Source organism: Spodoptera frugiperda, chromosome 17 (genome assembly GCF_023101765.2).
Source record: "Spodoptera frugiperda isolate SF20-4 chromosome 17, AGI-APGP_CSIRO_Sfru_2.0, whole genome shotgun sequence".
Classification (NCBI taxonomy): Eukaryota; Metazoa; Arthropoda; class Insecta; order Lepidoptera; family Noctuidae; genus Spodoptera; species Spodoptera frugiperda.
The window spans coordinates 5408331-6524393 of NC_064228.1; the positions used below are offsets into that span (position 1 = coordinate 5408331).

At 36.8% G+C, this 1116063-nt stretch overlaps 19 protein-coding genes, 6 long non-coding RNA genes and 1 other non-coding gene across 44 annotated transcripts; 12 read left to right on the plus strand and 14 right to left on the minus strand.

The window, feature by feature from the left end:
• The first annotated feature begins 4576 nt into the window (after positions 1–4576).
• Positions 4577–8251, plus strand: LOC118276659 (uncharacterized). The gene is made up of 3 exons (XM_035595066.2): positions 4577–4702; positions 4793–6005; positions 6880–8251. Exons 2-3 carry the CDS (start codon positions 4881–4883, stop codon positions 6991–6993), a joined length of 1239 nt encoding a protein of 412 aa, XP_035450959.1. The 5' UTR covers positions 4577–4702; positions 4793–4880; the 3' UTR covers positions 6994–8251.
• Positions 8252–49811: 41560 nt separating this feature from the next.
• Positions 49812–54891, minus strand: LOC118276772 (putative mediator of RNA polymerase II transcription subunit 24). Its single transcript, XM_035595306.2, has 2 exons — positions 52751–54891; positions 49812–52670 (listed from the first exon to the last, which is right to left on the minus strand). Exons 1-2 carry the CDS (start codon positions 54630–54632, stop codon positions 52606–52608), a joined length of 1947 nt encoding a protein of 648 aa, XP_035451199.2. The 5' UTR covers positions 54633–54891; the 3' UTR covers positions 49812–52605.
• A 9625-nt stretch (positions 54892–64516) lies between these two features.
• On the plus strand, positions 64517–66322 carry LOC118276775 (uncharacterized). Its single transcript, XR_004783698.2, has 4 exons — positions 64517–64917; positions 65178–65254; positions 65355–65487; positions 66165–66322. It is a non-coding gene; the product is annotated as an uncharacterized LOC118276775 (long non-coding RNA).
• An 18332-nt stretch (positions 66323–84654) lies between these two features.
• LOC126911644 (uncharacterized) lies at positions 84655–91371 on the minus strand. The gene is made up of 2 exons (XM_050699879.1): positions 90410–91371; positions 84655–90370 (listed from the first exon to the last, which is right to left on the minus strand). The coding sequence occupies exon 2, from the start codon at positions 90348–90350 to the stop codon at positions 85149–85151; it is 5202 nt and encodes a 1733-aa protein (XP_050555836.1). The 5' UTR covers positions 90351–90370; positions 90410–91371; the 3' UTR covers positions 84655–85148.
• A 35469-nt stretch (positions 91372–126840) lies between these two features.
• LOC126911647 (uncharacterized) lies at positions 126841–128317 on the plus strand. Its single transcript, XR_007706168.1, has 3 exons — positions 126841–127054; positions 127164–127634; positions 127957–128317. It is a non-coding gene; the product is annotated as an uncharacterized LOC126911647 (long non-coding RNA).
• A 57273-nt stretch (positions 128318–185590) lies between these two features.
• LOC126911646 (uncharacterized) lies at positions 185591–185939 on the plus strand. The gene is made up of 2 exons (XR_007706167.1): positions 185591–185764; positions 185907–185939. It is a non-coding gene; the product is annotated as an uncharacterized LOC126911646 (long non-coding RNA).
• Positions 185940–207902: 21963 nt separating this feature from the next.
• LOC126911648 (uncharacterized) lies at positions 207903–211008 on the minus strand. Its single transcript, XR_007706169.1, has 2 exons — positions 209136–211008; positions 207903–209061 (listed from the first exon to the last, which is right to left on the minus strand). It is a non-coding gene; the product is annotated as an uncharacterized LOC126911648 (long non-coding RNA).
• A 16009-nt stretch (positions 211009–227017) lies between these two features.
• Trnar-ucg (transfer RNA arginine (anticodon UCG)) lies at positions 227018–227090 on the plus strand. Its single transcript has one exon. It is a non-coding gene; the product is annotated as a tRNA-Arg (tRNA).
• Positions 227091–246490: 19400 nt separating this feature from the next.
• LOC118276605 (nephrin-like) lies at positions 246491–724102 on the plus strand. Of its 4 annotated transcripts, XM_050699883.1 has the most exons (23): positions 246491–246760; positions 384097–384133; positions 547563–547769; positions 665290–665422; positions 674455–674565; positions 680051–680136; positions 680711–680824; positions 684996–685117; positions 685536–685593; positions 697320–697471; positions 701219–701363; positions 701825–701955; positions 702474–702627; positions 703654–703748; positions 710998–711091; positions 711589–711702; positions 712223–712335; positions 713885–714068; positions 714562–714699; positions 716787–716876; positions 718794–719185; positions 719899–720178; positions 722340–724102. In XM_050699883.1, exons 3-23 carry the CDS (start codon positions 547670–547672, stop codon positions 722435–722437), a joined length of 2904 nt encoding a protein of 967 aa, XP_050555840.1. In that variant the 5' UTR covers positions 246491–246760; positions 384097–384133; positions 547563–547669; the 3' UTR covers positions 722438–724102. The 4 variants fall into 4 exon arrangements, with proteins under 4 accessions (XP_050555840.1, XP_050555839.1, XP_050555842.1 ...); XM_050699882.1 differs by lacking the exon at positions 384097–384133; XM_050699885.1 differs by lacking the exon at positions 384097–384133 and having other exon boundaries at positions 714571–714699.
• LOC126911649 (uncharacterized) lies at positions 378763–381055 on the minus strand. Its single transcript, XR_007706170.1, has 2 exons — positions 380490–381055; positions 378763–379531 (listed from the first exon to the last, which is right to left on the minus strand). It is a non-coding gene; the product is annotated as an uncharacterized LOC126911649 (long non-coding RNA).
• On the plus strand, positions 406719–412631 carry LOC126911643 (uncharacterized). The gene has a single exon (XM_050699877.1). The coding sequence runs from the start codon at positions 407142–407144 to the stop codon at positions 412431–412433; it is 5292 nt and encodes a 1763-aa protein (XP_050555834.1). The 5' UTR covers positions 406719–407141; the 3' UTR covers positions 412434–412631.
• On the minus strand, positions 424416–426224 carry LOC118273844 (uncharacterized). Its single transcript, XM_050699668.1, has 2 exons — positions 426214–426224; positions 424416–426050 (listed from the first exon to the last, which is right to left on the minus strand). The coding sequence occupies exons 1-2, from the start codon at positions 426222–426224 to the stop codon at positions 424436–424438; spliced, it is 1626 nt and encodes a 541-aa protein (XP_050555625.1). The 3' UTR covers positions 424416–424435.
• LOC126911622 (uncharacterized) lies at positions 477560–478508 on the plus strand. Its single transcript, XM_050699669.1, has one exon. It carries the CDS (start codon positions 477560–477562, stop codon positions 478310–478312), a length of 753 nt encoding a protein of 250 aa, XP_050555626.1. The 3' UTR covers positions 478313–478508.
• A 74278-nt stretch (positions 724103–798380) lies between the features above and the next one.
• On the plus strand, positions 798381–802302 carry LOC118276948 (uncharacterized). The gene is given in 3 exon segments (XM_035595579.2): positions 798381–798522; positions 799052–799418; positions 799421–802302. Coding segments are annotated over 2 exon segments (3153 nt in total). The 5' UTR covers positions 798381–798522; positions 799052–799073; the 3' UTR covers positions 802229–802302.
• A 3436-nt stretch (positions 802303–805738) lies between these two features.
• LOC118276902 (uncharacterized) lies at positions 805739–814324 on the minus strand. The gene is made up of 7 exons (XM_035595509.2): positions 814210–814324; positions 812188–812313; positions 811495–811728; positions 809726–811086; positions 808198–808297; positions 807321–807400; positions 805739–806856 (listed from the first exon to the last, which is right to left on the minus strand). Exons 1-7 carry the CDS (start codon positions 814213–814215, stop codon positions 806787–806789), a joined length of 1977 nt encoding a protein of 658 aa, XP_035451402.2. The 5' UTR covers positions 814216–814324; the 3' UTR covers positions 805739–806786.
• Positions 814325–821050: 6726 nt separating this feature from the next.
• Positions 821051–826901, minus strand: LOC118276903 (uncharacterized). Of its 2 annotated transcripts, XM_035595511.2 has the most exons (7): positions 826742–826901; positions 825748–825819; positions 824114–824288; positions 823496–823677; positions 822956–822990; positions 822663–822707; positions 821051–821223 (listed from the first exon to the last, which is right to left on the minus strand). In XM_035595511.2, the coding sequence occupies exons 1-6, from the start codon at positions 826742–826744 to the stop codon at positions 822674–822676; spliced, it is 501 nt and encodes a 166-aa protein (XP_035451404.1). In that variant the 5' UTR covers positions 826745–826901; the 3' UTR covers positions 821051–821223; positions 822663–822673. The 2 variants fall into 2 exon arrangements, with proteins under 2 accessions (XP_035451404.1, XP_035451405.1); XM_035595512.2 differs by lacking the exon at positions 822663–822707.
• A 5919-nt stretch (positions 826902–832820) lies between these two features.
• On the minus strand, positions 832821–836146 carry LOC118276924 (ommochrome-binding protein). Of its 2 annotated transcripts, none has more exons than XM_050699904.1 (2): positions 835888–836146; positions 832821–834179 (listed from the first exon to the last, which is right to left on the minus strand). In XM_050699904.1, exon 2 carries the CDS (start codon positions 834170–834172, stop codon positions 833276–833278), a length of 897 nt encoding a protein of 298 aa, XP_050555861.1. In that variant the 5' UTR covers positions 834173–834179; positions 835888–836146; the 3' UTR covers positions 832821–833275. The 2 variants fall into 2 exon arrangements, with proteins under 2 accessions (XP_050555861.1, XP_035451438.2); XM_035595545.2 differs by lacking the exon at positions 835888–836146 and adding an exon at positions 834908–835095.
• Positions 836147–837256: 1110 nt separating this feature from the next.
• On the minus strand, positions 837257–850762 carry LOC118276631 (prostamide/prostaglandin F synthase). Of its 2 annotated transcripts, none has more exons than XM_035594996.2 (7): positions 850595–850762; positions 848903–848998; positions 846154–846262; positions 845240–845368; positions 842000–842133; positions 841467–841538; positions 837257–840223 (listed from the first exon to the last, which is right to left on the minus strand). In XM_035594996.2, the coding sequence occupies exons 1-7, from the start codon at positions 850652–850654 to the stop codon at positions 840206–840208; spliced, it is 618 nt and encodes a 205-aa protein (XP_035450889.1). In that variant the 5' UTR covers positions 850655–850762; the 3' UTR covers positions 837257–840205. The 2 variants fall into 2 exon arrangements, with proteins under 2 accessions (XP_035450889.1, XP_035450890.1); XM_035594997.2 differs by lacking the exon at positions 842000–842133 and adding an exon at positions 842177–842310.
• Positions 850763–852062: 1300 nt separating this feature from the next.
• On the plus strand, positions 852063–873641 carry LOC118276635 (thioredoxin-2). 3 transcript variants are annotated; one of them, XM_035595009.2, is made up of 3 exons: positions 852063–852210; positions 865524–865699; positions 872991–873641. In XM_035595009.2, exons 2-3 carry the CDS (start codon positions 865529–865531, stop codon positions 873138–873140), a joined length of 321 nt encoding a protein of 106 aa, XP_035450902.1. In that variant the 5' UTR covers positions 852063–852210; positions 865524–865528; the 3' UTR covers positions 873141–873641. The 3 variants fall into 3 exon arrangements, with proteins under 3 accessions (XP_035450902.1, XP_035450904.1, XP_035450903.1); XM_035595011.2 differs by lacking the exon at positions 852063–852210 and adding an exon at positions 852316–852479; XM_035595010.2 differs by lacking the exon at positions 852063–852210 and adding an exon at positions 858764–858927.
• On the minus strand, positions 869026–872228 carry LOC126911650 (uncharacterized). Its single transcript, XR_007706171.1, has 2 exons — positions 872070–872228; positions 869026–872032 (listed from the first exon to the last, which is right to left on the minus strand). It is a non-coding gene; the product is annotated as an uncharacterized LOC126911650 (long non-coding RNA).
• Positions 873642–874707: 1066 nt separating the features above from the next.
• On the minus strand, positions 874708–884279 carry LOC118276925 (puff-specific protein Bx42). The gene is made up of 13 exons (XM_050699893.1): positions 884168–884279; positions 883667–883818; positions 883170–883327; positions 882650–882832; positions 881618–881697; positions 880962–881143; positions 880159–880392; positions 879558–879702; positions 878521–878654; positions 877705–877849; positions 877219–877318; positions 876586–876737; positions 874708–875712 (listed from the first exon to the last, which is right to left on the minus strand). Exons 1-12 carry the CDS (start codon positions 884182–884184, stop codon positions 876588–876590), a joined length of 1680 nt encoding a protein of 559 aa, XP_050555850.1. The 5' UTR covers positions 884185–884279; the 3' UTR covers positions 874708–875712; positions 876586–876587.
• A 216-nt stretch (positions 884280–884495) lies between these two features.
• On the plus strand, positions 884496–897333 carry LOC118276802 (uncharacterized). The gene is made up of 5 exons (XM_050699902.1): positions 884496–884773; positions 884880–884952; positions 893321–893463; positions 894175–894251; positions 895246–897333. The coding sequence occupies exons 1-5, from the start codon at positions 884732–884734 to the stop codon at positions 895901–895903; spliced, it is 993 nt and encodes a 330-aa protein (XP_050555859.1). The 5' UTR covers positions 884496–884731; the 3' UTR covers positions 895904–897333.
• A 4781-nt stretch (positions 897334–902114) lies between these two features.
• Positions 902115–907003, minus strand: LOC118276777 (protein lines). The gene is made up of 2 exons (XM_035595308.2): positions 906803–907003; positions 902115–906570 (listed from the first exon to the last, which is right to left on the minus strand). The coding sequence occupies exon 2, from the start codon at positions 906483–906485 to the stop codon at positions 904062–904064; it is 2424 nt and encodes an 807-aa protein (XP_035451201.1). The 5' UTR covers positions 906486–906570; positions 906803–907003; the 3' UTR covers positions 902115–904061.
• A 582-nt stretch (positions 907004–907585) lies between these two features.
• Positions 907586–975717, plus strand: LOC118276640 (serine/threonine-protein kinase Genghis Khan). 10 transcript variants are annotated; one of them, XM_050699868.1, is made up of 46 exons: positions 907586–907709; positions 908967–909222; positions 918401–918580; positions 923794–923915; positions 924589–924690; positions 925118–925222; positions 926003–926151; positions 926825–926975; positions 927498–927552; positions 928311–928441; positions 929189–929275; positions 929486–929607; positions 930200–930353; positions 931213–931330; positions 931880–931989; positions 932360–932491; positions 932904–933017; positions 933794–933928; positions 934593–934712; positions 935157–935270; positions 935924–936049; positions 936605–936718; positions 937248–937350; positions 937774–937990; positions 939827–939945; positions 945547–945600; positions 948700–948803; positions 949942–949989; positions 951023–951154; positions 951888–951992; positions 954409–954576; positions 955164–955258; positions 956839–956965; positions 957933–958073; positions 959133–959340; positions 962399–962565; positions 963196–963391; positions 964658–964846; positions 965355–965447; positions 966645–966767; positions 967091–967202; positions 968233–968371; positions 969049–969121; positions 969532–969710; positions 970192–970274; positions 970746–975717. In XM_050699868.1, exons 2-45 carry the CDS (start codon positions 909135–909137, stop codon positions 970270–970272), a joined length of 5502 nt encoding a protein of 1833 aa, XP_050555825.1. In that variant the 5' UTR covers positions 907586–907709; positions 908967–909134; the 3' UTR covers positions 970273–970274; positions 970746–975717. The 10 variants fall into 10 exon arrangements, with proteins under 10 accessions (XP_050555825.1, XP_050555824.1, XP_050555826.1 ...); XM_050699867.1 differs by lacking the exon at positions 907586–907709 and adding an exon at positions 907722–907902; XM_050699869.1 differs by lacking the exon at positions 907586–907709 and adding an exon at positions 907722–907902 and having other exon boundaries at positions 969532–969701.
• A 6865-nt stretch (positions 975718–982582) lies between these two features.
• Positions 982583–1001954, minus strand: LOC118276726 (thioredoxin-related transmembrane protein 1-like). The gene is made up of 7 exons (XM_035595231.2): positions 1001783–1001954; positions 988626–988793; positions 986016–986190; positions 985355–985456; positions 984910–985038; positions 984205–984282; positions 982583–983131 (listed from the first exon to the last, which is right to left on the minus strand). The coding sequence occupies exons 1-7, from the start codon at positions 1001932–1001934 to the stop codon at positions 983021–983023; spliced, it is 915 nt and encodes a 304-aa protein (XP_035451124.1). The 5' UTR covers positions 1001935–1001954; the 3' UTR covers positions 982583–983020.
• A 32609-nt stretch (positions 1001955–1034563) lies between these two features.
• On the minus strand, positions 1034564–1099483 carry LOC118276870 (homeobox protein OTX1). Of its 2 annotated transcripts, XM_035595460.2 has the most exons (6): positions 1099138–1099483; positions 1069157–1069555; positions 1053165–1053191; positions 1043567–1043721; positions 1038150–1038920; positions 1034564–1037188 (listed from the first exon to the last, which is right to left on the minus strand). In XM_035595460.2, exons 2-6 carry the CDS (start codon positions 1069404–1069406, stop codon positions 1036898–1036900), a joined length of 1494 nt encoding a protein of 497 aa, XP_035451353.1. In that variant the 5' UTR covers positions 1069407–1069555; positions 1099138–1099483; the 3' UTR covers positions 1034564–1036897. The 2 variants fall into 2 exon arrangements, with proteins under 2 accessions (XP_035451353.1, XP_035451355.1); XM_035595462.2 differs by lacking the exon at positions 1053165–1053191 and having other exon boundaries at positions 1099138–1099482.
• Positions 1099484–1116063: the final 16580 nt, after the last annotated feature.

Consider the following 1116063-nt stretch of genomic DNA (forward strand, 5'->3'; position numbering starts at 1 on the left):
AATCATTCCTACTTACCCAGTTTTTGTATTGAAATAAATGTCTGAGCTAGTAAACTTTAAACACCTTAATACTCATAAGTAATATTAACCTAGTGGACTATTCTGTAACTATCAATTCAAACTTTCGAACTGAGCTCGATCGTATTCTCGCCCGTCATTGGTCGAGATTATTCTGACAACCAATGATCGAGTACACTTCGACCTTTTAAATTAACAGTTACAGAATAGCCTAGCTGGTTTAGGCAGGTATACTGATTTTAATGCCCGACTTGTTTCGAACGACACCGGGGCCTTTAACCATAAGTTGCGAAAATGCATTAAGCTTTTTATTACTTTATGGAAATAAATTGTAACAACTACCTACTCTACAGTAAAGACATTTATTCTATACAAGAATTAATTTCCTTGCTTTTAAGCTACTTTCTAGACTGAATTGATATTAGAGTTTCAACAGCTTTATAAAAATAATATCGCTTTTACTAGGACTATTCAAAGTCAAAGCCAAAATCACATATTTCAAACAAATAGATCGGGAAGGCACTTTTGAACGTCAAAGGAAATATAACAATACTAAAATAAAATTATGTATGTCGGTCAGTCCTCTAGTGAAGCTATTTCATTCAACTATGTATTTCTTTTTAAACTTTTTTAAGCTGTTGATTCTAATATCATGGAGCCAGTGAGATTTTCTTTGAGCCTAGATATTTTTTTATACTAGCACAAGACACGAAGCGCGATAATCGACTTTAAATCAAAAGAAATATTGTTTTCATAAGGATTTATACCTTATAACCTATGTGATAGAGTCCAATATACTTTGTACTCATAATAAGCATTTTGTTTTATAAAAATAGGCGACGTCTGAAAGATATAAATATTATATGTTCATAGGACTTTATCCCTTATCATCTATGTAATAAGGTTTAAATGCTTTGAACTCAAAATAACTATATTACTCGCTGAAAATACGTGACGTCTCAAAGCTATATAATGTGTCATAAAGTCCTAATAGGACTTTATGACTTATAATCTATGTAGTAAAGTTCAATATGCTTTTAACTTATTGCGCTACGTGTGTGCTAGTATAAAATGAACCTTATTTAGTAGAAAGAAAGACTAACTTTTAATTATAAGCATTCCTAATGCATTATTTGTTTAAGTTTGTTAACTATTTATTTAATTTGGGTTGCGGTGTGGTTTTTGTAAATTGGGAAATATGTCAAGAAGCAGGCATAAGTAATTATTTTAACATTTTTTTTATTTATTAATTTTCCCACCATATTTGTACAGAAATTGGTCTTAAAACTAAGCTTATACTAGTAATATTATAATAAATTCTTTAATATGTTATATGACCAGGTTTCAAACAATTGAAATTACCAATGGTGGGATTCAGGAACCCAAACTAGGAAAACCTGTAACATGGGCTCTTGGCCTTTTTCTACGGAAATTATTATTGATAATTGAAATGTTTAAATATTTTCTATAAGTTTGATTATATTGCATCGGTTGTTATTGGGATCAAAAACAAATTTGGGTGATTATATGTATGTAGTAAATGCATGTTTCGTCAATGTATTTTGTCCTTTTCTTGCATTTATGTTTTGTTATTTGAAAGACAGAGACGGAAATACTCTAGCAAAACTATTTCTTTTCGTAGAGAGATTTTGGCCAAATGATTGAAACTTTTTGTAAATTATTGTTGAGATTTCTTGTGGCCATGTTTTATATTGTCTGGTCAAATTGTAAACTCTTATGTGTTTAAAAAATATTCCAAAAATAATTGAAATTACATTATGCCTGTTAAACTTCACAATTTTGCATATCACAAATTTTTAATACCATTTTTTTACTTTATTTTTATTTTATTATAACTTTCATGAGACATACTAAACTAATTATTATATTATCGGCTTACTCACGTAACTGTTTGACGAGGAACTCGATTAGTTTCAAGCCATGCTAGAGGCTCATATTCATGAGCATCAAACAGTTACGTGAGTAAGCCGATAACATAATAATTTATTTATTTTTATTGTTTAAGTTTGTTAATTTCAATGTATGTTTGGTTTAAAATTAAGTTAAATTATTATAGTTTGGGTTGATTGTTAGTATTTGTAGTCATTATAGTATTTTTTTTTATTGTAGGTCGAAACCAAAGTTACCGAGTATTTTTTTTTAATTTTTTTATATTTGTGGCAAGATTAATTGTGATAAGTTCGGTGTGGAGGAAGGAGGGCTATGGGGGAGGCCTTTGTTCAGCAGTGGACGTCTTTAGGTTGACGATACAGTAGAAACTCGTTATTGTTACAACTAATATTTATTGTCGTTAGGCATTCGGATAATCGAAAATCCGGATAATCGAATTTACGAAGAAAAGCGAATTTTGTGCATACATAATATGTTGTACATACGATGTTATGTATTTATTACAAAAAACAAACACATATGAATGAAAATCAATGTTTATTAATCATTATTATGAGATACATCTTCTTAGATTACATACATACATGTACGTTACGTTGCATAAATTCGACTTGTATGTAATTTTAATATAATGAGTCGGTAGTCCGGATAATCGCGAATCCGTATAACCGGGAGCCGGATAATCGAGTTCCTACTGTAATTAAGATTAAGGAGCTACACAAACTTTTCTTGTTTTATTTTGATATTTTAATTATGTTATCTATGCAACATCTATTTTAATGGGGGCTACCGTATTTTTGGTCACCAGATGGCACAAATGTATCAAGAGATTTTTTGTCCAATCACTGCAGCTGTCAAATATGACACGTCCAATGGTGTGACACTAGCTAATTCGCTATTGGACCAAAAAATTTGATGTATAAACTAGCGCCATCTTGTGAGCAAAATACTGAAGCTCCCATTGTTACAATGAACAAATTACTTGAGAATTTTATTTGAACACAGTATGGTAAAAATATTTGACATTACTTTTATAAAGATTGTGACAACTTATAAATAAATTGATAAGAGATGGGTGAATAATGAAATCTTAGCAATTCCCTTGGACTTTCAGGCCTAGTGCACACCGACGGAGTCGTGGCGAAGATACTGAGAATAAATCCAGCCTTCCATATTTGGCATGTCGTTTTCATCTGTATGCTAAAGCCGTTAAGATTTAATTTCAATTGATTTATTCTCAGTGTCGACGTTCCTCCGCTAGTTTGCACTAGTCACTAGACCTTATGTGGCAAGAAACTTTAAACTTTTTAATTGTATGTTGACAATTTGTGTAGTTACATTAAATTTTGACCCTTTTTGTTATATGTATATGGTATATTATAGCTATTGAACGACTAAGATGTTTTTTGCAAGGCTTTATTTTATGTCTCGATATAAATTAGTTTCTTTTTGTTTGTCAATCGAAAAAGAAGTCTGATTTTATAATAAAATTCTTTTTTATTCGAGAAATTAAACCAAAAATATACCTTTTTTAAATTATGATTTTAGTGCAATAAGTAAGTGCATTTTTAGAAACCATTTTTATTGTTAATGCTTTTATTTATTTATGTATAATGTACATTTTAATGAAATTGTTATTGTACGAATTTATTTGGTTTACTGAAGACTTAGTACGAATTTATTTGGTTTACATTTACGAGATCGAAATGTTACTACTTTCGGTGTTCTGTATAAACCAGCCAATCACAGCTAACGCGCTCTCGTTTCGATTACTTTAAACGTAAAACGAACTCGTACTATGCCTCGTACTCTGGAAGCCAGGTTTGACAATATTTATGTTATATATAGATAAGCATATATTATTATGATATTCTTTGGATATTATTCATCATAGACTTTATAATGTTACGAAAAATCGACGAACAAAAAGTACCTATTTAAAGGAATAGATTTTCTTCTAAACAATACATATTTATGCATAATCATTCTGTAATGTTTAATGAACCATGTTGCATTATAATAATCTGGTAGGTATTTATAAGAAGTATCATTATATGTGTAATTTATTACGAATTTATGTATGGATGTAAAATTTTCTGGTGGTAATAAATTGTTCACATTTTTTGGGATGTTGTGTGAGTTATTTATTTAAAATTCGTTTCTTACCCAAGTTAATAAAAAAAAGTGAAAAAGTGCCTTGTAATGTAAATCAAATAGTCGCAAGAGCAACTACTTAAAAAGGGGTTTCTGCTTCAATTCCCGAAATGGCGCTGACCCGCCTGCTTGTTTGTTTGTCCCAGCTATTTGAGAAAACAATGAATATAATATATATACCAAGGTACAAAGGTATAGTAAAAAAGATTTCAGATAAATATTTTTTAAATACTTCCCTACACCTACCAAAAACGAAATTGCCGCCATAGTAAAAGCATTTATCAGTTGGTAGCTCTTATAGTTTCGTTCATAATTCCACTGGAATGTCAGATCGATATAATACGACTTTATTCCAAAAGCCAGACTTGATTTTATTAGTAAAAATTTTACAGTCCATATTATATAATAAAACATCTTAAACATGTAAATTATGTTAACTTGCAAATAAATGCTATTTTATAACATTTTTCACAAGTGTCGTATCAGTCGTCTTATTTTATGCGTTTCTGAACGTTCCGACCGGTCAGTTGCGCCAACATTGAGAAATTAATTGTCAAAATCACGAGTTTATCAGTGAGCAGTGACAGTGAAATGATAACAAGATAAAATTGTAAACACGGTAAGTTGCTAAAAACTAAAATACTAATACAAATAGATTCACAAAAATATTATTCATTTATAATTTATTTCTATTTTTTACAATTTCCAGGCCAAGCTGAGGATTATGTGAACAAAAGAGTAACTACCTTCAAATACTCATAATTTTTTTTAAAGTAGTTAAGAGGTATTCATCCAAAATGTGTATCGAACAATTACCTTTGGAGACCTTAATGGATATATTGATCAAGACAGATGGTATTACCCTCGGAAAATGCCGTAGAGTGTGTAAAAGATGGAAGGAAGTAATTGACAAAATGGACCATCTCTGGGCGAAGATGTGTCGCACAGAGTTCGAATACTCATCATTTATAGCTAGAAACAAGTCCGGTAGGGACTGCAGATGGTACCACTTGTACAGAAACCTCACAACATGGGAAATAGTCCAATCTTTCGACATAAGAATACGCGATTTCTATAAATTTGCCATACATGACAAACACCATGCGTTGCCTGTAGATTTCGGTGTTTTATCACTCCGAGAAACTAGGGGCCTTGTGGTCTATGACATGCATACCCTGAGACATATACCAGCAGTCGTGCCAGAGAAAGATTGCATGAAAGTTTCCCACAATGATTACAATACAGCATTACTTCTTAAATCCGGAATATTACTGCAGAGGACAGTCGAAAACTTAACAGAAATGTCAGAAGCGTTTTTCTCAAACGCAAAGAGTTTCGTATTATCAGATAAAGGAATATATTTCTTCAAAGACCGAGATGTTTTCGTCTGCGATTTGATGGCAAAGAATTTGGAGTCAAAATTGATGCTACATTGTGATTATGATATCAAACAACTTAATTATTTTAAGGATAAGGTGTACATTTTCACTACTTGCGGAAAAATTGTTAGTATTGATAAAAAAGGTAACGTGACGACCAAAGCTATAAACATCCCGCCGGAATGGATGAGGCAAATAAAGCATGTGCAAGCAGTTGACGACAGGAACTTCGTTTGTTATTCCAGAAACCTATTTAAAATTGAGACGGACAAGTATCAGCATTTGTATCTAGAGTTTCCACCAATCACAGCTTTGTTCTTTTATGGGGACTTTGTCCTGATTGCTACAAGGGCTGGCGAGATATTATTGTACAGGCTATCTAGTCAACAAGCAAATATTAAACCGATATTTGAGAAGTTAGCGGAATTGCCTGAAGGACGGTTCGCTGTACAGTTGGAAGTGTGTGAGCGGAAAGTCGGTCCTGTAATTATAGCGGCAACATTCTTTGACATCATTATCTTGGAAATTGACTTCTTCCCTGAGGTAAGTGCTTTATTACTTAAAATAAAAGTAAATGTAGGTAGGATGATCATTTATTTTCTGTCATAAACAGTTATAGTAATGGTACACTTGTAATTGGAAGTGCAATAATCGTTGGACATAAGATTCTCCAAGGCAAGGGTTCAATACCTAGTTCATAATTATAATCAATACTTAGTTTTACATATAATATGTAATTGGACCCATTGGGGTAGGCTATGACTATAACACCACCAATAACAATCAATTTATTTGTTTGTATTCATGTTTTTTTCTTTTATCTGTTTGTGTTTTCCTTTCCATAAGCTTGTAAAATTATTCTAATGTACTTGGTAGGTATTCTTTGCATAACACAACATCACGCCAATATCCGAAGGGGTAGTTGGTAGTGGAGATATTACTATAGTTACCAGTTGACTACACAGTTGGCGTGGTGGCTGGACAACTGGCTACCGTGTAACATGTAGCGGGTTCGATTTCCGCACATAGCAACTCGTTGTTACCCTAACTGTTATTCGGGGTCTGGGTGTCATGTGCATGTGACATTGTATTTTTGTAAATGCACCTACGACATAGGAGAAAATCATAGCGTTATGTTATGAGGCCAATGTCACGCAGGCAGTTTTTGAAAATAGCTGGTAATCATTCGGTGCCCCCCGGAGCTGCGGACTACCTAGCGGGTTTACCGCGGGCTCCAGCTCAAAAAGCAGGAGTAGGAACATTTATTTTTAGTCAGTAAGATTCTGACATTCCTTTTCGCCTCGCCTTAGGCGAGAGAAGCCATTGGACGACATTCCACCCTAAAAAAACAAAAATCAGTGCCCCTTTTCAACTTTAAAAAATGCAAGATCTAACATAAATATTCTCTCATTTCCAGGATAGAGAAAGGAGATCACGTTTCACGAACAACAAGCTGTTTCTTTACAAGCGACTGATGCGACTGCGGGACCGACTGCGTGTAGACGTTCCATCCGTCAACGCCATTGCGTAAATACAAGCTTTAAAATTATAGGACTATTCGTAATTATACAATGAAACTATTACAATTTTAGTTAAGTGGTTGATTTTCATAGTCTGATGGTTATTTTGGTTATTAGAGGTGGGTTTTTTAAACTGTAGTCTTAGTATGAGTTTGCTTTACGTTTAGTTTGCGCGTTCGGAGCTCTGATTGGTCGGCTCGAATAAACCAACCAATCAGAGCTCGCAACGCGCTCTCGTTTCGACTCGTACTAAGGGCACTGACTTGATGCTAATGTTAGAACTTATAACTAGTATTTTTTTTTAAATCTCTTAACTTAGAAACTCATTATGGACAATTTTATTAACTATAAGTGACTACAAAAAATGTGTGAAAATTCAACCTCTTGTAGCTAAATCTACCAGCTCGTGTATACAATTTCTGAATTGAGTAAAATATTATTATTGGTTACCATTCAAGAAGAATAAAGAATTATAAGTAAAAAAAAATACTGTCACTGCTCCAATTCTCAGTAATGGCTAAGCCGTTGATTAACCCAATGTGTTAGAAATATGATATTTTCTCTGACTTTTTTTAACTTTCAAACTTTTTTAAGTCAGTGACTAATTTTGAAAATCAATGAGTGATTTTGACAGTCAATGTGTAATTATGAACATCAATGAGCAATTTGATAGCCAATGAGTAATTTTAAAAGTGGATGAGTAGTATTGAAATTCAACGAGTAATATTGACAGTCAATGAGTATTTTTGCTGCAATGCTTGGTTAATGCTACAGTTGTAATAGTTTCATTGTTATTTTTATGATGTAAAACGTAATCTTTAAATGTTAGTTTGTACCTGTTTATATCATCTAGAGATACGATTACAGATTATTAATAATTATACAGCTTAAATCTGATAACAAAATAATCTGTAAAATAACCTCTGTCTAGTGGTTAGACTAACTTTAACCGACTTCAAAAAAAGGAGGAGGTTCTCAATTCGACTGTATTTTTTTGTCTGTCTAATAAAAAAAGTCTGTTTAATTAGTAATAATGTGAAATATTAGGACATAAGATTATTTATTATTTTTGAGTCAAACTAATTTATTATCTGAATGTATGTGGTGTTAAGACTTTGACTGCCAAAAATATGTTGAAGGCAAATCCTCCGCTAACGCCGGTCACTTTTGCCCCCTATGGCTTTTAATGTGTTGGATGTAATTTAAATATGTGATGTATGTTTTGTTTATGAATGCGATTTAAATAAATGATAATGTCAGTATTACCTATATTCGTTTATGGTTTATTTTCCCTTATGCTGTCTAAAATTACAAGATATTCATGAAGTTTTAAAAGTTTCATAAACACGATTATCGTCCAATAGATCCAGGGTTCGACACCCTAAACAAGTAACAAAAAATATTTTATAATAACTGTCGTGAGATATTCTACATTAACTAAAAATCACGGCTTACGCGGCGACTTGGCGAAGCCTATTGAGACTGCGCACACAGCTCATGAAGAAGAGTAGGTATCTCTGTGACTAGAAACTAGAAGAGCTTTTCTTCATTAATGTAGTGAGTTAATTATAATTTTTAGTTAATATGTTTTTTTCTTTCGTTGGACATAATTTTAATATATAAACTTTAATATAATAATATTAGTCTGATTTATGGGCCTGTTACACAATGTCTGGATAGTCGCTATGTACCATATAAAAATTAGTAAAGTAATTTGAATGAACTATCTGTCACATTTTATGTTTATTGGGTATTTATATTTGTATAACGGTGGTGAAACAGGCGCTTAGTTCAGAAATTGGAATTTAGTGAATTTACCCTAACATTTCCACCATAAGCTAAATTCACCTTGCACGTCCCATTAAATCAAAGCTATGGCTTTATCATCCCATGTAGTACAACTGCGAACCAGACCACAGACTGTTGTCACGTTGCCAAAACAGCGATGCAGCGCTGCACCTACAATCTACGTTTTAATTCAAGCGATTTAAATGCTTGGCAGTCCACAAACCATGTGCGATTTTCGAGATAAGTAGGTACCTACCTACTTATCTCGAAAATCGAGATAAGTAAAAAAAAATTTTCTACTTCGTATCGTCACGCCTTTTATCCCCGAAGAGGTAGGCAGAGGGAGAGGTGCACATTACCGCAAGTTATGCCACTGTAGGTACAATATACACCCACTTTTCACCATTTGTGTTATTAGTTCCATTTAATAGGCGGTGAACCCATTGCCATATTCTGGGCCATATTCCAGTCTGCGTACTACTACTGAGAAATTTTCGAAAAACCGAAAACAGCCCAGTAATTCTTTACCCGATCCGGGAATCGAACCCGAGACCACTTGCCCGACAAGGCAGTATTTTCTACTTCGCTCTATTAAAAATGTGGAGTGAAATGTAAGTACGACTGGTGCTGGTACTACTTATATCAGTAGTCTCGGTTTCAATTCTCAGTAAAGTTAATCACTTTAGAAGTAATTCACTTTGGAACAAGCTTTACTGACAGACTAACGGACTACAGGTACTAGGTAAGGTTTGTTGTTTTGATATATGTATAAACAGTACCTACCTCTGAATGGTTAAGTTGAAAGAAATGCTTTTTGCATTTGATTTCGATTTAAGATTTTGAAAAAAAAAATCAGTTAAACAGCACGGAGCCTTGAAATTGTTTTTTTTTTTTTTGGGACAAGCCCGCCACAACCTCCCATACCGCTGCAACTCCTGTAAGCCAGGATCTACAGTAGATACAAACATGAAAACACCGGAACACTGAAGTCCGGCGCGTCCCAGGGAAATGAATGACTGTCTTGGATCCCGCAACGAAACAAATCAGAAGATGTTATTAGAGGAGAAGAAAAGAAAGGGGGGTAGGTTTAGGTATGTCAATTTTCCCGTATTACCTACATTGAAATGAGTGATGGCAATACGGATGATGACGGGGTATAAAAATTAAAAATCTAATTAGTCCGTCAGTGAGGTAATGAAAAAAATATTCGGAACGTATTATTTGTTTTCTTATATCAGATAAAATGAACCAAAGTACATATAGGAGTTCCCACTCCTAAACTTACCGTACGTTATACGTCATTCCTACGTATACAATGTACCTAGAAGTGACGTCATGCGGTATTTCAAATTGATATCTATATCTTCGAAAGTATTTGTTACTCAAAGAAAATAATAAATAAATGTCTCATATTAAAACATAATCTACTAATATAACTGACTAGTGAAAAGGGGGTGTTACAAGATAGGTATAAGCTAACAAAAAAACAAACCCATCTCGATTCTACTCTTCCAAAATAACATAACAGTAATATGTACATTACAATTAAACTGTCACCCCCTACAATAAATAAGTAGGTACCCTTATAGCACAAGGAATTTAAATTTTAAAACGTTTTGGACAATAAACGAATAATTTTTGACCCTCATCAATTTTCAGTTAAGTACGACCCTGCTTCCAGTGTTGCGTGTTACAAAAAATAAGATTATATTTATTTGCTTTATGGAATTTTTAAAATGATTTGCATAAATTGTCTATTTATTATGGCGTTTATTTCCGTAAATATTACAAAGGTTGGTTAAGCGTGAGTCGTTAGATCTACGGGGTTTCGTAGCAGGGTTCAGTACCTAGGTGCCGAGTTTGTTTTACGTTTAACGAGATCGAAATGTTACTGCATTAGACGTTCTGATTGGCTTGGTCCAATAAACCAACCAATCAGAGAGCTAACCGCGGTAACGTTTCGATTTCGTTCAAAGTAAAACGAACTCGTACTATGCCCTCTGGTTACTCTGGAAGCCAGTACCCTTAGTATGAGTTTGCTTTACGTTAAACCGAAACGAGAGCGCATTCGGCGCTCTGATTGGTTGATTTATTCGAGAAAGTAAACTAATCCTAAGGGTACTGTTGTCTAAAATACCAGCATTATGTATAATTTTTGTTCCTAAATGAGACTTTAGTTGAAAGGTCATAAGAGTAACTGAGAGTGTTCCGGGTTCGATACCTACAGGTATTCGGTATCTACAAATTAATATTGGAATAATAATACTATTGGGAAGTTGGTTGTAATACTCTACATAATAAACGACTTTATATTTTTAGGTACCAAACCGTACCTAAAAGATATTGTAGTATTGTACCTAGGTAAAGTAAATTATACGACTGGTCGCGGTCTCAAAGATGGCTTATTACTCCCAAAATTAGGTACACTACATGAATAACAGTATAACAATACAAGTACATCTTTTATACTATTTGCGGGCATAGCATTACGTGCCTTATTAATTGCACAATCAACCTTGTATTCCAAAATTACTAATAACTCCTAACAATATATCTGTCCATCATCATACACACAGTCACATAACAAGTACTTAAATATTAAATTCCCATTTAACTTCAGGTAATGGAACCCTAAAAAGGGGGCGCGATTATAAATGGCTTCACAGATTACAGTGGCGGTCAAGTTAATTAGGTGTAATAATAATATTTGTGCTTATTACACTGCGTGCCATGTTTTATTGACAAACTTTTTTATGTGTTGTAATGTAGGGCAAACGAGCAGACGGGTCATGGAGTCAGGACAACCATCTCACCAGGTTTTTTTAATGGGTAATATCATTCAATGACTTCTCCTGTCGCGAGCGAGGCGAGAAGGAGTGTCAGACACTTACTGACTAAAAACTGAAACTATTTTTGTGACCTTTGATTTTAAAATATAATAGTTGCTTACACCGTGCTATATGTTGGTTTTGAGACAACTTTTAGACTGTCGTCAATATACAAGAATTTACCGACTTACAGCTGGGTATCTCAAATTCCGAGGTGAACTTACTATAATTACTGGAATATTAGGTAGTTCGCAGCTCCGATGTATGTATGTTTGTGCGCGATTATCTCACGATCGGCTGAATCGATTTTGATTTTTAGTCAGTAAGAGTCTGTCACTCCCTTTCACCTCGCCCAAGGCGGGTGAAGTAATTGGATGAATTTCCCCCTTCAAAAAAACAAACAAACAGAGAACCTCCTTTTTCGAAGTCGGTTAAAAAGCTGCTACTACATAGTGATATAACTACCTAATATACTATACGTCTGCGAATACATCACACCCAGACTATTTGACGCGACGTTGTATGACTTTTATGCGACAGTCTTTTGTTACTAGTGCATTCACACAAGTAGCAGTTTGTATAGAGCTATTCTATCAACACAGACGCATTCCTGTATGCTTGTTATGGCACTACTCCTCATGATATCTTTCCCCCATAAGTAAGTAGATATTTAGAATACAGTCAGACGTTACTTTGTGGAAATCCATGCTACACTAACAATATATTGACTGCACGGTTGGCGCGGTGGCTGGGTAACCGGCTGCCGCGCAATGTGTAGCGAGTGCGTTTCCCGCACGGAGCAACTCCGTGTTTGTGTGATCTACAAATTGCAAATTGTTGTTTCGGGTCTGGGTGTCATGTGTATGTGAACTTGTATGTTTGTAAACGCACCTACGACACAGGAGAAAATCCTAGTGAGGGGCAACGTAAAAAAATAAATAATAGATTTATAGTTTTCATTCCGCTTGTAGATCTATTTTCAGCATGCGGTGTGCAGCACCACCCTCCCACACGCAATTAAATGCTCATGCACAGAGGTGCAACTCAAAACTCACAGGTTCGAAGTTTTCGAGGTGCGGGAGCCGCCGAGTCAACACCTGAAAATGCTCCGAGGAGGATCGAAACATACTTATCATCACATTTCACTATCTTTAAACTAAAAACATACGGTATTTATTATGTTGATAGGTAGGTATAGGTGCCTAAGTACCACAACTAAAATAATCTTCATAGCCTTATTAAACGCACTTCACTACATAATATAAAAAAGTAGCTTTCTCTGTCCCTATGTCCCTTTGTATGCTTAAATCTTTAAAACTACGCAATGGATTTTCATGCGTTTTTTTATACATAGAGTGATTCAAGAGGACGGTTTTTATGTACATACCTATAATAATAAAAAATAGAAAAATAAATTTAATAAAGAAAATCATCCCAACTTAAAATTAAGATAAACACCAACAAAATGCTGTCTTCAAAACTATAATAGAGAAAAAAAAAATGAAGTGCTAATCAAAGAAATTAGTTTCTAGAAATTTATAGAATATTTTCCAAGCGTAACGTAAAATGTTATGCCCGGTTTACATTATTCCACTCCAGCGATCCAGTCCAGTATTGGATTGCTTACTGGAAAAATGTAAACCGGCACTGGAATGAACTGAATCCAGTAAGCATTCCAGTCCAGTAACTGGATTCGCGGTCTACTTTTCGGTCCAGTGCGATCAATCCAGTGCAACTGGAATAATGTAGACGGCCAATCCAGTGCCATTCCAGTGCTGACGAAGTACACACGTGTTGGTTGTTTTTGCGGACTTTTTTGCGAAGAAAAAGGATTTAACAATGGTGAAGAAGTTATCAGAAGTTTTGGCAATCGAAACATACGACTGAGGCTTCTGTAACTATCTCCAGTAGTTAAAAAAGAAAGAGTGACTTCTAATTTTATTTTTGCGGGTATAGCATCTCTGAACAACGCATTCTTACGCTGGATATTAATAGAAACTAATGATAACAGTTCTTCAAAGTTTTCTGCTGTCATTTTCAGTGCCAGTCTATATTCATTGGGATCTTCTACATTCAGTTGTTGCAAAAGCATTACTGACCCTCCTTTTCGATCTCTTTCGCTGATCCAATTTCTCACCCAAATCCGTTCCTTTTTTTAGTTCCTTATCGACCTCATTAATAACTTCTTGTAGCAAGAGTGATTGAGCACGTTTAAAACATTTTCGAAACTCATCTCTTCTTGAAATCATTGTCACTGTAGTGTTCACACTTCAAGGGCTTCTAAATAACTGGAATAATGTAGACGTAACAGATCCAGTCCAGTAAGCAATCCAGTACTGGACTGTATCGCTGGAGTGGAATAATGTAAACCGGGCATTAAGTGTTGGAGGAGTTTGACATCAAAAGGCGTTTCATTGTGTTAGTAAAAGTTAGACTTACTAGTATTAAAAAGTTGTCACTATTTAGCTGTAACTTTTAGACTTAGGTACTAATTTCTAAGCTGGTCTAGACTTTTGAACAGATGTTCTCTTTTAATAAACATAAGGTCGATGTAAGAGAAATTCAATTTTCGGTAATTTGTTTTTATTTTTAAAATTGGTTCACCTGAACCAGAGATATCTCTGATAAATAAATAAATAAATAATTCAACAAAAATAATGTACAATAAGCAAAGTACAGTAAGTAAGTACAACACATAAATAAGAGTAGGTAGTACCTAAATGATTGTACAGTGGGGCAATTATCTACAATCGTCGTACATACGTACTTTACATACGTAATTCTGAAAATAGTTTATTTTATTTGTATATCGCTTCGCATAGTCAGTATAAACTAGCCCTGACAATGACTCCCTTGCGACACTGTGGTCACGGCTCACAAGTTAAGTCTAGACTCGAGACAGTGGCTGAGTTTAGAATTATTCTGTTTTCCACTCAGATCCTCGAAGCACTATAGTACCTATATTGACGTTGTTGATTCTAGTCTATATGGTATTTTGTTCTGGATTCAGTTACTCAAGCGAAGCTTTGTTTTTAGATTATTTTGTTAAAGACTGAGGGCTTAGTATGAGTTTGTTTGTCCGTTTGATACTCTGATTGGCCTGTTTCAAGGTACCATGACCCAGGAATCGAACCCTAGACACCTTATCTTATTCGCACTTGCAACCACTCGACCAACAAGTCAGTATTACGGACGCATTCCACCATATTTATTCTATTTTAAAACATCTATAAGTAAAAAGGACTGAAGAAATAATTACGACGCCGCTTTTAACAAGACTCCACAAACTTCCTTGTTCTGACAACTATTTAAAAATAAATGACGTCAAGTTTTCCCTTTGGCACAGCAAAGGAATGGAGTCGTCTCTTACGAATAAAATCTATAACAGGGACCTGTGAATTCTAATCTCCGTTATTCAAAGGATTTGATGTTCAAATCAATCCCAGAGAAAGCGGAGACTTTACAACAAAGGAGTTTCTATATATTTTTTTGTTTATACTGTAGGCCGAGAGCCGCATCTATTTTTTTTGCCTATACACTAAATTGAATTTTGATATTGCATCTTTTCAATTGACCTACACGTTGTTGTTTCGGGCCAAATCCGGTGTTATGTGTATGTGAAATTGTAGGTATTGTATGTTTGTACACACCCACGACACGAGAGAAAGTCCTAAATGTGGGGCAAAGATTTTTAAAACTAAAGAAAAAAATTACTCGAAACTAGTAGAGCTATTCTCCAACAATTTATGTGTGTAAACCGTATTTTTTAGTTATTTTTAGTATGAAGGTGGCTTTGAATAAAATGCGCTTTTTTTAGGGGGTTAGCGATCAGCACCGAACCCGCACACTCACGTTTTATTGTTATGTATGTTCTAATTTGTATTAATGTTACTGTAGTTATTATTTTATTAGTTGGTATAATGTAAAACTATCGAATTTTTAGCGAAAATCTTGTCAATACGAGAAAAAACATCTCCAAATCCTCTAGAAATATCTTGACACAGATAACAAGCGTTCCCTTCTCCCGGACTATGCGCCTGTATTGTTTTTGCTATCGAATATCAAAGACCAGGGTAGCCTTTGTGTCAGTGCTTGACGTTCACTGAAATGACGTTATTTATTCCACTGCAATCATAGAGGAAATGAGAGTTTTATCTATCGTCAACCATCTTTATTTTTTATGGTATAAGTCCGTAAACGAGCACCATTACCTCATGGTAAGCCAACGCCGCCGCCTATGGACACTTGAAACCACAGATGCGTTACAAGTGCGTTGCTGACTTTCTGGGGGCTAGGAATTTAAGGGCTGTTATGGAATCGGGGATTGGGAAAATGGGGGTAATTGGGTCTCCGATAACCTCACTCACACAACGCAAGCGTTGTTTCATGTCGGTTTTCCGGTTACTCGGGTCAAGTCGGTCCATTCGTGCCGACACATGACTCTCCCATACTTCGTATCTTGTTAGCCAAAACTTTTAGGACACGTCTATTTTTGTTTTGGTGATAGACAGAATGGTAAAGTTTAAAATTTTTATTTTATTTTACACTTCTTGTACATCTATATTATATGACTAATGTATAAATATGAAGTTTGTTTGATTTTTCCTAGATCTCCGGAACTACTGATCCGATTTCAATAATTATTTCTGTGTTAAATAGTGCATTTATCGAGGAAGGCTATACAGACTGTACCTACTATTTACTAAAAATACACATTTAATATTAAAAAATATACTGTTTTCTTACAACCAAAAGGCATTATATTATTTTCTTAGGTCCAAGAAAACACCTTAAAAGTCCTTATCAATAATGGGACCCTCCATAAATACAGAATTAGGTGAAATTAACAATGTAAATAATGTCGGCGTTCACAACCCGAACGGGGAAGCACGCAAAGGGTGTGTTATTTTAAACATGATGTTTTATTCAATAATAATAATTTTTAATTTTATTTTGGTTCAAGTATGGGTGTTTTGCATTGAGTGTTTAATTGTTTAATTCATCCGAACGGATAGACGTGCGGTGATACAAAATCCACTTTTAATTAGTAATGTTATGATGTAATATGGGTGAGTATTTTGCTACACTGGGCGTAATTCCAGGCTTCAAGCTAATTGGTTTTTACTCAGTAAAAGTCTGACGTGATGAGTCATTTGGTGATTGCTATCCTTACAAAAACGGCTACATAGTAATGACAAATTTTCGAAAAACTGAAAATGCGCTCTTTGGCCACCCAACGACAATATAATTGACGTGTAAATCACTACATAGTATAAAATAAAGTCGCTTTCTCTGTCCCTTTGTATGCTTAAATCTTTAAAACTAAGCAACGGATTTTAATGCGTATTTTTTCATAGGGTGATTCTCATGCAGTTTTTTTTATTTATTTATGAAACACGCATACTTGTCACCTGATAAGCAATCGCCGGCGCCCATGGACACTTGAAACACCAGAGGCGTTACAAGTGCGTTGTCGGCTTTTTGGGGGTTAGGAATTTAAGGGTTGTTGTGCGGGAATCGGGGATTGGAAAGATTGGGAAGGGGGGAATTGGGCCTACGAAAAACAGACAGTCAAACAAAGCCATCAATCAGTATTCCTAATCATCAAAAGTGACTCTCAAACTCACAATCAAATCGACGTTGTTTTTAGACATACAATTGTTTCAACTCTCAAACTTTTGCAAACACACTGTACCGCCCGTAAAGTCGTCGACTCGTATGATTTCATATATCTGGCCCAATTCGTAGGATTACATTCTTTTCACGATTCGTTAAGCTGTTATAAATGGATGCGTGTACTGTTCAAATGCAAAGGATTTGCACGTTTTTACATATTTAGATATTTAACAGAATCGTGAACTGTTGTTATTTTAATATTGTTGGTTGTTTTCTCGTTTAATGTTGTGGCTTTGTGCGTATATTTTGGATTTTTGAAGTGCTTTGGCTTCTGAATGATTAGTAGGTCTCTTTTTTGACTTAGCTAATTTTTTTTATGGAATAAGAGGCAAATGATCTAACGGGTCATCTGTTGGTAAGCGTTCAGCGTCGCCAATGGACATCCGCAACACTAGAGGAATCATAGGTGTGTTGTCGGCCTTTTAAAAAAGAATTTCTTGAGGGTTTGAAAGTCGTAAATGATAGAATCTGGTAGTAACATTTCTGATTCTATTCGCCATTGAAATCTGTAGTTATGAGTCAATGGACATTGGTTTTACTAAAATGTGTCCAGAATATGCAACAATACTTTTATCCCCGATGGGGTAGGCAGAGGTGCACATTACGGCACGTAATGCCACTATGTCTACAATGTACACCCCCTTTTTTACCATTTGTGTTATAAGATCCATGTAATAGGGGGTGAGCCTATTTCCATATACCTACTGGGCACAATTCCAGATTCCATGCTACTACTGAGATTTTCGAAAAACCGAAGAAAGCCCGTAAGTAGTACTTTGCCCGACCCGGGAATCGAACCCGAGATTCCTTGTCCAACGAGGGAATATGAAGAAATTTTTACAACATAGCAAATTAAAGCTATCAATCCTCATTCATTGCATTTCATGTCACTGCATTTCATAAATCAACCAATCTGATGGCGCAAGCCCTAACCAATTTAGATAAACCGCTATATAAAACCACAAATATATAATAATGGATCTGTCATAACAGCGTTATACCGATTCAACCAATGCTTATTATACAACCCGCATTATCAATTCAACCGCGGTTGTGTAATGTACAGTGTGAGTCTTTCTTAGGTGCACATAGTAAAAATTATTGAATTTTATGATACTCTAACCTTTTTTTTTGAGGGGTGAAAATTGAATGTCTGTACTGAGTAAAAACCATCCTGTTCCTACTTCTGCTTTTAGCCAGAGTCCTGGTAACCAGACTCTATGGTATGCGTGATAGTCTAACCCTAATGTAAAGAAAATGGTGTAACTTTGAAAATAAGTTACCTATTGGTATAAAACAAATTCTCTCGTGATTGATAACAATAATTATAAAATAAAAATCAATTAAAAAGATTTTGTGTTTTTATTAGTAACAATAGGTTGTTTTTTAATTTTCTAATAAACGAACGATCCAATCGAGTATGTTTTTGGTATTAAGATTTTGACTGCCATAAAAATCTGTTGAACTCAAAGCAGCGGTCACTCTTGCCCCAACGAAATTTATTTTTAAAATATTTTTTTTTTCTGTAAAAATAAGCATAGATTTCCTCATATCGACGTGTGCACCTTATGAAGCGTCCCACTGTACAGTCGAGGATACTAAATCATGTATATTTTTGCATCAAGATTATCCTATGACACCACTGATTGACGAGGGTCCCTACTCGAAGTTTATTGACGGGAACCCTCCGAAATCGGTGTCGACTTATCGATAGTCGTGATACGGGTCCCATAATCGATTTGGTGTTAAAAATCGAGTGTTTATGTCGATTTTTATCGGAGGACATGATATAGTTTTGTGATGTGGCGTGTAAGATCGATTGAGGTTTTTTGGGATGGGGGGTAAATGTTGATTCAGATATGTACTTCTTTTTACTTCAAAGTTCTCTATTGCTTGAGTTAACGTATTTAGATGTAAAGCCTATTAAGAAGCACGGATTCTGGAATGTATTCTGTCTGGCGTAGACTTAATTCAATAACTTTTAATTTTTTTTTTTTGATGACTTATGGATTCAAAAAGCTTTTTGAGGAGAAAGACTAGGAAATGTGGGATGTTTACCTCACGTTGGGTGTTTCCCATAAGCCTCGTTATGCAAGTTGCACGGCGGTACTCAATAAACCTTTTTGAGAGTTACATAATTGGCGTGAAATAAAGAAATTGTATTTAAAAATTAAATAGGGAATGATATGCGTAACGATTTTTTGGGGTTTAGGAAATTAAGGGTTGTTAGGGAATCGGGGATAGGGAAGGTTAGGAAGGGGGGTAATTGGGCCTTTGATAACCGCACTCACACAGCGAAACACATTGAAAGCGTTGTTTTACGTCAGTTTTCTGTGAGGCCGTGGTATCACTCTGATAAAATTGCTATTGGTGTTACCGAGAATTTTTCGCAAAGGATTAAGGTTAGAACATTTCAATTGACTCAGACAGACAAACCTAAGCTTAAAACCTAATCCTCAGTTGACATACAAAATATCGTATGAATAATCCGACAAACGAACTTTTTTGTTTCTATTCTACCAAGGGGTATTCGTGCGTTTTGTAAAAATTGAAATCGTTTTTGTGAGCCGTTGTTATTTTGTGTGGATTTTTGAAATTGTTCATATTCGGCTTTTTGTAACCAGGGGTCTACTCCGGTTCTCTTATCCGAAATTTCGTTTATTCTACGGCCGTAGGTTTTATTGATTTACTAATAGAATTACTTGAAATAAATAGTTTTATATGAAATTAAAAATAACGTTTTCATATAAATCTATTTATTTATCTTCATTTCATTCATTTTTGTTCACGAAAGTTTACAATAAATAGAATTGTAGTATGCAATCTGCGAAGTTTTTTTGTTCGTTCGTTGAATTAGAGTAGGCCCCCTGGTTAACGTTTCCTATTAGGAAATTTCCTACCTGTACTGTTTTCCGGGTGAAGGCTTTAGCCAACTGATGGAGGTTCAGCTTCACGCTTACCACAAACAGAAACCAGACAGCAGCTCTCTGAACTTTTAAACTGCTTTCTCCAACCCACCTGCTAAGCGCAGATTATGGTAAACTCTCTTATGTAGAAGAGAGCCATTTTTTGTGGGGGGAGAAAGTCATTAATTAACTTCTTCCGCTTTGGGGGATGCGAGGTAGTGTCAGACTCTTACTTACTAAAAACCACCCTGTTCTTACTCGTGCCAAAGCCAAAGCCCCGGTAAATCCGCTAGGTAGTCCGCATCTCCGGATCAGGCATCAGCTCTACTGTGCCCCATCTGTAGTGGTCTGATGACTCATTGAAGCGTGTGTGGAATGCGAGGAGAGGCCTACAGTCCAGCAATCAATGAGCTATTATGATGTGATGTGTAATAAATAGGTACCAGAGCGTGGAACCAATTAACATACTAACTTATTATATCATTACGCCAATTATCCCCAAGAGGAGAAATCAATGATGCATTCTTAGTCAATATTGAGATTTCTCAATATTGACTTGCATTTGCAATTAAGCACGAAATTCTCTATTATTGGAGGTAATTTGGCATCCGATGTATGGAAATGGGCAAAGGAGCATTACCTAACTCACCATACCTTGTGACCTCAAGTGTTTTTTTATGGACTAAGGGGTAAACGAGCAGACGGATCACTGAATGTCAAAGTCAAAGCAATTATTGCAATTAATTAATTATTATGTTATCGGCTTACTCACGTATTGTTTTGACGAGGAACTCGACTAGTTTCAAGCCATGCTTTTTTTTTTTTTTTTTTTTTTTTAGGGTGGAAAATCATCCAATGACTTCTCCCGCCTTGGGCGAGGCGAGAGGGAGTGTCAGACTCTTACTGACTAAAAACCACCCCGTTCCTATTCCTGCACTTCGAGCCGGAGCCCCGGTAAACCCGCTAGGTAGTCCGCAGCTCCGTGAGTGAGACATACTAAATTAATTATTATGTTATCGGCTTACTCACGTAACGGTTTGACGAGGAACTCGACTAGTTTCAAGCCATGCTAGAGGCTCATATTCATGAGCAGCATTCCGCGACACACGACGCGGCGATTGTCGCGCTGCTACTCTACAATAAAATCATATTCCAATTAAATCGTAAATAGGTATTTTTGAAACTTCAACAAATAAAGAAATAAATAATAGTCTATCAGTCTATCCGTCAGTGAAGCTAGGTGCTCATTCCAAAGTGTAGTTTCGAATGGAGAAGAACGAGAAAGAAACTTCATCGTTACTCTTTTAAAAAATAGAATGTTTACAATCTCACAGATACATTATCCAATCATGGTAAGCAATCAGCACCGCTCATGGATATCTGCAACACCAGAAGATTCTGGATTCGGTCAGTCTTCAAGTCCCAAGTGAACAGGTTGCTCATAGTCCGCCACATCATCGCTTACCACCAGGCGAGAGATGGTGGCCAAACGCCATCCGATTAAGCATAAAAATACTAAGTAATATAAAAAATGCTCAATACTATTTAGTAATAACTAATCACTCTTCAGTTCAGCAGTCTCGCTAGCGATCACTGGTCCCATTAAACCCTACACAGAACATAAAAAAACTTAATGTTTCATCGCATAATTTTTCATACTTGTTGAGCACGTGTCAAAATTCCGTGAGGGGTCTAGTGAGAGGTAGCACTAGTGTCATATAGACATATATGTATGTTTACAGGAAGAAATACATTAGCTACACGTCAAGAGTACTGAATAGTTCATGCACACCACTCGCGCAGTCTGGGATGGTTTAGAAAATGGTACAGAATGGCGGCGGTAGCGGTAATTGGGTCTTTCATAGGGAAGTTTAATTGAATTAAACTTAAATAGGAGTAGAATAATCCATTTTAATGAATCAAGAGTTTTTAACTTTAGTGTTTTTTTACTAATTACTGCTTTGAAAAAGATTGAAAATGTTGTTCTGGAGATACCGTTATGACAGTTTGACTAGATTAAATTGTGGAAGAAAAGAACATATTTTTAATGAATCCAGATCCCTATTTACCAAGCTAGTAGTAGAATAAAAATTGATTTTCTTTTTGTTGGAGGAAAATCATCTAATGTCTTTTCCCACCTTTGGCGAGGCGAGAGGGAGTGTCAGACTCTTACTGACTAAAAATCACACCGTTTCTTCTTCTACTTTTCGAACCGGAGCCCCGGTAAACGCGCTTGGTAGTCCGTAGCTCTGGGAAGTAAAAATAGATTGGCACAGGTCTTTGATAATGAGTTAAGGTAAATGATAAACATAAAAAAAAATGTGTTCGTCAATCAGAATCAGATATAGCTAAATGAATCTATTTTAATATCTCCTTATACCTCCTTTTAACTCTATAACGACGTGGTAAATATAGATTTTTACAATTTAATTCTTATTGCTAACATTTTTAAAACCTTTTTACCTAATTGCCTCCTGGCGTGACCCATGATTATAACATCAAGCCAGAAAATTAATAGTTTAGAAGTAAGAAAGTGATTTTAAATGATTAATATTCTTTGTAAAGCTCGTTCTAATTATTTTAAGTTTATGAAGTTATATGAAAATGATTTTAATACAATTATTAAACCTAGAATTTTAATAGGATTATGAGACAGAGAAGCCGGAGTCACATACGGTGGTCTAACCAAATATCTAAATACTGCACGCAGCATTTGACAACATGCTCGCATCCTCTGTGTCTTCGGTACAAATGGGCGGGGTTGATCGGAGTGAAACAACGTTAGTATTGTGTGAGTGAGGTTACTGGAGGTCCAATTACCCTCCTTCTCAATCTTCCCAATCCCCGATTCCCCACCAACCCTTAAATTCCTAACCCCCAAAACGCCGACCTCTGGTGTTTCGGGTATCCATGGGCGGCGGCGGCGATAGCTTACCATCAGGTGATTCATTTGTTAGTTTGCTTATCAGCTTATACAATAAGAGAAACGTTAAATTGAGATAAGAAAAACTATGACAAAATGATGTTTGGTTCAAAAATGGTGCACCCGTTTTTGAACCAAACCATTGTATCATTTCCAAAACAAGATTCATCCATCAACTTTTTCTTTTGGAACGAAAGCGGGCGTAATGTTATTTTGAAGAATAATTCACGAATATAGTTAGCTGTACTACTCCTCTTATAACTTGGACCACAGCCGGAGCCCTATGTAAAGACAGGCGTCGCGACTAGGCAGCACAGGTACCCACTACTCACTAGTCACAAACACTGACGCGTTTCAAGTGTGTTTTCACCTGTTTTTCAACTCGTTGGCGGTTTTTGTGAGGCTCCATTTTACAACATGGCTGAATACCTGACACGCAGTTAAAATGTTACTCTTTTTTAGCTTTAATGCTTTTGTTTTTTTTTTGTCGCGGCAAGATTTTGTAAATAGAATTTGTTATGTTTTTATTTTTATTTTTGTATGATTTTGAATATGGAATGTTTGTTTTCTGTGTTAATTAAAGTGTGGATAATGTACATTTTGTTTTTGTTTTTTCCTAGGTAGGTTCCAATTTTGAACTAACTGTGCTGTGTACATTTTAAATTTAATAAATAAGTAGTTAATAAATTTAAAAAATACCTAAATATAACAATAATAAATGTGACGATTATGGATTTATTTATTCTCACGCAGGACGTCGTATAACAAAACCCAAAACTAGTACCTACATACCAGATACATATTAAAATTACTCAACCAATTATTCATTTCTAGCAACTCAACATTGAATAACGAGACAAGAAAACGTTGTACAAATTAAATTATATTCGACATGACACCATTTGCAAAATGGAATTCACGTAGAAATATTCCCAACGAAGCGACTTATTCTTTTATAATAATTATGTAGTCTGTGACGTACCTATACGTATGTTGGCAACACTGTCACCTGATGTATGTGTATGTATGTTGGCAACATTGTCACCTGACATCGCACAATTAAGATGGCGTGTCGGGAACGAGTGAGCCATGGAGTGTGTAGTAAATGGAGTACGTTAATTTGCATTAAATTTTTCCCTAATTTTTTTATGATAACTTTCGTGAGACATACTAAATCCATGAGGATTTACCTATATTTTTATATTAAAAGTTTCCTGAGACATATTAAATGAATTATTATGTTTTTCGGATTGTTAAAATTTTCTCCTGTGTCATGGATGCGTTCAAAAAACAATTTCACTTGCACATAACAGCAAAATGTGGAACACGAATTTCATGAATTCACAAAATTCATAAAATAAACATCACGTCACAACGAACATTAATTCACTGTACAGTATGAGCGGTACTAATTACTACTACAAGTAATTAATATTTTTTATTTTACCTAACTACGCTTCTTGACTCCTCGCGCCATTGGCCCCTCTGCCGGCCGACCATCTTATGTCATCTTACATCGACGCATAAGACACTTGATGAGTTAATCTGGTGTCTCCTCTATTCAAAACATTATTATAAATAAACCTTTTTCAAACATAAAATAACGAATAATATATTGGCATAAGCTGTAAAATTATACATGTTTTTTCTACTTATAAATAATACTAAACACTCCACCTTAGGAGGCTAGGGTTGGGCGGATGGATCAAGGGCCTGATGCAGAAGGCAGTACTCCTTGAAACGGCACGTATTGTGAGGAGGTTTTTGTCTCTGGAGCCCTAACCACCGATAGCTTGGACCATGCTCCCGCTACTGGTCGGCTTCTATTTTTAAATATGTTTTTTTTATTTTGTATTTTATAAGTAGGTAGTATTTAAAAATGATGAATTTTGAATAAATATAATATGAAAAAAAAATAAACCGACTTCACTAAAAAAGTTAAAAATAACTTTAGTTTCGGAAGGCGGTGTTTCTCGGTATTATTTGTTTGTTACACCGACTTCCGAAACTAAAGTTATTTTTAACTTTTTTAGTGAAGTCGGTTTATTTTTTTGTAAAAAGTATTTTATTTCACACTTTTTAGTTGCGATACTCAGTATCGCAACTAAAAAAGTCGGTTAAAATTCTCTATCTCAATAACTACTTTATTTATTTGTATTGTCACAGTCACTTAATTAACTTTATTGTGATTTCTATGTGAGTATGAAGTTCCATTGGCCATTTCTGGTCTTCTACATCAGTTCCGCCTCTTCAAAGGTTACATTTTGACTGTAAATGCTTCAATTCTAGATGAATATACCAAAATCACTATATAGTTCCCTATAATATTTGAGGAGTTCCCTCGATTTCTCTAAGATCCCATCATCAGATCCTAACTTGGTGACAATGGGACCACCTCAGAACTATCTACTTTCAAACAAAAAAGAATTTTGAAAATCCGTCGACAATTGACGGAATATAACTTTATTGTGATTTCTATGTGAGTATGGAGTTCCGTTGGCCATTTCTGGTCTTCTTCATCAGTTCCACCTCTTCAAAGGTTACTTTTTGACTGTAAATGCTTCAATTCTAGATGAATATACCAAAATCACTATATAGTTCCCTATAATATTTGAGGAGTTCCCTCGATTTCTCTAAGATCCCATCATCAGATCCTAACTTGGTGACAATGGGACCACCTCAGAACTATCTACTTTCGAACAAAAAAAGAATTTTGAAAATCCGTCGACAATTGACGGAGGATTCGATGAACAAACATACAAAAAAAAAAAAAAAAAAAAAACATACAAACAGCCGAACATAGTACCTCCTCCTTTTTGTGAAGTCGGTAAATAAGACTCCTATAAGTGTATACTCCATGTTGTGCACCTCGTTACAGGCAGAAGTGTACGACGCGAATGTTACCAACTTTTTGCACCTCGTGTGTAATTTTCCAGAATTTTCGACAACTTTTTGCTGCTTGTGAATGTTTGAAAATAGATTAGGGGTTGAGGTTTTGAGTGGGGGCGAGGTAATATAAATATAAGGTGTTTTAAAAGTATCTGCCACGGCTTTAATGGGAGGTAGTGTTGTGTTGTGTTCGAAGATTACGATAGTGAAGACATTTTGTACCCCGGACCAGATAATTTGTGGATCACACAAAGAGTTGCTCCGTGCGGGAATCGAACCCGCTACACGTTACGCAGCAGCCGGTTGCCCAGCCACCGCGCCAACCGTGCAGTCAATTTGTGGATCACACTTGTTTTTAAGTAACAAAAACTAATGTTACCCCGCATTCACAACCTCTATACAACTTTACACCACTAACTACTAACACTACAACTACAAAACACAACACAGGCTCAAATCCTAGCCTAGGGAACATTGTTTCGTGCACAAACATCTTACTGCACATAGCACGAGTAATTGCTAAATGCTAGTCTAGTCTTACGTACTGTGCGGCTAAATCACTCGCCGACATGTCACACAAAACCTTGCTACAAAGAGGACTGAGCGATGAGGAGTAGAATACAGGGAAATATACGGGTCTGGACGCGTACTCTTGGAACTAATCTCTCTATACCAATTCAATAAAATCTAAAAAGTTATTTAATTTCAAAACTATACAACCACTCTTAGCTGTTAAAATAGCATTCACAGTACACGTAATACAGATGTAATGGGCGCTTTCTTTAAGGGGATACATTTATTTAATGACTTCTCCCGTCTTGGCTGAGGCGAGAGGCAGTGTTAGACTCATACTGAATAAAATCCACCCGTTTCCACGATTGCTTTTCGAGCCGGAGTAACTCTCACTCCGCAGCTCCGGATCAACATCAGCCCTCTAGTAGGTCTAATGCCGACTTTCGGCAATGGCGTGTTGCCACTTTGTTTGTGCTTATTTATACATAATATATTTTATGTTTTATACTGTAAAATTAATTACTTTTGTTTGTGCCGTATTTTTGATGCATCGCGTCCGGTGTCGAATAAATTATTTTTCTTCCTTCTTTATATGATCTGTACATAGATAAATTCACGAGAGAACCCATTCCCATTTTGTCTTGATTGACGGCACTGTGTAGTACGTTTATCAGTATGTTTTCAACTTTATAACTTTACATAGGCAACCCTGAGTGATTATAGAAGGATACAAAAGGTGGTTTTAATAGAGGCTAGGCTTGTAGGAAATTAATATTTGCAAAGGTTATTGGAAACTTTTGTAATCATCATAACATACTTTAAAAAAAGGAAGTTCTCATTGTCTCATATTAAAGAAGGGTCAAATTAAAAGTATAATTTATCTAAAATTACGATAAGGATTGGCCGCAGAAAGCTCTGCACAGAGAGTAGTGGAAGGAGGGTAGGGAAAGAGTTAATCATGTATGGATATATCTACCCTATCACTATTACCTAGGTCAAGTGATTACCGGAGCTGCGGACTACCTAGCGGGTTTACCTGGACTCCGGCTCGAAAAGCAGGAGTAGGAACGGGGTGGTTTGTAGCCGGTAAGTTGACACTTTTCGGACGAAGACACTGGATGATTTTCCTCCTTGAAAAAAAAGTACTGAGCCATCTTTTTGGACAAAATTAATCTTGTACTAGTGATTCCTGGAAAGGATAGGTAAAGGTTTAAGAATGAGTGTATTCTTTGTCAGTAATTTTCACACAAATATTTCAAAATAAATAAACAAGGTCTAGTGATTTACTTTCCAAAACTAACTGGTTTTATCCATACAGTTAAAAAAAAAACGAGACATTTTTCACACATCCAACGAAAATGTAGCTTATCCTTCTGCGTCAACAAAAAAAAAGTTTTTCAAGGACTTTTTACCATGAATTTCCAGGCGGCTGGTCTCAGAGTCGTATCTGCTTAGAACAATAGATACGAGTCTCCAACACAAGAGGACTAAGTGAGAACGCGTAGTTCGTAGACAGAGTAAACTAGACGTTTGTTAGAATATCATACAAGGATGTAAATTAGCTGACGGGACACTGAAAATGGATACGGCTTTTATGATGATGAATGTAATATTTTTTAAAGGCTTACTTATGTACTTGCTTGAAACTTGTTGAGTTTATCGTCAAAGAGTGAGGACACGACAAGTTTCAAGCCTCGTCATGGCCGCATATTCTAAATGAATAGGTGTATGTAAATAATACATAGTCTGAATCTGATCGAAAAAGAGTAACCTATGTAGTTTCTTGCTCGTTCTTCTCCATAGGAATCTACACTTTGGACCGAGCAAATAACTTCACTAGAGGATTGACAGACATTGTTAATATTATTACTTTTACTTTGACACTGATTAATAACTTATTTTAGAACGAGCACTGTCATCTATTGGTAAAATACTGATACGATATATGTAGTAGTTAAAATATTAATTATTACATACTATCTTTCATTTCTAAGCAGCCTTTGATAGATTCATTGAGTTTAGCTAAAAAGATGGAGACTCCAAGTTAAACGCAGACGAAACGTTACAACGTTGGAAAACGTAAGTTTTAAAAACAAAAGAGAAATTGTTTAGTTTGTAAATTTTTTATCAAAGAGCCACAGCGTACATTTAGCCACGTATTTTACATAAACCAACGGAGGATTGTGCCGTGGAATTTGTGACGAAACTTTTACTCTGTTTGACTTTGAAATTGTTCAGGCGTTAAGTTCGTAATCCATTTTGTGTTCTTGCCTTGAGACGAGTGTTCATTGTATCTCATTTACAGACTATTTTGAACTATGCTCTATTAGAGCTTTAGCCTTTTTGGGGTCTAAAGTCTTAGTAAAATTCGGTTGAATATTTTACGCTATTTTACATTTCGAATTTCCATAATTTAACAAAGATCAACACTATTTTCTTGGAAATTTGTAGGAGAAAACTGCTAGGAGTATTCTTTGGAATGGAAAATTCCTCAATGCCTAGAATTTCTGACTAGCTAGAAATGTAATCGACGTGAAACAGCGCTTGCGTTGTGTGAGTGAGGTTATCGGAGACCCAATTACCCCTATTCCCAATCTCCGATTCCCAAAAACCCTTAAATTCCTAACCCCCAATAGGCTGGCAATGCACTTGTAATGTCTCTGGTGTTTCAAGTGTCCATGGGCGGCGGCGATTTCTTACCATTAGATGATCCGTCTGCTGTTTACTGGCTAAATTAAAAATACAAGTTACCTATATGTACATAAAAATATGTTATTATACAGCTATGTAAATATAATATGTACTTATGTTCTTATATGGAGGTAAACTATCAAGAAACGGTTACTTAGAATCAGTTGTACATAGTATCTTTTGCAAACAATGTCGGGTCAATATGTTTGCACGGATGTGTACTTGAGAGAGCAACGTCTTTTTGGTAGAAGGTAAACGAACTTTTTAAGGAAGAATAACAGTAAGATATGTAACAAATGTTTAAGATATAGGTACTAATATATGTCGATCTAGAGATGCGGACAAAGTAAAAGGTAACCGGGGCTCCGGCTCAAAGTAGGAGAAGGAACGGGGTGGTTTTTAGTCAGTAAGAGTATGACACTCCCTCCCGCCTCACCCAAGGCAGGAGAAGTCATTGGATGATTTTCCCACCTCAAAAGAAAAATAGGTACTAATATAATATGTACCTATTGCAAATAAACCCACGGGATACCTCTTTTTCATGTCAACGAACATCGATTTAATCAACCTTAATTCATATCTCAGTAATAAAAACTATTAAAATCTGCTTTAACATAAGTCATAACATATAGAATAGAATCAGGCGTAACTTTCGGCCGTTCCGCCCGCAATTAAATGCTCATGAAGCAGAGGTGCAACACAAAACTCACACATGACACGCAACAAACGGTCGCTCCTCCACGGAGCATCTTCAGGAGGTATACGAGCATTTAATTTTGCTGCACACTGCATGCTGAAAATACATCTATAAGTGAAATGAAAACTACAAAAATATTGTATTGTTAGTACGTAATGTCACGCCTTTTATCCCCGAAGAAATAGGCAGAGGTGCACATTACGGCACGTAATGCTGTTATACAGTATACACCCACTTTTTACCATTTGTGTTATAAGTCCTATGCAATCGGGGGTGAGCCTATTGCCATATACTGGGCACAATTCCAGATTCCATGCTACCACTGAGAAATTTTCGAAAAATCGAGAAAAGCCCAGATATACTTTGCTCGACCCGGGAATCAAACCCGAGACCCCTTGTCCGGCAGTCGCAATTGCGACCACTCGACCAACGAGGCAGTCAGTATAAGTAATAAGTATTGTTAGTATAAGTAATAAGTCTTTTTTATCATTTCGAGGTAACAATCAACAACTGAAAAGTATCATAATATACAAAAAAAAAAACAGCTACACTAAAAAACTAAGCCATACCACATCCAGTCCATTCTAAATCTAGTCTAGACAGAATCTATATCTATCTCTATACATTTGCGTAGGCCCAACCTTTGTCAGTCGGCTTCTCAAACCCGTTACATTGTTTCCACGTCCAACAATAGTGTTCCCGCACTCTTGTTGATGTGTACCATGTGTACAAGTTGGTAAGGATGGGTGGGAGACCCGTAATTGTTACCGAAAGTCGCGACGGTAGAGTGGAAAGCATTTTTTCACAATTCCTCTCTTGTCTGGCTCGATGGTCGAGTGGTTGCATGTGCGACTGCTGAGCAACGGGTTTCGGGTTCAATTCTCGGGTCGGGCAAAGAATTACTGGGTTTTTTTTTCGGTTTTTAGAAAATTTCTCAATAATAGCACGGAGTCTGGAATTGTGCTCAGTTTATGGTAATACGCTTACCCCCTATCACATGGGACTTATAGCACAAATGGTGAAAAGCGGGTGTACTTAGCACAGTGGGATTACATGACGTAATGTGCACCTCTGCCTACTAAAATCTCCGGGCATAAAAGTGGTGACGATACGAGTTAATTAATATGTTGGCCCACAAAATGTAATTCATATACCGACATCTTTATACGGATCCGGAACGTACCAAAATATCGTAACATCCCTATTGTTTTCTTTCGTAATGTTTGCCAAGTGTCCTTTCTGAGTGCTTGCTTAGTCTTTGCCTTTTGTTTTGTGCCAACAAACGGAAAGGATTTAACGTCTTAATTATGTTTTGTTTGTTTATTTTGTGATTTTTTTACGTATGTAGTTGTGGTAAGGTTTAGAGTTAAGTGGCTGACTTAACTACTTTCTTTTTACACTAGAAAAACAATTAATGAAATAAAAAATCCAATAGATCTACAACATAATATAAAGCTGAAGAGTTTGTTTGTTTGAACGCGCTAATCACTGAAACTACTGTTCCAATTTGAATAATTATTAGTGCGTTGTTCATTTATCGAGGTAGGCTATAAGCTATAAAACATGACGGTACGATCAATTGGAGCCGTGCAGAATGGATGAAACCGTGAGGTAGTAGCTAGTAAGTAACAGAACCCAAGATCCCTTGAACGGCAATCGCATTTACTAATGACCAACGACGCAGTCTAGACTCTAGAGTACATCCGGAGCTGCGGACTGCCTAGCGGGTTACCGGGGCTCCGGATCGAAGAGCAGGAGTTGGAACGGGTTGGTTTTTAGTCAGTAAGAGTCTGACACTCCCTCTTGCCTCGCCCAAGGCGGAGAAGTCACTGGATGATTTCCCCCCCTTAAAAACAAATACTCTATAGTACACAACATTAGCTTTACTTGTTCAAACATTTGTTTTGAAACTACCCAATCGTCTTATTTCTCCTTTACCTATACTTAAAAGACAACAATCTATCTAATCAAGTTTCCAAGAAATCTCTTCGTCTACTAATTTATATATGTTCACATATAAGGTGCTCTAAAAGCATCTACCACGGATTTAATAGGAGGTAAGTAGTGTTGTGTTCGAAGATTACAATAGTATTCTAAAACCATCTACCACGGATTTAATGGGAGGTAGTGTTGTGTTCGAAGATTATCGGTCAAGCTGTTTCGGAGGAGTACGACAACGAAAACTGTGACACGAGAATTTTATAATATTTATACATATAATATTTATAAAATAGAGTATTTGTTTTTTCACACAAAAAATCAACGTATGCGTTTGTTATGAAAGAGCTATCTCATTCACTGTCTCTGTCGCTTTGTCAATAAAAACAATTGCTATCAATCGTTTTCATTGAAGAAGCGACGCATCGTGCGTATTTGTGAACCACTTTATGCAGAGTAGAGTCAATGTTTATTTAACTTCTTTATGTTCTCAAATTGAATTAACTGGTCCCGGGTACGAAATTTCTTCACTATTGTAATACTCGAACACAACACTACCTCCCATTAAAACCGTAGCCTATACTTTTAGAACACCTTATATTTAGTTCTGACAAGAAAATAAACATATAGAACGTAGCTACATATACATATATCTACGAAGGTATACAACGAACATTTCTTACAATGTAGTACATTACTAATTCAGGCGGAGTGAAATTAAAAGGACTGGTACGTCACTACAGGGGGGGGGGGGATGCTTGGGCGGTACGGCGGAGTTGGGCGATACGGCGAGGTTGGGCGAACTAGGGAGAAATCACCGTGTCGAACATAGGATCGCAAAAATGGTTGAAGTTGCCATTGTTTTAAGGAAAATTGCCAGATGTAAGCTGTTTACAAAAGTAGATATATACATATACGTTTTTTGTGCATTTTAATAATTGAGAAGGTTAGTCTAGAGTCTATTTTCTCCTCGTGTTTTCGGATATTTTCGTAATAGGAAGTTGTTTTGCGAAATTGAATAAATATGTGATGATGTTATTTATATTGTGTAAGTGTGGGAGCCATGTTTTGGCACGAATGGGCCGGCTCGACCGGAGTGATACCACGGCCTCTTAGAAAAACCGACGTGAAACAACGCTTACGTTGTGTTTCGTAGTGTAATTGAGGTTATCGCAAGTCTAATTACCCTCCTCCCCAATCATTCCAATTCCGGATTCCCCAACCACCTTTAATTCCTAACCCTAAAAAGGCCGACAACGTACTTGTAACGGCTCTGGTGTTTCAAGTGTCTATGGGCGGCGGCGATTGCTTACCATCAGGTGATCCGTCTGCTCGTTTACCGGCTTATTCCTTTAAAAAAATAACTGAATGGTACTACTGGATTTAGGAATCAAACTTGAAGTCTAGTCAATCCAAATTTTCACTCAACCGTTAGTCCCAGGAAAATTTAGATTCCAACAGAAATTCAGTCCCAAAGCTTCAGTCTCCAATATTCGATGTAAATGTTAACATTCGTTAGATATGGCAACACTAAGACAATTGGATACAAACAACAGTCTATGGCTCTATGCCTAGTTTCCATACGGTTGGTACCACTGTATTATTGTTGAATGTTGGTACTACATGTATTCCAATCAACGCTACAACGAAGAAGCGAATTGGTTTTAATTTGTTGAAGTTATTAAAAGAGTTATTGTTAGGTACTAAAGTACATAACTTTAAGTCTATTTATTTACCATTTACATAATATATTACCTTAGTCTTTGTCCTTGTGACCAAATGAAAACAGTAGTCTATATCATTCTTAGGGTGCTTTTCCAGCAGAGATGTGCTATGCTAGTTATAGTCAATGGTACAATAGCTTAATACTGGCGGAAACTGACTCAGGTAAACTATGTTTTTTTTTATGGAAAGTTGCGTGCTATAGATGGTTGCTATGGATGATTTCCCTACTATCGATACATCGCATACTCGAGCTACGTATCTTCGACGCACCGCTACATGGCTTAGTATCAGTGGAAACGTTCACATAGTTTTTAGCTTTTCCACAAGAGATGTACTATTTAGCTATGCTACGAAGTTGTAATAGCTAAGCTGTGGAAATATATGAACGTTTCCACCGAAACTAAGCTATGTAGCTAGCTGTGCGAGGAAGATGCGCAGCTCGTGTATATGCGATGTATCGATAGTAGAGAAACCATCCATAGCACTTCTCTGGTGGAAAAGCAACCTAACGAGCTACTGAAACCTAGTATACATTGCAGTACAAAAATATTTTATTCTATTTTTCAGTAGGTACTATCTTTCAGCGTACATTAAAATCTTATTTCGCCTGAAACTTTCAGCAGTTAACGACTGTAAACATGCGAGGAACGAGTTTATTAAAAACGTCTTCGTGTTTCATTTTCAGGTTTTATTTTTTCAGTTTATACATAGTATGTAATTGAGGTATATTTCAACAGTCGTTTCGAGGAAATTAATTCCAAGCATACATAGTTTTTTTTAATTCAGCGTAATTGATAGAAAGTGAAAAAATATTTTTTATTTTGTTTGGAAATTAGTTTAGTAAGCACGGAGTCTGGAATTGTGCCCAGTATATGGCAATAGGCTCATTCCCTATTTCATGGGACTTATCACAGAATTGGCGACAAGTAGGTATACATTGTATAGCGGCATTACGTGCCGTAATGTGTACCTCTGCCAACCTCTTCGGCGTGAAGGAATAAGGCGTGAAGTTGCACAATTATACCAAACAGAAAATAAATTCTAAACTCTGTAAATAAAAAAAACCTCAGTAACATTTCCTTCACATCAATCGAACCTTGAACCAGTGTATTTAACAAAACAAACATCACTCAAAATAACAAAGTGGTAAGAAAGAGTGAACAGATACCGAGATTTGTAGCACAATAAAATTTAATGGTCTCTGTCGGGGTGTCTACACTTGCAGTTTGCAATGCTTGGAGTGCATCGTTGCAGTGTACACACCGGGAGAGGGGTTGGACAGCTCGAATTTGGTGGTTTTCTCTAATAAATAGTAAAATATATCGTCACGCCTGTAGTTCCCAGAGGTGCACATTGTGGCACGTAATGCCACTTTACAATGTACACCCAATTTTCATAATATATGTTGTAAGTCCCATGTACATTTCCAGACTCCGTGCAACAACTGAAAATTTCTCGAAAACCCGAAAATAAGCCCAGTAATACTTTGCCCAACCCGGGAATAGAAACTGAGAGTCCTTGCCCGGCAGTCGTACTTGCGACGACTCGACAAACGAAGCAGTGAAGAGATCATTCTAAACATATTTTTCTTCGAGGAGACATAGGATATTTATCAAGTTTATTAATGTCAATGAGTTTCCGATATTTCGGCACTGTTGCAAGCGCCATGATCACGGATGAACAGTTCATCCATGGTAAATATCCCGTTTTAAGTTTGAGATAGAGGGAGAACTAACGTCTTCTTAAGATAACTACTGGAAGATATAGGTACCTATAGAATGTAGTTTACTCTGCCCTGATCACGCCATTTTGACATCACAGACACACATTCATCTTCCATAATTAAAAATAAATAATTTAAAATTGTTAGCATCTTCCCAAGCCCGTATGTGTTATTTCAACGCAGTGTTATCTTGAAGCTCGGTAGCGACTTCACAGATTACTGCCGCAAGATGTCGCCACTCCTTAACATTGCCGTTTCAAATAACTTCCCCTTAAAACACGACCATTCTTCGTTTTATACTATTGTTGCTAACAGAGCTGAGCTGAGCTGAGCGGTGCGGTGTCAAGTGTGGTTTGTGTTAAATGGAGAATGGTTGGATTTTGTTTTATAAGGTTTTGTATGAATGTAATGTAAGTTAGTGTTTTATTGTTCTATCTGTGGTTTTGTAAAGTGTAGGTGCGTAATTAGGTGATTGCGGTTTATGGAAATCATTGTAGGTAATTGTAGGTCGGGCGTTGCGGATTGCAAGACGATCTCCGGCCACCGTGAGCGCGGGTCTGCGGACGGCGAGCAAGGGTAGCTCGCCGCCTGTTCAGAACCAGACCCGTGCCTGCGTGCTCAAAGACCCATAAGAACAGTTTTTAGTCACTTGTCTGTCTGACACTCCCTCTTGCCTCTAAGGCGGGAGAAGTCACTGGATGATTTTCCATCCTCAAAAAGAAAACGGTAATAGTGCGTGATCTTATTGAACTCAAACCACTATTTATACGCAATGTAACACCTATTTCACTACCATTTCTAATATTGCACCAGTTAAGTAACGAGTCTTATTTACTATGGGATGGGCTTATTGCCCACAAGAATCCGTGCCACTACAGTGACATTTTCAAACGACTGTTCAAAAAGAAAACCAACCCCGACACACACACGAGAAACATAAAGCTCACCTATCCAATTTTTGCACGTAAACCTAACACTAAGTCTTTTTTCACCCACCAGCCAACCAACCAAACGTAAGCAGAAAAATCGCCGGACATTTTTCGCGCCCGACTGATTTCGCTCAGCTTTTATCAAAACGCGGCCCTAAGCCAACCATTCCATTTGGAAATAAAGTACATAGTCCAACTTCTGGACCAATTAGATGAGTTTATTTTTAGAAAATAATCGAATTTAGGCGTATTGGACCCGGCCGAGGTCTTTGAGGAGATTCCAAAGTTGGGAAATAGAATTTGCGATTTAGTTCCCCCGTTTTAGAGGGCACAAACATAATTGATTTGTCCAAAGTTCCCTTAGTTAAAGAGCTTTTCGGAATTGTTTCTTGTCAGTTTGAAGGGAACTTTGAATATTATAATTAGCGGACAATTATATCGATAATTATACGGACGTTTTTTGTGCTTTGTTCTTGCGGAGAGGACGGGGGAGATCGTAATTTGATGTTTATTGTGATTACTTCCTCTTCGATTGTTTCCTTGATTGAGTTCTTGAGAGCTATTTGAAACGCTCGTGTTCGATATTTTAAGTAGAACAAATATTTGTGTTTTGTTTTTAAAATTGATGTTTCTAACTTAGTACTCAGAGTCATTTAATGGTTACTGAACTCAGTCCTTAGCAATAGATTTCAGAACAAAACCGTTGTTAAGGAATAGTTTAAGTAATCATTATTAATGTCTCTGAGTACGGCAGTAAAATCCATCGAGTGGATGGATGGAGTAAAAAGGAGCATGTAAGATTCGTAGCAAATGGCGTTTCATCGTCTCTGTCTACCCACATGGAAAACGGCCGCATGTATGTACATCGGTAGACCGTACCATACACACCTACATATTACCACATGGGATACCTTTCCATCTTATCCCACGGGAATGTGACCGAATCCGCTGGCCGAAGCTAGTTCATAAAACTCTAAACGGTACTTCTCTACATCAAAAATAATTATTAAAACAACTTCTTGCATTTTCTTTGACCATGGAACTTGTAAAATGGACCGCCCACTTAGGGTCCCTTTAGCACAAGTCGGTCTAGTTTTTGAAGTGTTTACATCAAAGGAAAAGTTGTATCGTTAGTGAAAAGTTGCCCCCACTTCTATAAAGGTCGCCATTGCTAAATTAAAGTAAAAGTACGGGTCCGGACAGTGAGAGAAACCTTTTGTTAGTTTTCTACAAAGATATCGGATTGGTTATACATGTATTGTCGAACGTTTCATGAGGAATTGAAGAGTGATTCTTATCATGTCTTTAAATCTTTTGTTCATTAAATTGGTACTTATTAGGGGGAAAATTATTTAATGACTTCTCCCACCTTGGGCGAGGCGAGAGGTAGTGTCAGACTCTTAGTGACTAAAACCTACCACGTTCCTACTCTTGCTTTTCGAGCCGGAGTCCCGGTAACCCGCTAGGTAGTCCGCAGCTCAGGAAACTCTTTGTGTGGATGTAGCATAATATAAACTTTGGAAGATACCTACACCTGGCCGGTCGACTATCGTTTCATATTTTTTTATTCCAAATAATTGGTCAAATAATTTTGATTTTATGGTTGAACACTAATGTTTGGCATTCGTCTTTGATATACATCAGTTCACTCACTGTGGTATCACTCCGGTCGAGCCGGCCCATTCGTGCCAAAGCATGGCTCTCCCACACTTAAATATTTATCGCTGAGTACTATAAGAACATCTGTGTCATCATAAAACAAGGACATGGCCTTGAAACAAGTAAAAATAAGAATTTTTAACAACGATTGTACATTTGCTATAACAAGTTACTCAAGGTGAAAAAGAATATTAAAGTCAAATCAAGGAAGGAAAGAAAAAGGAAGTGTCGGCTTGTAGGGTAAAGTTGAGTACTGTGTGATTAGGGGAAATTAATAAAATAACATTGAGGAGTTTGGGTTGATTGCAATATGCTACAGAATGTAATTGGGTTATTGTAATCTTCATTTCTTTCTAAACATTAACGCAGTTTAACCTCTTGTATGACAGTATATGAGACACAAAAGAAAACACATTGTGTCAGTTTATACTTTTCAGAATACTTTACTGCCCGGTCTCTTTCTTCAAACATGTAACATGTCGGCTCTTACGACACCCACCTCAAGAGTTAGGTTGGTTATCTTACTAATATTATGAATGAATTCAAAAGTTTGTGAGATATGTGTTTGTGTGTGTGTTACTTACTTAATCACGTCAAAACGGTTAAAGGGATCGGGATGAAATTTGGAACAGGTGTAGATTATGACCGGGAATAACACATAGGCTACTTTTAATCCTACGTGAACGTGGGTAAAGCTGCTGACAGAAGCTTGGTTGTTGACAAATGTATTCTACTTTGCAGTCATCACACATTATGTAATCACTACATAGTATAAAACAAAATCGCTTTCTCTGTCCCTCTGTCCCGTTGTATGCTTAAATCTTTAAAACCACGCAACGGATTTTGATGCGGTTTTTTTAATAGATAGAGTGATTCAAGAGGTAGGTTTATATGTATAATACATGCATAATATATCACCTTTGCACCCATGCGAAGTTGGGGCGTGTCGCTAGCAAATTATAATTACATAATAAAATGGGAGCATAAATAAATGATAAAACGTTTTCATATTTCATAATAAATTTAATTTCAATTGATAATAAAACTTCAATAGTTACTTGTATGCAGTCAAAGCTTTTATTATAAATTAGTTATTGTCAATACATGCAAACTAATTGTTCATATCGTTTCATAGTTAATTGACTTGTTTATTCAGTTAGTTTTATAAAATTAATGTGTTGTGATATTGTTTTCTCTTACTATTTATAATTTAATACCATTTTGATCGATGACATCTATGGCAGACTTAAAAATCAGAAGCTTCAAAAAATCTGACAATGTGTTTATCCAAAAATGAAGCCCCATTTCACAGTTTTTTTAAGAGTAAATAATTATTCAATGACTTCTCTCGCCTAGGGCGACACGAGAGGGTGTATCAGACTCTTACTGACTAAAAACCCCCTTTCCTGCTCCTGCTTTTCGAGCTGGAGCCCCGGTAACCCGTTAGGCAGTCCGCAGCTCAGGGTCGGCAATAGTTTCACAGCTTAGCATCTTCGTAGCATAGCTATATGTAGCTTCTTTAAGCTTTTCTAAAGATATGCTATGGCATATCCATACACCCTAATAGTCCAGCCATGGACTGTCATAGACTATTGATATCTAATGATAGTCATAATGCCCAATCTCGTATTTAAAAGAGAGATTTGTATTCAAATATCACTTAAACACACCAATTTCACCAGTCAGTAAGATTTTCTTACATAACTTTATTTACTGGTTGATTCTAATATCGTTTGTGGGGCGCGGAAGCCCTCGCAGCCTTCAAAACAACTGCCAGAGTATCGATAACCAGATGGTATTGAATTCTTAGAAATATACATAGTCGTATTTGTTGGGGAAACGCTGCGGTTTGACTGTTTGTCTGTTTGTTTGAGTGCTTGTGTGTTTGTTTGATAGATAGTGTTGGAGATGTTTCGTAATATGTTATGTAATGTAATTGTTGTTATGTTTTGATTAGGGGTAATGGAGATTTACTTTGAGTATATAACTTGTATCTAACAAGCATTTCAAGTTGTGAAGTTACTCCATTTTTAAGGAAAGAGAGGATAGACAAGGTGTATAAAATTGCTGTCCAGCCATCAAGTTCCTGATCCGGAGCTGCGGATTACCTAGCGGTTTACCCGTGTTCCGGCTCGAAAAGCAGGAGTAGGAACGGGGTCGTTTTTAGTCAGTAAGAGTCAGACATTCGCCTCGCCCAGGCGGTAGAAGTCATTGGATGATTTTCCCCCCTAAAAAAAGCCACCAAGTTCGGCTGCATCGTTCTTAAACTTTTTCGTTGAGGCATCAACTGCAAAAACTTTGTTTGCGACCACTAGAGTTACTGTATTTGCGACCACCAGATTTTTTTATTTTACACTTTCTTTATTTAATGCTACCCAATTAAAAGCACACAAATAATAATAAATTAATTAAAATCAGATTTAAAATCTATTTTACTGCCCGCGCGCACAGTCTATCCGTCTGTATGTTTCCACAAATTATTTCGGCTTCCATATTGATTTACAAACGAACGAAAAGAAAACTTCGAAACAGATATCTGTTGTTTTTTTACAAATTGTTACACACAGCCTGTGCAGCGTGATGGGATTGTGTTTCCGAAACCCAAATTGGAAACATGTGGTTTTGGAAAATTCTAAGGTTATTAAGGATCAACCCGGAGCTGTGGACTGCCTAGCGGGTTACCGGGGCTCCGGCTCGAAAAGCAGGAGTAGCAACGGGGTGGTTTTTAGTCAGTAAGGATCTGACACTCGCCCTCGCCTCACTTAAGGTGAAGAAGTCATTGGATGATTTTCTCGACCAATGACAGGCTAGATAAATAGGTAAATTTACAAAAATGACTATTACTACTATTACTATTACTACTAAATATTATACCTTATGCGCTGTAACAAGATGCGGCTGACAGATTCAGTAACGTTTCGTATCACTCTTGAAAGTTGCTGCGATTTAAAAAATACGCCTTAATATTTTAGCTGTATCACATTCGTATTATGTTAAATCATTCGGAAGCGTAGTTAATTAAATTAAAACCAACCGGAATGTTCTAGTATTTAATTTAAATCTAATGAAATGAAAAATAAAGTAAAGTATTATGCGTATAACGTAAAGCCATAGTCGTGTTTAGTGATGGGATGTACGGCTACGATGGATAGGTAGTCGATGTTTTTTTAGAATAAAAAACGAAAATCGTGCGTCGTTCAATTATCATTCTTAAAAAACCTTTAATTATGTGGGTAAATCTACTGTAGACGCGGCTCTCTCTGCCCAAACCACAGTGACATTATCTGAGCAGAAATATGTAGTAGGCATTTTTCTAGACATTTCCGGCGCCATTGATAATGCGTGGTGGTACTTAATCTAACATATACAAACTAATATACCCTTGTTTTCTTCACGGTTCTGTAAAACTGAAACTCTGAAACACTTCAGGGCTCGGTCATAAAATATTTATTTTGACAAGTATAATATACACGTAGTTAGACTGCACAACTAAATAACACACACATTTAATAAAAAAATTCAAGAGAATTAAATGTATGCTGCGAGTATCGATAGCGATAAAAAAAGATTTTTCTAATGTCCATCCCTAAAGAGAGACGTCAACGTCATACTGGCATCTGTCAGCCGCACCTTGTTACAGCGCATTAGGCATATATAGTACAGGCTATAAAAATGACTATCACACGTCAAAATTTTTATGTATAAAAAATTAGATTAGGCCGGCATTTCCTAAACGACTACTCTGAAATTCTTTTCATTTGCATTTCTATGCCGAAACAAATTCGGAGGTCAATGTCTCTTTTTTTTAATGACAAAACCAACCACACCAAACTTTAAAATAACTATGCGACCTTTAACTGCGGTTAATTTTGACACATTTTCTGGTTAAACGGTTAATTAATATCGCTGCACTTTTCAGGTTTCCATAGTAATTGGAAATTTATAAACAAATGTAGTTTTGTACGGTAGAAACTCACCTTGTTTATTTCGAGTTAATTATTTTGCTAGCAAGAAGGAAATCTACAATTTCTCTTTTCGTAGAAGTTACATAATTAAATTATTACACGGTGAGGTAAATAGGTACCTGTATTAAACTGTTATAACCATTTTAGATAAAGTTGTTCCTAAGTGTGATAAGACCGCCCATTGTACGCATTTTACTTAAAATGTATGTAACCTAGGCTACTTAAATGTGTACAATGAAGCATATAAGTATAAATAAATAAATAAATAAGTGTCGAGAATAGGATACATGACAAATTTTTATTTTATTGTCCGTCTTGTAGATCATGATGGTACTGATACTGATACTAAGGTATTGAACAAATATTAGACACGTATTTTTTATTTTGTCATGTAAGATACAATACTTTTAGATACAACAAATGAAAGTTTAGAAGTGGGAGCAAATACGTCATTGCTACGTATAAAATGTATCTAAAAGTGACGTGGATATTTCAAATTATCTCAAAATAAAAAAAATACGCGTCTAATAGTTTAAAACAAGAGAGACATTAAAATAAAAATTTGTCATCTACTCTATTGCTAAGGACTAGGTTAAGTAACCATCAAATGACTCTGATTACTGAATGACTGAATGTTACTCAATTTTAGTTGTACTTAAATATCGTGCTATCTCTGTCATTTTATAAAGAATTGATAGTGACAGAACTAATCCTGAGAGCGTTTTAAAATTGAGTAGCGTTTGAGTATTTAATTAGAGTCATAGGTAATACATAGTTGGGTAAAAACCCAAAACAAAAAGAGTTATTCTTAACCAAACATTATATTGTTTACCTGCAGTTTGTCCTATGATTAATAGTATTGTAAGAGAAACGGTGACTTAATAGGTTGCCTGATGTGAAGCACAGATAGCGCGGACAGTAATTGGATGGGTCGCGGTTTAAGATTAATTAATCATAGCTTTGTTTGTGTCTTCACGAAAATAGAATGGTGAATGTCATTTGTTACTGTGACCGTTTTGTGTGTATCTGTCCAGTTTTTCGTTTGTCCGTCAAATTAATTTACGGATGTGTTGTGATAAAACATATGTTTATTTTCCTTTGAATGCATGAAGGGGTAGGTAGAAAAGCTGTGTACCTAATATGCACTTTTCACCAACTATGTTTTTTTCGTAAAACAGAATGACCTCTAATAACATCTGTATTAGTATGGAACCTGAGACTCCTTGCGCCATTTTCTAAATACCATCTTTATACATTTTATTATATTACTAGCTGTGCCCGCGACTTCGTCCGCGTGGAATAGTTATTTTAGACATTATATTTATTTTTGCAAACAACTTTCTCAGCTTCATAAATTATAGCTGTTACCCACGGTTAATTTGTGCAATGAAAATTCGTGATAGCACTGGATTATGATTATAAGGAACAATCCACACTCATTTCTATACTATATGTGTTTCCACTGTTTTCCGGATACCTGCGCCTATAGGTTGGGTAACCGCCACCTCGGTTTGTGTTTCAGAAATAAAATTCCTAGGGTACTTTAAAGATGGGCTCGCTACATACGCGTTATAGCAGTGATAAGTCCCCTCTTTGAAGAGTGGCTTAAGAGGCGTCACGGCGTCCTCACCTACCGCCTGACGCAGGTACTTATCGTACACGGAAGTTTCGGTTGGTACCTGTTTCGAATTCGGCGGGAGGAAACACCCGGGCGTTTCGTCTGGGTGTCGTCATTGCGAGGACCGCCCGGAAGATATGGTGGAGCATACAGTGGCGATGTGCATTGCATGTGCTGAGCATCGCCATGTCCTTAGGGATGTGAATGGCGACGGTAACCTCTCACGTCCGGCTCTAGTTCAGGCCAAGGTGCGGAGCGAGGGGGAAAGGGACGCCGTCTCCCCCTTCTGCGAAGCAGTCATGCTAGTTAAGGAGGAAGCGGAGCGCGTGAGGGAACGATCCTCATCACGCCCCAGCCGCCGCAGAAGACACTCCGGGCGTCGAGGAACGCGTGACGATCCCCGGCCACCGTAAGCGCGGGTCTGCGGACGGCGAGTAAGAGTAGCTCGTCGCCCGATCAAAACCAGACCCGTGCGTACCGTGCGTCGCGTTCTGTGCGCGTCTCAAAGAGCCAGACTACTACAGATGGGACCCAATAGGGTTGATGCCCGATCCGGTGCTGCAGACAACGTAAAAGATTACCGGGGCCCCGGCTCAAATCAGAACGGGGTGATTTTTACACTCCTTCTCGCTTCACTGACAGACAGACTGACGGACAATTCAATTTGACGTTTCAAAAGTGCCTTATTTAGGATTAATTGAAATAAATGCTTTGACTTTGACTTTGACTTTGACTTCACCCAAGGCAGGAGTAGCCAACGGATGATTTTCCCCCCTCAAAAAAAAAAGAGTACTTTCTAGAACAAATGTTTTCTTTCATACATGGTGACGCAAGGTTATGAAATCCTTAAGGACCATATTTTTATACCCTATCATATTTTTATGACAATAAATTGAAAAATTGGATTTTTTTGTTTGTCAAATGTTTCAGCCGATATTATTGCACTATACGTAGAATCTGGTTGTACTTTATTAGACAGCCACAATAAAATGTGGGCGTGTGGTAAACCGCTTTTTTGCCATTCTACGCTGTAAACAAACGCTTTCGATGGTCAATGATCAAAAAATGTTTTACTTCCTTAGTAAGACTATAATTTTTTTGAGTATAGTTACACCAGGCTCCGCGTCGTTCGCAAACAATGCCTCTCCTCCTGGCAGCGTCGTGTTTCGCACATCATGCGGCGCGGGTGAATTTTATACCGGAGTTATTTTAAAATTGTAATATCTTCTAAGATGTTTATTGAAGTTTAGTGATGTCAAAGACAATTTTGTTCACAATTAAATACTCTTAATGAACAACACATTTATTTCGATAAAGATTAATATTTTTTGTTAATACAACTCTTAACAAATAATGCATTAATTTCGACCCAGTTTGATTACCATAAAAACGATTCTAGTAAGTTAGACATATACTGTCGCGGACTTTTTTTTAGATCATTTTAAGAGGAATAATTCTTTCATACATATAATTTTCGTATCTTGAACCATTTTCGCAGCGCACGCAAAAGAAGCCCTCAAGAATTAATAATTTCCCCCGTTTTGTCCACATTTTCCTTTATTTCTTCGCTCCTAATAGTTATAGCGTGATGTTTTATAGCCTATAACCTTCCTCGATAAATGGACTATCCAACACAAAAAGAATTATTCAAATCGGACCAGTAGTTCCGGAGATTAGCGCGTTCAAACAAACAAACAAACAAACAAACAATCAAACAATCAAACAAACTCTTCAGCTTTATAATATTAGTATAGATGCATGTTTTTCCACTACAGATTTCCTATGATACGTTGCTGTGGACGCGTTTGGCTTCCACCAATCATATTCATTGGCACACATAGCTTAACACTCATGGAAACGGACTCAGCTAAGCTATGATTGCTATGGATGGATGATTGCTTCTGTGCTATCGATACTTCGCATACTTGAGCTGCGCATCTTTCTCGCACAGCTACATAGCTTAGTATCTGTGGAAACAGTCACATAGTTTCACAGATTAGCTTTTACATCTTCGTTGCATAGCTACATAGCACATCTCCGGTGGAAAATCAGCGTAATTCTGAATATTTACTAGGTACTCCATGGCTGGGACATCAATGAAATGAAAAACAAAATACGATCTCATTGGATCATTCGAATCTTCTTATCTACACGCTATTGTTTTAGAAATCACAAAGATTTGTGTGTTCTCAAGTTTTAAATTAGAATTAATTCAATTATTGAACAAGCGTTAAAGATTTACCGCAGCACTCAGAGTCATTTAATGGTTACTTAACCCAGTCGTTAGCAATTGTTTTCGGAATAAAATCTGAAAAATTTAAGTAATAATTAAATGTCTCTGAGTGCGGTAGTTAATGATTTTGAATACATATGAAATGCTTGATTTATAATATAACTACGAATACAGACGAAATGCTTGATTTATAATATAACTACGAATATATTATGTTAATTTGTAACCTCTATTTGATCTACTCACTGTACGGTTGGCGGGGTTGGCTGGCTGCCGCGCAACGTGTATCGGGTTCGATTTCCGCACGGAGCAACGCTTTGTGTGATCTCTATCGCTATCTGAGTATCATGTGCATGCAAATTGGTATATTTGTAAACGCACCCACGACACAGGAGAAAATGGTAAGGGGCGATGTTTTATTTATAAATATATAATTTTATTTATAAAAAAAAAACTAAAGCAATTGGGCATACGTAGTGTCGGTTGTATGATGAAGTACAAATACAAAGTTTACACGAGCAAAACCGCGGCTATAACTAGTCATAACTTATTTATCCTAAGGTGCAATGAAGTTCAAACAACCATTTCAGCACAAAAGTAGTTTTCATTCCTGAAACAGCAATATAGACGCTCTGAATGTAGTGTTAACTGAAAACTGAATGTAGTGTTAACTGAAAACTGAAACAGCTACTGAAGTGTACACGACGCAGCTGTTATGAAGTATTTAATTGAAAATTGTACATTTCAGTTGCTTGAAATGTTTCTCAGTTTGTTAGTTAATAACTTGTTTTATTTGTTCATGAAAATATAATTGGGAGGTGATTTTCAGTGGGGTTACTGTTTAGGAATCATTGTTTTTTTCTGTGGTATACACCGGATTTCAGCAAGGAGACCGTTAATATTTTTAGCCTTTTTATTTACTTTTTTTTTAAACTTGGGTGCTTTTAGAAGCATATAATTTCACATACACATGACACCCAGACTCAGACAGAAATAATTTTTGCACCGCACGGCAGCCAGTTGTTCAGCCACCGCGCCAACTATGCAGTAAAATTATTACATGCTTACGACACGTTTAAAAGTCATTGACACAACAAACAAAAGTAAACCCAAACAATAGAATATCACTCTTCTATCCATAAAAAAAAACAAAACAATACAACACACACACACACACACGAACAATCCTTAACACAAAGATTCTCATTCACACACACACAGACACACAACAAAACCATTCCAATCTTTCAACTCAATCTCGACCATTCACTTTCTATTCATTCCGTTCATTCGAAAACCTCAACAGCATATAAAAATAAAGTTCCGTAAGTAAATTGCAATAAAAGTCAAACAGATGTTTTTAGGGGGGGTGGAATAATAAAAAAGGGGTTTGGGAGGGGGACGGGGGGTAAAGGCAATATATCTTTGGGCAAATAGATTCAGGGTATAATCAGGCGTGCTTTGGCAGTAAGACACCCTTTTCAACCCCTCGCGATACGTCGGGTCTTATCTACTGCCTTATGGGGATGTACGAATGCCTTAGTATGTGTGATAAGATATATTAGATTATTGGGGATTTTGGTGATTGAGGGAGACGTGGTTTTTGACGCCCTTGCGTTCATATATCTTACTCATATGCTAAAGTTAGTAAGTGAGTTTGTGTGCGCATTTTTTATGGAAACGGCTGAACGGATCGGGACAAAATTTTAAATAGGGATAGATTATGGTCTCGTTTTTATCCCAAGAGGCGTTCTCTTGAGATCATCCACAGCAATGTAGCAAAGCATATATCTGGTGGAAAACCAGCCTTAAAAGTTTATGAGAGAGCGCTGCAGCTCAGTCCGTCAAAAGATGTAAAATAAAAAAAAGACAAATACCTGAATTTTCATATTTATTAACTTCTGCCCGCAACTTCGCCCGCGTTCCCATGGGATAATAATCCTATGGGATAAGTATATCCGGAGCTGCGGACAACCTAGCGGGTTTACCGGGGCTCCGGCTCGACGGGCAGGAGTAGGAACGGGGTGGTTTTTAGTCAGTAAGAGTCTGACACTCCCTCTCGCCTCGCCCAAGGCGGGAGAAGTCATTGGATGATTTTCCACCCTAAAAAAAAAAAAAAAAAAAAAAAAAATGGGATAAGTATCCTATCACCCAAGTCGGCTAATACCCTGTCTGTATACCAAATTTCATCAAAATCCGTGCAGTAGTTTCAGCGTGATTGACGGACAAACAACCAAACAAACTTTCATATTTATCTATACTATACTAATATTATAAAACTGAAGAGTTTGTTTGAACGCGCTAATCTCCGGAACTACTGGTCCGATTTGAGTAATTGTTTTTGTATTGGATAGTGCATTTATCGAGGAAGGTTATAGGCTATAAAACATCACGCTACGATTAATAGGAACCGAGCAGAGCGAGTGAAACCACGCGGAAGTAGTTAGTTTATAATATTAGTGTGATACATGTCACGTCACTTTAACACCAAACAATTTAATAGAATAACCATTTATTTAATAAACTCCACATCAAATTAATTATTAATCCTAATATGTATCGTGGAAAATAATAATGATTTCAGATTAATTATAATTACAATTACTGATTAACGTGATTACCGGTTTACGAATTACCGGTTTGTGAATTACGGGTTGATTAAATATCATTATATGCTATGATTGAATTTGTAAGTTAATGAAATTTCGTTAGTATGAGTACAATGAGATACTTATGTGGAATTTATTCAAATTAATCAATTAATTTATTGAGTGATTAAATTTTCGTTTACTGTTTGGCGCAATGCGTTCTTAATTGGGTAGGGTTATTTTATATTACCCAAGGGGTAGGTTTAAGTGAAGGAAATTTCAGTATGATATACTAAAATTTTCAAAACAAAACAAAACATTGTTTTGTTTTTAATTTTCGATGTAATATGGAATGGCTGTCTAGTGTTAGTTGAGTGGTAGTAAGTATGACAGTCGAGTAAAAGGTCTGAGATTCGATTCTCAGCTTATGAAGTAGGAATTCAGCCAGTAAGAGTCCGAGAATCGACACTCCCTCTCGCCTCGCTGGGGCTAGAGAAGTCATTGGATGATTATATCCCTGACAAAAAAATAAGGTTGAGTAAGTTCGATTACTGAGTGTGATTGTGATAAAAATAAAACTAATGAGTATATATAAAAGTTTCTTTGTTAAAGTTGTTTGTTATCATGAGTACAATCACGTGTTTAAATATCGTTCACTAATTTACCAGTCACCCTATATAATTATGTATATGTATGTAACCTACTCTATTTTCCAAATTCGTAACTCAACGTTCCACTAACTAAGGGTAGATTTTATTCGCAACATTTTCTTCTGTTATAGAGAAGGTACGCTACAATTGTACCGACCCTTTCTTAAGGTCTGTTGTGCTCTAATGAATTAATACCCTAATAGAAAGATACGTCAAGTGTGAGCCGTGTTTGGGTCAATATATTGGACAGGTTTTCCGGGATGGTCGGGGTTTTTTTAAGGTAAAGCCGGTAAACGTGTAGACCTTATGATAAGCAATTGCTGCCGCCCAATTATTTATTCGAAAATTAATAAAAAATACATTATTATACAATTTACCTAACCCGAAAATTAACCTACATCATTAGGTAATGTCGTAGATGATCGCAAATGCATGCTTAACAAGAAATCTCAGGTTCGATTCCTTTGTCATGCCTTTGGCATTTAGTTAATATCAAAGTATCGTAAGTAAGTGTGGGAGAGCCATGCTTCGGCAAAAATGGGACGGTTCAACCGGAGTGATACCACGGCCTCGCAGAAAACCGACGTGAAACAACGTTTGCGTTGTGTTTCGTTGTGTGAGTGAGATTACCGGAGGCCCTTCCCAATCTTCCCAATGCCCCATTCCCGAACAACCCTTAAATTCCGAACCCCCAAAAGGCTGGCAACGCACTTGTAACGCCTTTGGTGTTACAAGTGTCCATGGGCGGCGGCGATTGCTTACGATCAGGTGATCAGTCTGCTCGTTTAACGCCTTATACAATAAAAACAATCGTACCAAAATTAACTAGCTACAGTTACATAAGTCCTCAGGGATGTGGATTGTTGTGTTTATTAAATTAAACGACTTGATGTGAGATGACTTGTATTTTACATTATTTTACAATATTAATTATTTACTATATTAGTAGGTGCGACTGCACTCGACACACACTAGAACGACAGTGGTCGTTGACCTCAGACCATAGTGACGGGGTAATGACATGAACGAATGATACTAAATTAGTGATGTAACATCCCCCTTCTTAAATTAAAAAATTAATCTATTTCATCGATTAACCTTTGTGTTGGTCTCACAACACGACCTGACTTAGTTTTGTACAATTGTGGGAATTTTGGATTCTCCGGCTCCTGTCTGTCACCCTCATCTCTCCCCTGCGAAGAATTGGACCTCATAGGAGTAGGGTTGTCACTGCCATTACAATATTTATGCCTTAAGTGTACCCTATTTCTCCTATACCTGACTTTATTTATATCTTCTACAATGTATGACCTATTATCTGGACATCTTTCCTTCACAGTGGCATGTTCCCAATGACTCTTAGGATTTCTCTTAAAATATACATGATCATTTGGTTGTAACATAGACAATGGTTTAGTATTCCTATTATAATACTTTGACTTATTTAAATTATTTTTGACAACAGACTTTTCATATTCTTTAAATCTTACAACCTTTGGCTTTAACCTTTTATATGACACTGGTATGTTATCTCTTAAAGTTCTAGACATTAACAATTGAGCGGGTGACGACAGATTATTCTTAGGTGTGTTTCTATAATGCAATAATGCTATGTATGGATCTGACCCATTTTCCTTACATTTTCTTAGCATATTTTTGACAATTTTGACTGAGCTTTCTGCTTGACCATTTGACTGTGAATGATATGGGCTAGTGACTACATGTTCTATGTCCCATTCATTTAGAAAATTTTTAAATTCTACTGACTGAAATTGTGGACCACCATCAGACACTAAAGATAATGGTATCCCATGACGTGCAAAAATTGACTTTAAATGTGTGATTACATTGCTTGAACGACTGTCTTTGTTTAACAAAGCAATTTCTATAAATTTTGAGTAGTAATCAGTGACAATTAGATAAGTTAAATTATCAAAATACATTAAATCTATACCGACTTGTTGCCATGGATACTTACAAATTTCAAAATTTTGTAGTGGTTCCTTTTGGTTACATGGTTTGAATTTAGCACATATTAAACATTGTTCTACTATGTTTTTTATATCTGTAGACATATTTGGCCAATACAAAGATTCTCTAGCTAATTTCAAACATTTATTTATACCTTGGTGACCTTTATGTATTTTATCTAACATTTCTTTATACATTGACTTAGGAACAATTAATTTTGAACCTTTAAATATTAAATCTTTAATTACATGAATTTCAGCTTGAATATTCCAATATGGTTTTAATAATGGACTTACATTGTTTTTATTTTTAGGCCATCCTTCATAATAATATTTCTTTAACAATTGCAAACTTTCATCTTTCTTAGTTTCCTGACTTAATTTTGTGCTATATTCTTTACTAATTGCAAGATTTGAATACATTAAATTTACATGACATGACATTTCAGACTCATTTTCAGGTACATAATTTTCCTGAATAGCTGCTCTTGACAAAGTATCTGATATATACATTTCTTTACCAGGTACATGTATGACTTCTAAATCATATTTTTGCAAGGTTAACATCATACGTTGTAATCTTGCAGGTACATCATGAAGTGGTTTTTTAAATAAATAGACTAATGGTTTATGATCGGTATGTACTGTTACTCTATGACCGTAAACATATTGGTGAAACTTTTCACAACCAAATTGTATTGCTAACAATTCTTTCTCAATTTGAGCATATCTTTCCTGGGTTATGGTGAGAGTTTTAGAACTATATGCAATAGGTTTATTATTTTGCAAAATTACTGCACCTAATGCTGACTTTGACGAATCGACTGACAAGACTAATGGAATTTGTGGATTGTAATGAGCTAAGACTGGTGATCTTGTGATCTCCTCTTTCAAAATTTTAAGACATTTCTCATGATTCTCATCCCAAATCCAGACTGAATCTTTTTTCAAAAGATTTCTTAATATTTGAGTTTTTTCTGACAAATTCTTGATGAATGGACCTAGGTAATTAATCATACCTAATATTCTTTGCAACTCTTTGACATTGGTTGGTGTGGGCATCTCGAGTATTGCTTTGACTTTCTCTTGATCAACCCTAGCACCATCTTTATTAAATACATAACCAAGAAAACATACCTCTGACACTAGAAATTTACATTTCGACTTGTTAAATTTTAAATTAACTTGACGTGCTCTTTGCATAACTTTATGTAGTCGTTCATTATGAACCGACTCATTAGGACCATGTACTAAAATATCATCAATGAAAATTAAAACTCCTTCCAAATCACCGAACAAATTCATCATAATTCTTTGAAATATTTCAGACGAAGCACTTATGCCATAAGGCAATCTTAAGTACCTGTATCTACCAAATGGTGTTTGGAAAGTACACAAATCTGAACTATATTCATCTAACTTTATCATCCAGAAACCTGAGAAAGCGTCTAGATGCGTAAAACATGCAGCACCTTTTAACTGTGACCGTATCTCATCAATAGACTTTAACGGATAATGTTCTCTCATTATACAATTATTTAAGTTTCTAGGATCTAAGCATATTCTTAATTGACCTGAACTTTTGACAGTGACTACCACAGAATTTACCCATTCAGTTGGTTTTGTGACTTTTTGTATGACTTGCATTTGCTCCATGCGATCCAATTCCTCGCGCAGTTTTCCTTGCAACGCAAACGGAACTTTCCTTGGCGGATCAATACACGGAACTGCACCAGGCTTGAGTTTCAGATGACAGACTGGGGGTAGACATCCAAGACCCTTAAACAAATCATCATATTGTGTAAGAATTTGTTTACAAAAATCTTGTTTTGTGACGGAAAATACACGTTTTATTATACCTAATTTTTCGCAAGTGGGAAGACCTAAGACAGTTGGACAGAGTATATTTGCTACAATGAACACTATATTTTCACAAATATTTCTATTTTCTATGTTTAAATTACATTTTAAATTTACTTTGCCTAGAATTGGAATGTTATTGCCACCAAATCCTGTGACATTTACATGACATTTATCAATTTGTGACTTTGACAGATTAAGAAATTTGAAGTTTTTGACAGATATGACGTTTACATCTGCGCCTGAGTCTATGACACAATTTATTTTTCGGTTACCCACATGTAAGTTTATTTTCCATGAACTACCTGAATAATGATTTTCTGAAACTGAATTACCCTTGACATGACTAATTTGTTGATTTAAATTATTTAGATGAGATGCTACGTTTGGTATATTTGAATGCATGTTGTGATTATTTGTTTCTGATGCTGAATTACTTACATTTGACTGACAATGATGTGACTTCTTAGTGTACTTGTGGTGATGAATGTTTTGGAAGTGTGTATTATGTGACTTATTGACGGACTGACTGTTCTTATTAGATTTATTATAATTAACATGTCCTTGACCTAGACTATGACTGTTTTTATTGTTATTTATTGTCTTACGACTGACGGACTGACTTTTATTAGTGTAGCAATGATAATGATGCTCACTTTGACTATTTTTATTTCGACTTATTTGACTTATAGGACTATTTTTATTAAGACTTTGACTTGTAAGACTGTTTTTATTATGACGGTGTAATCTCTCAGTGCAATAAGCATTGTCATCATGGAGATTACCTAGACTTGGACTATTTTTGTTTAGACAAATTTGACTTGTTTGACTGGTGTGTGAGTGCGATTTGACTGGTGTTTGACTATATGACTGACTTTTTGACTGTTTTTGTGGCTGACTGTATGACTGTGGTTGTGGCTGACTGTATGACTGTTTATGTGAATGACTAAGATGATTTTGACTCGACTGACTGTTTAAGATTCCTACAAAGTTATTATCATTTTGTATCGACTTTGTGGAAGTTGATGAATGCAACTGTCTGACTTGTTTATTCTTATAGCAAAACTTAGCATAATGACCAAATGAGTTACATGACCTGCATTGTACTCCGATCGCTGGGCACTTCGTTCGATGAGACTGCCCACAGCGACCACACGTTGATGCTGACTGCCTCATCGGACTGGGAGACTTCCACGTGGCCCGATGTGGCGTTTGACTTGAAGCACGCTGTCGACAGACTCGTCGACCGCCGCTCCTTTGACGCAGTTGCATCACCTTCTCGCCGTCTTCGACGATGGACTTGTTTGTCATCTTGTCTGCATCCTGCTGTGCGACAATTAGGGTTTTCGCCAACTCTCGCATCCTCTCATAGGTGAGGTTGGGCTCTTGCAACAGCCTTTGCCGGATGTGTGACAAATCCATGTGCAGGTTGGCGATGAAAATATCCCGGATCATGGACTCGCGCAGGGTTCCGAACTCGCAATCCTGGCTCTTTATCTCCAGATCGGTGATAAAATCGTCGATGCTCTCAGATTGAGCTTGCCTCCTTGTAAAAAACATGTACCTGCACATGGTAAGATTCTTACGTGGCTCAAAGTACAGGTCGAATTTGGCCTTGACGTCCTCTATTTTGGCTTCATCCAGGCTGATGTTAAAGGTATTGAAGATTTCGAGACCTTTAGGGCCAATACTGTGAAGCAGAATGGCCACCTTCCGCTTCTCCTCCGACCTGTCTAGACCTGATGCCAGCAGATACAGCTCCAGTCGCTGCCACCATTTCCTCCACGCCTCCGCGTTGTTCGCGGTTGCCTCCGACGACAACTTAAGACACTCCAGACCGGCCACACGGCACCTCGTGTCGCCGACGTCTTCGGTAGACATTTTGTTTTTAAAATTTTCCGTTAACACACGAATCTTCTTTATTTCGTTGTTACTTTCACTTCTGACACCATGTATTGTTGTTGTGTTTATTAAATTAAACGACTTGATGTGAGATGACTTGTATTTTACATTATTTTACAATATTAATTATTTACTATATTAGTAGGTGCGACTGCACTCGACACACACTAGAACGACAGTGGTCGTTGACCTCAGACCATAGTGACGGGGTAATGACATGAACGAATGATACTAAATTAGTGATGTAACACTGCGGACTACCTAGCGGGTTTACCGGGGCTCCGGCTCGAAAAGCAGGAGAAGGAACGGGGTGGTTTTTAGTCAGTAAGAGTCTGACACTCCCTCTCGCCTCGCCCAAGGCGGGAAAAGTCATTGGATGACTTTCCCACCTCAAAAAAAAAAAAACAGTTACATAACTACTTCATCATTTACTTATCCATTAGTACTTATTAAACGTTGCTCTATTCACTGAAGAAACGCGGAAATCGTGAAAATAAAGAAAATGAAATCCTTCGTTCAACCTAATAGCATTATAATGAAGATTTACTGAGATTTTCGTACATATGGCTACAGATCGAGCTAAACTAAACCAGTTTATCTTGGTCTCGCTTCATATGACTTTGTACTACATTCAGAGGTCAGTTTATACTGGTTGTGTTGCTTGATGTGTTCGCGTCGGTATATCCATTTTGGATGGGCGAAATGAGATAAATCCCGTCAGTTTCCCCTAGAGGTCCTTGAACAAACAGGTATTTTGATTAAAATCTATGGTGATTAGTAGTGGCGAATCTTATTTTTGGGGAGAGGGAGGGCAAAATATTTTTCCAAGGAAGGTCACGATTGAGTTCGTGTGCTAAGAGCCTGTGTGGTTAAGCGAACAGTTGCCAAGAGAATAGAAAACTTGATAAATGACTTGACATTATATTTTGAAACATGTAAATATCAATCCCACACATTAAAGGGTGGGGAAACCCTTACTTCGGCTCAATCGTAGTGAAGCCACGGCCTCACAGAAATCTGACGTGAAACAAAGTATTCACACGACGAAACATATCGCTTCGAAATCTAATTAAGAAAAATTTAAATGTATTTTATTTTGTCTCTCATATAAATCACCCATTAATAAGCAAACAAAACCATCATAATTTAACGGCCTCACAGAAAACTGATGTTATCCGAATCTCACAAATTCGCAATAATCCTCCAATTCTTAACCCCTAAAAGGCCAGTAGCGCACTTGGTGGCCTCTGTTTTTTCGGGTGTCCATGGGCGGCGGCGATTGCTTACTATCAAGTGTCCCGTTTACTTAAACACATCCACGACACTAGAGAAGTTACAATTGCGTTCCCCGTCTTTAATACCTTCGCATAGAAAATAACCGCAAAGACAATAAAAAAAAAAACTAAAAGTCTTTCCTAAACAACAATATAAAAACGCGATACGCCGAACGCAGCCAAGTTCCCTAAAGTTTTCACATTACTGAAAACGTTTAGATACTTACGAGTCAATTCGATTTTTTTTCTCCCTTCTCCCTTCCTTCCTTAAAACTTTTGTGAAACTTCGAAGCCTGGCTGAAAGTTTTCTAACACATTGAATTATAAAGGTAGGGATTTTTCAAGTTTCCAAATTTATTAATTTATATGGATTTTAACGGTTCCCTTTTGTTTTTGTTACGTCACGTCCCGCGAACTCGAGGTGGTGCGGCGCAACGCGAAAATAAAACTCTTGGCTCGCTAATAATATTAGGTAGGAAGCTGCTGTATAATTTCCACTTTTCAAAAATCAGCCCCGAGTTTCGACCAATGAAATGATGTCCGGCTGCCGCGCAACGTGTAGCGGACTCGATACCCGCACTGATCAATTCCTTGTGTGATACACAAATTGTTGTTTCGGGTCTAGGTGTCACGTGTAAGTGTGAACTTGTATGTTTGTAAACGTACCTACGACACAGGAGAAAATCCTAGTGTGAGACAAAGTTTAAAAAAAAACAACAAACTGTCAAAATCTATTGACGTGGTCTACGTGACCAACCGCTCGTGGGATGCGGTGAGGTATGTCGAGGAGTCACAACAGTACGTCGCCAGATTTGCCGAGGACGACCACGCTTCCTTTTCCTCTGGGGATTTCACTCCAAGGCTTGTTTTGGTATGTAGTCAGGGCCTCTTCAGAGATTGTAGCCAATTCATCTCAATAAAAATGTATTTCAATTGAAAAAGATATAATCAATAAAATAATTTACATATTATAATAAATGAATACAGAAGTAATAAATCAATAGGTAGTATTTATTTAAATGCAGATATTTTATTTGCACACATAATTCATGAACACTTTCAGTTTGGATTAATTAATTTTATTTAATCTGTTACACTTGTGTAATATTGAAGTATTTTATAATGATTAATAAATAAAATATACATATAATGGCCTTTGCAACAGTACCGAAATATAGGAAAATCACAAAAACTAATAAACATGGTAAATATCCCGTTCTAAGTTCTAATGATATAAATAAAATATAGTTCATCTGCCCGCGACTTCGTCTGTGTAGAATAATGACTTTTGATAGAATTTAAGTTTCTAAAATAAAAGTAGCCTAAGTTATTCCTTAGTACATCAGCCATTTCAAAGACTAGTTGTTGGGGAATCGGGTTGGGAAGAGGGGTAATTGGGTCTTCGGTAACCTCACTCACAGAACGCAAGTGTTATAAGTTTTTAAACTGACATGGTCACTAACACTAGAATTGGAACTTGAAACGAGATATTTACAATGTTTCTTAATTTATTTTTCACGCAAGTATTGTTTCACGTCGGTTTTCTGTGAGGCCGTGGTATCACTCCGGTCGAGCCGGCCCATTCGTGCCGAAGCATGGCTCTCCCACACTTACACTTCTAGGAAGGTTCTCTAGAAGACTCTAGCTTAAAGAATTACCAACATAAAATAAAGACTACTTAAATACCAAACTGACGTTTATTTAAATAGTAGGTATGAAGTTAAAATCTCTCGCGTTTCCACTACAGAACAGGTATGCTGGGCATTTTTATTACTTCCCCCGTTTTCGGGAAACTGCCGGCAGATGGCGTTGTATAGAATTAAATGGAAAGCTACGCAACTGAAAGATTTATTTATTATTGTGGAATTATATGTTTCGGAATGAAAATCTTATGGCTAATATGATTACACAGGGCTATCGGGGCTCTGATTCGGAGCTGCGGACTACCTAGCGGGTCTACCGGGGCTCCGGCTCGAAAAGCAGGAGAAGGAACGGTGTGGTTTTTAGTCAGTAAAGAGTCTGACACTCCCTCTCGCCTCGCCCAAGGCGGGAGAAGTAATTGGATGATTTGCATTGCATGGCGTGTTACGCGCGGGCCAATATTGTTAAGGAAAACATCGTGAGAAAACCTGGGCTTAAAATATTTTATTATGGCTTAGAAAGCGCCTAATAGTGATTAATGCTAAAAACCTTCTCCATGCAAGAAGAGGATTTTAGTCAGTAGTGCCTAAGTAGTGTACTTATAGCCTGTTGATGTGATAATGTGAATAAATTTTTCATAACTTTATTGGCCATACAGGGGCCCACTGTAATATACCTCTTTTTTCAGTAAAAGGTAACCTCGCGCACGTGTGTGTGAGTGTGGATGCGTGTTACGTTAAAAAGTCTGTGTAAAATCCTCCGAAATATTTAAATTATTGAATAAAAGGTTTCGTGCGTCTACGTTGATTAATTTGAGAATAGAGAAGCTCTTAAAGTGTTCCTTTCATAAGAAAATGTATCAATAGTGTCTTGAACAAACAAAGCAAAGTTTTGGTAAACAATGTGAAGACCTATTGGAAAAATAGCTAGATATAATATACAATGAAACATTGATAATTGTAAAGAAAGATCTTTACAGGGCTTCAGTGGTAGGTGTAAATATTAGTATACAAAAATTAATTATAGCATTCGTATGTTTTTTCACCATCATTAACCGGTACGTTGATGTCCACTGCTGGACTATAAGCCTTCTTATTATTATATAATCTCTTGGTAGTCCTTTTTTGCGGGGGGTGGGGGATCATCCAATGACTTCTCCCGCCTTGGGCGAGGCGAGAGAGAGTGTCAGACTCTTACTGACTAAAAAACCACCTTGTTTCTACTTCTGCTTTTCGAGCCAAAGCTCTGGTAACCCGCTAGGCAGGCCGTATCATCTCTTGGCAGTAGGGTTGTACATCGCAGTACGGGAAGTGTAAAGGTCTCCACACGGCTGCACCTTTTGCTAACAATAGGACATAAAGGCACCGTACCAACCCAGCAATTAACTTGTCATTTAAATTTGAACATTAAATCTTATATCATATATATTTTTATAACGTTAATCGAAAAAGGCTGTAAGCGAGCGGTCAGTGGGCTGTCAGCATGCTTAGAGCATTTTTGTATTATTTCTAGGAATAAGAATAATCGAAAAACGCCGTGCTGTGTCCGTACGTTTTATGTGTGTGATGAACATTAAACCTGATTAATGAATAATGCTCAAAGCTTCTCCGTATGAGAAGAGGTGAGCAGCGGCCACTTATAGGCTATTGATGTGATGATCATTTACTTATAATTAAAAATTGAGGTTAGTAGACTTAAAACTCCACACAATGTTATGAAATCTTAATTGCCTAGATAAATTCTAGACCTCACGCATTCTAGTGTACCTAACTGATAAGTTCCTAGACCACACGCGGTCCCTATAATTACGCATCTTATCAAAACAGTGTTATCAAGGGAATATAATTATTAGTTGTCTCAATTATCCGTACTTCTTTACTAATAATATATATGTTTGTATGTTTGTTTGTAGGGAAGTAGTTGAAGGACTGATACACGTTACTTTTCATGCAACTCATATATTAAAATTTGCAATATTCATTCAGTTTAGAGCAAGAATCTGGTTCGACTTTTGGATCAGGTAATTCGTATTGGGGTTTTTGATAATCGATATCTGGATCAGTCAATTAGTATTGAGGTTTTTTACTGTCGATTTCTGGATCAGGCAATCAGTATTGGTGTTTTTGTCAGTCGATTTCTGGATCAGGTAATTAGTATTGAGGTTTTTGACTGTCGATTTCTGGATCAGGTAATTAGTATTGGGGTTTTTGACAGTCGATTTCTGGATCAGGCAATTAGTATTGGGGTTTTAGACATTCGATTTCTGAAGATTAGAAAATAACTTTGAGCTCATGACTAACATAGTATGTGAAATGAGAGCTACGTTACATCTCTTCTGCTTACTTCTTCGGCGATTAAGAACGTAATATGTATTATGGAGTATGGAGTAGCATTCTTTTTTTTTGCAGGCAGAGTCACGGGTAATGTTTGTAAGTAAACAAGTTAGATATTAGATATTCTTAGATAAGGATATAACTATTAATAAACTAGTTTTAGTGATTTTTCAATTTACTTATCATATTACAGTGAGAAGTAGTAACGAGTACGTAGGTACAGTCTGACACAAATATTTTTACTGTATACCATTTTGTTTAAGAGGAGAAAATCATTTAATTGCATCACCGGCTTTGGGTGTGGCGAGAGGGAGTGTCAGATTCTTACTGACTAAAAACTAACCCGTTCCTACTGCTGCTTTTCAAATCGGAGCCCCGGTAAACCGCTAGGTAGTCCGCAGCTCCGGATTTAATGTATAACTAATGTTAATATTTGTACTAACTGGTACTTTTACTGTGGAAAAATCGACATTTAGACATAAGTAGATATGATGCACGGTTGGTGCTAGGTAACCGGCCGCCGCGCAACGTGAAGCGAGTTCGATTCCAGAACGCAACTCTTTGTGTGATCCGCAAATTGTTGTTTCGTGTAGTAAAGTGAATAAACCGTATTTTTATTTTAAATAAACGTGAATAAACCGTATTTTTTTCGTATACCTCACGGTGGTTATTATAAAAAGTTATATAGTGTATATTTAAAATAGAATATAAACTCATAAATCACAATCAAATTACTGACAAACACATACTTAACATAATTTAAAATTAATGAACCTGCTACCAAACTGAAAAAAGCGTAAAAACTAAAAATAAAATTCTATAAAAAAATAAATCAAATTTTAAAAAAGAAACCTTAATTTGATGGACATGATAAATGGTATGTGTAGTTGAAATATATTAATTTAAATATTTAATACTAAGTAGCACCCGCGGCTTTTGCTCCATGAGAAGACATTGAATGATTTTCCCTTTCAAAAAAAAAAAACATGGAGATTAAAGCAAAGCACTCTTTTGGAGAGGAGGCCCTTAAATCAGCAGTGAACTCATAATCTTCTTTTTTTCCTTTTATAAAATGTTGCGCCAAACTAGAATTTTCTTCTGTGTCGTGGGTGCATTTACAAACATACAAGTTCACATACACATGATACCCAGACTAGAAACAATAATTTGTGGATCACACAAAGAGCTGCTGCGTGCGGGAATCGAAACAGCTACATGTTACTTAGCAGCCAGTTGCTTAGCCACCGCGCCAACCGTGCAGTTAGTAATAATTTTAGACTAACTTTAAACGTTTTTTTAAAGGGAAAAATCATCCAATATCTTCTTTCGCCTTGGGCGAGGCAAGAGGCAGTGTCAGACTCTTACTGACTAAAAACCACCCCGTTCCTACTCCTGCTTTTCGAGCCGGAGCCCCGGTAAGCCCGCTGGGTAATCCGCAGCTTCGACACTTTAAACTTTAAGATTGACTGGTAGAGAATGCCACATGACTGATTAAGTATTATAAGTATTTTGTACATGATTAAATAATGAAATAGGTAACAAACAAACTTACTCTCGCTTTTACAATATTAGTTGAGATATATTAAAATGGCGAATCATCTCAGGTATTATTATTTAAATGTGATATCGTGTAGTTGTGAATTTTGCCAGCGATTGTACTCGAGTATCTAAGTGCAGATGTGTCACTCAAGTTGAATAAGTGATGGGTACCGTGTAACTTATGAGCGGGTAGCGATTTTTTAATAAAGATCATCGCTTCTATCATTAATTGAAGAAATAGAAAAAGGTGTTTGCTCAGCACACTTTATGACGAAGTTGGTTAAGATTTAGTGCCATCACTTACATACATACATAATTTCACGCCTGTCGCCCATGGGGGTAGGCAGAGACAATGGAACGCCAATTGCTTCGACTCTTACTTACTCGCTACTTCTATACATTAAACGGCATGGGAGTTACTGGTGACTGACTTTAGCGGAGGAATTACCTTCAACAGTTTTCTATTGGCAGTTAAAGTCTTAAGTAGTTAGTTGGAAAAAGCTTGAAGAGAAAAATAGGCGCATAAACAATTGCTAGCTGAAATAATAATAAATTGCATGGTCTGGAAATGGGTTGATCTGAATTTTTTATGGAATTAGTCTGCAAATGAGCTGACATATCATCTGATGGTAAGCAATCGCTGCCGCCTATGGACTTGAAATACCGAAGGCGTTACAAGTACGTTGCCGGCCTTTTGGGGTTAGGAATTCAAGGGTTGTTGGGGAATCGGGGATTGTGAATATTGGGAAGGGGCGCAATTTGGCCTCCGATTAATATCGTATTTGTGATTTATAAATAACCTGGTAACTTCAGTCAAACAGCTGCACATATTGCAGGCGTTGTTTCACGCCAGCCATGAACATTATAAAACCAAGCTGGCGCATTAAGCTCTATCATGTAAAATAAGTATTTATCAATTAAAAGTATTCTGACGCTAGTCACTTATAACTTAAACCACACTCGTCTCAATTAAACGTCCCTTTTATAACCGATACGAAGTACTTTATCAGACAATCTTAAATACGTCCAGAAAGTAACAATTATTGCGTCTGGTTTGACTGCTACATTATATACCAACGAAGCCTTAGGCTTTATCATTATTTGTGTTATATAAACATGTTTATGGGAAAACTATTTAATGAGATAAGAATGATAAGATCTAGGCATTGCAATAGCTTAAAGGGATAGAACTCAAACGCAGTGTTTGTTGTGATTTTTAAAAAGCTTATCGGTTTTTTTCAGACGTTGCAAATTTGATAGAAACCGTAGAACAAAAATGGGCTTATTAAGATCTTGATTTGTGATCCGGTAGAGTAAATGGTTATTAGAGCCTCCAATGCAAAAAAAGTCTTTAGTATCATGAAGTTTGGAATGGTATACGCATGCAGCAAGTAGAAAGAGGAGAGTCATAATGTGATTGTGCACTGTGACCTAAAAAATGGCCCTATACAATGATAATAGATAGGTTAGGTTAATAAGCGCTTAGAAAGTGACACATGGGAATTATTGTTTTTTTTTTGTATAATGATATACTTAACGTTATGCCAATTATCAGCTCAATGCGAATTATGTCTAGGTTGCGACTTAATTTTGTCTATTTTGACCGGGCTACTAGTGCGGAGTAACGTTTTTTAATTATTACTACCTCTAAAACATAACCACCTTCAATTTTAAAAGACAAACGAACGAAATCTAAAGAAAATATCTCCACTCATAGTATTTTTACAATAGATTACTAGATGACCTAGTTACAGGATGTTATAAAATTAGTCCATGCTTCTAATGAGGCGGGCTGTGGGCTAATAAAGCACACGTGGGGAATATAAAGAGTCGCATCAGTGACATAATATATTTATTGGATAGAAACGTAGGTGACCGACTTGTGTAGAATATTGAGCAGATGATATTTTTAATTGGCATTAAATAATCTGTAAGTATTATATTTATATTTGTATTAAGTATTGGATGTAGATTCAGCAATTATTGTGCCGATGGTCACCTCAACGATAAAAGCCTATGTGTTATTCCCGACCACAATTCCTACATTCTACATTTAATCCCGATCCTTTCAGTCGAACTTGTATGTTTGTAAACGCACCCACGGCACAGGAGAAAGTCCTAGTGTGGGGCAACGTTATTTAAAAGACAAAAGACAATTGCACATTTTTTAAGCATTTTTTTAATTCTTTGTGTGTATATTTTACCTCTGCTTACCCATTCAGGGAGTAATAGCCACAATATTAAACAAAATTTATGTATCAGAATAATTTCATGAATCCCTTGAGTGTTAATAAATACCATGACACTATCAGCCATTGTGTCATATCATATCATATATTGGTCATAGATCTTTGGCACAACGCCAGAACAGTCGTGATTTATAACCCATTGAATATTTATTATTATTCCTATGCGAAATGCAAGTTTCAAACGGATACACACTCTATCATATTTTATTATACATTGAATTTTAAAACTACGTTTTCTCGACTTTATGTGAGCATAAAAATTATCATCCTGTACGTATTTTGGTCCAATTAATTATTTGAATTAAGTCATTGCATTGGTTAGCAAAATATTCTTTGACAAAATATTGCTGTTTCTGGCTTCAAAATTACTTTTTTAAACAACAAAGTCCCCATTGTGCCAACTATACGTTGTACCTACTTAAAATGCCATCTGTTACTGGGTTTGAAAATCGACGTGCAACAACGATTGCGTTGTGTTTCGTTGTGTGATTGAGGTGACCGGAGGCCCAATTCCCCCTTCCTAATCCTCCCAATCCCTGATTTCCCAACAACCCTTGAATTCCTAACCCCCAAAAGGCACTTGTAACGTCTCTGGTGTTTCAAGTGTCCATTGGCGGCGGCGATTGCTTACCATCAGGTGATACGTCTGCACGCTTACCGTAAAAAAAGTTAACTTTAAAATTCCAACTGAAAAAAGATGTAATAGGGAACCAGGGCCCTTAGACAAAGTAACATCGCTTGGTAACGAAACGATATCTAAAATCGTCATCGTCTCAACGATAACGACAAATATTTCTTAGCCAAAGTAACATCGCGATCGTTATCGTTGTGTCGAATCGATTATTCGCTAAAAAGCAAAAATATTGTTTATGGTAACGAAAATTTAGCTGTCAGTGTCACTCAAGAAGTTCAAATCGGATTATTCCCGCGAGTTATTACTGTTTTCGAATTTTACTGATAAGAATAAGTGAGTTGTTGGCGATCGCCGTACTTCGTGAGGGTGATGTTATCACAATTAGCGACGTTGGAGTGCTGGGTGACGTCACAGGATCGGCACGGTCGCCGGTGGTCGCCGCGCCGGTGGGCTTCAAGTGGTTGTGCTGCAATGTCCTTAGCCCAGACGTAAATATCCGAAAACTGCTGGGCTCAAGTGCTTCCCAAGAGAAATATGACTTTACTAGTTCAATTTCGAACTAGCCCTCGCATAAGACAGTCCACGTTATTTCTAGTAAGTAATATAGTCTTTGTTTTAAGTAGTCGTTTTACTTGAGTGAAATCATAGAAATAGAGTTGCTAAAGTATTGTAAATTATAATAAAAACAAAACTTTATACTAGTAAGTAAGTGAATAGAGTATTATTATTCTAAATTGTTGTTTATATTAAGTTTTAATTATCATTAACTTTGATATTAAGTTTTAGTTTTAATGATAATCAATATAGACTCATTTTTATAAATTACTGGTGTTCTAATCTATTATAATTTTTAGTGATAGTGATGAAACATGGAATCAAGAGTGCGAACAAGTTCCCAACAATTGTCAATGCTGCTTGAGGATATGGCAAAGTAAGTAAATCCCAGTTGTATTCACTAGTATGTAATGTACGAATGACGCAATCTTAACAATGAAGTACTTATACTGAATCTTTGTTTGTTTATGTTACAGTCATGGTGACCCGGCGAGGCCTCTTACTGCATCACTAGGTTGGGTACGGTCAAACCGACTGTGGACTGAACTGACAAACATATTGAATGCTGTTGGTGGTGGTGGCAGCAAGACTACAGACAAGTGATAAAAAGTAAGGATCTAATGAACATTTTTCTCTGTTATAACTGGACTGGGGACTTTTTATAATTATAATGATGATGATCAATCTCTGACACCCATAGTAAGAAAGAAACAAGAAATGTTTATTGGCATATACCATAAAACATTTGCTTTCTTAGTTGTAAGTTTTCTTTTAAGCAAATATGTAAAAGAAAACTTACACTCAACTTACATTAAACTCCTTACTACAAAAATTCAAACAAGTATGTTAAAGTATTTATTGTTATTTTTCAAAAGTTCATGCCAAATTGGCTTTTTAATCTCATTTACACTTATAACATATACATATATATTATACTTATAACTATGGACAAGACTATAGAAAAACTAGGATTTAATGTAAGTACTAGGTAGGTACCTTCAAGGGATCTGCTCAAAAATGAGCTACTTAATTGTCTCTAGTAGGTAGATGGCAAATAAATAAATCGAAATGTTTTATAAAGTATTCTTAATAACATTAGTCAACCAAGTAACTTCACTTACATGAAAGACACCATTTAATTTTTTGATAAATTAGTTTTTAACTTGGTTAATCTGGTTATGAATTATTATATATAAATATTACCTATTATATAAATTATGCATTAGTATTTATAAAAAATCTGATACATAAATATTTAATATAAATAATATTTTTCCATCCATCAGTCGTGGTCCGCGGTTGAGATCACCAGCGACACCGCAGTCTGCTGTTTCTCCCGACCGTTTGAGCGACCTCCTTCGAGACAGCGGCAAGCGAGTAGCTAAAAAGCAAAGAGCACACAGCACCTGAAAATTATAATAATACAGATTTAGATTATGTGGTTTTATTTTTACTTACCTCTACAGCAGTTAATAAAGTATTGTATCGTACCACAATATTTTTGTTATATAGTACCTATACCTATCTATACATCTATACATATAATAAAATCGTAGAAAAGTGCTGTCTGTACATTGAAAATAAAAATAAAAAAATTAGCAGGGGTTATTGTTATGTCGATGTCGAACCCAAAAATGTAATTAACTTTTTTTTTGTCTGTTTGTCTGTTTGTCTATGCGAGCTAATCTCAGAAACGGCTGATCCGAGTTGGATGCGGTTTTCACGAATATATTGTGGTATGCTTCAATTAACATTTAGTGTTTGTTTCATGTCAATCGGTTCATAAATAAAAAAGTTATGTCAAATTAAAGAATCACGTCGAACACAATAGTGTTCGACGTGATTCTTTAATTTGCATAGAATACTATGCTTATACCGAATAATCTCCGCAACTATTTGACGGATTTGGTTGAAATTTGGTACAGATATAGTTTAGAACCTTAGAAAGGACATAGGTTTAGTTTGATATCGATTATTAGTAGTTACTGTAGTTAGTTTTTTTAATAAAATTGTAAGTCTAATTTATAAATTAATGAGATTAGATTTAAGTCGTTTCTTTTAAATTATTTAGTTTAAGCTTGGTTATTATAGCATAGAGGATAGGTTGTAATATAATTTCTTTTTTAATTGTTATAAATTCGTAATTCGTAGTTTTCTTTAGTTTTAAGTTAGTTTTCATCTTAATTTCGGAAAGATTATAATATTTCTTTAGTTTAAGTCCGTTTTTAAACTATTTTTTCAATGCCCTAAGTAAGTATACATCTATTAAATTCAAACGCAGAGCTCATTATGTTGATTTTTGAAGAGTTCCCTGGAATATCTTACACATCTCATTTTTGAAGAGATCCCGCGAGATCGGGAACTATGTGGTTAAAACCAAAAATTTGCCGGAAGTCACTATTCCACGCGAACGAAGTCGCGGGCAAAAGCTAGTAATATATAAAACTAACCAGACGAATAATGCTTTAACTCAAGTTATTAGGATCCATAACCAACAACATAAGTATCTGGTTGCCTGCAAAACCTATAGTTATATTGTTTAATTAATGTAAAATTTCTTACCTTTAGTTCCAGGGGAATCTCAGTAGAACCTTTTAATCGTGCATGAGCTTCTAGGTCCTTGCATAATTTCCTAAATGCTCTTTTATTAAGTCTGAAATGTTAGATGTAAAACAATTCAGGCATTTCTTCAATTGTTTCCAATAGCCGTCGCTGATATATCGGTTTTGACGCCTCTCCCAGGCGCTCTCATTGTGCACAGCCCACAATAAACGAAGAGAATGCATTTTATAAATTATTTAACCTGCAGTAATGCCTCTAACATAAAATAAATACTCAAGAGTATGTCATCAACCAAGGTCAAAAATCAGCTGTAGAATGAAATCCGGCCATCTTGTGTCGATATTAGTCGATAACTACAACGTTTTAGCGTTCGTTTCGTTATCCTTAATGACGATCACGATCGAGGCGAAGACGAACACTGAAAGTGCTGCTTGTCTACGCATTTGTATGGAGCAAACACGATAACGTTCGCTAACGTATTCGTTACTTTATGGTTTCGTTATGAAATGTTACATTGTCTACCAAATTGCGATAACGATGACGATTGACCACGTGACTTAACGCAGCTCCATACATTTTAGACTTTTCTAACTTCGTTATCGTTTTTAAATTGTTACTTTGTCTAAGGCCCCAGATTTTTACTCTTCAACGGGCATAATATTACAAAGCTTCAAGCTAAGATTAAAAAATAAAAACTTGCTAATAAAATAATCTTTATCATTAAACCGGCTCAGTGCACGAACAATCACAAAATGTGCACCCAACTGTGTAGATCATAAAGTTTATTTTTGCTTAAGTAAGCGTCTGCTCGTGTATTCGCTATCGCTACGATAACTCCAATACGGAAATTTTATTCAAATAAATATTATGTATAATGTAAATAATAATATAGATGTTTTCTCGAAAGGATAAACTGAAATCTATCTTGAATATTACACATAAATTTAATATTATCAGTTATAAGCGGTTACGTATTATAAAAATGTCCTTACAGGTACTGTTATGTTTTTTTTATACCATAGTTACTGTGGCCTATGAACGCTTGCAACACTTGAGGCATTACATGCGCTTTGCCAACACTTTATTTTAGGGGGGAGGGGAAAATAATCCTAGACTTTTCCCGCCTTGGGAGGCGAGAGGGAGTGTTAGACTCTTACTGAAAATCACCCCGTTCCTACTCCTGCTTTTCTAGCCGGAGCCCCGGTAAATCCGCTAGGTAGTCCGCCACCGCACCAACCGTGCAGTCATAATATCCCAGTAAAATATATTTACTTTCTCCGATTGACTGCCTCGTTGGTCGAGTGGTCGCAAGTGCGACTGCCGAACAAGGGGTCTCGGGTTCGATTCCCGGGTCGGGCAAAGTATTACTGGGCTTTTTTCGGATTTTCGAAAATTTCTCGGTAGTAGCACGGAGTCTGGAATTGTGTCCAGGATATGGCAATAGGCTCACCCCCTATTACATGGGACTTATAACAGAAATGGTGAAAAGTGGGTGTACATTGTATAGCAGCATTACGTGTCGTAATGTGCACCTCTGCCTACCCCTTCGGGGATAAAAAGGCGTGATGTTATGTATGTATGGACTTTCTCCGATTAAAGACCACCAGCAAATCTATTTATGAAAGTGTCCTACAAGAGAGTGTCCTTTACGAGCAATTATTCCGAGCGATAGGATCAGCATTCAATTCCGAGTGCCTGTAATTATGGAGTGCACAAGTTATACAATTGAACAGTTTAAGGGGGCTTTTACATCAGAGATGTGCTATGCTACGTTTACTGTGGATGCGTTTGGCTTCCACCAATCTTATTAATTGGTACATTTAGTTTAGCACTGGTGAAAACGGGCTCAGCTAAGCTATGTTTTAATATGGAAAGATGCGTGCTATTTGCGCGGTGGATGGCTTCCCTACTATCGATACATCGCATACTCGAGCTGCGCATCTTCCTCGCACAGCTACTTTGCGGCGGCACATTTTCATAACACATGTCACTCGCACCGCTACATAGCCTAGTATCAGTTGAAACGGTCACATATGTAGTTCCACAGCACATTATTTAGTGAAAATTAATAATTTGTTTCGACTTTTCATTATGTGATGAAAATGTTCACTTTCATTAATTATGTATGTGAAATTGTATGTTTGTAAACGCGCTTACGACACAGGACAAAATCATAGTGTGAAAATAAGAAAAATATAATGTTTTTAGACATGCTCAATTTTCAATTTAACGCTATAAAATATTAGTTGTTTTAATCTTAAGTTAAAAGCCCTTAAAAACCCATCCACCTAGACTGATAAAAATAAATAAATAAAAATTTAATTTGAGTGTCAGTTTGTAATGTTAAAATAACAGCACATACCTACATACACCAAAATTATATTATATATTTATTATTCGTCTTTCTATTTATGGCTAATCTCTTAAATAGCTGGACCGATTATGACGAGAATAAAGCAAATAGCTGATGTACTAAAGAGCACGCATAACTTAGGCTACTTTTATTAGCCACAGAGTCCGTAATTCTCGCGAGTGAAGCCACGGGCGTCAACTAGACGTACATATAAGTAGAGAGTAAGCAGAACTGCCTGATTATGCTGACACACGTATACTCGACCCTCTTCAACTGCGACTACTCAACGAACGAACGTGGTGACAGACTGGCTATCTTATATGTGTATAGCCACACATCACTCATTTTTTATTCGATGAACGGGGTACTGCGTATAACACTATACATTTCACATACATTTGATCGTGTGAGACGACGCCATTTTTGACGAGGTACTGTAGACTATCGAAAGTATTTGTATCCGTAAGAAAATAAAAAAATCGGTGTCAAAATTAAAATAATCTATCGGTGGTTAAAATAATCCATCAGATGGACATTCAAATAAAAAATTGTCATGTACCTTATTATTATTAATTTGTTTATTTATTTAGGAACAAATTAACAATTATATGTTACATTAGTACAGTAAAAGTAATCCCACCCAAAACATAAATGTGAAAGGCTGCCAAGTTCGATAATATTGGAATGCTTCGCCTATAAAAGAAGTGAGATCTAAATAAGTACCAAGTTCCATACACAGACCTCAGTTAAAAATGATATAACAAGTTGGCAAGTTTTCACAAACTTTGTTATAAATCTACTAAACGCAATGAGTCAAGTATATAATTTTCTATTAAAACTTGCCAAGTTATATCATTTTTAACTGAGGTCTGTGTATGGAACTTGGTACTTATTTAGATCTCACTTCTTTTTAGGCGAAGCATTCCAATATTATCGAACTTGGCAGCCTTTCACATTTATGTTTTGGGTGGGATTTCATTTATTTTTGTAAGGTTTATTTTCTTTATTTCTTATTTTACTTTACTTTGACTAAATACAAACCTTCGTAACGAATTTTAGGTCGGTACGACCATTGGAAGATATAGATAATTTTTTTGTTTTAGTTCCTTAGGGGTATGAATTTACACCTTCATTATTTTTAAAACCGACTCACACTTGGCCATTTTCAGATTTTTTCCTTTACCTTGACCTAAAGACCTACCTCCATGCCAAATTTCAAGTCAATACGACCATTGGAAGTGGTCTAGGTTTTTGATGAGTGAGTGAGTGAGTGAGTGAGTGAGTCAGTCAGTGAGTGTATAGTAAAAATAGCGATTTTCTGACGTCAATATCTCAAGACCTACAATAGGTACATTAATGAAATTTTGTATTTTAGATAAGTAAGTAGATCTCGACAGATACTAGAAATTTCATATGCGTAGATAAAATAGATTTTGTGTTATAGGTGGGTCGAACTTGGCCCGAAATGGTTCGTGTAATATAACCCACGGCCGGTGTGTCGGTTTTTTTGCTCGAACTTGGCGGACACACTGCCGTGTGTCTAGATAAATAACACTTAACAAACATATGATCCACACCATTAAATTAGGTAATTATTATATGTAAATTCTCAACCCTCGAATCTCGTGTTTCGGGTGTCCCTGAGAAGCGGCGATTGCTTACCATAAGGCGATCTGTCTGCTCGTTTACCGGCTTATACCATAAAATTTAACTCCGTTTTATCGTAGTAAGTATTGTTACCTCATATGACAAAATAAAAAAATACGTGTCTAATGTTTTTTCATTATCAAACTGATGGACTAATTAGATTTTTTATTTTGATATCTCATCTACTATGCTGGTCATTATGAACATATCTTTACAATTTCTAATAGCATGATAAAACGTGTGTAATCACAGGGCTGAACCACATTTGTTAACTATATTACCTTAGCTTAGATTCCTGGACATTCTACATTAAATAATTATATTTCAAATAGTTGACTCAATAGGCCATAAACCGCATAATCGTATACAACGCCATCTATTGAGTTTAATTGTAAAAGTAAATCATTTGAAATTGTATAAAAGGGGTTATAGAATTCGGTATAGACGTTTAGGAGTTTAGTTACACACATAAATTATTAAGCAGAAATATTGTTACATAACAGCATACTGTGAGTAATTTGCGGAAGAAATCTTGATTCCCGTTATACCTTGTATAAAAAGATATATATCATATCATATGGATGGACATAGACCCAAAATTACCAGGCCTGGATGCAACGCAACGTCACGCCTTTTTTATCCCCGAAGGGGAAGGCAAAGGTGCACATAACGACATAATTTGTGTTATAAGTCCCATATAATACGGGGCGAGCATAATTGCATGGTCACAATTCCAGGCTTCGTGCTGAGAAAATTTCGAAAAACCGAAAAAATACCCAGTAATCCTTTGCCCGACACAAGAATCGAACTCGAGACCCCTTTCACGGCAGTCGTACTTGCAACCACTCGGCCACCGAGGTAGTCACTTATTACACAATATCTATATCTATACTAATATATTATATATTTATATATAATATTATAAAGCTGAAGAGTTTGTTTGTTTGAACGCGCTAATCTACGGAACTACTGGTCCGATTTGAATAATTCTTTTTGTGTTGGATAGTGCATTTATCGAGGAAGGCTATAGGCTATAAAACATCACGCTATGACCAATAGGAGCCAAGCAGAGCGGGTGAAACCGCGCGGAAGTATAAATCGATACTATACTAGGATTGTTGATTACTTATTTGAAAAATTAAACGCCTACCAAAAGTAAACAAGCAGAGCAGTAATATTTCAGGTCCAACAATAAGAAACACTGCGCGCAATGCTACGGAACCATTAAGAACACATAAAAAATGAACAACCCTAATTAACCCTCGAAATGCGCTGGTATTGTGGACTAGGGACATGAATTTGCAATTTTGAGGTCCGGCCGTCTTAAAAAAAGAAAATTGGGGACGGTTTAAGGGTTAAGCTGATAGAGATTCGGATGAAAAAGATTACCAAAAACCTAAATTATGAACGTTGAAGATTATAAGAGTACTGAGGGTCCACTAAAATTATCCTCTATCAGTGATGACGTTGTGAGTGAGGTAACCGGAGGTCCAATTAACCCCCTTCCCAATCTTCCCAATCCCGGTTCCCCAACAACCCTTTAAAACCTAACCCCCAAAAGGCCGGCAACGTACTCCTGGTGTTTCGGGTGTCCATAGGCGGAGATTGCTTGTCATCAGGTGATCCGTCTGCTCGTTTACCGGCTTGTACTATATAAAAAAACCAAATAACGATAACACTTTGCCCACAACGTATTAAGATTAATTTAATTCTCACAGCTCTTATAACTTATACCACAATACTTTTATCTCGGAAAATAATAAAAAAAATATGATGGCCACCGCTGGAGTTAGGTTTGTTTAGATTGTTTCAGGTTTTACAGCTAAAGTCTTGTTTGGGAACGGATATTTCAATTAGTATTCATGTTATTAATTTTATTGCTGAAAATTCAGGATTTTCATGACTAAAATAACTTAATGGGTACTTGTATAGAATTATAAGTATTACTTCTAAGCTTGGGAGTGGAAAATTATATTATGAAGGTTTTTAATAATGTCAACAGCGTGGCAACAGCAAAGTTTTATCGTTTACCACCCCTGTTCTTCTTAAGGGTGTCGTTGTAATGAACTAGCGGACTACATATGTATGCATCGTCTTGCCTTTTATCCTCGAAGGGGTAGGCAGAGGTGCACATTACGGCATATATTTCCACTCCATAATGTATACCCACTTTTCACCATTTGTGCTAAGTCCCATGTAGTAGGAGGTGACCCTATTGATATATACTGAGAAATTTTCGACACACCGAAAAACCCAGTAGTACTTTACCCAACCCAAGAATCGAACCCTTGTCCGGGAATTCTCACTTTCAAACCACTCGACCAACGAGACAGTCTCGAGGGACCATAGATACGTGGTAGAAACTGGACAGCAGTGCTCTCTTAATTATTATGTTTTTCGGCTTATTTACGTAACTAGAACTTACGTTGACGAAGAACTTGACTTGTTTCAAGACACGACACACGACGCAGCGACTATCGCAACTAAATGTGATGATGCGATACTAGGTTTCGCTGAATACTGCTCATAAATATGAATCTAGCATGGCTTATAACTAGTCGAGTTCCTCGAAAAATAGTTACGTGATCATGCCGAAAAACATATTAGTAATGCGTAGTCCGTATTGCGTAGTTAGTAGTCCGCACTGCGTAGTCCGGATCGCGTAGTCCGGATAGCGTAGTCCGGGTTGCATAGTTCGTACTGCGTAGTCCGGGTTGTGTAGTCTGGATTGCGTAGTCCGGATCGCGTAGTCCGGGTTGCGTAGTTCGTACTGCGTAGTCCGGGTTGTGTAGTCCGGATAGCGTAGTCCGGATTGTGTAGTCCGGATCGCGTAGTCCGGGTTGCGTAGTTCGTACTGCGTTGTCCGGGTTGTGTAGTCCAGGTTGCGTAGTCCGGATCGCGTAGTCCGGATCGCGTAGTCCTGATACCATAGTCCGGGTTGCGTAGTCCGGATCACGTAGTCCGGGTTGCGTAGTTCGTACTGCGTAGTCCGGGTTGTGTAGTCCAGGTTGCGTAGTCCGGATCGCGTAGTCCAGTTTTTGTAGTCCGGGTCGCGTAGTCCGGGTTGCGTAGTTCGTACTGCGTAGTCCGGGTTGTGTAGTCCGGTTCGCGTAGTCCAGCTTGCGTAGTCCGGATCGCGTAGTCCCGGTTGCGTAGTTCGTACTGCATAGTCCGGGTTGTGTAGTCCGGATCGCGTAGTCCGTGGTGTGTAGTCCGGAATGCGTAGTCCGTAGTGCGTAGTCCGGGTCGCGTAGTCCGTGGTGCGTAGTCCGGAATGCGTAGTCCGTAATGCGTAGTCCGGATCGCGTAGTCCGGATTGCGTAGTCCGGATCGCGTTGTCCATATCGGGTAGTCCGTGGTGCGAAGTCCGTACTGCGTAATCCGTACTGCGTAGTCCGTGTCGCGTAGTCCGTACTGCGTAGCCCGTACTACGTCATCGTGGTCATTCGTCGTGTCGTCGTCGTAAGTCTTAGACATAGGAAATTAAACAAAAACTTAAAGCGTCGAAGAAATTGTCCGTATCGGAGTCGGTAGTCTGCCTAAAATAGAGCCATATACAACAAAAAGTCTTGTAATTTGAACTGAACAAAAATATACCTACTTATAATAAAATTTCAGCAACAGTTTTATTTTTATGCGAAGAAAAAGTTACTGCTCAAGTGAAAACGCCTCGTTTAAAATATGATAGACCGATAAAACTATTTCTGTAAGAACCCACAATTTTTAAAATTAAGTTTATATTGCCATCCTTATTTGGCCATACAACGAATTCATGAAATAGTAAATGTCTTCATCTAGTACTGTGTTTCTCAAAGTATTTATACGAAGCAGTCTACTTTTTCTGTTATCGTAAGAGCCGACAAAGGGTCTAGTCTATAATTTTTTTTTCACAGAGATCAGGCTAGCCTGGGCTTTCTTTATGTATGTGAGTTACTCTTGAAACCAATCTCAATATCAATGCAACAATCCAATAAAATCTATTCCATAATTATTCAATGTCAAAACTATACAACCTCAATCGTAGCTGTAAGAAAAGCAGCCAAACTTAGTACATTTAGTGCATTCAATATCCACGCAGGTTAAGAATTTAGGGATTGGGCCTCCGGTAACCTCACTCACACAATGAAACCGTTGTTTCACGTCGGTTTTCTGTGAGGCCGTGGTATCAGTCCGATCCAGCCGGTCCATTCATGCCGAAGCATGGCTCTCCCACAATAACATGAGATTAGTCACATTGAGAAACACTGTTTCAGCAAAATTTTACGACTGAAACGTATGAAAGTGAAAACTCATCTCGCTGTTATGAAAATATTAATTCTGTTATAGCAAAATGCAAATTGTTCTGGGTTTAACAAACTATGTATGAGTACAGAGGAAACTACACAAGTAGGTGGGTATCTACTTATATGAACTTGAGGAAAATTGACAGAATTTATGAATACTAGTTTTCATTTAATATTTTTTTTATATTGTTCTTAGAATTTCAATATCTGGTTTGGAAATGTATGTTTTAACGCTGTATGAAAGCAATTCTTAGTTCAAAAAAAAAGTTAAATTATCAAGAATTTATTTCTTCTTATTGCAAAATCTGCAGTAGCCTCTTATAGACTGTTGATGTAACGGGCAAAGTATCACCGGGCTTTTTTCGGGTTTTCGAAATTTTTTCAGCATGGAATCTGTAATTGTGCCCAGTATATGGCTATAGACTCACCCCATATTACATGGGACTTACAACACAAATGGTGAAAGTGGATGTACACTGTATAGCGGCATTACGTGCCGTAATGTGCACCTCTGCCTATAAGGCAAAAGGCGTGACGTTGCATTTAATAAATCACGAGTAATCAAATACTAAGCCCAATTACTTTAATAAAACATATGTATACAAGCGAACATTGACCCCTTAAAATTTGACCCAATACCCACATTGCTCTCGTTACTCCCCCTCTAGGGGATTTAGTGACAACGCCTGATAGTGCCATCGTACCAAGTTCGCGGCAAAATGTGGATCCAAATGCGTGGATTTTATCTCTGATTTATGTTACTGGTGTACGGGTGTTGTAAACCCATGGGTTTTTATATTTAGAGGTTCTTTATGGGGTCGGCTATTGATTTAGTATGTTTGATGGTTGGTACAGTGGTTGGGAATCAATTCTCGGACGGAACAACTGTTTGTGTAGGTAAAATGTTTTTCAGTTTGAATTAATTAATTTATTTGTTTACAATAATCATTATTACAGGGTAAACCTGATGCCATAGAGAAGCTATTTGTATAAAATATAATCACTGAAGTTAATAAAACATAGTATTCTTAAAACGCATACTAGCTTCCACTTTTGATGTGATTGACTAACAAACATACACACAAACACATGAATTCAAAAACTTTCGCATTTATGGATGGTTTGGATTGGTTTGAATATTTGTCCGTCAATCACGCTGAAACTACTGAACGGATTTTGATGAAATTTGGTATACAGACAGCGTATGGGCTGACTTGGCTACTTTTAATTCCACGGGAATGCCGATGAAGCCGCTAGAAGAAGCTAGCAAAAATATGTTGTTTTCTTATAAAATGTTTTAACTATAACATATTCTATGTAACACCCACTCGCAACTGTTCATTACCTAATCCCTCAGATTATGGAAATCTTCACTCCCAACATAAAACAATCAACCGAAAACAAAACAAAAGCAAAGCAAGAGAGGAGAAAAAAACAAAATAAAAATAAATAAAGAAAAAAAACAAGCATGGCGGATATATTTACAACTATTTAACGAAAGCAGCGAGTGAATTGTGCCGTAAATAAAAATAATATTTATGTTGCAAACCTTTCTACTTAATTATAATACTTATTTCCTTACACAAATCGATTATTTCAACTCACTGTGATTTAAAGTGTGATCAACAAGGATTTATGTACTTTATTTATATGGGACGAGAGGGTATTTTGCAGTGTAGGATTATGTAAAGATAAATATATATAGTAAGGTAATGCTAATGATGATTTTTGTCATTTATCAGCCTATAAGTGTCCTACTGCTGGACAATAGGCACTTCTTACACAGAGAAGATAATAAAAATATAATTTTCCACCAGAGATGTGCTATGCTACGTTGCTGTGGATGCGTTTGGCTTCCACCAATCATATTCATTGGTACATATTTTAGTACGTACTGGTAGAAACGGACTTAGCTAAGCTATATTTTTTATATGCATGCTTTGGATGCGTGCTATAAATGTGTGCTATGGATGGCTTCTCTATTATCAATACATCGCATACTCGAAATGCGCATCTTCCTCGCACAGCTGAATAGCTTAGTATCATTAGAACAGTTGGGGCCCAGTAGGGTTAATCCGGAGCTGAGGACTGCCTAGCGTGTTTATCGGGGTCGGGCTTGAAAAGCAGAAGTAGAAACGGGGTGTTTTTTTTTTGTCAGTAAGAGTCTGACACTCCCTCTTGCCTCGCCCATGGCGGGAGAAGTCATTGGATGATTTTTCCCACTTAAAAAAAAATCACATAGTTACACAGCTTAGCTATTTTACATCTTTTTTGCTTAACCACATAGCACATCTCTGGTGGAAAAGCAACCTAAGGATGTCCCATGCCCATACAACATAGGCAACTTTTACTAAAAAAAAACATTATTTGCGGGCGAAGTTGCGGGGCACAGTTAGTAAATAAACAAATAAATAAGTATATAAGTAATATAATCCAATGACATTACAGTAGCTATAATTAGAAGGCTACATACTTTGGAAACAATATCACCATTTCGTCTCTGCCTCGTTAATAAATCTCCCGTGGCCTAATATCTGAAGAGGCTGGAGGTTATTACCATCAATCTCAGGATCTCATACAAAGGGAGATACTCGTGCAGTTTGTGTAATTTGGCCATGGAGTATGGAGGTAAGGAGTACCATCTTTAACCTTGTATCGGTCAGACAACAATAGAAAATACATTGTGTCTCGCGTGGATCCACGTTCCAACACGAACATACGAAGGGTTAAAAAACTTAATTTCCCTTTAAAAAGTAAAAAATAATAAAAGAAACCTAATCTTAAAAAATACGTCGCGTTGGGGGACCGCTCCTAATTATTTCTTACTTCTCTACGATTTTTTCATAAGTATCACATGCTTGATGTTAACATTAAAGTAAATTGATGTTTAAGTACTTAACTATAACGCAGAAAATAGAAATATAGCGGCGCGGGCGGCGGTGTGCGGTCCGTATTCATGCGGTCCCCCAACGCGACGTATTTTTTAAGATTAGGTTTCTTTTATTATTTTTTACTTTTTAAAGGGAAATTAAGTTTTTGTGTCGGGGGTTTTTTAAATTTTTAATTTAATTTTTTATTTTATACTTTTTATAGGTAGGTAAGAAATATTTTTTTTCAGCTTACATATCCGTGATGGGTGTCTATGGATAGGTCTTTAAAAAATACATTAAGGTTCCTATAACCACTTTTCGTCAAAATCAATCGTTTGAAAGTTAGACGCTTCCAAAGTGGAAAAATGTGTATCCCTCCCCTCTAACTTTTAAAATAAGAGAGTGAGAAAACTGAAAAAAATATATGCAGTAGATTTCAATGGAAACTAACAACGAAAATTAGTTTGAACGAGATATCAATATTAGTTTTTAAGAAATAAAACATTTTCAAATTGCAGACCTTCGATTAATCTCCCGCTTACGTTACTTTCACCGCCCATAACTTTAAAACGGCTCAACCGATTTTCATCAAACATGTCTAAGAACACTCGCACATAAGTCCCCTTTAATACGAAAAAAAACTAAATTGAAATCACTGCATCCGTTCGGGAGTTATGATGCCACAGACAGACAGACAGACAGACAGACAGACAGACAGACAGACAGACAGACAGACAGACAGACAGACAGACAGACACGTCAAACTTATAACACCCCTCTTTTTGCGTCGGGGGTTAAAAACCGGGATAGAAGAGACAATTAGATACAATAGGCAAACTATAATATATTTTGCTGTGCCCGACAGGGTCCACAATTGTTACCTACCAAATATTTACCACCTAAGCCTACATTGTGGAATGCAATAAAGTATTTTGAGTTTGAGTTTGAGTTTGAGATGGTTGAAACAATGATTGATCTAAGTAATTTTTTGCGATTAATTTATACTGGGTGTATTTGACAGTTCTCCACAAAAACGCAGGGTCGATTCAGCTCCTGATTCTGAATCATATCCTACTGGAACTCTTGCTTCTCATGCGGCGATCTTATTCTCTCTCTCTCTCTCTCTCTTCTCTGAAAATTTCCTGCACGAAAATCACCTATTTATGTGCACAACGTGGTGTACAGGAGCTAACAGTATTTTAACACTTCACCGGTGACCGACGTTAGCGGACGATTTGCCTTCAACAATATTCTATTGGCAGTCAAAGACTTAATATTACTTTTTAGTTTTTACTGAACACATTTGAGACTTCACCCTCCATACATCTATACTCCATGGTCTTGTGGAAGTAAATCATGCTAATTTGTGTATCTCTGTGTTTCTTATGATAAGTATTTTGTTTTGAGTTTCGTGTTTGTGCTTAGGATGAGTCGGGCAGATTGTTTTTTGTTGATTAATTGCGATTGATGGGATGTCATATCGCGCTTATTACATAACAGGGATGCATAGGGCGCATATTGAATTAACAACAAATACCGAGTGGGTAGAAGAGTAGGGTATTTTAGTTACATAAATTAATTATTAAACACGGTCCAAAATGATCCAACATGATTTATCTGAAATCGGCATTCCTCATCTGATTTTTCTGAGAAGAAACAATAAAAGATCTGTCAGTTTTAGATAAATCAGCCTACCGGGGCTCCAACACAAAGTATGAGAAGGAACGTGATGGTTTTTAGTCAGTAAGAGACTGACACTCCCTCCCGCCTCGCCCAAGGCGGGAGAAGTTATTGGATGATTTTCGCCCCTCAAAAAAAAGCCTGACTGTATGTAACAATGTGACTTTTTCCGAGTTATACGTAGTTTTCTAAGATTTTTTAGACACCGCTGACAAACGGTGAAGAAAAATATCATGAGGAAGTCTGGGTTTATTGAGTACTTCTAGTTATAAGTTCGAAATTACCAAACCGCATTGAGCAAGCGTGGCGAACCTTCTCTCTGTGAGAAGAGGCCTTTGGTCAGCAGTGGTCACTTATACTTGACTCTTGATATCTTGATGTGAATCTATAAATCCTATAAAGAAAAAATCAGCTTGTCCCATTTTTCTTAAATTTTCACTTCTTTCGCAAGTAAAAGTAATTTGAAAAGAAGGGAAAACAATTAATTCACAACACCTGACCAATATCGGGGAAAGTTTCAGCCAAGGAACCAAATTGCTATGTCAGTAATTTTTATTCAAACGATACGACAAACTTTTAATTAGTATTTTTTTTCTTTAATATTTTTTTTATGTTAAGAGCTATGAGCGATTTGCGGCGTATTATTTATTTTTATTGGTGATTCTGGGGCTCTGTTCTCAAGACGTATCTTAATTTAAAAGACTTATTTGATTTTGTTTTAGAACGACCAAACTCTTCATCTTTCAATTCGGTTTTCTAACGGAACTTTTCTGATTAATCCAACCAATTAGCATGCTTCGGTATGAATGGGCCGGCTCGGCCGGAGTGATGCCACGACCTCACAGAAAACTGACGTGAAATAACAGTTGCGTTGTGTTTCATCGTGTGACTGAGGTTACCGGAGGCCCAATTAACTTCCTTCCTTATCTTCCCAATCCCCGATTTCCCCGACAACCCTTAAATCCCTAACCCTCAAAAGGCCAGCAACGCACTTGTAACGCATCTGGTGTTTCGAGTATCCATGGGCGGCGGTGATTGCTTACCATCAGCTGATCCGTCTGCTCGTTTACCGGTTTATACCATAAAAAATGGTAACTAAGCTTATAATTTAGACCAAACATGGAACGATCTTGATTAGCTGGCTCCTCGTCGCTGCCTACCTCTGCCACTTTATCACTTTCCAAATTAAAACGTTTCAATTGCTACGCTTTAGAGTTCTTTAGATAAATTTTATAACCTTTTCTTGTATTTTCGTTTGTATTGGCTTCCGTATTTATGTTCAATTAATGTATTTATTTAAATTAATTGTTGATTTGCAGGAGTTTGACAGCACGGTTGGTGCGGTGGCTGGGCAACCGGCTGTCGGGTAACGTGCAGCGAGTTCGATTCTCGCACAGAGTAGGTAACTCTGGTCTGGGTGTAATTTGTACGTGAGCTTGTATGTTTGTAAACGCCCCCACGACATAGGAGAAAATTATAATGTGGGGCATCGTTTGCATGGCAGATATTAACCATCTTTATCAGCCACTTCTGAATAAGGCAATCATGTATTAAGGTATGTAAGGAGATGAGTGATATCCTGGAGCCCCTTGGCAGTACACACCAACCAATAAAAAAGTGGAAATGTATAATAGTGATTAATAAGATACGCTATCATTTTCTCCTGCTTTGCGGAAAGTCAAAAATATTATTCCAACACAGCATGCAGGAAAAGACTGATTGATTACTGTTGATGACGCGAAAAAAATATGTAAGATACATAGCAATTGGCGTTTCATTGTCTCTGCCTACCCCACGGGAAACGGGCATAAGTTTATGTATGTATTTAACCATCAGAACTATTCCTAAACACTCTAAGCTACATACAAATCTGAGTGTCTGCGGACGGCGAGCAAGTGTTGTCCGAACAGAACCAGACCCGTGCATACGGCCTCAAAGAGCCATCAGACCACCACAGATGGGGCCCAGTAGGGCTGATGTCGACCCGGAGCTGCGGACTGCCTAGCGGGGTATCGGGGCTCCGGCTCGACAAGCAGGAGAAGGAACGGGGTGGTTTTTAGTCAGTAAGAGTCTGACACTCCCTTCCCCAAGGCGAGAGATGTATGATTTTCCCCCTCAAAAAAAAAGCTACATACACATATATGTTCTATTCTCTATTACAAATCTACGAAAAAATCACTACACTACTCGTACACTACGGACAAATGAAACCGCTCGCCGTTCCATAAAAACAAAGATGGCGCCGGATCGTTTCTCCAATAAAATGCTAATAACAAAAAGTTCAATTTCAATATTGAAATATCGAGAACTGGAGCGCCTAGAGATTGGAGATACAGTGGATTCTGTGCCTAATATGTTTTCTATATTAAGGACTAGGTTCTGCCTGTGGATTCACCCCCGTTCATATCACATCAACGGCCTATTAAGTAAGGCTATTGCTGACTAAAGGCTTCTTCTTGCACGGAGAAGGTTTGAGCATTAATCACCACGCTTGCTCAATGCGGGTTGGCGATTTCAAATTTATAATTAGAAATTGTAAGCCCAGGTTTCCTCACGATGTTTTCCTTCACCGTTTGTCAGTGGTGTCTAAATAATCTTAGAAAGTACGTATAACTCGGAAAAAGTCACATCAGTTTTATCAGAGTAATCCTATCATCAAAAGTATCATTAAAAGTGTAGTCGATGCCTTAAATCTCACTATAATCTATCTCTATTCACAATTTTATTCGGATTCGTTCAGTAGTTTTTGCGTAAATGAGTAACAAACAAACATACATACAAACAGAAACATTAATTATAAAGGTGGATGCCGGAGGACTTCGGTATAATTGAAATTTTCAAAGATAAAAGTTTACTTAATTACTTTAAAATTACAATGGGGTGCTTTTCCATCAAAGATGTACTATGATACGTTGCTGTGGATGCGTTTAGTATCCACCAATCATATTCATTTGGTACTTAGCTTAGCACTGGTGTAAACGGACTTAACTAAGCTGTGTACATATGTATTTTAATTTTATATGTATAGATGCGTGCTATGGATGTGTGCTATGGATGCGTGCTATGCATCTGTGCTATGGATGGCTAGATAAGGAAGACTTACAGTTATTCGAATAGGCCTAAGTTTACCAATTATCGTTTCATAGAATCCCAGAACAAATACATGTATTCAAACTCAAGTTTAACAATCGCATTTACAACCAAATCAACAAAACAGTCGAATTAAGTACAACAAATGTTTGTTTGAACGATAATGCACGTTAAACAAACATAATTTAGAGTTCATTTTACAACAAACGAAGTAATAACAATGCAAGATGTTCTGTCTTAGTGCAATTTGCGGTAATTTTATTGGTATTGTTACTGTTAACTAGTGGGGTGGGGGACGAGAGATAGCGATTTTAAAGACCTATCTTATTGTTGTTTTCAGTTATTCCGAAGCTAAGGACAACGTAATAAGTTACCAGAGTTCCGGTTCAAAACAGGAGTAGGAAAGGAGTGGTAATGGGCGGCGCTGATCGCTTACCATCAGGTGACTCGTTTGCTTGTTTGACACCTGTTCCATAAAAAAAACCTTTTGGTGATGGTGAACTCTAACTGACTAAAAACCACCCCGTTCCTACTCCTGCTTTTCGAGCCGGAGCCCCGGTAAACACGCTAAGCAGTCCGCAGCTCCGGGAATGTTCCCTCTGATGTATTGCTGTTCTTGTTATTAAAACAAGACATTTTCTTGAGACTATTAAACTAAATTATATATTATTTTATTGATTTACAATTATTAATTTTATTAATATGAAGAGACGACGCATTATGTATTAGTATTGGGGTCACTTCTAACTTACTAAATAGTAGTATAGTATAGTAGTATGAAGTGTCTTGCTCGTTCTTCTCCATAGGAATCTACACTTTGGAACGAGCGAATAGCTTCAATAGAGGATTGACCGACTGACAGACATTTTTTTCTTAACATTGTAATATTTGTTTTGAAGTTCAAAAGTGGCTTCCCAGTCTATTTGAAATAAATAATGTTGACTTTGACTTTGTTGATGTAACAAGCTTTTTTTTTGAGGGGTGAAAATCATCCAATGACTTCTCTCGCCTTAGGCGAGAGGGAGTGTCAGACTCTTACTGACTTAAAACCACCCCGTTCCTACTCCTGCTTTTCGAACCGGAGCCCCGGTAACCCGCTTGATGTAACAAGCTGCCACTGCGACCCAACCTTTGTCGACTACTACCCTGACAAAGGAATTCACTACAGCAGCCTAATGCTAACTAAACACGATGTTACTTGCCATTTACAGCCAAACCTAGCTAAGCTACTAGGTGATCTGCTGACCTACTAATACACAAGATGGGGTGAAGATAAATAAAACCGCCTCTGTGTACTGTTCTAAGCTGGTATATATTTTGGTCTTACAAATCAATTTTACCTTATAGTCTTACCGGTAACGAAACCATAGCTCGCTTTTAATTGCGGCAACGCCATCTATCGAGCTATGAGACAACTTTTTCAACAATAATATTTTTTTGACCTAAACAATAAGTATGATCTTGAACATACCGCCCACCAAGGACATTTAGTGGCGGAATGTCCTTCTTAACATTTGTCCTTAAACTAATAATAAAAGTAACTAATATAAAAATAGGTTTTGCACAGGTTTAACAAAAAGACAATTCATTAACGGGTAAAATTACAACTGTTTTTCTTAACATTAAATAAACTTTGAAAACTTAATAGTAAACTTAAACAAAACTTGTAAACAAAGTAAGTAAAATCTTCAACAAAAACTATATAAAATAAACCTTACAACTAAACAAAAATGTTCATCACGCATAACAAGTTGAGATGATACAAAGCATGTAGTTATTAAAATACTATTTATCTGCTACTGGCAAAATACACAGTTTGTTAGTTGGCCTCTTAATAATGCTTGTTTTGGTTTTTAATGTGACAACACGAGTGACTTTATCATCCCCTGGATGCTTTTCGACTACACGTCCTAACATCCAACGACTTGGAGGTAGATCGTCCTCCTTAATTAGAACAACGTCTCCAACGTTTGGTTCAGGAACAATGAAAGACCATTTATATCTGTTCATTAGATTCGTAAGATATTCACTGGACCATCGCTTCCAAAAGGATTGCAGCATTCGCTGCACGAATTGCCACCTTGTTAGAGAACCTACTGAAACATTCTCGTAATTGTAATCCGGTACGGAAACAAACGGTTCTCCGATTAAAAAATGTCCCGGAGTTAAAGGCATAGATTCTCCTGGATCGTCTAAATGAATAACACTAATAGGCCGTGAATTCAAGCAAGCCTCGACCTGAGTAAGGAATGTACTGAGCTCTTCATATGTGAGAGTAGACTCGCCTATTACGCGCTTAATATGGTATTTTGTGGACTTCACCCCCGCTTCCCATAGACCGCCAAAATTGGGTGCATGAGGGGGAATGAAGTGCCATTCAGTGCCATTTGCTTCTAAATTTTCTGCAATGGATGATTGCAAAGTTGAAATTTGCTGAAGTTCCCTAGAAGCACCAACAAACGTGGTACCATTGTCGCTCCACAACTTTGAACAGTGGCCTCGTCGAGACACAAATCGTCTAAAGGCAGCCAAGAATGCCTGTGTGGTCATGTCACTGACTACTTCGAGATGAAGAGCGCGTGTAGACATACACACAAACAAACATATGTAGCCCTTGTACGATTTGTGTCCCCTACCTTTAGTGGTTCTAATATTTATTGGACCGGCGTAATCAACGCCACTGTGCAGGAACGGCCTTGCCGGAGAGCAGCGAATAGATGGAAGCGAACCCATCATTTGATTGCGAATAGTTGCTCTTTGTTTCGCACAAATGATGCACTTGCGAACGTATAGCTTCACCAGTTCTCTTACACCAATGATCCAATAAGCGGTTCGCAAATAATTAATCATTAATTGTGGACCTCCATGTAGAGTTTTACTATGAGCGTCCGCAATTAAGAGTAGGGTAAAATGTGACTTCTTGGGCAAGATTATGGGGTGCTTTATTAGTTCATCCAATGGAGCCTTATCTATTCGTCCTTGAACTTTCATAATGCCTTTGTCATCAAGGTAAGGACATAAGGATTTGAGTGTGCTATTTTTCAAAGGTAAGTCTGATTTATCATATAATTGTTTGTACTCTGTTGAAAACTCTTTCTTTTGTACTATCTTTATACAACATTCTAATGCTTCATGTATCTCTTTCTTTTGCAGGTAATGTTTGCTTCTGGTATCTCTGTTTAGGAACCGACGACAATATGCAACAACCCTTAATAACTTTGACAAAGAAGAAAATCTCTCAAGTAAGTCAAAATCATCTGATATAATAACTCCTACATGAGTCTTAATCGACTGTTCTAAATTGATCTCTAAATCTTTTGGTCTGATATAAATAATTTCCTTTTCTTTCAGAAACTGTGGTCCTGAAAACCACATTGTATTTTGCGTAAACAACCCTGGTGACAACCCTCGCGAGGCAACATCCGCTGGATTATCTTTAGTCGACACGTGGAACCACTGCGAAGCCGTCATTGTGGTTAAGATTTCGGATGTCCTATTGGCGACAAAGGTTTTCCATTTACTGGGGTGGCTGTTGATCCAGGCTAACACCACAGTAGAGTCTGTCCACGCTTTAACCTTATCCTTGGGTATATTCAACACCTCAGCAGTTTCCATCAATAGTTGTGACAGGAGAACTGCCCCACACAGCTCTAGGCGAGGAATGCTTACTTGTTTTATTGGTGCCACGCGAGTCTTTGCAGCCAACAATGACACCTTGACCTCTCCTACGTCTTTAGTTAGTCGCATGTATACTACAGCGGAATATGCTACCTTCGACGCGTCACAAAATCCATGGAGCTCTACGTCGGTTTCTATGGTTTTCCCCAGCCAACGAGGTATATGAACTTCTGTAAGTAATGTTAGCTCTTCCCGATAAGTACGCCATTCTTCAGTTAAATTTTTAGTAAGTGGTTCATCCCAACCGAGACCCGCGAGCCATAATTTTTGTATAAAGATTTTAGCTACAACTATTGTGGGCGCTAACCAACCCAATGGGTCGAATAATCTAGCTATATCAGAGATTACAGTTCTTTTTGTTGCAGGTGTATTCTGAAGCGGCGGAAGATGGACGGTGTACCGGAAGGAGTCATCATTACGATCCCAGGTAAGTCCCAAGATCTTCATAGTATTATCTAATTTCATTTCTAATTCCTTTTGATCTCTATCTTTAGCTTTACTCTCATTTTCTTCGTTGCTCTCTACTTTATATTCTATTGTATTAATTTGATCTAATAACTCTTTATTGTTAGTGCTCCACTTTTGAAGTTCGAATCCTCCTTTGGCTAAAAGTTCTTTCATTTGCTTGTAGATTTGGATGCCGGTAGTTACGTCATCGCATCCAGTCAGTAAATCATCCATATAGTAGCAACTTAGTACCTTTTCAGACACGAGAGGATATTCGTCGCCTTCGTCGTAAGCAATTTGATGGAGAGTTCTGACTGCCAGGTAAGGTGCCGACGCTGTTCCAAAAGTAACTGTTACGAGTTCATAGTCTTTGATCGACTCGTTAGGACTGCTCCGCCAGAGTATCCTTTGAAACATAGCATCCTCATCAGCCACTCTAATTTGACGATACATCTTAATTATATCTCCTACCAGTCCAATAGAGTGAGTTCTCCATCTCATAATTGTGTGCCTCAACTCCGCTTGTAGTGTTGGTCCAACCATCAAAGTATCATTTAAAGACACTCCTCTATTGTTCTTTTGGGATGCATTGAACACAACTCGAACCTTAGTAGTGGTTTTGTCTTCTCTTACGACGGCGTGATGGGGTAAATACACAGCTATTTCTTTTTTACCGTCATCTTGTTTCACAGGTCGCAGGTGCCCTAAACGTAAGTATTCTTCAATTACATCCGTGTACTTTTCCTTTAGCTCAGTGTTCTTTGCCAACCTTTTCTCTAATGATTTTAATCTGTTTTCAGCTATAGCGCGAGAATCACCTGCTGTGCACTGCGGATCCTTAACTCGGAATGGTAACCGGACTTCATATCTACCGTCTGCTCTTCTTTTAGTTGTGGCCTTGTAAAAGTCTTCACATTGTTGTTCTTCTGGCGAAAGAACCTTTTTTGTACTAGTCTGATCTTGAATTTCCCAAAACTGTTTAAGAATTTGATCTAAATTGAACTGAGCGTGAGCTACACTAACGCATGGTTGTGTGTAACTTGAACTATTGTTAATGTTTGACCTATGTACTACACCAGATAGAATCCATCCTAATGTGGTGTTCTGAGCAATTAAAGTAGCAGTTGGACTTTTGATTATGCCTGTTTTTATTATGCAACCATAAACATCTGCACCTAGTAAAATATCAATTTTACTAGGTTGATTGAACTGTGGGTCGGCCAACTGTAAGTTGGTGATATCGAGCCAGTTAAAAGTATTTTTATTTAAGGCTTGATCCGGTAAATATGAAGTAATTTTACTAATGACGTAAGCGTTGAAATTTAATTTAAAACCTGAATCTACCCTGGATTGAATAGTTATATTCACCATATATTTCGCTATAGTTGACTTCTGACCTAATCCTGACACCATTCCATGTATGGGAATTTTCTTAAGCCTTAAGAACTGCACTGTGTCCTCGGTCACAAAACAAGCCTGTGAACCTTGGTCCAACAGAGCTCTTACTACCTGATAGTTACCCGTCTTGGACTCCGCTTTTACTAGAGCAGTAGCTAGTAAAACTTGTCCAGGAACAGGAACCGTGTTGGTAGATATGCAAGAGACTACTGGAGCAGAACTAGTCGAAGGACTAGCTTCAACGACAGTAGGTTTTGATGCAGTATCTCTTTTGTTAGTACCGTCCAGATTTGGGTGCAGCAAGGAATGATGACGCTTATGGCAAAGTTTGCAAGTTGTTGGCTTCTTACAGTTTATTACCGTGTGATTACCTCCTAAACAATTAAAACAAATGTTGTGTTGCGCTACAAAATTACGTCTTTCCTCCAAGGGTTCCTTTGCAAATCTTTTACAAAAGCACAGTTTATGAGACTCGTTACAATACTCACAACGTATGCTACTTGAACTCACTACCATTGATTTAGCAACATGCGAATGATTATTCTGATTTTGAAGATTTCTTTTTGGTTCTATAAATTCAAGAGCGCGGAATCGGTTCTCTAAAAACGTAGCAAATTCATCATAAGTAGGCAATTCATTGGAATCGTGATTACTAAGACTTAATTCCCATTGTTTCCGCGTTTCTGAATCGAGCTTAAAAGTAACTATGTGGATGATAATAACATCCCAAGTTGTCACATCTACCTTTAGATTTTTCAAACCGTTAAGACAGTCATTTGTTGTGTCTAACAACTCTTTTAAAGAAATCGCTGACTCAACATGCATACGTTTTAACCCGAAAAGACGTTTCAAAATGCAGTTAACTAAATACTTTTTATTGCTGTATCTTTTCTCTAATTGTGCCCAACACTGACTATAATTTGCTTCGGAAACCGGTGTTTGTCTCACAAGCTGTTCAGCCTCACCGCTAAGATGACTCTTTAAGTAGTGCATTTTCTGAACATTGTCTAAACTACTATTGTTATGCACGAGAGATACAAATAGGTCTCTAAAAGTTGTCCACTCAGAGTATTTGCCACTAAAATTTGGAATTGATATTTTTGGTAATTTTACAAAAGAGTTTGTACTTGATTTATTTGAGTTACTAGAAGTACCAGGTTCAGGAATAGTAGCCTTAGGAACATCATATTTAGCAAGCATAGACTTAATCAGACATGTGTATGTGATGTATGTGTCTTCTGTACTATCATATAATTCCGATAACATTTTAATCCCTTGCGTTTCATATTGTTCATGCAATTTAGTGTAATTAGTAACAAACAAATTCCAGTCCCGTTCTAATAACTCTCTTCTAGTTTGAATATAATCAACAGACAATCTTTCTTTAGGCGACTTTTTCAAATTAGTCAAGCCACGATGAATAACATTTTGAAGTTCCTTTAAAAGATTAACTAACCCTTCCATTTTATTGACCAAAATAACAACTATCAAAAGATAAACAATTAACTTGTGTAAGTAAACACCTCTAATAAAATTTAATTAAACTTAACAAAAACAATACTTTAATGAATTTTTCTAAGTGACCAACTAAGAAATTAGTCTAAGTGTAAAAATTTACTAAAAATTTTACAAGTGTTTGAACTTAATAATTTACTGGGACGGGAATCCGGCATAGACTCCTCGTTCCCTCGTTTTTTATAAAATTATTCTAAGTCTAACATGCACAAATTACTCTAAGACAAAATTAAGTTAAAATAAACTAAGTCTTTTCTTCATAGATCACAATCCGATAAATATTCTAAGTCCGAAATTTCTTTAGAATAGACTTCAAAGTTGCTTGAAACTTTTTTGAAATATAACAATGAAAAGAGTACTCACAGTTGCACTTCACACTAACACTCTATGGTCCTGTAAGTGGCGCCCTCTGTGGCTGGAAATGGCAGCCTCTGTGACTGCAAGTGGCTGCCAGTGGAACTATGCGTACGTCCCCTGTGACGTCACGTGCCGGCTGCTTCTGCGTCACCTTGCTGTCTTCTAGTGGTGATGATCTGTGTGGCGCCCTCTGGTGGCCACTCGTTGAACTAATCCGCCAAAGCTGGCTCAGCTCACCGCCTATGCTGTGTGAAGCTGTCGCCGCTAGTGCGGAGGACTCGCGTACCTTTCTGTAGCGATCCACTACAAGTACGCGGAAAAGCGGCCAACGCGGTGGCCGTTTTGAACTCAAAAAAACTGTCCAAACGATCCGGGTCGTAGGACCAATGTTTCCTAGCTAAGCTACTAGGTGATCTGCTGACCTACTAATACACAAGATGGGGTGAAGATAAATAAAACCGCCTCTGTGTACTGTTCTAAGCTGGTATATATTTTGGTCTTACAAATCAATTTTACCTTATAGTCTTACCGGTAACGAAACCATAGCTCGCTTTTAATTGCGGCAACGCCATCTATCGAGCTATGAGACAACTTTTTCAACAATAATATTTTTTTGACCTATTAACAATAAGTATGATCTAGGTACCTAAAACACATGAAATACACACAAACCAAATAGGTCACTATTGTATTCACAAATACACACAATACGCATAGATAACCCCCAAACATCACGTTTTCAATTATCTAGCCACTAATATTTAACGATACGGCCCCGCGGTTACTGGCCCATTCGACCGACTATGCAAACTGATGTCTATTGGCGTGCTAGGGTTAAAATTATTATTAATGTTTAGGTACAATTTTGTTCAGTAAATTAATTCGTATTTACTCGCTTTAGTTAGTGAATATTGTAGTTGTAGTTCGAAATGGATTGGTATCTAGGTATTGTATTTGTTAAACAACTTGTGTCCTAGTCCTAGTGCTCCTAAAATTTTAGTACCTAACTATTTTGATTATAAGACACTGGGTCTTTGTGCCTCGTGGTGCTTTTCCATCAAAGATGTGCTTGCTATGCTACGTTGCTGTGGATGCGTTTGGCTTCCACCAATCATATTCATTGGTACACATAGCTTAGCATGATGGAAACGGACTCAGCTAAGCTATGTTTTTTATATTGAAAAACCTGTGCGTTTCTCTCGAAACTTTCTGCTTCGCATAGCACTATCGTTGGCGGTATTTTCGAACTGATACGATCCTTCAAACCTTCCAGAAAAGATCTATTTCTTTATTATTCCTTTTTTTAAAAGCCGGTAGTGCACCTGTGACTCCAATGGTGTTGCGGGCGTCCATGGGCGACGCTGATCGCTGATCATCAGGTGATCAATCTGCTTTGCCTCCTATTCCATAACAAAATACTTATCATACTTGTTACATAAGGGGAAGTGGAAACTATCGTTTTCTTTGTCTTCTCCTCTAATAATATCTTCTAATTTATTTCGTTGCGGGATCCAAGACAGTCATTCATGTCCCTGAGTCTTGCCGGACTCCAATGTTTCGTTGTTTTCCTGGTGGTATTTACTGTAGATCCTGGCTTAGGAGTTGCAGCGGTACGGGAGGTTGTGGCGGGCTTGTCTCAAAAAAAAGGGAACAACACAAAAATGTTTCTAGTTTCAGCTGTAATTCAGTTTCAAAGTTCAGAATATACAAATACTCGAAAATATTACCATAAATATCCGAAACAGGATAAGTAGGGCGAGTAATTTTATTGTAATTGCAACATAAAGATTATCAGATAAGTCTGAAAACAATTTCAGATGACACTGGCACCCCTTTTGCAGTGGCATTGTGTGAGAAAGTCTCAGAAGGCATGATGTTTATAATTGACAGGCAAAATGAAGATCAATTTTATCGGAGTTGGCTGATTTCGGTGAGATGTGTAAGTATCCTAGTTCTTATAGCATCTGCAGAAAGAGAATGGTAACTTCTACCAGACGTGGAGATTAGGGCTAAGCCTTGCTACGGACTGCCTAGCGGGTTTACCGGGGCTCCGGCTCGAAAAGCAAATGTAGAAATGGGGTGGTTTTTAGTCAATAAGAGTCTGACACTCCTTCTCGCCTTGCACAATACGGAAGAAGTAATTGAATGATATTCCCCTCTCCAAAAAAGGGCAAAACCTTTTTAATATAACGAAAATAAAAAAAATCATATTTGTTTTTATTAAATTGTCCCTTATACACTACAAAATGGTACTTCTGCAACAAACTCGTAGACAGTAATAAATAAATATTATTATCATTATTTCTGCCACTAAAACCGCCCATTCCTTGGCTTATCTTGTTCCAACAAAATCTTACTGCGACCATTAACATTAAATGTTCGTGAATGGCCGAAATAAAGCCGTTACACTACGATATGGGAAATGTATGGAGACTTTGAAAGTTTTGTCTACAGATTATATATGTTATTTGACATATAGAAAATCCATAATAGGGATGATGACAGGATATGAACATTAAAAATCTATTTCCTCCATCATTTAGGTAATGAAAAAATATTAGACTCGTATTTTTTTTATTTTATCATATAAGATAACAATACATTAGATAAAACGAATCAGTTTAAGAGTGGGAACAAATACGTCAACTCTACGTTTAAAACGTATCTAGGAGTGACGTTGTGTGGTATTTCAAATCAATATATCGGCGAAAGTATAAATTTGTTTCTGTTAGAAAATAAAAAATACGTGTCTAATATTTTAAAATAATCTACAAGACGGACATTAAAATGAAAAATTAGCCATCTGATCTATTATGTAGGTTATGACATATTTGGAGTTTTGTTAGGTTATAAGATTATCTCCATAGAGAAGTGACATATCAGGTGTTGCACCATTCTCTGGAGTTGGTCTACTAAGAGGACCCGGTGCCTCCTTAAGGTGTATAATATGGTGACCACCGGGAAGGTTTTAGTGAGGTAAAAATCTAGACGTCTTTATGAAACGTGAAAAATAAAAATTAGCCTACATCTACTCTACTATCGCCCGAATACTGAAACGCAACTCAATTTTAAGTATCTTTCTATCTCTACCTAAATATCTTTCTATCTCTGTCTTTTATGAAAAATTTGTAGTGACAGAACTATTATTGAGAGCGTCTTAAAATTTAGTGACATTTGAGTATTTAAACATATGTAGGATAAACATTTTAAAAAAAATTATGTGCGCAAAGCCGCGAGTAAAACCTAGTACCCAAGTTAAATGAAAAGCAATCCGAGTTACATCTGTAGCCAATTATTCATAGCACAAACTGTATACTGCAGAATCATAGCTGCGAGAATCCAGAGCGAGTTTAATCAGTTTAGAGCGGGAACTACTAACTCCTTGCTAGATTTAACTGATGTGACATAAGCATTTCTGTTCATATGCTTACTTATACATATATGTGTGTATATGTTTAGGTATGGAGTTTGGGACGTGTCATATGTTTATTTGTATAGTGTGAGTGTATGTAATAGTTCTTATTAATGATCATGAGTGTAATTTACTCATCGAATTAGAAATCAACCAATGACGTCTCCCGCCTTGGGTGAGGCGAGAGGGAGTGTCAGACTCTTACTGACTAAAAACGACCCCGTTCCTACTCCTGTTTTCGAGCCGGAGTCCCGGTAAACCCACTTGGTAACGCGCAGCTCCGAATCAGGCATCAGCCGTACTGGGCCCCATCTATGGTGGTCTGATGGCTCTTTGAGGCGTGCGTGGAACGCGATGCGCAGAATATTTGATTTTAGGTTTGATCTACTTTATACAAATCTACATGTCAAAAGACATTGACAAAAACCTTTATTTTGAAGGTACAATGTTGATTAATTTACACAGAAATGCCCTAAAAACAAAATAATATAATATTTCTTACCACAAAACTCACAAGGGACATGTAATCTCACCGTTTCGTAATCTAAAAGAAATATAGAAAATAATATTTCCATAAAACATCCCTATGTCAAAGTAGGGAACAAGTTTTGACATGGTAAAAACCACGGAGAGGCGGTGGTCGAAAGTTTTCCGTTGAAACTACTAAACTTATAGGGTGCGGGCATAGATGTAGCGGGAGCGGGTTTAAGATATTCTGGATTTTGTTGTTTGTGATAAGTTGATAACTTTTTGTTTGAAAACGTTGTCCCACACTAAGATTTTCTCCTGTATCGTAGGTGCGCTTACAGACATACGAGTTTACATACACATCACGCCCAGACCCGAAACAACAATATGTGGATCACAATAAGAGTTGCTCCGTGCAGAATTCGAACCCGCTACCCGATGTACGGCAGCCACCGCACCAACTGTGCAGTCGATGTGTGTATTTAAGTATATATCTTTACTTCATATTATTTAACCCTAATTAAAAGGAATTACACAATGAAGTCACTGACAAACCTGGACGTTTTATACTGAGATCTTCTGCAAATTATATCTTTGTGTAGAGGCGGCTTTGTGATGATGGAATCTCTGTCGGTTTCTGATTGAGTTTATAACATAGCTTAAGTGCGGGAGAGCCATGCTTCGGTAATGCTAGGTCGGCCCGACCGGAGTGATACCGCGGCCTTGCAGAAAACCGACGTGAAACAACGCTTGCGTTGTGTTTCGTTGTGTGAGTGATGTTACTGGAGGCCCAATTACCCCTATCTTCCCAATCCCCGATTCCCCAACAACCCTTAAATTCCTAACCACCAAAAGGCGTGTCAGGTGTCCATGGACGGCGGCGAATGCTTACCATCAGGTGATCCATCTGCTCGTTTACCAGCTTAACAAAAAAAATTGCTTACAGAAAAAACACACAACATAATATAACAAGAATAAACCTAAAACAAAACACTGAAAAACTTGATTTATCTTAAGTACCATAACATCTCAGAAAGTAGTCAATGAAGACAAATAAGTGCTACTTCTAGCAAACTTGTACTAGACAAATGTAGCAAATAAAATAGGTAAACTGTACATACAAACAGATTTGCCTTGTCAATCAAAATCGCTCCGGTGCCTTGATGAAAGCGCGTACGAAAACTATTAACAACTCCCAAGCGATTCTGGACTCTAAGACCAAGTTGTGAGAGTTTGTTTTCCATCATTTCTTTCTCCCTCTTGTGTATCATTGCGTCTTTTATTTTTTCCTTTCAGTATCTTATCGACGGGTCATAGGCACTGTATGTATTGGTGTGGAGTTTGTCAAGCATGTGTTTGGGATATTTGCTATGTATTTTCAACCAATGTATATGGGAGAAGCCCACTACAACCTCCTAAAACTGCTGCAACTCCTGTAAGCCAGGATCTATTATACACACAACCATGAAAACGTCGGAACACTGATGTCCAGCGCGTCCCAGGGACATGAATAACTGGCTTGTCTTGTCTGTAAATACCTTATATTGAGAAAAGCATTTCATGTCTTAACATGAGCCTTTGAAAGAAATAGTAAAGTGTTCAAATTATTGAGTGCTGAGTAAGTTTTCTGGCTTTAAATTAGAATTAGATACTAAAAAATATAATTCACAATAGCACTAGCTGTGGAATACAGTAGTTTCCTACTAGTCAAATTCAATACTTTTATCGAAATGTCAAAAACGTTACTTTTCTTTGAATTTTGTAGGAGATCGCTACTTATGACGTCATAATTTTTTTGCGTCAAATAGCATACTTACTTCTCTAAAATTTGCTAGAAAAATTAACTAAATCGTCAAATTAATGAATAAAAATACGATTATTTTTGGATATTTCATTTCATTGAAATGTCAAAATAATTTATTTTTGACCTAGGAAACTACCAAATTGTACAATTTCAGAATACACTTTATTCTCTGATAAAAGGAACCATAATTTTAAAAATCTTTCACCTCTTCTGTTCTCATAGATAAAATTTGGTCAAACTCTTGACATAGAAATTTGAAATCACCAACCTTAATTAAAACAGTTTGCCATTCTAAGCACCAGTGTGTACCACTAAACGTCCCAGCACAGTTTTCTTTGGTAAGAAAAACCGATACAACTTGTATGAAGTTTCGGTTCGCATTCTTGTTATAGATAGTTTATTTTTTTTCTCTGGCAACACTGGCGCTCTTTGGAATCCCGATACTCTTGGTATTCATGGCAACTTTTATGTTTAAAACTTAGTTTTGTGGGATATAATGGTTAAATATGAGTTTTCGTGTAGTTTTGAGCTTTAGGGGGTGATGTCATATCGGTTTCAGTTGTGATGGGGTCGTGTTTATGTCTGGCATTTTGTTGGATGGTAGGCGTTACTTATTTTAGTATTTGACGGTATTTTATTAGTACTTTTATCATTGGCATTTGACTGTGGTCGAGTGGTCGCAAGTGGAATTGCCGAACAATCGGGGATACCTGGGCTTATAATTTCTGATTATCTTAGTTTGGAATTGGCAACCAGCATTGAGTAAGCGTGGTGATTATTGCTCAAATCTACTCCGTGTGAGAAAAGGCCTTTGGTCAGCTGTGGTCACTTATAAGCTGTTGATGATGAAATGAAATGAAAGGATTTATTTTTCTGTAAATAGGCTACAAAAGAGCACTTTTACACGTCAAAAATTATAAATAAGAATCTAGATAAGGTTTCCTAAAAAGATTTCCTAACGTATTACTCTGAGAAGAAATGCCGAAGAAACTCAGAGGTCATTGTCTCTGAAATGATGAAATGATACATGTGCCAGACTTCGTTTTTCTTTTTACCTTTGTATTAAATATTTGTTTATTGAGAGTGAGGTTTTTTTAGGTATTAGATTGAATAAAAATAGAAGACTTGAAATTAAAGTCAAAATTATTTAGGTATTTCAAATAGGCTGGGACGGCACTTCTCAACGTCATAGCAAATATTACAATATTAAAAAAAAAATGTCTGCATGTCAGTCAGTCCTCTAGTGAAGCCATTTGCTCGTTCCTTGTTCCGGTGACTACAAAATTTTTCGAAATGGAGCCATCCGTCTTGTTTTCGTGGTAAGCAGTTATCAAACAAGTTAAATATCCTATCTAATGACTATAACACCTATGTACATATTAAACATACATCTCTGCTGTCGAACTAGGAAAATAAGCGTGATGACTCCAACTTTCAATAGTTGTGAACATCAAAACATACAGACGAAGTTTTGAAGTTGTAAGCCTTCCCAGGAAACTAGGAACCCGGTTGGGGTCGACAAAGTTCTCAGCAAATCCGCCTAGAAATTGCACCTAGTAGGGTCGCTGAGAATTCTACTTAGCAAGTTTAATTACATTTTAAATATGATGTTAGTTACCACTGAATGTTTTTTTTTACTATTCTTACGGATATTAGAAATGATGACGGGGTATTAAAATTAAAAATCTGTTTATTCCGTCAGTAACAATACTTAAATAAAACGAATCGACGTTCAGAAGTGGCAGCAAATACGTGATTTCTACTTATAAACCGTACTTAAGGATGATTTACCCCATTCGAAAAAAAAGTGACGTCACGCAATATTTCAAATTAATATATCTTTGAAACTATTTGTTTCCCTGAGAAAATAAAAATACTCTTCTCTATACACTGCAAAATAACCGAAATATATTATAATTATTTTAAAGAAAATATTAGCGTATTAATTATTTTTATCTTACCATATCCTCAATTAAGCTCTGACCTAAAAAAATGGGGACGCTAAATATTCCTCAGAGATAAAAATACTCGTACTCGTTATTTATTTTAAAATATATTTTCCGCAACGATAATCCGCCATCTTGTATTTCTCATGCAATTTGTCACAAATGCCAAAACGACTAAATAGTATCCTTCCATTTTTATCAAGCTTAATTAAAATCCTTTCAATCTTTACCAATTAACCTGATTGACTTTGACAAACTAAAAAAGACACATTGTCGTTGTACACAAAAGACATAATCCCATTTAATTTGTATAAAATCAAGATAATATGCAATGGGAACGAAAAATATTACGTTTAATCTTATCATAAATAACTGATTCGCTTTCCGGTTGCCACTTAAAATTAAATACCGAATAAATTACATCGAAGATATGAGCAAAGAGATCAGAAATCGAAGACCGCATCTGTCAATTACTGGTGCCGCTTAAAGTTTTAAAAAGTAAAAAAGCAAGATGGCGGCGGCGCGGCGGTTGCCCGCCAAAACAAAATGGAAGATTGGTAGCGTTCGAACGTCAATAAGCGTTTGTTTTTTTTTGTGTTTGATTCCTATTCATGTTTGGCATCGTGCATTTAAACTGTGCGAAAGTTTGTGTGTCTCCGTTTTGAACGGGCCGCTTTGATTTTGTTGTACTAACGAAAAACTAAGTTATTAATACCAATATACCACTTAGTTAAATCATGGAACATACTACCTACGTACTATATGGTCTACATAGCCTGGTAATTGAACGTAATTGTCGAAAAAATAATATGTAAATAAAAAATTATACAGGGTGTCCCTGAAATCGACGTCCAACGGGCACTAGATGATCAGCAAGGTTCCAACTGTTATCAGAAAAATATAAAAAAATTCTAAGTCCTACAGTTTTTAAATTACAGTGACTTATGTGTTATCCACGAAAAAGTACACCCTGTGCCAGTCTTTGGACTCTTGTTGCTACAAATCTTTATTTTTTCGTCTGCAGTCTTCCTTACATTATCCTGAATAGTGCTCTAGTAATATGGAATCATAAATTCTTAGCCAACTGCTTTAGATTGGAAAACATTGTTAGTTTTAGAGGAACCAAATACTCTGAATAAATTTTTCACCTTACTTTAAGCGACTGTACTGAATAAATTATGTATGGCGCTAGTAGTGGCAAATTTCACCAAAGTTGGCGCATTTAATAAGGATTCTAAAATGGTATAACACTTTGCACATTATTTCCTAAATTCGACACAAAAAAAGATTTTTCAACGAAACTCCGTTTCGATGAATTTATTTGAATTTACTAATATTTCTTCTAGTGTACTCAAATCATACGTTATAACCTCGTATGCACTAGACAACACTTTGCACGCGATTTGTTATCATCATGTTGATAATCAGCGAGGATCTCTTGTCAAACAATAATGTCTGTCTACTCATGATTTCGCTTGCAGCTTTCGTTGGCAATATTAATAGAATTACTAAAGGAACTGATGTTGTGTATCATGTTTCACTAAATAATATTGAATGATTGCAATATGATGTTCATAGTGCATCAAACACATTATCAAATGTGTAGTAAAATCAAAAGGAACGGACGCGGCAGATTCATGTACACAGCATATCAACGCGGTAGTGGTATGGTGTACATGAGCCCTTACGCACAATTACTCGTCATATCCCCATAAAAAAAAAAAAAAAAGAAATGGGTGAATCCTCCGATTAAGTTACGTGTTCATGCCTTGTGATCAAATGCGGGATGAAGCATCAAATATTCTTTAGTTTGTCGAGAAAGAGTTATTTGCACCGTTGCAAGGAATTGCAGGTAAAGCAAAAAATAATTAAAAAAGAAATAATCAACACGGCGCAAAAAAGCCAGTGTTCAGCTAAAATGCCGAAGCCCGGGTACGATGACTCGAGATGCACAACACCAGTTCTTCTAGCGATAATATTGCCGACGAATGCTGCAAGCGAAGTCACGAGTAAACAGACAATGTTGTTTGACAAGAGATCCTCGCTGATTTTCAACATGATGATAACAAATAGCGTGCAAAGTACTGTCTAGTGCATACGAGGTTATAACGTATGATTTGAGTACACTAGAAGAATTTTTAGTAAGTTCAAATAAATTCATCGAAACGGAGTTTCGTTGAAAAATCTTTTTTTGTGTCGAATTTAAGAAATAATGTGCAAAGTGCTATACCATTTTAGAATCCTTATTAAATGCGCCAACTTTGGTGAAATTTGCCACTACTAGCGCCATACATAATTTATTCAGTACAGTCACTTAAAGTAAGGTGAAAAATTTATTCAGAGTATTTGGTTCCTCTAAAACTAACAATGTTTTCCAATCTAAAGCAGTTGGCTAAGAATTTATGATTCCATATTACTAGAGCACTATTCAGGATAATGTAACCTTCGTGGATAACACATAAGTCACTGTAATTTAAAAACTGTAGGACTTAGAATTTTTTTTATATTTTTCTGATAACAGTTGGAACCTTGCCGATCATCTGGTGCCTGTTGGACGTCGACTTCAGGGACACCCTGTATATCAAACGTATTTTTCGTAATATCGGAAACTCATCAAAATTAATAAACATTGTAAATATCCCGTAATAAGTTCTAATAATAAACGTATTTAAATGTTATTTAAAAGTTCTAATAATATGTAAATATATATTAGTTGAGCTAGGTCACTTTACCAGATATCTTGAGACATGCTCTAACAACCTATCTCCATTTTAAATCAAAACAAAAAAACACGATAATTATACGAACGACAAAGAAATAAAGTAAAAAGTACATTAATATGATATTTACGTCCACAATATTATGTTCCAGTGTAGTAAACTTATATTGTAACTAATATTCATTTGCATTGCTGCCCGGGGCGTCTAGTTGTAGCAATAATCGCAAATTGGATATTTCAACAAATGCCTTTTTTAGAGGGGGAAATCATCCAATGACTTTCCTAGCCTGGGCGAGGCGAGAGGGAGTGTCAGGTTCTTACTAATTAAAAACCACTCCGTTCCTACTCCTGCTTTTTGAGCCGAAGCCCCGGTAACCCGCTAGGCAGTCCGCAGTCAACAAATGCCTTTTTTTAAGGGGGGAAAATCATTAAATGACTTCGCCCGTTTTGGACGAAACGAGAATGAATGTCAGACTTTTACTGATTAAAAACCGACTACTTCTGCTTTGCATGCCGAAGCTCAAATAACCCATTAGGCAGTCCGCAGTCAACAAATGCCTTTTTTTAAGGGGGGAAAATCATCCAATAACTTCTCTCGTCTTGTGTTAGACTCTTACTGACTAAAAACCACCCCGTTCCTACTCCTGCTTTTCAAGCCCCGTTAAACCCAGTAGGTAGTGCGCAGCTCCGAATAGCCAATAAATGCCTAATTTTATTATCTAATAATAATTGTTGACTAAAATAGAGATCTGAAAATTAAATGTTATGGCGTTATCTATATAAAATGTGTTATTTTCAATTTCAGCGTAACCTGAGCCAAGTCCTGGTTTGTTTGTTTGAAATTGAAAAATATTAAATTTTGTTTTCAACGCTTGCCTTTGTGGAAAAGGACTTTGAATTCAGAATGCAGGTATATTATTGTTCTAAGTATTTTATCCGCTTCGTGCATCGTCGAATAGAGCGGGCTTACAAAGTAAATAACAAAAGGATTAGATGAAGTTTTAAATTAATATTTGTTCCGAGTGTTTTTTTAGTACCTACTATGTTTTTACATATTTTTTGCTGTATAAGTTTTTAAACTGACATGGTTACTAATAACATTGATATGATATATATTTTTGCTGTTATGTGGACGGTAGAAAATAATAATAACATTGGACACTCTTACTCTGCCCGCGGGTGACGTAATTTTTAAGCTACCTAACTTGACTTTAACTGCACGGTTGGAGCAGTGGCTGGGCAACTAACTGCTGATTTATGTGCCGTGGTTCAATTCCCACACGGAACAAATCTTTAAGAACACAGAATATTTTTTAGTCATGACTATCCTACCTACACAAGTACAAAAGACCGCGGTCTCTTCATTTAGAAAGACTGCAAATTGTCCCATTTTAAGCTTTGCCAACAACATCATAACGCATGATGAGCCTACGATATATAATAAGATGTTCATATCTTTAGATGCGATCTTTATATTAAAATTGGGGAGCGTTTGCAGAATGCAAATTATATTATATTTATGTGGTCGCTAGCTATTGAGATAATGCTGTAGCTAATTCTCTTTGTTTGTTGATATCCTTTGAAGGACAAAATTAATGCTAAAACGTCTATAAAAACTATGGTTGGGATAAGCAAATTAAATAAGACTAGTCACAGTGCCAACCAAACACTTTTATGGTTGGTTATCGAAATACCACAGATGAGGTCCAGTAGGACTGATACCCGACCCGGAGGTGCGGACTACCTAGCTGGTTTACCGGGGCTCCGGCTCGAAAAGTAGGAGTAAGAACTGGGTGTTTTTTAGTCAGTAAGAGTCTGACACTCCCTTTCGCCTCGCCCAAGGCAGGAGAAGGCATTGGATGATTATCCCCCTTAAAAAAAGAAGGTTATTGAAATAATTCTATAACTAGGTTTAACTGGACTGCACTGTTGGTGCGGTGGCTGGGCAACTGGCTGCCGTGCAACGGGTAGCGGGTTCGATTCCCGCACGGAGCAACTCTTTGTGTGATCCACAAATTGTTGTTTCGGGTCTGGGTGTCATGTGCATGTAAAATTGTATGTTTGTAAACGCACCCACGACACAGGAGAAAATCCTAATGTGGGGCAACGTTTTTTAAAAAAATAATAAAAAAAACCGACTTCAAACGCGAACAATTGGTAAAACACGTGTTAAAGTGCGAACCTCCATTTTAAAGTCGGATAGTATCTCTAAAATCTTGTCCCAAATCTGGAAAACACTATGCTAAAAATTGCATCAAAATCGGTTCAACCGAACACGAGATAATCGCGGACTAACATACCTACATACATACATAGCAAACTGAGAACCTAATTTTTTTGAAGTCGGTTAAAATAATCATGCTCAGCGTATACTTTTGCTAGCAAATAATAGTGTTAATAAACAGCTATAGTTAGTCAATCTTATACAAAATACGTAGTAAGCACACTTCAGTTTCTGTATACCCCTTAAAAGATTAACAGGCTCGATATTGTACACTTAAACAGTTCAGGAAAATGGCACTTCCTTTTATATTATTTTTGCCTCTGTTTCAAACGGAAAACCGAGAATATCTCTTGAAAAATTTCTCCCTTTGTGTTTTAAAATGGGACTTGTAATGTAAAGAATATCTTTATCAATCACACTCCGTCAGGAATTTCTTATTTATTAAGAGTTTTCTTCGTTAAAACCGTCTCAATGTCATTATACTAAGGGAAAAAATTAAATATAATTTGGAGTCGTAAGTCCTTATAATAATAAGAGTGCACGATTGACGCAGTGGTTTGGTGACCGGCTGTTGAGCAACGTGTCACGGGCTCGATTGCCGCGCCTGCCAAACAGTGATGATGGCATTTTCTGAGTAAAATTATCATTATTAACCCGGGGTTAGGCAGTTCGGAGGTGTATTACCCTTGTGCCTCGAAAACCACAAAAACTTATAATTAGAAATTATAAGCCTAGTCTCTCTCACTATGCATGTTTTTCTTCACCGTTTGTCAGTGGCATCTAAATAATCTTAGAAAACACGTATAACTCGGAAAAAGTCACATTGGTACTTGCCGTAGGTAGGTTTTGGACTCGCACCCTCATGCATGAGAAGCGGGCGTCTTAAACCTCCGGGCAACCACGACACACATTACAATACCAGCCACAAATAAAAGCCCCCTTATAATTTAGTTCACCATTCATAAATTTACTCTATTCCAATTTAAATTTTAATTCTAAGCAAAATTTACTCGAGTACACCTCTATTATTCCATGTAAAAAGGACCTGGGGAATGCACATTTCAATTAAAATAAATTAGATGCAAGTGAAGTCTGGATTAAAATAGTGTTGTTATATTTTCCACTAGATTCTGCCGGTGACTTCGTTCACCAAATTAAAGATTTGTTCGTAAAGCAAATTAGGTATACCTTATTACGTCGCCTAGGCTTAGTAGCTCGGCCACCGTAAGTGCGGGTCTGCGAACGGCGAGCAAGGGTAGCTCGCTGCCTGATCAGAACTAGACCGGTGCGTACAGCGCTTTGCATTGCGCGCGCTTCAGAGAGTCATCAGACGACCACAGATGATATGGCTTATAGCTGAATCAGAGCTGCGGACTACCTAGGTTTTACCAGGGCTCCGGCTCGAAGAGCAGAACGAGGAACGGAGTAGTTTTTAGTCCGTAACAGTCTGACACTCCCTCCCACCTCGTCCAATGCGGGAAAATTCATTGGATCATTTTCCACCCTCAAAAAGGCTTAAAAGCTAACAACCAAATAGTTTTATCAGATTTAGAGATCAGCTACTGTAAGCAAACAAATATTCACATTTTATTTCAAATTTTCTTCATAACTATTTGTCAACATATTTTATATTAAAAAACATGTGATATACAGACAAACAATTTTACTATTTTGTTATACGTATAGCTGCGTCCAAGAGAGGACATAACGACAGGTCTTTGACATGTTAAAAGCTCTGGAGATGGATAGAATGGAATGGAGTATGGTCCGTATCTACCCAGAGACTGGAATTATGAATTACGAGCGTTGCATGAAAGGGGACTTGGTATTGTACACGGTTTTGTTTGATTTATTTTGCAATTTCTATAGTTATTTAAAGCGAGTTGTGAATAATCATCATATTTTGAAAAATAATATGAAAATAAATTAGCTAAAAATCACGAGTCACAGAAGGAATCTTCATTAGTAGAGCTTTCTCTATTAACACATTGAACACCGGTGACCGACGTTAGCGGAGGGTTCACCTTCAACTGTTTTTTATTGGCAGTCAAAAACATAATTTACGTGAGTGACCGTGATTTTTAGTTAATTTACTATGACTCACTCACGATTGTTATTATAAAAATGAAGAACACCATGGTTCTTTTGTTTGTTTGTCCTTTCTTCACGTCGCAACGGAGCGATTTTTTTGTGTAAAGTTAGTAGGAGGACTGGAGAGTGACATAGGCTTTTTATTTTTTTCTAATCCATCTAATCCTAAAATGGGGGTGGTGGTGAAGATTTGTTCCATACCAACCTCCACACATTCAACAGTTTTCGAGATACACAGCTTAAAACTATTTGGGACCAAAAAAAAGTGTGCATCATTTTGTTTTGGTAATCTGCACCCAAATCCTTAAATAAGTGCCTGCAAAGCCGCGGCCAGGAAGCTAGTACCTATCAAAATAAATCTGGAAAACTACCAACATAAGAAAAAGCAACAAATTCCTCACACTATAATTATTTTACTGGAAAAAATTACAGTAAAGTTGTTTGTAATAGCAGCCATTACATTTTTCACACCTGAGGCAGTTAATGCTTTAAGATAATATTTCACGTTTTAGTACCAAAGCAGCCTACATAAATTGAACAAATGGAAACAGGAATGCTTGCACACCGTTTAAGAATATTTACTGGATTTATTCACATGTACAATACCTACTTACACGAGTTACTAAACAAAACAAGGTTCGTTAAAATAGGGATGATGACGGGGTATGAAAATTAAAAATCTATTTAGGCCGTCAGTTAGGTAATGAAAAAATATTAGACACCTATTTTTTTATTTTGTCATTTAAGATAACAATGCTTACTTAAAACTTGTCAAAGTTTAGGAGTGGGAACTAACTAACGTCACTATTGCGTATAAAACATACTCAAAAGTGACGTCACGCGATACTTCAAATCGATATATCTTCGAAAGTATTTGTTTCCATAAAAAAATTAAAAACACGTGTCTAATATTTTAAAATAATCTACAAGACGGATGTGGCGACACTCTGACAGATGACAGACGTCGCACATAGACTATCGACGAGCAAAATCAACGGATGACGTCATAACTATCCTGCATCGCACGTATGAAGTTTGCATGCGAATTAACACGGATAGAAAATCCCAACGAGCAACAGTAGGGCAGAAAGCCCGCCAGGCATGATCACCTCGCCTGGTCGGAGGATCCTCCTTTTCTTAGGGAACTTTACTCGCTGTTCCCTAAAGTGGTGACCCCGACGTGATTGAAACCAACCTTCACGGAGCAGATCAGCACCGTCATCCTTATCGCCATCTCCCTCACCCATCACTTCTCCGCTGAGCGGTAATCAAGTCGCAGCCAACCAGCATCCTCGGCCTCATCAGGGACCACCACACGCTACATCGAAGATATGCAGCCTGGTTCTTCCCTACGGCCTCATCAGCGTCTAGGCACAGCACTCTCTGCACACGGTCTGAGGACGCCTTCCTCCCGTCAACGCAGACGCCAGCCACTACGCACCTACCCTCGCAGCATCAATTCCCCGACTCACCGTGGGACACTGCGAGCTTCACTACTCCGACTCACTGGAGTATCACCCTGCACCGCTCACCCGACTCACTGGGCATTCAGCGGCACAGTTCCGACTCACTGGAACTAGGGACTTTCTACACTGGTTCTGGCACCGCTCACCTCAAGCATCGACAGCCGTCTCAACAGGATCGACCTCTGGTCTTGGGGGGGAGTGATGTGGCGACACTCTGACAGATGACAGACGTCGCACATAGACTATCGACGAGCAAAATCAACGGATGACGTCATAACTATCCTGCATCGCACGTATGAAGTTTGCATGCGAATTAACACGGATAGAAAATCCCAACGAGCAACAGTAGGGCAGAAAGCCCGCCAGGCATGATCACCTCGCCTGGTCGGAGGATCCTCCTTTTCTTAGGGAACTTTACTCGCTGTTCCCTAAACGGACATTAAAATAAAAATTTGTCATCTACCCTATTGTTTCCAACATTATTTCGACAGCATGTCCGTTACATCTATTATCCTCATCTAAAGTTAAAGTCTAATGATTTATTCCAATTGAACCATAAATAGATACTTTTGAAATGTCAACATATTATAAGGAAATAAATAATAGTCAGTCAGTTTGTCCGTCAGTGTAAATCTTAATGAATTCCTAACTGAAGATAGGTGGTATTTAACGACAGTTTGATTTTCACTAACCGCTAAGTGACATCTAACAGCTAAAGTAAGCTGTTAGTTTAGGTGCTACGTCACGCTAACTTTTAGTTAGAGAGTTAAGTGATGTGTCCCTCAAAAATTTAATAGATATCACGATATCTTCATCTAGAAAGAGATAGAGGTTAGGAACACCCTAAAAAAATTAAACTACACAACAACACTAATCACAATCATGATCAGATAAAAAAAAACAAAAATAAGTATAAATACTTCATTTCGGTGCAACTCTACGATTAATAGATGATAAATGATATTTATTTCTGCAAGTTGGTTACAAGATAACACTTTTACACGTCAATCTTTGAAATAACTAGATGAGGCCGGTGGAATAAAAAGCGTAAATAAAAAATCACTAAATAACAATTTACATTATATAATTTTGATTATTTTTTTTATTTACATATTTGTTTAGAAATTTAATTGTATGTAATTTGATCGAAAGACATAAAATCTACATTAGTCTAACAGTAGAATGATTTGTTGACACTTTAAGAAACAAAACCGAATAAAAACTAAAAGTGAACCTAAATAAGACTTTTAATATGGACTAAATTCACAAAACTAACCTCTAACATTAAATAAAACAGCCTAATTAACATAAAACAACAATTAGCATGATTTTATCTACCAATAGCAAATAGCAATTATTATTTGTACTCAATGTTCACCATTAAGTGCTGAATTTTAGCAGTCACTAAACATTTAAAATATTCAATTCAATTATTTACAATTTAGAATGCAAATAGTGACAATCTGTGCACTGTCGGTCAATAAAAAGTGGGCGTAGGGATGGGGGAGTGCGGTAAAAATTGAATACGGTAAAAATATTTTTACTCGATGTTCGATTGTTTTTATCTTTATTTTAAAAGAGAATTGAGACACATTTTATCTTTAAAAAAACAGTGCTTGGCATCCTACTAATATTATAAATTCGAAATAAAACAGTGCCAGTTATTCTACTTCTAGGTATTATAAATTTCAAAGTTTGTTTGTATGTTTGTTTGTTACATCTTCACGCAAAAACAGATTATGGTCTAGATTAACACATTGGTTACTTTTTATCCCACGCGAATGCAGGCGAAGCCGCTGGTAGAAGCTAGTAGACTATAAAACATTACGCTCTGACCAACAGGAGCCGAACAGTGATGAGAAGATTGTATTTTAAAAACGAAAGTAATTCACCTCTGTTCCTTCTTTACGCCTAAACTAATGTATCGATTAGAATAAAAAATAAAAACAGAAATATAAAAAAACACTATTCATACAATTTCCAAAACCAAACATTTTGTAATTGCATGCATTTCATTTGTCAAGTTTGCGTTGAATTTCGTGGGATAATGATAGTTAGAGATATTATCTACATAAGAGACCCCAACATTGTCTTTAATTTTATTACAACTAAATTAAAAATATTCCTTTTTACACACTCCTTGCAAATTTTACCAAAGAAGATAAGCTTTTTACCTCACTGCCCCATCTCTAAATACAAACCTTTTTGTTAGCGTTTCATGCAAATTGAACCCGATGTGCCGTGTTTTTTGGTCGTATTTGTAAAATATTCTACGGAGATGTGCGTTCGGTTAATTTGCCCGAATGATGATCATGTTCTTATTATTGGGGACGGGTTTATGTGAGAAGTACGTGTAATCTAATTTCTTTTTGATGGATTATAAAAATGTTTGTATTAAAAGTTGTCGGTACTTAACCTAATTAGGTATGTTGGAACATGATAATTAATTCCAAATACACTCGGCATACCAATTTAAAAAAGCATCGTCATCATATTCATAATCCGGTGCTGAGGACAACGTAACAGGTTACCGGGGCTCCGTGTTTAACTTGGTTTTTAGTCAGTAAGAGTCTGACACTCCATCTCGCCTCACCCAAGGCGGGAGAAGTTATTGGATCAATTTCCCCCTTATAAACATCATCATGAGCTAAAAGACGACCACTGCTGATCAAACTCCTTACTTTAAAAACAAAGTATACGAATACACAATCTACACACAACAATTTTGAAACCATTTATCTCACTATCTAAAACATACATAACTTCACGCCTGTCTCCCATGGGAGTAGGCAGAGACAATGGACCGCCAATTACTACGACTCTTACATACCTCTTTCGCTTTATCAACAGTCTAAATATAATCCAAAACACTAAACTTCAAATATTCCATTCCCAATATCTATTTATCTATCCATAAACTCAACACAAACCGTTTTACAAACACTACTTACATAAACAAAACAGTATTCCATTCCTACCCAACTTTAAATCCTACCCAGTGGAGCTCACAACATGTTTTCCAGAGCTCATATTTAAGCAGGAATGGAAACTTTACCCAATATGAGGCACGTTTTGATAAATAATTACGGAACGATGAAGTTGTGTTTCGTCCTAATGTATTCCAAGTAATTTTGTCCACAGCTTAGTAACGTTTTGTTGTAACGAAATTAAATTTAATAAATATGGAGTTCTTGCTTGGTTGGTTTTGTTTTAGGAAATATTGTAATTTGGTGTAATATTTTGTTTTGGGACGAAAATAGGTTATGTAATGTTTCTTTTCTTGGTAAACGAGCAGATGTATCACCTGATGGTAAGCAATGGCTGGCGCCCATGGACACTTGAAACACCAGAAGCGTTACAAGTGCGTTGCCAGTCTTTTGGGGGTTAGGAATTTAAGGGTTGTTGGGGAATTGGGATGGGGAAGATTAAGAGGGGGGTAATAGGGTATCTGGGAACCTCTCTCACACAACGAAACACAACGCAAGCGTTGTTTCACGTCGGTTTTCTGGGAGGCCGTGGTATCACGTGGTACACTCTCCCACAATGCACCTATTATTAAATACCACCGTCACCACAAGGCTTACTTATAAATCATGGTTCAAATTTAATTATTAAATCACTTGTGAATCTTTACTTTGAACAAAAAATTTAACACTTAAAAGAAAAAATGTTTACAAAGCGTTCAAAACACTCTTAGTAATTGTTATTTAGTTAGTTAATCCATTCGTAATTCCACAGAATTGCTTTAATTAATCTCACTCAGTATCTATTATGAAAAAACTAAAAAAGTTTAACAATATAAAAAGAAAATATTTTTCAGTTAAGTTTTTTAAAGTTTCGTCTAGACATCAAGTTACTTATTTATAAACAACTTGAGGTCACGTCTTTTAATCCCCGAAAGAGTAGACAGAGGTGCATTTTGAAGGGGGGAAATCATCCAGTTTATTCTCCCGCCCTGGGCGAGGCGAGAGGGAGTGTCAGACTCTTACTGACTAAAAACCACCCCGTTCCTACTCCTGCCCTTCGAACCGGAGCCCCGGTAAACCCGCTAGGTAGTCCGCAGCTCAGAATAAGGCATCAACCCTACTGAACCCCATCCTCAGTAGGTCCCTATGACGCTCGAATAAATCCAATTTTTTTGCATCGTGAGCTCCCCTACTATAATAGAGGCAATTGTATTTTTAATTGTGTACCTATCAGTATAAAACTTTAAAAATATTTAAAACAGACAAAACATTTCTTTCTACAGATAAATACAAATATTCATAAAAAATATGAACACTACACATTTTATTCAGCTATCATCACCAGCTATTTACCTCAACATACAAACATACAAATCCGTTCCACCGATTTATTTATTTATCAATAAATAAATCGACATGATGTTTGTTCAACATTTTCAGTTTAGCAGAGTAAAAATGATATACTTTTTACGATAATACATCAACTCGTCCAATCGTACACCCGTTTGCGCACTCCATGCCACAAAACTGCACACACCGTCGATAAATCACCCATTATTACTAAAATACATGTTAAAATCTTTTTTTTTTCGCTACTGGCAACTTTATAACTCAATTTCCATGGTACTTGTGTGTGTATTTTTAAAAAAGAACAACCATATTTATGGTAGCGTTTAAAAAATTGCGCTGTCACTTTTTTATTGTTTATTTGGTGTGCGTTTATTTATTTAGCATTTTGACATAATATTCACATCATGCTTTTGTGCCCTGAAGGGGTAAGCACGATATGTTAAATGCACTTTTCGACAGTTGTTTTAAGAGTTCTAGGTAAAAATAACTATTGCCATATATAGCACAGTAATCGAATAATGCATTACCGCGAATTGTTTTTCTTTTCCTTTAAAAATCGTTACCCCACACTAGGATTTTCTTCCATGTCGTGAGTGCATTTACAAACATACAATGATCACATACACATGACACCCAGACCCGGAACAACAATCTGTTGATCACACAGTGTTCCGAACCGATCACACAGTGTTGTTGTTGCGGGAATCGAACCCGCGATACGTTGCTTAGCAGCACGTTGCCCAGCCACTACGCCAACCGTGCAGTCAAATCAAACAATACAGAACCAAGAACCGAATACAATATGCTTTAAGTCATCCGACTAAATTACGCGATTTAAAAACGTAAGTACTGTTTTTTTTTTTTATATTTTTATTCGTTGCACGTTAATTCATTTCAACTTATTCGAATATGGAATTGGGAAATAAAACCTCATTGTTTATGTCACTGGTTGGCGGGAAAATAATTGAAGATGGCGGCGTTTTCTTTTATTTTTTATCTGTGTTACTGATTCCATTTGAGATAGCCGCCATTTTGAGTAGTTGGCGAAACTTGTTTTTATATGTGTCGCGGATTTATTGAGCTGTAACATGACATTACACTTGTTTTCCTTATATGTAGAGATAAAATGTACGTGTGGTATGCATACACACATTTGCTGCCGAAGCATTATTACAAAATACCATCATATTTTTTCTGTAATATTTATTAAACTTAGCTTGATTAAGGGTGCTTTTCCATGGATGCGTTTGGCTTCCACCAATCATATTCCTTGGTACACATAGCTTAGCACTGATGGAAATGAACTCAGCTAAGTTATGTTTTTATATGGAAAGATGCGTGCTATGGATGCGTGCTATGGATGCGTGCTATGGATGGTTTCCCTACTATCGATACATCGCATACTCGAGCTTTCTATCTATCTCGCACAGCATAACTCAGTATCAGTGGAAACGGTTACATAGTTTCACAGCTTAGCTTTTCGTATTCGCATCTTCGAAAACCACCCTAATGCACCCGAATCAAAGACCGCTTGGTTTGAAAGTAGGTACCGCCAATAATCTATCTAACACATTAATTCCGTTGTCTATATTCTCAAAATAGGTATTACATATTTAAGTACTTATCTCTATAGTACTATATTTGATACCCTAATAGAAAAAATCTTACTTAGGTATTGACAGGACAAATCTTATATCTTTTTTAGCATAATACACAACAATATGTTAGACAAATACTCTCGTTTTATATAAAACACGTGTCACTCAGCAAATATCAGCCAGATAACTTAGAAGCAGACTAAACCGCAAAAACTATAGATATCAGATAAATGTGACGTCACTAAAGCGATTTGGCACTTTATTACTTCTTTTTCTTTATCAAAGATATAAAGGACATATTCTTTTGAAATAGATATTGCTTAATCTTAATACTACGTTGAACACACGAATTTCTAAATTTATTTGTATGTATGGAAATATTGAGTAAACGGAGGTAAAGATAGATCTCTATCTACTTATATCGATATTATCTATAGATACCAATATGTGAAGCTGTAAAGTTTGTTTGTTTGAACGCACTAATCTCTGGAACTACTGATCTGTTTTAAATAATTCTTTTTGTGTTGAATAGTACATTTATTGAGGTAAGTTATGTATATGTTAAAACATCACGCAATGAAATGAGCCGAGTAGTGTGTGATAAATTATATAAATATATGAAAATAACTCACGTCTCTGTCACTTCTTTACGCTTTAACCACTAGAACGATTTGAATACTTAATGATTTTTGTGTTAGATAGTCTATATATCGAGGAAGGTTATATATAGGCTGTGAACATTACGCTACAATCAAAAGGAGCCGAGCAGAGCGGGTGAAACCGTGCGGAAGTAGCTAATATCGTATAAGGAAAATTGAAATTTAATATTGACTGAGACTTTGATCTCGTTTAAATGTATTTTCATTCGTCGTTACTTTAATATCTTTATAGGACTGGTATTAATGATGTATGATGTATATATGATGATAATGAAACATACGTTTCTTCCCTGTTACTACCTACCTACAAAAAACAGTTTTTATATTAATTTCTATTGTGTCTCATATACCAATAGAAAAGAGTTCAATAGATCTTGATAATAATTTACTAATCAACACAAAGGATATATTGCTACAACAACCATTTTACACATAACTAAATAACAAGTAACAGAATAACTTACACATTAAAATGTTCTAAAGAAACATCTAACAAGTAAATATTAATTCATGGAAAACTTATTTAAAACGTTATTACAAACTAGTAAAGTTCTATTTACTTTGTACACTCGCATTCTTGTCAGTAATTAAAGTCGGTAAAGCGAAAGCTAGTGCTGTTACTTAATAACTATTCATTAAGTTATGAACTGGCAACACTTAAACAACTGTAGCTGGCAACATTCGACAAAGGAGGTTTATTATAATTTTGTAAAAAGGAAGAATTAAAACTAGCTTTGAAGTGTTGTAAAGTTGTAAGAGTTTTATATGTAGATGTCATTATAATAATATTAAAATTTATTGAGGAATGATGTTAATAAAGTTTTAATGATGTCATTGCATATTGAATGGGTTCACAAAAAGAATTACAGTAGGAACTCGATTATCCGGCTCCCGGTTATACGGATTCGCGATTATCCGGACTACCGACTCATTATATTAAAATTACCTACAAGTCGAATTTATGCAACATAACGTACATGTATGTATGTAATCTAAGAAGATGTATCTCATAATAATTATTAATTAACATTGATTTTCATTCATATGTGTTTGTTGTTTTTAATAAATACATAACATCGTATGTACATCATAATATGTATGCACAAAATTTGCTTTTCTTCGTAAACTCGATTACCTATCCGGATTTTCGATTATCCAAATGTCTAACGACAATAATTAGTCTGGTTAATCGAGTTTCTGCTGTACCAACATTAATCATATTTTTGTTTTTTTTTAAAGAGGAAAATCATCCAATTACTTCTCCCGCCTTGGACAAGGCGAGAGGGAGTGCCAGACTCTTACTAACTAAAAACCACCCTGTTCCTACTCCTCCTTTTCGAGCCAAAGCTCCGGTAAACCCGCTAGGTAGTCCGCAGCTTCATATCAAGTATCAAGCATCAGCCTTACTGGGAGCCCAGTTTGTGTTGTGTGTATGTGGAAAAATGTGTGGTGGTCTAATGGTTTTTTGAAGCGCACGCGGAATGCACCTGGAGCTTATTTTCAAACTAAATTGGAGCTTACTCGTATGTAGAAACTAAAATCTTAAGATAAATAGTCGCACTTCAAGCTCAATTCTTTAAAAAAAAGCTAACAATTTGGAAATTTAGATCACCTTCACTGTAACAGTAACTATATTATACCTATACCAAATTCCAAAATTTGATTCAAAACTTAATATCCAGTAATAGGAAATGAGTAATTCAACTAAGTCAACACGTATAAGGACTTTAAACTACATAATACTAGATTTCCAGCCATACACTATAAAATTAATTTAATCTATTTCCAATCTGTTTACGGCGAACAGATTTCAAACCCAAATTCATGTTTGCGCAACATTTCTATAACTCATATTTATTGCCAACCCGTTTCCCTGCCCCATTTGGCAGCAAGATCTATAATAAAATAATTATTTAACTCTAATGATATTTAGTTATTGCGTTAAAATACCGTAAAACGACAATTATATGAGTGTATAAACATAAACTGGGACGTGGATTGAATGGTAAGTGATATTATTGAACAAAGGTTTGCCCTTACCAAGCTCAAAGAAGAAGTGACGATGACGGAAAAGGTGGTAAACGGTAGAGAGAGAAGAATTATCTAACTAATAATCTTCACAACTCTTCATATGAGTATAGTAAAAGCCGACTAAACGACAACATTATTTGTTAAAGATATCCAGCAATTCTTGTAATTCTGAACCTTTTACGTTACGATATCCTAATCCGTATCGCCTTCCAAGCATCTACGCATAATACTTGGTGTACCAGTGACTTCTGATTGTAGTCTGCTATTTTTTAATATCGTCTCTCGTACATTCACTTGACAGTAAAGGACATGGCTAAACCAAAGTATGGACGTCGTAACCCGTACAAATAAATATTGTATAAATATGGTACCTAGCAATAAATAAAGCCGCATAATTAAAGATTGATATTTTGTAGTTAAGAAGGTCCAGAAACTTGGCATATATGCGCAATCCTGAAAATAATGTAGCGCTCCTACGTCAAACAACGTTACAAAAACTTCAAAATATAACATTGCTCTGAACTTTTACCAAGGCGTTTTGATGAACCTGAGCCGAAAGTTATTTATATATGAGGTAGATAGGTAAACAATTCTGCTTATACTAGATAATGAACACAAAGTAACCAAGGACAGACACAAAATATATAGTAAGATTGTGCAATCTTATACAAAATATATATTTTGTGTCGATCAAAACATTTGCAATTATTTGGTTTCAGAAAAAAGTCATTATATTACCGTTATTAAAAATTGATGTTCGTTTAATTATTTCGATTTGATTTTCGGAGAAACTAATGTCCTAATAATAGCTTGCAGTACCTACTTCCGTGTTGTCATGTCAAACCACAACAGAAAAAATCAATTATGAAACTTATTTTTTGTTAATTTTTGTTCACCAAGTTATAAGAATTAATTAAACACAAAATAATTCATAAGTGAATATTTAAATGATACGGGTTAGCGTGAAATTCGTATTCTTGTTATTATGCCTGGGTCAGTCATTTAGCCATCTCCTTTTCAAAATGATTGCAGGGCCAGGCATCAACATTAAAAGCAACCTGCGACAGAGCGGGAACTCCGCAACCAACAATCATACTGTTAGGCGATTGAAAATATTCCAGAACGTTTTAAATAACAGAACTCAGAAGTATTAATAAGTAGTTGTTTAAAGGACATAATCAGGTAAATCTGTGGTACATTTTATAATGTGCAGCTAAGCCAAAAAACCCTTTTGACGATTCATTAAATAAATTACGTGAAAACATAATAAAACGGCTATAATTATAACTCAATAGTAATAAAGTCATGGTTGCGTCGAGGCGCCATTTTGGATTGCAAACGTCAACTTTCCCGCCACGCTGTGACATTAATTTATTTTTAATTGTCTATGCCATGAATCCGTTCTGAGAAATGAGGTCGTATTTTTATTCTTATTTTTACTGTTATGACTTATTGCTGTCTTAATTGTGATTTCATTATGTATGTAATGGATATTGATGTCGCAAGATGGTGGATTAATATTCTGTCAGTATTTTTTCCTTCGCGGAAAAAGGAGTGAACGAAATGTACGTAATTGCGAATGTTTATTTACCTACGTTTGGAAAATATGTAAATTTCAGATAATTGTAATTTTAGATACTAATGCGTAAGAATCATTTCGAAAAGAGCGTATTTCTTTTTGTAAGCCGGACAACGTACCTGCGAATCCTCTGGTGTTGCGGGTGTCCATTGGCAACGCTGATCGCTTACCATCAGGTGATCCATCTGCTCGTTTGCCTCCTATTTTTTTTAAACGCCCCACACTAAAATTTTCTTCTGTATCGAAGATGCGTTTACAAACATACAAGTTCACATACACCCAGAATCGAAAGAACAACAATTTGTGGATCACATAATATATACGAATTTGTTTGTTATATTAATAACAAACCCTTTCCCTACATTATATTATTAGTTTGTCATCAAACAGATCGTTAAGTCCGGAATTAATTTAATGTCTTCATTATATTCGTATCATGACTCGTAAAATTGTCGTAAATATATATTTTAATATTTATGGCAACTGTCTAGCCATATGTATGTGTAAATGGTTAGTTTATAAATAACAATAGCTCATTCTCGTAGTATCGCCCGCGTCCCTGTGGGATAAAAAGTATCCTATCATCCAATCTCTTGCTACCGCTAAGCCATGCTCTCTAGCTAAGCTATGTTTTATATGGAAAGATGCGTGTTATAGATGTGTGCTCTGACTTTCCTACTATCGACATATCGCATATTTGAGCTGAGAATCCTTAAAGGACATTTTACTCGCAAAGATACATAGCTTAGTAGCAGTGGAAACGGTCACATAGTTTCACATCTTAACTATTACATCTTCGTAGCATTTTTTTTTTTATTTGGGACAAGCCCGCCACAACCTCCCTTACCGCTGCAACTCCTGTAAGCCAGGATCTACAGTAGATACAAACATGAAAACACCAGAACACTGAAGTCCGGCGCGTCCCAGGGAAATGAATGACTGTCTTGGATCCCGCAACGAAACAAATCAGAAGATGTTATTAGAGGAGAAGAAAAGAAAACGATAGTTTCCACTTCCCTCGGTGAATTTAATGCAGGAGACAGGATGACTTAAGCCTTAAGGCACAAAAGAGACTGCACAACTGGGAAATTTTTACTTAAAACTAAAATATTAAATGCTAATACTAAATGGGTCCTATGCGTGAGCTGTTATACTTGCTTCCAATAATAGGTATGGCAAAAACGCCTAAACGCACGGAAATTTGCTCGAGACTCCACAAGGTCCGTGTAATAAACTACACCTGATGAAACAATTAAATTATCCAACATAGCGTTACGCTCAGATTGCCAGAGACCACACTCCCAGAGTATGTGATGGGCGGATTGCTCATGTTGCAACTCCGCTGTCGAACATTGGCACCATGGTGAATCAACGAGTTTAAATGAGAACAATTTGCTTTCTTATCTTCGTAGCATAGCTACATCAAATCTCTGGTGGAAAAACACCCTAGAAGGCTCTTACCCCAAAAATAGCTTATCTATCAGAAGAAAATAAAAGAGCACCCAAACTTTATACGACACCGCTCATAACTCTAAAGTTAATTTGATTAAACAGTTACTTTGTGTCGCGCGAACTCGGAAACCGCTGTGTGGTTTACAATAAAACTTTGTACGAAACATTCAACTTGGTCTTGCAAGTTGTATCAAACTGTAAGTAGGTAACTACCTACTTTGGCTTAATTGCTAATTGCTTTCCTAATTGTAATTATGTAAACGATAGTAGGTACACATACTAATGTTGTTGGTAGTTCTATGTTAGGTTTTGGGATCGATTCTCGAGTCTAGTTAGATGTCATTGCATTTAACATGTGAAACGCCATTGTTGGTTATATGTGACCAACGTTAGTGTTCGATTTGCCTATATCTGTTATTAGACAGTCAAAATAACTAAATAATCTGTCAACCTTTAAAGTAGTGTTTAAAAATTGTTAACAATTCAAGAAAATAACTTTTGCAAACTGTTCCTAACATACATGTATCAAAATAAGCGGTTTATACTTTTCCTTGTCCGCATTTTATCGATTTTACAACCTTATTAAAATTGTTCAAAGGTTAATTAGGAAATTCTCAGTGATGGTTGAGTCTAGAATTGTACAACCACAAACACATACAGGGCAAACTAATGACTAAAACTATACCCACGTATTTGAAGTCGGTTAAAAAAATGTTTCAAAACTGCTGTCTGTCTGTGTGATGTCGAACAAACTTTATGTTACAAAAGAAAGCATATAAATAAATGAAAAAATAATGTATACCTACGTAAGAATAAATTCAAATACCGAATCATGAATATTGTATTCAATTCATATAATATTTTATTTTATAATATCTATGCAATGTTTATGCAAGTAGTTTTTAATGTTCTTGCTTTCAGATTTATGCAAAATCTAATTCATATTTCGAAGATAAATGTTCGAATAAATTCAAAAGCAAATAGATATCTTATAAATAAATATAGATAAACTATATTGTATTAATATCCTGAGATCATTCTGTGATATACATTTTTAATATAACATATGAATATCTAAATTTTAAAATATATTTCACATTAAGATGTTAGATTTAAGATGCATCTCATTGTTTGACTAATCGCAAATTCGGTAGTGCCATGTAAGGACTCTCAAGTCCAATTTACGGGTTGAGCAAATGATTATTAGGTTATTTACTTTTTCAATAATTGCCAAAAAGGCCAGAATTAAACCTGGTATATGGTAATATCCATTACTACGTGGGACTCATAACTGGTGGGTGAAATTAATCAATCAATCAATGATGGATGTCTATGTTCAGCAGCGGGATATTTAAGTGTGGGAGAGCTATGCTTCTTCATGAATGGGCCGGCTTGAGTGGAGTGATAACACGGCCTCACAGAAAACCGACGCTTTGTTTTTATGCGTGCTAGTTGATAGTAATATAGATAGATGATAGTAATATAATTAGATATGCGTGCTAGTAGATACATCGCATGCCCGAGATGCGCATCTTCCCCGCACAGCTACATAGCTTAGTATCAGTAGAAACGGAAACAGAGTTTCACAGCTTAGCTATTACATCTTCGTAGCATAGCTACATAGCCCATCTCTAGTGCAAAAGCACCCAGGTTACTAACATTTCTTTAACATGCTACTTTTATTTTTCAACATGTCCAGTATACAAAATCGAAACCGTCCGTAAAACAAATAATTTTTTGCTTTTACATTTGAAAACCTACATCATGGTTTAAAAACTGCCCTACTAAATATTTGAATAGTCGGCTGACTTTTTGTATAAAATTAAATCTCACTGAAACATATTCACGTGTATGTTACTGTCACTGTGTAGAATTTTGGTATTTTATATAATGCCTAAGGCATTATTAACTAAGTAATCCTCGGAAAACACTAACCGCCGTACTCAGAGTCATTTATTGGTTACTTAACCCAGTCCTTAGCAATTGTTTTCGGGACAAAATCGTTACTGAGGAATAGTTTAAGTAATCATTAAATGTCTTTGAGTACGGCACTTAAAGCCGTTTTTCGTATGTCTGACCTCACTGCGGTCGTGTCGATTTGCCGTCCCATCTGTTTTAGAAAGTGAGGGAACAGAGAGTGCATACTGCATACACTTGTATACTATAATTTCTAGTTAAACTGGCCACCATGACCGGAATTGACTGGGACATTTTGTAAGTAATAAATACAATGCCTAGGGATTGTAAAGTTAAGAGCCATCAGACCACCAGAGATGAGGCCATGTAGGGCTGATGCCTGATCCGGAGCTGCGGACTACCTAGCGAGTTTACTGGGGCTCCGGCTCTAAAAGCAGGAGTAGAAGCGTGGTTTTTAGTCAGTAAGAGTCTGACACTACCTCTCGCCTACCTCGCCCAAGACGAGAGAAGTGATTGGATGATGTCCTCTCCTTAAATAATAAAAAAAGATATTATAGAATACATACCAGAATACCAAATTATGCAAACTGCCGGTAACAAAAACATACATGACATACACATAAATAAAACATATTAGTACATTAGATTTTTACATGAAATATCAAAGGCTATATTTACATAGTTTCACTCGCAAAAAACAGATGTTTGAACAAAAGTTTTTCATATGATTTTTACGTATGAACGTATGTTACACCTTTGTGTCTAAAAATATTTCACCTAAATGTGGCTAGATTTTTTCTAAAGGTACTTTTTTTTATTTATTTCATGAATACTGTTAGTAAGTCACCCCTTTAGTCTCTAGAGGGGTTATTAGAGTATACGTACAAAATGTAATAGTATCGTCACGCCTTTTATACTTGGGTAGGCAGAGGTGCACATTACGGCATGTAATACCACTTTTCACTATTTGTGTTATAAGTCCCATGTAATAGGTGGTGAGCCTATTGCCATATACTGGGCACAATTTAGACTCCGTGTTGCTACTGAGTAATTTTCGGAAACCCGGAAAAAAAATCCAGTAATACTTTGCCTGATTCAAAACTTAACCTGAGACCCCTTGCCCATTTCCTTTGCCATAAAATCATTCAAGCGATCTAAATAAAGATAGAAATAAAGATTTTTAGTCATTAGAAATAATAATGACCAAAAATATATCACTGTTCTGCTTCCTATCTTCAGATCATAACATAAATGTCACCCAATACATATCTCTATTATAATATAAACTATTCTTGTGGCTGTAAATTTTATTATCTGATCTTCAGTCACATTTAGAATGCTTTTCCACCAGAGATGTGCTACGTAGCTATGCTACGAAGATGTTATAGCTAAGCTGTGAAACTATGTGTTAGTTATACCACGATCTTACAGAAAACCGACGTGAATCAACGCATGCGTTGGGTTTCGTTCTGTGAGTGACGTGACTGGAGGCCTAATTTCCTAACAACCCTTAAATCCCTAACCCCCAAAAGGCCGGCAACGCACTTGTAACGCCTCTGGTGTTTCAGGCGTTGTACCGGGTATCCATGGGCGGCGATTGCTTACCATCAGGTGATCCCTCTGCTCATTTACCGGCTTATACCGTAAAACAAATCTAATTTGTGAAACACCAGCTTCTTAAGCATTAATTCCAGCAAAAGAACTACAAAATATGTTTGTTATATACACCAGCTCACCAGGTCTAAACAAAGAGCTAAAATCTTCATTGAAGCGCCAACGCGACTGAGATATAGCCCCCACTAATTCGAGTGGTCACCGTTCCACAATGAGATCGTATAATCATCTCATACATTATTATGTCTTCCACTGTTCAGATGATAAAGGTAGAAATACCAGTTTGTACTGTCCTTGAGAATTTTGTCAAAAGGAAATTGGACTGAACTAATGGATTGCTGGATATCCATGTCCATGACATGAAGTGAACTATTGGTGCAACCGGCTGCCACGCAGCGTGTAGCTGAGTCGATTCCCGCACGGAGCAATTTTTTTGTGATCCAAAAATATTTTTCGGGTCTGGGTGTCATGTGTATGTGAACTTGTAGTTTTGTAAGCGCACTCACGACACAAGAGGAAAACGACATAGTGGTATAGTATCCAAAAAAAAAAACAACGAGGATCCATGTTCAATTCTAGACACAGAACCCAACTTAAGCTAGGTACACACTACAGATTTTAGTTAAGAAGTTCACGATCTATCAATAGTCACCATGGTAGGCAAAAACATTAAAACCTCTTTAAAAAAGCTTGACTACATGTTGATCTGAAAGATTATTTTGGGTGGGTTTCTTACCTTACTAAAATCACCCTGATGATCATCATTACCATCAGCTTATCATCATCAGATCCTGAAGCTGACCTACCATTTCAGTTGTGCATTACCTATTATGGCAGATAAAGAGTACCTGCTAGCAAAATAAATAAGATAAATCGATAAAGCTTTATTTTTTAAGATCACCAACAACCCATTAACTTTTAGTTCTACGCCAACCAAACAATAACAAAAGTCAATCGCCACCACTCTCCACCTGTTATTCAATTTACAGACTTAATCTAACCTAACCTAACTTAGCTTAACGTCCCAAAACTAGGAAAGCACTAAATAATCTAGATTTTTCTTAGTTATTTATCCTTCTATCGTTAAACTGGAGTGTCGCCGGACCACACTTTACGAAACAGCCATACATCTTGCTAATTGACGTTATCTCAGGCCGCAGGACGTAGCCGTTTTTCTTTATTTTTTCCTCCGAACACACGTGTTACCGGTAAAGTGTTGACGTTGGACGTTTTACGAAATTTCTGCGTTATTAACATTTTTATATGGAGTTGGTGTTGGATTTTTTTGTGGTGTTTCTGTCACAGTGAAGTTAAGAAAGGTTTTTTAAATTATGGTTTGCGTGCTATTAATAAAATTGTGTTGTATAGTGTAGTTAGTGTACCTTGGCCGATGATACATTTAAAACTATTATTAAACTGATTTGAATAAAATTATATTTCAGTATGAAACTAAAATGAACAATGATCTAAATGTCTTCCTTTTCAAAATAAACTAACAATAGCCGGCGAATCGCGTATATAGAACGGTGGTTCCCAAAATTATCTGGACTACGACCTATCTAGAAATCAAGTTTCCAAATTTAGGACTCATCTTCAGGAAATTAACCGTTACCAATGATATGAAAAAACAAATACAGAACGGTTGATAGTGCATGTTTTATAGACAAGTTCCACTAAAATTTCGCTTGCGACCAACCAATGGGTTGCGGCCATATAGTTTGGGAAGCCCTGGTGACGAAAGCACAAAAAGAAAAATAGACGTAATGTTATGTAATAATCACTACTTTACTACCTAAATACAAAGCCTAATATGGCAAAATATACAAACAATAAAAAGTAACACTTGTTACTTTTGGTTTTTGATTTTAATTTAATTTCCTGTTTAGTTTATTCTGAGTTAAGGAAATTTGTACTATTTTATATGCTTTAAGCCTTTATTTTAGTTTTTCTTGTTTAATTTTTTTTTACTTTATATAGTTTATATATAAGTGAATTACTATTGTTGCTTTACTTTAATTAATTAATAAGTGGTTTATTTTTCTTTTGATCTCATTAGATTAGATTTAAACATTTTTATAATTTTATCTAATAGCTCTAGTTAAATTAGCAGGATGTGATTCCCTGTAATTGAAGGATCACAAGACTATGTAAATTATTCTAAATTGTATTTTAGCATGTAAGTGTATCCTTTGTTGGGAGTCCAATAAAATAAAATAAAACACTTAGACACTTCAACACAATCACAATTCCATCCATTACCGCAACATAATACGAACACGTGTTTTATTATATTCCTCGGGGGACGTCCTATATAAATATACCTAATACATAATATATGAACGAACATTCATTCTGACTTGTGTCACTGCCGACCCATTGTCCAGAATATAGTGTGAAGATTGCCGAAGCTACTGATATATTTCGATATCTCGAAGGAATTTTCTAAAATTCTTAGTAATAGTTTCGATGTTTTTTTTATAGTATAAGCTGGTAAATGAGCAGAAGGATCATCTAATGGCAAGCTATCGCCGCCGTCTATGGACACCAGAGGTGTTTAAGTGCGTTGTCAAGGGTTAGGAAGGAAAGGAATCATGGTCCTCGATATCCAAATAACTCTTAAAAAAGCACCTTTATCCGCACCGATTATACGCTTGGTCGCCAACCAATTTGACTTTGACTTTGACTGCACGGTTGGTGCGGTGGCTGGGCAACTGGCTGCCGCGCAACGGGTAGCGGGTTCGATTCCCGCACGGAGCAACTCTTTGTGTGATCCACAAATTGTTGTTTCGGGTCTGGGTGTCATGTGTATGTTTGTAAACGCACCCACGACACAGGAGAAAATCCTAATGTGGGGCAACGTTTAAAAAAATAAAAAAAAGTTTAACAACCATTTTTGTGCTAATTGCATTAATTTTAATCAAATACAAGCGAACCTGTTTACAAACAGGATAAGTACGGCTCTAAAATCCATGTTACAACAAAAAAAAAAGAAAACAGTATAATCGCACGGAAACCTTCCCTTTACCTAGTTCTTTAAATATTTTGACTCAACCCGTAAACCTATCAAAAACTATTAACATAGCATACAACAAAGTCTATATACCTACAACTCTGCCATACCCACTACACCAAAGGCTAGATGTTACACCAAACAAATTTCAAGTATGATCCCTCCACGTATGACATATACATACATATATAATATGTTACATATACACATATACATAAGATGAGACGGTCCGAGTGTCCTTCACACAAGTTGAGATTGACGACACTCCATTTGAAGATGCCAGCGGGCGCTACCATTTGTATTATATAGCATACTAGCTTAGGAACGTGGTTATGTCTGTGTGAATTTCATGTTATTATGATGAAAGGAAGCTTATGTGTTTCGTTTTCTAGACCATACATATGTATATTGCACCATGTCTATGTTATGCCAGCAGCTTCGCTCGTGCGAAAAAGCCATTATCACCTTTTTTGCCCGACACGGGAATCGCGACCCGTTGCACAGCAGTCAGTCATGCAGCCACTGTGTCAACCGTACAAATTACGACAAAACGTAGGAAAAATACCACCAAGTTATGTGTATAGTTATATGTACATATGTGAGAAATCTCTTGTTTGTAATTGACATTACCAAGCGCAATGACGAGAATTGAAAAATAAAAATCTATTTATTCCGTCAGTCAGGTAATGATATTAGATACGTATTTTTTTATTTTGTCATCTTATATATAAAAATGAATCGCTAAAAGTGTTGGTAAGCGCATAACTCGAGAACGCCTGGACCAATTTGGCCAATTCTTTTTTTGTAATATTCGTCGAAGTTCAAGAATGGTTTTTACGGCGAGAAAATATCAAATAATTGACGGAAAAGCCCTAAAAACAGCCCTTTTCTTTATCCCATACAAACGTTTTCTAACTAATACGTAGAGTCAATTTGAGCTTTATTGCTATTGGATAAAGTTCATATTGGATAAATTCTATTGGATACTAAAAAACAAATGCTATAGATTCCCTACTAATATTATAAATGCGAAAGTAACTCTGTCTGTCTGTAATTACGCTTTCACGCCTAATCCAGTGATCCGATTTTGATGAAGTTTGGTACTGAGATAGAATAGACCTTACTTGATACATTTTATTGCAAAAAATTAGCGTATGTCACAGCCATTTATTTCCGAAACTGTTGGATCTACATAGTTGAAACTCTGTAGGTTGATGCATTTCGATAACCGCTATTCGAATTTTGAATAAAAATTCATAAATTTAAAAATTAAAGGGGGCACTCCATACATGGAACTGATTAAAAAAAATTTTTTTTTCGTCTAACATATCCGTTATGGTTGTCTATGGATAGGTCTTTAAAAAGACATTAAGGTTCTTAAAACCATTTTTCGTCGAAATCAACCGTTTAAAAGTAAGACGCTTCCAAAGAGGAAAAATGAGTGTCGGGGGGACACTAATTTTTCCACTTTGGAACAATGAAGAAAAAACTATTGATAAATTTTTTGTAGATAATTTAATGATCTACAATTTTAGTCTGAGGTATTTTTCTAATAAAACTTACCGTTTTGCTGAAAATCGCGGAAAACTATTTTTTTTGACTTTGACCTTGAATAAAATTTTTTCCACACACGGGAATGATGGGGAACTTTCAGCTATTGTTTATAATCGTGTTTTGAACAATTGTACCAAAATTCAGCTTGTTGCGAATTTATGTAATTTCACCCTAATATTTTGGTCTAATTTGACCGGACTATTATGCGTGTGTTCAGAAATTTATTTTGTGTAAATTAAAGTTTCTATTCACGTTTTCGAACAAACAATGCTCTTTCAATATAGTCTATTGGTGTGAATGACATTGACATTCGTATTGCCCGATTTTTAAAATATGCAAAATTAAATGTATATTTTTCAATATTTCTGAGAGATTATCTTAAGATTTTTTCGAGTTTTAAAGACTAAGAAGATTTTTATTTGTTTGTTCAATCAAGGTAAGTTCACATCTTCATATTGATTTTTATTAATTTTTGGTGACTACACAATACTACAATTTGGTATACATGGTTATGCAGAAAATGTATGAGAGCTTTTTATTTTCAGTTGGAATTTCGTTTTTAACGATACTACCACCCAGGCGTATAAGCTTAGGCCGAGAACTCGAAATACGGCAAGTCAAAGAAATATAAGAGCAAAACAAACTGATCGGCAACGCGAAGCGCGAAATGAACTTGAACTGAATCGATATCAAGATAGAAATGTTGTGTTTAACCCCACAAAGCTGCATTCAGTTATAATGTGGCAATTGATTACAGTTCAGAGCAAATTGTTGCTATTGGACTAATGAACATTGTGTGTCCACATTGGGATTGAAATTCAAAAATGAAGCCTCTGGATTGTGTTGCGCCAGCGGCGCGGCCAAGTCAAATTGACGCCATTGGTACCGCCACCAGGAACACTACATTCATTGGTTAATTTTTGGACTCATATCCAGCAGTACAATAATTGCTTTCTAATGACATCATTTGGGGCAACAAAAGTTATACGAGACAATTTTATGCCTACTTTTAGTAAGTAAGTATAATGACAAACGTTTTTTTTTTTAGTTTTAAAACCATGTAGCTGGTGCAAAATATATCAAGTCAGTGATGTGTTTATTTTGTAAACAATAAGTCAAATACATAATAATAGTCTATAATCCGAAGACTTAATCAGCAACATTTTATAACATGTTGTATTTAATAGTGGCATGAGCAAGATGTTCTTGGTAAAGCCTACTAGGTACCTAAAGCTGCCGTGGAAGGCTGTTTAATGTCGAGGTTAAAAGTAGTTTTAATTTGAAATGATGGTACAATTTGCTATACAATTACCTGTATACAGATTTATATTCTTGCAGATTCAGGAATTCAAATATATCATCAAACAGGTTCCTTATTGCCAGTGCCTGTTGAAGACTGTACATTTTTGCAAATATATTTTATGGACAATTCAGCAAGAGAAGTCGATCAGCGTTGCGCACACAACAACTCAGTAAAGAGATCCATTGTGATGAACAACTTCAAACATGTTTCCATCAACACAATGAATTAGTTGCATTATTCACAAATGCATTAGACCGCATGCCATCAGATAATCACAAAATTGTCATCAGAGCCGATAAGGCGCCTGCAGGACAAAATGCTGGACGTTTTAATGTGCCAACAATTGATAAAGAGCGCGCGTGGTATTGAGCTCAGTGTTTACTTAAAAATGCCAAGTTCTTCAATAGCGATTTGTAAAAATATTAGCGAATTTATGAATCCTATGGAATAAACACTATTATGAAAATATATTTTGTTTTTTATTAAAATAGTAAACTCCTTTTCAGGTATAGTGAGACCAGGAAATTATGGATTCATTATTGTATGGAGGATATTATAGATTCCAGTTCAAATTGAATAGGGACTCATACATAGCTCAGCTATACAAAATAAAGTAGAGCATCATTGCTACACGAAAGCGGTACGAAGTTCGCTGGGTCAGCTAGTCTTATATATAAAAATGAATCGCTAAAATCGTTGGTAAGCGCATAACTCGAGAACGCGTGGACCAATTTGGCCAATTCTTTTTTTGTAATATTTGTCGAAGTTCAAGGATGGTTTTTACGGCGAGAAAATATCAAATAATTGACGGAAAAGCCCTAAAAACAGCCCTTTTCTTTATCCCATACAAACGTTTTCTAACTAATACGTAGAGTCAATTTGAGCTTTATTGCTATTAGATAAAGTTTATATTGCTATTGGATATTAAAAAACAAATGCTATTGGATAAGTGTGCGTTGGAGACTTGGAGCACAGAATCCCTACTAATATTATAAATGCGAAAGTAACTCTGTCTGTCTGTAATTACGCTTTCACGCCTAAACCAGTGAACCGATTTTGATGAAATTTGGTACTGAGATAGAATAGACCTTACTTGATACTTTTTATTGCAAAAAATAGCGGAGAATGGGTAAAAATAGCGGAGAATGGGTAAAAAAAGGGGATAACTGCTCATATGGAAATTCGTCGTTTAAAAAGCTGTAACAGTAAAACTTTGTATTTAAATACTTAATGAGTAACGAAAGAACATGGGCTACTTTTTATTGCACAAAATAGGGGAGAGTGGGTAAAAATAGGGGATGAATGGTCATAGAGGAGATTAATGTTTGCTTGAAAATTCGTCATTTTCGTTAATACGTTGCCTGTGGCTTCACTCGCGTTCGATTCTTATTTAAATACACATATTATACTTATTTACATCGCCAATATCCCTACTACCATACTAATGTTATGAATGCGAAAGTAACCCTGTTTGTGTTGAGGTTACGCTTGCACGAATGTTTTTTTAAGGAATATAACAACGAAACAATTTATTTTTTTATTGATAGGCAATATACAGGAAATTAAAGGATAATAATATAGATTTGGCTACTTTTCATCATGATTATAAAATGATGAATCGTGGTTTCTTTGGAATACATATCTTTAAAAATGCTAACAGTAACATATTCTCAAGTAATTCACATTTTAGATGACATACGGCAGCATTTTGACCACTAACACCACTACGTGGACGAAGTCGCGGGCAAAAGCTAGATTCAATAAATTTTCATTTGTACATGTCAAATATTTGTTGTTTCTAAATTCAAATTCTGTAAATAATGATTGACATTTATGCATAAACTATTTGAAAAGGTCGAATAAACAATTGTCTGTATTTTTTTAAATCTATTGAAAATGTTGAAAAGTGCATTGAGCATTAATAGAAATTCCTCAAATATTTATGCGTGCGTTCAGAAATAATGACAAATTATCAACAGTTACGCGTGTGTTCAGAAATGTATTTTGTGCAAATTAAAGTTTCTATTCACGTTTTCGAACAAACGATACTCTTTCAATATAGTCTATTGGTGTGAATGACATTGACATTCGTATTGCGCGTTCTTTAAAATATGCAAAATTAAATGTATATTTTTCATATTTCTGAGAGATTTTGTTAATATTTTTTCCAGTTTTAAAGACTAAGAAGATTTTTATTTGCTAATAAGTGTTTGTTAATCAAGGTAAGTTCACATCTTCATATTGATTTTTAGTAACATTTGGTGACTACACAATACTACAATTTGGTATACATGGTTATGCAGAAAATGTATGAGAGCTTTTTATTTTCAGTTGGATTTTCGTTTTTAACAATGCTACCAACCAGACGTACCAGCTTAGGCCGCAGAACTCGAAATACGGCAAGTCAAATAAATATAAGAGCAAATCAAACTGATGAGCAACGCGAAGCGCAAAATGAACTTGAACTGAATCGATATCAAGATAGAAATGTTGTGTTTAACCCCCACAAAGCTGCATTCAGTTATAATGTGGCAATTGATTACAGTTCAGACCAAATTGTTGCTATTGGACTAATGAACATTGTGTGTCCACATTGGGATTGAAATTCAAAAATGAAGATTGTGTTACGCCAGCGGCCGTGTCAAATTGACGCCATTGGTACCGCCACCAGAGCCACTACATTCATTGGTAAATTTTTTGACTCATATCCAGCAGTACAATAATTGCTTTCAAATGACATCATTTGGGGCAACAATAGTTATACGAAACAATTTTATGCCTACTTTTAGCAAGTAAGTATAATGGCAAACGTTTTTTTTTTAGTTTTAAAACCATGTAGCTGGTGCAAAATATGTCGAATCAGTGATGTGTTTATTTTGTAAACAATAAATCAAATACCTAATAATAGTCTATAATCCGAAGACTTAATCAGCAACATTTTATAACATGTTGTATTTTATAGTGGCATGAGCAAGATGTTCTTGGTAAAGCCTACTACCTAAAGCTGCCGTGGAAGGCTGTTTAATGTCGAGGTTAAAAGTAGTTTTAATTTGAAATGATGTAAAGTATTGGGGCAGTATTTTGCGACCCACATGGTGGTACAATTTGCTATACAATTGCCTGTATACATATTTATATTCTTGCAGATTCAGGGATTCAAATATATCATCAAACAGGTTCCTTATTGCCATTGCCCGTTGAAGACTATACATTTTTGCAAATATATTTTATGGACAATTCAGCAAGAGAAGTCGATCAGCGTTGCGCACACAACAACTCAGTAAAGAGATCCATTGTGATGAACAACTTCAAACATTTTTCCTTCAACACAATGAATTAGTTGCATTAGACCGATGCATTAGACATTCACAAATGCATTACACCGCATGCCATCAGATAATCACAAAATTGTCATCAGAGCCCATAAGGCGCCTGCAGGACAGTGAAATTATTGAATCTTATGAAATAAACACTATTATGAAAATATATTTTGTTTTTTTTTAATTAGTAAAGTCCTTTTCAGGTATAGTGAGATCAGGAAATTATGGATTCATTTTTATCTGGAGGATATTTATAGATTCCAATTCAAATTGAATAGGGACTTATAGGTACATAGCTCAGCTATACAAAATAAAGTAGAGCATCATTGCTACGCGAAAGCGGTACGAAGTTCGCTGGGTCAGCTAGTGTAAGATAAAAATACTTTGATAAAACAAATCGAAGTTTAGGAGTGGGAGCAAATACGTCAGTTTTACGCATAAAATGTACCTAGAAGTGTCGTCACGTGATATTTCAAATCAATATATCTTCGAAAGTATTTGTTTCCGTAAGAAAATAAAAAATACGTGTCAAATATTTTAAAAATTATCTACAAGACGGATTATTTGTATGAATTTCGCCTTATGTATGTATACTACTATTTAATTGTATTTTGTACAGAAGCTGAAAAGTTTGTTTGATTGTTTGTTTGTTTGAACGCGCTAATCTCAGGAACTACTGGTCTGATTTGAATAATTCTTTTTGTGTTGGATAGCGCATTTATCGAGAAAGGTTATAGGCTATAAATCATCACGCCACGATCAATAGAAACTGAGCAGTGCGAGTGAAACCGCGCGGAAGTAGCTTGTTACAGATAAAATAAATAAATAAATTAGGCGGACATTAAAATAAAAACATGCCATCTACTCTATTATTATGATACTCAGTAACCACCAGTGGTAGGGGACACCAAATCCACTTTGAAAAGGCCTCCGTATGGCTGCAGCTTTACATGTACCATCAAGAGGGTCGCTTGACAGTTCCTACTAATTTTGTATCAGAACAACCATGTGAGTTGGTTTCAAGAACATTGTTACCGAGAGAGGCCTTCAAGGACTTTGGTGCGGAGTTACTCAGTTGCGGAGTTTACAAGTGCAGATGTGGGATGTGTGCGGATCTCGTTTTTGTAGGGTTTGTTAGGCTTTGAGTGAGGTTCGGTCTAGGATGTTTGATTGATTTGTGAGTGTTTTTAGATTTTTTTGTGGTTATTGTTACTAGGGGTTATTGAAATTGGTGCTTGAATTTGTGTCTTATATTTTAGTAGAAAGTGTGAATTAGGCTAAAAAGATTAAAGATTTTAAATAAAAAGGAATGAATTCTAACAGTTTTTAATGGCATATTAAACATTGTTTTCTTATGAAAAATGTGTTTAATGAAGTTCACTTTGTGAGTATGGTCAAGTTTATGTTGAATATATGGTGTTTTTGCGCTTAATTGCATGTTTATTTTTTTACCAAAGAGGCCTCCTCGAAAATGATCTGAAGATTTATATTTTAAAATTTTAGCCAATAGCCAATATTTAATAAAATGTATTTCCGGGCTTTTTTTTTTTGGTTTTTCGAAAATTTCTCAAAAGTAGCATGGACTCTGGCTTTGTGCCCAATACGTGACTAATGGCTTGCTCTCTATTACATGGGATTTATACATTGACCATTTGTGATTGATATAAACTAATGCTTGACTACAATCCCACCTGATGGTAAGTAGTGATGTAATCGTTGATGGTGAGGCGCACTAGTTTATTAAGAGCCTATTCACTCTAGACCACTCTTTTCTACCTACCCCTTCGGGGATAAAGAGCGTGACGTTGCATATCACAAAATAACACAAATAAAATCAATGAAACAAACTCGTTTCAGTATTTTTTCAGTAACCCTTTACATATTTCAGCAGTTCATACTTGACAAGTTTTTATTCATAAAACTGGCGACGACAAACCATCGTCATTTCCGGTCTCTTACTCATGTGTAGATGTGTACTTCCGGTTGCGTGCCGGATGCTCTATGGAAGCAACCCTAGCCGACTTCCGGTAGGCTTTTAGTCATAAATGCGTCAAATATACATATATCTATATTCATGTGATATAATATGTTATTTTTTGTCAGAAAATATTATGGTAGTATGGGGGTTGACCTTATTTTACATATTTGTGTTAAAAGGTTTTAAAATGGTAATTTCCGTTCGTTCGTTTATTTGTTTGTTTAATTAGTTTATAATAGCATAACGTCATGCCTTTATATCCCCACGTTATGTATGCTGTTTATGTATGTATGTTTATGCACGATTATCTCGTGTTTGACTGAACCTATTTTAACCTAGTTTTCAACATAATATTTTTCAGACTTAAGTTAAGGTTTAAGAGATATTACCTAACTTAAAAAAATGCGATGATAAAGAAAATTGAATGCCCTTTTTATAAAAAAATATTATCATGTATTCTAATAGCTATTTATTACAGGATCTTTAATATCGTTTATAGATAGATATCGATCGATTATTTTAAGTCGACAGGCTCACATCATACGCGTCGCACGCGACTTACGCATTCCATATGACGTCACCAGTACGCATCGCATGTAGGCATTGCCGATGATGCGGTCCGTACGATGCGGATCAGTGGACGCAGTTGTATGAGTTTCGATACAAGACAAACGAAAATCCGTTGCGTGCGATGCGTACGATACGAGCATGTGGTCGCTTACCTTTAGCCTGTTGTTATTCTAACCTTAAGAATATATCAAGAGACACGTTTCACACAACAATAACCCATCGAATATTCTGCTGAAACCCACCCAATCGTTTCCAGGTTTGAATATAAAGACGTGACTATATTGTGAATTTTAAACCTAATACTCGTATCAACAAAAATGTGACTTGGAATGTGGCCAGGTCTAATTCTAACGTAGCCATAGTTAGATTTGCCTTGTTTGGTCTGTGGTTTTCCAAAACTTGTTATTAGGTTGATGGTAATTAATAGAAAAACTTACATAGTGCCGTGGTTGGGTGACCAGCTGCTTTTTTTTAAATGGCAAGTCCTGTAAGCCAGGGTCTATAGTAGATTGCCCGATCCGGAGCTGCGGACAACGTAAAAGGTTACCGAGGCTCCGGCTCAAAGCAGGAGAAGGAACAGGGTGGTTTTTAGTCAGTAAGAGTCTAACACTCCCTCCCGCCTCATTCAAGGCGGGAGAAGTTATTGGAGGATTTTACCCCCTCAAAAAAAGGGGTCTATAGTAGATACAACCATAACCAGCTGGTGTACAAAGTGTCGTGAGTTCAATTCTCGCGGCGTCCGGATAAAAATTATTCCTCTTTACTTTACATCCACAAGAAGGTTTAACAACCATACACCTAAAAATATCACCAAGCAATAACATAAACACACTCAACCCACCCGAATTAGTACAACCAAAATAATTTCCGAAATTAAAGAAGCGAATGATCTTCCATTCACTGTATTACTCGGCATTTTACTCGGTTCTCGGAAAACGTCTATAAAGATAACCTAATATCGATACTTATCTCGATTCTCTGAATCGATATGTGAATCGGTAAGAGCTTAGTAGCAAACTACCGAATTATGCGACAAACATCGAAGGGTTGATGTGATGCGAACAGATTAGAAAGGGGGGGAGATTAGAAATAAGGGATATGGGATAGTTTGCTCTCGAGAGGAATATTCTTGCTATATTCTTTTTGGATTTTGTGGGGTGATGGGATTAATGTTCAGTTATAAGGAGGTGATAATTATGAGTATTATACCATTAGCTATAAGTGCATAATCTAACCTAGTAGTGTCTTTAAAGAATTATTCTATAGAACTCAGATTGACTGTCTAGCCCCTGGTGTTTTTACGGATAGTCTGACAATATGCTAAGCAGAAGTTAAAAAATGTATTATTAATACCTGAAATCAGGCCTATGTCATTGAGGAAGGCATATGTTCAGCAGTGGACATCTTATAGTTGATATGCTGATGATGATGTTAAAAGACGGACACAGTACCTATCTTGTCAAAAATGTCTGTTAGTATAGCTTTTTTCTTCTTTCCTGAATGGCAATGGAGTCTCCAATACAATAGTGTTGTTGACTATACTGCCATAGTGTCTTTTAGTATCGTAGGAACTGCTGGGTTATAAGCCTCCTCCTTTATAAACTAAGTACTGCCAAAATTTGGAAAACATCCAAGATTAAAAATAGAACATCCAAACAAAATGATACATACACTTCAACGATTTGCAGAAAGATAACACTTAATATGTAGATATTTGTAATAAATTCTTGAGCAAAGACGCAAGGCAACCAGAAACTAAGTAAAATCGATGTGCCTACGTCATTGGGCCATTTATGTCGTGTCGTGAGTGGATGATAGGTTAGTGCCGAATTATACCGAACTGACGACAAGTTACGACTAGTGATGGGAAACTGCGTTTGTCGATAAATGGTGCTTCACTTAAGAGATAGGTATACTCATGAAGCAAGTACTAAGAGGAGTTGCTATAATGTGATTGTGCACTGTGACAAAATTTGTTTTGTCAATGGGTCTTGCTCAATGGCATTATAAGTAAAAAGGTGCAGATAGGTTACAAACGCTCAGAAAGTGGCAAATTAAAATGTGGATAAAGAAAATCCAGTTATGACATCTCTTTGTATTTGCTTCATGGGTATAGCCGTATGTGTAAGATGTTGAATTTTTTTTTAAGGGAGTAAAGTCATCCAACTTCTTCTCTCGCTTTAGGCGAGGCGAGAGGGAGTGTCAGACTCTTACTGACTAAAAATCACCCCGTTCTTACTCCTGCTTTTAAAGCCGGAGCCCCGGTAACCTGCTAAGTAGTCCGCAGCTCCGGAAAGATGTTAACTCTTTGGGTGGTGGTTTTATGTAGAAACATTTTTAAAATGAAAATACTGCTGTGGTTTACTTCATAAACTTTTATAACTACTATCATTTCTTTTGGTAGTGATACTCATGATTGAATGGCAGCTAATACCACCTCTCTTGGTATTGACACTCGCGATTGAACTTTATTGAGGACGCTCTTTAATAAAGTAGATCTTTTACTCTATTCTATTAGAACAACGAGTACCTACATTCTAGAGTTGATACTCGAAATCCCAATACCAAAGACCTGAGGATCAATTTCGTGACTTCTTATAGAACGAAACATTTTTTATGGTATAAGCCGGTAAATGAGCAGACGGATCACCTGATGGTAAGCAATCGCCGCCGCCTATGGAAATCCGAAACACGAGAGGAGTTACAAGTTCGTTGCCGGCCTTTTGAGGGAGGAATCTAAAGGTTGTTGGGGAATCGGGGAGTGAGAAGATTGCGATTGGTATAATTGGGCCTCCGGTAACCTCACTCAAATATCGCAAGCGTTGTTTCACGTCGGTTTTCTGTGAGACCGTGACCGAAGCCGTATCACTCCGGTCGAATCGGCCCATTCGTGCCGAAGCATAATTCTCCCACACATAATTCTTGAAAACAGGACAGCGTCTCAGTTTAAAAGCCTTGATACTGAATTTATTATCGTAACTATCATTTAAACATAGAAATCAATAACTTAACTAAATTAATCGGTTCCATATACCGGTCATTGCTACGGTATCAACTTTAATATTCAACCATTACAAATCTGACTTTATCGTAGAACTCAAAATAATAGCAAATATAAATTGACTATTACGATCTCGTATTTCTAGTAACTAGAAGTTTTAGTATTGGAAAACAAAGCCAGTATACTGCTGTTATTTACGACGCGCTCAAACCAATTATTTCAGCCATCGGTTACTCTAGCTAATCTAAGTCGACTATCGATATATTTTTCTTGAGTTTCAAAGTTACAGCCCTATAAATAGCCACAGCATGATCGCAAACACGCAGCATAAAAATTGATCTACTCGAGTTATGTAGGAGAATTTAAATCATATTTTTAGACTGTGTACTCAAATAAAACAAGGGCTGCCAACTCGTATAGCTTGTCAATACCAAACCTATATTATTCGTGTTTTACAACGGATATAAATTAAACGTGCGATCATGGGATATCGTTTTATTTTGAGCCAGTTCTTTCTGAGCTCTGATCTAAAGATTTAACTCTAATAAATGTAAGAAAAATGAGAGGTCTTGACGTATTGGTCATTCTTTTCAACGTCTAGTATAAAATGAGATTTGAGAAGTTTATGGTTTAGTGAATTATGGAGTTCTTTTTATGATGGTTCTGTTTATCTAATGAAAGGTTTCTTGGGGGGTTAGGAAACGATCTATATGCACAGTTACTGAGGTATAACACGGTATGATAAACTTTTTTATTGTGTATTTAAGTGCATTGCCAAGATTGTAAGGAAATTTTGAGGGGTTTACTGATCTTTAAAATGGTTTAATGTTATCGTTGAACGGATTTGGGACGCATGAAATAAAATAATGGGAAAGGTTTCAGGAAAAAATATAATTGCCATGTTACCTCATAATACCTGAACCTCTAGCTAAATAGTATTTAGTGTTCATCTGTTTGTATAGTAGACTACTAAATAGGGTTGATAACGGAGTATGACAATTAAAAATCTATTTAGTCCGTCAGTTAATGAATAAAAAAATATTAGACACGTATTATGGATTCAGCCTACCCCATAGGACAGAGGCGTAAGCTAACACTGCACCATATTATTGTTTTAGTTTTAAGACCAAGTTCCAGTCCATCATTGGTCATTCATCGTTCGTCATTTATCAACCGTCTATAAGTAGCCACTGTGACCAAATGCATCTTCTAGCACGAAGAAGGTTTGAGCATTAATCACCACACTTGCCCAATGCGGGTTGGTGATTACAAAGTTATAATCAGGAATTATAAGCCCATGTTTCCCTTTATCGATTGTTAATGATGTCTAAACAATCTTGGAAAATACATATAACTCGGACAAAGCCATATTGATACTTTGCCGTTGGTAGGTTTCGAGACCGCGCCCTCACACATCATTGGCTACAAAATATCAATTCCTATTTTCATATGCAGTTCATCTTATTTACTTTAAATACTATTTTAGAATATTGGGAAAGTTTCATTCCTTTGTGCTTTCCTTTCTAAATATAAGAATGGAATCTCAAAATTAAACGTCAAATATCTACTAGAGTACTTTCTTTAAAAGATTTGCTGAATTATTCAGTTGTAGAATACATTCGTATCATTCTGTGCAGGCACATCAAAGTATACTACCGGTGTAACTTGACCTCTCATTTGATTGATGGTCTTTTTGTGTCGAGGTCTTTGTTAAGCTGGCTAGGTAGCTTGTTGTGCAGTCTTCAAAAGTCTTCAAAAACGTGGTTGTCTCAGAGTTCGAGACGCACATTTACTTACGCCGAAATTTACAAGTAATAAGCTAAAATTGGCATGTCTGTCTGTGTTCAAAGTAAAATATGTATGTGTATTTTATATGTGTGCTTTTTGGTCTCCTATTTTTAAAGGGTATATATTTTATAGGGTATATTATAGCGTGTCTGCTACCGGGGCTGTAATATGACAAAAATAATGTCAATGCTTTACCTACCTACATGTAAAACTACGTGAATACGTAAATAATAACACCCACTTTTTGCCAGTAACTATATGAACCTGACATTTTAAGTGGTGAGCCTATCGATACTTCATATTTATGTTTATCTGAATTACCAACTATAGGGATGCTTTTCCACCAAAGATGTGCTATGTAGGTATGCTACGAAAATGTAATATCTTTAATCTTTCTTTTTCTAATTAAGCTGTGAAAGTATGTGACCATTTCCATTGATACTGATCTATGTAGCTGTGCGAGTAAGATGTGTTATGAGGATGCGCCGCCACAAAGTAGCTGTGGGAGGAAGATGCGCGAGGAAGCTATGTATTCATAGTAGCCGATAGCCATTCATAGCACGCATTTTTCCACATAAAAAAAAACATAGCTTAACTGAGTCCGTTTCCATTACTGCTAAGTTATGTGTACCAATGAATATGTTCGGTGGAAGCCAAACGCATCCACAGCAACATAGCATAGCACATCTTTGGTGGAAAAGCCTGAAGAAGTCCTCAAGAATAAAACGCTTTTTTTCAAAGGAAACCTAAACAGTTCTTGAGAATATTCCAAAGAGGAAAATTAATGGATGCTAGTACGTCGTTCCCGTAATTTGTAATTGAACTTCTTTGACGTAATTTCGATATTATTAAAAAAGTTTCGACTAAGTATAAGACTCTCTTTAGTATTTTTGTAAAATGATTTACGACCTAAAGCCTTATTATTTAGTATTCATGTATACTTATAGTATTTCCAGGTTTTACAGAGCTTAAGAGTTTTAGTAAGAAAAAGAAGTAGGTGAGTAAAAAGGTAACTAAAAGTAAGTATTAGAATATTTTTAAGTTATTGACATCGTTATGTTTCCTTGCTTCAGTGATAAAACAATTTATGGTGTATTATTTATGTAATTTAATTATGTTTTTAGTTTCCGCAGTTACATTGATCGCCCATTTATCACCACTAATTTAATTATGTTTTTAGTTTCCGCAGTTACATTGATCGCCCACTAATAACCATTTATGTTATCAAAGCCTTACATAATGAAGGGTCAACCTATGACTCCTCTTGTTCTGCGGTTGTCCATGAGCGGCGCTGATCGCTTACCATCTAGTGGCCCGTCTACTCCTTTGCCCCCTATTCCATAAGAAACAAACCTGCCATATACCGGACACAATTCCATTGTGCGTGTTATAGTTAACAATTTCGAAAAACCTGAATAGACCCGATTTCCCTTTACAAGTGCGTACCTTTTGGGGGTTAGGAATTTAAAGGGTTGTTGGGGAATCCGGGATTGCAAAAAATGGGAAAAGGGGGGAAGCCACCAACGTAAGTGTTGTTTCATGTCGGTTTTCGAACCGGCCCGTTCGTGCCGAAGCATGGCTCTCACACCCATGAAAAGATGAAGCAAAACCAACGCAAGAAGCTTGTGTTAAGCAAAGTATTATACGTCTAGGTTTAGCCAGGCTGCCGTATAATAAGACGCGTACAGTCACAAATTGACACGCCGCCATTGGACTATTACTGACTGACAAAATGTTGATGAATGTTTGATGAATGTTCACAGAATTTTTCCAAAGTATTTCTTGGAAAATTATATTTTTTTTTTTCATTTCGTATCTTTTTTTATTTTGTTAAAGGCTTCTTTGGTGTTCGTTTTTTTTTTTTTTTTGTTAAGTGTGGAAATACTAGGAAATCTCTAAATGTTTTATATTTTCTTTGTGATTGTTTTTGTGTTTAGGGTTTTTTTTCCATCAGAGATATATACTATGTAGCTATGCTACGAAGATGTAAAATACTAAGCTACATATGTAGCTGAGCAAGGAAGATGCGCAGTTCGAGTATACGACGTATTGATAAATCAAAAGCCATTCACAGCACACATCTATAGCACGTATCCATTGCACGCATCCACAGCACGTATCTTTCAATATAAAAAACATAGATTAACTGAGTCCGTTTCCACCCATGCTAAACTTTGTGTATCAATGAATATGATTGGTGGAAGCCCAACGCATCCACAGCAATGTAACATAGCACATCTCTGGTGGAAAAGCACCCTTATAGTCATAACTTCTTAAATTTATTATAGGTATATATCTACCTCTATAAAACGTTGTAGGCGTAGATTTTACTAGTTACATGATTAGACCCATGTAGATAATGGATTTTTGACAAAAAACCAAAAAATGCGTGTTTCTTATTCCCTGCCCAACCCAGGACACAAACATTAACCACTCAATCAAAAAACAAAACACAATTCCCATCATAAAACAAAAAAAAAACAACACAAGTATCAACAATCAACCAAATCGATTAAAAATCAATAAGAACCTTACTAAACTCCCCTCTATCTATCAAACCACAATAAATACTGCTTATCTTTCATCTTGAAACCATTTCATACATAATTCATAGCCCTTACATCAACATTGTAATAGTAAATACGTCATCAGCTGACATCTGTCATTATTTACCTGAGATTGATGACGTCACGAGCGGTTGTACGCATCGTGCATTGGCAATTGCGATCAATACCAATCAGTGCGTTTAATGGTGAACGACTATGTTATAATGTGTTTGGTCTAGAATTTTAACTTGGTCTAAGTGTAAAGACTGCCTCGTTGATCGAGTGGTTGCAAGTGCAACTGTCTGACAAGGGGTCTCGGGTTCGATTCTGGAGTCGGGCAAAGCATTGCTGGGTTTTTACAGCTTTTCGAAATTTTCTCAGGACGGAGTCTGCAATTGTGCCCAGTATTTGGCAATGGGCTCGCTCCTTATTACATGGAACTTATAACACAAATACTGAAAAGTGGGTATACATTGTACAGTGGTATTACGTGCCGTAATGTGCACCTCTGCCTACCCCTTCGGGAATAAAATGCGTGACGATACTTTTTTTTATAATGCCAAGGTTATCGTGAAGATTGATTCTGATACATGGTGTAATTTTATAACACCAGTAATTATATGTAATACAAGTGCCAATGTGACTGTGTGCGCCTTCATGCATGACAAGGGGGTGTCTTAAGCCACGAGCCATCTAGCCATAATAAACTTATTAAAAACCAAAACACGACCAATACACAATGTACCTACCTACACATAACACACAGTACATAAGTTCCTTTATTACACTTTCCCAATATGCTATAAACCGCTTTTTATAGTTTTTATTTCTTTCTAAACAACATTTTGCAGAAATAACTCGATTTTAGTTCCCCAGACCTTGTATTCGGGCCGCGTTTAAACAAAATTAATACCACTCTTAAAAGAACACGCGCTGTATAGTGCACATAAAGTTGTGACACAACCTGTGTAACCTGTATAGTTGGGGAAAATGTTTGATTGCTTTTTGTATTTGTGATTTTTTGTTTGCTTGTTTGTTTTAGCTTTATTTTTTGACAATGTGTAATAAAAATATGGTTAAGTAAAAAAAACAGCATTTGTCTGTTGTTTCAATCAAAAATGCACTCAGTTTTTGATGGTTATATTATAGCTTTCCAGTTATTAGGTATCACTAGCTTCTTTGCACGCGTTCCTTTGAGATAAAAAGTATCTTTTTATATATGGAAAAGAAAATAAGCTTTATTGTTTTATATGGAAAGATACGTGCTGTGTATGGCTTCCCTACTATAGATACGTCGCATACTCAAGCTGCGCATCTTCCTCGCACAGTTACATAGCTTAGTCAGTGGAAATGGTCACATAATTTCACAGCTTAGCTACTACATCTTCGTAGCATGACTGCATAGCACATCTCTGGTGAAAACCACCTTTAGGGTAAGAGAGGCCATTTCCAGTGGTACACTGAGGTACTGAAGTCCGATAGTAAACAAGAAAATAACATAGATATAGAAAAGACATATTTATTTAACCCTTTATTCAACAAGCGTGTCATATCGTCCATTTACAAGCCAAAACACATGCGTAACAAATAGCCAATTCTTCAAAAAGATCACTATCGCTTATGTTCTTCATCCGAAATTACTTTATTTTACATCCAAGCCGAAGTTTACGAGTTTATACCGATTTTACCGATAGTTAGGGTTTAGAGTTTATGTCAGAATCGATTGTCGGTTCTACCCTCTTTATCTTTATGTTAAACGGCTGATAAATATCGGTGGAAGATTGGGTCGGTTTTTATTTTGCATTTTTCTTGGGTAAGCAAGTATATAGATATACGGAGGTGTAGTTGTGTGTGTCTAAAAAGGGATTTTTGTTAGATTGCAAATCATCAATTGATTGAAAATATCTATATATTAATACGTGATGCAAAAACTTTCGAACTCTTTTTACGAAAATTGCGCGGACGTAGGAGCATAAAATTTGGTACACTTATAGTTTATGTGTAGGAGAAGTGCAAAACGCAAATATTTTTCAAAAATAATGCTTATAAAGTACATTAAATCAATAAATAAAACATTACACACACTACCATGCATAGTATCGTATTTGACAAAACCTCAAAATTGACAGACATTACGATGATATTTTCACGTCTCATATGAAAAGAGGTTTCTCATTGAAGGAGGTTTGGTTATTCATGTTATTGAACGTATGTCTTAACATACGTTCAAGGATAATTTTGGTACCACTTATGGTATTGTAAATTAAATCGTATATGGTCGAATTAGTTGTAATAAATCTCTAGAACAAATTTCCGTGCGTTTTTGCCATACCTATTATTGCACACATATCACCCAATTTGTTTTAAGTCAAATTTCCACGGTGCTTGGCGACAGTCATTCATGTCCTTGGGACTCGCCGGATTTCAGTGTTCCGATGTTCTCTTGGTTGTATCCTGCCTTATAAAAGTTGCAGCGGTTTTGGGAGGGGGTGGCCGGCTTGTCCCATCAAAAAATAAATTGTACAACATCCATAGTCGAGGTATCTCAGGGTAGATTTTCGGTTCGGGCAATGCATAGGCATTTGAGATATTTTGGTTTTTCGAAATTACATCAGATATAATAGACATTTCATAACATAACTGGTGAAATTGTAATACTAATTTTGATAGGTTTTACTGCAGTATTTATATTGAAAGAACTAAGTATACAGTACAGAATCAATCAGAATCTAGAATCCACTATAGAACCAACTTGTATGGTTCTCACACATCATTCTTTTATTTTCAATATTGTCTGAACTTTCAAAGAGACAATGGCCTCTGAGTTTGTTTCGGCATTTTTTCTCAGAGTAGTCCGTTAGGAAATGCCGACTTCAACTAGATTTTGTGAATAATAATTCACGTAAAAGTGCTCTTTTGTAGTCTATTTACAAAAATAACATTCATTGTTTCCATTGAAAAGTTGTATATCGCGAAGTTAAAGTGTTTATAAAACCGATTAAAGTAACAAGCTACAGTAAGTATCAAATAAACCATTAAAATTAATACTTATTATGTGACAAGCTACTTAACATAAACTGATTTCATACTAAGTATCTAAAGACGTAACACTCTACAGTGTCTATAGAACATTCGACAGCACATCAACGTACACAAATCTACCAACTATTTCATAGGACTTTCAACTTTATATCAAAGCGATAAAGGCGAAATTCCAATGAAGGAAACTGATAGATTGGTGTATCTTTATATGCTGTTGTATAAATACGTAGAGGCAAGCAATTAGTCTTTAGTTGGTCCTATTCATTAGGCAAATTATGTGTATTGCAGCGCTGTGAATGGGAAACTTTAGCTTGTGAATGTTTGGTCGAAGTGAATAGCTTATTTGGATGTTTGGATGTCTTGTTTTAGTTTAGAGTGTGGTTTGACGGTGTTAGGTTCGATTCTTGAGTGGTATGTTGTTGAATTTTATTTTTTTCATGAATTGCATCGTTTATCAAAAGAATACGTACAAATAGTGTCCTATTATCATAGTAGTTGAAACTTCTACAGTTGGGTTCGATTCCCGGGCTATTCAAATGCCTAAAATGTAAGAAAAACAAGAACAACATTTACATCAAAAGATGCCCATCAAACCAGTCCGACCACACAGTAGGAATCGATTAATTGGAATCGATTAATCAACTAACCGATTAACGATTAATCGGTACCATTTCACTACGATGCCTTAATTAGATTTTATTTATGAAGCCGTATACGTTAAGAGTTTTGTTTAAATTCCTTGTACTTTTACTTTTTTATGTAACTTTTTAATTTTTTGTTGTTTGTCGGAAGCTCGTATTAATTATTATGAATTACTGCCTAATTGCTTTTGTAATAGAGTTTGTATTTTAACTAGTTAACAATTTAACAATTAAATAGACCACACACGACGGTTTTCTAATATGTTTGTGATAGATATTTAACTTATTCAATATGTAGAAAAAACATATATAATAGTAGGGAAGCCATACATAGCACGCATCTTTACATATAAAAAACATAGCTTAGCTGAATCCATTTCCACCAGCCAAGCTATGTGTACTAATGAATATGATTGGTGAAAGCCAGACGTATCCACAGCAACGTAGCATAGCACATTTTTTGTAAAGAAACACCCTAAAGATACGCATCCACAGGCCCGTATCGTACGCATCCCACGCAACGTATTTTAGTTTGTCTTGTATAGAAACTCATACAACTGCGTCCACTGATCCGCATCGTACGCACCGCATCATCAGCAATGCCTACATGCGATGCGTACTGATGACGTCATACGGAATGCGTGCAATGCGTACGATGCGGGTCTGTGGATGCTTACCTTAAACCTCAAGGTCTTTACCAAAAAAAAAGCAAACAAAAAAAGTTAAGAAACGAGATTACTCTTAATTTAAAAATAAGAAGTAAACCGATAAACTTGTATCGACAACTAGTAGTTAAGTTAAATTGAACCAGTCGTTATAAACTACGTGTCGTTACACAAAGTAACGATAGTTAATTAATTCAAGGGAACATCTAAATTATCTTTGATAGCTTGCATTATATAGGAGTAAGGCGCTGTGCACATCGGATGGATTATAAACTATATGACTGCTTGTTAGTACCTTGCACCATAAAATTTAAGAGGTATTTGTAAAAAAGAAAAAGTCTATACATTTTTAATCTACACGAATTTTACTACATGCAAAATACAATTTTTCCAATTTTGGTCTGTATGTCTGTTTGTGTTCGCTAATCTCTGAAATGGGTGGACCGATTTTGACGAGACTGTTGACAGTAGTTCCCAAAGGGTGGTCCATGGATCACCTTGTACGGTACCGCTGCTGTAAATGAATAAATTCCCTATCCATGTCCCATCAAATCCATATTATACTGTCTATATACACAAGACTTAACTACATAAGTTAATAAACCGCTCACATGACATAATGTGTACAAGTGTGTACCTTCAAGTGTTGCCTTCAGCGGCGTGAGAGGCATCTCAGACTGTTGATGAGGAAGGCTACAGGCTATAAAACATCACGCTATGACTAACAGGAGTCGAACAGCGGGGTGGAAATCGAGCAGGAGTATTATACAATATCTAAACTATGATTCATAATAAAATAAACGTTTGTCGCAATTATATGAAAGTTACCATTGGTCTGTAACAATCCATATCCCGTATTTGTCATTTATAATTAGAGGTCCAAACTATTACTAACCGTTGGATACCTAATTTGTGAAATAATTTATTAGGTTAGTCATTGGTTTCTATAATAGTAATTTAAGCAAGGATTTGTTTTGGTTTAGGCAGCTTTGCCCCCCGAGATGTGATGCTGTGAAACTATGTGACCGTTTGCACTAATACTAAACTATGTAGCTGTGCGAGAAAGATGCGCAGGTCGAGTATGCTATGTATCGGTAGTAGGGAACCAACCCATAGTATAGATCCATAGCAAGCATCCATAGCGCACATCCATAGCCCGCATCTATAGCACGCATTTTTCCATATAAAAACATAGTTTAGCTGAGTCCGTTATATATTTGGTGGAAGCGAAACGCATCCACAGCAACGTAGCATAGCACATCTCTGGTGCTGGATCAGTAATCGTAAAGGTGACTGCCAAGCAATGAGTCTCAAGATTTTCGACTTTTAATAATCATATATGCTTTAAAAAAAGATATAAAATTGGCTAAAATATGATCAAGCCCGTAAACTCAGAACTGTCGCTCAGTCACCGTATCAGCAACCAACAGATGTCATTGAACCCAAAACATACCAAAATTTCTGCAATAACAAATTACTTCCCATATTTCACACAAACAGTAAAAAAGCTTAAAATATACGCTACCTTTTATGCCACATTCATGTAACGTTAGTAATTAATAACCCTGGAATCGAACCATAAAACTTTTCAATCAATATAAAACTTCGCGAACCAATCTGAATAGGACAATGGGAGGCCAATATTTGATTGACCAACAAAGTTGGCCTGTTTCATTTCACGCCAATAGCCAAAAAGTTGGCCCAATGTACAAATACCAATAGCCAAGTTCGCATTGTGTTTTCTAACAAAAGAGTCAATTATAAATTGCAAATATGGACATTTAGGTACTTTCTAAAGCACTAGGTACTACATTTAGAGTTAGGTAATCTATTATTCTGTTTGTGTGGGCTCATTGTAGGTTAAAAGGGCTAAGGAAATTGTCATTCGATTGTGTAATGTAACTGTTTAGTCAGTGGAATTTGGTGCGAGTTTCTTTGTTACAAATACAAGAACTAATATGTTTACTTTATAACTAAGAAGTCATGGTGGCGCGGATGTTTAAGAAGTCCGCTTCTCATGCATGAGGATGCGGAAAAAAACCTACCAACGGCAAGTACCAATATAACTTTTCCAAGTCATATGTACTTTCTAAGATTATTTAGACACCACTGACAAACGGTCAAGGAAAACATCGTGAGGAAACCTTTTTTTTTGAGGGGGTAAATCATCCAATGACTTCTCCCGCCTTGGGTGAGGCGGGAGGGAGTGTCAGACTCTTACTGACTAAAAACCACTCTGTTCCTTCTCCTGCTTTGAGCCGGAGCCCCGGTAACCTTTAATGATCGTGAGGAAACCTGGACTTATAATTTCTAATTATAAGTTTGAAATCGCCAACCCGCATTGAGCAAGCATGGTGATTAATACTCAAACCTTCTCTGTGTAAATTAAGGCCTTTGATCAGCGGTGGCCACTTATAGGCTATTGATGATGAATGATGATTTTATTTTAGTAAAACATCAAAAGCCCCAATGCTACGTGGATGAAGTCGCGGGCAACAGCTAGTCAAGAAATCACACGCAAGATGATTTACTTGATCAACTCATACATCGAATCGGTGACCGTCTGCGTACCTATATGTCCTCTAATCCGTTAATGAAATCTAGACTACAGCTAAACAAAACAATAACTTCGACACCTCATTGTTTTACCAATTGGACCCTCAATACATTCGTTTTAATGTACAGAGGTGGGCCAAAACCTTTTGCAAGGGACTGTTAAGGACGATTAATTTTGTTAACTTCACCCGATTCAGGACTATTCCAAATTAAATGGCTCAGAAACGGTCGGAAGAGGAGTTAGTTACGTGTCGTCAAATCGTTCGTTTCAAAGTGACAACTAAGGTGGAACTTGTATTGGTTTTGTTATTTTTGGAAACTACATGACACGTTGTTATGCCCGTCATTGGGAGAGGAGTGGGGAAGACGTCTTGGGCGGCATATTGCTTACCATCAGTTGAAGAAACATATGCTCGTTTGATTCCTATTCCGTTAAAAAATGTAAGAACAATAATCTATTGATGTTTCATCTTAGACATTATCATCATCATCAACAGCCTATAAGTGGCACTTGCAGACCAAAGGCCTCTTCTCGCACGGAGAAGGTTTGAGCATTAATCACCACGCTCGCTTAATGCGGGTTGGCGACTTCAAACTTATAATTATAAGCCCAGGTTTCCTCACGATGTTTTCCTTCACCGTTTGTCAGTGGTATCTAAATAATCTTAGAAAGTACGGTACATAAAACTTGGGTAACACAATAGTCAAAATTGATTGACAATTTATTAGTAACAAACAAACTACTTCGTTTTACAATTATTTTATGAATAAATTAACTAAAAACAATGGTCTTCTAGTCTAGAGTGTAAGACATTAAGCGTTGCGTGTAACACACAGTTTATGCCGATTCAGGAATCGAACTCACTATATGTAGAGCTGTGGAGCTTCTCTCAAAGTATTTACGTAAATAAACCGTTAATTTTGTAATATATGTCACGATAGTTATTATAGACCAGCTACTTCCGCGCGCTTGGCTCCTATTGGTCAAAGCATGATGTTTTATAGCCTATATATAGCCTTCCTTGATAAATGCACTACCCAACACAAAAAGAATTATTCAAATCGGACCAGTAGGAGATCAGCGCGTTCAAACAAACAAAAAAACTCTTCAGCTTTATAATAATAGTATAGAAATGTTATAAATTGTAACAAACAAACTAACAGCTACCTACAACAATATTTTATAAATAAGTAAACAGTAACTAGTGTTTGACACTACAAAAAGTTATTCACACATAATATTTTGATGTTCACTAGAACTGTTTACGTACAAAGTTTTCTAAGAATTTTCCTTTGGATCATTGCGTGGAAATTTATTATGTTTTTCCGATAAAATTTCTTAGAAATCTAATGTTTCGATTCCCGGTAATTCCTTTGAAAGATGAAGATATTGGCTTGTATGTATGTATATTAATATTTGATTACAAGACAATGCTCGTTTTTTCATGGAAACAGGAAAATTGATTATCACATTGTCTTATGGGCTCTTTGTATCAAATTTTCTTTATGGGGTGGAGGTCAAAAATAGCTAACGGATTACATTATGAGAAAAGATCAGTACCGCTCATGGATACCCACAACACCAGAGGACTGATAAGCGCGTTGACGGTTTACGATAACCTAACAAAGTCAAAGTCAAAATTATTTATTTTGAATAGATAATTTTGACTTTGACTTTGAAGAAGGCAATTTTAAACGTCAAATAACAATTAATCAAACAATCAAATTAAGAACATTAAAGAAATTAAGAACACCAAAATCCTTTTTTTTTTTCGTAATGCAACTAAGATTTTTTAAACTTTATAATCTCTAAGCTTTTTAAACAGCAATTATTTTTTAAACAGTGTATTGAAGTTGGCTATGTCTTATATAGCTACATAGGTACATTATCCAACCAAGACGGCACGTGCCGTGCGCACACGCATTGTGCTTGCACACCTTACATTCCAATACGCTTTTTGTTTCATTCGCACATGGCTCGATGGCTCTGTTACTTTAATTAAGATCATGATTGTGAAGGAATTACCTTTTTGTAGGTCTACAATGCTCACATATATAGAAATGAATCTACTTATTATACATATACAATGTGATAGGCGTGGGACTTCTAACCCGTTAAGGCTGAGTACTACATCTAATTTTATCGACAAAAATAATAATATGGGGGGTTGAACCCCTAATTGAAAATATTGAAAAATAGTGATTTTTTCGGTAAAAATAATTCACAAATGTTTTTTTTTTCTCACCAAAACATTATCAAACATATGAAAAAAGTAATGAATTAGTTAGCCAAGGTTATTAGGTACCGTTAGTCGTTTTTTTTTTGTTTCTACGACGCATACAACCTTTGATATTAAAAAAAGTAAAAAATTTTTTAAAATAGCCATAACTTTTAGGGGGAGGGGATTCGACCACTTCGACCCCCGACTTTTGTCGATAAAATTAGGTGTAGAACTCAGCCTTAACGGGTTAGAAGTCTCGCCCCTATCACATTGTATAACTGTATACTCGTTTCATAGATAAATCTATGAGAATATCCAAAAAATAATGATAATCACATTAATTGATTTAGTTTTAACTTAGTTTCAGCATTCGTCTAGATCACAGAATAGATAAACTGTTCCACTGATAAACCAACCAATCAGAGCGTCGAACGCACTTCGGATTTCTTTAAACGTAAAGCAAACTCATATTAAAAGTACTGATTGGTTAGTTCTTTCGCGCCGGCCCATCAGAACGCTGCCGTTACGTTTTCATTCAACGTAAAGGAAAGTCCTACTAAAGGTACCGTTTTGCTGACAACCACTCAAGTAATAAATAGCTAAAAACCAATCACCTACTCTTGTAACCATGTTATAAAATGGAAAATGTAATAGTTTCCCACTTTCCCATTAGATCTAGATTCTAGATGAACTATAATTTATATCTTTGAGCTATCCTTTCTCTTGCAAAGAGTGGGCATTCAATTACTCGTATAAAGTGCAGAAATATTTCATTTGTACGTATTATGACGTTTAATGTGGGTAATTTGGAGTTTAAAATTTGTTAGATAGAACGGATCCATTCAGTTTTCTATTCTTCTCGATTTTGACTACGTTTTAAAGCTCCTTCTTTTAAAAGCGTGGTGTGAGCATTTTGTTAGATGGTAAGTAATTTTGACCTCTTGACAAATCACGTTTAATCTTACGAGTGAATTGTAAAGTTTGGGAATTGGCTTGACATTACTAGTTGGTCGAAATGTCAATGTTAGGAGTCAATGTGCAATATATTGACGTGTCTATTCACTTGTTCGACTAATGTTTTACCATTTGTCTTGAAGGACTTGCGGAGTGAGTCTAGTAATGAGAATATAGAACGCCTTTTTTATGGGACAAGTCCACTACAAACTCCCAAAACCGCTGTTACTCCTGTAAACCAGGATCTACAGTAGATACAACCATGAAAACAATGGAACACTGAAGTCCAGCGCGTCCCAGGGATATGTATGCTGCCTTGAATTCGAAACAAAATAACGAAAATTTCGACGAAATAAATCAGATGATATTGTGGCGACACTCTGACAAGTGACAGATGACAGATGACAGAAGTCGTATTAGAGGAGAAGAAAACAACGCTAGTTTCCACTTCCGTCGGTGAACACAGAAGAGACTGCACAACTGGTAGAAGCCCAGTGATCGAACACCATGGAAATTTTACTTAAAGTTTGACTTTTTTGAAGTCATAATTAGTACCTTCGTCTTCTTTAACTCAACTCAACAGTAGAACAGTCATGGGAGGCTGTTAACGTTTTTATATAAATGTACTATAATTATACACACAAACAACTACCAATTGATTAAAATTAAAAATCAAAACACCCGAAAAAAAGAAGCAAACAAACAATTAAAAAGCGGCTCTCAACAGCAACTCATTCAATCATCCCCATTATAAAGTCGTTCCATTTCCGTACGACACGTTTCAAGTTAAAAAAGATAATTGCACCGATGTCCCGCCGGGACTCATTCACTCAACCATTCATTCGGTCATTCGTTCATTCGTTCATTCACAGCGGGCAGGTATTTTAACAAGCAAAAAGTGTAGCCACGCGACCCAAGCGCTCCGGAATTGAATTAGTCCACCATCCGCTGAGAAGATTTGGCCGTTTTATTTTTAATACGATTAAATATTATAAGTTAATGAAGTTAGGTATTGTGTTTTTTTTTTGTTTCGTTGTTGTAATTCAATTTTGTTTTGTTTACTGAGTTAGAAGATGAGTTTTTGTGCGTGGCTTTTGTTTTGTTTTGGTATGGACAGACAAACTTAATAATGTTCTGCATGGTGTAACTTTTTTTATGGTACAACTTTCCGATTGCTTTTTATGAAGGCAATGACATTTATAATATTTTTTAATGTGACGAATTAGTTTATTTCAATTGCTACAAAGAGTCTTTTTTAGTCGTTGCCGCCTCTTTGCCCGTGGTCGCAAGTGCGATTGCCTGGCAAGGAGTCTCGGGTTCGATTCCAAAGTATTACTAAAATATTACTGGGCCTTAATCGGTTTTTCGAAAATCTGGAAATGTGCCCGGTATATGGCAATAAGCTCACCCCCCATTACATGGGACTTACAACTCCAATTGTGAAAAATGTACATTGTATAGTGCCATTACGTTTTATAATGTGCATCCCATTAGAGACAAAAAGCATGACGTTAATAAAACGTCACGTTTAATTAACTTTAAAAAACAATTTAAGAAATAATAGACACAAAGTGTCAAATAAGTAAATCCGAAAATTACGAAAACAATAAAAACACAATCCCAAAACGTTTTACAATCGTAAATTATTCAATGTCCGACATCAAAGATGTTTAATACGCTTCAAATTGAGTCATTACAATTAAACAGCACGTATAAGGATAAAATATCCCTACACAAGACGTTTATACGTTTAGTTTGTCATTTTATTCGACAGTACACAGCGGGTAGGCACATATCTCGTTTTACGACGCATAAAAAGGTTTTAATAATAAGGTACCTACGGTCTGTAACCTTAGTACGACTTTGCTTTATGTTTAAAGTACTTAAAAAAAATGTCAGCGCGTTCGGCGCTCTGATTGGGTGATTTATTCGATCCGATCAATCAGAGCGCCGAACGCGCTCTCATTTCGATTACTTTAAACGTAAAGCAAACTCGTACTAAGGGTACGGATGTCTGTAGGAACGAGGACATGTTTATTGATTTTCAATTGTTTTCATTTTGTTGTGAATTTCTTCGAATTTTTGATTTTTATGGACGAAAAGAGAGATGTACAATTGTACAACTCTCTTGGACTTATTAACTGGTGCGATACTGGTTCTGGTTCGAAGGACTGATGACTGCTGGGCCAAGAAGGTGACCGAGTGGCGACCGCGGACTGGAAGACGTAACGTGGGCAAACCTCCCACTAGGTGGACCGACGACATCTTCAGAGTGGCGAGGAACCAGTGGATGCATGTGGAGGACTAAGGGGGAGACCTTTGTTCAGCAGTGGACGTCTCTCGGCTGATGATGATGTAGTGGTTAGAAAATGAAACCAACTTTGTACTCAAAACGAAGAAGGATTTAACAGTTAGAGGTAGCTTTGACATTCGTATGCAATAACACATTTAGAGAAGTGCAATTTCGTTTAAACCGCAATTAGGAGTCAGCTCACACACACACACACACACACACATAGTTTGTGAAAACTGTTGCGGAAACATACAAAGTATAGCAGTTGCATTGTATGACTCTTGTTCTTAGTGGAAACTAAGTTTGAACTTTGTGGAGAGGAAAATAGAAATTAATTTTACATGCTCGCTTACCACTTACGAAATTATGATTATGAGTCATGGTAAAATAAGGATATTTTGTATTATAACTTTCTTTAATAATTATTATTGTTATCGGCTTATTCACGACCATCGCCGCCTCTAGCATAGCTTGAAGTGCGGGTCTGCGAACGGCAAGCAAGCGTAGCTCGCCTGACCGGGAGCTGCGGTCCACCTAGCGGGTTACTCGAAAACAGGAGGAGTAGGAGTAATGGAGTGGTTTTCAAGTGTGGGAGAGCCATGCTTCGGCACGAATGGGCCGGCTCGACCGGAGTGACGGCCTCACAGAAAACAGACGTGAAACAACTTGCGTTGTGTTTCGTTGTGTGAGTGAGGTTACCGGAGGCCCAATTCCCCACTTTCCAATCTTCCCCATTCCCATTCCCGAACACCAACCCTTAAATTCCTAACTCCTAAAAAGCCGGTAACGCACTTGTAAAGCCTCTGGTGTTTCAAGTGTCCATGGGCGGCGGCGATTGCTTACCATCAGGTAATACGTCTGCCCGAGTCTCATGAAAAAAAAAGTAAGAGTTTGACACGTCCTCTCGCCTTGAAGAAGTTGTAAAAAGACCAGTAATTATTTGCCCGACCGGGGAATCGAACCCGAGACCCCTTGCCCAGCAGTGGTACTTACGATCAAGTAAATATATTGCAACGATATAAGGTATATTAAATCGCATTGAACATGAACGCCAGGTCCGCTCAAACTGTTGTGGTTCTTTCCTCAAAAGACCACTACAGAATCAACTTGCATTCCGGAGCAGGAGAAGGAACGGGCTGGTTTTTAGTCAGTAAGAGTCTGACACTCCCTCTCGCCTCGCCCAAGGCGGGAGAAATCATTGGATGATTTTCCCACCTCAAAAAAAAAAGAATCAACTTGTATGGTTCTCATTTCTTCTCAGAGTAGTCCGATAGGAACTGCCGACCTCATCTAATTATTTGAAAGATTGACGTGTAAAAGAGTTACATTGTAAACTACTTGCAAAAATAAATATAATTTATCATTAAGTAAACCGATCATTGGTTGCGCGACTATAATGAATCGCGTATCCGCTTGCCGTCTTTTATCTGTTATTCGAATTGGGAATTCGATTCCGTTGTGGAACAAAATGTATTCGGCATTATACTACACGCTACAGTGTACCACAAGCCTTGGGATATTGATAACTAGAATTTTATTTAAAAAACAAATATGGTTGAGAATATCAAGTAACGTCTTATAAACTCATCAACTAACAGCTCATGGCTGTCAATATCAACCTATAGTCCTGTACTTATAGGCTTCTTCTACAAAAAAGAGTATGCCATAATCACTACTACAGGCAGGTTACACAAAGGTCTCAGAAAAAAATATTTACACTTTGGTAGGTCCAGAAATCGAAACCAAAAAGAATTAAGCAGTAAAGAAAATTAAAGACGTTTCCCTTATTAAAAAAAAAAGGTTTTCTAAACGTTGCCGTTCCGGGTGCGTTTACAAACATACAATTTCACATGCACATGACACCCAGACCCGAAACAACAATTTGTGGATCACACACCGTTACGCGGCAGCCAGTTGCCCAGCCACCGCGCCAACCAGTTGCCCAGCCACTGCGCCAACCATGCAATAGATATTTAATAATGGATAGAAGATTAATATTTCAAATAATACTTCACTCGACCACGGAACCAAACTCTAAAACTCAAGCTTAAACACACTACCAGAACCAAACCTACCTACGCTTAATAAACAACATACCATACATATTTACTGAAACTTTTCTTCAGCTCTGAAGTACAAACTTAAAGTAAAGTAAAGACTGAGCCTATCTAATCATAACTTTGATAATAGAAGACAAATGAGGTGTTCATCCCCTTCGGATGAAGGGATCTACAACCCGGACCCACTTCTTAAAGATCCCACCATAAGCAAGGGAAGGCAGAAGGGTCAGAGAATACTTGGTACATGGAGTTTTGCTATTAGAACTATTGTGAGACAATATCATGAATATAAGCCTTCAGGATGGCTTGTAACTAGTCGAGTTCCTCGTAAAACAGTTACGTGATTAAGCCCATATAATAATAATGAATATTGTGAGACATACTAAATTGACTAAAAATCACGATTTACTAACGTAAATTAATGGAGAAAAGCTAGTTTCGTGTCACATAGGGTCTCTTCATCATAAGTAGCGTGCGAAGACGCGGCGACGTCGCGTGATTAATTCAAAACTAAAGAGTAGGCTAAGCTTGACTGTAATTTTTGGTTAAATTAGGTAAGTCTCATATCACATAAACAGCTTATAAGTGATCACTGCTGACCAAAGGCATCGCGAACATCACGGTTTACTCACGTAAATTAATGGAGAAAAGCTCTACAAGTTTTGAGTCACAGAGGGACTCTTCATCATGAGCAGCGTGCGCAGACACGGCGACGTCACACAACTGAGCTTTTCTCCATTAATTTACTTGAGTAAACCGTGATCTTTAATTAATTTAGTATTCTACAAGATACGGCATAGCCTTAACTAATCTCTAAACTACCGAGAATTTCCGCCAATGGCAAAAAAACTGGTAACAACAACCTTAGCAGTTAATATTCGATCTATTTAAACGGATCAAACGTTTTACAATCTTAAATACAATCTTACAAATTAGTATTACAACAATTGCAAAACAAATAACTCATCGAAAGCCCAAAAAAAAGTTTCGCTGTTTTGCAGACGCCTACCAAACCTTCTGGCATTCTCTCTGAATCGGTAGCCAAACCCCCCTCCCTCTCAATGTCTTTCAGTACATGTTTGGTTCTCAGCTGATTATGATAAATGATCTCAATGTTCGTCCCGCCGATGGTGAAAAGGATCTTCACTCCTTAAGAACATTCGACAATATCTATTTTTTCTTTTTGCTTGTATTTTTTATAAGATTTACAATGGGTTGCAGAAATATTTGGCGATCTTAAAGTTTGATGTGAGTAATTCATCAATTTCAATTTTTAAAGTTTGATTGATTTTGGGATTGTTCTAAATTGAAGAATATATTAGACAAGTGATAGATTTAGTTATTTATTCAAAAACTATCTGCCAAATAAATATAAATTAATGGTTACGATTTTTTTTTTCATACAAAATAATGTACTTATGAGTTTGTTATTAAAGAGCTATCTCTTGGGTATTACGTATCGTGCGTATTTGTGAACCACTTCATGCAGAGTGGAGTCAATGTTTATTTAAATTCTTTATGTTTTCAAATTTAATTAACTAAACCGAGATACGAAATTTCTTCACTATTATCATCTACAAACACGACACTTTCACTTAAAAGCCGTGGCAGAAATTTTAAAACAAGGTTTACCTATATGATAACTTTTTTTACTATAAATTTTTATTTTATATTACTTATGATTTAGCAATAGATTCGGTGGCAGCATAGCTTTATAAGTTTGAAACTTAGGTACTGCAATTATGTTCGTTCAACCAAACTGTTGTAGTTTAAAAAAAGTTTAACTCAAAATTACGCTTTACATCTCACTTAGGAATCGAAATCAACCCACTAAAATCTATACTGTCAATAAATCATATTTTCATAAACAAAAATGCTACCACACACAAATTAATCAAATCAACCAAATATATCGACACTGTATCACTAATCCTGCCATCAATTACACTGGCGGTGAAACAAAACGCCGCACACTAAATAACTAAACGCAACCAGACACTGTGAAAATTGTGCGAATATTTTTGCAACACATTGTATCAACATCATTAAGGACCACACACTACGAACTAAAACTTCATTCGAAACTCGACTATATTTTCATGTTTTTAAGGTTTATTATTGACTGTACAGTGTCGTGTAAATTAGTATTCTTTCATCTATGTCCTATAGTACGAGAGAAGTAAATTGTTCTGTGTTATGTTCATCAGAAGTTAGTATGTCTGTCTTTATCACTCTCAGGAGTTAAAGTATACTTTTATCTCGCTCTGATTTTAGTGGAAGCTGAATTCAGTACCCAATGTGTATGGAATGTAGTGTATGAATAATTCTTGTGTTAAAGATTGCTTCAGGATTTGCTTGTGGGATATTAGTAACTGTAATAGAATCAGATTTATTATTTGTATAGAAGATAGGGCTAAAAGTAATAGAGAATTATTATTATTAAAATCTGTTCAGTAGTTTTTGAGATTGTTTCTCACGAAAAGTTCGTCACGCCTTTTAATCGAAGTATTTCATCCGGAGCAGCAGACTACCTAGCGGGTGTACCGGGGCTCCGGCTCGAAAAGCAGGAGTAGGAACGGGGTACGTTTTAGTCAGTAAGAGTCTGACACTCCTTTGCCTCGCCCAAGCCAGGAGAAGTCATTGGATGATTATCCCTCCTCAAAAAAGAAGTATTCCAAGTACCTATTTATTAACCCTTAAAAGGATAAGCAGAGGTGTACAGTTTTACACCAAGTTTTCACCAACATATAACGTTATGAGTCCAAAATAATAGGATGTGATTTTACTGCGAGTTTACTAAAAACCGAAAAAACTTCAATAGAATTTATACTGGCCTGGGCATCGAACCCTAAACACCTGGCTCGGTAGTCGCACAGTCCAACAAGATAATCTATGTATATTAGTATTTACTTAATAAATATGTAAGTAGAGCTTACTGAATGAAATTGTGTAGAAATAATAACCCGATTACATGGCTGTGTTCTAAATAGAGTAGCTTTCATCCGTTATGGATGAATGGATGTTACAGCTGTATGTTATAGGATGATGGATGTCCAGCCTTGAGATATGTTTGGATGATATATTTTTATCTGCTTGTTGCCTAGAGATCGTTTGTGAGAAATGGTTAGTGGAAAAGGTATTTAATAAACTATGGAGATATCTTAATGTTACCGACTAGCTTTTGCCCGCTACTTCGACCGTGAAACTAGTTGAGTTCCTCGTCAAACAGTTACATGAGTAAGTCGATAACATAATATTTAAATCAGTTATTGATAGTAGTAAAAGCATTTTAGAAAAATAAAATAAAACACCGATTCCCCAACAATCATTAAATTCCTAACCTCCAAACGATCGGCAACGCATTTGTAACGTCTCTAGTGTTTCGGATGTCCATGGGTGGCGGCGATGGCTTACCATCAGGTCGTTTACCCGTGTATACCATAAAAAACAACTTCTGTGTCATTGGAGCAGCGGAAACCTGACAAAAGGTTTTAGAAGCTAGGTTCAATTCCAGATAAGTGAAAATATCATGGCAGTGGTCAATCAACACTTTTTATATCAAACAACAAACCAATAGCATTTTAAAAAACAAAAACAACATTTTTCACCTAAGAACCGAACCAACTTCCCTGCTCACCCCAACTCACAGAACTAACGACACTAAATAAAAATAAAAACAAAATGAAACAATCAACCTACCGACCGGTTAACGATTTGAAGCAACTTTTTTACAAACAAACCAACGAAACGACTTCGTTCATAATTTACTTTCAATTTAGTATCTTCTTTAATGCCGATCCAATTTAGCTTTGAAAAAAGTAAATCTGATTTTAAATTAATTAAATGGGAAATTCTGACTGAAGACTGCCTTGTTGATCGAGTTTTCTCAAGTGCGACTGCCGTGCAAGGGGTCTCGGGTTCGATACCCGGGTCGGTCGAGGTATTGCTGGGCTTATTTCGTAAAATTTCTAAGTAGTAGCACGTAGTCTGGAAATGTGCCCAGTATATGACAATAGGCTCACCACCTATTACATGGGACTTACAAATTAAATTGTGGAAAATGGGTGTACCTTGTACAGTGGCATTACGTGCCATAATGTGCACCTCTGCCTACCCCTTCAGGGAAAAAACGCGTAACGATATAAAAAAAATAAGTATCTTCTTTAATACCGTTCCAATTTAGCTTTAAAAAAAGTAAATCTGATTTTAAATTAATTAAATGGGAAATTAAGTTGTTCTGATGATTGAAGGGGTCAGTAGAAGCTTATATACTTAGGTAGATTATACTCCTTTCGTCGAAAGCAACTTTGGTACAGAATTTGAGTGTTGGTAATGAGAATTTTGGAATTCAGCTTACTCATTATTCAAAAATATCGCGCCGTCCTCACTGAGGCCCAGTAGGGTTGATGCCGATCTAGAACTACACACTACCTAGCGGGTTACCGGGGCTCTGGCTCGAAAAGCAGGAGTAGGAACAGGGTAGGTTTTAGTTTTAGTCAGTAAGTGTCTGACACTCCCTCTCGCCCAGGGCGAGAGAAGTCATTGAATAATTTTCCCCACTTAAAAAAAGGTTGTGGTGGGGTTGGAGTCCCGATATGGCTTGAAATTCGTCAAGCCTATCTTGAACAATTTACGTTATTGTACCTAATGCACAGTTTACACATTATTCGAAATTTATACATATAATGTTAACCAATAAAAAGTAGATTAACAACCACCTTTGTCAATCTTTACAGAAATAACAACCGTGATTTCATAGTAACAAGATCCATCTACAAAAAACGTCTTATGATAACTCATCTTATTCAAATAAAAACGCTATTTCAATATCAAGATCAAAATCCCGCAAAATCTTTATTTCAATAACCTCTAACATCAAAGTTGATTTATATACCTTTCTGTACATATACTAGCTTCACACTTACGACTTTACCCGGATAGAATTACAAAGATTTCTTTCGAAAAGATCTCGATTATGTATAGATACCGATGATGATAAAAAGTCAGCTATTTTTAGCCTTGAAAATGAATCTTTTTTATATATGTATGTTATGGTTTAATATCATATATTTACATAAGTAGTTATAATAATAAAATAAGTTGTTTAGTGGATGAAAGAATCTTGCAAATCGGTCTTGTAGTTTCGTTGACCATTTATTAAAAACAATAAATTGATTGATTGTTTGTTTGTTTGTTTAAACAATCAAATCCCTACCTACCTACTAGTTATTTTCTATAATTATTAATAATGTTTATTTGTAATGTTAAAATAACCACCTTTTTTCACCTTAAAAAACACACACCGAAATTTAATTTTAAAAATTTTTGTGTGTGTGTCTGTCTATCTGTTTATTGTGGCTAATTTCAAAAACGGCTGGACCGATTTTGACGGGACTTTTATTGGCAGGTAGTTGATGTACTAAGAAGTAACTTATGCCACTTTTATCTTAAAAATATATATATTTTTCAGAAAAAGAAACCAATTTCTGTCAGAAGTTATTATTCTACGCGGACGAAGTCACGGGCAATAACTAGTTTCTAATATTTACTAGCTATAATACAGTGGCTTGGTACGTATGGATACTAATTCAATAGCCTATATTATCATCTTGTTTTTTATTAATATTGGGGTTTAATCTGTCGACATGCCTTAATAGTGATAAATATCACTTTCACAGCCTCCTAACTAGAGTTTTCCAAGCACTAAAATCATGCCCCAACATTCACTGATGTCTATGAAAGTAAGACAAACAAACACACATTCGCATTTACAATATTAGTAAGGATGTGTGTAGAGGGTGTGTAGAAGTCATTCATTCTAATACTTCCTTTGAACGATCTTAAAGTTTGTGTCACAGTGCGACAATATGCTATACTTTAATGAGCTATAGATTTAATTAAGTTTTGCGATATAGTTTTTCTTTTTTCCGGTATGTTTTAGTCAGTAATACAAGTTTAATATAATGATTCTTTTTTTTATATTGCCCCACACTAATATTTTGTCCTCTCGATCGAACCCGCTACACGTTCCGTGGCAGCCTGTTGCCAACCATGCAGTCAATTCAAATCAATTCAAGTCAATTTCTTTACATACACATTTCGAAACATAATCATTAAAAAAACTAAACTTACGTAACACAAATACATATTTAAACTAAACTAAAAATATTTACAACTTAAAAATATTTTTTATCTAAAAACAAGCGTTTTTATATCCACCGACTATCGCACCGACCCTCAATATGCATTACGGCACAGCCCTAAAACACCCATTTTATATTAGTTCCTTTCTCTCATTCCGTATTGGTCGAGTTTTCTTTTTTACATTTCCATATTTCAACACGTAAGAGCATCGAATTTACTTTGCGAATAATTTTCTCTTAGTTATGTTAATATTTCGATACCTTTTCGCCAATTTTATTGGTATTTAACAGATCATTTGAACCCTTTTAAGGCAGTAATATTATCAATTGACTTCACCCGCCCGCCTAACATAATGCAAGCGTTGTTTCAGTCGAGCCGGCCCATTCGTTCTGAAGAATGGCTCTCCCACACTTAACAACTCAACATACTAAATCACTACATAGTATAAAACAAAGTAGCTTTCTCTGCCCCTATGTTCCTTTGTATGCTTAAATCTTTAAAACTACGCAACGGATTTTGATGTGTTTTTTTTTAAATAGATAGAGTGATCGTTTTCTTTTTCTTCTCCTCTAATATAATATCTTCTGATTTATTTCGTTGCGGGATCCAATACAGTCATTCATGTCCCTGGGACGTTCCGGTGTTTTCATGGTTGTATCTACTGTAGATCCTGGCTTACAGGAGTTGCAGCAGTGTTGATAGTAGCAGGCTTGTCCCATTAAAAAAAAAACGAGTCTTCAATGGCCATAACATGAGCTTCCTCTTTTAAAGTTTGCGACAAATAAAAATATGTGAATCCCAAAAATATTGCTCATATAAAAACAATTCTTCGGGTCCGAAAACCCATCGTATTTTAAATCGGTACAGCTACTTTATTAATACGTTAATTACGGGTCGACGGCAGATGTTTCGATGTGATCAACTGATACCATTAGCGCTTAACTTCAAGTTAGCCGACGCGGGCCGCAAAAAGAACATGTACTTGGATTCGTTGCGCTGGATAAGAAATTTGCTGTGACAAGTTATTTTTGATTGTTGCGTTTTTTTGTTTTGCAAAGGATTTTTTATATGACAGCAGGTTCCTTTTTTTACCAAGGATGTGTTATGTAGTTATGCATCGAAGATGTAATAGCTAAGCTATGAAACTATGTGACCGTTTCCACTGATACTATGTAGCTGTACGAGTAAGATGTGTTATGAAGATGCGCCGGCGCAAAGTAGCTGTGCGAGGAAGCTGCGCAGATCGAGTATGCAACGTATAGATAGTAGGGAAGCCATCTGTAGCACACATCCATAGCACACATCTTTCCATAAAAAACATAGCTGAGCTGAGTTCGTTTCCACCAGTTGATTGGTGGAAGCGTTGTATCCTAACAACACAAACATACAAGCGTTATATTTTTATTTCACACTGTACTTAAAATCTGATCACAAAAACAACTATTAAAAAAATATTAAACAACGCACAACCCTCAAACACACTTAAAACAACAACACATGATTTTCCACAAACAGTGTTTAAAAACATCCTCACATTATTATCAAAACAAAACAAGATAAAAAAAACGAAAAAAAAAACAAACTTGTTAAAAACAAACAACGCACACCACCGAAAAATATGACGAAATACGTTCTTAAAGTTTACGATGATAAAAAAAACAAAATGGCGTGCAAATATGGCCGCTTCGAGGTAAACGGGACATCAGAAAATGTACGCACGGCTGTTTGTAGGTTAGGGATAAATATTATAGAGCGATCTTGTGTCGCAAAAACGAGGAAAAATGATGAAGAATCGAACATCTTAATGGTAGGTAACGGTTTTTTATTTGAATATTTCACTGATATTTGTTTTTGACGTTGAAGATTTACTTAGTTCTGTTTGTTTGTTTATAAAATTGTAGGCAAATAAGTATAGAGATCGCCTGATGGTAAGCTATCAGCGTCGCCCATGGACATTCGCAACACTAGAGGAGTTATAGTAAAAGAATTGTTTTGATATTTTTTCTATATTTAGCGAATCTAAGACCGAATCTAAGATCTAACTTTAAAAAGTTGCTACAAGTTACAAGCTGGCTTGTGTTTTTATATTTTTTCTGTAGGACTTAGAATAAAATCTAAGATCTAATGTTTAAAAGTTGTTACGCAAGTATTTTTGTTTTTCTGGTATAAGCCGGTAAATAAGCAGACGGATCACCTGATAGCAAGCAATCGCCACCGCCCATGGACATCCGAAACACCAGAGGCGTTACAAGTGCGTTGCCGGTCTGTTGGGTGTTAGAAATTTACGCGGTTGTTGGGGAATCGGAGATTGAGAATAATATAAGGACCTCAGTCACACAATGAAACACAACGCAAGCGTTGTTTCATGACGGTTTTGACTGAAGCCAATATATCACTCCTGTCGAGCCAGCCCATTCGTGCCGAAGCATGGCTCTCCCACATTTACAGTAACTTCAGCATGATGATTTTTAATCGTTTATCTTGACGATGGATACAAGTAATTGACATATCTGATAATGTCTTCGAGTGATAAAAATGTCAGTCCAAAATTCTGTTTAATCCAAGTACTGCAAAGGACTGGTCAAACAGGTCTCTGGCGCCTGTTCATTGACGAGAAAATGGGTGGTATTATGACCCAAAGAAACAACAAACTTAAACCACAATAAACAAAGAAAAATACACTTTAAAACCCAACCATTAAAGTTGCAAATCCATTAGCAGAACCTCCACCACATACGACAAAACAAAAACAAGACACAATCGACGCAAAACATCAAGAATTCACGTTCTTACAAAACAAAGCATTCAATTTTCGCTCCTTTTTTTAAATATTTCATTTGCAATAAGGGCGAGTTTCGGTTGTAAAGTTTTATCGTTTGTTACGCCTTTCTTTTTTAGAGGGTGTTACAGTTTTAACAAATGCTGAATTAAAAATGATTGTGCTCGTGCGTTTAATTGTGGCTTCTGTTCGATTTCTGGACGTGTTATTAATATCACTGTCTCGTTGTCCGAGATAAAGGTTTAAAACAATATTGGTTATGGATAGGAAGACTTTTATCTATTTAGGTAAGTATATTTTTCCACCAGAGATGTGCTATATAGCTATGCTACCAAGATTCAAGAGGGATAGGGAAGATTGGGAAGAAGTGGATCTCCGGTAACCTCACTCATACTACGGAACATAACGCAAGCGTTGTTTCACGTCGGTTTTCTGTGAGGCCGTGGTATAACACCGGTCGAGCCAGCCCATTTGTGCCGAAGCGTGACTCTCCCACTCTTAAAATATAATATTAAACATAATGACTTGCAGTAAGTAGATGTCTGACAATGTATGCTCGTAACTGAGCACGTTTCAATACTAACAAGTAAACTCGTCATGTTATGTTATTATCGGCAGCTTGGTTATAATCAAACAGGATTTCTGTAATTATCAGCTGCTTAAGAACTTAATTAAAAGAGTTGGACACTAAATTCTTTAATGTATGGGAATTGTCTGAAGTTTCGTTTAATTAAAACGTATTATCACTCTGATTAGTTCTCGAAGAGATAGAGTTGTAAATTGTAATGCAGTGTTATTATACGACGTTTTTTTTATTTGTATGGCATTTGCAGTTGCCCAATGATTTTCAACATTGGATGTCATTTACCACCAATTTCAATGATCGATTTTAATCTCTCTTCTCCCGGCTGTACAGTCTCTTTTGTGCCTTTAGACTTAAGTCATTCTGTCTCCTGCATTAAATTCACAGAGGGAAGTGGACACGATAGTTTTCTTTCTCTTCTCCTCTAATAATATCTGTAGATATTTTTATTGCCGGATCCAAGACAGTCATTTATGTCACATTCTTCAGTTATGTTTATGGCCATATTTCTTTACTTTTCTTTTCTTTTTTTAGAAAACATTGCCCCACATTAGGATTTTCTCCTGTGTCGTGGGTGCGTTTACAAACATACAAGTTCACATACACATGACACCCAGACCCGAAACAACAATTTGTGGATCACACAAAGAGTTGCTCCGTGCGGGAATCGAACCCGCTACCCGTTACACGGCAGCCAGTTGCCCAATCACCGCGCCAACCGTGCAGTCAATCGTGCATATCATGTATATCATCATGAGTAGTCCAGTCCACTGCTAGACATAGACCTCTCCTATAATAAGCTAATAGGTTCAATAATCTTTACCTCAATAACATACTACAAAAATAAACACAGAAAACCCCACTTAAATAACTGTAATTTACAAAAAAGACCCTAAAAATAATGTAAAGGTATTTCACATTAATAGTTTCGTTAAACATAGAAATCACAATCAATGAACGAAAACATAGTTAACTTTAACCACAGATTATGTACAATAAAGCTCGGAACATGGAACTAGTTAAAATTAATGGTCAATCAAAATGTAAGTTTGTCACGATATTCAGTTAAAAACATTCATATTTTAGTACTTAGGAAAGTGTGGGAGCTGCTTTGGCACAAATGGGTCGGCTCGACCGGAGTTATACCACGGCTTCGTAGAAAACCGACGTGAAACTACGTTGGCGTGGTGTGGGTGAGGTTACTGGAGGCTCAATTACTCCCCAATCTTCCCAATCACCGATTTCCCAACAACCCTTAAAATATTGAACACCGTGGTGGTGTCCGGCGACCGACGTTAGCGGAGGATTTACCTTCAACAGTTTACTATTGGCAGTCAAAGACTTAAATTCCTAACCCCCAAAAGGCCGTCAACGCATTTGTAACGCTTCTAGTGTTTCGGGTGTCAATGGGCCATGGGCGGCGGCGGTTATGTTATATTTGCTTTTACGTTCAAAAGTGAATTCTCGGTCTATTTGAAATAAAAACTTTTGACCTTGACTTTGAGTTTGACTAACTAATTAATATAAACCATGTCCAATTTCACGAACTGATCGTAATTAAAAAATGTAATTACAAAGGTAATCATTACAATGAACTAAATTCAGTCACATACCTCTAATTATTTTGAACTAATATCCAATTATACTGTAAAATATTAATACGTAAATTAATACGTAATTATAAATTGGTTTAATTGGCCAGTTACCTCGATATATGGGCTAATGTAACCACAATAGCTGGGTGATAAAATAACTCATTTATCTGATATTAGTTTATGTAACCGATATTCTATAAGTAATACTTATTTAATCCTCTTTTTACCCGACTGCGCCAGAAGGAGGGTTATGTTTTTCGAGTGTATGTATGTATGTATGTATAATTGTTTGGCACGCTCTGCAGCCTAAACGGCTTGATGGATTTTGACTTGAGAGGTGTCGTTAGATTCGTATTTACTGTAAGAGTGACACTGGATATATCAAAATAATAAAAAAACAAAATGGCGGATTTTTGGCGCCAAATTCGAATATTTCTCACTCTCTAGCCTGAACGACTCGATGGATTTCCGCTCGATAGGGGTCGTTTGATTCGTATTTACTGTGAGAGTGACCCTAGATATATCAAAATAAAAAAAAATAATAAAACTAAAAAAAAATAAAATAAAAAAAGTAATTTAAAAAACTAAAAAACCCGACTGCATTTCTTTATAATATTAAAATGAAAAAACCCTAAAACAAGAAAGTCATCGTAAAATTTAAGCAGTCGGGACCCATTCTAGAAAGCCAGCCGTATGTACCCTCACAAAGTCTTTATATTTAGAATGGGTCCCGACTGCTTAAATTTTACGATGACTTTCTTGTTTTAGGGTTTTTTCATTTTAATATTATAAAGAAACGCAGTCGGGTTTTTTAGTTTTTTAAATTACTTTTTTTGTATTGTAACTGCACGGTTGTTGCGGTGGCTGGACAACAAAGGGGAGCGGATTCGATTCCCGCACGGAGCAACTCTTTGTGGGACCCACAAATTGTTGTTTCGGGTTTGGGCGTCATGTATATGGGAACTTGTATGTTTGTAAACGCACCCACAATACAGGAGAAAATCATAGTGTGGGGCAACGTTGCTATTAAAAAACTGTAGTGAGATATTATATTAATAATACTTGTGTAACGGTCCGACTAGTTTCTATGCTGTAACTATGGGCCCCTTGTGCAACTCGAAACTCATCGGGTGAAGGCATCGAGCAGTCACATAAATAAGCTCCCTAGTCTTTGTCTAGTATCCTTGGCTTAATAAGTACTATACTTGATCAAGGTTGGAACCCAGGACGTTTAAATTCATGATATTTTTCATAGTATAAATTCACCTCATGACTGCACGGCGTGGTGGTTGAGCAACTGGCTGCCGTGCAACGGGTAGCGGATTCGATTCCAGCACGGATCAAGTCTTCGTGTGACCCACAAATTGTTGTTTCGAGTCTGGGTGTCATGTGTAAACGCATCCACGATACAGGAGAAAATACTAGTGTGGGGCAAAGTTTTAAAAAAAAATCTCTCTAAATTTTTCCATGCAAGCAACGTGGGGAGCGATGCTGTTTATTTCTTTTTTCAAAATTCATTGTTGCTCACACCGTATCGAATCTGTACCCTTGCACCTGTAGGCTATCACGACTTAATAAAAACGTTGAATAGTCTTAACATTTTAATATAAAAATGAATTGCTGTTCGTTAGTCTCACTAAAACTCAAAAACGGCTGGATCGATTTTCCTCTCAAAAAAAATTTGTCTAGATAAGATATTACTCATAAGTATATTGAAGACACCTAGGTTATACCCATTTCTATAATAACAAAAACCTATAGACTACTGCAGACCAAAGGCCTCTTCTCACACGGAGAAGCTTTGAGCATTAATCACCACGCTTACTCAATGCGGGTTGGTGATTTCAAACTTATAACTAGAAATTATAAGCCCCGGTTTCCTCACCATGTTTTTCTTCACCGTTTGTCATTGGTGTCTAAATGATCTTAGAAAGTACATATAACTCGAAAAATTCAAATTGCTACGTGCCGTTGCTATATAAACTATAAAAACACTCATAACTAATTAAAAACCGAGCGAAGTCGAGTGTATAAGTAGGGAAGCAGTAATATAAATGTACTAGCGGGGGTATAAGCAGAGTTCCAAGGAGATGTTCCAGCAATTATGCAAATGTGGACTTTAATAGTCTAGTTTTAATCAGTAGTACAACGACTGTTTTGCATACATGCTGGTTGTGGCGTACTCACGACGTGCGTATATTATTATAAGGGGGGATGTACACTTGGAATTTGTGGCGTAGGTAGTAAGTTTAGGAAAATTTTTGGTGGTCGAAATTGGCCTGAATGGATTGGAGAAAAGGATGGTACGGCCGTGCTGCTTTATTGCTCGACTTGGCGGGGACACTGCCGTGCTCCCAGAAAGAAAAAGCGTTCATGAAGACCATAGGTTGTTACACTTAAAAGTTAACCCACTGAACGAAATTCCTTCGCGATTCTATAGATGACCGCTCAGACAACCAACTTGTGAGAATACGAGCTCCAGTATCTCTTATGGTGCTCCCACACAGCGGTTATATAACGTTATACAACAATGTTACATTTGTGTTTGAACAAATTATAACAGTGGTTTTAGAGTATGTTACATGCTGTTATAAATGTTACACAATGTTGTATAACGTTATATAACTGCTGTGTGGGAGCACCATTACGTTTAGGGCTATATTACACCGAAACACCACGGCGTCGCAACCAGTCGCCGCTACCAACAAAACGTATACAGCTCTATAGAGTTATTCTCCTGTGTCTGTTTTAAATATTTTCATTAGTAAAAAGAAGTTAGACGTATGTAATGCTCTTAACCAGCCTGCTTGTATGACTACTAAATGTAAAAATAAATGTAATGGGAACTAAAATATGTAAAGACTATATTAGGTGGCGATCAGTATTTGCTAGAGTTGTATATGAGCTATGATATCATACTCTACTTTTGTGCCTTGCTACTCATATGTAAAAAATGTACTGTGAGTAACCATTGACGTTCCAATTCCATTAGGCTTCGTCATCATTATATTTCAGAAGCCAATAAGAATATAAAAAAAAAGAATACGCATTGCCACGAGTGTGGGAGGAACCATGCTTCGGTACGAATGGGCCGCCTCGACCGGAGTGATACCACGGCCTAACCGAAAATCGACGTGAAACGACGCTTGCGTTGTGTTTCGTTGTGTGAGTGAGGTTACCGGAGGCCCAATTCCCCCTTCCCAATCCCCGATTTCCTAACAACCCTTAAATTCTTAACCCCCAAAAGGCCGGCAACGCACTTGTAACGCCTCTGGTGTTTCAAGTGTCCATGGGCGGCGGCGATTGCTTACCATCAGGTGATAAGTCTGCTCGTTTGCCGCCGTTCCATAAAAAACGAGAATAAAGCTGGTATTAAAACGGTGTGCTCTTTGTGTGTATAAAACTTTAAATACCATCGCCTCAAGCATCGAAAAAGAAAACAGCGAAGGGCATTTGTTCCACTTAAAAAAACATGATACATGGCTAATCGAATACCGATTATCGATTTCAGCAACACGATTGTAATAATATCGATACTAAAACTTATAGGGCTGTCATTTCAAAAATCGGTTGATAATCGATCAAAATTTTAATCTGAATCGCTGTCAGTCGCAGATTTATTCATTTCTCGAGTTAAATTTATTGCTTTATTATGAACAATTTGTTATTTTATAGTCGAATATTTGTATCGATTTAATCGTATGTGCGATTTGTCATAGATATGTGATATATTTATGGTTGTTATTTCATTGTTTGCAGATTTGCGATTCTGTGCGTGGAATTTTAAATGGTGATAATAGTGAAGGCGTTTTATCTTGACCTATAATTTTTGGAAAAAAATAACTTCAGACTACAAATGAACATACCACTATAGTATCTAGATTTTAAAAACAAAAACTGGATTTTCCAGAAAATCATTTCCCAAAAATTATAATTTCGCTGTTTTGCGAAACTGAAAAAAAAGAGTTTAAACAACACAACATATTAAAGTTAAACTTTATTCTTAAATAATAACTTCATGTAACTTCAAAGTTTTGCATGAAAATAGCCGTAGTTTTGAAATTATGCAATGTTTCCATGCAAACGTAGGTAAGTATTCTGGCTAAAAACGATTTTACAAATTGTTACTTTGGCTTTAGTAGTTGCTTGCACGACAGTTGACTAAATACACATTATTTGGTTAAATACACTAGTTTATGTCGCGTTTAATAGTCTAATGGCGTCCATTAGCTAGTAAAAAAGTCTTTATCCGGAGCTCCGGCTCGAAAAGTAGGAGTAGGGGGGTGGTTTTTAGTTAGTAAGAGTCTGACATTCCCTCTCGCGTCGCTCAAGGTGGGAGAAGTCATTTGATGTATATCCCTGCTTAGAAAAGCGTTACAAACCCAATTGGCTGTGCAGCATTATAATAACTTAGAACAAAAAACCATGCCAGCAAAAAAGCAGGTTTAGTTTTTAGTCAGAAGAAGTTTGACACTCCCTCTCGGATCGCCCAAGGCGGAAGAAGTCATTGGATGATAGTACCCCCTTACAAAAAGCGAAATATCAAATTTGCGACCAAAGACGCAGACTACAGTTATTTAGCAATAAAAAATCGACGATAAAAGTCGCAATCGTGTAGTCAGCTTTAAGCCTTTAGGGCTGACTATAATAGCACTTTAATATAGTCCAGTGAAACTCATTCAATTAAAACAACATCTTTAAAGGTGCTTGTAAATTATCATTGCCTACCTTTAAGTTGTAATTATATTCGCATTTTTAACGTCCAACATTTCTGTGTTGGTTTCAAATCAAGATATACAGAAACCAGTATAAACTGACCGTGGAATGCTTTATTTTATGGAACACGTAACAGAGCAGACGTATCACCTGATGGTAAGCAATCGCCGCCGCCCATGGACACACGAAACTCCAGAGGCGTTACAAGTACGTTGCCGATCTTTTGGGGGTTAGGAATTTAAGGGTTGTTCGGGAAGTGGGGATTGGGAAGATTGAAAAGGGGGTAATTGGGCCTCTGGTCACCTCACTCACACAACGAAACAACGCAAGCGTTGTTTCACGTCGGTTTTCGGTGAGGCCGTGGTATCACTCCGGTCGAGGAGGCCCATTCGTACCGAAACATAGCTCCCCCATACTTATATGTGCGGAAAGACCATAGAAAGCGAGACCATGTTAAACTGGTTCTGTATAACTCTATAAACCAGTATAAACTGACCGTTGAATCTGCGGATAGTTCATAGAAAGCGAGACCATGACAAACTGGTTCTGTATAACTCTATAAACCAGTATAAACTGACCTTCGAATGTGCGGCAAGACCATAGAAAGCGAGATCATGACAAACTGGTCATCGAAAAACCAGTATAAACTGATCCTCGAATGTGCGGAAAGACCATAGAAAGCGAGACCATGACAAACTGGTCATCCAAACCAGTATAAACTGATCCTCGAATGTGCGGAAAGACCATAGAAAGCGAGACCATGACAAACTGGTCATCAAAACCAGTATAAACTGACCCTCGAATGTGCGGAAAGACCATAGAAAGCGAGACCATGATAAACTGGTTTTGTATAGCTCGATGTGTGTTGGTACTTTTAGTGTTGTATTATTTATTGGTTGCAATAAATTCGAGAAGCCATCGCTTGTTGTAATTAATATCGAGTTACTTATAGTGTCAAGGAAAGGATTACATTGATTCTCTTGGCTGTTGTTTTCTGTCTTCGCTATAAGGATGCTATTGCATCCTTATTAAATGTTTTGACTAAATAACTTATATATAAATGCTTTGACTATTAACTCATTAGTTAAAAGTCAAAGCATTTATTCAATACTAGTTTCTGACAGCGACTTTGCCCGCTGATAAAAAGCCTATGTGTTATTCCAGACCATAATCTATAACCCCGTTTCAAATTTCGTCCCGATCCCTTAAGTCGTTTTAATGTGATTGAGTAACAAACATACACACAAACTCATAAACTTTCACATTTATAATATTAGTGAGATAAGAAATCTTTTGCTATTATCCTCACTTAAAAAGAAGGAAAAAAATACGAATAGTATAATCTTCTTTTTATTTAACATTAAATATTACTACTACATAATATTTACAACTAAATTAGAAAACTTAAAAACTAAAAAATAAAAGAAAACTATAAATCATTAACTATTTACAAAGCATATTGATATAATATGCTACATACTTTTACATAACACACATTTTCCTATACCTACATGGGATAATATACAAAGATCCAGCTGTGTTATTTATAAATGTTATCTGTAAATATATAGAGATGTCCCGTGTCAAAAACAGGTATAAATCGAATGTCAAAACATCGTACGTGTACGACAGAATATTCCTGTTCTGTACTGAAAAATGTTTAGAGATAAATATATAGATATACGCTTTTTGATAACTATTTATACATCTTAGTTTTTTTTTCTTACGATCATTATAGTCACGCCTTTTAATCTCCGAAGGGGTAGGCAGAGGTGCACATTATAGCACGTAATCCCGCTATACAATGTACACCCACTTTTCACCATTTGTGATTTAAGTCGCATGTAATAGGGGATGAGCCTATTGCCATATACTGGGCACAGAGCCAGACTTCGTGCTAAAACTGAGAAATTTTCGAAAAGTCGAAAAAAGCCCAGTAATACTTTCCCCAATAATCGAACCCGACATTCCATGTCATTCATGACATTCCACTTCGGCCACTTGACCAACGAGGCAGTCTCGCCTTTTAATCCTCGAAGAGGTAGGTAGACGTCTATAAATACAATGGTATCCCACCTTTGATCAGTAATGTTATGAGTCCCATATAATAAGGGTTGAGTAGTGAGGTAAGGTGAGCCACGGTTGGTACGGTGGTGATTCCCGCACGGAGCAACTCAACAAATTCTTGTTTCTGGTCTGGGTGTCATGTGTATGAAAAATTTTATATTTCTAAACGTATCCACGACACATGAGAAAATCCTAGTGTAGGGCAACATTATTAAAAACAAAATATTAAATTCATTGTAAACTATTTAATATTCTCATCATACGATACGAAAGATACCTTAGAAAATACCTTAATATTATTTGCTTATCGCTTTCCCAAAACGTGTCAGTTTCAAATGAAACGAACTGTCAAAACATTTGAATGATATTACTTCTAGAATATTCGAAACATTTCCGTTAAAATATTTCCAAGATGGCGGACTAAGATGGCGGTCGATAGATTGACACATTCGTTCCGTTCCGAAACGTGGAAAAATGTGCAAGGGAGAAATATGTTGGAGATTTTTTAAGAAGCTTTTGTGTAATAGTTTTTTAGATTCTGAAGTTCTTGGTACCAGCACTGATTTTTGTATCATGCCGTGTACTGGTGCTGGATCATCTCTGTGCTAACATACGTAAGTGTTAGCACAGAGACACTTTAATTAATGTGTATTGTAAAATGAGCCTTTGTGCGTAAAGAAATTACATATATTATTAACCTTTATTCACTGTAATAAAATAGCCAAATTCTAGAACATCAACCTTAATTTAAAATAGAACAAAGATATAAGGTAGATCTCGCAAAGTTAGCATGCATTTACTGGGAAAAATATCCTGTATCGGAGGCAATTCCTCGTTTCGGTTAGAATACGACAGTTATCAAACAAGGTTAAGGCTGCTTTTCCACCAGAAATGTGTTATGGTACGTTGCTGTAGACAAATACTCGCATCTTGTTCTTAAATAATAAAATCAGTCAACAACAGCGGTAACGGTTAAATGCACCTATCGTTTTTGACGAATCGTCGACCATGCATTCGTTAAATGACGGAAGATGGATAGTAGGTTGTAAAGCCGGAGCTGCCGACTACCTAGCGGGTTTACCGGCGCTCCGGCTAGAAAAGCAGAAGTTGAAATGGAATGATTTTTAGTCAGTAAGAGTCTGACACTCCCTCTCGCCTCGCCAAAGGCGGGAGAAGACATTGGATGATTTCCTCCCTTAACGGTTGTTAAAAGACATTAGCTAATTAAAATTTAAAAAAATCTATCTCTAATATATGAGTACAACCATATACCTGATATATAGAACTAATACACGTGTCTTTGACAACCCACGCAAAAAAACTAATAAGTCTTCTTTTAATATAAAATACGCGAAAAATTCCCACAATTTTCCAATTTTTCGACCCCAAAAACCCTCGAAGTTAATTTAATAAGGTCTCGTGATTTATTTTCGTCTAAAACCTAAGGATGTTGGCCAATTAGAAACGGCTGAAGTACTGAAACTTCAGTATTTCATATCGAGTTTGTAATAATTTCATTTTCAACTCCTAACAAGAACAGGTTGAAAGTTTTTTCGACGTAATTATTTACTTTTTTGAAGATTTTTTGATGGTGTTTTTGAGGAGTACTACTTGAGTACGACCAGAGTTTCTGTTTCTTTTTATAATAACTATCGTGAGACATACCAACTAAATTAACTAAAAAATAACGGCTCACTCACGTAAATATACGTAAAAATAACGGTTCACTAAGAAAAGCTCTTCTAGTTTCGAGTCCAGGGAATAGAGTCCCTCTGTGACTCGTGAGGTAGAGGTAGCAGGGCTGATGCCTGATCCGAAGCTGCGGACTACCAAGCGGGTTTACCGGGGCTCTGACTCGAAAATCAGAGTAAGAATGGGGTGGTTTTTAGCCAGTAAGAGTCTTAACACTCCCTCTCGCCTCGCCCAAGGCGGGAGAAGTCATTGGATGATTTACCCCCTAAAAAAAGACCTCATGAGCAGCTTATTTAATTAAGCTGCGCGAAGTCCACAATTTTGTCTAGTGTTCAGAAACAGTCTGACGTTAAACCATAACCCGCTAAACAGCCGTACTTACGACCACTGAGCCAATAAAGCTATCGATATTTAATCCTAAATACCCGGCGATACGAGCTAGGGTATAAAGATTACAGCAGTCTCATCGCAATGGCCCATTAGATTACGTATCTTTGGCAGTAAACTGCAGAATCTATCAGAGACTAGGATTTAGGTCAGACTATGGGCTAGTATTACTAAAATGGTAATAGTAAGGGTGGTTTGGTAGGTGATGCTATACGATATTTGTTTTTTTTTTTTGACTAGCGTGCTATTTTTTGATGATATTTCTGCAACGTTTACTTTTAGAGAATGACTTCTCTATCTACATTACCTATAGGCTTACAAATGAGATACCGTTTTTAGATAAGATAGATATGGTCATCAGCAATAACTTTTTTTTTGGGTGGAGCAAAATCATGCCATGCCTTGTCCGGCCTTGGGCGAGGTGAGAGAAAGTGTAAGACTTACTGACTTAAACCCACCCCGTTCTTACTCCTGCTTTTCGAGCCGGTAAACCCCCAGGTAGTCCGCAACTCCGGATCAGGCATCATCATCAAGTCTAATGGCTTTTTGACACTCAACTAAGCTATGTTTTATATGAAAAGATCCGGCGTATGGATACGTGCTATTAATGTGTGCTATGGATGGCTTCCCTAGTCACATAGTTTCACAGCTTAGCTATTATATCATCGTAGTAAAGCTACATAGCAGATCTCTTGTGGGAAAAGCACCCTTAATCTTTATTGGACCGCACCAAAGAATAATGAAACATTTCTAAATAGGTTTTTTCCCTGCACCACGCTTCATATATCTTTGATTACTTAGCAAGCCTTAACTATACATTCACTTAACGAAATCCAGTGTTTCTCTTATCTTCCTATGTATCTGTAGAGCTTAGGTTACCTCTTTCAAATATTTGAATTGAATCAATTCGATTCTTGAGTCTTTTTTTCAGATCTGACTCCAGGGAAATCTTGCTTAGCTATTGAGTTAGTAACCACTATACCGAAAAGAGTCCTCATCATCAGCCTGTAAGTGGCCACTGCTGATCAAAGGCCAGTTCTCAGTAGCTAGAAATTATAAGCCCAGGTTTCTTCACGATGTTTTCCTTTGCCGTTTGTCAGCGGTGACTAATTTTTAATTTTTTTTTAAAAACGTTGACCCACATTAGGATTTTCTCCTGTGTCGTGGGTGCGTTTATAAATATACAAGTTCACATGCACATGACACCCAGACCCGAAACAACAATTTGTGGATCATACATTGAGTTGGTCCGTGCGGAAATCGAACCCGCTACCTGTTGCGCGGCAGCCAGTTGCCCAGCTACCGCACCAACCGTGCAGTCATAAATAAATAATCTTAGAAAGGGACAAGCCCGCCACAACCTCCCACACCGCTGCAATTCCTGTAAGCCAGGATCTACAGTAGATACAACCATGAAAACACCGGAACATTGAAGTCCGGCGCGTCCCAGGGACATGAATGACTGTCTTGGATCCCGCAACGAAATAAATCAGAAGATATTATTATTAGAGGAGAAGAAAAGAAAACGATAGTTTCCACTTCCCTCGGTGAATTTAATGCAGGAGACAGAATGACTTAAGCCTTAAGGCATAAAGAGACTCCACAACTGGGAGAAGCCCAGTCGCCAAGCACCACGGAAATTTGACTTAAAACTAAGTGGGTCCTATGTGTGAGCTGTTATACTTGCTTCCAATAATAGGTATGGCAAAAACGCCTAAACGCACGGAAATTCGTTCTAGACTCCACAAGGTCCGTATAATAGACTACACCTGATGAAACAATTAAATTATCTAACATAGTGTTACGCTCAGATTGCCAGAGACCACACTCCCAGAGTATGTGATGGGCGGATTGCTCATGTTGCAACTCCGCTGTCGAACATTGGCACCATGGTGAATCAACGAGTTTAAATGAGAACAATTTGCTTTTAAAGTTGCCATGGCCAGTAAGAAACTGGGCAACACAGTGATCCACCTCCAACCATGTCCTCTCCAGTCGCTCATTCACGGATGGAAAGAACTGGTAAAGGTGACGGCCCTTGGTAGAAGATTCCCATCTGCATTGCCATTCAATTAGAAGCTCATCCTAGACGTCCGTTAATGGCTTGAGCAATCTATCAATTTTGCTTCGATCACGTTGTGCTAGAAAGTTTGCGGAAAAGTTAGGTCTCGCATTATAATACATGGCAGCACGTCGCTGCACCTCAAGATCGACTGGAAGTAGTCCCGCGAGCACAGGTAGGGCCTCTGTGCTAACCGTCCTATAAGCCTTACACAGAAAGATCAAGGCTAGACGCTGACCTTGAAGAAGCTTCCGCCGTACCGCGCCTATTGTGGCCCTATCAGCCCATACTAGTGCCCCGTAGCACACGCATCCCAGGTAGGTTGCTCCATATATGGTTTTGAGCGTAAGAAAAGAGAGACCCCAGGTAGCCTTCGAAATTCGCGTGAGTGCATAGAAATTATTTTTGGCTTTCTCACTAATAGCCTTAATATGTTCAATAAAAGAAAAGTTTTTTTCTAAGACTAGACCGAGATAGCAAACCGACTCCTTTCGTTTTACGGGAACGTTTTTGAATTTAATGGACGGCCATGATTTCAAGTTTCCTTTAAGCAATAGCTGGTAAGTTTTATGTGGTGCAAAAGTTAATCGATTACGTTCACCCCAACGCGAGATCTCACCGAGGCAGTCTTTAGCTAGATTCTCCAGTCCGGCGCGGGTATTTGACTGTATTAACAAAAGGCCATCATCCGCATCCGCATATCCAGTCAATGTACAACCAGAAGGAAGGGGGATCGCGAGCGCGAGTAATCTTAGAAAGTACATATAACTCGGAAGAAATCTCATTGGTACTTGCCCACTAGGTGTCGTACCTTCGTGCATGAGAAGCGGGCGTTTTAAACCTCCGGGTCACCACGACACACAAAACCGTTTTATAATATAACTCAACACCAGGAAATATCGAACGCATCGCAACCTAACCCTTCAGCCGCCATACTAAGACATAAATAAATACTCGACTATTAACCCCATCGCCCTATCACCTGAACTATTAATTACTTGGAGAATTATTTAATACATTCCCTTTAGAAACTCATTTTGAGGGCTATTTATTATTAATGTGTATTTTCAAAGGATTTGATCGCGAAATTCGGTTTATAGTTACTTTAAGGTACTTAGTAAATGTTTTGGTTATACACATTTCTCTGAAATGAAGGAGTGGAGTTACTTGTTGATAGGTCAGAAGTTAGTGTCCCAATTTGAATACTATTACTGTGCTGAGGACAACTTAGAGTGGACAAGTTTTACACGAGGAACAGTCCAGCTTTTGTACAAATTGGGTTCATGCGACCGGAGTGATACCACAGCCGTGTCTGTAATAAATTGGCGTGAAACAACGATTGTGTGGTTGAGGCTATCGGATAACAAAAGGCTGACAACTTACTTGAGAGTGTTGCAATTGTGAAGGTCAACAGGCGATGCTGATTATCATCAGGTGATCCGTCTGCCCCTTTACCCCTATTAGAAATACCACTAGTAATACCAATATTAGGTTAGTAATACTCCGGAGTAATAACACGGCCTCACAGAAGACCGACGTGAAACAACGCTTGCGGGCGCGTTTCGTTGTGTGAATGAGGTTACCGGACGCCAATGACAATCTCTAACAACCAAAATACCGGTAACATTGTAACGCCTCTGCTGTTTCGGGTATCCATGGGCGGCGGCCAGGAAAATATCGTGAAGAAAGCTGAGCTTATAATTTCTGTTTATAAGTTTGTAATGGCCAACCTGCATTGAGCAAGCGTGGTGATTAATGCCTTCTCATGCGAGAAGAGGTCTTTGGTCAGTGGCCACCTATAGGCTGTTGATGTGATGAGTGTGCTTGTATGTTTGTATTTGACTTCCTTTCACTTCGCAATGTTTTAATGATCTTTTTTTAAGTGGGAAAATAATTCAATACTGACTGAAAACGACCCCGTTTCTACTCCTGTTTTTTGAGCGAGAGCCCCGGGTATACCCGCTAGGTAGTCCGCAGCTCCGGAGTAGGCATCAGCTCTACTGGGCCCCATCTGTGGTGGTCTGATGGCTCACGGGGTTTTAATGATCTAGACTTCTATTTAATACTCAAACGTAAATACTTGCCCAGTAAAACAAAAAGCATCATCTGACAACATTATAATAAAAAAAACAGCAATTTTCCACTACATATGTTACTGACAAAATTTTCTCGGAACAAAACGTGAGGCATTATCAAAGTAACGCGGTAGGTATTGAAGATTCCTTTAAAATAGCATCACGTCTCGTGCGGCCGTACCAAATCTTAGGTCCCGACATCTGGGTGGAATATCAACACGTCCCTTTATTATTTGAGCTGAATATTTACAAGTTTTAGGGTTCTGCCGGAGTCTGTACTAAAACGGACCAATGACAAAGACAAACATCATTTCTTTCTATGCTTTTCAACCAGAGATGTGCTATGCTACGTTACTGTGGATGCGTTTGGCTTCCACCAATGGTACGCATAACTTAGCATTGGTGGAAATGGACTCAGCTAAGCTGTGATATTTTTTATAATATATGGAAAGATGTGTGCTATATGTATATTCGAGCTGCGCAACTTCCTTACAGCTTCCTTTCTCCTTCGCACACAGCATAGCTTAGTATCAGTGGATACGGTCACATAATTTCACATCTAAGCTATTACTTCTTTGTAGCATAGCTACATAGCATTCTGGTGGAAAAGCACTTTTAAGATAGGTTTTTGTCATTAACTTGTATAGAATTTCTGTTAAAAACAAAGACCGATCCAGATCCCATTTTGGAAGCAGATTTTTATCGCCTATAAACGCATTATTCTTTGCAAGCTTCCGTTGAATAAAATCTACGGAACCGCATCTTTTAACACAGTTCATCCATGATCCATTTTTTGTAGTATTGTGCGTCGATGTCTATATATTAGACGGCCTAGAATCCGATAGGATTTAGGGCCCACATATAACATGACTACTGAATATTTATTACATTTTTAGGTTATCTATTTTATCTAGATATTAAGGCTTTTTCTGATAGATCTCGTGTCATATTATCATTTTAAAAGGTGATTTAACAATTATTGATTTAAAAAATATATGTTGTGTATTATTTTTTGTATATTTATAACTAGTTGATGCAGCAGCTTGCGTTGCTTGCGTGGATTACAAACTTTGTGACTTAATTTTCTAAAATAAAACTAGTCTAAGTTACTCCTTAATAGTACTTTAGCTACCTGCCAATAAAAGCCCGTCAAAATCGGTCCAGCCATTTCAGAGATTAGCCGGTACCCAAAAAAACAGACAGACAGACTTTTTTTAAATTTTTGGTTTGTAAAAGCTGTTATATCTATTATTAAAAACAGACACTCCAATTTTATTAATTAGTCTAAATTATTAGATTCACTATTTTATAAGATCTAAAACATAAAAGTAGCTACTTGTAGGATAGCTCATTAATCAATTCATACGAAATATCAGCAAATTCGTAGATATTTCTATTATTAGACAAAATTGAAAATTCCAAGAACACTTAAAACACATACCTATTGATATTATTAATGTCAGCTCTATATAATGCCAATTAATCCCAACTTTAAAACTTAAAACATCTCCCTTTCCAATCGGTCTAATTAACCTTTTAACTATCGCCTATATTAGTCACTAATTGCCATTTCTCGCTACAATTTCCTAGAATTCTGCCGACCCTGTTTAAGGCGCGTGTTACACAGTAACATATTTCTATAATGACACGGAGAAACTTCAAGTTATTTGGGGCATAACTATGTTGGGTTGGTGTAAGAGTATAAAGGAATATGTAGAGCGCATTTAGAAAATATCTAGTCTTCAATTCCAGCACCCCTCGGGTTATGTTTTTTATGGTGTAAGCCGGTAAACGAGCAGACGGATCATCTGTTAGTAAGCAATGGCCGCTGCCCATGGACACCCGAAACATCAGAGGCATTGTAAGTGCGTTGCCGGCCTTTCGGAGGTTAAGAATTGAATGGTTGTTGGAGAATCGGGGATTGGGAAGATTGTGTGAGTAGGGGAATAATTAGCCCTCCGGTAACCTTACTTACACAATACAAGCGTTGTTTCACGTCAGTTTTCTGTGAGGCCGTGGTAACAAAAACAACGGGCTCACTTGTGTGAGGCCATTGTTTTTAACCGACGTGGTTGTTTCACACTTTAAACACAACACAAGCTTTGGCTAACGTTGTCTGAGTAACATTACCGGAAGCTCCTCTTCCCAATCTTCGCATTGCCCGATTCCCCAAAAATCCTCAATTCCTAACCCCCAAAAGGCCGGCAACGTACTTTTAACGCCTCTGGTGTTTCGGGTGGCCATGGGCGGCGGCGATTGCTTACCATCAGGTAATCCGTCTGATCATTCACCGTCTTATACCATAAAAAACTATTCGATTCAATCGAAACACCGCTCTATTTCTAATTCATACTCAAACATCTTTTTGTGTAGAATAGAAACTAGTTAGATACGTTTGTTACCTTTCTAGTACTAGACTTAGAACTTACACGAGCAAATAAAATTCTTTTTTTATACTTTTAGAAAACTATAATAAGTATCTTGTTAGGGCCTTTTGTAGAAGCCTGACTTCATATCTGATAGATAACATAGTAACTTATTACTGGTTGTGTAGTACAATTAAAACTATGTACTTCACTAAATCTATTTTTTTTTTATGAAACACGTCGGTAATCGAGCACATGTATCACCTGATGGTAAGCAATTGCCGCCGCCCAAACACCAGAGGCGTTACAAGTACGTTGCCGGCCTTTGGGGCTTAGGAATTTAAGGGTAGACGGGGAATCATCAATTTGTGGTTAGTTTTCAGACTCCATAGTTATTACTGATATACAAAAATCTGCAATAGTACGTTTGCCCGACTCGCGAATCGAACCTAGAACCTAGCTAAGCAGACATACCACCATTAGACCAACGCAATTCATAACAACAAACATTCATTAATTTATTTTCTAACAAATCACAATTCCAAAAAAGAAACTCGACTAATTGGCATAATTCCGTCAAGTTGTCGTATTAAAAAGTGGGACAACATAAAAAAAACAAACCGCGAACATTATCCAGATACCCGGGTAAGCACCGGGTAAGGTACCCGGGTAAAGTGGCCGGGTAAGCCTACAATACAGTACTGTCAACGCGGATCTGTCACTTGTAAGTCGCTGGAAGTAAGGCTGAGTGTAGACTGGTGGAAGTATAAAAAGATTTTAATAATTATATTATTTTAAGATAGCTTTGCTATTCTTGTTAATCAAAATTATCTATGATCTATCTATTATTTCATTTAGTATGAAAAAGCCGCATGTTATGCTACGAATATGTAATAGCTATGCTGCGAAACTATTTGACCCACTGATACTAAACTATGTAGCTGTGCGAGGAAGATACACACTTCGAGTATACTGTATATGTATTGATAGTAGGGAAGCACGCATTTTTCCAAATAAAAAAACAAAGCTTAGCTATGTCCGTTTCCACCAGTGTTAAGCTATGTGTACCAATGAATATGACTAGTGGAAGCCAATCGCATCCACATCAACTTAGCATAGCATATCTCTAGTAGAAAAGCACCCATAGTTTTAATTTTAGAACTCAGTCATTTCAAGTCCACCGAAGTCCCTCAAGAGCAAAACCTTACAAATACCGGAGGGCCAATTACCCCCCTTTCCAATCCCAATACCCCAATAACCTTTAAATTCCTAACCCTCAAAGGCCAGCAACGCACTTGTAACTCCTCTGGTGTTTCAAGTGTCCATGGGCGGTGCAATCGCTTACCATCAGGTGATACGTCTGCTTCCGGCTTAATCCATTAAAAAAACCTCACGTTCTTACATCTTTAGTACCAAAACCATCCCGCACGTCTAAACCCAACCTAACCCCGTCTAAATCCAGAATATCATCGCGAATTAATCTAGCTTGCGTTGTAAAACCACTCCGTACAATTTATTCACAGGCGCCGTAAGAATTATGTGCTAAATACGAGCGCTCTAAATAAATTATTGTGTGTTTAACCGAACTTTGCAATTTAAAGGGTTAGGTTTTTATATAATTAAAATCCATGAGCTAGAAAGAATGAAATAAAAGATATGGACAATTAAAATTCGTCATTAGCCACAATAGACCGTGACAATCCGCTGCTGAACAGTGGGTTTTTTTTTTGAGGGGTAAAATCATCCAATGACTTCTCCCATCTTGGGCGAAGCGAGTGGGAGTGTCTGACTTTTACTGACTAAAAACCACCCCGTTCCTACTCCTGCTTTTCCAGCTGGAGCCCCGGTAACCCGCTTGCCCGCAGCTCCAAGTCGGCATCAGCCCTACTAGGTCCCATTTGTGGTGGTCACAGGAAATATGATAAAATATAGTTTACGCCGACACCCTGACTTTTATCAAAAAAGAAATGAAACACCTTGAACACAGGTGTTTAAAGACCTAAGAAAGGCAGACAACAGATATTTTATAACCCTATTTACAGATAGCCAACGACGCATATATCTTGCACCACTAAGATTTTATGACTAACAATACTTTTTGTTTTTCTTGCAACTTTTATGACACTGGTTTATAGGAAAATAGCTTTCTGTCCGCAGCATTGCACGCGTTTTTTATGAAGATTTAAAAAATAACCACTCCACGCGATAGCTCAGTAGCGTGTGTCGCGGAATTCTGCTCATGTATATGAGCCTCTAGCATGGCTTGTAACTAGTCGAGTTCCTCAAACAGTTAGTCAATCAGTTACGTGAGTAAGCCGATAACTTAATAATTAATTTAGTATGTCTCACGAAAGTTATGATAAAAATTATGCATGATTTCTTTGTTATAAATAGTCCACATACCAATATATAGCTTTCTATTTTGCAAACTGCAGGATGTTCAAACGAATTTTGCAAACTCACTATTACATGGGACCTATAACACAAATGGTGAATAGTGGGTGTACATTGTACAGTGGCATTACTTACCGTAATGTGCACCTCTACTTACCCCTTCGATGATAAAAGGCGTGACGTTGCACATCAAACCAGTGACCTATAGGACACGAGCCAATGACTCAGCCACTGCGCCAACAGTAGGTACAGTCTAAAACTAAAAGACCGGATGCTATTTTATGTCCCACAATCAATCCAGTTTCAATCCGTTTACATTCTTACAATCCCACGGTTCTTGCAAGGACGTTCTTATATACACATGAAGCTACACACAACCACTATATCATGAACTCGCTTTGTACAATCATTCCCCACTTTCAAAGGTCAGCTTATACTTGTCGGTATAGCTTGGTATGTACTAGAGTTTATAGATAAGCACTATTTTATCTAGAAACCTGTTTTGGATCTAGAATCTAGATACAACGTGATCGTACTGACGTAAGTTAGATAACTTAAGTCATTATATTAACTTAGTAATCACTTAACTGATACATTGAGTCGTTAAGTTTGAAGTATGGTTTGTTTTAAGGTTCTGTATACTGGGTTTAAGGATAAACCTGGAGGTTCAAGACGTCAGCTTCTTGTGCATGAGAGTGCGGGTTCGAAACCTACCAACGGCAAGTACCAATGTGACTTTTTCCGAGTTATACGTACTTTATAAGATTATTTAGATTTAGACACCACTGACAAACGGTGAAGGAAAACATTGTGAGGAAACCTGGGCTTATAATTTCTAATTATAAGTTTCAGATCATCTATTATTTTTTATGGAGAAACGAAGCGCTTTTTCACCAGAGATATGCTACGTTGCTGTAGATGTGTTTGGCTTCAACCAATCATATTAATTGGTGCCCACAGCTTAGCATTGATGGAAAGTTGTACGGATGTCCTGGGCTGCGACGCTGCTAATGAGAAAGAGTCTCTCTGTGACTCGAAACTAGTAGAGCTTTTTTCAGTATATATACGTGAGTAAACCGTTAGTTTTAGTTAACAGATATTACGTACCGTATTACCTTTTCGCAATACTAATAACTTAAGGTATGTACATAGGTTAAGACCATTAAGACCTATTTACCCGACTGCGCCAGAAGGAGGGTTATGTTTTTCGAGTGTATGTATGTATGTATGTATGTATGTATGTATGTATGTATGTATGTATGTATGTATGTATGTATGTATGTATGTATGTATAATTGTTTGGCACGCTCTGCAGCCTAAACGGCTTGATGGATTTTGACTTGAGAGGTGTCGTTAGATTCGTATTTACTGTGAGAGTGACACTGGATATATCAAAATTAAAAAAAAACAAAATGGCGGATTTTTGGCGCCAAATTCGAATATTTCTCACTCTCTAGCCTAAACGGCTTGACGGATTTTGACTTGAGAGGTGTCGTTAGATTCGTATTTACTGTGAGAGTGACACTGGATATATAAAAATAATAAAAAAACAAAATGGCGGATTTTTGGCGCCAAATTCGAATATTGCTCACTCTCTAGCCTGAACGACTCGATGGATTTCCGCTTTATAGGGGTCGTTTGATTCGTATTTACTGTCAGAGTGACACTAGATATATCAAAATGAAAAAATAATAAAACTAAAAATAAATAAATAAAAAAATGTAATTTAAAAAACTAAAAAACCCGACAGCGTTTCTTTATAATATTAAAATGAAAAAACCCTAAAACAAGAAAGTAATCGTAAAATTTAAGCAGTCGGGACCCATTCTAGAAAGCAAGCCGTATGTGCCCTCACAAAGTCTTTATATTTAGAATGGGTCCCGACTGCTTAAATTTTACGATTACTTTCTTGTTTTAGGGTTTTTTCATTTTAATATTATAAAGAAACGCTGTCGGGTTTTTTAGTTTTTTAAATTATTTCATATCAGAATCTAGATATCAAATTCAAATACTATTTTATCTAGGTAAACACCCACTCAATAACAATAAAGTACATTGCAATATAAACCTTATTCTCTTACAAATTAGAGTTGAAAGTTGACTATCAAAGACAGTCAATAATAAAACACATTTATTGCAAAATTAAACCTTATTTTCTAGGGTTTAGAGTAGAAAATTGCCAATCAAACAGTTATTTTAAAATTAATATGTATACGATTAAAACTTTGACATGCGTAGGTTTGTAAGGAAAGTAAAATAAGTAAATATAGTTTTAATCGATAAATAAATATGTGACCTTATAATAAAGAATTAGAGTCTAATTTTGTTTGGTGTGGGTGAAGTTTAGTGAATTAAGATGTACCTATGTATGTTTTGTTTATATATCGGTGTGGTGTGGTGGTTGTGAGAACGAGATATTAGCTAATAGTACATACTTTAAGTGTGGGAGAGCCATGCTTCGGCACGAATGGGCCGGCTCGACCGGAGTGATACCACGGCCTCACAGAAAACCGACGCGAAACAACGCTTGCGTTTTGTTTCGTCGTGTGAGTGAGGTTACCGGAAGCCCAATTACTCTCCTTTCCCAATTTCCTATTCCCCCACAATGCTCAAATTCGTAACCCCCGAAAGGCCGGTAACGCACTTGTAACGCCTCTGGTGTTTCGGGTGTCAATTGCTTACCATTAGTACTTCTAGACCAAGTTACGAGTACTTGAAACTAAGCCCTTTGGTGATCCATCTGCCGCCTTATCCCTTAAAAAAACAAATGCTTTGACCGTGACTTTTGTTTGTACGGCATTTCGCTCAATATCTATTCAATGATATTGTATTAAGATCATCTATTATTAATTTCGGTTATATAGATACATACAACCACATACAACACTAACCTATTTACAAATAAACAACATTTTCATTACATTTCAAACCACAACTAAATAATAAAGCCACTAATTTAAATCGTTACAAATACAAATCAACGAATTAATGGTTCCAATGATGAAAGGTTAATAAATGTATGTCCACTGTCCACTGTCCACTGCCCACTGTCCAGCTCGTTTTGTATCGATTTCATTCATTATTATGCTACATAATTAAACTTAGTTCACGGTTGAATTGACATTGTTAGGGTTCTGTGTCTAAAAGCAGTAGCAAAAATAATTATAATAAATATATGGGGAGTTTTAAATTTTTTAATGAGGAAAAGCTATTCTTCAGCTCAACTGGGCCAGCTCAATCAGAATGTTACCACGGCCTCACTGAAAACCGACGTGAAACAACGCTTTTGTTCTGTTTCTTGTGGGAGTGAGCTTATCGAAGGCCCAATTACCTCCTCTTTAATCTTCCTATCCCCGATTCCCCAACAACCCTTAAATTCATAACCCTCAAAAGGCCGGTAACGCACTTGTAACGCCTCTGGTATTTCGGGTGTCCATGAGCGGCGGCGATTGCTTACCATCAGGTGATCCATCTGTTTGCTTACCGGCTTATATCATAAAAAAGGTAATTTAAAAAACTAAAAAACCCGACTGCGTTTCTTTATTATAATATTAAAATGAAAAAAACCCTAAAACAAGAAAGTCAACGTAAAATTTATGCAGTCGGGACCCATTCTAGAAAGCCAGCCGTATGTGCCCTCACAAAGTCTTTATATTTAGTTAATGGGTCCCGACTGCTTAAATTTTACGTTGACTTTCTTGTTTTAGGTTTTTTTCATTTTAATATTATAAATAAAGAAACGCAGTCGGGTTTTTTAGTTTTTTAAATTACCTTTTTTATTTTTATTTTTTTAGTTTTATTATTTTTTTATTTTGATATATCTAGTGTCACTCTCACAGTAAATACGAATCAAACGACCCCTATCAAGCGGAAATCCATCGAGTCGTTCAGGCTAGAGAGTGAGAAATATTCGAATTTGGCGCCATTTTGTTTTTTTATTATTTTGATATATCCAGTGTCACTCTCACAGTAAATACGAATCTAACGACACCTCTCAAGTCAAAATCCATCAAGCCGTTTAGGCTGCAGAGCGTGCCAAACAATTATACATACATACATACATACATACATACATACATACATACATACACTCGAAAAACATAACCCTCCTTCTGGCGCAGTCGGGTAAAAAACACACACTCTGGAAAAACATGCTACAGCTTTTTTAAAAGCGAAACGCTTCAAATATATGAATTGGCAACCTTCAAACTAGTAAAAATATTACTAGTGTTTGAAGGAAAAATCTAGGGAATGGGGAATTCTCACTGGATCATCTAAATACTATCATATCTGCCTGTCATTTGTGTACGGAACCCACAGCACACGAGTTCTGTTAACACTTATTAGAATCACACAAACAGTTTGTGGAAACCAAATTGATTTTCATTATAAATGAATAAAACACTGTAATCAATAGGAGATTCATTGAATAACATAATATGGGTGCTATTACACCAGAGATGTGCTATGTAGCTATGCTGCGAGGATGTATTAGCTAAGCTATGAAACTATGTGACCGTTTCCACTGATACTAAGCTATGCAGCTGTGCGAGTAAAATGTGCCGTCGCAAAATAGCTGCACGAGGAAGATGCACAGCTCGATTATGCAATGTATCGATAGTAAGGAAACCATCTATAGCATACATCCATAGCATACATCTTTAGCATACATCCATAGCACTCATCCATAGCACGTATCCATAGCACGTTAAAAGATAGGGTTGTGTTCGAAGATTACAAAAGTGAAGAAATTTCGTACTCCGGGCCAGTAAATTCAATTTGAGAACATAAAGAAGTTAAATAAACATTGACCTCCACTGGTGGTGGTTCACAAATACGCACGATGCGTCGCTTCGTCAATGAAAACAATTGCTATCAAACAAAGCGACAGAGACAGTGAAAGAGATAACAAACTCACACGTAGAATTTTAATTCACATAATCAATAATTTATATTTACTATTGTAATCTTCAAACTCAACAAAGCAACGTCACGCCTTTTATCCCCGAAGGGGTAGGCAGAGGTGCTCATTACGACACGTAATGCCGCAATACAATTTACACCCACTTTTCACCATTTGTGTTATAAGTCCCATGTAATAGAGGGTGAGCCTATTGCCATATACAGACTGGACACAATTTCTGCGCTACTACTGAGAAATTTTCGAAATACCGCAACAATACTTTGCCAGACCCGGGAATCGAACCCGAGACCCCCTGTTCGGCAGTCGCACTTGCGACCAACTTGACTTGACCAACGAGGCTGTTCAAACTCAACACTACCTCCCATTAAAGCCGTGGTAGATACTTTTAAAGCTTATATACAGCGTGTAACAAAATATCCATATACATCAAGAAGCACTGAAGAATACAGGTTGAATAGAATCTCTACACAAAGTTTCAGCTCAAAATACGTTTAAAAAAAAATTGGTACCAAATACTTGGTGTCGCATGGTTCTTGACATCAAATCATACAAACGTGTCACAACACTACAGGGATCACTCGCTAATTACGAAACATTTCTTTTGTAAATCTGATCGCCTAGTACCTGTCTACCTAATTTTGATGTTCGGTTTCTGGAATTTTATGTATTGGAAAAAATCATAACTTCGTCCCATGAAAACATGAGTTTAAAAAACCCTTCCCGTATCGTTTGTTATGTTGTCTAGAAACAGTGCACTTGATATGTATACCCCCTTTTTGTTACACCGTGTATATCTTTGAAACGCAAACAAAATATTACGCTATATTCGCACTCGTAACCAGTACATCATTACAGTATCATGCTTACAAAAGATATATGATCCTCAAATAAAAAATATATGATTCATATATAACTGAAGGAGTCTACGCATAAAAGATATCTTTGATGCCACACAATGTGTGTATACCAGTTATATACCGAGCCATTTCCATAAAAACTTCATTTAGGAAAAGCTTTGGTGGTGTATTAAAATATTTTGGACAGTAATCCCAGTACGTTCAGTCTTCAAATCTTTTTTTTTAACAAAGATTAAAATTGTTGCCGTAATGTGCAACTCTGCCTATCCTTTCGGGGATAAAAGGTGTGACGTTGATTAAAATTGTAAGTGTGGGAGAGCCATGCTTCGGCTTGAATGGGCCGGCTCGACGGCTTTACAGAAAACCGACGTGAAACAAGGCTTGCGTTGTGTAAGTAAGGTTACCGGTAGCCCACGTACCGCTCTTCCCAATCCCCGATTCCCCAACAATCCTTAAATTCCTAACTCCCAAAAGGCTGGCAACGCACTTGTAACAACGCCTGTGGAGTTTCAGGTGTCCATGGGCGGGTAGGTTTACCGGGTTTTACTATAAAAAAAAAAATCCTTTCCACAAAGAATACGCCTCTGGTGTTTCAAGTGTCCATAGGCAGCGGCAATTGCTTACCATCAGGTGATACGACTGCTCGTTTACCCGCTTACTATCGCGTGTTCCATAAAAATAAACAAAGAAAAATTAACAAAGTGGACCCTCTGACAATAAATCTTTACAACGTACCTATTGTTTCAGAAATTTATGATACAATATCTCTCGTGGAACCACTTCAGGTATCGTAACGTGGCCTGAAACTAGGCTATAGGCTATTGAAAAGCTATTTTTTAACCTAAAGGGAATAAGCAATAAAAGTCTCAAAAGTAACTAGATAGGCCTTGTTTACCAAGTTTAGTATTAATAAAATGGCATAACAAGACGTACCTTTTTTTTGTCCCTGGAAGGGGTAAAGATATGTTTTACGCCGTATTGTATCGTCACGACATTTCCAAAGGGGTAGGCAGAAGTGCACGTTTAATTATGCAGTTATACACAGTACGTTAAATTTCCCTGTTACGTCATGAGGTCTATTGTATGTAAAGCAAACTGTTTTCCAAAATCCTATTGGATATGAGATACAGGTCTCCATCAGTCAGATACAGAGCCGTGAAAAACAACACGTTGCCGGGGCTCCGACTCGAAAAACAGGTGTAGAGACAGGGTGGTTTTTAGTCAGTGAGAGTCCCTCTCGCCTCGCTCGAGAGAAGACATTAGATGATTTTCATCCCAAAAATAAAACTTCACAATAAAATGACAGCACGGTTGGAGCCGCTGCAACGTGTAGCAGATTCGATTCCCGCACAGAGAAACGCTTTGTGTGATCCACAAAATATTGTTTCGGGTCTAAATGGCATGTGTATGTGAACTTATATGTTTGCACACGCAACCACGGCACAGCAGAAAATCCTAATGTATGTTAAAAAAAACGTTAAGTCACTCTACTCTACACTTCTTGTCTACACAGAACCTGGTAGCCACAATACTACGTATGAAACTGAATAGTCTCAGTAGCTGGTAGTTTCAAGGATTACATAAGTTAGCCGCCATTGCGGGTAAAAACTAAATAATTCATTACTAACCTTCAGCCCAGTAACAAACAAAGTTTAATCTAAACTAATATGGTGAAGAAAGTATGTTTGTGCGTTTGTCTGTATGTTTGGACCTCTTTTACACCTAAACTGTTGAATCGATTGTGATGGGATTTGGTGTGTGGCATATAAAAACCACAAGAGATGATGATGATTATAGATTACTTTAGTCTTTGTTGGAATTTGAAGGGGGGTAATTTTGAATTAAAAGGTTGAGATTGGGAAGGGGGGTAACTGGGCCTCCGGTAACCTCACTCACACAACGCAAGCGTTGTTGTCAAAGCATATTGAAATAAAATTGATGGATAGATTCAGTTCCAAACTTAACCCCTTTGGATAAAAGTTAAAAGAAGGATAGTATTCAATCTCAATTTGCTATTATCTTAATCCACATATGAATCAAAACAAAACCACAAGTAAAAACTAGTAAAAACAAGTAATGACTGCACTGTTGGCGCGGTGGCTGGGCAACTGGCTGCCGTGCAACGGGTAGCGGGTTCGATTCCCGCACGGAGCAACTCTTTGTGTGATCCACAAATTGTTGTTTCGGGTCTGGGTGTCATGTGCATGTGAACTTGTATGTTTGTAAACGCACCCACGACACAGGAGAAAATCCTAGTGTGGGGCAAAGTTTTTTAAAAAAAAAAAAAAAGTTTTAAACTAAACGTTTAACTATCAATTGTGTAATATTAAATCGCTAAATTTTAACTATCAATTCCATTTTATACGCCATCTAGACTTTTAGGCATAAAACATAATAGGCTATAAAAGTAGGTCATAAAATTCTAGTCTGTCAGCGTTGGGACCTAGGAATTCGGTGCTGACAAATCGAACTTTTATTTACGTCAACAGATATGAAAAAGTAAATAAAAACATACCTATATTTTATGGATTGTACATATTTTTGATTCATGTTTTTTTTATATCAAATAGCTTCACTAGAGGACTGACCGACAGACAGACAGACATTTTGTTTTCTTTATATTGTAATATTTGCTTTGACGTTCAAAAGTGCCTTCCTGGTCTATTTGAATTAAATAATTTTGACTTTGACTTTGACTATTTGATTTAGTGGTTGTCCTTATGACTGTTGAGCAACGGGACTTTTTTTATGGAACAAGCCGGTAAAACAAGCAGACGGATCACCTGATGGTAAGCAATCGCCGCCGCCCATGGACACTTGAAACACCAGAGGCGTTACCAATGCGATGCCGGCTTTTTGGGGGTTAGGAATTTAAGGGTTTGTTCGGGAATTCTGTGAGGCCGTGTGTGTGAGGTCCTGAGTTTGACTCCCTGGTCGAGAGGTTTTTTTGAATGGGACCCACCCGCCACACCTTTCAAACCGGTGCAACTTCTGTAAGCCAGGATCTAAAGTAGATACAACCAAGAAAACACCTGAGTACGGTACTAAATTTTAAACCATAAAGTTCCTAGTATGAAAAAAAAATAAAAGACGGTATAGCAATTGTTTCACGTCGTATTTTTTTAAAGAATTTATTACAACGCCCTCTAGGGTGTGATATAGAACACTTTGTTTTCTATTAAGTGGGCACACTCCTTTATTTATTGGGCAAGGGGGATGCTATCTGAATATTTAAAATTTAAAATTCTTAAATGGCCGCCCGGGAATTATTTATTTCAAACTGTCGCTTTGAGAAATATAATACATTGTTGTGTATGTTTTTTAAACATTTAGGTTTATAGTAAATTGCAATATTCTTTATACCTACGTTGGAGTTTTAAATAAATGCATTTGAATGGTAATATCAAAAAGAGTGTTTTTTTTTTATTTAAGGTACAGTCGCCAATGATGGCCAGGTAACTATGACGTATGCGTCATAGTTACCTCACATTAAAAAAATAGATTTTAATTAGATATGATTATCCGAGACGTTCTCAAACTCTACTTACTTTTTTGAACATCTCGATATTCAAATAAATTATATTATAACTCCCAAAACGTTATTTCTTTACTTTATTTATTTCTAAGATTTTATGACGCTTTTGTGCTTTGATTGGTTGGTTTATTCGAGCCGGCCAATCAGAGCTCCGAACGCGCTCTCGTTTCGATTACTTTAAACGTAAAGCAAACTCATCTTAGTACGAGTTTGCTTTATGTATTTGATATTTAGGTATTTGATCAGCTAACAGAAAACTAGAGATTCATTCAAATAGTAACTTAACAACAAAATCACAAAAACGAAAACAATATTTCACGACCAATAAATCATACATAATTAGCACCAAAACGATGTGCAGACGCATATACGCTCTATAACAACGAAATAAAAACTTGAATAGTATCAAAAACATTTAGTTTACACAGAACGGTTTAATTTTAACCCATAAGAACAGTTAACATGGGTTAACTGGTTAATTTATAACCGTAGTACAAAGGGTTACGATTGATATACGCCTAGTTAATCTCGGTTAACGTGGTTGCGCGTGCACATGTTTCTAGCGTAAATATTTATCATACGCTATAATAGGAGAGTTAGGATATGGTTTGCTTCGAGATTTTGGTCTTGTTTGGTGAATTATATGTTTTTAACTTGTTTATTACTGTGTTTAAAATGGGGCAAGAACTGATTCGTTGGTTCAGTGATTGCAAACACGACGATTAAACAAGATTAGAGGTATCGGATTCGATTCTTGTGTCGGGTAAAGTATTGTTGAAGTTCCATAGGTTTTTCGAAAGTTTCGCAGTAACAACATTAAGGTGCAACTAAAAAACACACAATATTTACTTGACTGCACGGTTGTCGCAGTGGCTAGGCAACCGACTGCGGCGCAACGTGTAGCGGGTTCGATTCCCACACTTTGTGTGATCCCTAAATTGTTGTTTCAGATTTGGGTGTCATGTGCATGTGAACTTGTGTGTTTGTAAATGCACCCACGACACAGGAGAAAATCCTAGTGTGGTGCAACGTCATTTTAAAGCAAAAAAAGCTTTTGTCTGACTCAAGAATTGAACCTAAGATCGATAGTTTTCTCGCCCCACGGCCACGTAAGTCCATCTAAAATCCAAACACCACAAAAATTTAATTTATTACTCTTTCTTAAAATCCAATCTTCTTACCGCCATAATAAAAATCTTAGGTACTATTTCAGTACCTAGGACACTAATATAAGTTTTTCTAAACTCCACTTAATGTGAACTAGCTCTCAGGTGATATTACCTAAGTTTCCGAGAATGGACTCAAAGATTACCTAAGAGAAGTGACCGCAAATATCTCTTTGTCTAAGTCTAAGTCTAGAATCTAGAATCTAGGTGATATAGAAATGCTTTTAATAGCATGGATTATGTAATGTTAAATGTAACTGTAATGATAGAGTCGAATTATGACTAATAAGTCTTGGTTGGAAGCCTAAAAAGAGGTTTTGGCTACCTTAAAATATAAACACTCCGATGTTTTTAGTTTTCAAAAATTATCAGTTTAAAATCTTGACTCAATTTTACTAAACCTATGATGGTTCTAGGTTCCCGTGGGATAGTAAGTGGTTAATGTATTATACCAGACCATAATTTACGTCTGTTCCAAATTCCATCTCGATCACTTCAGCCGTTTCAACGTGATAGAGTAACAAACAAACATACAGACACACAAACTTTAACATTTACAATATTAAGTAAGAAGTAACATTAGTATACAAGATTTATGTGCTGCTCTACCAACTTAAGAGAATCAAAAAACGTAGTCTGCATGTAAAAAAAAACACTGAACCTTCTAGGATACTTATATCTATTTTTAATAAACTTTTTAAACCAAGCCTATAATCTAAAACCTAAACTCAAAATCTTTATTTACATGTTAAGGTTATTACACATGTTAAAGTCTTAATTGAAATATTTTGAACAGCTATCTACTAAAGTAACATAGGTTTACTTAACACGGAGTAACATGGACGTTTAAAGTCAACTAAAGCGAATCACATATAGCAATGTCAATATTTAACTACAGCCAGCAATAATTACTGCAACATATACTATGTATATGTCACAACAAATTCGGAACTGAATAGTGGAAAGCAAATAAACATATAGATTTCTAAGGATCTATGTAGACGAGGGATTTTTGTCAGCTATGTACAAAAATAATTTTGAAAATGTGCAAAACGTCCGTCAATAACTGCTAGCTTAGCCGCCACTAGCTTCATACATATATGGTCGAAAGAAAAAGAAATCGAAATAGACTGCACGGTTGGTGCGGTGACTGGGCAACTGGCTGCCGCGCAACGGGTAGCGGGTTCGATTCCCGCACGGAGCAACTCTTTGTGTGATCCACAAATTGTTGTTTCGGGTCTGGGTGTCATGTGTATGTGAACTTGTATGTTTGTAAACGCACCCACGACACAGGAGAAAATCCTAGTGTGGGGCAATGTTAAAAAAAAAAGGTCACTTTGCAGCCTCCCAACTATCTGTGCACAACCTAGCATGTTACCGGGGACCCGGCTCGGAAAGTAGGAACGGGGTGGTTTATAGGCAGTAAGAGTCTGACACTCCCTCTCATCTGATGATTGAGAAGACTTTTTACTACGTGCATATAATATACATGTACCAAAAAAATACTTTTTCAATTTTTGTCCTGTCTGTTTCTCTGTCTGTCACGGTTTACTCACATACATTAACGGATGCGTGACGTCGTCGATGATGATAGTCTATTAATGTACATAAGTAAACCATGATTTTTTAGTTAATATCAACTAATAGGCTTCCTAGCGGCCTATCTGGAAGTCATTTAGAGAGGCCTATGTTCAGCAGTGGACGTCTTGTGGCTGATATGATGTGATGACTACACAATCAAGACTAAACATAGTATACTCCATGACGCAGATAAATTTAGTCAAGGCAGTTGGACATAAGGTATCACGTTCACTGCGGATCACCCATAATTGGCCCACCGCGAGTCTTCTTGCTAGTGCGGACGCGAAATGTGAGAACTTTACACCGGTGCGGGACATTATAGTTATAGGACATTATAGTATTGGCGGACTCAATAGGTCTGCCACGCACTGTCTAAAAGTTTATAGAAGACATGTTTGGACCGTCACGTCACCGCACCAGGTGAAAGTAATCATTTTATTACCGCAGCGAAGGTGGTATCTCGTCTGTTCAGGTCACCTCTCAAAGAGGTATTCGGGGAAATATATCCAATATCTTGCCGTTATGTAATGTTAGTTTACAAACGTAACATAACATGTTAAGCGTGTGATTCTCCGAAATTATTCACAACCAGGTTTATGATCCCAATCCAAAGTAATATTATAGTAAATGCGAAAGTAAGCTCAGCAAAACTGTGGAATGAGCTGTCGTTGGCGGTATTTCCGAACCGATACGACCTTCATACCTTCAAGACAAGAGCGTACTCTTGTTTAAAAGACCGGCAACGTACCTGTGCCTCCTATGGCCCTATTTTAGGGGGGAAAATCATCCAATGACTTCTCCCGCCTTGGGCGAGGCGAGAGGGAGTGTCAGACTCTTACTGACTAAAAACCACCCGTTCCTACTCTTGCTTTTCGAGACGGAGCTCCGGATAAAGACCTTTTTTACCAGCTAACTGGCGTCCATTAGACTGTTAAAGGCGATATAAACTAGTGTATTTAACCAAATAATGTGTATTTAGTCAACTGTCGTGCAAGCAACAAGTCCTGAAGATGCTCCGTGGAGGAGCGAAACATGTGTTGAGGGTGATCAACATGGTCTACATGACACACATGACACGGAACATACTGTGTCTCGGTTGTGTTTTTATGTTGCCCGGTACACCCGGCACAAATCCAGACTCGGTGCTACTTCTGAGAAAAATTAGAAAAACCAAAAAAAGGCCAGCAGTACTTTGACGGACACGGAAATCAAAGCCGAGACCAACGAGAAAATCATGTGTATACACATAATGTAACCTTTTTAACCGACATCAAAAACATAGAGGTTATAACTTTCAGGTCGGTCATTACTCTTCTTATGAGAGAGGAAACAAAAACGGGGCACAATTCCAAACTCCAGCCATTACAGAGAATTTCGAAATCGTAAAACTAAAAGTTTGTCTAACTCGACGATCGAACAAATTATGTTGAACCCAGCAACTAAATATATGTAGTTGCAGTAGCATTTGTTGCGGTAACATATCCTTTGCCAAGAGAATCAAGTTGCATGTTAGCGAGGAAGCCACTAAATATTATTTAAATTTTACATACTACACAAATTAAATCTGAGTATGCGCTAAACTGTAACCTACATTTGAAATACAGGTACTCATATTCACTAAGCTGTTGACACATATTTTTTTAAGGGTGGAAAGTCATTCAGTGACTTCAACCTCCTTGGGCGAGGCGAAAGGGAGTGTCAGACTCTTACTGACTAAAAATCAACCCGTTCCTACTGCTGCTTTTCGAGCGGGAGCCCCGGTAAGCCCGCTAGGTAGTCCACAGCTCCTGATCAGGCATCAGCCCTTCTGGGCCCAATCTGTGGTGGTCTAATGGCGCGCGCGAAACGTGACGCACATCATTGCTTACCACCAGGCGAAATAATGGCCAAACGTCGACCTATTACGTATAAAAAAATGCCTTTTGTTCTGTATTAGACGTCATCTGGCTGTTCTTGATGATGATGATCGTTTTTTGATAAAGAGTTACAATGGAGTTTCTTTCTCATTCTTCTCCATTTGAAGCTACACTTTGTAATGAGTGACTAGCTTCACTGGTAGACAGACAGACTGACGGGCTATTCAATTTTATATTTCAAAAGTACCTAATTTAGGATTCATTAAAATAACTGCTTTGACTTTGAAGAACGTACCTTTTTGCCTTACGACATAAAAATCTCTAAAATTTTCACAGCCAATTAAAATGTCACCGTAAAATCACAAGAACACACAAGTCTTAGAGCAATCCGCACTAATTTACTACGGGCTACTTAAGCGCCTGGAGTAGCTCTTCCCACAAACTGTCACCTCAGATGACCACAAGGCACAGCACTATTTAAGGACGATAAAGGGCCCGCAATTTATAATCGGGGCTTGGAACAGTCCACGAGGAAGCGATGTGGTCACTCTAGCTGACGCCCGTCTAGTGATGGGATGTGTCGATAGAAATTTAGAAATTTTGCTATCGATGTTTTGTTTTGTTCTGCATTTATATAAGATTTTATTAAAGTCATTAGCAGCTGTTATAATCTGATTCGCAAATTAAAGTTATATTTAGACGTATAAAATTATTTTGTCATTTGAGTGGCTTCAAAGTTGTAGGAGAAAAGAAAGATCGATGTTTTTAACAATCCCCACTTTTTTTCTTCCGTGTGTATCTGCAAGCAGTCCCAGGTCTATGTATAAGTAGATTTTTTTGAGAAGTGAAGTCATTATGAAATGTCTCCCCTGCAGGAGACACTCCTATTTTACCATCGAGCATTTAGAGACTGGATGTTACCTTAGTAACATCAAGTCTCTAAACTCTCAAACGCCTTAGCGTTTGAGGCAAAAAAAAACCTACTTAAACAAAAAAACGTCTTATTTTGTGCACATACAAAACTATAGGCTAATAATTAATGCTAGTTAAAATATAAAGATTAATACATTGCCATTAGTTTTGTACCATAATGCCAGAATGGTGTGTATAATATTTCACAGTCGGTAATTAGGGACACTGTCTCATTTATCTCCGAAGGTAAACTAAAGGTACTTAGCACAGACATTTCGCAAATATTATTTTATTAATAGGCACCGTGCAATTAGGAGCTAACCTATTGCCTAACACACATTCCGCACTATTGATTGCTACTGTATATATTTAATAATATTTAATTTATATTTGTAGGAATATAAATTAAATTGTATTTTTATTTTTCCTGAGAAATACAATCCGGGTCTTTTCAAGGTTAGTGAGAATAGGTACTTTCTAAGATCCATGTGATCCATCTTCAGCCACATCTTCGCTTCGCCGTCCTGGCAGTAAGCGGGTTGGTGGCCAAACGCAGACTTATCAAGTAAAAAAAAATATCTTCTCAATTTCCAATTGTTTTGTCTGCACAAAAATAATTTGTAATTAAAAATGTACGGTACTAGCTCATTACCAGACCACAAGTATACATAAGAATAAAAGTAGCCAATTAAAATATCAATTTAAAACATGTCATCAAAATATCGACAGAACCAATTTCGACATCTCGTTTACAATACCACCAACAACGATTACAACAATAAACATATATTCAAACAAAACATAATTAAAATATTGAAGTGACACGCACATTAAAGTCTATAACATTCGCTATAATTTTATTATTTATCGATACTCGAAACGTGAGTCATAAAACTGCCGTTATTTTATCGATACATCGATATGGTTGTTTCGCAGCCCTACGGCGGTGAGTTCTGTGGATTTCATGCATCGTAAGTCAAAATCAATGGTATAATAATTACTACGGCGTCTTCAAACTGCACTGTGGAATGAACTGAGGAAGTTGAGGGAAGATACCAGTTGTATGACTTGTATGTATAGCCCCCCAAAAGGTCGGCAATGCATTTGTAACGCCTCTGGCGTTTCAGGTGTCCATGGGCGGCGGCGATTGCTTACATCAGGTTTGAAAAGCCAGCGGATTTGTCCCCATTAATTCAACTAAACAGATATAAGTTTTTAAACTGACATGGTCACTAACACTATTATTAGAACTTATGACGGGATATTTACCATGTTTATTGATTTTGAGGAGTTTCCGATATTTCGGCACTGTTTCAAGCGCCATGATCACGGATTAACTGGAGTAAATGCGGGTGGGTGTTTACGAGCAGACAAATCGGTCTACCCGCTTTCTCGTTCGTTTTTTGCTGACACCAGTAATACCACTACCATTGTCACTTGTAACTCGGCTTAACTCTCGACACACAAAACTCACTGTGTCCGCTCGCGAACTTTCTTCTTTCTTGGCAGTTTTGCGGGTTTTACATAGTTGGACCACTGGATTCCAAGCCCTCGACAGTTGAAACCCATCCTCCCGGTTGAAGTTTTTGTACTTTGTTATCTCAATCGCTTCTCTTACCAGTCTAGGTATGTAGTGGCGTTCTGTCGAGATAACTTGTGGGTTATGTAACTCAATCCAGTGGTTTGATCCAGCCTCCAAGATGTGTTGAGCTATAGCGGATTTTTGTGCGTCGTTGTTTTTCACCGCTCTAATATGCTCAGAAATTCTACAAGCCACAGTACGCTTAGTCTGACCGATATATGATTTGCCACAGCTACAGTCCACTTTATAGACCCCAGGTTTTTCTAGAGGGAAGCTATCCTTCGGCGAACGCAGCATCTGGGAAACTTTCCGGAAAGGAGTGAAGACAGTCTTTATGGCATATTTGTGGAGAATGTTTGCAACCTTATCTGTCACTCCCTTCACATATGGCATAAAAGCTGGTTGCCTCTCAACCTCGCACCTCCGATGTCTATTAGTGGATGTTGAGTCGTTATTTACAAATGTTCCAGTGGCAGACTGCATGGAAGTGGTGAAGTTGAGATTGCAAGAGAATACAAATTGCAAGAGAATACAAAATAATTACGTCGTGGCCGCATCGGTTGTCCCGCATGTTGTTTATGAGAAACAAAATTCGTTCAAGCTATCACCACTAAACATAATATACTTTTAACACAATGCTTTCCACGTCGTCCAATTGATATCCTACTAATATTATAAATGTGAAAATATGTGAGTATGAATGTTTGTTACACTTTCACGCAAAAACTGCTGAAGCGAACGGAATGAAATTTGGAATAGGGAAAGATTGTGGTCTAGAATAACATACGCTACTTTTTATTCCACGGTAAAGCGGGCAAAACCTTTGGCAGAAGCTTGTAGTTACATAAGTGCATGTCGTTTATGAACTTACTACACATATTTTTTACCACATAAACCAAAGAGACAGTCAAAATTATAAGTTTTAGTAAAAGAGACAATTTCATCTCAATTATGTCGGTTATCTTAGCGAAGCGACTTTCATTCATCACTCAAAGTTATTTATAGCAGTAAAAGTTAGTTAACAATCATTTTGAGAATGCGCCACACCTTGCCGTATGATTGACAAATACTTTAAATGGTGATAAGATCACTTGATGGTAAGTAATTACCCCCGCCCATGTACACCCAAAACACCAGAGGCGTTACAAGTGCATTGCCGGCCTCTTGGGGGTAAGGAATTTAAAGGTTGTTTGGGAATCGAGGATTGCGATGATTGGGAAATTGGGCCTTCAGTAGCCTTACTTATACAACGACACGACAACAGTTTTCTGTGAGGCCGTGGTGTCACTCTGGTCGAGCCGGCCCATTCGTGCCGAAGCATGGCTCTCCCACACTTAAAATTCACACGATATATTTTTTTCGATATGTAACCGCGCGCTAGGCGCACGGTAATTGATACTTAACTGGACGCTTAATAGGTTAACTTATACGTTAAAAGGTGAAGAAGGAAGAAAACCTATACTTTCATTTAAAATATTTTAATTTATAACAAAAGAAAAATTGAGGCCAGACTATGTATACAACCATTTTAAACTGCTTTGAAGTTTGCAAAAACATTTTTTTTATGATCTGCAGACTGTTGTTTCGTTTGCAAAAATAAACTGAGTCAAAAAGGATTGAAAATATAACAAAGGTTTAGATAATAGTTATAGTACCCCCAGTACCACGGTTCGAACATGTACATGGATGTCACAATTTAATAAATTGCCGAAAATATGAACTGAATAAGAGCATCTAGCATGGCTTGAAACTAGTCGAGTTCCTCGTCAAACAGTTACGTGAGTAAGCCGATGACATAATAATTAATTTAGAACTGTTGTTATTTTGCGGTGACATAACTATTTAGAATAAGACAGAAGAATTGACAACAAAATACGTGTCCAATATTTTAAAATCATCTATAAGACGGACATTAAAAGAAAATTATTCATCTACCCTAATCAAGAACTTTTACATGTTGTTTAAAAATGCAAATGTACACGTATCAGCTGATACCACAAAACACACAATACCATATTGTTAACTGGATTGTGCATTACCGACCGCTGTCGAAACTATGACCTCGCGGTCGGCATCCTTGGCGGGCTGGACTCAATGCGCCACGGTCCACCGATCTTCAATGGCCACGCTCCAAATATCGGACATAGGGTGTAGGTAGATTATGCTGTAGGTAGTAGCTATGGTAATTTTCGTAAATTTAGGTCTCTTGGTGTATAATTTTGGAATTCAATGTCAAAATTATTATCTAGTTTGTGATTGTCGTGGAGCCATTAGTTCGTATGCTAAATTAGATCTATTTAACAGAATTACAATCTCTTTATATAAAAAAGAAATGCTTTTATAATCGTTGTTTACATCCACTGCCTGAACCTTTCTAGCATTACGGTGCATTTCCACCAAAGATATGCTTTGTAGCTACGAAAATGTAATAAAATGTGACTATTTCGACCGATATTAAACTACATGGCGTGCGTGGAAGATAATAGGGAAGCCATCCATAGCACATATCCATAGCACGCATCTATAGCACGCATCCAAGGCACGCATTCATAACCACGCATCCATAGCACGCATCTTTCATATAAAAAAACATAGCTTAGCTGAGTTCGTTTGCACCATTGCTAAGCTATGTGTACTAATGAATATGATTGTAACATAGCATATCTCTAGTAGAAAAGCACTATTAAAATGCATGTTTACATATACATTTTAATATAATACATAAGGTTCTATGCCACCAACAGCGATAATAATATGTAATATCAATATTCGCGTCAAGTCGCGCCGGCCGTCACCGCGACGCCACTTGAGGTATGCCCTACGGATCATCCGGCTTAGCAATATTTACACGGACTGGTCAACAAACATGTGATTTTATATATATGTAATGAAGAAAGTGTTAGACAAGCTGTCTGTGTTTCTGTTTGGTTGGTTAGAGAATTAAGAGAGGTGTAGAAAGCAGATGTCATTAAAATAGAGAATCAAAATTAAGTTATGACGCGATAAAATAAACATAACCTTTTGGCTTATATTTTTATGGTATAAGCCAGTAAACAAGCATATGGATCACTTGATGGTAAGCAATCGCCGCCGCCCATGGACACCCGATACACTTGAGATGTTATAAGAACGTTGCCGGATTTTTTAGGGTTAAGAATTTGAGAGGAGTTACAAGTGCGTTGCTCGGCTTTTGTGGAGAATCGGGGATTGGCAAGATTAGGGAAAGGAGTAATTGGGCCTCTGGAAACAAAACTCACATGACAAAACCCAACGTTGTTTCTTGTCGGTTTTTTGTAAGGCCGTGATATCACTCAGGTCGGACCGAGCCATTCATGCCGAAGTATGACTCTCCCACACTTGACTTCCCCCGCGATAGTGTCAGACTCTTAATGACTAATAATCACTCCATTCTTCCTACTGCTTCGAGCCGGAGCCCCTGTGGGTTACCAGGGCAAGGTTGTCCGCAGCTTCGAATATAACTGGGGGCCTACACTATTTCAACGAAAAACGAAGTTTAGTACGAAACTTCGCAGATTTCATACTACAATTCCATTTATTGCGAACTTTCGTGAACAAAATTGAAAGAATGAAATGAAGATAAATAAATAGGTTTTGATATAAAATTAAAAATAAAACGTTATTTTAATTAATTTTATAAGTAAATCAATAAAATCTACTGACGAAGATTAAACGAAACTTCGCATTCGAAAACCGAAGTAGTCCTACTGATATTATAGGTACTTCATGTTATATTTCAGTAATATACAAGTAAAACCAAGCTAAAACTATATATCCAAAAAGAAAATATGTTTGTCCGTCAGTTAGAGATGTGTTACCATTTGTTTCGTGGGATTTCATATAAAGAATGATTAAAAGCTTATGTATGTGTGATGTTCAGACGGACAGAATATAATTTATTAGTATATGTTTGTAGTAGCCATTGTTTTTTAGACAAAATATATGAGGTATTGAGTTCAATGACCGGCTTGGAAGAAATGTTATTGTTCAGAACATATTAAAAAAGGTGGAATAACGTCAACGTTACGCCTTTTATCCCCGAATGGGTAGGCAGAGGTGCAAAATCCCATGTAATAAGGCCTATTGCCATATACTGGGTACCATTCCAGACTCTGTGCTACCACTGAGAAATTTTCCAAAAGCCGAAAAAGCCCAGTACCCGACCAACGAGGCAGTCAGACCAGGAGGTGAAATACTATGAAAAAAATATTCCGCTGACCTCGTTACAACAAAATAACTAGAAGTCTGAAATTGCGGCCTTGACACTGCTCACCGTTTCTCTGAATATGAAACTTGATATTAATATCATTAACAAAGCCCATAATTGATAAACAGACATACAGGTGAGTTTTCGACGTATTCCTCTCGGGAGGTGATAAACACAACTAATTTCCTACAAAATTGGTCCTGAGGTCCCTGGTCCGAAAGTGGCTAGTTTCTAAGTTATTCAACAATTTTAGTTTTGGTCATAAAATCCCAAAATGACTACAAAAACATCAATAAATAAATAAATACTGAAATGATTTAAGTTTCTTTAGCATTCATCAGTTGCCAATACATCAATAAACATTCATTAATACTAATAAGGGCAGAAAAATTCGTTTTAAAATAACAAGTAAATTCTTATAAAATTTTGTTTTGTGTTACTAATACACGCGTGTAACATACGTATAATATCAACAGAATATATTACCTTCTACCTACATGTAGTTATAGCAAAGACGTCTTAACAAAAATGAGTAGAAAATACGCTGAAAATCCTTATCTTTGAGTCAAACCTCAAGCGAGGAAGCTCGTCGGCAAATATAATACATTATGTTTCCCATATAACATTGTTTCTACACAGACAAACTGATATATTTGATCTTTTTCTCTTACTTACTGGTCTACATATTTTGTACTGGAAGCGACATGCACTGAGAAACATATGATATAGTAGTTACTACTGAGAATTCCTAAAAAAAAATCCTAATAAGATATGCAACTTATAAAGGTACATAGCCGTATTGGACTTTGATAGTTAATAGAAAATAGTATACAAAGTCACAACGTCACGCCTTTTATAGGCAGAGGTGCACATTACGGCAAGTAATGCCACTATACAATTAACAACCACTTTTCACCATTTTTGTTATAAGTCCTATGTAATAGGCGATGAGCCTATTGCCCATATACTGGGCACAATTCCGTGCTACTACAGAGAAATGAACCAAAAGTGTTGGTATAATATTTCATTTGAAAGACGATGATCTATACTTTTTTCTTAGTAATTATGGCAACTTTAAGCTAGCTTGCGGGAGACCGGACATAAGAGCCCACAAACATGTAAAAAATCTTATAATTTCCGAAACTGTCACTTGGAGACAAAACTCTTAAATAGGCAACAATTAGGACTAAAACTTTATAATAATGAGAGCAAGTCTTCTATAATGTCCAGTGTATGGGAAACTATATGTTTGTAAACGCACCTACGACAGAGGAGAAATCCCTAGTGTGAGGCAACGTTTTAAACAAAAAAAGAAAAAAAAAATTTTTCCAAATGGCTCATCCAGTACCTCAATACACAAGTATAAGAGGACAGAGATCAAGGAAGCACATCGTCGGATCCACGCTCGTTTGTACGGCAGGGGTCAACGAACTCCAGCGGGGATGTCGGCCATAACGAGCATAGAAATGAAATAATGTAATAAAATCATAGCTAAGGCATTTCATAATATATTTTTTTGGTGTAAGAAATGTTTGAATGTGTTGTTTTGGATTTATAATATACCGTCATGCCTTTTATCCCCGAAGGGTTAGGCAGAGGTGCACTTTTCGACACGTAAAACCACTATACAATGTACAATCCACTTTTCACAATTTGTGTTATAAATTCCATGTATCTATACCTATCGCCATATACGTGTGGTTTTGGATGAACACCTTGAAAGACGATGAAAACGTTTGATTAAGAAAATAAGATGTTTTGAGATAAAGGAGTGAGTTCTATAAAACTGACTCTTTTTTCGATGGGCAAAATCATCCAATGTCTTCGCCCGCCTGGGACAAGGCAAGAGGAAATGTCAGACTCTTACTAACTAAAAATCATCCCGTACCTTCTCCTGTTTTGAGCCGGAGGGCCGGTAACCTGTTACGTTGTCCGCAGCTCCAGATCTAACTACCACCACGTTCCATATTAGACTTCGGCACTGCTTAGCCGGCTCGACTAGAATGGTACATCTCTAATTCCCTAAATCTCCAATAACACGGCAATACATTTAAAACCTTTGTGGTAGCGAGGATCAAAGGCAAAGGTTTTTTTTTTTAATAGGCTACAGAACACTTTTACACATCAAATGGACATGGACAGCTCATACACATGTAGGTATTTTTTATTTATTTACTTTCTAAATTGCTGACAAAAAAAAACTAACAGATTTTAACACAGTCATATCTCTTCAGTGAGGCAGCTATAGTACCTAATATATAACATATTTAATATGTTCCAAGTCTAAGTAGGTAGGGTAAACTACCCAATTATCAGCACTTTAAGAGTTAGTCCCAATTTAAGCCAATTTATTATTGTGAAAAAAAGGCTTTTGTTCGTTAAGGCAAATTTTATAGTTATAATATTTAATAAGGAAGACGATAATAAAAGAAAAACATGACTGACCTCTATCCAAGATTATTTAGACAAGTAAGAATAAAAAATGGGTCTGTCACCATTTACTGGCACCATCTCCACCAATTACTAGCATAGAGCAACCCAATTATCAGCACCTAACCATCACTGTTAGGAATTGCATTAAAAAAAATAGTTACATTATTAAATTCTGTTTTTAATTATTTTTTATATAGTTAGTGAGCAGGTAACAAAACAATTACTTATAATCTAATAATACTTTTATCTGTATAAGTCGAACAAAAAAAAAGCGTCACGGTCATACCATCTTTTTCTCGAAACCATTCAGGCCAATTTCGACGCCTATAACTTCGTTGTGGATAAAACAAGAAGCCTGAATTTTCAGATACTAAACAGGCATTGTACAAACATGGTATATTTGAATTTTCATTAAATTTTAACCATTAATTTAAGAATTATAACACGTCAAAGTTTCGAAATTTTGTCACTGACTGACAGATCATCAAAAGTATAAGGCACTTCTAACAGACATACAGTCAGTTGCAGGAACGATCATTAAATTTTTAAAGTGACTTTAAATATTAATGAAGCTTTAAAGTGTTGCACAAAGAAGTATTTCTATCTCATTTTAATGCCGGATTAACTTTAATTAAAGAAACGTCAAATCGGGACTTTAGCCTATTTTTTACGTTGCACAAAACGTCATTAGCGCTAAAGGAGCATTAAATTGACAGTTTGGGGTTATAATTTTTAATGCCTAGTCAAACATCCATTAAACTTGTTATTAAACTCTGAATTCTTTTGTAAATAGTGCTAGTAATATTTTTTTACTTTATTACAGTATTATTTATAATGTCCCTTTCAAGCCTATCATCTTTATTCGCTCCTTCCACGACGACGTCGTGTACCAGATAGGATAAATTTATTTGAAAAACATGACGGAGAAGAGTTTCGTGTGAGATACAGGATTTCTACAGCTTTACGCATTTGCGAGATACTCAATTTGATTATTATTATTGACTATTGATGGCCTCACATAGTTATTGATACTAGTGGTCGCCTAGTGGTCAAAATTCGACCATATACGATTTAATTTACAATACCACTTAACATACGTTCAAGGATAATTTTTATTTAACGAATTGCTATTCGTTTTGTAAAATTCAAATTAATATATTCCGGCGCATTATGAATAACCAACCTCTTCATTATATTAACCTCCTTCAATGAGAAACCTCTTTTAATTTCTTCTTCTTTTAATATCATCGCAATGTCTGTCAATTTGACGTTTTGTCAAATACGATAGGGGAAGGTGGGGGAATTAGGAACACTTAACTTAAAAGGCAAAAAAAGTATTTTCTCTTAAAAAAGGAATCAACTTTTATTAAAACTTAAAAACATTATTTATCTGTCTGCTTATAACGGAAAAAAATATTTTTTCATTTCATGACACATATCACACACGTAACTTTTGCTGGTCTCTCTGGAAGTGCATTGCACATGTGCCCAAAGCTTTATCGTGGTCATGTGAATCTGATATTTGAACTGGTGGTGTCTGGTTCAGTCTGGCTGCATCAACGTCTCGCCTCATCTAAAAAAATGTATTGTAATAAAAATATAAAAACAAATTGTAAATATGAACGTTCCCAATTACCCGCCACTCACCGTTCCTAATTACCGGCAGTCGATAATTTGAATAAAAATGGTCGCGACCTTCGATAGCATTATAAGTGAATCCTATAACACGTAAAATTTTAAAACGGATTATCCATGAAATAAACTTACGAAATATGGTGTCATTGTACTCAAAAATATGACATTTGCATCTAATGTATGAAAACACAAAATTTATAACAAAAATGCAATAAAAACATTTTGACTCACCGTGTCAAGATGCGTGCATCCTCCAGTTCCCACTGTCGCTTGCGCACTTAGGGGCGGGGGAAGCATACCTCGAATAGCCGCGAGACGGGATACGGGGAGGGGAAGTGGAACTTATCAACGTGTTCCCAATTACCCGCCGTTCTCAATTACCCTACCTTCCCCTACTATGCATGGTAGTGTGTGTAATGTTTTATTTATTGATTTATTTATTTATTGATTATGAATGTACTTTATAAGCATTATTTATGAAAAATATTAGCGTTCTGCACTTCTCCTACACATAAACTATAAGTGTACCAAATTTTATGCTCCTACGTCCGCGCAATTTTCGTCATATAGATGTTTGTGATTCTTCGCTACTGGATCTGCCGAAGATCAGCTTCCTGCCAAACATAGGCCTTCCTTAGGTATTTCCATATCATGCTCGGGGAATAGGTGTATTAATAGATGTATATACCTTGTTCTTTATAGAGACTGGGTAAATGCTAAAGAAGTGTTAACTATTAAGTAGTTATTTTTAAGAATAAATAAAACGACTTATCTTGTTTTAAATTAATTTATTTTATTATATATTTATTTTACTAAAATACCAAGCCACCTGGGGGTAATTCGTACTTCCTCTGTGGGTGCAATATTATACCATTCTTTGGTTAATTCTTTGCTTAAAAAGTTAGTAAAAGGGCGATGCATACTGCCTGAACCAGCCTGTGTTGCATCAGATACCATGGTTAATGAATAATACTGAAAATTCTTTCTACAAAAGGAAAACTCGAGACGAGTCCAATTCTCAATTGATCACAACAATAACAAACACCTAGAAGCTACATTAAATCTTCTCTCTTACAAACGGTGTTACGATACCAATGAAAGATAATTCAACACCACATTAAAGCAATTGATAATATTTTTATCGTAAAAAATTAGGATTTTTCCTAAATACAGAGATGACAGAAACGCTCATGATGACATTATTGACAACTAGGGCTGGTCAATGGTCATCTAGGATTTTATTCCCGCGAACCAAAAAGGTTGATACCTATTTTAAATCGGAACACATTAATTGAATCGGTTCAGGGAATTAGAAGAAAATTAGATATTTATACGTATTCCACTATTAAGACACTTCAAAATACATTTAATAGTAGCTAATTAAAATAACACATATACCTAATCTATTAAATATAGAGATATTTAATAAAATACAAAATATAGATATAGGTATTACGTAAAAAATGTGATTAGCTCTGGAAAAACTCATAACTAAGTCTTAGTTTACAAGTAACTAAGTAGTAACAAATGGTATTGTATTGATTTTTATAGTGTCTTTTAACTACATGAAATAAATCGAGTCACGATCGATAAATCGTCATTTTAAAAAATCGGTTTCTTTCGAAGCGGGATTCGCATCCTTCCATCCTTAATGACAATTTACATTCAATCAGTTCCACAGAGTATACAAATACTACGTAATCAGTTCATTCAAAATATGTGTTTTAACTTGCAACACTTTTTAATGTCTTCTTTAGTTAAAGTCCTATTAAAGGGACCCGCAACAGTTTTGTGCAACGTCTTTAAATTTAATGGAATATTAGCGATAATGACGGATTAACTAATGTCGATTTTAAAGACAGTTTTCTGCAACTGACTGATAGAAGCTTAAAATGTTTGCGTAAAATTAGTATTTAGTACCTATATCAAGGGAAAAATCAAATATTTTGTAAATTCAGTCCAGTTTTTTTGGATACATCAACTGCATCAATAACTTTGTAATCCTAAATGTATGGGATTAGAAAGTTATTGATACAGTTACAATTTCATCACACCAATAACTTTGTAAACCCATATAAATGTATGAGATTACAAAGTTATTGATGCAGTTACATTTTATTGTTTAATGAAATAATTGAATCTACAAAAAAAAAGTGAGATAGGTACCATCAAAAACATTCTGTAAAAAATCCAAGTCTCGCACCTCATCAGTTTATGTACCGTAAAAAATATGAGATCCATGTAATACCAAGTCGGTTATTTTATTTAGTCCTTCTGTCTTAAGTTATAATGTAAATTGTTATCATATCAATATTACATTAATTTTACGTTTTAAATAAAATAGATTGACTTAGCTATCGCATGAAAACACAAGTATACCTACTTTTGTTGACATTTCTCGTATTAAATTGTTTAGGGCGGCTTGCGCAACATTTGGTCTAAACAGAATTTAGTTAAATGTGTTTATCTTGCTAAATATGTTTAACCTAAATACAATTAAAAATCTCTTGCTCATGTCCGTATGGATGGTAATTTAACTAATCATAGTTAGAGAGTCGGTAATGCAGTTTCTTGCGTTCCTTTTTACACTTTCGTGCGTTGTAGATTTGATTTAGAGCAAAATTGTTGCATTTCTTAAAACAAAAATGCGTAATATGGACCGACGAACTTTCAACTGACACATCAAGTCAACCGAGCTGTCACACATTGTGCTATTGTGATTTGTGAATTGTTCTCGTGGTATTTTTTATTGATTAATAATTATTTTAGTTGAGTCATAATTACCATGGCAAAAAAAGTGTTTCTTCTAGGGCCCGGGGGCCTAATTTTACAAAAGAAGAACTGATATCACTGATTGCAGCGATGGAACCATACACCCATATTATTGAGTGCAAAAATACTGACCAAATAAAACAGAGTGAAAAGCAAAATGACTAGGTCAAAATAGCTATTATTTATTGAATATCCATTAATAAAAGTACATTTCCTTACTTGTGTTCCTTAGTTTTTATTTATTACTATTTATTGAATATCCATTAATACATACATATTGTCACGCCTTTAAGCCACACATTATGTTTACACCCAATTTTTACAATTTATGTTGTAAGTCCCATATAATGTGTGGTGAGCCTATTGCCTTATACCGGGCACATGTCCAGACTCCGTGCTACTACTGAGAAACTTTCGAAAAACCGAAAATGTCCAGTAATACTTTGCTCGACCCGGGAGTTGCACTTGCAACCACTCGGCCAACGAGGCAGTCCATATCCATTAATAAAAGTACATTTCCTTACTTGTTGCTGGTTTTTAAATGTGGGGCTATTTGCTGTAACAAAAATATAGTGGTTTCTTTCGTTAGACGAAACCTTCTGAAGAATTTGTGGTTCGAATACATTCCAAATAAGTCTACTCTCTCAAACAATTCCCTCGGTCTGTTAATATATTCTATAATCTCCTCATCGTCGTCAGAATACAATTCCCACAAATCCATCTTACAAACTTCCTACCGACCTCTTTACAATGTTTTATAAAATAATAGTAAAATGTCTATAACCTACATAAATATGATGACGCGCGTTTGGTACTAAACGTATTTAGCGAAGCTAAATAGCCATCTTTGGGTATTTAACTTTGACAGTTCGTTAAACGTGATTAGTGCCTAAATTTTTGTTGTGCAAGACGCTAAGGGCGGCTTGCGCATCGTCGCTAAATACAGTTTAAAAGTGACGTAAACGCATTTAGTCTGCTAATTATATTTAGAGTCTTGCACAACAAAAATTTAGGCACTAATCACGTTTAACGAACTGTCAAAGTTAAATACCCAAAGATGGCTATTTAGTTTCGCTAAATACGTTTAGTACCAATCGCGCGTCATCATATTTATGTAGGTTATAGACATTTTACTATTATTTTATAAAAGATTGTAAAGAGGTCGGTAGGAAGTTTGTAAGAAGGATTTGTGGGAATTGTATTCTGACGACGATGAGGCGATTATAGAATATATTAATAGACCAAGGGAATTGTTTGAGAGAGCAGACTTATTTGGAATGAATTCGGACCACAAATTCTTCAGGTTTCGTCTAACGAAAGAAACCACTATATTTTTGTTACAGCAAATAGCCCCACAATTAAAAACCAGCAACAAGTAAGGAAATGTACTTTTATTAATGGATATGGACTGCCTCGTTGGCCGAGTGGTTGCAAGTGCGACTCCCGGGTCGGGCTAAGTATTACTAGGCTTTTTCGGTTTTTCGAAAATTTCTCAGTAGTAGCACGGAGTCTGGACATGTGTCCAGTATAAGGCAATAGGCTCACCACACATTATATGGGACTTACAACATAAATTGTGAAAATTGGGTGTAAACATAATGTGTGGCTTAAAGGCGTGACGATATGTACATATGTATTAATGGTTATTCAATAAATAGTAATAAATAAAAACTAGCAACAAGTAAGGAAATGGACTTTTATTAATGGATATTCAATAAATAATAGCTATTTTGACCTAGTCATTTTGCTTTTCACTCTGTTTTATTTGGTCAGTCTTTTTGCACTCAATAATATGGGTGTATGGTTCCATCGCTGCAATCAGTGAAATCTGTTCTTCTTTTATAAAATTAGGCCCCCGGGCCCTAGAAGAAACACTTTTTTTACTATGGTAATTATGACTCAACTAAAATAATTATTAATCAATAAAAAATACCACGAGAACAATTCACAAATCACAACAGCACAATGTGTGACAGCTCGGTTGACTTGATGTGTCAGTTGAAAGTTCGTCGGTCCATATTACGCATTTTTGTTTTAAGAAATGCAACAATTTTGCTCTAAGTCAAATCTACAACGCACGAAAGTGTAAAAAGGAACGCAAGAAACTGCATTACCGACTCTCTAACTATGATTAGTTAAATTACCATCCATACGGACATGAGCAAGAGATTTTTAATTGTATTTAGGTTAAACATATTTAGCAAGATAAACACATTTAACTAAATTCTGTTTAGACCAAATGTTGCGCAAGCCGCCCTAAATGTAATTAGCAGACTAAATGCGTTTACGTCCCTCTTAAACTGTATTTAGCGACGATGCGCAAGCCGCCCTTAGTCTATTTCATGACAACGAATTACGATGGTCTATTGCACGATTACGTACGATGGTCAAGTCAATCTCTTTTTTTTAACACCTTTCCGTTCAGATGTTTTTTCAGTAATCAAAATGTCCTGTAATTTGACTGGTGTTAGTAAATATTGTTGACTATCAAGACATACCAATTGCGCACTACTAAGACAATCTCCAGTATTATTATAACATTGTTTATTTGTTATAGAAGTTGTCGTAGCTTGTATACCATCTACAAAATCTTTTGCTAATATTACTGGTAATAAAACAAAAAATAAGAAGAGAAAAAAAATATAAAAAGAAATAATAAGAGGTGATGAAATTCTAGGGAAACCAATTTATCAGCATGCTTCTGATCCAATTATCAGCACCATGCTAACATTTGGATTTTGATGGTATAAACTACTTTTACAAAACAAAATTAATTCTTTGCATAAAATAAACATAATTTACATAAAAAAATATGAAATTAGTATTTATGTATTTTTTTCCATTTATCAGCACCAGTGCTGATAATTTAGAATTTACAAAATTTGCGATCCATTTATCAGCACTACGTATTTTACCAATTAATCACCAAAACCTCAAATTCTACTCTTCAGATTATCATCAAAAATTATCTCAAATATCAGAGAAATCATTAGTTTCAATATTAAATTTGTAAAATATACGATATATCATAAAATGTAAACACGTGAACTTACGCGCGATCACAAGAAATAGGCAAAAACAGAAGAAACTGCGAGACACAAATGTTTGTTTACATAATTTCCACCAATTTGAGGTCTCATAGTATGATTTTCCCAATAGCAGGATTCCAAAAACATGTATTTATTTATTTATAAGTGTGGAAACCCAAATTAGTAAGTGAAAACCTTAGAATTGGTTGATTTATTCAGAGTGCTGATAATTTGGTGCAGTGCTAGCAATTGGGTAGTTGCCCCTAAGTTGGTACTGGTGGAAATTTTGGCAAAATAACGCGCGGTAGAGTTTTCTCATATCGCTAATTAGTTTGGCGTACTTTATTAGTTCTCTGTCGGTGACTTATTTGACGTCTCGTGACAAACACCGTATTACATGTTACTTATGAGTATGAGTATTACTTGGTAAAGGAATGTTTTGGCGCAAATTGTAAATAGATATTACTATGGCAAATTCTTAGTCAACACTTTAATAATATACTTTCTTTTTTTGAGGGGCGGAAAATCATCCAATGACTTATCTCGCCTTGGGCGAAGCGAGAAGGAGTGTCAGACTCTTACTGACTAAAAACCACCTCGTTCCTACTCCTGCTTTTCGAATCGGAGCCCCGGTAAACCCTAGTTAGTCCGCAGCTACTCTAATAAACTACAACTTAAAATAGTTGTTGAGGCTAGAACAAAGCTATGGCAACAGAGAAAATGATCTTAGGTATATTGTCCTGACACGATTGTATTATCCCTATAAACAGTAAAGTTGCCTGGCAGGCTTTCTGCTCAACTGTCGTTCGTTGAGATTTTCTAACCAAGTTTATTCGCAAGTGAACTTCACTTATGCAATGTCAAATTTTATGACGTCATCCGTTGATTTGATAGTCTAAGTGCGACTTCTGTCATCTGTCACTTGCCATGTGTCACCACAGTGTTATAAATAACTCTTATTTTTATCTCTGCTTACTCTTACGGGGATAAAAGACTTGACGGTACTACGTGTTATCCGCATGGGCTGATAATTTTGAAGTCATGATATTCATAGTCTAAAGGTACCTCATCCGACATCTTAAGAATTACCCAATTCCTTTAAAAATAAAAGAAATTACAATTTCAGCAAACCTGACACCTACCAGCCCACCCATCCATAAATCAGCCTCACCAACTCGCACTGCACTTCTCAGTTCAATAACATAAAATCTAACACCAATAATTTGAGTGGAGTCGCTCCACCGACCAGTTTCTCTGACAAAGCAATATCTGGCATTAAGCCAGAGAGGAAAAATCATACATTTCCAAGCTCTTTACTCTGAACGGGAACGAATCCGAATGATTTAACTCAACAGAGGTGGATTTCTAAAGATATTCGGACTAGTGACTCTTTGGACGTTGAATAGCGGTTGATATTTATCTTTGGTCGGACTATTATGAGTATGAGATGTGTTTACATGTACCTATTTATCAGTAAACGTTATGTTGATTGCAAATACAATAGCTGTCTAGTATAAAAAATCTGTATTCCGTGGTTTCATCTATCTTCAAAACAAAATTATTATAATCAATGTAGCAATTAACGTATTAAGAGTTTAAGAAAATGTCCGCTGTATCATGTAGGTGTACTCTCTAATCTATAACACTAAAAGACTGCTGCGGACTACCTATCGGGTTTACCGGGGATCCGGTTCGAAGGGTAGAAGTAGGAACAGGGTGGTTTTTAATCAGTAAGAGTCTGATACTCCCTCTCGCCTCACCCAAGGCGAGAGAAGTCAATGGATGATTTTCCGATAAAATACTCTTTTTTACACAATATTTACCTAACTAGTGCCAATCTGTAATAATATGCGAAAAACTAGCTTTTTAAAACTGCAAATCACATTATATAAAACAAAAACAAGTATAAAAACAGAATACCTACGTCTCAATTTAAAAAAAAATCCAACAATATGTATACATTCTGCAACACACAACCAACTTTGCCCAACCCAATAACAATTACTTGCCTACTTTAAACCTCTAAAATAAAATATAAAATAGAAAAGACGGTAACGTGCCACATTCAACACTATTAGGATTTCAGACCTTACTCCTATTACCGACCGGGAGGAATCCTATATACGGTAATGCAGCTTTTGAGTCCACAGGTAAAAACTATTTAGGTTTTCGAGAACGGAGATAGGATTTTGAAGTTGTAAAAATGGTTACAATTTTGTCACTGTGCTGCAATGGTTTTGTGTTTTAATAGTTGGTTGTTATATAGGTTGAAAGTGGTTTCTTGTTTAGTTTTATACAGCAAGAGGTTTCTGATATGGTGCATTAGGCTTCCGCAAATCATATTCATTGGTATACATAGCTTAGTACTGGCGCAAAAACAGTTATAGCTACATAACGAAAAGCACCCTTAGTAACGATCTTGTACCAAAAACAATTGCTAAAGACTACGGCGGACATGTCTTTCAGCAAATGATGATGAAGAGTCTTCTTGTTATACAGTTTTAATTCATAATTTTAGCGTCTATTTTCAAAAAATTTGCTTCTCGATTTCGATAATCTAACTTTTTTTAGGCTCATTCTCTATTATATAGCACAAATGGTGAAAAGTGGATGTACATTATATAGAAGCATTACGTGCCATAATGTGCACCTCTGCCTAACCGCAATATGTCTTACATTTTTACACCAAAAATCCGGTTAATCCTTAACTACACGTATTGCAACTAACTACATTAACTATGCTAGAACAAAAGCCCGTATATTACATAAATTTCGAGCCGAGTCGGAGTTCACAGTTTGTTGACTGAAGAGATTCACTCGTGTAGGGTAAAAGGACATGTTACCGTCCAGTCATTTTATGATATAAGTCCCCAAATATACAAAATGTAAGCAGAGGTACACAGATTCGTTATAATTATAAGACTATCGATTTAAGTTAATTACGGAACAATAGAAGTCTTTATATGTAAAAATCAATTATTGTTCGTAAGTGTCGCTAAAACTCGAAAACGGCTGGACCGATTTGACTATTTTGGTCCTGAATTGTTTGTGAAAGTCCAGGGAAGGTTTAAAAGGTGATAAAAAGATGTTTGAGGCTGTACGAAGTTTGCCGGGTCAGTTAGTATTTTAAAAATTTCATATAATTTCTGCCAAAATAACATGGGTGAATACTGGAACCAGAATAATATTAGGCGTATCGTAAAATGTCACACCTAGTTCTATCATTTCACATCAAATTTCACCACACATATCATTCTTTTATAGACTCAACGAAGAAAAAAACAAATAAAATCAATTTCACACCTCAACCAAAAACAGGTGCATTTACCCCAACCTGACGTCATTTCGACTTAAACAAAAGTAAATCTAGGCTCAAACTGCAAGTTTTACGGGCGTAAAATCCTCTTTTTTAACCGACTGCCTAATAAAATTGTTCTTTCAGAGTTAATTTACTAAAAGGGAGTACCCAAATGCTAGCTAAACGATAATATGGTCGGATTTAGGGGAAAGAATGGAAAATTCTGAGTATATTATGTACTAGAGTTTTACGGCACATAAAAGCTGGGTATTCGGTGAATGTATGAGCATAGAAACAATTTTAGGACGCCATTTTTTTCTGTGTATTTAGTGTTAATTAATTTTATCTGGGTATTGACTATCGCTGGTGATCAAGCGCTGGGAGTTTGGTAAAACATTTTTTGGTTGATTTAACACGCCTAGCATAATTATTTGAAGGACTAAACCTAAAGGTCTAACCACCACAGATGGGACCCAGCAGGACTGATACCTGATCCAGAGCTGCGGAATACCTAGCGGGTTTACCAGGGCTCCGGCTCGAAAAACAGGACTAAGAACGGAGTGGTTTTTAGTCAGTAAGAGTCTGACACTCCCTTTCGCCTCACCTAAGGCAGGAAAAGAAGATAGATGATTTTTCCTTCAAAAAAATATTTAAAGAATTTACGCTTTCGTTGTGTATTCGCTCTCTATCAATCGTTGGGTGTTGTAGAGGTACTCGTAGTTAAAATTAAGTATCTCTATAAATTTAATGAAATGGAGTGCACTGATGCGGTTTTCATTTATCTTATAAGCCGTTTAAAATTGCTTCTAACGGCCGAAATTAAATCTTAGTTCAAAATCTAGATACCGATTTTTTACTTTAGTTGTTTTTTTATGGTGTAAGTCGGTAAACGAGCAGACGGATCACTAGATTTTTTTTATATGAAACTCGCCGTTTATCTAGCAGACGTATTACCTGATGGAAAGCAATCGCCGTCGCCTAAGGACACTCGAAACACCAGAGGCGCTACAAGTGCGTTGCCGGGTTTTTGGGAATCGGGGATTGGGAAAATTGGGAAGGGGGAATTGGGCCTCCGATAACCTTATTCACACAACGAAACACGACGCAAGCGTTGTTTCACGTCGGTTTTGAGGCCGTGTTATCACTCCAGTCGAACCGGCCCACTGCCGCCCATGGACACCCGAAACACCAGAAGCGTTACAAGTGCGTTGCCGGCCTTTCCGAGTCAGGTATTTTAAGAGTTGTTGGGGAATCGGGGATTGGGAAGATCGGGAAGGGGAATAATTAAGCCTCCAGAACCGTTTATATCGGCCCACACATATATAAGTAAACTGCTCAAAGATCAAACAATGTTACGTACGTATGGTAACTAGATATAAATGGTACATTTCGTCACCTGGTTACATTAAAGGTGTTAAAGGTACCTAGTTACTAGTAGTAAAGTGCAAATCTATTGCCATGTACACCGGCCACCGATCATTAATACGAATATAGAAGCCAATATAAGGTTTCAACGTGTGAATATTGCAATTTGTATGTATTTCGATATACGAATGTGTGAGAAAACTTGTAAAGTGCACTTAATTCGCTAGTGACAGAGTAGTTTATCTACAGAATGTTCTGTGTGGTGATGCGTAGAATATATTAATCCCCACCCTATCTCTTTCCGCGGGTATCATAAACTGACTGAGGGACTTCAGACTTCACATTGGACAGAGACCGGGCAGCACCACTCTCTGACAAACCTTTGTTTATGGTATAAGCTGGTAAACGAGCAGATGGATCACCTAATGGCAAGCAATCGCCGCCGCCCATGAACACTTGAACCCTCTGTGGGTTACAAGTGCGTTGCCGTTGTGTGAGTGAGGTTACCGGAGGCCCAATTTCCCCCTTCCCAATCCCCGATTCCCCAACAACCCTTAAATTCCTAACCCCCAAAATGCCGGCAACGCACTTGTAACGCCTCTGGTGTTTCGAGTGTCCATGGGCGGCGGCGATTGCTTACCATCAGGTGATACGTCTGCTCGTTTGTCTATCATAAAAAAGAAGAAATGTACTCACCAATTCGGAAGCAGAAAATACACATAAAATATCTTACTACATAAAACCAATACACCCCGTAGCCATACTTTCCATTCAGACATAATTGCACAAACATACATACAACATAAAAGTTATCTAGTATATTATTATGAAACAGGATAAATGCAAGTGCACTCTAGCACTCAATATTCAATGCAAAACTAATTAAAATGCAAGAAACCCTATGGTCTCTCATAGTGACAGTAAAAGCTTTACACCCACGGATTTAAAGGGGGACTGCACACTGGTCGGTATCCGGTTAAGGCGGTCGGATACGGGATCTTTGACTGCCTCGTTGGTCAAGTGGTCGCAAGTAAAAGGTGTCGGGTTCGATTCCCGGGTCGAGCAAAGTATTGCTGGGCTTTTATCGGTTTTTCGAAAATTTCTCAATAGTAGCACGGAGTCTGGAATTGTGCCCAGTATATTGCAATAGTCTCATCCCCTATTACATGGGACTTATGACACAAATTGTGAAAAGTGGGTGTACATTGTATAGCAGACGCACCAATCATTTAATTTTATGTACATGTGTTCCCAGGTACTTGTGTGTCGTGGCGTAATAAACGGCTTTTCCTTCTTTCTACTTACTTTCTTTTCTTTCATAAAAGAATATTCACGCAAAAACCAACAGTGCATAAACTCCTTTACAATTCAATTTCTCTAGCTTTTACCGAGTTTTCTTCGGCACTCGAGAACTAGGTACTAATAGTACTTAGTCTTACTAGTAATAAATTAAAACCTGATGTGCACCTTTCCATTCGTTACATAACTAGGGAATTGGTTTTACGAAAATCTGATGCAAAGACTAATGATCAATGTAGCAATCTACTTCAATAAGATATCTCACCTTTGATTCATACATACATATGTATAGAAAAGCAGACGTACATATACAGTTACTCAGAGCACATGTATACACTTGCATGATTGGTACCTATCGGTAGTCATTATCATCATAATGATCAGCAATTACCATAATCCCCACGCTTGCCAGAGGATCACGAAAGTTGATAGGATAATGCTCGTCCTTAGATGGCTCATCACATTTTTAAGATTAACCCTTAAATTGGCACTGTACTCCACTAATACCATAAACTTTAAAAAATCTAATGACCCAAATATTTAAAAAAACCTAATTTTTTTATATTAAATAAGTAGCAATAATTGTCAATCTTGGTAGAAATTTATTGTAAATTGTGATAAAATCGAAAATAATTTGTCAAATTCAAAATGTTTTCGAAACGGTCTGGTGTCTCTGCGCCCCGGTAAGGTTTTTATTGTTTTCTTTACTTTTTCGTTTGGGAGTTCTGGGTTTTTGGCTTTGAGGCACAAGGGGGCCTAACAAGTAACATAAAATATTCGATATTATTGCTCTAATTTACGTAATAACAATATTATAAGCTAGAATCAAAGTATGTACTCCGTGAATACCGTTGCCAGATCAGTACGAAATAGACTTTGGTATACACGAAGTACATTGCCAAATGCATAGTGTTAATCAATATGTATTTTATTTCTATATTTTATATATTATAATGACAAAAGTTGAGTTTTTTTTTTACGTTTGATGGGTTGACGTTTGACTGCTATCTCGCCTGTTCGTACGTGATGATGCGGCCTACGATGGAGCACGTCTGCCCATAAGCAACCTATTCACTCGGACTTTGAAGACACCCAGGTTATACCCATCAGGAAACACAGATTCCGGCAAAGAATTTCACTCTCTAGCAGTTCGCATAAGGAAGCTTGAAACAAAGCGCTTGGTGCGAGTGGGTGGTATATCTACCATGAAGCGGTGGTGCTTCGCCGATTGTCTTGTGATTCGATGATTTAACGGACTAGGGGGAATCAAGTTGTGCAATTCCACCTCGCACTCTCCGAAATAATCTTGCAGAGTATGAACGTGACTGATGACGTCAATTTCATACTAAATAATTTTTGTTTGTGATGATTTTTTTATAGATAAAGTAATAAATTAACAAAATGAGTATTAGTGATATATTGGCAGTGTGCTACACGTAGTACAAACGTAGTTTACACTATAATTGGCAATGTACTCTCTGAAGTACACAGGTTTTCGCGAAAACTGTAATATACAGATTTTTTCCATAATTTTTTTCACTCCTCTGGGATCATAATAAATACAAAAATAACATTAAAATGACAAATTTAAGAAATAAAAGTGCTTGCCAGTTTAAGGGTTAAACATATGGCCAGATCCTTTAGGACATACCCGGGTTCATAGGTAAATAACATTATGAAATGTGACAGCCAAGCATTAGATTTAGAACCGTACTTTACTTTGGTCAACCCATTGAATGAACTCAAAACTACAAAATAAACAGACACGATTAAAATAAACAAATAGATATGAGATGAAAATAAAAAACATAAAGAAAATCATAAAAAAAGCATATTTAGGTTTTGTACCCCAACACATTTTATTAAATACCTTATCCTCCATCACATAAGACGTGTTATTGCTTACAATAAAAACTAATATAGCATTAAATAGTTAATTAAAGAAATACAATCCTTTTGTCTCAAGCTTTTCTACAAATTAAGAAAGATAACGCTATGTTACATTGACTCTTGGACTACAGTGATATGAATCAAGTGTTGTATTCTGTATACTAGCTCTTGGACTCGATTTTACTTGCATTTCCTAACATCAATAACCCGTAGTAAAATCATCGGGGTAATATCATCCTTTAATTGACTTCTCCCGCCTTGGGCGAGGTGAGAGGGAGTGTCGGACTCTTACTGACTAAACACCATCCCGTTTCTACTCCAGCTTTTCGAGCCGGAGCCCCGGTAACCCGCTAGGCAGTAAACAGATCGGGGTGGTTATTCCCTCACTTCACCAAAAAAACCACCCAAGTTAAAAAAATAGTGCGTTCAAACAGACAAACTCACAGTCCTACTGCATTAGTAACTAAAGATACAAAAGCGAAGTAAAACCTTAGTTAGTGACTACTGTCGCAGTGTTTGGCAATGTACCAAAACAAGTTCAAGGGCAAATACGAAGTATTTCGCGTCTGACTTTGAATGCTAAAACGTTGTATAAGTCTTAATTAACATGCCTAGTTTTAGAGCTAGACTAAACTAAAAGGATAGCTCAAAGTAGAGAGGGTTATGTTAAATATTTTATTCTTAGTTGCAATAAAATTGAAAGATCGAAGATGGAGTGTTGTAGGCTTGGTTTTTTCAGTTGCTTAGCATGCTCTGGTGGGGCCCGGTATAAAGATTTGTTTATTTATTTAATTCTTTATGCAATTGAATGTGTAGGCATTCTCTACCAACCAAACCAAATGATGCTGTGCAATGTGTAGAGTTCGATTCCCGCACGAAGCAACCCTTTGTGTGATCCACAAATTGTTGTTTCGGGTCTGGGTGTTATGTGTATGTGAACTTGTATGCTTGTAAATGCTCCCACGACCCAGGTGAAAATCCTAATGTGGGGCAAAGTTTTATAAGAATCAAAAACATAACGGGTAATAGTGCGTACCTACCTACCACTGTGGCGAAAAAACCTACTGAATATTTATTTGGCCCAGGGTTACACTCTGTGCACTTGTGTACAGCAGTCGCACTTGGGACCACTTGTAAAACAACGCATATATTCATTGCGTTCCATGAAAAATAAGAAAATGCATCTCCTCCATGAATTATTCAAAAACTTTAATTTCCATATGAAGTTGAAATTTCCTTGCCACCATATGCACTGTTATAATATAACGTAAACTAATATATTCATTATTTCTTGTTTGAATGCACAAATATCTAGGTCCTTGTATAAAAATGTACTGCATTTTAAGTTTGCTATTACTAGAGTCGCCGCTCGCTGCCCGACCAGAACCAGACTCGTACGTACTGTGCGTCGTGGTTCGCGCGCGCCACAAAGACCCAGCAGACCACCACAGATGGGGCCCAGTAGGGCTGATGCTGACCCGGAGCTGCAGACTGCTGGCGACAGACTGTTATGCATAGTGTCGTGCTTTCGATTCCGACTCCAAACAATCCTTAATGTGACCCGCAATTTTTTGTCTCAAATTAGAGTTTGCAAATGCACTTACAAACCATAGGAGAAAATAATAATTTGAGGAAAAAATCACACTTCACATCACACTAATAAATGTGAATGTTTGTTTGGTTGGATGTTTGTCCGTCAATCACGCTGAAACTACAGAACTAATTAACAGATAGGGTATGAGCTGACTTAGATGATAGAATACCCTTTTTACCCCACAGAAAAGCGGGAGAAGCTGCTAGTAGAAGCTAGTTATAAATAAAAGTAACCCCTTGCTCCACTACTCGGCTGACAAAACACCTAGTCAACAAAATCGACACCAAAACCAAAAACAAAATGGGAGATTACCAAAAACTCTAACAAAAACAATCCAAAACGTAAACGTATTCAACGAATAGAAGTTATATCATAATCCTAACGTCCCATCTATTGAAGGCAGTAATATATTAACCCACATTAATACGAACATAACTCATTCATTGGACACTCAACATACTTGGAAAAACATACTAAATGAGAAGTAATAAAACAGACAACAGCTTGTCAAAGTATACCAAATCCATCTACTACCTTTAAAGGATATTCAACCTTATTGTGTAATTGGTAGAGATGGAAATTCAATAAAGAAGTTTGATAGTGAAGGGTAGCATGTCCTGCCGGCTGTACTTAGATATTAGATATTAACAGTTATATTTAACGATAATACGTATAATATCAGTTACGTTTGGCTGACTTGATCAGAAATAGAATATTCATTTCTATTCTAGTATTGATTTCTATTCTAGGAATATATTTTGCTTAAAATCATTAGATTGGAACAAAGACTTATCTATATCTAATACTTAATATAAAATAACATAACAATTTGAACGCTTTTATTTTTGAGGGAGGAAATCATCCAATGATTTCTCCTGCCTTAGGTGAAGCAAGAAGGAGTGTCAGACTCTTCATCATCATCATCAGCCGAGAGACGTCCACTGCTGAACAAAGGCCTCCCCCTTAGTCCTCCACGTAGAACGACAAGCCGCCACCTGCATCCACTGCCTCCCCGCCACTCTTACAGACTAAAACCACCCCGTTCCTAATCCTACTCTTCGAACGCTTGGAAATTTTATATGGTATAGGTATACAGCAACTACTTTCGCTAGCTACATATTATAATGACATACATACATATCGTCACGCCTTTAATCCCCTAAGGGGTAGGCAGAGGTGCACATTATGGCATGTAATGCCACTGTATAATGTACACCCACTTTTCACAATTTATCTTGTAAGTCCTATGTAATAGGTGGTGAGCCTATTGCCATATGCCATGCACATTTTCAGACTCCGTGCTACTACTGAAAAATTTTCGAAATACCGAAAAAAGCCCAGTAATACTTCGCCCGACCCGGGAATCGAACCTGAGAACCCTTGCTCTGCAGTCACACGCGCAACCACTCGGCCAACGAGGCAGGCAGATATTATAATGAGTCCAATGTAATATCTCTATTACCACACAAACTACATCTTACTAAGAATTCCTTAAAACACCTTGTAGTTGTACTTAAAATACAGAGAATTATTATGGTTATCTGTTTACTCACGTAACTGTTTGGCAAGGAATTCAACTGGCTTCAAGTCATGATAGAAGCTCATATTCAGGAGTAGCATTCCACGATACACGACGCGGTGACAGTCGCGCTGCTATGCAGTTTATGAGCCTCTATGGTCGCTTGAAAATAGTTGAATTCCTCGTCAAACACTTACATTACTAAGCATAATATTTAATTTGGTATGTCTCACGAAAGTTATATTACAACTAACTACTGAGAATTATTTCAATAAACTGTGAAATTTCAAAATTCCAGTAAATCTTACCTAATCCGGGAATTAAACCCAAAACGTTACTCAATCGCTCAACGAGACAGCTATTAGTCTTAATAGCAACATAACATAAACACACAAATTAATATTTAATCGTAACTAACACAGATTCCAAGCGGTGGTTTAATTCAAATGCAATATTCATTCCATACCGTTAGCAATCTCTGTTCATTATAATGTAGATGTTAGATATTAAAATGTAACGTTATTACTGTTCCGTAATACCTGTTATAACTTTAATACGTTATTTTGTTCGCTTCACTATTTAGAAATTGGTCTGTAATATATAGGGTGTCATTGAAATTACAAGTGATATTTTTTTTTATTTTATTGTAAAGATCCTCATCTTATTCGGCCTCACAGAAAACCGACGTGAAACAACGTTTGCGTTGTGTTTCGTTGTGTGAGTAAGGTTACCAGAGGCCCAATTCCTCGCTTCCCAATCCCCCATTCCCCAACAACCCTTAAATTTCTAACCTGGTGTTTCAAGTGTCCATATGCGGCGGCGATTGTTTACCATCAGGTGACACGACTGCTCGTTGATCGCGCCCCATAAAAAAACAATTATTAAAATAATATAAATATTCCAGAGGATTAGAGATTTTTTTGCACTTTCAAAGGATATCTTCGGGTTTTTGAGGCAGATTCGCACTTGGCTGTATTTTTTATTTTTCATTTCAAAATGCTATTTGCTAACTTTTTAATTTATTTTTGCTAATTTTTTATGTTAACCAATTGCATTCACTGAAAAAACAACTGAAACCAAACTGAAGTATGAAATAACAAGATGGCTTTTTGTCGGCACGATCACAAGGACCGTGTGGCCTAATGGATAAGGCGTCGGACTTCGGATCCGAAGACTGCAGGTTCGAGTCCTGTCACGGTCGAAAAGATTTTTTTTGGTGATTATTACGTTTTATTTTGTAGAAATGTAATTGTTTTGTATTATTGGTATTTAAAAATTTTATTTTATTTGCAATTTTCTGGTGAAATTAACGTTGGACTTTGGAATCTTATTTTGTGTAACAAATTCCTATCATTTATAACGGGGCGAAATATGGATCGAAGGGCGTAATACATAATACGTCTTTACTTAAGTCATAAAAAGAAAGAGTAAAAGAAACTAAGATATTAATCTTACAAGTACTTTTTAATTTATTTTTTTAAAATGGTATAAGCCAGTAAACTTAACCTAATGGTAAGCAATCGCCGCCTCCCATGGACACCCGAAACACCGGAGGCGTTACTAGTACGTTGCCGGCTTTTTGGGAGTTAGGAATTTAAAGGTTGTTGGGGAATCGGGGAATGGGAAGATTAGGAAAGGGTAATTGAACCTCCGGTAGCCTCAACGCACAACGCAAGCGTTTTTTCACGTCGGTTTTCTGTGGGGCCGTGGTATCACTCCGGTTGAGCCGGCCCATTCGTACCAAAGCGTGCCCTCCCACACTTAAAAAACCTTACCTCAAACCCCATTTTATGTACATTTGTAGTTAAAATACTCACAAATGTATGTATGTATTTATGTATGTGTCTAACGTCTGTTAACTTATTATTCATACAAGCAATGCAATTACACTCACGCTTGGCTCTCAAAGAAGTGACGTCACAGCCACTGCAAAATGGCGGACGCATTTCCACTACACTAAGTACATATATATGTGTCATGTCTACGTATTTATGTCTTGAGATTCGCTGTTAAAATAAACGTTATGATGTATTTTCGCGATTTTAATCGTAAATAGAACTTCTCAGTGTAAGTTTTTTGTTTGTAAACCTTTAAGTGTTGCGGAGACAATATGTTTTTTTTTAAGGGGAAAGTCATCCAATGACTTCTCCCGCCTTGGGTGAGGCAAAGGGGAGTGTCAGACTCTTACTGAATAAAAACCTCGTTCCTACTCCTGCTTTTCTAGCCGGATCCCCAGTAAACCCGTTATGTAGTGCGTAGCTCCGGATGAGGCATCAGCCCTACTGGGCCCCATCTGTGGTGGTCTGATGGCTCTTTGAGGCGCGCGCAGAACGCGACGCGCCGCACGCACGGGTCTGGTTCTGGTCGGGCGGCGAGCTACCCTTGCTCGCCGTCCGCAGACTTGCACTTACGGTGGCCGGAGATCATCCCGTGGAATGTAAGGATATGTAAAAAGTAAAGGATTCCATGTAAAGGAATGTACTGACATACACAAAACTACCATAGTTTAAGTACCAAACAATCGGGTTCGATAACCAAATTGGCAAAGTATAATTGGAATAAGTAATGTTGGAAAAATTCTGAACTGATCTAAAGAAGGCACTGCTTTTATCGCGAAGAATAATAGGCGAAATGTTATGGTACAAGTAATTACTCGTATGTAGTTTTTTGTTTATGTTAGTAAATTGCCCATGTAATTCATCTTTCATGGGTTATTTATTTCGTTAACTAGTATAACTGCTTGTTTTAACAAGATTAAAATAGTTGTTTTTCAAAGATGTATGAGTGTAATTAACATTTTAAGATGTTTAATGAATTTTTGCCAATTAATTTAGTAGGTATGTATGCATGTCTGTTTTTTTTAAACTGTTATACATAGTACGATGATTCATTCTTCTTTAATTAAAACTGTAGATTAGATGTAAAGAACTAGGTATAAAAATGTACGTATTTGATTGACCACCTTAATGAAAGTGTAGTAAGGTAAATCTGAGCTTATAACCTATACAAAGTAAGAAACAAATGCATTTCCACTATAATTACATATTTCAGAAACCTTCCTTTCCTTCGATTCCCAGGTTGGGCAAAGAATTACTAGCCTTTTTTCTGATTTTTGAAAAAATGTCAGTAGAAGCACGAAGTCTGGAATTGTGCCCAGTATACGGCAATAGGCTCACCCCCTATTATATGGAAGTTACAACACAAATGGTGAAAAGTGGGTGTACATTATACAGTGGCATAACGTGCCGTAATGTGCACCTCTGCCTACCCCTTCGGGAGGAAAAGGCGTAACTTCAGACTTCTTCTTCTTAAGGCTAAACGAAGAAATTATAACTTATTCCTAACTTAACAACTAAACCGGTTAATTAACTACTTATCAGATTTTGAATTACAACTTTAAGTTAATTCTTCAGTTGAGACCGTGATCTCAAACTTAAAGGCGTGGTTATCAAGAGGACTTAAAACTAAGTTGCCAACTTAAACTTAAGTTTTGAATTTAGCATATATGGGTATTAGAGGAGACATGTACTAAGTTTAAGTTATACCTAGGTACGAGTACTTTTGCTACTTAGGTTTACTAAGTTTTCGACTTTGCAAAAGTATGTTGTTATGATTTTAATTTTAATATTGCTTTAGATTGTTTGTAGTGTAATTGAAAATTTTGACAATTAATTCTTATTAACTTAATGATACAGCAAATAATTTGAGAAAAGCTCTACTAGTTTCGAGTCATAGGGGGAGTATTCATCATGAGCAGCGGTGACCCGGCGACGTCGCGCTGCCAACTCTATGACTTAGATTGGTCATTCGAGCTGGCCAATCAGAGCGCAGAACTCGCCCTCGTTTCGATTACTTTAAACGTAAAGCAAACTCGTACTAAGGGTACTCTATAAGAGTACTCTAATCTACACTTTGGAGCTTCACTAGAGAACTGACTGACAGACAGACATTTTGTTTTTTTTTTTTAATATTGTAATACTTGCTTTGACGTTCAAAAGTGCCTTCTCGGACTATTTGAAATAAATAATTTTCACTTTGACTTTGACTTTGTCTATTCCTTACAAAATTTCGGATTTGGTTCTTCAGCACAACACACTTCAGCAGTACAAAACAGTCAAATAAAAACCGGCAAAGTGAGTGTCGGACTCGCCCATGAAGGGTTCCGTAGCAGCAAGTATATGACATAATTTAAAATAACTTGTTTTTACATAGTGTTTGTATGAACGACAAACTTATAATTGCGTTTTTTGAAAATGACAGACAGACAGACAGATATGACGAATCTATAAGGGTTCCGTTTTTTGCCATTTGGCTAGGGCACCCCAAAAACTCTTACCAAACACCACACATCGTCACCCATCATCCAATCACCAGTCACTGCGCCAATCTTCCGACATATCTTCCCTAAACCCATTCATCTTCACAAACTTTCAAGAATGTTTCGAGACAAGAGTACACAAACGTTGTAACAGACGTTTAATTCAACAAATGTACGCTTTGAACGCACGGTATTCATGAGACGGTGTGCGTTCAGGCGACAAATGGAATCGTGCGGACACGTACTCCATAGCACTTGGTGTTCTTTACTACACATGAGTTACACATCAAGTTAGACTAAACCAGTTTATGATGACCTCGCCTTGTATAATGTTTCCGTACATTGAAAGGTCAGATTATACTGGTTTTAATACACATCAAATTTATCTTGGTCTTGTCTTGTATGATCTTTCCTTCCTTTTAAAGGTCAGCTTATACTGGTTTGTCACATTAAGTTAAACATAATCTCGCTTTGTATGATCTTCCCGTACATTCAACGGTCAGCTTATAATGGTAGTATAGTTTGATGTGTGGTCTCCATAGTACTTCATAGTCTGTGTTCTTATGTTCTACGATCATGTTTATTGTTTAATGCTGAAGTAGTTTGACGTTGAAATTGTGGTTTGTGATAAAACTGTACTTGTAAGAATACACTACATACAAACAATCAGCCAGACATACTACAGTTGGGAATCCGAATCATAAATCATTTATCGAATCAGAAGTGTGGGAGAGTCATGCTTCGACAGGAATGGCTCTGTTGAGTTGTGTTTCGTCTTGTGAGTGAGGCCCAATTACCCCCTCCCTAATATCCTTAATCCCCAACATCCCCAAATTCCTACTACGGAGCAACATATTTGGGATGCGTGTGCTACGGAGCACCAGTATGGGCGGATAGGGCCACAATAGGCGCGGTACGGCGGAAGCTTCTCCAAGGTCAGCGTCTAGCCTTGATCTTTCTGTGTAAGGCTTATAGGACGGTTAGCACAGAGGCCCTACCTGTGCTCGCGGGACTACTTCCAGTCGATCTTGAGGTGCAGCGACGTGCTGCCATGTACTATAATGCGAGACCTAACTTTTCCGCAAACTTTCTAGCACAACGTGATCGAAGCAAAATTGATAGATTGCTCAAGCCATTAACGGACGTCTGGGATGAACTTCTGACTGAGTGGCAGTGTAGATGGGAATCTTCTACCAAGGGCCGCCACCTCTATCAGTTCTTTCCATCCGTGCATGAGCGACTGGAGAGGACATGGTTGGAGGCGGATCACTGTGTTGCCCAATTTCTTACTGGCCATGGCAACTTTAAAAGCAAATTGTTCTCATTTAAACTCGTTGATTCACCATGGTGCCAATGTTCGACAGCGGAGTTGCAACATGAGCAATCCGCCCATCACATACTCTGGGAGTGTGGTCTCTGGCAATCTGAGCGTAACGCTATGTTGGATAATTTAATTGTTTCATCAGGTGTAGTTTATTACACGGACCTTGTGGAGTCTCGAGCGAATTTCCGTGCGTTTAGGCGTTTTTGCCATACCTATTATTGGAAGCAAGCTCACGCATAGGATCCATTTAGTATTTTAGTTTTAAACTAGCTTCTGCCCGCGACTCCGTCCGCGCGGATGTCGGTCTTCGCGTGGAAGTTTTATTTCTCCATTTTGAGTAACTGTGAAAATGACATCTTATAAATATCTATTGGACCCAAATACGGCAAGGCCCATAATAATTAAGGAGATCCCTCTATTGAGCTACTGCTGTTGAGCAGAATAAAACTGAAAAATAAAGAATTTTTTCTACGTATTTTTCCAGGATAAAAAGTAACCTATTTTATGTCCAGGATAATAAGTTAATTATACCAAGTTTCATCGAAATCAAACCGTTAGTTTTCACGTGATACCTGAACATATATAGACAGACAGACAAAAAAATATTAATCACATATTTGGGTTTGGTATCGACCCAGTAACACCCTGCTATTTATTTTTTCTATATTTTCAATGAACAGAATTGACCCTTCTACAGATTTATTATAGCCTGCGACTTCGTTCGTGTGGAATAGTGACTTCCGGCAAATTTTTGGTTTTAACCACAAAGTTCCCGATTTCGCGGGATCTCTTCAAAAATGAGATGTGGAAAATATTCTAGGGAACTCCTCAAAAATCAACATAATGAGCTCTGCGTTTGAATTTAATAGATGTATACTCACTTAGGGCATTGAAAAAATAGTTTAAAAACGGACTTAAACTAAAGAAATATTATAATCTTTCCGAACTTAAGATGAAAACTAACTTAAAACTAAAGAATTAAAGAAAGCTACGAATTACGAATTTATAACAATTAAAAAAGAAATTATATTACAACCTATCCTCAATGCTATAATACCAAGCCAAACCAAGCTTAAACTAAATAATTTAAAAGAAACGACTTAAATCCAATTAATTTATAAATTATAGACTTACAATTTTATTAAACAAACTAACTACAGTAACTACTAATAATCGATATCAAACTAAACCTACGTTAAATAATTTAACCAGGAAAACCCAACAAATAAACTTTTTAATAGACAAATACAACGAAACCAATTTAGAATATACGAAACAGCAGGACCACTGCAGACAAATAATCATACGACTTATAGTACACTATTTCCACAACAGTACCGAAGCGCTCGGCCGATACCCAACAAATACTAATAATAAAAACGATAGAAAACAAATAAAAACTATCCTATGTCCTTTCTAAGGTTCAAAACTATATCTGTACCAAATTTCAACCAAATCCGTCAAATAGTTGCGGAGATTAATGGTATAACCATAGAATGTTCGACGTGATTCTTTAATTTGACATAACTTTTTTATTTATGAACCGATTGACATGAAACAAACACTAAATGTAAACTTAAGCATCCCACAATATATTCGTGAAAACCGCATCCAACTCGGATCAGCCGTTTCTGAGATTAGCGCGCACAGACGAACAGACAAACAGACAAACAGACAAACAGACAAACAGACAAACAGACAAAAAAAAAGTTAATTACATTTTTGGGTTCGACATCGACATAACAATAACCCCTGCTGTTTTTTTTATTTTTATTTTCAATGTACAGACAGCACTTTTCTACGATTTTATTATATGTATAGATAAAATTTCCGTGGTGCTTGGCGACTGGGCTTCTCCCAGTTGTGCAGTCTCTTTTGTGCCTTAAGGCTTAAGTCATCCTGTCTCCTGCATTAAATTCACCGAGGGAAGTGGAAACTATCGTTTTCTTTTTCTTCTCCTCTAATAACATCTTCTGATTTGTTTCGTTGCGGGATCCAAGACAGTCATTCATTTCCCTGGGACGCGCCGGACTTCAGTGTTCCGGTGTTTTCATCTACTGTAGATCCTGGCTTACAGGAGTTGCAGCGGTATGGGAGGTTGTGGCGGGCTTGTCCCATAAAAAAAAATCCCCAAATTCCTATTTCCAAAAGCCCGGCAACGCACCTGTAACGCTTCTGATGTTTCATATACATACAAATATATACATCTAAATAAAAATTATCCACATATAACAGTTAACAAAGTAAGCTCAGTAGCTGCCAGTAACCTTGCGAGCTTGTCGCCACCTGTTCGATTCCCACGAGTTTCGTAATTGACAATTGACGGAAGCCGGTATAAGACTCGCCCTGACAACATAATACCGAGCTGTATACCCTTCTTTTTATAGCTGCCGTGAATATAAGTATAAGGTAACGGGAGGAACTATATTTATTTTTGAAATTGATCGACGTAAATTCGTGTTTATGTTTTTTTAACGAGATTACGCGTGACTGCCTCGTTTATAGAGTGGCTGCAATCACAGATGCCGAAGTAGGGGATTCGGTTACTGAATCAGGCAAAATTAACATTAGTGTCTTTCATGTTTTTTTTTAAGTTCTTGTAGTAAGCAGCGGACTACCTAGCGGGGCTCTGGCTCGAAAAGCAGGAGTAGGAACGGGGTGATTTTTAGTCAGTAAGAATCTAACACTCCCTCTCGCCTCACCCCAGGCTAGAAAAGTCATTGGATGATCTACCCGTTAAAAAAATCGTTGTTTCACGTCAGTTTTCTGTGAGGCCGTATCATTCCAGTTGCGTCAGCCCATTCGTGCTGAAGCATGGCTCCCCCACACATAATTGAAAGAAAATACAATTCTTAATATTAATTCCGTACTTTGATCCTACATAGTACCTATATCTACAAAAGCTATTGAAGTGTACACTGATGAAACTGATTGTTTCACTCAATGTGAAGTCAATGGAACGTCCAATGGGTTTCAGCACCTGATTGCCCATTGCCCAAATGTCCAAATGCCCAATGCCCAGAATTTGAGCGTTGTAAACTTGATGCTCTTGACAGAAAACATAATAATAATTATTGAGGTGTACGAAGATCTGTGAGCTTGTGTCTGCGCATAGAGATGTATTGTATCGGTGTTAGGTGGATGTATGTGTGTGAGTGTTGCAAAGTTACAACCGGTGTCGTTAGCCGCGTATAAACTGTTGTGTACAATTATCTAAATAAATAATATTTAAAGTGATTAAAACTTGCGTGATCATTTATGCCCTAATAGGTTATGGGCCCAGGAGACTATAAACAATTAATTTCGTGAGTTTTGGACAATAAATATAGTGAAAAGTTGTGATGAACAATTATAGTGAAATAATAGACTCGCCCCGTTCCATGCGGTCACAGTGCACCGAGTGCACGGCGCACGTATAAAAAGTGGACTCGCCCAAGTTGTTTACAACTTAACATTCTTTACGTCGATTTTATAAATTGTGTTATCTTTAATTCATCATTATGGCTGCTACTATTAAAATTGAACCGTTGAAGGCAAATAATTATGATACGTGGAAAATTCACATGAGGGCTATTTTGAAGAAAAATGACTTGTGGGAAATCGTATCGGGTGCGATGCCACAACCGGCACGTACCGACCCTAAGTACTCAGATTGGGTGAAAATGGACGGAAAAGCTGAATCCGATATATTGTTAGCCGTCAGTCCTAGTGAGCTCGCAGCATTAGATGGTTTAGATACCTCAAAACAGGTATGGGACAAATTGAAATCGATGTATGAGTCAAGTGGACCCGCTCGTAAGGCGTCATTATTGAAGAGACTTGTACTGACACGCATGAATGAAGGAGACGATCTCCGAAAGCATATCGCTGATTTTTTCGACGCGGTTAAGAAACTGAAAGAAATCGGTTTAGTGGTGATCGACGAATTATTGGCAATTCTACTGTTGTATAGCCTCCCCGATTCCTTTAATATGTTTCGTACTGCAATGGAATCGCGTGATGATCTACCTTCTACTGAAATACTCAAGGTCAAGATTGTCGAAGATTACGAAGGAAGAAAAGTACAACACACCACAGTACAAGACCAAGGTGCTTTGTTTGTCAAACGCACAAATAAACCGCATCAGAAGAGTATTACACGTGATCACACTTTACATAACAATAAGACACAAGTGGAGTGTTATCGTTGTGGTCGCCGTGGGCATATTGCAAGAGAATGTAGAACTAAAATTGTACACAAATCTAAGCACAGCGCAAAGCAAGCAGAACGTAGTAGTTCTGAGCGGCAAGAATATACGACGATGTTTAGTACGACCGAAGAGGCTCGCATTAGTGAACAAAATAATTCTGTTTGGTGCATCGATAGTGGGTGCACTGGACATATGTGTAACGACAAGCACATGATTAAAGGATTTACGCGACTGGACAATGAACTAAACTTAGCAAACCATGAGAGTACACAAATTACCGGTATGGGTCAAGTCAGTATTTCGGTTGATACGGGTTGTGAAAAACGCCTAGTTGATATTCAAAAAGTGTTTTATGTACCAGATTTACGTACTAGTCTTTTATCAGTATCAAAAATGACTGATCATGGATACGAAGTTCATTTTACAAAGCAAGATGCCGTCGTGACTGATAAGAACAAAAAGGTTCATATAAGGGCAGACCGTGTCGGGAACTTATACCATGTCAGATTGGGTCAGCAGTATTCCAATAATGTACAAGTGGTGAAAAAGCCAATTGACATGTGGCATGAGCGTTTGGGACACATTAATGAGCGTGATCTCAAAGCTATGGTCAAGAACAACTTAGTGCATGGTCTAAAGTTCGATGACAGTGAAAAATTGTCAGATTGTGAAACATGTTTAAGTCAAAAAATGACTTGTAAACCATTTCCTAAGAGCAGTGAAGGGCGGACGAACTCTTTATTAGAGATAGTTCATACCGACGTCTGTGGCCCGATGAGACACGAGTCATATGGCAAGAAGAAGTATTTTGTCACATTTATTGACGACAAGTCACGCTGGTGTGAAGTTTATTTTATCGCTAATAAGAACGATGTTTTCAAAGAATTTAAAGAGTACAAAGCATATGTAGAGAAGATGACAGGTTTGAAGATAAAGAATTTACAGTCAGATAACGGAAGAGAATATATAAATACAGAATTTGACGAATTCTTGAAGAAAGAAGGAATAAGAAGAAGATTAACTGTACCATACACACCTCAACAAAACGGTGTAGCTGAAAGGAAAAACAGAACTTTGATTGAGATGGCTCGATGTATGATGCATCAAGCCGGATGCCCTCCAGGTTTTTGGGCAGAAGCCATAAATACAGCTAACTTTATAAGAAATAGATGTCCTACTGTTGCATTGAAAGGTGAAATACCTTACACTGTGTGGAAAGGGAAAAAGCCAACAGTAATTTATATGAATACATTCGGAGCAAAACTATATTACAAAGAAAAAGGCTCAAAGAAAGGTAAATTCGACGCTAATTCAGAAGTTGGAATCTTTATGGGGTATGACGACAAATCTAAAGCTTATAGAATTCATGACCCTAAAACTAAGAAAATTATCATAGCAAGAGATGTTAATTTTATGAAAGCAAGTGCATTTAATAATCAATATGAAGAAATTCTTGAGAGTGATAACGAAGAAAAGGAAAGCATAAATATAGATCTAAATAAAGAACATCAAAGTAAGGAGAAAGCAAAGGAGGACAGACCATATATAAAAGCTATAAAAACTGAAAGTAGAATGAGAAGATCATTGGAAAATATACAAGATAATTTGGAAACCGAGTCAACAGATAGATTAACAAGAAAAAGACATTCAACTGTACTATGGGAAAGACTAATAGAACCTGCTAAAAGAGGAAGAGGAGACCAAGGCTGATACGTACAGGTCTAGTAGGAAGACCCAGGAAGGAATATCAGTACCAGAAGAGTAATGAGAAAGTGACAGAAGGTGAAACAGATGATGAAGAATCTGAAGGACAAATGTCAGCAAGCATGGTAACGATAGATCCAATGACCTGGCAAGAAGCTGAAAGAACAAGCGATTCTATAAATTGGAAAAACGCATTAGAAGATGAATATCTAGCCCAAATCAAAAATGAGACGTGGAATATAGTGCCACGACCAAATGATCGAAAAGTGATTGGCAATAGATTGGTATTTACCAGCAAAGTAACAGGAAAGAAAATCCGTTTGGTTGCCAAAGGCTGTTCTCAACGGCCAGGGGAGGATTTCCATGAGGCATCATCTCCGGTAGTTCGATCATCATCAATAAGATTGATAGCCGCACTATCATCAGAGTTAGGATTAGAGATTCATCAAATGGACGTGGTGACAGCTTATTTGAATGGTACTTTAGATGAAGAAGTTTATATGGAGATGCCTGATGAGATAGATAATGTACTAGATAAAATAATTACCAAGAAGCAGATTGGTTCGCGTGGTCAAGTTGTTCACGATGAGAAAATTATCGAAAGCTAAATTATGGATGAAAAAGATGAATGAATGTGATGATGCAGTATGTTTATTAAAGAAGTCGTTATATGGTTTACGCCAGTCAGGTTTACAATGGCATAAAAAGTTAGTTAGTAAATTAAAGTTGATAGGTCTTGAGTCAATGCCTCAAGATCCTTGTGTATTTATGTCACAAAATAATCATAACATAATGTTAGTCGCTATTTATGTAGATGACATAATTTTAGCTACGAATGATCTTGCATGGATGATGAATGTGAAGAAGGAATTAATGAAAGCTTTTGAAATGAAAGATTTAGGTAGGATTACTACTTGTTTAGGCATTGAGTTTGAAAGAGATGAAGAAAACAGAATATATTTGAATCAGAAAATGTATGTTGAAAAACTGTTAGAGAGGTATGGTATGAGTGAATGTAAGCCTGTGAAAACTCCTATGGATGGTCTGGTTAAATTAGAAAAGCCTAAAGAGATTAAGATAGATGTTATGAAGAAGCTACCTTATCAAAATTTAATTGGTGCATTAATGTATTTATCAGTGTCCACAAGGCCTGATATTACTTATACTGTAAATTATCTCAGTCAATTTAATACAAATTTTGATGTTCAGCATTGGCAGGCAGCTAAACGTGTGCTGAGATACTTAAGAGGAACCTCTAATTATGGTTTAATGTATGAGAGGACTGGTTTACCATTGTTTGGCGTGGTTGATGCTGATTGGGGTACGAATGCTATCGACCGTAGATCTTATTCTGGGTATGCATTTATTTTAGCTGGTGCTCCAATAAGCTGGGAAGCTCGTAAGCAAAGAACAGTGGCCCTGTCCAGCACTGAAGCCGAGTACATGGCTATTGCTGAAGCTGCGAAGGAAGCTGTGTATTTGCAAGATGTGTTGAGGAATGTGAGGATGGAGTGTGAGATTGTAACATTGTTCAATGACAACCAAAGTGCTTTAAAACTAGCTCAGTCAAGGAACTATCACTCTAGAACAAAACATGTGGACGTTAGGCACCACTTTATTCGAGATATGTGCGAAAAAGGTGTTATTAATCTGAAATATTTATGTACGGAAAGAATGCCAGCAGATGTTTTGACGAAAGGTTTAGGTGCAACAAAACATCATGAATGCTTAGGTAACCTGGGTATGATAGATAAATCAGATTAGCTCACAACTTCGAGGGGAGGTATTGAGGTGTACGAAGATCTGTGAGCTTGTGTCTGCGCATACAGATGTATTGTATCGGTGTTAGGTGAATGTATGTGTGTGAGTGTTGCAAAGTTACAACCGGTGTCGTTAGCCGCGTATAAACTGTTGTGTACAATTATCTAAATAAATAATATTTAAAGTGATTAAAACTTGCGTGATCATTTATGCCCTAATAATAATTAAGGTGTTTGGTAAATTGATAATGGATATTGTTTTAGTTTAATTGTTTAATAATGAGAGTTAGTAGTTTCATTTAGCATTGGAGTTTTTGAATTCCGTTTAGTATTCTTAGTATGAGTTAGTATGAGTATAAGCCAGTAAAAGAGCAGACGGATCACCTGATGGTAAGCACTCACCGCTGACCACGGACACACGAAACACAAGAAGCGTTACAAGTGCGTTACCGCCGTCTGAATTTAAGGGTTGTTGGGGAATCGGGGATTGGGAAGGGGCGAATTGGGCCTCCGGCAACCTCACTCACACAACGAAACACAACGCAAGCGTTGTTTCACGTCAGTTATCTGTGAGGCCGTGGTATCACTCCGGTCGAACCGGCCCATTCGTGCCGAAGCATGGCTCTCCCACACTTAAAATGTTTAAGTATTTGGGAGGTCAATGTCCACTGTTCATTAGTGGATGTCTTGTGGCTGATATATGTGATGAAGAAGAACAGTAAATAGCTTACTCTTGAAGTCAATATCAATGTCAATGCAAGAAAGAAAGAAGAAGAAAGAAACTATACAACACCAATCGTAGCTGTTAAAATAGCACTCAGACTACGGAATATAAAGCCAAACTCAATATCGTCTAGTTTATTCAATATCCACGCAATACGGATGCAATGTGCGCTAGTGTTGCTACTCAAGAGGACGAAATTTTACAATATCAATGTCGATCGATCAGAATTGGATTCAAGAGCAAGTTCAGTGATGTTAGGTAGACATAAAAACATTAGTTGTAAATCTTGTCCCACACTAGGATTTACTCCTGTGTCGTGTGTGCGTACAAACATACAAGTTCACATACACATCACACCGAGACCCGGAACAATCTATGGAAAAATCTATCAAAGAGTTGTACCGTGCGGGAATCGAACCCGCGACACGTTGCACGGCAGCCAGTTGCCCGGCCACCGCGCCAACCGTGCAGTCAAATTTAGACTGTCTATAGCTTATTGAGAATTTAAAGCATCACAAAGAAATAGGTTATCATTTTTAAAGGCCCAGATTTGGATGCTGTGTTAAAATTATTTGAATGTGGAAAGCTCAAATTAGATCTGTAGGTTCCTTAAGATAAGCGTCCACAGGCCCCATCGCACGCATCGTACGCATTGAATGCATCGCATGTAAGCATTGCCGATGATGCGGTCAACACGATACGGATCAGTGGACACAATTGTATGAGTTTCTATACAAGACAACATAAAATCCGTTGCATGCGATGCGTACGATGCGAGCCTATGGACGCGTACCTTTAAAGAAAAAATCTCGGAATTTCTACAGCAAAAGTAAAAAAAAGAAAACTATTTTTAAGCGCCTACCAAGTCTCTCGCATATACTATACTATAGTTGCTTATAAGTTCTTTATATATTTTTTTGTTCTGTGGTCAACTTCAATTGTGTTAGATAAATTCTATTTGGCACTGGCTGCCAATAAATCATTTCTCGTTGTAGTGCCGCCAAAACAATAAAACTGGACAAGCGCGAGTCGGGTTTTCGAATAAAATTGAGCTAGGGTTTTATATCGATTTAATTATTTATTTTTATATCGATATAAATATAGTGTGGGAGAGTCATGCTTCGGCACGAATGGGCCGGCTCGACCGGAGTGATACCACGGCCGAGCAGAAAACCGACGTGAAACAACGCTTGCGTTGTGTTTCGATGTCTTACCAATCCCCGATTCCCCAACAGCCATTAAATTCCTAACCCCCAAAAGTCTGGTAACGCACTTCTAACGCCACTGGTGTTTTGGGTGTACCTGGGTGGCGGGGATTGTTTACCATCGGGTCAGGGTGACCTGTCTGCACGTTTCCCGTATGTTAAATAAAAAACCCACAACAACCCTTAAATGCCTACACCCTAAAAGGGCCATAACACACCTATAGAGCCTCTGGTGTTTCGGGTGTCCATGTGCGACGGCGATTGCTTACCATCAGGTGATCCGTATGCTCGTTTACCGGCTTATACCATAAACAAAAATAAGGCGATTTCTTAATGACAACCTTTAAATGGAGCTGATCATAAAGTACATTGGTATTACAAAACTACAAATGTTTCTCTGTCACACCTTCGATTTAATAGGAGGTATTAATAACAGAGTTGTCGTGTTATTCACAACTCTATATGATTAATGACAATCCAATGTAAAACAGATATCTCAATATCTAAGCGTATTTATTAAAGGTTGACCGCAAAAACTGAACCTCTAGTAATAAATTGTAACTTTTTCTGTTCACAAATTGATCAATAAAATGTTTTAATTCAGTGATATGAGTATATGAGTCAATCTATTGGACGTTAATAGAGATTGATTGGCCGTTGTCTTCTATGAATAAAAAATGTTTTACGTAGACTAGTTACTGTCTACACGCTTATTGCTATTGGGCATAATAATAATAATTCTACTCCACCTCCATTCATACAGTGAGACTGTGATTTTTTAATAGTATAGGCCGGTAAACGAGCGTACCGATCACCTGATGGTAAACAATCGCCGCCGCCCATGGACACTAGAGGCGTTACAAGTGCAAGTGTTGAAAAGTTGCAATAGGAATTTAAGGGTTGTTAGGGAATCGGGGATTGGAAAGATTGAGGAGAGGGGTAATTAGGCCTACCGGATACCTCACTTACACAACGCAAGCGTTGTTTCACGTCGGTTTTCTGTGGGCCCGTGGTATCACTCCGGTCGAGCCGGCCCATTCGTGCCGAAGCATGGCTCTCCTACACTTCAGCTACGTTTTGATTTGTCATCAATCAATACGACCACGATGAAACGGTTAAATAAGGTCAAGTACCTATCAGAAGTACCTACCTACATTAATTGTATAGGTAAGTTAAGTACGGAAGCAGGAAATCCATGGAAAAAGAAAGGGGAACGTAAATGTAAATAAGATTATTGGTACTCATTCTAATAAGGATGATGTTTCTTCAGTCGCTAACCAAATACATACCATAATTCATATTATATTTTTTTTTTTGTGGTATTAGCCGGTAAACGAACAGACATGGATATGATGTTAAGAAATTGCCGCCGCCCAAAGATCCCGTAACACCAGAGGCGTTACAAGTGCGTTGAATCTATTTCAACTTCTCAATTAGGAAGCAATATAAAAACAGGTAATTAAAATACTTACCTAAACAAATTAATCGGGCTTGTTTAAGTTGAATTTTATATAAGTAACGTATATTTTAGGTAAGTAGGTAGAGTCTACGTGATCTAAAATATAGGTTGAAATTGTATGTAAAATACCGATATTTTGTTACGTAGGTATTTACATATCAATACATACATAACGTAGGTACCTACTTATTTTTAGTACATATTTACAAACCAGAAGTCTGTAAAAAATAACAAAAATAACTAGAAATATATACCTTCTGATTCCTTGGTATTTGCCTAACTTGAGACATTCCATGATTACTTAAAACGATTTCTTAGTAATGATTTTGTTCCGAAAACAAATTGCTAAGGATTCGGTTCAGTAACCAGTAAAATAAAATGACTCTGAGTATGGCACCATACCTACTGAGTACAATATTATTGTAACTATTAAAATAAGTAAATACCTAGAATAGTACTAGAAAACAATTTCGTTGTCATATTAACGTTACGATTTTTACGACGAAAATCCAACAGCTAGCCAACGGCAAGCGACAGTACCTAACTGAAGCAAATAGAGTTAGGCACAGGTCGATGAAATTGCACAAAAACTAATCGATAAATTCTATTAAACGAAATCGTTTCATCGGAAAACTACTCGAGTTATGATATATTATTAATTAAACAAGACTATGTGGGTTGAATATACTTGTAGGGCATGAAATTCCAAGAAAATTATTTCTTACAAATATTGTAGGTAATAGAATTTTGTATCTGCTAACATTTACACAGAGTTATTATTTGCTGTTAGCTAATGTCACCGACTTCGTCTGTGTGGAATTTAAAAGATTTCTATTTATTTATTTGTTTATACACTTTATTGTACACCATAAAACTAAAATATTATGAAAAACGATTTGTGTACATTGCGATTTCTTACAGACAACCTATACACGGAGCCAGTAATCAGGAGTCGGGGAAAAAGGGGGTCGTCAAGTTTACAATAATTTAATACCCAATCCATACATATACTACCAACAAATACTAGAAATAATACATAAACTGGGATAATATACTATACATGTGTGTATTTTCTAGGCTACAATAGGTTGTAAAATTAGTAACTAAAGAGTGAAGTAATATTCTATTTCAAGTTTTTTTAACTGAGGTAAGTATTGAGCGCGCCTCGCTGCAATGATTCCTATCAAATTGGTACAAAAATTGTTCTATAATAAACTATTGCAAGCCCTAAATCTGTCACTCAAAGAAAGATGAGTATTCCAATTGTGAATTAATTTGGAGCCAATTCTGTGTAAACAAACCAACAATCAATTCGTTCCTCCATTAGTGTAGTAGTTTCCTTCGCACAAGAAATAAATTAGAATAGAAATTGAAAATGTAACTTGAGAATATCTAGCTCGTTCTTCTAGGAATTTACATTTTCAGATGAGCAACTAACTTCAGTAAAGAATCGACAGACTGATAGACAATTTTATTGCATTCTATTTTAGAGTCTCTTCGTTGGGTTGGATATTAGAAATCGATGCTTGACTTTGACTTACTCAAATATTTTTGTGACATAATTATCTAGAACATTCTTTGATATTTTGGTGTCATTTTGTATTATTATTATTTTGTACTATGTTTGAAATTGCATTAACCTATTCACAAGTCAAGTTTGTAGGTAAAATAAAACTATGTTTGAAATTGCATTAACCTATTCACAAGTCAAGTTTGTAGGTAAAAGCGGACCTGTTCAGATGGCAGCACGCATGTGTCAGTTTACAATCAGCTCAGCTGACGGCTGTTGCTGAATGATCCGACGAACAACACCAACCAAAAGAACATTTGGGTAGGCCACACAAATGCTCAAACTGTCAGAATTTTTTAATTATGTTGAACTTAGAAACAACAATCGTATTGTCACGCCTTTTTATCCCACAAAGGGTAGGCAGAGGTACACATTACGGCACGTAATGCCACAGTACAATTGTATATCCACTTGCGAGGCAACAGTCATTATATTAATTTCTTTTATAGGTCCCGGATGTAATAAGGGCTGAACCTATTAGGCAGAGGCCATATACCTGACATCCAATTCCATGTAATAAGACATATACCTGACATAATCCAGCTACTACTGAGAAAGTTCGAAACATCAAAGAACGCAGAGGAGTACTTTGCTCGATCCGGGAATCGAGCCCGAGACCCCTTGCCCGGCAATCGCACTTGCGACCTCTCGACCAACAAGACAGTAACAAAAACTTATATTGATTTAGATTTTTTTTGTTTATGTTCAAGAGTAACAATTTTGGTCTCCATAGAAATCTCGACATGGATAAAATGTACACTTCGGCCAATCTCTGTTGGGTAAAACCTTAGTAATAGCAAAGTGAGTTTATTGTGGTATCCCTGGTAACCGCGACGACAAGTTAAATGTCCTGGAAGTCATAAGAATGGTAAGTTTAGAGCACCTAGTCAGCTGGTAACAGTTAAAGGTCTTTGGGTCACCAGTTAACTACGTATGTTTATATATTTTATGTTATTCTTAAACTTAATTATTACCTACATAATATTTTATAAGTTAATATTGAATTTTAGTTTAGTGTTGTAGTCTTAAATGGTCTTTAGTTTCAATGACTGAACTATTGGCAACTGGGTGCCATGCAACGTGTGGCGGGTTCGATTCTCGGACGGAGCAACTTTTTGCGTGATCCACAAATTGTTGTTTCGGGTTTGGGTGTCATATTTATGTGGACTTGTATGTTTGTAATCGCACCCACGATACAGGAGAAAATCCCAGTGTCAGGCAATGTTAAAAAAAATATAATTATATTGAGTATTTACTATGTGTAATATAAGTTAAATCATTACCTTCATCTAATTCTTTGATAAACGTAGCTGCCATAACATTACATGGAAATAAAACAAATTCAGTTGAGCACCATGATTAATTTAATTTACTATTTTACTACATAATTCAATTGACCTAGAGTGGGGCAACATTATTAAGAATAAATATCTTTCCACGAAAACCTTTTGACTTCATCCATTTTAATGATAGTATCCCAAACTGCTCACTGCAAAAATAACGGCATAATACCTATAGTTTTACAAAACATAACATAAATAAAACACAACATAATTTAATAAATATTTATAACTTTCGAACAACCGGGTCCCTCCAAGCAAAACTACTGAACCGAAATCGACAAGGTGTAAATCGATTGCCTGCCACCCGGGACATACCTACATAAGTGTATTTTTAGTCACAAATGACATAATTATAAATGTTTTGTATCTGTACCTAAATTCGGTACCTCACCTTTTCGTGGAAATCACAATTTATATTCTAGGCAAGTGTTCTAGCCACAAAATAATTAAAAACGTATTTAAAATGTTGAAATTGTTTTCTGCTCTAGATTATTATTCGAGAAATGGAAAACTGTTATTTCTGATTTAATAACTACTTTCTGAGTCCAAAAAATAGTAGGCACATTATATACACACCGTAGTAGTTATATTTTTGTTTGTAGCTAATGTTAGGTATAAGCAAATAAATAGTAGGTAGGTCTAACAAAATATAATTTTATTTTTATAATGAAAATATTTATTAATATTAATTTACATATAAAAACTAGCTTCTTACAACCCTACACAAGTTAACTAGGTAAACAAAATGATTTATAAAAGTGCTTCTCACTTTAAAAAAGTGTAATCGAATAATTCATACTACAACACTCGAATAAAATTAACAAATCGTGAAACAAATTCATTAATTAAAGACATTAACAGCTTGTATTCATCAGGAAGCCAACAGTTGGTTACACCCTAATTAAAAATTCGAATTTGGAATATCGATAAACACCGCTCTATTTTTTTTTTTTTTGTACGAGCTTACACGATTTCGCTGCGGCGCGCGTCAGTCGAGCCTTCTCGCTCGTGGCGTTTGGGTGTGAGAGAATTTCGCGCGCTCTCTCTCCAAAATTACGTCGCTCGTAAAATTGACGATATACAGATGGATTTCAGTGCAATGTTAAACAGTTTTAAGTTTTAGCTCGCAAATGGAGCGTTTTTATGGAGTTCGGTGTGTGATTAAAATGTTTTATTGTGACGGGATTATGTGAAAAAAGATTTATTGTGGTGTGGTTTGTGTCTAATCCGTGTTAAAGAATTCTGGGTATTACAGTGTCTGTGCAGTATAACAGGTTAGTTTGTTTGAATTGCTAGTTTTAATCTGCGGCTAGGTGTACTAGGTACGTTGATTATTAAAACCAGCCTGACGGACTTGTCATAACGGCGCGTTCAAGAAATATCGGATCATTCCGATCCGTGGTATTGGCCGATAAGGCACGGGAACTGAGATTGTAGCGCTGTTATTTTATTTATTTTGATATCTATAGGCACACAGACGTGTTGACAAGGTACACTGAAATTCGAAAAATATTGTTCGATTTTTAAATTCGTTGAAATTTGAATTTGGAGTGACGGAATGTAACGTTTGCTATCTTTTAAAAGCGTAGGTATCGGTCATTGGATATCCTTGAGGGCGGCTCTTTCTGCGTTATTTCAATTCAATAATCAGAGCGCATTATGCAGTGACAATTTGGCTATCCTAATTTTTTTTCGGTAAAGCGTACACCTAAATGAAATAGGTTTTACAATGTGAATATTCTACTATAGTATGTAGGTATCTTCAATCTTGTACCATAGTAATTACATATTTAAAAGGCTACCCCACCCTGCTTCGTGATGGTAAAACCAAATACCTACCTACCTAATTCTCATAAAACTAAACACAGTACGCGGAAATTCTACCAACATAAATTCAATTTTCTATTTTATTAATAACATCGATGCCCGGATACAAAGTGCATTCAATCGTTGTTTTATTCAAATTTTAAGTAGTTATTTGTTAATATGGAAACGGAATTTCTCCGTATTTGTAGGCATTTATTACTAGAAACGGGTAGATAATTGTAGGATAGATACAAGATAGGCTGATCAGCGATCAGTGAAACCTCAACAAGACTTTTATACCTACAAAACGGCTGCAAATAGGAACAAAAATAGGTACACTATGCTCACCTAATTATACCTAAGTCCTAGGTATAAAAATACCAACATTTTTAACAAAAAGAACGCTATATTATCCTAATTGTATCTCATTAGTGTTGTTCTTGTTTTTCTAGCTGTTAAAATGCTTCGTTTAATTTCATAAATAATATTATTACGAGTTTAGACGTAGGTAGCCATTTTAATGTCGTTTCGTTTTACTCTATTACTAATGCTACACGGGTAGGCACGCAGCCTTTTAATCTTTCACCTGTATTCTAAGAAATCTATGGACGTAAAGGAACGGAGGAAATATATTTTCGATACAATACAATCATACAACAAACAAAGTTGATTTTCTTATGGATTTACGGATCAAAGTCATTTTTTGATCAAAACCTTGGCTTAGCTAAGTCTTAACGATTTGCGATGGTGTTTTTTTTTCTATATTTTAAGTCTCAACTAGGGGTACTATCTTTTTACGATAATTAAAGTATATTTAGTGAGAAGAAGAAAAATAAACAGTAGGTAGGTAGTTATTTTACAAAAAATGAACTGTAGGTAGTTATTACATAGAATCAGGCGTTACTTTGTAGAAATCCATTCTACACTAACAATAAATTAGATTTTTAGTTTAGATATCTATAAGCGGAATAAAAACTAAAAACCTAAGCTAAAAACCGTTGTGTGTAGTTTAGTTTCCTTTTTATTTTTTAAAGACGCGGTTTTGTGTTTCTAGCGCAACTTATCAATTTCGAGTCATTTTAAAACGCTTCATTCATAAGCCTTGCTACAGTCGAAATTGCAATTAAAATAAATAAACAGCTTATTTTTTATTACTTAAATTAATTGAAGCTCTATTTCTGTCTTCTCGCCACTGCATTTATTACTTACTGAAAAACGATTTAGTTACATTGATACTGAAAGTGAAAACAGTATTTTGTATACTTTATTTTTATTTAACAGTAAAAAGTGTCGTGAAAAAGTAGTAAGTGTAAGGCACTTTTGAACGTCGAAGCAAATATTAAAAATGTCTGTCAGTCGGTCAGTCCTCTAGTGAAGCTAGTTATTTTTTCGTTCCGAAGTATAAATTCCTATGGAGAAGAACGAGCAAGAAACTCCATAGGTTACTATTTTACAATCAGATTCACAATACAATTCTTGGTTACATTGTTTCGATTTTCGAATAGGTATCGACCATAGATATAATAAAGAAGGTTTTAATATTCCTGTTGTACCGATGAATAAAACATTCGTTATATTCTCAAAGACAACTATCGAGTGTATTCTGTTGTTTTTTAATTTTCCGTTTTCCCGAAAAGTAAATTCCGTCTACTGAATTTCCGTTTGAACAGTGCTCCGTTGTTAAATTCGTAAAAAGTTTCGAACTGACGAAATCTAGATTTCATTATTACGTCTAGAATCTAGATAGTTATGGAGTGCATGAATGGATATTTTAGTTTATAATAATCTAGGTAGGTATTTATGTACGTAGTGATACAATGATGAAAAATTTTAGTGAATCGTGCAAAAATTTCTTCTGTCACATTTTTCTCCTCAATAAAAGGGTAGATGACTAATTTTCATTTTAAATCCGTCTTGTAGATTATTTTAAAATATTAGACACTTATTTATTATTTTCTTACGGAAACAAATACTTTCGAAAATATATCGATTTGAAATGTCGCGTGTCGTCAATTTTAGATACATTTTATAACATATTTGTGCTCCTGAACTTTGATTCGTTTTATCTAAGTAACTATGATAAAATAAAAAATACGTGTCTAATATTTTTTCATTACCTAACTGACGGACTAAATAGATTTTTAATTTTCATACCCCGTCATCATCCCAATTACTTAGTCTTATCTAGGTTTATGCGGAACATAAGTGGGGAGTGGGGAGTGTAGGGATATGCCTACTTGGTCAGAACATTCCAGCCAAAACGACATCCTTGGACATACCCGCTGTCAAACTTTTCGGTTTCCTAGCAGTCCCTAAACTAACTAGGTAGGTACCATTACATAATCTATGAATAGTTATTAAATTTAGTTACGGGTATCTAGAATATAAATAGGTAATGATATAAAGCAGCAACTCAAAAACTTATTGTTAATTTCGTCAGATTAAGATCGATTAATTATTATTGACTTCTATCAACACATCAAAATTAACATGATGTAATGACTACAAAACTTACCGCCGTATTCAGAGTCACTTAGTCCTTAGCAATTCTTTTCGATACAAAATCGTTACTAAGGAATAGTTTAAGTACGGTAGTTAGTTAGTTATTCATTAAATCTGAGCGCGGCAGTTAACTCTGTTTTATCTAAGTATTATAACCTTATAATATGACAAAATAAAAAATACGTGTCTAATATATTTTATTATTATCAAAGTCAAAGTCAAAGTCAAAGCATTTATTTCAATTAATCCTAAATTAGGCACTTTTGAAACGTCAAATTGAATTGTCCGTCAGTCTGTCTGTCAGTGAAGCTAGGCGCTCGTTCCAAAGTGTTGCTTCGAATGGAGAAGAACGAGCAAGAAACTCCATCGTTACTCTTTTCAAAAAATGTTTTTTACAATATCTCTGATACATTATTTGATCATTTACCTATTGTCTATATATGTAGGAACAATGTAACGACAATACGACGTCAAAACTATGGGACAATAAAACCAATTTGTAAAGAATATAAATTAAAAAAGCGGGTTGTTTCAAACATAGTGCCCACATATGTACACTTACAATTTTGAAATAATGCTTCTATACAAATAAAAAATAATCTTTAATTTAATTTTTCAAATAAAAAAATAATAAATAACTGCTTGATGCCACAGGATCCCTAGACTACATTGGAATAAATTACTACTTTAATTTAACGTGTAACTAGTGATCGTCTTAGAGCATTGTCTAGTGTGAGCGAGTGTCCAGTGGAGCCGGACCAACATGCTGCCACACATTTTTATCTTCAATATAATCTGACAGTTTATAATATGCCTGTTTACACAGTTCACGCTTTATACAAGATTTAAATTTTTTCTCGTTCAGATTCAGTATGGTGGTTGGTAGTTTATTGTAACACTTAACACAAAATCCCATGAAGGATTTCTGCACTTTGGACAATCGGAATTGCGGTATAGCTAACTTATTTTTACCTCTCGTATTAAAATTGTGTCTGCCGCTTCTTTTTTCAAACAATTGTTGATTTTTTCTCACGTACATAATATTTTCGTAAATGAATTGAGAAGGCACTGTAAGAATGTTTATAGTTTTAAATAGTTCTCTCAAAGATTCGCGACGGGGCAAGTTATATATTGCTCGAATAGCTCGCTTTTGCAAAATAAAAATTGATTCTACATCCGCAGCTCGCCCCCACAGCAAAATGCCGTAAGACATTATGCTGTGAAAATAACTAAAATAAACAAGCCTTGCCGTACCTACGTCCGTTAGCTGCCTAATCTGTCTAACTGCATAAGCAGCTGAGCTTAGTCTCCCCGAAAGTGCTTTTATATGGGGCCCCCATTGCAATCTGTCATCTAATGTGATACCCAAAAATACAGTCTCCTTAACAAATTCCAACTTTTGTCCGTTCAAAGCAACATAACATTCGTTATTTTGTACGTTTGGCAAGCAAAATTTAACACATTTGGTTTTTCTCTCATTAAGCGCCAAGTTATTAATAGTAAACCACTCATAGACTCGAAGAATGGAGCTGTTCACGTCGTCAAAATTATTCGTACGTCGACCTATTTTAAAAATCAGTGATGTATCATCTGCAAACAGAACCATTTTTGGTTCATTTTCGAATATGAGTGGCAAATCGTTTATGTACACTAAAAAGAGGAAAGGACCCAATATTGAACCTTGAGGAACGCCCATTTTTATCTCAGACCCTTGTGAATTAACACCGTTAATATGAACTTTTAGCTGCCTATCTCCTAGATATGATTTCAATAGACGGAGCGCAGTGTTTCTAATCCCGTAATGATTCAACTTCAGCAAAAGTGTCTCGTGGTCAACGCAATCAAATGCTTTTGAGAGGTCACAAAAAACACCTATGGCATCCTGTGCTTCCTCCCAGGCACCAAATATTTCTTTCATTAAAGTAACACCGGCGTCAGTTGTACAACGACCTTTAGTGAAACCATACTGCTGATGGTGGAAGATGGAGTTTTTATTAAAATGATGAAGCATCTGAGACAGTATCAACTTTTCAAACACTTTGCTAAGGACCGGCAAAATAGATACAGGCCTATAATTATTAGGTTCTGTGGTTTCGCCGCTTTTAAATAGTGGGATAACCTTGCTATATTTCATAAGGTCAGGAAAAACACCGTCATCTATACTTTTATTAAAAATCATAGCCAGATAGGGCGCTATAGTTTGAATAATTGTTTTGCAGACTTTCACTGATAGTCCCCAAAGATCTTCAGTTGATTTTATTTTAATTTCTTTAAAGACCTTTACGATCTCTAGAGGATTCGTATATTGAAAAATAAAGTCATGTTGACATGATTTTACATTTTTTTAAGCAAACTAGCTGAGCTTTTATCTAACTGACGGACTTAATAGATTTTTAATTTTCATACCCTGTCAGAGTCATAGAAAGTCAAGAGCAACGTCACGCCTTTTATTCCCGACTAGCGACCCGCCCCAGCTTCGCATGGGTGCAATGGTGATATATTATAACTGTATTATACATAAAAACCTTCCTCATGAGTTACTCTATCTATTAAAAAAACCGCATCAAAATCCGTTGCGTAGTTTTAAAGATTTAAGCGTTCATAGGGACATACAACATGACAGAAAAAGCGACTTTGTTTTATACTATGTAGTGATAGTGAAGGGGTAGGCACAGGTGCACATTACGGCACGTAAAACCGCTATACAATGTACACCTACTTTTCACCATTTGTTTTATAAGTCCCACGTAATAGGGGGTGAGTCTATTGCCAGAGAACCAACTTATACCTAGTTATTACAATCCACACAAGAACAATCCTAAGAATCTCGAAATCGAAAACATAAATCCAATAAGACTATTGTAGTAAATATACAACATATTAAACCTTATTCCACTTACGATAGGATTACTAATTAAATGGGCAGTAATACCTAGATGGTTCCTAGGTCCCATACAGGAAGCTATTAGTATTAATCCATGTACTAACTAATCCATTCCAATGTGTCGTATAGTCGTGTAATCTTACGCTATCCGATCTTGCCCTAATCTCTATCAGATTCTAGACTTGACTAGATTAAATGGCTAACTATATGCTAGCTTGTGTTTAGGTCTTGATACAAAATTGGAGATTACAAAGTAAATTGGGTACTTAGATGGCTAATTTTTATTTTGATGTTCGTCTTGTAGATTGTTTTATGATATTAGACACGTATTTTTTATTTCCTTATGGAAAGAAATACTTTCGAAGATAGTTATATCGATTTGAAATATCGCGTGACGTAACTTGTACACTCCTAAACTTTGGTTCGTTTTATCTAAATATTGTTTTCTTGTAGGATAAAATAAAAAAAAAATACCTACGTGTCTAATATTTTTTCATTACCTATCTGACGGAATAAATAGATTTTTAATATTCTTACCCTGTCATCATCCCTAAGATCCCTAGGTGCGTAATATTTGGGCTGTTTTTTGTACAAGAGTCTTTTAACTTTTATAATTCGGTTTCTATTTCTGAGACTCTCATTACGACTAAGGGTAACTAATTAGTTTCTGCCAGCGACTGTGTTATGCCTACCGCTAGTTATGCCAAATTTCATCCCGATCCCTTTAACCGTTTTGAAGTGATTGAGTAACAAACATACACATAAACTCATAAACTTTCGCATTTATAATATTAGTAAGATAAATATATAGTTTTGTCGGACTATAAACTAGATCATAAGTTCATTAACATGTACCGTTTAATTAATAAATAAATAAATAATAAATAACTACGTTGCACGGATTATCACGGCGGTGTGCAGTGCTAAATGTAGTACCATAGAGTTACTCTCTAGTTATGAGTAGCTACGACATTGAACGCTGCCGATCCCTCTCGTAAAAATAACTAACACCAATAAGGTGTTAGAGAATAAAATGTTTATTCATATACTTTTCGCTTCTACAGAAATTTGTTACTCTTCAAGTTAATGTTTTTGATCAAATACTCTCTATTTTGGTCAATTCTCAGAAATGATCGGTCGGTCGGTTATTGTATTACTCACGTAAAACTGTTTGACGAAGTAGTTACTCGAATATTTTTAAGCCTTGTGTTAGTTATTTTCAGAAGCAAGGCGACCGTATGAAAATCTCAATATTTCAGGAATCACACTTATTTTTTTTTTTACAGAGCAACAATCCGTCTCGTCGCCGAATTTCGAATAACAAATTTTACCCGCTATTTTTAAACATGACAATTGACGTTCCATTTTAGCTTACAATTATTCAAAAACAATTTCTTTTATTTGTGAAATTATATTAACTAGTAGTTTAATATATTTAAGTACTAGCTTCCGCCCGCGACTCCGTCCGCGTGGATGTCGGTCTTCGCGTGGATGTCGGTCTTCGCGTGGATATCGGTCTTCGCGTGGATGTCGGTCTTCGCGTGGATATCGGTCTTCGCGTGGATGTTTTATTTCTCCATTTTTTACCCCGTTCCTACTCCTGCTTTTCGAAGCGGAGCCCCGGTAAACCCGCTAGGTAGTCCGCAGCTCCGGATCAGGCATCAGCCGTACCGGGCCCCATCTGTGGTGGTCTGATGGCTCTTTGAGGCGCGCGCGGAACGCGACGCGCCGCTCGCACGGGTCTGGTTCTGTTCGGGCGGTGAGCTACCCTTGCTCGCCGTCCGCAGGCCCGCACTTACGGTGGCCGGAGATCGTCCCGCGATCCCCGACGCCCGGAGTGTCTCTCGCGACGGCTGGGGCGTGAGGAGGTTTGTTCTCTCACGTACCTTGTACAGAATTGACCCTTCTTCAGATTTATTATATGTATAGATAAAACTACATACCTATAACTACTATAATTAATAATACCTATACCTATAATTAATATAAGTACTTACGCCTTTACCTACTTAATATAAACTAAGCGTAATTCATGTATATCTTTGGTGTTTCTGTACCGATTTCTATGATTCTTTTTTTATTAAATAGGTAATAATGTAAACATTTTTTAATTAGGAATGAATGAGTGTTATAAACGTAAGAATAGGTAGACAAATATAATCAGAAAGCTCCGAACTGCTAAGCTATCGGGAGTTATACGTGTTATTGTGAGTCAACCATAAAAGATAGACATTTGCTGTCGTGGAATATTTTTTAAAGAATTTTAAGGAGAACATTTCCGTCGTACATGATTTCTGTGTAGTCAACCATTAAGGCTGCACACATGACGGAAGCTTTAAAAATGGAGTAACTTCTCCCGTTTTCCCAACATTTCCCTTCAATGCTTTGCTCCTAATGGTCGTAACGTGATAAAAAGTATAACCTGCCCAGGAGTATGAAGAACAATTGTACCAAGTTTCGTTGAAATCTGTCGAGTGGTTTTTGTTTCTATAAAGAACATACAGACAGACAGACAGACAAAAAAATCTGATTGCATTTTTGGTGTCAGTATCGATCACTAATCACCCGCTGATAGTTATTTTGTAAATATATTTCATGTACAGAATTGACCTCTCTACTGATTTATTATAAGTATAGATAGATTAATGTTTATTCCTATATCTAGTACTCAATAATTGAATACTAATTATCCTTATTTAGAATAAATAAATCCTACATTACATCCGTCTGGTGTTGCCAATGGTTGTTAACACTTGCTAGAATAGAGGCTCATATTCATGAGCAACATTCCACGACCCATGACGGTGTCAGACGTCAAATAGTTACGTGATTAAGCCAATAACTCATAATACCTAAATAAATGATGATAAGTTGAATAAAATTGTAAAGATTTTCCACATGCACGTAATGTTGCCAGAATAGTGCCTAAATTGACTGATAGGTAAACAGAAAGTCTCGGTTTTCCCACAGGAACTCGGAAAATTACTCTCTCGTAAACTCTTAGAGAAAATTTCCAGAATTTTAGATTTTTACGACTTCTAGTTCTGGCTATGTTGTCTATCAGTTCTATTAACTATTTTCCGTATTCTAAACTATTTTATATATCAACCACCTCTTAAAATCACTACATAGTTATCTCTTTTACCCAAATTTCCATTGTCTTTTTATGATACTTTTTAGAATCGGTTGGCGCGGTGGCTTGACTTTCTAGTGTGGGTTTATTTTTTTTAAACAACAGACACTCAATGACTACGCCATCTTGGTACGATGAAGGATTTTCGAAAGCGAATTTCGATCTCCAATGTGCTCTTTAATAACTACCAAAACTGAAAACATCACAAAATACCAGGAAGTCCTTGTAGGTACTTAGTTAATATTTGGTTAAAACTCATTAATTTCATTCTCTTTGTGACTATCGAAGGCATTGTCTGCAAATTACAATCAATTCTAGTTACTTCGACATCAATTTCGAAGGGATAGCGATTAGGGTTGCTACTCGTCCGGAATGCTCCGGACATATCCGGATATTAAAGCCTTGGTTAAGAATGCGATGGGGAATCCTGAACCAATAAACAAAAAAAAAAACATAACTCCTAAAGAATCTTTTAAGTTTTTGACTGCCAATAGAAAACTGTTGAAAGCAAATCCTCCGCTAACGTCGGTCACCGGTGACCACCGCGGCGTTCAATGTGTTAACTATCAAATAGGTAACTAGTAAGTTAAAGAGAGAGTCCGTGGACGAATACAGGCTAGAGATCGAGAGGCCCGGAGCTGCGGACTACCTAGCGGGTTTACCGGGGGTCCGGCTCGACAAGCAGGAATAGGAACGGTGTGGTTTTTAGTCAGTAAGAGTCTGATACTACCTCACCTAAGGCAAGAGAAGTCATTGGATGAGTTCCCCCCCTTAAAAAAAGCTTCAGCTCGCTTTCAGGATTGAGTGGCGCTTTCTCTTAACTCAATTCTGCGTGTGCGTTAAAATCGAAGAAAAGTTAGTCAACTATTTGTGAATTTTTCAAGAAGTTATTAGTTAATTAAAAATTGACAAAACTCTCCATAATTATTGCCAGAAGTCCAGACTTTACTCTGGGAACCCTAATAACGATGATATTATATCTCTAAAGCCTTGTCCCAATAGAATATAAGTTAGTGATTAATATAAAATTTATCCCCCGGGCTCTGACGGATCGGCGGCCATATTGAATGCGTCCATGACATGCGGCGCGAAATTTGAATTAGGAAGTAGGATTTTTCTTATTATACGTTGATAGGTAATCGTTTAGTACTTAAAGTATTAAGCCAGTAGGCTACCATTAAAATGTTAGGCAATAAACTAACCCCTTACTTAATCAACATAGTGCCTTCACCGAAAATACCTATGCATTGTCTGACCCAGGAATCGATCCCGAGGGCTGGGCAAACGGCTGTCGCGGATTCGATTCCTGCACGATACAACTCTTAGTGTGATCCACAGATTGTTGTTCTGGGTCTGGGTGTCATGTGTATGTGAACTTGTATGTTTGTAAACGCACCCACGACACACAACTACCTACTTAATATTAAAAAAAAAAAAAAAATACGGTCGAATTGAGAACCTCCTCCTTTTTTTGAAGTCGGTTAAAAATAGAACGTTAATGTTAGTCAGTACAAATTGATTTTGAACTAAGTACCTTTAACTAGTTTTTTTAAGTAAACTTTTTTACGTAAAGTATTTTTAGTCCTAATGATAGCGTGCCTATTACTATACACCCTTACACATAAAAACTAAGAAATAAAATTACAGTTTTCTTCCCTTTCACCACATTTTTCCGGTCTGTAGATTGTATCAGGGAGGTTGGAGGTCAATCCATAATGCGCTCTAATTTATTGAGACCTCCCCAAGGGAAGCCATCGATCGGTTACACAGATTATAATAACGATCTCTTTTTTAAAAATTCAATTTTCGAACGTTCTCTTTTTAACGTTCTATTTTTTAAATGGCTTGCTTATTGGTTTCGGTGTAGACGTGTTTGAGTTTGAGTTGTGTCTTGGGGGTTTTTATTAAGATTTTTGGATAAAAGTCCCTTAAGTAAAAGATTAAAAAAAAAGATATTTGGGAGATTTTGGCATATGAAAGAGAAATGTTGATCGTTAAGTTAGTTTCAGATAACACTGATAGTTATGCCAATATACAATAAATATAAAATATAATAAAAATAGCTTTGTATACCTAGTTATTGACTGCCTCGTTGATCGATTGGTCGCAAATGCGACTGCCAAACAAGGGGTCTCGGGTTCGATTCCCGGGTCGAGCAAAGTTTTTAGAAAATTTCGCAGTGGTAGTGCGGTGTCTGGAATTATGCCCAGTATATGGCTATAGACTCACCCCTAACCACCTATCACCCACCTAAAGCCAGACATTAGGCAAAATAGCAAATTAGGTGCCAAGTGCCAATAACTAACTGACTAATAGTAATTTCCCCATAGCCCAGCAACTCAGTACTTCACCATACAAAACAAACAGTTCATTAGAAAAAAGTAATTTTATTATCCCAAGAGATATAACCAGGCCATCACATGATCGACAAGTTTTATTAACTAGGAAAAAAACTGTGCCAGGAAAATAATACCCTATATCTAACGTGTCAGGGTTTATTTTATCTTGTTTAATAGTTATCTATTAATAGTCGTTCAATCGGTCTGTTTCTAGTTAGGTACCTATTTTACTGATAGCTTCTGCCAGCGGCTTCGCCTGCTTTCCCGTAGGATAAAAAATGATATCACCCAAATCAATCCATACCTTGTCTGTATACCAAAGTTCATCAAAATCCGTTCAGTAGTTTCAGCGTGATTAACGGACAAACACACAAACAGACTTTCACATTTAGTATTTCTAGATAATACATTAGTGAGCTATAAGAATATAATTGTCTGTTTATTGACGGACAAACATCGAAACAAACAAACTTTTACATTCATAGGTAATATTAGTATGATTAGGACTACCTACCTAACTATTATCAGTTTTCTTCCTAAATATGCAAGTCTTACATATCATAAAACAGTCTATAATGTTTTTTATGTCATTAACTAGTTTGCCGGTTTTTTGTGAGCAATAGCTTCGACTGTATATTGACTCCCAGTCATTCACTCGGCACTCCTCTGACCTGCAATGGTGACCAGAAATATACTACAATACAACTAGCAGTAACCTTTTAACACATTAAACGCCATGGGGGGCAAAAGTGACCGGCGCTAGCGGAGGATTCGCCTTCAACTCACTTTTGTTGGCAGTCAATGTATTAAGGTACATTAACACGTCAATTCACTTGACCGTGTCATAATTGAAGACATATTTAGCTTACCCACAAGTCCAGTGAAGCAAAATTATTGGATTTAGTTTCCAATACTCATAGTTGAGCCATTGGTGCGGACCGCTGGATTAAATCTGGACTGGCTTCACTGGGTACACCATTAACAGGTCCATTAAGTGCTAGGTTAGTATTTAAATATAGTTAACTTGATCTTGGTTTTGGTACCTAGGTCAAGTAAAATTATTAGAACTTAAAACGGGATATTTACCATGTTTATTAGTGTTGCAAGTGGAATCAAAGAACCAAAGCGAAAAGCGAACGAATAAACTGACGGTCCTTTTTTTTGAGGGGGCAAAATCGTCCTATGACTTCTCCCGCCTTGGGCGAGGCGAGAGGAGTGTCAGACTCTTACTGGCTAAAAACTACACCGTTCCTACTCTTGCTCATCTAACCGGAGCCCCGATAAAACCGCTAGGTAGTCCGCAGCTACGGAACGACGAACTGACGGCGCTTGCAACAGTACCGAAATATCGGAAACTCATTAAACTAAGAAACATGGTAAGTATACCATTTTAAATTCTAATGATATTAGTTAAGTCAAGCAAAGTCCAAGGTAGACTAGACCAGTGTTTAAAAAGAACCTAGCTGTGTGACGTCATTGGTCGCATTCAAATCTCATGATTATGAATCCCGGTGTGGATTGAAATTAGTTGAGTTTATTTCGAACAAATCATTGATTAAACCATATTTTAACAAATACAATTTAATTAGAAATCCATATGAATCGTAGGTATTAAACCGGGAGGTGTCAAATCGTATTACTCGAAATCGATTGATCGGTTAGTCCTCGGAATCGAGTAACAGTGATTCCGGTAATTCGATTATTTATAAGGTCATGTGTTAGAATCGGTAGGTAGGTTTGTTACTAGGTACGTAGATTGTGAAGCCTTATGACTGGTTAGCGAATTAATTTTCGGTATTATATTACTTACGTGCTAAAGTAAATTAACAGCCTCGTCGATTGAGTCGTTTAAAACGTGACTGATAATCAAAGTGTCGCAGGTTCGCTTCCCTGGTCCGGTAAGCTACTAAATGAGTTGTTTTTTTAATAGCAGCGAAACGGGAATAATATCTGGTTAATGGTTGTACTATCAGCTAGGAGTAGCGCGGTTATACTTGCTGCTCGGTTCCTATAGGTCGTAGTTAGATATTTTATTTGCTATTATGTATAGCCTGAAATGGACTATCCAACACAAAAATAATTATTCAAATCGGACTAGTAGTTCCAGAGATTTACACATTTGAACAAAAATTAATCTCTTCAGCTTTATACCTAACTTAACACACAAATCACCATGGCGGGCAAAAACAACCGGCGCTAGCGGAGGATTAACCAGCTTTTTTTGGTAGTCAAAGTAATAAATGTTAGTTGTATTAGTACATATTATTAAATTAGTAATTAATAATTAATATAGAAGTTTAGATTAAATAATTACCTATATGGTTATCACAACATATGGGAGTTTAGATTAACTAGGTTAGGTACCTATATGCTTATTACAACAAAACTCTCAAATAGTCCTACCTGCTTCTTGATTCTAAAATACAGTACATTTCAAAGTAAAATAATTATGTCTTGTCCAAATGTATCTACGATTTAATCTAAAAATACCTATTCTAGGCAATAACTTTGAAAATAAAATTAAGTTTTACGTAATACGACGCGAAGGTCGCAGTGGCTGACATGACACGAAACACATCCATAACCATTATTTCTAAAATTAAATGTAATATGACTAGCTTTCGACACACGATTATTCTTGAAACATATTTTTAAGGTATTAAATAAGCCAGGTATAAAAGCCTTAAACAGAGAGGAGTGGAAGGAGAGTAGGAAGGCCTATGTCCTGCAGTGGGACGATCATGGCTGAAATCTAAATCTATAAGCTGGTAACCGAGCAGACAGATCACCTGGTGGTAAGCAATCGCCGCGGCCCATGGACACCTGAAACACCAGAGCCGTTACAAGTGCGTTGCCGGCCTTTTAGGGGTTAGGAATTTAAGGATTATTGGGATATCCGGGATTGGGAAGATTGGGAAAGGTGGTAATTGGGCCTCCGGTAACCTCACTCACGCAACGAAACACAACGTAAGCGTTGTTTCGATTCACATCGGTTTTCTGTGAGAAGAAGAAGTAGCGACCAGCTTCCACGAAATGCCAATGTAGAAAAAAGACCTGGTAATGAATTACACGGGGAGTCACTCTCAAAAGTATAGGTAACTAAATGTATAATCAAATAAAACAATGAAAACGTAGAACAACGGAAACAAAAGCCCACTCGCATAGCCAAACTACCTAGTTAATAAATTATGGAAAATCTGTCAAAATCACAAATGAGAAAATGCATTCAAGTACTTAACAATGGTCCGATGTTGAAATCAACAGTGGCTTGGCAAGCAGCCTAAACACAATCACTCCTGCATTTCTGTTAAATTCGATTCATTAGTCTCTACCAGTGATGTTATTAAGTCTCGTAACTGCAACCGAAACTATCAGTACCCTATCGTAGGTTTGAATAAACCAACAAAACAGAGCGCCGATTACTTTAAACGTAAAGCAAACTCATAGTAAGGGTACAGATAAACAGAACCGTAACTGTATCCGTTTCACAAATAGTTATTAGCTAGTTTCGAAAGAATGTGGAGTCGAAATAAACAACATGTTTACCAACTTCAGAAAGAGGCTTTGTACGCGTCTCAAGTTCAAAATGACTACAACTATCCATACCGAATTCTACCCATTCAGTAGTTTTTTCTATATTCTGTATATTCATTCTCTATCTTTATTCTATATCCAAAAATTATCACAGACGTTCGCATAGTATTAGGTAAGTAGTTAGTAGGACTTCAGTTTCATTTCTGTCACCGAAAATAACTACATACTTATCCAAAATCAAATTATCCGTATCATCAAAAATAATAATTCCATATCCTATTATCCGTATCCGATCATGTCCAGATCCGAAAAATTATAGTTATCCGTCACATCCCTAGTCTCTGCAATATAAATGGCTAAATGTTTAGTACTATGGAGAACAACGGTTGCAGATTCATGCATAAAATTATACTCTAAATCTTGTTAGTTAAGCTTCAAATTAGCTGGGCATGTTATGAGCTTCAAATTATAATTATGAAGTACCCACTCGTTGATAAAGCTTATTTTGTGCTGCGGTTTCGTTCGGAATTATTTCGGTTTTCAACTGTTGATTAGTAATTATTCCCAATTCAACGTTTGTGTTGGATTTTCATTAATTTCATTTATATTTGGGATTGTTAATCTATATAGAAAACTAGCTACTTCCGCGCGGTTTCACCCGCTCTGCTTGGCTCCTATTGGTCATAGCGTGATGTTTTATAGCCTATAGCCTTCCTCGATAAATGCACTACCCAACACAAAAATAATTATTCAAATCGGACCAGTAGTTCCGGAGATTAGCGCGTTCAAACAAACAAACAAACAATCAAACAAACAAACTCTTCAGCTTTATAATATTAGTATAGATTTTAAATAATAACTAGGTACTTAGTATACTTTTTTTAACTTTTTTTTTTAATGACGGGGGGAAACCTTCAAAAGGCGCCTGGCTTTTTAGAGATAAAACACTAGGTGTTGTGGGATTTTTACCTAGACGTGTCTAGACCGTACCTAGACCTGCTCCGGAGCCCACATGGTACAACGCCTGTTACGGCATATCCCTAGGGAGACTGGCGTCTCCCGAGTATACTTTTAAGTTGGTAGGTACCTAATAAGTTTATGAGTTTGTGTTTGTGTGCATGTTTGTTACTCAAGGATCGGGATGTTTGGAACAGGAGTAGATTATGGTCTGGAATAACACATAACTAGGCCACTTTTTATTCCACAGAACCGTAAATAGTCAAGTTTTAAACATAACTTAAAAATTCGGTCCATTTCATCTCCTTGTTCTCAAAATGCTTCCTTAGCAATGTCACGATTGAACATATTCGGTCTACATACAAACCTTTCCATTGAATTCCACAGGACATGATGTAATAAGAGTCCATTCGTTCTTGTTCTTTTAGCTCACTCGTTCGCTTTTCCGATTCATTCGGTCTTTGAACGGGGTTTGAAATTTTGAATTTGGAATTGCACATTCGAATCGTAGTTTGTTGAGAGATATGAATTCATATTCTGTTTTTGAAATTGTGCCTTTTAACGGTTTATTAAAGAAAGGAGTTGAAAACAAACTCTTTGCTTTGGTCGTGTAGTGGTTGTCAGTGCCTCTCTCGAATATGAAGAGTCCTTAACATTGAATGTTTGATTAAAAAAATGGAAGGTGGGTAGATACTTTTTGGATTATGATTATAGAGGCTCATGTTCATGTGTTTCTTCTCATGGACTTGAGCCTTTAGGATGGCTTGAAACTAGTCGAGTTCCTCGTCAAACAGTTACGTGAGTAAGTAAGTAAAATTATAGTAATTAATTTAGTATGTCTCACGAATGGTATATTATAATGCAGCTCTCTAGTTGTAGAATTAAGTATTTATTTTTTAGTTTTAGCTTACAGATTTGGCAGTCAAACTGTACATAACTAGAAATGAGAAGGTTAATCATAGGTACTTACTCGTATCGCTATGTCTTATGGAGATATTTTACAATGACGACATAAAATTGACAGTCCTAACATCGAAATGATCCTCAAAAAGCAACACCTTGATTAAAGAAAAAAAGAAAGATCCAAAACAATAATTCAGAATGAAAGAGAACAACAAAAACCTTTTATAATTTGAAACATTTAAAATGTCCAAAATTTTATTCCCATTATAATCTGACCTCGGTTATGGAATCCTACAAATCAGCCCCTTATCCCTAAAAGTCAACCCCTTTGAAACAAAAGGTGTCGACAAGACCCCTAGCGCCACAAAAACCTTTAACCGAAGAGGTTATTTTTCATCGCGCGACGTTTTGTGCCACTGTGCAGGTTTGAAGCAGAAGTTTAAGTTAATTATACTGCGTTTGGAAATTGTATGAAGTAGAATTGATATTAACTAAATCATGGTAATTAGCAACATCAGTACTTAGCTCATTTTGATAATGAAATGGTAATTTTAAAAACAGGATGTTTATTTTTGTGAAATGATCAGTTGAATAGTACAGGATTACAAAAGTGTGCTGTATCATAATATTGGTAAATCATTCTAATAAGGTGTGATTAGGTACTGTTTTAAAGTGAAGTAAAAAAAGCATACAAGGTTAGGTAATTTGATTTGCTAGTTTGTACCTTTAGGTGCTCTGATTGGTTGGTTTATTAGAGTCAGCCAATCAGAGCGCCGAACGCGTTCTTTCGATTTATTACTTTAAACCAAATTCGTACTAATGGTACTGGTTACCTACACAAAGACAGTCCAATCAATCTGTACCTCTTAACAAGCCTACAAGGCTAGAACATCACTTCCCAAAGCTCATAGACAACTGAAAACTTCACTTCCAAAATCAAATACACACACAAACAAACAAACAGTGACAGCTAAATAAAATAAACATTACAAACACATACATACATATATACGTAGCTACCATTGAATAAATAAACCAATGCAAACTATGGATGTGACATCGTTAACTATTGCCGACTTCGAATCACATGATATACCTATCGAGCTATCCGTGCAAATATTTGTTGGTAGATGCGGTATCTGTGCCCCCTCTGTGCTATACTGTAGTGTAGCCTGACTCTCTCCCTCCTTCCCTCTTGACATTTAGGTCGTGTATCTGGTGTACAGCTTTCGATTTTATTGAGTAAAGCTTGGATTATCTTGGTAGAAAAATTATAGAGTGTGTTGTTTTACAAAATAGTTACCTATGGATACTTTACTAACAGAATATTCTATTTTTTTTAAACATTGACTCATACTTGGATTTTCTACTGTGTCGTGGGTGAGTTTACAAACATACAAGTTCACATGCACATGACATTCAAACCCGAAACAACAATTTGCGGATCACATAAAGAATTGCTCTGTGCGGGAATCGGCTACACGTTGCACGGCAGCCATTTGCCCAGCCACCGAGCCAACCGTGCAGTCAAATTAGCCATAAGAAAACTGTCTGACTGCCTTTGTGGTAAATTTGGTATTTATTGTAATACCTAAGTCCGTCCTAGATTACAATGAGTCTAATAAAATAAAAAAATCGAAGTGATAGTATATAAAATATACAATACCTCTTTTATTCCCACTACGAGACAATTTTATATGACTTCTCTCTCTTTGGGCGAGGTAAGAGGGAGTGTCAGGCTCTTACTGACTAAAAACCACCCCGTTCCTACTCCTGCTTTTCGAGCCGGAGCCCCGGTAACCCGCTAGGTAGTCCGCAGCTCCACTCCCACTTCGAGACCTGACATGTTATCTTTATTGGTACCTAATTTTCATTTACTGAAATAAAGCTGTCTGTCTGTCTTTTGTTTAAATCAAAAATACGTTTTAGTAATTACATATCTTTAAAATTGTTTTAATAACCATGTACATAAACAATTATCAACTAGAATTTCAAAGCTATCGCAGAATACATATTATAAAAATTCACTAGTAAAATTATATCAACGAAATTCAACTCGCGTTCTTAGTGGAGTGCCTGGAGCATTCAAAACCGTAAAACCTCGGATTAGAGTTACAGTGAATGAATTAATATGATCGATGTGGGATATTGTTTTTTAAACTATAAATTGCAATGTTTACCCAAAAATTTTTTGTGCACTCCATTTTTTTATTGTTTAAACAAATTATTATAAAATATTAATGTTTGACCATATATTTTCACTTTAAACAGTATTTTTTTTTATTTATATGTTAAATCTTACCTGAGTAGACATAAATAGGAACATTTTTCAAAGATACCTGTCTATAAAAATAGCAGTATCTCGAACAGGTAGAAAAACGTGGAGGGAGAGCGGAGCGACAGCTGCTATGTACAATGGAACTTCTTGGCCAGTTTAATTATAAATGAAACGCACTCTATTGTGTACATTGAAAAAAATACGGTAATTAATTATGACTAATGAAAAGAAAAAAAAATATTTGTACAAAATCTGTTTATTTAAATATATTACACTAGCTACTTCCGCGCGGTTTCACCCGCTCTGCTTGGTTCCTATTGATCGTAGCGTAATGATTTATAGCCTATAAAGCCGGGTCCAGACGAGTGTAACGTGTAATGTAATCCACCGTGTAATGTAACACGAATTCTACGTGTGGACGGCAGTACGAGCATTACATGTAACGCTCGCGCGGCGCTCGGGGTTGATCCATCGGCTGTCGGTTTTTCACGCGAACACAAAGACGCAACTGAGTGGCACACAGTTTTTGAAATATTTTCGCGTTCACAATTCGCATCTGGCTGGTAGGAAGTTGGGTATCCTCTCGAAGGTGAGACGGTACTTCACACCGAAACAACTACTGAGCCTGTACCAGGCGCAGGTTCGGTCATGTATGGAGTACTGTTCTCACCTTTGGGACGGCTCGGCTAGACACCAGTTGGATGCGCTCGAGCGCATTGAAAGGCGTGCCAAGAAGCTCATCAATGATGATGCGCTTGTGGAGGCCCGGCTTCAAAGCCTTGAACACAGGCGCAAGGTCGCAAGCCTTTCCGTTTTTTACCGGATACATTTCGGAGAGTGTGCAGGGGAACTGCACAACTTGATTCCCCTAGTCCTTTCCATCAACGAACCACAAGACAATCGGCGAGGCGTCACCGTTTCATGGTGGATATCCCACCCACTCGCACGAAACGCTTCGCTTCAAGCTTCTTTGTGCGAACTGCTAGGGAGTGGAACTCCTTGCCGGAGTCTGTGTTTCCTGATGGGTACAACCTGGGTGTCTTCAAAGCCCGAGTGAATAGGTTGCTTATGGGCAGACGTGCTCCACCGTAGGCCGCATCATCACTTACCATCAGGCGAGATAGCGGCCAAACGTCGGCCCATTCAATATAAAAAAAAAAAAAAAAAGTATAGATTGTTGTCTACATCAAATATTTTCTTCTAACTAATATTTTCTTAACTGACGAATGCAGAATGTGTCTGCACGGTAGTCATCCCACAAGTGTTCAATTGGATTCATGTTCGGGTAACAAGCTGAAGTTGTAAGCTTTCTAATGGTATATCGGTTTTTAAAAACAATTCAGTATATTTTTAAGAAAACATCTTCGAATGCGCACATGTAGGTTGAGTCGATTTGGTTGCTCGCGAGTGTAGTTTATACTGCAGTGTATCATGTTTACAGTGCAGCGGAAATAGTTGTTCCAATACTTCACCTATTATACAGATAGATGAAGTAGAAGAAAATATTTGATGTAGACAACAATGTAATATATATAAACAGATTTTGTACAAATATTTTTTTTTCTTTTCATTAGTCATAATTAATTACCGTATTTTTTTCAATGTACACAATAGAGTGCGTTTCATTTATAATTAAACTGGCCAAGAAGTTCCATTGTACATAGCAGCTGTCGCTCCGCTCTCCCCTCCACGTTTTTCTACCTGTTCGAGATACTGCTATTTTTATACACAGGTATCTTTGAAAAATGTTCCTATATGTCAACTCAGGTAAGATTTAACATATAAATAAAAAAAAATACTGTTTTAAGTGAAAATATATGGTCAAACATTAATTTTTTATAATAATTTGTTTAAACAATAAAAAAATGGAGTGCACAAAAAATTTTTGGGTAAACATTGCAATTTATAGTTTAAAAAACAATATCCCACATCGATCATATTAATTCATTCACTGTAACTCTAATCCGAGGTGAAAACCCCCAGGCGCTCCACTATCTCTAATATTAAAATTTTAAAATACTAACTGAAATATTTTCTCAAACATAAAATGCTATGACGTAGGTTACCTGTTCTAGTTACCGAAAAAAAAAAATACTTAGACAATTAGTAAATTCCATTTACAAAAAAGATACAGAAAAAAGGTTTTTTCTTTGCGCAATTGTTTCTTTTTTCTCTTAAAAAAGCTTTAGGGGTCGTAAAGTTGAAGGTTTTATTAGGCCTTTGGGGAAAGTGGTCAATCCCCTATTTTGGGAGTTTAGGCTTCTAACGAAATTGATAAATCAGACAGTTTACCTCAACACCTAGCCTATCTAATAGAATTATGTGTCTATAAACCTAATTAAAAAAAAAAACAATTTGGTAACACGCGTGTGTGTTTTATGAGTAAGTATGTAATCGTATACTGTACAGTAGTGGGTGTAAATAGAATTTCGTTCTGAGTTCTTTTTATTGAAAGCTCTAAGTACTAGGCTTTAGGTTCATTTTTACATAACCACACAACTTCAAATGCTAAGTTAATTATTATGTTTTTTGGCTTACTCACGTTTTTTGACGACGATCTCGACTAGTTTCAAGTCATACTAGACGCTCATATTCATGAGCATATTCAATTATGCTGATTTTTTTAAATTCTTTATTACAAAATAGTCTAGCACTATGCTAGACTTAGTTAGCCTTAGACCTAATTTATGAAAGATTTTTCGCAACATTACATGGTTTTCAAATTAGTATCAAAATGTTATATGCTATATAGCTAATTACATGGCTTTTACTATTAAACTATGAATGGAGTTTCTTGCTCGTTCTTCTCCATTCAAAGCTACACTTTGGAACGAGCACCTGGTTTCACTGACAAACAAACTAAAGGACAATTCAATTTGACGTCTCAAAACTGTTTCAAAATTATGGATTAACTAGCTGCTTCCGCGCGGTTTCACCCGCTCTGCTTGGCTCCTATTGGTCATAGCGTGATGTTTTATAGCCTATAGCCTTCCTCGATAAATGCACTACCCAACACAAAAAGAATTATTCAAATCGGACCAGTAGTTCCGGAGATTTGCGCGTTCAAACAAACAAACAAAAAAACAATCAAACAAACAAACTCTTCAGCTTTATAATATTAGTATAGATTTAACTTGAGATTGACTTTGAATGCCTCTGTGTACATAAGACATTAAGTAAATTGTTTTTTATTTTGTCATAATTTTTTAATGTTATCTCAAAGACAATTCATACTGAAACTTCTGCATTTACACTTTATAGCGTGCGTCTGTTTGAAAATGATAAAAATACCGGATTTTGTTGTTCAAGACGAATATTATCCACAAATTGACTTCCGGACCTTCGCTTTTTCAAAACATGTGTGTCCTTTGGATAAAGCCAGTGAATAAAGAAAGGGTAATTTATTGTGGCCATTTTGTTTTTATGTATCGCCATCGCTTATGGAACGAATTTCGTGAAATTTTACACTAAGTATGGTAATTTGTAATGGAAATTTAGTTAAATGATTTGATATGACTACTAAGTAGGTATTTCTTATCATCCTTCCTATATCTAATATATTCATTGTAATGTAACCACTGCTTCGTTAGTCGACTGATCGCAAGTGCGACTGTCTGGTAAGGGGTCTGGGGTTCAATTCCCGAGTCGGACAAAGAACCAGTAATTCTTTTTGCTTTTTTCGGTTATTTGAAAATTTCTCAGTAGTAGCTCGGAGTCTGGAATTGTGCCCAGTATATGGCAATAGGCTCACCCCCTGAGCAGCTGGCAGACGAGCCTTTGCTCTGCAGTGGGACGACCATGGCTGAATTTAAAATAAATAAATAGGATTTAACTGACAAGTCGCAACATGATCGGAGCCACCTGGCCGAAACAGCAAATAAAATATATGTAAAAAATTGTGTTCAATTCAGGCCTATTAAAGATAAAATTCATGTCCAAACATGTTTTAGGTACATTTACAACGAATTTGTTTGAACACTCTTATCGCTGAATCGCGATACGGATTAAAAAAAAATTTAGGTAGGTTTGATAACGTTTTTTGCCCTACACTAGGATTTTGTGCTGTGTCGTGCGTTTACAAACATACAATTTCACATACACATGGCACTTAGACCCGACACAACAATTTGTGGATCACACAAAGAGTTGTTTTTACTCAGAATAAGGAAGGTCTAAACTAAATGCTTGATTAACAATGTATTCATGGAAACTGAAGCTATTTTATGCGTAATTAATTACATCTTATGAATTTGCCATCATCCCTACCAGAGAGACAATCAAGCCTGATCTCCCCTATTTAAGTAAGTGGTATTGATTTATAGGAGACGTACCTACTTCACCTTTCACAAAATAGAGTTACAATGTAACAGCAAAAATGAGGGACAAATACTAACTACCAACGCCTTGAGGGACAAAAAACGAACGTGCCAACAGTTTTCCTCAAAAAAACAAAAAGAATAACATCAATTATAAGTCTCCGAACTAATTTTAAGTGTCCCCCTAACTGGATTACTGAGTCCCCAGCATTTAATGAGCACCATAATAAACAAACTTCTAAACTTAAGATTTCTTAAATCAAAATTGACACATTCGCTGCGAGTGAACTCCCCCGAAAAGGTTTTTAACAAAAAAAGTTATTATTTAACGTATTTCCTCAACTGGGTCAAAGAAGAAACTCTTTTGTAGGCAGATCTTATTAGGAATATTTCTTAAGAACTTCTGAAAGGGTACGCTTCGGATTTCGATTCAATTTTCTTGGTATTAAAAGTTATTTTTGTATAACTAACTACCTACTATTATAGATGTAACGAGGGTAGAGATGGGAAAGGTCGAGAATTTTGATTCGGATTCTATTAATAAGGGTCAAAAATTATAATGGGTGCTATATTATAAGAGACTAATAAAAACTACACTAGTGACTACCTCGCAAGTGTGACTGCCTGACCTTAGAGGTGTCGGGTTCAGTTTTTCGAAAATTTCTCAGTAACTAGTAGCACGGAGTCTGGAATTGTGCATATGGCAATAGGCTCACCCTTCTATTACATGCGATTTAACACAAATGGTGAAAAGTGAGTGTGAATTGTATAGCGGCATAACGTGCATCTCTTCCTACTCCGTCGGGGATAAAAAAGGCGTTAAGATAAAAAAAAATATATGCTTTGATTTTTAACTTTGCCAATATTATTGGTCTATTTTTATAAGTCTCTGCTCAACTCCTCGAAGCTCAGCTTCTGTGGAAACGTAGCTTAGATTAGTGTCAAATAGCCATTCTACTCTACTGCCGCCACGCAATTACTAACCACAAATACGTCCCTATACCAGTTTTCCCAAAAAGACGGTTCCCCTTTAATGTGACCACTTAATTTCCGCAAAGAAAAAGTAGGGGGCACGGGACACGGAACAAATGTTAAGGGGGAATTAATTTCAGTTACATTAGCACTTCGGTTCACTTACTAACTAATGGATATATATATTTTCCTCAACCTAAAGAATAACGTATGGCCCCGAAATAATGCCTGAAATCGTGTAAACAAGGATATTATTAAGATCCTGTGTTAGTTGCAGATATATTATTAGTAAATGTACTATTATAATATTTATCGTTATAACTAAGTAGGTTTTCTTTTTATCAAAAAAAGTTTCTCCACACCAAAATGTTTGTGTGATCCACAAATTGTTGTTTCGGGTCTGGGTGTAATGTGTATGTGAACTTGTATGTTTGTAAACGCATCCACAATACAGCAGAAAATCTTAGTGTGGAGCAAAATTAAAAAAAAAATACGTGTGTAAGCCACAGCGAAGTCTTGTCTAACATGTGAATGCACAATGCCATTCAAGCGATGCTAGATTGTTTCATTATCAGCTTGCATTAGAAACGTACTGCAGTCATATTGTTGCCATAATGAGATGCCAACACTATGGGTTAGAAATACGATTGTCGACCTTACGAACGGTAGTTATACCGTACTCAGAGTCATCTAATGATTACTTAAACTATTTATTCCTTAGTAACGATTTTGTATGAAAAACAATTGCTAAGGACTGGGTTAAGTAACCATTAAATGACTGTGAGTGCGGCGGTGAGTAACTAACCTCACGTATTAACATTCACTTTTCATCAATTTTGTTATTAGTTAGTTCCATACATAACAAAATTGGTGGTCTAGCTGGCTAAACTGCGGACTACCTAGCGGGTTTACCGGGGCTCCGGCTCGAAAAGCAGGATTAGGAACGGTGTGGTTTTTAATCAGTCTGACACTCCCTCTCGTGTCAGCCAAGATAAATGATATTTATTTTGCAAATAGGTTACAATGTAACTCTTTTACACGTCAATCTCTTAAATAACTAGATACGGCCGGCATTGGCAAGGCGCGAGAAATCATGGTGGATGATGCATGATATTACCCACTCAGCGAACTTCGTACCGCTTTCGCGTAGCAATGATGCTCTACTTTATTTTGTATAGCTGAGCTATGTATGAGTCCCTATTAAATTTGAATTGGAATCTTAAATATCAGCATATAAAAATGAATCCGTAATTTTCTGATCTCACTATACCTGAAAAGTTACTAATTAAAAAAACAAAATTATTTTCATAATAGTGTTTATTTCATAGGATTCAATCATTTCACTGTCCTATATTTGTCGGCTTGATGACAATTTTTGATTATCTTATGGCATGCGGTCTAATGCATTTGTGAATGTCTAATGCATCGGTCAAATGCAAATTTTTGTGTGCTGAAGTTTCCATGTTTGAAGTTGTTCATCACAATGGATCTCTTTACTGAGTTGTTGTGCGCAACGCTGATCGACTTCTCTTGCTGAATTGTCCATAAAATATATTTGCAAAAATATATAGTCTTCAACAGGCACTGGCAATAAGGAACCTGTTTGATGATATATTTGAATCCCTGAATCTGCAAGAATATAAATATGTATACAGGTTAATTTATAGCAAATTGTTTTACATGTGGCTCCAAAAACTGCCACAATACTTTACATCATTTCAAATTAAAACTATTTTTAACCTCGACATTAAACAGCCTTCCAACAGCTTTAGGTAGTAGGTAGTACCAAGAACATTTTGCTCATGCCAATAAAATTTTTGTTTAAATGTTGCTGATTAAGTCTTCGGATTTAATATTATTAAATTTATTAATTGTTTACAACACATCACTGACTCGACACATTTTGCACCAGCTACATGGTTTTAAAACTAAAAAAATACGTTTGCCATTATACTTACTTGCTAAAAGTAGGCAAATAATTGTCTCGTATAACTTTTGTTGCCCCAAATGATGTCATTTGAAAGCAATTATTGTAACTGGATGTGAGTCAAAAAATGGACGAATGTACGGCTCTGGTGGCGGTACCAATGGCGTCAATTTGACAGCCGCTGGCGAACACAATCCAGAGGCTTCCGTTAATTTCAATCCCAATGTGGACACACAATGTTCAAGTCCCATAGCAACAATTTGCCTGAACCCAATCAATTGCTACATTATAACTGAATGCAGCTTTGTGGGGATTAAACACAACATTTCTATCTTAATATCGATTCAGTTTAAGTTCATTTCGCGCTTCGCGATGCTCACAGTTTGATTTGCTCATATATTTCTTTACTTGCCGTATTTCGAGTTCGCGGCCTAAGCTTGTAATCTGGTTGGTAGCATTGCTAAAAATAAATTGAACTGAAAATAAAAAGCTCTCATAATTCTGCATAAAACCAAATTGTAGTATTCTGTAGTCACCAAAAGTTACTAAAAATCAATAATAGATTGAATTACCTTGATTAACAAACACTTATTACTTATTAGCAAATAAAAATCTTTTAGTCTTTAAAACTCGAAGAAATATTAAGATAATCTCCAGAAATATTGAAAAATATACTTAATTTTGCATATTTTAACGCGCAATAGTTTAATGTCATTCACACCTATAGATATATTGAAAGAGCATCGTTTGTTCGATAAACGTTAATAGAAACTTTAATTTACACAAAATAAATTGTCTGAACACACGCGTAACTGTTGATAATTTGTCATTATTTCTGAACGCACGCATAATTAATATTTGAGGAATTTCTATTAATGCTTAATGCACTTTTCAACATTTTCAATAGGTTAAAAAAATATAGACAATTGTTTATTCACCCTTTTCATAGTTTATGCATACCTAAATGTCAATCATTATTTACAGAATTTGAATTTAGAAACAACAAATATTTGACATGTACAAATGAAAATTTATCGGGAGCTTTTGCTCGCGACTTCGTGCGTAGTGGTGTTATGGTCAAAATGCTGCCGGTCATCTAAAATGTGAATTACTTGGATGTAACACCATATGTATTCCAAAGAAACCACGACCGTGATTCATCATTTTATAATGCATGATGAAAAGTAGTGAAGGTTATCTATATATTATCCCAATTCCTAATATTGCCAATCAATAAAAAAATACCGTTTCGTTGTTATATTCTAAAAAAAAAAACATTCGTGCAAGCGTAACCTCAACACAAACAGGATTACTTTCGCATTCATAACATTAGTATGGTAGTATATTGGCCTCTAAGTATATGTGTATTTTCGGAATCGTCCGAGTGGCCACAGGCAACGTATTAACGAAATTGACGAATTTTCAAGCAAACATTAATCTCCTCTATCAAACATACTACGCCTTCTACCCTTTTTATTAAAAAGTTATGTTCTTTCACTCCTCATTAAGAAAATACAAAATTTCACTGTTACAGCTTTAAAAATCGACGAATTTAGATATGACCTAATCCCCTATTTTTACCCACTCTCCCCTATTTTTTTGCAATAAAAAGTGACCATGTTCTTTCCCTCATTAAGTATCTAAATATAACCAACTGTTAAGCTTTTAAAATGACGAATTTCATATTTATCCCTTATTTTTACGCATTCTCGCTATTTTAAAGCAATAAAAGTATCAAGGTATTCATCTCAGTTCTAAATTCCACAAAATTTCACTGGTTTAGCTTGAAAGCGTAATTAGACAGACAGAGTTCCTTTCGCATTTATAATATTAGTAGGGATTTGTGCTCCAAGTCTACGCACACTTATTCAATAGCATTTGTTTTTTAGTAAAACATTTATAAGAACTTTACCAATAGCAATAAAGCTCAAATTGAATCTACGTATTAAGTTAGAAAACGTTTGTATGGGATAAACTTAAGGGCGTTTTTAGGGCTTTTCCGTCAAATTTGATATTTTCTCACCTTTTAAACTTTCCATAGACTTTTACGAATAATTCAAGACCAAGTAAGATAAATCCGTTCAGCCGTTCTTGAGTTTTAGCGAGACAATAGGAATGCAATTGATTTTCTATATATATAGATTGATAGAATTAACATTGAAAAGTATGATGAAGAATTGAAGATGTTTGAGATAATAAGTTTATTTTAATTGTTTTGTGTTAACTACAATAGAATGATTTGACAAGTGTGGGAGAGCCATGCTTCGGTATGAATGGGCCGGCTCGACCGGATTGATACCAATTTTATAAAACATAGTTAATGCAGTTGTTGAGAGAAGTTATCGGAAGCCCAATTATCTCCGTTTCCAATCATCGGAATCTCCGATTCCCCAACAACCCTTACCCTACATTCCTAGCCCCCAAAATTCTAAACCGTATGTAACGCCTCTGGTGGATCGGATGTCCATTAGCGAAGCGATTGCTTACCATCAGGTGCTAAGATTTATTCTGGTATGGTGTATATTATTGGTATGGTATGTGTGTAGAAATTGATCTAATCGGAATTTTGTAACATATCAAATTGAATAACCAACAAAAACAGAAGAGTCCTGCCGCCTCCTTTAAAGCCAGGTGTCATATGTACTTTAATTACCTACTTTATATAGAGATCCTATCGTAGTTTCATAGTCTTGTTTGCTACGTCGTGCCAGTAAAAGTAAGTACCAATGCACTTCAGTTAACTTCCCCCGTTAAATATAAAACTATTAAACTTAATACGGTTCTGCTTGCAAATTGTCTATTAATTAGTTTAGTCGTGCCATTACTGTTTTGATTTTAATAGGATGTGATTTCTAATAGTTATTGTAGTTAATTGAACTTTCGTGCTGCGGCGTTTACGCATTGATGTGGAGAAGTCAATGTACGGAGTAGTTAGATTTGATGTTATTCTGTCGAATGAATGTTAGTTATTGTCAATTCTATACATAGTTACGTTACCGGAAAATAACAAGAACGGAAAGTTTATAGTTATATTCTTTTAGTCAAATTATTATAGTTAAGCAACCATAGGATTTTTCGTAAATTGTATCAATTTGCGACGATTTACGACTTAGTACGACTTTGTCTTGCGTTTAACGAGAATGCATTCGGCGTTCTGATTGGTTGGTTCAATGGAGCCGGCTATGATCATTATGAAAAATATACGTCATGTCAGTCAGTCAGTCAGTAACATCATGTCAATCTGTCAGTCAGATGTCGGAAGTCGTATACTGTTTTGTTAGATGTGCCTAACTAGTTTCTGTTTTTATTGGGGCCGTTCCAATTGGTTACATTTTTAGTTCATTGGTAGAATTTAGATCATTCTTGTTACAAAGCTTCAAAATATATTAGAGAGCGCTGCTGCACAGCACTCCTTTTATTGAGGGGAAAGAATTATCCAATTACTTCTCCCGCCTTGGGCGAGGCGAGAGGGATTGTCAGACTCTTATTGAATAAAAACCACCTCGTTCCTACTCCCGCTTTTCGCAGCAGCTCCGGATCACACATCAGCCCTAGTCTATGGTGTTCTGATGCCTTTTTGAGGGTTTTGACTGCTCAGTCAGTCCCTGGCAAACGAGCAGTATCTTACTAAGTTATAACAAAATCTCCATAATTGCAAATGATCCCAATAAGTCGAGCATTTAGCTCGACTTATTGGGATCGCAAAGATTCGCTTTTAAAGACCCACGGGAAGAGTAGAGCTAGTATTCCATTCTACAGAAACCACAACTTTTTCATAGCTGCATTAAACAAGCGGTTTCCCACAAAATAAAAGGTTTAAAAAAACTATCCGTCCGGTAATTCAACTAGCCGATGTTGTTAAAACAAAAATTAAGTTTAACTTAACCGTTTAAAATAAAAATCCCTAATTGGTGGCACGCAAATTAAGTAGCAGCTCATTATATCGGCCGTTGCCGGTTTTACGATGAGCTTAATTTCGGACATTACGGCAGTTTCGGTAAATGCTTGTATTCGGTTTGGTTGGACCCTTGTCGAAAGTTTCTGGGTATGGTTGGATAGCGATTTTGTAAAATAGGTAGTAGGTATGTTTGTTTAAGTGGGTTCTTCTTTGGTGGACACAATATGGCGTTATGGGTTCGATTCTAGGATGAGGAAAATGTAATTGTTTTAGGATTTTAAGATTATCAATAGTAGGCAAATAACATGGATGGACACACAACAGTTCTATGGATTATAGATTGGTTTTGCCTGAGAATCGAACTCGCGACACGATACGCAACAACCAATCTTACAACCACTACTCTAACTATACACACAGCACATTTAAATGTTTATTATTAAGCATAGTTATACCATTGTCTTCAACAGCACCCTCTTCCAGGAAAAAAGTACAATGTTATTCCAATGCAACTGGTCGAGTTAGGAATCCGACTTTTGGATGAAAGACCGGGTAGTAAGCCAAATAAACGGACGCCCGCCCAAGCTACGCCAAACCAGTATAAACTGACCCCTGAATGTATGGAGAGGTCATACAAAGCGAGACCAAGATAAACTGGTTGTGTGTAACTCGACTTGTGGTTGTGTGTAGTTGATCTATTTTTGTCTACAAAAGGGATAAGGGTCAATGGTTTTTGAAGATTATGTTGCTTATTGTATCGCTTTTGTAATGTTCACAATAACTAATGCTATACCCTTTTTTTGAGGGAGAAAATTATCTAATGACTTCTCCCGCCTTGGGTGAGGCGGGAGGGAGTGTCAGACTCTTACTGACTAAAAACCACCCCGTTCCTTCTTAGTATGAGTTTGCTTTACGTTTAAAGTAGTTAATCGAAACGAGAGCGTTCGACGCTCTGATTGGCTGGCTTGAATAAACCAACTAATCAAAGAGGTTTGTATGAGAGTACTTTATGTTGACAAAATGAGAGCGCATTCGGCGCTCTGATTGGTTGGTTCATTCGCGCCGGCCAATCCGTTTTCGTTCAACGTAAAGCAAACTCATACTAAACACACAGATGGGCTCAGTAGGGCTGATGCCGACCTGGATCTACGGACTACCTAGCGGGTTACCGGGGCTCCGGCTCGAAAAGCAGGAGTAGGCATTACGTGGTTTTGAGTCAGTAAGAGTCTGACATTCCCTCTCGCCTCACCCAAGGCAGTAAAAGACACTAGATGATCCCCACCCCCTCAAAAAAGGTCACAATGTCATTCGATTTCTAAGTCTTAACAGGCTATAAGCTATCTACCTAAGTATGCTGGGAGAAGGTAAACATCTGCCTAACCTATGAAGGAATAACAAGTTTGATGCTAACATTTTATCTAAAAGTAATAGCTAGCATACATTTATGGATTTGTAAAAAACAAGACGAACTTTTTATTTTACACCTCTATTAACTATTTATCTTGCAAACAGGAACAAATTGTCAACTTACATGTTGTCGCTAAATGGAGAATTTCGACAAAATATACATACAATATATACAATACATGTTCTTCTATTTGCATAAGTAACTAGTTAGTTTTTTTAATGACATTCCCGGACATTTGCAAATACCATAGGTTGCTAATGTTTATTTTGTATGGGTCTGGGTTAAAAAAATGCATGCTTTTTTCCAAAAGTGATCTATAAAATATGTTAGTAGGGAAGATTAAAAGATAGAATTTTGCATTTTGTTCATTCGAGTTATACCTATTACATATTTGCTATTCGTTCATGTCTATACCTATACTATTTTGACTTAGCAAAGGGCGTACGGAAATATAGTACAATACAACATAATATACTACGGTTGGCAACCCTAAATACAAGTTCTAATCTATTTGCATAGATAGTTTTTTTCTTAAATGACATTTGCAAATACCATAGGTACATACATAATATTTCTAATGTTGATTTTATGTGGGTTTAAAAAATGTCAGACAGATGTCAGTTTTTGTATGCCTTTAAAAACCGCGAAGTAAATAAATATTGTGGTTTCTATGAGGAAATGAAAAAGCACGTCTGTTTTAGTTAGAATAAATATTTTTTGCAATTTGGTGACGACTCAAAAATGTGTAATTGTTTTTTGAATACTTCGCCTCAAAAAAGTCGATGGAATATGTTGTCTGGTATGGGTTCAAATAATTATTGGGTCAAGTCTATTAATGGCCACTGTTGACCAAAGCCTCTTCTCACACGGAGAAGATTTGAGCATTCATTACCACGCTTGCTCAATGCGGGTTAGCGATTTCAAACTTATAATCAAAAATTATAAGCCCAGATTTCCTCACGATGTTTTCCTTCACCGTTTATCAGTGGTGCCTAAATCATTTTAAAAAGATATTACTCGGTGTATGGAGATTTTTATAGTTTTTTTCGCAAACACCAAGAGTGTAATCATACATACATTTGTAAGCAACCTATACCAATGTTTGTCTGTTCATCCGAACAGGTTTCTTATCAAAACATCTGCCTACATAATATCCTGGCGTTATCCTAACATCCTTTGCCGACCTTGCCATGGAAATATACACCTTAACCTCTTAAACTTAGATGTGTTAATAGCTTGGGACGCTAACACTGGTTGTTTACATACGGCGTGTAAATATTTTGTCCCGTTTTCTTAAATAGGGATTATGATAGTAATGCTGTTGTTCTGTATCGTATTTCGTGTTTTAATGTGATTTTGATTTGATTTGTGTGTTTGTTGTAACAAGCATTGTTTTAGGCTTGTACGCAACAATATTTTGTTAATAAAACATTTTTTTATGTTATAAGCCGGTAAACGATCAGACGGATCACCCGTTGGTAACAAGAAATCGTCGCCGCTCATGGACACCCGAAACATCAGAGGCGTTACAAGTGCGTTGCCGGCCTTTTGGGGGTTAGGAATTTAAGGGTTGTTTAGGGATTGGGAAGGGACCTCACTACAAGACTAGTTTCAAGCCATGTTTGAGGCTCACATTCATGAGCAGCATTCCGCGACACACGACGCGGCGACTATCGCGCTGCTACTGTGTTAGTCATTTAAGTCGATTGTTATTAAAGTCTAAACTTGTTAAATTAAATCATTTTCAAACCTAAATCGCTCCGCTTATACTATTACTATGCGCACACCCTTATAATCCTAGTTGCAACTACCGATCCAAGACGTCAAACTGACATAGCCCATTAAACCAGTACACTTTAAACTTTATTACTACGGCATTAAAGTTAACATTCGCTTTTACGACTTCTATCAGTGTTACAATAAAATTGATACTTCATTTCACATTAGGATCGAGTTCAGAAGGTTAAGTTTGTTTAATAGTTTGTAATAAAGTGTGGGTGGTCTTGTCTTTGCATAATCTGTAGGTTATATTATGTCTATTGCTAGTAGGACTGCTGATTTTCTCTCGATTGTGTCTCAAATTAACTGTTGGATTTCGAAAGCTTTATGATAATAATTTTGCATATTTATATGAATTGGATTTCTAGCTGTCTTAGCTATCTGTGAGAATCAATACAGATACATCACCGCGTCTGTGCACACTGCTTATGATAATTCGAAACTAGTAGTAGAGCTATTCTCAGTATATTTACGTGAGTAGTTAGTTAAATCGTTATTTTTATTTAATTTAGTATATTGTATCACGATATTATTAAAACTGAGTACTCAAGTAAAAAAGTTTGTTAACGACATAAACTGACGAGAAGTAACTAGTTAATAAGAATATATGTAATTATTCTTATCATAAAAATATATAGTTTATTTTTAAAGTAGAAAGGTACCTAGTATGGAACTTCTGCATATTTTTATTAATGGTGACAATATCAATAAAGTTTAATAATAATTACAGTTTCATTCATCTGCACTAGTGCGGAGCCTTATCGATAGATTTGTCGATAGTTAAATGGAATCGATAACACGATGGTGCACGGATTCCACGTTTCAAATTAGAGTCGTTGCGAATCCGATAGTAGTTAACTATTAAAAAATGTATTTGCAAAATGATACTTGTAACGAATACCTATTTTTTATTTAGTTTTTTTACAAAAATGAATTTTTATATAGGTATTAATGTAATTTTGTTTCATTAACTGTAGTGCAGATAGTGTTAAAATAAACTTAAAAGGTTTTATTTTTAATATAATTATGACTCTACTCGTAATTTATGTATAACATCGTATTTGTACGTGTATGTTTGTTTTTTTTATGTGCAAATGGCACTTATATGCAAATCAAACAAAAGAAATTATTGAAATTGAGCTTTATTTTAAAAAAAATGCTGTAAAAGCATGTCATAGAGGAATACTTTTGATACATTTTATAGGTTAAAAATCCATCTTCATTTAGCCATCTACCAACATTATACTTAGTTTCTGATTGCGGACTATCTAGCTGCTTACTGGGGCTACGACTCGATAAGCAGGCGTAGGAACGGGATGGGTTTTAGTCAAGTACGAGTCTGATACAAGAGGCGAGCATTTGTCATTGTTTGTGAAGGATGCATGCAATCGGCAAATGACGCAACGTGAACCGTGCCCCTAAGTATCTTTGACAGGGTCTTATGTCATTTCGAGAATAGTACCCATTAAAATATCCTACAGTTCTGACTACCCACACCAAGAATACACAGTAGCAAACATCTATTAGTCCTTTTCCCACACTTAGTAATATGTCCACATTGCTGCACATCGAAGTATACAAAACCAGTTTATCATGACCTCCCTTTGTATGGTATTTGCGTACATTCGACGGTCAGTTTACACTGGTTTTGTGTAGCTTCACGTGTAACCGTTTGTTAGTTATGTACTAGCTATAAAATGGTGGATTTTATTGACGTCTTGGAATTGGATCCGATCAGCGAATTCATTTAGACTGGTTCTCTTTATGTAAGTATAATAATTCTGCTACTTGAATTAAAATAGTATCTGTATCTGATCGCAATGTGTATGTAGTTTTAGGGTTCTCTGACTAACTGTTATAGCGAGTTCAGTGTTAGTATTAGTTACTTACAGTAATATTATGTAAAAGTCAACGCAACTTCGTATGACTTTTCAAAATGAAAACATACGAAATAACTGCTTTCTGCAAGACTGACGTTTTGTAAGCTAAAAATGCATCTAAATGAAATGAGCTATAATACTATTGAACAAAAATCATATTAGGTTATGAGAATTTAGTGATTCAATAATTAACAATAGCTCTGATCGATTTTTTGTATTTTTTATGGTAAAAGGTAAACGAGCAGACGGATCACCTGAAGGTAAGCAATCGCCGCCGCCCATAGCCACCCGAAACATCAGAGGCGTTACAAGTGCGTTGCCGACCTTTTGGGGGTTGGGAATTTAAGGGTTGTCGGGGAATCGGGGATTGGAAAGATTGGGAAGGCTAGTAATACGGCTTCCAGTGACACGAGAAAACACAAGTAAGCTAAAAAATAAGAAAAAAAAAACGTACTTTAAATATTCTTAAGTACGGAATCCTTAATATACTTAAAACCGACTCGTTCTTGACAGTTTTCTGCGTCACCTAGCTAGCGTGGGACATATTAATATTTGGACGGCTGGCAGGGATCCAATATCAAGCTTAACTTGTCCGGTTTGCATTTAAAATTCAGATTTAGATGAGATGCTCCATTGCTGGATAGAAGTGAGGTTGTTGAGGGTGGGGTTATGGGTTTGATTACACAATAATACAGCACAAACAATGAGTTAGTTGTGTCTGTCTGTTGGTCTGATTCTGCCCAATTGGGCGAGTGGCAAGTGCAACCGATTTTTTCTTTACCTCTTTTAATTAATATCTTTTGTTGTGGAATCCAAGACAGTTATTCATTTCTCTGGGACGCGTTAGACTTCAATGTTCCGGTATTTTCATGGCTGTATCTACTGTAGATCCTGGCTTACAGTAGTTGTAGCGGTTCTGGAAGATTGTGGAGGGCTTGTCCCATTAGAAACATGTGCAACAGAGCATGCGGGCCCTTTTTTAATGTAATTTCAGTAGTAGCCAGCTCGAAGACTGGATGTGCTTAGTATACAATATGGCCATAGACTCGACCGCTTTTTCAGACGAGTGACATTATAAGCTCAAAAAAGAAATCGTCAATAAAGTTAATGATTACATTATAACTACCATTACGATAAACCTTCTATCAAATAAAATAAGCACAGAAAAACCAAACATAACCCTTATTCTATCATAACACAGTTATTAGCATGTCATACCTTTCTCCACTAATACAACTACCTACCCTCCCAAGGGAATCAGTTGTTGTTCCAACATAGTGTGCAAACCCTCTATAATTAAAAGAAAAACTTTGTTTGTCTGTGTGAGTCGCTATTCTCGGAAATTGCTGTGTTAGTTATAGTATAACTTGTTATTCTAAGTTGACACACACGCGACACGTTTTTCGACATTCATTTTGATTAATTGGTTTTATGGATGTAGGGGTATATTTTTTATACTAGTTTTGCTCGCGACTTTGCTTGCAAAATAGTCAAAATTGTCCTTAGTGTCATTGGAAAACAGGGAACAGTCTGATGATAATGAGATATGATAAAAAAGAAGGTCGTAAATACCATGAGTATCAGGGCAACAAACTTTAACATTCGTCGTATATTTACGCCTTTTATCCCTAAAGGGGTAGGCAGAGGTGCACATCATAAGAAAATAGTAACAGAATAAAGCCCAATAATATTCAGCCCGACCTAGGAAACGAACTCGAGTCCTCTTGTGTGACTCCACTAACGAGTACCATGCATGAATCTAGTGTCTATTTTTTCCTAAATTATTTCTAGAATTTTACTTGAGCCATCTAGTCTATCTCTATGCTACATTTCAACCTAATACACATAGCAATAATGGTGTGATTGAGTAACAAGCAAACAGACAAACAAACATACATCTTAGTTTGGTATTAACATATTAGAAGGAAACGGTAGCCATTGTGTTTACTGACCAAACATATGACATGTCAATTAGAACTCCTATAATGGTTTTAGTGGTCATTTGTCTTAATTAGTGAATGTCATGCACACTTAATTTCATAACCATGGCTTAATTTCATAACGATAATCCCTTAGAAAAAATGTATGATAATGCTAAATTTTGTTTACTTGTCCTATGTGTCATTCCAGACCTTAGTCTGCAGACAATGAAATTTGGAATAGGGGTAGATTAAGATCTACCCCTATTCCAAATCTCATTTCGATCCCTTCAGCCGTTTTGACGTAAACGAGTAACTAACATACAAACTCTCCGTTTATACTACCTATTAGTAACTATGATGAATAAAATTTTCTACGGTTTTTAGTAGCTGTGCGAGAAAGATGTGCTATGAAGATGCTTCGCTACAAAGTAGCTGTGCGAGGAAGATGCGCAGCTCAAATATGTGTAGTAGAGAAGACGTCCATAGCACACATCTTTCTTCATAAAATACATAGCTTATTTGACCTCGTTTCCACCAGTGTTAAGCTATGTGTACCAATGAATATGATTGGTTGAAGCGAAACACATCCATAACAACGTAGCATAGCACATCTCTCGTGGTAAAGCGCACTTATACAATTTTAAACGCCGAATAAGTTGAAAACATAACTTGGTTTGTCAGTTAAGAGATAAAAGTATGTGAGGCGTATAATATACGTATTTTAACTTTTCTTAATGTCTTTAATACAAATATAATAACTAACAAAGAGAGTTGGCAAACAGAGATATGACGTCACGTTCCAGTACGCTGCGAACGTTGCTCCACATCACGTAGCGTAGTTTTAAAGTTGAGCAGTGTTTGTGTTGTACTGCCAACTATTTTATACTTGTTTTAAATCGCAGCTTGGGTTCAGTAAATCCTCTTTTGTAAGGCTGAGAACTTAAGTATTTAAGTATATCATTGGTTTCTTAGTTTTGAACATAAAGTGGTTTATAGTTCAACTTTATACCAAGTATTTTTTCTCAAAATTGCGTGGTCAGTAAGTAAAAGTACTATATTTAGTACAGTTGAAGTTGGGAAGGTAGTGTGAAAAGCTAACTTATTATATTTAAGTAATGTTATTTTCAGTCATGATCGTCCCACTGCCAGGCAAAGCCTTCCTTACGCTCTTTCCACTCGTCTCCATGTAAAGCTTTTTGCGGCCAATTCTTGTCATAGATGTCGAGTTTGTGAACTACCTATATACTATTTTTATATTTTTTTAATGTTATTTTATTTCATAAGCAGTGTTTAACACTTAAAACGCCACGGGGGTCCCCGATGATCGACGTTAGCGGAGGATTTGCCTTCAACAGTTTTCTATTGGCAGTCAAAGACTTAAACATCTTTATATATATAATTCTTCTGTAAGTGTGTATGTCACTGAACTTCTCTTAAACGACTGGACTGATTTTGATGAAATTTTTTGTGTGTGTTCAAGGGCATCTGAGAATGGTTTAGATTCACAATTTTGTCCGCTGGACAATGTTTTTTTAATTAATTTTTAATTTATTAGTAGTTGTTGATTTTGGAATGTTTTACATTGGATCCGACAGACGGCGCTACCATCGCAGTGTCAAATATTAATGACGTTAGATATTGTCATAACCTTTGAATAATAATTTTCATCAAAATGGTCCAGAAGGTTTTAGCTTATTGAAAAAAGTTTAAATTTTTCAAATTAAAGACGTGTAGACAGGACAACGTCTGTCGGGTCCGCTAGTATAGTTTAAAGATTTCAACAATAACTCTACCTTTTACACCTACTGTTGTGTCTCACTGCATCACCCTAAGGTTGACTGTTAGAGAATGCCAAATTGGAATTAAGTCTACCATTCAGTTTTTATGTACATAAAGAATACAATAAATAAATACTTCTTTTTCTTTCTTCGAACTTGCAATATACGGCAGAAAAAAAATACAATACCTCTTGTAACTCTTTCGAAAATCTTGTCAATTGATTTTGACTGAAATTGGCCTGTGTATTCGTTTGCTTTTAAAAAGGATAACTGGCAAAACGGTCCCTGTAGGTACTTGCTTTGAGGCCACAGACAGAACAGAACCGAACTATTCCAAAATACTTAGGTATAGGTCCGAATCCCGGAACCTACAAAGCTTTGGCGACTTGTTTTTGCTTCGTTTTGTCCCCAAAATCTGGCTAGTTCGCTCTCTGACGTAAATTCTTTTACCAGGACCAATTTCACAAACAATCAGAAGTGTTTTTTTTCGATTACGAATAGTTATTTTATTTCTTTATTGTTCTTGTGTTTGAAAACTAGACTAGTTTAAAAAAATATATTTCTGTGTAAAGTTTTCTTTTTATTTAATTTAGGTATAGGTCTGATATAGGAAAATACACATTATAAGCCCTGGTTTTCTCAGGATGTTTTCATTCACCTTTTGTCAGTGGTGTCTAAATATGCTTAGAAAGTGCATATAATTCGGAAAAAGTCACATTGGTACTTGACGTTGGTTAGTTCTGAACCTGCACTCTCATGCATGAGAAACGTCTTTAACCTCCGGGCCACCACAACGTCTAACAAATCTAGTAATTGCCTGTTAGATTTACACAATAGATTTTAGTTGTTTTAATATGTATCAGGTAGGTACATAATAAAACAAACGTGTCTTCTCCAGAACGAAGCTCTAATGGATAGGTAGATACTAGATCCACGCAAGCACGAAATAAACTACCTACATGGCTACGCTACGTCTACGCTTTCCAACATTGCTCAAACCTGGAATGGACAAAATGGAAGCTTCAAATTCAATATATTGACAAAAATACTTTTCAATTTAAAGTTTACCTAACTCAAGATAAATTCAGAAACTGTCCCCAGCCTTTTTCTCGCTACGAATTCAGATTTCCTGATCTGATTTGCTTGGCAAAAGATAATATTTAGATTTCGTCGAAAATGTACCGCGTTAGAACTTTCTCTAACTTAAATAATCAGTGGAAAGTGTTCCTTGGCTTTGAAGGAATTGCTTGGAGCACTAGACTTTTAGTGGTTCTTTTATTTTAAGATAATTCACTTATAGAACTTAGGGAAACGGAATAAATTCATCTCAACTTTCTCTTAGTTTTTATTTGTGTATGGTCGTCCGTGAAATTGCTTTGCATATTCTTATACGTTTAGTATTTTTTGGTTTGACTGTCTTGTTCACACATTACGGCACGTAATGCTGCTATACAATGTACATCCACTTTTCACTATTTGTCTTATAAGTCCCATGTAATAGGGGTGAGACTATATTTGTGATTAAGGATTTCTTTATATGTAGTTAGCTAGCGAACCACCCCAGCTCCGCATGTGTGCAATGGTGATATATTATGCATGTATTATACACTTTAAACCTTCCTCTTGAATCAATCTATCTATTGAAAAAACCGCATCAAAATCCGTTGCGTAGTTTTAAGGATTTAAGCATACAAAGGGACATTGGGACAGAAAAAGCGTTGTTTTGTACTATGTAGTGATGTATATGATATAAAACAAATACTTAGGTATGTCGTTCTGCATGATTTGCTTGTAGTTTCTCAATACATTATGTAAAGCTTTTCAAATAAATTTTAAAGACGACTTTCGATTTCAATAAGAACTTGTATAAATCAATGAGCGTTTGTAAATTGTTTTGTGTATAGTAAACTGCTGAATGGTAATGGTCAATACTTTATGGATTGCCATTTCGAAGTAATAGACCGTGAAGAATTTATTTGTATTTGTGTTTTAAACCATCTGTACGATTATGTTTTAAACGAAAACGAAACAAAAGCGCGTTCGGTTCTATGATTGGCCGCTGCGAATGAACCAACCAACCTACCGCCGAACGCGGTTTTCGTTCAACGTAAAGCAAACGTCCGAAACTATAGGCGGATTTAACGTTACCGCTTCGTCGATAGTTTTCATTGTTTCTGAGCAAGCATTTGTCATTTGTAGGCCGCCTATAGTTTATGAAAGATGCATGCATTCGTGAAAATAAGGAGACGTGGACAGTTACCCTAAGAACTATAATATCATCGGGACACCATGGCGGGGCAACCGTGGCAACCGTGGTGTCCGTAAGTCACCAAACTAGACACTACAGACTTGCTGCCGTCCGAGCTGGTCACGCCGCCAGATTGGTTGCTTAACCAAGCGGACACCAGGGGAGTAACGCTCTATCTATAGAGTGAAATATAGCCCTACATGTAACAATTTTATACACACACTATAACCCATTCTTTGAAATCAAAGATGATGCTGTTGTAGTATTGTTATATAACTATATCGGTCAACGACGTTCTCAATTTTTATTGATTTGTTCACCTATGTTTCATTCTCCACATTTTTACGACTTCCCTCAAATTGTATTGTTGTAACTACTGAGTTGTAATACTTTTGCTAGTGATGTGGCTATAACATTTCTATCACCAATCGCGTTTAAAGTGATTCCTGTGTTCTAGTTTTCTTAATTTGCCGTAAAATTGATGGAAGTACCTTTCTGTACCCAAGAAGAGTTGTAGTATTGATTTCGTTGTTGACTAAATGAGCAAGAGTGATTGTTCATTCTCTAATAACGATCTCCTAAACTGTCTTTACTTTTAAAAAAGTCCTTTTGTACTTTGGAAGCCTAAGGGTGCTTTTCCACCAGAGATGGGCTATGGTTACTTTGCATTGGATGCATTTAGTTTTTACCAATCGTATTAATTGGTACACATACATAGCTTAGCTCTGATGGAAACGGACTCAGCTACGCTTTGTTTTTTATATGAAAAGATGCGTGCTTATAGAAGGCTTCCCTATTATTGATAAATCGCATATTCGAGCTACGCAACTTCACAGCTTAGTTTCAGTGTAAACGGTCATATAGTTTCAAAGCTTAGCTATTACATCTTAGTAGAATAACTACATAGTACATCTCTTGTAACCTTAATAAAGTCTACAAGAAATATATGTTCTATCAAGCTACATTCTACAAACAAAAAGTAATGAATAGAGGATATTATAATTTAAATACAGATAGTCCGAAAATAGCCATAAAAAATTAGTCAGTTCAGGATTTAGGAGTGAAGTTTCCCAATTAATGGAAATTCGAGCTATGAGCCCCGGATCCCGGATTATAGTCCAATCAACTATAGTTGACCCGGATAGTTCTGCAGGGTAACTAGTTTGTCTGGAGATGCTCATCATATTGATTTGGTCTTTTTCAGTGTCTATTTTGACCATAATCTGGAATTGGAGCCTTAAAAGTGTATCGTGTCTCATCAAATCATCAAATGTCTTATCAAGGCGAATTTAGATTAATTTTTTAAATAGTGATTGTAGATAGAGGGAATGTATTTTGGTTTTAAACTGTGTCTTCATATTTTATTAGAAAACTATGCTGTTGAATGGAAATTAAGGACAAATAAAAATGCTTTAAATCATAACACAATTTTCAACCTGCACGGTTGGTGCGGTGGCTGGGCAACCGGTTGTCGCGCAACGTGTAGCTTGTTCGATTGCCGCACGGAGCAACTCTTTTTGTGATCTACAAATTATTGTTTCGGGTCTAAGTTTCATGTGTACTTGAACTTGTATGTTTGGGTGTGGGCAAAGTAAAAAAATAAAAAATACAACAACGACATCACGCCTTTTATCCCCGAAGGGGTAAGCAGAGGTGCACATTATTGCAAAATGAAATAAAAAAAAAATACATATTTCAAATTACTTCCACAAACAACCATCAAAACAAAATCTAACTATTACAAAACCAAAAAAAAAATAAATAATACAAACACTTTTCAGATACCTTCACCTAACAAAACAAAACCAAACAAAATAAAATAATAACTAACTACATACAACCTAGAACATGCAACGGAATGCACGTCCTCCATTTGTCACCGTCAGCGGACGACTGAGCAGCTATGTATGCTCGACCAATTTGTCAGTACTTATGCACTAACGCAATTTACCTACCCGAACTCTACACTGACCAGTTTATTTTGGCCTCTCTTCATACTATCTTTCCACACGACCAACGGTCAGCTTATACTGGTTCTGTGTAGCTTGATGTGTTATGTCGCACTCTAGACAGACCAGTTTATCTTGACCTCTCTTCATACAGTCTTTCCACTCATCCAACGGTCAGTTTATACTGGTTTTTTTAACTTGATGTGTTATGTCCCACTCTATACAGACCAGTTTAACTTGACCTCGCTTTATACAGTCTTTTCGCACGTTCAACGGTCAGTTTATACTGGTTTTGTGTAGGTTGATGTGGTATGTCGCACTCTAGATTGGCCAGTTTATCTTGGCCTCGCATCACATGATATTTTCGCAGGTACTGGTCAGTTTATACTGGTTTTGTGTAGCTTGATGTGTTATGCGGCTGCATGAAGAGAATTTCGATCTACCCGCAGATATGAATTCTGAGAATTGTTACCTACATCGAAAGCGATGTACGAGTTTAAATGCATGTTTAATTTGTTTGTTTTGTGGTATTTCTTTATAGTAAAATTGGTATTTAAAGTATTATTTTGTAAAAAAGGTATGTTTATGGTTTTCTTTATTTAGTTAGTAAAAAAGGTATGTTTATGGTTTTAGTTGATCTTTATTTGAAACGGTTTTAATTTGAATCGATTTTTACTATGACTCTTAAATGAGGACTTTTATGGTATTAAATTATCTGCAGGCTGGTTATATTGAAATAGAAATTCCGGACTGTTCATCGAGGTCGTCGTTTCGCAGTTTCATTGATTTCGAAAAGTATTCTTTGTCTTGAAGAATTTTTGCCTCATAAAAAACCAACGTGAAACAACGCTGGCGTTGTGTAAGTGAGGTTACCGGAGGCTCAAATTATCTTCCTAACCCCCAAAGGCTACGCACTTGTAACGCCTCTGGTGTTTCGGGTGTTCATGGGCGGTGGCAATTGCTTACCATCAAGCAGGTGATCCATATGCGTATTTACCATAAATTTTTTTTACTGATTTAGAAGAAGTTTTAACTACTATACAATTGTTGAATGCGAAATTCTTAACTACTAGTCTTAAAACTACTTTTACTACTTCCGTATCCTGTTACTTAACTCTAAAGATATTACCCAAGCATACCTACCTACCTATTAAAGTTCTTTCCAGCTGAAATGCCTGTAGATACCACTCCCTTGTCGGTAAACATCCTTAAATACAGTACTGCCCTCTAACCTTTCAGAATCAACTGTTTGTTTACTCAAAACACCCTGCTGATCGAATATCCCATAAAACATTGAGTTATGTTTCACTGGATATGCCTTATAAAACTTGTATCGTTAAAATAAAGTCATACCTAGTTAGTCTCCACGTAATTAAGGTGTAAATTAAGTATTTGTGTCGATGAAAAGCAGTATGCCTTATTGTTACATTATTAAAAAAAAAATCCTATTAGAAGAAATATTGACGATACACAAGTTTTATTAATTTCGAAATGGTATTTGCTAATTGCATTGTTGATATGTACCTTCTTTCATACATCTGAAATATAGTATTAATGTCTCTGAGTGTGGCAGTTATTAGTCTTAAATATTTTGGGTCATATAGTGCCTTCTTTGATCGGAAGAAATCATCAAATGACTTCTCCCGCCTTGGGCGAGGCTAGAGGGAGTGTCAGACTCTTACTGACTAAAAACCACCCCGTTCCTACTCCTGATTTTCGAGCCAGATTCCCAGTAACCCGCTAGCCAGTCCGCAGCTCCGGGTATCTGAAACATAGATAACTAGAACAAGTTCACTAAAACCACCACTCTCTCAAAGCACCCTCCACCCATTCCTACATCGACGTAATCACTCAATAAAACGTCAAACCCTTTTGACCTCTTCTGACGTGTTTGACAGTACAGTGACGTCACGGCAGCCATTTTAATCAACGAGTGAATGCTTTTGTGTAGCAAGTTAAACGAGTCAATAATTTAATTTCCACAATGGGTAGTGGATTGCCTTTAATTTGGGCGTGGCCTATTGACTTGAAAGAACTTGTTTGCAGGCGTTTTTTTTCATAAAAATGTTCGGTAAGTGGCCAGTGACATTAATGCAGTTTATTTTATCTACTTTAGCAGCGGCCATATTTATTTTATGCAGTTATATGTATGTTATGTAGATGTCTTATGACAAGGTTTTACGGTTGATTTTGAAATCGTGTTTTAAGTCTTGTTCGGTCGTCGTATCTTAATGTTTTTTAAATCTTAAGACTTTCTAAGTTAACCCATCAGTCGTTATCAATAGTTAACAATCTTGAAATTTATGGCAAACGTTAACTAATAATCACGGTTTACTCCTGTAAACGAATGGGGAAAAGCTACAAGTTTTGAGACACTGAGACTAGGCTATCTCGGTTTCGATTCCTGGGTCGGCCAAAAAACCTGGGCTTTTTTCGGTTTTTCGAGAATTTCTCAGTGGTAGCACGGAGGCTGGAATTATGCCAAGTTTATGGTAATAGGCTCCCCCAATAACATGGGACTTTTAACACAAATTGTGAAATTTGGTGTACATTGTTTAGCGGCATTACGTGCCGTAATGTGCACCTCTGCCTACCCTTCGGGGATAAAAGGCGTGATGACGTTTCTTAAACTATAAAAAATTAAAGAAATAGGTACCTAATTTTAATTCTAATTTAATTTAAGAAACAAAACGAATAAATACTAACAATAGTTACATTTTAAATTCTTTTTAAACCTTTAAAACTTTAGTCGTCGAGGGCCCAATTTTGAAACTAATTACGGCAACTTTTTTAATGTTCCCTTTTGTGTTGAAGATTGAAGAAACGATTAGAGCCTACTCTTTTGTTTTACTAAGACCTGTTGCTTGAACACCTTACAATAGTGTAGACCCTTTCATATTTAAATAGGTAAACTTAGTATTTGTGTTCAAGTCTTAAAAGTTTAAAAAGTACTAGTGTTACGTTTCTTGTAACATTAAAAGGATTAGAATTGTAGAGGTGAGATTTTTAGTTCAATATTTGTTACGTTTTTGTAGAGGAGTCAGGATTAACAGTTTTTATCGACTGTCAAAAGCGTAAGGGTGCTTTTCCACCAGAGATGTGCTATGTAGCTATGCTACGAAGATGTAATAACTAAGCTGTGAAACTATGTGACTGTTTCCACTGATACTAAACTGTACGAGAAAGATGCACAACTCGAGTATGCGATGTATCGATAGTAGGGAAGCTATCCATAGCACGCATCTTTTCATATAAAATAGATAGTTTAGCTGAGTCCCTTTCCACTAATTACAAAGCTATGTGTACCAATGAATATGATTGGTGGTAGCCTAACATATCCTCAACAACGTAGCACAGCAAATTTCAGGTGGAAAACCACTCTTATTACGGTAAATAGAGACAAAAGAACACTAACTAACACAAAAACATAAATAGCAAAAGAAAACTAAAGATCACATCACAAATCCTACTAATTCACTAACCAAAAACCAACGACTCTCTAATGTCAATTTTCCCCACTACATTTGAAACCATTATCTTTCTTTTTCCTGTCTCATAAGACATGGGGTCCCATTACAGGGCTCCACCATAAAAAAGGGGCCAATTGACCTACCTGAGCTGTAACTGTAAGTATGACTCGCGAGCCCCCAAATTTACAGGCAGATGGTGTTTTCGTTGGATTTTGGACTTTACACCAAATGTAATATAGTTGAAAATCTAATAAAGAATGTGATGAAAAAAAGTAGGTTGATATACTGCCGACTGTAGTATATAAAGGGTGCTATGTAATAATTGTTTGTTTAAATAAAATGTACACTATGTTTTTCTTTTCTGTATTTCTATAGGTATATTGTTGGGGCTTTTTTGACCATTGCACTGTAATGTACAAATAGTCAAGCTAACTTGTTTCTCTACAAAATTTTCCACCTTTGTGTATATGGAAATAAAGACACATCTACTTACACTTCTGTTTACCCTTTTAAGAAATAACAGTCACGATACTACTAATTCTACTAATATTATAAATGCAATTTTTTTTGTTACTCCTTCACGTCAAAACTGCTAAAGGGATAGAGATGTAATTAGGAACAGGGATAAACTATGGTCTAGATACGACCTGCAAACCTTCAAGAAAAAAGCGTACTCCTTTTTAAAAGGCCGGCAACGCACCTGTGCCTCCTCTGGTATTGTGGGTGTCCCTAAGCAGAGCTGATCACTTACCGTCAGGCGATTCGTCTGCTCATATACCACCCATTCCATTAAAAAAGGAGAACACACAGATATAAAATGAAATAACTATGATTTGATAAACAATTCAGAGCCCATTTCATTGCTCAATTACCAAAACACGAAACACAGAAACTCGAACAACTCTAGCTAATTAAAAAAAGTTTTCCAATCCACGGACCCAATAAAATACAATATGAATACCCTAATTTTATATTATTAAGGGTCTTTTTCCACCAAAAATGTGCTATGTAGCTATGGTACGAAGATTTCATAGCTAAGCTGTGATACTTTGTAACCGTTACCACTGATAATGTAGCTGTGCGAGGAAGACGTGCAGCTCGAGTATTGTATTGATAGTAGGGAAACCATCTATAGCACGCATCCATATCACGCATCCATAGCACGCATCCATAGCACGCATCAATAGCACGCATCAATAGCACGCATCAATAGCACGCATTCATAACATACATCCATAGCACGCATCTTCATCACTACATAGTATAAAACAAAGTCGCTTTTTCTGTCATGTTGTATGTCCTATGAACGCTTAAATCTTTAAAACTACGCAACATGATGCGGTTTTTTTAATAGATAGAGTAACTCATGAGGAAGGTTTTTATGTATAATACAGGCATAATATATCACCATTGCACCAATGCGAAGCTGGGGCGGGTCGCTAGTTCCATATAAAAAACATTGCTTTGCTGAGTCTATTCCCACCAGTGCTAAGCTATGTGTACCAGTGAATATGATTGGTGGAAACCAAACGCATCCACAGCAACGTAGCATAGCACATCTCTGGTGGAAAAGCACTCAAATAATATCTTATATTAGAAATCCTTTTTCCTCAATAATACAATCTACATTTTAAATAACAAACCAGTGATGTGAAAAAGAGGCCATTTTAATAAGAGATTCGTTCGGCAAAGGGCTCCAATATTTACCCTACAACGTTGATAAATCAAATATTGGCTGATGAACTAAAGAATGAATGAATTGAACGAGTGAACGAATAATCGATTGAATGGGTTTCTTAATTTGTTTATCGAGGCTACAGCTGAAATGATTTGAAGAATGCTTTTTACTAAATGAATAAATACAATAGCTTATTGTGCGAATGGTTCGCTTTTAGAAATTGGACTTTGAAACTACCTAATAATCTTTAGAATTCTGGAAAAGTCCACCTTATTTTAAGTGAGATTTATCCATATTATTAATATTAAACCTCTTTTTTTGCAGGTAAATGATTGTTATATGAAACTTTGGGTTGCTGTTGGTCTGCACGTTTTAGTGAGATCGTTGTAAGAGGTGAGATTGTCAAACTTAATTTATAAAGCACATAAAATCTCTGCTATTTCTAGGCTTTATATTTCAGTTGTTTTGCCTTTACAATATATGTACGGTACTAAGACCCCGTTATTCAACAGAATTTAAAAAAGGAAGATTCTCACTTTCAAAAAACTACAATAGAAAACATATGAACCCTTTGTTGCCTACCACCAATGTTACAATGTCACAAAGAAGAATAGATGCGAATATTCCCCCTTTAACAAAAGCTACACTGGTTTCCGACCATGTAGGCTGCTATTGACATTCTTGTCCGTTTTTGATGTAGGTCCAACAAATACGCCATTTAATTTGTAAGGGGTATCGTAATTAATTTCGTTTGTAAATGCCAAATTGATGGGTTCATTGGTTTTTGGCGTGATTATTTTTTTAATTTTGGGAAATTGGGTTTTCTGTTTTTTGTTTGTGCTGCTGGAAAGTCGTGTTTGTAGGTGCTGATGTTTCAAATATGGTTTTGTAGACACATATAATAATTTATTTTCACAATTATGTAGCATAATTAACAAAATAGGCAATGTTTCATGTATTTTAAGTGTGTGAGAGCCATGCTTCGGCACGAATGGGCCGGCTCGACCGGAGTGATACTACAGCCACATAGAAAACCGACGTGAAACAACGCTTGCGTTGTGTGAGTGAGGTTACCGGAGGCCCAATTCCCGCCCTTCCCAATCTTCCCAATCCCCGATTCCCGAACAACAGCCCTTAAATTCCTAACTCCCCAAAAGCCGGCAACGCACTTGTATCGCCTCTGGTGTTTCAAGTGTCCATGGGCGTCCGTCGGCGACTGCTTAGCATCAGGTGATCCGTCTGCTCGTTTACCGGCTTATACCAAAAAATTGCAAAACGCTTCGTTTGGGTGTGTGGAACATATTATGCCATATTTAAGTGGTATTCTACCCTGTATCTCTACAATGAGTTTGAAGCAATAGTAGTTATTTGTCGATAGTTTCTAGCTACGACGTAAATTTTGAATTTTACTTCTACTACAATTGTAGATGTACTGGTTCCTAAAACACTAGTAGAAACGTCTTAGGCACCAGTAAATGTCAAATTTTATTGAGATTTACTTGTTTCTATCTGCCCAATGAGTTGATGTCGTGTCTTGTAGCTATTTGTAGTTGCATGCCATTGGTTCGTTTGGCTACCATGACTGATGGTATTAATAAGTTACCCCCCTAAATATACCCATAGGCCTATACTATGAATAGAAGGTTGTTCTAGGAAATTAGGGCTTTTTGTGATTGAGAAGATAGGAGTAGAAAATTTTGGTGCTAAGAAAATAGTGATTGAGAAGATAGGAGAAGAAAATTTTGGTGATATTTTATGTGAACATCTATATATATAAAATTCTCGTGTCACAAAGTTAGTCTCCAAACTCCTCCGAAACGGCTCGACCGATTCCTCTGAAATTTGGTAAGCATATTGAGTAGGTCTGAGAATCGGCTAACATCTATTTTTCACACCCCTAAATAATAAGGGTGGTCCACCCCTAAAATTTTTTTTTTCATTTTTTCGACAAAATTTTTTTTATTTATTTTTTTATGATACGATATTCAAAAATACATACAACCCTAAGTTTTTGCCCTTCTATCACCAACCCCTATTTTTTATTAATCATTTTAGTAATTTAATTAATTTTTAAAATTTTCCGCGCTTTTACTCTGGATACTCATTGGCCAGACTATATCGGTGTAACTACCCAGTGAACAACGCGGAGTGGGGATGAGACCGAAGCCGGTCTCCTGTTTCTCTCACTCCCTCCACAGTTGTCGGCCATCATTAATGTTTATGTGTGTTTATGCATCAAACTTAGTAGTGACGTTTACTGTCAGTGTATCTCTCATTATTAATTATAAATAATACTAATAATAACTCTCTTAAATCTTATATATAAAAATGAATCGCTAAAAGTGTTGGTAAGCGCATAACTCGAGAACGCCTGGACCAATTTGGCCAATTCTTTTTTTAATATTCGTCGAAGTTCAAGGATGGTTTTTACGGCGAGAAAATATCAACTAATTGACGGAAAAACCCTAAAAACTGCCCTTTTATTTTTCCCATACAAGCGTTTTCTAACTAATACGTAGAGTCAATTTGAGCTTTATTGCTATTGGATAAAGTTCATTGTTGGATAAATGCTATTGGATACTAAAAAACAAATGCTATTGAATAAGTCTGCGTTGGACACTTGGAGCACAGAATCCCTACTAATATTATAAATGCGAAAGTAACTCTGTCTGTCTGTAATTACGCTTTCAAGCCTAAACCAGTGAACCGATTTTGATGGAATTTAGTACTGAGATAGAATAGACCTTACTTGATACTTTTTATTGCAAAAAAATAGCGGAGAATGGGTAAAAATAGGGGATAAATGGTCATATGGAAATTCGTCATTTTAAAAGCTGTAACAGTGAAATTTTGTATTTAGACACTTAATGAGGAGCGAAAGAACATAGGCTAAGCTTTTTAATAAAAAGGGTAGAAGGCGTAGAATGTTTGATAGAGGAAATTAATGTTTGCTTGAAAATTCGTCATTTTCGTTAATAGGTACGTTGCCTGTCACTCGCGTTCTATTCTTATTTAAATACACATATACTTATTTAAATCGCCAATATCCCTACTATCATACTAATGTTATGAATGCGAAAGTAACCCTGTTTGTGTTGAGGTTACGCTTTCACGAATGTTTTTTGTCAAAGAAATATAAGAGCAAATCAAACTGATGAGCAACGTGAAGCGCGAAATGAACTTGAACTGAATCGATATCAAGATAGAAATGTTGTGTTTAATCCCCACTAAGCTACATTCAGTTATAATGTGGCAATTGATTACAGTTCAGAGCAAATTGTTGCTATTGGACTAATGAACATTGTGTGTCCACATTGGGATTGAAATTCAAAAATGAAGCCTCTGGATTGTGTTGTGCCAGCGGCCAAGTCAAATTGACGCCATTGGTACCGCCACCAGAGCCACTACATTCATTGGTTCATTTTTTGACTCATATCCAACAGTACAATAATTGCTTTCAAATGACATCATTTGGGGTAACAAAAGTAAGTATAATGGCAAACGTTTTTTTTAGTTTTAAAACCATGTAGCTGGTGCAAAATATGTCGAGTCAGTGATGTGTTTATTTTGTAAACAATAAATCAAATACATAATAATAGTCTATAATCCGAAGACTTAATCAGCAACATTTTATAACATGTTGTATTTTATAGTGGCATGAGCAAGATGTTCTTGGTAAAGCCTACTACCTAAAGCTGCCGTGGAAGGCTGTTTAATGTCGAGGTTAAAAGTAGTTTTAATTTGAAATGATGTAAAGTATTGTGGCAGTATTTTGCGAGCCACATGGTGGTACAATTTGCTATACAATTACCTGTATACATATTTATATTCTTGCAGATTCAGGGATTCAAATATATCATCAAACAGGTTCCTTATTGCCAGTGCCTGTTGAAGACTGTACATTTTTGCAAATATATTTGATGGACATTTCAGCAAGAGAAGTCGATCAGCGTTGCGCACACAACAACTCAGTAAAAAGATCAATTGTGATGAACAACTTCAAACATGTTTCCATCAACACAATGAATTAGTTGCATTATTCACAAATGCATTAGACCACATGCCATCAGATAATTACAAAATTGTCATCAAAGCTGATAAGACGCCTGCAGGACAAAATGCTGGACATTTTAATGTGCCAACAATTGATAAAGAGTGCGCGTGGTATTTAGCTCTAACTTAAAAATGCCAAGTTCTTCAATAGCGATTTGTAAAATTATTGAATCCTATGGAATAATCACTATTATGAAAATATATTTTGTTTTTTTTTTAATTAGTAAAGTCCTTTTCAGGTATAGTGAGATCAGGAAATCATTTTTATATGGAGGATATTATAGATTCCAGTTCAAATTGAATAGGGACTCATACATAGCTCAGCTATACAAAATAAACTAGAACATTATTGCTACGCGAAAGCGGTACGAAGTTCGCTGGGTCAGCTAGTAATATGTAAAAATAAAGTTACAAACGTTCACAGTAAGCGCAGTGACTGGGCAACTGGTGTACGTATTATAACGTGTAGCGGATTCGATTCTCGCACGAAGCAACTTTTTGTGTGATCCACAAATTGTTATTTGGGGTTTGGGTGTGATGTGTATTTGAAATTGTATGTTTATAAACGCACCTAGGACACAGTAAAAAAATCTAGTAAGCGGCAACGTTTCTAAAAAAAGACATTCTATTTTGTTTTATTTTCTCTAAAATAGTTAAAATACAATTTAGACTTTCCGTACCTAAAAACTACATAAAAACACAAAAAATAAACCAAATTGAAATTGAAATTCCCTGTTTCTTACAAAATCTATTACATTCATAAGTACAATACAAGCATTAATCAGAAAAAACAGTGGTTCCCTGTCAAACATGCATAAGATGTAATGCAGCTGATAATACACTTCCATTACGATTTCTAAGTGAAATAAATAAAAAATTACTTAGTAAACACGGTTTCATATCAAGCTATACAAAACCAGTTTATCATGGTCTCGCTTTATATGAACTTTCCGCAGTTCCACGGGTCAGTTTATACTGGTTTTTTAACGAGCTGTGTAGTGTGTCTTAGTACATTTTGAACGTAAGTTGCTTTTAGATATGGGTTCCGTCGGTTAAAAATGGTTGATGTTAATTTATATTGCAGATTTTTCTAGTTTGGTATTGTTTTTGTGGTAATTTCTGAGTTAACTATCTAACTCTAATTGAAATAAGAATGATGTCTTCTATATAATCTTTTAACATTGACATTCTAAATTCGAGTACCTAAGTGTGGGAGAGCCATGCTTCGGCACGAATGAACCGGCGCGACCGGAGTGATACCACGGCCTCACAGAAAAGCGACGTGATAGAACGCTAACGTTGTTTTTCATTGTGTGAGGTTATCGGAGGCCCAATTCTCCCATTCCCCGATTTCCCAACAAATTGTCCCACAATCCCTCATTAGGTTTCGTTCCGCACTCACGGAACCCTAAAAAAACCTCCCACGGATAGGTAAAGCAGTATTTTGTTTTATCGAATGCCCCTTTTGCGTGCATACTACTCATTTGAACGCTTTACTACGAATCCGGGATGGTGTTATGCAAGATTGAATCAGTATTTCTTTTTTTTTTTTTTGTATACGAAAATGAAAATTAGTTTATTTTTTGTATAAATTAGGTAAAATGTTTGGTCTACTTATTTATTGTTAGTGTAAAGATAAGGTTTCTTGTAAGGGTTCAATTAATACACTTGGGTGCAAAGAAACGGAGCTACCAGCGTGTTTATCTTTTTCGTTTCTTGATAAATATTTTCTGTTACAAGTATTTTGTTAATTGGTAATGTAAATTAATGTAATTACATATTAATTAATTAAACATTTTTTTTAAAGTCGTAGAGGGTTCTTTAAAACAAGAAACGCTAGGACCTCCGTTTCTTTGCTCTCAAGTGTAGTTTCGTCAGATATACTACAGTTACATTAGTCGTTCCAGTAATTTTGGTTTTAGTTTACTAAATAAGATAGAAGACTTAAACTATAACATACACAAATAACCGTAGTCAGTCCCTTACCTTTAAAAAAAAACATGTATTTGAAACGACATTTTTTTCATAAGTAATAGACAATTCCATAAAGCCTATTTTATGTGTATTACAAAACACCAACTTCAATTCCAGCCCTCATAATAAAACAGGAAATTAACAATAAAACTTTGTCCGACTTAATTTATTCCTAGATTCTTTTACTCAGCAGCTAACCTCGAACCCACTAGACCATAGAAACGCCATCTAATTCAAACAACACACATCCGCACACCATATTTAATGAAACGTGAAATAATATGGCTTTCTTTGTTGTTAGCTGAAATAACTATACTTTGGCGAGAAGGAAAATAAATACATTAATTTTATTATAACTTTCGTGGGACATACTAAATTAATTATTATGTTATCGGCTTATTCACGTAACTGTTTGACAAGGAACTCGACTAGTTTCAAGCCATGCTAGAGGCTCATATTCATGAGCAGCTTTCCACGACACACGACGCGGCGTAAGTAACAGCGCGACAATCGAAACTAGTCGAGTTCCTCGTCAAACAGTTACGTGAGTAAGCCGATAACATAGTAATTAATAAATACATTATCGGTATACTGTATATATTTTTCGTCGTAGTGGCTCGGAGGTTTAAGACGCCCGTTTCATTCAAGAGAGTGCGGGCTCGAAACCTACCAACGGCACTTACTAATGTGACTATACACCCAGTGTAGTTACTCCGTGAAACTTAAGTACTTACTTAGTAACAAACAATATTTCCAATCGAAAAACACTTCAATAATCCTTATTACAAGCCAAATGTCAATTATAAATAGATACCAAAAAAAACCAAGTGATAGCCGGGGTCAAGTAGAAACTTTCTGTCATAAGCCTTACTTTGTTACCTTATCACAAAAAGTTTCCTAGTATCCACACTACGGTTTACCGGGGCTCCGGCTCGAAAAGCAGGAGAAGGAACGGGGTGGTTTTTAGTCAGTAAGAGTCTGACACTCCCTCTCGCCTCGCCCAAGGCGGGAGAAGTCATTGGATGATTTCCCCCCTCAAAAAAAAAGTATACACACTACGTGTACTTGTAAAGCACAAATGCAATTATGACGTAAAAATAGCATTACTTCGCTACTGGTAAAACTAACATGTTGAATACAGAATAACTCTAAACTGACTAAGATTTGGAACTTGGTGTCATAGTAACTTTCATTCAGCTCAAAATTACCTATCCAATGATGTAACACACATAGCTATTGGAAGGTGGGACCAGGATTTGTATTCGTTATTAAGGGTCGTTTGTTGAACAATATTGTGTCCTTTGTATATGTAGTGAAGGTTTATTTTGTTTTCTTGAGTACAATAGGGATGATGACGGGGTATGAAATTTAAAAATCTATTTAGTCCGTCAGTTATTTTATTATTTAAATTTAGCCGTGGTCGTCCCATTGCAGGGCAAAGGCCTCCCTACCCTCCTTCCACTCCTCTCTGTGCAGAGCTTTCTGCGGCCAATCCTTGTCGTAAGTGTCAAGTTCGTCCCGCCATCTCCTTCTGGGCCACATCCGTCAGTTAGGTAATGAAAAAATATTAGACACGTATTTTTTATTTTGTCTTATAAGATAACAATACTTAGATAACACGAATTAAAATTTCGGAGTGGGAGCAAATACGTCATTTCTCGTCTAAAACGTACCTAGAAGTGAGGTCACGCGATATTTCAAATCGACATATTATTATTTTCAAAGGTATTTTTTTTAAAAGACGTTGCCCCACATTTGTATTTTCTCCTGTGTCGTGGGTGCGTTTACAAACACATGACACCCAGACCCGAAACAACAAATTGTGGATCACACAATGAGTTGATCCGTGCGGGAATCGAACCAGCTACACTTGTTTCAGTTCTACGTATAAAGTGTGCGTGTAAAGTTATTTTGCAATTCAATTCACACATAAACAAAATAAACACCTCATAAATTAAAATTTTATTTGCATAGACGACAAATTACCACATATGCATAAAACATTTTACTTAGCTTCTAAAATAATATTTACTTTAAGTTATATCGGGTCCTTAATCTAAACTTATGAATATTACTGTTCACTAATATAAAGTAAGAAATACAAAATTAGCCTGTTTGTCTGTACGTCACCTTTAAACTCGAAAACGACTGAATTCATTTCGATATGAGGGAACATTTTGAACAGAAGCAAACTCGTACTAAGGATACGGTTTTCAACGAACAATTTGAGCCAAAATATGCCTGTGCTTCGAGATAGCTCGAAGGAAATTACTTTCATTTTAATTTAATCGAGCTGGCCTTTTTTTAAGGGGGGAATATCATATCATGACGTCATCCATCTTGGGCGAGGCGAGAGGGAGTGCCAGACTCTTACTGACTAAAAACCACCCTGTTCCTACTCCTGCTTTTCTAGCCGGAGCCCCGGTAACCAGCTAGGTAGTCCGTAGCTCCGGAATCGAGCTGGCCCGGGCGAGCCTTCGGCTTGGGGCCTTAGTCTGCGACCAAACTGTGGAATGAGCTGTCGTCGGCGGTATTTCCGAACCGATACGACCTTCAAACCTTTAAGAAAAGAGCATACTCCTTTTTTTTTTAAAAAAGGCCGGCAACGCACCTGTGACTCCTCTGGTGTTGCGGGTGTCCATGGGCGGCGCTGATCGCTTACCATCAGGCGACTCGTTTGCTCGTTTGCCTCCTATTCCATAAAAAAATCTGACATAATTGTAATAGCAGACTAAGGCCCCTGTGAGTTTGGCCGTCCACAATTTGATTTTTACTCGACTTCAAATAAAACCATATGTGAGTAGAAATCATTAGTTGTCAAGCCCGACCATGTCTCACTTAAGTATAAAACGAACTTAGCTTATCTCAGAATTAATGTGCTTGCTTCACTGTTACATAACGCAACAATCTTGTTACTCGCGTGTGTAAAGCAGCCGTCCAATCAATGAATATATTAAACGTTCACTAATTCTACTACTTACTCGTAGTTAGTTGATTTAACCTGGTTCTATTAAATTTTTGTGGATGTTTGTGATTGGGTCGGCGTGAGTTGTGATTACTCGAATTTTAAAGAGCTGCGTTTTTTTTTGTGGTGGATAAATTATTATCCTTTGACTTCTCCCGCCTTGGGTGAGGCTGGAGGGATTATTTTTTTGAAGGGGGATTATCATCTCTTACTTTTTCTCTCAGACTCTTACTGACTAAAATCCACCTCGTTCCTTCTCCTGCTTTGAGCCGCAACCGGAGTAACATGTTACGTTGACCGCAGCCCCAGATAAACACCCTACGTCAGGGTATATATAGATAGTTCGCGAGAACTTTTGGCACACGTGCCTTTGATGGCACGCAGCACAATATTTTGGACGCGTTAATGATCTCAAAATTTAGTAGTTCTAGTAGAAACTATTAGTTTATTTCCATTCATTTATGTGAGTAAACCGTGATTTTTAGTTAAATTACAAATTAGTCTTTGTACGACTGTAAAAACATCAGTTTTTGTTTATAAAACACAATCCTAGATTCTATTCTATAAATACCTAACCTAGGTCAACACTAGACTTAATGTATACCTGTTTTACTGCTTAGTTTAGATAACAACATAACTTGTTGTGAAATAATTAACATTTTATCTCGCCACCTGCCTTGCTTGGTAAGCAGAGTTGCCCTATGCGTGTGAATTATTAAGACAGTGTGATAGATTGCTTATAGAAATCCTTGGTTCTCCCAATTAGTGTTACTGATGTTAGTGACTAGCTTTCGACATAGGTTTTGATATAGGTTTTGCTCGCAAATGTGATTTATTTTGTTATCAAGAAGTTTGGAGAGTTTGTCGAGATTTCGAGTTCTCAATAATAATTACTGATGAATTAATAGTAAAAAGTAAACAATTGGTAGGTAGGAAGTTTCTATGTGACTTCCACTTTTCAAAATCATTCAGCCCCGAGTTTCGCCCTACGAGATGATGTCAGTTCAGTTTGGATTCCCGCACGGAGCAACTCTTTGTGTGATTCACAAATTGTTGTGTCGGGTCAGAGTGTGAGTGTGACTTGTGTGTTTGTAAACGCATTTACGAGACAGGAGAAAATATTAGAGTGGGGAAACGTATATTAAAAAAAAAAACAACAACTCCCACACATTCAAACCATAATTTCAATTTATACCACCTAACACATACATAGATCAGCTATAATTTCCACCGCACGTATTTTGCCTACTACCAATCTGCCTCCACGAGGCTTTCTAATTAGCTCTACAATCCGATATCCCCAGTACTATTTCCGCAATCAGGGGCGTAATACCTGACTATCATTTGCATCGAATTTGCGAGCCGACGTCATTTCCTAGCTCGTTTTGCATTTAATCATACATGACAGGGCTCTGTATCATGATTGAGGGTCTCGTACCGTGGTGTTTGAGAGATATAAGTGTCTAGTAAGGTGCCTTGATATTGATTCTAGGGTGGATTGGATGTTTTTTTATGGTATAAGCCGGTAAACGTGCAGACGGATCACTTGATGGTAAGCAATCGCTGTCACCCATGGACATCTGAAACACCAGGCGTTAGAAGTGCGTTGCCGGCTGTTTAGGAAGGGTTATTGGGGAATCAAGTCAAATTAAGGACTAGATATTCAACAGAGATAACCTGAAATTTCCAACCTGAATAGTCCTATTTTATAACATAGTGGCCAACCCAGGAATCGAATCTACCATATAGCACTTCCCATCCGTTACTAACTTAACACTTTATTTAAGTCTTGTAACTATAAATAAATTTAAACACGCATCCAAACCTAAATAAAAGAAGCAATCTGTTTGTCAAATGTAAAAAAAAAAAACGGTAATAAAATTTGACTAGCGATAAATGGTGACCATGACATTTCAGGCCGTTTTCATGGCCATTTCAGGGGTCAAAACGATCTCAGTTTCAATAAAACCACGCTTTTTCTGTGTAACAATGATATAAAATTTTCATTTAAACATTTGACTTACGAATTACTTGAATTCATAGAATTTGAGTATTACAGAGGGCGCTTTTGTCGGTTTAGGGCTTAGAGGCTTGAATAGTTTATACAATTAGTGACGCAAAATCATTTGTTTTACTCAAAAGGGATCAGTAGAACTGTGTGTATGTTTATAGTGCTTATCCACCAGAGATGTGCTATGCTACGTTGCTGTGGATGCGTTTGGGGTCCACCAATCAGCTATGCTATGGTTTTTTATATCGAAAGATGCGTGAAGTGCGTGGATGGCGTCCCTACTATTGATACATCGTATACTCGAGCTGCACATTTTCATAGCACATCTTACTCGTACTGCTACATAGTTTAGTATTAATGGAAACGGTCACATAGTTTCGCAACTTAGCTATTACATCCTCGCAATATAGCTACATAGCATTTCTTTGGTAGAAAAAGCAGTCATGGATCCCATTCTCCATATCTAGGAAGTTAAAATTTTCGATTGCAAAATCTTTACACGAGTCTTTAAATTGATTTACTACAAAGCTTTTTACTTTACTGGAATCAAAACATAACTGGCAGTATGTTTATACATATATGTAAGTATCGTACTAGCATTTGCCCACAGCTTCGCTTGCGTTAGGAAGTATTATTATTAATAGAATTTATTAAAATCCTATCTCAGGGATATTAGCTTTAAGCTAACAAAGTCTTAGCCCGATCGGTTTAAAATTGACAAAGTTTTATACAAAATCTCCTTGGGGAAAGAATTGATCCTTTTTCAACGGGTGGTCAGTCACCTTTGAGTTATATACATATATTTATAGATAAGTTTCTTCTGCCGAATATAAAAATGATTATTGCCAAACCCATAAATATTGTTTCCACATTCTTTCCATAAAACAATTCAAATAGATTGCAACACATACATTTCTCAACAGTTATTTTAAATTAGATCGTATGGAAAGCGGGTTGCGTACGCTACGTATGAAATGGGTGAGCGATCTACGATTCGTTGAGTAATGTTGCTATTTATAAATTTCAATTACTGAGTAAATATAAGCATTGTTTTATGTACTATCAATCAGAGTCGTGAATGAGTTGAGAAAGAATGTTAATTGATTTTTTTAAACTTATACTAGGTTGTTCTCATGTGTCGTGGGTGCGTTTTCTTATAAATTGATTTATATATTACAGTTATAAGTTAGGAATAGGCAACCACAAGTCGTGGTGGCTCGGAGGTTTACGATGCCCGTTTCTCATGCATTGTTAGAAACCTACGACCTGAAACCTACCAGCGGCAAGTATTAGTGAGACTTATATGTACTTTCAGAGATTATTTAGACATCACCGACAAACGGTGAAGGAAAATGTTGTGAGGAAACCTGGGCTTATAATTTCTAATTATAAGTTTGAAATCGTTAACCTGGATTGAGCAAGCGTAGTGATTAATGCTAATACCTCATCCGTGTGACAAGAGGCCTTTGGTCAGCAGTGGTCACTTATTATATTGTTCAGTGCGATACCATATGAGATCTTGTATAATTCACCAATTATTGTTGCGAATCCGTTGATGTAATGATGATAAGTTGTGGGTAAGAGTCGATATATTAACAAATATACAGAACAAATAATTTAAAAAAGTACAGTTTTAATCAACACAGATCAAACGTGATACAAAATTTGATCCGGACCCAATTAGCAATCGCCAGTGTCAAATCCACCCCAGCCAGAATGCGACCTTAATCTAGATTTAACAAAGTCTAAATTTAATTTGTACAAATGAATGCTGTCTGGCCAGTAACGGCCATTCGGGTGAAATCAAAATGGCGTCCACAAAAACAGTTTCATTCAAATACAGAATTTAATATCCAGCCAGTCATCTGCGATACTTTATTCCATATTTGAAATTCTTGACGGTTGGAACGCATAAAAAATTGCGCTTTTTTCTATTTAAATGTAAAATATGGCGGATTTTATGACTTATGGAATATATTATGTCATAGAAGATTATTATCATTAAAATTATACTTTCCTCCACATTTATCTGAAGACGCATGCAGAAGGGCGTTTATATTTAACCGACTTTAAAAAAAAATGTTCTCAGTTTGATCTGTAAGTAAGTTTGTGCGCGATTATCTCGCGTTTGGTTGAAGCGATTTTGATGCGGTTTTCAGCATAGTATTTTTCAAACTTAGGAGATATTACATAACTTAAAAATGGAAAATAATTGTGGGAAAGAAAGTTGATGGCGGTTCCCTTTTCTAAAGTTTTTGCCTATAATTATAGTGAAATAAGTTTAATACCTACGTGTACTAGTACATTTTCGTAGTTACCTATTTATAAATGGCTGTACAGAATTTTAAATATACATATATCTCAATCTTATATAATACGCTAAAATTTTAACAAATTGTAAAGCTTTGTTCAAAGATGTGAATAAGAAGATACTTTTAGAAAAGAATCGTATACAAATGTGCGTGGGTTGAAATTCAAACAAACTTGCCTTAATTGAAAACAAGTAGGTATGTTTACTAAGTTCCTACACGCTTCCGAAGGCTCATATCGTTTTATTTTTGGAAGAAATCCATTTAATGTATCTTGAAGAAGGTTTTACTTCAATCCCCTTTTATCTTATTTATAATCTTAACATTAATAAGACTATTTTAGTTACAAAGCATTTTAATAAGGGTTTTTGCCTTTCTAATCTACCCAATGCCCGAATCCCCAACAACCCTTACATTCCTAACCCCCAAAAGGCCGACAACGCATTTGTAACGCCTGTGGTGTTTCAATAGTGTCCTTGAGCGGCGGCGATGGCTTACCATCAGGTAATCCGTCTACTTTACCGGTTTATTCCATAAAAATATTAGAACAGTTAACTTTGCTGTCACAAGACCACCGATCAATCTGGAAGTAATTGGAGGAGACCAATGTTCAGCACTGGTATGATGAATAGTAGAGATAATATATTTACCAGCTACCATCGCACGATTTCACCAGCTCTGCTCGACTCCTATTGATCGTAGCGTGATGTTTTATAGCCTACTAGCTTTCCGCCCGCGGCTTCGCCCACGTGTAATTCGGTTATATATAGCGTTTTTTAATGATCTCGGCAGGGCTTTTTCTTCCACAGGCTGAAATCTTGTTACAACTGGAATTAAATATAGCCTGTGTCACTCAGGGATGATGTAGCTTTCTAATGGTGAATGTTTGAAATCGATTCAGTAGTTTCGGAGTTTATCGATTACATGTGTAAACAAACAAACATATAAAAAAATAGATTGTTCCTCTTTATAATGTTAGTATACATACAAATCTATATAGAAAAAGTAAAGCGAGACAAAATCATCGTCTCAAAAGAAAAAAAAAACAGGATTTATAGGACAATTTCATAGATCTGTTTAAGTATTTGCGTCTGATAGTCATCATCCCATGTGAATGAGCTGATGATGGAAGGTACAACTCCTCAACGGTTAGGAGTTGAAAGAAAATTCTTACGAAGTTATACGTACATGTGAGGCTATTAGGTTGACCTGATAATAAAAAGTAAATCTCATTAACGTTAAGAATTTAGGTGAAAATGGATGCGGACAAATTTCGTCTCTTCACTTGTTTCCTTTTAGCTGTTTGTATGGGTAGTGTTAACACAAAATAGGGATTTAAAGGCGTGATGTTATTAATGTTATGCATGTATGTATGTACATAATTATGTATGTTATTATGTATGTTAAAGAGACGACTGAAAGTTGTCATACAAAGTCATTTTTTTTAAGGATGGGAAATCATCAAATGACCTCTCCCGCTCTGGGTGGAACGGAAGGGAGTGTCAGACTTTTACTGACTAAAACCCACCTCGTTCCTTCAGTTGCCCTTTGCGTTCCGGGGCCACGGTATCTCGTTAGAACTTTCCCGCAGCCCCGGCTCAGTTTATCCCGTTTCCCCCCTTGGGGGTTGACATTTCAAAAATCCCTTCTTAGTGCTCACTTATGTTACTAAAGGAACCTCTGTTCAAAATCTCAGACTCCTATACCGAGCGGTTTCGGCTGTGCGTTAATAAATCAGTCGCCCAATCGCACCCCCTAAATCACGATTGGAGGGTAGTTTGAAAAAACTTATAATGTCAAACATATTTACTTGCTTATGTACGTGTTCATGCCAAGTTTCAAGTTTATAAACCCAAGGAATAAGATTTTTCATAGAAACGTTTTTACCCAACCCTTTTAACCCCCCTTGGGGGTTGAATTTCCAAAAACCCTTTCTTAGTGCTCCCCTACATATCCCAAGGAACCTACATTCCAAATTTCAGCTGTCTACGACCAGTAGTTTCGACTGTGCGTTGTCTGTCAGTCAGTCAGTCACTCAGTCACTCAGTAACGGAAGAGTTTTATATATATAGATAGCCTTCCTCGTTAAATGCACTATCCAATATAAGAATAGTTATTCAATTCGAACCATTTCGGTCCCGGAGATTAACGTGTTCAAACAAACAAAAACGTAATATATGTAGATTTAAGAATTTAACTGGCTTCATCATCATCATCATCATCATCAGCCGAGAGACGTCCACTGCTAAACAAAGGCCTCCCCCTTAGTCCTCCACGTTAACAGGCTTAGCGTTTAAGTATTTCTTATGTCTCAAATCCTCAATAATGTTTAACTTTTGTCACTCGTTTGTGATCCATAATTTCCAACTTCATGAAAACTTAAAGGTATTCTTTAAAAGTCCAAAGGTAATTGTAGAAACTAAAGAAACTTAGGATTGGAATGAAATTTCTTGCAATTGAAAGTTGGATTTTTTTTAAACTTCGTTTCAACTTTCTGGTCTTTTCCAACTTAATTGCTGTTGGTAAAACTTGGTATTTTGAGGAGCTGTTCACTTTGAAGAACTTCGCTACTGTGTGCATATTGGTTTTATATTTTTTACCAGCCATGAATGAATCTGGAGCTGCGGACTAACTAGCGGGTTTACCGACCGGTTTTTAGATTACATTAATCCAATTTTTCAAATTCTGCATACTAAGCTTAATTAGGTATCAATTATGCGTATATAAACTTGATACTGTAGAATTAGATCAATCATCTGTTGACATAAACATGTAATTATACTAATTTCAGTACACATACAATAATGAGGCGTATTGTTGGGACTTTACAAAGGTTATTGAACCCAACCCTTTTGTTAAGTTCTGCACCGAAAAATAACTAAATTACTTACCTATTATTTTGTTTGTACTAAACATGGACGAGACTTCTTTATTTTTGAAAATTTGGGGTGGTGATGGAAGATAAAAATGCATTTATGACCAGACCTTTCTCACAGATCTCATAAGAGCTAACTAACGCCTATTACTCGCACTCGTTTACGACACTGCGCCAATGTCGCTGACATTGGTATACACTTGTGTATCCATCGAGCCGGGACATCTATCATGACTAAATCAGTCAGTGTCTCTATTATTCTTAGACAAAGCAAAACACAAATAAATCTGCTTTTTGGTGCACACTCTTATTCTTGACTAGCGACCCGCCCCAGCTTCGCATGGGTGCATTGGTGATATATTATGCATGTATTATACATATAAACCTTCCTCTTGAATCACTCTACCTATTACAAAAAACCGCATCAAAATCCGTTGCGTAATTTTAAAGATTTAAGCATACAGACAAACAGACAAAAATAGCGACTTTGTTTTATACTATGTAGTGATGACCAAACATACACATTAAAACAGTTTAACATATAGAATATTTTTATGTATAACTTTTTACTAAATATATGTAAAGAAGACAAATAAATAACATACTCATATACCTGTTTAAAGTAAAGTTACATATATGTAAAGTAAACACCTTTATTTGATCCCTTATGTTACATTGTTATTTTTAGACAATACACATTATATTGAGTTTGTTAATAAATAGAAGTTATATGTTGTTTGTTTACTTGTTCACTTAAAATCATTATAATACATGTGTGGGTGTGTGTATGTAAATAGAGGCGTATGTTTGTGTGTTGTTTCTAGAACTTTTTGTAGGGATTTCAGAGCGATGATAATGAACTTAATAAATGCTACATTAAGGGCTATATTTTACCGGGATCCCACTTTGACGGCGCAACCAGTCACGCTACCGTGATATCTGGAAGCTGTCAAGGTAGACACCAGAGTTACCACAGCAAACAGCGACATTATCATTACCATACAGGGTTCTAATAATTAGTGGTGGCACGACCAGGTTGGATGCACGACCAGTACATTCTGTGGTGTTGTCTGAGCTCGTCGCGCGGCCAGATTAGTAGGACAACAGATGAGTAACTGTCTATAAAGCTGTATACATTTTGTTAGTAGCGGCAACTGGTTGCGCTGCCATGCTGTCCCGGTGAATAATAGCTCTAACTGTCTGAATAAAAAAAAACACCGACACAAAATCCACACCTACATTTCTATTTCATTTTCTTGTAAGCTCTTCCCCTCAAAAAACGGTCCCAAGCTTAGAACTCGTCAAATGTTCTAAGTATCTATATTATACTATTGATACCAGGTGTTCCATCTCCTCATTAGCTTCCAAATAAAAATCACTAAAAATAAAAACACACACCTCTAACAAAAACCTCTAAATACAACATTATCATAACCCCCAAATTATATGTACCAAAACTCCCATAACCTTTCCCATAAACCAATTCTTACTTATAAACACCGATTTGCAAGTCATAGCATTACGGAATACGAACCAAATATCTTCAGTAAGTGTAATTCATTGGAGATAAAACTCGAAGGCCTTTATGGCCTTTTTATATAGACGTTTCTTATTGAAACCGAGGCCATAAATTGCAGGCCACATTAACTTAGACTGTATGAATTGGTTTCTGTGCTTAGGTGCCTTTTTATACAGTTGTCTTGTGTCTTTAAGGGTAGATAGAGATAGTATAAGAAAAAGAAAAGAGAAAGAAAGTAAGAAAAATTGTTTATTTAGTAGCGTTTTGTTTTTTTTTTTTTTAGAACACGCCGGTTAGCGAGTAGACATATCACCCGATGGTAAGCAATTGGCGCCGTCCATGGATACTTAAAACACTAGAGGCGTTACAAGTGCGTTGCTAGCCTTTTGGGGGTCAGGAATTTAAGGGTTGTTGGGGAGTCGGTGTTTGTGTGAGTTGTATTGCATAATTTGTGATTTAGGCACGGTTTTACCTGTTTTGCTCGGCTCCAATTGATTGTAGGGTGGTGTTTTATAGCTTATAGCGTTCCTCGATTAATGTACTATCTAATACAAAAATAATTGTTCAAATCGAGTCAGTAGTTCCGGAGATTAGCGCCTTCAAACAAACAAACTCATTCAGTTTTATAATATTATAGTATAGATAATGCCTCCTAAAGTTGCGGAACTGATCAAAAACATTATTTTCTCATTTGACAGTTTTAAAAGGTAACTCAACTAGTTACGAGCTACGTTGGGGACTTACAGCCGTGAGCAGCATGAGTGTGTCATTCCAAGCAATTTTCTTTTTGTTTTTCTGTATAGCTATTTACGCCTTAGATCGCGTAAAATTTAATGCTTTTCTTACATTAATACCAGATTAACTAGATAATAGAATTCAAATTTTTAATCAACAAATCTCAACTAATTTCTTACATTTCTAGTTCACGCTCAAAAGATAAATCGTAGTAATTAAACAAGAAAAAAAGAACAAATCTATGAAATTAATTAACTACATCGAACAGAAGTCATTAGGAAAAGGTATTTTAATAAACATCAATAAAAACTCCGTACTCAATAAAAACAAATTAGTAACATAGTACATTTGCTGCCTACCAATTAATAAATGTTTGCTAAGCTATTTTCAACCTTAACTTCTGTGTGTAAGAGTAGAGAATTATACTTGTTAGAAAGCAAATTAAAATCTTCACACTTTACCTCAGAGTTCTATTGTTTTGTAGTGTTAACTTTAATAATTAATTTTATAGTCATTTGGGTATGAAAACATGGTAGTGAAAGTTGATTGGTGAGGTTTTTAAGAAAATCAATCTTCATGTGTAGTAAGAAATGTTTGTGTGCGTCTAACTACGGAACTGCTGCACCAAATTGGATAGATGCTACTGTTGTTTCATGATAATAACACTTTTAATGATAAGTTGGTTATGGAATGATTTCTTGTGTATTAAATAAGGGTTGTTTTTCCCCAGAGATGTGCTAAGTAGCTATGCTACGAAGATGTAATAGCTAAGCTGTGGAACTATGTGACCGTTTCCACCGATTCTAAGCTATGTAGCTATGAAGATGCGCTGTCGCAAAGTAGCTGTGAGAAAGATGCTCAGATCTAATATGCAATATATTGATAGCCATCTATAGCACAGATCCATAACACGCATCCATAATACGTATCTTTTCATATATTGGTGGATTCCTAACGCATTTACAGCAACGTAGCATAGAGCATCTTTATTATAAAAATTAGTGAAACTTCAAAGTTAAAAATAAAATTATGCAATAGAACTGAAGGCAGGAAGGTACACTACAATTACCTAAACACCACTGTGCATTACTTTACAAATAACAGGCGTAACACCACGTAAGCAACTAGGAAACTTTTCCCAAAACTAAAGCGTCATAGGTACCATCGCACCCAAAACTATCCTGAGTAGTTACCCCAACTTCCCCCACTCACATTGTCAAACCCGACGCCAGCAAAAAAGGGAAATAATTAAAAGGCCAGAAACGAGAATAAATGAACTTTCTCAGCTCCATACAAAAAGCTGTTAAACAAAATTAACTTGGTCCAAAGGCGAGAGGAAAAGATTAATTGTGTAACAAGGCGTCTTAAGAAATCAATAAGTATTTTTCCCCTCCAACTTTGGAAGGGGGGGAGGTCTGAACTCTGAATGTCTTGGGGTACTTAACTAAATGAAGTGGGTAGGTACGGGGCTTGCATTATAACAACGCACCACCATCTTCCTTAGGAATAAATTCAATTATTCGCGGAACTTTCCGCTTGTTGCCAAATATGCAAGTTGGTTTTTTTTTTGTTTTTGTGAAGTTCACAGTTTGTGTCTTGTTTACTGTTTAGACTGCTTTTGAGGAGACTTTTTTTTTAAACGTCTTCAGTTACACTGTCTCATAGTAATAGATTCTTTGATTATTTTCATGTCAAGTCAATGTCGATGTTAGACTTGTTATTTAAGATTTTGGATCTCCATTGATTCTATAGTGCAATGGCATTGACAATAAAATTCGTGAAAATCAGTTTTTCTGTCAGTACGTATAAACACCTCTTTTAACCTTTACCCAGGAAAATAACACGACATCCTTTTTTTTTAAGGGGGATATGATTTTATTCTTAAGACTTTAAGAACCGCTGGCAGAACTCAATTATAAATAAGAACAAACCAATACGGAAATATTCCCAGGAATCGGATTCACTTTGCGGTTTAAGTATTAGTATTCCATTAGTACCGGTTTCTTAACCCGTATTATATAAATTCAATCTTAATGATTTGTTGTATTATTTAACCTAGCATGTAGCGTTGCTATGGACTGCCTAGCGGGTTACCGGGGCTCCGGCTCGAAAAGCAGGAGAAGGATACGGAGTGGTTTTTAGTCAGTAAGAGTCTGACACTTCCTCTCGCCTCACCCAAGGCAGTAAAAGGCATTATATTAATTTTAATTTTTGCCATGGTCGTCCCACTGCTAGGCAAAAGTCTCCCTACACTCCTTCCATTCCTTTCAGTGCAGAACTTTCTGCAGCCAATCTTTATCGTAAGTGTCAAAGAAAAAGACATTGGATGACCTCAAAGAAAGTGTGTTTGAGTCTATTTTATTGATGAAAAATAAACTTAGAATATTTTCTCTGTCTCTTTTCCAAAAGACATGGAAGCTAAAACATTTCACGTTGATGACTTCCTCCATCCATAATTAAACGGCTCAAGAGTGAACTGCAAACAGAAGTGTAATAAAAGTTCCGTACAAAGGGAAACATGTTTGCTTAGGCCTTACAGGATAATCGGGAGACATGTTGCGACATGTTTGTTAACCTTCCAACGCTGACGGCCGGGTCTTAGAGACCGGTATGAAATTTTTGGTGATTTTATTTTAATGATAAATTCGATGTATAACGTTTGGCCAAGTGGAAACCAGTTAGATGGTATTTCTTCATAATCATCATCATCATCGTTATCATCGATAGCCTGTGACAGACTGTGTACATCCTCTACATAAGTAGTTATAATTTCGACGTTCGGCAAATATATTGTAGAATGCAGTGTCTGTTATTTAGAGAAGAGAGTCTTAAGAGATTTTTTAGCAATTTTACTTTATCGATTTTCTAATAGTCAGTACCCTTAGTACGAGTTTGCTTTTCGTTTAAGGTAATGGAAACAATGATTGACCAATAAACCATCTCCAATAAACCAATCAATATCAGGTCTAGTACTGGTGTTATAGTATTATCGAAATAATACCTAAATATACTAAGAGTTTTATTATAAATTGGCTATAACTATTACAATGAGACAATATTGTGTTCTATGTTCAGTCAATTCTGTTAGTAAATAAACAACATCCTATTGTCACGGGTCAGTAGTGATCTAGCATCCCACAAAGGATGCTTTGACCTCTGTTACATCAATTTTGAGGCTTATTGTCTTTTCATTAAGCTCAAATTGAAGTGTCCTGTCCAACCTGAATAATTCCATAAAATAATGAATAAACAATTACCCTATTTATATTTTAACGTAATTTACTCAACCGAATTACAGTGTAAACAGAAACGGGGCTGAAAAAACAGCTCGAATACCTTGATCTATGAACCTTCCTGTTTTTATTTAATTATCGCTACATTTAAAAACCTTTTTCATTTAAAGGGGTTTGGGTAAAGTTGGCGTCGTTTTGAAGTTGAGCGGCCAGTAATGAAACTTAAATATTATGAAAGAACAGAATACAGCGATCATAAGCTATTATGGCCATATTTCTCTAAACCATATCGGAACTGAGATATTTGGTTTTATATTGGTCATTGAAATCGAAGAAGTTGATTACCGATGTTATTGCACTCTTTTGGGTGTCTGCCATATTTTTTTAGGAATGCTAAATAAAATAATTCAAATACAGTGACGTAGATGAATCGAACGGACCCCCAATGTCTTTTATCTATGGGCCGATGGTGTGTAGTAACAGTAACAACTCGTCCCTTACTGTTGTGTGTTACTTTCTTGTCCTCACTTGTTAAATGACTTCCATTGGAATGGTCGACTGGAATACAAAAAAAAAAAAAATTAAAAAAAAAAACCTGATGTGACAATCCCGAATTTACAGTATCCAAATTAATCGTTTCAATTGACGGAAATTAATTAAAATTCATCAGGGAGTACTAATTTGAAGAATTATTGAGATATCGTATTTTTACTGTCTTAGGGCTGTTTTAAATGGACATTTTTGTGAAGCAGCGAGCTGTTCGTTTCATTAAATTAATGGATATAATTTTTAATTAAAGTTTTGTGCTAGCAAGTGAATTAGATAGAATTTCTGTTAAAGTGGAATCCGAACAATCCGTGAGCGGCGACCGTGGTAGAAGGAGCAACGTTTTGCGAAAGGACTTTTGGAAGCACTTTCGAGTGAATGAACAATTAATTGCTATGTTTTAGGAACGGGTCTTGATTTAGGACATTTTTGTTATACCTATTTATATATTTTATACGTTTTTCTTCTTTTCTCTAATGTTTTAATCCCTTTTCTCTATTTTTTGAACAGGTTAATAAGCTCGCAGTTCTTCTAACGGAGATAAGTAAAAAATTTTTATGGTCCTATATGACGGACAGAATGTAAGCAATCGCTACCGCCCATAGACACCCGAAATACCACAGGCATTACAAGTGCGTTATCGGCGGTATTTTGAGGATTAGGAATTTAAGGGTTGTCGGGGATTGGGCATATCGGGAACGGGGGTAATTGTACCTCGATAACCTCATTCACACAACGAAACACAACGCAAGCGTTGTTTCACGTTGGTTTTCTGTGAGGCCGTGGTATAACTTCGGTCGAGCGTGCCCATTCGTGTCGAAGCATGGCTCTCCCACACACTTTGTTTGTGTTCTTTTATAGAAAGGAAAAACATGCATACAATTTTTGTCCAAGGTTAAATCAAATGCAATTGGATTCTACACTGATGAACACATAAAGGTAAAAATCCAAAAACTTCAAAATTCCTTTTTACCAAAGCATAATCAACAACAGCTCATCAAGAAATCCGAAAAAAAAATCACAGCAAACTAACCCTTTGTACATTGGATATAAGTAAGGAAATCGCATGCATACAATGTACTATATACATTGTGCACACAGCTACGCATCGATCTACATAAACCAGTTTATCATGGTCTCGCTTTGTATGACCGTTCCGTCCATTCGACGGTCAGTTTATACTGGTTGTGCTTAGCTTGATGTAGCCAAGGGTACAAAGAATTTTGTTTGCTTCTATTCAGAAGCGAAGCACATTAGCATGTCGTTTGCAAGCGAGGTGTGGAAATCTTCTGGTTCTCACGTTGAGCTTTTGTATACCACGTTTTAAAACAAAAGAATTCGATGATAATTAAGCTAAACAGTTTTAGATTAGCCAACACAAGTGATAAGTTCATTACGAAATTGAAAAAAGCCTAAAAATCTCATTCTAATCTAACCAAGACCATTCTTAACCCATAATTTTAAAGTATTTTATGTGATCGTGCAAATAAATATAATTATAAGTGTGGGATGATAATAATAGGTGGGCTAAGTGTGGGAGAGCCCTGCTTCGGCATGAATGGGCAAGCTCGACCGAAGTTATACCACGGCCTCACCGAAAACCGACGTGAAACAACGCTTGTGTAGGAGTGTACAGAAAACCGACGTTTATTTGTGTAAATGAGGTTACCGAAGGCCTTCCGGTCCTACCGGTTCCTTCCCAATCCCTAAGTCCACACCAACCCTTAAATTCCTAACCCCCAAAAGGCATCGTTCTTATAATGCCTCTGGTGTTTCAAGTGTCCATGTGTGGGGACGATTGCTTACCATCAGGTGCTCCGTCTGCTCGTTTACCGGCTCATACCATAAAAAAACATCAGAATTTTTATGTTGCGTTACTTGTTTTAAGCCCAAATACAAATTCTTCATACATGATAGTAACTCACATGACACTAAACAAGAACAAACACTATCTCGCCCAATCCAGTGAGTCTGGACATTCCAGTCCAGAATGGATTATCCTAGAGCAGTACAGGATTATGAAGCGGGAACAATGGAGTGCGATGTCTGTCAGCTGTGAGAATTAGGGGCTTTGGTAATGTTCGATTGAAATTAAACACCCATTTGAAATTTTTATTAATACTTACGAGGATATGTTCTGTTTCAGTTTGGTACAAAATCAATTATTATGTTATCTACTTACTCTCGTAATTGTTTGACGAGGAATTCGACTAGTTTCAAGCCATGCTAGAGGCTCATATTCATGAGCAAACATTCTGCGACACACGCGGTGAGTCCGCGAGTACAGCGCAATGTGGAGCTGGTACGATTCCCGCACGGAGTAACTTTTTGTGTGATCCACAAATTGTTGTTTCTGGTCTGGGTGTCATGTAGATTGTATCTGAACTAGTAAGTATGTTTGTAAACGCACCCACGGCACAGGAGAAAATCGTGGCGCAATGTTTTAAAAAATATATCGTAACCAATCAATTATTTCTAAAGTTTACCACACTCAAACAAACAAATAGACAAACACTCTTCAACTTTAATACTACAGACAGATTACATCACAACACTTCGAAAATACTTCCTCTTAAACATAAATAAAATAAAACTTTCACACAAAATATTGCCCCAAATTCCTTCGTTTTATCAGATCGCCATAATTATATCTACCACGTATCTACACTGTATGGGGGCTATAACAATTTTTATGGGATGTCATAATTGAGCCACCGGTATGAGTTGTAAACCATGCGATCCTTTTATAGTCTCTCATTAGGCCACACCACAAAAAACATGGATTTATACGGCCATGGATTATAGTTATGGGTCTTTTCGTAACCTTTTATTGTAGGGTCTTTTTTAATCATCTAATGACTTCTCCCGTTTTGGGCGAGGAGAGGGAGTGTTAGACTCTTACTGACTAAACACCACCCCGTTCCTACTCCTGCTTTTAGAGCCGGAGCCATGGTAACACCCACTAACCCGCATTAAGCAAGCTGCTATTTAATGCTCAAGCCTTCTCCGTGTGAGAAGAGGCATGTGATGCATGATCTATATGATGTTAAAAATGCATTATCTAACCTAACATTTAGCCCTGAAAACCATAAAGTTTCGTAGGTACATATATGTGCCAAACACACGTTTTTAATTCACAAAGCCGATTCGCTTGTAACCAACGCATTAACTTTAAACCCAGCTTACCCTGTCAGTTGTAAGGATTAATGAAATTATGTTATATGGGTTAATTACACAGATTATCGGGTTTTAAAACGACAAATGTTTACCTTTGTTTTTTTTTAACACGTGTTTTGATTATTTTTATTACCGTGTTAGTCGGGTAGACTATATTTATCATAATTCCTATTCTTCCCGATGGTCTTATAAGTGTAAAATAAGGGTCTACACATTTAACAAAGACCTCAGGGTTTATTCGTGAATCCAATTCCGATCGATCCAAATTGATATTGCGAAATTTCGCACTCTTGAGTTGCAGCACTAATGCCCAGACGTATTGCGTGGATATTGAATGAACTAAATGGTGTTGAGTTAGGCTTTATATTCCGTACTCTGAATGCTTTTTTAATCCGTGGTATGTCGGAACGCAGATCCACGCGAGACACAATGTGTTTTCTATTGTGTCTCAAATACCGACAGACAAGAGGTTAATAGCTACGATTGGGGTTTAAAGGAGAGATCGGTAAGACTCTGACACTCTCTCACCCGTCGCCCAGGACAAGAGAAGAACTTGGATAATTTTCCTACCTTACAACAAAATAATATGAATAGGTAATTTAAAAATAAAATCAAACAACAAGAGAGCATTTAGAAAAACATAAAACTCTAACAATAACTTTTTCATTTAAAACGAAGCTTCAATAACTTAAACAGTTCTTCAATTTTCTTTTATATAATACAAAACAAAAACTCATCGAATAAACTTTAGAGACGTTTCACGATAATAATAAAAATAAAAAGAGAAAGAAAATCAGAAAAAACTTTCGTAACGAAGCAATAATTAAACAAATAACAACAGCAAAGTTAAAAAGACAGAACATTTTTATAACTACCCTCATTTTGTTCCGAATTACTTTAGAAGTACCCTCATATATTTTAATGCGGGATGATTATAAGTTCAGGTAGATTCAGGTACAGGATGTGTGCTGTTATTTTTATTAGGCTCTTTAAGTAGGTATGTATGTAAGTATTTTGCTCTGGAAAGCTAATTGGGAAGATCTGTTATAAGCCTGAGTGAGTTTGTACCTTTTTGCTTTACCTTTTTATTCACTGGCTTTTTTTAAGTGGGGTAAATCATCTAATGTCTTCTTGGCGAAAGGTCAAACTGTTACTGACTAAAAACCACCCCGTTCCTACTCCTGCTTTTCGAGCCGGAGACCCGGTAACCCGCTTGGTAATCCGCAGCTCCGGATCAGGCATCAGCCGTACTGGCCTGCGGTGGTCTGACAGCGCTTTGAGGCGCACGCGGAATGCGACGCACTGTACGCGTGGGTCTGGTTCTGGTCGAGCAGCGAACTGTAAAATGAGCGGTCCGCACCACAAATTAGCCTATGTGTTATTCCAATCCATAATCTATCCCTATTCCAAATTTCATACCGATCCCTTCAGTGGTTTTTGCATGACAGAGTAATTAAAATCCGTACTCTTTCCTACATCCTACTACATCCTTTGGCATTTATAATATTAATGGCGTAGTAGGAAATAGGATAGTGGACAGTGTGGCAAAAGCGATGCAGTGCAGTTTAGAAGACTCATACCAAGATTAATAATCACGCTCCAAAAAATACAAATCTCCACAATTAAAACGATAAGCCAAGACTGCTCCAGTAACCGAATGCCTGAACATAAACAATAACGGGATGGAATGGCATTCATTTATAAAAGTGCGTAAGACGCTCCCATAATGGGGGCTGGGGGGCTGTCATAAGTAATGGACGGAGCAGGAACCCCCTTGGCAATATTTTGGAGACACTTGACATATACAGCCATTCTGGATTAAGTTAGTTTACCATTTCTTTTATATCCATTTACATTTTCTGAACATTTATGAACTGGTTCGGTGGTTTTTGTTTATTGCAAGGGTTCACGGCGTAAATGGAAACCTTTTCGCTTGATGTATTAAATGTTGAATTCATTTGGCATCGTTCATGTTATTTTGCTAGTTCTGGCAAATGGTTAAAGAGTTCACTCTTCTTATTTTTTTTAATCTGTAGTTCTTTATACTGAAGTATAAGGATATCAGTGATAGTATATCAGAGAATCAGGCCCTAGACAATGGGACGTATTCTACCAGTCTTCGCTGTCTTCTATGACTCTATTAATAAATCCTTTTCTATCTTTCACAGGTAAGCAGCCTGATGACCACCAGACACGCCTCGAAAGACCTACTTTATCCATCAGACTAAAATTAATCTCGATCTGGTTATCAGGTAAATCGTAGCAGCATGACTGTCGCCGCGTTGTTTGTCGCGGAATGCTGCTAATTAATATGAGCCTCTAGCATGGCTTAAAACTAGTCGAGTTCCTCGTCAAACAGTTACGTGAGTAAGCCGATAACATGATAATTAATTTAGTATGTTTCGCGAAAGGTATAACAAAATTATAATGAGTCCTTTTCTTTCTTTCACAGGTAAGCATCCTGATGACCAGCAGTCAGGCCACGCAACAGCTGCCTTATCCATAAAAATCTTGATCTAGTTATCAGGTAAATCGTAGGACCAATATCATTTTGGTTTGCGGTCTCTAGAAAATAATGAATGAGGGAGTTTATAATTTCTTTACTGATTATTTTTATTCGAAAATTTCTTAGTAGTGGCACTGAGTCTGGAATTGTGTCCAGTTTATGGCAATAGGCTCACCCAAAAGTGGATGTACATTGTACAGTGGCATTAAGTGCCGTAATGTTTAGGTGCACCTCTGCCTACCCCTTTTGGGATAAAAGGCGCGACGTTTGCTCTTTTTTTACAATTTACCTGATACATAGATTATGGTATAAAATGATCTGTCCAATAGGAAAACAAAAGCGAATATACTCCAAGAACTTCTGAGTCTACCGCTATGAAAAATTAATGCTCGTTTCGTCCAAATTATGAACCCCAAAATCTATAGAATAATTTATTTACAATGACCTCCAAACATTAATTACTTGGCGTACTAATTTCGCGGCTGATGGCTTCTAACCAACCTTTGCTTTATCGCCTCATCACTAGTTAATAACTTCCTTTATACTTTACAGTTAAAGTTTTTATTATTAATACCATCTGTTTTAGTATTTAGGGAGTACGTTGAGGTGTCTACCTCGTGAAGTATATACATTCTGAATTATCATCATCATCATCATCATCATAATATCAGCCATGAGATATCCTCAGCTTAACATAACGCTTCTCCAGTGACTTCCAAATAGACCAGTTGGTAGCGATCTGCATCCAGGTCATCTGTGCACCTTGTGATACCTGCCCATTACTTTAGTATCAATGTCACATAAGTAGTCATATATTACATACAATATCTATACTCTGTCTCTTTGGTCGTGTGTTTGTAGACATGACTGCTGAGCAAGGGGTCTCAGTCCAGGTTTCCTCACGATGGTTTCTTTCACCGTTTGTCAGGGGTATCTAAATAATAAAGAACCCGCAATGTCATGCATGAGAAGCCCTTAAACCACCGGGCCACCACGAAATTGGTATATATGTGAGAAATAATAACAGCAAATATGATTTTTCTCATGAACGATCAGAATTAATCACACGACCTACCATAAGTAATAACTCTGAAAAGAATGATCATAAATCATAAATACTAACTATACATCAAAACAAAAATAATTTAACCGTTTAATACCTCAGCGTAATCCGCATTTTTGCAGCTCCGTAATAGGGTTCCGGGGGCCTTAATAAGCTGTGGCGCCTTCACTGTGGAAATAATGCTTAAGGCTTCAGAAGGTCCATGGCACCACCAAATCATCAATTGGCAATGCAATCGTCATCATCATTGTCAGTGTGTTAGAGTCTACTATTGAATAGGGTAGATGATTAATTTTTATTTTAAAGTCCGTCTTGTAGATTATTTTAAAATATTAGACACATTTTTAATTTTCTTACGGAAACAAATACTTTCTAAGATATGTTGATTTGAAATGTCACGTGACGTCACTTCTAGGTACGTTTTGTACGTAAAAATGACGTATATGCTCCCACTCCTAAACTTTGATTCGTTTTATCTAAGTATTTGTTATCTTATATGACAAATTAAAAAGAATACGTGTCTAATATTTTAAAATAATCTATAAGACGGACATTAAAATATAAATTAGTCATCTACCCTATTCAAGGTGCTATGAACGAAGAAGCATTTAAACGCTTCTCTATTGATACTACTGAGAGAATAGATACAAAACTGAATACCGGCTTAACATAAATTTTGAGACATATATCAGTGTCAATTCCATAATTCTGATATTTCCATTAGCTCTTCGACTAACGTTTATTTACAATGTGATAGGGGTGAGACTTCTAACCCGTTAAGGCTGAGTACTACATCTAATTTTATCGACAAAAAAATATTAATATGGGGTGTTGAACCCTCTCCCCCTAAAAATTATAGTTATTTTAATTTTTTTATGTACTACGGCGCGCTTGGTACTTTATGTGATTTCAAAGGTATGTATGCGTTGTAGAAACAAAAAAAAAACGACAAACCGTAGCTAATAACCTTGGCTAACTAATTTATTACTTTTTTCATATGTTTGATAATGTTTTGGTGAGAAAAAAAATCATTTCTGAATTATTTTTACCGAAAAAATCGCTATTTTTTCAATATTTTCAATTGGGGGTTGATCCCCCATTTTTTTTTGTCAATAAAATTAGATGTAGTACTCAGCCTTAACGGGATAGAAGTCCCACCCCTATATAATTCGGTTCAAAACACAGGTGTATTACGTAGCCTATTAAATCTTGTTATTCAAATCTATAAGATACCTAGGCGTCTAGACTAGTGCCAATAGCTCCGAACTGATTACATTTATATAAATCATTGATGTTTGAATTTCTCGAGATTGATTACGAGATATTTGAGAAACTAATCTCAATCTCATACATTTTGATTGAAATTACAAATCTAGACTTATCGGTTTAATAAGAAACTAGAATTTGGTTATGTAGTGTGGAGTTAGTAGTGTAAGTGGGAGAGCCATGCTTCGGCACGAATGGGCCGGCTCGGTCGGAGTGATACCACGGCCTCACAGAAATCGACGTGAAACAACGCTTTCGTTGTGTTAGTGAGGTTCCCGGATACCCAATTAGCCCCCTTCCCAATCCACGATTCCCCAACAACCATTAGATTTCTAACCGCCAAAAGGCCGGCAAGCGGCCAACGGTGTTTCGAGCGTCCATGGGCGGCGGCGATTGCTTACCATGCTTACCATGCTTTACCTTTACAATTAATTTACTACTAGCATTCTACTCTTTCGACTTAAAAAAGCAGCTAAAACAACATTACAACGTTGTACAAAATTGCCCTTCTGTAAATTCCTTCCACGAGATGATTTAACGGCCTAAGCGGCGCAGCTCCCGGCGTAATTGGCGTAATAATATTCCAGTAACGTGAATATCTTGGTAATAAATTCTCATAGAATCATCTCAGTAACTGCTACTCATGTCTAGTTAATGCTTTGTACTCTTGTGACTTCATTTTAACTTATTTCTTTACTCCTACTTACTTTCGACTTCGTTAATTTAAAATATCTTTTTTATTTACTCAGAGTTTAGTGAGAGTAGCAGTGCGACAATCGCCGCGTCGTGTGTCGCGTAATGCTGCTCATGAATATGAGCCTCTAGCATGGCTTGAAACTAGTCGAGTTCCTCGTCAAAACGTTACGTGAGTGAGCCGACAAAATAATAATTCTTAGTCTTTTGGTTTTACGATGATGGGTTGATTGAGCGAGGCGAGAGGAAGTGTCAGAATCTTACTGACTAAAAACCATTAGTTCCAGAAATTAGCGCGTTTAAACGAAATCAACAAACTCTTCAGCTTTACATAATAGACACGGATTTTTCTGTTTTGTCAGATAAAACGAATCAAAGTTTAGGAGTGCGAGCGAATACGTCATGTCTACGTATAAAACGTACCTAGAAGTGACGTCACGCCATATTTCAAATCGATATCTTCAAAAGTATTTGTTTCTGTAAGAAAATAAAAACAACTTGTCTAATATTTTAAAATAATCTATAAGACGGACATTAAAAAAAAATGTACTCTACCCTACTGCACCTACAGCTAAAAACGTTAATAATACATTAAACTAGAGCTGGAACTCGGAAATATTCTTAAAGGGAGAGTCAATGGAACTTCGAATTAAATACACAGTAATCGCACGGAGTCTGGAATTTCGCTCAGTTTATAACAAACTCACCCCTATTACACAAGACTCCCAATTTCGCGAAAAGTAGATGTTACATTTTATAGAGTACACAATACTTCTTCGAGGAATAAATGGCGTGATGTTATTTTGTCTTTAGGTCTTTTAAAACATAATTATGTTGATTATTATGTTATCGGCTTACTCACGTACTGTTTTGACGAGGAACTCGACTAGTTTCAAGCCATGCTAGAGGCTCATATTCATGAGCAGCATTCCGCGACACACGACGCGGCGATTGTCGCGCTGCTACTGGCGATTCGAGGATCGCGCCCATCGCGCCCTCTGTCTGGAATCGCGCGCACTATCTGGCGCGCGCGACGATGTTGGCTCGTTAGACTCGTTCGCCGGCGGCTGCGCAGGTGTTAGATTCGATTCTCGGGTCGGCGCAAAAACGGTATTACATACCGCGTTCACTGTGTCACACTCCAGACCCGCAACATTGTAGGTTGACGCAGATTGTAGACTCGGCTTCCAGGCAGGTGGTAATGCCCAGCCACCGTCTCTGTTGAAGTTGGGATGGCGACTTATTTCGATGGCCTCACGTACTTTCCGCGGTACAAAGTATTTCTCCCTCGCTAGTACGGAGACCTTGTCAAGCGAAGGAAGTGAGCCGTGCCCGCGCTACAAGCATGCTCGGCTACTGCTTACGATGTATGGGTGTCCCTGTTCTTCACACTGCGTATGTGTTCTTTGAGTCTGGTTGTGATGTTGCGGCGAGTTTCCCCGATGTAACTCGAGCCACAGTCGCACGGTATCTCCCGGGAACTGCCAGTGGATCCTTATCCTTAGGCGAGCGTAATAAGTTCCGTAATTGACCGGGTGGGCGGAAGATCGTCCTGATGCTGTATCTTCGGCGTAACAGGTGTCCGATGGTGTCGGTTACTCCTTTCACATAGGGTAAGAATGCTGGAGTCCGCTCCGCAACTGCCGGTCGTCTTTTACATGATGAATCGAATCTAACACCTGCGCAGCCGCCGGCGAACGAGTCTAACGAGCCAACATCGTCGCGCGCGCCAGATAGTGCGCGCGATTCCAGACAGAGGGCGCGATGGGCGCGATCCTCGAATCGCCAGTAGCACCGCGACAATCGCCGCGTCGTGTGTCGCGGAATGCTGCTCATGAATATGAGCCTCTAGCATGGCTTGAAACTAGTCGAGTTCCTCGTCAAAACAGTACGTGAGTAAGCCGATAACATAATAATTAATTTAGTATGTCTCACGAAAGTTACAATAAAATAATTATGTTGAATACCTAATTTGTCTGGCGTCACTTCCAGTACCTAGTTATCAAGTTTAGTTTTGTAGCCACTGGCAGTCTTTAGACTTCTGGGTATTTAGATCCAGGTAATAAGGTTTGTAAAGTAGCTTTCTGTTATATAAAACTGAAAGTATGCTACGTACCCAGAGGCGGACTAGACCTAGAGAGCGCCCTATGCAATAGGCGTCCCTAATTTTTTTTGGCGCCCCCCTTTACTCTAGGTCAGGTGGCACGCGCCCCTCTAAAACCTGGCGCCTTAGATTGTTTTTCCACCAGAGATGTGCTAAGCTACGTTGCTGTGGATGCGTATCCACTAATCCTATTCTTTGGTACACATAGCTTAACACTGGCGTAAACGGACTAGCTAAGCTATGTTTTTTTATATCCATGCATGCTATGGATGTATGCTACATCGCATACTGGAGCATTTTCCTCGCATAGCTACTTTGTGGCGGCGCATCTTCACAGCACATTTTCCTCGCACAGTTACATAACTTAGTATCGGTGGAAACGGTCACATGGTTTCACAGTTTAGCTATTATATCTTCGTAGCTTAGCTACACAACACATCTCTCATGGAAAAGTGCCATTTGTCTATTTTGCTTCATGGATAATACGTCTCTGTACTTATTTTTACCCAGGTTCTACTAATTTTATCGTAAAACCGATTTAATTAGATATTTCTTAGAATCGAGTAAATGGATTCTCTGCGTACCTGCGCAGACTTAGCGACAAATAACTTTACAGTTTGCCGAATACCTACTTAATATTAAATTTTACTACAATCTCATTTTGAGAATTCGTTATTTTTAGTCGTTTTACTTGGTATTGGTAACTGGTTACAGAATTAATATTGTATTTCTTTTTTCTTTGTTGTAAATTTTCAACATTTTAACTGTATTGGCTTAAGCTGTAAAATTATGCATGTTTTTCTAAATAAATTAATGAATGAATTAATGCCGGCAACGCACTTGTAACGGCTCTGGTGTTTCGGGTTTCCATAAGCGACGCTGATTGCTCACTATTAGGTGATCCGTCTGCTCGTTTTATTTCTTATGGTATAAGCCGGTAAAGGAGCAGACGGATCACGAAACGGGGATTGGGAAGGGGGGTAATTGGGTCTCCGATAACCTCACTCACACAACGCAAGCGTTGTGTCACGTCGGTTTTCTGTGAGGCCGTGGTTTCAATCCGGTCGAGCCGGCCCATTTATGCAGAAGTATGGCTCTCCCACACTCGTTTACCGGCTCATCCCATAAAGAAAGGTAAATGAATAAAAGCACTACCTAGGGCGGCCGTACACGGACTGCTCGAGCAGTTAGCGGCTGAGCGACATACACGGACCGCTCGAGCGGTCGGCGTCGACTGCTTGAGCAGTTGATTTTCTTTTGATTGTTTCAGCAGACGCCGCGAGACTGCAAGGGGCGGGGGGAGGGAAGTAGGAGAGCTGTCGACTGCTCTAGCGCAGTCAACGGCTCGAGCAGTCGGTGTATGCCTCGCAACCGCTCGCGAGCGGTCGACGGCACGATGGAATTTCATCATGCAGTTGACGGCTTGAAGCGGTCGCGACTGCTCGAGCAGTCGTGTGTACGGCAGCGAATGAATGGCTATAGTTCATCGCGCAGTCGCGGCTTCAAGCAGTCGGTTATAACTGCTTGAAGCAGTCCGTGTACGGCTGGCCTAATAGTTTCAGCTAAGTTTATGTAAATATTAATGTGTTTGTCAAAGGTTAAGACTTAGGTCTACCCTTCAAACCATGTTTAAATTAGGTCAGGTCTTATTCGTACTAATCTTTACTTTATACTAGTGAAAGTTTGTGTGTATATTTGTTTGTTTGTTATTTTAACTCCAGAGTAGAGTACGTTTGTCACCACTTCTGCTCTTGATGTGGGTGTCGTACGAGTTGACTATTGGATGGGGACCTGATAGTAGCGCGCTATATGTATAAGGCTACAGGTATAAGATCTATTATACTCGTGTCTTTTTACCAAAGAGTGTCTACTTGGCCTAAGGTCCACACATCACACACCACAATATCACTTTAGAAGTATAAGTTAACCGTTTAACTAACACCAAATACGCCAAAAACGACACTAGCGCCGCTTACACTTAAACTTCGACTTTTTCGGATCACTTTTATAATTCTTGTAGTTCAGGGACCATTAATACCTATTACTTTATTCATGTGGTACTATATACACTCTGATTTTCTCAATTACTTATGTAAAAATATTGACTATTGGATTATTGAAACCAACAGTGCCGAAATATCGGAAACTCATAGACATTAATAAACATGGTAAATATCCTCTCAGTTGTTTTATTTGATGCAAGTTTTATTTGAGCTATAACCGTGGTATTTATTAGACAGGATTGTAGTTTATATATATTTTTAATTTCGCACTATATACACTATACTGGGAACCACTGTGGGGAACCACTTCTCTAAAACATCCGAAACATGAAAATCTCCCCAACATAAATTGTACCGCGAAAACTCATACATACATATGTGGGAAGGGAATCAGTTATTTATAACAATGGAAATGTCAGTTTAATCTATAGTTTAGGGAGTTAACAAGAAGTTTAAAGTAGTTGTTTCATATGATATATGGTTAAAGGTTAACTTGTTTTGGTTTAATGGTCCATACATTTATCTTCGTGTCCGTGTTTCTGGGGGAAAAATATAACTTTTGGGATTTAGGGAGTTTTGAGAGTGCTAGTTTTGTGTTGCGGTTGTATTTGAGTGCGTTTTAAGAAAATTAGTGTTGTTTTGTGTTGCTGTGGTGGAGTTAATAATTTGATTTGTATTATAAATGGCTAGTGCTGAGTATCAGCGCCGTGACTCGAGCCGTCGTGTTTGGTCTACGACATTTTAGCTAAGCACTGACCTTTTTGCGTCGTATCGATTATTTATTTATTTAATTTTATTCTTTAAATTAGTTTTTGGTTTATATTATATCTAATAACTTAACTTCTCTTTTTCTTTCTCTCAAATTGGAACACATTCTCCATTCCTAGTCAGGAACTTAAACATTGAGTTCACAATGGCATCCAAGAGGCTCTAAGATTCAATTTTAAGGGCAAAGTATTATTGCGATTTTGAATTTTCACAGGAGATTTTACAATTGTAATTAGAAGGCATTGTTTCACTTAGGTGTTGGTACACACCAATGGACATCCACAGCAACGTAACATAGCACATCTCTGGTGGAAAAGCACCCTAAGATTCGAAACCTACCAACGGCGAGTAAAAATGTGACTTTTTCCGAATTATATGTAATTTTTCGAAAATTTCGAAACGAAAAAATCGCCAAACCACATTAAGCAAGCGTGATGGACGTTACTATTTTATTTACATAATATTCTGTCACCGACTACATTTTTTTTTAACGTTGATAAGTCTGCGTTTGGCCATCAACTCGCTTTCTGCCAGAACGGCGAAGCGAAGATGTGGCCGAAGATGGAGCACACAGACTTAGATAGTACCTATTTACTCTGATCTTAAAAAGACCCGGGTCGTATTTTACAGGAAAAATAGAAGCCGGCAGATTGTTCCATTCTTGTATTGCTTGACAACCCTAACTAATACCACTTCCCCTTAGAAACATAATAGTAAATAGCATCCATACAGAAGCTACACATCTGCCATTATAACCAAAACCCCTCTCATTATACAACCTCCCTTTATCGAGAGATCAATTTATACTGGTAAGCGGTGGTACATCAACACTACATATCCATTATAAGCTGATCCCCTCATTATACAGACCTTCCTTTACCGGGAGGTCAATTTATACTGGTTACGCTTAGCTCTGTGATTTCATACACAGTGGCTAATCAGTGAAATGTATGGTTAGTAAGCCGCATATAAAGTTATCCTATCTGTCAAATTTCTTCAAGCTATTTTCGACTTTATTTGGAAAAGGATAGGGTGGAAAATAGTTCGATGACTGGGTGTAGCTTGATCTGCCTGCTGTACTCGCAATTTGCAGCAATGGTGAAGTCTGCCTTAGAATTAATGCGCCATCTTGGAATTATAATTTGCTGTTTGTGGGTTGCAATTGTCTTGCTTCGAGGTACCTTAGGGTATGGTTAATTTAACGTGTTGGTGTTCGATTCCTGCTTTGGAAATACTGGTGATTAGACATTTTGTGTGGATGATTTGAGACCATACCATGCTCCTCAATATCTGAAATGGTAATTACTTATTACATCTTCGCAGCATAGCTACATAGCACATCTCTGGTGGAAAAGCCTCCTAAACCTCCGTGCCAACACGACTGTTGTATATTAACACCAAACAATCTAGTACATAAAACCTACTTCCACTTCAGGAAACCTAATAAAATTCCTATTTAGTTGTTAGACGCCAAAAATAAAGTGACCTTCTGCGAAAAAAAGTTAGTTAAAGATCAAGTTGTTTGTTCGTACGCAGTAAGGGTAAACTTTACTTATTTAAGTTATGCTTACCAAGTTAGGTATAAGTTAGGCTTTTTGTGTAAAAAGTAGGGCTTTACTGTGTGTTGGTTAGTTAGAAATTATGTGTTTGTTAAATAAAAAAGTTTGTTAAAAGCGATTTCATTTGCTATGCCTTCTTTTTTCTTTGAGGGGGGATATCATCCAATGGTTTCTCCTGCCTTGGATGAGGCGAGAGGGAGTGTCAGACTCTTAATGACTAAAAAGCCCCGGTAACCCTCTCTAGGTAGTCCACAGCTCCGGTCTGTTATGCCTTAAATTGCTGGACTGATTTTTAAATCTAGTCGAAATATAGTTGCGGTAGAGATCTAACCGCTATCTTTCAAAATTGCTGGCGGGACGGTGGTGTTACACACCGCATGCTGAAAATACATCTAAAAATCTAATGTTTTCTTAGAACCTACATCCTCCATTTAACTCCTCTGGTGTTGCGGGTGTCCATGGGCGGCGTTGATCGTTTACCATCAGGTGACCCGTCTGCACATTTGCCCCCTACTCCATAACAAAAAAATTAGCAATAGGTCGTTTTCTTTAACGCCTATTAAACTTAACAAGCCAAATCAGATTAAAATTGAACATCCTTACTCACAAACTAAGAGCGGATTCACACCATAAGCTTAATATTATCGGCTTCATATTTACGATAATGGTGTTTTAGAACAAATTCTATGGTAATTGGTATGGGAACTCCAAGTGCGGCAGACTCTAGTAAGTTTTGCACCAGAAAAGGCGGAACAAATTGGAAGGCACTTGGAATGGATGGTTTAACACTTTATTGTTCTATTGTGTGTAAGGGAGACAGTGGCATTAATACATATATACATACAAAACCTCACGCATATATACATAGATAACCTCATGCCTGTTTCCCATGGGGGTAGGCAGAAACAATGGAACGCAATTGCTAGGAATCTTACACACCTCTTTCGCTTCATCAACAGTTATCAGTCTTTTTTAATGTATGATCGTCGGTTAAGGGTGCTTTTAATTTGGCCCTTTTCTAATGTATCGCTTTTAATTATTCTAGGCTAGGTCTTCCAAGTCGACCCTTACTCTTCCAACTTACTACTACTTCTGATAAGGACTGTTTTACGGACCCAGGTCACAACAACTCAGAACGTATCTGATGGAGACCAGGCCAAAGTGCTTTTTAATAAACCCTAAACCTCTTGTATTGTAATACCGAACCCTTTAGTAGTTAGTTTATTTATTTATTTCGATCCTTACTATTGAATCAACAAGTTTTAAATGACATTGAAATAGTTTTCAATAGTATTTCAAAGTCACCCTTTGAAACAATACCTTAAACCATGTGTGTGTTGTAAGAAGGAACTCGTATGATTACAATACAACACATTTTGTGTATGCCTATTCAATAAATGAAGGTGAAAGGATTTATTTCATTTGTTTTGTTAGCTGATACTACTATAATATGTGTATTGAACTGATTCCAAGAAATAGAGATTAAATAGACCCACACTCACACCTTTTTTAAGGGGGAAAATCATCCAATGACTTCTCCCGCCTTGGGCGAAGCGAGAGGGAGTGTCAGACTCTTACTGACTAAAAACCACCCCGTATCCACTCCTGCTTTTCGAGTCGGAGCTTCGGTAACCCGCTAGGTAGTCCGCAGCTTCGGATCTACATTACACCTACAGCGTATAAGGCACATCTACAGCCTATGTAAGTTACAGCCTATGAGTGAGAAGAGGCCTTTAGTCAGCAGTGACCACAGCAACAACAAAAGACAATAGTGACAACCTCTAATGTAGCCTATGTTTCAGAAATAAATACATTTATTTTGACAGAACCAGTAATGACATTTTATATCATACTAGCGGCCCGCCCCAGCTTCGCATGGGTGCAATGGTGATATATTATGCATGTTTTATACATATAAAACTTCCTCTTGAATCACTCTATCTATTAAAAAAACCGCATCAAAATCTATTGCGTAGTTTTAAAGATTAAAGCATACAAAGGGACATAGGGACAGAAAACGCGACTTTGTTTTATACTATGTAGTGAAAACAAATACCATATATCACTTCTACATCGCCCTCTCTTAGGATAACAACCGTAGGTAATGATAATCTCCCAATTCCCAGTACGAGGCGGTAAAAAACAAAGTAAAACTAAGTTTTAAATTAAAATATTACTTTATAAGTATTCACGTTGTGTTTTTATGTTCAAAAACTAAGTTATTATTAAATTCACAGCTGGACTGCCCTGCTTGACATTTACTAGTGTGCCACGTTATAGTTAAGAACAGAAGTACCAGTAAATCATAACGGTTTATTGTATCAATAAAGAGATAATCATAGTGGTTTGTAAAAAAGACAAGAAAGACTTTATTTGATTTTTAAAAAGATTATATTAGACTTAACTAAGACATCTCTTTTATTTCCTATTATATTGTAGAGTGATGTTTTATAGTCTATTTATTATACTTAACTCGATAAATAGTTTATCGTACACAACAAACAAACGAACTCTTCAGCTGTATATTAAAAATAGATATAGATAACAATATGATAAATAAGATATGTTGTCTTCAGTTTGAACCTACATAGACTCTTGTGATTACAAGCAGCATACAAAAATTTAAAAAACACAGAAAGTTCACAAAAAACCGAGCCTTCTGCACACACCCTACCTACTAACACAATTAAATATTCCCCCAAATTTAATATTATAGCTACGATGAGTTTTATACGACACGCGTACGTAATAACTACGTCATGTTATTTAGTTTACTGCCTGTAATAATATCGTCATTACCGTTAAACGGTTAAATTAATGACACATGGTTATATTTGAGAGTTACCGCGACGATATATGGGGTTCTTTTTACTGGTTTACTAAGCTAATACTCGTATAGGTAATCAAATCACACTAGTATTATAAATGTGAAAGTTTATTTGTTTTGATGTATGTAACTATGTATTAACCTAGGTGTCTTCAAGTCTCGAGTGAATAGGTTGCTTATAGGCAGACGTGCTCCATCGTAGGCAGCATCAACACTTACCATCAGGTGAGATAGCGGACAAACGTCGACCCATTAAATGTACAAAAAAAATGTATGATTCTCCCTTGATCTGATGAAAGTACTGAACGGATTTTAATAAAATTTGGGATACAGACAGGGTATGCAGACTTGGGTGATAGGATACTTTTTATCCCACGGGATCCCGGGCGAAGCCGCTGGCAGAAGCACCTAAGATAATATATTTGTACCACATCTTCTCATGGTGTGCCTTAGGAGCCGACGAATGGACTACACATTAGACAGAGACTGGGCAGCAGCGCTCTCTGCTAGACTTAAACCTTTTGATCTTTAACGTATCCGCCAAGCGTGGAGATTATGGCAAAGATTTCTCGGTTCCAATGACTTCTCCCGCCTTGGGTGAGGCGAGAGGGAGTGTCACTCTTACTGACTAAAACCACCCTGTTCCTACTCCTGCTTTTCGAGCCGGAGCCTCGGTAACCCGCTAGGTAGTCCGCAGCTTCGGAAACATAGTGCCTACAGGTATCTTTAAGATACTAACAAAACAATCATGGTTTACTCACGTATATTAATGGAGAAAAGCTCTACTAGTTTCTAGACACAGAGGATTTTCTAGCTAAATTAGTATGTCTCACGATAGTTATTATGAAAATATCACTAAAATACTTTTCAGACGAATGTTTTTTGGAAATTTTCCACGTGAACTTTACATACATACTCGTAATTACTTAATAAGAAATTCTCGTATTGTTTTTCCAGCTAAATTAGATAGTTGAGTAAACTAATATTAAATGTATATTCCATTTGGCCTGGTTTCTGATATACTACTTACATTATATGAATAATTACATGCATGTGTCTCATGTAAACATTTATTACGGTTTGTGAATATTATAATAAAGTTTGTGTGTGTATTGGAGTGGGGGTGAATTTAATACACACAGGGTGTAACGGGAACGCACTTGAAAAACGCTACAATTTTTATTTTTAATTGTTATTTGTTATTGTGTTATGCATGTAACATCAACCTTAAACAGTTGATAACAACTATTATTACATAAAATAAACATTGAATTCCTTAATTCATCACTACTTAGTATAAAACAAAGTCGTTTTGTCTGTCCCTATATCCCATTGTATGCTTTAATTTTTAAAACTACGCAACGGATTTTGATGCGGTCATTTTTAATTAGATAGTGTTTCAAGAGGAAGGTTTATATGTATAATACATGCATAATATATCACCACTGCACCCATGTCGCAAGTAAAAAATACAATTAGTTTTTTACCATCACCTCTTTTGTGACGTTTGGGAGCGTTCCGCTTACATCCTGTATATTATGCTGTATGTTCCCTGAGGAGAATGGTAGGGGTTTTAGTAAAGTAGGGTTGTCTTTTGGCTGTGTGAGAGATGTGAGCTCATCATCATGCTTAAAAATGTACGTATTTTAACTGTATTAAAAAAGGAGGTTCTCAATTTTGACCTCTATCGTTTCGCTGAACTGATTTTGATGCGGTTTTCAGTATAGTATTTTTCAGACTTAGGAGGTTTTAGAAATATTACCATATCATATTCATTGGTACATATAACATAGTACTGGTAGATACGAACTCAGCTAAGCTATTTTATTTATATGGAAAGATGCGTCATGCGTGCTATGGATGCGTGTTATGGTTGTTTGCTATGGATGTGTGCTATGAATGGCTTTCCTACTATCAATAAATCGCATAATTGAGCGTTGCGCATCTTCCTCGCACAACTACGTACCTAGCTTAGTATCAGTGGAAACGGTCACAAATTTTCACAGGTTAGCTATCACATCATCGCAGCATATCTACTTAACACATTTTTGGTGGAAAATCAGCCCAGTGATCCGACTCCAAAAATAAACTAAAATTAGGTATTCATATAGCACTCAGCTAAAGTGCCGTTCCTCTGTCATTATTTTAATTCTTATATTTTATAACTATGGTGCTATTTTCATTGCAATAGCAAAATAGAGCAAGATTAAAATAATTTCTAAGAATTCTTGCATTGAGCGAGTTAGTCTTGTTTGCCCGGTATGATTCCCTACAACGTTGCTAAGTAATTGAGTGGTACTGCTTAAACTTTGGACTTGAGTTCTTTTTGGTTTTTAATGATGTCAGTTTATTACTTACAGATTTTTTATTATCTATTAGTTTAGGGACTCGCTCAAGAACATTTCAGCCCCGTTCGGACATATCAACTTATATTGTTTATGGAATAAGCCAGTAAATGAGCTGACGGATCACTTGATGGCATGCAATCGCCGCCGCTCATGGACACCCGAAACACATGCGTTACCGGTCTTTTGGGGGTTAGGAATTTAAGGGTTGTTGGGGAATCAGGGATTGGGATGTAGGAATTGGGCCTTCGGTAACCTCACTCACACAACGAAACGTAATTGTTGTTTCACGTCGGTTTTCTGTGTTTATACCATAAAAAAAACCTTAGTGTCGTATGTGCGTTTACAAACATACTAGTTCACATACACATGACACCCAGACTCGAAACAACAGTTCGTGGTTCACACAAAGAATTGCTCCGTGCTGGCATCGAAACCCGCTACACGCTGTGCTGCCAAAATCCGTGCAGTCAAAATACTTAATTTTATTGAAATTACAAGAATGCACTTAGTTAAATAAAATAATCACATCTGTAATATCACAAACGATTTCTATTAATTAATATTAGGTCCCTTAAATAATTGGGTGCGACCAAACAGACCTTTTGGTGCTTAAACTTTAATCGAAATCCTAAGTCTTAGGCCGATGCTATTAATCACGATCTCTGTTAACGACTGTGTATTTATTAAATTTGTTTTTGATTAATGAACCCCTTTTGACATTGCAGGCTTATCTCCTATCCATTCGCTGATGGGAAATTATAAAAAAATCGCTCTTCCCAGCACTTTTTGTTTTGAGGTAAAATTCGTCATAGCGTTTTTATCTTGAAAGTGTTTATGGGATAAAAATGTTAAGAAAATTCTTCAATGTAAAGTATTTTAAGCTGTTAGATGATCCCAGTGAGGCTGACGGGTTTACCGGGGCTCCGGCTCGAAGGGCAGAATTCGGAATAGGATGGTTTTTAGTCAGTAACAGTCTGACACTCCTTCTTGCCTTGCCAAATGCGAGAGAAGTCGTTGGGCGATTATCCCCACTTCAAATGAAATAGGCTGTTAGATAGTACCTACTTCGATCATATCATTCCTAGGTTTTACTCGTATCTAAACCTCCTTTCATTAAATCGTCACCTTTAGAGCCCGGCTGAACGTTCAGCAGTGGATCCTTTAGTCCACAATTCCTGTCAAATCGTGTTTATTGAGTGACTGGTCGAATGGTTGCAAGCCCGAATAAAATTCATATTGTTGATATCACACAAAGAGAACAAAATCGATTACTTTCCCAACAAAAACCGCCTAAAAACAGTAGCTCCAATTTTATTGAAATCACAAAAAAATGGCGGATAATAAAACCTCAAACTTTTCCATTGACGAGGCTCGTTCGTGCGAATACGTTCTCAATTTGAATAAACGTCAAAATTACAAAACCGACTGCACGCATTCGAAATTTGAATTATGAATGTTTATCCTTTGTCGTGGAACATAGGGGTATGAATGTAGTACCTAAATTGTACATCGAATATGGTTGTTGAAAACTAGTCAAATTCAATACTTTTATCGAAATGTCGAATATTTTTTTGTATGAACATCATGCTTATGACGTTATCATATTTTTGCGTCAAATAGTATACTTCTTTTTAAAAACAAATATATCACTAAAATACTGAATGAAAGTGTGATTATTTTTTAAAGTTTTACTGTACTGAAAAGTGAAAATAATTTATTTTAGACTGAGGACACTACCCATTTGGTCTACTTAGGTGCTGATACTGAAAAAGATAATTGTCCTATTTTGTAACTGTTTGCTGTCATAATATCTTTTTTATAATTTACAGATTCGATCTGGTCTCTATCATTTCCACATTACGGCGAAGAAAATCAACGAACCTTTGTATTTGCTCTTATTAAGAACATACATACTCATGTGCCTACTCCATATCTTCATACTCCATGCCCTCCGTATTCGTTTGACATTCATTGTCCCTATTTGTATGAATTACCTTTCAAACATGGAACGTTACATTTTTAAAACAACCGTTAAGGTGTGTTTTCATTGCTATGTTCTGAACGAATAAATATTTGCTCGCTTGGTAAATCATGTGTTAGGGCGTGAACACGTCTTTCAAATTCTAATGTGTATGAGTAGGTAAAGTAAATGTTTATAAATATTTATTTAAGACGGTTAGTGAGTGAATTTATTGTTAAAAACACAAATGAATTGTTTTCGTAACTGTTTTCTGACCTTACGATCTAACGGTGAAAGTTTATAATAATAATAGTATCTATAATTTACGATTGATAATTTTAATGTATTCACTAAACAATTAATTGAATAAAAGAAACTTATTAATTATTCATAAGAGCCAAACAATAATAATCGATTACATTAATCGATTGATATATTACACAACGAATACTCGCATAGTGAAACGTTACCTTAAACAAAATTTAACTGTCAAAAATAAAACATGGCCGATATCATTGCTTTTCCGCCATTTTCTTTATATTTATTTAAATCTTGTCACCATGTACCGATGTCAAAAGCACGTTACTTTTCGTTTTTCCCTTTTTTATTTATTTTTTATTTATAATCCATTTACTTTTTGTTTCTTTAATATTTTATGTTTTATTCCTATGATTCGGGAAATCGGAATGACGATTTTTATTTATTTTTTTAAATGTAAAAATGAATCTCTGTGTCCCAAAAGTAAATTTTAATGGGGGCTTTCATATTTTGCTGAACAGATGACGCAAATGTAGGAAGAGGTATTTTGTCCAATCACAGCAGCTGTGAAATATTAAAAGCTGTCAAGTAACGTCCAATGGTGTGGCATTAGGTAAGTCCGTTGACGTTTGAAAAGTACCTAATTATATGGTTTAATTTGAATAAATGATTTGACTTTAACTTTGACTTCCCTATTGGATAAAAAACGAGAGGTACCACTAGAGCCTTCTGATGAGCAGGATACGGTACGGATACGGCCTCATTACAACCAGATGATTTTGGATATTACCTAATTAGGTGCCTACTCCATTGACACAAACTGCCGTGTTCAGAGTCATTTAATGGTTACTTAACCCGGTCCTTAGCAATAGTTTTCATCAATACTAAGAATTAGTTTAAGTAATCATTCAATGTCTCTGAGTGCGGTTGTGAGACTCAAAGTGAATACTGCCTTCATTACTCTGATACCAGAGCCAATCCGATGTAAGATTTTGCCATTTATCTTGAGTTTTTTTACTGATCCTAACCTGCTCGAAGCTTCTTAAAATCATTTTCTACACCTTTCCAATTAATGTTTAACACGTTAACTGCCACGCAGGTCACCGGTGACCTACGTTAGTGGAGGATTTGCCTTCAACAGTTTTTTGATGGCAATTGGGTACTATCCTCGGTCAAAAATAAATTATTACAACTTTTCAATACAATAAAATATTAAAAAATTATTACACTCTCATTCATAAATTTGATGAACTATTTAATTTTCGATTTTTTCTAGCTAAATTTCTAGAAATAAGTCTGCTATTTGACGTCAAAAACTTATGACGTCATAATGCACTATTTCATACAAAGTTCATAGAAAATATCGTTTTTGACGTTTCGAAAAAAGTATTGAATTTGACTAGTAGGAAAGTAGCCTATTAAAGGCTTAATATTACCAGTTTAAAATCAGCGTCTTAATAAGGGACAAAACCCACTACCTATATAATTGTCAAACACCGAAAAAATAATGACAGACACGACAAAATTCCTCTGACACTGACGATTTTAACCTTTAATCATCAATGATGCCGGCCGTTCGTACTTTGTACTTACTTATACACAAAAAACTGAATATATTCAAGTTCACACATACCGAGGTTGAGCAGAAACCTCTTATTTGTTTGATTACAGTGATCAGGGAGTAGCCTGCAGGCTACTTTCAACGCGGCATTTGGCTCCTTGGAATTATCACTTTTTTGTTCTTTTTTTTTGTGTTTTGACTTCTTGAAGAGTTTTATGAGGAATGTGTTGCTAGATATTTTGTGTTAATTATGAGAGGTATAGATAGTGGTCTACTTTTAGATTAGGCAATTATTATATTATAACTTTCGTGAGACATACTAAATTAATTATTATGTTCTCGGCTTACTCACGTAACTATTTGACGAGGAAGTAACCGCGCTACAATCGCCGCGTTGTGTGTCGCGGAATGCTGTTCATTATTATGAGCCTTAAGCATGGCTTGAAAGTAGTCGAGTTCGCCGTCAAACAGTTACGTGAGTAAGCCGGTAACATATTAATTAAACATTATATTGTTATAGGAATACACACGTTTATAAGTTTTGTCATTTATTTTGTCTTATGTATACCAAACCAATGTATAAAACATCGTACGGAGATAAATATTGTAGTTCTTTGTATTGTCTTAAAAAAATCGTGATGAAACCAGCCTTTATACTCCCTTAAAGGAGAATCACAGGAGCCATCTACACCTCAGTGATTTTACCATCAGTAACAGTTATTTTTTTTTTATTGATGATTGCAATCTTACTACACTTACATTTTACAATTAACCAGGTAAGTGAAATACCGACATTGTATCGTTTTAAAACCGATATCTACAATATTCTCACACACACCAGGTATACAGAACTCTAAAACCTTAAAAATTTAAAAAAACAAACAGCTTAATTATACATTCGGCCTTCCAATTTCGAAATCATCGTGTCTGCCGTGACTACCTCTTGTTTACTGATCGACGGTTTACGTATGAGTAATCATCTTCACCTCTTAAACACGGCTACACATAAAGCTATACAAAACCAGTATAATCTGACCGTCGAATGTGAAGAAAGATTAAACAAAGCGAGACCATGCTAAACTGGACAATTTTAACTTGATGTGTACGATACCAGTATAAGCTGACCTTAAAATGTACGAAAATATGATTCAAGGCAAGACCATGATAAACTGGTTATATTTAACTTGATGTGTAAAAAGCCAGTATAAGCTGACCGGTGAATGTGCAGAAATGTTAAACAAAGCGAGACCATGATATACTGGTAATGTTTAACTTGATGTGTACAAAGCCAATATAAGCTGACCTTTGAATTTAAGGAAAGATGAAACAAAGCAAGACCATGATAAATTGGTTATATTTAACTTGATGTGTACAAAACCAGTATAAACTGACCGTTGAATGTAAGGAAAGATGATACAAAGCGAGACTGGTGTTGTGTAGTTTGATGTGTACCTTGTAATTAGGCACATGACGCGCGGCGTCCATTCTGTTATATGTTTAATCTTTGACCACGCCTTTATACGCAAGAAGAATAAATTAAGCTATTCGTAGGTGTCAAAGTAACTAGTATAGCTTAGATGAATCCGTTTCCACCAGTGCTATGCTATGTGTACCAATGAACATGAATCGTGGAAGTAAAACGCATACACAGCAACGTAGGATAGCACATCTCTGGTAGAAAATTACTTTTACTGGGCCCCATCTGTTGTGGTCTGATGGCTCATCCCTCACCTATTAAGAATAATCTTTAGTATCTATTTTTAATACACGCTTTACTTCGCTAAGCCTAATAAGCATTACATTAGCAATTACAAATTGCAGATACCAACCATAGCGTCAATTAATCATAATATATAATATATCTTAATAAACACGTTTCAAATTCCAACTCCCAAACTGATTCCTATGTTAATTTGGCGTAAAACCTAATCAGCGTGTAATTGCTATTATATATTAATACAAATACCGTAGTATTGTATATTGCTAGCTTCTGCCCGCGGCTTCGCCATCGCCATTTTAAGGGTTTGGGAACATCCGGAGCTGCGGACTACCTAGTGGGTTTACCGGGGCTCCGCCTCGAAAAGCAGGAGTAGAAACTGGGTAGTTTTTAGTCAGTAAGAGTCTGACACTCCCTCTCGTCTCGCCCAAGGCGGGAGAAGTCATTGGATGATTTTTCCCCCCCTTAAAAAACTGATTCCTAAAAAGTGCACGTTTTTTTTGTTAGTTAAGTAATCAGCATAGCAATTGTTAGATTTCTGTCTTAAAAAAATACGAAATGCTTCTACACAGTACCCTTAGTACGAGTTTGCTTTACTTTGAACGAAAACGTGCTCTGATTGGTTGGTTCATTCGTGGCGGCCAATCAAAGCGCCGAACGCGCTTTCGTTTCGATCTCGTTTCACGTAAAGCAAACTCGTACTAAGGGTACAGACTTTTTCTGCAAATTTTAGAGAAGTGGCAGATTAGAAAGAGACAAAAAGTAGTAGCATGTCACTCTCTATTCCTTCAATTATATCTACTTAAAAACTCACGTCAATTAGTCGCTCCGTTTTGCCGTGAAATGCGGACAAATAGACACACCCTTTCACATTTATATTAGTATGGATGGATGGATTATATACATACATATATACGACTTTATGTAACAATCGCACTAATTAAGTGAAGGCATGTATTCTGCCATGTAATGATTAATTCAATTTGTCTAACGTCGTATAGTGATATAGCTAAGCATTATTTGATAGCAGAGGGCTTAGTATGAGTTTGTTTTACTTTTAACGAGATCGAAACGTTACCGCGTTCGGTGTTCTGATTGGTTGGTTTATTCGAGCCGGCCAATCAGAGCGCCGAACTCTTACTTAGGCTCTTTTTCCATCAAAGATGTGGTATGCTACGTTGCTGTGTGGTTTACATAACTTAGCACTGGTGGAAACGGGTTCAACTACGATAATATGTTTTGTACATGGAAATATGCGTACTATCCATGATTTTCGGAGCTGCGGACAACCTAGCGGGTTTACCGGGGCTCCGGCTCGACGGGCAGGAGTAGGAACGGGGTGGTTTTTAGAAGAGTCTGACACTCCCTCTCGCCTCGCCCAAGGCGGGAGAAGTCATTGGATGATTTTCCACCCTAAAAAAAAAAAAAAAATCCATGATTTTCCCTAATATAGTATAGTCGAGCGCATCTTCCTCGAGTCGCTTGTTCATAGCACAAATGATAGATGATATTTAATTTGCAAATAGGTTACAATGTAACTCTTTTGCACGTCTATCTCTCAAATAACTAGATGAGGCCGGCCGACACAACTTGCAAAGCTTAGTACCTGTAAAAACGGTCACATCATTTCACAGTTTAGCTATTATAAGTCTTCATAGCATAGCTATATAGCCCATCTTCGCTGGAAAAGCACCCTTAGCAACAACACAACACACAAGACACATCGACAATCCTAAATTAAAGCGCTCCCCATTCCCTAATTCCGTCCAAAACTTCCAATATACCTCATCAATAGAACATGGGAATTCCTTCACTGACAGTACACGGAAACGATGATTAATTAAATTTCGCGTGACGTCACAACTGTGACGTCAGCAATTACGTTTAATTATGTTAAACGTGTTCGCTCGGATGTTTAGACGTTGGATGTTTAGGTGTAATGATGTTACGCGCTGTTCTAACAGTTTCAAGGTGTGAATTTGCTATGTTATTGTTTATTGCTTTCCTTCAGGGATTGCTTAAGTTGATGTATTTTCGTACAGACATACTTTGCTGTAGATCATCAGGCAAGATTAAGGACAGATGCACTCAAATTTTCGTTAAAAAAGAAACTGTAGATGATACTGAAAGTTCTTATTTGATTATTGTGCTCAATGTATTGTGAGAAAATGTATAGTAAAAAACGGTAGAATTTAGAGATGGGCTTGATCAAATATACCTTTTCGCCTTTTTTTGAGGGGGGAAATCAACCAATGACTTCTTTCGCCTTGGGCGAGGCAAGATTGAGTGTCAGACTCTTACTGACCTAAAACCACCCCGTACCTACTCCTGCTTTTCGAGCCGGAGCCCCGGTAAATAACTAGGTAATCCGCAGCTCCGGATCAAAAGCAATAATCAATTAAACAGCCTCTAGATTGTACTCTTAAATACGTACCGTACCAAGACTACCAACATACTCTTGAAATGAAAACAAATTGTATAACATCAGGAATAACGTTAAAAATCGCTTGACCATGAAAGCTCGTTCATATCATAATTGGACAGGCAAAGGTATAAGTCTATTTTTATCTCATTTTCTGAGAATTGTATTTAGCTTGCGGGCGCATTTTATATTTTAACACTTCCTTCACTGTCTTACTGGTGACTGATTGAAATTATTATGAACTTTAGAACTCCTGGCCGCATATTCTTTAAACATTTCTTTTCTTCTTTTTTAAAAAAACTTTGTCCCACATTAGGATGTTCTCCTGTGTCGTGGGTGCGTTTACAAACATACAAGTTCACATGCACATGGCACCCAGACCCAAAACAACAATTTGTGGATCACACAAAGAGTTGTTCCGTGCGGGAATCGAACCCGCTACCCGTTGCGCGGCAGCCAGTTGCCCAGCCATCGCACCAACCGTGCAGTTAAAACCAATATCAATGTCAATCCAACAAAATCTCAAGAACTATTCAATGTCAGAATTATACAACCCCAATTGTTGCTGTTAAAATATCATTGAGACTTCAGAGCATGGAATATAAAGCCTAACTACCATAAACCATTTAGTTCATTCAATATCCACGCAATACGGATGCAATGTGCTAGTGTTGCAACTGAAGAATAAAGGTGGTATCCTATTTTTTTTATGTTCGTCTGGTACATAATTTCAAAACATTAGACACGAATTTTTACTTTCCACGATACATCGATTTGAAATATAGTATGACGTCACGATTTACTACATTTGTGTGTATATATGTGATATTGTACTATGTATATATATGTGATACCTATATGTATATATTGATATCGAACAGAGGGAGTAATTAGATTTGTATTATTTAGTAGGAGGCATCATGTTATACGAACTCCTAAACCAATCTAAACATTACACATTTTGACCTCTCACACAAAAACTCTGGTAAAAAAAAATCTATAGTCTTTCTTTTTTTCTTAACTTTTTATCTTTTTGATCTTATCCTAACAATATCTTTCTTTTTTTCAGGTACCTTTGTCGAATAAATTGCTGAGTGGATCGTCTTGAAGGGAGCAACCCTTCCTTACGTAACTATACAACGCTTATTTGAACGGTAACGGGTTCAATTTCGGAGTCACGTGCAAAATTTTGGCTTATTTTTTGACGAGGAAAACTGTTATGATTGAGTGGTTTTTTGGAGTAATTTAGTTGATTGGTTTTAAATTTTATATTGTAACCTTTTTAATCTTGTTACTACTTTTTTTGGTTGATTGTTATCGATATGAAAGCATTGGATTCGATCCCTAGGTTTAAAAGTAAATAAATAAATATTTATTTTCTGTGATCGTCTAATTTCGTATTATATATATGACAATCACTCATGGGAATTATTGAGTTCCTGGGTTATTAAGTTATTGGGGGAGGCCTTTGTTCAGCAGTGGACGTCTTATAGCTAATACGATAATGATTTATTTAATAATGTAAATCAACAATATACATAGAAGTTTTTTAATTATATGACCGAGACAGAGATCTTTGATGTGTATCTCTAACAGATGTACACAACAGTCACTGTATGTAAACTTAAACATAAAAAATATGATGATGTATCTGAAATTCTGTCTGATCATTGACTATATCTTGCAACAACCAACAAAAAATTACAATTCTTTGCCAATTACAGCAACACAATTAAACCACATTTGTAATTAACAGCCACTTAATCCCCGTTTAACTGCATTTAGCACAATAAAATGAAGTTAAACACAGTCTGCACAAAGTTGGGAAGTATTTTGGCATCTGTACAGAAAACTCTGGTTTGTTCGACATGGTATTACTTGAGGCTTCGTTAACCATTAAGTAGAGGTTGGCTGCTTACCCTAGTTTTGTATTGGGTAAGCAATATGCAGTAGATATTTGTGGTGTTATCTGTCTGAAACGAGGAATGAGGAGTCTAGAATCATATCCGATATATTGACAAGAGACTGAACCGCTCTTAGGTACATGGAACTCATATTGTGATTGGTAAAAAGTGGATGTGATTTTGTATACCTCACGTCACATCACATCACATTAACTGTTAATGTTACTTGTAAGCTGTTACTGTTAATGATTAACAGCTTACTAGGGGCCACTGGTGACCAAAGGCCTCTTGTCACACGGAGAAGGCGCAGGCATTAATTACCACGGTTGCTCAATTCAGGTTGGCAATTTCAAAGTTATATATAGAAATTATAAGACCTAGCTTCCTCACGATGTTTTCCTTCACCATTTGTCAATGGTGTCTAAATAATCTTAAGACGTACATACCTATATGTAACTCGGGAAACGTCACATTAGTACTTGCAGTAGGTTTAGAACCAGCACTCTCATGCACGAGAAGCGGCCGTCTTAAACCTTAGGATCACCACGACATTTTCGGTATGCTTGTATACCTACGTACGTTTAAATGAAAGGTCATACATTTTTCCAAAGCGGTAACCAAATCCAAAACTACTAACTGGTTCATCATATTAACAACCATGAATTGTCTTGTAAAACTGATTGAAAAGGAGTAGTAACCTATGGAGTTTCTTGCTCGTTCTTCTCCATAGGAATCTACATTTTAGAACGATCAAATAGCTTCACTAGAGTGAGACTCTAACCGACAGAGAGACCTTTTTTCTTAATATTATAATATTTGCTTTGACGTTGAAAAATGTCTTCCCTAATAATAATTAAATAATTTTGACTTTTGACACTTACCTACAATTAGTTAGGAAACATAAAATGACTACCATAATCGCCCACCCATCATTTTTGACAAAGTGAGTCCTTGGGGTTCAGTACTTCAGTCACTGCGTTCCTCCCAAGTGATGGATGCACGGAAGCTGACGGGAGGGAACTTCCGTTTCCGTGTAATTCGTCGTGTTTCCTGTAGGCTGTCAGTAGTCTGCATCAAAATGGACTAGGGTGAGAGCTGAGGTAGTGTATAATTTTTGAGTATTCATTTGTCTGTTTGTTTGATTTTTGGCAAAATTTTGAAGGTTAGGAGAATATTATTGACTCATTTTTATTTATTGTTCCAAAGTCAAAGCATTTATTTAAATTAATCCTAAATTAGGCACTTTTGAAACCTACATAATGCAGTTGCTTTTATTATTAGCATTTAACACATCACATCAGTGGTATATCATCTATAAGTGACCACTGCTGACCAAAGGCCTCTTCTCACCATGCAGTTTTTTTATGGAATATTTGGGCATTAATCACCACGCTTGCTTATTGCCATGTCTAAATAATCTTAGAGAGTATTATAACTCGGAAAAAGTCACATTGGTACTTGGCGTTGGTAGGTTTCGAACTCGCGATGTCATGCGTGAGAAGCGGGTGTCTTAAACCTCCGGGTCACTGCGATTAGCACTTAACCCTACAACAGCAATGATCTTATTCTCCCCTTATTTTTGCGGGGTGAAAATCATCCAATCACTTCTCTCGCTTTGGGCGAGGCGAGAGGGACTATCAGACTCTTACTGACTAAAAGTCACTCCGTTCCTACTCCTGCTTTTCGAGCCGGAGCCCCGATAACCCGCTAGGCAGTCCGCCCAAGGCAATTCACCTCTACATCAACAACTTAATACGTCAGTATTCTAAATATAAACAGAAGAACCATCAAAATCTCATTACGGAACATACTTCGCTACATTACAGGGATCTTGTATGAAAGAGTAAACAATTTACTTTCAGTAATAATATTTTAATATTCTGATTTCGTTCACCTAACATTTTCTTTTCTTCTCCTCTAATTATTTCTTCTGATTTATTTCGTTGCGGTATCCAAGACAGTTATTCTTGTTCCTGAGACGCGCCAGACTTCAGTGTTCCGGTGTTTTCATGGTTGTATCTACTGTAGATTTTAGCTTATAGGAGTTGAAGCGGTAAGGAAGGTTGTGGCGGGCTTGTCCCAGGAAAAAAAACACAAATGTGCCGTTTCTAAGATTTTCTTATGATCATGGGTTTGACACTGGGTGCTTAACAGCTGCCACTAGCGGGTTCGCCCGCGTTTCCTTCAGATAAAAAGTATCCTATTACCCAAATCAGCTCATACCTTGTCTATATACTAAAATTCATCAAAATGTATTCACTAGTTTCAGAGTAATTGACGGACACACATCCAAACAAACAAAATTTCACATGTCACATTTATAATGTTTAGTGTGATTAATTTCCAATATTTTAACATAGCATATAAGTATGTTTATCATATAACTGTACATCTCTGTTTACCCCTTCAGCATAATCAATACATTTGTTTTCTCCCAAACATCCATACATGTATCAAAGATTTCAACCAGAAAATGTCATATTAAATTCATTCCACACAAGTTTAAGAAAAATCCATTTATCTGATTATGTCTCGTGTGTTTGTATGTATGTATGTAGAAACAAAATAAACAATGGACGAATAGAAATAGGGTATTCTTGGTAAAAAGGTCTGGCCACTTGTGTGTCACAAGACAAGTGAGATCAGAAGTTCCATTCATTTAATTTGACGGGATTTTGTGGTGATGTAAGAAAATAAAGATTGATTCTGTATAGACAGTACATATTTTTCACGAATCGGCCGGCTCAACCGGAGTGATACCACGGCCTCACAGAAAACCGAAGTGTAACAACGCTTGCGTTGTGTGTTGTGTGAGTAAGGTTAACGGAGGCCCAATTCCCCCCTTCCCAATGTTCCCGATTCCCCATTCTCCAACAATTCCTAACCGCAAAAATACCGGCAACGCACTTTTAACGCTTGTGGTGTTCTGGGTGATAGTTAGTAGTAGTAGTTACCTAGTTTACCGGTTTATACAAAAAAAAAAACATATTGTACTAAATTCGGTATTTTTTTTCTGACTGAAAATTAGGTTACTTATCTGTGTGACATATTTTAATTTTACAACAAACTTACTCGACTAGTTTCGAGCCACGACGGGATCTACACACGAGTAGCTTGTAGCCGAGACGAGCGTCACACAGACAACACAGTCGATAGCATTATCATCTTTCTTGTGACAAAATGGACCTTTGGCTCTTTACCTATTTACTGGCCATACAAGAACCGAGGGTAGACAAAGACATATATTATTCATTACTTAATATTTCACTTATTTTTATGTACGGGTAAAGACTAAGGAAAAACTGGCTATGTCAGTTGCCAGAAAGAGTTTTATTATAGTACATACGACGTTATTTACTTATTACATTACATTTTTGTTAAAGGAATGTGAACCTTATGTATGTGGTGTAGAGGGTGGTTTTTGATGTGTTCTGTACAAGATCTAATTGTTCAAGTATTTTTTAAAGGAATTTGAACCTTGTGTATGTGACGTAGAAGGTGGTTTTTCGTGTTTGGCACAGGGTAATTGTTCAAATAATTTTCTATGTAGTGACTGTTGACATGTGTCAGATTTCTGTCAACTTTACCAATCGTTATTGGTTGATTACTGTCGCGTTTGTTTACTTGAAATATTATTAGATTTCGATGTTGAAGTAACGTTTAAATGTATGTTTATTATAAATAATTCTCTTTGTTTTATCTAGCTTAGTGCAACGTTAGTCAAGTAGTCGGTTGTGCTACTGCTGATTTAGAAGTTTCCGTTACGATTCCAGGGTTAGACGAAGCTTTATTGAATTTCTTTGACAATTTCTCACAGCACAGAATAGAAAAATCTTTTTTTATCGCTATCGATACTCGCAGCATACATTTAATTCTCTTGAATTTTTTTATTAAATGTGTGTGTTATTTAGTTGTGCAGTCTAACTACGTGTATATACTTGTCAAAATAAATATTTTATGACCGAGCCCTGAGGTGTTTCAGAGTTACAGTTTTACAGAACCGTGAAGAAAACAAGGATATATTAGTTTGTATATGTTGGAATAGTACCACCACGCATTATCAATGGCGCCGGAAATGTCTAGAAAAATGCCTACTACATATTTCTGCTCAGATAATGTCACTGTGGTTTGGGCAGAGAGAGCCGCGTCTACAGTGGATTTACCCACATAATTAAAGGTTTTTTAAGAATGATAATTGAACGACGCACGATTTTCGTTTTTTATTCGAAAAAACATCGACTACCTATCCATCGTAGCCGTACATCCCATCACTAAACACGACTATGGATTTACGTTATACGCATAACACTTTACTTTATTTTTCATTTCATTAGATTTTAATTGAATACTAGAACATTCCGGTTGGTTTTAATTTAATTAACTACGCATCCGAATGATTTAACATAATACGAATGTGATACAGCTAAAATATTAAGGCATAATTTTTAAATCGCAGCAACTTTCAAGAGTGATACGAAACGTTACTGAATCTGTCAGCCGCACCTTGTTAGAGCGCATTAGGTATAGTGTCTAGCAACCCTATCTTACCCCACCATATTTGAACCTTAAGGTCATTCGAAACAGATGAACCTTGTCGAAGAATATTCAGTACATTGTACTGAAAAATAAAATGGAGAGAACTAGCCATTTTTGTTTTTATATAAAAATAAAAACTTATTCTGAAGTCAATAAGGTGTAATTGAGTTTGTCTTCTGTAAAGCTTTTTAAGTTAGTATTTAAGTAGTTTTTGTATCTAAGTATATATTTTTTTTAAATTTTACGGTGTCTTTTGATTTGTGCACGATTGACGTGCAAAGGATTCTAGGTTCGGACCGGATTCTAGGTAGGACCAAAGTGAGAAAGAAAGAGAATTTGCGATCAAGAAATTTCTGATTAAAGCTCTGATTGAGTTAATTTAAGAAATCCTTAGGTAGCCTGTAAATGTTTCTTACCAGCACAATCGATACGTAACTAATTAGGTACTTCGAATCCATAACTGGTGAAGTCTCTTTAATATTATTTTTTTCTAGAAGCTGTAAAGTCGTATTTAGTGTAGGACCAATGATTCTTGCTTTACCTACATATATCTATATATCACAATAAAAACTTTGTTAAAATTTTAGTGTTAAACTACGATAACTCTGCATCTTGGGGACTTGAGTTGAAACTTGTCTAATTATTACTTAAATTGAAGTTGAAGTATACATAAATCTAGGTAGTCAAAACTGATACAGATTCAATGCCAACCTTAAAACAAGTACCGAAAGACATCCCTAGAAACAGAAGAATAAATATCACGAAGAAAAACCATCACTAACACACCCAATCTATCCATCAACAGAAATTACTAAGCAACTACATCACCTGTAATAAAATCAAATGCTCAAGGGTAATATATTGTTCTATTAATACCTTGTTATTCAGTATTTGAGGGTTATTGGCATTGAGGAGTGAGGAGTGAGGAGTGAGGAGTCAGGTGTCGGAATATGAGTGGGCGCTCGATATATCAGGATTAATATATCGCATGTCAGGCTAAAACTTTGTAGGTAACTCCTGTTCTGATTTTCCGAAAATTACATGGACTTGTGTAGTGTGAAATTCGGTAGGAAAGCTTTGATTATTATTTGTATACTAGCTTCTAACAGCGGCTTGGCTTGCGTTCCCGTTGGAAATAAAGTAGCCCATGCGTTTTCCTAGACGATAATCTATCTTTGATCCAAATTTCATTCCGATCTCTTCAGCCGTTTTGACGTGATTGAGTAACAAACATACACATAAAAACTAACAAAATTTCGCATCTTACTAATATGAAATTTTGTGTGTGAGTATGTGTTTCTGTAAATGTTTTGTCACTGAATTTTCCTCATATTTCTTTCCTTTACCAAATATTCTTATAAAATCTATAAATACCTACATCATTATAGAAATCGACGAATTGAGAGTTCTTTATAAACAAAACCACTGACAAAAGTGAGTACCCTTTTTTGAGGGGGGAAAATCATCCAATGACTTTTTTCACTACGACTGACTCTTACTGACTAGAAACTAACCGTTCCTACTCCTGCTCTTCAAGCTAGGGCCTCATTAAGGCAGGGCGGCGAACTACCCTTGCTCGCAGTCCACGTTTTTTTTTTTTTTTTTTTTTTTTTTTTTTTGAGGGGCGATAATCATCCAATGACTTCTTTTGCCTGTGGGTGAGGGGATCTGAGAATGGTTTAGATGTCACAATTTTGTCAGCTGGACAATGATTTTTTAATTAATTTTTAATTTTATTAGTAGTTGTTGAGCCCCGGTAATGTTTTACATCGGATCCGACAGACGGCGCTACCATCGCAGTGTCAAATATTAATGACGTTAGATATTGTCACATTTGAATAATAATTTTCATCAATATGGTCCAGAATGTTTTAGCTTATTAAAAAAATATTTTTAAATTAAAGACGTGTAGACAGGACAACGTCTGCTCGCCGTCCACGAGTACATATATCAATAATACTACACGAGAAGATCGTGGGTAGCTCGCCACATGTTACAATTAGGTTATTTCTACTAAAAATAGAACGGACCTTTTAATTACTTCTTTATGAATGAACGGTAGCGTGGAAAATACCATATTTTTTTTTGTTATGAAAACGTAAATTGTATTCGTACAAAGCTATATTTGTTGCTTTTTATAAAATATTCATATTGTAATTTGTGTTATTTCGTAATAGTATTAAGCTCCTCGCCTCGCTTGTGCTATATATTTTTTTAATGAACTGTATACATTTCATTATATTCTTCCATGTACACATTGGATTTTTGGATTCAAAATTCATTGATATTTAATAAACCTCAACGTAACCCAACTGGCTGCCGTGCAACGTGTCGCGGGTTTGATTCCCGCACGGAACAACTGTTTGTGTGATCCACAGATAGTTGTTTCGGGTCTGAGAGTCATGTGCATGTGAAATTGTATGTCTGTAAACACACCCACGACACAGGAGAAAATGCTAATGTGGGGCAACATTTATAAAGACAAAAAAAAAATAAAGAAAAAAAAGCCCTGTGTGGACTCAATATCTTAATAAATATTATTTCAATTATGTATATGATTTACTCACGTAACTTTTTGGTGGGGTTATTCGACTATAGGCCCATAATCTCATAATCTTGAGCGGATTGGTGGATAAACGCTAAAAAAGTAGATGGTGATCCATGTGCACCTATCACCTAATGATACGCAATCAGCACCGCCGAAGGACTCCATCAACATAGGAGTTACAAGTACATTACCGGCATTTGTATTGAGTATTTGGGGATTGTTTTTTTTATGGAGATAAACCGGTAACCGAGCAGACGAATCACCTGATGTTGAGCAATTGCCGTCGCCTATGGACACCCGAAACATCAGAGACGTTACAATTTTAGGATTGTCAGGCGCTCGGTGATTGGGGCGATTGGGGGCTGCGGTATTTAAGTCTTTGGTGACCTCATTCAAACGATGAAACACAACGCAACTATTGTCACGTCGGTTTTCTATGAGGCCGTAGTATCACTCCCGTTAAGCCGGCCCATTCGTGCCAAAGCAAGACTCTCCCACACCATGTATTTGGGGATTAACACACACGATATAAGTTAATTAATTAACATTAATTATATCATAAAGTATTAAACTACTTACCCAGACTGAGACCACTTCATCATACAACTACTCACACCCACTTAATCGCCGAAATTCCTCCAGAATGTACATCAAACTGCTTAAACTTAAAACTTAGTATATAATGTAACTTGTAATATAACTGTTCTACCAAACTTTGGTAGAGACGGCTGCACATCCACCTATATGAATAAAACCAGTTTATCATGACCTCTCATTGTATCAACGTTCCTTATATTCAACGGTTCAGTTTATACTGGTTGTCTAGCTTTAAGTGTCCCACGTTCTATGTATTACGGTATCTACTATGTTCGGTTTAGGAGATCAGATTTAATCCTAATTCCTAACTAAGTTGTACATCTATGGATGTTATTGTTCGTGTATAAGGCTGTTGTATAATTGTAGCTATGAGATGTGTTTTGGTGGAGCGTTAAATTTCTTAAATAGTTCTGTTGTTTTAAATTGGATTGTGTGAAAAAGGGCTCTGATTTGAAGTATGGATTGAAGTTTGTTAGATATTAGATTTCTCAAAAGTGAAAGTCTATTTTTGTCCAGTGAAAATATGATATGGCTTTTATTTTTTGAATGGCAACCGAGTCTTCATCTCAATTATGTCATTTTTACTGCCAGAGTCTTATGAAATGTTATTAAATTGAGCAGGTAACACATTTACACTTCAAAATTTAAATTATTCAAGGTGGAATTGGACATAGAAACAACGTTCAAGAGGTCACAGTCTCCAGTGTACGGCAATAGGCTCACCTCTTCAACAACTTAGGATTCATAACGCATCTACGACTCCACTGGTGTTGCGGGTTTTCATGGGCGGCGCCGATCGCTAACCATCAGGTGACTAGTCGAAAAAAACGTAGCCACTAAAAAGTAGTTTTTGTGCAAATCTGCCTATCCCATCATAGATAACGTAACGTTTATATTTGGCTGTTTATAAGCTAACGAAATCTATAGCATATATCTTCCACTGTACTTCATGCATGTATGTGTTTACGGTAGTGTCGTCTGATAAATGATCGGCTAAACTTTGAGCCCAGACTATCTCAGTCATAACTTATATACTAACTCTATATACACGTATATGTCCAAATACACTACGTTGTAATTGATTATATTTCTTGTTGTTGTTGGCTGGTATAAATGGAATTAATAGATACTATCGTGGAAATGGATTATGATCAGTATCAAATGCTCTAATTTGAGCAAATTACCGTACCTACGTATCACGTATCGTCACGCCTTTTATTTTTGGAGGTGCAGATTACGGCATGTAACGGCAGTGTACAATATATACTCACTTTTTACCATTTATGTTAAAGTCTCATGTAATAGGAGGTGAGCCTATTGCCATATACTGGGCACAATATTCAGACTCAGTGCTACTACTGCGAAATTGACGAATAACCGAAAAATTCCCAGTAATACTTTGCCCGACCCAGGCAAAGTGGCTATATAAATAGAAAAACTTAATAATACCTTGTTCTACCAAAAATATTGACACCTACACCTTGAGCAAAAGTTAAAATTATCTTTCTTTTGTTTAGTATTTCTTAAAACTCCCTAATAATAATCTAAAAATGAAATGTTCGAAATCTAAAAATAGTATTAATATAAAATAAATAATAGTAACTATAAAAATATTAAAATCTAATCTGAGTAGGTTAACGTTAGATGGCTGGATCAAGAGCCTGAGATGAGAGAGATGCAGAAGGCAGTCCTTCTGGACACGGCGCGTATTGTCCGGAAATTTCTATCTCTTGAGCCCTGACTGCCGGTAGCTTGGATTTATCCCGTTACTGGTAAGCTACTGCTTTTTATATTTTTAAATGTTTATATATTTTTTTTAATTAAATATTTAAAAATGTAATTATCAAGTAAAGTAAATAAATAAATGAGAATAATCTAAAAATAATACCTAAAAAAAAGAAAAGGAACCTAGTCCTCGCTAAAGTACCTAACATAAATAAACAAGACACCCATAAAACAACAAAGAAATCTTCCAAACAGCCTCTTTTATAAGAATTCACTTACTTCCTAATTCACGAGTAAAAAGGAAATCAAATTAAACAAATCCATTCTCATGATATTTGTACGGAAATAATGTACCGACTACGTACCGTGCGTACCTACGATTTCTTCAGCAAACATTTACATTGAAACGCTGAACGTCGAAATCAAAATGGCGGACTGACTATGAACGAGAACACGACAGTTGTTGAAAAACTGATCGAAAATATATGAAAAATATTCCGTGAAGAGCATTTGAGTGCTGTTTGTATGAGAATGTCTATTTAAAAATGAAGATAGGTTTGATTGTTTGTTTATATTCAATAAAGTTTGTGAGGAGAGTAGGATATATTACGTACGTACAATGGTGGTCACATGTGCCTGACCACTATTAAGTTAATGTTTGTTTGCACCTGATGAGTTCTATTCTCTAGCCCCGCCCCATGATCTTACTATCTTAAATATCTTTTCTTACTATCTTACTAATATTATAAATGAGAAAGTTCGTTAGTTTCTGTGTTACTCAACCACGCCAAAACAAACAGCTTAAAAGTATTGCGACGAAATTTAGAAAAGGCGTGGGAGACCACAACTTGGAAATCTCTAAAATAGGCATAGGTAACTTATTAGTAGAAAGAAGCAAGTTCGTAATATTCTTTGTCCCCCAAACTTCAGTTCTCTCGGGGAAAAAAAGCTATTGCAGAACATTTAAACGCCACAACACAGATTTTAACACTTAATTACAACGAAATATTTAGTTGCAAAAATCATGCTAATGAGTAGGTTTGCGTCAATGCGGTTTTGACAATGTTTTATTAAATTTTAAACGTTGCTTTTAACCGGGCTAATGCATTTAATTCTGTGAACATTGTCGGTGATTACCATGATTCGGATTAATGAGTAATTTATTCTGTTTTTTGGTGTTTTGGTACAGTTGTTTTAAGGGATACTTTATACATGTACACGTAAATAATTTAGGAGTGGCTTACCATCTATTTCGTTAGGTTCTTTATACATAATTAGCCTGTTAATAATCTTTGCATATAATCTAAGTGTAGAGAACGTCTTGTAAAATATTGAATAAAAGACTCATATCGCCGTACTCAGAGTCATTTAATGGTTACTTAACCCAGTCCTTAGCAATCGTTTTCGATACAAAATCGTTACTAAGGACTAATTTAAGTAATCATTAAATGTCTCTGAGTGCGGTAGATAGTCACATTTTAACCTTTCGTATGCCGTATATAAGACAATAATAAAAAATACATTGTGTCTCTCGTGGCTCTGGGTTGCGGCACACGGCAGGTTAATGTAATAAGTTTGTGTAGGTAGTACTCGTATACATTATATGTGTCATTATAAATCGTTTGACTGACTGACTGACTGACTTAAATAAAACTGATCAACAAAGAATTATAACAAACCGTTTATCTATCATAGACATTACAGACAAAAATATGTGTTTTATTTAAAACCGAACAAAATCTGTTTCCACCAAAAATACAATATTTCAGCATCGTAACATATGTAGGTACACAAATCAACTATCTTTTAAAACAAATATGTTTTTCAAAAACTAAAATGAATATACGTTTTGACAATAATATATGGGACCACAGATTACGTCATAGCACTTGGATATCAATGCGCAAAAGTTTTAAAATTTATGACCAAACGCGACTTTTACCAAAACATATGAGGCACAGAGATATACAAAAATATATTATGAAATTTATCGCTCTCGTCTTCTTCCGTGTGTAGTTGAATCTTTAAATAAAATCGTGGTTTGTTTTATTTATTGCGTTTTTCCTTTTTTGTATTGTATAAGCCGGTAAAGGAGCAGTCGGATCACCTGATGGTAAGCAAAACACCAAAGGGGTTACAAGTGCATTGCCGACCTTTTGGGGGTTAGGAATTGTTGGGGAATCTGGGATTGGGAAGGTGGGGCAATTGAGCTCCGGTGACATTACTAACACAACACAAGCGTTGTTTCACGTCGGTTTTCGGTGAGGCCGTGGTAACACCCCAGTCGAGGGAAGCTTGGCTCTCCCACACTTTCAATTATTTTTTTATAAACATCTAATAAGCGCAGAGATGAACATAGAAAAAGCCCACATGGTACTTTCCCATTCCGAGAATCGAAGACACCAAAGATAGCTTATTAAGATTTGCTGTAGGGCAGGGACATCTTTTATTACTGAACCTATGAATAGTTCTCAAACTGAACAATTTCTGCCAACATTATTTATTGTTTATCCAACAAAGAAATATATTAAACTTAAAGAACTTTGAATTTATAGTACGGTTACAGACAATAGCTGTAAAATTACAACAAAAATAATTGTCCATTTCGTTGCATGGGTCCGTACAGCCGCGCAAACAAGCGGCGACGCTGCAAACAAAACAAAAAACAAAAATAATGAAAATCAATGAAAAATATCCCCGTCACAAAACAATCCTCAAATGAATTTCAATCTTCAACTTGACTAGATAAAGTCTATATTGCTATGTCAATTGTTTATTGCACCATAGATTTATTCTTTGGTCTGGAAATCAAATAAATGTGTTTCTGTTCATGATTCGGAACACGTCGATTGACGGAAACAGGATATTTTGACGTCCGAATCGTGTGTTGAGAGTGAACGTTTGGTAACTATTGTGTTATTTTATGGATCAGTGGTTGTATTACAATGGATTTGCGGTCAAATACATTAAAGTTATTGAGTATTCACTTAATGGCGATTTCATCAATATTGGTTTTGCAATTTTGCACACAATAGACAGTTTCAATATATAATAGCGCTTTTCAATGAACGTCTAATATCCATTGTCGATAAAGTATGTATTTGAATTTGAAACTTTTCAGAGCCTCGTTGGTCGAGTGGTCGCAAGTGCGCCTTCCGGACGAGGGGTCTCGGGTTCGATTCAATGGTCGGGCAAATGATTACTGGGGGTTTTTCGGGTTCTCAAAAAATTTTCAGTGGTAGCACGGAGTTTGGAATTGTGCCCAGTATATGGCAATAGGCTCAGCTCATATTACATGGGACTTATAACACAAACGTTGAAAAGTGAGTGTACATTATAATTATAGCAGACATTACATGCCATAGTGTGCACCTCTGCCTACCCCTTCAGGGATAAAAGGCGTGACGTTGCACTAGTTAACTAAGATTTTAATTCTTCTTTCGAATCTACGTTTTGTAATGAGCAATTACCTTCAAATGTCGAAAGAATGACTGTATTTTATCATTTTTAAAGTGCATGTAGAGGGATTATCTCTATACAATGTGATAGGCGTGGGACTTCTAACCCGTTAAGGCTGAGTACTACATCTAATTTTATCGACAAAAAAAATAATATGGGGGGTTGAACCCCTAATTGAAAATATAGGAAAATAGTGATTTTTTCGGTAAGAATAATTCACAAATTATTTTTTTCTCACCAAAACATTATCAAACATATGAAAAAAGTAATGAATTAGGTAGCCAAGGTTATTAGCTACCGTTTGTCGTCTTTTTTTGTTTCTACGACGCATACAACCTTTGATATCAAAAAAAGTAAAAAAAATATTAAAATGGCCATAATTTTTAGGGGGAGGGGATTCGACCCCTTCGACCCAGGACTTTTGTCGTTAAAATTAGATGTAGTATTCAGCCTTAACGGGTTAGAAGTCTCGCCCCTATCACGTTGTATATAAAAATCAATTGCTGTTCATTAGTCCCACTAAAACTCGACAACGGCTCGACCCATTTGGCAAATTTTGGCTTTTGTTTGTGATTAATATTGAGCATTCAACCTTCTTCGTATGAGAAGAGGTCTCTTTGGTCAGCAATGGAAACTTTTATTATATTGGCGCTTGATGTGATGTGATGTGAAATAGTTTAACTTTTACTGGCTATTTATATGGCCTTTTCATTATTGAAATAGAACATTTAAAAGAAAAAAAAGGGGTTTTTTGGAAAAAAAGGAAAAAGGGAAAGAAAAAAGAGAATAAAGGGGTTTTTTTGTTTTTTTTTTAAAGAGGTTTTTTCTCCACATCTGCACTTTCTTACTCTATTTGTTTTATTTCAATATTATATACCTAGCTCAATTTTCTATAGGTACTTTGAACTCATCAGCATTCAAGTCTTATTCTCTATCTATCGGTATATAATTTCTTTTCTTTTTCTCAAATAAGGCTAGGGACTATTTTCAGTCCCCCCAAATTAGGTAACTAGACTAAAAATTGGAATTACATTTGGTGACCTCAAATTGGGGTCCAATTTATTGGTCAAATTGTTATTTCATTGTTTTTAAGCAATGTCTTCAATGCTCAGTGACTGTATAAGGCTGTAGATAATTTGGTACTTAATATGTGTATGTACTATGGGGGTCACATGCGCCTGACCACCGTTAAGTCTTTGACTGCTAATAGAAAACTGTTGAAGGCAAATATTCTGCTGACGTCGGTCACCGGTGACCACCACAGTTAAGTACATTTTTGCTTGCACCTGATGAGATCCGCTTTTAGCCCTTTCCCTTGACCTTGATTTAACGAATGAAGCGGGGCGTTAACAATCAAATGCTAATTCAGCTAAGGGATTACACGTGTTGCGTCACTAAGCTTCGACGTTATCGCTTTTTTATAAGATAGACATTTATAGGGTATTTCTTAATGTAATGTAATTTTGTAAATAAAATTTTAACATGAATAGGTGGATGTGTCCTCGTCCGTACATGTAGTTGTTTTTTCTGAAGAGAGCATAGCGTTGTTTTAAACATTTTTATGTGTTTTGACATATTTTTTGTGATTAATAAATATTAAACCACTTCGCTAGTCAAGTGGTTGACTGCCGAACAAGATTTCTTAGGTTTGATTCCTGGGTCGAGTAAAAAAAAACTAGTAGCTATTTTTTTGGAAATTCGTATGTTGGCGTATAAATATTCTTTACGATACACATCGTTCGTTTCCAACTTTAAAAACAAACATTCCCGTGTTTACCTTCCCAAAAAAGAAAAACATTTTCAAAACATCAACTTTTGCTCAAAGCATTATTATATTTAAACACCATTCAATCAGTATTTTACCCCCGTCCCCCGTAACGCCTGATTTCCTCAACAAGGTAAATCCATTTATTCTGGACTCCTGATGAATACCAATTACAATTATATCAAAATATAGCTCAAGGCAACACATTGAGTGACACAATACCAGTTTACTATGATCCCGATATGCATAATCTTTCCGCACAGTCGAGGGTCAGTTTATACTGGTTTGATATAACCAGTTTATTCTGGACTATCTTTGGAAGATCTTTTCTCACATTCGACGGTCAGTTTATATTGGTTTGTATAGCTTGGCATGAAGCTGATTATATTTCGATATTACAGTGTGTACCTATATTATTGGCTTTCGGAAATTATTTCTTAGAAGACAAGATATTATAGTATTTCGACAGAGTATTATGTTGTTTTATTAAGTTCATTGATATTTAGAAGTCAACGGCTTTCTTATTTTTCACATTCACACATAGCCTGTAAAGGTAAGCTTCCACAGGCACGCTAAGCGGTCAGCTTTCAGTACGCATCGCATGTAGACATTGCTTATGATGCCGACCTGTGGACGCTTACCATAAGTAGCCACTGTTGATCAAAGGCCTCTTCTCTGACTCTTCTGATTGCGAAGATTGGAAAGGGGGGTAATTGGGCCTACGATAACCTCACTTACACAACGAAACACAACAACGTAAGCGTTGTTTCACATCGGTTTTCTGTGAGGTCGAGCCGGCTCATTCTTGTCGTTGCATGGTTCTTCCACATGTATATGTATATAAAACTGTTATTATACTATTATTCATAGAATTATCAGTAACCCTGCACCACCACAATTACGTTCATGGTAAAAACAAATCTAAACTAAAATAGGTATTTAGATTAAAAAATAGTATCAGAACGGGCACTATGAACTGTTAACAATTTGGAAATTGAATCCGCATCCAATAGTTTGAATAGTTCATTTTTCTAACTTTCTATTCATTGGAATACTTGTATGCTTTTACTGAAACTTTTATAGTCCGGGAACATTGTGTGGATTCCATATTTGATCGGTTTTTTAAAGTTATGTTTTACTAGTCTATATAGGTTTTTCTGTTCCAATAGTTCGCGTTTATTTTGTCGAATTTTGATTACCTATTTTTTAAATGTTACTATTAGAGAAATAAAATAAAAGATGAATACGTTGTATTTGCATTGCGTTGTGGTTCGTTGTGTGAGTGAGGTTACCGCAAGCCTAATAACCCCTTCCCAATCCTCTATTCCCCAACAAGCCTTAAATTCCTAACCCCCAAAAGGCAACGTACTTGTAACGCCTCTAATGTTTCGAGAGTCCATGGGTGGCGGCGATTGCTTACCATCAGGTGATCCGTTTGCTCGTTTACCGGTTTATACCAAAACAAAAATATGGTCCTATGATCTTTTTATCCTTTCAACTGCCCCCTGTATTAAATTTTAACGCAAAATACTGCGTTTATATTTTTTATAGTATAAACGAGCATATTTAATATGTATTAGCTAACAGCAATATATCTCGGTCAAATGTCAACAAACTCAAGCATGTACAAAAAATCTTTTCTCCAACAACAATACAAAAGCAAATCTCATCATACAAACGAAGCAAAAATACTGACAAACTGACGTAATATATATCCTAAACTAACTACTAGTCTAGACTAGCCTACAAAATAATCCCATCCACTTAGTTCTTTAGTAATAGTCTTGGCATTCTAGTACACTCGTTGGTACTAAGTCTAGTGTTTACTAAATATCTGGTAGTACTTTTGCGACCTTGCACGGAATTAGTATTTAGGCCCCGGTCACACTACCGGGCTTTTTTTTAAACGCGCTGTTAACCGTCATAGCTCACAGATGGGGCCCAGAAGGGCTGATGCTAGATACGGAACTACGGACCAACCAACGTAACTGGTTACTGGGACTCAGGCTTAAAGCAGGAGAAGGAACGGGGTGGGTTTTATTCAGTAATAGTCTGACATTCCCTCTCGCCTCATCTAAGGCGGGAGAAGTCATCGGATGATTTTCTCCCCTTAAAAAAATCGTCATAGTTACGTAACCGCCGATGTGCTCGCACTAAGGTTTTAGACTGCGAAAGCATTGACGATATTTTCAACCTTAAGTCATTAATACCACTAAGTTCGTTTTGAACGACGAGAAGACTTTTATAAAATTGTGGGCGCTTGAATTTCTTTGCTTGTCTTACAAAATTACGCGGTTAAAAACCGCCGCGGTCTACTGGGGTCTTTAATGCTTTGTTTGCACTACGCTAGTATTCTAGTCAAGTAGGGTATCTAGTAAGTTCTCTCGCTTCTGTCCCAAAACTACTAAATACTCGCTACTCGACTAAAATACTAGCAAACAAGGCATTAGTAGAGTGTTTACCAAATGTCCAACACTACTTTCGCGCCCCTACAAGGCCTCAGAATTTAGACGAGTTATTTTCGGTCGGGTCGACCTCATTTGAAATGTCAGGCTTTCAAAATAAAGGTGTATGCTTAAGGGACCTGCCATTAAAGTAATCAGAAGGCTCACTCATTTAGTTAATGGAAATTTTGTAAATTAGATCTGTTTCAGTTGAGTTGTTGCAATTATTGGGTCCATCGATGTAATCTTGAGGCGAACAAAGAATATTAAGTTTGCTTTAACTTTAAATATTCTTAGTCATGACACTAATGATAATCTATCTGTACCTAAATTATTTTCTTCTAGACTAAAAGTCAATATACTTTTTCACTTTCTGTAACTAACACAACGCAGTTCTAATCGTGCCTTTTTATTTAGAGCATGATAAGTAATCATTTTAATATTATTACCATTGTCATAATTTCAATCAAAATATTGTTCGTTATAGGGCTTTCGTGCTAAATACATTTTATAGAACTTAAAAACAACAATAGAGTGAAAAATTAACGCATGACAATAATAAAACAGACGTGTTTCGCTACCATATATTGACATGCCATATATTGGCAAAAAATGCCATGTATTGACATAAAACAGTGTCAATATTACAATTTGGTCCTTCTGTACCTACTACATATTTCCTGGTCCTTTCGTCCAACCGCTAAAACGCCAACGTGTGTATAAAATCACTTGTACGTAGTTATTGTCCCTTTATAACTTCAAACAGACTGAAAAGACTATTCTACTGAAACCTTTTATAGACTAAGCAAGGTGATTAATTCATTAATCAAATTCTTCAGTCTGAAGTCTGAATTTCAGGCATTAGGGAAATTGCTTCGCCTTTTTGCGCACCAAAGGGTATTATTTTTTCACATCATTTTTTATTTAAAATATAAATTTGTTAGTACAAAAGGTCTGTTGCTAATGGTCTTTCGTTACAAATTGTGAATTTTATTTTGAGTTAGGTCCGAATGAATGTTGATGAAAAAATATTTTGTTTTGACCTTTGTAATTGAGGTGTTGGGATGTAAATTGCTATCGTCTGCTCGCCTATTCTGTTAATCAAGGGGAATATTATTGTGAATTTATTTCGTTTTACTGAATAAAAAAAAAGTACTTTTTCATACACAAAAAATATATGCTTCGACTTTATTAATATCTTCAGTATTATTTCGTCATTTAGATAGTGGTATGTTCTGGCTACATGTTTATATAGAATTATGCTACAAAATAGTGTATCTATAACTAATTAATAAACAAGTGTAATGTGAAGGGATAAACCTTGCTTATTCAGCTTTAAAGAACAAACGAAACAGTTAGGTAAAAGTGCTTCGAATTTCGATACAGATAATTTAGCTCACCCACCACCTTACGTAGCACGTTACAAATTACCACCACCTCACCTATTATTATTTTGAAACACCGAAAAAACCAGAATGTAGCTAAAAAGAATCCGAGTGTAAATAAAAACGTTTTAATTAAATTCCCTCGGAGCAAAACATCACACCATTATCAATTTTCACGTAAAAAGAACACAGCTGATGCTGAATTTCAGCGCCAGCATACTCGCACACACTGGAAAATCGTCAAAAAGTAAACTGTGCAACATTGTTTTTTCGGTAGCGTTGCGAAGTAAGTGGGTTTTCATGAAAAACCCACGCGAATTTTAAGTATGAAAATATGAAAATTAAAGCCTTTAATATTCAATCAAATGAGGAGCCTCCGAGCTTTCATTAAAAAGTTTAAACAATAACGTTATTAAATAAAGCCCCTAGAGCAATGTAGATGATATTTATATCGCTCGGTGAGACATGCTCGTCGGTAAATTATAGCCTTTTATAGCGGAAAAACGGAAAGAAAATTCATTTTTTTGTGAAGGTTTTTTGACATTGTACACCGTGTTTGGTGGTGGAAAAGTCTTTTTTAGTTTTTTATAACGTTGTCCCACTTTAGGATTTTCTCCTGTGTCGTGGGTGCGTTTACAAACATACAAGTTCACATGCACATGACACCCAGACCCGAAACAACAATTTGAGGATCATACAAAGAGTTGCTCTGTGCGGGAAACGAACACGCTACACGTTGCACGGCAGCCAGTTGCCCAGCCACTGCGCCAACCGTGCAGTCAAAGTCAATTATTATTCTACAATCAATAATTAAGATATCTGATATTCTTCTATTGTAACTTCTTGTTTTCACGTCGCAAAACAGCGTAAATATGCCATGATTTTCTTGTCTTGAGGCGGTTAAAAGGCTGGAAAGTATTTGTCTACTACTTAGGCTAGTACTTTTCCTTTGGTTACACGAGCGACGCTTCGGGCGGAAAGTTAATGATGTTACATAGTACACATTGTTATGTTATGTCTTGCAATTGGATCAACTTTTGTTCGTCAATTACATTTATTTTTTGGTAAGGGTAGAAAAATTATCCAATGCTTTCTCCCGCCTTGGGCGAGCTGAGAGAGAGTGTCAGACTCTTACTAACTTAAACTATACCTTTTCTACAACTGCTTTTGAGCCGGAGCCCCGGTAACCCGCTAGGTAGTTCGCAGCTCCGGGTCGGCATCAGCCCTGATGGTCTGATGGATCTTTGAAGCGCCCGTAGAAGACGACGCGCCGTACGCACGTTTTCGTCAATTACATTAAAATGGCGCAGCACTTAAAAACAACTACAAACGCAATAACTCAAGTTTTTACCACCTTCTCTAGTGTCAATCCTTTTACCATTACTAGGTTACAAACGCTCTTTCATTTTCATGGAAATACAGCTTCTAGCTAAACCTTTTACTGTAAGGAAATTTATGCACGGATTCCTAAACTTAATCTGGGGTAAGCAGAGCAATCCTCGCTTTCTCACCTTAACTTGAAGATTAGGTCAAATTTCAACAAGGCTACAATTTCTAGACATTGTCATTTCTAGATTTTCTAGGTAGAGAGAATTCTAGGTAGAAAGAAAATGGCTGCTTTTTGCGGAGTAAAATACCTCTTATTTTTTGTCTGCACGAAGAGTACCTTTTTGTGTCTCCAGAGGTGACCCTGCATATTATCTTCGTATGTTACCTTCACTGCTCATACTTGAAGTGGGCATTTTCTTGATTTAGGCCGAGTTAGCCGAAATAAATGATACTTATTAGATTTTTTTGATGTTGTTATTAAATTACTTGAAGATAAGCTGTTGTTTTGCTTAAGTGCATGAGTATAAGCATGATTATTTTAAAAGTACGTTGTATGAACTTGCTTATAGATGTTGAGAGTTTAGAAATATAATAATGGTATAATTTTAGACGCTCAAAAATAGTGCTTCACAAATACTCATTACTTGATGTATTTATTAAATTAGTGTAACTGACTTCTGTAAATGAAGTTTCTTAGTTTGACCATGTATTGTTATTGCTATCGCGTTTGGCGAAACCGATTATAATGCGAATTTCAACATAGTGATTTTCAGTCTTCAGGAGAAGGGTTTAGGGAAAGGTATTAACTATTATCTGACAAAAAATTGAGGTAGAAAAGATAGATAAAGCGTGTAAATATTATATTTTCATTAACTGTAGTAACTAAGTAAGTAACTAAAAATTTTGCAGCTGAAAAGTCACATTGGGTCATACAAAAACCATATACCATTACAAAGTATATATACTTTAATATGCTCTATCCAACAAAATGTGACCTTTAAAAGACATCAGATTATCTCAAAATGCTACACGGGATGAAGGTAGCGACAATGAGGTTCTTAGTTAATATTTAGACGGGTTTGGTCCTTTCGTGCCTACTTTGAAATGAAGCCGGTCCTTTTGGTACTTAAGGACCTTTTTGGTACAATATTTGTTAAGTAGATTTCGAGGGTTAAGGTCAAAACTTCTTTTGGAAACAAAACATTGTTTTTTTAAAGTATTCTATTACTAAGCTTGACTTGTTTTTGTTGATTTCATAATGCATGGTTGAATAATTTAAAGTAACTTGTTCAATTCCTGTGATAAGCGATTTATGAATATTTGAGATAGGAGATTGTTGACAATACTATGAAGTGTCAAGTCTATGGGTGGAATGGATTTACCCATCGCCAAGTATTGGGCTTAGAAAGTTCTCGATTTCATTCCGTTCTCTGGAAATGACTATGTTGAACAACGTAATAATACTTTTCTCAGTCCTATCTTATGATCAACAATCATAATAGCTTCCACTGACTTTACGGAGCGTCGCGCCTCTAAGAGCCACCAGACCACCACATATGAGGTCCAGTAGTGCTTGATCCGGAGCTGCGGACTACCTAGCGGGTTAACTGGGGCTCCGGCTCGAAAAGCCGGAGTAGGAACGAGGTAGTTTTAGTCAGTAAGACTGACACTCCCTCTCGCCTCGCCCAAGGCGGGAGAAGTCATTGGATGATTTTCTTCATTGACTGACTTTATTTCCTTCAGTTAAATAATAAAAGGAGACCCTGAAACATCTATTTCTGCTAACCTTTGACTTCCAACTAATTTCCTTTAACGTTTTTTTGTCAAAATACTAAAGTAATTGCTCGGTTCCCAGTACAATGAGGCGTTACATTTTACGATATCCTTTCGACAACCAAACGTAGTTAAGTACGTGCTTACTTGAATCGCTGAATACCTTACAATAAGCGTTTTAACACGTATTTTGTATGTGAGGGCGGAGGGCGGAGGGCGTTTACTGGTAGTTAGTTCATTTTAGCCTCCCTTTAGGGTCTACCTTTTTGAGCTTTGTATTTGAATTGCTACTAACGATCTGCTGCTATTAAGTTGAATTTATTTTTATGTCGACTGCAAAGGTGTTGCTTGACAATTGGCTGCCGTCGAACGTGTAGAGGGTTCGGTGTCCACACGCTCTTTGTGTGATCCACAAATTGTTGTTTCTTCTACATTGCTGTCGGATGTGTTTGGCTTCCACTAATCATAGTCATTGGTACCACATAGCATAGCACTGGTCGAAACGTACTCAGTAAGCTATGTTTTCTTTTATTCAATTTAAAAATCTATAGATGCATGCTATGGATGCGTGCTATAGATGCGTGTTATGTATGACTGCTATGGATGGTTTCCCTTTTATCGATATATTTAATACCCAAGCTGCGCATCTTCCTCGCACAGCTACATATCAGATTTCTACTGGAAAAGCACACTTCTTCACCTCTGTACAAAAACCAACAGTTCATTACAAAACCACCACTAATAACCATGGAATACGTATCAAATCCCAAGGAACACCATACATCCTCACGAAACGATTATTTACCAAAATTCTATCGAGTCTTATAGGAGCAGGCTTTTGTTACGGTGTAATGGCCTCAAACCGTTAAGGCAAAGCTGACTTCAGGAGGTATTTATACCCCGAATGAGATGAAAGGGAAAGATTTTCAGCCATTTTCTGAACAGTTACAGTTAGTTACAATTGTTATGGAGTGGGTCTTAATAATGGGCGATAGACCTAATGGCTTAGTGGTTTATTCTTTGACTTTTAAACGGATGGTTGTTGGGTGTTGTTGAAGGTTGATTTGCGATGTGAATTGTTGTTTGGTTGAGTTGTTATATTAAAGAAGGGCCAAATAAAAAGTAACCTTAACCGACAAGCATGAATGAAAAGACTGATGACTGTTGATGACGCGAAAGATGTATGAATGATTCTTAACAATTGACGTCTCTTTGTCTCTGCCTACCTCCATTACCTTAGCTTTTGTTATCTTGAATAGTGCTTCAGTATCACGTAATAGTAAATTCTGAGCTAACTACTTTAGATTGGAAAATAATGTCATTTTTGACGAACCAAGTATTGCCAATAATTTTATCACCTTACTTTCAACTTGTATAATATTTTTTTTTCTTTAAACGTTAAGTACTGAAAAAATGTACCTCTTTAGGAGTGGCAAATTGCCACACGTGACTCAAAACTAAACCATTCCAACTATAACATACAAGTTACATATAAGTACAAACTCCTGGATTTCATACACTAAGAAAGTTCAAAACTTTCATCTCAACCAGCGAGGCGATCTCCCGTCCATTTTGTATGATTTTTCATCCAGAAACTAGCGTACAGTTAAAAATAATAGCTTGTTATAAATCTTCCTCATTTTCGTGAGTGTACTGAATTATACATGTGTGAATATTTTAGTTTCTTTCTCTTTAGTAACTATACCTTGTTATTTTAATGACGTGGAGAACCCTTGAAAAATTCGCCTAGCTTTTTGGGGATAATAGACTAGGGAGTGTGGGATTCTTATGTTATTAAAACCACCCCGATGGCCACCTTTTACATCTGTAAGGAGTTGTCTAAGTAGACCTGCTCTGGAGCCACAGAGCCACCCTCTGCACCTGTGAGGGGCACCGAGTCCTCTAAGTGGACCTGCTCCGGAGCCGTGGTGTAACGCCTGTTACGGCACATCCCTAGAATAGTAACTACCTAGTGGGTTTACCGGGGCTCCGGCTCGAAAAGCAGGAGTAGGAACGGGGTTGTTTTTAGTCAGTAAGAGTTTGACACTCCCTCTCGCCTCGCCCAAGGCAGGAGATGTCATTGAATGATTTCCCCCCCTCATAAAATAAAAGACCGTAATTAATATTAAACTATGCTATGCTATGTTCGTCCCCATAATCGAAAAACCAATAGCAAGACAGTTTTCTACAAAAATCTCATCTCAAGAAACAGAACATAACAAAAAATATTACTTTTGCATCCAACAATATCTGGATTCAAATTCGCTACCCACCGTCGTTGTTCTAGCAACAATAGAAATTGTACCCGCTAGGGAAATAAAGCCGAAATTTAGTTCTGATTCAGTCATAGTTGTACCAAATCAGTGATTTTGTGTCTTAAGTAATGAAACATAAGGTAGAGAATTGAACAAAATAGGGTACTAGGTAACAAAACAGCGTTTTGTTTCTTTATTAGTTCATATAAACAATGGAATTAAGTTTGTTTTTGTGTGTCACGTGATATATTTGATATTAATTAAATGTCAGGTTGTCCCTGAAGACTGGAGTTGCACGCTTAGTTACTGAATGTAGTACATAGCCGGTTTTATGTTTAACGGGCAGGCTATGCTTTGGGGACTGGGGTTAATAATAACCATTTTGTTTGTCATTGTTTATGTAAAGTGAGCTACAGTCCGAAGCTCACTGCCCAGCGGGTTACTGAGGCTCCGGCTTGAAAAGCAGGAGTAGGAACGGGGTGGTTTTTAGTCAGTAAGAGTCTGACACTCCCTCTTGCCTCGCTCAAGGCGGGAGAACTCATTTTTGATGATTTTCCCTCGTGAAAAAATAAGCGGTCCACGCGCTGACGACGCGCTTGCAGCCTTTTTGTATTGTTTCCAAAGCTAGCAAAGTATGCGATGATTTCATCACGTTTGTAAAATTTTTAGTCCACACCACACACCACACCTACCCAAAAATATGTGACCAGTTGTCAGTCAGTCAGTCAATATATATATCGTTGACAAAAAAAGAAAAGCAGCATAAAAGAAATTATACATAATAAAGAAAAAAATGTCGGTCTGTTTAACCTAATTAAATAAGGACATTTCATCACATTAGACAAATATTACGGGTAAATATAAAACGAGGAAAGAATTGGGTAAATAATGGAAAAAATCTTAATACACATATCCAAGGGGGATTTTAATAAACTCCGAGTATTTGTAGGGTAACGAGATATTATGTGTAGAAAAAGAAATTATACCCGTAACGTAGGTATCTTATTTTTATCATTATATGGAGTTTCTTGCTCGTTCTCCTCCATAGGAGTCTAGACTTTGGAACGAGCAAATAGCTTTACTAAAGGACTGACTGACAGACGTATACGTTATAAATATTATTATATGTGAACGTCAAAGCGTTTAAAAGTGGTCCCTGGTCTATTTGAAATAAATAATTTTGACTTTTGAAATAATTTTTGTTAGAAATTGTGACGTCAATCTTAACATTTATTTATTTATTTATTTATTTATAACTATTAAGGCACGTCAACAGAATAAACATTGTCAATGACATTTGATATTGATTTTTTTATTTGATTTATATAAGGTGTTCTAAAATTATCTGCCACGACTTTGTGGGTGTATATTGTATAGCGCCATTACCGTGTCGTAATGAGCACGTCTGCCTATCCCTTTGAGGATAAAAGGCGTGGCGTTGCTTTGTGTAAAACTAAGGTACAGAAGTGGTAGCACAAATTAGTTGTTAAACCCTGATTTCCAAACTAGGCAGACCTGTATGTTGGAAGTCAGTCAGTCAGTCAGAAAATGGGTCCACTATAGTTAAAAACGTATTCAGTGATTTTTTGTAGTTAATAATTTCTTGTTATAAGCCGACAATAACAAAAATACTAAGAAGGAAATGAAACATTTAATGAAACAAACAAACAATTATTAATAATTTAAATCATAATTGTTTGCTGAAAACTGCTTTCATAGGAAACACAAATATCAATTTTAGACTTGATACTACCTGATACGCTAGGCTTCGCTCGCTTTGGTATTGTATATTAAGTGAGGAAATAAAGTTTGTTTGTTCTCACTTATCTCTGAAACGGCTGGACCCATTTTGAATGGACTTTTATCAACAGGTAGCTGATGCAATACATATCACAAGTCAAAATTATTTTCCTATTTCCAACATTTTTTGATCGAAAGTAATTCACTTTTGAAGCGTTAGTACGGGAGGTCGTAGTGCAGCAAATATTATAATATAAAAATAAATATCTACACATGAACGTAACTATGAGTTAGTGCAGTGTTGCACGGACTTTGACCAAAGTGATCTGCACACTCCGTCAATAATAGTTGGCGTAATATTAGTAATTTCAAAAAGTACCTTTATACCTTATTTTTGCATACAACAAACACACTGAAATCGAATTTCGAGTTCAGATATCACAAGTCAAAATTATTTTCCTATTTCCAACAGATCGAAAGCACTTTTGAACGTTAAAGCAAATATTATAATATAAAAATAAATATCTGTCTGTTAGCTATCCGTTTTACAACAATCTGAAATCGAATTCAGAACATCTTTTTCAGAAATCCTATTATATCATCCATTGGAACATAAACTGAGATTTGTTTTCATTGTATTCTCAATTCATTACAAAATGAATTGCCTTCGTAATTTCAGTCCGCAATTAAACATTGTTTACTAATTAAATTAATTTAATTGTATTGACTCTGTTTCTAATATAGCGTTATTAATTTGTATTTGTATCTGAAGCAAATTGGATTGTTTCAGATTCAATTTACAAAGTAAAGTTCCTTGAAAATCTTGTTTTGTAAACAATATTGAAACAGTATTATGATTAATTTTCTAGGAAGGGCTTGGCAAAATTTAGTTTTTTTGTATGTTATAAGCCGGTAACCTAGCAGACAATCGCCGCTGCCCATAGACACCCGGAACACCAGAGGCGTTACAAGTGCGTTGCCGGCCATTAGGGAGTGAGGAATTGAAGGGTTGTTGGGGAATCGGGGATTGGAAAGGGGGTAATATTTATTACGTTGACGTTTCAGAACGGTCATAACAAGTTATAGCGGTACATATACTGACAAACGTCAGAGTTAAACTTTTATTATTTCAAAAATAAATGTCACTACTACTACTTACACCCACGTCCACAACCTATATATGGTCACTGCTGGCCAAAGGCCTCTTCTTGCACAGAGAAGGATTGAGCATTAATCACCGCGCTTGCTGAACGCGTGTTGGCGATTTCAAACATATAATCAGAAATTATAAGCCCTGGTTTCCTTACCATGTTTTCCTTAACCGTTTTTCAGTGGTGCTTAAGTTATCTTAGATAGTACATATAACTGGGAAAAAGTCACTCTGGTACATGCCGTTGGTAGCTTGAACCAGCACTTTCATGCATGAAAAACGGGCGTATTTTAAACCTCTGGGCACCACCACATAGTAACATAAGTGAACTATTTCCAAAATAAATGTCACTACCACTACTTACACCCACCAAAATAAAAAGATTACAAAATCAAATTTGCTTCGAGATAAAAATAAAACCTTTTATATAAAAATCTTAACGTTTCAAACACGTGTCAAGACACAAGAGCCTAGTTCTCTGCTTATCCCCTAGAGAAATAACCGCGAGTGGGTAGACTTTTTAAGAGTTTTATATATAAACACACACATATATTATGTTCATTATATATGCATCTCACGATATAGCCTAAAAGCAACATGTTTTAGCTCTAGGGGGAACAGATAGGTTATATTTAGTACACCTACGTTTCAGATTTAGATTATTCTAGATACACTTGTGAAGTCTGTTACTAAGTATTCTTAGATATTGTAATCTAAGATAATTGTCCTTGAGAAAATAGTCTTAGTGAAAAGACTAATAAATATATTAGTTTTAAAACGATATCAGAGAAACACGAGTTTAAACAGACTCTAGAATACAGAAATAGTTTCAATCTTTATTGATTTAATTTACAATGTAATCTTACACGATGAGAGAAACACCTCAAATTTTGTTATTACCTCGAGGAGAAACCTCTTATGACTTAATTTGAACCACATATTTGTTATCATCTTGGCTGACGATATACGAAAAATTAACGAAATAGGCCCAGTAGGTAAAACGAAAAGTACAATATTCTCTATGAGCTAATTTAAAACTACAAATACGGGATTATAACAGCCGCGCCGCATGTCCGTAACATTCCGAGACAACCTACAATATTACAGCTCTTCTGTGGTCAAGGTATATTGAGCTGTTCAATGTTCATACAGAATTTAATACGGGATTAATTTAATTATTTATTTATTTTGTTTGATAATTTCAATTTAATAATTATCAGTTTTCTAGTTGAACAATGCTTCTATGGACGAGTAATACTTGTAGTTTTATTTAAATCATATAAGTGATTCCCATACTCCGTATACATCCATACATCAACTCCTAACAAGCTTAAAACATCGTTTCATCGACTCTTCAAACGTCAATGTCATTTAAACGTCACTTTGACGTTTGTGAAATGTCAAATGCATTAAATAAATGTCAAAAGAAGTCTTTCAATCAGAATTGGAGATTACTGATAGTGATAAGAAACACGTAGTGAGATGTCGTCTATTTTATTTTAAAAGAATTTGTATTGATCTGTCTTCTTTGAAAGATACATTTGATTAGGATTTACTTTTGTGATGGGTTATATGGAGCAGAAAATCGGGATGTAATTCAATTTAAAAATTACGTCTTCGGTTAGTTTTACGAAGATTTATTACGATCCTTAGGCTTCTAATTTTTAGGTGTATAAAGAGACACTGAACACTGGTGTCATTTTGGTTGCATTGTGAATCACCCTGAGTTACACCTAGTAGATATTTTTTTAAAAAAGTGAAAGGCTGCAAACATCCGTTTCAAGGGAGAGAAAATATCAAAAGTACAAATTACTCGTAGTTACACTTTATTTTTTGTTTTTGAGTGAGGAAAATCATCCCATGACTTCTTCCGCACATAATATACATACACCAAAATAATATTTTGTTTAATTTTTGTCTGCCTGCCTGTTCGTCCAGGCTAATCTCTGAAATGGCTGGACCGAATTTGTCACGAATTTTATTGGTAGATAGCTGATGCACTGAGGAGTAACTTAGGCAATTATTTTAAGTCACAAAGTCCGTAATCCACGCTATCGAAGCCGTGGGCATCACCTACTTCCATTTATATAAAAAATAAATCTCACCTCTTCATTAGCAGCAGAACTGATAAATACATTTCTTAGTATCAGCAAAATTAAATAATTGGATAACAATGTTCATCCCACATATCGTCCAATTTGTTGGAAACAACACCATGATACAGTGTCCGGTGTGCAGACACTATCCGATTAATTTCCGGCGACAAACACGGATACAACTGTATGTCTTGGGTTTATTTTTCTTTTAAGAAAATTGCAGACTGTCGCGGGTAGTCGTTTGTAGCACTATGTGTGATTGTGTGCAGAAGTACAACTTGTTTTTCCATGGTATTGGTGATTCCGGAGCTGCGGACTGCCTAGCGGGTTTACCGGGGCTCCGGCTCGAAAAGCAGGAGCAGGAACGGGGTGGTTTTTAGTCAGTAAGAGTCTGACACTCCCTGTCACCTCGCCCAAGGCAGGAGAAGTTATTGGATGATTTTAGCCAAGTCCTGCGAAGTGAATTTGTGCTAAAAAAAATGGGTTGACGGTAAGTTACATAAATACTACAAAAGTCCATGGTATTGGTGATTTTGGAGCTGCGAACTACCTAGCGGGTTTATTGGGGCTTCGGCTCGAAAAGCAGGAGTAGGAACGGGGTTGTTTTTAGTCAGTAAGAGTCTGACACTCCCTCTCGCTTCGCCCAAGGCGGGAGAAGACATTGAATGATTTAAGCCAAGTCTTTCGAAGTGCTTTTTTATATTTTGGAATTTGAATTTGTGCTTAAAAGATGGGTTGACGGTAAGTTACATAAATACTACAAAAGTGTGGTAGTTGGTCTAGCTTCCGCGCGGCGTGTAGCGAGTTCGGTTTCCGCATGGAGCAACTCCTTGTATGATCCACAAATTGTTGTTTCGGATCTGGGTGTACATGTGTATGTGAATTTGTATGTTTGTAAACGCACCCACGACAGGAAAAAACCATCTGTGAGGCAACATTAAAAAAAAAGCTTTCCTAGAAATGTAAAGAATATGTACTTCTGATATTTTCTCTCTCTTAAAACGAATGTTTGCAGAAATTATTTCAAATCGTAACTGTTGTTTCAAACTTATAATTACAGGGTGTATCAGTTGGCGTATTTTACAATTTTGTCTTCTTTTATATTTACCATATTTGTTTGTTTGGGTTTTAAAAGAATATCTCTTGTTTACGGTGTTTAATTGTGTTTGTATTGGCTTAATTAAATGCGGGTTCTGTAGCTTTGTTACACATCGTGTGTATTTATTCCCTAAAGGGGTAAGCAGAGGTGCAAGTTTAGACTGAGGGTTATTTTTGTTTGTTTCGATATTTATGGTTTAGAAAAGAAAACGTCTTACTTTGGCACTATCATCATCATCACTATATCAGCCATAATATCACTGCAGGTCGCTTCCAACCGGCCTGGAAGTTATTGGGGGAGGCCTATGTTCAGCAGTGGACTTAGATACTATAGCTTGTTACAAACGTTTTGAGAGTACAGACTAAAAACTCTTTTTTGAGGTATTTTTTTAAATAACCTCCTATTACTAGTTACTGTAATTTAATAACACATAACATGTTTAAAGAAGTAAATAGCAGAAATGGCTTCATTTCTTTGTAAAATGCTAATAAATATGCATTTCTGTATAAAAATATTCTGATTTTTTTCATGCCGTTCTGATAGGTCGATGTTCTGTATATTGTGTTCCAAGAATACTCCCATATAGTATTTATTAACTTTAAACAGTACCTACTTTGTTTAAAATGCCTTTACGTTTAATATATCGGGTGCATTTCTGTGAGAGTAATATCCAGGGCAATGTAATAAGTATTTTTATTGTTCTAGATTTTAAATAAACTGATGAATATTTCGTAAGTCATCATCCTCATCATCAACAGACTATGAGTAGCCATTGCTGACCAAATGCCTCTTCTCGCACGAAGAAGGTTTGAGCATTAATCACCACGTTTGCTTAATGTGGTGAAGTTTGAAGTAATTTTAAATAATCATATAGTTTCTGTCTACCTGGTGTTCAAAAAAAAGTTTTATTAATACACACATATTCTCAGGATTATGTGAGTATTAATAAAACTTTTTTTCCAAAAGGGAACTGCTTTCAATTCTCTTTACAGCCTTTTACCGATTTTTTAAGTTACGTAATATCCCTAAAACACCTCACCTAAGTCTAAAAAAGTCAATGCTGAAAACCGCATCAAAATCGGTTCAGCCAAACGCGAGATAATCGCGTACAAACATACATACACACAGGTAAAACTGATAACCCTTATTATTGTGATACGTGTTAAAAACAGTCAGAATCGAGATTAACATGATAATAATTAAAATTGATTTTTAAAAGAATGGATTGGAAAGTAAAATATTAAACAGAAAAGTTAAATGTAAATCCATTCGAAATAATTCCGGCGTATACGCTTCATATTCATTAACTAGCTTTTGCCCGCGACTTCGTTCGCGTGGAATAGTGACTTCCGGCAATTTTTTGGTTTTAACCACATAGTTCCCGATCTCGCGGGATCTCTTCAAAAATAAGATATGGAAGATCTGAGAAGGGAACTCTTCAAAAATCAACATAATGAGCTCTGCGTTTGAATTTAATAGATGTATACTCACTTAGGGCATTGAAAAAATAGTTTAAAAACGGACTTAAACTAACTTAAAACTAAAGAAAGCTACGAATTACGAATTTATAACAATTAAAAAAGAAACTATATTACAACCTATCCTCTATGCTATAATAACCAAGCTTAAACTAAATAATTTAAAAGAAACGACTTAAATCTAATCTAATTAATTTATAAATTAGACTTACAATTTTATTAAAAAAACTAACTACAGTAACTACTAATAATCGATATCAAACTAAACCTACGTTAAATAGTTTAACCAGAAAACCAGGAAAACCCAACAAATAAACTTATTAATTGACAAATACAACGAAATCAATTTAGAATATACGAAACAGCAGGACCACTACAGACAAATAATCATACGACTGATAATACACTTTTTCTACGATAGTACCGAAGCGCTCGGCCGATACCCAACCAAATGAATGTAACGAAACCATAGCGCGATCTATTTCGATCCCAACGCCGTCTATCGAGGATAAAGACAACTTGGATTATTTATTTATACTCCGTTCGGGCATTTTCTTTGTACTAAAAGTTTAATTATATTGATATTATTTTTTTCATACCTTTTTACTATTTATTTACTTTTTTTCGATGAATTAAAACAATAACATGAACCGAAGTCGTGTAACGATCGACATAGAATTATCTATACTCCGTTAGAGCATTTTCTTTGTACTAAATGTTTTATTATATTGATATTATTTTTTTCATACCTTTTTACTATTTATTTACTTTTTTTCGATGAATTAAAACAATAACATGAACCGAAGTCGTGTAACGATCGACATAGAATTATTTATAAATAATTTATTTCTTATTTTTATTTTTTGATTTTTGAAATAAAAATATATCTATGTCCTTTCTAAGGTTCTAAACTATATCTGTACCAAATTTCAACCAAATCCGTCAAATAGATGCGGAGATTAATGGTATAAGCATAGAATGTTCGACGTGATTCTTTAATTTGACATAACTTTTTTATATATGAACCGATTGACATGAAACAAACACTAAATGTAAATTTAAGCATCCCACAATATATTCGTGAAAACCGCATCCAACTCGGATCAGCCGTTTCTGAGATTAGCGCGCACAGACGAACAGACAAACAGACAAACAGACAAACAGACAAAAAAAAAGTTAATTACATTTTTGGGTTCGACATCGACATAACAATAACCCCTGCTATTTTTTTTATTTTTATTTTCAATGTACAGACAGCACTTTTCTACGATTTTATTATATGTATAGATGTACAGACAGCACTTTTCTACGATTTTATTATATGTATAGATAGACTAACTACAGTAACTACTAATAATCGATATCAAACTAAACCTACGTTAAATAGTTTAACCAAAAAACCAGGAAAACCCAACAAATAAACTTATTAATTGACAAATACAACGAAACCAATTTAGAATATACGAAACAGCAGGACCACTACAGACAAATAATCATACGACTGATAATACACTTTTTCTACGATAGTACCGAAGCGCTCGGCCGATACCCAACCAAATGAATGTAACGAAACCATAGCGCGATCTATTTCGATCCCAACGCCATCTCTATCGAGGATAAAGACAACTTGGATTATTTATTTATACTCCGTTCGGGCATTTTCTTTGTACTAAAAGTTTAATTATATTGATATTATTTTTTTCATACCTTTTTACTATTTATTTACTTTTTTTCGATAAATTAAAACAATAACATGAACCGAAGTCGTGTAACGATCGACATAGAATTATTTATAAATAATTTATTTCTTATTTTTATTTTTTGATTTTTGAAATAAAAATATATCTATGTCCTTTCTAAGGTTCTAAACTATATCTGTACCAAATTTCAACCAAATCCGTCAAATAGTTGCGGAGATTAATGGTATAAGCATAGAATGTTCGACGTGATTCTTTAATTTGACATAACTTTTTTATTTATGAACCGATTGACATGAAACAAACACTAAATGTAAATTTAAGCATCCCACAATATATTCGTGAAAACCGCATCCAACTCGGATCAGCCGTTTCTGAGATTAGCGCGCACAGACGAACAGACAAACAGACAAACAGACAAACAGACAAACAGACAAACAGACAAACAGACAAAAAAAAAGTTAATTACATTTTTGGGTTCGACATCGACATAACAATAACCCCTGCTATTTTTTTTATTTTTATTTTCAATGTACAGACAGCACTTTTCTACGATTTTATTATATGTATAGATTACATCTCGGTGATGTAATTAAAATAATATATTACGCGTTCCATCTTAATAAATAAATAATAATATATACAGGGTGTCCGGTGGCAGAATTAGGATTTTAAAATTAAATAATAAAAAAACGGCAGAATATTTTTTTTTATTTCAATGACTATAACAAAGAAGGGAATTGCGGATTTTATTTGTTAATTTTTTTTTGTCTAAATGTTGACCATCACGTCGGACACACTCTTGGAATCTGGCTTCAGTATTCCGCGCCACTCGCTGGAGAAGGGACGTCGGGATGTCATTAACCTCGCGAACGATATTTTCTTTTAATGCTGAGATGGTCGGTGGGGCGGTTTCATAAACTTTACTTTTGAGGTACCCCCACAGAAAAAAGTCCATGGGGGTAAGATCCGGCGACCTGGGTGGCCAGGGGATGTCAGCAAAACGACTTATTAATTTGTTAGGGAACAAATCACGAAGAAGCGCTATGGTCTCTCTAGCAGTGTGAGGCGTGGCGCCATCTTGATGGAACCATGTCTGTGAACTGTAGGCAGGATGTTCTCTTAATTTTGGCAGAAAAAAATCGGTAAGCATTCGCCGATAAGAAACGGCGGTCACAGTAATGACTTGTCCTTGACGATTTTCAAAAAAATAGGGTCCGATTATTCCTCTGCTTGACAATGCACACCAAACCGTCACTTTGGGACTGTGAAGTGGCTGTTGATGTTTCAATCGTGGGTTCTGTCCTATAGGTGACCAAAAATGACAGTTCCGTTTATTTACACTTCCATTTAAATGAAAATGGGCTTCATTACTTCAAAAGATTGTGTTCACCGTACGAAATCGCTGCAACATTGTTTCGCAGAAACTTTTGCGCAAATTGTAATCATTAGGCTTAAGCGCTAGCACAATTTGAATTTTAAAGGGGTGAAGTTTAAGGTCCTTTTTCAATATTTCGTGCACAATCGTTTTTGGGAGCCCTAGAGCAGCCGCTCTCTTACGCACGGACTGTCGCGGGTTATCACGAAAACTGTTTGCGACAAGTGCTGTTGTCATCAGTCCTCGACCTTCGACTAGGTGCCGGCAGCGGATTATTTGCTGCTGAACTGGTTGCTCTGAACCTCCGCACCCACTATCGAATCAAATCTTCGCTTGACGCATCACGTAACCGTCGGATATTGTACCGCGAACAAAATCTTCGACGAGCAATAGCACAGAAATCGTTTGCTTTAAAATAAGCTTCGATTGCGAACGCACGTTCTTCACCCGTCCACTGCGACATCGTGGCTAAGGAATCCGCACGAATGACGAATCGAACGAGACCACCCCGTCCGCCCCTCCGCTAACGGTTCGAAAATAGTTTGAAATTTAAATCCTAATTCTGCCACCGGACACCCTGTATTATTAATAATATCCATTTCAGTTTCAGTATTTTTACTACGAATCCTATAATACGAGAACATTTATCATCAACCATTTTAAATTGATCCTTGATCCGTAACCAATAATGCGATTTTATATCTTCATACAAATGTTTATAGTAGACGCCATGATGGGAGGTCAAGATATGCTGGACGATTTGGACCTTCGATATTTAAATCTGAGCACGCAAACCGGAAGTTGCGTGGTTTCCGGATGCGTAGAAAGGAGGTCTCCTATCCTCACTCTAGGGACTAATAGGGAAACCCCTAAAGAGATCTTTGAAATCGTATTTTATGAAAAGATTCTCATATAATGATTTTACTGCTTACGGATGATACGAATAAGGTATTAAGTTCGATTCCCGGGAACGGGATTAACTATAGGATTTTAAAGTCGGATTTGCCGTTGTCAATTTTCTCAGCGTGTCAGTAATTCTGGATACATATCAGGATAATTTGAACTTCTCGGGAATTCGAAAGTCGAGGTCCCAAGAGATTTTTTTTTATGGAATACGCCTTTAAACGAGCAGACGGATCACCTGATGGTAAACAATTACCGCCCCCATGGACACTTGAGACACTAAAGGCGTTAAAAGTGCCTTGCCCACATTTTGGGTGTTAGGAATATAAGGGTTGATGGGGATTCGGGAATTGAGAAGATTGGGAAAGGGGAATTGGGCCTCCAGTAACCTCACTCACGCAACGCAAGCGATATTTCGCGTCGGTTTTCTGTGATGCCGTCGTCGAGCCGGAAAAAAATCTCTTTATATTAGTACTTGAAAATTCGAACAAAAAAAAAATGGTGCTACGTAACCAAATGACTTGTTAATTCGAAATTATTGGCGTCAAACTCTCAATAGTTAATACGAAGTTGCAGAGAGAAAGAGACAGAACGATCTCAGAATTTGCACAATACCTTAGTCCTGAAGCAAGTTCTAATTTCGGACCATTTGATATTTCGAATATTCAGTAATTCGAAATATTTTAAGAGTCCCTTGAATTTTGAATTAACGATAGTCGACTGTACATAGTTTTAAAGTTTCAACATTCTGATTAATTAATACAGAGATTAGAAGTACCTAAGAATTCTAATGATCTTAATCCAATACATCGCAGACGAACTAATGTTTAGTGATACACAGATATCTATTATAAGAATAGCGATGATGACGGGGTATGAAAATTAAAAATCTATTTAGTTCGTCAGTTAGGTAATGAAAAAATATTAATCACGCATTTATTTTTATTTTGTTAAATGTATAAGATAACAATATTTAGATAAAACGAATCAAAGTTTAGGAGTGGGGAGCAAATACGTCATTTCTACATATAAAATGTACCTAGAAGTGTCATCACGCAACATTTCAAATCGATATATTATCTTTGAAAGTATTTGTAAATTAAAAAATACGGTAGTAAAGCAGAAATTTACTTTTTTTTAAAAGACAAACAGGGTCTGTCCTATAACAGTAGGTACGTTCAAGTTCTAACAAACAAACAAACAAACAAACTCTTCAATTTTATAAATTAAATAGTTATAATAGATATTTGTCTGTCGAGCAAAGGATGATTCATTGTGATCTCAGTTTCTATCAAATAATAACAAATACTAACGTTTTTTATTATTTTGTTTTCAGGTACGGACCTTGACCAGTGACCAGTGATTCAATCCAGGTAGTAAAAGTTAACGATCTAACTTTAGTCATTAATTTAAGCCCTATTTTTTGCGTGACCTAGGCAATTCTTTGATAAATACGTTGATATCTAGGTAGGTACTTACTCGTATCTTTTTTATTCAGTTTTGACTCGTATTTTATGGAGTTCGTTGACCGGATTATAATTATTTATTTTGTACTCTTAATTTTTTATGGAATAGAAGGCAAACGAGCAGATGTTTCGCCTGATGGTAAGCGATCAGCGCCGCCCGTGGACACCCGCAGCACCAGAAGAATCACAGTTGCCTTGTCGGTCTTGTTAAAAGGTAGTTTTGAAGGTCGTATCGGTTCCGACCGACAACTCATTCCACAGTTTTGTTGTGTGAGACAGAAAGTTTCGAGAATTTTCAGCGAATAACATGACGTCTCGGGTTCGATTCCCGAATAAGGCAGTGTCCAATATGTGACAAGTTTAGGATTCTCATTAATAGCAGGGTATTCGGAGTTATTTCTACAATATTATGTAATGTAATTTAGAATATTTATGTATTTACAATTTTAGAGTAAGGTTGTTGACGGTAGGCAATACGTAAATTCTCATATTTCCCATTATAAATTTTTTTACAAAAATATTTCAGAACAAACAAACTATCATACAAAATAACAATAGGAACCCAGATTTTTAATTAAAAAGAAAAAACAAACAAAAAAACATAGATTTTATCTAAAACCGAATCGCTGTTTCGTTTCACACGTTCGGAAATGAAATTCGTATTTGGAACGCAAAACAATTGCAGGCATTATGCATATCGAATAAAAAAAAACGTTTACAGCGCGAAATCTGTTTTGAGAATCGGAATCGATTTTTTATTACTCGATTCAATAATCGAATTGAATTCTTTGTATAACAATTAAAGGTAATTGTCAGGATTGTATTTAATTGTATGGTGTATGTTTGAATGTAGAAGATTTTTCGTTTACTCTTTCGAAACTTAACCGCGTTTAAACTTCTGAGGGTGTTCTTCCATCAGAGATGTACTATGTAGCTGTGCTACGAAAATAAGCTAAGCTGTGAAACTATGAGACCGTTCCCACCGATGTTACGCTATGTAACTATGCGAGGAAGATGCGATGTATCGGTAGTAAGGAAACCATCCATAGCACGCATCCATAGCACGCATATTTCCATATAAAAAACATAACTTAGCTGAGTCCGATTCCATCAGTGCTACATGTACCAATGAATATAATTGTTGGAAGCCAAACGCATCCACAGCAACGTAGCATAGCACATCTCTGGTGGAAAAGCACACTGATTGGTTGGTTAATGGAAACTGATCAAGTAGAGCGCCGAAAGTCATAAACGTGTCACTGGCACCTTTAAATTAAGATAAGCGTCCACAGGCGAACATCGTAGGCGTACGACGTCATCAGTACGCATCGCATGTAGGCATTGCCGATGATGCGGTGCGTACGATGCGGATCAGTGGACGCAGTTGTATGAGTTATACAAGACAAACTAAAATCCGTTGCGTGCGATGCGGGCCTGTGGACGTGTACCTTTAAACTGCGTTTGCAATTTTGTGGTTAAACGGTTAACTGTGTTCTTAGAACGTACTAGTTGGAGCTTTTGTTCTAACCGCGGTGTAACCTTGTGGTTATATTTTGATTATATGTTTGTAGGGCACGGTTTAGGATCGTATTGGTTTATCTTTAACTGTTTACGAAGGAGGGCAGTGTAACATTACGGTAAATTGGATTTGGTATTGTCGAAATTTCTACTGATACTGAAAATTTGGTAGATAGTTCTTTCAATTCCTTAACTTTTTTAGGATTTCTAAGAGTTCATCGATTAATCTAACGAAAAACTCAATCATACTTTCTTATTTGAATTTTAGGGTATTGCTAATAATACCGAATACGTGTTTAAATTTGTGTGTATTGAGCTGCGTTTTAAAGCTAGTAAACAGCTGTTTATCAGCAAGCTGTTTATAAAGGTAGTTCACACTTGCGGATTGCCCTAATTTACAAAAAAAAAAATCCGCCTACAAATTGATAGCCAAGTTACGTCCTTGAAAATGGCACAGTTTCAAAACTACACATTGTAAACTTGTTTTTAAACAAAAATACACTTCACAAAAAAAATTTAACTAAAAGACAGATAAAGACATACAGACATGCGAAAAGTAATCCCCTTCCTAGAGTTTGTTAAAAAGGTGTTCAAATGAGTTACAAAGCTTCCGCCGAGCAGTAATAGCGTGATATAAAGCGGTTAGAGATAACTATCGGTTTAATCGCAGATCAAAGCATGGGTTTATGGTGTCCGCTGGTGAAAACCCTGCTTTATTACCACTGAATCAACGGATATTATGTCCGGTTCTGTCGGGTTCCTATGCGTGACCTTCTTAAGTTCGATGAAAGTATGTTGCTATTTATTTATATTTTTTCTGAGCCATTTTCGAACTATATCTGAAGAACTTATATAGAGTTTTTAATTAGTTAATATATTTAGGGTTTTGTATTAAATCATAGTATTTGAGTTAGTGATTATAGTGTTAAAGTGTGGGAGAGCCATGCTTCGGCACGAATGGGTCGGTTCGACCGGGGTGATACCACGGCCTCATAGAAAACCGATGTAAAACAACGCTTGCGTTGTGTGAGTGAAGTTACCGGAGAAATCGTCGATTCCCCAATAACCCTTAAATTCCTAAACCCCAAAAGGCCAGCAATGCACTTGTAACGTCTCTGGTGTTTCGCGGCCGCGGCGATTGCTTACCATCAGGCGATCCGACTGCCCATTTACCGACTTATAGCATAAAAAAATCGAATGTGATAGGTATAATAAAGCTGAGCATTTAATTATTCTTTTCTCTAAGTTTAAATATTAATTGGTAAAATAAAATAAGTTAGGTGCAAAATATCTGTAACTCTTTATCCGTATCCCAAAACTCTGATCTAAAAAAACTATATAGAAGTCTACATACAATAGTATAAACGAAAATATTACATTTCAATATATAATATACCATGCAATCACCTAAAAGAACGGCACAATGATCGTATTAACAAATTATTACAACGCAATAATCATTCTACTCAATAATTCGCAACATTAGCACGTCCACTCGCATCGACCGCACGCGCTACACTGGCGCAATTCACCTGAGTGACGTCACAACCACGATTATTGAAATTTTGTTGCCTACCCACCAATAAAATGTTTTGTAATACCATTTAATGTTGCTATAAACTTTTGTATAGGCGGCATAAACTCTATTTTTTATTGTTTTTTAGGTCGAAAGCGATTTTATCTTTCCGAAAAGTACTATCTATCTGGGTTTTGTTCGGCCGTTATTCGGCTATTCTAAAAAGGATGCTATAAAACCTTACTTAAAGTACATTTTTCATTTTAATTAGACGTTTGATTTATTTGTTCTGTTTTAGGCATTATGTAACTTTTTTAGTTCTGGTTTTTAACAAATAAATGGATACATTACCACCGTCATTCTTGTCGACATTACCACAGTCTTTCTTACAAAGGATATAAAAATTGCTATCACTAAAATGACAGGCGGTAGGTCTCCCGGCCATGACGGGCTCAGTGTTGAACATATTAGATATGCTGGCCGGCACTTGCTTCGAGTGCTTGCCATGTTATTTAATTTATGTATGAGCCACGCATACCACCCTCATGAGTTGATGCGGACTTTGGTGGTACCCATACCTAAGAACAGGACAGGGGATATGGCAGACAAGACCAACTACAGGCCAATTTCCTTGGCGACTATTGTTGCCAAGGTGCTTGACAGTGTGCTCAACTCGCATTTTGCAAAGCACATACAGTTGCACGACGCCCAGTTCGGGTTCCGGCCTGGGTTGTCAACGGAAACAGCCATATTTAGTCTAAAGCACACTGTCAAGTACTACACAGACAGGCGTACGCCAGTATATGCTTGTTTTCTAGACCTCAGTAAAGCCTTTGACTTGGTTGCATACGATGTTCTGTGGCAGAAGCTGGCTGGGACAGGGGTGCCGCCGGAGTTGGCAACACTTTTGAGGTACTGGTATCTCAACCAGAAAAATAGTGTAAAGTGGGCGGGTGAACTCTCGGATGCGGGCGGGTTGGAGTGTGGGGTTAGGCAGGGGGGTTTGAGCTCACCCTTACTCTTCAACCTGTACGTAAATGCTCTTGTTGAGGAGCTCAGCAGCATGCGTGTGGGCTGTTATGTTGATGGTGTTTGTTGTAACAACTTCAGCTATGCGGACGACATGGTGCTGCTGGCTCCGTCAATTGGGGCTCTCCGGAAGTTGCTTGCAGTTTGTGAGTCTTTTGTGGCGTCTCATGGACTTGTATATAATGTGAAAAAGACTGTCTGCATGGTCTTCAAATCGGGTAATAAGGATCCACCTATACAACCGATCCTCTTGAATGGCGTCTCTTTAAATAGAGTACGTCAATTTAAGTATCTTGGGCACTGGGTCACTGACGATTTGAAAGACGATGTGGACATGGAGAGGGAACGCAGAGCATTGTCAGTTCGGGCGAATATGTTGGCTCGCAGATTCTCTCGTTGTACAGACGCGGTTAAAATTACTTTGTTCAAGGCGTATTGTACCTCACTGTACACGGGAAGTCTGTGGGTGAACTACACCCAGAGAGCGTACAATGCTCTGCGGGTCCAGTACAATAATGCGTTCAGGGCGTTGTTGCGGCTTCCACGTTTCTGCAGTGCATCAGCAATGTTTGCTGATGCGCACACAGATGGTTTTACATCACTATGGCGCAAAAAGACTGCATCATTCATCAGTCGCCTACGTGGAAGTCGCCACAGCATCCTGAGTGCTATAGCTGACAGGTACGACTGTCCACTAATGTGGAATTTAGTGCAGCGGACTAAGTCCCTGCTTAGTATTACATATTAGTTAGTATTTTAATTTGTATTCTCCTCCTTATTGTGATTTGTGGACTTAAGTTGTCTTTTTAATAAAGTTTATTATTATTATTATATTATTATTATTAAATGACTCTGTTATTGATGTCGGATATTAATGTTCATAAGCACGACTTATTATGAAGTATTGGGTTTGATTCTTGAGTTATTTGTAACGCCTCTGGTGTTTTGTGTGTCCATAGAAACGCGTTTGCTTACCATCAGGTGACTCGTCTGCTCATTTATCGGTTTTTTATTACTTATCGCAATTTTTCGAAGACAGTTTGTACTTAAGCCAAGGTGTACGGAAACAGGCTTACAGGCTATGAATGGGTTTCATAATTAGTAGAAAATGAGTATTTACTACATGAACCTAATTCTAACATAACCTATCTTATCGCCTATCTTATGACTTCTCTCGCCTCGCCCAAGGCGGGAGAAGTCATTGGATGATTTTCCCCTCTTAAAAATGTCTGTATAACTGTAGTCTGCTCAATCGAATACCAACTAAATAATTTAGTTTTAGTTGGGAAATCATCAGCTGTGCCCGAACACAATGTTTCGACAGCTCTGAAACACTAGAGCCGGTCTACTCCGAAACTCCTGCAATTTGTAATGTGCATATAAAAGCCTTCCGCATACGATTTTACCTTTGAACTTTGTAATTGTGGTGCAAGTTATAATTTTGGAGCGATTTTTCTTTTAAACTGGATTACATATACTAGGATTGTCTCTAGTCTCTAGAATATTAGTTCGTTCGTTTAGAATTTAGTAGAATATTATTAGTCGAGTTCTTTGTCGAAAAGTTACGCGAGTAAGTCGAAAAACAAATATTTTTTTTGGTTGAAAAATTGTTGCTCTTCTACTTAGTTAGAAACGTTGCCTTACACTAGGATTTTCTCCTGCATCGTGGGTGCGTTTACAAACATACAAGTTCACATACACATGACACCCAGACCCGAAACAACAATTTATGGATCACGCAAAGAGTTGCTCTGTGCGGTAATCGAACCCGCTAAACAATGCACAGCTATCGGTTGTCCAGTTACCTCACCAACTGTGCTGTCTTTTGTCGTTTTGTAAAATCTAGTTTCGCAGACACTGAAATGTTTGTTTAAAAATATTAGTGACAGTTTCGCTGCTAATCAAAAGCTTTTTCGCAAGAACAAATAAGTAATTTACCTATTACTTATGTGATGAAAAATTGGTTTTATGTTAAACGGTTTTAAAGTGTACGGCCATCCAGAATAAGGGTGAATAGGTTTCAACCTCAATCAGATCAATCTCTCGTCAGTTGAGGAACTCGTCAAATAATAGGATGAGTAAGCCGAAAAACACACTCATCCATTTAAATACATAAATGTATTTTAAAATCTCAACAGCTTATACTTTATACCACTCCCCATCCCCGGTCGTTACCGGTACTCTCTAAGCCCACTAGTTAGGTGTTCGAGTGTTCCTAGGTACTCTAGTTTCCACCATTGTACAGCCATGAATCTAGGACTTAGGTATCTTGTTATCTTATTCGTATTCTACTTTTATAGAAGAATGATTTGTATGTAGATTTAGTTTTGTTCAAGAGTTTTTTTTATCTGATATGTAAACGAGCAGACGGATTGATCAGCGTCGCCCATGGTCACCTGAAACACCAGAGGCATTACAAGTTCATTGCCGGCCTTTGGAGATTTGGAATTAGAGGATTGAAGGGTTTCGAATAATTGGGCGGGGGGTAATTGGGCTTTCGATAACCTCACACAACGAACCACAACGCAAGCGTTGTTTCACGTTGGTTTTCTGTGAGGCCGTGGTATCACTCCGCTCGAGCTGCCAAAGCATGGCTTGAAAACCGTAGGTTTTAGACATGAGTTTACTTATTTGTACTAGTTTTTACTCCTCACAACTCATAAAACCTTTTATAATACTAGATTAGCAGTGCTAGTATTTTATTTTAGCAGCGTACTGCGCCAAATGAGGCGTATACTGGACAAAGGGGCGATTGGGGAATTCTGTGAGAGTAACTATCCCGCTTATGGCCGGAATGCTCGTTACGTACTGGTTGAGTGTAGATTTTCAAAGCTGTTTCGGCTGGTAGTGGAAAGGTTAGTTTTGAAATGCGTTGCTTAAAAGTGTTAGTTTAGACTGGACAGTTGACAATTTTGTTTAAGTTATATGATCGTATCATAAATGACGAAAAAATTGATTCCGATACACAATTTTAAAGGTTTTCAAAAGTATTTTCTCCTTCTAGAGAACTCTGCCTATGTACTAGAGCTGTCTCTAGTGTCGTGGGTAAATTTACTATCACAGGTTCTTTGCCATACGCGTCACACAAATAATTGTTGTGCTAACCGATTGCCCAGGCACTGCGGTAACTATACACAACACATCACATCTTCAGCCTATAAATGACCACTGCTGATCAGAGGCCTCCTTATACATGGAAAATATTTGAGCACTAATCACCAGCCTCGCTCAATGCGGGTTAGCGATTTCAAACTTATAATTAGGAATTATTAGCCCAAGCTCACGATGTTTTTTCTTCACCGTTTGTAATATTACAGTCAACCTTTTATTTTCTATTTGATTTTATCGGTTACCATAACCTGTCTAATAACATATAGTTACAACGAATCTACACACTATGCTATAACTACTACCCTTTAGCAAAACAGTCCACGTATCATGCATTTTAACTCCAAAAATATACGAACCTCGCAGATTGACTTTATAACGTTCTCAATCTCGCCCACATACCGCACCATGACATTGCGTATACCACTCAGAATCCACATTTAACTCCGTCAAAGGCAGGAATAATTTCGTCCAGAATGTGAAAGCCAATTTAACTTGAACTTGTGTTTGGATAACTTTTCGCTTTACTGCTTTAGTATCTCAGACGGTCTGTGTGTATAAAGTATATGTTTATATATGTACTAGCTCTTACCAGTGGCTTCTACTGCGTTCTCGTGTCGTATGTGTTTTTCCAGGTCATAATCTAGCCCTGTTTCAAATTTCATCTCGATCCCTTGAACCGTTTTGATGTGATTGAGTAACTTGCACGGTTCTCCGATATCTTTAATTGATTTTGTCTGGACTGTAAAAGAGACTATGACCTCTGAGTTTGGTCCGGCATTTCTTCTCAGAGTAATCCGATAGGAAAGCCGGCCTCATCTATTTATTTGAAAGACTGACGTGTCAAAGAGTTACATTGTAACCTATTTGCAAAAATAAATATCATTTATCGTTTAACAATCGTACACATAAACTCACAAAGTGTAGTTAGTATTAAATTATATTATTAGTGAGAAGTGAGATGGTATGAAAGTCTTCGTAATGTTTACGGATCCACACCTCCATGACTGAATTTAACGATACACACGAGACAGGAGAAAATTTTTAGAGTGGGTGGCATCTATTTTAGGCATATTAATTGTTCTGGACAAAAAATAATATATTTTTGTCTCTAATAAGCACTCAAATCACTACGTAAAGTTTGAATATTTAGTCCAGAAGGGATAAGCAGATGTATATTATGAGAGTCAGTTTTTCGCCATTTATGATATGGTAACCGAGAACCGCGACTTTTGTTATCAACCTACCCCAATTCCAAACAAACTATTGTACAACAAACTGATCAAAATTTCAAAACCCATTAATACTTAAACACACTACATTTATACGAAACCGCGACCTCACTCAAACACAAACTAAATACATTTGTATAGAGAGGGCACCAAACTCTTTGTGTTAGGAAACAGTGGAAATTTCAAATTAAATTCTTCTGCCCATCCCTGCCGCGCCGCTGTCAACTAAACGATAAAATACGTCGACATATTCTATCTAGACTAGAAATTTTTGTAGTAATGTTTATACAATTTTCAGACTGAGTTTTTCTAGTGAGTTCTCTGGATTTTTTCGGTGGAAATATTTCTAAAAGCTTTATATTTTTGTGTTATCATTTGATAAGGTTTGATAGAACGTTATTATTATTTTATTGACACAAAATGTTGAGGTTTGAGGTGACGAATACAGGTTTTGTTATTAAGTGTTCTATGTAGGTCGTAATTCAGGGTTTTCAGTACAACCTGACTGGGTGTCTTTAAGTCTCGAGTAAATAGGTTACTTATAGGTAGGCGTGAGATTTCGTAGGCCGTATCATCGCTTACCATCAGGCGAGATAGCTGCCAAAAGCCTACCCATTTCCAATTAAAAAAGAAACAGTATATATCTTTACAGTCTAGTTTTTGTAGTAATATTGCTTAACAGTCTCCCATTTTTTTTTCAAGTGCCCTTTAACCGTCTTGATAGCCAAACCGCAAAAACGCACGTACGATGGTTTTTAATCAAAATCGCAAAACCCCCTGCTATATTTCTAAACAACTTCAAAGCAACAAAAAAGTTAAAGGAGGAACGGTTAATTAACACTTACGATTAAGACTTATACATATAACCGTTAAAAACTGACTATCCCTGTCTACCCCAATGGCAAAAAACAAGAATAATTTCCCATAATTCAAATGTCTCCCACAGACCATAAATGAACACTAATGAACCAACATCATAACTCCTACTGAAAAAGTCCTACAAAAATATACCAAAGTATAAAAAGCTACTCTAATTAGGCAGAGGAATGTTCCTAACATTTTTAATTGAAGTTCAATACAAGGACTAAGTACATAGCATAAGCTTGTTTACTGCAAAAGAGTGTTTACATAACGCGCTTGGGAATTCCAACGAGCTTTAGTTGTTAGGCTGTTGCTGTACTGTTATAGCGAAGCGATACGAGTATTTTATAGAATGCTATATTTTCTATACTAGTAAATAAATGGTTGCAAGTCATACGACGTGCTTAGCTCAATTCAAAATCGGAATTAGTGATTGTATAATCTACTACAGATAGTCAATTTCTTTCAAAACATTATTTGTGACTGCACAATTGGCGTGGTGGCTGGACAACCGGCTGCCGCACGACGTGTAGCGGGTTCGATTTCCATACGAAGCAAATTGTTATTTCAGGTCTGGGTGTCATATGTCTATGTGAACTTGTAGGTTTTAAACGCACCCACGACACAGGACAAAATCCAAGTGTGGCGAAACGTATTTTAAAAAATAAAAATATTTGCATGAACTTCAACCGATCTTAAGTCTAAAGACATTCTTTCGGAACAAAGTTATTTTACTCGCTATCATTACATTCAGACAATACCCACTTCATTAAATTATACCACCACACATATTTACATCGCCTAGCCTCGCATCTCTTACAGAGAAACCGAGTCTTACATCCATTAGCTCCAATGTTTGGTCCTTAAGTAACAGTGAGGCTAGTTTACTACAAATAATGGAGATCTTGTTCAACAAAGCCCCCTTGAATTAGTGTACCGTGTATCTCCTGGGGGATCATTAGCTGCTTTTTATAGTTTTTGGTCTAATTTCAATTAGGTCTTTAAGAAGACAAAACGGTTGTCGTTTTTAGGTCTGATGCTAAGGAATCACTCTGGTTTTTGTTAAGTCTTGTGACTAGTTTAAAAATACGATAAGGTGTTAAGGATGTTTTGATTTGTATCACGCTAGGTAAAAGGTTAAATGTTTCTTGTGTTTGGATTCTAGTATATATTTTGAATGACGATAGTAGTAATTATAGGAAATATATGTATATTTGAGAGAAATGCGTGCAATTATTCGTTGGAAATGCTATGACGATCGAATTTTATATAGACTTATAATTGCCAAAAATTGTATACAAGTTTAATTTTTTAGGGAATTCAAAGTGTGATGCTAAAGGCACTATACCTATATAAGGTTCAAGTGTACTATAATACCAGGAGATATTTTTGAAAGAAAATTGGTCCCAAAAAATCTTTAACATTCCTTACCTTCACTTCATCAGTAAATAAATAGTGGAACATCAAATTCTTGTCTAAGTTTTAAATCGCTTTCACGACGAACTGACTTACTCACTACGTTTCTACAACGCGTAAAGCTAAAGTCAGGGCCATAAGGCAGAATGGACTTTCCCATTTGTGGAAACTTACCCAGAACTAATTATTCCACGTTTAATGAGATCATAGTTCTAAAGTTTTCTTGATTTACTTCAGTTGGTCGTTGTAAATCTGTCTGAGGTAGTTGCAGTGCTTTATCCAACTGCTTTGTTTATGATTGTGGTGGTGAGAGCTGCTGTTTATTGTATTTTTGTATGCCATTATGAATGATATCAACGGCTTTTTCTCCCACGGTTCAATCACCACGCTTGCTCAATGCAGGTTAGAGGTTAGATTTCAAACTTATAATTAGAACTTACAAAGCCCAGTTTTCCTTGGGATGTTTTCCTTTACCGTTTGTCAGTGTTGCCTAAATTATTACGAATGATATCTTTGAATGTTCAAAGATATTGTGACATATTTTTAGTTTGGAATAGACCTAGTGACTATCGTGTTTTTTATGGTATTAGCCGGTAAACGAGCGTATCCTATCTGATGGTAAGCAATCGCCGCCGCCCGTGGACACTCGAAACACCAATAGGTTTACTTTTTTTATGAAACAAGCCGGTAATCGAGCAGACGTATTACCTGATGGTAAGCAATCGCCGCCGCCCATGGACACTTGAAACACCAGAGGCGTTACAAGTGCGTTACCGGCTTTTTGGGGTTAGGAATTTAAGGGTTGTTGTTCGGGAATCGGGGATTGGGAAGATTGGGAAGGGGGTAATTAAGCCTCCGGTAACCTCACTCACACACGAAACACAACGCAAGCGTTGTTTCACGTCGGTTTTCTGTGAGGCCGTGGTATCACTCCGGTCGAGCCGGCCCATTCGTGCCGAAGCATGGCTCTCCCACACTTAAAAAACTAGTGTGTTGCCGGTCTTTTGGGGGTTAGGAATTAAGGGTTGTAGGGGGATCGGGGATTGGGAAGAGGTGGTATTTGGGCCTCCGGTAACCTCACTCACACAACGAAACACTAATTCATAAATATAGCTATGTAATCTTATAACTAACAACACAAAGTTTCTCAAGATACTTTCAGCCACAGAACAGCGATAAAATGTATAAAGTAACATCAGCAGTGGTTTATGAACGCTCATTTAAAACCTCTTCACCGCTCGCCACTGATTGCAGTTTTAATTTCCTAGAAGAAAATAAACTCTGGGTTCAGTCTAACTATTGAGAGATATCCTGTATTTTCAAAAGGGCTTGATGGTTTCCTGATAAACCTCTATTTTATAGTTAGTGAATGTTAAGTTTCATAGAAATGCGACATTCTGATAGTCGATAAGAGATACTATGTTGCTACAGAGAGTTTCTCGGAAGAAATGGTGTCCTCAGAAATTCTTGAGGTTTCAAAGACAGTGTAGATGTTTAAAAGGTACTGTAGATTGATAGAAGTCTTGTTTAGAGAAACTCTTCAGTTGCAGTTGGAAGCAGAATTACATAAATAATCTTATTCCTTTGAAGCGCATTGCCGGCCTTTTAAAAAAGAAGAAGCAACAGAAGCTAGTACCTATTTTAGGGTGACTGGTAATTAGTGAACGATATTTAAGCACGTGATTGTACTCATGATTACAAACAAGTTTCCCAAAGAAACTTATTTTGTATACTCATTAGTTTTATTTTTATCACAATAACAAAATTGAATTAGCACGCGCGCGTCAAGTTTGTTCCAAAATACCTACCAGTCTTCCGATAACGCGGGCGCCGGCGCCTCGCTGTTAACAGCTGATCATGCGAAAGCACACGCGCGCACGCAATTTTGTTGATTTGTTTATGTTATTGTTATAAATATAGAATATAATATAATAGAATAGACATTTATTTCATATATACATCGAGATCTTAATATAATATAAATAGTTTCACATACACTACCGTTCTCGATGTAGAAATATATTTTATGAATATAATAACATTTTGGTATTAAAACAAATTATTCATAACTATTAGTATTAGAAATTACAATTAGCATACGTATTTAATCATTATATGGTATATTTCAGTCATCATGTGTTGGTTTACATTATAACCGGGTTCAATTAAAACAAATCCACAATAACTGGTCCACGTTTAATCCTTTAAACTTCAGTTATATAACAAGATTATGTCGCGGTAACCGTTGGTTCGTTGTTAACTGTGCATAACTGGGAGTTTCTTACTTGTTTGTGTTAAATTAAAAGTTAACGGTTTAATTTTAAACTTGATTGTGCTTTCGTGTAATTAAAACTCCTCCTTTGTGGTTGTGATTGCTGGTTTGAAGTTGGGATGTGTTTGGGTTTTGATTTTTTACTTGTTATGGCAGGGCTGTGTTCCTGTCTCCCATGGGAGTAGGCAGATACAACGGAACGATTTCAATTTCAATTATGTTTGTAATCGGTGCAAATAAACTGTTTTTCTTTCTTTTCTTTTTCTTTCTTTCTTTCGCTCTCCAGCTCTTTCGCTCACATCAACAGTTATCAGTCTTTTAATGCAAGTTCGTTGATTAAAGGTTCTTCCTTGATTTTAATATTCTTGAGTCAGGAGTTCCAAACCTTTTCTTGGTCAAGCACCGCTTTTATATATTATATAGGTAGTTCTCGTTAGGGTAGGGACCACTATTACTTTTTTATTTCATATGTTTTTGTGTGAAATTCAGGTAGTAGGTACCATCGCTGTAGGAGCAGGTACTTTCAGTCAGTGAAAACATGAAATGCAGCAGTGCTACACGGTCTGCTACGCCGTAGCAGATTTCGTAGTAATGTAGTCTCCGTAGTAACTGTACTTCGATTTTTTGTTTTATTATAGCTTTCGTGAGACATACTAAATTAATGATTATGTTATCGGCTTACACACGTAACTGTTTGACGAGGAACTCGACTAGCTGCTCATATGTTGCATAAATATGAGCCTCTAAAATGGCTTGAAACAAGTCGATTTCCCGTTGCTTCCTTTTTAATTTTATTTAATGTAAAACCTCTCTCCTCTCTTCGTCTCTTATATCATAAATAAGCCTTCTCTAATATACTAAAAACATATTTTAGTTAACATAAAACATTTTCGTTATTCATACAAAACCAACTATGAGAACAGACATTGAAAAGAAATAAGCATACCTACTCGTACATACAATATTTATACTGAAATATACAAAATCTCAGTTACGTACGAGTATAATAAGATCATGTTCCATTTTGCTTTAACTTGTATGAAACGTATCTGAAGAAAGTTTCTCGCAAAAACCAGTTACAATTTGATGCTTAAGACTCGTTTACGGTTGGCAACTATTGTCGCGAAACATATTCTACAACATTTTTATAATAACTCGTGAGACATACTAAATTAACTAAAAAAATCACGGTTTACTCATGTACATCCATGGAGAAAAGCTCTACTAGTTTCGAGTCACAGAGGGACTCTTTATGCTGAGACGCGGCGATGTGGCTTCTACGCACGCAGCTACTACTACTACAACTAATATAGAGCTTTTCTCCATTAATTTAAGTGAGTAAACCGAGATTTTTAGTTAATCGAATGTATTGTATTCTGTTTCGGGTCACAGAGGTGATCTCCTCCAGTGTAGGCTGCGCGACGTCGTCGCATCTGCGCAAGTTGCTAATGATGGAGTACGCCACGTATACCACGGCTTCACAGAAATCCGACGTGAAACAACGCTTGCATTCTGTAAGTGAGGTTACCGGAGACCCGATTACCTCCGTTCCCCATCTTCCCAATCCCCAATTTCCCTACAATAGGGATGATGACGGGGTATGAAAATTAAAAATGTAATTAGTCCGTCAGTTAGGTAATGAAAAAATATTAGACACGTATTTTTTTATTTTGTCATATAAGATAACAATGCTTAGATAAAATCAATCAAAGTTTAGGAGTGGGAGCTAACTAAGTCACTATAGAGTATAAAACGTACTCTAAAGTGACGTCACGCGATATTTCAAATGGATATATCTTCGAAAGTATTTGTTTCCGTAAGAAAATAAAAAATACGTGTCTAATATTTTAAAATAATCTACAAGACGGACATTAAAATAAAAATTAGTCATCTACCCTATTCTTAAATTCCTAACCCCCAAAAGGCCGGCAACGCACTTGTAACGCCTCTGGTGTATCGGTTGTCCATATCGGAGGCAATGCTTGCTTATCAGGTGATCCGTCTCCTTATTTGCTGGCCTATACCATAAAAAATTAATGTTGAACAACATAATATCGCGCACTAAAGTTGCCTAGTGTGTATAAGGCCTTAATTGGAATAAAAATGGCGTCTCCTCTTGCTTGTTATTTCAAGTGGTTTCAGAATATGTTCCATGTTCTCAACTTGGTTTCTTTTGAAGATTCTGTGGTTGTACAAAAGTAATTGTCTAATTTTTGTTACCAAATGTCTTTTGTAATGATGAAATGTTTTAATGTTGTCTTGTCTCGTTGTAAAAGAGAATTTATTGTAATTAAGTAATAAAATTGCTTTTTGCTTGAAGGTATATACGAGTCAATAATTACTTTTGGTGTATTTGATAGAGGTTTGTTTCTTTACTAGTTTGTTAACCGACTTCAAAAGAAAGGAGGTTTTAATTTTGATTTTGGCTGAGCCGATTTTAATGTAATTTTCAGCATAATATGTATTTTACATTTGGTTTAAAAAAATGGAGGCGGTACAAACAAATGAAGGCGTGTGCCCGTTTATTTTTTAAAGTTTTTAATAATTCAGTAATCTTAGCATGAGTTGCAAATACGCAGGTTTTGTGTGCTTCACTCCGGTCGAACATTCGTTTCGAACCATGACTCTCCTTTGTGCAAAACGTATCAGTCGTTTTATTATTGAACATGTCCTATGTGAATAAGGGATGAGTTCATCACGCATTAGTCTCATGGTGACACACACAGCACCTTTTATATATCTTACATTTATTTAAATACGTTGCCCCACACTAAGATTTTCTGCTGTGGGTGCGTTTACAAACATACAAGTTCACATACACCTGACACCCAGACCCGAAACAACAATTTGTGGATCTCGCAAAGAGTTACTCCGTGCAGGACCCAAACCCGCTACACGTTATGCGGCAGCCGATCACCTAGCCTATAACACTGGGCTAAACAATTACAAAAACCACTCCAATTCCAGACTCCCAAATATCAATCCAAACTCCAGACAAACTCGCAAAAACAACAACAAAATGACAAATACTTTTTCTCAAACAAAAACTGGGCATCATCTAATAAGATAAGGCCACGTCGAACTCGGTATGGGGCGTGATGTATCATCATTGATGACGTCATTTGTCTAACTGACCCTTCGCTGTGGGACGCCGCAGGAATGCATAAGCGATCGCGGGGTTAAGTTGGGAGAGGAGAGCGGGTGTGAAGTGGGACGAAATCTTTCGGTGCCAGTTGTCGCTGTCGCTAAACTTTGCCTCTCAAACAGAACACGCGGATCACACAAATAGTGATTCTTTATGAATTATTTACCTTTACTACACGTCTTGAGACTTTTTTATGAGATAAGCTGGTAAATGAGCACACGGATCACCTGATAGTAAGCAATAGCGCATAGACACCCAAAACGCCAGACGCGTTACAAGTGAGTTACCGGCCTTTTGGGGTTAGAATTTTAGGGTGGTTGGGAATTTAAGAGTTGTTCGGATATCGGAATTGGGGAAATTGGAATGGGGAGTAATTGGGCCTCCTGTAACCTCACTCACACAACGAAACACAACGCAAGCGTTGTTTCACGTCGGTTTTTTGTGAGGCCGTATCACTCCGGTCGAGCCGGCCCATTCGTGCTGAAGCCTGGCTCTTCCACATTTAATTTCAGACCAAACTATGACCGAGACCCATTAAACGGCAGTTTCTTTTACGAGCATTTAAGAAATGAGCAAGTTAACACGTTAAACGCCATGGGGGTCACCGGTAACCGACGTTAGCGGAGGATTTGCCTTCATCAGTTTTCTGTTGGCAGTTAACAGCTTAATATGTACTATGTTCAGAAACAAAATTCACCCGCTTTCATCTTATCTCTTGTACCACACGTCGAGGTCACGTATCGGATATTTACGTCGAAGAATGGATTGACTACAGCCTATCCTTATTTTCATAAGTAAATCAGAGTATTATGTATCCCCTATATGTTTTATTAAGGAAACTATATGTGGATAATTCATAGCCGTTTTCCATATTTTCCTGTACTTTGGTTTATGGTGTATTATTATTCTACGTAATGCCTTGTGGGATATAATATGTTAGTTACATAATCTTATATGTTATATGTGCTTGGGGGTAACTGTTGTTTGTATATATTGCATATAGACTTATCATTAGATGTTCTGTAATGATGGGCTCTATTTTCTTATGCTTTTCGGAGGATTCTTAGGATTTTTTACTGTTTTGTTAATGCTTCTATTTTGATTCCTGCTACAACATTATATATACTTACTACTAGTTATTAGCTTCTGCTCACAGCTTTGCCCGCGGTACATGAAATAAAAAGTTTCATATCACCCAAGTCAGCTCATACCCTGTCTGTACCTATATCAAATTTCATCAAAATCCGTTCTGCAGTTTTAGCGTGATTCACGGACAAACCAAACATTCAAACATCCAAAGATAGCGTAAAGCTTCAATTTATAATATTAGTGTGATGTTTATATTACCCGAAGCGGTGTCTGTCGCGATGCCACTGAGTGACAGTAGCAGCACGACAGTCGCCGTGTCGTGTGTCGCGGAGTGCTGCTCATGATTATGAGCCTCTAGCATGGCTTGAAATTATTCGAGTTCCTCGTCTATTGTTTATTAATTAGAGTAGGTACCTATATTATTTTTACTAAGATAGTCCAGTAATAAAATGTCCAAAAACCACTAGGTTTCTGGTTGATCTCCGATCACAAAATTTTAATAATGATAAATTATATTTATTTCTGTAAATAGGTCATAAAATAACACTTTTACACGTCAATACTTCAAATAGCTAGATGAGGCCGAGCCATAATTGTATTGTATCCAATTTTCGACAAAACCTAGTAAAAAATGTATGTAATTTCCATTGTTAAATATGCTACTCCTTAAGCCCAATGAAGGTCACATGAAATAATTACCTAAGCTTAATAAATATGCCACCAGAGCTGAAACTATAAAATTAAACTTTGTGTCACGTCTCATTTTGTGAGGTTATCGCGTTGGTCGCATATTTATGTACTCATTATAATTTAGTATTATTAAAATAGATTTAATGGCTTATTTTACTTGATTTAGAGGGTTAATTGGGCTATTTTGGTGGCTTGAAATGAGCCCTTAAATTTATTTCGAGTAACAAAATAGTATATACAAAGAATTAGTAACATAAACATTCGACTTCTCACGCCTTGGGCGAGGTGAGAGGGAGTGTCAGACTCTCACTGACTAAAAACTACGTTGTTACCCGGTAACCCACTAGGCAGTCTGCAGCTCCAGAAACGTACCAGTTAGCTATATTTTTCTAACACATTTGTAATATATATATACATATATAGGTTAATTTTATAGCTATTCAAGTTTCCACGGTGTTTTCCTTTACCGTTAGTAAGTACTATAATTAGCCACCACTAACACCACTACCAGAGCTGGTAGTGGTGTTAGTGACGTCAGCAAGAAACGAACGAGAAAGCGGGTAGACCGATTTGTCTGCTCGTGAACACCCACCCGCATTTACTCCAGTCAATCCGTGATCATGGCGCTTGCAACAGTGCCGAAATATCGGAAACTCACCAAATTCAATAAACATGGTAAATATCCCGTCATAAGTTCTAATTATAGTGTTAGTGACCATGTCAGTTTAAAAACTTATATCGTTAGTAAGTAATCTTAAAAAGTAAATATAACTAGGAAAAAGTCACATTAGTGCTTGAAGTTGGTAGGTTTCGAATCCGCGTCCTTATGCACGAGGAGCAGGCGTCTTGTACCTCCAGGCCACCACAACACAACTTTATTCAACACAAACTCAACAAAAACTAACAAATACTCTATAGATATCGTATAACAACACTTCTGCCTACCCCTTCATCAACACAAGGTATAACATATCACAAAACTAGCTCTAAACTCCTGAAAATAATGTCCCGACCATTATACATAGCTCTTCAACGGAAAGGGAGTAAAAATAACATTTTTCAAGCGTTGCCATTCACTATTTGTCGAACAAAAGCTGACCTGACTCCGTCGGCTATGAAACTGCTATGGAAATATTTTGGCGTACCGTTGGCTAAGGTCATCAAATTGTAGCTACTATGCGGCTGTGACACGTACTTTTTTGTTTTGTTGCTTGTAAACTGGTTTGTTTTAATCGGTAAATGTTTTTAGTGATAAAAACTAACTAACTTAGAGCGTCAAAGAAATAGTCCTCATCGGAGTCGTGAGGTATGGTGCCCAAAAGACTGGCAGCATTGCCACGTTGAATGGCAATGCTTAAGCTTTGACCAATATAGTAGCCAGCCTTTCGGTCACCTGAAGTGTAAACCATCCTCTTTCCAATATCTTTGTAAAGGAGATGTATAAACCCCACGGCCCTAAGTTTCAATACCGGATTTTAGTGATTGAAGTGAAATAACAATCTGTACTGAAACGTAATGCAAACTCATACTAAAGGTACTGAATATATAAAACTCATTCGTTACTGAGTGTCTGACTGCCAGACAACTCACAGTCAGAACTGCTAGACCTAGGAAGATGAAACTCACCTCAACTCTGGGTTATGAGCCTAAACATTAAAGAGTCCACCACCTCCACCCTCGACAGAGGTGTTCAAAATCTCATGTCTAATACAGACTTCTAAGAATATTTAGAAGACGGAACCTTCGTTTCACGTTGTCACTCGCTTTACCAACCATTTTTAAAACCACCTATTTGAGTGAGGTTTCCATTGAGACTAAGATTATTTTGAATAGGAGGTTTTCATGTCAATGGGTGATCGTGGCAGCCATTTATTATGTATTGATGGACTGTTAGAAGCTGGAATAGTTGTGGTCTTATGGTAAACTGTTTCTAGATGAGAGAATCTAACGTTTAATATAATGTGTGTGTAAATTTTTATGGTCGTTAGAAAAGTTTAGGATTTAGGTCGTAGATATCAGAATCTATAGTTCAGTTAGCTATTCTTGGTCTAAGTCGCAAAGCATTTATTGCCAGTTAAACCATAAATAGGTACTTTTGAAAGGCAACAAATAAAGAAATACATAATAGACTGGTCTGTCTGTCCGTCAGTGATGATAGGTCAAATCATCATCATCAACATCATAATCAGCCGAGAGACGTCCACTGCTGAACAAAGGCCTCCCCCTTAGTCCTCCACGGTTATAGGTAAGGTCTTCTCATAGATCAAATCAAATTTACGTAGACATGACGTATTTGCTCCCACTCCTACACTTTGATTCGTTTCATCTATGTATTGCTATCTTAGATTACAAACTTACGTGGGGTCCTAAGTTTTAATAAGTAATTGTTAGAGACTTTCACATTTATAATATCTAGTTTATTATAGCATTTTAAGACTTGTCACAATGTGATAGTGCATAAATTAGCATACTATAAATTATCAAATGTAATGAAGTCGGATATTAAAGTTAGTAATTTAAATAACGACCACCTCAAAGAAAATTTTTGAAGCTTCATATAATGGATGTATACTTTCTGATTATAAGTTTGAAATCGCTAATCCGCACTAAGCAAGCGTGGCGATTAATGCTCATTCTTTCTCCGTGTGAGAAAAGGCCTTTGGTTAGTAGGTAGGTCTTATCATAGGCTGTTGGTATACATAATCTTAAGTATGCATAGGCTTTAAATGTGGTAGAGCCATGCTTCGGCACGAATGGGCCGGCTCCACCGGAGTGATACCACGGCCTCTCAGAAAACCGACGTGAAACGACGCTTTATTCCTAGTCTGTTATTTTGGAATCAATACTCATCTGAAACCTCTTAACATATTATAAGCAATCACACTTCCCACTAATATTATTAATGTTGTTTGTTTGGATGTCCGTCAATCACGCTGAAACTACTGAACGGATTTTGATGAAATATGGTATGAAGATAGTGTATAAACTTGGGTGGAGACTTGGGTGATAGGATACTTTTTATCCCACAGAAACGCGGGCGAAGCTGTTCTTAGAAGCTAAAAATACATAAAATATCCAATTATTTTTAGTGACACGTATATCGCTATCAGATAAACTTAGTCGATACTTATTAATAATCCTTATTGTCAGATTATCCGACCCTTCAACTTAGTCTAGACGTGTTCACAGTTCACAAAACCTTCTCAACTACTCAGAATCCTAAATATAAACCTAAAGTGAGTCTAAAAATAGATCCATTGAATATTTTAGTTTCTCGTCTGGTGTCGCCATCAAAAAAACATGACTATCGGCTATCTTTTGGAATCAAAACGGAATGAATCGTAGCTATTGAGATGCAGAGACTAGATTGGGCTATTGTCATCCATTTCCAGGGCTGGTGTTCTGTGAATTCTAATCGAAATTTTAGGGTTAGGTTTAGTTTTGGTTGAACAGAATTGTTTAGTGCTTTTTTTGGTAGATCAATGTCATGTTTATTGGATTATTTTGGCATTTAATTAGTGTTTCGATGGATTAATCAAGACTAGAAATGTATTGTATTGAAGTGTTATAATGTTTGTGGGGAACGAGTGAGAGCCATCCTTCGGCACGAATCGGCTGGCTTGACCGAAGTGGTACCATGGTCTCACAGAAAACCGGCGTGAAACCACGCTTGTGTGGTGTTTCGTCGTGTGAGTGGGATAACCGAAGGCCGGCAACGCACTCATACGCGTATGCCTCTGGTGTTTAAGGTGCCCATGGGCATTAGCATTCATGGCATTTAAGTACTTATCTCTGTTCGACTCATGATAACACTGGATTGGATAAAAATACGTAAGGATAGAAACGAAAATCCTATTTGGGACCTCACTACAACCTTTCCTAGCTTATTCAAAATTTGTATGTATTGTGTCTGATATTTTTTTTATTAAAAAACAATGTTTATTAAATATCTTTTTCTTAATTACAGGTAAGGATCTTTAAGATAACGAACGGGAATTAACGGGAAACGTAAGTAATTAGTTCAATTTGCGCTCGTTAAAGATTAAGGATTATTAAGGATGTAAGTATTTAAAAATAAAAAAGTCAAGTGCTAAAATGTGGTGTTGTTTAATTAAATAAGGATTGGATATTTATATATTTTTTTAAGTTGTGTGGTAATTGTTAATTTTAATGCTTAAACCCCCTCCGTGTTAGAAGAGGCTTTGGTCAAAAGTGGCCATTTATAGGCTGATGATGATGTAGGTTATGTTTAGGCTATTATTTTAGTAAAACAATCATTATGATGAGCCTATGGCAGTCCTACTTCTGGGCAAATTCTTCTCATACAAAGTAGGGATTGGTATTAATTCCTACTTTGTACCTTCCTTGCTCAGAGTAGTTTCTAATCATATTATTATGAAACAAACTGTTTTTTTTTTTTGAGGGCGAATATCATCCAGTTACTTCTGGGTTGAACTCCGGGCTAGGACTAGGCTAGGACTGGGCTAGATGAGAGGGAGTGTCAGACTCTTACTGACTAAAATCCATCCCGTTAATACTCCTACTTTTCGAACCGGACCCTCGGTAACTCGCTAGGCAGTCAGCCGCTGCGGACATAAACTGTTTAAACTAACTGTTAACGCCGCGAGCCAGCGACGACGCACCGTGCGGGGGCCGGGGGAAAGGGATGCCGCGACGCCAGCGCGCTGCATGCGAGCGGCAGCGGCGACACTCGCCGATCGCAACGGCCGAGCGCAGTCGTTTTTTTATTATTTTTCGTTTTCATTAATTATTGTCATATTTTTCGTTTATTCTTCAATACAAAATCACAACCACAAGCAATTCGTTTTATTGACCATAAACATTGGTCCTTCGAGCCGGATTTCGCCAGAAACTTCGGAAGAAAAGTGGTAAAGCACGTGGTTGTGAATTAGGTTTCGAAGTGTATCATTACCGTGTATTCGTTTATAGTGAGTGAGTGTACCAATTATTATTTTTCTCTACATACTCCGGGTGATACTTGTAAGTACTTTTCCTTTGTCTTATAAACAACCATCAACATGGGTCGAGATTCGGAGTTGCGTGAGTTGGTTAGGAAACGAGGTAATCTTCGTGGTAGGCTTACTTTATTTGAAAAATATATAAATTCACTAGATAAAACCAATATATTAGAACAACAGGTCGTCGAAATAAAATTACGTGTGGCTAACACCGAAACGATATTTAGCGACTTCCAGGAAGTTCAAAGTGAGATCGAGGGTTTGAGTGATGAGCCAGAGTTATCAACACAATTAGAGATTCGAGAATCCATTGAATCACAATTCTACAGCAGTATGTCGTTAGCTAAGACGTGTATTTGTAACAAAGGTGACGATAACATCACCAAACCTACGAAAGGTAACACTAACAGCGTCAAATTACCTACCATCACGTTGCCTTCCTTTGACGGTACAATCGAGAATTGGCTAGAATTTCGCGACACGTTTACATCTCTCATTCATAACGCAACGGAAATTACACCTATTCAAAAATATCATTACTTACGTTCTTCATTAAAAGGAAGTGCCTTGCAAGTAATAAAATCATTGGATTTTTGTTCGGATAACTACGCAGTGGCTTGGGAATTACTAACTAATAGATTCGACAACAATAAATTATTAATTAACAATCATGTACAATCGTTGTTTACATTACCTACTATAAGTAAAGAATCACCCGTTCAACTTAGAAAAATAATAGATTCAGTACTTAAAAACTTAAGGTCATTAAAAAACTTAGGCGAGTCCACAGAACACTGGGACACGTTAGTCATCTTTCTAATAACAACTAAACTCGATCCTAACACTTGCCAAAAATGGGAAGATAAAAAGAACACCTTTGAAAAGGACTACAAACCTAAGTTAGATGATATTATTGAATTTTTAAAAAACCGTTCAGACGTCCTTGATATGTTAAAGGCTCAAGGACATAAACAAAATACCGATTCTCCAAAACGATCTATAATTAATTCATCCCAAAGTCAACAAATGCGTAGTTTTGTCGCTAACAAACAGCTGACTCGCGCAAGTACGTCCGCGGCAAAATCATCGCGCGCTTTTAAATGTATTATGTGCGACGGAAGCCACGCGTTGTATTCGTGCATTACATTCCTTAATTTATCTGTCCAGGATAGGCTTACGTTTGTTCAAAATAAAAGGAATGTAATATGCACGAATTGCTTACGTACTGGACATGCATTAGACGATTGTCAGTTTGGTCCATGCAAACAATGTGCGCAGAAACATAACAGCTTAATTCACGTTGACAACACCGCGAGTTGTAACTCACTTCGTTATATTCCTACGCTAACGCACACTGACGCGCCAGCTAACAACGCGACGGACAGTGCACATGCGAACACATCTTCGTTAGGTACAAACTCTATCACTTCTTATCACTCGAAACAAGCCGTGCAGTCTAACACATTAGACCAGGTTCTGCTTTCAACAGCTCTCGTTGAAGTCTGTAATAATAACAATACATACACAGTTGCGCGCGCCCTGCTCGATAGTGGGAGCCAACGATGTTTTGTTACAGAATCGTTATGTAAAAAATTACACTTACCTACTATACAGTCCACTCTCAATATATCGGGGATAGGTAACAGTGTCATGTGTTCAGAACAGTCCTGTGACCTTGTCATACGTTCGAGATTTAACGATTTTAGTAGACGTTTAAATTGTTCCGTTTTACCTAAAATTACGTTTTGTTTACCAAATAGTCGTTTAGATTTCAATTCGTTTCAAATCCCGCAAAACGTTAAACTTGCGGACCCAGACTACTATGTACCCTCTGAAATAGATATTTTGATCGGAGCGGATGTGTTCTGGGATTTACTACAAGTAGGCTTAATTCGTTTACCTACCGGGCCTTACCTACAAAATACGCGTTTAGGGTGGGTTATTTCGGGTACGGTTTTAGGTAAGAAAGTATTATCTACTAATAACCAAACAAGTAGTAATAATAATATAATCTACTGTTCGTTGTCAACGTCACTCGAAGGTCAGTTGAAACGTTTTTGGGAACTAGAGGAGGTTGACAGTGGCAAATCGAGTAATAATACTTACACCGAAGACGATAGGTTGTGTGAAGATCTATTTACTTCCACCACCATTCGTGATTCTGAAGGTAGATTCGCAGTTCGAATCCCGTTACGTGAATCGGCTGACTCGCATGGCGATTCGTATGAGTCAGCGAAGAATAGGTTTCTTTCCTTAGAAAGAAAGTTAGATCGTTCGCCGGAACTAAAAGGCATGTACTCCGATTTTCTTAAGGAATACCTAGCATTGGGGCACATGACGCGTATTGATAGATACCTACCACCGTACTACTTCTTACCACACCACTGCGTTCAACGGGAAAGTACCACTACAAAGCTTCGCGTAGTTTTCGACGCCGGCGCACAAACATCGTCAGGAAAGTCGTTGAATGACCTACAGCTGATCGGTCCTCCGTTATTAAACGACTTAGTAGGCATTCTTCTCCGTTTTCGACAGTATACTTTCGTTGCATGCGCTGACGTCGAGAAAATGTTCCGACAAGTACTCGTGCAGGCCGACCAACGTCAACTTCAGCTCATTTTATGGCGGGATAGTAAACAAGAGCCGTTAGGTATATATCAGTTGAACACCGTGACCTACGGCACCGCCTCAGCTCCGTACCTCGCGATGAGGTGTTTACGACAGTTAGCGTTCGAATGCGATGACGAACTAGTTTCGTCTAATGTATTAAATTCATTTTATTGTGACGATTTGATATTTTCTCATGATAATAAGCAGGAGTTGTTGACGTTGTGTGAAAACATTAACAAGACCTTACTTTCAGGTTGTTTTCCATTACGCAAATGGTCGTTTAACTTTGATGTCAGTCCGTCGGATAGTTTCACAAAATCATTATCACTTGACAAGAATGCGCAATGTAAAACACTAGGTTTGGGTTGGTGTAATAGTAGCGATGAATTGCATTTTAAAACTAATTTAAATATCGATGTTGACGTTTCACAACTAACTAAAAGAAAAATCCTCTCGTTTATATCTCAAATCTATGACCCGCTGGGGTTATTAGCGCCAGTTATAATTACTACAAAAATACTTATACAAAAGTTATGGCTTTATAAAATCGGATGGGATGATCCTGTGTCTTCTGATTTGGCGTGTTTATTTAGTAAAATTGTCAGTTCTTTTCAATACTTACCTCAAATACGCGTTCCGCGACACGTTACCACGAAACACGTACAATACCTACAGTTGCATATATTCACCGATGCTTCACAGGACGCGTATGGCGCCTGTGCGTACATTCGTAGCGTTAGTACATCTAATGAACCCGTCGTTAAATTGTTGTGTGCGAAAAGTAAGGTCGCACCTCTGAAGCCGGTAAGCATACCGCGACTCGAGTTGTGTGGCGCGCTAGTAGGCGCGCGTCTTTATAAGAAGATTATTGAATCCATTAATTTAACATTTAATAATACGTATTTTTGGACAGATTCAACTATTGTTTTAGGTTGGTTGCGTACTCACCCTATTGCGTTGAAAACTTTCGTTCAAAATAGAGTAGTCGAAATTAATGACTTGACTTCTGGTTGTACCTGGTCACATGTAAGCGGCGTACTTAACCCAGCTGATATGTTAACTCGCGGGGTAAACTTACCTGAACTAGTCCACAAGGACTTGTGGTGGAACGGTCCCGGGTTCATTCTCGACGGTAACCTAGAGAAATATAACTTACCTGACATACCTAGTGACTTACCTGAGTTGAAACCTGACAAAGTAGTTGGTTTACATGCGTCGTGCAATTCGTTTCCTTTTGACAAATTTTCTTCTTTCGTTCGTATGACACGATGTGTTGCGTATATGTTGCGTTTTATTCACAACACTCGTCATAAAACTAATCACATACAAGGTGCGTTATCAGTCGAGGAATTACGTAGATCTACTATTCTACTCGCGAGACTAAGTCAAATAGATTCATTCCCGGATGAGTATAAGTCCTTATCGATTAAATCGTCAAATATAAAATATTCGCGTAATATGTCGGGACTTAATTTATTTTTCTGTGATGATTTGGTTATTAGAGTGGGAGGTAGGTTGGGTAACTCCGATGAGTTTACCTACGATAAAAAGCACCCTATACTAATCTGTAGTAAACATAAGTTTACTTCGCTTTTGTTTGAGTTCAAGCATAAATACCTACTTCACGCGGGTCCGCAATCGTTGCTCGCTACCATCCGCGAAGAATGGTGGCCACTCGGTGGTAGGAATTTAGCTAGGTCTACAGTTCAAAGGTGTTTGCGTTGCGTTAGAATGAAAGGTAAAACGTTAAGCCCAATAATGGGCAACTTACCGTCTAGCCGGTTGAAACCGGGTTTTCCGTTCTTGATCACGGGCACAGACTATTGCGGTCCTGTTCACATTTTGAACCGTCAAGGCAAGGGTTCGCGGTTAATTAAATGTTATATTTGTATTTTTGTTTGTTTTGCTACTCGAGCGCTCCATCTCGAACTGGTGACAACTCTGACAACTAATGGGTATCTTCTATGTCTTAAGAGATTTATATCACGCAGGGGTAAACCTGCTGTCATTTACTCAGATAATGGGAAAAATTATGTAGGTGCTGCCAAAGATTTAGGAGATTTTCTAGCTAACAATTCAGCAACGTTGATGGATAGCATGGCTGGGGATGAAATTTCTTTTAAATTTATTCCTCCCTACTCGCCTCATTTTGGTGGTTTGTGGGAGGCAGGAGTACGGTCTTGCAAGTATCACCTGCGACGCGTTGTAGGTAACAGTAACCTCACGTTTGAGGAATTCTACACGGTATTGGTACAAATCGAGGCCGTTCTCAACTCGCGTCCGCTGACACCTCTATCAAGCGATCCCAATGACCTGCTGGCATTGACACCGGCACACTTTTTGATTGGTCGTCCACTCACCACACCAATCTGCGAGGACATCACTGACGCTGCCACCTACCGCTTGCCGCGATATGACCGTATCGAACAAATGCGCCAACATTTTTGGCAGAGATGGTCAAAGGAATTCGTTAGCGAACTACAAACTCGCACTAAGTGGCAGAAGAATAAAGGCGATTTGAACGAGAACACACTTGTTCTTATTAAAGAAGAAAACCAGCCCCCACTGAAGTGGCGACTAGGACGAGTGTTGGCGGTACACACCGGTAAAGATGGCGTTTCTCGAGTGGCCAAAATCCGGACAGCTTCGGGAGAAATCTTACGCAGCTTCAGCAAGATCTGCCCACTGCCTGTCGACATCACTCCTACTGAAAACCAAGTTTCCAGGGGGGGAGCATGTTAACGCCGCGAGCCAGCGACGACGCACCGTGCGGGGGCCGGGGGAAAGGGATGCCGCGACGCCAGCGCGCTGCATGCGAGCGGCAGCGGCGACACTCGCCGATCGCAACGGCCGAGCGCAGTCGTTTTTTTATTATTTTTCGTTTTCATTAATTATTGTCATATTTTTCGTTTATTCTTCAATACAAAATCACAACCACAAGCAATTCGTTTTATTGACCACAAACACTAACTTTTTACTGCAATATAACTAACAATTATATTTACAAAAGGATTTTCGTAGATACCTAATCCCCTACCTTTTAAAAATAGCATGCTAATAAAACACAACTTGAACATAAAAAGTAAAGAAACAAAAAATACTCAAAAAGGTATGAAAACAGCACGAATAATGACGTGACGAGAATATTTGAGAAATATCAAACACTCTGTATAAGTGACGTCATAAGGTTGGTATTACAGGGAATGACGTCATAAGAAAAAGTGGGAGCTTCACAAAGTCTGTGGCGCGCGAAAATATGAGACAAAAGAATGGTTTTAAATGCTGAAGACGGGTTTAAAAATGTTTTATGGAGTCCGCGGTTTTATGTTCTTGCATAGATAAAATAAGAATAATATTCTCTTGGTTGTATAGTAGAGAAAGCATCTAATAATAATCTTATAATTTTATTATAACTTTCGTGAGACGCGTCGCCTTGTATCCCCGAAGGGGTAGGCAGTGGAGCATTACAGCACTTAATGCCACTGTACAATGTACACCTACTTTTCACCATTTGTGTTATTAAGTCCCATGTAATAGGGGGTGAGCCTATTGCTATATACTGGGCACGATTCCAGACTCCTAATCAGATTATTTTCGAAAAACCGAAAGAAGCCCAGCAGTACTTTGCTCGACCCGAGAATCGAACCCGAGACCCCTTGTTTGGCAGTCGCACTTGCGACCACTCTACTAATGCGGCATGTTTATCACCATGAGGGTTATTTGTTTTTTGAGAGGGGGGAAAATCATTCAGTGTCTTATGTCGCCTTGGGTGAGGCGAGAGTATGTGTCATACTCTTACTGACTAAAAACCACCCCTTCCTACTCCAGCTTTTCGCCGGAGCCGGAGCCCGGTAACCCGCTAAGCAATCCGCAGCTCCCAGTAAGATGATGAATGATTGTGCGAGTTCGAAACCTATCAACTGCAAGTAGCAATGTGAATCGAGTAGCGAGTGAAACCACGTGGAAGTAGCTAGTTTAAAATAACCATTATTTTCTGTTTTTCTCTTCAAACTAACACAGATTAATTATGAAAAATAGTAGACACAGCAATAAATAAAAGCATTTGAAGAACACGAATAAATCTTTATCCGAAATAGCTTAGGTTGTCAATGCATTTTGTGTTTTATTACGACGCTATAAATCGGAATTTCTATTGTATTCTCATCGTGAAGGCGTCCGGTATTGCGATATTGAAACCGCGGATTTTTAACAAAGACTTCTAGTTTGTTTACTAGAAGTGACATGAATATGATAAATACAAATACGGAATTATTTCAATTAGTACAGTTGTACAAGCTGTTTTGGAACTTTGAAATGGAATTGCCCGTCAGTCTGTCCGTCTACATAGCTAAAGGCGCGTACCAAATTTAAAATTATATGGTTACTCTTTTAAACGTATTTGTGAGTAGACGTCATTGTCTAGCTATATAGAAAAAGTTTTGAACTTAAAAAGAAAATTAAATAATAAATCAAGTGTTATTTTCGTTAAAATTCAAGTAAGATGTCGGTACCACTTAATTATGCATGACAGGCTAGGCAGAATTACTTTTAATAAGTACAGAAAATATTTTACTCGAAAAAATAAATATAAAAGTTGGATAGTTGGAGGACTCTTAACAAATCTTTTCTAGTTTATCTTTTTTACTCAGAAAATATTACTTTATCGTCTAGTTTATTGCTTTCCAGTGATAAATGTAGGTATTTAAATAAATCTAGAACATAGTTCTTTAAGAACACCTATTTGTTTTGTTTGGGTTAACGGTCTTATAACTACACATCGTTTTTTTTAAAACAGTCGCGTATTAGTGTGAAAAATTACGCACAAATCCGAAAGTCTAGGATTATTTTGGTATTCTAGATTTTTTTACAGTTTTTCTGGAAAATGCAGTACGGTACCTAAGCTTTTTTCACATTTACAAAATCTTTTACTACAGCATTTACCAATTGAGAAATCTCCAGACTGTCCTCTGAAATGTCATAATTTTTTTATTCGCACTAGTTGACGTATCTCGTCAATCGCCGTTGCCGATTGACACTTGGAATACTAGAGGCGTTACAAGTGCGTTACCGGCCTTTTGGGGGTTAGGAATTTAAGGGTTGTTGGTGAATCGAGGATTGGGAAGGCCGGTAATTGGGCCTTCAGTAACCTTACTCACACAACGCAAGCGTTGTTTCACGTCGGTTTTCTATGAAGCCGTGGTACCACTCCGATCGAGTCGGTCCATTGGTGGCGAAGCATGGTTTGCTCACACAAATTGTGTCGATGTCACATCTAGTATCATTATACATCTACAAATATTTGGGGGAGTGCTTCGTCGCACCTGGCATCTCCTATTGATCTGTAGTACTGGTTGTTCGAGATGGTCACTTTTAGTACAACATAAGGCTTTGTTGTTATTTTTTATTGCGACTTATATTTTTTGTCGTAAACTAGTGTTTGTATGTCTGCTGTTGGATTTGCGTCCTTATTGAGTTTGTATTGTGGTTGGTTTTTGTTTGTATTGTGGTTGGATTTGGTTGTATTCTTTTCATATTGACTTACTTGTTGTCGAAAAGACTCAGCTCTGCAGCATATGCCGTTAAAAAAATTAGAAATTTGACCAATGTAAATACAGCGCGATTAGTATACTTTAGTTATTTTCATAGTATCATGTCATATGGTATCCTCCTGTGGGGAAATGCTGCTGACATTCAGTCTGTCTTTGTGCTGCAGAAAAGAGCCATTCGATCAATTTATAATCTTAGTCCGAGGCACTCTCTTAGGGAACTATTTAAAGAAATTAACATATTGACTGTTCTTTCTCAATACATTTATGAAAATGTAGTGTATGCTCACAAAAACATTAATTTATTCAAAAAGTATTGTGATATACATAATATAAACACTAGAAGTAAAAACAAATATATTGTTCCCACTACTAGACTTAAGAAAATAAGTGGTTCGTTCAGATGTCAATGCATACGCTTTTACAATAAAATTCCCAGCGATATTCAAAGTTTGAGCCTGAATAAATTTAAAAATGTTATTAAAGAAAAACTGCTTTTTATAAAATTAAAGACTACTTAGGTGATAGTCAGGCTTGGGAGTGAGCCGCTATAATGTCCACACAGGTCATGTTGACATGTTTGTAACACAAGTTACATTTTTATACAATTTGACATGATATACATTAATATCATTCGATATTTTTTTGTTTTCACATATTATTTTTAAAATTGTTAGTTTGAGGACCGTGCGAGAGTTTGCCTAGTCATTTCACTTTTAGTTAATTATATTCTGACAGTGTGAGCATTTGTGTGGCCTACCCAAATGTTCTTTTGGTAGGTATTGTTCGTCGGATCATTCAGCAACAGCCGTCAGCTGAGCTCATTGTAAACTGACACATGCGTGCTGCCATCTGAACAGGTCCGCTCAAACTGCTGTGGTTCTTTCCTCAAAAGACCACTACAGAATAAACTTGCACGGTTCTCCGACATCTTTAATTGATTTTGTCTGGACTTTAAAAGAGACTATGACCTCTGAGTTTGTTTCGGCATTTCTTCTCAGAGTAGTCGGATAGGAAATGCCGGCCTCATCTAGCTATTTAAAATATTGACGTGTAAAAGTGTTATTTTATAATCTATTTACAGAAATAAATATCATTTATCATTTATCATTTATTTATCATTTACATTTTCAAAGGTTTTGTACACACTGTGTACGATTATTTTTTTGTGTAATTGTAAGTGTCGTGGTGGCCCAATGGTTTAAAATGCCCGACACCTACCAACGACAACTACCAACGAGTGACTTTTTCCGAGTTCTACCTACTTTCTAAGACTATTTAGAAACGTTAAAGTTAAAGTAAAACATCGTGAGGCTTATAATATCTAATTATAAGTTTGAAATCGCCAACCCGCATTGAGCAAGCGTGGTGATTAATGCTCAAACCTCATTGTGGAATTTGTAAATATTATCAAAATAAAAGATCAAAATTCAAATTAACTGCACAGTTGGTGGGGCGACTGGGCAACTAGCTGCCGTGCAATGTATCGCGAATTCTTGTCTCTCTTTGTGTGATCTACAGATTGTTATTCCGAGTCTGAGTGTAGTCACCCACGACACAGGAGAAAATCCTATTGTAAAAAATCAAAGCCTACTTACAAAATAATACTAAACACTTACACTCAACCACGTCTTAATTTAAGATTACATCTAGGTAATACTACTAGTCTAGATAAATAGGCATTACGTGGACTAACATTATGAAACATGGGTCCATGTCAAGGGCCTAATAACATAGACTCTTTATAGACATCATTTAGGAAAGCTGTAGCCAGAAAAATGTGGAAAAGAAAAAAAAACTGTTACTTAGTTATATTTCTTCGTGATATACAGATTTGGTTTGTTAGTTTAGTGCAAAGATGGTAAAGTTGTACGTAAAAATGTGCCATATTTTTAACCTATTGACCGCCACGGTTGGCTATAACCGATAAGTGTGTGAGAGCCATGCTTCGGCACGAACGGGCCGGCTCGACCGGAATGATACCACGGCCTCACAGTAAACCGACGTGAAACAACTGTTTGCGTTGTGTGAGTGAGATTATAGGAGGCCCATTTACCCCCCTCCCAATTCCCGATTCCCCAACAACCCTTAAAGTTCTAACCCGCAAAAGGCCGGCAACGCACTTGTAACGCCTCTGGTCTTTCGGGTGTCCATGGGCGACGGCGATTGCTTAACATCAGGTGATCCGTCTGCTCGTTTACCGGCTTATACCATAAAAACTGCGTACAGACTTGGAGGAAAATTACTTTCTTCTAAAACAGAAATATTACTTGTATCTGTATTTATATGTCTCCTCTATCAAGCGTTTATAACTCTGCTTACCCTCTAAACAGCAACAAACTTGAAGATAAATAGTGACGCACTATTAAACTAGACTTCCTAGGGTTTCCACTATTTAGTCAGTGCACAGCTGCGGTCTAATTTATAACTTAAGTCGACAGCTTAAAGTCCGATTTAGATCTGTCTTAATTAATTACGTTTTAAAAATAATTGTCTAGGTTTGTATTGTTTTTTTTTTTCAGTGACGTATTAGTCTATTGCCAAACCCTGGATACGAATTAAGATCTCTTTTTCTCCTACATACATATTTTGTTGATCAAAATTGCTTAAAAATTAATTCTCATGAGACAATCAAATTAAATAAATTGTGCGAATTACTTATGTACATATGGAATGCAGTAACTCAATCAGTTTCAAGACGTATTAGGGACCTTAATTTGGATCATAGTCATTAGTAGCATTATAGGATAACTAACGCTACATCGTACCCAGTATATGGCAATAGACTCACCCCTATTATTTATTTATTTATTTATTTAAAAAGCTTTATGCACAAGTAGGTACATGGGCGGACATAATGCCGTTGGCATTTTCTACCTGTCTGACCCTTGGGTGGTGCAGAGAACATAACAGGCGGGTGCATGGAACATGATAGACCATTACGATGGGAAATGATAACATATATTTCTGACATATACACAATAATACATACCAGTACATATATATATATATTACATATATATTATATAGATACATATTATATAAATATATATATACTCATAAATAACACATACTACATATAGAGAATAGTCAGTGTGATGAATCAGCCAACCTCTTTAGCAAAAGCTCGCGAATCTTCCTCTTAAATGTTAAACGACTTGACACCATCCTGATATCCCGGGGGAGCGCATTCCACAGAAAAATGCCTTGCACGAAAAAGGAAGAATGGAGAAAGTCAGTGCGATGAGTGGGACATTGGAGAAGACGATTATGGGACGAACGGAGTTGTTTATTGTGGTTTGCGCAGATGTACTGGAAATGGGAGGATAGATAACTAGGTGAAGAAGGAGTATTGAGAAAGGAGAATAGAGTGGTTAGCGCCCTTTGCTCCCTGCGCTGGCGAATGGGCAACCACTTTAATTGCAACCTATGTGCAGAAATATGATCATATTTACGCAGGTTGAATACGAATCGAATGCAGTTATTCAGAAGTCGGTCAAGTTTATTGAGGAGATCTGCATTCAGGTCGTAGTAACAAACATCAGCATAATCGATAATAGGAAAAACCAAGGCCTGCACCAGCATAGCGTTCGTAGCGGAAGGAAGCAAATTCTTTAGTCTGTAAAGCACCTGTAGTGATCCGGTGACCCTTTTGCATACGTGAGCGACCTGTGCATGCCACTTCAAATTTGTGTCAATGCACAGCCCCAAGTCCTTAACCTCACTACTCAGAGGGATAGCCACATCGTTAAAGGATACAGCCATGGACTATGGACAGCCTATTACATGGGACTTATAACGCAAATGGAAAAAAAGTGGGTGTACATTGTACAGTGACATTATTTGCCGTAATGTACACCTCTGCCTACCTCTTCGAGAATAAAAGGCGTGACGATGACGCTATATCGTCATGTACACTCATTCTACAAATTTAAAGAAAAACCGTGAATTCTACTGTATTTAATGTCTTAAAACAATATATACTAATTTATCAAATAAACAGCTATCTTCCTGACAATTTCTCAACACTACCATCCCTGCAACAGCCCATACATCAGGTGGTACAAGTGTTGACGTCACAACTATTGCAGTGCATGCATCTTGTCAGAACGAATAGCTGTCCATGTGTTACCCTTACATGTATTATGCATGTGGGTAATGTAATGGATGGGTAAATAAAGCTAGATATACATGTGTGCGTGAAACTAAATGTGGTAGTGTGGGTGAATCTATAAATGATAAATGGTATTTATTTTTGCAAACAATGTAACTCTTTTACACGTCAATCTCTTAAATAATTAGATGAGGCCGTGCCGTATACGTCCTGTTATCCTAAGGTACCTATTACCAAATCCGGAGCTGCGGACTACCTAGCGGGCTACCGGGGCTCCGGCTCGAAGGGCAGGAGTAGGAACGGGGTGGTTATTAGTCAGTAAGAGTCTGACACTCCCTCTCGCCTCGCCCAAGGCGTGCGAAGTCATTGGATGATTTTCCGCATAGTTGGCGCTGTGGCTAGGCAATTGGCTGCCGTGCAAAATGTCGCGGGTTCACAGAACAACTTTTTGTGTGATCCACATCCACAGATTGTCGTTCCGGTTCTGGGTGTCATTGTGTATATGAAATTGTATGTTTGTAAGCGCGTTCACGATACAGGAGCAAATCCTAGTGTGAGACAACGCTTTAAAAAGAAAAATGTTTTGACCATATAACAAATACCGTGATAAAATTCAGAGTTTTAGGACCCGCCCCAATAGTACTTTGCTTGACAACCTAACAAAATTTTCTCCTCATTGAACCAAGAACCTTGAGTTTAGTGACCGCATTTAAGTCTATTTAATCATCTTGAAAGTTCTTCATCTAAAGCTTCTAAACTATGTTTATCCAGAATTAATTAAAAACTAGTCTATCTAGCCGTTTCTACTTACTAAACCGGTCAAGTTCATGACAAAGTGATTGACCACCCCCTCCCACCACTTACCATCTTTTGCCACCCCCTACCACCCATTGCCACCCTGTCCCACTTTCCTAGCTTCGTTACGTAGAATCTATTTATTTTCAGGAAACTTTCAGTGGGATAGTCTTAATTATTCTTCCTTTTTTCAGCCAATCAGAGTGGCGACATAAAAAGTGCATTTATTGCAGTGTTTCGTAATAAATTGGATTTTTCAATAAATTATTTCGGTTCTTAATATTTGAAGTTTTTACTTTTTTATCGTTTTTTTATTAATTTTCCTTAAATACTTATTTTTATTGTTGTTTATTGTCGTTTCTTCTAATTGGAATTAATGAAGTTTTATCAAGGATTTAGTTATACTTGTCTTGTAGATTAGAATATATTGTCGTGGTGGCCCAGAGTTTTATAATACGCCCGCTTCTCATGCAACTACTTATCTGATTTTGTTATGATATAAGCCGGTAAACCAGCTGATGGATCCCCTGATATTAAGTGATCGGCGTCACCCATGCATGGACACACGAAACACCAGACGCGTTACAAACGCGTTGCCGGCGTTTTTGGGGGTTAGGTTTAATTTATTGTTGAGGAATCGGGGATTGAGATGATTGTAAGAAAACCTTGTCTTTTTATACAAAACTCTTTAAGTACTAATTTAATTTCGTAACAAAAGCCTAGATTTCATTAACTTACCCACAAAAACTTCCACACATACACTACAATGCCATACAATACAATAATTCTACGAAAATTTAACTCCTAACAAGCATTTAAATGGTACAAAGCGTAACAAAACAGAACCTAGTTACATTATGTTTACAAACAAACTAACCTTTGTTGTATTACTCCGTAGTTAAATATAACTGTAGAAATTAACTGCATGCTAGAAAACTATTAACGTTCTTAGTTTGCATTTTTATGTCTTGCTTGCTTAGTTAGTTAACCTTGCTGTTTGGTTGGCTTTCTCTAAGCTAATTTGTATTGTAATGTGGTGACGTAACTTTATGTAAAGAGTATTGTAATGTTTATAAAAATACGGGTGTTTATTTACCCTTTATTGTTTTAGTTAGGTGTTATAGTATTGGTTTATGCGACGTCTTTTGAGAGCGATCTAGAAGCGAACGCGAAGCGGTGCGGTGACACGCGAGTTCAATGCGATGCGGTGTGACCAATCCATTTTTTTTTTAATAAAAATGAATCGCCTTCTAATGTCTTTACCGCCTCCATTTTTTTGGTAATATCCTACCTTGTTCTAAGTTTCAATAATACTATGCTGAAAATCGTCTCAAAATTGGTTCAGCCAAACGCGAGATAATTCCGCACGAACTTTCATACGCCGAAAAATGATTGATGGTAAAAAACTTGCTTTTCTATTTTCAAAAAATTAAGGAATTTAATGTTTATTTTATGTAATAACAGTTGTAATCAACTGCTTAAGGTTGGTGTAGCATAAATAACACAAGAACATAAACGATTAAAATTATAAAAACAAAAGAAAAATGCGTATTTCAGGAGCGTTTCGTTTACACCCTGTAAACGTACATACATGCATATACTCCTTTTTTAAGTCGGTTAAATAACATATATATTATATTTTTTTTGCTTTGTAGGTACTTCTCAACATACCTACCAAATTAATTCGAATTATAATCTCCCTCTTCATCCAATGTTAGCTGTGCTGTCAATAAATACCCAGTTGACTGCACACTGCGCAATAGCTTGCTTGATCGTAGCGTGTATAAGCTCGTGTGATTTATTTGACTATGCTATAATCCATTGGGCTTGTAGTTTCAGAGGTTATTTGACATCAGAAATGGTTAGTTGAGGTGTGTATTGGAGTGAAATAGGTTTATATATAATATGGCATTATAGGTTTAAGCTCTGAAGGTGTTAGAGTAGACCAGGGGTAGACTGAAATGCAGGCATATAAGGTAACAGTCACATGTTACCAATTATGACATGTTTCATGTTAATGGTTGTGAGCCTATTGCCATGGGTGTAATTCAACAGTCAGTGTTCAATGCTTAGAGCTTGTCATTTACAAAGGTTTTTAATCGACTGTAAAAAGGAGGGTCACTGTTTAACCTGTATGTATGTGTGTTTGTGCGTGATTGTCTCACAATTAGCCGAAGCAATTTTGATGTGGTTTTCAAAAAAGTATTTGTTACATTTAGGAGAAGGCTTTAGGATTTTCACCGACTTCAAAAATAAGAGGCTGTGGTGGTTTTTTAAACGTAGTTTACTGAAAATTATTGTTGGTATATGAAATAATACGCAGCTGAAGTATCGGAAATCCGATCTCTAACACAATGTATATGTTTTTTTAAGGGGAGAAAATCATCCAATGACTTCTCCCACCTTGGGCGAGGCGAGAAGGGAGTATCAGACTCTTATTGACTGAAAACCACCCCGTTATTACTCCTTCTTTTCGAGCCGGAGCCCGGTAAGCCAGACATTGTATATGGTAGTCTCTAGTTTTTGTAACACAAATGCTCTAGCCTACACATTCTGTGACGTCTCACGTTGAAAGCTGAGACTTGTTTACGTGTAAAAATCTCTTTGCTAGATTTATCAAATCCAAAACAGCTCAAACTATATACGATACAGTGGCTCTGTTTCCATTCTGTATAATAAATACTATGCCACCTCCTTAGTTACCCAAACTAATGGACTAAGACTGACGGGTACCTTCGTGAAACCGATGGTCGTGCCACCCTTAGCCACCCCTGTAAATAGGGTTGTCTAATATGGACAAATAAATTATTTGTGGGTAATTAACTAGAAAGACTTTACATGAGTTCAATGTAGGTGAGGAAAACATATCGAGAAAACATACTACCTAATACTGACAAATTTTCGAGAAACCAAATAATCTTTAGTAAGACTGCTTTGGGAAATCGAACTTAGAAGCTTTGCTTAGCAGTCGTAGCAACCACTTCAACAACGAGACAGCTTTTTTTTCATATTATACATTGCCTCACACTCATTTTTTATCCTGTGTCATGTGTGCGTTTACAAACATACTAGTTCATACAGACACATGACACACAAACGAAAATTTCTGGATCACACAAAAAGTTACTCTGTGTGGGAATCTAACCCGCTACACGCTGCGCGGCACCAGTTTACTCTGACACCGCGCCAGCCGTATAGTCAGAAATGGAATATACCATTATAAGATACTATTTATCGCTTCTTGAGCCAAAGCAAATGACAAAAACTTCATAAGATTCGTGACATTAACTTACGCACTCAGAGACATTGAATGATTACTTAAACTATTCCTTAGTAACGAATTTGTATCGAAAACAATTGCTAAGGACTGGATTAAGTAACTATTAAATGACTCTAAGTAGGGCGTCAAGAAAAACAAATCCACCACCTTTTTAATCGAAACAACCGTATCTAGAGATCAAAACAATCCACTCTTAACAATACACTACAGCACTAGAACTAGAAACAAAGCAAGCCTAGGAACTAACGGTGCTAATCATCTCAGTATCTCTTATACAAAGGGATCAAGAGATACTCCAGTCACATACAGGAGTTTCCAATAGTCATACACTTGTTCTTTGTGTAAGGAAAATATTGGATTGTAATGGGCATATGGGTATAATGTCGTGTCGATACAATGATGTCGTGGTGGCCTGGAGGGTTAAGATGCCTTCTCATGCATGAGGGTTCGAAACCTACCAACGGTAAAGTACCTTGTGAGTTTTTCCAAGTTATATGTCCTTTCTAAGCATATTTAGACATCATTGACTAACGGTGAAGGAAAACATCGTGAGGAAACCTGGATTTATAATTTCTAATTAAGTTTGAAATCGTCACCGCATTCAGCAAGCGTGCTGATTCATGCTCAAACTTTCTACGTGCGAGAAGAGACCTTTGGTCAGCAGTGGCCTGTTAGTGTATTCTTCGATAGCTTCAGTGAATAAAACTCGAAATAAGTATAGAGCAAATAAAACTGTATTAATTATAAATTATAAAAGAAACGATAACAAATTGCTGCGTCACCGCCGTGGATAGGAAGAGAAGTGCGCAGTTTTCTGCGCAGCGACGCCGGCAAGCCGTCTTAGTAAAACTGCGTTGTGCGCATCTTGGTGCGCAGCGACGCCGGCAAGCCGCCGTGATACCAATTGGTAAGTGCGCAACTTTGGTGCGCAGCCGGCGAGTCCAGCGCCCCCAGCCGGCGGCAGGCGGCAGCGATGTCTTGTATCATGCTCCCCGGGTTGAAGGGTACTTCAAAGAGGAAGTGGGCAAATGTTGTTGAAGCCGCGCCGAATCGTCCCTCTCTTCGTCTTCAGCTCCGCGACTCTCGTGACGCCGTCGCTGCCAGGGTACACCTTCGCGACGCGCCCCAGCGACCAGCAGAGCGGCGGCAGTGCCTTATCCTTAATCAGGACAAGCGATCCCAACGCTATGTCGCCATTCGTGGAAGCAGGCCATTTTGTTTTCTGCTGTAAGTTGGAGATGTATTCAATATTAAATCTCTTCCAAAAGTGTTGTTTGATACATTCCACACGTTGATAGCGCTCCAGACGACTGATGCTGGCATCAGTGACCTGCGGATTTGGAACAGACATTAGCGAGCGTCCAATAAGGAAGTGAGAGGGAGTGAGGGCAGAGAAATCGAGAGGATTAGTGGAAAGAGGAGTAAGGGGCCTTGAATTCAAAATTGCCTCTATTTGAGTTAGGCATGTAGCCATTTCCTCGTAAGTAAAATGAGTAAGCTGCAAGAGTCGCTTTAAATGGTGCTTAGCTGAACGAACGGCAGCTTCAGCGAGACCGTTAAAGTGCGGCGTATACGCCGGTGCAAACCTGAACTCTATTCCTTCCTGAGCGATTTCAAATGCAACGTCAGAGCCCTGCAAAAATGCATATAATTCATTACACGCTCCGACAAAGTTTGTGCCGTTGTCGGACAAGATAGTACGTGGCCTACCGCGACGAGAGACAAAACGGTTTAAGGCAGCCTTGTAAGCCTCTTTAGAAAGGTCCGTGACAAGTTCGAGGTGCACAGCTTTTGTAGCCATGCATACAAAAATGCACAGGTAGGACTTAATTGGTTTTGATCCCCGACCTTTCCGGTCAGATATCAAAATAGGTCCATAGTCGACACTACTATTGAAAAAGGGAAATTTTAAGTTGCTTCTGGTGTTGGCTTGCGGGCCTGACCACCAAAGGGCAGAAGCGCTGATAAGATCAGCCTTCAGGCCACGAGAGATAAGAACCGCCGGATTGTCCATAGACGGCACGTATCTCCACCCGCTATCAGAGCTAATTCCTTGAATCTTATTGAAAAGATTTCGAACGAAAGGCTTTACTTGCTGAGGAGGTGTAGATAACCATCCTAGCATTATTGAAGAGTCACACCAATATCGAACTCGGTGTACTGGCAACGTGAGAGATTCTTTGACTTTCGTGCACAACCTGGATTCCAACAGAGTTCCGCACAGTTGTAATCGTGGAATTGTCATTGGAATTGACATAAAATCCAAGTACGTAGATTTGAATTTATGTTCGAGTTCAAATCTTTTTTCTAAAGATAGAAAACGGCGTTTAGCAATACCGTATGAATCTCCTAGTGCAGAAGGATCAGACTTTAAAGGTATTGTAACCGCAAAGCGACCGTCGTCCTTACGCTTTGTGTTATTATAAAAGCTTTCTTCGCATGCCCGTTCTTCTAAAGAAAGGGAATGCTTTTCGGGAAGTGAATCCTTATTATCGCGACGCTGAGATTTGTCATGCGACCCGGACAGCAAACTCCGCGCCATGGCTACCAGCGAGTAGTACTGCTGCTCAAACTGGACTCTCGTCGCGTATGCCTCTTCCGGATTGTCAGAAGAAACTTCACGTCTGTAATTTGTCAAATTCTGTGTATAAGGCGTTAAATTTATCGAAACGGACTTCCAATTCGATTATTTGTAAGTTTGAAAGAGCGTCACAGCTGTTAAGCACATTTAAATAAGCACTAAAGGTCGTTAGCTTGGCCTTCATTGAGCTGCGTCTTTTCACTAACTTGTCCGCCATTTTGCCGTTAAAAATATCTCTGATCAGAAAATTTAGCTATCAGATAATAAATAACGATTAATAAAATTATGTCACTGTGCTATCACGGTTAAATAAACTAATTATTATAACGCGATGCACTAAGCAATAGAAGCAGGAATAAACATGCGTTTAAATTCGTTACTTGTAAATAACTCGACGCGAATAATCACGCTTTGTGCTCATGCAACATAACAAACACTGTATTTCAAGCGAATACGAGTGAAAATAGCTAGTTAACCTAATCAATAGGGCAATGAATAGGAACTATTAAAAGGAAAAACGTTATATAACTTATAACGTGTATAGAAAGTAGGACTGGAACAACGGTTATCAAGGAATAATTGGAACGAGCTCACTAATATCCGAATCCGTTATCCGCAAAGTCCTGAATGCGACTTCAAATCTTCAACCGTAGGCGACGATGACACTGCTATTTTCTCACGCTGCAGATTGCGACGCGGGAATCCACCGACGTCTCGCACGCGTGGATGTTTCTTAACACACAAAAATCTTCTCGCTGTGTTGCAGTTGTTCTTGCGAAGGACCAAAATGTTAATAGTCACCCCGTATAAAACAAATAGGACAATTGTGTATTAATTATAAATTATAAAAGAAACGATAACAAATTGCTGCGTCACCGCCGTGGATAGAAAGAGAAGTGCGCATCTTGGTGCGCAGCGATACCGGCAACCCGCCGCGATACAAATTGGTAAGTGCGCAGCTTTGGTGCGCAGCGATGCCGGCGAGTCCAGCGCCTCCAGCCGGCGGCAGCGATGTCTTGTATAGACAGGCCATTTACCTACAGCCTGTGAATGTGATGATAATGATGATGTTGATAAAATTCTTGAGGACTTTATTACTTTAATGCTGATCACGTAACATGTAAACGTAACAGACAAGCAAACATACAAACAAATAAACGTACCAATTCCCTATACTACTTATGGTTAAAATACACTACCACTAAAAACAATCCTCAAAATGCCAAAGAAAAAACAAAATCCCTTCACAAAGAGCCGTTGATTTTACTAGATGTGAACAACAACACAAATCAACGATTCCAAATACATTCCCGGGGTGAATGAAATCCCAACACCTCGGTATGTCCCGTATCCCGCACCCTGTAATTGTCCCGGCGCGTGACAACCCTACAAAGGCAGAACGCTGAATCTTTTAACACGACCGCGGACTTTGATTTGAATTTCAAATAGGGCTGCGACCATTAATCGCGGGAACGCGGGACGGTCAATCGCGAATAAGAGCTGGCGCATACTGCTGTGTACTCTCTGTTGAATACGGGGATTTAATGCAAATGTAAATACAACACTATGTCACGTTTTTTTAACAGCAGTGTAGTTGAATTATACTCAATTTTATTATTCCCAGAATTTCGAACTTAGTAGGTGAGTTCAAAGCTAAAAATTGGTCCCAATTACAGATAATAAGGCTCATCTTATGTTGGCAAAGACAAGGACATGTCTCGTTCCTTTCTTAGTTTCTAAAAACATTAATCCCTGGTCATGGTAATCAATGCCCAATACACCTAGTATTTTGATTGACAGTAGTGACAGAGAGATAATTATAATCATCCCCTTTTCGGGCTCAGGAGTCACTCACTCACTTTTCACCTCTTCAGATCCAATCACTGTCAGCTACTAAGAGGATACCAGCTCGTCACCTATTTATTGATTGCCCTAAAATTATTACGCAACCAAAGAACGAACCACATCCTTCCCATGTGCATATATTTGTCTGAAAAAGGTGTGTCCAACTTTTTCTTTATCTAGGACTATTTTAATTTTAACATTTATATTGGCACGGACCTCACATAAAAACAAGTAATATTACTATTACATAAAATTATGACCTTTTGATTATTGAAATCAGTTAAGCCTCTTAACTGACTTTTATTTGAGCTTTAGCCGTGGTATTTTTATAGTAGGTCTTGTCTTGTATATCTTTCTAAGTTCACGAACCATATTTTGCCTTCTGCGGTCCACCGGTTGGGAATCACTGAACTAGAAAAACCGTCTACTTTGTTTCACCGTTAACAGACCGTACTAAACTCATAAAGTTCAACAGTAATAACTATATACATAGTCCCTTACCAAACTACACAATAAGTTACTTAACTGTCGCTTGGGACATTTAGAAAATAAACTCTATGTACTCAGGTTTTAGTTTCAAAATTTATTAAAATTGTTTTGGAGACTAGTTTTTGGATTTGGAGGAGAGTGGTGTGGACTCTTGAGGGTTGAGGGCTGGTGACAGTTTGTTACTGATGTTCAGTGGTAGTATAGGTCATTGACTTGTTGTTGAGAGGTGCTGTGACAGGCGTTGCAAATTTCGAATACGAACGTCAGTCTGGTTATAGGACCTTTTTTGAGAGGAGAATATCATCCAATGATTTCTCTCATTTAGGGTAAGGCGAGAGGGAGTGTCAGACTTTTGCTGACTAAAATCAACCCAGTTCCTACTCCTGTTCTTCGAGCTGGAGCCCCGGTAACCCGCTAGATAGTCAGCAGTTCTGAGTATTTAGAGGGCTTGGAGACCCATGTATGCGTTCACAGATCCGCATCGTACGCATCGTATGCATTCCGTATGACGTCATCAGCACGCATCGCATGTAGATATTGCTGATGATGCGGTGCGTACGATGTGGATCAGTGGACGCAGTTGTATGAGTTTCTATACAAGACAAACTAAAATCCGTTGCGTGCGATGCGTACGATGCGGACCTGTGGACGCGTACTTTAAGTCACAAACACACAATAACTTTAAACGAAAACCCAGCATTTGTGATCATTCAGCACAATAAAGCAGTTAGGTTTCCACAGTCTACGCTTAAAGTCTGCTCATAAAATCTATCTAAGTGTGTCAACAATCTTCTTTACAAGCTCAAATATAAACCTCTTTTGAAAAAACCTAGTAAATGCGAGTCTGACGCTCTCTGTGCGTCGTTCCTTATACATAAAGGCTAGCGCACACTGCACAGAGACAACTCCTGCTTCCAATTACAGACACAAATAGACGACCTGATAAAAAGCTAGCTTTTTCAAAATGCAGGATAAGTAGTTCCTTAATTAAAAATCTGGGTAAAGCTGCTGCAGTTCAAATTGAGCCGTGTTTTTAGTTCGTTAAAGTACTTTTTTGCTATTCTGTCCGATTATTAGGGTTGCGATTTTTGTTTTTTTTTTTTGGCGAACATTAAAATTTTTGGTAGTTTCGATTGTTGTAAAAATAATTAGCTCTGACTGCCGTACTCAGTGTCTTTTAATGATTACTGAAACCAGTCCTTAGCAATTATTTTTGGAACGAAATCGGTACTAAGGAATAGTTTACATTATCATTAGAATTATGTCTTTGAGTGCAGCATTGATATAATTTGTCTAGGATAAGTGGGGGCCGCGTACTGGGAAGCGCAGCGTAGGACGTAGACCCACAAGGTGGACAGACGACCTGATTAAGGTCGTAGGGAACTACTGGTTGCAGGTCGCTTCAAACCGGTTATAGTCAAAGTCAAAATCTGGGGGCACGGTAGTGCCCCGCCAAGACGAGCCAAGCGAAGCGCAAGGGCACTACCTACCTTTTCTCGAAGCGCTTCGTCGTATTTTTGAACCTTCATAACTTGAGTTTGGGTTATACCAGATAAACAAAATTTTCAGGATATAATGTCAGTGGTAGACTTAATAAACCTCTAAAGTTTCAATTGCATAGCTCTTATACTTTAGATTTTATTGATATCTAAAATACCCCGATTTCGTCACTCACTCACTCACTCACTCACTCACTCACTGATGATCAACAAAATTCTTAAGGTACTTCCTGAAGTCCTAGAAAACTGAAATTTGGTATGTAAGCTAGTATTAGTACCCAAACAACAAAAAAATCCTAAAACTTGGAACTTTTACCCCCAACCCCTTAAACTAGGGGGTGAAAGTTTGTTCGAGACTTCCGCAACTTTTGACGCTAGAGGTCTGAATGCGGCCGCGGAGGGGTAAAAATCTGAAATAGGGAAACTTAATTCCCTATTTCCTGCTTGAGATCTGAAAATTATACACAAGTACATAGAACACAAACTTTTCATCAAATCAAAACATTATCCTACCCATAAGTACTTAGATATGAATAATATTACTACACTTCACTTCGGTAAGTGTTTATTAATCAACCTATACTTTTGAACATAAGCATCGTAAGTATAGTATGCGCCAACGCCCGCCGCCTGCCCCCTCGTCCCCGCGCAGTAGCTAAAAATAATCGGCCCGTCAGCGAGCGCGGCACCCGAACGCGGGCAGACGCGCGAGGGCAGACGTCGTTGACGGTTGTCTCGTTGAATGAAAAGTTTTCGGAATATTTCGGTGATTTAAAAGTTTGCTATCGCGGAGAAAAAAACCATTTGCCTAATATTTAATTGTTAGTAGTTTAGTAGGTAAAGGTTTAGATACTAGTGTTTTAATTTTCATTGATAAAAAGTATTAGGATTACGTTTCCAATTTTCTTATAAATTTAGTAGTTTAGTAGGTGAATTTGTCGCTCATTTTATCTTTCTATCATAAGCAACCTACAAAAAGAAATGAAATCCCACAAAAACATTTCATGTTAAATGTTGCCAAGACGAGACCATATAGCTCGCACTGTCAAAAAGTAATCAGATCCCGTGTAGAGCCAAGTTTCTAACCCTATACTTTTGAACTGGCGAGTTGGCCGCACGGAAAGAGTTTAGAAGATTGAATAGATTTTTAAGCTCAAGCCCATATGACGAATAGCAAAAAGTCAGTGCGGCCGACTCGCCAGTTCAAAAGTATAGGGTTAGAAACTTGGCTCTACACGGGATCTGATTACTTTTTGACAGTGCGAGCTATATGGTCTCGTCTTGGCAACATTTAACATGAAATGTTTTTGTGGGATTATTTATTCCAATTAAACCATAAACTTTGGTATTTTTGAAACTTCAACAAAGAAAGAAACGTCTGCCAGTCTGTCTGTGAAACTAGGTGCTTGTTCCAAAGTGTCGCTTCGAATGAAGAACGGGCAAGAAACTCCATGCACTCCGGCCTATCTGGAAGTCATTGGGGAGGCCTATGTTCAGCAGTGGACTTCTTATGACTGATATGATGATGATGATGATGAGATCCTGTTTTGTCTTATGCTATTCCGTCTACATTTTTAAAATCAATTTAAAATGTCTACTTTTGAAGGCATTTTTCTCCAATAATATGCACAGCAACAGTTCATTAACAAACTCATACTACAGCTACTAAGACTAACACAGTTAATGCGGGTTCGAAACCACAAAAACCAATTTGAAAATTTACTATAACCGCAGTAATTGGTAGTGTGTGCACATTATTTGTCATTGGAGATGGAAACCGTGACCTGGTCGATATGACCACAATGGCAACACTACTGGAAACGACGATTCATGCACACTAGCTGGGTTGGACAAAGCATTTGTATAAGTATTTCCATTATCTAGACACACGGCAGTGTGTCCGCCAAGTTCGAGCAAAAAAACCGACACACCGGCCGTGGGTTATATTACACGAACCATTTCGGGCCAAGTTCGACCCACCTATAACTCAAAATCTATTTTATCTACGCATATGAAATTTCTAGTATGTATCGAGATCTACTTACTTATCTAAAATACAAAATTTCATTAATGTACCTATTGTAGATCTTGAGATATTGACGTCAGAAAATCGCTATTTTTACTATACACTCACTGACTGACTCACTCACTCATCAAAAACCTAGACCACTTCCAATAGTCGTATTGACTTGAAATTTGGCATGGAGGTAGGTCTTTAGGTCAAGGTAAAGGAAAAAATCTGAAAATGGCCAAGTGTGAGTCGGTTTTAAAAATAATGAAGGTGTAAATTCATACCCCTAAGGAACTAAAACAAAAAAATTATCTATATCTTCCAATGGTCGTACCGACCTAAAATTCGTTACGAAGGTTTGTATTTAGTCAAAGTAAAGTAAAATAAGAAAAAAAGAAAATAAACCTAACAAAAATAAATGAAATCCCACCCAAAACATAAATGTGAAAGGATGTTCGATAATATTGGAATGCTTCGCCTATAAAAGAAGTGAGATCTAAATAAGTACCAAGTTCCATACACAGACCTCAGTTAAAAATGATATAAGTCTTGGCAAGTTTTAATAGAAAATTATATACTTGACTCATTGCGTTTAGTAGGTTTATAACAAAGTGTGTGAAAACTTGCCAACTTGTTATATCATTTTTAACTGAGGTCTGTGTATGGAACTTGGTACTTATTTAGATCTCACTTCTTTTATAGGCGAAGCATTCCAATATTATCGAACTTGGCATCCTTTCACATTTATGTTTTGGGTGGGATACAATTTTCATTCTCAATTTTTAAGCCATGCTAGAGGCTCATATTCTTGGCTTGAAACTAGTCGAGTTCCTCGTCAAACAGTTACGTGAGTAAGCCGATAACATAATAATTAATTTAGTATGTCTCACGAAAGTTACAATAAAATTATATAATTAGTTTAGAATAAAATAGAAATAGAGTATAATTTCTAATGTCATATACAATGTGAAAATAAGCCTCCCCCAATGATTTCCAGATCTGAAGCGATCTGCATAGTGTCATAATAAGCTGTGGACCAACTAGCGGGTATAGGAACGGGGTAGTTTTTAGTCAATAAGAGTCTGATACTCTCTCTCTCACATCACCCAGGGCGGGTGAAGTCATTGTATGAGGAAGATACCTGGGAGTCTTCAAAGCCCGAGTGAATAGGTTGCTTATGGGCAGATGTGCTCTATCGTGGGCCGCATTGTCACTTACCATAAGGAGATATAGCGGCCAAACGTTTAAATGTAAAAAAAGATTGACAAAAATTATTCAACTTTGACTATTTATTCTAACTCAGTCATGGAATAAACAATAACTAAAATTATGCCAAACTGTATCAAAATATAATTGTATTAAAATACAAATAGGTACGAATACAGTTGATTGTGGCCTCCAAGCCAGTTGATCTAAAATTTACTAATTGGGTTAATATTTATGAGACCACAAGTTTAGAAAGATATGAAGTCAGTTACAAATTTAAATTGTTAAGGCTCGGACAGACTGGTGTAGTGCAACGTGTAATATGTAATGTACACGTCCTGTAATTTAGTTATTTTTTATACTATCTTGCAGAACAGTTAGTAGAGCTAAGTCTTCGTTAACGTGGACAATGAAACTTTTAAACCGATTCCTGGATTCAAAGGCAGAGTGAAGATTATTTGTATTGAGTAGTGTAATTGGTTTGTACCGTTCCATTCAATTTAATAAATTAAATAAGGCGTCGAAGAAATAGTCAACATTGAATGTTGCCATTCAATGTTGACTTGCTTGACCTTTAACAAAGCCTTTTAGTCACCTGAAGTGTCAACCATCCTCTTTACAATATCTTTGTAAAGGAGAAAATAAATAAATAAACATTGTATTACACTCCGCTAGTGTGTACACACCATTACAGTAACAAGATTATGCTTTTCAAACAATACAAAGTTTGACTAAAAAGTTTTGCAGAACACAGTCTGTCATTTCCATTCCCGACCAACAACAGTGGAATTTCATTAACGTTATTTTAGGTGTATTGTGAGAAAAGTGTGGGAGAGCCGTGATCAACCGGAGTGATACCACGGCCTCACCGAAAACCGACGTGAAACAACGCTTGCGTTGTGTTTGGTTGTGTGAGTGAGGTTACCGGAGGCCCAATTCCCCCGTTCAAAATCTTCCCAATCCCCGATTCCCCAACAACCCTTAAATTCCTAACCCCCAAAGGGCGACCGCGATTGCTTACTATCAGGTGATACGTCTGCTCGTTTGCTGGCGTGTCTCATAAAAAAAATTTTAACTAGGGACTCGCCACAGCTTCGCACGAGTGCAATGGTGATATATTATACATATAAACCTTCCTCTTGAATCATTCTATCTACTAAAAAACCGCATTAAATCCGTTGCGTAGTTTTAAAGATTTAAGCGTACAAAGGGGCATAGGGACAGAGAAAGGGACTTTGTTTTATACTATGTAGTGATAACATAATGCCTTTTATTATCCAAAGGTAAAACCACAGTATACAGGATGGATTTCAAATATTAGCTAAACATGTTTTGCTTAATACTAAATCATGCAAACTTTCTACTCGCATACAAGTATATGTGAATTTTGTATGTTTGTAAACGCACCCACGGTACAGGAGAAAAGCCTAGGGTCGGGCAACGTTTTTTGTATAGTAAAAATTATAAACAGCTAATGATTATTTTGGGAAAGTTTTATAAATTAAACGAAACATAATTTTACACCGCTAACGTAAGGCGTAAAATAGATACACGACCTGCTAAAACTACCTAGCAAGTTAAATTCAAAGTCCTTAATGCATAAAGCCTACAAAAAGCCTGGCTGAAGCCGCTACACAGATGTTACAGAATTATTTTTCATTTTCAGGCTGAAATTTTACAGCGCATGAATTTCAAAACGTGTTAAATCGTGAAGTGTTGTTAGGACGCCTGGTTACGCTCGCGTTTCCTGGAAATTTAACTGCAGGGAACATTTTTCAGGTGTACATTTTTCTGAGGTGGAAAAAATGTGTGACGTGTAAGGATATATGAAGAAGATTTTATTTTGAAAGTTAATCGTAATGGGCTAGTAACAACTGTACTTTTAGTACGACTTTGCTTTACGTTTAAAGTAATAAACGATATATATTTTATCCCGTAGGGGGTGAAAAGACATTATGATTTCTTAGCGGTTATCTACATCATAACATCTACCTCTATGATAAACACCACGATCCGTCCAGTAGTTTGGGCTGTACGTTCATAGATCTCTACGTCAGTCAGTCAGTCAATCAAAGACTAATATATGTATATTTAGAGGTATTACATGTATTCTTCTTATTAGCCAATGTTTACCTCCAAAGCTTCAAGAAAAGAGCGTATTCCTTGTTAAAAACCTTCAACGTGGCTGTGACGCCTCTGGTATTGCGGGTGTCTATGTGCGGCGCTGGTCGCCTACCATCAGGTGACCTGGCTGCTCATATGTCATAAAAAAGTCAAGATTTTCAAAGTCTGACCTGAATAAATTAATACTACTTTACTCAAGTGATTGAACTATAGACACTATCTTCAGCAGCTGAGATTACTAGGCACAGCACTTAAGTAGACGTCGGATCCAATTATTAGCATTCTATTTTAAGTAACTACTGAATAACAATTAAGTTCCAACTCCTAATTTAACCAATAATTGACGCTAACACTGTTTAACACTTACCCTAGAATAATTTTAACTCGAACAACATTTTCAGTTGAAATAAGGAAAAATCACAGTTCATTTTAAAGTAAACTTGCTAGGTACCACACGACACTTAATCTGAAATACTACTGAAAAATAGCATCAAAACTTTTGTTCTGAAAGTCTGAAAATAATACCTAACTCACTTATATTTGTAACAAGTGTAAAGTTTCAGGTTTCAGCGTGAAAAGCTGAGGCTATAAAAATGAAGTACCTGTTTTAAAATGTGCTGTTATGTTATAAAACGAAATGTAGACACTAGATGTTTATGAGTGTGTGTATGAAATGAAGGCTTTAATGCATTGCTGTTTTTGTTTATGCTAGTGTCTATTTTACAAGCATGTTTTTCATTTGAAATGATCTTTAATTACAAAAGTACATTGATCTTCACCCCTTTAAAAATAAAAATGCAATGTATTATAGCGAACAGCAAGTAAAGTTCTCCAAGAAAATGAGGATCCTCCGATCAGGCGAGGTGATCATGCCTGGTGGGTTTTCTGACCAACTGTTGTTCGTTGGGATGTTCTATCCATTTTTATTCACATGTGAACTTCATATGTGCGATGTAAGATTTATGACGTCATCCGTTGATTTACTTATCGATCGTCTATGTGCGACTTTTTGTTGGTAGTTTGCTTAGCTTTGGTTGTAGGGTTATCTATAAATATAAGGTACTGAAATTACCTTATAAAAAAGTCTTATTACAACACAGTTCCGCACAACATTCAAACCAAACCTACTAACTGAATTCATGAAATTATCGATTTTCCCATTAAAATCCTATTTGCTGCAAATATTTCTACAAATCCGTTCGCATTTGGTGTAAGATTTAAAATTTCCGATGCGTGATATTTCCGTCCAATAATATCTTGAGCGAGATAAATATGCTAGTCTCGCGAAATCTGCGGCGAGAGAAATTCTCTATGAGTGAGTATTACTTATAAAACATTTTATATATGTGGTTTCTGTAACAGAAAATACCTATATATGTATGTTTATAGTTTGTACATTCTAAAGGCACGGATGATTTGAATCGATGTGAACTTTAATGACTGGGGTTTTTATTGCACTTTTTCGACTGCACGCGGAGGCAGTGTATGAGGTTCGATTCCCGCACGTAGCAACTCTTTGTGTGATCCACAAATTTTTGTTTCGGGTCTAGATGTCATGTGTATGTGAACTTGTATGTTTGTAACAGCACCCACGACGAACGACCTATATATTAGCACGTTTTTTTAATAAAATTGTGACAAGTATTTCGTTATAAGCTGAATTAGTATACTGATTCTAAAGCAATTACTTTCTGACGGGCTTAAGAATGCTGTGGACTATCTAGCGGATTACCGGGGCTCCGAATCGAAAAGCAGGAGTAGAAACAGGGTGCATTTTAGTCAGTAAGAGTCTGACACTCCCTCTCGTCTTACCCAAGACGGGAGATGTTATTGGATGATTATCCCCTTAGAAAAAAATCGGCTTAACAATCGCTTAAATTTTTCTGTAACATCCAATAAAATAGAGTAATATCGGATATTATTATTTGCTACGAGCTACGGGCTACGCGGCTACGCGGCTACGAGCTACGGTACTACGCTTCACGGTTCGAAACGCAAGAAAATATCGTCGAATATGTAATATATTGCTTTTTTTCTTACATTTGTAATAATAAGATTTTTTTTCTTATTTTTATATAAGAAAATTCTTATTTAGTGCTTAGAGATATTTATATGTATGATAGAATCTGGATTTGTACCTAAGATAGGAACGTGTAAATATGGTTTTATGTATTGTATGTTACTAATATTATAAATGCGAAAGTTGTGTACGTGTTTGTGTGTTGGTTTGTTATTTTATCCCATCAAAACGGCTGAAGGAATTGAGATGACATAATAATATAGAACAGGGGTGGACTATGGTCTCAAATAACACATGCTTTTTAATAACATAATAAATGCGAAAGTTAATGTGTTTGTGTGTATATTTGTATTTCTATTACGTTAAAACGAAATTTGGAACAGCGGCAGATTATGGTTTGAATAACACATACTTTTTATCCTACGGGAACACAAGCAAAGCCACGGGCAGAATCTTGTAGTTATTGAAATTAATAACAAAAATCTATTATGAATATAAAAATCTATCACATACAGTATGTTCTAAAAACCATTCATCAATTTCTCTCTAAAAACCGAACCAATTAAAATAACCTCATCGATTAATCAGTTAAACCCTAATCGGTACTGTAAACGTTAAACCGTTATCCGTTATCAATAACTGCGTGAACCTCATATCCCTTGAAACTTGTCCAATCTATAAACCCCCATAATTCCATGGTGTCAGATAACGGAGGATCGTTAAAACTATTTTAATGACTTCTGAACTACTCCGGTTTAGATAAATTTGCGTTGGATACAGGGTTGATGATCGAGTGGGTTTTATTCCCCAAGGGAGAAGGCAGAGGAATTCTGGTGTATCCTTTCGATAATTTTATTGATTGTTACTAGGTTTTCTCTGCGGCTTTGGTCATGCTTTCAACTATACATGTAATGTATATGCTGTTGAGAAGATTGGTTGAGTAAATACAGCGTAAAGAGGTAAGAAACTAATTTAATATTGTGTTTGCAATATTGAGAGATTCAATTGTTTAGTTAGGCATAGGTAATAATTAGGTAAATTAACTGAAAATCACAGTTTACTCACGAGTATTTCTCGAGTCACAAAAGGAGTGTTCATCAAGAACAGCGTGGGCAGACGCGGTGACAGTAGACAGCGTGACGTGGTTTTTAGTTAATTTAGTATGTCTCACGATAGCTATTATATAAATAATTAGGTATGCTCATGTTAGAAATGGTTTTAGTGATATAACAAAGAAAAACTGTTTTCAAGCATTTTAATATTATTTTATTTTTATAAAAGGTAACACTAGTCAGAGTAACCTAATACCTTTTAAAAAAGTAATATCACAATATTATACTAGACTCACAAAAATAATCATTAAAACAATCTTACTAATATTATAAATGCGAATCTTTGTAAGTTTGCGTGTTTGTGTGTATATTTGTTACACAATCGCGTGAAAACGTCTAAGAAAGTTTAATGTTGTAATAAAACAGTTATTTGCACATAAACTTTGTTTTATTTCTCACTTTGAAAATATAACGACCTTACAGCAGAAAAAATCGGAGCAGAGAGAAAGACGCCAAAAATGGAGGGAAAATATTTAAACGTCAAAAGTGACATTGAGAACGCGGGAATTTCAAATTAGGTACTTCAACACTCTCTCCAAATTGCAACGTTCTCTCTTAACAAATAAACAAAAACAATTTCCTTTTTACTTTTAAAATTAGGTAATATGTCCTCAACTTACATTAACATAAATGTTTTATATCTGAACATAACTTTCAATATAACATAGAAAACAATTATGAACATTTCTAAATAACTTACAATTATTAGTTATGTTTTTACACTTGTTTACAATGACTCTCAACAATACTTGAACATAAGAATTTACAATGCAATAGTATTGTTACAGTTTACATATACCTAACTTTGATCTTAAATATTGAAATTTAGTTTTACACAGAGGTTTAGTTAATATATCAGCACACTGCTCATTAGTATTTATATACTTTAAATCAATAAGCTTTTCTTCATATTTTTCTTTTACAAACTTATACTTTATATCAATGTGTTTACAACGTTTATGATAATTTTCATTTTTAATGACAGAAATTGCACTCTGATTATCTATGTTTAAACATAAAGATAATTGATTATATTCATCTATATCTAACAAAAGTTGTTTTAACCAAATGGCTTCTTTAGTAGCACTACAGGCAGCCATAAATTCAGCCTCTGTAGTTGATAATGCTATACTTTGTTGACGCTGACTGGCCCAAGTTATAGCTGCGCCATTTTTAATAAAAACATATCCTGTCATTGAACGTCTTGTTTCTGTATCATTTGCATAATCTGCATCACTAAAGCTTTCCACTACATTTGGTTGTTTATAAGTAAAATATAGACCGTATTCCTTTGTTTCTTTTAGATATTTGATAATCCTTTTAACAGCTTTCCAGTGACTATCATCATAACTATCTAAATATCTGCTCACTAAGCTGACACCATACATAATATCAGGTCTACTTACAATAGCCAAATGCATTAAGGAACCAACTGCCTCTCTATAAGGTATTTTCTTGTTCAACTCAGTTTTATTTTTCTCAAGCTTTGTATTTACATCTACTGGTATACTGTTTCCATTTGCATTACTCATATTAAATTTACATAATATTTTCTCTATATATTTAGCTTGGTGTAAGAATATGTAATCTTTTCCTCTTTTTATTTCTAATCCAACAAAATTTCTAGGTTCACAAGTTTTTATTTCAAAATTCTCTTTCAAATCATTTATTACTTTATCCAATATATATTGTTCTTGTGATATTATTAACCCATCATCTACATACAGGATTAGATACACTTTGATTTCATCTAATTCACCAGTGTATACACACTTATCTGAATGACTATTAGTGAAACCAAATTTCTTCAATACAGAATCAAATTTCTGGTTCCAGCACCTAGGTGCTTGCTTCAAACCATATAGGGACTTTTTAAGTTTACAAACTAAGTTTTCTTTAACACATAAACCTTCAGGTGGAGTCATATAAATATCCTCATTTATATTTCCATAGAGGAATGCCGTTTTAATATCGAACTGAATCATTTTTAAATTATTTTGACAGACTTTAGAAAGCATTACTCTTAAAGAATCATACCTGACTGTGGGTGAGAATGTCTCTGTGTAATCCACTTGATACTTCTGTGAACATCCCATGGCACACAGTCGTGACTTATACAATGGGCCATTAATCTCATCTTTAATTCTGAAAACCCACTTACATCCAATGATTTTTACTTGATCAGGTTTCTTCACCAACTCCCAGGTCTCATTCCTTTCATGTGCTTTCAGTTCTTCCTGTATAGACTTTTCCCATTTTTCCTTTTCTACAGAAGACATCGCTTCTTGGTAAGTCTTTGGCAATTCCTCTAGATGCTGATCTCCACCTTGACAAAGGTATGTATTAGTTTCATGTTTACTTTTCCTACTTGAAGATCGAGTGTTCATTTTACTAATTTTATCTAACTTTACTTCTCTTTCAGGTACATATAATGAATCATCATCAGAATGAAAGGACTCTACATCTGAAGACTCATCATATGATGATTCATAAGACTCACAAGGTTCCTTGGGGTTTTGAAGCCCTGAACTCTCAGAACATGTATTTGGATCAGTTGATTTATTAGTTAAATCTTTATCATTAAGTGATACAGTAGTAAATTTTCTCATTATACTGTTTTCTAGAAATACAACATCTCTACTAATAATTATTTTCTTTGTTTTTGTATCTAATAATCGATAACCTTTAGTAGTTTCTGAATAACCAACAAAATACATTTTACTTGCCTTAGAATCTAGTTTCTGACGTTTCATGTTAGGTACATGGACCATAACTTCACATCCAAAGATCCGTATATGCTTCAAGTTAGGCTTCTTTCCGGACCATAACTCTTCAGGTGTCACATATGAAATTGACCTTGTTGGACATCTATTTGTTATATAAGCTGCCGTAGCTACAGCTTCTGCCCAATAGACTTTCTGAAAATTGGCATTAATTAACATACAGCGAGCTCTCTCCATAAGGGTACGGTTCATACGTTCTGCTAATCCATTCTGCTGAGGAGTGTATGAATTAGAAGTTTCATGTATTATTCCTGAATTCTGCATATATTCTTTGAACTGATTACTGAGATACTCAGTACCATTGTCAGTTCTTAACCTTTTAATTTTTAAATCAAGTTGGTTTTCTACTAGAACTTTAAACATTTTAAATTTACTAAATACTTCAGACTTACCATTAAGAAAATAGACAAATACTTTCCTTGTAAAATCATCCACAAATGTCAGGAAATATTGTGCCCCACCAATTGACTTGACTTCTAATGGTCCACAAACATCAGAGTGTACAAGTTCCAGAGGCTTCTTTGCACGGGAGCCTTCTTTTGGAAACGGCAGTCTTGACTGTTTTCCTTCTTGACAATACTCGCACACCATGTTTGATTTGTTTTTATTTATCTTGACACCTTCTACACAGTTAGGTAATTTGCTAAGATCAGAAAGGTTCAGATGGCTCATCCTTTGATGCCACAGGTAGCTGTCACTTTCATCTGAGCTACTGACATATGCTGTTGCAGTACTTGCATTCAAGCAATACATATTATTTATCAACTTGCATGACAAAATTTCTTCCTTAGAGTTATTGAGTATTTTACAGCCATTTTCATGAAACTGTACGGAATGCCCCTTCTTTATAAGTTGACTAACAGAGAGAAGATTACTTGCCAACTCCGGTACATATAACACATTTGTTATTTGTATGTTTTGAGTATTTCCATTTTTATCAGTTATTGACATATTTACTTTTCCACAGCACTTCACTTGAAGCATTTTATCATTGGCGATACGGATGCTTGTAACTGGTGCCGGTGATAGATCATACAGCCAGTCCTTCCTCATAGTTAGGTGCATGGATGCTCCGGAGTCAATAAACCAATTATTTTTATCATTTGAAGTTGATGCTGAGAATACTGCGACATAACCATTTTCTTTTTCATCCTTCTTAGTTTGATCCTTCCTTTTTGTTTTACAGTACTTGCTAATGTGACCATGTTTATTACACTTGTAACAACGGGGACCTTTAGTTATCTTCTGTGTATTTGCTTGTGCTCTCTGCTTATTTTTATTACCGGCATATAATGCCACAGACTCGGAGCTCTTTATCTCCTGTAAGAGCTTAGTCTTCACTGCATCTGCTGTAATGGGCACACCAGAACTCTCTATTGCCATTATCATCGGCTTATATACTTCAGGTAAGCCGGCAAGTAGAAGAGTACCCAGCCACTCGTCATTAACTTCGAATGAGATGTTTCGCAACTTGTGTGCTGTCGTCATTATTTTGTTGACGTAGTCCTCTATATCTTGAGAGTTATCCAAAGTGGTTGTAATAAGATCTTTGAGTAGACCCACGCGACGCGTTAACCCCTTGTCATCGAAAGCCTTCTGTAAGTTTGTCCATACTTCCTTTGCTGTTTGTGATTCTTGTATATGGATGTAGTTCACTGAATCAACTAATAATATGATTTTGGATTTAGCTTTCAGATCAAGTTTCGGGTCAACAGCTTTACCTTCGTTTTCTATGCAGCACCAAAGATCCTCGTGTTGCAAGTATGTTTGTACGGCAAATCTCCAGGTGTTGTAATTAGCTCGTCCAACCAGCTTTTCAATTAATACCATTGTATTTGACGACATCTCGAAGTAATTGCAATTTATATTTCCAGGCACGTGTTAGTTAAGTTAGGACGTACCACTTTAATATGGCCGGCGCCCAGATTTTTATTGTTTTTACTTGTATTTCGACTAACTAACACTTTTACGACTGAAATATGGTCTGGGCCCATAACCTGTTGTAATAAAACAGTTATTTGCACATAAACTTTGTTTTATTTCTCACTTTGAAAATATAACGACCTTACAGCAGAAAAAATCGGAGCAGAGAGAAAGACGCCAAAAATGGAGGGAAAATATTTAAACGTCAAAAGTGACATTGAGAACGCGGGAATTTCAAATTAGGTACTTCAACATTTAAAGATATTAGGATGAACAGGGCTTGATTGTGGTCTCAAATTACATATAGTCTACCTTTTATCATACGGGAACACGAGTGAAGCCACGGGCAAAAGTTAGTAACACATAATTTTACCAAATAACACCCTGTTTATACACTCCGAATATTGAACTACCCACAATTAAAACAAAAGCATCTGAAGCGTTCCTAGGGTTAAAATATATGTTCTAATTTAGTTGAAAGTTAAATTTTATGATCACCTAGTATTAGGAGCTTACCTAATTACGCCCCACGAAGATATATTTTGAAAAGTTTTGGGTTGAAACGCCTGTTACCCTAATTAGTCAATTATATTTATTCGATCGGTAATTTTAATAAGTTCGTGGTTTGGTTTCGTGGTTCCTGTGGCTTTTGATGTTGTTTGTTGTTGTTTTAGTTTGTTTATTTGTAATTTGTGAACACTAGAGATAATTTCCATAAATTACCTTTGCCGACGTATTTTTATGACCAACTGCATGGAATATGATGAAACCGTGTGGAAGCCATGCCTCTGCACGATTAGAAATTGATTAGAATGCGTAAAAATAATAGTATTTAATTAAATGTTTAATGATTGGGATAAAATCATTGAACTACTTCTCCCGCCTTGGGCGAGGCGAGAGCGAGTACCAGACTCTTACTGACAAAAAATACCTCGTTCCTACTTCTGTTTTTTGAGCCAAAGCCCCGGTAACCCGCTTGACAGACTTTGAATCTCGGGTAAAAATTTTGCTTGAATGATTTATATCCTACTTTTATTGTTTCATTGTGGCTACCAAATAATATTTTCTATCTGATTCAAGATTTTTCTTGTTCGCCGGTATACAACAAACAACTAGAACAGGTAACAAATAAAATAAATATACTCAACACAATTGTTGGTACCTGACTTCAGCGAAAACCTCAAAAGGTATTATTTGTGACACAACAGCAGAATTTAATCAATTGGTACTATGACAAATGAATTGTGTAACACTACTGTTTTCTGCAATATATGAAAAATCGCCGCCCATGGACACCCAAACATCAATGGCGTTTCAAGTGCGATGCAGGCTTTTTGGGGGTTAGGAATTTATGGGATTTTGGAGAATCAGGGATTGGGAAGGGGGGTACTTGAGCCTCCGGTAACACAACAAAACACAACGCAAGTGTTGTTTCACGTCGGTTTTTTGTAAGGCCGTGGTATCACTCCGGTCGAGTCGGCCCTTTCGTGCTGAAGCATGGCTCTCCCACACTTAAGGAAACACTTTTAAGAGCTTAAAAAGTAAATGGAAAGAAAAAGTATATGAAAAACGACGCAGCACAATGGACAAATGAGGTCTCTCTCTTTGACAATCAAAAACTCGAATAGTCGAATCAAACAATAAATAAGGTCAATGTATGCCTTTGACAAGCTTTGAGATAATTTGTCGAATGTCAGTTCCATATTCTTCAGTTTACTAGATTAGAATAGACTTCAAATATAGATGGAATTAATCTGTCATTTGTGTATAACAAGTTCAGTCAAAGCTTTTATTTTAATTAGTCCATCAAACCTCATGTTTAATGTTTTTTTAGAGTGCATTAATGTAACTGCTAGTAGGCTGATGGCTATGTTTCCGGATCAAGTACCATCTAACTGGTCTCTTGGTAGTCTCTATATCCGATCATTTTATTAAAGTTCCATATTCTCTGCTTACCTCCATATGAGACTGAATACAATAAACAAAACATTCCAAAATACACATAAGAAAGTAAATACGATATTGAGTGCGTCGTTTTTCGAAAATTTCTCAGTAGTAGCACGGAGACTGGAATTGTGTAGTATATTGCAATATGCTTACCCCCTACACTACACACATGGGACATGTAACACAAATATTGAGAAGTGTGTGTACATTGTACAGTAGCATTACGTGCCGTAATAGGCACCTCTGCCTACCCGGGGATAAAAAGGCATAACGATAAGTTACGAAACGTAAATACGTTTATAATATTGTTCAAAAATAACCTTTCCTTCAGTTCGTGACCTTTTGTATTTTGTATTCAATATAATTTGAATTTATTATGGAAACGCCTTCAAAAGTGACGTGAATTCAAGAGTGTCTGTGAAATGTGTCGATCAATGACCTGGGTTGTTGGATCGTTTTATTTAAGCCTATTTTCTCGCATATTTCCTTTTTTATTTTACCAACCGACTTCAAATAAAGGAGGTTCTCAGTTTGACTTTTATAGCACCTACCTATGTACGTTTGTGCGCGATTTTCTCGCATTTGGCTGAACTGATTTTGAAACAGATTTTAGTATAGTTTTTTTTAGACTTTGGAGAAGGTTTTAGGGATAACATAATATTAATATTAAATATCCAGTAGGGCTGATGCTTAACCTAGAGCTGCGGACTAGCTAGTGGACTACCAGGATTTCGAGTTAAAGAGCATTAATAGGATATAATAATATATAGATAATTACACGTTGCGCGGCAGCCTCGCCATCGCACCAACCGTGCAGGAAGAACATCATTGAATGATTTCCCCCCTAAAAACAATAAATAATTCAAACCCAAGACCCAGCAGTCTCCCAAACCACTCAACTACACGTCCAGCTAAAACATTAAAAACACACGATTCAAAAAAACACGACGCACTCAATTTGTTCAGACCCCTACATATTGAACCGTCCATCTATTTTATCGGGAGAGAAATATCTCTCCTTCCCATTACATATACGACAACCTTTCTTTCTTTCTTTCTTTCCTACTCGTAGATATATTCAGACGGTTGTGGGTGATAACTTAGGCTGTGTATATGTTACTGACATAGCTCCAATTTTGGAAATTGTATGTTTTACAATTTCCAAAATTAGAGCCCATTTTTATATGTTTTACCATACACAACCTCACGCCTGTCTCCCATGTTGGTAGGCAGAGACAATGGAACGCCAATTGCTACAAATCTTACACACCTCTTTCGCTTCATCAACAGTCAATTAGCCCCATTCCCATTCTTCCCAATCCCTGATTCCCCAACAACCAGTAAATTCCTACCCGTATTCCGCATTCGTATCGCCTCTGGTGTTTTGGGTGTGCATGGGCGGCAGCGATTGCTTACCATCAGGTAATCCGTCTGCTTGTTTACCGGCTTATACCATAAAAAATACAAGCGTGACAATATGTAACTAAACCACCAGTTATTAATAAAACTTCGTATATTCCAAACATTTATACTAGAAATTTTAACACAAAACCCAATTTTTTACCAAAAACCAGTAAATAGTAAATCTAAGATTTACCGCCTTCCAAAATTTTACCGCTACACATCTCACGGACTCTGGTAGGTACGCTACGATGACGTAATCCATCACGATAGCACCTCCGATCGTACCGACATTGTCTTAGGAAACGTAACGTCAGCAGATTATTTCGATTCAGTTTTAGTTAAGAAAACTGTTTAGCAAGATGGGGGGGAAAACTTTGGGATTTTCAGTGACTTGCAGATTGAGTGACGTCACGCCTTTTATCCCTGAAGGGGTAGGCAGAGGTGCATATTACGGCACGTAATGCCACTATACAATGTACACCTACTTTACACCATTTGTGTTATAAGTCCCATGTGATAGGGGATAAATTCTCTCAAATCAAATGGACCCAACTAAGATAATCCCAAAAATTCTTCGAAGGTGTCTATTGCCATATACGGGGTACAAACACTTTGAATAAGAGTTTTTTTTTAAGTTTAGGGAACTATATTCACTTGAATAGAACAGCTGCTAGTAAGTTTAGATATGAAGGGGGAATTGGGCCTCCGGTAACCTCACTCACACAACGCAAGCGTTGTTTCACGTCGGTTGTCTGTGAGGCCGTGGTATCTCTCAGATCGAACCGGCCCAATCGTGCCGAAGCATGGATCTGCCATACTTAAGTTTTCACTTTTCCAAACTAAAACAATCGAAATCAAATGTCGTTTACCAACGCCTAAAGTAAAGCCACAATCAGTCAGCAGCAACATTAACGCAAGCTTTCACACAAACTCACGAAAACAAATATAAACGTATGTCGAACTTCACGTAACTTGTGTCAATAAAACAAGGCGACGGTTGCTTACGTCACAATACACGTGTCGGCCACTGATGACGTCATAGTTTGTCGTAGACAAATTGTTGGTGTTCTTCATGGAATAGAAAATTACTTAATCTTGAAGTAAAATGAAAGTCAATAAGTTTATCAGAACTAAAAACTGACAATTGACGTAATGGTTAGACAACTGTTTGAAGAGTACCTAACGTGTTTGCGGATTCGATTACTGAATGCAAATATGTGATCCAAAAATTGCTATTCTTGATCTTGGTGTGATGTATACAGTATGGAGATTACTCGTATGATTTAAATGAAACTACAAGCAGTATTCGTACACAGAAGCATAAATACAAGTAAATGTTTCCAAGAAAACCGAAAATTATAAATAACCAACGTATAACTCCAAAGTAAAGGATGTTCAAATCAATTTAGCTCAAAGGGTATAATGGACTTTTTGGCTCATTTTTCGTATAATATCAGCCAAGATGATAACAAATATGTGGTTTCAATTAAGTTATAAGCGGTTTTTCCATACGGTATATCATATTGCATTCGATAGTTGATTCGCTATAGACTAGGCCTTATGTGTTTGTAAACACACCCGCACACACATCCTAGTGTAAGCCAACGTTTATAAAACCTGCATTTCACTGAACTGAACAAAAAGTTAATCCAATACAGAATAAAGTGAAATATCAGCATCGGACGCTAATTATGGATCCGTGAAAGGAAGCCAGTGTCCATTTCCATTTAAATTGGCTGGCCATACCGAATGATCCATCACACACAGTCCGTGTGCCCAAACGGACAGGGAATCGATATTTAATTATTAATTGGTTAAATTTTCAATGTAAACTGACGGGAAATTCTATGGGGATTGATGAGGTTTTTTTCCATAATGGGGAACATAAGGTTTGTTAAAACTTGAAGCAACGGACTGTCTATCGGGTTACCGGGGCTACGGCTCGAAAAGCAGGAGTAGAAATGGGGTGGTTTTTAGTCAGTAAGAGTCTGATACTCCTTCTCGCCTCGTGCAAGGTGGGAGAAGTCTTTTATTTTATTAATCGCCCCCCTTTAAAATTTTGTTTAAATATTTGATCTGACCATCATATCATCTATCATAAAATTTGATCATTTTAGGATTTAACTGCGCAGTTTTATCTGTACAGCTATATCATCATCATCAGGCTATAAGTGGCACTGCTGACCAAAGGCTTCTTCTCACACGGAGAAGGTTTAGACATTTCAGACTTATAATTATTAGAAATTATTCACCACGCCACCACGACATTCAGTACAGTAATATCGTAGGTCCACATAGTCTTGAAACCTTACGACCTAACTGTACAGTTTTGCCAGTACATTTTTGTCTATTCTTAGTTAAAACTACAGTTCAATAGTTGGTTCTACATACGACCGTAGCAAGAGACACCTATTTTTTACCTAGTACTCAAGTTGTGAGCTACTTAATATTACTTACTGGCAACTTGTTGAGACCTAATTTAATTTTGTTTTCAAAATTTTTGAGAAGCCACATTTTTTCAGTTCGAAATCAAAATGTAATTATGTAAAAAAGTTTCTTAACTTCAAATGAAATTAGGTAAGGGCAGAATGAGGTTAAGTCGAACTAGTTTTAATTTTTTTCTTTTTTTTTTAAGTGTGTAATAAGTATCGTACTTCGATTTTACTGTATAATTAGTTTAGTGGCTGATAGAACGACTAGTCACAGTGTCTTAGCTTTGAATAAAATACATATAACAAAGACCTATTACTTACTTGTAGTGAAAATTTTTCAAATTATGTGTGGGAGAGCTATACTTCGACACGAATGGGCGGACTCAGCTGGAGTGATATCACGGCCTCACTGAAAACAGACGTGAAACAACGCTAGCGTTGTGTTATGTTGTGCGTGGGAGGTTGCGGCAGGCACAATTCCCCTCTTCCCAATCTTCCCAGTCCCCGATTCCCCAACAACCCTCAAATTACTAACCCCCAAAAGGCCAGCAACGAATATATAACGCCTCTGGTGTTTCGAGTGTCCATGGGCAGCGGCGATCGCTTATCATCAGATGATCCGACAGCTCGTTTACCACCTGATAGCATAAAAAAATACAACCAAACAGTTTTGCATTAAATAATAAGTACCTATCTCGTTAAGGAAGAAAAATATACTAACATTACCTCTCCTTTTAAATATAACTTTAATCTTAAAGTAAATGTATATTATATACTTTGTTACTTTAACAAAAACTCAAGATCAAATACTTACATATAAATTGAATACCGATACATTTACCCCAGCTCTCCTTTTGTAGAAACTTTACACGGGAAAATGAACCCTATCTTTTGAAGTATAACACTCACAATCGCTTACACGTATCCTTCCCTATATCTTGTGTGCCAAGAAAAATGATCTTTGACATTAAAGAAGCAAGGTTTATATTTCTTTGTTAGGTATTAAATGTGAAGAAATTGACAGTTGACTTTGAGATAACGATTGATCATTGTTAACAAGCTTTTATATATTCAATCTTATTCGAAAAGGTGTGAGCAGAAAGGCCATTTGTTATTTGGCCTTTTCTTAGAATTATACGAAGCTCTTTCAGAATTTTTCAGGCATTTTTGCCCTTCAAAAAGTTGAAAAGGTTAACTTCATTATTGTGTTTCAGTGATGTTATTATGTCGGCTTTTTAAAGAGCTTTACTTATGGATTTTGGTTAGAGTGAATTAACTGTTATAGATACCGTTTTGAACAAATACGTATGTCTTAATTTAAACCACATATTTGTTGTTGCCATCTTGGCTAACATTATACGAAATATTGGCGATATGGTGTGCATTTTTCTCTTCGAGCTTGTTGTGGTAAAATTACAATTGTTCCTGTGTTTTCTCTGAAAATTTCAATCATACTGAGTAGGACACAATAATTCAGATGGGGCCCAGCAGTGACTATGCCTGATCCGGAGCTGCGGTTTACCGGGGCTCCGGCTCGATAAGCAGAGGTAGCGGGGTGATTTTAAGTCAGTATGGGTCTGACACTCCCTCTCGCCTCGCCTAAGGCGTGAGAAGACATTGGATGACTTTCCCTCTCAAAATAAGGGCACAAGAATTGAAGTAGGTGTTTTTGTTCGAGTTCATAATAAATACGAGAGATTATTTAGTATGTTATCGGCTTACTCACGTAACTGTTTGACGAGGAACTCGACTAGTTTCAAGCCATGCTAGAGGCTCATATTAATGAGCAGCAAGTCGTTACAATAAAAATATCTAAGATCTTGGAAACCGAACTTTATTCTTATAAAAAATATGAAATTTTACTCCACACTAGAAACAATGAATATAAAATATATACTCAACCTGTCATGATATACTCCACAAAGATACAACGTTCAAAACATACTGGCCTTGTCAAAAACATATATTATGTTGTACCGTGTGAGCGGGACACAAATATATCACAAGTACAAGTGTGAGTGAGACAACGATACACACATATCACTTTACTCAGACCAAGATATTATGTTAAGTGTACACGTGGTTTCACATCGAACTATACAGTAAAAAAATCCAGTTTATCATGGTCTCGCTTTATATGATATTATCGCACATTCGGAGGTCAGCTTATATTGGTTTGTGTAGTTCGATGCGTACGTCAAATGTCAATTTTCAATTGATATGAGTATTTCCTTAAATATTATATCGTGAGAGGCTGAAAGCTTAGGATAAGGATAAGGTTTGGAGATTTTCAGACGATAAATAATATTTCGATAAAATTTTAGGCAACTAGGGAGTAAAGTTCCCTAAGAAAAGGAGGATCCTCCGACCAGGCGAGGTGATCGTGTCTGGCGGGCTTTCTGCCCAACTGTTGTTCGTTGGGATTTTTATCTATGTTTATTTGCAAGTGCAACTTTATAAAAGGATTTATTACGTCATCCGTGTGGTCCGTCCGGTCAAATGGATAGTCCCTGTGCCGACTCTTCTACACGAAAAGAGATGTGAAAAATATATGCTACTCTTACAAAACCACCCGGCCTAATGTGAAATAATTTGCAATTTCTACTTCACAAGACTCTGTGGCGACAAGTGGCAAGTGACAGATGACAGAAGTCGCACATAGACTATCGACGAGCAAATCAACGGATGACGTCACAAATATCCTGCATCGCACATATTATTATGAAATTTACATGCGAATTAAGACAGATAGAAAATCCCAACGAACAACTGTTGGGCAGAAAGCCCGCCAGGCACGATCACCTCGGAACTTTCTCTGTTCCCTAAAACTCCTTTGATATGTATTCTTATGTGGTCTGGAAAAAAGGGTAAGGTGTTTGAAGGAATAAATTCTCAACTAACTTAACATAAAAAATCCATATAAATTTAACCACTTTCAAAGACTTCGAAATATCAAAACAAAAAACCTTTTTCGAGTAATTTTCTCTTGAAAATTTGGTGAGAATTAAGTTTCTTTTTTCTAACCCTTAAATTGAATGAATACTTTAAAAGTTAATATAAATCTTTAAAGGTTGTTTCTTGAGGGTCGTAAAGTTAAAAAGGGACCTTTTAAAGGGTTGGGTTGTAAAAAAGATGAATGTAAAAGTCAGGGATAGTTTTATTTGCTTTTAATACGACGTTTATTTCTTTGTTGTTTTATTTTTGCTGCTTTGGTTTAGTTGTTTAAAATGTCACAGTTGTTGAAAACGACTGCCTCGTTGGCCGAGTCCGCTCAACTGCTGAGTTTATGATGTCTTGGTTTTATATTGTAAACCTAGCTCTATAGGCATTTTTTTATAGAAGGGGCAATTCCTTTCTCGCCATAGGCTGATTACGCTCGTGTATTGGACTCAACATAGGTTGCATTAGCTACTAAAACCTAATTCTCGCTCTCCCTTTTTGACCAACCTAACCCCCTTGAACCCGCCGTTAGGCATTACTTTGTGAGGCCTTAACTCTGCTTTCCTTACATTACGTGCTTCTTATGTTCTTCGAGCGACAGCTCTTGGGGCTTGTGTGTAATTGTAGGATAACTTTACACCAATACTATCGTTCAGAAATCGAAAAAACGCCTGTTATTCCTCTGGGGTTGCGGGAGTCCATGGGCGGCGCTGATCGCTTACCATCCTAATAAAAAAAAACTAAAAAAGTACCGTAAAACATGGCAACTTTACCATATTTTGGAACAAAAATCGAAATATAATTTTAACCATAAGACGCATAGAAACCAAAACTATATATTTAAAATTGTAGTCTATCTGGCTCACTTTACTGTAATCGTCATTATATACAAACGCCAGCCGTAGTAAAGAAAAAACAACATGGGTAAAGATACCAATTTTTGGCAACGTTACCTACGCGCCGTATTCATCGTGTATTGCATATTAAAGAGTTGTTGAGGTACAGAGAGCTTCATCTAGGACCTCTTCGTATTATAATGCAAACAATATGAGGAAATCTATAAAGATAACGGCTACACAGACAGTAGGGAAAGTTGCCACGGGTTTCATCGTAATTTACATACAAATAATTTGTTACGCTCGGGGTTGTCAAAAAATGAGAATTATTTTTATGACATGTATATTTAAAAAAAAATTATAAACCTTAAACCTAAAGTAAAAAAAAGCATAAATATCTGACAAAAATATTGTTCCCTTTTAAACTAAATTAAGTTCTAAAATTTTAAGTATTTATGTTTAAAATTGTAAAAAAAGGCTACAAAATAATGTTTAATCTTTTGACTTTTTAATTTTTTGACTTCACTATCTCCATAGCTAATTTTAACATTACTTTCGTATACTTTTTATATTGTCTAGCTCCGAGTTTTCTGCGGTTTTGTTTCATGTGAGCCATTTTGGCTCTAAAACAAAAGGTATTATTAAATACATTATAACTTATCATCCAGGATATTCACTATTATGGTGGGAAATTTAGGTATTCGAAAATGGTTACATACACACAAACAAGGAAAAAAACATTTATTGCCAACCCCTGTAGGTAAAGTTGCCACAAAGCAGGCCGTGGCAACTTTACCTAATGTGTCAACATTACCGAAGCGATTATTTATCAATAAATTAAAGAAAAAGCAATTGCTGACATAACAACAGTAATCCCAACTATATTATACATACAAGATCAAAATTTCAATCACCTGTGACAAATAATTTAGGCTCTGTGAGCACAATTTAGGAACTACTAACTTTTAGCACATTTTCACGCACTACACTGTAACGGCCATTACTGGCATAATAGCAGTCTTACGTCTACGCAAAATATAGTAAATATTTTCTTTTAAAGTCTAAAAAATACTACTATTACAAAACAGAATTCTAGTGGGTAGATTTTTAGATAAATGAGTTTATACCGAATACCTATAGTATGGTAAAGTTGCCAAGGGTCTGGTAAAGTTGCCATAGTTTACCGGTAATTAATTCTTTACCCAAACAGACCATCAATACCAAAGACCGCAGCTTGGACTTCTTGCGACCCATTAAGAATCAACTAACGAAACACTCACATTCTTACTGCCACGCCTTTAACTGCCATCAGAAAACTGTTGAAGGTAAATCCTCCACTAACGTGGGTCACCGGTGACCTACGTGGCAGTTAACGTGTTAAGAGTATAAACAAAAAAACTTACAAACTATTGAGTACCATCCCTGTTTATACCCAAAGTGGGTGAGGACAATAATATTTGTTCCAGTAAGGATTTCCCTCGGGATATAACGAAGGCATTGCATAGGACAAAATGCTTTTTGCATTCAAATTACGACCTCCATTTTGTTTTCTTTTTTTACCCCGAAGACGTTTAAGTAAGATTATATTAGGATAGTCGCGAATGTGTGAGTTTGATCCTGGGGTAGTTGGTGCTTTTGACTTTCTAATATTTTTGATTGAATGCAATTCAAGCTGAGTTAAATTTGGATTTCACATCTTAAGTGAAATGAGCTGTCGACGGCGGTATTTCCGAACCGATACGACCTTTTTAAACCTTCAAGAAAAGAGCGTACTTCTTTTTATAAGGCCAGCTACGCGCCTGTGTCTTCTCTGGTGTTGCGGATGTTCATGGGTGGCGCTGATCTCTTACCGTTAGGTGATCCGCCTGCTCGTTTGTCTCCTATTCCGTAAAAAATCTCTAAATGGGTCTAAATGAATTTATTATAAATTCCAGTCTCTCCAGTCCACATTCTGCAATATTTGACAACAGCAACGATTGGGTAACGTAATGAAACCTTGTATTAATAGAGTGTACTCCGCATACATACATAACTTCATGCCTGTCTTCCATGGGCGTAGGCAGAGATAATGGACCGCCATTTGCAACGAATCTTACATAACTCTTTCGCTTGATCTACAGTCACTGGTCTTTTCATTCATGCTCGTCGGTTAAGGTTACTTTTATTATGGCCCTTCTTCAATAGAAAGGCCTTTAAAAACACCTCTGCCTACCATCAGCGACTTCTATCAACCTTAATACCCTCATTAAAACATAATTACAAAATCGAAATCCATATTTCACCCCCAAATATCTAAAACCGATAACACACGACAAAGTAACGACCCAACTTCAAGCAATAAACGATCTCCGAACAAATTCTCATATTAATGACGTTTACACGATGATTGATGACGTCATCGTCGTCCGTGACGTCACAGTTACGCGTAATCGCGATAACAAATGTTCGGAAATGTCGCACGATTGGTATCACGTTCAAATTTTGGTTTATTATCGGTTTGTAAGTACTTTTGGTGTTGAGAAGTTTGTTGGCAATTTGGACCTTGTAAGTTTTGATTTAAAGGTCATGTTGATGGTGATCTTAGATTCGTAGATAAGACCGATATCAATTATCAAAATCTTTGGATTGAGATTGATTTTTGACATGAACTGAATCATCATCAAACAGCCTATAAGTGGCCACTGCTGACCAAAGGCTTCTTGTCATACGGAGAAGGTTTGAGCATTAATCACCACGCTTGCTCAATGCGGGTTGGCGATTTCAAACTTATAATTAGAAATAAAAAAGCCTGGTTTCCTCACGAGGTTATTTCCTTCACCGTTTGTCAGTGATGTCTAAATAATTTTAGAAAGTACATAGGTATAACTCGGAAAAAGTCACATTGGTACTTGCCGTTGGTAGGTTTCGAACTAGCACTCTCATGCATAAGAAGCGACCGTTTTAAGCCTCATTACCACCATGATATACTCATCATGAAATTATACTCAGTAGTCCACCAAATGTTCCTCCCTTTTATTTCAATTTAATCCCACAACAAAACATAGGTTAAGCAAATGTACTGAAAGCACAGCAACTTAAACGCATAGCATACATGATGATAGTCCAATTACAACAACACAATATGTCCTTTTCTACCACCCCAAAACTCCCCATATGTGTGAAAGAGACAAAAGAACTCCGTGTATAATGTACTACTTTGTTTAATCGAAATAATTTTCCTACCCTCATTTTTCGGATGGTGTGCTAATTGGAATTTTAATTAAAAACTTTTGTACGTGTGCAGTGAAGCTTTGCAGTGAAACAGAATGTGGTACTGGCAGACCGCATTAAGATAGCGAAAAATTATAAGGATAGGTTTAAAGATATATGAATTTATGTTTATGAAATATATGTTTTTGTTTGGATTCCACATTGGTTGTGTGAAAAGGTCGACTACCAGGTGTACTTATGTGACCTGAAGTTGCGAAATGCCTAGCAGGTTACCGGGGCTCCGGCTCGAAAAGCAGGAGTAGGAACGGGGTGGTTTTTAGTCACTTAGAGTCTCTCTTGTCTCCCCAAGTAATGGAATGATTTTCCCCTCAAAAAAGGTGTATTTATGTATAAAAATTTACTGATTTTTCAAATTCCTCGTGAATCAATGGCAATAGCCACAGGATCGCTTCTTATCGCAATTCTAAAGTTTATTGATTTTTAACGTTATGATTAAAACTAAGTTTTTTGTTTACAGGTAATTTCTATTAGAACAACTATTCCTGAAACGCAGTGAGTAAAAAAGTAAAAATTTTGAAACCACGATTACGTAATACATACCATAATAGGTAATACATGCAAAGCATATCTCAGGTGGAAAATCACCCTTAGGAAGTAAATATGAGTAAGTAGTACACTTGTAACTAATTACTAAAATCACAAAATCTTGAGTTTCTTTGACTTCTTACCTTACAGCCATTACCTCGTCTTCCAATATCTCTCGAGGGTTCGAATCCTAGCTAACGTATAATATCTTAATGGGATCCATATCTCTCGAAACAGTTGCATCCAAGTATCCGATAGCGAATCGATTTAGATACTTCGAGTCTGTTCTTTGGTGCTTAAGTTAAGCGGGTTTTCTTCTCAAAGTTCAGTACCCTTAGTACGAGTTTGCTTTTTTTTTTTTTTTTTTCAAAAACGTTGCCCCACATTAGGATTTTCTCCTGTGTCGTGGGTGCGTTTACAAACATACAATTTCACATGCACATGACACCCAGACCCGGAACAACAATCTGTGGATCACACAAAGAGTTGTTCCGTGTGGGAATCGAACCCGCGACACGTTGCACGGCAGCCAGTTGCCCAGCCACCGCGCCAACCGTGCAGTCGAACGAAATGCTTTACTGTGAAAGTAATCGAAACGAGCGTTTACGGCACTCTGATGGGTTGGTTTATTCGAGCCGGCCAATCAGACTGCTGAACGCTCTCTCGTTTCGATTACTGAAATGGCTTGACCGATTTTGACGGAAGGTATTTTATTGATAGCAAAGAGTAACTTAGGCTGTTTTTATTTTAGAAGAAATCGAAAGCTCAAATTTTGTCAAGTCATTTATCATTATTCTATTGATAAAGTCTCGCCCAACATCAGCTGGTAAAATAATCTAAAGTCAAAATCAAAGTCAAAATTATTTATTTCAATTAGACCAGGAAGGCACTTTTGAACGTCAAAGCAAATATAATAATATTAATAACGTCTGTCTGTCGGTCAGTCCTCTAGTGAAGCTATTTGCTCGTTCCAAAGTGTAGATTCCTATGGAGAAGAACGAGCAAGAAACTCCAAACAAATCAAAAGCTTTAATTCTGTCAAGTCATTATTATTATATAGGCAGTAAAACATAAAGAAATTAATAACATACAAGTAACTATGCTGTTTACAACATTATTCCAAGATTTTAATCACCGCCCAGAAACCGATGGCCAAGCTACATCGTTGCCAAAGTACACCTCTGCCAAATAGATAAATATCTGTAACGCATACTTAATGGTGTGTTTTCGCCAGAAAATAAATACCTATGTCTTTGCATGTTTTGTGCCCTAATTAAATGGAATAAGAACTATGTCGTGTGTTCAAACTGTAGACTGGGGTTTTTTTAAGGGGGAAAATCATTCAATGCCTTCTCCCGCCTTGGGCGAGGCGAGAGGGAGTGTCGGACACTTACTGATTAAAAACCACCCCGTTCCTTGTCCTGCTTTTCGAGCCGGAGCCCCGGTAAACCCGCTTAGTGGAAACGGGTTCAGCTAAGATATGTTTTTTATACGACATCGCGTAGCCTTCTGAGTACGGTGTAGGCTGCGCGACGTCGCCGCATCTGCGCACGCTGCTCATGATGAAGAGTCCCTATGCAATCTGAAACTAGTAGAGCTTTTCTCCACTAACTTACGTGAGTAAACCGTGATTTTTATTTAATCTTTATTTTTGTTCATGGTGTTTCGAATAAATAAAACAAAAAACGAAGTTTTTTTTTATCATCACATACCCAACTTCTGCGCGAACGTGCCAAACTCCAAAAAGTGGTTAACCCGAAACATTGAAAACAACAGAAACTCCATAATGGACTGGACAGCCCCCCTTTAATCGCTAATGTTCTCATTAGCTATGGTGGCCTCATTAAAAGAAACTTTTGCAGTCACTGCAACAGAGTTTTCGACAACATCCATTGGTTCCCAAAGTTTTGGTAACGAGGTTGGCGTGAAATCTGTAAAACTAAATTGGCTTTAATAGGTTAGGTCTAGTGAGTAGGAGTTATAGTTATTTTCCGACTTTTTTAGGATATCCCATGGTTTCTCACGCCTTGGGCGAGGTGAGCGGGAGCTTCAGACTCTTACTGACTAAAAATCACTCCGTTCCTACCCCTGCTTTTTGAGCTCCAGTAAACCCGCTAGGTATTCCCCCAAGGTACTGGGCCCTATCTATTTTCTGACTATCAAGGTATATTATAAAATACTAGTACAAAGTATATTAATAATACCTCTTCGAAAGTAATTGTTTCAGTAAGAAAATAAAAAATACGTGTCTAATATTTTAAAATAATCTACAAGACTGACATTAAAATAAAAATTAGCCATCTACCTTATTATGTCAAATATCTTTTACTAAATGAACCGTAAATTAAAGGTCGACACAAATCCGTAATGAACCAACTAACACTAGCTTCATCTTTTAACTCAAATATGAGACTTAATAAGACGTTGGGCTCTAAAAATAGTGCTAACAAATATCTTTAGTACTACAGAAATTCTCTAATTAATTTGTTAATTAAGTCTAGCCTAATATTTAATTATTTCAGGTATGTAAACATTTGTCTTTCTTACTTTGATGAAATTATAAGATACTGCTTTCATAAGAGCAATTGAGATTATTAATAGATATACAGGGTGTATTTTTAAAAACGAGACGCATTCAAGGAGGTGACTCGGCTATCGATTCTGAGTCCAAATCAATAAAAAAAACGGGAATTTTTTTTTTTTATTTTTTTTGTAAAATTCGCAAATCCGTAAGTGAGAACTACGCCTATCACATTTCGAACGTTATGTAACTAGCTTAAAACGCGGCATTACACGCACACAAACTCAAACACGTATTTGACATTATTACCAATTCCCTAAAATTCCAATAAGAAACGCGAACGCACCACAAGCTCCGCCCCTAGCACCCTCACCCTGTGGCGCGCACGCACACGCATTCAGTTTATGTTTTGGCACTGCCGGTGGCAGTCGCTTGCGAAATTTCTTATGCATGACCTTGAACTCCCGTCTTATTAATTATCAAAGTTTAGTGTTTATGATGATAACATACAGTTAGTCTAGGTAGTTTACTTTCCCGCCACCGGTAGAAAAATTCTCCGTCGAGTTATTCAAATGTTCGTCTTAACCAGAAAATACCTACACAGGCATGACAATTACGTATGCTGACTATTACCCAGTGACTGTAAGAAGTTTAGTGCTTGAAACACATTCAAAATAAGTGTCTTAGTGTTACAATAGTCAATCAGTGACGTAGTGCATACCTATGTTACTGTGCATAGGTAGATTACGAAGACGAACAAAATCTCCGGACTCCGAGTGACACAGGTAGATATTTATGTAATTTATTTACTTGTACATTCCGTCCCTAAGGATACCCACTGGCCCATTACTAAGTTTGAAATTGTTTATTAGTTACACCAATAGGAAACGCATTTAGTATGTACTTATTACGAATCAGCTGATCAGCTGGTAACTATCGTAGGTATGTATGCGGAATATCAATGCATAAATAGGAAAGACAAATCCGCCCCTAAGGCTACCCACTGACCGACAATTTTATAATCCACCGATTTAAAACACGAATAAACATTTGGACACTTACCTACTCGTACAATGCGTATTTTGATATTAACTTTCAAATTACATTAGTAGTTTTGGCTCTCTAAATATCAATTTTTACATAACTACTGAATTCACATAACTACGTCTCACCCAGACCCGATACAACAAATTGTGGATTAGGTACTTATACAGAGTTGTTCCATGCTGGAATCGAACCCGCTACTCGTTATGGTATCGGTTGTTGCCCGCCACTGCGATATTCTGATTAAATAGCTAGACCGCTAGCAGAAACTAGTTTATTTTAGATCGGATTAAGAACGTGATGCGTTCTTAATCCGATCTAAAATAAATAATAGGATCGATGAATTTAAAGAAATTGTTCCAACACACAAAAATGAAACAAACAGCTGAGCGATATTCAGCAGGATTGCAATAAGACATAATAAGTAAATCATTACTTAACTAGTACCTACGATGAATCAGCTGATAACTACCGCAGGAACATACATGAAATGATAATAAGTAGGTAAGTAGTATACTAATTGTTAGAAATTAGTTAGGCAATAACAAACTAACAATAAAGTAGGTGATAGGTACGTAGTACGTACGTAGGTTATGCGGATGAAACCATTTTTAGATTTAAAACTTTGAACTGAATGTATCTAGGTAGACAGAATACGTTAGTAAACTACTCATCTAACATCACGCCCGCAAACAGCTGAGCGCTTGGACTACCTACTTACCTATGTGTGTTTATTATCCCGATCTTACGATTCTAAGTTTGAAATTGGTTGTTTTACGTATTCAGCAGGATGCCAATAAAATTTAATTAATACATCATAATTTCATTAGCTATTATGAATCAACTGATAAATACTGTACCTATGGCGCAGAATAATAAGTAAACTTATAGTCAGTTACTAATTAATGGTTAATAGTAACGACTTAATTCAAATAGGAAACAAAATTTTACATCATTCGATTTAAAACACGAATAAAACTTTGGGTTGAACTAACCTACGTACAATGTGTTTGTTGATATTAGTTAGTAGGTAGTGGTACCTAAGATTATGCTCGCAAACAGCTGAGCGTTTGGATTAGATCCCTACCTACCTTTTCGTAGCGATGTGTTTTCATAATTCAGACCTTAAATAACTAAGTTTTAAATTATTAGTATCCAACAGGATTGCAATAAAACGTAATAAGTAAATCATTAGGTACGTAAGTGTTATGAATCAGCTGATACCTACGTTTTCTTTGAAGATACGAGTACTACTTTTTTATTGATTGTTTCTGCACTCTAAGATTATTGAAAATGTGTTAACAATCAAATCATTAATAAATGTTGGTGATTATTTTTCTTTTCGCTTTCTAACTGCCTACTCGCGCGGCGTCTCGCGTAGCCCCGCCCACTGACCTTCGACGCTGTCTTGTTACGCTGTGTGCGTGACATGTTGGCCGATTCTGAAATATTCAGAATCGCCGGTGACGAATTATTCTGAAAGACGGCCAATCTTAAATAATTTATTATAGCTGTGTTTTTAACTATTGGCCAGAAACCTTATTTTAAATTGAACATTTTTTACTTCCGTAACATGCTCCCGAGTTCTGTCATGGTTTCAAATCTGCACCCTGTATTAATTGGGAAGATTGTGCTTTAATTGTGTTGGAGGATAATTAAAATTATACTTATTAATATTAGATATGCGAAAGTATGTTTGTTTGTTTGTCTTTCTTTTACTTCGCATTGAAGCGTTTTTGTGTTTGAAGATTTTAATTAAATTGGCAGTATTTCTACCATATTTAAGGTGCTTTTCCACCAGAGATGTGATATTTAGCTATGCTACGAAAATGAAATAACTAAGCTGAGAAACTATGTGACCGTTTCCACCGGTACTTAGCTATGTAGCTGTTCGAGGAAGATGCGCAGCTCGAGTGTGCGATGTATCGATAATAGGAAAGCCATCCATAATACACATCCATAGCAGGCATCTTTCCATATAAGAAATACAAATAGGTACAATTGGGGCAAATGCCTCCTTATACCTTACTTCTTTAATTTTATTTTCTTTAAGGAGGGAAAATAATCCAATGACTTCTCCCGTCTTGGGTGAGACGAAAGGGAATGTCAGACTTACTGACTAAAGACCACCCCGTTCTTACTCCTGCTTTGAGCTGGAGCCCCGGTTACCTGTTACGTTGTCCGCTGCTCCGGATTCTACCAATAAGATATCCTAGCCCAATCTGTTTTTATTTTTTTCTCAATCCCAATCTGTTTTATTTCTATATCTCCTAATAACAAAACAGTAGTAACATACATAATTGTCAGTTGTCGCCCTACTTTCGATGCGTCACCCCAATCCTATCCATTACTCACACATAGATGACATTTGTCGTCTGCTTCTAGTGATGGGCTAATACGACATAATGTAGGAAAAATACTAAATGCCCTAAGTGAGAAAATTGTTTTTAGGTTTTTTTTTTTATCGATAGCCAGGAATATGGATGTGACGTTGGAGTTGTATGTATGTTTAAAAGTATATTGATAGCTTTTAATGTTCAGGGTTAGAAAAATGACAATGTTGATTGACGAATTTGACTTTAGATAATTAATATTATCATATTATTATTCATATATCACTTACCATCAGGAGAGATAGTGGCCAAACGTCGGCCTATTTAACTTAAAAAAAATAAATATTATTTAACACTATTTTTTAACCGACGCCAAAAATATAAGACGCACACAGTTTCTTTTAAAAAAAATATGTTGCCCTACACTAGGATTTTCTCCTGTGTCGTGGGTGTGTTTACAAACATACAAGTTCACATACACATGACACCCAGACCCGAAACAACAATTTGTGGATCACACAAAGACTTGCAGCTGGTTGCCCAGCCATCTCGCCAACCAAAATATCATTGGATGTTTTTCTTCAAAACTTTCTTATTTGTTATGGTATAATTTATTTATATGGCTATTTCACACCTATAAACTATTATGATTCACTTTTTTACCCTCTAACATTTTCCAACAAAGTTAAATTATTCCTAAATTAGACACTTTTGAAACGTCAAATTGAATTGTCCGTCAATCTGTCTGTCAGACAATTTTTGTTATCCCATCTCTAGTCCGAACTCATACAAAATCTCTGAAATAACTCGTGCTTACTCTGTTTATGTATTACTTATGTACATTGTACATATATGTATGTATAGTAAGCAGTGTAAATGAAAGAGCAAGCAAATAAAACAATAGCTAGCCTTACTCTTAATATATTCATGTTTTTGTTTTGTATTTGTATGGAGAGTCGGCCATTTGCAAAAACCTTTTTGTTTTTGGTTGGTACATAATTATTTTATATTTCTTTTTTATTTTGTTACTGGCTGTCTACGCAGTGAAATGTGTTTTTGCATGTTGATTCATTAATTGGTTGGTTTTAGAGTGAGATTTTTTTAAGTACTTATTAGATTTTTGATGTTTAACGTTAGTTTTGTGATGAGTCTACCGACAGTGATCGGTATGCGGATGGCGAGCAAGGGTAGCTCGCTGCACGACTAAAATCAGACCCGTGCGAGAGCATGTCGCGTTTCGTGGGCTTCAAAGAGCCATCATCAGACCACCACAGATGGATTCTGGTTGGGCTGATGCTTGACTTAGAGCTGTGTGTGTGTCTTAAGTATAATTCAAGATAAGTTAAGTCTTAAAATACAGTTATACATATATTATAACTACCGAACCGCCCCAGCTTCGCATGGGTGCAATGGTCATATATTATGCCTGTATTATACATATAAACCTTCCTCTTGAATCACTCTACCTATTACAAAAAACCGCATCAAAATCCGTTGCGTAATTTTAAAGATTTAAGCATACAGACAAACAGACAAAAATAGCGACTATGTTTATATTATGTAGTGATATTTATAAGTAATCAAAACAGATATATTTTTGAAGAACCTAGAAAACAACTTTCAATGACAAATCTTTTATTAACCTTTGACAATTTCTCGCTATTCCGTCCGACGGACAAATACGACAACACACCCACTTGAAACATTCATCCCTGTATATTCCAACAGCTTATATCCGAAAACCAACTTTATTCACACAATGATAGAGTTGATTTTTGAATGAACGTACTATGTATTTGTATATGAAAAAGGTTTAAATATGGCTACTTGTATATTTTATTTTGAAAATAACCCTAAGGGTATATAGCTATAAGATTGTTATTTGTATGAAATTTAAATGTTACCTTATTGGAATTGTATTGGTAAAACTATGTTCCTACATCGTCTGCAAAGTGGGTGAGTAGGTTAAGAGCTATTATTGATTTGAAAATATTTATTTATGATTTTATCTTAAAAACTAGGTCCTGCCTACAGTTTTGCCCGCGTCACCGTGTAATAAAAAGTATCTTATCACCCAAGACAGCTCATACACTGTATGTATACTAAATTCCATCAAAATTCGTTCAGCAGTTTCAGTGTGATTGACGGACAAACATCCAGATATCCACGTAATGCCGCTGTACAACGTACTCTCACTTTTTACAATTTATGTTGTAAATTCCATTTAGGGGGTAGCCTATTGCCATATACTGGACATAATTCTAGACTCCGTGCTACTACCGAGAAATTTTCTAAAAACCGTAAAGAGCCCAGTAATATTTTGCCCGACCTGGGAATCGAACCCGAGACCCCTTGTCCGGCAGTCACACTTGCGACCACTCGACCAACGAGGCATTCATTTTATATTTGCCCAGCGTACTACTAGGCGTAAATTGATTTATTACATACAACATATGGACCAAAGTTCATTGACCGTAAAATACAGTATGTTTCATAAAATATTGTTGTATTTAATACAGCCCTTAATACGTTTATCATAACCACTGCAAGCTGCTTTTACACGTACTGGGTTTAATGATATTTATATTTTGTTTACATTGGCTTAAATAATGGTGGACATAAAATTCTCAGTAATAGCATGGAATCTGAAAATATGATTGTATTGAAAGCTTTTGCTATCGGTTTCGCACGCATAGTATGTTGACTAATTGCAATGAATTTAAACCTTTTTCGTGAAACGTCATTTCTGTTGATGTAAAGTGCATCAAAATCCGTTCAGTAGTTTTTGAGTCTATTGCGTTTATATAGACAGACAGACAAACGCGGCTAAATTATTTCGCAGCCAAAATCGTCTGTATTATAACAACTATGTGTGCGTGTGTGTGTGCTGTAATAGGTTTTTGTTACGTCAAATAGCATAATTATATTTGTGCAAAAGTTTGCTAGAAAAATAATTACGAGAATTAATTGTTTCGTAAAATCCATTAAAGTGTATGACTATTTTTAAATATTTCATTACATTGTAATAATAAATCGAAACAATTGACTTTTGACCACCAACAAAAGTACCCAATTCTCCTTTCTGCTATGAATGAAACAATTGCCTACCGTCAGACGATAAAATAAAGTTGAACCATTACCTAAAATCGTCAAGCTTGGCACAAAGTACGTATCTTTTGTACAATTTAATCAAGTATTCGGAATACTTAAATAACTTTTGTCATTTTAAATTATTACGCTTGTCAGTTTCTTACATCCATCTTGTCTGGTATTGCTTTTCATATTAATCTTCATATTTTTAATGAATAGAAGTAGAGGTATTGAATTGTCTAAAAACCGATAATTAAAATAAATTATTAATCTTACATCGGACGGAGGTTTAAGACGCCCGTTTCTCATGCATGAGAGTGCGGGTTCAAAACCTACCAACGGTAAGTACCAATGTGACATTTCCCAGTTATATGTACTTTCTAAGAGACTAGAGAGTTATATTTTCTTTCTATTTCGACACCACTGACAAACAGTGGAGGAAAACATCGTAAGGAAACTTAGGCTTATAGTTTCTAATTATAAGTTCGAAATCGCCAACTTGCATTGAGTAAGCGTAGTGATTAAGATTAATACACAAACCTTCTCCGTGCGCGAAAAGGCTTTTTAGTCAGCAGAAACCTACCAGATAGACCTACACAACTGATAGGTTTCGAACCCTTATACATGAGGATCGGACGTCTTAAACCTCCAGGCCACCACTACACACAATAATTAATCTCCATAGCTAATATTAAAGATAAATGCATTTTATCATCAAGCGCACGATCTAACACCAGGTAACATGCCTTATAAAAGCGTCAAGTCTGTGAATCCTATATTTATCCAGAATTTATGATCGCATCCCGCTTCCAACATAAATTCCACATCGCACTGCAATGGAAAGGAATTTTTCATAAAATTTCCTGAAACTTGGCTGGTAACAGCGTGGCAAGTTGAGGAGGTTTTCATGAAAGGGTTAAAATTATGTATACAGGTTCACACTTTTTGTCATTCGACTGATTTGTCGGTCATGTAGTTGCTAGCATGAACAACGAACAATGGGTCATTGGTTCTGTAATTGGGTGAGGAATAAGAATCAGCTAGATTTTTTGAAGATTTCTCTAATAACTGCATGAGAATTGGAATTGTGTTTGGTGGCCATAAGCTTACCCTTTTAGGGAAGATCTTCCAATGACTTCTCTCGCCTTGGGTGAGGCAAGAGGGTTCGTCAAACTCTTACTGACTATAAACCACCCCGTTCTTTCTCCTGTTTATCGAGCCGGAGCCCCGGTAACCCGCTAGGCAGTCCGCTGCAATAAGCTTACCCTACAAAACATGTTACACAACTGGAAAAAATAGATGTTGAATTGTAACACACGCTGATTTCTGCTTACCTTTTGGAGTATTAAAAGGCATGATATTACATATCTTTGTTCACAAGCCATACTTGATTAGTGTTTGTGGGGAGTGTAAGTGACACAATGACTCTATTCCAGTTGGCTGCTAATGTTCGCTCACTGAAGTGGATGGGACGCATCGATCTGATTCACACAGAGGTGGACTGGGATAATATGCAACTATTCGGTTTAGTACGGTCAGCTGATTCTTCATATTTTTTTGGTCGAATTAGCGTCATTGAAGTGGTGGTAAAAAAAAAAAAAAAAAGGGTCACGTCTGTTTGATTTTCGATATGGTGGTAAGTCTGTCGGTCAGTCCTCTAGTGAAGATATTTGCTTGTTCCAAACTGAAACTTTTTGCTTAGTAATTGCACTTCTGGCCATTGTGATCTTGATGACCTCTAAACCTTCAAGAAAAGAGCGTATTCCTTTTTAAGGCCAGCAACCCATCTGTGGCTACTCTGGTGTTGCGAGTGTCCATGGACAGCGGCGATTGCTGACCATCAGATGATCCGTCTGCTTGTTTACCGGCTTATACTCGTACCATAAAAAAAATCATAGATTTAGTGGTGTCAACTATATGTATATTGTCAGTCAGATCACATCATAGTATAAGACCCAATCCATTCCCTTTAATCAACCTAAATCCTCTACAAATACTTGACTAAGAATAGGCACATTGACACGAAAGACGAACGTTCACATGCGCAGAAAATGGTTCTTAGAAAAAAGCCTAGGAAATATTTTATGGAACTGCTATTGGCATCTTACCAAATCGAGGTTGATTTGTGATATACGTCTGTTTGTATGTTTGTAGCAGTATGCCAAATGTTTTTAGGGAAACCATTAGACGTATGTGCTTAGGACTTCCTTGCAATTACTTGAGAGGTTGTTTACTGATTTTTTTTTGGGAGATTAGCTAATACAGAGTGAGGGTAAATGCTGCTGTTTTCTATTTTTGCGTGTATTTTATGTTAGACTAGATTTTGTTTGGTCTTTATTTCTTTAGGAGCTTTTGCCATTGGGATTGCCATATGGATGATTATGATAGATCGTATTCTCGAGTTGCGCATCTTTCTTGCACAGCTACTTTACGGCGGCACATCTTACTCGCACAGCTATATACTCCAATGATACTAAACTATGTATAGTTTCACAGCTTAGCTATTACATCTTCGTAGCATAGCTACATAGCGCATCTTTGGTGGAAAATCACCCTTAATCTTTACTAGAAAAGTTACTATTATTTTGTCTGACCCAAGAATCAAACACAGCACTACAGTCCAATGCATCCATTGTACAGTTTTATTCAAACCATAACAGGACTAACTCTAAAACACTTTTGGATTCGTTGGACAAACGCCAGGGGATCAAGTTAAGCTGGTTACTCTTAAATTACCTTTACCACCAGTATACCCTGAGTCCCCTAAAACTTTACGCCCGTGCTTCAGAAATGGATTGTCCAAAATTCCACTTCGGTGTACAGACACCGGCACTTCAACCTACACCTTAGCGTATTAGATTTTCAGCTTTATCATTTTGATGGAGAGTCGAAAATTCTATGAAATAAGTTAGAGTAGCTTGATTTGCTGGTCACAGTACGTTGGTCCAGAGTTTGAGGCAGTTTATGAACACCCTGTTTTAATGTAGCTGTGCAAGTTTGAATGACTGTTTTTTTTAAAGTTTGAATGTTATTTTTTTTAAGGGGTGGTTACTTAAGTGATTTTTTTCAATTGTCTTTTTTTCTGTGGTTTTACAAACTTTTATTTAGTTTCATCTATACTGATGTTTGTTGGTCTTGGATAGTAGGATTACTCTTCTTGAGTAGTAAATTGAATATAATGTTACGACGAGCATAGTTGAGTTGAATAAAGACTCAACTGATTAAATAGACGTCACGCAAAAGATGTGATATTTATCATCTCTCTGTTTCTTCTTTTTTATAGTATAAGCCGGAAAACGAGCATACGGATCACCTGATGGTAAGCAATCGCCGCCGCCTGTAGACACCCGGAACACCAGAGGCTTTACAAGTGCGTGGTCAGCCTTTTGGGGGTTAGGAAATTAAAGTTTATTGAGGAATCGGAGATGGCGCAGATTAGGAAGAGGGCTAATTGGGCCTCCAATAACCTCCGTTACACAACGCAACCGTTGTTTCACGTCGGTATTCTGTGAGGCCGTGGTATCACTCCCATTTGTGCCGAAGCATGGCTCTCCCACACTAAAATTTTCCCAGTAACAATCAATAAACACCAATTCACCATCCACCTACAACATATACATAAATATAATCTTTTATAACTCCGTCAAAGAAGTTTTGCCTCTAAAATTATTACGGCTGTTGAATCCTGTCAGAATCAGTCGTGTCTTCAAGGTATTTCAATTTTGGGGTAAGCAGGAGACCGAGGTATGAATTGAGCAATAATACTGTATGTTGGTATTGTAAAAATAAATGTTAGGTTGTCTTTGGTGAGTGAGTGAGTGATTGAGTGAGTGTTTGAGTGAGTGAGTGAACGATTGGTAAGTGAAAAAGTAGGTTTGCATTTTCATTTCATCATCATCGTTATGTGGACATAATAAAAATTATATGCTTAAGTGGCTTTGAAAATCTTATACGTTTTATTGACTTTAATAAATAAGTTTCTTATTTATTTACTAGCCGTCATTTACATTATAACGAGAAACTGACAAGAATCATACCTTTCTCCTTATAACAAGAAAATAAATTAGAATGGCAAGGCCATGCTTATATGGGTTTGAAAAATACGTGATTGTATTATAACCCAAACAAAAAGAAATACTACCCTTATCCCATGTCGCTTGAGGTCGGCGCAATATGTATTTTTCTTTCATTTTACCTTAACAAACGTCATCTCATAATACACTCCCTTTTCCATCACATCCCTCGAAAAAATCTCCAAAAAACGCCATAACTTATTTGTATTCCGATCCTTATTTTAGTTTTAAGTGTGGGAGAGACATTCGTCGGCACGAATAGACCGGCTCGGCCAGAGTGATACCACGACTTCACAGAAAACCGACGTGAAACAACGCTTGCGTTGTGTTTCGTTGTGTCAGTGAGGTAACCAAAGGCCCAATTACACCCCGTTCAAATCTACACAAACACTTAAATTCCTAACCCCTAAAAGGCTGACAATGCACTTGTAACGCCTCTGGTGTTTCGGGTGTCCATGGGCGGCGGCGATTGCTATCAGGTGATTCGTCTGCTCGTTTACCGGCTTATACCATAAAAAAAACCTAAAGAAATTCAACTCAAATAATAAAACGAAGTCCTTATTCAGGACAGCGGACAGAGCGGACTTTTAAGCAAGGATTGTTTCAAAATGTGATCTGTCAATGTTGGCTTATCTGGTCCAAATGTTCTGATCATCGATCATAGCGGTCTTAGAGGTCAAATTGGCTATTTCAATGCGAACCACATTGCTAGGTGTCTTGTGGTCCATAACTCGATTGAGAGCGATGGGATTTCGACCTAAGTTGATGTTGGACGAAAAGTTTGGTTCGTGATTGGGATGCGTTTGTCAAATATTGGTGTGTTTAAGTATTTTTTTTTCTACTTGATTTAGCATTTTACATGATTATGTTTTAATCTTCGGGATTTTTTATAGTTTTGGGTTAAAGAATGGATTTAAATAGCATTTAGTATCTCAAGAGTGACGTTCATTACAAATTTGAAACAACTTATAATAATTGGATGCAACCATTCTTTAGTGGTTAAGATTTGTAAGTAACCTCACTCACACAACGAAACAACACAGCACAAATTATTTACTTCTTGCACTGGTCACTAGATCAAACAGCACTTATAAACAACGAAATGTAGTTGTATATAAGTCTGACATCGTGACAAGAAAAAGGAATGCCTTTTTTAATAATTATGTAACTTCAATATATCAAGTTTAATCCATATGAGGGTTACACTGCATCAAATTAACCATTAACATCGTTCCAAACCTTTCAACAATAATTTCACTTAGGTCAGCAGAAACTTTACAAAACGCCAACCTCTCAGTTTTTGCCAACCTTGGCCAAACAAAGAGTGTTTGCGACATGAGTAATGGCTACAAAGCTACAAATGTTGGCCCAACATCCCTGCACCAACCTGCTAAGATAACTCTTCCGTGGTCCAATAAAAATGATTTAAGTGCACAGGTACATTATTAAATATGTTTGCCGGTGTAATCAGCTGTTTGTGGTGGAGCAGGTTTCATTTTTCAGCGACTTTTTTTTTAATTTATTTCGTTATTAGCTTTGCTTACGGTCAAGTAATGTGATTTAGAGAACATTTTTGGTTTTTAATGTAAGTATGACTCGTGATTATGTCGCGTGTCTTTTAGGATATTTGAAGTACGTTTAGGATCTGGTGTTAATTATAAATTAAACAAATACTTTAGAAAAACACTAGTAAGGTACATTTTGTAAGCATCATTACAGAGCGTTATGTTTGTAGTTAGCATAGTACATCCCCTGTTTGGCAAAGGTCTGTATGACTACCTATGAAACTGTTTATTAGATATTACATAAACTTTTTTGTTATGCACGAAGGTTTTTTTTTTTGGTCACACATTTCATTGGTCGACTTTCTTGAACCCCTCCCGAAACTAAAACCTATAGCTACGCCTATGGTAACTATCGTGACACTCACGTACATTAATGAAGAAAAGCCCTAATCTATTAAACTATCGAGTCACAGAGGGACTCTTCATCATGAGCAGCGAGCGCAGACGCGGCGATGTTGCGTAAGTAGGCTGCGCGACATCACCGCGTCTTAATTTAGGTTAGACCTTTTTATGGAAATTTCCAAAACCTGTAACTTTCACAGTACCTACTTCAGACGAATTACTAGGCTTCTAAAACCTGTAATTCTTAAGACATTACCAGGAAACCGTTTCACTAACATAAAACGGGAAATTACCAATTAACCATTTACATCCAAATCGCTTCTAACAGAATTGTAACTCATTACATAAAGTATGAACCTCAAAACCATCAAATAAGACGATTTGATACCCCAATTATTTTGAAAGGGGTATAAAAGACCCATCGGCCTACCCACACGCTAACTTTTGAAGGGTTAAAACTGTTCGAAACTCCCGCAAATTCGACGCAAAAAGTTTTTCCAGATGTCATTTACATACCTTTAGAGGAAAGTTCTGAAAGCATTTTCCGAATATTTTGGTACATAAATGGGCAATCTTCTCGCTGTATAGTTTCTTTTTTTCGATTTCTTTGTGAATGTTTTGTAAGTCAAACGTAACATATATCACGTCCATAACTCTTCGAGATGATAGACAGTGGCTGTATTATGATTTTGATCTCTCTGACTTACTGTTGTTGTGAGTATATTAAGAGTTTTGAATTAGAAAAAACTTGTGACAAACTTTTATTTCAGGGGGGCAAATCACCCAATGACTTCTCTTGTCTTGGGCGAGGCGAGAGGGAGTGTCAGACTGCCGGACTAACGGGGCTGCGACTCAAAAAGCAGGAATAGGAACGGAATGGTGTTTAGTCACTAAGAGTCTGATACTCTCTCGCCTCGCCCAAACCGGGAGAAGACAGTGGATAATACACCCCTTTCAAAAAAAAAAATCCACGTAATTTTGCTACTGGACTATAAGCTTCCTCACAAAAGAGGGTTTGCTGTGGTGTACACGCTTGTCAGGTGGACAGTCAATCTCTCAAATAAAGATTTATAAAGTAAGAGCGAAAAAATCTTCAAGGAAATTTTTCGTACAGAATACTCTAGGAAACACAACACAGCATCACAATAAAACAAATTCTGCCTGATAGAATTCCAATTGATAGTTATAAGAATAAATACCGCGGGTTCCTCGCCGCAATCCGAGAACTATAAATGAACAATGTAGCATAGGTGCTGGCCAGCGGTCCCTTCTCATACGCCCAGATTTTGGGCTTTTGTTTTAGTAAGGTTTGGTCTGAGTGCAAGCGACTTTCGTGTAAGAGAGTCTGACACTCCCTGATACGGATACGGAGCTGCAGATACTCTAACGGGTTACCGCGACTCTGGCTCGGAGAACATGAGTAGGAACGGGGTGGGTTTTAGTCAGTAAAAGTCTGAGGTTTTCCCTCGACCAACGCAGGCGAAGTAAATGATGATTTTCCCCCCTCAAAAAACAAAATGGTGAGGCAATGTATAATTGATGTTTTTTTTTAATTTCCCATTAGTTACTTAGATATAGGCTAGAATTGTGCCTGGCATTCAGCTGACCCGTTATTAACATACCTAATTGGTGAAAACTGGTTGTTACATTGTAGTTTTATGTGTATCTGTGTTTTCTTTAGAGAATTGAAAGGTGTGACAACATATTATATGTACAATGTTACTTGTGCTAAAAGAGACTAATGTATTACAAAAATATACCACAATAATGAAAACATCAACTTCTTTTCGCCCGAAAAGTTATTTAAAATTCAAGTTATTATGCACATTGAATTTTTATTTCATGTAGCATATTTTTAAATATAAAAAAATGTGTTGCCATACGATAAAAATGCTTTATAAAAAATTATTTAACATGGCAACTTTTTGACGATGCGTTTTTATTCGGAAATTCGTTAATCGTTTAATATGTAAGCTTTTATAAATACTTTTATGTGGAATTTGTGTGAATATAAATATTTTGTTTTTGAAAATTCTAACCTATCTACACTCGCGAGCAACCAAATCGACTCAACCTACATATGCGCATTCGTAGATGTTTTCTTAAAAAAATACTGAATTGTTTTTAAATACCGATATACCATTAGAAAGCTTACAACTTCAGCTTTAAATTGGTACCATTATTATAAAAATTGTATCAGCACTTTTTAAAATATTTAACTTAATTCAGCGGACAAGAGTATTTGCTCACTACGACACCAACAAGTTATAACACAAACTACCCCTATAAAAGCTCCACATTAAGGTTAACTTTATCTGTGGCTTATCGAAAGTTGATCATACACATCTCCGTAAAAACGCCTCATTTTATTTCCAAAAATTATGAATAGGACACCAGAAAAAGCCGCTCAACTCGTTGCTCTACTGGAACAAGGACTTAGTCAGCGAAGAGTTGCTGCTCCGCTGAGTTTGAGCCAATCTGCAGTATCAAGAGTGTACAGAAGGTATCAAGATACTCGTGCCTTCAATTGAAGACCAAGAATAAGCCGCCACCGGTCCACCTCGAAGAGAGACGACCGTTTTATTATTTCAACTTCACTACGAAATCGTCACTTGACCGGTGTCGATGTTCAACAGGAACTCAGAAGAGTTCGAGGAGTGGCTGTCAGCTAGTGGACAGTACGAAGACGGTTGAAGGAAGCCAACCTCACCCCTAAACGGCCTGCCACGGGCACGAAAGTGACGACACGCCACCGGCAAGCGCGCCTTCAATTAGCCCGAGAACAACTCGATTGGAGCATGGACCAATGGAGCCAGTCTTATTTACTGACGAATGCAGAATGTGTCTGCACGGCACAAGTGTTCAATTGGATTCATGTCCGGGCTAAGCGCTGGCCAGTCCATTGTTCGTATTCCGCTGGCCAATTGTTACATCGAGGTGTTCTCGGGCAAATTGAAGGCGCGCTTGCCGATGGCGGGTCGTCAATTTCGGGCCCGTGGCAGGCCGTTTAGGGGTGAGGTTGGCTTCCTTCAACCGTCTTCGTACTGTCCACTCGCTGACAGCCACTCCTCGAACTCTTCTGAGTTCCTGTTGAACATCGACACCGGTCAAGTGACGATTTCGTAGTGAAGTTGAAATAATAAAACGGTCGTCTCTCTCCGAGGTGGACCGGTGGCGGCTTATTCTTGGTCTTCAATTGAAGGCACGAGTATCTTGATACCTTCTGTACACTCTTGATACTGCAGATTGGCTCAAACTCAGCGGAGCAGCAACTCTTCGCTGACTAAGTCCTTGTTCCAGTAGAGCAACGAGTTGAGCGGCTTTTTCTGGTGTCCTATCCATAATTTTTGGAAATAAAATGAGGCGTTTTTACGGAGATGTGTATGATCAACTTTCGATAAGCCACAGATAAAGTTAACTTTAATGTGGAGCTTTTATAGGGGTAGTTTGTGTTATAACTTGTTGGTGTCGTAGTGAGCAAATACTCTTGTCCGTTGAATTAAGTTTAATATTTTAAAAAGTGCTGATACAATTTTTATAATAATAGTACCAATTTAAAGCTGAAGTTGTAAGCTTTCTAATGGTATATCGGAATTGAAAAACAATTCAGTATTTTTTAAGAAAACATCTACGAATGCGCATATGTAGGTTGAGTCGATTTGGTTGCTCGCGAGTGTATTTATTGAATGGTTTAATGGTTTTGTTCTAAACTAAGCACGTAGATGTTTTTATCGTATGAAATGGGTTAAATGGATCGTACATTTAAATTAATGTGTTTTTTTTTTTGTATAAACCGGTAACCTGTCAACGGATAGTAAGCAATCAGCGCAACGCTGCCCATGCCCAAACACCAGAGGCGTTACAAGTGGTCAACCTTTTGCGGGTTAGCAATTCTAAGTTTGTCAATCGAGTATACGATGTATCGATAGTAGGGACACATCCTTATCACGCATCTTTCCATATAAAAAAACATAGCTTGGCTAAGACCAGTGCTAAGCCATGAGTACCAATGAATACGATTGGTGGAAGCCAAACGCATCCACAGCAACGTAGCATAGCACATTTCTGGTGAAAAAGCACCATTATCCATTCCTTTGAGAAATTAAATGGCAAATCTTTAGGTTATAATATAGGTATGTAATATATGCAATCATAACCGCTATCATTAAGACCACGCCTTATTCCAGCACATTATATCTATTCATCCCACACGCACCTTGGCTCCCGGCGTAATTGTGTTTTGAGAACAAACTCGCGAGTCTCCAGACAACTGATAATGTCAATTAAATTTGTTTTCATACCATCAAAGGTTTCCATGATATTACTGAGGTCTTGGCTTGGAGGAATTATTTTGAAATTCTTACCAAGTTTGTGGATTAGTAAGGCTTTATGTGTATTACGTGATTGCTTTATAAAGTTTTCACTTTAGTTTATTGTTTAAAATAGTTTACAACTTTACGGATATCATCATTCCACTTAACAAGCTAGCAAGCAAGCTTATTCTATAATGCACTCGTACGCAGCAAACTCGAAACTAGTGCCGCGGTATGGAACCCGTATGAAAGCACATACATTTTACTTTTGGAAATGGTACAGAAGGCATTCCTGAGATTCCTGTATAAACAGTTGCATGGATATTATCCATTCATGTACCCCACAAAGTTCCTTCTGGGTACCCTTGGGTATAATTCTTTAGAGGTCAGGAGAAATTGTGATCAGATCGGAACCATGTGCAAAATCCTTCACGGTAAAATCCTAGCAACAGAATTGCACGAAAAACTGACTCGGCTATTCGTCCCGAATAACTACTGTCGTAGCCGGAAACACAAACTTTTCGCCGTTCCCGCTTGTTGTACTGTGGCTCGTGCTAATTCACCTATACCGAGGTCACTTGCCGCGCTCAACGCTCTCTTGGACGGTACAGATTGTGATATTTTTGCCGATGAATGGAAGAAAATCTTGTCTGTGTGTCTGAAGTACTGTGAGAAGTCAGTGTGATAGTCGTGTCCTTAATTAGTGTAATTGGCCTGCGGCCGTTCTAATTAAGTAAAATAAATAAATAAATAAATTATACATGCATCATCATCGTCATATCAACCACATGACATCCCCTGCTAAACATAGGTCTCCACTAAGATCTAGATTGACCAATTGGAAGCGACCTGCATCCAGTAGCTACTGAGCTAAAACCTCTTCTCAAACGAAGAAGGTTTTCGGATTATTCACCATGCTTCCATAAGACGCGTTGCCGTTATTTTTTTTTTTATGAAACAAGCCGGTAATCGAGCATACGTAAGATGGTAAGCAATCGCCGCCGCCCATAGACACTTGAAACACCAGAGGCGTTACAAGTGCGTTGCCGGCTTTTTGGGAGTTAGGAATTTAAGGGTTGTTGTTCGGGAATCGGGGATGGGGAAGATTGGGAAGGGGGGAATTGGGCCTCCGGTAAACTCACTCATACAGCGAAACACAACGCAAGCGTTGTTTCACGTCGGTTTTCTGTGAGGCCGTGGTATCACTCCGGTCGAGCCGGCCCATTCGTGCCGAAGCATGGCTCTCCCACACTAGTTATAAATAGTTTGCCAAATCAAAGAAGATTCAAAGTCTTTTCAAGGTCAGAGTATAGGTACTTTCAAAGTGTGAGTGCTTCATCTTTGGCCACATCTTCGTATCGCCGTTCTCGCAGTAAGCGGGTGGCCAAACGCAGACTTATCAACGTTACAAAAAAGTGAAATCTCAATTATAGGTGCATCAAATATCAAACTAATTGTATCCTGTGTGTGCCTATTACATTTGTCTATAGTAAATTCGATTCTAGAAATAGTAATAGTGATTAGCGTCGGGAATAGACCGAAGATCGGCTTCTTCAGGCTTAGCTATACAATTCTCTTTAGGTACATATCCGATTACTGGATTTATCAGTCTGAAGGGTATTTTCCTTTATTTCTCTAATAAGGCTAAGAGCATTTCTTAGAAATGAAATGGACGAGACATTATTAACTACTAGTGCTTCTAGATAAAAAATAGCTTATGTGTTATTCCAGACTATAAGTGAAACACATAAGAAGGGCGTCTCCCCCAAAAATAAATTATTTAATTTAAATTATATATATTATTTAGAACAATAAGTACATACTGAAAGGCACTGCCTGCTGGTCTCGTGTGTCATCCTTATCACTAAATATAAATAAAACTACAGTCACAATATCACCAACAACATGGAGGCAGTGGATGCTGTAAACGGAACGCTGGCTGCGATGAGGGCAGAATTTCAAGAAAGGATGGCGAAATTTGAAGCTGGGCATAGCGGTACGCCATCCAAACTTGCATCTGGCGGCACCTCAAGCTTGGCACAGGACTACTGGGCATTCAAGCGGTTCATTTTTGATGCACTTGAGTGTCTGCAACGGCAGATGGATTTCTTTGTTCGGGACATGGATGCGTTGGAGATGAGAGGCCGTAGAAAGATGCTCTTGATCCACGGAGTCCCTGAGAACAAGAATGAAAACACAGCAATGGTGGTTGCAAGCATGGTCCAGGAGAAGCTAAAAGTGGATAGCTTCACTACCTCTGACGTCCGTAGATGTCACCGGGTGGGCAGCTTCCCCGGCAAGACAAAACCCAGACCCATACTGGTCAAGATGCAGGATGTAGATACCCGTGACAAGGTCTGGTACAATAAGACCAAACTAAAGGGCACGGGTATCACAATATCGGAGTTCCTGACGAAGACACGTCACCAGGTCTTCATGGCAGCGCGGAATGGGTTTGGTGTGGCGAACTGCTGGACTAAAGCGGGCCACATCTACGTCCTGGGACCGGATGGCGTCAGGCACCGCATTGCGAGTCTCACTGAATTGCGTGCGATTGGCGAGCCCGCAGCAGTTCCCGAGCAGTCTCCTGCAGCAGTTCCCGAGCGATCTCCTGCGGCAGTGGCACGGAGAGGGAAGCGCGGCGCCACTAAAAAGTGACTTCGATAATCCTGCTGCGTTCGGGTAACAATTTCACTTCCTATTTCCTTTGTCTTGAGGTAGTAATCGAATACCTTCACAACATTATATTTATTACTTTGATGTATTTATTGCCTCTACCCATCTTAACATATCATTATTATATTATATTTTATTCCTATACCCTTCTATATTTTAACTATTTTCTATATATTTACCATTCCACGTTATTATATTTAAATACAGATTGTCAAACCCCACTCTAATAAAATCATTTTATTGTTTACGAATGTTTGCTGTTACTGACGTTTGACACCCGTCAAATGTGAAGTTAACAGTTGCGTTCCAGGTTTGGTATCAGATGCGTGAATTGTCTATGAAACCATAGGCAATATCAGTGCAGATGATATCAAATATTATTTATTACTATTTATTATGTACACAAATATTTTTTATCTGATTTCTGATATGTGTCTTCCTCTCTTTTTGACCGCAACTATTTTTTCACTTATCTATTTATCTAGTTATTTATCTTTCACTGGGATTTTTGCCCGAACGGAGCATTGTGTGAGGTAGTCTTACATTTTACTTTATTTTATTTTTTTGTATTGTGACACGGAACCGGCAGGTGGACCTGTGTATTCACACAACCCACTTTAAAACTTATTGTTTTTATTTTTATTATTATTTTTTTATTTATTGCATACATTATATATATTTTATTATTTTATATTTATACTTTATAATGAACGACACGCAGAGTGTTAATGATAGTTTTGCTTCAGCAAATTCTGATCAAGACAGCTTTACCAGTTTTCCTTCACTTTCTGACACACTTGAATCACATTTCTCCGATGTACCGAAAAATCTTAATGTAGTCCATATAAACGCACAGAGTATTCCGGCTCATTACCACGATATGCTGGCAAATCTTGACTGTAAGAGTATCCATGCAATCCTAGTTTCTGAATCCTGGTTAAAACCCTGTCTTCCCTCTACTTCCTACTCTCTACCTGGATATCAGTTAATAAGAAATGATCGCACGAGCTGCGGCGGCGGCGGTGTTGCCATATACCTCCGGTCAAACATTTCCTTTAAAATAATTGATATGTCACCGCAGCCTCCGCCGCAGAACGCTGGTGAGCATCTTTTCCTGGAACTAACTCTGCGACATACCAGAGTATTGCTCGGGGTCTATTACTGTCCTTCTTTACGTATCGATTATTTCTCCTCATTCGAAAATTTACTTCTAAAATTAGCCCCCTCTTACAGTCACAGCATAATAATGGGTGACTTTAACACCTGTCTCCTGAAACAGGATTCTCGCTCCACTTCCCTTCAATCCATCGCTCAATCCTTCAACTTGTCTCTTCTTCCTCTAAGTGCCACTCACCACTTTCCTAACTGTTCACCTTCTCTTCTTGACCTTATCCTTGTCTCGTCTGACCAGCACGTTGTAAAGCACGGACAATGTTCTGCTGACAACTTTTCCTATCATGACCTTATCTTCCTTTCCTACAAACTCTCTCCTCCTAAATGTAAACCTAAAACTCTCCTTCAGCGCAATTTTGGTGGCATGGACCATGACAGGCTTCGTGAGGACGCCGGCAGCATTGACTGGTCTGAGCTACTTGCTGCTGAGGGAATTGATGATAAAATCGGGGTGTTTAGCAAAAAGCTCAACGAATTGTATGATGTTCATGCCCCAATCCGACCTGTAAAAATGAAACATATACCAGCGCCGTGGCTAACAGACGAGATCAGAGTTATGATTCACAGAAAGGCAGCAGCGAAAGCCAAATTTAAACATCAACCAACTCCAGTGAACCGTAATGAGTACATTGCAGCTCGTAATCGGAGCAACAGGATGTGTAGGGATGCTCAACGCCGCCATATTCATGAGTCTGTAGAAAATGGTGACCCAGCCAAGGTTTGGGCATTTCTAAGGTCGATGGGAATTGGCAAACAGCGTCAAAATCCTATCACCAACGATCTAAATATCGAATCCTTAAACAAACACTTCTCCTCTTCACCCTATATTAATGGGTCTATAAAGTCTAAGACTTTAAACTATCTTTCTTCTCTTCCCTCTCCCGACTATTCACCATTCTCCTTTAATCAAGTCACAGCTTGTGATGTTAGAAAGAGCATTGTATCCATCAGTTCCAATGCAGTGGGGAGTGACAGTATCAGCCGTAAGATGATACTCCCTGTCTTGGATGAAATCCTTCCTGTCATCTGTCATATCCTTAACCATTCCTTATCCAGTTGCGTCTTTCCTTCTGCATGGAAGGAGGCGCAAATCACACCACTACCCAAAAAACCAAATCCTGAATCCTTTTCCGACTACCGTCCAATTTCTATTTTACCTTTCCTTTCCAAAGTCCTTGAACGTCTAATCTATAACCAGCTTAGTGTTTTCCTTACCAAACACCGTCTCCTTAATCCCTACCAATCCGGGTTTCGTCAGGGACATAGTACCACTACGGCTCTAGTCCAAATCACCGACGACATACGATCCGGTATTGAAAACGGTAATTTAACTCTCCTCACCTTGCTAGATTTTAGCAACGCTTTCAATACCGTGGATTTCGATATACTGCTTGGAATACTGAGCTCTCTCAACATATCTCCAACTGTGATTGATTTCTTTCGTAGTTACCTGTGTGGCCGCCGGCAGCGTGTTGCCGTCGAGGGTACATACTCTTCCTGGTCTGATACGGCTGCTGGCGTACCACAGGGGGGCGTTCTTTCTCCTTTACTCTTCGCAATTTTCATAAATTCTATCTCTAACGAACTTCTCTCTTCCTACCACCTGTATGCCGACGACCTGCAAATTTACTCACAAGCACCTCCTGATGAATTTTCCGAAGCAGTCAAGATGGTTAACACTGACTTGGCTCGTATATCCGAATGGAGTACGGCTTACGGCCTAAAGGTGAATCCCACGAAGACCCAGGTCATTGTTGTCGGTGGCCCTCGTTTACGATGCAAGATTGCGTGGACACAGATGCCACCCATAGTTTTCGACGGTGCTACAATACCATATAGTGGTACTGTAAAGGACTTGGGTATTGTTTTGGACCAAGACTTTTGCTGGGGACCTCAACTAGGCACTGTCAGTCGGAAAATGTTTGCATCTGCGAAGTCTTTGTGCAGACTTCGGAACTTTCTTCCAACTGCTACTAAAATTGCGCTAGCTCAATCACTTCTCCTTCCCATTCTCGATTATGCCGACGTCAGCTATCCGGATCTTACCGAAGCGCAGTTAGATAAACTTGAGCGACTCCAAAACTTTAGTATAAGGTTTATATTTGGATTACGCAAATATGACCACATTTCCGAATATCGTGCGAAACTCAAGTGGCTGCCGATCCGCCTTCGCCGGAATACTCATATCCTATCTCTTCTATACAATATACTGTTTAATCCTGCTACCCCCATTACCTCAAGGAACGTTTCAGGTTCTGTCATGACACACATTCTAGACCAGTACGGTCATCGGAGAGACTCAAGCTTGAGATGCCTCAACATGAAAGCAGAGCCTTTGACCAATCTTTTACGGTTCGAGCCGTGCGACTGTGGAATGCGTTACCACTCTCAGTAAGGCAGGCACAGTCGCTCGCTACTTTTAAGGTGCTCGTGAAGGATCACTATCTTTCCAAGCTGTAACACAGCGTCATTATTTCCTTGCAGTCGTTTTCTTTCTGCTACCACATTTTCTTGTCATTTGTAACATAACTATTATTTCTTGTGTATATATGTATGTATGTATGTATGTATGCATGTATGTATGTATGTATGTATGTATGTAGGTATGTATGTATGTATGTATATGTATGTATTTGTGTATGTATGTAATTGTATATTCATTTATATGTAAGTACACTTAGAACCACCTCCACTAACATTCACCATCTCCGTCCACCCAAAGGTTGCCTGGAAGAGATCGCTGTAAGCGATAAGGCCGCCTTTGTACCCTACCATCCACTTAGCGCTACTTATATTTATTTGTCTGAATTGTAAAAGGTGTACAATAAAGTTTATTATTATTATGTTCTTTACATAATCACGGGACCACAGGGTCCCGGACCTTTGGAAGGCGTACGAGGGGCCGAAGCCAACTCGCAGAGGCCCGTTGAACAATTTTAATCTAAATGTAATGGGACATCAGCCGGCGATTATCCCTGTATGCACTATGGAAGTACACCAAAGGACAATCCCCGGTTGATGCAGGACTATTGTGAGATATGGTAAAAGGAAATGATAGGGATATGGGTGTGGGTGGCTGTGGAATAGTTAACCGGTTAACTATGGGGACTATGGCCCCTGCCCCTGACCAATATTGAAAAATACGGATAAACAGGCAGGGGGTGACTCGCAAACTCAATAGTGGGCCCCTGAAACGGCCGCTAGCATGTAGCGACAAGGGAAGCAACATCCGTTGAGCTGCTTGAGGAAGGGGAGGCATCCCACGGCTATCAGAGCAATCCCGGAAGTACGGTCAAGACCCCTACCAGCATCTTACTGGGATACGTCCTTCCCCCAAGTGGAGCTGAAGGCAACTCCACTCTTGCGAATCTCCACTCAAACCAGCCGATTAAGGCAAGAGTGAGGTAGGAGAGGCCACTCCGGATAATCACGAGTACTAACCGGAGTTAAAAAGTAGGGCCTCTCCCGGGAGTCAGGTCCGTGGGGTCGCTTATTATTATTATTATTATGTTTGTTCCTTACATCATCACGGGACCACAGGGTCCCGGACCTTTGGAAGGCGTACGAGGGGCCGAAGCCAACTCGCAGAGGCCCGTTGAACAATTTTAATCTAAATGTAATGGGACATCAGCCGGCGATTATCCCTGTATGCACTATGGAAGTACACCAAAGGACAATCCCCGGTTGATGCAGGACTATTGTGAGATATGGTAAAAGGAAATGATAGGGATATGGGTGTGGGTGGCTGTGGAATAGTTAACCGGTTAACTATGGGGACTATGGCCCCTGCCCCTGACCAATATTGAAAAATACGGATAAACAGGCAGGGGGTGACTCGCAAACTCAATAGTGGGCCCCCGGAAACGGCCGCTAGCATGTAGCGACAAGGGAAGCAACATCCGTTGAGCTGCTTGAGGAAGGGGAGGCATCCCACGGCTATCAGAGCAATCCCGGAAGTACGGTCAAGACCCCTACCAGCATCTTACTGGGATACGTCCTTCCCCCAAGTGGAGCTGAAGGCAACTCCACTCTTGCGAATCTCCACTCAAACCAGCCGATTAAGGCAAGAGTGAGGTAGGAGAGGCCACTCCGGATAGTCACGAGTACTAACCGGAGTTAAGAAGTAGGGCCTCTCCCGGGAGTCAGGTCCGTGGGGTCGCCACTGCCCAACAGCTCGCCACAAGCTGCCTTGCGGACTTTATTATTATTATTATTATGCGTAATATACAGTAAATATTAATATATAATTATGTTCGAAAGTAAATATTAATATATAATTATGTTCGAATTATTATTATTATTATTATAATCTACCTGTTTTAAATTTTATTTCGACCTCTTCAGTCGTTTTGACGCGATTGAATATTAAACACAATTAACACACAAACTTTCGCATTTATAATATTGGTGATTCAAAGTCAAAGCATTTATTTCAATTAATCCTTAATTAGGCATATTTGAAACGTCAAATTGAATTGTCCGTCAGTGAAGCTAGCAAGCATAGCAAGTGTCTAACGTTATCAAGTCCTGAAGCATAATATTATTAATTTGATATGTATAATTGAAATATGGTTTATATTTTGTTACAGGTATGCAAATATTTTCACGTCTCACCGCAGTCGTATTAGCACAAATCATCAGTGTCAGTAAGTAAAACTAATTGACAACATTTGAATGGAATATGAAAAGGTCAAATTCACAAAACGGGAGCCTTTTTTTGAGGGATGAAAATCATCCAATGACTTCTCCTTGAGCGAGGCGAGAGGGAGTGTCAGACTCTTACTGACTAAAAACCAAACCGTTCCTTCTCCTGATTTTTGAGCCGGAGCCCCAGTAAGCCCGCTAGGTAGTCCGCAGCTCCGGATCAGGCATCAGCCCTACTGGGCCCCATCTGTGGTACTCTCATTTCCTTGTATAAAATGAAGTATTTTTGCCTACAAAAATTTTGATAAAGTTTGCACCATTTTGCGCTAAAACCCGTCGGTTTTACATTGCGGTCGTTTGGGTGGCCTGTCAATATTTCCAATGCAATATATCTAAACCGATTGATTTGTTGTGACAAATTAAATTTTGTTAGCGTGGACAGAAAAACCTTTTTGGGTTGCGATATTCAATTCTTGTATCGATATGTCGATGTTTGTAGTTTCGTCCATATTTCGTGTTTTTCCAGCCGGTAAGTTAAAGAGTTTTGGTTAGAATTATTTTTTACTATTTTCCTCTAGTGCCATAGATGGGGCCCAGTAGAGCTGATGACGACCGGATGCTACACACTAACTAACGGGTTATTGGGGCAGTCAGTAAGAGTCTGATATTCCCTCTTGGCTCGCCCAAAGCAAGAGTAGTCATTACATGATTTTTCTCCCTTCCTCCCTCAAAAATGGGTGCGTTTAAAAACATACCAAAATCACACAAGTATGTGTAAACGTTCAAGGTATGCACGTTACATCCATACCTTGAACAACATTAACATAAAAATAAAACCATTTTAATACTGAAATAAATATTATTTACTGAACTTCTAAACGTTCTTCCGATGCTCTGTCAATAAGTAGGTTCACCATTCAGGCCCAACAAAGAAACATGCTCATATTTCTTGAGACCGTGCCAAAATAGGAGCATTTACCTCAGAGCCGTATTTATCTCTAAGGCAAGCTAAGCAAGTGCCTAGGGCGCCAGGTTATAGAGGGGCGCCACGAGACGCATGTGCCCAATAGGGATGATGACGGAGTATGAAAATTAAAAAATCTCTTTAGTCATATAAGATAACAACGCTTAATAAAAACGAATCAAAGTTTAGGATTGGGAACAAATACGTTATTTCTACGTACAAAACGTACTTAGACTTGAGGTCACCCAATATTTCAAATCTAATAAAATATATCTTCGAAAGTTTTTGTTTCCGTAAGAATATAAAAAAATACGTTTATAATATTTTAAAATAATCTACAAGACGGATATTAAAATAAAAATTTGTCTCTTGTCTATTATTGTGTAGTGCGTATAAGAATCATGGCAGTTGGCGTTCCAGTCTTTGCCTACCCTCATAATCAAAAAATAGTCATCTACCCTGTAGCCCCTTCGGAGCTGCGGACAACCTAGCGGGCTTACAGGGGCTCCGGCTCGAAAAGCAGGAGTAGGAACGGGGTGGTTTTTAGTCAGTAAGAGTCTGACACTCTCTCTCGCCTCGCCCAAGGCGGGAGAAGTCATTGGATGATTTTCCCCCTCCAAAAAACCCTGTTGCTCTCAGAGTAGTGGGGCGCCAGAAACATTAAGGGCGCCTGTGAGATACTTGCCTATGGCGCTCTGCAATTTGAATCCATCTCTGGTTGGCCAGCTATAGAGATCGATTTATGAATGGAGAAAAATGATAGGAGTTTTGCGGTCAGCTGTCACGGTTCGATGAATTGACGTAGTCGAATGGTCATTGCTACTCCTGTTGGAATTAAATGCTTATTGTAGTTCTATGTATTGTGCTGTTTTAAGCTTTATAATATACTAGCCACTTCCGCGCGGTTTCACCCGCTCTGCTCGGCTCCTATTGGTCATAGCGTGATGTTTTATAGCCTATAGCCTTCCTCGATAAATGGACTATCCAACACAAAAGAATTATTCAAATCGGACCAGTAGTTTCGGAGATTAGCGCGTTCAAACAAACAAACAAACAAACAAACTCTTCAGCTTTATAATATTAGTATAGATTAGTATAGATTTTATTGTATTCTAAAGATGTCAGCGTAAAAGTGTTGTTGTAGTTGTTGTTTTTTAGTTTGTATCGACTGTTTACAACGCTGATTAGGCAAGTAATCTTTGTGTCATCGCCCGCGTATAGACGGCACGTGTCAACCTTAATTTTTAAGTCGGATAATATATCTAAACCTTCTCCTAAGGCTGAAAAATATTCGGAGCTGCGGCCTGCCTAGCGGGTTACCGGGCTTCCGGCGTGTCATTGGTTGATGTTCCTGTCTCTAAAAACAAGTCTGAAAAATATTAAAAGTCTAGAAAAGCGCATCAACATTGGTTCAGCCAAACGCGAGACAATCGAGTACCAAAACACAGTAACAATACAAAATACATATTCACACAATGTCACACATACAGGTCAAACCGAAAACGTCCTTTTATTAATCGGTTAAAAAGTCCTGTCAAACTTGCATACAACATCGCATCAGAAAAACCATATATTTACAGAGAACAAAATATTGGCTTTTCCCCATCCAGCCGCTAGCGTGATTTATGTTCTCAGATGGAAAAAATCAGTTCACCGCTGCATCGCTGAATTTCTAAAGGTTCGAGGAACCTAGCTATTTGCGCTTTTCAGAATCGATGGCGCGTGATGCAATAACAACGTTAAAACAATGGAAATACGTTTTGTTTTTGTATGACGGTTATTTTGGTGTTTTATTTAAAACCAGAAATACCAATATGGTATTGATTTTTGTATGTAAATCCCACCCAAAACATGAATGTGAAAGGCTGCCAAGTTCGATAATATTGGAATGCTTCGCCTATAAAAGAAGTGAGATCTAAATAAGTACCAAGTTCCATACACAGACCTCAGTTAAAAATGATATAACAAGTTGGCAAGTTTTCACACACTTTGTTATAAACCTACTAAACGCAATGAGTCGAGTTATAATTTTCTATTAAAACTTGCCAAGTTATATCATTTTTAACTGAGGTCTGTGTATGGAACTTGGTACTTATTTAGATCTCACTTCTTTTATAGGCGAAGCATTCCAATATTATCGAACTTGGCAGCCTTTCACATTTATGTTTTGGGTGGGATTTCATTTATTTTTGTAATTTTTGTTTATTTTCTTTTTTTCTTATTTTACTTTACTTTGACTAAATACAAACCTTCGTAACGAACTTAGGTCGGTACGACCATTGGAAGATATAGATAATTTTTTTTTTTTTTTTTTTTTAGTTTCTTAGGGGTATGAATTTACACCTTCATTATTTTTAAAACTGACTCACTGTTGGTACTTGGCCATTTTCAGATTTTTTCCTTTACCTTGACCTAAAGACCTACCTCCATGCCAAATTTCAAGTCAATACGACTATTGGAAGTGGTCTAGGTTTTTTGAGTGAGTGAGTGAGTGAGTCAGTCAGTCAGTGAGTGTATAGTAAAAATAGCGATTTTCTGACGTCAATATCTCAAGACCTACAATAGGTACATTAATGAAATTTTGTATTTTAGATAAGTAAGTAGATCTCGACAGATACTAGAAATTTCATATGCGTAGATAAAATAGATTTTGAGTTATAGGTGGGTCGAACTTGGCCCGAAATGGTTCGTGTAATATAACCCACGGCCGGTGTGTCGGTTTTTTGCTCGAACTTGGCGGACACACTGCCGTGTGTCTAGATGCAAGGTTACCCTATAAGTTCAGTATTTATTGTATCAGCACAGTCTGTATGGCAATCGACTCACTCCCTATTTACCGACTTCACAAAAAGGAGGAGGTACTATGTTCGGCTGTTTGTTTTTTTTTTTTTTTTTGTATGTTTGTTCATCGAATACTCCGTCAATTGTCGACGGATTTTCAAAATTCTTTTTTTGTTCGAAAGTAGATAGTTCTGAGGTGGTCCCATTGTCACCAAGTTAGGATCTGATGATGGGATCTTAGAGAAATCGAGGGAACTCCTCAAATATTATAGGGAACTATATAGTGATTTTGGTATATTCATCTAGAATTGAAGCATTTACAGTCAAAAAGTAACCTTTGAAGAGGTGGAACTGATGAAGAAGACCAGAAATGGCCAATGGAACTTCATACTCACATAGAAATCACAATAAAGTTAATTAAGTGACTGTGACAATACAAATAAATAAATAAAGTAGTTATTGAGATAGAGAATTTTAACCGACTTTTTTAGTTGCGATACTGAGTATCGCAACTAAAAAGTGTGAAATAAAATACTTTTGAGAAAAAAATAAAATAGTTAAAAATAACTTTAATTTCGGAAGTCGGTGTAACAAACAAATAATACCGAGAAACACCGACTTCCGAAATTAAAGTTATTTTTAACTTTTTTAGTGAAGTCGGTTTATTTTTTTTGTAAAAAGTATTTTACTTATAACTCATAACACTTCAGATGAAAAGTGGGTTTAACTCTGAAAGTGCACCTCTGCTTACCCCTTTGGATATTAAAAAGCGTAACGTTGTACTATGTTTTATACTACCAAATACTTTTCAATTAACATAATGACAACCCTATAATCACGGAGCTGCGGACTACCTAGCTAGTTACCGGGGCTTTGGCTTGACAAGCAGGAGTAGGAACGAGGTGGTTTTTAGTCAGTAAGAGTCTGACACTGCCTCTCGCCTCGCCCATGGCTGGAAAAGTCATTGATGATATCCCCCCCCCTCAAAAACTCATATAATTAGCTATTGTCAAATAAAATTGCGTACCTATAAAGAATGTAAACCCCAATTTTTCTACAGGTAAACCACTTCTAATAGACTAAACAAAATGAACCCTTTTACAAGAAAATGAAGACAAAATTAATTTAATTCATCTCCTCAAGGAAGTTTTTCCTTTCCATCTTGTGTCTACGAATTTTTCACATTGTACAAAGGGTCCATTCGACCCTAAGTAATGTAGTCGGGGGTCAACCGTGGCCTAATAAGATTTTTTTCAATATTGCTTAAGGGTTACGGAAATAATAACGGATTATTTGATCCGGCCCCTTTTTATACCATGTCGTATGTTGAAGATGAATTGGATCCGATTTTGAGTTGCTCCGTGTTTTTCCGGCTTTTGAAGTACGTACTTCAAAATGCTATGTGTGGTTTTACAGTCTACTAGCTTCTTCAGGCCGCTTCGCCCACGTTCCTTTTTTTTCCAATGACTTCTCCCGCCTTGGGCGAGGCGAGAGGGAGTGTTAGACTCTTACTGACTATAAACCACCCTGTTCCTACTCCCACTTTTCGAGCCGGAGCCCCGGTGACCTGCTAGGTAGTCCGCAACTCCGGATCAGGCATCAAAGTCAAAGTCAAAATCATTTATTTCAATTAGACCAGGAAGGCACTTTTGAACATCAAAGCAAATATAATAATATCAATAACGTCTGTATGTCGGTCAGTTCTCTAGTGAAGCTACATTTGAACATCGTTCAAAAGTAGTCTAAGTGACATTCCATAATCACCAGCGATTGTCGCACTGTTACTGTCAGTCAATGGCATCGCTACAGCCATAACGGGTTGTATAAACATCACACTAATATGTGAAATGAAAGCTTGTTTGTTTGGATGTTTGTCCATCAATCACATTGAAACTACTGAACGAATTTTGATGAAATTTGGTATACAGGAAATGAGCTGATTTTTTATCCCACAGGAACGCGGACGAAGCCACTGGCTGGAGCTAGTGTGTATTGTGATTGTCGATAGACCCGTTATTTATTTATGAGTCTATTGCCAATGCCATAAACTGAGTACAATTTTAAAATGCTGGAATGGGAAACGCATTTATATTTTATCTAAGTCTAGAATCTATCTCGAGATCTATTACTTGGCAGTCACTTAAATCACATGCAATTATTGTGCCAACGATGCAGCAAGTTCAAAATGAGATTATAATGGCAGCAGTTTTCTGCCTACCTCTTCGTTGTCAATTCTAATCTCTGACTCGAATTGAATAAATATTTCTGTGTTGGATAGTCCATTGATCGAGAAAAGACTATCCAACCACAACGCACCTATGACTCTTCTGGTGTCCATGATGCGGGCGGCGGTTGCTTACCATCAGGTGATTATTACCATCGTTTACCGGCTTATACCATAAAAAAGCGCGTTGAATGGACGTTTTACATTTAAGTAGGTATTCAATTTTGATGTGACGAATTTTGTCCAGTACATGGCGATAGGCTCACCCCCTATTACATAGGACCTTTAACACACATGGTGAAAAGTGGGTGTACATTTTATAGCGGCATTACTTGTCGTAATGAGCACCTCTGCCTACCCCTTCGGGTATAATTCTTGTTTCATTTAATATGTTTAGAGTAATCCTAAAAAACCGTTACTTGCTAATTTTTGCTACTTTACATGTCTAAATTAACCGGACTACTATTAAAAACACCATTCTAATATTTATTTCACGTCGGTCTAATGTGTCGGCCAAAGCAGATAGGTATTGTCGGCAAAACGCAGCTACGCCGACATATCGAATAATCGCCCTAATCCCGCGATATATACATATGTCAGCACACAGGTTTGTTTACCAATGTTTTGAAATATTGCAGTTTGTGTGTGTCATTGAAATTGTTTAGATTTTAGATTATTTATTACGTGTGAAACTTTACTTATTTGGTTTATGGTTAAAATCTTTGGCCTTCATATGCATATATTATGTTTCGTGGAATTGGTAGTGTTATAATTTTGACTGATTAATTCCTGCTCTGTCTTTTAATTTGTCTTAAGGCGAGTAAGAGATCGTAGTCAATGTCAAAATGTTCATTATATTTATTTCAAATATTATATATTTATTTTATATAGTATTTCAAATAGATCGGGAACGCACTTTTAAATGTCAAAGTAAATATTAACATATTATTAAAAGAAAAACGTCTACGCTACTTTAGTAACAGCATTGCAGTTTGGACGAGTAAAAGGTAGACTTCCGAAGAAAAAATAGCCGTGAGGTCACATTTAATAAAACATTGCTCGTTCCCTACTATAACAACGCGAAGTCCTTCATGCAAAAAGAGCAATGTAGCATGAAAATATTCTAGCATATGTACGTAATATCCACTAAATAAAAATACCCATTCAAAGTGCCATTTGGACGTGTGAATTGCGCGTCGGCGAAATGTGTCGGTTAATGGTCCTTGGACGCCGACAACGATGTCGGCGAAAATTTTGAATGCCGACACGGGGAACAAACTCGGCAATCGCGGTGCATTGTCAGCGAATGTCGAAATGTTTGTACGTTGTTTGAAACGGTTTCTTGAATCATTTTCAAATTCGAACGATGATTTAGCCCAACACAGTTCAAAAACAGATCCGAACTAGAATTCAACCGTTTTTTGAATCATTTTGAAATTCGAACGATGATTTTAGTTCGAATCTGTTTTTGGATTGTGTTGGGGATTATCAAAGAGTTGGGGTTTTGTAGTGATGTGTGGTTTTTGAAGGAATTAAGGCTTTCTATGTTTTGTAGAAATTGAAAGAAGTAACATTAAAGCAAGAAGCTGATATACGTGTCTATTGTTATTTATCATTAGTTTTATTTGTTGTGTTTGTCGTGTAAAAGTATTATCTTGTAACATATTTGCATCATCATTTATTCATAATTCAATTTTAAAAGTTGTTCATAAATAATTGCTTTTAAAACACAAAAAAAATCGTAAGATAAAAGTTTTTTTTTTGCAACGCACGTGACATGAATTTTGGTGATTAACCCATGCCATACTTACTACTAGTTACCATTTAACCATCAAAACAAAACAACCATACACAACACATACACATTGCAAACATGACTATTTTAGAACACACACCACACAGAAAACACCATATCAAAAAATATGATTTCCACCTCGTCTCCCCTCATCAGATAAGACCATCTCTTGCAAGCATCAGAACACAGGTGTACACTGTACAGCCAAATCTATCGGTTGCAAACCCATAATCGATACGAATGACGCCCCAGAGAATACGTTCGTGACCTATTTATGAAAATAACTTAAAAATAAGAAATCTAGGTGTGTATTTTTGGTATATCGTCAATGAATGCATGGGTTCTGGAGAAATAATCAGTGGTATTAAGGTGTTTTTCCACCAGAGATGTGCTATGCAACGTTGCTGTGGATGCGTTTGGCTTCCACTAATCATATCCATTTTTACTCTAGTATAGCATTGGTGGAAACTGACACAGCTAAGCTTTGTTTTTATACGGAAAGATGCGTGCTTTGGATAGCTTCCCTGCTATCGATATACACATTTAAAAAAACGTTGCCCCACTTTATTTTTTCTCCTGTGTCGTGGGTGAGTTCACATGCACATGACACCCAGACCCGGAACAACAATTTGTGGATCACACAAAGAGTTGCTCCGTGCGGGAATCGAACCCGCTACACGTTGCGCGGCAACCAGTTGCCCAGCCACCGCACCAACCGTGCAGTCAAACAAACATAGTTTAATATCAGTGGAAACGATCACATAGTGTCACAGCTTAGCTATAACATGTTCGCAGCATAGATACATAGCACATCTCATGTGTAAGAGCACCTTTACACTATAATATCTACAAAAAGCCTACGAAAAATATATTCTACATTAACACATCAGTCAAAACCTTTCTCCGAGTCCCAAACATACATTAAACATATTAAAAACGAGAAAAGAAATGTCCAAATACATATTATATGCTCTTAATGTGCTTTAATTTAAATTCTCCGCGTCCACGAATAAATCAGCCCGTGTTAGTGTTGGCAAGCGTCTCGGATTCCCGGATCCCGGACCCCGGAGTTCTGTATCCCGGGATGTCTCTAAGGAAATTCTACGTGGGAAACAGTCCCGTGTTTTTTGTTTGTTGAATACTTTTCTTGTAGATGTGTGTCGTATTAAAAAGTATTAGATTTGACTGAGAAAAATGTAATGTGTGGATTGCAGTACTTGTTTGTATTGTTTTATTGCCATTTTGATATGAGTAAATAATTGAATTACTATAGATGTGTCATCTGTTATTATGACTTTAAAATCATGTGAATTTTGACTTTAAAATCATGTGACTTTTAACTCATTGTGTTTTACTGTATGAAAAATAAAACTCTATATTTAGTCAATTAGGTAATGAAAAAGTATTATACACGTATGTTTTTATTTTGTCATATAAGTTACAAATTGTTAGGTAAAATGAATCAAAGTTTAGGAGTAGAAACAAATACGTCATTTCTACGTATAAAATATACCTAGAAGTGACGTTACGCGATATTTCAAATCGACATATCTTCGAAAGTATTTGTTTTCTGTAACAAAATAAAAAATACGTGTCTAATATTTTAGAACAATCTACAAGACGGACATTATTAATAAAATAAAAATTAGTCATCTGACGCATTGGTTTGTACAGACAAAACATGATTTAATTTTGGTTCAAAATCTTATATTAAAAGAGTTGCATGGTAAATAAAAATATCGTCACATATTACAACGTTATTTTTGCTCTACTCTGTTTGCTTTGATATTAAAGTAAACCGTAGATTCTATTAATATTTTTATACCCCGGTGTGAAAGCAAACATTGTCATCCTCAAACGTAAAAGTCAAAAGCATTTATCAAACAAAATATTCATACAAAAACTAGAATAGCAAAAACACAAACTTATACCACTGGGATTTATTCTACTGCCCGATGTATGTAGGCAAATATGACATAACAACGAAAATCCCGGAGTTTGTACCCACAATTCCCGTATTTTCCATCCCAATGAATTGCATACCCACACTAGCACAGCCGAAACGGAGGAACGAGCATATTGTCCAAATACGTGGTGTAAAAATATAATCGGGGACAGCTTTTGTTAAATGACTTGAGTGACAAATAAACAAATTTCGAGGGTAACTTTTGTCAGATGTGGTTTGTCGCTTTTTTCGCGTTGTCTGTACACGATTTGAGATTGTGTGGTGTTAACGTTTTTTGTGTTTCAATTCAATTATTTGGCGGAGGAACGTTTGTTTATTTCTGTTTTAATGTGAGGGTATAAAGCGTCCATTATGAGAGCCTGTAATTGCGAGGAGTGGTCAATTCGGGGTGGAAAATTCATGCATTATTGCTAGGTTTCCTTTGATACGTATAGAAATTAATATACTTTATTATTGGTATTCCAATTAGTAGTTGTACATATTGATTACAGGTGATAAACATATAAACATATTTTTATGTTATAAGCCGGTAAACGAGCAGACGGATCACCTGATAGTAAGCAATCACCGCAGCCCATGGATACTCGAAACACCAGAGATGTTTGAAGAGCGTTGCCGGCCTTTTGGGAGTTAGGCATTCAAGGGTTGTTGGGGAAGTGGGGATCAGGAAGGGGTTGATTGGGCCTCCAGTAACCTCACTCATACAACGTAAGTGTTTGTGACTGTTTCAGTCGGTTTTCTGTGAGACTGTAGTATCACTCCGGCGGAGCTGTCTCGTGCCGAAGTATGGCTCTCCCATACTTAAAGTTTTTATTTTCAGAGGATTTGCAGGTCAGTCTTTAAATGTCTCTAAGTCAGATCAACATAGACGATCTATTCGCATGGTTATATCACTTCATTATGTATCATGATATGTCACTCGATATGCAACTGAATAAGCACTTTCTCTTTTTAATTTCTCTCTGATTATCTGCGCTTATTCCAGATGGCGCCACTGTAGTTTTTGGCAAACAGAACGTATAAAATGTTTCTGGAAAAAAGGCTATGAATATCGATCGCGAAAATAGACCTTACATAATGCCTCCAAATACGCGGAATGAACACATTTTTCAGTCATTGTTAGCACCCGGCGCTGTTGTAAAAGAGTTTTAAAATGCCATATTTGGCTGTTACCCAAGTACAACGGTGTTAACTGCCGATCGGATACTCGTTATTTACCATTCTCACAGAACTAATTGTGATAAATTCGCTTTAGTTGAATTCTCTGATATGCTTTTAAGATTAGGTTTTTCTTTTTTCTTCCAAAACGTGTCTCTACACTAGGATTGTCTTCTGTGTAGTGTGTGCGTATACAAATAGACCACATACACATCACACCTAAACCCGAAGCCATAGATCCCCAATTTGAGGATAACACAAAGAGTAGCTTCGTGCGGGAATCGAACTCGCCGCCTTAAAACGGGTGTTTTAAGGCGGCTAGTCGCCCACCCACCGCGTCAACCTGCAATTCAATGCTATGATTTCATTTTTGTTCCTAATCTTTTGTTCTGCTTCTATCATTCGACAATATTTCGCCCTATATAGGCCTAAATAAAACCTATCATTATTAATTATTCCTCACTATGTTTTCTTTCACCGTTTGTCGGTGGTGTCTACATAATCTTAGAAAGTATATATAACTCAGAAAAAACGTCATAGTGGTACTTGCCGTTGGTAGCTTTAGAGCCCGCACTCATGCATGAGAAGTGGGCGTCTTAAACCACCAGGCCACCACCATTATGTCATAGTAGACTATTCATTATTTTCATAACTCCAGTATTTAACATAGTACAATTTGCTGACTCAACAAACACACAAACAAACATTAGACCTACACGTGGACCAACAAAATTACAATACCAATAATTTCCCGACCTTACTTTACCTGAAAATTCCTGAAATCATAAATTAAACGGACATCTGTAGACTCTCGTTTTAGCGAACATTTTTAAGGCTGTTTTTACATAATTATGCAGAACCCGACCTGCGTGATTATGGTACTCCTGTTATAATCAGGGATCCCCAAAAAGGGGGAACTAAAAGCCGTTTTTTTAATTTTAAAGGTGAAAGGGTTTTAAGGCTTTGTTTACACAAGATGTGCTTTCAGAAGTTACTGAGTGAAAATTTTAAGATCGCTCGCTTTTTTATTTTATTGGAAGGTGTTTTAAAATGGGTGGTTTAAAGCGTTTCATTATTGAGGGGTATTTGGTTTTGATGATCGGATCAAATTATTTTTATTACTCTTTTATTTTTTTATTTTAGGTTTAGCGTCATTTCTAGATTATTCTCGGCTTATGCGGCGGTGTTATTGTTTTACGTGACGATGCGACGATCTCCAATCACGGATAGCTCGACGGCGAACAAGGGTAGCTCGCCGCCCGACCAGCACCAGATCCGATCCGTTCCGCGCGCACAAAGAACCATCAGACCACCACAAATGGGCCCCAGTAGGGCTGATACCTGATCCGGAGCTGCGGACTACCTAGCGCGTTTACCGGGGCTCCGGCTCAAAAAGCAGGAGTAGGAACGGTGTGGTTTTTAGTCAGTATGAGTCTGACACTCCCTTTCGCCTAGCCCAAGGTGAGATAGGTTACTAAATTTTCCCCGCAAAAAAAAGTTTGACAGACACAATTAAATTTACACAACCAACAGTGAAAAAAAAATCTTTTCCGCAATGAATTTCAAACATAAATATTAATGTATTTTTTCCAAAATTTTCCTTTTTAAAACGGCTATCGTTTACTGAACAAATTAACCTATTATTTGCTTAAACGATAATTGTCTAATTATGTTGTAATGAGGGCGAATGGTTTAGGAGGTAAAGCCCTCTAAACTTGATTGATTGCTTGAGGTTCTTTGAAGGAATTTAGACGTATTTTACAGTATTAGGTATGCTTATAATGAGGTTGATCGGTGATAAATATGAGTGTCAAACTTGATAGTAGAATGTTTGATGGTGATGGCTCGATGGTGTTTCGCTATCGATTTATGAAGATTTGAACTGGTGTTTATGATTTTTTTTTATTATGTATGTTTGGGTCGTCCACTCTCATAAAAGAACCAGTAAAGAAAATTGTATTACATTTTAAGAGGTCGGCAACGCATCTGCGTCTTATGTGGCGTTACAGTCAGGTGACCCGTAAAAATGCTCGTTTGCATCCTGTTCAAAAAAATGGGTCAGATAGCACAACCATAATAAAGAATCTAGTCGACGGGTCATATAAACACAGTTTTGGTTAATTTAAAATCTTATTCATACTAAGCACGGAAATCAAACACCAAACAAATAAAATTTACCTACTAAAACATCAACCTGTACTATAACCAAAAGAACCAACAACACCCTTGCAGCAACTGTCAAATTACAATTGATTTTCTACTATAAACAAGTGACAATAAAGTTGAAATTTCACCAACCAGCCTCACAGATAAGTGTAGCTTGATATGCGTCTGATACATCATGTATAAACAATTAGTTTCAACGAACTAAACAGTCAGCCACGAATGTACGACATATGTCGCTTTTGACAACATAATTCTACTTGTCGTATAACATAATATATGTAGATAAGCATTTACTTTAATAGGTAAGTAAAATGTCATGTTAGTAGGTACTGTTGACATTATTGCTTACTGTTTCTTAGTTAAACTGAGATATACATACGAATTACGTTTTTTTCTTCTTCGAAGGAGTATAATAGATAGAGGAATATAATCGGCTTACTCTCGTATAACCTATACACACATAGACAGACAACAGAAGACGTCATAAATCCTACATCGCACATATGAAGTTTCGATGCTAATAAACATGGATCGTAAATCCCAACAAACTACACTTGGGCAAAAAGTCAGCCAGGTATGATCACCCCGCTTGGTTTGAGGACCCTCCTTTTCTTAGGGAACTTTACTCTGTGTTCCTTCAACCAGTACCCTTAGTACAAGTTTGCGTTACGTTTAAACTAGTTAAACGAAATCAGAGCGCGTTCGGCGTTCCGATTGGCCGGCTCGAATAAACCAACCAATCAAAGCGCCGAGCGCACTCTCGTTTCGATTACTTTAAACGTAAAGCAAACTCATACTAAGGGTACTGTATAAAGAAATATTCCGTCATCGTCATGCGCATGCAACGCGCAACCATGACTTTACATATTAATTCATAGATTTTCATGTAAAAAGCCAGACGGTATTTGGAAATAATGAGCTAATTTCGTGGCTCAGTGGTCACTTACATCCATTGTAAAAGCCTAATACCGCCCGCAATTTGCAAAGGTCATTGTTGTCCATTTTCTTCGGTCAATTTTTTCGTCAAAGGGTCGTTAAACCCCAGTCTTTTTGAAGATTCGGTTGTAATACTCATGTTTTAGGGTTAGGGTAACGATTTCGGGGTATTACCCCAAGACTTGGCATGTTAGGGTAAACGATTCTGTCTAGCTTTGAACAAGTTGTATAATCCTTAGGTTTACTTAGGGTTAAACATGTTAGGTCTTGTTAGGGCTTTCTCGATCTAATGGGTTTGCCTAGATTTCTGACATGTGTGTGAAGTTGGGGTGGATTTTGTGTATTGTGTTCTGTTTGATGTGTATTGTGATTGTTATACTGTTATGTCGGTATTATTACTATAACTTAATGCTCCTATTTTGAGGTGTAGGTTTGAATTTTTATGCTTAATATTTTTATATTGACGGCCTTGTTGAGAAAGTGGCCGTAAAAAAACTGCTTAACTAAGGTTTCCGGGTTTGATACCCGAGTATTGATCAGCAATCATATACAACCACTCGCTCAAAGTGGTTACAGTTAAAATAAATATTGTTTAACATACATAGTTTACAAAGGTGACTGCCTCGTTGTTGGTCGAATGGTGGTAAATTCGGACTCGGGGCTCGGGGCTCGGGTTCGATTCCCGGGTCAGTACAAACAGGACACAGTACCTTTTGGTTTATCGAAAATTTCTCAGTAGTACTCGTAGCACGGAGTCTGGCATTGTGCCCAGTATATGGCAATAGAGTCACCCCTATTAGCTACACGGGACCTATAACACAAATAGTCAAAAATTAGTGTACAATTGTACAGCGGCATTAAGTGCCGTCATATGTACCTCTGCCTATTCTTTCAATGATAAAAGGCGTAACGAACGTAGTTAAATTACATAATTTATGAAAACCATACTATTTACTCTTTCAATTGTAAATTCGCTAAAACAAATGAAGAATTATTATTCAACGAAGTTCTCTAAGTCCTACGAAATCAGTGAAAATTAATTCCTACAAGGCTGTGTCTACCACACACAGACACACACACACACACACACACACACACACACACACACACACAGACACACACACACATACACATATGAAACATATACCTTTTATGCTTCCCATTTTAATATACGACCGAGCCGGAATCCAGCATTTTCTGTCGGAATTAGAGTTAGGTTCACCCTGTATTTTAGCTTGAAAAAAAGTTAGGTGTAATCTAGAAAAGCTGGCTGGGTTTAAATATTTCCTAGTTTATTTTTTTTCTATTTTGAAAGTTAGGTAGGTACTTTAAACTATTATTTATTCGGTTTAATTTTAGACAAGGGCGTTTATGCACCAGCACCTATTTTTGTAACTGATCAAACATTGGTTGCTTGAAAGTAAACCTTTTTTTATAACTGTCTGTAATAACATAAATTCTGCAGTATTAACCTCCATCATAATCAGATCAACTTCTATTGCAATGAAAAAAAATAAATAATAAAGGTGATTTTCACAATATTTAATCATGAAACAATTGAAGTAAGCTATAGCCTAGCAATTAGCAGTCTGACGTCGCTTTTTTATTTAAATTTTTCTAAAAAGTTGTAGGAAATCTTTCAGTAGAATTATCAAACACATGGTTTGTGTAGGTTTTTCATGATAAAGTAATAAATTCTCTCCAGTAGTCGGTACAAGTTAAACCACTAGTATTTTTCTATTTAATTTAAAAGAAAGTCTAAAAGCTAAAGACTAAAGCAACTCGTTGCCCGTTGCATACTCATTTATTATTTATCAATGAAAATGGAAACTTGGCTTTTTATTAAAAAACTACTGTTAGTAGGGAACTGTGTTTAAAATATTCTTTCAGTAATTTTTTAAAGCGAATTTAATGTTTTCTTTTCGTTAGCAATTTGTTTAAAAGTTTTAGTTAGAGCTTGTAGCAATAGCTGCATTTTTATACTTTAGTATTTCAAGAATACACTCTGGAGCAAAGAAACGGAGACACTGGCGTTTTTTTCTTTTTTATTTCCTTATAAATATTGTCTGATGCAAGTCAGGTCATACCATGTATGTATACCAAATTTCATTAAAATCCGTTCAGTAGTTACAGCGTGATTGTTTGTCATACATTAAAACATCCAAACAATTATAGTTTTACATTTATAATATTAGTGAAATGAACTCCACAAACATATTTACCCAAACCAATTATTCAGTTATTCCATCAAAACATCTGCATTTTAATCAGCCAACCTCTGAAAAAAACCCACATCTTCTCCAAAACGAGACAAAAACACCTCTTAACTACCTTTTACTTCATCGAGAAAAAAAAACAACCTCACTTCAAAATCCCCTAAACCTTCTAATGACGAAGAATGGCAACACCTAAAGTCAAATTAGGTGGTTCGCTCCAAAAACACGGATTTCACTTCATCCCAAGTTATCCCGTCCAATTAGCCCAAACGTGGGACAAAAGGAACATGTCTCCCCCATAATTTTCCCTCAAATTATTTAACAAGGTAAAATTCGTTCGTGATTCCTTTCAAGGCTGTGTGAGACGGTTTTCGGTATTAAGGTGTACTAGTATTGTGAACGGGGAGGGGGGGGGGTACACTTGAGGAGTTATTATTAAATATTTTGTTTTGGTTTGGTGCCGTTCCTTCTCTTCTTAGAGAGTATCTATGCAAGAATGTCTTGTTTACCATCGAAGTTCTGATCACCGAGGCGATTTTGAAATTGTTACTAATCATTCAACGTGCGCAAATGTTTGAATACGTTTTATTATATTAACACAAAGTCAATCGCAGTTGCGGACTACCTAGCGAGTTACCGGGGCTCCGGCTCGAAAAGCGGGCGTAGTAACGGAGCGGTTTTTAATCAGTAAGAGTCTGACATTTCCTCTCGCCTTGTCCAAGGCGAGAGTTTTATTATAAAAAACACACACACACACAAAGTCATGATAATCTTCTTATTTTATTTCTTTCGGTGATGAACCTGATAATAAATTGATGATCCCAATCCACTTCAAATATAAGCAGGAAAAGCTACGCTAAGCACTCATCTGTCGACCCCTTTAAAGAACATTAGATAATCATAAAAAAACGCCATAAAATAGAACTTCTGACTTCTCTACCCAACGACAAAGACCAAACCTTCTGGCCAATCATTCGCAAAAATACCCAATCCACAACCATAATGAAAATTCGCAGTGAATATTTCCAAACCATTTCTATTTAACTAAGCAGGGATTTCTCAGTTAAATAAAATGGCTTCCCCTCACATTTTTACCTCAAACATTTTTCGGGAAGGTATTTTCAAAGAATAATTTTGCCTTCAGTTATTGGTAATATTCTGGGTAACTGTCAAAACTGTCGTTTCGCTGCGTCAGCCAATCAGGGATGGTGAACGGGCGGAATTGGGTATCGGTATCGAAGGAAGGTTAAGGAAACTAAGTCAAGTGTTTTGGTTTAGTCAATCCTTATCTTTTGATGAGAATAAAGATTCTCTTAGACCGATATGCGTAATGGATATTTGAGGAGTTTTTAAGGATGCTTTTGCAGCAGAGATGAGCTGTGCTACATTGCTGTGGATGCTTTTATCTCCCACCAATGAAATTTTTAGCTTAAGCACTGGTGGAAACGGACTCAGCTAAACTGTTAAAATGTTTTTTTTTTAATATGTAAAGAGGCGTGCTATAGATGTGGAATAACACATAGTCTTCTTTTTTTCTCACGGGATAAAGGTGAAATCGCTGGCAAAAGCCAGTTACATAATAAAGAGTAACTTGAATCACTCATAATCCCTAACTCCATTACTAGAAAATTGAATAATCTTTCAGTTATTAGCTCTTTGAATAGTACGAAACCCCTTATACCCATTCAATCTCTAACACATACTGTACATACACAAAACATAATTAATTTAGATATCTTATATAAGAACCTCACTAAATCAGACCTAAGACTTCGAAATTAAACCTTATTTCAAGGCCATTGCTCCCAATTTCGAGGTTCAAAGACCAAAGGCTAGAACCCTAATAAAGATTATCTTAATTAGATTAAATGTGACCATATAATATGGCCCTTATTTGATTAGAAATGTTTCTGGAAGTAAGGAGTTTTGGTGGGGTTCAAGGTCAAGATATACTGGTTTTTGTTTCGTCCGAAGAATTACTTGTATTGATGGTTTCTTAATGAAATGTAATGATTATTGTGGGGGTTGTTTATAGAGGTGGTGATATGGTATTGGGTGCTTTATTACGCCTCTTAAATAACGAGAATGGACGGGTGTTCTTCCACTAAAGATGTGCTCTTTTCTTCTTTGGTTTCCACCATCATATTCATTGGTATGTGTAGCTTAGCACTGGTGGAGACAGGCTCAGATAAAGTTATGTTTTTATATGGAATTATGCGTGCTATGGATAGCTTCCCTATTATAATTATCGATAAATCGTATACTCAAGGTGTTCTCGCACAGCTACATAGCTTAATATCAGTGAAAATGTCACATAGTTTTACAGCTTAGCTATTACATCCTAGTAGCATAGCTTGTCGCACTGCTACTGGTCGCCGCATCGTGTGTCACGGAATGCTGCTTATGAATATTCATGCTTGAAACTAGACGAGTTCCTCGTCAAATACTTGCGTGAGTAAGCCGAAAAACAATAATTAATTTAGTATGTCCAATGAAAGTCATATATACTATAAACATAGTTTCATTTGATTGAAATTTTTGAATTCCACTGTTATTTCATCTATCATAGAAATGATAATCCTATAAAACTAGATTTACAAAGAATCATCAGCTTATCAGGATAACCCAGATAATTTATTTTTCACCAAAATTAATACAGGATGATCTCGCGGATAAAAAGAATTTCACATCGCAAAAGCCTTATTATGAGAAATTCAATTACTTTCTGTGTCCAAGAATTACTGACGATTTCTAGTGAAAGATCAATTATTTTTTTATCCATAAAAGCTTTTCGAACCGACACTTTTGAATTCCTCTGTAATAAGTTATCGGAAACATTAAAGGCATTGTTATCTAGCGATTCAGCGTCATGTCGGTAAAGTGGAATATCGTTGATGAAGTACCAATAACTCCTAAGTCTTGAGAATCACATTTTATACCAGAAGAAAGAGAGCTGTCTCTTTTTAAGGGGGAAATAGCATCCAATCCGCACTTCTTCTGCCTTAGGCGAGGCGAGAGGCAGTGTCAGACTCTTACTTACTACTCCTGCTTTTCGAGCCGGATCACCGGTAAACCCGCTAGGTAGTCCGCAACTCCGGATCAGGCATCAGTGGTACTGGACCCCATTTGTGGTGTAAGAAAGAGAGGTCATCTATTTCATCATCATTAACTGCTTATAAGTAGCCACTGCTGACCAAAGGCTTTTTCTAGCACGGAGAAGGTTTGAGTATTAATCACCACACTTGGTATCTCTCAGTCTCCGTTAAATATGTAGTACTCCGTTCACACCTGCTGAAAGAGTAGATATCTTGTTGTAAACTAATGTAAATACTACATTCAAGATCCCTAAGTAAAGATACAAATTAAACCCAGTATCTCTATCTTCAAAGAAAGAATTACCTGTACCCGAAGCCTAGATTCCCAATTTCCATCCTTCTTAATTAATACAAGTGCTCGTTTCCAGGGTCGGCACTTTCAACTTTAATGAGATTTTTGACTAGTCAAAAGTGTGGTTGAACGTACATCCCTAATTCGAAGATCAAAGGACCTCAACTTTGTCGAATGTCCAACCTTCAAATCGGATTAATTTAGGACCTTAGTCGTAGGGCAGGTTTGATACAGAAGGTCAAGTTAATATTTCCTTTTTATTTTTTTCTAGTGTAATTTAATTGTATTTTCGTGAGACATACTAAATTAATAATTATGTTATCAGTAGCAGCGCGACAATCGCCGCGTTGTGTATCGCGGAATGCTGCTCATGAATATGAGCCTCTGGCATAGCTTTACTAGTCAAGTTCCTCATAATAAGTAATTCTTCTAGTGATTTCCAAACGAGCATTTACTTTATATTAATATCGATTAGCTACCTCATTCGAGCGTTGACATTCGTCTTGAAGAAAAATTCATTAGTCAAGCTCGGGAACAAAATTTGCATGTACTCTAACATGATTTGTTGCATATTTTCTCTTTTTCGGATTGTCAAAAATATTGGTGACTAGCGAGGTGCACCTTGAATTTCATGGATTTCTGCAAAGTAACACCAGACTGTATTCTATATATTTCTATTCATGTCTTTTCGTTATCACATAACCACGAACTGATTCTTCTGTGCCATATCTGCCATACAATCTCCATTTGCGGACATCAAAAAGCCGACCGGCCATTTTCAAAGCCAACACTCATTTTTGGACAATTTTAGGCACCAATACGTTTGTGTCATGTTAAATATTTAAATTCCCATGTCGTCAGGGATTATATCATAGAGTAGTTTGTCTTCTCAACCATGATATTATCATCATCAGGGAATAGATTAGAGGTTGGATATTTTTTTGGGTGGTGCCAGAAAGTTTTGTAATTTCGGTTTGTTTGTTACTAGGCCTGGTTATGAAACGTAGTGGTGGCCTAGAGGTTTAAGACACCCGCTTCTCATGCATGAGAGAGTCGGTTCGAAACCTAATAACGGCAAGTACCAATGTGACTATTTCTCTAGCTATGCATGTACTTTTTAAAATTATTTAGACGTCACTGATGATACAAACGGTGAAAGAAAACGTCATGATGTAACCTAAGCTTTTAATTTCTAATTATAAGTTTTAAATCGCAAACCCGCATTGAACAAGCTTAGTGATTAATGCTCAAACCTTCTCCGTATGAGAAGAGGCTTTTGGCCAAGCGTTGCCACTTATATTAACCGAAAAAAATCTTAACATACCATAACAGAAAATGACCTTGATTTAAATACCTTGATATTCTCTTTTACTAAACCTCTAAGAAAATACCATCCCATAAAGCTAAGCAACCTACAAACTTATTACCCAGAATATTCCAGAAATAGTTTTAATCATAATTCCATCATCTTTGATAACAATAACATTCAGTTCAAAGTTTCCAGTTAGTCTTAAGCTTAAGTAAGTAGGATCTAAGTCATTAGTATGTGGAGACGCGTATTTTGAATCGAAAAGCAATTTTCCTCACATATTGCGTACAAAATCGAACCTTGTTATCTTTATTGATCGTCTTTATGTTGCTTTTTCTTGTATAACGTTTGCAAACATACGTGAAATCATTATTATTACTGGTAGCGGTAGGTAACGTGCTTATAAGTACCAAATGTCACATTTATACCGACTTTCAAAAATGAGGTTCTATGTTCGGGTGATTGTTTTATGTGATAGGATGCAAGGCTTATGTCATATTTCTAGACTTCGCATCATCATCATCAATAGCTTATACGTGGCCACTGTTGCTGGTAGGTTTCGAATCCGTGCCCTCAAGCATGAAAAGCCGGCTTCTTAAACCTCCGAACCACCATGACATACCGTACATACAGTCTCTCTACACCTCTACAAAAGTCTCCTACAAAATCCTACAAAATTTGGCACGACTTAGGAATCGAACTTAAGATCTCATCCTTGACAGGCACTTTTCAAACCGCTTGACCAATGAAGAAGATGAGACATAATCAATAAAACAATTATTTTTTTTGTAAATGGGCCACAAAAGAGCACTTTTACAAGTCAAAATTATTATTAAAATCTAGATGAGATCGGCAGTAGAATCTCCAGCTATATCCACTACCAGGTATTTGTATTTACAAAAGTATCAGATCACAGTGAATGACTGCACGGTTGGCACGGTGGCTGGGCAACTGGCTGTCGTGCAACGTGTAGCGGGTTCGATTCCCGCACGGAGCAACTCTTTGTGTGATCCACAAATTGTTGTTTCGGGTCTGGGTGTGATGTGTATGAGAACTTGTATGTTTGTAAACGCACCCACGACACAGAAGAAAATACTAGTGAGGGGTTGCCCCACGTTTCAAAAAAAATAAGAAAACAAAAAGAGTAAGACCAAGCTAAGAAAATATTTACAGAATACACTGAAATGTAAAGACCTAACCACACTCAGTTTCAAACAAGATTCCCAGACTGTCTTCCTTAAGTAAATGTTTCTACGAATTTCAAAATAACTAAATACCATTTTTGACTTGACAAAAAGGTAAGAATGGCAAAGGTATTTTCCTCGCGAGTTTCACAGACAAAGCCGCGGTATGAGAGTAGTATAAGTTCAGCGTATTTCGTGTAGGATTTCTTCGAAATGTAGGTAAGATTTCAGGAACATTTTCTGTAGATTTTCCGTGAACAAACTTAGAGTCGGGTGACTATGCGTATGGGATTTATAAGGACTGTAGTTTATGTGTTATTTAGATTCTGTTTACAGTAAGACTTTTCATTGGAAACGTCCGTAAGGTATTTAAAATGTGTTTTTTTGTAGTATGGTTTAGTTTTATGGTATTTTCATTCAACAATTGTTTAAAAAGCAAACGAAATAGGCTTGTACAAATAGTGACGTCACTCTTGTTATTCATTGAAAATGTATTCTTGCTTATTATATAAATAATGAAATTAATCAAGTATTCAATTCTGTGAGATCATACATGTTTTTTGACCATAGAAGAGCTGCAATGTAATGTAGGTTGTCTAGGAATGTTACGGACATGCGGCGCGGCTGTTATAATGCCGTATTTGTAAAAAGTGTTCAAATTAGCTCAAAGAGAAAAATAATTTTTTTAACTTACCTACTGGGCCTATTTCGCTCATTTTTCGTACATTGTCAGCATATATAACATCATAAATGTGGTTTAAATTCAGTCACAAGAGATTTCTACATACGGTATAACACAATGTCCATTCCTCACCATTACACGATAAAGTATGGCTACCCCACCGCCTTGTAAGTGGCAAGACATGCAGTTTCATTTATTGTGTGCAGTTTAAAAACTCCGGGGCATTCGCGATGTAAATCACATTCAAGGAATTTATGTTCTCAACACTCTCTCAGTAGCTTAATGCGGGCACTGAGGAAATGTTTTATGGTACATTATGGTGGTTTTAGTTGGGTTAAAGTCTTGGTAAGGTGTGTGATTTGACTAATATACATTATTCTATTCGACAGTTAAACGCCCGCTTCTGTTCTAAAGATCTGCTTTGGTGCGTGTTCAAAACCTACCAATGTGACTGTTTCCATATTATATGTACTTTCTATGATTATTTAGACACCACTGATAAACGTTGAATGAAAATACCGAAAGGAAATCCGAAAAAAACCTGGGCTTATAATTTCGAATTATAAGTTTGAAATCGCTTACCCGCATTAAGCAAGCATGGTGATTAATACTCAAGCCTGGAAATCATCCAATCACTTCTCTCGCCTTGGGTGAGATGAGAAGGAGTGTCAGACTCTTACTGACTAAAAACCACCCCGTTCCTACTCCTGCTTTTCGAGCTGGAGCCCCGATAATCGGGTAGGTAGTCCGTAGCTCTGGGTCGTGTAGCAGCCCTACTGGACCCTATCTGTGGTGGTCCGATGGCTCTTTAAAACGCGTGCATAGAGACGATAAAAAACCAAAGGACTTTAAATTCTTCTTTCTTTACACATCAAACTGACTTCGTTTACTTACGCACACAAGAAAACGAGTTCAAATCTCTCGAAAAATCTTCCCACGGAAAATAACAGTACATTTTATTCCCTTCAACCCAACAACCAAACCGTTGACATTTACAACATTACACCGCACAGGAGTCGAACATGATACCTATTTATGTAAGCGTTAAGTACAGAAAACGTATCGTTATCCCTAAGTATCGGGTACGATTCTCGAGTCGTGTAGTTTTATTATACGGTGGTGTTTGCAATGCGCTTACATTTATACTGGGGGACAGATAAAATGGGACACTGTTTACACGTGTAAGAAAGAATATGGTTTGATTCTTACATACGATACGTATTTTCGTTTTGGACCGATTACTTTCTTTTTGAGGGGGGAAAATCATCCAGTGACTTCTCCTGCCTAGAGTGAGGTGAAAGGGAGTGTTAGACTCTTACTGACTAAAAACCACCCCGTTCCTACTCCTGCTCTTTGAGACGGAGTCCTGTTAAACCCGCTAGGTAACGTTGCTTTACTGAAGAAAAACTGACGGATTATACCTATTTAGGTGTATCGTGATTAACACTTATTCAAATTAAGACAGATTAATTAGTCGTAGGCGTTGACTCAGACATTTTGACCCAGGGCAGCAGGGCTATTTGGCAAACAAGATACCTTTTAAAATGTGACTTTGATCTTCAACCTGCCTATTAAGCCTTTCACCGCCAACAAAAAAATGTTAAAGGCTACTCCTCCACTGGCGTCGATCGGTGTTGTCCGACATAGCCTCTAATGTGTTTTGGCTATGCTTATGCCTATTGAGCTTGCTAGGTCATACTATAGCTCACTAAATAAATCTAGACTTCCCAAACCCAAAATACTTAAAAAGAATCCATCTTATCCAACTTATTCTGTACTCCAAAACACAACACGAGACATCGTACTCGTACATAAATGTAACGATGAGAGTTGTCCCATTTTTTCTGGCCAGACGTGCAAAGTTTTCTAGCAAACCGGCCAACTTCGGCCTACTTTAGTTTTTGTTACGACTAATGACTCACACAATGAAACTTGGAGAAAAAGTCCTTCCACTAATTCCGAGGGCCTAGTTTGACTTTGGTTTTACGACACGTTTGTGACGTTCGGCGCTGTGATTGGCTGTTTCAAGTTGACCGACCAATCAGAGGACAAGGGAAATTGCGTTAACGTAAAGAAATTTGGACTAGGCCTTCTGAATGTGATGGAACCGTTTCCCATGAGTGTCGCATGCATTCCGTTTTATCATTTTCCTCAATCCTGGAATTAAGCTGTGTTGAAATTAATTCCGGTACGGTTAAGACTTTTTCTATTAAGTAGGTCAATGAAGTGACTCTTCCTTATTTATGTGGGTCAGTCAAGTAACTTTGTCAGTCAGGTAATTTTTTCAAGTAATAAGATTGAAATGTTACAATGCATTTTATTTTGCTTCTTACAAGTCTTACTTGGTTAGCGCGTTGGTTGGGAAACCAGCTGCCGTGTGTCGTGTAGCGGGTTCGATTCCCGCACGACTGACTATTTATTTATTTTATAATTTTTATTTCGGGTTGGGTGTCACGACTCAGGAGAAAATGCTGGAGTGCGGTAACATAAAAAAACTGAAATTCATTGTTTATTGGAAGTCAATTGAATTAATTGTTACAAAACATTGGAGGCCTTGTTTATCTCTGTACTTGATTCAATCTTTATTTTCTTCCTTTCATTTGAAATAAGTTGGCTGACTATTTATTTATTTTATACTTTATTGCATATATACAAATACATACAATATAAAAAAATACATAGTGATAGTAATCTGAGTACAATGGGCGTCGCCTTATCACACACGGCGATTTCTTCCAGACAACCTTTGGATGGAATGCCCTACACATTTAATATAAAACAATATGTTTGCTTATATCCCAGTAAGTAATTGATATCATATTCGCATGAGCAGAAATGGCAAAACGTGTACATCGGATAAATAATTTTTCACACGGAAAATTCATTTGTAAATATTGTATGTTGAATTTTACGCTGTAACTTGTATTAATTGTAAAAAAAATTAAATATAAATTGCCCCAATCAGCTGCCTTGTTGCTCGAAGGCAAAATCGCTAAAATAATGTCGCTTTCCTTCTTTTGGTCAGAAGGCATTGATATATAAAAAAGTAAAACAGATTAGTCTGACTGCCTCGTGGGTCGAGGGGTCGCAAGTGCGACTGCCGGGCACGGGGTCTCGGGTTCGATTTGTGGATCGGACAAAGTATATTACTGGGCTTTTATCGGTTTTCGAAAATTTCTTAGTAGTAGCACGGAGTCTGGAATTGTGCCCAGTATATGGCAATAGGCTTACCCCCTATTACATGGGACTTATAACACAAATGGTGAAAAGTAGGTGTATATTGTATAGCGGCATTACGTGCCGTAATGTGCACGTCTACCTACCCATTCGGGGATAAAAAGGCGTGACGTTACATTGCGTTGCGTAAAACAGAATAGGACAAAATTAAACTAGATTCCAAGTTGCATTTAAACGCGAAATGCATCTTATTTATGAAGTAAAATTCAAACTACAAAATACAAAACTGGAAATGAATTGTCAACGAGAAATCTTAAAACTATCTCGCTTCCTAATTTGCATTTCAAGTCTAGGAAATTATGGTAATATCTTTATTCCACTGTATAGGGCTTTGTGGTTAAATAAAATAGTGCAAACTAGCTTATTCTTGTGGCTTCGTCTGTGGTACCAGGGCGATAAGTAGTCCATCTGTTATTACCGACCAGAATTTCATTATTATTCGTTGGATTCGTTTAGAAAGACTCGTTTGTTAAACATACAGCAATACATGCTCATTTTTTTTTGTTTTACAATACTATCTTCTGCTATTCTGGATTGTTATCTATCTCTGTGGCAAATTTCATGCAGATACGTTCAGTAACATAGAATGACGATGCGTGAAAGACTAACAAACAAAAATATAATGATCATTACATCCTGATAAACTTTCACATTTATAATACTAGCTTCTACCACCGGATTTGGACTCAATATCAAAGTAAAAAGTAAACTACTTGCTAATCTATACTATAATCTATCTCTAACGCCAAGTTTCATCACAATCCATGCAGTAGTTTTGCCAAGACACATCTGATCCGGAGCTGCGGACTACCTAGCGGGTTTACCGGGGCTCCGGCTCGAAAAGCAGGAGAAGGAACGGGGTGGTTTTTAGTCAGTAAGAGTCTGACACTCCCTCTCGCCTCGCCCAAGGTGGGAGAAGTCATTGGATGATTATCCCCCCTTAAAAAAAACATACATACAAACTTTAACATTTAAAATACTATATTTATTTCGGACAATGCAAAGGCTTTGTGGTTGAATAAAATACAATAAATTATTAGTGTATTGAGTCCATTTATTATGTATTTTACTGACAGTGTCACCGTTTTGTGCGTTTATAACGATATTCATAGTTTATAGTGGGTACAGCGGCCATGATGGTTTTATATTCATTCATTGTTTAGTTGTTGCATTTTGTTGGCTTTGTTTTTTACGTAATCTCATTTAATGTGTGGTTTCATCAACGGATATAGGTATTGATGATTTGATGAAAGTTAAAAAAGATGTGAACCATTTTTTTCGGTGTTGAATGTTAAAGTTGGATATTTTTTGTTATTGTAGTAGGTACTTTACTTAGTGAAATCGTAGCAGCGTAGCTTTTGATGCTACTTCGGCTAAACATGGTGATTATACTAACAACGGGGAAGGATTCTGTACTGCAGTCTTTCGACCTTGAAGCAAGTACAAAGAGGAGATGCCATAATGCCATTGTGCACTGTGACAAAACAAATTGGTTCTGCCCAGCATAATAAGTAAAAAGGCAGATAAGTTATAAGGGCTCAGAAAGTGGCCCACTGAAATGTGGAGAATGTAAATAAGTGGCTATAAGTGGCCAATGCTGACTAAAGGCCTCTTCTCACCTCACACGCTTGTAAAATCATCACGCTTGCTCAATGCGGATCGGCGATTTTAAACTTTAAACTAGAAAATATAAACCCAGGTTTTCTTACGATATTTTCTTTCACCGTTTGTCAGTGGTGTCTCAATAATTTTAGAAAGTACATTATGGCTCAGAAAAAGTCACATTGGTACTTGCCGTTGGTAGGTTTCGAACATGCACACTCACGCATGGGAATCAGATGTCAGAAATCACCAGACTGACATTATTAAAAATATCATGCACGATCAGAATTTTATAGTAAGCATCTTCAGACTCTTAAAATTAAAATTTTAATCTCATATCTACTTTAATGCTTTGCAATAAAACATATTCTAGTTCATAAAATGCGCAAATATGATTCAAATTATCAAGAGATTTATGGGCCAAACACAAAAACTTGAGCTAAGCACTATTAATATAAAGATTATCTATATTTATACAGGATTTTCAAAATATTTGAAACCTCTATCAAACAATAGTAGGGTAGTAGGGTAAATATAGGTTCATACAAAATTCGACTTGAACCACACAACCACAGTGATTTTATCTTTGAAAACATACGGTAGGAGATTGCGTGCGATCACGCGACGTTTACTCTTGCTCTCGTCCGTGCAAATAAATTTTATTTGTGCAACTATAAAACTAGTTCTCTTTTAATGTTTTGCAAGAATTTTTGCGTGTTGGTGTTTGTTAAAAAAATATATTTTTTGATTTATTGCAAACGCTATTACTGAGCTAGGAAAACGTTGAAGTAATTGTGTTTTAATCGAAATATGATTTAACTAAATGTCACGGTTTATCTCACGTACATTAATGGAGAAATGCTCTATTAGTTTCAAGTCATAGTGTGACTCTTCATCATGAGCAGTGTGCGCAGATTCAGCACGTCGCGCAGCCCAGCTAAAGAGTCCCTCTGTGACTTGAAATTAGTAAAGTATTTTTCCATTAATGTACGTGAGTAAACCGTGATTTTTAGTTAATTTATTATGTCTCACGATAGTTATTATAAAAAAACGAAAAATGATTATGTAAAACCTTCAGGCATATACAAACGTGATTTTTTAAATTTTATTACAGAAATAATTAACGAATTTTTCCCCAGCTTCCCTTAATTAATTGGTAGAAACAAGAGCTAACCAGAAATATTTTCGTTTTCCTGTGAATTAAACTCGTTGTTCTTTTTTTATTTAACATCCACGGAAATCCAACAAACATAAAATTATCCGGACAGGATAAAAATTACTAGTAACGTCGATGTTGTTATTTTACAAATATCGGAATGAAAAACCCCCATCATTCGGATACCATATTTGCTGGAAATTCAATTACATTTTTTACTTAGAACGAAAAGGAATATGTTTTAGTTTTTAATAAGGAGCTTTGCTATAATGCTATATTACTTTGCAATGGGCCGTTTGGATTTCATTAGGTTTAGAGAATTTTGGGTTGTGTCTTACTGACTATAACCGGAGAGGAGAAATCTAAGGTCTGCGAATGACGAGCAAGCGTAGTCGCCGCTGGGTTACGCGAGTCAAAGAACCATCAGACCACTACAGATGGGGCTGCGAAAGACCTAAAAGGATGCCGTGGCTCCGGCTCGAATAGCTGGAGTAGGAAGAGGATGGTTTTTAGTCAGTAAGAGTCTGTCACTCTCTCGCCCCACCCAAGGTGAGAGAATTCATTGGATTCTGTTCAAATGAATGAATTCAATGGATAATTGGATACTCTTCAAAAAAATATAAGGAGGTTCCAGCCTAGCTTTCGAAAGCATATATTCCAAAATGCAATATTTCTGAAGCAGCGTGCCCGTTCCAAATCCGACGCCGTATATTTTCAAAGCAATCTATTGAATGAATCAGCGATTTTACGAGTAGGTAGTCGTCTATAGAAGATATTGTTCAAATGTACGCATTATGATGACTCCTACCATTCAGCCTATATACGCTTGCCAATAGTTCAAGTTTTATTGTTCGATTCCGGGTCGGACAAAAATTGCTATTGTAATATTTTTCCACGTCAAAATATGTATTTTTTCGATACGTTTTCGTTGCGATGTCAAGTTTTGAATTGTTTGTGGTTTCGTGTTGTGTTGTATTTATTTTCTGTTATTAATGATTGTATAGTCAATTTGGTTGAGGAGTTTGATTCTCGGGTTAACATACGAGACTGTAGATTTATAGATGGACATCTATGATAAACTTCCTAATGCTCTTCAATAATACAAATTAAAGGGATTTCATTAGCTAACCATTATGAAACGATAGGGATGACGACGGGGTATGAACTATGTACATATTTAAATCGATTTAGACCGTTAGTTACCTAGAAGTAACTTCACGCGATATTTCAAATCAATATACCTTCGAAAGTATTTGTGTGCACAAGGCGGACATTAAAATTAAAATTAGTAATCTACCCTATTCAACATACATATCTACGTTTTATTCATCATTATACTTTGGTACTATAACATTTATTCATGAATCATGATTTAGCTACAAAAAGCGACGTTGTAACTCAATTGTCCCGTAAATAATTGAGGGGACATTCGGAGCGTAGTTCTAATAAACTATTAATGTATCAGACCCCTTCGAGGGTCCGCCCCTGTCTCTGTGTTGATTGGATGTCGGATTAATATATAAAATAAATATTATTACTTCGTTTTCATTATTTTCCTGTCCTTAGTTTTGTGTTTTGGGTTGTCGTTTTTTCAGGAAGTTCTGTGTTAGTAGTGAGGTCATGTTCCGTTTTTGTGTAAAGTTAGGTATTGTTAAATTTAAATACCAGAGCAAGACACAACATTATAAAATTTTAAGTTTTTCTTGCTTTAAGAAAAGTCTCACGTTGCGTTGTGGTAAGGTTACCGGAGGCCCAATTACCCCTCCCCTATCTTTCCTATACCCGATTTCCCAACAACCCTTAAATTCCTAACCCACAAAAAGCCGGCAACGCACTTGTACCGCCACTGGTGTTTAGGATGTCCATGGACAGCGGCGATCGCTTAACATCAGGTGATCCAAATGGTCGTTTAGCAGCTCATAAACTTAAACTAAATATGTAGTAAACGTGCGCTACGCTTAACAGAAATAACACAGGACTCTGGAGAGATATTGTCTGGAGTGATATAGAATTAAACACTGTTAGATACTACTCGTATATTATACGGAACTTACAACTAGTAGACACTTAATGACTCTTTTAAGTGCATCTTCTAATATAGTCATATCCATAAGTTACTAACACGTAGGCTCAAAACCGTCTTCATAAAATCGAGCAAAAGAAAAAAAACCTTCGACATAAAAGAACCCCTTTCAAAAAAACCCGTTAATTGCTATATTCAAGGTACATAATCAGTGGTTGACTGTACTAATGACGTGCCTGTGTGCCTGTGGACGGCTCGAGTTCTCGAGCTTTCGAGCACTAACTTGAGCCTTGTGTACTTCGTGGCTCGAAAAATAAACTTGTGTGTGTGAAAAGAAGTTGTGTTTACGTAATGATGTGTGTGTGTAAGTGTGATAGTGTGAAAGTTAAGGGATCATTTTTAGTTATTTATACATAAAAAGGACATATATAATTAAAATAGACAAAAAATAGATATTTAACTCTTAAATTCCTAACCCCCAAATGGCCGACAACGCACTTATCACATCTGAAACGGTGTTTCAACTGTCCACGGGCGGCGGCGATTGGTAACCATCAGGTGATCCGTCTGCTCTTTTACCGGCTTATACCATAAAAAGGAAAACTCAACAGTGTCCTAACTTCTATCAGCATCACATAAAAAGCCGTAACACCCCAAAATCTAACCTCAAAAAGGTCCCAAAGGACACTTTTCCATAAATTCTCACCTGGCACTAAATAAGAGACATGTCCCTCTAAATAACTGGTACCTATAGTGTTATGTGACCTCACGCCATGAAATTCGGGATTCGGGAATCTTTTGTTTTATGTCGGACCTTTTTTATGGCGCCCGTTTGCGAGGTTACACCAACTTTTTGCAACGTAATTCGTTTGTCAGATAGTAGTGATGTGGACGGTGATTTATCGATAAAATTGTTTTAGTTGACTGTACCCTCACTACGAGTTTGGTTTTCGTTTAACGAGATCGAAACGAGAGCGCGTTCGGCGCTCTGATTGGTTGATTCATTCGAGCCGGCCTAAGGGTACTTTGAGTTGAGTTTTGAGTTAGTAGGTTGAGTTGATAGTGTTAGAGTAAGAAGGAGTGTTGGGCAAGGGAAAAATCCAACGAAACACTTGGGAAAATATTTACTTTTTTAGCGTCACGTTTAATTGTGAGCGTGGACTTTGAAAATATCCTTGATGTTTAGAGATGTGATTTGCAAATTATGGAATTGTATATCACACATTCACAGCCTATAAGTGGCCACTGCTGACCAAAGGTCTCTTCTCGCAGGGAGAAGGTTTGATCATTTATAACTGCGCTTGCTCAATGATATTTGGCTATTTATTATATAATAGTAAAAAATATGTTCTGTAAATACCTCTACCTGTCCTTTTAAAATTAAAAGACTGAATGAATCCTATAAGTGTACAAAGAAACATGTCTACTCAAAGTTTCGATAGAAATTTCAAGAACATAACAACAAACTTTGAAATCCCACGAAAAGTATTATTTAACGAAACTCTCATTACATTTAGAAAGCTCAATTATTTACTCGAGACAATGAAAAATGGTGACGTCATGAAATACTTTGAGAATTAACTGAAAATCTCCAGTCACAGTTATTTTATCACATTCATATTTCAAATGAATTTTTCAAGTGCTAAGTTTCTCGAAAACAAATGTCAAAAGTTTTCAGTTGAAAAATATCGATAGTCGATAAGTCACGTCACTAGAGTTTTAGCTGGGTATCTTCTATAGAGGGACATTTACATACAAATGTTGGGTAGTACTGCGAATGACATAACATTATAGTCCAAGAGACAGCGCTTTACGAAATGCGTCATGTTTACCCTACAGTTTAGGATGTTGTAAACATTTTTGTTTTAAATGTTTATGAAATTTTGCGTGTGGGCTCTGATAGGTGAAATTGGGTTTTATTTAGGGTGAAATTGGTTGATTTTTATTCTAGTACAGACATGAAATTTTAATTAGCCAGATACTGTATAACTAAATCTTCTAATGAACTACTGTATACCTAACTATGTAGAATAAATCTTTATTTGACGCAACGTCACGCCTTTTATCCTCGACGGGATAGGCTGCCATACAATGTAAAACCATGGGTGCCTCCTATAGGTCCCATGTAATAGGGTGTGAGCCTAGTGCCATATACTAGGCCCAATTTCAGACTCCGTGCTACTAGTGAATGAAAAAAAAAAAACGCCCAGTAATACTTTGCCCGACCCGGGAATTGCTCGGCAGTCGCACTTGCTACCACTCGACCGACGATGCAGTCAATATTTATGTCATTTAATTAACATATTTATTCTTCTTTGTTTCAGGTACATACATTACTCATCCCTAACAGCAAAATAGTTCGATTTTCATTGAAATGTTTAAAACGTAAGTACTTATCATTAATATGAACTAACTAGATATCTCAGGATCAATATCCAGACACATATCTTTTGAGACATTCACTACCGAACTTTGGCCATCCAATCCAGAAAATATCCTACTCAATGAAGATTATACCGTAAGTCATTGGATTAGAGATCAATTTTTATTATTATTGCCTATAATGTTACTTGTAGTAAACAAAACGGGATTGGCGTGTTAGTGTTGTTGTCAAAATTAATATTTTCCTATGTGTGTGTGACTCTTGTTTTCTGCAGAAGGTAAAAGTAAAGTTCTTGTAGTTTTTAACCATTAATTACCATTAATGGGTAAAAAATATTAATTTTTAACCGACTTTCCACCGACAAACGTTTTTACTGTTGTTTATGGACCGATTTACGTGATTTTTTTTATTTTTGATAGACGCGGATTAGCTGAAAATTGGTCCCATAAACTTCAGATTGGTTTAGCAGTTTTTATTTTATTAGCATTAAAAGTACCTGAACGATCTCATTTTTACTATAGTTCGTAGTATTTGTACAGCGATTACTTAAACTTTTCTTGTTTTCTGCAGAACGTAAGAAAATTTCTTGTTAATTTTGACCACTAATTATCATAAATACAGCTCTTTCGTAAAAATAATTTATTTTCTTATATTGCGCTATATTTGATTGAAGTCTTTGCTCAGCCTGGTCGTATTTCAACTGATAATGGCAATGAATAAAATTAAGACAATAAATCAAACTTTCTTATTTAGCAAACATCACCATATTTTATTTTTAGAAGTAAAAACTAAAGTTCTATTTTTATCTCAAGTAAAAAGATGACGCAAGCTTTTCCTACTCAGCTCCTAGACTATGAAGAAAACAAGCGGAAAATAGAGGTCTATTAACTTAACGTTTTATGTGTGTTATGATCGATACAATATGAGTTTTGTTTAACGTAAATACGGTTCAATTTCAAGTGGCATGTTTTTGACAATGGTTATCGCAGACATTTCGTAACAATAGGCTGGGCGTTTATTGACAACAGCTTTTGTGTGAATTATGAACGTTTTTTACACTTTTTTTATAGGTAGGTACATAGGTACATATGTATTAGGACTTGTATATTTACTTTACATGGTGCTTTTCCACCAGAGAGGTTATGCTATGTTACTGTGGTTGCGTTTGGCTTTGGTAGATATAATTTCGCACTGGTGGAAATAGTCACAGCTAAGGTATGTTTTTATAAGGAAAGATTCGTGCTATTTTTCATCCGGCATAAGCCAGCAAACAAGCAGACGGATCATCTGATGGTAAACAATCGCCGTCGCCCATGGACACCCGAAACACGAGGCGTTACAAGTGCGTTGCCCTTTTGGGAGTTAGGAATATGAGGTTTTTGGGGTAATCGGAGATTGAGAGCGTGGTAATTAGGTCTCCCGTAACCTCACTCACACAACGAAACACAACGCAAGAGACGACGAAGCATGGCTTTCCCACACTTCAAAGTTAAGTTCTGAGATTTTTTTGCTGTTTTGTCCTCATAATTCTTAGTTTCTTGGCATTTTACTACCTACTCAGCACATTGGCGTATTTCAAACTAGATCGAGGTTACCACTAACTGGCTGAGACTTAATAAGATTTGTCGGTTAGATCTGTCATCCGAAAGGGTACAGGCTGGATTTACGAGCTCGTTAGGGGCCTCCCAAGGATTTTTTATGTTGATAATACGGAGAATAACCCAGATACCTAAACTCAATACCGTGCTAACCTAAAATTACTCATGAGATTCCAAAAACCACAGGCTTTCCTTGATGTGAAAGGTTTCACTATTGAATTTGAATAAATTAGTTTACTTATCGAAATAGGTACTGGACCTTAAGTATTTCTCTTTTACTTGACTTTTACCAAAATGATTCTTAAAATATACATAATATGTATCTAACTGAACCCTGAACTTGACCGCAGAAAATAACACCCGTCTGCTCTTCCCGATCACCAGTTAACTGTCACCTTGAGGACCGCTTAACGGAGAATTTACTTTCAACAATTTTATTTCGGCAGTTAATTTTTGAAGTGACGGCACGTCGTAACAGAGACCAGGCAGCAGCGCTCTGATAAACTTGAACAGTTTAATCTTTTAGTCTGTTGTCAAGGTCTACCCAGTAGAGCTAATGCTCAACCTGAAGCTGTAGACTACCTAGTGGGTTACCGGGGTTAGGAACGGGTTGATTTTTAGTCAGTAATAGTCTGACAATCCTTCTCGCCTCACTAAAGACAGGAGAAGTGATTGGATGATTTTCCGCCCTCAAAAATAAATCAAACATAGAAATTACTACCAACCTCTCTCATATGAACCATCATAATCGACCAATAAACTGTCACGTCTGTCACAGAACTGCAGATTCAATAGGTATTCCATTACCATCGAACCGAACCGAACGACCTGTCATCTATTCCGAAGGCACAGCACGTCGCTGGCTCTTAGGGCGGCCGTACACGGACTGCTCGAGCAGTTGGGTACACGCTACCCAACTGCTCGAGCAGTTGATTTTCTTTTGATTTTTTCAGGGAAGGGGGAAGTCGGAGAGCTGTCGACTGCTCTAGAGCAGTCAACGGCTCGAGCAGTCCGTGTATGCCTCGCAACTGCTCGCGAGCGGTCGACGGCACGATGGAATTTCATCGTGCAGTTGACGGCTTGAAGCGGTCGCGACTGCTCGAGCAGTCGTGTGTACGGCAGCGAATGAATGGCTATAGTTCATCGCGCAGTCGCGGCTTCAAGCAGTCGGTTATAACTGCTTGAAGCCGTCCGTGTACGGCTGGCCTTAGCCTTCACTGATCACGTTATGACGTCACAGTGCACCGTCGTCTCCTCGGCTGGGAGTAGATAACAATTGTCATCAGTGCGTACTTAATGTCCTCTTAGGGAAGTTGTTGTATTGGCATTGTGTTTAGTGCTTTTGACTTGTATTGTTTGTGAGGTTTTATGAGGGTTTCAATGAGACTTTCATTCATGATTATAGACCTTCTTCAGTTCGTAGATTGTGTGGAGTATTATTGACTATTTTTGTTATACCGCTGACTATTTTCTCTGCACCAACCAAGGGTCAGACAGGCAGAAAATGCCAACGGCATTATGTCCACCATTAAACAGTTTTTTTGTTGATAAATAATAACATACACTACATACAGTTTGAATTTGCAATACGTAATAGGTTCATCCCCTTTTAGATGAGATGTGATATCTTAGAAATAAAATAAATATGGTAGTTTGTGATGATGTATATTATACTTTAGTTACACGTGGGGTACTTTTTACACCGGAAAAGCGGGTAGTTACTCCCAGAAGCTAGTGTATGCGGTAGGTGGATATTTTCTCTCTATAGCCTTCTTTGACCAATGGTCTATCAAACTGAAAAATATTTGTTTTAATTCGAACCAGTAGTTTCGCAGCAAACACAATCTTCAGCTTTAGTATAGCTATGTTATTTTTCGACTAAATGAAAAGCTTCTTTAAAAAGCAGTACAGTCTCACTGAAACTGTAATTTACACCCTCCAACCATACAAGGCATCAATTCACAAACAAAAAAAAAACTTCATAAAGAAATATGCTGTCTACTTATTATGTAAGTGAGAAAGCCCATACATCAGCCGTTATGGGACATTGAGTTAAAGTCGACGTGCTGCATACGAGGTCACGATGAATGGCACGCTTTGCATAAGTGGAGGGGAGGGGGGAGTGACATCAGACACTGGAATACTGGAATAGAATCAAATGGTCTTGTACAGTATCTGGTGGTAAATATTGCACATCGTTTCAAGTGTATATTAGAGAAATAAATGGTTTAATTTTGACATGGATCTTCTGGAGAGACCATCGGCCACATATGTATTTATAGATCATGATTGTGACTTTAACCTGTTAAAAACTCATAGAGCAGTTTACTCCAATCATATAAATTTAGGGAACAGTGAGTAAAGTTCAAGTTAGTTTAAGAAAAGGAGGATCCACCGACCACGCGAAGTGATCATGCCTGTAGGGAGTGTAGGGCTTTCTGCTTAACTGTTTTTCGGTTGGATTTTCTATCCATGATTATTCGCATCTAAACTTCACATGTACGATGTAGGTGCCATTATAAAAAATGCTTAAAATGCTTGTTATACTTTTTCATCTTAGCTGCTTACGTCTTTCGAATTTAGACTAAAATTGGTAATGTCCTTTGGGGATTGTACAAAAATGATCGTAATTTTGTTTCTTTCTAAAAATAAAAATAGATGTGCAGTATTTATCGCCTGGTACTGTATGTACGTGTGTATGAAGATTTGACTTCGAGAAAGATTATGTTGTTTTCAGGATGTTTTTCGGAGTGATGTCATGTTGGATCCATTTTTCTTTGAAGATTATTGTCGGTAGTTTATATGTTAGACTTAGCTATGAATGCGGCTTTGTCTATGTTCAATGTGTGTGTATGATAAGAATATTCAGTGACGATGTTAGTTGAATATTTTTGATATTGTATGAATACTTTTGAATATGCTGTATCAGGGTGGATGCGTTAGGCTTCCACTAATCATATTCATTGGTACACGTAGCTTAGCACTGGTAGAACCGGACTCAGCAAAGTTATGTTTTTAATATGGAAAGATGTGTGTTATGGATAGCTTCCCTACGAAATAGAAACATCGCATCTTCATTGCACATCTTACTCGCACCGTTACGTAGTAAGCTACGTAACTGTGTGACCGTTTTCATTGATACCTTAGTATCAATAAAAACGGTTTCACAGCTTAGCTATTACATCTTCGAAGAATACCTACACAGCACATATCTGGTAGAATATCATCCTTATGCTAACTGGTAGCTAGACATTTTATATAAAAAAAAATCATCTATTCTAATGCCCGAATACTCAAACGCTACTCAATTTTAAGACGCTCTCAAATGTAGTTCTGTCACTACCAATTCTTTATAAAATGACAGAGATAGCACGATATTTAAGTACAACTTAAAATTGAGTAGCGTTTGAGTATTCGGGCGTAAGTCACATAACGACAGGACTGATGTCTTTAATTAAATCAATTGGCTTGGCAAACAAACACAAATATACGAAAATTATACTAAAATAACTAAACTTAGGAGTAAATTAATGAATTCGTTCACGAAGCGACACATTGTGTTCACAAAATGTGGTACCAAGTCAGCAGTGAGATGACATAGAATTAGTTGGAGTTGACTCTCAGACTATAAACTGGCAAGTTTGCATAATTCTGGGGAACATGTGTATTTGATTGTAGAACAGTGTTTAGGAAAGTATCTAGTCGTTTACGTACGTACGTTTACGGTTTTATAGGTAACTTGTGTCTTTTATTAATCGTTGCCCTACATTTTTTTTTTGAGGAGGGAAAGGCATCCTATGAGTTCTCCCGCCTTGGGCGAGAGAGAATGTCAGACTTTTATTGACTAAAAACCACCCCGTTCCTACTCCTGCTTTTCGAACCGGAGTCCCGGTAAACCCTACACTAGAATTATCTCCTGTGTCGTGGATGCGTTTATAAACACAATTTCACGTATACAGGACTCATGGCATATAATAATATCATAGGCAAGTTAGAACTGTACATTATATATTTTTTTAAGAATATTGGCCAGCGATCTACAGTCGGTATCAAAGTCAAAAAATATAGTTTTTAGAAATGTCGTCTATTTGTCTATATGTATGTCCGGGATAAACTCAAATAGTCTTTCGAAGATAATATATCAATTAGGATTATCACGTGACGTCACTTCTAGGTATGTTTTACGCGTAGAAATGACATATTAATTGCTCCCACTTGCTTGCCTGAACTTTGCTTTGTTTTATCTAAGTATTGTTATCTTATAATAATATGACAGAATAAAAATACGTGTCTAACATTTTTTCATTGCCTAACTGACGGACTAAATACATTTTTAATTCATCATCCCTATTACAATGTACTACAAAGTTCCTATATGTATACTACAAAAAACACCTATAGCAGAGTTACCTAACTACAATGCTCACGCAGCTCTATTTTATGCTAACTTAGCTGTTTGTGCTATCCAGCTACCGAGTATAATTGAATGTCATGTGTCTGTGTGTGTGAGAGATATTAGATGGTCTAGGTACTCTATATTACGGGGGCATAACTGTGCATACCAATTATAATGGGGGGAATCTGGATGTTAGTATGTTGGAGTATGTTTTCTGAATTAATTTATTCTTTGTTCTCATTTTGATAGAATGGTTTCAGATTTTCTCTTGTGTCGTATGAAATACAGATTTGAAACAATAAATTATGGTTAATTCCTAGTTTTTGAAATTGAGATTTTTTATGGTATAAGGTAAACGAGCAGACGTATCACCTGATGCTAAGCAATCGCCGCCGCCCATGGATACCCGAAACACCAGAGTTACAAGTGTGTTGCCGGCCTTTTGCAGTTTAGGAATTTAAGGGTTGTTGGGGAATAAGGGATTGAAAAGATTGGGAAACGAGGTAATTGGGCCTCCGGAAACGTCACTCACACAACGAAACACAAAATAAGCGTTGTTTGACGTCGGTTTTTTATCACTCTGGTCGAGCCGGTCCATTCGAGCTGAAGCATGGCTCTCCCACACTAAGGGATCTTGTATGTACGACCTTTATCCAAAGAAATATCGTCGTATCGGCACGCCTTTTATCCCCGAAGCGGACGTTACGGCACATAATGCCACTGTACAATTATTCTAGTTTTTACTACATAAGCATACATAAACACGTAAAGGAAAAGTTGTGACATGCAACCTAAAAAATAACTTATCATTTGCAGTATTTATCATTTAAGAAAGTAAATATAGTAAATAAAGCAATATATCACGCAACAATCTCCCAAGATATATCCAATATCCAAGTTCCACCAAATACCAAGAGCTTCACATTAAATCCCGAGTCAGTTCTCAGTACATAAGCGTGTCGACGCTGCATATTTATGTGCAACGCAACGCTATATATCTTGCTAGTTCAAACGTAAGACAATCGCGAATATAAGTGACTTGCTGCATTATTGAATATACGGGGGTTTACTTTGTACCGGTGCGTTTGTTTTTAGAGTAAATAGATGCTTGACGCTTACTCAGAGGTCGTTTAATGGTTACGTCTTGTATGGTTAAGTCCTTAGCAATTGCTTTCGGAACAAAATTGTTACTAAGGAATATGTTAAGTAATATTTTTATTATAAATATCGTGAGAGATACTAAATTACCAAATAATCACGGGTTACTCACGTAAATTAATGGAAAAAAGCATTACTAGGTTCGAGCGATAAACGAACGTCGCACAGCCTACTTACTGACTTGGCAGCGCGACGTCGCCGCGTCTGCGCACGCGACACACGATGAAGAGTCCCTCTGTTGTGTGATTTTTAGTTAGGTTAAGTAATCATTAAATGTCTCTAAATGCGGCAGTTTAAGTTATTTTAGTTATTGTTATTTTGCCATGGTGGCAGTGCTGCTGCCAGTAATACTTTGCACGACCAAGGAATTGAACCCAAGACTCCAAATTCGGCAGTCGCACTTGCGACCACTTGACCAACGAGGCAAATAATAATACAATTTAACTTAAGTTATATAAACATAAATCTTACGAGCTTTGATACCGATCTCTCTTGAAAACGTAACGTCTCCATACAAAATAGTCTCCCGTATAACTACAAATATGTGCAAAGTAAATGAATATCAACGAGCAGATGCAGGAGACATTAAAATGTAACGTCTAGAGGATATTACTTACTGTAGTTTATTGTTTTAGTGACGTTTCTAGGTTTTATGTGGAGTTGTTATAGTGGCTATGCTAGGATAACTGACCTCATTGCAGAAATGGGAGTCTCTCTCGGTTCACTAAAGAATAATCAATAATCAGAGGTTTTCTTGATTATTATTATCTTTCTTAGTTATGTACGGGTCTGCGGACGGCGAGCAAAGGTAGCTCATCACCTGACCAAAACCAGGACCCGTGCGTGCAGAGCGTCGCGTTTCGCACGCGCTTCAAAGAGCCAGACCACCACAGATGGGGTCCAGTAGGGCTGATGTCTAATCCGGAGCTGCGGACTACCTAGCGGGTTTACCGGGACTCCGGCTCGAAAAGCAGTGATAGGAACGGGGTGGTTTTTAGTCATTAAGAGACTGACACTCCCTCTCGCCTTGTCAAGTGGGAGAGGTGAAGATGATATTTCCCTCCTTAAAAAAAAATCTCGTAAATAATGGTATGATAATCTAATGTACTCTAACTACAATCTACATTAAGGAAAACACTTAACAACGATTAATCATCTAAATAACATGTAAATTATTTAACTAAACAGAGATAACGGTTAAAGTCTAGCTCCATTAACGTCTAGCACTAAATCTAGATTGAATTAGGTTGCCTATGTTTTAGTGAGGATGGAAGACGGTTTAATTGAATGGAAGATAGTGACTGACTTCACTTGATTAATTTACTGTTTGATTTTATAGATGTCTGGCTGACTGACTGACTGACTGGAGTTTCGACATGGATGGTTGCTTTGTTGTATTGAAATTGGTGTTTGGTACTCGTATGTCTATAGATTTCTAATTCCCAAATGGGTTCCTTCTTGTTAAACAAGAAGTGCACTTAATTCCACTACTATTTTCATTATAATCCCTTATTATATTACTTACACTAATTTACAAGTCTCATGTCAGCGTCAAAGTCAAAATTACTTATTTCAAATATTAAACAAAAGCAAAATGTCTGTCGGTCAGTCCTCTAGTAAAAGCTATTTGTTCGTTTCAAAGCGTAGATTCCTATGTAGAAAAGCGAGCAAGAAACTCCATAACTCCATGTATACCTAATAAAACAAGAGACTTCAGGTATAATATCGGGCGCAATTCCAAAATCCGTATCTAAAAATACTGAGAATTGCGTAGATATCCGAAAAACCCTAATTGTTTGTGGCTAACCCGGCAATCGAACTCGGACCCGACACTCGAAGTACAAAAACATTTTTGTCTTATAAAAATCAAACTCAACACCTAATAATCCGTACGATACACAAAATACTAAAACTAAAAACTTTCCTTCTCACCACAAACACTCAAAACTTTCACATAACCACATAAATAAAAACCAGTAAACATCACGCACTCGATAATCCTTAAAAAGCCTTCGACCACATTCTATCGATTCCGATCCATCCGTTCTCGAGATGAGAACACACACACGTCTTTATTAGTTTAGATAAGCCAATTTTATTCTCTTATTGAATGTAGGTGGAACAATTAACTCCCACGCTATATAAATTGTAATGGAGATATAGTAAAATCATATATCTCTATTACTGTTTTATTTATTGGAGCATTTTAGAACTTGTTTTGAGTTTTGATGTGGTCAAAGCCCGATATATTTTATGTTATGAACAGACGGATCATCTGATGGTAAGCAATCGCCGCCGCCCATGGACACACGAAACATCAGAGGTGTTACAAGTACGTTGTCGGCCTTTTAGGGGTTTAGGAATTTAAGGGTTGTTGGGGAATCGGGGATTGGGAATGGGGCTAATTGGGCCTCCGGTAACCTTGTTTCACGTCGGTTTTCTGTGAGGCCGTGGTATCACTCCGGTCGAGCCGGCCTATTTGTGCCGAAGCATGGCTCACCCACACTTAAAGATATAGTAAAATCATATGTCTCTATTAGGGATTTATTTATTGGAACATTTTGGAACTAGTTTTGAGTTTTGATGTGGTCGTAGCCCGATATGGTTGTGGAGTAATGTGGCATCAAAGTCGATATAGTATTTCTTGTATTATAAATGTTTCTAATTTTAATAATTATGGAGAATGGACTGTCATCGCGGAAATCTATTTTATTTTATTACTAGCTGATGCTTACGGCTTTATTCGTCATGTTTTTTATATGGAAAGATGCGTGCTATGGATGGCTTCCCTACTATCGATACATCGCATACTCGAACTGCGCACATCTACAAGCTTAGAACAAGCTACAAGCTTAGACATGAGTATCAGTGGAAACAGTTACATAGTTTTACAGCTTAGCTATTACATCTTCGTATCATAACTACATAGCATACCTTTGGTGAAAACACACTTTAATGGGAAGGCAAAGCTTTACATATCTCCACTAGCAAGTCAGTTTAAATCGCACGGAATAATTATAAACAGCATCAACTATAAACTGCCACGGTTGAATTATACTAACAATTAGATAGTTAGCACAGAGAAAAGCTCACCAAAACTCACTTAGTAAACCAACAAACAAACAAACAAACAAACAATACCTATTAGGAACTTAGTTTTATCAAATGTCTATGATTAATATCCACCGCTACCAACATTAGGACACACATACACTATTAAATTCTACAAATGGTACAACTCTAGTTTTGTATAGTGATGTCTGTTGTTTAGAGGTTGTATATCGATAAACGTTTACGTCAGGTTGTCGATAGATCTACACTGTTGTTTTATTTTTGTGGGGGAAAATTATCCAAATGCTTCTCCCGCCTTGGGCGAGGCTTTTTTGGGAATTTGCACAATATATGGCAATAGGCTCACCCCCTATTACATGGGACTTATAAAACAAATGGTGAAAAGTGAATGTACACTGTATAGTGGCATTACGTGCCGTTGTATACACCTCTGCCTACCCCTTCGGGGATAAAAGGCGTGACGTTAACGTCTCAAGGTTTTATTAAGCATGATTTTAAATATAACAACCAACAGATTTATAAAGCTAGATTTTAAATATTTTAATACGAGAGAAAAGTTCGTAAACTGTTAAACAAACAGTAGCAGCCATAATCTCAAGAGCTATATAAAATTTTACCTCTCAATTTGGAAATCAAATAAAATAAACGGCAACGTTAATTGGACTTTTAATTACTCCATGTTTATTATTCCCTCTAGTATTAACCAGATTTGTTGCGTAAACTATAACTAATTTAAAATCATGTTATTTGATCTATGTTTAATAGCTGTTTGTTATTTTATGTGTGTTTATTTTGCTTGTTACTATACGTTATGGGCTATGTTGTGATCGTCGCTATCTGAAGATATACTGACGAAATATATTTGGCCTACCTGTGGGCTACCTAGCCCAGAGGTTTAAGACGACCCCTTCTTATGCATGGGGGTTGGAAACCTACCAACGGCAAGTACTAATGTTACTTTTTCCGAGTTATATGTACTTTCTAAGATGATTTAGACATAACTGATAAACGGTGAAGGAAAACATAAGCTTGGTTCCACAGAAAACCGACGTGAAACAACGCTTGCGTTGTGTTTCGTCGTGTGAGTGAGGTTATCGGAGGCCCAATTACCTCCCTCCCCAATCTTCCCAATCACCGATTCCCCCAACAACCAATGAATTCCTAACCCCCAAAAGGCCAGCAACGCGGTTTGTAACGCCTCTGGTGTTTCGGGTGGCTTTAGGCGGTGATGATTGCTTACCATTCGATGATCCGTCTGCGTGTCTTCCGGCTTATACTATAAAAAAACTGACAAATAGTAAATATCTGTCACTTAAGGATTTTTAATACACATTATCACTCTGTACTTTTAATCACCTGCTCTTATTTACCCACCATACCAATCGATCACTATAACAAAATTCATCGACGACCAACAATCTATCGATAATCGTACATCACTAATCTTGAACTGTGACCCTATTCCTAGTTCTAATAGATAGGTACTTAGGACCATTGAAATTCATGTTGAACTTCACTGTGCCTGAAGTTTCAGTCTGAAACGGACGCTTTATAGGCCGAAACATAGTTGGGGGTAATTAAGGCTATCTCTCTACCTAAAGTGGTATAAAGTTTTATAGCGTTTTGAACTGTTTCTTTGGTATCAACGTAATTAAAATAATTGATTGTTAAAAAAATCCCATTGTTATTATCGACTAGATTGGCGATATATTAACAACAAAGACAGCCAATTAAAGCAACTTACATACATAACTAAAACATAATTAAACAGGAATTAACAGCATTCATAAATTCCCCTTGCAGTACTTCAGGCACTCCGACAAAATCTCCTTCCATCCATCCACGAACAGATCATTTGTTGGATTAGCATCCAAGAGACCATTGAGCATTGACCATTAAAGAACGGACAAATTAAAAGTACCCTTAACCGACGAGCATGTATGAAAAGACTGGTGACTGTTGATGAAGCAAAAGAGGTGTGTAAGAATCGTAGTAATTAGAGTTCCTTTGTCTCTGCCACTGTCTAACGCCAGGGGAGACAGGTGTGAGGTTATTGTATGTATGTTATTTTAAACATACATATGTTATTTTAAACCATTCCTATAACAAACTGAACCTGAAATAAACAACCTTATGTACTGGTTTTGCAATAACTGCAAACACAAATACAGGTTTCATACAATTTCAGTGCTGAAATGCTGAAATTCACCGCAAATTTCAGGTTTCAACATAATGTTGCTACGGTATGATAATAGTAATCAAAATTCGTGTTGAACGTTATCAACAGTTTTGAGTTTCCACATCAATGGAGATTTGGGTGCTTTTCCACCAGAGATGTGTTATGTTGCTATGCTGCGAAGATGTAATAGTTAAGGTTTGAAACTATGTTACCGTTTCCTCTGATACTAAGCTGTGCTATAAAAATGCGCCACCGCAAAATAGCTGTGCGAGGAAGACGGTATGTGATGTATCGATAGTAGAGAAGCCATCCATAACACGCATCCAAAGCACGTATCTGTAACACGCATCTTTCATCAGCTGTGGTGGACAAGCACGCCAAGGCAGATTTATTGCAAAAACAAGTACAATTACCCATAATTTTTGCGTGACCAGAACAAGGAATCAAATGTATTATCGTTGTCACTAGATTTAATATGATTTTGACCACAAAACCACACAAATGTCCTATGGATTTTTTTTACTTACCATTTGGTTAAATCCTTGCAATTTATTTGACTACTTTTCTTGATTATGGCGATAAACATTACACTTCTGCCTACCCCCTAAAGGAACCGTTACAATACAATTTTTAATGTCAAACAACAATTTTTATGTAAAACACACAAAATTGAATTATATGTGACATTCGTAAAGAAAAACTATAAATTGTTTTAATGCCTCTTTTGTAGGTAAACCGCAGGTCAAGATATACTATGCCAGCATAACATGACCCTCGACCCATTTAACAGTCTCATACATATTAGAGGTCAACTTAAATTGGTACTATGTATTTACAGTGCCAGCATAACATGATCCCTTATTATTAAAGCAGTCTATACATACGAGGGGTCAGCTTAAATTGGACTTGTATAGTATGATGTGAAGTTGTTTACATTTGGGTGGCATAAGCCCTTTTTATGGGGTACCATAGAATGTCCCATGGCCCCATAAATAACATGTAGTTATTTATGATAACTTAATTTTGTGGCGATGTTATAGTACTGAGATTATGGGATTCGGGTTTTAACCTAATGGGTGTGGGTTCGATGCCTGACTTTTACTTGTAAAATGGATAACAATTGATAACATTAACAATTGTCTGGCTATCGGTCAGTCCTCTGGTGAAGCTATTTGAACGCTCCAAAGCCGGTAAACGAGCAGACGGATCACCTGATGGTAAGCAACCGCCGCCGCCCATGAACACTTGAAACACCAGAGGCGTTACAAGTGCGTTGTCGGCCTTTTGGGGGTTAGAATCGGGGATTGGGAAGATTGGGAAGGGGAAAGTTGGGCCTCCGGTAACCTCACACAACGCAAGTGTTATTTCACGTCGGTTTTCTGTAATGCCGTGGTATCACTCCGGTCGAGCCGGCCCATTCGTGCCGAAGCATGGCTCTCCCACACTTTGTAAGGAGAAGACCGAGCAAAAACTGTAAAGGTTACTTTTTCAATCAAGTTCACAATACAACATTTCTAAACTTTAATAGAAATTAATGAAAGCAATCAGCAATAAATATTAACAGCACTTACAAAATCAAAATATTTCAATGAAATTCCTTAAATACTGAATTACAAAATCAACTACAATATCTAAATTCATTCATTCCGTTCATTCTATCTTGGGCTGAAACATTAATTACATTTTAGAATAGATTTCAGGGAGTAGGTACTGTAATTAACACGTTTTAGGACAGCTCATGAAATATGTACGGATTACTGGGATTTGGGATTTTCTGATAGCGATAAGCCTGGAACTGTAAAATATTTGGTCGAAGTTTATTGAAGGGTTTATTGCTACGTAAACATTTAACTTTCGTTGTTAACCTACTGCGCAAAAAAGAGGTTCTCAGTTTGGCCTATATGTATGTATGTAAGAGTGACACTCTGACTCGCCTCATCCAAGGCGGGAGAAGTCATTTGATGATCTTCTGCCCTCAGACAAATAAAACTATGATCAAGGGCTCCCCGAAGTCTCTTATGTATTTTATTGTTTTTGATAGATTTGTATGAATATCGACTAGCTTGACTTTTAGCTCTTTTTTGGCAAACGAGCAAACGAATCAACTGATGGTAAGCGAGCAGCGCTGCCCATGGACACCCGCAACACGAGAGGAGTCACTTTAAAAACAAATACCTACGCTATTTTAAAAAGCCTCAACTTCTAACTTAAAAAATATTATTAAAACATTTGAACTTTACACGTGATTTGTACGAATTTTCAATCGTTATTTGCCCTTTTCAGCTCCGATTTTAACCTTGATATTCAGCAAATCTTCGTTCCACAAAACAATATTTTGTCAAAGACCTGCAAACCAAAGCAAATTAAGTTTTAGTCTAAAATCTAGATCATAATAAATCTAGCCAACAGGACCAGTTTGCTTAGACCAAAAGTTAGTATTTATGTTTTGATGTGATCGAATTATCTCCGATTTCTCCAGACTTGGTATCCTTAGTCAGAATTTTCATTGTTAAGCAGGTTTTGGGGCTAGTTAGGATTATATTGAAAAGTTTATTTATTAGGTTTTCGTTGGTCTCGAGTTCGAAAAGCCTATTTTTTTCTAGCAAGTTAGCTAGCTACCAAGTTTCATAATTATATTGATTTCCAAATTGGCGAAAATATTACTGAATTTGTGTCTTGTATATTACTGGGAATAGAAGCAATCACTAGTCTTTAGGGGGACTTGTTACTCCTCTGGTATTGCCGATATCCATGAGTTTAACGCCACCCATGGATATCGGCAATATCACCTATCATCTGGTGATATGTCTACTCGTTTGCGCCCTGTTCCATAAAAAAAATAATGTATTTCATGACCCTAAAACTTTATTTGAAACTGTTCATTGAAATAGTATTGTAAAAAAAATAATAACATTATTAAACAGAAAAAAGATATAGTTTCGTAATAGGTTGAAAAATATCCCAACCAGCATATTTTGAGGTCCACAAACCGCACGCCACACAAAATGGCGCCGAACACCGGCGACGCGTGAAAACCAATTAAAATAAAATAACTTTCGTTTGTAATTACAAATTCGCAGCTGGTAATATTTCAAAAGGACATAATTTGTGTATTTACTTTGGCTGGATTCTCTTTGGTATTAGAAATTAATGGGTCCAGTACTTTTGTTCGTGGCGAAATGAAGGCGGGTTGTACCGATGTTTTAATCGAGGTTTTAGCTTTCATTTTGTAGTGTTTAATGATTGAACTACTACAAGTTTGAAGCTAATTAAAATGTTTAAAGATTGATATACTAATTGTAGTATTATAAACTTTATATTACTGATTATTTTCAAATTTGAAATCCTAACTTTTCATTGACTTATTCAGAACTCTTTTTACACCAATCAGGTCGTAAAATCCTGACAAAAATACGTTAAACTAGGATCTTCATTTTTACCGCAACACAAATACGAACATCAAAATAACTTCAACGCCCTCATAAACAAGGAAAACACCGAAACCTCTTAAAACGTCGACTAAAACAAAAACAACTTTAATGCCATTAACTAAACAGCAGTGTTTATAACCAAAAACGTAAACTGAAGTACTAAATCAGCTCATTCGTATATAATATAATAAAAAAGGTCGCTCTCTCATGAATTTGCGCCACAAAAAATATGAATCTCATTCCGTAGAAGAATTAACAGAATTCCGGACATAATTCCTAACGTCGTTAGGTAAATGAATCAGAAGTGCCATTGGAATTTGTAGGTTAAACTCAGGTTAATGTGGTGAGGATTTAGATTAATGGTGTCATCCGGCTTTAGTGATTTTTGTTTTGGAATCTTGGAAAATTCTATACATAAGTTTTTAAACTGACATGGTCACTAACACTAACTATGTATATGTCACATAAATAAACATGGTACGGTAAATATACCGTCTTAAGTTCTAATGTTAATTCTATACATAGTATGTCATATACATTTGCCATAATCTCCACACTTAGTTGGCGAAACGGAGATTTTTTATGGTATAAAGAAAGAAGAAATCGCCGCCGCCCATGAACACCCGAAACACCAAAGGCGTTACAAGTGCGTTTATTTAAGGGTTGTTGGAGAATCGGGGAAGATTGGGAAGGGGGCCTTTTTAGATAATTTGAAAGGTCAACGTTTATTATCAAATAGTTTTTATTTGTCTTATTTAAAACGTTTGAGTTGCTGTAAAAGTTGAAACTTTAGATGTTATAAAAAAAATTATTCAATGTTTTAAGACTTAATTTCATGTAGATCATAGACAGACATTCATAATAAAATTACTTAATAGCGTCTACGTTTTAAAAAGAAAAATTACATCTCATTTAAAAAACTATCTATCATTTTCACTAGAATTGTTGGCTATGACAGCCTTTCTTAATTTCTATACAAAAATAGAAAGGCACTTGGCACATTTTTGAAGCAAATAAATTCTGATAGAAAAGAATAGAATAGACTATTTTTCGTAGACAAAAAATTTGCATTCTCTTAATAAATGGTTTCTTTGCTTAGATTGAGTAAGAATATAAATTTAAATGAGAAATTAACATTACAAGTGGTCCTTTCATGAATGGCTGATAAATTTATTGTATTTGATTGGACTTCGAATGAATTGGATCTGAAGCGTTGAGAAAATAAGGCGAAGTATTGTAGTTTTTAAACGAGGTTCATTATTGGGAGCACATTTGGATGTGCTATTTCAATAAATAATACTTGTTTTTTTGCGAATGAATAATAGTATTACTGGAGTAGTCTTTACTTGAGTTAGCTTTTGTTGTTTTATTGTCACAAGTGCTATTTATCCAGACTCATGCGTACGGTGCGTCACGTTTTACCTCTAAGAGTTATCAGATCACCTCAGATGGAGCTCAGTTGGGCTGATAGCCGACCCGAAGCTACGGACGTTCTACGACGTTCCGGCTCCAAGAGCAGGAGTAGAGACAGGGTGGTAATTAATCAGTAAGAGTCTGATACTCAGTCTCGCTTCACCCGAGACGGGAGAAGTCATTGATGATTTTCACCCCTCAACAGACCTATTTAATATCTATAAGATTGATTTTAATTACAATAGTTTTCTGTTTATACTTCTCTACAATACATTCACACAGAATGAACCTACGGCAATAACCTGCTACATGCGATTTTGAACGGTATCAGAACGCCATAAGCTAGGATTATGTACGTCGGTATTTTAACAAGTAGCCACCAAGCTAAGTCAGTGTTGTTTGTTTTTTTTTTTTTGTAAACGATTGAATAATGCCGGCAGTTTCTACGAAAAAATTTTTGGAGCGAAATTTTTGCTGATGTTCGCGTATTTTTTCGCGTGAAAAAATTCGCGTTGTTGCCTCTGATTAAAGACAATATGTGAGGGAGCGGAGACGTGAAATATTTTGCAATATTATGATGACTAGGGAACTGCTTTACTTAGCACGTCTGCTGAAAGTGATGAAATGTTTCTTGGTTAGGTACTCTAGATTTTTTAAATTTGCAGTAATTTAGGTATTAAAAGCGAAACTGATGAACTCTTTACCGACTAGTATGGTGATATTACAGACTCAAAACTGCTACAAATGTACCTACACATAAAAATATGCTCACCTGTCTCCCGTTAAGTCTATTACTGGACTCCAAGCACATGAGCTGCGGACTACCTAGCGGGTTAACCGGGGCTCCGGTTCGAAAAGCAGGAGTAGGAATGGGTGGTTTTTAGTCAGTAAAAGTCTGAGATTCCTTTCTCATAAGGCAAAAGAAGTCATTAGATGATTGAACCCATTAAAAAAAGCACATTACTTGAAGACTAAACAAGTAATTTTATTAGGAGCACAATAAACTACTCTCATAATCAAACTAAATACACTTTTATCCATTACCAGCCTTACAAACTCACAAACCATTCAAAAACCAAACAAAGCCTCGTCCACAATACACAGATTCGGCAAAATTCCTTCAAAGTAAACCTACCGCGAATAATCTGCTCGGGAACACGTCAGGACCATCAAAACAGCGGTAAACGTGGATTATGCACGTCCGCCATTTTGAATTTAACGGCCGCCTTCTATATTTAAAAAAGTGTTCGCGTTCTTTATTCAAAAATGTTTCTTTTGTCAGTTAATTGGGCGTGACTGTGCTAAATTGTCGCGTCTTAGCCAATAATTTTGAGCCGATTTAGTTAATAGAGAGACTTGGCTAATGGTAAATCCCGTGGCTAATGTATTTAGTTCGGCGAAATCCTTTGAAGGGTTTAGCTGTTCGGGAAAATAGGTGGGGAAGGTGTTATCGCGTTAGGAGATTCGTTTTTTGTTTGAGAATATTGTTTTAAATAGATTTTGTTGGTATTTTGTGCGCGACTGCTTTAGTAGGGGGTTTCGTCTATTTTTAAAGGGGGATAATCATCCTATTACTTCTCCCGCTTAGAACGGGAACCGAGAAGGTATCAAATCAAATTCAACTGGTTAACCTATTTCGGGTCTGGTTATAAATGTGAGAATGCGAAAACATTTACAAAACATATTATATTCCTAGGTTCCAAAAAATACTTTCTTCAAGTCTAATTCTATTCTAAGCTAATCTATCATTGGTATCCAGTTCTTATCATTATCATAATAGTTTTTCCATTCATCTAGTGTTTGCCAAACCACTGAATCCATTCGTGTCTAAATATTAGAAGTAATATGACAAATCTGGATATCAATATCTTTCTAGATTTTCTTTGTTTGGTCTTTTGTATTTAAGAGTAGTATCAAGTTTGATTTTTGGTGAATTGGTAGGCAGAAAGTTAGGGACTTTGTTATTAAAACCACGTTATTTGTAATTATGTGTTTAATTGGTTTTGACAAAATTGTCCCTCTCTAGCCTTGAATTGACGAATGAAGCAGGGCAAGTAGCTGAACAACTTCAAACAGACCACTGACTAAGGGATTGCACGTGTTGCGTCAAGCTGCGAAATTATAGCTTTTTTATCAGATGTGACTTTAATGTGGTAAGTCTTAATGGTTTTGCTGGGTTCAAGTAATAAAATTTAAAAATGATCAGGCGGATCTGTCCCCCACTGTACCTATAAGTCATTATTACTAGTAAGAATATTTTCTTTTCTAAGAAATAAACAATAGCGTGATGTCGTCTAGGTTGTATTTTTATTTCTTTTGGTACATTGTAGTAATTTAATCGACTGTAATAATCTCATATATTGGATAATTTGAAACAACACATTGAAAGGCGTGCCAAGAAGCTCATCAACGATGATGCGCTTGTGGAGGCCCGGCTTCAAAGTCTTGAATACAGGCGCAAGGTCGCAAGCCTTTCCGTTTTTTACCGGATACATTTCGGAGAGTGTGCGGGGGAATTGCACAACTTGATTCCCCCTAGTCCTTTTCATCATCGAACCACAAGACAATCGGCGAGGCGTCACCGCTTCATGGTAGATATCCCACCCACTCGCACGAAGCGCTTCGCTTCAAGCTTCCTTGTGCGAACTGCTAGGGAGTGGAACTCCTTGCCGGAGTCTGTGTTTCCTGATGGGTATAACTTGGGTGTCTTCAAGGCCCGAGTGAATAGGTTGCTTATGGGCAGGCGTGCTCCACCGTAGGCCGCATCATCACTTACCATCAGGTGAGATAGCGGCCAAACGTCGACCCATTAAATGTAAAAAAAAATTAATAATAATTGCTTAAATTATACATTGGATCAATACGATACAACAATGAAAATACTCACAGTAAATTTTATTGAAATTATTCAAAAGTCTCTCATACTTAAATAAATAAAACCAGGTCAATCAGAACATGGATATTTATTGATAAATACCCTCAGGCAATTAAAAGTCACTTCAAAGGAATTGATCGTTTCTTAAATACCTATGTTTAATTAATGAAAAATTTTAAAATCATGGCGTAGGCTTAAGATTATTAATTCAAAACGTTTTGTAATTACAAAAGCAAATAGAGCTGGGGGGGAATCTTGGAAACTAATCATTGTCTGTGGTTTGGTGTAAGTTATAAGCTGTTATATGTTATAAAATATTATTTTAAGTGTGTGGAAGAGCCATGCTTCGGCACGAAGTGGTACCACGGCCTCATAGAAACCTGGCGTGAAACAACGCGTGCGTTGTGTGAGTGAGGTTATCGAAATTACCCCCCTTTCCCAATCTTCCCGATTCCCCAACAACCCTTAAATTCCTAACTTCAACAAAAGGCAACAACGCACTTGTAACGCTTCTGTTGTTTCGGTTGTCTATGGGCGGCGACGATTGCTTACCATCAGTTAATCCGTCTGCTCGTTTGCCGGCTTATAAAATATAAAAGAATTAAGATTGGAGTTTGGTGTGATAAGAAAGGATAATTTAGGAAGTCCGGCGAATATATACGATTGGCGATTTACTAAAGAAGTGCCAAATTAATACCTACCACCCTTAACCGACGAGCTTGCATGAAAATACTGATAACTGTTGATGACGCGAAAGAGGTACAGGTTGTAGCAATTGGCGTTCCATAGTCTCTGTCTATCCCCATGGGTGACAGGTGTGAGGTTATTTAGCATTTTTTATGTATTTACACTTCTGTATATACAATAAGTGACGAACATACGACACCATACACTGACCTATTAAGTATAAGAAACGGAGAAATATTCGTGTTTCTCTGTCAAACAGTTTTAAACCGCTTTCTCTTATCAATTAACCCATGAAGTGATAAAACGCGGCGATAAAATCTTAGCGGTGTTCATTATTAGTGCATTAATAAATCACGATCTTTTAAATATTGTTGCAATAACTACATTCTTTGTAAATACCACATCTAACTTCAAAATATTTAACTTAACTGCTTACGTAAATAGTTACTATTTTGTACGGCTTATTTCTACCATGTGTGAAAGAACCATGCTTCGGCACAAATGGATTGGCTCGGCTGAAGTGACACCATGCTCTCACAGAAAACCGACGTGAAACAACGCTTGTGTTGTGTGACTGAGATAACCGGAAGCCTAATAACCCCTCCTCCCCAAACCCCGAATCCTCAACAACCCTTAAATTTCCAACCCCAAAGGCCGGCAACGCACTTGTCAATGCCTTTAGTTAAGACCAATTAGTATTTATCTCTAAGAAATTAGAACATACTAGCAGCACATAGAGATAATACTTTAATAGATTTTCAACCTTATGGTAGCCACATAAAATCTTTTATCGACGAAGGGGTAGACAGAGATGCATTTTATACACACGCAATGTAACACCAAATTTTGTCTAGTTGCGTTGTGAGTATCATGTTATAGAATAGAGCCGACACCGTTAGCAAGGTGGGTAAGGTTGAAAAAAGCTTACTTCTTCATGTGAGACGGGAATCGAACCTAAGATCACTTGCTTGGTAGTCGCACTTGCTATAAGACACTCGATCTTATATAGACAGTATTGTAAAGCAATAAGGTTGCAAATCGATTAACAAAAGTGAAAATCGTATACTTTAATGTGCTTGTCTGTACCTAATGCCCCTCTTGAGACGGCCTAAGTAGGGCTAAACCTAAAGAGGGCTTGGGAATTAATATCAAATTGATAATAGGTACGTGAGGGCTTATTCAAATAGCACATGTTTTTAAAGTCCACTGTTATTCATTGTTCAAACCTCTTTTCACTCTCTGTGAAAGTATGTATGTATGTTTGTTACTCAATAATGTCAAAACGGCTGAAGGGATCGGAATGAAATTTTAATATTTGGGACTGTGGTAGATTATGGTTTAGAATAATTCATAAGCTTCTTTTTATCTCACGGTAACGAAGGCGAAGCCGCTGACAGAAGTTAAAATCTTAATAATACTCATTTTGTCCAAAGCAGGGATCGAACCTACAATAACTTACTAGACAGCCAAACTAGCATCCACTTCTTCAAAACTCAGTAGGTTATTTATGAGCCCATACAACTATTAACCACGGTGAGATAAACCCATAATTAGATTTAAACTCATTATACTAATTCATAATAACTAATTTCCAAAAAGTAGGTTAAGTATCGAATAAAACTTAGAATTAATAATTGCGGGAATCTTCTAAAACTTGTGCGTGTCTGTTTTCAATAGGAAGCGTGAAGATATTGCAATGAATTCAACATAATGCTTTAGTATTGTGATTATAAATTGCATTACTCGTGCAACGTTACTTTGAGGGTTTTGGTTGAAATCTAATTATTTTGTGAGTGTAAGCGTCAGTTATGAAACCCTAGATTGTGTCTATTCTGTATAATGTACACCCACTTTTAACCGTTTGTGTTATAAGTCCTATGTAATAGGGGATGAGCCTATTGCCATATACCGGTCACAATTTCCAGACACCGTGCTACCACTGAGAAATTTTCGAAAAATAAGAAAAAAAGCCCAGTAATAATTTGCCCGACCCAGGGATCGAACCGGAGATCCCTTGCGCGGCAGTCGCACTTGCAACCACTCTTCCAACGAGGCAGTCACCGTGCAGTATCCGTACTACGCTTTACTCAAATAGTTCTTTACTCACAATCACACCAAAAACTTTCCATTCGGCAGTCATTCTTACAAATAGATAATTCATTCAATTTACTTTCGATTTCGTGTCCATTTTGTCCAACAATTCCATTGTGGACACAAAGCTCTTTAGTGTCCCTAACAACAAGAAATCAAATATTTGCTCCCATCTTATTGTACTTAATACTTTCATCAAACATTACGAGTCACATGTCAGCCTAAATATCCCCTCCACTTATAACAAAACCCCGAACCTTTTTCCCAACAAAAGGCATCAAAAATCCAAAATTTTATACACAAAAGTGTTACAAAGATCTTCATTATACGCGACTCCGTTCCTTTTAGCCATATTCATCAATGTTCGGATGACAATGGAGCCTATTTGAGTGACATATTTGCTCTTAAAGTTCAGAATCGGTTGGCACATTTTTTGGCATGGCTGGACGGTTTTGAATGTCTCATAGTGAGGATATGGAGTCGATATGTGTTTGTGATGTTTGGATCGAATATTTGCTTGGAATTGTATTGGTTGTGCGTCGACAATAATAATCAGTATGCCGAACGCTTTGTCCACAGGGCCTTTGAACTTTTTTTTTATCTTACGGATTTGTATCATGATCCGATGGAATTTCTCTATAGGGATTTTCTTCTTATATTCCAATATGATATCTTGACTTTTCCTTAAAGAGGTCGCTTAAGGATATTCTCACCACTTGTAACTTTTTTGATTGAAATGCTCAAACAAGCCCCCAGTGTATTTAGACTGCCATCATCATCAACATCATCATAATTATGAAGTCAAGTCAAAATTATTTATTTCAAATAGACCGGGAAGGCACTTTTGAACGTCAAAGCAAATATTACAATATAAAAAAAAAAACAAAATGTCGGTCTGTCGGTCAGTCCTCTAGTGAAGCTATTGGCTCGATCCAAAGTGTAAATTGCTATGGAGAAGAATGAGCAAGAAGCTCCATAGGTTACTCTTTTTCAATCAGGTTCACTATACAATTCTTGGTTACATTATCAACCACAGAACATCTTCACCGCTGTACGTAGGCCTCCATCAAGGATTTTCATGTTTTCCAATGATAACTGAAAGACTTCAAACTATATTCCACTTTGTCCGACCTGAATATCAAATCAAAGACCAGCTGGATAACATGCTAAACTAACAAATAAGAGCTAAAAAAATCCAATTTATTCTTCCTATTAACCCTAGGCGACTCTATAAACAGGGTGTCCTAATTTAACACCACAGATGCTTAATACATGCAAATGTGGCATCCTAGTTAGGTTTCTAATATCATTACATTACGTTACAATTTCTATTTTAAGCACGTTCCAAACTAGATGGAAACCTTAGTCTTGATAATTTTCGGAATTGTCGCATTTCTGGTTTTGGTTATGTTTGGTTTGGGAGTGCAGTTGCGATTTTGCGACTTTTTGCAGTTTTTGTAGTTACCATTTTTTTTTTATTACGTTGTGACTTTTAATCTACTTTTACGATACGACTGTTTCTTGCTAAACAGGGAGCACTTAAACAGTTTTAAATAAATGTTGTAGGAAACATGAAATGAAAATAAAACTAAAGGAACACGAATAGACCACTACCTGACTTCTAATAAAAATATATATATATATAAAACACACAATGTCAATCATTCATTAAGTTCGAATATCTCAAAATAATCTAGTTTCTTGTGTATCTTTTTTTATTTCTAATCATTAATTTTAAGAACGTCGGCCCATTTAACATAAAAAATAGAAACGCATTTACACGGATTCGCATAAATTCGCACAAATACTACATTCAAGAAATTCACTAAAGCACAAAATTACACAAGCAAACCACACACACACACTCAATTAAAAAACCATTCATACCACCAACTCAAACCGCCGAATGCACTTTTCAAAAACAGAACAATTAGGGGGCGGAGCTTAACAAAACGGGAGTCGTAAAGTCGGGCGATTTGTCGCACCTATGTTTACCAGTTAGTCGCGTTGTGGCGCGTCGCGCGTTAAGTCGTGCGTGTGGACTGTGTCTTAAGTTAATTCTATGTTCAAATTACGTGAACCGTTTCGTATTGGTTCTTTAAGTGTTATTATTATTGTGCTGTGCAAATTAAGTGTTGTGTTATTGGAAATTCGTTCTTATGTGATGTGTTTTATGGATGATTTTGGATTATTTTTACGGTGGGTAAATTTTGTTTTGTTTTGAAGATGATGTTGTTGTTGGATGTTTACATAAGATTTTTTGATGAAATCGGTTTCGGGATAGCTTGAAAATGTTTGTGTTCTTGTTAAGAATTAAAATAATTCATGTATCGTATTTTTTTAAGTTGTAGTGTCTTGGTGTTTTTTTTTTTGTTTTCATTTTATTCGAAATTTTCAAAGCTAAGTCCCATGTAATACATACGATACAGTAATGTCCGAAATCCCAAGATTATTCAATTCACGGTATAAATGAAAATACCAAAAATTTAAAATTCAATTCAATGCTGGACCTTATATTATGTATAGATAGTGATTCTTTTAGGTATATGACACAGAGTAAATTTTTCAATCAACAAATATTTTTTATTCATAGAATAAAATTGACGTCTGACAGGTTTGTGTATTGCTAAATGTTATTGAAATCGGCAGTAATATAAATATAATAAAAAAAATAAGATACTATACCTACGTTGAAAAATCGACCCTTATAGCACAGAATAATAAGTACAAGTAACATAATAAGTACAGTAACATGCTTATAGTAACAATACACAGCCTTCTTTTCAACAACAAACCATAATCGTAAAAATCTTTCAAAAACTTTACCCCGAACAAACCCAGACTCACAAGCAAAAGTTAAACCTTAACTTTAAACTTGAACCAATAGATAACCGACCTAACAATCCTTCAATATAAACCGATAGCAAATAAAATGGATCACGTAATCGAGTAGGAATCGAGTTGAATCGACTCGGGTGTTGTTACCACTATCGATGCTCGCGTTAAGAATGGTACATTCGATACTTTAATCGATTTAGATCAATCGGTATTGAGAGGGTATCGATTTTTATTTCCTGTTTCGTTGTTTGGTTGAAGGTTGAGTTTTAGTTTGGATTGTGAACTAAGTTTTGTTTTTTTTTCTATCAATTTAACTGGAATAGTTGTATACTTTTACGTAAATATTCTTATTAGTAAATATTACCTACTTTCGCGCGGTTACACTCGCCCTGCTCAACTCCTATTAATAGTAGCGTGATGTTTTACAGTCTATAACTTTATTCAATAACTGGACTATCCAACACAATAAACATTATTCAATTCGGACTTACACTTTTGTATATAACTTTAGTGTATGTATCGTATGTATATTCATATGCATATTATAAAAAGCGATTATTTAAATATTACAAACATACATTCCAATTTTAATCATTAAGTTTTTATCAGCCCCTATTACATGGGACGTAAGTATAACACAAATGGTGAATAGTGAGAGTATATTGTACAGTGGCATTACGTGTCGTAATGTGCACCTCTGCCTACTCCTTCGGGGATAAAAGGCGTGAAGTCTAGATACGAAGCTATCCTACTAGATTTAGTAGGTCATTATTACACAATTACATAATAGTTATATGGATACATATTCGTGTCTTGTCACTCCACCGTGTCACGAACAGGTCTGCTTATGACCACAATATAAGCGCCGTAATTGTTACATTAAGCTCAATATAAATATACTACGAAAAGCTATTCATAGTAGTCACGACTTAGGAATCAAACTTGGTGTTACATCAATCATGTGATCCAGATATCAACAATGTATAAATGTCCACTGTCGACCAAAGACATCTTCACACACATTAATGCTCAAACCTTTTTTGAGTATTAATCACCACGCTTGCTCAAAGCAGGTTAGCGAATTCAATCTTATAATTAGAAATTATAAGCCCAGGTTTCCTCACGATGTTTTCCTTCACCGTTAATCAGTGGGGTCTAAATAATCTTAGAAAGTACATATAACTCGGAAAAAGTCACATTGGTACTTGCTGTTGATAGGTTTCGAACCCGGACTCTCATATACATATAAGAAGCAGGCGTCTGAAACCTCCGAGACACGACGGGACGAAAACTAAGTAACTTTTCTCGTTATTGGTATTCTTACATATATACCCTTTTTGTACCACGACGTTGGTATGTAAGCACAAGGCCCACCTGATGGTAAGTGCTTACAGTAGCCTATAAACTATTCTGAATATCGACACAAGTAATTTACCTAAGCATTGCAAAAATACACAGCAATTTTCCTTGCATTTTGTTGTCAATATTGTGACTTAAATTAAGGCTTTACAAAGCCAGTACTGATTAACATCAGTAGAATATTAAAAACAAAACGTACAGCTCCTTAGTACTTTTAAAACACAAACTTATTACCGAAGGTACAATGCACAGCGCAATCATTATACATAAATATGGAAACAAACCGAGTATCCATTTACGTTCTACTTCAACTTACAAAAAGCATACTTAAATGAAACAAGCAACTGAGCATTTAACTACAACTCATAAAAAATAAAAAAACAAAAGAAATAATATACTCTTTACTCTCAACGGATGTAGGTAATAATAGTTATTTAATTTTCATTGTACTATTATTTCATAATCACTGCTGAACTATGAGGCTCCTCTATAAAGAAGGATTTGACATAATCTAAAAGTTCGGCCATCTGGCTGAATTGAGCAAGCGTGGTGATTAATGCTTAAACCTTATCTGTGTGAGAAAAGGCCTTTGGTCAGCAGTAGCCACTTACAGGCTGTTGATGTGTGAATGATGTAAACGTTTGGCAGGGTTTAAGATCGCAGTTTAAAACGTTCAAATCTCTTAAAGTGCACTGTTACCCGATCTCTGCCGAAGTATCTTACAGCTAAAAAAAAACATACCGGCCGGATTGAGAACCTCCTCCTTTTTGGGAAGTCGGTTTAAAATAGGAATCACTACTTCGGTCTAAGTTTTTGACCTTCTTAGAATTGAGTACTATCTATACAATCTATCTACCTATATCATAAAAATAGAAAAAAAAAACTACGTTTAAGAGACGCGACTTCAAAAAGCAAAATACTAAAAAAAGACTAATAAGGAAAAAAATACTATTATAAGTATTTATAGGTTATCCACCCACTCATAAGTTAGAAGTGGGCGCCGTTGATAGGTCAAAAGTGGGTGACATAAGGACATAAGTTCTTAACAAAATTATTCATTAAAACCTAAATAGATACCTAATATGTAAGCTGTTTACAATTTTGTGATCATTAAGTTATATTATTTTGACATAAGCTTACGGCACCTCCTCCTTTTAAGAAGTCGGTAAAAGCCGACCTTATTGCAAACATTTTGGGCAAAAACAAGTATAGTCCATTAGTTGGCTCCTATGACACCCACATAAAGAGTAACGTAACTAAAGATATACCCGGAGCTGCGGACTACCTACGCGTTTACCGGAGCTCCGGCTCGAAAAGCAGGAGTATGAACGGGGTGATTTTTAGTTAGTAAGAGTCTGACACACCCTCCCTCTCTCCCCCAAGACGGGAGAAGTCATTGGACGATTTTACCCCCACAAAAAAAAACGATAGATACTCTCTCTGCTATCATTACACAGCTACTTCGAATGACGTCAAAAAAACAAAATCAAAAGCATAATAATCACCCCTTGTTCTCGATGATCTAAAAATAAGTACTATTTTTATCCGAAGATAGTCATTTTGTTTCAGATAATTAGTAGTTAGGTCTCATGAGACGGGTATAATCACTAGTGAACCTAGGCTATCGATGGTACCTAGCTGTTAGGTTCTGACGTGAGAGCTAGCTGCGACTTGGTGTAGTCTTGTTATTGCGGATGGTTTTAATGCTGTATTTTTAAGTTGTTTATAAGTTTGTGGCTATTATATGTTTTTTAACTCTTATAGTTACTAATAAATATTAATAATATCATTAAAATTTAAAACAGAATATTTACCATGTTTATTAGTCTTTGTGAATTTCCGATATTTCGACACTGTTGCAAGGCGATGATCATTATGCGGGTGGATATTTATATGGAGACAAATCAGTTTACACTCTTTCTAGTTAATTTTTTGCCAACGACACCGCTACCACTGTCACTTGTCTCACTTTATAACCCGATTTACTTTTCGACACACAAAACTCACTGAAGCTTATTAACATGGTAAATATCCCATTTTAAGTTCTAATGATATTTGTGGCTGGAGTTACTTATACTAAGTTAAAAAAATTAAAATTTGGAATTGGATTGGGTCAAGAAATTAGTATTAGTAATCTGCTTATATCACGTAGTTTTCTCGTAGTTATAAATTGCCTACCGATATGGATTTTTCTTTATCAAAATAAGGTTTCACTACAAATCCATGTTTTTTTTTTTAATATTAGGACAAAATTAGACCTAACAAAACACTACACAATCATCGTAAAATTAAAAACGCATCAATACACAATATAAACATACAAAACACTACACAATTCACCAACAATTTAACCCTACAAACAAAAATGAATCCTTAATTGAAACGAACACAATTATTTGCCTACACGACCTGCCATGGTCAATCGGACCCCGTCAAAGGCTGCATAAATTTTTAATCTGTCAATAAGCGTCAAATGTGTTGTCATTAACCCGTAGTGTGCTTGTCCAACTGACGGGTCAATTTGCCCAGCTTATTAAAGCATCAATCAGACGTTTTTATTGCAAACGGGTTAATTGCTGAGCTACTGAGTATGGGTATTTATTGGTATTGTTCTGACGATGGTGTTGTAGTGGTAAGGGCCATTTTTGAAGTGTATGTCAATGGGATTGAGTGATTTACAGCAGTTTAGTTCCTTAGTTATTATTGCATAAAGTTCTTTATATTAACCATGCAGAAGGTCTACACCCTGTACATATTGCAAGAAATAAAACGCACTAAAAAATCAATTCTTAATGTCTATCATCAAAGTATGAAGTGTGGGAGAGCCATGCTTCGGAACGAATGGGCCGACTCGACCGAAGTGATACCACGGCCTCAAAGAAAACTGACGTGAAACAATGTTTGCGTTGTGTTTCGTTGTGTGAGTGAGGTTACCGGAGGCCAAATTAGCCCCCTTCCCAATCTTCCCAATCCCCGTTTTCCTAACAACCCTTAAATTCCTAACCCCCAAAAGACACGCAGCGCACTTATAACGTCACTAGTGTTGTCAGGTGTCCATGGGCGGTGGCGATTGTATTAGGTGATCCGTCTGCCGGTTAACCGGCTTCTACCATAAAAAAATCTAACCACAAAATCCTTTCTTGTTTCAGGTACTAAATGCATCGCAACGCAAGTGTTAAAAGTGAGAACAAGTGTTAGTGATGTGCCACATGAAAGTGCTTCATATCGATATCGATAGATACGACTTGTGTTGACAATGCCGCTGTCGAGGTCGCATGTGATATCGAGTGTGCTCTGCACTATTCTGCTGCAGTACTGCGTCGAGAGTCAGCAGGAAAACCTTATTGAGGAAGCATGTATGTATCTGGTTACTTTAACTCTCTGCTTTTAGTAGATTTAATTAATGTTTATTACTTTTATAATAACTGTTAAGATCTCTTAATATCGCTATCTCTTAATATCGCGGACTCTTCTTCATGAGTAGCATACGGGGACCTGGCTTGGCTCATGCTGAAGAGTCCCTCTGTGACTCGAAACTAGTAAAGCAGTTATGTTTAGTTAATGTTATGAAACAATGAAGTTAATTTTGTAAATAGTATTGCCATGACACTTATACTAAAACTATGAGGTTCCCGATTCCCGATATCCCAACAACACCTTAATTCCTAACCCCTCAAAAAGCCGGCAACGCACTTGTAACGCCTCTGGTGTTTGGGGTGTCGATAGGCGGCTGCGATTGCTAACCATCAGGTGATACGTCTACTCGTTTGCCGGCTTATACCATCAACAAGCTTACCCTTTGGAAAATGGTAGATCACATGACAATCACAGTAGCAACTGACTTAGCATCCTCGAAAATCAAATTATATTTACAATTTATTGACAGACAGACAGACTCGCTTTAATCACGATCAGTAAACAAACCTAAGTGTACACAGCCCTAACATTAAGACTATTTGTAGGGTTGTCACACTGTCAATATTTGGAATCAATTGTTGCCTAAAATAGGAGCGGATTCTGATTCAACAATGTTGTGCGTGCTTTGGGGTTTTGCCAACCCTATTCGTGTTGACTAGTAGTTTGGATTTGATCTCTATATGTATATTGACTAGTTGGAATGGATTATGTAATATTATACCTTTTATATCCTTAAGGGGTAAGCTGATGTTCTAATAGTAGGTTATGTTGCAACTAATAATAATAATCGGAACTGCGGTCTATCTAGCGGGGCTACGGCTCGAAAAGGCAGGAGTGGGAACGGGTTAGTTTTTTGTCAGTAAGAGTCTGACAGTCTCTCTCGCCTCGTCCAAGGCGGGAGAAGACATTGAATGATTTACACAGCTATCAGGAAAGCATTGTAAGGAAACCTGGGCTTACAGTTTCTAATTATAAGTTGGAAATCATCAACTTGCATTGAGCAAGCGTGGTGATTAATGCTCAAACCTTCTCCCAGTGAGAAGAGGCTTCTAGTCAGCCGTGGCCACTTATAGGCTGTTGATGTATGTGTGATACACAGCTGATGTGTATAATTTCAAATATCGTGTTATTACTGAGAATTCAGCCACAAAACACACGTTAAACAATGTACCAAAACACATAAATGTTTATTATATGAAATATTCGTTAATTTAAGGCCTTACCTAATTATAAATGAAACAGAATTTCGGAACACTCTGTATAGTCTGAATAATAGAACAACCTGTATAGTGTGAATATCTGAAAATGCGAAATACGTTAATTAGTTTGGCCATAATTGATGAACATTATTATGTAGAAGTATTGTTCTAAAAAAACATTATTATAACATAGCTCATATAAGTTGACCTCTCTGAAGTTAGTCGGTTTACTGAATGAGTGACACATCGGTATGACCCACAATTATAGGTACCTACTTGTAGCATACTTCAGTCGGGTCAAACTTGTGTGGTGCTAAAATGTCGTGGTGGCCCGGTGGTTAAGACGCCCGCTTCTCATGCATGAGAGTGCGGGTTCGAAACTTACCAACGGCAAGTACCAATGTGACTTTTTCCGTGTTGTATGTACTTTCTAAGACTATTTAGACATTGTCTGTCAGTCTGTTTGTTAATCATGGTGCTCGTTCCAAAGTGTAGCTTCGAATGGAAAAACGAGCAAGAAACTCCATCGTTACTCTTTTTAAAAAAAAATATTGTTTTACAATCTCACTGATACATTATTAAAAATGACAATACAAAATGAATGGGACTACAAGACCTTTTCATGAAGTAAAAAACATCTTAATATGATTGATTCAAACATGTACACTTACAAATTGTAAAAATGCTTCGATATGCATATACTACCGTACTACTAGCGACCCATCCCAGCTTCGCATAGGAGCAATGGTGATATATTATACATGTATTATACATATAAACCTTCCTCTTGAATGACTCAATCTAATAAAAAAAACTGCATCAAAATCCGTTGCGTAGTTTTAAAGATTTAAGCATACAAAGGTACATAGAGACAGAGAAAGCGACTCTATTTTATACTATAGGTATATATAGAGATTGGGACTTATTTACCCGTCCCTAAATTACATAAGAGCTGTCACTAAGAATCAATTACATGAGTACAATGGGGTCAGTAGCATTGCCCCAATTTCGGTCATTACATCACACAGTCGGCAAATGAGGGAAAGCCCATTACCGGCCTTACCACCATAAATCCTTTTAAAATAAGGGTTTTAAGGGAGGAGTTTTTAAACAGTATCTTTTTGGCGACATTTTGTGAGACGGACAAAAGGAAAATTTTAATGAAATCCTAACATATAATGGCGTTTAATCCCAGAATACTTATGTAAGACGTATTTTATGTAATAGCTTTTTTCCAGTTATGTTTTAAAGTCTTGTGTAATAGAAGCCGGGTTTATTATCGTACTATTGTATTGAGTACAGTTACAGACTCTGTTGAGTAGGCAAACGTTTCTAAAAACAATAATTTACATCTTATTTTGCCCTATTTGGGAGTTGAACCCAAGACCCTTTATTTCAACGTCATAATTATGACTCTATTTTTTTAACGTGTCCCACACTATGTATTGTCCTGTGTCGTGGGAGCGGTTACAAACATACAATTTCACATAGAAGTAAACCCACACCCGAAACAACCAATTTGTGGATCACAGTAGCTGGTTGTCTAGCTACCGTACCAACTGTGCAGTCTATCAACGAAGCCATAAATTATGCTATAACTTTTTAATATCAGAAAAGAATATGAATATGTACTTCTAGGGTGATATAGGCACACATTATCACAGCAACAGTCTAGAAGTAGGCCCCTGCTGACCAAAGGCCTTTTTTTCTCATACGGAGAATCAACAACCTCTAAGTGGCCATGGCTGACCAAAGGCCTTTTCTCATACGAAGAATGTTTGAGCATTAATCACCACGCTTACTCAATGCAGGTTGGCGATATAGGCAATTAATTTTAAATCCATTCATGAATGCTTTAGACTTTGGCTACCACAGCTTCTAGTTGAGTGCGCAATGTACGTTGTACCGTGGACCAATGTATGCGGAAAATTGTTATACTGCTGGCTATATAAAGTAAGCAAGCTTATATTCCAGGGAGTTATGAGTATGTAAGTAAACACTGGTTTATTTATAAGTAAGCTACATTTTGTTCATTACCTTTTAAAATAAAATAGTGTCTTATGTTTCGTAACATCAAAACATCACGCCTTTTATCCCCGAAGCGGTAGGCAGAGGTGCACATTACGGCACGCAATTCGACTGTACAATAGTCACCCACTTTTCATCATTAATGTTATAAGTCCCATGTAATAGGGGGTAAGTCTATTGCCATATACTAGGCACAATTCTAGACTCCGTGCTACCACTGAGAAATTTTGGAAATCCCGAAAAAAGCCCAGTAATACTTCGCCCGACCCGGGAATCGAAGCCGAGACCCTTTGCCCGGCAGTCGCACTTGCAACCACTCGGCCAACGAGGCAACGAGGCAGTTTAAAATAAAATAAAATACTATTATTAGCTCAGAGTGGGCTCCGTGTCTCGGAAAGCACGTAAAAACGCGTTGGTTCTGGGACTGAATTCTCTCTGGTCGTGTCAGTCTTCCGTCCTATCGGGTTTAAAGAGTGATGGAACAGAGAGTGCACCTGTGTTTATGAACACACTTGTGCATTATAATATTTCCTGGGTTGTGGGCTAGTCTAGTTAGACTTCCTGATCCGGAGCTGCGGACTACCTAGCGGATTTACTGGGTCTCCGGCTCAAAAAGCAGGAGACGGAGGAACGGGATGGTTTTGGTCTGTAAGGGTCTGACAATACCTCTCGCCTCGCCCTAAGCGGGAGAAATAATTAGATGATTATCCCTCCTCAAAAAAAAGTCTATTTAGACTTGCCACCATGATCGAAATCGATCGGGAGACTGGTATATTAGACAACAATAGAAAACACATCATGTATAGTGTGGATCCCAAGATCCGCAAGAAGTGAGAAGAGAAGAGTTAAGGACAAATGCCAAAAACTACCAATAATGTCCTCAAAAGTATTATTACCAATCGTACAAATACAAACCTTAAGATCTAAGAATTTGAGTATACATTAAAAGCAGATATTTGCAATCTAGATACAATATGAATAACCTGATCTTAGCAACAGCATAAAAAATGATACCCAAACCATTTTTTTCTAGAAATTTCGCCCTTAATAATATCAGTAATACGTCTTAATACCGTGGATCAACACAGCCTCCGCGATGACGTAATATTTGTTCATAATTAGGAGAGGTACGTCAGAACGGCTTAAGATCCTCCCAGACATTGGTAGATTACATCGTCTATAGAAAATTTCGTGATTAATATTGTAATAGTGACTTGGCGTAAAATAGACGTATATGCGCGTCTTTTATCTTAGTAAGCTTTACGTTCATGATTCGTGACGAATTGGTAAGCGTTTTCGAGTTTTGGGAGCGTATTATTTGGTTTGAGGGGTAATTAAGTCCATGGTAGTTTGTGCTTACATAGTGTACATATGGTAAAGCTACTATTGTTCAAATAGGGAGAAATCTGAGCCTCAATATTCATGAAATTCAGGGTTCAAAAGTATACTGTCACACTGACGAAAATAAGGCATGAAGTTTTGTCTGTTTATGTGTATTATTATATTAATTATTCTGACTAGGCCCGCGTGCTTAAAAATCTTTTAAGATATTAATGTTTATTTCTATTCAATTAATTACATCTATACAACAACATACCCTTAATAATTCTAACTCATTCGCTAATGCTAGCGGCTTCACAATCCCGTGGGATAAAAAGTATCTTATCACTTAACTCAGCTCAAAATCCGTTCAGCAGCAAACAAACAAACTTTCACGTACCTATATAACATTAGTGTGATACACGAATTACGACACTATCACACAGTAAATAAATACTCTAAAATATACAACTCAATCTTGAAAACTCTCCTTCGCTTTTCCAAACCAAAAAAAGTACAGTCACATTAAATTATTCCATTTAGAACGCTCAGTACTTCTGTACAGTATTACTTGAAATCTTCCCTCTTATGATTGCAAACAAAATTATAAGAGAAACAAATATATCTGCGCCTGTCTGTCTCCTTTTTCCTTAATCCGGGACATTTCAGCACGATGCCAGTGGTCATTTTAATTAAATCATTCAATTTCGGCGACGCTGGGGTCGACGGAAACTGCCGATGGTTGCCGAAAGTTGCCGAAGTGTGGGAATGATGGCGGCGTTGAGATTTAGGGTGGTTTTGCTACCAGAGATGTGCTATGTAGCTATGTTACGAAGATGTAATAGCTAAGCTTTGAAACTATGTGACCGTTTCTACTGATACTTAGCTATGTAGCTGTGCAAGGAAATGCGCAGCTCGAATGTATTCTATTGATACCTTTTTTTTTGAGTGGGGAAAATCATCCAGTGATTTCTCCCGCCTTGGGTGAGGCGGGAGGGAGTGTCAGACTCTTACTGACTAAAAACCACCCCGTTCCTTCTCCTGCTTTGAGCCGCAGCCCCGGTAACCTTTTACGTTGTCCGCAGCTCATTCTATTGATACCTAGGGAAGCCATCCATAGCACACATCCATAGCACGCATCTAATACGTTACTTTGTAAGACGTAACGACCAACTCCTAAAGTTAATTCCGTTTTATCTAAGTAAAGTAGCCTTATATGACAAAATATAAAAATACTTGTCTATTTTTTTTTTTATTAAAAACTGACAGACTAATTAGATTTTTAATTTTCATACCCGGTCGACTACCGTATAGCGTTGCGGGCCTTTTAAGGGGAGGGGGGGTTTACTAGTACATACATAGATATATTGTTTCATTTAACGAGACAATGGTTTATGTACTAATTAATGAACTCATTGAATAAAATATCATATTCCAATTTACCTGAATTCTGAATACTATAGCAAATAGCTTAGTTTTCAAACCCTCTTCTCCGAATTGACAACAAAATTGGTTTACAGCTAGGATTTAGGTTACAGTTTGTAGTATTAAAGTATTATCACGAAATTCGAGACTTGGTGCTATTACTAGGAATTTTCCAAAACTGTTTAGTTTTAACAATATTTTACTTGAATAGGTCAAACTTAAGACTTGCTGCGCGACAGTCTTACTTACCACCACTGGATTAACCAGGCAGTCTCAAAACACTTAATAATTTGTTTAAAAATTCATTATATCATTACATTAAAATGTTATAAACCCGCCTACTTATGTACAAGTTGTTTCATTTTATGAAATTTTTAACTTGTATACGTGAAGTGTGGGACAGCCATGCTTAGGCACAAATGGGCCGGCTCGGCCAGAGTGATGCCACGGCCTCACAGAAAACCGACGTGAAACAACGCTTGTATTGTGTTTCGTTGTGCGAGTGAGGTTACCGGAGGCCCAATCTTCCCAATCCCCGATTCCCCAACAACCCTTAAATTCCTAATCCCCAAAAGGCCGGCAACGCACTTGTAACGCCTCTGGTGTTTCAAGTGTCCATGGGCGGTGGCGATTGCTTACCATCAGGGGCCTTAGTCTGCTAATATAATTGCATTACAATTGTGTCAGAACGGTTGATCATAGAGCAGTGCAAGAGGGAAGGAGCTATACAACCTACATAGCTCTGTCCCTCTTGCACTGCTCAATGATCGACCGTTCTGACACAATTGTAATAGCAGACTAAGGCCCCTGGTGATCCGTCAGCTCGTTTACCGGTTTATACCATAAAAAAATGGTTAGGTACAAAAATTTACTATTCAGTAAATTTTGAAACAACTAAAATCCATTAACTACATAGTTTCTGCTGTGTTTTTTAAGAAACAAAAACGATGGATACTCCTAAATGGATTTAGAATTCATTTTCAATGCATTAGATTCGCTTTTCAGCGCTACATTCAGTCCATTTATTATTGAAATGGTCGAGTCATAAATTTATGGATCCTGTGCGAATGTCGAAACTGTAAATCTCTTGGAGTCGTTAAAGTTTTCATCTAGTTTTCGATTCTATTGTGTTTTTGTTTCTTGGTCTTATTGCGTCATAATAGAGATTTTCGTTTCAATTATTTCTTTTGTTTTTTCTATTCTAATGTACCATTTCGAATGTGCTTGCGTTGTAGGAAATGTAATAGCATAGATATTTTTATAATAACTATCGTGAGACTTACTAAATAACTTACGACTATAGTAGACTGAGCGACGTCGCCGCATCTGCGCACGCTGCTCATGATGAAGAGTCCTTCGGTGACTCGAAACTAGTAGAGCTTTTCTCTATTAATGTACGTGTGTAAACAGTGATTTTTAGTTAATATAGCATATATATTATTAGGAAATGGTATAAATTCTGTAATACTACATACTATTATACAGCTACATCTTTGATGTACTAGGATCATACAGATAATTAAAATAAAAAAAACTTGATAAATATTTTCCTAATTGTGAATAGATTCAAATAACATGCTATTACTTACTAGATAGGCCTAATATATTAGTAAAAGTGTTTTAATACGTTATACATATGTCGGAACGGAAATCTACGCGAGACACAAAGTGCTTTCTATTGCGTCTCATATACCAACAGACAAGAGAGAAAAAAAACACAAACAGGCCAAAAATTGAAATAAACAATTTCACATCAAAACAGATAGAAATTAGGGGTGTTTCCGTTTTCATCCCACGTTTTCATCCCAGGAGTTAAAAATAATAATAATTATTCCGCTTTCAACCCGCAACAAAAATGGACTCCGTTTTCAACCCACGGCATAGTACATAACTATTAAGTAACTTATGTACTTATGTAAGTAACGTTAGCAGACAAACAAACTTTGTTAGAAAAATCTTTATTCTTAATTAACACAACTAAGTCTTTAGAATATTGATATCTAGAAAATCACAGATTCGTACTATTATCAATTCTACATTTTAAAAAAATCACAGATTGTAAGTATTATTCATCCTACATCCTACATCTGTGCTGCCCATGTCACCATGAATGACATATAGCTGCATAAATGGTCGTATGCAACATTTAAATATTCCGTCTCCAAAAAACATTGCAAGTTAACTCATTCGATTTCTAGCTTCATGTGTAGCGAACGCAATTATTCTATTAATCTATTATTATCTTCGTAATCAAACAGTAAAAAATCTTTGAAGGTGTTCGGTATTTCTACTTCACTTTTGTTCTTAAATACTAATTTAGAAACATTTTGACTTCTGTTTCGGGCATCGAAAAATGCTGTTTTCACACTTGAGAACTTGGGGATTTCTTCTACTAAATCTAACCCTTGTTCTTTTATTAATAAAACTTCATTTTCGTAGATCTGTTGAATAGGGCGACCATCGGCAGATTTGACTTGTTCTTTTATTTTCTTCATCAAATTATAAGTATAAAAAGTTTAAATAGTTTAAGATTATTTTTCTGTCTGTACAAAAAACAATTATAAACTGCAGTGGGTAGAAACCGGAATATATTTTAGGTAGAATACGGAAAAAACAACTATTATTATGATTGTGGGTAGAACACGGACTAAGATTTGGGTAGAAAACGGAATAAAATATTTGTGGGATGAAAACTTGGGATGAAAACGGAAACACCCAAATTAGGTGAAGAAGAAAAAAAATTGCTAATTAACCATAATAATTGCCTTCAGTTGCAATCACAAGCGTCAACACGTAATTGGGCATTAACATGATTACGTCAAAATTCGTTCAGACACTGGCTTTACGTAATTAGGGAAGGACTATGCGGGTCTTTGTGTTTACACGATTTCCGACCTTATATTTCAAAAGCTAAGGGTGATTTTTTGTTGGGCGGGTAGCGTTAATTATTTATTTTATGGTTTAATGTGGGTAGAAAGGTAATTTGTGGGATGGGCCTAGTAAATTCAATTGAGCGTAGTGTCTACTTGTTTTTATTAGTCGTTAACGTTTTCATAAAATATAATAAATATGTTTATATTGGTCTGTATGGACTCTAGAGCTTCTAGTTTGCTTTTAATAGCGATAACAATTATATTTTAGTTTTATGATGGATATAAGATAGTTTAGAAAATGTAAAATAATTAATATTATTTTAGTAACATATGTAGTTTAAACTTGTTCTAATTGACTAAAGTTTTGAAATGCCACTATCACTCAATTAATGATTATGTTATCGGCTTACTCATGTAACTGTTTGACGAGGAACTCGACTAGTTTCAAGCCATGCTAGAGACTTCTCTTTATGAGCAGCATTCCGCGACACACGACACGATGATTGTCAGGGTGGTACTGCAAGTTAGTGTGCTTTCTTTTCCTTTGCTTTCTAGATTATTTAGCAATAGGCTCCTATGTCGGAATTAAAAGTAACAGTATTAAGCTATTTCTTAAAAAATAAGCTGGTAGTAACAGAAAGGATGTAGTTTTAAACCCTACACAACATCAACATCCTATAAGTGGCCACTGTTGACCAACTTCTCGCACGGAGAAGGTTTGAGCATTAGCACCACGCTTGTTCAACTTGTTCAAAACGGGTTGGAAATTTCAAACTTATAATTAGTAATTATAAGCCCAGGTTTAATCTTGTTGCTTTCCTTCGTTTGTCAGTGTTGTCTAAATAATCTTAGAAAGTACCTACCTACATATAACTCGGAAAATGTCACATTGGTACTTGTCGTTGGTAGGTTTCGAACCCGCACTCTCATGCGTGAGAAGCGGGTATCTTAAACCTTCGCGTCAATACGATTTTTTTAATCTTTAAATAAATTAATTTGGGATTTTATCCAAATAGATATGTTAACCCCACTACATAACACTGGTTTAAACCTAAATGGGTTACCACGATATTTTCCAGACATTTACCACAAACCCTACACAGCACTTCACAAACCCTATACAACAAATAAACACAAAAAAAAACTTTATTCGTAACATAGCAACAAGCGTGATAATACCCCATACAATGTCTAATAACACGGACAATTTACGGGGTTGCAATAACAAAATATTGAGTTTCTTATACTGGCAATATTTTTCCCAAGAAGCAACCATATTGGATCTCGACGTAACATCGGGATTAAACCCTTGCATTCAATATTTGTTGGTCTTAATTTACGTGTAGGATAACTATTGGTATAGGAAAAACAGAAAATATTTACTTAAGATACATAACAACATATTTCACTGTTGAAAGTAACTTTTTAAAACACATTTCATTGTCAAAAGTATCTTTAAAAAAAAAGGTAATTTAAAAAACTAAAAAACCCGACTGCGTTTCTTTATAATATTAAAATGAAAAAACCCTAAAACAAGAAAGTCATCGTAAAATTTAAGCAGTCGGGACCCATTCTAGAAAGCCAGACGTATGTACCCATATTTAGAATGGGTCCCGACTGCTTAAATTTTACGATGACTTTCTTGTTTTAGGGTTTTTTCATTTTAATATTATAAAGAAACGCAGTCGGGTTTTTTAGTTTTTTAAATTACCTTTTTTTATTTAATATTTTTTAGTTTTATTATTTTTGTATTTTGATATATCTAGTGTCACTCTCACAGTCAATACGAATCAAACGACCCCTATCAAGCGGAAATCCATCCAAGCTAGAGAGTGAGAAATATTCGAATTTGGCGCCAAAAATCCGCCATTTTGTCTTTTTTTTATTATTTTGATATATTCAGTGTCACTCTCACAGTAAATACGAATCTAACGACACCTCTCAAGTCAAAATCCATCAAGTCGTTTAGGCTCGAGAGTGAGAAATATTCGAATTTGGCGCCAAAAATCCGCCATTTTGTTTTTTTATTATTTTGATATACACAGTGTCACTCTCACAGTAAATACGAGTCTAACGACACCTCTCAAGTCAAAATCCATCAAGTCGTTTAGGCTAGAGAGTGAGAAATATTCGAATTTGGCGCCAAAAATCCGCCATTTTGTTTTTTTATTATTTTGATATACCCAGTGTCACTCTCACAGTAAATACGAATCTAACGACACCTCTCAAGTCAAAATCCATCAAGCCGTTTAGGCTGTAGAGCGTGCCAAACAATTATACATACATACATACATACATACATACATACATACATACATACATACATACATACATACACTCGAAAAACATAACCCTCCTTCTGGCGCAGTCGGGTAAAAAATAAAAATGTTGCCCCACACTTGGATATTCTCTTGTGTCGTAGGTGCTTAGGGATCACACAAAGAGTTGCTTCATGCGGGAATCGAACCCGCTAGACACTGTGCGGCAGCCGGTTGCCTACCACCGTCGTCGTCGGATACAGTATGAAGAATTGAATAAAGAACAAATAAATGAACTGTGAACTCTTAACTATTTATTAAAATAAATATAAAAAAATGGAAGATATGATTTTTTTGTTGAATGTTACAAAACATTCAACAAAAAATCGAAGTAGGCCTACTTAATATTTACTCAAATTACTCGTCAATGGGCCTTAAACTATCCGTCTATACATAGAAGCTCCAATTAACATCCAAATCTGTCCAATAAAACATTCCAATACATTGTAGAACACTTACTAAAAGACCTTTTAGTAACACTCCAACTATTTTCCGCTTTTTCCATCTCAAAAAACGAATAAAAACGGTAACAATCTTTAAAATTCCAATTGAAAACGTATTTAATTCGATTGCTAAGCAAAGAGAAGGAAGTCTTTGTTTCATAAAATTAATAGATTTGCCTCACTGCCTTCGAACAAAGCTACACGGATGGTGTAAAAAAACTTTGACATGAAAAACTCGATTTTTTTTCGACATAAAACATTATTTAACAGAAACGTCGAAACAATTTCGTTACGCGATTTCTATAATTCCGTTCTTGCCGGAAAATTGGGATATTGCCGAATTAAAATTGGACACACTCTGTATATGTGTTGAACGTTTTTTTTTGCGCATTGAGAGTAAATGTTTGTGTTTTTATCGAATACCATTTTGTTCGGATGCTCATTTTATTTTTTATCTCCCTAAATGGGTAAGCACTAGTAATTTATTGTCCACTTTTAGGCAGTTGTCCCACCGGCAACGATGAACGAGTAACGAGTAGAGCTAGAACTAGAAACGAGTGAAAACAAAAACAAACAAGTGAAGCGAGCACTCGCCGGCAGTGTGAACAGTCAGCGATCAACTATTTGTATATGCATCTCTTTTGTTTACACGGAAAGTATATCTATTGTACGTTTCTTGAGCGAGAAAATAGCCGATAGTTAGTCGTTCACTCGCCGTTGGTGGGACAACTGCCTTAAGAGTGTGTTTATCCCATTTTAATATGAACCTATGTATTAAACTCGGTAATCATTGAAGATTGAATTCAGTTCAATCATTGATTTACTTTAACTATATACATACATTACCTCACGCCTGTCCCCCATGAGGATTGGCAGAGACAATGGAACACCAATTGTTACGAATCTTACACACCTCTTTCTGTTCATTAACAGTCATCAGTCTTTTCATGCACGCTCGTCGGTTAAGGGTAATTTAATCTGGCCCTTCTTTAATAATTAGAAAACCACTAATCTAAAATATCTCGCTGCTCATCAATAAGTCTCGTTGTGACTTGAAACTAGTACGGTTGAGTTTTTCTCAAAGGTAACCTGTTACCAATAAAATGTATAAATTCTACTTAAAAAAAAAACAACAACACCTCAATTTTTTTCAGGAATAGGTAAAACATTTTTGCTTTGCCAAATCTCGTGTAGGCGCGATGCCCAAAGGTTGAAATGTCCACCCGTTCGTCACTCGGATCTCGGTACAAAAGTTGGACGATTTTTTTAGGAAAAAAAGGTTCGTTCGTTCGTTAGTTTGTGACGATTTCCAATGAATTTATTAGTTTGACATCGGTGTGCTATTGTGATTTAGTTGGTCGTTTGCTGTAGATTCTGTTTTGTTTTTTTAAAGCTAGGATTTGAATGCATATTGAAAATTTTTACAGTCGAATTCTATAGCTTATTTTTGTGGTATAAGCCGGTAAAGAAGCAGATGAATCACCTGATGGTAAGCAATCGCCACTGCCTGAAACACCAGAGGCGTTACAAGGCCGTTGTCGGCATTTTGGAGGTTAGGAATTTAAGGGTTGTTGGGGAATCGGAGATTGGGAAGATTTAAAAACGGGTAATCGGACTTCCAGTAATCTCACTCACACAACGCTAGCGTTGTTGCACGCCAGTTTTCTGTGAGGCCATAGTATTACTCCGGTCGAGCTGGCCCATTCGTGCCGATGCATGGCTCTCCCATATAAGGTATCTAAGTAAGATCAGGGACAAGTACAGGGATCTGAAACACCACATAGCGAAGCCAGTGGCAGAAGCTAGTATGAAATTACCCACACATGTATGTTGTATAACAAAAGTTGTGTCAATGTGTTGCCTGTATGCCAAATCATGTTGTTACGTGTACCATATAAATATAAAAGAGAATCACCCCTTAAAACATAAACTACTAACTCCGTTCCCACGCTTGTCTTCAAAATGAATAAAACATAATTACAAACTAAAAAATGTCGGAAACTTCTGGAAAATATTTCGCACTAGGACTAGGAAAAGGCGTGCGTAAAGTATTTTTGTAACAAGTTGCACGTTACTTAAGTAAGAAAAGAACTTTGATTAAACTTATATAGTTTTCTCTTTGGTTCAACCGAAAGTTTTAATTGAATCCACAATTTCTTGGTTTACTTGCTCATTTTTTTAATGGTCGTGGTGGCCCGGAGGTTTAAGATGGCCGCTTCTGATGCATGAGCGTGCGGGCTCGAAATCTACCAGCGGCATGTGCTAATGTGACTTTCCGAGGCCGTGCCGAATAATATGACTTGGTTTAAAATAAGAACATTTTTCAATTGTTTGTATGCTTGGTGTAATAATACATTTTTTTTAATAACTACAGTTTTCTATTAATTAATTAATGGTACAATACAAAATTCGAGAAGAATTTACTTTAAAACGAAAGATATTTCTGCCATTATTAGTGTTAATAAATGATTTTTTTTCTTATTGATGTTTTTGTAGTTAGTTCGGGATTTTTTGACCAAAACCAAAAATTATTGATATTTCAAAAACTAGCCACTTTCAGACCAGGGATCTCAGAGCAAATTTTATATTATCTCTCCGCACCTCCCGAGAGGAATACGTCGAATTACAAGTCACCCTGTGTAAACCTAATTATTTACCTAAGTCTAGAATATAAATCACAGTAACTAACTCCCGACTCAGCCATGAAAAATTAACAGCCGCGGAGGTAAATTGTGAGAACTTCAAAAAACTATTAAAACATTTCCGAGTCGGGAATTAAAAAGTTTCTATAATTACTGAACTCTCGTCAGTTATTAGTGCAGCGGGTCAAGCTATACCTTTCTGTGAATTCCTTTATTCTATTTCCAACCTTATTGCTGTTGATATAAAGTCGAAAGTCCTATGTAAAATTTTGACGGATTGGGGTAGGTTGACGTGCTTGTGTCGGTACATTAACCCTCATTGTCTGTCTGTTGAGCTGTAGACAGAGTCACTGTGGTAATCTACTTAAATCTTTTATTTCTGACCATTTAGTTTTTCTTTTTATAGAAGAAATCAGAAGATTTGCATATATATCATAAGTGTGGGAGAGCCATACTTTGGCACGAATGGGCCGGCTCGACCGGAGTGATACCACGGCCTCAGAGAAAACCGATGTGAAACAACGCTTGCGTTGTGTTTGGTTGTGTGAGTGAGGTTGTCGGAGGCCTGATTGCCCCCTTCCCAATCTCCGATTCCCCAACAACCCTTAAATTCCTAACCCCAAAAGGCCGGCAACGCACTTGTAACGCCTCTGATGTTTCGGGTGTCTATGGGCGGCGGCGATATGGCAATGACAACCCTATTACATGGGACTTATAACACAAATGATGAAAAGTAGGTGTACATTGTACAGTGGCATTACGTGCCATAATGTGCCCCTCTGCCTACCCCTTTGGGAATAAAAGGCGTGACGATCCCATACACAGCTAAAAATCACTACTCCAATATTTCAAACTCAAAAAACTGACATCGTCGTTACAAACCGTCCCAGTACACACTGAAGTATTTTTAATCCCCTACAAAGCTGTAAAAACCATCTTTATATCACTTTTTACAGTCTACCTTCAGAAAATTACTTTACCTACACACATAGGTACGCTTTGAAATCCCATAAGGGCGAGCACATACCGACCGGAAAGTCGTATTTCTGATTTATTATCCACTAACATAAAGCGTAAAAGTAGCGTAATATTTTACCGCGAATGTGCCCCTGGAACAAATAAATCAAAAGGGGAATTATTAAAATGTGGTTTATTGTGGATTTCCTTGTGAACGAGGTGAACTTTGTCCATGGAACTATCTCCAGTTGAAGTGCCTTTCCACCAGAGATGTGCGATGCTACTTTGCTGTGGAAAGCCAAACGCTTTCACTAATCATATTCATTGGTAAATACAGATTAGCCTTGGTAGAAAGGGACTCAGATAAGCTTTTTTTTTTTAAATGGAAGGATGCGTGGTATGGATGTCTTTCCTACCATCGATACATCGCATACTCGAGCTGCGTATCTTCCTCGCTCTTACTGACTAAAAACCACCCCGTTCCTATTCCTGCTTTTGGAGCCGGAGCCCCGGTAAACCCGCTAGGTAGTCCGCAGCTTCGGATTCCTCGCACGGCTACCAACCATATACCGGGCACAATTCTAGGCTCCATGCTCTTTTGTGACATGAAATTAGATAACTAGCAAGATATAGACATAGATACTGCAAGTAACCTTCTACCAGCGATTCTTAATAGGAATCTACACTTTGGAACGAGCAAAAAGCTTCACTAGAGGACTGACCGACAGACAGACGTTTTAATATTATAATATTTGCTTTGACGTTCAAAAGTGCCATCCTGGTCAATATAATTTTGACTTTGACTTTGCGACTTCACAACACGTTTTCTCTAAAAAGTTATTACATCTCAAATAAAACGTTTATCCAACCTCCACCCAAAACTCCAACTTAATGAAACATTCTCCTATATAATAAATAAACGAAAAAAAGGCCAAAAAGGGAAATAAAATATATTCTATACTTGAAACTACCACAAACAAAACGAAACGTACCCTTTATCCTGAAAAGTATTTGAAGCGAAATATCTTATTTCTTACGTGACATGACTTCAACGAAATTGTTGTTTCTTTTTGTGTCAAAGGGTTCGAAATCGGTCGGCGTTTCGTATTATATTATACGTAGCATTTTTATAGAAAACAAATTGGGAAGGCGTGTAGTGTTTTGGGAAAGGAATTCCGTATGTCTCGGTGATTTTTGAAACCTTTTTCTATGTCTTTTAGTTAGTTCTAAAACAGATAGATTGCTGGCATTTTATTCAAAGTCAAAAGTCAAAATTATTTATTTCAAATAGACCAGGAAGGCACTTTTGAACGTCAAATTAATTAATACGTGTTCAATTAGTAACGACCGAATAGCAAAAACATTAAAAATCATCTTCAAGGAAGCCGCTGGCACTAGCAGCATTGGATGTTTGTCCGTCAATAACGCTGAAACTACTGAACGGATTTTGATGAAACTTGATAATTATAGTGAGGGTAAGACTGACTAGAGTAGCAGCGACAATCGCCGTGTGTTGCGGTATGCTGCTCATGAATATGAGCCTCTAGCATGGCTTGAAACTAGTCGAGTTCCTCGTCAAAACATTACGTGAGTAAGCCGATAACATAATAATTAATTAAGACTGACTTGGGTGTTAGGATATTTTTTATCCCACGGGCATGCGAAGCTGTTAGCAAAAGTTAGTCAGTTATAATTATTTGCATGTGCTCCATTTTATTTAGAGAACCCTAAAAGCAATATCGTCTTCAATACTTTCTCTGTCAGTCATAATCATACGTAGAGAGTACTTGTGGGAGACTACTTTAAATAATATTAGTTTGTTTCTTATACATAGGTATAACATCACGCATGTTAATTCCCAGAAGGTAGAAGAAATGCTCATTTTATATGTATGTTCTAGTTTTCGTTAGTTCTCATAAGAATCTCAAGTAATAAAAGGTGATACTAATAGTAGGCAATATGTTTAAATTGAGAACAATCAATTTTAATAACGTATCAAAAACATTGGTCCATAAAACGTGATGTACGATTACGTGGAGTTATATAAACACCTCCTTTTTGGGAAGACGGTTAAAAAATTCAAGCAACGTCACGCCTTTTATCGTTAAAGGGGTAGGCAGACGAGCACTCGCACATTACAGCTCTTAATGCCACTGTACAATTTACACCCACTTTTCACCATTTGTGATTGTTATAAAATCCTGTGTATTATGTGGGGTGAGTTAAATAAAAAAACATTTTTAACGTACGAATTTTTTTTATTGTACGTTGATCTCTTATTCTCTTATCTAACTTATACTCCACCCCCGAAACCAGTAGCGTTGGTGACATATATGTAATCTTCTTCACACTTCAAATCTTCTTCTTCATCACAAACAGAAACCATACATTTACATTTACCAAACATTCCTTCGTCGTACTACAACAAAGTTTCGTACCCAAAACTTTGATTGATACGTTCTAAACTAAGATAAACTATTTGCTTTATGCCTGATAGTAAAGAACCGCCCACTGTCTCTAAAGGGGTGGGCAGAAGGGTTCAAATGGATACACGACACGCCAGATTTTGTATTGAAATTGTTTTGATATATTATGTTGCCTGGTAGTCGGGTTTGTGTTTCTGACCCTTGTAATTATATATAGGGAATCTTTAGATTATATGTGTAATGTAGTATTATGCTTTGTAATGCTCTCAAAGGATATATAGACGTATATTTGCAGACCTAAGAGACTGATCGTAAAGTCTTAGGGGGCTTTTTCACTAGAGATGTGCTATGCTACGTTGCTGTGGATGCGTTTGGCTTCCACCAATCATATTCATTTTTACTAGTGGGAATGGACTCAGCTAAGCTGTGTTTTTTATATGGAAAGATGCGTGCTATGTATGGCTTCCGAATCTATCGATACATCGCGTACTCGAGCTACGCATTTTCCTCACACAGCTACTTAGCGGGGGCGCATCTTCATTGCACAACTTACTCGCACAGCTACGTAGCACATCTCTGGCGGGAAAGCATCCTTATTATGGATTGGTCAAACCTCTATTCTGAAACTGTAGTAATCAACAAACCAATCTTACTATGATCGAATCAAGAATCGAATTTTAAAGTTCTTGATTGGCAATGTTTTGACAACCAAAAGAGGACCATAAAGGCAAGCGACCTCAGACCCGCATCGTACGCATCGCACGCATTGTACGCATTCGGTATAATGTCATCGGTACGCATCGCATGTAGGCATTGCCGATGTGCGGTCAGTACGATGCGGAGCAATGGACGCAGTTGTATGAGTTTCTATACAAGACATACTAAAATCCGTTGCGTACGATGCGTACGATGTGGGCCTGCGGACGCGTATCTTAAAGAATATTTATTGAAAACGCACGTAATATGAAAACAAATCTAAATGATATTTGATGTGTGTTTACAAATATGATATCAAATCCGTTTAACCTCAATCGGTCTGTTTAGGGAATTGATTCAATCTAATCCATTCACGTAAAATATAGAAATTCATGTCAAAACAACATTTTGTCATGTCATCGACCTTTGTTTTGGTATAAGCCGGTAAACGAGCGGACGGATCACCTGGTAAGCGATGGCCGCCGCCCATGGACACCTGAAACACCAGAGGCGTTACAAGTGCGTTGCCGGCCTTTTTGGAGTTAGGAATTTAAGGGTTGTTGGGAGATTGGGAAGATTGGGGAGGAGGGTAATTGGGCCTCATTTTCTGTATTTGTAGCTTAAAATTGGAAGATTAGATATTGTTTTTAAACAAACAAATACTCTAAACTATCAATCGGCTTTAAAAATAAAATAGACTTTTTCTATCTGGATGAAAATGTTCCCAAAAACTTCAAATACGATCCCTCATTTATATTTATTCCAGTAATACATTTCAATTTCAGTTCAATCTGTTAGCAAAATATTCTTAAAAGAACTAGGTACCTACTTTTAGTCTGTCAAGTCACTAAGTGTTGATTTTTTCTCAGAATTCAGGTAAAATCTGGGTTCAAGAGATATTTAGTATGAAGAGACATAAAATAAATTCAATATTTATTCATTTCGTAAGTTCTTTGAACTCCTTTTAGTGTAGATAGAAGATAAAAAAATAAGACGGCCATTTTAGCATGAGAAATCTATATTCGAAATTTTACAGGGATTTTGAATGGTGAAAATGTGTACTAATAGTCTATGGCTAAAAAAGTAAAAGAGTAATCAGATCACCTAATGGTAAGCAATCGCCATCGCCCATGGACACCCGAAACACCAAAAGCGTTACGAGTTCTTTGCTGGCCTTTTGGGAGTTAGGAATTTAAGGGTTGTAGGGGAATCGGGGATTGGGCAGATTGGGAACGAAACACAACGCAAGCGTTGTTTCACGTCGATTGTCTGTGAGGCCGTGGTATCACTCCGGTCGAGCCGGCCCATTTGTGCCGAAACTGGGACTTATAACTAAGAAAAACAGAAAGAAATATTTTACTGTTTCAGGACATACTGCTTTAGGAACTCTACGGATAAGATTTGAGCATTACGACACTAGCTGAAGACGGATTGGCGATTATCATAATCAACTTTGCTTAATAATCACTAGCCCCTTTCTCCTAGACTAAGACCCTTACAACACTCATGGAGTTCGATCTTCAACTCTCCATCTACCAGTTAATTCAATATTTATAATACAATTACAAACTACCCCTTGGATTGTGCCGACCCCATAATCTTTTGAACAGATTTATGCTAATCAAACTGCCCTTCCGTATGTCAGTAGTGAGTTGGAAAACTAATTTACATTTAACCCCCTCACTGGGTTAACTAACAGAAACCATGTTTATATTAAACAGTATTTTACTTTGATTTGTCAAATTGGGTTCGGTACAAACTTCGATTTCTGTTTGATGTTTAAACCCAAACTGTTTGTTGCTCGGGTGTTGGTTACATGAAGATTTTAACAGTTTGACAGGGTGATTGACTTATTTTCGCTTGAGGCGCCCTCTACTCTCTCTTGTTCCATGCTTTATGATTCTCTTTAAGTGTAGTTGTTTCTACTTCTTATAGGTTTACGTAAATTTTGGAATGCTTAATTTTTAAGAACTCTAAATGGGTCCTTGGCATTATTTTGTTGGTGCTGTGAGACAAACTGCATCATAGTGTTGGGCTTGGTAAAAATGCAAGAAACGTCTTTGTCGTTTACTGACTGCTCTCCGTACCATTTCTGCTATATTCCTGAAAGAGTCTGAGCCTCTGGTACTATCTGTGTTTTGGGTACTTTCATTTTGACGTATTTGGTAGATATAAGTCCATCCCTGGACCTCTGAACTGACGTTTCCGCACGAAATGACCACTATCCCTTACTTCCTAATCCACAAAAGAAAAACCAAATCAAAAGCTCTTCCTCAACCACAATACAAAAGTAAATGATACGGCCTCTAAAAAGCCAAAGTAACCTCGGAAAATGTCAACGAAATACTGTAATTCTTTGCTAAAAACCGCAGAATCCTTCATAATATTACCGTAACCACTATACATGGGTACTATAATTTGGATCTGAACTTAATCCTTTAGTCCGGCCGGGTCCAAGCTTCGTTTTGAATTCCGTCGATCCAACGCTTTGCTCTCATTTAGAGGTCCATCCCGGTATCTTTGTTGTATTAAATTTTGGTTTGGAGTTGGAATACCTTATACGTGCTTCCTGGTTTTGTAATGAGGTTACGTAAGCAGTGTATTCTGCTTTTGAATGAAAACTTCAATTTGGACATCAGTGAACTTATGTATGCCTTGTTTTTGCGTGAAAGAGTCATGATATCGACACGAATAAGCCTGCTCAACAGGAGTAAAATATTTGCAGTAGTTTACTGGAGCAGGTCTGCAGATGGCGAGCAAGGGTAGCTCGCTGTCTGACCAGAACCAGACCCATGCACACGGCGCACTTCTCACACGGAGAAGGTTTAAGAATGAATCACCAAGCTTGCTCAATGCTGATTCGCGATTTTAAACTTATATTCAGAAATTATAAGCCCAGGTTTCCTCACGATTGATCCGGAGCGAGAGGGAATGGGACGCCGTCTCCTCCTTCTGCGAAGCAGTCATGCTAGCTAAGGAGGAGGCGGAGCGCGTGAGGGAACGATCCTCCTCACGCCCCAGCCGCCGCAGAAGACACTCCGGGCGTCGGGGATCGCGTGAAGATCTCCGGCCACCGTAAGTGCGGGTCTGCGGACGGCGAGCAAGGGTAGCTCGCCGCCCGACCAGAACCAGACCCGTGCGTACGGCGCGTCGCGTTCCGCGCGCGCCTCAAAGAGCCAGACCACCACAGATGGGGCCCAGTAGGGCTGATGCCTGATCCGGAGCTGCGGACAACGTAAAAGGTTACTGGGGCTCCGGCTCAAAGCAGGAGAAGGAACGGGGTGGTTTTTAGTCAGTAAGAGTCTGACACTCGCTCCCGCCTCACCCAAGGCGGGAGAAGTCATTGGATGATTTTCCCCCTCAAAAAAAAAAAAAAAAAAGGTTTCCTCACGATGTTTTCCTTCACCTTATGTCAGTGGTGTCTAAATAATATTCGAAAGTAAATATAACTCGGAAAGTCACAATATTTTTCTATACACGTGTATAAAGTATCACATTAGAGCAACTCACTTCCTTAAACACTATAATATTCATTGATTGTGTATCGTTTACGTAATAAAACAAATCCATTCACTCGATAATTTACTTCCTGAAAAAGCAAATGATAAAATCGATATTTATGACCCACTATTAACATTGGCTCCTTTGAAAGAGGTTAACACCAAACCCCATTCTTTTATATTTATAGTGTTGTGACAGCTCGTATTTAATCGATTTGAAATACCGATTCTATCGAACACAATAGTATCGATATGAAATTATTATTAAACTAATTCACACCAACCATTGTTTATTATCAAATTGTGTTAGTAATTCGTTAATTTGACATTGTAATTATGGATATAGTAATTAGAGGATTATGTGGTGTTGTGGAATTTTGAAGGAACAATACTAATTAGGTTAATTAGCTTTTAATTATTCCTCTGACTCTTCATTGGTTCAGTGGTAAGCACGACATTGTCGACAAAATATTCATGTTTTACATACATTTTAGTAGTAATAGTATTATGTGCGTATCTCATTAAGAGTTTTCTATTAATTGTGATGACTCATAGACCCAATTCCTACATCCTCATTTAAAAAGGTTCCTACTCAAAATATGCCAATCAGCACCTTTCAACCCTTTTTTTAGATGAAAATCATCCAATGACTTCTCCCGCCTTGGGTGAGGCGGAGACCTCTCAACCCTAAAACAATTCAACATGAAATTACCCAAAAAAAATACAATGAAAAACAGAAGAAAATTGCATAGACCCCAAAAAAAAGAACATATGAGTACGAGTACTTAGACCCCAATTATAAGCAGTTGCAAAAAACATACTTATCCGCCGTCCTTTTAGTCATTATGGTGAAAATTTTTGAGAATAGACCTCTCCAAAGGGTCGGTTGACCCTTCCGTGTCAATATTAGCATTGCTATAAGGGTGAGGCCCTGTTTTGCCCAGTCCTTTGATAACAAGAATTACCTTAGAAGGTATTTTGATGGAAGGCAAATGATTGTGTCTGGTAGTTTGATAAAGGTTTATGTTTATCAGTAAGTCTGTTTGGGATGGTCAGTAATTGGCTAGTTTGAGGTCGACCTTGCATTAATGTGTGATTTAGGAAAAGGCCGAAAAGGGCAAAGGCTAAGAAAAGTCTTTAAAGGGTCGCTTTTTTGGTAGATTTCGTTGGAACTAACTAATAGGTGAGTTTGTCAAGGGGATTATGGTTAGGTATCTGTCTATTTTCGTCTAGTTTTTGGTACGAATAAAAGATGTTTACTCAAATACATGCTATGTTTATTTTTTAACTATCGTGAGACATACTAAATTAATTATTGCGTTTTTTGGCTTACCCACGAAGCCAGATAGTAGTATAGTTATTTACGAGGTACTCAGCTAATTTCAAGACAGGCTAAAAGCTCATATTCATGAGCAGCATTCCGCAACATACGACGCGGCGGCTGTCGCGCTGCGGCGCGCATCTAGCATGGCATGAAACTAGTAGTCCCATCAACTAATTTTATGATTAAGTAGAAAAATATGATAATTAATCAAACACAATTGTTTTACGCATAAGAGAATAAATACTTTGAACGAAATCACAACACTTAACTCAAAAAATTACGTCAATGTCGGATTAAATTAAGTTTTTTTTTTCGCGTACCAGTGATATACGAGTACATATAGTGTAGTAGGTTGGTAGCAGTGCCATGAACGTCAATAAGGGAAAACGTATCCTTAGTGAATTTTCATGTAAATAAAAACACCGATAAAACTTCGTATCCCTATGGGACTATAATTATTTCTTGCAATCCCACTGGGAAATGCCAAGAATGATGTTATGGCTAGTCTAATTCTGAAACTTGCCAACCCATACATTGTCATAACCACTATTTTGAATATAAACTCCACAAACATACATACACGTGGGAAACATTCACCTTATTTTAGTACTCACATAAATCTTAGGATTGCAAGACTGACAAACTTCGTTTTACAGTCACTCTCGACGTTATTGCTAAAACAATAAAGTCCAAAGTTTATTGCTGAAGTTGTGGCTTAAGTTTGCACTGCGTAAGGTACACATCCCTGTTGTGGCCCGCCGGATTTTTATTGCGATATTTACAATGCAAATATTCTATACAGATGCTTTTCAACTGTTGGCCGTTTTTAATTTCATTCTTTTTGTCGGCTTATCGTGGGAAATCGAGTCGAAACATCGAAAGATCCGATTCGATTAAAAATAAAACCGATATTATTTTTAATCGGAATTGTTATTGTAGTCAAGATGTCAGCGGAAAACATTCTTTGTGTCCGAATTTTTGGAATTTGGGTAAATAAAGCCACATTTTATAGACATCAGGTGACATAACAAACTATAGAAATTTTATTGGCACGCTATTCTCATAATGGTGTGAGCAGAAACAATGGAATGTCAGATGCCATTGCTAAGGAATTAATCGCTTTGTGGGTGTTTGTGGATTGGGGGTAACAAAACAATGTTGAAGTTTATAATTTTGTTGTGAACACATCTGAATTTGTATCTATAATCGCTATGGAAACTACAACAATACTATATAGTGATTTTGAACGAATAGAATGATGAAAGATTTTTGACAAATAAGTGGTTGAGTGTATGTGATGCAACCGCACCAAACATTTTTGTTAGTGATTTTTATTTATTTGGGTGATTATTATACAATTACCCGCTTCCCCAATCTTCGAATCCCCTATAATCGTTAAATTCCTAACCCCCGAAAGGCAACACATTTGTACTGCCTCTGGTGTTTCGGGTGTCCATGGGCGGCAGCGAGTGCTTACCACTTGTCACCGGATGGTAATCAGGTGATCCGTTTGAAGTTATTACCTTAGTATGACTTTGCTTTACGTTTCAATTAATCGAAACAAAAGCGCATCCGGCGCTCTAATTAGCCAGCTCAAATAACGCAACCAATCAAACTGCCAAAGGCGCTCTCGTTTCGATTACTTTAAACGTAAAGCAAACTCGCAGTTTTAGGACATATCTAGGTATTTTTTTTTTTTTTTTTTTTTTAGATTTGATAGGTTGACGTTTGGCTGCTATCTCGCCTGGTAGTAAGTAATGATGCGGTCTACGATGGAGCACGTCTGCCCATGAGCAACCTATTCACTCGGGCCTTGAAGACACCCAGGTTATACCCATCAAGAAACACGGATTCCGGCAAAGAATTCCAGTCCCTAGCAGTTCGCACAAGAAATCTTTTAGGGATTAGTTATTTAAAGATAGTGCAGAAGTTCATATAATGTTATCCAGATTAACTCCAAAAGTAACAAAACCAACAGAAGTGTAAAAGAAAATAAACTAATTATTTCATTAACAGCTTAAATACCATGTACTGTTAACTACCCTTTACTAAGAAACCTATAATTAGCTGAATTCCTTGAAAAATTACCGTTAACTTAGCGGTTGTGTGAAGATTTCCTTACAAACGGTCATTGACCCCCGACGCCATCTTTAAAACTAATGTTCATTCTAATCTTTCAACCAGTTGAGTACTTAGTCTAGTCTTTGAGGCCGCCGACGTGTTTATTGCAAACAATTATAAACTATACGACTTAGGTAACATGATTGATTTTTGTTCGATTAAGTTGTTAGGTGTTGTTATTTTACTTCGAATTTAAGGAGTAAGGTAATGTGTTTTCTGGAAACACTACTTCTGATGGTATTGTTTACATGCCGATTAAAGGTAAGTTAGGTATACTTGCTAGAGGTGGCTTAAACTCGATTGTAATCGTCAATTTTATTCGTTTCTTCTGTAATAGGGATGATGACGGGGCATGAAAATTAAAAATCTATTTAGTCCGTCAGTTAGGTAACGAAAAAATATTAGAAACGTATTTTTTTATTGCGTTAAATAACAATACTCAGATAAAACGAATCAAAGTTTAAGAGTAAGAGCAAATACGTCATTTCTACATAAAAAACGTACCTAAAATTGACGTATTGAAATATTGAAATATTGCGTGCGCATCAATAAATCTACGAGCCAATATTTTAAAATAGTCTACAAGACGGACATTAAAATAAAAATTAGCCATCCACCCTATTCTCAAAACGTAACTAGAAAAAAAAAACAATAATGACGTTTCAACAATGTTTTAATTACACTGCTCCAATTTTTCTTCCTCACAAACATACAAACATACAATTTCTAAGTATAATACCAATTAGTACGGCTCCTATGTTAAACAGAGGAAACAGCGAATTCTTTCATCTCAATTCTAGTTAAACAAAAGCTTTTTATAATGTCCGTTGTGCATTTCCTTGTTGTCCAAACAGTTTTAGATGTGTCTATTATAAAAGCTAGTTTACTTTTTTATTCTTTCGTAATGTTCTTGGATTTCTGGGCGGATATGATGCAAATAGGTATTTTTGGGAAATGTTTGATTTGGTTAATTTATTATTGTCAATGAGATTACTTAACCCTTGGTAGTGGACATGCGTTTTCTACTTTCATATTGTGACTCATAGGTAGGTATATGAAGAAGATTTAATTGTCACTTTTCACCAATTATATAACAAATGCTATGTAATAGGGAGTGCCCTTATTTGCCAAGGATACTTCGCACATTCAAGCTCGTGAGAAACTTTTGAAAAACTGTAAAATAAGCAATAAATTCTTCCTAACTATTTAACCTCCCATGTTTAAAAAAAAAACAATGATTTACTCTCAAAATGAACAATTTCATTCTTCAGGAATTGAACTCATTGCCAGAGCCTGTGTTTCTTGAAAAATACACAACATTTCCTGAATATGTTGCTCATAGGTAGGCGTGCTCCATCGTAGGCCACATCATCGCTTACTATCAGGCGAGATATTAGCCAAGCGCCATCCTATTAAAAATAAATAAACAAAATAAAAACATCTGTCTAACCACTAACGACAAGCCCCACTTACAAGTTTATTTACAAACCCAAATCCCATGATACTTTTCCATGGTACACTCTCACTATAAAAGCGTATGGTAAAATATATGGTTACTCAACAAATAAGTATTCAATCTGCCCTGTAGACTATACATCAAGCTATTCAATCCAGTATAAACTGACCGTCGAATGTGAGAAAAGTTCTTACAAAGATAGTCCATTATAAACTGGTTATACAAAACCAGTATAAACTGACCTTCGGATGTGAGCAAAGATCTTACAAAGCGAGACCAAGATAAACTGGTTTTGTTTAGCTTGAAGTGTGTCCATGTGTACATATATGGGACAGACCGAAAACGGTACAAAACATATTATATTACATCTAGGGCTGACAGTTACGGGATTCATCGTCGCGTTAAATGTTTCTCGTGTGGACGTGTACAGTTGCTTTTACCCTATATCAGATGTATATTTAGTTTTGTGTTATTTTGTTTTTGTATGTGATTCTAGATGTATTTTGATTGGGGAATCGGGGATTAGGAACTGGGGTAATTGGACCTCCGGTAATCTCACTCACACAACGAAACACAACGTGCCGTGCAATCACTCTGGCCCATTCATGCCGAAGCATGGCTCTCCAGTATAAAAGTACTTATATAGTAGATCCCTCAACAACACCTTTCCTTTTCCAGAGAAATCGCTTCAATTTATATCACCATGCTCATTCAAATCTAAAGTCTAGAAAAAATACAACGAGTATAAAATGTTAGTTACCCCTATAGTTTTAAAGCTTTAAACAGCTAGCAGCTTGCTGAAACAGTTTAATTGTAGATATGAAACTAGTCATATAATCTTTATGTCGACTCATCTCTTACAGCGCGCGTTGGTAGTAAAATGTTATGCTAGTAGTTGTAGATGCTGTTTGTTTGTTTATGTTGTTGTTGTATAAAATGCTTATACTGGGCTCGTGGAGGTACCTAAGTATAGCGTTCTCATTTTTCTGTGGTTATTAATGGCTGCATGAGTGGTGGGCAAAACTCACTACTGAGTAGAGCCCGCTCATCATCCACAAACGTTGCGGCAGGCCCAAAAGGAGATGGCGGGACGAACTCAACATCTATGACAAGGATTGGCCGCAAAAAGCTTTAAACAGTAGTGAGTGCAAGGAGGGTTGGAAGGCCTTTGCCCTGCAGTAGGACGATCATGACTGAATAAAATAAATAATATTGATCCTAATCTTGCTTCGTTATTCGCGGTTTCGATGCGTAAATCGAGCAACGTAATATTAGGATTTTAGAAAAAGTGTGATAGCATGTAATATCTTTAATCGTCGTAGGTACTCAATTGAAGTTTACCTACTTAACCCAACCCTTAGCAAATGTTTTCGAAACAAAATCTTTAGGTATTAAGGATTTGTTTAAGCAATCATTAAATTTCTCTGCAAATGTAAAGGTAGTACTGAAATCCAATTACAGTTTTTTTTTAAACTTCAATACTTTGATTTCCCAGTAAAGTTAAGACTTTTTCCCGTACCAGTCGTTAATTTTTATCCAATTTCTGACGAAAAAAACCGCTATAACGAAATCTGTCATCCCTAATGCACACACGTGTCAAAAACACATGACAATTGACATGTAGTAGTGCTGTTTGAATTAACGGGATCATGTCACTAGTGTTGTCCAATCATCGGGACTAATTATCGATACATTTCGTAATCGATGACGTCCGCCCGACATAAGTTGTCAACGAATGTCGATAGTATTTTCCGGCTTAAAATATTTATAAATATTACTTTGTACATTCCGTTTCGTAGTTTCGTTTTGACAAGTGGTTTGACAGATTGTGTCGATATCGATGTTTCTTTGCGGATATCGAATATTTTAACATGAATGTGAATGGAAAGTCTTGTTTGTATCGAATACGGGCATCAATATTTAAGTAAAGATATTTATTTTCCCTTGTATTTTATTTGATTGACCTATTTTGTTCGAGTTGTAAATATTTTACCGTGGACGAGATAATAAAAACGTTGTACAAATATTAAAAGTAAGATATTCAATTATCTTAAAAGTAAAATAAAATAACATCCTTAGCTGCGGACATCCTAACGGGTTACCGCAGATCTTCTTAGTTAAATGACCATTATTAGCCTAGAGGCAGAAAGTTCGGTAGTTTTTCACCCCCGTACCTCAGAAAGCACGTAAAGACGTTGGTCCTACGCCTGACCTCTCTCCGGTCGCGTTAAGTCTTCTGTCCTATCGGGTTCAGAGAGTGAGAGAACAGAGAGTGCACCTGTGTTTGCGCACATACTTGTGCACTATAATATCTTCTGAGTAGTGTGCTAATCTAGTTAAACAGATTAATCACCGTGTTCGAAATCGATTAGTAGATTTATTACCCGGTTAACAATAAAAGTTATAAATGTATACCTTTATAAAAGCAACAAAACATTTATTTTGGTACTCACTTAATAATTCATACAGTAATGCATTTTCTTTCTTCGTTCATTCTTCAACAACAGCCGTAATATCCTCCTCATTTGAAATTAATTTATTATGCAAAAGGGTATTATTGAAAGGAATTTACTGACACGAAGCAAATAGAGAACGAATGTTTTCTTTATTTCTGAAATGTTGTTAGCTTTCGTATTATTAGCTTGTTATCCTTTCTTGTCTGTTTGATATTGTATTGTATTATATTATTCTCTGAATTGACATATCGACATGTGAAAGTATCATTGTTTTGTACATCATTTTTGCTAAAATGCTTTGTAAATTATGCCCAGTTTTTATGGACTTAAAAACAAGGACAGTTCTTTATTTTTATTAAACTACGTTCATGATTAGATTCGTAGCATTAAATTTGTCGTCGTATCGTCACGCTTTTTGTCCCTGAAGGGGTAGGCAGAGGTGCACATTATGGCACGTAATGCCACTGTACAATGTACACTCACTTTTCACCGTTTGTGTTATAAGTCCCATGTAATAGGGGGTGAGCCTATTGCCATATACTGGGCACAATTCTAGATTCCGTGCTACTACTGAAAATTTTTCGTAAAACCCAAAAAAGCCCAATAGTTCGCCCAACCCAAGACTCTTTGCCCGGCAGTCGCACTTGCGACCACTCGGCCTACGAGCAGCATAAAATTTACGTAGGATTACAGTTAGAACTTGCCTTTGTTGAAGTAATTTTGTTATGTAAGTAAAAAGTTGTCTTAACATTACGGAAAAATCGAATGACGTCAAAATCATCGATGACTTAGTATTCACCACCAACAAAAGCCCCAAACATTGGCCAAATTCGTCTTCCCAACATTATCCATTTATCGCACAGTAACGATCATTTACACAGAAAACAGCCAATAGCGAACAACAGCGCAAACTAAGTCACCTAACCCGCAGCTAATTAATCCTATCGACAATCGATAAATCGATACTGCACATCACTATAATCCGTCACCCGTTGCCCGCACACGGATATCGGATTACAAATGCGGACCGGCGAACAACACTAGATACTTTGTCCTCTATCCTTTTCACTCTTATTAGTTTTATGGTAAGTGTGACAAGGATGGGTGAAGTAAAGGATATCTGAAAACTTCAAAGTGTGAGATTCAAGGAATGCTTTCGGGAGTTAAAAGTTTGCGTGGATTGGGGTCAATGACCCAATCTGTTGTGTAGATATTTTTGGATGTCCAGACGTTTGTGTGACGTATGTTCATGTGCAATGAGTGTGAAATGGCTATTGTTTTGATTGGTCAATTGTGTCTGTGTCGTATAAAGGCTTAATCGTTTCTCTTAATTGGGCTGAATACATTTTAGGTTTTTCTTAGTAGAGGAAGCTAATCGAATATTTAGAACAGTGCTTCCCATCTGGTGTTCCGTGAACCACTAGTAGTCCGCACAAGACGGAGGTGTTATCTTGTGTTTCCAATAAATACGACGGTTAGAGCTCTAATGAAAATTATGTCAAAGGACAACTGATTAAATAATCAAAAGGTCACTATTTTTATGAGAACAAACCTTACGGCTGGAGAAAACCTTGAGAGGTAACAAATGAAAAAAGGGGTCTCCAATTAAATTCTTGGGTCGGGTAAAGTATTACTGGGCTTGTTTCAATTTCTCAGTAGTAGCATGGAGTTTGGAGTTGTGCCCGGTATATGGCAATAGGCTTACCGCAAAATTACATAGAACTTAAAACACAAATTGGGTTAAATAGGTGTACATTGTACAGTGGCATTACTGCTGTAAATCTCTACCTACCCCTTTATTTAAAAAGCGTGACGATATCATATACAAAATTAACTTGTCCAATTTTAACAGTGAATCTCACATACGGACCTAATTTTAGGTAGGCTTCAATACACAGTAGACTTCCAAAATTGAGTAATAAAAAATACAAACACAGTCTTTGACTAAACAACAATTAATTACCAAAAACAAACCCAACCTTTCCCTTTCAATACACACGTATCGAAATAAAAGAATATCGCATCGTATTGGCAGGAAAGGGCTTCACCCATCATTCCTTGTCCCCAGTCCAAACTAATTAATCCAGAAAGAATTGGATTCAGTCAACCTCAACTGTGATGGGAATTAATTCCCAGTCGCTGTGTTATTGGGAAATTTGTTTCTAAGGCTTCATTATATTATTGATAATCGTGCGAGTCTTTATGGGTTTTCTATGAGTATCGTTGTGTAATTTGGGATAAGATAATATGTGATCTTTGGTTTGAATTTTTGATAATATTGGCGAAAGAGGTGTGTAAGAATCGTAGCAATTGGTGTTCCATTGTCTCTGCCTACCCCCATGGGAGACAGGCTTGAGGTTATGTATGTATGGTTTGTATTAGTACTAGTCTCTGGAATAGTCTCTAGTTTATGAAATAGGGGGCAAACGAGTAGACCGGCCACCTGATAATAAGCTATCAGCGCCGCCCATGGACACCCGCAACAGCAGAGGAGTCACAGTTGCGTTGCCGGCAGTGTTGTCAACCCTAATTTTAGAAAATTAGTAGAATATGTGACGAAAATCGGTAGAAGTTGGTAGATTCAAAGATTAAAAATAGGTAGATCTACCACCTTAATTTAATAGGATTGTTTAGTTTATTAAAATACATACATACATATCGTCACGCCTTTAATCCCCGAAGGGGTAGGCAGAGGTGCACATTATGGCACGTAATGCCACTGTGTACACCCACTTTTCACAATTCATGTTGTAAGTCCCATGTAATAGGTGGTGAGCCTATTGCCATAAAGGCACATTTCCAAACTCCGTATTACCACTGACAAAAGTCGAAAAAAAACCCAGTAATAAAATTCGCCCGACCCGGGAATCGAATCCGAGACCCCTTGCCCGGCAGTCGCACTTGCAACTTGGTAGTCATAAAAAATACATAAATAATAATAATTTTATTTATTGTTTGTGCTTAAGCATATCCTTATTAAAGTTTTGAATGATTACTACACCAAATTCAACTCAATATTATGATGTAATGCTAACAAATAGCTCAAATGCTACAAATTATATACATTTATGTGTAAAAAATGATGAAAATAAGAAAATAAAATAAACTTTTGAAAAATAGGTAGATTTGAGGCTGAAGTTGGTAGACAGGTAAACTGAGGGCAAAGTTGGTAGATCTACCTAAAAGTTGGTAGATGTGGCAACACTGGTTGCCGGCGTTATAAAAATGAGTCGGTCCGGAAATATCACTGACGACAGCTCATTCCATTGTCAGTCTGTCCATTAGTAAATTATGGTCTTCGATCTAAAATGTAAATTCGTACATTATGCAAATGTATCTACAATGTAGCAGCACCTCTGCTTACCCCTTCTCAAATAGAACACAAACGTAACAAGTTCTACTTCTAACAGTGTCTAGGGCATTTACCTTTAACCTATTTCTAGAGCTAACCCAGTTTAAAGTGTAACAACATTGTCTCAACCGAGACTCAAACCTATTACCTATCCGCACAAATATTTGTACATCTCAACGAGTTCTCGCTTAAAAGCTATTAGAGTCTTATTTTAAAGCGGTTTTTCGAAAATAGTTTTCTTTTTTTGTGTTTTTTTCTAACAATGGTGAAACAGGGGTGATGTACTTATGGAAGGTTTTATACTTTTCAATAATATGTGCAAGTGTGGGAGAGCCATGCTTCGACATCAATGGGCCGGCTCGACCGGAGTGATACCACGGTCTGACAGAAAACCAACGTGAAACGACGCTTGCGTTGTATTTCGTTGTGTGAGTGAGGTTACCGGAGGCCAAATTAGCCCTTTGCCAATCCTCGATTCCCCAACAAACAACCCTTAGATTCCTAACTCCCAAAAGGCCGGCAACGCACTTGTATAGCCTCTGGTGTTTCGGGTGGGTGGCGCACTTCGCTTACAATCAAGTAATCTGTCTGCTCGTTAGCCTTGTGTTAAAAAAAGTGGACAAATTCCAATAACATTTTTGCCTGACTAAAGTCTATTCAACCATTGAGGCAGATAATCAAAGCACATAGACTGTAAACTGTAATAATCCTGTGACTTTAATTTCATGCCACGATCACTCACCTAGTTTGCATTCTATCCCATAAAAAACCTTATCATGTAAAACAAAAGCCTTTATAAAATCCTTTAACATTAAACAAAGAACAAACATAAAGTAATAATATAATATTACAACATTCCCAGTAAAACTTCAAAACGAAAATATAATATGTTCCGACAATAGGGAAGGTAAATAAAAACATAATTTTCGATACAAATCCAATGGGCCGTGGAGTGAATGTGTCGGGAAATCTTGACAGTTGCTCACTCATTCGAAATAACAGATAAATAAGAATTTCACGGAAAACCATGGTTCCCATTGCTTTATTTACCTTTATTTTATGTAGTGATTTTCGTCTTAAATAGAGTTATTTATTGAATTACTTTTATATGTACATAAGAAATAAATATATTTATTTAATTATGTTGTAAGCTTTGCATACGTAAATGTGTATTATTTTATAAGAACTCTGAACTGTAATAAAGAGTAAGTAGTCAACTCGGACCACATGCCTACGGCCCATTTGGGACGAGTTGCAGAAAATAAAATAAAATAATATTTTTAGTGGTCAACTCGTCCCACATCACTACCACAATGAGATAAGGTACAGTCAGTAGCAAAAGGGTTAGTGTGGAAATAATAAAGTTCTATTACTTTGTTAAAAACAAAAGATTTTCTAAGAACTTCATTCTATCTATGTTATCATTTACTTCATAGGTGACCGCCATGACCACTGTTTAAGCCACACATGTTTACTATTCTTAGTAATTTTGTACAACACATGAAATTGTGCGATTGCTAAAAAAAAAATAGGTAATAAATTATTTAACCGACACTAAAAAAAGAGGTTCTTACTTCGAAAGGCTATTTTAATATAAAATAATATATGAACAAAACGAAAGTAAAGAATAATACTATAAAAAAATATTTTTAATCTTGTGTTGCTAACTGTCCCTAACATTGATAAAGTTTAAAGATCCATACAAAAAAAAAGTGGGACGAGTTGACCACTAAAAATTAAATTTATTTTTAATTTCCCCAACTCGTCCCAAATGGGCCGTAGGCATGTGGTCCGAGTTGACTACTTACTCGTAATAAATAGATTCAATTTAACATATTTTACGGTTTACACCCGTAAATGTTTGAGGAGATAACTCGACTGATTTCAATTTCCACGTCGGGGCCCTTAGTTCCGACTTAGAAGTTTTCAGCTCGACACTGCATGTTGCTCAAGACTATAGATCCCCTGCATGGCTTGAAATTACTTGAGTTACTTCGTACGTTTTCGATAATCGTAAGAACTCTTGAATTCTGAAAAAACTTTATCAATTTTGGAAAAATATTTATCTTATGAAACACTGGTTTACCAACATCTAACACAGCCCATATTTTATTTATTCTTTCCTACGGGAATAGTTCGTATCTGAGTATCGCACGCAGACGAAATCGCGTGTGAAGCTCCAGTCTATATTTTTAAGATACCAAAACAATACGTAGATAACACGTTTATTCCCCAACGTATACTGGGTACATAGAGATGTACATTTCTGGTATATTTAGAGCTTTTACCTTGAGATAATGTTATGAGTGCTATGTGATACGAGAAAATAATCCACATATTATTATTATTGTTTCGGGTCTGGGTGTCATTTGTATGTGAACTTGTATCTTTGTACACAGGAGAAAATTCTAGTGCATCCAACGTTATTTTTAAAGAAAAACGCTAGCTGTCATGTTGATAACCGGAGCTGCGAACTACCCTAGCGGGTTTACCGGGGCTCCGGCTCGAAAAGCAGGAGTAGGAACGGGATAGTTTTTAGTCAGTAAGAGTCTGACACTCCCTTTCACCTCGCCCAGGGCGGGAGAAGTAATTGAATGATTTTCCCCTCTTAAAAAGAACATGTTGTATAATACACAAAATGGCATACTAATACCATAATAGTAGTAAAAGGACCCAGTTTATTGTAAGGAATTTCAGACGGCATTAGATTCTCTATTGCGAACAAAAATCTATCATATTTATCCGCAATATTCCGCCCGTATGGCAGGCAGCCCTGTGTGCAAACTATATGTAATTTCAGTAATGTCTACCGTTCGTTTATATTTTAGAACTACCTGGAATAACTAATTACAGCCGTTGTTTGCATTAATTGCAAAATTCTGGGAAGACATTGTTTTGTTGGCTTCATTAGCAACTTTGAGTAGTTAGTATAGTTAATAAACACGATATTGTATGGTTTTCCAAATGCATAACGGCTTTCTAAGTGTTGGTTAGCAGAGGTTTTTATTTAAGAGGGGAAAATCATCCAATATCTTCTCCCGCCCTGGGCGAGGTGAGAGGAAGTCAGACTCTTAGTAACTAAAAACCACCACCCAGTTCATACTCTTGATTTTCGAGCTGAAGCCCCGATAAATCTATTAGGTAGTCCGCAGATCCGGATTAGGATCAGCCAAAGGGGTAAGCAGAGGTATACGCTGGTTTCAAGCCCCCTATTACATAGGACTTAGAACACAAATGGTGAAAAGTGGGTGTACATTGTTTAGCGGCATTACTTGCCTTAATGCACCTCTGACTACCCCTTCGAGGATAAAAGGTGTGACGTTGCCAACTTTTGGGAATCAAAGCCAAGACTTACACTTATAAAAACTCGACCCAGAAAATAAATAAATAGATTTTTTTCCTGATAATTGATTTCTCTCCAAAAAACAAAAAAATACTCCAAAGCGAAAAGCCACCAAGACAAGTAAATAATCTTACAATCCCTAGCTAATTTCTAAACGTATGTAACTTTTTTTCTACCATTCCGTAAAGTTCAAAGACAAGTGGGTCCCACTTATGAGCCCTAAGAACTCCTTTTAAGAGGCACTTTCCTCCGAAACCCTCTTCGAGGCCACAAAAATACAATTTCATTCCTCTACGCTATGTTTTTGGAAAGTTACTTAACCTGAATATTTTGAAGGAATTTTAAACGAATATTTGAAGTTCAATTTACATGTGTACGTATCGCACACCTAGCAAAGCATATAAAGTCAATTTCGCATTTTTTGCAGATGTGCCAATATATTACTAGGTGAGCGATATGTAATAATATGAAATAATCTTCCCTGTTACTACATAGGGGTATGCAGAGATAAACTTAAAGATCCCTAATTTGCCCTTTTTCATCAGATATGTCATCATATTACAACGTAATTTTATACTTTTTACGGTTTGGTAAAACTGCTTTTCTTTTATTAAAGACTAGCTTTTGCCCGCGACTTCGTCCACCCGATCGAACCCGAGACCCCTTGCCCGGTAGGCACACTTGCAATCACTCGATCAACAAGGCAGTCATGCAAGTCACTGAATAGATCTTTTAATACTCAATCGTATCTGAAATTGAAGTACTCATGGCGGTTTTTCAATCAATATATAACAAAGTATTCCCTAGGAATTAGTCACAAACGTACAATTCAATCTTACTCTATCTTCTCTTACTTCAAATCAGGTAAAACTCCCTAAACCTAGTACCCCTATTTTAAGTACACCACCAATCCCTTTGAGAGTACTGTGTATTTAAATTTCAACTTTATTCTTCAACACAATAAGCCTAAATTTCATGCTCTCAGGGTCTAAAAAGATCCCTTAGGTGTTCTTATAAGTCACTTTGATAAAGATACATTGAGATTCTCGGTATTTTTTACAATTTAGCCTTTCGGTACATGGAAAGCCACTTCGTGAAGATGGTCCGGTAGCGGTAGCACATATGTATTTTTGGGGGACTTAAGATATTTTTGCGGACTTTGTGTATATTTCGGGGGAGTTGCGGTTGTTGGACGCTTGAAGCACCTCCCTGGGAGGTATTTCGGTAAATATTTCCTACTTTGAAGATTTTTGTGTGAGTTCGTATTTGATTGACATGGTTTTGTGTCTTTTTTATTTGATTCCTGTAATTTTACCTAACATTGATTTTTTCGCAAAAATGCATTGGGTTTATTATTCACCCACTACATTTTTGTGCATGGTTTTTATCATATTTTATGTCATTTGTGATTTTGAAAACATCCAATAATAATCTTAATTACGAATTCCGATACAACTTGAAACCGGAGTGATACCACGGCCTCATAGAAAACCGACGTTCGTTGTGTGAGTGAAGTTACAGAAGGCCCAATTACCCCCTTCCCAATCGCCTTAATCTCAGATTCCCCAACAACCCTTAAATTCCAACCCCCAAAATACCACGAATGCACTTGTAACGCCTCTGGTGTTTCGGATGTCCATTGGCGGTGGCGATTGCTTACCATCAAGTAATCCGTCAACTCGTTTACTGCCTTATACCATAAAAAACACCCAATAATTCTTTCCCAACTTAACAAAGCCCAACATTTCCATTCAAACATCATCAAAACAATATAAGCCAGTAATTTAATATCTTTGTTCCACAAACAGCCGACAGATGTTCCCTACTAATTAAAATCTTTGACGCAACCCTGATGCACTGTTAATTACATTTTGAGACCTAAATTAGCACTGGATAGACTACCTATTAGGTATTGGATAGAATTTGGTAGCTTTAGCTCTGGGAATGGTGTTTCCAGTAATTAAATCGTTTGTGTAAATGGAGGCTGGAGATCTAAATTGACTTCCTTGTTTGTTGTGCGGTTGTCGAGCTAGGGATTTTGGGTTCAATTTCTGAGTAGATCCCCTGTAGATTACCTTGATGGTCGAGTGTTTGCAAGTGCGTCTGCCGGGCAAGGGGTCTCAGGTTAGATTCCCATGTCGGGCAAAGGATTACTGAGTTTTTTTCGGTTTTTCGAAAATTTTCTGGCCATATACTGGGCACACTTCCAGAATTTTGCCCTGTTTATGGCAATAAACTGGAATATAATATTTATTTTTGTTACATATCTGGGTTGGACAATGTATTAATATTGTATTTTTTTGGTACTTCAAACATAGCTCTGCGTTGAAAATAGTGTCCATTGTATGGTGATACGAGTAGGTCCACCATCTTTATTTAGTGACTCATAATTTATAACTCATAACTGGTGAAAAGCGGGTGTTACAAAAAATGTGCACTTCTGCTTATCTCCTCTAGGACTAAAAGGCGTGACATTATCTATACAATAGGTATGACCACCCATCATTTATCGCTCCACAGTAAGCACCAAACAATAAGAAACCAAACAAAACATATATCAAACATGCAGATATGATATTAAAATCAAATTCCCATGAACTGTCTTACCAAATTGCGTACGGACGCCATACAAAAACCATTACAAGTTCAAGTCATAAAGAGCCTTTTGGTATATAAATCAACACCTACACGGGTAAAATGGTAGGTATAAAGCCTTATTGTTCTATGACCCACCGTTTTTTAAAAAGATAACCTTACATTAGGTAAGGCACACTGTGTTGGACCGCCCGTGGTGGATACGCTTTTGTGGTCTTTGGCCATATGACAGTTGAAATGCAGAAGATCAAGTTTTTGACGCTATTAAAAAAAATATGAAGATGTTTGGTTGAGATGTGTCAGGAAAAATATAGCGTAGATTGTGATGTGAAGATTACTTTTTTGGGTGTGGGGTGTTTAATATGAGTTAAAAAAAGAAAATATAACATCAACGTAACCCGTCAAGTAAGATGTCTTTCGGTCGGCATTTAAGATTTTTTCTTAACCAAAGTATAAATTCCGTAAAACTTAAATGTTTTCAATATAAAATTAAAATGAGAAAGCACACGTGCTAAACAAGGCTATCTTTTTTCTTTTTTTGTTGTTGAATTGACCAATTTTGCGCATAAATATTGAAATATACATATTTCCATAATATGAAGTCCAGGGGAGGCTTAAAAGGTGCGAAATAATTTTCAAGGTGGTACAAAGTTTGCTGGGCCAGCTAGTTACATAATAAAGAATTTTGAATTGAATTGGATATGAATTTCCAATAACATATTTTAAAAGACCAATTTAACTACCATGCCTTCTGCGCATACACCTGCAATACCAACCAACAGAACTACAACAAGGCTAGGGTACACCCGAACACATCTGTTCTGTTTTTGTGAACATTATAAATTGTATTACGGAGCAGTTAGTTGTGGATTAATATCAAGTGTGCTTGCTAGCGTCTGATACTCCACCTTTTGTTCAAACTAAAATGGTTGGTTTCTATTCTTGTGGTCTGTTGTGTCCGATTTTGGAGTTAAGGTTGGGTTAGAAGTCTTTGTGTCATTAAATGATGGAGAAATTGATTGAGAAAGAAAGTATTCATTATGTTTTTTGTGATATTGTAAATTTATTGATTATGTTTTTATGTCGTTGTTAGTGTTGGCGAATATATGATTTTAGAAAGATTTTCAGCGACTTCGCCCACATAAAATTGTTCTGTCATATACAGATCCTTTTTTTTTTTCTTTGGCGAGGCGACAGGGAGTGTCACACTCTTACTGACAAAAAACCACCCCGTTCCTACTCCTGTTTTTCGGTCCGAAGCCCTGGTAAAACCACTAGGTGGACTTCCTAGCAGCTCTGGATCAGGCATCAGCCCTGCTGAGCATCATCCGTGGTGGTCTGATGGCGCCGTACACACGGGTCTGTTTCTAGACGGGCAGTGGGCTACCCTTGCTTGCCGTTCACAGACCCGCAGTATACAGATCCATGATATCAAATTTTTCCATATTGAAATACTCATTTTACCAATTTCCAAATTGTATACCCCCAAGTAGACCAGGTCTTGACAAAATTAAATTTAGTACGTGACTGATTGATCACTTGATTATGTCAGTTGATTGATACGATTCAGATTCGATTCCGTGGAATTTGATTGACGCGCTCCATTAATTGCTGCCGTGTTAAACTCAAATGTTATTGTTGAAAATGCGGATGGATTTAATTTCGGACGCCATTTTTGAAAATCGAAAATGTTGACTAAAGGTGCTTTGGCAAGGCTAAGGGTATTTTCCACTAGAGACGTGCTATGCTACGTTGCTGTGGATACGTTTGGCTTCCCCCTATCATATTCATTGGTACATGTAGCTTAGCACTGGTGGTGTTTTTATATGGAAAGATGCGTACTATGGATGGGTACTATGGATGGCTTTCCTAGTACGAGTTTGTTTTACGGCGCTCTGATTGGATAGCTCGAATAAACCAACCAATCAGTGCGCCGAGTGAGCTCTCGTTAATTAATTTAAGCGTAAAACAAACTTATACTAATGGTACAGTTGTTACGAGTTAAACATCAACCTATTAAATATAAAGACGTAAGTAGTTAACTACTCCACATTACTCAAATACCCTTTAAAGGTAGAAAAATAATGAAGCTCCACAATGCACCACTTATATGGTCGACCAATGATATAAGTGTGACAAATGTGACCCTACGGACTTCTGCCGCAGTTAAACACAGGGAGGTATTACGTCACCATTTTAAATTGGGTTCTGTACATTCATTTTATTTATTGCACAGAGAAATGATAACTTGGTCGGGTTGTGAATTGTACTGTTTATTTGTTTGATAAGTGTAAAAATGTTTAAACTGCATTCGACGACCAAAGTTATGACCATATTTACTATTTTAATCTAAACAGCCTTGCATTGACGCCAAAATCAAATATAGGACTACTCATCTAGCTAGTGTGAACATTAGAACCCTTGGTACGAGTTGATTTTACGTTTAACGAGATCGAAACGAAAGCGCGTTCGGCGCTTTGATTAGTTGGCTCTTTCGTGGCAGCCAATCGGAGAGCCGAACGCGCTCTCGTTTTCAATCTTCGCAAAACAAACTCCTACTAAAGCCACAGAAAAATAGTTGCAACGCAAAAAAAAGTAATCTGATAGGTTAATTAAGCCTAGAGGTCAATGTAATCATACTATTTTTTCCCTGTAGCAATAATATCTCATAGCCCAGCACCTCATTAAGGTACAGTCATTAATACTTACAATAAACCTCGAGTTGTACCCAAGGGAAATATCTTTGCGAGATCGGTAACATTTATATTTCGTTGGTACGGTACCTAGTTTTGTAATGAATGTCCGTGTTTACTATAATCGACCGTAAAATTGTGATATGAAGGTTGATTGTTGGTTAAGGGGTGTGTTTGGTGTTGTTTTTGTTTTTATAATTTATGCTAGATTTCAAATTTTCTATACTTATGTATTTAATTCCTGATAAATATCATACTAAACCTAACTTAACAGATTTTCAACTCAACTTTTTGTGTGATCCACAATTTTTTGTTACGGGTCACGGTTGGCGTAGGCTGCCGTGCAACGTGTAGCGTGTTCGATTCCCGAACGGAGCAACTCTTTGTGTGTCCTACAAATTTTGTTTCGGGTCTGGGTGTCTGTGAACTTGTATCTTTGTAAACGCACACACGTTACAGGAGAAAATCCTAATGTAGGGCAATGTTTAAAAAAATGCATTGTTAAGTCTTAAAATAAATTCCTAATTTCATACAACTCCTAAAATTAAAATATCACTAACAATTAACCAAATAGTTCTTAGGTCCATTTCAATCGAACTTTATTCTAGGAACAAGATTGTTTGAATAGACCTTGATTGCTGTCGGCTCCCTAATTCAATTACCACCTTGAAGGTCTAACTAGGTTACATGGGAACAAATCTAGCTTGATTTTCTAGTCTACCACTGAAATCTTAATTGATGTGGAAGATTTAATTACTGCCGTTTCTGGCAAGTGGTTGGAAGTTCGACTCCTGGTCGGATCCTATTGATTATGATTATACCTTAGTCGATAAATGGGCTATCTAAGTAAGTCGATAAATGAGTGATGACTCTTAGATAAAAGGCACGGACACGGCACGGTTTCGGCGTTTTTGCTTTGAAATATATACAAAAAGGCTGTAAGCTCGCTGTCAACCAGCGGACAGTGCGCTTACAGCCTTTTTGTATTGATGTTACGAAATATGTCATACGACAAAAGATTTAATGTTCAAATTAAAATGACAAAGTCTTAAATATTAAATTTGACTCAGATTTTCTAGAGATTGACACGTTCATACAACCAAACGATCGAAATAGGTAATTTTAACCTCTACTTACCCTTCTGCCATTATTTAGTAAGTTAATGTCTTCCGTTTACTTTAAACTAAGTAATTAGAACCTTATCTTGTTTTGTTTAAATTACCTTTTCGCGCAGTTGAATTTAACTTTAGATTAAACAAAACATCTGCAAACATGCTTTTACTTGGATTCTAGTAAGATGGATAAGACTTGAATTGCATTGCATGCGAAAATATAATTGGTTTTTAGCGTGTCTGCTTTTTTTTTATTTAAATTGTCTTAATTTCTACAAAGAAAATTTTATCAAGTTTTTTAAAGAAGAGAAGCTCGAGTTTGCGGTGCATCCATCAAACACATCAAACCCACACATCTTTCCATATAAAAAACATAGCTTAGCTGAGTCCATTTTCCGAAGCTGCGAACTACCTAACAGCCTTACTTACCTTTACCGGGGCTCCTACTCGAAAAGCAGGAGTAGGAACGGGGTGGTTTTTAGTGAATAAGAGTCTGACACTTCCTCTCGCCTCGACGGAGGCGAGAGAAGTCAATGGATGATTTTCCCCTTAAAAAAGCATAGCTACATAGTACATCTCTGGTAGAAAATACCCTTAGCCTTCGTCCTTAGCATAAAAACAGTTGAGTCCATGTCCACCAGTGCTAAGCTATTTATACCAATGAATATGACTAGTGGAAGCCTAAAACGCATCCACAGCAACGTAGCATAGCACATCTCTGGTGGAAAAGCTCTAACCGTCCAAAGGTCTTTTGTTCATTTACACAAACATGTTCGCTTAAATGCGTTTAGTTATATTCATACCTTTTATATTATTTCGGGTAAATAGAAATGTGAATTTAGCAAGGGACCTGCATTGTGCGGGTAATTTTTCAACGGTTTGTTGAATTTTGTGTTTTAAATTGTAAGGTTTAAGGTGGAGGTTTCATTGCTTCTTTATTAGATCTGTTGTTTGGTTCAAAATTCTAAATAATGGAACAGATTTTGGATTTGTTTTATTGTTATGCAATGAAAATAATACCGTAAGTGTTTTTTATACTACTGAGGTGGTAAGCAAACTTCCAATCCATTTGATGCTTATTACCCATCATATGTAGTTAATATACATGATATAAAAATGAAAAAAGGAATGCAGAAAGCATTCGTTTTTCTGAAGTCATTTTACAAGCTGTTCTAATTTGTTAACAGCCCTTAAATTCCTAACCTCCAAAAGGCCGGTAACGCACCTGTGTGTTTCAAGTGTCCATGGGCGGCGGCGATTGCTTACCATCAGGTGATCCGTCTGATCGTTTAGCGGCTTATATCATAAAAAAAATGTTTACTAAGTATTTATTAAACTAAAGCAATTTTGAATATGCTTAGTAAACTCAGTAATATCATAGTCACAGTATATCACATTATATTTAAGTTTACAATTCGTGTTCACTGAAGGAAGAAAGGGTGTGGTCTCAGTTGTAGAGGGTATGGTCATAAGAGGTAGCGGATACCGGGCAGCAAAATGTTTATTACAGATATAGCTTCAGTTTAACAGATCGTAAAAAATGTGTTTTTATACTATTCTTGTTATGTATAAAAATAAATACTCTCGTCTTGGCACTTTTACAGTTGCTTTGTTTTAATGCAAACCAATGAAACGTACAACAAAAGTCCTTGAACTTTACAGAATAACCATTTCCAAATAAACGGGATTTTTACATTCAAAATATACCATAAAACGTACTTAATAAAATATTCTTAAAAGACTCATGCAAGCAATAACATAACAAAACTATAAAAAATCTTAACAATACTATAAAATTTGTTTCTTTATTGTATTGCCATATAAAACTGCTATGACGTCACGCAACCTTCATTCGTCTCAAATAGATAAAATTTTATTAAAATTACACTTTGAACAGTAATAGTAAAATTTCATACGATTTCGTTCGAACAATGTTGAAGCAATACATATGTTTTAGTATGTATTAAAAAGCTAAATAATACATGATAAGGTCACGCTCATATGGAGAAAATATATACCGCAGTCGATGTATTATTTTTGCTAAATTATCGCAGTTGATCAAAAATATATCCCCAAAGTTCTAGGGATTTTGTGATAGAATGTCTTCGTCACGCTTTTTATCCCCGAAGGCAGAGGTGCTCATTATGGCACTAGGGGTGAGCCTATTGCCATATACCACGTTTTCAGACTCCGTGCTACTACTGAACTATTTTCGAAAAAAAGAAAATAGCCCAGCAGTACTTTGCCTAACCCGGGAATCTAAGACGAGACCCCTTGCCCGGCAGTCGCACTTACGACCACTTGATCAACGAGGCAGTCTAGTCGATAAATGTGATTTTCAACTACAACGTTTCCAATAATACTTAGTATAGACTTAGGGCGCATTCCCAAAAATGCTCTTGTTTTGGTAACACCACGACAATTAATTAATCGTCACACGACGCCTATGACAACAACACAATCAAAATAAACAACCAACAAAATAAATCTTAATTAAACCCCGCTAACACTAGCACCCACCTCAAAACGGAACCAATCCCGCCCGTATACCGACACCAGCTTCCGCCTCTCAGTGTACATGCACCCGAGCCGAGCAACTGACTAATTAAGTGCTTACTTTGTGGCTATTATATATTCTATAGAGTTCCAGGATTTCCTTATAAGGCTTCATTAAAGTAAATGGTGTATAGGACTTTCGTAACAATAGTTGTAATTAAATTTCGACTGAAGATCTCGTACCATAGTTATTAAAACTAACACGCCTTTTTTTCCCCCGAAGGGGTAGACAGAGATACACATTACGGCAATGCCGCTATGTAAACTCACTTTTCACCATTTGTGTTGTAAGTCTCATGTAATAGGGGGTGAGCTTATTGCTATTGACTGCCTCGTTGGTCGAGTGGTTACAAGTGCAACTGCCGGACAAGGGGTCTCGTGTTCAACAGATAACAACGTTCAATAAACATGAGAAACTTCGAATTGTTCTCTACTAACATATATTATCCCCTAAAACCTCTATCTCTGCTTACCCTCTGCACAATACACGTACTATCCTAAATACCAAAACTTTTGCACTTACATACCCAACAAATTTCACTCGGAAACCCGAACAATTTCAACTATAGTAATAATCGAGTTCGAAACTGCTTATCGATATTTCGAATTATCGATTATGAACTTTTCAATCCGTGGTAGTCAAACTAGCGTATTTATGTAAAATCAAGTTTAATTTTAACATAATGCGTTGCCCTACACTAGGATTTACACTAACGCATCGTACTCGTTCTTTCCATATAAAAAACTTAGCTTAGCTGAGTCTGTTTCCACCAGTGCTAAGCTATGTGTACCAATGAATATGATTGGTGGAAGCCAAACGCGTTCACGCCAACGTAGTATAGCACATCTCTGATGGATATCTCTCTTATTATATCAGATCCGATTGGTTCCAAACTCCATGCTTTACCTACTGTAAATTTTCTAAAAACCATCAAAACCCAATAAATCTTTACTTACTCATTATGTCAGAAGTCCATGATATGTTAACTGATGATGAGGAGGAATTAGGTTTGCAATTCATGACAATCTCGCGACTCAACCAACATTCTTTTATAAAATTGCTTACTATTATTTATCGGATCTTAATCAATGAACAGAAAACGTATAAACAAAAAATGACTTTGTACACACACAACTCACAAACTAACTTGTTCTATACTCTTTAAAGGTTACAAAATTCTCATCTTATAATATAAAACAGATATTATCGTAATGAAAATAATAACGAGGACACAGTCCACTTCACACAGATTGAACCATCCATAAATTTCATAATAATAAAGTTTTATGAGAATTTATTACGCTTTAGTTAATAGTTGAATTGGAATTAGCCGGGGTTGCTCCGATATTGATTTATTCTGCGGAACGACAGGGCCGTACTGTGTATTTATGGGCCCCTGGGTAGCTTTTTATTTGGCTATACTGCGGGGCCCGTAAAATAAACTAGACCTAGATTATGTAGGTTTAAAATATACCCGTGAACTATCTAATAAAAGCTCTACTAGGTACTAGTAGTTAAGTCAACTTGGGACACATATTAATAAGCAGCGAATGCGTCGCGTCACGCCGCCAATCGATTATAGGTACAGAGATGTTACTCGTGGATCTCCTAAAATAGTCTATTATTGTATGCCTTCTTTATAATATATTTTCAATTTAATTTTATGCATAACACATAACACGGGCGTTTTAATCTCCAAAGGCTTACAAAAGAGGTGCATTTATCACTACTTATGTTATTAATGTAATGCAACATGGATGGTCTTATTGCTATACCTACACTTGGCCCTTAGGCACATTTACAAACTCTTTTCCAAAAATCTTCATCTTTGAGCACGAATATCTAGTTAAACTTTAGGTCTCTCTAATCTAAGTAATCTAGGTAAGCTGGGCTGGGAATCTCATATTCATGGGCCCCTTAACTGGAACCCGATAACTGGGTCTAAATTCGTCCCTGTTAAAACGACAAGGTCACAGATTTAGCTGTAGATTTTATTCCGATATTCCATTTCGGAATATGATTTGGGTAAGATTTGTAGATTTCCCTTACTTTAGATGTTATTATGGAGATTATTTTATGTTAGTTTGGGATTTAAGTTGAAATATCGCATGTGTTGCTAACCACTAAGTTTCATTGTTTTGTTTATTCATTTGCGAATTGCACCTGTTATTTCAAAAATGGGTAGGCATAAGTAAACTAACTGGCACCCAATTTTAGTCAATTTTGGAAACAAACAAATCAGGGTGCTTACTCTTGAAACTAATCTTAATGTCAATGCAATTTCAATCCAATAAATTCTCAATAATGATTCAATGTCATAACTATACAACCTCAATCGTACCTGATAAAATAGCATTCAGAGTACGGAATATAAAGCCAAACTAATCAAATTATGAAATGATCATATTACCTAAATATTGAATTTGGTTTGGTCAAGATGCAGTGGGCAAATTTCACAATGTCAATGTTGATTGATCGGAATTAGATTCAAGAGTAAACCTCCAGATAATTGTTGAATATCTAAGGGTTCCTATTGTCTTATACCAGGCATATTCGACCACTCAATATTAATGATATCCAATCTGTGAGTCAATACCGCAACTATTTTTAGCAATCTCAATCACTTCCTCTAATAATATCTTCGAATTTATTTCGTAGCGGGATCCAAAACAGTCATTCATATCCCTAAGACGCACCGGACTTCAGTGTGCCGATGTTTTCATGACTGTATCCACTGTAGATCCTGGCTTACAGGAGTAGTAGCGATTTTGGGAGGCTGTGGCGGGCTGGTCCCATACAAAACAAGAAAAAAAAGTCTAAATCGCCATCACTCGTCCAACAAAACAAAGATTGAATACGATATTAATTTTATTGGTACCCACACAAAACCTCATAAACTAACCCAAATAAATTGAATATATAATAATTACGGACCGAATCCAATAGAACACATAGATATTAGATAGGAAGTCAAAGACTAATTAGTATTCGTAGTGTGGTTGACACTAGATGGCGGCACAGTGCCAAATTGCCGCTAAAACATCACTTATCAGTTCCAAAAGCGACCTCTTTCACTCACTTAGAGGTCAAAGGAGACCTAACTCACTCACTGTAAGGTCAGGACTACTCACCAAGTCTAGGAATTTGAATTAATTTGCCATTTAAAGGAAATTGCAAATTAGGTTCTGTATGTGGGATTTTGAGACCTAATTTTGGTTTAGTGGTGTTGTGGTTCTTGGCTTGATATGATTATCATATCATGTCGAAGAGTTTTGATTTTGTAGATGTGTTTTTTTAGGTTTGTTACCGATTTTGTAAAGAGATTGTTATGGATGTATTTTAAACGCTTTTAATTTTGTTTTAATAGTGGATGAAGTTATTATTAGACATCTTAGAAATGTTTTCAAAATGTAACAGTGCATTAATTTGTATTTTCTTTTCTTTCAGGTAAGTAGTGGAGATCATCAATATTATGTGACGAGGATATTAAAGTACAGATAAGTTTATTTTTAAATAGATAGCCAAAGTAAGAGTATACATACCTACATAATTTCATGCCTTTCTCCCATGGGGGTAGGCGGATACAATGGAACCACAATTGCTACGAATCTTTTTGCTTCATCAAAGTCATCAGTCTTTTCATGCAGACTTGTCAGTTAAGGGCACTTTTGATTTGGTCCTTCTTTAATATATCGCCAATCTGGTCTCTATATGTCCATCTAGGGCGACCTCTACCAATAGCCCGACTCATATCCTCTTTATATATTCTGCTTTCATTCATCCTTTCCACAATATGTCAAAAAAAACATAACAGCAAAACTTTCTAGCAGTTTTACCACGTTCAAGAATCGAACCTGCAATACCCATCAACTGATCTCCCACCCATTACACCCATAAACAAATAATACTAATTTTAATCCCAACATTCCCGAAACGCAGATATACCGTATCTAATTTGAGATTTCTAAAAAAAACTTTAAATACTTTCACATATGAATCATATTTCCATGTAATTTACATAGGGAATGGTCTACAAAGTAATTTGGTAGATATTGTTATAAATCTGACGAGTTTTGATGTTAACTATGGACATAAATCATGGATTGATTGATGATCGTCATTCCACGGCCCTTGGTTCGTTTTTAAAGGTGCGTGTTGACTGCAGTGTAACAAGTGTGGGAGAGCCATGCTTCGGCACGAATGGGCCGGCTCGATCGGAGTGATATCACGGCCTCATTGAAAACCGACGTGAAACAACGTTTGCGTTGTGTGAGTGAGGTTACCGGAGGCCCACTCCCCGATTCCCCAACAACCCTTAAATTTATAATCCCCAAAAGGCCGGTAACGCCTCTAGTGTTTCGGTTGTTACATAGCTTAGTATAGCGTGCTTCATAGCTTAGTATCAGTCGAAACGGTTACATATGTAGTTTCACAGCTTAGCTCGAGTCGATTTTTCCACCGCCAAATAACTCTATCGGAGGACTAATTTTGAACTTTACCAGTTTTTTGTGTGAATTTTATTTTATGAATTAAAGTTATCTGTTAATTGAAACATCCACCTTCAAAATAATACCGGTAAGTTCGGATTACTATACTATGTGTAACTTTGACCCAAATTCTATAACCAATCGGCATCCAGAACAAACCGTATATTCGTTTTTCATTAGTCTAAAAGTTTGGGTCAAAGTAACTCGATCTTACAATAGGTAAATTCACATTCAGTTACATTACAACATAGTGAACACGCACCCTTAAAACTAGTTTATGCCCGCGATTTTATTTGTGTTTGCATGGGAAAGATATGGTGTGTTTTTGAATGATTTCCATTCACTCCCGCGAAATATACTGGGTCTGGGTATTTTCCAACTGTCAGATTGGAAAATAGAGAGCGAACATTTGAAGCTGCATGACTATTCGTAGGTTTGATATAAAGTGAAGAGAAATGAAGTTTTTTGTTTGTTTTCTGATTGGTTTAAAACTGGGTTTGCTTTTGAGTTCAAAAACGACGTTATTGCCCTAGGGTATATCGCATCAATAGCCTATAAGTGGCCACTGCAAACCAATTACTTATTTTCGTACGGAGAAGGTTTGAGCTGTAATATGGAGCCTAATTTTGTTTTATATGATTCAGCCGTGAAATGGCAGAGTATAATATATTTGTTCTTACTCTTATTATTTTTTTGCAAGTATTCTGGCTGTTCTTACTACTGCTTTTCGAGCTAGAGCCCCGGTTACCCGCTAAATAGATAGTCCACATCACGAACTCATACTACGTTATCAAAACATCACGTTTTGATATTCTCGAAGAGATGACAGCGGTATGATACAAATAGTGCCTATAAAATTACATCTAAGTGTAAGTATTTCCGAAGCAATACGACCTTCAAACCTTCAAGAAAAGCATACTCCTTTTTAAAAAGGCCGGCAACGCACCTGTGACTCCTCTGGTATTGCGGGGGTCCTTGGGCGGCGCTGATCGCTTACCATCAGGTGACTCGTTTACTCGTTTGCCTCCTATTCCATAAAAAAAAACAAAAGAAAAATTAGGTGCCTATATCTTTTTTTACTTTATCTTTTCTTTCTTTTCTTTTAAAAAACGTTGCACCACATTAGGATTTTCTCCTGTGTCGTGGGTGCGTTTACAAACATACAATTTCACGTGCACATGACACCCAGACCCGAAACAACAATCTGTGGATCACACAAAGAGTTCTTCCGTGCGGGAATTGAACCCGCGACACGTTACACGGCAGCCACCGCGCCAACCGTGCAGTCGAATCTTTATGTACCGTACCAAAAGTACTTCTTATAAAACGACACAAATTTCACAATGTATAAGTAAGTACACAGGAAAAAGAAAGGTCATCTACGTTTTACCGAGAAATAGATACATAGGTAGGCACGTAGCTATAGCTTCCTCGAACCGTCATGGCTGCTAGCATAATAAAATTAACTCCCAACCACAGCCTGCATAGTACCAACTGAAGGAAATTAGATAATATCATCATATCTGCAGATATTAAACTGTTTCACGTAATTTCAGTGAAAATGTTTACTTCCTGAAAATGTTTGCATTTTGCTTGTGAAAATACGAAAATACAGGTTGGAATAAAACCTTTTTAGTTTTGAGATAATGAAAATTCTAAACTGTTCTCTGTCTTGGTTCTAAAGTTTGGGTTACAAAATTTTAGATAGCTAGACTGCTTCATTTAATGTAAGTAAGTATTGTAATTAAGTAACGACCCAATGGGGTAGGCAGAGGTACACATTGCAGTTCTTAATGCCACTGTACAATGTAAACGCACTTTTCACCATTTGTGTTTTAAGTCCCATGTAATAGGGGCCTATTGCCATATAATGGACACAATTACAGACTTCGTGCTGTTACTGAGAAATTTTCGAAAACCGAGAAAGGGAATCGAAACTGAGACTTGCCCGGTAGACGCACTTGCGACCACTCGACCAGCGAGGCAGCACTAGGAATACACATAGGCTTCTTTTTATACCACAGGAACGCAAGCGAAGTCAATGGCAGAACCTAGTACATAATTAATATTAAAAAGTTTCAAATCTTACTTTCAAACATGTTAATACTTTGTTACCTTTAATGATATTAAAAAATGTGTTACAAAATATTCTGTATCTATCCATTAGATCCCTGCTGAGCTCCTTTTTCATAAACACAACAATGGAATCACTTTTTTGTAACTTAATCAATTTTTAATGTTGTTCAAAATCATTATAAAAGTAACACAGAAAAAACTGCATTAAGAAAACGGTATAAAGATGCATTTTGAATTGTCTCTAACAAAAAGGAGGTTCTTAGTTTGACCTGTATGTTAGTCAGTGCGCGATTATCTCGCGTTTGGTGAAACCGATTTTGATACGGTTTTCGGCATAGTATTTTTAGGACTCTCGAGAAAGTTTTAGGTATAATATGCGTTTGGCTTCCACCAATCATAATTCATTGGTACACATAATTTTGCACTGGTGGAAACAGAATAAGCTATGTTTTTATATGGAAAGATGCGTGTTATGGATGGCTTACCTACTAACGATACATCGTATACTTGAGCTGCGCACTTTACTCTACATAGCGTAGTATCAATGCAAACGGTCTCATAGTTTCACAGTTTAGCTACTTAATTTTTGTAGCATAGCTACATAGCACATTTCTGATGGAAAAGCATACCAACAATAGTCTTTCATGCAAATTAGTTGACAATAGAATCGATATACCGTAATGTTATTTATTCAATTTAATTATTCATTTTCAAAAAGAGTTTGTAAATTAATATAAATTGGTAACATGTGCACCTTATTTAAATATTAATATTTATATAAATACATACACGTAATTTTAATGATATAATTAAATAATCAATTTGTCTTTGAAGTTTGTTTATTGAAAATATTAATTATTATGTTATTTCGTGTGGGCAGATTACAAGATTATGTTATTATCTAATACATAATATTGTGGGCGTATCAAATAGACAATAATATATTGTTTGTATTTGATACTTAGATATTTCTGCCGATGGCATCACTTTGTCAAATAATTTCATTTCAGAGTCCAATCTGTATCAATAAACGAGTAAACGGATCACCCAATGGATACTCGAAACACCGGAACAATGTGAAAAACAGTCCACATTCCAATTTTATCTTGAAAATTACGGAATGTTCCATACAAACTTCCACCCCCAATTTTAGGAAAATGGGGGTTTAGAAAGAGACAAAACGTAGGCTTTGCCATTCTCTAGCCCCGCAACGAACTTATACCCAGACGAAAAACAACAATTTTTGGATCACACATATATTTGCTTCGTGCGGGATACAAACCCGCTACACATTGTACGGCAGCACTAACCGTGCAGTTCGACTTGGTAGCTCGCTTTTGTTTCACACGTTTTCTATAATGGTCTTTATAAAGTCAGTTTACTTTTTTTCAAACTATCCTATGGGTGGTCTAATCAAGTCATTATATTTCTATCAATTTTTCCAAGAAACTTGTTCGCTTAGAATTTTTATACGTAGTAAGAAACTAGTCTTGACAAGTCAAGTTTTTGCTAGTTATAACGCAATTGGATTGAAATCACTTAATCAATTTTAATAGGATGGGAAATTTTTATCTATTACGTACTTACTCTATAAGTGTTGAGGCGTGATGATATGCAGTTTTAAAGTTGGTTAACCTGATTAGGAATAGGTCCTTTTCCAAAGAAGTCCTTTGAGAAACAAAAGACCACTGTCTTTTACTCAATTTTTCTCCTGTGTCGTTTACAAACATACAATTTCACACACACATGACATACAGACCCAAAACAACAATTTGGGGTCCGTTCATATCTGACGGAACATGCGTCGCGTATCATCGGTAGCTTAACGCCAGAACAGATAAACGGCTCGAAAAGCAGGAGTAGGCACGGGGTGGTTTTTAGTCAGTAAGAGTCTGACACTCCCTCTCGCCTCGCCCAAGGCGGGAGAAGCCATTGGATGATTTTCCCCCCTCAAAAAAAAAAGAACAGATAAATGTAAAGAACCACACTTAACCGTTCACACTCAACCGATGATACGTTAGTACGTTGAGTGTGAACAGTCAATTATTATCGATCACAGGAAGGACTGTTGCGTGCAAAATCGAATACCTTTACATATTATTATAGATGTGAAAGTTTATTTGGATGTTTGTCCGTCAATCACGCTAAAACTACTAAACAGTTCTGATGAAATTTGGTATTACATTGATATGATTTACATTGGTACCTATGAGTTGACTTAGATGTGACTTTTTACCCCACGCCCCACGGGAACGCGGACGAAACTGCTGGCAAAAGTTAGTTTATAATATTAGTATGGATTTACTATTAAAAATACCTTTGATCATCACGTTTTTAATTACGAAACGTCCTTCAATTCTTTTTTAATTTTATCATAGTATTCATAGTAATTTTGATCTTATTGTTAGGATCACAAAATTCTGTTTACCTTAACCGTAATTTGTAGGTTAAACGAATTAATTTTTTAAACGGTTTTTACCTGATTAATTAATATAGTAGATAGGCAAGGACTTTTTAATTTAATTTTTCATAAAAATTATTAATTAGAATGTGGAGCGATGAAAAATGGATTTTAAAATAAAAGGTGAAAGGTGCGTAATTGAATATTCATTTTCACTTTCTTTTAGAGTAAGTTAGGTTTATTTTTGTCTGTACTTAAACTCAATTTTGCTTTGAAATAGATATGGCTTGTTGGACTAGTAATTACAAAATGCGACTTCTGAATATGAAGTCCGGAGTTTCATTCTTAATCGGGTGACAGATTTTCGTAATGTCGGGTATTACACATACTTATTTTTAAAATCTCATGTAATTGTAAAGCATTGAGTAAGAAATCTCACGTAAGTAAGAAGATTAATTTTGTGCGCTGTCAGGTCTATGAGAGCTTCTAGAGATCTTTGATTGAGCTATAAATTGAACTCAATACTTATGATAGGCTTGGTCTAGAAGCCTTGTAGGCTAATAAGAGACTAAGTGTGGGAGAGCCATGCTTCGGCACGAATGGGCCGGCTCGACCGGAGTGATACCACGGCCTCACAGAAAACCGTCGTGAAACAACGCTTGCGTTGTGATTCGTTGTGTGAGTGAGGTTACTGGAGGCCCCATCTTCCAATCCCCGATTCTCCAACAACCCTTAAATTCCCAACCTCAAAAGTCTGACAACGAACTTGTATCGCCTCTGGTGTTTCGGGTGCCTATGGGCGGCAGCGATTGCCTACCGTGATGCGTCTGCTGGTTTGGCGGCTTATATAATAAAAACAAGACTAAGCTAAAACTGTGACTACCGTTTTTCTCAGATACAATAATTAAAATACATATATGTATATTATATACAAGCAAAGCTCTGTTTGAAGTTCGCGATATTATATAAAATTGTATGTATACATGTCTATACATTATATGTATGTAGGTATCACACCTAACGAGAAGTTCGCTTTAATGAGTAGAAAATGTGTTCTGCCTACCAAGTTAATTATATTTTTAATTTACACTGCTGTGCACGGAGCGGGTCTGTGTTATAAGCGTCAGCGATTTACAAGACGTAAATAGCTTAGATTTTTGTTTAAAAAAAATGGTTTTGCGTGTAGCGACACATGACAGAAGTCGCACATTAACGATAGATGAACAAATAAACGGATGAAGTCATAAATCCTACATTGCACACGTGAAGTTTACATGCGAATAAACCTGGATAGAAAATTCCAATGAACAACAGTTGGGCAGAAAGCCCGCCAGGCATGATGACCTCGCCTGGTCGGAGGATCCTCCTTTTCTTAGGGAACTTTACTCACTATTTCCTAAACGCGTAAAAAAAATGTTGTCCTTTTTTTTGTACAATTTTTTACTTAGGCTGTGCGACGTCGCCACTTTTGCCCCCGCTGCTCATGATGAAGAGTTCATTTGTGACTTAAAACTACATAGTAGAGATTTTCTCAATATATTTTCGCGATGAAACCGTTATTTTCATCCGATCTATCTGCAGATTTGCTTAGAGAGAGATATGTATAATTTTGACACATTTTGTATGGAACTTATATCATTAACGTATTTTCTCCGCAGGCAGCGAGCGGTTATTTCATTAGCATATGTTTTGCAACACGCTACCTCTCACGCCTTGCACCATTCCAAAAATTATTGAATTTACCTACATTTACTGAGCCTCTTAACGTTTAAGTAGAGAATAACGCAAAGCAATTTAGTTCTACCAATTACTGACTTAATTTAGTAAAGAAAATGCCTCAGGCTTTGAAAGGATGAAGGGTGCTATGTACCTTGTAATATAATATTATCAGTATTTGTGGAGAGCACTTCTCCATACATATATATAAAGCCTTTTGTCCAAGTATATAGAGTTCATTATTGAATGTGAATGTGACACCTACTAGGCTTATGGTCAAATACGCAAACGTACAATTTTAAGACGCTCTTAGATATAGTTCTGTCACTACACATTCTTTATAAAAACAAAGAGATAGCACGATATTTAATTACAACTTAAAATTGAATAGCGTTTCAGTATTCGGGCTTAGTTCAGTCAATATTTCTACTTTTCAACAATACAATAAAATATTCAAAAATAATCACTTTCATACATAGATTTGATGATCTACTTAATTTTCTAATTTTTCTAGCTAATTTTTAGATAGTTTTCCCATGACACTAATAATATATAAATGGGAAAGTTTGTTTAGTTGTATGTTTGGATATTTGTCCGTCAATCACGCTAAAACGACTGAACGGATTTTGATGAAATTTTGTATACAGTCCGGATATGATCTGACTTGGGTGATAGGACTTTATTCCATACCAAGCCGCTGGCAGAACCTAGTAAACTAATAAAAACCCAACCAATACATTTTTTAAACCTTAAAACATTTATTAATTGGTACCTATACTGTGTAAATGGAAGAAGAATTAGGTAAACCTATTACTTTCTTTTTAAATGGGTTAAAAGCAGACAATTTCGTTTATTGTTATTTCATTAACTTGGAACCTTTTTGTAGCGTTTTATTGTAAAAGTAATTGCCTAAAAGTATTTTTAGTTATATTCATTTTTTTGGGGTTCCCTGAACGAAATGTGTCTACGAATACGTTTTAGATTAGTTTAAATGCAATCAAGCTATGACTTTTATATACTCAGAGCCTCTTTTATGAGTGGATTGGAATCCACTACTACCAAGCAACCGGAATAGAGTTTCGGTGGATGTGAGAGAGCCTCTCTTCGGCACGAATGGGTCGGCTCGACCGAAGTGATACCACGGCCTCACAGAAAACCGACGTGAAACAACGCTTGTGTTTTGTGAGTGAGGTTACCGGAGCACCCTTAAATTCCTAATCCCCAAAAGGCCCGCAACACACGTGTAACGCCTCTGGTGTTTCGGGTGTCCATGGGTTGCGGCGATTGCTTACCATCAGGTGATCCGTATGCTCGTTTACCAACTTATAGCATAAAAAGATGTTCTTAGTTTCTAAATTCTTCTGGGCACACCAATTATGGCAAAGAATTTGTATAGAGACTCAAAGCGAAACCTTTTCTGCAACGTACACAATAAATTAACTGTGAATGTTGAAGCGCTCCTAAATTCAAATAAAATAAGGTTATAATAAACAGCTTCCTAAACTCGAAACTCCATCTAAAATTTCCATAATAATCTTTCGATATAAATAACAAAAATACATAAGACATGTACCTCTATATCTCTGCTTGTCTCCAAACAATCCTAGCGTAATGTTTTAATTAAAAATGTTTACTTTTTTTTTTAACCACACATCCGCTTTGCCCAACACCTGTCGCTTCGTTCAAACGAATCAGTGATATACAAAAACCACTCTTAGTACCATGGTTATTAAGGTGTTATTGCGGTTGTGTATATAACATTCATTTGTTTTAATAATGATTTTTATTCACGTTTTTTTGTTACGTTTTATTTTTCACTTTATTGCGGTAATAGACGGTAACGTTTGTATGGAGACTCCTATGGTTTAAACTGTGTGTATAGTGATGAGCGGAGCGGGTATCAAGGTTAAAATCGCTCAAACATAAGATATTATCGACTAAAGTAGACCCGATAATTAACAACTGTCAATTTTTGTATAGCCATTTCTGTACGAAAGATGATTTACAGATTGCACTAACGACCCTTAATAGTGCTTATTCTGCCAGCGTATTTTGCCATAAAAAATATTCGATGTGTTATTCCAGACCACAACCTACCCCTGTTCCAAAATTCATCCGGATCCCTTTAGCCGTTTGGACGTCTTTGAGTAACAAACATACACATTAACACCTAAACTCACAAACTTTCGCTTTTATAATATTAGTAAGATGACTTTATTAAACTGAAAATGGCAATAAATACCGAATCAGTAATTTTAAAATCAACTGGCTTATTCATAAATACCTTTCATTTACTTAGTGCTACATGGCCTAAAATTGTTAAAATATGGTTTTACGTTTATATTGTTCAGTTCTAGACAGGAAACATTTGAGATAAAATCTTAATACCAACACAAAAGAAAATCGCTAAATCGCTCCCGCTTCATCGCCCGCTTCCGCTCAGCATTGTGAACTAAGTCTTGTTGCAGACTTACGATTATGCGTAGGGATTGTCTTACGTAATTTAAGTTTAGTAGGACGTCGCTTGAAGCGGGTTTATATTTCAGTAACATTATTTTATATAGCCTTCTCTCTACATTGTTCTTTACTGTTTTAATGTATCTCGCTTTTTTATTTCTTTTTTTTTCAATGTACATATCTTTTTTATTGTGATAATCAATTGTTGTAACACGAATGTACACATGACATCTCATAAATATTTTCGACTGTACTGCGTGTAATTGTGATGTGTATAGTCAACCGTAAAGTCGTTTGATTTAAGGTTGATTGTTCTTTGTGTGTCGTAAAATATTAAGGCGCTTTTCGTTTGTAGGTTTTTTAATGGCGTCTAAAATGATTTGGGGTTAAGTAATGTTTTCTTTTATTGATATTTGGTGTTGGAATAAAAACGTTGGTAATGTATTTTTAACTTTTGATATTGCTATTAACTTTATATTTTAACCATCCATTAATATAATAAAATGCTAAAGTAGCTAATTTTAGTTTTAAAGTAATATTAAAGTATAACTACTATTTAAAAAGAAGCGATAACCTTAATTTTAATTTAATTTAATTTAACACTATGTTGCTTATTATTGTCCAAAGCAGTAGACAGAAGTATAATTACCAGTTCTCTGGAACAAATATCTTTCTTACCTACTTACTGTTATAGGGTGTTTTGCCATCAGAGATGTGCTATGTGGCTATGCTACGAATAATAGCTAAGCTGTGAAACTGTGTGACAGTTTCCACTTATTCTAAGCTATGTAGCTGAACGAGGAAAAAGCGCAACTCGAGTATGCCATTTATCGATAGTAGCGAAGCCATCCATTGCACACACCCATAGCACGCATTTATATAAAAATCATAGCTTAGCTGAGTCCGTTTCCATCAGTGCTTACCTATGTGTACCAATGAATATGATGGCTGGAAGCCAAACGCATCCACAGCATAGCACATCTCTGGTGGAAATACTTGGCTCACTTCAAAGAACGTTTGCTGTAGGTATTTATAGACCATTAAAACTAAAAACTCTGTAACACAACAAATCAATTAATTAACAAAATAAAATACTATAAATAACTATGGTAATACCAAACCCAAGAAGTCACGATACTGACAATAGAAGCCGTAGCCGTAATATTTAAAATTCAAAAATTCTTACCTCAGACAAAATATACAACCATTAAATAAAATAGTTACGACTTAACGCACGACGTTTAGTCGTAAGTGTGTCGCCCGCCTAACGCGGCTTATGCAAATTTGACGTTTTTTATTGAAAATTAAGGGACTAAAGTGGGCACTATTGACTCATTAGGCCGAAAATCGATACTTTATCGATTCCCCGAATCGAGTTTAGGGAAATGAGATGTTCAAGCTTCTCGATTCAAAATCGAGTAATCGAGTTGCTTTTGTTTTTACATTTTACGTCGATATGAATAAAACATTGATTTTAAATGTTTAATTTATTGTGTTTTCGGACGGTTATTGGGTCACGGGTTCAGGATGGAAGCCTGTTTAAGTCAAAATTTTAATAAAATAAAAAAAACTATGGAGTTTTAAAAGTTTTATTCTCTTGTTCGGTACCTTTAGTATGAGTTTGCTTTACGTTAAACGAAAATGAAACGAGACCACGTTCAGTGCTTTGATTGGCCGGTGCGAATGAACTCACCAATCAAAGCCCCAAACTCGCTTTCGTTTCGATCTCGTTCAACGTAATGAAAACTCGTACTAAGGATTCTAATTGGGTGGTTTATGCGAGCCGGCCAATCAGAGCGCTGAACGCGCCCTCATTACCCTCATCACATAGAAACTAGCCTATTTCACACAATTCCAAACTTACACCTATACGTAGCCTTTTTATCAACCCCGGAAAAATCCAATAACAATTTCACGAGCCATATTGAAAGTCATAAAGTTTTAGTAATAAAATAGTACATATGTACATATATATAGATTTCCTATAGTTATACAAATTTCAATTTTGCGCGTACTCGTCTCGTGTCGATGGCGTATCGTCGGCGTATCGTAACATTTTAATTCACACCCTGTGTTTGAAGTGTCGATAGCTTTTACACTATAAATAGTAAGAACAGAAGGTTTATTTAGTTTAATATGTATTAGGTTTTTTTTTTATTACAGATAATACCTTGTTAGGTGAAGTTGGAAGTAGTTATATTTGTCGTGCAATGGCTCTTGGATTCCGAATATAGCACATTCATTACATCGAATATGGCACTTTCATTACATAGAGTATGGCATATTCGTTACGAAGATTATGACACTTTCATTACACAGAATTTATAACAACAACTGAAAATTGCTTAAAATCCCCAATAATGCTTTGTCCACTTGCAATGAGTGTGTAATATAATCTATGATTTGATCAGGGAACCAAACCAATTACTTTTTGCTTGACAGTCATAGTTGCTTATGGGCAGACGTGCTCCATCGTAGGCCGCATCATCACTTACCATCGGGCGAGATAGTCGACCAATTTAACATAAAAAAAATTATAACCAAAGTTATCAACACACAACACTCAAAACATCAATTACATAAAATGAGCAACGAATTTCGCATCATTATCTTTTGTGCGCAAAATGGTGGGTACACAATCAGCCCAAATATCATTATTATTTGTAACCCAATGCAACTTAAATTGGTCTGGTCAATTTTACCACAAATTGCACTCTGGGGTCGATATGACCAATGTACGCATATAGTTTCTGGATGTATGTAGAAATGTGTATGTGACTAGCGACTGCTTGTGGTTTTGTCCATAATATTGATTAAATCTCTATCTCTGGAATTTAATTTGCTTAGGTATATAGTTCCGTAGTATCCAATGTCTTCTCCCGCCTCGGGTGACGCAAGAAGGAGTCTCAGACTCCTATTGACTAAAAACCTTAGAGCCGAAGCCCCGGTAAATCAGCTAGGTAGTCCGCAGCTCCGGATCAAGCCTCAGCCCTATTGGGCCCCAACTGTGGTGGTCTGATGGCTCGTTGAGGCGCGCCCGGCATGGAAATACTTTTTTGTGATCAACAAATTGTGGTACCGGTTCTCGGTGCCATGTGTATCTAGCATGTTAGTTAAAGTAACCACGACATTGACAAACAGTCAATCAAGCTGAAACTACTGAACGGATTTTGATGAAATTTGGTAAACAGACAGGGTATGAGCTGACTCGGGTGATAGAATACTTTTTACCCCACGGGAAGTCGAAGTCAATGGTAGAAGTTAGTTTATGATGTTAGAATGAACTAGTATGGATTTACTATTAAATATACATTTGATCATCACATTTTTAATTACGAAACGTCCTTCAATCCTTTTTTTAATTTCATAGTTGTGTTAATTTAGATCTTATTGTTCTTCTTCTCAATCGTACACTCTTGGCAGAGTGGTCGTGGTTGCTTCGATGATACTAGGAGGTTACGTCGTCGGTCTTCTCAGCATCAATTGCCTTCCTGGCAGTGGTTTTCCATTTCTGGCGGTTCATTGCGTTGCGAGATCTTATTGTTAGGATCAAAAAAATCTTGATAGTATAATTTTTACCCCACGAGAACATCGACAAAGCCACAGGTAGAAGCTAGTTATTCACAATTCTCTTATTACAATGGTACTTCTGTAATTGAATTTCATAATAAAAACTATGTTTGCATATTGCATGTATTGCTACCGAATGTAATCCTATATACCGTCCCATGGTATCATCACGTGAAAAATCGATATACTGTTAGAGATTCAATATTATACTCTATTACCTTGCATTAGAGTTTATTTTTAGAACTTTAGGTTTATAGGTGATCTAAGTTTTATATTGTGGTGTTTGAATATGCTTATAATAGTTGGTTTGTTAGTTTGACATTTTACAATTAGAGAACTAGGTTTTGTATGTGACTTTGTTTGTGTTTTAAAATCTCGCTTTTCCTACCTGTTTCTTTAAGTTGTGTTTTTTTTTATATGGAAAGATACGTGTTATGGGTGGCTTCCTTACTATCGATACATCGTTAACTCAAGCTGCACATCATACTTGCACAGCTACATACTTTAGTATTAGTGGAAACGATCACATAGTATCACAGCTTAGCTATTACATCTTCTTGGTATAGCTACATAGCACATCTCTGGTGGAAAAACACCCTTAGCATATATAGAATTCTCAGTAACTAATAGCATAAACTTTAGAGTGAGACTTTTTATAGAACCTACTTATCTTTAAAAAGCATGGTGATAGCATAATTGTGATTTTCAAAATTCTCAGTAACTGTAAGCACTTTCAAGTCATGCTTTTTTATGATAATATCCAGATGAATCTATATATATATCAAAAACGACATACAACATAACTTTAAAAAAGTAGGCGTAAAAATGTTATTCAACTACTTTGCCTACCCTTATTGACAATAACAACCGCGATCAAAAACACTAAATCAGCGATTTCCGCTACTTTATCACGCAACGTAAAAACATAACCCTTTAACACCCACGGGTACCAAAAGTACCAAACAAAACAGAAAATAAAATAACTCTAATAATAAAAAATACATTTAAACAAGACTTTCTTTGTGTTTGTTTGTTTAACTTGAGAAAATAGAGATACCATCTAAAATGACGTGCTATAAAAATCACATGCTGGGTAGATACGACCTAAGGACAAGCAAGCATGTCAAGCTACCCCATACTGTAAATTTTCTTCATTGAATTTTCGACTTTATATTCTAAGGTATAAAGTTAAAATCTTTTGTGAGGAAGGAGTAGGTTGACTTGCTGCCGTCTGCTAAGTTTCATACTATAAATATGTTTACTTCAAATAAAATTGTTGAATACTGATGTTTGTACATTATAATTTTACTTGATTGTGAGTATTTTTCAACATGTTGTAGTACTAGTTTCGTTTTTAATGTGAAACAAGTGGAAAAAATTTAAAAACAAATGATTTTTCACAGTATTAATTGTTTAATAAGTATCGTGGGGGTTCTTTACCTATAATAACTACAGAAGATAAACACATAAATGTAACTATATTTATTTTAATACCCTCACCCCATGCTAGGATTCTAATAGTAACAGTAAACAAGTTAACTTAATAAAGAAATAAAATAATTTAATAAAAAGTGAAGGAAATTATCCGTACAAGTATCCTAACTAATTTATTCACTGTGTGTGTTTGTTTGGATGTATGTCTGTCAATCACGCTGAGGTCTACGTAGCTATGCTACGAAGATGTAATAGCTAAGCTGTGAAACTATAGGAAAAATGCACAGCTCGAGTATGCGTTGTATCGATGGTAGGGAAGCCATCCATATACGTATAGTTTTGTTGGACATTATTCTAGTATATAAGTTAATATACCATGTATCTTTTACTTAATAAATAAATAAATCCATAGCACTCAGCCATAGCACGCATCCACAGCATGCATCTTTTCATTAAAAAAACATGGCTAAGCTGAGTCCGTTTTCACCAGCGTTAAGCTATGTGTAACAATGAATATGATCGGTGGAAGCCAAATGCATCCACAGCAACGTAGCATAGCACATCTCTGGCGGAAAAAAAAAAAAATTCTACATTTGATGGGTCGACATTTGGCTGCTATCTCGCCTGATGGTAAGTGATGATACTTAATTAAAATACCACAGGAGTGAGTAAGAGCTAGTACAATAATGTTTATAGAATTGAAGGCCATGGATTTTGAATTTAATTTTGAAACGGCTCGGAAGTTGTATGGTATAATTATACGGTTCGCTGCGGGAGGGTTAAGTCTTAAAGTGCTTTTGTGCTAGCAATTTGGTTTCCTACGATCTTTGTCGAGTACTTTAAGTGGCAGATAGTATTTTATGTTAATTCTATTGTCTGGACAATTAGGTTGTAGCGGTATTAATATTTTCAAGAGGTTTTGCAAGATATATTCTTCAGTACATAATATTTAAACAACGCTAGTTTATTTCTGGATGAATGCTAACAAAGTAATACTATGGTCTCACAGAAGATATTGTATTTCGCCATGTTTGTAAGGAGGTTGTGAAATCGGCACTTATAACTCACCTGGAGTATTTGGGTTCTATTCAATATCCTAGGCACAATATCTACAAATGATCCGGAACTGCGGACAACGTAACAGCTTTCCGGGGCTCTGGCTCGAAAAGCAGAAGTAGGAACGGGGTGGTTTTTTTAGACAGTAAGATTCTGACACTCCCTCTCGCTTCGCCCAAGGCGGGAGAAGTCATTGGGTGATTTTCTTGCCTTAAAAAACGGCACAATATAATACTCAATAGGTACTATTACCGTGAACCAAAAACATATATGCAATATTAAACCCGATATTGTAATCACACTCGAGACCTCGTCTTGAACACTGACTCTTAATTCTTCTTTATATTTCTCATTATATGTATAACTAGCTACTTGTGCGCGGTTTCACCCGCTCTGCTCGCTTCCTATTAATCGTAGCGTGATGTTTTTTAGCCTATAACCTTCCTCCATAAATGCATAGTGCATTTCATTCCAACACAAAAATAATTATTCAAATTGGACCAGTAGTTCCGGAGATTAGCGCGTTCAAATAAACAAACTCTTCAGCTTTATAATTATACATATATACATATTATAGTATTATAGTATAGATCTTACAAAATTTCAGTACCACTAATAAACTTCTCACTAATTTAATATGCCTCAATCTTCCACTATGCGGCAACACGTAACATGTAGCACTGAACATGCAACGTGCAACGTCTCAAAGTTTGCAACAAGCTGCGGTCTCATCCGCCTCTAATTACATAGTTTTAGAAAATATGGAACACACTAATAACAGTCTTGGGACGGGAATTCGTTACGTAACATGTTACGTGTTGTTTCTTGAAGGGTAAGGGTGCTTTTCTACCAGAAATGTGCTATGGTACGTTGCTGTGGATGCGTTTGGCTTCCACCAATCATATTCATTGGTACACCTAGATTAGTACTAGTGGAAACAGACTTAGCTAAGCTATGTTTTTTATATGGAAAGATGTTTGCTATAGATACGTGCTATGGATATTTGCTATGTATGCGTGCTATGGATGCGTGCTACGGATGCGTGCTATGGATGTGTGCTATGGATGCGTGCTATAGATGCGTGATATAGATGCGTGCTATGGATGCGTGCTACGGATGCGTGCTATGGATGCGTGCTACGGATGTGTGCTTTGTATGGCTTTCTTATTATCGATACACATACTCGGTCTTCAAAAGGCGCCTAGCATTTTGGGGATAAAAGACTAAGGAATGTGGGATTTTTACCTCACTAAAACCTCCCCGGTGGTCAACCACAGCACCTGTAAGGTGTACCGGGTCTTCTAATATACCTACCCCGGAGCCCCCACGGTGCGACGTCTGTTACGGCACATCCTTAGGAAGACATGAATCTCCGTTGAGCCTCGCTGTGCAAATTGCTTGGCAGCATGACCACTATGCTACCGTCTTCCCTAAAGGCATTGGGCATAGTTGACACTACCTGCTCTTACCTAAAACCCGTCATCCTGTCATCTATTCCCGGTATTAATTCTACTTGCTATACGTGTATAAATCGGGCGTCGGTCGCATCGAAGCCGCGAGCAAATCTGACAACCCTTCCAACTAAGTTATTTTCGTTAAAAGCCTTTACGCGTTCAAGTGTTATGAAGAAAACACAATTGTTTCGCGAAAATGGCAGCCATTTTCTTTGTGATAAACTTTTTAATTGGAAGATTTCGAAGTTTCGCGTTATTTATTAACTCACCTGTTTTTCTACTGTTTGTTTTGTAAAGGGTGAATTTATTATTAGCTTTTGTTTCCTTTTCGTGTTAATTGTGTCAATGTATTTTAATTGTTGAAATTATTATTGGATTTACTCGAAAACGTCTCCAACTCCTCGGGATATCTCGTTACAAAAAAAAACTGTCGAAATAAAAACAAAATTATTTTGTAAAACCATTCACATCGCGATGATTAAATAATAACATACATGTAATCCTACCAATGACGAGGATAACTGCAACTGAATTAAAGTCAGCAGGGCAGAAAGTTTCTTGAGTGGTGACCCACAAGATGGTCAGACAACCTGATTAAGGTTGCAGGGAGTTGCTTGCTGCAGGTTGCTTCCAACCGGCCTATCTGGAAGTAATTGGGGGAGGCCTATGTTCAGCAGTGGACGTCTTATGGTTGATATGATGATTATGATAAATCCTACCAATATTATAAATGCGAAAGTTTGTGTGTTCACTCCTTCACGTAAAAACGGCTGAAGGAAAAGAGATGAAATTTAAAACAGGGGTAGATTATGGTCTGGCATAACACACTCCTTTTTACCTAGCTAACGCTAACGAAACCGCTGGTGGAAGCTAGTACATATACAGATAGAGATGTTGAAAACCAATAACACTACAATTAAATGAAACCACATTACCAACCAATATTCCACAAAACCAATGAAATGAATCACACAATAAATGACCTTCAGTATACAATAACCAAATAAATTACAGATTGCAACCATAATTTCTAAATAACATAATAATAATCCATTCTGAACACACCATTCATTCTAATCCCCACATTAAAACTAAACAGTGTTGCCATAACTCGACCAAATGTTGGCCAATACTAACATTCGCACATATCTAATGTTGCTACCCACAAATTTTGACCCGAATTTATCCCGGCGAATGGGTAAATATGGTGCTATTAACGAAGTCTCTTCATTTCAATGCAGGTTTTAGTGGTGTATTGAAATTTAAAACAGAAGGTCCACTTCTGGATATGTTATACTAGTTGTTACCCGAGACTTTTTTTTTTAATAAAACGTAGCCCCACACTAGGATTTTCTCCTGTGTCGTGTGTGCGTTTACAAACATACTGTTTAACATACACATGACACCCAGACCCGAAACAACAATTTGTGGATCACACAAAGAGTTGCTCCGTGCGGGAATCGAACCCGCTACCCGTTGCGCGGCAGCCAGTTGCCCAGCCACCGCACCAACCGTGCAGTCCTCCGGAGAGTGCAGTCCTCAGACTCCGACCGCGTAGAATAATGACTTCTAAAATAATTTAGGTATTAGATTGTTTTCTAAACTATTTTCTTTGAGAACAAATAAGAGCGGTTCTCGTCAAGCAAACATTAACTTAGTGGTGGTCAGCCACATGTGACCACCATTGTACATTTTACATAGCAGCAGTAATCTTTAAAAACACTGAATCTTCTAAACAGAGATCTTCCCACTAGTTAAGTGTGGATATTATTACAAACTGATGTGAGTGATAATGCCAAAGTCAATTGTTGAACTGTCACAGGTTGTTAATGTAGGTACCTGAGATCACCGTTCTCAAACTCATGTCTGCATTCCATAATATTACATAGTCATGTACAATGGTGGTCACATGTTTAAAACCGAAAAAAATATTACCAATTCAAATGGTACTTCTGAAACTAAATCTACAGAGTGCCGGCTCTGTTAACTTCTGCACTCTATATCGTACCCTCTGTAAATTACTAAGGGTCAGAATATATTATTGGCGATTTCATTAGAAACTGAATTTTAATTCGGTTTGCTTTGCCAACTGTCCGTTGTTCTTGTGATTTAAATTTAAATTTGAATTTGGAATATGTTCTAGAATTATATTTATAGTATCTATAGTGTTGTTCTAAATTCCTATATTGGTTTTGGGAATATTGTTTTTATTTTGTTTTGAAGGAGTTTAGATATGAATAGTTTATTGGTCATTAGTTATTTTTGGATCGTTGATTGAGTGATTTAAATGTATTGAGCTAGGTCTTATGTATTTTTATGAGGGGAAAATATCCTATGACTTCTTCTATCTTGGATGAGGTGAGAGGAAGTGTCAGACTCTTACTGACTAGAAACCAATCCGTTCCTACTCCTGCTTTTCGAGTCGGAACCCCGGTAAACTCGCTAGGTAATTCGCAGCTCTAGATCAGGCATCAGCCCTACTGAGCCCCATCTGTGAAGGCCTTAAGCTTAAGTCGTTATTTCGATACTTAAATCGCCATAGAATTTTTGATGTCGTGCATTTTGTAATAATGGATTGAAACTAGTAGAATAATGACATCAACATTTCTTTTTAAATAAACTAACATGTGTTTGTTTTTCTTTTGTTACAGGTAAGTTCATTGACTCAGTGGTCCAGACTTCGCTTTTATGCACAAAACACATAAGTATACAATAACTTACACCCCTACATGTATATATTACTTAGCTTATATACCATTGAATAAACAACTATTCCATTTAAAACCTTTTGATAAATCGGTGTGAAATGTCAATAGATTTAGGTAAACTTAGTTAAGTAACCCGTGTTTGTACAAAAGCTAACCTTACTGCTGTGTATATAAAGGTTAGATTGCCATTGACCTAGGTTTATAGTGACCGGATTGACCGATAGTGTTTTGACTGCGTTTCAGTCACCTATTAGGTGATACCTCATTGTGTGTCGCAGAATACTGCTGATGAATATTAGCCTCTAGCATGGCTTCAAACTAGTCGAGTTTCTCGTCCATGCGAGTAAACCGATAAAATAATAATTAATTTAGTATGTCTCACGAAAGTTATAACAAAATTATCTATCTGCTAATAATGGCATTTCATGACACATCAGCTCTACCTACGCGGTTTCACCAGCTCTGCTAGGTTCCTATTGAACGTAGCGTGATGTTTTATAGATTAAACAGCCTTTCTCGATAAATGAACTATCCAACATAAAAATAATTATTAAATCGTACCAGTAGTTCCGCAGATTAGGGCATTCAAAACAAACAACTACCGCGCCACATGTCCGTAACATTCCTAGACAACTTACAACATTACAGCTCTTCTGAGATCAAGGATCATGGACTGTTCTTACAGAATTCAATACTCACTTGATTAATTTAATTATTTTCAGTTTTCGTTGAAATTTTTATTTGTATTATGCTTATGTAGTAGTAATACTTGTAGTGTAATTTAAGTCATATGAGTGATCTCCATACTGTATAAGGCGTTCTAAAATGATATGCCACGGCTTTAATAGCAGATAGTGTTGTGTTTGAAGTAAAAAATAAATACATGGACGAACGATAAACATTTTTAAAACTAGCCTAAAAGAGAGATTAAACCCAAAAAAGCTGGCCTGAATTTCCTATCTCATAAATAGTGCTCAAACTAAGCTATTTAGTTGAAACAAAAATAGTTTTTGAACAAAAATATGGGAAAGTACTTAGGCATCTTGCCAGGGTTCCTACTAATCGCAACTTGGCATTGTTCTCACTGTTTAAATCACGGATAAGTAACGAAAATAAAATAAATTGTTTACTCTCTTGTGTTACAATAAACATTTTATTTGAACGGAGCTGCAAACTAAACGTGTTTACCGAAACTCCGATTCGAAGAGTGGAGTGATGGTAGTACCGGGTAATTTTTAGTCAGTAAGAGTGGCACTATCTCGCCTCACCCAAGGCTAGTCATTGGTTGATTTTCCCCCCATAGAAAAAGGTATACATATATTTTTTTGTTTTGACAAGATAAAACAAGAATGGTATCTAGACACACGGCAGTGTGTCCGCCAAGTTCGAGCAAAAAACCGACACACCGGCCGTGGGTTATATTACACGAACCATTTCGGGCCAAGTTCGACCCACCTATAACTCAAAATCTATTTTATCTACGCATATGAAATTTCTAGTATCTGTCGAGATCTACTTACTTATCTAAAATACAAAATTTCATTAATGTACCTATTGTAGGTCTTGAGATATTGACGTCAGAAAATCGCTATTTTTACTATACACTCACTGACTGACTGACTGACTCACTCACTCACTCACTCACTCATCAAAAACCTAGACCACTTCCAATGGTCGTATTGACTTGAAATTTGGCATGGAGGTAGGTCTTTAGGTCAAGGTAAAGGAAAAAATCTGAAAATGGCCAAGTGTGAGTCGGTTTTAAAAATAATGAAGGTGTAAATTCATACCCCTAAGGAACTAAAACAAAAAAAATATCTATATCTTCCAATGGTCGTACCGACCTAAAATTCGTTAGGAAGGTTTGTATTTAGTCAAAGTAAAGTAAAATAAGAAAAAAAGAAAATAAACCTTACAAAAATAAATGAAATCCCACCCAAAACATAAATGTGAAAGGCTGCCAAGTTCGATAATATTAGAATGCTTCGCCTATAAAAGAAGTGAGATCTAAATAAGTACCAAGTTCCATACACAGACCTCAGTTAAAAATGATATAACTTGGCAAGTTTTAATAGAAAATTATATACTTGACTCATTGCGTTTAATAGGTTTATAACAAAGTGTGTGAAAACTTGCCAACTTGTTATATCATTTTTAACTGAGGTCTGTGTATGGAACTTGGTACTTATTTAGATCTCACTTCTTTTATAGGCGAAGCATTCCAATATTATCGAACTTGGCAGCCTTTCACATTTATGTTTTGGGTGGGATTATTTTTAACCAACGGTGGCGATGTAAAAAGAGATTTCATTATTTTTACCATTGATTACAGACCATGATAGCTCCTTGATGGACTATGGGTCTCTTCTATATATTAAGACAGTTTGTCACGATCCACGCTTGGAAGGTGGTTTGAAGATCGCAATATAAAAAGTCCAGGTTTATCAGAAAGCGCAGCTGTCCGGTCAATGTCAAATGTAGTCCCTTAATCGAATCATACGACACCCGCAAATAGAGTAGGACATACATAACTTCACGCCTGTCTCCCATGGGGATAGGCAGATAGAGGATAGAGTAGCAATTAAGGCATAATTATATATTCTACCCTACCTTCCATTATCTTACCTTTTAGTATCGCATTAATACGTTAATAAAAAACCCATTTATGAAAGAATAAATCAATATTAAAGAAGATAAATCATACCTATTATTAAGTTGAACACAGTAAAATGTCAATTTATTCAGTCAAATTACAGTAAATGGATACAGGGTTACACATCAAGCTATACAAAACCAGTTTACTGTGGTCTGGCTTTGTACGGTCTTTGCACATATTTGAGGGTCAGTTTAAACTAGTTATACAGTAAATGGTTACACATTGAGCTATACCTAACCAGTTTATTCTGGTCTCGCTTTGTACGGTCTTTGTACATATTTGAAGGTCAGTTTATACTAGTTGATGTAGCTTGATGTGCTGCCGTGTATACTATGTAATTACATATGAACTCTGAAACATTTTATTTAAATTTTTGCCTCCATATATCATTTTTCGCTCGAGGTTATCAAAGACAGATTTTAATATTAATCATGATGTAGTGTTACGTATAACAGTAAAGCTTCAGTAAAACAATTTGTATCCGTTGTTGGGTGAAAATATTTAGTTTGTTATGATTATAATTTTGTTGTGCCTTTTAACGAATTCGAGAAGAAAAAGATTAAAAGTCTTATATTCGATGCCCTTGAATTTCCGTGGTGCTTGACGACTGGGCTTCTCCCAATTGTGCAATCTCTTTTTGTGCCTTTAGGCTTCAGTCATTCAGTCTCCTGTCTTAAATTTCATCGAGGGAAGTAGAAAGTATAGTTTTCTATTCTTCTCCTCTAATAATATCTTCTGATTTATTTCGGTGCGGGATCCAAGACAGTGATTCATATCCCTGAGACGCCGGCAGACTTTAGTAATCCGGTGTTTTCATGGTTGTATCTACTGAAGATCCTGGGTTACTTACTCGAACCTGAGACCCTTTGTCTGGCAGTTGTACTTACGACCACTGGACTAATGAGGCAGTTCTATATTCCTTTGATTAAAAGTCAAAATATTATAATGCAAATCTATTTACGACTAAACCTTCTGCCATTTACTTGTCCTGTGCCAAAGAGCACACATACAAACCTACCTATATGATATTAATTGCTACATTTTGCGGTTTGGCAATCTCGAACATAGTAACGACCGCCATTTTCTTAGTTTCAAACGACTGGTTTAATAAAAGTTCCCCCATAATATATAGTTTTGTAAATAATACGTTATATAGTCGACTTAATTAAAATTTCAGTAATTAGAATAGTTCGTTGTTTTTCTGTGGTATAAAGTAACTTTTTGTTTATGGGTTTTGTGTCTAAATCTATGTTTTATAACAAGTGTGGGAGAGCCATGCTTCGTCACGAATGGGCCGGCTCGACCCGAATGGGACCACGGCCTCACTGAAAACCGACGTGAAACAACGCTTGCGTTGTGTGAGTGAGGTTACCGGAGGGTCAATACCTCCTTTCCAATCTTCCCAATCCCCGATTCCCCAACAACCCTTAAATTCTTAACCCGCAAAAGGCTGGTAACGCACTTTTATCGCTTCTTGTGTTTCAAGTGTCCATGGGCGGCGGCGATTGCTTACCATCAAGTGATCCGTCTGCTCGTTTACCGGCTTATTCTATAAATGATTTATATGTTGTAAAAGAAGCAAGAAACAAAACTATATAACAAAAATTTTGGTCAACGCTTTTAATGTGTATTGTAATCAAGAATAAAGAAAGATAAAATGTATAGTTCTGTTGTTTCACATAAATATCTACTAAGGTAATTAAAATAAAACGAATTAGGTATCTCAAACTACAAAACAGAACAATTAATTTTCTAGAAATATATCTTCACTCTATAAATAAATTGCCCGGCGAAGAGGACTCGTGTAAAATTAATAGAAACAATGAGTTTTCTAATTAAATTAAAACTAGTTCACAAACTACATTTAAAACCTAATCTTAGTTGAGTTTATTATTATAAATGGACTCACACAAATCGTATAAAATTTCTCTTAATTCAATTATCACTTTGAATGCTTTTGAAATTAATTTCATTTTAGTTTTTGTATAGAGAGTGCTTTGTTATAATCTAAGTTTTTTTCTGTTATTTTCGGAAGGATAAATGAAGGATACCTAGATATAGCTGCTAGATAGCAAAACTTATGGAGCTGCGGACTACCTAGCGAGTTTACCGGGACTGCAGCCGGCTCGGCAGGAATAGGAACGGGGTGGTTTTTAGTCAGTAAGAGTCTGACATTCCCTCTCGTCTCTCCCAAGGCGGGAGATGTCAACAAGATACTTGTGTACGATGTATCGATATTAGGAAAGCCATCCATAGCACATCCGTAACACGCATCCATATCAAAAACATAGCTTAGCTAAGTTAATTTCAACCAGAACTAAGCTATGCGTACCAATAAATTTTGATTGAAAGATTGGTGGAAAGCCAAACGCATCCACAGCAACGTAGCATAGCACAACTCAGATGGAAAAACACCCTATTACTTTGCACAACCCGGGTTTGAAACCGAGACCCTTTTGTTCGGTAACTCGACTAACGAGACATAATATTTATGACACAAAAAACAAAAAACAAAACACTGTCTCTGTCCCCCTTTGTCCTTTATTAGCAAAGCGTGAACTCGTCTCGGACGAAAGTTTTTAATTTATTATATTAATGTTCAATTTAATTTCGCTTCTGTCTTTGAGAAGTCTCAAAAGGTAGAATAAAATGTCTCGAATATCTTTGAGACTTTTTAGAAATTCACTTTCTCAAGTGTCTTTTAACTGAGTTCAAAGTTAAAATTAGTGCTGTTTTACGAGAGAGAGGTACTTACTCGTATTTTTATAGAATTTTTCGCAAACAGGTGAAACTTTATTTCACTGATCATAATAGCATGCGTTTTATATTGACGTCTTAATTCATTGTTTTGTGTTTCGTCTTACTTACGTACCACGACAGTCGCCGCGCCGTATGACGCGGAATGCGGCTAATGAATATGAGCCTAGAGGGTTGTCTGTCATAGATATAAGCCTCTGTGGCTCATATTATATCTCTCATATTTATTGGTACACATAGCTTAGCACTAGTGGAAACGGATTCAGCTAAGTCATTCATGGGCTATGAATGACTTCCCTAGTATGGATACATTGCCATCTTAAGATGCGCATCTTTCTCAGACAGCTTCATAGCTTAGTATCAGTGGAAACGGTCACATAGTTTCGCAGCTTAGCTATTACATCCTCGTAGCATATCTACATAGCACATCTCTTGTGGAAAAACACCTTCAAACATCAATACAATAATTTTACAATATCAAAATCGAAATCACACAAACAATACCTGCACGGTTGGTGCGGTGGCTGGGCAACTGGCTGCCGCGCAACGGGTAGCGGGTTCGATTCCCGCACGGAGCAACTCTTTGTGTGATCTACAAATTGTTGTTTCGGGTCTGGGTGTCATGTGTATGTGAACTTGTATGTTTGTAAACGGACCCACGACACAGGAGAAAATCCTAGTGTGGGGCAACGTTTAAAAAAAAAATACCCGCCATTTAATACCCACAAGACACCCCCATAAACACAAAAGCATTAAATCACAACAATTATTACAACCAGTACACTTAAACCTATAAAGTATAAAACAATGCCATTGAAAATCACAAATAAACACATAAAACCCGTTTCTCAAACACCATGATCGTTGCTATAAAATCAGTGGGTGTTATCGGGTTGCCATCTTGTAATAAAACCCCATAGAACCCCCATAGAACCCTGTCGGTTCACCTCTTACCATGATAGGCCCGTCCACGCTAGTTTATGGGGAAATTATAACATAAAATCTTATGGTGTGGACTTAATACCATGGATTGGTAACGATCAGTAGCCCAAGTTTAAGTATGGGTGATCGGAATGTGGTATGGGCTTTTTTTTTATGGTGATAGGTTTTTCTGTAGGGATATTTTGTTTAGTATTATGTGAGAATAATCACATTTAGCCGCCGTAATTAGTCATTGAATTGTTTCTTAAACCAATCCTTAACAATTGTTTTCTGTACAAAATCGTTACTAAGGAATAGTATAAGTAATCATTAAATGAGGAGCCAATTTCAATAACCGATCTTAATCTAAAATCTTTGAATCAATCTTCATTATTGACAGAAACTCTATTGAGGTAATGTTAAAAATCTATTTAAATCTAAAGATTTTAAAATTGAGATATTTTATTGAAATCGGCAACCAAAGAATAACTGAACAGTAAACCTTTATGAAACTAAAGTAAAAACTAATATAATTCAAAATATCGAACAACATCCAAATTAATTATTATGTTATCGGTTTACTCACGTAACTGTTTGTCGAGGAACTTGACTAGGCTATTCAAGTATCCATCTATACCAAATTCTTATGCTTGTTTTGCCTTGAAACACCAAAATATCAATATAATCTTTATCCAACCTCAATTGATTCCGATATCTCAAGTCCTCCACTCATTTTATCATCATAATAACAACCGACAAATAAACAAAAAGCAACAAATATCTACCCAACATCAAACCATGTTCCTTACCTAACAAAAACATTTCGAATCGACACCGCACTCTCTCGATAACAAGCTAATTTAATACGACGTAAGATTTACTACACTAGCCAACCCCTATTTATTTAAATTACAACATTCAAACTACCTGTAATCGAGTCCAATTTAAACGAATTCGAATCGATTTTGAATTATTATTCGAGTTGAGTTGAATCGATTTTATTTTGTCATCGATTATGGGATTTAGAAGTGTGATGTATTGGTGTTTATTTTGTGTTTTGTGTTGCGTCCTGTGGGTTATTTATTTAATAGTTTCTAGTTTGTGGTACGAATAACGAATGATTGGTGTTAGGGTCGATGTTCGGTTAAAGTACTTATGTGTGATAGGGACCGAAAGGAGATCATTACGGCTCCATACATTTTTGGGCCTTTTCTGAAAGTATCCCTTCTCTTCCCGCTTCCTCCAAGACGGGAGGAGTCAATAGAAAATACTCCACCAAAAAAAGATCGACATCGAACTTTTCGCATTGTAATCACAATTGCCTGCTTGAAAAATTGGGAAAGTGGCTTATTGACCCGTTGTTTCACGTTGGTATTTTGTGAGGCCGTGGTATCACTCCAGTCGAGCTGGCCCATTTATGTCGAAGCATGACGCTCCCACACTTATTATATTTACAATAACAGAAAAGAACTTACGCATATGTCCGAATTGTTAAATAGGAATTCCAATTCTAATTACTAAAACCACATAATCAGAATTACAAACAAACAAACACACATACAAATAAATTTAATCTCCCGTGTTTGTTCCATTTATCGTGCAATCCTGCTATTGTTGGTAACTCCATGATTTGTTGCTCTTGCAGGACTATTCCGAAATATGTCGAATCAGTTCTCCACTTTTGACACGCGTCGCAAACTTTTGTGGCAGATTTTCGTAGCTTTTCGAACTGTTATTGCGATTTTATGTTTTAGAAAGTTTTATTTTGTGTTATGTTTGTTTATATATTTCAGGATTTTAGTATTGTTATTTTTTTATTGAGCTATTGTACTTTTTGAAAAAGTACTCAATAGTTAATAGTCAAATTTTTAAAATGTGTATCCTCGTTGGTCGAGTGGTCGTAAGTGGGTCTCGGTTTCGGGTCAAACAAAGTATTACTGGTTTTTTTTTCGGTTTTTGGATTTTTTCAGTAGTAGCACGGAGTCTAAAATTGTGGCTGGTATATGACAATATACTCACCGCCTATTATTTGGGACTTGCAACATAAATTGTGAAAAGTGGGTGTAGATTGTATATTGTATTGTAAGGTACGTGTAAATGTACATGTAATGTGCACTCTCTGCCTACTCCTTCGAGGATAAAAGGCGTGACGTTTTATAATTTAAGGAGTATCCAAATGCATATGCTTATATTATGAATTACCAGACTAATCTAATCTTTAAATTAATCAAAACTTCTTGCAAAGTTTTATACAATACAATCCCTCTTATTTTCAATTTAATATTGCGTCTTTCTATTCTTTCTATTACATATTATATCTACAAACTATATTTACATTTTGAAATAAGATATTCTTTTGTTTTTATTTAATAATATTTATTCGCTTTAGTGTGACTAAGCTTGACATTAATTTGATGGATTGAACGCATCAATCTTGTCCCAGGATTACGTATATCATTGTCACCTTATTGATTAAATGTCTAAAGGATTTTTTCAAAGTTAGTTCTTTGTTTTGTGACCTAGGTTTTGTGTGAGTAATATTAATATTATTTAAGTTATATGTGACCTTTTAATGTACAAAAGATAACCAGTAATTTTATTAGCTATATTTTTTATATCTATGTAGGCTTTGGCTTCCACGCCTTAGGCGAGGCAAGAGGGAGTGTCAGACTCTTACTAAGTAAAAACCACCCCGTTCCTACTCGAGTCGAGTCGGAGCCCCGGTAAACTCGCTAGCTAGTCCGCAGCTCCGGTACCTATATGCGTTGGCATATTTTTTTGACTGTACTGTAACTGATAATTTTCATATAAATATTTAACTCTTTAAACGCTACGGGGGTTGCCGGTGACCGATCGCACTTACTTTGTAAGCAGTAGTCGTTTGAAGTGAACCTTACTTTTTGTCCTACTTCAAATGGCTACAAAAAATCTTAACCCCTGACTCATAATACCCTGTAAAAGAACTCATGGTCCTTTGTTCCCCATGAGGAAAAAATAACATTTACGCCTAAAACTTCCCTAATCCGTACCTACCATAAAACACATGCAATAAATCCATACTCTGCCCGTGGTTATTTCGGAAAATAACCGGCCAATACACAGAATGCTTGCACACAAAATGTTGTAAATTGTTCTTTATTAACATGTCACTTTTATGTACAGTGACCAGCAAAAGTGTTATGTTGTTTATTATTAAGGCGAGAGGGAGTGTCAGACTCTTACTGACTAAAAACCACCTCGTTCCTTCTCCTGCTTTGAGCCGGAGTCCCGATAACCTGTTACGTAGTCCGCAGCTCCGGATCGGGCATCAGCCCTACTGGGCCCCATCTGTGGCGGTCTGGCTCTTTAAGGCGCGCGCGGAACATGACGCGTCGTACGCACGGACGATTGTGACGCTACGATTAATAGGAGCTCAACAGAGCGGGTGAAACCGCGTGGAAGTAGCTAGTATTGTGAAAAAGATGAAAGAAAGCAAAGCCCGAGTGAATAGGTTTCTTATGGGCAGACGTGCTCCATCGTAGGCCTTATCATCACTTACCATCAGGCGAGATATCGGCCAAACGTCGGCCATTTAACATAAAAAAAAGAAAATGTTATTATTTCACTTTCATTTTTATATAAAACGCGTGCAAAGTCAACACAGAAGATGGACAGAGAACTAAATAAATCGCAAACTAAATAGGTCGCAAAGAACCATTACATGTAAGACTTTCAATCGGCTTCTAGCTGGTCTATATTTATGGGAATCTGTTTTAAATGGGGAAAGGCCTATGTTCCACAGTAGACATTTTGTAGCTGCATATGATGTATTTTAACCTGATAATCTATTCCAAATCCTCGCCTTTTTAAGCCCAATTATTACTTAGGTAGTCAATGAACCAATAAAAATATTTATTCAATATTTTATTTTATCATTAAGCACCACTCTACACCACTGTACCCTTTCGATGTGTGCCCATAAAATGAGCGATGTGCCCCGTAAAATGCTGCTACGTTTGAGCGTGATTCTCGTAATGCGACAATAAAATCGCACAATGTAAACGCTGCGACAAATATAATAAAAACGCTATTCGTTATGATTCCCATACAGAGATTGAGTTATTTACAATGTTTTGTGGGTTCTTGTTTATTATGGTGTTTCATTGTTGTGTACCTGTGGTATTTATTTGTAAATTGTGTAAGTGTGGGAGAGCCATTCTTCACCACGAATGGGTCGGCTCGACCGGAGTGATACCATGGCCTCATCGAAAACCGACGTGAAACAACGCTTGCGTCGTGTTTCGTCGTGTGAGTGAGGTTCCCAATCTTCCCCATCCCCATTCCCGAACAACAACCCTTAAATTCCTAACTCCCAAAAAGCCGGTAACGCACTTGTAAAGCCTCTGGTGTTTCAAGTGTCCATGGGCGGCGGCGATTGCTTACCATCAGGTAATACATCTGCTCGATTACATGTTTCATAAAAAAACCTTTAACAGACGAGCTTGCATAAAAAACTGATGATTGTTGATTAAGCGAAAGAGGTGTGAAAGATTTGTAGCAATTGGCGTTCCATTGTCTCTGCCTACCACCATGTGAGACAGACGTGAGGTTATATATGTATGTATACATGTAGATTTAAGGTTTTCTTTTCGTGCAATTCTTGAAACTTAAATTCATGTTTTATTACTTTTCCACTAAACTTATAACACCAATATGCTGATCCTCGACAATTTGTAATATCGAAAACTTCCCTTTTAATAAAAACTTGGTTACCATGGTAACGTTTGAAAATATCTCCTATTACCGAGTTCAATCGAGCGCAGCTTTAATTGGTTTTCAAAAGTTTTTGATATATTGACATTTAGTTCAGGAAAACTGTCCTAACTTATTGCCTCTTTGCTGATCATATTTTAAGTGTTTCGTAATAATAGGGTAGATTTGGAAATTGATACGGGATATTTACCATGTTTTGCAACAGTGCCGAAATATCGGAAACTTATAGTAATAGAAAAACATAGTAAATATCCCGTTTCAAGTTCCAATTCTAGTGTTAGTGACCATGTCAGTTTAAAAACTTATAATAGGGTAGATAACTAAATTTTAATGTCCGTCTTACAGATTATTTTAAAATATTAGATACGTACGGTATTTTTTATTTTTTTCAGTAGTAGCACGGAGTCTGGAAATGTGCCCGGTATATGGCAAGAGGCTTACCACCTATTACATGGGACTTACAACATAAATTGTAAAAAATGGGTGTACATTGTACCTACAGTGTCATTACGTGTCATAGTGTGCACCTCTGCCTACCCCTTCGAGGATAAAAGGCGTGACGATATAATAAAAAGTCTATTAAAAATCCCTTATTACACAGTACGAAGCATTTGTTACGGAAATTCCGTCGTGTAGTCTAAAGTTGAACTCAGTTACCTAACTAATGAACGTTACCGTGGCCGTGGGTTAGTGAAAATTAATTATTTAACTTCATATATTGGGTTATGAGAAGTTAATGCGTACACGGGCTTTAATTCAGGGGTCCAAATTAACTATGTTATATTGTGTTTAAAGTTAACTTTAACTATAGTATAGGTATAACATCACTATCCTGGAGTTGCGGACTGTCTAGTTTACGGGGCCCCGGCTCGAAAAGAAGGAGTAGGAATGGGGTGGGTTATAGTCAGTAAGAGTCTGACACTCTCTCGTTTCGTCCAAGGCGAGAGAAGTCATTGGATAACATCACTATAACAGGTTAAATATTATTGTTCGTTTTTATTCACAATCCTTTTTCTAATGCCCTAGAGTTTTGCAAAAAGATCGATGACTAATCATATGATGAGTATAAAGAATCTTTTACTTGTAATATAATAAAGAAAAATAATATTAAAAAGTTTGTAAGATGTGTCTGTTTTTTACTCAATCACGGCAAAACGGGTGAAGGGAACGGGATTTAATTTGGAACAACGGTAGATTATGGTTTGGAACACCACATAGGATACTTTTTAACCCACATGAACGCAGGCAAAGCTGCTTGCTGAAGCTAGTTTTGAAATTATTAACCTGTTATTATAATGATTTTATAGACAGACTATTTAATTTTTCACTATAAAATGTTACTCTTTCATCAAAAATTCAGTACCATTATAATAAATACAGTACCAATGGTGAATAATTTGGACTAAAAGCGTTGTTTTCACTGGTCAACAATTAATAATTGAGGACCTCAACCAATATTAACCAATTACACTGCGGCTAACCAAACCGTTATGTATGATATGTCATTATTATATCTACATATATTGTGTGTATATTTATATTGTGTTTCATGTGTGACCTGGGGGCTTACTCTTGAATCCAATTACGATTGGATCGATATTGTGATATTTCGTATTCTTGAGTTGCAAGACTCGCACCCATTGCATCCATATTTCGTGGATATAGCCTAGCATTGGAGGAAATGGACTATGAGCTAAGCTATGTTTTTTTTTATATTGAAAGATGATTGTTATAGATGCGTGGTACGATTATAGATGTGTGATGTGATGCTATGGATGGTTTCTCTACTATCAATACATTGCATACTCGAGTTGCGTATCTTGCTCGCACAGCTTAGTATCAGTGGAACCGGTCACATAGTTTCACAGCTTAGCACCGCTTTTTTAAGGGGGGAAAATCATCCAATAACTTCTCCCGCAGGTAGCGCTTGGGCGAGCTGAGAGAGAGTATCAGACTCTTACTCCTGCTTTTCGAGCCGCTAGGTAGTTCGCAGCTCTGAAAAAGCACCCCAATGCTAATTCTCATTACAACGTTTTATCTTTGCTTACATTAATTTTATGATAATCTCAAGCAAACAAAGAGTGGCCTCATAAATTATTGAGAAGGAAAAGCGAACTTACCTATCCCCGAAATTTTCAAAAGTAATTAAAATGGGACGCACAAGGGGGTGAACATTTCCAAAAACAAATTAGTCATTTTAATTAATTTTCTTGAATGTAGAGGTGGAGGCTGGTTTCGAAGTGTTATTTTTTATATTCATAGAATTAAAAAGTCAAAAGTCTAAATTGTTTATTTCAAATGTACCAGGAAGGCACTTTTGAACGTCAAATTAAATATAGTTGTATTAAAAATGTCGGTGGCCGATCCATACTACGGCACAAATGGGTCGACTCGACCGAAGTGATACCACGGCCTCACAGAAAACCATCGTGAAACAATGCTCGCGTTGTGTTTCGTCATATCAGTGAGTTCCCAACCTTCCCAATCCCCGTTTTACCAATAACCATTAAATTCCTAGCCCTCAAAAAGCACTTCTAACGCTTCTGGTGTTACGGGTTTCGATGGGCGGCGGCGATTGCTTTCCATCAAGTGATCCCTATGCTCGTTTACCAACTTATCTCATAAAAAAGTAACTAATCACGACTTTATTGAATTACATAGTTATTTTATCTGTTGTAATAAACTATCGAAAATATATTATTAATGTTTTGTGGCTACCTGCGCTACAGTTACACATTTGAGACTCAATTAATCTACCTAAGTGTGTCTGATTCTTGGTCAAAGTCAAAAACAAATATTATTGGGTTACTCGGTCTTCCAAAAGTATGCATCCACCTCTACCTACCTTTTATCCTTTTAGCAGATAAAAGACGAGACGCGATCAATTAAAACCCCAGTAAAATCACAATACATCTCAATAGAGACACAAAATTAAAGCTATAGCCATCTCTTTCCCTCACATTACATCTCTGTCACCCCTTTGACGACAAAGTGAAGTGCATCAGAGACAACGGCCATTACCAGTTGTTATAATTAAAGAGAAATGTCGCGATCAATCAGCACAAATTGGCTGATCAGAGAGAACGTAGGGTTCGTAGAAAAATGTTTTAAAATTTTAGTTTAGCTATTCTTTTTTTTAACTACGCTTTTCTGAGTAAATCTGTGAATGTTTATTTATAAACTGGTTTCTGCCTTCGTTTCTAGGATAAAAAAGCAAAATATTTCAGACTATAATATTATATTTGTACACTAAATTTCATTCAGGTCCGTTATGCACTTTTTGGGTTGAAGAATAAAAAATAAGCATATAATTATGTGCATCACAACATCCAAAATGTTGTGGGTGATACAAAAAGTTCGTAACTAATCTTTACCCTTTTTTGACTGTTCGTTTTTCGGTAAATCCACTGTCCGGTTTTTTATATTATAAGCCGGTAAACGAGCATACCTATCACCTGATGGTAAGGAATTGCCACCGGACATGGACACCCGAAACACCAGAGGCGTTACAAGTGTTTTGCCGGCCTTTTTGGGGATTAGAAATTTAAGGGTTGCTCTCGGAAACCCGTTACGTTGTCCACAAACAATTTGTTACAAGCCACAAAACTAAGTAAACAGGAAAAATCAATATAAAATCTAAATAAATTAAACTTTCTTTGCAAACCGTACTTCAATTGGCGACATACGAAACGCTATACAGCGGTACGGCCAGCAGAACAATTCCAGTGCTCTGCTCGTTCAATATCAGTCAGGTGTGTGGCAATGTGCCAAATAATTGCCAGTTTGCCACCCACGGCAGAATGGCTATGGCAATGGCAATGGCAATATGAGTCACTAGATGTGTGGCATTTGTGGGTTATAAAACTAATGTTTCATTAAATGTTTGAAGTTATAATATACTGTGACTGTATCTATGTGGTTTATTACGATTTCGAGCCGTTTTGTAGTTGAATTTATTAAACCACATCAATCTTATCACTGGCAAAAAATAGTTTGAAGTCTTTTTACTAAAAATCCGAAATACAATGTACAGCCAACAAATAAATGTCAATAGATACCGCGCACTTAATGCTTTTTTGGACTCCGTACCTAGAATTCTATTGAAATGTAAATGAAAGTCCTTAGACATAAACGTATAATTAAAAAATAAATAAAAAAAATTGACTTCCATAAACTAAAAACCAAAAAAACGACTATTATTTATTGTACTGCCTTTGTCTATCCACTGTTAGTTTAGAAGTCGGTGTACATTATACATAGAGAAAAGCATTTAAATAATTAAAGGAGATGGCTAAATGACTGACCCAGGCATAATAACAAGAATACGAATTTTACGCTAACCCGTATCATTTAAATATTCACTTATGAATTATTTTGTGTTTAAGTAATTCTTATAACTTGGTGAACAAAAATTAACAAAAAATAAGTTTCATATTTGATTTTTTTCTGTTGTGGTTTGACATGACAACACGGAAGTAGGTACTGCAAGCTATTATTAGGACATTAGTTTCCCCGAAAATCAAATCAAAATAATTAAACGGTAATATAATTACTTTTTTCTGAAACCAAATAATTGTAAATGTTTTGATCGACACAAAATATATATTTTGTATAAGATTGCACAATCTTACTATATATTTGGTGTCTGTCCTTGGTTACTTTGTGTTCATTATCTAGTATATATAAGCAGAATTGTTTACCTATCTACCTGATATATAAATAACTTTCGGCTCAGGTACATCAAAACGCCTTGGTAAAAGTTCACAGCAATATGTTATAGTTTGAAGTTTTTGTAACGTTGTTTGACGTAGGAACGCTACTTTATTTTCAGGATTGCGCAGATATGCCAAGTTTCTGGACCTTCTTAATTACAAAATATCAATTTTTAATTATGCGGCTTTATTTATTGCTAGGTACCATATTTATACAATATTTATTTGTACGGGTTACGACGTCCATACTTTGGTTTAGCCATGTCCTTTAAATACCGAATTTAAATACTTCTCCTTTTTGGGAAGTCGGTCAAAAATCAAAATATTTTATTTAAATAAACAAAGTAATAATAGTAGGTTGACCACAAAACTAGATAACATCGGACATTCCCATTATTATCATTATCCATCAGCCACATGTCTGTGAAGAATGTGGTTAATAGTTCAGGACCCGGGTTTCTGCGGTATTTCATTAGTACCCTCAATAATAGCCGTTTGGGGGTAGTTTTATTTGTTTCTGCCACTCCCTCTCTTAGTAATCGTCGTTATGATATATGTGGACGGTTATTAGACATTATCACTGGCAATTTGTGAGAATGATAAATTGGGTGTGGTTTTATTTGTGTTGATATTAAAGTTGTGGATTTGGGTTACAGCATAATGATGACACGTTCAATTAAAGGGTAGGCAAAGGTTAACTAGCAGTATTTTATTAATACCAAATAAACAAACAAAAAATCAAACCTTTCCCCTTTTTATTAGTATAGATAAGTTGCATTGAATATGAGTACTTTGATATTTGCTCGAACTTATACTCTAAGCGTCATAGCAATTGGCGTTCCAATGTCCCTGCCTACCCCCATGGGAGACAGGCGTTAGGTTATGTATGTATTGTATGCTTATACTTTACTTTTTTCGATCAGACTCGAAGATAGAACACGAGAAAACGCACCTGTGACTCCTCTGTTGTTGCGGGTGTCCATGCGCTGATCGCTTACCATCACGTGAACCATCTGCTCGTTTGCCCTCTATCAATCCTAATATTTGTATATAATATTGATCCTCAATCCGCCTGCTATGCGTGTATATTAAGACAAACCCTCTTATGTTTAGCTGCTCGTGTATGTATGTAAACAAAACATATCTAAATAACAGAAACCCAATACTCGATACACAATAATCCCCAAAAATCGTTAATCAATAGGTAAGTATTAATTAGTATCAGCAAATTAATTGATATTGTCATTTTATTATAATAAAGTGACATTATTGTGACGTCAGTAATACGGTGGCCACACGCACGGATTACCGCGGACTTTAATATTAGTGGACTGTCCGATAATTTATTGCACGGTTTAAAATTGACATGTAGGATAAATTTTATCCGAACGACCGGATAATTTATGGGTGTAATATTAATTTGAATAGTTATTGGCGTGTAGGATTATATGGGGATTTTATTTTTAATGTACCAGTTCATGTGTTTTTATTGTTTTAAATTAAGGATTGGTAATTGTATTTCTTGCTTTTTTAAACGAGTAATATGCAGTAGTTATTTATGTTACGAGTAATAAATTATAAGTAATTACAAAAAGCGGGCACAACAAAACCAAGTCCAGTGCAGACGCGCCCCTCCAAGACCCATCAGACCGCCACAGATGAGGACCAGGAGGCCTGATGGCCGAAAGGGAAGAGTTGTTAGGTTGCCTCGAAAAGTAAGTAGGAATTGGTTGGTGGACGGCGAGAGAAGTCATTGGATGATTTACCTGCCTCTAAATAAGTGTAGAATTGTGTAAATTCACATTTGTAATTTTTTTTTACTCAACCATAAAATGTGTCATAATTCTATGTTTTAAGGAAATCCAAACAAATCATTGAATTGCGCTACGTATATTAACATATTATAAGTACCTACCATACTATCTACCTACTACTACCATACTATCTATATCGTTAAAACAATAAAGTAAAGAAAGTTGTATGTAAAAATCTCCAGTCCAGTCAAAACAAAACTATCACAAAAAATTAAAAGAAAAATCTACAATATTAATTTAAAATACTATCATAATATGAAAACGTCGATATGTTCATTGATCTGGAAGTGCTCGTAGTTCCATCAATAATTCCCCTCGACAGGAATCGAATGGAAGTCCCTAGTAATTTGTTCTTGTGGTCAACGTGTGATGTTTCGCAAATAAAATCATATGGACAGAATTGAGTATCAATTTCTTTTTCGCATTAGTGAATGTCTATTCGCATTAAGATGTATTTTCTGATAAAAATAGACCTCTCTTTTCTTTTTTTATTTATGTCTGCATTACTGCTTGTTTTCAAGGTATATATTTGTATCAAGATTAAAATAGTGGCAGAAAGTCTGATCCAGTAAGTATTTAAGTCTCAAAATTTACATAACATACAATTGAAATCTTTTTTTATGGTATAAGCCGGTAAACGAGCAGACCGATCACCCAATTTTAAACAATCGCCGCTGCTCGTGGACACACTAATACCAGAGGCGTGACAAGTGCGTTGTCGACCTTTTATCACGAAGTCTGTAATAGTGCCCAGTATATGGCAATAAGCTCACCCCCTATTACATGGGATTTATAACATTAATGCTGAAAAAGTGGGTGTACAATGTATATCGGCATTAAGTGCCGTAATGTGCACCTCTGCCTACCCCTTTGGGGCTAAAAAAGGCGTGACATTGCCTTGCTTTGCGAACATGAGTCTTATCGTCAAAGTCCGATAGAAAAAGTGTTGTTACGTGTCTAAACTATCTAAAATAACTAACTAAAATTCTCTTAAGCCTTTTTACTAACTCATAATAACCTACTTTTTCCAAAAAACCTAATAAATTTAGTATTCAAAAGAGATGCAAACGGTAATCATTCAAGTCGTTCTCATCTTTGGGACAATGTCTAACTGTTCTCGTTTGTTTTATGGCCACAATATTTTACTCCATGACACCAATCCATGTATTTTAACAGGGGGGGTATCGGTATTCCACCCTCGATCTTCCTGGGACAACATTTTTAAAAGACTCCTACGTGATCTGCCGCCTAAGGCAGTTTGACTTATATTATTAAATTTTCACTTAAGCAGCCATTTTGTGCGTACTTGATGAGGTGTTAAGTTATTTAGTTGTAGACTTTAATGTGGTGGGATAGGGTTTCGTTTTGTTTGGTTAGTGTTCTTAGGATGTCTAGACTAGGATTATGGTTTTGTTAGTGTTTTTAGTATTTAGTAAACTTGAATAATAACGTCTGACTTATTATTGAAAAGGTGAAGGAGAGACGCAGATGTGTATAGAATTATTTCAAGTGATTTTATATTCAGTACCCTTAGTATGAGTTTGCTTTACGTTTAAAGTAATCGAAATGAGAGCGCGTTCGGTGATCCGATTGGCCAGCTCGAATAAAACAACCAATTGGGGCGCCGCACACGCATTGTTTAGATTACTTTAGTAATACTATAATAATATCAATCATATTTTTACAATTGTCGTCTGTCTTTCTGGTTCCGGCTAACCTCTGAAATGGTTGCCGGTGCAACCAATTTTTATGGGAGTTTTATTGGCAGGTAGCTGATGTACTAAGGAATAACTTAGGCTACTTTTATTTTAGAAAAAAATCGAAATTAGATATATTGTATTCATATATTTATTCTTTTGTGCTTGTGTTTTGACTTAGCATCAATCCGCTTCATTTCTCTGCACTACCCTATGGTTGACTGTTAGAGAATGCCTTAAGGCATTAAGTCCGCCATTCACTGTATTTGTGATGAAGTTTAAATAAATAAATAAATAAAATTCCAAATTCTGTCTTGTACACAGACGAACTCTCTGGCAACAGCTAATATTTTAGTATATAATTTAAACTTCATTAAAGATCCTTCATTGCAACTTCAATTTGCCACGAAGCAACCCCTAATTTCCGTTCCATACAATTTAACCCCCCTTGGCAGAAACCACGAGACGTACTTAAATTAGGAAGGAAAGGGGATGAAAACTCCTCCCCTTTCCGGACATTAAAATTTAATTATCTCCTTTACATGACGCGAGGATGTATTAAGACATGCAAAAGTTATAGGGTAATTACTATTCTTAATGGTTATGATTTAAATTAAATTTAAGTATTTTTAGGTAATTTTTTTAAGGCTTATAACACATGTGCTGGATTTTGGATATAAACTTAGTCTTTTCTAAGAGTTAATATTACCTATACTAGCTTGCGTTTGCGTAGAATAGTGACTTCTAACAGAATTTGGGTATGTGATTTGTTAAAATAAATTATTTTTTCTACAATAAAAGTAGCCTAAGTTACTCCTTAGTACATCAGCTACCTGCCAATAAAACCCGGTCAAAATCGCTCCAGTCATTCCAGTGATAAGCCAGAACAAACAGACAAACAAAAATTAAAAAAAAAAACGTTATTTTGGCGTAAGTATAACTCTGAAAAACGTCACATTGGTACTTGCCGTTGGTAGGTTTCGAAACCGCACTCTTATGCATGAGAAGCGTGCATAAACCTCCGGGCCACCACGACGGCAGAAAACATAAATTCTTACAACACAAATACTTAATCTACTAGGATTATATTTAAGAGAACTAACTTTAAATACGAAACTATCATGTAGATTCAACTGTCGAGTTTCAAAACTGAGACATACCAACTTCACTATGTACGCACCACGTAGGATTACTTTGGACTCGCCCAGAAGTTTTACAAGTGATATGGCGTCACGTTTTCCAAAATTCAACCATCACGTGCTAATTTTAGAGTCGTGTTTAAGTTATGGCCGCGTGATCTGATAGTTTTGAAGTGGTGTCCTTCTGAAGGGCGTGATATTGATAGTATTGATGGGTATAATAATTATATCAAGTATAATTATTGTGTAAATAACTATGCTGACGGTTCCAATTAGTATTAATTGAATTAAAATATATTATGGTTTACTCGCATTCACTTTTCGAGGAAAGCAGTTGACTCTTAGGATGAGAGACTCTTAAATTAGAGTATATCTAGAAAAACTTCTAATACTACATTCCAGGTAACACTTTATTTTTCCATTCAAATGATTTAATTATACCCTAGACCCTAGGAAAAGATGGCAAACCGTTACGTGACAACTTGCCATTATTTAAAGGAATGTTTTTGAGGTGTTACATGTGCCATTAAAATAATATTTAAATTTTATTTTGTAATTCATTAAGCAAAATTAATGCTGAACTGGAGTCATTTGTGTAACTACGAATCTTTAATGTTATTAATATCTGAAAATAGCGATAAGCATAGGACAGATTTTGTAATCAATGACGTGCATAAAATATTGTGTTGCGTGCCGTCAATGGTACGCGTGCCGATGCTTCGCCATCCCTGCCCTAGTAGATACGTATATTAAAAAAAACTAATACAGATTTTACATACATACATAACCCCACTGTTTCCCATGGAGGTAGACAAAGACTATACAACGCCAATCGCTACGAATCTTACACACCTCTTTCGCTTCATCAACATTCATCAGTCTTTTCATGCATGCTCATCTATACATATAATAAAATCGTAGAAAAGTGCTGTCTGTACATTGAAAATAAAAATAAAAAAAATAGCAGGGGTTATTGTTATGTCGATGTCGAACCCAAAAATGTAATTAACTTTTTTTTTGTCTGTTTGTCTGTTTGTCTGTTTGTCTGTTTGTCTGTTCGTCTGTGCGCGCTAATCTCAGAAACGGCTGATCCGAGTTGGATGCGGTTTTCACGAATATATTGTGGGATGCTTAAATTTACATTTAGTGTTTGTTTCATGTCAATCGGTTCATAAATAAAAAAGTTATGTCAAATTAAAGAATCACGTCGAACATTCTATGCTTATACCATTAATCTCCGCAACTATTTGACGGATTTGGTTGAAATTTGGTACAGATATAGTTTAGAACCTTAGAAAGGACATAGATATATTTTTATTTCGAAATCAAAAAATAAAATAAAAATAAAATAAAAATAAAATAAAAATAAAATAAAAATAAAATAAAAATAAAATAAAAATAAAATAAAAATAAAATAAAAAAAAATAAAAATAAAAATAAAAATAAAAATAAAAAAAAAAAAAAAAATAAAAAATAAAAATAAAAATAAAAATAAAAATAAAAATAAAAATAAAAATAAAAATAAAAATAAAAATAAAAAAAATAAAAATAAAAATAAAAATAAAAATAAAAATAAAAATAAAAATAAAAATAAAAATAAAAATAAAAATAAAAATAAAAATAAAATAAAATAAAAATAAAAATAAAATAAAAATAAAATAAAATTAAAATAAAATAAAAATAAAATAAAAATAAAATAAAAATAAAATAAAAATAAAATAAAAATAAAATAAAAATAAAATAAAAATAAAATAAAAATAAAATAAAAATAAAATAAAAATAAAATAAAAATAAAATAAAAATAAAATAAAAATAAAATAAAAATAAAATAAAAATAAAATAAAAATAAAATAAAAATAAAATAAAAATAAAAATAAAATAAAATAAAAATAAAATAAAAATAAAATAAAAATAAAATAAAAATAAAATAAAAATAAAATAAAAATAAAATAAAAATAAAATAAAAAATAAATTTATTCCGGACATACAGCGCCATCTATTGTTCAATTTCGTACTTATAGTACGGAATTGAACAATGTCGGGCTGTTCCTATACTCCGTAGATAGATGGCGTTGATCGCGCAATGGTGTAATTACAATTGTTCAGTTCATGTTATTGTTTTAATTCATTGGAAATTTGTTTTTACAAAATAGTAAAAAGCAATGAAAAATATAACAATACAACTTTTAGTACAAAGAAAACGCTCTAACGGAGTATAGATAATTCTATGTCGATCGTTACACGACTTCGGTTCATGTTATTGTTTTAATTCATCGAAAAAATGATACAAATAGTAAAAAGGTATGAAAAAAATTATATCAATATAATTAAACTTTTAGTACAAAGAAAATGCCCGAACGGAGTATAAATAAATAATCCAAGTTGTCTTTATCCTCGATAGATGGCGTTAGGATCGAAATAGATTGCGCTATGGTTTTGTTACAATCAAGGCTCGGAACCGGTTTAAAAAATACCGGTTAATACCGGTTTATATCGGTTTTCCTCCGAACTTTTCTTAAGAACGTGAACATTAAAGAACTTTATTTTAACCTAAATTAACCGGTTTATTCGACGAGGGGCATGTCTGTACACGCGTTGAAATATTATTATTGAAATAAGCTGAACAGCGCGCGGCGTTTCTTTGATGTGCGTCGTATTAACCGGTTTTTATTGCTCTAAACCGGTTAATCCGAAAAAACCTTTATGAAAATACTGTTCCAAATACCGGTTTAAAAAAACCGGTTTCGCGAACGAAACCCAATGTAAAGGTTTTGCGTACAAGTACATAATAACGGTTTGAAAATTTAACCGGTATCCGAGCCTTGGTTACAATTATTTGGTTGGGTATCGGCCGAGCGCTTCGGTACTATTGTAGAAAATGTGTATTATCAGTCGTATGATTATTTGTGTGTAGTGGTCCTGCTGTTTCGTATATTCTAAATTGGTTTCGTTGTATTTGTCAATAATAAGTTTATTTATTGGGTTTTCCTGGTTTTCTGGTTAAACTTTTTAACGTAGGTTTAGTTTGATATCGATTATTAGTAGTTACTGTAGTTAGTTTTTTTTTATAAAATTGTAAGTCTAATTTATAAATTAATTAGATTAGATTTAAGTCGTTTCTTTTAAATTATTTAGTTTAAGCTTGGTTATTATAGCATAAAGGATAGGTTCTAATATAATTTCTTTTTTAATTGTTATAAATTCGTAATTCGTAGCTTTCTTTAGTTTTAAGTTAGTTTTCATCTTAAGTTCGGAAAGATTATAATATTTCTTTAGTTTAAGTCCGTTTTTAAACTATTTTTTCAATGCCCTAAGTGAGTAAACATCTATTAAATTCAAACGCAGAGCTCATTATGTTGATTTTTGAAGAGTTCCCTGGAATATCTTCCACATCTCATTTTTGAAAAGATCCCGCGAGATCGGGAACTCATCATCATCATCATCATCATCAGCCTATAGCTATGGGAACTATGTGGTTAAAACCAAAAATTTGCCGGAAGTCACTATTCCACGCGAACGAAGTCGCGGGCAAAAGCTAGTCGTGTAATAATTTGGCCCTTCTTTCATATTAATACAGATTTTCTTACAGATAATATTCTACATAAGTTCTTGATGAAAACTTTACACAATGTTACATTTTATCACCCTACATCAAAGTCCAAAATATTCAAGGAAAGCGTCGTAAAAGCACTAGGTATATTAATCAAAATGTCTACGAAATGCAGTTCCTAGGATAAATGCACTAGTGCCAGGTGTTCCAGTATGCAACTAATTACCTTTTTGCTTAATGATTCATACCGAGAGATAATGCAACAGTTCCCTAAATGAACAGCTGGGCGCATTTCTCATTAAAAGCTATATCGGAATTGTATGAAACAAACATGAGTTCTTTGAACTTTGTAGTGGTCATCAAATGTGTTGGGTAGGGTTGTGGTCATTAAACGAGGCGATTTTTATCGAGTTGTGTGCAATCGATTGCATAAAATGTTGAGTTTATAATTGTTAATCGTTGATAAAAATCGTTATTGTTTTGTCTTGGTTATGTAAAAGGTGACTTCTCTTAAATGTCAATTTTTTGTTAATTATTTTATAAACGAGTACCATACACCCGTTTAAATTATTAGTTTTTGATATTACAGAAAATACCTGTATTTGAAATTAAACTTGCACCATGTTATACTCGTTTTCAGGTGAATATACAAGTCATGAGACAAAATCTTTACACCTAATCAAAGACACTAAAAATCGGTATACATTCCAAAATCGATACACCAATCAATCGATGACCAAACACAACCCTACATCGAATTAACAAGTGGCAAATAGCAATAGGAACAGCAATAAATAATAATTGCTATGGAAATCATTATTGCTATCAGCAATCTTTATGACTATCTATAAATACAATGGCGATTGATGGCAATTCCTATGGCGCCGGGACTGTCTCGAGTTCGTTTAAAATTGTTAACATTGTAGTCACTTATTTACTCATTAACTTGAAATACATACAAATATGTATTTAGTTTTAATATTTGTCTTAGTCTGCCTCATTGGCTGCAGTGAGAGTGGTTGCAAGTGCGACTGCCGGGCATGGGGTCTCGGGTTCGATTCCCGGGTCGGGCGAAGTAATACTGGGCTTTTTTCGGTTTTTCGAAAATTTCTCAGAGGTAGCACGGAGTCTGGAATTGTGTCCAGTATATGTATAAGTATAGGCTCACCCCCTATTACATGGGATTTATGACACAAATGGTGAAAAGTGGGTGTACATTGTATAGCGGCATTACCTACATGTCGTAATGAGCACCTCTGCCTACGTCTTCGGGGATAAAAGGCGTGACGTTGCTTTTTTTTAAATATTTGTCTTAGTTAATTTTTACCTACTCAAGAAAAGAAGGAGGGGCACCGACTTTTAACTTATCAGTAGGTGGGGTAACTTATCGGTACATACGGCATGGAGATCTGTCATATGATTTAATTGAAACTACAAGTCGTTCTCGTCCACAGAAGCATATTACCACTAATAAATTCAAGGAAAAACGAGAATTAACAAAATAAAGTTTTCAAACAATATAAATAATTAAATTAATCAAGTATTTAATTCTGTATGAACAGCTCCTTAATCACAGAAGAGCTGTAATGTTGTAGGTTATCTAGGAATGTTACGGACATGCGGCGCGGCTGTTATAATGCCGTATATGTAAAGAGTGTTCAAATTAGCTCAAAGAGAATAATGCAATTTTTAGCTTAACTACTGGGCCTCTTTCGCTCATTTTTCGTATATCGTGAACCAAGATGATAACAAATATGTGGTATGAATTAAGTGAAAAGAGGTTTCTCCATACGGTATAAAGCTGAAGAGTTTGTTTGTTTGTTTAAACGGGTTATTTTATAGAACTACTGATTTGATTTTATTTTAATTAATCCTATATTAGGCACTTTTGAAACGTCAAATTGATTTCTCCGTCAGTCTGTCTGCCAGTGAAGTTGAATTGTGTTGGATAGCCCGTTTTTCGAGGAAGGCTATAGGAATACAAGGCGGGAGTAACTACATAGTATAAATAAAAGCAACAATCAATAAAATGCCATTAATTGATACTGATAACGTCACGCCTGTTTGAATAAAGCTAACAACGTATTAATTAACAAGAATATTGTAAGGTCAGCAGATACGTTCAAGCATTTAATGAATTTAAAATATTAGCTTCAGCTCTGCGACGTTACTTGCGCACCGGAGATAAAAAGTAACCGTTGAAGGGGGGGAAACTATCAAATGATTTCTCCCTTAAGAGAGGCGAGAGGGATTGTCAGACTCTGATCTGTTTAGTAGCTTTTGCATGAAAAACTAACAAACATCCATCACATCATCAGCCAATAAGTGGCCATTGCTACCCAAAGGCCTTTTCTCAGTTCTCGAGAAGGTTTGACTTGGTTAAACTTATGATTAGAAATTGTAAGCCCAGGTTTCTCGAAGTTTTCCTTCACGGTTTGTCAGTGATGTCTAAATAATCTTTTAACAATCTTCCATATATTTTCAAAAATATTACTCTCTCGTGGACTGGTCGTTGAAATAGAACAGTTGTGTCCAAGGGTTTGGTCCCTAACTGAGGCACTGTTTTATACTCCTCGATATCGAAAATCTCCAATATTAACATATGGTCATGTTTGCCAACAGGCTCAACCCTTGTTGTATTAGAAGTTAATATTAATATTGAAAAGTAGTAAAGGGTACGTATTTCATTTTCTGTATTAAATAGGGGTAAGCGAGCAGACGGAGTACACTTTAATACACCTGTTTAAATCAACAATAGTTACTCGTATCTGGCCACGCATATATTAATATTTTTACAACCCTAACCGGGACAATAACATTTTGCAAATCACCAAAGGATAAGTGTGGGAGAGCCATGCTTCGGCACGAATGGGCCGTCTCGACCGGAGTGATACCACGGCCTCACAGAAAACCGACGTGAAACAACTTGCGTTGTGTGAGTAAGGTTATAGGAGGCCCAATTAAAAAAATCCCCGATTCCCCACTTGTAAAGCCTCTAGTGCTTCGAGTGTCCATCGGCGGCGGCAATTGGTCAGGTGATCCGTCTGCTCGTTTACGGGCTTATAACGTGAAAAAAGGATTGTCCCAGCGAGAAACACACGCACAAAGCCACTGCGCCAACCATGCATTCAAAGATATAGAAGTATAAAAAATCCAACGATAAAATAACATTTTGACTACCTCGATGTTCGACTAGTCGCAAGTGCTACTGCCGAACAAGGGGTCTCGGGTTCGATTCCCGAGTCGGGCAAAGTATTACTGGGGTGTTTTCGGTTTTTCGAAAATTTCTCAGTAGTACCTCGGAGTCTGGAATTGTGTCTAGTATATGGCAATAGTCTCACCCCTTATTACATGGGACTTATAACACAAATGGTGAAATGTCGGTGTACATTGTATAGTGGCATTACGCGTCGTAATGAGCACCTCTGCTTACCCCTTCGGAGATAAAAGGCGTGACGTTGCTTTTTTTTAAAATAGCATTTTTTTACCAACACTACTAAACACTCAACTGAGTTTACCAACTAGTTGATCAACTAGTTGCCCAACGAGACTGTAAGTCTGTTGTCTGTAACAAGAGATCCAATTACCGACGTTATTATATTGATAGTTATTGTCTGTATACAGGGTGATGCGAAACTCATGTCACTGAATACAGATGTCCAATTTTGTGCTTTAATGCTTGTCTGAATTATTTTATTTCGTTGTATTATATTTTTTATGGTTTTTATCTTATAAAACTAGGGCGTACATGAGATATTACCTTATATCACATAGTGTGGGAGAGCTATTCTCCGGCACGAATGGGTTGGCTCGACCGAAGTGATACCACGCCACGGCTTCACAGAAAACTGACGTGGAAAAAAGCTTGCGTTGTTTGAGTGAGGTTACCGGAGTCCCAGTTACCCCTCTTCCCAATCCCCGATTCCCCAACAACCCTTAAATTCCTAACCCCCAAAAGGCCGGCAACGCACTATCAACGCTTCTGGTGTTTCGGGTGTCCATGGGCGGCGACAATTGCTTACCATCAGATGATCCATAGGTATCAAAAAAAAGATTACTTTTTCAATTCTCTTGCTCGAATATCTCTAAATACCATTTAGCTCAGCAACAAAGCTTTGATTAATAAACGAATGGCATTTTATCTACCTAAGAATTTATGTAATTAAAAAACAAGTACGGAAATGAAAATTCCTAACAATCATGATTTAATTGACTAGCTAGATAAACAACTAATAAAAGTGCAACCTAATTAATTTTACTTCATCACAGATCATAAAACGTTCATCAATTTATTTATAACATACAAATTAAATTCTTCGACTTAATTAAATAGGGTATTGTAAAACACAAATTGGATTAAATTGGACCTTGTTTGTCGAGTAAATCGTAAGCTAAAAATGCAAACACAAGCTGTTAATTATAACTCCTACATTTATTTATTTATTTAGTAGAAAAAACATGCATAATTTTACAGGTTAAGGCAACACAATTAAAGTAATATACTGACAACAAAAAAAGTACAATAATTTTAATTACTTAAAACTAATCCATCAGCCATCCATCTTCTCACAAAATCTTAAACATTCACATGAAACAAAAAAGAAAAATACACAAGTGACACTAGCAACCATAAGTCATGTGCATTACTTTTTTAAAATATTTCATACAAAATGTATGAGCCGTGTATGAAATACGTGGAAGCCGATTTTAATTACTATCTCACGAGTTGATTGCAGCAGCAGTTGATTGATTGGCTCCGAAACTACGTGTTGAATTTTCATACACACACACACACACAAAAATATCAATAGACCCAAAATTTTTGTTTATTTTTTGCAACACGCTGTATTGAGCGCGATAGTGGATTCTTCTTTGTTTTTTTTTTTTTCGGTTGGATTATGTAAGGTCTGATTCCGAGCTGCGAAGTACCTAGCGGGTTTACCGGGGCTCCGTCTCGAAAAGCAGGAGTAGGATCGGGGTGGTTTTTAGTCAGTAAGAGTCTGACACTCCCTCTGGCCTCGCCCAAGGCGGGAGAAGTCACTGGATGATTTTCCCCCCTCAAAAAAATTTTTATTTTGTTTCACTATTTTTGATAAGGGGATTACAGAAGCGTGTTATATTGTCAGGAGTTTCATTGCCATGTCATGTCCAGGTCAAAGTTAAAGTCAAAGCATTTATTTCAATTACTCCTTAATTAGGCGCTGCTGAAACGTCTAATTGAATTGTCCGTCAGTCTGTCTTTCAGTGAAGATAGTTGCTTGTTCCAAAGTGTATCTTCGAATGGAGAAGAACAAGAAAGAAGCTACATTGTTACGCATTGAAAAAAAAAACGATCATTGAATTCCATAATTTGGTATCCTATCATCCAAGTCATCTCATACCCTGTCTGTATCTTTCATCAAAATCCGTTCAGTAGTTTTAGTGTGATTGACGGACAGACATCCAAATATCCATACATACAAACAAAAATTCACTTTTGTAATATTAAGGAATAGGCCTGTTTTCTCACTGTAAAATGCTGTCATTCTGCCAACCAAACGAGTTTTGAAAAAAGCCAAAAGAAAAAGAACCTTATTCATACAAAAATAAGTTTTATAAATGTTTTGTTCAGTATTATAGTTCTATTGTGTATATTTCGTTGAGTTTTACAGCCTCTCAAAATATAGTATCAGTATAAAAACTATGAACGAATAATGCTAAGCGTTATCCAGCTTATATATAATATATTCCATAGCAAATGACTTAGGACACGGATTATAGATGAATGGAGAACTAATAGGATGTCAATATTGATTATAGTGTTAGCAATTTTGTTACGGTAGTTAGTTCAGATTGTTGAAGAGTTCTTCTAACTACTTACTTTTCAGTCTTGGTCATGGACTTAAAGCATATTAAGCATATTAAGCGATTTTTAATACGTAGATACTAAATTCATCAATTAAAATATGATAGAGGCTGCTTTCGAGGCGAGGCGATTTTGAATACGTACATTCATCAAAACGCCTTTATTTTTGAAGATACGTAAGATCCGTATTGTTGTAAAGTTTCAATCATAACATTATAAAAATAAGTCAGTCACATTTCTTCCTCATAGTACACAACATCTCCAAAACTTCAGAAAAACATAAATAAAAATCTCCATAAACCTGCCAAATTACAAGTAAAAACAATTAACAATAAAATTAAACACATAATTCATACAAATGCGCTCACAAATAACAATTTAAAACAAATTAAGGCGGCTCAAATTCAAGATGGCGCCGTATCCGAGTAACCGTCGCAATTAAACGTTTCAATGCTTAATCCTCCATGCTTTCTTGAAGCCATGACCTAAATTATCTTTCGAGCATGTTTTCCGCGTCTAGAAAGTTTTTAGAGCGTTCTAAATTGAACTAACGTACCGTGGTCTTAAGACCTGTTTTATGTTTCGATGGGGGAATGAGCAGATGAGCACTTATTCAAGCGACTCATCTTAAGGCGAGAAATGTTTGCTTTTTGAGTTTTCGTGAGTCGTTCGAGAGTACATCTTGTATTGTTCATAGCGATCAAAGTTGTGTTTTATTTTGGACTTAGTTTTTGGTATTATTGATGTTTATAGGAATAACTGATATGTTTTGTGCAGACCGGCTCGACCGGAGTGATACCACGGCCTCACAGAAAACTGACGTGTAACAACGATTGCGTTCTATTTCTTGTGTGAGTGTGAGTGAACAACCCTGAAATTCCTAAGACGACTAGTAACACATTTGTAACGCCTCTGGTGTTTCGGGTGTTCATGGAAAGCGCCGATTTCTTACCATCAAGTGATCCGTCAGTCATAAAAAAATATTTTCATCTTTCGCTTTATTAACAGTTATCAGTCTTTTCATGCATGCTTCTCAGCTAAAGGTACTTTTAATTCGACCCTTCTTTAATATATCGCTAATTTGGTCAAATTACACAATAGCCCAGTACCTTACTAGCCCCAAGGTCGAATCCACTAACTCATACTACCAGTTAAATATTATTTCACCACAGAACCAACGAACCGTTACCCACACATATATATCAGTAACCACTAACAAACACTAATCACGTACGCTATCATAACCCGACATCTTCCCACTCTTCCATAACGAGGAAAATATCAATTTTCCCGTACATTTATAATTCATTTATTCGCCAAAAATAGTATCAAGTCACTACGCCAGTAGGTTTTATGGAACCAAGTTATTTTTAGTCCACCGTTTGCCCACAGAGTTATTTGGGTCATAACCGATCAATAGGTTTGTCATGCGGAATATTTTTGTTAAAGAGGTAATTTTTTCCCTTAGTTATATCAATATTAATAAGCCTTGAGATTCTACTAATGGACTATGTACTTCATGTACATTAAAGATAATGTTTTTTATGGGGGAAAATCAAATCAAGTCAAATCACTTTAATGCATCTATGGTGTATAGTGTGGTATACAATTTTAATACTATAATATAAATGTTCCAACTATCATCCAATGTCTTCTCTGGCGTTGGGCGGCGAGGCGAGAGGGAGTGTCACTCTTACTGACAAAAACCACCCGTTCTTTCTCCTGTTTTTCGAGCCGGAACCCCGGGAAACCAGCTAGGTAGTACACAGCTCCGGATCAGACATTCCGGCTGATCTTTCACGTGTGTAGTCATTTAGTCAGCACTTACAAAACCCTCGGAAATGGTATAAGGATCGGAATGGAAAGGTATTTCTGGTGACAAATTCACATAGTTAAGTATATATGTATAATAACACCAAACTGCACTAATTACATAGAACAATAAACAAACAAACAGCAACCAACCGAAATTTTGAGACAAAAACCGAAAACTTTAACCGTAAAACTCTCAAACTGAATGACTAATGCCGCCAAAAACACCATAAAACTAATGAAGAAATACAGCTAAAACATTTTAACTAAATATTCTGTTATAAATAACGACCAGTTTAGTATATTTACGACAATGGCAACCATGGGGGATCTCTTGGGAGCCATAAAATGCGACTAGAAAGGACCGTAAAGGGATATTTTTTCACCATTTACCGCCAGTTCGGGATGATCCTAAACACCGTTTTTGAAAAGATTACGGTTAGGGCGTTTGTCCACCACCGCCGGCACCGTCACGTCACTGAGAACGAGATTATTTCGGACTGAGTATTTTTTATGGATTGTATCACCTGATGGTAAGCAATCGCCGCCGCCCATGGACACTTGAAACACCAGAGGCGTTACAAGTGCGTTCCCTGCATTTTGGGGCTTAGGAATTTAACGGTTGTTGGGGAATCGGGGATTGGGAAGATTGGGAAGGGGGAGTCGGGCCTCCGGTAACCTCACTCACACAACGTAAGCGTGGTTTCACGTCGGTTTTCTGTGAGGCCGTGGTATCACTCCGGTCGAGCCGGCCCATTCGTGCTCGTGTTCCATAAAAAAAAAACTCAGTCCGAAATAATCTCATTCTCGGTGACGGTCCGGAGACGGCTGCGGTGGACAAACGCCCTTACTCTGTAATACGATTTGCGTGTTAGGAAGATTGTTTTTCCGTTTATATTTTTGTTTGGGACTAAGTTAAGATACTTTCAAGGACACTGTACTCCGTTTGAAAACTTACTAAAGTAAGTAAGAAATGGAAAGGTCGGGTGGGAACATTCCTAATAGGGTTTATAAGTTCTGTGTGATTATTTATGGTTTAAGCCGGTAAAGGAGCAGACGGATCACCTGATGGTAAGTAATTGCCAATCCCAATCCCTGATTCCGCAACAACCCCTGAATTCGTAACCACCAGAACTGGCAACGCACTTGTGTTTCGGGTGTCTATATCAGGCGGCGACGTTTGCTTACTATCAGTTGATCCGTCTGTTCGTTACCGGCTTATACAATTCATTATCATCCTCATATCACCCACTTATCTTTCCGAATCCACCGTCTTTAGCGACCTGCATCCAGCGACTCCCTGCGACCTTCACCAGGTCGGCCCACCTTGAAGGTTTATAGTCCACATTAATTAACATCAAACGAAACATCTCCACTTATTATACACTAAAAACTACTTTCGTACTAAAACACAACTCAAATTCTCGAGCATTTTAGCAAAAGTATCAAGTTTAGTGACACATTATACAGGATTAGCTAGCAAGTATCAACATTTGTTTTGAATATTACTTAAAACGGGGCATTAACGTCGGTTAGGTGGTACCGGGTTAAAATAACAAGGATTAACTAGATCCGATCTAGTAATGATAGTGTTATGATGGAGAATTCAGGTTGATGTGATAATCTCGGATTAAGGTTTGTGTTTGGGTGTTACTCAAATGGTGCAACTCGACTTTGTAGTGTTATGTTTTGTGTATTGAATTGTGTTGAAGATAGATTAACTGTTTTATGGGTATACAATTAAACATACTCTAAAGATGGATCGAGACTTCAAGAGTAAGTTGTCCTTGCCTTTGATTCCCGGGACGTGCAATGTATTATTGGGCATGTGGTACTTATTGTGTCCGGTGTGAGTGAGGCTATAGCCATACCTTCTGTTGCATGGGGCTGTTGCAAGAATTGCTCCGTGCGGGAATTGAAACTGCTACACGTTGCTCGGCAGGCGGTTGTCCTGCCACCGCGCCAACTGTCCCGTTGCTAATCTCTGTCTATCCCACAATAAGCGTGACGGCTACAAGTCGGAAACTCATATTCGTTTTTGCCAAACGAAACGAATTTTAAAATGACTAGTAACTTACATACAACAGATATCTGTATGTATCTACAGACCGAGAGCAAACAAAGAAACAATTTCAAGAAAGAAAAAACGTTAAAATTGAATCTCAAACAGCCATTTCGCTCTCTCAATGACCATTTAAGCCAGATTTTCAAGCACATTAATAGCATATATGCGCCATCTCAGATAACAAACGCCGATCATAAAAATTAAAGAGTTCTCATTTCTGCAAACTTTATAAGCGATCCTAATCCTACTAATACTCATATTATAGAATATGTAAACGTTTGTTTGTATGTAACCTAAACTATGGAGTTTCTTGCTCGTTCTTCTCCATAGGAATCTACATTTTGGAACGTGCAAATAGCTTCACTAGAGGACTGACCAACAGACAGACATTACTAATATTATTATATTTGCTTTGACGTTCAAAAGTACCTTAGTGGTCTATTTGAAATAAATAATTTAGACTTTGACTTATGTCTGTCTATGTTACTATTTCACGCAAAAACTATAACAATAACTTTTTTTAAGAGGGGAAATTCATCCATTGACTTTGGATGCCAAAGCTCCACTTGGGTGAGCCAAGAGGGAGTGTCAGACTTACTTACTAAAAACCACCCCGTTCTTACTCCTGCTTTTCAAGCCGGAGCCCCGGTATACCCGCTACGTAGTCCGCAGCTCCGGATCAGATAACAAATGCTTTGATTTTGACTGGACTACGTAGTCCAGTTTAAAAAAATTAATTCTATCAAACTTTTGAAATGTCAAAATTTTATTGTCCGTCAGTCTGTCAATAAGGCTAGTGTTCGTTCCAAAGTGTAGTTTTGAATGGAGAAGAATGAACAAAAAACTTATAGCCATAGGCTGTTTTTTAACCCGAGAAAGAGGGTGAAGCAGCTGGCACAAGTTAGTCTATCATAATACATTAAGGTACGAAGCAACGATTAAATAAGATGAGGCAATATGGGAAAATTTTGTAGGAATTTAAAGGAGTTTCGAGGAATTTCATTAAGACATTCAAGTTTGCTTGGATTTCTTAATGTTTGTTTGAGGAACACATAACGTTACGCTTTTAAATCCTCGAGGAGGTAGGCAGAGCTACACGTAAATGTAACATAATCAGCATTATTATGTTATGGCATGACTGACTGGTTGACTGCTGCAAGGGTTTCGAGTTCGATTCCAGGGTCGGGCAAAGTTTTGCTTGGCTTTTTCAAGTGTAAAGGGGTCTAAAATTGTGCCCAAACAATAGGCTAACCCCCTACCCAGAGCTGCGAAGTACCTAGCGGGTTTACCGGGGCTCCGACTCTATAAGCAGGAGTAGGAACGTAGTGGTTTTTAGTCAGTAAGAGTCTGACACTCCCTCTCGCCTTGCCCTGGCGAGAGAAGTCATTGGATGATTTCACCCCCTTGAAAAAATGCTTATCCCCTATTACATGGGACTTATAGGCCAGTTTAAGAATAAGGCTCATGACAAGAGTACCATTCTAAAAAAAAATTCGCTTCCAAGATCTTACCTAACTGCGGCACTCCTCAAAAGATTATTTACCAGTGATACCTGCCTCCTAAAACAATACTAACTCAACACCACTCAAATTGATAACAAAAATTAGTGTTGACCACTTTATCACATAATTATCACCATCACGGTGACGTGTTCCACAAGTTTCTATTAAAAAACTCATCGACAGCACATTAATGTATACTATGTTATCAAAATTCTTTAGTCGATTTTCGATGTTATTCGTATAGGTATGGAATTGAAAATCGGTTGAAGATTTTTGTAAATGGTGTAGTTTGATATGCGGTTAATACAATTGGTGCGTCAAATCAATGTATACTACGTTATCAAAATTCTTTAGTTGATTTTCGATGTTATTTTCATAGAAATAAGGTTGAAAATCGATTAACAGTTTTTTGAAAATGGTGTAGTTTGATATGCATATTAATACAATTGATGCGTAAAATCAATGTATACTACATTATCAAAATTCATCAGTCGATTTTCAATGTTATTCTTATTAAAAGAAGGTTGAAAATCGGTTGAAGGTTTTTTTTAAAGGGTGTAGGTTGATGTGCGGTTAATACAATTGATGTGTAAATGATATAAAAACTGGAGGATGTATTTAGAAATCAAATAGAGCAGGTTTTCGGTGGTATTTGATGATAGTAAGTTGGCCTTTAATATGCACTTGGTTCGATGACTCAATTTAAATGTGGTGTGGTTTGTAATCTAAAAATATGCTTGATGTAAAACTTTGGATTAGTGTTTGTAAGAAACGCACATTTAACGCGGACAACTGACTGGCATTGTAAAAACGTGTAGTTAAGTTATAAACGTTCAGACGGTGAGGTATTAAAATGTGGACAATTGGCAACATTTTTGTAATATCAGTCCACTAGATGGAAAATAGAGAGTGACGTTTATCAACTCACTCCCTGTAAAGTGTCACGCATTTTGTAACGCGTAAATGCAACTCCAGTTATGTCATCCCCTCTTTGTATTTGCTTGCCCAAAACACGTGTAAACACACGTTAATAACTTATGTATGCACATCGCTTTGTGATACACGCACACATCGAACTAAACAAAACCAGTTTACCATGGTCTCGCTTTGTATGATCTTTTCGTACATTCGACGGTCAGTTTATACTGGTTATCATAACTTGAGGTGTCTTTGTGTTAACTATTTGCAGTAACTAGGTACTGACGTATGAATTAACAATTAGTTCAGACATTAGCACTAAACTTCTGCTACATGCTGTTAATGCTTCGCAAATTGGTTGATAGACAGTAATCGGTGGCTATGAATTTCTATTTGGTGTTTAAAGCGGTCTTAGGGGAAGTCTTTTGAAGAAGACCAAATGAAAATGAAAGAATATAAATCAAATCGATTGTTTAGAGAAAAATCATTTATGTTTTTTTTTTTGTTTTGTTTATAAAAGTCGTTCTTTATTTATGATATAAGCCGGTAAACGTGCAGAAGTAAGGTGTTGACCTGATGGCAGCCATCGCCGCCGCTCATGGACACCTAAAACACCAGAGGCGTTATAAGTGCGTTGCCGACCTTTTGGGGGTTAGGAATTTAAGAGTTGTTGGGGAATCAGGGATTTGGAAAGCGGGGTAATTGGGCCTCCGGTAACCTCATTCACATAACGAAACACAACGCAACCTTTGTTTCACGTCGGTTTTCTGTGACGCCGTGGTATCACTCCGGTCGAGCCAGACCATTCGTATAGAGGCATGGCTCTCCCACACATGAAGTTCTTAGATTATTCCCGTGAATTTATTTTTGTGCAACCAGAAAAATGCGACGATGATTAGCACACATTTCGTTCCAAAAATAACCACATATAAAAATAAAATCAGAACAGTCGTTAAAAAAATATAACTAATTGAAATACTATAACACAAAAGCAACAATAAAAATGTCGGCCGATCAAAATGGGATCGTTTAATTTAAATACGTGTCACATAAATTACATCCCGAAACATCAAAACAACTGTGAAATAAGGACACACAACATTCCTGGTCATCGAAAGATTTAACTTAATAAACCCATTCGTATATCGGAGCCACAATCAAGATATATTTCTACAAAATTCCAGCAAAAAAACTTCAACAACAACAAAAGCGCGGGAACACACAAAACGTATCTGACAGGCGGCCATGTTTTTTTTATTTTTTTTTCTCTTTGACCGGCAGGCGTCAATGGCACCTCATTATTATTCCACAAAATAATCGAATAATGGATCGATTTTACGTAGTCGATTATCTCAGTTTCGGGGAACGATCGCTAGATTATACGAGAAATGAACGGGCTCTTTGTCGAGAGCGGAATCTGGACCAGAGATTGAGAACACCTGGCGTGGGTCGTTTGTAGTTAATAGGGGTGGGAGTTGTGGAGTTATCGATATTTATGTCGATATGATTAATGTAGGTTTTGAGTCCTTTAATTTTTGTTTTCAATATATTTACGTTATATAATCGATATTAATATGATCGATAATATGATTAATGTAAGATGTGAGTCCTTTCAAAAATATTTACGTTGTATAATTTAGTGTACATACACTAATCTACTACAGGGTGTATTTTAAATTGTAATTAATCTTTTGAATTGATAACTTCGTCTGTGAAATTAAGTTGCAATTAGATTATTAAGTTGAAAGCTTTAATTTTCATTCGAAAAGCTAATGACTGGCTTAATTAATAATGCTTATGAGACTCTCAAATTAAGTTTTCAATTATTGCGTGACAAAATTTCACGGTACTGTAAGTAATTGATACAGACAAAAGCACATCAAGCGAACCTAAATACTTCAATGAATTTTGGACTTTATTACAAACAGTTAAAGTTCAATATCTATTAAAGTGGATTCACACTATAATAAACTTACTTCTCTTTACTTTTTTTTTAACAATAGTCTTTGTAACTAACACTTCGACTTTGTTATAAAATTGTCGAAGGAAAAGAATAAAACAAAAACTTGCTCAAATTACGAAAAAGTTTTGAAACAAAAGGTTCGATGACTGGCGTGTTACAAGCTAAATAAAGTTTCGTGGAAAGGCTTCGTAATTAATAGACGTGTTAATTATTATAATGGAGTGAAATTGCACGCACAAACACGCTACTTTAAACCCGCTTTGTTATTATAAAATTGAAAATTCGCTGTTATTATTGGACATTGTGTGTAATTTTATAGCTTTTGTGTATCAAGTGTGGGAGAGCCATGCTTCGGCACCAATGGGCCAGCTCGACCGGAGTAATACCACGACGGCCTTACAGAAAACCGACGTGAATTAACGTTTGCGTTGTGTGATGAGGTTACCGGAGGCGGCGGCCTTCCCAATCCCCGATTCTCTAACAATCCTTTAATTTCTAACGCCCAAAATATCGGTAACACACTTGTAATGCCACTAGTGTTTCGGGTGTCCTTAGCGGCGTAGGATTCTAAACGGATCGACCAATCACAGAATAGCTCTGCATTTTACGCTTCTTAAAAAAATACGGATAATAAAACACTGCTCTTTGATTCATTGATGTTGATAGATTCAAAAGCAACACGCGACTTAATCAACCAATCGGAGCTAGGAGTATTGCTTACATACATACAAATGCTTTCCATCAGTTTAACGAAAATTGTGACCTAATCATTTAAAAAAATCGACATCGACAACGTCACATCCTAATTAACACCCCATCACTATAAAATAGACCGTAAGATCGTAAAATTGAACTACAAAAGCATTCCTTCCTCGACTTAGCTCTGAATAGGCACATATGCACAAAATATCACCCATACAAGGCGACTACGACTGGAAGGGTCGAAACAATACCCTCTAGTTACCTCACAATACATTTGATGAATGTCAGAAAACCCGTTTATATCCGATTAAGGGGAGAATTAGGAAAAGGGGGGGGGGGAATTCGGGGACACGGATATGGTAGCTATATTATGGCGTGTCTTTTGTTTTATAGTGTAGTGTCGGCAGTTTAAATGGTGGGGCTTTGAATTTACTATGATTCGGGTGAATTAATCTCGTTTTATTGAGTCTTTGTGTGTGTTTGATATTGTGATGTAAGACAGGTATTAGTTAAGATTTAATTTTATGGTAAATTGCGTGACATTTGCAGATGAGAACCGATTAAATTAAGATTTTATGATCTATATCTGGGATCGAAGTATTATTAAGTTATTAGTTTCTCAGGCATTTTATGGAATTTTCACTTTTAGAATAAAATATAAAGTGCTGAAAATACGATTATCCCATTAATGTAAATCTTCCCAATCCCCGATTTCCCATCGTCCCTTAAATTCCTAACCCCCAAAAAGCCGGCAACACACTTGTAACGCTACTGGTATATCGGGTGTCCAAGGACGGTGGCGATTGCTTACCATCAGCTGATTTACCTCGTTTACCGGCTTCGTAAACGAGCAGACGGCTGACTCCATAAAAATATAAACATTTCCGATCACATTTTGGCACCATCATCGCAACGAACACATCTTTTTTAAATATAATACCTATACGTGTCCTGTTACCCAAAACACGCGTAATGGCATTGTAATAAGCTTCCTAACCTTACACGATCATTTGAGCTATAATTATTGCACCAATTATACTGGAAACCAATATCTATTGAATTTCTACAGGATCCCATTATAGTTGCTCTATGCAATTACTAAGCGCGTTACAAAGTCAATAGTATAACTATTCCATACTATTGCTGGCTTAGTTAGACCCATTGTAAGACTTTTCCGGCTTCTGTCTGTATTTGAGTCTGAATAGCTAATCTATAGATATAATAAAACTGTTGTAGTGTAAATTCTGAACTTTGGAAATATAAAAAAAATAAGTAGGTGATGTTACTTGTTATTAGACAGATGCCAAAGTCAAAGTATTTATTTCAATTAATCCTAAATTAGGCACTTTTGAAACGTCAAATTGAATTGTCCGTCAGTCTGTCTATCAGTGAAAAAAAGTGTGCGTCATTTTTTTTTTCAACAAAAAAATAACACCTATTGCCATACACACCATATAAACAACACCATATAAAAATAAAAAAGAAATGGTACACTCAACCAAAAATAACACCTATTGCTATACATATAAAAGTGAAAAATAAAAAAAATACCGTGAGTACACTCAAATTGAACACAATACTACGCTCAATACACCGCTACCGCTAACTCATCCATTCGTAGCACATCCTTGACAAAAAAAATATTTCCACAACAACCACTACGTGGGTGTTTCGGCAAAAAAAAGAAAAATAAATGTTTTTTTTTTTTGCGTACAAACCAGCCATTGTGTTTAACCGTTGCAAATTATATTCGACTTTACCTCATATTGTTGATAGCGTGATGTTTTCTTGTTACGCCTTGCAATATTTACGGTGTTATTAATTTTGAGATTTTGACATGCCACTGAACTATTCTTTGGAGAACATTCAATTTAATATGGATTGTAGAATAACAACATGGGTTGGATAAAAACATAAAAAAATATAATCGTCGAGATTTCTTTTTTTTTTTAAACGTTGCCCAACATTAGGATTTTCTCCTGTGTCGTTGGTGCGTTTACAAACATACAAAATTACATGCACATGACACCCAGACCCGAAACAACAATTTGTGGATCACACAAAGAGTTACTCCGTGCGGGAATCGAACCCGCTATAGGTTGCACGGCAGCCAACTGGTCAGCCACCGCGCCAACCGTGCAGTCAGGTTAAAAGCAAAAGCAGAAGTAGGAACGGGGTGGTTTTTTAGTCAGTAAGAGTCTGACACTCTCTCTTGCCTCGCCCTAGGCGGGAGAAGTCATTGGATAATTTTCCCACCTTAAAAAAAGCATGGTTTGAAACTATTTAAGTTAATTATAACATGACACTTTTCATTCCTCAAATTCTAAGGCTATAGGTAGTTGAAAAGACTCGAGCGACGTTTTTGCTTAACTCTAAGAGTCCTACAATGGGTTATTAACCACTAAACCCATAAAATGGCAATAGTTCCCACACCAATGTAACTAACCTTAATTTAAAATACCTAGTCAATTCACACGTAAAGTATAAATAAATAAAATTGTTCTAACAATCCAAGCTAACATTAAAATAAACGACTTAACCGCGGGTTACCGAAGGAAGCCATAAATAAAAGAACAACGAGTAAGGATTTCATTTAAAAATTAAAAAATAAAATTAAAAATGTCATTGTTATCGTAAAAGATCGAATACATCACTAGTGGTTGGATTGTTTTGGTATTATATTGGTGTTGCGTTAAGGCGTGTGGTTATTAAGAGTATGTTAATTTGTCTCCAGCCTGACTCTTCTCGTGGGTACAAGTCGTTTGAGTTTTAAGTTAGTTTTGGGATTGAATTCATGTCATTATGTCGCTAAATTCTTTACGATATGGTATATTAGAATATAAGATAGTTAAAATAGAAAAAAAGAAAGAAAGAAAAAACATTTCTTCCCAAGGAACTCGACCAGTTTCAAGCCCTCCTTTTTTTATTTTATTTTTAAGGGGGAATTTGAATTATTTAAAAAAAAAGGAAAAGGAAAAATCATCCATTATATTCTCCCGCGTTGGGTGAGACAAGATGTAGTGTCAGACTCTTACTGACTAAAAACCACCCCGTTCCTACTCCCGCTTTTTGAGCCGGAGCCCCGGTAAACCCGCTAGGTAGTCCGCAGAGGTTCATATTCATTAGCAGCATTCTGACATGAATGCAGTTTTAATGTAGACAACTCACCAATTACCTTGGGTACACAATACATATTTCACTCACACAAAATGTACAATAAAAGGTAAGGGAGAAAACACGAAACAATTTAATTTGCAACAGAAAAAAAGCAACAAAAATGTCACCATTCATCTTCAGTGTAGGAAGTAACTCCGTTTTGTTTAGTACGCGTGTGTTAATTATTATGTTGCGCTCTTTTATATAGAAAATGTTATAAAAGGCTCGGTAGATGAGTATTTTTTATGAAAAGGATTTTTTTTCTTAAGTACCTAAGTACCTATTTGTTTTTGTTTATTAACTATAGTGTGTTGGCGGCGTGACGTCACCGCGCCGCGCACGCTGCTCGTAAATAAGAGTCCCGTTTGTGACTTGAAACTGGTAGAGCTTTTCTCGGTAATATCAATAAACTTTTTTTTTATATGATGTTAGAAAATTGTTTCTTTGGTCGAAGTGTATGGTTTGGTCGCAAAATGTCTATTGTGTAATTTTTTTTATTGATTAAGTATTTTGTGTCAAAATTAAGGACTGTGGATCACCAGCTACACCACCAAAATCTAGTAACAATTTTAAATTACCGATGCAGTTTTGAAAAAGTAGGAATCAAAGCTTTACCCGATCTACGAATTATACCCGAGAAGTCTTGTCTGGCTATCAGACTTGCTACCAATTTCCTTACAAACCAGTTATGTTACATTAGACATTATAATATTAGCCGTTATTGTTTTAGTCTCCAGGAACATTATATCCACATTAAATTGGCACGGAATACCTACGACGACATTATCGAGATCTATAAACCGCTATTAACACATAATTACTAGTATTCATGATCAATTAACATATCAGAGTTACAGTACAGAATAATTAGATTAAAGATACCCTACTAGGTCACAGATATTCTATACCTGAATATAATTAATTACCTTCACATTACATTTATACTCCTTACAGCCTTTGGGCCTCTTCCCCATAAGAAAGTTTGTCATAATATCCAAGCTTGGCTTTTTTTAAGAGGGGTATATCATCCAATGAATCCGCCTTGGGTGAGGCGGGAGGAAGTGTCAGACTACTGACTAAAAACCGCGCCGTTCCTACTCCTGCTTCAGGCTAAGCAGGAGATTCGATTCGATGTTCTCCTATTACGGGAGAGAACATCGCGCGATCCCCGATGCCTGCGGTTTCTTGGGCGTGAGGAGGATCGTGCCCTCTCGCGCTTCGCCTACTCCTTAGATAGTATTTACGGTGGTACCTTGGCGTATGAAAAGTGTACACCCTTAAATTGTTTCTTAAAATATCCGCCACAAGAGTAGAGGTGGCAAAAAGTATTCTGTATTGCTATCACTATCACTACACGATTAAACAATAGCTAAGCTACATATACGTAATACTTATTCACCAAAAAATATCACACGCAACGCATTTTTCCCAAAAAACCAAACGATGTAATAAAAAAAATACCCAGAAATGAAATTTAAACCCCGTTTCACGCCACAGTGTGCCGTAACGTAACCTCAATATGTCACCTTTATTGATATTCAATCTATCTGGACGTTTTAAACGGGGGTAGGTAGCAATTAAAATATTTTTTTGTTTTGTTTTACAATTGATACCGTTGTAAATTGGATACCGTGGTTGGAATCTTTAATTGTTTGTGAATTAACATATTATTGTTTGCGGCATTAATGAAGTGGACTAAAAATCACGGTTTTAACACAAATATTTGGAAAAAAATGTCTATTAGTTTCGAGTTACAGAGGGACTCTTCATCATGAGCAGTGTGCGCAGACACAGTCTACTGATCCACGCCCCGGATGAGGGTGATATTCCACCAGAGATGTGCTATGATACGCTGCTGTGGATACGTTTGGTTTCCACCGATCATATTCATTAGATACACAATGTTTTAAATGTAAAAATGGATGCGTGTTATGGACGGCTTCCCTACCATCGGTACATCACATACTCGAACTACGCATTTTCCTCGCACAGCTACATAACTTACCATCAGTGAAATTGGTCACATAGTTTCACAGCTTAGCTATTACAACTTCGTAGCTTAGCTACATAGCACATCTCTGGTAGAAAAGCACCCTTATCATATTATTATTTTCACACCCAATAAAATCGACACTCGATTAAAAACATTACCAAGAACTATTTTTCTTAAACATTTTAATCAACAGCCTCAGCCTACCCCATCAACGAACTTAAGGCTTAATATTACTACACAAATTGACAGCCATGAAATATGTTTCCTTATTCAGCGTAATAGCTGGCATTGTGAATGAAGCCTGAAACCCACTTCCAGGGGTTTCAGGGAACGGGTACAAGGTAGCGTCTTCAATTTACGTCATAATGGTCCAATCAGTCGCGTCTGCTCAACGCTATATGCATCGAAGTTGTGAGGCTTCCTGAAAATTTCAGCAAAAGCTTTTGTTGCTACGTCTTTTTCGTGTATTTTTCCTCTCGTTACGTACATTATAATATTTTGTGGGTTAATGTACGTCGTTGTGGTATTGTATGTTTTATAATTATATTGGTAGGTGTCTTGTTTTTTTGCGCTAATTTTGCAATATCATTACTAGTATTGTAAATGTGAAAGTTTCTTTGTTTGGATGTTTGTCCGTCAATCACGCTGAAACTACAGTTGAGTTTGAGAGTTGACTTGGGTGATACGATACTTTTATCTCATTACATAATGAATGTACAAATACACTAATAAATAAAATTGGAGTGTCTGTTTGTATTATTAAAATAACCACTAACACAATCTTTTTACTACATGCAGTTTTGTCTGTCTTTTATTTTGTTTTTGGTTAATCTCTGAAATGGCTGGATCCATTTTGACTGGAGCACTAAGGAGTAACTTAGGCTACTTTTATTTCAGAAGAAAATCATAAAACAATTTCTATCAGACAAATTCTACGCGGCCGAAGTCGCGGGCAACAGCTAATATCTCCTATAATTATCAGATACGTACAAACCAATCCAATAGTTCTGTTTCCATGCAAATCGGTTACCATATCCGAATCACGAACTGATTTTATGACCACTACGAGATCGCGGCCAACTATGGAACTAATGTTGATAGAATTGCGTCAGTTTGCTAAACAACCGATGTGAATAATGCTAATGGAACCGCTAATCTGATCAATAGAGAGATCAGCAGATCTGTAGTAAAATCATGGAGGATAGAGTAATTATTGTAATCCTGTGGCCCTTAATATGCTACTTTCCTACTACTTTGTTAAATTCTATACAGTACATTTATTGACATCAAATTTTTACGCCAAATAGCATACTTATTAAAATCTATGAATGTAAATGTGGTATTGAAATGTTGAAATGATTTATTTTTGAATAAGGAAGCTACTCAATTTGAGATCCTGCATTAAATCTATAGATACTTACCTAGATGATATTATTAAGGATGTTTTTTCATACTCTTTCATAATCTCCACGCTTGGCAGGTCCATTGGAGATCGTATTTACAAAAGTTTGGGTTTGCTGATGAAAACTCGACTACCCGATATCTGCAAGTATGTAGTCAATCATCCAGCTCTAATGGCCCTTGCAACTACAAAAATAAATGTAATCCTCTGTGCCATCACCGAATATGCAAATTCCTAAATTACCTTATAGGTTACTGGCGAACACTATAACACGTGCACTTCTATCTCCCATCATCCCTTTTCAACTACAAAAATAACAAAAATGACAATCTCATTACGAACAATCTCTCCCACCTTTGTGCGCTCATCGTGTCAATACAGCCTGAGATGAACATCAATTTGCATGCTAATCATCTAATACATCTTTACCCAACCAGTATCGGATTAATGCATGCTCATCTTGTTATAGTTATTATCATAGATTACATTGATCTCGAGTTCTAATTGAAACTGCGGGTTTATTAGTTGTATTGTAGGCTTATGCTTAAGGGTGCTTTTCTACAAGAGATGTGCTACGAAGATGTAATAGCTAAAGCTTTGTAACTATGTGACCGTTTCGAGTGCTACTAAGCTATGTAGCTGTGCAAGGATGATGTGCAGGTCGAGTATGCAATGTACCGATAATAGAGAAACCATTCACAGCACGCATTTTTCGATTCCGTTTCCACCAGTTAATATCATTGGTGGAAGCCAAACGCATCCACGGCAACGTAGCATACCACATCTCTGGTTAAAAAACACCCTAAATCTAATTAGAATTTAACAGTTAGGACTTCCTCCTTCTGCGAAGCAGTCATGCTAGCTAAGGAGGAGGCGGGGCGCGTGAGAGAACGAACCTCTTCACGCCCCAGCCGTCGCGAGAGACACTCCGGGCGTCGGGGATCGCGAGACGATCTCCGGCCACCGTAAGTGCGGGTCTGCGGACGGTGAGCAAGGGTAGCTCGCCGCCCGACCAGAACCAGACCCGTGCGTGCGGCGCGTCGCGTTCCGCGCGCGCCTCAAAGAGCCATCAGACCACCACAGATGGGGCCCAATAGGGCTGATGCTTAATCCGGAGCTGCGGACTACCTAGCGGGTTTACAGGGGCTCCGGCTTGACAAGCAGGAGAAGGAACGGGGTGGTTTTTGTCAGTCATTGGATGATTTTCCCCCCTGAAAAAAAAAGAAAAAAAACAGTTAGGACTCTAATATTTTACACCGCCAGTCTTTCCGCCGGTGCTGTGTAAGCCGACTAATATAATGAATATCATCATTAACGACGCGCCGGTAATCAAACCTGAACGCTCCCTTTTGCCTCGGGCGAGAGATTTTGCCCCCTCAAAAAAAAAAACCACATAGGTAATCCTCAACACATTTTAAATAACTCACAAATTATATCATAAACCACAAGCCACCAAAACACATTACCCACCTTATTACCGTGTCGGTTAAGCAACAAGGATGCACAATAATTGTGCCCGAAAGCTATAATATTAAAATAATGCACCATGCCCACTGATGTATCATTTTAGCTCGATATTTCAACCAGGGTTGCAATTTTCATCGCGATAAAATATCAGTTGGATTATTATATTGGTATTTTTTTAGGATTCCTTCGTAATCGTTGAAACGGGACTTTATTATAAAGACTACACTGTTCATCTCTATGTCTGTTTGTCACCAGGCCTTATCTAATGGTCTAAGATGTACAAGTACGTGAATAAGCCGTAAAATAGACCTATTAATTTAATAGGTCTGTGGCGTCACATGACAAGTGACAGATGGCATGATGAAAATCCCAACGAACAACAGTTAGGCAGAAAGTCAAGCACGATCATCTCGCCTGGTCAGAGGATCCTCCTTTTCTTAGGGAACTTTAGTATCTCATAAATTTTTTTTGAGTATCATCACTACATAGTATAAAACAAAGTCGCTTTCTCTATCCCTTTGTATGCTTATGTCACAAGGCTGTAATCTCATAGTTCAAGTATTTTTTTTCACAGATTATACATTAATTATTATGTTATCGGTTTAATCACGTAACTGTTTTACGAGGAACTCGACTAGTTTCAAGCCATGCTAGAGGCTCATATTCATGAGCAGCATTCCGCGACACTCGCCGCGTCGTGTGTTTTTATGTATAGTACATGTATAATATATCGCCGTTGCACCTATACGAAGCTAGTACAAAATAATACGAGAATCTTTCTGCATGAGTCCGACTCGCTCTTATCCGGTTTTTTCACTGTGATTATTGCACATTGGTTCAAAAGGCTGGCGGTGATGCGATGAATCATAGCCATTATAATGCTTTTATTATAGTCATTGGGATTCATATGAAATTGGTATTGTTAAAATATATGGCACTGTATCGCGAATATTTTTTTCTGTGCTTAAAAACAATAACTATATAGTTTTCTGCTTTATTGGTACCATTATAGAGGATTCTCAGTAATAGCACTGATACAGTTTTAAATAATTTTATTTTATTTTATTTTTAGCCATGATCCCACTGCAGGGCAAAGGCCTCCCTACCCTCCTTCCACTCCTCTCTGTGCAATCGGGAAGTGTTTCAGTGTATCTATATTATAGGCTCCCTCTATATTCCAATATAACTTAACTGGCTTCTGCCAGCGACTTCGCCCACGTTCCCGTGGTAAAAAATATCCCATCCTCAGTCAGCTCATAATCTGTATACCAAATTTCATCATAATTCGTTCTGTAGTTTTAGCGTGATTGACGGACAAAGATCCAAAGAAACTTTCAAATTTATAATATTAATGTGATAATAAAACCCCAAGAAAACATATGAACAATGAACATACTGTCATACTGATTCTTCAAAACTGAACCAATGAGGTCATGTAATTTTATAATGTAAGTTTAAAATATGTCAAAACACTTCAATTTCCTTTTTCTACTATAACTCATTAATTCACACTTACCGAAAACATCGCCGTAAAAACCACATCAAAAATAAGAACCCTAATTACATACACACCCTTTTTTAAAGTCGGTTAAAACAGTGCCAAGTAATTGGCTACATCTTGTACCTTGTAATTCGGTAGTTCAGTAAATAATTTAGTATCGGCAGAGGGCGTTGTGATCGTAAATGGGGCCCTCGAGCTTCTGACACGGGGAAGCGGCCATTTTTCTCCCAATTAAAGCCTGGAGACTGTAATCTTGGTATATCTGTTAAAATTGATGTTTATCTTACGCTTACTACCGTTTTTGGTTTGTTTTGTTGCAAGCGTGACAACCGAACCCAAGATAAAATATCTGCGCTATTAATTTTATAAATGCGAAAGTATATTTCTTCGTTTGTTTATTTGTTTTTCATCTTACGTCTTTATTTAGTGATTTTTGGTATAGATTTAATGTCACGTGATAGTTGAGAGAAGCTGAAGACTGGCTTAATAAAAGCTTCTACTCCTTCTGCGCTGGCCAAAAAGTGATAGATAATGTCATTTTCTGGGTAAAATTACCATTCCATTAGCCTGGAGTCAGGAGACTCAGCGGTGTTTCACACACATGCCTCGGAAAGCACGTAAAGCCGTTGGTCCTGCGCCTGACCTTTCTCCTGTTGTGTCGGTCTGCCGTGCCATCGACGACGGCTTAGAAAGTGAGGAAACAGAAAGTGCACTTGTGTTTGCGCACACACTTGTGCACTATAATATTTTCTGCGTAGTAGTCTAGTCTAGTTAGACAGACTGGCCATCATGATCGAAACCGATCAGGAGATATTTTAGTATTATCAGCTCTTTTGATAGTAGAAGTTTACATATGTGTACTTTTTCTATGTATAAGGCTAATGCCATTTAGACCTTAGACTTACACAGAAATCTAACCTCCCCAATTCCTTTGTTACAGCATCGATCGAGTCTCTCCACGCGCCAACTGGGGGTGGTGTGGAGCTTCCTTGTGACGTCACACCAGCGCTGCCAGACGATCGGATGGGCCTGGTCATCTGGTATAAGCAGGGCCACGAGTCGCCGATATATACGTGAGTAATATTGCTTTTAATATAGATTTTTATAATGCTATAAGCCGGTAAACGAACAGATGGATCACCTGATGGTAAGCTAATAGCGGTAAGCAATCGTTGCCACCCATGGACACCCGAAACACCAAAGGCGTTATAAATGCGTTATCAGCCTTTTGGAGGTTAGGAATTTAAGGGTTGTTGGGGAATCGGGGAAAGAGAAGATTGGGAAGGCTACCCCCTTCTTGGGCCTCCGGTAAGCTCTTATATTAGATTTACGTTCTCTATTATTTATTATATTGATTATTGCGATGAATATTTTTATTAGATCCTCTGTAGAAGTGATCTACACTTTGATATGAACAAATAGCTATACTTGCTATACTATACGGATCGATCAACAAACAAACACATTTCTAAATTCCTAGCAAAAGACCTAATTTAAACAAATGACTTTGACTTTAGTTTATAAAAAAGTGTCAAAAACGATACTTCTAATCGTATTTCCATTTCAAACACAAAACCGACTGGACCTTCTCTCCTAATCCTGCATCATGGCTCAAATTAACTAAAGCATATAACGTATGATGGCAGTATGAATACCAATTATCAGATACAGTGCTGATACTGATTGGTATCATCATAATATGCGGATAGAGTTACTCAAGATAGATTATATTAGTACCTGCGTATAATAATTATGTTGCTGACAAAGTTTGTGTGTCGGGCAATGTTTGGTCTTACTAGTAAAAGAAAAGATGTCTTTTGTTTTTTCGAAAGGTTATGTAGAATAGAACCTTTATAGTAAAACAATTGATGACAAAGTATGATAAAAAATTACTGCACAGTTGGCGTAGAGCTTGCTCTCATGATAAAAATACTAATGAGTATACATAAATAGTTTCTTTGGGAAAGTTGTTTGTAATCATGAGTACAATCACGTGTTAAAATATCCTTCACTAATTACCAGTCACCCTATATAGATTTTTATTTTTCTATTCCGTCATCATCTCTATTATCACTTAATCAGCCATTTTGTCCAGAAATTAAATCTTTCTAGAATACCGGGATATCTTAGAACTTACCGTTTATTTTAAATGTGACCGTAACACAGTAATTATAACGCACATTATTCCATGTAAATTGACAGTTGGTTGTGTTTAGTATATTGATTGATAGTTATATCTATTGATTCGAAGCTTCGTTGTGTCAACGGTGATTGTGAGATGACATCATATTTAAATTAAATTGTAGACTTCTTCTCCTCCTTAGTCGAGTGGTCGCAAGTGCGACTGCTGGGCAAAGAATCTCGGGTTCGATTCTTAAGTCGGGGAAAGTATTTCTGGTTGCTGGTTGCAAGTACATATATGTGTGTCAAATAGGAGATCTCATATTCGACTCTTGAAAAAAAAAACTAAAAAAAGCCCAGTAACACTTTAGCCGATCCGGGAATCGAAATCGTGACGCCTTGCCCGGCAGTAGCACTTGCGACCACGCGACCAACGAAGTATATTTGCTACAATATTAGACATATGTTTGTAATGTTTCCGTGGCTACAACGCACACAAAACATTATTTTCTACCGAAAACTTGATACACGATAAACTTTACTAACACTCTCAACTATCACAGTCCACGGATAAGTCACAAAGTCAGAAGTGGACCAATGGACCAATAACTAACGAGCTAGTAAAACGGTCACATTCCTACATCGACACCGACTTATGATCGGCTCGATATAACTAATACGTTTAAGCCGCCATCAAGTTGAGAGGATATCAAAAATACCGCGATCCCACTTGACTGACAGTTCGATCCAAGATGGCGATCCAATATGGCGGCGGGTTATAGAGACAGTTGAAGTATTTTTTGACTGCGCGGTTGGCGCTGTGGCTGGACAACTGGATGCCGTGCAACGTGTAGCGGGTTCGATTCCCGCACGGAGCAACTCTTTGTGTGATCCACAAATTTTTGTTTCGGGTCTGGGTGTTATGTATATGTGAACTTGTATGTTTGTAAACCCACCCACGACACAGGAGAAAATCCTAGTGTGGGGCAACGTTTGTATAAAAAAAAGTTAATGTATACAGCTGAAGAGTTTGTTTGAACGCGCTAATCTCCGGAACTACTGGTCGGAATTGAATCATTTTATTTTTTTTGTTGTTTGATAGTCCATTTAATGAGCTGCGGACAACATGACAGAGGTTACCGGGGCTCCGGCTCAAATCAGGTGAAGGAACGGGGCGGTTTTTAGTCAGTAAGAGTCCGACACTCTCTCTAGCCTCACCCAAGGCGGGAGAAGACATTAGATGATTTTCTCCCCTCAATTTTTTTTCATTTATCGAGGAAGGTTATTTCAGTTAGGCTATAAAACATCACGCTACGATTAATAGGAGCCGAGCAGAGTGGGTGAGCAGTGAGCTGGTAAGAAATACAAGCCATGATGTCATCTTAAAACCCAGTATTGATTTAAGATTATCTAGGCACAGTCGTTATGTAGGATTTGGGATTAAATCTATGTCTGAACGCTACATCAAAGGGTTTAACTGATGGCTAAAAGCCCTCAATGGGGGGATGAAAGGTGGATGAAGGGGATAAACCCCCTGTACTGTTCCTTGTATGATAGGGAATTGTCGTTTGCGGTAACTAGAGGTCGAATAGTCGCTTGGTATTTGTGATGTAACGAAAATACAACTACCTCGTTAGGTTTGTCGACTGATTATAAGCACCACTGCCGAGCAAAAGGCCTGGATTTCGATTCTCAGATCGGGTAGAAAAGTAAATGGGGTGTTTTCGCTTATTACTTAACTAGTTACTTCCGCGCGGTTTCACCCGCTCTGCTTGGCTGCTATTGGTCATAGCGTGATGTTTTATAGCCTATAGCCTTCCTCGATAAATGCACTATTCAACACAAAAATAATTATTCAAATCGGACCAATAATTCCAGAGATTAGCGCGTTCAAACAAACAAATTCTTCAGCTTCATAATATTGGTATAGATTTTCAGTAACTGCTCAGAATCTAGTATTGTGCTTGGTATATGGTAATTGGTAGTGGTACATTGAGTGCATAATGTTGTCTACCCTTTCGAATATAAAACGCCGTGACGAGACGTTACATTTAACTTAACTGCTACATCTACAGCCCGATTTACAACCTAATACTTATTACGTCGTAATGACCACCTCTGTCTACCCCTTCGGGGATAAAATGCGTGACGTTGCGTTGCGTTACTTATTATGTAATTGACCGAGTTCTTGCCTCGTAGTTATTGAAGTGTAAATCGCTCTTAATTCTCATGTAACCTAGTTTCAAAAACAAAACCTAACTATTTGGGTACGCATAATTCCCCCTAAAAATATACCCAAATATATCCAAAAACTAAAACCGTACCATACTTCCTGAAAACTCTGAAAGAAGTTTTAGTACAACCATAGTCATAAAAAGGTATTGAAAATTCCGTGAATACGATCCCAAGTTGCGACATTAAAACAAAGAAAGAGCCATTTTTGTTTGTTTGTTTGTTAGTACGTTTGTTTGTGGAACACATTATCTGAAACTTGTCGTTTAATGTGTGCGTTGCGCTATTTTACGTGATGTGGTTAGTTTTGGGACGAATAGGAATATATTATGGATAGACATTTTGGCTAAATAGCACACATACTTGAGTCTTTGACTGCCAATAGAAAACTATTGAAGGCAAATTCTCCGCTAACGTCGGTCACCGGTGACCACCACGGCGTTCAATGTGTTAACACGCATCTATAGCACGCATCTTTCCATATAAAAAATATAGCTTAGCTAAGTCCGTTTCCACCAGTGCTAAGCTATATGTACCAATGAATATGATTGGTGGAAGCCAAACACATCCCCAGAAACGTAGCATAGCACATCTCTGGTAGGTAAATACACGGAATACTTTATGAATAGAAATTGTGGCTAAAAATTAATTTGTGTTTAAAATCCACACCCCCAATATTATGTGAATGCCCCACTTATGCCAAAATCTGTAAACTTGACAGGTGGGTTTGAGATTCAAATTAAAAATATTCACTTTTTACAAAGAGCATTGTGGCCCTGCCAAACTAAGCCAACTAAGTGACTGCACATTTATGTGCAGTCACTTAGTTGGCTGTTATGATGGTATGGTATGATTATGTTACACGCGTGAAGAGTTAGGTAGAGATGCATTTTACTCTATAGTTAAGTTTAGGTTTAAAATAGATATATTTATTTATGAAGAATCACACACATAATTCGTTTACTGAGAAACAATGTTTGCAATAAAAACAATATTTATAGAAGAACAATATTTATAAATTTAGAACTTGAGACGGGATATTTACCATGTTTATTTATATCTATGAGTTGCCAATATTTCGATACTGTTGCAACCGCCATGCTCACGGATGAACTGATATTAAAAACTTATAATATAGTTAGCATACGGCACCTTACCGCTACTTGTAAAATAGACAGACAAACGAAAAAAAACCAACTCTAAAAGGGTTCCGTTAAATCCTATTCAAGATACCGACCTTTAAAAACAAACAAAAAAAGCGAAAGAAACAAAACACTATTAGTTCTCACGTAAAAAAAAATACTACAAAAGTCAAGTAGCGTCAGGGGACACTACTAGTTAAGTCTAATCCTTACATAATCTGTCAATTTGGATCCCCACGTCACTACTGTCAAACGTTTCCTGTCGGCTGTCAAACTTTTGTTTTTTTTTTTTTTGTTTGTTTGAAACGAAGGCTTATTCGTGATCAAGGGATTTAGATGACGCTCGCGTTTTAGGGTTAACGAACGCTGTTTTAATTGGAGGGTTATTACTTATTGATTTGTGGTTTTGAGGTTGTTTGTGTGTGTTTTTTGTGGGTTTGAAAGGGTTGTTTAGAGGCTTGTTATTTTTTTTTAATAAGGGAAGTTCATCGTTACTGGCGCATCTCTGCTTAACCCCCTAAAGAATAACTATACTATTAAATTAAAATCTTACTAATATTATAAATGTAGGTAATGTAATATTCAAATATATTTTTGTAGTCTGGCAATCAAAATCAAATCATTTTTTTCTTTGCATGTGAGATGTCATAGATGTGAAAGTTTGTAAGTTTGTGGGTATGTTTATTACTCAATCATGATAAAACAACTGAAGAGATCGAAATGAAATTTGGAACAGGGATAGATAATGGTTTGGAATAACACATAGGCTGTTTTTTATCCTACAGGGACGTGGACGAAGTCGCAGGCAGAAGCTAGTATTAGACATATAACTATTAACCAACAAATAAATATTTTACAAGAACCATAAAAAAATCAGTTTAAATAAAAGCTTAAAGTAGTTTTTCTCAGAAAACTCTCCCACCAAGAAACCTGCCAAGCTCGGATGGTGATATTAATTGCATTTCCACTCGCTTTTCGCAAGTTTCAGTCTTGCAGTGAAAAAATAAAACTTTATAATTTATTTGTCGTGAAAAATATTTGTTATAACTAAGAATGAAGTGAATAAAGTCGTGAGTATCACATTTTTTTATTAACCGACTTCAAAAAAAATGAGGTTCTTAGTTCGACCTGTATGTATGTTTGTATGTTTGTGCGCAATTATCTCACGTTTAGCTGAACCGACTTTGATGCGAGCATAACATTTTTTAGCACAGTATTTAGACTTGGAAAAGGTTTTGGGGATATAACCTCACTTAAAAAATACAGGCGGTTATAGGCTTTTATAAAACGTCACTCCACGATCAATAGGAGCCGAGCAGAGCGAGTGAAACTGCTAAGAGCTACTTAATTAGTTGATAATAAGCTTGTTTAAAACTACTGTCACAGTATTCTCCTTATATGGGATATTAAATTTTTCATCAATCAACAAATTAACGGACACACAATTAAATGCGTCTATATCTATATAAGAAAAATAATAGTTACCAGATAATAATTTTGACTGCACGGTTGGCGTGTTGGCTGGGAAACTAGCTGCCGTGGAACGTGTAGCGGGTTCGTTTCCCGCACAGAGCAACTCTTTGTAAATTGTTGCTTCAAGTTTGAGTGTCATGTGTATGTGAAAGTGTATGTTAGTTAATGCACCCACAATACAGAAGAAAATCCTAGTGTGGGGCAACGTTTTAAAAAAAACAATAATAATAATATGCAAATACAAAACCATAAATAATATCTACAATTTCAATAATATGTATAATCCCAGAAATAATCTACTTCTACACCCATTTCTCTAACATAAACTACAAAGAATATTGGACTATAAATTAAATTAACACAATGAAAACCGACAATTTATTGAAATGAAGTGTTGAAATGTATTGAATCTAATACATTTAAAATTAAACCACTTCTAGACTTCATAGTATAAATAATTACTTGAATATATTATAATAAAATAACTATTTGACTATTCAAAAACACGGTTATGAAACACGTTTGTTACTTTTAAAACATACTTAGCTTGCGTTGAGACTAGAAAACGAAATACATATGTCAGTATTGCATTGTTACGTACAAATTGTAGTTTGTTACAATTTATTATTCCTTTTATTTTTTAAAGGAACACAGATCACCTGATGTTACGCAATCTCCACAAGTGCGTTGTCGAACTTTTGGGGTTAGGAATTTAAGGGTCGTTGTGGAATCAGGGATTAGGAAGATAAGGAAGAGGAGTAATTGGGCCTACGGTAACCTCACTCATAACACGCAAGATTTGTTTCACGTTGGTTTTCTCTGAGGCCGTGGTATCACTCCGGTCGAGCCGGCCCATTCGTGCCAAAGCATGGCTCTCCCACACTTAATACTATAACACCACACATTACTACTAGAAAACGCATTTCAGCAAAGAACCATGGCGTAATGTAACCTAAGTGTAAGTTTTCTATTGTCAAAATAATTTCACGGTCAATTTTCGAAATCTATATATATATACAGTATATTAACTAAAAGAGGGCGTTCCTGTTAACCCGTAATAGTATAGCATCCATACATGCTAAAAAAAAGTATTACCATTCAAAAACAAAATTTTTTTTTTAATATTTAAAATATTCACCAATAATTTTAAATAGATACGTAAAAGAAACACTGCACGCGTAGTTGAAGGAAGGCAATGTTGCAATTTATTGCTTATTTTTCTATGCTGATATTTTCATTTTAATCTATTAATGATATAGATTAACGAGTTTAAAGGAACGCCCTCTGTTAGTTAACATACTGTATAAGTATATATAACTCACGGAAGGTACAGCGGTCTGTTTGTGTGCTCGGTAAAGATAACTAAATAGTTATTTAACCGTTTTATTAGCCGTTATTCAACACGTTATTGTATCGTTATTTTTAACGATATAGAGTAGCGGGTTGTTAGGTTTCGTTATGTGAATGGGTATCGCGTTCTTGTTTGATCTTTGGGGGATAATATAAAGGGTAGTTATAATAGGTGTAGGATGGGTTAACAAATACTTGCTACTAGTTATTTTATTTAATACTTGTATTATTGTCAGTATCGTTGTGAATGTTGTTGTGGCTCGGAGTTTTACACATAAGAAATAAACACTACTATAAAGTTTGTACCTAGGTTAAGTAAATGTAGTCTAGGATGAGTTAATGATAGCCCTCAAATTTGCAACGCCTGAAAAAGGCCGTTAAGCTGTACATAACATTTAAATTAAGACCTGTAATACCTACCTTAACATGCAAATAAATATTTTGAGTTTGAGTTTTAAGGTTCCCCCTCCCCCATACAGGCGCATTATTATAGTTATACACTGCTAGTTATACATTGTAGTTATACACTGCTTTTTTTAAGGGGAGAAAATCATCCAATGACTTCTCTCGCCAGGGTAAGGCGAGAAGGAGTGTCAGACTCTTACTGACTAAAAATCACCCCGTTCCTTTTCCTGTTTTGAGCCGGTGCCCCGGTAACCTTTAACGTTGTCTGCAGTTCCGGATCGGGCTCTTTGAAGTTACACACTGCTGCGATAATAATTCCGCGAGAAGTAGGACGTTCCGTTTCTCCGTCCTGCGATATTATGATATGAGTTCTAGAATGTTTTGTATCAGGACGCTAACGACCGTACACACACCTACGAAGGTAACGCGCTCTCTGGCCTTTGGTCGGCAGTGGCCACTCATAGGTTGTGGATGTGATGTGACAGCGGATCGTAGAACTTCGAGTGCAATTTGGAACTGCTAAACACAAATTCCGATATCGACGATACTTTTTACTACTCGGGAATCGAACCTTTTCTACTCCTTCATAGTAGGACGTCACGTACTCAACATTATTTTTATTATAATACAACTTTTTGCTTTACATGGTCTCCAATTCTCAAGCGATTAATATTAACAATTGAAACCCATCCAAAAACCAACCTCGATAAGTGTAGCTTAACCGCCCTCTATATTTCAAATCTTAAAAAGTAAACATTATTGTGAAATACACCTTGAACTAGTATTATTAAAACTGAAATTGCTTTGTCGGTGTTTGAAAAGCTCTTCATATCAGTAGAATAGAGAGTGATATAAGTTTTGATATTAGTTTTCAAGTGGTATGACTGTAGGTTCTTAGGTTTGATTTTTGAGTCAATATTATTTGTGAGCGGTTCCAACAAAGCACTTAGTTCTTAGTAGTTCCATTATAAGCATAAAGTTGGTGTCCAGCTAAAAGTAATCGATTAAATTAAAAACTGTAGTTGCCAAAATCCCAAAAAATAAGAACAACAATCTTTTTATGGGGTGAAAATCATCCAATGACTTCTTCTACCTTGGGCGAGGCGAGAGGGAGTGTCAGACTCTTACTGACTAAAAACCACCCCGTTCCTACTTTTACATTTCGAACCGGGGCCCCAGTAAACTCGCTAGGTAGTCTGCAGCTCCGGATATCCCGTTCTTACTCGGGAACGATTCGGGCCGGAGCACCGGTAACCCGCTAGGTAGTCCGCAGCTCCGGATCAGTATCAGCCCTACTAGGCCCCATCTGAACTAATATCGGTTAATTTATTCGTTACTTGTTTCTAACTTAACTAACTAAATGTTCCTCTCTTTGTCCTCAGGTTGGATACTCGAGAAGGCGTGACGTCACACTGGGCTGATGCCACCCTTGGAGTGAGGGCCACCTTCCGGAGTGACACTAGACCTGCTGTGCTAGTCCTCACTAAATTAAGGTAAGTGATATTTAAAAATACCACTCTTTACAATTTTTAAAAAATACTAGTACCGAAAGATTAGAAAAGAAGACTTTTTTAGGGGGGGAGGGGCAAATCGTCTAATGGCTTCTACTGCCTTGGGCGAGGCAAGAGGGAGTGTCAGACTGTTACTGACTAAAAACCACCCGTTCCTACTTCTGCTTTTCGAGGCGCAGCCTCGGTAACCCGCTAGGAAGTCCCCCAAGACAGGCTTCAGCAATAATGGGCCCCATCTGAGGTGGTCTGATATGCCATAATCTTCATGATTGTCAGCTAACTGGAAGATAGTCGCTGATTTTAAAGATGCTGATTTCACAAAGGCTTATGAAATTTAAAAAGATACCCTTTCTAATAAAATATCTTCAAAAATAACTTGTTTATATAATACACACAAACCTGATACTACACTATAATCTAAAACACGAAAACTCTAAAATATGTAAAACCTAATCTACACTCACGGTGATCCCTAAACTACATACTAACTTTTAACTACAAAGATAAACTAAAACCCGAACATAACTCCGTGTGTATGTACGGGGGTTTATGGCCTAAAACATGATCCTAATTAAGGCCAAACACAACTGCGGGCTATGAGGTTATAAGCTACATCTAATGACTTGTTGGGCCCTCTGTGCAGACTCCGTAATGCTCCACTATCATATCTCTAATTAAAAGATAAGGCATGGCTTTTTGGTGTAAGTGAATTCGGTTTTTGTGGGAGATTATTGGCTGTTTGAGTATTTCCTGAAGCTTAAAGAGTAGGTCTACTTTTCTCTGGTTATTTTGAGTACAACACATTTTTTTATGGAATAAGCCGGCATTATTTTTTATGGAATACAAGGGTCACTTGATGGTAAGCAATCGGCAACCTCCATGGACACCCACAACACCAGAGGCGTTATAATTTCGTTACCGACCTTTTGGGGTTAGAAATTTAATGGTTATCGGGGAATCGAGGAATGGGAAGACTGGGATGGGGCCTCCGATAACCTCACTAAATATAACGAAATGTGTATTGTTGTATTTAGTACATTAGCGTTGTTTCACGTCGGTTGTCTATGAGGCCGTGGTATCACTTCGGTCGAGCCAGCTCATTCGTGCCAAAGCATGGCTTCCACACTTAAGAACTAACTCACGAAACAAATACAAAGAGGATACCTATGTCATAACTGGATTTGCCTTCAAATAAATAAATACAGACACTCGATCTCATGTAAAACATTCTCACATGACATCAATTTGCTTTGAGGAAAACAAAATAAAATGTATTTACGTTAATCAAATTGTTTAATTAATTGGTAATCTGAGGTAAATTGCTTTACTGTTGATTGGAAAGGATTATACTAATTGAAAGGTATTGAATTACCAAAAAGGAAGGTACATATATACATACATATATATATAAACATTCTTAATTATATGTGTGAGGATATAAAGAGATTACGTTTCCATTGTTTTGTTAAGCTGCTGTTAAATATAATAAGGAAATGAATCTGGCTTGACTTGACTCGCCTCTTACTAAGTTTTTTTTTTGGTTTTTCTAAACTTAGTGCAGAAGTCGGAATTGTGTTGTCTGTGATAATATGGGTTCCCTGTCTAATACAATCGATGATGACCTTCATAGATTAATTGGCGACAAGTAGGTCTTATTTAGGCGATTTTTGCTATACTTATTATTGAAACCATATATAACAGCTCACACCATAGGACCCACTTAGGGCTTCTCCTAGTTGTACAGTCTCTTGTGTCTTTAGGCTTAAATCATTCTGTGTCCTGCGTTAAATTTACCGAAACAAGTGGAAACTATTGTTTTTTTTTCTCCTCTAATAATATATTCTGTTTTATTTCGTTGCGTGATCCAATAGAGTCGTTCATGTCTCTGGGACTTCACAGCCCCGGTGTTTTCTTGGTTGTATTTACTGTAAATCCTGGCTTACAGGAGATGCAGCGGTTTTGGGATGTTGTGGCGGGGTTTTCCCTTAAAAAAAAGTAGGTCTTATATGTATCCGTACCAATCTGTCTTCCGTTTCAGTGTTTTTAAAAACATGACTTTATATTTTCGTTACATATAAAAACTTTTGAATTCATAGTATCGAAGTCCTGTTAATTCAATTTGCTCGCTAAAGATAAATGAGTGTACTTATAGCAAGTTGCTTGATAACATTAAGGTTGCTCGGAGGCTAGTAAGACGTATCGCTGCACTAGCTTACCGAGAGGTTGAGGACGGAGTAATGTATAGCGGCAGCAATTTTGTTTCCAAGATGGTTCTAGAATATTCTGTTTTACTAGACTGGCTTTTGTGGCATCGATTTCACTCGATTACATACCGTTTTTTTGTAGTAACTCGTAAATTAATAAATTACATAGTTTAATATCACCTTTAGTTTTTAGTCGCAGAGACCAAACAGCAGTGTTTCCTAATAAAATCTAAACCTTTTAAACTAAAAAATAACAATTTCTTAATTGAAATTCACAATATTTGCGTGACCTAAGAACTAAAGTTATAATATGTGTAAATGTGTGTGTAACCTCGACGATCCCAATTCAACTAAAACATTAACAATATCCGAACTACGGTTGGGTAAAAATCCGTCACAAAATAGATAGGTATTCAATCGACCGACGAATCGATATAAAAATACTTTCGATGCCATAACTTGTGCCATGTATCGATAAAAAAAAAGAATAACTCGGAGCAATATCTCGGATTTCATATATCGCATCGCATCGGTACGTTTCGATTAGTTCCATCAATTTGTAGCATCAGAATGGTTTAGAAAATTTATTGTATCGATATGAGATATCGATTTCGATTCGATGACAGCGCTACTATCGTTCTAATCGGTCTTGTGTTTTATTGCTTTTCGTGTGAACGTCACTGGTTGTCTTTGTTAAAGAGTTTTATTTTTTTTAAGTGGCTGCATGTGAGCAAGTTGTATAGGGTTCGATTTTTAAGTCGTAGAATATATTGTTATAATCGTCTTCTCCAATGTCCCACTCATCGCACTGACTTTCTCCATTCTTCCTTTTTCGTGCAAGGCATTTTTCTGTGGAATGCGCTCCCCCAGGATATCAGGATGGTGTCAAGTCGTTTAACATTTAAGAGGAAGATTCGCGAGCTTTTGCTAAAGAGGTTGGCTGATTCATCACACTGACTATTCTCTATATGCAGTATGTGTTATTTATGAGTATATATATATTTATACAGGGTGTCCCTGAAATCGACGTCCAACGGGCACTAGATGATCAGCAAGGTTCCAACTGTTATCAGAAAAATATAAAAAAAAATCTAAGTCCTACAGTTTTTAAATTACAGTGACTTATGTGTTATCCACGAAAAAGTACACCCTGTGCCAGTCTTTTGACTCTTGTTGCTACAAATATAAATTTTTTCGTCTGCAGTCTTCCTTACATTATCCTGAATAGTGCTCCAGTAATATGGAATCATAAATTCTTAGCCAACTGCTTTAGATTGGAAAACATTGTTAGTTTTAGAGGAACCAAATACTCTGAATAAAATTTTCACCTTACTTTAAGTGACTGTACTGAATAAATTATGTATGGCGCTAGTAGTGGCAAATTTCACCAAAGTTGGCGCATTTAATAAGGATTATAAAATGGTATAGCACTTTGCACATTATTTCTTAAATTCGACACAAAAAAAGATTTTTCAACGAAACTCCGTTTCGATGAATTTATTTGAACTTACTAAAAATTCTTGTAGTGTACTCAAATCATACGTTATAACCTCGTATGCACTAGACAACACTTTGCACGCGATTTTTTATCATTAGTTGAAAATCAGCGAGGATCTCTTGTCAAACAACATTGTCTGTCTACTCATGATTTCGCTTGCAGCTTTCGTCGGCAATATTACTAGACTTACTAGAGGAACTGATGTTGTGTATCATGTTTCAGTAAATAATATTGAATGATAGCAATATGATGTTCATAGTGCATCAAACACATTATCAAATGTGTAGTTAAATCAAAAGGAATGGACGCGGCAGATTCATGTACACAGCATATCGACGCGGTAGTGGTATGGTGTACCTTACGCACAATTACTCGTCATATCCGCAACAAAAAAAAAAAAATAAAAAAAAATTGGTGAATCCTCCGATTAAGTTACGTGTTCATGCCTTGTGATCAAATGCGGGATGAAGCATCAAATATTCTTTACTTTGTCGAGAAAGAGTTATTTGCACCGTTACAAGGAATTGCAGGTAAAGCAAAAAATAATTTAAAAAATAAATAATCAACACGGCGCAAAAAAGCCAGTGCTCAGCTAAAATGCCGAAGCCCGGGTACGATGGCTCAAGATGCACAACACCAGTTCGTCTAGCGATAATATTGCCGACGAATGCTGCAAGCGAAATCACGGGTAACAGACAATGTTGTTTGACAAGAGATCCTCGCTGATTTTCAACATGATGATAAAAAATCGCGTGCAAAGTGTTGTCTAGTGCATACGAGGTTATAACGTATGATTTGAGTACACTACAAGAATTTTTAGTAAGTTCAAATAAATTCATCGAAACGGAGTTTCGTTGAAAAATATTTTTTTGTGTCGAATTTAAGAAATAATGTGCAAAGTGCTATACCATTTTATAATCCTTATTAAATGCGCCAACTTTGGTAAAATTTGCCACTACTAGCGCCATACATAATTTATTCAGTGCAGTCACTTAAAGTAAGGTGAAAATTTTATTCAGAGTATTTGGTTCCTCTAAAACTAACAATGTTTTCAAATCTAAAGCAGTTGGCTAAGAATTTATGATTCCATATTACTGGAGCACTATTCAGGATAATGTAAGGAAGATTTCAGACGAAAAAATAAATATTTGTAGCAACAAGACTCAAATGACTGGCACAGGGTGTACTTTTTCGTGGATAACACGTAAGTCACTGTAATTTAAAAACTGTAGGACTTAGATTTTTTTTTATATTTTTCTGATAACATTTGAAACCTTGCCGATCATCTGGTGCCTGTTGGACGTCGACTTCAGGGACACCCTGTATAATATGTATCTATATAATATATATATAATATGTATATGTACTGGTATGTATTATTGTGTATATGTCAGAAATATATGTTATCATTTCCCATCGTAATGGTCTATCATGTTCCATGCACCCGCCTGTTATGTTCTCTGCACCACCCAAGGGTCAGACAGGTAGAAAATGCCAACGGCATTATGTCCGCCCATGTACCTACTTGTGCATAAAGCTTTTTAAATAAATAAATAAATAAATAAATATTGATAGGGTGTGTTGAATCCGGAGCTGCGGACTACCTAGCAGGTTTACCGAAAAGCAGGAGTAGGAACGGGGTGGTTTTTAGTCAGTCCGAGTCTGATACTTCCTCTCACTTCGCCCAAGGCAGGAGAAGTCATTGGATGATTTTCCCCCCTTAAAAAAAAAAATTGTGGAACTAATAGTTTTTTTTTTGTTTCAGGCCTGAAGACAGTGGACAGTACAGATGTCGAGTTGACTTTATCAAATCGCCAACCAAAAATACTAGACTGAATCTCACTGTGCTAAGTAAGTGCTTATGTTCTGTGTCATAAAGTTTAATTTTGCTAAATTGGTTACTTCTAACTGTAGCTATTTAGCTACTTCTAACTGAAGTAAACTTTTTTTTTATGGAACACGCTGTAACCGAGCAGACCTATCACCTGATGGTAAACAATTGTCACCGCCCATGGACACTTGAAACACCAGAGGCGTTACATGTGCGTTGCCGGCCTTTAGGGGTTAAGAATTTAAGGGTTGTTGGGGAATCGGGGATTGGGAAGATTGGGATGGGAGGCATGGGGCCTTCGGCAACCTCACTCACACAACGAAACAACGCAAGCGTATCAATCCGGTCGAGCCGGCCCATTCGTGCCGAAGCTAGGCTCTCCCACACTTAGAATTAAATAATGACATTTCATATCCGCAAGGTGACTGGTAGTGGTTGGATGCGTTGAGCTGAAGATCGAGCTCAGTGACATGCCATTGGAGAGGCCTATGTCCAACAGTGGACGAGAACTGATGATAATGATGAATGCACATTTTTATTTGCAGACGGTTCACCTTAAAAACCTACTTACTAATATTCTTATTTCATTCGCAGTACCCCCAGAACGCCTGATCGTGCTGAACCATGAAGGCAACGAGATCCGAGGTGGTGTACTAGGGCCTTATGATGAAGGGACCGAGGTTAACCTCACCTGCATCGCTGTGGGAGGTAAGGAGTATTCGCATTTTAGACCTTGATCTGTAACTTAAAAGGCTCATTTTTACTTGGCAAAAGGCTACCCCTATTATATGGGACGCCGTAAGACTTATAAAAAGCCTTTATACGTTTCACTAAATAAATTAACTATATTTTACTCGATGCGTGAATCGAACTCGAAACCCTATGCCTGGCAGGCACACTTGTGACCACTCAGCTAACGAGGCAGGCTAGTAATAGCAATAAATCACGTCGATTTCAAGTTTTGGACAAATTAGTACCTACAAAGTTTTTGATTCCAAATTCTCACATTTACCACCAACTAATTAAAAAAACCGAACTAATCATTCAAAACAGACATAAATAAAGACATTATCGAACAAACCATGTTTTAAAACCACCCCTCTTAGCTAGGGCTGTCAATCACACGTTGCATGTTCCCATAATATAGAAAATAAACCGTTGTTCACGACGCACCCCTGACGAGAAACCATGTAATATGTAATTTAGAAGGAAGGAAAACAACATGTTGGAACTTGTTCAAGGAATAAGGGAGTGAACTATGGGAAAAATGAAATGGAAAATGTATGAGGATAAAGTTTTAGAAGTGATTTCATTTAGGGTTCTTTGTTCGGAGAGATGGTGGTCTTTTACTATTTATTTGCTATACTCTTTTTATAAGAATGCTTCCTTGGTCAAGTGATCGACCGAGCAAGGGATTTTGGGTTAAAATACACAGTATTTTTTTTTGATGAGGGAAAATCATCCAATTACGTCTCCCACCCTGGGAGAAGCGAGAGGGAGTCAGACTCTTACTGACTAAAAACCACCCCGTTCCTACTCCTGCTTTAAGCCGGAGCCCCGGTAACCCGCTAGGCAGTCCGCAGCTCCAGATCGGTGTATTACGCCTCTAGCAATCCCTTCTGTGTTATGAGTGTATATGACATCACTAGTGTTTGATGTCACAGCACAGGGCCCTTAGTCTGCTATTACAATTGTGTCAGAATGGTCGATCACTGAGCAGTGCAAGAGGGACGCAGCTATGTAGGTTGTATAGCTCCATCCCTCTTGCACTGCTCAATGATCGACCATTCTGACACAATTGTAATAGCAGACTAAGGCCCCAGGTCTAGAACATTTAGCCAAAATGGCGCAGTCTTGGTAAAACCAGTCTTGTTATATTTTACGTTCTATAAACCTTTATTAACCTCTTGTATAGAAAATACATTGTGTCTCGCGTGGATCTGCGTTCCGGCACACGACGTGTTAAATGTGTTATGTGTTTGACTATCATTTTAAAACACCGACTAAAACATTCTGTAATTAAAAGTTCAATGTATTTGTAAACTATTTGACAAATAAAGTAATCTCTACTAAACAATACACACAAAATCACTTCTCAACAATTTAATCTTACCTAAAAACACAATTTTCTATCCCTTTGTGTCCCTCTAATACATCTAAAACTTTAAATCTCAGCATTAGGGTCCGATATATAAACTTTCCTTTTTACAAAGACGCCATTTCACTTTACCTTTTTCAATTTCGCGCCTTCAAAATCACGCGTCTTGTAAAAAAAACAAAACGTGTTGACGTAATGCTGGGGCCACACTTTCGCGAACGAACAATCTTTAGCACCGCCACGAACGCTTAGCGGAGGATTTGCCTTCAACAGTTTTCTTTCAGCTGTTAATGCTTTAAAATGTAGAAATAATACTGTTGACTTCTCTAACTGACTGCAAAGAAGGTTTGAAATCCAATCCTTCACATCAACATGCGATAGATATGAGCCCTCTTAACATAAAAGAGGTTTACCATAATCTCCACGTTTGGCAAACGTTGGAAAGTTTTGAAAGGTTTGCGTTTAAGGCGTTTGGAACGGGTTGGAAATCGTTGTTTAAAAGGTTCAGGTTTATGAAAGAACGCTACTGTTTAGTCTCTGTTAAATATGTAGTTTACTAGTCTGCTTCTATGACACTTGCGGGAAGATTGGGAGATTGGAGGTTGGTGGCACTCAGATGGTGGTGGTGATCCATTAAAAAAAAAACACAAAAAGTAAACAAACTGTTATAAAAGTTTCGCCTGCTACCATTAAACGAACAATTTCAACACATCACACGGTACAAAGTTGCGAACACGCTGTGTGTGGCGCCGGCATAAGATTGCACCAACCTGTATCAACCGTCACCCTGGGGTGTTCCGTTTTCACGAAAAATGTCCGATTCACGCACACGATTTTCTCTCGACGTAAGATGTAAGCTGAAGCGGATAGCGCAATGATTTGGAAAATTGAAAGTAAATGAAAAACAGTTGTATATCATTTAAATCAAGATAATATAATATGAGTATTGCCGAAAGCGTTAATTTTCAACGACTTTTTTAGTTCAAACTAACGGGTCTGGCAAACTTCGTACCGCCTCAAACTTTTTCTCACCTTTTAAATCTTCCCTAGACTTCCACAAATACTTCATGATCAAAACTATCCAAATCGGCAATCCTTTCATTAGGCTATCTCTCTGTAAGTAACAAAATAAGTGATGATTTTTGAGGGGGGAGGGGAGGCTCGGGATCAGGCATTAGCTCTACTGGACCCCATCTGTGGTGGCCTGGTGGTCTGATGGCTCTTTGAGAGGCGTGCGGGTCTGGTTCTGATCGGCGAGCTACCCTTTCCCGCCGTCCGTAGTGGCACTTACAGTGATCGGAGATCGTTCGTGATCTCCGATGCCCGGACGATCCCCGACGCTCGGCGTTATATATCAATAATCACTATTACAAATACCTCTTTTACTTTTCCCCGCTATCGCTCCCACATTACGCCACACTCCCAACCCTCACTTGACGTGGGTCCACCATTGTTTTACAGTTTTTTTATTCACTCAAGCCATTCGCGAGCACAATGTAAAATATACAATTATACGAGTATGTCTGGCCTTTTGTAGCCGTTCCGTAATTATGTGGGTTCCCTGTTGAAATGCCGAGTTTTTCCGACTTTTCCGAAAAGTTTCCAGCTCGTAAGTAACGTCCTTGAGGCTTTTGTTTTAAGATGTGTCGAGGTTTTTTATGTGGGTTTTTTCTATGTAGGTACTGGATTTTTGGCTGGGTTTTTATGTATAAAAGGGATTTTTAGTCTAGTGTTAACTCAAGCGACTGTAAAGATTTCTTTTCTTCTTATCCATTGATGTGTTCTTATTTTTTTAAGCTTAGTTATTTATTACAGTAGTTAGTTTTTTTGGTTATCTGGAGCTGCGGAAAATCTAAGAGGCTACCGGTGCCCCAGCTCAAATCAGGAGTAGGAACAGAGTGGTTTTTAGTCAGTAGGACTCTGACACTCCCTCCCTTTCGCCTGATCTAGGGCGGAAGTAGTCATGCATTGCGTAGTTGTATGTGTATGTTGTATCTGGTTGTAGCCTGGCTATTATTATAGTAAACTATGACTTTCCGTTACCTTAGTAAATTGTGTCTGTCATTCTTTCATTGGCTTATATTACCCAGACAGTTAGTCGACAATGACGTTAAGTATGGTATCGTATGGTGATAGGAATTAACTACCAAGCAAAGCAGGGGCGGGTCGCTAGTCAAGAGTATAAAAAGTAAATGTGGGTGTTTACACGTAGGCGCGATGTTGTGTTTTAAAACGACTCTCTGTCTATTTTTGTCGTGGAAATATTTTTGATAAAACTTTCAAAAGTTCGAGTAGGTACTTCATTTGTAACGTTTCGAAGAAAATATGTATTTTCGTAACAGGGTCAATGTAAAGGCAAGAGGCTTATTAAATTAAACATTTTTACTCATGTACTATTTTGGAAAATAATGTTGAACGAGATATCTTAGGTTAATAATAAATAGATTTTTAATCTGCACTACTTTTCAGTTTTTCAAAAATTTCTCAGTAATTGTACGGAGACTGGAATTATGCCCAGTATATGGCAATAGGCTCACCCTCTATTATATGGGACTTATAACATAAATGGTGAAATAGAATATAGAATATAGTGAAATAGAAAATAGCGGTATTCATTCCAGAGCAGCGGACAATAAGAGTAGGAACAGGGTTGTATTTGGTCAATAGTCAATTTGGTCAATAATATAAGAGTCTGACACTATCGCCTCATCCAAGCCAGGAATAAGTAAATGGATTATTTCCCCCCTCGAAAGATAATTAATAGTTTTATCATCTATCCAGGTCGTCCAACAGCGAGGGTGTCATGGTGGAAGGCTCACGCACTCCTCGCCAACGCGGAGGCGAGGGCCACCGTCTCATTCAGGCTGCAGAGGTCTGACTTCGGCACTGATGTTACTTGTCAGGTAAGAATTGCTTGGTTACAACAGATTTTTTATTTTGTTTAAGGTAGCTAACTGCTAATTGCAATATAACCGATCTCAATCAAAATCTTTACATTACGATTGATGTAGAATTTCTGTCAAAAATAATAATCGATCATAAATTCCCTGATTCCCCAACAACCCTTAAATTCCTAACCACCAAAAGGCCGGTAACGCACTTGTAACGCTTCTGGTGTTTCAAGTGTCCATAGGCGGCGGCGATTGCTTACCATCAGATGATCCGTCTGCTCGTTTGCCGGCTTATACCATAAAAAAATTGGATTAAGATCGGTTATTGAAATTGGCAGTAAGTTACTCAATAAAACATGATGTGTTTATATGTCTAATTTGAATGGGATTTTCAATAAAACATTAATGTTTCTATACATTTTGTTTGCAGGCTGTCACCGATCCCCTGATCGCTCCAGTTTCCGAAAACATATCCATTGATGTCAACTGTAAGTACTTACATAGATTTTAGAATAGTACCCTTAATATGAGTTTGCTTTGCGTTTAAAGTAATCGAAACGAGAGCGCGTTCGACGCTCTAATTGGTTGGTTTATTCTAGCCGGCCAATCAGAGCGCAGAACGCGCTCTCGTACTAAGGTACAGTTATTATTAAATTTAGCACTAGTTATTATGATTAATTTATTTAATTCCGTGTCAAAATATTGTTGTGTTGAGCAAACCCAATACATGAAAATACTTAAACAGAAGGGCTTCTGCCTTGGTCAAACGTGAAGCATTGCCATTCAACGTGGCAATGCTGCCAGTATTTTGGGCACCATATGCAAAAAAAAAAAAAACTAAAATGATAAAAGCGGAGTTTTAGAAAACACGTCTATTTCACGAAACATGTTATATTTTCGTAACCATAACGCAAGATGTAGGTATTTAAATTTACACCTTACAAACACCTAACGCAAACTTCTACGTTTAAGTTCTGATAACTTAAACCTGTAAGCGTTAAGCGCATCACGCTGGTACTCGTAACTTCAGTCTTAGTCTAAAAGTCTTAAATCAGCAAACTATAACCAAACTAAGTTAGACAGTTATTAGACATGTATAATGTATATAAGTTAACTTTAAGTTAAGTAGATTATCTCATTAACTATAAGCACGGGACTGCAGATTTTAAGTTTATTTTTTTTTATTGAACATGCTGGTAAATGAGTTGATGTATCACCTGATGGTAAGCAATCACCGCCGCCCATGGACGTTACAAGGCGTTACAAGTGTGTTGCCGTAAGGTCCAAGTTAGATTTCCTCTTCTCATGAAGTCTTTTGTAGAGACATATGACAAGTGACATGACAGAACTCACACATAGACGATCGACAAACAAATCAACGGATGACGTCATAAATCCTACATCAACATCCCGCATGAAGTTTATAAGTACGGAGCTGCGGACTACCTAGCGGGTTTACCGGGGTTCCGACTCGATAAGCAGGAGTAGGAACGGGGAGGTTTTTAGTCAATAAGAGTCTGACACTTCCTCTCGCTTCGCCCAAGGCGGGAGAAATCATTGGATGATTTTTCACCCTTAAAAACTAAAAAAAAAAAAAACAAATTTCAAAACAGCAGCTTTCAACTCTTATTAAATACTTTATATCATCTTCAAGTCGATTTAAAACGTAAACGTACTACAAATAAGTCTACCTATCCCTTATTGAGATTTACATCTCGTTACTAAAATATCCCATCACATCACATCACATCACATCACATCACATTAGCCTAATTCATAATTAATTCGTTTCCTTGCATGACAGAACTTTCTCTGGGCATCTTAAATCCATGCATTAGAAGCGAGATATATTTTTTCTGATACATTAAAGGCCCTTTTACATTAGGACGCGATAGTCGCACGCACAGATGTGTAAAGCAGTGATATATATATGACGATTGAAGATTGAAATTTGATGTGGTTGTCGTCAACCGATGTGTCGATTATAATGTGATACTAGCTGCTAGCTATCCTAGCTGATTTCACGCGACGTTCTCCGACCACCGTAAGGGAGGGTCTGCAGACGGCGAGCAAGAGTAGCTCCCCACCCGACTAGAACTAGGCCTACAAACGACACGTCGTCGCATTCCGAGCCAGCTTAAAAGAGCTATCAGCCAACCATAGATGGGGCCCAGTAGGACTGATGCCCGATCCGTAGCGGACTCTACCTGGCGGGTTACCGGGGCTCCGGCTCGAAAAGCAGGAGTAGGAACATGGTGGTTTTTAATCAGTAAGAGTCTGTCACTCTCTCTCACCTCACCCTAAGCCGGAGAAGTCAATGGATTATATTCCCCTCCAAGACTAATGAAATATAACACCATACATTTTGTGGGTTGTGCGACATGGTCGCACGTACAAGGTGTCTTAATGTAAAAGGGTCTTAAAAATCTTCCCATAACACAGGAACATTACCCTTTATTGATTGACGTATCATTACCGATACAGATTATATTCCTTCATGACTTGCATATATCTATTTCCATCTCTCTCACGCCTGCATAAGAAAATTCTCTGTCTCTCTCTAACAAGATGGAGTTATCTTGTCCATTATTTGTGTTGTGTCGGTACAAGTGAGTACAAAAGTGTTATTGATATTAATGGTTTAAAGTTTTTGTTGGGGGCTATGGGGTTTGGTGTAAATTGATTAATTTATGGGTTAATTTTGTTTGGCATGAGGAAATATGTATGGTGTGTATGGTTGTTGCTAATAAATTAATTTCGTATTATTTATGTTGATTGTTTGGAAAACAATCGTGGATGGTGAACAATAGGATCCATTTCTTTTAAATAATTACCGAAGTAGGTACTTGTATTTTTAAGTAATAAGAAATTAATAAATGTCCGGTTATAATATTTTTTTTTGTACATATAACACTAGCCCTTTTCCGTCATGTTGATAACATATTTATTAGCAATTTCTTTAAAGGGCAAATATACTGTCTTTTTCTTTCTTTCTTTCATAAATGGTACCATATTTTCAATCTATAAATATTAAAAGAAGATACACCGATATATAAAGCCATAAAAACACTAACACATATTCACATATAAACGAAACCATACAATACCTAATCTAGCTTACACGACAAAAAAATACCTGACACGAAAAAAAATACAAACAACACACACATAAATCAACACCAATACAAACGAACAGCCAATCAGAAGCCCTTTTCTTAAAACATGGCGGATTGCCGCGAAAATCGTGACCTCTCATAAATAAAAGAAATTTCTCGAAAAAAGACGCCTGCGATGTAATTAGGGTTGGCAGTTTCTCTTACAAGGTCTTGAGTTCGTATATCTGATATTTTAGAAGGTTTATAAAGAGTATGGACCTACCAAATAAGGTTTTTTTAAATATTTTTGCAGCATTTCTGTACAGTAAAATTATATTGTACAACTAGCTAACCCGGCAAACTTCATACCGCCTCAAACATTTTTTTTACCTTTTAAACCTTCCCTGGACTTCCACAAATAATTCAAGACTAAAATTTGCAAAATCGATTCAGCCGTTCTCGAGTTTTTAAGCGAGACTAACGAACAGCAATTGATTTTTATACATACATATAGATGTACTGCACATTGTACAAAATATTTTTATGGGTCCAAACGTTAACGTACAAAAGAGAACCTATTTAAGCGTACCCTACGAGTTGTATATTATAGCGTACGCCTATATGACATCTAGGTACACACCCAACGTCAACCCTTTTTTATCATCGATGGGGTAGGCAGAGGTGCACATTATGGTACATAATTCATCTGCACACGTTGCTCATGATGAAGAGTTCCTGTGGCTCGAAACTAGTAGAGCTTTGCACCAATAAAGTGAGTGATACCACGGCGTCACCGAAAACCGACATGAAACAACGCTTGCGTTGTGTTTCGTTGTGTGAGTGAGGTTACTGGAGGCACAATTTCCCTTCAAGTGTCCACGGGCGGCGGCGATTGCTTACTATCCAGTGATACGTCAGCTCGTTTTCATGGCATGTTCCATACAAAAAAAAAACAGTGATTTTGTATTATTTAGTTAGGTAGTACTCTTTTTTTAAAGTACAGTTGCCAACCCTAGATATAATCACGTCATATATATAACTTCGGAGATGATAATCTTAAGGCCTAATTGACAGGTCGATATACACTTTTGTTACCGAATGTACCGACACCGAGCTTAAGGTGAATGGATGCGGTATATTTTTGTTTATTTTATTTTTTTTTGTTTCGGTATCCTTGTTGATTTTGAATGTGTGGAATTTTGGATAAGACGGTGGTAAATGGTTGTTTTCTTTTGAATTTATAGATTATGAATGTTATAGGTGTAAATTATAACCAATCGATTCGGAAGTATAATTGTTGTGCTAGGAGTCTCGGGCTTTTTGGTACTGGTTTATTCAGAGGACCTCTTGCCTTCTCATAGGTACTGATCGTTGTTACCAAGTAGGTTGAAGTTAGGGTTAGAGTCTTACACTCCCTAGTCTCATCATAACTAGACGCATTTTAAGGTTTGATCATATTTTCGTGTAACTTATTTTATTGTTTAATACAACACCCATGATTATAAAATTTATGTTAAATATGTGATGTGATGTTATATTAAATATAGTCACATCAACAGCCTATAAGTGACCACTACTGACCAAAGGCCTCTTCTCACACGAAGCAAGTTTGAGCATTAATCACCACGCTTGCTCAAAGCGGTTTGGCTTTAATATTGATCAATGATTAATGATAAATGATATTTATTTTTGCAAATGGGTTACAATGTAACTCTTTTACACGCTAAGTTTTACATGTTAATACATAGCTCAAAGAATAGTAACTAATTATCCTGTCTTATATACTAAATGAGTAAGTACTACGTGATTAAGTAAAGAAAATTATCTTTTTAATTAGTTATTTTACAACCTATGTTTATACAGAAGCGGTTAGTAATTGTCGCTATTAATTTAAGTCGTATGATTTGTGGTATAAAGTTTAATGTTGAATGGTAAATGTTTAACTTGGATTAACAGGAATAAAGTATTATGTATATAATATATATATGTATTTTTATAGGCTTTAAGTTAGCTTGACCTGTTTGATTGTTTGACTCGCGAAGTAAGTCTTTGTGTGGTCCACAATTTTTTATGTTAGTATGGGGGAAAGTTGTATGTTAGTTTAAGTTTCTTTTAAAAAAATTAATATACATTTCATGTATTATAGAAGATTACTCTTTGACCGTATTTTTGATAGAGGAAATACATCTTCTCCCGCCTTTGGCGAGGCGAGAGGGAGTGTCAGACTTTTACTGACTAAAAACCACCCCGTTCCTACTCCTGCTTTTCAAGCTAGAGCCCCGGTAAACACGCTAGTCAGTAGCTCCGGATCAGGCAAAAGCCCTACTAGGCCGTATCTGTGGTGGTCTGATGGTTGTTTAAGACGCGTGCGAAATGCGGGTCTGGTTCTGGTCGGGCGGCGAGCTACCCTTGCTCACCGACCGGTACTCAGTGACCCACTAACCTACCTACTCAATAAAATATCATTCATTTTCTCACTTTCTCACCGTTTTTCAGTAAACCCTGTATTATCAACGTCCACAAAGTACTTATCAGAGCCCGAGCTGAATATTTTCCGCCCTATTTCACATCGGCGGGGCTCACAACCCTTTCGTTACATATTTTTAGCTCTTTACACGAAATTTTTATACTTTCAGTTGTATAAATTAGCTAGAAATCTATTTTCGTGTCTATCTATACTAATATTATAAATCTGAAGAGTTTGTTTGTTTATTTGAACGCGCTAATCTCCAGAACTACTGGTCCGATTTGAATAATTATATTTGTGTTGGATAGCGTATTTATTAAGGAAGACTAAAGGCAATGAAATATTATGCTACGATCAATAGGGGCCGAGCAGAGCGGATGAAACCGCGCGGTAGTAGCTAGTAATATATATTTGTAATTATTTACTGACAGCGACTTTGCCCACGTTCCCAGGGTAAACATTACCCCATGTGTTATTCTAGATTCCATCTATCTTAAACATCCAAATCTGTTCAGTAGTTTACGAGTAGTGAACTAGTAACAAACATACATACATAAATACTTCCATCGTTACAAACTTTTATAGATTTATAAACTTAACCAGCGGTTTCACCCGCGTTTCCGTGTGATAAAAAGTAGCATATGTGTTATTGCAGACCATTATCTATCGCTGTCCCAAATTTCCTCTCGATTCCTTTAGCCGTTTTGAAGTGATTGAGTAACAAAAAAAGTTTCGCATTTATAATGTTAGTAAGATTAGATGTTAGAAACATGGAACTGCTCTGTTGGTCGAGTAATTTCAAGCACGACTGGGATTTGCAAGATGCAATGGGTCTTATGCTTGATTCCCAGATCGAGCGAAGACATAATGAGAAATGTTTTGTTTTTTAAATGTTCTCGTAGTAGCATTTCGACACATATACCCAAATCAACAGAGGATATATTATATATTGTATATTATATATGCACCTCTGCTTACGCCTTCGGCAATTGAAAGGCGCTCTTTAATATAAAGCTAATAAAAACTCCCTCAAAAATGCGTAATAAAAACATATTAAAAAATAAAAAAGAAGCCTTTAAACATCTTTATGTAAAATAAAATCCATTTCGCGAAATTCCCATTTCCTATACTTATATAGGTACAGCGTGTTACGGAAAATACTTCTAGCGAAATGACGTCATAAAGTCGGTAAGATAACATTAAGAGATTATCATTAAAATGCAAGATGGTGCCTCAAGACATAGTGATTGGCACACACGGTAGGGCGAACCAGTATAAACTGGCCTTTGAATGTGAGGAATTTTCATATAAAGCGAGACCATGGTAAACTGGTCTTGTGTACCTCTATAGGTACGCCTTATCGTTATACATATAGTATGGAAGAATAATTAAATTTTCTTTAATGATTTATTGTGTCGTATATTTTGTGTGTTTTAATCAACTTGACGGCTGCACGGTTGACGCGGTGGCTGGGCAACCGGCTGCCAAGTAACGTGTAGCGGGATCGATGCCCGCACGTAGTACCTAACTTTATGTGATCCACAAATTGTTGTTTCGGGTCTGGGTGTCGGTTGTATGTAAAATCCTAAACGACGGACGAGACGGACTAAAGTCGCACGCATCGCACGCAACGGATTTTAGTTTGTCTTGTATAGAAACTCATACAACTGTGTCCACTGATCCGCATCGTACGGACCGCATCATCGGCAATGCCTACATGCGATGCGTACTGATGACGTCATACGGAATGCGTGCGACGCGTACGATACGGGTCTGTGGACGCTTACCTTTAATAGATTTTAATTTTCATACCCCGTCATCATCCCTATTAATTTAAACTATTGTCATATTATATGATATCAAAATATTTACATGAATTAAGTCCGAATTAAAAATACAACTCAATTTCCTCTACTTTCCTTTTCATCCTTAAACAAGTCTTGATCAAAATATAATTCCGTATAGTTTTCTTAAACTCCAATGAATATTAATTAGACTAATTAACAACAAAGACCTTTAATTTTAACGCGTTTAAATATACAGTTAAACTCACTTAAACTGTAAAACAATACTTCGAAAGATCAGTTAAATTACAAGACATTTTGCTTTGATGTATTCAAAAACTTTTATTTAGTTCAATTTATCGGGTTTAAAAGGGATGCTTTGAGGTAGATAACAGAAATTATATTAAAAGTAAAATGTCGTTTAATAATAAATTACTTAAAAAAAGGAAATCGCTTTCAATTTTCTTTACCGCCTCCATTTTGTTTTAAGTTAGGTAGGTACTATCCCTAAAACTTTCTCCTAAGTCTGAAAATTACTACGCTGAAAACCGCATCGAAATCGGTTTAGTTAAACGCGAGATAATGGCACACAAACAAAAATACATATGTACAATATGTACATACATACATGTAGGTAAAACTGAGAAACTCCTTTTCTTTTTTGAAGTCGGTTAAAAAGGGATTCTCAGTTTGACCTATTAGGATGTTAGTCCGCAATTCCTATCTTACGATTAGCAGCATAGTATTTTAGTATTTTCAGCATAGTATTTTTCAGAGGAATTATTACACAGGAATCGTTTAGTATATTAACCCACTTAATAAAAACAAGAAGGTTAAAGTCCGTTTTTTAAACATTATTTATCTATGGGTCAAATTGAGAACCTCCTACTTTCTTCAAGTCGGTGAAAAACGTACGAAATATTGAAATTTCGCAAGCTATGTACCTTAACAAAGTATTCACCTTAAATAAACTTCTTTGATCAAAGAACTGTTTAAAATGAACTGCGTCAAACAGTTAACCCATCTATTTCGATACCTTTTGTAGTGGCGTTTAACTTTAAGTTAATTTAACTGAGCTCCTTGTTTACAGAAGTCAAGGCGAGTTTAGTATTTGCATTTTAAACGGTATTATTGAACGGTTTATAAACATTATGTCTTTAAAAAAGGTATTGGTAGGAGCGTATTTATTATTGGTATATTTAGTAAGTAGATATACATATATGTATTGTAGCCTTTTTTATAAAATAATATCTTGGTTTTATAACAAAAAACACTCTATATAAAGTATTCAATTTATACATTATCACACATCGATGTTTTAAATTCTCAGTATTACGCAAAAAATGGTGTTCAGCAAAATTGTGTAGTTTCCTCATAAAAATAAATTATTTCGACTTATCGACACTAAAATATTCAAATCCTTAATTATTGAGTTATTCTAGCAATTTTTCTAGAAATAAGTCTCCTATTTGAACTAACAATCTGATGACGTCTTAACCCACTATATCGCAAAATATGTATATTGACGTTTGGAAAAAAGTATTGAATTATACTAGTAGGAAACTAGCCTATTCTTGCTCCTGTATCCAAAAAATAAAATTGTGATTTTATTTTCTTACCTTATAAAAAGCTTTTGTCCTGGTCACTAAACCTTAAGAAATAAAAAGGGTCTATTTACACCAATAAAAACCCCCATTATTTCGTTCCAGATTTTAATCAGCACACTCAATTCACACTTCAAACACATAACCCTTCTCTCCAAGCAGTCGGGTAAAACAATCGATCTGTTCATTTAACAAAAACACCTTTACAAATTAAATCAAACCATATCACAGGCACTTACGAGTTTAATTTAAAACAATAAGCTTGAAATTTCGCACTTCAGCAAATATTCACACGGACGATTTTTTTTAAACGATATTTTTTGTTGGTTACCGTTTATTTAAATTTGTACTTTATGTCTTACGGAATAAAGACCGTATTTATATGTGCACTTCTTTTTTATTTTGCGGAAGCATATACGGTACGTTTAAGCGATATTAAACCTTAAAAATTTGTTACATAAAGTTGGTTTTGCTTTAAAAAGCTAGCGTAGTAATTGATTTCGATTATTGTATGGGTTCCGTAGTATTTAAATTTTATCGATTTTATTAGTTGCATGCAAAATCGGTAAATTTACCTTCGAGAGGCGTTACGAAATTGCTACATTTATATTGAAATAAAAATAAAAATGCATAGTGAATTCTTTTAGGAAAAACCTATTTGTGTTATATACAGAGGTACTTGTTTTATACGACAGTCTTTAAAAATGTACGCGAGGTAATTGATTTGGATAAAAAGATATTGAAAATAGAATTGACTGGGTTGGTGTCGTGGCTGGGCAACTGACTGCCATGCAACGTGTAGTGGGTTAAATTCCCGCACGGAGCAACTCTTTGTGTGATCTACAAATTGTTGTTTCGGGTCTGGGTGCCATGTGCAATATGATGCCTACGATACAGGAGAAAATCCTAGTTTGGGGCAACGTTTTTTTTTAAAGAATATCTTTTAATTCTCAATAAGATTATAATTCGGATTTGTCCTTGATGAATGCTACTACGCTCGATGTTAAAAACTGTTGTGCTAATATTATAGTTAGAAGTATCATCATGATAGCCACATACTATATATATGTATGTTTACTATTTAAGTCCTTGAATTAGGGGACAAAGATCCCATAATTACCCAAAAACCCCGTAACCTTTTTGTGCATCACGGCAAGGGTTTTCTATCACCCTCGCGGTACCCTAAAAAGGGTTAGACAAACAAAAAAACGATCTTAATTGTCTTAAGTGGTCTAAATAAAAAAAGGGATTGGATTCTTTAGAATTTTAGTTCAGTTAGCCCTTTGTTGCCCACAAGTGGGCATTGTTGTTGCCCACAATGAATTTATAAAACAATCCGCAATAAAAAATTGGGCTTAGAGTTTTTTTTTTTTTTTAATTTCATTACCTACTCGAATTAATTTTGTTTTTTTTTTTTGTTTTGATTATTAGGAAACGTTTTGTATTTTTGTTACTTTGTGATTTTTTTGAGCTTCATTAGTGTTAAAATTATTTTAAGATCTCTCCAAAATTTCGGTATTGAAATATTTGTAGAAGTCGAAGCAAGGTTTAAAAGGTGAAAGAAAAAAATGTTTGAGGGGTTTGGTGTGGCAGTTTAATAATGCATAATATTAAAGCATGATGTTAATTTATTTTATATCAAACATCAACCAACAAATACTAGACTATGATCCACGCGAGCATAACCACAAAACAAAACTAGTTATTCGTACATCCAAAAACCAATTTGGACCTTATGGCTGTGCTTATGGCCCTACCATAGACCATATGGTCTCCACCTGGCATAATTCAATTTATAAACATCAGTTTGATTGATTGAAAAACCATGCATTAATGGATTCAATTACTTATACTGAACTACGGAACGTTTTTAATTGAATAATTTATTAAAAAAAAACTGACATTATGTATGTATAGGAAATTCAATTTTGTTGTCATTGTCAGTTGGTCGTGTTTCCCTTATTTGGTGTTTGTTGATTAACTAGCGTTTTACACTTGGTTTCACTTGTTATTTTGTGCTAAGAACCTCACCTAGGTTCACTGACTAACAGACTATTATTTATTGACATTTGAAAAGTAGGTACCAATCTATGGTTTAATTAGAGTAAATGAGTTGACTTTGACTTTAAACAATTGTCTGTCACTCTGTCCGTCTGTGAAGCTAGTTGCTCGTTCCAAAGAGTAGATTCGAATAGAGAAGAACGGGCAAGATACGAGAAGTGAACCTGTAGGATTTTGGGACGACCCAATTTACGGTGGTCTAGACTTTAGCCTAACGTATGGGTTATACGTGCAAGAAAAAAACAAAGTTTATCAGAGAATGCTCAGAGTTGCTAAATCTCTATCTAGTCCCTGTTTAAATGTGTTGTCTCTTACGGCTCGGTAAAAGGACTATCCAACACAAAAATATTTTTGGAATCGGACCAGTAATTCTAGATATTAGCGCGTTTAAACAAACAGATGCATCAAGAGCGTATTCCATTTTAAAAGGCCGGCAACGCTATTGACTCCTCTGGTGTTGCGGGTGTCTATGATCGCTTACCATCAGGAAACACAACTGCTCGTTTGTCCTCTATTCCATATAAAAAACAAACAAACAAACTCTTCAGCTTTATATATTAGTATGTACGATTACGGGTAGAAAATCCATTAATCATAGTAATGAATGACACAGGTTGAAATTAAAAAGTGCTTAATGATTTCTTAAATTCGTCACAGTGCACCCCGTTGTGTTGATGGTGTCTTGAAGTTTTTATGGCTTTTTAATGGAATATGAGGGTTTTACTTATAGGGCAGAATGTTATTTTATTAAGACTATTATAAAATTCTCAGTAATTGATACCTTTTGTAAAATTCCGTGCACAGAATTTGAACCTACACTTTGATATTTTTTTAACGACATTAGAATTTTCTTCTGTGTCATGGGTGCGTTTACAAACATACAATTTCACAAGCAATTTGTGGATCACATAAAGAGTTACTCCGTGGGGGAATCGAACCCGCTACACGTTGTACGCCAGCCACCGCGCCGTGCAGTCATAGTCAGATATGATTTTAAAAGCTGTGTAAGATATAAATTAGTCTCATGATTTACTGGGACATCAAACTACACAAGCTGTTAACTGTTTAACAATGTCAAACTTTTATCACACAACAATAAAACTCAAAATCTATTAACAAAGCATAGTTTGGAGTAATCCTAAATTTCCATTAGCTATAGTAGACAGTTTTGCTTACCATCAACTTTCATCTTCTTGTTCACAGTGAGGCCACTCTGGGTCCGTCTCCAAGGTGGGAAGCGCCCTCTAGTGGCTGGCCAGAGCACAGAGCTGGTGTGTCAGGCTGTGGGAGCCAGGCCGAAGCCCACCATCTCCTGGTGGAAAGGAGGAACCAGGCTAAAGACTGTTAGAGAGACGGTAAGTATTTTAAATAGTTTGTATTTTATTTGCGTGTGGTTACTAATCAAGGGATCTCAAAGTCAAACTGGATCAGTTTTCAAATAAAGTCGATATTGTTGAGTGTTTGATATTATTTCTACTACTTACTACTTCTTTCTTTACTACTGTGAAATTTTCGAAAAACCGAAAAAAGCCCAACAATGCTTTATCCGACCCGGGAATGGAACCCTAGCCCTTGTCATTTGCAACCACTCGACAAAGAGGCAGCACAATAGGTTTTCCTTTACTACATACCACTATGGGTATTTTTAAACAGAACTAACAAGAGATGTTTAGTTATATTGTCACATTTATTTCATTACACAAAATTAGATTGACCTCACTGACATACCAAATCTAATCTTCACGCTCATAATCAGAACAATAAAACAAAACACTACTTAGCACCGAAACCAGACATTTACATGATAAGTCTATCAGAACACCACAGCATTCCAACTCTAGCCTTTGTTGTTTACCTTGCATCCCAATACACGCCAGATGGCCGTTCCAAACGATAAATACTAACTAGTGGTGCACTTCGGATAGTTACGGCCGAAACTTCAAGTTTGGCCGAAACCGAAACTCGTCTTATTATATTCGTAGGTTAGAACTTTGCTGGACAACACTGTTTCTTGTTTGGGTGTTGTAAACAAGTATGTTGGTATGAAAGTATTATAATTTCGTGGTATGTTTATTACAAGTGTTGGAGAGCCATGCTTCGGCACGAATAGGCCAGCTCGATTGGAGTGATACTACGGCCTCATCAAAAATCGACGTGAGACAACGCTTGCGTTGTGTTTCGTTGTGTTAGTGAGGTTACCAGAGGACCAATTACCCCTCTTCCCAATCCCCGTTTTCCTAACAACCCCTATTCCAATCACAATTTGTAATGACTATCTAAGAGACTCACAATCACAAAATAGCTAACTTATTATTAGAGAGCAGCAACAGTCTGCTGACGCATAAAACGCTATAATGAAAATAATTATGTTACATAATAGTTTAAAACATCACAAAGCTCTACAATAATATATTCACAACAACACGAAAAGAAACTCACTTGTTATTCGCACGACTTAGTTTCGGCTTTAGTATAAAAAGCCGAGAAGCCGAAACTTTTAAATTGGGCCCACTCTAAAAGGGCAAGCGCCAAACAACATCATTCCGACTACAGCATTCTGATCGGATTTCTTTTGTTTTCTTTCTTTTAAAAACCCATTGAAACTGGGTTGTATATCTTAATTAAATTGGCTAAACTAAAATGTGCTTTTAGATTAAGGTTTAAGGTTTAATTCGAATTAATTTGATCGTTTGTATAAGTGTTGGTAATGGGACTACCGTGTTTTGTCTTGATTGCAAGTCAATTGTAGTGTAGAGAGATTCTGTTACTGTGATACTGTGACTGCCTCGTTGGTCGAGTGGTCGCAAGAGCGACTGCCGAACAAGGGGTCTCGGGTTCGATTCCCGGGTCGGGCAAAGTACTACTGGACTTTTTTCGGATTTTCGAAAATTTCTCGGTAGTAGCACGGAGCCTGGAATTGTGTCCAGTATATGGCAATAGGCTCACCACCTATTACATGGGACTTATAACACAAATGGTGAAAAGTGGATGTACATTGTATAGCGGCATTACGTGCTGTAATGTGCACCTCTGCCTTCGAGGATAAAAGGCGTGAAGTTGTGTGTAGAGAGAATCAGTTATGTTAAGGCAGCATGGTTTGTTATTGCAAATGTATTGAATTAAGCGTTAGATTACTTATTGACCAAACCAATTGAAACAGACAGACGATCTGACTGAACTGACCGACAGACAGACGTTATTATTATTATTATATTTGCTTTGACGTTCAAAATGGCCTTCCTGGTTTATTTGAAATAAATAATTTTGACTTTGACTTTGAAACTCTCCTATTAGTGACTGATATCATCAAACCCTCCTAAATTTTATAGAAACTCTAATTACCAAGATGGATGACATTTTAAGAAAATTGGAATGAAAACTAAAAGAAATATTAAATTCAAATTCAATCATTGAATTAATAAAACTTACTACATAATTTATTTTTTCTCATAATAAAAACTTTGGTGCTATTATAATTTTAAATGAAATCAATTATATTATTATTGCAAATTAAATTTTCATAATATAAATGTGAATTGAAATTTGAACGAAGGCAGAGCTTGAAACATTAATTCCATATTTATAAAAGAACTACCTAATAATTAAAACAAATTATATCAGTACTAAGTTTTGCTCAATGATTCACCTTCGTTCCCATCGTAATGTATCATAATGTAATCGATATGCCAAACATTATTCAAATCTATTCAGCCGTTTAGGCACTGTTTGGGCTAACAAACATCCAAATATGCATCTTAAAAAACTTTCGCATTCATAATATTAGTAGGACTTAAATTAATCGAAGATTCGCTCTATTAAACTCTCTTAGAACAAAATAGTACAAGAAAAAAAAACACCCACAACAACATAATTAAATCCTCCAACCCAACACTAACGCCATCTCTTATCCTAACCCACAACTAAAAAGTGAAACTGATATAAACCCCAATAGATGTCGCTACAATCGCGATGCCCTTATGTCAGAGAACCTAATTACCTAACATTACGACAATCTAGATTGACGTGGACAGCACAATGGTGGGCTGTCATTAAACTCGAGTTGTATATTGGAACCTTGAGGACAGAATCGGGAATCGAGAATCGGTAATGGTTTCGATTTGAATCGATTGATTGAATGGTAGGGTTGAGTTTGACATGTTCCTTTTTTGTCTGATTGCAAGATACGTGAGGTGGTTATTTTTAAAGGGCGTTTTTCTTTGATGCTTTTTTGCGTTGATTTGCAAGCTGGTTAAAGATTTTGACAGAATTAAAGTGCAATTTAAATTATTTTGTAAGACGCTTATTCTAAAGGTAGGTTTAACTGGCAATTTTGTGACTTGAATCCCAATAAACCATGACGTATTCAGTGCACATTCATAGACAAAAAACCAAACAAGTCGAATAGAGAACCTCCCCTTTTGGGATGTCGGTTAAAAACTGTTACTTACTCACACTCATACTCGAAGAAAACCGTCCCAAAATCCATATAAACCACTCACTGAAAACTTCTACTGACAGTCCACCAATTTGTTTCCAGTCTGCCTATACCTCTGAAGCGATAGGTCATTGTGATCCGGTTTATCCATTGTGCTGTGTACGATCCATATTTTGTCATAGTTCAAACAATAGGATCCAATCAGACTAAAGTGAAGAACTATGCTTTCAAATTTTAGTGGATTAATTTTTTTTTAGCGTGGATATTGGATTATAAAATGTGCATACAATTTTATTGTAACTTTCGTGAGACATACTAAATTAATTATTATATGTTATCGGCTTACTCACGTGACTGTTTGACGAGGAACTCGACTAGTTTCAAGCCATGCTAGAGGCTCTTTTTGCCCGACCTGGGAATCGAACCCGAGACCTCTTGTCCTGCAGTAAATTGTATATTAATTTATATACATATTCGGAATCACCGAATGTTTCTCCATCGAATGACGTATATAACTCAATATCGCAAAAATATCTCTTAGATCAATTAGCCTCTCAACCGTCGACACGGTGAAGGAAACCATCATGTATTGTGTAAATATGGAATTGTGAACTTCAAGAACAGCAGCGTACGAGCTATATTTCAATATTTCCTCGTTTGTCCTCAGACCTCCACGGATGGGAACGTGACCAGCAGCATTCTGACCTTCGTGCCGACAATAGAGGATGCTGGCAGGGTCCTGTCCTGCAGAGCAGTGCAGCCCAGTCTACCACATTCTACTCATGAAGATGGGTGGAAAATGGAGATACAACGTGAGTGGATTTCGTTTTTTAGTTGAGAGAGTATTAAGATTCATTCGTTTTTATATTAAATTTAGTGTGTTATTTTATTCTTTACTGCGGACAAAAAGTACTGAAACGGCGTAATGATCTGTTCATTAATAAACAATACAAAGAGCAATAAAATTGGTAACTCTTTTCTCTGGAAACCATTGGAAGTGTTTACTCTTGTCGTTTCGATCTATTCGAACATCTTTCGTATTGAATCATGAAAGTGAATTAAAGGCAATTTATATCCGAAAGAATTAGAATACTTTTCATCCAAAGATGTGCTATGTAGCTATGCTACGAAGATATAATAGCTAAGTTGTGAAACTATGGGAATATGATTTGTGGAAGCCAAAAGCGTTCACAACAACGTAGCATAACACATCTCTGGTAGAAAAGCACCCTTAATTCTTGTTCACCAACTTAAAATGTTTTCTCCTAAACAGATTTACCGGTAGCCAAACTGGAATTGGGCGCTAACCTGGACGCCAGCAAGGTGGTGGAAGGATCAGACGTGTACCTGGACTGCAGAGTACGAGCCAACCCATGGCATAACCACGTGTATTTCACTCACAATGTAAGCTATCAAAGCTAGGTTATTGGCCTACTATTGATTAAGGTAGTTAAACTTCTAAATAATAACAATTCAATGCTTAGAATATTTTAAATGTGAAATGGTTTGTTTTTGAGTGGGGAAAATCATCCAATGACTTCTCTCGCCTTGGGCGAGGCAAGAGGGAGTGTCAGTCTCTTACTGACTAAAAACCGCTCCGTCCCTATTCCTGCCCTTCTCATGGTAAACCCGCTAGATAGTCCGCAGCTCCGAATCAGACATGATCCCTAAAATTTGGATGACATGGTCCCTAAAATTCTACGAGACTTTAGATTTTCTCATATTGCCTTGTTAGGGAGAATATGAATAAAATAGCACCATGATGGGTCAATATTATAGTCAGAAACCGACAATTTTCTTCACCATTAAAAATATTTCAGCTATTAAAATATTAGAGCTAACTACGAAGTATCATCATCAAAATATCAAAAACTTAAGCTGAATATAAAATACCCTAACTAACTCATTCTTTCTTCCTCCAGGGAGTGGTAGTGAAACCAGGTCCTGGAGTCCTACTCGCTAATCAGAGCCTGGTGCTCCAGCGAGTGTCCAGAAAGGCTGCCGGTGCTTACGTGTGTTCTGCCAGGAATGCTCTTGGTGAGGGGTCTTCGGAGAACCTGATCTTGGATGTGAAATGTAAGTAGAATAATTGGAGAATGATGCTTTTGGTAATTTTCTATGTATTGCTGGTCAGAACCATTAGAATACATATACTGTATAGGAATGGTATAAACTCCAATCGAATCAAGTGAATAGAAAAATCAATGTAAGCCCGAGTTTCACATTAGGATTTTCTTGTTTCTCTGTGACGTGGTTGCTTTTACAAACATACAAGTTCACATACACATGATACCAATTAGGCTAGTTTCTATGTCTTTTAGCTCTAGCATTGCACTCCAGAATCACAAAAGTAGTAAACGGTAAACTAGAAAATATTTAAATCAATAATATGCAAGCAATGGCTGCCAAATTTTCCAAAACAAACATTAATTTATTGAAAACTAAAGTTTAAAGCGGCAACCGTCGTAACTCGAAGAAATACTATAATTTATGTCTTTGAGTTGTAAAATATAAGTTTTCATGTTTCCTATTCGTAGTGATAGTACCGAGTACCGATTTATACATTTTAAAGTTATTTTTAAATCTAAATTGATTCTAAAAATTCTGTTATAAGAGCTTAGTATGAAATAATGCATATTTTTTTAAACGTGTCTTGAGAGTAAATTATTATGTTATCGGCTTACTCACGTATTTTTTGACGAGGAACTCGACTAGTTTCAAGCCATGCTAGAAGCTCATATTCATGAGCAGTGTACCGCGAAACACGACGCGGCGATTGTCGCGCTGCTACTGATTAATAAATATTTAATTTTGTAGGTATGAGTCTCACGAAAGTTACACAGACTGCAATAGAACTGCAAATCAAACGTGCAGTCCGATTGCAGTTTGCGTGCAGTCGGTGTGCAGTTCACATAATGCTGGCACGGTTGGCTTGCAGTCCTATTGCATTCGTGTCAACTGCATTCAAACTGCCCTTGAACAGCAATTTGCAGTTGGATTGCAGTTGAAATGCCTAAATAGAGCCTAGACCTTTACAAATTTTACCCAAAGCTTGGACAAGAATTTTTGGACATGTTTGTGATGCTACTTTGTTTCCTACAGTTGTTCCAACCTGCAAGTCTACACAACCGATCGTGGTGCGGGCAGCCCGGGGGGAGATTATTGAGATCGACTGTGATCTCGACGCTAATCCTAAGGTAAGTTTTATTTGTGCTGATTTACGCAATTTAAGATCTTAAACTAAATGAAATAAGATCGATTTTTGACATTAGGACTATTGAATGATCTAGAGATTTTGGATTGAGTTCGATCATTCTTATCAACCAATTCTATCAGTTTTACTTACTAGAGAATTTTTAACATAACTCGTGTGGAACTCGCGTCAAATAACTGAATAATCAAAATACTTACTTTTAATATATTTTGTCTACACACTACACAAGAATCTACTAAAAAAGTTTTTAGTCAACAAACCAAAAGACGCTAAGACAAGCAGTAGTACATCAGATCGTAAGTGCTAGAACACTTTAAACATTAGATAAAGGTCTAGGCCCAATATATTTGACCTCTCGCGTCCGGCATTAGTTCAGGCCACCGTAAGTGCGGGTTGGCGGATGGTGAGCAAAGGTACCTCGCCGCCCGACCAGAATCAGATCCATCAGACCACCACAGATGGGGCCCAGTAGTGTAAATGCCTGATCCGGAACTGCGGACTACCTAGCGAGTTTATCGGGGTCCATCACGAAAAGTAGGAGTAGGAACGGGGTGGTTTTTAAAGTCAGTAAGAGTCTGACACTCCCTCTCACCTTGCCCGGGACGGGAGAAGGCATTGGATGATTTTCCATCCTTAAAAAAGGCTCTATATAAGCTGTTCTAAAATTATCTGCCATGGCTTTTTTAATATGTTCTTCACTATTATATTCTTCAAACACAATACTAACTCCCATTAATGCCGGAGCTGCTGACTACTTAGCGGGTTTATACCAGAGCTCTGGCTCGAAGGGCAGGAGTAGGAACGATGTGGTTTTTAGTCAGTAAGAGCCTAACCCGCCTCGCCAAAGGCGAGAGAAAACATTGGATGATTTTCCACCCGCGACCTTCAAACTACCCTTGAAAAAAAAAGCTCCCATTAATGCCGTGACACATAATTTTAGAACACCTAATATATTGAATTTTAACATAATCATCAAAGGTGCCACATTGCAAGAATATTAGGTATTCTTAAATATTAATAAAACGCTGAGTAACCCATTAATTGAAGATTTACGTCGCCATTAGCCATGCTCGAGTGTACGTGGAGTTTAATAACAGAAGGTTAACTACATTATATTCTAAAGTTTTAGACAAATTATGTGAGTGAATGTTAAATTACATTAATGTTTGAACTTGAAATCGTGTTTTTTACTTTATTTTAATCGTCAAAAGGTTAGTTTTTTGTAAAACTTTTTAAGTTATGACCGATATCTTAAAAAGTTTAGCAAAAACTATATCGTTATAAAAAAATATATGTCGCAGCGATATGATATAAACAGGGATTTGGCCAAACCTCTAAGGGATTTGATCACAACACAATTTTATCATTTCCCTAAGCAAATCTGGTGATTTCATTCACCATTTGTGTTTTAAGTCCCATGTAATAGGGGATGGGACTTATAGTCCCATGTAATAGGGGATACTCTTTATAGGGTTATAAAGAGTAAACAAAAAAATAAATAAACCTAAGTGGTGAAATTAAGTAATACCTACCTACACAAAATCGTACCTTCTCCATAATTATTTACCCTATGGCTATCAAAGGCATCAGGAATCGAGTCTCAAGGTCACTTAGCTAAAGTTTCTCATGAAGAATGGCTTTTGTGGCCACCACGGCGACCTTCAAACTACCCTTGACTTTCCTATAATTTGTTTAGTGACATAATTTTTGGTATTACTGGGCTTTTTACGGTTTTTCAAAAGTTTCAGTAGTAGCACGGAGTCTGGAATTGTAGCCAGTATATGGCTATAGGCTCACCCCTATTACATGGGACTTATAACACAAATGGTGAAAAGTGTGTGTACGATATACAGTGACATTACTTGCCGTAATGTGCACCTCTGCCTACCCAACATGTTGCCGTATTCACGAGCACTGTACACGTAAGGTTGTGGCATTGTTAAACAACACGAACACAAAAAAACACGAATACAAACTTAACAATAACTAAGAGGACTTAACAATAACTAAAAAGTAAAATTATTAATGTAATTTTATTCTATAAACATCTGAATCGCAAGGAAATTACACTGTTGCACGGTTGCACAAGTACCAACAGTGTTGCCAGTTTATTTTTATGTAAATAATACTTAGACGAAATAAAAATACCTTGTTGCGAGGTCTTGATTTTTACCCCATGACCTACTACTGATGAACTTGAGAAAAACTATTTAATAGTTACTTGATTCATAATAGTTTTTGCACACTTAAGAAATAAAGAAGAAACAAATGCAAATTTTAATACAAAAATTCAAATAAAAGTGGCAACATTGCTCGAACTTCCCCGAAAAGATCTACCCGGTGGCGGCGCGGTGTCGGCGCCATCTTCTTGTTCAAAGATCAATAAATTGCAGACACTCCTCTTGCTTCCTTTGTCTGCTACTGTTTTATTAATTACGTTTCTCAGTTATTTTATCTTTAATAAGTTAATTAATAAAGAATCAAACTAAATGCATGAACGTGTGAAGGCTTCTTAGTAGTGAAGCAAAACGGACTAAATTGATACCTACTATCGCTACCTAACGGTACTGGACGTTAGGGATAAAACTATCTCAGTGTCACTTATACGGCATGTTGGTATGTTACTTAAGGTAAGCAAAATGTTTTGATTTGTAGTTCGTTTAGAAAGATGATTTAATGATTACATAATAATTAAATGATTGAATGATGATTAAATAATAAATCAGAATAGTGAAGGCTTAAAAACAAAAAACGAACTTACGTAAAATAATAAAACAAAATGTTAGCAGTGTAGGCATAATGCATGTTTAATCATTATTGTCACTTCTGTTTTATTTTAGGCGCGTCGGCTTGGCGCTTGACGTTTGCGTATGTAGTAGTGTAGGGCTCGCCCACGCACACATAACCGCTGTGCCTACTACGTGCAACAAAGTATTGCGCGGTCGAGTTAGTTGACCCGTGGCTACAGCTGATTGAATTAATTTACATTGCGTTTTGAAAAATAATTACTGAATATGGTTTTTTTTATTGCGATTCTATTTCTTTGTATGTATCAAAGGCTAGTGACCTCCGAAAAAAAAGTGTAAAAAATTGGACGCGTTTTTTTTGGTGCCTTCGTATCAGTAATCACCAGCACTATCGCCTGTTTTTGTTTTCGGAAGCGTTTCCCTTACACCCGTTATAGTAGGTTTCCTTAAGGCTTGAGCAGATAAAGAACTTTTTCTTTAAGACAAAAAATAAGTAATGACAAAAACGTCCACTGCTTTTTTGAGGGGGTATCCAATGACATGGGTCTCAAACCCTACTGACGATTCCGTTAATCCTGCTTCTTCGACCGTTTGAGTGCTATAGTCCGCAGTCCAAATCTACTTAGAGGTCGCCGTCACCGACCACATCCCTGATGATACGGTGGAACTCAGCCTATGCAGGCTACACCACAACCGTATGCTCCACCGTGTTCTTCGAGCGGTCCACGCAGTAGTAACAAAGATATCCACTGCTGAATACAGGTCTTCACTAATAAATAAATTTATTGACTCAACTTTTCACAATACGAACGTATTGCACGCCTCACCAAGGTTCCGACGACGCACGACGTTGTGGCTACTCCTCACATACAAACGTGATGACAGTCCGTCATCCAGCGCACTCTTCCTCTCGCTTCGTCTCTTGTCCGTCGATCCGTTGAAACGTCGCGCGACGACGCAATGCAACTGATAAATGGGCATGTCATAAAAAATATAGGAAAAACGACAAGTGGAGCCACGCTCTTATGTTCGTCATATAAAAGTTTCACGTGTAGACAGACCCTTAGAACACGCTTTCATATCTTAGCACCGGGAATTTTTGGTTTTAATAACGATATGTTGAAATCTTTGTAGAAAAGGGGAAGAAAAAGAAATATCGTATGATGAGTTCATTGATATGGCTATGCTATGGCTTCACTTCGTTGCTGGGGAGAAAAATATTATATTAACACCTGAAGAGTAAATTTTGGAAGCGTTTTTATTTCTTAGATGAGGCTGTAGACCAAGAATTATCCCCCTTGAACCTATAGAGTTCCAATATATAGTACACATAAAGAGTCAACCTATAGGGTATAGAATAGAAATGGCAGTAATGCCATAGTGTTTCTTACTCGTTCTTATCTTGAATCTACCTTTGGAATAGGGCAAATAGATTCTAGAGCACATTAGAGGGTGGACCACTGAGACAGACCCAGACAATATTGTTTTTTACTTTTTTTTTATATTGGCCTAAGTATCATTGCCTCCACATTGAAGCCTCCACAGATGGGGCCCAGTGGCGATTTGATCCAATGCGGACTACCTTTTTGACTATGACTTAAGGAAATCAAGCAAACAAAAGGCGGTAAAAGTTATTCTCGATTTACGAAAGTTTAAAAACCTCCAGGTACTTTACCCAATCCAATACTTGAAGTCCCTCGATATCCTTTATTCGACCACGTTTCCGACCACAAGGCTCTGAATATTTTCAGCAAGGCGCGAAAAACACTGAATATTGTCAAAAATTTAATGCTGAAACGATGCATTCCAGTTGAAAAACGTATTTTGGAACAATGACTCAGTATTTATTGTTCATAAATAATCCGTTAAGTATTTAAACAGCCATAAAATATCAGTTAAAAATAAAACATTAAAAACATAACACTTAATTTTCAACTTTACGTCCCAGGAAAAAACGCACATTTTCAAATTGCAACAATACGCTACCGAAAGTATGCTTCATCAAATTTTATCAATATTGACATTTCAAAATGGTTGCCGTACAGAAACATTGTTATTTTCAATTCCCGTGTAAAAATATTACCGTTCGGTTAGTTAAAATACTACAAAAAGTTCAAAATTGTATTTATTGTAACTGCGAACGTAAGTTACTGGAGTTTTTTAACTGATAAACTGGCATTAAATACTTTTTTTGTGCTTTTTTTAACACTGAATGTTACGCGAATGTCCCGTTGCACGCATAAATCATTATTGAAAAGGTTTTTTTTTTTATTTTCAATGTATTTATTTGTTGCTAGTTAATGTTTCGCTATATTTTACAAGTCAGTCAATAAAATTTATAAAGCACTTTTGTTGATACACTTAATTAACTAAATAATAACTAAGACTAAAATATTTACAACATAAAAATACTTAAAAAAAACTTAAAACGTCGAAAAAATTATCCTCATCGGAGTCGTAATAAGGGTACCTAAAAGACTAACAGCATCAAGATTGGACCATGCTAGCCTTTCAGTCACTGATCCAGACATTGTTATTTGGCAATGCTCAAGGATTGGACCAAGCTTTTACAAAAATGAGGCCGGCAACGCACCGGTGATATCCTCTGGTGTTGCTGGGTACTCCATGGGCGAGTCGCTCGCGAATCGCTTACTCATCAGGTGGACATTTGTATATTTTGCTCGTTTTCCTGCCTATTCCACAAAAAACAGCTAGCCTAGATTCAGATTCATGTTGATCCAGACGGGTTTAATTGTTATTTCGGGATTACTAGGTGTCATATTGCACGTGAAATTTTTTTCATACGTTTATAAAAAGCACCCACGTATATCGCACATGCAGAAAATAGGACGCAAGTATTTGTGGTGCAACGTGATAAAAGAAATTTATACAGACTATAATAAGGCTTCAAAATTATCAAACACAAATGGAGACCAACTTGTAACTTTGGCTATTCTCAACAAACTTCAGCTAATAATATATTGAGAATATAAGATGCATGCCTGTTTTGTATCAACAGTACCGGTGCGACTGTCTCTCATGAATAAAATATTTTTACTCTATTAAATCATTATTAATCCGATTCTGGTAACTAAATTCAAGGAACCGGCGATTATATTTTCTTAGCCCAGCTTAAAAACCAAATCTAGTTATTCTTGCACTCATTCTCTGTTTAGACCAAAACTAGTTACAATAATGTTTTTGCTGTCTGCTTTAGATTAAGATTAAAATATGATTCTTAATTGTCATATTTTAGCATATAAGAGTTTCAACACTAAAAGTAAGCGAATAATATCTGTTAAGAAAAATAAGATTGGTAGTGATTGTGTAAAGTCAAATTCAAAGATTACAATAGTACTTGGTCTTATATAACAAATGATTGATTATAAAGTTTTATACTTTATTCAATACTAAAAAAACTAAGTGTAAATTTGTTTTGTTGAATGTTAAAAAAAAACTTTGACCTACTTTAGAAAAAAAAAAACGTTGCCCCATTTATTTTCTCCTGTGCCGTGGGTGCGTTTACAAACATACAAGTTCACATACACATGACACCCAGACCCGAAACAACATTTGATGGATCACACAAAGAGTTGCTCCGTGTGGGAATCTAGACTGCTACACATTGCGCGGCAGCCCGTTGCCCAGCCACCGCGCCAACATGTAAACAACACAAAACAATTCAATATTAAACACAACTCATCCGAACCCTTTATGACACGGAAATGTAAAATCGTCCGTCATTAATCCCATAAATAATTCACAATGGTTTATTTGAAAACGCATTGATTTCAACGTCCAATATTAATTGGTATACCGTCGCCATTTTGAAAGTCCGTTACAACAGTCGCAAGCGGCCATTTTGATTATTTCAATTTGGAATTAACAACGTTCCTTTTTGCAATAATTGATGCGTATTGACAAAAGCGTATTATTCAGTTTATTTGTCGTAATGAGTTCCAGTGTCTCATTTTAAATCGGAAATGAATATTTTCGCTGATGCATTGAACGATTGACGTGATGTTGTTAAACTTAATTTATCTGTGCCTACTGTTATTTATATGGGAGTATTTGTTTGTTTGTCTTTCATGAACTCTTACGTAAATATGTTTCTTTGTTACTGTGTAAAAGTATGTTTCTGTCGCGGTGGTCTCAGATGCCCGCTTCTTATGCATGAAAGTGCGGTTTAGGAACCTACCAACAGCAAGTATCAATGTGACTTACAAGTGCATTGCCAGCCTTTTAGGGGTTAGGAATTTAAGGGTTGTTGGGAAATTGGGGATTGGGAAGATTGGGGAAGGAGGTAATTGGGTCTCCGGTAAGCTCACTCACACAACGAAACAAAACGCAAGCGTTGTTTCACGTCGGTTATCTGTAAGGCTGTGGTAACTATCACTCCGGTCGAGCCGGCCCATTCGTGCCGAAGCATGGCTCTCCCACACTTAAATAAATATACTAATACATAATACTATGTTTTGTCCACAGGAGTCAATGTCTTACCACTGGTGGTTCAACAGCTCGGCTCACAGCAAACACGAGCTCACCACATCACCGATGAGCACTGTAACCAATCTTCCAGGTAAGTACCATATTAGTATCTAATGTCTTCATTCTGTTTATATTCTTTTTGTGCACATTTCTTTATCAGCACCCTAACTGTTTTTTTCTATTCTGTTCTATCAGGTTAGATTATGATTTGTCTTTTTATATGGTAAGTATAAGCGGGTAAACGAGCAGACGGATCACCTGATGGTAAGCAATCGCCGCCGCCCTTGGATACCCGAAACACCAGTAGCGTTACAAGTGCGTCGTCGGCCTTTTTGGGGGTTAGGAATTTAAGGGTCCTTGTGGGATAGATGATTGGGAAGATTGGGAAGGGGGGTAAATCGGCCTCCGGTTCCTCAAATTCAAATCATAACATAGTTAAAAACTTGCATTGTTAAAGAATTGCGTTGTCCAACATTAAACTATTTAATTGTAATTCTCCCAACAAGACAGATAATATTTTTATTTACTATTCATTGTTTATTAAATAATTATTTATCATTAAAACTAAATTCTGGCAATTTGTATCAGGTACCTACGTATACATGGTGAACACATCATCAGACTACGGCTGGGTGCAGTGCTCGGGAACCAACTCCGTGGGAAGGCAGACAAAGCCGTGCCTCTTTCATATACTACCAGCTGGTAAGTCATATTACAACCTCGAAAGAGATTAGCAAAAGCAAAAGTTTTCTTGTCCTCTAAAAATATCTTCTGATTTATTTAGTTGGTCGAGTGCTCGCAAGTGCGACTGCCGTACAAGGGGCTTCGGGTTCGATTCCCGGGTCGGGCAAAGTATGGCTGGGATTTTTTCGGATTTTCGAAATTTTCTCAGTAGTAACACGGAGTCTGGAATTATGTCCATTATATGGCATTGTGGCAATAGGCTCACCCCCTATTACATGGGACTTATAAATTTCACAGCGGCATTATGTGATTTAGACACTCCTTCTCACCTCGCCCAAGGCGGGAGAAGTCATTGGATGATTTACCCCCATTTTTATTTTGGGTATCTCTACCATCTCTGGTACTCTCTAGCGTCTGTGGTATAATGATATTTTTCCCAGAGAATGGTCTAGTTACCACAGATTTGTATTTCAGTTAAGCAGTAATCTAATTAAATTTTCAGTTCACAGGATTTTAACCCTTATTATGTTTTATACAGATAAGCCGTCGACACCGAAATCGTGTGAGATCACCAACGTGACATACGACTCTTTGACGCTGAACTGCACGCCAGGACATGATGGTGGCATCCACCAGTCCTTCTTATTAGAAGTAAGTGAAAGTAACTCAATAGTTATAGATTTTTTAATATTTTTAAACTGGTACACCACCATACAGCAGTGTATTGCAATAGGCTCACCCCCTCTTAAGGTGCTCCCACACTGCAGTTATATAACGTTATACAACATTGTGTAACATTTATAATAGCATGTAACATACTCTACAACCACTGTTATAATTTGTTTAAACACAAATGTTATTGTTACACATTGTTGTATAACGTTATATAACCGCTGTGTGGGAGCACCTTTACATGGGACTTATAACACAAATGGTGAAAAGTGGGTGTATATTGTACAGCGGCATTGAGTGCCGTAATGTACACCTCTGCCTACCCCTTCGGGGATAGAAGGCGTGACGTTGCGATTTAAACTGGTAACAAAGAATTATTGCATCATGACTGAATGGTTAGCGGGGTGACTGGGTAACCGGCTGCCGTGTAGCGTGTACCTGTTTCAATTCCTGCTCGGAGCAACGCTTTGTGTGATCCACATTTGTTGTTTCGGGTCTGGGTGTCATGTGTATGGGAACTTGTATGTTTGTAAAAGTATACTAGCCCACTACGCAAGAAATATTAAAGTTAATCTCACTATCTATTTCGATCACGGTAGCCAGTCTGTCTAACTAGTCCACTACACAGGAGATATTATAATACACAAATGTATGCGCAAACGTATCTCAACACAATTTGAAAAAATTACTCTCAATCGAATCAATGACAAAACTTAAAGACACCTGTAGATACAACTAACAAAAGCCGAAACAATATAATACAATACAAAAAAAAATACAACACATAATATCATTTGTCTTTACTCGCACACAATAAAGAAATAAAGAAACGCGAACAAAAAGCATTATATAATATGTCGCTCGAGATTTATTTATATTGAGCCTAAGTGACAGTAATAAGACACATCGATAGCCAATGATATATCTATATTTAACACAATATACAAAAGATAAACTATATTTCTTTCACAAAAGATACCCTGGGACCTTTTATCTTTTATCTTTTTCACAATATTGGTATAAAATAAAAAGATATTATCAAAATTTTCCGTTCTAAGAATTTTCTTTTGTTTTCAGATTTAAGGTAGCAATAATAATTTTGTAGATTGTGTTTTGTTTATTCTAAATAGAAATAAGTTTTAATAATAAAGAGGGACCTAAGTCTGCTACGTTGGTCGAGTGGTCGCAAGTGCGACAACCCGATAAGGGGTCTCGGGTTCGATTTCCGGGTCGGGTTAAGAATTACTGGACTTATTTTCGAAAATTTCTCAATAGTAGCAGCGGAATCTGGAATTATGCCCAGTATATTGCAATAAGCTCACCCCCTATTACTTGGGACTTAAAACACAGATTGTGAAATATGGGTGTACATTGTACAGTGGCATTCCGTGCCGTAATATGCACTGCTTTGAGAATAAAAAGGCGTGATGATAAAAAAAACTCTTATTTTCACATGAAAGCTGATATAGTAGTTCTAAATTAAAATTTAAACCTTTTACCCTATCTAATAAAGTCTCTTTTTCAACAGATCTTCGACATGGCAACAGGGTTGCTACTCCGAAACGTTAGCAGTGATGACCCTGAGTTTGAAGTGGCAGGGTTGTCAGCGAGCAATTCTCTAGCAGTGTCCGTCAGAGCGTTTAACAAGAAGGGATTTAGTGAAGCGCTAACCCTAACTTCTAGTTTGCTGAAATACCCTCAACGGCATACAGGTATGGATTTAATGACTTAGGTAACTTAGGTGACTTACCGCCGTACCCATAGACATTTAATGGTTGCGTAACCCAGTCCTTAGCCATCGTTTACGATAAAAAAATCTTTACTAAGGAATAGTTTAAGTAATCATTAAATGACTTTAAGTGCGGCAGTTAAAGGTACATTGGTACTTGATATATTTATGATCACTCGTGTCATCAATCCCAATTTAACAAAGAATCGGATATTTTATAGTATAAGCCGGTAAACGAACAGACGGATCACCTGACGGTAAGCAATCGCCGCCGCCCATGGACACACGAAACACCAGAGGAGTTACAAGTATGTTGCCTTTTGGGGGTTTAGGATTTAAGGGTTGTTGGGGAATCAGGATTGCGAATTGAGGTAATTGGGCCGCCGGTAACCTTAGACATTTGACGAAACACAACACAAGCGTTGTATAGTCTCACTCAATTTTCTACCCAAAAACAAGGAGTATAAAGTCCATAGTTGTTGCAGCTCAAGTGCCAGTCAAGGTGGAACTGACAACGGTGCTGATTATCGTGCTGGGAGCCGTTGGAGTCATCGCTACCATGACAGCAGTACTAGCCATCGTGTTCTGCTGCAAATATTGTAATAAGCGAGAGAGTAAGTATAATAATACAGCGTGTAACAAAATACCCATATACATCAAGAAGCACTAAAGAATACAGGTTGAATAGAATCACAAAGTTTCAGCTCAAAATACGTTAAAAAAATGGTACCAAATATTTGGTGTCGCATGGTTCTTGATTTTAAATCATCATACAAACGTATCACAACACTACAGAGTTGTTATGTTATCTAGAAACCGTGCACTTGATATGTATACCCCCTTTTTGTTACACCGTGTATAAGGTAATTCATCATCATCATTATATCAGCCATAAGACGTCCGCTGCTGAACATAGGCCTCCCCAATGACTATTAACAGTTTAATGCCCGAATACTCAAACGCTACTCAATTTTAAGACGCTCTCAAGTGTAGTTCTGTCACTATCAGTTCTTTATAAAATGACAGAGATAGCACGATATTTAAGTACAACTTAAAATTGAGTAGCATTTGAGTATTCGGGCGTAAGGTATTTGTAAAAATATAAAACACAAACATAGGAAGGTTTTTTATGGGAACAAACTCTTTAGCTTTACATATTAGTATAGATTGTAAAATGTTATTATCATAAATAATATCTAACTATTAAAATGAAAATTCACTAATTAAATCATACAAATTATACTAGGCAGAGAAATCATAATTAAGTTAAAATTCATTTCGAATGCATGTACAGTCAGACACGTTATTTGGCACCTATGAAAAAAATCAGAGCGGCGAACGCACTCTTGATTCGATTACTTTATAAGTAAAGCAAACTCGTACTAAGCGCTCTGATAGTAAGTCATCGGTGCTGTCTATGGACGCATGGCATGTGCGGGAGGAACCAGTGTGTGTGGTTCCGAAGATTAGCGCGTTCAAACAGACAAACTCTTCAAGCTTTCTATGTATTTTATCTAGTATAGGTTATAAAATAGTATTATCATAAATAATATCCAACTATTAAAATGAAAATTCACTAATTAAATCGTACAAATTATACTAGGCAAAGAAATCATAATTAAGTTAAAATTCATTTCGAATGCATGTACAGTCAGACACGTTATTTGGTACTCGTATGCAAAAAAAAATAAAGGTTGATTCAGTACAGACACTAGTGAAGTCACTCTTTGTGTGATCCACAAATTGTTGTTCCGAGTCTGGGCGTGATGTGTATGTGAACTTGTATGTTTGTAAACGCACCCACGACACAGGAGAAAATCCTAATGTGGGGCAACGTATTAAAAGAAAATACAATACAAAATACAATTGATTAGCTACTAAGTTTCAAAATATTTGGTTTCGTCACGTTATTCGTTCGTTCTTGACCAGATTAGCGATATATTAAAGAAAAGCCAAATTAAAAGTACCCTTAACCGCTTGCACGAAAAGACTGATGACTGTTGATGAAGCGAAAGTAGTATGTGAGATTCGTAATAATTGACGTTTAATTCTCTCTGCCTACCCCCAATGGGAGATAGGCGTGAGGTTATATTTAGTTTCGTTAAGCTTACAATTTAGTATGTACTGTTGCTGTACTAAATTAATATTTTTTTTTACCTGCATATCAATAATTTGGCTGACTGTACCTGTATGTGTTTTTGTGAAATATTCATAATAATATAATTGATTTGGCTTTTTTAATAAATTTAGTTTTTCAATGGCTTAAATCTCATGCAATGTATAAACCGAAAATCTGCTGAATTTTTCGTACGTCATGGTTATTGGCATAACATATTTAGACACCATGAAATGAAATCATAGAGACCTGGGCTCACAATATAAAAATATTCAATTCATCACACATTAAATAATTTGATACATAACACACACCTTTTTTAATTAATATGTTTATCGGCTTACTCACGTAACGGTTTGACGAGGAACTCGACTAGTTTCAAGCCTTGCTAGAGGCTCATATTCATGAGCAGCATTCCGCGACACATAACGCGGCGACTGTCGCGCTACTACCTCAAAATAATTTATCATACAATTACGTGAGTAAGCCGAAAAACGTAATCATTAATTTAGTATGTCTCACGACAAATTATAACATAAAATCACTCATAAATCAAATAAAATATGCCTTTCTCTTTCGTTTTAGGGAAAAATGAGAAGGACAAAAGGCAACAAGATGAGACTTCAAATATACCGCTAACAGGAACCAAAGAGTCGGAAAGTGTCGATAGTTTGGGTAAGTTTTTTACAGTATAATCTTATTACTTTAGATATTTAGGAGAATGTAACATTAGTTTGGCTTTTCCTACATCTAAGGCTGCTACGTGTTGTGACTTCCGGCCCAGAGGCTTAAGACGCCCGCTTCTCATGCATGAGGGTGCGGGTTCAAAACCTACCAACGACAAAGTACCAATGTGACTTTTTCCGAGTTATATGTACTTTCTAAGCATATTTAGACACCACTGACAAACGGTGAAGGTAATCATTGTGAGAAAACTTAGGCTTACATTTACTAATTATAAGTTTGAAATCACCAACCCACATTGAGCAAGCGTATAGTTTTCATAATTTATTTAATACGGTTTAATATAAATAAATTATAATCGTATTTACTTTATATTTGCACTTTTTTGTTATTGTTATTTACATCCATATCTACTACTGTACGCTCTAAATTGCTATTATGTAAATCATTGTTTCTCAGTAAGCGAATTATGTATGTGATTCTCATGAGAAATAAATATATTATAAATCTAAACCTAATTTACCTAAATAGTGTTAAAAAAAGGTTGACTATTTCCTTCTGCCGCTGAATCGGTTTTCATAGAAGCATCTATAAGAGCCTGTCTCTGACACATTCTGTCACCATATACACACGATACACAACATAAGATAGAGCAGCTTACCCTATGAGTATCATATCTCATACCCCAGTCCAATCCAAAGCTTAGAGAAGTCACAACACGAGGTATACCACTGAGCAGGCGGTACACTGTAACTTATATTCACTAACTTGTGAAAGAGGAAAATGTAGTCAAACGCCTATTAGATACCCTTATTTAGCGTCTTATAGTTTATAATTCGCGTTTAGAGCTTACTTTTATTTAAATTTCTTGTGGTTTTGGATTAAGATAAAAGCTAGTAGATTTTTCAGTCTGAATACCCTGTCTGTGTATCAAATGGCTTGGTCATACATTATTATTATTTATTATCAGCCTTGGTCTCTCTAATCTTCTTCCACTCGTTTCTTCAAAGAGCTTTTGTGACCTCAAGTTCATATATGGCGTATTCACCCTGCCCAGTTGAGCATTAATCACCACACTTGCTCAATGTAGGTTAGCAATTTTAAACTTATTTAGTTTTCCTCACGATATTTCACTTCACTTTTTGCCAGTGGTGTTTAAATAGTCTTAGTAAGTACATATTATAATTAAGAAAAAAGACACATTGGCACTTGCTATTGGTTGGTTTCGATGAGAAGCGGGCGTCTTACACCTCCGGGACATGACTAACCTCCAAAGAGAATACCATCTCACTATCATCTTTGAAAGACCATCCGATCAACGAGCCAATATTAAAAAACTACCTCACAGCTTCACTATAAGTTACATCATCACATCCACCCAACACACAAAGAGACCTATACACATACATATACAGGTATCTTATGTACTTAGGCTAAACTATAAGCCGGTCTGACCAAGACCGCTCGAGAGCAAACGGCCAAAAGCTAGACAAATGAATTACTATCTGAATACGTATATTGTCTTAAATGTTTAATTAGATTTACTCGGATTCTATGCTTTGAATTAGACCTTTTGGGGAAAGGGTTGTCTCCTTGTTGTTAGGATAGAATTTACGTTTGTGTCGAAAAAGGAAAGTAGGGTTTTTGGTAGTTAAATTGTGAAAAATCCTAAAACCTTGCTGAAAACCGCATCAAAATCGGTTCAGCCAGTTGCTAGATAATTGCGCACAAACATACATACAGGTTAAACTAAGAACTCCTTCTTTTGAAGTCGGTTAAACATGGCAGATTTATTTCGTAAACTACCCATTCCGACAGTATACCGACATAATAACTACAAAAACAAACACCAAATAAATCCCTTCAATCAAAAACAACTCAAGCACTAAAAATATTCTTTTTTTCCAGACAAAAACCCAGACATCATACCTTTAGACGGAAAAATCAGCGACAGTTGCTCTAACAAATCTTCTACAACCGACTACAGCTCAATAAGGCCACTCATATCAAAAACTACAGACAAATACGATTTGTCTACAAACTGCGATAGGTTCTATGATCATAACATAGACCCTTGCAACCAATACATACAAGTGCGCCCCATGGAATACCGACGACCAACCTATGCGCCAACTTTACAAATGCCCAACCTTGGCCCAAGCATACAAAGTTTGGGACCAATGAGCAGTTTGCATATGCCAAATGTTGGCCCCAATGATTGCCACAGACAGCCTTATGATAAGGTTTACGAAGATTGGTTGAAGTATAAAAATGCTTTGCCGTTGAATACCAGTGGGTTGGTGAGTATAAATAAATAGTTTACTAAATTGAATCATTCCTATTATTTTCTATATGAAGTGCTGACAGTACCTGCATACATTCATCATCATCATCATCATCATCAGCCTATAGCAGTCCACTGCTGGACATAGGCCTCCCCAATTGTTCGCCACTTTGCTCTATCACTAGCGACTCGCACTAGCGACTCTGCATACATTGTTCTCACATAATTAAACCAAGGAAACCAAGAATTGTATTGTGAACCTGATCGAAAAAGAGTAACCTATGGAGTTTCCTACTCGTTCATCTCCTTTACTCATTTTGGAACTACTAGAACACTACTAGACTATGAAACGAGCTAATAGCACTTCACTATGATACATCATGGTGACCTGTCATGGCTTCATTGACTGCCTATCTCGTAAAAACTTTTTTTTGTTTTTTTTTTTTATTCGATATAAACTAATGCTTGACTACAGTCCCACCTGATGGTAAGTAGTGATGTAATCGTTGATGGTAAGGCGCACTAGTTTATTAAGAGCCTAAACTAAAATCCTAAGGTTACTCTTTCAACTACATAATCCTGAAGATCTTTAAGTTCGTTTTAGAAATTGATCCTCATCCTCATCGTCTCACACTTATACCGATCCCTTACCATCCACTTAAAAACCCTAAAATCAGACCATCCTAACTCCAAAAAAACCAAAATCTAACCACCACATTTCCATTCCAGCTACCAGCAGAGCAGTTACTACCACCAGAGTTATACGCCACTCCACCACCACCATCTCTCTACAGCAACCCAAACAGAAACCCTCTAAACCTGACTCAAATGCCTGAGTTAGAACCTAGGTACCACTTAGAACCTAGGTCTCTAGCTATGGACTCCAGGAGTTGTTCTAGCTCGCCCCCTGTGAGATTCAACCCTGAAAACAATAGTGTGTACTACAGTAAAGGAGTTTTGGATAGAACGACTAATACATTGCCACATTTGAAACCTACTAGGATTAATGGTGAGTATAATATGTTACTCATATAGGGTGACCGGTAATTAGTGAACGATATTTAAACAGGTGATTGTACTCATGATTACAAACAACTTTCCCAAAGAAACTTTTTTTGTGTAGTCATTAGTTTTATTTTTATCATAATAACAAAACAACAAAATTTCATTAGCATGCGTGCGTAAAGTTCCAAAATACCTATTAGTCTTCCGATAACGCGGGCGCCTCGCTGCTAAAAGCTGATCATGCGACAGCAAGCGAGCCCGAAATTTTTGTTTACTAGTTACCAGTCACACTATATAACTGACATAATAAATATAATAGTAAAAGTGCACAATAAGTGTCATAGTATTTTTTTATGCTAGAGAAGTATATTTCTGAGTCAACCATGAAATAATATTTTATATTTCATGAATTTGGGATCACTGTTGATTAGATTTCCGGTCGAAATAACTACTAGTGAAGATCAGTATGAATATTTGATGATTTCGACACAATTTTCCGTTCGATATTTATCAAGTCCAATAGCCGTAAAAGTCTAATTATAAAGAGAAATTAGGTCTTCAATGGGACATTATTGTCTTTGCTTCTTGTAAAAGGTACTGCGATAGCATGTAGTACTTATTTAATGAACTATTCCATTTGAGCACTAGTGACCAATAAGATTTTTAATTTCTGCTACTGTTTCATTCAACACTGAAGAAAATATAGACTTAAAAGTAACCAAAATACGTCGTTAATCGTCGTACGTGAAAAACTTAAGTTTATTAACTCTTATACAAAACATACTAGCTTCTGCCAGCGGCTTTGCCCGCGTTCCCGTGAGATGAAAAGTACTCTATCACCCAAATCCGCTCATACAACGTCTGTACCTATACAAATTTAATCAAAATTTGTTAAGTAGTTCAGTGTGATTGACGGACAAACATTTGCATATTCAAACAAACAAACTTACAAATGTGTTCGAGCCCCGGAAAAACCCGCTAGGTAGTTCGCAGCTCCGGATCAGCCCTACTGGGCCTCACCTAAGGACTTAAGGAGGTCTTATGGCTCGTTGAAGCGCCCGCGGAACTCGACGCGCCTTACACACTGGTCTGGTTCTGGTCAGGCGGCGAGCTACCCTTGCTCGAGGGATCAAAGCCTAGAACAGATAGATACCAAACTTCAAACAATAATAATCTTTTACTAAATGATGCCATATCAGGCCCCTTACCGTCCACTCGAAAACAGGCAAAAAGTACAGTCACCAATAAAATACAGAGACCATTCCGCAATGTTGTGTTGTGTATAACACTCGAAATTTCCCAGCACCAGTTATTGCTCTGCGGTTTCACATTAATTAAATTCAGTAAACAAAACTGTCCAACAATCCTATATAATCATATTATTATATTCAGAATCATGGAAAGATAAATTGTTCCCAGTTTCCACTGTAAAAAATGGTTGTTTAAATAAGTGGCTTGAATTATGTAATGAAGTAGGCGCTTGAAATAAGAAATCTTTGTGACAATTCTTTCTAGTTGATATTTGCAGAGCGTTGAATTAATTAGGTCTGTGTTTTTTTTTTATAAAAAGAAACTAATTTCGTTATAATTAAGTTTTATTAAGGAATACGAGAAATTTATAATTTTGATGAAATATACTGTTCTAGCTAAATTCACAACCGACTTTTGGTCTTAGAATTAGCTAGTTTGAATAATAAGTGAATTAAATATAAAATAACTATATTCATTAGGATACTGCTTAGATTCTATTAATACAATTACATATTTTTTATGGCATAAGCAGGTAAACGAACAGACGTATTACTTGATGGTAAGCAATCGCCGTCGCCCATTGACCCCCGAAACACCAGAGGTATTACAAGTGTGTTGCCGGCCTTTTAGAGGTTACGAATTTTAGGGTTGTTGGGGAATCGGGATTGGGAAACACAATGCAAGCGTTACTTCACGTCCGTTTTCTGTGAGACCGTTGTGTCACTCCGGTTGAGCCGGCCCAATTGTGCCGAAGCATGGCTCTCCCACACTAACTTACACATTATACATTCTTGCAAAAATTACTAGAATTGGCAAATTTTTCTTGGTAAACCCCAAGATTATTCTCAACTAAAACTTCCTCACGACAAACACCATCAAACAACGCTTTAAAACATAAAATTTTCTTTTCACAGGCAACTCCCCAACGCAACTGCAGAGTGATCCAAAAACTGTCACAAAATCAACGGACACTTCGCTAGAACCAGTGAAAATGGCAAAAGAGTGCGAATGAGACAAAAAGTATTAAGAGGACTGTCGATCCTTTCAAGTACTTTACAAATAAGGACAAAGTGTGGACTAGGTAAAATGGCCTCGTGTAAGGCCAATGGCCTAGGAATATTTGGCCTGTGTACCATATAAAGGTGTTGAGTGTACTTTAATGTGTGATAAACATTTGTGGAAATCGTTTTGGAACTTTGGACCCGTCCGTTGTGATTTTATTTTTGATTTTCTAATTAAAAAAGGTGATTTTTGTTTTCTAAAATTGAAATATACATAATTGTTACAATAAAATTATTTGATTATATTTTTTTCCCAAAATTAATTAACTTATTCATTATTACGCCAATAAAATTCGACATAATAATGTGAAAAATTTGATTATTTCTATTATTTGATTATATTATTTTGATTCTGTATTAGAATGAACGATAATGTCAATTTGATATAACGAAACAAAATGTCTAGATTGTAAAATAGTTTTGCATCTTGTCATAAGATGTGTAAGACTGAATTTGTGTAGCAATTACACATGTTTAGATAAAACAATTATTTGATTACATTATTGTAATTAATTAATGAAATAATTATCTAAGATAAAAAATAATTACCGCGCAAAATAATTATCTTACTAATGAAATAATAATTCGTTTGCAAAATTGGAATATATTAAAAATCAGTGTTTGTTTTTACTAATAATACGATTATTTAAAAAGAAATTAGCTAAACAGAATATAAATAAGTACGTTGTGAATGTATATAGTGTAAATATTTAAGTATGTTATACGAAAAGTTGCCATAATAGTTAAATAGTTAATAAAACATGTATAACTAAAACTAAAAAATAAATTAATATTGTCACAAAATCGAGCTTTTATGTTATGAATGATAATTTAATTTCGTTGGCGAAAGGAATGGCACGAAATACGGAAATGTACGTTATCCGAAAAATATACGAAAATATGAAGAAACAACACTTGAAAAGTGTAAATGTTAAATATCGTATTGCATGTTAATCTACGGATTTGTTATTTTAAAAAAAGATTTCGGAATATTGAAAGCTTACTCGTGATGGGACAAGCTATGTTGTTTAAATGTAAATTATATAAAATATTATATAATTATATAAATAAATAAATAATTAATGTGATAACAAAAGGATTCAAGGATAAAACATCTCAGTTCACGTTGGAATTTTTAATTTATTTTCTCTTTCCATAGTTTCCCTATATGGCCTAAAATTTTTAAGTTAAATAATGGGTTCATTCATTTATCATTTACTTTACTAAATTATAAAATAAATTAAATTTTAAATTATTCTCATTTTCTAATGTAATAGAATTGTAAAACATGTCTTTCATTACCGAAATATAATTTTTAAATTAAAAAAGACGAAATGTTTTCGTAATATAAATGGAAAAAGTTTGGAAATTATAAAAGATATTATTCTTTGTTCAAAAACTTCGTGGACTGAGCACTGAGATTAATAATTTAAAATTTTAATTTAAATAATTAAAATAGTTTATTTTCTTTTTTTAACAGTGTTTGATTCAGACCAAAATTTTACTGCGAAATAGAGTTTATTATTAGAATATTATTTTATAATGTAAAAATAGTACCATGACTTAGATTTTATAGATGTATTGGTATAAGGTACAGTCGATACAAAAATTATTAAGTTACCATCAAAAAAATTATTAAAAACATAAAAAAACCCAATTTTTATTGATAAAAGCAAGCAATTTTAGAGTCTGTTTATTTATTAAAATAATAACTATAGAAAAAAAATAACTTATTATTTAAAACACGTTATGTTGTAAGCGACTGCACCTTATTCTTTAAGCATTAATTTCTTTTATAATTGTTGTATTATAATTTATATTAATTAGCATTTTGTAAAAACAACTTATAAGTGATTATTATTTCGTTTTTTTTGTGATGTAAAATTTCCTTGGAAATAATAAATGTGAATTTATAATACTATATGGTTTTATTTTTATTCTCGTTTCCCTGACTATTTAGATATTTATTGTAGCCAGCGCTGAATCACCAGAATCTATTATTTTACTAGAAAATATAGAAATTAGTGTCATCAAGGAAACGTTAGTGCTACACATTTATTGTCTAATTATTATGATCGCATTCCACGACATACGACGCGGCAACTATTTTACTGCTACATGAATATTATGAGCCTCTAGCATGGCTTAAAACTAGTCGAGTTCCTCGTCAAACAGTTACGTGAGTAAGCCGATAACATAATAATTAATTTAGTATGTCTCACGAAAGCTATAATAAAATTACAACGTTGTTGTTCTTCTAAATAAAAATATTTCTTCATTGTTCTACAAAACCCAATGTTCTAATTAATTTCTATTTCGCATGAAATCATAATTTTAAACAAAAACCCACCCAAAACCGTGAAACAATTATGTTCTACACCCATTAAGACATCACCATTTCAAAAATATACACAAAAAAACACCATAGGCACACATAATATTGTCGCCGACTGTACACAAAGCTACTGAACCGCAAAATCCCACAGCTATGTCAAACAATTCTGTTTGTTTTCCACATAACACGACATGGGAACTTGACAACATAAATATTGTGACTGCGCCCGGATTAGATCCGTATTTTTGTCGACATACGAAAAAACACACGTTACAAAAAATTGTTGTGTGTGTAGATAAATATCCTTTTTTTCAAAAACATGATTTATAACTTAAAATGCTTAAAGTCTTTATGATTTGTGTGTTTTATGTAGAATACCTATATTTGTACCCATCCCTATTCTTCCCGTGGGTGTATGTGGCATTGGTAGCCTACAGCGATATTCTAAATATGACATATATTTTTAGGGGGTAAATTATCAAATGACTTCTCCTACCCTGGATGATGGATGTGGCGAGAGGGAATGTCAGATTCTCACTGATTAAAAACCACCCCGTTCCTACTCCTATTCTTCGAGGCGGAGCCCCGGTAGCCCGCTAGGTAGTTAGCAGTATCAGTAGGGTTGTAATCTTCAACTCGCCTTACCAAGCGTGGAGGTTAAACCAAAGCTATATTTTTACCTGAAGATTAACAAAATGTTCTGACATATTTTATGTCTCAAAGGACCAGAAAAAAATTACATGTAACACTCACTTTTCGCCAGTTATGTTATGTTATAATTCGCTTTTAATGTAGGGTCGAATTTATGGCCGAACATTAAGTTCAAAATACTGCATCAAGTTACTAAATCTCCATCGATTATCCTCAATAAAATTTACAATAAATCAAAGATAAGCTAAAGGATAAGGCTTTAAGGCAATTTGACCCTAATTTGCACTACACCACATAATAAAAACGTGTTAACGAAATTATAAACTATCTTTCAATAAATTGCTTCAATTTCGGCGCGAAATACCGCCGCCATTTTGTAAATTGCAACGCAGTTATTGCTACTCGAAAAATTGTGTTCGTTTTTTTTTGTTAGTAAAAATATTTTTCGATTTAGTTATTTACTTTATTGGTTTTTATAACTAACGTGGTATTGATACGTTTCCTTTTTTCTATATAAGGGCTTTCCTATCTGCATTATAGTGATGATTCTTATACAAAATTCAAATCATTAAAAAAAACAATCACAAGGTGATTTATTTATTTATTTATCACAAAAAACATGCATAATTTTACAGCTTAAGCCGTTTTACAGTTAAAGATAAAATAAAATAGCATAATAATTTTAATTACTTAAAACTAATTCATCAGCCATCCATCTTCTCACAATTTAGTGATGACTAAAATAAAGTATTCTTTAGAAGATAAAGAAAGCAAAAAGCATCCAGATCGCTATCATATTAACAAAAGGCTCCTTCAATGACTTCTACATAGGTTAGTTGGTAAAGACTCCAAAAAGTAGTAAAAACGTAAGTATAACTAAGTATAAATACTTACTCGCCGACGTAAAAATGCTGTCTAGTAGTTTATGGTTCAAATAGAAAGTTCGGGAGCTTCTTTTGAAGAGGTTGTCAGAGTCATCATAATCAATCATGATAAAGGTACAAATATCGTGATAGCAAACGAGCAGACGGGTCACCTGATGGTAAGCGATCAGCGCCGACCATGGACTCCCGCAGCAGAGGAGTCACACCTTTTAAAAAGGAGTACGCTCTTTTCTTAATGGTTTGAAGCTCGTATCAGTTCGGAAATACCACCGACGACAGCTCATTCCACAGTTTTGCTATGTGAGGCAGAAAGTTTCGTGAGAAGTGAGAAGAACTTTGTGTAATTAAGTATATTGCATTTTGTTACTTTTCGTTTTTTCGAATTTGCTTGCTTAGTGCATTTTTTTAAGGGGGGATACCATCCAATGATACTCCTACCTTGGGCGAGGCGAGACTGACTAAAACTCACCCCATTCCTACTCCTGCATTTCGAGCCGAAGCCCCGGTAACCCGTTAGGTAAAATCCGCAGCTCCGGTGCTTCGTGTATCTACCACTGATTTGTCTCTGCATCACCCAAAGGTTTGGCTGGTAGAGAATGCTTACGGCATCAAGCCCACCTTGTACACATTTATGTATGTACATGAAGAACTAAATAAATAAATAAAATACAAGAAACACATAATTTACAGACGAATCATCACAGTCATAATTATTTTACCTCCATGATAATTTACTCAGAATCTTATTAAATCTCGTCACACACGTTAAACCTTGTAATCGCGATAATTGAGTTCAGAATCACTAAACAGTCCAATTTTCACTCATTATTTTTAAACACCTTAAGAATTAATTCAAATGAGGCCGTAATCTGAGTCAATTATAACAAAATGGTGGAAAATGAACATCAAAATTGTTTTCGATCAAAGTTTTTAAGTAGGTTCCTAAGTAGCTTCGTCTGTGTTGCTTTTTAATGAAGTACGTTTGAAAATGGTCAGTGAATTTTGTAGGAGAACGTGATTAATAATATAATAGTAATAATGAAAGCCTTTTAATAACAATCTTTACGGAACTCAGAGTCATTTAATGGTTTTTTAAGTCTCAGTCCTTAGCAATTGTTTTCGGAACAAAATCGTTACTAAGGAATAGTTTACGTAATCATGATTATTTATATATCTGAGAACGGTAGTTAGAGCTACAAATCTTAACTTTTGTTTTTAAACTTAACAACCTTTTTCGGCACTGATGGGCTAGCACGACCGGAGTGATACCACGGGCTCACAGAAAACTGACGTGAAACAACGCTTGCGTTTTATGAATGAGGTTCCTGGAAGGCTTAAATACCCCGCTTCCCAATCTCCGATTCCCCATCAACCCTTAAATTCCTAGCCCCCAAAAGGCCAGCAACGCACTTGTAACACCTCTAGCGTTTCGAATGTCCATGAGAAGCGGCGATTGCTCACCATCAGTTGACCCATCTACTCATCCATCCTATAACATAAAAAAACAGGAATCTCACAAATCACAGCACACCAGAAAATCCACTTTTCCTTAAAGACTTTACACAAAAACACGAAAACATTAGATCCTTACTATCAAAGGCAGTCGCAGAGCTAAGATCCTCTTGGCACCACAAAGTACCACCGTGGGAGATAAGATTATCTCAAAGTTATTTATAAAAGCGACTTTGTGACGTTGTGGCGCGATTCAAGGAAATAGCACGCACATTACGGTTTAGACGTTAACTTACTTTCTCTCGTTTTTAACGCTAAAGATGTTGTTGGAATGGGTAGGTTAGGAATTTAGCGTTTAATGGAAGTAAAACATAACATCGTTTGTTTATTTATTTATTTCTTAGTAAAAAAATACGTGCATAATTTTACAGCTAAAGCTACTTTGTACTGTTTAAGTGATATGAAATATTTCACAAAGAGTAGTCGCAAGTGCGAGTGCCGACAAGGGGGTCTCGGGTTCGATTCCCGGGTCGGGCAAAGTATTACTGGGCTTTTATGGTTTTTTGCCGGACAAGGGGGTCTCGGGTTCGGTCGGGCAAAGCACTATTGGTCTTTTTCGGTTTTTCGAAAATTTCTTAGTCGTAGCACGGAGTCTGAAATTGTGCCCAGTATATGGCAATAGACTTACCCCCTATTACATGGGAAATAACACAAATGGTGCAAAGTGGGTATATATTGTACAGTGGCATTACGAGCCGTAATGCGCATCTCTACCTACCCCTTTGGGGATAAAAAGGCGTGACGTCAAGTTGTTATTGCTATCGTTCATCATCAGACCTGAAAACCCTTGCTCAGTAGTTGTAAATTCAAGAAGAATAAAACCCGAAAACACATCAGCTTACCACAAACCAGTACACATAGCATGAAGATTAAAGATTCATTTCGCTAAACACAACCATTGTAGTTTAGCTAAATAGGAAGCCATTTTGGAATCGCTAAGCATTTGTGGCAAACAGTGAAAGAGACAAAAGGATACCGTTTTATTTTTATTTGCTCCTAAAAGCAATATGGAAGTTGAAAACAGGGAAAAAACTGGGATTGCTTTGCATTTCTTGTTGTGAAACTTGTTTGGAGTATAGATAGGTATCTTTCTTAGAATAATGATAATATGAAGACTGCCTCGTAGGTCGAGTGGTCGCTAGTGGGACTGCCGGGCAAGAGGTCTCGGGTTCGATTCCCGGATCAGTATTACTGGGTCTTTATCAGCTTTTCCAATATTTCTCAGTAGTAGTACGGAGTCTGGAATTGTGCCCAGTAAATGGTAATAGGCTCACCCGACTCAGTTAAGCTATGTTTTTTAAATGGAAAGATGTCTCGCATACTTGAGCTGCGTATCTTCCTCGCACAGCCACATAGCTTAGTATCAGTGGAAACGGTCGCATGTAGGCGTTGCCGATGATGCGGTCCGTACGATGCGGATCAGTGGTCGCAGTTGTATCAGTTTCTATACAAGACAAACTAAAATTCGTTGCGTGCGGTGCGTACGATGCGGGCCTTAAGATAGTACTCTTTTTGTCTGTAGAGGAGCGATGACAAAATGTGTTCTACACTGCTGTTACCCCACTAATACGACAGGATATCTTCCACAATTAATCCCAAGACTACTACACAATCTAAAATAAAACAGCACAATCTAAAACGCTCCGTTTCCATTTCCACACGAACTAAAATAATATTTCTTTATGATTTACACAACAATTTTTTATTTTAAAATTAAAAACGTGAATCTTGAAAACTGTGAGGAGCGATAAAAAAGTGTAGAATACTTGAAACCCGAGCTGTTCTGTGTCGCGGAAGTTTAGCATCGTCGTAGAGGGTGTTGGGAGTCTAGGAAGGGGTAAAAAGGGGGGTGTATTGCTACAAGTACCTCTACTATGAGTTTGACTGCATGGTTGGTGCGGTGGCTGGGCAACTGGCTGCCGCGCAACGGGTAGCGGGTTCGATCCCCGCACGGAGCAACTCTTTGTGTGATCCACAAATTGTTGTTTCGGGTCTGGGTGTCATGTGTATGTGAACTTGTATGTTTGTAAACGCACCCACGACACAGGAGAAAATCCTAGTGGGGGGCAACGTTTTTATTAAAGAAAAAAAAGCTATTTGTCGATACTCGATAGTGACGATGTAATTTTTTTTACGGTACATTTTAGTTCCGTATGTGACCACTAGAGGCGCTGTAAGATTTGTCATTATAGAATTTAGGACATCGCTATCGAGTATCGACTAATATACTTTTAAACTCATGGTAGAGGTACAGAGGGCGTTGTATGTTAGTGGTGGTATACGTTTTCAGTTCCCACTACTTTTTGCCCTCTTGTCTTGTGATGTGATAGTATTAGAGAGTTTAGTGTCATTTATGTTTTATTATTTTTTTATCATTAAGTATTGTCATGCTTTTAGTTAACTAATGGGATTAGCAAAAATGACACTTTATTTTTAAATATATTATTAAGGTTTATTATGACATTTTGTGTATGAAATTTTCGTATCATATTTCGTACCCATTACCTTTTTAAAAGGCTGGAAATGCACCTGTAACTCCTTTGGTGTTGCTGGTGTATTGTAACATTGATATTTGATTAAAATAATGAAACTAAAAACGATATTCCTTCGAAACCATTTACGAGTATGAACAAATCGTTTCTGCGTATAGTTTCAAAAATATTTTTATTTAAAACTAAAAAGCTCGTTATTCAGATTTCAATCAAACGATGTATGTTTGTTCAACGTTTATTGCAATACAATATAATTTATTTATTTATTTTAACACATGTAAAACCAACAGCTGCACAATTTGATTAAATAAGTAATTTGAGTAAGTGGTAGGTAATTATAACGATTTTTAATTTCCAAAGGGATAGACAGGTCCATATATTCTAGGTAAAATGTAACAATCACTTTTTATCAGTTAGACCATAAGTTTCATGTAAGGTGAGCCTTTTGCATTGCATAAACAAAATAATAAAAATCATAATGAGGTTCAGCACAGATATGGAATTTAGTTTTTTTTTTTTGTATGGAATAGGAGACAAACGAGCACACAGATCACCTAATTGTAAGCGATCAGCGCCGTCCAAGGACACCGCAAACACCAGAGGCGTTACAAATGCGTTGCCGGCCTTTTGGAGAATAAAAATTTAAGGGTTGTTGGGGAATCGGGGTTTGGTAAAATTGGGAAGGGCCTCTGGTAACCTCACTCACACAACGCAAACATTGTTCCACGTCGGTTTTCCAAAACATCCGCATAGCCTTAACAGGTGCATTGCTGGCCTTTAAAAAAGGATTAAGCTCCTTTCTTGAAGATTTAAAGGTCGTATCGACGTATATTAATTACTTAGCAATTGTTCTTTACTAGTAAAGTGCAATATGAGTTAAATTAACAGAAAAGCAAGGCAAGTGCCTTTTTATGAAACTGAAGAAAATACAGGATGTGGACAGCATGACACGTAGGTACAGGGTTGCCATTCACAAGAAATGAAAATCGGGGAGAAATATCTCAAATTGAGGTTGGTGGATTGCTTCGGTGGGCGAGTAAGTTGCAGTTAAGGGATTGGGAGTTGAAGATAAGGGGAAGATTGGGTTTGAGATATAAAAATTGGAGTTTTTTTTTTTCTAAAATAAAACTAACCTCAGTTACTTTTTAGTACATCAGCTACCGGCTAATAAAAGTCTCGTCAAAATTGGTCTAGCCATTTCAAAGATTAGAGGGAACAAACAGACAGACATACAAAACTTGCAAAAAAAATAATTCTGTATGTACCGTATGTATATTCATATCCATGTAACAAGCGGTTAGTGAACAGCATTCTTCCTTTCCCAATTTGTTAGGGCAAAAATGCTATACAAATTGATTTGTAGACCAAGTTCGTAGACTATACATATATACTGCTTAGACTAGTAGTCGCTATTTAGTTTTGTTTATTTTATAATATTTTTTATTGAGAAAAAGTCCATTAATAAATAAAAAAGGTACAAACAGACCCCTTAATTTTATTTACTAGTCTAGATAGTAGATAGATTTAAAATCTTACACAGGTACATTACATAACTTAAATAACATAACTTACAAAATAACAAACGGCTCTTACATTGTATCCAGCTAAACTAAGTTGAAACTAACCGCAGCCCTACCTGCAGTTAGAACCGCTTCACCGTAAAACTAAAGTTAAAATCACAAAAAGTCAAGTTAAAATTTAATTTTAACCGTCCGCTCGTTGTGTGGATAGGTTTCACTGAAAATTGCATTTTAAAACCACATAAATATAAAGGCTAAAATGCCTTGACTAGTACAATTTCAGTATTGTTGCGGTGATTGTTTTTTTTTTATTTATATTAGAATTTCAAATATTTTCTTTCTAATGTTATTGAATAAGTATGTACGTTTTAATGAAAATATTTTTTGAATTATGTGTCGATTATTGTAAATTACACCTTAAAGCTGTTGTCCTATCGAGAACTAGGTAAGCAGGTTCCGCGCGCGCCTCAAAGAGCCATCAGGCCACCGCATATGGGTCGGACTACCTAGCGGGTTACCGGGGCTCCGGTTCGAAAAGCAGGAATAGGAACGGGGTGATTTTTAGTCAGTAAGAGTCTGACACTTCCTCTCGCCTCGCCCAAGGCGGGAGAAGTCATTGGATGATTATCCCCCTCAAAACAGAGTAATTATACTACCTACACTCAATTTTATATCCTTTTACCAAATATCACAATTTCGGATTAAATTTAAAGATACCAAAAAAAAAAACGCCCGCCCCAAGCTTCTAAACTCCTGCAACTCCTGTAAGCCAGGATCTACAGTAGATACAAACATGAAAACACCGGAACATTGAAGTCCGGCGCGTCTCAGGGACATGCATAACTGTCTTGGATCCCGCAATGAAATAAACCAAAAGATATTATTAGTGGCGAAGAATACTTTTGCTTTTGCTAATCTCTTCCGAGGTTGCAATATGACCTTCCTTCCTAATATATGAAAGAGACAGGGCTTTGTCTGTTGAATCCTGCAACGAAGTAAATCAGAAAATATTTATTAGAGGGGAATAAAAAGAGACTCAAGCTTGCTCAGTGACCCATTAATGAGAAATCTATCCTACCATCCAGATTGCCCGGGATCGGTTAGTACGTAATAATATCTCCTACACTAAAATAACAAACTTAGAACCTAAATCCCAGTTTCCAATCGATCAATGATTGTGACTGGATGCTATCAGTGGCTCAGGATATTACTCCCGTCCAATTTCCTTTGGCTACTGACACTAATACGTCTTTGAATGTCTTTATAGTTACTATTACATACTTAACCTTGACCTTTTCTTTAAATATAGTACAGACTTGTGTTATTGACATTTTATTACCGTTTACTACATGTTTTATATGTTTAAGACTTTGACTGGTAACAAAAATCTGATGAAGAATTTGTTAGCGCCACTTTTGGGTTGGTCCACGCGCGCCTCAAAGAGCCATCAGGCCACCACAGATGGACCCCAATAGGGCAGATGACTGATACGGAGCTGCCAACTACCAAGCGGGTTTACCGTGGCTCCGGCTCGAAAAGCAAGAGTAGGAACGGGGTTGTTTTTAGTTAGTAAGAATCTGACACTCCCTCTCGCCTCGCCAAAGGCAGGAGAAGTCATTGGGTTATTTTACCCTTAAAAAAAAGCACCGGTCACTTTTGGCACCCATGGCGTTTAATGTATTAATTTTTGATGTATTTAAGGGTGGGTGCTTTACCACCAGAGATGTGCCATGCTACGTTGCTGTGGATGCGTTTCATTTCCACCAATCAAATTCATTGGTACACATAGTTTAGCACTGGTGGAAAGATGCGTACTATGTAGGCGTGCTACGGGTAAGTGCTGCTAAGGATGGGTGCTATAGATGGCTGCGCCACTATCGATACATCGCATACTCGAACTACGCACCTTCCAGTTTACGGCGGCGCATCTTCATAGCATATTTTACTCGCACAACTACATACACTAAACTATTACATCTTCATAGCATAGCTACATAGCATATCTCTGGAGGAAAAGCCGAAATTCCTGACTCCGGGCTAATAGCGGTCATTTTACGAACGAACCCGCGACACGTTTTACAGCAGCCGAACACCCAACCACTGCGCCAACCGTGCACATTTTAAATAGCTTGTAGTTAGTTTAAATGCAAATTGAATTTCATGAAAAGTTCTAACAAATTCCTTCATTGAATCTAAATACATAATTTCACTTTACTCGATCAGATAACTGTTAAAACTAAGCATGAACATACGAATAGTTTCCTGTAGTATTCTCCATTTGAAATTCAACTTTAGCTTTTTATAATAGAGCTGGAAATTGCGTGTTGAATTTCATTATTTCATTTTTGCATAGGTAAATGCATTGTGTTACGTTTTCTGTATAGAAAACTTGGTGTTTGTTTTTTTATAACACAAACAATTTGTTTGTACGTGTTTTGTTTAACTATCTCATTGATGTAGACTTACAAGTAGAAGTGTGGGAGAATCATGATTCGACACGAATGGGCCGGCTCGACCGGAGTGATACCACGACCTCACAGAAAACCGACGTGAAACAACGCTTGCGTTGGGTTTCGTTGTGTCAAATATTATGTAGTTACCAGAGGCCCCTTCCCAATCTTCCCAATCCCCGATCTCCAAACAACCATTTAATTCATAACCCCCAATAGGCCGGCAATGCACTTGTAACACCTCTAGTGTTTCATGTGTCAATGGGCGGCGGCAATTGCTTACCATCAGGTGATCCATCCGCACGTGACCAGCTAATACCATAAAAAAATATCAATATATTCAGTCACATTTTCAACCACACCTACCAAGAAGACAGCTCAAAAAACAACGCGTAACCAATCACGCAACACTTCAGAATCACAAACGAAACACAATCAGAACTCTTCCACACAAAAAGCGAACATTTATCAAAACAAACCATCTTCCCCTACGTTCCTATGCCACGCAAAATTTTCTCCCCCCTCCCCCCAAAAAAAGGGAGAGAAAAGTTTAAATAAGTCTCACGATGGAGATCGATTGATTTCTACCTACAGATCTGAGGGCTTACTGTGAATTGGTCTTACGTTGCCGAATCGACACGTTTATGACGTTCGGCGCCGAATACACTCGCGTTTCGATCTAAGTAAACGTAAAACAAACTCATACTAACCGCTCTGATTGGCTACTTTAAATTAACCAACAAATTTGGTACCAATTATGCATTTGCTTTACGTGTCAAATCAAAACGAAACCGCGTTCGGCGCTCTGATTGGACACATTAAATGAACCAACCAATCAGACCGCCGAACGCACTATCCTTTCCTTTTTATTCGTCGTAAAGCAAATTCGTACTAAGGCTACAGATTGCTAAACTCGGCAACGTTTAACGTAAAAAAACCTCACACTAGGCCCTCTGATAATTCAAATAACTACTTGTCTTCGAGGGGTGAAATTAGATTCCAATAAAAAAGTGTATATAGGCCGCGCCCGGGGTTGGAATAGAATGAAAAATGGACGTCGCATTATCTGTGGTGTCGATGTAAGGGTGCTGGATGGTGCATGTTTATTTTAAATGTAATTGTTCGCGAGTATTACGAAACTATTTTTTTAATGCCTTTTCTAGTGATTTTAAGCATTGTTTTGACTCATATCGGTACTCAATCAACCCAGAAATCTTGTCTTAGCGATACTCTTTTTTTTTGAGTGGGGAACATTATTCAATGACTTTTCCCAACTTGGGCAAGGCTGGAGGGAGTAACAGACTCTTACTGACTAAAAATCAACCCGTTTCTACTTCTGCTTTTGGAGCCCGGAACCGGTAAACCGGCTAGATAAATTTTATTATCCCCTAAGGTTTGAATAAAGTCAAAGCAATTATTTACAATTAATCCATCAAAATAAAATTGTCCACCAGTCTGCTATTCTTTACACAAGAACGTTGATCTTTGAAAGAAACGGAAGAAAAGAAACGAGTCTTTTTAACCGACTTCAAAAAAGGAGGTTCTCAGTTTGACCTGCATGTTTTTTTTATATATTATATGACTTAGGAGAAAGTTCTAGAGATATAACATAAAAATTTAAGCAGTAAAGATAATGGAATGCGGTTCCGTTTAAAAAAAACACATTATTTAAACGAAACAACACTGACTTTAATTTTTGTTCTTAGTTTCAGTCTCACTCTACTCAAGTATCTAAACATAATAGAGCTTTAAGCAAGCACAAAGCAAATTTTATAAGAAAAAATCTCTTCATTAAAATTTTACCCCATCTAGTCATACTCAACTTCTACGTTTTGAGTCAATCTCAGCAATCGTACGTCAATTCCTAGGTTTAAAGTTATCTCTCTTCAAAAATGGTCCGATGAGGGCTTTAACACCGTCAGATAAAAATGTCCGCTCTCCTATCGATTTTATATGCAATTATCGGCTGAGTGTTTTCTTGAAATAAAACTGGAGTAAAAAAGGCTAAAAGTGTGGGAGAACCAAGCTTTGGCATGAGTAAGGCGGCTCGACCGGAGTGATATCACTGGCTCATAGAAACACGACGTGAAACAACGCTTGCGTTGTGTAAGTAAGGTTACTGGAGGCAAAATTAATCATAACTAGCTAACCCGGCGAACTCCGTTTCGCCACCAATGATTTCCCTGTTTTCCTGCTTTCCTTAATATATTTTTTTTAATTTTCTTTGCTATAAACCTTACGGAGCCCGAGACCTTTCCAACGAATGCAAAACCGTAGAAATCGGTTCGTGCGTTCTGGAGTTATAGCGTCAGGAAGGAAAACCCGACTTATTTTTATAGTATAGATTACATATAAAAAATTGTAGGATTCAGCTTAGCAAATTTTAAGTAATCCGTAATAAGTAATAATTAACCGTATCAACATCCTTGTTGACAACTGTTTTCTATGCAATAGTCAAATAAAAGAGAACCAAACATTAAACATTTTCATGTTTGAACAAAGTACCTTAAACAATGTAACAAAATAACCTGAAAAAAGCAAAGTACTGAAGTTTCAGCAAAGTGAAAATCAAGGAGAATCTATCGTTCACTTGCTACTGAAGTACTGAAGTTTCAGGCGAAAGAATGTTAGCTGAAACTTTCAGTTTAACTTGATGAACGGTCAAAGAGAGTGTGAATTTGATTGAAAATAACTCGCCGTTAAAGAATTTTCAGTGAAAACTGAAGAAAAGTGGTGTTCTACACACATTTTAAGGAACTTTTAAAGGTTATAAGTAGCGGCAATATTAGCACCATATAAGTGGCCACTGCTGACCAAACGCCTCTGCTCACACGGAGAAGGTTTGAGCATTAATCACAATGCTTGCTTAATGCAGGTTGGTGATTTCAAACTTATTATTAGAAATTATAAGCCCAGGTTTCCTCACTATGTTTTCCTTCACCGTTTGCCAGTGGTGTCTAAATAATCTTAGAAAGTACGTATAACTTGGAAAAAGTCACATTGGTACTTGTCGTTGGAAGGTTTCGAACGCACTCGCATGCTTGAGATGCGGGCGTTTTAAACCTCCGGGCCACTACGACTATCTTACATATAATACATAGTTTATATTAATATTAAGTTCCATGAAATAAGTGGCCATATACAGGCACAATCCAGTTATGCACATTAATACTTATGGATATCAAACGCAAAGAATTAATTGGAAGGATAGAGCTCATTAAAATCTTTTTTATTGTAACTTTCGTGAGTCATACTAAATTTATTATTATGTTATCGGCTTACTCGAGTCGCCAGTAGCAGCGCGACAATCGCCGCGTCGTGTGTCGCGGAATGTTGCTCATGAATATGAGCCTCTAGCATGGCTTGAAACTAGTCGAGTTCCTCGTTAAACAATCACGTGAGAAAGCCGATAACATAATAATTAACTCATTAAAATTGTTTAACATAAACAATATTTTTATGTATTATTTGTATATTTTTGTACCGTAAGCTACAATACTGTGTTCAGCAACTACTCATACAACTTTAAACCTTATAGATGACACATTACGGTGCATAGGCACATAAATGGACCCAGCTGTATTATCCCGCGTGAGCCCGTCACTGCGGGACTTGTTCGGGATAATTGCAGTGACGTGTAACGCCCATACTGGCTAAATACTCTATCAATATGTAGTATATAACAACAAGAGCCCGTGACAGTACGCTCCTAGACTATAAGCCTCTACATAAGTAGTTATTATATCCACGACGCCTGGTTTTTAGTTAGTAAGAGTTTGACACTCTCTCTCGCCTCGCCTAAGGCGAGAGAAGTCACTGGATGATTTTCGCCTATTAAAAAAAAGGCAGGAGGATTAGAGATCACAATTTCATTAAAGATTTAGGGTGAAACAAATACTTTCTAAGATAGATTGATTTGAAATGCCGCATGACGTTAATTCTAGGTACGTTTTATACGTAGAAATGACGTATTTACTCCCACTAAACAAAACTTTGATTCGTTTTGTCTAAGTATTGTTATCTTATATGACAAAATAAAAAAAAAATGGTGTCTAATATTTTTTCATTATCTAACTGACAGACTAATTAGATTTTTCCCGTCATCATCCCCTTTACATTCTGTTGATGATGCTGCAGCCTGATCTTCGGAAATATCTAGTTCCTTAAGGCTTACCAAACCCGCGGAAAGAGTAATGATGATATCAAAGGTTTTACTCTGCTGTTATCTATCTATACTAATACTAATATATAATCTTCTATACTAATACTAATATTATAAAGCTGAAGAGTTTGTTTGTTTGTTTGTTTGAACGCGCTAATCTCTGAAACTAGTCGTCCGATCTGAATAATTATTTTTGAGTTGGGTGGTGCATTTATCGAGGAAGGCTATAAGCTATAAAACATCACGCTATGACCAATAGGACCAGAGCGGGTGAAACCGCGCGGAAGTAGCTAGTGTATTATATTAGATAGATCTTTGTATACATGTATATAACGTGAGTAAATTATGTAATTCAGTATTGCCCTCAACGTAGATCTGGAGACCAGAAACTACAGCCCAGTTTGTATTAAGATTTTTGATGGTAGGGTATGAATGATTCAAAGGAAGGAAACGTCAGTTGCCTACTCTATTATTAGCCCATTGGTGAAGTAACTACAAGTGCGACTATTATACGAACACTTAAGTCCGACAACAGGTGTGAAACTGATTGAAAAAGAGCACTTTGGAGTTTCTTGGTCGTTCACAAGACAACTGACCTAGAGACAGACATTTTTAACTTCGAAAACATGATTTATAGGATTCTACCCAACTGTTATTCGTTGGAATTTTTATATATGGATTGTTTAAATTCGCATGTAAACTTCACAGGTGCGATGTAGGATTTATGACGTCACTTTTAATGCGTCGCTACAAATCAAATGAGTTCTGTATTTATCAGATCTTCTAAATCAAACTCAGATAGCTTGTCCAATACATACCTCACGTAACTCCCAAGCCGATCTTACGACCGGCGGGCGGCCGGCGTGCGGCCGGTTATAATCCAACACCCGGCACCGGACCGATACCGTCCGGCATCCAAAATTGAAGTACCTGCAAGCATTTTACTCGACTCGTGCTGAATTATTAACTATCGTGTCCGGCGCCGTAGTTATGGTGGGTTAAAGATTTTGAAGAGATAGACATAAAAGGAATTTTGGTAAGATGAATAAACATGGTGATGTACAACAATATACCCTTCCTTTTTATATGGAAGTCGTAATAGCTCGGGGTATCCACTAATAGACTATAATATATAAGGGCTCCGAGGCTTTGGCTGAAAGAGAGGAGGAGTAGAAAAGGAATCGTTTTTAGACAACAACAGTATTTTTTTAAGGGGGACATATATCATCCAATGACTTTTTCTCCCTTGAATGAGGCGAGAAGGACTGTCACTAGAAACCACTCCGTTCCTACTCATGCTGTTAGAGCCGGAGCCCCGGTAACCCGCTAGGTAGTCCGCAGCTCCGGGTCGAGCAGCAGCCCTACTGAACCCCATCTGTGGTGGTCTGATAGCTCTATGAGGACCACAGGTATAATTGTAGACTCCATATAATTTATTGCCAATTATCATGATCACAATAAATACATACTTTAAATACATGTAGTCCGGGAACTAAACACATAACCTCTCTAGTCAACAAACGATCCAACCAATATCTTTTTTACTTCAAACTAAAAGAAAGAAACTAATAACAACAACAAAAATAGAAAAATGAAAATACATAAATGAAAATCGTTTTTGAGATTTCCGCAATTCGGTTGCGCTTTTCACACCTGTCCGGTAATGCGGTATTCCCTAAGGGTCGGTCGTTATCACAACATCCGAATATCCGAATATCCCATGTCGGATATTTCGTCGGATATTGCGGTGCATCGCAAATTAACATTATTTCGTTTGTGTTGTCGAGCTGTGAATTGAACAATTGTTTTCAAAGGTAGTGTAGATTGTAGAAATGTTAGAGATTAAAATAAACATATCGATTTTGTTATTGTTTTTCTTTTATTAGTAGTCTACTGGTGACAATTTGGATATCGGAACTACAATATTGTCAACTTAGTTTGTATTTCCCGAAAGTTTAAACTTACAACCCTCCTCCTCGCGTCGTTATCCTCATTACTGAGGGTCGTGATTCCCTATTTGAGGGATGATCTTGCTCCGAACAGTTGTACGTCTTTTTCCTCTCCTTGGCCGAATGGAGGGCAACGTGTAGGTTGGTCTCCAAGGTTGTTCGGATCTGGTCAGTCCACCTAGTTGGACTACGTCCTCTTGGTCTCCTGCCGTCAACCTTTCCGGTGACCATAAGTTGCTCGAGTTTGTTTCCTTCTTTTCTGGCGTTGTGACCGAAGAACTCAAGTACTCTTCGAAGGCAAATAGATGAGAGTCGGGTGTTTACTTTGAGTTCTTGTAGGATAGACGCATTTGTGCGGAAGGCCGTCCATTGGATTTCAAATTTTCATCAGATATGATTAATTTCTTAGTCATATCGATCGATCGGTATTGAATTCAAAAGAAAACCCCGTGGCAGGGCTTTTTTCAGAGACGTTATTAACCAAAAAGATAGACGGACACAAGACAGTAATTTTTATCAGCTACTGCAATAACTTTCAGCCAAGAAAAGTTATTCGACAAGTTTCGCGCCACGTCAGGGACCCATAATCCACGTCAAACAGTTACGTGACTAACCCATAAAACCTAATAAAACTGTAACTTGTCTCACGAATAACAAAAAAAAAACTATTTCTTGATACAATAGGGATGACGTGGGGTACAAGAATTAAAAATCTAATCTATCTAATTAGTCCGTCAGTTAGATAATGAAAAAACATTAGACACGTGTTTTTTTATTTTGTCATTTAAGATAACAATACTTAGATGAAACGAATCAAAGTTTACGAATAGGAACGAATACGTCATTTCTACGTATAAAACGTACCTAGAAGTGACGTCACGGGATATTTCAAATCGATATACCTTCGAAAGTGTTTTTTTCCGTAAATAATCTACAAGACGGACATTAAAATAAGAATTAGTCATCTACTCTATTCTCTACCTATTTGAGGAAGTACTAAATTAATGCATTCTACTCAATTTAGTCTACACATGAGGAACAACGAGTTTCTAGACTAGACTAGCTAAAACCCTGAATACCTGAGTAGCTGGAAGTTTGTTCAGACCCGCTTCATCCATTAGCACTTCAATACCTTAGTGAATTATATCTCTGTTCCCACAGTTTCCGATGCTGAACTAATATTTTTGGTTTGATTAGAAAAAGTTATTAATAGATACTAGAATAGGTAAGGCGTTCTAAAATTTTCTACCACGGTTTTAATGGGAAGTAGTGTTGTGTTTGAAGATTACAATAAGCAGATAGATCACTGATGGTAAGCAATTGCCACCGACTATGGACACTCGAAACACCAGTGGCGTTACAAGTGCGTTGCCGGCTTTTTAGGGGTTTAGGAATTTTAGGGTTTTTAGGGAATCAGGGATTGGAAAGATTGGGGAGGAGGGTAATTAAGCCTCGGGTAACCTCAATCACACAACGAAAAACAATGCAAGCGCAGTTTCAGATTGGTTTTCTGTGAAGCCGGTATCACTCCGGTCAAACCCAATCGTGCCGAAGCATGTCTCTCACACACTTAACAAACCAATTCAACACCACCAAACAAACAAACAATTAAACACACCACCTAAAACCAACACCAAACGAAGAACAACACATTTTCTATACTTCCAACACATAACAACAAAATCCACACACACCAACACACCTGTGTTACAGAAAACCCCAACACATACCTCTAAATACCAACACATACCGCAAACAATACGACACGTATGCATTCACCGATGCGATACATTTAATCCTACACGTATTTCATAAAACTACCCCTGAGAGTAACCCTGTCTACCGCTACCCGCTACCCCTAATTACCGGACCATGTTGCTATAGTTTTGAAATCGCCCCGGGGTGGTTATGATGTACACTCAAATTGGATACCTTATGTACAAGTTTCGGTATATTCTGCTGTTCGCTCCGGGGTTGATGCGGTATATAACACCGGTATTGTGATGGAAAGGTGTACGTTTTGGTAATTTAGAGCAGTTTTTTATGCAATATACTTATGTACAATTTTATTATTGAGAAGAAAAATGTATCAGAGAAATTGTAAACATTCGGTTGGCGTAGTGGCTAGGCAACTCGCTGTCGTGCTACGTGTCGCGATTTCGTTTCCTCACTGAGCAACTCTTTGTGTAATCTACAAATAGTTGTTCCTAGTCTGGATGTCATGTGTATGTGAAGGCACCCACGACACAGGAGAAAATCCTAGTATTGGGCAACGTTTAAGATAAAAAAAAATATTATTTAAAAGAGTTACGAATGGAGTTTCTCGCTCGTTCTTCTCTATCGGAAGCTTTTGAACAAGCACAGCTTTACTGACGGACAGACTGACAGTGGTGTCTAAATAATCTTAGAAAGTACCGTACATAAAATTCGGAAAAAGTCACACTCTCATGAATGAAAAGCGGGTGTCTTAAACCTCCGGGCCTCTATGACATTTGTATCGACAATTAACGACTTATTAATCGACTTTACAGTATGTTACTAGTTTCATGACAATAAATATTGTTTTATTTTGTTTAGTAGAAAATTTTATTCAATACGTTTATATTAGACACCATAATACCTGCCCATTGGGACCAAACACGATAGTAGAAAATCGAGTAATTTCTTGTTGGTACATGAGGTCAATCAATATTAAAACAACTAGCGAAATCTGGATAGAACTAATTTGAACTGGTTTCAGAAAATAAATAAGAGAAAGAATAAAACATCGTTTCCTAGGTAAAATATAAAAATGAGTATTTTCTCAAGTATGATAAGTTTTTCAGTATTATTTATCTACACAAATGTTTCATATTTATTGGCCTATAGAGACCAGTTCCGGTGTTTCCACCGCAACGGGACGTGACCGGCGATAGCCAATGCGGAACTATCCAGTACAAACCGGAACGAACCGGAACCGGCTCGGAACCGGCTGGGTTTGCCGGAATGCCGGAAATGCTGTCGTTTGCGGTTGTTGATTTTAGAACTATTTCTGTGGTTAGTCATAGATTTATTCAGGGTTACGGGTTAACTGCCGGATGAGATGTTATCCGATCCGGTTGGACGGTGTGTGGCTAATCGTGTTTTAAATAGTTTAGTTGTGTCATGTATAGTTATCGTCAATCTTCACTTATCAAAACATTCCATTTTAATCCCCTCAAAAGTAAACAGAATCTTGATAATCGAAGCACCCGATGATACTTTACTCAACTCAAGTATGAAACCTTACCAAACGATCGTAGGTACTATCTCCCATCTCCCAATCATTTGGCAATTTTGAAATCAAAACACACAAATGTATAAATTCGCAAATAACTTATAAAAGAGACACTCCGGGCGTCAGGAATCGCGTGACGATCTCCGGACACTGTAAGTGCAGGTCTGCGGACGGTGAGCAAGGGTAGCTCGCCGCTCGACCAGAACCAGACCCGTGCGTGCGGCGCGTCGCGTTCCGCACGCGCCTTTAAGAGCCATCAAACCACCACAGATAGGGCCCAGTAGGGCAGATGCCTGATCCGGAGCTGCGGACTACCTAGCGGGTTACCGGGGCTAAAAAACCAGGAGTAGGAACGGAGTGGTTTTTAATCAGTAACAGTCTGACATTCCCTCTCGCCTCGCCCAAGACGCGAGAAGTCATTGGATGACTTTCCCCTTCAAAAACAAAACCCCTATACATTCACAATACAGCATGTTACAAATCCACACGTTCAAAGTGTCACCTGAAAAAAATTGCATACCGTTATGACACCACCCTATAAATATTCATCTCAAAAAAAAGCACGCACCTATATCTAAAAAAAAATACACAAATATCTATTCCATCAGCCAGTTTACATAGACCTCTGGACTTAGAACAAAGACCCTTTTAACATCAAATTTTGTAGGGATTGAGAAGGGAGTGGTAGGTCAATGTATTTTGGTATTATTATACATGGTGTGACAATCAATTTATCTTTGTCAGTGGTGGAGATAGCAAGATAATGGTGGTGTAGTTATGATAAATGTCTGTTTGTGAGGCCCTCAGTAAATCTGTGCATGTCATTCACTGTGAGCACAGGTTTCGTGCGGGCGGTATATTTTTCTTACACTTTACCTACTGATAGAAGTAGATTTTTCTTGAGTTTTCAAGTGTTTTTTGTTTGGAAAGTGAGTTTGGTGTAGTTTGACTTACCTTTGTGCTTAGTCGTTTAATGGTTAGTTAGCCCAGTCTTTGCCTATTGTTTTCAGGACAAATTCGTTATTAAGAAATAGTTTAAGTAATCATTAAATGACTCTGAGTACGGCTGTTGCTGATTCTATGAATTTTCTAAGATTTTACAATATTAACACATATGATAAATAATTAAAAAACAACCAATAGAAAACTGTTGAAGGCTAATCCTCATAGACATAAATAGACATGGTATTAACATGGTATATTAAGTTCTAATATACCTAAGTGTTAGTGACTATGTCAATTTAAAAACTTATGAATCCTAAATAATTAAAAAAATAACTTATATCTATTTTTAACATAACCTAAATAAATTGTGGGAGAAAATCAGAATAAATGACAAAATCAATTTTCGAAAACGCATTTGATTTCCATAGAAAAAAGTCAAACCAACCTCCTATTTAAACTTCCTCACCGCTAGATGGCGTTGAAATACATTTTAAAAAGTCCAACTTTTTGGTTACAGGAAAAAGACATTAGATGGTGAAAGGTCGGACTGAATCTGGCAACATTTTATCGTAATAAACTTTTGCGTTGAGATACAAAAGTTTGCAACTCAAAGTTGCCAGTATGGCGGCTATTTTAAAGGAATTAGTGTTGGAAAGTGCGTACATTTAGTTGATACTTTAGTTGATACTTGTTTGACAGATTTTTGTTAAATTCTTAAAAGTGTGAATAGTAAATAAGGAAGGAGCATCATATTTGGTGGCCTTATGATGATATCCAATGGGTAAATTGGGCCACCGGTAACCTCACTCACACCAACGCAATCGCTATTTCACGTTAGTTTTCTGCTCGGCCGTGGTATCACTGCGATCGAGCCGGCCCATTTGTGCCGAAGCATGGCTCTCCCGCCGTTCATCAAATTGTCGAACACAGCTAACATCATTATGTTATTTTTTCACTAACTAAGCCCACTTCATTTTTCAAAACTACTTAGTGAAAAATCTGGTGAACCAATTTTTTGGTGACCAGTGTATGTATAATGTATATGTCGTGAGGAAACCTGATCTTATAATTTCTAATTAACTCTGAAGAGTCTAAAACTCCCTCTCGCCTTGCCTAAGGCGGAAGAAATTATTGGATGATTTTCCCTCCTACAAAAAAAGGTAGGTATGTTTTTGATGATAATCTCTGATAGAAGATGAAAGATGGAATACAGGCAGTGCTTAAACCGTTCACACAGTGTTTCTATTGTACCTTTCACAACCACACAACATAAGCAGCAAACAATAACGATTTAAATTATAAATAACAAATTAACATCAAAACAAGTCAACTAGAAAATGGCGGCTGAAGTTTTGTTACGATAAATTCGCGAAATTTTGGAAATAATTCATAAAGTAGATACCTACTGTTCGACCGGCCGACACCTGGCCTGGTTAATTATAAATTAAACATTTTACTCGTAATTTAACAACACTGGCCTAGTTTGTATGAGGCTTGGGAACAAAATTTTAAAGCGGTTTCAAATTTGAAAAATTCACACACACACAAAACACTTTTAAATCGGTGCGATCATAATAATTTTCCTGGAATTGAACCTGAGACTGCTTGCTCGGCAGACGCTACTTTGGAGTTGTAATAACTATGTACATGAGAAGGCATGCGTAAGTACGTGTATACGTACTAAATACATAAAATATTTCACACTACAACTTACAATTCAGATATATATTAAAAGTTAAAAATTGGGTTACTTTTGCCAGTACCATTGTTTTTAGGGCAGAACATCGTCCAGTTACTTCTGACGCCTTGGGTGAGGCGAGTATCAGACTCTTACTGACTAAAAACTACCCGTTCCTACTACTACGCTCAAGTCCAGGCAACCCTTCAGATCTGTCGCAGCTACGAATCAGGCATCAGCCCTACTGGGCCCCATCTGTGTGAATATCGCTGACGACAAAAATACGAGACGCCTTTGTTTTAAAATTATGATCATTTGATGTTAAAAATAAACAAAACTACAACGAAACACGAATAAAACGTAATTTAAAATGAAATTGGAGGCCAGTTTACGTATCTCCTGTTATGAAATATTGGTACCATGTTGTAGATGGTACTGAACAATTTAGTATTTAGTTAATAGTCTATCGTTTGAGTGAGGTTAACTGAGGCCCAATTACCCGTCTCTTCATTATTCCCAACAATTCTCAAAATCCTTACCCCAAAAAGGCCGGCAACGAACTTGTAACGCTTCTGGTGTTTCAAGTGTCCATGGGCGGCGACGATTGCTTACCATCGAGTGATCCGTCTGTTAGTTTACCGGCTTATCCCGAAAAAAATCGATCGACCGTTCCAGGAATCGAACCAGAGACTCCTTACCCGCAGTTGCAGTTGACCAACCATACGACCAACAAGACAGTCAAATGTTTATAATAACCATAATTACAATTCAATCATTCAATACTCTCCTAGTTATATTAAAAACAAATCTAAAGTTAACTTCATCCAATTATCTATAAGTAGGAATAACCTTGACAGTTCCAACACGAAAATTAACCGAAAAACAAGGAAACAAGTAAAGTAATGAACTTGAGAAACACTTTCGAAAAATGTCGCCCAAACCTCGTTATACAGCGGGTTCACATTTTCTAATTTTCCAAATAAACAGGGGGAGGCAAAAAGATAATAAGAAAAAGATAAAAGTTACCACATTATTACTGAGAAACGAAATGTAGTCGGGGAGCCCGCGACTGATGGGAAAAGATAAGAACAGATTTATGTGAAAAGATAAAGATATGCAATTGTGCTTATGTATTTTGTAGTAAAGAACGTTGAATAAAATGGTTTTTGAATTATATTTTTGTATGCAGTAGCTGAATGTGATTTCCATTTATAGTAATAATGTGTGATTTATTTTACTACCTAGAAACTTTATTCAGATATTGTTGTTTAGATATGATTTTTAAATTTGACTACCTTGTTGTACAGATCGAAAACGTAGCAACCGAGCAAAATTTTAAAGAATTTTTTCAGGTTAAGTAAATGATTCTCCTCTTTGTTTACTGTGTCTAGCAATCTATGTGTTTTATTCCACTATCGATTTATTAATTTATTGCTATATTTCACTTAGTTTAAGTCCTTATTTTCTTTAACTGTTGGTTTTCCCAAATAAAGTAAAAAAAAATGTGCTCATTCCCTAAAACCCATAACATAATTGGTTAAAAATTAGGTAAATAGACTAATGTGTTGTTGGTATCTCTAAAAGTTTGACACTTGATTAAGATCAAGTGTTAATTAAGTAAGCTTAATTCAAATATTAATTAATCCTTAAAAATATGTCATAAATGTATTATAATACAACATAAATCTATTTTGTAAACGTTGTAAATTAGTTTTTATTTATTTTCTTATTTTATTATGTTTCATATATAACCTATAATTTTAATTTTTAACTTGTAAATAAATAGATAAAATATACCTCCACAACCCAGCCTCCTAACCTATAACGACCGTAGACAGTCCCTTTAATTTAAAATTTGGCCTGCCTTGTTTAGATACGAAGCATAATTAACACTTTACATATTACCACAATGCCATGTTATAAATTGTCATAATTATTACCTCATTCGTGTTGTGCCATAGATTTTCTACTTGGTCTTGAATGATTCGTGGAGGTCAACACAACGTTTAAAAGGTGAGAAAATATCAAATAATTGACGGAAAAACCCTAAAAACTGCCCTTTCCTTTATCCCATACAAACGTTTTCTAACTAATACGTAGAGTCAATTTGAGCTTTATTGCTATGTGATAAAGTTCATTGTTGGATAAATGCTATTGGATACTAAAAAACAAATGCTATTGAATAAGTGTGCGTTGGAGACTTGGAGCACAGAATCCCTACTAATATTATAAATGCGAAAGTAACTCTGTCTGTCTGTAATTACGCTTACAAGCCTAAACCAGTGAACCGATTTTGATGGAATTTAGTACTGAGATAGAATAGACCTTGATACTTTTTAAGCAAAAAAATAGCGGAGAATGGGTAAAAATAAGGGATAAATGGTGATATGGAAATTCGTCATTTTAAAAGCCGTAACAGTAAAACTTTGTATTTAGATACTTAATGAGGAACGAAAGAACATGGTCTACTTTTTATTGCAAAAAAATAGGGGAGAGTGGGTAAAAATAGAGGATGAATGGTCATATGGAAATTCGTCATTTTTAAAGCTGTAACAGTGAAATTTTGTATTTAGACACTTAATGAGGAGCGAAAGAACATAGGCTACTTTTTAATAAAAAGGGTAGAAGGCGTAGTATGTTTGATAGAGGAGATTAATGTTTGCTTGAAAATTCGTCATTTTTGTTAATACGTTGCCTGTGGCTTCACTCGCGTTCGATCCTTATTTAAATACACATATAATTATTTAAATCGCCAATATCCCTACTACAAAGAAATATAAGAGCAAATCAAACTGATGAGCATCGCAGCGCGAAATGAACTTGAACTGAATCGATATCAAGATAGAAATGTTCTGTTTAATCCCCACAAAGCTGCATTCAGTTATAATGTGGCAATTGATTAGAGCAAAGTTCAGAGCAAATTGTTGCTATTGGACTAATGAACATTTTGTGTCCACATTGGGGTTGAAATTAAAAAATGAAGCCTCTGGATTGTGTTGAGCCAGCGGCCAAGTCAAATTGACGCCATTGGTACCGCCACCAGAGCCACTACATTCATTGGTTCATTACAACTTTTGACTCATATCAAACAGTAGGATAATTGCTTTCAAATGACATCATTTGGGGCAACAAAAGTTACATGAGACAATTTATTAGCCTAGTATTAGTAAGTATAATGGCAATCGTTTTTATTGACTTCGCACACCATTTATCTGGCGGCAAAATATGATCCGGGACACGTGATGTAGTTTATTTTGTAAACAATAAATCAAATACATAATAATAGTCTATAATCCGAAGACTTGATCAGCTACATTTATAACATGTTGTATTTTGTAGTGGCATGAGCAAGATTTTATTGGTATAAGCCTACTACCTAAAGCTGCCGTGGAAGGCTGTTTAATGACGAGGTTAAAAGTAGTTTTAATTTGAAATGATGTAAAGTATTGTGGCAGTATTTTGCGAGCCACATGGTGGTACAATTTGTATACATATTTATATTCTTGCAGATTCAGGGATTCAAATATATCATCAAACAGGTTCCTTATTGCCAGTGCCTGTTGAAGACTATACATTTTTGCAAATATATTTTATGGACAATTCAGCAAGAGAAGTCGATCAGCGTTGCGCACACAACAACTCAGTAAAGAGATCCATTGTGATGAACAACTTCAAACATTTTTCCTTCAACACAATGAATTAGTTGCATTAGACCGATGCATTAGACATTCACAAATGCATTAGACCGCATGCCATCAGATAATCACAAAATTGTCATCAGAGCCGATAAGGCGCCTGCAGGACAGTGAAATGATTGAATCCTATGAAATAAACACTATTATGAAAATATATTTTGTTTTTTTTTAAATTAGTAAAGTCCTTTTCAGGTATAGTGAGATCAGGAAATTATGGATTCATTTTTATATGGAGGATATTTATAGATTCCAATTCAAATTGAATAGGGACTCATACATAACTCAGCTATACAAAATAAAGTAGAGCATCATTGCTACGCGAAAGCGGTACGAAGTTCGCTGGGTCAGCTAGTAAATAGATAAAATATACCTCCACAACCCAGCCTCCTACCCTATAACGAACGTAGACAGTCCCTTTAATTTAAAATTTGGCCTGCCTTGTTTAGATACGAAGCATAATTAACACTTTACATACTACCACAATGCGATGTTATAAATTGTCATAATTATTACCTCATTCGTGTTGTGTCAGAGATTTCCCACCTGATGACTATCAGCACGACCCAAGTTGAGTTTTTGAGGAGAGAAAATAATACAATGTCTTCTCTCGCCTTGGCTGAGGCGAGAGTGAGTGTCAGACTCTTACCAACTAAAAACCACCCCGTTACTACTCGTGCTTTGAGCCGGAGCCCCGGTGAACCGGTTAAGTAGTCCGCAGCTTCGGATCAGTTTCACAGTTTAGCTATTACATCTTCGTAGCATAGCTACATAGCACATCTCTAGTGGAAAAAGCACCGTAAGAATCGAACACTATACCTCGTACTAGGAAGTATATCTTCCAACTACATAGAAACGAGGATACGATTCGATTGGACAAAAACATGGTATTTATTAGGTAGTATTGTTAGAAATAATCGTATTGACTTCGCACAGATTTATCGGCGGCCATTGATCCGGGACACGGATGTAGAATGTATAAAATACTGGAAATGGTTATACTACGTATATATATTATTGTATTTTTTTATTGTATAAGCCAGTAAACGTGCAGACGGATCACATGATGATAAGCAATCGCCAATACTTAGCACCGAAGCTACAGACTGCCTAGCCGGTTACTGGGGTTCTGGCTCGAAAAGCAGGAGTAGGAAAGGGGTGGTTTTCAGTCAGTAAGATTCTAACACTCCCTCTTGACTCGCCCAAGGCGGGAAAAGACATTGGATGAAGAAGTTATTTTCCCCTGTCAAAAAGGATACTTAGCAATAATAATAATATGACTTAAATAAAACACCTTTCTAAACAACAGACACTAAACAACAAAAAAACAACTAAACCTTAACAAAACAACCCTAAACTTTACACGAAAATAGCCAAGAAAGAAACAAATAAACATTCCTAAGGGTGTTTTCCACCAGAGACGTGCTATGTAGCTATGTTACGAAGATGTAATAGCTAGGTTGTGAAATTATGTGACCGTTTCCACATCAGTGGAAACACAGCTGTGCAAGTTACATGTGCTATGAAGATGTAACAGCAGTTTGAGTATGCGATGTATCGATATTAGGGAAGCCATTCTTAGCACACATCCATAGCACGCACCTATAGCATCGCATCGCATTGCACGAGTATGCTATAGCATCGCATCCAGTAGGCCCGCCATCTACAGCACGCATCCATAGCACGTATCTATAGCATACAACCATAGCACACTTCCACAGCACGCATCCATAGCACACATCCATAGCACGCATAAAAAACATAGCTTAGTTGAACCCGATTCCTCCAGTGCTAAGCAATGTGTACCAATAAAATATATGATTAAACAGCAACGTAGCATACCACATCTCTGGTGGAAAATCACCCTCACTCCAGAATCTACAACATTCCTCCAACAAGACCTATCCAGTTACCTAAGCTCCGTGTAAAATGGTATCAAATAACGCGGATTCCTGTATCAGGCAATGGTATTTCAATAAAATCTCCTCTCTTTACGTTCGGTTACTAATATTCAGGCGGAGGATTTATTTGCTGAATATTTCCTAAGATGCTGTGGTTTCAAGAATGTGCGAAAGACATTTTTGCGTCCAATACTTACATGGTGAGAGAGTAAGGAAATCGATTTGTTGCGCCTCGGACGTTTGTGAATGGTTTTTGCAGTTTGGTGTTAGAAAGCATGGTTTGGTTACTGGATTTTTCATATTGGTGAATTAAAACAAAACATGCCATGACTGTCTCATTGGTTGAGTGATCGCAAGTGCGAATGCCAGGCAAATGGTCTCGGGTTCGATTCCCGGGTCGGGCAAAGTATCACTATCGAAAATTTTTCAGTTGTAGCACGGAGTCTGTAATTGTGTCCAGTTTAGGCAATATTACATGGGACTATAACATGAATGGTGAAAAGTGGGTGTACATTGTACAATGGCATCAGGTGCCTCTGTGCACCTCTGTCTACCCCTTTGGGGATAAAAGGTGTGATGATACGATGAATTAGAGTAAAACATAATTTGAATGAATCATAATCAAAAATAATATGAATGAGGTCAATGAACCGTAGCATTCTGCCAGATACATAGATATGATAATACTCTCATTGTAATAGGGGGCGAGCCTATCATGAAACTCAAACCTTGGATGAAATTACAAACTCAGTATTTAGATAATATCAAATACCTACTTTTTTGGTAAGTCGTGGTAGCCCTGTCTTCCCGTCTTCAACCTAACCTGACTGCTTCTCATTTAAGAGAGTGCGGATTCGCTTGATAACAAAATGCATTCAGCATTATTAGTTAGCTATGGAGATTAATTACTGTGTGGCCTGGAGGTTTAAGACGCCCGCTTCTCATGCATGAGAGGGTGGTTCGAAACCTACCGACAGCAAGTTCAAATGTGACTTTTTCCGAGTTATATGTATCTACTTTCTAAGATTATTTAGACACCACTAACAAATGCTGAAAGAAAACATCGTGAGGAATCCTAGGCTTATAATTTCTAATTATAAGTTTGACAGACACGTTAATATTATTGTATTACCTTTAACGTTCAAAAGTGCCTTATTTCATTACAAACAGACCATCTATTTGTAATTTTAAAAAAATCGCCAACCCGCATTGAGCAGGCGTGGAGATTAATGCTTAAACCTTGTAACAAGAGGCCTTCGGTCAGCAGTGGCCACTTATATAGGCTGTAGATGTGATGTGAAATACTTTTTGGAAATGATTTTTATTCCAATGAAGTCATCGTCATTATTTGTCTCAACAAGAATGTGGAGTCTTACGTAATGTTTGACTATTAAAACTGATAAAAAGCCTAACAAAACATCTCCACGTACTCCTTAAAGAAATAAAAACTATATTGTTTCCAATGAACCCTATCTTTTAACTAAACAAAACAGATTAAGTTAAGATTCTGTCTCCTTTGAACTAGACTTAGCTCTCAACAAAGACAACTCTTTTAAAAAGTTTAAACTTTTTCTTAAATTTTCACTTGAACTTTAAAAAAGAAGGTAAAGTTTCTGAGATTTTTAAACAGTAGCGCTTTCCATGTGTTTGTTGAAAAAAGCAATCGTCACTTGTAAGGTCATGATCATCACCACATTCATAACTTGGCTGGTGGAAATTATTACCCGGTTATAGGGGTATATTGCACCGGGATACCATGGCAATACAGCCAGCCGCGTCACCATGGTGTCGCGTCTTTAAGCTACGGTACTAAGACTTGATGTTCTATAACTTTCTGCTACGACTAATTTTCTAGAAATAAGTCTCCTATTCGACTTAGATAGACTCATCATAGTCGGCAATACAGAGGGCAAATGATCACGAGGCCGATCACCAACACGGAATCAAGGAATCGTCTACCACCGGGCTCCATCAACTCGATGCGATAGACAGAAACCGATGGAGACAAATAATTCGCTCCAAATGCGAATCCAATGATGACGACGATCCTCAGTCATGAGAGGCCGACTACAGAGAGAGAGAGAGATTCGACTTAAAAATCTGACGGCATAACGCACTATTTCATATCAAATTCATAGAAAATAATATAGTTTTTGACGTTTCGAATAAAGTATTGAATTTGACTAGTAGGAAATTAGAGTATTGTAACACAAAAACAAAAGTAATGTTAATTACTATGTTATCTTCTTACTCACGTAATTGTTAGACGAGGAACTCGACTAGTTTCAAGCCATGCTAGAGGCTCATATTCATGAGCAGCATTCCGCGACAATCGGCGAGTCGTGTGTCGTGAAAGTAATCGAGTTCCTCGTCAAACAATTACGTGAGTAAGCCGATAAACATAGTCATTAATTTAGTATGTCTCACGAAAGTTACAATAAAATAAAAGTAATGTTAGTTTAATATTAAATTATAAATCAATCATTATAATTGTTCCACAGCCCGGTCATGAACCCGCGTCAATCAATCAATGTGCTCACATTAACAGTAACATCTGTTTTTAATGATAAGAGGCTGCACTTGAAATTGTATCTAATGTAATGTTTGTTCGTTTGTCTGTCCTTGACCGTCTTATTAATTAAGTTGTGGTTAGAATTTCCCATGCCAAAAAACCGATATTGACATTGCATCTGATTTTCAGATTGATCACCTGATGGTAAGCATTTGCCGCTGCCCATGTACACCCGAAACAGAAGAAGCGTTTATAAGTGCGTTGCCGGCCTTTCAGGCGTTAGGAATTTTAGGATTGATGGCTAATCGGGGATTAGGAAGATTGGGAAGGGGGTAATTGGACTTCTAACCCGGCCTCCCTCTTGGTAGATTAAATGTCACATTTTTGATCCTATGCATTCATTTTTCTGCTGGGCTAAATAAATATGGAGCAGGAGATAAATAAATATGTTTCAAATGAAACCTGAGCTATATAATTTCTAATTATAAGTTTGAAATCGCTAACCTGCAATGAGCAAGCGAAGTGATTAATACTCAAGCCTTCTTCGTGCGAAAAGAGACCTCTGGTCACCAGTGGCCACTTATAGGCTGTTGATGTGATTGACTTGATTTTACTTCATTTAATTTTATTACTTTTGCACATTTTTACTTACTTAAGCCAAATATAACCCAGTCGGTAAATCCTGTCTAAATACCATTATAATGGAATTCAGAATATGATGTAAAACACAGTTTCCTTTCACGAAACACATGGAAGACATAAACAGCATCCCAAACAGGTGAAGTCTGGTGTAAACATTATATTGCAATTGAATTACTACGATGCATTTCACTGTGAAAATGAAATGAGAACCTGTACCACAGTTTTCTACCAATTTTTTTTGATCAGAGTGAAACAATGCTTGCGTAGTGTTTTATTGCAGCCTCAGCCATCGTTCTTTCTCAAAATCGAGTGTGGGAGAGCCATGCTTCGGCATAAATGGCCGGCTCGACCGCAGTGATACCACGGCCTCACAGAAAACCGACATAAAACAACGCTTGCGTTGTGTGAGTGAGGTTACCGGAGGCCCAATTACCCCCAATCTTCCCAATCCCCGATTCCCCAACAACCCTTAAACTCCTAACACCAAAAGGCCGACAACGCACTTGTAACGCCTCTGGAGTTTCAAATGTCCATGGACAGTGGCGATTGCTTACCATCAGGTGACCCGCCTGCTCGTTTACCGGCTTACACCACAATAAAATCAAGAAATTGCTGGTTTGATTCCAAAGATGGATATAAGAGTAAATGAGGAATAAAACAAAAAGCGGCGGCAATTTATTACCATCAGGTGACCCGTAGGCTCATTTACCAGCTTATACCATAAAAACAAATCTCACTCGAACAAACAACTAGTAAGGGTATGGGGAAACGCATAAAATGTACCGATGTACAAGCTTTTAACCTCTTCAGATAACAAAATAAACATTCATATGCTGTTATCGTAATTAATAAACTCTGAGTCATGTAAGCACTCGCTAATTTTAACAGCCGCTACGTTTATATGAGTTATTTATAATGCTTACTTGAATTTTGATTATATTTATGGTATACGCGTAAGCAAGCAGACGTGTCACCTGATGGTAAGCAATCACCGCCCCTCATAGACACCCGAAATACAAGAGGCGTTACAAGTGCGTTGCCGGCCAATTTGGGGGTTAGAAATTTAAGGGTTGTTGGGGAATCGGGGATTAGAAAGATTGGAAAAAAGGTAATTGGGCCTCCGGTAACCTCATTCACACAACGCAAGAGTTGTTTCACGTGGAATGTTCAAATTAGCTCAAAGACAAGTTCAAATAATGCACTTTTTGGTTTACCTACTGGGCCTATTTCGCTCATTTTTCGTATATTGTCAGCCAAGATGATAACAAATATCTAGTTTAAATTAAGTCATAAGAGGTTTCCCCATACGGTATTTAAGTAAAAAACGAAAAATATCTAAACTCATCGAATTCAATGCGAAAAGACACTAACACATTGAACGCCGTGGTGGTCACCAGTGACCAACGTTAGCGTGGAGAGGTTCAGTGGAGAATTTGCCTTCAAGAGTTTTCTATTGGCAGTCAAAGATTAAAAAAATAATACAAATTGACATAACATGACTCACATAACATGTGTAATAAACAGGAAACGAAGTGCTTCTGACTAAAGCGAAAATGCCAGAAGATAAATAAATAAACAAAAATCAAAAAGGTGTCCTATACTACGTGTCATGGCCGGCGTAATATTGTCAATATCGTCCCAAATACAGCGACGTTGCAGCGCCCGTACGACGTGCTTGAAAGGAGTTAAGGCCTGCCACAAGGATCTATGAAATCGGACGATTTTAACACCTAACATAGTTTGCCGTAAACTGTATGCTTTAAGTAGAATATTGTCTTATTTTACTTTCTTATGGCCATTGTATTGTGATTCGATTTCGTAATTTGTATTTGCAATAAAAAGACGTCAATAAAGCAGCTATACTGATTTCTTTTTTTTTATAAAGTCGCAGCTGCGGACTACCTAGCAGGTTTACCGGGGCGGGAATATAATTTTAAATCAAAATACGTACGTACCACTTAATAAATCTAACAAACACTCAAATATCTCACATAAGAATTACTTAAACTACGTTAATCGTCATTGAAACTATTATTATTGAAATACGAAATTCTCAAACAAATCAGTCAAAGCATCTACTTCTCCTCATTGAAATCATCATCATAGAAATACGTGTTCTCTCTTCCCAATCGCCCAACACCGCAACATCCGTCTGGTGTGTCCCTAACGAAACATTTATACTGTAAGCGAGAGCCGTGTCCATGCATTCTTTACAAAATATCCATGCCGTCTTTATATTCCCATTCTGTATTCATAACTGGGCATTCTATTAGATTTTTGGAGGATCGAATACTCAGCAGTTTCACGTATTCCGGAGTTTAGAACTAAAGTGTACAATAAGGTTTTTTTTGTACTTTCTTAATTTATCATGCATACATACACAACCTCACGTCTGTCTCCCATGGGGGTAGGCAGAGAAAAAGAAACGATAATTGCTACGAATCTTACATACCTCTTTCGTTTCATCTTTTTATGCATGCTTGTCGATTAAAGGTATCTGCCAATATTTATTTTCTTGCCTGCATAGCTGATTTTACTTATTATTATGTAAAGAGTTTTATAACACAACGCCTATAATTGATACAGTTACAAGGTAAGCAATAAAACCGTGTCTAAAACAAAAATAATCTTAAAATCGTGCTAGTGGTGTGAATAAAACTATAAATGAACCGTCTCACGCGTTGCACAGGTTTTCAAATAAAAAAGTAAGTACCTCATTACGGACAAAAAGTGCACAATACTAGCCTACGGGCAAATACCGCAGAGGTAGGGAACATTTTTAGCAAATGAAGAAACAATTTCGTTTGCATCTCATCTACATTCAGACAGAACGTATTCCTATACAGTGGAGTATATGCATGAAGCAAATACAAATAGGAGATATCATAACTGGATTTCCCTTTAAGATAAAAAGTTTAAAATTACAACAATTTTATTACATTAAACACGCCTATCAATATCGTAGCGTGGTGGTAGGTTGGCTTAGTGGGGGGGCAACTGACTGCCGTGCAACGTATAGCGGGTTCGATTCTCGCACGGAGCAACTCTTTGTGTGATCCACAAATGTTGTTTTGGGTCTGGGTGTCATGTGTATGTGAAATTTTATGTCTGTAAACGCACCCACGATACAGGACAAAATCCTAGAGTGGGACATCGTTTAAAAAAGAAATTCAAATATAGAAACACAAAATGGCGTCCTAATTAAGCCATCTTGTTTTTTAACAACGGTTGATGATCTCTCCACAGCAAGCGACGAGCTGCAATGTATAATTTAAATCAATAAAGTTTGCAAGCTGGCTACTTAAGGCGGTCGCAAATTAATGTTTAATAATGTTCTGAAAGAAAGGGAGGCCGTTGTTTTTGAATTTATTTTCGGGAACTTTTCATTTGTAACATGAGTTTTTTGGGTACAAACCTTAAGATGGTGTTTTTGGAACCATTTTTGTAAGTTATTCAATTGAACTTAGTATCGTATCATAGTGTGTCTTTTAATTCTAAAAATGCTTGTTATTTTGACACAATACTGATATTTACCTGTCTTAGCATAAATACTGAAGGTGATTAGAAAATGATTAAACTTAGATGTATTTTATTGCTTGAGCCACACAACAATAAAAATGAGTGGTATAGGTTGAAGCGGACGCTCTGTAACTGGTTCGATTTCTGCACGGAGCGACTCTTTGTGATCCTCAAATTGTTATTTCAAGTCTGGGTGTAATGTTCCTGTGAACTTGTATATTTGTAAATTGACCCACAACACAGAAGAAGATCCTAGCGTGATGCAAGGTTTAAAAAAAGGTACAGCTTTTCGATACAAAACAGTCTTCAAAATGCCACATATACCTAAAAAACATAGCCACCCTACAATAATGATCATACAAGGTACCCATAAAAAGGATTGATGGTGCTTTAAGCATTGAAAAATTAAGCAAGTTGCCGACGCCTCGCCCGTCCGATTTCAGAGAAATCGTTACATAAACGGACGAACAAAGTAGGTACAGTACCTTCCAATAAATATTGCACATCGGCTTGTGGAAAAAGCCAATTTTGTGTGATACTACTAGACTAAAACATTAAGTGTGGGAGAGCCATGCTTCGGCACGAATGGGCCGGGCCGACCGGAGTGGTACCACGGCCTCACAGAAAACCGACGTGAAACAACGCTTGCGTTGTGTTTCGTTGTGTGAGTGAGGTTACCGGAGGCCCAGTTACACCCCTTGCCAATCTTCCCGATCCCCGATTTTCTAACAACCCTTAAATTCCTAACCCCCAAAAGGCCGGCAACGCACTTGTAACTGGCGATTGCTTACCATCAGGTGATTCGTCTGTCAATTTACCGGCTTATACCATAACAATTAAAAAGAAATCTAGTCTTTTATAATTCAAGGAGACTACTCCATTATAGCGACTCATAATCATAAACAGTACCCATAGTACAAGTTTCCTTTACGTAGAACGAAAACGAAAAGAGAGCGCGTGCGGCACTATGATTGGTTGGTTTTTTCGCACCGGCCAATCAGAGCGCCGAAAGCACTCTTGTTTTGTTTTCGTTCAACGTGTAGTAAACTCATACTAAGGGTACAATATACTTAGATGGTTGTCTCCTTCTAAAAGACATGTGTGCAGTATTTATCGCCAGTTACTGTATAATGCAGTATCTTTATTTCAACACTTAGCGTCTCATTGGCCACTAAACGCTGCACAGTGTTTTAGAAACCCTTGGGGGAGGACATTTTTAGCTAATAGCATATATCGATGTAGTTAGTCCTAATAACACAAATTGCAAAAGAAACCCCATGTCAATTATTTTTAGTTTTCGAGAAAAAAATACTAAAGTTGCTAATTCGGAGTGTGGTTTAAATAGGATTTTTTTAAATTTTCTTTTATCTTTAAAATAAAGAGCAAAATTTGATATCCGGATTTTATCACATATATTTATGTGTTATTCAAGCTTTACAACACGAATGAATTGTAACTAGGTACAAAGATATTTGCAAAAAATCCAATTTTAGTTTCTATTTTTTATTTTTTTATTGACATAGTTTCCGCACGAAATCTTCATGGTAAATGATAGTTAGCCTTTTGTACTATGTACTTAAATTAAATCAGCCACATAATCCGTGGTATTACAAAATTATGTACAATTAAAAAAAAAACTAAGCGCCTTTATTATTACAAATAGCAAAGTCAACAATCAGCACTTTGCTTTTTAAACGATACAATAATTTTATCTAGAGAAGTCGAAATTTTAGAAGATGATGCTTAAAATAAATTCTTATTTAATCTACCATATAGATATGTTTAATATATACATGTTTTAATGTGTATTTCTTTCAATTACGTAGGTCCTAGTAATAGTCACCACACGATTTTTAATTGCAAACTATCATGACATCACTTTTGCTATATGGTAGATTAACTAAGAATTTATTTTAAGCATCATCTTCCAAAATGTCGACTTCTCTAGATAAAATTATTGTATCATTTAAAAAGCAAAGTGCTGATTGTTGACTTTGCTATTTGTAATAATAAAGGCGCTTAGATTTTTTTTCAATTGTACATAATTTTGTAATACCACGGATTATGTGGCTGATTTAATTTAAGTACATAGTACAAAAGGCTAACTATCATTTACCATGAAGATTTCGTGCGGAAACTATGTCAATAAAAAAATAAAAAATAGAAACTAAAATTGGATTTTTTGCAAATATCTTTGTACCTAGTTACAATTCATTCGTGTTGTAAAGCTTGAATAACACATAAATATATGTGATAAAATCCGGATATAAAATTTTGCTCTTTATAAAACATAAAAGAAAGTTTTTAAAAAATCCTATTTAAACCACACTCCGAATTAACAACTTTAGTATTTTTTTTCTCGAAAACTAAAAATAATTGACATGGGGTTTCTTTTGCAATTTGTGTTATTAGGACTAACTACATCGATATACGCTATTAGCTAAAAATGTCCTCCCCCAAGGGTTTTTAAAACACTGTGCGCTGTAGTTAAAGCATAATGCTTGTGAAATTGATGTCCATTGGTGGTCATTTTATAAAACTGGACTTTTTAGTTTCACACCTTAATGTTCTTTAGGGTGATTTTTCACTGTAGCTGTGCAAGGAAGATGCGCAGCTCGAGTATGCGATGTATCGTTAGTAGGGAAGCCATAGCACACATCTATAAAACGCCTCCATCGCATGCGTCCATAGCGCACAGCCATAACACGCATCATTCAATATAAAAAAACATATTATAGTCGAGTCCATTTCCAGTGCTAAGCTATGTGTACCAATGAATTAATAGGTAAAAGACAAACGCATCCACATCAATGTAACGTAATGTAATGTTCCACCTGAGGTATGCTAACACCTCAGGTGGAAAAACACCCTTAATCCCCTAGTTCTTATATTAATCTGATGCCATAATTATCTGGTATGTTGATTTAATAAATAAATATCCAGATCAAAAGGACTTAACATTTTACTAAACAAAACTTTATCTTTATTAGAATAGAACTTAATATACTTAGACAATGAAAATACACAGCTTGCATACAACACAACGTAAAACCACAAAATCCAAACGAAACAATTACAAAACAGAAGCTTTATAATAAAAACCACATAACAACAACTATTATGAACTATAATAATTGCGAATAGCGACTATAATCCCGTAGCACCAATATGCAATGTAGTTGGGACTTGCAACCGCCGTATTGCAATGCTGTTGGCTGCAGTATTGGTCCCAGTAACTTATATTACTGTGCCCCAAGCTATGAAACGGTTGGAGGGTTCAAACTAGCTAACTTTGGTATACTAGTGACCGTACTGTGAATTGTTTTTCATATTTTATTTTTAGTTAGGGTTAGAAAAAGATTAGCTATAAGTAAAGCCTGTTTTTTTTTGGTTAACCACTTACGTGCAAGCTTACTAGCAATTATTTTTAACATGTTAACTATATATTTTTTTGTAGACCGACATAATTTGTCCACATTAAAAATAATTATGAACTGGCCAGTCTGTCTAACTAGACTAGCTCACTACGCAAGAGATATTATAGTGCACAAGTGTGTGTGCAAACACAGGTGCACTCTCTGAACCTGATGGGACGGCAGACCGACACGACTGGAGAAAGGTCAGGCGCAGGACCAACGCTTTTCCGGAGCTGGGTACAACGTAGCAGGTTACCGTGTGGTTTTTAGTCAGTAAGAGTCTGATACTCCCTCACCCAAGGCGGGAGAAATCATCAAATGATTATTCCTCCTCAAAAAAAGGACTAACGCTTTTCTTGCTTTTCGAGACACGGGGGTGAAACACCGCCAAACATCATCTAATAATGGTCAATTTACTCAGAAAATGCCATTAACACTTTTTGCCCCGATCGAACCCACGACACGTTGCACAGCAGCCGATCACCCAACCACTGCGCCAACCCACAGCAAATTAAATATAATCATGCATGCACTACCACTAGCAAAGTGCTAACAATTTCGTTTAAACGAGCTTACAATTTGTAACTGTAATTCCAGGGATATTAGAATAATTTCTACCATTCTACGGCCACAAAGCGACTTGCCAAAACGAATTATCTGGATATGATGGCGTTTGATAGCTATTGAATAGTGCATTATAGACTGGGTGTACTGGAATATTCTACAATGCACTTTATTGTGCACTATTTCAGCTTATTAGGTGCGTCGTTTGGTGAAATGGACGCTAGTATTACTGGTCATATGTTGGGTAAAGAAAAATTAAGTTTTCAATGTGGTACAGAAGTCGGAAGTCGAGGCTGATTTAACCTTAACATAACCAATAATGAAATGATTGATGCATTAAGGTTTTGGTTAAGTTGAATAAAGTATGTAAGTTGGGTTTTGTAGCTTCATAGCGCAATGGCAGGGCGCCTGGCTGCCGTGCAACGTGCAGCGAGTTCGATTACCGCACGGAGCAACTCTTTGTATTTACACGTGTACACATGTATATCCACAAATTGTTGTTTCGCTGAGTGTCATGTGTATGTGAAGTTGTGTGTTAGGTAACGCACATACGACAGGAGAAAATCCTTGTGTGGAGCAGTATTTAAAAAAACAGAAAAGTCTGTCAATACAGGTTAAGCCTTAAAACACCTCTAGGATACAAAATTAAATGAAATGAGAGTTGATTTACTACAAAGAGTAAAGACACGCTATAACCAAAATCAAAACGAATTAATATCATTATTTAACGACAAAGAATTATAATTTACACTTGGAAACCCACGAACCATTGAAAGGGATCTGAAACATTGAATTAAAACATAATCCTTAATATCCTTTAACCAGCCTTCCAGAAAAACAGATAAAAGTAACAATTAATTCCAAAAGAGGGGTTGGGGCTTCAAAAGGGGGGGATTTTTAATACAATTCTGTGGCAAGACAAATGGGGAAAGACGAAGAAAAATTACAACACTCGTTATATCGATGGTTACATTAATTTCTGACACCCAATTTCCCTTTTGCGAGCTAAGAATGTTATTTAGACGCGGAGCTCGCGATCATTCTTTTATATTCATCATAAATACGGGTTAACGACCGGGTACACGCACGACCTGAGAAACCTTATGAGTTTTTATATCTGAAGTTATTTTTGGGAGTATTCCCTGATTGAATGTATGTACTTGTCGGGATCGAGGGTAGAATTGAAACACAGGCGTCCACCCTCGGCGCTCGACGGAGTCAAGGATTCATCGGCTGAGCGGCGTGTTGATCACTTCTCGTGCAGCAGCCGACCAGTGCGGTCGAATATTGAACCGTCGTGTGTTTCAACCGTATACCTAGTCTGTAACCTGTTAGTTTGATATTGTAACAGTTAATTATCTTTCATGTACTTTGTAACCATGTTTGCACTTTGAGAGTGACTGAGACCTCTGAGTTTGTTTCGGCATTTCTTCTCAGAGTAGTCGGTAGGAAATGCCGGCCCCATCAGTAGCTTAAGTAAAGTAACAGTGCAATGTACAGAATTAAACAATAGTTCCATATCGAAGACTTTATTATTTTACTGCTACCTTCGTCATAACGCCCACAAGTATTCCTGACATGAGTAGTGAGATTCTCCTTTCACCGACATATCGAAAGTGAGAGATCTCCTATCTCCGACATCAGAAGTGAGATGGACCCGGACGATTGAAGATGTTGAAATCATCGGAGCTGATTCATCGAGAACTACTTGCATTCGACCCCAACAAAAAAACTGCGATGCAAGGCAAGCGCAGTACATCGTCATCCGGTACACGAGCAACGGCGGCGGTGGCAGCGGCAGCAGGCCAGGGACACGGCGACGGCAGCGGACCAGGAGACGCGGCGACTGTAGCGGCAGGGAACGCCGAGGGAACGCGGCGACGGCAGCAGACCTGGGGACGCGGCAGCAGACAGCGGGACAGCAGCGAACCAGGGCGCGCGGTGGCAGCGGCAGCGGGCCAGGTGACGCAGCGTAAGCGCGGCGTATGGTGAGAAGCGTATTGATGTCTGCAGTTGGACACTGCATCATCGGGAATATTCAGGTGACCTTGTTCCTTTTATTATGATTCTGATACCAAATACTTTATAGGATGAAAATGAGTCAGCGTTTCCAGTTTAGGATTGTTGATTTTGCGATCAGAAGTATTATTTTACTTTTGTCGGGTAGTCATAATAAAAACTTAGTCGTGATGTTTTAGAACCGAGATCAGTTGAAGAGTCATTAGAATGGCGTCTTTTGGGTAATGTTATTCTGTGTTGTGTATTGTTAGGATACGTGATATCTCAAAATTAAATAATCTTTGATTTTGTTTAGTTGGAAATTTGATTTCCGCGACGTGAGGTAGATTTCAATATGCGCTTGCGGTGTAGCGTGGTACAGAACATTGAGAAGGTTAGTTCTTAACAAAGCAGGGTTAAAAGATGCTCACTTAGCGATTCGCGATTGAAGTTAGATGCGAATTGTCTTCTGAAGTCCTGGGCAAACTCATGATCGGTTTGCCGTGATCTAATTTTTGGGTTTAGTGTGTTATATTTAGTTTTAATTGTAGGTAGTAAGTCTAGGGAACAAAGATTCTGATTTATTTTACTGCACTGTGAATGCTTATCATTACAGTGCTTATCATTACAATGCTCGAGTACACTCGAGTCCATAACACAAGTCGTAGCTGACTTGAAGTGACTTGGGAGTCCTTGCGAGTGACTATGATGTGGTAACCTTGAAGCAATCGATGTTGATTACTAATCATTTAATTATATTTTGATTGAGGGTACTTAGACGTAAGATATGTTTCCGAAGGTACATTTTAGTACTCTGATAGACTGTTAGGTAGTTATTCTAAATGTAGTCTGTCAAGTTTGGTTTTGCCTAGTAAAGAAAACCGCGAAGTAACCAGACGCGGCATTTCATTTTGATATTGCGTCTAGTTTGAATAGTGTACAGGACCACTATCAAAAGCCAATAGTTGATATTTTGTTAGTTAACTTCATTAAACTGGCGCATAGGTTGTAATCGTAACTATGAACCGACAGCACGATTGGCGCGGTGGCTGCGCAACTGCCGCCGTGCATCGTGTAGCGGGTTTGATTCCCGCACGGAGCAACTCTTTGTGTAATCCACAAATTGTTGTTTCGGGTCTGGGTGTCGCGTGTGTGTAGGATTGTGTGTTTGTAAAGCATACCCACGACACAGGAGAAAATCCCAGCGGAGCATGATTATTTTAATTTTGTATGTAAGATAGTAGGTACATTGAGAATTATTTTAAAAGGTGTTACCGACATTTGTTACCTTTTTAGCATTATGAGTATTGTAGTTGTAGCTGTGGGTAGACTGGCTGTTTAAGCGGTAGTTCAGCAGATAGATACAGTAGGTACAGTTCTGACGAATAAGGACGATGAGGATATCTGATCACCAGGTTCCTCGAGAATTTTGTGAAATGTAAGTGGTAGAATTTCCTATACACTTCGTTACTATTTGTACTCAACACTCATCATTCACACTCATGCCCTAAACACTCGACACTGTGGACGGCACCGCATGAGTAACATGTGGAGATGGGTCTGGCACAATGGACCGCGCTCATGAAGAGCATGAGGCGATGGTCAGTGTACACACTGGACCGCGCTCATGAGGAACATGAGGCGATGGCTCTATGCACACACTCACACTCGGACCGCACACATGAGAACCATGTGGTGATGGGTCTGCACAAACTCGCATTGAGACCGCACCCGTGAAGAACATGGCTGTTGGGTCTTTACTCACAAGCACATACTCACACTTACATCATGTACACACACTCACATACACGTAGGTACTTAGAAAAATATGCCGACGAATTAAAGTTAAACTGACATAATTCAGATAAAGTAGTTCAAATAGCAGATACCTTAGAGGGTAGATTATTAGAGTAGTTGAAGGTAGTAGAACCTGTGTTTGAGTTTGCAAGGTGATCGTAGTTTAAAAGATGTTTGTTAATGAGGGTTTCAGTGGAAACCATGGAGTCTAGCAGAGACTCGGTATTCCCATGTGGGGTTTACGCGAGAGAAAATGACTAACTGTGTGTTACTGAACTGTGCGTAGCCGTGATCACTTGTAAAGCTTGAATGCATTAAGTTTCTTGTTAGAATAATTATTTTGTGAGTAACTATGTTTGTGAAATATCAGTTTCACTGGTTTTGATATTGATTTGTTTCGATACATAGTAACGAGTTAAGTAACATTTTTATGAGGATGATGGTTCAAGTTTTAGAAGGTCACGCATCAGCCGAGATTGGTTTTGATGAAGTTAATGAAGCTCGGTAGAAACTCGGGTAAGGGGACTCTAGAAGCCATTATGTGTTTGTGCTGTCTCTATTCGTTTGTTGTATGTTTGTGTCCGATCACCTCAGTAGCGGTCGCGTATTCGCAACCCGGTCACAAACGGAATCTCCGAGTGTCGCCTCGAGAGTCCGTTCGGTGCGCGGTACGAGTTTGGCTCTGACGGGGGTCGGCGGCTGTCTGTGTTCGGTATGTTTGTGTTCGATCACCTCAGTAGCGGTCACGTATTCGCAACCCGGTCGCAAACGGAATCTCCGAGTGTCGCCTCGAGAGTCCGTTCGGTGCGCGATACGAGTTTGGCTCTGACGGGGGTCGGCGGTTGTATGTGTTCGTTTTGTGTTCGGCGAACCGGGGCACTGGGTGCATTGCTCGTGGACTCGAGTAAGGGCATGCCAGGGGCCATTGTTGGTAGTTGCGTGGTTACCAGGTGGTGACGCACGGGAGATCCATGTGATGGATGTCAGCAATGTGATTGCTGGTCGGCTTGAGAGCCGGGGCACTAGGTGACTTGCTCGTGGACTCGAGTAAGGGCATGCTAGGGGCCATGTGATGGAAGTCAGCAATGTGATTGCTGGTCGGCTAGAGAGCCGGGGCGCACTAGATGTCTTACTCGGGAGTTTCTAGAGTTGTACTGAGTAGTTTGTAATTTTTGTTGATAAGAACGGCTGTGATGCGTGAACCTAACAGTATGATGCTTTTTTAATTGTGTGTGGAATGTGGTCAGGAATGACCGAGCTATATGATACTTTGCGTGTAATTTTCTGTCACAGATGAGCTGTCACACGAGGACGTGTGCAAGCAGGATGGCCGTGTCGGGATCGAGGGTAGAATTGAAACACAGGCGTCCACCCTCGGCGCTCGACGGAGTCAAGGATTCATCGGCTGAGCGGCGTGTTGATCACTTCTCGTGCAGCAGCCGACCAGTGCGGTCGAATATTGAACCGTCGTGTGTTTCAACCGTATACCTAGTCTGTTACCTGTTAGTTTGATATTGTAACAGTTAATTATCTTTCATGTACTTTGTAACCATGTTTGCACTTTGAGAGTGACTGAGACCTCTGAGTTTGTTTCGGCATTTCTTCTCAGAGTAGTCGGTAGGAAATGCCGGCTCCATCAGTAGCTTAAGTAAAGTAACAGTGCAATGTACAGAATTAAACAATAGTTCCATATCGAAGACTTTATTATTTTACTGCTACCTTCGTCATAACGCCCACAAGTATTCCTGACACGAGTGTGAGATTCTCCTTTCACCGACATATCGAAAGTGAGATATCTCCTATCTCCGACATACTTATGTATCGTATGATGTTTGGTGGGGATATGTATATTTTTTGTATTTAACTCTCTGTTCAATAACCCCGAATTTCTTCTTAATAATATACTAAGGATGTTTTAAGGTTTTTTTACGTTGAATTGACTATATTATTTTAATTTTTAAAATGAAGACTGTCTATTTCCAGGTAAGACAATAATACTGTGTTTTTCTTTTAAAGATTTTTATTTTTATCTTTCTTTCGTTAGCTTGGCTTCAACTTGTTCAGTATATTATTTTAGTAATTTTGTACGTATCTTTTTATACGTTTGATAAAATTCGGTTAATAATATTTTAACCAAAATACTGTATGTTTTATTATGACTGTGGGAATACACTAAATGAATTATTATGTTACATATGACGCAAGGAGTAGCAGAGTGGCTGTCGCCGCGTCGTGTATTGCTGCTCATGAATATGAGCCTCTAGCATGGATTGAAACTAGTCCCGTTCCTCGTCAAACAGTTACATGAGTAAGCCGATAACATGATAATTACTACTGTATATATGTTTTTTTAAACGTTGCCCCACATTAGGATTTTCTCCTGTGTCGTGGGTGCGTTTACAAACATACTATTTCATATGCACATGACACCCAGATACGAAACAACAATTAGTGAATCGCACAAAGAGTCGCTCCGTGCAGGAATCGAAACCGTTACACGTTGCACGGCAGTCATTTACCCAGCCGCAGCGCCAACCGTGCAGTTCTTTTAACACGATTCTAACCAAAATAATAAACTAGAAAATACACATAACAAACAAAATACCAAGGACTCAAAACACCCCTTTTACACACGAAATAATATGGAAAACTGATTAAGTAGGTCGCATAGTTATTAATTAAGTGGCAAGCAACAGATGTGGTTTCTGTTGCGACCTTGTTTCCAGCTTATTCATAATAACTTACTCCAAGTTCGTGCGAGTAAATATAATAAAGTTACATTATATGTAGGTCTTATGTAACAGTTTAAAAAAATATTATTGTGACTGCATTGTTGACGTGGTGGTTAGGCAACCAGCTGCCAAGTAACGTGTAGCAGGTTCGAAACGAAGCAACTCCTTCTGTGATCTACAAATTGATAATTTTATTGTAAAATCGCACTTGCCGCTTCCCTATCAGTTAGAACAAAAGAAAAGCATATAAAGACTAACAGACCTCATAGTATTTTCTTCTATGTTACCAAAATTTTCCGGGTACATTTCCAAACAATTACTTACCTACATTTTGAAAAAATATAGGTACATAGTCGAAGCCCAAACCATGAGCTCAACAGCTTTAAAATACTTAATCCTAAAAACAAAATATTCCTCACAAATTCCCTCATAATCCTCTCAGAATAAAACATTAAATATCTAACAATTTTTAATTACTTTACAAACAAACCTCCCTTTATCTTGTTAAATTTTACCGGCTTAGTTAAACTAACGATCACGGCTGTCGCGTTAATCCGAGGATTAACAAATTTATTGTTAATCTTAGCAGAACGGATTCTGCGATACTAAACTGTGAGAAATGTAACATCTTGTTCAACATATTTCATAAAGGAAAGTTTTAGATGAAATTAGAATTTACTATACAACGTGTAACAAAATACCCATATACATCAAGAAGGCCTGATGAATACAGGTTGAATAGAGTCTCTACACGAAGTTTCAGCTTAAAATACGATTTAAAAAAATTCGTACCAAATACTTGGTATCGCATGGTTCTTGATTTCAAATCATACAAACGTGTCACAACACTACAGGGAACACTCGCTAATATTACGAAACATTTCTTCTGTCAATCTGATCGCCCAGTACCTGTCTACATAATTTTGAATCACGCGGCGGCGCCATTGGAAAAATTCATAACTTGGTACCATGAAAACATGAGTTTAAAAAACCCTTCCCGTATCGTTTGTTATGTTATCTAGAAGCCGTGCACTTGATATGTATACCCCCTTTTTGTTACACGTTGTAGAACATGACTTAATCTTTTATGCTATTTTTGTGTTATAAAGTCGGTAAACGAGCAGACGGATACGAAAAATTCTGACTGTTAATGAAGCAAAAGAGGTATGTAAGATTCGTTTGTTCGTTTATTTTCTGCCCTGTATGTACTTCTCGTATTGGATCTGTAATAGCAAAATTAATATCACAGCTGTCTTTGAATTTTCATTTGCCTTAAAGCCCATAAAAAATATATGAAACACTTTTCCCTAGTATTTTATTACTCTTATGTATAAAACGCTATATTTACGTTCGTATAAATATGGTAATTACATTACAGAAAAAAAAACGTTAAAAATCGAAAAACATAAATTGAAAACCTAGGAGAAATAACATACCAGGTTTACTGGGGCTCCGGTTCGAAAAGCAGAAGTAAAAACGGAATGGTTTTTAGTCAGTAGGAGTCTGACACTCTCTTTCGCCTCGCCTAAGGCGAGAGAAGTAATTGGCTGATTTTCGCCCCTCAAAAAAAGGAGAGATAACAAAGATGAAAGTGCGGTTAGCTCCTAGACTATAAGTAGGTCTGGTTATAATGACTAACATTCATAACGTTTCACTCACAAGAAAATGTATTTGTCATAATACTTTATTTTTTTCTTTTTATTTAATGCAAGATCGTTGATAAGGGGTGGTTTGATTTGTAAGTCAGGAAAACATTGTCAATATCGTGGTGGCGCGGAGGTTTAAGGCACCCGCTTCTCATGCATGAGGGTGCAAAGTACCAATGAGACTTTTTCCGAGTTATAAGTACTTTCTAAGATTATCTAGATGCTACTGACTAACTATGAAGGAAAACATCGTTAGACCACTTGGACTTATTTTTTGATTATAAGTTCAAAATCGTCAACCCGCAGTGTGGTGATTAATGCTCAAACCTTATACGTGTGTAAAGAGGGATTTGATCAGCAGTGGCCACTTATAGACTGGTGATGATGATGATGCTTTGTTAAACAGTGGTACTTGCAAACGTTTCACCAATAAAGCAGTCCTTCACATAAAGAATGACGAAAGCATCCGAATCTATATAATTTATTATAATATTCACTTCGGTCGTTCGGGAGAAAATTGTAGAAAAACGGTTCACGCGTCGGCGTCATATCTAATGATAAAAAATACTCAAATATCGGAAAATAGTCGGCTTATGGCGATGGTGAAATACATAATAAATTGCCCAAAAATCTATCAAAAAGAGTAATGGTGTGCACCATTATAACAAGAGCTACGGGTTCAAGTTATAAGCTTTCGGAAGTAGTTTTAAGTGATACCACGGCCTTATAGGAAACCGACGTGAAACAACACTTGCGTTATGTTTCGTTGTGTAAGTGAGGTTACCGGAGGCCCAATTACCCCTTTTCCTAATCTTACCAACAACTTTTAAACTCTTAACCCCGAAAAGGCCGACAGCGCACTTGTAACACCTTTGTGTGTTTCAGGCTCCGACGATTGCTTACCATCAGGTGATCCGTCTGCTCGTTTACCGGCTTATACTATAAAAAGATAAACTATAAATACTATTACTTTTCAAAACCGCTGTCGCTTACTACTTAAACATTTTATAACGAGAAAAAAACTTCGCTTGGTATCGCTCGGTCGGTAAATCAAAACGTATTACTGCTTATATCGCCCGCTATCAGCTCGAGCGAGAGTGAAACTATTCACCCTCACCCACTGTTTTTATTTTACCCGTCTAGCCGCCATATTGGATGCCACGTGACAAGACCGGGATATTGTACGGTAACAATTGCTTCTATGAATTTTTGTGATGGTAAAAAGTCTATGGTATTATAATTGTTATTTTCATTTCGTTCTGCTCACGTCTATTTTAAAATAACAAAACGCCATAGGAAAGTTTACAAAAACAAAGCAACAATGTTTTCAAATCAACAGCATATAAGTGGCCACTGCTGACCAAAGGCCTCTTCCCATACGGAGAAGGTTTAAGCATTAATCACCACGCTTCCTCAATGCGGGTTGGCGCTTTAAAACTTATGATCAGTAATTATAAGCCCAGGTTTCCTTACGATATTTTCCTTCACCGTTTGTCTATGTCTAAATAATCTTAGAAAGTACATAAAACTCGGACAAAGTAACATTGGTACTTGCCGTTGATAGGTTTTGAACTCGCACCCTCATGAGTGAGGAACAGGTGTCTTAACCGATAAAATCAAATCTAATTTATTGTTTTGGCAAATGGTCAAAAAGAGTGTAACTTTACGGAGTTTATAGCGTCGAGTCGTTAAACCACCGAACCACGATAACAAAGGATCCCGGGTTCGACTCCCAGGTCGAACAAACCATCTCCAACTCCTACAGACAACAAAAGAAGCTACTTTATAATTATAAGAAATTAACACAAACATAAAAAACACTGATTCAGACACTACAACTCCAGGAAGTATACCAAAAAAAAATCCTAAATCCCAATAAATAAACCCCGCTTTTCCCCAAAAAAATCAGAACAACGTTATTCTCACCAGCAAATCTGCGAAAATAAATCTAAGATTAGATATGATTTATATATTATTTCGTGGACTAGAACCTAAACAATATCATTCGCCTGCAGTTATTTAATTCCCGGCACACGTACCGCAATGGCCTGTTGAGATACAGGAGCACTCCCACAGAATCCTAATAGGTCTCTTCGCATAAACTAGCTGGGGTTGTGGAGATGTAGTTTTGCTGGATGTGGTAGTATTGTACGCTTCTGAAAGATAAAAATAAACATTTCACGCTCATTAATGCCCTAAGGAGTAGAAGAAGTAGGTGTAACCTACACGGTCTAAAAACCAGGAATAAGAACGGGGTGGTTTTTTAGTCAGTAAGTTCGACATTTCCTTTCACCTAATCCAAGGTGGGAAAATATTATCTTAAAAAAAAAAGTAAAATACGCACCTCCATTTATTAAGTCATGTAATACACCTTTTCCCAAGTTTGAAGAAGTCAGTAAGAGTCTGACACTACCTCTCGCCACGCCCAGGGCAGGAGAAGTCATTGGATGATTTTCCCCCCTAAAAAAAATGGAAAATATTATACTGAAATGGCTGAACCACTTTTGATGCTGTATTGACATGGAAAGTGACAGATGACAAAAGTCGTACATATACGATACGATTGATGATTAAATCAACGGATGACGTCATAAATCCTACATCGCCCATGTGAAGTTTACATGCGAATAAATATGGATATAAAATTTCAACGAACAGTTGAGCAGAAAGCCTGTCAGGCATGATCACCTCGCCTGGTCGGAGGACCTCCTTTTCTCGGGGAACTTTACTCTCTATTCCCAAAAGACCATATCCAGTCAGATCCATGTATATCTTTGTAAATACTTGTTTGCTTATTTTGTGGTGAAGGTCCTTAGAATTTTGAAGGCTTTCCCTTTCATCTTATCTTTTTGTTAGTTTAATGCAAACAAATGTTAAGTAATTTGTAATAAACCTGTTGCTTTAGTTTTCATTAAAAAATATTTGTATTCACATTTATATGTGAGAATTTGTGTTAATAAGAATGTAATACTGGGGTGATAGTATGTCACTGGGGGAGGCATATGTTCAGCAGTGGACGTCTTGTATCTGATATGATGATGACGAGATGAAACAATAAAAAAAATCAAGCCAGCGACATTTTTTTTGACGGATGAATCCTTTAAACGGCACCTAGCTAGCTTTTTAGGGAAAAAGACTTAGTAATTTGGTATTACTTGGTAGACTTGGTATTTTACCTCACTACAACCTCCCCTGTACACCTGACGGAGGACGCATCAGGTCCTCTTAACCTCCTCATGCCCCAGCCGTCGTGAGAGACACTCCGGGCGTCGGGGATCGCGCGACGATCTAAGTGTGGGCCTGCGGACGGCGAGCAAGGGTAGCTCACCACCCGAACAGAACCAGACCCGTGCGTGCGGCGCGTTGCGTTCTGCGCGCGCCTCAAAGAGCCATCAGACCACCACAGATGGGGCCCAGTAGGGCTGATCCCTGATCCAGAGCTGCGGACTACCTAGCGGGTTTACCGGGGCTCCGGCTGGAAAAGCAGCAATAGGAAAGGGGTGGTTTTTAATCAGTTAGAAGGTCCTCTTAGTAGACCAAGTTAGCGACAAGATTGGGGAATCACAAGCAAATAACTTACTCAAGAAGACCCCCAATACCCAAAGAACCCTACACTCCTTAATCCCACTTCAGTTAATCCAAAAAAAGGACAGCATTAACCGCATATATTTCGCCGACAACCGAAGCACTCATGGCTGCAGTATTTTATTTATTTTACTACTTAGTGTCCAGGCACGATAGCGATTCTACGATAGCCATACTTGCTCGGAATTCTAATGGTTGGCTCCTGTATAGTGACGTAGTTCGGTATGAACTGGCTAGTTTGTGAGAATTGATCTTTATGACTTTTTTAGCCAGATTGTTTTTGTCTGGTTTAAGGAGTTGGGTTCTATCTGGGTAGGACTTGTATATTATCTAGATGTCTTCTTTACTTACTTATTAATTAAAAGGTATAATTTTTAGATGTCAATTTGAATCGATGGTGGCTGGGCAACTGGCTGCTGTGCAACGCGTAGCGTGTTCTAGCAGCTCTTTATGTGATCCATGTTGTTTCATGTCTGAGTGTCATGTGCATGTGAACTTTTATATTTATAAACGCACCCACGACACAGCAGAAAAACCAACTGTGGGGCAACCCAAATGGCAGTGACAAAAACACTCGCCTTTCACTATCTACGCTATGAAAAACTTGTCGTCATACACACAATACCAGACTAAGAATTGTATGGAATAATAATACTTTGCCCACAAATCGAACATAAGCCCTCTTACTCATCAGTTAAACTTACAACCATCTCAACCGACAAACAGTCAAGAAACCAACAAAAGAACAAACAGCCAATAAAGAAAACACAATCCTACCAACTTAATAAACACACTAACCTAAATGACCTACCACTACCAACTAAAGAACAAAATTACTTCTATCCTACCTCATTACAGGCCGTATGCGTTGCGTTTCAGCCACGTTTCAGGCTTCGCGAACCTGATTAATAGTTTCCTACCTAGATTGCAAGCTACATGATTATGTTCTATCGATCACGGACCGGATACGGCCCGGCTATCAGGCAAAACCGTACCGGTCTAACGCTATGCATTAGATCCGAATCGAAAGTAATTAAAATTTTCGTGTGGAGTTAGTAGGGCGATTTGTTGAATTTTTTACTTATATTTTAGGTTAGGTAATGGCTGTCATTCCCTTCTTTAGTTGTTGAGCATCATAGTAACTTACAATTAATGTTAACATATTATGACACAGTTTCAATTTAAATTGCTTCCATTTCCAATACTTATTAATTACGATAAAACTATTTACGTTAAATTGCGCCTAATCTTTAACACCGGTTTTTCTTTCACATACAACTCGCTATATGAATATTGTCAGGCGCTCACTGGGAACGACTGAATTATGTAGCATGCCACCAGCAAAACCCTCTGATATTACAATCGTCACAATCCTGATATTACAATCTAACCCAACCTTACATTACAACCCAGCTGCATGAGCTCCGAAGCTGTTGACTACCTCCGGAGCTGCGGACTACCTAGCGGATTTACCGGGGCTCCGGCTCGAAAAGCAGGAGTGTGGTTATAGTCAGTAAGAGTCTGTTACTCCGTCTCACCTCGCCCAATGCGGAAGAAATCATTGGATTCTTTACCCCATCAAAAAATACGCTGCCAGAACTCATGCGCGCTTGGGCCGAAGTCAGCCATAGGGCCGTAGTCCAGCAGAGGTCTGATATGAGCTGATGATAAAGTATAATTATTGCAATGCTACCAAACAGGCATTACTTAGATATATGAATAATTAAAAAAGCAACGAGCTAGAGGTGCTTATTACGACACGTAATGCCGCTATACAATGTACACCTACTTTTCACCACTTGTGTTGTAAGTCCCATGTAATAGTGGGTGAGCCTATTGCCATAAACTGGACACAAATCCAGACTCCGTGCTTCTACTGAGAAATTTTCGAAAAACCGAAACCGAAAAAAGTCCAGTAATATTTTGCCCGACCGACGAACACGAGACCCCTTGTCCGGCAGTCGCATTTGCGACTACTCGACCAACGAAGCAGTAGCGGTATACGAATAATAAAATTAATATGAAACAAACAAACAAACGCCCGCTACCTACGACTACATACACATACATATTTTGATTAATACAATTTACAAAAAAGAAATCAACTAGACGAATGCATAATTCAAAAGCTACTGCATGCTGCATGTAAAAGCGTTTCCTTTAAAACAAGTGCCTGTTCCAGCGCCTGTTGGCTATCACGTGTTTCTGAGCGGGGGCCGGCGACGCGACGCCATTTTTTATTTTTCACGTTTCCAAGAGAAAAGCTGCACGGCGCACGTTTTTAAGTGTAAGTTGTAAGCGGTAGCGTAATAAAATTAAACCTTTCACTGCCAACAAAAAACTGTTAAAGGCTATTCCTCCACTAGTGTCGGTCACCGGTGGCCACCACGGCGTTCAACGTGTTAATTAGAATAGGGTAGATGACTAATTTTTATTTTAATGGCCGTATTGTAGATATACAGTGTGACTTTGAATTCGACTTATTCCTCTCGGGATGTGATAATACAACTAATTTCCTACAAAATTAGCTCCGAGGTCCCGGGTCCGAAAGTTTATATAAAATTCTACGTTTTCACGGAAACTAATACATTCGAAGCTTTGATTGATTCGATTTGAAATACCGCATGACGTCACTTCCAGGTAATTTTTATACGTAGAAATGACGTATTTGCTCCCACTCCTAAAGTTTGATTCATTTTATCCAGGTTTTGTTGTTTTAAACGATAAAATAAAATAATACGCGTCTAATAATTGTTTTCATTACTTAACTGATGACATCATCCCTATTATCATCCAATTAGTACGAGTAGTTTAAACGGTAATCTTTTAAACAGGTGTAAATAGATACAAATAAAATCGCTTTCCGCTCCTAACTTAACCCCAGAATCACAAGTCACGCTCGGAGCACAAACGCAAGCTGCAAAGCATACTAAATGCAGTTTTTGGCGCAACCCAGCTTAACCTGCACCATCTCAATTACAAATTGGCTACACCGAGATTTCGAAGAGTATTGAAGAGGGAACGCGATCGTTTTCTACTTTTGTAAAGTGCTTTGGGACAAAGCAAAATGATTTAAAAACGATAGAACGTGCAAGCTTTATTTTATTTAGCCTAGTTTTTTTAATAGGGGGAAATCGTCCAATGACTTCGCCTTGGGCAAGGCGAGAAGGAGTTAAACTCTTACTGACTAAAAACCACCCCGTTCCTTCTCCTGCTTTTCGAGCCGGAGCCCAGGTAAACCCGCTAGGTAGTCCGCAGCTCCGGAATTTTAGCGCAATGTCTTTGTCATATTCTCTTGTTTTCTCTTTTGCTCAGTCTCAGAATAATTCATAAAAAAATCATACAAACTAGCCCAACAGTAAAACTTTATAGTCTTGGATTGTTCCTCTCGGTTCCAAATTGGAGTCTAATTGGGTAATTTCCTCAGTCAAAAATAAATAATTTCGTCTTTTCAATACAATAAAATATTAAAAAATAATCACACTTCCATTAATAGATTCGATGATATACTTAATTTTAGATTTTTTCTAGTTAATTTTCTAGAAATAAGTCTGATAGGCATTTCGAAAAAAGTATTTGAATTTGACAAGTAAGAAAGTAGCCTATTCTGAAACTATACGATACACTTACCTCCTTCCCAAAACTAATACACAAACACTGCGTGCACTCTAAACACCAGAGCACTGCACCCAATACTAAGGGAACAAAATACGCGATTTTTAGTTCAAAACCGTTGACCACAATAAACGTAGCTTAGCTAAAAGGACTATAAATCAGCTCTGGTCGCCAGAGCGTATATAAAGCGCCAAAATGCGCCAGAATAACCCCAGAGCCCCTAAACTAGTATTCGCCGCATTGAAACCGCAACGAGGCGACCGTATCTCCAAACTTCAGCTCGTAAGTTTCCCTATGAATGAATAAACAGGTTATTTCTGACAAAACCACTATTTTTCTTAAGTAGTAGCGATCTTGAACATAATCTGGACTGCCTCGCAGCGTTTGTTGTGGAGTGCAAGTTGGGAGTGTGCAGCGATTTTGATAAAAATATTGTAAACTAATTTTAGCGAGTTTTTTTAGTTTGAGAATTCAGATCGTTTTGTCTTAAACTACCAACAACGTCATATATCCGTTTTATAGAATAATCTAGCATGTGAAATTTCCAAGGACGCCATTTTACTTTATCAGTCGTCGATTTTCCGCACTTGTTTCACCGCCCACTACCACTTCAACTTGCTTAACCACATAAGTTGTACATTACCACCACATAAGAAGTATGTTCAACAGCAACTGTCTTATAACTGATATGAAGATGATGATGATGATGATTACGTTTAGTATTTATGATAGTATGAAAGTATTTATTTTATGGATCACCCTCTGAGACATCCATTTTGAATTTAACTCAATCTCTTATAACTTGTACCACACGGAGAAAGTTGTAAAATGAGGGCAAGTGTTATGGTTTATATGTTTATAATGTCAAGCGGTCCGCACCCTCCCTGTGACGTGCTTTATAATAAATTCTTAAGCCTATTTACTAGTAAACGACACTCTTTCGCTTGAATTAATTCGGATAGGATTAAATCTTGCCTCCTCATTTACTGCTGCGGTACAAATATAACGCTTGTGTTGTGTTTCGTTGTATCTGTGAGGTTACCAGAAGCCTACTTAACCCCCCTCTCTTTTGGTTGATTTCCCCCTTTGGATTGGGAAATCTTCCCAATCCCCGATTCCCCACCAACCATTAAATCCCTATCCCTCAAATAGCTGGTAACACACTTGTAATGCCTCTGGTGTTTCGGGTGTCCATAGGTGGCGGCGATTACTTAGCTTCAGGTGATCCGTCAGCTCGTTTACCAGCTTATACCATAAAAAAGATACTAGTTAGAGAATATACCTATTACAAGCCAACAAAGTATTGACTAACACTCTTCTTTCGATCTTAAAATTAATAATAATTTCTTTTATTTATTTATTTATCTTAAACATATTTTTGTTAAATAATTATTTTTAAATATACAATCATCATCATCAGCCTATAAGTGGCCATTGCTAACCAAAACCTCTTCTCACATGGAGATGGTTTGAGTATTAATCACCACGCTTACTCAATTTCCAGGTTTCCTCATGATGTTGTCCTTTCCCACCGTTTGCCTATTGTGTCTGAACAATCTTAGAAAAATATACACATAGATATCACTACATAGTATAAAACAAAGTCGCTTTCTCTGTCCCTATTTACCTTTGTATGCTTAAATCTTTAAAACTACGCAACGGATTTTGATGCGGTTTTTTTTAATAGATAGAGTGATTCAAGAGAAAGGTTTATATGTATAATACACGCATAATATATCACTATTGCACCCATGCGAAGCTGGGGCGGGTCACTAGTCTATAATAAAATATACACTCAATCCGTAATGTTGGTAGCTCCGTCTCCCGGATACTGTCAAACCTTCAACTCAGACTCGCTTATTTGGAAATAGAAGTCATATTTCCGGTTCCGGTACGCCGGAAATGACATTCAAAGGACGCGGGTACAGTGTGTCCGCGATTATATTTCAAAATGTATTTTGTTAAATCCTTTTTCAGTAACAATATATTGTAAGGGTTGACTCGATAAAGGAAAACATCGTGAGGAAGCCTTTTTTTTTGAGGGGGGAAAAAACCATCCAATGACTTCTACTGCCTTAGGATAGGTGAAAGGGTGTTTGAGTCATCAGACTCTTGCTGACTAAAAACCACCCCGTTATTTTCACTAATACTTTGCCCGACCCGGGTATCAACCCAGGGAATCTGGCCCAGCAGTCGCACTTGTAACTATTCCTACGAAGCAGTGGGATAGTAGAAATAGAATTTTTGCACCAACTCTATGAGCTCGATCGTGGTCCACCATGCCACTGGTTCTGACAATAACCTCGACCAATGACGGGCGAGAATACGATCGAGCTCACTTCGAATGTTCCGAATTGATAGTTACAGAATACTCTAATTCAACGAACGAACAAAAATACTTCGCAGATTGCATACTACAATTCTATTTATTGCGAACTTTCGTGAACAAAAATTAACGAATTAAATAAAGATAAATAAATGGATTTTAATAAAAACAGAGAGTAAAGTTCCCTAAGAAAAGGAGGATCCTCCGACCAGGCGAGGTGATCAGCCTGGCGGGCTTTCTGCCCAACTGTTGTTCGTTGGGATTTTCTATCCGTGTTAATTCGCATGTAAACTTCGTATGTGCGATGCAGGATATTTGTGACGTCATCCATTGATTTGCTCGTCGATAGTCTATGTGCGACTTCTGTCATCTGTCACTTGTCACTTGTCAGATGTCGCCACATCACTCCCCCCCAAGACCGGAGGTCGATCCTGTTGAGACGGCTGTCGATGCTTGAGATGAGCGGTGCCAGAGCCAGTGTAGGATTTCCCTAGTTCCAGTGAGTCGGAACTGTGCCGCTGAATGCCCAGTGAGTCGGGTGAGCGGTGCAGGGTGATACTCCAGTGAGTCGGAGTAGTGAAGCTCGCAGTGTCCCACGGTGAGTCGGGGAATTGATGCTGCGAGGGTAGGTGCGTAGTGGCTGGCGTCTGCGTTGACGGGAGGAAGACGTCCTCAGACCGTGTGCAGAGTGCTGTGCCTAGACGCTGATGAGGCCGTAGGGAAGAACCAGGCTGCATATCTTCGATGTAGCTTGTGGTGGTCCCTGATGAGGCCGAGGATGCTGGTTGGCTGCGACTTGATTACCGCTCAGCGAAGAAGTGATGGGTGAGGGAGATAGCGATAAGGATGACGGTGCTGATCTGCTCCGTGAAGGTTGGTTTCAATCACGTCGGGGGTCACCACTTTAGGGAACAGAGAGTAAAGTTCCCTAAGAAAAGGAGGATCCTCCGACCAGGCGAGGTGATCAGCCTGGCGGGCTTTCTGCCCAACTGTTGTTCGTTGGGATTTTCTATCCGTGTTAATTCGCATGTAAACTTCGTATGTGCGATGCAGGATATTTGTGACGTCATCCATTGATTTGCTCGTCGATAGTCTATGTGCGACTTCTGTCATCTGTCACTTGTCACTTGTCAGATGTCGCCACAATGAAATTAAAAATAAAACGTTATTTTAATTAATTTTATTAGTAAATCAATAAAACCTACAGCCGAAGATTAAACGAAACTTCGCATTCGAGAACCGGAGTAGACCTCCGGTTCTCTATTAAATTGTAGTCTCATATTCGACTCAAAGAATACCCGCGTGAAGAGTAAAGATAGTGAAAGATGTACTCTGGTAACACTTTATAAACCCCGTATTTTATAAGAATGCACTGCACTTTCTAATGTTAATTTTCAGTTCCATTAGACTCTACCCAGTGTCTCTACATTAAACTCTACATAGAGTCGTTCTAACTTAGTCTATAAACGTAGAATAAAGTCGCAGTACGTTGTTAAAACTATTTCATTCAACGTGTAGACGATGAAATTTGAAATTTTCAACAACTATTCGCAGGAATTTAAAGGTTTTTAATGGATTTTGAAATGTTGTAAAGTTTATTTGTTTTGATGTTTGTCCGTCAATCACCTTAAAACTACTGCACGAATTTTGATGAATTTTGTTATACAGACAGAGTATGAGCTGATTTGTGATAGGATATCTTTTTATCCCACGGGAACACGGGCAAATCCGCTGGCAGAAGCTAGTATTATATAAAGTTATCACCCTAAAAAATAGACACGGTTAAAATCTCAACATCATCATCATTTAGCCTATAAGTGGCCACTACTAACCAAAGACCTCTTCTCACACGGAGAAGGTTTGAGCATTAATCACTACGCTGTGTCAATGCGTGTTGGCGATTTCAAACTTATAAATAAAAATTATAATACCAGGTTTCCTCACGATGTTTTCCTTCAGTACAGTAGTGGCAACTTATAGACTGTCGATATCACTACATAGTATAAAACAAAGTCGCTTTCTCTGTCCTATGTCCCTTTGTATGCATAAATCTTTAAAAATACGCAACGGATTTTGATGCGGTTTTTTGTAATAGATAGAGTGATTCAAGAGGAAAAGAGGAAGGCATTATACATCACCATTGCACCCATGCGAAGCTGGGGCGGGTCGCTAGTATAATATATAGGTAAAACTGCACTTATTCTACTTTATCGAAATATAAAACCGTGATAGTTTTACTACATTAAAATTACAAAATAAATAACAAAACAGCAACGTATCAAGTTGGCATGTAGCCACAACATACGGTCCTAAGTCAATAGCGTTCAACTAAGTCAAACGTGCCAAATAGTTTCAATTAATGTGCTGGCATTTATTGTTATATATTGTCCTGTATGCCAGTATATACACGCTTGTATAGGGTAGGCAGAGATAGAGACAATGGTATGCCAAATGCGTCAAAGAAAGAAAGAAAAACTATTTATTTCTCGCGCTAAATAAACAAACGGCATGTACAGTTTATACCATACAAATATTTGATTATTGTTGAATGGTAATTAGTGAACGATATTTAAACATGTGATTGTACTCATGATTACAACAGCTTTCCCAAAGAAACTTGTTTTGTATACTCGTTAGTTTTATTTTTATTACAATAACAAAACCACAAAACTTAATGAGCACGCGCGCATAAAGTTTCAAAATACTTACTACTCTTCCTGCTGAGCTGATTATACGAAAGCACGCTAAAACCTTCTCCTATATTTGAAAAACTGTATGCTGCAAACTGCATTAAAATTGGTTCAACTAAACGCAAGATATTCGCGCACAAATATACATATAGGTCAAGCTGAAAACCTTCTTCTTTTTGACCGGAGTGATACACGGCCGGCCTCACAGAAAACCGACGTGAAACAACGCTTGCGTTGTGTTTCGTTGTGTGAGTGAGGTTACCGGGGGCCCAATTCCCCCCTTCCCAATCTTCCCCATCCCCATTCCCGAACAACAACCCTTAAATTCCTAACTCCAAAAAAGCCGGTAACGCACTTGTAAAGCCTCTGGTGTTTCAAGTGTCCATGGGCGGCGGCGATTGCTTACCATCAGGTAATACGTCTGCTCGACTACCGGCATGTCTCATAAAAAAAAAGTCGGTTAAAAAGTAACTAGGGAAGTTACTTTAAGTTCAAGTAAAGTAATATAAACTTCACGAACTATGGCGTCGTGGTTTAAGGTAAACTTCAAGTTAAACTTACCTACCTTCAGCAACTAACTCTTATATGTATACATACTAGCTGTTGCCCGCGACTTCGACCGCCTAGAATAATGAATTCTGTTTTATTTTTTCTAAAATAATAATAGCCTAAGTTACTCTTTACAAATCGTGGACGTAGGGAACAGAGAGTCAAGTTCTCCAAGAAAAGGAGGATCCTCCGACCAGGCAAGATGATCAATGCCTATCGAGCTTTCTGGTCAACTGATGTTCGTTGATTTTCTATCCATGTTGATTCGCATGTAAACTTCACATGTGTGATGCCGGATATTTATGACGTCATCTATCAAGTGTCGCCACAGACGTACTCGATATTTATAACAATGATTGGCCGCAAAAAGCTTTAAACAGAGAGGAGTGGAAGGAGAGTAGGAAGGCCTTTGCTTTACAGTGGGACGATCATGGCTAAAATCTAAATCTACTCCTTATTAAATCAGCTACCTACCAATAAAAGTCCCGTCAAAATCGATTCAGCCATTTCAGAGATTAGACGGAACAAACAAACAGACAGACAGACAAAAATTGTAAAAAAAATATTTTGGTGTATGTATCGTACGTATATTCATATGCATAATATAGTAAAAAGCAGTTATTTCAATACTACAAACAGACACTCCAATTTTATTTATTAGTTTAGTCTAGATGTTGTTGTGTTCAAGTTTTCAGTTTTCAGGCTTTCAGTGAAGCTGTTTGAAATCTTATATAAATTGTATGTTAAGTATTAGGTAATAATTATATCATAACCCGCTAGTTTCTCCTTGATGGCATAAGTAGAATAGGGTAGATGAATAATAATTTTTATTTTAATGTCTGTCTTATCTGTAGATAATAATATTTTTTAAAACATTTAGCATGATTTTTTTATTTTCTTACGGATTATCGACCTTGTATTGAATTGAAATATCGCGTGTCGTCACTCCTTTCGTACGTTTTTTACTTTTAAATTACGTAGCTACGTCCCATTCTTAGATTACTTTTCTACTAGAGATGTGCCATGCTACGTTGCTGTGGATACGTTTGGCTTCCACCAATCATATTCATTGGTACACATAGCTTAAGCTACTTTTCTACCAGAGATGTGCTATGCTACGCTGCTGTGAATGCTTCCGGTTTCCACCAATCATAATTATTATACTGTAACTTTACTATTATACTGTAAACTTTGCCAGTAACAGTACTATTATACTGTAAACTTTGCCTAAAACAGAAATCGCACCCAAGTAACCATATTCAGCATCTTAACCATACATACATCAATAATTAATAACTTCTGAAATAAATAACTTCAAACAAAAAAACACATAACCATTAATATAATAAATAACAAATATAATACCGAATCCCGTAAAATATCAGTTTCGGGAACACAATCATGCTCGGAACTGCATTATTTGTATTAATAATTAATTGCCGAGCTCAAACACGGTAATATGATTAATTGTACCAACAAACAAACATACAACGTTCATTTATTAATATTTATTATTCGTATACGAAAAATATTTATTTGTATTTTGTATCTCTGCTTCTTAAGTCGAGAGATTGTGAGTGTTACCGAGTTTGGGTATTCGGTTTGATTCCTGAGTCAGTGTTTTTCTACTAGTGATGTGCTATGCTACGTTGCTGTGGATGCGTTTGGCTACCACCAAACATACTTATTCATTGGTACACCTACTCGCAACTTAGAACCGATGGAAACGGACTCAGCTAAGCTATGTTTTTCTTATGGAAAGATGCGTGTAATGGATAGCTTCCCTACTATCAATACATCGCATACTCGAGCTCCGTATCTTTCTTGCACAGCTACTTTGCGGCGGCGCAACTTCATAGCACAGCTACGTAGCTTAGTATCAGTGGAAACGGCAGCGGATGGGCACATTTATATAGAAAGTAGACCACCTCACCAGCTTACCACATCATCTCACATAGAACAGCTTCATAACAAACTCTAAAGCACCAAAAAAAAAACACGAATCCATCAAATAAGTAAGTGTGCGAGAGCCATGCTTCGGCACGAATGGGCCGGCTCGACCGGAGTGATACCACGGCCTCACAGAAAACCGACGTGAAACAACGCTTGCGTTGTGTTTCGTTGTGTGAGTGAGGTTACCGGAGGCCCAATTCCCCTCTTCCCAATCTTTTCAATCCCCGATTCCCGAACAACAACCCTTAAATCTAACCCCCAAAAAGCCGGCAACGCACTTGTAACGCCTCTGGTGTTTCAAGTGTCCATGGGCGGCGGCGATTTCTTACCATCAGGTGATACATCTACTCGTTTACCGGTGTGTTACATAAAAAAAGTATATTGAAAGAAAATTTAACTAATTTACGTATACGATACCGAACGACGTATAGAGAAGCGTCGGTAAAATGACCAATTTCAAGGAAAGCGTCATAAAACGCTGTAAATGTATGTAAAATATATATATTACACGTTATATGTTGTATATGTCGGTAACACCTCGCGCTGTAAATATTTTGTCGTGCCAATATCTTTTTCTGAGACCGCTTTTATGCTTCGTTTAGAGTGATAGAGTGGAGTATGTTTGGAATTTTATTTTATATGTTATTTATATGTTACTTAGGCAAATATATAGATTGGCTTTTGGGAGAATCATTTACTATAAAATAATAATTTACAGCATTATCCACCAGTTATAGGTAGGTATTTAATTATACTATTTTAATAATACGTGCTCTTCAATATTATAGGTAGTTCTAATTATATTTTAAAATACCGTCATTTGAAGTATCTACTAAGATTGTTGATTATAATTTTTATAGTTTACTTCCCCTAAAATAATCATGCATATTTCGAAAGGGACTGTCAGACTCTTACTGACTAAAACCCACCCCAGTGGCCCGTCTCACACGTGGGTACGGGGGTGTGAGAAAAGAATTTCTTCTGCAGACTTTTAAATTACTAAACCAATTCCTATATACCTAGTACCTACACAAATAGGGTAGTATCTTACCTTATTATCTACATACATATATACATAAGTCTTAATTATTGTTTGATGAGGAACTTACAAACAGTTACGTGAGTAAGCCGATAACATATAATTAATTTAGTACTGCCTGCCTGCCTCGTTGCCTCGTTGGCCTCGTTGGCCGAGTGGTTGCAAGTGCGACTGCCGGGCAAGGGGTCTCGGGTTCGATTCCCGGGTCGGGCGAAGTATTACTGGGCTTTTTTCGGATTTTCGAAAATTTCTCGGTGGTAGCACGGAGTCTGGAAATGTGCCCGGTAGATATATGGCAATAGGCTCACTACCTAGATACATGGGACTTACAACATAAATTGTGAAAAGTGGGTGTACACAGTGGCATTACGTGCCATAATGTGCACCTCTGCCTACCCCTTCGGGGATTAAAGGCGTGACGATATGTATGTATGTATGTACCTATTAATTTAGTATGTCTCACGAAATTTACAATAAAATTACATAAGTCTTCTTTTTACTCTTTATCAGCTACTTACTACACCCAAACAAAGTCAAAGACAAAAGTAATGTTTTGTTTTATTTATTTATTTATTTTTTTACCCACTTTATTACCGGGTTACCCCACTTTCGTTGGCGCCCACCTATATTTACGTTGGTATATATTTTACGAGCAGCCTCCAACGGTTCGACAGATGACGTCGACCGTATATAACGTACAGGCTCGCTTTTACTGCCTCCTGCACTTACCCGCTGTTGCCTAATGAAAATGGAAAGTGGAAAAATGTTTTTAATGGCTTTTACATAATATTAGAGCTCATAGACTAGACAGCTATGCAGCGTGTAACAAAATACTCATATACATCAAGAAGCACTGAAGAATACAGGTTGAATATAATCTCTACACAAAGTTTCAACTCAAAATACGTTTAAAAAATTAGTACCAAATACTTGATTTGGTTCTACTTTTAATTGCATGGTTCTTGATTTTAAATCATACAAACGTATCGCAACACTACAGGGGTCACTCGCTAATATTACGAAACATTTCTTCTATATATCTGATCGCCTAGTACCAATATCTACTTAATTTTGATGTTCAGTTTCTGGAATTTTAATGTTTTGGATAAATTCATAACTTCGTCCCATGAAAACATGAGTTTAAAAAACCCTTCCCGTATCGTTTGTTATGTTGTCTAGAAACCATGCACTTGATATGTATACCCTCTTTTTGTTAAACCGTGTATATGTGAGGTTAAAGGTGTATATGTCGTGGTGGCCCGGAGGTTTAAGACGGTTACTTCTTTTGCATGAGAGTGCGCATATGAAAATTTTAGAATTTTTGTTCTACAGCAAGGCTCGAAACCTGTTTAAAAAATACCGGTTAATACCGGTTTATATCGATTTTCCTCCGAACTTTTCTTAAGAACGTGAACATTTAAAGAACTTTATTTAACCTAAATTAACTGGTTTATTCGACGAGAGGCATGTCGGTCACGCGTTGAAATATTATTATTAAATATAATCTGAACAGTGAGCGGCGTTTCTTTGATGTGCGTCCGTATTAACCGGTTTTTATTGATCTAAACCGTTTAATCCGAAAATACCTTTATGAAAATACTGTTCCAAATACCGGTTTTAAAAAACCGGTTTATGCGAACGTAACCCAATGTGAAGGTTTTGCGTTCAAGTACATAATAGCGGTTTGAACATTTAACCGGTATCCGAGTCTTGTTCTACAGTAATTTCAACTTAATATGATGATTCTGCTGTTCAAAATCACGAAAAGTTGTCCTGTCGACCACTGTCTCACATAGGACATAGGCTTATGTAACAGACGTGAAACAACGTGTTGTGTGAGTGAGGTTACCAGAGTCCCGATTACCCCCTTCCCAATCTCCGAATTCCCAACAATCCTCAAGTTCCTAATCCCCAAAGGCCTGCGATCGACTTGTAACGCCTCTGGTGTTTCATGTGTCCATGGGTGACGGCGATTGCTTACCATCAGGTGATCCGTCTGCTCGTTTTTCCGGCTTATACCATAAAAAATCCAGTGGCTCCCTGCAACTTTTATCGGTTCATCGGTTACCGAAATAAGTAATCACCATTTAACCCCAAATGATCAACGTACATCACCGAAAAACCCGATAAACAAGTTAAACTAGTTATAAATAACTGAAAACCAAAGTGAATATGTAACAGTTAAACAGTTAACTGTTGACAAACGCAGTGTCGTTAATTGAAGCAAGTGGTGATACACAGCCAGCTACAAACCAGTATATGTTGACCGCTGAATGTTCGGAGTGATCATACAAAACGAGGTCTTGATAAACTGGTTCTGTATAGCTACATGTGCAGTCGAGTATAGAGTGACAATATTAATGGGGACAAACCGCGGTGATTGTACAGTGGTGGGTACTTTGGATGTTTATAATAGGGTAGATGACTATTTTTTATTTTAATGTCTGTCTTGTAGATTGGTTTGCTGGTAAAATATTAGACACGTATTTTTTATTTTCTTTCGGAGATATGTCGATTTAAAATGTCGCGTGACGTCACTATGCTATGAAGACGTACCACACACCCAAGCTATGAAACTATAACATATGACCGTTTCCACTGAGACTAAGTGATGTTGTAAGGAAGATACGCAGCTCGAGTATACGATGTATCGATAGCATCTATCCTTACAAAAAAAAAAACACATCTGCTGAGTAAGCATTTAATTGCGGGCGATGCTGCACACCGCATGCTGAAAATTCTAATAGCGTAAAAAAAAACAAAAACATTGTATTGTTACTGTTGCATAGAATTTCGCAAAGTAACGCCTAAATCTATTCTATAAATTCACCATAAGCGCTTCGCTTCAAGCTTCCGTGTACCAACTGCTAGGGAGTGGAATTCTTTGCCGGAGTCTGTGTTTCCTGATGGGTATACCCTAGGTGTCTTCAAGACCCGAGTGAGTAAGTTTGCTTATGGGCAAACGTGCTCCATCGTAGGCTGCATCATCACTTACCAGCAGGCGAGATAGCGGTCAAACGTCGACCCATCAAATGTAACAAAATAAAACAATATAAGTACCAACTAAAGAGGTTATTCAATATCAAACCTTTTTCCTTTAATTAGGAAGCAAGGCAGCCATCTTTCCATACATCGCGCTAACTCTAACGGACAGGCATCAGCAGGGAGTACCATTAATTGCTAAGATTACTCGGGAAATGCTCTTAGAATGCGGGAAGGGATTAACTTAGATTATCTTGACATGAACGTTACTGGTTGGTAGTTGGGGCAGAAAGATTAGATAGTATGAAGCTTAAGTTGTTTTTCCTATTGTAGTTTTATTGTTTTTCGTCTTTTTTGAACGTTGCCCTAACACTACGGTTTTCTCCTGTGTCGTGGGTGCGTTTATAAACATACAAGTTCACATATACATGACACCCCAGACCCGAAACAAGGTAGGTAGATTATAATAGGAATAAAAGTGGACGTACACAAAGCAATACTAACTATTCACCAGTTATGTTATGAGTCGCATTTAACAGACGGAGAGCCTTTAAGAGGGAGAGTGCGACCTGCTGGGCTAGAGGTCTCCGGTTTGACAACGAACCCCAAACCTTTCGAAAATTTCTCAATTGTAGCACGGAGTTTGGAATTTTACCCAGTATAAGGCCATATGCTCACCCTAAAGTGTGTGTTCATTGTACAGTGGCATTACGTGCCGTAATGTGCACCTCTCCCTGCCCCTTTAGAAATAAAAGGCGTGACGATACAATAACAGCCTTTGAGAGATAATTTATCAAAAATTCGAAGTGTCTAACTAGACTAAAATTTGTTACAACAAAAATAAAAGAGTTTTTGTTATTCTTTACACTTTACAATTTGATATTGCTTAGTATGGATATTTGATATCCGGAGCTACAGACTACCTAGCAGTTTTAGCGGGGCTCCGGCTCGAAAAGCAGGAGTAGGAACGGGATGGTTTTTACTCAAAGAGTCTGACACTCCCTCTAGCCTCGCCTAAGACGTGAGAACTCATTGGATTATTTTCCCCGCTTAGAAAGAAGTTGGTTACCGGGGCTCCGACTCGAAAAGCAGGAGAAGGAACAGGGTGGTTTTTAGTCACTAAGAGTCTGACAATCTCTCTCGTCTCGCCTAAGGCGGAAGAAGTCATTGAATGATTTTCCCTCCTCAAAAATAAAAAGGGATATTTTATATTTTACACCCGAGGGGAGGAAAGAGGTTACGGAATACAGCTCCGTCATAATTAACCGTTGTATTCGCTTCCACGTTGTTTTGGCAGTTTGTATATTGTTTAAACAAGTGCCGTGATTAATTGTGTTACCCCTACACTCTTGTTTGACTTATTAACATGACATTGTTACTTTTCATACTCGATAGCGGGGGATGAGGTGCCGATATTTAGTGTAACAACTACGTGGGTGTTACAATGTAACACCTACGTGTGTGTGAGCAGTGTAACATGCTGGTGAAACGTACCAGCAGTTATGTTATTATACATACATATACCTAAATATATCATTTTCTTTTTCTTCTCCTCTAATAATATCCAAGACAGTCATTAATATCCCTGGGACGCGCCGGATTTCAGTGTACTGGTTTTCATGGTTGTATCTACTGTAGATCCTGGCTTACAGGCAGCGGTGTGGGAGGTTGTGACGGGCTTGTCCCATTAAAAAATACCTAAATGCACAATTCCAAATCCTGTACTAGACTTAAATCTTTTACTTTACTCAATTGGGTTCCTCACTCAATGTAGTGGTGACCCAGAGGTTTAAGACGCACGCTTCTCATGCATGAAAGTGCGGATCCGAAACCTATCAACGGCAGGTATCAATCAACTATCTCGCCTGGTGCTAAGCTATGATGGAGTATGCCTACCTATAAGCAACATACTTATTCACTCAAAATTAAAGACACTCAAATTACAAAAACTTACAAAAAATCTAAGCAGATGTTAGATATCAGGAGTTGCAGACTTCCTAGCGGGTTTATCGGGACTCCGGGTTGAAAAGCAAGAGTAGGAACGGTTTTTAGTCAGTCTGAAACTCCGTCTCGGCTCGCTCAAGCCGGGAGAAGTCATTGGATGACTATCAACCCTTAAAAAAAGGCACATATTAGATTATCCCTAGCCCCGCTACCCAACGTGTGTACACACACTGGTAATATATTACTCTCTATGTGCGTAACTTAGCGACTATAATTCTTTGCCGCACACACATAGGCTTTATTGATTGTCTATGTGTATAGGAGACGAATTGATGTGGTGCTCCAGACTATAGCTGGGACATTACAAACGTATGAACTGTCACGTTAAAGGAATATGGCTATCTCGCACAACTCACATAAGTGTGAGCGAGAGGTCTGATAAAAATGACTTATGGCCGAACTATAATTATAATAGGTCTTCTTGTTAAATGACTACTATAATATAATCAACAGCCCTAGATAATCACACACATCACATCAACAGCCTATAAGTGACCACAGCTGACCAAAGGCCTCTTCTCACACGGAGAAGGTTTTGATCATTAATCACCACGCTTGCTCAATGCGGGTCGGCGATTTCAAACTCAACAACTTAATCAGAAATTATAAGTTCAAGTTTCCTCACAATGTATAAGCCGGTAAACGAGCAGACGTATCACCTGATAGGAAGCAATCGGCGCCGCCCACGGATACCAGAGGCGTTACAAGTGCGTTACCGGCCCTTTGGGGATTAGGAACTTAAGGGTTGTTGGGAAATCGGGGATTGGGAAGGGGTTTAATTGGGTCTTCGGTAACCTCACTCACACAACGAAACACAACGCAATCCTTCTTTCACGTCGGTTTTCTGCTCGGCCATAGTATCACTCTAGTCGAGCCGGCCCATTCGTGCCGAAGCAAGCATCTCCCACACTTATTTGCATACCAAATAACTGTGAAGACTGTACATACAAACGTACATAGTAACGATATATTATTAATTAATATATGACTCGAGGGAACACGTGCTAATTACGTGGTTCTATATTGATACACGTTCATATTTAGGATAATTTGCACCGGCAAGGTTTCTAAAGGGGTGGTTATATTAGGTTACAATTTGAAAATTACTTGTAGCTTGTTTGGTAAAACAGTTTAAAATGCTGAACTTCTACATAATTAAAAAACACAGCATCAATGTTTTACAGAAGTACCGGGGTTTTTTCGGTTTTTCGAAAATTTCTTCTCAGTAGTAACACGGAGTCTGGAATTGTGGTCAGTATATGGCAATAGGTTCACTCCTTATTACATGGGACTTAAAACGCAAATGGTGAAAAGTGGGTGTACATTGTACAGCGGCATTACGTGTCGTAAGGTCTTCGGGGATAAAGGGAAAAGGCGTCACGTTTGATAAAAAAAAAACATGTATCAGAATTTTTGTATCAACATACTACCAAGTGACCAGACTACCACAGATGGGGTCTAGTAGGACTGATGCCCGGTCCTTAGCTGCGGATGGTCTGGAGGGCTAACGGGGCTCCGGGTCGAAGCAGTTAGGAACAGGGTGGTTAATCAGTAAGAGTCTGATATTCTCTCTCGCCTCACCCACCGGGGGAGAAGTCATTAGATGATTTTTCCCCCTTCAAAAATCAGTATAACAACCAACAAACACAAAGTTCATCATATCTCACTCAGAAATAAAACCAAAATATTCTATTCTATACTGGAACTTAAAAAATATATAATTAAATTGATAAGAACATATGGAACGTGACCTTTATATGCATTAAAAGAAGTTGGTTTTCTTTACGTTGAACTAGAGCGCGTTCGGCGTCTTGATAGGCCAATGCGAATGAACTAACCAATCAGAGAGCCGAACGCGCTCTCGTTTAGATCTCGTTAAACGTAAATCAATCGGTCATCAGAGAGTGTTGCCGCCCGGCCTACAAAAAATATGCACTCCTTTAGTCAGCTCTTAACCCACGGGATGATAGATTTATTCTCCTCTGTCTTTCGCCACACAGCACCCTTAACCCTAAGCCTAATTTTATACAAATCACGTGTAGCTACTAAGTTACACGTGTCGAGTAATTAGTCAACGATTAATAAGTTAAAGCGCTTGTTAAATAAATTAATATTTAGTCGTGTTTACTACTGCGGCGTCGATCTTGTATAGCATCGCAAACTGAGTATGAAGTTTGGGGTGTTTTTCCACCAGAGATGTGCTATGCTACGTTGCTGTAGATGCGTTTTGGTTTCCACCAATCATATTCATTGGCACATAGCTTAGCACGGGTGGAAACGGACTCAGCTTAGCTATGTTTTTTATATAGAAAGATGCGTGCTATGGATGGCTTCCCTACTATGGATACATCACATACTCGAGCTGCGCATCTTCTTCGCACAACATTTTTTTTTATAAATTCGGTGAGTTAACATTTTTTTATTTAGTTAAAATAAGTGTACAATACGTAAGACATTTTTTTTTGCTTCGTGCCATAATCTATTCAAAACAACAATAGTTATTTGTTTAACGTCAGTTTTCTGTGAAGCCGTGGTATAACTCCGGTCTAGCCGACCAAGCAGTGCCGAAACATGACTTTTCTTCATAAAAGCGTTATACTTAAATACGCTTTTACCTAGTCCATTTATTTATCAAGTTAGATAATATCTCACTTAACCACAATAAATGTAAAACAAGGCTATCCAATACAACATTAAATAAAGCCAAACTTCGCCCGAAGTAATGCCATTTATTTTTCTCTTTAGACTTTTGGGTTGCCACAATAAAAATTATGTTTTTAATTTATCGCTCGACCACCTGCTACGGACGAACGAAACTAATAATTTAAACTCTTTATTTTGTCTGGCAACACTTGTTATTTTGAAAATGGTTTTTTTATGGTAAGTATAAGCCGGTGAACGAGCAGACAGATTACCTGATGGTAAGCAATCCCATGGACGCCCGAAACACCAGAGGCGTTACAAGTGCGTTGCCGACCTTTTGGAAGTGGGAATCGGGGATTGGAAATCTCAGTAGCCACAAGGAGACTCCTTCTCACGTCACCCAAGGAAGGCATTGGATGATTCCCGGGCGGTTGGGCAAAGTATTACTGGGCTTTTTTCAGTTTTTCGAAATTTTCTCATTAGTAGCACGGAGTCTGGAATTGTGCCCAGTATATGGCAATAGACTCACCTCACTCACTCACAGTACCATGTAATAGAGGTACATGGTACTTATAACATAAATGGTGAAAAGTGGGTGTACATTTAATAGCGGCATTACGTGTCGTAATGTGCACCTCAGCCTACCCCTTCGGGAATAAAAAGCGTGACGTTGCGTTGCTTCTATTGCCTTAATTATGTATAACTCTAAATTTCAAGCAAGCGAAGCTGCGGGCAAAATCTAGTTACAAAGAAAAGCAAACACATCATTCTTTTTACAACGAACGCTCAAATATATTATGAAATCGGTACCTACCTACCTACAATGAAAAATTCAGTTACTCAAAAAAAAAACAGTGTAAACAATTTTAAAATGCCGTCTATCAACGTCATCAATATAAATATAAAAGTACGCGTTACAAAAAAGAGCGTAAAATGTATGTGTTTTTATATATTTCACTTTAAAAGCAAAGTAATAAATTGAATTTTCGCATCGTCCACACTGCCATATTCTTGGCAACCGTACACTGACGTGGATGTACAAAAGGAACCTGGAGATTGGAGGTGGTAATATCAAATTTTGTCAAAAGGTTTTGTAAAAAATTCTAGCTAGAATTTCAGTTTGCTCGAAGGGAAAATCAAGACTTAGTTACAAAAGGTTTTGGTTCCTTTTCCACCAAAGATGTACTGTGGACTTGTTTGGCTTCTACCAATCATATTCATTGGTACACATATCTTAGCACTGGTGGAAACAGACTCAGCTACGCTATGTCTTTGTACAGACAGATGCGTGCAATGGATGGCTTCCCTACTATCGATACATCGCATACTCGAGATTAGTATCAGTGGAAACGGTCATATAGTTTCACAGCTCAGCTATAACATCTTCGTAGCATAGCTACATATCACATTTCTGGTGGAAAAACACTCTAAGTCATGAAAAACAGTTGCTACAATATGCTACTTTTATTCCAGGTGTCAAAAACTACCGCATCAAAATCTTCTAACATCTGCCACCCTTTATCGGAGCGGCCGTCAGTTTGTGGTGAGATACGAGTCTATTTGACATTCCTCTATGATTTATGGTCCCTTAGAGTACCCTCCTTGATACGGGAGAGGTGACCAATCGCTTGAAAATATGTATTGCTTGTCTATGCTTGACTAGTGGGCATGCATCTTGTATATGGTGTAATAAGAATTACTGGATAAGAGGACCTTTTGTTATTATTTTAGGCATTTTTGTTGTTATAAGATAATGGAGCAAGCAGACAGACAAACCCTGTTGGTTCAGCTGTAGTCCTATCCGAAATACAAGTGTGAGCCATGTTTCGACACGAATGGGCCGTGTCGACCGGGGTGATACCACGGCCTAACAGAAAACCGACGTGAAACAACGCTTGCGTTGTGTTTTGTTGTGTGGGTGAGGTTACCGGAGACCCAATTGCCCCCTTTTTTTCCCAATCCCCGATTCGCCAACAATCCTTAAATTACTAACCCCCAAAAGGCAGACAACGCACTTGTAACGCCTCTGGTGTTTCGGGTATTTATGGGCGGCGGCGATTGCTTACCATTAAATGACACGTCGGCTCGTTTACAGTAAAAAAAAAACATAAATTAACATAACCAAAACTTTAAATTAAATTATATTATAAAATACTTGAAACTTTTCAATCCGAATTTAGGGCAAAATGAAAATTAGTCTTTGAAACAATACCTAGGACACTTAGGCACTGCTAAAATAACTTTCGTTTCCTTTCATAAAGTTCTGGACAGTTATCCAGATTCAGAAAATATTTGTAGTATTACTTTCTAGATACTTTTTATTTTAAAATCTAATTTTGTTGTAGCTGTGTGTAAGAACGAAGTATCTGACATTTTTGTTAAGGATTTTAAACTACAGTGGCGCCCCTGGTCAGGTGGTCGCAAGTACGACTGCCAGGTAAGGGGTCTCGGGTTCGGTTCCTGGGCCGGGGAAGGTATAACTGGGCTTTTTCGCTTTTTAAAAACAAAACTCTATAGTAGCACATCTCTAGAATTGTGCCCAGTATATGACAATAGGCCCGCCCCCTATTACATGGGACTTGTAAGACAGGTGGTGAAAAGTGAATGTACATTGTACCTACAGTGGCATTATGTGCCGTAATGTGCACCTCTGTGTACCCCTACGGGAATAAAATAGAGCCTGTAACCGTCATCAATAATGCACTATCCAACACAACAAGAATTATTCAAATCAGATACTAATTTGATTTGAACCTTCGGAACTACTAAGTTCCGATGGTTAGCGCGTTTAAACAAACTCTTCAGCTTTATATATTGGTATAATAGATTAGTAAGTATAAGATAGAAACCAATCGACCTAAATACCTAACTAATAAAGTACATCTTAAACTAACCTAAAACCCTTGAACTAAAACAAAACAATTTGATTTATTACCAAACTATGTAAAACTAAGCCAGTTACCACGTTCTTAACTTAAACATTAAACCAGTCAGTTAAAATTGTCGGCATTTACAACAAAGGCACCTACCTAGTAACAGATTAAATTAAATTAAAGTTAAACTTTATAATCAGCTAAAACGAAGAAAGAAAATCTTTTGTTCGTTTTGGAAACTCAATAACTGAAATTTGGAATTTCATTTATTGAGTTAGATAATTAGAAAACTATAATTGTCTAATAATCACGCTTCTTAAACTACGAAAGGGTAAGTTGGAATGCAAATACGAGTAACGAGTATTAAAAGCAAAAGAGTAAAAAGTAAAAGACAAGGTTATCGAACACAAAATAGGTTTTTATACCATAATTACCGCGGGATCGAGATTTCAAGACGCAGGAAATTATCTTCTAGAAAAAAAAATTTGTAAGGCCAAATATATTAATCTATTCTTTTCTGTATGTTATTATTTGAAGTATAGTATATGGTTATGCGAAAAGCGACCAACACACGGGCAACAGCTAGTTTTAAATATATTCAAACTACTACACCCAATAAAATTTTTGAAAATTTTCTTCTAGACGTGTTTCTGCCAATCCCTCATGATATAACAAGCGCGATGATTATGCCCCTCAGCAAACTAGACCAGCAAACCGTCAAAGGACGCTTGGAGACTAGTTACAACTTTAATCGAATCACAAACTTCCTAATACCAGCCACGAGGCCCTACTCACTTCAAAATGAGATGAGAAATATCTCCAAGATAGAATCTGTCGGGTTTAATAAGAACTGGTAGATTTTCTCGCGGAATTATGTCTGTTTTATGAAAGTATCACCGTCTCTAGTCTTCTTGTGGGTGTTGTATCATTAGAGTCGACAAAATGACTAATTAGGTACTTACACATTGGGCCTCCGGTAACCCCACTCACATAACGCAAGCGTTGTTTTACGTCGGTTTTCTGTGAGGCCGTGGTATCACTCTGGTCGAGTCGGCCCATTCGTGCCGAAGCATGGCTCTCATACACGTATTTTTATACACGCATCTACGACTTCGAAGGAAGAAAGGAGAGGTATGTGTAACGGCACATGATGTTTGTAAACGCATCCACGACACAGGAATATCTTTGTGTAAGGGCAAAGTATTTTGAAAAGGTAACCAGTTCACTCAGGTATGCACGCAAGACCTATACTATCATCATTAAATTACAAGCACAAAACGTCCACTTCTGAGCATAAGCCTAATAAAAAGGTTTATTGTTTTCATTCCCAAACAGGCAACTACAGAAAATAGAAAAAACTTAAAACGCCACTTAAAAAGAAGAATGTTCATGTCATTAGAATGTCAAGAAATCAAAATTTTCATTCAGGTTTATGTTTAATTTACAAATCAAATTATTGAAATAACGGAAATCTTGTGTACTGCGGTTTTTTTCGGAAAATGACTTGACTTTCACAATATTTTGGTTAGTATTTTTATCGACTATACTTCACGTAACTACGTGTTTAAATACCTACGTTAATGTATACTTTTTAATTGTGGCTGTCAAATTACGGCTTTGAATCACCAAGTAGACCCAAAATATCTTTAGAGTGGATACAAAACTGTTGTCTTGTCTATATTTTACTTAGCGTTACATATAACACAAATAAATAAAAAATCTCGTACTTCATATTTCGTGCATAATGCACTAATCAAAAACCACAGAGGAATATAACGTGAAAATGCTCGAAAACTCGAAACGTAATCTGTGTTTTTAATTATATGTATTTAGGGCCTCTATGCGATATGTTTTAATAGCCCCAACAGACTACACACTATGTTTCTTCTTATAGTGTAATTATTTATGTTTAACAGTAAAGTGTAAAAGCAGTCTTCAATAATGTTAGTTTTGACATTTGGCAGAAGAATATGTAGATGAAAGAAAGATATCACACATACATAGGCAAAGAAAATGACAAAGATGAATAGAATACAAATATTTTTGCTTACAGAAGAGGAGAGAAGATTATTGAAATGGGTAAAAGCCTTTCTGAATGGAGGAACAAAGACAAGGATGGTGAAACAAAAGTTCTATTCAAAAAGTCAAATGCTGTATTGTTCTCGCATTCAAGAACACTCTCGGGAGTTTCCCAATCCTACTCCAGAAGTGGGATTATGCAGATAAAGAAGAATCTAGAACATTCACACAACTACTATGAAGACAAGGGGAAACTAAAAAGGGACTTGAGTGTGGAAACCGATGTTTGTATCTTAAGAAGATATTATAGAAGTAGGAAGAACAAACTTTCTACTCGAGATGGCTCCATGAAGTCCAGATATTCCACAATGGTTGATACTGAGGTAGATACTATAGATGAGTTCCCGACACCAGCGCTTGTGGAGACAATGACACTGAAAATAAAAGCCATTCGCCATTAGACATAGCTTCACTCATGATAGACAATTTGAAAGACTTACTAAATCAATGGATTCAAGAACATCTCATAGAGAATAAAGACAACAAACAGAAGATAGATTCAGTAATACATTCTCTCATTGAAAAGTTTGATAGAAATAAAACATTAACTTCTTCATCTGGGTCCACGTACGTGTTACACAAAGAAACCACTACACATGAAGTGAAAGATAAAAAAATTGCAACCCCATCTTTTACTTGTGATTACTGCAAACAAACCGCTCGAACAGTGAAAGTCGGATCTACAGCCAATACCGATAATAGAGAGTCTTCAGCGCTTACCATCCCATTCAAATGTAAAGATATAAGAATCATATCTACTTTGAGCATACCAAGAAGTTTCCATAAAAGGGGAATGGAGGAACACAAACCACTTGGCAGTTCTTGGTACAAGACGAATAAAATGAAACACAAGAATGTAACAACTCTCTCTGTTGATAAGTCACACAAAATGATCAATTCGTCTAGTTTCGATTTAGTGTCAATCTCAACAAATACTCTAACAAAACAATCTACCAATTGCGATGTACACGTCAAAAAGAAAAAACGGCATATTGTATTTTTCCCCAAACCTCTTTACAAGAGTGCAACTGAAAGTTCAAGCGTAACAAACAATGAGCGAACTCAATTAAACAATCTTCGTGTGAACAAGGAGCAACTAGATGACATGCCAAGCCTCATGAAAAGTCTTTATACTACTGAACTTAATTTAGCTGGCAACCTTGATAAAAACGTTGAAAACAATACTACAAATGATAACTACACAATGACTGAAGCTAAATCAAAAACGATTAACAAAATGGCTACAGACTCAAACTTACCAAATCGTATTTACATTCAACAAAGCATTGAAAAAAGTATATACGAAGGAGATCAACGCGATATGGTTGCTGTGGACTATATGAAAAATCAACAAATACAGTTTTCTAATATTAGACAATCCAAAAGCTTAAGCATCAGAAACCAAGCGACAACCAAAAGAAACTACAAGAAAACTTCGATCAAAGGCAAACATAACAAACACAAACGACGGTTAACTAGCAAAATACAACAAAATATCAAATTACCTGAAAACAAAAATATTCAAAATAAAAATTTTACATTTCTTTACAAGAAAGCTAATAATCAAAAGTCTCAAATAAAACAATTCGTAAAATATTGTCAAAACCTATTCGATTATTTTGAAGATTACGAAACAAACAAGAATATTAAATTAGATGTACGTATTAACGTGCTTCCGTCGTACGAAAATAAAACAAAAGATGTGTGTACGGATATCAGCAATCAAGCACTGGGTGTTTATGATGTAAAAGGTGGATCTACTTTGCTATACAATGTCAAACCAACTGAAGTAAGTAGTCCTGAGAATATGGATGAGGATTCTATGAAATCACACACAGAAAATGACAGCTCCTTTGGCTTTACACATGAAATCATTCCCCTCCTTGATGGTGCTGCAAGTCAAGCTAAATACATATTTGACGATTCAAGAGATAAGCTCGAAGGGAACTCGAAACAAAACAGTGTAATGGAGCGAAGCACCTTGACAAGCGAACTAGAAATTGCACAAGAAATCAGTGAACTTCGCGCGATTATAAAAGATTTAACTGCTGCCGCGGATAAATTTGTGAGTGAACAAATCAAGAGAGACTCTAACAAATCGAATGCTGGAACCAATATGTCTCCACTAATCAGCAATAATTTTACATCCAGCTCCAAAGTACAAGCTGTTATTAGTCTGAGAAACCCGTCAAAGGCTGTACAGTATTCGAAAGAGTTTTTGGCTCAGCAAAAACTCATATCGGGAGTCAAACTAAGTAAGGAACCCAAGAAGAAAGATACGTTTGAATATTACAATAGACTTGCGAAGAAGAGTACGTCTTACCGCATTATCGACAGTGAATCTATTCTCAGAGTTACCGATATGACGTCAAAAGCAAATGAAATTCAACATCAAAATAAAATAATTGAAGGAAACTCAGCTCGCCCTTTGCTAAAGAAATCCAGATCATTATTTGAGTTACCAGGAGATCAGAGGAACAAAAGAAAATTTATTACATTATTCTGTGATGGTTATCAGAAAAGTATACGATGTAATGTTTGTAGCATCCACAAAAAGCAGTCAGAGGGTTCACGCTCTACATGTTTCAGACGTAGTAGGCGTCGCAACAAAAATTGGTTTGCACGGAAAAAGAAGGAAAAGAAATTGAGTGACAAATCCAAACAACTAAACCAACAAAGTACAAATCAATTTTCCGAACTAACTTCTGAGCCTACCACTATAGTCAGAATACCTTCTTGTACCTGTCCTACCACCAACGGCTCTGTGGATCGTGAGTATGTACAAATGTTAATCCCAGAAGGGAATAGTTTTAAATATTCTTCTACGATGGTGTTTCCTCCTAGAGAAACAGAAGAAATTGAAATTGAAGATGAACAGACTATAAATGAAGCGCAAAAAGTCCGTAAAGTACGCAGAGGCATGAATTTTGGTGAAGGCTGTGTATACTGCGTGCTACTCTGGATCCCTGTCATAATGATTGCTTGCTTGTTCTATGTGTACGTTTTGAAAGATAAACTGAAATCCCAATTAGAAGAAGGAAAACCTACTTCTGCAAGTACAGGAGTAGTTATACCTGTGCCAGCGCCTGGTGGAAATTCCTCTTCATCATCATCGGTTCTCTTTGTGAAACTACGTGATCTGGGATTTTAATATACATTTATTATTGTTGTGATAGATTCTTTCTTTTACTTTTTTTACTAAAATAAAAATCGCGTTTTATTGTTCTTTTTGTTTTATTTTCTATGAATATTTCAGAGAAAATGAATGAATACAAATAATTATTAACTTGGTCTAGTACTTCATTACCTCTTTGTTTCAGATAATCAAGTATAGTACTAAATCGATATGGAATATAATAAAGGACCATTAACGAAAAAAGGAAAAAGACCAAAATCAGCAACCAAATATCCAAAAATAATGCCAACTTTTGTCGTATCATTTGAAACGCAGGAACTGCATGACGCTTCTTTAAACCCTCAAATTACTCGAATACACAGTGCTGACAGCACGAAATCAATTTCACCATCAAGCTCCAGTAACTCAACAAAAACATTCACTATAACGTCTTCTGAAAATTCCTCTCAAATCTTAAATATACCAATTATAAGCGAAGTAAAAATCGATATTTCAGACGAAAACCAATGCGGGGATATGGAAAAGAGATCGCCTCAAATGAGCAACCACATTCTAGTTGACAATAGATTTGCGGATGAACAACCCGAAATAATATTCAACGCTACAAAACACGGCAAAAGATGTAAAGACAGCAACAAGTTGCCGAGAAAGAAATGGAAGAAAAGTAAACATATCGCCAAGTTCAAGAACGTACATTTTAAATACAAAAATCCTAAAAAGAATATTAGAAGACGGATAAAGAAGTATTACCGAAAATCTAAGACGAATACACGTGGTGAACATATTCGAAAACAAATGTATTCTAATGCAATATCAAAAGTGGTTTCCAGATCGCGTGTATTGAAGAAAGTATTGGCTAAAGAGAATCTTCTAGATGAATGTGAAGATGAGTGTGATTGTGACGATTCCCTCAATTCTTCACCCTCAACCACGAAGAAGTCGTTCATTAGTTACACAAGCCAGAATACGTTGAGGCGCATAAGTTCCTCATCATCAAGGACTGATGATTTTAGCAGTATAAAAACTGTGAACTCCGTTATCCAAGTTTCCTCAGACATCATTTCTTATAACTCAGATGCTGCCACACCCTATAATACAAATATCATCGACTTGGCTGTAGCGGTAACTTTTAGTGGAACAAAACCAAATAACACCCAAGTTATAAGCAACAGTTGTGAGATAATTATACAGAAGGAAAATATAACCAGCGATGAAACATTTTTGCACAATGATATTAGTCTAACATCAAAACCACCGTCACAGCAAAAGGATATTGACTCTGAAGTCAGTAAACTGTCTTCTATGAATGAGAATGAAAACAGCATAAACGACGGCACTCTGATTGGTGAAAGGACATCTATGCAACTATCGAGTGATGACACTTTCGTTATAGCTCGAACAAGCTCTGATTTTAATAAATCGAGCATAAATTCTGATTATACTTTCACATCAAACTCGGATACTACGCTTCGTAATGAAACTTTGCAACCCAATTTGCTTACTAAGGAAGAACTTGCTAGAAGGAACGCTCTATTAGACAAGGTGATAAACCTTGGATATTATCCAGTAATCACACCTTCCACCAGCTCTGGTGCAAATATTGAAGTAAATGATGTAATAGTTACAGATAATTTAAAAAGTCATCCCAAAAATAAAGGCGATGAGATTGAAATAGACTTACAGACTAACATGTTGAAGCTGAAACAATCTTATGAAGTGGAAAAATTTACATGCCTCCAAAAAAACATTAGTTTGCCAAATGACATAGCGATTAAAGCCAAAATCATTGAATCGGAAAAATTACAAAAGAAATCATGTACTGATGATGTCAGGGCTAAGTATCCTGGCGATATGACTGATATGTGGGAACGTCTGACATTGGTATTAGATTTGGCTGTAAAAAGACTGGAAGAAACTCTAGCAGAGAAGATAGTCAACGATATAAAACGATTATCAGTTTTTAATCGAAGTGAAAGTAAAATATTGAAAATGGATAATCAAATTGATAGTTCAACGCTAACACAAGTAACTTGCGAGCGTCCTATACCACAAATGGTACACAAAGAAGTACTTGTAGCACAGAACATTTCAAAAGAAGACATTGATGGGAGTGTGCAGTGCAATCTAGTGCAGAATCAAGTTATTGATCAATTGATGTTCAAACTGAGCATTGAAGGGCCAAAGCCAGTTTCGAATAATTCTATTAAGAAATTGAAGAAGACAGAAATAGTGAAGGATTATTTTGAAATTTTGAAGCCTCCAGCTACTGCTAGCGTTGCTATGGAAGCGGGTAGAGGTGATATAGTTACGGTTAGCACTGCCACTGAAGAGATCTACGCTACAGAAGGGATCCACCGTCTGAGGAGGATGCTGTATGCTCCCGTGACGTTTGTTCGAGAGAATATGTTCATCATAACTAGTGTGCCAACGTTTTTCATTGTTCTGTTGTGTTTCTATGGTATTATTATGATTACTATGAAGTCTTGGTAGTTTCGGTGAGTGATTTTTGTGTTTTATTTCTGTACTCTTGCTTAGTCCGCGTTCCCGTGGGATAAAAAGTATCCTATGTGTTATTCCAGACTTAGTACGAGTATGCTTTACGTTTAATCGCCAGCTCCAATGAATAAACCAATCAGAGCGTCGAACGCGCTCTCGTTGAACGTAAAGCAAACTCATACTAAGCCCTCTGTTCTCATAGCCCAGCTATGACATGTTCGTAGCATAGCTACATCTCACATTTATGGTGAAAAAGCACCCTGAGAGTTCTAATACTTACTAAATCAATTCGGAACAGTAAAATCAATATCAAATTCATTAATTGCCTTCATAAAGTAAGCTTAATTTTAACTTTGACCCAAAAAATTCTTAAAGTTTTTCTTTCGTAAGGGAACGCAAAATTAATGGGACCCCTCAAATATCAGTAAAAATCGGTCATAAATATTAGAAACTTGAAGGTTCCCTCAAAAATTAATATAGGAAGCAATTATAAAATTTATTGTATAAAATACTTTGGCCGTAAAAGACTTGCGGGTCCAAAAAATTACCATGTTTCACCACACTACCTTTGGGGGACGGGAATCATTCAATGACTTCTCCCGCTTTGGGTAAAGCGAGAGAGAGTGTCAGACTCTTACTGACTAAAAACTCCTGCTTTGAGCCGGAGCCCCGGTAACCTTTTACCTTGTCCGCAACGATCAGACTGATCAAATGATGGTAAGCACTCACCGCCGCCCATGGACATCAGAAACACCAGGCGTTACAAGTGTGTTGCCGGCCTTTTGGGGGTTAGGAATTTAAGGGTTGAATCGGGGATTGGAAAGATTGGGAAGGAACTCAGTTTCCTGTGAGACCGTGGTATCACTCCGGTCGAACCGGCCCATTCGTACCGAAGAATGGCTCTCCCACACTTCGGATTTCGGATCCGAGGCTCACTTGAGCAAAGTATTATTGAGTTTTTTTTTGTTTTGAATTGTCTATTCTAAAAATTCAGCTTGAAACGTCCGTAGAAATAAAATTAACACAAAATTAAAAATAAATTAATACATTTATTTTCATACAACAAAGACGTATACGTTTTGTCAACGTTCCATGAATATTTGATTTCTTTATTTTATCATTCAGATGGATTTTAATTTTAATACACGATTTATTATTTACTGTACTATGGGTTCTTAAGTATATCTCATACTGCCGTACTCAGAAACATTTAATGATTACTTAAGCTATACCTTAGTAACGATTTTGTTCCGAAAACAATAATAGCTAAGGACTGGGTTACCATTCAATGATTCTGAACACAGCGGTTAATGACATGAACCAAATTAATTACTGTTTCTTTATTAATAGAAATTGAACCTATTAATCAAGAACATAAGATTGGAATTGGTGAATCTATTGACATCTATAGGTACTTTAAAGGTAATAAAATACTGACATTAATGATGGTATTTTAAAAGAATTTGAACATCAGTTAAGCCCTAAAGCAGTACAATAATTAATGCACTAGGCTTTAAAAACGAATGTTCAAATTCTATTAAAACTAGTGTTTCTTTATAAAAGCTATCGTTTTATGCTCAATAGATGGCGCTTTTATCAATTTTAATCTCATTAGTTCAAACAATCATTTTCATCATTATATGGGTTATTTTAAGGCTGAAATTTATTTGCCGATGTCAATCCAAAATCTTTGAATTACTACTGGGTGTAAACGGACGAAAAACTAAGTTTATTTAAAAAAAAATTAAGGAATTTAATGTTTATTTTATATTATAATAGTTGTAATCAACTGCTTAAGGCTGATGTTGCATGAATAACACGAAAATTAAAACGATTAATATTATAAAAACAAAAAAAATGTTGTAGCGTTTTTCGGGAGCGTTCCATTTACACTCTGTATAGATTTTTTTACATTCGTTTTTTGGAGTTTCTCTCAAAAATCTGGATCAAACCAGCAATTTTGGATTATGATCGCTTAGATGACCATTTTAGCAGTTTTTGATACTAGCGCTACTAATGGCATATTTCTACGATAGTTCTCAAAAAGATGACTATGTTCGTGTAATATTCGGTTAGTTTATTGCCCTTGTGCCAATACTAGGTGTCCAGAACGGTCCAGTGTGAACACTGGGCGGACTCGGCGACTCCTGGAAAAAAAAAAAATTTTAATTGAAATTCTCATAAGCAAGATTTTTAAAACATGTCAGACTTAAGGCGAATCTCATGAGAATACTACGGTTACGTTTTTTACAACGAACAAAATTATATGCAACGTCATGCAATCACGCCTTTCATCCCCGATGAGGTAGGCAGAGGTGTACATTACAGCACGTAATGCCGCTATACAATGTACACCCACTTTTCACGATTTGTGTTATAAGTCCCATGTAATAGGGTGTGATTGGTGAGCCTATTGCCATATACTAGGCGCTATTCCAGACTCTGTGCAACCATTGAGATATTTTCGAAAAACCGTTAAAAGCTCAGTAATACATTGCCCAAAGCGGGGATCAGACCCGAGGCCCCTTGTCCGGCTTGTGAGGTATAGTTTTGAAATCTATACCTCATATTGTTTTTTTTTTCTACAATAAGAATATTCTTGTCTGCTTACCTCAGTTTGGCACTCTTCTTCCTGGTTCCATCAGCGATGGCTACTGCTTGGGCCACAACGGGACCGTCTTCCGTCACCTCCTTAAATATAAAATAAAGATTCGCATCAAATTCTAAATTATCAAAATGACATTGCCAGATCCTGCCCCACTCAATTTCATAAATGTACAAGAAATGTAAAATATATGCAGTTGCGGATAAAAATTAAGGAATAAAAATAATTATAATTAAAAACATCCAAGGCTTATTTCCTGCTTTTATCGCGACCATCTGCGTTTCTAGCTTTGTCATTTTGGTTCGAAACTGATTTATAAACTAATCAGTCCTGCCTTGTTGGTCAAGTGATTAAGCATGCAAACTTTGTGTTGAGTAACTGTCTCCCCACTCTACTCCCTCTATCCCCCTTTGCAATCTTAACAATTCCCAATTCCCCAACAACCTTTAAATTCCTAACCCTCTAAAGGCCCGCCACGCACTTGTAACGCCTCTGGTGTTTTGGGCGTCCATGGACGGCGGCGATTGCTTACTAACAGGTGATTCGTCTGCTTATTTACCGGAATATACCATAAAAAACTTAGTTTTCTTACAATCGTACGTTTATTACAAAGTATTAAGTACGAGTTCGTGAAAGGTACAGAATCCGCAAATAAACTAATGACTTGTACTCAAAGAATCCATTATTCTAAACAGCTAGGGAGTGGAATTCTTTGCCGGACTCTGTGTTTCCTGATGGGTATAAGCTAGGTCTTCAAAGCCCGAGTGAATAAGTTGCTTATGGGCAGACGTGCTCCATCGTAAGCCGCATCATCACTTACCATCAGGCGATATAGCGGCCAAACGTCGACACATCAAATGTAAAAAAAAACATTTTAACTTACCTCAGCGGTAGATTCAGTAGTGGTCACGGATCCAGGGGCAGCCTGCACTCTGGGTACTGGGTACGGGGCACCGTATTTAGGCAACACTCGTGGTTGGGTTCTGTAGACAAAACATGAATATGAATCTTCTCGCACAGTTCATATAAGCATTAAAAAGAGTTTGGATGTGTAAATCTGAATCGAAGGTTTGTCGCATGCTATTCGAGAGTCCTATATTCCAGACTAGCGACCCACCACAGCTCCGCATGGGTGCAATGGTTATTATTGGGTGGGTGTAAGGGTATATTCGGTTCCTATATAACCTTCTTCTTGAATCAGTTTATCTATTAAAAACCGCATCAAAATCCGTTGCGTAGTTTCAAAGATTTAAGCATACAAAGGGACAGAGAAAGCGACTTTGTTTAATACTATATAGTGATATTTAGCAGCAAACGGAATCGAATGATGAAAATAAAAAATAATTCAAAGATTTATTTTAAATATTCGAGGACCTGATCAAATTAAAAAAATATCGTAAATTATTTATCAGCTTTAGCTTCTACGCAAACACCTAACAATTTTAAACCCAACACATAATTATTTAAGGTGCAGGTCGCTTGAAACCGACCAATCTGGAAGTTATTGGGGGAAACCCATGTTCAGCAGTAGACATCCTGTGGCTGATATGATGACGTATTTTTAGACCAACAAACAGTATTGCAAATAATAAACAGCCTCATTATCGATGTGCATGGCGTATTACATTAAAATATATCAATATTCACCCTCAAATAGGGCAATGTCTATATTGTTACGACAAAATTTACATTAGCCACAGCGCCGCTGCGATACGTGAGCGTGGTACAAGATTAGGCACACACTATGCGACTTTTAAGACAGAAATGGTTTGTGAAGTCTTAAGATCATTATTGTGAACAGTAAACAGTAAGGTGTTGATAAATGTGTCTTCTATAAATCAATTGCTGTTCGTTAGTCTCGTTAAAACTCGAGAACGACTAGACCGATTTGGTTTTCTTGAATTATTTGTGGAAGTCCATGAAAAGTTTAAAAGATAAGAAAATAATGTTTGAGGTGGTACGAAGTTTACCGGATCAGCTAGTAATATAATAAAACAGGTGTCTACAAATGCTCGTTGCTAATAGCTATAGGTTGCCTCTCACTTCAAGGGCATGATAGCATCAAATGATTTCGTGTAAATTCATATCCGCCATTGACATTTTTAAACATTCGGAAAATAAAAGTAAAATTATAATATTTCCAACCTCATGGAAAATCTAAAGTAAAATCTGTGTTTAAAATATCTATCAATCGCATTCAATTCTTCATGCACACCTATTGGTACATCAGTTATTGGTCAACACGAATTTTCCTCAAAACCTAATTGCATAATTTTCCTTCTACATTATTACCTATTCCATCCACACATGGACCTTCGATTGCGACAAATATCAGTCAACCTTCACCGACAATCGGAGATGTGCGCCTAGTCTTATCCTCTTATTAAAATTCTGTAGGGATTCTGACTAACCTTGCTCCAAAGGCTGTAGCTACTGCTGTAGCCTTGTTTCCTTCGTCTTGGTCTTCCTCTTGATCCTGAGGCTCCTCAATATCATTTCCTTGCTGGTTCACATCCAAACCACTCTGGAGAGCATCAGGACTCTGGCTTTGAGGATACTGGTTCTGTTGCTCTAATTGCCCTTGGAATAATTGCTGCTGGAATTGGCTCACATCTTGCCCTGGGTAGCTTATTAGTTGAGCTTGAATGTACCCTGGCTGAGGTTGGAATTGAGCTTGGTATTGGTTCGCGGGGACTAGAAGAGGTTGCTGGTATAATTGGGGTTGGTAATTGTTGTTGTCGTTGCTTTCAGCGTCTTGGTTTTCTTGGTCTGCTTGGGGTTGAGGTTGACCAGGTTGGAATTGGGCAGACTGTGGCTGAAATTGGGCAGGCTGTGGCTGAAATTGGGCAGGCTGTGGTTGGAATTGAGCCGGTTGTGGCTGGAATTGGGCAGGTTGAGGCTGGAATTGAGCTGGCTGAGGCTGGAACTGAGCTGGCTGAGGTTGGAATTGAACAGTCTGTGGCTGATACTGATCAGGTTGTTGAGGTTGGAATGGAGCTGGTTGCTGAGGTTGGTAAGCAGCTGGTTGCAGTTGGTTGACACCTTGAGCCTGTAATACTACAGGTTGAGCAGAAAACTGAGGAACAGGTTGTAACTGTTGAGGGAAAGCATTTACGGGCTGGTACTGAGCTACAGGTTCAACATTAGCTTGTCCGTAGAAACCTTGAGGTTGTACTGCTTGAGCTGGTTGGACTGCAACAGGCTCAGCTTGGAATTGAGGCTGCTGGTAAGCTGTGACCGGCTGAACTTGAGCTTGAGGCTGTTCAGCAACGAAAACAGCAGGGTTTTGGTAACCTTGCTCAACTCTCTGCTGCTGTAATTGCTGCTGAGCTAAAACCGAAGGTAAGGCAGCAAAATGTGTTTGAGCATCAAAACCAGCAACTTGCTTCTGAGATTGAACTGGTTGGAGGATTAATGGAGCTCTGAGCTGACTGAATTGTTGGAAAGGAACGAATTGAGGTTGCAACTGAAGTTGGGCTAAGGAGCTAAGGAACAATTCACCAGGGTATTCTTGAATCTTCTGTTTCGCTACTTCTACGGATACTTTAGCATCTTTGTCTGAAGATTCAAGAGTTTCGCCTTCGTTAAGATTCAGTTCTGTTGTGGATGCTTCAGTGGCAGCCTCAGTGGTTGGCTGTTCTGTGGTACTGGTGGTTCTGGGGGCGAATTGGGCGGGTATTTGGGGTCTTGGCAGACGATTGGCTGCGTTGAATTGGGCATCTCTTTGTTGTTGCCTTTCGAATTCACGGTAGCGTTGCTGTTGTTCCTGGAACTGATAACATTGATAAATTTAAATTGTTTTTGTTTGTGACTGTCTGTATCGTCACGCCTTTTATCCCCGAAGGGGTAGGCAGAGGTGCACATTACGGCACCTAATGCCACTGTATACCCACTTTTCACAATTTGTGTTGTAAGTCCCATGTAATAAGTGGTGATCCTATTGCCACATAGGAAACATTTCCAGACTCTGTGCTACTGCTGAGAAATTTTCGAAAAACCGAAAAAAGCAAAGCAACACTTCGCCCGACCCGGGAATCGAACCCCAGACCCCTTGCCCGGCAGTCGCACTTGCAACCAATCAGCCAACGAGGCAGTTTTGTTTGTGTCTAGTAAGTTAAACTTGACAATAGCTCCTTTTTGTAATAAGTTTCAACTAATTTATTAAAAATATTATCAGTACCTGTGTCTGCTTTAATCCCTTATCCAAATTCTGGAGATCGGAGTTAAAACCTTGCCCAACATTCTGTTGTCCATTAACTGGAGATCTTTGGAAGAAGGGAACCTCCTCCCTTTGTGGTGGTAGACCCTGAACTGAGACATCTTCTTCTTCTTGTTGAGGAGTTCCGTACTCCACGCTGGGGTTTGGATAACGAGGGTCGAAGGATGCGGATGGTGGAAGGTATTGAGCAGGTTGCTGGGAATAAAAAAATTATGATGAATAAAAGTTGTTTAGTAGGTAATGATGTTGATACTTAAAATAACAAAACGCAGACGTTTTTCAATCGTAGACGTCTTTAGACTGAAGAACATGCTTATAAAATGCTGAATCCTTTAAGATTATTAAAGATTTTCCATATCGAAAGTAAATAATAGTATTTAAACGTATTTATAACTTGTATTCATAATAAGTACTTCAATTTAACTTTATTCTTAAACGCACAACTCGAACTGAGCAGTAGGAATAGCGAGCCCTTAGGAGTTTGCTTTACGTTTAAAGTAATCGAAACGAGAGCGCGTTTGGCGCTCTGATTGGCCGGCTCGAATAAACTAGCAAAGAGTGCAGATTCACGAAACTTGCAGCTTAGTAAAAGCAAATTCATTTATTTAAAAATGGTGTGACCCTTTTCAAATTCACAAATAATCTACACCCTACCTGGTCCTGTCCCCTTTGTGGCAGGATGAAGGCTGGTCCATCAGGTTTCCATCCGCTGGGAGCGTACGGCGCCGGAGGCTCGGCCACAGCCCCAGCTACTACCAACGATATCACAGCTAATAACTCCTGGAAGATGAAGAGCATTTAAAAAAAACAATCTACCACACAGCTTGATATAAAAACTAAACAGCGACTTAACGTATCGTAAGATATACTAAATAATTTTTTATGTTTTTTGGCTAGTAGAGTAGCAGCGCGACAATCGCCGCGTCATGTGTCGCGGAATGCTGCTCATGAATTTGAACCTCTAGCACGGCTCGAACCTAGTCGAGGTCCTCGTCAAATCATTACGTGTATAAGCCAAAAACATAATAATTGACCTAAAATGAAGCCTAATTCCTAAACATGGACGAACTAGCTCTAATTCCTAAATACTCCTTAATACCTGACAGTGGAAATGTGTCACAAAATTAAAGGTCAATCAATATTAGTGTCGACCTTTGATCTCTGGGCAACCCACAGGCCCACAGGCAACCTTTAGGCACCTCTCAGGCACCCTTAGGTAAGGGTTTTGAATGAAAATTATGACAACAATAGAATAACTCAGTAAGGTTATTATTACTGAGTTATTCTATTCTATTATTTAAGTCTTTGACTGCCAATAAAAAACTGTTAAAAGTAAATCCTCCGCTAACGTCGGTCACCGGTGACCACCACGGCGTTCAATATGTTAATAATGTTTGAATTAAGCTTTCCATTTGTAGTATTATAGTTGTTCTGTCCTGAAGGATAACCCTGATAACTGTCGTGGTGACCCGGAGGTTTAAGACGCCCATTTCTCAAGTATGAGGGTGCAGGTCCGAAACCTACCAACGGCAAGTACCAATGTAACTTTTTCCGACTTATATGTACTTTCTACGATAACATAGACACCACTGATGAACGGTGACGGAAATCGATCTGGGTTTATAATTTGTAATTATAAGTTTGAAATCGCCGTAAAAAGCGTGGTGATAAATACTCAAACCTTCTCCGTGTGAGAAAAGGCCTTTGGTCAGCAGTGGCCACTTATAGGCCATTGATGTAATTTGGGTGTTGAGCCTACTCTACCCAGCCATATACAAGCCATATGTACTTAAGCAACACCACTTATGTATTACATGTATGCTGAGTACATTATTACTATACATGGCTCCGACCATTACGACACCTACCCATATAATGGGTAGGCAGTAGGGTCTCACTTATGTAATGTTTTATTGAACATTATATACGTGATGGTATGTTTTTAAGGGGTTTTGTATATCTATGTAGCTTATGTCTATGTAGGTTGAGTGAATGAAACTAGCTATGAAGTTGGGTGTTCGATTCCCGGTATGATGATAGAGATTCTAACTGTGATGATTTCTTTCCACTAAGTAAGTAATCACATCACATCTACCTACTGTTTATAAGTGGTCACTGCTGACCAAAGGCTTCTTCTCACACGGAGAAGATTTGAGCACGCTTGCTCAATGCGGGTTGGCGATATCAAACTTATAATTAGAAATTATAAGCCCAGGTTTCCTCACGATGTTTTCCTTCACCGTTTGTCAGTGGTGTCTAAATAATCTTTGAAAGTACATATAACTCGAAAAAAGTCACATTGATAGTTGCAGTTTGGTAGGTTTCGAACCTGCATTCTCATGCAGGCATGAGAGGCGAGTGTCTTAAACCTCCGACTCAAGAAATGCCAAAAACATTTCTGTAATAAAAATATTTGTGCTTGACCTAAGTTTTTAAACTATTAATTTCGAAAACATTCAAAATTTCAATAAGTTTAACTTAATTCTTATTATTCACTCAACGATTTACACATAACCGATTTTAATATAAAAACAAAATATTTGCACCAATAACAAAAATGTATAAATCATTAAAAAAAATTGGAAAATAAATTCCACACACACACAGACACAAAAACAAACAAACACTTAGAAAAAATAAACGGTCACTTTTTTTAAAATTGGAACGTGTAATCACCTTCATTTTCGTTGACTTTCGTTCTTATGCGACTCTTGCGCATCGCTTTTATAGACAATAGTCTTTACACATTGACATTCGATGCGCGCGCTTTGCCGACCTTAGTCCTAGGGCTGCCAGTAGGAAAAATACATAGTAATTAGGCGGTATTGGTTAGTTGTGAGTCTAACAGTCAATCATAAAGTTCTGGGTTCAAATTAACAGTCAAAGTTGACTATAGAAAATAAAAATCAATAATTGTTATTTATCACTAACTGCACAGATAGCGTAAGCGCAATGGCTAAGCAATTAGTCTCAGGTTCGACTCCTGCACGAAAAAATCTTTGTGCAATCCACAAATTATTGTTCTGAGTCTGGGTGCTCTATATTTGAAATTATGTGCTTATACTTGCCCACTACATTACAGAGCAGTGCAATGCTCCATTTCTCAGGTTATACTGAGCCCAATGTTTGAAAATAACAGTGCATCTGCTTAAAACTAAAGTTCCTCTCCCTTTTAAAACATACTATCGAATATCGAAATTATTATGAGTGACAGCCCTAGAACGTGACATACAAATATGAGTCACTGTCAGCCCTGTGCCCTGCCAATTGGATCGCTGCAGACTGCATCGTTTTTGCATTAAAAAACTTGGTAAGTGGATGACGGTACCAACATATATGTTACCTATGTGTAAAGTAACTCCAGATTTTCAAATAATAAAATAGAAATTGAAACTCGATTACGTTTTTTTTTCTTCTCTTTATTGACAATAGTCTTTAAATCTAAATGGATATTTTTGAGAGAGTTCACCCGCCTGGGTAAGGCGAGGTGTTAGATCTCTACTGACTAAAAACCACCCCGTTCCTTCTCCTGCTTTGAGTCGGATCCTTGGTAACCTTTTACGTTGTCCGCAGTTCCGGATAAAATGTAAAAGGATTATGCCAGACTTATTGTAGAAGACATTACATAAATCTAATAATCGTCACTGAGTAGTTTGACCGAAATATAATGATCTATCCAAACTACCTCTGTAGCATTTATGTTCAATTCCCAAATTAATATTTCTATTTTTTGTATCGGACACAATCCACTAAAAAGTGTAGGACAGCTTCAATTGTGGTAATAGACTTAATACTAACTCTTCACTAACTCTACAAGTGAAAAGTGTCATAAGAAGCCATTCTTGTTACCAAAAATTACAGTATTATTTTGTCGAAGCGGCGATCAATACAAAGAAGAGATGTCATAACTGGATTTCGCTTTAACATAATACGTGACACTTGTCAGGGAGCGCGGAACATTACAAACCACGCCTCTCTCTATTTTCCAACATGCATTCCCATACTACGAACATGTTGCTAATTATCCACATTTTAATGTGCCACTTTCTGAGCGTTTATAACCTATCTACACCTTTTTACTTATAATACTACTAGCTGCTTCCGTGCGGTTTTACCCACTCTGCTCGGTTCCTATTGATAGTAGTATGATGTTTTATAGCCTATAACCTTCCTCGACAAATGCGCTGTCCAACACAAAAATAATTATTCTAATCGGACCAGTAGTTCCGGAGATTAGCACGTTCAAACAAACAAACAAACTCTTCAGCTTTATAATATTAGTATAGTATTAGTATAGATTGAGTAGGGCCCATATATTTTGTCATAGTGCACAATCAAATTTTGGTATCGCCTCTATGTGGTTGCTTCACGATTAAATCCTAAGATATCTACGTTATAAAGTTTACCATCCATAACCTAAACGTTTGGCAGATGAGTAAAAGTTTGCAGTCTAAAAGTTTCAGGTAGATAAACGTAGAGCGCTGCTGAAATACCTGAAATATCTAGTATTTCTACCATGATTACTGAAAAAGCAATATTTTCAGTATTCCGCCTTGTAACCCCATAGGAGTAGACACGATCCTGAAATTCAGGTCGGCAAACTGGAGCGGGTCGCTATATCAAGTAAATGATATTTTTATACAGTTGCGTGTTATGACTATAGTACCGATTAGAAGGTTTGTGGTCCGATGTCTGGGTCAGACAAAATATGGTTGTCTTCTGTCTCGGAGACCCCGTTTAACAGTTTAATTGTCACACAAATGTCTTTTTTTTTGTTGTCGGGGGTAAACCTTTAAAAGGCGCTTAGCTTTTTGGGAAAAAAACTAGGGAGTGTGAGATTTTTACCTCACTAAAACCTGTCCGGTGGGGATCCAGATTATGGTCCATCTGCACCTAAAGGAGGCACCTAGTCCTCTTAGTAGACCAACCGCGGAGCCCCCATGCCTATTACAATATTACAGGCGTGTAAAATTTTATTTACCTGTCCAACAACTCGATATTTTCGTGTATGTCCTGTATATTTTTTAAACTAGCTTCTCCCGCTCTGCTTGGCTCCTATTGATCATAACGTGATGTTTTATAGTCTATAGCCTTCCTCGATAAATACACTATTCAACACAAAAAGAATTATTCAAATCGGACCAGTAGTTCCGGAGATTAGCGCGTTCAAACAAACAAATGATCAAACAAACAGCTTTATATAGTAAAATAGTATAGATAGATAGATAAAGTATAGATTGTAGATGGTTCTTTAAAATGTTAAAAAACGCTACTGGCTCCGTTTCTTTTCTCCCAAATATATTCAAGACTTAAAGATCAAACTTTACCAAATAAATAAAACACTATCCGTACCCTAAAAATAGACAATTCGCTACCAATTTAAATTGCCACCCACCCATGTACACCTCACTTTATAGTGGGACCCTTTAAATATAAATATCCCTTATATATAAAGTTCAATCACCTTTACCCACCCAGCCAACATTCCAAAACCATTTCATCATATTCAAGAGGGAAACCACACATCCTTCCTTTGAAGAATTTATTAAATTTTCATTTAAAATAAGCGAGTGAGTTGAGAGAAAATATTAAATGTGTTGGCTGTGATCCAACCGAATCTATCTATTGTGATGTTGTGCTATTTGGCTGCTTCCCTGCATCATAAGTAGAATAAGTTCTTTTGGTACACGACGTCGTGTCGTGCGCGTATCGTTACAGACGCGTAAGATTATGAGCGTAAATGTAATAATACTAACTGTTGCCCGCGACTTCGTTCGCGTAGAATAATGGTTTCTTTTTTGGCGAAAATTGATGAATGGATTTTGTATGGAATATAGATTATACTGGTTTCTGACAGTGGTTTCGTCTGTGTTATTGGGAATACTGTTTTTTTTTTTATGGAATAAGCCAGTAAACGAGCAGACGTATGGCCTGATGGTAAGCAATCGCCGCCACAACTGAAACACAAGAGGTGTTACAAGTGCGTTGGCGGCCTTTTGGGGGTTAGGAATAGAAGGGTTAGTGGGAAATCAGGGATTGAGAAGATTGGAAAGGGGGGTAATTGGGCCTCCAGTAACCTCAATAACACAACGCAAGCATTGTTTCACGTCGGTTTTCTGTAAAGCCGTGGTATCACTCCGATCGAGCCGGCCCATTCGTGCCGAAGCATGGCTCTCCCACACTTAAGTTACTGCACAGATAAATCATAGTCCACATTTAAAAGTCTACAAACGCAGTTATTTAAACCCTTATCTAACATCTTCAATCTAAATGAATTAGTGGACAGCAGGACTTATTATTCCAAAGGCTACATCTACATTCGGCAATGCAACGGTGCTTGCATCTCAATTAACTTACCTTTAGTTGCGATGGGCAAGATTTTTGAGGTCGTACTGTGTGGAGGGAATTTCCATGGTAAGCAGATGTGGTGTGATGAGGCCTAGTGATGTGCCGTAAAAGGCGTTGCTCCATAGGGGCTCCGGAGCAGGTCTAATTAAAGGACTCAGTGGCCCTGGTGGCCGAGGTGGCCACCAGGGTGGATTTTTACCTCTCTAAAACCACCTCGATTTTAGACAGGTAAAAATCCCACCACACTGCCAAGTCTTTCTCCCCAATAAACTAGGCGCCTTGTTTCTATTTGTTTTTGACCTGGTTTCTTAAAGTTGGTCCGATTCCTGTATCAGATACTTAACGTATTTGAATTTTTCAAGAATTTTTATTGTGGTATCTATAAAATTGCACGATTGAAGCGGCTTTGACTCCGAATCCATTCATAAAATCGAACCTGAGACCTCTTAAAATGAGGCTATCAAAGAGATAAACAGGTGTAACCAAAAGTTCCTATTTTCGTAACGTCACATCACGTCCTCATTTGAATGTCACATGAGACGTGGGTGTCATAATTAGGTGACCAATTTCCTCATTCAACACATTTTGGCTGTGGTTTTCTGGGGTCTTAGTACGAATTTGCTTTACGTTAAACGATATCGCAATGAGCAAGACGCTGTGATTGGCCGGCTTCAATGAACCAACCAATCAGAGCGCCGAACGCACTCTCGTTAAACTTGAAGCAAACTTGTACTATGGGTACTACATTCAAAGGAAAGTGTAGGGAATTTACTTCAAGGTATATTTTCAAGTTCATAATACAGATGTTTATTTCAATAATACTTAAAAATCAATGCGTCATGATGGCAATGAGGCTCATTACCATTTAAAATGTGATATCACTCATGTCTCGAGCTCTTTTTTATAATGGGGAGGAAAACTTCAAAAGGCGCCTAGCTTTTTGGAGCGAAAGACTAGAGAGTGTGGGATTTTTACCTCACAAAAACCACCCCGGTAGCCACCTTCAGCACGTATAAGGTGCACCGAAACCTCTAATTAGACCTGCTCTGGAGCTCTTATGATGCAACGCCTGTTACGGCACATCCATAGATCGAGCTGAAGCCCCGGTGATCGGAGATCGGACTTACTGGACCTCATCTGTGTTGGCCTGATATCATATACCCATTGTCGTACTATACGTGCACAGACCGAGAAAGCAATTATTTAAAAACATTGACTCGACTCAACTCTATACATATGATTTCGAATTCGAAATTCTAAATAACTAAAAAGGGTCACAGACTCCATTTTCCAAAGTCCCTTTTATATATAACCAATATTGGTTCCAATCACATTGGCTATTGGCGCCAATGGTATCACCAACACATTTGGTCGAGCTATTTATAAACAGTAAGTGCGTGACCAGAATTTTGAGAAAACGATTGAGATTAAGACTGTTTACAATTATTTTCTTTTAAATGTGGATGTGTGTGAATGTAAAGTTAAAATAGATATCCGTTCTGTTATTGTTACTGTTGTATTGTGTAGTAAGTTGGGTTTGCCATTTTAAAATTCTCGTTATTTTGTGTCCTGTATTGATTGTCAGTCATTTCACTTTCTATAAATGAGGTTAACAACTTAACAGATAGGTAGGCTTACTGATAGGCTTACAGGTTACTCACTTCAATACTGATGTTTGATTGTTTTCATGTTTTTTTATGGTATAAGCCGGTAACAGCCGGTCCATGGACACTCGAAACACTAAAGGCGTTACAAGTGCGTTGCCAGCCTTTTGTGGGTTAGTAATTTAAAGTTTGTTGGGGAATCGGGGATTAGAAAAATTGGGAAGGCGGGTAATTGAGCCTCCAGAAACCTCACTCACACAACAATACACAACGCAAGCGTTGTTTCACGGTGGTTTTCTGTGAGGCCGGCAGCTCCGGTCGAGCCGGTCTAATCGGGCCGAAGCATGGCTCTCACGCACTTAAATATAAGTTTTATTTTTGATTTGGGATTTGTAAATTAATGAGTCTTATACATCTATTATTTATGGCTTAATTAAGTATGTATGTTTTCCTCATCACATCAGCTAGAGGACGTTCACACCAGTACAGTAACTCCATCAAGAAACTCCCAGAAATGCCCTGTATTCAGTAGACAACGATATTCCCAGTAACACAGGCGAAACCACTGTCAGAAGCCAGTATAATCTATATTCCATACAAACTCCTTACACCAATTTTCGCCATGGCTACCGTGAAAGCACGTGCAAGCAATTATCATACAATAGCAACCTATTTATCAGACCTCTAAGGTCCAAAATGGTAATTAAAATCGCAAATCTCGTACGTTTATGTAATTCTCTAGTATTTTTTCGCTGTCTCATTGAGGGTCAGTCCACGATTCGATATTGACCCGTACAAGACTTGCATTATAAGATTGACCCTGGGATTTTCTTTAATGGACAACGTACGGGGGACTGTACTAGAATATTCTCGAAGTATCCTTAAAATATTCTTGCACAGACCTTCAAAATATTGTCTTATTTGTGTATATTTAGAGATGGGTGTGTGTTTGTCGTCCACTGCTAGAGAATGGACCTCCTCTACTTAAGAGGGTTTGCTTTGTAGTGGCTACATACCTTATGATTTAACTGCGCAGTTTCAAATATACTGTAGAACTATACAATTAAATTGTACGGTGTGTAGTCTGTATGGTGGTATTGTGTAGAGCAAACAGTTGAACTGTACAGTTTAAACTAAACCTAATCAAGAAGATAAAACTGCACAGTTAAATCGTAAGGTGTGTAGGCTGTTTTGACTTACAATTATTTAACTGTACAGTCCGACTATACACTCTACAAGCCGACTATACGTCGACCGCGAGGTGCAAGCTCGCAGTCAACGCGCCGGCGGCGAGCGATGCGACGTTGTTTTGTTTGCACCTAGCGGGCGGGTCGCCGCCACCCGACTCGGCGAGTAGCACATAGCCCACATTTACAACTACAACTCAAGAGGACCGTGCGTTGGCCACTCACCGTCAGCTTTTTTGTATTGACGTTATAAAATTTATCTTACGACATACAATTTAAAGTTCACATTTGAATGACAATTTATGTAATTGCTGGGTTGAAGTGATGCGTGTTATGTCCTTATAGGTCTACTATAAAAACAAAAATAAAAGACCAGTATAGATATAGAATAAAATTTTATTATCCCAATTCCCGCGAGTATTTAATGGTAAATTTTAATTTTAATATCCCAATCCTGTAAATGCCTGTGGCTTAATATTGTATGTATGTATTAAGTATACTTTATTTTCTTCATCACCAGGCGCCTTCCGCCTCACATAGTTTCCGCAGACCTGTTAGAAAGACAAAACAGATTACTTCATTTTAGTAGTTTCAAAGTTAAAGTTAAAGTTAATTTTATTTGAATTAATTAACTTTTGAAAATGATATTCGCTACTGAAACTAAGACTAATTCACGCCGGAGTCGAGGGTTTAATTCCCGTATGGATATGATTTTGACTGGACGGTTGGCGTGGTGGCTAGGCAACTGACTGCCTTGTAACGTGTCGCGGGTTCGATTCCCGCACGGAACAACTCTTTGTGTGTTCGACAAATTGTTGTTCCGGGTTTGGGTGTCATGTGTGAAGTTGTATGTTTGTAAACGCACTCACGATACAGGAGAAAACCCTAGTGTGGAGCAAAGTTTAGGAAAAAACAGATATGGATGTGAATTTGTTTATGCGAAGCACCCACGGCACAGAAGTATCTTCAATGCCAAATCTGAGGACATAGCTGTGCCCCCGCCAAGTCGAGCGCGAAGCAAACACTGCCGTACCATCCCTTACTGGAACCATTCTAACTCTACTTATCGATGGTTAAAAGGCTAATTGATCTAAGCTACATTTTTTTACGCTATTAATTTATATATTCATTCTTAATCGCAGATTTTTTCTACATCAAATGATGCTTATATATAACTCAATATCGCAGAAAAAAATTGCTTAGATCAATTAGCCTTTCACCGTCGTTATTATTCTTAACTAAAACATACTTTTTGAACCTGAGTCTCTCTGTACAACTCGTACTCAATAATCACAACGTTTACTACTCAAGTATTAACAAAAAAAAACAAGGACAGGATAATTTCTATTTTTCGCTGTCTACACAATACTGGTGACGTCAACTTGAGCACTGCTCGGTGGCAAACTACAGTCCTTGGTCACATTATTGAAGGCACTTTTATTTTTAGATCTAGTTGTAATAGATTTAAATGATATGTTTATAATAACTATCGTGAGACATACTAAATTAACTAAAAATCACGGGTTACTCTCGTACATTAATGGAGAAAAGCTCTACTAGGTTCGTTAGTCACAAAGAATGACGTCGCCGCATCGCCGTTTGCGCACGCTGCTCATGATTAAGAGTTCCCAGTGTGACTCGAAACTTGTAGAGCTTTTCTCCATTAATGTATGTTAATAAACCGTGATATATTTATTAAGGAAAATTGTATTTTATGGATTTGTATTAAGTTTTTTTTAAATTTTCTTTCTTGGTATACAAAAAAAGTTTCTTTGGGAAAGTTGTTTGTAATCGTGACTACAATCAGGTGTTTAAATATCGTTCACTAATTACCAGTCACCTATATGTTCGGAGCAGTACTCCTACTTAGAAGAAGAAATAGAGATAACAGGAAAGTATAAAAGTTCCAAAGTTTTTACATACTTTCCTGTCTACCAACAGATTGTCTGTGCTTTGAAAGTGATTGTCTGTGTAATCTAGAACTACTAACCTATCATCACGCTATGACACTTGGGAGCGAAGCACGGAAGTGAAACTGTAAGCAAAAACTATTTGTCTATACACCGGTGGATAATTGGATACCCAATCAATTCATAGAAGATACTAAGAAAGCCATAGATTGCACTACTTTTAACAACTTTTAACTCTAAACAAAGCAAAAGCATTTACTTCTAATGTATATGTATCAAAATAATGTACATAAATAACAATACATAATAACCAAAATTGAACTCTACAACCTTAATTTGAAGACACATAATCAAAAAACGTTGGTTTACTTACTCTATACCTTCGCGGTCATCTTCAGTTTCGGTGGCCTGAAAAAGACAATTAATTGTTCTCTCTACCATTACTAACAAAAATACTAAATATAATTATCATTATTAACCAGCTAGTGACATAAAAAAGGGCCTTTTTAAGGGGGGAAAAATCGAGGCGAGAGGGAATGTCAGATTCTTACTGACTAAAAATCATCCCGTTCCTACTCCTGCTTTTCTAGCCGAAGCCCCGGCAGCTCCGAATCAGGCAGCCCTACTGGGCCCCGTCTATAAGGGTTTGATGGATGTTTCGCGTCGCGCGGATTGCGACAAGCCGCACGCACGGGTCTGAATCTGATCGGGCGGCGAGCTACCCGTTGCCCGTCGTCCGCAGACCCGCACAGCGGTAACATGTAACGTATTGTTTATATGAAGTATGCATGCATTCCAAATGACGCAATATGGACAATGTCCCTTGTAATTGCATTACCAGGTTCTTAAGGAAGGTTTTTTCTGAAGATTTGAAGGTTGGATTGGATAGCTATTTTTTTGAAGGTTTGGTTACCTGAAGGCTAGTAATTTCACTGTCTGTGTTGACCAGCAGGTCGGACAGGTACTGAGTGACGTGGTCCTCGCGGTCCACCACGTCCACCTCCTCATTAGGGTTGGGGATCTTCTTGTCCTGGGGCAGCACTTCCTCTGAAACTTGGTGTACTGCTACGGATACGTTTGCTAGTACTAGTTTTTCTGCGAAGTGTTAATTGACAAAAGTTTCAAAAATGGATGGATAATTGTGTTATTTACCTACTACAGTTGGATTATGGCATTTAATGTCACACAGGTATTGGCATTTAAGGTCTTATCATCAAACAGAGATCCCCAATTTTCCCAATCCTCGATTCCCCAACAATCCTTAAATTACTAACCCCCAAAAGGCCAGCAACGCAATTTTAAAGCCTCTGGTGCTTCGGGAGTCCTTGGGCGGCGACGGTTGCTTACTATCAGGTGATCCGTCTGCTAGGTTACCAGCTTAAATACCATAAAAAACCTTAACCATCATTAACCTCTTGTATATAAGACAATATAGAAAACACATTATGTCTCGCGTGGACTCACGTTTCGGCACACGACGGGTTAATGCCCTCTGGTAAGAGCAAAAACGTCAGCTAATCAAAACACAAACCTGTAGTATTACTAGTGGTGTCATCAAGCATTGTGGTTTCTTCTGTTATGTTTGTCTTCTCATCTGTAGCTTGTGTCTGCACCTTGACGTCAGGGTCCTGGGTGTCCTGGCTGACCAGGAGTTCTCTGAAGTCTGGCGTCATGTCATCTTCGCTGAATACTTTTAGTATGTGTGTCTGGAATTTTGGGAACGTTTTCTGTTATTATTTGCTCGTTTATCTAAAGTAGTGCTTAACCATGATCAAAGAGTAATAAAGAGAAAAAGTATTGAGGATGTTTGCAAGTTGGAGTGTAGGAGAGCCATGCTTCGGCACAAATGGGCCGGGTCGACCGTAGTAATACCACGGTCTCACAGAAAACCGACGAGAAACAACGCTTGCGTTGTGGGAATGAGTGTTACCAATCTTCCCAATTCACGATTCCCCAACAACCCTAGAATTCCTAACCCCCAAAAAGCCAGCAACGCACTTGTAACGCCTCTGGTGTTTCGGCCGTCCATGGACAGCGGCAATTGTTTACAATCAGTTGAAAAAAAAGAAATCTCCCCTGTACTGGACAAAAACGTATAAAAGCTTGTTATTTTCAATTTGATCTCTATTTTTTTTATGAGTAAGTAATCGAGCAGACGTATTACCTGATAGTAAGCAATCTCCGCCGCCCATGGACACTTGAAACACCAGAGGCTTTACAAGTGCGTTACCGGCTTTTTGGGAGTTAGGAATTTAAGGGTTGTTGTTCGGGAATGGGGATGGGGAAGATTGGGAAGGGGGGAATTGGGCCTCCGGTAACCTCACTCACACAACGAAACACAACGCAAACGTTTTCTGTGAGGCCGTGGTATCACTCCGGTCGTGCCGGCCCATTCGTGCCAAAGCATGGCTCTCCCACACTATAATTATCGTTGTTATAACTAGCAATGTTTCACTTAAGTCACACAGTAATAGGAAGCGATCCTATTTTCAAACACCAGCGCCGGCGCAAATCTCGGAAATGTTATGAAAGATGGTTGTTTATAAAATAAGATTATAGCCGTGTTGATGTGAGATTTACTAGAATAGCTAGTGCATCCATTGTTCGTTATGCAATGTTGTTGCATTGTGTTATTGTTGTCGTGTATTGCATTATGTCATTTGTTTATGTGTATTACATAGCGTACACACGGATGTACGAACTTTTAACCTCGAGGGGGTAGGCAGTAGTACTCATACCGTATGGAGAAACCTCTTATGACTTAATTTAAACCACATATTTGTTATCATCTCGGCTTACATATAATACAAACTTTGAGCAAAATAGGCCCAGCAGTTAAGCCGAAAAGTGCATTATTCACATTGAGCTAATTTGAACACTCTTTACAAATATGGCATTATTACATCCGCGTCACATATCCTGGTATCCACACTACATGTATAAAGCACTACTTGGCGTAGCAGCATTGCTTGGCTACTGATAAAACAACCATGTTTAATAAAGGATAATTCTGAACGGACTAAGATTTGGAACTTGGCGCCCTAGTAACTTTTATTCAGCTCAAAATTACCTATCCAATGATGTAACACACATAGCTATTGGAAGGTGGGACCAGGATTACGGGTACATAATATGAAGGTGTTGAAACAGACATGTTATACTCACACCAAATTGATTGTAAGGCATCGCATGAACACAGCTTATCCTTGTTAGAGCAGCCACCACCAGCATGGCCAACTGCAACAAAAGACACAAGATTAAGACAATATTCATGTACTTTTTTTGAAGGTCTTATCCCTTCGGAAATATCACCGTCGACAGCGTTTTACTGTGCGAGGCAGAAAGATTCGTTAGAAGCGCACAGTTGAGGCCTTTTTTGAGGGGGGAATTTCATCCAATGACTTCTCCCGCCTTGGGCGAGGCGAGAGGGAGTGTCAGACTCTTATTGACTAAAAACCACCCCGTTCCTACTCCTGTTTTTCGAGCCGGAGCCCTGGTAACCTGCTAGGCAGTCCGCAGCAGCCAAATAGAGCCTGGGTATACGTATACGTTTACAGGTATAAGTATTGGAGTAAAGGTGTGGTCCTGTGTTCCACAAACGCTACTTGGAACACTAATTTTATAATAGACAAAGAAACCATATAGTTATTATAGTTTCGCAAAACCAGTTAATATTTTAGACAAGATTAAAATATTTAAGTGCGAGAGAGTCATGCTAAGTGAACAACCCTTAAATTCCTAACCCCCAAAAGGCCGAAAACGCACTTGTAATGCATCTGGTATTGCAGGTTCATGGAGGGCAGCAATTGCTTACCATCAAGTCATATACAAAAGAAAATATGTCCTTTGATAAAACACGAAAATAAGAACATTAAACGAATCTAAGGAATCATTTGTAAATAAGCAAAATTGAGTTCGTTTAACAATGAACAAATATGAGGTAATCGCCTTATTTAAAAACAATGGCAACAATTGCTAATTGGTGAAATAAAATATTGAGGAAACCATTTAGGATGTCTTATAAAAAATAATAAAATAGTGAATATACTTTACAACTTAGAAAACAAAACAAAATGTAGGCAATTACAGAGACAGAATAAAAAATACAAACTTTTTAGAAGTCTAGAAAATATATTTTTTATATTATTTTATTACTCACCATTAGAAATATATTCCTGGTTCGAAATGGTGTAAAGCACACAAGGACTGGAGATCCACCACTAGTTATCCACAGTAATCACTAGATAAAACTAACCAAGCCAGTTAGTATCACTATAGATCAATATATCCGATAAAGGTCCATTCCTAATGGTGCGATTTTTTACTGCGATTTTTTTTTATGTTATAAGCTTGCAACAAACGGAACACCTAATGGTAAGCAATCGCCGCCGCCCATGAACATCCGAAACACCAGAGGTGTTACAAGTGCGTTGCTGGCCTTTTGGGGGAATTTAAGGGTTGTTAGGGAATCGGGGTTTGGGAAGATTGGAAAAGGGGGATGACTGGGCCTCCTGTAACCTCACTCACCAAACAAAGCAAACGTAGTTTCATATCGGTTTTCTGTGAGGCCGTGGTATTACTCCAGTCGAGCCGGTCCATTCATGCCAATCTTCTCAATCCTAGATTTATCAAACAACCCTTAAATTCCTTACCCCTAAAAGGCCGGCAACGCACTTGTAACGCCTCTGGTGATTCAAGTGTCCATGGGCGGCGGCGATTGCTTAACATCAAGTAATCCGTCTGCTCGTTAACCGGCTTATACAATAAAAAAGAAAACATTTTGACAAATTAGCTTGTTCCTTCAATTCATCTTGTTTGAAATTGTAAGATTAGTCGAGTTACAATGAAACCTTCTTCTTGTATTCCCAAAGGAATTCTGCTTATTTTCAATCTGAGGTTTCTGAGAAAATGAAATTGCTTGCTTGCTGGTTAAAAGGTTAAATAAATTGTCCTTTTTTAATGGGCTGTGATGTTCTTTTGTTTCTGAATTTTTGTAATTATTTTATTGCTGTTGTATCAAATCATAGGCCAATTAATTTTGCCATTTAACGTAGCAATGCTTTTTTTGTGGGGGGAAAATCATCCAATGTCTTCTCCCGCAAACTCTTACTGATTAAAACCACCCTGTTTCTTCTCCTGCTTTGAACTGGAGCCCCGGTAACCTGTTACGTTGTCCGCAGCTCCGGGACGTAGCAATGCTGTTCTTCTTTTGGGCACCCTACCTCACGACTGGGATAAGGATTATTTTTATCGACGCTTTAAGTTAGTTTTAATTCTCATTAATTATATACTACAAGCAAATATTACTAGAGAGTCAATAACACGGATTTGAATTAGGCATGGTCTTCGTTAAAGAAGTGAACAGTCAGAGAGATAATAATTTATGCCAGAGCGAGCATAATGTAACAATATTTTATTTGTGTAGCACCTCTTATGCTTGAGCATTTAATTGCGAGCGGGAGGATGGTGCTGCACACCGCATCCTGAAAATAGGTATATCTACAAGCGGAATGAAAACTAAAAATTTTGTGCATTTTTAAGTGTATCATGGATTTCCGCAAAGTAACGCCTGCCTCTAGTCAATATAACATATACATCCTTTCTTTTTATAGACATTTAACATTTACTCGAGGTTTGTACCTTCTTTTACAATATGTTAAACAAAATGAATAGTGAAGAGTTGCTACGCCCTAACAAGATCATGTACTTATACTATATTGTGCATAAATAAATACATAAATAAGAGTGAGAGTCCAGGTACCAACAAATCCGGAGTTGCAGACAACGTAACAGGTTACCGGGGCTCCGGCTCAAAGCAGGAGAAGGAACAGGGTGCTTTTAGGCAGTAAGAGTCTGACACTCCTTCTCGCCTCACCCAAAGCGGCGATAATTGGACGATTTTCGCCCCTCAAAAAAAAGGTACTAACAAATCCCCAACATTCATCCATTCACAATTTGATGATTACAATTCCCTAATAATAAATACTCTCTTAAAGTTTGCTGAAAATCAGAAACGCCCATATAAAATTCGCAGTCAAGTCATAAAACAGTGTCACAACTTATAACTAAGTTAATCTTTCTTTAGCGAACTTAGAACTCTGTACAAGTGGTTACAGACTGAAAATAATCCGTATGACAAGTTACAAAGTTGCTACAACTAACGTAGATTTATGAAAGTCATGTACCAACCAACAGCAGCTCAAGCTATACCAAACTGACAAGCATCTTCAATTGAATTTCAACCTTAATAACTGTGATAGAAGATTGAATGTAGCTTACAGAAATTTGTGAATTTGGGGTACCTTGTTGTGCCGTTTTTAGAGTATACTTTGCCTTGAAAAGTTGGCATCGTACTGAAATTGTTTGCAACTAAAATTTCCTACATTTTGATCATAAATAATTTGGGCACGGTGACTGTGTTGCCTTGAGAATTGTAGTTGATTTATTGTCATAAAGACTAATGATGAGGGCTTAAGTTTGGCGTGGTTAAAGTATTATTGTTTGTTTCGACTTTGAAACACTAGAATCTGTCTGTATACCTACATTACCCTTTGTAGCCTATATGCCATACAAGCGTGGAGATTATGGCATTTCTCCAATGTACCTCCTATGTAGGTAATGATAATGTTCCCAAAAAATAAGAAGGTATACCGTATGGGGAAACCTATTTTGACTTAATTGAAACCACATATTTGTTATTATCCTGGCTGACAATATACGAAAAATGAGCGAAATAACCCTAGTAGGTAAGCCAAAAACTGCATTTTTCTCTTTGAGCTAATTTGAAAACTCTTTACAAATACGGCATTGCAACTGCCGCGGGCATATGTCCGCGACATTCCTAGACAATCTACAACATTACAACTTTTCTGTGATCAAGGAACATGGAGCTGTTTTTGAATTGGAGCTGAAGATGTTTTAAATTTTCGATATTCGTTGAAATATTGAGTTGTATTATACTTCTATGGACTAGTAATACTTGTAGTTTCATTTAAGTCATATGAGTCATCTCTATATAGTATATTTTTTTCTCCTCTTCAAATACAAACCATATTTACTTAATACTAAACAACCAAATCACCTTCCTATACAATACAAAAACAACTGACGACCTAAACATGCGATTTCCAGTCGCAAGCAAATCGCGTCATTGAAACGCACCCTAATTCCGTGTTGACGTTCCCCAGGTATTGTTTACATGCCATCTGATATTGTCAGTCGATTAGCATAGCATAACAAAACGAAATTAAATAATAGACATTTGATCCAACATAGGTAGCTCCAAGTATGGGAAGAATCACTGATTTAATGTAAATAACATAAATATTAAGATAATGAGGAATAGTTTTATTGTTTTCTTGTTTGTTTGTATGTATTGAATAGGCTCCGTAACTACTCGGCCCCATATCTGCGGACTACCTAGCGGGTTTACCGGGGCTCCGGCTCAAAAAGCAGGAGTATGAACGGGGTGGTTTTTAGTCAGTAAGAGTCTGACACTCCCTATCGCCTCGTCCAAGGCGGGAGAAGTCATTGGATTATTACCCACCCCTAAAATAAAAACTACTGGGCCGACTAAGGTAATTCTTTCGCTATTAAAAAGCTTAATTGTCACGGAATAACATCGACTGTTTTGTTACTATATGTCTATGTTAGTACCTCGTGGGTCGAAGAGAAATTATGAATTCTCACGCGAAGATCTGATTCAGGGAAAATCTCTATTCCCACGTGAAAAATCCACGGATGGATACCTAGTAAAACCTAGGTTTATTTAGAATTCCTATAAACCAATAAATCATTATACGTGTAATGTAGGAATGTATTATTACTCACTAGTTTATTATTAATCCCATTATAATAAATGACCCTCGTTGCTCGAGTGATCGCGCAAATAACTAATGTACCATTATTTAAATGTATTGTGTACATTAAAGATTAAATAAATAACTGTCGAGCTAGGTCACAGGTCCTGGTCAGGTCAGACTAAAATTGAAACTAAAAACTCCCCCTATACCACTGGGAGTGTTCTGAGGAAATGTTTGGTCTTATACCTGCTGTTTCTTTTCGCCATCGACCCACACGACAGCATTTCCAACCTCATCATATAGATGGTTGGCAGGCCACAACTGTGCGCTTCTCGCGAAACTTTCTGCCTCGCACAGCAAAACTGTGGAATGAGCTGTCGTCGGCGGTATTTCCGAACCGATACGACCTTCAAACCTCCAAGAAAAGAGCATACTTCTTTTTAAAAGGCCGGCAACGCACCTGGTGTTGCGGGCGTCCATGGGCGGCGCTGATCGCTTACCATCAGGTGACTCGTTTGCTCGCTTGCCACCTATTCCATAAAAAATAAAATAAAAAAAGAATTGGGACTGATGTGTGGCAATTGGCTTACCACCTACTGCAATGGGACTTGGTAACTGCATACCTTGTGGATGTCCTACACTGCACTAGCCGGTACGCGGGACCCGGAGCTGCGGACTACCTAGCGGGCTTACCAAGGCTCCGGCTCGAAGGGCAGGAGTAGAAACGTGGTGGTTTTTAGTCAGTAAGACTCTGACACTCACTCTCGCCTCGCCCAAGGCGTGAGAAGTCATTAGACGATTGAAAAAAAATCCGGTATGCGACCTTCCACAGAGAACCTTTCCGGTGATAAATAGTCATCATAATTATTGACTTCACCTCTGCATACCGCTTCAGGGAACTGTCCTGATGTTATCACAACAAACTTGATCATGACCCAACCTTGTGTAGATTTTGATAACAAATTAAAATGTAAATATTTACTTATTTATGTAATACCAAATTGTACTCGTATTCAAAGGAAACATAATAGTTAAATTGTATCAATGTCAGAATAAATAATACGTATTAAGTAATAAGATAATAATATTAGGCCGTTTCCTAACCTTGTTTTGGTTGGCCTTGAATCCCTGATTGTTAATCGAGGGCTGAATCTTACGTAGAGAACCGACATCTGCCCTTCAGAAGCCACTAATTGAAGCCCACTTATAATAAAATATAGCATAATTATTTTGTTTATTTTTAGGAACATATAATTTAGTAACTACTGTAACTGTATTTGAATGCACGGTTGACGCGAAGGGTAGGCAACTGGCTGCCGTGCAACGGATAGCGGATTCGATACCCGCACGGAGCAACTCTCTGTGTCCACAAACTGTTGCTTCTTGTATAAGTGTCATGTGTACGTGAAATTGTGTGTTTATAAACACACGGAGTGGAAACTATCGTTTTCTTTTCTTCTCCTCTAATAATATCTTTTAAAATATAACAGTCATTCATGTCCCTGGGACGCGTCTGACTTCAATGTTCCGGTGTTTTCATGGTTGTATCTACTGTAGTACAGGCTTACAGGAGTTGCAGTGGTTTTGAGAAATTGTAGCGGGCTTGTCCCATTAATAAACAAGAACAGAATCGCTCTTCGGGCCGTCCCTGAGTTTTGAAAACAAGTCAAAACAATTAAACTCTGTAGGTACCTACTTATTTACTTTATCGTATAATAGAGTTATTTGTTTGTGAAAGTACCTAGCTAAGTGGGTTATCATAGTTATAGAATTTATCATTTCTCATTACTGATTGACTCACCACAGTTTGTATCGAATTCGAAGTCAGCTAATGGCCCTATGTCAGTCAACCATAACCCAGAACATATTTATTTCAAATGTGCATGTGAACTTGTATGTCTGTAGACACACCCACGACACAGAAGAAAATTCTAGTGTGGGGCAACATTTTTAAGAGAATTGAATTAATGGAGCGCACACACATAGCTATATAAGTGTGGAAGAACCCTGCTATGGCACGAATGGTTCGGTCGTAGTGAAAACCACGGCCTCACAGAAAACTGTCTTTGAGCCGCGGCGATTGCTTATCATCAGGTGATCCGCCTGCTCTTTTACCAGCTTATTCCATTAAAAAACACATAAATATTTGTCTAACGATCGATCCTTAAATGATGTAGAAAGGTGATGAAGAAATGATGATGTAGGTCTAAATAGAATATGAATAAAAACAACCAAAAGGAAACTGTTTGTTAAATACGTATTGTAATGCAACTTGTTTGTTTAGCTTTAAAGAGATTATGGGTCAGTAAAAACTAATTAATTCAAAGAAATATATCTCTCACCTACAAAAATACTCACGCTCTATTAAAAAAATAAAAACATTTAACTGATAACCGCTATCATAAGTTAAGTGGAAAGAGAACACAAACATAAATGTGAAATATTACAATAATATTTATTTACACAAAAATAAAAGATTTCATAAACAGTACCACATGAGGAGTGTTTTCCACCAGAGATGTGCTATGCTACGTTGCTGTAGATGCGTTTGACTTCCACCAATCATATTCATTGGTACACATGACTAGTACTGGTGGAAATGGACTCAGCTAAGCTATGTTTTTAAAGGAAAAGATGCGTGCTATGGATGGTTTCCGTACTATCAATTCATCGTATACCCGATCTGCGCGTCTTCCTCATGTGGCATCTTCGTAGCATAGCAACACTACATAGCTTAGTATCAGTGGAAACGATCACATAGTTTCACGGCTTAGCTATTACATATCTTCGTAACATAGTTACATAGCACATCTCTGATGGAAAGCACAATAATAATAAATAACTTTTCTTAACGTCCCAACACTCATTATTCGGCCAAAGCCGAATATTGATCAAACATCACTATCGAAGAAAGAAGACACCTTTTTCTTCAATTTCCTCCCTTTCCCTTCATCGGTCACTTTGCAACGGCCATAATTTGGGGTCAAATAGAACAACTGATCACTGATTCCATCATAATATATGATATTATTGTAATTGTCGAATACAGTTCTGAAAGGCGATCCGCTACCAAAAGCACCGACTTCAGACAATCTTCCAGTCCTATAGTCAATTTTATACAACCCTCTCGTATCCCTCTGTATGAAATATGCGTTGTCATTTATATCGGTAGTGAGAGTGTATATTATAGTGGAAAACATCGTGGCCTTATTTTCCCCCTTTTTCAGCTTATAAACAGTGAAATTGGTCATGAAATAAATATCATCTTTCTTATCCACGATAAAATCGTCTATCGTATAATCCTTCAACGCGGCTACAGTTTTAGATTGTTTCTTTTCATACGTGTAAAGTCCTTTAGTCATGAATATAGTGTAGTATATCTTCTCTTTAAACTGCATATGCCATATCGTCTTATCATGCAGGGCAAACGGAGTTGTAACATTCGTAATTGGGTTGTATTTGTAAACGCCATTCGCGCCGCCGATGTAGACATCTCTTGTCGTTTGGTCAACGGCTCGAGCGAAGGAAAATTGAATATCCGGGATAAACAAGAATCTAATATCGTCTAAATCAAATGCAACAGTGTGATCTAAGGGCCGAGAATCCTCGTAGTGAAAATAAACAACATTGGCGACTCTGTCCACGGCTAATTGTCCGGATATTGGATAGTTTTGAAATATTAGAGCTTTGGAATAGCAAATACTGTCGAAGCAGGCGTGACAATGGCTTTTGCCGGATATTACTGTCGTTAAAGCCGAGAGGCCGAACAGGATTAGGAGGTGTTTCATTTTCTTTCTGAAAGAAAAATAAATAAGCTTTATTAAGTGAGCTTGCTTGGATATTAAATTATGTCGGAAAAATGGAATGAAAGACTGTTTTAACTGAGTTATGTTTAAACAAGATTTGTTACTTTATTTAAATTCAGTGTTGACTGTTTCGTTGGTTTAATCGTCACAAGGGCCCTCTTTATTTGTGTTTCCGAAAACCTTACATGGTGTTTTAGAAATAATTGGAATTGCGCTGCGTCATATTGCATATCACTAAACTCGACTATATCACTAAATAGATAGATATACCTATATAGTCTAGGCCTTGCATAGAATCTCACAACTATTCATTATTTTAATCCTTATTTTATAAATAGTGCTTTTTCCTATGAGAAAAACGTCAGCCTATAAAGAGACTTCAAAATTAGTACACACTACAATGCACACTACAATGAAGTTGCTAAAGATTTAGCAACTTTGAAATTACAAAATAGGCTCACCCACTATTACATGAGACTTAAAACGCAAATGGTAAAAAGTGGGTGTAGATTGTATAGCGACATGCCGTAAGATAATGTGCACCTCTGTCTACCCCTTTGAGGATAAAAGGCGTGACGTTGCACGTGAAATTACAAACACAATGTCATCATTTAAATGAATTAAACGTAATAACTAACACATAATAACTAATCGTATAAACTAAATTCAGATTCGAGAACATTCCATATAAAAATTACTTTTAAAAAACATACTTACAAGAATTTAAACACATAATAATCACACAACTACACTTAGTTTTAATTTAAAGCACTTTCTTCAATAATTAAATGTAATATTACTGAAATATAATATATTTTTGTATATAATAAATAAACTTTAATAAAATTACTCAGTAACGAATGCGTGTTCGAACAAGTTATTCTGACTAATGATAAATACAGTTGCGTAGATATCATTATCAATTTGAGAAGTGATGTCGCTGGGAGATGAGGGCGTAAGATCAAATTTTGAACTCTGGATCTGTGTAGATATTTTATACATAGTGGTTATTGCATGTTGTATGTTTGTGCATCGTGCGTCATTAATCGCAGTTGTCAATAGACATAGTCGACAGTACCTATTAAATGTGAGATACGATTTTAACCCATCATAATCATCATCATATCTAAATGTGGGAAAGTCATGCTTCGGCACGAATGGGCCGGCTCGACCGAAGTGATACCACGACCTCACAGAAAACCGACGTGAAACAACGCTTGCGTTGTGTGAGTGAGGTTACCGGACGCCCAATTCCCCCCCTTCCCAATATTCTCAATCTCCTATTCCCCAACAACTCTTAAATTTCTAAACCCCCAAAAGGCCGGCAACGCGCTTGTAACGCCTCTGGTATTTCAAGTGTCTATGGGCAGCGGCGATTGGTTACCATGAGGTGATCCGTCTACACTTTTACTGGTTTATTCCATAAAAAAACCTATAACTTCTGTTATCAATATTTTAAACATATACTCACTTATAACGCCCAATTCACTTACACCCCTATTCCTTTACAGGCGTGAGGTATGCACTTTATGTAATAATTACACTCGGCCTTTGATACTACGTGTGTCAACGTACTTACGATGTATTGGTATAAGTAAGTAGTTAGATAGCGGCATAGTGGGACCATTTTGGTAGGTTTGTAGTTTCGGCTTTATATTCAGGATCTAATAATCAGATAGGTTAGATAGATCACTTACCATCAGGTGACTCGTCGCCGGCCGGCCTTTTGAGTTGGGGATTGGAAAGGGAGGTAATTGGGCCTCCGGTAACCTCACTCACACAACGAAACACAACGCAAGCGTTTTTTCACGGATGTGGTCGGCGACGGCGACCTCTCGCGCCCGGCACTGGTCCAGGCCATGGTGCGGAGCGAGGGGGACTGGGATGCCGTCTCCTCCTTCCGCGAAGCAGTCATGCTAGCTAAGGAGGAGGCGGGGCGCGTGAGAGAACAAACCTCCTCACGCCCCAGCCGTCGCGAGAGACACTCCGGGCGTCGGGGATCGCGGGACGATCTCTGGCCACCGTAAGTGCGGGCCTGCGGACGGCGAGTAAGGGTAGCTCACCGCCCGAATAGAACCAGACCCGTGCGTGCGGCGCGTCGCGTTCCGCGCGCGCCTCAAAGAGCCATCACACCACCACAGATGGGGCCCAGCAGGGCTGATGCCTGATCCGGAGCTGCGGACTACCTAGCGGGTTTACCGGGGCTCCGGCTCGAAAAGCAGGAGAAGGAACGGGGTGGTTTTTAGTCAGTAAGAGTCTGACACTCCCTCTCGCCTCACCCAAGGCGAGAAAAGTCATTGGATGATTTTCCCCACTCAAAAAAAAAAATGCGTTTTTTCACGTCGGTTTTCTGTGAGGTCGTGATATCACTTCGGTCGAGCTGGCCCATTCGAGCTGAAGCATGGCTCTCCCACACTTGAACTATACAAACCATATTGTAGAGAATCGAACGATCTAATGCCCGTGCCATTGCTGGGGCTTTGATAAAAACCTTTTCTCAGACCTCAAATGGGGTTCTCACATTTGCCAGCTTTGCTAAGTCACTTACCTAAAGATAACTGACTCTTGGAAATTCCCTCATAACCTTTAAGAGGTCAATTTATAAAAACAGAATTATTATTGAAATCCAAAACGAAACAGCGTGTCAGATAACCTTTTTGACCAGCTGTAGATTAATGTAATTAAAACTTAAGTTACTTTTAATTAAAACTAAATACAAGAAAATATGTATGTATTACATTTTTGTCTTTTTTTTCCTTACTGTAGGTTACCTGTAGTTTAGCTTTAGGTTCAATAGTTTTATGGTTTTCTGTGAGGCCGTGGTATCACTCTGGTCTAGCCGAGATCGATTGGGAAGTATAGAGGAACTTAAATAATAGTTCCTCAATTTTTCTTTTTGCACGTAAGACAAAACAAGACATTACACACAAGTTCAGATCTAGCGCCTATCGCTCTCATATGAGGTAGGCAGGTTGTGCTTTTAATTTAATCTTGATTGTTTGTAACATCGATAAAATTAGGATTTAGGGAAACAGGTTTCAAAATGATTAAAAAAAAACAAATAAATATACGTATAAACATTTATTAACGCTAAGAGCGTACACCATAAAATACAAAGAGAAAAATAAAAACAGTCAAACTCTAAACAAATACACTACGCAAAAATATCTTAAAATATATTATTTTACAAATTTAAAAACCTCTATAAACTCTGGAAGAACATACAACTAATTTAAGTATAATTTCAAGTATACCAATTCATTTTAAGTTAGCATTTCTCTATCGATTCATATACATACAGATTCAAAACATTGCGCTCATTTTATTTGACCTTATACCGTATTGAGAAACTCTTATGACTTAATTTAAACCACATATTTGTTATCATCTTGACTGAAAATATACGAAAAGTCACTGCACGGTTGGTGCGTTGACTGGACAACCGGCTGCCGCGCAACGTTCAGCGGGTTAAATTCCAGCACGGAACAACTCTATGTGTGATCCATAAATTGTTGTTACGAGTCTGGGTGATGAGTGATGACGGACATATGAGAGTCCGTGAACTTGTATGTTTGCACCCACGTCATAGGAAAAAATGCTAATCTGGGACAAGGTTTAAAAAAAAAGTGAGCGAAATAGTCCCAATAGTAAAAAAAATGCATTTATCTCTGTGTTAATTTGAACACTCTTTACAAACATGGCTTTGCAACAGCCGCGCCGCATGTCCACATATTGTACATTATACAACTCTTCTGTGGTCAAGATATATGGAGCTGTTCACACAGAATTTAATACCTTTTAGGGGTTAGGAATTTAAGGCGTGTTAGTAATTTACGTTAACCCCATATAATTAAGTTTTGGCATTGGCATTTGGCTCTGTAGCCAAATGCTAACACTGAGCCTATGCTAAGGGCTGTTGATAAGCGTCATAACGTGTTAGAAAATAAAGTTGCACATTACAATCAAGAATGTATAATTGTATATGAATCGATGGAAATTTACAATGCAACAATAACTTTAGCCTCATTAGATAAAAGTTTGGAATCAATTCGCAGTCTTATAAATTGTTCAAGCCAATTAAAAATAACGTCATCAAAATGACAAATATAATAGAATAAAAAAACCTTAACACTATTATCGAAAGACACAATCAACCACACAAAAATAGACGCGAAAATATACCTTATTGCCAGGACATAGAGGTGTATAAAGCAGTTTGTGATAAAACCATTGCTTGTGCAATTATGAACCTTAAGCCAAGTGACAAGGGACACCCACAACACCAAAGGATTTACAAGTACGTCGCCTTTTATGGAACTAGGAATTGAAATCTGATTTTGGATTGAAATCGGATTTTATATGGAAATCGAATTGGTATTGAAATCGGATTTTGAATTGATATCGGTTTTTGGATTGAAATCGGACTTTGGGTTGGCATCGGATTTTGGATTGAAATCGGATTGTGGATTAAAATCGGATTTTCGAATGAAATCGGATCTTGCATTGAAATCCGTAATTTTTTATTAATTTCGGCTGTCAAAGTATCCCATGGACAATTCCTCTTCTTCAGACCCTTATTTAAAAGATTATTTTGTGCGGTTGACTCGTAATAAGATAATTAGACAAATTAATAAAAAATAAACCATTAAAAATATAATAATAAAAATTAAAATTATAGAAAATAATAATATGACAAGGTATGCCACTTAGTATCTTAAAAATTCACATTTATGTGTGTGGATATATAAGCTGAAACATTGAACATTAATTTAATTTTGAAAACAGAGATGGCGTTTAGTGATATGTTTTTAAAATATATTTTTCATATGGATTTCAGACAATTGAGAATTGATGGGATTAGATCCGAATGTTAGAAGTAGTAAGGTGTTTTATACAGCGTTTATAAGACTTATCATTACGTCTTTTGAGAGTGTAAGCAGAAGTGTTCAAATTAAATATAACACCCCCTTTCCCCCAGTTATAAGTCCCATGTAATAAATAGGTGGTGAACCTATTGCCATATACTGGGCACAATTCCAGACTCCGTGCTGACTACTGACAATGAATAAAAAATCACGATTTTCGCATGTAAATTAATGGAAACCCGCTCTACTAGTTTCGAATCACAGAGGGACTCTTCATCATGAGCGTGCGTGCATACGCGGCGACGTCACACAACCTACTGTAGGCTGCGTGTCGTTAGTTATTATAAAAATCTCAATAATTCTTTACCCGATATTGAAACCTACACCGTTAAGAAAAGGTTGCTTTTCCATCGCATTACAAATCTCAATTGTCTGAATCGAAATCGATAACAATTTTTAACTTTATAAAGTTTACAATGTTTTAATAAGTTTAATGATAATAAAATGCAATTACAGTGCAATACGATAAGACACCATACACCCGGAATATTTTTTTAATAATTAAATACAACAATTATTTAAAATATTCAGTCCTTTTGTAGAACACAATCCATTCACGACTTTATAGACTACGTTTTAAGGTCCAAATCACATTTTAAAAGACTATCATTTGTAAATAAAAGTTACAATGTAATTTGGACTAACCATCTTACATTTTAAAGTGCATTTTATCTCGAAAAAACTGACAAATACATGAAATTATCCAAGCTTGCCACGACAAGCAATTCTAAGCCTTAGTCTTTGAGCAATAACCAACAATTTGGCTTGCCCACAACTCAATACAGTTTCTACCAGTCTCGTATAAGACCAAAGAAGTCTCAACCTTAAAATCTCAGGTACAACGAACAATTTCGCATACCCGTTACTCACTATACTAAGGCACGCAATTCACGGCCTTGAATACAAGTAATAACTTACAATTTCGCTTGCCCGCCATCCATTGCGGGTTACATCAGTCTCATAATAAAGTAGAGTCATAGAAAATTGTCAATGGATTGTAAACTACACCCAGCTTCGTTTACATCGCCGCTCCGTCCATATTGTGTGTATGGGGGCCAGCGAATGCTCTTGTAGGGCAACTAACCAGTGTTTAGGGCTGCGCTTCTGTCTGAAAAATTGATAATTAGATCGATGTCAATTAACAAGGTCTAACTACGATGGGAGCTAAGTACTAACTGTGAGTATGTACATATACAGCGAAATGAATAAAATAATGATTATGATTCTCACATAGCTGAAGTAATCGAAACAATGTAACCAAGAATTGTATTGTAAATCTGATTGAAAAAGAGTAACCTATGGAGTTTCTTGCTCGTTCTTCTCCATAGGAATCTACACTTTGGAACGAGCAAATAGCTTCACTAGAGGACTGACCGACGACAGACGTTATTAATATTATTATATTTGCTTTGACGTTCAAAAGTGCCTTCCTGGTCTATTTGAAATAAATGATTTTGACTTTGACTTTGATTATATTATAAGAAGTATAACATGAAAAAAAGTTAAATATTATGTTATCGGCTTATTCACGTAACGTTTTGACGAGGTACTCGACTAATTTCAAGCCATGCTAGAGACTCATATTCATGAGCAGCACTCCGCGACACACGTAGCAATGTAGCGTCAATAGCAGCGCGACAATCGCGATATGAGTTTCTAGCATGGCTTGAAATTAGTCGAGTTCCTCGTCAAAGCGTTACGTGAGTAAGCCGATAACATAATAATTTTATTAATTTAGTATGTCTCACGAAAGTTACAATAAAATTATTACAAAAAAATTAATTCAAAATCTGTGAAAAATACAAGAGCTTGCAATCAACTGATGGCAGTTGATTGCAAACAAAAACGTTACATGACCAAAATACATGTTCACATATACATACTTAAAACCGAAACAACAATTTGTGGATCACACAAAAAGTTGCTCCGTGCAGGAATCGAACCCGACACAGTCTATAACAATTTTTAGTCTAATACTTAACTTTAACTAACTATCTACTACTATAAAGGCAATTGGACATAAACTTTTTCTACGCGTTACGTACGTGATGATTCCTTTCTAAAACTATGTTATCTATCTATTCAACTATGTTACAATGATGAAAATTTTTCTTTTAGAAATATGTATAACTAGCTACTTCCGCGCGGTTTCACCCGCTCTGCTGGGCTCCTATTGGTCATAGCGTGATGTTTTATAGCCTATAGCCTTCCTCGATAAATGCACTATTCAACACAAAAAGAATTATTCAAATCGGACCAGTAGTTCTGGAGATTAGCGCGTTCAAACAAACAAACAAACAAACAAACAAACTCTTCAGCTTTATAATATTAGTATAGATAATTGTACGTACAGTGCATTCCTTTTCCTCCGGTTTCTTATTGGCCATTGTTTCTGGATTATACTCGTTCTCAAGCCCGAAGTGCTGAAACATTACGGTAATGTTGTTATAGAAAAATATGTTGATAAATATACTAAATACTAATCTATAATATAATAAATATTTAGGATATAGAACAGTATGAGTTTTAAAATGTTTTCTAAAAGAAGTCATTGGTTAAACGGCTTCAAACTGAATGAATGTTTATTTAGCGAGTTCGTTCATAGGCATAAATACGTGTAGAAAAAATTCACCCCATTAACGGATAGATGGCGCTAGTTGTGTCAAATCAACATTACATTGATGGATTTTCACGCTACGTTCACATCAAAATTATTTTTTTTATTTTGCATGGAGAGACTATCATCAAACTTTGGAGATGTTAAAAAATATTCAACACGCCGACATTCACTTATATTGTTCTACATAATTAGCAGTTATTTTCATAAATGATTACGAGCCATGGGTAAACAAATATAGTAAAATAAAACATCAACGAAACAAACCTTCAAAATATCCTTATTAGACAAATGATCACCGGGTCCACTCTGCGTAAAATGACGTAGAAGATTCCCACCCTTTTGGACAAGCACAGCGCCTCCGGTTTGCACCCAATCCCCCTTTAAATCACCTCCCAAGCCTAAATTAATGGAAAAAGAAAGAAAAATATGGAAAAAATGAACCTCTAGCACATCCTGGTTTGGATATCGGTCCGCAGGGCCCATTTGCACGAAGTGGAACAACAACTTTCCGCCATTTTTCACAAATAAAGCGCCGCCATTTTGTAATCCGTCGCCGATTAAGTCGGTCTCCAGGCCTGTGGCGTACTTCCATGTTATTTCCTTTATTACGTATTGTAGATATTCGTCTACGTGGTGAATGGATGTTTTTTAAAGACATTAAAAAGTTTTTTAATGAGTTTACAACTTCTAAAGTGAGGGGTGAGGTTATCAATGCCCTATGTACGAGTTTGTGTTACGTTAAACGAAAACAAGACTCTGATCGATTGGTTTATTCGAGGTTGCCAATTAGAGCGCCGAACGCGCACTCGTTTCGATTACTTTAAACGTAAAGCAAAGGGCTAAGGGCACAGTTCGGGCAAATATCGTTGGATTTTTGATAACAATCGGACATTATTGTGTCATCTATTGACCCATCTAGTGTCCCATCAATCTGAAGATCTCAACCTCTATAATATAATATAAATGGAACCATTAGTTATCTGAATACTTCGAGATATATGCAAAACAAGTTAACTACAGTATTTGTCAGTAGTATTTTTTGCACAATAGAGTAAGAAACATCCATCCACCGACCGGCACAATCGGCAACGGATTTACAAAACAAATGGCTACTTCAACTTCTACAACTAATTTATATCTAAGCTTTAAATAAATACCTAGATATACTTTAAGACACCCATTACTACAGTACCTCTATCATGAGTCTGAAACAATATTATAATATTATTATTTGTCAATAGTCGCTAGCGACGACGTAAATTTTTTGTATGTCAAGTTTTAGTTCCACAAATGACCGGTAGAGGCGTTGTAAAATTTGCCATACAAAAAAATTACGTCGTCGCTAGCAATTATAGACAATTACTATTATTTCAAAGTCATGGTAGAGGTATTAATCATATGAATCAAGCTATACAAAACCACTTTATCATGGTCTCGCTTCGTATGATATTTCCGTACATTCGACGGTCAGTAAATACTGGTTCTGCTTAGCTTGATATGTCTTCTGTGTATGTATCTATACCCTTTGCGCTATAACAAGGTGCGGCTGACAGATGCCAGTATGACGTTGACGTCTCTCTTTAGGGATGGACATTAGAAAAATCTTTTTTTATCGCTATCGATACTCGCAGCATACATTTAATTCTCTTGAATTTTTTTATTAAATGTGTGTGTTATTTAGTTGTGCAGTGTAACTACGTGTATATACTGTTAAAATAAATATTTTATGACCGAGCCCTGAGGTGTTTCAGAGTTACAGTTTTACAGAACCGTGAAGAAAACAAGGATATATTAGTTTGTATATGTTAGATTAAGTACCACCACGCATTATCAATGGCGCCGGAAATGTCTAGAAAAATGCCTACTACATATTTCTGCTCAGATAATCTGACTGTGGTTTAGGCAGAGAGAGCCGCGTCTACAGTGGATTTACCCATAATTAAAGGTTTTTTAAGAATGATAATTGAACGACACACGATTTTCGTTTTTTATTCTAAAAAAACATCGACTACCTATCCATCGTAGCCGTACATCCCATCACTAAACACGACTATGGCTTTACGTTATACGCATAACACTTTACTTTATTTTTCATTTCATTAGATTTTAATTGAATACTAGAACATTCCAGTTGGTTTTAATTTAATTAACTACGCATCCGAATGATTTAACATAATACGAATGTGATACAGCTAAAATATTAAGGCATAATTTTTAAATCGCAGCAACTTTCAAGAGTGATACGAAACGTTACTGAATCTGTCAGCCGCACCTTGTTATAGCGCATAAGATATAATTTATATAAGCTTTAAATAAATACCCAAACATACTTTAAGACACCGATTACTACAGTATCTCTACTATGAGATTGAAATAATAGTATTTATCGATAGTCGCTAGCGACGACGTAATTTTTTTGTATGTCATATTTTAGTTCCACATTTGGCCGGTAGAGGCGTTATAAAATTTGACATACAAAAAAAAATACGTCGTCGCTAGCAATTATAGACAATTACTATTATTTCAAAGTCATGGTAGAGGTATTAATCATATGAATCAAGCTATACAAAACCACTTTATCATGGTCTCGCTTCGTATGATATTTCCGTACATTCGACGGTCAGTAAATACTGGTTCTGCTTAGCTTGATATGTCTTCTGTGTATGTATCTAACTGATTAGAGATTCTGAGTTCGCTAGGTGGCGCTAGCATAGTGTAAAGTCTTGTTCAAAACGTGTAACGGTCATAGATGACTGACGAAGTTACTAGCTTGACTTAACATCACTAGCGACCTCTAGCCATGCGGAAATCATTGCTCAATGCCAATCATAATTATTTACCGACACTCGAGAACTATGTTAGAGAGATCAATAAAGGTTAACAGTCTTTTACACCATACTTCATACATGACGGTACAAAATTTCGGTTAAACTATAATTTTCATTATCATTACATTATCTCATGTATCAATTTGAAGGCCAAAATTGTTGACGGATAGAATCCAAAACTATAGATTGAGACTGATTTTTGACTGAGACACTCAGGGTGGTTTTCCACCAGACATGTGCTATGTGACCGTTTCCACTGATACTATGCTATGTAGCTGTGCGAGAAACATGTGCACCTCGAGTATGCGATGTATCGACAGTAGAAAAGCTACCTATAGCACGCATCTTTCCATATAAAAAACATAGCTTAGCTGATTCCATTTCTATCAGTGCTATGCTATGCAATGAATATGATTGGTGGAAGCCAAACGCATCCACAGCAACGTAACACAGCACATCTCTGGTGAAAAAGCACCCTCATTCTATTAAATTTCACACCAAAACCGATTCAAAACATGGATCGATCCAGAAATTTTAGATTGCGATTGATTATTAATTAATTACGACATTAAATCTATCTACACTTTTACACTACAGCCAACTTTACCATATTATCATCAAAATAGATCTACATTTTGATCTAGACCAGCTACTGAAAGTTTTAATTCCATCTTACCCATGCCACGTCCTTTGAAAATGGCATCCCTAGACTGTTTCCAGAAAAGCGACGTGATTATGGTCACCACGTTGAATCTTTTGAAACCGAGAAGCTGGTATGTTGATATGTTGTCCACGTAGTAGAGATCTGAAACATGTTGAGAATAGTTTTATTATTTTATTCAAAGTCAAAGCATTTATTATCATTAATCCTAAATTAGGCACTTTTGAAAAACGGCACGTTAAATTGAATTGTCCGTCATCGTCAGTCTGCCTGTCAGTGAAGCTAGGCGCTCGTTTCAAAGTGTAGCTTCGAATGGAGAAGAACGAGCAAGAAACTATATCGTCACTCTTTTAAAAAAAAATTTTTTTTTACAATCTCGAGAATGTAATGACAACAATGTATTTTACGATTGATTGGTTCGAATTGTAATTTTTATATTAAAACTGTATACATATCAAATTAATTATGTTGTACAGCTACAAAGTACAGTTACAAAAGTTACTTAAATCAATCCATACTTATACAAGTTGAGAGTCAATTCAAAGTTAAAGCATTTCAATTAAATAAACCATATACAAACACTTTGAAAAGGTCACAAGTCACAATATAAATAATTGTCTGTTAATTTGTGCGTCCGTGAATATATGTAGATGCTTATTAACGTAACTGTTTGACGAGATAACTTGACTTCTCAAGCCACGTTCGAGGCCCATAAACTAATCGAGTTACCTTGTCAAATAAGACTAACGTCCGAATACTCAAACGTTACACAATTTTAAGACGCTCTCAAAACTAGTTCTGTCCCTGACAATTCTTTATAAAATGACAGAGATAGCACGATATTTAAGTACAACTTAAAATTGAGTAGCATTTCAGTATTCCGGCGTAAGCCGCACGATATAAGCAAAATTTGATTAACATATACGGACCTCCGTCAAAATATTTCCCGTTGACGAAGTCCTTAGAGCCGGCCTCCTCCACGCCGATACCGATCAGCTTCACATTGTGCTTGTTCAACACTGGAGCAATTTCACTCAGCTGAAACATTAATACAATAGAATAAAAATATATTTCAATACTATCCACCCCACATGGGTGATGTGGTGATATATGTATTATGCAAACATATAAACTTTCCTCTTGAATCACTCTATCTGATAAAAAAAACTGCAACTAAATCCGTTGCGTAGTTTTAGATCTTTAAGCATACAAAAAGGGAAATAGGGACAGAAAAAGCGACTTTGTTTTATACTTTGTAATGATACAAATCTTAGTACGTCCGTCTCGTTGGTCTAGTGGTTACAAGCGCAACTATGCCAAACAACAAGTGTTCTGGCCTTCGGTTTTTTTTTTAATATCTAACTTTATTTTTATTTGTTTTGTAGTAAGTAAAACCGAAAATGTATTCAAAATATACCGAGGATTCGTTAGCATATAAAATTCAAGAGAAAGGCAGGAAAACAGGGAGAATCATTGGTGGCGAAACGGAGTTCGCCGGGTGAGCTAGTTACTTATAATATCATAGGGCAGGGTCCATTTGTTTTGCATCTCCTCTTTGTACATGCTTCATGCACATGACACCCAGACCCGGAACAAAAATTTGTATATCAAACAAATAGCTGATTTGTACGGGAATCGAACACGTTGAGTCAGCCGGTTACCTATGCACCACGCCAACAGTTAAATAACAGTCAACAGTTCAGTGTAAAAAAAATTGAGCATCTACAACTAAATTCTAGATTGGTTCATAGGTTCAGTTAGAATAATTATGACGTAACATTATGAAAATCCCTCCAAAAGCCCCTATAGTCATATAGTAAGCTGTAAGGGGGGATAAAAATACAAAATAAGTAACCCCCTCTTTCATTTACTATGTGATTGGCACCTGACAATATCGGAAAAGGGAGTTATCAGCTAAAATACTCCGTTCTGTTATCTACTGATAACACTAATTCTACTGAGCGAGCCGTAGGCCGTGAAATATCTATTTTTTATATATTAATGAAATGTTCTAGAACCTAGAGCCGATTAGACTTCTTAACGGGTGTTTTCCACCAGAGTTGTGCTATGCTACGTTGCTGTGGATGCGTGTGACTTCCATTCATACACTTCTTCCATTCATTAGTACACAAAGCTTAGCACTGGTGGAAACGGACTCAGCTAAACTATGTTTTTAATATGGAAACATGCTACGGATTCATGTTATGGATGTGTGCTATGAATGGCTTCCCTACTATCGATACATCGCATATTCGAGCTACGCATCTTCATAGCTTAGTTTCAATGGAAACGGTATGACATAGTACACGTGGTATGGAATCAATACCGTTTTAAAATTAAACATTTCTAACGCATAAAAGATGCCATAAAACATAACTTCATAATATAATTACGTGTTGTTATACATGCAATTAAAAACTACTATGATTATATTCATCGATTATCGATAAAAAGGGGGTAAAAAGCTACAACAACAGAATTAACTTGTGAAATTATTTTAATTTATATGTTTTTGCTTTTCAAGGACTAATAAGAAATTACCTGAAGCAAATAAACATAAAACACAGCCTTGGAATTAGAATAAAAAACAAATAAATAAAAATGTAGACTACCTAATACATAAAGTATACCAATCAATATCACCCAAAAATAACATAATTATGTTATACAAAAACCAACAAACCTTTATCCCCATAATATTAAATTGATTTTCCTACCTCGTATTTATAATTATTTTACTGAATTTTCATCTAAAATAACAAACTAAAGTAGCTATTCTTTTTTTATGGTATAGGTGGCAAACGACCAGACGAATCATCGAATAATGGTAAGCGATCAGCGCCGCCCATGGACACCCACAACACTAGAGGAATAACAGATGCGTTGCCGGCCTTTTACAAGTTTCAATACAATTTATGTTATTTTTCCAATTCCAATTTCACAGTTCAATATACTATTTTTTATTTATCAAAATTTTCATTCGGACATTTCATATCTGCAGTCATCTCCTAATATCTTTATCGCGACAGATAATAAATACGTATATATGGAATTTGACACTACATTTCATATCATGATATTAAATAACAGGTAATATCTAATAATAGTATAATATAATCTATTATAATATTTTCTCGTAGTTTCTGCGTCAAACGTTTGATAATTTCAGAAGTAATTTTATAAATACTATACCAATAAGGGACTCCATTTAACGCAATCTTTATTCAGTTGAGTTGATTTTTACTAGTGGGGCTAAAAATCAATTGCTATTCTCGCCTTGGGCGAGGCGAGATCCAGTGTCATACTCTTATTAACTATAAACCACACCACTCATACTACTGCTGCGAACTCCTAGTAGTATCTTGATACTTGGAGTCAACATCCATTCTCACATAACTTCAGCTTACCAAAAACTCCTACCTTTTTAAACTGACTTCCCAAAAAGGAGGAGGTTCGCATTTTTTTTCTATGTATTATGTACTGATGTACACCGATTTTATGGACCGATTTGCGTGTTTCTTTTTTTTTTTGTTCAACACAGATTAGCTATAATTTTGTCCGATAAAAATATGTTGCAGATTGGTTTAATTGTCTTTATTTTTATTACTCACATAATTCTTCACACTATCAGTCCATCTTTTCTTCATAATATAGTTTACTAAACAATAATCCTCTTACCTCTTTAGCCCATAATCGGCAAAGCATGCATCCCCAGCGTCTGAAGAATATGATAGCAACATTCTGGTTCTCCCAGAAGGTTTTCAACTCTACTGTCTGGAAAATAAAGCATATTTTCATATATTTATATACATTTTAGCTATGGAGTCTTTTTAAAAGTGAATCAATATACTCAGACTAATATTATAAAGGGGAAATATTAGAATACTTGTTTTTTTGGCAGTGAATAGGCTCTGAAAGACAGATGATTTGAAAAATTCTTTCATCATTGGAAAGTTTAGTTTTCAGAGTTATGTTTTAAAATCTGATGTTAAACAGCATTTTTTATTAAAGTTTGCCTCGCACTAAGATTTTCTTCTGTGTCAAGAAATTCACATGCTTTGTGAAGCAATGTGACTGAAGATGTAAATGTGACTATACATAATAAGTTTATAATGATATCAATTGCATAATATTATGATTCAATGTTTAAATTCATATTCCCAGCAAATAAACTATTTGAATTTGCATCATGCACAGAATGCTGCTCATGAATATGAGCCTCCAGCATGGCTTGAAACTAGTTGAGTTCCCCCTCAAACAGTTACATGAATAAGCTGGTAGATAACATGATAAATAATGACAAAAACTTTCCATGAATGTGATGGTATAAATAATGATTAGTATTAATTTATGATTAATTATAGAACTCCATGGTTTTATTAAAGGAAAATTGCCTATAAAATAACACTGTAAAATGGACATAAAACAATTATTTATAAAGTTAGTTCAATAGATATCATAATAAATATTCTTGTTTTTACTATAAGCAATCTCTTTAACTTTCTTTTGTTGATAGTAGCAACTATATATAGTTTTATATTGTTTTTATCAAGGCCCAGTGCAATTATTACTGCAAGATTTTTTCCAAACAAACAGTCTTATTGATAACCTGTAGCCTTTTATAATAGCATACCTATTTACCTAGGTACTTATTACTTACTTATATGCACTTAGGTGCATTATTATACTTACTTATATTTATTGTAGACCACACTGCACACAATAGATGCATTAAAGTGATTTGATTTGATTACTTTCAATAAACACAAAATATAAAAGAGTTTACCAAGGAAAAAGTAAAAAAAAAATCTTCTCTATGCTACCTGGCTGAATAAGACATGCCCTTTGCCATTGCATGTATTCAATAAAAAAAATAATGAGTATAATCTGTGTAATTACGATGCGTAGGTAATAGATGACCACGGAAAATGTAAATTAATACATCCTGCAATTAAATGCAGGTAGATACATAATACAATTACTGTTGCGAAACCATCCATGGCTTGTTATACATTTTCTTTAGTTATCTTGATGAAATACAGTTAGAATTGTGTATATCCTAGTCAATTCTGAAACTAGAACTCACAGTTGACTGATTCACAAACAAGTTAAAGTTACGAAACAACTAAGCAAGCCGGTTCATTCTCGTATTAAATTAAATATAAAAGATAAAGCAAAATTATTACGCCGTATTACCTTTAAACACAATTATTATCCGAATTAGAAACTAGAAAAACACTTTCTAACTACGTTTTGAAAGCAGAGTGTAAATATAAACAGTAAAAACTTTTCCTTGGTTCCGATGCGACGTACAGATTTATAAAAAAAAGTTATGTCTGTGCTGCATAGAAAATTTATTAGAGCACGTACCTCACCGCTGGTGACGCTTTTAACTTTTTGCGATCCAATCTGTGTGATATCCGTAGTCATTTTCGTTTTATTGTTTTGTTTCTGTTTCAAATTCAAACTTTAATTTCACCAAAACTCAAAATTGTTCCGAACCCAGCGAAGTGAACAACATGAATGAAATACGAAAAAAAATACAAATTGACATTTTCATTGGTGTACTATTGAATGAGTTTGAATGAACATAACCTGTTTTTCAGCCAATAGCGTGTAAGGGCAATGACATTTCTATGATAGATACAAAAAGTCAGTGTAGTAAAAAAACATCTGTAATCGAGTCCATTCTTGTACGTATCGATATACGATTCGATTATATTAGATTAGAAAACTCTTTATGGTACAGCATAAAAACACAAAGGACAAACATTCCGAAATTTTATGTGTTATGACTAAAAAGCGATCTTTTACAGACAACCTTTAGATAAATAAGCAGCAGTAAGGGATATTTAGAGGATTCAAGGGATATAATATAGGAATTGGACCCGACCGGATGCGTACGATACATCACGTTCAATGCGAGCCTTAACGAGCCATCAAGCCACCACAGATGGGGCCCAGTAGGACTGATACCTGATTCGGAGCTGCAGAATACCTTTTTTTTTTTAATGGGACAAGCCCGCCTCAACCTCCCACACCGCTGCAACTCCTGTAAGCCAGGATCTACAGTAGATACAACCATGAAAACACCGGAACATTGAAGTCCGGCGCGTCCCAGGGACATGAATGACTGTCTTGGATCCCGCAACGAAATAAATCAGAAGATATTATTAGAGGAGAAGAAAAGAAAACGATAGTTTCCACTTCCCTCGGTGAATTTAATGCAGGAGACAGAATGACTTAAGCCTTAAGGCACAAAGAGACTCCACAACTGGGAGAAGCCCAGTCGCCAAGCACCACGGAAATTTGACTTAAAACTAAGTGGGTCCTATGTGAATACCTAGCGGGTTTACCGAGACTCGAAAAACAGTGGTAAGAACGGGGTGGTTATTAGTCAGTGAAAGTCTGACACTCCCTATCGCCTCTCCTAAGGCGGGAGAAGTCATTGGATGATTTTTCCCTCAAAAAAAGTTAAGAAGCATTATTTAATGTTTATCAGAATTTTTGTGTCAGTAGGTTGAATAATACGTTTCGCCACCAAAGATATTTCTTGTTTTTCTGCTTTTCTCTTGAATTTTCTTTGCTATAAACCTCACGAAGCCCGAAACCTTTCCAACGAATGTAAAACCATGGAAATCGGTTCGTGCGTTCTGGAGTTATAGCGTCAGGAAGGAAAACCCGACTTATTTTTATATATAGATTATAAAAAAACATGTTTTATACTATATTGTATACTGAACTTCCTCCATAATTAATAGGAAAAAATAATAACCCCAGATGTTCGAATTTATATTTTGTTAGGATGATAATCGATTACATAAAACTTGACTCGATTAATTTTATGCGTGTACCCCATCACTATAACACTACTCCGATCCGTTCTATCTGTCCGCATCATTCATTCATTTCTAATTTCATTCCACATTGATAGCCTGTCACCGCGTGTTTCACCGGTTAGAAATCTTTATTTATTTCAACAACTGGTGAGTTTTTACATTATTTATCATTACATAGTAATAGTAAGAGTTCTAATAAGTTTTCTTTACAAACACAACAATATTCAAATACTACGACGTTGCTGTCAGTTTGATTGCGACCTTGTACGGTCTAGTCACTTCGATTGATTTTTTGTTACGTGTATTAGTCAGTTTTAAGCATTTTATTGCGTTGTTTGTCCGTTTTTGTTGTGAAAAACGGGTCGAGCTTTAATCCAGGCATATTTTGCTATAACCATCCAAATCTAAGAACATAGGTAAGTACCCACTTGGTACCACGCAAAATTAGGTTTTATTTTTGTAGTCACAACAGCTACTTCGTAATTACATGGTCTTAGCGTGTGTTGACTGTCGTTTTACAAGTTCCGTGATTACCCTAAGTTGTTGCTGTATATTAAGGCGCAAAACTTAACGTATTCTTTGACGTATCAGTTTTAGTACTGAGTCCTAAATAAAATTAATCTAATTGGAAACAATGTGTTAACCTTTTATCTATGGTGTTTATAGCCATGACAATATGAGGAAAGTAGGTCACTAAATGCATAGAAACTCATTGGTTTCTACTTATCTATGGTTGTATACTTGCTAAGTTAGAAGTTATCATAATAAAATTAAATAAAGTAAAATGTGACCTAGTTTTTATTAGGTCACTTGTTTTATTGATATAATGATTCAATAATTGTTAATAGAATCATTTCCATGACTTTACACAATTTTGATTATTTGAAAATTGTCTATCTAATCTGATAACCATTACAAACCAATCTTAGTATACAAAATTGCAGAAAAAGGGGTATAGATAGACAATTCCATATATTATCTAAATTGAAATTAATAAAGCTGCTAAAATAAAAACTGTAGTTGATTTCAAATTAGTATTCAGACTAAAAGAATTTATTTTTCTTTAGCTCTTCGCTTTTTAATAATATGTGTTTCAAATCAAATAAAATTACTGCTGCAAGCATGACTTGCGACGATTATTACAATCATGGAAGAATTCAGAGCATATTTCTTGACAATATAATCCTTCAGTATGGATTTCAAAGATTTCAATAACTGATTTTAGGATCCCATCTTTTAAAACATTAGTTATAGATGTTTTGTCAAAAATTGTTATTGATCTCGGCAGTTAGAGAGATACACATAGACTGTAACTTTTTAAATTATACATAATATTTAAAAACAATAAAAAACCTAAAATATAAAGCATCATCATCATTAGCCAAAAGACATCCACTGTTGAACAAAAGTCTCCCCCTTAGTCGTCAACATAGAACGACAACCTGCCACCTGCATTCACTAACTCCCCGCGTCTCACGATATAAAGTATAACATTAAAATAGCTTCTGTTTTAGCTTTCCTTCTTTAAATATCAAATTACTTTGTGAGTGATGATGTGCTATGCGCACATCTACATCATTAATGAAGAAATTGTCTCCAACAGAGTTCCAGTGACAATCAAAATAAATAAAAACAATTACCTAATTCATTCTAGTTAATACACTACTCATAATAAGAAATCAATGAGAAATTGTACATTGAACAATTTCACGCAACACTCATTAAAATCTCTTGCAATCAGTAACTGATAGTGCGCTGATTATTTGCCTGATTAAGCTGATTAATAGCTTGGCCGTTTAGCACTATCTTGGGTCTGTAATTTTTATGAATGTGCTTAATGTTATCAGTAAATTGAAGACTGACTTTTGAATTGAGTTTTGATTATTTGAATACATGTTTTTAGGTTAGTGATGGCAAACCATAGGCGGGTACTCAATATTTTGGGTACAACTGCATTGGTAAAGTCTCTCTAGTATTGTAGGTATCTAAGTACACTGCAAAGGCTGCTTACCATCAGACTAACTGTAAACTTAGTTGATACCGATAGACAGTAACTAGGTAGTATAACAATAAACATATCTTTAAAGTAATTGATATTGACACATCAATATGTAAAGGTTCATCATCCCTGTTTTAGGGTGTTATGAAATTTAGGTAACATTTTTTTCCTTTTCATAACTTTGTTTCATGAATGCTCGACTAGTTTCAAGCATACTGGCTTCATTATATTGCCGCGTAAAATAATAAAGGTTCCTGGTTACTTAAAACTGCTAGATCTATGTTAGTCATCTAGAATGGTGGCTTTAAAAAAACACAATACTAATTTAAGTGGACACTTTGGCATGCCTGACTCAGTCGTCATCATTTCATTTGCCTCTAATTATTCTATTAATGATAAATTATGTACATTTTTTCCTGTGATTGTCACAGCAGCAATTTTAGGTAATGATTAATTTAATATTCACGAGTCCTCGTTTTAGACAAGTGCTTATTTTCAATCCTACGATGTATTTTATTTATGTTGCTCTATCCTCAAATGCAACAAATGTTTATGCCTAAGAATCGTCAAGAAGCCAGAGGGATTAGTATGAGTTTGTTTTATGTTCAACGAGATCGAAACGACAGCCCTTTCGGCGCTCTGATTGGTCGGCTCGAATAAAGCAACCAATCAGTACCCTTGTAGGAGTTTGCTTTACGTTGAACGAAAATGAAATGAGAATGCGTTCGGCGTTCTGATTGGTTGGTTTATACGTATACGCACCGGCCAAAAACATGCTCTAGTTTAGATAACTGTAAACGTAAAGCGAACTCGTACTAAGGGTATATGTCAGTTTTACAGTTGATTAGGAAAAAAAACTTAGAAACTGAATAAAATATACTGGCAAAATGGCAATCCAAAAATGAGTGATGACAAAAACTGCATCCAGCAATCGCACTGGCCCAGGCACGTGTTGATTAAAACGACTCATTACCCAATTTACCAAATCCAAGAATGATGATTCAGTCAATAAATGTCTTTAGCTGGCCTGGAACCAAGCTACCTAGTTGGCAACCGTCCAGTCTGTTCCAATTTTTGGCAAAATCGATAAGGTGTCTGGATTTTTCTATAGCGCGGCGCCATAGGAACTATGACGTCATTTCCCGAATGCTGAACGACTGTTGGGTCAACTTATTTATTACTTACCTAGTAAAACAATGTCAAAAAGGTCACACGAATGCCGTGTTCGTACTGTTATAGTTATGTATTCTTTCTATGTCTCATTAGATACTCGAAAGTAAAACGTAATTTTTTACCCGACTATGTGCCCTTACTAAGTATTCATATTTAGAATGTGTCCCGACTGCTTAAATTTTACGATGACTTTCTTGTTTTAGGGTTTTTCATTTTCGTAATTAAAAGAAACGAAGTTGCGTTTTTTAGTTGTTTAAACAACTTTATTTTAATTTCTAAAGTGTGTATGAGTTTTTTTTTATTTGAACTAAAATATAATCGTATAGTAAGTACAATCAATTAACGAGAAATAAAAAAAAATCATATAGCTTAGGTACTCACTTGACATGTTCTTGAAAAGCTCCACTTGTTTCAAAACTGGGAAACTTGAGGCGTGCGTACGGCGCAAGATCGCACAGCCAAATGAATAAGAAGCTTTTGTAAACAAGACATTATATTTTAATTGAGTCCCACTTGTTTTGTTTTATTTTGAATGCCGAAATTATCATAACATATTTGTGGTTTGAGTGAGCTTATCTATTTTGAATACCATAATTCCGAGAAAAGCACTAGTTAGTCCTGATCAGACGTCATTTTAAACAAACGTCTTTTATGAGTTGCATATTATTTGTTTTGAAAGCCGAAATTATAATAACATATTTGTGGTTTGAGTGAGCTTATCTATTTTGAATACCATAATTCCGAGAAAAGCACTAGACCTGACCAGACTGCATGTATAACACTTTTATGAATTGCAGATGTCTAGTCTAGATTTTTTTGTATTCTAGAACATGCCAATTGGCACTAGCCAAGCTAGCTAGAATTGTTTTTCAATGCATCTGAGACATCTGAGTCATCACGATATAAAATACAGGGAAAATTGTGAGATGTTTTTGGATGTTTGAATAAATGCATATCGTTGTCTCTTAACTCATAAATATTACTTCTGTGGGACCTTAAACTGAGTTACTGATAGGTTTTTCCTTGGAAATATTAATGTGGAATTTATTAACGAAAGATAGTTCATCGTCATCTATCAGTGTCATAACAGCTACAAGACTACTGAATAAAAGTCTTTCCCAATGTCTTCCAGATCAATCGGTTGGAAATGACCTCCCATCTTTGTTACGGTATGATTGGCTACCTAATTTAATCATGTCAATTCTTTAAAAAAAAATCTTTAATGGTATAAGCCGGTATACGAGCAGACAGATCATCCGATGTTAAGCAATCGCCAGCACCCATGGACACCCGAAACACCAGAGCGCAGAGGCGTTACAAGTGCGTTGCTAGCTTTTCAGGGTTAGGAATTTAATAAGGTTGTTGGGGATCCGGGGATTGGAAAATTTATGAAGGGGGTTATTAGGCCTCCGGTTATCTCACTCGTACAACGCAAGCGTTGTTTCACGTCGGTTTTCTGTAAGGCCGGTCGAGCTGTCCCATTCGTGCCTAAGCATGATTCTTCCCCACTTCCAAACCAAACTCCAATCTACCATTATCGCATTATAAAAAAATGCAACACTGCATGAAGACCCAATTATATTATTTTTCCATTTCAACCTGTTTGCCAATAAATCTGATAACCATATCTGTGCTATCATTGAAACTATTCAACTTCTGACATCATACCGAGTAAAACATGTATCGTCAGAATATATCGTTATCAGACAAATATCTGTGTATAGTAAATAAAACAGCTTTATCATTCAAATTAGCACATCTGTATATTTGTCACCGATGTGGATATATTGTAGTAAGAACACATAAACATTTTAACTACGAAACTGTCGTACCATGACTTGGCAAATTTTTGATAAATAATTTCTGTATTTCTGAACCGATACCACCTTCAAACCTTTAAGAAAAGAGCGTATTTCATTTTAAAAGGCCGGCAACGCATCTGTGTCTCCTCTGGTGTTGCGAATGTCCATGGGTGGCGCTGATCGCTTACCATCAGAAGCCATATTCCATAAAAAAGAAAATTGCTGTTTATGTAGACGGAATTTATCAACGTTTTGCCTATTACCATTTAAAAAGATATTCCTTATTTCGACGTCAGTAACATTTCCTATATTGTTATTCCGCTTATTTATTTCAATGTCCTCTTTTATGTCTTTATTTTTCATAGAACTGTGAATGACACCACAGATTCATATTACAACAATGGAATATAATGATGGCGTGAACATCCCTGAGATAGATAAACTTTACGCTTATTTTCTCTCCTCAGATAGAGCACAATTTCATTTTTTTTATGGAAACGGGCAGACGTATCACCTGATGGTAAGCAATCGCCGCCGCCCATGGGCACTTGAAACACCAGAGGCGTTACAAGTGCGTTGTCGGCCTTTTGGGGGTTAGGAATTTAAGGGTTGTTGGGGAATCTTGGTTTTGGAAGATCGAAAAGGAATTGGGCCTCGGTAACCTCATCATACAACGAAACACTACGCAAGCGTTGTTTCACGTCGGTTTTCTGTAAGGCCGTGGTGCCACTCCGGTCGAGCCGGCCCATTCGTGCCGAAGCATGGCACACCCTCACCACACTTAAAATCATTCTTTCATTTAAAGGCAGGCCCTCCAAAAAGGTTTCTTTTTTCTTATTGTGTTTTGCGAATGCGTTGTTGTTTACGGGATATTTTACAAGGTTGGATCTTATAAAAAATATCGTGTGACATTTCCTTGACTTTAGTTCTGTGGTCTAATTGATTCAGTTATGTCCTTACTTCTGTTAGGTCATCTGACGTACTGACGATATTTTCTGACGTCGACGACATTTTGGAATCCGTCGACCGTTAGTTGCTACCTACTATAATTAAATTTTAATTGTGGTTTTCCGGGCTCAGAAACACGGAATATAGCTATCAGCTTTATTGCCTAGTCTTTGCGCATGCTTATGCTATGGTTGTTTATTGAGGGAGTTCCGGTTGGGTATTCTACTCGACAAACATTAGACAGAGGAAATGTATAGCCATTTTAGGATAGTTTAATATCATTACCCGACTGCGCCAGAAGGAGGGTTATTTGTTTTGTTCGATTGAGCCATTTCTGAGTGTTACTAAAAGATTGAAATCTATACGTCTACGCGATAGTACAAATCTTATTTACTTTGGATATAATGCAACATAGAGAACTAATCACATTTCTTGGCAAGAAAGAGAAGTATGATCATACTTCTCTTTCTCATCATAACAAAATGCCGATCGTTTAAAAATGATCGTAACAAAACAACTTCACGAAGTTGTCTTCAGAATGAATCACGAATGATACAAAATGACCTCATCGGACAACGACTAGAAGTAAGTATCGCTTGACGTCTTCCCTTTAGAATGGCGAGGAACTATACATAATGACATTGATGATTTTATATCGTGTGACGTCGAGTATAACTGTCCTTATCGCACCCACGATAAATTGTCAAAGTGGGAAAGAAACAACAATACGTTTTGCACGCGAACGACTTCTCGAATGAAACAGCACTATCGTCAATTAACGCGCCAAAACATATACAGTATATTAAACGCTATAGTCTGTGGCTGGAACGTCAGTATACGTTTGGACGTGCTCTAGTGAGGTTGTGTGTGAATAAAAAAGGCGTAAAGTTATTCTGCCTGTTTGTATTTACCTGTGATAGTATTTTGTAAGATATCATAACGGTAAGTAAAGTGAAACAATGCGACATTTTACTATAATTTACTATGTGATTTCTTATTTTTAATTACAACCGGGCGCTCATTAAAATAATTTATGGTTTTTCACACGTAGACGTAGTTCACTTACTTAGTTATTATAAATAAGCTGTTAAGCCGATGTTTAGAGTGCGAACACGTTATTTACCGGTGGTTGCAAACCAAGGTGATTCTGGTGTTAGTATCATATTTATGTACTAGCTTTTGCCCGCGACTTCGTTCGCGTGGAATAGTGACTTCCGGCAATTTTTTGGTTTTAACCACATAGTACCCGATCTCGCGGGATCTCTTCAAAAATGAGATGTGGAAGATATTCCAGGGAACTCTTCAAAAATCAACATAATGAGCTCTGCGTTTGAATTTAATAGATGTATACTCACTTAGGGCATTGAAAAAATAGTTTAAAAACGGACTTAAACTAACTTAAAACTAAAGAAAGCTACGAATTACGAATTTATAACAATTAAAAAAGAAACTATATTACAACCTATCCTCTATGCTATAATAACCAAGCTTAAACTAAATAATTTAAAAGAAACGACTTAAATCTAATCTAATTAATTTATAAAATAGACTTACAATTTTATTAAAAAAACTAACTACAGTAACTACTAATAATCGATATCAAACTAAACCTACGTTAAATAGTTTAACCAAAAAACCAGGAAAACCCAACAAATAAACTTATTAATTGACAAATACAACGAAACCAATTTAGAATATACGAAACAGCAGGACCACTACAGACAAATAATCATACGACTGATAATACACTTTTTCTACGATAGTACCGAAGCGCTCGGCCGATACCCAACCAAATGAATGTAACGAAACCATAGCGCGATCTATTTCGATCTATCGAGGATAAAGACAACTTGGATTATTTATTTATACTCCGTTCGGGCATTTTCTTTGTACTAAAAGTTTAATTATATTGATATTATTTTTTTCATACCTTTTTACTATTTATTTACTTTTTTCGATGAATTAAAACAATAACATGAACCGAAGTCGTGTAACGATCGACATAGAATTATCTATACTCCGTTAGAGCATTTTCTTTGTACTAAATGTTTTATTATATTGATATTATTTTTTTCATACCTTTTTACTATTTATTACTTTTTTTCGATGAATTAAAACAATAACATGAACCGAAGTCGTGTAACGATCGACATAGAATTATTTATAAATAATTTATTTCTTATTTTTATTTTTTGATTTTTGAAATAAAAATATCTATGTCCTTTCTAAGGTTCTAAACTATATCTGTACCAAATTTCAACCAAATCCGTCAAATAGTTGCGGAGATTAATGGTATAAGCATAGAATGTTCGACGTGATTCTTTAATTTGACATAACTTTTTTATTTATGAACCGATTGACATGAAACAAACACTAAATGTAAATTTAAGCATCCCACAATATATTCGTGAAAACCGCATCCAACTCGGATCAGCCGTTTCTGAGATTAGCGCGCACAGACGAACAGACAAACAGACAAACAGACAAACAGACACATTTTTGGGTTCGACATCGACATAACAATAACCCCTGCTATTTTTTTTATTTTTATTTTCAATGTACAGACAGCACTTTTCTACGATTTTATTATATGTATAGATAATATTCTAGGTTGTGAATATACACACGTATGAATGAATCTAGAATGTTCTTTAAAAACACATGGTTTAATTTAATTTAAATAAGTGTGGAGAGCCATGCTTCGGCACGAATGGGCCGGAACGATACCACGGTCTCACCGAAAACCGACGTGATACAACGCTTGCGTTGTGTGAGTAAGGTCACCGGAGGCCCAATTCCCCCCTTCTCAATCACCGATTCCCCAACAACCCTTAAATTCCTAACCCCCAAAAGGCCGGCAATGCATTTGTAACGCCTCTGGTGTTACAAGTGTTCATGGGCGGCGGTTGCTTACCATCAGGTGATAACTCCGCTCTTTTACCGGCGTGTTCCATAAAAAAATACAAATGTATTTGAGAAACCGCATTATTATGTAAATGTTACAATACTTGGGTAACATAATATTCACGTTCATGGTTATCAAAAAGGTCAATAACTTGTTTGACATATGAGGATTTATGCTCGATATCGTTGCCGAAAAAAAAAAGTTCCCGCCGAATAAAAATATGAGCTGTCATTTTTTTATTTGTTGAAAAGTTGTGAGTTATTTTAGTATTTTGCTGTAAATTGAAAACTAAGTAGTTAATTACCATTACGTTGATGTTATTTGGTCATGTCATGCGTGAATTTAATTATTCTGAAAGATAATAATTGGTTGTGGGATTTGGCTCTTGTGTCAGTATTTTTCATCCAATTGTCTAATGGTTAGTAATAAGATATTATTATTTAGTTTACGACTCTTGATTATTATAATTTTCTTTTGTAGTCAATTGGAAACTACAAAATCTGTGAGATTTATCCTTCTTTTCTTAAAGATTTTTCAGATAGATTTTAGAATTTATTTTAAAACCTCTTTTTCCTAGATAAAATACAGAATAGTTTTTTTATTACTTTGAATAGAATGAGACGCCACAGCAAAGCGATAAGTACGTGTAAATTACAATAGTTAGACGAAGAATTGTATTTTATTGCCGTTGATAAGTAAAAACAATACTTCGTTCGTAATCTAGGGACAATAATGAAGTAGGTACTTAGACCTACTATAGGTACCTATTAACTTGTCATTTATTTATTTAATTTAAAAGTCACAACAAGCAGGAGAAGGAACGAGGTGGTTTTTAGTCAGTAAGAGACTGGCACTCCCTCGTCCGAGGCGAGAGAAGACATTTGATGATATTTCGTCCTTAAAAAAAAGTCCCGAAATCCCGAGTTTAGTACGCAATAGGGGGTTACTAAATTCCACTGTCTGTATGACTCTTATGTGTAGCCAACGTACTATGTCAAAGGACATGGCTAAACCAAAGTATGGACGTCGTAACCCGTACAAATAAATATGTATTGAATAAATATGGTACCTAGCAATAAATAAAGCCGCATAATTAAAGATTGATATTTTGTAGTTAAGAAGGTCCAGAAACTTGGCATATCTGCGCAATCCTGAAAATAAAGTTGCGCTCCTATGTCAAACAACGTTACAAAAACTTCAAAATATAACATTGCTCTGAACTTTTCCAAGGCGTTTTGAGGTACCTAAGCCGAAAGTTATTTATATATGAGGTAGATAGGTAAACAGTTCTGCTTATACTAGATAATGAACACAAAGTAACCAAGGACAGACACAAAATATATAGTAAGATTGTGCAATCTTATACAAAATATATATTTTGTGTCGATCAAAACATTTACAATTATTTGGTTTCAGAAAAAAGTCATTATATTACCGTTATTAAAAATTGATGTTCGTTTAATTATTTCGAATTGATTTTCGGGGAAACTAATGTCCTAATAATAGCTTGCAGTACTTACTTCCGTGTTGTCATGTCAAACCACAACAGAAAAAAATCAATTATGAAACTTATTTTTGTTAATTTTTGTTCACCAAGTTATAAGAATTAGTTAAACACAAAATAATTCATAAGTGGAGTAAGTAGTCAACTCGGACCACATGCCTACGGCCCATTTGGGACGAGTTGGGGAAATTAAAAATAAATTAAGTTTTTAGTGGTCAACTCGTCCCACTACTTTTTTTGTATGGATTTTTAAACTTTATCAATGTTTGGTACAGTTAGCAACACAAGATTAAAAATATGTTTTTATAGTTTTTTTCTTTACTTTCGTTTTGTTCATAGATTATTTCATATTAAAAAATCCTGACGAAGTAAGAACCTCTTTTTTTTAGTGTCGGTTAAATAATTTATTACCTAATTTTTTTTAGCAATCGCACAAATTCATGTGTTAACCAAAATTACTAAGAATAGTAAACATGTGTGGCTTAAACTATGGTCACTTATGAAGTAAATGATAACATAGATAGAACGAAGTTCCTAGAAAATCTTTTGTTTTCAACTAAGTAATAGAACTTTATTATTTCCACAGTAACCCTTTTGCTAGTGACTGTACCTTATCTCATTGTGGTAGTGACGTGGGACGAGTTGACCACTAAAAATATTATTTTATTTTATTTTCCCCAACTCGTCCCAAATGGGCCGTAGGTATGTGGTCCGAGTTGACTACTTACTCCATAACCACTCTAACGTCCATGGATAGCACGGTATCCAAAAAAAAGGAGCGTCATACGTCCATGGATACTATAGTTTCCAAAGTGACGAGTTCTGTTTAACTCCCTCTAGTTTAAAATACGGTCTTGTTTGGTGAGTTTTGACTGATTATCTATACAGCTGAATAAATTGTTCGACGAAAAAATAAGACATGGCGTTGTAATATGCTTTGACAAACAAAATATAAATTTTTAAAGTTAGTTGACTCGTTTTTGAAGTGTTTTTGTGAGTTCCAACAATTATGTCGTAAATACTACAGTTTTGTTTAATTTATCTTGCAAGTGTTATACATCAAAATAAACTAGAAGATTTGTGCTTTACGATGATGTGTAAATATCACAGTTTTAGCTGATAAATCTAGTCTAATTTTAACTTCAAACGATTGTTGTTTCGAAAAAAATGGCCGGTCTGGTGTTGGCCACTTTTAGTTTTGTTTATACATATATTACATACTTTGCATTACAATAGTATATAAAATATCGAAATACATTTCGTAATAAGCAAAATAATACATTTTTCAAAGAGAAATATACTAAATTCATTGAAGATTCCATAATAATGTCAATGTGTTCCTCAGGTTTTTTGATGTGTAAAATTACGAGTAGTGTTTTCTTTCGATTTAATTACAATACTTAGAGTTAACCGAATATAATCATATATACATCAAAAGAAAGGGTAATGAGTCTAGTTTGTTGTAAAAATATTTTATTGATAAAATATGCAATAGTTGTGCCGTATATTCTAAAAAGGTAGAAATAATTCTGTTTTTTTTCTGTGTTTCATGTTTAACCCGTTTTATTGTATTTTAAAGATTAACTAAAGATTTAAAAAAATCGTTAAGATTGATCAGTATTCTTCAATCTTTTTTTGGTATTCTTTTCTTTATTCTAGGCATTACGGTTCAGTAGCTATATAGGTTTTTTGTTACGACGAACTTGCGAGTCGCGCGCGGTTCGGATGCCGTGCGCGGCTGGACGTTAGAGAGATAAACGGTCGCGCGGGCCGGACGTTAGAGTGGATAAGTGAATATTTAAATGATACGGGTTAGCGTGAAATTCGTATTCTTGTTATTATGCCTGGGTCAGTCATTTAGCCATCTCCTTTCCACAGATAAATGTTTATTTCTGTTTCTGCTTATAACAGCACACATTAAAACAATTGAATTATAACTGGGATTCCCAACAACAGACGTTCCTAATTTTTTAACATACATAATGTTTATCTAACTTGCTGCCGCACTCGGACACATTTAATGATTACTTGAACTATTCCTTAGTAACGATTTTGTATCGAAAACAATTACTAAGGACTAGGTTAAGTAACCATTAAATCACTCTGAGTACGGCAGTTGGTGTCTTATACAACTGTTCAGCAAAAAAAAAGCAAAATATCTCGGTTTTTTTGGAAGTTTACATTTCGGTCGTAAAGCGTGAGACATGACATTGCAAATTAATAGTAAATCATACATGAATATCTCACAATAGCCAAGCAAAAATGACTCATAAACTCTATGATCACAATATAGTGCCTTGCACTGTCATGCATGTACAGTAACTATTGAACATGGATGTTCCTTGAATTAGTATGAGTCAATCATCTATACATATAATATTTATCCGTAGCTGCGGACTACCTAGCGGGTTTACCGGGGCTCCGGCTCGAAAGGCAGGAGTAAGAACGGGGTGGTTTTTAGTCAGTAAGAGTCTGACACTCCCTCTCGCCTCGCCCAAGGCGGGAGAAGTCATTGGATGATTTTCTATCCCCAAAAAAATAATAATACATACATATAATATCTATAAATGTGTCACCTTGTACTCAAACCTTGAACTTCGCTTTCTACTAGCGTTTTATTAAGTAGGTTGCGGTAGATTTGCAGTTTAAAAAATACCTTGATAGTTGTCTTGAAATGCAGTGCTGATTATCTGTACAATTAATTAAATCTGTATTATTATCTATAAATAAATTATTCAAAAGTAGTATAAAAGTCTTTGCCTATCTCCATTGGAAACGGGCATGAGGTTATGCATGTTTAAGATGTTATAGAGACTGTCTGGAATAAATTCTATTTGGGGTTATATTAAAAATCGCATCCAAACCAGCTCATCCATTTAGGGGATATGATAAACATTCCACACACAGAAACACATAGACGAAAAAACTGAAATAACTTTTGCTGTTTGCAACTTTGCACTATCATGTTGTAATTTAATTGTGCTAGAAAATTACGAAAAATAATTACATTAAATCAATCAATAGAAGTGATACAAGATCATAGTATTTTTGTGTCTTGAAAAGACCAAATACCTAAGTTACTTTTCTGATAACTTCTTTAACTAATGTCCCTTCTCTCGTTGTCGCCAGCAAACATGTCGATCCACATCAAGGACTCCGATGACCTGAAGAACAGGCTGGCCGAGGCCGGCGACAAGCTGGTGGTGATCGACTTCATGGCCACCTGGTGCGGACCCTGCAAGATGATCGGGCCCAAACTAGACGAGATGGCCAATGAAATGTCTGACTGCATCGTTGTTCTTAAGGTGAGTTGAGTTAGCTCTAGAATGTTATACTAATAAAGGGTTATAAGCGTAGTTAGTGGAAGGAAACTATCGATTGTCGTCGACTTATCCATTCTACCATCGATTGACCATCGATCAATTGGTATGGTAACACCCTTAGATAAAAGGAACTGGATGAAAATTGGCGTAGTGGTAGATCGTTTCTGACAGGTAGGTCTCTTCCTCTGCCCCAGGCGAGGGGGGCAAGACGATTTTCCACCTTAGGGTAAAAAAGTGGTCTGATGCCCGATTTGGAGCCGCAGAAGACCTGGGGCCTTAGTCTGCTGCTTACTAAGGCCCCTGAGCTATGTAAGAATCGTAGCAATTGGCGTTCCATAGTCTCTGCCTACCCTAATGTGAAACAGGCGTGACGTTATGTATTTACGTATGGGAGGTCGTTAGAAATATTTGAGGAAAATAACAACATGGAATGGTGACGTAGGAAATACCCATTAGTATGGACATCCATCACGTTTGTTTTCCTTATAAGATGTGGGCAGATTCCTTGAATAGTAGAATCGCATAGCTGTTTTTATATTAGTCATTTCTTTTTTAATATAACTAGCTACTTCCGCGCGGTTTCACCCGCTCTACTCGGCTCCTATTGATCATAGCGTGATGTTTTTAGCCTATAGCCTTCCTCAATAAATGGGAAAAGAATTATTCAAATCGGACCAGTAGTTCCGGAGATTAGCGCGTTCTAACAATCAAACAAACTCTTCAGCTTTATAATATTAGTATAGAAGTATAGATTATCCGGGTAGTATCTAATAGGAAATGTCACAATACCAGAATTCCGCGTATTTCAAAATAAAAATAACTTGAGTTACTTCGGAATGATGTGGAGCGAGATGAAGCGGGAAGCTCAAGACCGGTCGCGATGGAGGACTTCTGTGGACGCCCTCTGCCCCAACTTGGGTACATAGGACATTCAAGTCTAGTAATTTAAAGTACTTCGAAAACTTTATAAAAAACGGTACTTTGACTAACTTCGAAACTCACTAGTCAACATTAGCATTTATTTCAAAGAAAAGTCTTTTTTTTTTCGATCGAAAAGTGACATAAAGCAATATAATTATATAACTATCAATCAATCAAATGAAATAACAAGGAAAAATGACAACTTTACCATCACTAAGTAATAATGATTATATATAACACATAAATTATATTAGTTTATATACTTGTGTCTGTTTCTTGGTTACGGCTTGATGCAAACAAACAGACATATAGTGTTATATTTTATTATGATCGATCAATAACGCGATGTGTGTAAGGTTACCGCGGTATTGAGAATGCAACCACATGCTACTCGCAGTGTTTTTTATTTAAGGCGCAATGTGACTTAAAGTCTTTTCTGTATACATTCAAAGTATAACATAATGTCACATATGTTAATTCCTGACTGTTTAGGGTAGAGTTTACATACATCTATCTGCACTAATACTTAAAGCTGAAGAAAGTTTGTTTGAACGCGCTAATCTCAGAAACTACTGGTCCGTTTTAAATAATTATTTTTGTGGTGGATAGACCATTTATTGAGGAAGGTTATAGAACATTACGGTATGATAAATAGAAGGCGTAAGTAGAGGTGGGTGAAACTGCGCGGGAGTAGCTTAACAATATATAATGTAACAATCACTTTTCACTAGTTAAAATATATTATGATTCCTAAGTTATCGTAACCGCTTAAATTGTAGTACTTTGGGTTCTACTGCTATTAAAAGAGACTACCAAGCATTAGGGTTAGTTTGGTCAGCGATACACCGTTTTCAAACAGAAATTAACAACCGAGCTTTAGTTTCTAAAAAACTCCATGCGAACTAATCTTATATCGATCTTATTCCAAAGATCGGTAATGAATTTCTTTCACATAAATTCTCGTCAAACTACCTCGATTAATACTACTTCACAGCAAAAACTCGAAATAGACATGATATAAATATAATCAACACTCGATTCTTTATCTGATAAAAATACCGCGTCTATTTGCGTAGTCTATGTTAGATATAAATTGTCATAGCTTACCTACCGAGTTGCTACTAAATTGTTGTAATGATTAGTAATAGTTAGGAGTTTCGTTTTGCATGATTTAGGTATTACTTGAAGATTATGCAGTGTCATGCATGATGCAGTTTTTTTAGGAGTAATAGCAAATGCAACTGTCATACCTACATAGTTAAAGATTGGCAAAGACTTACCAAGTATGATACAGATTCGGTTCCGAAGAATTAATGTTCTCAGTTACTATTCCTTAATAGATTTGACAAATGTCCTCAATTACAATTTGTCGATAGATTAACGGCCAATTTTAGTAACGTACCTATCTGCAGATTTGCTTACTAGTGATACAATTGCATATAAGCTCCATACAAAATGTGTTAGCTACTGGAAATAGGATTGGAGCGAAAGATCCATAAAACAAATGCATCAAAATCCTATCTTTAGCATTTAGAATCGGTTATTTCACCCACATACCTATTAATTGATAGTGAGATCAACGAGAGACTAAGTACTGCTTACCCTATACGGGATAACAAGCGTAATGTTCTGTTTATCGTGATACCAGTTTGGACACATGTGCGATACATTAGCGCATCACATTTGATACGCTATGAATGGCATGATATGCTTTGATTTAGTCGGAAACGCCACTAGAATATATTATATTAGTATGTATATAACTTGACTAAACGACTGCTAAACAGATAGTGTCGGACAAAGTATTATTTGAGTTTTTGCGATACCTAGATCGGAGACGAGAGTTAGACTGTTTCTTGAGACGTTAAAATGATACGTAACTCTTTAAATTAATAACGTAACAAGAAACAAGCTGAAGTGGTAATGGGCACGACGGTCCTGGAGTGGAGCTGATTAGCATCAGATCTACAGGAGTGGAGACGATGAGAACATAAACTTAAACGTGTTGGTTTTTTTTTTACATTTAATGGGTCGACGTTTGACCGCTATCTCACCTGATGGTAAGTGATGATGCGGCCTACGGTGGAGCACAGATGAAATGGAAAGATGTGTTGGGACAAAATTGAAAGCTCAAAATAGGACGAAATGAAGGCCTACACCAAATTGGTTGAAAAAGGCTTATGATGATGAATAAGCAACTGGCAAAAAGTGCGTCTCATACAATGAGTCAACACTTAATAGATATAGTGACTATACTATACTGGGAATACTATTAACTATGTCCAAAAACTACAACCAGTTAAATATATTACGCAATTGATATCAATATATAATTTAATAGCCCTATTAATGACAATGAACTCATCAATCCGTTGATGATGAAACACATTTATTTAACACATTGAACGCCGTGGTGGTCACCGGTGACCGACGTTAGCGGAGGATTTGCCTTCAACAGTTTTCTATTGGCAGTCAAAGACTTAATGATCGAATAAATCAAACAAGAAAATTAACACGAAACAGAACCACAAATAAAATATAAAAATCAACAATTGTGCAGATTAAAAACGATATTATTTCGAGTGATTTTTTGTACAATGAGTCGGCCTTCTCTCTTGTTATTTGGTCGTTGGTCAGTGAGACTCCGAAACTGGTTTATGGGGTCACTTTGCTATACTATAGCGCGCTATTACGCAACGAGCAATTTGCGGCGATGACGTCACTAAGCCATTATGCGGAAAAATCGTGTACCTGTACCTACTGTATTATTACTGTTCAAGGGAACAGTTTTCTTTGCACGTAAGTTAGTGTTAAAGTTAGTTTTAACGTGACATTAGTAAATTACTTTTGATAGAAAGTATAGATAGGTGAATGGGGCAAGGTTTCGGGTTGATTTCTCGAGGTTAATAATAAGGAAGGTCTTGCAATTCGTTGGTATATTCTCTCAAGTCGAGCAAAGTATTATTTGATTCGAGATATATTAGGTACTAGCTGTTTTCGTGCGGTTTCCTCCGCTGCTCGGTTCCTATGCACGGCAGCGTGATGTTTTATGGAATATGCCATAAAAAGGTTTTTTTTTTTCAAAATCGAACCAGTAGTTCATGAGATGAGCGCGTTCAATCAAACAAACAATTGCAATTGTCTGGTGTTTTTATTTCCAAAAATGGTATTGACGCTTCTATCTGAAGTAGTCATAACATATAGGTACCTATTTTATGTATAAAAGCGGTATTTTACATGATTAATTCTGTAATTAGCATAATAAGGCATTCTATGTAATTCTGTTAGCCTGAGAACATAAACAGTGTCTATTATTTTCCTTGAATAGTAATACAATACCTACTTTATTCTTATTACATTTCAACAACTCAGATATGTACATTATTACATAGTACGTATGTACTGAAGATATAGGTATCTACATTTTACAATATTATTCAACATTAAAAAATATAGTCAATAGGCTATGTAGATGATTTTTATTTTAATGACCGACTTGTTAATTACTTTGATGCGTTCTATCTAAATAATTGTTATCTATATGACAAAAAAAAACGTATCTAATATTTTTTTCATTACCTAACTGACGGACTAAATAGATTTTTAATTTCCATACCCCGTCATCATCCCTATTATATCAAGTTAGCTGCAATTACTTGTTTATATGTTTTTAATGGCTGAACCAATTTTCATATTTAGTTTGTTGTTAATTTGTCTAAGTTCTGAGCCAGAATTACTTTGCTGCAGACTGCCTAGCGGGTTACCGGGGCTCTGGCTCAAAAAGCAGGAGTAGGAACGGGGTGGTTTTTAGTTAGTAAGAGTCTGACACTCGCTCTGCTCTCATGCGAGAAGTGATTAAGTGATTTCCTCCCTGAAAGATAAACACTTTAAAAACATACACATGTGAGAGCAATGCTAAAGGCTCCACCGGAGTGATACCACGGCCTCACACACAAACCGGCGTGAAATAACGCATGTTTTGTTTGTTTTTCTGTGTAAATAAGGAAAATTGTACTAAAATAGCTGATAAAAAATTATTGCAAATAAATAGAATTTATTTAATAATTGCATCGACCGACTTTTTACATTTATGGTAATAGTAAAATGTATTATTATGTTTTAATCTTGTATTATTTAAAACAAATTGCGTTGGCGTAAGTAACTATTACATGATACGGCTTTGCGGTTTCCCACATCCATATACAGTCATGTAATGTGATAATGTCATCTAAAAATAAATTAGTTATTATATTTATTATATATTAGTAATATTTGTTACATATTATATATTAGTACTTAATTTTTATAAATAAATTGCGATTAGGATATGCCTAATGCCTATGGCTTGATTAGGTATGTTTTCCATCCTTATTTTACTGTAGAACTTGATGCAAGCGGCTTCGCTCACGAGGATTATGGACTTTGTAACATAAAGAGCCTAAGTTACTCCTTAGTACATCAACTGCCTGTTAATAAAAGTACCTTCAAAATCGGTCCAGCCATTTTAGAGATTAGCGAGAACAAACAGACAGACAAATATTATTTTAGTGTATATTCATATACATGTAATAAAAAAGCGTTTATTTCATTTCAATATTACAAACAGACACTACAATTTTATTTATAAGTCAATAACAAAATTAGCATGGTAACATAGTACAAAGTCACAACGACCTATTTATTTCTACGAAATGTTTCATTGCCAAGTATTTGTGTGATAGTCAATGGTGCATTACATTAGAATTAGATACATAGTCTGTTTTTGTTGATATTGAGGTCACTTTTATAAATATCAATAAAAACGTAGCGTAACATCTCGCTTTTTTATCTCTCGAATGGCTAGGAAGAAGTATAAAATAGTTATGGAAATCTTATTGGATACTGCCAAATTAAAAGTACCTTTAATCGACGAGCATGCATGAAAAGTCTGATGACTGTTGATGAAGCGAATGGGAATGTAAGAAGTGGCGTTCAATTGTCTCTGTCTACTCCCATGGGAGACAGGCGTGAGGTTATGTATGTATGTATGTATGGGATACTGTGTGTTTGTATCATTAAATGTATTCAAGTGATAGAAGCAAGAAGTATAGAAGGATCAAAATAGGTAATGCTCTGTAGATTATGCCCACAATAATCGATAAAGGCGTGAGTTTATGTTTGAATACTTCAATACTTCCACACAAAAAGGAAAATTAAATTGAAGCTTCGGTGGACTCTATTACATGAAAATGAGACTCATGACATAAATGGTTAAAATACAAACATAACCCCTGTCTCCTATAGAGGTAGGCAGAGACTATGGAACGCCAATTGCTACGAATCTTACATACCTCTTTCGCTTCATCAACAATCATCAGTCTTTTCAGTTGGTTAAAAATGGGTCTAATATTGTAGCTATGTCAACTGACTAAAAGTGGGTCTAATATTATACCTATGTAGTTGTGCTTATCTCATCGCGGATTAAAAGGTGTGAAGTTACTGTATATTAAATTGTCATACGATTTTAATGTTCCAATGCTATCACTGATACGATTTTTATTATAAACGTTATCGAAATAGTGACGGTTTGACCCAACAGTAATAATAGTGATCTTGAAACCTAGCGCTAATCTAAAACACTTACCTTTTGATAGCCAATGATAAGATATAGAAACGTATGTACTAATAACTTGTTATCACAGTGAAAACTATGACAAGTGATAAATTCATATTGAAAGTATGAAATGCGCAATTTAATTGCAAAATGTCAGTTTTAGGGTGCTTTTCTACTAGAGATTTGCTATGTAGCTATGCTATGAAGATGTAATAGTTAAGCTATGTAGCTACATAACGTAGTGTCAGTGGAAACTGTGTGACCGTTTCCACTGATACTAAGCTATGTAGCTGTGCAAGGAAGACCCGCAGCTCGAGTATGCGATGTATCTTTCGAAAGTAGGGAAGCCATCCATAGCACGCAACTTTCCATATAAAAAAATTGCTTAGCCGAGTCCGTTTCCACCAATGCTTAAACTATGTGTACCAATGAATATGATTAGTGGAAGCCAAACACATCCACAGCAACGTAGCATAGCACATCTCTGGTGGAAAAAGCACCCTTAATTCGTTGTGACAAATAATTTATGTTTATTTAGCAACATCATAATGTTTTATGTCATCATCATCATCATCAGCCGAGAGACGTCCACTGCTGAACAAAGGCCTCCCCCTTAATGAATGTTTTAACCTATATTTGACAATATGGATGTAAATTATAAAGCATCTGCAATTTGACTTACGATCAAACCAACTGTATCTACATATATTTTAGCAATAGTAAACAATATATTAATACCTATAATTTGTCTCTTTCCAGGTGGACGTTGACGAGTGCGAGGACATCGCGACGGAGTACAACATCAACTCCATGCCCACCTTCGTGTTCGTGAAGAACAGCAAGAAAATAGAGGAATTCTCCGGCGCTAATGTAGACAAGCTGAGGAACACAATTATCAAGCTTAAGTAAAGCGGAGCTAGGGTTTTGTACGCTCTCCAACATTCCTCCACGGAATACCTTACAAGAGGCATTTTGAAACAGCATTTTGACAGTGAAACTTAACTTATAATACTTTGATCGGCATGTTTAGTTGCTGGTTGACTAACATATACGTAAATATTGCTGATGCATACAGACAGTCCGTAGGATAGCTAATCTTAACTCTGCTGCCCCAATATGAAATTATAAGACTGCTTGTGTGAAGTTTTGAACTTTGAAATTGATGCCTTTGCAGGGTTATTCCGTTGTAGGTAATTAGCAGCTGGGAATGTTTAGCACACGGCACTTATGCATAATATGTTAATTTATATGGCCATCAGAAGGATCACAATTTTTTGTTTTTAATATTTTTTTAATGAAATGTAGTAGACGTATTTTTTAATGCAAGTGTCTTATCGCACTATGTGTGCTTTTTGCAATTCGGTTCAGCGTACAAACTCATATTCGTATTATATGCCGTGTATTTCTTTATATGTATGTAACAGAGTGTAATACTACAATAAATACTGTTTAAAAAATTTTTTTCTTTGTCTTTTATATACATAATATATATCCAACGTCACGCCTTTTATCCCCGAAGCGGTAGGCAGAGGTGCACATTACGGCACGTAATGCTACTATACAATGTACACCCACTTTTCACCATTTGTATTATAAGTCCCATATAATAGGTGGTGAACCTATTGCCATTATACCGGGCGCGTTTCCAGACTTTGTACTACTACTGAGAAATTTTCGAAAAACCGTAAAAAACCCACTAATACTTCACCGGGAATCAAGATAGAGACTCCTTGCCCGGCAGTCGCACATGCAACCACTCGGTTAACGAGGCAACCTTCTGTCTTTTCCACCTTTATTAAAATCAATATAATACGAAGTAACAAATTAGTACCGTTCATGACGCGGCAACTATCAAGGACGACTATCGATCGATTTTAGCTGCATTATGACAAGGTTTTCTATGAAAAATTAATTGAATAAATCAATGGTGCAGGTGCGCCATAACAGCGTCTAATATGCAAAGAAATATTCCCGATTCCTGTACCTACTATCTATCTAAAAAGCGATAAGTATAAAAACGACTGTCGAACGGATGTAAAATGGACTATAAACTCCAAATAAATCATTGCCTATTCGCTGTAAAAAACTAAATACCTAAATTATTTTTATGGAATAAACGAGCAGACGTATCACCTGACGGTAAGCAATAGCCGCCGCCGGACACTTGAAATACCAACGCGTTACAAGTGCGTTGCCGGCCTTTGGGGGCTAAACTCAAAGCATAGGTATATTTCTATTAATCCTAAATTAGGCACGTTTGAAACGTCAAATTTAATTATCCGTCAGTCTGTCTGTCAGTGAAGCTAGGTGCTCGTTCCAAAGTGTAGCTTCGAATGGACGAGCAAGAAACTTCATACGGTTACGAACTAAAGGGTTGTTGGGGAATCGGGGATTGGGAAGGTAAAAGGTCCCCTTCTAAATTGGGCTACATGGCGATGAAATAATGAGATAATGGTAAAAAAATTGAAACACGTAATAATTACAACCAAATTTTATTTATAACATAAAGCTTGCTTAATTACATACAGAGTAACTAGAAATGTGGTCATATTTTGAGAATTTTATAAGGAAGAGCTTATAGTTAAACATTGCTGCTCTATATACATCTTGGTCCAGAAATATTGCTTTTCTTGTCTCTAGGTCTTCAATTATCTAGACTAGATTTTAAGGGTCCTAATTTTTCAATGGACAGAATAAAATTAATACCTGACTGTACTGATACTGTTTTTGTATGGAACAACAAATAAATCCAAAATTAATCCTCCAAAGTTATCGGGTGTTGGAAAAATCACCCCTTATTAGGAGCTCATAGTTGCGCAACCGTGTTAACCGTACCAAAACTACCAATAGGGTTGATTAATTTGGTTACCGACAACCAAGTTGGTTACATTACCAAATTGACAAGAAGTAAAATATTTTACATTGTGTTTGGAATAAAAAAGTAAAGTGCAAGTTCCAAAATTTAATGTCTTCGTTGCTCAGAGGTACGCTGAAACTACACAGCACTAGCAACTACGCACCTTTACATACTTCTTTAGCTTCCAACACATTCATACACCTAGGTTAAAAGTTTCAATTTTGCCTGCTTTTTATGGAATAATTTCATGCATTAATTAGTAATTGACATCCCCAACAATTACATAAATTGAATTTGTGCGTTTCTAACACACAAAGTACCAACAAACTTGTCAAAACACGACCACAACTAATACAGTAGACTTAGTATGAGTTTGCTTTACGTTAAACGAAGCGAATTCGGCATTCGGCATCGTGATTGGCCGGTACGAATGGAGCAACCAATCAGAGCGCCGAACGGAGACTCTCGCCATTTCATTAAACGTAAAACAAACTTGTACTAAGGGTACAGTTACATACATAAAACCTCAATAGAATGTTTGTACAATACAAAATCATTCCTAGTCTTATTGCTATTTGAAAATATTAAAACTAGCGTGTTAATGCTTATATACAGCGTCCGTACCTGTGGACAAGACAAGATAAATGGTTATTATTGACGGCATCTTAAACTAAACACTATAAAAATGTAATAAATAATGTGATCTAGATCTAGAGTATATGGAAAAGTAATGTACAATGAAGATGTTTCTTTTGCATGTGAAATATGAATCAATGTTTGCTTATTTAAGGTACGCGTCCACAGGCCCGCATCGTACGCATCACACGCATCGGATGCAACGGATTTTAGTTTGTCTTGTGCGAAACTCATACAACTGCGTCCACTGATCCGCATCGTACGAACCGCAGTATCAGCAATGCCTACATGCGTTGCGTACATACGGAATGCGTACGATGCATGCAATGCGTACGATGCGGGCCTGTAGACGCTTACCTTTAAACAACAGAATGTTTAAAATATTTGGCAACAAAATGTTAATTGGTTGTGTAAATATTTTCAGTGTAGTTCTAATTTGAAATACACACAAATGTCTCTTAACCTACAATGCATAGGTTAACTGTCAGCTAGTAGACTAAGATTAAGAGCCGTTCGCGTAAATAGAGATCCTGCAAACCCGCTATAGGGTGCTTTTCCACCAGAGATGTGCTTTGTAGCTATGCTACGAAGATGTAATAGCTAAGCTGTGAAATTATGTGACCGTTTCCACTGATACTAAGCTAGCTAAATCATCATCTTTAATAAATATCTCTCACCTAGTAATATTGGCACATCTGCAAAACATGCAAAATTGACTTTATAACTTTTTTTGCAGATGTGCCAATAAATTACTAGGTAAACGATATATGAACCACAAGATGTTCACTGCCTCTCATAGGCCTCCAAAGACTTCCAGATTGATCAATTTTAACGAACAAACATACAAATACTCATACGTACAACTAATCCCTCCTCTTCTTCCCGTGTTGATCGTGTCGGTCGTGGTGGTCTCGCTTCCGGCCCGATTTGTCGGCTCGCTTGGCTTCACTCAAGAACCGATCCAGACCGAACGGGTCGAAGTCCGCGTCCGGCTGGTTACTGCGCGACTGGGACTGTGGATCAAGATCAACTGTTAGGCGGTTTGTGGTATAATGTTGTATGAATACTAAAAGTAAAAGGTTTGAAAAATTTTTGTGTAGTTATTAGTTATTTTTCCACTTATTATGATGTAAACTCTCATTCACATGAGCTCTCAGTCACATCAAATTACCGATAATTGCAATCCGGTGAAAGGTATTTCTAAGTTCCAACCAAGTTCTAAAGCACAGAAAAACTCATTTCTTTTATTATTCTGTAATTATCACTTCGAAAAATTCGAAGTGACCTCGATCGCGGTTCGCCATGTAATTGGTTGTAAGGATAATGTCGAATGATGGGCGAGAATGCGATCAAGTTCACTTTGAAATTTTTAAATTAACAATCCCAGAATGGCCAGAATACCATTGCAATCTTGCCAGTATTCAGCGGGAGCAAGACATTTTATCTACTACGTCAGAGAAATCTAGTACAACTGAATATTATTACAATACTAACAGGTTCGTCTCTACTAGAGGGTGCATCCTTCTCGAACTGCACCGGCCCAGCGCGACTGTTACTACTGCTCGTTCCCGCAAACTCTTTGTCGGCTACGAATCTGAAATTAAAAAGTAAAATATAATGCACAGCAACTTGTTATTTTGGTAAGATAAATTAATAAATAAAACGTGTGCACGATAATAATAATAAACAAATTCCCAACTGATTAATATGAGAAGAAACGCCCATAGAAGTTACAATTGTATTGCTGGTTTTTTGGGGGATAACGGTTTTTTAGGATAGGGGATTAGGAAGAGGGGAGGGGGATTGGGTCTCCGGTAACCTCACTCACACGGCGAACATACAAGCATTATCTTACGTCGGTTTTCTGCTCGGGCGCGGTATCACTACGGTCGATCAGACCTATTCGTGCCGAAGCATGGCATGGCATGCAGCAACGTAAGTAAACCTTTTTGAAAAACATAATATGAGTAAATAACAAACCTGCGAGTATTAACAATAGCATCAATGTCTCCGCCGTAGTTGTCTTTGTCAGCGTTCCTGGAGGGACGGTAGATGTGCGCGCCCACGTTGTCCTGGTTGCGCCACGGCTTGTCATACACGTTGTACGCCTCGTCGTCGCCGTAACCTGGGTAAATATTACGATAACATTATTTCAGTATCTGTAATTTCCTGTGTATTTATTTTATGGGACAAGCCCGCCATAGACTCCTATACCGCTGCAACTCCTGTAAGCCAGGATCTACAGTAGATACAATCATGAAAACACCGGAACATTGAAGTCCGGTGCGTCCCAGGGACATGAATAACTGTCTTGGATCCCGCAACGAAATAAATCAGAAGATATTATTAGAGAAGAAAAAAAATCGTGTGTATAGTTTAGATTTTACTAGTTTTTCAAAGTTAAAACATTAGTTTAATTAATCCTTAACTAAGCACGTTTGAAACCTAGTTTTGTTATGAATTTAGTTTGCCAAAAACATAGATCTATAAGTAGAGGCTAGAGATCGACCAGAAAAACACCTAACGTATGTACATATTTTAGCTCTTCCATCAAAATAATAATAGGAAGATAATATCATTACATGTCTATGAAAAAGTTAAGTTGTTTTATTGGTAATATTTATAACATAAGCACTTAAAATTTAATATTACCAGAAGCAGTCGAAAATAAATGTGTCAAATAACATAAACATGTGTATGTGAACTTGTATGTTCGTAAACGCACCCACGACACAGGAGAAAATCCTAATGTTTTTTATATTTTATATTAAAAAAAGTAAAGAATATATTGCTTACCGCTGTCCATTCCTTTGCTATTATTGAACAGTCTCTGGTCGAACATAGCCTCGCCGCCCTGGTTCGACTTCGCGGGCAGGCCGAGGGCGATCTGTTCAGAAATATCACGTTCCCGGTCCTTTACTAGTTTCGATCTGGAAATGAGAAACATAATTTCAGAATAGCTGGAGAGATTTGGGTAATTATCATTTTGGAATACCTGTGAAAGTTTTGTACCCTAAATTAACCTTAAAATCACGGGTTTAGGGTCTCAGCACAAATATGGGATCGGAAAGGGATCGTCACCGTATCGCCTCGAGCCGTTCAGAATGGTTTGTATTAAACTCCCTACTGCAACGCACACTAATCGGAATAATAACGTAATCGCCTCGCCTCGGAACAGGCTCCGAACTTGAATTCCCGCGCTTACGGCTCATCGTCCCCACGCTTACGTTTCTCCGTCCCCGCGCTTACGTCTCTCCGTACCGACTAACTATCGTGTTAGTCTAGTCGGTGTCGCCTAGCCGTAGCCGAGTTGACGTACAGGCGCTGCTGATACGCTTTCGTTACGTGCATACGGTAGGTTGACGCCTGGTTGACAGCGAGGCGAAAGGCGTTACGGTTACGATCCCTTTCCGATCCCATATGTGTGCTGAGACCTTTACTCACAAATTATTAACGCAGACATGCTCTACTAGTTTTGAGTCACAGAGGGACTCTTCACCATGAGCAGCGTGCGCAGACGCGGCGACGTCGTGCAGCCTACTGTGACTCAAAACTAGTAGAGCTTATCCATTAAAAATACGTGTCTAAACCGTGTTTTTTAATTAATTTAATACGTCTCACAATAGATATTTTGTACCCTAGGTTTTACATAAGGAAATATGTAAAAATTATTGAACGAAATCGCAGGCAACGCATTTTTTTTTTTTTGTGGAGTAGTCAACAAACGAGTCGATGGCGCTTCACCTGGTGGTAATCGATCAACGCCACCGATGGACACACCAAAGAAGTTACCATTATTATAATATATAATATTAACCAGGAGTACATTATACCTCTTATCAGGCGCCGCCCTGGCCAGGTTCCTGTCCCTCTGTCTCTCCTTGTGCCTATCAGCTCGGAGCTTGTCTCTCTCGGCGGCAGTCAGACCGCTCTCGTCCACCTCATTACTCTCCGGGTCCTCGTCTGGCGCTCGAATACCTGGAATTTGGTGTCTGGGTTAGATGGTGAAGTGGTGTTTTGAAAAAGGAGGCTTTTAAAGTGTAAAATAGACTGTAAAACAGTGATTATGACGTTTGTAGAGGGATTTGAGGACGATAACAGAAGCGAAGTATATGTATGCCCATGGCATTCCAACTTTCGATAGCTGTGTATGAAAATTGGTTCTCTGGTATATTGAAGACATGAAAACAAATTCTCTGGTATATCAAAGATACAGGATTATGATTGGCAAAAAAGATTTCATCAGGAAATCAAACTAGAGTCAGTCAAACCGATTTTTGGAGTACAATAAATATGTTTCCCTCAAACTGAAATAATACCATATTGCCTACTGGAAACCTGATATCGCCATCGAAAATCTCAACCCATTGAGATCGAATACAGACTAGAATCATCTTTTTCTAAATTATACACTATCTTAAAACTACAACTAACCAGCTCTATGATCCCTAGCCCTCTGAGCCAACATCCTAAGATGTTCTTCTTTCTTCTCCTTTTCCCTCTGCGCTAATCTCCTCTCAAGTTGCGCGCGCGCCTCCACGGCCTCTCGCGCCTTTCTGTCAGCGATGTAAAGCGCTTCAGCTAATTTTGAGAAGTTTTCATTGATGTGTACTTGTTGTAACCCTCTCCCGTCCGCTGCTAGACGCTTGTCTAGAGGTATTGTGTAACCTGAAAGAAATTGATAAATAGATATTAGAAGAGTAGATTATGTATATTATTGCTGAAAGAGTAGGTAAAAATGTAATGATGTAGTTCATCCCTAATAAGACTAAGGTAGACTAATCTCATTTGAACAAACCAGTAACAACGTTGTGACTTGGCATGGCGATTAAATCCTCTAGTCTAACCTTTGAATTTGAGGCTCCTCAAATACATTTATAACATGAATAAATGCCTATTTTTCTCGGATTTCAACTGATAAGTAACATAACTCAATCCTTTTATAAACTTCTCCTTGTATCGTCACGCTTTTTTATCCAAGAAGGGGTAGACAGAGATGTACATTACGGCACTAATGGCTCTATACAATGAACACCCACTTTTCACCATTGTGTTATAGCTTAAGTTATATGTATAGTATGTTAATGTAGATACAACGTAAGTCATATAATTAAGGGGCAAGCCCATTGTCATATAAACTTCTGTAATATCAAAAAAGCGTCTTGAAAAAATATCCCACCAAAACATAGCATTACATACTTTATTAATTTCACATTTAAGTAAAACTTAATGTTTACCTTTAGCGTTCTTCCAGTGTGACACACAAGGTGGTACCTTCCAGTCTCTCTGTTGCTTGACGGACACCCGTCGCGGGGGGGAGTGCAGCACGGGGGCCGGGGGGGACGGCGCCGCGCGGGGGATCTTCTTGTTTATCTGGAACCGGGGCGGCTCCATCGGGTCCGACTGGGCTTCTACCATTCTGGAAAGATAGAAAATTATAATTAAACAATTGAAATCGTTTTTTAGTAATTAACACCAAAGTGCAAAGGGCTTAGTATGAATTTGTTTTACGAACGAGATAGATGGATTCGTTCGCACAGGCCAATTAGAGCGCCGAACGCGCTCTCATTTCGTTTTCGTTCAACGTAAAGCAAATTCGTACTAAGAGTAATGTATACCTAATAAATATTTTTTTTACACCACAAATACCTTTGAATGACTTTACAGTTCTATACTATACTGAAGAAGCCAATAAACTGTGCTCAACAATATTTAAGAACAATAGATTTTTAATAGCATTTCATAGTTTTATTATAACTTTCGTGAGACACACGACACAGCGATTGTCACGCGAGTAACGTGTGCAAGCCGATAGCATATTAACATTTTGTAATTAATTGACAAATATTCTGCACCTAGGTCATAAAATAAAATAAAGAAATTATATACAAACCTGATAACTCTCTGCTTAGCCCCAGAATTGAACTGTCCTCCTTGCTGCGCCGGCGTGTATCTGATGTATTGTGCCGGAGCCTGCCGAGGTAAGGTACTATCAGCGCGATTGATAATGATATGTTCTTCCCAAAGAGAAGAGTTGTTTGGGAACTATAACTTATTTATGTAACAAGAGATATTATGATAACATAACTGTTGAAAAAACACAAAGCAAGTGTTGTTTCATGTTGATTTTCTGTGAGGATTTCCATGGTATCACTCTGGTTGAGCTGGCCCATTTGTGCCAAAGCATGGCTCTCCCACACTTAACTATTAGGCCGGGACTCCACCAAAGCAGAGATGTGTGCGATGTGCTGTGTGCTGTGCGAGAAGAGATGTTTTTCAGCTCGCGGGACTCCACCAAAGCGGAGATGTGTGCGGTGTGCTGTGTGCTGTGCGAGAAGAGATGTTTTTCAGCTCGGGTGCGGGGCGTTGAGTGCTCAGTACGCATTCTGACACGAAAGGTAGACGCGCGCGGGGTCTGCGGGTTGCTAGCGGGCGAGAGGGGGGAGGGTGACATCGCTCACTGCACGCCGCTCACATCTCTCGTCTCCACTGCGCGTCGTCCGCGCACAGCTCACATCTCCGCTTCCATCGCGACATACAAATATTACACATCTCCGCACAGCGATCTCCACTGAAGCTGAGCGGAGAGGAGACGTGTCAATAACTCAATTCTATTGGTTGTTTAAAAAACATCTCCTCTCCGCTCGTCTCGTCTCCGCTTTGGTGGAGTCCCGGCCTTAAAGTATTATAAAATGAGTTCTAATTGAGCCCATAAAAATATACACAATTATCAATTCAGAAATCCTTAAATTTCAAAATTTCATGAAATTAAATTAAATCCAAACATTAATAGGATGTAGATCCAACTACACAAATTGTAGTAGCCTAGTAAAAACAGGCATTCTGTAAATGCCACAGTCAACTTTTAAGTATTTATGGACAAAAAACATTAACACATTATTAAAACCAAAGAATTTCAACTCACAGCTTTGGGAGCAGCTTTAACAGGCATAGCGGCGGATATTTTAGCATTGGTCAGTTTTTCTAAAGCTAGCTTTGTCTTTTCTGTGATATCCTGAATGTCTTCATCATCAGGTTTCTGGAGTGTCGGGTCATCTTCCGCTAGTACTTCCGAAGGCAACAAGTCTGTTAGTTTTGAGTATATTATCTGGAAATAGAGAGAAATAATACATTATTTAATTATATTTTATGTCCCTAGCGTTATATAATAATTGAATGCCCCCTTATGGACTACACATAGGTACATAATATTTATGATTGCATATTTATATTTGCATGGCTGAGTTGATGGTTTGATCTTGTATTAAACAAATACATGTGTGATCCACAAATTGCTGTTACAGGTTTGAGTGTAACTAAAAATTCTTGATCAACAACTAAGCACAAACTCAATCTCTTTCAAAGTTTCAAAGTGAAATCAAAAAGAAGAATCATAAAAAAGTAAATATACAAAATAAAAGTTCACAAAAATAAGAATATGTCACCTTATCTGCACTATGGCCTTGTCTAGCAATAGCCGAGTATTTAACTCTCCCCGACTCATCTAACTGGACGGCTAAGGCATTGGAAGTGCTCTCCTTGCCTCGGGCACCCATGCCCAGCGGGTACTGAGCCACATGGATCTCTGGGAAGGCTCCTCCATCTGAAATATTAGATTACAGTATTACCAATAGTTGTAGGAGAAAGTTAAATAAAGATTGATAGATATATACAGATAGATGATTTGTTTATCATGTAAGAAATATCAACCTCTTTAGAATAATTTCTTAAAGACAATTAATATACTCCCAAATAAATGACTACCAACTTAGTTACTAATTTAACTAAATAAAGAATACTGAGCAACAATGATTATGTCCACAAGACAGAAGCATAGTTTTGTATGCAGTGACTTTCTGACTTTATTGAATTATCATTTACTTCAAGCACCAATGTATAAACCAATACACAATAATATATGATACAAAAGCTAATAACTGACCTCCAAAGTCCTCCTCTGCTCTGGGAACCCATCCTTTCCTCTGTCCATATGGAGGCACACTGGTCTGTGATACTACTAAGGCACTACCAACACGCTTGGCTTTCCTCTCATCATCACGATCCCACACCTGCTGTGTAGGCGCAGGCAATAGACTAAAAAAGAAAACGACCACCAAGTTGATATTTTGATAAGGTTATCTTTCATATGTTTACTTCTTTATGTAGTACGTAAATGCGTAAAAATTAATGACAAATGATAATGAAGTCATTCAGTTCGTTATCATTGCGAAATATTGGATTTCTCCTGTTGTATTTACTTCAAATGCGAAGGATACTGCTTTGTTTTGCTATCACGTTTGTGCTAAACTGAGTTTGCTCTGGCTGATACTTTTAAACTTTTGCAATAAAATAATACACTAGATTTCCAACAACAGGTTAATTTATTATGAAATAAAAGTAAAACTTTGATTATAACAAATAAATAAAAACTCGGACAACTCACCTCGACAACGACGCCATTTTATTTGAGAATGACTTTTGAAAGATTTCGTCTAGGAAGTATCAAGACAAAACTTTCGAACGTTGAAATAAACTGATACGTTGAGAAATTTAAAATTAATTAATTAATTTATATAATAAGCTATTTTTTAACAACAAAAATGTTTTGTAAAACATTACAATTTTCAAATATTTTACTGCAAAACGATTTTTGTTTTTGTTTTAAAAATTAAAACTATAATGACAAAGATTTCAGTCATTCAGCCAAAATAATTACATTTTGATTAATTACCTGAAAACAAACCAAGTAACTATAAATTGAATTAAATAACTGTTATAATGTTTGTTTGGAGGTACTTTTGCACTCATTACTTTAATGGATTACGTGGATAATCATAAATTGACCATAAAAAATGGTGGAGAAACTGTCAAATTCGTATATAAATGAAGTGGGCTGCGAACGTCCCCCTTTTATAACCTCAAAAATGCGCGAGAAGTGTTAACATTCTGATGGTGAAGTGAGCTAATTTTATCATTTAATTGGTGTTAAAGTGAACGGATTATCAAAATGCCTTCCAAGAAGAGAAAATACAATGCAAGGTTTCCAGCTGTAAGTTGAAAAACGTGAATATGTGATCATAACAAAGAGAAATTTAGTTTTGTTTTCGTCAATAATTTTGAGAGATTGGTGATATCATGACATTGTTTGTTTGTAGGGGCGAATCAAGAAGATTATGCAGACTGATGAGGAAGTGGGGAAAGTGGCCCAAGCTGTACCAATCATAATCTATATCCTTTTTAAATAGCCCCATTTTACCATTGTATTGAGTTGTTATAAAACACGTATATATTTACATTGTTGGAATGATCATTTATTAATTTAAGCTTATAATTGATCCATACGCTACGATATTAATTGAATATGTGATAATTAATGGGCCCTCTGAAGCCCATAAAAATGTATGAAACCTTTTTGATGGTTTATATAATCACAAACTTGTTTTAATTTTGGTTTGTTTGTTTTATCTTGGCTGTATGGTGTGATGCTTGTGTCAGAAAGAAAAATATTTTGGAATTTTCAGGTTTCTTGATATATTTCTAGATTTTCATGAATATCATTGCATTTATCTCTAGTTTTCTGAAATGTAAATGACATAACAAAAACAAACAAATTGGTTTTAGTCCTCAGTTTAACCAATAAGAATCCAACTAGATTTTATTTCATAGATTCTTATTTTAAAGGGTATTATGAAATTAATAATTACCTTATTTGTTAAATAATTGTGTGATACACAATGTTAATTAAAATATAGGGTATTTATTTAGTTGCAAAATAATGAAATTATGTTTTGTTATTTTTGCTGAACATAAGTCTCCCTCAAAAACTTCTATATTGGGCAGCCTATGTTTGGCGTTGGATGTTTCATGGCTGATATGTATATAATATTATTTTTTGTTGTCCATATATTATTTGGATTGGATTCTAATTGGAATCTGAAAAGATTGACTGCATTATTCGTCAAACCTTGGTGGTTGCAAGTTTGATTGCAGACTTTGAGCTTTTAAGTATCAGTTTTCACACTCTAGGGGACTTTTTTATGTTCATTCACCTTCTGTTATTATCTAGCCATTTTAATCTTTAATGAAAGAATCACTTCTAGGTTGGCACACTACTTGAAAAATGGTTGGTGGTTGGCACCTAAACCTGCGCTTGACCTCTCTCCGATCCTCTTTGTCTGCTGTCCCATCTCGTTCAAAGATGTGAGAGAACAGATAGTGCACCTGTGTTTGCACACACACTTGTACACTTTATTATCTCCTGCATTGTTGGGCTAGTCTAGTTAGACAGATTGGCCACCATGATAGAAATTGATTGGGAGATTTTTATACTCATCCAATCTGCTGTCATGCAATGTATAGCAGATGTAATTCTTCTGTAGACATTTTTTGTGCAACTACTCTACTAATTGTTATTCCTAATCAGGATTCAGGATAAGTGATGAGCGTGTAAAATTGCACTTGTATACACACCTTCATCACAAGAGAAACCCTAAGGGTGCTTTTCCACCAGAGGTGTACTCTTTTCCACCAGAGGTGTACTATGTACCCATACTACGAGGATATAATAGCTAAGCTGTGAATGTATACGACCGTTTCCACTAATACTAAGCTATGTAACTGTGCTATAAAGATGTGCTGCCGTAAAATATCTGTGTGAGGAAGATGCGCAGCTCGAGTATGCAATGTATCAATAGTAGGGAAGCCATCCATATCACTCATCCTTCCATATAAAAAACATAGCTTAGCTGAGTCCGTTTCAACCAGTGCTAAGCTATGTGTATCAATGAATATGATTGGTGGAAGCCAAACACATCCACAGCAATGTAGCATAGCACATCTCTGGTGGAAAAACACTCTATGTATGGGGCAATGTTTAAAAATATAATTTATCATCTTTAATTATATATTTATCATTTTTAATTAAAATATTGTTCTGCAGTTACCTCAAGCGTAACATTAACATATATTATTTAGAACAAAACTAGACCGAGATGCAAAGTATAGTGAGTAAAAAATAGCCATAACTGATGACAGAAGCATTTATTTATTTGTAAATCTTTCTAATCGGTTTTAGCTAGTTATAAAATGAATCATTTAAAAATAAATTACTTAGTGATATGTGAAAACATTAACTGTCTACACGAAATCCATTACATTAATGGTTTATCTGTTTGATTACATGTTTTATGTGCACTAATTATTAGTGAAGAAAATAAATACATAATTAGCACATAAGTAAGTTTGGGGGGGAAATGCTAAAATCAACTTTATTGTAATGGGGATTAGCATCCTTTTGCTCTCTTCTTTAAGGCATTTTATGTACAAAGGTAGTCATTTTAACAAATAATTTAAGATGTTCTTTTTCAAAAAAAATATTTAGAAACAGTAGGAGCACCTCTGCCTACCCTTTCGACAAATAAATGATGTCCTTTTATAATCTTGTTTAACCAAAATGATGATATTAATGAAATGTCAGACAAAATATTTCTTTAACTGAATGCACAATCAGTTTTATACGTCGTTTCGATAAAACAATATGGGACGGTTTTCGGTTAAATGTGCTAAGGCCGGAAGCAAATCAGATAAGTTACTTAAATATAAATTACGTTGTTTCATTGATAAAAATATTTAAAAACAAACATCAATTAAGTTATTGATAACTTTTTAATTGTGTCTCTCGTACTTTTTTGGTGGGATTATTCGTCGTATACTTTTAAAATAGAGTACATGAGACTCTTATCTTAGGGTTGATTAATTTTCAAAGAGCCAGACCACAACAAATGGGGCCCAGTAGGGCTGATGCCCGATTCGGGCAACGTAAAAGGTTACCGAGGCTCCGGCTCAAAGCAGGAGAAGGAACGGGGTGGTTTTTAGTCAGTAAGAGTCTGACACTCCCTCCCGCCTCACCCAATTAATCATCTTCATCCGATCAACAGTATAAGTCGTGATGGCTCGGGGGTTTAAGAAACTTGCCTTGCCAGGCCCCACCTCAAGTTGCACAGAGGACTGAGGTGTCGATCTCCTGTGCTACGTCTCAGAGGTATGCGTGGATACAACGCGCGTCGCCTTCTTGGGTCCTTTAGAACGGGGTAACAGGGCCTTCCCAAGTCCACCGTCCCCGAACCCATTCACGGGAATCGAAAGAGACCAATTTCTGTCCTCTATATGATAAGCGATCCTAATTTAATTATTTTCGGTTAATCTTGTTACTTGTTATATTACATAGTGTATTTTAATTTAACAAGCACTTTTGTTATATTGTGGTAATGGTCAATAAACTCATTAATATTAATTTTATGGTTTGGACTCAGCTGATAAAAGGTTATTGAATAGGGTAAGTTCGCCTGTTCGCGTCCACCTACCAATTCGCATCTATGTTACGGAATGCCCTTAAAATTTCCAAAAATAAGAAAACTACCACCATTTTAATAGTTGTTAGTACACATCTGTATGATCTAACACGTTTTCAGTATCTTACAAGTTACATTCATGGCTATCCGTAAAATGGACGCAAACTGGTGGGTGGACGCGAAGAGGCGAGCTTACCTACAAGCTTGGCTATGCTTGTCAACAGATTATGGTGAAATTAAAAGGAGCAATATTTTTCTTTTTAATTGTGATTTTCATAAGATTGTCTTCTATTAGAAATGAATCTTTTATACGCATATTGTTATCCTGCGACATTTTTAATTGTCTTTTGCAGAAGAGGCCTATGCTCCAATAATGGACCGTGTCAGGACATAGTGTTATTTCGATAGGCCTAATACTTTCGACAGGTCAATTAAATATGCAATACATAACAGTTATAGTATAAATTACAGCACTTAAATATCTACTCTTTGCTCCCTCACTCATGACCCGATGCAATTTAACCGAAGTGGTCAGGCGGCAAGAGGTCAGACGTAGGTCCAATTGATTTATATTAGCTACATGCTTTCAAACTACGGGGATGTTATATGAACATTTTTTATTTTACCGTTTCCATTAACATAACTTTTGTGCTGTTGAAATGTATAATTATTGCTAATCTACTTGCGGTTATGTTCTGTTTCTTCCAAATATTCAGATCTGCTTTTTTATGGTATAAGCCGGTAAACGAGCAGATGGATCGCCTGATAGTAAGCAATCGACTTCGTCCATGGACACCCGAAACACCAGAGGCGTTACAAGTGCGTTGCCGGTTTTTGGGGATTAGGAATTTAAGTTTTGTAGGGGAATTGAGGAATGGGAAGGTGGCGTCCGGTAACCTCACTCACACAACGCAAGCGTTGTTTCACGTCGGTTTTCTGTGAGACCGTGGTATCACTCCGAGCCGGCCCATTCGTGCCGAAGCATGGCTCTCCCACACTTAGTGGATTTTCAATCAAACATCTTGAGTCCATACATACTGTACAAAACCTTCGCATTTCTAATATTAGTAAGATTGTCATATTTTCCTCATGACCAAAATTAAGATATTAATCTCCCTCATCGCTTTATTCAAAAGTATACCACTTTTGTTTAGCATTAAGGTTTATTTTCCCATAAACGGCAGAAGCGACGTCGTATTCTTGAAATAAAACTGAAATCAATATATTCTTTTGGCTTTCAGTATCTGCTCTCATCAGGGCTGACCTCAAGTATTGATTTCGATATTTTTAGTCTGCCTTTGTCTGTTAGTTCTTTTATTAGACATGTATATCTTATTTCAGACTCTGTCATCTTTGTAATATGACTTGTTTTTCTTCGAAGACAACGGCTTTGTCACCTATGTTATTAATCTATGGTCTAGACTTCATGGCGTGAATATGTCATGGTTTCTAAAACTACTTAGCTGTCTTTAGGATCGTTATCCTACGGTTAAGTTCGCACTTTCTTTGCGTTGGAATATCAAATGAACCTCTCCACTTCTAATATATTCAGTATCCATTCTTGGTTCGGACTACTTAGGACATTAGTCTGGATTTTTTTAAACGTTATCCCACACTCGCGTTTGCTCCTGTGTCGTGGGTGCGTTTACAAACATTTAATTTCACATGTACATGACCGAAGCGCAGCAACAATTTGGGGATCACACAAAGAGTTGTTCCGTGCGGCAATGCACTCCGCTACACTTTGCACGGTAGCCAGTTGCCCTGCCGCCGCCGCGCCAACCGTGCAGTCGAATTCGATCTCTACTCGGCACATTGGCCCATGGCATAAAATTACAACTATAATTATGTTATGTCCGTCACGATAACCTCGTGTATGTTTACCACCATTAGACCACCGTGGCAGTTAACGATGTGACGTTATAATTTTACCGCGTTATTACCTACATTATTTTTTTATTAATATCTATGCAGTTAAACCATCCTACACGACACACTGACGTCAATGAATGGTGCAATTAGTCATCTGCACCAAAATAGGTCTGCGATTACATTAGCAAGTACCCGACACTGTCTTTGCAAATATATTTTTAACTTTATTACAATGCGTTTAAGTTGAAAATGTGATAGATTTGAGTAGCGTGTACACCAAGATGCAAAATGTCATTACTTCCTTTTAAGGCGCAAATTATTTGCATTTAACTATTGTACTGCGTTCTACAGCTAAAGCTAATTCCAGTTCTTTCTAACTCCAATGATACAATAGGTACTATCATCACACAGTTCACCCTTTTTTTGAGGGTTTAAAATCATCCAATGACTCCTCTCGCCTTGGGCGAGGCGAGAGCGGAATGTCAGACTCTTACTGACTAATAACCATCCCGTTCCTTCTTCTGCTTTGAGCCGTAACCCCGGTAACTTCTTACGCTATCCGCAGCTCCGGCACTCAGTTATCCCTGTCTCTCCTTGGGACAATAGCGAGAATAGAAAACACCACTTACGCTTCATCTACAGTCTTTTTGCGGCGACTTTAACGAGCATACGGATTACCTGATAGTAAGCAATCACCGCCGCCCATGGACACTCGAAACAGCAGAGGCGTTACAAGTGCGTTGCTGGTATTTTGAGGGTTAGGGATTCGTGGCTTGTTCGGGATTTGGGCATTGGGAAGGGAGATATTTCGGTCTCCCGTAACCTCACTCACATGACGAAACCCTATGCAATCGTTGTTTCACGTTAGAATCACCCTACACCTTTCTTTCATGCTCATCAATTTCTTTTTTTTTATTCTCCATAACCACTTATTTGACAGTCGCATTTGCAATCATGTCTTTTGTTGTTTACAAAACATTGTTAGTTTTTAACTCGGGTATATCCTAAAATTATGAACGACCACCGAGAGATTGGATCTATTATAATAGTTTATTTCGTTTTCGGTAGCTTAACTCCCGTTTCACGTTGTGTGGATTCCACAAGACACCTGCCAACTGTAAGGTTTCCGGAGCTCCAGCTCAAAAATGGAGTGAGAACGGGGTGGTTTTTAGTCAGTAAGAGTCTGACACTCCCTCTCGCCTCACCCAAAGCAGGAGAAGCCACTGGATAATTTTCCTCTCTCAAAAAAAAAACCCGTATGGTTTATGGCAAACCCTTTCTCTCTCATCAGAGACTTTTGTTAATAGTGGACGCTGCTCCTGCTGCTGTTGCTGTTGATGATGATTCACCTTTTATTTTCTCAATCGTCCTCAATATTCAAAGGTGTCCTGTTTTTAGAAGTATGTAGTTGATTATATCATGTATTACCTAGGTTAGCCAGTTTATTTATTATTATTTCTAGAATGTTAGACCGAACCGTGTAGTTGAATAAAAAATTGCATAGGTATAATAGCTGAGTCTATTTTTATACGGATTCATGCCCTTCAAATGACTGACTGAAATGTTTTTGCAACTGAATTATTGAAATGGTATTCTGTTATGAATTTTAATGTGATTTTTTTCGATCATGTTTTTAAGGTCTGTTTTGTATGACTAATGGCTAGGATCGATTATCGATAGCGTGTCTTCTGAATACTTGATTTGATTTTTTGGTTAAGGAAAATAAGTCGCCTACTGCTAGGTATAGTATCTTATACTATTCTGCCATTCTTGTTGGATTAAATTTTAGGCATCCCCGACTCACCCTTTCCTACTCACGATTTTGATTAGGTGTAAAGCTTAAGGTCGGCTCTGGATGATTTAGCAAAACGACCACGACCACCACTCAGTCATAAATCTATTCCGTACCTATACTGTCTCGAGTTTGTCACATCACAATCCTCAACTTTTAGGTTTGGGGAGGTTTATTTAGAAATTCTCCGTTCTAACAGATTGAAACAAAATTGGGCTTAGAGGACATTTTGTGAAGGGAATATCATCTAATGACACTTGAAACACCAGAGGCGTTACAAGTGCGTTGCTGGCTTTTTGGGGGTTAGGAATTTAAGGATTGTTGTTCGGGAATCGGGGATTGGGAAGGGGGGAATTGGGCCTCAGGTAACCTCACTCAGCCGTGCTTCTTCACGAATGGGCCGGCTCGACCGGAGTGATAGTACAGCATTACAGAAAACCGACGTGAAACAACGCTTGCATTGTGGTTCGTTGTGTGAGTGAGGTTACCGGAGGCCTAATTATTATTACCCCCGTTTCCAATATCCAATTTCTCAACAACCCTCGATTTCCTGCATCCCAAAAGGTCGGCAACCCACTTGTAACACCCCTAGTGTTTCAAGTGTCCAAGGGTGGCGGCGATTGCTTACCATCAGGTGATCCGTAAGCTAGATTACCGGGTTATTCCATAAAAAAAAAATGTAACTTGTCCATGTATATTACTTTGTCACAAAAACAATTTAACACATCTCAAGCACGCTAATGTATTCAAAATTGATGTCGGAGGTGGAAGATTTAAGTGTGATCGGAAAACCCATCGCGTACTGTAAACAGCAACAGAAATAGGCACTTGGGTTTACCCATCATTTTCGGGATATTCCGTTGATGTTAATAATTTGCAGTCGATGGAAATTAGGGAGCTGTAAAAAGTTTTTTTGGTTTTGATAGATGACATGTAGATATCGCTTAATCGTCTAATATTAAAAAAATCCTTGCTAGACTAACGACTTTTTGCAACTGAAACTACGGATGACGTCTGGAGCTACGGACAAAGTAACAGGTTACCGGGGCTCCAGCTCAAAGCAGGAGAAGGAACGGGGTTTTTAGTCAGTAAGAGTCTGACACTCCATCTCGCCTCACCCAAGGCAAGAGAAGTCATTGGATGATTTTTCCCCCTCAAAAAAAGGTAGTGATTCTTTTATTATGAAGTCTGGAAATCATAATTGCATTTTGTCACCGCACCAGCCTACAACTGGCCAGTGCTGACCAAAAGCCTCTTCTCACACGGAGAAAGTTTAAGTATTAATCATCCCGCTTGCTCACTCTTGCCTAGCTTCCTTTTTACTAACATTAACGCCCGAATACTGAAACGCTACTCAATTTTAAGTTGTACTTAAATATCGTTCTATCTCTATCTTTTATAAAGAATTTGTAGTGATAGAACTATTCTTGAGAGCGTCTTAAAATTGAGTGACGTTTGAGTATTTGACCATTAGTCGGATCAATTAAGAGTCTACTATCGATTGTATGTCTTTATGTATCTCTTTCTATGTCTTTTACATTCTTTGAGAATCTCCTTAACTCAGCATTTTTAACACCAACACCGCGAACATTGGAGCTGTTTGTGGAGTCATTGCTGAGTAAAGCGATGCAGGTGACGATGGCCAGGAACGCGAAGACGCTCAGTCCTTCACACGTGAAGCAGTGCATCCTAGCCGAATCCAAGTTTGACTTCCTACGGGATCTGGTAAGTTCTTCGTTCTAGATTAGTGATCCGGAGCTGCGGACTACCTTGCGGGTTTACCGGAGCTCCGGGTCGAAAAGCAGGAGAAGGAACGGGGTGGTTTTTAGTCAGTAAGAGTCTGACACTCCCTCTCGCCTTGCCCAAGGCGGGAGAAGTCATTGGATGATTTTCCCCCTCAAAAAAAAAAAAAAGATTAGTTTATTCTGTTCTCTGTTGGACATAGAACTGCAGTATTACGCCACTGATCACCAATCTTCCTAGAATAGTTTGATATTTTGAGAAACAATGAACCAAAAGGGTCAAAAACGCACGTATCGTATGTATATTCATATGCAGCTATTTCAATATTACAAATAGACACTCCAATTTTATTTATTAGTCTAATTTATGCTATGACTCCGTTACGAAACTAAAGGCAAGTAAAAGGTGCAATTATAGAAAATATTAATTAAAAACTTTTGCAAGCAATTATTTAAATTCGTTCGTAACAGAGCCCTTATAAGTTTAGAAGTCGAATATTTTTAGAAATACTTGTTCGAATGTTTAAACTATTGGCTAATCGTGATGCCAGTTACATAGCTTAGTGTCAGTGGAAACGGTCACATAGTTCCAAAGCTTAGCTATTACATCTTCGTAGCATAGCTACGTACCTACTCGTAGCACATATCTGGTGAAAAAGCACCCTGAATAATGATATATTTGTTTCGATTTCAGGTAAAGAATATCCCCGATGTGTCAGCAGCGGAAGAAAAAGAAATGATGAGCGCTGAAAGTTCACCAAATTCTTCTAGGTAATTATTTTATATCATAGTGCCACCACATTCATCATTTAATGGATTGAACATCACAAGGGAGACAGGGGCTTAATAAAATATCACGCATATTAATTTTTCATATAAATAGTCCATAATTCAATAAACAATAATAGATTTACGGAGTTACATTATGAATCCTATTTATTTTGATGCGAGCTTATTTGAGGCCACCAAGCGGTAGTCAGTATTGTATAGTTTGCTACTAGGTACTAAGAATTCCTGATAACCGAAATTCTTTGCATGGAAATAGTCGAATAAAAATGACATCAAGTCTTCGTATCTTTTACTCGTAACTTGCACACCGGAAAGGGTCATTAGGCCTTTTTATTCTTATCTTGTTGAGACCCCTGCCACGCGTCGTATTCTCAATTACTTATATCTAACGACCAAGTGCTAAAAATAAGTTTTGTATTATTAAAATCCTCCTATGACGTACCTTTTCCACGAGCACGTCCACTTTGTAAGTGATCGCATATACGACTGTTGCAAAAAAAGGTTTGTGTTCGACTCTCTTTCTCGGTTCGGAACATTTTAAGCACGGAAGTATGGAACACATAAATTACGTCAAATTTACAGCAGGCAGACCTCCTAACCCTTTATTTAGGGAATAAAAGGTTCAAAACTTGGGTTATTCTGGTCTTGTTAAAATGCTCAGCTGGTCACCATTTCTACTGGAAAATTCGACAAGCATAACTATTTTAAGACCAATAAAAGTATGAAAAAGCATGTCATTAGCGCCTTTTATATAATTTACATGGCACAAAGTATGAGTTTGTTAATTGACCACCTAACTGTACTAGCAACCTTGCGGCTGCTTAATTGCTGGGCTTACCTTTATTGCTGTATTAATTACATGGGTTTGTTAACGTATATACGATGTAACAGAAAATCGAAACGTGGGGCAATGTTCTTCTTTAAAGTGTCATTATTAGTTGAATTCTAGTTCTAAAAATCCTATTCTTTTCTCCAGATTTACAGAAATGACGGGTCCACCTCGAAGGATAGCAAGGGAAGACTCGAACAGCTCAAGCAGTTGTGACGTCAAAATAGTACCTCTACAGCCTCCACCGAACCTCAAACGGGCGCTGTCCACAGAAACAGAGCTACCCAATAAACACGTGAGGACGGAGACCGTCACGTCGACCTCATTAGACACAGCCATAGACCTTTCAAAGAAGTCCACGGAAGAGAAACCGGTGGTAACAGCGAACTTTTACCAAGAGACGTTGTTAACGGACGATATGCAGCACAGGAGTGTGATCAAACTGAACCCCACGTACTCAAGTCCTCAGCCCTCCACGAGCTACACGCCCGAACTACCTAAAATTGATGTGCCAAAACCAGCCGTCATAGAAAAATCCGTAGCACCTAGGACTCCGGTCACACCAGTTACGCCTATCCTAAATATAGACTTTACGAAAAGTCTGGCGAAACCAGAAATTAAATTGTTAGATACCGCGGCAGTGGCTGCTTTACCTAAGAAAGAGACTATACGACAAATTCATAGGCAGAACTCGAAAACGGTTAGGCCTGAAGTGAAAAAGATTGAGGTTAAACCCGTGCCGCACATCGACATAGACAGCTTAAATTCTGGTAATCTACAGATAGATGAAGATTATGATACCTGAGTATGTATGTAAGGTTGTTTTTTGTATTAAGTTGTTTTGGCGCGATATTTTTTATCCGTATCCCCAATGTTTTATTTTGTAAGTGTTACTTTTTTTTATAGTTTTGTGCGTAGTTGTCTGTGATTGGACTTTAAGTTGCGTTTTACTCTGTAAAAAGTTACAGAGTAATCGTAAATGTGAGAGTGGAGAGCTAGGTGTGATTTACTAAAGAAAAATGTTTTTTTTTTGCTGTGGTATAACCATACGACTGTTTTCTCTAAAAAAAACACCCTTGCCACTAGGATTTTCTCCCGTGTCGTGGGTGCGTTTACAAACCATACACATGACACCCAGATCCGAAACAACAATTTGTGGATCACACAAAGAGTTGTTCCGTGCGGGAATCGCATTGCACGGTAGGTAGCCAGTTGATCAGTCATCGCTGTAACCGTGCAGTCAATAACTGATACTCATTATCGCAGATTTTTTTACTCTGCGGTAAGTATACAAATATTTTTTTGTCTCTATCTCATCACAGGCGACTATGTGCATTAAACTATAAAATAAATTTGATTGTAATTCCGCGTGTCACAGCACTAAAGCTCGATTTTAGTCAAAAACACACGGCATCGAATATTTTGTGTAATATATGTTTAAGTTTTTTTTTTTTGTAGTAATAATTAATTTGAATGTGGTAATTATTTTGAACAAATAATACATACATGGATGTTTTTAAATTTATTCCCCTACGGATGAGAAATATCGCTGTCCAGTCAAGTTGTTTACCAATTTAGTTTTATGAATGGTAAGTTTTTCAAATGTAATGTTTTTTGTGATTACTGTGCTTTGGGGTATTCGTTAATGTTTGAATTGTCTACATTATGACTTATCTTGATTCAAAAGGGGATATTATGACTCATATTTTCTAACCGTTTAACATTGATACTACAATTACAAATTAAGCAAAATACTATTTAATCCTTTAAACGTCAACAATTACCGCGCCAAATTGAAAAAAAAAAAAAACTACACTAAATAACGGGAAGCAATCGCAAAGCTATCGCAACAATACGACATGAGCGGCACATATTTTCGTGTCCCTGCCGCGGCGACAAAAGGTTTAAATGGGCTAAAAGGCGGTTGAAGGGTTAAAAGGTTCAAAATATTCACAAACCCTATTCAAATCTGAATGACAGTTATAAAATAGTTGCCAGTATTGGAAAAATGTTGCAAGCTCAAAAAAATTACCCCGAAAACGAGTAACATTGACAAATACCTCAAATGCCTCACATATGAAATTGACGTTTGTTTTCATGTCAGAATGTAATTGAGATTGTTTATTCTAGAATCACATTATGTCTAACGTATTGTTTTAATGTATGTAATATATTATTTCTTGTATGTGAGCTTGAATAATGAAACGATGACATTAAAATGGGACTGTTAAGTAATTTATGTGTAGTTTGAATGGAGAATGTTGGTTATATATGGTGTTTTTGTACGGTAATGTCGTAGCTTGACATAGATGTAAAAATAATTAGAGTAGGTATGTTTTTTCTACGAAGTATGTATGGTAGAACGAGGTGAATAGAATAGGCATGTTTCTATGAACTTTGTATGAAATACTCTATTATGACGTCATACGTTTTTGACGTCAAATAGCAGACTTGCTTCTAGAAAATTAGCTATAAAATAACAAAAATTAAATAGATCATCAAATCTATGATACATGAGAGTGTGATTATTTTTGAATACTTTATTTTATTGAAAAGTCAAAATAATTTATTTTTGACCCAGTCATCATTCCTATTCAACCGGTGAATAGATATAGAGAAACTCTTCATAGTATCTATTCACTGTTTTTCTGTCTCTATTTTATTTACCCCTCGAATTCTATTCACCCCGTTTTACCCTGATACTAATTAAAACGTGTTAAGTTAGCGCCTTTCAAATGACTTTTTTGTAATTCTGAGTGATTGCAAGTATGACTTCCAAGCACTAAGATTTCAAAGATATTGGTTTATACCAACCTAGACCTTAGTGTAATAGGATATAAATTCCATTTTAGCTTGACGATGATTTTATTGGTTTAATCTACCTACATTACCGAATCCAAACACCAATTATGAAGAGCTGGAACAAGAAAAAGAATGTAAATAAAGAAATAAACTGATGACAAAACTGAGAGGCTTTTGCTTACGATGTCACGGAGTTGTTAACTGATGGAGTGCGCACAAAATAGAAATAAGATCAGGTGATTTAATAAAACTCTCCAGATATACAGCCTGATCTTTTTTTATCACCAGCCAATTTTTTACTGAGAGTTAGGTACTATTCAAACATTCAATATTTAAATAAAAAAAATACAAAACAAAAATAACAGACTTCACTGAAGAAAAATCGGTTTAAAAAAACACTAAAATGGTCAAAATAACTTTAATTTTTTATTTAAAATGGAATGTTTGAATGATACCTAACTCTCAGAAAAAAATTCGCTGGTGATAAAAAAATCAGGCTGTATTAAATCAATTATGTTTTAACTTAATTTTTTGAAGAGATAACTATACTAGACTAGTTTCAAGACACATTAGGGAATTGAGGATGAGCAGTTGGCTTCTCGATCACTCGCTGTCGTTTATCGCTCAATGCTGTTGACTATGAGTCCCAAGTGTGGCTTGAAACTAGTCGAGTTATCTTCTAAAACAGCGTGAGTCGAATATTCATTCGACTGAAATAGAAAAAAAAAAAATACTTATCTTTACTTTGACGCTAACATTTACATAATGTTTTAGATATACATAGTTGACTCAGAAATTAGTATTTGTTTATAATACTGTCGTAGCTTCAATGTCCCCAGTAAATTTAGCACTCCATTTGTTAGGTAATCTGGTATAGAATATTCTACTAAATATAAATATGAAATACGAAGTTCTTTAACGGCGCATTCCAATAACCTACCGATCGGGAGATTTGCCTACCAGCGGTAGAATTTTGACATAAGCTCCATACAAAATGTGTCAAATCGTAAGTGTATGTTAAAAGTCATGTAGTCAGTAACTGCAATGAGGAAGACAGAATCGTCAAAATATTTTATAAACATCAGGGGTGGTTAACTGGTCAACTTGCTTAAAATGTAAAAAAAATGAATATTGATGTTACATCACATCAACAGCCTATAAGTGGCCACTGCTGACCAAATGCTTCTTCTCGCACGGAGAAGGTTTGAGCGTTAATTACCACGCTTGCTCAATACAGTTTGGCGATTTCAAAATTATAATAAGAAATGGTTTCCTCACGATGTTTTCCTTCACCGCGTCCAGAAACAGCCATACCTACAACGATAGTAGTGGCGATGATGCATTTATAGAAAGGAAAGGAACTTGCGAATTATATTTAAACAACGATTACCAATTTATTTTCCGCAGATAATTCTGTTGAATCTAACTAATTACACTGAAAATTACCTTCCTTAGTTGCCTCTACCTACTGTAAAATATTTACACTATTTTATAGGTACTCTCCAAGGTTTATGGTCAAATGTTTACTTTAGGACCTAAGAGCCCTTTTTATCCCGATCCCGAGCTGCGGTCATCCCAAGGAGTGACCGAGGCTCGACACAAGAGTAGGTGCGGGGTGGTTTTTAGTCAGTAAGGGTCTAACACTCACACCTAAGTCGGGAGAAGTCAAAAAGCCCTTATATTAAACCGTTACCTCAACCTAAGTAGGTTACACCTGCAACACTCAAGGCTTTATGAGTGCCGACTATGTAGGAAAATAATTACTCTTCTTGAAGATTTCGCTGAAAAGCAGTTCGCTGGGAAAACCAAGAAAGTAGGTAGAACCCGAAAGCTGCAGGTCGTCGCCGACGCTCGTTCTCGCCTCACCCAAGGCGGGAGAAGTCATTGAGTGATTTTACCCCCTTAAAAAAAGGCTGGTAGGTACTAAGTCGTAGCAAAGGCGTAGATAAAGGGATGGATACTAATGAGGCACAATATTTTTTGGGAGAAACTCCAAAAGGCGCCTAGTATGTTAAGAAGAAGACTAGGGAGGAGGATTCCGTCCTCAATAAAACTGCTCCAGTGATCGTGATCAGCACTCAAGCATAAGGGGCCTTGAATCCTGAATAGCCTGCTCCGGAGACTTCACACGATGCAACGTTAGTTACAGCATATTGTTATGTGTACCTATCTACAACTCTGCGCTTCTCGAAACTTTCTGCCTAGTACAGCGAAACTGGAATGAGCTGTCGTCGGCGGTATTTCTGAACCGATACGACTTTCAAACCTTCAAGAAAAGAGCGTACTCCTTTTTAAAAGGCCGGCAACGCACTGTGATTCCACTGGTGTTGCGGGTGTCCATGGGCGGCGCTGATCGCTTACCATCAGGTAAACAGTCTGCTCGATTGCCCCCTATTCCATAAAAAAATCTACCTACTTTTGTTCTACCTTCGCCAACATATCCTCAACTACTGCTGGCAGAGACAGGTCTTGTCCGATCCTGGCAACCAGGACCCGCGCTCAGAAATTCACCTTGGGCACTCCTCGAGTGTGCGCTGTGTGGAGTCCAATCAGTGGCCATAAACATTGGAGAGATCTATACATAAATGTTGGTCCTAGTATTTTTACATAGTAAGAAATTTTTACTTAGTAAACTAATAAGGATAGTGATACAACATCGTAGGTAGTTAATACCTTTTAAAACAATTGTAGGTACGGTTAAAGTAGAATATTTATACATTTTTCCATGTACCTATGTAAACATTAGGCATGTATAGAATGTGATTTACTATTAATTGAATTTTTTTATTGACTATGTGATGGAATGGTGTACTGTAAACGCAGATTCAATGAACTCCTATTTAATATTTAATAATTTGTACTGACTGCCCTGTAGCTTATCATTTCTTTATCCACCGGTGTCCTCTCCCACTCACTCCCATAATAGACCTTATTTCCTATGCTGAGAGATTACTTTTAAGAACATATATTGTTATTAAAAATATATTAAATGCAGATAATTACCAAAATTAATTTTGTACACTAATTTGTATTGTTTTTTTTTTGTCAATATCTAATACATATATTGCAAAATCTGTCCGATATTTCTGTATATAATATTTATATTTATTACTTGTTATAATTTTAACCCCGTTTTAAATGGGATCTGCGTCCAAAAATAAGCAATATTATATGTATGAAGTGTGATTGTATGATCGTTTGACTATGTGTACAATGCTAATGTATGTTATATGTTGTAAATTATGATTACATAGTAATACAATTGGTGATACATGAGTTTTTAGTTTTATTTGTATAGTAACCCCAATTTATTGTATATGTAAAATTAAACCAGGGCTTTTCTGTTTACATATCCGTCGACACTCATCTTGTACTCTTTATTCAAATTAATATTTCATATCATCTACCGAAGTGACACCACGGCCTCACAGAAAGCCAACGTGTAACAACGGTTACGATGTATTTCGTTTTATGAATGAGGTTACCGGAGGCCAAATTACCCTCCTTTCCAATCTTCCGGATCCCTGCTTCCACAATAACCCTTAAATTCCTAACCACCCCAAAAGGCCGGCAACTCTCACTCACTCACTCACCTCTGGTTTTGGGCGTTCATGGGCGGCGGCCATTGCTTACCATCAGGTGACCCGGGTGCCCGTTTACCGGCTTATACCATAAAAAAATCTAAACTACATTTAACTTTCCTACATCGTAAGATTGAATCAAAAATATATTCATTGAAACATGCGATGTGTTCACGTGGGTCAGTGGCGATTCATCGACACGCCATGTAATAGCCTGAGGGCTTAGGGTTGGGCGCCTTAATATAAAGCATCCGGTCGCGTTAAAATACCAACCCATAACGTTTAAGTGAGATGGACCTACGTCAGAGCCTTGAGGAACGCCATTAAAAATGTTGCAGCAAATTAACCAAAATTGCTATTCATTGATTGGGGAAATGCAATGTTAAATGTATTATTTAGTCTAATATTAGAAACAAATTACTATGAAGACTATAGGAAGTGTTTTCTAAAAACTTGTGATGTGAACATTATCAAAGGCCTTGCAAAAGTCTGTGCCCTTTTACGGCAATACAGGAATAATTAGGTGTTTCCATATTTGTAAAATAAGTGATTAATTGCACTTATTAAAAATTCCCATTTTTGGTCAGGTTAACAGTTCAATAATTTTTAGTTAGATAAAAATAAAACCAGATATTTGTCATCATGTACAAAAATATTTCATTTAATGTCGTTATTTAAATTAAATTATTGTTACTTAACAATAACAAGTACTTAAATTACTGCTTATAAATACAAAATTTTGAATTTTCAATTTATAAACCTAAATTTTACACAAATCAGGATGTTAAAAAGCCAAAATATATGATGTAAATATCATTCAATAGGTAATTTTAATGAAATATGATAAAGGAGTTAGCGAAATCATTGTGTGTAGTGTAAAGTTAATTTTTCAGCCTCTTGACAACTACTGAAAATATAACAAATAAAAAAAAAGATACTGCATTTTTTCTTAAATATACATAAATGTTACAGATATATAAAACTAACAAGTTTACGGTAGTACTGTTGGCAAGATCAGGGTATTAAAAAAATACATAATTAATAATATCTAAGTACCAAAACTTATTTCAATTCATTGATTTGTTAGAACATTCATTATTTTTTCAGAGTAAATAAAAAATCATTATGATAACAGTTTAAACTGGTGTGCAGATAAGAGGTCCACAATTTTGAGATTCAGTATTCATATCAAATAACCGATTATTAAAAAAAATACTAATATAACACCTTACTATCTAAATGGAAGTAACAAAATGGACACATTTATACCTACATAACAGTCTGTTGTCGTTCTTTCTATCACTTAAAGCTATTATAAAACATATAAGATCCCGTAGTCAAAGTATGGTTTTGTGTTTGGTACACTTATTAGTGATGTATTATCAGCAACATGAATAGTAGAAAAGGAGACAAATTGACTTAATATTTAAGAATGAAGTCTAATGGGGATAGGAAGATGACGTAGGGGCAAAGGACTATGTGGAATGCCTGAGGAGATTCTGGCATTTTTTAAATTAGTTATGAATCACACGGCATACGTTGTTTCACGCTAGTTTTGTGTGAGGGCGTCGATCAAGCCGTATTTGTACCCAAGCATGCCTCTCCCATACATAAGTTTGTAGTTTGTGGAGAAGAATTGATAGGTATGTAGTAGGACTTGAAGAAATAAAATGATTGCTAATGATAACACATCTAATAAGTCTACCAAACCTCAGAGATATTTATTATATTATAATGTAGATATAAATTAGGATATTGTATTAATACTGATTACATTTACTTATAAAATGGTAATTGATGGCAATTATGTACATCATTGTGGCATGGAATATAATTTAGTTAAAAAAAAAATGTTATAGACCCGCATTTTATATGCAATATCAAAACTAAATATATAATACAACCGATTATCTAAAAACTAGAATAAATTAATTCTAAAAATCTCCTAAACTACTATTTAATTCTATTATGCAACATGCTGCCCTAAATATAATATAAATATATTTTTGAAAACATTTATTACTACATAAAAATATTTATTGATGAGCACCCTATATTACATAATGGTAAGGCACATTACTGGGCGTAGTTCGGAACACTGCTACAATATAATTTTTGAAAACCAAAGAGACGGAAATAGTCCTAACTAAATTTTTTAAATTATTATTTTTGTACCATATTAAAAGAACCACAGTGCCCCAATATTTTAAACATATTGCGTTAAAGGAACATACTCTAAAAGGAAGACTGAGTAACATATATAATTACACGTTAAAATTAATACTACACATAATATTACAAAAATGTTACAACACTACAAATTAATATAAATTAAATAGAACTAATTACTACACAAAACTAAGCAATGTTTGGAATGTATAATGAGTTGGCAGTCTTTTTACATAAGTTTATTTCAATGCAAGAATGGTGTGCTAGACCTACACATACATAATATGACGTTATTGACTGTAATTAATGATCTAGCTCAAACAACAGCAGTTTCAATCATATTTCATTCAGTCTAGCATTGTCGTCAGTTTGTATTTCCCTTTAACTTCAGAGTGGACATTTATTGCATATTCAGCTAAACTCATTCCCTTCATACAAACTCTCACACACTTCCAACAACCTTAGCACAGGACTGATATTGTATGGGAACAGTGACTTGGACACAAGTCTACTGATCTGCAATCTCAATCGTATTAGTACCCTCATGGTGTCATCCAGACCTCTGCTTCCACCAGAATCTGCCTGCTGGCAAGTCTCCAAGAATTTCGGCCAATTCCTCCTCACATATTTCAAAAACCTGAGTAAGTATAACAAGAAACATGTCTCGTTGCTCACCAAATAATCCAGCAACACATCACTGTCATGTGACACTACCTTCAGGAATTCTATGAAAGAAGATATTGGGTTCAACATTGGTATTAAGTCTGGGTACATTGAGTTTCTGTAGACAATCCCTACTGTAATATCAAGAGTGCATACCATAGATTCAATCAAATAATCATCCTGTTCACTAAACAAATGTATCAGCATTTTTGTAAATGGTGTCTCAGGATGGAACTCGAGACTATTTCTGATGAAAACGTCTAGTTTCTTGAGTACATCGCGTATCGATCGTTCTACAATCTGCATGTCTTGTATCGCGTTGTAATCTGAAGAATCTATCGAACTGTCGGAGGAATCGCATCGCATTTCCTTCACAGTAACAGCTACAGATTTGAGAACTAATAACGACATTCTTTGTAGCATTGTTTTGTCAACTTCCCCTCTCGATTGCGAGTCGTCATGTTCTTCTTCGCCATAACTCTGATCGACAAGTTGAATGGAAGACGATAACGGCGCTACTTCGGGGCCTAGAGAATAATCTCTCAGGATTGTGCATTCATTCCCTAAAAACCCAAAACCACTTCTACTTGTCTGAACTCTTACATCATTTAAAAGTCTGAAGTCTTTCACAAACCTCACAATCGAGTGTGCTAGACAGCATATCTCTTCAGGCAAAATATCTTGTAGTGCTAATGTTGAACCATAACACAGAACTTCATTGAACAAACTGAGTAAATGAGTATAAATTAGACTTGGCAGCACTGTATTCCTTAACAGGTCTACAAAGCCCTGTAAGTCTGCATAGAACGGTTTTGTGTCTATTACTGAGAGATTCGCTTTCACACTTATAATATTCTCCCATAATGAGAAAAACGTTAGTATACAATTTTCAGCATTTGCTAAATTCAGGTACCTTAGAAGAAGAAGCTTCATGTTTTTTACCAGCACAGGCCAGTGGTGCTCTAATGTTTTAATTGTTAGGCACTTTATATGTGATGTGTCGAAGGATTCAGAGTCAGTGAGCACAACCGTGACACAACCATGTTCATTGACCCTCTCTATCCTTGACTGGGGAGGCTCCGGGGATTCTGATTGTTCCATATCTCTCTCATTAGATAACTTTAATACTGGCTCATTTAATCTGAATGTTGCTGGTCCTTCCTGCTCTGAAGACGTGGAGGCCGCACCATGTGTTTGTAGATTCGAAAATGCATTTTGCAGGTTACTGTGAGAACTTGAGGGCATGTCGTTACTAGTAGTCCCATAGCCAACAGTACTCCTGAAAGGATTATCCTCCTGCACTTGGACATTCCCCGAGTTCATATAACTGCTGTCTTCTAAAGGGTGCTGTTCCACATCTTTCCACTCAACTATCCTCTTTATGATATCTAGACTGAAGTTAATCTTTTGTACTGTGATCCTATTGATTCTATCAAACAGGTAAATGTTTTCAGCTATTTGCTGAAGCCAGTTCTCATCAACCGTGTCTTTTGACACTATTAGAAAGCTAGCTAATACTCTACAGGCTACAAATGTTATGAATTTACTTTTATGGTCTGCCAATTCTACAACCTCAGTTATCCAATCATGCCTATTTCTAACAAAAATGTCACATGCCTGCATTATCTTTGAACATATGGTGCCGGTACTGTTTTGTTTTAAATATATATCGAACATTAGCTGCATCGTAGATAAATAAGTGAGGGAACATGTCAAAGGCCAAGATACAATATTCAGTTGTCTGTCAAACAGTTGGGTTACTGCCGTCTCATTAAATCTACATAAACACTGACCTACCAGCGCATCCTGAAGTATTCTGAGCTCAGCCAACAGTTTATCATCCTCCGAGCTCCAATGTGGTGTGGAACTGGAGCAGGATGGTATAATTTCTACATTGGTGTCGCTTGGGAGTCTCAAGAGGCTGGAACAATCAACAGCATCTTCGCTGACCGTCCCGCTGTCTGGAGACTCACCATTCCGAGTCGGGAACTCCTCAGATGTCTCAGCAGGGGTATTCTCAGAATCAAATATGTCAGTGAGGACATCCTCCGTGGATCGGTCACTACCTTCGTCGATATCTGGTGCGTCAATCCGCTGTTTCTTTTTCACAGGTTGATCTGAGGCCATACCTTCATCTAACTGTGGTCCACAAAGGTGCCCCCTCAAAACCATTAACACTAGTCCTGGTTCTCAGCCAAAACTATAATTGGCGTTGTCCGTGCAACACTATTGCTTTTATATTGAGACGATCATCGTTCTGGAAACAAAAAGGTGAATATGAATGCATGACCTTTCCGTTTAGCTACTCAATTACGCGGGCGACAAAGCCTTCGAATTTTTGAAGGATTACGACATAGTACGTTGTAACTGACCGACAGGGATCACATTTTAACACATTAGTGATACAATTCACGTAAGATTATACACTTACAACTGATTTTAATGATAAATTCAATGAACTTTCCAAAATATTTTGATGTCACACATACCATTGATAAAACGAGGTTGTTTGAAAGCTTTTTATCACGTGTGGTATCCATAAATTATCTATAACCATTCACTGCAATCCAGTAATACACAATAACAAACAGTTTTATGTGATATTTCGTAGAAAATTATATAATTATTTCAATTACAACTTGTCGAAATGAACATCGACTCCATTACGTACAAATGACGCTCTATCAATTGAGCATCTTTTTTCAAAGGAATTTATATGTGTTTGAATAATTTCGAGCTGATAATTATTATTTTACGAATCAATAAATATTTAAATAATTTATGCTGGATACAAATATAAGTAAAATGCTATAAAATGAGATTTAGAAATAATTAATACGTAAAATGTTCTACAATCCAAAGTATTTCCGACTCCATATCCGGTAGAGACGTTGCCAGTCAGACGACTTCTGTGTTTAGCAAACAGTGGCACATTTTTGAGTTGATTTTTGCTCGATTTGGCATTCGTAAGATTAAAATGTTATGAGTAATAAATAAAAAAATACTTTTAGAAATAACGAAATCAATCTAAAATAATATTTTTTCAGGAAACAAGCGGTGTATTTGTAACGTTATTAGTACAAATAGACAATGCAAAATTCAAATATTAAAATACTTAACGATATTGCTCTTATTAATTACTACTATAACCGTAAGAAAAATATTTAGGAATTTTATGATGTCGATTACAAAAAACAAAATATTTTCGTGCATTTTTATTTGTTAGTAGCAGTAAAAAAAATTGAAATGAAATTGATTGATTTGAGTTTATATTCACGAGTGGCAACACTGCAGTGTACCGAGTAAAATGTCTGCTACGAAAGGATCGAAAAATAATTTAAACAAAATGATTCAGTAGCCATAGCTAAAATCAATTAAAGATAACGGAATATTCAGGTGAATATCATGAAGCTGTATTCGTGGTGTAGTATAAAAGTGTAAACTATGACTCATCTAAGTGTTTTTGCATAACAATCGATAGAAAAAATATAGGTTAAGATCTCAGTGGTATTGTGTTCGGTTCTGAGCGATATAAAAATATATTGAAAATAGAAATGCATCAACGGGATGTTGCATTAGCAGCACGCAAGTATATGTTATTGTTTATTTATAGTCGCGATGCGGAAATCGTATCGATATGTCATGGTGTTCATTATTCTTTTTTTGGTATAAAAATGTATATAAAAGTTCAATTGTAAGGGATTGCGAAAGCGGTGTAGTATTGTATGACACCTGCAACCTTGCAATCAATGAATAGAAAGCAGTTGTCGCCGTTGGATTAGTTAGACAATAGCGAAAATTAGTTCTATTTCCTGTTGGCCCTAGGCAAAAACGGCAGTAGGTAGTTCGTAGGTGCAGTCGCAACAGCAGCGTTACGATTATCGACTTATTTATACTGTTTATATTAGTTACTGTTTGTTTTCCTCTTACAATTATATTGTTTTGATATATAAGCTTTGTATGAGTCATTTGTATGTATATAAAATTATCATCTAAGTATGCAATTATCGTTTCTTTATCAGACAATCGGGCACGTAATTTACTGTACTTTTTTTTGTTTTTATTCTTGTCGAACGTTAGTTATCTATAAAAAAAAATTATAAACAATTAGGATTTGTAAATAGAACAGTGTTGTAGTCAGCTTATCAGTAATTTATCAGGGAGATTACACTAGCCCTTTTGACAACATTTTTTAAGATAAGACTAATTAGATACAAGACTTATAGTATTTTAATTCTAAGTGGAACAAAATATTTTTTAAGATAAATCTTCATCTTGTTGTAAATACTCCCATTTATCTATTTATAAGCTGTGACCTTCTGTGTTACAAGATGTGAAAAGCTTCAATAAAAAATCTATTTTGATATTTCTCCAGTTATAAAACGATATATCTTGTTTCTACACCTATAATGTTATTAAAATATAACAGAGGAATTGTGCCAATATTTTTATAAGATTTTTTGAGAATCATTGTGTACCTGTATAAATAATTTCTAATTTTACTGAAGGTATACACACTCTTTCGTACAAACCTCTTCTTAGTTAGATCAAAATAAAAAAATACAGCTACTACACAGCATAATCATTAGTTTTAATACTTTTAATCATGCACAAGTAGTACCACATTCAGCCAACACAAAATCCTCTTTACAGATGCCGCAGAAATTACAATGGAACACATTTGTGAGACAGACAAAACAATAAGCTGCATGCCTTAAATTGTTTTTAAAAAAAGTAGATTTTTTACATGAATCTCGTAGGACATAGTGATAGTGTAATATGAAGTGATTTGTCGCAGTGCTGACATTTAGTGAGTGATAGATGGTTGACGGTCTAAACGGTGCCAACATGTCTGATGACGAGGATTCTTCGCCTGATCGGGCGCTGGGACCCACCAATAATGTACCAGGTAAATATTTTATCAACTTCCTTTATTTTTTTTTTGATAACATAAAACCTCCTTACTGTTCTGCCCTATAAGTTTTTTGTGCCTTCTAAGCCCTGTTTTTTTACCTCTGTTGGTTTTGACTAGCAGATGAGTTCTAATATGAACTGTTACAGTCAAGTTAATAGAATTTTCTTCAGCAGTAGTTAAACAAGCACACAATTATCAATATGTTTTAGTTTACACAGCCTTGTCGGAACAATTAATGAGTTTCACATAACACTTATTGTGCTTAATAAGTGCTAATTGTTTGTAGGTTACTAGTTTTAGGTAAAATTATTGGAATTGCTATAATCAATTCTATTATTTCCTCTCATTGTATTGTAGGATATGATTTATATACAATAATATTTTTATTATCATTGTGTAGAAATAATAAGGAAAATTTTTGTTGTTTGTAATTTAAAATTATGTGGGGTTCTCAGTTAGCATGGTTAACAACCGTAATTGATAAAGAAAATCCAAAACCTCTGGATCAATATATATTTCTAACAGAAACATCATACAACTAGTTAATGTCAAAAGGTTTAAAGAATTTTTTATCACATGAAAACAGTACCTAAGTTCACTTATAATGAGATACACAGAATTGGGCAGCGGCCATTGCCTAGTTACCATCATACCATCCGAATGCTCGTTTACTGGCTTACTCCATAAAAAAATGGTTACAACTGAGTAAATACATACTCTCTAGTACATTAGTAAAGTACATACAACAAAATATTACAGTTTATCCTAATTCATAGTTTTTTTATTGAGATTGTTTATCTGGCTGTAAGTTGACATATTATAAGTTCTCATGGGGAAATAGGACAAATTATGTGGTATCTGCAACCTGTTAATATTTACCCAAGCATGTCAACTGAACAGAAAGTGGTGTGTAATTGACACTTGCAACTCTAGGTGTGAATTACATACTAGATTTCCATTTTGTTGTTATCATATTTCTTACTGATGCACTGTTTTATAGTTTTTAGCTGACTCGGAAGGTGAAATGGTAGCAAAGAAATAATAACAGTGTTACGTTAATTACCTAGTTATATTACATTAATAAATAAAAAGTGTTATGATATTGGAGAAAATGCTATTGTAGATTCAGGTTTAAAAATGATAGTGTTACAAATCTGAAGCTCTTTTTTATAATAACTGTCGAGAGATATACAAAATTACTTATAAAATTCACGGTTTACTTACGTAAATGTGAAGTGTGGGCGAGCCCTGCTTTGGTACGACTCGGCCGGCTCGACTGGAGTGGTACCACGGCCTCACTGAAAATAGACGTGAAACTACTCTTGCGTTGTGATTCGTTGTGTGAATGACGTTACTGGAGGCCTAATTACTTCCCATTCCCCAATTTTCCGGCTACAAACTTGTACGCTTGTGGTGTTTCGGAAGTCCATGGGCGGCGGCGCTTGCTTATCAGGTGATCCGTCAGCTAGTTTATCAGCTTAACTATGTAATAAAAAGAATCGGAGGAAATGCTCTACTAGTTCCCAGTCACAGAGGGATTATTTATCCAGTATACAAATCAACATAAAACTTTAATATGGTGCCTTATAGATGTTTACTACTAAAACATAATGCAATCTTAATCACCTACCTATGTTATGTAACAATATGACGTAACAAAATAACAGCAAAAGAAATTATTTTAATCATAACTTAATTTGCTCAATTTATAATCAACATTAACAAGGTACTAGAATAACTAATTAATTTAACGATGTTATAATTAACACTTTTATTCGAGTAGTTAGTTTCAAAAGATTTTTTTAAATAGAAGACTGAGATAAAAATCTAGCATGAAATAATTTAATCGTTTTAGAAAGTCTTCGCCGTCTCGTTGATCGAGTGGTCGCAAGTGCTACCGAGGCTACTGAGCTAAGGGGCCTCAGATTCAATACCCGTGTCAGGCAAAGTATTATCGCGATTTTTCCTGTTTTCCGAAAATGATGTCTGGAATTACCCCGTTTGAGGCGTCTTGTTTTACTGTTATTACACGCGGCTGAAATAATTACGGGCGTGACGTCACACCTTTTCTCGTAGGGGTGAATATAGGGGGACAGAGGTGAATTTTTAATATACTTAAACACATACTTTCCCCATTTAGTTATGTTTATATTTATTTTTAGAAAGTACGAATAGATAGTAGATATTTAAATCGGATCAAAGATAGAAATCAAAAACGAGTCTAATTTGCATTGTTGTTTAAAAATAGTGACCAACTTATGCCTAAATAAATGTGCGAATTCCTATAAAACTATCGCAAATCACTTCAACAGCCTATGACAATTTAGTGCCGAACTATTGGCTTCCTACACCATATAAGGAACGCTGTTATAATAAGGGGTTTGCCATAATCTTCACCCTAGCTGCGGACTGCCTAAACGATACGTGTTTAGTAAACTGACGGACTAAATAGATTTTTAATTTTCATACCCCGTTATCATCCCTATTTAAGGACCCCGTTATCATCCATATACGCAGCACATTTAACCCTTAAGGCTGGTTTACAATTCACCACTGCAGATTAATAAACTCTTCTAACTATGGAAATACTACTAGTGTTTACATTTTTAACCATATGTTTGGGAGTTTCTAGGGGAAATATATGCTAAAAATATACTCTATACCTACTCTACGTTTCCAGTCTCGTATCTTGTTTGTCCGAAATCTAAAAAGTTATTTACTGACAGTGAAGTATTGCTACGATAAATTCGCGCCAATATTGAACAGATATCCCATTTCCATACGCCTCCTGTCAAAATTTATTTTTTAATTCGCGGCTCCCAAGGCTTTGGCATTCAGTCATACAGCCAATTATCAAACTTTACTATTGTTAGTTAATTAACATTGCAGGCGTAACTGATTCATTGTGTTACCATGTGCGCTTATGATGTACATAAATTATTATTCTTTTTAGTAATGGGATGTCCTTTTTAATTTAGCCATGTTATTTCCTGTTTGATTGTTTTAAGTAATGAGGTTTTTCGTGTTAATGTGCCCGGGACGGGACAGTGCTGTAGTAGTTCATCGACTTTTTAATAGTTTTGTTTAATATTTGAATTGGAGTGTTGGTTTTAGTACGCTACCCGTGTGCGTGAATATTTGAATACTTGCATACATTACATCATTGGCGTTTTAAAGCGTGCAGAGTTGAACATCAATCTACGTAGTTGTAATTATTGAAAATATAGGAAACGAATATGAGAATCCTAATACCAATATCCTCAGCGCGGAAATGGGATCCAGAATCTCGTTTTGCCTCCAATCGAGTTATAACCTTCGATTTCCGTTATATTTGGCTTGTGTAGTTCAAAAGTCAAAGCTTTTTGGTTTGACCCGCATCCAAATTGGCATAGCACGGATAGCACCCTTCATGGCACGCAGCCTTTGGTGTCACGCCAATTAGGTCATAGGTCAGGCCGGAGAGCAAATGCATTTTCTCCATATTTGAGTAGTTGATGACGTAGGTTTAGTTATGTTCTCGTTCTCGTTTGTGGTTCTTTTATGGGATGGGCTAGGGTAGAGTAGACATTTGATGATAATATATCCTAAAATATCGTCGTCGTCTAAAAAAAAAAGAAAGTCACGCCTTTTATTCCCGAAGGGGTAAGCAGATGTGCAAGTTACGGCATTTAATGTACTGTATTATCTCGGGGGTGAGCCTATTGCCATTGTCATTGGAATTGTTCTTCCGGTAACTTCACTTACGCAACGCAAGCGTTGTTTGACGTTGGTTTTCTTCGAGGCCGTGGAATCATTCCGGTCAAGCCGGCCCATTCGTTCCCAAGCATGGCTCTTCCACACTTGATGGCAGTCAAAGACTTAACAGACAGTACAGCAGCGCTCACTGATAAATGTGAAACTTTTAAACTGCGATCTCTATCATCCATCCAGCAGCCTGCCAAGACAGAAGATGGCAAACCTTCTTATGTAGACGAGGCCCTTTATTATGTAGCAATAGACTGTCACGCTCTGTTGATGGTGAAACCCAAAACTGCTTTGTCCAATCTTGGGTGGCAACTTAGCAACTCCTCATCGACAAGATGTTCCCAATGTTCCGCTGAACTTTCTTTATAAATTAGCTTGAAGATTCAATCTTGTAAATGTAGTGTCAATGTCTTAACAGATTTATAACGGTTTTTTAGAACGTGACAAGCCTCCGGAACTAAATATCGGTTCCAATGATTTGTCAACTGTTTAAAGATTTGGTATGCTTCGTATATTTTAAGAGAGTGGTGTAAATTCTTCTGCCTATTTGTAAATCGGATGATATTTAATATAGTTAATTAAAATGTGTTATCTTTTTCGATATCTTTGACTGAATATTGGTGTTACATTGTTCTCACATAATTTAAGAACGAAACAATGTAACCAGTAATTGTATTGGGAACCTGATTAAAAAGAGTAAATCTCTATAGAGTTTCTTGCTCGTTCTTCTCTATATGAATCTACGCTTTGGAAGGAGCTAATAGATTCATTAGTCGACTGATCGACAGTCAGACATTTTTTAGTAACTATTATAATATTTGCTTTGTCGTTAAAAAGTACCTACCCGGTCTATTTGAAATAAATAATTTTGACTTTGACTTGAAATGTGTATTAAGTTGAATGTATTCTATATTTTGTTAACTCATTTGTATCAGCCATTTTGTAGTTGAAGGGTTTTGAAAAGCAGATGATAGTCACTCCATGATCGCCTTTTAACTGAATTAGTTTAACACTTAAACCAGAATACGTTTAAGTGTTGTCTGGTAAAAGAGTATACAAAGTAAAGCCAGCTTAAATAACGTGAATGTCCGTGCGGCCCTAACCACTTACCAATTTACTATCCGGTGATCCGACTTCCCATTTGTCCCCTATACCAATAGAAATCACAAACATGTCAGTCAGTAGATTTGCAGCAATACATACCTAGGTTCGCTATATAACATGAGACTTGACATTATTGTACTGACGAAATCTACGATAGCAAGTATTTATGTGGAGTATTTACTGCCTACCTTACTGTTTACCACTCTTATTAGAATGTTTATTTTTCTTCTGACACTCCTTCTATCTAGACTAAAAATCCGGGGTGGTTTCTTCCTACTCTTATTTCGATCCGAAGCCCCAGTAACCCGCTAAAGGTTAAAGGTCGTCCGCAGTTCCGGACCTACGGACTGCCTAGCAAGTTACCCCGGTAACTTGGCTCGTTCCACGTTTCTACTCTGGCTCGAAAAGCCGGTGTAGGAACGGGGTGGTTTTTAGTCAATAAAAGTCTGGTGCCTCTCACCTCGTCCAAGGCGGGAGTAGTCATTGGATAATTAACCCCTATCAAAAAAACTATCAGGCATCAGCCCTACTGGGCCTCATATTATGTGGAGGTCTGATGACTTTCTAAGACGCGCGCAATACGTTATGTTATCAAATTGAGCAGAGAACACCTACAAGAGACATCGTGAGGTGTAACTAGTATGTGATATTACGACACACCTACTTGTTTTATGCACTTTGTTTGCCTTGGGACTTCCGAGCCGTGTAGATAAGGTAGGTATAATGTTAGAAACGCCATGTTTACTTTGTCATGGCACTCAGGTGGAAGCTCTGTGCATATCTTACGGATATTAGTTATGTATACCAACGTAAAGTTACGCCTTTGTCTTATGGGGTTTTGCTTGTTCAATGGGTGTTATACGTCATAGCAAAAACAATACCAAAAAGGTTACAGAAAATTCTGGAACCGAAACTTCACAGACAATTGACGTGAAAGAACGCTTGCGTTATGTGAGTAAGGTTAACGGAGGCCCAATTACCCCTTTCTCAATCCCTGACTCCCTTAAAAGCCAGCAACGCACTTGTAACACCTCTGGTGTTGCGGGTGTCCATGGGCCGTTAGCCATTTCTTACCATCAGGTGATCCGTCTGCTCGTTTACCTTAAAAAAACCGAAATGTCTTTTACTTGACCATACAATCTGAAATTGTGCCCAGTACTATACCCTGGCTTTTCTCTTTAGAACTGGTCTTGTGAATACAATGGGATTCACAATAACAATGTTATACTAACTAATGTATCTACTGTTCAAAGCGAGAGAAAAAACGATATTGTCAATGAAGCAAGTATGAATTACTCAACGTGTTTGAAAGATCATCTCCTAGTCACATGCATGCAACTAAAACAATGTAGGTAAACATTGTTTTCTTATCGGATAAACAATAACTCGAGTAAATACTAATCGGACAATTTATTGTAAGTGAAAATATGCATTTAAGTATTCTACGAAAAGATTTTCTTTTTCAAGGCCACGTTGATTGGCGGATTAGCGCGTAAAAAACGCAAATTCTTTAAATAGGTAATTCACTTTCCTTCTCAGACCTAAATATACTTTATTTCTTGTAAAAAAGTTGGCAACCCTAGTTCAAAGCGTAAGAGAAAAAACGATATTGATACAACCATGAAAACACTAGACCACTGAAGTCCGGCGCGTCTCAGGGACACTATCTTGGATTGCTAGAAACTTATTCATACATGTAAAACACATGGCGTATTTTTATAACTTGTTTTCTTATCGGATAAACAATAACGCGAGTAAATACTTATCGGACAATTATTGTTACTGAAAATATGCATTTAAGTATTCTACGAAAAGATTTTCTTTTTCAAGGCCACGTTGATTGGCGGATTAGCGCGTAAAAAACGCAAATTCTTTAGATAGGTAACTAAATCTTGTTTGAATTCAACTATTACTTATCGAATTGAATTTTTTTAATGGGACAAGCCCGCCACACCCTTCCTTACCGCTGCAACTCCTGTAAGCCAGGATCTACAGTAGATACAATCATAAAAACACCGGAACGTTGAAGTCCGGCCCATAGACATTTATAACTGTCTTGGATCCCGCAACGAAATAAATAAGAAGATATTATTAGAGGAGAAGAAAAAGAAACTTATTCATACATGTACTAGCAAACCCGGCGAACTCCGTTTCGCCACCAATGATTTACTCTGTTTTCCTGCCTGAATTTTCTTTGCTATAACCTCATAGAGGTTAGACCTTTCCTTCGACCTTTATGGTTCACACATTTGCTGTTCCATATGGGTGTCCTCTCAAGATTGCCGAAATCATTTGCTCTCGCACGTCCGAGGACATTTTGATACGTCACAAAAAAAATATGAAGGTACACAACACTATACTACAATGCAGACGCGCAACGCGGGCGGTCACCGCTTGACTGGAGTGCACCGCTCGTTGCCCGCCTCCGCGCCGCTCCGCCGCCGCTGTTTTCGAGAACCGGTCCATTTGATTATACGCATAAGGCCTCGGCCTCGAATTTTGCGGGCAGCGGGGCGGCAGCGGCGGCGGCGCGGGAGCGGGGCGGGCATCGCGGACCCGTTCTCGAAACTAGCGGGCAGATCGCGCGGCACTACAGCGGTGTAGTGTTGTGTTCGTGGTTGTGTTGTCGAGATATTTGTTTTTATTAGCGAACGAAATGTGTGAAAAACGGCGACAACATCTTTTTGATTCACAAAAAATGAAAAATTTAGGTACACAACACTATACTACAATGCAGACGCGCAACGCGGGCGGTCACCGCTTGATTGGAGTGCACCGCTCGTTGCCCGCTCCCGCGCCGCTCCGCCGCCGCTGTTTTCGAAAACCGGTCCATTTGATTATACGCATAAGATCCTGCCGCTGCCGCGCCGCCGCCGCCGCCGCCCCGCTGCCCGCAAAATTCGAGGCCGAGGCCTAAGATCCTGCCGCTACCGCGCCGCCGCCGCTGCCGCCCCGCTGCCCGCAAAATTCGAGGCCGAGGCCTTACGGCACGTAATGTCGATGATTTTCCTTCTCCAACCTAAATATACTTTAATTCCTGTAAAAAAGTTGGCAACCCTACCTAACGTAGACACGAATTTGTAAACAATCGTTTTTAATTGCCCTATCAGTTTTATACCGTATTGGTTACATTGATATTATAATATTAATATAACTAACTATGGGGATTTATTTCTAACAATATGAATCTTCTGCTTAGGCATTTAAGGCGATTATTCAGTTTTCCTTCCTGTTACCTTATGTTGCTGATTGAAATGTCATTTTCCACTGGAATTTAATTCAATACATAGTTATCGAATTAATTAATATGTTATCGGCTTACTCACGTTACTGTTTGGCGAGGAACTCGACTAGTTTCAAGCCATGCTAGAGGCTCATATAATTAATTCAATAGTTCAATACATATCTAATTAAATAAATTAATAAATGATAGTAATGTTTTTATCAGTTGTGTTCGTGATAATTTCAGGATTTTACAATCTTCGAAGTGCACAGTAGTAGTACGGAGTCTAAAAGTAACTATATGGAAATGTCTTGTTAGTTGTTACATGTCTCGAAAAGCACGAGTAGTAACGGGGTGGTTTTTAGTCAGTAAGAGTTTAACACTCCCTTTCGCCCTCACTCTCAAAGACTCTAAAGAAGTAACTGGATGATGTTCGTCCCTAAAAATAATTATGTATGTCGAAACGTGGGTGTTATTCATAATATCTCCTACGTAGCTGGTTAGTTTGCCGGTATAACTGCTTATTATACCCACCTTTTCAGGGAAAAAGGGCGCGAATCACGTAAACCACGACTTTTTTCCTGCCTTTATTTCAAGGCACGTAGGGTGTGCGCAGTATGTCTTCTTTCACTTACCTATGATAACCTGTAGCGAATTATGTAGCAAAATCGAACTGGGGCCTTAGTCTGCTATTACAATTGTGTCAGAATGGTCGATCATTGAGCAATGCAAGAGGGAAGGAGCTATACAACCTACATAGCTCCGTCCCTCTTGCACTGCTCAATGATCGACCATTCTGACACAATTTATTGTAATAGCAGACTAAAGCCCCTGGTTTCTTCATGGATTTAGAAGGTGGCTGATATAAATTTGAGCGATCAAACATATAGTTTGGGCTCATTAGATATGGCCATTTCTTTTGTTGACGAAGGCGTTGAAAAATATATTGATTGATTGAAGACATTGATACATAGTTTAAAGATTTAAAGATGCATACCATTAAGGTGTGTTTTTGTTCTATAAACTTGCATTTATTTCTACAATCCTTTATGTATACAGTGTATAATGATGTCTATATTAAACTTCTTTTTTCTTCCGCAGTGCTGGGCATCAAACGTCTCAAACAGATCGAGACGATGTTCATATCCCGTCGACTCCAGGCGCCAAGGACCCATGGTCTTAGCGTGGAGACCCTGGTCGATATGCTGCTGGTCCTATACGACGAATGCTGTAACAGCAGTCTTCGGAGGGAGAAGGCGGTAGCCGATTTTATATCTTATGGTGAGTGGAATAGAATTCATCTTTGTATTAGATTCAAGATAACCGATACGACCTTCAAACCTTCAAGAAAAGAGCGTATTCATTTTTAAAAGGCTGTGACTTCTCTGATGTTGCGGATGTTTATGGGCGGCGCTGATCGCTTACCGTTAGGTGATCCGTCGGCTCGTTTGACACCTATTCCATAAAAAAAGTAGAGCGTAATTTTCACAAGGCCGGCATCGCACTTGTGAGTTCTTCGGTGTTGCGGATGTCGATGGGAGACACTGATTACTTACTTTCAGGTGATATGTATGCTCGTTTTCCCCTTTTCCATAAAATAACAAGACAATAAGTGGTTGCTAAAATGTCACCCTAATTAAACCACCCTATATTTTACGCAACTGCAAGGAAAGGGTTTTACTTCTTAGAAGAGTTGCTAACCGTTGCTAAATTACTTCTCCTAAGTTTATAGTTTAGTGTTTTTGCGATTTCCATTTGTAAAAACAAACAGGGGAAAGTTCTAGTAATCGAAAAAGTTTCCACCCATGAGGAAAGGAAAATATCCCCTAACGCCTGTGTAAATTATGAAATGAAACCTTATTATTTTTGAGACGTTGCTACGTTGATAGAAGCGTAGTAAATCTCCTATTGACCCAATTTGGGCGTTTCAATTGAAGTGTTCAATTGAAAAATGTGCCCACTCTATAGACAAAATATATTTTTTTAATTAAATCGTAAGCTGATATGAAAATGAATGTTGGTATTTGAAAAGAAAGCCTTAGTAATGCTTCGCTTTTATCTTAGCTTTGAAAGAAAGCTCGCACAGCGGTTTCTATACACGTATTCAATGCGACATTGCTAATTGAAAAATCTATTTAAAGCGAGGCTTTTCTGTGAAGAAAATGAAATTGGTTGTCGGGAGGTTGAATAAGGAGATTTGAGTTTATTTCCTAGTTATGTTGAGTTTTTGGTACACTCGTAATATACTGCCAATTTTAACAACCGATCTTGCTATATCCGAAATCTTGGGATCAATCTTCATTTTAAAATCGGCAGTTAACCCGCGAAAAGTGTGAACTGACTTCTTAAATCCAAGCAAGCCAATAGCAACTTAATTAGGGCAATGTACGAGTACGAGGCTCTTTTTTTTTCTTTTTTTTTTAGGGTGAAAAATCATCCAATGACTTCTCCCGCCTTGGGCGAGGCGAGAGGGAGTGTCACACTCTTACTGACTAAAAACCACCCCGTTCCTACTCCTGCCCGTCGAGCCGGAGCCCCGGTAAACCCGCTAGGTTGTCCGCAGCTCCGGATTAGGCATCAGCCCTACTGGGCCCCATCTGTGGTGGTCTGATGGCTCTTTGAGGCGCGCGCAGAACGCGACGCGCCGCACGCACGGGTCTGGTTCTGGTCGGGCGGCGAGCTACCCTTGCTCGTCGTCCGCATAACCCGCACTTACGGTGGCCGGAGATCGTCGCGCAAAACTCTCGGTGATAACTTCGCGACATGGACCTTTGAAGAGGTTCGATTAAAACTGCCCCGCCTCCAATATATAAAACTGCTTCGCAGAAAGGAGACGGCTCCCAGTCCCCCTCGCTCCGCACCATGGCTTGTATCAGTGCCGGACGCGAGAGGGTGCCGTCGCCGACCACATCCCTGAGGATACGACGGTGCTCAGCCCACGCAGGGCAGACCGCAAGCGTATGTTCCACCGTGTCCTCCGGGCGGTCTTCGCAGTGATACTAGTACGAGGCTGGGTTGTGCTCGTATTAGCACCAGTGCCTTTTCTTTTGAAATAAAAGTTAAGTGATATGGTGCTATTTATAAAATTTTGATCTCTTATACAGTGTGATTGGGTCGCTGCTCACCATGATCATGTACTGCGTTAAGGCTGAGTTGTTAGAAACTTTTATTGGGTTTTTGATTGCAAAACTCTCGGTGATAACTTATTAACATGGACCTTTGAAGTTTTTGGATTAAAACTGTGTCCAATATATAAAACTGACAAAAGGGCTTCGCCCGTCCGGAGCTGCGGACAACGTAACAGGTTAACGGGGGTAGCTCAAAGCAGGAGAAGGAACGATGTGGTTTTTAGTCAGTAAGAGTCTGACACGAGTCCCGGCTCACTGGAGACGGGAGAAGTCATTGGATGATTTACCCTCCTTAAAAAAAGGCTTCGTCTCTGGTGAAAGGAAATGGTACCCTAATACCTATATTTGAAGTCGAGTTAGAGTCCAAGACACAAACAAACACACATTTTCTCGTTTGTTTAACGTCATTGATCGACTGGTCGTCAATTTTTCTGATCTCTTATATACATGTAATCTCATTCGCCAAAGTTTTATTCAGTTTTTTGATTGCGAAATTCTCGGTATTAAGTTATTGATACACAACACGAAGCTTTGAAGTTTCCAGACTAGAAATGTATCATTTAAAGTGTGTAGAATTTCGATCTCATATTTCAAAGAACTTGTAATACAGATAGTATCATCTTAGTTATTCCCAGAAAAGGGAGATATACAATTAGTTCACTTTTTCATCCACTAGACTTGTATAGTCACGTTTTGGTATCAAGCAAAACGTGATTGTGCTATAAAATGGCTGATTTCTTTCAAAATATTTCTTAGAATTGATCATCCGAAATAGCTGGTGAACAAAAAATATAGTAACTGATTACTCAAACCCGAGATCTTTTGCTCGACAGTCCATCTTGCGACAGTTGCGACCAGTCAACCAACTTAGGCAGGCCTTCTTTATAAATTTTAAGACTGATGATGAAGCGAAAGAGGTATGTAAGAATCGTAGCAATTGGCGTTCCATAGTCTCTGCCTACCGCCATGGGAAACAGGCGTGAGGTTGTTTGTATGTTTTGTATCGAAAACAATTGCTAAGGACTGCGTTAAGTAACTATTAAACGACTCTGTCTGCGGCAGTACGATTTATTTTGTAATCTGGCATACAAAAGTGGATCAAGTAAATCTCCCCTAGTAACTACCACATAATTAAATAGAATGTGATAGAAATCTGCATCATATTGATATTACATTAGTTGAGCAAAGAATACGTGATCTATCCCCGATTCGTGGGGATTGCAGACAAACAAAGCTGCTTACAATGTGATCTTTGATTCGTGACAAGAGGCGTAACATTGCGCTTTTGTTTCTTTAGCTGTCGGCAGAGATGTTCGTATTTACAGTAACACGCACTTTTCACATAATAATAACAAATGGGGCTTGTCACACTTTTCACATAATAGTAACAAATGGGGCATGTCATAAAAAATATATGGAAAATGACGCTGCGACGGATAAATGGACAAGTGGAGCCGGGGTGTAATAGTGATTTCAAATTCTTATATCAGGACGTGATAGTCCACTGCTGGCCACAAGCATCCTCTACATAAGAGGGTTTGCCATGATTTCCACCATGGACAATGGACAGGCTGGTGGGACATCGCAGTTTATAAGGTTAAGGATTATCAGTGAGCGCTGCTGCCAAATGTCGGCACTGACGACATTCGTGATATGACTAGGGGTGGTGACCTTATCATAGTGAAATAAGTTCAGATATTTCAAATCATCGAACCATCGAACTTTAATTTCCGAAGTTAGGAATCAATAAATCTAATAATGCGTACCTCGTTCAACCTGTTGATCGCACTCGAAACTGCGTCTGAAAATCGATCTCGCTAATATACAACCAATAAGGCTTTTTTATGCTTAATACTTAGCGATAAGTGCCACTTAGGCTTACAAAACCTTTTTTAATTGATCCAAAATCCTTTTTGCAAATAAACCCGAAATAAACGTATTTGCCGAGCAAAGATTACCCCCTAATTACTCCCCAATAAGCTCTAGAGCCTATCGATATAATCCGATAATCGATTTGGACGGGAAACTAAGAAGATTGGACTATTAATATCACGCTTCTACGGCGCATCCTCAGTTGCTATCGATTGATCAAAATTATATTTAGATGAGTAGCATCTTAGACGGTGCTTCGGTATCGGGGCCAGTCGATACTTGAGTCACATCTCTATTGCCTTACATGGAGAGAGGACGGCATCACTCCCTTCCTTTTAAAAAGTCCTTTGAAGTATTGAAATTTTTTATTCTTAAAATTATTTAATTAAGTTTAAGGTAATTCTAAGTAATGTGCTTAAATAATTTCACGGTTTTAAAGGTAAGTTTTATCGATGATTAGTGGTGTGCCCTCGTCTTGATGTCATTGTTTTTAATTTGTCCGGGTTTTTGCGGATTGCTTAGAGATAGGAAAATTAATACGTTTTTAACGTCTGCGTTTATACATTGGTCGTGTATTGTAATGAGATTTATCCGTTTCGGTAAATTAAAATTATCGAGTTAGACGTGAACCGATTCTCAAGATTATAAGATTAGTGGTTAGATTCCCGGAATAAACAGTACTTCTACGGATTGATAGTGGGATTTTTATACAATTTTGACCCGGGAGCAAATATTTCATTTATTTATGCTGATACTGAAATGGGGCTTGAAAGAAGGATTGCAGAGAAGTTTTGGGCGTTTCTATTGATGCACCAGTTACTTAAGATGAGGGGTAGGGAAGGCGTGACACCTTTTTATGGGGAGCGAAAATTTTCCCCCTCCTCACTTTACTTTTTGTAATTTGAATATCAACCACTTTAAACCTCGATATACGGCTTCCCGAGTAATTGCTTTTTTAATTTCGCGAAACCCTTGTAGTTATCCCTAATTCCCTAGGAGGGGCGGTCCCCTTGCTCTGCTTTGTCTATGGTGAAGCGTAGGGTATAAAAGTCGATCAAATAGGTTTTGTTGAGTAGTACGTTATTTAGATTCGATGGAGACGCACGTCATCATTATGTGTCGTGGATACAAGAACTTAGTTCTAAAGGACATGAAAGTGTTCTTTTTAAATATTGTAGTGGGGCGAGAGTTGAGTTTTGCTAGTTTTGGGTAATTTAATTTAGTGATTCATTTTAGTTTCTTTGAGTATTTTGTTCTTTTCTTATTTATAAATTAGATTGAAACTTTTATGTTGATGATCCGAATGTAAGAAAGGGCTTACGTTGACTTTGTTTCGATATCGCCTACTAAAGATTTTATCCTACCTATTTACATGTATTAATTTTCATCCGTGCTCCACCCAATACTAGGAAGAGCTGCCGCCCTACGCTTTATTCATCCTAGCATTATTTCTTTGAATATACTAATAATATGTTTTTCTCTTTTGGTTAACAGTAAAACCAGTGGCAACAGCACTGAAGAGGCTGCGGTTGTCCCGAGATGACTTCGAGCTGGTGAAGGTGATTGGGCGTGGTGCCTTCGGAGAAGTTTGTGTCGTCAGAGCCTCGTTTATGCAGGTAAGTCATTCTGTCTCCTGCATTAAATTCACCGAGAGAAGTGGTGCTCTCTATCTCTTTGGGGGTTGCAAGGCAGTTGTTCATTTGCCTGGGATGCGCCGAACTTCAGTGTTCCGGTGTTTTCATGGTTGTAACCCTAACCACTGTAGTTTCTGGATTATAGGATTTAGGTTTTGGGAGGTTGTGGCGGGCTTGTCCCAAGAATAAAGAAGTAAGGCGGCTTAGTTTAATTTCGTTTTTACTTAGGTTTTTTAGGGTGATATGAAAGTTGTTTATTTTGTATGTGATTTGACTGCTATGCGTTCTTTAGCGGTCACATATCTTTTCTTTCCTACTGACTGAAGTAGATTGAAATCGCCATTAAAACATTTATTTAGCTGCATTCTGCATTAGTAGTATATGAATGTAAAGCGACTTTTATTCATTCTTCACTCTTTTTAATGACAAGCTTTATTTAGTTGACAGTACCTTTACTATAATAAAATATCAACTTACATATTTTTTTAACATTATTGTAACAGCAAGTACTTAGCCTGCTATTGTACTAGAGTTTACAAAATTCACAGTTTATGAGTTTCCAAAGAAAGAATTACCTACTTAGACCTAGGTGAAGTAAAATCTATCACACGCTATTATTGTTTCTTTTCATTTAATTTTGTTTATTTTGTCACAGGGCACTGATGGCGGTAACATAACGACTTCCACTACTGGGACCACGGGCACCGGGGAACGTGTTTACGCCATGAAAATACTCAACAAATGGGAGATGCTCAAGGTATGTTATTATTTTGCATTTTATCCGTTTCAGCTTTAGCATTTTGTAAAGCGTTGTATTACTTTAGCAGTCGTGTATGTATGTAAGTCAGATTATTTTTCACTGGCTTATACATGAAGCAAGTACAAAGAGGAGATGCCATAACGTGATTGTGCACTGTGATAAAAAAACGGTCCTGCATAGGTTAGAAGCGCTTAGAAACTGACTGTCTAATGATATTATGCTAAATACTGCTTTGTTGGTCAAATGATTGCAAGCGCGACTGCAAAGTCATATTAGTTCAAATCGCAGTATTCTGGAATCTGAAACCATGTACTTATTCCTTGGAAAAAGAGCTTGAACAAGTTTATTGTACCGCTGTCTACTCCTTTAATATGTAGTAATTTGTTTAAGTTTGTATTTTATACGTTTATCTTTATGCTATCAGAGGGCGGAGACGGCGTGTTTCCAAGAGGAGCGCGATGTCCTCGTGTTTGGCGACAGGCGGTGGATCACGAACCTGCACTATGCCTTCCAGGATGAACACAACTTGGTAAGTTGTCACAATATAAATAATTGATTTCTAAAGTCACCTTTTTCGAGACTGCTCGACCAGTTTCAAGCCATACCGGGGCTCATAAAATCAATCGAGCTTGTTCAAACGGTTTTACTTTTATTTGTTAGTTATTTTTTATGTTTTGCTGTAGTTATTATGTAAAAAAACAACATCTTGACATGCATATATCTTGTTTAACTTTTTATACTACTAAACTTATTTGCAGTTTCATAGTAAACAGTAACCGTAGCGTACCGTGCGAGCTGCGGACTACCTAGCGGGTTTACCGGGGCTCCGGTTCGAAGGGCAGGAGTAGAAACGGGGTGGTTTTTAGTCAGTAAGAGTCTGACACTCCCTCTAGCCTCGCCTAAGGCGAGAGAAGTCATTGGATGATGACACATGTTGTCATAGTTTTTATTCCTAATACTGTGAATGTGGTGCATATCTATGTATAATTGGCATAAGCACATGATCTTGTGTCTTCATCTTGTTTTTCATTAATGTTGGTGTTTATTCTGTAGACGTCTACAGATATAAGGCACGTGCCTTATAAATAACTAGCTACTTCCGCGCGGTTTCACCCGCTCTGCCTGGCTCCTATTGGTCATAGCGTGATGTTTTATAGCCTATAGCCTTCCTCTAAAAATGGACTATCCAACACAAAAAGAATTATTCAAATCGGACCAGTAGTTCCGGAGATTAGCGCGTTCAAACAAACAAACTATTCAGCTTTATAATATTAGTATAGATAAATAATTCCTTTCCTCTATCTTCTAGTACCTGGTGATGGACTACTACTGCGGCGGCGACCTGCTGACGTTACTATCGAAGTTCGAGGACCGTCTTCCGGAGGACATGGCCAAGTTCTACATCGCTGAGATGGTGCTAGCCATACAGAGCGTGCACGAACTTAGATATGTTCATAGGTTTGTGGTTTTCTTATTATGTTGTGTGGCTTCGTTTCGTGTGTTGTAATGGATAGATTAGTAGGAGAAATTAATTATTATTATTTTATCATTATGATACTTAATTTTTCTTTTATGGTTAAACCGGTAAACGAGCAGACGGATCACCTGATGTGTGATGGTAAGCAATCGCTGCCGCCCATGCACAACCGATACACTAGAAGCGTTACAAGTGCGTTGCCGGTCTTTTGGACAAACACAACGCAAGCGTTGTTTCACGTCGGTTTTCTGCTCGGCCGTGGTATCACTCCGGTCGAGCCGGCCCATTCAGGCTGACGCAAGGCTCTCCCACACTTTTTTCACTTTACATTTTTTTCTGGGATGTCAACAAAAATAGGGTGGGGCAGTACTAAAAAAATACTCTGTCTTTATTAATATAAAGGTTTGGCAATGAAGACTGTCTCCTTTAACTAGTAATGGCTAATGCGATTGCCAAGGAGCGGATTTGGACTTGGATTCCCCGTTTTGATAAGATTTTTTTCTGAGATTTTTCGAATATATTTTAGTAATAGCACGGAAAATGGAGTTATGATCGGTATATGCCAATAGTCTGATCCCCCGTTGTATATGTGCATCACTACCTGCCCTTTAAGTGTAAAGTACCTATATTTATTTTACTTAATTTCTTTTCTAGGGATATAAAACCAGACAACGTGTTACTAGACGCGAGCGGTCACATTCGACTGGCGGACTTCGGTTCCTGTCTCCGGCTTGGCGACGATGGCAAGGTGCAGAGCAATGTGGCTGTTGGGACGCCGGACTATATCTCGCCGGAGATATTACGGGTAAGATATTGTACTTTTTTAATGGTAAAGTCGGCAAACAAGCAGATGGGTCACCTGATGGTAAGCAATTAGCGCCGCCCATAGCCGAGCAAAAACCAAGCCCGGTTAGTAAGGTATGCAAACAAGCAGATGGGTCACCTGATGGTAAGCAATTAGCGCCGCCCATGGCCGAGCGAAAACGGAGCAACTTATAACTTGTACCAGACAATAGTAAATGGTTGCTAGGCTTTTAGATTTAGGCATTTGAGGATATGATTTTGCATCAGTTAACCTCACTCACAATGCCGTTTTTCGACGGCAAAAACCAAGCAACAATTTATAACTTGTCTAGCACAAGCTTTTAGGGATTGAACATTTGGGCATTTGGAAGGATGATTGGGACATCCGGTAACCTCACTCACAATGCCGTCTTTCTGTGAGGTCGTAGTGTCACTCCGATCGAGCTGGCCCATTCGTGCTGAAGCATGGCACTCTCAAACGTATTTTTTTATCTTTCATTAACAATGTTTTGCTTTTCTACAGGCAATGGAAGATGGTCAAGGGAGGTACGGTCCGGAATGTGATTGGTGGTCGTTAGGTAAGTTATATTTAACCTCGTATTCATTACATAAGTTATGGAAAACTATATAAAACAACTAGCTACTTCAGCGCGGTATCACCTGCTCTGCTTAGCTCCTATTGGTCATAGCGTGATGTTTTATAGCCTATAGCCTTCCTCGATAAATGCACTATTCAACACAAAAAGAATTATTCAAATCGGACCAGTAGTTCCGGAGATTAGCGCGTTCAAACAAACAAACAAACTTTTCAGCTTTATAATATTAGTATAGATAAATGTACTCTCACTACCATACCACTAAGAGAAAAGTCTTCTCACAAAGAGAACGATTAACTGTCTTACTCAGAGTCATTTAATGGTGACTTAACCCAATCCTTAGCAATTGTTTTCGAAACAAAATCGTTACTAAATAATAGTTTAAGTAATCATTAAATGTTTGTGAGTGCGGCAGTCAAACATCATCACTGTTCATACATATCTTTAAATGGTCTGATCATTTCATCATTTTATGGCGACACTCTGACAAGTGACAAGTGACCGATGACAGAAGTCGCACATAGACTATCGACGAGCAAATCAACGGATGACGTCATAAATATCCTGCATCGCACATATGAAGTTTACATGCGAATTAACACGGATAGAAAATCCCAACGAACAACAGTTGGGCAGAAAGCCCGCCAGGCACGATCACCTCGCCTGGTCGGAGGATCCTCCTTTTCTTAGGGAACTTTATTCTCTGTTCCCTAAAATATTACTTTATTTTTCTTCTGCAGGAGTGTGTATGTACGAGATGTTATTCGGCGAGACCCCGTTCTACGCGGAGTCTCTGGTGGAGACGTACGGCAAGATCATGAACCACGCGCGCTCCTTCCACTGCCCCCCGCCTGATGATCATGCTGCACAGGTATTAAGCACATCAGCTACACTTTTTAATGTTACGATTTATATGTTATATTATTATTCAATGTAATTTTGTTAGATTCAATTTCAGTCTTAATTTTTGACAGCGATTTCATTGCATTGTGTCCTTGATTATTGTTATTTTTTGATATTTACATTGTCTTATTGGTTTTGTCTTCTTGGTATTTAAGTCAATTAACAGATATATGTATGTTGCATGCTGTGCTTACCTGTAAGGGATTGAGGCACTAAATTTGTATTCCTTATACTGTCAGCAAAATTTGTATCGGTGTACTCAATTGTTAGTGAGCCAAATAAATAAAATAAAATAAAACACATTGAACGCCGTGGTGGTCACCGGTGACCGACGTTAGCGGAGGATTTGTCTTCAACAGTTTTCTATTGGCAGTCAAAGACTTAAGGGAAACGACGTCAATCGTAATCTTAATTGAGACCGCACGGTTGGCGCGGTGGTTAGGTTACGCACGGAACAACCTTTTATCATGTGTATGTGAATTTGTAAGTTTGTAAGCATACGCACGACATCAGGAGAAAATCTTGGGTGTAGGGCAACGGTTTTTTATAAACAAAAAAAAAAAAGATATTCAAGCTAAAATTCAGATTGAATTCGTTTCTGCCCTGAATTCGAACACAAAGCCCGCAGTCAATCGGACAACATGGAAGTATAACATGGATTTAGAAAGCTATAACTTGTTGTATTAATAGTATTTTTTATTTGTTTTATCAACAGGTTTCAGAAGAGGCGAAGGATTTAATCCGCAGACTGATTTGCTCTTCCGAGAATAGATTAGGAAAAAATGGACTCCAAGACTTTAAGGTGAGGTTTCTTTAACATATTTCTCATGTTGCGAATAGTAATTACTATCAATACAAACGGTCACGAACTCCTTTACAATGAAGAGTTGAAAACCGTCAAAATTTTTCAATTTTGTTTAGTTAAAATATTACTATAAACATTCAAGTTATTTATCACATTACACAACGTTTTCAAAGTATTTATTAATAACATAATGTAATTCTTTGACAGAATCACCCGTGGTTCGCGAACCTGGACTGGGAGAATCTCCGTGAGATGCAGGCACCGTTTGTACCGGACGTGTCCAGTCCCACCGATACTTCCAACTTCGATGTCGACGATACTGATATCAGGTAAACATTTTTTTTATTTGATATAAACTAATGCTTGACTACAATCCCACCTGATGGTAAGTAGTGATGTAATCGTTGATGGTGAGGCGCACTAGTTTCTTAGCCTTTTCACTCTAAACATAATTGTGGACTATTATAATCGCGGTTCATTTTGTAAGATCAAGCTTATTGTGTAAATAATTGATGGTAAATCTAGTGAACGACAGTCAGTGATAATCCTCTACTCGATACATTGTCTGGCTCGAATAAACCAATCAATCAGAGCACTTATACTACAGATTACTTCAAACTTGTACTATCCTCAGATATAGAACTTCTTCTACATAAGAGGGTAGACCATTATCTCTCCTCTTCCTCCTCCTCCTCATCATCAGACCTCTTGGCAAGATTTGACAGTAACCTGCCTGGTCGGTTTTCCTTACTCTAAGGGAAACAGGAAGGAAATTGTATTTTATTTGGAATTTTCCATTTTCAATTCCATTCCGAACCCAATCGGAATACCAATTTCACTTAAAGTTCTCAAATTGTATTAACTATTGCAATCAACATGTCACCTACTACCCAATATACTAATCACAAGTACCACGTCCAGGTTATCGGAAGCAGTTCCTCCACCATGTGCGTCGTCAGCGTTCTCCGGGCTGCACCTGCCCTTCGTGGGGTTCACGTTCACGGCGGGCTCCAGGCTGTCCGACCTCGGGGCGCCCGCCAGCCCGCTCAGTCCTGCCAAGAATGCTCCTAGTCAGGTATGGTATACTGGATGCTAGCTAAGGAAGAGGCGGGGCGCGTGAGAGAGCGAACCTTCTCACGTCCCAGCCGTCGCGAGAGACACTCCAGGCGTCGGGGATCGCGTGACGATCTCCATCTCCGGCCACCGTAAGTGCGGGCCTGCGGACGGCGAGCAAGGGTAGCTCGCCGTCCGACCAGAACCAGACCCGTGCGTACGGCGCGTCGCGTTCCGCGCGCGCCTCAAAGAGCCATCAGACCACCACAGATGGGGCCCAGTAGGGCTGATGCCTGATCCGGAGCTGCGGACTACCTAGCGGGTTTACCGGGGCTCCGGTTCGAAAAGCGGAGTAGGAACGGGGTGGTTTTTAGTCAGTAAGAGTCTGACACTCCCTCTCGCCTCGCACAAGGCGAGAAAAGTCATTGGATGATTTTCCCCACTCAAAAAATAAAATAAAAATAAAATGGTATACTGCATTCTAAGCTGACTGGATACTAAGTAGGCCTCATCTAGTCATTTGAGAGATTGACGTGTAAAAGAGTTACGTTGTAACCTATTTGCAAAATAAATATCATTTATCACTGATGGTAAGCAATCGTGCCATACATGGACACCCATAACACCAGAGTAGATACAAGTGCATTACGTCATGTTCGGGATTGTCCAATTCCTCGAATTATGATTGGGCTTCCGACAACCTTATTGCTTTATTTTACGCCAGTATTTTGCGAAGCTGTCAATAACCAATATTTTATACTGTTGCTCAGGTAATAAATAAGTCAGCACATCAGACGTAACATGGCGTCCAGAATTTTATTAAAATTATTATTTGAATAACTTTATGCTGGCTAGAAAATAATATTATGTTTGTGTCTCAGGCACCAAGTAACGCGGGCGACCGTGCGGCACTGAAGGCGTTAGAGCGAGAGAACGCGTTGTTGGCACAGACCATCGCTGAACTACGGGCCGGGGGCGCCGCGCCAGAGGGCGCTAGTGGTAAGCTAATTAATCACTATACATATTCCTCAGTCGTATATTATGATTTAAATCTACTGATTTAATAATAAAATACGACGGAAAAAACAGTGGAAACGAGTTAACTGTTGCTGAATTTCTGACCTATTATTGACTATACTTTATTTTAACTTGAACTTCATTATTTTCTGTGCATATGATATTATAAGCTATTTTCTGTACTGTATATATAAACATTAATACTAAATTAAAATTGCCCAAGGCTCCTTAACCTAACCTAACCAACTTATAGATATTTTAACCAATGTTACCACAATTTTAAGTGTTGATAAAATTTAGATTATGTTATAATCTCAAGTACTACCACTACAGATAAACATTCATTTATGTCATACCTTAGCATTTCACTATTAGGTGGTAACCACTCATCCTTGTTTATATTAATAAAGTTTCAACTAGTGTATTATTTAGTTAATTCCCTATCTTTATAGTATAGGCTAGGCTTACAGTCTTGCAATCACCAGTTTCTATAATAAATTGGTAATAAAAACGTCGATATGAATTCCACAGAAGACTTAATACAGCTGAAAGAAGAGTTGGCGACGTTATCCAAGAGGAATGCTGATCTAGAGGCTCAAGTTAGATGTTACGAACAATTGAATACTGGCATTAGTACGCAGGTGAGTTTTATAATAGATTTTGTAGATTTTGACTTGGTTTTAATAAGGAAACTCAACTGAGAAATCTTCTGTTGTTGATTTGTTAGCAGAGATAATAAAGTAAATATATTATTGTCTCTTACAGACTTTAAGGAAGCATAATTAATTTTTCAATACGCCTTAATAAGTATAAGGAAGTTTGAAATAAATTTTATGTCTTGTTTTGCGCAACGCCGAAATTTTACGCATACGTTTGCGCAACCGTGTTTGAAAGTGTGGGGCTAATTTTAAGGCTTCCGTAATCAAATTTCTTCGGGACCCTATAATGCGCAATGTTTATTTCTGTATCAACTAACCAACAAAATAATATAATTTCTCTAACCCCCCCCAGGATATGCCAGCGACCCCACAAGAGATGGCGACCCGTATCCGTGAGATGGAAGTCATCATCCAAGCCCTGAACATGGAGAAGGAGGAACTCCTGAAGGACAAATCTGATTCCGCTGAGAAACTTAGGCTGCAGGTATGTGTAATCATAGATTATGTAAGTGTTTATAACAGTATAGTGTTTGATAAGAATATAATTTTAGTTTGGCGTTAGTTAGGTTTAGTGTCATTTGGCGATCTGTTGTCTCTACCTATCCCAATAGGAAACGGGCGTGACGATATGTATGTATGTGTAATTTTAGTAATGTGAAAACCTGAACCTTCCAATAACTAGTAACTCTGCCCGTCGCCGTCGTCTCCCTTGTTTACCAGTCGAATTTGTGCACTAGACAATAGAGACAGAAAATGTTTGATTATGTTAATAAATTTCAATATTAGCTATAACATACTCTGGTTATGTTATCTTTCCTATATGCTAGCTAAAACATATCTAAGCTCTCTTTTAAAACTACCTCAATATGATAATGATCATTGATTTCTCCTAACAGGACAAAGAACTGAAGGACGCGCTATCACAACGCAAGCTTGCGATGACGGAGTACAACGAGGTCACTGAACGACTGTCTGAGCTCAGGCAACAGAAACAGAAGCTCTCGCGGCAGGTACGGTTCACTTCTATTTTCTATTTAATTTACTAACAGCAGAAATCTGAACTCCTCTGGTGCTCTTTGAGAAATATATTTATTCGTTTACATCAGCTTGAGTTACATATTTGAGATTCTTGAGGTTTGTATTTAACTAGAGTTTGAGAGTTGGTTGATTTTTAAAGTTTAGTTCCGCTGCGTGTGGCTACAACACGCAGCCGCTCGCAGCTCGGACTCGTGGCGCACTGGCGGGGGGCCTCGGAACCCGGCTCGCTGTCATGGCGGGCGCGCAGCTGTGTGCCTGCGCGCGGTTGCGTTTCGATTCATGTAGAAAATTGTTGCTTGGACAGGTGCTGCGGGTGGCCTTGGGCGGTGCTGATCGCTTACCATCAAGTGAAACGTCTGCTCGTTTGCCCACTATTCCATAAAAAAAAAGAAATTAATAACCGATTTCATCATAGAGCCATTTTTGACATTAGTCGTATAGTGTTTCTGCCGAAAATCCAAGGATTTATTAAGATGGGGTATTATTTCGGCCGTCAATAAGGTTTATTGATCTTCGGGATGAAAGGGCGAGTTCGACAGGACAGGAGTGATACCACGGCTCAAAAAAAAACCGATGAGAAATAACGCTTACATCGTAGTCTTCACCGTTCGTTTTGTCAATTTTCTCTTTTCGTCCATGGGCGGCGCTGATCGCTTACTATCAGGTGACGCGTCTGCTTGTTTATCCCCTATTCCATAAAAAAAACGCATATTAACAAAAATGTTTATAATTTTCTTGTTATTTTTAGGTACGCGACAAAGAAGAAGAATTAGAAGTGGCGATGCAGAAGATTGATGCATTGCGGCAGGACATTCGGCGCGCTGAGAAGGGACGCAGGGAACTCGAGGCTAGGCTCGACACTGCTATATCTGAGGCTACCAAAGTAATCTATTTACTTATATTTATTTATTTATACTTTATTGCACACATACATAAAACACATTTACATTGTAATTAATAGTAATTAGAGTACAATGGGTGGTCTTATCACACACGGCGATTTCTTCCAGACAACCTTTGGATGGAATTTATTTATATTGCTGGAAATATTGAAATTTATTAGTACTACTACTACTTTTCTTTGTTGACTAAAAGAGATATTGGAAACGTTAAGAAAAATATGGTTATCCATATCTTATGCTGCATCTGTTTATCTGTTCATTTTTTTATTGTAAAAATGGGTACTGAACATTCTTTGTAGTTCATGGTACAGAAAGCAATGAACTCCAATTTACGCCAAAGACTAGTATTATTTTATACTTGACTAGTATTGTCTTATACCCTGAAATGTGTTTTTTCACAAGCCTACCACAACTTTCCAAACCTTACAGCTCTAGTAAGCCATTTTCTACGGGTCCGAAGTTGTTTTTTTTTTTTGGGACAAGCCCGCCACAACTTCCCATACCGCTGCAACTCCTGTAAGCCAGGATCTACAGTAGATACAACCATGAAAACATCGGAACATTGAAGTCCGGCGCGTCCCAGGGACATGAATGACTGTCTTTCGGCGGGTCCGAAGTGTCTATAAAATATCATTCTCCCCATAGGAGCGCAAGTTACGCGAGGAGTCGGTCCGCAGCGCCCGCAGCGACCCTGGCGTCGCCCCGCCCGCTGCATCCGCCGCCGCTGACGTCGCCAGGCTGCAGGCTGAGGTCGAGACTCTCGAGGTATACTATACTGTACACTTAGAACGAGTTTGCAGAATGAAACGAGAAACGTAAAACAAACTCTTACTATGAGTACTGCTCACCAATTATAAAACACTTATAGCTCAGATGTGAAATTAATGTGACTGAGGTGAAATTAAAAAATAAAAGTTTATTTTCAACATTATTTCATTGATTTTACACCACATAAACTCTTGACTCGAAAAAACATTGATTTCAATCGACATTTTCCATAACTATATAACGTTCTTATCCTTAACTCTTAGGGACATACATTTTAAATCTAAAATTAATCAAATCTATATTGATTCGACCGATTTGTTTAGTAAAACTCGATTCTCATGTTTTAGTTGAAAAGAAACGATTATTTTGAATAGACATAGACCGATAATGTATTAATGAAATTCCGTATAGTATAATATAATACTTAATGTTTTATCGTAGCTACAATACAAGGAGTCGCTGGCGCAGCAACAGGCGCGGTTCCAGGCCGAGCTGGCCGCGCTCAACGACCAACTGCAGGAGGGAGACGCGCTGCGGAATGTTCTCAATAGAGAGGTACGTGTTTTAAGGACAAATTATTTAAATCCATTCCATTCTTCAGGATTTAAAGAAATAGAACTAAGTACAATTACCAAACAATATGAACTACAAAATAACTAACAAATAGTATAACAACTAAAAAATTAAATAAAACTAAACACAATACAGGATTCGAAGAAAAAAAACTAAGAATATATTTTTTTAAGATTCTTAAGAAGCTCTCTCTTTTTGTATCAGTTTCTTTCTACGAAAACATTTATTTTTGTTTAAAATCAAGCTATGAAGATGAAATATTAAGTTCAAACAGCTAATTAGTCAGAAAAACTACCTTTTCTTGATGAAATCCTCACCACACCGTATTGGTGTCCCACAAGGTTTTACTTTAGGTGCAACATTACTTTTATCATACGCTCCAGCTTCGCATGGGTGCAATGGTGATATATTATGCATGTATTATACATAAAAACCTTCCTCCTGAATCACTCTTATCTATGAAAAAACGGTTACGTAATTTTAAAGATTTAAGCATACAAAGGGACATAAGGACAGAGAAAACGACTATGTTTAATACTATGTAGAGTTTTTCATTGGTGTTCCACAAGGTTCTTACCTGGGTCCAACCCTAATTTCCTCATAACATTTTTTTATTCTATTTCTCATTGTTTCAGCTACAAACATCGAAGGAGAAGCTAGAAAGCCGTCGCCTGGAGCAGTTGTCGGACAGCGAAGATAAACAGATGCTTATGAACGAAAACAGGAAGCTTGCCAAGGACCTGGACGCTGTGAATAGCAAAGTCTATATTTTTTACTAACATTCTTATGTAGAATTAGGTCCTTTACTAACTTGTTCCTAGATTCCCTTCAAACGATTAGAACAAAGATAGTTTATTATCTATTTACAATTAACAAGCATTAGGGCGGCAAATAAGTATGTTTTCGAGTTCGAGTCTCAGATCGAGTAACTAGCAAAGATACTTAGATAACCATATGTTTATAGTTCCCATTACCATATGGTTATGGTTATATTAAAACAAAACTCTTTGTTTTTTTTGTTAGTCACTAGGTTTATAGAACTATAGCATTGGATTGCTTAACATCACTACTGCTGATTTGTCACTCGTATACCATAAAATATTGGACAACTAGCTGACCCGGGAAACTTCGTACCGCCTCAAACTGTTTTTTCTCGCCTTTTAAACTTTCCGTGAATTTCCACAAATAAATCAAGATCTGCCAAATCGGTCCAGCCGTAGTTTTAGTGAGACTAACAAACAGCAATAGATTTTTTATATAGAGATAAATACCTATAATTACCAATTCTTCTAACCCAACCTCTCAATTGTCTCCAGTTGGCAGAGAACGGTAGGAGATGGCAGGCAGAACGAAGGCAGATGGAGATAGAGTTAGAGGAGTTGAGAGCCAAACGAGACACCATGCAGCACTGGGAGACACAGGTCAGTGATGTAAGTTCAACCCCCACACTTTATATTTAGATTTAAACACAGTACACACCCTTTTTCTTGGACCCTTTTAACCGACTGGGACTAATATTGTGTAATTAAACACATTACACACCTAAATTAACTAAAAATCACGGTTTATTCACGTAAATTAATGGGGAAAAGCTCTACTAGTTTTGAGTCACAGAGGGACTCTTCATCATGAGCAGCGTGCGCAGACGCATCTATATTAATTTACGTGAGTAAACCGTGATTTTTAGTTCATTTAGTATGTCTCACGATAGTTATTATAAAAACATTACATACCTTTTCCCTGGCGTTTTTAACCTACTAGGAGTGGCATGAGACCATTTCGTGACTATATTAGATTCTTACTCCCAATTACATCTGTCCCCCCCCCCCTGTTTTATTAAAACGCATGGTTTTTGGACAGATTTTATCCTACAACCAACGTTTTATCAAAAAGCGTCTTTATTACAGAAGTAATAAGGTTATTTTTATACTAAATCCTATTATTCTCTGACTGGTATAGATAGCAGACATAATCCGATGGGTTGCTGATGAGAAGGAGGCTCGAGGGTACCTTCAGGCGCTCGCTACTAAGATGACTGAGGAGTTGGAGTATCTTAAACATGGTGAGTTGATATTCATTGTTGTACTGGTACGTAGAAGAACTATGAAGAAGAATGAATATAGTAAAAAAAATAGATATACGGCCGTACTTAGAGTTATTTAATGGCTACTTAATCCAGTCCTTAGCAGAATAAAATCGTTACTAAAGCAAGATAAATGTCTCTGGGTGCGGTAGTTAGTTAAATTGATACAAATACATTTAAAGTTGGTACTTCTACCGTGAGACAAAATTACTCGATATTTTACTAAACCAATACGATATGGGTCCGTCTCCATCAATGCTAAGCTGTGTACCAATGAATATGATCGGTCTATGCCATACGCATCCGAATACAACATAGTACATCTCTTTTATAGCACACCCTAAGTCTTCATGATAACAGTTAAGTACCATCCAGATATGTAAAGAACAATGTAATCCTTAGCGAGTGCGTCCCGTTCGTCCCTGGTGGTGGCGTCGTCCCCTCCGTCTGGCGGGGCGGAGTCCCGCGGCACGGGCGGGTGGAGGAACCGGCGCTCGCAGAAGCTCGACAAGATGGAGATCCTCACGCTGCAGTCCTCGCTGCACTCCGAGATACAAGCCAAGCAGGCTGTGGGCGAGGAACTGTCCAGGACCAGGGCCGAGCTGCTCGCTAGTCAAAGGTTTGTGTCATTATATTTTTAACTAGCTACTCCCGCGCGGTTTCACCCGCACTGCTCGGTTCCTATTGATCGTGGCGTAATGATTTATAGCCTATAACCTTCCTCGATAAATGCGCTATCCAACACAAAAAGAATTATTCAAATCAGACCAGTAGTTCCTGAGATTAGCGCGTTCAAACAAACAAACAAACAAACAAACTCTTCAGCTTTATAATATTAGTATAGATTATCATCATCAGTTGAAAATTATGTCCACTACTGTGTCTATGTCTGTCAATAAAGCTAGGTGCTCATTCCAAAATGTAGATTGGTATGGATTTCTTTCTTTTAACAATCAGTTGGAATAGATTCACTGCTGAACTATGCTATTGAAATCTGAGGGACTTCATGTACAATGGTGGTCACATGCGCTTGATAAGTTAATGTTGCTTGTGCCTGATACGATCCGCTATCTAGTCCCGTCCCATGACTTATAATTGACAAATGAACAACATCAAAAGCACCACTGACTAAGGGATTACACGAGTTACCTCACTAAACTGCGACATCATCGCTTTTCTATTAGATGAGACATTTATGGGGTATGGCTTAATGTTTTTGCTGTGTTCAAGCAATAAAATTTTAAAATCGATCAGACGGATCTGTCTTCCACAGTACCTAGCTTTCATTTTTATTTTCCCAGTCCATTATCTAATTAGGTTATGATAGACGTCGAGTCTTAACCAGATTTAGGTGGATCAAATTTTCAACACTACTTTACTACAAACACATAAAAGTTAAATTCGGATATTCGATGTTATTACATTTTTCATTGTTTAATGACTAACATAACTATATTACTTCTGTCTATTCTTTAGCACACACCTTCAACTTGTATCTATTTTATTCTATAGTTATATTTCGTCTTGGTGTCGGGAACCGTGCAAGTAAGCCTCTTGTTTAGCCCAATATACAGTCTGTACTGATTGATCTTACAAACGTAAGTTTCGTATTGCAACCGAATGAGTATGGGCATGGATTTTTCTTTATACATACACTAGCTTCGACCGCGTTTCCATGGGATATAAAGTATCCTACCACCCAAGTCGGCTCATACCCTGTCTATATATCAGATTCATCAAAATCCGTTCATTAGTTTCAACGTAATTGACTGACAAACATCCAAACATACAAACTATCACACATTTATAATATTAGGTGTGATAGTGTGATTATTATGGTATGTTGCCAAATACATTGCTCATTGATGTACACCTCTGACTACCCTATAGGGGTTTTAATGGCGTGATGTGCATTTTTTCGACAGCCCATTCTATTATAGTATCTTACTATTTTTCCTGTGTGCATTTGTTATGTTATTTATTATTCTGAATTTGATAATGAAATGAAAGAGAGTATTTAATTATTTTGATTAAGATATTATGCTGAATAGTGTATTTTGAAATCCATAATTATTGTTACAAGTTTTTTAAATCTCATCGTTTCTATTCATATGAGTGTGATTACGTTGTTTTTTTATTGGAAATGAACCTAGTATTGATTCTTTTTAATGTCTCATTTTAAAATGTGTAATGGTTTACTTCAACAACTTTATTTATAAAGACATTTTAGTCTGCACTGCAACTGCAACCTATAAGTACTATTCTAGTATAGGGCTGTACAAAATAGCATAGATTTTACTTCATATATCACTCGCTCTGTAACAAAAATATATACATAGAGGTTTATTATGCTAAAAAGTATAAAATACGAATTGACATCTCCTTATTTTGGGAAGTCGGTTAAGAACACAAATAGCTATTAAATTATTACATAATGTAACACAAAAATCCACAGAGAACTACTAGAAACACGACAACGACTGGACACGCTTGCCCACGATATGAAGCGCAAGGAACAACACATACGCGACATGCAAGCGAGACTCGACGCGCCGCACCAGCCCGGTAACTCCTGTGAGTATTATATACACAATTATATACACTTTATATATAATATATACATGTCCCAGAAGGGGGTAAGCTGACATCTACTGTGGCTGGTTACAAGGTTAAGATGTTGTAGGCTGTTTTTGATGATTACTTATGTAACTGTTTGACGAGAAAGTTAACTAGTTTCAAACCATGCTAGGGGCTCATATTCATAAGCGGCATTCCGCGCGGCGAATTTTCTGCAGCTACTGTCTCTCGAAATAATATAAAATGTTTGATGTGCTTATCATGGACATTTTTGATGTGTTGTCATACACAAATGGCATAAAGTAATATTAGGGGTAATATTACAACCTTCTATAAATTGTGTCACACGAATTTCATGATTTCTGACCCCCTGTCCTTGTCACAATTGGCCACATTTGTGAGACCTACACTCACCCCCTCTCTAGACTCTTGTGTCATATAGTCATACTTCATCGACCCCTCCCCTTAACGTGTGACGTAATTAATGGATGGCCCCTTATGATATTCTGGGGTAAATATATTGTTTGTGTTTTGAGGCTTTCCGTGTTGTTACTTTTAGTAAAGAATTTCATAGTGAAAAAGCTTGTTAGATACGTTTTAGCTACAATATGTGTAACATGCGGATCAGATAATAACAGGATGACAACAGCATCATTTTGTCATGTCTACTAAATTGAATATGCGGTTGACTCTAAGTTAATTCTGCAGTCAGCGCAAAATAAAGACTAGGATTTATTCAATGTATGCATATTTATTGCATTATAATATCATACTAGATACGTGGCGCCATCTAGCGTTAATAAGCTTAACTTGTATCCAGCCTCCGTCACTGTGTCATTACAACGCTTACCCCCTAATGGGATTATTTGGGATATTTTATTTATTTTATGTTTTTGAATTAAATGGGAGTTGAAAAATGGCTTGTGTACTTGCTCACGCGCATCACTGTTGCACAGTCCTTTTAAGGGGCAATGTATTTATCACGCTTCAGTTTACACTGTAGGTTCTTGGGTTCGATTCTTTTTAATGATTTGATGTAGTTTAAGAATGTCATATTTTATTTAATAATTATTACCTTTTTCAACTCCTAATAATAGCTATGAAAGCGGGAAGTATCTAAAATGCTATTTAATTTTAAATAGTGTGTAATATGGTATAATTGTTCAGTTATTTCTGTGTAAAATATCTTCGAAATGTTGAAATAAAGATACTTCCGAAGCACGGATCTTTAAATTTTTAAGCACAAATAATAATAATGTTTATTTAGTGCACCATTTCTTTTTGTTTTCGTTACATGTTACCGCACATTCCTACCCTATACACACAACTTTGTGAAAATGAACATTACCGTGAACCTCACTTTTACTGCAATTTAACCGACAACGGAATCTTGGCTCCCACCTCAAAGTTCAACGTCGACCGCGACGAAAAAAACGGAAATAACGAACTTTTTTTTTTCGAAAAAAAAAAAACAACGCACATCACTATTTTTTGATTTGCGACTAAAATATGTGTATATGGACTCTAATTGTGAATGAAATTGGAACTGTGATTTTATATTCCAAAAAACTTTTTTTTTTATAAAAAAATAATTGTTAACGAAATTTTTTTTATTGGGCCCGAAAATTTTTTGCTTTGTTTTTTTGTCTTAACGAACATGTATTATCTGTGGCATTTAATGTTTTTTTTTACTATAATGATAAATGCGTCTAACGCTCTTTTTTTATCCGTTTTTAACTACGTATTGCTGTATTTTTTTCTTGTGTTTTTATTTTATTGTGCTGTTGGTATTTTTTTTTTGAAATGTTAGTTCGAGTTTGGTTGAGGCGCAACATCCCCCTTTTCATAGGCGTGACGTCATGTATATGGGGGGTTGCTATTCTTGTATACCATCATATATACCCCTGATATTTATATACGATTTCTATAGCCACTTTCAATTTGATGCAACTATTTATTTATTACTTTTATTTTAGTTAAAAAGTACTTTAAGTACTGAAGAGTTAATTCTCGAAAAGATAGGTAACTGTGCACATGTCATGTATAATTTATTTTCAATGCATGGTGTAGTCCAGTTGTTGTATTTGAGCTCGAAAACTTAGTTTTAAATACTGATTCTTATTTTTTAAATCCAGTATTAAACTATATATATATATATGTCTCGATGAGCCTAGGTATTAAAACCTTAACTTTAAAAAGCTTGATGACAATAAGGCAGCTATTACAATTTTAAAGTTTTTTAACTTTGAAATGATTTTGTATCGTGGCTATAGATATCAATAAATTAAATTAAATGTATTCAATTTTATATAGAATGAATTTAAACATTATATTTGGAATTGAAATGACAAAATTATGACATAGAAAAATAGTGCTCAAAATTATAATTTTTATGATAATTTTACGCCAATGAGGATTACCAGTATTGTGCTCGATAGATGGCACTAGTATTGCGTTAGGTCATTTACAGTCACTGAAGCTCTTAACAGTTAAACGGCCAACGGCTTATTAGAAAATTCTCTAATGTAATGCCTTTTTTGAGGGAGGAAAACCGCCTTAGGTAACATGGAAGGGAGTTTCAGACTCTTACTGACTAAAAACCACCCCGTTCCTTCTCCTATATTGAGCCGTAGCCCCGGTAACCTGTTACGTTGTCTGCAGCTTCGGAGACCGTATACTACACTAGCGCCTCTACCGGCAATTTCGGACATTAATCCTCATTTTTGATATTATTTACAGTAATCTCACCAAAGTATAATCATTTCTAGTCTTCGAAAATTAGTCTAGTCGAAAACGTTGATTGCCAAAGATATTTTAAACGATAGTGTTGTACCCCAACCGATCGAACTAGTCATTACAATCGATATCGATACGGTTATTTTTTATTTTATTTGATAGACATTTGAAATAACACTAATGTTACGTGTTTTATTAACTAAACCAAATTAGTATTTTAAATTAAATAAGCTTTTTTATTTCTTAAATGACATTTTAATGTTATTTTTGTGTTTATTAATCCCAGAGGATATAATCTGTATTACAGTTTTCGCGAAAACCTGTGCAGTCACAGAGTACATTGCCAATTATAGTGTGACTACGTTTGTACTACAAAAGCACTTGCCAAAATTAAACTCATTTTGACCAATTTATTACTTTATTTATAAAAAAATCATCTAAACAAAAATTATTTAGAATTTGACGTCATCAGTCACGTTCAACTCTGCAAGATTATTTCGGAGAATGCGAGGTGGAATTGCACAACTTGATTCCCCCTAGTCCTTTAAATCATCGAATTAGCGAAGCGCCAGCGCTTCATGGTAGATATCCCACCCACTCGCACGAAGCGCTTTAACTTCAAGCTTCCTTATGCGAACTGCTAGAGAGTGAAATTCTTTGCCGGAATCTGTGTTTCCTGATGGGTATAACCTGGGTGTCTTCAAAGTCCGAGTGAATAGGTTGCTTATGGGCAGACGTGCTCCATCGTAGGCCGCATCATCACGTACGAACAGGCGAGATAGCAGCCAAACGTCAACCCATCAAACGTAAAAAAAACTCAACTTTTGTTATTATAATATATAAAATATAGAAATAAAATACATTTTGATTAACACTATGCATTTGGCAATGTACTTCGTGTATACCAAAGTCTATTTCGTACTGATCTGGCAACGGTATTCACGGAGTACATACTTTGATTCTAGCTTATAATATTGTTATTACGTAAATTAGAGCAATAATATCGAATATTTTATGTTACTTGTTAGGCCCCCTTGTGCCTCAAAGCCAAAAACCCAGAACTCCCAAACGATAAAGAAAACTAAAAACCTTACCCGGGTCGCACAGACACCAGATCGAAAAATTTTGAATTTTTTTATTTTATTTATCACAATTTACAATAAATTTCTACCAAGATTGACAATTATTGCTAATTATTTAATATAAAAAAATTTAGGTTTTTTTAAATATTTGGTCATTAGATTTTTTTAAAGTGTATGGTATTAGGGGAGTACAGTGCCAATTTAAGGGTTAATGACAAAAGTATAAATCAAAATCGTCAATTTAATGCGTTTTTTGCTTAACAAGCGCATTGGTCTATATTCTTTCCTTCTCTGTATGAGAAGATGCCTTTGCCAGGCATTAGAGCAGACAGACTCATGTGTTATTTTTTTATTATTTCTAAATATGTCAATTGATCTAACTGTAATAACAAATTGTAGTACTTAGTGTTATTTCAAATAGATTAATATTATTTATAAATTTGATAAATGCAGACGTATTTTTAAATGTGTTTATGCGAGAATAATGCTTGTTTTTTTATTATTTATTCATGTATGTATTGGTTGAGTTCTATTCCACGTGATGATGTGTAATACTTTATTTTCTCAGTTAGATAATTAACTGTACCATCTTTGCGCACTTTTTATATCTTTTTTGTATATTTGACAAGCAATCGTCTCGATATTATTATTCGTAGGAATCGATAATCGATTGACTAAAATACTGACAGCACAATGAACGATTTTTTTTTTGTTTTATTTATTACTTAGTATAAGTTTTTTTCTTTTAGATCAGTTGTAGAATCTCATTGAGTTTGTTTTTTTTTTATTATTGTTATGTTTTAAGACCGCAGAATAAGATTTTTTAACAATATATTTTATTAAAGGCAGCTAATAATTATGATATTGCCTAAGATATACGGTATGGATATCACTCATATGACTACGAAAACTGAAAATCAAATTAATCAAGTATTAAATTCTGTGTGAACAGCTTCATGTTCCTTGATCACAGAAGAGCTGTAATTTTGTAGGTTGTCTAAGAATATTACGGACATGTGGTGCGGCTGTTATAATGTCGTATTTTTAAGAGTGTTTAAATTAGCTCAAAGCAAAAAAGCAGTGGGCCTATTTCGCTTATTTTCCTTGTATTGTCAGCCAAGATGATAACAAATATGGGGTTTAAATTAATTCATAAGAGGTTTCCCCATACGGTATACGTGCTTTCTTCATCTAATTAAATGTGCGGTCTTGAAACATAACATCCGAACTCTTTTTATGTCGTTCTATTTATATATTTTTTTGTTTTAAGTTATTGTCAGCACATTTAATCTGCATTTAACTTGTATTTTATGTTTATTTGTTAGTTTTTATGTTTATACATCATGTCGCTCCGTGCATCAATGTATTTTTACGTAAACTTTGTACATTTGTTTTTGTACGTAAGTTATTAAACAAACTGTTTTAATTTACTTTTTTTTGTTATTTATTTTCTTGTTTTGTTGGGTTCTATGTTAAAATTAGTATTTGTGTTTTTTATCGTGGTTAAATTAATTTTAACGTGCATTGAGATTAGCTGTTATGAGTATTGAATAATTATGCGATTTATAAGAAACAATGCACTTAAAATATAAGATAATAAACATGCTCAATTTTTCTTATAAGATATCTTCCCAATTCTGAAAAAAAAAAAACAGTAGATTTATAGACGAATATAAAACATAATGATAATGATATTATTTAACTATATTCTGGTGATAAAAGTAATTCAAAATTGAAACTAAGCACAATAGAATTAAAACACAAAGTTATGTGCAAGCAGCCAGGCAAGGATCGGCGAAATCATCAAGTTATTGGAGCGGCAAAGAAGAGAATGGTTCGTTTATATTAATATTTAGCTAAACATTCCTATTTAGAAGTAGATTCATCGTATGTGACCGTGGTAGAGATGGCCGATTGCGAATATTATCGATATCGATAGTTATTTCATCGTTTTTTGGTTTGGTTTTGGGTTAATTGTCACGATGAGAGCGTAAAGTTAACTGTAAATAAGTTAAAAATCTTCTCACAAAAATACCTAAGATAGACTGTAGAGAATGCCTAAGGCAATAAGTCCACCTTTGTGCTATAATAATAATATTCAAGGAGTATTAAATAAATAAATAAAAAATCTTTTTCTTTTGAATTTGATAAAAATACTATCTAAATTGACATTGTCAATCATTTCAAAAACTCAGTTTGTAAAAGACAGTACAATTGATGGTTTTCTAAAAAAAAGTTATCGATAAATCTCACGTGTTATGTTATTCGCAATCGTACATCACTAGACTGTGTGTTATTTTGTCCCTGTAACATTATCTGTTGTTATATAAAAGCTTCGCTGTCAATAACGTTTTCCTTTCATCACCTATGCTTCAGAAACAATCTTGGGGCGATTGGTTTATTAATATTAATTAAAATATAATTAAATTAACATTATTACAAAAAAGAAAATCTTTCGATAAAATAAGACAAACACTATTACTATTATTACTTTAAAAACCCCCTTCAAAAAAAAAATACTTAAAAAAAGTACAGGTCTCATCAAAAGTGTTATAAAAAATTTAAGATATTTTTTGTGTGCGTTTTTTTTTCCAAAGGTAACGACAGATATTGTTAATTTTTTTAAAGGTGTAAGTTTTTTTTTTAGTATTTGTGCTGCGTACGTAGTTTTTCTATCAATTAGTTTCATTTTGTCTATGATATGTCCATTGTAAATACGAGCAAGTGTAAAGGGAATATAAATTTCTCTAAATTTAATTAGGTTTGTCACTGTTTTGTGGGTTATTTGGCTATTTGGCTTTAACATTTTAAATTATTGTTTGGTTTTTTAATAAAATTATAAAAAACGAGACGAAACTCATGGAAAATTTTTGAAAAACATTTTTTCGTGTGGTTTTGGTTTTTTTGCCATAAAATTAATGCTAAAATATAAATTTGAAACTCCAAAACAGTGACGTTGGCAAAATTTTGTTGAAATTTTTTATGCAATATGAAACAAATCTTCTCTTATTGCAAATCGCTTCGCTTTTGCTTGAGCTTGTTGCGGTGGCACGGATGTGAAGAAAATTACCTTAAATACTAAGTATTCAATCCATTGAAGCATCCATTGCTCCATTGACTTGCAAAAACTTCGATGACAATACCAAATTATTGAAGAAAATCGTCAATGTACATCGAAATTGTGTACTAAAAATAAAGGTTTTTCTGAAATGTCCAAGTCACCACATAATGCCCTAAGCGATTGGTTTTTCCTTTAACACTTGTTTGTATACGCACTTTAGGGTATTTTTGACTAATCTTGTTTTTTTTTATTTACTTGTAACTTGTACTTTCGACCTTAGCCATCTTTTTTATTTGTAAATCTCTTACGTCAGCACACGAGTTCTAATTTTTTTATATTTAAGTTTAATTTATTAATAGTAGGTTTATTTATTTAAGTTTTTCGGAGTTAATTATTATGTTATTGGCTTACTCACGTAACTGTTTGATGGGGAACTCGACTAGTTTCCGTAATTGAAAATGCGACATTACAACATTTTCAACTAATTGGTTCTATAGTAAGTGATGCGATATTTTCTGAATTATTTTCTTTAGGAAAATCATTGACATTTCTTGATTGGTCGATGTTGATATATCTTTCAGAAACCGAGAAATGGAGATATACAAAATCTTTAAATAGTGCCTTAAGTTTAACTAAATAAAATTATTCACCTATTTTGGGTATTATTCCTTGCACGGGACCACAGGGTCCCGGATTTTGGAAGGCGTACGAGGGGCCGAAGCCAACTCGCAGAGGCCCGTTGAACAATTTTGATCTAAATGTAATGGGGACATCATTATTGTAGCCATTATGATTTATTATTGAATGTAAATAACAAAATGTCCTCGTGTGCTGAATGGGAATAAGTTGTACAGCGTCCTTTGTAAGCGTCCGAAGTGCATGTCCTTAGTCCCGGTTTTGTATTGACTAAAATGTGATATCATGTACAGTCGAACACAAAACTTTTACGGTAACGTCACAATACGAGCCATTTAGAAACTTTATAAAAGGCACACACTTGTAACTCCTCTGGTGTTGCGTGTATCCATTAGCGGATGCTGATTGCTTACCATCAGGTGATCCGTTTGCTCGTTTATCGGCTTATACCAAAATAAATAAAATTATTAAATATCTTAGTTTCTTTTTGCAAAATGGTTAACATTTTTGTGCTCGACTGTACAAAAAAAGAAAACATTACTTTTCTAATAAATTGTACCGTTTTTTTTTCTTAAATAATAATTACTGTTTTGTGAACGTGGTTTGGGTTGGGATTGGTTTATGTGTTTTTCATTATATTTACGTTTATTATTTTTCTTGAATATTCCCCTTTTTATTTAAACATAAGGAGTAACTTCATACTCTATTTAATTTCCTTACTTTTAGTTGTTCTAGGTTTTCGTTTCCAAAAATAACTAGGTAATTGGTCATTGATATTTCTTACTGCATTTGAAAAGTAAAATTCAATGAAGACTCGTAATAATTAAAAAACTAGAAATGGTACTTGCTAATCAATTTACTATAAAAGTATGAACCATAACTTAAAAAAATACGGTTTCGGAGTGAATAAACATTTTATGATGGGTATTCGTATTAAGACTGGTCGCAATTTTATAAAACGGTCTTATTTAGTTTGTTTGTTTAGTTGGATCAAATTTAGTAATTGGCATTTAACCCCCTTCGATAGATTTAATATTTGGTACATATTCTTGATGATCATACAATAAGCCCGTTAAAACCGTTAACATGTTAAAATATTTTGATGTATTACTATTAGATAATAAGTGCAGTTTTAAAATTACTCTTTAACTTTTTAATATAGGTTTTGGAAACGAAAATCTAGAACCAAACCCACCTTATTTTAACATCAACTGATTATTTCATAAACAATTTCAGTTTTGGATCGACCACCGTCACAGATGAGCTACCTAGACCAATTCCTGAAGGAAGCGCCGACGGAACGGCACTACGATAATGTGGCTACTATCAACGAGCAGAAGGTTGGTTTTAGCTTGACACGCATCTGTACATAATACGTTTATAACAAACAACGCTTTTGTTCATTTGTCCATTTTAATTTTATCATTTCATGTTTTTTTTTTTGTTTTTTGAGTGTGTTCCAATGTTTTCTCATTAAATTAAATAGGTACATACCTAATTATGGAGTAGTTTTGATGTAGAACAATTTTAGATTTTTTACTCGAAAATCATTAGTAATCCGTTATTAAATTAATGGAAAAATAGTTTTGACAGTTCAGAACATGTAGCAATATACAAAGAGATGTCATAACTGGATTTCCCTTTAACATAATACGTGACACTTTACGGGGAGCGCGAGACGTTACAAACCACGCCCCTCTCTATTTTCTAACGCGCAGTCCTGTACTATAACGTACATTTTGCTAATTGGTCACATTTGAGTGTGCCATTTTCTGAGCACTTATATCTATCCTAACCTTTTTATACCTTTTTTACCCATCTAAACCTTTTTACTTATAATATCATTGGGCAAGGCCCATTAGTTCTGTCACCGTGCACAATCATATTATGGCATCTCCTCTTTGCAAGCTTCATAGTAAGCTTAATTATGTTTTATTTTAGTTATTGGAATACGCTCAAAGCTTAATTTTGTGACTAATTTATAAGGTGAAAGTTTATGTTATGAAATTGTTACACTGTATTTTATCAAATCTGACATTTTCAAACTCAAGTGTTCACAATGCAAGCGTTATGAATTTTTTAGGAACGTTATAATAAACTTTCCTAATAATTATAAGTTTTTTGTAATTATTATTAAAAAAAAAACATTGCCTCACACTAGGATTTTCTCCTGTGTTGTGGGTGCGTTTGCAAACATACAAGTTCACATACACATGACACCCAGACCAGGAACAATTTGTTGATCACACTAGAGTAGCCGCGCGGGTTAAACCGCAACCGTGCCAACCGTGCAGTATAATTATGTTTAGTTGTTCCATTAATATACTGTAATTAACAGTAACAAATGTTTATAGGAAAAAAATAAGTATAATATAATATATAATAGTTTATAGATGATAAAATCCAGTGTAACAATACGATCATGCAAGCTTTTTTAGTTTTATGTTGCCATTTTGTTTTGTTATCTGTTGCGCACAGATGTCGCCGCAGTACCGATACAGAAACCAGCATTGTTGTAATGCAAAGGTATTGTTTTATTTTTTTATATATTTTTTATGTTTCTTTATGTTGTGATTTTTGTAAATGTGGGGGTGTAAATTTGTAAAAACTTATCACTAAATAAATCACGATTTATTCACTTAAATGAATAGAGAAAAGCTCTACTAGTTTCGAGTCATAGAAACTAGTAGACTAGATGGGATTCTTCATCATCAGCAGCGTGCGCAGACGCAGCGACGGCGACGTCATATGACGAGTCCCTCTGTGACTTGAAACTAGTAGAGTTTTTCTCTATTAATTTACGTGAGTAAACCGTGATTTTTTAGTTAATTTAGTATGTGTCAAGATTGTTATTACAAAAATAAAAATAAACCTAGTAATAAAGAATTTTATATCTGTGTATTGTTTGAGCAGAAACTAAATATCATTTGGTGAAGGATTTGATATCGTCATATAAGTTGGTTGCTTCGGTGTCACGATCATCAATACTAACTCTCGTGCTTAAAATGTTTGTCTTTTTACCATAATAATGTATGTTTAGGTGATAAAAACGTTTTTTGGGAATTTTGATACTTTTTGTATTGACTATACATTTTACTGTTGGACAGAATTAAAGTTATTAAGGAGTTAAGATCCAAATAAATATACTTACCTAGTAAAAATTACTTAAGGACATTGGTCAATAAAGTATTGTCGACTGCCTCGTTGCTTGAATGGTCGCATGTACGACTGCCTGACAATGGATCTCGGGTTCGATTCCCGGGTCGGGCAAAGTATTTCTAGGTTTTTTCAGTTTTTCGAAAATTTCTCAGTAGTAGCACGGAATCTGGAATTGTGCCCAGTATATGGCAATAGGCTCACCCCCTATTACATGGGACTTATAACACAAAAGCTGAAAAGTGGGTGTACATTGTATAGCGGCATTACGTGCCGTAATGTCCACATCTGCCTACCCCTTCGGGCATAAAATCCGTAAAGTTGCAATACTGTTATCGATATTAAAAAAAAAAAACATATTATTCAAAATCTTAATTTCCTAATCCACGATTACGTTGCACAGTTAATGTACGGGTCGCAACAGTCGGCCGCGTTGAGTGGCTCGGTGGAACTGCAGGACGAGTTGGAAGGCCCCCGCGCATCGTCGCCGGCCTCCAGCAAGAGCTCCCCTAGTGAAATCTCTACAGTCAGTATGGTGAGTTATGATTTTTTTTTTTTATGGAATAGGAGGCAAACGAGCAAACGAGTCACCTGATGGTAAGCGATCAGCGCCGCCCATGGACACCCGCAACACCAGAGGAGTCACAGGTGCGTTGCCGCCCTTTTTTAAAATGATATGCTCTTTTCTTGAAGGTTTGAAGGTCGTATACGGTTCGGAAATACCGCCGACGACAGCTCATTCCACAGTTTTGCTGTGCGAGGCAGAAAGTTGCGCGAGAAGCGCACAGTTGTGGCCTGCCAACCATCTATATGGTTGATGATTCAGTTTATTCTATCTTCTTTATCTTTTGTATCAGCTTGCGCTACGTTAAAAGCGCTTACGTTGCGTCTTACGTTTAAAGTAATCTAAACGAGAGCGCGCAATCACGAAAACGAAACGAGACCGCGTTAGACGCTATGATTGGCCAGTTCGAATGAACCAACCAATCAGAGCGCCGAACGCGCCTTCGTCGTTACTTTAAACGTAAAGCAAACTCATACTAAGGGTACTGATTGGCCGGCTCAAATAAACCAACCAATTACCGTTTAAAGTAATTGGTTGGTTCATTCGCACTGGCCAATCATATCGTCTAATGCGGTCTCGTTTGGTTTTCGTTCAATGTAAAGCAAACTCGTTGCATCGTCCGAATAAAAGTAGATAGCTCCAATGCGTCTACAGATGCTTTACATGTATCGTGTTTTAATTAAGTATTAATCGTTTTTACCAGGATCCATCGCTAGGCCCCACGATACCAGGCAAGCAGAAAGTGCACCAGTTCCTGGTGAGGACGTTCAGCAGTCCGACTAAGTGCAACCACTGTACATCGCTCATGGTAAGTAGAATTTCGACAAAGTATTTTGTTGTATAGTCGTAGCTACCGTTATGTCCGGAGCTGCGGACTACCTAGCGGGTTTACCGCGGCTCCGGCTTGAGGACCAGGAGTAGGAACGGGGTGGTTTTCAGTCAGTAAGAGTCTGACACTCTTTCTCGCCTCGCTTAAGGCGGGAGAAGACATTAGATGATTTTCTCCCCTTAAAAAAGCTACCTTTATGTCATTTGTTACGTTACTTCAAATCTTGTAGATAAGAAGTAAGTTAGGGCTACGTCGACTATACTGGAGTAAAACACCAGTGGAAGGCAGATTATATTTGAGGTTGTTTCGACATTTCTTCTCAGAGTACTTCATCTAGATTTTAATAATTTTGACGTGTAAAAATGTTCTTTGTGTCGTAGCCTATTTGCAAAAAAATATTTATTGTTTCATAACGGTTACCTTATCTTCAACTACTTGTAAATGTGTAAAAACAATTCAGTAGTTGAAGTTTATAGTAGGGTTTTTAACAATTTCATTAAAGACAAGTGTAATTATGAGTTGTACAAATAAACGTTATATGCCAACTTTGTGATAAATATATATATATATATATATATTTTACGACGTTTGGCCGCTATCTCACCTGATGGTAAGTGATGATGCGGCCTACGATGGAGCACGTCTGCCCATAAGCAACCTATTCACTCGGGCCTTGAAGACACCCAGGTTATACCCATCAGGAAACACAGACTCCGGCAAGGAGTTCCACTCCCTAGCAGTTCGCACAAGGAAGCTTGAAGCGAAGCGCTTCGTGCGTGTGGGTGGGATATCCACCATGAATCGGTGACGCCTCGCCGATTGTCTTGTGGTTCGATGATGGAAAGGACTAGGAGGAATCAAGTTGTGCAATTCGCTATAAGCCCGCACACTCTCCGAAATGTATCCGGGAAAAACGGAAAGGCTTGCGACCTTGCGCCTGTGTTCAAGGCTTTGAAACGGGCCTCCACAAGCGCATCATCATTGATGAGCTTCTTGGCACGCCTTTCAATGTGTTCGAGCGCATCCAGCTGGAATTTAGCCGAGCCGTCCCAAAGGTGAGAACAGTACTCCATACATGACCGAACCTGCGCTTGGTACAGGCTCAGCAGTTGTTTCGGTGTGAAGTACCGTCTCACCTTCGAGAGGATACCCAACTTCCTACCAGCCAGATGCGCCTTCGACTCTATATAAGAGCCGAAGTTAAGCGTTGGCGATAGAGTTACGCCCAGAAGCTCAAGACGATCCGCTACCGGAACGGACACATTTCGGAAAGTCGGAGCCAGCGGAAATTGACTCCGTTTGGCAGAGAATAGACACGCCTGGGTTTTGGTAGCGTTGAACTTGACCAAGTTGGCGTCACCCCAATCGAAGACCGCCTTCAAGGACGAGTTCAACCGTTCGACCATTGATTCTCTTAGAGACTGGATCTGAGTTCCGCTAGTCCGCGCATCGGACACATACCTTTCAACAACTGTGCTGTCATCTGCTTACCCAAAGATACCGGGCTTAAGCAGGTCGTTGATGTGCAGCAAAAAGAGCGTTGCTGAAAGTACTGACCCCTGAGGGACTCCGGCGTTGATGCCAAATTGGTCAGACGAGCAGCCATCAATGACTACTCGAATTGACCGATCCCTCAGGAAGTCTGCAATCCATCTGCACAGATCAGCGGGAAGTTCATATGCAGGAAGCTTGCCGATAAGGCTGTCGTGCCAAACCCTGTCAAAGGCCTTCGATATATCGAGTGAGACCGCTATTGCCTCCCCGTGCTTCTCGATAACCTCGCTCCAAATGTGGGTGGCATACGCAAGAAGGTCCCCAGTGGATCGGTTGCGGCGAAACCCATACTGCTGATCGCTGAGGAGGTCGTTACCTTCAAGGTATGCCAGGAGCCTGTTGTTGAGTACACGTTCCATACTCTTACAGAGTATGGACGTGACCGAGATTGGTCGGTAATTGTTAGGGTCGGCACGACTACCTTTTTTGGGCACAGGCTGCACGTTGGCCAGCTTCCATGCAACCGGCACTTGACCCGTCTCCAAAGAAAGTCGAAACAGGCGTGTCAGGATTGGAGACAACTCAGGCGCACGGGTTTTTAAAACCACGGCTGGGATTCCGTCGGGGCTACTGGCCTTGTTACACAGATTATGCAACGTCTTATATACCTCCTTCTGTCGTATGCGAATTTTTGACATATTCGTCTCGCAAACTCTATGGAGAGAAGGAGGCAAAGCGCCACCAGTATCTAGACGTGAAGATTCCGCAAATAGAGAAGCAAACAGGTTCTCTTTCTCCACCGCGGTGCGTGCCAGTGTCCCGTTAGGCCCCAGGAGAGGTGGGAGTGATTGAATTTTTTTGTTTTTGAGTTGTGAGTGAATTTTTGTCTATTCCCCCGCAGATCGGTCTAACCCGTCAGGGCGTGGTGTGCGAGACGTGCGGGCTGGCGGTGCACACGTGGTGCTGCGCGCGCGTGGCCCCGCGCTGCCCGCTGCCCGCCGCCACGCGCCGCCCGCTCGGCATCGACCCCGCGCGCGGGCAGGGCACCGCGTACGAGGGATACGTCAAGGTACACCATACTTAGTTTTGCAGTCATATCTTTTTTTTTATATAAAAACGTTGCTCCACATATAGAATTTTCTCCTGTGTCCTGGGTGCGTTTGCAAACATACAATTTCACATGCACATGACACCCAGACTCGAAACAACAATCTCTGGATCACACAAAGAGTTGTTCCGTGCGGGAATCGAACCCGCTACACGTTGCACAGCAGCCAATTGCCCAGCCACCGCGCCAACCGTGCAGTCAATCTACCGCTACACCGCAACAAAAGTTCGGCCAAGACACCAATAAATGACGTATTAGCAAATCCGTCGTACAAACCAAACTCACAAGGCGATTAGAACCAATATCTATTACTACCATTCAATTAATGTTGAAATAAAATTAATACTGAGATTTGAAAAAAGTTTATTGCGCTTTCTTCTTCATATAAATTAATCAATGGTTTGGGGTTTATTAAATAACTGACGCAATAAAACATGATTAATAATTATTCTTCAAATTAAAGCGCCAGTTTTACCATCTATCTTTGGAAATAAAATTTTAAATATTCAGAGACAATCGCTAACATACAATTTTATATTCGCTTTCAGGTCCCGAAGCCCGGTGGCGTGAAGAAAGGTTGGATGAGACAGTTTGTGGTCGTGTGTGACTTCAAACTGTTCCTCTACGACATATCACAAGATCGGTGAGTTTATTGATGTTTTTTTTTTAATACTTTGCCCCCCACACTAGGATTTTCTCCTGTGTCGTGGGTGCGTTTACAAACATACAATTTCACATTCCGCTTGTAGATGTATTTTCAACATGCAGTGTAATAATAACGCAATAACTGTTCACGCAATACGACGGGCAACACTACAACACATACAACATGCAACACTACAACACACACGACACGCAACACTACAACACACGACACGCAACACTACAACACACACGACACGCAACACTACACACACACGACACGCAACACTACAACACACACGACACGGAACACTACAACACACACGACACGCAACACTACAACACACACGACACGCAACACTACAACACACACGACACGCAACACTACAACACACACGACACGCAACACTACAACACACACGACACAGAACACTACAACACACACGACACGCAACACTACAGCACTCACGACACGCAACACTACAACACAGACGACACGCAACACTACAACACACACGACACGCAACACTACAACACACGACACGGAACACTACAACACACACGACACGCAACACTACAACACACACGACACGCAACACTACATCACACACGACACGCAACACTACAACACACACGACACGCAACACTACAACACACGACACGGAACACTACAACAAACACGACACGCAACACTACAACACACACGACACGCAACACTACAACACACACGACACGCAACACTACAACACACGACACGGAACACTACAACACACACGACACGCAACACTACACACACGACACGGAACACTACAACATACACGACATACAACACTACACACACGACACGCAACAAAACACACACACGACACGGAACACTACAACACACGACACGGAACACTACACACACGACACGCAACACTACAACACACACGACACGCAACACTACAACACACACGACACGCAACACTACAACACACGACACGGAACACTACAACACACACGACACGCAACACTACAACACACACGACACGCAACACTACAACACACGACACGGAACACTACAACACACACGACACGCAACACTACACACACGACACGGAACACTACAACACACACGACATACAACACTACACACACGACACGCAACAAAACACACACACGACACGGAACACTACAACACACGACACGGAACACTACACACACGACACGCAACACTACAACACACACGACACGCAACACTACAACACACACGACACGCAACACTACAACACACGACACGGAACACTACAACACACACGACACGCAACACTACAACACACACGACACGCAACACTACAACACACGACACGGAACACTACAACACACACGACACGCAACACTACAACACACACGACACGCAACACTACAACACACACGACACGCAACACTACAACACACACAATACACTCAACATATGTTTCGCTCTTCTACAAAGCATCTTTAGGAGTTGTTGTCTCAAAAGTCTAGTAGTTTCAAGCTACGGGAGCCTCCTAGTACTACTTAAATAATGAAGTAGCTCAATGTGTATGTGTAATGTTCCAGTAACGCGCTGCCGTCAGTCTGCGTGAGCCAGGTGCTGGACATGCGGGACCCGGAGTTCAGCGTCACGTCCGTCAAGGACTCCGACGTCATACACGCCAACAAGCGGGACATACCTTGTATATTTAGGGTCAGTATTCTACTTCATAGTTCTAAACTTTGGCCGCATCATCACTTACCATCAGGCGAGATAGCGGCCAAAGGTCGGCCCATTTAACATAAAAAAAATAATAATAAACTGTCAATATTACGTGATTAACTTCTGAACCGATTTCATTGAAATATAAATAATAGAGGACTAAGTACGAGTTTGCTTTACGTTGAAAGAGATTGAAATGAGAGCGCGTTCGGCGGTCTGATTGGTTAGGTCATTCGAGCCGGCCTATCAAAGCACTATCTACAATCTCGTTTCGTTTAAAAGGCACTGTTTAGAGACTTTTTAGTGGTTACATTTGATGCATTCTAACACTGCATAAAATAGACACTCTTTCCATCGTGTTGGAATCTAGAAATATCAAATAATCGATCAAATCATTGTTATCAAAAAAGCGAGGTGTAACGGTCCCTAACCGTACATCTCAATAGTCCTGCGATCCAGATAAATAGGATCCAATCGCGTTGTGATAATTTTATGGTTGCTTCTGTAAGATCGCGCTGCGGAAAGCATTCATTCCCGTCTTATCTAGCTGAGGATTGCGGATATGGGTTAATGACAACCAAGGATGTTAAGGATATCCACATCCGTAACCGAAACTATCGGATATCCGAAATAAAAAATATCCATTCCGTAACCGAAAGTGAAATAAATGCCCCGGATAATTTCGGATAGGAGCGGAGTCTAAATGAGACATGAGACAAGTTACGAAAAAGTTACGTATCTGCGAAATGAAGAGCTATTTATAAATAAAACCATTTGATTATCTATTTGTATATTACTTTTGAAACTAACGGATAATTTGGAATAATTTCTTATCCGTATCCGAAACCGGAACCGATATAAGAAATGTCCACTATCCGTATCCATATCCATATCCGAAATTCCATATCCATAACATCCCTGATGACAACATTATGTAATGATGAATTTATTTGTTCAGATATCAACGTCCCAGCTGGAAGGCGGCAAGAGGTCTCACACGCTGATGCTGGCGGAGTCCGAGTCGGAGAAGACCAAGTGGGTGGTGGCGCTCAGCGAACTGCACAGGATACTCAAACGGAACAACCTGCCGGACAAATGTGTAAGTTGGATTTATTATTTAGTTATATTAAGGTGCTTCCTCACAGCGGTTATATAACGTTATACAACAATGTGTAACGGCATAACTTGTGTTTATCGTAAATTATAACAGTGGTTGTAGAGTATGTTACATGCTATTATAAATGTTACGCAATGTTGTATAACGTTATATAGCTGCTGTGTGGGAGCACCTTTAGGTCGTTTGTAGCTGTTTCATGTTTCGATGTGTTATGCGGCAGGCGTGTTCTATCGTAGACCTCATCGTCGGTCGAGAGTGGCCAAACGCCTAACTTTTTTTTTACATTTGATGGGTTGACGTTTGGCCGCTATCTCACCTGATGGTAAGTGATGATGCGGCCTACGGTGGAGCACGTCTGCCCATAAGCATTTTCATTTTCAATATAATATAATGAAGAATGAAGTATTGGGTTTAATGTTGATTGTTTCTTTAATTTCCAAACTGATACGAACTTCAAACGTTCAAGAAAAGAGCGTTTTCCTTTTTAAAAGGCCTGCAACGCACCTGTGACTATACTGGTGTTGCGGTTCGTTTGCTCAATTGTTTTCTGTTCCATAAAAAATGTGGTTCCAGTGTCTTTGTTGAATGTGTCGATTGTAGCTGAAGTTTCTGAGTAAATTAATCATAGGGAATATTTTGTAAGAAAAAAAAAATGTCAAAGCAGATATTCAACTTATATTGTTTATTCTTAATCTTCTTACCAAACTAAGTTTTATCTTTGGTATAGTAGTATAGTACTATGTATACAGCTTACACGTCGCTGGGGCGAAATTCCACTGTTGCGCCAGATTAGTGCTTAGTGGGATGAGCTCCGTATAGTATGAAATTCCAGAGCTGTCCGCTGCGGGTTTACCGGGGTTCCGGTTCGAAAAGCAGGAGTAGGAACGGGGTGGTTTTTAGTCAGTAAGAGTCTGACACTCCCTCTCGCTTTGTCCAAGGCGGGAGAACTTATTGGATAATTTTTCCTTTACAAAAAAAAAGTATGAAATTGTATTACTTTCTTTCTTCTTTTGAACAAACTGAACATTCTCTCATCCGCAGGTGTACAGTGCGTGCGTGATCCTGGATTCCACGGCGGCGGCTTTGGTCCGCAACGCGCAGTGCGCGTGCGTGCTGGAGCGGGGCCGCGTGGTGCTGGGCGGCGAGGCGGGGCTGGTCCTGCTGGACCTCGACCGCGCAGAGCTCACGCCGCGACGGCAACACGCGCCCGTCGCCACCATCGCGTACGTGCCGCACGAACAACTGCTCGGTATGTCACTCTCTTAGAGCTAGTTCAGACACGACGGGAACCGCGCGATTTCAGAATCGCATGGAAATCGCGCGGGTCTTATTTGTATGAGTTATTAAGTAATCGTTCAGACATAACCGCGCTGTTCCCGCACCGTTCCCGCGCGGTTTCCGCGCTGTTCCCGCATGTCTGAACTATCCCTTACTCATATACTATTGGGAGATACTTGCGACACCTACTTGTAAAATGTTTCTATCATACCACATTCCGTTTCTGGGGGCCTACTCTAATTCAACGAAAAACTAAGTTTCGTCCGAAACTTCGCAGATTGTATACTACAATTCTATTTATTGCGAACTTTTGTGAACAAAAATTTACGAATGAAATGATGATAAATAAATAGGTTTTGATATGAAATCTATACTTAATATATAATATTATAAAGCTGAAGAGTTTGTTTGTTTGATTGTTTATTTGTTTGTTTGTTTGAACGCGCTAATCTCCGGAACTACTGGTCCGATTTGAATAATTCTTTTTGTGTTGGAAAGTCAATTTATCAAGGACGGTTACAGGCTATAAAACATCACGCTATGACCAATAGGAGCCGAGCAGAGCGAGTGAAAGTAGCTATATAATATATACACACATATAATAGAAAGAAACAAAAACAGTTTATTTGCACCGATTACAAAAGTGATTAACATAAATAATTGATAAAAAAAATCATGTATATAAGGCGCAAAAAGGCCAATACTCAGCTAAAATGCCGTGACCCGAACGCGATAGCTCGAATCGCAGCGCTGATTTTCAGCACTGACCCGACGTTATAATATTAAATAAATAGTTCTAAACAATATCTAATCGACGACTGCACGGTTGGCGCGGTGGCTGGGTAACTGGCTGCCGTGCAACGTGTCGCGGGTTCGATTCCCGCACGGAACAACTCTTTGTGTGATCCACAGATTGTTGTTCCGGGTCTGGGTGTCGTGTGTATGTGAAATTGTATGTTTGTAAACGCACCCACGACACAAGAGAAAATCCTAATGTGGGGCAACATTTTTCTTAAAAAAAAAAAACAGTTAGGAGATACTTGCGACACCTACTTGTAATATGTTTCTATCGTACCACATTCCGTTTCTGATCCGAAACTGCAAATTACCTTGCGAGTTTACCGGAGCTCCGGCTCGAAAAGCAGGAGTAGGAATAGGATGGTTTTTAGTCAGTAAAAGTCTGACACTCTAAGTCATTAGATGATTTGGCTCCTTAAAAAAAACACATTCCATTTGTAATATACGAGTTGTACGACTTGCACTTCTTTCAGTTACTCAATTTGCTAGAAATAGATGTCAACAAAATAACTTATGGTGCAATATAAAGTTTAATTCATTCCATTAATTTTTTATGTACCTATATGATTTGTTTAATATTTTTCTGTAACCTACTGCTAACAAAATTGTAACCACCCATTGTAAATATCATATGTACTAATTTATAAATGTTAATTACTTCCACTATAATTAAATTGCTAACCATACCGGGGAAGTTTAATGGATATAACAACACGATGAAAAATGAAGATTCGAAGCCGGAATACGTAGTTCGGTCTCGGTGAATGCCAACGGATTTCATAGCTACTAGCTATACTCACAGAAATCCTTTGATATTCACCGGTATCGCGCGGCGTAACACATCGCGTCTTACTTCTGTCTGCGCTCAAAGGAAAGGGAGGATTTTGTTCTAAGAATTTAATTTAATTTGTACTCTTAGTACGAGTTTGTTTTACGTTGAACGGAAACGAAACGAGAATGCGTTCGGTGCTCCTGTTTGGCCGACGCGAATGAACCAACCACGTTCAACGTAAAATAAACTTGTACAAAGCCCTTTTTGGTTTTTGGAGGATTAGCGCAGACTATAGAGAGACAATAATTTTGTCATAATTCGAAGTTAAACGTCCTCTTCTCGACTTATATTTTTGTACTAAATTCATTAAAACTGTTTTGTTCTGTTAAATCTGTTCATTAAAACGCTCAGTACCCTTACAATTATTAGGCTTTACATTTAAAGTAATCGAAACGAGAGAGCGTTCGGCTCGAGCTCTGATTGGCCGGCTCGAATAAACCAATCAATCAGAGCTCGAAACGCATCTGGTTTAGTTTTCATTCAACGTGAAGCTAACTCTTACTAAGAGTACTGTTCATTATGACGTCAAAGAAGGACAAATTGACTAAAATGTGAATAGCACATATTAAACGTATATCAAGAAATTCAATCACTTTATAAATTCACGGGTGTCATTTTACTAACGATCATAATATGGCTATCATCCATGTATTAAATATTAATATTTTTGTTTATATTAACTGTGGTATCTGCGCTAATCCTAACCTCCTAATCATTGTATTAATTGCTTTTATTGTAGATTTTGTTCACTCAAATACTGAAACATTATAACACTTTAATTGTTAAGATTCATTGGTTGGATTCATTTTCAAGTAGTTTGGTAAAGACTAAATATCAAAACATACAAAATTAATTATTATGTTATCAGCTTTTTCACCTAACTATTTGACGAGGAACTCGACTAGTTTCAAGTCATGCTAGTTGAATGTTGCTCATGGATATAAGCCTCTAGCATGGCTTGAAACTAACGTACGTAACTGTTTGACGAGGAACTCGTCTAGTTCCTCGTCAAACAGTTACGTAACGTAGTTGAGTAAGCCGATAATATGATAATTAAACTAGGCACCATCTTAAAATCGTTTAAGTATGTGAGTGTAAAATGTTTTATTATAAAAATATATGATTCATTTTGTATTAAACATAATGTATTATGTAATAAAATGAGTTCTTGTTTTGTATACTATGTATTTTGTTATAGTCTTTTAATGTGTGAATTTTCTATGATCAAAATTGATGAACTGTAAAGTTATCCGATAAGTTATCGCCATTATGCTTTTAGTAAAAAAAAATCTTTATACTTCGTAAATAAATGTCAGTCTGTATCATCTTATATCAATATGCAGTAAATAATGAGAAAAAATCATAAATAAATGTTAAAATTGATAATTTAACTTTACAGTGGTGATAGCGGGTCGCGGCCGACACGTCCGGTTAGTACCGATCCGGGCGCTAGAGTGTGCTGAGGTAGAGTGTATCAAGTTGGCAGAGAGTAAAGGCGCGATCTCATTGGCTGCCGGCCCCTTAGGACATTCTGCGCATGGGTTCGCAGTACTTTGTAAAAAGCAGGTTAGTTACTGTTGTGATTTCATTTATAATATATTGTGTTCTTGTCTCACATTTTCAATGATATTTCTGTATGTAGATTTGCTAACTAGAGATAGAATTTGACACATGACATGTCAACTCTCCGATCCTTGAAATGTCTATTCTCCGATCCTTGAAATGACTACTCTCCGATCCTTGAAATGACTACTCTCCGATCCTTAAAATGACCACTGTCCGATCCTTAAATTGTCTACTCTCTGATCCTTAAATTGTCTACTCTCCGATCCTTAAATTGTCTACTCTCTGATCCTTAAATTGTCTACTCTCTGATCCTTAAATTGTCTACTCTCCGATCCTTAAATTGTCTACTCTCTGATCCTTAAATTGTTCACTCTCCGATTCTTGAAATGACTACTCTACGATCCTTGAAATGTCCACTTTCTGATCCTTAAATTGTCCACTCTCCGATCCGTGAAATGACCTCTTTCCGGTCGAATTTCCGATCCTCGTAACTTACACTTACCGATCTTTGAAATGTCCACACTCCAATCTTTGCAATGTCCAATCTGCGATCCTTGGAATGATCACTCTACGGAAAATACAGAATTTCGATAATTTCGAGACATAATGTATTGTTGTATGTTTGTTTAGAACGCGTACGTGGTGAACGTGTACGAGATCACTCGCACGGCAGCGCGGCGAGTGCGAGTGGCCGAGCTGCGCGCGTGTGGCGCCGTACTGAGTCTACAACTGGCGGGGGCGCGGCTACTGCTGGGCTACCGGGGGGGCATCGCCGCGCACTGCCTGCCCGACCCGCGCCGCCCCCACCACGACCAGCCCGCCGTCTGTCAGTATACACTGTACACTACATACACTACACACTCACTACTTACTACCGGGGGGCATCGCCGCGCACTGCCTGCCCGACCCGCGCCGCCCCCACCACGACCAGCCCGCCGTCTGTCAGTATACACTGTACACTACATACACTACACACTCACTACTTACTACCGGGGGGCATCGCCGCGCACTGCCTGCCCGACCCGCGCCGCCCCCACCACGACCAGCCCGCCGTCTGTCAGTATACACTGTACACTACATACACTACACACTCACTACTTACTACCGGGGGGCATCGCCGCGCACTGCCTGCCCGACCCGCGCCGCCCCCACCACGACCAGCCCGCCGTCTGTCAGTATACACTGTACACTACATACACTACACACTCACTACTTACTACCGGGGGCATCGCCGCGCACTGCCTGCCCGACCCGCGCCGCCCCCACCACGACCAGCCCGCCGTCTGTCAGTATACACTGTACACTACATACACTACACACTCACTACTTACTACCGGGGGCATCGCCGCGCACTGCCTGCCCGACCCGCGCCGCCCCCACCACGACCAGCCCGCCGTCTGTCAGTATACACTGTACACTACATACACTACACACTCACTACTTACTACCGGGGGCATCGCCGCGCACTGCCTGCCCGACCCGCGCCGCCCCCACCACGACCAGCCCGCCGTCTGTCAGTATACACTGTACACTACATACACTACACACTCACTACTTACTACCGGGGGGCATCGCCGCGCACTGCCTGCCCGACCCGCGCCGCCCCCACCACGACCAGCCCGCCGTCTGTCAGTATACACTGTACACTACATACACTACACACTCACTACTTACTACCGGGGGCATCGCCGCGCACTGCCTGCCCGACCCGCGCCGCCCCCACCACGACCAGCCCGCCGTCTGTCAGTATACACTGTACACTACATACACTACACACTCACTACTTACTACCGGGGGGCATCGCCGCGCACTGCCTGCCCGACCCGCGCCGCCCCCACCACGACCAGCCCGCCGTCTGTCAGTATACACTGTACACTACATACACTACACACTCACTACTTACTACCGGGGGGCATCGCCGCGCACTGCCTGCCCGACAATATACACTATACACCTTACACGATTATCTTAAAAGCACTTACTTTACACGACAAACTTACTCACTTTACACTCAAAAATCCTTTAGCACTCACCAATTCTCTTTTCTAGATAATGACGACATGAATTATGAAACTTTGGCAATTATCCACAGCCCTAGTCCACCCGGAGAACCAAGTGAACGTGTTCCTGTCCCACTCCGGAGCCCGGCCACTGGGGGCTGCGCCCCTGGCCTGCGGGGACACGCTGCTAGTGTTCAACTCGCTGGCCCTGTACGTGGACCGACACGGACATCGAGCCCGGGACACGGAGCTCATGTATACCGCACATCCTACGCATCATGGTATGATAGTATTTTTTTATAGGAAAGTTAGTTAAATTAGCTCATGTTTCCGTGTGATAGAAAAATCTTAGTAAACTTGTTCGTGCTTGCGATTTGTTGTCAGCATTCATAATTTTTATTTATTTTATACTTTATGTACATTATACAATGGTGCACTTACTGCCACACTCAGAGACATTTAATGCTTACTTAAACTATTCTTTAGTAACAATTTTGTATGGAAAACAATTGCTAAGGACTGGGTTAAGTAACCATTAAATGACTCTGAGTGCGCGAGTTAATGCCATTTATAATAAATATTACAATGTTTTATGGATGAAATAGTAAACTTCGTGTTATTCCAACTTCATCAGAGTCAAAATGTGTTTGCCATTTTGTAGTCATATTAATTCACACATCATTAATCTTAATTTTCAAGAGATAAGTTACTTAAGAAACATAAAAACGGAAAAATAAAAAACTAACTTATGGTGTGGAAGAAATAGTCCTCATCGTTTCTTCGTTACAGCGATCAACGACACACATCTGTTAATATTCACCGCGACGCATATCGACGTATACGACATTGAGACTGGCGACTGGGTGCAAACTATGAATATACGTGAGTACATTTAAATTTCATTAATGATGCCGTATCTTAGTGAACCTTTACGCCCGGGTGTCATCACTGCGAAGACCACCCGAAAGACACGGTGGAACATACGATTGCGGTCTACCCTGTGTGGGCTGAGCACCGCCGTGGCCTCAGGGATGTGATCGGCAACGGTAAACTCTCGCGTCCGGCATTGGTTCAGGCCATGGTGCGGAGCGAGGGGGACTGGGATGCCGTCTCCTCCTTCTGCGAAGCAGTCATGCTAGCTAAGGAGGAGGCGGGGCGCGTTGAGGGAACGAACTTAGAGTACGCCCCAGTCGACGCGAAGACACTCCGGGCGTCGGGGATCGCGCGACGATCTCCGGCCACCGTAAGTGCGGGTCTGCGGACGGCGAGCAAGGGTAGCTCGCCGCCCGACCAGAACCAGACCCGTGCGTGCGGCGCGTCGCGTTCCGCGCGCGCCTCAAAGAGCCATCAGACCACCACAGATGGGGCCCAGTAGGGCTGATGCTTAATCCGGAGCTGCGGACTACCTAGCGGGTTTACCGGGGCTCCGGCTCGACAAGCAGGAGTAGGAACGGGGTGGTTTTTAGTCAGTAAGAGTCTGACACTCCCTCTCGCTTTGCCCTGGCGAGAGAAGTCATTGGATGATTTTTCCCCCGAAAAAAAAAAAAAAAATCTTAGTGAACCTTTGGGGAGGGGGTTAGGGATTTGGGGATTGTTGGGGTCTCAAGGATTGGGGAGATTGGGGTGAATTTGGGGATTGTTAAGGATTGAGGGATTAGGAAGATTGGGGAGGGAGGTAATTGGGCTTCCTGTAGTTCGCTGTTTCACGTCGGTTTCCTATGAGGCCGTGGTATCACTCCGGTCGAGTCGGTCCATTCGTGCCGAAGCATGGCTCTCCCACACTTAAGACTATGCATAGGTCTTCATAATAAAGGATTTTATGTTATATAATGCAGTTATAATTAGACACATTTTTTTCAAGGTTTTTACTTTACCCCTTTCCAACAGAGTTAAAATGATTGTGAGTTTCGACTTTACGAAACTCTCAAAAGTCGGATCTATCTTTATGAATATTTTTTTAAACTAAACATCATTTTCTTTGTAATTGCAAACTTACTGCCTAGAAACTTTGATTAGTTAATTAAAGACCCTAGGCAATAAGTAAAAATATTTAACCAAATATGCTCTTTTACCCTCCAGCGAATGCCCGGCCGTTGGACGAGTCGGGTTGGATCTGCTGCGTGGGCGGCGGCGGGGGGAACGGGTTCCCGTTCTCTACGGACGCCGCGCCGTTCATCATATACCTCCGACCACTGCTCACACGTAAGTTTACCACTACCGTGACATCAGACACAGAGACTTTGACACCGGAGTAACTTTAACTTAAACTTTTAGAATAATAAAAAACGAATGAAAAACTAATATAGGTACGCTTTGTTCTGGATTCCTATTGATTATAGAATTTGTGTTACCCCCCTAGGGTCAAAGGAACCCGATCTTACCGATATCAATAAATAACACAGACAGTGTCAAACTTATAGTCTAAATAAAAACACTAGATTATAAGTTGACACTATTTATAGATATCTAAAATATGTCCTACTTCTGTTGAATGACATTTCATTTATTATTAATTATTCCACCAGATCCGCGAGCGTCCGACCCCCCGCTGAGCGTGGACACGTCGCTATGGGGCAACAAGAGAAGGTTCTCCGTGCGGGAACAGTCACATCAGGCCATTGAAGCGCACAATAGATTGTGAGTATACACTTTACACATATGTTTTTAAACTGACATGGTTACTAACACTATTATTAGAACTTGAGACGGGATATTTACCATGTTTATTTATTTCGATGAGTTTCCGATATTTCGGAGGGTGGCGCATGGCGCTAAATATCCCGTCTCAAGTTCTAATAATACTTTACACATACTTATTGAGTTTTGTATTTCTTTTATTCTACTGTTATATTGCTACCCGTGTTTATAAGGCTTTTTCACCAGATGTGTTATGCTACGTTGCTGTGGATGCGTTTGGCTTCCACTAATCATATTCTTTGACCCATATAGATTAGCACTGGTGGAAGAGACTCAGCTAAGCTATGTTTTTTATGTGGAAAGATACGTGTTATGGATGTGTGCTATGGATAGTTTCCTTATATTCTGACAGTTTGAGCATTTGTGTGGCCTACCCAAATGTTCTTATGGTTGGTGTTGTTCGTCGGATCATTCAGCAACAACCGTCAGCTGAGCTGATTGTAAACTGACACATGCCGTGCTGCCATCTGAACAGGTCCGCTCAAACTGCTGTGGTTCTTTCACTCAAGAGACCACTACAGAATCAACTTGCTACGGTTGCTGTGACATCGCGTAATTGATTTTGTCTGGACTAAGAGACTATGACCTCTGAGTTGGTATCGGCATAGCTTCTCAGAGCACTCGGATAGGAAATGCCGGCCTCATCTAGTTATTTAAGAGATTGACGTGTAAAAGTGTTATTTTATAACCTGGTTGCAAAATAAATATCATTTATCATTTATCATTTACTATCGATACATCGCATATTTGAGTTACGCATCTTCCTCGCAAAGCTACATTAACTTAGTATCAGTGGAGACGGTCACATAGTTTTACCGCTTAGCTATTACAACTCGTAGCATAGCTATACATATAGTACATCTCTAAAAAACCACACTAACTCCTAGTAAATTTAAAAAATTGCGTCAACGTCCCTTTCCAAATTCTACCCACCATATTAAACAACCATCTATCTACATTTCATTTACAGATCAGAAAGGCGGTCGCGTCTAATATCAGCCCCTACGAACTTCGCGCACCTGTCCCACATGGGCCCCGGGGACGGGATCCGGTCGCAGAGACTACTGGACCTGCCCACCACCGTCGAAACAGCTGATGATCATCCACAGGTATGTATGTATAGGATAACTAATTAATTTGTTTTTTACTGGGCCTTATTCGGTTTTCCGAAAATTTCTCAGTAGTACGGAGTCTGGAATTGTGTCCAGTATATGGCAATAGGCTCACCCCCTATTACATGGGACTTCTAACACAAATGGTGAAAAGTGGGTGTACATTGTATAGCGGCATTACGTGTCGTAATGAGCACCTCTGCCTACCTCTTCGGGGATAAAAGGCGTTTAGGTTACCATTAAAGCGTCTTTAAAAATCACTTTTACCCGGAGCTGCGGACTATCTAGCGGGTTACCGGGGCTCCGGGTCGAAAAGCAGGAGTAGGAACGGGGTGGTTTTTAGTCGGTAAGAGTTATGACACTCCCTCTCATTGGATTCAGTCATTGAATTCATGTGTTTATCGGCGTCATTAGGGACGTCATTAGGGGCGCTAGTGTCGAATAAAGTCGTTGAACTCAAACGCTATTATTGTCACCTAAATTATTGCCAGATAAAGCTTTTTTGTGCTGGGTAGTGCATTTATCGAGGAATGCTATAAGCTATAAAACGTCTCGCTACAACTAATAGGAGTCGAGCAGAGCTGAGGAAACCTCGCGGAAGTAGCTAATATTATAATCTATTTATACGGAAGTTATTACAGTATAGAAATGAGTATTGTAATATTATGTTACAGATGTACAGCAGTCGAGAGAGTAGTAAACGAACGTCACCGTTAACGATATCGCATGGAACTGGATCCTATAATGGTACGTAAACCTTTATTTTGTATTACAAACCTTGATTCTGTCTTTCTATCACATGTATGTTGTTTTTTATGGAATAAGCCGGTAAACGAGCAGACGGATCACCTGATGGTAAGTAATCGCCGTCGCCCATGGACACTTGAGGCATTACAAGTGCGTTGCCGGCCTTTTGGAGGTTAAGAATTTAAGGGTTGTTGGGGAATCGGCGATTGGGAAGGGGTAATTGGGCCTCCGGCAACCTCACTCACACAACACAAGCGTTGTTTTACGTCGGTTTTCTGTAAGGCCGTGGTATCATTCCAGTCGAGCCGGTCCATTCGTGCCGAAGCGCATGGCTCTCCGACACTTGCATTTTATTTAGTTACTGATAATTTATTTCCATTAATATTTAAACATTATTGTCATTATTCCAGGATCGTGGAGAAGTGCGGGTCGTCGTGACGCCCCGTGTGACCCGCCCGCGTCCCCCCCTCGCATGGAACGGTCGCTGGGTGGGGGGTCGCAAGGCAGTGGGTCGCTACTGGAGCGGTCCATCACTCCGCTCAGCCTGGGCAGCATGAGCTCGCTGCACGATGTGCTTAAGGTATGTTTTGTAAGTACACCCCCTTGCTTCTTTTTGTTACCCCTCTGCATCGATCTCTTAAGTCTTTGATTGCCAATAGAAAACTGTTGAAGGCAAATCCTCCACTAATGTCGGTCATAGGAATCTACACGGTGATCCCCGTGGCGTTTAAAGTGTTAAACCTATTTATTACCCAACCCCCTAATTGTCTACATCTTCGCAAACTCCAGATTCAGATTAGTCCTTCTTCACTGACCTTCGTTTTCTCACCCCCTTTTTCCTTGACCTCCATTTTCCTGCTTCCCCCTTCCTAACTCTCACATTCTTACCCCTTCTTGCGCCCCCTCTTTTCTACTACAATTTTACATACTCCTTTATCCTAATTCTTTTTCTACCGTCGCATCTAGCTTCCTATAACTTCTTCCTATGTTTTTTCCAACCACTTCTCCTACCTTTATCTTTTTTAACGCCTTAAAAGATAGATAAACTTATAAGAATGTATGTGTTGCAGGTGGGCACGGAACTAGGCGACGGTCTGCACTCCGAGGACAGCAGTTGTGGAGCTTCACCGCCGCATCCTATGGATCCTTGATGGTAAGCATAAACACACTACTACATACTTATATACTCTACTAAATTGTAGTTTTATATTTATCACAAGGCGCCTTCAAAATGAATCATGAGAAACTACACATCATGAATCATGAGTAATGAATAACCAAACTTGAAACTAAATCTAAATAGATGTAGGTTTTTGTTTGCAATTTGATAGAATTAATACCCAAGGGAAGAGGTGTAATTCAATTCAATTACTTTGGGTTAAAGTCTGTTTTTAATCGCGACCCCTCGTTCACTTATGCTATACCCAAGTTGTTGGGTTGTTGGGGAATCGGGGACTGAGGAGATTAGGAAGGGGGTAATTGGGCCTTTGGTAACCTCACTCACACAACGCAACATAACGGTTTTCTGTAAGACCCACGGTATCACTCCGGTCGAGCCGGCCCATTCGTGCCGAAGAATGCCTAATTGATGTTTGAACTGAACAAAATAAAATTACTTTTCCAGAAACCAACTGAACTCATCATGGACACTGGACATGTCCCGTTTCTACGCTTGCTTTTGTTAAAACTTTATATTAGTTGCGCACGGGACTACAAACTGTACCTTGTGTCCGACACACAGAGTTCAAAATACCGTAGCAAGCGACGCTTTAAAAATATTTTAAATTATACACCGCTATGTTTGTGATAGATATGGTTTTAGAATTGTTAATTTATTCGATAAATGTAAATATTCTGGATGACAATAATGTACATTATGTATAAATCTTTTTCTGCTTACCTCTCGTACGTTGTACGCGTTATGTTTTACTGTTTATGTGTTGCAAAGACACTTTTAGTTCTATAGGAAATAGCACACATACAAACATTCATTAATTTTATGTTTACATGTCCAATGAAAGTTATATCTATCATAAACATAGCATTTTTTGTAATAAATTAACTATTAATTTATTATTACAACATATTTGGTTCCTAAACAAATTATATTATGGAAGAATTTAATTTTGCAATTTTTATTATTAAATTATTTATCAGTAACGGAAAATAATAATAAATAATAATTTAAAATTAATGAGATTTTGCATGAAAACATTGATACTGAACCTTCCATTAAACGATAATAAACAAATTTTTAATAATAGAGTTATTATTATAAAGCTGAGTGCACATTGACTGGTTATTAGACGAAGGCGAAATTGTAGACATGTCTTTATTTATGAAATTTTTACATTTGTAAATAAAATTCGATATTTCTTACTTACATTAAATTGACGATTCACAATAATGTGATGACATTCATTTATTTATGTCTTTTTTCATCATTGCAATTGTCAATTTCGTTTTATAATTTACATAACTACTAGACATGTAGTCTAACTATATTGACTCCATTTATGCATTACTTTAATATCATAGTATATTAAATTAAACACTCATAATGACCAATCAATTCTTGAAACATTTCATCTTTATCAATCTTACCCCCGAATACTGAAATACAACTCAATTTTAAGTTTTACTTAAATATCTTGTTATCTCTGTCATTTTTATAAAGAATTTATAGGGACAGAAGTATTTTTGAGAGCAAATTATAATTGAGTGGCGTTTGAGTCTTTGAACAATAAAGTATTTAATTTAGTCATACGTCTAATACCAGCAGTGTACACTAAGCTCTAGGTATAAAGACCCGATGTGGCTTGTAGGTCAATTAGACTCAGTCTTACGAGTACTATGTATTTTATATCCGTGTACGTAAGATGCGGTTTAAAAGTGGATTCCGTTTATGATAATACTAGCTTCTGACAGCGGTTTCGCCTGTAAAAAGTACTCCATATGTTATTCTAGATTGTCATCTGTCACTGTCCTTAATTTCATTTAAATTTATGCAGTTATTTTTGCATGAAAGAGCAACAGACTTATTTAAACACAAACATTTATAGTTTATCATCATTTTATTCGTAATATGACCAAACTATGTCTCGATAAGTTCATTTCTATATCTCTCTCGCTTAGCCTCTGCTTTCTCTCTAACTACAATTTTTTCGTCGTTTCGAAAATTTCTTAGTCTGGAATTGTACCCAGTATATGACAGTAGGCTCGCCCCATATTACATGGGGCTTGAGCATAAATGGTGAAATGTGGGAGTACATTTTAAAGCGGCATTACATGCCGTAATGTGCACCTCTGCCTACCCCTTCGGAGATAAAAAGCACGACGATACGAATACTTATTAAACGAATCCACTTATAAACAAAAAACATAATATATTAAATAAAAATAGTTGTAGGATTTTATTAACCAAATTGTATTTAATTGCTTTTATTTTAAAATTAATTAATTAATTAATACTCTATACGCTACCTTGACGAGGTCGTTCACCGCCGATGTAAAACTAAGCTAAATTAATTTCAATAATTAATTATTATACAATAAATAATTATTTTAATTAAAAAAATGTATTATAATTAATTAATAAAACATGAACAATGTATTGTATGAGATAATTATTAAGTTGTGACGTTAATTTTCTATGTTTTTTAACCAAATGATAATCTTATGTATTTATTGTAAATGTTATTTGAAAATATAAAAAAAAACGAAGTTAATATTTAATTTGCCTGAATTTCAAATATTATAATAAATTTTTCGGTAGAGAACTTAACATCTGAACAATTATTTCAGTATTTCGTAGATATTTTCAAATAATATTTAACAATATAAATCTAACTAAGGACACTGCCATTCCTATATAGGTAGGTAGTTATTATACCCACTGCGGAACAAATAGTAAAAATCATTTCGTTACCTCTTTGTATCGTTATCGATTATTCGCCGATTAATCGCCTATTGTATCGATTATCGACATTCGATTACTATCCAATAATCGAATAAAAGATTAATGGATACCAATTGAATTTCGATATGATTATAATATATAATTTTTAACTTTCTCGCTAGAAATGTATACTATACATAATATACATAAGTTTTGTATATTAAATATAATAAATAAATAATGTGATTATTTCAATTTTTAATGAAGTTATTAAAAAGTATATTACCAAAATAATCGTCACATTTAATGTTTAAGTTTAATTTATGTAACATTAAAACGTTATGCTTTATTTTAATGCTTTGTGTGTAAAACGATGTTCATTATTTTAAATAGAAATGTTCATATTTAAACTTAAATAACTCTTTCATAAATCCAAAGTTTAAAATCTTGGCTAAAAACAAACTTAAAACACGTGATATAATATTGAATAACTTCTATCGAAACTCAGTATCTTTAATTAAATTATTAACTGTTGTAAGACATACTAAATTAATTTATTATGTTTTCCGGCTTATTCACGTAACTGTTTGACGAGGAATTCGATTAACTTCAAGCTATGCTAGAGACTCATATTCATGAGCAGTATTCTGAGATACGCGAGATATTCTAAACTACTACAATTAGAAGTTTGTAATCGCCAACCCGCATTGAGCAAGCGTGGTCATTAATGCTCAAACCTTCTCCATGTGAGAAGAGGCCTTTGGTCAGCAGTGGCCACTTATAGGCTGATGATGTAAATGGCGGTTTTTAACCTATTTTACCCAATAAAGAAGTATTAAGTTTAACTATAAACATTTCTATGAATTTAATTCTAGCTATTATTGTAACCCGACATTAATTTGTAACAAATCTCAATATGATGATTATATGATTATAATTATGTGATTATTCACCCCCTCTAACCGTAAGCGATATGTTTTTGTAATATTGTTAATTTTTTTTAACAATCTAGTCTGTTTTGTTTACGACCGTAATGTATTATTACGACTATGCGTCTTCAAATTATATTTAAGATTTTAATTACTTAGTTCGATTTAAATACTTGAGATTTTTTTTTTTTCATTATAGGTTAGTTCTATATACCACGAAAATTGTGTTTATTATACAAGCAAACGATAAAAGAATCTCGGTTTTAGGTTTTTTTTATATGGTATTAAGCCTAAAACTATCGCGGCGCCCTCTGTCTACAAATTTTTAGTACTTTCTTTTTTTGAGAAACGAACATCGATGAATTAAGTTTAGTTTTCCAAAGATTGTTTTTTTAAAGAAATGTGTGTTTGCGACGAAATTCTGGTTTCTTATTATCGTGCAATACTGTGTGATGAAGTATAGAAAATTTATAACGATTTTATAATAATTGGTACAGCAATAATTGTAACTATGGTGTTGCACGATAATCTGCGATCGAGGCATTTAAATTTATCGAAATTTTATTAATTCTTATGTCGAAATACAAGCTTATGTTTTATTTATGTGAAAATTGAATTATTCTTTATTAAAATGAGTAACTTATCTTTTGAATGTTTACTACCAAAATTAGTATTACAACAACATGAAGCGTTTGTCCAATTTTTCAATACTATTTAGTTAAAAAGTTTAAAGTTAATATTTAGATTTAAAACAAATTTGCACCAGAAAGAACTGAATGTATATTGCTTTTTATATAATTGTGTATATTAATGTAAACGTATTATGAACAAATTTTATGTAATACCCGCTTAGACGACCGGTTTTGAACATTTTAAACAGATTGCTGTTTATTTCTTTATCGAGAAAAATGACCAAGAAATAAATCATCTTAAAATCTTGCCTGCAATAAAGAAATTTACACCAATCTTTAACTAACATTCCGTTTTGTAAACACCGAAGCAATCCCATATCGATATATCGAAACTATCGATTATCGATAAAACCACAACACTTACATTGGTCAATTGATTGATATTAATGAAATTTTTATCAAAACTTACGTCTCGATTGGTAATGTTTAAAAACATAATAGAATTGTATAACTCAATTAATTTGTTCACCGAGTATATTAGGATAAGGTTATATAAAAATTGTATTAAAATATTTAAAAATAAAATCCCAAACAATACGCGACGGGTTATAGATATTGTAGATTTTGCTAAAATTGATATTTAAAGTGCATTTTATAAAGAACGCTTGTATTATATTATTGAAAGTCGGTTGGAATTCACTGTTGTGCTAAAAAATGTTGTTTAGCATGCTGAATTATGATTTTAAATAGATCCAGTGAATATTTTACTATATTCTAGCACTTTTCTATACAAGCATTTGAGTAAACATATCAGAAAATCACCATGTATTATCCTATTAGCGAAAAACATTAAATATATGACAATCCACGCTCAATTATAACACCTATGACCAATATTCACAAACCTGAATTACTTAGATTGCTATTACCTTAGATAAAATGCTTAATAAACCAATGTTTTATCAAAATAGCTAGCCACCCATACCTTGTATTGTATTCAGCTAAATTTCTATACTTATGTTATTATTTCTATGTAAAATCTAAATTATTGTCTAATATTAAATTGCATTATGTGAATTATCTCAATACTTAATTATTTTATGTAAATATATCTGAATAAAGAAACATTTGAATGAGTTTTCTTGTTTTATTTCGTTTAATATATAACAACCTAAATATTATATACCATTATAACTGAATATGATGGGCCTGGATAATGGGTCTCCACAACATAAGAAGGTTTGCAATAATCTCCACGTTAAGCAGGCGGGTTGGAGACCACATTGGCATTTTGTCATACAAAAATCTGATCGGAAACTGGTTTACATAGCCTTGTTATTGTCTGGTATGATTCGAGCATAGAGAAAATAATAATATTTGCAAAATAATAATTCACTAAAAAGTTAAAAGCCCTCAAAGTCTTCTTTTTCTTAGTAATTTAAGATCAACTTTGGGTGCAAATAAATAACAAAACAACCGTAAAATCTCTAAAACAAAAACCGTACCGACAAAGTTCGATTACTAATGACTTTCATAAACTTTATTTGTAGTTAATTGAAGAAGTTGTTTTTTCAAGACAAGCGAGTTCGGACCGCCTCGCCTGTCTTCATTTGTCAGACAAATCTAAATTAAAATACATATAAATAGGCATTTAGATATTAATTTGAAACTTAACCACTTGTATGTCGGTATATAAGACACAATAGAAAACACATTGTGTCTCGCGTAGATCTGCGTTCCGACAGACAACGGGTTAATCATCCCTTTTAAAGGCAATTGTTTTTTGTATTTAATTAATTGTAAGAAAGTAAATTGAACTAATTATACATGCTAGTTAATGCGACTATAGCGCCACGTGCCATAATAATTAGGAACGAACATTACGTTACCGTATATAAATAAATACAAAGTAACGTAATACATACAGAAGGAATGTATAGAAATACATATCCAACCATTTTCAATAGTTTCCGAGATCACTGACCAAGCAAGACCTGGCCAGCAACCTATCTAGAGAAATCTTGTTTCTGTATTAGACAGAAAGTCAAAAACGTACCTCACGGCGGCGCGCGGCGAGCGTCTACAAGTCGCTGTAACGAAACCATAGCGCGATCTATTTTTGCCTGAGTCGCCATCTATCGAGCATGCTGACAACTCCGGTCTCGATATTTTAAGTATTGTCGGGTAAGGTGTTATTTGGTTTTGTATGAATGCAAATTGAAAACTTTATGTGTAATAGATCAAATAGATTGAAAATGAGTTTAACCTTTGGTTAAAGCTTTTTGGCTTTGATATTTCGTACCTACATCAATATTTTGACGAATAGTATTTTTTGAGCTTTGTAGTTATAGCAGTTTAGAACTAACTGTCGCAGACCGCTTAAACATCTTGCTATATTAAATCTTAGAAGTCCTATAGCCTTTTGGCTAACAATATTTTATATACACTTCCCGTGAAAATCATGAGCGTCCTAATCCCGTTCGGGAATGCCGGGAATCCAACCCGCGACATGTTGCACAGCAGCCGGTTGCCTAATTACTGCATCGACCATGCTGCAAATAACCATATCAAACATGAACTATTACTATAATTAGGGAAATTATTCTGTTCGGGAATCGAACCCGTGACACTTTGCGCAATAGCTGGTTGCCTACCCACTGCACCCAATCGTGCTGACTCTTTCAGACTCATGAATCGAACATGAACTCCATAGCTGTTCCGTGCGGGAATTGAAATGCACGCATAGGTAAAAGCTTTCTCAAACAAACTATTTCAAGACAATACTTTTAAGTCAGCTAACGACGTTTGTAAGATACTCGTTAACAAAATATAATATGTAAAAGAAAGAAGGAAAGAGAAATAGAAGAGACTTGACTGCCTTGTTAGTCTCCCAATCTGCCATTTAAAATTTAACTTAATTTTTACATTTGGTTAAGTGACAGCATACATTTTTTGTTGGTAGCCCATCGCCTTCGTTTCTTTGCCTGCAACCCCTGGAACTTGGTGGATAAAGTGGCTCTAGTCGTTCTTTTTCCCATTAAAATTTCAGGGGCACTACTATTTGGCGTCGAACATTTAACATAATATTATTGTTTTTGTCTCATCATTAACTTTGTAAACATACCACTGCTGAGCAATGATTAAATCACCTCACTTGTTCAAAGAGAGGTGATTTCAAACTTACAATTTAAATGGCTATTTGAATTTTGAGTGCATCGTTCATTTTTATTATTCTTAAGATCTACTACGTTTGCTGTGGATGCTTTTGGCTTCCACCAATCATATTCATTGGTTCACATAGCTGAGTACTGGTGGAAACGAGTTCAGTTAAGCTATGTTTTCTATATAGAACGATGCGTGCTATTATAGATGGCTACTATCGATACGTCGCGTAGTCGAGCTGCGCATCTTCGCACAGCTTTTTGCATCTTAATAGCGCATCTTACTCGCACTGCTACATAGCTAAGTATCAGTGGAAAAATAGAGAAATAAAATATAGGGTTCTAAGTTTTAAACAAAACAAAATCTAGGAAACACAAAATAAAACAACAATTTACAAATACAATTTTATTTCAGCAAGTCACTAGATCAATAGTTAATATAAACGCAACACTTAAAACAATCTTAAGTCTTTGTACAAGGCAATTTTCATGTTAACAATATCTATACTCCGTGAGGCGGGATAACTGACGAGTACGTTTTCAAAACATTTGACCATGAGCCTTCCTCTATATGAACACTCATAGTTTAACAGTGAACTTTCACGGGCAGCAATAAGTTTTAGCTTTAAACAGAGAGGAGTGGAAGGAGGGTAGGGAGGCCTTTGCCCTGCAGTGGGACGATCGTGGCTGAAATCAAATCCAATCAATCATTTAAGTATTAACCCGTGGTGTCAGAACACAGATCTACGCGAGACACAAAGTATTTCCTATTGTTGTCTTATATACAACATACATACGAATGGTTAATCATCATATCAGCGGCAAGACGTCCACTGCCTCACATAAGCCTTCCCCAACAACTTCCAGTACGGTAAAACGGGGTGAATTGATACCGAAGAGGGGTGAATAAATGTTGGGAAAATGTTCTAACATCTATTCACCCCATTCCTGTCTATTCACCCTATTTCTGTCTATTCACCCTATTTCAGTCTATTCACCCTATTTCAGTCTATTCACCCTATTTCTGTCTATTCACCCTATTTCTGTCTATTCATCCCAGTTTACGGTACCCTTAGTACGAATTTGTTTTACGTTTAAAGTAATCGAAACGAGAGCGCGTTCGGTGCTTTGATAACAAATCAATCAAACAGACCATACGCGCATACTAAAGGTAACAGATAGGCCGATTGGACCCGACCTGTATTCAGCGGCTCTCTAAGACCTTTACCAAGTCGTCTGTCCACTTTGTGGGTATGTGTCCTTCATTCTATAACCATTAATGATCATTTATAAGCCAATATTACACATGTTGTAATGTAATAGGATTCTATAATACTTATATTAAATCTTAGTCATTACTATATCGTCAGTTATCCCCGCTCAATCATATCCAACCCCCACTGCAATCCGTTAGTTACAGTTACAATTTTAACCCTAATGTATCTTGTATCCAAATAATTGTATAATAATATATAGATATATATGTAAAATAAGCGAACATATAATTTGAGTATTGCAACATATTGATAAATAAGTTTTGTGGAACACTTTAAACTTTGTGTTTGAGAAATGGTACAGGATTAGGATTATGTATGGTATTTGTATTCTGAAATTAATCAAATCTTTATATTAGTAAGACAGTAGTTTCTTTTTTAGCCATACAACGCTATTACAGCCAAATGCAACTCTGGACAATTTTAATCCATATTCCTACTATATTCTCATTCACAAAGCCAAGTATCACACACATGAGGCCTAATATTTATCTCTAATCTCAAATAAGTACGTAGTTCGATTTGTAAAACTATTGAGCGCACAATTCGTTACTTGTTAAAAAAAAGGAATGTTATTATCAATTATGACCACCTCAAAAAAAGCGACGGGGTTCCTATTAAAATTAAATTAATAAATTAATGTAGCGAAAAACTCGGGGTAATCTTGTATAAAAAAAATGTGTATAAATTAGCCTCTAAGTATATAAAAAAGCGATAAAATAACATTATATTCATATATTTCGTATAAAAAAAAGCTGGAACCCCGTCGCTTCTCTAGACACGGGTTCGTGAAAAGGTTATAAAAAAAATCTTAAACAAAACGTTTCACATGATTTCGTTAATTATCATTTTCATCCAATTTTCGTTTTAAACTTTCTGTAAAAAATAAAAAATATAAAATAAAAATAAAATTGACGTTAAATAAACATTTGCTTGTAAATTAATCGTTCTGTAATTGTATTATTGGGAAATTAATTGTGTTTTTAATCACAAACTCGTATCCTCTATGTATGTTTCTTTCTAGTGAGCAGACCAACATTAATTTACAAGCAAATATAAAAAATAAGATACAAAAACAATATTAAACGAAATACATAATACTTTGATGACCATTAAACAACTAAATACATAAAATTACGCTAAATTTGGTGCGCTAACTAAACACTCGTGACATATAAATGCTATCATGAAGATATATAATTTTACTGTAAATTTAATTATAACAACACGAAATTAATTATTATGTTATCGGCTTACTCACGTAACTGTTTGACGAGGAACTCGACTAGTGTCAAGCCATGCTAGAGGCTCATATTCATGAGCAGCATTCCGCGACATACGACGCGGCGATTGTCGCACTGCTACTAACGGCGCATTCCAATAAACTACCGATCGGTAACACATTTTGTATGGAGCTTATGTCAAAATTCTACGGCTCGTAAGCAAATTTACCGATCGGTAGTTTATTGGAACGCGCCGTAAATGAATGAGTTTCTAGCATGGCTTGAAACTAAAGTCCCCGTCACGAGAAGCTATAAATTTTGTAAACAAGTGTTCAGGAGTTCACAACGTAAAAGCAAAAAGAGATAACGAAACAATAACAAAATTAACAATAACAACCAGATCCGCGATATATGCAAAGCAATGAAACAAACTCGTAAGCATTCGAAACTCGAATGACTGTTTATTTCAAAATGGCGTCCCGATAGTTTACAATCCCTGCGACAGACGCGTTCCGGTACCAAGAAACACAAACGATAGCGCTTTGCGTCGTTAAAATATAATTCGAATAAATTAAATAGGTTGTTACTTTCATATAACCCGTCTATATTTCATGTCGATTGAATATGTTCAAGTTATTATCATCTCGCAGTATAAAATGTTTACTTAGTAAAAGATGTTTGTTTACATAATTTATAGCTTCTCGTGACGGTTACTTTAGTCGAGTTCCTCGTCAAACAGTTACGTGAGTAAGCCGATAACATAATAATTAATTTAGTACCCGCTGTCTACCCCTATGTATGCTTAGATCTTTAAAACTGTGACGAATTTCGATGCGGTTTTTAAAATACAAGTGATTCAAGAGGAGGGGTAATATTTTATGATTCTTTTTTATCACTACGAAATCGCATGTATTAAGCTTTTGGAATAATAAATGTGATAATTTAATTTACAGTAAAAAATAGATACTTCAACGATACTGTGAGATTACAAACTCTAGTGAAAGACAAAAATGCAAATATAATTGAGCTGAATTCACAGTCGTGAGGCGAAATTTTCGAAAACAACCAAAGAGTGGATTATCATTAAAACAATTTCGATTTTAAATCATCGTTGAAAACAGTATTGCATGAATAAAAACATGGGTTTAAATTAACCAACAAGTTGTTGGCAGCACTATATTTGTATATCAACTAAAATCTTTGTATTTTCCAACTGCTATTAATGAAATAACGACCGAATACCGAAACGCTACTCAATTTTAAGTTGTAATTAAATATCGTGCTATCTCTGTCTTTTTTTACAAAGAATTTATAGTGACAGAACTATTCTTGAGCGTCTTAAAATTAAGTGGCGTTTGGGTATTTGAGTATAAGAGTTGCCTAGTTATAAGTGTGCAGATTATGGCAAACCCTTTTATGTAAAGGATTAAAGTTGATAAACAATAAACAGTGCATTAATAAATGCTTGATTTTTAAAACGACATTACGTTTATAACATAGAATTAAGAATTATATTTAAACAAGAATTTTGAAGAACAAATTTCGATAATGAATAACATATTTTAAGCATTAAATGATAACAAAATACAAGATGAAGGCTTTAGGAAGACTAATCAATAGAGGAGAATGAATTTCAATTACTTCAGATAAGTTACTGTTACTTTGTAATTGATATTTAACTCATTTTAGAACTTAGTTTAACAAGTCAATGTATATGGCTTAGGCTTTCATCTGTCATTAAATTTTAAATCACACCGACGCTTTACCAAATTATTCCCAAAAAAGGTATGTATTTACCTAATGTTTAACAAAGTGGTAGGACTCCTAAGAGTGAGTCTATTACCACAGCATTTGTATGACGTTTGGCCACTATCTCGCCTGGTGGTAAGCAATGATGTGGCCTACGATGGAACACGTCTGCCCATAAGCAACCTATTCACTCGGGCCTTGAAGATACCCAGGTTATAACCCTTTAGGAAACACAGACTCTGGCAAAGAATTTTGAGTTTAAAATGAGTTAAATATCAATGATTACTAATTAGCAATATAATATTGGTATGAATGGAGCGACTACATACAAAACTTACTATGTTATACTTTTTATATGATACTGTTATAGGCCGGCCGCGGATTCAGACGCCAGTGTTGCCATACTTGCTAATAATGTTGCCAGATTTTAGGATAAATTGGTAGGATGGTAGATTTTTACCGAACATGAGTTTAGTGTATTTATTTTGAAATCTTCACTACAATGTTATTTATATTCGTCATTCTTTAATAAGGCGCTGGCAACACTATTAGCAAATATAGCAACAACAGAAAAAGATGTTTTGAACTTTCCAAGTTTATATTACGTTTACTTAAAGTATTCTAAGCTCATAACAATCCCTTCGTTTTTTCAAGATAAATTAGAATCGCCTTCAACAACTAAAGACTTTATTAGACCTCTATAAGGTCTATTTTCATTCTACTAGGCCTTTGACCCTACATACGTAATTTCGACCTCTAAGGCCGTGAAAACCTAAAATTTTGTAGTAAATTCTCATAATTATCCGAAATGGCTAAATTAAAATGTAATGTTTTAACAATATCCTAACCAACTAATACTTGTGTTTTGAATATGTTTGATGAACATTTGATATTCCAAAAATGTTGACTAACAGAATCAAACCCAACTTTAAATCGTAAAACATAACATGACAAGACTAAGTTCTCAGTAGTTGGCCGGGAATGTATTGAGCTGGTAATTGAACCCGCGGCGGGTAGGTGTGTACTACGCACTCTAGTCGGCTTTCCTTGGCCTTCGCTTGCGAACCTCGGGTCGGTCCACTGGGTCCGCTGCCTTCGTGTCACCACCGCCCTCTGTTTCCTTCTCTTTCTCTTCTTCGGATGACTGAAAGAGTGAGATAATTTTATTAGAATTAGAACGAATACGTGCTATATAAGGTGTTCTAAAAGTATCTGCCATGGCTTTGATGGGAGGCAGTGTGAAGTTTGAATATTACAATAATAAATATAAATTATTGGATTATGTTTTTTTTCCATACAAACTAATCTATGTATCAGTTTGTTATAAAAGAGCTATCTCTTTCACTGTCAGACACATAGTGCTAGTGCGTTTTTGTGAACCACTTCATGCTGAGTAGACTCAATGTTTACAATAACTTCTTTATGTTCTACAATTGAATTAACTGGTCTAGGCTACGATTTCATCACTATTGTAATCTTCAAACACAAAATACTACCTCCCATTAAAGTCCTGGCAGATAATTTTTTAACATCTTATATAATGTTTGCGTGTAAAACATATATTAATTAGTGTAATTGGTTTGGACCGTAGTATTCAATTAAATAAATAAATATTGTAACTGGCAATCCCCAAGGGGTAGACAGAGGTACACATGTACAGTGTAACTCCCACATTGCACCAGTTGCGTTAGTCCTGTGCTAGGAGATGAGCTTAATATACCAGGTTTTTATGGTGTTACTGCAAAATCTTCAAAAAGCCCACAATAACACTTTCGCTCAACCTGGGACCCTGAGGTAGCTTCATTGGGGGCTACCCTTTTTTTCATGAAGCAAGTACGAAGAGGAGATGCCATAATGTGGTTGTGTACTGTATACACAAAGAATCAGCCCTGCCTAGTGATATAATAAGAAAAAAAAAGGTATAGATCAGTTATAAACACGCGGAAAATGGCACATTAAAATATGGACAATTGGCAATGTTTTTTAGTGTGGGACCGCTTGATAGAAAATAAAGAGTTGCGTAATTTGTAACGTCTCGCGCTCCCCGTAAAGTATCACGCATTATGTTTAAGAGAAATCCAGTTATGACATCTGCTAGTTTGTATTTGCTCCATGTATTTTATAGTTCACATAGTGCTATTTGGTGAGTAACAATACAGTAGCCCCGTTTGCGACCATTAGACCACCTTTGTAATAATGGAATGACTTGGTACTCACATCGCTGGGTGAGTTCTTCTCAGCATCGCTGTTGTTGGCGTTCTCGTCATCGTCCACTATGTCATCGTTGATCAGCTCCTGAAGGTAGTAAGGAATTTCATATTTAATATATTTTTTTAATAATATTAGGGCCTCAAACCATATTTTACCATTACCATAACCATTTGTCGATCGCACAGAGTTGTTACGTGTGAGAAACGAAACCGAAACCGAACAAATAAATATGTGTGGGAGAGTCATGCTTCGGCACGAATTGGCCGGCTCGACCAGATTGATACAACGGCCGAGCAGAAAATCGACGTGTAACAGCGCTTACGTTGTGTTTTGTGAGTGTGGGGTTAGCGGAGGCCCAATTACCCTTCTCAATCCCAGATTCCCCAAACAACCCTTAAATTCTTAGTCCGATAACGTACTTGTAACGCCTCTGGTGTTTCGGATATACATGGTCGATGGGGATTGCTTACCCTCAGGTGATCCGTCTGCACGTTAGCAGTTGGTTGTCCAGTCACCGCGCCAATCGTGCGGTCAATTACTTAATTATATCGCAGGGAATTCTTATAGTAATTGCGACTGGTTATTATACAACACTGTATAATGACTTATTTGTATAATGTTCTAGTTATACAACACTGTATAATGACTTATTTGTATAATGTTCTAGTTATTCAACACTGTATACGGACTTATTTGTAGTGTTTTAGTTACCTGGTCATCATCAGACTTCTCCTTAGCATCCTGGTCTCCTCGCGCGCGTTTGTCGAGCTCCTTCTGTGATACGAACACCTTGTCCGAGCGACGCGGCGGGTATAGCAGGTCGATTATACATACTAGGACCTGGAACAAACATGACGCAATTAAATATTAATTTAAGTGTGACCCATGCTTCGGCACGAATAGGCCGGCTCAGCCGGAGTACCATGGCCTTACAGAAAACCGACGTGAAACAACGCTTGCATTGAGCTTCGCTGTGTGAGTGAGGTTACCGGAGGCTCAATTATCCCCCTTCCCAATCTTTCCAACCCCTCATTCCCCAACAACCATAATCCCTAAAAAGCCGGCAACGATTATAGGCGGCGGCGATTGTTTACCATCAGGTGATCCGTCTGCTCATTTACCGGCTTATACCATAAAAAAGTAATGTTATACTGACCAGTCCAAGCAGTGCTCCAATGAATATGGTGGCCAGTGCGAAGATTAAGTAGGAACCCCACGTCGGTAGGCCGTACGTCTCCATCAACATATTGTGTACACTCTGAAATGGAGAATGAAAACATATTTAATGAAGAATCACATTAAAATTTGTTATTCACATGCGATGTGTAGGCTTCGGGACCTCGACATACATGAAAGAGCAGACAGACAGTAGTACAATCAATTTTCCATTATTTACAAGTTTACAAACTCTGTGCTTATACAATAATTGGGTAGTTTCCTAAATCAAAAATAAACTATTTTGACTTTTATATACAATACAATTTAATATACCAAAGTAATCGTAATTTCATTCATTAATTTGACGATATACTTTTTTTAACGGGACAAAATCGTCCAATTGTTTCTCCCGCCTTTTTTGAGGCAAGAGGGAGTGTCAGACTCTAAACTGACTAAAAACCACACCGTTCCTTCTCCTGCTTTTCCAGCCGGAGCCCTGGTAAAGCTGTAAAGTAGTCTGCAACTCCGGATCAACACTTCATTAGTTTACAAAGCAATTGTCCAGGTCTGGGTATGATTCGTTAAACATGCATCACATGAGAAAATAGTATAGGCGGTTTTATACCTAAAATGCTAATTAGAGTCAGTAATTCACTCACCCTGAGCGCCTGACTGAGTTTAAAGAACTCGGCGACCAGTGTCATCTGTACGGAGTGCGGCGCCTTCCACGCCGGCACGGGGTCGGTTTGCTTCCAGCGCTGGTCTTCCACGTAGCCCAGCATGGATTCCACGTCGCGAGGACCTTTGTATTGACGGAATTCGCCGTCTATTACACTGGAAGAGGGATTTTTGAGGGTTAGTAATGGACTTAAGTTTTTAAACTGACATGGTGACTAACTAACTCACTAACTAACTAATTGAAATATCGGAAAGTCATATACATAAATAGACATGGTAAATATCCTGTCTTAAGTTTTAATGATAGTAGTATTGGATCTTACAGTGGCATTGGCTCTGCCTACCCTTTGGGGATAGAAGGTGTGACGATAACTATAAAAAAATATTGGATTATGTAGTGTTTTGTAGTTTCTGTCTATGTCAAACGTTTGTGATAGTATAGTATGGGTGTTTTTACTGCAAAGTATTTAGTTCAGAACAAAGATTTATGAATTTTAGTAAAAACTAGTAGTCCAGTCATTTGGTAGATAAAAAGGGGGTTACCTGGAATGTTTTCCGGGAGTTTTGAAAATTGGTGAATTTATAGATTTGGGTATGCTCTTTTCGAATTTCAACTTTGCCACCTCGTACACCCGCCGCTCGCGCCGCCATATTGAAAAAATGGGGCATAAAACGGTTTTTTGTGAATATCTCCGTTGCGACGCATTGTACGAAAAAAATTTTAAGTACAAAATTAAACTAGAAAAAATTTCCTACAATTTATGTATTGATAACTTTTTCATAAAATCAATAGTTTTTGGCGTACGAGCGCCGCAAAGTATTATTAGTCCAGTCAAATTAGGATTTCACCTCGGAATTTGAGATACCCAGCTGTAATTTTGTATATACTTGTATATTGACTGCCTGAAACTTGTCTCAAAACCTACATATGGTAGAGTGTAAGCAACTATTAAATTTTAAGGTCCAAAGGTCCCAAAAAACGTTTTTTTGCGCTTTTTTGGAAATATCTCATTTCCTATGGGTTTTTGGTATTTGCATTTAATACCAATATTGTAGAATACAAAATTCTCTACAACTTTTGTCTAAACTTTTTTTTATACGTTTCCGGGATAGAGGGCGGAGAGCGCGCGGTCACTGCACCTCTTAAAAATTTTTTTTTCGTCTAACCTATCCGTGATGGTTGTCTATGGATAGGCCATTAAAAATACGTCATGGTTCCTAAAACCATTTTTCGTCAAAATCAATTGTTTGAAAGATAGACACTTCCAAAGTGGAAAAATGAGGTCTATAGAATGTGTCCTGCCCTCTAACTTTTAAAATAAGTGAGTAAGAAAACTAAAAAAAATATATTCTGTAGATTTTAATGGAAACTTTCAAAGAAAATTGGTTTGAACGAGATATCATCATTAGTTTTTAAGAATTGATACATTTAAAAAAAGCACATTGTTTGTACACGTGGTGGTGCAGATGAATAATACTTTGCGGCGCTCGTACGCCAAAAACTATTGATTTTATGAAAAAGTTATCAATACATAAATTGTAGGAAATTTTTTCTAGTTTAATTTTGTAGATAAATATTTTTTCGTAAAATGCGTCGGAACGGAGATATTAATAAAAAACCGTTTACAAACAATGTGTGTTGTACAAACAGGGGAGTTTCGGTAGGTTCCTGTTTCTGATGTTATATGTGTTATGTTATATGTTCCACTGTGTCCTCCGGGCGGTCTTCGCAGTGATGACACCCGGGCGTTTCCTCCCGCCCAATCAAAAACAGGATCCTACCGAAACTCCTGTGTCCGGTAAGCACCTGCGTCAGGCGGTAGGTGAGGACGCCATGGCGCCGCTCTAGCCACCGTAAGTGACAGGGCCTGCGGACGGCGAGCAAGGGTAGCTCGCCGCCCGACCAGATCCAGACCCGTGCGTGCGGCGCGTCGCGTTCCGCGCGCGCCTCAAAGAGCCATCAGACCACCACAGATGGGGCCCAGTAGGGCTGATGCCTGATCCGGAGCTGCGGACTACCTAGCGGGTTTACCGGGGCTTCGGGTCGAAAAGCAGGAGAAGGAACGGGGTGGTTTTTAGTCAGTAAGAGTCTGACACTCCCTTTCGCCTCGCCCAAGGCGGGAGAAGTCATTGGATGATTTTCCCCCTCAAAAAAAAAAAAAAAAAAAAAAAAGACACTCTTTTCTAGTTTAATTTTGTAGATAAATATTTTTTCGTAAAATGCGTCGGAACGGAGATATTAATAAAAAACCATTTTTAGCCGCCATTTTTTCAATATGGCGGCGCGAGCGGCGGTTGTACGAGGTGGCAAAGTTGAAATTCGAAAAGAGCATACCCAAATCTATAAATCCACCAATTTTCAAAACTCCCGGAAAACTTTCCAGGTAAAACTACCAAATGACTGGACTATAGCGAAAGTTGACCACATACTACAAAGTATATATTAGAAAAACTTTCAAAATTCCTTCATTTATACCGTCAGATTCCAAATAACTTTAGATAAGGGCAGGAAGAAAACACAATAGTACGGCCGTGCCGCTTTTCGCTCGACTTGGCTTAACAGATAAGTAATTTTTATTTAAGCAACTCACTGGAAGATAGTAGGCAGCGCAGTGACGACGAATCTACCGCTCAGTCCAGGCGACTTGGTGACGTCGACGGCGGCTGTCCTGACGCCCAGGGCCTTGCGAGTGGCGCGGGTGGACAGGTCGCGCCATGCCGGGGCCAGCGCGTTGCAGGCAGGGCACCATGGCGCGTAGCTGGAAGATAGATAATACGGTGAAATTATTACTATGGCTAAGTCTACTAATGGATTGATGGCTGCGGGTGCATAGAGTGGGGATTTCAGGTGCCTATCTAACCGCTTCAGAGAAGACGGTAGCACAGAGGTCACGTGCTGCCGTGCAACTTGCATAGCGAGGGTCATGGTAGACATATTCTGTACCTCAAGGCATGTGCCGTTAACAGGTTTTGCACCGTGGGGGCTCCGGAGTAGGCCAACTTTGAGGACTCAGTGCCCATTACAGGTACAAAGAGCGGTCACCGGGGTGGTTTTAGTAGGGTAAAAATCCCACACTTCCTAGTCTTTTATCCCCTAAAAGCTAGGCTACTTTTGAAGGTTTACTCCGTCATCAAAAAAAAGTCTACTAATAGAATACCTTTGTTTAGCTATCTACCAGCTAAACAAAGCTGTTGATGATAGTACATCAAAAACCGGTCAATCAAGGAAAGGTCTGTCTACTACCATTCATTTCTGTAATCATTCTCTTTCATGCCAATTTCCTCTTTAAGTCCCGCTTTGCCATGATGCTATTGTGGAGTTCTACTCCTGCACACACGTTATCTTGACAATAACTAAACCCATACTAAAAACAATCATCCATTTGGTACATTCAGAAGTAGTTTTAGAAGAATAGCCATAAATTTAATAATGTCACAATAAACTGTACTAAGGAAGTGATTTCCATTCTAGTAGGTTAAAAGGGGACATGTATTAACATAGCGATCGGATACTAACATACAATCAAATAAAACAATTTAAATAGTTGGAACACAGCCAGGGATGTGAGAGATGTTCTATTGGGGACGACTAGTTGTTTATCACGGCTTCATCCGTAGGGAGAGAAATAGTTGCCTACAAGATGCTTTTAAAAATACCTTAGTCCTATTTTATGCTGGTATATAAAGCTGAAGAGTTTGTATGTTTGACCGCGCTTATTACTGGAACTATTGGTTATATTTGAAACTAAAAAGTATAATTTTTACATAGTGATAGTTACTTTTTTATTCAATGGTTTGCATTTTAATGGAATTCTCGCATTAGTTTTATTTTTCTCCAGTCCTCGAAAGACAGCAGAAAGCAACAAAAAATTACGTAAGACAATTACATACATTTAGCTTTGGTTTGGCTTACAAAAACGTAAAACAAATTAACATTCATAGTAAAACATTAGCTTAAGCTTTATGGGTATAAAGCCTAAGCTAATGTGACTTGACTGACTAGGGTAAGTCATAGATTATATCTTAGATGAAACACTATAACCTTTTAGCTGTGAAGGTCATATGACAGTGTCCCCATCCCAACGTAACTACGATCAATATGTCTACAATATTTACGAACAAACTGTAGTGCAATCTATGCATACAAGTTAATGTTTCAAGAAACCTATAGTTTTGTTTGTAACTGTGTCTGTGATGTTAAGTTTAAATGTCGATCAGTAGTATTATTGACATAGTCACAAGGTACAAGTAATACATAAAAATATTTTCTTTTTTGAATAGACCGGTACAAACCAATGACAATATTCAATACTTAACTTACAAAAATTGAAAATACCTATACAAAATTTAGACAATTAATTTATATTAATTTTATACGAATATTTATATATTAAATATTATTTTTTATATTAAATATTCGTTCACCCATCTCTTTCGCAAAACTTCAAACATTCCGACAAAAATAATCTTCTTTCAGTCGAAAACACATCAAACTGGCTTTGAATCCAGGAATCGGTTTAAAAGTTGATGTTATGTTAAACGGTTTTAATGGGCTTATATTGTATAGTCACTAAGATTAAGAGCGTGAACCAAATAGACCGATCGGACGTCAGGAAGGGGGTTAAATGTATTTTTTATAGTATAAGCTGGTAAACGAGCAGACGGATCACCTGATGGTAAGCAATCGCCGTCACCCACGGATATCCGAAACACCAAGTGCATTGCCGGCTTTTTGAGAGTTGGAGAAGATTGGGAAGGGGGTAATTGGGCCTCCGGTCACACAACGCAAGCGTTGTTTCACGTCGGTTTTCTGAGGCCGTGGTATCGCTTCGGTCGACCGGGCCCATTCGTGACGAAGCATGTTCCCACTTAAATTTGACTCAAACAAACCGGTCAAGTTAAAATGTCGAAGTAATGAAACTACTAGCAGTTTTTGGTTATATCTTTACACGGTACCGAAGTATTGAATTACTGTAAACAGGTACAGGAAGTTTGCGCATTGGCAAAACATCTGTAGTCATCGCAAATGACATCATGTTGTATAACATACCTATATTCATGGCTCTTTTTCTGCAGTAAGACAGAGGTGTAATTGTTAGCAAGTTTTGTTGGTTTTATTACATTGTAATAATAGGGGGCGAGCTTTTTAGCTAAACCAATGAGTATGGACATTTGAAAATGGTTGTACGTCCAGCAATAGGTAAATTTTTGGTCAGCCAATGTGATGTTTTTATGTGACAGGGAAGTAAAATAGCAGTTGGAACATTAGGGATGATGACGGGGTATCAATAAGAAATCAATTTAGTCCATCAGTTAGGTAGTGAAAAATATTAGACACGTACACGGAAGAGGAGAGTAGGGGTGAGCAAATGCGTCATTTCTACGTATAAAATGTATCTAGAAGTGATGTCACACGATATTTCAAATCAATATGTTTTAACGACGATACTACAAGACGGACATTAAAATAAAAATTCGTCATTTTCCCTATTGTATTTATTGTTGTTATAACAAGGTATTGATTTTGTTTTCAATCTTTTCTTGTAAACGTGACAAAGTAACGAGCATTCGACACACGATAACTTTTATTGTCTCATTATTTGTGGAACGGAAAAATAGGGTTTCGGATCGATTAGGTAAACTGGTAGTGATTTATGTATTTTGTGTGATAATGGAATTTAGATAGTAACTGGTCAGAATGGAGCGAAATCTGGAATAGTAAAACAGGATGGATATAGGACGCTGTCGAAACGCTGGAAACGAATTCCAGATATGACGACTCTGCACAACTATTTTATAATTCTTTCCAGATACACATACAGGGATTTTTTTAGGGGGAAAATAATCCAACGACTTCTCCCGTCTCGGGCGAGGCAAGTGTGTCAGACTTTTATTGCCTAAGTTGCCCGTTCCTGGTTCGGCTTTTCGAGTCGAAGCCGGTAACCCCAGCCAGTCCGCAGCTCCGGACACATACAGGCCTACTCATTTAACTACAAACTATTAGGTAGTTTTAGAGCTGTCTGATCTAAAAATTTAGTAGGCAATTAGCATTTGTTTTGCACCTAGTTAGTACGAACACGAAATACCTAATACCGAAATATTCAGGTATGCAATAGGTAACCTATCTGGTGTTTAGCAATACTAAATACAACTAAATATTTAACCCTAGCTCACTAAACATATTTTCGAGTTACACAATCACTAAACATTAGTCATTTTGACTAACAAAATAAATCGTCAATTTTTTTTTTTAATTATATTTTTTTATGAAAAAAGTAGGTGAAATATTAGTTATTATTAAGGTTTCTTAGAAAGTATTGAACAAACATATAAAAAATGTTAATCCTGGCAGTCTGAGAAGACAGGAATCGTATGTTCGCCACAAATGGCCTTCTTGCAGGAGTGGCATGATACTTTTGGCATCCTATGCTTCTGGTACGGGCAAACTACGCAAATTTTTTGTTTGTTTGGCTGTGCATGACTAGTACTAGCCTCAATATTTTCAATTTGCAGGATATCTTTGATACTGGCCCTGATATTCTTCCTCAAAGTTACAGCCGTGTATCGTTCACGCAACACCATGGCTTAATGAGAGTGTCTGCCAATTTTTGCACGAATGCTTTGCGTTTAAAAGGTTTTTGTCGTTGCCGCACCATATTAGACACATAAGAAACAGATCCATTGACTATACATAAGTTCAGCATATTATAAAATATGCACTGAGGCCACCTATTTGTTGTGCGGTTGCAGCTCATGGCAGAACAAATCTGGTCAACAGTATCAACGACTCCTTTGGTACAATAATACCAAAACCTGATATAATACATTTCTACAATAGTAGTAATGTATTATTTCAGGCTTTTTCATGTTGGAGTTAATGTCTGGCTGACCAAAAATCACTTTATTGGATTTCGGTTTCTTCATCACTTGCGTCGGTGTTTACGCAATGTTCTACCTTTATAATAATATAATAATAATAATAATAAAGTCCGCAAGGCAGCTTGTGGCGAGCTGTTGGGCAGTGGCGACCCCACGGACCTGACTCCCGGGAGAGGCCCTACTTTTTAACTCCGGTTAGTACTCGTGACTATCCGGAGTGGCCTCTCCTACCTCACTCTTGCCTTAATCGGCTGGTTTGAGTGGAGATTCGCAAGAGTGGAGTTGCCTTCAGCTCCACTTGGGGGAAGGACGTATCCCAGTAAGATGCTGGTAGGGGTCTTGACCGTACTTCCGGGATTGCTCTGATAGCCGTGGGATGCCTCCCCTTCCTCAAGCAGCTCAACGGATGTTGCTTCCCTTGTCGCTACATGCTAGCGGCCGTTTCCGGGGGCCCACTATTGAGTTTGCGAGTCACCCCCTGCCTGTTTATCCGTATTTTTCAATATTGGTCAGGGGCAGGGGCCATAGTCCCCATAGTTAACCGGTTAACTATTCCACAGCCACCCACATCCATATCCCTATCATTTCCTTTTACCATATTATCTCACAATAGTCCTGCATCAACCGGGGATTGTCCTTTGGTGTACTTCCATAGTGCATACAGGGATAATCGCCGGCTGATGTCCCCTTACATTTAGATTAAAATTGTTCAACGGGCCTCTGCGAGTTGGCTTCGGCCCCTCGTACGCCTTCCAAAGGTCCGGGACCCTGTGGTCCCGTGATTATGTAATGAACATACATAATAATAATAATAATAAATCTTTATTCGCCGAAATATGGTACAAAAAAGGTGGTAACAGGTAATTATGTAGCTAAACACATTTCGCCTTCAGTAGGCATGCGAAAACTTAGGAACTTAAATAACCCTATTATTACATATAAAATAAAATAAAATTATATTCTATACTTAAAAAATTCTTCTAGGGTATAGAAGCACTTTTCAATAAGCCAGTCTTTTAATTTTCCTTTAAATTTCGTGGTAGGTAGCTCTCTTATTTCTCTAGGAATATTATTATATATATTAATTATCATCATTGAACTATTTTTCTTATGTAAAGTACTTCTACATCTTTTCATTCTTAATTTTGTAGGATCCCTCTGTTTAAATTTACAGTTCTCACTAACCTTAGGATATAATTGAGGATAGTTTCGTACAAACATACCTATCTCAGCAATGTATAAGGATACCACAGTCATAACACGTAACTTTTTGAAAAGTGGTCTGCACGATTCTATTGGACTAACACCGCATATAGCCCTAATACATTTTTTTTGTACAATGAACACTTTGTTTATATCTGTAGAATTACCCCAGAGAACCAGACCATACCTCAAAACAGATTGCACATAGCCATAATATGCCGTAAGGGCTGTGTGTGTGTCAGCACTTTGTCTAAGTTTCTTTAATGCATATACAAATTTATTTAGTTTTTTACATGTAGTGTCTATTTGCATCTTCCAATTACAATTTTCGTCCAACATTAAACCTAAAAATTTTACACTCTTTTGTTTTGATATTTCCTCACCATTGTATACTATGTTAATCTTTTGTGGCACTTGCTTATAATTACTAAATTGTATAAAATTAGTTTTTGACAGGTTTATTTGTAAATCGTTAACGTTTAGCCAATCAATTATTGTGTGTAAAGTACTGTGAACTATTTCGGTTTGCCCTTCCTTACTATCTTCCGGTATTATAATTGAAATGTCGTCTGCAAACAGAACGCATTTATAGTGAGTAACATTAGGAACATCATTTATATACAAAAGAAACAGGAGAGGCCCTAGAATACTGCCTTGGGGAACTCCTGCTTTATTTACTTTAAATTGAGATCTATAAGTGGTTGACACAAATTTATTGTTAATATTTGTCACTTCTACGCACTGCTTCCTGTTATCTAAGTAGCTTCGGAGCCAATTTAAAGCTGGACCTCTAATTCCATAATATTCACATTTTGCAAGCAATTTCTCATGGTTAACTAAATCGAAAGCTTTGCTCATATCTAAAAAGACTACTGTGACCGGACGTTTATTATCTATACTCTCTGTAACAGATTTAACTAATGAGTATGCTGCTAACGTAGTTGATTTTCCTTTCTGGAAACCGTTTTGCTCCTCATTTATTACTCTGTACTTATTAAGAAAAAAATTTAGTCTATGGTGCATGACTTTTTCATAAATTTTTGACAGTATCGGGATTAAGGTGACAGGTCTGTAGTTGTTTACGTCTAGCTGACATCCCTTCTTGAAAAGGGGTTTAACTATTGATACGCGAAGTTTTTCAGGGAAGACACCATTTGAAAAAGAAATGTTGATTAGATAAGCTAGCACTGGCGATATTATTATAGCTGAAGCTTTTATGATGTTTGTGCTGATTTCGTCATAACCTACAGACCTTTTATTATTCAGTGAATTTATTATTCGTAAGACTTCATCATCAGTACACGGTCTTAGAAAGAAGCTGTGATTATTTTTTATTAATGAATTTGTATTGTCTAAGTGTGCCGGGATTTTTTCCGGGCGCTTATGTGCCTTTGATACGGATATAAAAAAATCATTAAATGTGTTTGCAATTTCAGTAGGGTTAGTAATTATATTATTAGTATCAGTAGCAATTTTTTCTATTTGTTTTTTATAATTAAGGGAGTCTACTTTATTTTTTACAATATTCCAAGTAGCTTTATTTTTATTTTTTGCTTTAGATATATACTTATAATTTGTGAGTTTCTGAGATAAGGTCATAGATTTTTTGAATATTTTACAGTATTTTGTATACATTTCTTTTGCATGATTGTTATTTTTTTGATGACATTTTCTTTTAAGTTCTCTCTTTTTTTTAGATGATATTCTGATACCTTTAGTGATCCATTTGGGTGAGGTTACATTAGCAATTATTTTTAATTTTTTTAAAGGAAAACACAAATTATAGAATAAAGTAAATAAGTCATGGAAAGTATTGAAAGCTCTATTGGCATCAGTATCACAATATACATCACTCCACGATAGCGACCCAATTGCTTCTTTAAATTTTGTTATATTTTCATATGAGTAATCTCTAACCATACAGTACCAAAAATCTAAATTAGGTTTCTGCTCTTGTATTGGAAACTTAAGCATCTGACAAGTATTATGATCAGATAGAAAAAGTTCATGAGTAGTACCTACTGCTTTATCAATATTACTTATGATGTGATCGATACATGCATTTAGTCGTGTTGGATTGTTAATGTGTATCTGATACCCGTAATTGGACATCAAATCAGTGAGTTTTGATGAGTCTTTATTGTCTTTTAGTGTGTCAATATTTAAATCGCCAGTTATAATTATTTTCTTATGATGTTTTAACTGTAGCTTATATAGTAACAACTCTAACTTTTCAAAAAAAAATATTGCACTTGACTTTGGTATTCTATACAAACATATGACTATGCATTGAAAAGCTGGAATCTCTATTCCACAACACTCAAATATTTTTTCACAACAAAGGTCTTTCAAGTAATTTATGTTCTTAAAGTCCAGCGATTTATGCGTCAAGATACATACACCACCTCGTTTGGTTTCTTGCCTCGAAAAACAAGCAGCTAAATTGTATTTCTTAAATGTTAAGTTTACCTCATCGCCAGACTTTATGAACGTTTCTGAAAAACATAAGATATCTATACTACGATCTTTGTTACAATATTCATTTAAACATACCTCAATTAACTCTCTTTTGTTTAGTAGACCTGCTATGTTTTGATGCAGTAAAGTTGCCGAATTTCGTGATATAACTTGATTACTAGCGAAATAAATTGTTATAATTACCATGTTCTACATTATATGTTTGGGTTGACTCTATACAATTTTTAGGAAAATGATCTACACTAATGTTCTTAGGTTTACTAATTGTTTGAAAGTAAAAAGGAATGGTACCTTTTTTAGGTCCGGCTTCTATAACATAGTTTGCTTGCTGACGGCTGCAAGTTTTTAGAAGGAATTTATTCTCATAATCTTTGCTATCAATTAGATAATTAATTTTTTTACAGGTATCATACAAGAACTTATTTTTGTTTCTAGTTAAGTTGGACAAAGATAGAAAAGAACATTTACTATCGTTATTACAAATATTTTTTAGTAAATTATTTAGTTTCCATTCGTTTAAGAAAGGGTTGTAAATTATCTGTAGTATTATAATATTAATATGTTTAAATTTACTTAACAATGCTGCTATATCAAGTGTTATCTTAGTGGGATTCGAATCACTCTCCCCTATGCTAAGAATCAAATAATTTTCCGCTGAATCTTCTACGTTCTGATAACCTTTTAGTATTTCAGATGATTGAGCCCATGGTTTAACTATCGATGATACTTTATACTCTTCGTATTTTGTATTTATTCTCGTACGGGCCAGTTTTTCTCCTAATCCAGTACATTGCTTACCTCCAAACACGTATATCTTACGAACATTTTCATTTTTGTCTGTACTACTAGCGCCATCTCTTGACGTTTTTGGACTTAATGTGTTTCCGTTATCAACTTCTTTCTCGGAGTCCTTGTACACTGTGTCGCCATCTATTGTCGTCTTTTGTAACAAATGGTTTTGATTACACTCGTCTTGAGTACTGTTACACGCGATGGCACTTATTTCATACTCGTGGTCCACATTAATTGTCTTACGTTTCTTTTTTGGCGTAATGGAGTTTGTATAGGTGTGCTGGTTGTAGAGCATATTTTTGTTAGTTGTGAAATCTTAGATTCCTGCTCCTCAACTCTGGCTTGTAAACAGCTTTTTTCTTGTAATAAATTTTCTATCTCTTTATGAGCGCTTTCAAGTTTCTCCCGTAGATCTTGTATAGTCGCATGGAGATCAAGTGTTTCCTGACATACTACGGTCGAGAGGTCGGGGAGACTTTTTCGTAATGTGTTCGAGTCAGACGACAGAAATGACAAATCGTCCAACGACTTATTTGTTAAGATCTTGTTTTTCCGTATTGTTACGTTATCCTCCATCTCGTTTTACCAAAAAAAAAGGAAAAGTAGAAAAAAATAATAATACAAAATGCACAAAAATAATTGCAGCGAGTCGGGATCGATCTCACGACGCTTCACTCGGCAGACTGTCCCAACACAAAAACTGCTAACTTGAGTTATAGTTTATTGACAGAGTTTAGGTTCTTATTTGAGGTTTTCTCTTTTTTTGAAAATTACACCGTTAAGGGTACGCGCCTTTTTTAAAAAAGTTGTTTACACTTTTCAGTTTTTAGTTTTGCACTTGTATACACATATTTTCTTCACTTATTGTGTTGCACTTTACATTGGTTTTAATGAGATTCGTGAAACTAGATGTTGTAACACTAGGTTTAAATGTTTATTTTGTGTTTTTATATTATTTTTACGTTGATCACTTTCAACTATTTTTAACTATTTTTTAACCACGAAAGAGTTTAGAATTATTGTTGTCTTCACTTTCACTGGTGCACTGAGTCTAACTTAATATATTGAACATAAAATTACGGCAAATTTAATAACTTTTCTATTTTTAATAATTTTTATACACGGAGCCGATGTAAACATGACGGCCAACGCCATCTATCCGTTGTTTAAGTTATTTTCTTCTTCTTGAAATCCTGATAGTTCACCAGGTTGACATGCGAGTTCTAGATCATCATTTTCACTGTCAGATTCATTAAAAAACTGCAGAATTTTGTCTCAATCTCAATCTAAAACAGAATAAACGGCTGTATATAATATTCAAAAAATATATTTTTCCTCTTCATACTAATAAAATATATGAAATTTATTTTATATTATATAACATAAATAATATAATTCTAAGAAACAAAAAAAAAACTATATTTGTACAAAAAGTCAATAAATAAACAAAATTATTCCAAGCTTACCTTAACTTACTTTTCACGCGTAATCACTAAATATTAGTCCGCGAGACTAACAATTCGTCAAAACTCCGGAAGTAAACCACGTGCAAACAAAACGCATGCACACGGTTCACTGAAACAATGAATAAGGAGGGTACTGAGCGCGGTGGGGCAGGGGAATGCCAGGAACATATCTAAACAGAAAATGTTCAGAGGTCGTGTCGCCTGTGAGACTAATGTTTAGTGATCTAGGGTTAATAACACCTGTGACTAATTCGCGTAACATGTAACATTGTTGACATTCTTTATGTATTATGTTCTGTAACAAATTCTTAGAAACTCGTATTAATGTGGGGAACAAACATAAATATGGATAGATGTAGGTCTGTTACAATATTTAGCATAGTATTGGCATTGTGCCAATACGGTGATATGAACTTATTGACGTAAGTCTCAGACTTAGTTAGTCAAGGTCAATAAAAGTCTGTCTGCATTGTATGTCTCATTGTAAATGAGCTAAGAGTTTTAGGTATAAGATATCTTGAACTGTCTCGTTGGCCGAGTGATTGCTAGTGTGACTGCCAGGTTTGCCTGGCAGTAACCATCGCCCATCAACCAACCATAGCCCATCCCGGGAATCAAACCCTTTGGGGTTTGATTCCCGGGATGGGCGAAGTATTACTGGGCTTTTCGAAAAAAAAAACAGTAGTAGCACGGAGTCTGGAATGGCAGTACCTATTACATGGGACTTACAACATAAATTGTGAATAGTGGGTGTACATTGTACAGTAGCATTACATGTCATAATGTGCACCTCTGCCTACCCCTTCGGGGATTAAAGGCGTTACAATATAAAAAAATATCTTGAACTGTAGACAAAATATTTTGTCATGTCGAGAGTATTAATAAATTATTACATACATTCTAGTGTTTGGATTAGTTAGAAGAGTAACCAAAAATCTATCTGTTCTAACTTTGCCACTTAAATATAAGAAGGATGCAAGATGCATCTAAAACAAATTCAAATAGCTGTTACATTATTTAAATGTATTCAAACCTACATCAACACAATATCAACAGCCAATGACTAACAGCATTATAATTAACATTCATGTAAGGCATAGAGTGATGTAATACCTATACAGACTGCTTTCTGATATAGAGTGACTCATTGGCCCAAAAATTGTCTAATACCTCTTGTTTGTTGCATGTATAAGACCTTGGAATGAGCAAATAGCTTCACTAGAGGACTGACCAACAGACATTTTGTTTTTTTTATATTGTAATATTTGCTATGACATTCAAAAGTGCCTTCCCAGTCTATTTGAAATAAATAATTGTGATTTTGACTTTGTATTTGAAGAGTATTTCAGGGTGTCTGTTAAAAGAATTTGCTAATTACTCTGTTATTTTTAGTAGAGGGTATATTTCAAAATACTTTTTAGTAAACAAATGTTTATAGTTTTAGTAATGAAATAGTTTTTAGTTAGAAACTTATAGTATAATATGTGTTTCTGTAGGATAAAAAGTCTGTGTTATTCCAGATTATAATCAACCCCTGTTCCAAATACCACCCTAATCTCTTCAGCCATTTTGTCATGATTGAGTAAAAAACATACACATAAAGAACAACACACAAACTTTCGCATTTATAATATAAGTAGGACCTTAATTTGTTACCCATATATTATTTATAAGAACTTATACCACATTAAGGAAAGCAATATAAAGTTTTTAAGCTTGAATTTAGTAAGATTCACACATTTTTGAAGAAGTAATATCACACTAAGTATTATTATTTGACTGTCTAAGTGTAAAACAAGACTTTTATTGACATAACACAACACATTAGACTGTGAATTTGTATTGACAAGTTTAATAAACTTAGCATTTCTTATAGGATTTAAATAGGAATTAAGGTTCAATGACACACAATCTGTTTTTCATGACCATACTATGACTTAATCCTACAAATAATATACCTAGATGTCTATGATTGGATGGATAGGATGCATTTTGTTCTTTTTCTACACAAAAACTACTGAACAGATTAAGATGAAACTTGGCACAGACATAGATTATAGTCTGCAATAACTTTTAGGTAGGTACTTTTTATTGGATAATGCAGGTAAAGCCATTGGCAGAACCTAGTCATGTGACGACTCATGACATACAAAGTTTTAGTTGTATTTTATAATGATTTAATATTGACTTAGAACAATTTTTACTCATTGATTTTTGATATCATAATAATTATTATTCCCTGTCCTGTAGTTTAATTACTTTTATCTATTGATAAGTTTACAGTGCAATTCTCATTCATACTGTAAAACATACCTATTATTAACATAATACTACTTGTTGAATGCTTATTGGTCATCAGTAAAATAAAAGAAAAAAAGTAGTTAGACTTAAAAAAATGAACAAACATTGGGTGTTTTATAAAAAAAATTACAAGATTACAGATAATTAAATAAGGTTATCTACAGATTATATAAAGCATTTGGTTTATTTACAAAGTATGTAGTTATGTAGGTAACAATTCAATGTCGTGATAAAAAGGTGTAAAATTATGTATAGGTCTGTTTCTCAGTACTGTTGGACAAAATGGATGCTGTATTTCACACGGAACGTGCGGGAAGTCGCAGGCATGCACCAACAATAGACAATAATGCGTCACGGTTTTTCAAAACGGTTCTTTCACATAGACCTTAGCGACCTTGTAGTGGTTATTGAACCCAACGAGTGGGTTGTTACTCCCATACGCAATTTACGCTACAAATATACATATTTTACTATAGAAATTTGTATAAATAGAAAATTAGACTCTCTACTTAAGTTTCAGACCCCATTCTAATAAGAATTTAGGTAATTCACACCTTAAATAATCAAGGAAAAAATTTGACACGTTCCTGTAAATTGACCGAAACCGGCTACATAAAAAAATTACTTACAACTCGACCATCCATTCTCCCTCAAGGATTTCCCTCCAATTGTCTTCATTTAACTCGCGGTTGGCACTCACAAAACCAGTAAAACAACATAAAATAAATGAGAAATAAAGGAAAAAATGTAAAATTTGCGGAACCGTGTGTACGCGCGCCATGTTTGATTTTGTTGTAATGTTGCTAGCATTCAAACGATAATTGCTACAAAATCTTTATAGAGCTTCAAATTAAAATATTACCAAATCTGTTAATGGTAAATTTAATTTAATATATAAAAAATATATTGCGTTAAAATTATTAAATAATAAACGTTTTACGATTCTTTTTGTTGTAATGTTATTAAAACAAAAATAATTTTCTTTGACGAACAACAGTTCTGCCATCTAGCAACGTGTAGTGTAATCTAATTGGAAGACACTGAGTATTATAAATTCGAGGATAGATGTCGTTACTTGTGCTATGGACAACTCTAGTTTTGGAAATGATTTTTCAATAATTGAAAATTCAGGCTCGAAATATTAGAGTGGTTAGATGAAATGCCAGAACTATCTAACGTAAACATAATTTGCAAAAAAGAAATTCAGAGGTATCATGATTTTAGTTCTAAATTCTTTTTACTTATTTTTCTTAACCACGCATATAATAATGTCTGCGACGAATAGTAGATTTAGTTTCTTAGTATTTGCGCAGAATTGTCGTATTATCCGTGTACAAGTGCTTACATACTCCTCAAAATTAAGCACTACAACACCTTGTGGCAGTTTACTCAACGTAAGAGGGTTTTGCCATAGTCGTAGTCTGTAGATAAAGAACTAACTATATATAATGAAAAAGAACAAGACTGCACGGTTGGCGCGGTGGCTGGGCAACTGGCTGCCGTGCAACGTGCAGCGGATTCAATTCCCGCACGGAGTAACTTTGTGTTTTCCAAAAAATTTTGTTTCGGGTCTGGGTGTCATGTGCATGTGAAATTGTATGTTTGAAAACGCACCCACGACACAGAAGAAAATCCAAATGTGGGACAACGTTAAAAACAAAAGATGAATGGAGATAGATTCCACGTTTGGCGGATGTGTTGGAGATCTGAGTTCAAAAAGAGCGCTGCTGTCAGATCCGTTTTAAATGTGTAATGCCTTAGTCGGCTTTTACCACTAGGAAAGCCTTCCAATATCTTTTCCTGTTTCGAGTGAGAGAGTGACGAGAGAGTGAGTTTCATTTAGACTCTTACCACAGAATACTACTCTTACTAGTGCCGGCGTAAGGGTCACTGGTACCCCGGGCGAAAATATTGTGGCGCCCACTTGAGGGAAGCAATATCAAGTGTTAGTTTTTTGCTGATCCCATGCACAGAGCGTAGGACACAGTTCTAAGGGTTTGCACCAGGAGAGGCAAGAGACTCCAACTTCAGACCTTGGCGCCCCCTAGAATTTGTCGCCCAGGGCCATCGGCCCATCACGCCCCCCCCTAACGCCGACACTGACTCTGACTGACAAAAAACTACCCCATTACTACTCCTGCTTTTCGAGCCGAAGCCCCGGTACACCCGCTAGGTAGTCCGGAACTCCGGAATTTCTGAGAGCCTAGCCCATCTATACTAAACCTAGTTCAATACCTACATTAATAGGTATAGATAACTATAAAACGTTAAAAAACCGTCGAACGGCCAGTGTTGTGCTTATCGACAACGGTGTCGATGTCGCATTGTTACGGCTTCCCTACTGGCTTCGTCTACTATCGATCGGCAACGTCCTCCGATACCTATATTGTCATATTCACGCTCTAGTGCTACGGGTATCAGCTGGTATTTAGCTTACGTAACTATTACGTCATTGAGGATTAGGTGAAAAGTTTTAGCCATGCTTCGGCACGAATGGACTGGCTCAACCGGAGTGATACCACGGCCTTACAGAAAACCGACGTGAAATAACGCTTGCGTTGTGTTTCGTTGTGTGAGTGAGGTTACCGGAGACCCCTCTTTCCAATCTTCCCAATCCCCGATTCTTCAACAACCCTTAAATTCCTAACCCCTAAAAGGCCGGCAACGCACTTGTAACGCCTCTAGTGTTTCGGGTGTCCATGGGCGACGGCGATTGCTTACCGGTGATCCGTCTGCTCGTTTACCGGCTTATTCCATAAAAAAGTAATTTGGGATTTTTCTATAGATAGACTCTGTTTTTCTCTCTGTCTCTCTCTTGACACCTACGATAAGGATTGGCCGCAGAAAGATTTGCACAGAGAGGAGTGGAAGGTAGGTAGGGAGAACTTTGCCCTGCGGGACGACCATGGCTAAAAATAAATAAATAATAAATAGGTAGACCCTGTTTTTTTTATAGGAGAGCGTTTGGTTAATAACTCATCTGGTGGTAAGCGATGATGTGGCTGACGATGGAACTACAATTTAATTAGATTCTTAATTATTATGTTATCGGCTTACAAAGGTAAGTATTCGAAGAAGAACTCGACTAGTTTCAAGCCATGGTAGAGGCTCATATTCATGACAAGCATTTCGCGACACGTGACGCGGCGATTGTCGTGGAATGCTGCATTCATCAGAATATGAGCCTATAATTTAGTATGTCCCACGAAAGTTATAATATAATTAGATTCTTGTTTGCAGCAGCTGTAAAACCTTACCTAGTAGGTAACACCATATTTATTACTGAGAATTCCGAATTCAGAAACCTACATGGAATGCTTCTCGTTTCTCCTAGTTTAAAAGTCGTTTTGTGCTTTTCAAGGCTTATTTTTTTCTGCCTAGTTTTTTATGTCCTATTCATTTCCCACGTTATACTTTAGTAATTAGTTAAATGCGTATAATAAAACCAATAACTAATGCAGCAATGTTTGACTAACATAATGTTCTAATGTAACAAATCCAATTTCGTAATTTCAAACTGAATTCCAAACAAATTGGTGACAGGAACCATTAAAGTGTCCGATTAAATTTTAAACCGCAATTAAATGCAACTACAAAAATTGAAACAAGAAAGAAAAAATATGTATGTAACGAAATGAATTTTTTTCCTACCTATCGTAGCGTATAAGCATTTAAATAAATAAAATAGAATAGATATCGATCAAATCCGCCGTGACAGTTGTCAAACATCAAAATATTTTACGCGCGCTTTTTTGTGATACGCTGTCTATGGTCAGGGCTGACTGTAATGGAATTATGTAGGGCTGGCATTTGTGTGTTTTAATTATTTTAATTTAATTAATACAAATTAAAGTTGAGGGTAATTAAGCGCGTTCGATATTAAATTGAATTGCTCGGTAACGTTATTAGCTGGTGTATAGCTTATTTAGTTGACTTGAGTGTATAACATTTTACAAAACTTTTAAGTTATTTCATATGCTGTCCATCTAAAGATATGCTGAATAAATACAAAACTAACGATGTTAAAAAGGACTACAAAATAGGTATCACCTGATACGGAGCTGCGGATTACCTAGCGGGTTTACCGGGGCTTCGGCTTGAAAAGCAGGAGTAGGAACGGGGTAGTTTTTAGTCAGTAAGAGTCTGACACTCCCACTCACCTCGCCCAAAGCGAGAGAAGTCATTAGATGATTTTCTCCCCTTAAAAAAAAAAAAAAACAGTAAAATTCACAAATCGACAACCCTAACATCTGCCCCAGTTTCGTTCGAAATTCGAACGCAGCCGTCCTGTCTATGAGCGTTTTATTTTTTCAATTTTCAAATATCGAACGAATGGGAGCTTCAAATCAGTTGTTTATTTTCGTAAGCATAATGGCATTGTTTGTGGACAAGATTATTTCGTATCTAGATCAATATGGCGTTATTTATTTATTTTCATTTCTGAGTGTTTGATACAACAACGTAGGAGTTTTTGTCGATGACTATGCGTTTTGTAATTTACTTGGACTGCTGAGAATTTGGTTTGGTGATATTTTTTTATTTTTAGTTTGTGAAACTGTTGTTACTGCGATGCTATACTGCGCAATAATTCGCCTAATCTTGGGTTCGATTCGCAAGTGTATGGGTGAAACTTTATGTTACAGGTACATCTAGTTATTGTTATACCGGTAGTTCTAAATAGGTACTATGTACCTACATAAACAGGTTGATACTTATTCCCTTTCTAGGGGCTATCTTCCTTGGAGCTACGGACTGCCCAGCGGGTTACCGGGGCTCCGACTCGAAATGCAGGAGTAGGAACGGGGTGGTTTTTAGTCAGTAAGAGTCTAACACTCCCTCTTGGATTTTCGTAAACCCCCCCTTTTTTTTTTTATCTAATCTAATCTAATAATAAATATACATCTGTTTCTTTTTCTTCTCCTCTAATAAGATCTTCTGATTTAATTCGTTGCGGGATCCAAGACATTCAAGATCATACAAGATCCAAGACGTTGCGGGATTCATGGCCCTGTAACGCGCCGGACTTCAGTGTTCTGGTATTTTCATGTTTGTATTTACTGTAGATCCTGGCTAACAGGAGTTGCAGCGGCTTGTCCCATTAAAAAAAATATACCTCTGCTTACCTCTTTCTATAGTACAACAACCAAAGTTATGTTATCAAAACGAAAAGTCTAAAATATTTGCCAAGTCACACTCCGATTGAATGGTATCATAGATAGCGTGTTGGTCCAATACCTCTGCCCGTTATAAAAACATTAGATCTGATCTATGGTCGCTGCTAGTCACGAGATTATCATTGTGTGGTCTGTGTCTGTGGTGTGTGACGTCATTGGAGGGAATGCGTGTGTTGGTCGGTTTGAAATTGGAAGATGAAATAGATGTAGCTAGAGTCTCTAGCCAAAGGCCCGTCTATACTTAGACTTTTTTAAGCTGAAAATCTCTGCAATAAGTAGATTGCCTCGTTGGTCGAGTGGTCGCAAGTGCGACTGCTGAGCAAGGGGCCTCGGTTTCGATTTCCGGGTGAAGCAAAGTATCACTGGGCTTTTTTCGGATTATTCGGATGAAAAATTTGTCGGTAGTAATACGGAGTCTGGAATGGTGTCCAGTATATGGCAATAGGCTCACCCCCTATTACATGGGACTTATAACACATATGGTAAAAAGTGGGCCTCTGCCTACCCCTTCGGGGATAAAAGGCTTGAATCACTCTATCTATTAAAAAAACCGCATCAAAATCCGTTGCGTAGTTTTAAAGATTTAAGCATACAAAGAGACATAGGGACAGAGAAAGCGACTTTGTTTTATACTATGTAGTGATGACCCCTTTTTACTAAAAATCAAAGGGATCCGTTGAGTACCAAACTCTACAAGTACCAAAGTAAATAAGACTCCGTAATGTTAAGGTCTAGAGACCCCCTTCATTACATCACATTCTTTTTTTTTTCTTCTAAAACCACTGTGACTAATGTTCCTACCTCTTGAACTGCCTACCCTCTAAGACCATACCGCCTCTACACAGCATATTCATCTCTATTCCGCTATGGGTATAAGGTTGAAAATTGATATACACTGACTATAAGTGCAAAGAGATTCATAAATGGTGTAACAATTGAATTTGATCCTTATTGTAGTAAGTGTTAAGGTAGGTTTTTGGTATTCAGTGGCAGTGTAGGCGGGAGTTTAATTATAGGTAGGTACCACTTATATGATCTTTGACATTTTAAATATTTTTCTCTGAAAAAATTTTGAGAGGTTTGTCTATGGTTATTTTTACTTTTTTTGGTACCAAAGATGTGGACATGGCTCAAAGGTTTAGCAAGCTGAAATGGCAGTGGGCCGGTAACATTTGTCGAAGAACTGATGACCATTTTTTTTAAAGGGGAAAAGTCATCTAATTTATTTTCCGTCTTGGGCAAGGCGAAAGGGAGTGTCAGTCTCTTACTGACTAAAAACCACACCGTTCCTACTCCTGCTTTTCGAGCCGGAGCCCCGGTAAACCCGCTAAGTAGTCCGCAGCTCCGGAACCGATGACCGTTGGGGTAAACGTGTTCTAGAGTGAGACCGCGTCTAGGCAAACGTAGTGTAGGAAGCCCTCCAGCAGCGGTGTCTGCGAAGAAATTCCAAGTGTGGAAGAGCCATACTTCCGCACGAATGGGCCGGCTCGACCGGAGTGATACCACGGCCTCACAGAAAACCGACGTGAAACAACGCTTGCGTTGTGTGAGTGATGTTACCGGAGGCCCAATTACCCCCCTTCCCAATCCTCGATTCCCCAACAACCCTTAAATTCCTAACCCCCAAAAGGCTGGCAATGCACTTGTAACGCCTCTAGTGTTTCGGGTGTCTATGGGCGGCGGCGATTGCTTATCATCAGGTGATCCGTTTACCGGCTTATACTATAAAACAATCCACAAAATGAATGGTAGTGGTTGGATGAGAAGAGTTGAAAGGCCTACGTCTAGCAGTGGACGAGAAAAGCGAATAGGAGATTTCTACATCCATTCTAAATTTTGAGGGACCTCTTTTTTAATTCCCCTTTTCAACTTTATAAGGAGGCGTCGTATCATGACTTGATACAATGCCTGATTTCACTCTGATTATAGTCTGGCGGCTGATTGCAGATCAACAAATGACAAAAAAGGGAGTAAGCGAGTAAAGTATGTATATCTTGATGGTACTTAAGACAATGCTCATGCATAGCCCTAATACAGGTAATCTACGACCACCCACTTGACACTAGACTATCTGAGGCGTACCATCAAATTCAAATTCATTTACGAAATACGTTAAAAATAATCCGTCGACCGATTTCAAAATATTATTTATTTGTTGTACCAAAAATATCTAATCTAATCATAAATAAAATATTTCGTTCGAAATTCTTCAATGAAACATTAAGCCTTTTCATCGTGTTTCGATGGTTCGTATTTTCAAAACTGTCAATGTCAAATTTCAACGGAAATGTGACACGACTGTCAGATATTTTTTTCTGTTGATGCACGATCGATGCAGTGCAGTGTTGCTATAGTTTGGAGTAAGTTTTACCCTGCTTGCGTACTCATACATGTGCGTAACATAATAAATATTCCATGATTATACCTATCTTGATGAAGAGTCCCTCTGTGACTCGAAACTAGTAGAGCTTTTTTCTATTAATGTACGATTGACAATTTGTGATTCGTTAAGAGTCTCCAAAATTTTTTTACGACCTTTGAGTAAATTCAACTATAAGATGCGTTTGCATCCTATGATTAAATTGTCTCTTACTTGATTACGTATTTATGGTGTAAAAGAAAACTAAGTTCAAAAACCTACACAGTTTCTACTCGTATATAAAAGAACGACCGGATAAAAGTCCCATACTTAAGGGTAGACCCTTATCAAACGGAATCTGGCAACACCACGTAAACTTTTTCATGCAACCGCAGTTGTCAAATTAGATGGTGTTCGATATTTAACACTTTGACACTGGCAGCTAATCCTCTCGGTCACTCCTCTTTTTGTCGATGCTCTCAAGTGTCATGGCCGACTTGAAATAATCCTTTTAAACGCGCGCTGTTATTAAATAACCTGTGTCGTATTTCTTTTCTTATGTGCTGTCGTTTTTATGTAAAAAAATGTAATTGGAGACTGAATTTTTGGGGTTAATTTTCGATAGAATTGTTGAGCCTTCGTTTACAAGTCAGTTGTCTCTACGACCAGACCAGAGCAGTTACCCACATCTTTATTATCTACTTAATAATAAATTCTGCTTACCTTAATCATCATAGGAACCTCTATGATAGTCGTTAGCATCGATTGTCAATATGGATGATGACGAGGTGTGAAAATTAAATATCTATTTAGTCCGTCAGTTAGATAATGAAAAAGCACCGACCCGCCCCAGCTTCGCATGGGTGCAATGGTGATATATTATGCATGTATTATATGTACATATAAACCTTCCTCTTGAATCATTCTATCTATTAAAAACCCACATCAAAATCCGTTGCGTAGTTTTAAAAATTAATGCATACAAAGGGACAAAGGGACAGAGAACGCGACTTTGTTTTATACTATGTAGTGAAGATAACAATACTTAGATGAAACGAATCAAAGTTTAGGATACTTCATTTCTACGTATAAAATGTACCCAGAAGTGACGTTACGCGTTATTTCAAATCGATATATCTTCGAAAGTATTTGTTTCCGAATGAAAATATAAAAATTGTATCTAATATTTTAAAAAACCTACAAGACTTGTATATCGTAGTAATTTTTGTTTGTTAACTTTACCTTTGAACAAGGGCAAAAAGATTTTACGAAAGTCAAAGTCAACAAATAAGCGAGAGGTAATACTGAATCGATCGAAAATTTAGTCGAAACAAATTAAAAAACGTATTATGTTTTTTACAAAACACCTATCAAACATCGTTAAGCAATAGATATATCTACGCAAGGAGTGACGTTTTTCACACGAAATTTCTAATGTCAAACAATTTTTTGACAAGTCATACGTAACATTGAATAGTAGAGTCCACCCGTGTCAAAAATAAAAATGGCTACCCAAGTAGTTCCATTGTAGTGTTTATTGCCAAATCATTGATCGACGATAAATATGTGGATCATTCACACGCGGGTCGCGACAGGTGGCAGCACTTGCTATGTCACTCATAGATCGAATCGCAGCTCTATTGAATTAGAATCGATTTTTTGAAAAAATGTAACGTGTTTTTGGTGGGTGGTTCCGTGGGTAGTTTTTTTGACGAATATTTAAAATATTTTAGTTAGTGGCAATAATTTACTAATTATGCGTCATAGGAACTATACATTGTGTAGATTATTCTAGATGCTAATTCGAATTTTTTTTGTGGGGGAAAATCGTCCAATGACTTCTCTCGCCTTAGGTGAGGCGAGAGGGAGTGTCAGACTTTTACTGACTAAAAACCACCCCGTTCCTACTCCTGCTTTTCGAACCGGAGCTCCGGTAAACCCGCTAGGTAGTCCGCAACTCCGGATCAGAGATGCTAAGTCTACACCTTCCATATTGTAATGTCACTGTATTTCACAAAAAATCTTTCTATTCTAATAATTTAATGACTGAAAAAGTAACATAATTTTGTATAATTGTAGAAGTAGTTATTACATAAAGAAATTTCTTCCTGAAAAACAGGAATTAGTAACAATATTAACTAATAAATGAAATAATAGTGATCTTATTAGGTGACCTTTTATTTTCTTTTTTCTTAAGTATCATGTTTGTTACCTTCAATTCCTTGCATAACCCTAAAAGTAGATAATCAAACCAACGACAAATATTTTGTAGGCGTTCGACGTTGTTTTTTTGAAATTTGAATTTGGAAGCCCCAGGTTCAGTGTGGCCAACCAAAATGCGTTTGTCGTGTAATCCTCAAGGGATATGGATTATTTTTTTCCAATTTTTTTTTCAATCAATTATTATTTTTTTGAAACATTGTCCTTTGCGTGGGATATTGGGACGGAGGCACGTCGAGTATTTTATACGGTTTATTAATTTTCTATTAGTTATTGTTGCGTTTTTCTTTTGTTTGGTGGCACGTCCATCATATAGGAATCCAATTATTGCGTGTTAAAATTCCTTTAATAAAATGATCCGTGATAATGGAGGGAGGAAATAGTTTTATACAATGTCTTCTGATTTAAATTTTTGTCGTTCGAGTGAGGGATTATTTCGATAAAAAAATATTAGTCGATTATTTACTTGCAACTACAATTGCTAAGTGTGAACTTATGAGCAACTATGATTGCTACACACCTGGTACTTACAATTTTAGTTTAATATGCTATTTCGAAAAACGAAAAGATATGCATATTTCTTTTCACAACTTGGAATCGAACCTCTTGTTCGACAGTCGCGTTAGTTTATAAGGCAAAGTTTACTTTGTGCAAATCAGTTTAGATTTTATTACTTGAAATTAGTCACAGAATCTTTATTTATTTATTTTACACTTTATGTATACTTCACAATGGTGGACTTAATGCCAATTTGGCCTTTATTATTGAACGGCTGTTATTATTGTATACAACATACATATATACCAACAAGAGTAATTAAATTGATTAAGTATCTACGCGGTAGTCAAACATTACGTACTTAGTTCTACAATACTGAGTTTCTCAGAATTGTGAGCGTTGTAAATTCAAACGATATCACTGTAGACAGACGAATATCTAATTAAAAATGATGTATGAACTTATTTTCGTAATTATTTTCTAATAGACACAAATACTTTTGAACATATATCGATTTGAAATATCGCGTGACGTCACATCTAAAATATATTATCAAATCGACGTCACATCAAAGATATATTTGCTCCCACTCCTAAACTTTGATTCGTTTTATCTTAATATTGTTATCCATAAGACAAAATCAAATAATACTCGTACGTGTTTAATATTTTTTCATTACCTATCTGACGGACTAAATAGATTTTAAATGTTCATACCCCGTTATCATCCATATTGTCCGTCATTCTGTCTATCTGTCCATTATTGAAGCTAGAAGCTCGATCCAAAATGTACATTCGAACGGAGAGGAGCAGGCAGGCGTATATGTCTAAATTAATAATGACTACCAGCTAGTATCCGATCGGTTCTCGACTAATTTCCTCGTGTACATCTGCAAGATGCTAAGCTACCCTTAGTTCCGTCATTAATAATTTCTATTCACTATTAATGTTCGTTGGTAATCCCTCAAAGTGTAGTCCTGTGTGGCCCGTTCGGTTGGCCCCCCTGGGACTGACGGTGTTGCGTTACTCGCTTTGTTATGTTGGCAGTTTTCGGGGAGTGTTTTGTTTTTATTATGTTGGTATAATGGTCGGCAGATTTCCTAGTAATGATAAAAAGATGCCTCGTTGGTCGAGTGGTTGCAAGTGCGACTGCCGGATAAGGGGTCTTGGGTTCGATTCTCGGGTCAGGCAAAGCATTACTCGGCTTTTTTCGAAAAATTCTCAGTAGTAGCACGGAGTCTGGAAATGTGCACAGTATATGGCAATAGGCTCACCCCCTATTACATGGGACTTAAAACACAAATGGTGAAAAGTGAGTGAAAATTGTTCAGTGGCATTATATACCGTAATATGCACCTCTGCCTAACCCTTTAGGGATAAAAAGGCAACACAACGATACGTGTGTGTGTATAAAAAGCTAGGAAACAGGCGTGAAGTTATGTATATGTATTTCCTTCAACATTTAACCAATTACTTCTTAATAAGAAAGCTATTAATACAAAAAAAACCTAAATTCTACCATAAAAAGAAATACATTTCAAAAAAAGTGTTACAATTGACTAGCCGTCAACATTCCCAATACATTCCTTTTTTAAAAATTCGAATAGGCATCATCGGAAGACGAATTGAATAAAAAAAAACATATCGGTAATCGACCGTTGCTTGATGCAATGCAAAAGTTTTTTTCTTTTTGTCGATTGTAAAAAGCGGCCGATGGATTACGAAGCACGCTCCATTGCCGATTATAATTTTCGCTCGAAAAGAATTGGCATCTTTTTATTGTGTACTATTAAGATCCCGTGGGTTTCCTTGTACGCTGAACGGTATTATACGTATATTTGAGAATGTAAAGGCTTTTTAATTTGTATTATGTAAAGAGATATTTTTTGACATTGAATCAAAGGTGTGACAATGATAGTCAAAGTCAAAGCATTTATTTCAATTAATCCTAAATTGGGCACTTTTGAAACGTCAAATTGAATTGTATGTCAGTCTGTCCGTCAGTGAAGCTAGGCGCAGGTACGTAAGTAACATATTGTATGGTATTAGGTACTGAAACTTACTATAAACTACTCGTACCTAAGACTTTCAACGCTAGGAAAAAGTTTCATCATCAGTCATAAGACCGGAGCTGCAGACAACGTAGCAGGTTACCGGGGTACCGGCTCAAAGTAGGAGTAGGAACGGGGTGGTTTTTAGTCAGTAAGAGTCTGACACTCCCTCTCGCTTCACCCAAGGCGAGAGAAGTCATTGGATGATTTTGGTACGATGATATCAAACGAACTGTTGGCACGAAATGGACGGAAACGATGGCAGGAACTGAAGAAGGCCTGCAACCTGGAGGTAGAAAAAGGCTAAAGATATTATTTTTTAACAAACAATATTGTAATCGTTCGTATCTAAAAAGTTTCGTAGCACTGCGCTACGAGAGCTACGAAATTGCTACGAAAAATACATTGTCTACGAATATTAATAGAAGTAGTGCTACGTATGAAAAATCTTTCGTTAACATAATTCTTTGCCTATAATGTCTACATCCTATCTTAGGTACTTTTTTAAATCTGAAAAGTGCTATAATGTAGATGTTTAGAATAGCGATTATTGAAACAATTCTTTCAAAAAGGGTACGTATATTAACATTTTAAAAAGATACGTGTATCCAATAGTAAGTTTAGTGTAGTTTAAATATAGTAGTTATATAAGGTGTTCTAAAGTTAAATCAACATTGACTTTACTCTGCATAAAGTGGTTCACAAATAAGCACGATGCCTCACTTCGTTAATGAAAACAATTGTAACATAGACAGTGAAAAACCTTTCATAACAAACTCATACTTAGATTTTTTCTATAAATAGGTAGCTCGTTCATAACAAACAGGTACTTAGATTATTTTTGTATCATTAAAAAAATACTCATAATCAATAATTTATATTTACTATTATAATCTTCAAACACAACACTACCTCCCTTTAAAGCCGTGGCAGATAATTTTAGAACACCTTATATGTATAATTGTCTCTGCATTACATAAAGCTCATACAAACGAACACACATAGAACCAAAAATCCCAGTATCTTCGCGAAACTTTTTTATAATCGGCCAGGTGGGTGCAGAATACTATTTAATTGGAACGTTCCCATACAATAGGGCCATAGGGCGCAACCCTTAAAGAAATGGTTAAAGAATTCACAATGGCACTACCTTGACACTATTGTGGCACTATCATGGTACCAGTGGGAGGTCCAAGGTTTTATTTTTTTTGTCTTCATGTATGTATGTATTGGCGTTTTTGATATTGTATTTAATTCGGCATTTGTTCGTTGTATGGTGATAGGGTTTTTGGTTTGAATATTTAAATACGCTTGAGATGCAAACTGTAGCAAAATTAATTTTATTATAACTTTCATGAGACATACTAATTAATTATTATGTTATTGGCTTACTCACGTAACTGTGAGTAGCAGTGTGATAATAGTCTGCATCTTGTGTCGTGGAATGTTGCTTATAAATATGAGCCTCTAGCATGGCTTGAAACTAGTCGAGTTTCTCGTCAAACAGTTACGTGAGTAAGCTGATAACATAATAATTATAATTATATGGCGGGATTGTTATTACACAAGGCATTTTTAAACAATTTAAAAAGGATGTCCTCAGTTTGACCTGTATGCATGTATGTTTATTTGTGAGTGATTATCTCATGTTTGGTTAAACCAATTTTGATACGGTTTTCAGCATAGTATTTTTCAGACTTAGGCATATTATCTAGACTTTCTGTTTTAGGCACAGAACAGGATCTTCTCTTTTCTGTGGTTTTAGGCATATTATCTACAGACATGAAAAAAAAAGGAGGCGGTAAAGAATATTGAAGGCGTTTCTCGTTTTTTTAGTTTTTATTTTGTGATAAGATAGGAATCTGATTGTCTAATTTATTTACATAGGTAAGAAGTTTTATGATATTCAATCCAATTAAAAATTAAATACCTTTGGTGCCTACTGTACTATGTAGTTTTTGTTCAACTTTGGACACGGGTCACTATTTTTTCTAATGGGTCACTATGCTCTATATAACATCCTCAGCATTTATGGCACACGGACGTTTCCTGTCCGTAACTACGAAAAAAAAAATACAGAACATCCGTTTTATTATATTTGAACACATTAAAAATCCCGTTCCGTCCGATTAATACCGAATACGACCTGTAACTAAATCAATTATAACAAAAAATCTATCCTAAATAAATCCGAAACTATAAAAAACATAAAAGTGACCTTCGAATCGGTGGGGAAACGAGAATACCTTCGAAAAAAACCTATAGAAGCCATAATTCACAATTAAAAACGGCTACTGGTCACGACCAAAAGTATACATAATAAATTTCTTCCTTAAAAAGGTCGAATGAAAGAGGCAGGATACTGGCACAAAGGCGGGACAACGTCGGGCGCGGCGAGAAAAAAATAAAAGTTGTTTATGGTCATTTTGCCGCCAACGCTCCAAGTTTTAAATTTAGAATTAAAACTTTTTAAAGCGAGGTAGCGATGTGTAAGTATAATTCTGTGTGTCTGTGCGACTGATCATATTTTTCATCATTTTTCGTTTTAAGGCTCTTGGAGTCTGATATTCTCTCGTTTCTTCGTTCCTTTCGGGTTTTCAAATGCATTTATCAATGAATACAACAGTGATTTATTAACTTGATCATTAGGAGCAATGTTTTATACTGTCATCTGAACAATATTCCATAATTTTATTGGGATACAGGAGCTGGGACTGAGGTGCAATTATGCCAAATGGGATAAAACAGTTTCATTTTTTTATTTTCTTGAAGTAACGTCAAGCTTTTTATCCTCGAAGGGTAGGCAGATGTGCACATTAAGGCACGTAATGCCGCTTTTCACCAATTATTTTATAAGTCCCATGCAATAGGGGGTGAGCCTATTGCCATATACCGGGCACAATTCCAGACTCCGTGTTACTACTGAGAAATTTTCGAGAAACTGAAATAACCCTAGTAATTCTTTGCTCGACACAGGAATTTAACTCGAGACCCCCTTGCACGGCAGTCAAACTTGGTAGTATTTTGAAGTATTGGCAGGCATTTTCTTGAAGTGTTGATTAGCATTACGAGAGGGGACAAGGTATGGATCTTATAGGTACGCATTGCACGTATCGTACGCATTCCGTATGACGTCATCAAAACGTATCGCATGTAGGTAGGCACGGTCCGTACGATGCGGATCAGTGGACGCAGTTGTATGAGTTTCTATACAAGACAAACTAAAATCCGTTGCGTACGATGCGGGACTGTGGACGTGTACCTTTTCACTCAATTAAATATAAAATCCCGTTAGCATTTCAATCAATGAAACGAAACCTTCTATTTTTCTAAGATTTCTTCTTTATAAGTTAAATCAACAAACAGCCTCCAAGTAAGTACTCTTAACATCAATTCAAGCGACAGAATCAAAATGTATCTAATATTTATTTTAACTACAAATAAACGTAACAGTGACGGATAGGGGCTCGTTTCAAAAATAAAATACCAAACAAATACACCTGTGCATACATATCGATTGAAAAAGAATCTTGACAATACTTCATTCATAGAAAACGGAACTGACAAATCATGGACAATAGACGCTTCGACCCGTAGACAAATTCTCACGTTTTTTTTTCCAAACTCATCAATGACCACGGTAGCGATTTATGACGTCTAGGTGCGAAAAGGTTATGAAAGAAGGTTAAATATGGTTTGAAAAAATATGAATTGTTACTTTATTATCTGTTTGAACTTCTGTTAATCTTCTGTCGATAGGAAAGCCGGCCTCATCTAGTTATTTAAGAGATTAACGTGTAAAAGAGTTACATTGTAACCTATGTATTTGCAAAATAAATATCATTTATCTGTCTTGTGTTAATGATCGTTTGCGATTAAACTCATGTTGTTAGACAGACAAAAAATTATGTCACGCCTTTTATCACCGAAGGGGTAGGCAGAGGTGCAAATGCACATTACGGCATGTAACGCCACTGTACAATGTACGCTCACTTTTCACCATTTGTGTTATAAGTCCCATGTAATAGGGGCTGAGCCTATTGCCATATACTGGGCACAATTCCAGACTCCGTGCTACTACTGCGAATTTTTTCGAAAAACTCGAGACCCCTTGTCCGGCAGTCGCAGTCGCAGTGCGACCACTGGACCAACGAGGCAGTGTTAAGGTACCCGTCCACAGGCCCGCATCGTACGCATCGCACGCAACGGATTTTAGTTTGTCTTGTATAGAAACTCATACAACTACGTCCACTGATCCGCATCGTACGGACCGCATCATCAGCAATGCCTAAATGTGATGCATACTAATGACGTCATACGGAATGCGTACGATGTATGCGATGCGTACGATGCGGGCCTGTGTACGCTTACTTACACAGACAACAGCGAGTTATTTATGTCTTCTAATCAACCCGTTTTTAGAAAGTTTATTTCTTTATTTCAAATGCTAATACCTCTTTTGTTTTTAGGTAAGTAGTTATGTACGGAAAATAAAACAAACGTTATATTAATAGGTTTTAGAGAAAAGAGGTTTTAAAGGTCATTTTGTGGCAGTGTAGTTGATGGGTATAAGGTCAGAATGCTATGCAATGGGGACCGTGAAATAGTTGTTTTTTAGCTTCGTTAGATACAAAACTCAATGTCATATTTGACAGAGGCCAGATAAATGCGAAGATTTATTAGGTCTGAACCTATTTAGCTGCGTTTTCCAAACCTCTTATAAAGTAACTATGGCAAATAGTCATGCGTAAAGGAGGCTCATTGTTCAGCATTGGACTCTCATGAGCTTTTAATAACTGCCGAAGATGTGCTTAAATAGTTAGGTACCTACTAGGTAGATGATAATTATATAGGTACTTGTTCGTTACCTAACTTTTTAAAAGTCAAAGTTTTGACTTTTAATTAATTTATTCCAATTAAACCATAAATAGGTACCTATTTTGGAAATGTCACCAAATAAAGAAATAAAAGATGGTATAGTACCTAGTCTGTCCGTCAGTGAAGCTAGGTGCTCGTTCCAAGTAGTGTAGCTTCGAATGGAGAAAAACAAAAAGTTAAGTAGATATAGCCAAATCTTCCTTTTAAATATGGCTTCCCAACTATCTCATTACTTAACAAAAATAATCAACACATCTCCTATTTAATGAATTTTTAATGGAAACCATATCTTACTTATTGAAAGACAACAAAGGGAGTACAGTTCTCAATGGAAAGAGTTCCGTTGTGACCAGAGAGAGATCCATAGACAATTGATAGAGCCTCGTGCGAGCCACGCGTCGGCGGCAAGTGGCGCAAATTGAGTGCTCCAATTACAGTTGGGTTTATTCTAAGTATAGGGTGCGGGTTTTTGTGTCACGTATTTATTTTCGTATTTTATTTTTTATTTTATTATATTGCTGCTTTGCTATTTTTAGTTCTTGTGTTATTTTTAGGAAATGTAGGTTTCTTTTTTAGGTTGGTTTTGTTTCTAATTTCAAGGCTAATATGGTATATTAGTTGTTTTAGGTGCAAATACTTAGCACATTTTCTTTATTTTTAGGTGATTGGACACTGTTTTTGTTAACCAAAACCAACTTTTAAATGGAATCGTAATTTAAAAGTTGGTTTACACTTATTTATTTAACGAGTTTGATCAGACATAATCATTGGCACCCTCATAGGCACTTAGGTACTGTATTTTTATATCAGTAATACGTTCATTTCTTTAATTAAATTGTGTCTTTTAAACATATTTTATTGTTTCAATAACCAAAAAAAAAATCCTCAAAAATACAACGAACAAAATAATATCACAAGAAAGAAACACATTCACAACACCTACCTACCTACCCACCCACCTATTACATTTTCTCCAACATTTTTCCCATTACGAATTCCCGTCACACCCTGTGAAATATTTTACCAACTTTTGCCAAGATGGCGGCGGACATATTTGCGATGCACACGTGACTTGAAATGGCGTCGTTCGAAAATCGAATAAATCAAGAGGATTGGCGGGTAATCGCGGTAAAACATGCGTGCTAATAGCGCAGAAAGTAAATCGAGTAATTTTAAAACAAATAGGGTGGATATTAGTCGGATTAAAAGGATTTTTGTTCATGTTTGTTTAATGTTTTATTTGTGTAGTTGATGTTTTAATAGGTTTAGTGTAGGTACTTTATCACCAGAGATGTGCTATGCTACGTTGCTGTGGATGCGTTTGGCTTCTACCAATCATATTCATTGGTACTCATAGCTTAGCACTGGTGGAAACGGACTCAGCTAAGCTATGTTTTTTATATGGAAAGATGCGTGTTTTGGATGTGGCTGTGGTCATTTCGATTTCTTCAAATGTAAAGTAAACTTTTCCTACGGTTACAGACTCGATAACATATTTATGTCATTTCGAGAATTTCTGTCAATTTCTGTCATTTCATTCTGAATTTCGAGACATTTTGATGGATATTACCTATGTCAAAATAGCTGTTACAAAAACGTCAGTAGGTATTATACTTTACTTACCAAATACGATTACTCAAATAAACATCTATAACGTATGAATCATACATAGCAAGCTACAATAATATACTGTTATTTATCATCTATATTAATTCAATCAAGATAGCATATAAGTTTGCTAGCCCAACTACATATTTGGGCGGAGACTTGTAATAATTCTTTTGGCATAACTAATGATAGGATAGATAGATACTAGTGACATTTTCAATATGTATGTTTGTATGTCTCTAGCTGTCATAGTTTCAGAGATAGTGTCAATCGAAATTATTTGATTTATTAATTCAAACTGCTCTCTATTAAGAAAGAACTTAGGTAGGCAAGGCAGTATAGTCGACAACTTTGTATTGGTGACTCGATTGCCATCAAGTAAAAATAAGAAGCTAGGTGTATGTTGCGTGGTTTCATCCAAGAAAGTATTGCCTATAAAACCGACAAAGTTTCTAATTTTAAAATTAGTATCCTTAGTACGAGTTGGTTTTAAAACGAAAACGAAACGAGAGCGCGTTCGGCGCTTTGATTGGTTGGCGTATTCAAGCCGGCCAATCAGGGTCTCGAACGCGCTCTTTTTCGTTTTCAGCAGGACTACTTCTGTTTCTCGAGCCGGAGCCCCGGTAACGTGCTAGGTAGTCCGCAGCTCCGGGTCGGCATCAGCCCTACTGGGCCCCGTCTGTGGTGGTCTGATGGCTGTGAGGCGCGCGCTGGTTGTGACGCGCCGTATACACGTGTCTGGTTCTGGTAGGGAGGCGAGCTAATCCTCGCTCGCCGTTCGCAGACCTGCAGGCATTATATTGTGCGTAGAGGTCACTCTAATTTCTTATTTAATCAACAAGGGAATAGTACCTAATGCCTTGTTCAGTACGTTAGTAGTTTAGTCGAGTAGCGAGTATTTAGTAGCTCTCTCTTGCTTTTAATTTTGAGACAGAAGCGAGAGAGAGCTTTTAAACACTCGCTACACGACTAACGTACTAGTGTAGTATGAACAAAGCATTACTGTAGCATCATAGTGTTACAATATGGAAAAAGTATGTTTCAAAAATCGAATTTCACTAAACTAGCCCCTACAAAATAATAGGGATGTCACCATCCACTAGTATGTCCGAATAACAAAATCGACTAGAACAAAATTAGATTCCAAATAACCTGTTTTATGCTTACACCAATCATTTCATCACTGATATAAAAGGGGGCGGCAAATTGAAAAGTCGAGTTCCGTATAATCGAATGATCAGTACGAAACCAGATCAAAGAAATTTATCAATTTAATTCGATAAATCGAGTGAAAATTCGATGCGTCGTTGCCACCTCCCTTTAGGTACATGGAAATGTCAATTGGAATATTGTCTCGCGTATTTTTTGAAATTGTGATAAATGGTACAATTAGGTAATAGATAAGAACTTATATTTAACATTAGTTGGTTAAGTCATAAGACTGAATGGTTCTTGTTATTTATTTAATTCTTCTAAATGTGCACATGAATGTGTACATGAGGTGGGCTTAATGCCTTAGGATTTTGATACAAGTCACATGCAAGCGCCGTGAACGGATGATCGGTTCATCCGTGATCCTGGCGCGCAAGATATCCCGCTTTAAGTTCTAATTATATTACTAGTGACCACGTCAGTTTAAAAACTTATACTCTCAGTGGCCTGGAGCTCCTTGCCTGATTACCAATGGGGTACTGTTATCTATTTTAAATATTTTATATTCTGTATTTTTTTTTGTTTGTAGTAAATATTAACATTAAAAATGTATTATAAAACAAATGCATAAAAATAATAAAGAAAATTGAAGAACAATAACAATTCTTAATTCAAATTTCAAAAAACGGAGCTTAATTCTCAACATTTTTGCAAAAAAGAAAAAAATTAAAATTCGCGGAAACAATCGCTAAGGAATCGAAATTACATTTTAGACGGAGTTCGAACGACGTTCGAAATTCAAAGTGTTCGTCGGCGCGTTCATTAAACCGTTACGATTCGATTTGTCGCCATGTTAGGTTTAACCGCGTCCGAAAAGTAAATTTATTGCATTATTCCCGCGTCGGTTCGTCCTCGTTTCCCGTCTTTGATCTACAAATTTTCCTTTTTTTCTCTCACAAAACGGTTACTGATTGCTTTTTATGTCATCAAGAATTTTTCTAATTCGAATTTTATCTTGGTTAGATGGAGAAATTAACCTTGTGGAAATTGACTTGCGGGTTTTAGTTTCGCTATCCTGATTTTGTGTCGTTTGCGAAATGTCAATTTCATTGTAGATTTTTTTTAAGGGGGGAAAATCATCCAATGTCTTCTCTCGCCTTAGGCGAGGCGAGAGGGAGTGTCAGACTCTTACTGACTAAAAACCACTCCGTTCCTACTCTTGCTTTTCGAGCCGGAGCCCCGGTAAACCCGCTAGGTAGTCCGCAGCTCCGGATTTCATTGTAGATTGGTGACTAATTTTGTTATAAGTACCTGCCAGTATTTGCTAGTGTCTGTCGTGACTGCTGGCATTTTGGTAATGATGCATTCGCAGAAACGTATGATGAATTGAGCCTCATTTAGGCGTGATGTTGTTAGCTTCTAGGAAATGTTGAGTTTCGCGGAAATCTGTGCCGTAGATATCCTGTAGTTTCCTTTTTTGTATTTGATTTAGATATTAGTGATTATTTATTTGAGATATGAGAGAGAGAGATAGTAGGAAAGTATTTGAAATTGCTTCGAATTATGATTTACAACGAGCCAAAAAAGAATGTAGACTATGTTACGTGTGTCTAATGTTGTATTTTTGATGCATCGTGCCCAGTACCGAATAAGTTATTTTTAGGGCATTAGGCATTTACAGAGTTAAGCACCTTCGTTAAACAAATTTAAACTAAGATAAATTTGTTTTTAAATTAAAATTAGATGGCAGTCTACAGCTGAATATAGGCTTCTCCCAATGACTTCCAGATAGGCCGGTTGGAAGCGACCTGCATCCAGCTCCCTGCGACCTTAATCAACGATAGTGCTTAACTCATAATTTTCACTACAATGAAAAGTCTACACATGTGTCATACAAAACAAAATCATAAACAGGTGCATCTAACAACCCATTAAAGATCGTCTAATCACCCTACCCATTCGCGGTTGCAATAAAACCGAAAAAAGTACTACAACAAATAATTATTCAACACTCAAAACTGCAACCCCAAAAATAATTTCGCTTGTAATATCGAGAGGAAAAAAGCTTAAATCCCTCTCTACGGTCACCGATGCAGAAGAAACACTTCCTTGTGCCAAATGTCCGATTGAAGGCACCCCCGCAGCAAACCACCCCAGTCCTTACATGTTAAAGAATCCATAAATAATAGAGTTGACGTGCGTACGGATTGTGTTACCGAATCACCCCACCCCATGTAAATAGCGATTCTTGTCTATGCGCCTAATACCTCTATTGTCTGTGGTACGGATTTATTATTCATTTTCCTAATACATCTGACGGTTATGAGTTTCGTATTGGCGATTTACTTTGTAATGTGATAGTTGGGTGGGTTTGTCTTTGCATCGAATTTCTTTGATGATGCAGTTATTAATTGGCTAGTGGTGAATTCTTTAGAATAGCTTGGTACGAGGATTTATTTAAACGTGTCCCACACTAGGTTTTTTCCTGTCTCGTGAGTGCGTTTACAAACATATAAGTTCACATACACATGACATTCCGATCGGAAACAACAATTTGTTAACCACACAAAGAGTTGCTCCGTGGTGCACTGCAGGCAGCCCAGCCACCGCGCTAACCGTGCAGTCTTTTAAGATTTAATGGCTATTGTAGCTTTTCAATTATAGTAGTGATACATTTGATTTCATTTGAATAAACTGCCATTCGAATCACCTACCGATGTAAAGCTAATCAAAGAAACTCGTCATCAGTAGTCCACACAACACGCATATTTCCTTTTTACTTACAGTTGGTTGATACTTAAAATTATTACATTAAGATGCTAAATTACCAAATAATAGAAATCATGACTGCTTCGTTGGTCGAGTGGTCGCAAGTGCGACTGCCGAACAAGGCGTCTCGGGTTCGATTCCCGTATCAGGCAAAGTACAGCATATCCGCAGTTGTAGCAAGGGTCGAATTGGTCCCGTATATGGCAATAGGTAGCCATGACTTATAGGCTGGGTTAATTGTATAGCATGAAGTGATTATGAGCACCTCTGCTACCTCTTTCCAAACAATAGAAATCAAAAGTTTCAAACACTGAGTCTTGCCTAAAAAACAAATACCTAATAACCAACAATAAATCCAACCATTGCGCACTACGATTGCGTAACAGCAATGCATTATGACCATCATCCCAATAAGACAGGCCAACCAACTCACTTACACAGCATAGCTCTTCAAAACAAACAAACAAGGCGTGTATAAATGCATCTGTCATTCGTGTCACGATTTTCAAAACGAAGTGACCTTTAATATGTATTTACAAAGAAACCTCGACCTTTCAAGTTCGTCTTAATTCGATTATACTGCCTACGTGATTCAAGAGTACAGTCAACTGTGTATTTAATAGGTTTTCAAGTGCAAAAATCTACCTTATAACTTGGTGTTAAAGGTGTATTTTGTAATGTTATTCCTATGTGCGCAATTTCGTTTCTTACTCACACTTAGTTACAGTATATTGTTCGTGAAGCTACGTAATAGGTATACAATGTGTTGTGTTGTTTGTATGTTATGAGGGAAGTAAGGAAACTAGATGACTTAGATATTAGTGATTGGTTTAAATTTTGGTAGATGAGAGTTACAGGGATAATTTCGAAAATAATAATGACATTTGTGATGGAAAATGGATAGGAAGACATATTGCTGACTCCGTGTAACTTGGTATAAGGTTTACAATTGGATTATTAAAACCATCGCATACGAAACAATGGTAGGCAGAGGTGCACATTTCGACACGTAATGCCACAATACAATATACATACATACATCCACTTTTCACCATTTGTGTTGTAAGTCCCATTTAATAGGCTGCCTTGTTGCCCGAGTGGTCGCAAGTGCGACTGCCGGACGACAAGAAGTTTTGGGTTCGACTCTTGGGTCGGGCAAAGAATTATTGGGTTTTTCGGTTTTTTGAAAATTTCTCAGTAGTAGCACGGAGTCTGGAGTAGCACCCAGTAAGCAAGTGACCCGGTTGTGGCCACCGACCCCTTTGTGGCCATTTGGACCTTCAAATATTTATAACTAAGGCATGGACAAATAAATTACTCTGTGATGTACAGTATTTAAAATATTGAATATTGGAGACACTGATACCGTTGGCAGCTTTGATGTGTCAAACTTCACTTCGATGCAACAAGTCATTATTTTTAGTTGAGGGTGAAATTGTTAAGATCTTATTAAAAAGGCTAAGGCGAGCGGGTAAATTTGGTTTTTATTTTTTAAATCTTTGCTTACCGTTTATGTTAATACTACATGAAGAATATATTGTCTAAGTGAAACTAAAGTTATTTTGTCGCCATATGTTTCTGAAGTGCGGTTATTAGAAAGTCCATCTTTCGGTAAGTAGACACCCATCGTGGCGGCTTTACATTCAATTACAATTTTTCACCATCAAAGGGGAGGCAGTTTATATTACGTGTTGTAGGTAAACTGAAGTTTTCCAAACATAAGTGTAAAAATAAAGATTAAATTGATATGGCACACGACCGTGGCCACAAATACGAATTATACAAACTTTTTTCTTTCTTATACAGTTATTTTTCTTTATTCACCTCTAGCATCTAGCATGTAAGAGCCTAATATGCAACAGTTACTAAATAAATATCACACAACAAACAAAACGACACAGTTGTGAAAAAAACTTTAATTAACTCCACTTGGTGTCAAGTGGCAACCATAGACAATGGGAACGGGTCGTGAATTGCGAAATATCGGTGAATAGCCCATTTGTTTGAATTGCCATAGAGTGGCCGAGTGGCGCCGTGCCGTCGTTTATAAAACACGCGCCATGACACCTACTCATTCTGCCTTGTTCAGCCTTTTGTCCTATACTTTTGTTTAACAATTCATATTAAAGCTTTTTCGGTTGGTTTTGATATTACGATATTAAATTTTTGTTTGATGTTAAAAATGGAGATGTTTTTTTTATGTTTTGACGTCATAGTTTAGGCCTGTTATGACTGACAGGGTATTACTTGTCTCTTGAGTAGCATTCTCAAATTAGAATTGGAACTTGAAACGGGATATTTACCATGTTTATTTGTCTATGAGTTTTCGATATTTCGGCACTGTTGCAAGCGCCATGATCACGGATGAACTGTTCAGTTGAACAGTTTATGTAAAAAACTTATCAAATTACTTTTAATTACATACGTTGGTAGATATTAGTATGATCTGCAAAACTTGAAGTTTTATCTATAGACTGTCAATATCTTTAGTGGTATCGAATTTCGATATACTCGGTACTAATATTAGAGTCTGATTTCGTATGCGGCAATAAGCTAGCTTCCCACTACGGAGCTGCGGACTACCTAGCGGGTTTACTGGGGCTCCGACTCGAAAAGCAGGAGTAGGAACGGAGTGGTTTTTAGTCAGTAAGAGTCTGACACTGCTTCTCGCTTCGCCAAGGCGGGAGAAGTAATTGGATTTTCTCCCCTCAAAAAAAAGCTTCACTACTAAAATTGTACTTCTTATAGGCGACACAAAGTAGTCCAACAGCCTACAATGTGAAGCGATGGCTACAGGTCCCAATATCACGTATTCTGTGAACAATATTCGCATAAACACTTAACTACAGAGTACAGAGGTATTATGCAAGCATATTGCGCGCCGGTAATACGGCTCAGAGTACAGATTAAATACATAGCTACACACTGGCCGTTTGACCGATTTATTGTGACTGTTTGTTTATTGAAATTAGTTGAGAATAACCCTGTTGTGAATTAAAAAGGGAATTACAATGTCGTGCCGTATTTAAAATCGATTTGTTTTTATAAGTTTTTAAACTGACATGGTCACTAACACTATTATTAGAACTTATGACTTAGATTTGTTTTTAGCAAAATTGTTTCTTTCAGTATGTCATTGTAAGCTTTAGTGAAAAGTGTTTTTTTAGGAGGAAAATCATTAATTGACTTCTCCCGCCTTGTATAAGACAAGAGGTAGTGTCAGACTCTTACTGACTAAAATCGCCTCGTTTCTACTCCTGCTTTTCGAGCCGGAGCCACGGTAAACCCGCTAGGTAGTCCGCAGCTCCGGATCTTAATGAATGGTTGGATTATTTTTGTTATTCATGTTAAAGTGAAAGAAATATCTTTTTTATTACATTTGTATGACTATTAAAGTTTTGAGTTAGGTATTGTTTCCGTCCTGAACAATGAAAATTAGTTACCTATTTAGATTTTGTTTGCACCATGTAGATTTAAAGAAGTCTATTTTACATTACTTGCGCTTTTGAGTGAGACAGTGCCTAACGTATTCTTAAAAATTTCTATGATACCTATAGCCAAGAAATGATTTAATTTGGTCTTCCCGTTTAGACCGGACCTTTTATTTTATAGTTCTTTATAATAATCAGACCAGCCCAACTAGGTGAAGTCATATAAAAATACGTCACACTTTTTCCCTGGAGGGGTAGGCAGAGGTGCACATTACAGCACGTAATGCCGCTAAACAATGTACACGCCCTTTTAACCATTTCTCTTATAAGTCCCATGTAATAGGGGGTGAGCCTATTGCCATATACTGGACACAATTCCAGACTCCGTGCTACTACTGAGATTTTTTCGAAAAACCTAAAGAAACCTAGCAATACTTTGCCCGACCCCTGATACTTTGTCGCACTTGCGATCAATCGACCAACGAGACAGTCTATAAAACTACGTAAATACTAGCTACTTCCGCGCGGTTTCACCCACTCTGCTCGGTTCCTATTGATCGTGGCGTGATGATTTATAGCCTATAACCTTCCTTGATAAATGCGCTATCCAACACAAAAAGAATTATTCAAATCAGACCAGTAGTTCCTGAGATTAGCGCGTTCAAACAAACAAACAAACTCTTCAGCTTTATAGTATTAAATATAGATTTACAGTATTTAAATGTAACTTGAAAGAAAAAAAATACATACTTCTAGAAAGATAAATATGTATAACTTAAAATATAACTTATATTATATACACATAGAACTCACAATAGAATGCGTGGTGAAATGTCCTAGAAACTGGACCAAATAGTCTGAAAAAGAACACAAATGTTATAATATTGGTTTTGGTTTGAAATTCATCGTTGATCGATTGTGCTTATATAAGTACGTATGTATGTATATTTATATAGGAGACGGAGCGAGAGTGCGCTCGGACGCTCTTCTTGTAATATATAGCTTGGAGCGATATTCTGCAACCTTTTGTATGAGCGCGGTGAAGACAATTACGTGTTTTTTGTTTTGTTATTTCAGAAAGAGAATGTTGCTTTTTTGGTGGACTAAAATGGCTCTGTAGGCCTTTAGGTTTTTCCGGGGATTTTTTAGCAGGTTTACCGGTGCTCCGGCTCGAAAAGCAAGAGTAGAAACGGGGTGGTTTTTAGTCAGTAAGAGTCTGACACTCTCTATCGCCTCGTCCAAGACGGGAGAAGTTTCTTATGTCAGGGAACGAAAGCGTGGAGTCTTTTGTTATTTAAAAGACTGTGTATGTGCTAGTCAGGAAGCTGTGGAAGTGATCGACAATCACACGTACGACGTCTTGTCTAGGTTAGACACTTAGACAGTCTTTTAAATAACAATAGACTCCTTGCCTTCTTTCCCTGACGTAAAATCTGGCCTTTTTTGTTTCAAGGGGGAAAATCACCCAATGTCTTATCTCACTTTGGGCGAGCCGAGATGGAATGAACTTAGAAACTCTTGCTGACTAAAAATTACTCCGTTCCTACTCCTGCTTTTCGATAAACCCGCTAGGTAGTCCGTAGCTCCGGAATACTCATAGCTTGCCAATAGTGAGTTTTGTTGTTTTGTTAAAGAAATTGGGTCACATTTTTTGAGAATTTTCAGAATTCTTAATTCTTTTTCCAATGTCTTTACAGTAGATTACTAAAACATAAGATTCAGACATAACAGGTATCAAATTCTATAAGAAAAACAAATTAAAACAACCCCTCTCTAAACTAAACACAAACAATTTCACACAATCCACTAATGATTATACCGACAATAAAACTAAATCAACCATCTTTTACAACTAGCTATAAAAATATGAAATAAAAAATAAAAATATTAAAAGGCAAACGGATTGCAGAATGCGACATGTTACGCGCAGCAGCCGGGGAGGGGCGCGGCGTGCGGGAACTCGATAAGCGGCTTAACTCCGCACCCGCCTGAGACAGCACCATACCACAACCCCACAAGAAAGAGCGAGAGAGCAATACATTACTATATACAGCTGCAAACATTACTGCGTACGCTCGACGCGGGGCGTTCTTATTTCAAACGTGCTAACTCCCGTCTCATCCATTCAATTTTGAGATTTAAAACGTTTAAAGTAAGGTTGAGTTTTGTGTGTAAAGGTTTGGTAGGTTACCCGACCGGGGTTGCCACAATAAAATAAAAATACATTTTCCAGGGAATATCTACGTGGGTACAAGTAAAGTTTGCGTTTGTAACGTATAGCTATGTGTGTCGCACAATTCAACGAGACCAGTCTAAACAGCTAATTTTAAAGAAGTCCACAGTTTCGGAGCAATTTTGACATTGCGCTGCCATTTTTTGTGTGATAGTTTTGTGTCTTTGAATATCACTTGGGGGTTTATTAAAAAACGGATTAGGCTCGTCTTTGCAGACGTTTTTTAGAACATTTTCGGGACTAAACAGACATGATGAAAGTTTGGTATTAAGCTTCTCGTATTTTCTGGCGAAGTGGTGCCATTCTTTACTGGGGTAACTTACTGTCGTACTCAGACTTATTTAATGATTACCTACTTAAACTATTACTTAGTAACGATTTTGTGTGGAAAACAATTGCTAAGGACTGGGTTGAGTAATCATTAAATGACTCCAAGTACGGCGGTAAGTAGGATGTTTTGTTATTACACTGTTATAAATATCATTAGAATGTTTAAGATAATTATTTTATTGAGAATTTTAAGGTCGAAATTCTTATTGAATCCTCTGAAGTTACCTTTAGGCTAACAAACGTAAAAATATTAAATATTTGACTATTTGATGAAATAATATATGGCAATAGGCTGACCCCTATTACATGGAACCTATAACACAAATGGTGAAAAGTCGTTGTACATTGTATAGCGGCATTACGCGCCGTAATGTGCACCTCTGCCTACCTCTTTGGGGATAAAAAGCGTGACACACAATATATAATTTTTTTCCGAACCGAAAGGACCTTCAAACCCTAAAGAAAAGAGCGTATTCCTTTTTTAAAAGACAGGCAACGCAGTGACTCCTCTAGTGTTGCGGGTGTGCATGGGCGGCGCTGATTGCTTGCCATTCGTAGATCCGTCTGCTCATTTGCCTACTAATCCATAAAAAAAAACATCATTGCCTTGTTGGTTAATTTTCTGTCTGTTGGATGGTATAGGTTTGGAAGCAAAGCGAATACAATGCGTTATAAAATTATTATGTTTTTAGTAGGTATGTCTTACTTATTCGGAGCTGCGGACTTCCTACCGGGTTTACCGAGGCTCCGGCTCGAAAAGCAGGAGTAGGAACGGGATGGTTTTTAGTCAGTAAGAGTCTGACACTCGCTCTCGCCTCGCCTAAGGCGGGAGAAATCATTGGATGATTTTCTCCCCTTAAAAAAATTACCTATAACAACTTTTCTGGCACAAATGTACAGAAAGAAATTCCAATAGGAATATGTAGTACCTTTGTACTTCAATTTTATATATTACTAGCGACCCGCCCCAGCTTCGCATGGGTGCAATGGTGATATATTATGCATGTATTATACATATAAATCTTCCTCTTGAATCACTGGCGTAGTTTTAAAGATTTAAGCAAACAAAGGGGCATAGGGACAGAGAAAGCGACTTTGTTTTATACTATGTAGTGATCTGTTGTTATGTGTTTATATGGGTGTATAAAGAAGATGAAAGAAGATTATTACCTGACTGCGCCAAAAGGAGGTTTATTTTATCGGAATGTTTGAAGTTTTGCGAAAGAGATGGATGAATGAATATTAATTTTAATTGTCTAAATTTTTATAATGTATTGAATAGTGTAATTGGTTTGTACCGCTATATTCAATTAAATACATAACGCAACGCAACGTCACGTCTTTTATCCCCGAAGGGGTAGGCAGAGGTGCACATTACGGCACGTAATGCCGCTATACCATTTATGCCCACATTTTACCATATACCATGTAATAGGGTGTGAGCCTATTGCCCATATACTGGGGCACAATTCCAAACTCCGTGCTACTACTGAGATAACTACTACTGAGACAATAGCAATACTTTGCCCGACCCGGGAATCGAACCCGAGACCCCTTGATCGGCAATCGGACTTGCAATCACTCGACCGACGAGGCATGCAGTCGTGAGTACCTTAAATAAATAAATAAATAGCTATTTATCTATAGTTATTTACAACAACTGTAAGTATACACCAATAAATCTATTTCCTAATTCAAGATAGGAAACTGGAAACACAAAGCGATCCAGACGTATCAGGTCAGATACTTCGGAATCAATTAGTTCGTCCGTATGCCCGTCCAATCTGGTTCCTAATCCTCACTAGGATAAGCAAACAGTGACGGATGAGAGGTTTATCCGGGCTAACATCAGACATATCCGTAGAATTCAGTTAGATAGAATAGGTGATGGGCGAATTCTTTTCCTAGTATTTTGTCTGAATGTTGCTCCTATCTATCTATAGGGGTTTCTTCTGTGTGGTTATGAACAATGCTAGGTATAGCTGAATGAGTTTTTATTTGAGTTACTTTTGTAAATTCATGGAATTAATGTGTGAGTTTTTCATAGAAATTAACTCATATACGAGGTAAAAGTCGCCTTGAAAGAGAGAATTTTATTTTTGTTTTAATTCTAAATATCTATACTAATATTATAAAGCTGAAGAGTTTGTTTGTTTGATTGTTTGTTTGTTTGTTTGTTTGAACGCGCTAATCTCCAGAACCACTGGTCCGATTTGAATAATTCTTTTTGTGTTGAATAGTGCATTTATTGAGGAAGGCTATAGGCTATAAAACATCACGCTATAACAAAAAGGAGCTAAGCAAAGCGGGTGAAACCGCGTGGAAGTAGCTAGTATATTATAAATTGTGAATTTTCATAGTCTGAACCAGCATTTGCCAACGTTTCAAAGTCCTTATGTAATCTTCAGTCCTAGGGAAGGTTTAAATGATGAGAACAAAACATAAGTATCTACTATGTCCTATTTAACTCTAAATGAATATGAATTTAACTCTGTTACTAAATAACAATTTTTTTCAATTGAATACAGAAAATCAAACCATTTTTTAGCTGCAAAACTGGAGTACCTAGTGACTGAAACACTGGCTGCTGTGCACCGAGTAGCGGGTGCGATACAACTCTTTGTGTGATGCGGACGTGTGAAAAGGTATCGATGTGAAAAAGTAAGGTCACGCTTTTTATTCCCGAAGAGGTAGGCAGAGACGGCGCTTAATGCCGACATTCAATGTACACACTTTTCACCATTTGAGTCATAAGTCCTATGTGATAGGAGGTGAGCCTTTTGCCATATACTGGACACAATTCCAGACTCCGTGCTACCATTGAGAAATTTTCGAAAAGCCGAAAAAAGTGCAGTAATACTTTGCTTGACCCGGGAATTAACACACGGGGAAGGTTTAAACATTCATCACCGCGCTTGCTCAAAGCGGGTTGGCGATTTCAAACTTATAATTAGAAATTATAGGTAAGCTAATAAGAAATATAAGAGACCGGTCAAAAAAACAAAGCAAGAAAACTTTCCTACTGCAATTACCTTCAGCAAACTACACCTATAGCTACCTAGCTAAAACTACATCTATTATAAGAGGTGTCGTGTCGTGCTCGTGTCGTCGGCAGGTCACGTGAGTTGCCCGTAGCTTGTAGGACGTCCGAGGGCCGAGGGCCGAGGGCTTCAGTCGACGAACTCGGCTCGAGTTACTTGCTACTACTGAATAGTGAATACGTTTGAACGAGGCTCTGGCTCTTAACAAAATTTTATTACATATGAAAGAAAGAGAAAACTCAGTTTAATTGCATCGGAAATAAAATATCTGTTAATGAACAGAAATAGGGACAAAAAATTAAGTGTACATGGCGTCTTAAAAAGGCCAGTGTTTGCTATGCGGTTATCGCTTGTTAACTAAAAATCACGGTTTACTCAAGTAAATTAATAGAAAAGAGGTTTTACTAGCTTTCAGTCACAGAGGCGATTCTTCATCATGATCAGCGTGCACAGATTTAATTGACGTCGTGCATTTGCCTAAATTGTTTTATTTAATTTAAATTACACCTTTCGTTATTTTCACGCCATTTTCATCCCTGAAGGGGTAGACAGAGGTCCATATTATGGCACGTAATGTCACTAAAAATGTACAGCCACTTTTCACCCTTTGCGTTATAAGTCCCATGTAATAGAGGTTGAGCCTATTACCTTATACCGGACACAATTCAGTCTTCTTGCTACTACTAAGAAATTTTGAAAATCGAAAATCGCCTGGCAATACTTTGTCCGAATCGGGAATTAAACCCGAGACCCTTTGCCCGGCAGTCGCACTTACGACCACTCGACCAACGAGGCAGTCCTCAGTGATAATAATACAGATTCTAGAATTATGCCTAATTATATAAGAATCACAAAATAATTGGTGATAAGTGGGTTGTACCTGTAATTAAGTGCAAGTTTGCCTACATTTTCAATGAGCATGCATGACTTGCATGTTTTCCATACGATTAATTATTACCTATGATAATTTTGGCAATCGGAAAATACCCGTAATATACTGATATTAAACGCAAAGCTCCGATTGGTCGAGAAAATGACTGCATTATCTTGGCCAATCGGAGCTTTGCGAGACAAGTGGTGAAACACAGTCAAAGTCCCCAGATAATGGGGGAATAACATGTTAATTATTTGACGTGTCAATGTGTTAGAGCCATGCTTCGGAACGAATGGGCCGGCTCGACCGGAGTGATACGGCCTCACAGAAAATCGCGTGAAACAATGCTTGCGTTGTATTTCGTAGTGAGAGTGAGGTTACCGGAGGCCCAAATACCCCAATAATCCCCAACATCCCTGAAATTCCTAACCCCCAAAAGGCCAGTAACGTAGTTGTAACGTCTCTGGTGTTTCGGGTGTCCATGGGCGGCAGCGAATGCTTACCATCAGGTGATCTGCTTAGGTATTTTATGCTATTATATGATAAAGGAGAGTTAACTTTATTTGTTGGTTTTCCTACAAGGAGTTTGTAATAATTATAATTAGTTCATTTCTACGAACTGAAACTTAGGCTTCGATGTCAATCACATTGAAATTACTTATTGATTTCTTAATAAAACACATTGTATCCTTTTAGTATAATAACCGATTGTACTTGTTTTCTATCATTTTAGTAACTATTCATAATGAATTTCATAATCAACAGGTAAAAACACAAAATGAAACACAAAACATTGTATTTTATATGCATATATTCGGATTCAATATTTCAATAGCTATCAGTTAATAATTAATACAACGTAACTTAAAAAAAATACACTGACTCTTGATAGAACCGTACAAGTAATGTACTTAACTATTTAGCTATTTCCAAGCTTAATATTTACTATAAATTACAATTTCATTACATTAAAAACTACCAAGTTGGGAAATTTTGTTTTCAACGCTGGTATCCCTCAAACATCGATCGTTATAAAAAAATATAGGTAATAAAATTATACTATTCTTGAAAGAAAAAAAAAATATTTAAATAAATTATTTATTCTGACGTTTAAAAAATATAAAATAATATTTAAAATATTCTATGATTTACTTGCTGTTTTGTTTAGGTAAATATTTTAATTATCTTTATATTATAATGGGGTTAGTTCTTTATGCCCCTTAACGTGAATTACCTTTAGAACAAAAAGCAAAGTAAATCTTTACAAAGTTGTTGAATATATTTACAAATAAAAGTTATACCGATGTTTAAGTAACCCCGAATCGCGGCTCAATAACTTATGAAGACATTAGGCCCATATTTCCCGCTCAAAACTATAAATTTTCCCTTTTTAACTCATAACACAATATAAATTAACTAATAATCTCATTATAGTACTCTGATCTGATTATAATCGGACTCAAGAACCCGATTACGAGTCAAAGAGATTTTTTATTTTTCTTTAATCTTTAATCCGCCATTTTGGCGGCAATGTGCAACTGTCATGGGCGCCAATTACGTTTAGTAGCCATCTTTGATCAGGTTTGTTTTTTAATATACAAAGTAAGTGTCAATGAATAAAAAATTATAAGAAATTAATGTTAAATAAGTTAAAATTTCATGAATCAGATATTAAAATTTTCTTTTGAATAATATTTTAATCCCTGTTCCAAAGATGGCTACGGATTTACCCTAAAATTTCATTGTTTTACGAAATTTAAAATTATTTTGTATAAGTTATGGCAGGGTTGTCACTGGTCTAAAAATTACAAAAAAAAATTACAATCGCTTAAAACTAGACAATAATAACCCACATATACATTCGTAGCACACACATATACAAAATAAAATTCTTAACATATACTTTATGTACAATAGAACTATGTAACGTTACTTATATTAAAACTTAGGTACATACACATCAGCTTTGAAGAAAAACCTTATGTACAAATCACATCAAGCTATACCAAACTGTTAAAAGATTTTCAACTCTACAAAGAAGTAATCACGGTTGAAAATCTATTAAAGCAATTTGGAAAATTGGTGTACTTTGATGTGCAGGCGAGTGTAAATTTTTGAAATATAACGAAATTATTTTTTTAGAATTAAAAATTGTTTATTTTGACACTTATGTCTCTTTTAAGTTAATGTTGAAGTTTGTTGATTATAAATATTATGAAAAAGTTGCTGATGTTTTTTTTTTTCGTTTTAATACAAGTAACGTTTAATTATTTCGTTAATTTAGCGAATTCCCTCACTAAATTTATCCTAAGTAACTCCTTTTTTTAAATATAATAATGTGATATGATTTCAGGTGTTTTTAGACGGGCGCGGGGAAGCAAGTTCAAGTTAAAATCTTTACACAATTTCCATATAATTCTTTTCCCATTTTGAACGCAAAAATGTTCTTTTGCAATAAAAAACGAAATTTGTTTCCATTTGTTGTTCTTCACGTTTATTTATAAGACAAAATTAATAATAGATAAACTATACAATAGTATGTAACTCCTTCGTTTAAAAAATTAGGCCTCTCGACAATGATTTCGTTGAAAATCGTTTTATAGTAGCGTTTGATGTAAAATTAATTAAAGTGTTTCTTGTAAATATTAGTTTAAACAAGACTTGAATTCATATTGTATTAATTTTTGATAATAAATAACTTTTTTAGTACCTAAATATGACAACAAGTCTTGTTAAAAATAATTATTTACAACGTAATTATAGTAACGCTTTTCTACATTTGAAGTAAACACGGACGATTGAAAATGAATTTGTATGCTTTGTATAAGTCAACAACACGTTGATTGATATGTACTTACATCGTATTTTTATAAACTTTCATATTTTACTGAAGAAAAAGTAAATAAAGAACACTCGAGTACAAATAAAAGATGAAAATGAAGAAAAATACGAGAGAGAAAAGTTGTATCGAAACTTTACTTACAACTTGCGATAACTAAACGCAACTGACAGGTGTCAAAAAAGCAATGACAGGTTTCAAAAGCATACAAACTCGTTCCCAGTCGTCCTCGCACACCCACTATACAGACATAATATGTACAAACTACAAAATAAAGGACTAGATGTACTAAACCATATTGATACCGTACTTTTCAGGCGCGAAATAACTGTTCCCCGTATTTGAAAAGTTCGTTATTTGCGAGGCTTGTAGCATGCTCAAATGTGGCGAGTTTTGGGATTGGTTCTCTGGCGATTCTGGGCCTGAAGAAAGGATGTTGTGGTGTGATGCCCAGGCCCCTGGAGGAGACGGGTTGCCGAAGGATACTTGGTTGTACAGCTGGTTGCCGTTCGCAGTCAGGTTGTGACCATGGTGACTGCCGTGCGTTTGGTTCACAGAAGAACCGTTGAAGTATTCCATCTGTAAAGAAGGTTTAGGTTAGAATTTTGACAAAAAACGGATAAATACATTCTCACTGCATCACCTAAAGGTTGGCTAGCAAGAATGCCTATGGCATTAAGCCCACCCTTGTACAATAAGGTTGCAAAATGTTTAATAAACATAAAAAAGTAACTTTGTCAACTTAAACTTTATCATGTGTTGTTTTGGAGTTCATGAAAAATATTTATTAGGTTATAATGTTTATGGAAAAACAAAATTGATTATAGTTTTTGCAAACGAAACAACATTTTTTATTACGATTTAATAATTAATGTATCTAGCATGAATTTGAGCCTCTTCTCGTGCATTCGATTAGCTTTTTTGCTATTAAATTTAATTGATAGTTTGACAGATTAAATAGAATAAAAAAAAACACATTTACAATTTAGATTTTACAAAATAAATGTTTTTAAAATATCAGATTTTTAATTATTTAGCAAAATAGGCTCATTTACGAAACAAAATAAGTACTTAAATGAAAATATAAAAATGTATAAAAAAAGATGGTAAGTTTGTTTCTGAGAAAATAATTTAAAAACAATTTATTTATAACTAGCCGTCGGACACTGAGGTTTTAGTTTGATTAAATGGGAGTACCTTTAAAGCAGTATTTAGCCCGAGGGCATTTGGTTACTCTTCAAACGATACTGTTTCAATGACGATCATAAGTACCAGTCTACTAAAAGTGTGGGCATTTTGTTTTTATCGAACTTTTGACAAAGCATATTTAACTTAATACGAATTCTTTGAACCTTAAACCTTTTGTTTAAAGCTCTGGTTAAGGATAAACAACTGCAATTTTTAACCACATGAGTTTGTGAAACAAGAAAACCAACGCATGCAGTTGCTTAGAAGCTTTATGGAGCTATGATTTATAGAGACTTTCATCTAAGAATGTAGGTACTTATTTACTTCAAAAATAATAGAACTCATTGCTCACCTGACTAGGATAATATGGCGAATTGTACGCGCTCTGCCCGTAGCCTTGATGATGGTGTGATGTCGAGTAACTCCTGATGTAGTCGGAACTGCCCGGCCAGTGAAAACTGTTGTAACTGTCCGGGTGGTACACGTTCCCTGGCCCGTTTATACTCTGAGGAGTAATGGGAGGGGACGGGGTGGTCATGATTGAGGAGTTGGACCCCAGAGGAGTGAGGTTACCCGTCAACCGGGAGCTATACTGGTCCTTTACTAGGTTACTCCCGAACTTCTCCGTGTAGTCCAACTTGCTGGAGTAATCCAGCCTCTTCGGACTGCTGTACAGCTCCTGTTTCGGAGTGACTCCATAACCATGGATGTTGGATACAGGTTCCGAAGGCGAGGACTCTTTTCCACCACTTATTCTCAGCTCATTGGAATTGTAATGGGATAGGGAAGTTAGACTATTATTTTTGTTCAGAGGTGAACTCTCATAGTTGGATCCCGCTGACTCCTTCTTGCAGATGACGTTGATGGGGGGACTGACAGAAGTCGTGGGGGTTATGGGAAGGTTCGGAGAAGAAGTGGTGATACTAGAGTTCTGGGTGGTTGGTACGTTTGAGGAGCTGGTGAGGGATTTGGAAGTGGTTATCTTCGAGGAGCTCGTGGAAGCCTTGATGCTGCTGTTGGCCACTGAGGACTTGGAGCTGGACGTGGATTTACTGGATATCTGTGTGTTCGTCTGCTGTTGCAGTTGTTGTCGACATTTTGCTCTTCGGTTCTTGAACCAAACCTGTTGACAAGAAATTTTGTTAGTAAAACATAACAAAATTTCGTAATTTCATTTTCAAGTGGGTTTTTAAGTCTTTGACTGCCAATAGAAAACTGTTGAAGGCAAATCCTCCGCTAACGTCGGTCACCGGTGACCACCACAACGTTCAATGTGTTAAAGATAAAAGATAAAAACAAAAAATATGGAAACATCTGCGTTTTCTACCAAATTTTCCCTGTAACTTAATAAAAAATATCAATAAACAAACAAACTAAGTGCCAACCCTAATACAGCTAAACATATCACAATTACAAGCCACTAGTAACAATCTCCTACTATTTGCACGCTGCATTCGTTCGAAGCAATTACTCGACGCGTTCGACTTCAGTTTGCGTGGCGGATTATAAACGTGATTTATTACACATATACGTGAGTGTAGTGGTGAAAGGCAAATGGTAGGGGTGATTGTTTTTTTTATGTTATTTTTTGTATTATAATATTTATTTATATATGAGTTTTTGCTTGCAAGTTGGTTTTGCGTTGAATCAGATTTGTGTGAAGTTTCCAAGCCTTGTGTGAACAAAACCTAGGTTGGTTTACAGTACAGTATCTGGAGCTGCGGACTACCTAGCGGGTTACCGGGGCTCCGGATCGAAGCAGGAGTAGGAACGGGGTGTTTTTTTGTCAGTAAGAGTCTGACACTCGCTTTTGCTTCTCCCAAGGCGGGAAAAGTCAAAAAATTGCCATTCTTTCGAATTTTTTCAGTAGTTATGAGTAAAATGAACTGTTTTTTACCCGACTGCGCCAGAAGGAGGGTTATGTTTTTCGAGAGTATGTATGTATGTATGTATGTATGTATGTATGTATGTATGTATGTATGTATGTATGTATAATTGTTTGGCACGCTCTACAGCCTAAACGGCTTGATGGATTTTGACTTGAGAGGTGTCGTTAGATTCGTATTTACTGTGAGAGTGACACTGGATATATCAAAATGTTTAAAAAAACAAAATGGCGGTTTTTTGGCGCCAAATTCGAATATTGCTCACTCTCTATCCTACACGACTCGATGGATTTTGGCTTGAGAGGTGTCGTTAAATTCGTATTTACTGTGAGAGTTACACTGGATATATCAAGATAATAAAAAAAAACAAAATGGCGGATTTTTGGCGCCAAATTCGAATATTGCGCATTCTCTAGACTGAACCACTCGATGGATTTCAGCTTGATAGGGGTCGTTTGATTCGTATTTACTGTGAGAGTGACACTAGATATATCAAAATATAATAAATAATAAAACTAAAAGAAAATAAAATAAAAAAAAGTAATTTAAAAAACTAAAAAACCCGACTGCGTTTCTTTATAACAAGAAAATGAAAAAGCCTAAAACAAGAATACAAGAAAAATTTAAGCAGTCGGGACCCATTCTAAATATTATGAATTATGGTTTTCTAGAATGGGTCCCGACTGCTTAAATTTTTCTTGTATTCTTGTTTTAGGCTTTTTCATTTTCTTGTTATAAAGAAACGCAGTCGGGTTTTTTAGTTTTTTATTTAACTTAGTCACTAAAATGCAACCAATTCACACACTTACAGGCTAGTAGCCAGGCTTTAGATTATAAAGGTCTTGTGAAAATGGATTCCAATAACACATAAAAAGTAATTTCACAGCACTTTTTTCACCACAAATTATAATTTCTTTCGATACGGTAAAACATCCTTTATAAGTTTATAACAGTAGCGTCAAAGAAAGGTACCCATTGTTTTCGCCAGAGGTCGCTACGTGCTATACCATAAACAACCGAGCTTACCTCACCCTCATTTTGACGCAGGTTTTTGTAAAAAAATATAAATGTAACTCGACAGATGGCTTACTAATTATTCTTCTTAATTTATTGTTGTGTTATAAAGAGCGTGTGGCAAGTTTTAGTAGGCGGGTGTTATATGTAAGGGTAGATTGTTAAGCCTATGTATTATCGTAGTATAAATAAGTAGGTCAACTTTGTGTACTGTTTATTGGACGGCAGTAAAATATTGAATGCTAGCGACTTCGGTGCGGTTTCACCCGCTCTGCTCAGCTACTAGTGTGATGTTTTATAGCATATGGTCTTTCTTGATAAATGGACTATCCAACACGAAAATAATTATTCAAATCGGACCCGTAGTTTCGTAGATTAGCGCGTTTAAATAAAGAAACTCTTTAGCTTTATATAATATATAGAAAGATAGAAGAAGAGCTATAAGAATAAGACGAAAATGAAAGATATATAAAAATTGTTTGTACTTTACGTTATAATTACCTAAAAAGATAAAAGGCAAACAGTAGAGAGCTTAAATTCCTAACCCGCAAAAGGTCAGCAACGCACTTGTAACGCCTCTGGTGTTTCGGGTATCCATGGGCGGCGGCGATTGCTTACCATCAGGTGATCCGTCTGCTAGTTTACTTATACCATAAAAAAGTATTTAACAAATTATTTCTCTTAACTATCCAAGCAAAAACCTTTGAAATTAACCCTGATATTTTAAGATAAACTCACGGTGTCCCCCTCACATCATTATACAGATCTGATAGTGACATCTAAACGGTCCAATTATAATGTGTTTGAAGTTATTTTATCTGATCGCAACCGTCAAATGGACAAGCTTTGCTGTTTATGCAACGGCTAATTGGCGAGAACTTCTAGTAGGGGTTTTAAATCGTGGATAATTTTGAAAAGAGAAATAGTATGGGTGGGAACGGGGTATGAAAATTAAAAATCTATTTAGTCCGTCAGTTAGGTAATGAAAAATTATTAGACAAGATTTTTTTTGTCGTATATATAAGTTAGCAATACTTAGTTAAAACGAATCAAAGTTTAAGAGTGGTAGCAAAACCGCCATTTCTGCGCATATAACGTACCTAGAAGTGACGTCACGCGAAATTTCAAATCAATATACCTAACTTCGAAAGTATTTGTTTCCGTAAGAAAAAGAAAAATAATACATTGTGGGGAAACCTAAGTTTATTTGTACTTTCTAAGATTATTTAGACACCACTAACAAACGGTGAAGGAAATCATCGTGAGGAAACCTGAGCTTAAAATTTCTAATTATAAGTTTAAAATCGCCAACCTGCATTGAGCAAGCGAGGTAGTGAATAATGCTCAAACATTCTCCGTGTGAGAAGAGGCCTTTGGTCAGCAGTGGCCACTTATAGGCTGTTGATGTGATGATTTAAAGCAGTCGAAAACCGTTATAAACAGAATACTCTTTTTTATATTTAACATATGATAACTTTTCGCAATTGACACCCCAGTTTAAAAATGCATTCCATATTTAAAAACCGTTTTACCGCCATGTTGATAACGGATTCTTTAAAAGCTTTATAAGTACTCAACAACTCAGACAGAGCGTCGACATCGCAAAACAATCGAATAATTCGATTTTCAAATTTCAAAATCAGAACGTAATTCGATTGGTAGCGCTAATGCTCTATTCGTGTTGGTATAAATTGGACGTTTGAACGAATTAGGAATCAGTCGAGCGTTGGTATTGAACCGGCGTGGGTCCGTTGGATTTTAATAACTTTATTTTTTAATAGCGTTTTGGGTGGCACATAGACGCGTTATGATGGATTATTATACATCTATTAGATGCGCTATCTCGACTTAATTGAAACTTAATAATCGACGGATTTTCTCCGCTTGCTTGATAAGGGCGTATGTTTTAACTAGGCTATGATTATGTGTAGATAAGTTTCTGGAGAGCGTGGTGCATGACTTAAGATGTGTGTATAATGGAGATGGAGATGTGAACGAATGTTTTAAAGGATTTTGGGCACTTTCAGGAATACACTTTCATTTTCTGTCGAAATTGAACTAAAACTATTTAGCGACAAGTCGTTACCATTATATATATTATATTACCGAGCAGTGTGACCATAGTCAATCCAGCTGTGAGAAGGCAAAAAGGAAGAAGTTTATTCGAATTCTAAATCCTGCAATGCACTTATAACTATAGGTTGCTCATAGGCAGACGTGTTCCATTGTAGGCCGCATTCTTAAACTAGTTGGAGAAAGCCAGAAGATGTCCTATAATCAATAATCTATCTCCTATAATAATCTGTCTCCAATCGTGAGACTTACTAAATTAACTAAAAACTCACGCGAAAAGCGACGTCGCCGCGTCTGCAAACGCTGCTCATAAACTAGTAGAGCTTATGTCCATTAATGTACGTGAGTAAACCGTCATTTTTAATAAATTAATATGTCTCACGATAGTTATTATAGAAATATTATTGAATTATGGGACAAGCTCGTCACAACCTCCCATACCGCTGCAACTCCTGTGCACCAGGATCTACAGTAGATACAACCATGAAAACACCGGAACATTGAAGTCCGGCGCGTCTCAGGGACATGAATGACTGTCTTGGATCCCGCAACGAAATAAATAAGAAGATATATTTCAATTAATCCTAAATATTTCAATATATTAACTAACACATTATTTACAACTTAAAAATACCAAAAAAAAAAGGAATAAAAACTAACTAAAACTAAAATAAAGGTATTAGGCGTCGAAGTACTCGTCCGCATCGCTGTCTCTGGGGAACGTTCCCAGAAGACTGGCCGCATTACCACGTTGAATGGCAAAGATATTATTTAATTAGTCTTCTTAAGTTCTTACCTGCACTCTACTCTCTGGTAGATTAATCTTCAGCGCGACCTCTTCCCTCATGAAGATGTCGGGGTACCTTGTCTTCCCAAATAGTGCTTCTAACACGTCCAGCTGCGCACGAGTGAATGTTGTTCGCTCTCTTCTTTGCTTTCTAGGATTCACACCTGTGGGCAAAGATAATGTTAGGATTAGATTCTGAGTTAGATAGTTAGATAGTAGGTTTTTCGAAAAATACTCAGTATGAAAGAACAGAGTCTGTAATTGTTTCTATAGTATAAGCCGGTAAACGAGCAGACGGATCGCCTGATGGTAAGCAATCGCCGCCGCACAAGTGCGTTCTGGCCTTTTGGGGGTTAGGAATTTAAGGGTTGTTGGGCAGATTGGGAAGGAGAGAAAAAAGATCTTTTGCGAATAGCTACGTTACGTTTCTGACATTTTAAGAAGTCCGAACGATACTCTATTTTAAGATTTACGATACAATTTTAAATAGTGTATAATTTTATGATTGTGCTAAATTAAAATATGGCGATGTATATTATATTATGTAATATTAAACAGGTAAACTAAAACATTTATCATGTTGTTTGATTATATTGCAAATTGTTTGAATTGCCCTGCTAATGTGGAAACCGGTTTGTGCTGATCCAATTGTTTTTATTACGCTTTGAGTGAATTGATAGATATTGGTATTATTTTGTTCTTTTTGCAAGCGGTTAAGGTTTGATTCTTAGGCAGAGATAAATATTATATAGTTTATTGTTAGGTACTTATTTTTGTTTTATCTGACGTATTATGAACCAAATTGCGTCTAATCTATTCTATATCTATCTCTGTAGTCTGTGCTAATGCTAATCATAACATCTATGAACCAATATTCAATCGATTTCTCTGACTCAAGAACCAGACCATTTCAAAAACCGTTTCAAAGTACCTATTTATGGTTTAATTGGAATAAATTATTTGACTTTGACTTTTAGACTTAAGTTCAAATATTCAAATGCCACTCAATTTTAAGTCGCTCTCAAGAATAGTTCTGTCTCTACAAATTCTTAATGTAAGACAGAGTTAGCACGATATTTAGGTACAATTAAATTTTTTGTAGCAAATCAGTATTCGGGAATTAGAGCCTTATACAAGGCAGTCGTTCTTACAACGACTCGACTAAAGAGTATCTCGATATTCCCAGCAGCACGGAGTCCGATTACGACTCTTTTTATTAACACGTTTAGTAACATCGATAATTTTATTACTATTTTTACGACCTAATATTAATTTTATAACAAATTTAAGAATTTCTAATGTCACACGACACGTAGAGAGGCGACAAAACAAATTATTTTTATGACATTTCATTTTATAAATGTCATTAAAGTTATGTTTTTTTATATTCATAGTTTAGTTGCATAGTGATGTGGCTACTGTTTTTAGTATTATTTTTAATCGGTTACTATGCTAAAGAAGATAGGATTAGGGAAGGGATCGTAAAATTAATTGGTATCTAGTAAAAGTTTATAAACTGTAGTCAAGTTAGTTGGTAGTTAAGTTAGATTAAATTAATATTATTAATGGTGATTTTTATTGACTCTTATATATGCAACTGGATTTGCAAGAGTCGTTATGATAACTAAAAATTATAACTAGGGTTTAAGAATGTGCAGTGAGTTGAACCTAAATAACTAATTTCGGCAAAAGTTATAGTTAATGATCTAAATAAGTTAAAAGTAAAAGCTATAAACACATGCCAACAATTAGTTTAAGTAATAAGCCAAAGAAACAGTAGCCAGAAAATAAATTTAACGGTATATACAACCTCACAATCATTAATAAAACGATAAACAACAAACGCATCCAACTAGAATTAATTGAATGATAACGATACTACAGTCCACACTAAATTAATCGATTATACTAATCGGTTATTCGATTCGTTAGTCGATTATCTAGTCCCATCTCTATTCCCACTGGTTTTTCCCGTTTAATGAATATTAAATATTAAAATTATGACATTAGTTATTCAGCTCGTTGTAAATATAGGAAGTGCCACCGTCTGTCTGTTCGGATAGAAAAAAATACTATAGGTATTTGCTATAGTTTATTTTTTGGTTAACATTTCGTTCTTTGCGAAACTGTATTTATTAATGGTATAATGCAAAATTGTGTTTGTGTGTCTTTTATTCGGAGATCAAAGGCTGGAGAGTGGTATAGGACTACTTTTTTCGGAGCTTTGGTTGAAATTTTGGTGATCTAACTACGATACTTTTTCTGAAGGGTGGAAAATCATCCAATTACTTTTTCCGGTTTGGGCGATGCGAAAGTGTGAGACTCTTGCATCAAAAAACCACTCCGTTCTTACTCCTGCTTTTCGAGCCGGAGCCCCAGTAACTCGCTAGGCGGTTCGCAGCTCCGGATACTATGATACCTATGTTGGTGGCTAATTGTAGAGGGATTATGGCAAACTCCTTCTTAATACCAAGGTCAAGACATTCTGGCTTATGATGCATCTTTAAGAATAACATGAGAAAACTCCTTATGGTTTCAGAGAGGGAGTAGATAATTATATAGAGCTGATCAAATTCTACGCTTTGCTCTAATCTCTCTTGTTTTTTTAATAAAAAATAGCAATAACTTAATAGTTTATTAGTAAGTAGATACCAATATCATAATAAAAATATAACCGGTTTTCGATCCAAATCGCTTTCTTTAATATTATGACAGTCAATCAAAGTGTCAAACGTCATTGGATTTATGGCGTGTCTAAAATTATGGCGAAGGCAATAAAATATTATGCCTACTTTAGAACTTTATGGTTTAAAAAGTAATTAATTCAATGGTTCTGAATAATTTGTTTTATGTGATATTCTGTGTCATATTTTATGAGATATGGTCAGATACGGTTCTATTTGGGTGGGTAAAGTTTGTATTAAGTAAAGTTAGTTAAAGGAATTGAGCCATTTGGTGCCTGATGATGAAGTGCCTGATGATGAACGAAAAAGACTATATTGTGAAAGGGCCAGCAACGCGCCTGTGACTCTACTGGTGTTGTGGGTGTCCATAGGTGGCCGTGGTATCAGGTGATCCGTCTGCGCGTTTGCTCCCTAAAATAAAAAGACTAGAATCACTAGCAAGAGAAACTTGAAAAACTATTTGCAATATTGTTAACAGATGTCACTATAACCAAGTAATTCATATTCTCATAGAAAGCAACGACAACACTTTCAAATCTTGTTACTTTCATGACAATAATCCAAAAAGAATGGCCTGGTATATATGTCAAACTGACGAAAGGAATTTATACGCCATTACTCAAGTTGTATGTCATTCTAAACAAACAAATAAACCAGGTCATACCTTTACTAATACCTTGTAATCCCCATAGAAATTAAAAATCATTAACAAACCCATCTACCATCAGTCAAGCCCAAATTACATCTAAACACAAGTAAGTCACAAAGTTTCAATGATAAATAGCTTTGACGCATGTTTTTCTACATGTTTCCTCGTGAATGGTCAAAGACAGACTGCGTGACGCGAGCGCGCGCTCGACGCTTTTGTTTACCATAGACAACTAGAGACATAGAGAAATAATTCTTTATTTTTGGTTATGGAATGTCTTTTTTGTTTGGGATTAGGATGTTAGATGCTTTTTCGTTGTAGTGTGACAGAGTATCGATGGGTTAAATAAATAGACGGTGATTTAATTTCCTATACCATGTATCTTAACTTAGGTAAGCAAACTTTTGTTACTATTATTGTAATAGTAGGTAATAGGCAGGGGATTTCTAACCTAATAGACTATAGGTACCTATGTAGACTAAGTACCAAGACTTCATAATTAGGAAATCGAATAAACACAATAAATCCTCACTCGGTGAAAATATGCTATAAAAGAAAGCATTTAATAAGGTATATCTAACGATTAAACAGAAGTTCGCGGAAACTGAAACCGATACAGAAATATAACAGAAAAAAGTGGCCAAATATCAAAAAAGGCATCGAATTTAAATATATCGCACAAACAATTCGTTCCAACTATAACAATTCGACGAAAACTGATATTAGCGCTCTCTGTGACGGATTAAAAATATAAAAATAATTCAATATACATTTCGGAACGCGCTCGCGATACCCCATTGTGAATATCCAAACAAACATGCATACTGTCACATGTTGAAAAGTGAAAATGAATTCATACGTTTGTCTCTTTCATTCACGTGAAATTGGGGTATGTTGGAGAAAGATGGATAGATTTCAATTGTCATTTGACAATGGCATGATCGCTAATCCTAGTGACATGGCGACTGTCGAGGTTTGTAGGGTTCCGTAGTTCCTTTGGGCTTGCACATGGTGTTGGAAATTTGTTGTATGTTGAAGCTTTTATTGTAATGAATATGGGGCACCTATGTTTGTTCTCTTTCTCTTTGTGATCCGTTAAATGGGTTACGCGAAATGGGTTAGATTTTGCCATGATGTCGATTTTTCTTTGTGTCCCATGTCTACTATTTGTGATTCGTATTTATTTTTGTTTTGGTCAAAATTGGAAAGGTTGATACAATATTTTGTCACTACTAGAATAATTATTACTTCTGTAATGTGTTACACCTAATAAGTAGCACTTTGCCCTAATAATTTTAAGACGCTTTCAAGATTAGTTCTATCGCCATAAATTCTTTGTAAATGACAGAGATAGCATGCTATTTAAGTACAACTTAAATTTGAGTAGCATTTCAGTATTCGGGCAAAATACGGCGCATTCCAATAAACTACGGATCGGTAGATGTTACGAGCCGTAGAATTTTGACACATTTTGTATGGAGCTTATGTCAAAATTCTACGGCTAGTAAGACACCGATCGGTAATTAAATGGCCGTTATTACACTTCATAAGAACAACACATCTCCTTTATTGCTGCCTAAGTCTTCTCATTTCATGGCGACCCTATCAGGATTTTAAACATACTTATAAGTGCCGTTAACAAAACATTACTTTTCTTCATTAAAAAGATAATTTCAATAGTAACAAATTCTATTAAACAAACATTATTCAAAAAAACAAAAGCCTAATTCTTCGAAAATCGTGTTTTTTTCGTTTTTCTATGACGGATCTTATCGATGGATTTGGACAGATTTCAATACAGATTGCTACCGGGTCCCTAATGGTAGAGTCGTGTTTGTGCTCCAGTTTCTAAGCCTTATAGATCAGTATGATAATCAGAAGTTTTTGTACGCCATGGTCATGTTACTGGAATGTTTTCGGTTATAGGTACTCGTAGATTGGAATTTTGTTGGGCGTCAAATTTTTGTGGAGTTTTGGTGTTTTTTTTTTTATGTTAGCGGATAATTTTGATGGGAAAGATGTGAGTGAGTATTGCTGATTTTAATGTTAGGAGTGTTAAATAAGTGGTTATTTTTATCATGATCAGCTGATATCCTAGATTGGCACCTACTTTTTTATGGTTTGTAAAGGTTGTTCATAAAAGTAAAACTGATGGTTGGCCTTTATTCATTTTAATTTGTCCTATAGAGGATCTGCTAATTGTTTTTCTTACTCTTCGATAAGTTCACGAAGAAAACAAATCAATTAATACTGTTTTTTAAGGCAATGCCATCTTAATATTTATTTAAAAGTAACAAACCAACATCACACCACACAAAAATAAATCGTGGAGCTAATTTGTTGAGTACATAAAGGGGGGCCGAACGCATTATTTTCCCGTTTTTCACGGCATTTGACCCCATAGTCGGAGTTTCCCCTAGAGACCGGAGTTTAGGGACCCCTAATGACGTGTAAAATACTTTTAAGGGCACACAGCTGCAAGGGATTATAAAATGTCATCTTTGTTATCAATAGAATAGGAGCTGTTTTAGATTGATTCTGATTTGCATTTTTGTAGGGTTGGCTACTGGTCACGGGTAGAATGGCTATTGTTGATTTGAAATAGAAACATTTTAATCTACGTCCTTTTGTTGTTATTTAATTTAAATTGTAGAAACTTGAAATTGGAAAAGTAAAAATGTAGAATTTTGAAATGCTAGAAAGATTGAAATTATTTATTAATTTTCAGTTAAAATAGTTGTCGTATAATAATTATGACTGCAATTAGTTTGACATTAGTAGCACGGCAATTTCTTTGCAGAAAAACTGAGTTTTCGCTTCGGTAAAAAACAAACTAAGCCGTTTCTTATGTCGGTAACAATTCAAAGGACTATTTTAAAATATCAACTAAGTAACTACTTATTAAATTACTAAACAACCAACACAAAGGAAGGATTAACACAAAAATAATTAATTAAAAAATAACAAAACAAGAAACACGAACGCGACATTCAAAGTTTCAATCCAAAATGGCGGCGCCGTCAACTGTCAGTTTGACATTTCGAAGGGGGGAAATTTAATGGGCACGTTCGGATTTAAACCGGATTGTTATTTTAGAAGAATAATGTTGTAGTATGGAGTATGGAGGGTAGCTCGCTAAACATCCTATTCGATTAGATGTGGCGTGATTTGATTCAATGATTCTGAGATGTGCGTTACTTGTTGATGAAATTGTGATTTCATTGGATGTTTGTATTGATTGGTTTAATTTTGTTTTATAGTTTACTAGCGACGCATGGGTGCAATGGTGATATATTATGCATGTATTATACATATAAACCTTCCTCTTGAATCACACTATCTATAAAAAAAAACCGTATCAAAATCCGTTGCGTAGTTTTAAAGATTTCAGCGTACAAAGCGACGGAGAAAGCGACTTTGTTTTATACTATGTAGTGATTTTTTTGGTCAAGACGTTATTTGTAGAAGTTGTTGCAACATAATATTGTTATATTCTTGCAATATCTGTTTCTATTCTTAAGGAATGAGAGTGAGAGGCTGTGACTTGAAATATTTAATGTATAAACAGAATCGGTAACGTATATACGTACTAAGTACCCACATAACAATTCCCTATATAATAAAATAGGTAGCAACTAGCAACACCCACTGAAACGAGGGTTGCCAGCCTATAAATCATGTTAACACATAAATTGCGCTGGCAACACTGCCGCAGGGGTGCGAAACATGACAAGTTGTGATAGATTACCACTAAGGGAAAATAGGGCATCACGAGTGTGGAATTTTGTACCTTATCACTTAGAGAATAAGAGTGAAAGGTTCGCGTTAATGTTGACAGTATGCAATGAGTTATTTTATTACCATGATAATGTGGCAGCCCTACTGTAGGGGTGTGCTAACCGAATTGAAATATATCTTATAAATTATTAGTTATTTGTTATAAGTTCAATGTAGGGTGAATGGGCCTTTCTAAATAATGCTATAGAAGTATGGGAGGCTCATGATTTCATCAATGGATTCAGGATATTAAGTTAGAAAGGGTCATTGTGTGATCGTAAACTGCCTTGTAGTTCTAGATGGGGTAAGCAGAGAGACTTATAGTACCTACCAACACCTAGGTTTTAATATTTATGAGTCCTATGTAATAGGAGATGAGCGTAACATCTTCATCTCTATAAATAAAAAACAATTGCTGTTTGTTAGTCTCGCTAAAACTCGAGAACGGCTGGACCGATTTGGCAAATTTTGGTCTTGAATTATTTGTGGAAGTCCGGGGAAGGTTTAAAAGGTGAGAAAAGCAAATGTTTGAGGCGGTACGAAGTTTGCCGGGTCAGCTAGTCAGTTATAATAGAAGCCCATATATAATACGAAGGGCAAACCTATTAAAGTACCAACCATAGGACACAGTGGTAAATTTTGAGCTATCACTGAAAACATTAAAACTTAAAACCTTAATAATATTTTGTACCAAAACTGAACCCGAACTCTCAAGTTCGGTAGTAGATACTGCAGTCCCTCAACCTATGAGTCAGTTATTTTATTCTTAAGAAAAAAATTCACTCCATCCAAGATTGTAAGACAAGGAGATTCGATATACCTGTCTCACTCTAGCATAGAGGATTAACTTATCGTGAAACGCCACGATAAACAAGTTCCGAGTGGGCTCCCGAGATAAGGACGGGGGTTCGATTCTCGGTTACAATTTATTTCTTTAATGACTGCGCATGTAATGTTAGGGGAGGGTTGTATTTTAAGGAGCTAGTGGGACGGTTAATTTGTTTTGAGTGGTTTTGAGTGAATTAGTTTTGGGAGTAACTGTTTTGTAAATAGGTTAAATTATGTTATGTTTCTTATGGTTAGGTTTGTTTTAATATTTACAGTGTTCTTACATAGTTGAAGCAATCGAAACAATGTATGGTAAACCTGATTGAAAAAGAGTAACCTATGGAGTTTCTTGCTCGCTCTTCTGCATTTCTTGAACGAGCAAATAGCTTCACTAGAGGACTGACCAACAGACAGATGATATTAATATTATTATATTTGCTTTGACGATCAAAAGTGCCTCCTTGGTCTATTTTAAATAAATAATTTTGACTTTAACATCTCTCTCGTTTCATCACCTACTCGCTCAATTTTGTTATAATATAGTTTCAGCTTTTGCATTGTGTTTATAATATCAGTAGAACCAATATTCTTCTGTTATGGACTGATAGCATACCTAACTATAAACAATTAGATGTTCTATATTACCTAGACTGTCAGGCAATGAAAGTTATTACCATGCGTGCGTAGCCAGTATAGTGTTTCTCTGTAAATTAATTCCACACAATTTCTGTCCTAAATTCAAATGCACCGTTTTATTTTCATTTAATTTTCTGCTTCAACCGACAATAGTATCAAATGTCAAGTCATCCTCTTAATTATTTACAGTAAATATATTCAGCGCGAATTGCTGTGCAAACAGATAAAAGTGAGCGCGTGGCAGACACGTGCGCTCCCTACGCCCTCCCACTTACGACTGACGAATTCAACTACCATAGATAATGAGGTTTCCGTTTTCTGTATTCAAATTTAAAGAAAATGTTTGTCTACCCACCGTTTTTATTGGCGTGTGAGTTCGATTCTTAGAAATAACATGGTTTGGTGATGTGCTTGGAGTTTAGTATAAGGTTTATATTTATTAAATTTTTTTATGAAATTACCGGTAAATGAGCAGACGGATCACCTGATGGTAAGCAATCGCTGCCGCCCATGGACACTTGAAACACCAGAGGTGTTACAAGTGCGTTGCTGGCCTTTTGGGGGTTAGGAATTCAAGGGTTGTTGGGGAATCGGGGATTGGGAATTGGGCCTCCGGTACCCTCAATCACATTATACATTATTTATTTCTTTGGAGAGAGATACTATGATATGCTTATAAATGAAGATGAAAAAGTGACAAGATAAAAGATAAAGATACTGGTCATCCTCACCAAAGTTAATAATATATTAATATGTTTAGTAAAGATTGACATGTTTGAATGAAATGTAAGTAATAGACCAATTGCGTCTAATAAATACTCAAAAGTAGAATTAAAAGATTTTGACTACATAATATGTCTGTTAGTTTAGTAAAGATTGTCATCTTTAAATTATCGTGAATATAAGTATTGTATAGATTGATTGCGTCTAATAAATACTCAAAGTAAGTAGAATTAAAAGATTTTGACTACATAATATGTCTGTTAGTAATTTTAAATTTTAAAGGAAATGATAATAATATTGGTGGACTTACTCCAGCTCCATGGTTTTTCGTATTGATCTGGGGATGAAGGAAAAATATATATATTATCTTTTTGAAATGACTTGTAGTAGTGAATTTAGTTAGTAAATTAGATTAAAGAGGGTAAGTTTAAAAAATGTTGAAAAAACATGTTAGGTTTTATGTAGCAATGCTGTCGTTATTTAATGAGGGAATAAATGAAAATTTATGAATTGTATTGAATTGTATTTAAAGTGAAAAAAAAACAAACATCCGAATTTAGTACCTCCTCCTTTTTTGAAGTCGGTAATGAATGTAAACATAGTTGGTAATCACGGATTCTGTATCCTAAGATTAAATGATAAAATATATGAACCTATATGAAACTCTGAACAGTTAGGCTGTTCTGTAATTGGCAATTCGAAATATTCGAAGTTCGACCGCGTTCTTGTCCGTCATTGGTGGAGATTATTCTCAAAACCAATGACATGGCAGACAGCAATCGAGCTCACTTTGAATGTTTCGAATTGACAATTACAGAATAGCCTAGCTAAGCTCATTACCATGTATAGACTATGAAAATAGAATCCTTAAGAAATAAATACATAATATTGTAACCCGAGAATCGTGATGTAATGATAAATGATGTTTATTTTTGCAAATAGGTTTCAATCTCTTAAATAACTAGATGAGGCTAGCATTTCCTATCGGACTACTCTGAGAAGAAATGCCGAAATGCCGAAATACTCAGGCCACCTCAACGAAGATGCAACCAAAAACAAAAATTTGTAACGTTAAAAAAATATCACACCTTCCCCTTCACGCCCCCTATCCAAACCCCCGTGGCTAGAATTGCACTTGCTAAAAAAAACAAACAATCACTAAAAACAGTTTTCTGTGCAAACACAGTGTTGACTTTACAATTAGCGGCCGCAGGGTTGGGGTACAAAGTGTCCCGGAGAGGAAATCGTCGCAGGGTTGGAAATGTATCGGTTGCCAATTACCCTTGAGGCAGATTCGAGTGTTTTCTGACACGTGCCTGGTGATATGCGTTTGGTGTCAAAATTTAATGGTGAATTTTGTTTGGGAGTATTGTATGTAAGTTGGTATGATAAATGTATGATATAGTATGGTATGATGTTGGAGAGATAAGAATAAATCTTATATCTAATATATAAAATTCTCGTGTCACAGTTTTCGTTGCTCAAAACGGCTTGACCGATTTTGATGAAATTTTTTGTGCTTATCCGGTAACTATGAGAATCGGCCAACATCTATTTTTCATCCCCCTAAATGTTAGGGGTAGTACAACCCATTTTTTTAATTTTCCGCGGACGAAGTCGCGGGCAGAAGCTAGTACATATATAAATCAATTGCTGTTCGTTAGTCTCGCTAAAACTCGAGATTGGCTGGACCGACTTGCTAGATTGCACGTAGCCGCGTCTGCGCACGGTGCCCAAGATGAAGAGTCCCTCTGTGACTCGAAACTAATAGAGCTATTCTCAATAAATTTACAAAGGTATACCGTGATTTTTAGTTTAAATCGTATAATTCTTTCTTCGGTCTATAAGTTAACAAATTTTTTTTTTAACGTTCCCACACTTAGTTTTTCTCTTGTGTCGTGGGTGCGTTTACAAACATACAAGATGACATACACATTCAGCCAGCCATTCACACACACACCCAGACCCGAAACAACAATTTATGGATCACACAAAGAGTTGCTCCGTGCGGGAATCGAACCCGCTACACGCGTTGCGCGGCAGTCAGTTTCCCATCCACCGCGACAACCGTGCAGTCAAATTTTCATTATGTCTGTCGAAAACATTGCAAAAAATCTATACTATACAACACACACACATCCAATATTAGCCTATTCGACATCACCAAAACCATCCTTCTCCGAAAAAAAATCGACACGAGATGTGCTTCAAAAACACCTCACTTGTTTTTTTATATCGCGGCCAGGGTTAACCCCACGCGCGCCACCGTGGGTCTATAAAGCCCACAGCGTAAATAAACAGCGCCAGTGTTAACTTTCACACAGTGCCCCTTGATAAACAAAATGAATGTTTAATTGAATAATAATGAGAGTTACTCGATTGTGTTGTCTTAGGAGGGAATGGAGGGTTACTTGTTCTTACTGATGTGTTGGGAGTGCTTAGTACTTAGTGGCGTTTTAAATCGCCCATCTTTGCTTTAGACTATTAGTTAACTACAGCAAATTTTCTAAGTTGGGTTAACTACGGTAGATTTTAAAACAATAAAGATTTATTATGGTATGTCTTGGTAGATGTATGAATCTGATGGAAGTAAAAGAAGATGGATGGAAAGCGCCTTCAAAGGTTAAAGTATGATTCTCCATTTTATTAAGTCTGGTAATATACCTAAAACCTCCTAAGTCTGAAAAATACTATGCTGAAAACCGCATGAAAATCAGTTTAGCCAAACGTGAGATAATCGCGCACAAATATCCATAGAGAATGAGAGTAAGAGTGAGAATGAACTGAGAATATCTTGTTTTTTTTTATTTTTAAGTCGGTTAAAGAAAAGTAATGAAGTAAGTAAGTTGGTGATACATCTGTAAGGCAGCTTTACAACTTTGCGACCTTTCAGTACACGAAAAAATACAAAATGGCTGACGGATCCCAGATATTTTAGAACCAAAATAACTTTAGCAACAAAAGTTGCTCATCAAATTAATAAAACAAGGCAACACGTGGGAGGCAAAGAAATACAAAAAAAAAACAACATCTGATTGTTTTTTAATGGAAAAGGGATTACTAAATAATTACTTATCTACAGTTTCCTTTGTTTATTACGATGCTGTTATCAATTTGAGATTAAGGTACGTAGGTACTTAGGTACCTACGTTTTGTATTAGACTACATCTTTTTCTTTTGATGAGAATTTTATTTTGGGAAAATTGTGTTTAATTATTTATTTGTTATTTTATTTTGTAGACTGTATTTTTAACGTTGTTTAGATGAATAAGTTTTAGTATTGCTTTGATTGGCAACAAAAATCTGTTAAAGTTAAATTTTCCTCGGTCATTTTTGCCTCCTATGGCGTTTTAATGTGTTAAAGGTAACGGGTATAACTTCTAACTAACTTCGACCAGTGGCTTTGCCCGCGTTGCCGTGGGATAAAAAGTATCCTATCACCCAAATCAGCTTAAACCTTGTCTGTATACCAAAATTCATCAAAATCCGTTCAGTAGTTTTAGCGTGATTGACGAACTAACAAACCAAACTTTCATAGTTATAATATTAGCAGTGTGATTTTCAGTTAGGCTATAATATATCTCATCAATATTTACTTGCATCATACTTTAAGCCCAAACTCAGAAAGGAAACACACAAATAAATTGTCATTTAATAGAAGATTTCTCTTTTACCAAGTTAAAAATCTTTTCAATTGCTCTAATAATACAATAAGGGTTACTTCATCCCCTCGAAGAGATCTAACTTTAAAAAACAAATGAAGAATCTGTTTCCAAAAACAAAACAACACAATAAGCTTTTTCTTCTAAATTATGCAAAATAAGAAACAGTTGATGGCAAATCAATTGGACTGTAGCACGATTCAACCCTCAGGATGTCGTTGCGACAAATGAATTAACCCTCCAAACGCCACAGGGGCCCGAGAGACCCGACCGTGAAAAACCCGAGTGTCGGTTTTCACACGATTCCGCTTATGTTTTTCTTTTCATGCATAAAAGATTTTTTTTTGTAATAGAATTTAGAATGGGCGCGAATTGATTTTGAATTTTTTAAACCGACGTTGCACGAATGCGTTGTTGATTTTAGTTAGCGAATGGAGAATATATTAGTACTACGTAAATTAATAAATTACCTACGCATTTATATATTTAAATAGCATTACAACATTTTTAGATGACAACCTACTACTTCACTACATAGTATAAAACAAAGTCGCTATTTTTGTCTGTTTGTCTGTATGCTTAAATCTTTAAAACTACGCAACGGATTTTGATGCGGTTTTTTGTAATAGGTAGAGTGATTCAAGAGGAAGGTTTATATGCATAATATATCACCATTGCACGCATGTGATGCTGGGGCGGGTCGCTATTATAACTATACTTAAAAAAATACAGCATACGTGACATTGTACTATGACGTCAAGTCAGTAACTTTAGACGCATATGATTTGGTCAGGTTTAATCGTACGACAAAACTAAGACACACAGATCAATTCGTTACATCGAGGGCTTCATATTATTATTATTTATTATTTATTTATTTTATTAAAAGGTACATGTTTGTTATGAACTTATAAACTAGTACATAGTCCGACAAAACTATATATGTAGTTTGACTGTCGGATCCAAAAGTTTAAAATTTATTAGTGGTAAATGTTTACACAGTAGTATAATGTTTAGTAAATATATAGGTATAATATGTAGTATAATAAGTTTTATATAATAATATATATATTTATTTTTATATATATACATATATGTGTATGTTATATATATTTATATTATATATATATATCTTTATATATGTATGTGCATTTTATATACATACGTTTACTTACATGTTTAGGTAGCTGGTAGCTAGATTGCGAGTACATTTATTAGATAAGAAATTTACTGTAGTTTGTTATGTAGTAGTGTAGATATATTATGTGTAGAAACAGCAATTAAGGTAAAGTACTAAAAAGATATTTTTTTAGTTTAAACTTAAATCTATTCTTACTTTTCTCTTCCCGGATTTCGTTTGGTAAATGGTTGAGTAAGTACGGGATACGCTTTTTTAATGATCGATCACCATAAACATTGTTGACTCTTGGTACCTCATATTTACCAGACGACATCGATCGGGTGTTGTTTTTATTACATACTATTGTCAGTGGTGAATTATGCTCATGCTTGCTGTGGTTATTGGTTGCGAGAATGTATTTATGCTTGAGACTGATAGGTAATACTTTACAGATTTTAAATAACTTATAGTAGTCTTTTTTATATTTATTTTTAGTTTTTTTATCTACTAGTAGTTTAAGGAACCTAATTTGTAGTTTTTCTAATTTTTCCATGTGGGTCTTGAACGTAAGCCCATAGCAATCAAGAGCATAATCCATCACAGACTCCACCATACATTTATACAACACTCTTAATGTGCTGTTAGGAACTCTATAACTTAGGTGGTAAAATTTGCTTAATATAGTTCTAAGTTTATTGCACAAGTAATTTACATGATCAATCCAGGAAAAATGCTCGTCAACTTTAACCCCTAGGTAAGTCACACAATTTACTCTCTGGATAGGTTTGCAGCTGCAATTGACCGCGTTTCTATGAAAACAATCAAACGTGTGAGTGTATATTGGTAAAGGAGTTTCCTTCAGTGGTGAGTAAGGTGAGTGAATAATTAGGTATTGTGTTTTCTCTGAATTTAGCACTATTCCATTGTCATGAGACCACTTAACTACAGCGTCCACGTCTTGTTGAACAAGTCGGCACGTCTCAGCGATGTCAGTACCGGCTCGCAAGGCACAGAGGTCATCCGCGAACATATGCGCTGAGCAGTGTTGAAGCACATTACACAGGCTGTTTACGTGCATTAAATAACATACGGGACCACTCCCTGAGCCCTGCGGAACCCCACATCGGACTATTTTTTCATCACTGAACGTGTCGCTGATCTTGACCCGGTAAGAGCGTGAGGTGAGGTAGTCTCTGAACCAATCTTTCAGTGGCTTCTCCACCCCACACTCCTCCAAGGATGTTATCAGCGTGTTAGTTTCTAGCGTGTCGAATGCTTTTTTATAATCGAAGAATATTGCTACTACAAACTTTTTTTCATTTAAGTAATTGTTAATTTCGTTAGTAAAATTAGACAGTAATGTATTAGTACTTTTATATTTTTGAAATCCGTGTTGTGATCTGTTTATTATATTATTTGTGCGTAAATAGTTCCCAAGTTGATTTATTATACATTTTTCCATAATTTTGTCTATGCTAGATAAAATCGCTATCGGTCTATAGTTAGAGAATTGTTTGCGGTCACCTTTTTTATATATAGGACGAATGATTGCTTTGTGGCGACACTCCGACAAGTGACAATTGACAGATTACAGAAGTCGCACATAGACTATCTACGAGTAAATCAACGGATGACGTCACAAATATCCTGCATCGCACATACGAAGTTTACATGCGAATTAACACGGATAGAAAATCCCAACGAACAACAGTTGGGCAGAAAGCCCGCCAGGCTGATCACCTCGCCTGGTCGGAGGATCCTCCTTTTATTAGGGAACTTTACTCGCTGTTCCCTAAAGTGGTGACCCCGACGTGATTGAAACCAACCTTCACGGAGCAGATCAGCACCGTCATCCTCATCGCCACCTCCCTCACCCATCACTTCTCCGCTGAGCGGTAATCAAGTCGCAGCCAACCAGCATCCTCGGCCTCATCAGGGATCACCACACGCTACATCGAAGATATGCAGCCTGGTTCTTCCCTACGGCCTCATCAGCGTCTAGGCACAGCACTCTGCACACGGTCTGAGGACGTCTTCCTCCCGTCAACGCAGACGCCTGCCACTACGCACCTACCCTCGCAGCATCTATTCCCCGACTCACTGTGGGACACTGCGAGCTTCACTACTCCGACTCACTGGAGTATCACCCTGCACCGCTCACCCGACTCACTGGGCATTCAGCGGCACAGTTCCGACTCACTGGAACTAGGGACATTCTACACTGGCTCTGGCACCGCTCATCTCAAGCATCGACAGCCGTCTCAACAGGATCGACCTCCGGTCTTGGGGGGGAGTGATGTGGCGACTCTCTGACAAGTGACAATTGACAGATGACAGAAGTCGCACATAGACTATCTACGAGTAAATCAACGGATGACGTCGCACAAATATCCTGCATCGCACATACGAAGTTTACATGCGAATTAACACGGATAGAAAATCCCAACGAACAACAGTTGGGCAGAAAGCCCGCCAGGCTGATCACCTCGCCTGGTCGGAGGATCCTCCTTTTATTAGGGAACTTTACTCGCTGTTCCCTAAAGCTTCCTTAAGTTTATCAGGGAATTTATGTTTTTCAACGGATAAATTGATTAATTTCGCTATAACAGGACTTATTTTATTAGCTATTACTATTAAATCAGACATACGAATGAGATCGCTTCCAGGCGATTTATTAGCGTTCATTTGTTTAATTATTTTACCTACATATTCGTCGCTTACTGGTTGCCATCTCATATTTACGTCAGGTATTTTCACATAATTACGTCTATTTAAAAACTTTGAATCACAATTATGTTTAATCTGTTGTATTTCCTCATCAAATGCAGTCGCAAACCCGTCAGCTATAGCTTTCGTGCCATCCTGGCTGTTCATATTAGATAATATCACAGTATCAAGAGATTGTTTACTATTCCCTAACAATATATTTATTCTTTCCCATATCTTCTTAATATTTTTATTACAATTAATAATACTCTGCCTATCATATTCGTTGCTACATTTGGTTATACATACATATCTAAAAACGTTAACATTCTCCATTGTAAAAAGAGAAACTCATTTTTGTATAAATGGAACAAAAAATTCAATATGCATTTATGTATGTAGAACACAATAAAATAATAAAAAGAATCAATCGACAAAACATTAAAACTCAAGATAAATAATTAAATAAAAACAGCGTGCAACGATAATCTGTCTCCGGTGTTCAGTTAAAACCTTTAACTGCGGTTAACCTCAAAGTTATCTAAGACCTCCAGTTATCTGTATGGAGGTAGCAAAATTTTTTACATGTCATTTTATTTTTGACATGATTCAGATAGTGGTTGACGGTGACAGAAGCATTGCATTAAGTTTTTTTGAAAAGAAAAAAAAGAATAGACCAAGGAATGATATTATAATTTATTCGCGTTGGGTCCTGTATGATTTTTATTATTGAAAAAGTAGATAGAAGAGAGAGTTATTATTTAAATTATGATTTAATAAGTAAATAGATAGAGATGGTCATTTTGTTAATGTCCGTCTTGTAGATTATTCTTAAACATTAGATACGTATTTTTTATTTTGTTACGGAAACAAATACTTTCGAATATACATCGATTATACGAGAATAAATTCTATAAAACTTAGCCTAATGTGAGCCTACTACTGATAACTGAATACTATTCGAAATTCAATGTTTTCTACCAAGAATTGTAACTGTAGTGGTACAGACATTTTACAATAAACTTAACAAAAGCATAACCTTTTCAAAAACAACTGCGCGCACTAAATTATTAAAAAAAATTGTTAAATAATTTAATTTTATTGCCCAGTAGCTGCCTTCAAATAATTTAATTTCGTTACGGGTGGTCTTTTAATCCAATTACTCTGGGCTATTAGGGTTATATAAATATATCTACTGGGTTCAATTCATATTGTTATTTTACGCCCAACATTTTATTATTTTATGATATCGCCAAAATGATGTACCTAGAAAAGTAACACATAGTCACACAATACATTTAATTTTAAACTGTTTTAATTGTATTTTTTACTGTCGTCACTGGGCATGTGTGTAGTGAAACTTTATTGTAAGCTCGACTAATCGATAGCTCAATTTTATTAATCGTAAAATAAATGTTTAGCCGTTAATATTTAAGTGAACCCTAAAAAAACAAAACAAATATGGCGGCGGCAAGATGGCGGCGCGTCAAAGGCCCGCCGCCGGTAGCCGCTCGCCGCATCGGAATTCATAAATGATAAATTTAATATAATTTATTACTCTTAGGCCATAATTGGAGCTGACGATATGTGACCAAGTATCATTTTGGTGTGACAACCTTTTTTATTGGCCTCCGTAAGACGGTAGTAAAGTTTTATGTCGATATGTAAATTCTAGATTACCTATTTTGTATCGAAATGTGCTTATTAAGACGAAAATACTATTTTTTATGTAGCATTTTGAATATTTTTTGTGAAGATGGTCTAATACCGGTAGCTTTTAAGGAATTAAAATTTTCAAACACGTGTAGGTTTTGTAATAGGAATTCAAAATGTTTAATACTAGCATTTCAAAACCCGATTAAAAACTTAACGAAACTTACTTAATTATATCGATACTTATCACACAAACTTCAAAAAAACTTAATACCTACTCAATTAATTATGAATAATTCAACAGCGTAAACATTTCAACATTGCTAATGGTCAGTAATTAATCAGTTAATCACTACGTTATCAGAAATTTTAAGAAAAATTACTTTTAGTTCTGAGCCAGCCAATATGTCGGGTGTCAGAAGACAAACAGACGCCTTTCGAACATTCCACGTGAGCCACTATAATAGAAACTAACAAATTACACACGTAACTAGTTAATTAATCAATGGCTTCCACACTTTCAAACGTCGTGTCGGGTTTTAACATCTCTATGTATTTCTAGTAAAAAAATCGTGTTATATAAAATATGATAGTTAATTTAACTGGTCTTGGCGACATCGGCTTGACCTCGAACCGAGTGTGAAGGACCTCAGTTAATCGCACCTCGGTTTTTGAGCACCTCAAATATTCTTTGGAAATTTTTCTGGATTATTTGGTATTTGGTAGCTCTGGAGTTGGGGTACAGATTTATTACTGTGGCGGTGGCAGGGTTAAAGTTTGAGTTCAAAGAAAAGTATGGGAAGGAGATGAGAATAAAAGTTTTTAAACTGACATGGTTTTAAAGTTCTAATGTTAATGAGATGAGAATAACTAGAGTCACAGTCATTTAATAGTTACTTTACCCAGCCGATAGCAATCGTTTTCGGAACAAAATCCTTACTAAGGAGTAGTTTAAGGAAACATTCAATGTCTCTGAGTCTCGACTTTCACAATATCGATGTTAGCATTAGCACATTATGAAAAACGTCATGTCTTAAAAATTAAGACGCTCTTTTACGATAAAAGAAAGACAATCAAACACACTGTTAAGTTTGTTATAACAATTATAATATTACAAACGATTTTTTACGGAAAAAACCTTCTTATAAACTAAAAGTCGTAAAGCTTAATATAATTGATTGTTTCGTTCGGTAATCTGAGACTAAAATCGATAAAATTAAGGGCAGTATGTCGGTCAGGGAAGCCGGACAAAGTTAAGGAGATTGCTCGTGAATCGACACTTTTTCAACGATTAACTTGTTACACGTTATTTGTACGGACTTTTGCTTTTAAACCATTTATTATTATCGCACCTATTTACAGCGACGTATCGATGGTAAGAAACATAGTAAAAGAAAGATACATTTTAGATCAGTTAGACATTTTCTCTTAAATTTTTATATACTACACTATGTAATTCTAACGAAAGTTTACCTATGTAAGTGGTTACCATTTTTTTTAAGAGAGACAAATCAGCAGTGCCTTCGCCTTGGACAAGGCGAGAGGGAGTGTCAGACTCTTACTGACTAAAAACTACCCGGTTCCTACTCCTGCTTTTCGAGCCGAGAAACAGTTACCATAGCCGAAGTACCACGATTATCACGAGTGCCTTGCTGACCATTTACAAGATGCTGTGATATATCGATAGTAGGGAAGCCATTCATAGCACACATTAATAGCACGCATCCATATCACGCATGTTTCCATACATAAAACATATCTTAGTCGAGTTCGATTCCACCAGTGCTAAGCTATGTGTACCAATGAATATAATTGGTGGAAACCAAACGCATCCACAGCAACGTAGCATAGCACATCTCTGATGAAAAAAGCCTTAAGAATTAGACAGAGCTGCATAAACATACTGTCAAAATACACCTAACACTATTCACCAGCCTATTTCCAATCTCATATACAACAAATATATAAATTCTAAACATACTATAGTTTTTATACCCCATCTTCACGTTCAATGCTAAAGGAATATTGTTCAAATGTGGACAGTGCGGTGTAGTATTGATTATAGAAGCCTTATGTCCCTAATCCTGAACGTAGGTAGCACGCGTCGTGTTTTGTTTTTGTTTCGTTAAGGCATCAAGCTATGTTACTGTTGCTATGTCCTTTGGGAATTTATCTGTCTATTATTATTTCTAGCTGATGTCCGCAGTTTTGCTTGTGTGGATTAGGGCGTATGTGATGATATTTTGTAAAATAAAAGTTGGCTTATGTTATTCTTTAGTAGATCATAGTTGATGTACCTACGTAGTTAGTAGGTAGGTTAGCTTAGCAGGTAGCTCTGCTAATAAAAGACTCGTCAAAATCGGTGCAGTCATTTTAGAGATTATGCTGTACAAACAGACGAATAGACGAAAATTGTAAAAAATTACATATAATGCATGTAGTAAAAATCGGTTATATTAGTATTACAAACAGACACTCCCCATTTTATTTATTTGAGAAGTCTAGATTTGATGTATCTTTCGTAGAGACTTTTATATAATTTTGGAATGAATAAGAATTAATTGTACCTAAGGCGCAAAGTAGAACTTAATAGAAGCTAAGCATTTATCAAATAAATAATGCATTCACTGAGCATCGAAATAAATAGATACATGAATTCGATACACAGATAAAAATCAACAACACAACAAAACGCATCCGTCCGTATCCGGCTTCCGAACTCCCAATTATCAGAGGAAGAAAGAAAGAGAAAAAAAAGAGAGAAGAGAAAAAAAACAAATTAATTATGGCCGCCAAAAGATTAAAAAAGCAACTAGCCATAAAATTCTGAGGGATGCCATGCCAATAATAAAAAAAGGAAAAAAAAGAATTCAAAAAACGAATGCCCAGCTGCCATCGTTACGCCGAACGCATCTATCGCTAGAGGGAGACAGCATCACAAGAATACTAAAGACGAGAGAAAGAGATGGAGGTATGGATTAAAATTGGAAGTAGGATTAATTTTATAGGAGAGTAAAACATATATTGCGTTTAATAGGACCCAAGTCGTTTATGTGTAGGTATAGATTTTATGATTATTGTTTATTGTTAAAATTATATTGTGCATTTATTGATCCTGCCTACGAATAGGCACCAAATACGTAAGTATGTATATTGTACAAATGGATAGAAAACTTTCTCTACTAGAAGTTGATAAGCGATATACGAAATGGTAACTAAAATAAAGTTTAGAATTAACAAAACAAAATTGTCGATTATAGCTCAGCATTATTATCAAAAATGTCAGCTACAAGGCGTCCACTGCCTTACATAGGCCTCCCCTAATGATTTCTAGATCGACCGGTCAAAAGCGACTTGCATGCAATCTGTATAACCTTTATTAGGTCATCTGTCCTCCTTGTAGGAGGTCGTAATTATTATTAAAGGGGGAAAGTCATCCAATGACATCTCCGGCCTTAGATAACCGTCTAGCTCTGCTTTTACCAAAATTATAGTTCATAAGACATTTTAACACATTGAACGCCGTGGTGGTCACCGGTGACCGACGTTAGCGGACGTTGCCTTCAACAGTTTTCTATTGGCAGTCAAAGACTTAAATATAATGTCACTAAGAATTCAAGAGCAGTCCAAAATTGACATGGCAATAAGTAAAAACAAAAGACAGTCTACGCTCATATTTTTTGCGCGACACCGTGGTGATTGTAACTCTCACTTTAAGAGACCTAGACAGCGTCTTAAAGCAAACAATTAAATACAATCTCCTATCGTTATCTGTCTTGAAAGAACTGCAATAAAAAAAGTAGTTTTTTTCTAAGAGAGCTACCTGAAAGACAGATTGTAAAATATCGCGGAATATTTTCCTGTACAACCCTTTTTGGGATTAAGAGCCCATTTTTTATAAATCAACACTACGTCACTACATTGAGAGTACTTTTCGAAATCCTTTTACTTATTTTTACTTGAGTTATTTCTGAAAAAGAAAACAAATGGCTGACTAAAAAAATGTAGAGGATTAAAAAAGGCTTAGTAATTTTTTTACTTCACAATTCTTTGCTGCAGTTATGTTTTATTCTAGAATTTTACTCGTTGCTCAATTTGTGAAGATATTTAATCATATGTTTAGTAAAATGTATATTAATACTTTGACTGCCAACAAAAATCTGTTGAAGGCAAATACTTCGCTAGCGCCGGTCATTTTTGCCCCCCATGGCGGTTAATGTGTTAAATTATGTATTACATGTATAAAATCTCATCGAAGAAAAAACGACTTTATCTAAGAAACGGCGAAATTTAAGTAGGGCCTATGAACGAACCTTGAGGAACGCCACAAATTATACACATTTTTTCATAGAAATTACTTCCAACACGACTTCGAAGTAATTCAAATATTCTATTTACGTATTATAATAAGTTATTATAGGTAAAAAAGTTAAGATAATTATATTTTTTATGTTATTCTTAGTGTATAACTGTATCGAAAGCCCGAGTCGGTATCAAAACCATACTTCTAAAAAGCGAAGGGAGGTTAATCCGGATCCCGAGATGCCTCCCTTTTGAATTAAAAATGTCGTCGTTCCATTTTCTTTTTTTGAAAATTTAAATCTCTGTTGTGATTGGTCAGTTTTTTCAAGCGTTGATATTTTTTTATCTGTTTAAAATAAAGAAATATCTTTTCTAAGTAATAATGTTTTCTAGGATAGAAAATTGTTTGATAAAGGTCAAATGAATATATATTTATAATATTCTTAGGAGTACAAGAAGTAAATAATAGGAAAGACATACATTTACCTAAGAAGCATCACCATAGAATTTATACACCAGAATGAAAATGCTCTTCACTTCAGTTTTGGTCAAAGACTGTAACCATATTTTACATATTTACCGATTCATCTACCTTTAAAAGATTATCTATTACTGCCCACGTGTAAAGACAAACAGATACTCGTTAGCATTCAACTTTTATCCGATGGACCCACCGTTCATACGTTTTCCTCTTCGAACAAAAACAAAAAAAAAAACATCAAAAACCTCTACAATCGACCGAAAAAGGGTCTAAAAACACAACACGCTAAATGTTGCCAGCATCAAAACTCAAACTTGTTACTAATTAAAGCGAACTAACAAGCGACTTCCCGTTTCTCCCACATTTCGGGGGTAGCATGGCAACACAGGGGGTGGAGATAAGCGGCTTACAGGGGAGAGAGGGCCTGTTTTGATTATTTCGCAAGGATGTCTTCTTGGTACGTAAATTATGCAGCGTTCCTTCCTAGCTGTTGTTTGAAGAATGGGCTTGTCTGTCAAACTGTACTTGTTTGTGTGTATAAAATTTGAAATTTTCCTCAGATAGGCAGCCCTGTTGCGGTAATTACTTTAGTTTATGCAATACTATACCTAAAGATACACAAAATAAAGTATAAAATTATGAGAAAGTTCAAAAACTGACGAAATAAGACCGGGTTGAGGTTAAATACTTAAGTTAAGATACGTAAATAACAAAACACTGCTTCGATGATAGATTGCCACATATATTTTACAAGAAGTTGAACATTAAACTTAAGAATCAGAAGTCAAAAATGCAAATGTTGTAGAATATTTTACGCGTTCTGTCAAAATATACAAATTGTGACCATTAGTTTGACAAATGGAGTAGGTATTGCCTTTGTGTCAACGGAGTTTAAGTTAACATGGACATATAAATTCCAAATGTGTTTCATTACTTGATTTTAACACCGAAATACGTTGACATTTCTTTGTTTAAATATTACAACAGTTAAATTGTTAGTTTCGAAAAGTTTTGTAACTGTTTCTGTGGCATTTAAGAATATTTTTACATTATTTTGACAAATGTAAATTTGGTATTCTTTTTTTTACAAATAGGAAAATGGAATAATACTTATATACATTACAAGAGAGAAGAAAATAAATAAAAAAAGAATCTATCTCATTAGAAACACCGTCGGGCATAAAAAAGCTCTTGATAAATTACAAAATGAAATCTCGAGTGAAATTCATTTTGTCTTCCATATTGGAATTTGTGACAAACAAAGATTCTGTTTTCCGCCATTGTGATTTTTTCATTTCTTTTTTTTTCTTTTGTTTTTATTATTATTAATGTCATTAGATACTGTTAGAAAATTTTTTTTCATAGCGGTGTAATATCAAGAAAATATTGATTAAGTATTTTTCTAATATTAAGATTTACCCAGTGTGGAATGTTTTTTTCTTAGCGTGTGACGTGTAATGTCAAGAAATTGATTCAGTATTTTGGTAATATTTAGATAGATTCATTCTTTTGGTTTGCAACCTGTAGTGCACAGACAAAGCCTATTTTTATATTAGCAGAATATTAAACGTAAGGAAATTTTCTAACAAATCCTTTCGGACTTTACCTGCCGACTTCTAAATCTTTTCTAGCCTTAGAGGTATTTTGAGCACTATATGCAAAGTCTATTTAAAACATTAGCACACCTTTCCTAAGAGACTTGCTTCGTCAAACACAAGTTTTAAAACCTAGCGTCCATCTTTTTCTTTCCTTAAAATTAAATAGTCCTTCACATTTTGAATAAACATGAAGCAACGTGGCCATTTCAAAAATATCTAATTAAAACTATAAAATTAATCAAAAACATTAAAAAAATTGATTGAAACGTCACATTTATGACTGTTTAGACTAACTTGTTTTGTATTTTAATGATATTAATTTAGAATTGATTGCTGTTTAGCCGATACGAATATTAATTGCATTGCTAAATTCTATTAGCTTATGTGTTAAAGGAATTTAGGCGTAGAAACTTTAGACTTAGAATATAAAACGCAACGTCACGCCTTTTATCCTAGAAGGGGTAGGCAGAAGTGCACATTACGGCACGTAATGCCGCTATACAATGTACACCCACTTTTTACCATTTGTGTTATAAGTCCCATGTAATAGGGGGTGAGCCTATTGCCTTATACTGGGCATAATTCCAGACTCTGTGCTACTACTGAGAAATTTTCAAAAAACCGAAAAAAGCCCAGTAACACTTTGCCCGACCCGGGAATCGAACCCGAGACCTCTTGACCAACGTGGCAGTCTTAGAACATAATTGTATCTTATATCGGATATCAAAAGTATTGTTTAGATATCTTGTTTTAAAGTTACTCAAATATAAAAAATCTTACCTTGAGGAAATCCAACAGCTTCTAAACCATGTGGGGTCAGCCCGAAAGGCCCTAAGCCTCCTAAAGGGCCTGGGCCCATGCCCATGTGATGCGCACTCGAGTGGTGGGCATAGGGGTTCTGTGCCAAAGGGGATGGCTGCTTCAAGTAGTGGAAGTAGTGGTGAAGAGGCGTCGCTGAATGGGCCTGGGGAGCCGTCGGCCCACCGGCCGTCGGTCCTGTCGCCGACGCCGAATTCGTCAGCAACGCCATTTTAACTTTTTTCTTTTTTTATAGCCAAAAGTATTTAGTCACCGCATCAACCTCTTTCGTGTGTGTATTGACATTTTTGCGGTTTTCTTGACGCGTTCCGCTAGTCTCTGGTTAGTGACATTTTTGTTGTTTTTTTTTTGTATTCTTATCTGAAACAAACGAATTAAATTGTTAGTATAGGTTTTGATGTCGACCGTTCTTACTTCAATAGGTACCTGTACACATTATATTTCGTTTTATTCATGCCTTCGATTTTTTGCGCAACATAAATTTAATAAAAGATAAATTGGAATATGATGAGAGTCAATACATCTCCAATTTGTTCGCGCAACTGAACTTTAAACGTAGCAATTATTTACGGCTCATACGTTCATAAATAAACAGTTTACGCACGTCTTTTCGAGTTATAACTAACACCGATAGATTTTTTTGTTGCAAACTACTTATTTTACAATTACACATGACAATGGTAGATTTTCTGCACTATTGCAACACTAAAAACGTTAAAGTCAAACGTGGAACGCCTTCCAAATTTGATTTTTGAATGAGCCTCGAGCGTTCCATTCGTCACGATTCGGGCGTTCTGAATTCAAATGTATACGCTTTTTTTTAAAGTTCATTGAAAAGGTTTGAACGGAACTGATTCGTTTCTTTGGTTTGCGAATAAAAAAATGGTTTTATTTGGAGATCGAAAATAGGAAAAGGTTGAATATAAATTTAATTTTTAGGTAGGTGAAGAGTAGTAGCATTTGGACACCCACGTCTTCGTTTTGTGAATAAAATTGACGGAAATAGAACATACTTTTAAGGACTTATTTTTATATGAGTAGGTTTTTATTAATGTATGTATCGATGCTTTTATCAAAAACAAAGAAATCACTGAAAAGGAACTAGAAATAGAAATATAGCGGAATAAATAATATCAAACAAGAGTATTGAGAAAAAAAATCATACACGTATTGACCGACGTATACTTACCTTTGCAAAGAGCAAAAATTCTTTTTTTTTTCTCAAATGTTGGCAAAGGTGTAGTTGTAGGTACATGTTTACTGACATTTTGTCACGTTTATTTTTTTTTTGTGGCTGTTACCTGAGTCGCCTTTGCCAAATTGAGGGGCCTATCACGTGTAGCTATTGTGTTTAGAAAAAAAATCACAAGGCGTATCAATGTGATGACATTTGAGAGGAAAAAGTGTATGATATGTCTATGGTGTATTCTGTATTGTATTGTAAGAATGTTGAAAGAAAAAATATTTTTATTAATTTTATGAGTGATATTGCAATCTGTATGATATTATAAGTCTTTTTATGAGAAAATTATGTGTAAAATGTGAATAAAACAAAGCCTAACCCAAAATATTTTCTACGATGCCTTTCTTAGGTCCCTAGATAGCAAATCTTAGATCTATGTATACTCATATTATAAAAAGATCTAAGTTATATTGATCAGAATAATGAAGTGATCATTTTATATCAGTCTATACTGATTTGTTTATATAATTTGATTAAGAATATTTAAGTTAAGTCACGAATTGAATTTAAATTGAGTAAGTAATGTTGTATGCAGAGGAGTAGGTAGCTTGCTCACAAGACATCAAGGCATGTTATCAACAGAGGGCTTAATGAGAGCTTGTTTTACACGGTTTTTGACATTTGGCGCTGTAATTGGCCAGCTCCAATTAACTAACCAATCATAGGGCTAAACGTGGTGACGCTTCGATCGCATTAACGTAAAAAAACTATGATGATGACATTGAACGAAGTGACGACAACTCTTATTTTTACTTGAACCAAAGATTAACGATAGTTGTAGCAATATTATCTTTGACGGTGTGCAAAAAAATATAAGTTTGCATAGTAAAAGTGAAAGAAAAAACTAAACATTGTCACTTTTAACGCTGTGACCGGCAGTGGTTCGCAGAAACCGCTCTGTTCATGCTACATAATCTATCAACAAAAGATTATCCTAAGCCCAATAGATACGTATCTACAAAACATATTCTGACACCACAAATGCAACTCTATATTAACTGGAGTAGAGTAGAAATTTGTCCAATTTCATTTTGGGGTTTCGTAAAGGATTTCCGTTCAAATAACTCGCCATAGTTTTGCCGACCAGACCCTTAAAAGGTGTTCAATTGTATAACTTAATGTAGATTTTGAAAGAGATTTTTCGGGACCCAAAAGTCGGTGGCTCTGAAGAGTTTTCACGTCAACGATTTTTTGACAATTACGGTCTCTTTGCGAGAGTAAATACGCAGTTTTTTTCGACTAACATTCGCAGAAGTTCCTCTCTCTGTCTGTCGGTAACAAAAGCAAACCGCAATGCGAAAAAACTCTGGTTTTACCAAGTACAAAATTGGAATGCGACAGTTTGCGTGAACCACACGTAGCGTTTAAAAAGAAAAAGGTTTACGTAAATAGACCACCTAAACATAAACGTTATTTAGTATACAGTTCAATACTGACAACAAAATTGCAATATTCAAACGTGTTAATATCAGCCATTGCTGCCAAAATGAAATCACAAAAGCATCTTTTAAAATACGGTGTCAATCTCTGTAAATCTATTTGTCAAAGCGCAATAAACGCTATAAATAATAACAGTGCAAACATCGTCCGTATTGTGTGAAGGAAAACAAACATTCGCGCCCTCGTTTTGTTTGCGCAGTTGGCAGCACTGGTTGTCAGTGTGACAAATTGAGAAAGCGCGCGCACATAGGGTCAGAAGTCACAGATAATTTAGAAAAAAAAAGATTCAAACATTCTGCCTATTTTTTGACATGTCGGTCGCTAACATAAGTTGAAAAATTGTATTTTAAAATATTTCTTCATCAATTTTATTATAAACGCGGCTTTCGTCGCTATTGTGTTCTATGCTAATTTCAACACATATATATGTCGGTTGGGTTTCTTGTTTGTAAAATTTCTCATGTGTCTAGTGTTTTTTTAATATACACTGCGTGATTAATGTCTTCATTTTGAAACTTGTGGAATGGTAAAATAATTTACTGTTTGAAGTTTAGCATCATCTATCTTTAAGTCTTAGGAACGGGCAGACCACTCTTTATTTCGGCATGATGTGTCGATAGTTATTAATAATATATTGATAACATTATAGCTTGACATATTCTTCTTTGTAAATCAGCTTGACATGAATAAAATAGACCGAAATTATGTTTTAATTCTATTCTATGTTTTTGCCTGCGGCTTTTCCAGACCTCAATCGATCCCTGATTCAAATTTCATTCCAATAAAGGATTGGACGTTTTGACGTGATGGAGTCATAAACATACACACATACATACAATCTCACAAACTTTGGCATTTACAATATTATAGCAAGATTTGAAGGATCCACAGATCTCTGGAGCTGCGGACTTTCTACTCCTAGCGGGCTTACCGGGTCTTCGGCTCGAAAAGCAGGAGTAAGAACGGGGTGGTTTTTAATCAGTAAGAGTCTGACACTCCCTCTCGCCTCGCCCAAGGCAAGAGATTCATTGGATGACATTTCCCCTCTTAAAAGAAAAAAAGACCCACAGATCTAATATCCCAATAACTATCTTTAAATAGACCGCCTCGTGGCCCCTATACCCAAGGTGCAGAGCCACGCTATATTATGACAAAGACATTAATAGTATGGCGTGATAATTGCCCGTCAGGGGCGCCTATTGTGACAAATTTCGCGCATCGAAACACACTATTAACCATTTCTATGGAATACATGTATTTTTTTTTGCTGGCAACCCTGGGGTTTTGTGTAGACCACAATGCTGTCGGCACTTTTTGTTGGCTGTATGTTGTAGCAGAATGTTACTTTAATCTATATTTTCTAGAATTTTGTATGAAATGTGATGTGTGTGTTTATTGGGATGGGGGCAAATTGTTATTTCGTTTGAGTATGATGACATACTCGAAAGGTAATGATACCTTTTGATGCTTGATTTGAATTCGGTTTTATTTTTTGATTAAGTTATTATTCTAATTCATATACAAATTACCTACTTGTAAATTTTTAATACCACTTTTTCTGAGGGAGAAATATCATCTAATGATTTCTCCTGCCTAGGGTGAGGCGAAAGAATGAGACAGTCAGTAAGATTGACTAAAAACCACCCTATTCCTACTCCTGATTTTTGAGCCGGAACCCCAGTAAACTGCGAGGTCGTCTGCAATTCCGGACTTTTTTATAATCGTCCCTTTAAGAATCAATATTTGATTAATTCTATCTTAGTACCAAAATATTGTATATTTACAAGGTACACAATCTGCTGTTGTATCTTTACATATTTGTGCTAAGTTAAAAGAAACTATGACTGATATTCTTGCCACAAATAAAAAAAATATTACTTGAAATAACTACATGTACCAACTCGCGCACAATACAAACACGGAAGAAATTTAATAATACTTTCCATACATAAAATTTAAATACCACGTCAAACTGTAATCTACACACATAACCTTGAAACGAAAAAATAATCAACAAACTGACAAAACTAACGAATTAATTTCGAAAACGTAATCAACAATCGAAGCCGTTTCCTTTTCAAAAATCCACAAAAAAAACATTAATATGACAGCCATATTAACGGAAATGCCACGGTAGCTTCAAATATTTATTCCTTGTTCCCAAAACATGAAAAAAAAAGTTAGTTGGACATGCGCATTATGAACGACGGCGTACCGTCTTCTATTGTCAAAACTGACAGTTGCTAAACATTCCATATTTGAATGTGAGTTCGGAATTGGAACGTCTTTATTGAGTTTCATATTGTTATGCATACTTCTTTGATGAAATGTAACACAAATGTTACATTTAAAGATGTTTTATTTAATAACATTTAGATGTTATAAATAGGTATTGATTAGAAGAATATAATAACTGTTTCTTATAACGAATTTCTGTGTTCGTATAGACTAAAAGAAATCATCTGTGAATGCATTCCCTAAGAAACTACCTAAACCTTGAATTTTGCCTAAATCAGCAGATCAGTCAACTTCTTTTTTTAAGGGGGAAAAAGTTATCCAATGACTTCTACCGCCTTGGGTGAGGCGAGAGGGAGTGTCTCTTACTGACTAAAAACCACCCCGTTCCTACTCCTGCTTTTCGAGCCGGAGCCCCGGTAAACACGCTAGGTAGTCCACAGCTCAGGATCAGGCATCAGCCCTACTGGGCCCCATCTGAGATCAGTCAACTTGGTTATTTAGTAACCAAAACAATATCAATCATTTGAATCGACACTAAACTGAAAACAAATGACTTGTTTTGCCAAAATTCTTGATAGATAGTAATATAATCTAAAACAAAACGAATATAATATCTAATACGCATATCAACAGTAAAAGATTCTCAAAGATAAAACTTATTATTCTAATTTACGCTATAATTTAACTCCAAAGATTTTTAGAAAAGATAATCGTCATATCGATTCCTATCTCGATTATCGATTAATCGATTAAATATCATAGTGCTACTCGAGATACGTAGATTTTATCGATTTAGAATTTATCTTGATTTCGATAAAGTAACGCGATTTTGCGGTTGGATCAGGAAATTTTTAATTTATTATTGATGTTTTTAATTTTTAATCTGATGAATGACAGCTCACTGTTTGAGTGTCAAAGTCAATTATTACGAAAGCCGACGATATTTATTTTTATCTATCTAATTTATCATAGTTGTTGACTAGTCTTTTCTATCATGTGATACCTAGAAAAGTTTTATATTTTCAGTAGAAATAATATTCCATGTGTTCTCTCTCTATAAATAAGTTAGTATTTTTGCTTTATGTCATTTAATAAGCGGATCAGCCACTTGATACAGAGAGCAACACTAAAACCGAAAACAAACAAACCTTCTCCCAAGTCTGAAAACTAATATGCTGAAAACCAAAATCGGTTCAGCCAAACGCCAGATAATCGCACACAAACATACATACAGGTCAAACTGAGAACCTCCTTTTTTGTCTTCGATTATAAAGGTTCAAGTTTATCAGAGAGCGCTGTTGCCCTGTTTCTATGAAAAGACTTGAAATTAAACATTTTTATACAATTAGGAACTTACTATTCGCTTAGTAACTTCATACCTATTAATAAAATGATAATTTTGTCAAAATGTACATCATTATCTTCAAATTATTTATCAATACGTGTTGTAATGAGTAAGAAATTGTCAAGATAGTAGAAGGAAAACCCAGTGGCATGTTTAGGTAGTGTCATTGTTTTCATTCGTTCTAACTTCCTTTCGTAGCAAATAATTAATTGTGTTGTACCTAATCATTAAAATATATATGATCTAAAAACTAAATGATATAGATTTTTGATAAAAGAAAATGTATTTTTTTCCTGTAATGTCAACATGTTCAGAGCAGTGGGCTAGTGTTTAGCACTTAGATTGGACTAGACTAGATAAATATTTAGTATTTATCTTTTTATGAAATGTCAAAACAATACAGTAATACCAACTTGACAAAAAAATTATACACAAAACATAATATTTCTTATTTAATATTAACTGTAATGAAAATTGTCATGATTGAAATATTTTTAATCAACATTACATGGGTATACAGTTAGTAGCCTGTTAGTTTTACATATGATATAATCTGTGGATATAATAATAAATGATTAAGAAGTAACTGCCGAAACACTTCTACTGTGATTAATCCCTAAATAAGGAAAAACTACAACAATGTCTTGATATGACTTCTCACTCTCCGAGGATTCATAACTTACTTATAACATCACCTCAAATCACCTGGCGTGAGAATCTGCTGCAGGACTATTTTATTTATGTATTTAATTAGTAAAACATGCATCATTTTTCAGCCAATGCGCCTATGAGCTTCCTTTACAATCTCCACTCTTGGCTGAAGGTTGAAAAGATACTCTCTCTTACCTCGCCCAAGGCAAAAAAAAACACTGGAATATTCCCTCTTAAAAAAAGCTCTTAAGATACCCATGAGATGAGTATGGCTGGATGAAAACATATCTATCACCACAGTCATTCTTTTTATTACTCGCCAATAACTCTTTAAATAATAATTTATCAGAGACCTTTAAACTTATCAGTAGGTATTTGAGATAGGGACTCAATTATAATATTATCTTTTATCGTCAAAGTACATTTTTATAAAGAACTGCTATGTCTTTGGAGTGGGGGTCAGTTCTGAATTGATTCACTGGACTTCGGTAGCTCTAACCAAATATCTGATGATGATTAGATGGTGTCAAGTTAAAGGTAAACAGTAGACGTAATTAAAGTTTTAATTGTTGATAATGACTTAAAACAAAGATAGATAAAAGGTGCTTTTCCACAAGAGATGTGCTTTGTTACGTTGCTGTGGATACGTTTGGTTTTCACCAATCATATTCATTGGTACACATAGCTTAACACTGGTGGAAACAGACTCAACTAAGCTATGTCTGAACCGGAGCTGCGAATTACCTACTGGGTTACCGGGGCTCCGGACCGAAAGGCAGGAGTAGGAACGGGGTGGTTTTTAGTCAGTAAGAATCTGACACTCCCTCTCGCCTCGCCCAAGGCAGGGAAGTCATTGGATGATTTGCGAACCTCATAACAAACCCTTCCGAACAAATCTAGCTCTAAATAGTCCACAAGAAAAAGTCAAAACAAATTGCATCATAAATAAATAACCTCAACGATATTCATAAAGAACCTCTTTCCTCGCGATTCCCTGGGGTTGCCAGCGCAGAAAACAATTACGCGCACAGTGGGTCGAATGTAATATGCGCCAGACAAAAACTAAAAGCAAATCAGTTCGGCCATTGGGGACGAAACTTGATACACTCATTACGCGCCCGATTATTGATCTAGTTGTGGTTTTAGGGGGTAAAAAAAGAGGGTGAGAGGAAAATAATGTTTGAAAAGGATGTTTTTAAGCACGCTCTTTATTTTATGTGTGATGTTCTATTATTAGAATCTTGAAAGGTAGTTGAATGGGTCTAAATTTTGACTGTTTTTGAAATGGTATGAGTTGCTGTTGGTTGTTGTAAATGTGTGACAGCATAGGTAGACAGTTATACCTATATACTTTTTATAATAATCATAGTTTTAGGTATATGGGTTACTCAATGATAAGATGCATAGTGCTACGAAGGTAATAAGAATGGTTTAAGTCAAGCGAGCCCCTTAAAATTCTTTAATAGCTGATGAAATAACTGTCTATGTTTATCAAATTGTTTTAATAGGCTTTTAACACACGACTAGGCTATTGATATATGGCTTTTTAAGGGGGAAAAATCATCCAATGATTTCTCCGGCATTGGATGAGGCGAGAGGGAATGTCAGACTCTTACTGACTGAAAACCACCCCGTTCCTACTCCTGCTTTTCGAGCCGGAGCCCCGGTAACCCACTAGGTAATCCGCAGCTCCAGGCTGTAGATATTTACTGGTGAAATAAGGAAATAATGGAAAGAAGTTTAGAATAATCATAAGCCCCTATTGTAAAGATGTACGGAATACATTCACAGTACATAGTAATTGTATAATTAGATACTGAAGATAGTAACGTCAGTATATAAAGGAAGTTTCTAAGAATCCATTGACTCTTTATCAGTACCTATGTTTTACAAGAAGCTTATAGATAAGAAGTTTGTTTGCCAAGGTCGAATACATATTAATCATAGTAAATATAACATTTTAATTCGATATTTCCAAAATAATAACTAATATTTATTCAATATTTTATTTACTAAATGTAAGTAAGTACTCAATGTTAGCCAATTATATACATACTTAGGTAAATAAGTAAATAATTATTTGTGTATAACTGAAAATATAAGTAATGAAGCTCATTGGAGATTTGTAATAGTCAATAAATAATTTTAATATTTGACATCAAATAGTATTAGCATAGTGAGTGACAGTGCGAAGATTTCAATATTAAGTATTTATCAATATCAATATAAAACTAGAAATCTTAACAAATCAGACACGGAACAGACAACACTAATGAAATACATACAAATAAATTAAGTGTGGGAGAGCCATGCTTCGGCACGAATGGGCCGGCTCAACCGGAGTGATACCACGGCCTCACCGAAAATCGACGTGAAACAACGTTTGCGTTGTGTGAGTGAGGTTACCGGAGGCCCAATTCCTCCCTTTCCAATCTTCCCAATCCCTGATTCTCCAACAACCCTTAAATTCCTTACCCCCAAAAGGCAACGCTCTTGTAACGCCTCTGGTGTTTCAAGTGTCCATGGGCGGCGGCGATTGCTTACCATCAGGTGATACGTCCGCAAGTTTACCGGCTTGCTCAATAAAAAAAAATGTAACAAAATTGCGATCATATGCTATTATAATCTGTGCCATTTCCCGCCAAACCCCGCCATTTTGTTTAACGTTTAACACAAAGCCAACAATTCAATTTTAGCTAACATGTGCATTTAATAACATATCAGAAGGCCGATATTGAAATCTTTCATCGAGAAATGCTACTGCGGTTGTCTCAGTAATTGCCCGGAGCCCCAGGGGGGCGGAGTCCCCAGGGTGCCGGTAATGGCGCGTGTTAGCAAATAGTGGCCCACTGTGCGCCAAAGAGCGGTGTAATATTTTTTGCGTTTACAACACAGGCGGGGCATACTAATTTGTTACAGTGTTGATGGTTTGATGTCTTGTTTTTAAATTGATTAATGAATTTGAGGACCGCCGTTGGAAAGCTTTTTTGAGAAGTTGGGAATAGATTGGAGTTATCCAATGAGTTGGAAGCAAAAGTTTTTTTTTTTTTGTAGATTTTGATGCAATGTAGGATAGAGGATCTCTTTACTATTTTGATACATTGGCATCAAACCTAGGACACGCAAGTGATACTAAAAGTTCGTAGGTACGTAAGTACATAGGACATAAGGTCGAAAGAATGATAAATGCGCTTATAAGAGATTTGTAATCACATGCGTACTGTCATTTGAAGAGGTCCGCTCAAACTGTTGTGGTTCTTTCCTCTAAATACCACTACAGAATCAACTTGTACGGTTCTCTCACATTATTCTTTATGTGATTTGTCTGTACTTTAAAAGACACTATGACCTCCGATTTTGTTTTGGCATTTCTTCTCAGAGTAGGCCTCATCTAGTTATCTCATAAGCAACTTGCAAAACAAATATCATTTATTTATCATTAATAGATTTTTTCTGTGTCTAGTCTTCTAAGTACAATTCACATACCACCATGTCGCAATCCCATCTAATAACCACAAAAATATTACCTAAAATAAAACCAATCCACACTTAATTTCAGCTTTCATTAAACTAGATTGCAATCTCGATACAATATGGTTTCCCATAGAGTATGGTATCATGGTATCAATTCGTCTCATATTTGGTCTATTGTAGTTTTGGCGGGAGGCGGTCGGCTGGAACAATGGACACGTGCCGGCCATTGTTGAGCTACCAGTGTTGCCAATTGATTATATTAATTTCGTTGAGTGCACTTCATTTTGGTTCACAGCCTTGTTTGAGTTTAGCAGAAATGGTTAAGTATTCAGAGTCATTTAATGGTTACTTAACCCAGTCCTTGGCGATTGTTTTCGATACAAAATCGCTACTAAGGAATTGTTTAAGTAATCATTAAATGTCTATGAGTGCGGTAGTTAGTGTATTTAAAATTGGGACTTTGCATATGGTAGGTATTTTTAAGATTATTATTTGTTAAATAGAATAGTCGTCACGCTTTTTAACTCATAGATGTGCATATATTAATATAAAAATAATAATATATGAGTTTTTAAGTAGGTAAGTCAAGAAAAATACTAAAGTATTATGCATATTTGATTAATTAACAAACCTCCTTGCACAATAGCAAGTACTGCCAACATAAGAAAACAACAAAATCTAAATTCAAAATTAACACTTCGGTTATGAAAACAAATGACATTAACGACAGTGTTGCCAGCTTAACTACAAGCATCTGCCAAACAGTCAGTTAATTTTAGAGATTAAACGTCATCATTAGATTTAAAATTAACTGTGTAATATATCAAATGTTGTGCCAGCGAGTAAGTTATTGAATTAATTATGATTATTAATCATGGACTGGCGTAATGTCTCGTGACTATGGAGCGAGTAAAATTGATTTATTGTACATGCAAATGATTCTTTTTGACATCGGTAACTTTTTATTAAGTCTTGTGCATCTTACGGGACTTGATCAGTTTAAACTAATGATGTTTCAATGGTATTAATAATGACCAATCAGTTTAACATAAGCAGCAAAAATCACGGTTTACTCACGTAAATTAATGGAGAAAAGCTTTACTAGTTCCGAGTTATTTCGAGTCACAGAGAGACTTCATCATGAGCAGCGTGCGCAGACGTGGCGACGTCACGCAGATTTAAGTTTGAGTTTAAGTTAATTTAGTATATCTCACGATAGTTATTATAAAAGTAATTTTTGATAACAGGAAATTTATACAACTGGGAAAATGTTAAAGTTAAAGAAAAATGGGTACTAAGCTTGCTTGCTACTCTGTTGAGGTTTAAAAAGAGCGATGTTCTTACATAGTTCAATAATATCATGGTACAAATAGAGATTTTTGCATTCAATAAGCTATCCATTTTCATTTCATTTCCATGTATTTCAATCTGCATAGTCTGCAATTACTTAACAAATTAGATATCAACACTTCATCATCATTATCATCAACACGTATCCATTCATAGGTATATCATAGATGGCTCTCTAGCAAACATAACTCAGCTTTTAAACTAGCGAAAAAGAAAAAATGGTGAAGTAGTGTCAGCCTTTTTGAGGATATCGTCACTCGTATTCTATCGAACTATACACCACATACTTATTCTCTTTTCAAATATTATTTATTTAAAAGAATACCTATAAGTAAGTACATAAACAAAGGATTTGTACTCAGTAGTACTGAGTGGCTATCGCTGGGTGCCTATCGCTGATTCATTTTAAATATATTGTCGGAGTTCGCAGTATTCTGCACAGTCACTGTAGCTAATATACAGGTAATAATATATAGCTATAATGTAAATAAAATATTTGATAGGTAGGTATAGGTATATCTTTACATAAATATTAGATTGCTTTATGAGGTACTGTCTGAATTACAAAGCAGAGTTTAAGAGTGGATAGATGTGTACAGAAAACACAAGTATGAAGGCATTAAAATAATATATCATACATTTTTTTCAAGGGGTGATAATCATCCAATGACTTTTGTCGCCTTGGTCGAGGCGAGAGGGAGTGTCAAACTCTTACTGACTAAAAACCACCCCGTTCCTACACCTGCTTTTCGAGCTGGAGCCCCGGTAAACCCGCTAAATAGTCCGCAGCTCCGGATAATATGTCATCCATATCCTTTCTAAATTTACCATTGTAAAGATATAAGTAGCATACCCAGTTACTTCTACTTGAAGAATAGAAAAAGATATTTCATTGAAAACTCAAATTTCAATACAAAAGCAACAAGAGCCGCTAACTAAGCACGAAAATAAAACTGTTTACCACTCGAACCAGTCAATAAACTCATACAAACAAGCAATAAAACAACCTATCATATTTCACAGCAAAACCTATTTCTCCACAAAAAAAAAACTTAACGAAAAAATTCATCCGACGTTGGTAACACCGACACAATTACATATAACCCCACCATGTGTAGTTCACCCAAGTTATTACAAACTACCGAACTAAATATAGCTACGGAATTTGGTCGGGTAAACAAACTTGGCCCGGTAAATCGATAGTCGCGAGCGAGGGAGACGAAGCAACTATTTGTACGAAAAAGATAGGCATACTGGGGTGTTCGTAAGGCGTGGTTACGACTCCGAAAGTACGGCCGCGAGTGAGCGAGACGGATATAAGTTTATCGCTCCGCCGTCGGACTAAAGAAAAAGGTTTTATTTGAAACCTAGATTGTAAATAAAACATATGACTTATGAAACTGTTTAGCTCCTTGCTTGTTATTGGAAAATGCTTTGTGACTTATTATAGAGATTTTTATTGGTGTGTTTACATTTTGTTGAAAGAGAAACTTTTCTTGGAATTGTGTGCGGAGAATAGGTATTGCGTGTAGAGTTCATAATGAAAGGAACGGTTGTTTTGATAGGAAACGGACATCTTGTGGAGAAAATCTACCTATTTAAGTCTTATAGTTATTACTTTTATCTTACAAATACATTTTTCTTTACAGTAAAAGTGAATATTTATCAACACTGCTTCGTCAGGGAAAGGAAATACCAACCACCAAACACACCCTTTGTCACAAAAACATCGCAACAAAACTTTTTACACAATCAATCTTAACAATTTTTAGATTGGCAACCCGATTCATGCGTACCAACACGCACATTCTAATTAATGCATCCTCTACGTGACTTTTGAAAATAGAACATCAACAAAGGTTAATTTATAGTGTACGTTTCGTTATGAATGCTTGTACGTGATTGTAACAAACAGTCGCGTTTTATTGTACTAAAGTGGCGATATAAAAAAACTCTTAAAATGGCGCGTCGTGTGCGGGAGGCATTATGTCGAAATGAATGATTTATTTAAAATGTTAATTGTTTAATTGAAATCGGTAGTTTGGGTGAAATTATTGGAGATTACTATAATCAAAATTGCTGTACAGTTCAGTTAAATAGATTTTAAATATGAATCCAGTTATTATGAGAAAGGATTCCACATTTCCAGAACTGAATTTTTTTTTGTACAGTCTGCATTTGATTTGAATTGGATTCTTAGCTAGGAACAAAGCTGCGGACTACCTAGCGGGTTACCGGGACTCCGGCTCGAAAAGCAGGAGTAGGAACGAAGTTGTTTTTAGTCAGTAAGAGTCTAACACTTCCTCTCGCCTCGCCCAAGGCGAGAAAAGTCATAGAATGATTTTCCCACTGTAAAAAAAGCTAGGAACGGAAAGTAAAGAGAGAAGGTTTTTTAGCACACTGAACTAATCATAAATACAGAATCAATAGCTTATGAAATAAAGAAATAAATCAAAGAATCGTAATTAAGTATAAACCGTGCGAGCTATAACCACACAAAACCAAAACTAGAATTTATCTATATCTCGTCAAACCACTGTAATTATTAACAACAAAATAAATAACAATGTGAATTGTACTATTTTTTTACAAAAGGGGCGTTCTAGTCCCCCTTTATATCAAACCATTGTCAAATTGGTTATGTGCCATATAGGCAGTATGTGTTCGAACATCTGCCTGCGTAAAAAAAAACTTGATTGTTTATGGTCGTCAAAATGGCGATGGCGATGGCGGGAGTATTGTTTCGGTTATAAAACCCCTTTTTAAAAAAGGAACCGTTGTTGTTTTTTGAATGACATCGCGGATCGCCGCGCAGCTTTTTTAGCGGGTAACATATTTAATTCTTATTTGAATGCGTTAAGTTTTTGTAAAATAAAATGTAAATATTTCTAGAATAGATACTACAATCATCATCAATTCTTCATCAGCCGACAATACATTCGTGACCGTTTACCATCATATGTACAGTAAGCCTTGTTGCTATTATCACATCAACAGCCTATAAGTGGTTACTGCTGACTAAAGGCCTTTTTTTATACAGAGAAGGTTTCAATGCGGGTTGGCGATTTCAAACTTATATTTCGAAATTATAAGCCCAGCTGCCCAGGTTTTCTCACGATGTATTCCTTCACCGTTTGTCAGTGGTGTCTAAAAATATCTTAGAAAGTACATGTAATGTTAACTTTTGCTTGAGGATAATGACACCGTTAACTTCTTATGATTTTTATTGAAGAATCGGACAATTCCTTTTAAAAATTCTATAACAACATTTCTTTACTACATTTAATTTTATCTCATCTACCACAATACTACCTAGGTAAAAACCATAGAAAACAAAAACAAAACAAAACAAATCTTACGAAGAAAAAACACAACATATCGTTAGCACTACGTAATTCAGTAGCAACAATGAGAATCGCTGACTCAGCCCGGTACCCAATTAGGCGGGCGTGAATGTTAGCTCAGAAACAACCCACACAATGGCTGCTTGCATCTTTATTTAGTTTTTTTTTAATGTTATGTTAAGCTAAACCATTCATGGTTCGAATATGGTGCCCGTAAGGTCAGACGGCGCCTGCGTCGATTTTTCTATGGTTTAATTTGTCTGGAGTTGTAACGGAGTGATGTAGTTTGGAGATTCGATAGTTGAGTCTTTGGGAGATTGGTGTTTTGTATTAAGTTGTGTCTTGGAACATTTCTTGTTCTATTTTTACGCAGTCTTTGCTTAATAAATATTGAAAACTACGTTAAAAAATGCTGGCTTCAAAAACCATAAATTAAAACATGTGTCAAAGAGCGTAATATACTTTTTAAATTAGTTCTTCTAAGTCCGAAAAGTATTATGCTGAAAACCGCATCAAAATTGGAAAAAAATACACACATATACCGGTCAAGCTGAGAACCTCCTTTTTTTAAAAGTCAGTTTATAAAAGAAGTCTCCTGTCTGCGTCTGTATCTCTGTAGGTAAGGTTTTAATCATATTAAATTTAAAAACTACCTCTGTCTGGATTTAAGATTTCATTGAAAAATAGCGTGATTTTTAAAAAGGTTTAGGTGTTTCAAAATCGTTGGCGGAATACTAAATACCTAACATAAATGATTAGATTCCAACAATAAAATGTTATTTGATACCTACTTGCATCCTTAGTACACAGGCCAAATTGAATAGATACCCATGACGAACAGTTTTGTATTCATTAGGAGTAAAACAATGCTACACTACAAGCTACGAGCTACGTGCTACGGCGTAGCGATGCTACGATATTTCTTTATAGTTTTCGTAGCTTATTTAACTAGATTTTTTTTTAATAGTGGTTATTTTTTCTCACCTCTAGTCTTCTCGCGGATGTTGCACCTAGCTTCACTGACGCATAGACTGACGGACTAGTATTTATTTATTGACATTCCGAATGTACCTATTTATGGTTTAATTGGAAGTAATGATTTGATTTTGACTCTGACTTTGAGTGGATTATTAAGGGTCTACATATTTGACAGAAATCTAGATAAGCAGCAGAGCTATTTTTTATTGCGATTTCCAACCCGCCTACCAAGTATAGACATTATAGCAACCTCTTTTATGTAGAGGAGGCTTATAGTAAACCAGTGTACTGTCATATACACTGCCACCAAATATACACTACTAACCAAAATAACTGCCGGAAAAACCTCATGAATGAAAATACACAGATACCAAATCACAAAATCAATATTTCAGCACATAGTTTTCTAATGACACAAAGATAAATTAACTTTATCGCATATCTTACGATAGATTAGTTACCTAATAGGTAGTAATTTAAGATAATCTGTGGTAGTACAAAGGTGAGTCGTTATTCAATCAGATTTCAAGATGGCGCCCAGTGCCCGGTGACTTGACTCCGAAAATGAGTTACTGTTCAACTTTTATTCATTTATTCATTAGCACGCTAAAGTATTATAAAATGGAGTAGATTGTTTGTTAGTAATAAATAACTTTGGATGGATATTTTAAGATTTCAAAGTTAGTTTTAGTTATAAAATATGTTTTATTAATTGATTCGGGAGATGGTCTTATAGAAGCGTTGTGTTGGTGATCTTGCTCATTTATTTTCTGTGTAAGAAGATTTTTTTTTGCTTGGCAATGGTTTACTCATATCTGAACAACCGCAAAAACTGTTATTTAAATGGAAATGGTTTATTAATATCTGTATAACCGCTAAAACTGTTCTTTAAATGCAGAATAAGAAGCGTTATGTCGTTTGTCTTGAAACATACAACGCGAAGTTTAAAACGACCCATTAATCGATTAGTACATACATAATGAGATTGTGGAAAGTACATAGATCAAGTGAACGAAGAAAGAGGTATGCTAGGATCACAGCCAACTGAGGAGGATAACAGAAGCGAAACTTATAATTTTCTTGAAAATAAAAAAATAGTTATAAATGTTGTTTCATATTACGTATACGTACGAATTATATTAACTTTGGTGAGACATACTAAATTAGAGGCAGAGACATACTCAATTAATAATTAGAGACATAATAAATTAGACGAATTTGAATTCATGAGCATTCCGTGATACACAACGCGACGGTCGCGGCGTTGAGTTTGAGCCTCTAGCTTGAAACTAGTCAAGTTCCTGTAGTGTATGAGCCTCTAGTTTGGCTGGTAACTAGTCGAGTTCCTCGTCAAACAGTTACGAGATTAAGTCGAAAAAATTCATAATCATTAATCAATATTCATTCGTTACGTACGTGAGTTAAGTCAAAAACCCAAAAAAAAAACAATTAAATAGATATTAAACAAAAAACTTCAACGGTAGCACTTGCCAGTAGATTAAAGGATTAGTCATGAGATAATAGATAATTTAAGAATGAGTGCAAATTATTTAGAGATTATTTTTAGGTAAAGGGAAATTACATGCATCTTGTGTAATGGAATCTTGCAACTAAATTTTGAAGCATATAACCTCAAGCGATTTTTTTTTCTCGCCTTGGGTGAGGCGAGAGGGAGTGTCAGACTCTTACTGACTAAAAGCCACCCCGTTTCTACTCCTGCTTTTCGAGCCGGAGCCCCAGTAACCCGCTAGACAGTCAGCTCCGGGACCCTCAAGCGATTGAGTTGAAATTTTGTATACACGTTAACTTTGCATGACCATAAATGAAGATTTTAACTTAGATTTCAATTAATTGTCTACAGGGGAATAACAGTTATTGATTATTTATTTTTATATTGAACACGTTATTATCTATAGGAAATATACTACAATACATTGCAACGTTGGTGTACATTAATACAGCAAGCTTCTCAATCACGATAACTTATCACATAGATAATGTCCAATTTATCTTGTTTTTTTAAACAATTTCAAGTTATTACGTGACCTCTTTACACGTAGATAGAGGGTTAGCAGAAGCAGTGGATTAACACTAACTACTAACAGTTAAGAATTACTGATTAGTTTAATGAGAAGATTACGCTTTTTAGAAAAGGGTGTGAGGATATGCTATCGTTTTTCGTGAAAATTGCATCCAATGCAAGGTTTTCTCTTTTGTTTTGGGTGCGTTTGTAAACACTGTAATCTTTTTGATCTGAGATGCGTTATCAAGGTCGTAGAAGATAGAAGATAACATCGAGAGATGGGCAAAAATGTCGCAATATAATGTAGACTGTTATGCAGCAGTGAGTTAAAAAAATTCGGCCAAAATGCTTTGAGCAAGCGTGGTGATTAATGCTTAAACCTTTTCTGTGTGACAGCAGTGGCCACTTATAGACTGTTGATGATGTGTGGGTTAAATAATTGAATAGCATTCGATCTAGAATTCTCCATTATTGTGACACATATATTATAAGGCATAAGCCTTAGCAACACTCATTCTGAACTTTTTTTTATGGAATAGGGGGTAAACTAGCAGACTGGCAACCTGATGGTAAGCGCTCAACGCCGCCCATGGAAACCTGCAACATCAGAGGAGACACAGATGCGTTGCCGGCTTTTTAAACAAGAATACGCTCCTTATAAGAACACGAAGCAAGCCTCGTCCAAACTAGGAACATTTGTCGAGCAACATGTGTCCGACATCGGGCGATGTCGGGCGACGTCGGCTGAGGCTTAACACATGCAATAATATCATAAAGATATATTGTTTTATAGATTCAGTCTCAATTTCAATCGACATTTATTTCCGCGTCCGATAACTCAATATAATTTACATGTGACGTTGCTTCAAATATCTTTTGATAAACATTACAATCTAGATATTTTATTTATACCTAGACTTGTTATTGTTATACAGTTTACAAGATTATTTATTTGCATATTTTAATGCCTATCTAGCAACATTATTCATCGTTGTTATAGGCCTTTTTAGGGGTTAGGAATTTAAGGGTTGTTGGGGTAATGGGGATTGAAAGATTAGGAAGGAGGGTAATTAGGAGTTCGGTATATTACTACTTAACTCATATAACGAAACATAACGCAAGCGTTGTTTCACATCGGTTTTCTGTGAGGCCGTGGTATCTCTCCGGTCGAGCCGGCCCATTCGTGCCGAAGCATGGCTCTCCCACACTTGGACTCATAGTCTAGTTAAGGATAGTCACAGGCAGTTGATGTTTATATTAGCCACAAGACGTCAACTGCTTCACTCAGGTTGGAAGCGACCTGCATCTATCTTAATAATGACGCAAGAAAATCGAAATATAATTAATTCAGTACACAAATTAGCTTAAATGATAACGCGTACATGTTATCAGTGACATGTTATTGCACCACCATCTTTATGTGTCATTGTTGACTGAAGATATGAGTCATAGGGGGTGAACAGAAATTAGAAAGATTATGTTTTAATTAACTATAAATCACGGTTTACTCACGTCACGTACCTTAATGAAGAAAAGTACTAGTTTCAAGTCACAGAGGGACTATTCATCATTGAGTAAATAATTGCTTTTTTTTAATACTAGTCTCTGCCAGCGGGTTCGCCCGCGATACCGTGAAATAAAATGTCCTATAGCGTTATTCTAAACACATCTACACCTCTTTCACATTTCATCCCCATCCCTTCAGCCATCTTGAGTTGATTGAATAACAAACATGCACACAAACTCACAGATATAAGATTATACCTAAATTATATAATAATATAATAATCCTTTATTTTCATTATTTCACAAAATAATTTACATGAAACAGCCACAAATAAGTATTAATCAATAATTATGCTAGTGCACTAGGAATAACTTAATAAGTAACTTACCAATATTTAGGAACTATAGGAAAATTTACTTTTTAACCTAGACTTATGTATAATTAGCGACTTGCCCGAGCTAGGTTTATAAAAACCTGTGCGTTTGTTTGTTTCTTTGTCTTTATATTGTAACACAGAGATTTTTTATATCAGAAGATAGTTAAGATGTTAGAGACTGCTATAGGCTACTTAGTTTTATTATTTTCAACAAGAGGGGAAGCCGAAGTTTGAAAGTTAATTTAAATTTACTTATGTACACAATTAATTAATAACTTTTCCTTATTCATGAATTGAACTGATAATAACCAATAAAGTTTTAACAATATCAAATTGCTGAATTAAAGTTAAGTAAACATAAGCCCCCTTTATGAGTGTTTACTACTTTTATCGACGGTTGAAAGATAAGATTTCTATCTTTCTATCTAAAAGAGATATCTTTTCGTGACTGTAAACTGTATTACTCAATTTAACTGGTTTTGCGATTCACGTGCAGACTTAGTATCTAGCTAACAATCTTTTTTTAAGGGGGGCAAATCATCCAATGATGAGAGGTAGTGTCCGGTAATCCACCCTATTCCTACTCCTGCTTTTCTAGCCGATAACCTGCTATTCTTCCGCGATTCAGTAATTACCTAACAGTCTAGGTTTATTACGATAACATCACGCTTTTCAATCTCTCACTTTTCACCATTTATGTTATAAGTCCCATGTAATCAGAGATAAGCGTACTACCGAGTACAATTGTAAATTTCGTGTTGTTTAAAGAAATAGTTAGTTGTAGCTGCTGTATCAGTGTATTCTACGTACGTTTTACACGTAGAAATGACGTATCTGCTCCCACTCCTAAACTTTGATTCGTTTTATCTAAGTATTGTTATCTTATACGACGAATTAAAGAGAAACTAGTCTAATATTTTTTCATTAGGTACCTAATTTTCCTTCCCTGTCATCATTCCTAATGTCTTAATACCTAATTAATCCAAGAAACAGAATAACTGTTGTATTATAATGTATTTAAAAGTATATAGCAATTAGCACTATTAAAAACATATACCTACTCAATACTCATATTATATACAACATCATTACATTATCAGCCCAAAAATTACCCAATATCTACATAAGATAACAGTTTAAAGCCATAAAACCTCAACAAAATGCCTTTAAAACTATAATAAAAAAATATCTCAATAATATTAACTTTATATTGAAAACATCTTAATACTATAATCTTAAGGAGACAATACTAAAATACAGTATGTTAACTAACAGAGGGCGTTCCTTTAAACTCGTTAATCTATATCATTAATAGATTAAAATAAAAATATCAGCATAGAAAAATAAGCAATAAATTGCAACGTTGCCTTCCTTCAACTACACGTGCACGGAGTGTTTCTTTTACGTATCGATTTAAAATTTTTGGTGAATATTGTAATCTTTAAAAAACTAAAATTGTTTTGTTTTTTAATGGTAATATTTTTTTAGCATGTATGGATGCAATACTATTGCGGGTTAACAGGAACGTCCTCTGTTAGTTAACATACTGTATAAAACATACAAAGGAGACACAATTAAAAAATAATCTAAATTCCTTTAAAAAAGGTGTTATAATCTGGCAATATTGTAGCATTACGCGTGTTACTTGTTCAAATAATAAAAATAAATCGAAACACTTGATACTGCTTTTTATCTGTAATTACCAAAAATTCTAGATAAGGCCCCTGATAATGTATGTAATGTGGAGAGATAACATCAAACGTGTCAGGATATAGATAATGGGTGAATTGATGATTTATTTTTGCTAATCTAATTACGAAATGAAAATCCAATGTTAATTTGATTAGGTATAGACTGGGTGTCGTCACGTGTCGCTTCTACACTAAATTCATTACTTGTTTAATAGAAACTTAATACAGCTAAGGTTAAAAATTTGACTTAATTTAAAAAAAAATGATGAGAGATTGAGATTGGCTATATATTTTGTTTGTACATAATATCATCAGGAAACCTAGGCTTCATAGGCTTGTAAATAAGCTAAACCTTAGAGCGCTTTTTAACCAGAGTTGTGCTAGATTGCTGTGGATGACTTTTCAGCTTAGCACTGGTGGAAACGGACTCAACTAAACTGTTTTTTATATGGAAAGATGCGTGCTATGGATGACTTCCCTACTATCGATACATCGCATACTCGAGCTGCGCATCTTCCTCACACAGCTACATAGCTTAGTATCAGTGGAAACGATCACAGTTTCACAGCTTAGCTATTACATCTTCGTAGCATAGCTACATAGAAAAGCACCCTTAGTCTGAAATCACCAATGTATGTGGATCAGGCGTGACGTAATCAATGCTTAATCCTTCTTCAAGTGAGAAGAAAACTTTGTCAAACATAATTACGGGCTGATGATGATGTATTGTATTAAAAATTAATACCTAATTACATTCATATTAAGATTAATTAAATATAATGAAGTGTTGTAATTCGCAAGATATCGTTACATGAAGATACTGCTAATCCGTATGCACTACCTATGCAACATGTCTACCTTATCTATAGCTAGCTATTCTCATGGTTTTACCCACTCTGCCTTACCTCCTATTAATCGTAGCGTAATGTTCTATAGCCTATAGCCTTCCTCGATAAATGGACTATCCAACACAAAAAGATTTATTCAAATCGGACCAGTAGTTTCGGAGATTGACGCGTTCAATCAAACAAGCAAGCAAGGTAGGTATCGAAGCCTATAATCCTCATGCATGAGAAGCGGGCGTCTTAAACCTATGGGCCACTACTACTCTTACCTATATAATCATTTATTCCAAATGAACCATATACTTAGGTACTTTTGAAACGTCAACAAAGAAAGAAATAAATAATAGTCTGTCTGTCTGCCCGTCAGTGAAGCTAGGTGCTCGTTTCAAAGTGTAGCTTCGAATGGAGAAGAACGAGCAAGAAACTCCATTCGTTATTCTTTAAAAAAATATACTTATATGTGTAAGTATGTATGTATACCTATGTTGTTGCCAAGTCAAAATCTCTGTTTGGTTATAATCAGTTTATCAAGCCACTAAACCCATGTTCCGATAACACTTATAACGTTTACTATCTATCTGTACTTACTACAATAAATAAATACGAATCTGTTTGTTTGTTTGTTAAGCTTTTGTTACAAAACTGCTTTACTGAATGTGATTATGTTTTGTGATTGAGATAGTTAGGAGTTAATTAAAGTTTTTTTGTAACTGTAGGTATTGCGTGCAGTGTGCATGTAGAATAGATATTTAATCACTATACTTGCGAATGTCATAACAGCCGACTAAGGGAACTACGCATTTGACATAGACTGGGCGCCAACGCTCTCTGATAAACCTGTATTTTTAAACTTCGGATTCCAATCAAAGATTCAAAGAACCATAGAACACCACAGATGGGTCCCAATAGGGCTGAAGCCTGATCCGGAGTTGCGGACTACCTATCGTTTACCGGAGCTCCAGCTTGAAAAGCAGGAGTAGGAACGGGGTGGTTTTTAGTCAGTATGCGTCTGACACTCCCTCTCGCCTCGTCCGGGAGAAATCATTGTATGATTCTCCAACCTCAAAAAAAAAAAAAAACGTGGTAAAGATGATGCAAACCTCTTTATGTAGAAGAGCCTATAGTCTGAAGATATTTGGTGATCTAAGTAGCCAGTCATGACTGCTAAGCAGCAAGTTCGCTTGTGGCCTAATTATGATTGATTCATGGAATTACTATCTATCTCTTTTCCGCCATGCTTCTGTCGTTTGATAAAAAAATAATCGGGGAACAATATCTAATCCGTTCTCATTGTATTTTTACTTAAAAAACAGTTTGTAAATTAACTATTTCTTTTTAAACTTTTGTAGAGTGTAAACGAAACGCTTCCCAAAAACGCGATTTTTTTATGGTAGCTCTTAAATAAATAAATTATCACAATATAAGTTTTTAAACTGACATGGTCACTAACACTAGAATTGAAACTTAAAACGGGATATTTACCATGTTTTTCATTATTTATCCGTGATCATTGCGCTTGCAACAGTGCCGAAATATCGGAAACTCATAAATAATGAAAAACATGGTAAATATCCCGTTTTAAGTTTCAATTCTAAATGATCATACCTAAACTTATTAAATATTTTGGATGTATGTGATTGGTAGAGATGTGTATTCTCAAAATACATAATTAGAAATAATACAAAGGTAACTGATTGCTTAATTATGGGTCTTACACGCGTAACAACAACCAAATGATACCACAATTTCTAACAAACACAAATATAGGCAATATTAATACAAAATCAAGTAATAAACAACTAAATACCACATTTCAAAATATCAATGTTACTATCATTACGGCTCGGTTTGTTTAATTGCACAAATATTCCAAATTAATTAAACGTGGAACACTGAATAACTGGTAGTTACGTGCGTAGCATTAGTTTTGTAAGCTTTCTGCTTCATTAACGTTTCGTGTATAGGAGCGATATTATAAGTCATTTACTCTGTGGTGTATCTATTGGCGGGAAAATCAGCTGTTTGTTTTTTTTTCTATTGACTTATGATTGGTTTTACTAATATAATATATTATATAAAACACGCTGGTAAACGAGTAGACTTATCACCTGATGGTAAGCAATCGCCGCCGCCCATGGACACTTGAAACACCAGAGGCGTTACAAGTGCTTTGCCGGCTTTTTGGGGGTTAGGAATTTAAGGGCTGTCGTTCGGGGATCGGGGGTGGGGAAGATTGGGAAGGGGGGCATTGGGCCTCCGGCTCCGGTAACCTCACTCACACAACGAAACACAACGCAGACGTTGATTCACGTCGGGTTTCTGAGAGGCCGTGGTATCACTCCGGTCGAGCCGGCTCATTCGTGCCGAAGCATGGCTCTCCCACACTAATTAGATAAAGAGTTTGTTTATTTGCACGCACTATACACTTGGAACTAAAGTTCACATTGAACAATCGTTTTTGTGTTGTGTATTCCATTTATCCAGGAAGCAAGATTCATAAAACAATTCTTCAAAAAATAAACATAAAACGCATCGTTAGCCATTTGTTTACTGATTATCCAGAAATCGCCCTTTGAAATTATTCACGGTAAATCAACCCTTCACTATTTTAATCTGCGATTAGATTCAAAGTGCACCAGACGTCCAATTAGCTGGTGATTCGTTTGTTTGTTAACAAACGGGGCTGCAACCCCACGGCCTCGCTAACGAGCGGGCTAATTAAATCGGCACTCGATTTGATATCGTGTGCCACTTATTAGGCATAATGAGTAATGAGCATCGCTTTTTTTAAAGGAGGTGTGTTACGCTTGTCTATGTAGATCATAGACAATTGATTTGATACTGGCTGAATAGATTAGAATAGAAAGATGGTTTTAAATTAGGAGCAGCCAGTATTTCGTGTTGTCTTTTGCCGCGGAATGCTCCTCTAGCATGGCTTGAAACTAGTCGAGTTCCTCGTCAAACAGTTACGTGAGTAATAACATAATATTTAATTAGTATGTCTCACAAAAGTTATAATAAAATTGATGCTAAGCCTGTCTGATGGTATACGGTCACTGTGTACGCTTGCAACATAAGAGTCATCACGAATGTATTACCGATCATGATGAAATTCGTGAAGAATTTACTGGAAAATATTACCTTATTTGTCTAAAAAAATTGTTGCTACAACAAATAGTTAAAAAAACATCTATATTACTATAGACGTTCTTTGTTTCAATAATGTTTTATATTAAACCAAATTCAATGAAAATATTAATTGGTAAGCTAAATAAAAGTACTCCAGTTACTATATTTGGAACCAAGCTTATATCAATGGCGTACAACAAAAAGTTAAGCTGATATTCCTAGAATGCCCGACATATTTCAGAATATATACCTACGGTACATTCACAATATTTAAAATATAACACGCAGTTCACAGAAATGTTAAAAATCTATTAATTTTTGAGAGGAATACTTGTATAGAAGTATTTTGTTCTTCATATTTGATTTTTTTTTCATGTTTTAAGGATTCTAATTATGTCTTTATTTATAGTTATTTTAAGAAATATTTGTATTGAGTATTCGTGTATTTATTTAGAGACAAATCGATCGTCTGATAGTATATGTATTATTTATTTATTTTATTTAAAAAGCTTTTAATGCACGTAAATAGGTACATAGGTGGACATAATGCCGTTGGTATTTTCTGACTGTATTTTATTATCAACGCCGTCTACGGACACACGCAACACCAGTGGAGTTAAAAATGCGTTACCGACCTTAAAATAATACAAATATGTTTTGAACGAATTACTTTACATACCTACCGTGAAATAAAGAGTATGCTATCACCCAAGTCAGGTTATACACTCTGTATACCACATCATATTTCGTTCCGTTTCATTTTACAATATAAATTTTTGTTCCGTTTCAGCGTGATTTACATCTATACTAATATTATAAAGCTAAAGCGTTTGTTTGTTTGTTTGAACGTGCTAATCTCCAGAACTACTGGTCCGATTTAAATAATTGTTTTGTGTTGGATAGTGCATTTATTCAGAAAGGCTATAGGCTATAAAACATCACGCTATGACCAATAGCAGCCAAGCAGAACGGGTGAAATCGCGCGGAAATAGCTAGTTTACAATATAAATGTTATTTTGAGGTTATAAGGTAAGTACTGAGTATCATTCTGTTTTTTTTTATTCGATTTAGATGTCACTTTTACAACTGACAATAGTTTTAAAACAAAATACGATATCAGACCTACAATAAATTCAGAAACTTATTACAAAAAAATCTAACTACCTTCGCTACATTAAAACTAAAAGTTATTCACTACCAAAAAATATGTAAGAATATCTATCTACAACTAAAAATAATACTTATGTACCAAAAGATAGAGTATACTATAGAGTACCTTATCCTTCATAAAAAATGTGTGAAGTTCACCCCCTGAGTCACTTGGGGTCCTGAAAATGTTAATAAAATGGGTAGGCGTGGCTTTGACCGTCACGCCCTCTAGGGGATGAGTTTACCCTCAATCTGGGTTTGGGGTAATATGCGTTCTTTAACACTAGACTTGACGCGGAGTTGGATACGGTTTTATTTTTGTGTTATGTAATGTTATGGAATGGAAAATGGGTAGGTAATAGGGTAGATGACTAATTTTTATTTTTAATGTCCGTCTTGTAGATTATTTTATTTAAAATATTAGATTTGTTATTTTCTTATGGAAGCAATTACTTTCGAAGATATATCGATTTGAAGTACGTCTCTTGAGTCACTTCACATCATCCCTATTAGTTTAGTTTGATTTTTGTAATGTTAATAACTGATATTTTTTTATGGAATAGTAGGCAAACGAGCAAACAAGTCACCTAATGGTAAGCGATCAGCGCCGCCCATGGACACCCGCAACACCAGAGGAGTCACAAAATTAATATCATATATTCGTTGTATCGACGCAGAACAGAAACTACAGTTTCTGTTAAAACCCGAGATTGATTCTGAGATATTGAAACTGCCTTTTTAATGAAAATAAAGAATAGTATATAAAGTCCAAAACAATTGTTTACTGTACCTATAATAGTTCCTATAGGCCTATAGTTAAAGGAAGCCTACAGTCCCCATGGGCCTCCTTTTCATAAGATAGGCTTCTCATAACCTCTTTTTATATGTTTCCCAGGTATATAAGAGATCACTGGTTAATACGTTCAGGTTTATCAGGGAATGCCTTAGTTATTTTTAATTCTGTTTATAAGTATTAGTTCTCCTTGTAATAAGTTTTTGAGTAACTTAGTTGGTACGTTTGTGAATCCGAATGTGCCATTACCACCCGGCAAATGGAGAACTTTGAACCGCGGTTTTAACAAAATATTCTTTACCTAATACATAGATAATTGATTTAATTATTTTTATTGACGCTTTTACTTTATTGCAATGACTTCTGCGACTATTACTTATTTTGAATTGTTGTTCGTTAGTCTCGCTAAAACTCGAAAATGGCTAGACCAATTTGACAAATTTTGGTCTTGAATTGTTTGTCAAAATCCAAAAAAGGTGAGAAAAAGATATTTGAGGCGGTACAAAGTTTGCCGGGGCATCTAGCATAAAAAAATACTTCAATACAACCGTAAAAAAGTAAGTATTATTATCAAATAGTTGTATTTTTTACAACGCATCAACAGATTAAATTCGTTTCCAACAATAGCTATTATTGCACCCTACGATTCTAAGGCCCCTATCTTCCCCAATTGTTGCCACACGCAAAAATGAATTATTAGTGTTGCCAAATGGGGCGGGTGTGGGTAGAAACGGTTGGGCGTAGGGGCGTAACGGATATTGGTCATATAAATAAATTAGTAGCAAGATGTTGGAAATTAAGTGTTATTTTTGATGTGGGTATGTGTTTATGTAGCCTATTCTGCCTATGTGGTAATGTTAGGGTCTAAAATGTTGATATTTTTAGGGTTTGTATTTATTCTAGGTATCTAGAATCTAGGCTAGGTTTTATATTTTTGTTGAGTTCTACAGTCTTCTACGTTTACCTACCAAAATAAAGTTTCTAATATTTTATATCTTTGCGGTTTGAATCGTGTCTATTTTGAGGTAAAAGTTAATTTAAATAATTTCGAAAAATTACTTATACAACATGTGAAATCGAATTCTTTCAATCAAACCACAAAAATCATATTTCGATCAAAAATTCACACATTTTTAATAGACACCGAGCTAAAAAACTGACGTGCCAAGACAAAGTAATAATTAAAAAAAATATCTCGGATAAACCATAAATAAAAATGGACGCTCATTTGCCGAACGTATCTAATTTAAATTCAAATCGTATAAATTATAATAATAATATATTTTTATTCACAAATTCCACGTCCGAGGTGAGAAAATACTATTGATTAAAATAAATCAACATTTGGAAACTAGACTTAGATTAAATGCGTATATTTATCAAGAAAAACTAAAAAAAGTTCATTTGGATTCGCCGCTTACTAACTTGTAGTATTTTTTTTTTTTATAGTAAACGCTCACGCGATGATTCCCATTAATTATGAGAGTGCTACTGACAGATTCCGTTTTTTTCTACGTTTCTAATCTTTAACTGTATATTGTTCAATAAGAATAATATAAACAGTTTAATATTTAATGCAATTACCTATTTTAAGTAAATAAAACTGAGGTACAATTAACAAAAATCTAAAAATAAAAGAATACTAATTAATAATTTTGTTGAAATGCCAACAGAATCAACGATAAAATATAATGTTCTATTTCTATTTTTATTTAAAAAATTGAAATGTCAATATTTGTTGCAGTATTTTTATTTTGTTTTATTTTAAGAACGACAGACATTGGAATTCCGTATTCGACTTAGCAACATAATATTTTTAAATTTAGTAGCATATTTATATTTTATGATACGTTTAGCTATAAAATTGTGAAATGGATTTACTTTCGTAATTCATAATTTGACAGAATTTTAATCGTAGATATTTTGTGATATGGAATGTTATCGGAATACTGGCATTGTAGATAGGCCTAAACTAGCACGCGACGTTTCTCGTGTTTCTCACTTTTCTATACATTTTAATACATAATTTGTCACTTTCATTTCATAAAAAGCTATTCTATTTGTTGTTTTCTATCAAAAACATGGACACAGCCGACGGTCTTTAGTTTAATTCATAATTTTTGCTCAATGATTGTCACTTTAAACAATTGGAGGGTATGTTTGAAAAAGTAGTAATAACAAAACAGATAATGAGGGTATCTAATACAATAATTAAAGGTCAATGACATGTAAATACAACTTTTTAATTACAACTTCGAAAAAAACATACACTCCATTGTTTTTCCGCAAAAACTATACAAGTTGACAGGCCGTTTCCGACATACTCGTATTTCACTTGGAGATAAAAAAACAAAATAAACACTTACCTATTTACGTCAAAATCCAAAGTTCCAACTGTTTACGAACGCACTGACTGTGAAACTTGATAAATGCACTCGACAATAAAAAAGTAAAATAGCAAAAAAATATATTTCAAAAAGAAAAACGTTAATCATCCGCGATCGATCACTCGGCACGAACAAGACACGACTGAGACGTTGTATCAACTAAATTATCTTATCAAAAAACACGTTTAATCGATGATTTATTAAAAAAATCCAAGTCCGTAATGTTTCGTTGTGTACTTAGGCCTTTTTGTAAGTTAACACTGCACTTGTGTGTCGTAGTAATGCGACGCGAGCGCTGGCACGGTCAGAGCCAGACTGCCGCGACGGTTCGCCCCTCTCGTCGCACGCCCCACCCGAGGCCAATTTTTCAGGTAAAAAAAAAAACGGGAAAACAGATAACACTTTCTGTTTATTATCTATTTGGCGACAGTTTTTACTTACCTGCTAGGCTGTATGTGCTATGTCGGTGGTCTATGCCAGCTTTTGTTTTCTGAAAGAACTCTATTGTCTTGTGGGCGTTCACTGGTGGCGCCAGTGGGCACGTGCTTAGGTCCAAGTTAATTATTATTTATTTATTTACAAGTGAGGCGATAACTTTATTTTGTTTTATTACTGTTGCGTATAAGTATTGAGTTTTATTGTCATATGAACTATGTTGCGTAATTTGTATCATCACTACTCATAGTATAAAACAAAGTCGTTTTCTCTGTCCCTATGTCCCTTTGTATGCTTAAATCTTTAAAACTATGCAACGGATTTTGATGCGATTTTTTTAATAGATAGAGTGATTCAAGAGAAATGTTTATATGTATAATACATGCACAATATATCACTATTGCACCCATGCAAAGCTGGGACGGGTCGTTAGTAATCAATATTTTGAGAAAAAAGTCTAAGTCGCGAAAACTACTTATGTCCACGATTTTTATTCCGATTTTTTCCTGTTTGTAAGAAAAAATATCGAAAATGTTTAACAATGATGGTTTCTTTAAAAGTTTGAAGTTAATAATTGAGTCATTAATTTCAAGTTAGGTAAATAAATACTTGTGCGTCAAATAATTTATTCAGTCAATTAATATTTTTCGTAACAGTCAATTTTAACTCAACAGGCAGGTACTTCCATACTTCTATACTTATAGAAATATGACAAAATTAATATATATACAAATTGACAACGTATTTACTATGAATCATTGCGTTTTACCTTAAAATTTACATATTTTATGATTTTTTATACTAAGTCCTTACCTATCTATTGTCAATAAATACTGTTTTATTAATGTTCAGTTAAAAACATAATAATATTACAATAAAGATTTATGTAAGTACCATCTTTTAATATCTTTAAATATTTTTTTCATTACAAAAATTAAATTAACTTTTAAATTGTTTAAAATCCTATTTCTATGCGTGATATTGGGAAATAAGTAGTTAGGACAAAAAAAAAGTGTAAATAACATCACGCCCTATTATTCCACGAAGGGGTGAGCAAACATGTGAGTATTGTCAAAGTCAAAGTCAAAAAATCTAAATTATTTAAGTACTTCAAATAGACCAGGAAGACACTTTTGAACGTCAAAGCAAATATAATAATAACTATTAATAACGTCTGTCTGTCGGTCAATCCTCTAGTTGCTCTATTTGCTCGTTCCAAAGTGTAGATTCCTATGGAGAAGAACGAGCAAGAATATTATAATATGACCTATTTAAAATAAGACGAGCTTGAGTAGGAAGTCATGGGGGTTGGGAGAGGCCAATGTGGCCAGTGGACGTCTTCTAGCCGATGTAATGTGGTGATGATGACCAGAATTCATATTACTGATAATACATATGATAAAAAGTGGGTGTACATTGTATAGTGTAATTACGTGCCGTAATGTGCACCTCTGCCTTCCCCTTTGGGGATAAAAGGCGTGACGTTGCGTTGCGACCTGGAGGCTAATGTGTTTGCTTCTCTAGTATAAGTGTTTGGGTTTTATATCTGAGAAGGATCAATGAACCAAGATTTTATTCTACAGTAATTTGATTGCACGATTGGCGTAGTAGCTGGGCAACTGGTTGTCGTGCAACGTGCAGTGGTTTCGACCACAAATTGTTGTTTCGGGTCTTGGTGTCATGTGTATGTGAACTTGTATGTTTGTAAACGGACTCACGACACAGGAGAAAATCCTAGTGTATAGCGGCTAGTGTTGGGCAACGTTTAAAAAAACTTTCTACCATCACACTCAGCCTCACACACACACACACCATCCATTGTATTATTATGATTTACGCAAAAACTACACAACAGATTATGCTAAAACTCAGCACAGAGATAGCTAATAACCAGGAATGAGTAAGTTAATAATAAGGTAACCAATTACACAATTAATAATATCATAAACCCCATTCATTGTTACAAATTGTCACTCTCTTGAGTGTGAGAAGAAATGACACCCGAGCATTCTTTTATTGTCCTACCAGTTTTGCGATAGCATTGTTTTAATTGCTTTGTCCACTAAAATTATTACAAAGTACGAAGTAATTGTAATAGCAACCATCTTTTGTCCACCCCCTTTCATCCAAGCCTTAATCCTACCTTTTAATAACAAGTTAAAAACAGCAAGAAAATTACAAAACAATTTGTGTTTTTTTTTACCAAAAAGGTTAGGATTAAGATAGTTCTCGAGTATTGTCTATGAGCCAGAGTGGGAGTTTTAAAAAGATTGGCTGTTTGAAATAATAATGTCTGTGGTGTTTGAGAAGTGATATATTATTATCTTGTGTTTTCTTGTCCAATTCTCCTTCTTCCTTGATAAAATCAAAAAACGCAATAACACTTTACTCACCCCGGGAATCATACATGATACCCTTTACTCAACAGTTACCTTACAATCACGCAACTAATAAGATAATTGTATTTTATGCTATAATAATACAAAAATAGAAAAAGGGTCTAAGAAATGCGTTGATGTCTTTTCAAATCTACTAGTTAAGGTCTACGGGGCTATGGGCTACGGACGACCTAGCAAGTTACCGGGGCTTCGGCTCCAAACATGTACAACAACGGAAGATGTAAGAAGACCTTGTATTATGAAATAATAAATGGTTATGAAATATAGGTTATGAAGTTACGATATAGGCCCAATTATCCCCTTTCTAATCCCCGATTCCCCAAACACCCTTAAATTCCTAACCCTCAAAAGGCCACCAACGTAGGTACTTGTAACGCCTTTGGTGCTTCGGGTGTCCACGAGCGGCGGCGATGGCTTATATTATAAAAAATACGACATTAAGGCCGCCTACAACGATATTTCTTTTGTTTTAAAACTGTATCTTAACATTGATTGGTTGATCTTTTGGACTTGGTAATGTAAGATATAGTATGTTTCTATACATGTGTATGGCGTGCAATGGGTCCATATTATATAAGTAAAGAATAATTTGTCAATTATTCTTTGAACATTAATTTGTTCGACGTCGAATTTGAACCCACGACAAGTTACTAAGCAGCAAGCCGCCTTGACGAGGCGACTGCGCCAGTCTTCGCACATAGGCCACCTTATTAATTCTATGTATACCTATAGGTGTTTATTTTCAATAACTGGTTGTAATTCTAAAGTATATGTCGCCCGAGAAAGGAGCCCGTGAATAATTGCTTGACAACCGTGCTTGCGGCCACTTCACCAACCAGTCGTTGATAATTTCTTAATCAAAAAGTCATTGCACTTTACCTCATTCGGAAATAAAACGTCAGAGAGATAGCAATTTCTTGAAGAGACAAGAGATTTATATAAACATTTTGTATCGTCACGTCTTTTATCCCCGAAGGGGTAGGCAGAGATGCACATTACGGCACGTAATACTACTGGACAAAGTACACCCACTTTTATCCATTTGTGTTATAAGTCCCATATAATAGAGTGTGAGCCTATTGCCATATACTAGACATAATTCCAAACTCCATGCTATTAGTAACAAATCGAAGAGCCGAAAAAAGGCCCAGCAAAACTTTGCCCAAACCGGGAATCGAACCCACTCGACCAACGAGGCACTCATATTAAATATCGGGTAAAGCTCTACTAGTTTCGAGTCACAGAGGGACTCATCATCATGAGCAGCGTGTTATGTGAGTTATCCGTGATTTTTAGTATATCTCACGATAGTTATTATAAAAATATATAAAATATAATTTCTATATCTATATAAATTATTATATGATAGACATTATGCTAACAAGCTCCGAGGTATTTAGAATAACAATGAAAAGTCAAGGCCACCCATCCATGTGGCGACCGCGGCAAGCGTGGCTGTACCTCATCAATAACACATCGTTTTATTTCGTCAGCTATCACTAAGTTACAAATAAATGAATACATTAAGTAAACTTGCTTTTGCCAGCGACTTGCTCACATTAGCTCGTGTGAATTAGCCGATGTCTTTCTCCGTAGTAACTCTCAAGTCAAAATACTTACTAATCGAAAAAAGATTGCTTAAGTAGATAAATCATACAAACAAATATCATCGCGTTGAATTGTTATATTTTTTCTTCTTTTTTAAAAACGTTGCCCTACTATAATTTTTCTATAATTTTTCTCCTGTGTTGTGGGTGCGTTACCAAACGTACAATTTCACATAGACACATGACACCCAGACCCGAATTAACAATTTGGGATCGCACCAAGACTTGTTCCGTGCGGGAATCGAACCCGCTACACGGTGTATAGCAGCCGGTTGCCCTGCCACCGCGCCGACCATGTAGTGAATTTACTAGTTATTGTTACTTAGCAGCAAGCTGCCTTGGCGAGGCGACTGCGCCAAGTGAGTCAAGTGTGGTGATCCTATCCTATGGTGGCAATGCACTCTTAACTCTAGGGATAGCTTAAGCTTACCTTAAGTTTATCTGTCTGCGTGTTGACCACCCTACCCCTTAGAAAAAATCTCCTAACCATAACATACCTAAGATAAAAAAAATCTTACTTCTCCTTATAGCCGGAGCCCCGGTAACCTGTTACGTTGCTCGGATCGGGCATCAGCCCCACTGGGCCCCATCTGTCCTAAGATCATGCCTAATATTCCACAAAAGAGTACCTTACTTAGCAAAAAGGCTTACCTTTTTGCTACCTGCTTACAGTTTTTAGCCACCACGATTTTATTGTCCAAACCCAAAGCCAAATACAAGCATCAGACTGATCCATAGAAATCAAAACACCCTATCTATGAACCCAACACCTCTCTTTCAATAGCCTCTCTCACAACCACACAACTTATTAAACAAGGCAGTAAATTACAAAAAGCCTCAGAAGCCCGAAGGCCCCACAGACTGCATCTAATTGATATAGCGGCCATAAATAAAAGCAATATGGCTCCCGAATCTAACTAAACCATATCGTTAAACCATAAGGATTGGTATAAAATATAAAATAGAATATAAAACTAAATAGGATTGGTATGTAAAGGTTTAATCTTCACCCGGAATCGAACTTGGTAAAGGTGTTTCAATCACACTATAGGTAATATGGTATATAAATATGAAAGTTTGTTTTTAGGATGTTTGTTGGTCAATTACGCTGAAACTACTGAACGGATTTTGATGAATTTTGGTATACAGACAGGGTATTTTTTATGGTATAAGTTGGTAAACTAGCAGACGGTTCACCTGATTGTAAGTAATTGCCGTCGCCAATGGACACCCGAAACACCATAGGCGGCACAGATGTGTTGCTGGCCTTTTGGGGGTTAGGATTGTAAGGGTTGTCGGGGTATAAGCTGACTTAGGTGATAGGATACTTTAAATCCTACGAAAACGCGCTGGCAGAAGCTAGTTTTGATACTCCTGCTTTTTGAGCCGGAGCCCCGGTAAACCCGCTAGGTAGTCCGCAGTTCCGTATATTCGTCACTAAGAATTTTATTAAATTGGTAACCCAGAACCCAAGGCGAGACTGTCAACAGTCACTGTGGCGACCACAAAATCGATAACGCGACTTTTACCATTAACAAAGTCATAAGAATATGTCATTTTGTCATATTTTTATATAAATATTCAAAACATGATTAAAATATTTTATCATAAAATTAAACGATTTTAATAAAAAATAACTTTTAAATAAGTAAAATAAAAAAAGAAAGTTATTTTCTCTACGGCCCGATTGTATTTGTTACTGGCCAGTGGCCACCGACCGAATTCAAATTTCGAACACCGTGCGTGCCTGCTCAAATGTCATAAGATTCACACCTGTCTAAAACGTACTAAATACCTTGAACTGTGTTAAGCAAAAATATACCTTTGCTTTATAAAAATAAGGTGCGTTTTCCTTTACAAAGTTTTGCGCTTGTAACGTTTCGATAGTGAAGCGTGGTATTAAATGTCAATGGTTTTGTCCAACTAATGAAGTAAGATTAGTATGGATAAGACTGTAACGATGTAACGTAAGTAGGATCACATTGTGTAACGATTATGACATTTGCAATTTAAAGTCAGGCGTTTGCAACTATTTAGATCAGAAATGAGATCCTTTTATAACAGAACAGTTTTTATTTTTATTTTATTTTTAGCCATGGTCGTCCCACTGCAGGGCAAAGGCCTCCCTACCCTCCTTCCACTCCTCTCTGTGCAGAACTTTCTGCGGCCAATCCTTATCGTAGGTGTCAAGTTCGTCCCGCCATTTCCTTCTGCCTGCGGCGACGTCTGTTGACGTTGAGTGGGCTCCACTCAGTTGAGAGTTTTGAGAAGAGCTATTGGTCCATAGGGGACCTAATAAAAGATAATCTTTCATTAGCGTTAAAAAAGAGATTTATGGACGTATGCATTCTGCTTCCGGAGCTGCGGACAACGTAAAAGGTTACCGGGGCTCCGGCTCAGCGCAGGAGAAGGAACGGGGTGGTTTTTAGTCAGTAAGAGTCTGACACTCCCTCCCGCCTCACTCAAGACTGGGAGAAGTCAAAGGATGATTTCCCCCCATCAAAAAAAATGCATTCTAATCGTTCTCAACAGGACAGTAGCAGTAGATAATATACCAATTTACATAATATCGACATAATCAACTCAATTAAATTTACAATCCTATTATTGGCCTATAAGTCTAAATACATGTTTTATCTCCCAAATCCATGTTCTATTACAACTAAGTTTCTATTTACTTGAAATAATCCAAAAGAAAAAGATAAAAAACCTTGTAAAACATGTATTTATTTTCATTCTGAAGAGTTATTTGTGTGATTTCGAGATAAGCGAGTGATTTCATACATTCATACATTCACGGCTGCTTATCTATCTGAGTACTTACAGGTGTGATAAAGTTCCGGATTTACCGATAACGTGAAGGTAATGGAATCTTAGTATTTACATATCACTACTCGTGCGTGCAAAAAGTAGTGTTTGCGATACCTATGTTTTTTTTTGCTTAATTATATTTTCATGCTTATTCATATTGTCAAAGGGGTAGAATAGGAAGCTTACTTTATTAAATTCTTGCAAATTTAATGGGTCTAACGATTTATTTTTTGGCTAAACATCCCATAATATGTATTCCAACAGCAATCAGAAGATAAAAATAAGATAAAATAAATTTAATCTGACATGGTCACTAGAAATATCATTAGAACTTAAAACGGGACATTTGCTTATGATATTTGCTTGCAACAGTGCCGAAATATCAGAAACTCACAAAAACTAATAAACATGGTAAATATTCCGTTTTAAGTTCTAATGATATGAAAATACGAGTGTCGACATTTTGTACGAAACCATGTCCACACTAACCATACCCACGGATCGGCGTGCACCCAAAGTGTTCCACGTTTAAATATGATATTTTTTTCTAGTTTTCAGTGCGTCGCGTCGAGATCGTACCGCCATACAGCCGCAGCCACACAGCCATACAGCCTATATTTATGTGTTGCCGCGTAATTTATTTATTTTTATTTATTCACCGCTCTGTAGCACCGGTATTGGACTGAGGTTTATGGCACGAGAAACCGGGAGCCAGGAATATATGGTTTAGTCCCAATAAAGTGTGATTATGAGTTTAATGGTGGAGTTTAAACAAGCAATCGTTGTGTTCGAGGGTTTAAGTTCGAGTCCCTTACAATTTTCGAACAATATATTGTATGATATAGATTTAAACTATAGGTACATTTGTTGACTTGTTTTACAAATATTAGAATTAATATATTTCTAATTAAGGATATTTCAATAATTGAGATAATTTCACACAACTAAGTACATACAATAATTTTAATTTCAAAACCCCCAAAAAAGCATTACGCGTGTACCTATTTACTTAAAAAAATCAAAAATCTCTCAAACATATCATCACAATCTCTATAATAATCAAACAAGAATTAAATAACAATTTACTCATAAAATTATGTTGAGCACCAAGCGCATCCATTTAATTTCTTCCCTCCACGTCCTCCCTGAGTGCCGGAGGTCCAAGATATGCTGTTAAATGCTTTATTTGAGTGTGTTATTGTGCTATAACTTTACTAAACAGCCTGTGGAATACTCAGGGAGCATTTAATCCTGTATCGAGTGGCTTGGAGGTGCTACTTCTGAACCTGAGGTCTTGGGGTTCCTGATTATTCCCGGGTCGAACAATTTTGGGAGGACATTTCTATTGGTTTCTTGAAGTAAGTAACACAGGTTTATGTTGATATATTAGGAACTCCGGCGCAATTTCTTCTGTTTTGCTTAGCTCCTATTTATCGCAGCGTGATGTTTTATAGCCTATAACCTACCTCGATAAATGCACTATCCAACACAAATTGAATGATTCAAATCGGACCAGTAGTTCCGGAGATCAACAAACAAACAAATTCTTCAGGTTTATGTAATAGTAAAGTTTAAGATAAGATAAAATGATAGGACATTTATAAAAACAAGAGTAAATAAATGACAAGCCGACCTATCTAAGTATCTGGGGAACCAGGTGTCGAGCACACTTCTAGGCTCTTTATATCATATCCGGAGCTGTGGACAACGTAACAGGTTACCGGGGCTCCGGCTCAAAGGAACGGGGTGGTTTTTAGTCAGTAAGAATCTGACACTCCCTCTTGCCTCACCCAAGGCGGGAGAAGTCAATTGATGATTTTCCCCACTAAAAAGGATCTTCATAACATCATAATTGTATCGCCAACATCAACTGGAAAAGTTCTGCTGATTTACATCACTCTTGCAAGAGGGGTCATATGCTGTAATCCCCACTACGTAATCTGAACAGTTTTTTATACTATAAGCCGGTAAACGAGCAGACGTACTCGTATCACCTGATGGTAAGCAATCGCCGCCGCCCATGGGCACCTAAAACACCAGAGGCGTTACAAGTGCATTGCCGAATCGGGGATTGAGAAGATTAAGAAGGGGGCAAAATGGCCTCAGGTAACCTCACTCACACAACGCAAGCGTTGTTTTACGTCAGTTTTCTGTGAGGCCGTGGTTTCACTCCGGTCGAGCCGGCCCATTCGTGCCGAAGCATGGCTCTTCCACATTTACCCACACAGTTCTTGTGCCTTCAACCTTTCATTGCACTACAAGCCGTTCCACAGAATCGTCCCCTCAGTGATATGGGCGAAGAAGCCAAAGACACAATCAACATCAAAAATACAAAATTTGAACTTCCTATAACTTCAATCTCTGCTTACCTTCCTAACGAACAAAAGCGTGAAGGCCCACAATAAACCTCGGTGACTCGGTGCTTGCCGCGTGCGTGACAAACATATTGACCTATTACCTATATAAGGTTACACAGCGTATTTTTCATTTTTAACTTTTTGACATAATTATAAATATCGTAATGATTTGAGTCAGGGTGCGGTCGCTTTGTCAGCGAGTTGTACAAAAGAAATAGGTATTATTTATTATAACATTCGTGGGACATGCCTTTTTTAAGGGGGAAATCTTTCAACGGCTTCTCCCGCCTTGGGCGAGGCTAGAGGGGTTGTTAAGACTATTACTGACTAAAAATCACCCCGTCCCTACACCTGGTTTTTGAGCCGGAGTCCCGGTAAACCCGCTAGGTAGACATGCCTACTAAATCAATGTTCAACAGCTTGGCTTTCACGTAACTGTTAGGATGGGTGTAGGCTCAGCTCGCCCCTTGGATCTCGCCCCTGATTGCCTAAGTGTATCAACTCGCCCCTTAAATTATTAGATACTACTACTCGCCCCCGATTGTTGGTTAGTTAAAATTACTGTCAGCACTCTAAGTTTATAAAATATTTAAATGAATATTTTTTCTTAAAACTTCAATAATGCTTCTTATAAAACTCTCTCTTCTTCAATAAAACTTAAAAAAATACATTTTTTTTTTATGAAACAAGCCGGTAATCGAGCAGACGTATTACCTGATGGTAAGCAATCGCCGCCGCCCATGGACACTTGAAACACCAGAGGCGTTACAAGTGCGTTGCCGGCTTTTTGGGGGTTAGGAATTTAAGGGTTGTTGGGGAATCGGGGATTGGGAAGATTGGGAAGGGGTAATTGGGCCTCCGGTAACCTCACTCACACAACGAAACACAACGCAAGCGTTGTTTCACGTCGGTTTTCTGTGAGACCGTGGTATCACTCCGGTCGAGCCGGCCCATTCGTGCTGAAGCATGGCTCTCCCATACTTAAATGCCGCAAGAGGCGAGTCGATGCATCAAAATAATTATTTAATTGTTAAATTTTTCACTCGCCCCGTAAGGGTTTTCGTAAGGGGCGAACCACAACTCCAAATTAATAAAAACGGGGCGAGTGGAACATTTTAATCGGAAGGGGCAAGATCCAGGGGGCGAGCTGATACTACACCGTTAGGATGAGGTATCTCGTATAGTTTCAAACCTCGCTAGAGACTCATATTATAATTAGGTACATACCAATTACATTAAAATAAGTCTAATACCACAGAATAATAAGTAAACTAATACCTAGACAATTAACAAGTAAGTCGTTAAACCGAAATTGTTTGATTGTGCAGCGAATTTTAACAATAGAAGAAAGAAAAGAGTATTATTTTTACATTCATTAATAATAATTCTGTTCAACCGAAATGCTTTCTAGGTAGATCTATGAAGGTGTCTTACATTTTGTTTAATAATAATTGTCAAAGCGCTTAGCAGGCCTCTAAAACCGTGGTATTTTAAGCAACACAAATAAAACTACAGACATTATTTATAAACTTCAGTACAAAAGCTAAAACAAAATCCATCAATAATTTTAACCACAATTTTATGACGTCATAATATCTCATCCCCGCTATCAATTGGGACCTCGCCCTACAACCCGATACGGTACAAACCTTACTCACAGACGAAAACTATAAAAAAGCCGACGTGATCACCTTCGCGACCTTAAAAACACCTAAAACAACCTTCGTATACATTGCTTGCTCAAAATCAATAAGAAAAAGTACTTCAAAATAAAACGAGCAATGGACGCCGAAGTATTAATAACGGTTGAGCAACATTCGAATTATAAAGTTCAATAATGGAATCCCGCCGCCCGGAAACGTATAAAAAGCGCGCGCGGCAAAACTTTTTCAAACTCCGAACGTTGAATGGATCCTCATTTTTTACCTCGGTTAGGGATGTCGCAGTGAAAAATGATATAATTTATATCGCTTGGTAGCGGCTACCCGTTTTGTTCGACAAAATACAAGTTTAAAAAAAAACCTACAAAAAAAATATGTATATATTACAAAAATTTTTTACTCTTTTTACTACTAATTTAAAATGTTTTCTTATCAACGCGCGGCGCGATGCGACAAAAGGTTTAGTGATGGGCTGTTCTATTTTAATAAAAAGTATCGATATCGATTATTGTATTTTAGAAATTAACACTCGTCTTTAATGAGTTGCGAAGTTCATCACGCGAGGTTTTAACGAGTAAATATCAGTTTCCGTGACAGGATTATAAATTTGCCATCACTCAAAGTTTTTTCAAAGCTGCTATAAACGAAGGTAAGAAAGTAATTGGATCTTAATTTATCCGCTATAAATTACTTCTCATTAATACTAAGACTAAGCGAACAGGTACCTTTTAATATCTCGTACATAAGTTACTTAAAGCCATTCTTTAATATTTTTTTTGTTCCTTTAATGATAATTTTGCAGTCAATTCGCAATCACTTATTCGTTTAGCAAGCTATAATTATGATTAAGACTGCATTTTATAGGTTTACATCCGATAATGGAAAAGTACAATGTATTGCAATAAAACTGAGCTTAATAACCAAGAGTAACAGTGTTGTTAATTTTTTTATGTTAATCAATGTTCATTATGAACCTATAAGTTGTATTAATTGACGTAAAATTAATTTGTTTAGCATGGAAAAACGCTAACGGTATCCGAATTAATGTTAGCGCTCTAGTCTCCTAATTATTGTGACCACAAGTTTCTTAATTTTGTTATAATTTATATATTTATTTACAGTGAATAAACATAAAAAAACGTCACTATAAAAAATAAATTTATCGATATACCACATCACTACAACACTCACACAGAGTAAAGAACAACACAAATCAAAGCGCGCTCGTCGTACGAGTGAGAATGAAATATTCAAATTTGGAAGCTGATTCCGTTTATGGCTACTTAATTTGGGTGATTCGATTTGAATATTTAAAAAAGGAACGAAGGAAAAAAATGTACGGCCATAGACATTCCTTGACCGAGTGGACACGGAGGTTTTAATGTAGCAGATTTTAGGTTATTTATTGTCTGTGAGCGGTGCGTAAGATCGGTGAGGTTAAGTTGCGGTGATTGAGGTCTGGATTCGGATGGGTGGCTGCATGAAATGTAGGTGTAGTTCAAAGAATTAGGGTAGCTTGATATATTGTTGGTTTTATGGGAATAAGTTGTTTAGACTGGATCGCGGTTGTGGTTTTATAAATTTGTAAGAATGTGTGAAATTGACGACCATTAAAATTTTTCGTATTGGCAGATATTTCGGATGTAAATCTTGTCTAATAAGTTTTCGATAGTGTTTTTTTATGTTGGTCTCGGACTTAATTTTCAGGTCAGGTAAAATATAATATATTGGATATGTTATATTCTTTAGATTAATAGGGTGCCAAAATTTTATCAGATGTGTGGCAATAGGCTCGTTAGTATAACATATGGGACAATACTAATTAGTTAGTGTTATACAATATAACATTATATTGTCCATCACTCCTGTTTTAGCAGTGATGCAACGGGTCTCGGGTTCGATTCCAAGGTCGAGCAAAATAATTATAATTTACTATTTTCGGTTTTTCAGAACAGTAAGGTGCAATTTCAATCCTATAAAATCTCAATAATTATTCAATGTCAAAAACTATACAACCCCAATCGTAGCTGTTAAAATGGCATTCAGAGTACGGAATATAAAACCAAACTCAATACCGTTTAGTTCATTTAATGTCCACGCAATACGGATGCAATGGGCGCTAGTGTGAGCAAATGCAATTATGTATGTGGTAAAAATAGCAATACTTGGCTACTGATAAAACTACCATGTTTAATAAAATAAAGTATGAAACTGTGTACGAACTAAAATTAGGAACACACATAGCTATTGGAAGGTGGGACCAGGGGGCTTACTCTAATTCAACGAAAAACGAAGTTTCGTCCGAAACTTCACAGATTGCATACTACAATTCCATTTATTGCTAACTTTCGTGACCAAAAAAGAACGAATTTCATAGAAACTCTGGCATCATCCTTTTGCAATATCAATGTCGATCAATGGGAATTGGATTCAGGAGTAACCTTCCTTCGAAAACAGAAACTGCAAATCTTATGGCAGTTACATTCTAAGCTTACCCTGTCAAGTTCTGGCAGGAAACGGATAGGACATCTATCTAGGTAGACTGATTCCTTTTGAGCGATAGCCGGTGACGGTTAAAGGAAATTTTGAGGCGTTATGATTCTTTGTTGTGCTTTGGTCCGTTTGTCGTGATAGCTGGTCGCATCAATTTGATATTGGATCTGTCTGAATGAGTTATTATGCTTACAACTAAAAATCACGATTTACTTACGTATATTAATTGAGAAAAGCTCTACTAGTTTCGGTCGCAGAGGGACTTTTCATCATGAGCAGCGAGCGCAGAAGCGGCGACGTCGCAAAGTCTACTACCCGCACGGACGCATGCTACTCATGAGCTAGTTAAGCCATTCTGATGTATTTACGTGAGTAAACCGTTATTTTTAGTTAATCGAGTATGTCTTACTGTACTTATTATAAAAATATACTTACAATGTTTAACGAGTTTGATTTCTGCGCGAAACAGCTTCTATGTGACGCTCAAATTTTAGTCCCGAGTTTGGGTAAACATACAAGTTACAACGAAACACAACGCAAGCGTTGTTTCACGTCGGTTTTCTGCTCGGCCGTGGTATCACTCCGGTCGAGCCGGCCCATTCGTGCCGAAGCATGGCTCTCCCACACTTAAACATATACATACAAGTACCTAAATATAGTAGAACATAGTACATACCATCTATGTTTATTACACACAATATTTCAAAGTTAAACCACCGACTGACGCCGTGTATTTCGCGGTAAGACGACAAGATCAGCTGGAGATAGTGTTGTGCCGTGTCGTAAAATATATCGATACTTTGCTATCGACAAATCGATGTTGGCAATCGATGTTTTGTTGCTTAAGTAGGTCTTGATGTGTGTGATTTTGTGATTTTCTGTTTATGTTAGTGTTGTGTCTTTTTATTTAGCAACAGGGTAAGCAGAGGCTGAGGTGAATACTATGTAGTTTAGACAGTAACTCCCACTTTCCACTAGTATTGTAATAGGTATCATTTTAGGCCCGAGCCTATTACCTTTCATCAGCCATTATTGTAGGTTAAAAAACAAAAAAAAATATATAAATCAGAATTTTTTACCCGACCCGAGAATCGAACCCAAAACGTCAAGCTTCAAACACTCAACCACGCAACTAACAAGGCAAACATTTTACTTGCAAATAATGTAATTATTTATACATACCTACATAATTATAATTATGTTCAGTAAAACTCGTGAACATTACAAGACATTCAATTAAATTAAGATATAAATAAATATAAAGAAATCTGATATGTATCTCGTTTTTATTCTCTAAGCCAATGAATTAATTATAACAAATGATCTAGCATATACGATTACCATATCAAAATGGCTCCTTTAACTAATAAATAAACAATGTTTAAGAAAAGAACATTCTTTAAAACATAATACGTAATAAAATTGTCCAGGAGCCCACTAAGTGTAGTTTAAAACATGATAAATATTGTAGACAATCACATCCGAGGCAACCGCTCGCGTCGGTGGACGCTGAGCGAATGAACAAAAAAGCGTAGCAGACGTTCATCTGACATCCAACGTTGGGTGGGGCCTACCGTAACCGCCTCCCCAAACGAGCCCCACCATTGGCTCATTTAAAAATCGATTCCATTTTATAAATATGTAACCACTTTCATTACCCACACACTCAAACAGTCTTAACTTCAAAACAGCTACAAATAAAACTCACCCTTATTTCCTAAACAAAAGAACTTAAATTCGTGAATCACACAGCTAGTGATGTGACGTTTGTTATCGATAAAAACTCAATTGTTTTACCGACATGTCTTTGTGGTCTCTTTTGTTTTATTTAAAAGAGCCCAAGATGTTTTTTTGTTGGAATAATTTTTGTTATAGGTCCGTGCTGTAGGTAGGTGGTATAAACAAGACTCCGTGGGTTGATGTAATTGTATCTGTAATAAATAATGGTATATTTATGATTTATGGAAATATGGAAAAAATGGAAAAAACGATGGGGATGATGAAGATTATTGTGGTTTTCGAATGTTTTTAAAAGATGGTTCCTACTTAATGATGTCTACACGTGTTCTGTTTGGGGGTATCAACAATTATTGTTGGTTTAATGTGGATAAAGAAGTGCTATTGTTGATGTAATTTTCATGATTTTTTCTTTTTAGTACTCTGGCTATAGTTTTTGTTTCATAGCTTGGGTGTCTGTATCAAAAAGTTTTGGTGCTTTGGCCTTTAAGTTTGTTAGACTATATCCATGAATCCGGAGCTGCGGGCTACCTACCGGGTTACCGGGGCTCCGGTTTGAAAAGAAGGAGTAGTAGCAGGGTGGTTTTTAGGCAGTAAGATTCAAACATTACCTCTCTCGCCCAAGGGGGACAAGTTATTGAATGATCCCCCCTCCCGCCAAAACACTATATGAATAACCAAGTCAGATTTTTATTCTAAAATATTTTTATTTGTAACTTTGATTTCGTTCGTTGTTGTTAGTCTTCTTACCGCCAGTCCAGTAGCGGAACAAAATCGTTATTAAAAAACAATTTAGGTTATCATTAAATGATTCTGAGTGCGGCAGTTATATTGTTTAGTGAAGTAGGTTATAAACGTGTAACCATCAAGTTTAGTATGGTTTTGAAGAATAAGTCGTAGTTTTATTCTAATAAGTATCATCGCTCCTTTTAGAGCTCGACGGAGTATCAGAGGTGCACATAATATGTGTCTATATAAACTTATTTGCGATGTAGCGGATTCGCGGAGCGACTCACAAATTGCTGTTTCGTGTCTGGGTGTCATGTGTATGTGAAGTTGTATGTTTGTAAACGCACCCACGACACAGGAGAAAGACCTAGTGTGGGGCAACGTTTTACAAAAGAAAAGAAAACGGCTTATAGGAAACAACATACGTTATGTTGTAGAAACCATAAACAGTTATTTAAAAATATTTAAAGTAACTAATGAAATGGACCAGTAATGAGAGCTACAAACAAAACAAAATTGAACAAAATGTAAAAAATAAAAATACAAAACTGTAAATACAGCACAATTAAAATACATTTAGCTTTAAGTAGAAACAATCCGCCGTCCATTTAATTTCACCTTCGCTTCAGGCTTCGGGCGATCATTTCAGTAATGGAGATTTTGTCTACTTGTTGGT

What these genes read in the sequence shown, in the direction of transcription:
- LOC118276659 (XM_035595066.2), top strand. Translation starts at nt 4,881, where the DNA reads ATGTGTATCGAACAATTACCTTTGGAGACCTTAATGGATATATTGATC. An exon ending in AAATTGACTTCTTCCCTGAG is followed by an intron (nt 6,006 to 6,879) that starts GTAAGTGCTTTA and finishes TCTCATTTCCAG; the next exon opens with GATAGAGAAAGGAGATCACG.
- LOC118276772 (XM_035595306.2), bottom strand. Translation starts at nt 54,632, where the DNA reads ATGTCTACCGAAGACGTCGGCGACACGAGGTGCCGTGTGGCCGGTCTG. An exon ending in TCCCACTTGCGAAAAATTAG is followed by an intron (nt 52,671 to 52,750) that starts GTATAATAAAAC and finishes GATTTGTTTAAG; the next exon opens with GGTCTTGGATGTCTACCCCC.
- LOC126911644 (XM_050699879.1), bottom strand. Translation starts at nt 90,350, where the DNA reads ATGGAAGGGTTAGTTAATCTTTTAAAGGAACTTCAAAATGTTATTCAT.
- LOC126911643 (XM_050699877.1), top strand. Translation starts at nt 407,142, where the DNA reads ATGGGTCGAGATTCGGAGTTGCGTGAGTTGGTTAGGAAACGAGGTAAT.
- LOC126911622 (XM_050699669.1), top strand. Translation starts at nt 477,560, where the DNA reads ATGGAGGCAGTGGATGCTGTAAACGGAACGCTGGCTGCGATGAGGGCA.
- LOC118276605 (XM_050699883.1), top strand. Translation starts at nt 547,670, where the DNA reads ATGCCGCTGTCGAGGTCGCATGTGATATCGAGTGTGCTCTGCACTATT. An exon ending in ACTGAATCTCACTGTGCTAA is followed by an intron (nt 680,137 to 680,710) that starts GTAAGTGCTTAT and finishes TTTCATTCGCAG; the next exon opens with TACCCCCAGAACGCCTGATC. An exon ending in CACTGTAACCAATCTTCCAG is followed by an intron (nt 711,092 to 711,588) that starts GTAAGTACCATA and finishes AATTTGTATCAG; the next exon opens with GTACCTACGTATACATGGTG.
- LOC118276902 (XM_035595509.2), bottom strand. An exon ending in AGGGATTAAAGCAGACACAG is followed by an intron (nt 811,087 to 811,494) that starts GTACTGATAATA and finishes CAATGTTATCAG; the next exon opens with TTCCAGGAACAACAGCAACG. An exon ending in CTACTGAATCTACCGCTGAG is followed by an intron (nt 807,401 to 808,197) that starts GTAAGTTAAAAT and finishes TTTATATTTAAG; the next exon opens with GAGGTGACGGAAGACGGTCC.
- LOC118276903 (XM_035595511.2), bottom strand. An exon ending in GTGAAATTACTAGCCTTCAG is followed by an intron (nt 822,991 to 823,495) that starts GTAACCAAACCT and finishes TGTCTTTTTCAG; the next exon opens with GCCACCGAAACTGAAGATGA. An exon ending in GATGACCGCGAAGGTATAGA is followed by an intron (nt 822,708 to 822,955) that starts GTAAGTAAACCA and finishes TTTTGCTTACAG; the next exon opens with TTTCACTTCCGTGCTTCGCT.
- LOC118276924 (XM_050699904.1), bottom strand. Translation starts at nt 834,172, where the DNA reads ATGAAACACCTCCTAATCCTGTTCGGCCTCTCGGCTTTAACGACAGTA.
- LOC118276631 (XM_035594996.2), bottom strand. Translation starts at nt 850,654, where the DNA reads ATGACTACGGATATCACACAGATTGGATCGCAAAAAGTTAAAAGCGTC. An exon ending in AAAGCGTCACCAGCGGTGAG is followed by an intron (nt 848,999 to 850,594) that starts GTACGTGCTCTA and finishes TTTATTTTCCAG; the next exon opens with ACAGTAGAGTTGAAAACCTT. An exon ending in CTAATAAGGATATTTTGAAG is followed by an intron (nt 841,539 to 841,999) that starts GTTTGTTTCGTT and finishes GTAATGTTTCAG; the next exon opens with CACTTCGGGCTTGAGAACGA.
- LOC118276635 (XM_035595009.2), top strand. Translation starts at nt 865,529, where the DNA reads ATGTCGATCCACATCAAGGACTCCGATGACCTGAAGAACAGGCTGGCC. An exon ending in ACTGCATCGTTGTTCTTAAG is followed by an intron (nt 865,700 to 872,990) that starts GTGAGTTGAGTT and finishes GTCTCTTTCCAG; the next exon opens with GTGGACGTTGACGAGTGCGA.
- LOC118276925 (XM_050699893.1), bottom strand. An exon ending in AGCAGAGGAGGACTTTGGAG is followed by an intron (nt 883,328 to 883,666) that starts GTCAGTTATTAG and finishes CTAATATTTCAG; the next exon opens with ATGGAGGAGCCTTCCCAGAG. An exon ending in AAGGCCATAGTGCAGATAAG is followed by an intron (nt 882,833 to 883,169) that starts GTGACATATTCT and finishes CTCTATTTCCAG; the next exon opens with ATAATATACTCAAAACTAAC.
- LOC118276802 (XM_050699902.1), top strand. Translation starts at nt 884,732, where the DNA reads ATGCCTTCCAAGAAGAGAAAATACAATGCAAGGTTTCCAGCT. An exon ending in ACAATGCAAGGTTTCCAGCT is followed by an intron (nt 884,774 to 884,879) that starts GTAAGTTGAAAA and finishes GTTTGTTTGTAG; the next exon opens with GGGCGAATCAAGAAGATTAT. An exon ending in AGTTCACCAAATTCTTCTAG is followed by an intron (nt 894,252 to 895,245) that starts GTAATTATTTTA and finishes TCTTTTCTCCAG; the next exon opens with ATTTACAGAAATGACGGGTC.
- LOC118276777 (XM_035595308.2), bottom strand. Translation starts at nt 906,485, where the DNA reads ATGGTTTTGAGGGGGCACCTTTGTGGACCACAGTTAGATGAAGGTATG.
- LOC118276640 (XM_050699868.1), top strand. Translation starts at nt 909,135, where the DNA reads ATGGTTGACGGTCTAAACGGTGCCAACATGTCTGATGACGAGGATTCT. An exon ending in GGTGCAAACTATGAATATAC is followed by an intron (nt 965,448 to 966,644) that starts GTGAGTACATTT and finishes TTTACCCTCCAG; the next exon opens with CGAATGCCCGGCCGTTGGAC. An exon ending in TGGAACTGGATCCTATAATG is followed by an intron (nt 969,122 to 969,531) that starts GTACGTAAACCT and finishes TCATTATTCCAG; the next exon opens with GATCGTGGAGAAGTGCGGGT.
- LOC118276726 (XM_035595231.2), bottom strand. Translation starts at nt 1,001,934, where the DNA reads ATGGCGCGCGTACACACGGTTCCGCAAATTTTACATTTTTTCCTTTAT. An exon ending in TTGGAGCACTGCTTGGACTG is followed by an intron (nt 985,039 to 985,354) that starts GTCAGTATAACA and finishes TGTTTGTTCCAG; the next exon opens with GTCCTAGTATGTATAATCGA. An exon ending in AGAAGTCTGATGATGACCAG is followed by an intron (nt 984,283 to 984,909) that starts GTAACTAAAACA and finishes TACTACCTTCAG; the next exon opens with GAGCTGATCAACGATGACAT.
- LOC118276870 (XM_035595460.2), bottom strand. Translation starts at nt 1,069,406, where the DNA reads ATGGCGTTGCTGACGAATTCGGCGTCGGCGACAGGACCGACGGCCGGT. An exon ending in CGAAAAACCATGGAGCTGGA is followed by an intron (nt 1,043,722 to 1,053,164) that starts GTAAGTCCACCA and finishes CTTTGCCCACAG; the next exon opens with GTGTGAATCCTAGAAAGCAA. An exon ending in TACCAGAGAGTAGAGTGCAG is followed by an intron (nt 1,038,921 to 1,043,566) that starts GTAAGAACTTAA and finishes TCTTGTCAACAG; the next exon opens with GTTTGGTTCAAGAACCGAAG.